Source organism: Jaculus jaculus, chromosome 16 (genome assembly GCF_020740685.1).
Source record: "Jaculus jaculus isolate mJacJac1 chromosome 16, mJacJac1.mat.Y.cur, whole genome shotgun sequence".
NCBI lineage: Eukaryota > Metazoa > Chordata > Mammalia > Rodentia > Dipodidae > Jaculus > Jaculus jaculus.
The window spans coordinates 16,546,196-17,462,514 of NC_059117.1; the positions used below are offsets into that span (position 1 = coordinate 16,546,196).

Here is a 916,319-nt window from a genome sequence, read left to right on the forward strand (position 1 = left end):
TTGGGTTTTCATGCTTGTGTGGCAAGCCACTTTAACCACGAAACCATCTCCTAACCCTTTGATCATTTTTTTTTTTAATCTTACTCATTATGAAGGTCAACCAAAAGATTTTAAATCACTACCCTTTTTTTAAATGCACATCTACTTGTATCCAAAATTGTACATTTTTCATATAGTTCTGCCATTTCCTTTTCTTTCTCCTCTTCTTCCTTTCTGCCTCTGGTGTGGGTTGTTTGAGACAGGCTAAACTAAACTTCACAGCTGTCTTGTCTTGTGCCTCAGCATCTAGTCGTTTTAGGATTCTAAAGTAATAGAATTCTTTCTCAAGCTAAATGTTATGTGGAAGTCCAATTAAAATAACTAAGTTGAAGCCGGGCATGGTGGTGCATGCCTTTAATCCCAGCACTCAGGAGGCAGAGGTAGGAGGATCACCATGAGTTCAAAGCCACCCTGAGACTATGTAGCGAATCCCAGGTCGTCCTGGACTAGAGTGAAACCTTACCTCAAGAAAACCCAAGAAACTACGGTTTGTCATTATTGCCTAACACCAACCTAAAATGGCAATCAAGGGAGACGTTCTGTACTGCTATGGCAAAAAGTACAGTAAAGACAATCACAAACTGAGTTTAACAGGTTCAAAAAATCCCTGAAAATATTTAGTTGTATATATGCTCATTTCCTAGACATCTGTTTTTGAAAAATGTACTAATAAAGTATCTACCTTTAAAAAAAAAACTGTGTTGAGTATTCTACCCAGTTGTTTAAGACTCACCATTTGTAAAAGCACACTCTTGATGTTTTAACTCTTGTAATTTTTTCTTTGAGGCAAGGTCTCACTCTATTCCAGGCTGGCTTCAAAGTCATTGAGGTCTTTCTACCTCAGCTTCCTGCATGCTAGGATTAAAGATGCATACCTAGTTAAATCTGTGTCTTAATCTAGTCTCGAGGTTCTCTAATTTGTGAGAACCCTTATTGTGTTCACAATGTAATTTTTTAGCAGAATGAAAAGAACTTTATGCGGATGGGATAATGAAAATGCTCCTGCCCTGCTGCCACGAGGCTTATGCTTGTCATTGCTTTCCAGCAGTGGGGTTGGGTTTGTAAGAGTCTATCTCCAACCTCTTCTATTGGCCACGTTTTTTTTAAAAAAAGTTATATTTATTTTTATTCACAAAACAAATTAACAAAAACCCATATAATCTCATGTGTGGCTATATAGTGTCCATTAATTAGGCTTCCTCTCTTTAATTTACAATCCAAAGTAACAAAGTGAGAGACACACACATCATAGATACAAAAAACAAAAAAAAAACAAAACAACAAACTCACCCTCCTCAACAGAAATTGACATATTTTATAAATTCATGGAAGTTAATAAAAAAATATTTTGAAAAGAAAAAAAAGATATTTTTGTACTATTTTTGCTATTATTTTATTTTATTATTATTATTTTGGGGGGTTCTAGGTAGGGTCTCATTCTAGTACAGGCTCACCTGAAATTCACTAGGTAGTCGCAGGGTGGCCTCGAACTCATGGCGATCCTCCTACCTCTGCCTCCCAAGTGCTGGGATTAAAGGTGTGCGTCACCACGCCCAGCTTTTGCTACTATTCTTTTTTTTTTTTAATTTTTATTTATTTATTTATTTGAGAGCGACAGACACAGAGAGAAAGACAGATAGAGGGAGAGAGAGAGAATGGGCGCGCCAGGGCTTCCAGCCTCTGCAAACGAACTCCAGACGCGTGCGCCCCCTTGTGCATCTGGCTAACGTGGGACCTGGGGAACCGAGCCTCGAACCGGGGTCCTTAGGCTTCACAGGCAAGCGCTTAACCGCTAAGCCATCTCTCCAGCCCTTGCTACTATTCTTAGTAAAGATGTATCGGTCACATTTTTGTGCCCAACACGATAGTCCATGACCTCTAGCTATTTGGTCAGGAACACAGGTCCTTTGACATCACACCTGCACGTTCCGGGGCAGAGGACTTGCCTTGCTGTGCTTTCATCACTCTGTTGAAGTTTGTTCTGCTCAACTATGCTGCCACCTTTGGACTCCAATAGACTCAAAACCTGTTTGTCCAGTTTATTGCATGTTTGATTTTTTTCCTTCTCCCATGACTTACGTTAATCTAAGCTGACAAATATTTGGAATTACATAGATGTTGTAGGGAAGGGCATTCAAGGCAGGGTATCATGTATGCTAAGCTGGCCTGAAACTGTATGTGGTCAAGGATGATTTTGAATTTCTGATCCTCCATCCTCTGCTGCAATATAGGCATGCACACCCACCTGGCTTGGGACTATCTATACTTTTAAAATGTTATAAAAACTAGAACCATAGAATACTTGCAGTGTCAATGGACTCAGCATTAAGGTTTTAATATTTGTGTTATTTATCAGGTGGCTCATTTAAAAAAGTTATGTATTTGAGAAAGGGGGGGCGGAGAGAAAGAGGCAGAGAGAGAGAACAGGTGTGTCAAGGTGCAAGTGGACTCCAGGAGCATGTGCCACCTGTGCCTCTGGCTTACGTGGGTCCTGGCTAGTTCAACCTGAGTCCTTTGGGTTTGCGTGCGAATGCCTTAACCACTAAGGCATCTCTCCGGCCCAGATGGCTCCAGTTTTCTTCAAGATCAAGTAGTCAGTTTAATGACTCATAAATTATAGTTCTGGAACTTGCTTTTTTCTTTTCTAGAAAGGATCTTGCTCTAGCCCAGGATGACCAGGAACTCACTTTGTAGTCTCAAGCTGGCCTTGAATTCACAAGAATCCTACCTCTCTATCCTAGAGTGTTGAGATTAAAGGCATGTGCCATCATGCCTAGGCATCCCTACCCCCATCTGGGGTGTGGGCCACCTCTTTTCTTTGTTCTATACTTCTCTTTTTGGTGGTGGTTGTTGTTTGTTTGTTTGATTTTTGGCTTTTTTTTTTTTTTGAGGCAGGTCTCTCTCATCCAGTGTGATCTGAAACTCACTCTGTAGCCCAGGCTGGCCTTGATTTATGACTATCCTCCTACCCCCGAATTCTGGGATTGAAAGTGTATACCACAAGACCCAGCCTTTTCTACCAATTTCAAAAGGGCATGTAGGTGATGTATATAGCAAACATGCACTTGTCATTAGTGACCCATTCTTTTAGCAAGTGTTTATTAAGCACCTACTGGGTAATTGTTTTGTTTGTTTTGTTTTTTGGTTTTTCAAGGTTGAGTCTCACTCTAGCCCATGTTGATCTGGAATTCACTCCGTAGTCTCACAGTGGCCTCAAACTCAACTTTGATACTCCTACCTCTGCCTCCTGAGTGCCAGGATTAAAGGCGTGTGTCACCACACCCGGCTTTTTGTGTACTGGTTTTGATGCTAAACTTTTAAGCATACAGTAGTGAGTGAACATGATCTCAGTTGGCCTTATGAGGTAGAATTACTGCCGCAGAATATATTTGTGTGTGGGCATGCACGTACATGTGCATGTGTATAAACGCATTTGTTTCAAAGGAAATAAACAGTATTCTATAGTGGGAACAGTGGGAATTGAGCCTCGAACCAGGATCCTTGTGCTTCACAGGCAAGCGCTTAACCACCGAGTGCTCGTCTTAAAGGCATGTACCACCACGCTCGGCTTGACTTTACAATCTTAACACAAAAGACACAACCCATGAAAGAATGAGGTAGACGTCATTAAAACTGAAACTTTCTGCTCTGCCTAAGGACCTGTTAAGAGAAACAAAAAGAGGGCTTGAGAGATTGCTCAGTACAGTCTAAGGACCCAGGTTCATTTGCAGTGGCTAAAAGGCCCTGGTGCACCTATTCTCCACCCCCATCTCTCTAATAAATAAATAAAATAAAATGTTTAAAATAAAGAAATATTACTGTTGCCAGGTGTGGTGGCACACACCTTTAATCCCAACACTCAGGAGCCAGAGGTAGGAGAATCACTGTGAGTTTGAGGCCACCCTGAGACAACATAGTGAATTCCAGGTCAGCCTGAGCTTGAAAAAAATCTAAGAAAGAAAGAAAGAAAGAAAGAAGGAAGGAAGGAAGGAAGGAAGGAAGGAAGGAAGGAAGGAAGGAAGGAAGGGAGGGAAAGAAAGAGTGTGGGAAAGAAAGAAAGAAAGAAAGAAAAGAAAAACAAGAAGAGAAGACCGAGACAAGAAGAAAATGTTTGCAAAATACGTACCTAGGTGCAGTGGCATCCACTGTAACTTCAGCATGCAGCAAGCTGAGGCAGGAGGGTCAGAAAGAGCTTCAATTCCAGGCCAGTCTGGGCTACAAAGGCTCTGTCTCAAGAAAAGAAAGAAAAGAAAGGAAGGGAGGGAAGTAGAAAAGATTTACCTGACGAGGCACCTATAATTCAGAATCAATAAGGAACTCTTTTTTTTTTTTAATTTTTTGTTTATTTGTTTATTTGAGAGCGACAGACACAGAGAGAAAGACAGATAGAGGGAAAGAGAGAGAATGGGCGCACCAGGGCTTCCAGCCACTGCAAACGAACTCCAGATGCATGCGCCCCCTTGTGCATCTGGCTAACGTGGGACCTGGGGAACCGAGCCTCGAACCGGGGTCCTTAGGCTTCACAGGCAAGCGCTTAACCGTTACACCATCTCTCCAGCCCAAGGAACTCTTAAGGTTCAGCAATATGAGGACGGGGGAAGAAAGGCACTTGAGACAAAGTCTGCAAGGCCAACTTTAACTCCCCAGTACTCACTTAAAGCCAGATGATCAAAGTGGCACGTGTCTGGAGTTTGTTAGCATTGACAAGGAGCCCTGGCATGTCCATACTCTCTCTCTCTCAATAAATAAACAAAATATTTTAGGGCTTAAGAGATTGCTTAGTTGTTAAGGTGCTTGCCTGCAAAGCCTAACAACAGGGGTTCAATTCTTTTAGTACCCACATAAAATCAGATACAGCAGTGCATGCATCTGGAATTTGTTTGCAACAGCTGGAGACCCTAACGCATCCATTCTGTCTCTCTCTCTCCATCTCTTCTCTCTTGGCTTGCAAATAAATAAATAAAATATTTTTTTCATTAATTTATGAGAGAGAGAGAGACAGAGAGACAGAATTGGCATGCCAGGGCCTTAGCCTCTGCAAACAAACCCTAGACGCATGTGTCACTTTGTGCATCTGGGTTACGTGGTGTGTTGGTTTGATTCAGGTGTCCACCATGAATTTAGGTGTACTGAATGCTAGATTCCCAGCTGATGGAGATTTAGGAATCAATGCTTCCTGGAGAGAGTGTGTTGTTGGGGGTGGGCTTACGGGTGTTATAGCCAGTTTCCCCTTGTCAGTGTTTGGCACACTCTCCTGTTCCTGTTGTCCACCTTATGTGGGCCAAGAGGTGATGTCCACCCTCTGCTCATGCCATCGTTTTCTCCTGCCATCATGGAGCTTCCCCTTGAGTCTGTAAGCCAAAATAAACCTCTTTTTCCCACAAACTGCTCTACCAGCAATGTGAATCTTAATCTCAGGATTTGGGAGGCGGAGGTAAGAGGATTGCCTGCCATGAGTTCAAGGCAACCCTGAGACTACATAGTACATTCCTGGTCAGCCTGGGCTAGAGTGAGACCTTACCTCAAAAAAACCAAAAACCATACTGGAGAGATGGCTTAGCAGGTTTCTTGTTTGTTTGTTTTGTTTTGTTTTGAATGTAAAAGAGCAAGAGTGAGAGACAGAAATAGACAAAGACAGAGGGAGCGAATTGGCGCACCAGGGCCTCTAGCCACTATAATTGAACTTGATGCCTGTGCCGCCTTGGGCACTTGCATCATCTTGTGCATCTGCTTTACATGGGACCTTCAGAGTCGAATACAGGTCCTTAGGCTTTACAGGCAAGTCCCTATCTCTCTATTTGGGATTAAAGGTGTGCACCACCATACCTGGCCCTTTTTTTTTTTTTGTTTTATACTGAGCTAGAGAGATGGCTTAGCAGTTAAGGCCTGCAAAGCCTAAGGACTTAGGCTGAACGAATGTGAGGTCGGATGTGGAGCAGCGGTGCTCTCACTCACGGCTGGCAGGAGGGCAGAAGGTTAGGGCCACTTGGGAGGACGACAGACTGTTCGCTACAAAACTCAACATACTCCCACCACACGATCCAGCAATTGTGCTCCTTAGCATTTACCCAAAGGAGCTGAAAATACAGGTTTATACTGAATCCCACACAAGGATGTTTATAGCAGCTTTATTCATAATTGCCAAACTTGGAGCAAACCAAGAAGTCCTTATATAAATAAACAGTGATGCATCCAGACAATGGAATATTCTTCAGTGCTAAAGAGAAATGAGCTAACAAGCCAAGCAAATCCATGGACTCTTTTTTTTTTTTTTTTTTTTTTTCTTGAAGGATTCTGTTTGGTTTTTCAAGATAGGGTCTCACTCCCTAGCCCAGGTTGGCCTGCAATTCACTCTGTAGTCTCAGGGTGGCTTTGAACCTACAGCGATCCTCCTACCTCTGCCTCCTGAATGCTAGGATTAAAGGCGTGTGTCACCACACCAAGCTCATGAAGGATTCTTTTTTATTTTATTTTATTTTATTTTTTCTCAATTTTTTAAAACGTTTTCCATGATTATAAAAAATATCCCATGGTAATACCCTCCCTACCCCCTTTTCCCCTTTGAAATTCCATTCTCCATCATATCCCCTCCCCATCTCAATAAGTCTCTCTTTTATTTTGATTTTATTTTGACCAAAAATAATATTGTCTAAAGCTGGGAACCTAAGGTTTGTTTTGAACATTCACTACTGCATAGATTTTTCAGTGGATGGGGTTATATTACTTTACATGAGGGTCTGTTTTCTTTTGTTTTTCGAGATAGAGTCTCACTCTAGTCCAGGTCAGCCTGGACTTCACTATGGAGTCTCAGGGTGGCCTCGAACTCACAGTGATCCTCCTACCTCTGCTTCCTGAGTGCTGGGATTAAAGGAGTGTACCGCCACACCCAGCTTGTTTTATTTTTTTTTAATTATTAAATTATTATATATATTTAGGGAAGTACAAAACCAAGGGAAAGAAATTGATACACCCACATGGTCAGAGAGCCATTGTGTTGGGCCTGAAAAAAACATGAACAAGAGACTTAGAGAAAAAGAAAACAGCTCCTGCTGTGTGGAGGACAGAAGGGATAAAGAGGGGTCAAGCCCGGCATGTCTGAGACGAGGGGAGACTTGATAGAACTTGGAGGTTCAGGAGATGAACAGGCGGCTGGCCTCCCTGCTCACACCTGTTTATAAGCTTACTGTGGTCAAGTTCACCTCCAGGCTCAGGTGAGCCGGAATGAGGGCTGACTGGTCTCGGCTAGGGGCTGCCTCAGAAGAGGCCAGCTACAGTGTCAAGTTCTGGGGGCTGAACTTGACCAACCACAATGTCAAGATTAGATTTAGATTCTAGGGTTAGGTGGGGCTCAGGTTGTTGTGGAAAATTAGATCTAGAGACTCCTTTAGGCAAGATCAGCTTCTCTGATCTGTAACAAAGTGGAGCCTGCAAGGGCAGACATTCGTGCATTTATTTTTGGGTCCAACTCACCCTAAATTACCTAGCAAAGCTACCTGACTCCCTCTCATTCCCTCTCTTCAGAAGACACTGTAACTGCTACTAGAGAAAAGAGGATAATGACCGGTCAGTATTTAACTACTGCCAGCTGAATGGGGTTGTAATTTGTAATTAGTGTCTCTCCCAGAGGGGGGAACTATCTAAGGGACCCCAAAAATGTACTGATGCAGTGCAGGAAGACAATCCTGGAAGAAAATGTTGGGAAGAAATAATAAAAGCAAGGAGTGAAGGGGAGGTGGGCACACAGCAAATTGGAAGCCTTTTGGGGTTCCATTCGTGTGGACTTCTGGGTCTTGGAGAGCTGAGGGAGCCCGGGGGAATACAGTTGATTATCTCAGGAGCACGTGAGCCTGAGCCGCCCGAGCTCTTCCCCAGAACTGGTCACCACTGGCACAGCGCCGTGTGACATGGTCTGATCTGCTCCCGTATGGCTTGTAAAGCAGGTGGGACTCAGCACTTATCAGGCATATTTACACACACTTAACCTTGACAATGGCATATATGTATATGCCACCCTGGGCTGTTGTAAGGATGTCTAAAGCCATGTGAATTTGTATGATAGCCATCCTCATCATTTTACACTCATATTTAGAAGGGAGATTTTCTCAGCTGTGTCATTTAAAATCTTTTGAGTATCTCTGTCATAGGACATCTTTTAAGCCAAAGAATGGAGTAAAAACAGACTAAATGATCATATCATTGGAAAACATTCTTAATTTATTGGTGCTTAAAAACCAGTATAGGAAGGGAGGAGGGGGCCGGGTGTGGTGGCGCACGCCTTTAATCCCAGCACTCGGGAGGCAGAGGTAGGAGGATTGCCGTGAGTTCAAGGCCACCCTGAGACTACAGAGTTAATTCCAGGTCAGCCTGGACCAGAGTGAAACCCTACCTTGAAAAACCAAAAAAAAAAAAAAAAAAAAGAAGGGAGGAGGGTACTGAATAGGTTGATATTATATATATGTAAGTACAATGATTAAGATGGGGAGGTAATATGATGGAGAATGGAATTTCAAAGGGGAAAGTGTGGGGGGGAGGGAGGGAATTACCATGGAATATTTTTTATAATCATGGAAAATGCTAATAAAAATTAAAAATAAAAAAACCAATATAGGCTGGGTGTGGTGGTGCACATATTTAATCCTAGCATTCAGGAGGCAGAGGTAGGAGGATCTCTGAGTTCAAGGCCACCCTGAGACAACGTAGTTAATTCCAAGTCAGCCTGGACCAGAGACCCGACCTTGAAAAACAAAAACAAACAAACAAAAAAAATAAACCAGTATAGGTTTGGAGAGACAGCTTAGTGGTTAAGGACCTTGCCTGCAAAGCCAAAGGACCTCAGTTTGATTCCCCAGTACCCATGTAAGCCAGATACACAGGGTGGCGCATGTGTCTAGAGTTTGTTTTCCATGGCTGAAAGCCCTGGCGTGCCTGTTTTCTCTCTCTCTCTCTGCCTCTTCCCCTCTCTCAAATAAATAAATAAAATTAAATAATAAAAAAACAGCATAATATCTGGGTAATCTAAGGTTTTTACATGTTGCCCTTGTGTAGTACATAGCCTCGGGTCACTGAAATGAACTTCCAGGCCAGGCACAGTTATGGAGGAAGGGATAAAATTTAAAATCTTAAATCTTGCTGGGTGTGGTGGTGCACGCCTTTAATCCTAGCACTTGGGAAGCAGAGTAGGAGGATAACCATGAGTTCAAGGCCACCCTGAGACTACCAAGTGAATTCCTCCAGGTCAGCCTGTGCTAGAGTGAGACTGTACCTTGAAAAACCAAAAACCAAACCAAAACAAAACAACAATAACAACTTAATTCTCAGTCCAGTATCTTTAGCCAAACACATCAGTCCATTTCAAATTTAACCTTGATTGAAGTCTCTGGGCCTGGGCAACAGAACACAGCCAGCCCTTATGCCAGCAGCCCAGTTCCAACAAAGTGCTTTGCAGTCTTTCCTTCCCCTTAGAAAGCTCTTAAGCCAAGCTTCCAATTTCATAAGCCGATCTTCCAAATACAATTCTCGCTGCATGTAGCATTCTCAAACTCTCATCAGGGTAGTCCATAAGACTTGGCTTACCGTCCAGAAGGCATCTTCAGTTGGAAGTACTAAGTCCATGTATATTTAGCCTGTGCCTCCAAGACAAAAAGTTCCAAAAGACCAAAATCCACATGGTCAGATTCATCTCACCCCACTGCTGGTACCAATTTATGTAGTAGACAGCCTCTGGTAGCTGAGATGAACTTCCAGACCAGGTACAGTTATGGAGGAAGGGATATTTATTGAAGCCTACAGATCCAGGGGAAGTTCCATAATGGCAGGAGAAATTGGTCTTCTCTTAAAGGACCAGGCAGAGAGAAAAAGCCAAGAGCAAAACCACACAGCACACTTCAGGAACTCCAGGAGGAATCAGGCACTTTGCATATCTTTAGATCAGAATGTCAAATCCACCACCACACCTGAGGGCTGGACCACCCAGTGATACCTCCTCCAGCCAGTGGCTGGAAATCCAAGTTTTAATAAACTCCTGAAACTATTGTGGTGAGGGGGGGGGCATTTATTCAAACTACCACACTTTTTATATTCAAGGAAATCCAAGAGGACAGTTTGTTAATCCATCCTGGGGATAGGCAGGGCCAGAAGTTGGTACCATAGAGCCCTTGGGTGCCATTAGGGGCTGCCCAGCATACTTCTGACCTTAGGTCTCATCCAGTAGCAAACCATTCTGATGGTTGAAATATAATGATGTTTTGGCAGAAGTTAGAAGGGATTCACCATTGTTTCTAGTATAAGGAACCCTTTTGACTGAAGTGACCCTTGGTCAGAGTCATCAATAAGTAGATGATAGACTTGAAAATAGCCATCCTTATACCTACGGTTGTTCTTCCTTACTGCAGAACTTGAACTAGCAGAGAGGAGGTCAACATACCTTAAGGCCTTGTCTGTTTCCCTTTTGGAAAGCTTTTGTTCTGTTGTTCTCCAGTAGACTTGATAGGCCATCCATATAATATTTGAGGCATCCTTTATTTTTGATTATACATTTCTGAGTGTTTAAGACCAAGTAGCTAGCCAAGATTTATCACATATGAGCTTTTGGAGGTCACTACTGGTTTGCCAAAGGAAGCTCAAGGCACCTGGGAGGAATGCCTAGGGCTTCTCCAACTGGTGTTATGTGTTAGGATGAGTCAGGGTCCTGCTGACCAAGTAAGTGGCTTTTCTTCCTCTGGGAAGCCTGGAGGAATTATTTCTCCTCAGCTGTGCTGTTTTATTTTTATATTGCCTAGTTATCAGAACCATTTCTTTTACTGAGCAAAGAGATGTCAGCTGGGCGTGGTGGCGCACGCCTTTAATCCCAGCACTTGGGAGGCAGAGGTAGGAGGATCGCTGTGAGTTTGAGGCCAGCCTGAGACTCCATAGTGAATTCCAGGTCAGCCTCGGCTAGAGTGAGACCCTACCTTGAAGAAGAAGAAAAAAAAAAAATTAAAAGATGTCTCTCATCTCTTCATTCCCATCCATTGTAGTTTATAAAAGTTCAAGCAAATAATCCCTTCTGTTGGACTTTGAAGATATGATTTAATTTACGATGACTTCACGGGCAATTTTTACCCTTTTAGCTTATTGCAAAAGAAAATGAGTGGTGGCCAGAGCTAAATTCATTAGATGCAGTAGACATGGTGTCCTGTGTGAAGGCAAGTTTTGTCTTAAGATTTGCCAGTTCTTGCTGCATGTTTGATGATGCTGCCAGCCCGTGTCAGTACAACTGTCCCAATAATATTCCCAGTTCTTAAAGGAATCCCAGCCTCTCCGTGGGCAGGTTCTGCTGGCACGATAGCATACACGATAATTAAAATCCAGGTCATTGCCCTATTTGTGCCCCTTCTCTGCATTTCAAGAGCATGTGCAGAAATGGCAGGACCGTGTCCAGGTCCTGTTCTGGAGTCCTGTGACACCCGTCCACTTAGTACAACCTCATTCTTCACTTCCACAACTTACTTCAGGTTCTACTTGGCCACTCTCCTCAGATTCTGTATTGTATTGTCCCCTGCCTTCCAGACTGACCTGGAATTCACTATGTAGTCTCAGGGTGGCCTTGAACTCACAGCGATCCTTCTACCTGTGCCTCCGCTAGTGTTGGGATTAAAGGTGTGCACCACCACGCCTGGCCCTCTGCCCTGATTTTGATTCACATTTGTTTAATGCAATCCAACTGAAGCATTTTTTTCTTAAATTGCAAAATTATTTCTATTTGATTGAGTACAAAAGTGAATACAATTGTTTCAATGAAACCATATGCAGGATTTAACTGTACTAGTGCCTCCCTTCCTTCCCCTTTCTTCTTTCTTTCCTTTCTTTTCTCCCTTCCTTCCCTCCTTCTCTCCCTTCCTTCGTTCCCTTCCCTTCCTTTCTTTTTTCTTTTTATTTATTTGAAAGTGACAAGAGAGAAAGACAGAGAAAGAGAATGGGCGCACCAGGGCCTCCAGCCACTGAAAATGAACTCCAGACGCGTGTGCCCCCTTGTGCATGTGGCTAACGTGGGTCCTGGGGAATCGGGCCTTGAACCAGGGTCCTTAGGCTTCATAGGCAAGCACTTAACCGCTAATCCACCTCTCTAGCCCTTCCTTTCTTTTTTCCAAGGTAAGGTCTTGCTATAGTTCAGGCTGACCTGGAAAAATTCACTATGTATTTTCAGGGTGGCCTTGAACTCACACCAATCCTCCTACTTCTGCCGCCTGGGATTTAAAGGGGTGTGCCATTACACCCAGCTACCATACTAGTTTCTTAAGTGCTTGTTAGCTTAAGATTGTCAGCCTTTAGTCTGCATTTTCCATCGCTACATTTTGTTGGGCCTTTTCCTCCTTAATCCCATCATTTAACTTTCTGTTTAACCTAGACCTCAGGCTTGGAACCATTTCTTCACATAGTTAATCATCATTATGTCTGAACTGCTTGTATTTGACTGTACATGCCCAGTTCTTTTAATAGCTTCTTACAGCTCTAATTTCACAAGCCTTTAATCAGTTGCTATTCTCCTCTGAACATGCTCCAAGTCATGTAAATTGAAATATAGTTTGTTCCAACTGAAGCCTGTCCAATGCCAAATACAGCAAAAATAATCGTTTCCCTCCTTTTTCACACATATGCCTTAATACAACCCTCCAGAGCATTGTCTCTTATTTCAACATAGAGACTCATCCAAGTTAGCAGCAAGCCTAATTGTTGGCTCTCTCTTGCTTTGTCTCCTCAATGGCTCTTAGCTGGTATTTCCACATGCGTGTTCAAACAGTTCAGTAGCTTGTTATATACTAGATGCTAAGTTCATAAAGGATTTCACTGCATATTTTTTGTTTAACATTTTTATTAATTTATTTGCAAGCAGAGAGAGGTCGGGGGAGAGAAGGCAAGAGCATGTCAGGGCCTTCTTGCCATTGCAAACAAACTTCAGATACATGTGCCACTTTGTGCATTTAGCTTTATGTGGGTACTGGGGAATCAAACTCAGGATGGAAAGCTTTGCAAGCAAGTGCCTTTAACAGCTGAGCCAGTTCCCCCAGTCCCATACTTTTTTCACAGTAGGGTCTCACTCAGCCCAGGCTGACCTGGAATTCACTATGTAATCTCAGGGTGGCCTTGAACTCACAATGATCCTCCTGTCTCTGCCTCCCAAGTGCTGGGATTAAAGGTATGTGCTACCATGCCCGGGCATACTTTTCCTTGAATAATTTGCCCCATGATGGGGCTGAGATGACTCAGTAGATAAATGCACTTGCTTGCAAAGCCTGCCAGCCTGGATTCAATTCCCAAGCCACTCATGTAGACAGATGCAAAAAGTGGTGCAAGCATCTGGTTTTCATTTGCAGCAGCAAGAGGTCCTGACACACCCACACATGCATACATGTGTATGTGTATGTGCAAATAAATAAACAAAAAGTTAAAAGCATATTGCCTCATAAGAAGTTGAAGTTTGCCGGGCGTGGTGGCGCACGCCTTTAATCCCAGCACTCGGGAGGCAGAGGTAGGAGGATCGCCATGAGTTCAAGGCCACCCTGAGACTGCAGAGTTAATTCCAGGTCAGCCTGGACCAGAGTGAGACCCTACCTCAAAAAAAAACCAAAAAAAAAAAAAAAAAAAAAAAAAGAAGTTGAAGTTGCCGGGCATGATGGTGCACTTAATCCCAGCACTGAGGAGGCAGAGGTAGGAGGATCACCGTGAGTTCAAGGCCACCCTGAGACTACATAGTGAATTCCAGGTTAGCCTGGGCTAGAGAGAGACCCTACCTTGAAAAACAAAAAAACAAAAACAAAAACAAAAAAATTTGAAGTCACGATATTAATTGTGAGTCCAACGGGTCTTGAGATGAAGGCTTGACTGGTTCTCAGGACTTTCATGGTGGAAATTGGAAAAAGGGATTCAGATAGAAAGAAGACTGCTGAAGGCTAAAGTGATACCAGGCTGCCTTTTGTATTCTTCTGTCAGGGTTTTGCTTCTAAGTAATAGAACCTAATTTTGGCTAACCTAAGCAATGGAGAATCTGTTGGAAAAATATCAGGGGATTTTCAGTTGGCCAGAAAATCATGCTTAGAAACCGACAAACCCTAAGAACATTCCAGTGATGCATATTATCATTTACTCATTCATGTCAGTCTTTGGTTCTTCAGCAGGCAGAGTTCGAAATCTTGGACACTGGATCTGCGGTGCTGTGCAGGAGTCTGCAGAGTGGTCGGCTATACCAGTGCCCTGCAGAACACTAGAACCTAGAAAGCAAAGAGACACAGTCAGTGAAATATTATAAGGCAAAATGTGATAAAAGCCAAGTTCTCAGTTGCTTTCAGAGAAAGCTCACCGCCCCCTCCCCCCACTTCTGTCACTCTTGCAAGAACCATGGTGGCTGAAAAGCACAGACTTAGTTACTTTTCTTGCTGCTGTGAAAAAGCACCTGACAAAGCAACTTAAGGAAGAATTTATTTTGCACATAGTTTGTATCCTCAAATGAGTTTGGGGTTGGGGAGATGGCTCAGCAGTTAAGACACTTTCTTCATAAGCCTGCCAGCCCAGGTTCACTCTGTAGTACCCGTGCAAAACTTGTGCGCAGTTATGGCCCGGGGAGCCAGACAAAGGGAGACCCAGCACCCAGAGATTGTCCTCTGACCTCCACGTATTCTTTTTATTTATTTATTTATTTATGGTTTTTCTAGATAGGATCTCACTCTGGCCGAGACTGACTTGGAATTCACTATGTAGTCTCAGGGTGGCCTAAAACTTATGGCTATCCTCCTACCTCTGCCTCCCAAGTGCTGGGATTAAAGGCATGAGCTACCATGCCTGGCTCATTATTTATTTATTTATTTATTTATTTATTTATTAGAGAGAGAGAGGGAGAGAGAGAGAGAGAGAGACAGAGACAGAGACAGAGAGAGAGAGAGAGAATGGGCACGCTAGGGCCTGCAGCCACTGCAAACAAACTCCAGATGCATGCACCCCTCTGTGCATCTGGCTTATGTGGGTCCTGGAGAGTCAAAGCAGGATCCTTTGACTTTGCAGGCAAACGCCTTAACTGCTAAGCCATCTCTCCAGCCCTATTCTTGTATTCTTTTTTTTTTTTTTTTTTTTTTTTTTTGGTTTTTCGAGGTAGGGTCTCACTCTGGTCCAGGCTATTCTTGTATTCTTAATATGACTAAATGAATATTTAGTACAATATAGGTAAATTAAAACATTACAAAAATAAAGTGTTTGGGGATTCCCCCTCCTGTTCTCTCTTTCTGTGGTACTGAGGATCGAACTTAAGAGCCTCACACCTGCTAGGCGATTGTCCAACCATTAAGCTAGACCCTCTCCCTTCTCTTTTGTTTTGTCTTACCTCTTGTTTATGTGACACAGACTCTCACTATGTAGCCCAAGCTGCCCTCAAACTTGGATGCCCTCCTGCATTAGCTTCCCAAGCACTGGGATTATAGACAAGCACGACTTCTGGTTACCCCCACTCCAAAACTGCGCACATCTTCATCTTCAGATGTACGTCACACAGGTAACCATCACAAATCCCTTGTGATACTTAGAAGAAAGAATAAGAAAGCAGCTCCTTGGGGCGGGGGAGACGGTCCGACAGTTAAAGGTGCTTGCTTGCAAAGTCTGCCAGCCCAGGTTCAATTTCCCAGCCACACAAGTAAAGCCAGATAGGCATTCATTAGCAGCAGCAAGAGACCCTGGTGTGCCTATTTGTATACACACATGCATGTGTGCATGTGCATACACACAAATAAAAAGAAAGCACTTTAAGTAGGATAAAAATCTCAGACTAGAGCTGGGCGTGGTGGCACACGCCTTTAATCCCAGCACTCGGGAGGCAGAGGTAGGAGGATCGCCGAGAGTTCAAGGCTACCCTGAGACTCCATAGTGAATTCCAGGTCAGCCTGGGCTAGAGACTCTACCTTGAAAAACCAAAACAAACAAACAAACAAAATCTCAGTCTATTCACAGGTCTTGATGTTATCTTAAACTAAATGAATGAGCTTTACCTCTGAAAAGCTTTTCAATTTCTCATACGAATGTAGCAGCATCATGTGGACTGGCCCCAGGTGAGCTCCAGGTGAATCTGTCTGCCACTGAACACGGAACAAGCTTGTGCCACAGGGTAGGAGGGCCACACTACCCAACTTTACACGTGTAAGCGGTTTCTGGTATCTTGCAGGCAGGTCTCATCACTGTGTCCATTATGAGGGTCATACTGTAGCTCAGGCAGACGCGCCCCCTTTAAGGGTTCTCCTCCTGTTCTGCTACATTATGCCATGCCATTCATGAAGACTTCCCCGAGACCTTCTCCAGTTGTATGCAACAGAAACTCAGCTCACAATTAAAGACTAAAACACTGGCTAAGGACCAAAACCCAACGGTATTAGCATTTAACATGTTCACCACTTGGTCTGCCACCCCTTATGTTCTTCTCACAGCTAATTTTCTTGACTTCTCTCCAAAAGTTAATATACAAAAGTGCTAACTGAGCTCACTTCCTGGTTTGAAATGGAAACAAATATGAAAATACCTATTTACTAAGAGCCCCTAGTCACATTCTCATCACCAGAATTCTTTTTTTTAATTTTTTAAATTTTTTTGAAATTATTTATTTATTTATTTGAGAGCGACAGACACAGAGAGAAAGACAGATAGAGGGAGAGAGAGAGAATGGGCGCGCCAGGGCTTCCAGCCTCTGCAAACGAACTCCAGACGTGTGCGCCCCCTTGTGCATCTGGCTAACGTGGGACCTGGGGAACCGAGCCTCGAACCGGGGTCCTTGGGCTTCACAGGCAAGCACTTAACTGCTAAGCCATCTCTCTAGCCCTTCATTACCAGAATTCTTAAGAGCTTCAGAACATAATAGAAGGAACCTACGGGATTTAAATTTCTGGCACATACATGTAATCCTAGCATTTGGGAAGTGGGATGATAAGAGGATCAGAGGTTCAAAGCCAGCCTTAGCCCAAGTTCAAGGCCATTCTGGACTCCATGAGACACTGTCTCCAACAGTTCCAGGAAGAGTGCTGACAGTAATCCCCCTGAAGCGCTCATTATAGCCCCTTCACCTTTTTTTTTTTTTTTTGGCTTTTTGAGGTAGGGTCCCACTCTAGCCCAGGCTGACCTAGATAGAATTCACTATAGAGTCTCAGGGTGGCCTTGAACTCATGGCGATCCTCCTACCTCTGCCTCCCGAGTGCAGGGATTAAAGGCATGCGCCACCACGCCCAGCCCCTTCACCTTTCTTTCTCACCTTTCTGCATTAAGAGTCCTGGGGATCATTGCTCTCACACATTCCTGAGCACTGCATCGCCCTGCTTCCCTGTGTCCTTTTTGTTTTCTTCTCTAACCCATGATCCAGGCTACACTGTGCCCTCCTCCACTCAAATGTTGAAATCCTAACGTGCATTATCTCAGTACGTAACTGCACTTCGTCAGCTCACGTTACAGTAATATAATGAACACAATCCATTTATCTGAGAGGGGTGAGAAGTGAAGCTATAGTCACCCCTATCTGATTTTGTGCTTGCTTCCAGGAATGGTGGCACAAACCTGTAAATGACAGCGCTCGGAGTCTGAAATAGAGGACTGTGAGTTTAAAGCCAGCCCTGACTACATAATGAGACCCAGTTTCAAACAAGTAAGCAAGCAAACCAACCAACCGAAAACCAGTTACTGCTGAAAGGACTACTGAACTGCTGGTTTTACATTAGGGATGGGTTAACGCTCTTCCAGACCCAGGAGCTCCTTATAGTTCCAGGAAACAAGCAGACACAGTTCTAACTTTTGGAACTCAGGGTTGAGAATGCTAGGCAGACACTCTACCACTGAGCTACATCTGCAGGCCCCATTTCTTACTATTTACCTTTGATTTATTTTGGAAATTCCTTGGCTCGTATATACAGTCTTTTGACATTTTCATTGCTCACTAGCAACTCAATGCTAGCAGGTTATGTAGGTCATGTGATACACATATGAACAGTGGAAAAGTGAGAGTTAATAGGGAAAAGAATTTTGAAAACAATCCCCAACAAAAATCAAAATTTTAAGAAAAGCATGAATTTGCATTACACATTTACGTACTTGTAACATTTTTTGCTCTCCGTTATAATTGTTTGTTGTATACTGCTACATAAACTTAAAACTAAGTGGCTTCAAAACATTATACTTAAGATTCATTTACGTTTTAAAAAAAAACAACCACTATGCTTTCTCAGCTAAGCATGGTGGCACACACCTTAATTCCAGCATTGGGAGGCTGAGATAGGAGGATCACCATTAATTTGAGGTCAGCCTGGGGCTACACAGTAGTTACAGGCCATCCCGGCCTGGATTGAGATCCTGCATTGAAAGACAAAACAAGGGCTGGAGAGATGGCTTAGTGGTTAAGGCACTTGCCTGCAACATCTAATGACTCTGGTTTGATTCCCCAGGACCCACATAAAGCCAGATGTACAAGGTGGCGCATGTGTTTGGGGTTTGTTTGCAGCAGTTAGAGGCTCTGGTGTGCCCATTCTCTCTCTCAGTCGGTCTCTTCTTTTCTCCCTGCTTGCAAATAAATAACAAGAAAAAAAACATTAACAACAACAAAACCCCACTGCTTTTTCAGTTGTGCAGCTCTGCAGGGCTCAGGTGAACGGGCGTCTCACACCACTGAAGAAATGCCCCCCCCCCATCAACCATTACCTGCCAATAGTTCTTGGGGAAGGGAGGGCTGGGGTCTCCTGAACCTCTCCCCTTAGCAACCCTTCAAAGCTATGGTGCTTTTGCTTTCATAGTTTTTCTTTTTTTGGTTTTCCGAGGTAGGGTCTCACTCTAGCCCAGGCTGACTTGGGATTCACTATGTAGTCTCAGGGTGGCCTCACTCAACTCTCGGCGATCCTCCTACCTCTGCCTCCTGAGTGCTGGGATCAGAGGTGTGCGTCATCACGCCTGGCTTATTTTCATATTTTTTCAAGATAGGGTCTCACTCTAGTCTAGGTTGACCTGGAACACACTCTTGAGTCCCAGGCTGGCCTTGAACTCTCAGCAATCCTCCTCTCCTGAATGTACCCTGTCTGGCTTGCAAGCTATATTTTATTTTAAATATCTTATTTTTATTTATTTGAGACAGAGAAGCAGATAGAGAGAGAATGGGCATGCCAAGGCCTCCAGCCACTGCAAACAAACTCCAGATGCATGTGCCACCTTGTACATGTGGCTTATGTGGGCCCTGGGGACTCGAACCTGGGTCCTTTGGCTTTACAGGCAAATGCCTTAACTGCTAAGCTATCTCTCCAGCCTGCAAGCTATATTTTAAAGTTGAGTGACAAGTAACTTAAATTGCTAGCCCCATTTCTAGTTTGTTAGCCAACACCAGCGTTTTACTTCCTGGCATCTCTGGAATCTACAGGCAGAGAGTAGGTTTATCAGTTACTTTCTTGTTGCTGGGACAAAATTCCTGACAGAAATCAGTTGAAAGGAGGGTTTAATTTCAGGTTACCATCAATGGGGGCAGGGACAGCATGGTGGCAGACGCTGGTCACAGTCAGTCCATAGTGAGGAAGAGCAGGGCAGCTCTCTCCCTACCGTCCAGGATCCCACCCACCACAGTGACGGTGGGTCTTCCCGCCTCAATTCACCTAACCACAGGCATGCTCAGAGGCTAGCCCCCATCTTGATGATCGCCCTCTGGTGATTCTAGGTTTGGTCAAGTCGACAATCAATATAAACTGTTACCACACGGTTGGCAGTTTAAGGGTGTGGATTTCAGAATGGAAGGTAGACTTGGAGCTTTACCCCCTCCTGCGTTCTCACGGGCAGTAGCTGTTCATACTGTCTCTCTTCTTCAGTCTCTCTAAACTTAAAAAAAAAAGTCTAGGGCTGGGGAATGGCTCAGTGGTTAAGGCATTTGCCTGCAAAGTCTAAGGACCCTGGTTCAATTCTCCAGGACCCACATAAGCCAAGTACACAAGGGGGCTTATGCTTCTGGAGTTCGTTGGCAGTGGCTGGAGGCCCTGGTGTGCATATTCTCTCTGCTTCTTCCTCTCTCTCAAGTAAATAAATAAAAAAGAATAGGAGGAAGATTTAAATGACAGCTTTGTAACTTTGCATGACTCATCCATGAAATAGGGTTATCTTCCTCACAAAACTTTTGTGAGGATTGGATAAAGTGTGAAGTGAGATTAGCAGCCTAGGAAACACTGAACACTAATCATTTCATTCCTCCAGGCAGACCTGCATCTGCATGAAGGTGTACTGGTGCTTTCCATGGTCTCAAGGTCTTCATAAACATTCCCAAACAGTGAACTACCCAAAAAAGCCTTAAGGTAGCTTTCTGGATTTTGAGGGATAAGCTTACTCTTGGTATGTTTTGCTGCCCCCATCTGGTAAAATGAGGAACTACCTACGATGTTCACGTCTGACTCAAATGGCTAAGGAGCTATCAATTGTTTGAAATCTTTACTCGAGGAATCCAATTCTCACAACTCTTCAGGCTAAAGTTCAAGCGAATGTGAATGAAAATGAAGCCGATTGTAAAACCGTCTATGAACTTCAATTTAAATCATTTTTGTAGATAGAATAATTTATGTTAAAATAACTCATTGCAGTTTGAAAGATATGAATCTATGTGGTCAATCTGAACGGCAGCAGAAAATTCCCTGCAAATGCAATTTCATTTTCCTAATGCAATGAAATGTATAAACAGAATCTTTCCCCCCGCCTAAATTGTCTGAGCTAATCTCCGTTCCTTTCTTTTAATATTTTTATTTATTTGCAGAGAGAGAAAAGAGAGACAAAGTGAATGGGCATGCCAGGGACTCCAGGCACTGTAAACAAACTCCAGATGTATGTGCCACTTTGTGCATCTGCCTTTATGTGGGTACTGGGGAATTGAACCCAGGTGTTAGACTTTACAGGCAAACACCTTAGCTGCTGAGCCATCTCTCCAAGCATTCCTCCCACCCACACCCTCCCCCAGGTAGGGTCCTGCTCTAGCCCAGGCTGACCTGGAATTCACTATATTGTCTCAGGTTGGCCTCCAACTCACAGCAATCCTACTACCTCTTCTGGGATTGAAGGCATGCACCACCACACCTGGCCCTCCATTTCTTTCACATTAAAGGAATTGTGGTGTATCTCCAGGTTGGTATTTAAAACTATGCAAAATGTTATGTATTCTTATTTCTACTACAAGACAAGCCAAATATAGATATTATTAGTATAGTCGACCACTTAGCATTTTTCACATTCTTATTTTAGAGGACATTGGAAACACTGCTAAAATTCAGAAGACATTAAGACTTTCACATATCACCGAAGTAGAGCTAATCTATATGTTTGTTCATTTAATACACTGTTAATCCTACTGTTGAACTTTTCACCCAGAAGCACACTTGTTTTGTCCTGATAGTAGATAATCCTTTTAACAATTTATTGACTACTGGTCTGGTTGTCTTATGTTGGCTCTTTAGGTGTAAACCTGCAGTAGATGAAGGAAGATACGAGCTCTAAAGCCCCATGTGTTATTCCATTAAGTCATGGACATACGCCATGCTACTGTGAAAATTAATAGTAAGATGACTGGAATCTTTGGAATTCCCTTCCCCAACTCATTCAACAAAGCCCAGATTTGTTGTAGTTAGAACACAGAGATCCACCAAGCCCAGCTTCTTTCCACTGGCCACTTGTAGTCTCAACATTGGTCATTTACATGTTTAACCAAGTATATGCACCTTGAAGACAAACCGGAATAGATTTAAAAATATATATATTTTATTTTTATTTATTTGGCAGAGAGAAAGAGGGAGAGAGAGACAGACAGAGAAAGAGAGAGGGAGGGAGAGGGAGAGAATAGGTGTGCTAGGGCCTCTAGCCGCTGCAGACAGACTCCACCTGCATGCGTCACCTTGTGCATCTGACTTACATGGGTCCTGCGGAATCGAACCTAGGTCCTTTGGCTTTACAGGCAAGTGCCTTAACCATTAAGGCATCCCTCCAACCCCAGAATCTTTTTTTTTTTTTTAACTTAAAAAATATTTTATTTGTTTATTTCAGAGAGAGAGAGAAGGGGGTTAGGGAAAGAGAGAGGCACACCACTGCAAATGAACTCCAGATGCAGGCACCACCTTGTGCATCTGGCTTATGTGGGTTCTGGGGAACTGGACCTGGGTCCTTAGTAGGCAATTGCCTTAACTGCTAAGCCATCTCTCCAGCCCAAGATTATAACTAATCTGTTAAGAAGACATAGTTTGTTCAAATATATGTCTACAGTGAACATGTAGCAAAAACACAAGGGTTGCTTACTGAGTTCATTGATGACAACATCTGTGAAAAAGCATCCACATGGTTCTATCTGAAAGTCTGAAAGCACAAGCAATCTAATAGAGATCTGAAATTGGAGAATAAAGTATTAAAAACTGAAATTAAATCACATCTCAGTTCAAAAGCTCTGGACAGATTCTGATTTTTTAAGTTATCTAGAAGTAAATTTTTATTGTTGCATAAGGATTAAATTTTTTTCTGAGACATGCTTAACAGACTGGCACTTTTTAAAAATATTTATTTATTTGAGAGACAGAAAGAGGGAGAGAGAGAATGGGCACGCCAGGGCCTGCAGCCACTGCAAATGAACTCCAGATGCATGCACCCCCTTGTGCAACTGGGTTACATGGGTCCTGGAGAATCAAACCAGGATCCTATGGCTTTGCAGGCAAATGCCTTAACCACGAAACCATCTCTCCAGCCCCAGACTGGCATTTTATGAGAGAGAGAGAGAGAGAGAGAGAGAGGAGAATTGGTGTTATCAGGCCTCCAGCCACTGTAATTAAACTCCAGACATCTTCACAGGCAAGCACCTAAAACAACTAAACCATTTCTCCAAGCTCAAGGATTTATTTTCCCAAGGACTTTTTAATTTTTTTTTTTTTTTTTTTTTTTTTTTTTTTTAGGTAGGGTTTCACTCTAGCCCAGGCTGATCTGAAATTCACTATGTGGTCTCAGTGTGGCCTCGAACTCATGGCGATCCTCCTACCTCTGCCTCCCGAGTGCTGGGATAAAAGGCGTGGGCCATGTATTTATCTGTTTGGTTTTTTGAGATAGGGTCTCTGAGATCCTCCTACCTCTGCCTCTGCTGGAATTAAAGGCATGTGCCACCACACTTTTTTTTTAAATGTTTTTGTTTATTTTTATTTATTTATTTGAGAGCAACAGAGAGAGAAAGAAAGAGAATGTGCATGCTAGGGCCTTCAGCCACTGCAAACAAACTCTAGATGCATGTGCCACCATGTGCATCTGGTTTATTTGTGTACTGGGAATCGAGCCTCAAACTGGGGTCCTTAGGCTCCAAAGGCAAGTGCTTACCTGCTAAGCTATCTCTCTAGCCTGTTTTTATTTGTTGTTGTTGTTTTGAGGTAAGAGTCTCACTCTAGCCCAGGCTGACCTGGAACTCACTTTGTATTTCCAGGCTGGCCTTGAACTCGTAGCGATCCTCCTACCGGTGCTTCTGCTTCTGAGTGCTGGAATTAAAGGCACATGCCACCACGACTGGCAGCATGAGGAAGATTTTGTTTTGTTTTGTTTTTGTTTTTTTGAGGTGGGGTCTCACTCTAGCCAAGGCTGACCTGGAATTCACTATGTAGTCTCAGGGTGGCCTTGAACTCACTGCGATCCTCCCACCTCTGCCTCCCAAGTGCTTGGATTAAAGGCGTGCGCCACCACGCCTGACTCCAGCCTGTTTTTTGAGGTAGGGTCTTGCTCTAGCCCAGCCTGACCTGGAATTCACTATATAGTCTCAGGGTGGCCTCAAAACAACAATCCTCCTACTTCTGCTTTCTGAGTGCTGGGATTAAAGGCATGCACCACCATGCCCAGCTCCTTTTTATTTTTTAAATATACTGTATTAGACAGAGAGAGAAAGGGAATTATAATAGGTGTGCTAGGGTCTTTAGCTACTGCAAATAAACCCCAGGCACACGCACCATCCTATGTTTCTGGCTGATGTGGCTCCTGGGGAATGAAAATTGGGTCCTTTGGCTTCGCAGGCTGAGCCATCTCTCCAGCCCAATCAGTTTTATCTGGTACTAATGCCCAGCCTAGGTTGAGGTGGAAGGATCTACTCTGTCATGTAAGGACTAACATCTGTCCTTAAAGAACAGTGTCTATAAACTAGTATCTAGTCTGGACATTTTTAAGCCAGCAAATCTTTTATTTCTACCTTCTGACTGCGAGTCAGTTTTTTGAATGCCTAAAGAATGTTACCTAAAAAAGAAGAAATTTGGTACTCCTATCTATGGTAAATTGAACTTCCAAATATGAAAGGAGAAACTGACAAAACAGTAAACTTCTCATATACAAAAATTTAACATCCAGTTTCAGTTACTTTACGTAACCCCGAGGTAGAATATACATTTAAGAGGCTATTCCTTTTAGATGTAAATCACTTAGCTAGTGACTGAACCTACCTTAATACTAACAGTTTTATCACTACATTACAAAAATGGTCAGGAAGTAAAAAATATGACCTATATAAGCATCCCAAAGAAAGCTAGGCCATACTGTTTACTATGAAAAAGGAGAAATTTAAATGTCTTGGTAGCTTTAGATACAAAGAGGCTTTGGAAGCCAGGCATAGTGGCGCATGCCTTTAATCCCAGCACTCGGGAGGCAGAGGTAGGAGGATTGCCATGAGTTCGAGGCCACCCTGAGACTCCATAGTGAATTCCAAGTCAGCCTGGGCTAGAATGAGACCCCACCCCAAAAAACCAAAACCAAAAAAAAAAAAAACCCCCCCAAAACAACAAGGTTTTGGAAAACGGCAGGTTTGGAAAGTGGCATGAGCTCATCATATTCTTTTTTTGAAGCACTATATGTTTTTATTATGCTTTATCCATAAACAAATTTTTATATTATTTTATTTATTTATTTGACAGAGAGAAAGAGAGAGGGATAGAATGGGCTCACCAGGGCCTCCAGCCACTGCAAACAAACTCCAGATGCATGCGCCCCCTTGTGCATCTGGCTTACGTGGGTCCTGGGGAATCAAACCGGATTCCTTTGGCTTTGCAGGAAAACCCCTTAACTGCTGAGCCATCTCTCTAGCCCCATAAACAAAGTCCTTTAAAACAAATTTTATTTATTTGCACGTGTATGTGTATAGCACACCAGGTCTCTGGCCTAGTACATCCAGCTTTACCTGGGTGCTGGGGAAATTGCACCTTGGTCTGGTCAGCAGGCTTTGCAAGTGCTTTTAACCACTAAGCCATCTATCTCCTCAGGCCCAAAAGTAATTTTTATCAATGGTTTGAGGCAGTATAAAAGGACTGATCAGGGAGCTGGAGAGATGGCTTAGCTGTTAAGCGCTTGCCTGTGAAGCCTAAGGACCCCGGATCGAGGCTCTCCCCAGGACCCACATATGACAGATGCACAAGGTGGCGCATGCATCTGGAGTTCGTTGGCAGGGGCTGGAGGTCTGGCGCACCCATTCTCTATCTATCTGCTTCTTTCTGTCTGTCGCTCACTCTCAAATAAATAAATAAAAATTAAAAAAAAAAAAAAAAGCCGGGTGTGGTGGTGCACACCTTTAATCCCAGCACTCTGGAGGCAGTGGTACGAGTTCAAGGCCACCCTGAAACTACATAGTGACTTCCAGGCCAGCCTGAGCTACAGTGAGACCCTACTTCAGAAAGCAAACAACAAAAAATAATTAAAAAAAAAAAGATTGATCGGGGGACGGACCACGGTAGCTCATGCCCACTGGACCTAGAACTCAAGAGGCCTGAGGCCAGCCTTTTCCTGGGGAGATGTGAACAACGTCTTTGCCTCAGATAAGGTGCTGCCCAGGTGTCGCGGGGCAATAACTGGAGGTACTTACAGGGGTGTCAATGACTCAATGGCAGCTGCGTCACGCGCGAGCCCACTCCGGTGGTGACGACTCCCAAGCTGCATTCCTGAAGCTCGGCTGAGTCTCCTTCCCCGGCCATCATTATGGCTTAAGGTACAGCCATTCTCCTTTCAGCTTCTTGTCTCCCCACCATGGAGGAGGAAGTGCTTCTCATGGAAGGCTGAACGAATGCAGACTCCCTCCCATGGAAACACGATGCGCAAGGATTCAAAAGTGAAAAGCTGGGATCTCTCACTGGAGGATGCGAAGGTGGTGGCGACAGCACTGGACTCTTTCCGAGGCTGCTTTCAAGGGCTCCGGCTCTGAGCCCCCAGCAGGCCTCGGGATCCCAGCCAGAGATAGTCAGTGGCAGCCAGGTCGGCTGGGAGACCCAGGTCCGGTCAGAGCAGGAGCCGGAGGCTGCAGGAGCAGGGGTCCCATCGCAATGGGAGCTGGGAGCTGGTCCCGCTGCAGCAGAAGCTGGAGGCTGCACATCTCCCGGGCAGGGAAGGCTTGCAGGCGGAAACGGGTCCCGTACAAGCAGCTCTGAGGACCATATGCAAATGCAGTGTCTGACAAGCACGAGATGCAGATGTATCCTGGACAGCCTTTCCGCCTGGGAAGGGAAAGCATGGGCCCACCAAAAAGTTCTCCACCAGGCAGCTCCACATCCCATTGCCATGGTAACAACAGGAAAGATGCACTTAGCAGCAGGCATTCCAAAGGGTGTGGCGTGAGTTTGTGTCAGGGAGCTTGAGCCCCATTCCACCTGCAGCTCCAGTGACCACTGGGCCCTCTTGCTCCTTGGCTGTCCTAAGGGTGCTGCTAGGGTTCACGAGTAACCAACAGGACCCTACTGGGGCCTCCTCCTTCCCCTCTTAGACAATGCTGGGGAGGACCCTTGTGAATCAGTTTCAGGAGTTTACTGAGACTTATTCTGCTTACTTCTGGAACTTTATAAATTTCATTTACTTCCTAATTCTTCACATCTTACCTCCAGGCCTAGGTACTAGTTGCAGTAAGACTGGGGGATGGTGAGATCTAGCTGAGAGAACAGCTCAACGAGAGTGCTAGCCTGGCATGTGTGTGGCCTTGGGCTCAATCTCCACAGCTGAATAGTGAGCTCGTCTCAAAAACAAAAGAACAAAATGACCCCTTCCCAAGGAAATGCACACTCACACACAAAACCAAACTAAACCAAACCAAGAGACCTGGGCTGGAGAGATGGCTCAGCAGTTAATGCACTTGCTGGCAAAGCCTAAGATTAAGAACCCGGATTTGGTTCTGCAGTACCCACGTGCTTGTGGAGTTCGTTAGCGGTGGTCAGAGGCCCTGGTGTGCCCATTCTCTCTATCTGCCTCTTTCTCAAATAAATAAGTGAAAATGTATTTTTAAAAACCTAGAAAAGAGACTCCCCTACCCAGCTGTAACCCACTTACATGATAACCCCATCAAGCTATTTGGTAAATGCGCTGATTTATGACTTTTGTTCTGTGACTGAGAGTTCAGGTTACCATTTTCAGTGGAACGTTTCTTTCAAGGTGACTTCAACTGTGTTCTCAGGCCATGGTCAATCATACTGGGCTCAGAATAAACTACCTCTGTCCTTTAGAGCAAGAGTTGTTTTTTGTTTTTGTATATATGTATTTTTTGCATTGGCATAGGCTCTTTTTAAATTTTTAGCTTGTTTGGCAGCGCTGTAGATGCAGCCTAGGGGCTTCTGTACACCGAAATGCTGTAAGCAATAGCCCCAAGCAGGAAAAGGCAAGCTTTTGTGAACTCGGGAAAAAAAAGTGGTGCAAAATAGCATTATTAACCTCCCTCCCCACCAATGCTTGGGAAGGAGTTGGCGCCTAACTCATGCTAGTCCAAATGACCACATGACCAGCCCTCAGCAATGGTACAAAGCAAAAAGCCAAGCTGAACGTGATGACGCACACCTTTAATCCCAGCACTCCGGGAGGCTCAGGTAGGAGGATGGCTGTGGCTTCGAGGCCACCTTGAGACTACATAGTAAATCCCAGGTCAGCCTGGGCCAGAGTAAGACTCTACCTCAAAGCAAAACAAAACAAACAAACAAACAAAAACAAAAAAATAAAAAGGAAAGAAAAGCAAAAGGCCATGACAAAACTGAGTGCAAAGGGCTAGTGGGGTTTAGGGTTCAATCTTGAGCTCCAAAGGAAAAAAAAAAAAGGCAGTGCAAGAAGGCAAAGCTGGAAAAATACTGGAAATACCATCATGAGGACAAATAACAGGACAGAAAAGGTTTTTCAGCAACCCGACCGTGTGGGCTTTATTCCTGTTTTGTTTTGTATTGGCAGGGCTGGGGATTGACTCCAGGCCCTCGTACCTGGCTGGTACTTCATATCCATTAAAATGGCTTTTTGTGGCCAACTCAAGTGTTAGCAAAGATTTATAAAGGAACACATTTGTAGGGCTGGGGAGATGGTTGAAGGCTTTTACTTGCAAAGCTAGTGAATCAGGGTTAAATTTCCTAGCGCCAACATAGAGCCCAGTGCAAAGTGGCTCACACATCTGTGACCCTAAGGTGCCTAAGCAAGGGGAGGTGGAGCAGAGGCTTGGCAGCTTGCAGGCCAACTACATTGATGTTTCTCTGTAACGTGTCAGTTTGTTTATAGTAGCAAGAGACCCTGCCTCAAAGACCGAACAGACATCTTGACCTGTCCTCTGATCCCCTCACATATGGTTATGCGTGAGTACACACGCACACTTACTCTGTAGGCTAAGCTGGCCTTGATCTCAAGGCCATATTCCTAACTCAGCTTCCTCTTTTTTATGGGGGGGGGGGGGTGATTAGACAACACTATATTGTCCAGGCTAATCTCAAACTTGTGTGTTTGAGTGATCAAATGACTCTCCCGCCTGTCTTCCAAGTACCTGTGTTTACAGAGACACACAGCATTATTTCTATCTTCTCACTCACATTCATGACTTAAAAGGTAAGACAGAGCCAGCAATAATAAGTCTAGTTAATAAAAACAAGGCAAAGTGTAGGCACTGTAAAACTGTTTTGTTCTGTTCTTTAATGGCAGGTCAAATGTCCTGAAACATATATATGTTCGTTCTGATAGTCTTCTAATCCTGGTTGAGTTCAAATATTAAAGGAACACACACGAGCTAAGAGAATTCAATATTGTTCCAAGGCACTTACTGAATCTCCATGACTAGGTGAAAACAAGAACCATTAGGATGAACAATTAGACAGTATATAATATAAAAATAACTTTTTTGCTTACAATTTACAAAATGTATTATTATTACAATCTTTGATCTCTGACAACCTGTGATGCTGGCTGCATGAATCCAGCAATTTTAAAATTCAGAAACTATTTTCTAAAACTTCAGGGCAAATATATTTACAAACAAGGTACACAAAGATTTAGAACATGCAGAAATTTCTTACATCTTCTGTTAATAATATTTTATGACTGTGACTTTATCAAATTATATACCGACTTGCCCTGTACATATACAAAATAATGCATACATGATAAAACAGCGGAAAAGTAGTCCTTAAACTCAATTTGTCATAAAAGTATTACTATATTAACAGGTCTACAAGCAGCGTGTAACAGGGTTAAGAGACATTAAGGCAATAATACTTGAAGTTACAAAATAAACCATGTGTAATACTTTTTCCTAAGTATAGTAGAAGGCAGGTAGATGGCCCCACCAAAAAACATCAAGGTAACAATCTACACTGCTGTGAGCTCCACATTTTGAAGATGGAATACTATAAATCTGGTTTTCGGTGGCACTTGATTTTTCCAGTATAATTTAAAGTGTCTGTCAACCCCGAGTCACGTCCATTCTGAAGGTGGGTCTCTTGGTCCTTTGGGTTTTCCACAGCGATTACCGAAGCCTATAGCCAAAGTGGCACAACAACCAGTTAATGTTCGGAAATACTTTTCAACAATCAAGAAGACATTCACATTCTCATATTCTGGAACAAATACAATTATAGAAGGAATTTTAAGACAAAATTGATAGGACAATTATATTTCATGTGGATATCTGAAAAATAAAACAATTCTTGACGAACTATTGAAAATGACTGGGCTTGATGGCGTACATGCCTGCCGCTACGAAGAAACGAAGAACAAGGAATGAGGACCCCGTGAGGCAGGGACCAAGGGCAGCCTTGCCCACGCTCCAAAAGTCCATCTCATAGTAAAAGAAAACCAAAGCAACAAAAGTAGCAGCTGAAACCAATTCTATCACAAAGGAAGAGTCAAAACAAGTAAGACAAATTAGTGTTCCTAACACAAAACCTTTGCTCAAGCATTTAAAGACAGAGTCTTGCGTAGTCCAGACTGGTCTCAGACACACCATGTAGCTGAAAATAATCTTGTACTTTTTGGTCCTACTTTCTGAGCCACTGGACTAGAGGCAGCACCACAACCCCCAGGTCTTGAAGTCCCGGGGAGCGAACCCAGGGTTTGTGCATCCAGGAAAGCACTCCACTGACTGAGCTACATCCCCAGACTCCATAATGCAATTATTCTTCTGGTTTTTTTTTTTTTTTTTTTTTTGTCATTGTTGTTTGTTTTTTAGGTAGGGTTTCTCACTCTAGCCTAGGCTGACCTAGAATTCACTATGTAGCCTCTGGGTGGCTTCAAACTCACAGTGATCCACCTACTTCTGCTTCCCAAGTGCTGGGATTAAAGGTGTACGCCACCACGCCCCACTATAATACAATTCTTTTAAAACACTTTCTTTGTTTTGTTTTTTGAGGTAGGGTTTTGCTCTAGCCCAGGCTGACCTGGAATTCAGGGTGGCCTCCAACTCATGGCAATCCTTCTACCTCTGCCTCCCAAGTGCTGGGATTAAAGACATGTGCCACTATACCTGGCAATATTTTGGCTTTTAATCCCAGTCTGTAGAAAGCAAATTAATCATTTACTTCATGAATAATTTTAAGGAACTTGGTATCATTTTAGTATTTGAATAAATATACTATAGTTTGATAAAATTGCTTAAAGAAAATCCTGGAATAATAGCAAATTATCTTTTCTCACTTTTGTCAATAGTGATTTAAAAATTGTAATTATTTATGAAATTACCAATCTCCGTGGCCTCTGTCAGACCTTCTGTTACTTGATCTTTCTTGTCAATGACAGCAGATGGACATTCTGTCCAAGTTTCAGTGTGAATACTTCCTTCCAGACGACCTAAAACACAAAGCAGAGTCCTCATTACTCCTCAAGCGTGCGGCGTCACGCAGAGCACTGTGCTATACTTTGGTAAAAAATCGCAGAGCCAGTTGCGCTTCATGACCACCGTCTTTTCATCTTTTTAGTGGCCCAGGTAATAAGCGGAAGGGGAGTGGGCACAGGTATCACATTAGGTGTTTGTTTTTTGAAGACAGGGCCTTAGTGCACAGCCCAGGAGGGCCTTAAAACTTATAATGCCCCAGCCTAGCTTTGCAATTCCAAGAATTTATAGGAATTTACTACCATGCCCAGCTCCATGTTAGGTGTTCGTGAGACTATCTGTGAACAGCTCCAGAGTGTAAAGATTCTTATTAAGCAGTTAATTTTATTTCATAAATCCAGATCTTGGCATATTAAATTTCCTTAAAGTAGTTACACTATGTGTTTAGATTCGAAGGCAATAACTGCAACTAAAATACGTCTCTATGGAAATGGCAATTCTGGGGTTATAGACATTTATTATCATGTCCCACTTAGTTTTCTTTTCAAGCTTTTTTTAAGATAAACAGATTGATGGATAAAAAGAAAGACACAAGACCATCATAAGAGGAAAAGATCATGACATCAAAATAAAAGAGACTGAATGAGATGGGGAGGGGATATAATGGAGAATGGAAGTTCAAAGGGGAAAGTGGAGGGGGGGTAAGGAGGGTATTACCATGGGATATCATTTATAATCATGGAAGATGTTAATAAAAATTGAGAAAAAAGAGATAGAGAGAACTGGCATGCCAGGGCCTCAGCCACTGCTATCAAACTCCAGACGCTTGTGCCACCTAGTGGGCATATGAGACCTTGCCTCACCTTTGTGCGTCTGGCTTATGTGGGATCTGGAGAATCGAACATGGGTCCTTAGGCTTCACAGGCAACTGCTGTAACTCTAGCCTTAAACAATTTTTAAAAACTGTAAAAACCTTTTGGCTCTGTCCAGTGTTACTATATAAAATAACAAAGCCAGGGCAGGATTAGGCCTGTGGACTGCCAAGTCCTGGCCTACAGAGAGAGATACAGTATCTTAGTAATGTGATAAATTTTAGGTGCAGTGGAGAGAGATGTATAAGTGAAATGAGTGGCGGGTGATAAGGTATTCAAGACCATCTTCTAAGAAAAGATGATGATGTGTTAAGACCTCATTTTCCTCATTCCAGTAAAGGTCATATATGTAGCAGTAGCTATGGCTGATAATTTTAGAAGTGAAGTGAAGGTTTGGAAAACTCGGGAAATGGAAAAGATAAGCACTGAAGCAGAAAAAAGCAGGTAAAAATACCAAGAGTACAATGTAGATGATCCAAAACGGAACTGAAAGACTTTAGGGAAATGAAAGACTCAGGGTTCTAGTAGTGACAAAATAATATCAACATTCCCATCTGAGGGCCTTCCATGTGCCACAAATAATGTTTGAAACTATGATGCTTAATTACATTGTCAACACGAGCTTCTAAGACAGCTGTGACTCTCCACAAGAAAGACAACCTAAGCTTGGAAACCCGTAACTTGCCTAAAGCCACATAACAAGTAAGATGGCAAAAAGAGAGATTACCATCTATGTCAGCTTGGCACAAAAGCTTCTGCTCTTTCATTACTACAGAGTAAGAGAGTTTATGATTTGGAAGGTCCAGGGTATAATCATGAAAGAGAAATGATGAAAAACACGGGAGAACAGGACAGAAATGGCAAGTGAACTGAAGGAACTATACAGGTTATGAAGTCAGAGATGACACAAGGTCACTGGCATAGAAAACTTAATTACAACTACCTATTGTACAATGGCAGAAACTTTTTTTTTTTTAAATTTTATTTATTTATTTGAGAGCAACAGAGAGAGAAAGAGGCAGAGGGACAGAGAGAGAATGGGCACGCCAGGGCCTCCAGCCACTGCAAACGAACTCCAGACGTGTGCATCTGGCTACCATGGGTCCTGGGGAATTGAGCCTAGAACCGGGGTCCCTAGGCTTCATAGGCAAGTGCTTAACCACTAAGCCATCTCTCTAGCCCAGAAATATTTCTCACTTGGCATTATAACTACTGGTTTGAACTACATAAAATGGTCAGCTTTTATAGGTACTTTTGTATCATGAAGATAGATAGTATATTTCTTCAAATCAGGAGTTAATGCCTGTAGTTTTTGCTGTTGGTTTTGGTACAGAGATTGAGCCCAGGACCTTACATATGCTAAGTGTGTGCTGTACCAACGAGTCATACTCCCTGCTCATTTTTATACACACACTAAACAATGTCCCCAGCCCCCAAAGTAACTTCTTTGTTTGTTTGTTTCTAAATATTTATTTGACAGAAAGAAAGAGGGAGGAGAGAGAGAGAGAATGGTTGTGTCTGGGCTTCTACACTGCAAACAAACTCCAGGTACATGTGCCACCACGTGCACCCGGCTTACATGGGACCCAGAGAATCAAGCTTGGGTTCTTAAGCTTCGCAGGCAAGCACCTTAACTGCTAACTCATCTTTCCAGCCCCAAAGTAACTTCTTTCTTTCTTTCTTTTTCTTTTTCTTTTTTTTGTTTTCAAGGTAGTGTTTCACTCTAGCTCAGGCTGACCTGGAATTTACTATGTAGTCTCAGGGTGGCCTTGAACTCACAGCGATCCTCCTACCTCTGCCTCCTGAGTGCTAAGGTTAAAGGTGTGCGCCACCACGGCCGGCTCCAGAAGTAACTTATTTCTTATAAACCTGTAAGTACTACTAAAAAATATTCCCTTTTCCAAATCAAATCAACAATATCATCTATGGGTGAAATTTAGAAAAACTGTATTACATAAATCTTGACAATTATCTTAGATATCTTCATATATAGAAATAAACAAATAAAATATTACAACTTATAACAGGTACCAAGCCAGTCTATAAAGTCTACAGCAAATAAAAAAAAAAATCTAGTCACTTACCACATTTTCCATTTTCAGCGGTTATCAAACCCTATAAGGAAGATATTTAATAGCAATTAATACACAGTTTAATATGAGCTTAATATCCCAGGAAATTCAAGTATATCAGAATTTTTCTATTTTTTCCCCCCTTTTAGCTGGTTTTTATGGCACTGGGAATAAAACCCAGGATGTGCTGGGCATCATGGCCCACAACTTTAATCCCAGCACTTGGGAGGCAGAGGTAGGAGGATTGCTGTGAGTTTGAGGCCACCCTGAGACTACATAGTTAATTCCAGATCAGCCTGGACCAGAGTGAGACCCTAGCTTGAACCCCCCTCCAAAAAAAACAACCCCCCCATGATGTTGTTTATGCTAGGCAAGTACTTTCACGCTGAACTATATCCCCCTTCTCCCCCTATTAAATGAGTGTATGAGCACATTAGGGTCTCTTATTGCTGCAAACGAATGCAGATACATACTACTTGTGTCTGGATTTGGGTAACCAATCCCGGACCAGCAGACTTTGCAAGCAAATGCCTTTAACCACGGAGCCATTTCTCCAGATCCCCACTTACAACAAAAAAGTCTCACAGAGCCCCGGCTGACCTCAAACTCACTATGTAGTGACTTTCAATCATGCTTAAAAGTTAAAACGTTATACTGTGCGTATATGTGTCTGAGGGCAGGCATGCAAGGACACATGTGGCAGTCAGAGGACAACCTTGGGCCTCACCACAGAAAGAAGCAGAGAGAAAGAGACACAGAGGCAGATACAGAGAGAATGGGCACACCAGGACCTCCAGCCACTGCAAACACATGTGCCACATTGTGCATCTGGCTTATGTGGCTCCTAGGGAATTGAACCTAGGTCCTTTTGGCTTTGAAAGCAAGTGCCTTAACCACTAAGCCATTTCTCCAGCCCTACCTTTTATTTTTTTTGAGGCTGGTTGTTATTTATATGAGGCTAGGAGGCCCATGAGTTTCCAGGGATTCTCCCATCTTGTTATGGAGCTGCTGCAATAACAGACTCATGCTACCATGCCTGCGTTCTGGATATCCAAAGTCACGTCACCACACTTGTGTTGCATGTGCTTTCTCCGCTGTACCATCCCCCTAAAACCTTTTCTGAATATGAAAGAATCAAGGCAACCAGCAATGTGATGACAGGTACCTAAGTCCTATTCACTTCTCTGATATAATTTGAAACATGACATAATTACAACTTTTAAAAAGCTTCTTAACCAATTAGATAGCCTAATGAAGGTCAGGTTGTTCTTTTTGTTTGTTTGTTTTTTTAAGGTTGTGGTAGGGTCTTGCTCTAGCCCAGGCTGACCTGGAGTTCACTATATAGTCTTAGGATGGCCTCAAACTCAGTGATACCTCTACCTCTGCCTCCCGAGTGCTGGTATTAAAGGTGTGTGCCACCATGCCCAACTCAAAATAAGTAACTTTTTTCTTTTAGTTTTTAAGAAATTTTACATCTCACATTTTATATAAATTTTTTCCTCAGAAATTGTGGCATAATAGCTAGGTGTGGTGTTGCACACCTATTAATTTCAGCATTGGGGAGGTAAACACAGGAGAATCAGTATTGAGGCCAGACTGGGCTAGATGAGGCCATGTCAAAAGAAAAAAAGGGAGGGAGATACAGAGGGAATAAATCTTAGCATAAGTAGTGCTGATTAAAAATTACCAACTAAACATGGCGTGGTGGTGCACTCCCTTAATCCCAGCACTCGGGAGGCAGAGGTAGGAGAATTGCTATGAGTTTTAGGCCACCTTGAAACTACACAGTGAATTCCAGGCCAGTCTGTGTCAGAGTGAGACCATACTTTGAAACACCAAAAAGATTTAAAAAATTGTAACATTTGTTAATAGTATTATGACAGTTACTTATAATAAGCTATAAATACTGAAAACATTAAATAAAAATTTAAGGCTAGAAAGATGGTCTAGTGGTTAAGGCACTTACTTACTTACGAAGCTTAAGTACCCATGTTCAACTCCCCAGATCCCACATAAGCCAGATGCATAAGATGATGCATGCACACAGTCACGCACGCACACACAAGGGTGGTGCATACATCTGGAGTTTGATTGCTGGAGACCTTGGCATGCCAATTCTTTATCTCATACAAGCCATAGCTATTCCAATCCCAAAATGACTCACTTCAGACTCTCTTTGCTCAGACCATTCCTGATTTTGAAATTCACTCCATTCAGATCTTGTAGGTATAGCTGAGAAAAACAAAATCTTAATATTAAAATTGTCTTTAGTCCTTGAATTTTTTTTGCATCAAAGTATAAACAAAACATATTCTATACAGATTTGTAGAAACTACTGTTTTCATACTAAGTTTATAGCTTCTACTAATTCAAGAAAAATCCTAGCCGGGCGTGGTGGCGCACGCCTTTAATCCCAGCACTCAGGAGGCAGAGGTAGGAGGATTGCCATGAGTTCGAGGCCACCCTGAGACTCCATAGTGAATTCCAGGTCAGCCTGGGCTACAGTGAGACCCTACCTCGAAAAACCAAAAAAAAAAATCCTAAGTTTCCTTTCTTAAATCAAGGACCAATAGTTATCCACACCCAGTGGATATGTTAACTAACCTACACTAAAAAGTGAAGCAATAAATGTTCTTTTAAGTGTTATTTTAACAAATGAAAAGACACCCATTGCAAATACATTTATAATTGCATTTAGTTAAAATTCTAATATGTGACTAGTACAAATGCTATCGTTTTAAGCAATCTTAGGAAGAAAAAAAGAGAAATTTTCAAATAAGTAAAAAAAGTATGTCAGCATCAATTCAAACCTGCTTTTAGGTTAAAACCAGCCTTGGGTTCAGAACTTATTATTAGTGTCATTGGTTTATTGTTGGAGCACAAAGGAGGGGCAGAAGCAGAAGGGACACTCACCATGTTCACTTGCTAATACGAAAGATTCAGGAGTTCGCTCAGGAAGGGGAGGAGGTGAATCTTCATTAACATCAACATCTAGATTTAATACATAAAATTCAGACAAATATTAAAGATCAGCAAAATCATTTAAGCTTAATGAGAATATTCTTTTTCTATTTTTTTTGTTGTTTATTTATTTTAGAACAAGACAGACAGAGAAAGAGGCAAATAGAGAATGGGTGTGCCAGGGCCTCCAGCCACTGCCAACGAACTCCAGACGTGTGCGCCCCCTTGTGCATCTGGCTAATGTGGGTCCTGGGGAATTGAGCCTCAAACTGGGGTCCTTAGGCTTCATAGGCAAGCTCTTAACTGCTAAACCATCTCTCCAACCCTAGAATCTTCTTGATAATAGTTTAAAAAAAAAAAACCTGTCCTGGGCTGGGGAGATGGCTTAGGTGAAAAGCATCGCTTGCAAACCTAATGGTCCGGGCTTAATGACCCTGGTAACCATGTGAAAGTACACAAAAAAGTAATGGTGCTTGTGTCTGGAGTTCATCTGTGGTGGCAAAAGGTCTTGGAAAGCGCACACACTCAATAAATAAATAATCTAAAAAAATCTATGCCCCAAGTATCTAACAATCAGTTTTTAAAAATCTTTATTTTAGCATTAGTTGGGCGTGGTGGTGCACACCTTTAATCTCAGCAATCAGGAGGCTAGGACAGCTCTCAGTTTGAGGCCAGCCTGAAACTACAGAGTTCCAGATCAGCCTAGGCTAGAGTGAGACCCCACCTCAAAAAAAAAAAAAAAAAAAAAAAAAAAAAAGTTATGATGTTTACTGAGCAAATGAACCCTATTACTTCACAAAGAAAATGACTCTCCTTTGACTTTGTGGTCAATAAAGTCTAAGGAGGAAAGCTGCAGTCATTTAATTTCCCAAACTTGATTCAATTGCTGAAACCTTCAGTGGTTACCCCCCCCCTCCCCCCGAGGTATGGTCTTGCTCTAGCCCAGACTGACCTGGAATTCACTATGTAGTTTCAGAGTGGCCTGGAACTCACAGCCATCCTCCTACCTCTGCCTTTCGAGTGCTGGGATTAAAGGAGTGTGCTGCCACACCCAACCAAATGGTAATTTTTTTAAAAAAATTAATATTTATTTTTAATCAGAGAGAGGAAGAATATGGGCACACCAGGGCCTCTAGCCACTGCAAAGAAACTCCAGCCACATGTGCCACCTGTGTGTCTGGCTTATGTGGGTTCTGGGGAGTTGAACCTGGTTCCTTAAGCTTTGCAGGCAAGTGCCTCAATAGCTATGCCATCTCTCCAGCCCTAGATTTTTATTATACTATGATATACCATTTGTCCTATTAACTTATTAATCCTCATTCATATTATGTACTTGGAGCCGGGCTTGGTGGTGCACACCTTTAATCCCAGCACTCAGCACTCGGGAGGCAGAGGTAGGAGGATTGCTGAGAGTTCGAGGCCACCCTGAGAATACATAGTGAATTCCAGGTCAGCCTGAGCTAGAGTGAGACCCTACCTTAGGAAAAAAAAAAAAGATTATGTGCTTGGAATGTTCAAGCAGCAATAATCAAAATAGTATTGTGAAAAGTGGTATTTAAGTCTACTTTGAGAACACAGACTGAAGTCAACAGAATTGTTTTCGTGTGGGTGATGGATGCACCTTTGTGTGAGTGCATGCAGAGACCAGAAGGGAATGGTGATGCCTTCCTCTTATCTCTCACGGGCATGTTTCCTTCAGACCGGTCTTTCCCTCCGTCTGGAACTGGAGTTACGGATGTGTGTGGTAACGGGAGTCAAACGTGTGCTCTCCTGTTTGAAAGGCCCTCACATTTAAGCAGCAAGCGTTCCTATCTGCTCAGTCATCATCTCCCCAGCTTTTTGTTTTCTTAAAACCAGTAAGAACAAAATTAACACCTAGAAATATAATGCACTAAACCTCATAAGTGACATAACTACCTAGAGATCTAGAATTCTATTCCTTTTTTAAATGAATATTTATTTATGTGAGACACACACACACAGAGAATGGACATGCCAGGGCCTCCAGCCACTGCAAACGAACTCCAGATGTATGTCCCACCTTGTGCATCTGGGTTACGTGGGTCCTGGGGAGTCAAGCCTGGGTCCTCTGGCTTTGCAGGCAAGTGCCTTAACTGCTAAGCCATCCCTCCAGCCCTAGAACTCTCTTCTTTAAGAAAAATATTTTTACTACTTTGAGAGAGAGAAAGAATGAATAATATGAACAGGTATGCCAGGGCCTCTTGCCACTGCAAACAAACTCCAGACATGCGCCGTGCATGTAAGTAAGTGTCTTTAACCACTGAGCCATCTCTCCAGCCCCAGAAGTCTCTTCTTGCCACCAAAGAACTACTAAGCTTATTCACCATTGACAGTGGGAATACAAAGAGCCACGAGTTTACTTCTCCTTTCTCCTCTTATTACTAACAACTCACAGTGAAGAGCAGGTTATTTCAGGAACTGGACACAATGCTGGCATTAAGTGAAGAAAAAAGGAAGGACAGTTCTGCACATTTCTAAATATTTTCCATGTACCTTAGACATTCTGTACCTTTTATTCAAGAATTCCATTTTGTTTATTTTAAAACTCCAGACGCATGCACCACTTTGTGTATTAGGCCTTATGTGAGAACCAGGGAACCTGGACCTGGCAGGCTTTGCAAGCAAGCACCTTTATGGGGCTGAGCCACCTCCCCAGGCCAAGAGTTCTACTTTCTAATTATGACGTTGCTTTGCAACTGTACATTTCTTCCTGGATCTCTAAATGGCCTGGGATACAGTTTAGCCCTAGCTGAACTTCAACTCACAGCAATCTGCCTGCCTCAGCCTCTTGCTGAGGATTACTGGCATGCAACACTTTGGTAGCAGTATTTGTTACCTCAAAGAAACTCTAAATTGCCACAAACCTAGTCACATGGCAATAACTGTGTGTGTTAGGTAGGTGTATCTCTTGTAGCTAGCTGCCAACTTCTGAAGATTCTCGTCTCAGCCTCTTAAGCTGCCACAGGCACACCTATTGGATCAGAGACCTGCACATCATCTGATTTAAATTTTTTTTTAATTTTTATTTATTTGACAGCCATAGAGAGAAAGAGGGAGGGAGGGAGAGAATGGGTATGCCAGGGCCTCCAACCACTGCAAACTCCATCTGGCTAATGTGGGTCCTGGGGAAATTAAGCCTTGAACTGGGGTCCTTAGGTTTCACAGGCAAGCTCTTACCGCTAAGCCATCTCTCCAGGCTGATATCTGATTTTTTAAAATATGGGTTCTGAAAACCTAAATTCATGCTATCCTTAAATCATCTTCCTAGCTGGTGGCTGTAACTTTTTCTTTTATTTTTTGTTTGTTTTTATTTATTTGAGAGCAACAGACCAAAAAAAAAAAAAAAAAAAAGGGCAGAGAGAGAGAAATGGAGAGAGAATAGGCATACTAGGGCTTCCACCCACTGCAAACGAACTCCAGATGCATGTGCCACCTTGTGCATCTGGTTTACGTGGGTCCTGGGGAATTGAACCAAAGTCCTTTACTTTTGCAGGCAAGTGCCTTAATTGCTATGCCATCTCTCTAGGCCCTCTTTTTCTTTTCTTTTCTTTTGTGAGGTAGTGTCTCATTTTAGCCCAGGCTAGCCTCAAACTCAGTGATCCTTTCACCTTAGCCTACTGGGATTAAAGGTGTGAGCCACCATACCCAGCTTTGTGGCAGTAACTTTTATTAAGCACACACACGCCTAAATAAAATTTAGAAAAAGCACAGGAACCTAAAATAAAACCAAAATTAAATAATCACAGCAGAATCAAGAAAAAAAAAGAGTTCTACTAACTTAAAAACTTGCATAGGCCGTGCGTGGTGGTGCATGCCTTTAGCCCCAGCACTCAGGGAGGCAGAGGTAGGAGGATCACCATGAATTCGAGGCACCCCTGAGACTACATAGTGAATTCCAGGTCAGCCTGAGCTACAGTGACACCCTACCTTGAAAAACAAAAACAAACAAAAGACCCCAAAACAACTCACATAGATTTTCATCAACTCTAGCCAATCACATTCTAAAAACAAAAAAACACAGCATGGAAAAAAAAAAAGGGCACACAGCCTGTAGGAATAGGGAAAAACCAAAGTACCACAGGGCTAGGAAGAAAAAGTTGTTTTTCAAGTTCACAGCACTAACATTGCTGAAGAGCCTCTGGTGATTACTTAAGGCAGCCTGACGAGGCACAGCAGACGCAGGGGAGTGTCAGGAATCAATGCAAGGCATGGTAGTGCACACCTGTAACCCCACTGTTAGGGAGGCTGAGGCAGGACGGTCCTGAGTTACTACTGGTCAGCCAGAGCTACATATAGGGAGACCTGGTCTCCAAAAAATACAGTAAGATAATACCTTATCTTGGGAACTAAGTACAGGCATTACTTAGAAATATTAAGATTGGGATGGAGAGATGGCTTAGTGGTTAAGGCGCTTGCCTGCAAAGCCTAAGGATCCAGGTTTGGTCACTAATGAATGGATTAAACTGCCCTATTCTGTAGTTTTTGTCACTGTTAACTTACATTATCTTCCTTAAACTATTTAATAATCCAGTCAGATAAATCTTTTGTTTTGTTTTGTTTTTGTTTTTGGAGGTAGGGTTTCCCCCTAGCTCAGGCTGACCTGGACTTCACTATGTAGTCTCAGGGTGGCCTTGAACTCAAGGTGATCCTCCTACCTTTGCCATTCAAGTGCTGGGACTAAAGGCGTGCACCACCACACCTGGCTCCAGTCAGGTAAGTCTTTAACATACATAAAAACATTAAGGGCTGTAATACAGAACAAAAAGGAAAGAACTTTCTAGTCACAACAATGGCAATATTTTGGAAAAACAAAATTCACTAAATATAATGATCAAATGAAGGTGACACAAATAAAAGTTCATTTAAAAAATTATATACAAACACTAAATTTTGTTTTATGTTCTAGAATGCGCTATGGAATACAGCATGAAATAACAGCTAAACTCTTTAGAACAGTCACTGCCCACATGGTAAGGATATTTAAATGTTAAACACTGCATTACCTTTTTCAGCACCTGAATATATTGTTCCTGCCAAACCATGCCTAGCAATGGACATTGGTACTACTTTCCTAGCAGAAATGCTTTCAGTACTCGTGGCAGCAGAAACGGTGGCACTTGCTGTTGAAATGCTAGTTTCGTTCTTGGTCACAGCACCATCGGAGGTCCTTTCATCGGAGTCCGAGTCATCGGAGTGGAGAGGGTTGGTAAAGCTGAGAGGCTCTCTCGTGAACAACGGGGGACTGTTACAACAAGCCCCTGCATCACGGGTCGCAACTTCTGTTGTAGGGTTTGGTGTTAAACTCCCAGGTTTTGTAGCTGGCGAATGGTTATCTGGGGATCTGCCTTCAGAGGAATCAGATATGGACGTGGGGTTTTCAGGTCCACGAAATGACCATGTTACCTGTCCTTTCTGATCGAGAGGCAAGCGGTCTGGCCGTGGGGGTGTGTCTGGATTCCGCAGGGGTTCTTCTGGGGAACTAACAGGAGCTGTGGGGGACTGTGCGGCGCCACAGTCCACGCAGGAGTTCTGAGGAGCTTCCTCGGGGTTCGCGTCACCTGAACTCGGTTCCTGCGGCTTAGAGATTTTATCAGTTATGCAAGATGAAGTCGACTTAATTTTAATTGCGTGTCCCCTATTCAAGAGCGTGTTCCCATCAAAACTTTTTGGACCCTCTTGTAGAGGGACTTTTTTAATCTCAAAACTTAGATTTCGCTCCAACTTTTTATCTATCTGTTCAACAGGTGATTCGTTTTTCCCTGTAAGTTCTGCGGACTTATTATAGTTTCTGTTGAGGTCGGCTGGATGCTGTTCTGATGAAACCATGTGCAACACTGGCTTTGGGTGATATCTGTCATTATCCTGCCACACGGTAGTGACCGTTGGCAAGGCTGAAGGGGGAGAAGGTGTCAAGATGGGCGGCACTGGGTGAGGTTCTGGTGGCTGCAGTATTTCTTCCTCAGCGTCCCCTTCTACAAGACAACTGAAAAGCAACAGATGGGATTTTAAGAATGTCTGTTGTTAAAAACGTTGATAGTTATGTAACAAAGACTATTAAATTAAAAAATACATTAGGACATAGTTATGAACAAAAATTATAATTTGTTAGACTGAACAATACTGATAAGGTAATATATGGGCTTTAGAAAGTCCTACTATAACAAGACTCTTAATGGACAAATGGTCTCCCCGCTGGCTTCTAGTAGACGCATCCACTGTAAAATCATTTCACAGCTACTTCTAAGATTCACTCTCAATTATTTCAAAACAGTCACACTATTATCAATTGGTCTGTTTTACACATTGTATACTGAGTTTCTACTATAGAACTATTCCTATTCCACCTTTCCAATCTTTTTTTTTTTTGGTTTTTCGAGGTAGGGTCTCACTCTGGCCCAGGCTGACCTGGAATTCACTATGGAGTCTCAGGGTGGCCTCAAACTCATGGTGATCCTCCTACCTCTGCCTCCCGAGTGTTGGGATTAAAGGCGTGTGCCACCATGTCCGGTTCCAATATTTTTAATATCAGAATACTATTTCTTTTTAAAATTTTTATTTGAGAAAGAAAGAGGCAGGTAGAGTGAGAAAAGAGAGTGGGCACGCCAGGACCTTCAGCTGCTGCAAATGAACTCCAAACACATGTGCCACTTTGTGCAGCTGGCTTACATGGGTCCTGGGTAATCAAACCTGGGTTCTTTGGCTTTGCAGGCAATTGCCTGAACTGCTAAGCCATCTCTCCAGCCCAGAATACAATTTCTTTATTGTTCTTTTTTCCCTCCCTCCCTTCTTTCTTTCTTTTTGTATTTTGAGGTAGGGTTTCACTCTAGCTCAGGCTGACCTGGAATTCACTATGTAGTCTCAGGGTGGCCTCAAACCCATGGTAATCCTCCTACCTCTGCCTTTCGAGTGCTGGGATTAAAGGCGTGTGCCACTACACCCAGTTTAAGAATACTAGTTCTTTTTAAAAAAATTGTTTATTTGCAAGTAGAGAGAGAAGAATTAATGACAATGAATGGGTGCACCAGGGCCTCCTGCCACTACATACTACCTCCAGATGCATGTACACTCTGTGCATCTGACTTCACATGGGGAGTGGGGAACCAAACTTGGGCTTTCGGGCTTTACACACAAGCACCTTTTACCACTGAAGCTGTCTCTCCAGTCCTAGAATACATTTTGTTTTGTTTTTGTTCCTTGAGTTAGCATTCGAAGCTGGGCATGGTGGTGCACACCTTTAATCCCAGCAGTGAGGAGGCAGAGGTAAAAGGATTGCCATAAAATACTATGTTTTAAAGAAATCGTGTTTTACCTCAATACAGTAAGAATTTTCAGAGGAAAAGCTTTAACAAGTTTATTCAATTGGTAATTCCAAAATGTCTCTAATATACATTCCTCTTTCCATATTTAGGAGATTCCCTCAGAGGCAACCAAAAACTTATGTGGTCAAAATATAAAAGGATCCAACTTTAAAGGAAGGTAATCAGTTTGGTACAGTGATTCTAAGAAAAGACACTATACGATATTATAGTATTTCCGTTTTTCTCTCTCCACCCCGCTCCAGCACTGCGGATTATATCAGGGCCTTAGGCAGCTCTACAAGTGCTCTACTTACTACCTAGCTTTCTTTCCTTGGTCCTTTCTTTTGAGATAGGGTCCCAATAGAATGCCCAGGCTGGCTTCGAGCCTGGAATCTCCCTACCTCGGGTCTCCCAAGGAGCTGAAATTACAGGTCTGGACTACCAGGCCCAGTTTTGTTACTTCTTTTATTTTAAATTAATTAATTAATTGAGAGAGTGGAGGAGAGAGAGAGAGAGAACGAGCGCATGCAAGCCAGGGCCTCCAGCCACTGCAAAGGAACTCCAGACACATGCGCCACCTTGTACATCTGGCTTATGTGGGTCCTGGGGAATTGAACCTGGGTCCTTTGACTTTGTAGGCAAGTATCTTAACCACTAAGCTATCCCTCCAGCCCTGGTTTTGCAACTTCTATTTAACTCTTAGGATAATATATAAACAATAAAACAATAATTTAAAACAAATAATTCTAAGGAATAGGAAAATGGTTCATAAATCAGGAGTGGTGGTGCACACTTTTAATCCCAGCACTTGGAAGGCAGAGGTAGGAGGATTGCTGTGCCACCCTGAGACTAGGCTACAGTGAGACCCTACCCTGAAACACCAAAAAAAAAAAAAAAAAAAAAAAAGGGTTCACAATTCCACAGCTAAATGAATTGAAACTATATACTCTGACTATATTCCTTTAATACAATCCTAGCAGTCACACTGAGAAAGGGACCAGGTGTGTTGGCACACACCTATAACCCCAGCACCAAAGAGGCAGAAGCAAGAGAATCACTACAATTCAAGCCTCTCTAAAGTAACGTAAACACTGGAGAAATGCCCACCTTTCCTAGCAATGCTTCCAGAGGTCTTCATGCAGCTTCTTCAATATGTATACAATTTTTGGAAAACATATTACTGATTCGGCCAGTATAAGAAAAACCGGTATTTCAGAAGAGCTACATTTTTTTTGTTGCTTTCAAAGTAGGGTCTTGCTCTAGTCCAGACTGGCCTGGGAACCCACTCTATACTCCCAGGCTGGCCTCAATCTCACAGTGACCCTCTTATCTCTGCCCTGAGTGCTGGAATTAAAGGTGTTCACCACCATGTCCTGCTAAAACTTATCTCCAAGATGTTCTAAACATGAGCTAGTCAATTAATGGCTGTGTCACTATATTCTGATAGTGGTACTAATAACATTTTATTAAAAACGGACAAAAATTTTAGGTTGGGCCTGGTGGCGCACGCCTTTAATCCCAGCACTCGGGAGGCAGAGGTAGGAGGATCGCTGTGAGTTCAAGGCCACCCTGACACTACACAGTGAATTCCGGGTCAGCATGGGCTAGAGTGAGACTCTACCTTGGAAAAAAAAAAAAAAAGGACAAAAATTTAACATGCTACTGACTTCTATGCATGTTATATCCTAACAAAATTATAAAGTAGCTTCAAGGGGGCTGGGTGAGACGGCTCAGTGGGTAAAGTATCTGCCCTGCAACTCAGTACCTGAGGTGTGGTCCCTGTACCCCACAGACAAGCTGGGCAGGCTTCTGTAATCCCAGTGCAAGAAGGGCAGTGCAGACCCAAGAATTTCCTCAAAGCTTACAAATGCAACAGACCCCTGAACAATGAGGAAGCCTGCATCAAAATGTGGTGGAAGGCTAGGATGGACCTGAAGCTGTCCTCTGACCCCACATACTCACGTGCACATGTGTGCCATGGTACTAAAACAGAAACAGAAAACTAATGATACAGAAATGTCTGAATCTAGTGTTTCAAGTCAGTAGAGTAAGATAATCCTTTAAAAGAAAAGGTTCTGGGACACACGTTACCTGCGAGTTCTCGGAGGCTTGGGAGGAGGAGAATCTTGTTTTTCACTATCTGTTGAGCTGATCATATTTTCAGTAGTAATTTCATTCTGCCAAAGAGGAGAAGGTGCTTCATTAATATGAGGAGAAAATAATTTTCCTCCCCTATTTATCAACTGAATTGTCTCAAGCATTTGACTTTAAAGATACGAATTTTGCCGGGTGTGGTGGCGCACGCCTTTAATCTCAGCACTCAGGAGGATCACCATAAGTTCGAGGCCATCTTGAGACTACATAGTGAATTCCAGGTCAGCCTGAGCTACAGTGAGACCCTACCGCAAAAAACCAAAAAGATGCCAATTTGGCCAACTAACACTTTCTTAAGTTCTGGTCATGCATTATAGCCCGAAAGACCAAACAAGAGGGACTTAAAATGGCCCATATCAATACTGTATATTCTAGCATATCATCACTTATCAAATGCTACTGCAAAACAAAAAAGCTCCAAAAACATTTCCCAAGAAAAGAAAATACTATCAAGTAAGACAGTTCCTTCTCTGTACCCCAACACTACTTACTACTACAGACTTTATATGTGTAGAGAGGAAAAAGCCAACAAAATAAAGCTTATTAAACCCTTCACTTTTGGGTAATGTTTTTGGACACTATTACAAGTCCCTGTTATTTACAGCAAACTTTGACAGATCCTAGAATCCATTCTCCCACTGCGACCATGTGGAGTGCTACTTCACTAGGGAACACAGTGACTAAGGACACCGAAGGATAGGGAGAGCCCAGCTAGGGTAGTCACAGTTCTTGTGAATCACAAGGATCAGCACTGCATTAACATGCTAATACTACAAACAATACAAATGTAAGAATAGTAAGAGATTTTGGATTGTGAATAGAGGAGTTATGGATGATTTATATGAAATACTGCCCAGAACCAGTTTCATTTCCAGGAATTATTAATATTTATATAAGCAAGGCTTACATGCATCCTGGGGAATCAAACCTGGGCCCTCTGGCTTCGTAGGCAAGCACCTTAAACACTAGGCCATCTCTCCAGCCCACGAATGGTCTTTAACTTGGCTACATCTCAGATACCTGCATATGCTACCAGTTAAGGAATTCTACACTGAAGCTGTTCTGTTTTCACCGTGTGTGCGTGCATGGAAGCCACAGGTTAATGTGAGATGTCTTCTCTTACTCTGCATCTCACTGACTGATGATTATCAGGTCACTTGCTAAGCCTATGGCTTCCTCAATCAGTTAGATAATCCAGCCAGAAGCCATAGAGAGCTACTTGACTCCACCTCTACAGTGTTGGGCAGTACACCACCATGCCAAGCATTTAAGTAGGTGCTGGGGATCCAAACTTGGTTCTTCATGCTTGTATAGCAAGCACTTTACTCACTGAACCCTTTTGTGGTCTTTTGAGACAGGGTCTTATATCATCTATTAGTATTCCAAACTAAAATTTCTGCAAATATAATTTTTATTTCTGCAGCACAGAACATTTAAAAAAAAAACCTTTGAATTAAGTTGTTGGGAGAAATAAGCAAGTTTCTTTTTCCAAAGCATAGCTTCAGATCACTTTATTCAACCATGTCTTTATTTATTTATGTATTTTTAAATTTTCTAGACCAGCCTGACCTGGAATTCACTATGCAGTCTCAGGGTGGCCTCAAATTCAAGGCAATCCTGTTACCTCTGGCTCCCAGTACTGGAATTAAAGATGTGTGCCACCATGCCTGGCAACCACATCATTTTGTTTTTATATATTTTATTTATTTACTTGAGAGACAGACAGACAGACAGAGGGGAAGAGAAAAAAACAAAACAAAACAAAACAAAGAATGGGTACACCAGGGCCTCTAGTCACTGCAAATGAACTCCAGACACCTGTCACCTTGTGCATCTAGCTTTATGTGGGTACTGGGTAATATAACTTGGTTCCTTTGATTTTGCAGGCAAATGCCTTAACTACTAAGCCATCTTTCCAGCCCTTGTTTGTTTTTTGAGGTAGGGTCTCGCTCTACCCTAAACTAACCTGGAATTCACTATGTAGTCTCAGGGTGGCATGCACCACCACATCTGGCAAATAAAATAATTTTTAAAAAATGATGTGGTTGCTGGACATGGTGCATGCCTTTAATCCCAGCACTCAGGAGGCAGAGGTAGGAGGATCGCTGAGAGTTCGAGGCCACCCTGAGACTACATAGTGAATTCCAGGTCAGCCTGAGCTAGAGTGAGACACTACCTCGAACAAACAAACAAACAAACAAACAAACAAACAAACATTATTTATGTCAGAGAGAGAGAGAGAGAGAGAGAGAGAGAGGGAGAGGGAGAAAGAGGGAGAGAGAGAGGGAGAGAGAGAGAGGGAGAGAGAGAGGGAGCGCGCGCGCGCGCGCAAGCGAGCACCAGGGCCTCTAGCCACTGCAAATGAACTCCAAACGCATGGGTGACCTTATACATCAGGCTTTACGTGAGTAATGGGAAATAAAACCTGGGTCTTTTGGCTTTGCCAGCAAATACTTTAACTGCTAAGCCATCTCTCCAGCCTTAATTTGTATAAATACATCTATGATGTTCATACAACTATCTAATGATACTCTGGCAGAACATGCACCCATTATTAAGTGATAATACATCATTTGTATGTATCAACAAATTAGTGTGCATCTATTACCAGGCAAAGATAAAGAAAACGGAGTTTTAAATAACCACTTATTTAACCAGGCGTGGTGGTGCACGCCTTTAATCTCAGCACTCAGGAGGCAGAGGTAGGAGGATTGTCATGAGTTCAAGGGCAACCTGAGACTACAGAGAATTCCAGGTCAGACTGAGCCAGAGTGAGACCCTATCTCAAAAAACCAAACAACAAACCACTTATTTGCCATAGGGTACTAACCCATGTCATCTCATTCAATGTATGTCTCTGTCCTTATGTTCAGGTCCTCAGTCATTTGAAATCTCTGACAATAACCATATATGACAAAACTAGACTTAGTGTAGAATTCAGTAAAATAAACTGACTTACAGAATAAAACCCAATCAAGATCAGGTCATAGAAAAATGGCAATGAGAGAGCAATTTTGAAATTAAATGATACAAAAACAGCTATAAATGTTGCATCTCATTTCCTCAAACTTAATACCTCATCACTTATTTCAATGATAAGGATGTAAAGAAATCCTGTCCCTCCAAGAGCTCAGAATATTTAGGGACATGCCAATTATATGCAGAAAAGAAACAGAAGTATAAAACTTAGGGTGTATGTAGAAATGTGAGTGATAAAAGTACAGAATCTTTGTTAGGTAGAAGCTGGATAGCTAATAAGATCTTTTAAGGCTAAAATGACAAAGAATTACAGTGTGTCCAAAAGGGACTTACTGGTAGTAATATAATTCTGCTTAAATTAGTTCTGGTAAAAAGCATGTAGTAGGGCTGCAGAGATGGCTTAGTGGTTAAGAAACTTGCCTATAAAGCCTAAGGACCCAGGTTTGATTCCACAGTACCCACGTAAACCAGATGCACAAGGTGGTACGTAACGTCTGGAGTTTGCAGTGGCTAGAGGCCCTTGGCACACCTAGTCTCTAAAATAAGTTAAACATATATAATTTTGGTTTTTCGAGGTATGGTCTCTAGCTCAGGCTGACCTGGAATTCACTATGTAATCTCAGGGTGGCCTTGAACTCATGACGATTCTCCTATCTCAGTCTCCTGAGAGCTGGGATTATAGGCGTGTACCACCACACCCGGCAATAAATTTTTTCTTATTTATTTATTTATTTATTTATTTATTTATTTGAGAGCGACAGACACAGAGAGAAAGACAGGTAGAGGGAGAGAGAGAATGGGCGCGCCAGGGCTTCCAGCCTCTGCAAACGAACTCCAGACACGTGTGCCCCCTTGTGCATCTGGCTAACGTGGGATCTGGGGAACTGAGCCTCGAACCGGAGTCCTTAGGCTTCACAGGCAAGCGCTTAACCGCTAAGCCATCTCTCCAGCCCAATTTTTTCTTTTTTAAAGCATGAAGTGTGGAATGGTGATGCATGCCTGTAATTCCCTGCACTCAGGAAGCTGATGCAGGAGGGTCTCAAATTTGAGGTTTGCCTATGCTGCATAGCAAGACTTTATCTCATAAAACAAAAGAGGGGCTTAGGAAGATGGCTCAGCAGTTAAAGGCACTTGTTTGCAAAGCTTGACGGCCTGGATTCAAGTCCCCAGGAACCCAAGTAAAGCCACATACATATCGCAGCACACGCGTCTGGAGTTCATTTGCATCAGCAAGAAGCCCTGGTGCCCCCATACTCAACCTCTCCCCTTGCAAATAAAATAAAAAAATACATTAAAAAAACACAGTATAGTGTATATTATACACAAATAACTACAAAATGTATTATTATGCTAAGAACCAAATAAACAAAATCAACTAACAATTACTTTTGGGGTGGAAGAGAAGGACAGAACAGTGAAGTCTTTAAAATGTAGTCTGCAGCCTGAGCTAGAGTGAGACCCTACCTCTAACAACCAAATAAAATAAAATAAAATGTAGTCTGTTCCTAAACAATGATCAATTATGTTTTGTGACAAATCATCCCTCTCTACATGTTACTGAGATTACTTGTTTTTTGTGAGGCAGGGTTCTCACTCTAGTCCAGGCTGACCTGGAATTCACCATGGAGTCTCAGGGTGGCCTCAAACTAATGGTGACCCTCCTACCTCTGCCTTCCAAGTGCTATGATTAAAGGCATGCCCCATCATGCCCGACTTAGATTACGTAATTTATTTGGAGTCATTAAATATCCATTTTGGGCTGAAGAGATGGCTTAGTGGTTAAGGCACTCACCGTGAAGCCTAAGGGCCCAGGTCTGATTCCCAGTTCCCACGTAAGCCATTTATTTGCGCAAGGTGGTACATGTATCGTTTACAGTGGCTAGAGGCCCTTGCACATCTATTCTCTCTCTCTCAGAAGAAGAAATACAAATATAAATATCCATCTTAACAGGAGGAGTTAAGTGAGAAAATGATTTTATAAAATTAAGTCAAATAAAAACAATACATGTCATGGATATTCTTGTTAGATACAACACAAGATAAACAGAAAATAGTATGTTATTACAAACTTACTTTTTACTAAGTTTGCTAAAATCAACAGGCAAAGACCACTTACTCCATCAGCAACATCCTGGCTTCCATGAATTTCATACAGTTGTAGCTGTTTTTCAAAAAGCTGGGCAATGGCTCTGTGAACAAGCTCATACTGCTCCTATTAGATAAATGAAAAATAGGAAACGGTACTAAGAAATCACAGGAAAGCTTTTATAAAATGTATTTTATGAATTCAAACAAACAACTATACCTTTGTTTGTACTGCAGAATGCCTTTGTGTTCTCATTTCTTGTATTAAATTAAACACATTAAATTCCTCTGGTATTTTCTAGAACAAAGAATTTAACATATAAAGTGTGGGCAACTTCAGAAAACAGTCAAATCCTCCTCTGCTTTTTCTGGAGACCTTAGGTACATGCTGAGCACTGCCTATTGGATACCGTGCAGGGCTCTGCGGACGGGTCCTCGGTAGTCAAGCTGCAGAGCAGAGGGGCCAAAGCATGATCTTGGTGTAATGGAAACAGACAAACTGATAGCTGAAGTGGCAATTAAGTTGGATCTTAAAAGGTTAATATAGGGCTGGAGAGATGGCTTAGTGATTAAGGCGCTTGGCAGCAAAGCCAAAGGACCCAGGTTTGATTCCCTAGTACCCATGTAAAGCCTGATGCACAAGGTGGCAAATGTGTCTGTAGTTCATCTGCAGTCGCTGGAGGCTCTGGTGCACCCATTCCTCTCGCTCTCTCAAATAAATAAATAAAACATTTTTTTAAAAAAGAAAAGGCTAATCTATAAAAAGTGAAGGAAACTTACACAGCCATGTAGGTTGAGTATATTTTTTCGAGGTAGGGTCTCTCTCTAGCCCAGGCTGACCTGGAACTCACTATGTAGTTTAAGGGTGCCCTAAAACTCACAATAATTCTCCTACCTCTGCCTCCCGAGTGCTGGGATTAAAGGCATGCACCACCACACTGGGCCCTTGAGTATACAATTTAATTTGGAGAACTAAGAAGTGTGATGTGATTAAAGCCTAAGACTGACAAAAGGAGAGAAGATTCTCAAAGAAGGAAAGAAGATCAGCTACCTGATATCAAGAGTGGTAAGTATTTCAACTTATGTCTCTTTGGACTGGCTACCCCACCTCGAAGAAAGAATTCCTTGTGCATCTGGCCTTGAGACGAATGCCACAGACAATCCCAGCACAAGCAGAACTGATACTTGAATATCAGAGAAAATGACAGTCTAAACTTAGGGAGAAACTAGTGGAGGTTTACTGAGGCACAACTATTAGATCTTCATATTCAATACGAACATGTAGAGCCAGGTGTGGTGATATATGTTTTTAATCCCAGCACTCAGGAGGCAGAGGTAGGAGAACTGCTGTGAGTCTGAGGCCAGCCTGGGCTAGAGTGAGACCCTACCTTGAAAAACCAAAACCAAAACCAAAAAAAAAAAAAAAAAAAAAAAAAAAAAGCCAAAAAAAACCAAACAAACAAACAAGGGAGGAAGGGAACATTTAGGAGCAATAAGGAAGACATGTGTGTTGAAAATGATCCCAAGGTCCACAGCTTGTGGCATCAAAAGATTTTTATAGTAAGTCCCATAACAGGCCTAAAATCACATTTTTTAAAAGTTTTCTTATTTTTATTTATTTGCAAGGGGAGATAGAGAGAATGGGCACACCAGGGCCTCTTGCTGCAAACAAACACCAGATACTTGTACCACTTTGTGTACCTGACTTTACATGGGTACAGGGGGAATTGAACCCAGGCCATCAAGCTTTCTAAGCAAGTGCCTTAACCCCGAGCCATTTCTCTAGCTCTAAGATTATATTTATATCAAGTCAAATTCAATAAAATGGAACCTATGATCAAAATATACAACTTTTCCAATGTTTCAGACTCTTAAACTCTAGGGGGAAAAAGCTTCAAATTTCATTGGCTGGAATTCATTTAAATTCTTCTTCAGATTCCAGTTTTAAACTTTGACTTTTATATTAAAACAGAATCTTAGCAATTTGTTTCATTTCAAAATTTCATATATAAATAAATGATTTGTGAAAAACAGAAGTTAACCTGAGAAAATTCTCAAGAAATTATTTAAAGCTTTATTCTGTAGCAAAAATAAAAAATGGAAAGATGGGGCTGGAGAGATGGCTTAGTGGTTAAGGCGTTTGCCTGCAAAGCCAAAGGATCCCAGTTCGACTCTCCAGGACCCACGTAAGCCAGATGCACACACAAGGGGCACATGCATCTGGAGTTCATTTGCAGTTAACTGGAGGCCCTGATGCGCCCATTCTCTCACTCTCTCCGTGACTCTTCCTCTCTCTCAAATAAATAAATAAAATATATATATATATTTAAAATGGAGACGTGGCTGGAGGAAAAAAAAAAACTAAGCATTGTACCGACCCTATGTGTTACAGAAGACACAGGTTGACCAGTCACAGAAATTATAAAGGAATGAAGGCTTAAAAGCTTAAGTGCACAGCAAACGAATGCAGTATGGAGCTAGCAAAAGAGTAGTATGGACACACAAAGAAACCATGTTTTAGTTATCTCCGGAGCATCAGATACTATTTTGGCGGGGGACTAATAGTAGTACCCACAAGTCAGTAATAAAAACAAACAATGAACTTCAATCCCACAGCTAATGAATGACAGGCAGAATTCTAACCTGAGCAGTTCGGCTCCTCAGCCAGCATTCCTAACCACAACAGGTAAACATATTTACTGAGCAGAATATACTATATTGGGAATAAAAGGCAAGGGGCATTCTCCAACTAGGTAAGTCCGTTATACCCCTAGGCAGATACTCACTCAGCTTACTGAGCCATGCTTACTCCGCTGTCTAGCATATCATCTCAAGGCAGTATGTAGAACATTCTAGCTTTTCACTACACTATATTTCTTATGTGGTAAACTAACTCTGAAAAAGTAGTATGCTTAACAAAATGTGCGCTATAATTTACTATACTAAGAAACCTGAAAATAATAAACTCGAGGTAGTGCTGCACAGAATGATTCTTACCCCGGCTTTGAGTAGGTTCCACGTGTAGTCTATCGCACAAATGGCACCTGTTCTTCCGCAGCCTGCACTAAGGACACAACATTGGGAAGAGACAATCTGAATTTTGTGATAAAAGGTAATTAACAGGCTGAATCAAAAAAAGTCACCTAAGAAATTTGACAAAATACTACTTGCTTAGTAAAGAAAATACAGTTTAAAGTGTGTGGGAATCCTTGTTAATATTTGTACCTTCAGTTTAATTCAAGAATTTCTGAAAGTGACTTACAAAAGCCTTTACTTTAGAAGTCAACAATATTCTGCAGAGCTAAAATTACTGTACGCTTAAGATAGCACCTGAGTTTTTAAACAGAGGGAAACGATAAATCATTTCAATCTGCAGCAGGTACAGAAAATCAAAGCTGCAAACTCCAGAAGTGTCTTGAGATACAGCTGTCACTTCACTAACACAAATTACAAAACCAAATAACAAAAGACAATTGAAGCATCATCTTCTCCCGAAGACCTAACCAGAGCTAGAGAAGATAATGTTAAAGGTTATATTAAATAGGGATTGGAGAGATGGCTCAGCAGTTAAGGTGATTGCCTGCAAAGCCTTAACCACCTGGGTTGGACTCCCCAGGGCCCACGGAAAGCCAGATGCACAAGGTGGTGCAGGCATCTGGAGTTTGTGTGCAGTGCCTGGAGGCTCTGAGACACACGTTTTCTCTCTCTTCTCCCTCTCTGCTTGCAAATAAATAAAAATATTTTAAAGCTATTAAATAGGAGACATTATTGTAAAAAGCACTGTGCAGCTGGGTGTGCAATACACACCTATATTCTCAACACTCAGGAGGCCAAGGCAGAGTCCCCAGCCACTGCGGACTACACACTGAGGCTGTATCTCAAACTAAGCAACAAACAGTGATACACACATGCACACAGAAAGGACACAAAGTGTCTTTCAATAATGGTGAACAATACTGCAAGTAGAGAAAGGAAAAGCCCATTTCTTTCCTTTTGTGGATATATTTTCTAAGTCACTACAATTACCACACTGTTTTGATTACTTAACAATATTAAATAGGAGTTGGGCAACAGCTCAGTGGAGAAGGGTAAGCCCCGAGGGTCTGAAAAGGCCCCAGATAGTCTGAGTTCGATTTCCCAAAACCCAGAGTAAAGAGCTAGGCATAGCTGTGCACATGTGTAAACCAGTTCTGTGGGGACAGAGACTGGAGAATTGCTGGGGCTTGCTGATGGGAATAAAAAAAAAAAAAAAAAAAAAGACAGCTTTGGGTTGAATAAGAAAACAGGAGCAAAAAGAAGACCCCTGATATATTCCTCTGGTCTCCACACATGTGAGCATCTGCATACACATGTATACACTACACATACATGACACACTACAAATACTCAGCATGCACATGTGCACACAGAGACACAAATAATAAACAATCTCATGTCTACTGCCACAAAAGTTACACACAGGGTTTACATGATTTCTTATAGAATAAAATGACAAATTTTGCAAAGAGTAATTGAATTGCATATAATGTATGTATGAGAGAGAAAGAGGCAGAGAGAGATAATGGGTACGCCAGGGACTCTAGCCTCTGCAAAAACTCCAGATACATGTGCCACTTTATGTATCTGGCTTTATGTGGGTACTGGGGAATCGAACCTGGGTTAGGCTCCGCAGGCAAGCACCTTAATCACTAAGCCAACTTTCCAGCCTGAACTTCATGTTATCTGAAAAATGCAAAGATTTCTGTATTTAAGTTTAAGATTGCTTGAACAAAGAGGCCAGTCATTACTTACTTCTAGGAATGCTACACAAAATAATATAATAAAGTTATTTAGTAAATGTATACTGAGTTTATTTACCATACCATAAGAACTCTAGCCAGGTGTGGTGGCATACAATCCCAGCATCCAGGAGGCTGAGGACAGGTGGATGACCATGAGTTTGTGGCCAGTCTGGGGATACTAGGTTAGCCTGGACTACAGTGAGAGCCTGCTACGAGATGAAAGAACACTAGGCCAGAAGTCAGGGTGCGTGCTGAGTTTACAGCCAGCTGCGGCAGCCTGAGCTACTTGAGACCATGTCTCAAACGACGATCTCTATCCCTCCAAGAGCCCTGGAGCCGGGCATGTTTATAAAGTCGGAGATGTCAGCTATCTCAGGATCTTTAAAGTGAGGGGTGGGGGTGGGGAGACTAGCTTTCTGCTGTGTTGAGGGTTTCGGTAACTACAAACTGAATGACGACGGATAGTGGTGCAAACACGGAAATGTGTCCCACAGGAGCAGAAATAACACTGAGCTTGCTATCAATTCTGCAGCATACCTGTCAGTTTACACAACTTCTTACAGATTACTTTCCTGTGTAATTAGCAGTGAATTCTCGTTTTTTAATTTATATAAAATGATTCCTTCCTGCCTGCCAGGAGGATCTCCAGTTCAAGCACTTCCTTGAAATGGGGTAGCCCTGGCAGGCCTTAAACCCAAGACTGATCCTTTTGCCTCAAGGCCTTTCCAGTGCTAGAACTGCAAACGTGGACAACCACATCCAGCATTTATCTTGAATTCAATGGTGTCCAGACCACTAAGAAAGTCCCTATTTATGCTTACCTATATACATTAAAAAAAAATTTCAGGTCAATTATTATTAGAAAAATTGCCTATTAGATCAGAGAAAGTAATTTGAAAAATTTATTATTTGTTTGTATTCTCTGCTGCAAGCTTTAATCCTAAAAAAAAGAATACTTAATGAATGCTACTTCCACTGCTAGGACCTCTACTGATGGAAGATACTAAGGAAACTCAAAATTCATCAAATCAGAAAAGAGGCTGCAGAGAGCAACACACTTTTAACATGCCCTTCAAAGCTCAGGGAAGCTTGGTGACTTAGTGTTCAGCCCTGAAAAATCTCTATCACACCTTCAAAGGCTCCAAGTCCACTGTGGAAGAGGAGGTGGAAAGAAAGTAAAAGCCAAAGGAAGGGTACGACTGCTTCCAATGCAATCGTTCAGAAACAAATTGGCCTCAATATCCATGACCTCTCAGTGCCTGGTGCTACCTACACAGGACCATCATAATATGAGAAAAGATGATGACATCAAAGTGAGAGAGACTAGTTGAGAGAGAGGGTACACGATGGAGAGTGCATCTATGAAGGGGAAAGGAGGGGAGGAGAGGAATTATCATGGTTTCTTGTCTTAAATTATGGAAGCTGTCAATACAAAAAGTTTTAAAAGAAAGCTCAGGAAACCTTGTGAAAAAGGGAGGAGAGAATAGAACTACAGGGTGTGAAGGCAGATAGTGAGGTATTGTTCTGATATTCACAACCCCACATGATGAGTGATACCCCACAGGAGGCCCTCAGTGGACCGGGGTAGGGAGGACAAGGAGGAGGACCTGAAGGGAATATAACCAATCTGCAGCATGCTTATAAATTACAGCTCCAATAAAAATTCTTAGTATTGTTTTTCAAGGTAGGGTCTTACTCTGGCCCAGGCTGATCTGGAATTCACTATGTAGTCTCAGGGTAGCCTCAAATTTATGGCAATCCTCCTACCTCTGCCTCCCGAGTGCTGGGATTAAAGGCATGTGTATCACTACATCCGGCTTTAAAATTTTTTTATTTTTTATTTTTATTTATTTATTTATTTTTTTAGAGGTAGGGTCTCACTCTAGCCCCACTCAGAAAAAGAACACTTCATAGCTTTCTACCATGTGAAGAGCATTTTCAAACAGCTGATTCTACAGGCTTTTGCTGCTTGTTTCTTATTTTTGAGGCAGGAACTTGCCCTAGCCCACACTAAACTGGAACTCACTCTGTACCCTCAGGTGGGCCTCAAACTCATGGCAACCATCACACCTCAGCCTCCCAAGTGCTGGGATTAAAGGTGTGCATCACCACATCTAGTGTGATCCTATGGTTTCATGTAACATTTAAATAGTCTATTAACCAGATTAGATTACCATAATAAGGTCTTGGTTATAAATACTATATAATAGGCTAGAAAAGGTCCAGGATTATCACCCTATTAATGCAAAAATAAAAATTTAACTTCAAACTTAGAATAGCTCTGTATGTACACATTTGAAATTTCTTTTGTACCTGCAATGAATACATATAGGCACATCTTCATGTTCTTGGTATTTCCTCATTAAGCTTATCATGTCCAGAATAGAATCAAATGATGAAGGAACATCATGGTCTGGCCAGTTCACATAATGAAACTGATAGAGTCTACGAGATTCCTTCATGAAAAACAGAAATTCAGTAATTATGAAATATATTTAAGCTGTGTATCTCATTTAACTATCATTTCTAAGATATTTGTGAGGTATCTAAGATTACCTTCAAAAAATAAATCAGACAATGGACAGCATTTTTGTGATTGTTTACTACCTGCTCAGTGCTGACAGTAATGGCTTCATATGAAACAATTTATGTAATCTCCATGAGGAAAATGGCATTTATACTGTGTTCATTTTATAGGTTAAAGAAAATGAAACAGAAAGATTTATTTGCTTAGTATTTTATGTATGACCAGAAAAGTCAGGGAGAATACATGAGTTACATCTCTTGAGAGGAATGATGTATTCTATAACCAAACTTAAGTATTTATAATAGTTTAATAAAAAGAGATAAGAAAGATGACAGGTATTTTCTCCAATACCCATCAGATTTTTAAAAAATCCTTCCTAAAAACATTATTTTGTTTGGCTCTAAAGCACTTAAGTCCCTAGGGCTGGAGAGATGGCTTAGAGGTAAAGGCGCTTGCCTGCAAAGCAAAAGGACCCAGGATCAATAATTTCCAGTACATACATAAAACCAGATCCACAAGGTGGCACATGTGCCTAGAGTTTGTTTGCAGTGGCTAGATGCCCTGGCATGCTCATTCTCTATCTGCTTCTCCCTCTCTCTCAAGTAAATAAACAAATATATCTGGGGGGGGGGGGGAGAGAACCACTTAAGCCTGTATCTTGAATTTTAAAAGTGTATATAAAAGAAAGTTTACTTTTTTATTTCTCGTAGTGTTAAATATTGAATCCCAGGCCTGGACTGAGGAGATGGCTCAGTAGTTGAAGGCACTTGCTTGAACAGCAGGACTTGTGCAGGCTAGACTAACTGCCCACCACTGAGCTACACCCCAGCCCTCAATGAAGATTTAATTTTCAAGTCATGATTCATCTCCTTTTAAAAAACTGTGAACTGCAATAAATAATAAATATGTAAATCATGCTGTACTTCAACAGAAGCAAACTATCTGGAACAAAAGCAGCATAGTTACCTCGCACACAAAATATCTGATTTACAGAAAGTTGCTTTAAGTAAATAATTACATAAAATCTTATGTAAAAAGTAAAACTTTGATTTAACTATGAAAATAGTGTAGTATATATGTTATCTTCTCTTTATAAACCATGAGGCAAAGTGACCTTTAATCCTAGCACTTGCAGGAGGTGGAGGGAGGGGAAGAGAGATGAACTCTTTTGTCTCTAATGGACATTACTTACATTTTGAAATTCAAGTAAGAGAGTCCTAATAAAGTAGTCTGTTCTTGCTTGCTCATCTTCCTAAAGACAGAGAAATATTTGTAAATCAGAAAAAATTTAAAAATACACATCAAGACAAGCAAAATACTTAAAGAACACAATTTACTCAATTCCCAGCCTCCTAATGTTCATCTAAGTTTTATTTATATAACCAATTACTTAATAAGGGCTTATCATCTAGTAAAATACTAGCAAAACAGCAATCACTTCTAGAACTGTGCAACGTAAGCCAAACAAAATGCCACTCCTTTGTGCCTATCACCATAGTCTACCTTCAACCCTTTTATCTTATTCATAAAACTCTAGTTTCCCCATCTAAAACCCAAATCTCAATTTAAATGAGTGGCAACTGGGGAAAAACGTGGGAAGTCCAGCTACTTTTGATACCGTAAGCACTTTGAAAGTGTGTAACTTAGCCCATCAGTTTGTCATTAATGAAGTTTTTCTTCTTGCCCTGCAGTTATATGACCACAGATGGTTTGCATCAGTGACGGGCAGTAACAGAGTATGCTACCTTATTAATAAAGTGTATGTTCACTATTATTCTAGCACTGTTTTAAACATTGGCATTTACTTTGTATTTTTCAGATATTAAGATAAAGCAAAGCTTCACTTTTATCAAAAAATGAATACAGAAGCCAGGCATGATAGCACACATCTATCACCTCAGCACTCAGGAGGCTGAGTCAGAAGGATTACCATGAGTTCAGGGCAGCCTTGGCTACACAGATAGATCATTAAGTAGTAAACTATGCACTTTGGGTTTCTATTTTTCTTTTCATCTCTTTTGAGACAGGATCTTCCATGTAGCCTCTAGCTGGTTTGGAACTTGGTATGTAGACCAGGTTGGCCTTGAACTTGTAGTGCTCCTCTGCTTCCTGAGTGCTGGGAATACAGGAAATGCATGCAGCAACAGTAGGTTCATTGTTTAGGTTTGATGTCAAATTACCTGCTATAAGGCTTAGTTTTGGCTTCTAGGATGGCAATTCTCAGGTTTTTTTTGGGTGTGGGGGGGGGGTTGGAGATAGGGTATAGCCCAGGAAGACCTGGAATTCACTATGGAGTCTCAGGGTGGCCCCGAACTCACAGCAATACTCCTACCGCTGCCTCCCGAGTGCTGGGATTAAAGGCATGTGCCACCATGCTTGGCTTGTAATGCTAATTCTTATCTTTATAGATAATTATAAAATTGTGGGTGAGGTCTGGACAGACAGCTCAGTGGTTCAAGGTGCTTGCTTGCAAAGCCTCCTGGTCTGGATTCAATTTCCCAGTACTGATTAAAGCCAGAGCATGAAGTGGAACACTCACCTAGTTTACCGTTCACCTAGTTTACCGTAACAAGAGGCCCTAGTGTGCCCATACACTCACAAACACAAAACACACTCTCCTTCTTCCTCTCTTCCTCTACCTCAAGTTAATAAATAAAAGTATTTCTTAAATGTGGGTGAGGATAACATAGATAAAGGTTACCATGAAACAGTCATCAAGGTTTTTCCTTTATTTGAGATTGAGTACTTTATACCAACTTCCAAATAGATCATTTAAATAACACAGTTACAGAAATACTTATCATCAAAAATATTCAAAGGGGCTGGAGGGATGGCTTAGCAGTTAAGGCATTTGCCTGCAAAGCCAAAGGACCCATGTTAGCCAGATGCACAAGGGGGTGCATGCATCTGGAGTTCGTCTGCAGTGTCTGGAGGCCCTGGCACATCTCCCCCACTCTGTCAAATAAATAAATTAGTAATAATAAAAAATATATTCAAAGGCTAAATCAACACAAACTATAAAAAGTACTTTTATTATAAGAGTCATTCTCAAAGCTTCTACATTTAGCAGAAATATAAAGGCAAACATCATCACTATTTGTTTATTATGAGCATGCAAGAGTTTACATATAATTAAGTACTTGTCTTTTATTAGCTGGGGATCATATATGATAATTATTCCCTTGTCTAGCACACCAATTTTCTGATTAAATAATGTATACTTAAAAAGGTACTTACACAAGAAATTTTAAATGGTGCAAATGTTATAGGGTCTTCTCCATTCAAAGGCCAATAACGCTCACACTTTTTCTGTAGTGAAAAAAAAAAAAAAAGAATTAAGTACCAAGAAGATAACTATTCTTAAACTTCTAAAATATTGTATCTTAACAAGTTAGTCTGGCTGGGCATGGTGGCACATGCTTTTAATCCCAGTACTCAGGAGACAGAGGTAGGAGGATTGCCATGAGTTTGAGGTCATCCTAAGACTATGTAGTAAATTCCAGATCAGCCTGAGCTAGAGTGAAACCCTACCTGGGGGGCGGGTGGCAGGTGGGTGTCAGCCTGATACTTTTCCAAAACAGAAAAACCAACATGACCAGGACAGTTGCTGGGAGTGCTCAGATTTACTGCAATTTTCATTACAAATATAATCATGTAGCTGGGCATGCTGGTGCATGCCTTTAATCCCAGCACTCAGTAGGCAGAAGTAGGATTGCCGTGAGTTTGAGGCTACCCTGAGACTATGAATTTCAGGTCCACCTGAGCTAGAATGAGACCCTACCTCAAAAAACAAAACAAACAAAAACTATAGACATATATATGATCATGTGTGATCTCCACCTTATTAATACTATAACTATAATACACAAACTCAGCCAAGCATTTGGGAGGATGAGGAAGGAAGATCTCTGTGAGTTCTAAGCCAGCCTGGAGCTACAGAGTAAGTTCCATGTCGGCCTGGGGCTAGAGTAAGACCTAATATGAAGCCCATTTCTTTTTAATTCATTTATTTACTTATGAGAAAGGGAGAATATGGCTATACCACAGCCTCTTGCCACTGCAAGTGAAATGTGCTACATTTGTGTGTACATTTGGCTCCACATAGGTACTAAGGAATCACACCCATAACAGCAGGATTTGGAAGCAACCACTAAGCCACCTCTCTCGTCCCAAGCCCTATCATTTTAAGGCAAGTAAATGAGCCTAATTTTAAAGAAGCAAGGAATGACTCAATTCCTATCAGAACAAAATAAAACCATAGCTTACAATTGCTACCTAGCTTAAAAGAAAAGTTTTGACAGCAGGAAATGCATGTAAGTGAAATCTCTTTCTTAAGATCATTTTAAACCAACACATAAAAATAAAAATTGTATAGTGGGGTAAAATAATGCTTCAATACATGAATTCATTGTACAAAATTTAAATTAGATTAGACTTTCTCATTAGACATTTATTATTTTTTTTAATTTTTGGTTTTTCGAGGTAGGGTCTCACTCTGGTCCAGGCTAACCTGGAATTAACTCTGTAGTCTCAGGGTGGCCTTGAAATCTCAGCGATCCCCCTACCTCTGCCTCCCGAGTGCTGGGATTAAAGGCATGAGCCATCATGCCCGGCTTATTATTTCTTTATAGCAATAACTTTTTTGGGTTTTTTTTTTTTTGAGGGAGTAAGGGAGAAAACAGGTGCACCAGGGTCTCTAGCCAATGGAAATGAACTCAGCAGTTAAGGCATTTGCTGGTAAAGCCTAATGTCCTGGGGTTCAATTCCCCAGTACCCACGTAAAGCCAGATGCATAAAGTGGTATGTGTATCTGGAGGTCATTTGCAATGGCTAGAGGCACTGGTGTGCCCCTTCATATTCATTCTCATTGTCTCTTAAAAAGAAAAAGAAAAAAGAAACATCTGGTGTTTCAGCGTATGCAAGAGCAAATACTAATATTTTGGAGATGTTAAGACCACAGGTAACATACAAGCCTTATTACCTATAAGTTTATGGAAAACAAAGCACTCAATTATTTAGAGGGTTGATTTTGGATAGTTTGGTTCACTACTGGAATTTTAGTGTTTTAAAACAAATATAAAGGTTATAGAAGATTAACTTAGGTAAGAATTGAAAGATGTGGGAATAAAATTTTTAATTTTTTTTTTTCAGGAACTCCAGCTAGGCAAGCTTGGCATATCTTTATTGAAATCTCAAACCCACCACCACACCTTAGGGCTGTTAGTGACACCTCCTCCAGCCAAGTGGCTGCATATCAAAACTACAAGCTAATAAAACACTGAATATATTGGGGCTGAATATATATATTCAAACTACCACAAGTATGTATTTATTCTTGCCATTCTTCTTGTTTTATAGTGCTTCCTTTTTTCCCTTTACTCTCTGTCTCTCTTTTCTGTTTTTATTTTTTAATTTTTATTAGCATTTTCCATGATTATAAAATAATCCCATGATAATTCCCTCCCTCCCACAAATTTTTAATTTTTTAAAAAAATATTTTATTTATTTGAGAGAGAGAGGCGGGGGAAGGCAAATAGAAAAAAAGAATGGGCATGCCAGGGCTTCTAGCCACTGCAAATGAACTCCAGATTCATGCAACCCCTTGTGCATCTGGCTTATGTGGGCCATGGGGAATTCCAACCAGGGTCCTAAGGCTTCAAAGGCAAATGCCTTGACTACTAAGCCATTCCCCCAGCCCATAAAATGTCTTTAATTGAGGGGCTGGAGAGATAGTTTAGTGATTAAAAGTACTTGCCATCAAAGCCTAAGAACTCAGGTTCTATTCTCCAGTACCCATGTAAGCCAGATGTAGCACATGCATTTGGAGTTCATTTGCATTGGCTAGAGGTCCTGGCATGCCCATCTCTCTGTGTGTGTACTGCCCCTCTCAAATAAATAAAAAATATCCTAGCCAGGCATGGTGCCGCACGCCTTTAATCCCAGCACTCGGGAGGCAGAGGTAGGAGGATTACCGTGAGCAAAAAACCATCCTGAGACTGTGAATTCCAGGTCAGCCTGAGCTAGTGAGACCTTACTTCAAAAAAACAAACAAACAAAAAACCCCCAAAAAGCCCTTAACTGGCATAAGCAGTAACTAAATAATTTGCAGTGTTCTTACTGCCTTTGCAATTATCGGTGTGTCACCACCACATTCAGCTTAAACTGTTGATAATTAATCAGAATTATTTCAACATTTTCATTTGTTTAACTTTACTGTTATTTTAAGGTGTCTCTCTAGATAATAAATTTCAACCTCCAATACCATTAAATATTTGAAGACTACTAAATAACCATACACAATCAAGAATTTTAATTATATAATAAAATGTACTTATAAAGTTTATGTGCTTTAGAGGCAATTTTGTTCCTTCAAGTGTATAAAAGTGATAGCAGAACCTGGGTTCACACTATATAAAGTAATAGAAATCCAGAAACTTCTATCCCTAGAAATACAAAATATCAAGGTATACATACCCTTCCCATCTCAAACTCCCGACAGGCCATTACAATTATCTGTAAAAGGAGTGGGAGATAAATAATAAATGAGTAAACAGTTTTATTTCTTAAATAAAATATGAATTTGAAGAATTATCTTTAACTCTGAGAAAAAGTATACTTGGCTTGCCTGAAAAAGTACTTAAAATTTTGGGGGCTAGAGAAATGGCTCAGTGGTTAAAGGCACTTGCTTACAAAGTCTGCTAGCCCAGAGTTAAAAAAATTTTTTTTTGTTCATTTTTATTTATTTAGTTGAGAATGACAGCGAGAGAGAGAAAGAGAATGGGCACGCCAGGACCTCCAGGCACTGCAAACGAACTCCAGATGGGTGCGTCCCCTTGTGCATCTGGCTAACTGGGGTCCTGGGGAATTGGGCCTTGAACCGGGGTCCTTAGGCTTCACAGGTAAGCGCTTAACCACTAAGCCATCTCTCCAGTCCCAGCCCAGAGTTTAATTATCCAGTACTACTTAAAGCCAGATGTACAAAATGGCACATGTGTCTGGAGTTCATTTGCAGTGGCAAGAGAGGCCCTAGCACACTCACATTATCTGTCTGCCTTTCTCTGTCTCTCAAATAAATCAATCACTTAAAAATACTTTTAATTTTAAAGTGTAAAGGGCTAGTGAAAGGGCTTTGGCTGAGGGCTTGCTGTGGGGGGGCCCTGGATGACAGAAAATACAGCAGTTCCGGTTTCAGTGAGACTGTCCTAAAAAGCCGTGTGGGGCTGGAGAGATGGCTTAGCAATTAAGCACTTGCCTGTGAAGCCTAAGGATCCTGGTTCGAGGCTCGATTCCCCAGGACCCACGTAAGCCAGATGCACATGGAGGTGTATGCATCTGGAGTTCCTTTGCAGGGGCTGGAGTCCCTGATGCACCCATTCTCTCTCTCTCTGCCTCTTTCTCTGTCTGTCACTCTCAAATAAATAATTAATTAAAGTTAAAAATTAAAAAAAAAAAAAAAGCCAGTGTGGATGAGCTATAAAGGAGGGTACTCAACATGCTCCTCTGGCCTATACATGTGTGCACACGAAGCATGTGCATTTACAAACACATGCCCACATACTGGACATACACATACAACATGCCACATACATATATATGTGTGAGTGTGTGTGTATGTATGCACGTATGAAGGGGGGTAATAAACAGTTAAAATCACATCTACCAAATAAAAGCTAATTATACAATAATCCAACTGACTTTCAAGTAATGACTTATTTAGTTGGAATCAAATTATATTAATTTTATAGATTTCTGACTTTGTAAATTATACTAAAAGACCATATTTATGTAATTAAATGTACTTTTACTAAAATATTACTTAAAATACATTAAGAAAACTGTTAAAAGATTGACCGCATTACAGTTAACCCTATTTTATGGATATAAAATTTACTGTATCTGGTTGTGCAATACTTTATAATGTAAACTTTACAAACAAAGAAAAGGTGACAGAAATTTATGTTAGACACTGAGCAGCCACAATCATCAAGCTATTATTATAATTTGTTTCATTAGAGTTAAACCTCTATAAATCTGTATTTTTATTTATTTATTTTTTTTTTGAGGTCGGGTTTCATTCTAGGCCAGGCCAACCTGGAACTCACTCTGTAGGCCCAGGCTGGCATCAAAGTCATAGCCATCCTCCTACCTCTGCCTCCATGGTGCTGGGATTAAAGGTGTGCACCAACCACACTGGGCTTTATTTTATATTTAATTTTTAAAAATTTATTTATTTGCAAGCAGAGAAAGATAAAGGGGCACTCCAGGGCCTCTTGCCACTACAAATGAACTCCAGATATATGTGCCATTTCATGTATCTGGCTTTGCGTGGGTACTGGGGAATAAAACCCAGGCCATCAGACTTTGCAAGTAAGCACCTTTAAGCCATCTCTTCAGATACCTTAACATGAGTACTAGGGAACTGAACCTGGGCTAGTAAGCAAGTGCTTATCAGCCTTTATTTTTTTATTTTCATTTTTTTGCTTTTCGAGATAGAGTCTCATTCTAGCCCCGGCTGACCTGGAATTCACTATGTAGTCTCAGGGTGGCCTTGAACTCAGTGATCCTCCTACCTCTGCCTCCTGAGTGCTGGAATTAAAAGTATGCACCACCACGCCTGGCTTTAGCCTTTATTTTTAAATATATTTCACATAAATTACATACATTAGTATTTTGCCCTAAGTACGTCAGCACACATTGTTACTCAGAACTCAGTAAAAAAGGGGGCTCTTTGTAGTATCATACAACCCACCTATTTCCCTACTCTCAAACCTAAGGACATTCTATTTCTCTTCAGTCAAAAGAACAAAAAGGGCTGGAGAAATGGCTTAGTGCTTACGCGCTTGCCTGTGAAGCCTAAAGATTCTGGTTCTAGGCTCGATTCCCCAGGTCCCACGTTAGCCAGACGCACAAGGGGGCGCACGCATCTGGAGTTCGTTTGCAGTGGCTGGAGGCCCTGGTGCGCCCATTCTCTCTCTATCTATTTGCCTCTTTCTCTCTCTGTTGCTCTCAAATAAATAAAAATAATCTAAAAAAATTTTTTTTTAAAAGAACAAAAAGTTTCATATACTTCCAATTGAATGAACTGCAGAAAGTTGGGGTAGGACAGGTCCTGCAAATCCTTATACCTTACATAATAACTTACAGTTAATATGTTCACATATATTTTCCTGGGAAGAGGAAATCAAAAGGTCCTACTGCTAGAAAAAGGTTTAAGCACATGAATGTAGATCAAGCATTTAATTGGTTTAGAAAGCATTAATCATTTTTTGTCATTTTAAACTTATTCGGTGGCAGTTTATTAATTAGTGACTTGGGATAGAACTTAAATTATTATTCTCAAATCTTTCTTAAAGTATTTAAAGTTTTATTTTTCATAAACATTATGCTTAAATTCACAACCCCAAGAAGAATACCAGCAATCCCACTGAGGAGGGCCCCCAGTGGAATGGGGGCAGGGAGGAAGAGAATGATGGTACCATGATGTGCCCGTACAAAGTCCCTACTTCATGAGAAAAAAATTTTTTTTGTTTTTATTTTCCATATAAATATATTTTAATCAACCCCAACACTGTTCAGGGTCGCCTCTGAGACTCAAGATAGTCTTTAAAATTAAAATGAGTTAAAATACACATAATGGCACAGCACATTCACAGTGCCAAAGGGGGCCCGGGCTTAGCAAGGGAAGACTGAACCAAAGCAAGATCTGCAACAAGCACAGCAACTATCAAGTCCTGCAGTTATATGTTCAGTAACAAAGTCTGCGGGTGTCCAGTTCCACCCCTCCAGCGGAGCTGCCCACAGCCTGGGGAAAACTCCAACCTGAGGCAGCATCTCTTCTTGACAGTCACCCCACAGTCTTGGCATCTCCAAAATCATAAGGTCTGTAATACAACCCACACTTCATCCTCATGGCTCCATCAGGTCTTAAAAAACATTTATTTTTAATCCCAGCACTTGGGAGGCAGAGGTGGGAGGATCACCATAAGTTTGAGACCACCCTGAGACTACATAGTGAATTCTAGGTCAGCATGGGCCAAGGGAGACCCCCTACCTTGAAAAACTGAAGAAAAAAAGAAGATAATAAAAATAAATTGTGAGATATTGATTGCCAAAAAAAAGGACTAATAAAATAAAATGCGAATGAAAAAAAAATACCATGATGGCTAAAGTGCTAATCCTTACTCAATGCAATGTCCTTTTATTTTTAATTTCTTTAATCATACTTTGTCTGGTTACATTATGTGTTGGTACCATCTTTTCCCTCATCCCTGCCCCCATTTAGCAGGGGACCCTCCTTAGTATGTTATTACATATTCTACATATTCCAAATAAATATATGATGGAAAGCAAATTACTTACTACAACGTTGTACTCCCATATCATCCTCCAAAAATCAATTACTGTATTTGCTAATGGTCCTTGGGTTGCCACATATGCTTTTGGCCCATAGACACCCTAAAATATTCAAAGTAAGTTTCATATTTACTATGATTATCCGAAGTATTTCAAAACCAAAATGTTAAGATTTCAAACGTTTTTCTAAATAGCTTTCCTCCCATAATACTTAAAAACATGGCAAAAAAATACTCAATTCACTTGAGCTTTGGGCAAACTACTACTTTTGTGTTTATTGGACACAGTGTACCCAAATGATAATTAAGAACCACTTTATAGAGGCTGGAGAGATGGCTTAGTGGTTAAAGCGTTTGCCTGCAAAGCCAAAGGATCCCAGTTTGATTCTCCAGGACCCACGTAAGCCAGATGCACAAGGCGGTGCATGCACCTGGAGTTCCTTTGCAGTGGCTGAAGGCCCTGGTGCACCCATTCTCTCTCTATAAGAAGTATATTTAAAAGACAATGGGGTGCTTCCTAAAAAATAAAAAAAGAAGCATTTTATATCTTAACAATTAAAATTACCTAGAAACAAAAGAGTTTAAGAATTAAAAAACAAAACCTTTAAGGCCCACTTAAACAAACAAACCAACAAACTAGTATTAGGAGAGATAAATGCAATTTAGTTTGACTTGAGAAGCAGCTGAATTCCTTCTTAGCCAGCTTCGTCCATGGCCACTTCGATGATCTCAAAATTTTACTGAGAACTACCATGGAGTTCTGAAGAAACAAACGCAGGGTATCTAACTAAAAGTAATGAAACTGCATTCACTAAATCAGTAAGTGTCTCTAAGTACAATTGAAAACTAGACCTTGTGGGCTGGAGGGATGGCTCAGTGGTTTAAGGCACTTGTCTGCAAAGCCCAAAGACCCGTGTTTGATTCCCCATTACCCACATAACCCAGATGCACAAGGTGGCACATCTGTCTGGAGTTCATCTGCAGTGGCTAGAGGCCCTGGCATGCCCATTTTCTCTCTCAAATAAGTAAATAACTTAAAAAAAAAAAGCTTTTAACACACATTTGATTCTGAACACTGACTTTTTTTGCGGGGAGGGGTAGGTGCTACTAGAGATTGAATCTAGGGTATACAAATCACCTATTCATTTGTTGTTCCAGCTATAAATATTGGATTTTGTTGCAATTATAACTAATTTTACTTTAAGCTTTATTATTTGAAAGTATGTATTTAATGCTAACATAAACATGATTTATTCACAATATAGTCTTACTATTTAACAATTTTTAAAGTATTTTATTTATTTGACGGGGGAAGGGAGGGAGTGAATGAGAATGAGCACACCAGGGCCTCTGGCATCTGCAAAAAGAACTCTAGGCGTATGCACTACTTGTGCATCTAGCTTTACATAGGTACTGGGGAATCAAACCCGGGTCCTTGGACTTTGCAGGCAAGCACCTTAACTGCTAAGCTTTCTCTCCAGCCCCCTATTTAACATTTTTAATCAACAAAATGCCTTATTAAAATATGTATGGCTGCCAACCAATAACTGATAATTATACTAGTTGTGAAACTAGAAAGATTCAAATACACAGAATTACCTATAGAACCAAGTAGTTTACATCTCTCTCTCTACTGATAACTATTGAAAAACTTGGCTACTAGGCCAGGCATAGAGAAGCAAACTTGCCATTTCACCATTAGAAAGGTTGAGACAGGAGGATTTCAAGTTCTAGGCCAACCTAGGATATACAGCAATTTCCAAGATGCAGGCTACATAAAGAAATCCTGTTTCAAAGAAAAAAAAAACCCTCGAAATTATTTGTCTAATTCTAATGTATTGTTTTTTATTTTTTACTTTATTTTTACTTATTTATTTGAGAGAGAGAGAGAGAGAGAGAGACAGAGACAGAGAAAGGGAGAGAATGGGTGTGCCAGGGCCTCCAGCCACTGCAAACGAACTCCAGACACATGCACCCCCCTTGTGCATTTGGCTTACACGGGTCCTGGGGAATCAAACCAAGGTCCTTTGGCTTTGCAGGCAAATGCCTTAATGCTCCAGCTCTTTTTTTTTTTTCCCCGAGGTAGGGTCTCACTCTAGCTCAGGCTCACCTGGAATTCACTATGTAGTCTCAGGGTGGCCTTGAACTCATGGTGATCCTCCTACCTCTGCTTCCCAAGTGCTGGGATTAAAGGCATGCACCACGACGCCTGGCCATTTGAGTACTTTTGATCAAAGTGTAACCAATGTTACCTGAAAAGATGATTGACAGGATGTGGTAACCTACAACAATAATCCTAGCACCCAGGAGGTTGATGTAGGAGGATTGCTGAAAATCTGAAGCTACCCTGGCATATATACTGAATTTTAAGTGAGCCTAAGCTGTAGTGTGAGATCCTGTCTCAAAATATAATGAGACAATCATCACTTTATTTTTAATCCTCCTGCCTCAGCCTCTGGAGTGTTGGGATTCTAAGTGTGAGCTACAACACCCAGCTCTGTATAGTCACTTTAAACAGTAACAATTACCAAAGGCTTTAAATTAAATTATAACCCATATATCAGTATTACCTAGTAACTGCAGCATCCTGAGTTTATCCTAAGAACGTATTTCAAAGACTAAAGGTGATCACTGTGATTTTATTACCAAGAAAGATTGGAAATAATCCATAGAGCTCAATAAGAAGGAATGGTTACATACAATGCATGCACAAATTCAAAGGATAATGTAGAGAATGATTTAATAACAGGTAGTCTTTTTAAGCCTTAAATGTAAAAGTAGCCAAAAACCCAAAATGAAAACAAGCACTGTTTATCATATGGATGAAGAGACTAAAGGAAACCCAGAAGAATGTGCCAGGGCAGTGATTTTGTTTTGTTTTGTTTTGTTATTGGTCCCTTAAAAAAGCTTTAATAAGGATTAATATCTAGGCTATACAGAGAACGTAGCCATCCTGAGACTCCAGAGTGAATTCCAGGACAGCCTCAGCTAGATACAGTGAGACCCTGCCTCGGAAGACAAAAAGCAAACAAATTGGGATGTAGAAGACATTGAATGTGGCAAAGACCCTTAAACATGAATACGTACCTTAATAAAGTTTGCATTGATGTAGTCTGAATCTTGAGAAGGAGTCTTCAAAGTCAACGTAACTCTGCTGTGGTCAACTACAAGAAAAAGACAACTGCATCAATTATTGTCTAGTTGGCACTCAGGTATTTTCCCTTCTTCTAGGTTTTGTTTTTTTTTAATAGTTTTAATTTTTTTATTTTATTTCCAAGCAGAGAGAGGCGGGAGGGAGAGAGCACAAACCAGGGCCTCTAGCCACTTTTCTAGACTTTTGAGACAGGATCTCTCTCAAGGTTGTCTTAAAGGAATCTCCTGCCTCGTCCTCCCAAGTACGGGTATTACAGGCATGCTCATTTACTTAAAAAAAAAAAAAAAAAAAAAAAGGCAGCTAATGAAAATGAAGACTAGGTATCAGGAGAACATTTAAAAAAATATTTTATTTATTTGAGAGGAAGAAAGGGAGATCTAAATGCTAGAGGGCCTCTAGCCGCTACAAATGAACTTGCTGCACGTACCATATTTTGCATTTGGCTTATGTGGGACCTGGAGAATTGAATCTGGGTCCTTTAGCTTTGCAAGCAAGTGCCTTAACCACTGAGCCATCTCTCCAGCCCTATAACATTATTTTAATAAAATACATCTTAAGGAAAAACAATAGCAAGCACACAGGGTGTAAACATGTGCACACATACTTGCATATACTGCACTGAAGAAAAAAAAATTCTTGGGTGATGTCTCAAACTTACTACAGTACAGTCTAGGGTTTATGCCTAAACGATTGTTAACTAACATACCCAGGTGACTGAAGGACAACTAATCACAGGACACAAGAGCTCAACTGCCAAAGTTCTCATTAGGAAATCTAGCTTTCATATTAAACAAGAAATTATGAAAATTAAGTAAATAAGGTATATGAAATATACTCAACAATGTTGAATAATATTTGCATTTCTTGAGTTAAAATTTTCAAAATATAATTGAGAAAGAGAGAGAAAACGACATGGATAATGAATGAATGAAATGAATGAGACTATAGGAACATCAGGACCTATTGTTGCTGCAAATTCCAGATGCATGCCGGGCGTGGTGGCACACACCTTTAATCCCAGCACTCAAGAGGCAGAGAGAGGAGGACCACTGTGAGTTCAAGGCCACCCTATGACTACATAGTGAATTCCAGGTTAGTGTGAGCTACTGAGACCCTACCTCAGAAAAAAATCATTCCAGATGCACGGACTACTTTGTGCATCTGGACTTATGTTGCAAACCAAATCTGGGCCAATGGGCTTTGCAACCAAGTGCCTTTAACCACTGACTCATCTCCCTAAACAAACAAACAAAATTTAACCAATTAAAAAAAACTAGATTATTTTTATTTATTTGAGAGAGATAGATATAGAAATATGCAGGTAGAGAGAGAATACATGAGTGTGTCAGAGCCTCCAGCCACTGCAGATGAACTCCATATGCATGCACCCCTTGTGCATCTGGCTTATGTGGGTCCTGGGAAGTCGAACCTGGGTCCTTTGGCTTTGCAGGCAAGTGCCTTAACTGCTAAGCCATCTCTCCAGCACATGCCTAAACAAAATTTAAAAAATATTTTTATTTATGACAGTGTGGTGGTTTAATTCAGGTGTCCCCCACAAACTTAGGTGTTCTCAATGCTAGTCTCCCCAGCTGATGGCAATTGGAAATTAAAGCCTCCTGGAGGCAGTGTATTGTTGGGGCAGACTTATGGGTATTATAGCCAGTGTCCCCTTGCCAGTTTTTGGCAGGCTTTCCTGCTGTTATTGTCCACCTGATGTTGGCTAGAAGGTGATGTTCACGCTCTCATCATGCCATCATTTCCCCTGCCATCACGGAGCTTCCCCTACAGTCTGTAAGTCAAATAAACCTTTTTTTTTTCCCCTCCCACAAGCTGCTCTTGGTCGGTTGATTTCTCCCAGCAACACAAACCTGACTTCAACAGACAGCGAGGGAATGAAAACGATTATGAGAATACGGGCACACCAGGGCCTCTTGCCACTGCGAACAAACTTCAGACGCATGCGCCATGTTGTACATCTGGCTTTACATGGGTATTGAGGAATTGAACCTAGGCCAGCAGGCTTTGCAAGAAAGCGCTTTTAACTGTGGTGCAATCTCCCTAGCTCCTAACTAACAAAAAAAAAAAAAATTATGTTTTTGTGTATGCGCGTGCCAGGGTGTCTTGCTACTGCAAATGAATGCCTGTCTACCTTTACATGAGTGACTAGGGAATTGAACCCCAGGTCAGAAGGCTTTGCAAACAAGTGTCTTTAAGTGTTGAGCCATTTCCTAAAAATTTAATTACTCAAATTTTTAAGTAAGAAACTTACACATATTCTTCCAGTGGCCATCTTCCTGCCTCTGCCTCCAAAGTACTAGGGTTTCATGTATGTGCCACAATGCCTGGCTATCACGTATATTTCAGTATTTTTCATTGGCAACTTATTTTATTAAATATAAAAATGAACAGAAAGAACCCAAGTATAAAAACAAAAACTATTTTGTTTTTTCAAAGTAGGGTCTTGCTCTAGCCCAGACTGACCTGGAATTCATTATGTACTGTTAGGGTGGCCTCGAACTCACGATGATCCTACTTCTGCCTCCTGAGTGCTGGGATTAAAGGCATGTGCCACCACACCCGACTAAAACCAATTATTTCTTTGCATGGTTTTGTTGCCTCTATAATTTCTCAAGCCTGGCTCCAAACACACTTAATAAAGAGACTATAATGAGGCCCCAACCCCCAGCAAACATTAACAACCTATGGCGCCAAAAAGAAAAATATATAAAATCTGTCACCTCGAAGGAAACACTAACTAAATTATAATTATATATAATTATATATATATAATAATTATAATATTAATATTAACTAAGTCCTGGTTCTGAGAAATTACACCACTTCCATAATTTAGATTAGAATAGACAGCTGAACAGATGACTGGGCTTCTGCGTGAGAATGAAAATACTTAGTAGCAGAGGCCAGTAAGTTAAAAAGGAGACATAAAGGGAAGAGAAAGGAAGGGAGGAGGGTATTTAATAGGCTGATATCGTATATATGTAAGTACAATGATTGTGATGGAGAGGTAATATGACGGAGAATGGAATTTCAAAGGGGAAAGTGGGGGGGGAGGGAATTAACATGGGATTTTTTTATAATCATGGAAAATGCTAATAAAAATGTGAAAAAAAAAATAGACAGCTGAATACCCCTAAACACACCATTTCTAATGGCTATCTCAGTTTTAGCCCTTTCAACCAACAGAAACATTATAAAGAATGAACACTGGCCGGACGTGGTGGCGCACGCCTTTAATCCCAGCACTCAGGAGGCAGAGGTAGGAGGATCACCATGAGTTCAAGGCCACCCTGAGACTACAGGGTTAATTCCAGGTCAGCCTGGACCAGAGTGAGACCCTACCTTGAAAAACCAAAAAAAAAAAAAAAGAACACTGACTCCATTACCACACACATGTACCTAAGGGATGTGATTTGTGAATTAATTTGGACACAACAGATCACATGTTTCATTGCATTTTATGTTAAGTTTCAAGAAAAGTATAATCGAGAACAGAAAACACAGGTGCAATTATCTGGGAGTGGAAAAGAGAGCTCTTTTGGAAGTAATGAAATTCCTTAAAACTGGACTGTGTGGATTATTGCATGACTTATAAATTTACCCTGAAAAATTGTAAGAAGTTGTTCACGGTGTGTAAGTTATATCTCAAAGCTATTTAAGTTTGTTTCTGGGGCTGAGGAGATGACTCAGCGGTTAGAGGGACTTGCTGCTCACTTGGAAAAACCACATGTGACAACCACTCTGCAGGTACTGCTCAGTGTCCTTCAGCGCCAGAGTCAATCTGACAATCAAGTCTGTGGATACGCACTACGTTCCCCCTCAACTACCACCTCTGGGAAAAGCCACCTAGCCTCCGCTTCGAACCCGCGGAATAGCACGCTGGCACCCGCTTCAACGTTCCGCTGTGGATGTGGCCAAAGAAGTCCGTACCATGGAAATCAACCACGACTGTAACTTAGGGCTAATCACTACCTTCTCCCAGTCACCAGGACTTTCGTGAAGCTTCCCCATCCGCTCCTCACCCCTTCTGCAGGACCCTCTTCGCAACCTAACAAATCTTGTATGTGAAGTTGTATTCACTGTCTACTATCATCTTGCCTAGAATATCAACTGAAGGGAGATTTTTTTGGTGAGTTTATTCTTTACTGTATCTCCAAAATATAGTAATAGGCCCAAACTTTTTTGTACAATGAATTAATGCAGGAAAATATGAAAACAGGGCTAGAGAGATGGCTTAGTGGTTAAGGTGCTAATCTACAAAGCCTAAGGACCTAGGTTCAACTCCCCAGGACTCATGCAAACCAGATGCACAAGGTGGCGCATATATTTGGAGTTTGTAGTGGCTGGAGACCTTGGCGTGCCATTCTCTCTCTGTAAGTATGTAAAAATTAAAATTTTCTTTTAAATATGAAAACAGAAACCTAAAGCTATTTAAGATTTATTTCTCAGTGAGAAAAATAAGTAGTGAAAAGACAATCTGAGCATGGCATTAATTCCAGAGCACTGTAAGATTATGTAAAGATTGTCATTGTTTTTTAAACTTTATTTATTTGAGAGAGAAGAAAGAGAAGGAGGTAGGCAAAGAGAGAGAATGGGCACACCGGGGCCTTCAGCTGCTGCAAACAAACTCCAAACACATGTGCCACCTTAGGCATCTGGCTAACATGGGTCCTGGGGACTTGAACCTGGGTCCTTTGGCTTTGCAGGCAAGTGCATAAACCACTAAGCCAACTCTCCAGCCCAAGATTGTCATGTTTAATAAAGTGTTCAGGGGTTTCTGATTAAAATGGCAGAATAGGGGCTGGAGGAATGGCTTAGTGGTTAAGGGGTTTGGAAGGATCCCGGTTGATTCTCCAGGGCCCATGTAAGCCAGATGCACAAGGAGGTGCATGCATCTGGAGTTGGTTTGCAGTGGCTAGAGGCCCTGGTGTGCCCATTCTCTCTCTCTCTCACTTGCTCTCTTTTTCTGCTTCTTTCTCCCTCTCTCAAATAAATAAATAAAATATATTTAAAATGGCAGAAAAGGAGCCATGCCCAAAACGGGGGAACATCGAGACATAAATTCATACAATAAACTCTTATCCCAAACCATGAAGATGGCAAAGAAAAGTCAGGAGACTCAAGATCTATCGATAGGACAAAAGAGAGCCACCTCTAATACATCAACAGGGGCCCATGAGAAGGCGCAGAGCAAGCAGCACTGCTTCCACTGCGGGCCTGACAACCAGCACCAGAGGACAACAGCAGGCACTGCGGCCAATCAAAACACACAGAATCAGCTGGGCATGGTGGTGCACACCTTTAATATTCCAGCACTCGGGAGGCAGAGGTAGGAGGATTGCTGTGAGTTCAAGGGCACCCTGAGACTACATAGTGAGTCTTCTAGGTCAGCTGGGGTTAAAGCAAGACCCTTCCTTGAAAAACAAAGCAAACAAACAAAAATCCCCACATAGAGCTGGGTGTGGTGGGTGAGTTTGAGGCCACCCTGAGACTACACGGTTAATTCCAGGTCAGCCTGAGCTACAGTGAGACCCTACATAGCTCAAGAGAGCTTGTTTGCCACTTGTTCCATGTGAGGCAGTGAGAAAGTAGCAGCTATGAACCGTAGAGTAAGCTTTCATTAGATACCAAAACTTCTGGTGCCCTAACCTTAGACTTTTAAGCCTCTGAAACTGAAAGACGTTATCTTCTATTTGGTAGTTTTGTTGTACCGGCCTGAAGAGACTACAACAACTGGTGAGGAGAGGTGACTACACTTTGCAAAAGCTTTATGAATGGCTACAACCCTACGACAATGCTTGACCTATCATAACACTCAAAACAATCTAGGAAGCATCACTAATATCTCCATTACAAAGGTGAGACAAGCCAAGCACAGAGAAGACAAGTGGGTCTTACAGGTACAGCTGATGAAGTCCAGATCTGAACTCTTCACTATTATCCTGCTGCTATGTGCTAATTACACTAACACTTGCCACCCACACCTCCCAGGCCACAAATAATGTATAAGAGAAAGATAAGGATTACATTTAGGCAAGGAAATCAGTGAGAAACAGGGTAGATGGAGAGACAGGAAGGAAATGCTCTAAAAGAGTTATCACGGGAAAAAGAAAATTTCAGATGCAGGAACTGGTCAATAGCATCAAAGCTACAGGAAAGAGTCAACACTGCATCTGACAGGTCACGGACAACATTATCAAGAACAAAGACAAGGTTTAAGAATGAGTGAGAATGGTGTGGAATGTTAGCTATTTTACCTTAGAGAAGGCTGAGAGAGACTAGGGAAGCTCTCTAAGAGACAGAAGACAGCAGGTCTGAGGACAAGGTTTTACTGTGTAACCCAAGAGCTCCTTTAAGTATGTTTTCAGAGTTAACTACTTGCCATAAAACTATACTTAATTATATCATTAGAATATAATGCTATCACTCTACCCCATTTGCTTTAGATAGACAGGCTACTGAGACTAGCAGACACACAGGTGTTTGAGAATATTTTTTAAAGTGAAACCAAAAATTCCTATCCAAAGGCAAGGCAGAAAGCATAGCAACATATTATTTTGTAGTATATCTTAAAAAGATTAATTATTACCTCCTTCACAAACAAATGTAGAAAAAATAAACTAGTTAGGTTACAAAGAGCTTATTAGCATTTCTATTTGTTCTATCAAGGGAATTGCAAACTTACATGGCAGTATGTCCTTATATCTGTTCTTTTTAACATTTTCTTCTTTTTCTCCAGTGGCTGTAGGATAAATCTTTTCTGTTCTGTATTTGGTAGACAATCTTCTTAATCGCTTAAAATACAAGAAAATAAAATTCAAGTTTAGAGAAACAGATATTTTCAAAATGTTAATGATTTACAAAGAGTTCTTCATTGAAATCGGCTGACCCAATTCCTCACAACTAATCCTGTTTCTGTAAGCTGTTAATTTCTCTACCCCTTAATAATTAACCCTAAGGATAATTTCCTTTTAGCATAAGCGCAGGCATTTAGAATAAAGTTTATTCCAAATAAGCAGGAAAGGGAACTAAATTTTATTTAAGAGCACCATTTATAAACTGTGAATTTCTGTTTAAGACCCCCCCCAAATCTTTAATTTTAAAATCACGACTAAGAATTATGTACAAATTTCTTGATTCTCCTCCTCTATAAGCCACGTGCACCCATGATGTGCCAGGCTCTCTCCAAGGCATAAGCTAGTAACTACTTATAAATAAAACACTGCACAGTTCTTTCATATGGGATTGGAAATGCCCAACAAAGACTAATTCTGCTTATTCACTGCATTACAGAAGTGGTTTGTGGGTTAGTGACAAATTCTTACCACATATGGCAGTGGGGATGTTCTTTGAGCTGGAATATTTCTGCATGTCAGTAATACACTTCCTGCTTTCAGAAGAACTGAAAGTCAGCATTGTGAATTGTTTAAATTCTACTCAAGTACACTGCTAAAAATTAATTTCAAAGGGCGCTACTTTTTCTCAGTTAAAGTCATATTGAAAGCATTTTGGTTTTACTACTTAAGTTATTAAATACAAATGAAATGAAATGGGTCTGGTAACCATTTTTTTCATCAGTTTATTTTTGCTACTTTGATGCTTATACTCCAGCAACTAAGTATTTCAAGTATGTATTTTTAAAAATCACAGATTTTCAATATAAGATTCTCAGTTTATTCTTGTTAAGATATTACTTTCAATAAGTTTGAAAGTAGACTAAAGTGACTTTACAGATCCTATATACAATTCTAAATCTTTTTTCTTATTTTGAAAAACTACTAAATTTTATCATAGTAATATTAGAGACCTAACAGGAACATACTTTTTTTTTTCTTTAAGGTAAAACAGACTTATTATACTTATGTCGTATACTGTCACAATGCCAAAGTAAAGCTTCCCATTATTTATGGTGACTTTTCGTATGGTAACAAAATTATTGATATAAAGATGTTAGAAAAAACTACTCAAAAATAAACCTGGCTGAGCACAGGGACACACATGCCTAGAGAACCAACACTCAAGAGACTGAGGCAAGAAGACTGAGTTCAAGGCCAATCTGAGCTACCTACATATTAAGACCTTATCTGAGGAAAGAAAGTTGTTGATAATGGAGTGGGATAATTAGAGCAGAAATTATGTATCTGTATACATCTGTCCTCCATATAAAACTAGCACCCATGTGAAATAACATGTGGACAAAGTTACTTATCACAGTAATATTTACAATAGCAAGTCTACAAACACACAGTTGATTTAATAGAGGACTGGTTAAAGCTTGGGGTGGGGGGGGGACGGGACAAGATAAATATAGCAATAGGGCAAAATCTCAAACACATTAAATGTAAAGCACAGGGAACACAACAGTGTATGTAACACACTACCATTAATTAGTGTTAAAGAAGTTAAACTCTGCTTATGCCTTTAGCACACTACAATGCTTGATCCAAGTTCAAAATAATGTTCTTAGAAAATAGAAGTTAAATATATAAATAAAGCCTATCTACATTTTATATTTAGTCCTGATCTGGCAGATACATGTTTTATATAGTTAGTTAATATGTCTATATATGTGTATGTATGTATACACACACACACACGAGAAATGTTACACTGTACCAGATATGTATGTAAAATTACTATGGGTGAGTTAACAGTAATATAAAAAGCCACGTGTGGTGACACATGCCTTTAATCCCAGTACTCAGGAGGCAGAGGTAGGAGGATTACTGTGAGTGTGAGGCCACCCTGAGACTACACAGTGAATTCCAGATCAGCCTGGACCAGAGTGAGACCCTACCTCAAAAACCCAAATTCAAACTAATTAAAAAAGTTACATATAGTAGCATACTTAGACTTCTATTCTCAGACCCATCATAGACATAGAATATTAAATAATACTTTTTTGTACTGTTTAAAAAAGTCAACATCAAGAAAATTCTACCAAGCTATATTAAAGATATGAGCTTTACAGAATTAAAATTCTGCTGCTGTTAACTTTCTAGTTGTCTGATGAACATATATAACCCATGGCACAACCCTGATAAAATGAAAGAAATACCTCCACACTCAGCAAAGAACCTGGTACATAAAATGGCCCATTTATATATATATATATATATATATGTGTATATATATATATATATATACACATATATATATATACATATTCTAAATCTTTTATATATATATTCTAAATCTTTTATATATATATATATATATATATATAATTTATATATTATATATATAATTTTTCTAGGTAGGGTCTCACTCTAGCTCAGGCTGACCTGGAATTCACTATGTTGTCTCAGGGTGGCCTAGAACTTTTGGCGATCATTCTACCCTTGCCTCCCAAGGGCTAGGATTAAAGGCATGCACCACCATGCCCGGCACCAATTAAGTATTTATTATTATTAGCCAATGACTAAATCTAAGTTTCCAAATGCTGTTGTTACCTGTATGAAGTAGGCTTTTCAACAAGTATTAGGTCTCTAGGCTCTAAAGTACTGATTGATTAGTGTGGTGGCATAAAGGTTGTTTTTCAACAATTATTAAGTTCCTCTATATTTAATGAATAGGCTGGCAACATCATATAATTTTAAGAAAATTGCTCAGTGATTTTTTTCATAGGAAATTCTGGAACAATTAGGGATTAAAAAGAAAAAAAGTAGTTATGAAAGACAAAAGTTGAGGAAGGAAAGAACATAGCTGAGTAACATGTGAAAACAAAGGAATAGGCTGTACAAAACAGGTGTAAACAGGAGGAAAATCCAATGTGTGAAAAAGCATAGTTAACACTGTAGGTTGTGACCCACAGAAGGTCAAGCAACTGAGTGTGGTGGTTGTAAAAGGTTTCTGAATGCATTAGTGATGAAAACTCATTCAAAATCAAATGTGTAACTAACATGAGGTGTTTCTCTTAGGGCTCACTGGTGTTGCATCATTACGCTTTGAGTTTTGAACACACAAGTACGCTTTATACTGTGTACGCCTTAACACCACACCACCAGGAAACGCAAGGTTTGCAAGCAAGTATCTTTAACCACTGAATAATCTGTCCAGCTCCAGTCATGTTTTGGTTTTTCGAGGTAGATTCTTACTGTAGCTCCTGCTGACCTGGAATTCACTATGTAGTCTCAGGATGGCCTCAAACTCAGCAATCCTCCTATTCTGCCTCCCAAGTGCTTTGGGATTAAAGACATGCACTACCACGCCCAGCCAAAGTAATTTTTTTAATCAAACATCCAAAGATAAACTAATTTGATAGAAGCTGTGCAGTGACTGTTGGAAAGTATTGTGTTTTTTTCATAATAAAACCATGTTACCATAAAAGCATATAACTTAGCATGTTTAGTGGGAAGGATTACACGTTATAGCATGTAATAATCTTGAATCCAAGAGTGTTTTAGGCAGTGTTTCCTGGTGGTGTGGCATGAGTTCAAGGCCACCCTGAGACTACACAGTGAATTCCTGGTCAGCCTGGCTAAAGTGAGGCCTACCTTGAAAAACCAAAATATGATATAGTTGATATATTTATTTACTTTTTTGAGATAGAGGGAGAGATGAGGGAGACAGTAAGAGAGAGAATGGGCAAGCTCCTTTAACAGCCTAAGAAAATTTATTTATTTATTTTGGTTTTGTGAGGTAGGATCTCACTCTAACCCAGTGTGATGGTTTGATTCAGGTGTCCCCCATAAACAGGTGTTCTGAATGCTACATTCCCAGCTGATGGAGATTTGGGAATTAACACCTCCTGGAGGGAGTGTATTGTTGGGGCGGCCTTATGGGTGTTATAGCCAGTTTCCCCATGCCAGTGTTTGGCACACTCTCCTGTTATGGGGCTTATGTGGGCCAGAGGGTGATGTCCTCTCTCTGCTCATGCCATCATGGAGCTTCCCCTCGAGCCTGTTGGCCAAAATAAACCTCTTTTCCCAGAAGCTGCTCTTGGTTGGGTGATGTCTACCATCAATGCGAACCGGACTGCAACAGGAAAGTGGTACCGAGGAGTGGGATTGCTGCTAGACACCTGACTGTGTGGCTTTGCCTTTTGGAGCTGATTTTCAAGAGGAATGTGGAAGGATTTGAAAACTTGGCCTAAGAGACACCTTGCAGTGCTGTAAGTACAGCTTGACAGACTATTCTAGTCAGAGTTGAAAGACCTGAATACAGTAAGAACTATGGACTGTGAGGTTTGGCTTATCAGGGTGAGAGAGAGCTTTGCTTGGACTAGGCTAGCAGTTTGTGTAAGAAGCTTGCTGTTTGTTATACCTGGGTCCTGAGAAGTTGTGCAGGGTTGCTTTGTGTAGAAACAGACTGATGTGAGCAGAGGGTTATGGCACAGAAAGAAATGTTTAGGCTGAAACTGCTGCCTGTTCAGCTGCAATTGAGAGATTACACCATTTGAGATTAGGCCAGCTGACCTGTACTGGGACACCAGGAAGAATGCAGACTCTTTTGAAGGGGTCTGAGTGCTCAAGAAGTGCCCTGTTGTTCAAAGTCTGCTTTATTCACCAGAGGATTAACAAATTGGCACCCTACCTAGTATTATAGAATATAAGAAATTCAGGAAAGAGAGGGTCATTGAGTTTGCAACACTGTTTTGTGTTTTGGAGATGGCCATGGGCAGTGTGAAGCAGGTTTGCTGGATGCCTGCATGGAAACCTCATGGGACCATGAGGATGAACCATGGATTGCAGTGGAGACCCAGGGGAGATGCAGGGACCGTGAAATGGTTGCTTAGGAAAGCTGTCAACCCCAATGAAGTTTTCTAGGACTGTGAGTAGTCCAGCTGAGGGGTGAAATTGGAATGCCAGAGATTCATTGCTGGTTAGAATTATCGGACTTGGAGATTTGTCACTGTCTAGAGTAGTTGGACTTGGAGCTACAGAGTTTGGTGTTTGCCCTGTTTAAATCATGTATTGCTTGAGTATTTCTTTACTATGCCCAATGATATCTTTTGCAGTGTGAATGTTTATTCTGTGCCATTATGTTTTTTTTGAGGTTATTTTTTTGGTATTATGGCTCAGTTAAAAGATCTTGGGACTATGGGGATGTATGAATATCATTGGAATTGATAAAAACTATGGGGACTTTTAAACTTATTTATCTATTTGACAGAGAAAGAGGGAGAGAGAGAATGGGCGCACCAGGCCCTCTAGCCACTGTAAACGAATTCCAGACGCGTGCACCCCCTTGTACATCTGGCTAACGTAGGTCCTGGGGATTCGAACCTAGATCCTTTGGCTTTGCAGGCAAACACCTTAACCACTAAGTCATCACTCCAGCCCAATTATGGGAACTTTTAAAGTTGAGGAATGCATTGCATTTTTCATGATGTATGATTATCAGTTTATGGGGCCAGGGGTGGAATGTGGTGGTTTGATTCACATGTCCCCCATAAACTTAGGTGTTCTGGATGCTAGGTTCCCAGCTGATGGAGATTTGGGAATTAATGCCTCCTCGAGGCAGTGTATTGTTGGGGGCAGGCTTATGGGCATTATAGCTAGTTTCCCCATGCCAGTGTTTGGCACACTCTCCTGTTGCTATTGTCCACCTTATGTTGGCCAGGGGGTGATGTCCAACCCTCTGCTCATGCCATCGTTTCCCCCCCCCCCCACAAGCTGCTCTTGGTTGGGTGATTTCAACCAGCAATGTGAACCTGACTGCAACACCCAGGCTGACCTGGAATTCACTATGTAGTCTCAGGATGGCCTCGGACTCACGGTGATCCTACCTCTGCCTCCCAAGCGCTGGGGATTAAAGGCGTGTGCCACCATGCCCAGTCTCAAGAAAAAAATTTAAATTTAATTTTATGTGTCTGTGTGGGAGCACATGTGTGCAAGTAAGTATACAATTAGTCTTTCTCGGTCACTTCTGCCTTATTTTTTGAGACATGGTTTCTCACAAATCTGGCTAGGCTAGCTAGTCAGAAAGCTTCAGAGATCTTGTCTCTGCTGCACCTGCACTGTGATCACAGGTATGTGCCGCAGTGTCCAACTTTTATTTTTTATTTTTATTTTTCAAACTTATTTAAGAGTGACAGATAGAGAGAGAATTGGTGCATCAGGGCCTCCAGCCACTGCAATCGAACTCCAGACACATGCACCCCCTCGTGCATCTGGCTTACGTGAGTACTGGGGAAACGAGCCTCTAACCAGTATCCTCAGGCTTCACAGACAAGCACTTCACCGCGGAGCCATCCCTCCAGCCCCTATTTTTCCAATTTTTATTTTCACAGAGAGTGGGGATCTAGACTCCGGTTCTCATGCTTGTACCACAAGCACGTTACTGGCTGACCCGTCTACTCAGTCCCAATTAAATCTATCCCTAAATATCTGGTAAAGTCACATGATATATTTTGAAAAGTCCATTCCATTGTCTATTATCTACAACATGAACTACCATTCTTTAATTCAATAAAAAAGTTATTTTGAATGCTGTTTTAATTTCCTAGTTTTTTGTTGTTGTTGTCTTTCAAGGTAAGGTTTCACTCTAACTCAGGCTGACCTGGAATTCTCAGGCTGGCCTTGAACTCATGGTGATCCTCCTACCTCTGCCTCTGGAGTGCTGGGATTAAAGACATGCACTGCCACACCCGGCTTTCCTAGCCTCTTTTTTTAAATAGCATTTTCACTAGAATGGGATGCTTCAGCCACAGATCACTATCACAATCAGATGAAGTCCTCTATCCCTTAATATTATGATTTCACAATCTGCCCTGTTTGTAAGTTAGTAAGACTTAGTGCTAGTCTGTACTGTTCTTTCCTTTGTGAAGCTTTTCTTGAACCTTTCCTACTTAAAAACTATTCAAGCCTCCTTCAGTAATCCACAATACACCACTCTCATCACCTAGGAAATATTTGCCAGTTTCCTCATTAGGCTATAAACTAAGGCATTGAGTGGACTGTTTTACTCGACTTCATAGACTGATATCTAATGCAAAGATAATTACATTAGAATTAAATGAGCTCAAGGATTGTTTATTGTGTTTTAGAGTACATTAGGTGTGTGTAACTTTTTTTTCCTTTGGTGGGCCAAATTTATGGTGTTATGCATGCTATTTAAGTGTTCTAACTCTGAGTTACTTCCCCAGTCCTTACATTAATCCCCCATCCCCTAAGATAAGGTCTCTCTCAGTCCAGGTTACCTTCAAACTTGTTTCTCCTGACTCAGCCTCCCAAAGCATGTGCTTTCACATCCAGGCGCACATTAGAATTTTTGATGCAAACAAAATGAGTTTTACTACAACGTAAAGTTCCAAAACTATTTGCTTTTCTCTCTCTCTCCCTCTCCCTCCCCCTCTCTTTTTAAAACAAAGCGGGGCTTGTTTGCAAAGCCTGTAGGTGTAGGTTCAATTCCCAAGCCACACGTATGAGCCAAACACAAGTGACTCAAGCATCTGTCTGCCATTCACTTGCAGTACAAAAAGGACCTAGTGCATGCACACATATACAAAGAAATAAAACAACAATTTAAAAGTAAAAAGTAAAACACGGAAGCAGTAAACTGACTCAGAGGCCTCCAAAATTAGCATGCATTGTAACTATCCTCCTTTAACTTTTTACGAGGGTAGAACTGCTTCACTGTTTATGTAAGAGAAAGTACTGTACGAGGTTTGTTGCATCTTTCTTGTCACAAGCTAGTTTGTCCACTTGGGTTATAGCTCCACCATCCTTTAGCCAACACCCTAGGAATCATCCCTGATTCCTTTCTCTCTCTCTCTCTCAACATTTTTTCATTAATTTGACAGATGAAGAGAGAGAAAAAAAGAGAGTGAATGGACGTGCTAGGGCCTCCAGGTACTGCAAACAAACTCTAGACACTTGCACCTTGTGTACCTGGCTTATGTGGGTCCTGGGGTGGCACCTTAACTACTAAGCCATCCCTCCAGACCTCTCTCTCTTCTTTTAAAGTATCCTTTATTTATTTGTAAGGGAGGGAGGGAAAATATGGGTGCTCCAGGGTATCCAGTACTTGCAAAAAAACTCCTGATGCATGTGCCACCTTGCACATCTGGCTTTATGTGGGTACTGGGGAACGGCACCTGGCCTGTTAGGCCTTGCAAACAAGTGCTTCAAGCTGAGCCATCTCCCCAGCCTTACTCCTTTCTTTTATACCATCTTCCTCACCGTATGAACTATCAGTAAAAAGCCTACATCTCCAATATCTATCTAATTCTATTCAATTCTAAACAGACTTTTACCTGAGATTACATTTAGACAGACAATAGTTTCTTGGCAAGATTGTAACTGGGACAATAAAAATGAAAATAAAATATAACTAAAGTAGTAGTATATTCAGTGTATAATTCCTGCTCAAAATATAGCATTGTATCTCTAACTGGCAATTTTTAAATTTTTATAAATACATTCAAATATATGCACTACTCATAGTAATAGTAGTGACTGTAACAAGTCTGGCTGAAACAACCAAAGGATCAATTATACAATTACAAAGTATACTTTCAGTTGCAAAATATGCAACCGTGCTGTGCCTTGCAGAATTAACCTCCTATCTTCACTCACTCCTATATCACTGCTGGACAACTGACTGAACTGTCTACCATTCTGTTTTCAGAAACACATGGTTATGTTTTTCATTTGAAACCTCAAGTCAGGACTGCACAAAGATATAACTGAAGTAGGGCTGCAGAAATGGCTTAGTGGTTAAGCGCTTGCCTGTGAAGCCTAAGGACCCCAGTTCAAGGCTCAAGTCTCCAGGACCCACGTTAGCCAGATGCACAAGGGGGTGCACATGTCTGGAGTTCGTTTGCAGTGGCTGGAGGCCCTGGTGCATCAATTCTCTCTCTCTCTCAAATCAATAAATAAAAATAAAAAAAATTTAAAAAAATAACTGAAGTAAATATGGGCCACCCTGGGGTTTAATCCTACCATCGGTACAGAGATCATCTTGAAACATCTCCTGAGACTGCATACTCCAACATCCACTTCCTCTTCTCAGCCCTTTATATACATCTGTAATACAGGACATCTCAATATCCAAATCATGATCTTACCATACTGAAAGAAGAGGAATGCTCTAACAACACAGACCGTATCATTTTATGTCTCTAACTTTTAACTGTGGGCATAACATGCATAGGCCACCACACATAGCTAGGAATACAAGCCTTTAATGTAAGTTAACCCTCTCCCTACCCTGAAGGTGCTTTATGAAAATAAAAGTAGAATACCTTTTGCATTACCAAGTTCGTTAAATATTGTGTACATTAACTTTATTAAAAAGAAATTATCATAGTAAATGAAACAGAAATGTGTGTTGCCCCTTTTAAAAGCTGTTCCCCTTCCTTTTCAGCAGTCACTTCATTTCCCTTTATTCTTCTTTCCATTTAACTTACGCAGCCACACATCCCCATTCACGTGGTTTCCAAGTTAATCCAACTCCGAAAACCTTCTGCCACTGACTATAGTATATAGTAAATTTCTCACAAATTCCAAACTCCAGGCAATAAAACTACAGTTCCTAAACCAGATGTGGTGACAAAGATGTAATCCCAGAACCTGGGTGAGGCAGGAGGACCAGGGGTTCAAAGACAGCCTTGGCTACATAGTGAATTGGAGGCCAGCCCAGACAACATGACACCTTGTTTCAAACAACAACAACAAAAAAACCCTATGACTCCTAATAATGTCTTCCTTCACCTGGTTACATGCCTTATTTCTGACTAAAGGAAAAAAGCCCCCATTCCCATTTAGCCTCTATAAGGGACCAAAGCAACTTGCCATTAATCTTATCTCAAAATGTCCAATATTAATGCATTATATATGCATGTAAAATTGCTAAATAAAAACATTTTTAAAAATCTTCAGTGAAATTAGGAACAGCGTTGGGCTGGAGAGATGGCCTAGTGGCTTAGGCACTTGCTTGCAAAGCCGAAGGACCCAGGTTCGATTCCCCAGGACCCATGTAAGACAGATACTCGAGGTGACACATGCACCTGGAGTTCATTTGCAGTGGCTAGAGGCCCTGGTGCACCCATTCTCTATCTGCCTCTTTCTATCTCTCAAATAAATAGCTAAAAAACTTTTTTATAAAAACATCAAAGTCTAGTGCTAACACATTAAATGACAATATCACTCTTTTTTACTTCCAACTAAAAATTAAACACCCAAGTTAATAACACAGATGCAGATGCTATAGTTATCTTTGCCAAAGCAAATATAGCAACAAAAAGCTTTACTTTTGCCATTTAAGAGAGCTCAAATCATGTAGGGAGCCAATGCAGACGCCATTCTCGCCAGTCTTGAGGTAAATACTTCCTCAGTTAGGCAGCAACCTCCCTTGAGGTTGCGCATGCGCTTGATGCACCTTGTCCTGAGCCTATCCCGTGGCTCCTGTGGGTGGGTGAGCCTATGGCAGCCAATCAGCAGGCGTCCCATAGTATTCTGCCGTATAAAAGCAGCTACACTCCTGGGCCCCTCGCCCCTCGCCATCAACTTTTCTGTTAACCAAGAGGCTCTCCAATAAAGTGTGATCGAGAAGGATCCTTGTTTGCTGGTCGTGCTTTTCCTGTGGGACAGGGGCTCGCCGCAAAATCATATTTAGCATTATATGGAAAAACACATATATTTCTATATTTTGCAAGGCCAGACTGTCACAATCAGCAAGTCAAAGGTTCTGAAGACTGGAAAGATGGCTTAGTAGTCAAGGCATTTGCCTGCAAAGCCAAAGGACTATGGTTCAATTCTCCAAGACCCACGGAAAACCAAGTACATCTGGAGTTTGTTTGCAGTGGCTAGAGGCTTTGGTGTGCCCTTTCTTTCTCTCCCTCTTTCAAATAAATAAATAAAGATAAAATAAAGTTTTGAAGAAAAAACTGTTATTTTCTGCCAAATCTATAGTCCTCTGAAAAATTTTTTTTCTTTTACCCCTGTACTAAATTTACTTTTATGAAGTCACTAATAATCAAGAGGTAATCAAAGGCTCAATACTGAACACTGATTATAATGAAAATAAAATGTTAAATTCAGATCCTCTCACAAGCATCATGATGACTGGCTTACCATCTTCGCCTCCTAACCTTATCCTGTGGGGTACTGTTTTAGGACTTCCAGACAAATGATGAATGGGACAAACTCCCTGTTCTAAAGCAACACACACCTAGAAACACGTCCTAGCCACAGTATTTGCCACACCTGCCTTAATCCCATCACTACTACAGCAATGACTGACAGGTGCAGCCTCTCGCAGCTTTCTGCTCTCCACAGGTGCACCATCTACATACACAGTGAATGCGGCACAGCGCGCCTTTCACACATAATGGACCCTGATCATCATCACACATTCCGAATATCAGTCAACAGCTATCATGTTTATAATATACTCAGCTCAATACGTTGAGAATGGTTTGTGTACCTGGGAAGCATAAAATGCTACTTTTGAAATTTTATCTTTGTGGCTGGCTTAACATAATACTGATTTAAAAATGGTCAGAACAGGAAATGCAACTGAATATAAAGATATTACCTCATCCTAAATAACATGCTGGAAAGACTTATTATTATTTTATTTTATTTTTTTGCTTTTCAAGGTAGGGTCTCAATCTACTCCAGGCTGACCTGGAATTTACTATGAAGTCTCAGGCTGGCCTCAAACTCACAGAAATTCTCCTACATCTGCCTCTCAAGTGCTGGTATTAAGGCACACACCACCATGCCCAACAACTATTTTTAGTATTTAAAAATATTTATTTACTTATTTAACAGAGAAAGGGAGAAAGTGTGAGAGAATGGGCACACCAGGGTCTCCAGCCACTGCAAACTAACTCCAGATGCTTGCACCCCCTTGTGCATCTGGCTTTCGTGGGTCCTGGGGAATTGAACCTGGATCTTTTGGCTTTGCAGGCAACTTCCTTAACCACTAAGCATCTCTCCAGCCCCCTTCTAAGTATTTTTTATTTTTATTTTTTATTTTATTTATTTATTTATTTTTTGGTTTTTCGAGGTAGGGTCTCACTCTAGCCCAGGCTGACCTGGAATTCACTATGGAGTCTCAGGGTGGCCTCGAACTCACAGCGATCCTCCTACCTCTGCCTCCCAAGTGCTGGGATTAAAGGCGTGCGCCACCACGCCTGGCTCTAAGTATTTTTTAAAGAAATATTTTATTTATGTGACAGAGAAAGGGCACACCAGGGCTTCTAGCCATTGCAAATAAATTCCAGACACATGCACCACCTTGTATCTGGCTTTACACATAGGTACTTGGGAATTGAACCTGGGTCCTTTGGCTTTGCAGGCAAGTGCCTTAATCACTAGGCCATTTCTCAAGGCCAAGACTTAAGTTTTTAAACTTGCTTTCTTACTGCCTATAATGTCACTAGGTCAAGCTTTCAGATTTTTTAACCACCAGAGTATATACAAAATAAAGAGGTCATATTAAAGACTCACCAAATTATCCACAGTACCCCAACATATAATCATACTCAGAGCCACATGGTATTACTGCTCAAAGACATAAGGCAGCAAAGGGAGAGGTGGGAAGCCAAGCTCAGAAGAAACCAAGCAGGATTTTTAAGAGTTCTCTCTCTCCTGATGGAGTCATCAGGACTCATTACTTCCTGCAGCCATTAGTTGTGACAACTTGTGTAAAGTGTCCTCTACCAAGGAAACACTTAGCAACCTAGTACCCAAGGTTTTTACCAGAGAACAGTCATATAGCCATTCTATGCCTAGCATATACCAAACTCTCAAACTCCCAAGCAGGCGTTCAACATAAACCACATTGTTTAAACAAGGTAAAACGAACCCTCTTATCAGGGGAACCCTTCCAAAAATCCAAGTTCCCAGACACCAGTCAAGGACCAATGTTGTAAGCAGGTCTAAGAATAGCTATCTCAGGCTTGTTTTGTTAACTCTTTTCTCCACACATAAAAAAGCATAATTTCCCTCTCAACTCCAAGTCTTTCTCCTTTTAGGTAGACCATCATTTTATTACCTTACAAATAGGTATTTAAGCTTTTTTTTTTTTCTCACAAAACTGTTGCTGCTTAATCTTTAATTTTTTTAATGTATTTTACTTATTTGAGAGAGAAAGAGAATATGAGTGTGCCAGGGTCTTCAGTCTCTGCAAATGAACTCCAGACGCACACACCACCATCTGGCTTCTGTGAGTCCTGGGGAAATCGAACCTGGATCCTTAGGCTTTGCAAGCATTAGCCTTAACTGCTAAGTCATCTGTCCTGCCTACAACTAAATCTTGAACATACTTTCGAGGTAGGGTCTCACTATAGCTTAGGCTGACCTGGAATTTACTCAGTAGTCTCAGGGTGGCCTTGAACTCACGGTGATCCTCCTACCTCTGCCTTCGGAGTGCTGGGATTAAAGGCGTGCGCCACCAAGCCTGGCTTTGAACATACTATTTTATATACACATGCAAATATTAGGGAAAATTCCTAGAAACTGGTATTGTATCAAAGAGCATCTACATTATCAAATCTATTAGAAGTGGCCAAGCTGTTTTCCAAAATGTGTTTATTTACCCTCTTAAAACATCAAGAAACACCATTTCTTCTTTTTTTTTTGGCCCATAATTGCTATTGTTTCTTAATTTTGTCAGTTATCAATTGTTGAATTTTGCCAAATCAGGTAGCTGGGTACTGCAAAAAAAGCTAATGAGGTAGCACAAGCCTTTAGTCCCAGCACTCAGGAGGCTGAGTTAGAAGGATCACACGGGATTATGTAGTGAATTCCTAGTCAGCTTGACCTAGACTAAGACCCTGCCTCAAAAAAACAAAAAAGAAAAACAACTGAAAAAGGTAATGATGATTAATTTGCATTTTTCTGATTATTAGAGGTTTGTAGTCCCCCTGCCCTCACCAATCAGTAATTATCTGCATTCTTGTTAATTATCATGCCATATGTTCATGACTCTACCAGAGCATTCTTTTTGATATGCACAAGCTACCCATGCACTTTTTGCATAATAATCCACCATCTGTTAAGTATGTTGAAAATATTTTATTCTATTGCTTATCTTTACATATCCTTTTGTATTACAGATGTACTCAGTGTGTATGAAGTCTGCTCTTGATTTTTACACTAGCACTCCCTCCTCCCCCCCAGGCAGGGTCTCACTCTAGCCCAGGCTGACCTGTAATTTACTATGTAGTCTCAGGGTGGCTTTGAACTCACAGCAATCTTACAAGGTTTGCGCCACCACGAACGGCTTTACATTAGTTCTTTAAGTATAAATTAGGACAGTGGTCTAAATCAGATTGGCTTTACCCTAAGTAATGATTTGCCAGTGTCTTTTACACCAGAATGCTGCCTCCTTCTATTCAAGCATTTACTGCCTAAGAAAAACTTACAGACATTTGTCATGGATTTAATGTCTCCCTTCCAAAATTTAGGTGTCGCCACATGATAGTTCTAAGATATGGGACCTTGGAGAGTGGATGAGGCTGAGGACTGCTCCCTCCTTAGCGTAAGGATTAAGGTCCCCAGACAAGAGGTTTCATCCAGCGTTCAGCCACTTGTCCTCATTTATCCTTCCACCCTCTGTCATGCCAGGACTCAGCAAGAAAGCCCTCACCAGACCAAATGCCACTGCTCTGATTTATCCTCAACCATCAGAAGTAAACCTCTGTTCTCTAAAATGAAAAGCAAAGAAAAACTACAGAAATAAAAAGCAGAGAAAAACTAGAGTGTGTGTGTGTTTGGGGGTGGTGGTGGTAACAGAACTCCAAAACAGAATACCCAAGAACCATGGAACTAAAAAGGTCTAACAGAGTCATGATGATGACCGGGCTGGAGAGATGGCTCAGTGGTAAGGTGCTTGCCTGGCAAAGCCTAAGGACGTGAGTTCAATTCCCCAGTACCCACATGAGGCCAGATGCACCAGGTAGCGCAAGTGTCTGGAGTTAGTCTGTAGTGGCTAGAGGCCCTAGTGCACCCACTCATATGTTCTTTCTCTGTCTCTCTCAAACAAATGAATAAAATATTACTTTTAAAAAACCCACAATAACTGAGAATCCACTCAAACACCAGAAACTAGGCCACAGGCTCAAGAAGCTCAGAGAACACCAAGCAGAATAATGAATGTTCAAGAAAGCTAAGCTCATCATTTCAAACCACGAAAAGGATATAAGGGCTGGAGAGATGGCTTAGCACTTAAGGCACTTGCCTGTGAAGCCTAAGGACATAGGTTTCATTCTCCAGATGCACATGGTGGCACATACGTTTGGAATTTGTTTTCAGTGGCTAGTGCCTTGGTATGCCCGTTCTCTCCCCTCCTCCAGTCTCTAATAAATGTTTTTAAAAAGGATATGAGGGGAGGGGGAGCCCTGTGGAAGAGGAGGCACCATGTCTCTATAATTCCAGTACTGGGAAGTGGAGACAAGAAGATCTCTAGGACTTGCTAACTAGCTAGCCCAGCTGAATTGGGGAGCTCTAGATGCAGAGACCCTGTCTTAAGAAAAAAGGTGATGCTGGGCATGATAGTGCACATCTTTAATCTCAGCACTAGGGAGGCAGAGTAGGACTGCTGTGAGTTCAAGGCCAGGTTGGAACAACAGAGTGAGCTCCAGGTCAGCTTGGGTTAGAATGAGACCCTACCTCAAACCCTTCTGCAAAATAAGGTAAAGAACAATAAAGACACTTGCCATTGACCTCCGCCTTCCACAGACACATGCACACACGAGCATTTATACATGGATAAGCAAACACACACACACACATGTTCTCCCCCAACCTGGGGAGGGAAGAAAAAAATGCAGCCCAAACCTACAAAGAGTGGAAGCAAAATACAAAGCGGGGCAGCAGACAAAAGTAAAGAAATGTGAATTCAGCAGTATCAGTAATTGCTTGGAACATCAATAGTCTATAAATGCTCTTGGTAGAAGACAAACAGTCAAAGTAGAGTTTTTAAAAAAAGGATAAAATCCACTTAAAATAGGAATGCACATGTAGATTAAAAGCAAAAACATGGGCTGGAGAGATGGCTCAGTGGTTAAGCGCTTGCCTGTGAAGCTTAAGGACCCTGGTTCAAGGCTCGATTCCCCAGGACCCACATTAGCCAGATGCGGGGGGGGGGGGGGGGGGGGCGCACGAGTCTGGAGTTCATTTGCAGTGGCTGGAGGCCCTGGTGTGCCCATTCTCTCTCTCAATCTCTGCCTTTCTCTCTGTGTCTGTTGCTGTCAAATAGATAAATAAAAAATGAACAAAAAAAAATTTAAAGCAAAAAGATGTTCTGAAGAGTAGATTGAGTTTGAGGCTAGCACGGGCCACACAGAGAAATCTTGTCTCAATAAATAAAGAAGCCAGGAAGCAAATAGACACAGAAAGACCTATCATGTTAACATGAGTCAAGAAAGGAGTCATGGAACTGGGGAGATGGTTTCCTGGTTAAATGTGCTTGCTTGCAAAGCCTGGTGGCCCAGGTTTATTTTCCCAGTACCCACATAAAGCCAAATGCACCAAGTGTCATATGCAGCTGGTGTTCATTTGCAATGGCAAGGGACCCTGGCCCACCCACTCATTCTTTCTCTTTTTCTCTCCTTGCAAATATTTTTTTTTTTAAAGGGCTGGCTGTGGTGGTACCCACCTTTAATTCCAGCACTTAGGAGGCAGAGGTAGGAGTATCGCCATGAGTTTGATGCCAACCTGAGACCACAAAGTAAATTCCAGGTCAGCCTGAGCCTAAGTGAGACCCTACCTTGAAAAAGCCAAAAAAGAAAAGAAAGGAGAAGAACGTCATCCAAGCGTTGTGGTGAATGCCTTTAGAGGTAGAAGGATTGCCATGAGTTTGAGGACACCCTGAGAGTGAATTCCAGGTCAGCCTGGGCTACAAGACCTGATTTGAAAAACCAAAGTTATGTTGGCATAAATCAAACTCCACAGCATGTAAAATGATAAAGGGGTAACAAAATTAACAAAGGGAACAATTCACTAAGATGTAGTATCTTTAATATGTATGTGCCTAACACAATTCATCAAGACATACAAAGACAAACTAACAGAAATGGAAGGAAAATATACTAGAGTTCAATATTACAGGTCATCAGAAATAGGCAGCAAGCTGCAGAAAATCAGTAAGTACACAGTTCAGCTCACCACCACCAACAATCCACTGGGTAGAATGGGCATCTACAGATTATTTCATCAACAACCACAGAATACATACTCCTCTCAAACTCCCATCGCCAGTACAGACCACTAACAGGCCATAAATCACAAGTGACAAATTTAAAAGAATGGTGCTTTCCAACATCTGTTTAGATCACAATGGAATTAAACTACAAACCAATCACTGAAAGATAGAAAAATCTCAAAATAACAACAGACTTCTAAATATATGGGAAGGAGAGTGGACGTGTGGCTCAGTGGTACTACTCAGTACCAGCTCTTAGCATCCATAAGGCTCTGGGCACACTCTAGCACTACACTAAATAAATAGCAACACACAAGGCAAATAAGAAATCTCAAGAGAAATTTAAGTTTAAATTGGTAACCATGGTAGCCTATGTCTAATTCTAGCACTGGGAGGCTGAGGCAGGAGGTGACTTGCATAGAAAGACCTTGTCTCAAAACAAACAAACACCTAAATAGGACTGGAGAGATGGCTTACCTGTGAAGCCTAAGGACCCATGTTCAACTCCCCAGATCCCACATAGGTCAGACACACAGGGTGACACATGTGCAAGGTTGTGCATGCACGCGTTTGGAGTTTGACTGCAGTGGCTAGAGGCCCTGGCATGCCAATTCTCTCTTAAAAAAACAACAACACTTGCTAGGCATGGCATGGTGGTGCACGCCTTTAATCCCAGCATTTGGGAGGCAAAGGTAGGAGGATCGCCATGAGTTTGAGGCCAGACTGAGACTACAGAGTGAATTCCAGGTCAGCCTGGACTACAGTGAAACCCTACCTCAAAAAATCAAAAACAAAAACACTTTAACTGGATGAAAATAAAACACAACTTCATCAAAATTTGTGGGATTCAATGAAAGTACTTACAGATAAATTTATAATACATTCATTCCCAACTCATTCCAACTACATGAGAATGGAGGTAACCATTTAATATGTTTTTGTAATTTTAGTAAGCTAAAAGCAGACTACTTTATATTTACATTAATTATAATTATAGACTTCAAAAACATAGGAGTGTGTCACATTATTTAGCAACACACACAGGAAGTAGTACAGTAGCAAAGGCACATGAACAGAAAGGATCTGATTGGTGCCTGCAGTGCAGCCATCCTCTTTTGATTAAAAATGGTCATGTTAGCCACATCCCAGCCCTCAGGAGGCTAAGCTAGAAGGATCACTGTGGGCTCTAAGCCAGCCTGGGCTACAGAGTGAGCTCTGGGTCAGTTTGTCCTTAAACAAACAAACAAACAAACAAACAAACAAATAAATACATAAATAAATAAATGTTCAAGTGCTGAAAACTGAAAAAAATAACAGATCAGGGGCACTAACAGGTTTCACTCATATACATATTTAAGTACCTTTAAGTATGATTCTGACAGCTGACAGCCAACAGAAATGTTAACAAAATCTATGTGTATCCTAAAGTTAAATAACTGCTTGTCAGCCTCTCTTGATCGTAAATGTATGCTCACAACTATGCTTAAAAACATATTCAAATAAATAAAATTTTAAAAAATATTTTAAAAATATTCAAGCTGGGCATAGTGGTGCATGCATGCCTTTAATTCTAGCACTCGGGAGGCAGAGGTAGGAGGACTGCCGTGAGTTTGAGGGCACCCTGAGACTCCATAGTTAATTCCAGGTCAGCCTGAGTTAATTCCAGGGCCACAGTGAGACCCTACCTCAAAAAATCCAAGCCAGGTGTGGGGGCACAGGCCTTTAATCCCACACCCAGGAGGCAGAGGTAGGAGGTTCACAGTGAGCTCGAGGCCACCCTGGGACTACAGAGTGAATGTAAATTCCAGGTAAGCCTGAGCTAGATAGAGTGAGACCATACCTTGAAACACCGCCCCCCCCCCCCGCAAATATAATATATATTCAATTCAAGCTGGGTATGGTGGCACACACCTTTAATCCCAGCACCCAGTAGGAGAATTGCTGTTAAATTCGAGGCCACCCTGAGACTACATAGTTAATTCCAGGACAGCCTGAGCTACGGTGAGATGACATTCCACTAACTTCCTGCCTCCAGCTCCAAAGTGCTGGAATTACAGAATGTGCCACCAGGCCAGACTTATAACTGGAATAGTTATGCCAGTGACATTCTGCTCTCTTCTTAGTCTCAGTATGCATTTTTTGTTGTTAACTTTCTGCTGAAAACCTCCATACATATATACAATCCTCTCTCCATCAAACATCTTTCTCTCCGTCTAGTCCCTGTTCTATTCGGATGCCATTGCCCCATCTCGCAGGCCTCGTGTAGACAGTGACAACGAGCGTATGGTTATGAATGCAAAGGCCAAAGCACACCTCCCCTTCCACTGGTCTGCATATTCTTTTTTTTAAGGGTAGGGTCTCACTCTAGTTCAGGCTGACCTGGAACTCATTATGTATTCTCTGGGTGGCCTGGAAATCAGAGCGATCCTCCTACCTCTGCTTCCCAAGTGCTGGGATTAAAGGTACGTGCCACCAGCCCAGCTCAATGCTCTGCATAGTCTTTCTGACACCTCTTCCCGCCAGGGTCCCTGGGCCTTGGGGGATGTGATAGGATACCTCACTTAGTGCTGGACACAACACTGTAACTTCTCAGCATTTTGATCAGTTTTGTGTTTCCCCAGTAGTATCTCAGAAATCTCATTTTCCATCACCCCTATGATCACAAATATTGGGTCTACAGGGTCAACCTTGACACCCAGATGAATGAGATAAAATTTATTACTTGCCCCTGAGAGTATCCCCTTCAACTATCTTCTAGATAGCACAACATAAAAAACCTTTAAAATTATTTGATTTCTCAAACCGTTATTTCCTTTAGTATTCCCTATCTCAGTAACATGTTTATAAATGTTTTTATTTTAAAAAAAGTTTTAGAGAGAGAGAGAAAATGTGTGTGTGTGTGTGTTGCACAAGCCAGGGCATCTTGTCAGATGTATGCACTATTTTGTGCATCTGGCTTTACGTGGGTAAATGGGAATTGAACCTGGGCTGGAAGACTTTGCAAACAAGCACCTTTACCCGCTGAGCCAGGCCCCCTCAGTCCCTAACATTTTATATGGTCCAGGCTGGCCTTTAATTTGCAATTCTCCTGCCTCAGTGTTTCAACTGCTGGGATTCTCTAACATTTCAGTGTCCAGACTGACTAAAGTAAGTTTGTTCTTACCCTCCATTATTATCAAGTCTTGGTAACAGTACCTGTGAACTACCTCCCAAATTCCTCCACACCCACTGCTTGTGTCATCTGGCTCTCTGCTTAAGCTACTGAAATGGTTTCCCAATTAGTCTCTGCTTCTGTCCAAACCTCTCTGTAGTCTACTCTTCACTGAACATCCAGAATGATCCCAGTTTTAAAAAGCCAGTAAGAGGGCTGGAGAGATAGCTTAGTGGTTAAGGCATCTCCCTGCAAACCCAAAGAACCCAGGTTCACTTCCCCAGAACCCACGTAAGCCAGATGCACAGGTGTCACGTGTCTGGAGTTTGTTTGCAGTATCTGGAGGTCCTGGCAAGCCCATTCTCTCTCTCAAATAAATAAATAAATAATTTTAAGTCGGAAAGATAATGTAACGCGGAACAACACTCAAAGGGTTCTTGCCTCACAGTACAACCCAAGTCCTTATACAATAACCTAGCCAGTCAAGCACAGCTCTCAAGCCCGTTGCTCCCCATTGCTCTTTTCCCTACATTCTGTTCTGCTTAAGCACACTGGCTTCTTGGGAATTCTTTCAGCATCTTTATGTTGAAGGACTCTTATTTCTCTCTCCCAACTACTTCCAATCTTCTTAAGTGTTTGTATTTTCCTACCCCTTTAAATTATTGTAACTTATACTGACCAACAGAATGCAACGGAAGTGACAGTGTCCCAGTCTTTAAGTGTAGACAGTTCTTACGTGGACCTTTCCCCTTGCTTTTCCACAACTTGTGCCTGGACTAGCCTGCCAGAGAATAACGAATGTGGAGAACATTCAAGCAGCCCCAGTCATCCCAGCCATACAGGCTGTCCAGCCGCCTTCCCAAACATGGCTATCAAGCCACATGTGACACACTGAACATACATTTACTTGATTAGGTTACTGTGAACTGTCAATAGACTGTAAACACCATGAGGGCCTAGGATAATTTTATAAATAATGAGTGAATGAAATGATTTTAACCAGGCATGGTGGCCAGCACTCAGGAGGCAGAGGTAGGAGGATCGCCATGAGTTCGAGGCCACCAGAGACTACACAGTGAATTCCAGGTCAGCCTGGGCTACAGTGAGACCCTATCTGGAAAAACCAAAAAAATTTTTAAAGAGATTGAGTAAACAAATAATAAATAAAAAACAGGGAACTACTGCCGAGGCAGAAGAATCCCAAGTTCAATCTAAGTATACACTTTGGGAAGGGGCAGGGAGCCAGTTGTTCTCAGAAACATCTTTGAGAAAGTTGTAAAAGTTACCAATTTTCTTGACCCAGGGGCTTATAGCTTTTAAATAGTATTTCTAACAAAAAGGGAAATATATACAAAACCCTTCTGCTTTATAACAAAGACAGTAGTTTTGTCTCTAGGAGGAAAAGGTTCTTGTGCAACAATTTACTTGCAAACACAACTTGGTATTGACAGACATTCTCTTTTCCTCCTCCTCCTCCTTTTTTTGTTTTGTTTTGTTTCTCAAGGTAGGGTCTCACTGTAGCTCAGGCTGACCTGGAATTCACTATGTAGTCTCAGGGTGGCCTTGAACTCAGTGATCCTCCTACCTCTGCCTCCCAGGTGCTGGGATTAAAGATGTGCGCCACCACGCCCAGCTCTCTTTTCCTTCTTCTGTAGCCTCATGCCTATTTAAACTATTGCTTTACCACAGTTAACCCTCTGCCCTATTTTGTGGAAAATCAAAAGTAATAAGCTAATCACTTCAAGTGAAATAAATGACATTACTAGAGTTGCCAATGAAAAAAACAAAAATGTTAAGGAAAAAAAAAACAACCTGAATTCATCACAACAAGCTTAACAGCTTGCCAATATGCAATTACTTTCCAAGGAGACAGGTAATACTATTAGTATACAGGATTATTTGGCATTATAAATAAAATGTGCAACATCTGGAAGTCTACAGTGACCTCACTGAACCAGATGTTCCCAGTAACAGCTACGTAATATTCAAAAATTATGTACAGATGAAAGAAAATCCATTCAAAATAAAGACCAGTATGTTTAAAGAATAGTAAGTCCCTCCTTTCCCAATTTAGTGTCTGATTGAAGCCAGATCAGATCAAGCAGTAAAAAGACAGAGCAACATACTGAATCAACAGGTAAGAACCCAGTCACCTTCTATGAGGGCAAATACTAAAGAGTTTTTTTAAAGTGTCAGTCTTTACATTCAATATTTTAGAAAAGCTATCTCTTATAAAACATTATTAGAACCGGGCGTGGTGACTCACGCCTTTAATCCCAGCACTCGGGGAGGCAGAGGTAGGAGGATCACCATGAGTTCGAGGCCACCCTGAGACTACATAGGGAATTCCAGGTCAGCCTGGGCCGGAGTGTGATCCTACCTCGAAAAACAAAACAAAACAAATATAGATAGATAGATAGATAGATATAGATATATGAGCTAGAGAGATTGCTCGGTGGTTAAGGCGCTTGCCTACAATGCCTAATGACCAGAGTTCAATTCCCCAGTATATAAAGTCAGATGCAGAAAGTGGTACATTCACCTGGAGTTCGTTTGCAGTGGCTAGAGGCCCCCTTGTGCACATGTGTGACACTGCACGCTCGTGTCATGGTGCATGTGGCTTACAAGGGAGCTGGAGATGAACATGAGTTCTTAGGCTTTGCAGGTAAGCACCTTAACTACTAAGCCACCTCTTCAGCCCCTCCCCCCTTAGACCCATTCTATGTAACTCAAATGCAACCACTACAACACTGAACTACTGGGAAATGTACAGATTTTTAGAAGAAGGGGTCTAGTAAGAGGTCACTGAGTTATCTGGGGAGAATCCTCAACTGGAATCATGGGATTGACCTCCCTCTCTTTTTGTCTTAGCCATTAAATACAACTACTTTTTGCCAGGCCTAATGGCATAGGCTGTAATTCTAGCTACTTGGGAGCAGAGGCAGGGAGATCCAAGTTCAAGACCCTGTACCAAAAACAAAAAGTAAAAAAGGGCTGGGTAAAGGAAGGGAGGACTGTTCACAATGCTGCCTTCCAGACACAAATACTCATGACCTCCACAGTGGCTGACACTACTACCTACACAAGACCTGCCTGGTAAGGGGGACATAGTATAACATCAAAATAGGAGAGAAGGGACTCAGTGGATCAGGGATTTGGGAGGAGGTGGAGTATGATCATGGTATATTGTCTATATGTATGGAAACTGTCAATAAAGTTTTTTTTAAAAAGAGCTGGGAATAGCTCATTGCTACAGCACTTAACCAGCATACACAAGGACCTAGGTAGGGTCAAATCTCAATGCCACAAAACCAAATCAAAACTCCAAAATACAACTTTTCTCTTTAGAAGGTGACTATCAAGTATGAGTTCCAGCAAAAGAAAGCTGATCATCACAGGGGTGAAACCTTAAAATACGCTAGTCCAGTCTAGTTCCGCCCTACACTCCATGGGGCAAGGAGTCCTTAGCCAAGGATACTGATACCTCCCTTTCTCTAAGCAAAGATCCTTCTGTCCACGTACTGTGAGTAAGCTCTCACCTTAGCCAACCCCACGCCCTTCACTACAGAACTCCACACATTCGTAGACTACCTACCTCTCTGGCAAGTTGATTCTGAGAAACAGGACAGTGAGACATAACAATGCTCGTCATTCGGAGCTCTTCCTTTATAGTCAGCAAAGGTAAACAAGACAGGTTAGACTACTCTAAAGGATGTTTGTGTTCAGCGCTTGCAGTCAAAATAGTAGAAGTCAAACTGAAGAAATGAGGAAAGCCAAGGAGTAGAGAAAAGGAAAGACAAGCAGCTCAACAGCCTCTACACAAAGAAATGGAGAAACATAGAAGGACAGCAATGCGCAAAGGCTGGGGAACGAGTCACCGAGGTAATGGATTGTTCTCATATTTTTTTAAACTACCTAGTTTATAAGCAGACTGTACCCAACCAGAAAGCTGTTTTGAAAATTTCAAGATATTTGCTCCACTTTTTTGGCTTTATTAATATTTCCTTCAGAAAGCACAGGTTAGCCTGAGCAGCATGGTGTCCATCTACTCTCCTTCATGACTTAGGTCAAATCCAGCTCTAATACCTTTTAAGATCTGAAACAAGCTCAGTTTTTACAGTTTCAGTATTCTAACATTAGAGTGTGTGATTCCTGAAGAAAAACCATCATCCACAGAGATAAAGGAGAGAAGATCTGGAGAAGACATCGTCCATGTTTCTGATATGTACAATGTAGATCTTTCCCTCCTCACTTGAGTTCTCAACACAAATGCAATCTTAAAACTTCTTCAAGCCGGGAGTGGTGGCGCACGCCTTTAATCCCAGCACTCGGGAGGCACAGGTAGGAGGACTGCTGAGAGTTCAAGGCCACCCTGAGACTACATAGTGAATTCCAGGTCAGCCTAGGCTAGAGTGAAACCCTACCTCGAAAAACCAAAATACTTCTTCAAGGGCTAGAGATGGCTTAGCAGTTAAGGCATTTATAAAAGCCCAACAAACTGAGTTCAATTCCCTGGTACCCATGTAAAGTCTCATGCACAAAGCAACTAATACATCTGGCATTCCTTTGCAGTGGCTGGAGGCCCTGATGCGCCCGTGCTCACTCGCTCGCGTGCTCTCTCTCTCTGTGTACTTGCAAATAACTAAATTAAAACAAAAACCAAAAAACTTCTTCAGAGTCCTGCAATGAAAAACTCAAATTCCTGCAGGATCAAAGCTAAGCAAGAGACTTACCGTTATAAATATGCTGCCTAGGCCCTAAAGACTATTTAAATGTAATTTTTAAAAATTATTTATTTATTTATTTGAGAGCGACAGACATAGAGAGAAAGACAGATAGAGGGAGAGAGAGAGAATGGGCGCGCCAGGGCTTCCAGCCTCTGCAAACGAACTCCAGACGTGTGCGCCCCCTTGTGCATCTGGCTAACATGGGATCTGGGGAACCAAGCCTCGAACCGGGGTCCTTAGGCTTCACAGGCAAGCACTTAACCGCTAAGCCATCTCTCCAGCCCAAATGTAATTTATTTTATTTACTTATTTGTCACCAGAAAGAGAGCAAGTGTGTGTGTATGAAGGGGTGGCTGGGGGGAGAAGAGTGCACCAGGGCCTCCTGCCACTGCAAACACACTCCACATGCATGCGCCACTTTGTGCATCTGGCTTTCTGTTGGCTACTGTGAATTCAAACCTGGGCCACCAGGCTTTGCAAGAGCCTTCAACTGTCGAGCCAATTCTCCAGCCCCAAATGTATTTAATGGGGCAAATATCGGACAGAAGGCGTTAAGAAGCACTGAGCTAGTGGCTCCAAGGTACAGCTCCAGGGGTGGATCAGTTTATCACTCAAGAAGCTCTGAGCAGAACCCCCAGCGCTCAAAACTAAAAGGAAAATGAAACTTTTCCTCTATCTTAGTGCTGGAGGAGGATCCAACCCCAGTCACTCTCCCACTGAGCTAAGTTCCTGTCCTACAAATCAAAAAACATTGATCTTGCTGTCTAAAAACCTTGTAAACAAAGAAAATACTACTTCATGTATCCAAGATAATGTAAAATCACCAGACTTAAGACCAATGATAAAACTGGGTATAATGGTGCATGTCTATAATCCAGCACTCAGGAGGCAAAGGTAAGAGGATGCAGTGAGTTCAAGGTTACCCTGAGACTTAAAGTTAATTCAAGGTCAGCCTGGGCCAGAGTGAGGTCTTATCTTGAAAAGCCAAAAAAAAAAAAGGCTAGAGAGATGGTTTGGCAGTTAAGATGCTTGCCTGCGAAGCCTAAGAACCCATGTTCAACTCTCCAGATCCCATGTAAGCCAGACACAAATGTGAGGCAAGCACCACAAGGTTGCACATGCCCGCTAGGTGACACAACATCTGGAGTTTGATCTCAGTGGCCGAGGCCCTGGCACACCAATTCTCTCTCTAAAAATAAAAATTAAAAGGTCCCATTGTAAAATTAAACTATGTCACAATGATAGGACATCAAAACATTACTGGCCCAAAGTCAATTTCATTCAACTCAAAGAGCATTTAAAGTTGGCCTTCCTTTAAGAACTATTATTTGGATATTTATCTTATAGTTATCCTGTTCCTTTCATCTAAAACCTCCAGTCCTTAGAAAGTCTCAAAGTGCTGCTTCTTGTCTGCATCTTCCATGTCTTTTAAACACCTAGTTCATCTGACATACTCCTTCAACAATCAGCTTAAATATAGTCTCTTTGCTGAAATTCCTTGATTTAGAAAGATTTACTATTTCCCTATTCCCTCATTTAAAATGTATTTTTCTTTATTTATTTGCAAGCACACAGAGAGAGAATGGGTGCGCTAGGACCTCATACCACCCACTTCAAAAGAACTCCAGGCACAAGTGCCACTTTGTGCATCTGGCTTTACATGTGGGTAGTGGGGAGCTGAACTCCAGCCTTTAGTCTTAGTAAGCAAGTGCCTTTAACCACTAAGATATCTCTCCAGCCCCCCCTTACTCCTTCATTTAAATCTTGAACACATTCTCATTGGAATAATACAAAATCTTCAATTATCCCTGACAACATTCTAAGTGATAATACATGGACACTTTATATACATATCTTGGTCTTCCAGGTGGGTACTACATCCTTAATCTCCCTAGAGAACCTATTTACAATCATAGACTAGATAAGAAACCAATGCTTGTATAACTCCAAAGCTTATTATTTTTCTAGCAATCTACATGCTCTAGTATTATGGGGACCTAAGCCCTTGGGAATCTAAGCTACAAACCTTTACAGATCTCCCTGAAGACCATAACCTAACCCCAGGAAAACACTCCTGTTTCTGACAAATCTGTTAAGTATTTTCAAAAGCCAACAAGTGTCTACAACATGGTGGGCCTTATAAATCTCAATAGATACCTGGGCTGGAGTCAGGGTATAGAAGTCAAAGTTCATAGTGGGCAACAAGTGCTTTAAAATAAGCTAGATTAAAATACTTATCAAAGAAAGTAAGAATGAAGTGCACTTTTGGTTCTATACTTCAAGTTAACAGGACAGTCACATTCTTGGGGGGGGGGATGTCATATAAGGGCTCTGGATCACCTTGAGGCCTGTGCTCTACCCTGTTTTTGCTAATTCATTTCTCTTTCTATCTCTGTCACCCCCTCCCTTAGGGTCCTACAGAGCCCAGGCTAGCCTCGGCTCACTATGTAGCCGAGGATACCTTGGAAGTCCTTATCACCATGCCTCCACCTCCCGAGGGCTGCGATTAGACTTGCACCTGCACACCTACTCTCTGTGGTGCTAGTGATCAAACCCAGGGCTCTGTGCATGCTTGACAGGCACTCTACCAAAGGAGCTACATTCTCCAGTTTCAGGGTCATGTTCTTTTATTTTTTGTTTTGTTTTGTTTTAACATTTTCTAGGTGTGAAGGTGCAGACCTATAATCCCAGCACTTGGGAATCTGAGGCAGGAAGATTGTGAGATCCTGTCTCAGAAAGAAAGAGAAGAAGGAAGGATGGAGGAGAGAGAGAGGGAGGGAGGGAGGGAGGTTAAAGAAAAGAGGAACCATTGAATACAACTGGAGCATACCTTTAATTCGATTACTGAGGAGGCCGAAGTAAGAGGATTGCTTTGAGTTCAAGGCCGCCCTGAGACTACTGAGTGACTTCCAGGTCAGCCTGGGCTAGAGTGAGACCCTACCTCAGAAAAACAAAACAAAAAACCCCACCTATATAAATTTTATTTTTCTGACCTTTAAAGTCCTAATCTATAAATAAAGGCTAGTTCTAAGACAAAAATTACATTCAATAAATAAACAAGACTGCATTCATTTAGTAGTACACTCAAGGACAAGAAGCCGCTTACTTCAGAGTACAGGACTTTGACACTGGAAGGGTAATGTGACACTGAAGGCACTTCATCCCATACGAAAAGGAGCAGAGGGGGGCTGGGGCATCTGGTTATAAAGCTGGAGGGACCTGAAGCTGCTTGTGGAAGCTTGCAGGCCCAGCACTTAGGAGGCAAAGGCAAGTCAGAGGACAACCAGGACAAGGAGGCAAGAACCTGTCTCAAAGAGCCAGAAACAAACAAACAAAGCTGGGGGAGGGGACAATGGAAATTAAGGAGTCAAAATTGGGAAGAAAATAGATATGCAAATAGTTTACAAGAATAATGGAACTTGGATTCAAAACTTTGAGTAGGCTTAGTCTTTTTGTTTTGTTTTTGTTTTTATGAGGAGGGGTCTCATTCTAGCCCAGGCTGACCTGGAACTCACTGTGTAGTCTCAGGGTGGCCTCAAACTCATGGTCATCCTCCTACCTCCACCTCCCGAGTGTTGGGATTAAAGGAGTGCACCACCACACCTGGCTCTGGCTTAGTCTTTAAATAAAAAATTCACTATGTAGTCTCAGGCTGGCCAGAAACTTACAGCAGTCCTCCTACCTCTGCCTCCTGCGTGCTGGGGTTAAAGGTGTGCACTATCATTCCACTTATGTTTTTTTTTTTTTTTGGTAATGAAGATAAAGTCATGTTTCCAACATGCTTTTATGTATGTGTATGAAAAAAAAATCATACAACTAAGAAGTAATAAAGAGATTAAACTCATGTCTCCTGATTTTACTAGCATGGTTATACCAATATTTCAAAGTAATATTTTAGGAGAGTATGATATGTGGAATGGACTGGATGAGACAAGAAAATGGAGGCAAGGAGAAAGCATCTATTGCTTAAAATCATTCCACAAACACAAAATTCTCTGGGAGAGTGTTCTAAGTGGGCTATGTCCCACCCAGTATATATATAGGTTCACTTACAGTGATTCCTGAATGCACACCAAGCAGTGTCCAGAGAAACATGATTCAAATTTATGTAGAAGAAGCTACAACCAATAAAAGCATACTCATTTGGGATGAAGAGATAGCTTAGCAGTTAAGGCCCTAAGAATGCATGTTTGGTTTTTCTTTTCTTTTTTTTCTTTTTCAAGGTAGAGATTCACTCTAGTCCAGGCTGACCTGGAATTCACTGTACAGTCTCAGGGTGGCCTTGAACTCATGGCGATCCTTCCACCTCTGCCTCCAGAGTGCTGGGATTAAAGGCATGGGCCTCCATGCCAGGCTAGAATGCATGTTTGAATTGCCAGGTCCCACATAGCCAGATGCATAGTGACACAAGTGTGCAATATGATACATACACACAAGAGGGCACACACATCTGGAGTTCATTCACAGTGGCTAAAAGTCCCTGACACACCCACTCCCCCCCCCCCCCCCCCCCCCGCAAAATAAAATAATAAAAGCCGGGCATGGTGGCGCACACCTTTAATCCCAATACTTGGGAGGCAGAGGTAGGAAGATCACGGTGAGTTCGAGCCAGCCTGAGATTACACAATGAAATCATAGGTCAGCCTGGGCTAGAGTAAGATCCTACCTCGAAAACCCAAAATAAATAAATAAATAAAAATTTATAAAAAAATCACACTCATTTACAACATCTAAAGTCAAGCTAGTTCCATTTCAGTGGATACTACAGTTAAACACACCTATGTGTAGGAGAGGGGAGAAACAGTTCTCTTGCTAGTCTAAGGAACAAGCCCTAGGACCACGTAAGAATTCACCTGATGAGGGCTGGAGAGATGGCTTAGTGGTTAAGCACTTGCCTGTGAAGCCTAAGGACCCCGGTTCGAGGCTCGGTTCTCCAGGTCCCACGTTAGCCAGATGCACAAGGGGGCGCACGCGTCTGGAGTTCGTTTGCAGTGGCTGGAGGCCCTGGCGCGCCCATTCTCTATCTATCTCTATCGGCCTCGTTCTCTCTGTCAGTCTGTCACTCTCAAATAAATAAATAAAGAATACAAAGACAGAAAACAAACAAGTACTGATAAAGAGGTAGAGACACTGGAACCCACTTGTACTCCTGGTGGGGATGCTGCAGTGTACAGCAGTTCTGAATGAAAGCCTGGCAGTTCTTCACCAGGCTAAGCAGGTATCTACCACTCTGAAATTCCACTCCTAGAGAACCAAAAACATACCCCCATAAAAATTCATACAAAATGTTCACAACAGTCTTACTCCTAGTTGCTAAAAAGTAGAATTAACTCAAATACCCATCAACAGGTAAATGAATAAATAGAATATAAAATGAACTCAGATTAAGTCATGAAAAGGAATTATGCTTAACAGACATACACTGCAACATGTTTGAGTCGAGAACATGCTCACACAGTGGGATAGCGCTCCCCTGCAATCCCAGCCCTGGGGAAGTCGCAGGAGGATTGCCACAAGCTCTGGGCCAGCCAGGGCTACATAACAAGACCAAAAAGGGGCTGCGCTGTCTCGGTGGGCCAAGTGATTGATGCACAGCACGAGGACCTGAGCTGAGAGCCCAGCACTCCTAACCGCTATGGAGACGGGAGAACGCCTGCCGCTGGCTGGCCACGCTGTCTAGCTGAACTGGTGAGCTCTAGGTTCAATGAGAGACTGTCTCCACAAAATAAGCTGGAGAGTGTCGCAGGAAGACATCTGATGTGCACCTCCGCTGCAGTTACCTTCTCACTGCTGGGACAAACACCCAGCCAAGAAGCAGCTTATGGGAGGAAGGGGTTTGTTTCAGGCTTACTTCATCACTCAGCCACAGCTGCAGCAGGAGCTGACTCTGAACAGACAGCTCAAGAGCCACCCCACCTCCTCCTGCAGGGAACTGCCTGCTGAAGACTTAAGCAAGGAAGCACAATGGTTTTTTGTTTTTTTTTTTGGAAGCATAATCTTAATCAAAGATTCCTGAGGTTATGGGAGACATTTACAATCAAACCACCAGTACGTCTAATCTGAAAACATGTGCCTACATATATGAACACACATACACGTACGCACACCATACACATATGCAAAAAATGAAAAAATAAAAACAAAAAATCCTATTATGTTAAGTGGCATCACTCACAAAACACCAAATATTAATGATGTTTCTGTTTATATAAAATTTCCAAATTAGGCCTGGGGTCACTTTGTGTGCAAGGTCATGAGTTCAGTTCCCATCACAGCAGATGAGACAAAGCCATTGGGCCGAGATGGATTAATGGTCTTCTGTGACTGGAGTGAGGGGCAGGACCACTGACTGCGAAGGGTTCCTTCTGGGGTGACGAAGCTGTTCTACAATCGTGGGCTTCCACAGCCCTATGGCGACACTAAAAACAAGTCACCTGTATGCTCCGAATGAACTTAATGACAGGCAATTGTATCTCAGTAAAGTTATTAATAACCTTAAAGACCCTGTAAGCCACAATACTGAATAAACATTAAAAATTTGATACTTACCTCTGTAGACAAAAATCTTTCTAGGCTTCAGTCCTCTCTACCTTTTTGTTTCTAACATTTCAAATCCAAATGCAGCACTGAAGATTACAGTGCTTTACTCAAAAAAACAAGGTCCAGGGCTGCAGAGATGGCTCAGCAGTTAAGGTGCTTGCCTTGAAAACCTAACAACTTGGGTTCAATTCCCCAGTACCCACATAAAGCCAGCTGCACAAAGTGGCACATGCATTTGGAATTTGTTTGCAGCAACTAGCGGCCCTGGCATGCCCATTCTCCCCCCGCCCCACACACACACTTGCAAAAAAAATAAAAAATAAAAAAAGACTAGGCCCCCTGGCTAGGCATGGTGGCACACACCTATAATCCCACATTCAGGAAGCAGAGGTAGGAGGATCCCTGGGAAATTTGAGGCCAGCCTGGACTAAAGTGATATCCTAACTCAGGAGGAAAAAAGGTCCTTTAAAAAAATTTTTTTTTTTTTTTTGGTTTTTTGAGGTAGGGTCTCACTCTAGCTCAGGCTGACCCGGAATAGTCTCAGGGTGGCCTCAAACTCACAACGATCCTCCTACCTCCACCTCCCAAGTGCTAGGGATTTAAGGTATACGCCTTCACGCCTGGCTTTCAATTTGCATCTAAATAATCTTACAAAAGAAAATAATATGTAAATAGTGTAAAATATATTATTTCTCATTTTTCTTAGAAGACAAAGGAGAAAGAACTCTCTGGTAACCTGGCTTTCTTCCAGTTTCTAAATGTTAAACTAATGGAAAGAAGCTATACTACAATCTGTATTTCACCTATTTCCTCTGGAAACCACTATGCTCTGGCTCCTTCCATATTCTAATCCTAAACTGCTTTTGCTAGTTGCCAAAGCACTTCTACTTGTCAAATGGATTTTCTCAACTTCACCTTTCCTCCCAGCATTACTTGACTCCAGTAACAATTTTCTTGAATGTCTCCCAGACTCCTCTGACATCTCTGGTTTCTGTCCCTCCACTAACCACACCTTCCTAGGAATAATCACTAATACTTCCTCCTCCTCGGCTGCCCTTTAACTACTGATGCTACCCAGCCTAAAACTGGTCACTATATGCTTGTGTGAATCAGCTCACCAGCCCTCCTACAACTCATGACACCTCCCTACTTTAGGAACCCCACCCTGTCAGCAACCTTGAGCTCCACATTCCCACTGGACACCTCATGGACAAACACACACACACACACACACACACACACACACACACACACACACACGTGTGTAGAGAGGGAGGGAGGGACAGACAGAAAGAATGGGCATGATGGGGCCCCAGCCACTGAAAATGAACCCCGCACACTTGCGCCACCCTGTGCATCTGGCTTATGCGGGTCCTGGGGAATCAAACCGAGGTTCTTTGGCTTTGCAGGCAAGTGCCTTAAGTGCTAAGCCAGTTCTCCAGCCCAACTCAATATTTTTAAAATATTTTTATTTATTTGCAAAGCAGAGAGCAATGAAAGAAGCAAGACCTAGAGAATGAGTTCACCAGGGTCTCAGGGTGCTGCAAACAAACTCCAGATGCATGTGCCACTTTGTGCATCTGGCTTTAAATGAGCACTGGGGAATCAAACCCAGGTCATTAGGCTTCTGCAGGCAAACGCCTAACCACTAGGCCATCTCTTTAGCCCCCAACTCAACTTTTAACATGTCCCAAACTAAATTTCTCCTCTTTTCCCTTAAAACTACCCCCACTCTTATTTCCTCACCTCTATTTGTTTCTCTTACTCCTTATTCTATACTAAAGGGTACCTACTAACTTAAGTGATAGTGTACTATCTAGAAGCCATAGCCACAGGACTATACTCAGTAGTGAATCACTAAGACACCTTTTTTAATTAGTTTAGTTACATAAACAGTTCCAGGCTGGTCTCAAATTCATAATCCTCCTGCCTCAGCTTTCTAAATGCTGAGATTACATGTGTGCATCACCACACAGGGCCTGAGACTTCTTACTCCTCATGAAATGTTAGGTGCCCTCCATTCTCCCTAGTTTAGTTCAAGGCAAGCCCTTTCTGCCAATACATTTCTATATATATGTAATTTTTTTAGTTTCTGAGAGAGAGAGAGATAGACAGACAGAAAGAGAATGGGTGCACCAGGGCCTCCAGTCACTACAAACGAAATCCACCATGTGCATCTGGCTTATGTGGGTACTGGGGAATTAAACATGAGTCCTTAAGCTTCACAGGCATGCGCTTTAACCACTAAGCCATCTCTCCAGCCCCCATCTCTATTTTTTTTTTTTTTTAATATTTTAGGGTTGGAGAGATGGCTTAGTGGTTAAGGCGTGTACCTGTAAAGCTAAAGCCAGGTCAAGGTGGCACCTGCATCTAGAGTTTGTAAACATGCATAGATGTTTATATTTTTTTAATACTTCCACTACTGTAAAGGTGTGTTAAGCAATTAAAAACTGTAAAGGTTTTATGCACAAACGCCAATCACAGTATGTAACAGAAAATAGAATGGACTTAAAACATTCAAGCACAAGCCAACTGTTAAGCAATTAAACAGTCACTTAGTGACATGGGCCCCTTGAATTATTTCTAGAAAGCAGCTGTAATAAAGGAAAAGCATTTATCAAAATCTAAGAAAACAAAACACAGCAGCTTCAGAATATAAACTGGGTATGGGTAGCTCACACCTGTAATCCCACCATTTGGTAGGCTGAGCAGAAGGGCAGTCATCAAGTTTAAGACCAGACTAGGCTACTGAGTTGAGACCTTGTCATAGAGAAAAGGGGATGGGGTGGGGAGGGGAAATTAGTTCTGTGCTTGGAATCAGACCAGAGTTCAAATGCTCAATCCGCTTTTTCACAGGTAAAACATTATCATTTCTGATTGTTATTAATAATGACTACCCTGTAGTTTCTAAATTTGAAATAGTATGATTTTAGAATTGAAGAAACAGGGTGGTAATAGTGAGAAATGTTAAGGTTTTGAAAGGCATTTTTGATCCACATCACAATTTAAGAATAAATTTATCAGATGGTCTTCACTTCTGTTTCCATGAGAGAGGACAGTTCCTTTCTAGCCTTCGGACTCAAAGGAAAAAGCAGCACCAACTGCCAGCAGTCTTAATTATAGCTACTGCTTATCAAGTCAGGAAATAAAAGGAGGCACTGTAAAAGAATAGCTTTAGTCATCACGTCTCTAATGTACAATCACCTAGCTATAGGAAAACCGATTTGGTCCTTGCGAAATGAAATCTCCAATAGGAATCCCTGACTCATTCCCAAAGCATGAACCCTCAGGCTCCTTCCCCTGTATAGGAGTTCAGGGGCTGGGCACTAGTCCTGATGGCCTGCACTACCAAACCATGTTCTTTGACAGAATATGCCCAGGGATAACAAGAGGACATGCAATCAAACAAGAAACAGCGGAGGATCACACTATCTCTGCTTTCACAACTGAAGAAGGACTGAAACCGTTTGTTTTGAACATCTATCTAAACAACCATCGGTCTTCTTGTGCTGCGCAGTAGTAGAAAGAGGACTCTATGCAATTACTGTAAATGACACCATTCAAAAGATAATACAATCAAAATTCTCAAAGGCAGGAAGGGCAAATGATCTATCCGCCTTTTCAGATCAAAAAGTGTTTTTTTTTTCCAAAATATGTAGTCTAATTATCAACAGGAAGTGTTTAAGGGATAGCTGAATTACAGATCTGGGAGGGTGGAATCACAAGAGCTCAACATTACTACTATAATGTGAAAAGCCAAAGGTCTCCTTTTCAAGTCATTACCAATTCCAACGCTAAAGCTTTACCAGACAGAAATCTCTTTAAAATACGAAAAGTATTTCACTATACCAAGTCATTTCACCTGCAGCTTGAAAAACCACCACACTGTAAAACAAACACTAGCTAATGTTTGGTGTCCATTCATCTTCGCAGGCATGAACTGCCTATCCTTCTCATAATCGGGATTCGAGTCAAGTGGTAATTCTTTAGAGATGTCCCTTGTCCGGGAACAAAATTTCTCCCAAGCCCTGACTCCTCGGATAAGGAGCAATCACTTCCTAAAGTCCCACTTCCTTTTCCATTCCCCAGACCTCCAGGGTTTCCAACGCCCCAGTCTTGCGCAACATCCGTAGGAGCAGCAGCCGCAACCACCGCCTCCGAAGCCGGGAAACAACCCTAGAGGGAACATTGTCCAGCAGAAAAATAAAAGGGGCGGAGAGGGGGGGTAATGTAGGAAGTCGGCTTCTGGTCCCACGCCTTCGGATCTGACCCTCTCATAGTGATGCATGTACAGCAATGCCACGAACTAGACTTTTTAACCCTTACCTTCACTCTCCAGTCTGCCTACCCGAGCAGAGGGCGGAAAGGGGGGGGCGGCGGCGAGGAGGTTATCTCCCAGTTCAGGGCTTTCGGCCCATATGGACGCCTCCGCCCCACCAGGACTATTGTTCCCAAGTTCCCCACCCCCACCCCGGATAGGAAGTGATAGTCACATCCCCTACGCCTTCGGCAATATCCCCTAAGGAGTTCCAAGTACGCTTCCTATAGGACGGCCCCCACCTCTCCACCTAAAGTCCTATTGACCTCACGACCACCCCAGACTTAAATGTCTTCTAAGTAGAATCCAGACCCGGTCAATGAAGCTCGGGTCAATGACCAGGAAGATCCCTTAATTTAAGGGCAATCCTTCGGCAAAAGCATGGGCGACACGTAACTGTGAACCCAAAAGCCTAAGCGTTTTAAAGTCCCTACCTCGATCCACTTTGGAGGCCGGCTTCGGCTCAGGGACCCCCCCAAAAAAAAAAAAATAAACAACAACCCAAACCACGAGTTCTCGCTAACCTCAACAGCCCTGCACGTCCGTCGGTCCGTCGCCACACGCTCTCCCGCCGGACGCGAGGGGCAAGGCCGGGCGGACCCGGCGGGTGTCAAGGCGAAGCAGCCCCCCGGCGCGCCTCGCCCGCGCCCCATCCGCCTCCGCCTCCCGGCTCGAGAAACAATAGGTGGTCGCGGGCGGCGATGCCGGGTGCAGGCTCGGCCGGGCGTCCCTATCCCCGAAAGCGCCGCGGGCGGGCGGGCGGGCGGACGGACAGACAGACGGACGGTCGCAGAAGGGGGCCCGCGGAGCCCCGGGGAAAGAGGAAGAAGAAAGGCGGCTGCTCCGCAGACCACCGGGCCCTCGGGGTCGGAGCGCGCGCGCCCTCCGCCCGGTGCTCACCGCCGCGCACACAAAGCGCTCGGCAGCCCCGGGGACCGAGGGGGAGAGAGGGAGAAGGGGACAGCCCGGCAGGCGCGGCGACCGCGAGGGCGGACACTCACCATGAAGTCCCGGGCGAAGTTGTCCTCCCCATTGTGATCCGGACTCTTCATGGCCTGGACCCTCTGGATGAATTTCCTCAGGATCTCCACTTGCTCCATCCTCCCGCGTCGCCCGGGCTGCGGTCGCCGGCCCGCCCGCAGAGCGCGCTCCGTCTTCCCCAGCTCGCTCGGCCGCCTCGGTCCCTCCCTCCCGACCCCCTCGCTCCTCCCCACCGCGCTAGGCGGCGGCACCGGCCTGGCTCCAGACACCACAACTTCCAGGAGCAAGCGAGCCGCGGTGGCTAGCGCCAACCCCAACCCCCAGCTTGCTCCATCCTCCTTCCCCGCCCTCCTCCCCCCCCCCCCCGACCGTCCGTCCGTCCGTCCGACCGTCCGTGCGTCCGACAAGCCGCCGCCGCCACCGCTGGAACACCGCTCTCCGCTCGCCCTGCCTCCCTCCCTGCCCCCCACACCACCACCACCACCTCTTCCCGGTTCTTCCTCCCCCCCACCCCCCACGAGCAGCCGCCGCCGCCGCCGCCGCCTCTCCCCACGGGCGCGTCCCCGCCGACACCCAGACGCGCGAGCACGCGCGGCCCCGCCCCGAGCGCAACGACGCCGCGCCGGCCGCCCCCGCTCGCCGGGAGCCACGCCCCCTCCGCCACGGCCACGCCCACACGCGTAGGCCACGCCCCTCCACTCTGCGCTGAGTGGCTGGAGGGCGCTGCGGCTCGTCTGCGGCTCCACTTCCGGGGCGTGTCCCGCCTGCGCCGCGGGTTGGCTCGCTGGGGTGAGGATGGGCTGTGGAGAGCGAGCTGAGAGTAGACTTCAGTCGGACTCGCGGCCCTCGCCACCGACTGGAGACGGGGAAGAGCTTGTTCCCACAAGGCCTCGGCGCCACCGGCAGTCGTGGGCTGGGACTACAAGCCCCGGCCTGCGTGGAGGGGAACCGAGGTTTGCTGGGAATTGTAGTAGTGTCACCTCCAGCGTTCCCAGCGGGTTGGGTTCTCCTCTTTCTTGGAAGTGGGCTGCATTTACGCTTTGACACTTAGGGGATTGCTGCGAACTGTTTCTTGAGTGAAAAGACCTGGGTCTTTGCAAGTCCATTTCAGCCTTGTGCAGTGTGTATGTATGTGTGTGTGTGTATGTGTGTGAGTGTGTAAGACGCAGAGTGCGTCCTTCACATGCCACGCACATGGTAGGGGCACAGGCTTGCTGAATCAAAGAAAATATATCTTAGCGCCTATTTAGGTTCGCACTGCATCAGAATCGAATGGGAGACCTTCTCTTGTACAATGGATTTTAAATTTTTGTTTATTTTTATTTATTTATTTGAGAGCGACAGACGGACAGAGAAAGGCAGAGAGAGAGAATGGGCGCGCCAGGGCTTCCAGCCACTGCAAACGAACTCCAGATGCATGCGCCCCCTTGTGCATCTGGCTAACGTGGGTCCTGGAGAATGGAGCCTCGAACCCGGGTTTTCTTAGGCTTCACAGGCAAGCGCTTAACCGCTAAGCCATCTCTCCAGCCTGTAGAATGGATTTTATAAGTCTTGGACCAGAGAGCATTCTGATATGACTGACCTTTTTATAAAGTGATTCACTGATCAAGGTGCCCCAGCAAAAGAATGTAATTTTGCTTTCACAACAGAACATTGCCTCTCACTAAGGGACAAGAACTTGCAGTACCGACTTAAGTGAAGGATTTGATCTATGGACTAACTGTTCTGTTAGAGCCACAAACATGTCTTTGCACAGTAGGTTGTCAGGGAATTTGGTTAAGAAATGAAAAATCAGCCGGGCGTGGTGGCGCACTCGGGGGGCAAGGGTAGGAGGATTGCTGTGAGTTTGAAGCCAGCCTGAGATTACGTAATGAATTCCAGGTCAGCCTGGGCTAGAGTGAGACCCTACCTCGAAAAGAAAAAAGAAAAATCGGGGGCTGGAGAGATGGCTTAGCGGTTAAGGGGCTTGCTTGTGAAGCCTAAGGACCCAGGTTTGGTTTCCGAGTACCCACAGAAAGCCAGATGCACAAGGAGGCTCATGCATCTGAAGTTTGTAGTGGCTGAGGCACCCATTCTCTCTTTCTCAATATTCCTCTTACTCTCTCTCTCAAATAAATAAATATTTTTTTAAAGAAATTAAATATCAATAATGGGATAATCCCCTGGCTGAAGTTTAATGTATTATGAAATTTAATGAAAAAAATGGATGAAATAGGTGTGAGTAGCAACATGCCATTTATATTTTTAAAAATATTTAGTTGGGAATAGCACATGGAGAGTCAGTATGAATACAGCCAGGGCCTCTTGCTGTTGTAAAGGAACTCCAGACACATGTGACCCGTTGCGTATCTGCCTTTACGTGGGCATTGAAAATCAAATCCAAGCTGTCAGGCTTTGCAAGCAAGCATGTTTAACCACTAAGACACCTTCCCAGCCCTCATTTATTGAAAATAATAAATCAGCTTACTGTCAAAAATAGGTGCCTGAGGGCCGGAGAGATGGCTTAGCACTTAAGGCACTTGCCTAAAAGCCTAAGGACCCAGATTCAATTCCCCAGTACCCATGTAAAGCCAGATACACAAGGTGGCGTATGTGTTTGGAATTCATTTGCAGTGGCTAGAGGTCCTCACACCTATTCCCGCCCCCCCCCCCGCACCCCCGGTCTTTTAAATAATGAACATTTAAAAAAAATAGGTGCTTGTAGATGAATTCTTTCAAATCTTTTGTTTATTTTTGTTTTTTTGAGATAGGGTCTTGCTCTAGCCCAGGCTTACTTGGAATTCACTATGTAGTCTCAGGTTGGCCTTAAATTCACAGCAATCCTTCTATCTCTATCTCTGGAGTACTGGTATTAAAGGCATGTGCCATCATGCCTGGCCCAACTACTTTATATACATATGTACCTGAAAAGAGATAACAGTGGCTTGGTTTGAGTTTTTTTTTTTTCTAAATATCTTTATATCTGATAGAGAGTTTAGGCATAACAGGGCATCTTGTGACCATAGATGAACTCCAAACACACATATGATTTTATGCAACCGGCTTAACATGGGTAATGAGAAATCAAAACCATGCCAACATTTATCTATTATTTATTATTTGAGAGAGAGAGAGAGGAAGAGTATATGGGTACCCCAGGGCCTCGTGTTGCTGCAGACTAACTCCAGATACAGTGCACCACTTCGTGCATCTAGCTTTATGTGGGTACTGAGGAATCAAACCTGGGATGGCAGGCTTTGTAAGCAAGCACTTTTAACCTGTGAACCATCTACCCAGCCTCTGGTTTGAGATTTTTTTAGTCAGTTTCTCCCTACATAGTCCAGGCTGGCCTGGAATTAGAGATGCCTCCTCCCATGTGCTGGAATTGCAGGCAGTCCATACAGTGCCTGTCAAGTTATACAGTTTTGTTCAGCGTTTTAAAAAAATGCAGGGGCTAGGGCTGGAGAGATGGCTTGATGGTTAAGGTGCTTGCCTGCAAAGCCAAAGGACCCAGGTTCGATTCCCCAGGACCCACGTAAAGCCAGATGCACAAAGTGGCACATGCATCTGGAGTTCATTTGCAGTGGCTGGAGGTGCTGGTGTGCCATTCTCTATCTGCCCCCCCTCCAGTAAATAAGTAAGTAAAATATTTAAAATATATACTTTTAAAAAATGTAGGGACTGGGGAGATGGTTTAGTTGGCAAATTGCTTTCCAGTGACCTAAGTTTGAAACTCTAGCACCCACATAAATGCCAGGCCAGTGTGGCAGCCCATCTGAAATCTTAGTGCTGGGGAAGCAGAGACAGGGAATCCCCTAAGCAGATTGGCAGGACTAGCCAAGTCAGTGAGCCCTAGGTTGCAATATGACACAGACCCTGCCTCAGTGCATAAAGTGGATAACAAAGTAATGGAGGATTTCACCCAACATCAACCTCTGATCTCCAAAACACACGCACCCACACACATGAATACGCATACACATGCACACTCACTACATACACACATACCAAATAATAATAATTCAGGAGCCAGGCGTGGTGAGGCAGGCCCGTAATACCAGCATTTAGGAGCATGAGGTAGGAGGAAGTTTGAGGCCTATATTACGAGACCAGTTTTCAAGAAAAGGAAATCACTTAAAGGAATAGTTTTATTTTTAAAACTTATTCAGAGTAGGGTCTGTGGTAAATCTTAGCTACTGAAATTTCACTGGATGTGAGAAAAAGTCAGATTCTAGGCATGTAGAGAATGAAAGAAGTGGTCAGGAGTGCCTCTACTTTTTAGGTGTTTTGTTTGTTTCTGAGAAAGGGTCATACTCTGTAGCTCAGGCTGTCCATGAACTCATGGCAATCCTCCTGCCTCAATCTCCTCAATGCTGGGATTAAGGGCATGTGCCACCACACCTGGTTTATGAAAATTCTTAAGTTGATGAATGCCTGATGAGTGATGCAAACGTGTGGTTTAACAATTGTGAGAAGAGAAGAGGATTTTTTAGACCAAGCTGCCTGAGAATACGGTGGTCACAGAAGCAAATCTTGAAGGATAAGTGAGTCGCAGAGGAAAGAAAATTCCCTGGACGAGATACGTGGTGAACCAAAAGTTTCAAGGCAGAAGGAAGTGTAGAGCAGAACTTGTGTGTCTGTGTGAAGGCTGCCAAGGAGACTGACCGCTAGAAAGTGCTGAATGCCCAGCTAAGGATTTGAACTTGAACCTAATACTGTAGACAGTGGGAGCCACCAGAGGTTCCCTCTCTCCCTTCGTTCCTTCCTTTCTTTTGATGTGTGTGTTTGTGTGTGTATGTATGTGTGAATGATGTGTATGTGTTCATGCGTGTGAGTGCAAGTGTGCCTATGTGGAGGTCAAGGACAACTGCTGATGTCAGTCCTCACCTTTGACCTGATTTTGAGGTATTCCCCCATTCTCATGGTTGTTCCTCACTCTGTTCACCAGTCTACCTTTGAGCTTGGGGAAATTCTGTCTCCCTTTCCCTCTAGTCCTGAGCATGCTGGGATTACAGAAGCCCATTGAGACTTTGGCTTTCCCATGGGGTCCTGGGATCTCAGTTCAATTACTCAAGTTTGCATAGCAAGCACATTCTCCACCGAGCCATCTTTCCAGCCCCTACCAAAGGTTCTGAAGCTAAAAATAATGAAAGTGAGAAAATATGAATCTGGTGCTTTTGTCCAAATTGAAAATTAATATGGGGGAGAGAATGGGATGAGAGATACCGAGAGGATTTTTCTTAAGAATATTTTAAGAACTATTAGGTGTAGTTGCCTCGAGACTCATCAGTAGAAGGGAAATGATTTCTAGTGTGTATAACCTTTTGTAATTTTTTTATTTTTGTTTTTAAATATTCTATTTATTTGAGAGAGAAAGACAGAGAGAGAGAGAAAGGCACATAGAGAATGGGCACACCAGGGCCTCCAGCCATCACAAGTGAACTCTAGATGCATGTGCTACCTTGTGCATCTGGCTTTATGTGGGTACTAGGAAATCGAACCTGGGTCCTTTGGCTTTGCTTGCAAGTACCTTAACCATTAAGCCATCTCTCAAGCCCAAATTTATTTTATTTATTTATTTATTTATTTATTTTTATTTATTTGGGAGACAGAGATATTTGAGAGACAGAGAGAATATGAGGCAAAAATTGGTTGCAGCAGGGCCTCTAGTCACTGCAAACTTCAGATGCATGTCCCACCTTGTGCATCTGGCTTTATGTGGGTCCTAGGGAATCGAACCTAGGTCCTTTTGCTTTGAAGACAAGCGCCTTAACCGCTAAGCCATCTCTCCAGTCACCAGGTTTTTTTTTTATTTTTGAGACAAAGTTTCACTACTTAGCCAAAGCTGGCCTTGAATGCTTCAATTTTCTCTGTAGCCCAGATTGGCTGCAAATTTACAATCCTTCTATCTCAGCCTCCCAAGTGCTAGGATTATAGATGTGTGCCACCTTTTATATTCTGAATATTTTACTATATGAATGCCTTGCTTTTCCAACAAAATTAAATCTATTTTATTAAAAATGTTAAATTTAGCCAGATGTGGTGGCGCATGTCTTAATCCCAGTACTCTGGAGGCAGTGGTAGGAGGATCACCATGAGTTCTAAGCTACCCTGAGACTACATAGTGCATTCCAGGTCAGCCTGGGTTAGAATGAGACCCTACTTTGAAAAAAAGAAAATTAAGTTTGGGCTGGAGAGATGGCTTAGCAGTTAAGGCACTTGACTGTAAAGCCTAAGGACCCCTATTCGACTTTACGGATCCCACGTAAGCCAGATGCACAAGGTGGCACATGCATCTGGAGTTTGGTTGCAGTGGCTGGAGGCCCTGGCATGCCAATTCTTTCTCTCTGTCTTGCTCACTTGCCCTCATTAAAAAAAAAAAATACAAAATTTTAAAATTTATTCCAGGTGATGGCAGGAATGGCAACATTGTTTGTGGAAACACAGAGGATGAAGGTGGCAGATCTTTGGGAAGGTTCTGTGTGTGCATGTGAATGGCAGACATGCATGCATGAGCCACAAGACAAGCTTGTATGTGTATTCCTTGGGCATTGTCCACCTTTTTTTAAAACCAGGATCTCTCATTGGCCCAGAGCTTGCCAAGTAGGATAGACTGGCTGGCCAGTCAGCCCCGGGGATCCTCCTGTCTCCACATCCCAAGCTCTGGGATTACAAGCATGTGCCACCATGCTCCATGCCCAGCATTTTTTTTACACATGTTCTGGGAATCAGACTCAGGTCCTCATGTTTGCACAGCAAGCACTTTACCGACGGAGCGTCTAAGTGCTTGACTTCTATTATCAATTCATACAGACCAGCCTGGTACAGGTAGGTGATCTGAGTTTCCAAGTTCAGTTCTTACAGGAATCTGAACTTGGAAACCTACACAGGATAAATCATTGAAGCAGAGCAGAAGTGGACTGTATGCTATGAGGCAGGATTAGGTCTTGGCAAGCTGGAGCCTTGTGAGAGAACAGAAAATATAAAGAACCTGATTAGTAAAGAAAAGAACATTGAGCAGGCACCCAGCAGTATGTCAAGATATTATGATGCAACTCATGTGGCCATCTAGATGATTCCTTGGAGCAGTAACTTTCCAGCACATTTTACTTTACCTGACTTTTGACAAATTCTGCTTTTCTTCTTCTCCTTCCTTCCTTTCTTTTCTTTTCTTTCCTTTTTTTTTTTTTTACATTTTTGAGGTAGGGTCTCACTCTATCCCAGGCTACCTGGAATTCACTCTGTAGTCTCAGGGTGGCCTTAAACTCACGGTGATCCTCCTACCTCTGCCTCCCGAGTGCTGGGATTAACGGCGTGTACCACCACGCCTGGCTTTTATTTTATTTCATTTTATTTTATTTTATTTATTTTTTGAGGTAGGGTCTTGTGCTAGCCCAGGCTGACATGGAATTCACTCTGTAGTTCCAGGCTGGCCTCGAACTCATAACAATGCCTATTTCTTCCGCCTCCCGGAGAGCTGGGATTAAAGGTGTGTGTACCACCATGCCTGGCTAAAAATTCTGCTTTTCTTGAAACACTAGGAGATGAAAGCATGGCTCTCAGGTCAGAGAGATGAATGCTCAAAAATGTTCTCCATTTATTATTCAGGGCAAGTCCGTTAACTTGTCACCTCCATCTTTTCTTCTAGGAAAGCCACCTGGTATGTTAGTAACATGTGTTTAACCATTGGTACACTACACATTAGGCTTGCTCATAGAAAACAAAACAAAGCAAAAAGTTAAGTCCTTTTTAGAAGTTTTACTTTGTTACCTTCTGTCTCCTTTCCTTCAGCTCCTTTCTATACTAACCACCGTCATTTTAGGGAAATGCATAAGGAGATAGAGGAACACTAAATAGCATTTAAAATCTTAGTTTTTTGGTGAAAGTTTGAGTGAGAATGAGGAGTTTACAAACATTGGAAAGAGGCTTCAGGATTATATGTTGATGGTCACAGTATCCCTTTCATCTTCAGCTCAAATAACAATAATATTTTCTATCTGTAAAAGTTTTAACTTTTGGACTGTTTCTACTTCTTTTCTCAAAAAAAAAAAAAGCTATGGTTGTTAAAGCTTTCATAGCATTTATAAGCTCTTGGTGAGTTGAACATCCTTTTCTTCCTTTAATTTGGTATCCCTAGCCTCATTAATAGATGAAAAGCCAAATGAAACCCAGGGAGTGAACATGATTTACTTGCTTGTAGAAAATAAACATCAGACACATGAGCAGAGCTCACAGTTCCCGAGTTTCCAGCTTGTTGCATAAACCACTGAGTCACACACTTCTACACCTGGTATAATTGATGTGAAACTACAGGGGTGGATTCAAACCAGTCTTGGGATTCTACTGTTAACTTGCTATTTCATTCTGTGGGAAGAAAATTCTTCTCTAGTTTATTCCTGGTGTCTTCCTTTACTCCCTCATTCTTAACCCTAGTTTCAGAAAGAAAGAAAGAAGGAAGGAAGGAAGGAAAGAAAGAAAGAAAGAAAGAAAGAAAGAAAGAAAGAAAGAAAGAAAGAAAAAAAAGTTGTTGACCATTTTCCTCATTTGTGAACTCTTTGTTGGTTTTTCGAGTTAGTCTCACTCTAGCCCACACACTGACCTGGAATGCACTATATAGTCTTAGGGTGACATTGAACTCACAGCAATTTTCCTACCTCTGCCTTCTGAGTTCTGGGATTAAAGGTGTGAGCATCTGTGAACTTTTTGCTGAAATATATAATCTAATAAAAAGGAAAAGGGTCAAAATGGGTCTGGAGTTGATGAGTACAGATTAAATTTGCAAGATGAAGAAGGTCTCGAGATCTGGTTCACAGCAGAATAAAAATAATGCTCTTGAATTCTGCATTTAAAAATGGTTAAACTGAGCTGGGCGTGGTGGCGCACGCCTTTAATCCCAGCACTCGGGAGGCAGAGGTAGGAGGATCGCTGTGAGTTCGAGGCCACCCTGAGAATGCAGAGTGAATTCCAGGTCAGCCTGAGCTAGAGTGAGACCCTACTTCAAAAACAAAAACAAACAAACAAACAAAAAAAAAAATGGTTAAACTGGGTGTGATGGCACACACTTTTAATCCCAGCACTTGGGAGGCAGAGGTAGGAGGATTGCAGAGTTTGAGGAGGACACCCTGACATTTCAGAGTGAATTCTAGGACAGTCTGGGACAGAGTGAGGCCTTACCTTGAAAAACAAAACAAAACAGCAACATAAAAGGTTAAGGCTAGCCAGGCATGGTGGTGCACCCCTTAAATCCCAGCACCTGGGAGGCAGAGGTAGGAGGATCACTGAGTTCAAGGCCAGCTACATAGTGAATTCCAGGTCAGCCTAGGCTAGAGAGTGAAACCCTACCTCGAAAAACCAAAATAAATAAATAAATAAAATAACAATAAAAAAAGGCACACTCCTTTAATCTCAACACTCAGGAGGCAGAGGTAGGAGGATTGCCATGAGTTCAAGGCCATCCTGAGACTAGAGTAAATTCCAGATCAGCCTGAGCTAGACTGACACCCTACCTCGAAAAACAAAACAAACAAATAAATAAAATAAGGATGGTTAGAATATATTAAATATATTTCACCACAACAAAAATTAATATATTTAAGCCTTCAATGTGCTTTTATATTTTTACCACATCCATTATTTTGTGAAAATGATTTTTTCAAAGATTTTTAAAAAAATTTCATTTAGGACGGGGCATGGTGGCGCACGCCTTTAATCCCAGCAGTGGTAGGAGGATCACCATGAATTCAAGGCTACCCTGAGACTACAAAGTTAATTCCAGGTCAGCTTGGGCCAGAGTGAGACCCTACCTTGAAACAACAACAACAACAAAAAAACACATTTATTTATACAAGGGAGGGAGAGAGATTGTGAGAGAGAGGCAGAGGAATATAAAGAGGATGGACACACAGCCAAGGCAAGCAAACTCCAGACACATGTGCTACCTTGTGCATCTAGCTGGCTTACGTGGGTCCTGGGGAATCAAACCAAGGTCCTTTGGCTTTGCAGGCAAACACCTTAACCACTAAACCATCTTTCCAGCACCTGAAAAATGGTAACTATATAGCTGAGATTTTACTTATCTTTTCAGTTAATTAGTCTGTGGTTAAACATAAATAATTGGTGGTGTTAATGAGTTGCACGAATCTAAAAAAAAAGAATCTAATAAAGGAAACTTCCAAGATTTACCAAAATATTACACAAAGATATTCTTTTTTTTTTTTTTTTTTTTTTTTGAGGTAGGTTCTCACTCTAGCCCAGGCTGACCTGGAATTCACTATGGAGTCTCAGGGTGGCCTCGAACTCATGGTGCTCCTCCTACCTCTGCCTGCCGAGTACTGGGATTAAAGGCATGCACCACCCCGCCCAGCTAAATCTCTTAATACCTGTAGAATTCTGCAAGCCATTTTATGCCCATATTGTATTTCACTAGTGAAATCATTACATGAATGATTCACCTTGTCATTGTGCATCATATTTCAGGATGCCCAGTTTATAGACATTCAGTACTTGACAATCTGTTAGACATTACTGTTAGTACCTTGTTTCAACTAAAGAACATTTATGATCTTATAATTATTTTAAGAATATTTACTTATTTGAGAGATTGAGAGAGAGAGACAGAGAGGCAAACAGAGAGAGAATGGGCCTCTAGCCACTGCAAATGAATTCCAGATGCATGCGCCTTCTTGTGCATCTGGCTTACGTGGGTGGGTACTGGGGAATCAAATCTGGATCCTTTGGCTTTGTTGGCAAGTGCTCAACCACTAAACCATCTCTCCAGCCCCTTAAAATTATTTTTAACAATTTTTATTTATTTGAGAGAGAGAGAGAAGGGGGGGCAGACAGATAGAATGGGCGTGCCAGGACCCTCAGCCACTGCAAGCAAACTCCAGAGGTATGTGACACCTTGTGCTTCTTGGGTCCTGGGGAATCGAACCTAAGGCAAGTGCCTTACCTGCTAAACCATTTCCCAGCCCCTTAAAATTATTATTATTTTAAAAAAATTTTGTTTATTAATTTGAGAGCGACAGAGAGAGAAAGAGGCAGATAGAGAGAGAGAATGGACGCGCCAGGGCCTCCAACCTCTGCAAACGAACTCCAGACGTGTGCATCTGGCTAACGTGGGTCCTGGGGAATCAAGCCTCAAACCAAGGTCCTTAGGCTTCACAGGCAAGCGCTTAACTGCTAAGCCATCTCTCTAGCCCCCTTGAAGTTATTTTTAAAGGCTGGTGATGTAGGTCAGTTAGTAGAATGATTGCCTAGCATGCACAAAGCCCAGTATTTGATCCCTGGCACCACATAAACTGGACACGGTGCCACACACCTGTAATCCAAGTACTCAGGAAATGGAGGCAGGAGGATCAGGTGAGTCATGTCATCCTCAGGAGAGTTTTTGACCAGCCTGAGATCTGAACTCGTTCTCTCTCTCTCTTTTTCTCCCCCCGTCTCTTTTTCCTTTTTTTTTTTCCCATGGGTCACTGAGGCTTTTATTTTGTGCATAAAACCACCGGGGGGTCTTGCCTGTGGCCACCCTGGAGATTACACTGGAGGCATGAGGGCTCCAGACAGTGGGTGGGAAGAGAGGTGACAATGTCTTGGACCAATCACATGATTACAGAGCCGGGGTATCTGACAGGGCTCCCGTGTGGTCAGGGGCAGCTTCGGCGCTCTAAGGAAGCGGTGGCAGGAGCTAACTACAGAAGCCCAGCACAACAAGAACGGGCCTGGAGGCGGGTTGCTGACATCAAGGGCAGGGTCTAAGCAGCTGGTGTTGACTGAGGGCTCCAGGGCTCGTCTGTCCTCCGCTTACTTGGCCAGGGGGTTTCTGAAGGCCCTGCCGGCAAACTTAGCTTTGCTGCCCAGTTCCTCCTCAATCCTGAGCAGCTGGTTGTACTTGGCCAGGCGCTCAGATCGACAAGGTGCACCAGTCTTGATCTGCCCAGTGCAGAGGCCCACAACCAGGTCAGCAATGAAGGTATCCTCAGTTTCCCCAGAGCGGTGGGACACCATGACACCCCAACCATTGGACTGTGCCAGCTTGCACACCTGCAGAGACTCTGTCACAGAGCCAATCTGGTTCACTTTGAGCAGGAGGCAGTTGCAGGACTTCTCACCGACAGCCTTAGCAATCCGTTTTGGGTTGGTCACCGTGAGATCATCCCCCACTACCTGGATACCCGCACTCGCTGTAAACTTCTGCCAAGCTTCCCAGTCATCCTGGTCAAAGGGGTCTTCAATGGACACCACTGGGTAGTCTTTGATGAAGGACTTGTACAGGTCAGCCAGTTGGTCAGGCGTGATGTACCTGCTGGCATCGTCAGGAGACTTGAAGTCCAGGTCATACTTGCCGGACCTGAAGAACTCAGAGGCAGCCACGTCCATGCCAATGACCACTTTGTCAGTGTAGCCAGCCTTCCCAATTGCGTTCTTCAGCAGTTCCAGGGCTCCTTCATTCTCCGGGAGGTCAGGTGCAAACCCTCCTTCGTCACCCACATTGGTGGCGTCTTTCCCATATTTGTCCTTGATGACGTTCTTCAGGTTGTGGTAAACCTCTGCTCCAATGCGCATGGCCTCCTGGAAGCTGGATGCACCCACGGGGAGGATCATGAACTCCTGCATGGCCAGCTTGTTCCTGGCATGAGAACCCCCATTGATCACATTGAAAGCCGGCACTGGCAGGATGACGTCAGGGTTGCCAGCCAAGTCAGCAATGTGGCGGTACAGGGGGACCCCCTTCTCCACAGCGCCAGCTTTGCACACAGCAAGGGACACACCCAGGATGGCATTCGCACCAAACTTGGATTTATTTTCAGTGCCATCCATCTCGATCATCAACTTGTCAATCTTCTCCTGTTCCACAACACCCAGTTTCTTGCTAATCAGGGCAGGTGCAATAGTTTTATTGATGTGCTCAACAGCCTTTGAGACACCCTTCCCCATGTAGCGCGTCTTGTCGTTGTCTCGGAGCTCCAGGGCCTCATAGATACCAGTTGAGGCACCGCTGAGCACAGCAGCTCGGAAGAGACCTTTTGAGGTGTAGAGGTCAACCTCAACCGTGGGATTTCCACGAGAGTCAAAGATCTCTCTGGCATGGATCTTGAGAATAGACATGATGAATTTCGCTCAGGAGGATCACAAGATGCTGCACACACGGAGGAGAGCGCTAAGTGAAGAGCCTTTTTTTTTTTTTTTTTTTTTTTTTTTGAGGCAGAGTTTGAGGAAGCTAATGGTGAACTCACTATGTAGACCAGGCTGGCCTTGAACACGTGGCAATCCACTTGCCTCTGCTTCCCAAGTGCTGATATTACAGGCTGGAGCCCCTGTGGCTCTTTTAGTACGCACTACTAGCTTCAAATAGTTTATCTTAAATTTGGAGGTATGTTTACTTTTTCAAATAAATTAATTTATCCAGGCAGCTAGCTGCCTTCTCATTATCAATTCTTACATAGTTCCAGAATTTCAAATCTGATGAAATATGTGCTTCTATCTTTAATAAATATGCTCTAGAGTTGTTGTTTTTTTAACTCAGGAACTCTTGTGCTAAGTAAACTTTCTCTGACTCATCACACCTTCATTTCCTTTTCCTTTTTCCTTCTTTCTTTTTTTTTGGTTTTTCGAGGTAGGGCCTTGCTCTAGCCCAGGCTGACCTGGAATTCATTATGGAGTCTCAGGGTGGCCTTGAACTCACAGCAGTACTCCTACCTCTGCCTCCCAAGTGCTGGGATTAAAGGCGTGTGCCACCACGTTTGGCCCTCATTTCCTTTCTCTTTGCATCATTTAATGTTCTTTCAGCGGATTCTAATTTCTACTCTGTCTCTGGCTTTTCCTGATGAAACTTTCTGTTGCATGTTACATAAAGAATTTTAAATATTAAGCATTTTCACAGTATGCTCTAAATCTGGGATCATTTGTCAGATGAGACTAGACAGTGGTTTAATTTTTAATGAACAATTTGTGGGACAGTATAAACTATGTTACAATTTTTTTATGTGTGTGTATACGTGTATGTGTATATGCATGTTCGTGTGTACGTATGTGTAGAGGCTGAGCATAACCTAGGATGTCATAGGACTGAATCCACCATTTTTTTTGAGTTGGGTCTGTCACTGCCTTAGAGCTCACCAGTTAATGCAGTTATCCAGCAAGCCGCAGGGACTTGAGTGGAGTCTTGTTGTTGGCTCACTGCGATGCTGATGCTCGATCTGGGGTAAACAGACTTTTCTTTACATTATCGCATGAAAGTCACACCAAAAGTTTCTTCTTGAAATTGTCCCTCCCTGAGATTTTTTTTTGTTTTAATGCAAGAGAGAAAGGGAGAGAGAACTGGTGCACCAGGGCCTCCAGCCATTGCACTCAAACCCCTGGCTTCTGTGGGACCTGGAGAGCCAAACACGAGTCTTTAGGCTTTGCAGGCAAGCACCTTAACCACTAAGCCATCTCTCCAGCCTCTCCCTAAGATGTTTTAAAATTTTATTTTATTTATTTATTTGAGAGAGAGAGAGAGAATGGGCACTCCAGGCCAGGGTCTCTAGCCACTACAAACAAACTCCAATTCTTGCGCACCTTGTGCATCTGGCTTACTTGGGTCCTGGAGAGCCATACTTCCTTTCAATTTTTTAAAAAATCTTAGGGAGGGCTGGAGAGATGTCTTAGTGGTTAAGGCGTTTGCCAGCAAAGCCAAAGGACCCTGGTTCAATTCCTCAGGACCCAGGTTAGCCAGATGCACAAGGGGGCACACCCATCGGGAGTTCCTTTGCAGTGGCTCGAGGCCCTGGCCTGGAGTGCCTATTCTCTCTCTTTCTCTGTCAAATAAAATAAAAATAAAATTGAAATGAGGGCTGGAGAGATGGCTCAGTGATTAAGGTACTTGTCTGAAAAACCTAACAACCCAGGTTTGATTCCCCAGTACCTAGAGACACAAAATGGCCCATGTGTTTGGAATTCCTTTGCAGTAGCTGGAAGCACTGGTGTGTCCATTCTGTCTGTCTGTCTTTGTCTGTGGTGGTGCATGTTTTTAATCCCAGCACTTGGGAGGCAGAGATAGGAGGATTGCCAAGGGTCTGAAACTACCCTGAGACTACATAGTAAATTCCAGGTCAGCCTGGGCTAGAGCGAGACCCTACCTAGAAAAAAAAAATTGAATGAAATTGACATGTAATTAAACATTTTAAAGTGAACAATTCAGTAGTTTTCAGTACATTTCACCCTATTGTGTAACTATCAATTTTGTCTAGTTCTAAAACATTTTCATGACCCTACACAGAAACTATAATTCCTATTGAAGCACTTGTTCCCTGCTTCTTCGTTGACCAAACCCTGACAAGTACCAATCTCCTCTCTGTCCCCATGGATTCCCTAGTTCCAGAAAGAAGGAGAGAGAGAGGGCGAGGGCAAGGGCGAGCGAGCGTATGGCTACACCAGGGCCTCTTGCCTCTACAAATTAGCTCCAGATATGTGTGCCGCTCTATGCATCTGGTTTTATGTGGGTGTTGGGGACTTAAGCACAGGCCGTCAGGCTTTGGAAACAAGCACACTTTTAATAGATGAGCCATCTCTAGATTTATTATTATATTATATTATATATTATATTATTATATAGCCCTAGGATTATTATTATTATTTGGGGTTTTTTTTTTGAGTTTTTAATCTATGGTCACACTCTAGCCCCGGCTGACCTGGAATTCACTATGTAGTCTCTGGGTGGCCTTGAACTCACACCACTCCTCCTGCCTCTGCCTCTTGACTGCTGAGATTAAAGGTGTGTGCCACCACACCCGCCTGGGTGTTGCTTTGAAAAATATAAAAACTGTGGTAAAAGTGCATGCTTAGAATCCAAACACTCAGGAAGCTAAGGCAGTAGGATTGTCAAGAGTTCAAGATCAGCCTGGGTTACATAGCAAGACTCTGCCTCAAAAACTCTGGTAAAAAGCATAATATTTACCATCTTGACTTTTTTTTTTGGTTTTTCAAGGTAGGGTCTCCCTCTAGCCCAGGCTGACCTGAAATTCACTATGGAGTCTCAGGGTGGCCTCGAACTCACAGTGATCCTTCTACCTCTGCCTCCTGAATGATGGGATTAAAGGTATGTGCCACCATGCCGGGCTTTCTCGACCATTTTTAAGTGTATGGTAGTGTTAAATATATTCACATTATCCTTTTTCCATCTTGCACAACTGAAGTCTTGTGCCCATTAAGCCTATCAGCCTCATAGACCATATTACCTAGGGTCATAATTTCAGAATAGTAAAAGAAGAATACAAAATTTTTGTTACAGAAAGGGGATATTGGGGCTGAAGGGATGGCTCAGTGGTTCAAGGCACTTGTTTGCAAAGCCTGATGGCCTAGGTTCGATTCCCCGGTACCCATGCACAAAATGGCACATGATCCTTTGCAGTGGCAGGAAGTCCTGGCATACTTATACACACATATACTTTCTCTCTTAAATAAATAAATAAAAAATATTAAAAGCGGGACATTGGCTAAGACCATACCACCCAGAATGTGCCCCATTTCTGATCTCAGAAGCTAAGCAGGATTGGGCCCGGTTAGCACTTGGATGGGAAAGGAGACGTTGTGCCTGGCAAGACTAGAGAAATGCTGCCCTACATATTCTGTCTGACCCAGCTTCTTCCCTCCCCTAGGTTACTGTTTGGATTGAATCCAATTGATTACTTCTTTAATTACCCTTCTCTTCTGTGCTCACTTGCTCTGGCTGCACTGGCCACTGGCTCCCCTGCTGTTCTACGAATGTTCCAGCATGTCCCACCTCTGACCTCTATCTGCATTTGCTATTTGTTCTCTCTGCCAGAGTGTTCCTCAACCAGATAGCCACACGGCTCATTCCCTGAATGAATGCCTTTAAAATTCCGTGTGTGCGTGCATGTGTGTGTGTGCGTGTGTGTGTGTGTGTGCGTGTGTGTAAGTCTAATTCTTATTTATATTACCACGGATTTCTAGAGAATGATACAAGGTATATTGCTTGGAGAAGTGCCATTCTTCATGCAATAAAAATTGGTTGACTCATAATTGGTTCTTTAAAGGTTCTTTTGTATTCCTTTCCTCATTAAGAGGATTGACAGCTATAACCTAGTGTTATTTATAAGCCATACCCATAAGGCATGCTGATGTGTGTCCTACTTCTGGTATAATTAGCCAGGCCATAAATTACTTATCAATCATTTGCCCCTAGGTGTTCGAGGTAATAGACGTGTCATTTCTAAGAATAAATATAGGGAGACTGTGCTAATACAAATAGACTTCATTGATTTGAGCCCCTGCTATTTTAGAAATTGATTTAATTTACTTGAATTGAGCTAAAATGTTTACTCTTGCATACTCCCTGAATAAAGCAAATCAGTGGTAGAAATGGAATTACAGGAAGATGTTTAACCTATTTAAGAAAATAACCTAGTTGCAAGTCATCATTTAAAGTAATCCTTTATTCATCCAGCCACTACTTATTAAGCAGCTGTGTGTACCATGCATGGGTCTGAAAATATGAGGATAAGCAATGTGTAACTCTCACCTTGTGAAAAATTTATAATCTGATAGAGACACACAGCATTTAACACAACAGTCTTACAGGAGACTGGAGTGGACAGAGAAATTGAGGACGAGGCAGAAAAGACTTTAAAAGGTAACACTTGGGATGAATCTCTGAAGTTAAGAATGTGGGGCCTGGAGAGATGGCTGAGCAGTTAAGCGCTTGCCTGTGAAGCCTAAGGACCCCGGTTCAAGGCTCGGTTCCCCAGGTCCCACGTTAGCCAGATGCACAAGGGGGCGCACGCGTCTGGAGTTCGTTTACAGAGGCTGGAAGCCCTGGCGCTCCCATTCTCTCTCTCTCCCTCTATCTGTCTTTCTCTCTGTCTGTCACTCTCAAATAAATAAATAAATAAAAAATTAAAAAAAAAAAGAATGTGGTTGGGTGGACTGGGGGAGATGAGGCATAGAGGCATGATGCACATGTTTAAATAATCTACCTGGTTAATGGAACTGTTTGGTGGGTTAGAGCCTATGTAGTGAGAGTGATAAGGCTGTAATAGTGGGCAGGGGTCCGGGCATGGATAGCCTGGTATCACATACTAAGGACTCTTGGAGTTCATCCTAAGGGAACTACGGCCAGTGAAAGCCACTAGGCATCAGGTCACTTTACTGGGGTGTTAGTGATGGCTTAGAAAAGTGGAGCTGGCCCACTATACCGTAATTCTCATTGGCAAGAGCTGAGACTCTGAACTAAGAATGTAGAAATCAGCTAGGTGCTATGGCTCATGTTTAATGATCCCAGCATTTAGGCTGAGGTAGGAGGATTGCTGGGAGTTCGAGGCCACCTGGATTCCATAGTTCTACGTCAGCCTGGGCAGGAGTGAGACTCTGCCTCAACAACAATGAGCGTAGCAATTAAGATGAAGAGGAGGAAGATAGATTTGAGAAATGCCAAGGTCTGTGGCACATGGGGATCACTCGTCTGTGGAAGTATGGGGAAAGAAAGGCAGTAGTACAGCAGTCACATTCTCAGATGCCTTCAAGAGCCAAGAAAGCCACAGAAATGAATGAAAGGTGCCTCAGTAGCCCTTGCAGTCACTACAGGAACTACACAGGTAGAGCACTCATTGAGTCTAAATGGGACATTTGTGACTTATCATTAGTCAGTTCTTTCTTTCTTTCTTTTTGGTTTTTCAAAGTAGGGTCTCACAATAGCCCAGGCTGACCTGGAATTCACTATGGAGTCTCAGGGTGGGCTCAAACTCATGCGATCCTCCTACCTCTGCCTCCCAGGTGGTGGGATTAAAGGCGTGTGCCACCACGCCTGGCTATTAGTTATTTCATGTGGTGAGACCTTGTATTACCTCACCTTCTGATTTTTTTTTTTTTTAGTCAAACCCAACAGACTGGCCTTTCTTTTATGCGGGGAAAAGGACAGAACTGGTGCACCAGGGCCTAAAGCCACTGCAATCGAACTCCAGACGCCTGCGCCACCTATGTGATGTGTGCCCTGGCACGCTTGCATCACATTGTGCATCTGGCTTAAGTGGAATCTGGAAGTCAAACATGGGTTCTTAGGTTTCGCAGGTCCCCTTTTAAAGAAAAGTCTAAATCTGTATCTTCATGTCGAATCTCCCAAATCTTAAATTTGGCCCACAGACTTTAAAGTATTCTCTACAAGAAATAAAGACAACTTCAGGGACTAGAAAGATGGCTCAGTGGTTATAGGCTCTTGTTTGCAATTATTGCTGAGCTGAGTTCAATTCCCTAGCACCCATTTAAAGCGGGTTTGTAGTGGCCAGAGACTCTGTCTCAGAGAAAGTGGGGTACAGGTACCTCGCTGTTTTCTTCTTAACTTCACACACATGAACACACACACACAAACATGGTAGCTTTTCTTTTAAAAAGCAATTTCAGGGCTGGAGAAATGGCTTAGTGGTTAAGGCTCATACCTGCAAAGCCAAGGACCCATGTTTAACTCTCCAGATCCCATGTAAGCCTGATGCACATATCTGTAATTTCAGCTACTTGGGAGGACTACAAGCTGAAGGGCAGCCTGGATACAGGGTGAGTTCAAAGACTGCCTGGACAACTTGGTGAGACTCCATCTCATGATCAAAAGTAAAAAGGGGTCTGGGAATGTAGCTCAACAACAAAGTGCTTGCCTAGCATGTGTAAGACCCTAGATGCAGTCTTCAGTAATACAAAATGAAAATGAAAAAAAAAAAATAGGGGCTGGAGAGATGGCTTAGCAGTTAACCACTTGCCTATGAAGCCTAAGGACCCCAGTTTGAGGTTCAATTCCCTAGGACCCATGTTAGCCAGATGCACAAGGTGGTGCACGCATCTGGAGTTCGTTTGCAGTGGCTGGTGGCCCTGGAGGGCCCATTCTCTCTATCTGCCTCTTTCTCTCTGTGTCTGTCTGTCACTCTTAAATAAATAAAAATAAACAAAAAATTTTTAAATAAAATGAAAGAAATAAACCAACCAAACAAGCCACAAGAACGATGACTAAGCCTTCCTTCCTCTTCCAGATATGCTAGGTTCTGTTTTTTTGTTTGTTTTTTTTTTTTTTGTTTTTCCATGGTAAGATTTCTCTAGCCCAGGGTGACCTGAAACTCACTCTGTAGTTCTCGGCTGGCCTTAAACTCACCGCAATCCTCCTACCTCTTCCTCCCAAACTCTGGGATTAAAGGTATGCACCACCATGCCCAGCCCTATATTCTGGTGACTTTAATTAAAAAAAAATTATTTATTTGCAAGCAGAGAGAGAGAGAGAGAGAGAGAAAATGGGCATACCAGATCCTCTAGCCACTGCAAACGAACTCCAGAGGCATGCACTACTTTGTGCATGTGGCTTTACGTGGGTACCACAGTCGAACCCCAGGCTGTCAGGCTTTGGAAACAAGTGCCTTTAACCTCTGGGCCATACTGGTATCTTACACATTGCCAAATTATCATATAGTGCATCTTGATTTTCTAGTCAGGCAGCAAACTTCCCACCCTTGCTGCTGTCACGTGGGCTAGCCAGCTTCCTAGACAGTCCCCAGAGATCCTCACCACCTGGTGGTCATGTCACGTGTATGCTTCTCCTGTCTCAAGCTAAAGTTGGGCTTTGTGACAAACCGAATTCATGACAAGGGACGGTGTTACTTCTAAGGTTAGATCCAAAAAGACATTGTCACTTATACCTTGTACTCTTGGATACTGAATTTAGTAAACCAATGCAAGAAATACCTGTGGAGCGGTCTACAAGGCAAGGAGGTGAGAGGTTTTAACAGTCAGAACCAGCTTGCCAGTCATGGGAGTGTGCCACTGAGAAGCTGAAGCCAAGCCTACCACCTAGGGCTGATTTTTTATTTAATTATTTTTTTACTACAACCTTAGGAAAGACCCAGAGCCATCCTGATTCTATGTGATAACAAATGTTGTTTTAATGCACTACAATTTGAATGGTTAAAAAAACAGAAGTGTGGGGCTGGGGAAATGGCTTAGCAGTTAAGGCATTTGCCTGCAAAACCTAAGGACCTGGGTTCAATTCTTCAGGACCCACGTAAGCCAGGTGCACAAGGGGGGATATGTGTCTGGAAGTTGTTTGCAGTGGCTAGAGGCCCTGGCATGCCCATTCTCTCTTCCTCTCAACCTTTTTCTTTCTCTTTCTCTCTCTCTCAAATAAATAAATAAAATATTAACAAACAGAAATATGTAACTAATGCTGAAGATTGTAGCTCAGTAGAGTGTTTTGCCCAGGATGCAAGAGGCCATTGGTTCAATCTCCAACATCATAGAAGTAAGTACAGTGGCTCACACATATGACCCCAGCATAGGCTACATGAGACCTTGGCTTCTTTAGGTGTTTTGTTTGTAGTTACATGACATTTCAGTAGATGAGGCATTTGTAGCATGGAGATTGTTGCAGGGTTGCCTATGGCTCTGTTTATCCAATCAACCACTTACTCTTTAAAAATATTTTTTTGTTTATTTATAATTATTTATATTTTATTATTTTCTCTGTCTCAAATAAATAAAAAACTTATTTTTTTAAAGTTACTTTTGTGGACTGGAGAAATGGCTCAGTGGTTAACACACTTTGCCTGGGAAGCATAAGGACCCAGGTTCCATTCCTCAGTATGCACGTAAAACCAGTTGCACAAAGTAGAGCATTCATTTGGAGTTTGTTTGCAATGGCTAGAGGTCCTGGTTGGAGCCTTGGAGGATGTGATAGAGATGCCTCACATTCTTTTTTAAAATTTAACTTTAAAATATTTTTATTTATTTATGTGATAGAGAGAGAGAAAAGAGAAAGAGAGAAAGAGGCAGATAGAGGGAGAGAATGGGCACACCAGGGCCTCCAGCCATTGCAAATGAACTCCAGATGCAGGTGCCACCTTTTGCATCTGGCTAACGTGGGTCCTGGGGAATCGAGCCTCGAACCAGGTTCCTTAGGCTTCATAGGCAAGCAGTTAACTGCTAAGCCATCTCTCCAGCCCACTACTGTCTTTGTAGAGTTTCACCTTCCTCTTTTTTCTGCTCCAGAAATAAGGCCTGAGTTTCCTCTTTTCCTGGAACCACAGACCTATAGAAACTTCTCCTTTGTTGCTGGCCTGGGGTATTTAATTTCTGTCTTGAGGCAAACCTTCTTCTTCTTTTTTTTTTTTTTTAATTTATTTATTTGAGAGCGACAGACACAGAGAGAAAGACAGATAGAGGGAGAGAGAGAGAGAATGGGCACGCCAGGGCTTCCAGCCTCTGCAAACGAACTCCAGACATGTGCGCCCCCTTGTGCATCTGTCTAAAGTGGGACCTGGGGAACCGAGCCTCGAACTGGGGTCCTTAGGCTTCACAGGCAAGCACTTAACTGCTAAGCCATCTTTCCAGCCCGAGGAAAACCTTCTTATGTTCTGCGGACTGAGCTAGCTCGGCTGTTGAGGAAACCCTTCTCCATGTTTATAGTCACAGCGCTTTGTATTTCAATCTTCTCCCTAGGACTTTTTAAAATAAATGACCATCAGAGAATTTGCTAGCTTTTATTGGCTGGCTGTCTTGTTATAATCACTCCTCTAAGATGGCAGCCACATGGCTCGCTCCTTCAATTTGTGCAGATGTAGAAGGAAAGTGGTAAATGAAGAGAGGACAAATAAAGCCACCCTGTTAGAATTATCAGTGTGTGTTGAGTACTTACTATAGTCACTGGATATAAAAGTTACCTTTGTCGGAGCTGGAGAGATGGCTTAGTGGTTAAGGCGCTTGCCTGCAAAGCCAAAGGACCCAGGTTTGATTCCCCAGGACCCACATAAGCCAGATATACAAAGGGGGTGTATGCATCTGGAGTTCGTTTATAGAGGCTGGAGGCCCTAGCATGCCTATTCTCTCTCTCTCTCTCTCTCTCTCTGCCTTTACATGCTTATTTCTATATCTCTCTGTCTCAAATAAATAAATAAATAAAATTAATTTTAAGTTACTTTTGTGGGCTGGAGAAATGGCTCAGTGGTTAAAGCACTTTGCCTATGAAGCATAAGGACCCAGGTTCCATTCCTCAGTATGCACGTAAAGCCAGATGCACAAAGTAGAGCATTCATTTGGAGTTCTTTTGCAATGGCTAGAGGTCCTGGTTGGAGCCTTGGAGGATATGATAGAGATGCCTCACATTCTTTTTTAAATTTTAATTTTAAAATATTTTTATTTATTTATTTGATAGAGAGAGAGAAAAGAGAAAGACACACACACACACATACACACACAGAATGGGTGCACCAGGGCCTCCAGCCACTACAAATGAACTTCAGACACATGTGCCACATTGTACATCTGGCTTACATGGGTACTGGGGAATTAAACCTGGGTTTTTAGGTTTTGCAGATAAGTGCATTAACTGTTAAGCCGTCTCTCCAGCCCTGATTTTATTTTTATTAAGAACTTTTGTATGAACATAATGCATATGCATCATATTACCATCAGGTTATATTCTTCTACCCACCCCCCCAACCTCCAGTCCACTAAGGGGCCTCCTCACTGGAGTTAGTGATACTGTGTGTGGGGGTGAGACACTCCGTCCCACTCTGTGGCTCTTATACTCTTTCCAACCCCTCTTTCTCAATGGTCCCTGTGGCTCTTACTTTCTTTATCTTTTTTTTTTTTTAAATATTTTCTTTTTATTTTATTTATTTGACAGATAGAAAGAGGGAGAGAGAGAGAGAGAGAGAGAGAGAGAGAGAGAGAGAGAGAGAGAGAGAGAGAGAGAGAGGGAGAGAATGGGAGCTCCAGGGCCTCCAGCCACTGCAAACGAGCTCCAGATGTGTGTGCCCCCTTGTGCATCTGGCTAACGTGGGTCCTAGGGAATCAAACCTGGGTCCTTTGGCTTTGCAGGCAAATGCCTTAACTGCTAAGCCATCCCTCCAGCCCCGGCTCTTACTTTCTTTAGACCACCTCTTGTGCAATGTTCTCCGTGCCTTGGAGGGTGTGACAGAGGTGTTTCATTTAATGCTGAGCATTTGACTGTGCCTCCTTCTGAGCACTTTGTTGAGTTTTGAGTCTTCCCAGGAGTCACTGCCATCCTAGAAAAGAAGCTTCTTTGAATAAAAATGAGAAGTGGTGGCACACACCTCTAATCCCAGCACTGGGGAGGCAGAGGCAGGAGGATCGCCATGAGTTCAAGGCCAGCCTGAGACTACAGAATGAATTCCAAATCAGCCTGGGCTAGAGTGAGACCCTGCCTTGCAAAAACAAAAACCAAACAATAGCACCACTACTGTGCATAAGCATAAGTATTTAGAGGGCGATTTGATGGGCACCACATATTTATTTACTTAAATAACAGTAGTAGTTTCTTCTTAGTGCCTATAACTTTGCAAGCCATGGACTTGAATTCCTTCCTGTAGAGTGTACCTCAAATCCAATCAGAGAGCATTTGATTACCCCACGATTGCACTGAAAGGCTCATCTTGCCTGGCGGTCCAGTTGTATAGTTGGCAGGCTAAGACTGTCGAGGACTTTTCTTCTCCAGCAGTCTGTATAGAACTTTCCAGTACTCTGGCATCCTAGCTAGCAGGGAGTTAGCTACCAGCTCAGTACCTGCGTGATTTCTCAGTGTTCTGCAACCCATATATGGGGTGTCATCAGCAGTAGGTCTTATATTCTACTTGTGGCTGGGAACCAAGAGCATTGGCAATAGCCTACACTGTCTTAGAGGCCTTGTGGGCCACCCTGACTGACAGCTGACTGGGAGATTTCTCACCCCTGGCACTTGGATTTTCCTGTAATAACCTATGGCTTAAATTATATATATTTTAAATTATCTAACAGAGAGGTAGGATTTCATATGGCTTATTCAAGTCATTAACATATAAAGTAAATATTTTCCCTAATAATGTTATTTGAACCAATTCTGCTAAAATAACTAAAAATTCTGGAAAACCTATGAAATCATTCTTTGAAAACATTGTAGAGAAAGGAAAATTGGAACCCAGAGAAGTTAATACAGAAGGCTTTTGCTAAAGGCTTGTGCTAATCTCTAGAAAATTTAAACTTTTCATTTTGTTTTTTTCAAGCAGGGCTTCATTCTTGCCCAGGCTGATCTGGAACTCACTCTGTAACCCATGCTAACTTTGAACTCAAGATGATCCTCTTACCTGAGTCTCCAGAGTGCTGGGATTCAAAGTGTGCACCACCACATCAAACTCAACTTTAATTAATTAATTAAAACTAATTGATAATAAGTTAAAATTAGTTATTGTTAAATGCTAATAATAAATTAAAATTAAATAATTAATTTGCAAGCAAAGAGAGAAAGACAAGATAGATAGATAGATAGATAGATAGATAGAGAAAATGTGGGCATGCCAGGGCCTCTAGCTGCTATAAATGAACTTCAAATGCATGTACCACTTTGTGCATCTGGCTGTACATGGGTACAGGAGAATCGAACCTGGGTCTTTAGGCTTTGCAGGCAAGTGCCTTAACCACAGAGTCACCACTCCAGTCCAACTTTAAGTTTTCTTTCTTTCTTTCTTTTTTTTTTTCCCGAGGTAGGGTCTCACTCTAGCTCAGGCTGACCTGGAATTCACTCTGTAGTCTCAGGGCGGCCTCGAACTCACGGTGATCCTTCTATCTCTGCTTCCCGAGTGCTGGGATTAAGGGCATGTGCCACCATGCCTGGCTTCAACTTTAATTTTTTAAAAATATTTTTATTTTTTTATTTGCAAACTGAAATGTGAGAGAGAGAGAGAAGAAAGAGGGAGGGAGAGAGGGAATGAATGAGCATGTCAGGGCCTTTAGCCACTGCAAACTAACTCCAGATGCATGTACCACTTCGGCCCTGACTTTATGTGAATATTGGGATATGGAACCCAGGCCGTTAGGCTTTCCAGCATATGCCTTTAAACACTGAGCATCTCTTCAGCCCTCAACTTTAATTTTTTTCATTATTTTAGCCCAGGCTGGCCTCAAACTCCTGATCCTCTTGCCCCTGCCTCTTCAGAAATATCCTACTGGCATGTGCCACCATAACTGGCCTTCAACTTTAATTCTGATCATCATTAAAATGCTTGTGGGACCAAAGTCACAGAAATCAAAGTGTCTGGCCAACAAAGCAGGGAGTCCGATTGGCAATTTATACTCATGTAGTGGGTAGAGACTCTAAAGGAATTTAACTTTGGGACAAGGGTAAAGCAGAGATAAACACACCGCTCAGTTGCACCAGCTTGAGTTTGCATGAATTAGATGTCTTCAGATAACCTCAGGACTTTACTTAGATTAAGGTGGCCTCCAGATGGTGACACCCACAGGTCATAGCAGGAAGAAAAAAAAAAAAAAGGGAAATCCTTTCTGGAGGAAACTAGTTTTGTCTTTGGCCTCACCTTATTACTTTCAGTAATTTACAAGCTGTTCGCTGAGACAACATGAACCTTGTTCAAACAGAAGTGATCAAACATCTCCCTATTCTGCCCGATATGGTTTAATACCAATGACAGCTTAAGCTACGCTCCACCTCAGGATAATATTTTCAGCTACCCAATCATAGAATGGCTCTTGCTTCCTAATCCAGAGTAAAGCCCAACTTCTTCCAACCATCTTTAAAACACCTAACAGGTAAATGCTATGGCAAATCCTTTCTAATACCCTCTTTTTAATATTATATTTATTTATTTGAGAGAGAGACAGAAAGAGGTGGGGGAGAGGGGGAGAATGGGCATGTCAGGGCATCCAGCCCCTGCAAACGAACTCTAGATGCATGTGCCATCTTGTGCATCTGGCTTTCACGGATCTTGGGGAATTGAACCTAGGTCATCTGGCTTTGCAGGCAAGTACCTTAACCGTGAAGCCACCTCTCCAGCCCTCTAACACTCTCTTTACATGGGTCCTGGGGAATTGAACCCTGGGCTTTGCAAGCAAGTGTCTTTAACCACTGAGCCATTTCCTCAGCCTCAACTCCCTTCATTTTCATTGAGGAAAGCATAACACACATTCTCACAGTCCCTAATCTCTCACCCCATAGTAAGCAACTAAATAGATAAACGTAGAGATAGTCATATTCCCTGACTTACAAATAAACTTAAAGATAGCCACATTCACAAGCTGGTGGAATTTATGTCTTTCAAATCATCTGGGCTTTTACCCCTCCTGCCTTCCTCTGGGCAGGAGCTCTTCATATTCTCTCCTCTTTCCTTCTTTTAATCTAATAGAGACTCTTTAAGCTTCAAGAAAAATAAAGCCTCGGCTTAAACATAAGGTATATTGTAACTGCTGACATTTCCCTGGCCAAGGCGTGACATATAGCCATACCTGACATTAGTGGATGGACAGATAGTCCTCTTTCAGGAACCCTGTATGTGGGAACACTCAGTGCATCTTTCCACACAAGGTAACTGTATTTTTAATGTTGTGGGTGTACAGAGGTGTAAAAAAGAAGTAGCCGCAATTGAGATCTTACTCTTCTGACAGGCTAGGCCAATTGCTTACAGATAATTAGATAAATGCGCGGAATGGAGTCGTTTTGTGTAAGAAAAGAACTGGATTACAGTGCAGTACATCTGCAATCAAATTGCATGCTGGGGTGCTAATGGGCACAGGGCTTCTTTTTGGGGGTGATAGAAATGTTCTAAAATTAAATTGTGGTGATTGCAGCACAGCTCTGGAAGTACTAAAACCATGAGTAAGTAAAAAGGGTACATTTTCATAGTTCATGGATGACATTTTAGTAAAATTTTAAAAAACAATTGCATGCTGGGATTACAAGCTAGTGCCTTCTATAATTTTAGAAGCTCCTCATATTTTCTCAAATAATGATAAAAATATATTCAAAGAAGTAATAGGTGATATTCTTAGTACCCAGTTCTAAGTAAATACAATAGATCTTAAGTAAATGTAACAGCACCTGTGATGTTTTTCAGTTTATTATAGAAGATTTCAAGTATACAAATGGAATAGCAAAATAAAACTCATGTACCTATCTCTGAGCTTCAAAGATTATCAACCAATATTGTTTCCTTTATAACTAGATTATGTAGATTCCTGAGTATCATATTTTAACTGTAAATATTTGATACTTGTATCTAAAAGTTAAGGACTTCACCATTAAAACGTAATCACAATATCATTACTGTAGATCGAAAACAACAGTAACTTTTTAGCATCAAATACCTAGTCAATATTCTTACTTTCCTGACTGCTATGGAAATAGTGTTTTGTGAAGTCCTTTTTATAACTTGAGAGACAATCTAGTACTATGCATTGTTATAAGTGTTGGAATATTCCCAACAAAAAAGTAGCATTCTTGTTATCCCAGCTACTTGGGAGGCAGAGGAAGGAACCCTGTAAATTTGAGGCCTGCCTAGGCAACTCAGGGACACGTCCTCAAAGAAGGAAAGGAAGCCAGGGGATGGAGAGGACATTCTTAAGAAAACATGCAGTTGAAAGGGACTTTTTTTCTCTGCTCATGACTGTGCGGTACGTATGTGTGTTCATACTTGTGTGACTTACCTATGTGTCGGGGTACACGTGCACAAGTATGCCCACGCATGTGGAGGCCAGAGTTGACATCAGGTTACTTCCTCAGTTGCTTTCTATCTTTTTTTTTTTTTTTGAGGTAGGGTTTCACTATAGTCCAGGCTGACCTGGAATTCACTCTGTATTCACAGGGTGGCCTCAAACTCAAGGCGCTCCTCCTACCTCTGCCTCCCGAGTGCTGGGATTAAAGGCGTGTACCACCATGCCCAGCAACATTGATTTTTTATGCCAGTGCTGCACATCCAAATTCACTTTCTCGTGCAAGCACTTTACCCATGGAGCAATCTGCCCAGCTGGAAGGGGGGCGCTTTTTGACATTGCAACCTTTTCTCTCCTTCCTTCCCTCCCTTCCTCCATCTTTCTCTCTCCCTTCCTTCTGTTTTTCATTATTTTATTTATTTGATGGGGAAAGAGGCAGGGGAAGAGAGAGAGAGAGAATGGGCACTCCAGGGCATCCAGCTAGTGCAAACTCCAGACACATGTGCCACCTTGTGTATCTGGCTTATGTGGGTCCTGGGGAATTGAACCTGTGTCCTTTGGCTTTGCCGGCCAGTGCCTTAACTGCTAAGCCATCTCTCCAGCCCTCCCTTCTCTTTTTATTTTTGAGACAGGTCTCATGTAGTCCAGGCTAGCTTTGAACTCAACCCAAACTGCTCTCGAGCTCCTGATCCTGCTACTTCCACCTCTCACCTGCTTGGATTATAGGTACGAACCACCTCACCTGCTTTCAATTATTCAATGCTGCCTGAAATTTTTTGAGATTAAAAAATTTTTTTAAATTATTTTTTATTATCAACTTCCATGATTGTAAACAACAACCCATGGTAATGCCCTCCCTTCCCCTATTTGCCCCTTTGAAACTCCATTCTCCATCATATCCCCTCCCCCTCTCAATCAGTCTCTCTTTTATTTTGATGTCATGATGTTTTCCTCCTGTTATGATGGCCTTGTATAGGTAATGTCAGGCACTGTGAGGTCATGGATATCCAGGCCATTTTGTGTCTGGAGAAGCACGTTGTAAGGAGTCCTACCCTTCCTTTGGCTCTTACATTCTTTCTGCCGTGTCTTCCACAATGAACCCTGAGCCTTGGAAGGTGTGATAGAGATATTGCAGTGCTGAGCACTCCTGTCATTTCTTCCCAGCACCATGATGCCTTCTGAGTCATCCCAAGGTCACTTCCCTCTGCAAAGAGAAGGTTCTCTAACCAAAAGTGAGAGTAGCATTAATATATGGGTATGAACATTAAGAGAAGTGCTTACTGGGCAGTTTGGTGAGCATAGTATATACATTTAGCCAATGCTGCCTAAATTTTAAAAATAATCCCATGAGTCAGATTAATTATTTCTGTGAGCTAAGAAACTCAAGTTTGTGAGTGGTTATTTAGAGGAATATTTTGATTTCATAGCCTTCACATACATGCAACAAACATGTTTCTCTCAGTGAAAATACTTATTTTTAGTATCTTCTGAGTTGGGGGTATGATTGACTTCCCCTTGTAAGAATAGAATTATTTAAGTCACACGAGGTTCTATAAAGAAAGCCCAGAGAGGGCTGGAGAGATGGCACAGTGGTTAAGGTGTTTGCCTGCGAAGCCTGAGGACTCATGTTCAACTTTCCAGGTCCCACGTAAGCCAGATGCAGGGTGACGCAAGCGCGCAAGGTTGCGCATATGCACAGGGGGTGCACATGTCTGGAGTTCCATTGCAGTGGCTGGAGGCCCTGGGGCACCAACCAGTTCTCCTTCTCCCAGTCTCACTCTCACTCTCTTGCATAAAAAAAGGGCCTCAAAAGAAAAAAAAAAAAAAAAAAAAAAAAAAAAAGCTAAAAGAGATGATAGTTTAATCATTTTTTTCTCAGTTCTCATTCTTTACTCAATTTGTTTGTTTGTTTGTTTTTCTGAGGTAGGGTCTCACACCAGTCCAGGCTGACCTGGAATTCACTATGTAGTCACAGGGTGGCCTCGAACTCACGGCGATCCTCCTGCCTCTCCCTCCCAAGTGCTGATATTAAAGGCGTGTGCTACCATGCCTGGCTCTCTTTTCTCAATTTTTATGAAATGATCAAATGATCAGCACACTATTGAGTTGTTTTCCCCCACAGTACATTTGCAACTGACCCAGAAGAGACTTCGCAAATTTTAAAGAGGCCCAAAGTGACCTGGTGGCAGCCCTTAGGGACGCTTCTCGTTCTTGTTCTTACAGTTACACTTTGCACCAGAGAACAGTGCCTGATATTCTGTCACTTCTAAGCTGCCAATTCACAGCTTATAGGTGGCGGTGCCTATAAGAGGATCCCGTAAGATCCTGACTATTAGAATCAAAGAGAACCACTGAAGTGTCTAAATACTGATGCATGGGAGCCCCAGTTCCCAAGGGTGGCTTCCAAAGCTGACACACACGTATCACTGACAGTTGAGGACAGTGCTTTTTATTAGGGTTTTCTCAAGGACAAAAAACGTATTTGTACAGAGCTACTAGACTGACAATGATCATATTTCAAGATGACTTCAAATATCAAGTTAATCATTAACCTCACAGACCACAGCCACATAAAAATATCAGAGGCCACCGCCAAAATATGTCAGGCTTGGGCCGTAAATCTAGGAAACAACTTAAAATTTTAGGCACAAACTCCGATGATTTATAGTATTAGTTAAAATAATTTTCTGGAGTGTTTGGAGTATATGGCATTATATTAAGAATGTACATATTTCTACTTGGAACTTTTTGATGGATGTGAAGGGAGAAACCATAGGCGCTGCCACTGTGGTATAGGAGATTACGTCCAAATAAATCAATATCTCTCATTTATCTCTTATGTTAGGGTATTGATTATTCAATGATTTTAAAATATTTTACTTTTATTTATTCATGTGAGAGAGGGGGAAAGAGGCAGGGAGAGAGAGAGAGAGAGGGAGAGAGAGAGAGAATGGGCATGCCAGGGCCTCCAGATACTGCAAACAAACTCCAGACACGTGCACCACCTTGTGCATCTGGCTTATGTGGGTCTTTGGCAATCGAACCTGGTCTTTGTCTTTCCAGGCAAGAACCTTAATCTCTAAGCCTTCTCTCCAGCCCTCAAATGATTTAAGACACTGTTTATTTATTTACGTATTTATTTGGTAGAGAGAAAGAGGCAGACAGAAAGAGAATAAGTGTGGGCATAACAGGGACCCTGCCACTGCAAGTGAATGTCAGACACATGTGCCACCTTGTGCATCTGGCTTTACACAGGTGATGGGGAATCAAATCAGGCTTCATAAGCAAATGCTTTTAACCACTGAGCTATCGCTCCACCCCCAAATGTTTTTTTTTTTTAAATGTGTTTATTGATTTATTTGCAAGGAGCGAGAGAGAATGAGAGTGGATGCACCAGGGCCTCCAGCCACTGTAAACACACTCCAGGTGCATGCACCACTTTGTGCATCTGGCTTTACATGGGTACTGGTGAATTGAACTCAGGTTGTTTGCTTCACAGGCAAGTGCCTTCACCCCTAAGCCGTCTCTCTAGCACCTCAGTATTTTATTCTAATTTAAAGTTTAATGTTATGAACTCAGACATATTAGCTTGAATTACAATGAGGCTAATTAAGTAAAAGAACCATATTGTTTGATAATGTGTAATTATTTACCTTTAGTCTTTCCAAAAAAAATTGAAGTAGTTTATAATAAAGCATAAGATTATGTTTTTTTTTAATAATTTATTTATTTGAGAGAGGGGGTAAGCAAACAGAGATAATGGGTGTGCCAGGACCTCTAGCCATTGCAAACAAATTCCAGATGCATGTGCCACCTTGTGTATCTGGCTTATGTGGGTACTGGGGAGTTGAACCTGGCTCTTTAGGCTTCACAGGCCAGGGTCTTAACAGCTAAGCCATCTCTCCAGCAAAGGTTACTTAAAAAATATTTTTAATTTAATTTAACTTATTAATTTGAGAGAGAGAGAGAGAGAAAGGAAGAGGCTGATAGAGAATAGGCAAATGGGCACACCAGGGCCTCCAGCCACTACAGGCTCCAGGCTCCAGACTCATGTGCCACCTTGTGCATCTGGCTCATGTGAATATTGGGGAATTGAACCTGGGTCCTTAGGCTTCACAGGCAAGCACCTTAACCATTAAGCCACCTCTCCAGCCCTACTTTTTTTTTGTAATTTTTTTTATGTGAGAGAGTAAGAGTGAGAGTGAGAAAGAATTGGCGTTCCAGGGCCCCCAGCTACTGCAATTGAACTCCAGAAGTGTATGCCACCTTGTACGCATGTGTGATCTTGTGCATTTGCATCACCTTGTGCATCTGGCTTATGCGGGACCTAAAGAGTCAAACATGGGTCTTCAGCCTTCACAGGCAAGCTCCTTAACCACTAAGACATCCCTCCAGTCCCAGACCTATGTTTTTTATTTTATTTTATTTTTTTAAGAAACAGGAAAAACAAATCAATTTATGACTAGAATGGTGAGAGCTGAAGGTATAGGGGCTATGAATAGTTAGCCTGGAAACAAACATGATTAGATGTTAAAATTAAGTAGAAAATACAGCTCTGAAGCTGGATGTGGTGGTGCATGCCTTTAATCCCAGCACTTAGGAGGCAGAGGTAGGAGGATCACCATGAATTCAAGGATACCCTGAGATCCCCACAGTGAATTCCAAATAAGCCTGTGCTAGAGTGAGACCCTACCTTGAAAAGCCAAAATAAATAAATAAATAAAAATAATAAAATATAGCTCTAGGATTATTGCTAAGTACAAATTGCACAATTCTTATTAACTATTAGAATGAGATATACTAGTTGAATAAATAAATTGTTTTGTCTTGGGCTCTAACAAAACAATGTACTATACAGTTCTTGTTGTGAAATATGTGAAAAAGTATAATAGATTCATAAAAGATGTCAAAATATTTCTCACATGGTCATTTCAACATTTGCTTTAGCAGAATACCAAGAAAGTATTGTTTAATAGAGTTCTAGGAAAGATGAAGAAATGCAGAATGTTCCACTCTTGAGATGGTGGTGGTATGAACACGGGCTCAGTAATCACCATCACTCAAGAGTGTTTTGCTTAGAAAATTGAACAACATGGACAAAACACATTTTGAGACTCACAGGCCTGATATCTCATCTTCTTTATTTTTATTTTTTTTGTTCATTTTTATTTATTTATTTGAGATCGACAGACAGACACAGAGAGAAAGAGGCAGATAGATTGAGAGAGAGAGAGAGAATGGGTGCGCCAGGGCCTCCAGCCACTGCAAACGAACTCCAGACACATGTGCCCCCTTGTGCATCTGGCTAACGTAGGTCCTGGGGAATGGAGCCTCGAACCAGGGTCCTTAGGCTTCACAGGCAAGTGCTTAACCACTAAGCCATCTCTCCAGCCCTCATCTTCTTTCTTTCAGCTGGTATTTACGTATATGATGACATAAATGCCATTTTTTTTTTCGAGGTAGGGTTTCACTCTGGCCCAGGCTAACCTGGAATTCACTATGTAGTCTCAGTGTGGCCTCGAACTCATGGAAATCCTCCTACCTCTGCCTCTGGAGTGCTGGGATTAAAGGTGTGTGCCACCACACCCAATAAATGCTGTTTTATATGTGCTGCAGAAATTTGGTGAATATTTCATCTCTGGATAGTTTTTTTTGTTTTGTTTTGTTTTCTTTTTCGAGGTAGGGTCTCACTCTAGCCCAGGCTGACCTGGAGAATTCACTTATGTAGTCTCAGGGTGGCCTCAAACTCATGGAGATCCTGCCACCTCTGTCCCCTGAGTGCTGGGATTAAAGACATCATGCTCAGCTAGTTTTTAATAATTTGTCGTGTTCATATATACTTGGCCTAAGAAAGAGTTATAGTTAATATTGATTTATTCGCTAAACTTTATACATACTGAATTCTGCATTCAATTATTTTCAAGAGATGGATAGGTAATTGTCACCTAGACTAAGATACAAATGTGTAGTTGAAAAGACAGGGCTAGAGAAGTGGACCAGTGGTTAAAGGTACTTGCTTGCAAATCCTTACATCCAGATTCAATTCCCCAATACCCACATAAAGCCAAATGCAGAGTGGCATATGTGTGTGGAGTTCATTTGCAGTGGCAGGAGGTCCTGGCATGCCCATTCTACAGAGAATAAATCAATATTTATTATAAATAAGTAAATTTATTTATCACATTTGTTATAAATAAGTATTCTGTTAAATACATTTTTTTTTCAAGGTAGGGTCTCCCTCTAGCCCAGGCCAACCTGGAATTCATGATGTAGTCTCAGGGTGGCTTCGAACTCTCAGTGATCCTCCTACCTCTGCCTCCTGAGTGCTGGGATTAAAGGCGTGCGCCACCACACCCGGTTTAAATACATTTTTTTTTTAAAGAAAGATGAAAAACATCAAGAAACATTTTACATTGTTAATGCAAAGAATTGAAATAATAATGGGGGCTGGAGAGATGGCTTAATGGTTGAGGCGCTTTCCTGTGAAGCCTAGGGACCCTGGTTAGGCTCCCCAGATTGCATGTAAGCCAGGTGCACAAGGAGACCCATGAGCATAAGTTAGCGCATGCTCACAAGACGGCGCACACATCGGGAGTTTGATTGCAGTGCTTAGAGGTCATGTTGTGTCAATTCTTTTTTTTTAATATTTTATTTTAATTTTTTTTATTTGAGAGAGGGAAAGAGGCAGAGAGAGAGAGAGAGAGAATGGGCATGCCAGAGCTTCCAGCCATTGCAAATGAACTCCAGATGTATGTGCCACCTTGTGCATCTGGCTTACATGGGTCCTGGAGAATCCAGCTGAAGTCCTTTGCCTTCACAGGCAAGCGCCTAAACTGCTAAGCCATCTCTCCAGCCCACGGTGTGCCAATTCTCTCTCTCTTTCTTACTCTCACTCTCTTGCATAAATAAAATAAAAAAAATCTTTTTTAAGTGGGTAAGTTATTAAAATACTCCCTCCAAAAGTTCCAGACACACATAAACTTTCCTCCATTTGATGTAGCTACTTGTATTTCTGGCATAAGCAGATGTTTATCATCAAGTTTCTACGTGTTTGTTTTGACCCTTGGCTTTGGGAACCCAGCCAGATAGCATACATGCCATATAGTTTTGATCATAATGGGCTTGTTAAATGATGAAAAGTAAAATATTACAATGTAATACCTACATAAAATTATAAAGCATAAACCTAATTTTCTTTACAGTGATTGGTGAAATCCTGGAATTCACTATAGGAGTCTCAGGGTGGCCTCAATCTCACCGTGATCCACCTACCTCTGCCTCCCGAGTGTTGGGCTTAAAGGCGTGTGTCTCCTCGCTGACTGTTTTCTGCTTTTGTCCATCCATTTTCTATCTTATTACAAGTTTTAATTTTAATGAATTTTTACTAGGTTATATAACCCACCCAGTTTGGAATCACTTTTCATTACAGTCATTCAAGTATTAATGGAAGTGCTGGCTGGCACGGGGTTCAGAACTGATCCTTTAGGACTGTCCTCAATGCAATCAGCAATAATATGAGGGAAAGGAAAGAGTGGCTCAGGGGCTAAGAGAACTTCCTGTGCAAGTTTGAGGGCTTTAGGAGGCCTGAACCCAGACCTGGGCATACCGCAGGGTGTGGTCAATGCAGGCCTGTAACCCCTGTCCTGCAACGGGAGGCAGAGACCAGGGAATCGCTTAGGATTGGGAGAAGCATCAAACCCAAATATCAGTTCTCAAACAAGAATGCACGGGACAAGCTGGGCGTGGTGTTGCACACCTTTAATCCCAGCACGTGGGAGGCAGAGGTAGGAGGATCGCCGTGAGTTCGAGGCCACCCTGAGACTACACAGTGAATTCCAGGTCAGCCTGGGCTAGAATGAGACCCTACCTCAAAAAGACCAAAAAAAAAAAAAATCTGTTCCTATGTGCTAGTCAGATCCATAAGTGCAATTAATTCTTATAAAATTCATTTTTGAAACGGGGACTTATTATGTAGGCCAAGTTGGCACAGAACTCCCGGTGAGGACCAGGCTGGCTTAGAGTTTGTCATCCTCCTACCTCTGCCTCCCAAATTCTGGGATTATAGACATGTGTCACCATGCCTGGCTAAAGGGATGTCTTTTGTTATTTTTTTTTTTTTTTTTATTTGAGAGGGACAGACACAGAGAGAAAGACAGATATAGAGAGAGAATGGGCGTGCCAGGGCTTCCAGCCTCTGCAAACGAACTCCAGACGCGTGCGCCCCCTTGTGCATCTGGCTAACGTGGGACCTGGGGAACCGAGCCTCGAACCGGGGTCCTTAGCCTTCACAGGCAAGCGCTTAACCGCTAAACCATCTCTCCAGCCCTCTTTTGTTATTTTTTTAACCCTCCTATCTAGTCAAGTGTTGGGACTAAAGGCATGCACCACCACTCTTGCCTGACCAGAAATTTTATTTTATTTATTTATTATTATTATTATTATTATTTTGGTTTTTCAAGGTAGGGTCTCACTGTAGCTCAGGCTGACCTGGAATTCACTATGTAGCCCCAGGGTGGTCTCAAACTCGTGGTGGTCCTCCTGCAATCTGCCTCCCAAGTGCTGGGATTAATATATTAAGGCAAGCAGGAGTTTGAGATGCAGATGAATTTGGGTCTACTGATGACCTATAAAACACCAAGAGAATTACTCAGTTCTTTTTGTCTTAGTTTCCTTTTGTGTAAAGTGAAGCTAAAATTCTTTCAGGCCTGTAAAATTTTTAGAAATAATTATGCAAAATGTGCTGCAGGTAGTACGAATAAAAATAAATCAAGATCATGTTGTCTCATTAGTCATGATATAATAAGTAATGTTTCTTACTTGGACCTTTGGCATATTGTTTAACAGCAGGGACTGCATATTTCCTTATTTCATATGCTGTGTATCTTGTTATTAAATAGGAAAATTTAATATTCAGATCACAACCAACAAAAATCACATTCAAATTTTTATCAAATTAGTTCTTTTTTTTTTTTTTTGCCACCAGTTATTTATCTTGTTTTACTAAGGGACATCAGTGATCAAACTGACATCACTAATGAGAGGCTCTCAGCATGTCCCCTGACATGCTGCACCAAGGACACATCATCACTTATTAACTATTCTTGCCAAAAATACATAGTTTGATCTAATAATGAGAAAAACCCAAAGAAATCCAAACTGGGGGACAGACAGCGTATAAAAACAAATGGACTCTATTCTTTTCTTTTATTTTATTTTATTTTTATTTATTTACTTGAGAGAGTCAGAGGGAGAGAGAGAGAAAGAGTGGGCATACTAGGCTATCCAGCCACTGCAAACGAACTCCAGATGCATGTGCCACCTTCTGCATCTGGCTCATGTGGGTCCTGGGGAATCGAACCAAGGTCCTTTGGCTTTGCTGGCAAGTGCCTTAACTAAGTCATTTTTCTAGCCCAGGACTCTATTCTTTTTTTTTTTTTTTTTTTTGTTTTTTTTGAGGTAGGTTCTCACTCTAGGCTAGGCTGCCCTGGAATTCACTATGGAGTCTCAGGGTGGCCTTGAACTCACAGCGATCCTCCTACCTCTGCCTCCCAAGTGCTGGGATTAAAGGCGTGAGCCACCATGCCTGGCTCCCAGGACTCTATTCTTAAAATTAATGTTATGCCAGGTGTGGTGGCTCACCCCTTTAATCCCAGCACTTAGGAGGCAGAGGTAGTAGGGTTGCCATGAGTTTGAGGCCACCCTGATATGGTACAGTGAATTCTAGGTCAGCCTGGGATAGAGTGAGACCCTACCTCAAAAAAATTAATAATAATAATAATGATGATGATGATGTTAATGTTGAGAAAGTCTGAGAAACTTTGCAAATTTAAGTACATTAACAGATATGATATCTACATGCAGTGAGAGGTCCTGGTTTTTTGTTTGTCTGTTGGTTTAAGAGAGTCTGCTGTAGCCTAAGCTAGCCTAGATTCACTACGCGGCTAAGGATGACCTTAAACCGCTGACACTACTATGTCCACCTCCCAAGTGTCGAGTTTACAGGTGTGCAACATCATGTCCCACTCAGCGAGTGATTCTGGGCTGAATCTCAGGGCAGGGATAAATTTGCCATAAATAACATTGTTGGAAAATTGTTGGTTTAAATATGAGTGGAATATTAATAGTATAAATATTATATTAATGTTAGGTTTTCCAAATATGAAAGAGGATGCTTCTGTATATAAATACATATACACACACAAACATACCAATAGAAATTATATGATAGATAGATGAGAGATACTGTAGATAGTAACAGTAGAGACAGATGGACAAAAGCAAATTGCCAAATTGCTACATAGTGGTGAATCTGGGGGAATGAATGAGTACCTAGTCATTCTTTGTCTTACTCTCTCTGTCTCTCTCTCTTTTTTTTTTTTTTTTTTTTTTTTGAGGCAGGGTCTCACTCTAGCCCAGGCTGACCTGGAATTCACTATGTATTCTCAGGGTGGCCTCGAACTCATGGCGATCCTCCTACCTCTGCCTCCCGAGTGCTGGGATTAAAGGCGTGCGCCACCATGCCCGGCTTGTCTTACTCTTAAAGTCTTTTGTAAGTTTGGAATTATTAAGAAGTAAAAAGTTATTTTTTCTTTAATACTTTTGTGAAGCTGGGCATGGTGGTGTGTGTACCTGAAATCTCAGCACCCAGGAGGCTGGGGCAGGTGGACTGATATGAGTTCGAGGCCAGCCTTGGCTATATAGTGAGTTTGAGGCCAGCCTAGGTTATAGAGTGAGACCCTGTCTCAAAATTCAAAACCACACATAATCTTGGTTTGCAGAAAGAAATTAATTTCTTGATGGCAACTAGGTGGTTTTGAAAGTAGGATTTACTTAGAAATGGCTAATAAGTCCAAATCGGGCACAGGTCTGTCCTTGATGGTCTATTAAGATTAATTTATTATAATTGATGCCTATTCTCATGTACATCCTCGAAAGAAGTAATGAGGGTAATGAATTTTCTCTCGCCCTTTAATGGATGGCTCCTCTAGGCAAGCACAAGGTCCTAGATGAGTCTGCCTCCAAAGTTTGCATTATTAATATGGACTGAATTCATGATTAACTACACAGTACTAGTGACATTGAATGGCTTTGAAACTTCCATATGCAAAAGTTGTATGCAGCCAATAAAAACAAAGCTTCCTTTAAAAAAAAATCTTAATTTGGTTGGCACATTGGTCTTCAGAGCAAAATATTAATATATACTGAAAATTTGTTTAAAATAGTTTTTAAATGTCCAAGAAAGCATCACTCAAAGCACTGGAATCTAGAAACAAGAGTAAATATTACTTGCTGGTACATGATGTTTCAAAACTGAAAGGGGGCTGGAGAGATGGCTCAGTTAAAGGCACGTGCTTACAAAGCCTAATGGCTGAGGTTCAATTCCCCAGTACCCACATTAAGCCAGGTGCACAAGGTGGCACATGCATTTGGAGTTATTTGTAGTGGCAGAAGGCCCTGGTGCATCCATGCTCACATACTCTTGCTGTCTGTCTCTTTATCTCTGTCTGGCTGCATGGTAGTTTGGATGGATGTTCCCCTAGATACGGAAGTTTTATTAAGGCTTCTTGGATTTCCAGCTACCTGGCTGCAGTATGTGTCACTAGGGGAGGATCTGAATTGCAGTCTAAGATACGCAAAGAGCCCGAGTTCTGCCTGGGTTCCCTGCCGTTTGGCTGCTGGGTGTTTTGCTCTTGCTTTTGGTGGTGGGTGTTTCTCTCTTGGCAGGGACCTGCGAAAGGGGGCCAGCTCCTTCTGTTACTACGGAGCTTCACCTCCATCTGTAAGCCTCAATAAATTCCTTCTTCATCCTATAAACTGTATCTGGTTTGGAGGGTCATCCCAGCAGTGTGAGAATGTGAGGCTGACTGCCACGGCCTGTCTCCCTTAAATAAATAAGTAGATTTTAAAGGGCGTTTTGAAGATTTTACTGTTCTGCCCTTTATTAGCAATGTGAAATTCCTCATATGTAGCGATCAAAATATACTGTAGGGCTGGAGAGATGGCTTAGCAGTTAAGGTGTTTGCCTACAGAGCCTAAGGAGCCAGGTTCAGGTCTCCAGGTCCCATGTAAGCCAGATGCACATGGTGGCGCATGTGTCTGGAGTTTGTTTGAGGTAGCTAGAGGCCCTGGTGTGCCCATTCTTTCTTTCTCTCTCTCTGTCTCTAATAAATAAATAAAAATAAAATTAAAAAACTTGAAATGTATATGTATATATACACACACACAGAGTAATCTTCTTTCTCTCCTGCCATTCTCTTTATTTTCCAAACATACTAAATGTCATAGGTATAGTATAGCATAAAAACATGGGTGTTAAATAAGAACTAACCTTGAATTTCAAATGAAAGTTCACCATTTACTGATTTACATCCTTCTCTAATCACTAATGCATTTCAGATGTCTTTTGCATTATTAGGAAAGGCTCAGTTTGCATTGTTTAGTTTTTAAAGCATTATTTTACTTTTAATTGATATAACCATATATATTTATACAGCATGGTTTCAACTCATATACACATTGCATAATGATCAAATCTGAGTCATAAGCATTTCCTCTACCTTAGGTATCTATCATTTCTTTGTGGTGAGCACATGCAAACTCCTGTCTTCCAGCTTTTTTGAAACAAGCACAACATTGTTAGTTAGGGTCATTGTACTGTGAAATGGAATGACAGAATTTATCCTCCTTACCTAACTGTGACTGTGTACCTGTTGAGCAACGTCCTACCATCCGGTCCATTCCTCTGATAACCACTATTCTATTTTCAAACTTCTGTGAGAGTAACTTTTTGAGATTCTGTGTCTTTCTATGTCTGCCTTGTTTTGCGCAACACAGCGTCCTCCGGGTTCATCCACGTAGCTGCAAATGACAAAATTTCATTTTCCCTGTTTTAAATGGCTGGTTAGTATTCCACGTATATAGTCATGTCCTCTATCCACTCATCAGTTGATGGGCACTTAACTTGATTCCCTTCTGTTGCACTTTGTGGATACTGCTATCATAGACTCGAGAGTGGGGTGTCTCTTCAGCACACTGGATATATACCTCATGGAGGAACTGCTGTTCTAATTTGCACTTTTATGTAGTGTATAACTATTCCCCTTTATTCATAATCCTCACCAAAATTTGTTGTTATGTTTTTCTTTTTAAAAAAAAATCTTTTGGTGCCCTGGGACCCCTTTCTGAATTCCCCATGGTGGTTGAAGACAACCAGCCCTGGGGGCCTTGGGCTGGAGAGATGATGACCCAGGGGAGACAGGCACTTGCTTGCAAAGACTTCTGATCTGGGTTCGATTCCCCAGTGCCCGTGTGAAAAGGCAGATGCACACAGTGGTGCATGCATCTTGGAGGTCATTGGCAGTGGCAGGAGGCCTTGGGCATCATTCAGACACACACACTCTCTCTCCATCTCTCCCTCTCTCCTTGCAAATAAATTAAAAAATAATTTCGGGGGGCTGGAGAGATGGCTTAGCAGTTAAGGAACTTGCCTATGAAGCCCATTCTGCAGAACTCACGTAAGCCAGATAGAGGCCCAAAGGGGCGCATGCGTATGAAGTTCCTTTTCAGATGCTGGAGACCCGGCAGCCCGTGCTCTCTCTGTATATCTATCTGTCTTTCTCTCTCTCTCAAATAAATAAAATATTTAAAAATATTTTTAAAACATTTACTTAGTTACTTAGAGAGAGTAAGAGAAAGAGGAAGAGGCAGAGAGAAAGAGAATGGGCACGGCCTCCAGCCACTGTAAAAGAGCTCCACACGCATGCACCCTATTGTGCATCTGGCTTACGTGGTTCCAGGGAATCAAACAAAACAAAACAAAACAAACAAAACAAAACAGAAAATCTATATACAGGGCTGGGAAACCGGCTTGCCTGCAAAACCTGGAGACCCAGGCTTGATTCCCACATAGGCCAGATGCAAGGGATGATGTATGTGTCTGGAGTTCGTCTGCAGTAGCTGGAGGCCTTGGCATATCCATTCTCTCTCACTCTATCTCTACCTCTTTTTCTTTCTGTCTCTCAAATAAATAAAAAAAATTTTTTAATCCATATACGGTCCACTGTCATGAAGTAGTTCTGTTTTCATCTAGCAATGTAATGTTTTGGATTTTAGTTTTTAGACTTTAGTATATTTTAAGTTGCTTTTCACATATAAGGAGAAATAACGAATCTGAGTTCATTCTGTCACATGTGGACACCCTGTTTTCCCAAACCATTTACACGAAGATTGTTCTTTCCTGAGTACAGGTGCTTAGTAGCTTTGGCGAAATCAACCTGTAGATTTATGTTTTGGTTCTGTATTCTGTTACTGTGGCTTTTGTCTGTCCATGTCAATATCATGTTATTTCCTTTACTACATATGTCTTCAAGTCAGGTGGGTAACATTTCCAGATTTGGTTCATTTACTTAAGATGTTTTGGCTTTTGGAGGTCTTTTGTAGTTCCATACATATTTTAAGATTGTTTTTTTTTTTTCTGTTCTGTGAAGATACTCTTGACATTTTGATAGGTAATGCATTAGTTCTGTAGACTACTTTGGATGTTTCAGACATTTTTTATTACAATATTGATTCTCACAGTCCATAGATGTTGAATATCTTTCCATTAATTTATATTCTTAATTTTCTCTTATCAATGTTTTATAGTTTACTTAATTACTTAATTAATTTTTTATTAACAACTTCCATGTTTGTAGACAATATCTCATGGTAATGCCCTCACTCCCCCCACTTTCCCCTTTGAAACTCCATTCTCTATTATTGTTTTATAGCTTTTATTGTAGAGAATTTTCTCTGCCTTGGTTGATTTTATTCTAAGGAATCAACTTACTGTTTATTTATTTTGCTCTTTAAAAATGTTTATTTAGTGGACTGGAGAGACGGCTTAGTGTTTAAGATCTTTTCCTGAAAGCCAAAGGACCTTGGTTTGATTCCCTAGGACCCACATAAGCCAGATGCACAAGGGGCATATGTTTCTGGAGTTCGATTGCAGTGGCTAGAGGCCCTGGTGCGCCCATTCTCTCTCTGTCTCTTTCTCTTTCTCAAATAAATAAATAAAAAATAAAGTTAAAAAATGTTTTATTTGGGCTGGAGAGATGGCTTAGCGGTTAAACGCTTGCCTGTGAAGCCAAAGGACACCGGTTCGAGGCTCGGTTCCCCAGGTCCCACGTTAGCCAGATGCACAAGGGGGCGCATGCGTCTGGAGTTCGTTTGCAGAGGCTGGAAGCCCTGGCACGCCCATTCTCTCTCTCTCCCTCTATCTATCTTTCTCTCTGTGTCTGTTGCTCTCAAATAAAAAAAAATGTTTTATTTATTTACTTGAGAGAGAGAGAGACAGAATGGGCATGCCAGGACCTCTAGTCACTGTAAATGAACTACAGACATACGCGCCACCATGTGCATCTGGCTTTAAGTGGATACTGGGGCATCAAACCTGGGTCTTTTGGCTTTGCAGGCAAGTGCCTTACATTAAGCCATCTCTCTAGTTCCTATTTATTTATTTTTGTGGTAAATGAGATTGCAGCATTGGTTCCATTTTTAGATATTTGTTATTAGGATATAGGAATGGTTAATTAAAAAAATCTTTTTTCTCATATTTATCTTAAATATTAAAATATTATATATATTGTACATTGAGCATATCTCCCCAGATACTCTATACTCTCCCTTTGCTCTAGCTTCCCCATCTCTTTAGTCTTCCCTTTGCTCCAAATTGCACTTCTGCTTTCACGTCAGCTATATATAAATGATTTTGTATATCCATTATAAAAATCTAGCAGCCACATATGGAAAGAACATGTGATATTTGTCTTTCTGAGACTGGATTAGTTCACTTAATGTGATTCTCTCCAGTTGCATCCATTTTCATGCAAACAACATAACTTTATTCTTCTTTATGGATGAAAGCTTGTTCTCTGTTTGTATCCCATGTTTTCTGTATCCATTGCTGTCTTGTTGGACACGTAGGCTGGTTCCATAGCTTAGCTGTTGTTAGTGCCGCAGCAAACACTGATGTGTGAGTATCTCTGTGATAGTGTTGGTTTTGTGTTCTTGAGATAGCTGGGTCATATGGCAGATCTATTTTTAGTGTTTATTTTATTTATTATTATATTTATATTTATTTATTTATTTGACAGAGAAAGAAGGAGACAGAGAGAGAGAGAGAGGGAGAAAGAGAGAGGGAGAATGGATGTGCCAGGGCCTCCAGACACTGCAAATGAACTCCAGGCGCATGTGCCCCCTTGTGCATCTGGCTAGAGTGGGTCCTGGGGAATCAAACCTGGGTCCTTTGGCTTTGCAGGCAAATGCCTTAACCGCTAAGCCATCCCTCCAGCCCTTATTATTTATTATTATTAACAACATGATTTTTATGGCTGCATCATGTGTTGGTACCCTCTTTTCCCTCAACCCTGCCCACATTCTGCTGAGGTCCCTCCTGAGTGGGGTTGCAGGTATTCCTCATGGGATTGTGGGCTATATGTTATGAAAGCAGAAGTCAGTTTTTTCGGGGGGTTTGGGGAGTATTCACCCCTGGTTTTTGTATCCTGATCCTTTTATCCTGAAACTTTACTGAATTTATTAGCTCTAAAAGTTTTTTGGTTGAAGTCTAGGATTTTTTAAATTTATGGTCATATAATCTCCAAATAAAGAAATTTGACTTCCACTTTAGAGGTTCTTTATTAAAATATTTTAAGTCATAAATTAATTTCAGAGAGAAGAGAAGGGAGGAACCGGCATACAAAACCTCTTGCTACTGTAAACAAAATCCAGATACAAAGCCGGGTTTGGTGGCACACGTCTTTAATCCCAGCACTCTGGAGGCAGAGGTAGGAGGATCACTGTGAGTTTGAGGCCACTCTGAGAATACATAGTGAATTCCAGGTCAGCCTGGGCCAGAGGGAGACCCTACCTCGAAAAACAAACAAAACAAACAAACAAACAAATCCAGATACACATGCCACTTTGTGTCTCTGGTTTTATGTGGGTTCTAATTGAACCTGGGCTGGCAGGCTTTGGAGGCAAGTGCCTTTAATCTCTGAGCCATTTCCCCAGCCTCTCAAAATATATATTTTTTGGGGCTGGAGAGATGGCTTAGCGGTTAAGCGCTTGCCTGTGAAGCCTAAGGACCCCGGTTCAAGGCTCGGTTCCCCAGGTCCCACGTTAGCCAGATGCACAAGGGGGTGCACGGGTCTGGAGTTTGTTTGCAGAGGCTGGAAGCCCTGGCGCGCCCATTCTCTCTCTCCCTCTATCTGTCTTTCTCTCTGTGTCTGTCGCTCTCAAATAAATAAATTAAAAATTAAAAAAAGATATATATATATTTTGTTTGTTTGTTTTCAAGGGAGGGCCTCACTGTAGTCCAGGATGAACTGGAACTCATTCTGCAGTCCCAAGCTGGCCTCGAACTCACAGTGATCCTTCTACATTGCCTTGCAAATGCTGAAATTAAAGGCATACAGCACCACACCTGGTTAAAATATATTTCAAAGTACAAACAGAACAGATGTTTATATTTGGATCATTTCTATGTCTCCAATTTTGTATATATGAATTTATTTTTAAGATGTAATTGTGGATTCTGATTTTTTAAAAATAATAACTTCACTTTATAAATTACTCTAAAGAAGTGCTAATTTATTTTCTATGTTTTCTAATTGAGAAATGTCCACAGGACCCAAAATCCTGTGTCATGAGGCAAGAGGAAATGGTTCTAGTAATGTGGAAGCTGAAATATTTTTGTAAGTCCTTGGGTGGTCTGGCTGGATTTCCGAGTTGCTCTAAGAATCTTTTCTGTCATGGGATGCCTTGCCCAGGTTGTGCAATGTGACTACTAAAGCCAAACAAACCTGCTCCTCAACTACTTCAGTCCTGTTTCCTCTTTATCCAAACCAGGTTATTTCCATACAAACACGGTTTAATAGAATTTTTATTTCCTGATGAGAAGGCTTGTAAAAATTTCTGTGGATTTGCTGATTAAAAAGAAAAGAAAAATCCTTTGAAAATTTGCTACTAGGGCTGGAGAGATGGCTTAGCGGTTAAGCGCTTGCCTGTGAAGCCTAAGGACCCCGGTTCGAGGCTCGGTTCCCCAGGTCCCACGTTAGCCAGATGCACAAGGGGGCGCACGCGTCTGGAGTTCGTTTGCAGAGGCTGGAAGCCCTGGCGCGCCCATTCTCTCTCTCTCCCTCTATCTGTCTTTCTCTCTGTGTCTGTCGCTCTCAAATAAAAAAAAAATGCTACTAGACATCTGGAGCTCAGAAATCTTTACTGTTTTGATAAAATTCAGATTCAGCCAGCAGCTGGTGACATCAGGTGCAATTGTCCTTTGCAGATGACTCTGCCTTTCTCCTTTCCACCCACTGCAAATCCCTTATAGATGGCGGGCGTGGCACAGGCCACTGGCACACTGCTGGTGAAGATGCTCTGGCTTCCCACCAAGTCAAGAGCCTGGTTGGTCATTGGAGTAGGAGCCAGTAGTAGTTTTTCTTTTTTCTTTTTTTTTTTGTTCTGGGGCAGAAGGTGGGAGAGAAAGTGGAGCCTATGAGCCTATGAATCATCCTGACCAGAGACCATATAAAGTCCTAGTTTCAACTGTTCCAAACTTCTGTAGCTTTATACACAATGACCTTGACAGACGTCATCACATTCCTTTGAAGCAGGTGATTCTTTTGATGCTTTGTATTCTGCCTTCCAAATTTATTTTGAGAAGACTGTGAATCAGCTACGTTGAAATTCAATGTCAATTTATACTTAATTCATCAATTCTTCAAGAATTAACCCCTCAAAGCTGGGCGCACACCTTTTGTGCCAGCACTTGGGAGGCTGAGGTAGGAGGATCTCTGTGAGTTGAGTCCAGGTTGGGGCAATAGAGTGAGTTCCAAGACAATATGGTCTACAGACCTTGCCTCAAACAAACAAACAAACAATCAAACAAACAAACAAACAAACAAAACCCTCCCACAAACAAGAATTCATCCCTCAAAGAAAAATCATACAATTATGCTCACCTCACAAGTGGAATTGAAGGGCTAGAGAGATGGCTTAGCAGTTAAAGGCTCTTACTTACATGCCAAGCCCGATGGCCCTAGTTAAACTCCCTACTCAAAGCCAGATGCACAAAGTGGTGCATGTGCCTAGAATGTGTTTATAGTGGCAAAAAGCCCTGGTGTGCCCACTTTATTTCTCTGCTTGCAAATAAATACTAAATTAAAAACATTAAAGTGCATATATATTGAAAAATTGTAATTGAAAAATCCTTTTTCGTCAAGAGAGGGACAGAAGGTACCAGCATTTCTTTGGGCAGTTTTATGCCTTAAGTTTCCCCTGCCAAGATCTGAAACGTCCAGGGATTCTGCTGCACAAACTGCATGATGGTGAGGTTTCCCTCTCTCCTTCTTCTTTTCCCATTCTTCCTTCTTCTCCTCCTCCTTTATTTTTATTTTTTTGAGGTAGGGTCTCACTTTGGCCCAGGCTGACCTGGAATTCACTATCCTCCCACTTCTGCCTCCCAAGTGCTGGGCTTAAAGGCGTGCACCACCATGTTTGGCTGGGATCTTCTTCTTTGCTTACTCCATATTGTTTAAGGCCCACACCCAAAACTACTTTGCTATATAGTGGGGACATTTTAAGGTCCCAAACATGTGAAGAGATATAGTTTATTGTTCCTGTCTATGTAATAAACAGGTGACTTCTTTTTATTTGAAAGAAGGGGGGGAGAGATAGAGAGATGACAGAGCGAGAGCGAGAGCAAGAGAGAGAGAGAGAGAGAATGGGCATGCTAGGGATTCTAGCCACTGAGAATGAACTCCAGATGAACGGGCACCTTGTGCATCTGATTTAAATGGGTACTGGGGAATTGAACCTGGGACCTTAGGCTTCACAGGCAAGCGCCTTAACTACTAAGTCATCTTTCCAGCTCCTATTTATTTATTTAAGAGAGAGAGAGAGTAGTTCTTTTTTTTTTTTAAGGTGGCATCATATTCCCTCTTTTTATTTTCATTTATTTGCACATGTGTGTGCATGTGTGTCTGTATGAGCTCACCAGGGCCTCTTTTATGGCTACAAAAGAACAGCAGAGGCTTGCATCACTTTTTGAGTCCAGCTTTATATGAGTGGTTTGGCAATTGGCCTTGGGCAGCATGCTTTGCAAACAAGCATCTTTAACCATTGAGCCATCTTCCCAGCTTCCATATTCCTCCTTATATGTATCAAACATACCATACAATGAGCCCTGTGTTGCAGAAGAGGGTTTACTTATGTACCTGCCTGGTATCTTTGTCCACAAGTTAAGCAAAATCACATGAGTATTAAACATGTGATTTAAAAAATATTTTTATTTATTTATTTGTGAGAGGAGACAGAGAAAGGGAAAATGAATAGTCACACCAGGGCCTCCTGCTGCTACAAAGAAACTCCAAATGCATGTGCCACTCTGTGCATCTGGCTTTACATCAGTACTGGGGAATCAAACTCGGGCCGTTAGGCTTTGTAGGCAAGTGCCTTAACTTCTGAGCCACCTCTTCCACCCACACACGTGCTTTCTGAGGGCCTTTTCTATGAAATTCACTGTCCTAGTGCCAAAGATACAAAAATAAAGCTGCTCATGTAACTGTGAAAGTATATATATATATATACACACACACACACACACACACACACACACACACAAACATGCACATTAATACTATAAAACAGTCACACAGACATTGAAAGAGACACCTACACAGTCCAATGGGGACTGGCACAGTGGAGGGAGCCGGAGTTGAAGAACGTGGTATCGCTTGATCAAGGTCTTAAAGGATGACTGGAATCATCCTCAGCTGGCCCACCCAGTGGGAGGAGGCATTCTGATCACAGCGAACGAGCATAGTTTACAAAAGCATGGAGGCCCAAAATCAAGATAAACCCCTAAAGTGGCAGGAATCACTGGAATGTATGGTACAAAGATCAAACAGAGCTTCTGTTCTGCAGTTGGCTGGCTTTCTTAGCTGCTTCTCACGTTGTCCTTAATTCCATTCCTGTTTCAGCTGCCAGGCCACAGCACTCTCTCTTTCATTAGCATCTCTGGACACTGAGTAGGTAATTACTGAACTGCTTTATGGGCATCAGACTCTTCATGAAAGGAGCATTGGTGCCTTTGTGAATCTATTACCCCTAACAAACATGCGCTCGTCAGCCTGACTACCTCCCCTGTAGCTGGACGTTTATTCACAAAGCTGTCAGGGCCATTTTCACATCCAGTGTCCTGGAAGAGGGAGGTTTGGCTGTGATTTGGCATGCTTAACTTATATGGCAAGTCCTGAAAGTAATTCTGAGATACAACTTTTCTTCAATTTCAATTATACATAATTGAACATATAAGTTTCTATAAACTTATTTGGCATAGATTTCCTATTTATCCTTTAATAAATTTTGCATTTTGCATTGGAATGAATTCTGAGAATTCATTTTAATTGCTGAGAATTATTTTGAGAAAGGTAATGTCACTGAGTGCTTATGATGATTAATTGAAGGGGATTCTTTGAATATGCATAGTTAACATTTTATTTATTTATTTGAGAGAGAGAGAAAAACAGGCAGATACAGAGAGAGACAGAAAAAGAAAGAATGTGCACACCAGGGCCTCGAACCCTTGCAAACAAACTCTAGAGGCATGAATCACCTTGTGCATCTGCCTTATGTGGCTACTGGGGAATCAAACCTGGGTCCTTAAACTTCACAGGCAAGTGCCTTAACCACTGAGAAATCTCTCTAGTCCCTGAATGTGCATATTTAAAATAAACCAGGTGCAGGGATGGAGAGATGGCTTAGTGGTTAAGGAATTTGCCTGAGAAGCCAAAGGACCCAGGTTTGATTCCCCAGGACCCACATAAGCCAGATGCACAAGGTGGTACATGTGTCTGGAGTTTGTTTACAGTGGCTGAAGGCCCTGGTGTGCCCATTCTCTCTCTCTCTCTGTCTCTTTCTATCTTTCTCCCAAATAAATAAAACAAAAATGAAAACTAAAACAAACAAACAAACAAAAAATGAGGTGCAATGACACATGCCTATGGTACCAGCTATGTGGGAGGCTGAGGCAAGAAGAGCCCTTGAGCCCTTGAGTTCTGGATTGTGCTTTACTATGCCCACTGAGAATAAGTTAGTAGGATCATGCCTGTGAAATGATATGAGCTTTGTTTTAAAATAAACTACTGAGAAGAGGAGAAAGCAGTATGGGAAATATAGATGAAGCAATATTGGTCATATGTTGGAAGACATATGGGATTCATTGTACCATGCTATTTTTTGCATATGTTTAAAACTTTCAACAGAAGCAAAAAATAAATTTACATTATAGCTACACTTCATCTTGTACTTGTGCATGCAAGAGGAATAATTGTTTCACACATATAAAGATAGACACTTTAACATCATCAGTTCACCTTACTCGTCCATAGGCTGGGCCAGTCTAAGTTCAATACTGTTCCTAACAACTCCCATGATTGTAAACAATATCCCATGGCAATGCCCTCCCTCCCTCCACTTCCCCCTTTGAAACTCCATTCTCCATCATATCCCCTCCACCTCTCAATCAGTCTCTCTTTTATTTTGATGTTATGATCTTTTCCTCTTATTGTGATGGTCTTTCTACAAGGAATTTTGATACATATTCCTACATAGACAAATAATATTTAGTAACTTTTTTGTTTTTCGAGGTAGAGTCTTGCTCTAGCGGAGGCTGACCTGGAATTCACTATGCAGTCTCAGGGTGGCCTTGAATTCACAGTGATCCTCCTACCTCTGCCTCCTGAGTGCTGGGATTAAAGGTGTTCATCACCATGCCCTGCAATATTTAGTAATTTAAAGGTAACTAAGTAGGCAACTACATTTACTGCAAATCTAATAGGTTAATATATACTAAAAATTCTTTTACCCCAAAGAGTATATCACTTGTTATTTCAACTTCATCCTGAATTTTACAGCATAACTGCCTTTATTTATTTATTTATTTTTGGTTTTTCAAGTTAGGGTCTTGCCCTAGCTCTGGCTGACCTGGAATTCACTATGTAGTCTCAGCATAGCCTCCAATTCACACATCTGCCTCCCAAGTGGTGGGACAAAAAGTGAGAACCACCATGCCTGGCTATTTCTTTATTATTATTATTAATTGTGAACTTTACAGTATGAACATATTGCATATTGATCATAATCCCCTCTGGTTATACTTTTTAAAATTTACTTATTAGAGACAGAGAGAGGGAGAGAGAATGGGTGCCTCCAGCCACTGTAAATGAACTCCAGATGCATGAGCCACCATGTGCATCTGTCTTATGCAGAACCTGGAGAATTGAACCTGAGTCCTTAGGCTTTGCAGGCAAGTGTGTTAAGGGATAAGCCATCTCTCCAGCCCTCTGGTTATACTTTTACGTTCCCTCTCCCCCAAGCCTATTCTCCTGAGGGCCTGCCTTTGTATTCACTGTGGGGTCATGAATGCACCAGTCACTATGGGGTGCGGTGGGGAGAGAATGCCTCAGCATACTTCTTCCCATCCTGTAGCCCTTACACTCTTTCTGCCCCCTCTTCCACGAAGTTCCCTAGCCTTGGTCAGCTTGTTATAAGTCTCCTTTAGTGTTGAGCTCTTTGCAGCCTCTGATTTTCTGCTTTGATGAGTTTTGAGTCTCTTCTGTGTTTACCACCATCTTCCTTGAAGAGGTTCTCAGGCTACCAGCGAGAACTGCACTCATATTTAATTCACCACGTCCTCTGTCTCCTGGGACCTGGCAGATATAATGGAGATGACTCGTCTTGTGCTAGGCAGTCGGCTTTCTTTTCTTCTCATACTGATAGATCTTGGTCTCCCCCCTATTCACTGCCTTTTGGAAAAAGCAGATTCTCTAACCAAGAGCAAGAGCAGCATGGATCGAAGGGGTAAGTGAATACACTTAAAAGGCATTTTGATGTGCATAGTCTCTCATTTTAGGTAAAGAACAATGGATGCTTCTCTCTAGGGTCTGTGACCTTTTGAGCCATAGGCTTCTGGCTTGGTTGTCAGGGCCAGGTATGAGTTCCCTCCCACTGAGTAGGCCTCATATCAGATCAGAGCAGTACATTACCCTCATAGCCTGTGTGGTTGATTTCGTGACCTGCAGAGTCCCTTGCTTGTTTATGCTGTCGATGATGACCATTATTGCCCAGCAGCTGGCACAGACCTTTCTAGCAGTTTAAGGGCTAGCCAGCAGAAAGCTGACTTCCATCTCAGTTCCAATATGATCTCTTTTTAAAAATATTTTATTTATTTATAAGAAAGAAAGAGACAGGTGTAGTGGCACATGCTTTTAATCCCAGCACTAAGGAGGCAGAGTTAGGAGGCTCACCATGAGTTTGAGGCCACCCTGAGACTACATAGTGAATTCCAGGCCAGCCTGAGCTACAGTGAGACCCTACCTCAAAAAAAAAAAAAAAAAAAAGGCAGAATATATTTGGGTACATCAGGGCCTCTATTCATTGTAAATGAACTTTAGGCTCATGTGCCACCTTTTGCATCTGGCTTTATATGGGTACTGGGGAATCAAACCTGGGTCCCTGGCTTTGCAAGCAAGAGCCCTAACTGCTAAGCCATCTCTCCAGCCCCAGGGTGGTCTCTTGATGTTCTGCTACCACAACCTGTGGTGTCTTCACCAGTAGTGTCTTACCACTTAGGTCTGGTGGGTAACCAAGTGCTTTGGCAATGGACTGCATTGTTTTGGGGGACTCATGGGCTTCCCCAATCAACAGCTCACTATAGGGGGTGACCCAATCCTGACCCTGGGATTTATCAGCAAGAGCACCTGATTTTACAGTTAAGCTTTCTTCACCCCCTACAGGGTACTTTTGCTGACTATTCCCTCTTCTCTCTCTCTCTCTCTCTCTTTTTTTTTTTTTTGGTTTTTCAAGATAGGGTCTTTCTCTAGCACAGGCTGACTTGGAATTCACTATGTAGTCTTAGGTTGTCCTTGAACTCACAGTGATACTCCTACCTCTGCCTCCTGAGTGTTGGGATTAAAGGCGTGTGCCACCACATCTGCTTTGTTCTCTCTCTTTCTCTCTCTTTTTTGGTGTTTCGAGGTAGGGTCTCATTCTAGCCCAGGCTGACCTGGAATTCACTATGGAGTCTCAGAGTGGCCTTGAACTCATGGTGATCCTCCTACCTCTGCCTTCCAAGTGTTGGGATTAAAGGCGTGCGCCACCACGCCTGGCTTCTCTCTCTTTTTTAAAACAAAAAATATCTTGTTTATTTATTTGCAAGGAGAGAGAGAGTGAGCACAAACAAGTGCACCAGGGCCTCTAGCCACTGCAAATGCACCTTAGGTACATGCACTACTTTGTGCATATGGGTTTATGTGGGTATTAGGGAATCACACCTGGGCTGTTAGGCTTTGCAGGCAAATGCCTTACCGCCAAGCTATCTCTCCAACTCTACCCTCTCCTATTAAGAGTTATATCTTTTGGGGGGGCTGGTGAAATGGCTTAATGCGAAGCTTAAGGACCCTGGTATGATTCCTCAGGACCCACATAAGCCAGGTGTACAAGGTGGGGGGGGGGGCTCATGCATCTGGAGTTCATTTGCAGTGGCTGGAGGCCCTGGTGTGCCCATTCTCTCTCTCTGCATCTTCCTCTCTCTCAGATAAGTAAATAAAAATATACTTAAAAAAGAGTTATATCTTAAAAGTTTTAAAATTTACCTTATATTTATTTATTTATTGAGAGAGAGAGAGAGAATGAATGGGCATGCCAGGGCCTCCAGCCACTGCAAACAAACTCCAGATGCATGCCTCACAATGTACATCTGGCTTACGGGGGTCCTGGGGAATCAAACCCCCTGGGTCCTTTGGCTTTGCAGGCAAACACCTTAACTGCTAAGTCCTCTCTCCAGCCCTACACCTGGTTTATTATTAAATATGCACATACAGGGGCTGGAGAAATGGCTTATGTGGGTACTGAGGACTCAAACCCAGGTCTTAAAGCTTCACAGGCAAATGCCTTAACCTCAAAGCCATCTCTCCAGCCCAAGAATTATAGTTTTTGATTAGCTATCCAGGTAGAAGTTTCTGTGGTATGGATACATGCAATCATTAGTTTGATGTATTTACCCCCTCCCATTCTTACCTCAGTCCCCTCTAAGACCTTCCACCCCTGTATATAATTTGATGTTTTTGAGGCAGGATCTCAATCTAGCCTAGACTGGCCTGGAACTCACTCTGTAGTTCCAGGCTGGTCTTGAACCTATAGAGACCCTCCTATCTAAGCTTCGTAAGGGCTGGTACTAATGGTGTGCATCACCATGCACAACTAATTTTTTACCAAACCAAATGCCCATCTAGCTTATTATAGAATATTTCCATTTAATAACTACTTACCAAAATGTATGGTAAACTCATGTTGTTTTTACCATTACCATGCTAATAATAATTAAATGATAACTAAGTCAAACTGATTTTTAGACATAGCTTCATAGTCAGAGGACATAAACATTATATAATTTCAACATATGTGCTTTTGTTGTGCTAAATTGACATAAAGACTTTCAGAACCAAACTGGGTGTGGTGGTGCACACCTTTAATTCCAGCACTCGGGAGGCAGAGGTATGAGGATTGCCGTGAGTTTGAGGCCACCCTGAGAGTGAATTCTAGGTCAGCCCGGGCTAGAGTGAGACCCTGCCTCAAAAAACCAAAAAAAAAAAAAAAAAAAAAAACCTTTCAGGAGTGAAAATATTTTATAATAGAATAAAATTCTTTGATGGAAACAACAGAACAGAAATATGAGTTCAAGAAGAGAAAGGAAAGATAAAAATTTTCTGATAATTAAAGAACAGCTTGTTCATGCATTAAAAATAGATGGTGTGATATTTAGACTTCATTAGATATATTTTTAAAGTGCTATAATATTTTTATTTTAAAATGACAATATTTAGAATACATTGGAAGTTTCATCCTTTGTGACTATTTTAACTTAGAATGAAAAATTTTAAATGTCAGCTTAGTAATGTGCAAGAGGATACAAAGCTTTACAAAATTCTTTTGGAAGTGTTTACACTGTTTTTGGAAACCCAGTCCAGCGATCAGTGTGTAGAACGGATTAAAATAGGGAAGAAGTGGGAGAAACTGGGCAAGACACCAGTTAGAAGTCAATTGATATTTTCCAGACCTAAGGTTTTTGAACCACATTAAATTTAACTTCACAGGCAAGAAAATGAAGAGAAACAGAATGAGCCCCAAAGCTACCAGGAAGCAAGAATTATTAGCGCTTTTTCCTGTTTGCCTTTAGCTTCGTTTTTAAATACCATGAGAACTCACTTCCTAATGTTTTCCACCTATAGACGCTGCCCTGACCTGGTCCTGAACTTCCTCCTTCCTTTCCCGGTCCCTTTGACGCTCTGCTGAGCGCTGGGCTGTATGGAGCAGTCAGTACCTGCTTTGGGAGAGCTCTACTTTAGCAGGAGCCTTACAGTTGACTAGCTCCTTTGCCCTTTCCAGCAGGCTACCAGACACGTGGCTTCTGCCTCCCAGTCTTCTGAACAGTTTCTGCAAACACACATGTGAATGTGACATCTGAACAACACAAGTGAGACAGCACACTTCTATTTCTTCTGCCAGTAAGCAAGCACACGGACGGGCTGATAGGCAACAAAGCAGAGGCGCTGGGGTCTTTGGCCTACTTCTGTGGTTTCCAGGGACATCCATTTGGCTGGCATGGATCTGGGCTGAGGTGGCATTTGGGGCGATCCTTTCCTTAGTCGCCAGCTTTCCTATTGCTCTGTTTCCTGTCTGTAGGCATGGGCAACTGCTAATTTGGTAGGCAGTTTGGGCAATCATTCCTGGACATTTGGAGCTTGTTTCTCTAGCCTTTCCAACAATTTTGCAAGCATCTAATTAATTGTACAAATGTTCGACTTATCACGGGGTTCTATCCCAACAAACTAATCAGAGTTTGAAAAAACATCATGAAGTCAAAAATACAGTGAATACACCTAACCTACCAAATGTCACACAGCCTAGTACCACGGTAGCTCTAAGTACGTACATGTTGTTTACCTTTGGGTCATGAGATTGGCTGGGAATTGCAGTTCATTGTCCACTGTCTAGTAGGAGGGAGCATCATGTCACACCACATATTACTAGCCCTGGAGAGAAAGTGAACTGTCCAAAACCATGGGCTAGAGAAATGGCTCAGCAATTGAAGGGGCTTTCTTGCAAGAGCTGAAGGCTGTGGTTTGATTCCCCAGTAAACACATAAGCCCGATGCACAAAGTGCTGCATGCATGCAGAATTCGTTTGCAGTGTCAGGAGGCCCTGGTGCCCCCAACCTCACTCTCTCTCTATCCTTCTATCTCTCAAACAAATAAATATTTGAAATTCCAAAACCAAAGTATTGACAATTGTAGCTTTCATCTCATCATAAATTTAAAAAACTTCTACTATAGATAAAAATCTACTGTAAGGGCTGGAGAGATGGCTTAGCAGTTAAGGTACTTGCCTGTCAAGCCTAAGGACCTAGGTTCAACTACCCAGTACCCTTGTAAGCCAGATGCACATGGTGGTGCATGCATCTGGAGTGCGTTTGCACTGGCTGGAGGCCCTGATGTGCCCATTCTCTTCCCCTTCCCTCTCCCTCTAATAAATAAATAAAATATTTAAATATTTTTATTTATTTGTTTGACAGAGAAAGGGGAGGGAGGGAGAGAGAGAGAAAGAGAGAGAGAGAGAGAGAGAGGGATAATGGGCGCACCAGGGCCTCCAGACACTGCACACAAACTCCAGACACATGCACCCCCTTGTGCATCTGGCTAATGTGGGTCCTGGGGAATCAAACCTGGGTTCTTTGGCTTTGCAGGCAAACGCCTTAACCGCTAAGCCATCCCTCCAGCCCTAAATAAAATATTTTAAAAAAATCTACTGTGAAAGAAATCTACATAAGTTGAGACATTGCTAGGTCAAGGATTAAGAATGATCATATTTGTGTGTGTGCTATGGTGTGCGTGGTGGGGTGTGGCACCCCATATACTCAGCACTGATGGAGGAGGGCACTCACCTAGGGTGGCCAGAGCTGAATGTGGGGGCTTCCGCTCTATTGATCTTCTGACTGGTCTTTGTTTTGAGCAGGACAGACTCTACTGAATTTTGGAGCTTGAGAAGCTCTCATGATTCTTTGGGTCTCTGCTCTCCTGTGGGACTGGTGTTACAGGCATACATGGCCACCATGCCCAGCTGTTTCTGTGGGATCTGGAGATTGAAACCCTGGCTGTCTTAGACCCCCATGCTCCATAGAAAGGTTTCACTGAGCCATCTCTCCAGCCCTGTAATGGCTAATACTGATTGTCCATTTGACAGGATCTAGAATTACCTAGGAGATAACTATCTGGACATATTTCTAGATTGGGTTAATTGCAGTGAGAACACCCCACTTTAACTGTGGTTAGCTCCCTTCATTGGCTCGGGTCCCTGAATGAAGGAAAATGAGAAATGAGGCTGAGCGCCACCATTTACCTCTGCTTCTTGACTGTAGACTCAATGTGACCAGCTACCTCCTCTCCTGCTACCATGCCTTCTCCACCAAGGTGAATTATAGCCTTGAACTATGAGCCAAAAGAAATCTTTCGTCCCTTGTTTCTGTCATCAAAGCAGTGAGTAGAGTAACTAATGTAGGAACTCTATACAAAAGCCCACTGAGCTTCAAGTAGCTAGCATGGTTGCTTTTGCCAGCAAGCTAATCCTGGCTGGGATGAATGAAGTCCCGAATCACTTATCTGAGCTTTTCACCAGCTTCCCGCACTGTTCTCTAAGCGTTTTATGATCTGAACACATTGACATCCAACCAGCCAGTGATAACTCTGGAAGGCCACACTGTGACTTGAGTTGGCACTATCCTTCCCCTGCCCCCAAACTTTTTCTGGTCAGTCCTCCTTTTGGGAAAATAGTCCCTCCGGATTTATCCTGGTAAAACCTAATCAAGAATGGATCAAAAAAAAAATGGGGGCTTCAGAATATACCAAGATGTACCTCTTTGTGGGCTGGAGGAAAGGGGAAAAAGGGTTTTGGGAAATGGAAGGTGAATTCTAAGGCAAAGAGAACTGAGCCTCCAGCATCTGTTAAGCAACTTTGAGTGCTAATTTTCCCATCGTGGAACTTCTTACTTTTCCTCTTAGCTAACCCAGGACGAAATACAAAGTGCACTTATCACTTTACTCGGTGTCATGGTGGAAACGACACTAGTGGATTTATTTCATCTTCAAGACAACCATAGTTGAACCACATCAAGAAATAAGGTAGCCGCAGCAGAGACTCTCTGAAGTCTTGGCAGAGATTTCATCCCACTAATCAGCCCCCAGACCTGACTCATCAAGTGCATTTTACTAGCTGCCAACATACCGTCTTCACTCAGATGTCAAACCCAGCAGGTCTCAAACAGAGCTCATCATCTTCCTCCACAAACTGGTTTTCCTGGTGTGAACCAGGGCTGTAGTCACCATCTCAGTCATCCGCGCTTACAACCTACAGGTTAGCTCCAACCCCTCTCTCTTTCCCATCCCCTTGGCACAGGGAAGAGGGCAGGAGCTGGGATCTCCTCTCCACGCTACCCACTGACGCGTGTTCGGCACTGACGTCAGAGTTATCAAGGTTAGTCCAAGCAAGGGTCTTGTGAGTCAGAATAACCTGTGGCGCTTATTAAAAATACAGGCTTCCAGGGCTGGAGAGATGGCTTAGCAGTAAGGCGCTTGCCTGCGAAGCCTAAGGACCCAGGTTCAGCTCCTCGGATCCCACATAAGCCAGAGGCAAAGGGTGACATGAGCTTCAGGGTGCGCATGCGCACAAGATGGTGCGCGCATCTGGAATTCCACAGCAGTGGCTAGAGGCCCTGGCGCACCGATTCTCTCTCTTTCTCTCATACATTAAAAAAAATATATATGCAGATTTCCAGCCAAGCTTCAGTCCTACTGAATCAATGTTTGGTTAAAATTATAACCCCAGAGGATTTTTTAAAAATATCTAAAAATAGCAACTGGGAAGATGGCACAGTGACTAAGGGCGCTTGCTTGGAAAGACTGCCTGCCCAGGTGCCATCCTCCCCAGAGCCCACGTAAAGCGCACAGGCCAGGCTTGTTTGCAGCAGCCAGAGACCCTGTCTTATAGGAAGTGGAACACTGACATCTCCAGTTTGTGCTCTGATCTCCAAGTGTGCTATAGCACACACACAAAATAAAAAATCTAAAACCGGGCTGGAGAGATGGCTCAGCACTTAAGGCTCTTTCCTGCAGAGCCTAATGACCTGAGTTTGATTCCCCAGTGCCCAGTAAAGCCAGATGTACAAAGGGGCGGATGCATCTGGAGTTCGTTTGCCGCGGCAAGAGGCCCTGATGTGCCCCTTCTCTCTGTTTGTCTCTCTTCTATCTCTCCTTGCTTGCAAATAAATAAATAATATTAAAAAATGAAAGCTACTTAAAAGTGATCAGTTCTCTAAAGGAAATGGTTCAATTGCAGACACAGTATGTAAGAGGAGAAAGTGAATAAGGCACCTTGTCCAAAGCTGAGATTCTAGAAGAAGCCGTGGTGCCACATGCAGGTTGAACATGGAGGCCCAAAATATTCTTTATAAGGCAATAATCTTTCTATTGAGGCTTAAAAGGTGAATGCACACACACGCACATACAACAACCTCCCCCCCACCACGTGAATACAGCTGGATGTGGTGGTGCATGCCTTGAATTTCAGCACTTAGTCGGCAGAGGTAGGAGGATGGTCATGAGTTCGAGGCCACCCTGAGACTATATAGTGAATTTCAGGTCAGCCTGGGCTAGAGTGAAGAAACCCTATGTTGAAAAACAAACAAACAATAGTGTATACAAACAGAGAAAGGTAAAATAAAAGTACAGAAGTCTGGGCAGACAGGCAGGAAGATATCCTCCAAACTGGGAGAAGCACAGTGTGGGCAAGGAACTAAGCCAGCATGGCTTTTGTCGAACAGCATGAAGAATTCCACAGGGAGGCTCAGGCTGCCAGCAGACAGGCATTTCCTCAAGAAACAGACAGGGTGCCATAAGGAAAGCCGCGAAGAAAGCCTTCAAATTCCTAACAGAAAGCGAAGAGGCTGGAAAAGTTGGGGACGTAGATGTGCCACGTAGGTATGTGGCCCGTGACCTGCAAGGCAAGTTGAGGATTTGGACTTGGACGTAGATCCATAGGCAAGGGTGATCCACAGCGGCTGGGGAGCTCAGCCATGGCTTTTCAGCCTTGTCAGGAGGTGATAGCAAGGGCAGGCTGGCTAGGGGGGTGCTGGTGAGGCCACAAAACCCAGAGGACAGCAAGCACTTAGAGGGGAGAGACAAATGTCAGTTTCTTGGGGTGGGGCTGGGAAACCTCAGCTAATACTTTTACACCGTCTTGATACCTTTGTGGGATGTGTTTGTTTACCATTTTTTTAAGGTAGGGTCTCATTCTAGCTCAGATTGGCCTCCAACTCACAGCAATCCTCCCACCTCTGCCTCCGGAGTGCTGGGATTAAAAGCATGCACAACCATGCCCAGCTTGGGTATTATGTGAAAGACAATGGAAAACCATTGCAGAAGCTTATATTTGTTTATATATTTCTTTCTTTCTTTTTTTTCTTACAAATTGAAGGACCCTGCTTTTTAAAATTTATTTATTTATTTGAGAGAGAGAGAGAGAGAGAGAGAGAGAGAGAGAGAGAGAGAGAGAGAATGGGCACACCAGGGCTTCCAGCCACTGCAAACAAACTCCAGATGCATGCACCCCCTTGTGCATCTGGCTAACATGGGTCCTGGGGAATCGAACCTACATCCTTTGGCTTTGCAGACAAATGCATTAACCATTAAGCCATCTCTCCAGCCCTATTTATTTCTTTTTCATTGATGGATTTTTATTTATTGATTATTTATTTATTCATTTTGGTTTTTTGAGGAAGGGTCTCACTCTAGCCCAGGCTGACATGGAAGTCACTATGTAGTCTCAGGGTGGCCTTGAACTCACACGATCCTCTTACCTCTGCCTCTGGAGTGCTGGGATTAAACGCGTGCACCACCACATCTGGCTCTCAGATTTTTAATTAGAAACCTGACTTCTTGATATCCTTCTAGTTGGGTATGAATGATTGTGTGTGTGTGTGTGTGTGTGTGTGTGTGTGTGTGTGTGTGTGTATGCTCACAGTGTGGCACACATGTGGAGGTCAGAGGTATTGTTCCTCACCCTCCACGTTGAGCCAGGGTCTTTTATTGCTTCCCTTTGTCCTGGCCAGGCAATTTGGCCCACGAGCTTCCATGGTATTCTTTCTCGGCCTCCTTCTAACCTTAGGTGCTCTGGATAACAGATGCTCACACCACAGCATCCAGGTGTATGCTAGTTCTGGGAACTGGGACTCAAGTGCTCATACTTGCCAAGTACTTTATCCCCTGAACCATCTCCTCAGCTCAGGCGCATTGTTTGAAAGGGACGAGACTTGTCTAGAGAGCACTCTTCAAAATCTAGTGCAGGGCTGGAGAGATGGCTTGGCAGGTAAGGCGCTTGCCTGCAAAGCCGAAAGACCCGTGTAAGCCAGATGCACAAGGTGGCCCTGCATCTGGAGTTCATTTGCAGTGGCTGGATGCCCAGGGGTAACTATTTTCTCTCTCTCTCTTTCCCTCTCTCTGCCTTCCTCTCTCTCTCTCAAATAAATAGAGAAAAATAAAACACTTTTAAAAAGCTAGTGCAACATGTGAGGCATAGTAGTAGAAGATTTGAAGGCGGAGGCAGGAGAATTGTCAGTTTTAGGCCAGCCTGGGCTCTCAAAGAAATGAATGAATGAATGGAAGAAAGAAAGAAGCAATAGTGACATAGTTGTGGCAGTCTATATAAAGATGGTACCGTGGAGATGAGTGCAAATGGACAGTTTATGGGCATCTTAGTTGGCATGGGCTACCATCACAAACTACCATAGTGGCCTCAACAGCAGCAATTTAGGTTCTCACCGTCCTGGAGTCTGGAAGTCTATATCAAGATCAGTCTCTGTTCTTGGCTTTCAGACAGCCAGCCACTTCTTGAGGAGAGAGAGAGACAGAGCTAAAGAGAAAGACAGATAAGAGAAAGAGAGAGACAATGAATGTTCATGTTCTCATAAAGCTACAATTCTGTGGGATTAGGGCCCCATCATTATGATCTCATTTAGCCATTTAACATTTCCTCCTGAAGATACCAGCCACAGTCAGAGGACTAGGGCTTCAGCTCATGAATTTTGGTGGGGAACACAATTTGGTCCATAATTGTATCTTTTAAAAATATTTAATTAAATTAATTTATTTATTTGACAGGGAAAGGGGAGACACAGAGAGAGAGAGATTGGTTGTGGCAGGGCCTCTAGCCACTGCAAACAAACTCCAGATGTGTGCGCCCCTTTGTTCATCTGGCTAACTTGGGTCCTGGGGATTCGAACCTGGGTCCTTTGACTTTGCAGGCAAATGCCTTAACTGCCAAGCCATCCCTCCAGTCCCCATGACTGTACCTTTATAAAATAGCACATGATTGGCAACGTAGACAAGCTGGCAGAGATTACACCTGGATTTCCCACTTGAGCAGAAATAATAGTGGTTAATATTGATTGTCAAGTTGACAAGATCTAGAGTCTCTGGGGAGACGCAGTGCTGGGCACATCTGTGAGGGAGTTTCTAGACTGGGTTAAATCGGGTTTGGAAAAACCCATCCTCCACGTGAGTGCGCCATTCCATGGGCGGGGGTCCTGGACAGAATAAATGGAAGAAGCAAGTTGAATGCAGATATTCATTTCCCTGCTTCCTGCCTTTCATGATAGACGTGTTTGGGATATAATGTGGATGTAATGCGGCCACATGTCTCGTGTTCCTGCTGCCTTCCTCACCCTTAAACTATGTGCCAAAGTAAACCCCTCCTTCCTTTACTGTTGTAGTCAGCTTCATGTTGCTGGCAGAAAATACACAACCAAGAGCATCTTATGGGAGGAAAGGTGGTGTTTTTGTTTTTTTTTTGTTTTTTCTTATTGACTCTAGGGGAAATCTCCATGATGGTAGGGAAAAACAATGTCATGAGCAGAGGGTGGACATCACCTCCTGGCCAACGTTAGATGGACAACAGCAACAATGAAGTGTGCCAAACACTGGCAAGGGGGAGCTGGCTATAACATTGATAAATCTGCCCCTAACAATACACCACCTCCAGGAGGACTGAATTCCCAAGTTGCCACCAGCTGGGGACCTAGCATTCCAAATATGGAACTTTATGGGGGACACCTAAATCGAACCACCACATTTGGCCCCTGGCCCCCATAATCTGATAATCATACATAATGTAAAATGCAATGCTTTCAGTTCAACTTTAAAAGTCCCCATAGTTTTTGTCAGTCCTAATGATGCTCAAACCTCCCCAGAGTCTAAGGTCTTTTAACTGAGACATAATATTTTGTAAACTATTTTGTCACATCAACAAGGAAATAACTGCTAAGGCACCATTTGTGGGTCTGGGATCATTGGAGATAAAGAAATTTTTTTAAGGGAAATAGCTGAATTTAATATTAAACATGCTTATTCTAATAGGTGTATAAAACATCAAACAGAAATACTGAGTGAGGGCTGGAGAGATTGCTTAGTGGTTAAGGCACTTACCTGCAAAGCCAAAGAACCCAGGTTCGATTTCCCAGGACCCACATAAGCCAGATGAACAAGTTGGCACATGCGTCTGGAATTCGTTTGCTGCTGCTGAAGGCCCTGGCACACGCATTCTCTCTCTGTCTCTCTCTCTCAAATTAAAAATAAAGAAGGAAATGCTAAGTGAGTAATTATATGGACTTGGAATTGCAAAAATTCGTCTGGGTTACATCTATCTGTCTAAAGGTGTGCATTAATCCACTCAGGATAGTATATCAGAATAACATAGTATTCTTGGCTTATAATTGGTGGGAATCTATTTCCTACAGTTCTGAAGATTGGATGTCCAAGATGAAGGCATAGACAGATTTAGGGTTTGATGAGGGCCCCATTTCTGCTTAATAAATGGACTTTCTCACCATAGTCTCTCAGGCAAGAGAAGACAAGGGAGTCCACTGGACGCCTTCAGAAAGGCTTAGCAGCATGAGTGCTCCTCTTTCACGACGCAGCCACCTGCCAGAGGTGCCCTGCCCCTGCGGTTCCACTGTCCTAGGAAGTTCGTTTCAACATATGAACCTGAGGACAAGAAACAGCCTAGAGCTGGTGATTATTGGGCCACAGCAATGAACTGGAAATCTCTGGAGAAGTGGTTCTCAAACTGAAATGTGCAGCAGAATAACTTGGATGGTTCATTAAAATGAACTGTCCCCCCTCTCAGAACTTCTGACCATGACACTTTCAAAGGCAGTATGAACATTTTAAGACTTTCGCCATATGCTGGTAAATTACTTTCTAGAGCGCGCATAGGCATTTACATTTTTACTAAGTGATTGTGAAAGGCCATTTCATTGTACCCTTTTCTATATCAAAAATTATAATTTTAAAAGCATTAGGAGCAGAAAGTTATCCTATTGCAATTGCATGTTCTACAACTTTAGTTATCTGTGACGGTGAACTTTTTCCTCCCATTATAAAATACTGGCTGCAAATACTTTGGTTTTTGGTTTAAAAAAAAACTTTTTTTTTTTTTTTGTTTGTTTCTTGAGGTAGGGTCTCACTATAGACCAGGCTAGCCAAAACCTTTTAATTTTTATATGCTTGTATTTAACATGTTTATTCTCAGGGCTCTTGAATATACCATTGCCTTTCATGATAGACGTGTTTGGGATATAATTCATGCAGATGTAATGTACCTTCATGCGTGTGACTCTTCACAATCAGACAAGCCTTTAATATTTACTTTTGCAACTGATGATAGCACTCTGCAGTTGACATTATTCCAAGCCGAGTAATATAAAATGCTGCTAGAGGCACTTTGCATCTATACAGAGAGGAAGTGAAGAAGACATTGTCGTTCTACTTGACCCTAAGCTGTCCTCTGGCCTTTAAAAGGGGCAGGGGCCCAGAAATTCTTCCTCTAAATGTAGAACATACTTGACTGGCTCTGGCAAGCTGGACATGACCTAATGTTCCAGCAAACCTGTTCTTATTGCCAGCTCCAATGCTGAGCCAGACAGCAGCGCAGCTACTGATGACAAAACCAGATCCTGCTGGGAGCTCAGCTGTCTTGTCTTTGGCTCCTTCAGCCAAAAGTCAGTTACTGGGCTGGAGAGATGGCTTAGCGGTTAGGGCACTTGCCTATAAAGCCAATGGACTCAGGTTCGATTCCCCAGGACTCATGTAAACCAGGTGTACAAGGGGGCGCACACATCTGTAGTTCATTGGCAGCAGCCAGAGGCCCTGGAACGCCCATTTGCTCTCTCTCTCTCAAATAAATAAATATAAACAAATTATTTTATTTTTAAAAGTCTGAAAGTGGGGCATGGTGGTGCATGTCTTTAATCTCAGCTCTTGGGAGGCAGAGGTAGGAGGATTGTTGTGAGTTCGAGGCCACCCTGAGACTACATAGTGAATTCCAAGTCAGCCTGGACCAGAGTGAGACCCTACCTTGAAAAAGAAAAAACAAAAAACAAAACAAAACAAAAAAGCCGGTCTTGTGCTGACTGTCTCTCTGAGTCAGAGACATTCAAAGACTTGAAATTCTACCTCAACATATGCTTGAAACACACTGGCCCTTTCTTAGCCTGTGGCTTCCCTTGTTAACTTGTCCCCTCTTCCTTGGCGCTCCGTCTCACTCCCTTTGGCAACTAGCAATTTCAATGAAAAGTTAGGATCAGGTCTGGTTTGATGACTGTGAAGCAAATGTTTACTGCTTACCATAAAATCACATTTCTTAAACATTTGCTCTCAACTTAATTCCTCATTGCCAGAGATATTTTTTGGAGTTTTGAAGCAAAGGATAGCCAGCACATTTTGCAGATGGAATTAATAGAGCCATAATATGTCATCATAGGAAGGTCAAGTCTTTCCATATTGGAAGGACATTGATTTTTTTTTTTTTTTTTTGAGGTAGGGTCTCACTCTAGCCCAGGCTGACCTGGAATTCACTATGGAGTCTCAGGGTGGCCTCGAACTCACAGTGATCCTCCTACGTCTGCCTCCCTAGTGCTGGGATTAAAGGCGTGTGCCACCACGCCTGGCTAGATTTTTTTTTTTCTTTTTTGAGGTAAGTTTTCACTGTAGCCCAGGCTGACCTGGAATTCACTGTTGTCTCAGGATGGCCTCGAACTCATGGCAATCCTCCTTCCTCTGCCTCCCAAGTTCTGGGATTAAAGGCGTGTGCCACCATGCCCAGCTATTTTCACTCCAAATATAAATTTCAGGGTCCTCTAGTTTCTTTGGTTGGGGAAAGAGCAGAACATGCATAATGGCCTTGAACTTGAGTTTAGATAGACCACAATGTCTCACCTCATGACATGAAACCACTTTCTTTATGTCTCAGGATTGCTTCTTTCAGTTGTAAGGTGGGGTGGTGTTTGTGTTCTTGTGAGAATGAGGAAACATGTTAGAGATAGGACAGATGCTCAAATGTCAGTTCCCTTCCCTTACTGACCAGCAGTAACCCCTGCTTTATGAAAGGGGTGTTTTAGTACATGACCATGCTCAGGAGGTAAGTTCTTCCTTAAAGAATAGCTAAATTCTGAGGTACAACGGCTCTACCACAAGAGCTTTAGCAATTGTTTTCTGGCTTGGAACTTTCCATGGTGTGGGTTCCACCAATCCTGTAGAAAAATGGAAACCCTAAAACAGACAAGTTATATATAAACTGTTGTAAGAACCCTTAAGGCAAATTTGTAAAAAGGAATTTAGTGCTGGGCATGGTGGCACACGCCTTTAATCCCAGCACTTGGGAGGCAGAGGTAGGAGGATCGCCGTGAGTTTGAGGCCATCCTGAGACTACATAGTGAATTCCAGGTCAGTCAGAGCTAGAGTGAGACCCCACCTTGAAAAACAAATAAACAAAAAAAACCCAAACAACTGGGCTTCTGCATGAGAATGAAAATACTTAGTAGCAGAGGCCAGTAAGTTAAAAAGGAGACATAAAGGGTAGAGAAAGGAAGAGGGGAGGATACTTAATAGGTTGATATTGTATATATGTAATTACAATGATTGTAATGGGGAGGTAATATGATGGAGAATGGAATTTCAAATGGGAAAGTGTGGGGGTGGGGAGGGAGGGAATTACCATGGGATATATTTTATAATCATGGAAAATGTTAATAAAAATTAAAAAAAAAAGAAAAAAAAATTCTAAGTAAAGTTTTAAAAAAATGAAAAAAAAACCCAAACAAATAAAAAAAGGAATTTAGTGTTCAAGAAGGAGTAACTATTTGAATATTATATGTGAAGACCAAGAGTTCTGATAAATCCAAGGTATTTGAATGTCATATTCTTGGTGTGGTGGTCTCCTCATGTCTTCCTGTTCTCTGTGGTGAAAGGCCAGGCTAAAAAATGGGGGATCTTCCTGTTGGAAAGCCACTGGTATTTTTCTGCCAGGCCTCTACTTCTCTTCGCTGAAGATTTTTCATAATTACTGCAACAGCATACTTAAAACATCCAGAGGCCATGAGCCAGAGCCAGGTGGGGCTTTAGATTCCATTGACAGAGGTTAAGCTAAAAGAACTCAGCTCAGACATCCCGTCACTCACCAACAGCGTCCAGTGGCTAAAATAAAATCCCCAAGGCCTTTCTTTGAGTGTGGCAGGTCAGTTTAATCTCCCTGTTATTTACTCCAAAGGGGAAAAATATTCTAAATTATTTTCAATTTCATGCCTTTGATCAGTTCAGACTACATCTCCCCTTAAGTTCCAAATCTTTTTCAAGTTCAAATTTGACAGTCTGTTGAATAGAACTCTGATTATCAGGACTAACAAAATATGTAATACCTTAAAGGCTGGTTAGTTTTATGAAAAAGATTTTTTTTCTCTAGTAAAACTTCTCTGATTCAATTAAGCTCATGATAAGGTCATGGAAGACCTAGTTAGAGAGCTTGAGAAGAGCTCAGGCCTAGATTCCTAGCCTGTTACTGACTAGTTTTGTCATACTGGTTATATCAGGTCCTCTGGTCTTTGGTTCCTTAATATTAGGAAGTTGAGCAAAATAATCTCTTGTAAATTAAAGTTATAGGAACTCATCTTTTATATAAACCAAGGCATGAATTCCTGTCTTAGTGATTCAGAATCTCTTGTGGAATTGTTTGTGGAATTAGGAATCTCCCCAGACATATTTTCCTTCATTTCTTCCTTCTACTATTAAGTAGCACTGGTAGTCAGTTTCTAAATGTTTCATTATGGAAGGAGCAATTTAACATTGAATTCAAAGGCATATAGTGTAAAAGAAAAGTTCAAATTAAAAACATTTCTAATATATCTCATATGATAATTGATTCAATAAGCTTAAGTCTTGAATTTTTTACTATTATGCTTTGTAACATATTTCTATAGCCAATTAAGCAATGTTTTCCCCATTTGATTCAAGTGGACATTAGTGAACACACTTCAGTTCACTCACTATCTTAGTAAATAACATGAGTCCTAAACTTAAAGTCATATTGCATTGCAATTCCCTTGCTCCTTCTGATACATTTAAGAAGGCTGATATCATTCAACTACCTTTTTGGACATTTCACATAACTCTTACTACTTAAGAGTTAAGGAGCTGAAGAGATGGCTTAGAGGTTAAGGCACTTGCCTGCAAAGCCTAAAGACCCAGGTTCAATTTTCCAGTGCCCACGTCACCATGGTGGCACGTGGACCTGGAATTTGTTTGCAGTGGCTGGAGGCCCTGGCGCACTCATTCTCTCTCTCTTTCTCTCTCAAATAAATAAATAAACAAAACATATTTTAAAAACCTCTGAGAATAGAAACATTGTAAGAATTGACTATAAAAATGAGACTCAATTTGGTGGTGAGCTTATTGTTTTAAACTAGGTTTTGAGTGGAAAATTGAGAAAGCAAAAGGCTATATTAATAATGGCAGGAGGTGGCCGTTTGAGTAGGTGCAGTAGATTGTGGTGGCAGATATGTGAAATTGCTGTCGTTGTAAAGAACCACATCCCTGTTTTTTTTGTCACCTTCTCAGCAAATGGCGGTTTCATGATTTGGAAAACGATGCGAATGTTGAGATCATCAGAATGGCTTTCACTCAAGAGGGTGGAAAGATTTCAACTTACGATTTTCATGCACAAACATAAGAATGATTCTTGTTTTAATTTGCGTCCATACCAGTGAAAGAGACTAAACACTACAAACTTTTATAAGGACTATGACCAGAAAAAAACCCCTCATTCTTCGCAGGCAGGAAGTGAGAAGGTGCAATTGCTTCTCTGCACTAACCGTTTTCAGCTGTAACCTCTTTTCTATAGTTTCTCTGTCACCACCTAGGCATGTGTCATTATCACTTTGTCCCTGGATGCCTGCACCGGCTTCCTGACTGGCCTTTGTCTTTCCAACATTGATTCTCTATTCTGCCCACAAAGCGGCCACCTAAGGCACAAATCTGATCATGGCTCTGTGCTGCCAAGATGTCGCCCATCAACTCCCATGGCCTTCAGAATAAAATGTAAGCCTGTAGCATAACACAAAGCTTCTTCAAATTTTTTTTGTTCATTTTTATTTATTTGAGAGTGACAGAGAGAAAGAGAGAGTGAAAGAGATTGGGAATGGGTGCACCAGGGCCTCCAGCCACTGCAAAGGAACTCCAGACGCGTGCGCCCCCTTGTGCATCTGGCTAATGTGGGTCCTGGGGAATGGAGCCTCGAACCAGGGTCCTTAGGCTTCACAGGCAAGTGCTTAACTGCTAAGCTGTTTCTCCAGCTCACACAAAGCTTCTTCTTTTTTGGGGGAGGCAGTTTCGAGGTAGGGTCTCACTCTAGCCCAGGCTGACCTGGAATTCACTATGGAGTCTCAGGGTGACCTCGAACTCACGGCGATCCTCCTACCTCTGCCTCCCAAGTGCTGGGATTAAAGGTGTGCGCCACCACGCCCGGCAAAGCTTCTTTAGCATATGGCATTTGTAGATTCTTGTTCATGCTGACTTAATTTTATTTCCCTAAACTCACCTTGCCCTCTCTTCCAGCAGTCTGAACATCCTGCTTGGAATGACTCATCACTTCTTCATGTGGGAAACTCTGACTGGTTCTTTAAGCCACCATGTCCTTTCATTTGTCTTTGCGCCTCCAGTTTGGTGGTGCTCTGGCATTCTGTCGATATTCTGATGAACACCCCATCGCACACTTCCTTTTCCTCTGAGACACTTAACCCTTGCCCTATAGTGCCATTGTCTTTCAGTAGCGTGTATGTCCTTCGGGGACCATGTCCTCTTCATCCTTTTCCCTTAGTACTTAGCATAACATCTGGTACGTGGCAGGCATTCTGTAAATGCACATTAAAATAATCAATGCACAAAGTGCCCAAGGAAGGAATGTTTAACCTGGAGTAACTTTCTTTCTTTCTTTTTAAAAAATATTTTATTTTTATTTATTTGACAGAGAAAGAGGAGGGAGAGAGAGAGAGAGAATGGGTGCACCAGGGCTTCCAGCCACTGCAAACGAACTCCAGATGTGTGCGCCCCCTTGTGCATCTGGCTAACATGGGTCCTGGGGAGTTGAACCTGGGTCCTTTGGCTTTGCAGGCAAATGCCTAAACTGCTAAGCCATCCCTCTAGCCTGTTAAAAATATTTTATTAATTTGAGAGAGAAAGAGACAGAGAGAGGGAGAGGGAGAGAGAGACAGAGAGAGAGAGAGAGAGAGAGAGAGGGAGAGAATGGGCACACCAGGGCCTTTAGCCACTGGAAACAAACTCCAGATTCATGCACCACCTTGTGCATCTGGCTTATGTGGGTACTGGGGTCGTCTGACACAGCAGTGAACAAGAAAGTCCATCTCAAACAGGGGAAGGACTGACACCTCTAAGCTGTCCTCCTACCTCCACAAATGGTTACATGTATACACACATATATGCATGCACTTCCCCCAAAAAGTCACAGTGACATTATTTTCAAGGTTACCACAAAGAGCCACATTAAAACAATAACCACTTTTCCTGACATATTTCAATTTTATTTGGACATAAAGGAAGATTTTATTTATTTATTATTATTATTTTTTTTTATTTGAGAGAGAGAGAGAGAGAGAGAGAGGGAATTGGAATGCCAGGGCTTCAGCCACTGCAGTTGAACTCAAGATGCTTCCACCACCTAGTGAGCATGTGTGACCTTGTGCTTGCCTCACCTTTGTGTGTATGGATTATGTGGGATCTGGAGAGTTGAACATGGGTCCTTAGGCTTCGCAGGCAAGTGCCTTGACAGCTAAGTCACTTCTCTAGCCTGGAAGATTAGTTTTTAAAATTATAATCTTCTCCCTTTGGCTACAGTTATCATTGATATAAAATCACAGAAACTCTATCAATCACATTTACAATGAAGAGCTTACTGTTTATATCTCCTCAAAAATGTATGTAAACTTTTTTTTTTTTTTTTAGTTTTTCGAGGTAGGGTCTTGCTCTAGCCCAGGCTGACCTGGAATTCACTATGTATTCTCAGGGTGGCCTTGAACTCACGGTGATCCTTCTACCTCTGCCTCTCAAGTGCTGGAATTAAAAGCATGTGGCCACCATGCCCGGCTAAATTTTTAAAAATTGCTATTATTTTCACAATGCACTTCTAGGAAAAATGCAAGTCCTAGTGATCTGGTTTTCATAGGGAAAAGCAGCTAGCAAACCAAGGTACACACAGATAAGCCTATAATTCTACGAGCTTAAGTTTTACAGATGAACCACTGGTAAGGCTAAAATGAGAGATGATGGAAACTTCATTTGGGTCAACTTATGGCTCTTTGCCTGCCTACCTCGTAGTGGAGGAGGGTTACTGCACTGTGTTCCCATCATCACCCTAGATTACTTCTAGCTTTCAGTGGTAGAACAGGGATGTGGACAGGAAGCTCAGGATGTAAAGCAGTTCCCAGAGGCTAGCAGGGAGGTGGCTGGCAGGGCCAGAGAGTTCCTAAGGCTTGGTCAGCTGATAATAAGTTCCTTGAAGTCTAGGAGTGTAAAGGTCTCTGTATCCTGGTGGCTTGGTACAGATGTGGATTTAGAAATGCCCAGGCAACGTTTGTGGGATGACTACAATGCAGTCCCAAGGGGTGACTTAGGCGGAGAGGCTGGACTTTAAGTACTCCTCATTCCTCCTTTCCCATTCTGCACATCCATGGATAGCTGCTGCTCTTCCCTTCTCTTGCTCTCCTCCACTGCAGGCTTTGAGGAATATTTCTCACCCTAGGGATCAAGGGTCAGACTGGGTTTTCACCCTATAACCTTAAAAGAAAACTTGCATTTCTCTCTGTCTCTGACTTTCATACAGAGTAATGCAAAAGGAAATGCTGGTTAGTTTAAATCGCTTGGGGGTACACCGAAATTTCTAAGGGGCATGAGAGCCAAAAAAGAGATTTACTGAAATCAGCTTCTGTAGCCCGAACTTCCACATTTTCCTTGAAATCTCCTTGACCTTTATTGGCCATGTGGGGTCTGCTTTCTCCTTCCTCACCTTTCTTTCATGATTTCCTTCCCTCCGCCACCCACACTAGGAAACACAACACATTCTGCACTTAGGAAATTCAATGCATTCAGTAGTACATTACCCTGAGGTGGAAGACGCTTGAGTTAAACAGACACTTAAGACGATCACTGGGCCTGAGCCGGTGGGTCACTGTAATGCCCGAGGAAACAGACCCTTCTGTGACTCAGGAGGTTTCAAGTCTTCCAAGAAAATTAAAGGAAGAACTTTGAGTGGTCAGTGGGTGACTCATTAAAAAATATATATTTTTTCAAGGTAGGGTCTTGCTCTAGCTCAGGCTGACCTGGAATTCAGTATGTAATCTAAGGGTGGCCTCGAACTCACGGTGATCCTCCTACCTCTGCCTCCTAAATGCTGGGATTAAAGGCTTGCGCCACCACACCCGGCTTTAAAATATAATTTTTAATGATACATTACTATGTGATTTCAGACCTACTACTTGGAATGTGTTCAAATAATCACCAACCATTGTGGTAACAAAACTTCCAGTTCTATTGACTCAATTACATGAATAAATTTGTTCAGAACTTATATTTAAAAGAGACTAAAATAGATGTCTGATTGTAACAATAATTAATAATAATATAGATTAATTGAAATAACAAAATTCAGTATCTCATTATAGGATGCATTTTATAATATGACACAATATTTGATTTATCTAAAGGTACCATTGATTATTATTTATTAACATTTATTTAAATGGGCTATTTGTGTTGGTTAACCAATTTTGTCTAAATAATAACTAATACTAACTACACACAGGGCTTGGAGAGATGGCTCAGTGATTGAGAGCACTTCTTTTTTTTAATGTTTTTTTTGTTTGTTTATTTTTATTTATTTATGTGAGAGTGACAGACAGGGAGAGAAAGAGGGAGGGAGAGAAAGAGGGAGAGAACGGGCGCATGAGGGCCTCCAGCCACTACAAACGAACTCCAGATGCATGCACCACCTTGTGCATCTGGCTTACATGGGTTCTGGGGAATCGAGCCTCAAACCAAGGTCCTTAGGCTTTGCAGGCAAGCATTTAGCCACTAAGCCATCTCTCCAGCCCGAGAGCACTTAAAAAAAATTTTTTTGTTGTTTATTTTATTTATTTGAGAGAGGCAGATAGAGATAGAGAGAGAATGGGCATGCCAGGGCCTCCAGCCACTGCAAACGAACTCCAGACGCGTGTGCCCCCTTGTGCATCTGGCTAATGTGGGTCCTGGGGAATCGAGCCTTGAACTGGGGTCCTTAGGCTTCACAGCCAAGCGTTTAACTGCTAAGCCATCTCTCCAGCCCCCAGAGCACTTTTTATGCAAGCATGAGGGTCAGAAGAGGCCAGAGAGACCACTCCAAGTTTGATCCCCAGGACTCTTACTAGTGAAGACACACATTTGTAACCCCCAGTCCCATAGGGGAGCAGAGACCTGAGAACCTTTGGAGCTCAAGGAGAAAAAAAAAAAAATCCCAGCAGGTTCCAGCTTTCCATGAGAGACTCAGGCTCAAGTAAGAACAGGCAGAGGAGTGATGGTGCAAGATGCCAGTGCACCCACCACAGATGAGTACATGGGGCACCATGTGGGCAAATATACATGCATACGTGGACACATATACCACACACACACACACACATACACACACGGACGCACACACACGCGTCACACACATACACACACACATTGCAGACACACATACATGCAACAAAAAAGTAATTGAACACAAAATACAGCAGAATGTGGTGCATACAAATTGAAATATTCTGTGGTTCTATATTGCTGTCTCTTTCATCTTTCACCTTTTTTTTTTTTTTTTGGTTTTTCGAGGTAGGGTCTCACTCTGGCTCAGGCTGACCTGGAATTCACTGTGTAGTCTCAGGGTGGCCTCCAACTCACAGTGATCCTCCTACCTCTGCCTCCCGAGTGCTGGGATTAAAGGTGTGCGCCACCACGCCTGGTCACCTTTTTACCTTTTTAAAAATCTAAGTGTTATAACAGGTTATAGTCTTTTATCCTCTTGCCCCTACTCCCATTATCCTAGGGGCCCTCTTCAGGGGATTATGGTATTCACTGTGGGATCACGAAGGCCTCAGTCAGTCCCTGTGGGGTAGTGTGGGGGGGCATGCCTCAGATACTCTTACATACTCTGCGACTCTGACAGTCGTTCCAACCCCTCTTCCACAATATTCCCTGAGCCATGGCAGACCTGCTGGTAGTTTGATTTAGTGCTGAGTTCTCTATAGCCTCTGGATTTCCGCTTTGATGGGTTTTGCTTGATCGCCATGTCTGTCACTATCACGTAGTAACTGGATGTTAGGCTAGCAGTAAGGGCAATTTTCATGTCACCACTTCCTCTGCAATTTCTCCTGGGCCCTGGCAGATGTGGGAGAAGTGGCATGTCCCATGGTGGGCAGTCGGCTATTTTCTTGTCTTGCCAGTGGATCTTGGTGCTCCTTCATTTTCTCTGCTATCTGTCAAATAAAAGAGATTCTGCTGCCAAGAGTGGGAGCAGCTTGGGTTAAAGAGGGCTTTTGATGGGCTGGAGAGATGGCTTAGTGGTTAAGCGCTTGCCTGTGAAGCCTAAGGACCCCAGTTCGAGGCTCGGTTCCCCAGGACCCACGTTAGCCAGATGCACAAGGGGCACATGTGTCTGGAGTTCGTTTGCAGTGGCTGGAAGCCCTGGTGTGCCCATTCTCTCTGTCTGTCTGTCTGTCACTCTCAAATAAATAAATAAAAATAAAAAAATTTAAAAAAAGAGGGCTCTTGAGTGAATTTGGGTGGGCAAGCCCACTCTTCTTCTCCAGAGAGCAGTGGGGGTTCTCTCTGAAGTCTATGAGTTTCCTGACCGTGGGATTCTGACTTGGTTTCCACTACCAGATATGAGCGTTCTTCCACAGGGCAGGACTCATGTCTTATCGGAGAACAGTTGGTTAACCACAGAGGCCACTATTGCTCAAGTGTGTACTTCTTTCTGGCTGGTTGACTTTGTGGCCTGCAGGGTCCCCTGCTTATTCTTGCTATGGGTGACCGTTGTCCTCCAGTGGCTCCCGGCATATAGTGCTGGTCTTTCTTTTTTCTTTTAATGTAAAGAATGGGATAGAGGGCTGGAGAGATGGCTTAGCAGTTAAGGTGCTTGCCTGTGAAGCCTAAGGACCCATGTTTATTCTCCAGGTCCCAAGTAAGCCAGATGCAACTGCGTCTGGAGTTGGTTTGCAGTGGCTAGAGGCCCTGGGTGCACCCATTTTCTCTCTCTCTCTCTCTCTGTCTCAAATAAAAATAAAAATAAATTTAAAAATTATTTATTTGAGAGTGACAGACAGAGAATGAGGCAGAGAGAGAGATAGAGAGAGGGAGGGAGAGAATGGGTGCATCAGGGCCTCCAGCCACTGCAAACGAACTCCAGACACATGCGCCACCTTGCGCATCTGGCTTACGTGGGTAGTGGGGAATCGAGCCTCAAACCGGGATCCTTAGGCTTCACAGGCAAGTGTTTAACCACTAAGCCATCCCTCCAGCCCTAAAAATAAAATTAAAAAAATAAAAAAGAATGTGATAGAATGATCATTAATATATTTTTAAGGTCTGAGGAGATGGCTCAGCCATTAAAGGCACTTGTTTGCAAAGCTTGCTGGCCCTGGTTTGATTCCCCAGTACCCATAAAAAGTCAGAGACAAAAAGGGGTGCATCTGTCTGGCATTCAACTACAGCATCTAGGAGCCCTGGCACAACTCCACACACAAATAAATAAAAAAATAGTTTAAGAAATACATGTCTTCAAGCATTTTAGGGCATAATTTTTTGGAGAAATTAGAATACAAATATTAGTTTAAGGACAAAAGGAAATGATATGAAACTTATGACAATAAAGAGTTTGTGTATTTTAAAAGAATATTTATTTTATTTTTATTTATTAATTAGAGGGAGAGTTAGAACGGGGACAACAGGGCCTCCAACCACTGCAAACAAACCCCACACGCATGTGCTGCATGTACATCTGTCTTACATGGGATCTGGGGAATTGAACATGGGTCCTTAGGCTTCACAGGTAAGTGCCTTAATCACTAAAGCATCTCTCCAGCCTGAGTTTGCATATTTTAAAGACTATATGGTGTCAGACCTCTGTGGTATCTGCATTTTCTTGCTTATGTTTATGAGCAATCTAGTAGTTTAACGTTCAACATGCCAATAGGTATCAGACACCACCAATCATATCCTTTGCCACTAGTTAAGTCTGTGATGAAAAAGTTTAGATGCAAATTTAAAAATGCAACAGGGACTCTAACGGTTTCTAAACTTTATTTTAGGGACTATGCAAGCAAATTCTGAAAACATCTGGCTTAGCAGCCAGGCCTCAGATCTTAGGACCAAACGAAATCTTGTTTACATTTTTGGTTGGTAAGATAGCCTCAATCTTTCGACTTGCCCTAATCTGTTTTATCTTTTTCTCCTTCACTGAGCAGACACTAAAGAATGTTACAGGAGAATCTCAGCACTACTATTCAGTAATCAAGGGGGAACAAAAATCTAAAATATTTAGCTTTAAATAACTCCTAGAAGCAGATGATTCATAAATTGAGAATTTTTAGCCCAGACCTCTTCTCTGAGCGCTGGATTTAGATTTCCAATTACAGTGACAGACCCACCTGGACGGGGGTGGGGGGTGCCTCAGATTATCTCCCAGATCAGGTCCATTATTCATATCCCAATACCGTGATTAACCATCCATAACCCCCAGCTGGGTTCCCTTCGCGGCTCTCTCTTCCCCCTCAGAGCGTTAGGCCCCTGGCATTCATGCTCTGCTCCAGTGTAGTCTGGCCAATGGCTACTCTTGGGTTGCTCAGGCAAGGAGCAGAAGACAAAAGAAAAGAAAAAGGAAAACATGGTTTCTGCTGTCTGCTTCAAACATTACGGAGCTCCTTCCCCATGAACTGTTGAAACACACGATTTTACATGAAGCTCTCTTGATCCCCGCTCTGTTCCTGCTTCAGGTTTCAGGTGGCCTTGAGCCCAGGCTGGCAGCAGTGAAGGAACAAGAAAATGGGAAACTCCCTACTTAACTCTGCTCTTTTTTCTTAGTGTGCTTGCTGCCCGCCATTTCATTTGTATTTTAGTTTTAAAAATATGATGATTATAAATTTGATTCTAGGGACGGATTTTTAAAAAAATAACTTTCTTACCGACAACTTCCATAATTATAAACAATATACCATGATCATAATCTCCCCTGGACACCCTCCTTTTATTCCCTCCCAAATATCTCCTTCACTGAATCTCTTCTTTCCAACTAATCTCTTTTATTTTGATGTCATCATTGTTTTCTTTCTTTCTTTTTATTTAATTTAATTTATTATTTTTTAGAGAGAGAGAGGCAAAGAGGAGAGAGAGAGAGAGAGAGAGAGAGAGAGAGAGAAAGAGAGAACCCGTGTGCCAGGGCCTCAGCCACTTAAATCGAACTCCAGACACTTGCACCACCTAGTGGGTTTATGAGACCTTATGCTTGCCTCACCTTTGTGTGTCTGGCTAACGTGGGATCTGGAGAGTAGAACATGGGTCCTTAGGCTTCATGGGCATGTGACTTAATTGCTAACCCTTCTCTCCAGTGCCGTTTTTTCTTTCTGTTATGCAGGTTTTGGGTAGGTAGCATCAGCCACCGTGAGGTCCTGAATATCATGGTCACTTTGTGTCTGGAAAACAATATTGCAAAGCACTTCTCCCCTTTCTTTGGCTCTTATATTCTTTCTGCCATCTCTTCTGCAATGGTCCCTGAGCCTTGGAGGGTGTGATACTAGGGACTGATTTTTGTTATTGTTGTTGATGTTGAGGAATGAATGAGTTTCATTCTGAGAGGGCTCCAACAGCCGGTACATGCAGCCTGTCTAGCACGTAGAAAAGACAGAGCAGAGTCTGCTTATCAGACCTGGGAGCTCGATAGTCTATCTTTTAACTGCTTTTAGTAGGATGAGCATTTTCCACTTAATTAAATAGTAATGGCTGTACGGTTCTTCCTGCCTCTTTATCATCTTAACTTTTTTTTTGTTTGTTTTGTTTTTTCGAGGTAGGGTCCCACTCTAGCTCAGGCTGACCTGGAATTCACTATGTAGCCTCAGGGTGGCCTCGAATTTATGGTGATCCTCCTACCTCTGCCTCCTGAGTGCTGGGATTAAAGGCGTGCGCCACCATGCCCGGCTCATCTTAACTTTTTATTTTCAATTTTTATTTTTACAGGGTAGGGTCTCACTCTAGCCCAGGCTGACCTGGAACTCACACTGATCCTCCTACCTTTACCTTCCAAGTGCTGTGATTAAAGAAGGGGTGAGCCACCGCCACCATGGCTGGCCTTTAAAAAAAAATCTTAACTATTTTGAAGTGCTCAGCACAGGCAAGTGCTAACTATTTGCACCTTGTTATGAAACTGCTCTCCAGAATTTTTTATCTTGCAAAAGTGAATTACGCATAAACAACTTCCCTTTCTCCCTTCCTCAAACCCCAACAATCAACTGTACCACAGTCTTGACTGATAGTAGATTCTTGTCAGTTTCTCCCCAGCATAACTTTTGAGTATAATTTCTTTTTTTAATTTTATTTTATTTCTGAGAGAGATACAGAGAGAGAGAAAGAGAGAGAATGGGCATTTCAGGGCCTTTTAGTTGCTGTGAATGAACTCCAGCTGCCTGCAACCCCTGTGCGCATGTGAGACATTGCACGTTTGTGTCACTTTTGCGTCTGGGCTATATGTGGGACCTGGAGATTCGAACAAGCATTCTTAGGCTTTGTAAGCAAGCACCTTAACCACTAAACCATCGCTCCAGCCCAAGTATAACTTCTGTTTAATGGCACTTAGGCATATCTAAGCAAATCCCAGTTATGAAACTCTCTCTCTCTCTCTTGCTCTCAGACTTTCCCTTGATGTTGATGAAACCAGTGGGCTTCAAGTTCTAAGCGAGATCCAATATCTCTGCCACAGTACAGTAGTTTGAATCCGGGGATAAAGGCCCTAGCCAGCCTGTTGGGTCATGACTGGCTCAGGACGATGCAATTTGAAGGTGCATGGCTGGCCAGCGTTAAGACGTACAGCTGCTTGTGGACAGGCCTGTGACCGTCTGAGCTCGCTGATTCTCTCCTGCACATTTTTTGCCGGCTGCATGCTACTGAAGGCATCGTCTTCTTCTCCTGTATGTATGAGGCAGATATTGAAAGATCTAGCACAGGTGTCCAGATGCTTCTAATTTTCGCCACCATCAGCATATTCCTGCATTTCTCTTAGAATAGTGTTGGACCCCTTATTTCCTACAGGGGTAGGAGCTATCCTCATCTTTCAGCCTACTGAGTCTACAGAGGGTAGCAGTGGCATTGAATTTTGTTTTGTTGTATCAAGTTTGCATTCTCTGTGTAAGGATCCACTTGATTGGGGAAAAATAAACAGAATAATTCAGTTTGAGTTATTAAGAAATGACTCTGATTTTCTTGTCAGGATTAGTCTCTGTCTCTGTCACTGTCTGTATTCCCCTCCCTCAGTCAGGGTCTTATTATGTAGCCCAGGCTAACCTCAAATGTGCAACAATCCTCTTAGTTCAGCCTTCCGAGGGTTGGGATTATAGACATATACCACCATGCACAGTTAATCTCTCTATAGGGTTAGATATCTCTCCAGAAAGATGGTACAAATTTATATTTCCAAAACATGAAATACCTGTGTTATGACACCCTTATTAATCACTCTCATTTAAAAATATTTTATTTATTTATTTGAGAGAGAGAGAAAGAATGGGCATGCCAGGGCCTTTAGCCATTGCAAATGAACTCCAGACACATGTGCCACCTTGTGCATCTGGCTTATGTGGGTACTGGGGAATTGAACTTGAGTCTTTAGGCTTCTCAGGCAAGCACCTTAACCTCTTTTTAAAAATATATTTTATTTATTTATTTATTTATTTATTTATTTATTTATTTATTTAAGAAAGAGAGAGAGAAAGAGGTGGGGAGGGGGAGAGAGAAAGAGAATGGGCATGTCAGGTCCTCCAGCCACTGCAAACAAACTCCAGATACATGTGCCTCCTTATGTATCTGGCTTACATGGATCCTGGGGAATCAAACCAGGGTCCTTTGGCTTTGTAGGCAAACACTTTAACCACTATGTCATCTCTCCAGCCCTCATTCTCATTTCTAACATTCATTCATTTGATAAAAATGAATATGATAGAAAATGATAGCTCTTTCTTGTTTAAAACATCGATTTCTTTAGTTGTTAGTAGAATGGAACACTTTTTCCTGCTTCCTTTTAGCTCAGTTTCCTTTTTTTGTGAATTGTCTGCTCTTGTTCATTTTCCCACATGTCTTTATGTGTTCCGTTTTTAAAGATTTAACATTTTGTATCAGGTTGGAAAATCAGTCAGGAAATTAATAGAAGCATAAAAAAGTCTGTTTTCCAGTCCCGAGACCGTTTCATTGCACTATTTATTCTAGACTTACCTAGGAGATGGCAGCAAAAGTCCTGTTGCTAACTATAATGTAGAAGGACTCCAAAGCCTAAATTAAGACAACAGCCCATGTTTTCTTCCAACTATTAATCAAACCATTCACCAATGCTCTTCTTCCTGCCCTGCCTGCCCTCTGGTGGAGGTGTCTAAAGAGGCCGGCAGATCAAGTCAGCTGTAAAAGCAAATCTCCCTCTCTTCCTCTTTCCTTCTCTCCTTCCCTCCCTCTCTCCAGTGTTCATGCTCCAAACTCTCTTTCTCAAACACACACACACACCCCAGAGTGGAAGTGGGACCAGTTGAGAAGCAGAAGGGGTTTAGTGGTAGGAGAGAGGGACAAAAGACTGTAACAGGGAGGTAAATATATTTGAAATACATTATATAATGTATAATCATTGTCAGTACATACATCTCCCTTTTTAAAGGAAAAGCATTTTGCCCTTGGAAGTGGGGAGGGGGCTCTGCCTCCAGCTCAGACACTGGCGAGTAATCTTCCTAGCACCCCCCATGCCCTCCAGGGCTTCTTCCTCTGTAAATGAGGATCTGAATGGCTCCATTGTGAAGCTGATGAGATCAAGGTAGTAAAGTGCTTTGTAAACTGTCAAGGGAGTATTGACAATGCTGCTCTGAATCAACATTTCACTTGTTGTCTGGGTGTTTTCAAACAAAAGACACTCATTTATACTTGTAATCTTCAGCAAATAAAGGGAGCCCTTAGTCTCCGATCCATAAGATAAGCAAACGATATGTCCTGATGTGACTGGGTACACGCCAGATTCACTTTCATTTTTGTTTTAATTATAGCACCGAGTGCGAGGTTTAAAATTACACCTTTCGGAACTAGTCATTATTTAGTGACTCCACATTTCAAATATGTTGCTCAAGTCTTTAAAATAAATTATCAGGTTCTGCTATTATTGCCTTGGCCTAAATATAAGTATATCAGCATAGTGGTGAGAATTCCCTTTTGGTGTTTTTCTAGACGGTTTCGTGAACCTGTAATAATTTAGAAGGTACAAATATACGATGTTTAAATCGCTCATACTTTTCATCCGTTGTGGCTAAAGATACGTGAAAATCCACACAACACTCAGAGCCCATCTCACAGTAAGTTCTAAGTAAATGCAATTAAATGAATGAATGAAACAAAGATAAGTCATGGTTTTATTTGATTTACAACATTATATGAATGCCAAAATTTTCTTCAATGCTTACCAAAAAAAGCCATAAAACTGTTGATATTTTCTGATGATGAGAATTATTACTCTAACATCCAAGGAATTTCTGTCTTCTTTTATTTTTCTCCTCCCAAAATGTTTTAGCTACCTATCTTCCGACATCTCTTTTTCTCTTAATTCCAAATTCTAGGCATTACCAAGGGGCCTTGCTCGGATTTCCTGTTTAATTTGCATGCCCCCCCCCCCAAAACCACACCATTAGTCACGTCATCCACTTTTATGGCTTCTGTTAATTCTTTTCCTTAGACTTCTCTCGTAAGCCCAGTCTTGAGACTTGCTATCGATTTTAGTTATCTATTCCCTTGGTTGAGCCCTCATTTAAGCTCTCAAACCTCATCTATCTGGCTCCTGTTGCAGTAATTCATTTTAAGTTCTGAAACACTGCCAAAGCTTCGAATCGAGAAATATTATGAGTTTCTTCACATTGTAAAGCCTACTGCTTATGCTTACAGAATATCTCCTTATGCTTCTTTACTCTTTTTGGGGTTGCGGTGGAGCCTGAGACTCTGCATTTCTTACACACTCGTGAGTCATCTGATGCCTTTGAGCCACTGGCCACGCTTTGAGTAGCCCGGGCCTGCTCTATGGTAATCTTAGTCCTGTCTTCCACTTCCTGTGTTATGGTAGCTAAGAAAGACTAAATTTTATTTTTAAAAAATAGAGATTTAATATTGTCCACTCTTACTTTGAAAAAGAATTTTGTTCTCTTTTCCCTGCATCACAGAAAGTTGAACCCATTACAGACAAGTTAAAAAATATCAAATCGTTGGCATAGTGGCTCACAATCTCATATGATCTCAGCATTCAGGAAGCTGAGGTAGGAGGATTGGTTGATATGAGTTCAAGGTCAGCCTAGACTGCAGAGTGGCTTCCAAGTCAGCCTGGGCTAGCGTGAGACCCTGATTCAAAGAAAAAAAAATTAAACATACAGTCAATTCAAACTTAGTCATTAACATTTTGATGTATGTTCTTTTAGTTTTTTTTTTTAAGTTTTTTTTTTGTCTGAATGTAAGTGTATATTCAGGTTATATGTATATTTTTAAAAACCATTAAAGAATCATTTGTATCTTTTTTTTGTTGTTAATGTATACATTTGCTCCCGAAGTTTGTTGGACTGCCTCATTTTTTTCTCTATTTAATAAAAGTGCCTGATGCTTTGTTTTTCTTCTCCACCTGACAGCCGGGAACTAGAGGCTGAGTGTAGCTAGCAGATGTGTCCTCTCTGGACTTTGATTCACGAGCTGTTGACTCAAAGCAGCAAGGATGACGCAGAGTCCACTGTGGCCGGGGCACAGCCACCTTGCCTAGCAGCTGCATCCGGTTTCCAGTGGCAGGAGAGACAGCTGTTCTGGGGCAGCATGCAATGTCCTGCAGCCAAGGACTTGGCAGTGTGAGCCATGGGGTCAGTGCTCGGCAGCTGGGCAGGAGACTTGGTGGCAGCAGCCCTGCGGAATGCTCTGGGTGTGGCTCTTGCCGGGGTGATTCTCCGTCCCACCTTGGCTTTTTAAATTCGCTTGGAAGTTGACTTAATTTATTGGCAACAAATACTGAACCTGTGAACAATAGCCAGCACTTCGGCAATGCTTTTTCTTGCTGGATTTCTTGTTCGAGTTTTACAACCACCCTATGAGGTGGGGACGGGTGTCATTCCCATTTTACACATAATGAAGCTGACCTATGGGAAGGCTGGGTTGTGTGACACCGTGGTAAATGGTGACTCTGAAACTCAGACCTAGGCAGCCTGGCCTCGTTCTTAAGAACCCTGGTTGATTCACATACTGTTTTACAACCTAGGTTTTTCATGCAGTGAAATTTCACAAGCATTGCCCTGCTCTTAAATATTCACTGGCTTGTGTGGTGTTTAATTATAAGGATGACTCAAGATTTATTTAACCAGCTCCTTATTGTTGAACATTAAGGATAACTTAATGGTTAGCTTCTTTCAATTAATTTTTAGGGTAACATAATGAGTGGTTTCATCCTGTTATATATGGTGTGTGTGTGTGGATTTATACTTTGTTCTCTTTTAAACTTTTTGTTAATATCCATGACTATTTCTTTGCAATAAATTCCTAGAAGTGGAGTGCTTGGCCAAAGGGGAACTTCAATTTCCTTCTAGAAGGATGATTCTGATCTATATACACAGCATTGTATGGGAGCATCCTGTTTCCATGAATTTTTTTGTTTTTGTTTTTGTTTTTTGAGGTAGGGTCTCACTCTAGCCCCGGCTGACCTGGAATCCACTATGGAGTCTCAGGGTGGCCTCAGACTCACAGTGATCCTCCTACCTCTGCCTCCCAAGTCCTGGGGTTAAAGGCGTGTGCTACCACGCCTGGCTTCCATGAATTCTTATTAACATTGAATATTGTCATTAAATGTTGTTCTTTGTGACACTGAAAATTATAGACCTTTTACTCTTTTCCCCCCTTAGGTAGTTTTCTTTCCTTCTTTCTTTCTTTCTTTCTTTCTTTCTTTCTTTCTTTCTTTCTTTCTTTCTTTCTTTTTTTTTTTTTAAGGTAGAGTCTTATTCTTGCTTCTAGCTCAGGCTGATCTAGAATTCACTATGTAGTCTCAGGGTGGCCTCACAGCGATCCTCCTACCTGGGATTAAGACCATTCCCAGCTGAGACCTTTTACTCTTAAACTTGAAATCCTTTAAACATTTTAAAATGCAGTCTTTGGTTATTTGTCCAAAGTTATTTATATTTTCTGTCACCTATAGGATAAGGCTGAAACTCCTTTAAGACTTTGATCCAAGCTCCATTTCTCACTACTTCTGTAAGCGCTAAACAGTCACCTCAACCAGCCTTGGGGGGGGGGGGGGAAGACTCTGTTGCATGAGACTGAACCATTGAACATGCTAACCTTGTTGGCCAGCAAGTAGTGGGTCTTGACAACTTCATGTGGTGAAGCCTTGCAAACCTCCCAAACCTTCTGCACAGCCCTGTGGTACTGTTCAAGTATCCTTGCCCCTCTATGTTTGAAACAGAGTTGACCTGTTATGTCCTGGATCCGTATTTCCCTTCACCCTCTCCCCAGGCTGGGTTTCCTCTTACCCTACCATGCTATTTCTGCTCTTGGGCTTCCCAGCAATATCCTTAGAATGAGCTGAAGCCACTGTGACTGGACCATGCATTTGCATTTGCCTGGCAAAGGGCTGTTCGCTAGTAGAGACTCTTATGTGTGTTGTCTGTAGGAAGTAGCAGGGTTTCCACAAGAAATATCTGTTGAGAAACCCATGACTTTATGGCACAGGAAATGTCTTATCAGCCAAATCATACCTGTTTTTCCTTCCACGTCAAACAAGGAAGAGCGTGCCATGCTCTAATACCTTCTAGTTTTGTTGATATTTGGTTTGGAATTGGTCCTCCTTAAACTCACTCCTTTATGTGTCTATTTAATATTTCTCTGTTCTTTCAGATGTTGCAATTCAACAAGATTATTTTATTCCATTAGAAAAAGGCAGAGAGAGAGAGAGAGAGAGAGAGAGAGAGAGAGAGAGAGAGAGAGAGAATAGGTGCATCAGGGCCTCTAGCCACATGTGCCACCTAGTGCATCTGGCTTATATGGGTCCTCGGGAATTGAACCTAGGTCCTTTGGCTTTGCAGGTAAGTGCCTTAACCACTAAGCCATCTCTCCATCTCTCTATTATACCATTTGTAGGAATGCAATAGCACAATTCTCTAATTAGCTCAATGAGGAATCTATACTTTCCCAGGAATAAATTCCATTCCTCCCCCTTTTAACCAAATTCATCTTTTTTCTTAGGATGACTTTAGGGAACTTTTACTGACTTCTAGAAAACAAATGCTACAGAAACTGTTGCTATATTACAACAAAATTCAGGAAACAAAGTAAAAATTTTTTTTTGAAAATAAAAATATGTAAACTAGAGGCTGGGCAGATAACTCAATAGTGTACTTCCTGCATAAGCATGGGGGACTAAGGGGGCTTGAACCCACCTCAGTTTGATTCCCTAGCTCCCATGTAAACAGCTGGGCACGGTCACACATGTCTGTAAATCCCAGCCCTGTGGGGAGCAGAGATGGCAGTTTCTGTGGGGCTTGTGAAAAATATCAAGTTTTAAAAAAATTATTATTTTCTTTTTTTTCCTTTTAAAAATAATTTTATTTTTATTTATTTTTTATGAGAGAGACAAAGATGTAAAGAGAGAGAGAGAGGGAAAGAGAGAGCATGCAGGGCCTCTAGCCACTGCAAATGAACTCCATATGTATGTGCCACTTTGTGCATCTGGCTTTACGTGGGTTCTGGGAAATTGAATCTCAGTCCTTAAGCTTCACAGGCAAGCGCCTTAACCGCTAAATCATCTCTCCAGCCGCCAAAATTTTATTTACTTCTTTAAGAGAGCGAGAAAGAAGGAGGGGGGAGAGAGAGAGAGAGAGAGAGAGAGAGAGAGAGAGAGGGAGAGAGGGAGAGAGGGAGAGAGGGAGAGAGGGAGAGAGGGAGAGAGGGAGAGAGAGAGAGAGAGAGAGAGAGAGGGAGAGAGGGAGAGAGGGAGAGAGGGAGAGAGAGAGAGAGGGAGAGAGAGAGAGAGAGAGAGAGAGAGAGAGAGAGAGAGAGGGAGGGAGAGAGGGAGAGACAGAGAGAGAGAGAGAGAGAGAGAGGGAGAGAGAGAGAGAGAGAGAGAATGGCACACCAGGGCCTTCAGCTGCTGCAAATGAACTCCAGATGTGTGTGCCACCTTGTGCATCTGGGTCCTTTGGCTTTGCAGGCAAGCACCTTAACCTCCAAGCCATCTTGCCAGCCCACAAGTTTTGAAATCATTAGGAGACTCCATCTCAAGGAAAAGCAAGCAGATGAGCCATGGTTGGGGGGGGTCGCTGGCATTCTCTGCAGGTGCACTCACCAGGGGCTGGAACAGCACCTACGCATGTATGCCCCCTCCCCACACACATCACACATCTTAGCGCGCGCACACACACACACACACACACACACACACACACACACACACGACAAGTAATACCAATGTTGGTGAGAATGTAGAACAAGTGAAACCCTCATATCCTGCTCATAGGAATGGAAAATCATAACACTGCTTTAGAAAATAGTCTGCCATTTCTTCCAACATTTGAATAGTTATAATACATTCCAGCAACAAGATTAGATATACTCATCAGAAATGAAAACATAACGTCTATGTAAGTGTTTGTGTGGGGCTGGAGAGATGGCTTAGCGGTAAGGCACTTGCATGCAAAACCAAAAGACCTAGGTTCAATCCCCCAGGACCCACGTAAGCCAGATGCACAAGGTGGCACATGCGTCTGGAGTTCATTTGCAGCTGCTAGATGTCCTGGTGCTCCCATTCTCTCTCTCTTTCTCTCTCCCTCTCTTTGCCTCTTTCTCTCTCATAAATAAATAAATAACAAAAAAAAAAAAAGAGTTTGTGTACAATATCCACAGCAGCACTATCCAAAAAAGAAACAACCTAAACTTCCACCAGCTGATGGAAGGATAAATAGAATGTGGCATATCCATAGCATAGAATGTTACTCAGCAATTGAACAGAAAGCAGAGGGCTGGAGAGATGGCTTAGCGGTTCAGGCGCTTGCCAGTGAAGCCTAAGGACCCATGTTGAATCCTCCAGATCACACATAAAAGCCAGAAGCTCAAAGGTGAGGCAAGTTCAAGGTCACACATGCTCACTAGGTGGCGCAAGTGTATGGAGTTCAATTGCAGAGGCTGAGGCCCTGGAGTGCCAGTTCTCTCTATAAAATAAGTAAAAAATATATTTAAGAAAAGCAGTGTTCTGATTCATGGTGCAATATAGATGAACCTTGAACACATGGTAAGGGAAAGAAAACTTCACAAAGGATCACGTTTTGTGTGATTCTATTTACGTGAAATGCGCATATACGTCTCCACACACACAAAATGGATGAATGGAGGCTGGGTGTGGTGGTCCATGCCTTTAATCTCGGCTTTGGGAACAGAGGTAGGAGGATCACTGTTCTAGGCCAGCCTGAGACAATACAGTGAATTCCAGGTCGGCCTGGGCTATGGTGTGGCCCTACCTTGAAAACAAAACAAAACCAAACAAAAACAGATTAATGGTTGTTTACATGGAGAGAGAAGTTTCTTTGGGGGGTAATGAAAATATTCTAAAGTTCATTGTGGTAATGGATATGTATACAGTCTGTGAATAAACTGAAAAGTCATTGCTTTAAATAGGTGAAATGTATGTGAATTATTATGAATATGTGTATGTTTTACATTTAATTTTGTCTTCTGGTAAGTTTTTGGCTAGTTGGACATTCCCATGCACAGGTCTGCTCATAGCTCAGCCAGTAATGTAGCTGGGTGGAAATTTAACACACTACAACTTAGGCATGAAGAGAAAACCCAAATTATTTAGTCTATAAACAGTCTGGATTTCGAAGCCTCTACTGATGGAAAATGGGAAAATGAAAGGCATATTTAGTCCCCAGTACCTGTGAATGACGCGGTGGTGGAAGGGATGGTTGGGCCTGATTTACCTGCAGCAAACACACAACACTCCTGTTGCAAGTCTGTTGCTCCTGACTGATGACAGGAAGTTGTTTCAGCTCTGCGTCCTGAGTTTTGCTTCTGCCTCTGTTATGCATGTGATCTAAGACCGGCTTCGAGCATCTGCCTGTGTGCTCCGTGACTCACAAAGGCTCTCTTGGCTCCTGACTGTCTCTTCTGGCTTGAGCGCTGGCTCCCAGGCGAGGTCAGTCTCTGGGTTTGCCGCACTCCTAGAGCTCTCTGATCACAAAGGTTCATTGTTGGGTTCTCTGTCAAGGTTCATTCTGTTTCTATGATCAATAATCGGTTAACGTGCTATAAAGATCGTTTTGTGGTTTCCTGAAGCACTAGAGCTCCAGGATATGTATCTATAGAGATTATCTATGTCTATATTATTTGTCTGTCTGACTGTCTGTCTGTCTGTCTATCTATCTACCTACCTACCTATATTGGTTTTTCAAGGTCGGGTCTCACTCTAGCCCAGGCTGACTTGGAATTCACTATGTAGTCTCAGGGTGGCCTCAGACTCTCAGCAGTCCTCATACCTCTGCCTCCAGAGTTCTGGGATCAAAGGCATGCGCCACCACACCCATCTTTATATCATCTATATTTATATCTATGTGCATATCCATATATCCATCTTCTGAAAGTACAGTGATGTTTCCCTAAAATGTTTTGAATGAAAATTTCCCTGTTCCCAGCACCATGTAAATTTTGTGTTGATAATAATACAATGGCTTACTTTACTTTTAAAACTGTATTTGTCTGTTGTTTGTCAAGAGAACCGCCTGGGCTGTGTTGGGATTAGGAGGTTGGCACAAGATCATCTTATGTTAATTAGGCTGGGAGAAGATAAGTTGTGATTCACATTTGCTTTCTGAACTATTTTATCCTGGGATGCAGGCAATACTCTAGTTACTGCGCAGGAGCCCTTGTAATGCTCAATAAATGTTTCTTCCTCGAAAGAATATTGTTTTATCTTGGTCAAAACAAATTAATGATATGATAGTCCAGAAAGGAACTCAGAGCACTTACTGGTCACGACGAGTAATTTCTACTCCACAGGATTGTGACTTTCATCATTGGTATTCATTCTGAGCTGAACCTTAGAATTGACAATGATTGACACAGTGTCCTGCATGTGTGCCTGGAGTTCATTTGCAGTGGCCAGAGGCCCTACTGCGTCCATTCTCTCTCTCCCCTGCCCTCTCTGCCAGGCCTGTATGCCCAGCACTTGGGAGGCAGAGGTAAGTGGATTGCTGTGAGTTGGAGGCCAGCCTGAGACTATGTAGTGAATGAATTCCAGATCAACTTGGGCTAGAGTGAGACCCTTCCCTAAACAAACAAACAAAAAGGAATACTATATGCAAACGACACCCCATGTCCTTCGAACCATCTCTAGAGTACTTACCCTATACAATACAACGTAGATGTGTGCACGTGGTTGGTACGTGATACTATATAGGGAATGATGACCAAAAAAAACACAAAAAACAAATCAAAGTCGGTACATGCTCAGAACACGTGCAATTTTTGCCTGTAATATTTCAGATCTGAGGTTAACCACAGATATAGGACCCTCAGATCAGAACGTGCAGGTCAGAAGGGCTCCGCGTGTGTTGCTCACCTTCTCTGGGAGCTGCGCCCACGATGAGGTGCAAACAGACCCGGAGCAGTGGTTATCACCCAGTGCCTACGGGAGATGAGCTGAGTAAGAGGCAGTGCCATGCTTCCTCTGCCCCCCTGGGAGGTGGAGTTTGAGCCTCGGTCAGCCGGGTCCTCAAAGGAAGCCCCACTGGCAGCGCTCGTGGTGAGCGTCACAGCGCCTTCCCTGGTCTGCGTCATTCTGGTCCATCTCACCTGCACGGAAAGTGCCTATGAGATTCACACCGACTTTCTGGAAAGTCCTCCACGGTAAGGGGCCTGGTTCTTCTGTAAGTCGTACATCTTGATGGCCTGTGCAATAACTGTCCAGTTGCTGGACATGCCCAAATGGCCAGACTTTCTTTTGCTAGTGGCAGAGCTGCTTCTGTGTCCTTCATAGAGGTCACATTGGCTGGGATAAACAGGCGGTCCTCCTCTAACTTCTTGGCCTGGCCTCAACACCTGCGTAAAAGACAGTGACCACACCAGTTGGTCTCCCACCACCAAGCCAAGGCCTAAGGCTCCTCTGGTAATGACGGACTTCCACGCTCTGATACTGTTCAGCCAGCCATCCTCTCTCTCTAACCCTCCATGAGGTTAATTCTTTCTTTCTTCTTCCCCTTTCCCTTTCCCTTTCCCTTTCCCTTTCCCTTTCCCTTTCCCTTTCCCTTTCCCTTTCCCTTTCCCTTCCCCTTCCTCTTCTCTTTCTTTCTTCCTTCCTTCCTTCCTTCCTTCCTTCCTTCCTTCCTTCCTTCCTTCCTTCCTCCTTCCCTCCCTCCCTCCTCCCTCCCTCTTTCTTTCTTTCTTTCTTTCTTTCTTTCTTTCTTTCTTTCTTTCTTTCTTTCTTTCTTTCTTCTTTCCTTACCCCTTCTTTCCTTTCTTCCTTCATTCCTCCTTCTCCTCTTTCTTTCTCTCTCTTTTTCTTCTTTCTTTTTTTGAGCCAGCCCAAAAGACTATCCTTTTTTTGGGGGGGGGGAGAGGGAAGGAATTGGTGCACCAGGGCTCCAGAGGTGTGTGCCCCCTTGTATGCATGTGCAACATTGCGTGCTTGCGTCACTGTGTGTCTGGATTATGTGGGACTTGGAGAGTTGAACATGAGTCCTTAGGCCTCGTAGGCATGCACTTTAACCACTAAGCCATCTCTACAGTCTGAGGTTAATTCTTATTAATTCTTTTCAAAATATTTTATGTATTTATTTGCAAGGAAAGAGCGAGAGAGAGGGAGAAAGAGAGAGAGAATGGGTGGGCCAGGACCTCTTGCCACTGCAAATGAGCTTCATATGCATGTGCTATTTTGTGCATATGGCTTGATGTGGATACTGGGAAATCAAACTCAGGCCATCAAACTTAGCAAAGCAAATGCCTTTAACCACTAAGCCATTTCTCCAGCACCCTTTAAAAAACTATTTTTATTTATTTATTTGTAAGGAGGGAGGGAGGGAGAAAGACAGAGAAAGAGAGAGAGAGAGAGAGAGAGAGAGAGAGAGAGAGAGAAAGAGAGAGAGAGATTGGGAATGCCAAGGCCTCTTGCCAGTGTAAACGAACTCTAGATGAATGTGTCACTTTGTGCATATGATTTTACATGGGCACTGGGGAATTAAACATGGTCCATCAGGCTTTGCAAGCAAGTGCCTTTAACCACTGAGCCATCTCTGTAGCCCATTTATTAATTTCTCAGATAACATTTCTTCCTCTGAAGAGCCTATTGTCATTTTAGGATTCTCTCTGAACTTTTCCCTTCATATCAATCATCGCAAACTTTAGTCATGTGTTAATTTGTTACTTATTGCTCATATATTATAAGCCCTAAAATCCCAGAGATTACATCCATTTTGCTTGCAGCCTGCATATTGTGCTTGAAATTGTGCATGACACATAGTAGGTGTAAACAATTGTTTGGTAATTGGATTGCCAAATATCACAAAGACAGTATGGGTTTAAACAAATGACATGTGTATATTATATGTATGTATAAATACATGTAATATAAATATAAATTAAATATCCTATACTTTAAACATTATGGAATATTAAATTTGATATTTGTAAGTGGGTTGTATTCCAGAATTTACAAACTGCTTTTTAAAAAAAAACTATCAGCATATATTGCTGTGTAGACAAACTATCAGTGCTGGTCCAGGCCTGCATATGCAGAAATTAACAGTCCCAGATCTTGTGCATATTAACCTCCATCTAACTAATGATGTCATTCAACTATTAGGCCTGTTTCCAAATCAAGATTGCTGCTTTTCGGCTTCTAAAACACTTCTTCATTGGGTACATGTATTTAATGGAGTGTTTTTGTTTGTTTTTTGAGGTAGAGTTTCACTATGGTCCAGGCTGACCTGGAATTCACTATGTGTCTCAGGGTGGCCTCAAACTCATGGAGATCCTCCTACCTCTGCCTCCTGAGGACTGGGATTAAAGGTGTGTGCCACCATGCCCAGCATAATGGAGTTTTTATTCAACTGTTAATAAAAATGAATAATGAAAATTTCAGGAAAGTAGATGGACGTTACACTAAGTGAAGTAATCCAAGCTCAGAAAGAGAAATGCTGCATGCTCTAGTTCATATGAAGATCTTAACTTCAAATTTCTAGATTTGTATGCAAGTTGTAAAGTTGAGATCAAAATAATGCATTGAGATGATTTTTTGGTCTCTTAGATGTCTTTCATCATTGGAATTTTTATGTTATTTAAATTTAATTCTTTTGATTGTCTATTTTTATTTCCTTTTTTTTGACAATTTAATACATGTCTATAATGCATTTTCACCATAGCGACCTGTACTGTCCTCTCTTGTCCTTCTACTTCTTTAAACTTTTTCCCAACTAGTCTCTTCTTACTTTTATGTGTTTTGTTGTTTGTTTTTGGTGATCCACTGAGTGTAACTGCAGTAGCCTGCATGAAAGGCGCATGGGTGAGTTATTGACTGCAGCATGGGCAATTTACTGGTCACTAAACCACTGAAAAACGTGACTCCCCTGTCCCCAGCACATGGTCTGAATTCTCACATGAGGACAAACATCTCTAGAAAGTTGTGCTCAGCCTGAGGGATGGCCTTATCTATGAGGGAAAGAAGGGTAAACTTTTGATGGCTTCCACACGACTGAGTTGGATTTCAACCCAAGGCCGAGTAGAAATGCACCCAGTAAGTGCACCCAGGCGGGGTGGGTGGGGAGGCGTGACCCTGGAATTTTCCCACGTCGCAGTGCAGCTGCTCAGCTCTGACCACGGTTGGAATGCTGGCCCTCCACGACCCATCCCAGGGACTGGAGTGGCCACCCACTAGGGCAGACATGGCTCTTAAAGAGCCCGCTGTTAGCTGGGCATCCCGAGGCCGGTTACTCCCTGCAGAACTCTTTCCTTGAGGTCAATCCAAGTCAAACTCAATTCTGCTTTCAAGTGGCTCCCAGACGCTGAGAAGGTCATTAAACTTGGAAAGGCCTAAAGTAGCTTCCAGAAGAGGAATTTCCTTTTTAGCCCTGACAGGTGCTTCTCCAGCCTTTGTTTCCTAACCCCTAGGCAGCCCACTTCATTTCTGAAAAGGTCTTCTTGGTACCCAGGTCACTTCCTTACACTGCAGGGAAACTATTCTGCTTTCCCAGGCTGGACAGGATGTGTCTAGCCTTTTTCACAACAGATCTTCAGGTACTTGAAGACAGCTGACACATCCTTTTCCTGAAGTTTTCTCTTTTTCATCGGAAATAGCCTCTGACTTTTCTATTGTACCTTTTTTTGTAAATAGTGTATTCGGGTAGAAGACCTGTGAGCTCAGCTAATTTGTTTCTTCGTTTTGTATTTATTCCAACTTTCAGCGATCACAGTGAAGGCAAATGTTCCAAAGCAGAGGCATGTGGTTCACCAATGCAAGTGAAGGCTGCCTTAGGAGGGCAAAGTGAACTGAGGGTGGAAAACAGAAGTTGCCACAAGACCAAGAGGGAGGGAATGTGTTCTGGAAAGAAAGAGCAAAATATACCCACCATGGCTGGAGGGCCATGCGAAGGCGATAGCACCTATCCTCTTGGATCTTTAATCTTCTCACATGCAAAGGATTATACTTTCCCTCTGATTTAAAGGATTGAGAACCAGAAGGGGGATAGAAGTGTGATATCCATATAAGAATACACCCATCAGCCCAGCCAGACTGCTCCCTTACACACTAGTTACTTTTGTAGCATGTGACCACAGTGCCCGACAAAAACAGCATCAGGGGCTGGAGAGATGGCTTAGTGGTTAAGCGCTTGCCTGTGAAGCCTAAGGACCCCAGTTCGAGGCTCGGTTCCCCAGGTCCCACATTAGCCAGATGCACAAGGGGGCGCACGCGTCTGGAGTTCGTTTGCATTGGCTGGAGGCCTTGGTGTGCCCATTCTCTTTCTCTCTCTCTCTCTCTCTGCTTCTTTCTCTCTCTCTCTGTCACTCTCAAATAAATCAAAATGAACAACAACAACAACAACAACAACAAAAAACAGTGTCAGGAAGGGAAGATGCATTTCATTCATGTTTTCAGTGGGGAGGGCGGACGGGGGAGCGGGGAGCAGCTCAGTTCACAGTGGAGGGTGTTCACTAGAAGTGGTCAGGATGATAGAACCCCCAGAATCCTTCTCCACTGGCCGGCTTTCTTCAGCCAGGCACCCTTCTCCCAAGGTCACCAAAACCTTCCAAAATAGCAATACCAGTTGGGGACCAAACATTCAAAACGTGAGCCTGTGGGTGACAATGGAAACCGAAACACCCTCCTCTCATCTTCTTTGCTTCTGCACCCCCTTTCCTAGAAAGGCATCTTCTTTTCTTCACTTTTTCCAAACATGACGACCTGTACCGCCCATCGTCAATGCTACTTCCTGTGCGAAGTGGCCCTGATGTCAGGCTCACACTGGGTGCCCAGCGTGAGGGTTCAACACAGGCCGCGGAGTCCCAGGCACAGCTCTGGTTCTGCTGCTTGACCTGGAGGCTTTAGCCAAATTACTTAATTTTCCTGATACTCACTTTCCCTGTGTGTTCAAAACGTGTATTATCAGACTGGAGAGATGGCTTAGCTGTTAAGGAGCTTGCTTGTAAACTCTAAAGACCCAGGTTCGATTCCTTAGTACCTATGTAAGCCAGATGCACAAGGTGACACATGTGTCTAGAGTTTATTTGCAGTGGTTAAAGGCCCTGGTGCACCATTCCTTCTTTCTCTCTCTCTCTCTCTCTCTCTCTCTCTCTCTCTTTTTTTAATAAGAGGAAGGTTGTTAACATATTTTTTAAAATTTATTTATTTGAGAGCGACAGACACAGAGAGAAAGACAGTTAGAGGGAGAGAGAGAGAATGGGCGCGCCAGGGCTTCCAGCCTCTGCAAACGAACTGCGCCCCCTTGTGCATCTGGCTAACGTGGGTCCTGGGGAACTGAGCCTCGAACCGGGGTCCTTAGGCTTCACAGGCAAGCGCTTAACCGCTAAGCCATCTCTCCAGCCCTCTCTCTCTCTTTCTTAAATAAAAATATAAAATATTTTTTAAAGTGTCTTAGTGTTTCATAAGGTAGTCATGAGAACTAAGTGAGTTGAATATATCAAAATGAAACAAAGACATAGAGATGAATCTCAAATAAAGGAAGTTGTATTTAGGAATAAATAACAACGAATGGAATTACAATTCTATAAACACATGTGCAGGTCGGAGTAGCCTCTGATATGTCCAAGACACAAATGAAAGGGTAGGGTTTTATGGGTGTGTGACTTTCCCTTAGGGGATGGGGACAAATGTCTCTTCAGCCTACATAGGGAACTGATACAACAGACCAAAGATTGCACCCAACTCTGGCTTAGTGACCCAGTGAGTTCATCAGGGCACCATAGGAATGTGGGTGACATTTCTTACAGGAGCATCGCTGCTGAAAAGCCCATCCCAGCATGGGTCGCGACCCACGAGATCCTCATCCATGGAGCTCCTTGCGAGACTGACAGCTGCTCAGCTAGGGGCGAGGCCTCCCCAGCCCAGGAACACTTAGTGCTTATATGACATTGGGAAGGGGTGTGTCAATCTTAGAGGCTTCTGAGCTTCCTAAGGCTTGCGATTTTGTTTACTTCTTGAGCTCTGTCAGTTTCGTTTACTTTTTAAGTCTTAAGGAGCCTCTCTCTTCAATCAAGGACTGTTTCAATTGTGAGAAAACAGTTGCACAACTGGAGAAAGATAAGTTGCATAAAGCATTTTAAAAGAAAGCTTAGTAGTACTTGGGCTGTTACTCAGAGCTGGACCACTCTCTCTGAGCGTGGCCACAGTTGCTAGCCAAACTAACTAAAGTCTCAGCTAGCAGGTCTGTGCACAGTTACCAAGTGAGTTAGTCTTAGAGTTTTCTCATGCTGCCTTTGGAGATCCTTAGAACATAGGCTCCTGACATAAGTATTTTTCTCTATGCTCTTTCTATTCCATTTTAGTGGGGTGTAAGTAACAGGAATGACTCTATTGTGTGTAATATTTTCCACAAAAAATATATATACATATATATATAAAACAAGTGTATGTAAATAAAACATGTAACATACATTACACATATACACATATGTAAGCACATATATGTAAATTAAACAAAGCTTTCTGAGTGATTTTTTAAAATTTAATTTTTATTAACATTTCCCATGATTATAAAAAAAAATCCCATGGTAATACCCTCCCTCCCCTCCCCCCACACTTTCCCCTTTGACATTCCATTCTCCATCATATCCCTTCCCCATCTGAGTGATTTTTTATTTCAGTCCGTGTTCCTGCATCCCGCCTCCTGCTTCCGTCTGGGGCCTCAGTCTTCTACCCTCTTTCCGTGCCCATCTCCCCTTAAAGCATCATTTGCTCTATAGTTTTAACTGCAGACTTAATAAGCGAAGCTAGACTAACACCATTAGTAAAAGAAAGAGAAAATATTTCATTTTGCATTTGGCAAAAGATTTATGTGATCCAAAGAGAAATTAAAATTCATTCTCAGGCTGGAAAGGTGGCTTAGTGGTTAAGGTGCTTGCCTGAGAAGCCTAAGTACCCAGGTTCAATTCTCCAGTACCCATACGATGCCAGATACACAAGGTGGCACATGCGTCTGGAGTTCGTTTGCAGTGGCCAGAGGCCTCTGTTCTCTCTTTCTCTTTCTCTCTCAAATAAATAAATAATAAAATATTTATTAAAACAATTCATTCTCCTTTTGGAAATAGCCTCTCTTTTCCAACCACTCTTTCTGAAATCAAGTGGCTCAGTAATTCTTTCCAACGCAAACTTTCAAGGCGAAAGATTTATACACTCTCCAATGAAAACTTTAAGAAAAATTTTTAAAATTGATTTTAGCCAGGTGTGGGGGCACACTCCTTTAATCCCAGCACTCGGGAGGCAGAGGTAGGAGGATTGCCATTAGTTCGAGGCCACCCTGAGACTCCATAGTGAATTCCAGGTCAGCCTGAGCTAGGGTGAGATCCTACCTTGAAACCCCCCCCCCCCAGATTGATTTTGATCAGCATACAAAATGATAAGTTTCATATATATGCATTGTACTCATACCTACCCCAATATACCCACCTGTGTCTCCTTCCCTCAGTCTCCCTTCTAGTTTTGTATCACATTCTGCATTTGAGACAGCACGTCAGTATAAACTCCTTGGAGAAGTAAGTTGGAAGGCAGACGTTCTTCTCCAGATATCTGAAGGCTCACTTGCTTAGATTTCTGTGGCCCCCTTCCAGCGAAGCCCTCATGAGCATGCAGACAGGCTGCCTGCACCACCAGCTTGTCGGTCCAGTCACCCTTCCAGCTCCCCAAATTGGCTACCACTGGGATCAGCCTAGAAGGGCAAAGTGTATTCATGCATGCTTTGGGTGGCATGTGAAATCACTTTTCAGAACGCCATGTCCAAGGTTTTTATAGATTAAAGGTTATTTTGCAGAATCTTGCTGGACAAAAGTGTCTTGAAAGTTTTATTTTGTTTGTTTTTTGTTTTTTCGAGGTAGGGTCTTACTCTAGCTCAGGCTAACCTGGAATTCACTATGTCGTCTCAGGGTGGCCTTGAACTCACGGTGATTCTCCTACCTCTGCCTCCTGAGTGCTGGGATTAAATGCGTGCGCCACCATGCCTGGCTCTTGAAAGTTTTTAGTAACATGAGAAAATATTAGTTCAACAACAAAGCCTTTAAAAGATCCAATTGGGGGGAAGCAGGTGGACATCTAGCAGTGCCTTTTTAAAATTTTTTATTTATTTGAGAGAGAGAAGGAGGCAGATATGTTGGGCATGCAAGGGCCTCTAGCCACTGCAAATGAACTCCAGATGTGTGGGCCATCTTGTGCATCTGCCTTATGAGGGTACTGGGGAATGGAACCTGGGTCCTTTGGCTTTGCAGGCAGGGACCTTAACCGCTAAGCCATCTCTCCAACCCTAGCAGCATCTTTTGAAAGAATGCAGCTGCAACTGTCTAGACTATGCATGGTCAAGGTTGTCAGAACGCAGTCAAGGTTGTAGTTCCCAGATCTTGAATGTCCATCTCAAAACAGGAAATGGAAATGTACTGGATTGATTAAGTCCATCGATTTCAGATTCTTTACGATAACAGACTACAGATGACTTCGCAGGATCTGGGAACAAGAGCCTAAAGCAATCCTGTGCTTGGGCTTCAGAACAGCCCTCACCAGCACCGCGCTGTGCGCAGCTCACGCTTCTCATGCTGTGTGAGGTCAGGGACCGAAAAGGACATTAATGCTTGTCTGGTGCTGTAATCAATAAAGCTAATTTAAGTCATTCTTTAACAGGTGAGGTATAAGATCAGTATTTAGGTCTGGGATTACCTAGTGAAAATAGGTCATTCTATGATAGCTTCAAGGACATTGCACAGTTCAGGATTTAAGGCTCGGAGAAAATATATTTTGAGAAACGTTGGATATATTTTATTATGAATAGGTGTGCACCCCACCAATGATCGTGTCTTTTTATTTTTGAGGCAAGCCTAACAGACTGGCTGTTTTTTCTTTTATGAGAGAGGGTGAGAGTGAGAGGGAGAGAGACTGAGAGAAAGAATTGGCACACTAGAACCTCTAGACTCTATAATCCAACTCCAGATGTGTGCCACCTTGTATGTGTGTGCGACCTTGAGCATGCATCACCTTGTGTGTCTGGCTTGTGTGGGATCTGGGAAGTCAAACATGGGTCCTTAGGCTTCGCAGACAAGAGCCTTAACAGCTAAGCTATCTCTCCAGCCCCAATGATTGTGCCCTTATTCTTGGTCCCTGGAGCCTCTGCTCTCGAGTCCTTACTGACCTCCATGCTAGCAATTAATATATTTTTTCTGCCTCTTTCCTTTTGGTTTTAAAATTTGGCCTCAGTCACATTTACCTTGCTTATTGTTTTTTTCTATACTTTTAATTAGCATATGTTTAATTAGCATATATACATAATAATAGGCTTCATTTTGACATTTTGTACATGCATATATTTTTTATCATTTTCAGCCTCATTTCCTTCTCTTGTTCCCTTCCCACTCCCACTGCTATCCTTTTCTTCTCAATTATTCTCTTTTCTACTCTACTGTCATTTTAATAAATGAATTGTTTTTTCTTTTTTTTAAATATTTTATATAATTTAATACAAAATATTTATTTAAATATTAAAAAATTATTTATTTATCAAAGAAAAGGAGAGAGATAGGGAGAGAAAGCATTCACCAAGGCCTCCAGCCACTGTAAAGGAACTTCGGATGCACGCACCACCTCGTACATCTGGCTTACGTGGGTCCTGGGGAATTGGACCTGGGTCATTAAGCTTTGCAGGCAAGTGCCTTAACCACTAGGCCATCCCTCCAGTGCTCTTTTTTTTTTTTTTTTTTTTGGTTTTTCAAGGTAGGGTCTCACTCTAGCTCAGGCTGACCTGGAATTCACTATGTAGTCTCAGGGTGGCCTTGAACTCACAGCGAACCTCCTACCTCTGCCTCCCGAGCTGGGATTAAAGGCGTGCGCCACCATGCCTGGATTTTTTTTTTTTTTTTTTTGGTAACCCAAATGAATTTCAGTAGTGTTGCTTGTAGCATCCTGGGTGAGCAATTATTTACAGTAGCGGAGCTCCTTACCTGTGGCTACACTGTCTAAGCAAATATCTCTCTGTCTCCCAGCAACTATGAACTGCTTACAGGTCCTTACAGAGCAGTGGGGTCTCATGGGCCCATCCCCCGTGACAGGGTGTTGATAGGCTGAATTTTTGTGCCAAATCTTGTGCTGGTAATTGTAACTTCTGTGATATTAAGAAAGCAACAGTGGGGGCTAGAGAGATGGCTTAGTGGTTAAAGCACTTGCCTGAGAAGCCTAAGGACCCAGGTTCGATTCCCTGGTACCCATGTAAGCCAGATGCACAGGGTGGCACATGTGTCTGTATGTCTGGAGTTTGTAGTGGCCAGAGGACCTGGTGCACCCATCCTCTCTCTCTCAAATAAATAAATAAAAAGTTCAATGGTGATGTCATGCTCCAAAACAGCTTTTCATCTTGCCCCCACTCCTTCCTCTGGCTCTTACTTTTGCAGTGTTGCCTAGGTCTTGGGGGAGGTGATAACAGCTGTCCTGTTTCTGGCTGAGCACTTAACACTTCTTCGCAGCCTCCAACCAGCCATGAATCTCTACAGTTACTACTGTCCTTTGTACATAGGAGCTGTTCTGACCAAAGCTGATGGCGCCACTAATCCATGGGTTTAAGTATAATTACTTAGAAGGCAATTTGATGGCTACATCATGTCTATTTAGCAAAACCGCCTCAGTAGCTTCCCCACTCAGGCCTATGGCATCTTCAGCCATAGGCCTTGAACAACGTTTACAGTAGCAGCAGGCCTCAATGACAATCAAAAGGCAGTTGGTTAGACTTGTCATGTCTGCGCCACCAGGGTCCTCTTGTCTGGCCAGTTCATGGTGTGGCATGCAGGAGACATAGCTGAGTAAGATGTTTTATGACCATTCTCCAGCAGGGAGGAAGGAGGCTTCCATCCCAGTTCCAGCTTGATTTTGGTATCCTGTGACCAAAGCCCGTGGTGTCTTCTTGATTACTGTTTTGACAGATTCTAAAACCAAGACCAATGTGTCTGTCTGTATGCTGCAATCGTGCTGATTAGAAGTATTCACACAGTACATAACATTTCACTGATGTACTCAGTTGGGAATTCGAAAATGTATAAAAGCACCACTACTGTGAATTCAAGAAGTCTGAAATTGGTCATTTTACTTCATTATGAAATTAGTCACAGAGAAAATGTGCATTTTGTTCTATTCATTCCTTTCTCTGTTCTCTTTAATTTAGTGTGATTCATTTTGTTCCTTTTTAGTTTTCTCCTCCTCTAAATTCATGTTCTTTTGACAAAATCTCCTAAATGATGGATACCATGTCTACATTTTTAATACTTTTGGTTAAATTTAGTATCTTTCATAAGAAGCCAGGAACACCTGAGGAAGCCAGGACCATACTATCATAATAAATGGTAGCTAATCTAGGGTTTTTTTTTGTAAATTATTTTTTCTCCTGTTGTTCTCACATTAAAAAATATTTATCTGGGGCTGGAGAGATGGCTTAGAGGTTAAAGCACTTACCTGAGAAACCTAAAAGGACCCAGGTTTGATTCCCCAGTTCCCACATAAGCCAGATGTGCAAGGTGGCACATGCCTCTGGAGTTTATTTGCAGTGGCTGGAGGTCTAGCCTGGTGTGCCCATCCTCTCTGTCTCTATCAGTCTCTTTCTCTCTCTCAAATAAATATTAAAAGATATTTATTTGTATGTGTGTGTGTGTGTAAAATGCCACTCCAGAGTCTTTTGCCACTGCAAACGAAGCCCACCCAGCTTTTTATGTGGGTGCCCTGGGAATGGAACTGGGGTCAGAACTGGACATAGGCCAGCAGACTTTCTAAGCAAGTGCTTTTAACTATTGACCCAGCACCCTCACAATTTTGGGGTACCAGGCCTCTTCTTCAACGTTCTTTTTTTTTTTTTCCTTCAGAAGGGTTTCCCTGATTATTGTTTTGCCACTGGGTGGGCCAGTCTAGCTAGACTCTCCTGGTTCCAGCTCCCGTTGCCGTGGGGTAGGTTGCAGTGCACACGTGTGGGCCACTTTGCGTGGGTGCATCGCTTTGCGTTCTAGGAAATCCAACTCTGAACAGGCTCGTGCTGCAAATCACTGAGCCATTTCCCCAGCCCCTTCCTCACATTTAGTTTTTTTAATTTTAAATTTAATTAATTTTTTTGGTTTTTCAAGGTAGGGTCTTGCTCTAGCCCAGGCTGACCTGGAATTCACTATGGAGTCTCAGGGTGGCCTCGAACTCACGGTGATCCTCCTACCTCTGCCTCCCGAGTGCTGGGATTAAAGGTGTGCGCCACCACGCCCGGCACATTTAGTTTTATTAATTATTATTATCTACTTTAAAATAATTAAGTCTTCCTCTTGCCATATTAGTTGAATTGGTTGTATTGAGGGCACCCTCAAACTTGGGATCCTCCTGTATCAGTCTCCTGAGTCCTAGGAATATAGGCATGTGCCACCATGTCTGGCTTTGAATATATTTCTAAATTAATACATAAATCCATGACATTCTAATGCTGTAATAGTATGTAATATTAAAATTATAGTATTGTAATACTATGTAATATTTTGGTACATGTTTAGTTTATGTAAAGTTTAAATCAGGTTAAACATACATAGTTCCTCAAACATTTATCATTTATTTATGGTGGAAGCTTTGAGAATCCTTTCATCTCTTCTCCCCTCCCCTCCCCTCCCCTCCCCTCCCCTCCCCTCCCCTCCCCTCTCCTTTCCTGTGATAGGAGGATCAAATCCAAGGCCTTGCATCTGCTAGGCAAGAACAATACCATTAAGCTATACCTCAATTCCTTGCTTTTGAAGTTTATTTTTTTATTATCTCCTGATCAAATATCACAGAAACAAATACAACTGAACAAGTTTCATTGCCCTTTCATTATTCAATAGTATAGTTTGATAAATTCCAAGCATATTGGAAGATTGGAATAATCGTACAGTGAACAGTCATATATCAACTCACACATTTTATAACAAAAACCTTGCCATATTTTATTATCCAGAGATTCATTTATCTAGACATCCATCCATCTACCCATCCATCTCATTGTTTTTTAAAATATTTTATTTATTTATTTATTTATGAGAAGGAGAGAAAGGCAGATAGAGAGAAAGAGAATGGGCACAACAGAGCCTCTTGCCACTGCAAATAAACTCCAGACACATGTGCCCCCCTGGTGCATCTGGCTTACATGGGTCCTGGGGAATTGAACTGGAGTCCTTGGGCTTCACAGGCAAATACTTTAACCACTAAGCCATTTTCCCAGCCTCTTTTTATGGTTTTTTGAGATAGGGTTTTGCTGTGGCCCAGGCTGACCTGGAATATACTATGTAGTCTCAGGGTGGCTTCAAATTGACTGCAGCCCTAGTACCTCTGTCTCCCAAGTGCTAGGGTTAAAGGCGTGTGCCACCATGCCCAGCTCATCTCAAAATTTTGAAACTAATTAATTTATTTATTAGAGAGAGGGAGAGGAAAAGAGAATGGGCATGCCAGAGCCCCTAGTTACTGAAAATGAACTCTAGACACATGTGCCACCATGTGCATCTGGCTTTGAGGGTTCTGGGGAATCGAACCTGGGTCCTTAGACTTCACAGTCCTTAATGGCTAAGCTATTGCTCCAGCTCCCATCTCAAGTTTTTTTTTTTTTTTTTTTTTTTCGAGGTAGGGTCTCACTCTAGCCCAGGCTGACCTGGAATTCACTATGGAGTCTCAGGGTGGCCTCGAACTCATGGCAATCCTCCTACCTCTGCCTCCCGAATGCTGGGATTAAAGGCGTGTGCCACCATGCCCGGCTAATCTCAAGTTTTTGATGCAATAGGTTGCAGACATTAGGATGTGTCATCAGTGAAGGCTGGGCATGTGTAACCCTAACTACATTAAAAAATTTGATTTACAGTGTTTTTTCCCCCTTGAGTAACATGTACGTACAGTGATTGGTATTAGTACCACTCACTGAGTTTTGACAAATGCATATACACGTCACCCAAACTCTTCTCAAGATCATTGTCACCCCAGAAAGTTTCCTGGGGTTTTCTCCAATTCCCCCCATCTCTCTCAGACAAACCAGTGTTCTTTTTTTTCTATTATAGATTGCCTGTTCTAAAAGTTCAAAGTATGTTTTTTTTTTTTGTTTTTTTTTTTTGAGGTAGGGTCTCACTCTAGTCCAGGCTGACCTGGAATTCACTATGGAGTCTCAGGGTGGCCTTGAACTCACAGTGATCCTCCTACCTCTGCCTCCCAAGTGCTGAGATTAAAGGCATGCGCCACCACGCCTGGCAAGTATGTGCGGTTTTGAGTAAGACTTCTGTCATTTAGCACGGTGTTTTTTTAGATGAATCTGTGTTATTGGAACAGTTGTTTGTATTGTGGAATAGCACATACGACCCACCACACTCTCCATTTTCCTGTTGAGTAACTGAGTGCTGTCCACTCTGTGGCTTCGATGAATACAGCTTCTGGGGACATTTTAGTGCAAGTGTTTTCATGGACATACGAATAAAGAATACTCAAAGTGGAATTTCTGGGTCATGGGTTCTATGTATGTCTACTATTATAAGACACCATGAGGCCTATTTTCCAAAGGGATCATACTGTTTCCTCCCATGACCAGCGGCGTGAGAGGGACGTGGCTGCTCCGGTCCTGTCGGCCACGGCGCTGCCGGGCTTCCGAGTCTGCCGTGTCTGGGCGGTTGCCCGATGCTTCCCATTGTGGATTTGTGGGCATGTCCTGATGGCTCCTGATAGCCATTGTTTCCTCTAATGCTTGCTAGCCAGCAGCTGTCCTTCTCTCTGAAATGTCTGTAAAAATGTTGCTGGCTTCTTTTTGTTTTGTTTTTTTTTGATGTAGGGTCTCACTCTAGCCCAGGCTGACTTGGAATCCACTATGTGGTCTCAGGGTGGCCTTGAACTCATGGTGATCCTCCTACTTCTGCCTCCCGAGTAGGCGATTAAAGGTGTGTGCCACCACGCCCAGAGTTGTTGGCTTCTTATTGGGTGGTATGATTTTGGTTGATTTGTGGGAGTTCTTTTTTTGTGTGTTTGTTTGTTTTTCAAGGTAGAATCTTGCTGTAGTCCAGGCTGACCTGGAATTCACTCTGTAGTCTCCAGGTGACCTTGAACTCATGGCGATCCTCCTGCCTCTGCCTCCCAAGTGGTGGGATTAAATAAGTGTGTCGCCATGCCCAGCTTTTGGGAGTTCTTTTTTTTTTTTTTAATATTTATCTGAGAGAGAGAGAGATAGAGAGAGAGAGAGAGAGGGAGAGAGAGAGAGAAAATGGGTGTAATGGTTGCACCAGGGCCTCCAGCCACTGCAAATGACTCCAGACACATGCGCCACCTTGTGCATCTGGCTTACATGGGTCCTGGGGAATCAAACCTAGGTCCTTTGGCTTTGCAGGCAAGTGCCTTAACTGCTAAGCCATCTCTCCAGCCCTTGTGGGAGTTCTTTATGTGACCAAGACACCAGTCTCTACTGGGGTGTATGTTTGTGCACCCATTTCTTTGACTTCATCCATCTTGCACCTCATTGTGTAGCAGATGTGAATCTTTGGATGAGCTATGTCCACCATGTTTGCTAAAGATCCTTAGAGGTTTCGGAAATCAGTTCCATCAGGTGCTACCTTTCTTTGACGTCATAGCAAGGCTTTAGTGGTAAGCCAAGGTCCTGCGTTGTGTTGTTTTCCATTTTTCTTTTTCAGTTGTCATTTTCAGCATGGAAAGTAGTGCAAACTTTCCTAGTTAGCTGTGAAACAGTAATTCTTATCTAAGAGGGTTTTGGCTTGTAAAGCAGTATCAAGATGAAAGAGCCGGGCGTGGAGGTACACGCCTTTAATCCCAGCACACTGGAGGCAGTGGTGGGAGGATCACTGTGAGTTCGAGGCCACCCTGAGACTACCTAGTGAATTTCAGGTCAGCCTGGGTCAGAGTGAGACCCTACCTTGAAAAACAAAAACATATTTAAAAGAAATTGTAAAGAAGAAAAAAAAAAAACCAAAACATTTTAGCTTTACTTTATATGTAATTATCCAGGGAAAATGAAATTAGTGCTATTTGTGATGGTGGCAATAATGAGTTGATGATAATATATATTTGCAGAGCCATTTTTTTTCCCCAATGCATTTTCACATTAAAAATTTTTATAACTGGAAATAAAGTTTAGAATTGCTTTCATCTTTAAGAGCGAACTCATACCACAGCTAATGTTAACTCTTGAGGCACGTAATACTTGGGGTTGAGATTTTCACAGCCAGATGGAAAATCTGGAAGGGTTAAAGTAACTCTGTCATTTGTCAGGACATTGTAATTCAGCAGGTTGCGGCACCCCACGCGTCCACTATGGGAGCGAATTCAAGCGCTCTGCTCGCCACACTCACCCTTCTTGGACTGTCCCTACCAAATATATCTAACATGTCATTTTGTTTTACATTTTCCTTCATGACTTTTTTTGGGGGAGAGGGTTCGAGGTAGGGTCTCACTTTAGCTCAGGCTGACCTGGAGTTCTCTATGTACTCTCAGGGTGGCCTTGAACTCACGGCGATCCTCCTACCTCTGCCTCCTGAGTGCCAGGATTAAAGGCGTGTGCCCCCCACCCCAGCTTTTCCTTCATGACTTTTTAACTCTAGGCTTTTTACAAATGGAAAGAACTTTGGGGTCAATATGTCTCCCTCTCCTTATTTCACAGAGAAGATACAGATTAAATAAAATGCCTCAAGTAACAGAACTCGGGATTTGGGGAGTTAGGATTAGACACTAATTGGACTGAAGAAATGTCTAGTTCATTTTTTTTCTTTTACCTCTGTGGTCACCATTGTGAATTTGTGCTGTACGATGAACTTGCATTTATGGCTTCCTTTCTACTGAGCTTGTCTATATAGCCTCTAATTATATCAAAACTGGAGTACCACAACATCCTCTTAGCTAGTCAGCCAACCTAATCTTTTCACTCAGGCCCATCCTGACTTCTTGGTTTCACTAATAATTTTGCCCTTATAGGCCTTCAATCAGGCATCCTTTAATGCCCAAACTCAAGTGGTTTCATGGAGTCAGTCTTAAATTCTCAAAGGTCTCTGGCTTCTGACACACCCTGTCTGCTAACCCTCACTCTCTGTCTCTCCACTCAAGCAGGTCCGGGTTCTGCCTATGAATTCCTCTTGTGGTCCTGTGTGGGCCTTCTGGTGTAGCCCTCATCTGCCCTCCATTCAGCGCTAACAGCCCATGTTCAAAATCCAGCTTCAGTTCCTCCTTCTCCAAGAAACGTTTTTTAACTGTTTTTAAGTGATATGATTCTCACTTTTTTGTTTTGCTTTTGTTTTTCGACATAGGTCTCCCTCTAGCCCAGGCTGACCTGAAATTCACTCTGTAGTCTCAGGGTGGCCTCGAACTCATGGCGATCCTCCTACCTCAGCCTCCCGAGTGCTGGGATTAAAGGCGTGCACCACCACGCCCGGCTGATTCTCACTTTTGCGAGGTCGGTACCTTGCTAGCCCTCCTGAGCTAGAAACCCAAATCTCAGGGCTTGCCACATAGAAGTCGCTTTCGTGTAGTGTGGTGAAGGAAGCTGTGCTTTGGCAGCAATGGAGGGACCCCGATGAGGGAGGAGGCTCGGGCACCTTCAGGTTCCTCAAGTTCCCTGGGGCTTTGGCACTTGGCCACAAGTGCGAGAGAGAGTGGAAAAGTCACATTTGTTCCTTGGTCCAGCAGTGACGTGTCATACTCTGGTTGGTGAGAAGGCGCAGGGCTCCACCTTGTGCTGGAAAACGCAGCCCTGGTTGAGCATCTGCGAACCCCTCTATGCAAGAGCGCCCCCCTCAACCCCCACAGGAAGCGCAGTAGGCTACCTTTGTGGAGGTGTTTCCTGCACAGACGTCCAGCTGCTGCTTAGGAGGGCCTTGCTGGTTTCTCCATCTGCCTTTACACACTGTTGCTAAAATAAGAAACAAAATGACATATCTCTAGGGTTTTCTTTCTTTCTGTCTTGTTTTTGGTTTGATTTTGAATACATTGTCTCGCTATGTAGCCCAGGGTGGCCTCAGACTAGGACTTGCCATCCTCCTGCTTCAGACTCCCAAATACTGGGAATTCCAGACACTTGCCACCACATGAGGTTGTGCTTTGTCTCTTTGTAGAACACTTTGCAATCTATTCTTCACATAGAAAATGCATAAATAATGTTTTCTATTCTAAAAACTTTTCTGGCCTTTAATGTTTAATATTATTACTACATTTTTGTATATATAGAGAAAAAGACCGAGAGAAAGGGCCTCAGCCACTGAAATTGAACTCCAGACGCTTGCGCCACCTAGTGGCCATGTGAGACCTTGCTCTTGCCTCACCTTTGTGTGTCTGGCTTGCATGGGAGCTGGAGAGTCAAACATGGGTCCCTAGGCTTCACAGGCAAGCTCCTTAACCATGAAGCCATCTCTCCAGCCCTTTAGCATTTTTCTTTTTTTTTCTTTTTGGTTTTTCGAGGTAGGGTCTCACTCTAGCCCAGGCTGACCTGGAATACACTATGGAGTCTCAGGATGGCCTTGAACTCATGGCAATCTTCCTACCTCTGCCTCCCAAGTGCTGGCATTAAAGGTGTGCGCCACCCTTTAACATTATTTTTAATCAATACATAATCATTGTATATATTTATGCCAAACAATGTGATATTTCAAGTTTTTTACTGGGGCCCAAGGAGATGGCTCGGTGAATAAAAGTTCTTGCTATGCAAGCATGAGGACTTGAGTTCGATTCCCAGTACCTGTTAAACATCCGGGTGTGGCTGTGCACATCTATGACTCCAATCCTGGGGGGGTGGGGGGGGGAGAAACAGGCAGATCTCTGGAGTTCTCTGGTCAGCTCATCTAACTGCAAAACAGTGAACTCCAGGTTCAGTGACAGACTTGTCTCAAGGAAATAAGACGCAAGAGTGACAGAGGAGGAGAACTGACATCCTCCTCTGGTCTCCACACAAGTGCACACGTGTGTGTACGCCACACACGTACACACAGGCCTGTATGAACACACCCACTCACACACCCAAACAAACAGTGTTTATTAGGGCTGGGGATGTAACTTACTGGAGTACACAGACCCTAAGTTCAATCCCTGGCACCATCTTTTAAATGATCTTTTCTTTTCATTTTCTTTTTATTTATTTATTTGAAAGAGAGAGAGGAAGAGTGAGTGAGGGAGGGAGGGAGAAGGGGAGGGAGAGAATGAGCATGCCAGGGCCTCCAGCTGCTGCAAACAAACTCTAGATGCATGTACCTTGTGCATCTGGCTTATGTGGGTCCTATTTTATTTTTTTATCCTTTTCTTTTTTTAATTTGACTTCCTAGATCCTCTGCTGCAGATGTGGGGAGGATGGGACCCTATATGAGTGAGACATGGAGGAGGATAATGGGGAGAACAGGGATACATCACTACAACAAGAAGGAAGAGCTGCCTGTTTACTGGAAGATAGGTCATCTCCACCTTACCTGCTCAGACCCACAGGTCATTACAGAGGATGCAGCGACACCAATACTGCTCTCATGGCTAGCCTGAAAGCCAGTTCCAGGGAAATGGTGACAGATGCTGTGGTCACTCAAACCTCATCAAAATAGCAATCTGGAGTCTACAAAGAAAACAACACTAACTCAGATTTCTATCTTGCCCACCAAGGCTCAGGCAGTATTGCAGAAGAGGGGGTGGAATGATTGTAACAGCCTCAGGCTGGGTGGGAATATCCTGAGACACCGTGTTTCCCCCATCCTTGCAGAGACTGGCTGAGGTCTCTTGGACCCCACAATGAGCACCAGTAACTGCACCAGAGCCTCAGCAGAATCGGGGAAAGGGAAAGGGGTCTATATGTGCAACCTTTAGATTAAAAAAAAAAATCAATCAATAAAAACCATTTTTATTTATTTATTTGCAAGGAGAGACGGGGGAGAATGGGGCTGTCAGGGCCTCTTGCCACTGCCAACAAACTCCAGAGGGAGAGGATTTTTTTTAAAATTATTATTTATTTATTTTTATGTGCATCTGGCTTTATTTGGGAACTGGGGAATCAAACCCTGGCTGCCAAGCTTCTTAGGCTTTAACCTCTGAGCCATCCCTCCAGCCCAGGTCGTATCTTTTAAATATGTATATTTTTAAATTAAAGTTCTTCTGATCCTTCCCTTTTTTCTCTTTGGAATTCACCTGTGGAGAAAACCAGAACTTTGAATATCAGTCTTATGCCGGTTCTAGTTTTCACTTGGCTGATGCCATCCTCAGGGTCTGTGGAGTAATCTCATGTCCTTCTGCCTCCAGAACTTCCCGCACACTACAGGGAGGTGGAGACTCTTGATCAGACTCAGGTTCTGGTTTTCATTGAAGGCGGAGCTGTGCACCTCTGTGGGAAGGCATATCATGTCTAGTTTTCTTTCGCTTTCAAGGCTTTTATTTTATTTATTTATTTATTTATTTATTTATTTATTTATTTATTTATTTATTTGAGAGTGACAGACACAGAGAGAAAGACAGATAGAGGGAGAGAGAGAGAATGGGCGCGCCAGGGCTTCCAGCCTCTGCAAACGAACTCCAGACACGTGCGCCCCCTTGTGCACCTGGCTAACGTGGGACCTGGGGAACTGAGCCTCGAACCGGGGTCCTTAGGCTTCACAGGCAAGTGCTTAACCGCTAAGCCATCTCTCCAGCCCAGTTTTGAAGTATTTTATTATTTCTTTACATCACATATTGAATGTACTAAAACCATTGAGCTTTATCCCAAATCATAATGATGGTAATGCTTTCCTACTTGGAGTTTAGGATTTAATTTTTTATGCACATGTGTGTGGGGGGGCATGTGAGGTGGAGGGCAGGTGCATGTGGATGCTAGAGGACAACTTCAGGTTTCATCCTCAGGAATGCCACCCATTGCCTTTAAGAGAGGCTCTCTCAGGCTGGAGAGTTTGCTTAGCGGTTAAGGCATTTGCCTGCAAAGCCAGAGGATCCGGGTTCGACTCTCCAGGACCTACGTTAGCCAGATGCACAAGAGGGCGCACATGTCTGGAGTTCGTTTGCAGTGGCTGGGGGCCCTGGTGCACCCATTCTCTCTCTCTCTCTCTCTCTCTGCCTCTTTCTGTTAAATAAATAAATAAAATATATTTAAAAAAAAAGATAGGTTCCCTCATTGGCCTGGAGTTCACCAAGTTGTCTAGACTGACTGGCCAGTGAGCTCCAGCCATCTCCTTGCCTCCACCTGCCCAGCGCTGGGATTACCAGTACATGCCAACATGCTCGGTATCTTTACATCACCATGGGGGTTGAACTAGGTCCTCCTTTGGCAAGGCAAGCACTTTACCAACTGAGCTATCTCTCCAGCCTGTTTGACACTTTACATAGCAATTTGAAAGATAATGCTATTTCACAAATGTTATCTGATCCTCACAAGACACCCTAGAGATAAACTAGCTCTGTGACCTTGGACAAAGCTCCTTATCTTACAAATGAGGAAAATCACAGGAACCACTTTTGCTGTTGCTAAAAAAGTTAAATGTGAAAACTATATAGAAAGGTGCACGCGCCGGGCGTGGTGGCGCACGTCTTTAATCCCAGCACTCGGGAGGCAGAGGTAGGAGGATCACCATGAGTTCGAGGCCACCCTGAGACTACATAGTTAATTCCAGGTCAGCCTGGACCAGGGTGAGACCCTACCTCGAAAAACCAAAAAAAAAAAAAAAAAAAAAAGAAAGGTGCACGCCATATGATGGCAAGAGTGAAGTGAGAATTAACTAAAACTTTTATTATTTGCTAGGTTGCTGTCATCAAAGGTTCTTTTAGTTTTTAAAAATAATATATTTTTATTTATTTATTTGCAAGCAGAGAGAGATAGAGAAGAAAGACAGACATAGAGAGAACAGGAACACCAGGGCCTGTAGCCACTGCAAACGAACTCCAGATGCATGTGCCCCATATGCATCTGGCTGACATGGGCCCTGGGGAATCGAACCTAGGTCCTTTGGCCTCGCAGGCAAATGTCTTAACTGCTAAGCCATCTCTCCAGCGCTCAAGTGTTCTTTTAGTTTTAATGTACTATTGTCATAGTTTTATTTCAACTATTTGACTTTTTCTAGTGTTTATGGAGATTAACAGGAAACTTTTAATTTCTAAATTTAGACATAATTCCATATTCTCTGACCCCTAGTGAGAATCTACCTTGCATGTGATATGATTTTACTTTTTCAAGGTAGGGTTTCACCCTGGTCCAGGCTGACCTGGAATTCACTATGTAGTCTCAGAGTGGCCTTGAACTCACAGCGATCTTCCTACCTCTGCCTCCAAGTGCTGGGATTAAAGACGTGCATCACCATGCCTGGCTTGCATGTGATACGAATTTAAGTTTTACTGACACATTGCTGAATTATAAATATGTAATATAAATATTATATAATATAATGAATAATATGATATAAACATTTCTTACAAAAACAAACAAAAGAAGACATTTAGCTTACATCATTTAAGCTATCTACACTACGTTATGAACAAGAAACCAATGGATTTTATGTGATGCGCTTTTACAGTGCTCTGTAGTAACCTTTAGTGGAATGATGGAGTACTGGAGTTTACAGGGTCCTGGAGAGCCTTTCACTCTCAGGAAGAAGAGGACTAGCGAGGTGGATGACTTGTCCAGTGTCAGCCAATGGCAGAGGCGGGACCAGTGACAGAGCTCAAATCAAAACTGGTCTGGTCCCCAACCATTTTCCACATACTGCCTAATGCCAAACTGTCTTAAATGTTCCTGTGCTGCTTCTCATCCTGATACACTTTGCATCACATGTGCCAGTCAAAGTGGCACACTAGCTTCCAGATTCTTCCGGCTCTGCCTCCCATTGCCATAAGCCCATTGGCATCACAGATTCGTGTGCCACTTTGCATCTGGCTTTAGCTGGGTTCTGGGGAGTTGAACTCTTGTCAGGTAGGTTTACAGCAAGTGCCTTTAACCACTGAGCTACCTCCCTAGCTTCATAAGACCTCTCTTCTTACAATTTATTTGTTGAGGAAAACCTTTTGAACAGTAGCTTTCCCCTAGATTAGGCTGCTGCTTATATATTACCCACAGTAGTCATAAACAGAGCTTTAAACACCGAGGAAAACGTTCATGTATATTATTATCATGCTACCTGGTTCTGTGAGCCCTGTTAGGATGCTCCCGTGAGCTGGATCTCAGGGAGAGCAGCACTTCAAGACTCGAGGAGGTCTTAGCATATGGTGACTGTGGGAGCCGCCTTGTCCATCTGGCTAGGCTGAGGGAGTTTTCAGTGCCTCAGTTCTCCCCTGCTCTGGAACAGAAATGGGACACACAGAACATTCCCTGATTCTTCTTCACATGTTGTTACAATGTGACATCATGCTGGACCTAGACATTTTAGAGTCAGAAAGGTCAGGAGGATATACATTTAACATTTATTTATTTATTTGAGAGAGAGGGAAAGCAAGAGAAAGGCAGTTAGAAAGAGCGTGCCAGGGCCTCCAGCCACTGCAAACGGACTCCAAATGCATGCGCCACCATGGGCATGTTTCTTAAGTGGGTACTGAGGACTTGAACCTGGGTCCTTGGGCTTCACAAGCACCTTGATCACAAAGCTATCTCTCTGGCCCAAGTTTAACTTTAAAAAATAATTATTTATTTGAGAAAGAGAGAGAGGAAGAGGGAGAGAGAAAATGGGCATGCCAGGGCCTTCAGCTGCAAACGAACTTTAGATGCATGAGCCACTTTTGCATATGGCTTACATAAGTTTTGGGGACTTGAACCTGGGTCATTTGGCTTTGCAGGCACTTGCAAAGTGCCTTAACCACTAAACCATCTCTCCAGCCCCTAATTTCAACTTTTTTGTATAACAAGCCTTGGGTTCTAGATGGGAATAGGAAAACAGAAATTTGACAAATTGTGATAATCACTTCCAGATGGGAACTTTTCCTCGTATGATTAAACATCAAACCAAAGGCAATTTTTCCTTCCCTTTCTTTTCTCCTTGGGGAAAACTATGCTGCTGAGGCCGTGTATAAACACATGGCCAGTACTCAGAAGGAAGAAGTCCAGAGGATTTCTCTGGAGGTAACAGAGGGGGTAGTAGGCTGTAGATGTTAGAACATGTTGGAAAGAAGCCCTGGTACCCTGGTCACTACTGGACCAAAATTAAGATGGGTATTTATTTTTATTTTTTTATATTTATTTATTTATTTATTTATTTATTTATTTATTTATTTATTTATTTATTTGAGAGCGACAGACATAGAGAGAAAGACAGATAGAGGAAGAGAGAGAGAATGGGCGCGCCAGGGCTTCCAGCCTCTGCAAACGAACTCCAGACGCGTGCGCCCCCTTGTGCATCTGGCTAACGTGGGACCTGGGGAACCGAGCCTCGAACCGGGGTCCTTAGGCTTCATGGGCAAGCACTTAACCGCTAAGCCATCTCTCCAGCCCAAGATAGGTATTTTTAAAAGTTAATTTAGTTAAATTTTATGATTATACTTTACTGATTAAGATAGGGTCTCACTCTGAAACCCAGGCTGATCAGGAATTCACTATGGAGTTCAGATTGGCACCTTCCTCGTGCGGAGACTGTAGGCACAAGCCTTCGTCTCCTGCTGGGAAACAATTTTAGTACACAGAATCATGGAGCAGCATGTTGGGTTTGGAATAAATGCAGTCAATAGAACACCCAAGAAGGACTGAGACTAGTCTGGCATATTCTGAGACGAGCTGGGGGGAAACTGCTAAGAGATTTCGAGCCTCTGAGGCATTTGAGGGCAGTGGTGAGATGTCACAATGCCCATGGAACCAAGAGAAACTGCGAGGCTGGAAGCAATGAAGGGATCGTGGATACCACTCATGGACGTCAAAGACCCTTGTAAAACCCTCCCCTCAGCTATTGCATGAATGTGGTTTGCTGGGGACCATGGGGACAGCTACCTAATATGTTTCTTTGTCCCGTGTTGCTGGAGGACAGCTAAGGCCTCTTGGGGAAATTGGGTCATTGTCATGAAAAAGGGGTACAAGAGAAGGGTGCCAAGAGCTTTGAATGTGAATGAATATTATCAAAGGTAAACTGAAGGACCAGGTTATCTTCAACTAGCAAGACTGAGCTCTCCTTCCTTCAGCAGAGAGGAGACTCAAGAATTCAGGTTGGGTTGGAAAGTCGGCTTAGTGGTTAAGGCATTTGTCTGCGAAGCCTAAGGACCCAGGTTTGGTTCCCCAGGATCCACATCAGCCAGATGCACCAGGTGGCGCATGCGCCTGGAGTTTGTTTGCAGTGGCTAGAGACCCTAGCATGCCCATTCTCTCTCTCTCTCAAGTAAATGAATTTAAAAAAAAAAGTTGATTTTCATCAGAAAGGATAAAGGGATATTTCAGTACATCTGAGGTTATGGTTATATATTTTAAATGCATGACAACACTCACAGTTATGAGTTTATATTATTTTAAGAATTTTATGTATTTATTTCATCCCCCCGCCCCTACCCCCCCCCCCATACCGAGAGGAGGGGATGGGTGCATCAGGGCTATTACATACGAAATTCAGACACAGATATCACTTTGGGTGTCTGGCTTTTCTGTGGATACTGAAGAATCGAACCTGGCTTTGCAAGCAAGCACTTTTAACCAGTAAGCAATCTCGCCAATCTATGTGCTTGTTTTAAATGAGTTCTTTCCTAACTTATAAGCTTCATGAAGACCATCCCTTTTTTCTTCAGTAGTCTTAGGCCCTAGATTAGAACTCTTTGTAACAATATCAGATCCACGCATCACGGTATAGAACAAGGGTATAATATGTAATACTTTCTTTTTTCCCTCTAGGAATGTATCTTATTTGCACACATTGCTGTAGAAAGGCTTTATTTAAAGCGTTATCATGTAGCTCTGTAGCCCAGAGTAGCCTTGAACTCATGAACCTGCTACCCTAGCCTCCATTGTGCTGGGATCCTGAGCCACCAGGCTCACCTTGGCTTTGCTTGTTTCTGTGGGAGGAACTTAGGAAATTGAAGACACGGGTTCACCTTCTCCTGCTGTGGGATCTTTGGGGAGGTTAGGAAAGTTCTTGAACTTCATGCCCTGAGTTCATTTTTGTATAAACCAAAGAATTGGGCAAACCAAACTGCGAAGACTAATTATTAAGTAATATATATATATATATATATTTTTTTTTGTTTTTCTTTTTTTTTCTTTTTTTTAATTTTTAAATTTTTATTAACATTTTCCATGATTATAAAAAAAATCCCATGGTAATTCCCTCCCTCCCCACCCCCACACTTTCCCCTTTGAAATTCCATTCTCTATCATATTACCTTCCCATTATAATCATTGTACTTACATATATACAATAACAACCTATTAAGTATCCTCCTCCCTTCCTTTCTCTTCCCTTTATGTCTCCTTTTTAACTTACTGGCCTCTGCTACCAAGTATTTTTATATTTTGGTTTTTCGAGGTAGGGTCTCACTGTAGCCCAGGATGACCTGGAATTCACTATGGAGTCTCAGGGTGGCCTCGAACTCACAATCCTCCCACCTCTGCCTCCCGAGTGCTGGGATTAAAGGCGTGTGCCACCACGCCTGGCAAGTATTATATTTTTTAGGGAAGTACAAAACCAAGGGAAGGAAAAGTGATACACACACGTGATCTGAGGGCCCATGTAATGGGCCCAGAAGAAACGTGAAAAGACATTTAGAGAGAAAAGGAAAGAAAGTACAGACAGCTCCTGCCATGTGGAGGGCAGAAGGGGGTCGAGAGGAGTCAGGGGATTTCTGGACTTACTAGAACCTGGAGGTTCAGGAGCGATGGTCAGGTAGCCAGAAGAGAGGTCTGCCCCCTGGCACGCATCTATTTATAACCTCACTGTGGTGGGCTTTACCTTCTGGCTCAGGTGAACCAGAGAGACAGCTGATTGGTCTGGGCTAGGTAGGGGCTGGCTCAGGAAGAGGTCAGCCATGACACCAAGCTCTGGGGGCTGAACTTGACCAACCACAATGTTGGGATTAGAGTGTATATTCTAGGAGAGGGGACCATCCCTTCCAGGAGGGGCTCAGATTGTTCATGGAAAAGCAGATCTAGGGAACTCCTTCAGGCAAGAGATAAGGTGAAGCCAGCTTCTCTGATCTTTGGCAAAGTGGACACTGCAAGGGCAGACATTCCTGTCCTTACTTTTGGGGCCCAGTTACCCTAAACTGCCTAACACAGCTACCTGACTGTTTATATAGGATGAACTTAAGAAACTGAAGACATGGGTTTGTCTTCTCTGACATTACTTCTTGTCCAAAGGGTATGTTGGACAATATCTATGATCACAGCTACAAATTCTTTTTTTTTTTAAATTATTTATTTTTTATTTGAGAGAGAGAGAGAGAGAGAGAGAGAGAGAGAGAGAGAGAGAGAGAGAGAGAGAGAGAGAAGTGGCAAGGCAGGGCCTCAGCCACTGTAATCAAACTCCAGATGCATGCACCACTTAGTGGGCATGTGCAACCTTGAGCTTGCCTCATCTTTGTGCATCTGGCTAAAGTGGGATCTGGAGAGTAGAACATGGGTCCTCAGGCTTCGCAGGCAAGAGCCTTAACTTCTAAGCCATCTCTCCAGCCCAACTTTTTAGAAAAATTAATTTATTTATTTTCAATCAGAGAGGGGGAGCAAGAGAGACAATGAGCATGCCAGGGTCTCCTGACCCTGCAAACAAACTCCAGACCCATGTGTCACTTTGAGTATCTGGTTTTACATAGTGTTGCAGTCAGGTTCACATTGCTGGTAGAAATCACCCAACAAAGAGCAGCTTGTGGGAAAAAAAGAGGTTTATTTTGGCTTATAGGCTTGAGAGGGAAGCTCCATGATGGCAGGGAAAACGATGGCATGAGCAGAGGGTGGACATCACCCCTGGCCAACGTGAGGTAGACCATAGCAACAGAAGAGTGTGCCAAACAATGGCATGGGAAAACTGGCTAGATAGCCATAAGCCCGCCCCTAACAATACACTGCCTCCAGCAGTTGTTAATTCCCGAATCTCCATCAGCTGGAACCTAGCATTCAGATCACCTACATTTATGGCGGACACCTGAATCAAACCACCACATTCCGCCCCTGGCCCCCATAAAATGATAACTATACATGATGTAAAATGCAATGTATTCATCCTATTTTAAAAGACCCCCATATTTTTAAATCAATCCTAATGATGTTCAAACATCCCCATACTCCAAGGTGTTTTAACTGAGCCAAATACCAAGAAGTCCCCCCCCAAACCCATAATGGCACAGAATAAACATGCACACTGCAAAAGATGGCATTGGGCATAGCAAAGAAATATTCTGCCAATACAAGATTTAAAACAACCAGGGAAAACCTCAAACTCTGTAGCTTCAAGTCCAATAACTCTAGCCAGTAAGAACTCTCCAAGTGTGACAATTCTAACCAGTAACAAGTCTCTAGAGTTCCAATTCTGCCCCTCCAGCTAGGCTACTCACAGTCCTGGAAAACTTCATCTGAGGCCAGCAGTTCTCCTTGGCAGCTGTTTCATGGTCCTGTAATCTCCACTGGGTCTCCACTGCAATCTACAGTTCATCCTCATGGCCCCATGGGGTCTCCATGCAGGCAACCAGCAAACCTGCTTTACACTGCCTATGGCCATTTCCAAAACACAAGACCGTGTTGCAAACTCAATGACCTTATTTTTCCTGTGTTTCTTATACTCCACAATACCAGGTAGGGTGCCAACTTGTTAATCCAGGAGGGAATAAAGCATACTTTGAAGAACAGGACACCACTTGAGCACTTAGGCCCCTTAAAAGTCTACATTCTTCTTGTTGCCCCAGTGCAGGTCAGCTGGCCCAATCTCAAAGGTTGTAATCTCTCAGTTGCATCTGAACTGGCAGCAGTTCACCCAGAGATTTTTCTTTCTGTGCCATATCCATCTCTGCTCACACCAGTTCATTTCTATGCAAAGCAACCCTGCACAACTTCTCAGGACACAGACATAACAGCAAGCTTTTCATACAACATGCCTCTAGCCCAGTCCAAGCAAAGCTCTTTCTCACCCTCCTAAGCCAAACCTCACAGTCCATAGTTATTACTGCATTCAGGTCTTTCAACTCTGACTAGAATAGTTCATCAAGCTGTACTTAACAGCACTGCAAGGCATTTCTTAGGACGTTTCAAATCCTTCCACATTCCTCCTGAAAAATCAGCTCCAAAAGGCCAAAGCCACACAGTCGGGTGTCTAGCAGCAACCCCACTCTTGGTACCACTTTACTGTTGCAGTCAGGTTTGCATTGCTGGTAGACATTACCCAACCAAGAGCAGCTTGTGGGAAAAGTGGTTTACTTTGGCTTATAGGTTCAAGGGGGAAGCTCCATGATGGCAGGGGAAAATGATTGCATGAGCAAAGGGTGGACATCACCCCCTGGCCAACATAAGGTGGACAATAGCAACAGAAGAGTGTGCCAAACACTGGCATGGGGAAACTGGCTATAACACCCATAAGCCTGCCCCCAACAATACAGCACCTCCATGAGGTGCTAATTCCCAAATCTCCATCAGGTGGGAACCCAGCTTCAGAACGCCTAAGTTTATGGGGAACACCTGAATCAAAGCACTGTTCATAGGTACTAGGGAATCAAACTCAGGCTGTCAGGCTTTGAGAGCCTTTAACTATGACGTCATCTCCCCAGCCCAGCAGCTGCAGCTCCTGCGGTCAGATACTGAGTGGAAGATGTCGGAACCCAGTGGAAACTGTCCCACCACAATTGCAGACCTGGGTCCTTAGACTTTGCAGGCAAGTGCCTTAACTCCTAAGCAATCTTTCCAACCCCCATGGGAGAAAGAGAGAGAGAGAGAGAGAGCACACGAAATTGGGTACACCAGGGCCTCCAGCCATTGCAAATGGACTCCAGATGCATGTTCCATCTTGTGCATCCATCTGGCTTATGTGGGTACTGGGGAATCGAGCCTCGAACCAGGGTCCTTAGGCTTCACAGGCAAATGCTTAACCGCTAAGCCATCTCTCCAGCCTGAGGACCTAGTTTTTATTTATTTATTTATTTATTTAATTTATTTATTTGAGAGCGACAGACACAGAGAGAAAGACAGACAGAGGGAGAGAGAGAGAATGGGCGCGCCAGGGCTTCCAGCCTCTGCAAACGAACTCCAGACGCGTGCGCCCCCTTGTGCATCTGGCTAACGTGGGACCTGGGGAACCGAGCCTCGAACCGGGGTCCTTAGGCTTCACAGGCAAGCGCTTAACCGCTAAGCCATCTCTCCAGCCCAGGACCTAGTTTTTGATGAATGAATTTCTTCTTTATAAGACTGAGCACAGTAGTGAGGCGGGTTTGCAGTGCGGGTCTTTGGGCTGCAGGCACTGTTCTCTCCCCGCGGTTTGAGGCTGTGCTTCCAGCTATCTGGCTTCTGGCCAGAAACAGCATCTTTTCTAGGCTCATTGCACTGAGAACTATTGTCATTCAGAAAAATCTCAGGGTGCTTAGTCTTCCCCAAATGCTGAGTCTGTTAGCAATCTGCCTCCATGCCATCGTGTCTGTTAGTTTAGAATTCCCCATTTGTTGCCTGCTTTCACATTAAATGGTTCGGTGCTGGCTGATCCGAGACCGATGGAATTCAGCTTTTGAAGGGCCTTGATCATATTATCCAGAAAAATTGAATTTGGTCTCCATACATTGGCTCTGTTCCCACCCATGTTTCCCAGTCTCATCATCTCCTTGATGCAGATGTCCCCTCAGAGTTTTGAATGAAAAAAAAAAAAAAAACAAAACAAAACAAAAAACAAAAAACCTAAAGAATGAAGAAACCTTGAGAGACACCCATCACATGGGTTTTGATGAATCAAAGGAAATCTCCCAGAGGGAAGAGGAGGTTTGATTTTACTGGAAATTTGTGCCTTTGCTTGACTTCCTGTTTACTTCAGATCGGTTCCTTTGTGTCTGCTTGGCCATGTGTGAAGAGGAGGTAATTACACCAGAACCATTTACCTCAGAGGGATGTCACAGAAATACATTTCAAGAGCCCATCTATCCCTTGGAGCATGGAGAAGTATAATTACAAGAAAGTGCTTCACAGTTGGAGTAACCGTGCAAATCCTGACTAATTCCGTCCATATATTGATGAATCTGCATTATTATATTTAGTTTCATTAAACAGATGCATGCTCTGTGGCTTGTTCCATAGTTGTATGTCTTAAAGGAAAGAACTTGAGGGATAATCAGCTACAAACGTAGTTTTTTATTTTTTTTGAGATAAGGTCATAGTCTAGCCCAGACTGACCTGGAACTCACTCTATAGTTCCAGGCTAGCCTTGAATTCATGGCAATCCTCCTTCTTCAGCTTGCTGAGTGCTTGGGACTAAAGGTATGTGCCTCCATGCCCAGCTCTATGTAGTTTTAAACAATCCATCTCCTTTTAACTCATTTGTGCTGGTGTTTCAAGCAAAAAGAGCCGAGCTGAACAGGGAATTAAGTAGTAGCAGACATCCTCACCCCCACCGATGAGATAATTTTTTCTGGCTCATGGTCAAAAATGACCACTTAAGGGCTGCAGAGATGGCTTAGCAGTTAAGCACTTGCCTATGAAGCCTAAGGACCCTGGTTCGAGGCTCGATTTCCCCAGACCCACGTTAGCCAGATGCACAAGGGGGCGCACGCATCTGGAGTTCGTTTGCAGTGGCTGGAGGCCCTGGTGCATCCATTCTCTCTCTCTCTCTCTCTCTCTTTCTCTCTCTGTCACTCTCAATAATAAAAAAAAGTGATCACTTAAGTCTGGAAAACTTTTCTTTGGGTCAGAAACGATTGTTTCAGCTAAACAAGTTTCTGTATAAATCTTGGCAAATTCCTTGGACCCTTATAGCTAGTAAGTTTACCTAAATATTTGGAAGCAAATGAAATCATAATCCTTACCATGTCAGTTGTCCATTCTATCAGAGGCAAGGCTGCCACGGGCATGTGGGATCTACCAGTGTCTTTCAAAATATCATTTTAGCTGTTCTTCGGTTTTCATTGTCTTGCCAAGAGGAAAGCGACAGCTGTTTCCTGAATATCGCTAAAATAGCATCAGCAGTGTGGGCAAACAGTGAGGAAAAGTACAGTCGATATATAAACTCGGAAATCCAGAGCGAAGGGATTCCGGTTTCCTGCTGCTCCAGCGCGCTCATTCCAGACCTCACATCACGAAAACGCGCTGCAGAAGCTGCAAAATACCCGTCCTGCGCTCCACAGCGCTTCTTGGAACAAGGCGCCCCACACCGACCACGTGAGCACCCTGTAAGAACTTAGTAGAGATGCTAATCAGAAGCTCTGGGGCTGTAGCCAGGGTCCTGTGTTTTGTTTTGTTTTTTTTTTAATTTATTTTTGGTTAGTTTTATTTATTTATTTGAGAGTGATAAAGAAAGAGAGAGAGAGAGAGAGAGAGAGAGAGAGAGAGAGAGAGAGAGAGAATGGGCACACCAGGGCTTCCAGCCACTGCAAACGAACTCCAGACGCATGCGCCCCCTTGTGCATCTGGCTAACGTGGGTCCTGGGGAATCGAACCTCGAACCAGGGTCCTTAGGCTTCACAGGCAAGCGCTTAACCGCAAAGCCATCTCTCCAGCCCGGTCCTGTGTTTTAACAAGCTCTCTGAGCCTACCAAAGGGGCTTCTTGGAACTAAGAGAAGGTTAGGACTGGTCTGGATATCCTACAGGTCCCAGCGATAGCGGCTGAGCACACGCTTTATCCCCCGGACTCATTTGAGGGTGCCCCTGTTTCTGGCGCAGCATGGGACTTGTGTCAGTGGATCGGGAACGACTCTGCCCTCCGATTCACATGTCATTTGAGATCAAATGGGAGGCATTCCAACGTGTGTGTGCCATGAAAACAAAACTTCTAACACCCAGAGACAGAGTTGGGAAGGGGGGACCAAGTCAGAGAGAAGCGACAGGAGGGCCTGGAAGATTTGATTCCGTCCATCAACATCCCTCTTCTCTCCTGTGTCTCTTACTACCGTCTCCCCTTTCCACCTGATGTCCCCAGCAGGTAAACACTGGGAGAGGCGAGCAGCGCAGATAGATAACGCACTACAGCTAATGCCAAAGAGAGGGGCCAGTCCCCCACCCCACCTCACTGACTAGCCATGGTGACTCGGATTCCAAGGGGGTTGCACCTTAGCTACGCATGGCCAGCTGCCTTACACTCCCGGTTCCCTACTCCTTAGACCAACCAATCAACCAACCAACCAACCAACCAACCAACCAACCAACCAACCAACCAACCAACCAACCAACCAACCAACCCATCCCCTGGAATCATTGTCTTGCACTTAACCAGGACGCGACTGTGATGTGTGGATGCTCCACTTCCAGCCGTCCATGACCCGATTCCCCATCGGAACCTCCATCTCTCCAGTCCTTGGTGGGAATGCCTGACAGTGCAGTCCTGTGACTCGTAGATCTTGTCAGGCTACCTCACAGGAGGCTTAGCAGTGAGATTTGGGGACTAATCCTACGTAGAAACTGAGCCAGATGCGCATAGGAGAGGCAAATGCACGAGGTCGCACATGCCCACTAGGTGGCGCAAGTGTCTGGAGTGCAATTGCAATGGGTGAGGCCTTGGTGTACCAATTCTCTCTCTCTCTCCAAAATAAAAATAAACAATAAAAAAAAGAAACACTATTTCCCACAAGCAACCTTCCCTTAGGAAGCTTTATAGCACCCTTTGCAGCATCAAAGGGAATGAGAGAAAAAACAAGCTTTAATTTTGTCTGCCTTCAACTGACTATGTAAGTTCATGAAGGGGAAACAAGAAGTGGAGTGGACTCAGCCACTTGGGATGTCTGGTCTCTAATGTTAGCTTGCTTGTGAGTGTCTATTTGGCTGAAGACATGAACGAGCCTTGTGAATGAAGGAGGGCAGCAGGCATGATTTGCCTGGGTTGCAGAGAGTCAGTAGGCAAGGATCAGGGCTGACTTGGAATTAGTCTCTTGGCTGGCCTTGAACTCAAAGTGATCCTCCTACCTTTGCCTCCCGAGGGCTGGGATTAAAGGAGGGCACCACCATGCCCTGCTTAGGAGCATTTTTGAAAATTAGCCCTAATATGCCTTAAGGCTCAGTTTTACTTTTGTTTTAATTGTGGAATTTGTTCCATTGTGCTACTGAGAGGATCTTTCACTGCTACCATTTCAGTGTCTCCTTGGATACTAGAGTCACTGTTTTCTGTTTACCTTCTCTCCACATAGTAAGACAACAACAACAACAACAACAAAAACTTGGTGACAAGATTGGAATTGTTTTTTTCTTTTCTTCCTTTTGTTTGGTATCATCTTATTGTTACTAGAACTAAGTCACAGAACTGTTTATAAGTAAAAGGGACTTTGGGGATCATAGCCCAGTCTCTTTTTAAAAAATATTTTATTTATTTATTTATTTAAGAAACAGGCAGATAGGGAGAGAGGGGGGGGAGAGGGAGGGAGAGGGAGAGAGAATGGGCACATGAGGCCCTGTAGCCATTGCAAATGAACTCCAGAAGCATGTGCCACCTTGTTCAACTGGCTTATGTGGGTACCAGGGAATTGAACCTGAGTCCTCTGACTGTGCTGACAAGTGCCTTAACTGCTATGCCATCTCTCCAGCCCCCAACTTCTTTTACTTTGACATTTATTTGTTTATTTATTTATGACAGGGTCTATATAGGCCAGGCTGACCTCAGACTTCCTATGTAGCCAAGGCTGGCCCTGGACTCTTGCTTCTTCTGCCTCTACCTCCGCCTCTTACTTCATAAAGGAGGAGACCAGATACAGACAGGTTAGGCGCCTTGGTGAGGACACAGGACCGGCTCTGGACAGCCACGGGATCTCAGGCCTCCCTCCTATGTCACGTGTGGAGTACAAAACTCTGCGGCTCCCCACCCCACACATGCCCACTTTCAATACCCAACAGTCTTTATCCTCCTGGGATTCAGATAAGCATCTGGCCAGCTTGGTGTCACTCTCAGGCCTTTTCTTCCTTGACATGGTTTTGATACTATCAGAGAACCATCTGGCCAGGAAGCTGTTCTAGCACTCCCAGGGGTGGACAGAGATTAGACGGACATTTGGAAAGGCAGAGGCCCTGAAGGGAAAGGTGACACATTACAGGCTTTCAGGTTGCCATGAATCCCGAGTGTGCTGATGGCACTCGGATGCCACGCTCGACGGCGCCGGCCGTCTCTTCGCCAGGGTGCTATCTGCTCAGTCTCTTCTGCAGACCAACTTCTGTGGCAGGAGGTAGGCTCAAAGCTCAGGATGGTGTAAGCTTTTGAGAACGAAGAGGCTTTAACCATATGACTAAAATAAATATAAAAGGAAACATCAATGGGACTGTAATAAAAACTTTAAAGATTACCTGAAAATCTCAGTATTTTTACAAATTAAATTATTTTGAAAAAATAATGAGGGTTTAGGAGAACTAACAGGGGATGTTTGGGTGACTAACTGGTTGGTTGGATCCTTTATTTTTATTTATTTGAGAGAGAGAGAGATAGAAATAGGTAGGGAGAGAGAGAGAGAGAGAGAGAGAGAGAGACAGAGGGAGAGAGAGACAGAGGGAGAGAGAGAGAGAATGGGCATGCCAGGGCTTGCAGCCACTGCAAACAAACTCCAGATGTATACACCCTCTTGTGCATCTGGCTTATGTGGGTCCTGGGGAATCAAACTTGGGTCCTTTGACCTTGCAGACAAGCACCTTAACTGCTAAGCCATTTCTCCAGTCCCTCCTTTCCCCAGAGGTAGGGTCTCATTCTAGTCTAGGCTGATCTGGAAGTCACTATGTAGTCATGAACTCACTGTGATCCTCCTACCTTTGCCTCCCGAGTGCTGGGATTAGAGTGAGCCACCATGCCAGGTTTGGATCCTCTTTTGAAGAAGCTGGTTTCTCTTTCTGTAACGTTGTCTGTATTATTAAGATACTCCTACAGAAGGGTCCAAAGAGTCACTTTTTTATTTTTATTTTTTGGCATGGCAAAATCTTCAAAAGAATTTCCTATGATAAAGTTAGTTATTTTTTTTAATACTTCAGGCCAAATCATGCTCTCTTTGTCCATAATTATAAATAGAAGATAAACCATGGCGGAAATTGAAAAAGAAGCTGCTTAAGGAAGTTGGATCTTTAAGAAGCTGATGATCAGTGTGGAGTCATAGTGCTTTGATCAGTGTTTGCAGGGACCATTCTGTGCTGAGAACAAAGACCCCAAAGAGATAGGCACTGGGAGGGGCTTAGAGGAGCCCTGGAATCAGGAAACTGTTCCCAACCCTAATTAGCAAAGCCAGGTGGAGGGATACACAGCCAATAAAATTGAAGGCCGCCAGCAGGAGAAAAACACAGAGAACCAGCGTTAATGCTGTGTGCAAGATGACACATCTTTTGCACAAGATTGCCCACCATATATTGATTCGCTGGAAAAAATCTTTTTTAAAGAAAAGAGGTTCTTGTGTTTTAGCTGTTCAAGGGAGGGCAGCCAGTCAATTTCTTTCCTCCTTCCCGCAACTGACACTTGGCTCTGTGGACACCAGGACCCCCCAATCCCACCACCCCTAGTTAGTGCATCATATATTACAGCATATTTCAGTTCAATCAAATTTATTTTCCTAGGGGCATTCAAAAGAGCACACGATCTCCCCCTCCCGCCCCTCCCCCCCTTAGAGACTGGAATTTTATTTTCTTAGTTTTTATTTATTCCAGATCCTCAGTGGCTAACTGCACAAATTGCCCCTGCAGAGAGAGAGACAGCCACAATAGATCCTCTGTGGAATTCTGCTGGGAGAGTTCAGATTCAGTAAAGGCAGCTTTGAGGGAAGCAGGAGCTGGGCCCCTGGCTGCCAAGATTGGAATGAATTGCTTCAGACATTCTCTTGGGTGTTTAGAAATTTGAAAAAAAAAAAAATTTAATCTATGTACAAGAACACATGGCGTTTGGACATTAAAAATCTGCCACACTCACAAACACACATTTCTTTTTAAATGGGTATTATTTATGGAACTAAGGATTTTCTGAAAACAGTGTGTACTTTCTTTATTTTTGTTTTTTTCAAGGTAGGGTCTCACTCTAGCCCAGGCTGACCTGGAATTCACTATGTAGTCTCAGGGTAACCTTGAACTCACAGCGATCCTCCAACCTCTGCCTCCCAAGTGCTGGGATTAAAGGTGAGTACCACCACTCCCAGCTAATGTGTACTTTATTTGTGAAACTCTTTATGTAATTGATCCATGTCATCAATTTCCCTAGGAAATAAAAATCATATGATTGTTCTGGAAAAAAAAGTTTAGTTTTAGTTATTTTTCCCTTGAGGCCAGTTAATGGAAGTTTCCTATTAAGGAGAAGAGACAGAGGTAAAAATTTCCATCATGCTTCACTGTTCTTCGATTATAGCATATTTTCAGCTGGTTTTGGAGAATAAATGTCATTCAGTGTAAGGTTAATAAGCTCAGAAACTTCCTTGATGGGTTTGTTGTAGGGAAATGTAATCTACTTTCAAACTCTTGCATCTACTAATAACTCAGTGTTTTAAGTTAAACCATTCATGTTGCTATCTAGAATCTGCAAGAGAAAACAATGCAAGTGAAGATAATGGGAAAAAAGTTTTTATGAAGCTTCTGAAACACCAAGTATTCTGATATTTATGGCTTAACATATTTTCATTTTGAATTAATCACAAAGGGACAGAAATGCTGGGAGCTTTCATTCTGAACTATTTGAGAGTCGTGGCTGATACATTAGTATATATTTTCTAACAAACACGAACATTCTCCCAGGTAGGAACAGTATTAAAATCAAAATTACTAAATGAACTTTGATACATCCATGTAGTCTGATCCTCAGACCAAATTATCCAGTGGGGCTGATAATCGATTTTGCAGGAAAAGGACCCAGATAAGTGCTATACGGAAGCAGCATTTACTGTCCTGTCCCTTTAATTTAGTCCTCCGGTCTACCCCTGACTTCACACCAGAGATCACAATGCAAATATATTGTAGATGGGTCTGTGTGATGTTTCCTCATGGTTAGATGAAGGTTGTCTATGACTGGAAGTGACTGTTTCCTATAATTTCCATTCCTCTCATCACCACCACTGTGAACGTACTTGATGAAGGTGGAGAATTTCAGGCTTGACGATGATCGTGGGGCAGCACTTGCAAACTGTGTATTTTTTCTCATCCAACTAAAAAAAATTTTATTTATTTATTTATTACATAGACACACACAAAAGGGGGGTGGGGAGAATGAGAATATGGGTGTGCCAGGGCCTCTAGTCACCACAAACAAACTCCAGATGCATGTGCCACCTTGTGCATCTGGCATACGTGCGTCCTGGTGAATCAAACCTGGGTCCTTAGGCTTTGCAGGCAAGTGCCTTAACTGCTAAGCCATCTCTCTAATCCCTCATACAACTTTAAATATTTTTTTTTGTTTTTTTTTTGTTTTTTTTGTGGCAGGGTTTCACTGTATCCCAGGCTGACCTGGAATTCACTATGTAGTCTCAGGGTGGCCTTGAACTCACAGCAATTCTCCTACCTCTGCCTCCTGAGTGCTGGGATTAAAGGCGAGCGCCACCACTCCCGACATAAATTATTTTTTTTTAATTTTAGAGCGCATGTGCCGCACAGAGAGAACTGGCCCAGGACCTCAACCACTGCAATCAAACTCCAGATGTTTGTGCCATCTAGTGGGCATGTGTGACCTTGCGCTTGCCTCACCTTTGTGCGTCTGGCTTACTGAGATCTGGAGAGTCAAACATGGGTCCTTAGGCTTCGCAGGCAAGCGCTTTAACCACTAAGCCATCTCTCCAGCCCTCACCCAACTTTTAACTCATCTATTTTGAGTATCTGTATCTCTGCAGAGTATTGGTTTCCTGTGTTATTGGTTATTACTACTGTTTAGTTTGGTGCTCAGATTGTCTCAGATCTGGCAAGTTGGGGGGCCCCTTCACAACGGTCCCTGAGACCTTCTGATGTGCTCTCATCAGTTTTTGAGTAAGAGTTTTGCTTTATGGCATTATAGGATATTCTAGGCTTATCTGGCTCTTGTGCTGGGTATGTTGTCTGACAGGAGGATTGCTGTTCTTTGGTTTTCAGTGGACAGAACTAGGGGATGTATGTAAGTATGTACATGGATATATGTATACACAAACTGTTGCATTACATCTACGTTTCTGTCATGACCTACATAGCATTTTCCCATTTAAAAATTATAGGTTTATACCAGCACCTTCAATTCTACTCTGATTGTACAGGGTTTATTTTCTCCTCTATTTCTTTTCTTTTTCTGTTTTTTTTTTTTTTCCCCTACAAGAGCCCACCTTCCTCTTGCCATGGTTAGAGCAGATGGTTCCTACGTCTGTTCTTCTTTTTCTTCTTTTTTTTTAATTTTAGAGAAAGTGAGGGCAAGACAGAGAGAGAGAGAGAGAGAGAGAGAGAGAGAGAGAGAGAGAGAGAGAGAGAGGGAGAGAGAATTGGTGTGCCAGGACCTCAGCCATTGCAATCAAGTGCCAGATGTTTGCACCATCTAGCGGGCATGTGTGACTTTGCATGTGCTCCACCTTTGCGTATCTGGAGAGTCAAACATGGGTCCTTAGGCTTTGCCGGCAAGTGCCTTAACCACTAAGCCATCTCTCCAGCCCTCTCCTCATATTTCATGGCTAACTTGCCTGCTAGTAAGAAACATAGCTTCCATTATTCTTGATCTATGTACATAACGACTGATTCCCATGTGAGTGGCCAATCCCACAGTTTAGCGCCACCCCATCCCTGTGCAGATGCTCTTCCAAGCCGTTTGGCACCTGACCCACCCCATGCACCCCTCACCTTCTTGGGTCTTTGACATGATTCCTTGCCTGATGAACCATACCTCCCCAAGACTCCTTTACCTGTGTGAACTCTGGCATCCAAAGTTTGGCCAGCAGTTGCTCTCAACTTCATCTTTCTTTGACCTGGAAGTTTCAGGATGGAATTGTTGAGAAAGAGAAGAGGAAGGGAATGAAGGGTTATAAAGAAAGGACTAATAGTAAAAGAGGAATGACATTTATGTGTAACTCACAAGTGAGCAGATATGTTTCTGTTGGACAGTGATACATTAAAAAATTATAGCTAGGTGTGGTGGCTCATGCCTTTAATCCCAGTACTTGGGAGGCAGAGGTAGGAGGATTGCTTTAAGTTCAAGGCCATCCTGAGACTACATAGTGAATTCCAGGTCAGCCTTGGCTAGAGTGAGACCCTACCTTGGAAAACCAAATATATATACGTGTGTGTGTGTGTGTGTGTGTGTGTGTGTGTGTGTGTGTGTATACATATATATGTAGGCTGGAGCTATGGCTTAGCAGTTAAGGTGTTTGTCTGTGAAGTCTAAGGACCCAGTTTTGATTCCCCAGGACCCATGTAAGTCAGATGCACATGGTGGCACATGCATCTGGAGTTCTTTTGCAGTGGCTGGAGTCCCCTGGTGTGTCCATTCTCTATCTGCGTCTCTTTCTCTCAAGTAAATAAAATATTAAAAATTATTATTTGGGCTGGAGAGATGGTTTAGCAGTTAAGGCTTTTTCCTGCAAAGCCAAAGGACCTGGGTTTGATTCCCCAGGACCCATGTAAACCAGATGTACAAGATGGCACATGCATCTGGAATTCATTTTCACTGGCTGGAGGCCCTGGCATGCCCATTCTCTGTCTCTTTCTCTGTCTGCTTCTTTCTCAATTAAATAAAACAAAACATTTTAAAATAGAAAAATATAAAAAGAAATGTGCAGCACTCGGGAGGCAGAGGTAGGAGAATCGCCGTGAGTTTGAGGCCACCCTGAGACTACATAGTGAGTTCCAGGTCAGCCTGGACTAGAGTGAGACCCTACCTCGAAACCGCCCTCCCCAAATTTTTTTCAAATATATTTAAAAATTATTTAATGAGGGCTGGAGAGATGGGTTAGCAGTTAAGCGCTTGCCTGTGAAGCCAGGACCCCGGTTCAAGGCTCGATTTTCCAGGACCCACGTTAGCCAGTTGCATAAGGGGGCACACACGTCTGGAGTTCATTTGCAGTGGTTGGAAGCCCTGGTGTGCCCGTTCTCTCTCTCTCTCTCTCTTTCCCTCCCTCTTTCCCTCTTTCTCTGTCTGTCACTCTCAAATAAATAAATAAACAAAAAATAAAAAAAATATCAGTTATGTGTGTTTGTATGGGTGTGGGTGCCAACATGCGTGTGGAGGTCACTTGGAGGTGTCTGCGCTCCACCTTCTTGAAACAGGGTCTCTTGCTCTTCAAAAGAACAAGATCAGCCATCCTGCCTACCCAGCTTCAGATTCTCCTCCCTCTGCCTCCCTCTGCTGCGCTTGTGTTGGGGTCACAGATGCATGCGCTGCTTTGAGTCCAGTTTTATGTGGGTGCTGGAGGACTGAACTTGGGCTGGAGGGCTTTTGAAAGCGAGGGCCTTTAACTGCTGAGCTATCTCTCTAGTCCCCCCACCCCAAATGACACATTTTTAACAAGAATCACATAAGTCACTTAGAAGGGAATGTTTTATAGACTCTCATAGAATAAAAATCCTTTTTTCTTAATCATTGCAAAGAATACGAAGATCCAAGTCCTCATTTATCTTATGAAATGAATTGTCATAGATGACAACATGGCTTTCATGGAACAACGTATTTCTGAGATGATCCCTTCATATTTCTTTCTATTTGAGATGGAGCAATTTCACATTTAACAATATTTACTCAGCTAAATTGGGAAATGACTTTGATGAAAGACTCTTGCCATGACTAATTCTTGGAACCTCTTCTGACTGTTTTCACTTCATTTCCTCACTATATCCTCAATTACACACCTACAGTTCCTTTAGAATATCCAAACAGTTGTCTCACCTATTGATTAAATTGTAACTTTATCTCCTTCCAAATTAGTGGACTATTATTTTTTATGACCCTTTGTTAAAATCCATGTCGGTCTTCTTTTTCCATCAAATGACAGTGTTTCATCCCAACACCACATATAATAAGCAGATTTAAGTAACTGTTCTATCAGTCATTTCTAAGCTCAGTGTCAGCTTTCTAAGAAAACATGAAACAATATCTGATGTCCCTTTTTTTTTATGTCAGCCATTTCTGCAAATATACAGAACAAAACAGCATAGGTTATCAGGATAATAGCTCATTTTAAAATAATCTTTGGGCTGGAGAGACGGCTTAGCGGTTAAGCGCTTTCCTGTGAAGCCTAAGGACCCCGGTTCGAGGCTCGGTTCCCCAGGTCCCACGTTAGCCAGATGCACAAGGGGGCGCACGCGTCTGGAGTTCGTTCGCAGATGCTGGAAGCCCTGGCGCGCCCATTCTCTCTCTCTCCCTCTATCTGTCTTTCTCTCTCTGTCTGTCGCTTTCAAATAAATAAACTAAAAATTAAAAAAAATATTTTAAAATAATCTTTGGTTTTTACACTTTTTAATTGACAACTTCCATAACTATAAACAATATATCATAATCCCCTCCCACAACCTCTTTCTCTTTTTCCCCTTCCCTAAGTGGCCTATGCATCTGGAGCTCGTTTGCAGCGTCAGGAAGCCCTAGCGTGCCCAGTCTCATTCTCTCTGTTTGCTTCTCTCTCTTCCTCCCTCTCTCTCTTTGTGATGAATAATGAATAAAATACAAAAAATATATTTTAAAAAGGAGGTTCCCCTAAACTCAGGTACTTGCATGCTGAGTGAGTAGGCCTGAGCTCCTGGTCCCCCACCTCCGGTTCCCGGTCCTGGTTCCTCTGCTGCTGGTGTGTGGTAGCTGAGACCCTCTGCGGGTAGGAGGGGGGGCTCTGGATTCCCGCTCCTTGTTCCTGGCCCTCAGTTCGCGGCGCGCCTGCAGCGTGACGGGCCTGGGCTCCTGATTGTTCTCCTGCGTTGGCGGGTGCTCACTTACAGCACGTGCAGGACTGGACTCCGGGCCCTTGAGCTTCTGCGCCCCTGACTCCTGTTTCCTCCTTGCTGGTGTGGGGTGGCTGGGACCCCACACGCCTGTGCAGTGAGAGTGGCCCTGGCTTCCTATTTCCAGGTGGGGCAGGTAGGGAATCACCAGCTCCCCACATGAGTTGTTGATGCAGGTTTTGGGGGCTTAGGCAAAGTCCCCCAGGATTTTATGAACCCCAAGTTTTGAGTTCTGCTGTACTTTTTTTTTTAACTTATTGGTTTGTTTGTTTTTAAAGGTTTTTATTGACAACTTTCATAATTACAATAAACCATAATAATTCCCTCCCATCCTCATTTGCTTCTCCTAAATCCACCCTCCATTGGATCTCTTCTTCTTTCCAATTATTCTCTCTTCTTTTTTAAAAAACGTTTTTAAATTGATAACTTCCATAATTGTAAACAATATCCCATGGTAATTTCCTCCCTCCCCGACTTTCTCCTTTGAAACTCCACTCTCCATCATGTCCCCTCCCCCTCTCCATCAGTCCTCTCATCATTGTGTTCTTCCCATGAAGGTCTTGTGAATCCTATATGCTCTACCTTTAATAGAGAATAAATGGAGGGAGAAAACCTGCTTGTTGGATCAGGTAGTGCCAGGGAAGAGCTCACTAGGGGCAGATAGACACAGGTGAACCCTTGTCAGGCCTAGGCCACTTCCTCTGATTGGTGCCAAGCCATGCCTCTGGCCACCTCCACATTCCCACATTCCTGCCCAGCCACCCACCAATAGACTGATTCACCCAACTGGCCACTTCTACAGACCCTTGGTCAGGTCTTTAGCTCCAGACAGGAATGCCTTTGGCAAGCGCAGGGGAAATCCCTGCACATCTGCAGCCTGCTCAGCTGGGGTAAAGAGGGGGACCAGGGGAAGGGGCTGCTGTTCCTGAGCCCCACAGGCAAGGCACGGCTGTGACCCGGGGCAGAAGAGACTCTGGACTTCCAAACCAGCTCTTTACCAGTCACCAGCCCAGAACTGCTGCTGCGCTTTCAACCCCCCCAGCCTGGTATCTGTGGTTATAATCCCATCCCACTTCAATCTTGTTCAAACATAAAACAGAACACTCACTGAAGACCCTACAAGGACAAATACTTGCTTCCTCCTTATTAAAATAAGACTTTTACCACTAGATAGGTTGACCCTAATGCAAAAAAAAAAAAAAAAAAAAAAGTCAACAAACTGAGAGCTCTCCATTGAGGATACCAAGTCCCACAATGGAAGTATCCAATGAAAACATAGAGGAAACACCCGAAATGGAATCCCCAAATGAAAGCAAGATAAACTATGTGACCCTGAACAAATGAATTGCTGAACTGGACGCAAATCATCATCATCAAAAACAAAACAAAACAAAAAACACCCAACAATTGCATAAATGAAATGCACACAGCCTTTGGCATTAGGCTTAACTTAATTGAGGAAAACCAGAGAGATCTCAAAAGATATAAACAAACTGAAGAAATAATTAAGATTAGAGCAGAAAATTAATTAGTAACTAAGAAAACAAGAAAATTGACAAAATACAGAGCTGGTTCTTTGAAAAAATAAACAAGATTGATAAACCCCTGGCCAACTTGATGAAGCAAAGAAAAAATGTCTCAAATAAACAAAATTATAAATGAAAAGGGAGAGGTCACAACAGACATCAATGAAATTGGAGGAATCATGAGGACATATTTCCAAAACCTGAACTCCACAAAATTGGATAACCTGTAGGAAATGGACCAATACTTAGATGCATACCACTTTCCAAAACTAAGTCCAGAGCAGATAAACCACTTAAACAATTCAATTACATCCATTGAGATTAAAACTGTAGTAAAAAAAATCTTTCCCAAAAGGAAAAGTTCAGGACCTGCTGGGTTCTTAGCTGAATTCTACTAAACCTTTATTGAAGAACTGAAACCACTTAAAAAATATTTAATTTAATTTATTTATTTGAGAGAGAGAGAGAGAGAGAGACAGTGAGAGAGCGATAGTGAGAGGGAAAGTGTGTGTGTGTGTGTGTGTGTGTGTGTGTGTGAGAGAGAGAGAGAGAGAGAGAGAGAGAGACAGAGAGAGACAGAGAGAGAAAGATTGAGAGAGAAGCAGATACATAGAAAGAATGGGCATACCATGGCCTCCAGCCACTGCAAACAAACTCCAGATGCATGTGTCACCTTGTACATCAGCTTAGGTGGCTCCTGGGGAATCAAACCTGGGTCCTTTGGCTTTGCAAGCAAGTGACTTAACCACTAAGCCATCTCTCCAGCCCCAAAACCACTTTTCCTTAAGCTATTTCACACAATCTGAGAACAGGGAATCTTTCCCACCTCCTTCTATGAAGCTAGCATTACCCTAATACCAAAACCAGACAAAGATACAACAAGAAAATAAAACTATAGACTTCTATCCCTGATGAACTTGGTGGAACAAAGATGAGTTAATAGGAAGAGAACATGGTCAAATTACAGTATGTTTATGTATTAAAATTCTCAATAAAAATTTTTAAAAATCTGAAGTAATTTGAACAAGAAAAAGTAAGAAGTATTGGATTACAAGTCAAACCATCAATGACTACATAGCAATATAAATGTATGACTAATCATGGCTGTTGGGGTTTGAATGTGAAATGTCCTCATGGGCCCATGTGTTTGAACATTTAAGTCTGCAGTTGTTTGGGAGGATTGTGGAGCCATTAGGAGGAGGACCCTTGCTGAAGGAAGTGGGGGGCTTCTCTGGGGGGGTGGGTCTTCAGGTTTTACAGCCTGGCCCCATTTCCTGTTAACCCTCTGCTTCCTGACTATGAAGGCAATGTAATCGGCTGACCTCCTGCTCCTGATACCATTCCTTCCAACCCATCATGAAATGTACACCATGGAAATGTAAGTTGAAATTCACTTTTTTCCTTAAATACAAACTTTACATACTTGCAATCCCTAGAGGTAACTATTGTTAACAGTTGGGACAGGTTTTAGAATTCCATTTGTAACTTATAAGGAAGAGAATAGTTTTTAAAAAAATTTTGTTATTTATTTATTTTTGTTAGATACAGAGGGGGAGAGAGGGTGTGTGTGTGTGCCATGGCCTCTAGCCACTGCAAATGAACTCCAAATGCATGCACCACAATGTGCATCTGGCTAACGTGCGACCTGGTGAATCGAACCTAGGTCCTTAGGGTTCACAGGCAAGTGCCTTACCTGCTAAGCCATCTCTCCCACCTGAGAACAGTTTTAAAATTAAAACATATCTAAATGAGACTGTTGGATGAAGAAGATACAGGGTGTTAATGTGCATCATCTTCATTTTTAGGACAGAATCAGAAACTATTGTGAAATGGCTGCAAATACATTTACCATAGCAGAGTTTTCAATTGTCTATCTGCCTTGAACATCTTGTGTGTTTAGAAAAATTCTCTAGAAAGGCCACATCTTTTTTTAAAGTTCTGTCTCTTACTGTATAGATTTCTGATACTATTCCTTGGATCATACTGAGTAAAGCCCTAAAGAGTCTGAACATAGGCAAAGAAAATGACCTGAATGTAGGATGTGTATTTATTTTATTTCACCACTGTGTTATGTTTTGTATAGCATAGGTATGTACTGGAAGAGCCACTCCTCTGTGCCTGGGCCTCCTGCATCTTGAGATGAGATCCTTGCAGAGATTTGAAACTTGGCAGTTCAGTCATCGAGAAAGAACCAGACAGCTAGACTAGTGTTCTCAAACGTTACGTTCGCACAAGTCTTCCTGGGAGCTTAAAGATCTGGAGTTCCCATGCAGCCTTTTCTTGCCTTATGCTTGCATCTCTGCCGTGTACCAGCACCTTATTTATTTATTTATTTTTACCTAGGCTCTGCTTTTTAGAAATAAGGACATAGAGCTCTTTCTTTTCCTTTACTGATTGTCTGCCATATCGTATTAGACCTTATGGGTCATGGCCTGGTTCATGCTTTTGAAATCAGTCCTCAGCCCTATTTTATTTATTTTTTGTATTTTTTATTTAGAGAGAGAGAGAGAGAGAGGGAGGGAGAGAATAGGTGCATCAGGGGTTCCTACCACTGCAAATGACTTCCAAATGCATTGCCACTTTGCGCTTCTGGCTTTATGTGGTGTTCCTGTCAGGTTCACATTGCTGCTATAAATCACCCAACCAAGAACAGTTTGTGGGAAAAAAAAAGGGTTTACTTTGGTTTACAGGCTCAAGGGAGAAGCTCCACAGTGGCAGGGAAAACGATGCCATGAGCAGAGGGTGGACATCACCCCCTGGGCAACATACAGTGGACCATAGCAACAGGAGAGCGTGCCAAACACTGGCAAGGGGAAAAACTGGCTCTAACACCCATAAACCTGCCTTCAACAATACACTGCCTCCAGGAGGCGTTAATTCCCAAATCTCCACCAGCTGGGAACCTAGCGTTCAGAACACCCAAGTTTATGGGGGACACCTGAATCAAACCACCACATGTGTGTAGTGGGAAATTGAACCCAGGTCATCAAGTTTTGCAAGCCAGCACCTTTAATTGCTGAGCCCGCTCCCCTGTTTTAGACTTCTCTCTGCACTTAGACCTTTAGCGTTGGGCATCTCGGAAGCTCATCCATGCCCCTCCCTGCTGGGCCTTCTCGGTGGTGGAGAGTAAGGCCGCAAGACAGTGGTGGACAGAACAACAGGGCCTGCCACTGAGTAGTAGAGCCCTAGTTGTCCAGTGTCACTGGTGGGCCAGCAACATCAGCACCAGCTGGAGCTTGTTAACGTGCAGCTTCCTCAGGGCTACCCAGGTTGTAGCACCAGGTCTGCACTTCAACAGGATCCTCAGTGATGGGATTGCTCATGAAAGCTGTATAGCCCCAAGTTGGGTGATTTTGAGACCAGTAACAGGAAACCCAACTCAAGCAGGATTATATGATAAGGAAAGTTATTGACTCATCGAACTGAAAAGTCGCCTGAGGGAATAAGTTTCAGGTGTGAGCTGATGTAGCCTATCTTTAGTTACCAGGGCTCTGGGACTGTTTAATCTTATCCCATCACATTTTAATTATGCTAATAAAATCAATATAAAAATATGGAACAATTGGTTTTCATTAGTGTTCAAGCAAAAACGTTGCTTGCAGTGGGCTTTGGTCTATAATTGCAATCTTTTCATGTTCTTTTAAGACAGGGTATTGCCGCAGTAGCCATGGTTAATCTCAAAATGTTTATGTAAACCCCAAATCATGGGTCTTCCTTCATCAGCCTCCTAAGGGCTGGGATTCTAGGTATGTGCCACCACCAGAAAATTATGTCTGACAGTTTGGAATGATCACATTGGAAATTGAGATTCTTAGTTGCTGGTAAAATAAAAATATGCTTCATGTTGTTTAAACAATAGGAAATTTATCTCTATAATCCGAAAGGTCAGCACTCAGGGCTGGGGAGGGAGATGGTTCAGTAGATAAAGCTTTTGCCCTGCAAGCGACAGTGTGAGGACTGACGATTGACACCTGAAGTTGTCCTCTGACCTCCAAACGTTCTCCATGATGCGCACATGCATGCACACACACAGATAGCTATGGAGTGGTTGAAAGTGCTTTCCTGTAAAGTCTAAGGACCTGGGTTTGATTCCCCAGTACCCTTCATTAGTATTTCTATTAAAAGTAAACTGCAAGGGGAAGAAGCATTCTCTATATCCACTACATAGGAAGCCACTTTATTCTAAGGACCGCTACATCTTTGTTACAAACTTTCACATGATTATTTCTTTAATAATACAGATGAATTTTATTTTGTACCATTTAGAGTCTAATGAGTTCATTATACCTTCTACTCATTTCAAGAAAAGCTTTCTCCTTTCAAATGCATGGTCCCCCAAATACAGAGTTTATTTAGTAGATTTAATTTTATTTAACTTCAACACACATGTGCTTTATTTATAAATGATCTTTTACTTTTTTTAAGCAGAGAGAGGGAGAGAGAGAAAGGCACAGCCAGGCTTTTTGCCACTGCAAGTGAACTCCAGATGCATGTGCCACTTAGTGTGTCTGGCTTTACATGGATAATGGGGAATCGAACTCAGGTTGTTAGGTCTTGTAAGCAAGCGCCTTTAACCTCTGAACCATCTCTCCGGCCTTACTGAATAGTCTTTTAAAGCCAGGCAAGGTTCTGCATACCTGAAATCCCAGCATTTGGGAGGTGGAGGCAGAAGGAAGAGTTCCGGGATAATCTGGGCTCTATGAGACACTGGCTCACCAAAGTTCTTTTAGACATTCATTGTTTAACTGCATGCAAGTCTCAAGTTTAAGATCCTCAGCCTTTTCTTTAGACACTTTGCAGTTTGACTTTTGGATTAAATTTTGTTAAACAGACCATTCTGTAGCACTGTCAGAATCAAAGTCCATATAGTCTTTTTTCCAGAAAATGTCTTGGCCAGGAGAGCAGAGTAGAATTTTTAATCTTAATATCTCATTAAGTGAGCTATCTCCCATGTGCAATTTGCTCAATACACATTTTCGGTTCTGTTTCCTGCAGCTCTAAAATTCGGGTTGTATGAGAGCCTGGGTTCAATGCTCTCATCTCTCTTCCCCCCCAAAAAAGTAAATCTAAAACTGAAGAACTTACAAAGTCCCCAAACTATTTTGAGAAAACCATAAGATCCCTACTATGTGGTCCTAGAATTATAATCCAGTCAGCAAAGGATTTTACAAATCCTCTGATCTCTCTGGGCCTAGTCAACAGCTGAAGGCTGGTTTTTAACTAGCCACCATCGAGACTGGTCCGCCTTTAGAGCAGGGCATAGATTATAAATCATTGTGTTTACTTCAATGTTACACTCTGCTTTAATGCACTCGTGGTTTATTCTTAAGCTACCTGAGAACAGCCAGGCATAGGGGACTGCGCTTGTAATACCGGCATGTGGGTGGCAAATGCGACATACTGAGTTTGAATACAGCCTGGGCTACATAGTGAGACCCTGTCTGAAAAACAAACAAGGGTTGAAGATGTCGTTCAGTGGTAGAGAGCTTGCTTGACATGTTCAATGCTCTGTGTTAAACTTCTAGCAATGCAACACACAGACGTCCCAAGGAATGGAAATGTTTCTGCCACATCCAGTGTCTCATGACTCTACAAGGCAGCTTTTTAAACTGAAATGACCCTCTCCAGTGCTGTGTCCACTAGACTTGAAGCATTCCCCATCAGCATAGTTCTGTGAACTCTGCCAGTCTGTTTGCTGCTTTCCAAAGTTCATTCACTCACCTAGCAGCTTTGAGACTTTGGCTATGTCTTTCTTCTATGTTGTTTATTATTTGTTACCCTCTTTTTTTTTTTTTAAGCAAATTTATTTTGATGGCAGTTTTTATATCCACATGGCTTGACTATAAAATCAGTTTTCACAAAAATAGAATTGTAAAAAGACAATGGAAGCCAACTTTTCATGTTTGATATAAAATATCAATTATGGTAGCTCCTCATGTCTCCAGTAGCTTCCCCTTTCTTCTTAGCTAATGTTAGTATTAGATTTCTTTTCTTTCTTTCTTCATTTTATTTTATTTTATTTTTTGGCTTTTTGACTCAGGGTCTCACTCTAGCTCAGGCTGACCTGGAATTCACTATGTATACTCAGGGTGGCCTCAAACTCACTGCGATCCTCCTACCTCTGCCTCCCGAGTGCTGAGATTAAAGGCGTGCGCCACCACGCCTGGCTAGCATTAGTTTTCTTTAAATCTTTGTGCAAATTACAGTGGGAGGCTTTTCCCATGTCTGTAGTCGTGAGTGGAGCTCTACCTGAAACCATCTGTTACCTCCCTCGGAGAAACAAGTCTCTAGAGGAAAATGAGAACTTTATCTTTATTGAGAGTACTTTTCAACCGCAGTATGAGACTCAAAATACTCAAGGCTCTGCTGAGGCATTTCTGTGCCTTGCCCAGTTCTAAAATGACAAGAGAAGAGCCTGCACTATAAGAAAGCAATACCTCACATACAGGGATGTTGAGACCCCAACTCTGGACTTGAGTGACAGCCACTCTAACATACAGAGCACCTTCCCCTTCTCTTCTCCTCTCTTTCCTTTCCTCTCTCTTTTCTTTCTTTCTTTTTTTTTTAATTTTTATTTATTTATTTGAGAGCGACAGACACAGAGAGAAAGACAGATAGAGGGAGAGAGAGAGAATGGGCGCGCCAGGGCTTCCAGCCTCTGCAAACGAACTGCGCCCCCTTGTGCATCTGGCTAACGTGGGACCTGGGGAACCGAGCCTCGAACCGGGGTCCTTAGGCTTCACAGGCAAGCGCTTAACCGCTAAGCCATCTCTCCAGCCCTCTCTTTTCTTTTTGAGATAGTGTCTCACTCTCTGGCTCAGGCTGGCCACAAAGTTGCAGCGATCTTCCTACCTCAGCCTCCTGAGCACTGGGGTTACAGGTGTGGACCACAGCACTTAGGACGGGTGCTAATTTGGCTTGAATGTTCTAGATGGACCGCCTCTGACAGGCCAGGTTTACCGACGGTGCATTCCTTGAACAGGGAGCCCTAGTGTGGTACTTAGGAGAACACTGGACTTTTTTGTAGGGGGTTGAAAAAGAGCATCCCGGGTAGAAGGAGAGTTTACAGACAAATCTCAGAGGGGACGCTTAGAGACAACCCAGCTTCCTCCAGGCAAGGGAAGGGTTAACAGTCAAAGAGAACCCTATTTATGGTAAGCAAACCTTTCCTAGGGTGTCTCTCAAAATAGGTGCACGTACTTTATGCGCTGCCAGCTGCTGCTTATTACCTATAGACTCTACTGATAAAACCCCATTGCAGCCTGGCCTGGTGGTGCGCGCCTTTCATCCCAGTGTGCCAGGGGGCAGGGGCAGGAGAATCAATGTGAGTTTGAGGCCAGCCTGAGACTGCAGAGTGATCAGCCTGGGCGAGAGTGAGACCCTACCACGACAAGACAAGAATAAGACAAAACCCATCACATCCTGGCTCAACTGAAAAGGCCCGAGACCCTGACCGCCTTTGCTGACCATGAGTCTTAGGTGACTCAGGTCTTCAGCTGTGTGAGAGAGTGGGGAAGAGGGGGAGAGAATGGGCGCTCCAGAGCCTCCAGCCACTGCAAACGAACTCCAGACGCATGTGCCACCCTGTGCAGCTGGTTTACGTGGGTACTGGAGGGTCGAACCTGCGTCCTTACGCTTTGCAGGCAGGCAAGCGCCTTAACCGCTGAGCCGTGCCTCCAGTTCAGCCTTACGGTTTCTCAACCTCGAGGCACAGTGCAATGAGCCCGGGCTAGGGAGCAGAAAAGCCAGGCCTCCGCGCCGACGTGCGGCAGAGGTTTGGAAGGCACGGGATCGGCCACCCCGCGGCGCCGCGCCCCCGAGGGTGCCCGGGGGAGGGGGTAGGAGGCGGCGCCCGGGGCCGCTCGGAACCGAAAGCGGAGGCGGGGTGCGGAGGCGGCGAGCCGGGGATGCCCGCGGCGAGGGGCCCAGAGCCGCCCGGGGCTGGGCGGCGGGCGGCGGGCGGGCCATGGCTCTGGGCGCGCGCACCGACTTCGACCCCGGGCAGGACGTGCTCCCGTGGCTGCGGGCGGCCGGCGGCGCAGGTGCCGGGCGGGGGGACGCTGCTCCGCGGGGCTCCGGGCCGCGCTGCCCCGGCGGCGTCTCTGCGGGCGGGCGGGCGAGGGGCGGCTGCGGGGACCCCGGGCGCCTCCAGTCTGCATTTAGAGCAGAGCAGTAGATGGAAAACTGGACCTACGTAACTAACAGTTACAGGGCCTTCACCCACTGGGGTGTTTGAGCGCTTCCAGCTCGAAACCGGGAATTATAAAAAAAAAAACCAAAAAAAACTAAACCGGGTGTGGCGACACACGCCTTTAATCCCAGCACTCGGGAGGCAGAGGTAGGAGGATCGCCCAGAGTTCGAGGTCACCATGAGACTCCATCGTGAATTCCAGGTCAGCCTGAGCTAGAGTGAGACCCTACCTTAAAAAAAAAAAATTAAAAATTTTATTTGAGAAAGGAAGAGAGAATAGGTGTGCCAAGGTCTTTAGCGACTGTAAACAAATTCCAGACGCTGTGCATCTGGCTTTCATAGGTCCTGAGGAATCGAACCTGTATCCTTTGGCTTCGCAGACAAACGCCTTAACCGCTAAGCCATCTCCCCAGCCCTTATTTTTAATTCATTTACTATAGGGGGAGGGAGAGAGAATGGGCAGCAGGGCCTCTAGCTATTGTCAAAGAACTCCAGACGCATGCACCACTTTGTGTATCTGGCTTACGAGGGTTCTGGGGAATCGAACCTGGGTCCTTCTGCTTTGCAGGCAAGCGCCTTAATTGCTAAGCCGTCTCCAGCCCGAAACTGGGAATTTTAAAAGTAGAACTTTGGTCTGTGTGTGTGTCGGGGGGGAGGGGCACTTCAGTGTCTGGGTGAACAGGGCTTTCACGCTGCACACAGTGAACGGAGGGCTTGCAAGCTCCGTGAGCCACCAAGCACACGTCACCTGGCAGCCCCCTAGCTCGCAGGGAGGCAGTGATGCTGGGCTTCCTGGCCAGCGTTCTCGGGTGAGTTGGAGTACATTCATTCATTCCCAGCAGCGAGGCTCTGAGTTCTCACCTGCCTCAAAAATGTTTTGATTCTGGTAAGGGATTCTTTTCTTTTCTTTCTCAGCATTGATTTGCTTATACAGGAGATATCCTTGACTTTCCAGTTTTTTCTTTCCCCTTCTCCCATTGCCCCCTTTCCCCTTCTTTCTTATTCTTCTCCCCCCCCCCCCCTTATTCAAGGTAGGGTCTTGCTGTAGCCCAGGCTGACCTGGAATTCAGTTTCGGGCTGGCCTCGACTTCACAGGGTTCCTCCTACCTCAGCCTCCGAGTGCTGGGATTAAAAGTGTGTGGCACCACTCCTGGCTGAACAATTAGACATTTCTTTCTTTTTTTAAACAAAATTTATTATTTGAGAGCGAGCGAGAGAGAGAGAGAGAGAGAGAGAGAGAATGAAAATGAATGAATGAATGAATGTGGGCAAGCCGGGGCCTCCAGCTACTGCAATGGAACTCCAAACGAACTCCAGACGCACGTGCCACCTTGTGCGTCTGGCTTACATGGGTCCTAGGAAATTGAACCGGGATCCTTTGGCTTTGCAAGCAAGTGCCTTAACCACTAGGTCATCTCTCCAGCCTAAATTTTTTTTTAAAGAATACTTAGAAAAAGAAAGAATGGGCACACCAGGGCTTCTAGCCACTGCAAACAAACTCCAGAGGCATGTACCACCTTGTGCAGCTGGCTTATGTGGGAACTGGGGAATCAAACCTGGGTCCTTTGTCTTCGCAGGCAAGCACCTTAACCGCTATGTTATTTCTCCAGCCCATAGGTATTTTCCTATGAATAATGGAGCATCTTTTTTGTTTTTCATAATTGGTAGTATTCATACTTGAATAAAGTCTGATTTAATCATAGTCCCTCCCAATACCTTCTTTTGGTTTGTCCCCCTTCCAGTGAGCTGACAGTGGAGCTCTCTAGGTCTTCACAATAAGCCTAATGGTGGGCTGGAGAGATGGCTTAGTGGTTAAGCGCTTGCCTGTGAAGCCTAAGGACCCCGGTTCGCGGCTCGGTTCCCCAGGTCCCACATTAGCCACCCCCGTCTGGAGTTCGTTTGCAGGGGCTGGTAGCCCTGGCGTGCCCATTCTCTCTTTCTCCCTCTGTCTTTCTCTCTGTGTCTGTCGCTCTCAAATAAATAAATAAAATTAAAAAATAAGCCTAATGGTGGCTCTGGTTCTCACCTTCTGCATAGGAAGTGTCAACGCTAGTGCTTTTGCCTCTCAGGATTTCATGAGGCATTGTATACTGCCAATACCGTTGGGCGGGGCATCCAATAACCCTTATCTTTAACTTCCTTCTCCTAATGCTGGTGGAAGCTTCCCATTGCCTCCTCACATCTTTCCACTGTTCCTGTGTTTAGCATAGGATAGATGATCTTGTCTTTGTATGTTGACTGTTGGTTCACAATAAATAGCATTGTAACTTTATAAAAGTTTCTGTAGCTTTAGATCCAATTTTATGATAGGTTTTCTTTCTGTTTTTTTTTTAAATTTTTTTTTTTTTTGAGGTAAGCCCAATGCCCAATAGATTGGCCTTTATTTTAAAAAAAATTCTTTTTTAAAAAAACTATTCCTGAGAGTGAGAGAAATAGGTGCACAGGGCCTTCAGCCACTGTAAATGAACTCCAGACACATGAGTCACTTACTGCATCTGGCTTACATGGGTCCTTGGGCTTGGCAGGCAGATGCCTTATCTGCTAAGCCATCTCTCTAGCCCCCCCGCCCCATTTTTAAAAAGATATTTATTTGTGAGAGAAAGGGTGGGGAGAGAATGGGCACACCAGGGCCTCTAGCCACTGCAAATGAACTCTAGATGCATGTGCCACCTTGTGCATCTGGTTTATGTGGGTCCTGTAGAGTCAAACTGGGATCCTTTGCCTTTGCAGGCAAATGCCTTAATCACTAAGCTATCTCTCCAGCATCCGCTTTTTAAAAAATATATTTATTTATGAGAGAAAGGGGGGGGGAGAGAATGGGTATGCCAGGGCCTCTAGCCACTGCAAACGAACTCCAGATGCATGTGCCACCTTGTACATCTGGCTTATGTGGGTCCTGGAGAGTCGAACTGGGATCCTTTGCCTTTGCAGGCAAACACCTTAACTGCTAAGCACCCCTCTTTTTTTTAATGAGAGAGAGAGTGAGGGAACGAAGTGGTGCACCAGAGCCCCTAGCCACTGTAATGGAACTTCAGATGTGTGTGCCACCTGGTGCACATGTGCAACCTTGTGCGCATGCATCACCTTGTGCATCTGCCTTCTGTGGGATCTGAGGAGTTGAACATGGGTCTTTAGGCTTTGCAGGTGAGTGCCTTAACCACTAAGCCATCTCTTCAGCCATTTATTGTAGTTTTTATTTTCGAGAGAGAGACTGCGCTCACGACACAGCACCCGTGTGGAGGTCAGAGGACAGCCTCAACGTGTCGTACCACCTTAGAGATAGGGTCTCTTGCCTTTGCACAGGAATGCCAGTGCAGCAGGCACATGTGATGTTTGGATTCTCCTGGCTCGGTCTCCCATTGTCATAAGTATGATGGGATTGCAGATGGGTGTGCCATTTTGCTTTCATCTTTTCATGTGGGGCTGGGACGTACCTTTAACCATCTCCCCAGCTCCCTTCCTTATCAGGTTGTGAAGGTTTAGCTTTTTGAAATATGATAGGCAGCTCCAAGTCTGTTTCCACCACTAAATAGTCCTTTCTCTGAATACTCTGAGCTTATTTTTCCTAAATGTCAAGTGTCTGCAAATGAGAAGTTTTCAATGAAGTGTAAAATACCACAGCCATGTTTCAGTAGTGAGTGGTGATTGAAAAGATGCGTGTGACCCAGTTGCATTTTGGTTTCCTCATGTCTTTCACTGGTGAAGAATTGTAAATGTTATCTGTTGACATTTCTCTAGAAAGGGATAGTTCTGCGTTCTCAAAAGGTAAACTTCATAGAAATACCACTTTTTCTAATCCTGGTAGTATTTTTTTCACTTTATTTTAATTTTCTTTTTTTTGGGGGGGGTGGGAGAGAATTGGCATGCCAGGATCTCAGCCAGTGAAATCAAACTCCAGACGTTTGTGCCACCTAGTGGGCATGTGTGATATTGTGCTTGCCTCACATTTGTGTGTCTGGCTATTGTGGGATCTGGAGAGTTGAACATGGGTCCTTAGGCTTCTCATGCAAGCAACTTAACCTCTGAGCCATCTCTCCAGTCCCTGGTAGTAATTTTTTTTTTTTTTTTTTTGTTTCTCAGAGCCTCATGGTAAGATATTAGCCCTATTATAGTATTATTACTTCCACTAATCACCAATGTGTGGCAGCTTAAACAAAACCACAAGCCTATTCCTTTTCTATTTCTTCTGCTGTAATTTACTGCACTGCCAGGAAAATCTGGTACTCTATTGTTCATAGCTCAGGTACTGCTAAAATACCCATGTACAAGCTTCCAAAAATAATTCTAAATATACTGACAGCTATGTCCCTTCTCTGTTATATTGCTTTCTAAATTTGAAGGCTTAATATTTTCAAATCAAGAAATTGAAGATTCCTTAGTGACTCTAAGTAATTCTCTAAGATGTCATATTTCTGACAAAATAGCCAGAAGCTTGGCTAAGTTGGGCATACTATATATTATTAATTTTAATACTATAATACCAATCACAACTTGTTTCCGTGTCATTCACTGAAGAATCATTCCTGTTCTCATGATGCCAGTTTGTGCCACATCATATTCCTCTGTGTGGAGAAGTATTTTCTGCATTCATTTTGTTCCATTGTCTCAGCCTGAGATGAGTTCTTAGCAGTGTGTGGTAAAGCAGGGCCCCTCACCTCAGTATCCCCTTTGATTTTCTGTATTTATTGCTCTTTTATGATTATTTTGGAATCCATTTGTCAGATTTCACCAAAAAGTCTATTGAAGTGTTTTTTTTTTTTTTTTTGAGATAGGGTCACCTGTAGCCCAGGCTGTCCTCAAACTTGCTAGGTAGCCAAAGATGACCTTGGTCTCCTGATCTTTCTGTCTCTATCTCCCAAGTGTTATTAGCTTCCTAAGTGTTGTTAGGTGTGTACCACCATGCCCAGCATCTATTGGAATTTTGATTCAAGTTATGTTGACTCTGTACAGTTTTAAATCTTAAACATTGAATCTTCCTGATTGTGGACCAAATATATTTTGCTGTTTAGTTGCATCCTTTGTGTGTGTGGTGTGAATACATAATTGTGTGTGTGTGTGTGTGTGTGTGTGTGTGTGTGTGTTGTGTATGCCAGAGGTCAACATTGAATGTTTTCTTCAATTGTTCTCTACCTTATTTTTGAGACAGGGCCCATTACTGAGCCCAGAGATCACTGATTTGGCTAGACTGGCTAGCTTGTAAGCTTGAGGGATTCTCCTCAGCTCTGGGGTTATGGGTGCAGACCTTGGTGCCTGGCTTTTATGTGAGTGTTGGGGATCCAGCCTCTGCTCCATGTGCTTAAAGAGCATACTTCGCCCACTGAGCCATCTCCCTGGTTCCTATGTTTAAATTCCTTTTCTTAAAAAAATAATTTATTTATTTAGTTGAGAGTGACAGACAGAGAAAGAGGCACAGAGAAAGGGAAAATGGGCACGTCAGGGCCTCCAGCCACTGCAAACGAACTCCAGATGCGTGCACCCCCTTGTGCATCTGGCTAAAGTGGGTCTGGGGAATCGAGCCTTGAAATTAGGCTTCACAGGCAAGCACTTAGCCACTAAGCCATCTCTCCAGCCCAAATTCTTTAATGTCTTTTAATAAGTCTGAGAATTTCCCCAATTTCTGCCCACTTTTTGCTAGATTTACTCCAAAACTATTAGATGTTTATCATATGTAGCACATTAAAAACAGTGCTGCTATACAGCCATATTTATACATTAATTTTTTAAAACAATATTTATTTCAGTGAAAGAGAAAGAGAGAGAGAGAGGGAGAGAAGCAGGGGTAGGGGCTGTGAATATGGACACACCAGGGCCTCCAGCCACTGCAAACGAACTCCAAATGCAAGTGCCACCTTGTGCATCTTGCTTACATAGGTCCTGGGAATAGAACCTGGGTCTTTTGCCTTTATAGGCGAGCACCTTAACCACTAAACCATTTCTCCAGCCCTACATGTTAGTTTGTGTATGTAGTGCTTGGTAATTTGCTGGGATGGATCACATTTATGGTCTGTGGTATGTAAATTTTCCAAGGTTTAAATGTCACGTATATAAGTGCCTTTTTGTTTTGTTTTTTCAAGGTAGGGTCTCACTCTAGCCCAAGCTGACCTGGAATTCATTGAAGTCCCAGGCTGGCCTTGAGCTCACAATGATCCTCCTACCCTTGCCCCCTGAGTGCTGGGGGATTAAAGATGTGTGCCACCAAGCCCAGCTTCAGATGTTGCTTGAGTGTTGTGATGGAGTTATGGGTTAGTTGGGACTTACTCCCATCATTTCACCTGCCTGACCTACGTACCATTATAGCTTAGCAACGCAGTGTGAGCATGAGCCGTTGACCTCTGCTCTGCACCCCTGGCTGGGAGCTAGGGCGGGCTGCCACTGCAGAGCATCACCAGAGTGCATCCCATGTGGCTCAGGAAGAGATCAAAATTCAAAGTGTGGTTTCTTCTGTATTGGTATTGCTTTGACAATATTAAATAAAGTTTAAAAAAAATCCAAGTTGAAACATTGCATACCAGGAACCAATTATATATAATTCTAGAAAGAACATTGTTTTTTTTTTTTTTTTTTCCTGTCTTTTTGCCTAGTCTCAATAGCTTTGGATTTATGACACACAAGTTTGATTTAGTTTTCAAGTCTTAAGAACTTTTCAGGAGAAGTGATATATTTTGGAGGCAACTGATTTGAGTTTTTTTTTTGTTTTTTTTTTTTTTTTTTGCCTCTGATATACCATCAGGTTGGAGGCCACAGGGCTGCCTCAGGCACGCTTGTCTGTTTCCCCATTCCCTCGCTGCTGTCTTTCCTGTTTACGTATCCTTCCCCTCCACCTCTTAATCTCATTTTCTAATTCTCAGTTTTCTTTTTTATTCTTAAATAATGAACCCGTGCTTCCTTTTTCTAATTTTATTCAGAATATAAAATATAAATTGCATCATAATAGTTGCTTCACAGTTTTAGGGGTTGTACTATCTGGCCATTTTTTTAAATTTTTATTTATTTATTTGAGAGCGACAGACACAGAGAGAAAGACAGATAGAGGGAGAGAGAGAGAATGGGCGCGCCAGGGCTTCCAGCCTCTGCAAACGAACTCCAGACGCGTGCGCCCCCTTGTGCATCTGGCTAACGTGGGACCTGGGGAACCGAGCCTCGAACCGGGGTCCTTAGGCTTCACAGGCAAGCGCTTAACCGCTAAGCCATCTCTCCAGCCCCATTTTTTTTTTTTGAGCCTGAGAACTTAATGTGAATTATGTGTAGAATGGGTATAACCTATATTTTATCATATCTTGATTTGTGTTTTGATAACTGATTCAAATTACTGTGTAAGACTGTACGACACCCTCTCCTATGCCAATTGTCATTAAAAAGGCAAAAATGATGTTTTTGTCTCAACTTGGACTAAAATTTATACACTTGGCAAATGCTTTCCTGTAAATCATTCTTGTTTGGTGAAGAATAGATTGAAATGGACAAGACTACCTAAAAAACCATATTCTGCTTTATGTGGGCTAAGACATCCCAATACTTTGTATATCTCAGTCTTTCAACTTTTTAAAAAAATTGAGAGAGGGGGAGGGAGAGGGGGAGGGGGAGGGAGGGAGAGAAAGAGAAAGAAAGTGAATGGGCACACTAGGGTCTTCAGCCACTGCAAACGAACTCTAGACGCATGTACTAACTTGTGCACCTGGCTTAGATGGGTCCTGGGGAATTGAACCTGGATCCTTCGGCTTTGCCAGCAAGCACTTTAATGGCTAAGCCATCTTTTCAGCCTCCTACCCCTTTTAAAATATTTTTATTTGAGAGATAGAGGGAGAGAGAGGCAGTCTACCTTTTTAATATGTTTACTTATGCAAATACTTATCAAAATGCTACCTTTTTTTCTTTGTGATCACAGTGCAGTGAACTGTAAAGTTAAACCACGTTTCCTCATTTGAAATTGCTAAGCTTCCTCCTCTGGACTTCCCAGAGAGAAGAGTCAGAATGAATAAGCAAAGCAGTTACTGAATACTTCTTTGAAAAGGATGTTTGAAAAGTATGAGCAAGCAACCCAGAGAGGAAGGGCAAGTGGGTTAAGGATGTGTGATGAGACATTGGTTTCTGAATTTCCAATATTGCACAATTCACCCATTTGAAAGGCCCTTGAAATGTTAGCCATGGAGGTTTAGCACTACATAATGTATCCATGAAGGCATTGTTTCTATTCTTTAACGCTGTCTGCCGTGCTTATGTTACTCGCTGGTCCTGGTTATAATGAATTGTCTGGGGACCTTAATACATACAGGAGAGTGGACACCACCCTAGCCCTTTAAATTGGAATATCTTGGTTTTACTTTGAGGCATTAGTTTTTCTTTTCTTTTCTTTTTTTCTTTTTTTTTTTTTTTTTTTAGGGGTGGGGGTTCAAGGTAGGGTCTTATTCTAGTTCAGGCTGACCTGGATTTCACTGTGTAGTCTCAGGGTGGCCTCAAGTTCACAACCATCGTCCTACCTCTGCCTCCCAAGTGCTGGTATTAAAGACTTGCGCCATGCGCCACCATGCCCTACTAGTATTATTATTTTATTATTATTTTAGAGAGACAGACAAATATAGAGAGAATTAGCATGCCAGGGCCTCAGCCACTGCAATTGAACTCCAGATGCTTGCACCACCTAGTGAGCAGGTGCAACCTTGAGCTTGCCTCACCTCTGTGCATCTGGCTCATGTGGGAACCCACAGAATTGAACATGGGTTCTTATGCTTCGCAGGTAAGCACCTGAACTCCTAAGCCATCTCTCCAGCCCCAGTATTCTTTAGAAGACTGCCCTGACTTTTCTACCAGAGCCCATGATTTACTGGGAGAAATACATATCATTTATTATAATCTGTAATTGATGGAGAACTTTTAGTGATTTGAAAATAGACATTTTTGCAAAGAATTTGGGCAGAAGTTCTTGTGAAGGGGTTTCTTAGCTGAAATTTTTTTAAAAATACTTTTGTGAAGGTCTTTCCCAGCATCATTATAATCTTGAAAGAAAAAAATAACCCTCAAAATGTTGACACATGGCATTCCAGAAGTTAATGTCATGTGCAGGATGAAAAGGAATTCAGTGAAGTTCTCTTTAGATGTTTACCAAAGCCCCTTAAAAGGACTTTTGAGTAATTATCTGTTTTTCTGTTGCAAGCCTGGTGTAGGGCACTTAGCTCATTGGTCTCTCTGCCTTTAGGTGTGAGAGGAATCTGCCACACTTTATCACTGTGATACTGACCAAGGCTCTTCACCTTGCTGAACTCAATTGTCTTAGTGGTACAATGGGCCTGTAACACCTTACACATGATGCGGATGTGATCAAAGGAGAACTTTGCAATTGCCAAGTGATATTTAGCAGTCACCTAATTGCTTGGCTCTTGTTCTGGTGTGAGAGCAAAATGATCAGCCATATATTTTAAAATCAATGTGAAGTGTGTCTGACAGCTCATTATGTATTGTTGGAAATACGCACCTAACTGTACAAACCACTTCCCCTTCACCCAGGACATTCCCACAGCTGCTGCTTGTAAGGGCCAGGGGAGGAGGGATCTCAGGACAATGCCTATGTTCTCTGTGAAACCCATACTTCCTCTAAAGGTTTCCCACTCCCAGCTCTAGTTCCTGTGTCTACTTCACTAGTTATCTTTATTTTTATCTTGCTTTTTTTTTTTTTTTTTGAGATAGTTTCATTCTAGCCTAGGCTCACCCAGAACTCACAGTGCAGTCCCAGGCTGGCCCCGAACTCAGATCCTCCTACCACCCAAGTGTTGGGATTAAAGGTGTGCACTACCACACCAGGCCTTTATCCATTTTTGAAGTTCAAAAACTGAGTTTACTGAGTTAGTGTGCATTTTGCATGCTTGGTCTGAATATTTGAAATTCCCACAATCAATTTAAAACTGATTTAATATTTTTGGGTGAGATATAATTATTATTATTTTTAATGAGACAGTGTCTAGCTGAACTTGGAGCTTGCCTTTTGTTTTTTTTTTCTTCCACAGACTGATTCATTAGTGAGCCCCAGGAATCCTATCTCCAGCCTGCTCAGCAGTGAGGTTACAGTATTGTGTGGTCATGCCTGGCTCTTTACATGGTGTGGGAGATGGACCTTGGACCCTCACGATTGTGTAGTGAGGGCTCTCGTGCCTGAGTAATCTCCCTAGCCCCACCTACTTGTAAACGCTATAAACAGAACCATTAGCATGTATTCTTAGAACAACTTTTTTTTTTAAGATTTTTATTTTTTATTATTTGTTTGAGGACGACAAAGAGGCAGAGAGAGAGAGAGAGAGAGAGAGAGAGAGAATGGGCACGCCAGAGCCTCCAGCCACTGCAAATGAACTCCAGACATGTGTGCCCCCTTGTGCATCTGGCTAGTGTGGGTCCTGGGGAATCGAGCCTTGAACCAGGATCCTTAGGCTTCACAGGCAAGCTCTTAACCACTAAGCCATCTCTCTAGCCCTCTTAGAACAACTTTCACAAATACTATATTCACTAGATAGGTTTCAAAACATTTTCTGAATATTAACTTGATATTATCTTATTTCAGGCATTTTAGAAGCAAATTATGAGAGCTTGCATGTACTAAATGTTGAAAGAAATGGAAACATTATTTATACCTATAAGGTAGGTCTATAATATCTTATTGTAGTAAAATGCATACAGTATGAAAATTATTATTATAAACATTTATATTTTTAGGGTTAAATACTATATTTGATTGAAGGCAATAATTAAGACTTGCTTGTACTTAGTCTTTAACACATGACTTTGGTTTTATGTATGTGATATTGAATAGTGATTAAAATTCCATCATATGAAATATTTTCTTTTTAGAAACAGATAAAACACACACACACGCACACACACACACTCTCTCTCTCTATGTGTGTGTGTGTGTGTATATATACATATATATATGTGTATATATGTATATATAACATACTATATTTAAATTTTTTTATTCATTTACATGTGTGTGTGTAGACATGGGCAGTGTGTTCTTGCCACTACAAATGGATGCCTGTGTGGCTCTATTGAGTAGCTGGCCCTCCCTAGCTCCACATTAAAAAAAAATTCTTAGGAATTTTATTTTCTAGAGGAAAACACCAAATATTTAAATATAGAAGGCTAAATTTTTGTTCTTTGAAATGTTAAAAGATGATTATTCTATATATTCAGAATTAATATTTCTTTAGAAATTTTGCGGAATTATTTAGTGGTGTAATTTCAAATACTGGGGATTTTAAGGGCAATTTGACTTTCCTGACAACTTCATTGGAGTAGTTCCGGTAGTTTGTTTTTACACTTGTGTCAGTGTACTTGTTTCCCTTTGGCTACAAAAAAAGTTCTTAAGTGGTCTCTAAGAAGGCTGAGTCAAAAAGCTGTATGACTCAAAGGTTCTCAGTAAGGATGTCATGGTCTCACTCTAGCAATACCATTTCCACCATACCAAGCCTCTTAAAGATGCAGCAAGCCTGGCTCCATGGTGCTCAGTCTCCTAGCCAGTGTCCCAAACGCACTGAGCTCCGGTGTGGTCCATTTCCATCCCTAGCACCAAGGCGTCCTAGCTGAGTCTGGCCCGTCCGCAGCACCCCCACAGCAGGCCTTCATTAGCGCTCATTGCTCACACCACTACCCTCATTGCCCGTTTGGTTCAACACCAGTGAAACAATGAAACACTGAAACAATGATATTTAATAGACATCTGGTTATTTATTTATTTTTTTTTAGGATGCTAAGGGAAATGCCATCTTTGGATTATATGACTGCCAAACCAGACAAAATCAGGTAAAAGTCACCATAAGTCATGGCTTACTTTTGTTGACTGCTGCTAGGATTTTCTTCTTTTTGCCTCTTGTGTTTTCTGGTTATAAATTCACATTTCACCGTCTAAAAATTTGTGCCACTTTGCCTTCCTTCTTTTCTCCCATTTCTTTGTAATTTCTTGGCCCCGTTATCTTGAATAATAATTTTTTAAAAAGTATAAGAACTCCTAAACCAAAAGACCAGCTGTGGTCTTAGTCCTTTGAGATTTACTCAAACTAATTGCCAATATTCTGGGGGAAAGTAAAGGGTAGGAAGGCCAATGCCTTCGCTGGTCATTTTCACAGTGGCCTCTGGTTTTGAGTTCAGATGCTGCTTAGCTTTTGTTTGTCTTTATTCTCATTCCTTTCCCACAACAATCTAGGCATGGGACCCTGCCCTCGTCTTTTATTATCTTCCATTTGGACCCCAGCAGGCCCTGGTTGATGTGGATCAGCTTTGTTTGATTGGGGCCAAGGTGGGGGGCCGCGCTCTGTGCTTGTGTGGAAACGCTTGAGAACTCACTCAGTCATTCTTCACTTTAGGTGTCCTTTGTCAGCTCCACATTTCTCACCTTTCCCTCTTGGTTTCCAGGAGGCTGCTTGGCTAATTCTTCCTCCCCCACTTCCCCTTCCTCTTCCTCATAGCCAGCCCTTCATTCACTCATTCACTTGCCCATTCACAGGTTCAACCAATACGCATTTAGTATTTCCCCTTTGAGAAGTCAGAGTGGTGGCCAGGTCAAAGCATGGCAGAATGCACAGCCTTGGGAAAGAGGCAGACCCAATTTCAAGTATTGGTACATTCATTAACTTGATTTCTTCTTCTAATATTTTTATTTTTCTTTATGAGACAGAGAGTGAAAGGAGAGAGAGCGAGAGAATGAATGAATGAATATGAATGAATATGAGAATGGGCACTCCAGGGCCTCCAGCCTCTGCATACCAACTGCAGACACAGGTGCCACCTTGTGTATCTGGCTTATGTGGGTCCTGGGGAATTGAACCTGGGTACTTTGGCTTTGCAAGCAAGCACCTAAACCACGAATCCATCTCTCCAGCCCCATTAACTTGATTTCTAGCTAGGATGAGTTCTAAGATGATGGGTTAAGAGGAGGCATCATATGAAATGTCAATGTAGTCACGGTGGGATCACCCTTTTGTGGCTGTATTCATCTCTTCGGAGACTAAGTGCCTGAGAGCAAGAAGGATTTCACATCCTAGCTGTCCTCTCCTCTTAGAGGCCAGGAGGCCCACATCTGGTGGGAAGGGTTGTGTTCTTCCTGAGTCATACAATGGCACAGGGTAGAAGGGGGAGAGAGGAGAGCAGGAAGGACTTGAACTTGCTTTTATAATAAGCCCACTCTCTCCCAGTAGTTGACCTTCTCTGATGGCAGTAGTAATCCGACCTAGTCATTTCTCTACATTTTTTCTAGACTCTTCTAGATTCCCACTCCTGACCCTGCATGTCCAGATCACAGCAGTTGCTAACTAAACCCTCCATCTCTTCCAGAAGATCTTACTACCCACACTGTTGTGTTTCTGTTTTTGTTTTTGAGATAGGTGCTACTCTAGCCCAGGATGACCTGGAATTCACTATGGAATCTCGGGGTGGCCTCGAACTCATGGTGATCCTCCTACCTCTACCTCCCCAGTGCTGGGATTAAAGGCGCCACCACGCCTGACAGTTTTTTTTTTTTTAATTGACATTTTGGTTTTATTGAAAGGATGAATTTGTATGCCAAGTAAAATTTCTTTGAAGTACTGTATTTTTGCCTTGGAAAGCTGCCACCAAGAGAAGGATGGTGTTTCCTCCTGGTGGCAGAGCTGCAGGATGGAGCAGTGCTGTGTGAACCCTAATACTTCTGTGCTCTTCTGAAATGTGCAAAGCTAGGAGAGCAAAATGCATGTATACTTCACCCAGTGTTTCCCAGTTGTTAACTCCTGGGTGACTACAACATGGCCGTGGCCTGGAAGTTGACAGCAGCATGTGGGTGTGTAGTTCTGTGTCGTCACATCCCGTGTGTGGGCTTCTGCATTTGTCACTGAGGTCGTCATGTAGAGCTGCACCCTTGTCCCAGAGATCTGATGACATCGTATCAGTTCCAGCGAGATGGCGAGCCCTTGTTTTCTGATAACTCCACTTACTTTCTCTTACTTACAGTTGTCTTCAACATTTTCTCTCTCTTTTTAAAAGATTTATTTATTAGAGAGAGAGAGAGAGAGAGAAAAGAGAGAAGGAAAGAAAATGGGCATGCCAGGGCCTCTAGCCACTGCAAATGAACTCCAGACACATGTATCACCATGTGCATCTGGCTTACGTGGGATCTGGGGAATTGAACCTGAGTCCTTAGTTTTTGCAGGCAAGCACCTTAACTGCAAAGCCATTGCTCCAGCCCTCTCTCTCTCTCTTTTTGAAAAGACTTTATTTACATTTTTCTTTTATTTTATATTGTGGACCTCAGGATTGAACCTATGGCCTGTTGTAAGCTAGATAAATGCTGCCCTACTGAGCTATTTACTTAATTTTTTTTTTTTTTTTTTTCCTGAGGTAGGGTCTCACTCTGGCCCAGGCTGACCTGGAATTCACTATGTGGTCTCAGAGTGACCTCAAACTCATGGCGATCCTCCTACCTTTGCCTCCCGAGTGCTGGGATTAAAGGCATGCGCCACCACACCGGCTTTTACTTCATATCTTTTAAGGTCCACTTTTGATGACATACATTTTTCTTTATTATCAAACAGTTTTGACAACATAAAAAGATCAGGAAGGTGTGCTATGTCTAACCCATATTTCCCCGTTTCCATTGTTCCCACTTCCTCCTGGCTATTCTCATTCCTGTTTTATCATTTCCTTCGTCCTTTGAAAATTTGTTTAAGCCATTAATTTAGTATAGATGTGCAGATGACACATTCTGTTTTCCTTAATCTGAGAATTATTTTATTCATTTTGGAAAGGTAATTGTGCCAAATATAGAATTCAGGTAAACAGTTCTATTCTTTGAGCTCTTAAGAAATGTGTATGCTTTTTAAACTCCCTGGTGTCTTATGAGGAATCGGCTGTCTTTTGAATTGTTTTTTTTCTAGACTTAAGGGGTCTTTTTTCCTGTTTGAAAAATATTTTCTTTGTTCTTTATTTTCTGAAAATTAATTTAGGCATGTCTCTGTGGGCTTGTTTGGATTTTTCCTGTTTGGGTTTGTAGTCAGTATCTTGAATCTGTCATCGTTTGCCAACTTAGGATATTTTCACTCATCAACCACTATTTATTTCATCAAATACTTTTTAAAGTGCTACCCGTTTCTCTTGTTTTCTGTACTGATTGCATGAATGTCAGATCATTTGTTATAGACCTCTGAGGTTCTGTTTCTTCCCCCCCAAGTTTATTTTCTTTTGGTTTAAATTATGCAATTTATATGTTTTCCTCCAAACTTTGATTCTTGTCTTCTCTGCTATGTTGTTACATCTACTAAATTAAACAAATTAAAATTGGCTATATTCATTTTTAAATTTCTTTTTTGATTTTATTATTTATTTGTTAGAGAGAAAGAAAGAAAATGAGAGAGAGAGGTGTGGGGGGGAGACAGAGACAGAGGTCGGGGGGGGAGAGGGAGAGAGACAGAGGTCGGGGGGGGGGAGAGGGAGAGAGACAGAGGTGGGGGGAGGGAGAGGGAGAGCGAGAGACAGAGGTGGGGGGGGAGAGAGAGAGAAAGAGAGAGAGAGACAGAGGCCAGGGGGAGGGGGAGAGAGAATGAGCATGCCAGTGCCTTCAGCCACTGCAAACAAACTTCAGATGCATGTGCCACCATGTGCATCTGGCTTATATAGCTCCTGGGTAATTGAAGCTGGGTCCTTTGACTTTGCAGGCAAGCGCCTTGACCCCCGAACCATCTCTCCAGCCCATCTCTGCAGTTTTGATCAAACAATCTCTCTTGGCAGTGGCTAAATAAGCAGCAGCATGTTACTGATGCAGACATAGGCCAGTTCCTAAACTTTCTGTCCCCCTTCCCTCTTCCCTCTCTCCTCAATGCCCACAGGAGTGAATGTAAGCGGCTGAATACCAGTGCAGATGGACTTTGCTAGGAATCTGTGACATGTACTTCCTTTTTCCGCTGGGCTTGGGGATTGATAATGTAATGTGGGATCTGCTGTGTCTTTGAGTATTAGAACTTGGAGCTTCATTGTGTGGAAGTTAAAAAAAATGTTTTGAACTCAGAAAATGAAAAGAATGGGTGTGTCTAGCTCTGTATTAAGCCATTGCTGAAGCCCAATACCTAGTCTACATGATTTAATTCCCTGAGTCACTGTGTAATTGCTTGTTTGCAAAAGCTAGTTTAAGGAAGATTTTCTTTCTTTTTCAGATCCATACTACTGAAGAATCCAGTTCTTGTATCCCTTTTGACTTAGAAATTCTGCCTTGAGGCTTACACCGCTGCCTGTGAGGGCTGGGGATGTAGTGTAGCGAGAGAGCAATTTCCCAGCACGCATAAGGCCCTGGGTTTGCTACCCAGCACTGGAAAAAGATGTATACAAATGCCAATTCAGGGTTGAGAAGATGGCTTAGCAACTGAGTGTGCTGCTTAGGTTCAAAGGCTGGGAAAGGCCAGAGACCGCTGGCTCTCAGTTCCTCCAGAACCCACGTAAAGCTGGATTGCCGGGTTTGCTGATTGGAACTAGCAACTCACTGAAGGTTGAAGGAGAGACTCGATCTCACAGAAACACACGGTTGAGTGACGGAGAAGGGCACCCGAAGCACTCTGGCTGCCACGTGCAGGTGGCGAGTGTGAATACCCCCGCACATGTGTGCACACACCACATCTAGCACACACCATACCATACGTACTGCACACACTGGAAAAATAAAAAAAAAAAGTTCATTGGATCATTTTAATATCTAAAAGTAAGAGCTAAATTAAATTGCCCTTCAGTAAGTTCTTAGGAATCAGTACTGAAGGACTGAGAAGTCTGAATGGCACCAAGGCTTCCCAAAAACACCTTGTTATGGGAGAATAGAGGTTGATAGCATAGTATATTTATTGATTTTGCAGTACTAGGCATTGAATGTAGGGCCTCACGCCTACTGGAAAGCATTTTATGTTTTTAAAGAAAGTTTACAAGAAAATTAGGAAATTAGGGGCATGGAGGAACTCTAGAAGACCCAGAAGGCTATAGGTCAAATTGTGAGCATACGTCCTCTCAGAAGAGAGTGAGACTGCCTGAAATTTGGAACTTTTTGAATTTTTATTTCCTATGTGAGATTTGGTGGAAACCTTTTACTTAGGCTGGGTGTGGTGGTGCACACATGTAGTTCCAGCCCCGTGGGAGGCAGAGGTAGGAGGATCACTGTGAGTTCAAGGCCAACTTGGAGCTATAGAATTCCAAGTCAGCTTGAGCTAGAGTGAGACGCTACCTTGAAAAACAAACAAGCAAATAAACAATGACAAAGAAAACAAACAAAAAACACAAAAACAAACCTTTTACTCACCTCATAACAAACCCACGAGAGATTTGTCCCCAACTTTTGGTCACACTGCTCTAGTGCATTCTTGGCTTGCGTCATACCCTGACATAGACATGATATTGCTGTGTAACTTATGAGGGGAAGAGAAGGTGAATAACTTGTCCAAAGTCACACAGCTGACCAGTGGCAGGGCCGGGATTTGAACATGGATCTAGCTTAGCTATAAAGTCTGGTTCTTAACCACTGTCTTTAACTCTCTCATGGCTAAGTTTTAGTGTCAAATGTGGCATAAAAGAACAAACTTTTTTTTATTGAAAAATAATCCAGGATGTCTTAGCACACACAAACTCATTGGGGGTTCTTTGATACATAGCTCTATGGGAATTTATATTGCAATAATTGTTATTTGATGTAAAATGAATACATTTTGTTTTCATAGCATTTATATACTTTTGAGAAAGACTTAGAAGTTATCAGTTGCTCTGTCAACAGCGAGAAAACCTTGCTTGGTAAGTTGAATTTATTGTTGCATGTGAATCAAGAATTATATTTTTTGTAAGTTTCAGGGTCTTGTGTTTTGTAATAATTTTATAAAAGTGGTTTTCTGGAACATACCTGTTTGTATTAAGCTAGGTTGAAATTGAGTCTGCCAAGCATACTTCAATGTTATTAAAATTCTTGGTTATTTGCATGTGTATGTATGGGTATGGACATGCCAGGGCCTCTTGGCACTGCAAATGAACACTGCATGCTTTTGCCACGTTTTGCATCTGGCTCATGTGACTTAGTACTTGAACCTAAACTGGGATGATTTGCGAGCAAGTACCTTTAACTGCTGAGCCATCTTCTCAGCCCCCCAGATCCACTTTTATTGATAACTTTTATATATGTGCCATGTATCTGACCAAACTCCCTTCCCAGCATTCCACTCTCCCCTTTCACCCATATTCCTTCCATGGAGGCCCTTTCTCCCTCTAACCAGGCCCTTTCTATTTTTTTATATTATTTTTGATAGAGAATGGGCACACCAGGGCCTTTCAGCCATTGTGAATGAACTCCAGATGCGTGTGCCCCCTTGTGCACATGTGCGACATTGCACACTTGTATCTGGCTACGTGGGACTTGGCAATTCGAACGTGCATTCTTAGCTTTCACGTGCAAGTGCCTTAATCATTAAGCCATCTCCCTAGCCCTTGTTTTCCATTTTGATATTTTTAAACCTTCCTTCATCATTTAGTATGACATGTTGATAGGCCCAATATTATGCCGGCAACAACAGGTACCGTGAGATCGTGGATGCATCACTACCTTGTGTCCACAGTACAGCATACCTCCCATCCTCTGGTCCTTGCGTTCTTTCCACCAAAGTTCCCTGAGCCTTTTCAGGTGTGGGGGGCATCTCATTTAATTCTGAGTATTTAACTGGCACCTCTCAGCACTTTGACTTTTTATTCATTTATTTGAGAGAAGTGGGCGGGGGGAAGAGGCAGAGAGAAAGAGAATGGGGATGCCAGGGCCTTCAGCCACCGCAAACAAACTCCAGATGCATGTGCCACCTTATACACCTGGCTTATGTGGGTCCTGGGCAGTCAAACCTAGGTCCTTTGGCTTTGCAGGCAAGTGCCTTAACTGCTAAGCCATCTCTCCAGCCCCACTTTGACTTTTGAGTCTTCCCAGTAGTCACCATCCTCTGCAAAAAGAAGCTTCTCTGATTGAAAGTAAGATTATCACTACTCTGTGAGCATAAACATAAGTATTTAGAAGGCAATTTGGGACCAAATTCAGCTAAACAGTAGTAGCACCCCCACTGGGGCCTATGACCTTTCAAGCCATAAGATTTTGACTAGATTTTTAGTACTGATCATGAATTAACTCCTGTGGGGTGAGCCTCCAATCCATTCAGAAAGCAACTGGTTACCCCCACAACAGTCAGCCACTATTGCATCAGTGGGTTCATCTTGCCTGACTGGCTGGTTGTAGAATTCATGGGGTCCATTGCTGGTTAAGATTCTTGATGACGTCTCTCCTCCAGCAATCTGCACAGCACTTTGCAGCACTATGGCAGCTCCCCAGCAGAGAGACATTTCCAGTTCAACTCCAGGTTGATTGCTCAGTTTCTAGCAGCAGATGTATGTAGTATCTTCAACAATAGGATCTTGTATTGTGTGAACCTTTATACATTTAAACATGAGAGTATGTTCTCTCTCTGCTTCTGTCTGTCTCTCTCTCTCTCAAATAAAATATTTAATAAGAGGCTGGAGAGATGGATTAGCAGTTAAGGTGCTTGCCTGCAAAGCCAAATGACCCAGGTTCAGTTCCCCAGTACCCATGTAAAGCCAGATGAACATGATGGTGCATGTGTCTGGAGTTTGTTTGCAGTGGCTAGTGGCCTTGGCATGCCTCTCTCTCTCTCTCTCTCTCTCTCTCGCTCTCTCTCTCTCTCTGTTTGCCCCTTCAAATAAATAGTGGTTTTTTCTTTCTTTCTTTCTTTCTTTTTTTTTTTTTTTTTTTTGAGGTAGGGTCTCACTCTGGCCCAGGCTGACCTGGAATTAACTATGAGGTCTCAGGGTGGCCTCGAACTTATGGTGATCCTCCTACCTATAAGATGATATAAAATGGTGAATAAGTCATTGTGTGATTCAATTGCTAATTGATTTTCTTTTTTCTATTAGCTGCAAGCTTGGCTCAGTATACTCAAGGAGGAACAAGGAATGAGCTTCAGCCAGGTAATGAAATTAGCTTGTCTTTTGTATCTTGGTAGTGAAGTATGCCCAGGTATGCATGCACAATACTCACATGTGTGGGAGTCTGAAGAGAACACCGGGTGTCCTCCCTGCCGTTCATCTGAGATTCCTTGAGATGGAGTCTCTCACTGAACACGGAGCTGCTGTTCCCAGTCATTCTGGCTGACTAGCAAGCGCCAGCAATCCTCTGGTCAATGTTCCCCACAGAGCTGGGCTTCATAGGTATATGTAACCACACCACTTTTTTTTTTTTTTTTTAATGTGCATTGTAGGGAATCAAACTCAAGGTAAATGAGGCCCTTAGAGGCTCTTGTGCTTGTGTGACAAGTTCTCTTACCCATGGAGCCATCTCTCTGGCCCCTCAAGGATTTTTTTTTTTTAAGTGCCCCAGCAATGATACTCTCTTGCCGGGTGGAGCTTGCGGTTTTCAACCTCTGGTCTGGAGGATCGATCAATCCCTTACTGTTCTGATCCAGGTGGTTTCCATCTGGCCTGTATATTCAGCACTACAATTCCTCCTTTTGTTAGCATTGTTCCTACTCTGATATATTCTGTGGTTGTATGTGATGGAAAAACCCTTGGTGTATACTTTCCACACCAGGCCTATGAGGCTGTCCTGGCCTTGTCAGGACACACATTTTCCCACAGAGCCAGCCTAGGGAGGTTGGGGAATTACAGTGGAGGGTGCATGTGCCCTTCTCTCTCACATGTTGGTGGGTGAAGATTTTCCTTGAAATCCCGTTGTTTGTATTAGTCGCTCTTACCTTCCTCCATTCGTGTTACACCTTCCCCTCTTCCACATGGTCCTCCTCCTCCTAATGCCCTCAGTACTTTCTTCTTCTCTTAGAACTTGTGCAATGGCTGGGTGTGGTGGTGCATCCTTTGAATCCCAGCATTTGGGAGGCAGAGGTAGGAGGTTCGCCATGAGTTCGAGGCCACCCTGAGACTACATAGTGAGTTCTAGGTCAGCTTGAGCTAGAGCGAGACACTACCTCGAAAAAACAAACAAACAAAACAACAAAAGAATTTGGTGCAATGCTCATGTTCACTTCAGAGGACATGGAAATGGACTCATGTCAGCAAGCATTGCTATCTGACCCCAAAAACAAAGGCATGGACAAAACCAGGATATAGCCTGATCTGGGCTAGGGAATCCCTTTGTCCAATAAAATAAAAGAAGTGTAGTTTGGGTCAAGGTGTTAACACTGTTGCTTACTTATTGTTTTCTGATATTGGAGGTTGTACCTGTACTCAATCCTCTGACACAAGTGCAGCACCCCTCCTGCACCCCTGTGTCGGGTTAGCACCGAGATAGTTTTCCATTGCAATAGAGACCAAGGGTAGCATCATTGTTCAATGTACGTGCTGTGCACGGCAGTTTCTATCTCCTTGGTCGTGGTCCTACCAGTGAAGGTTCTGTTTTGAGAATGCTTTCTGTGGGAAGCCAGGCCAGGCTCTGCATCCCACCTTTGGAATTGCACGTGCCTCAAGTTATAGTATATTTCCCTGGGCAGCAGTTAGGGTGACTGCATGTGTGGGGGACCCACTGCTGCTGAGACTCCCATGATCCCCCACACCAGGTGACAGGGGCAGGTGAGTAAATGCTCCATGTGCTCTGTGGAGCTGACATTTGGTTCAAGAGCTCCCTGAGACCCAGGCCTTACTGGACTCCAACCCTGTGACCATCTCATGAGATGTACCTTCGCCTGTCTAACTAGGTTCTCATGTCCACTCTCCACCCACCCGTGCCATGCCCATCCCTGAACTTTAACCTCGGCCTGGCAATCCATACATATCCTGCCCGGACCTGTCTTTTCTTCACTGCTGCCCCTCCCAGGCTCCTCTTGACTTTTTACATCCTCAATACAAGGTTTGCACCTCATGGCATTATGATTGTGTGGCTGAATTAGGATTGTAAGAAAAAAAATCTGTTTCTGTAATCTTTTTTTTTTTAATTGACAAAATAATTGTATATATTTAGCATGAACAACATTTTATATACATATGTTTTTTTGTTTTTGTTGGTTTTCAAGGTAGGGTTTCAGTCTAGCCCAAGCTTGCCTGGAATTCACTATGTAGTTTCAGGGTGGCCTTGATCCTCCTACTTCAGCCTTCCAAGTGCTGGAATTAAAGGCATGTACCACCACACCTGGCTACATACATACACACATATCTTATGAATTATGAAGCTATTTAATTATTAGCATATATTTTTGTGGTAAGGCCATTTAAAATATATTCTATTTTTAAAAAATTTTTTATTAGCATTTTCCATGATTATAAAAATATATCCCATGGTAATTCCCTCCCTCCCCTCCACACACTTTCCCCTTTGAAATTCCATTCTCCATCATATTACCTCCCCATCTCAATCATTGTACTTACATATATACAATATCAACCTATTAAGTACCCTCCTCCCTTCCTTTCTCTTCCCTTTATGTCTCCTTTTTACCTTACTGGCCTCTGCTACCAAGTATTTTCCTTCTCAGGCAGAAGCCCAGTCATCTGTAGCTAGGATCCACATATGAGGGAGAACATGTGGCGCTTGGCTTTCTGGGTCTGGGTTACCTCACTTAGTATAATCCTTTCCAGGTCCATCCATTTTTCTGCAAATTTCATAGCTTCATTTTGTAATCTTATTACTATTAAAAATATTTTATTTATTAGAGAAGAGAGAGAGGAAGAAGCAGATAAAGAGAAAATAAAATGGGTGTGTCAGGGCCTCTAGCCACTGCAAATGAACTGTAGACTTATGCACCCCCTCACTGTGCATCTGGCTTATGTGGGTCCTGGGGAATTGAACTAGGGTCCTTAGGCATTCACAGGCAAATGCCTTAACCGCTAAGCCATTTTGTCAGCCAAGTAATCTTATTATTTTTAAAATAATGAGGCCTAGAAGCCCAGGAAAGCTCAATGATTTACTGAGAAAACACGTGGACCACGAAAATTGCACAGTGGATAAAACACACACCACACAAGCTGGCATAGCCAAGTCGACCCCTGACCCCACATAAAATGCTACAAGTTGAGGTTGGCTTCTGTAACCCGGCATGCTAATGCTGGGATCGGAGGCAGAGATGAGACTTTCCCACATGTGGCAAGTGAACCAAACAACAACGGCATGGGTGAGATTCGAGAGAGAAAGAAACTCTGCCTAAAACCAGGATGGAAAGGCAAAGGCTAACTCGAAAGTTGTCCTCTGACCTGGGCACGCGTGCTGTGACAGGTGCATGCCTGCACTCACACATGCATGGACAGGCGTACACACGTGAAGAATGTTACATTGTGGCTTAGATAAGACCACAATGGATGTCTCTAGAATACAAATCCAGAATGCTGCATGGATTGCTGTGAAGCGAAACGGCATGCTGATGGGAGAAATGTCTGTTGGCAAAGGTTGGCCTGTTACCCATTATGCTAAGTACCCTAGAGCATTGCCAGGGCCGTGCAAGGGGAAGAGTGGAGGAAGGTGATTCCCGCTGTTGAGAGTAGGAGAATTTGGCTGACAGCTTCGGGTTGTATTTGAGTATAAATTTATCCTAGGAAGACCATAAGACGATTCTTTATTTTTCCAGGGAGAATTTTCCCATTTCCACCCCCTCAAGTTAAGGTTTTTTTTTTTTTTTTTTTGCCAGTTGGAATGTGTGAACTCTTATGGTAGTGGATAATTGAGTGTCAGCTTACACTATTTAACTTGCTAATTTAGCGGTACCTGTTTAAAACGGTGTGTCGGCGGGGAAACTTGCTTTTGCCTCTCACAACCATTTCTATTCTGTTTCCCTTCAATGTGTTTTGGACCAGTGCCCCCTCTTATTCCTCAACCCTCTCCTTTTTCTGGTTGTTTTCAATGTAGGGTCTCACTCCAGCCCAGGCTGACCTGGAATTCACTATGTAGTCTTAGGGTGGCCTCGAACTCATGGCAATCCTCCTACTTCTGCCTCCCAACTGGGATTAAAGGCATGCACCACCATGCCTGGTCCTCAAGCTCTCCCCCTTTTTATTATTATTATTTTTATTAATTAGTTTTGTATTAAGCAAATATGATCAGTTTGGTACCGTTATTAGGCTCATCCGTGATCTACCCCTCCCCATTGCCCCCTCCTTGTTGAGGTATATGGGTCGTGCATTGTGGAGTTAGCCCACAGTTATTGGTACGATAAATGTCTCTGATATCATGACCCAACATGTGGCTCTGATATTCTTTCTGCCCCCCTTCCACAAAATTTCCTTGAGCCATGTTGGGTTCATTTTTGGTCTGCTTCAGTGATGAGGTGTTGGGGGCCTCTGGGTCTCTGGCTCTCTCATTTGGTAGGAGTTGATTTTTCTCTGTGTTGGTCTCCTTCCCCCTTGTGCTGGTATCTGGTTCATCAGGAAAACAGCACCCTTGCTTGTTTCACCAATTTTTCTTAGTTTCAGCCGGGGCCCTTCTGAGGTATGATGGGGTGGCTCTCTCCTTACGACCTGCATCAATCTGAAAAAGAGAAGCAGATTCTCCAATGGAGAGTAAGTTAGCTCCAGGACAAATGAGATAACCCTTAGTTTTTTAATAGAGAATTGAATAGGTGTAGGCCCTCTTGTAGCCCACGATTGATGGTAGCTTGATATTGGAGAGTGGGCTAATGTTTGGATATGGTTCTGACTTGTTTCCCACCTCCAGCTATGGGTCCTGTACCTCTGAGGGGATAAGTTAGCCGAACCAAGAGCAGTTGGTTCCCCGCCATGGATGTGTGCCACTTTTGCACTTGTGCCCCACCCCCCTTTTAAAGAAATCTATTTATTTATTTGAGAGAGAAAAAGGCAGATAGAAGGAGTGAATGGACATGCCAGGGCCTCTAGCCAGTGCAAATGAACTTGATGCATATGCCACCTCATGTATCTGGCTTATGTGGATACTGGGGAATCAAACGTGGGTCCTTAGGCTTTGCTGGCAAGTGCCTTGATTGATAAGCCTTCTATCCAGCCCTCTCAATGCTCTCTCTCTCTCATTAAAAAAAATAAAAGACATATTTATAGAAATACTCAGGACTCATAATTGTTAGGCCATGTCCCACATAATTGCTTTAAATTCTACAGCTTTTTTTTGTGTTTACTTATTTGAAGGAAAGAGGCAGAGAGAGAGAGAGAGAGAGAGAGAGAGAGAGAGAGAGAGAGAGAGAGAGAGAGAGAGAGAGAGAGAGAGAAAGAGAGTGAGAGAGAGAGAGAGAGAGAGAGAGAGCGCATTGGGGTGGAGGGGAAGAATGGGCATGCCAGGTCCTCTAGCAAATGAACTGCAGGCACGAGTGCCACTTCATAAACCTGGCTTATACTTAGGCACTGGGGAATCAGACCTGGGTCCTTAGCTTAGCAGTTAAGACGCTTGCCTGGGAAGCCTATCTCTCTAGTCCCTCTATAGCTTTTTTAACATAAAACCAATGCTTTCAGGTTACTTTCTTCAGTATTGAAAACTGGAATTGATTCCGGGTTGCTGTGCCTTCCCCAAATCGTACATTATTATTCTAAACACAGTAGTTGAGAAAGAACCTAATTATGAGTCTTGAGGACTCAGATTTGTGGTAACCACTTCTTTTCTTGGCTTCACGCTTAAGAAAGAGGAACCTTTGACTCGAATGTGGCACTCTCTGGTGAACCTCTTCTAGCCTCTGCCCATGGGCTTCTTCCACTGTGAACCTGTTGGATGACGTTTTTTGAGAGGTGATACTAAGGGTTAAGTGGGTGGTTCTCGGTGGGGCTGTGCCACTGCTCCTGAGGGGCACCCACCCCCTGACTGACTGATGGGCGTTGTCACTAACCATATGCCTGTGCATTAGAAGTTGTTTATGTCTTCATACTCAAACAGTACTTGTCACTGTGTCGCAGAGTTGGGGTGACAGCTGAATAGCGGATGTTTGAGACGGAGACATTGGTAGCACCTGGGAAGCTATGCTAACAGTGGCTGGGGATGGGCAGGAACCTGTTCAGTTTAGACACTCTGACCTCTGCCTTGTGAGGCTTTCTCATTTTAATTTTTAAAAAGTTTTTATTTATTTGTTAGAGATGGAGGGAGAGAGGAAGGGGAGAGAGAGAAGATGGGTACATTGGGCCTCTAGCCACTGCAAATGAACTACAGATGCGTGTGCTATCTCCATTATTTATTTATTTATTTATTTATTTATTTATTTATTTATTTATTTATTGTTTTTTTGGGGTGGGGTCTCACTCTAGCCCAGGCTGACCTGGAATTCACTCTGTAGTCTCAGGGTGGCCTTGAACTCACAGTGATCCTCCTACCTCTGCCTCCCGAGTGCTGGGATTAAAGGCGTGTGCCACCGTGCCTGGCCCATTTTCTGTGTCTTTTGAGGGTAGACGACCGCTCAGCTTTCCTTAGAATATTTTCTTGCTCGCCACCTGCTCTGCGACGAGCTTCTGTACTTCTCTCCAGCGTCTTCATCCCATTCGCTTTAGGAGGTTCTTTTGCTTTCAAGATTTGGAGGCGTTGCCAAAGATTGCCACAAGAAAGGCCGATCTGGAAGTGGCTTTCTGATTAGTTTGTTAAAGGGCAAGAGTAAAGATATGGTTATCACCTCAGCAAAAACCCACTTCCTCACCCCAACAGAAAGCTACATGGCCATAATAATGATCTAGTTGGGTTTATTTTTAATTTTTTTTTTTTTTTTTTTTTGAGGTCAGGACTCACTGTAGCCCTGGCTGACCTGGAATTCCCTATGTAGTCTCAGGCTGGCCTCTAATTTGCAGTGATCCTTCTATCCCGGCCTCCTGAGTGCTGGGATTAAAGGCGTGCATCACCATGCTCAGCTACTTTTTAATTTAAGTTTCAGTTTTTGTCATGTAAGGCTAATGCTTTGTTTTGGAGCTTTTTACATATTTTTGTTATACATTGTTATTTTGCAACCTCTCCTCCAAAGAGAATAGAATGGGTTTTCTTTTCTTTTTTTTAATTTTTAAATATTTATTAACATTTTCCATGATTATAAAAAAAATCCCATGGTAATTCTCTCCCTCCCCACCCCCATACTTTCTTTCCCCTTTGAAATTCCATAGAATGGGTTTTCTTGAAGTAAACTTGATTTCTTAACTCTGTGATTCATTCATATATATATATATGTCATCTCATTACATATTGCCCATTCAGAAACTTTGTACAAATGAGCACCTTTTTATTTTCACATTATTAGTAGTTTTATGGTCCCATTTTAGGTCTGCTAACCTGATAGAAATTATTTACAGTTTTCCTTCAGATAATTTTAAGTGTGACATGGGAATTTCTAAAGCAGGTTAAAAAAGTTTTAGAAGAGTATATCAAATGAATTCAGATTTACTTCAATGCTAAAGAGTACATTTAGATAGGAAAAAGGAAACTTAATTTTGATCTTAGGTAGAAAATAGATTACTTTTTATGTAGTGTTAGACATTTAAAAAGACAATTTATTGTTACTAACTTTTTTTGGAAATTCTGCCTTTGGTTTAATTATCTGTGATTATTACACTGTCATCCTCTTTGCCTTGTGCATTGAACTATGTCCAGAATTGGGTTTATGTAGATCCTGAATAGTGTTATCAAAGTTGAGTTGGTATTTATCACCTTTATTTAAAAACTAGCATCTGTACACATCAGAGTTATCAAAGTAGATTGCTGTGACTAATAACGACTGCTTGATTCTCATAATTAAATTTTGCAATCTTTCAACTAGGAAAAATATAAATTAAGTATATCATATTTATATACCAGGAAAAAAATATATAGTATGGGCTAGAGAGATGGCTTAGTGGTTAAAACATATGCCCGTGAAGCCCAAGGACCCAGGTTCGATTCTCCAGGTCCCACGTAAGCCAGATGCACATGGTGGTACATGCATCTGGAGTTCGTTTGCAGTGGCTAGCATGCCCATTCTCATTCTCTCTCTCCCCCTCTGCCTGCCTTTAATAAATAAATTAAAAATGTTATATATATTATACCAGGAATTATTCTTCCTTTGTTTTAGAAAATATAATGCACAATACTCCAGTCTTCATTATTAAAAGCCACCTTTTCTCTTAGGGTCAAACTGTTTAACTTTGCTGGCGGAGATACATCCCGTTAACAATGTGAAGGTTCTAAAAGCAGTGGACAGCTGTATTTGGGTACAGGTAAGTAAGCTTGTCATCTGTCTCTCATCTCATTATCAGAAGGTGTGAAATCGGCTGGAGAGATGGCTGAATGGTTAAGGCACTTGCCTGGGAAGCCTAATGACCAGTGTTCGACTCTCTAGGTCTCACATAAGCCAGACACACAGTGACGTAAGTGCACAAGGTGGCATATTCATCTGGCTTTTGATTGCACTCGCTGGCGACCCTGGTGTGCCAACTCACTCTTAGCCCCCCCATAAAAATTATTAAAAAGGCGTGAAACCTACGGGGAAAGGTATTTGTTTATAAAACGCTTTCACACACGTTGGATTTAATCTTCAAGGCAACCTGCAAATGTGAAAGTTAAGATCTCAGAGCTATCTGTTCTGATGCTGCTGCACCTAGGTATCAGGTATTCAAACACATTTGCAGGGCTGGAGAGATGGCTGAGCAGTTCAGGTGCTTGCCTACAATGCCAAAGGACCCAGGTTCAATTTCCCCAGGACCTATGTAAGCCAGATGCACAAGGGGGCACATGCATTTGGAGTTCATTTGCAGTGGCTGGATGCCTTGGTGTGCCCATTCTCCCCCGCCCCCTACCACCTCTTTCTCTCTCAAATAAAAAAATAAGCCAGGCGTGGTGGTGCCCACCTTCAATCCCAGCACTCGGGAGGCAGAGGTAGGCAGATCACAGTGAGTTTGAGGCCACCCTGAGACTACATAGTGAATTCCATGTCAGCCTGAATTAGAATGAGACCCTACCTCAAAAAAAAAAAACCCAAAAAACAAAAAACAAACAAACAAAAAAAAAACCCACACTGTGAATCCACTGCTCAATAAATCCCTGAATTTACCAACATTGGGTCAATGTAGTAGCAACTTTGTGTACCTGAAGGTGGCCTGGCGACCCATGCTTGTGAATTCTCACACTGAAACTTGCTTGTAACACAGAATGAATTCCCGCGGCCCTCTGACAGGCATCTGCAGACATGGGTGGAAGGTGAGAACACCTGAGTCACCTGGCTTACACGTTCCCTTCCGCAGTTGAACATGGCATTGCTGTGCCTTGTTCCAGCTCTCATACTAGAGGCAGGCAGCGCTGTCACCGTCCAGTATCAGGGTCCTGGCGTCTTTTTGTGATTTTACTGTTAAAATGGCTTCCTAGCATCACTATTGTCTGGTGCTCCTAAGAGTAAAAGGCCATGATGTTACTTAGGAAGCTTCCTTTCATTCAGGCCTGAGTTAAAGAGCTGTGGGCTGTAGGCTCAATGTCAACAGATCAACAGAATACATGACAGCAGGTGAATTTAAACAGAAACATGCATGAGATAAGGTTATGGGGAGATGCTTCAGCTGGTAAGAGAATTTACTATGCAAGCATGAGCACCTGAGTTTTTTATGAGAGAGAGAGAGAGAAAGGGGGGTGGGGAGCGAGCGAGAGAGAGACAGTTGGCATGCCAGGGTCTCTAGTTGCTGTAATCGGACTCCAGACATATGTGTCCCCTTGTGCAGCTGGCTTATGTGGGTTCTGGTGAGTCAAACCTGGGTCCTTAGGCTTTGCAGGCACGTGCCTTAACCACTAGGCAATCTCTCCTGCCCGAGAGCCTGAGTTTCATCTCTAGAACCCTTACTTGGCTGTGCATGCCTGTAAGCCCAGTGTTGAGGTGGAGACGGGAAGATTGCTGGGCTCTGTCTGGTCAACCAGTTTAACTGAAAAAATTGCAGCTCCAGCTCAGTGGAAAACTATTCAAAGGAAAGGTGGAGGAGCAGCAGAAGAGAACGCCTGAGGTTGTCCTGTGGCCTCTGCCCATGTTCGCGTGTGAACCCCAGGCTTGTGGGAACATAGCCTGTGTATGCCCAGGGAGCAAGTTCAGTGCTTTGTATGCAGGGTGTCTGGTGGCTTCCAGAACATAGCTACCACAGCTAATGAGGACCAACAGTTCCTGACCATCCTGCGTCCTGCATCATCATTTCCCTGTACCTGATTTTACATTCTGCTACATTTTGGTCAACCTGAGGTCAACTGGTCTACCCTGAGGACACGCCCGGCCCTAGCCTGCTGCCAACAGGGCTGCCTTTGCCCTGGGTTAGGAGAGGGCTTGACTGTCCTCTGCCCTGGGCACCCCGTCAGCCCGTCCTCCCAGCTGTGGAATTTCCTTATAGTGACAGGTGCTTCCAGTCAAGGCCTGGCTTGGAGCTGGTGACGGTGTTTCTTTCTTTCCCCTAGGATTCCACTTTGTTATATATACCAATGTTATATGCAGGGGTGACTGGAAAACGGAGCACACGTCCCTTTTTCTGGCTTGGTTTTGGACTTCCTCAACATCCCCACCCCAGGCAAATCATGGGGACAGTATTAAAGGATTTGGGCAACCGAAGAGAAGCAGAGCCTAAGGAAGGGGAGAAGGGCGACAAACACACGCCACTTCAGCATTGCAGCTAGATGACAAGCTACTTGAAGTTGTGTAATTTCAACTCGTTAAAATGCTGAAATCTATGCTATTTGAATAAGCTAACAGTGTGTAACACTTGGCAGCGTCAAGTTGCCAAATGAAACAAAACCTGTGCCCATTCCGTGGGCACATCTAAGCTCCTTATCCCACTCCTCTTGCCCAAGCCTCCATCCCATGACACATCTCTGCCTTCTCCCTCTCCCTGGCACACAGAAGGGCCATCCCATGGCCCGCTGAGGCTGGTCTTGCACTGGGCATGTGCTTGCGCTCTCCTTTTCACCCCAGACACCCCTGGTGCCCTCCAGTGGCATTCCCCTGCTTGCACGGGCCGTCTTGGTCACTGACAGAAAGGAATTTCAGCAGGATGGTGTTGGGGTGGTGCTTGGATTCCCACGTGGTGCCCTGTGAGGATTCCTGCTGTCTGAGTGCTTTTTCCAGATACAGATATGCACCCTCTATGCAGTGACGTCACCCGTTCCCGGTGACAGCCATCCTCATGATCTAACTTCATTTTTGTGAAGATAGGTGTTTCTCTAAATACACACAACATCTGTGCAGATTCCTATTTAGAATGGACGAGAATGCAAAAGAACCACCCTGAATGCTTTCAGAGAGTTGTATTTGAAGTTTATTTATGTTTTATCACTCAGGCATTACTCTAGGACCACCTCCTAACACAAACACAATTACTACCTATGTGGCTCTTGTTATTTCTTTTCTTCTTTTTGGGGTGGGGGGGCGGAGAGGGCAGTGTTTCACACTCACCAAAGTTATCTTTGAACTCATGGCAATCCTCAGTATGCTGAGTTCTGGGATTAAAGGCACATGACATCATGCCTGGCTAACATGGGCCTTTTAAGATCAAATTCTCACTGGTTGCCATGTAAAGACTAGGCCAAGGCTAAGAGGTTGGCAGTCTTACCCATGCCCTGGCCCCCTCTGACGGCTCAGGAGGCTATCCTGTCTTCTGAACGAACAGCTCTTTATTTTGAACCACTGAACACTTGCCCTATCATAATTTATGTGGTGCTTCTCTGTTCTACTTTTCCTCACCAGGGTTTCCTGTCTGTGTATATTTTTACAAATCAGGAACAATGAACTCTGGATTATTTTGTAGTCAGATTCTATATTTCTAAGGTTATAGCTGAGGAAAATGTTACATAGCTAATGGCTTGCTTTTCAGTTCTGAAAGGTAAATTCAACTGCAGTTATGTTGAAGAAATTGATCTATTTTTTATTTTTTAAAAATTAAATATTTATTTGAAAGAGAAAGAGGCAGAGAATAAGCATGCCAGGGTCTCTAGCCACTGTAAACAAACTCCAGACACATGAGTCACCTTGTACATCTGGCTTTATTTGGGTACTAGGGAATCAAACCTGGGTTCTTAGGTTTTGCAGGCAAGTGCCTTAACCACTGAGACATCTCTCCAGTCCCAATCTCTTGTATTTTTATTTATTTATTTTTGTTTTTCGAGGTATCACTCTAGCCCAGACTGACCTGGAATTCACTATGTGTTCTCAGGGTGGCCTCGAACTTATGGCGATCCTCCTACCTCTGCCTCCTGAGTGCTGGGATTAAAGGCATGTGCCACCACGCCTGGCCCAATCTATTTTATTTTTATTATGAGTAGTAATGACCCTAAGTAATTTTTATTTTCAAAAAAAAATTCTAGGTTTTAGTGAGGCCAATAACTATAAAACTGAGCCTTAAATGCTTATGCATTTTTGTAATGTTTTAAAAGTATTTTCACCATTTTGATGATGGAAAGACTAAGTCATTGGCATTATGTGATGACATTTTTCCTTCATTATCACGGCTACTGGCTGAGGCTTTGCAGCACGGCCTGCCTGCTTTGTGCTGTGGGCAGATGCACAGTGGAGCTTATATGGGAGGTGTGTGAATCTTCCTCCACAAGCCACACCATGATTCCTTGTCCTTTCTTGGAAAGTCCCTGGTCACGCTGCGCTGTGTCTTTTGGATGTGGGACTTTGGAAGTTGGACCAGGGAGTATGTTGACTTGATTCTCCAATTATCTACTAGGGTTAGCTGCCCAACAAAGTATATTAACCACTTTTTTTTTTTTTGTAATGTATGCATGTTGCTTGCATTGCTTCTGACTGGGCTCGGGAGCAAGTCTCAGCAGGTAGTGCTATCCTTAGAGATGGTCTTACTGTTTCAATGAATGGTGATGTTGTACCTAAGACTGACCTCTCTTGAGAAAATGGAAGTCCAAAAGCGTTCCTCCTCCCTGTGTGTGTGTGTGGGGGGGAGTGTGCTGTGTGTGCACATGTGTGTTTCCCTTAAAGTACTCTCTGGTTCCTGGTCCCTTGTGTGGCATGGAACAGTACAGTGGCCAAACACAACTTTTTTTTTAAAAAAATTTTTATTTATTTATTTGAGAGCGACAGACACAGAGAGAAAGACAGATAGAGGGAGAGAGAGAGAATGGGCGCGCCAGGGCTTCCAGCCTCTGCAAACGAACTCCAGACGCGTGCGCCCCCTTGTGCATCTGGCTAACGTGGGACCTGGGAACCGAGCCTCGAACCGGGGTCCTTAGGCTTCACAGGCAAGCGCTTAACCGCTACGCCATCTCTCCAGCCCCCGAAACACAACTTTTGAAGTGCCTGTGAAACAAGGTTGCTGCTTAATGTTGTTTTAACTTCCTTTCTCCAGTTTCTCTACCCACATGTTGAAAGTCGCCCTCTTTCGCAGAACCACCTGTTACTGATCTCAGAAGAGAAATGTAAGTGTACTTTTTGGTGGTAAATAGGGGTGTGTGACTATTGCATAGTCCTCTAAGGTACGTGCGCCATAACTGACTATTTTAGCTATCTTTGCCATTGCCAAGGGTCTACTCACAATTTGAGACCTAGAATTCCTGTGGAAGAGCTCCCCCCGCCCCCCCCATCACCCTTATCCCCAACAATTCTAATTCCTATGGAAGAGCTTTTCCTTTGCCCCTCACCATCGCCATCACCCTCAGAAACTCTTATTCCCTCAGGCTCTGTGCAGCTTCCTTATGTTGGGAATAGTGGGTTTTTGTGTACGTGGCTTCCAATTTTGTCGCCTGGTGGAATGTTTGTAGAACAGTCGCGCAGGCTGTTTTTGCCTTCAGGATGTCGGTCAGACTCTAGATAACCGTGGTACAAGGAGAGTGACTTGGTGGAAAGAAGGGGAGGCTTTGGCAGCTAGAAGAATTCTGGGGCAGGTCTGAGGATACATAACAGGGCCAAGTTCAAGTAGAAGCAAATAAGATTGTGATATAGGAGGTCATGTCCTTCTGTGATGTTTTTAAATTTGGGATGGAATAAGGCCAAAAGTCACTGGAATTTTATAGCAAGTTGTCTTCCATGTTATAAGGCAAAACTGAAGCTTTATTTATGGCTGTAAGGGCATGCTTAAAGGGTTAGACTTGTGTTTAATCCTTATGCTCATAACTTAATTTCTGTCTTACCATTTGCTGGTTCTACCTACCCAAACTGTAAGAGACTAAATCTAAATTGTTACTAATAAGGGACATCCTACAAATTAAAGTGTTCAGGATTGTGTTTATGTGATGCCAACTCCTGTGACAATGCCTCTCCCAGGGATGGAGAGATGGCTTAGTGATTAAGGCACTTGCTTGCAAGGCTGAAGGACCCAGGTTCGAATTCCTCAGGACCCATGTAAGCCAGGTGTACAAGGGAGCACATGCCTCTGGAGTTCATTTGCAGTGACTGAAAGCCCTGGCATGCACTATCTGTCTCTTTCTCTCAAATAAAAATTAAAAATGCCTCTCCCAGTCACTTTATATAATGATCTGTATTCATGCAAATATGAATTTGGTCTTTGGAAATTGAGGATAAACTGTGCTAAATGAGCCCTAGTTAGCTCTGTATAAAACTGATGGTATAGGAGAGGCAAATACGTTTTTTTTTTTTTTTTTTTTTTTTCCCAAGAAGAAAGGGGTCAGGGCTGGAGAGATAGCTTAGCGGTTAAGGCGCTTGCCAGCAAAGCCAAAGGACCCAGGTTCGATTCCCCAGGTCCCACGTTAGCCAGATGCACAAGGGGGCACACACATCTGAAGTTTATTTGTAGTGGCTAGAGGCCCTACACGCCCATTCTCTCTCTCTCTCACCTTTCTCTGTCAAATAATAAATAAAAAAGAAGAGAGGGATTAGAAGAGCTAACTGCTTCACGTATTATCAGTATTAAAGAGAAAAGTCAATGCGGGCTTTGGAACAAACTGTTGAGAGGGAGCCGTGGGTTTTACTGTGTGTCTAGAGTAAGATTATGACATATGGCAATACTGTTCTGCAGCCAGGTGTTTAATCCGTGTTACTATTGTAAACACGTGTTCACAGCTATTAGTAAGAGCACTGATGCTTTTCCTAAAGGTTAAATTGTATTTCTTTGTCTTTTTTTAATTTAAAACAGATATTGAGCAATTTCATATCCGAGTCACCCAAGAAGATGGAAACAGAGTGGTAAAGTTTGAAATTCTTTTGGCTTCAAAGTTTTTTTTTTTTTAAAATAAGGAATTATGTTTCTAGACTTAAAGATAGATTAATTGTATTGATACAAAACATTTTCTTTATTTAATGCCTTTGGAATAATAGTCTTCCTATATGTATGTGAAACAAAACAAAGACATATGGAGGAGTGTATTGTCTCCTGCCCTTTTGCCTTAGTCCCCAGTCTCTGTCTCCTGAGGTTACAATGGCAATTGTAGGAATCACTCCACTGATTCTCTTCTTGCTCATGAAGACCTGTATATGGCTCAAGGTCCATGCATGAGGAACCAATTGTTTTCACCAAAACAGAATTGTTACCTGCTGCTTTTGCATTTACTTGTTTACTTACTACATCCAGAGCAGATAGATTAGTTGGCAGAAAAGTACCTTTCTTTTTTTAAAAAATAATTTTATGGGCTAGAGAGATGGCTTAGCAGTTAAGGTGCTTGCTCGCAAAGTCAAAGGTTCCAGGTTCAGTTCCCCAGGACCCATGTGAAGCCAGATGCACAAGGTGGCACATACATCTGGAGTTTGATTGCAGTAGCTAGAGGCCCTGGCATGTTCATTTCTTTCTTTCTTTCTCTCTCTCAAATAAATCAAATATGAAATAATATTTTTTGTTTACTTGTAAGGAGAAAGAGAATGGATCAATGAATGATAAAAGAGAATGAGAGAGCAGGAATGGGCGTGCCAGAACCTCTTGTCACTGCAAACTCCAGATGCATGTGTCCCTTTGTGCCTCTGGTTTATGTGGGCATGGGGGAATTGAACCCAATCCTGAGGCTTTGCTAGCTACCACTGAACCATCTTTCCAGCCCCTATGTTTCTAATTTTTATTCATATACACATATAACAAATGAAATCATGGCATTTAAACTGGGATTACCTTTTTCCATTTCTGTCTTCCACCTCTCCTGTGAAATGGAGCCTTTCAGCTCCATTTTTTTTTTTCTCTCAGCAAGTGTTTGCCTCCCAGTTCATTAGTTTTACATGGTGTTAATGGCTCGTTTATCTTATATCCTTTTAGTTTTTTCACATTTATATAATTTTCTACCCCCACCTCTTGGTTTGTTACTAAGTTCTTTGTGGAATTCCCACAAGTCAAGTAGAATGGTTTCAGTTCCTCCTCTTTGGAAGTCCGTAATAGTTTCCAGCATGGATGTCCATGATTTTTCAGCCATTCTACCACGGATGATGGAAATTCACTTTATATGAGAGGGTTTTTATTTGTTTGTACATTACAAGTCATTTCCAACATTTCTTGTCTATACCATTATGCATTGCTACATTTCTTTGAGCTAAATCCTCTAGGTAGGATTATTGGATTTATGAATACATGCATTTAATAAATCTCATGCTAGCTTACTTTCCAGACACCTAGTTTTACATGCAAAATATGAAAGTATCAGCAATAGGTGAATTTCTCTCTTAAGTTCCCCCCATTTTTGGATATACTTTGATATCTTACTATTCTTAGTCTGTATTTCTTTAATGTTAGTGAGTTTGGGCATCTTGTCTGCTTACTGACTAAATTTTCTATTCTGAAAATTGGTTATATCCCTACCTATTTTTATTGGGTTATTCTTATCATGACAATTTTTATAAGATTCTGATATTAAAATTTTATTCAGTGCTTTCTGGGTGTGGTGGCGCACACCTTTAATCCCAGCACTTGGGAGGCAGAGGTAGGAGGATTGCCGAGAGTTCGAGGCCACCCTGAGACTACATAGTGAATTCCAGGTCAGCCTGAGACAGAGTGAAACCCTACCTCAAAAAAACAAACAAAAAATAATAAAACAAAAATAAAAATAAATAAAAATTGTTCAGTATTTAGTCTGTATCTTGAAATAATCTTTCTGACAAATTTGTCCCTTCTGTCAAATTAGCTAATATATCAAAAATGTTTTATCAGAATGGCAGATATCCTAATTCTAAGTTTTCTAGCTGGGCAACCTACTGTAACCTCTTGGAATGTTGGTTTTCCCACTTGTAAAATAGAAGGGTTAAATTGCATGGTCTCTGGAATCCTTTGCTTTCTAATTTTGTTCTCTGATTTTGTTCATTAGTAAGTAGATATTTTACACTCATGTATACTTAGCTCTTTATCTTCATTTCAAGATTTTTGTTTGCTTTTGTTTTGTTTTGTTTTGTTTTTAGAGGTAGGGACTTGCTCTTGCTTAGGCTGACATGTAATTCACTATAGTAGTCTCAGGGTGGCCTCGAACTCATGGCGATCCTACCTCTGCCTCCCGAGTGCTGGGATTAAAGGCCTGGCTCAGGAAGCATTTCTTGTGCACTCTTACATGCTAGAAACAATCAAGACATGGAAACGGAGAGGTCCTGTGGATGAATACATGCTCATGGGCAGGGTGTGTGGATTAGCTAAGATGTAACTGTACAGAGCATGTCAAAGCACCGCAGGCATACAGAGGTGAGGAGGCTTGCCTTCATCTAGGGGAGCTGGAATGAGCTTTCAATTTCGTTCAGGAGGTAAGGCCTGAGTCAGAAACAACACTTGAACTTGCCCAAAAGGCCGAGAGGCAATAAGGCCTCAGTCTAACTTTGAATGAGGAGAGGTAGCATTGCTGATCACTGGGCAATGGCTCCATACACTGGAAAACATGAAGGTAAAAATAATGACCAGAGCCACAAGTTGGCTTATGGCTCACCTGGGCCATTGCAGTGTCCCCCACCTCCGGCCTGAGGGTTGCCCTAGTCTTGGGTGAAGGCTTTGTCTGCAGAGGTAGACTGAGGAGAGGAGCTCCCTTCCACAGTAGGGAGCCATGGAGCATCTACTGAGGTAGTTGTTGATTTGGGGTAGGTGTGTTCTTGCCTTTGGTGGACCCAGGACGTCTGTTCAGTTAGGAAGAATAAAATAGCATAGACCACTTGGGAATAAGACATAAGACATGTCCTAAAATGTTTTTGGAAAGTCTGTTTATTTTGAGTGTGGGAGAAGGGCTAATAACAAAAACATTTACACGTGTCTCAGAGATACAATACATGAAATCAAGATTTCAGATGCTCTTGACAAATAGTTGCTTACAAAATCTTTTTTTTTTTTTTTTTGCCTCTAGGTAATCACAAATTCTGGTCATCTCCCAAGAGACAGAATAGCTGAGGATTTTGTTTGGGCTCAGTGGGATATGTCAGAGCAGAGGCTGTACTACATTGTCGTGAAGGTAAAACTAGTCCCTGGGGGGGAGGGGGAACCTCATTTTTATAGAAACACTTTGCTTTTGACATTATGGTCACTGGATTGTATAAATCCCTCCATGTTCATTGGTGGAAACAGTCAATGAACGTTTATCAAGAATCATGAAGAGGTTTTAATGATGACTCCTCAACGGCTTTTCTTTTGGAAATAATGTGCCACGTTTTCTCTTCTAGAAATCAAAGAGTATCTTGAAATGCATCCAGTTTTGTGCTGATGAGAGCTTCAAATTAATGGTAAGCCCAGAGGATGACCTCTAGGAAATGTTACCGGAGCTGCCGTCAGCAGCAGCAGCGTTCTTGTGTGGGTTCTAACCCTTTGTGTGGCCAAGTGACTAGTCCGTCTGTCTCCGGGTTTCCTCTCCACAGCAAGCGCACACTTCCTAGAGGTGTTGGGAGGACCACACCCGGCATCCACTCGTCTAGTTTTGAAAGCATATGTCATTTATGATTATTTGTAGGGATTTATTCTTGATCTTTTCAGAAAAATTAATAAATTTTAACTTGTAAAGTAGGGCGTATACAGGAGAATGTCTTATATTAGAGCATGTTGGGGCTTACAAAAAGGTAAAAAAAATTATTCTAAAATATTTTATTTTTATTGTGTGTGCGTGTGTGTGTGTGTATATATATATATATCACATATATATGTGTATATATATGCATACATACATATATATGTATATACATATATATATACATATATATATATAGAGAGAGAAAGAATATATATATATATATATATATATATATATATAGAGAGAGAGAGAGAGAGAGAGAGAGAGAGAGAGGGGGGGGGTACACATATATGTGTGTATATATGGGGGGCAGGAGAGAGGGAGGGGGAGAGAATGGGCACACCGGGGCCTTCAGCCACTGTAAACCAACTCCAGATGCATGTGCCACCTTGTATACCTGGCTTATGTGGGTCCTGGGGGAATTGAACCTGGGTCCTTTGGCTTTGCCAACAAGTGCCTTAACCACTAAGCCATCTCTCCAGCCCCCCCAAAAGATTAAGTTGTTAGGTTCAAAAGGACTTGTGACTATAGTGGGGTTGATGATAATGAAAAAAGCCAATAAGAATATACACTTAATTAAAAAGAATCTAACAGAATTCCTGGAAAAGCTGTTGGGATTGTTATTCTAAGACATTGCTAATGCCTTTATCTGTGACGGACGGAGCTTCCCCCTCTTCCTCCTTGACTAGGCTAATATTGGTATGTGTAGCACATGCTGGTTTCACCCTATTACAAGAACTTTGTTGGCCCCTCCTGCCCTATTTTTGGCTCCCTCCCTCCCAGAGACATATCAAACTTCCTTCCTTATGTGACCATCTGTGTCTTGTAAAAGGCTGTAGCTTTCAGTTGTCCTGTGATAAAACCTACTTATTCATATTCGAGGCAAACTTTGACAAGTATTAGCATCTCATGGCAGCAGCAAGCACTGACCCTGGGATCTTAAGCAAGTATGAATCTCCTGTGCTGAGGAGTTTGGGTCCAGCCTGTGAAGAGAGTGGTTGTGAGATGGGCTCTTTATCACCAGGCTGCCCAACACTGGCAGGCGACTGTGGTTCCGAGCTGTCATCATGTCATGTTGGTTGGTTGTGAGTTCATTTCCTTCTGATTATTTTATTTTTTTGACAGTTTGAAGCACCCTTGGACATACCACTAAGTGACTCAGGATTTAAGTAAGTTATTTATGGATGGCTAATTTTTAGACATTTGTAGAGAGTGAAATGATTACACGTATTTCTTATTCCTAATGCATGGCGTGATGATAGGGCAGTTTGGTGGGTTTTTTTTTTTTTTTTTTTTTTTTTTTTTTCGAGGTAGGGTCTCACTCTAGCCCAGGCTGACCTGGAGTTCACTATGGAGTCCCAGGTCTCAGGGTGGCCTTGAACTCATGGTGATCCTCCTACCTCTGCCTCCCTAGTGCTGGGATTAAAGGCATGCACCACCATGTCTGGCCTATGTACTTTTTTTATATTCCTGTTCTTCACAGGGGATGTAAACAAAATTATCAAGCATGCACACAAGATTTCATGTGTGAAGTCAATTGTGTTGCCTTAGCTGTTTCTTTCCAGAGGGCACCTGCATTTATTTTGATCTATGGAAGTACTCTTCTCCCTGTGATTAAAGAAAAAGATTCTGTGAGTCAGACTGAGCTGCATTTAGAATCAAACATCAAACCCTTTTCTTGTTGCCAAAAAGAGGACGTGATGGGTCAACCCCCTTATATTTCAGCTGAGTCTAATGCCTTATTTCTTCTGTTTTCCTCTTTACAAAAAGGAAAATTTTTGTTCTGTTTTCCAAACTACTTTATGTGTAGTAAAAACAGACATTTCTGAAAGAAAAACAAACAAGGGGCCTTCAAAGAACAGAAGAAAAAGTTTTCCTAAATCAGAGTAATTAGCTTTATCTCATTGTATTTGGATATTTAGTCGTTGTTTTGGAGAAAACTATATACTTCAGAGAAGTTACTATAAATCATAAAAATTATTTAAACAGTGTGTTGTGCCAGGCGTGGTGGCACACGCCTTTAATCTTAGCACTAGGGAGGCAGAGGTAGGAGGATCGCTGTGAGTTCGAGGCCACCCTGAGGCTCCATTGTGAGTTCCAGGTCAGCTTGGGCTAGAGTGAGACAGTACCTCGAAAAACCAAAACAAACAAACAAACAACCCCCCCCCCACAAAACCCCAAAAGTAAGTTGTAATGTATTTTTTCTCTATTGCCAGCCCACAGCTTTTATAAACTACACATATATTTTTAATTACTGTATTTAATCTTTTATATTTAACAGGTAGTATCTGTAATAATAAATTTATTAGGAACGTGGCTATTTTTGTATGTTACAGTGTTTACATCATATACAAGGGAATATATATTTTAAATAATACAATAATTATTTTCCTTTACGGCCTTAGACTTGTTAACTTTGGATGTGATCATCATCGAGACCAGGAGAAGTTATGCAAACACCTGTCTCTGTGTGTTTTCACCAACCATACAGGTATATCCAGGGTTGTACTTGTCAGTTTTTATCAACTCATCTGTATGTGAGTTCTATTCAAAATGTAGTTATTGTTCAGCATATGATCTTGCAAATGAAATACAAGCATTGCCTTATCACACAGGTTGTCATGTGTAGGTACATAAATATGCCAAATTATCTTCACTATAATTCTTTGTTTTATGGCCCTGGGGACAACACCTAAAGCCTTGTATATGCTAAGCATATTCTACCACTGAATGATACCCCTCCCCTTCCACTACAATTATATATATATATTTCTGTCTGTATAAAAGAAGCCAGTACCAACACGGGTATAGTTCTAATAGGTATGACTTGTCTTGTTGTAATGGTCTGGGTGGACTTGTATTTAGTCAGTCTGTATTTTCTCGCCATCTCCATCTTCTACCAATTGTACAGGAATGGAAAAGGATTCTGCCTCAACCCCAGTGACGTGTTTCGGTTCTAAACCAGTGCACTTGGCTTTAAATGAGAATGGGTTGGAAATGGCAAGAGAAAAAGTGGGAGGTCAACAGTTAGGATGAGGTCATAGTGGCATGTTTGAGGGAATGGAGGCTTGAACTATGATGGGCACAAGAGGAGAAAGAGCTAGATGGGCATAAGGTGCATTTTCTAGATGATATGGAGAAGCCTCGCTATAATTAGCTAGAGAGAAAAGGTTCTCAGTTTTCTGCCATCAGCAAGTGGGTAAATAGTGGTACCACTTACTGAGGAAAAAGGGTCTTTGTTGTCTCATAAATGTAGATCATGAGCTTTGTTTTTGGACATGTTAACTAAGACCTTAGAAGGGTCCAGACTGGTGATGAGCAAACATGATGCTTCTCCGAACGTAGCTGGCATTTGAAACCGTAAGAGGAACGTAGGATCAGAAGATCAGATGTTTAGTGATCAGGTGTGGGAGCCCAAGTCTGTAAAGGTTAGGATCATACCAACTCAATTTATTTCTAACCCTTTCCATTAATAGTGGTGATATGATGGTATTTGACATCCATTTGCCACACTTTGGTCATTGCAAGCTAGTTTGTCTTTTTGGCATTCCTTTTCACATTCTTTGTGCACGCATGTGTGTAGGGCATTTGTATGTTTGCCATCCCAGGTATGCGTGTCTCACCAGGGAGGCTCGCCAGTGAACTAACTCCATGGATCCTCTTGTCTCTGTGTGCCCAGTGATTGCATGGGTATTGGGGCTCCAACTGAAGACCTCAGGCTTGCAAGGCAAGCATTTTACTAACAATGTCCCCCGCCCAGTTGATTTTTAAAAATTTATTATTTAAAATTTTTTTTGTTTGTTTATTTTTATTTGAGAGCAACAGAGAGAGAGACTGGCAGAGAGCAAGAGAGAATGGGCGCGCCAGGGCTTCCAGCCACTGAAATGAACTCCAGATGCGTGCGCCCCCTTGTACATCTGGCTAACGTGGGTCCTGGGGAATCGAGCCTCAAACTGGGGTCCTTAGGCTTCAGAGGCAAGCGCTTAACTGCTAAGCCATCTCTCCAGCCCTAAAATTTATTTTTGTTTTCATACAAGTATAAATTGATGTTGAGCGTATTCCCTCCATACCCCCTTACCCTCTTTTTATTCCTGTTAATCCTCTTTGTTTCCTTAGACAATTAGACTTCTATTTTTATCTCCTACATATAATAAGTACGGGATTTTATGTATCTATACAAAAGTTATACGCCACAAATGGAAGAAAACATTGTTTTTCTGAGGCTGACTTCACTTAATATGATTATGTCAAATTCTGCCCATTTTCCTACAAATGACTTAATTCTTCTTTATAGTGGAAAAGGTTCCATTGTGCATGTGTTTCTGTGTGAGTCAGATTTTCCTTGTCCAGTCCTCTTGTTGACACCCACTTATTATGAACAATGCTACAATGAACATTGATCCATGTCTGTGATAGGTTGACTTGGCGTCCTTTAGTTATATACATACTTGCTTTTTCACCCCAAATAGTAGCAAACACTGAGAGTGATATATCTAGGTCATATGAGAGATATTTATTTTATTTTATTATTTTTTTAATTAATTATTTATTTATTTGAGAGCGACAGACACAGAGAGAAAGACAGATAGAGGGAGAGAGAGAGAATGGGTGCACCAGGGCTTCCAGCCTCTGCAAACGAACTCCAGACGCGTGCGCCCCCTTGTGCATCTGGCAAACGTGGGACCTGGGGAACCGAGCCTCGAACCGGGGTCCTTAGGCTTCATAGGCAAGCGCTTAACCGCTAAGCCATCTCTCCAGCCCATGAAAGATATTTTTAAGTTGTTTTTTGAGAACTCTATATGCTGAATTCCATGGAGGCTAGGCGAGTTTACATTCCCACCAGCAGTGGATAAGAGCTCTCTTCTGACCACATATTCGCCACCATGTTTTTTTTTGTTGTTGTTGTTTTTAAATAACTGCCATTCTAACTGGGGTGAGATGAAATAAAATCTCAGTGCTTTTTTTATTTGTATTTCTCTGATGGCTGATGAAGCTGAACTTTTTTCCATGGTTATTGGCCATTTGTGTTTTCAGAACTGTCCATTTCATTAGCCCCTTTATTGATTGGATTGTTTGATTTATGGTTGTCTTGTTTTATTTTTGTGTTCTTTGCATATTTCAGATGCTAATCGTTTGTTAGGTGTATAGCTGGCCAAGATTTCTCTCCTGTTTTGTATGCTGTCTTTCCATCTCACCCTTTTCTCTGCTGGACAGAAGCTTCTTGATTTCATGAGGGCCCATTAAATGTTGGGATTATTTCCTGAGTGACTAGAGCCCTATTCAGAAAGTCCTTGCCTATGTCTGAAGCTTGAAATGTTTCTCCTGTTTTCCAGTCTTGAAAGCACCTTTGTCTTGAATTTCCCTGCCCTAAGAAATACAATTAGAGACCTTCCAAGGAATGAGAGGTTAAAATCGGGGTGAGGGTTGTGCTCATGGGAATCGGTGGGGGGGGGGGGGGCGGACAAAAGCATTGCTGCCAGTGTTAGGACACTTTGAATCAAGAGTATGAGTTCATATAGACCGTGCCAACACATCTCAGAGTAGGAAGGCAAATAAATGAAAGTCGCTATTCTTTCCCTGTCTGATGGTCAGCTCTGGAACTGTGGTGAGGCTGTGGTTAGCCTCCTCTTGGATGACCTAGGTCAGTTGATTACCACCTTCTGAGAGGTCGAAGTGGGGCAGGAATCACTCCTCGGCAGTTTCCAGAAATAGGCCAGTGTCTGAGCATTTTATGGGGGTCTTTAATAATTGTTCCAACGAGATAATTTCTCTTGAGTCATTGTATCGTAGTTTTCAGTGTCTTAAGTGGTTTCCTAAGGCTAGCCAGTAAGGAGATGGGCTCCTCATCCTTCATGAATATTTATTATAAGTGTCTGGATATGACATTAACAGCATACTGTGCTTTTTTCAAGCAGCAACTTCCTCCAGCTTATAAATAGCAGCAACATTATTTTGGAATAATGATAGCAGCTAACCTTTACAACCAGATAAAACTATTTTGCCAGAGGTTTATAGATATGTATTAGTGTGAGGAACAGAACCAACAGAATGAATTGTATTAAAAAGGGAGTTTAGCTGGGCATGGTGGCACGTGCCCTTAATCCCAGCACTTGGGAGGCAGAGGTAGGAGGATCACCATGAATTCGAGGCCACCCTGAGACTACTGAGTGAATTCCAGGTCAGCTTGGGCTAGAGCGAGACCCTACCTTGAAAAACCAAAAGATAAAACACGCGGGCATTGATTGGATTAGTTTACAGCAGTCCACCAATAGTGGTCTGCAGGCTTGAGAGTCAGGTAACCCAGTAGCTGCTCAGTCCACGTGGCCGGATGCTTCAGCAGTCCTAATCCAGCCCTGAAGACCTGGAGGCTTTGTGATGATCTTGAGCCCACACTGGAAGGCTGAGGGAGCTTGCTTCCAGTGCTGACAAAGGCTAGCTGAACAGGGTCGATGCATGTACGCGTGAAGACATCACCAGCAAGTAACATGCAGCCTGGCAGGTAGAAGGGCCTCTCTTCTCCCAGAGCCCACCTCTGGGAGGGCCGCTTACTCTGGGGAAGAACTTCCTCTTTCAGTCAAGCCTTCGTGGAACCTCAGAGACCCACCCAAGAGGAATGCCTCTAGACAACAGAACTGAACCATCACAATACATTACTTGATTTTCACATAAGAACCTTAAGCTTTCTACATTTTTTTTTTTTTTTTGAGAGAGAGAATTGGCATGCAAGGGCTTCTAGCCACGGCAATTGAACTCCAGCTGCATGTGCCACCTTGCACGCATGTGTGATCTTCTGTGCATGCGTCACCTGTGTGTCTGGCTTACGTGGGTTCTGGGGAGTTGAACCTGGGTCCTTAGGCTTTGCAGGCAAGCGCCTTAACTGCTGAGCCATCTCTCCAGCCCATGATTCCTACATTTTTATTATGTCCAGTTGAAACTCAGGCTGAAAGTTAACTTGCCAAAAGCAATCTACTGAGTAAGCCAAGAGCCAAGATCTGTTGATTTTTAGGAAGTGGTTCTTTTTTTTAAATTTTTTTTTTTGGTTTTATTTATTTATTTATTTGAGAACAACAGAGAAAGAGGCAGAGAGAGAGAGAGAATAGATGCGCCAGGGCTTCCAGCCACTGCAGACGAATTCCAGATCCATGCACTCCCTTGTGCATCTGGCTAACGTGGGACCTGGGGAACCGAGCCTCGAACCGGGGTCCTTAGGCTTCACAGGCAAGCGCTTAACCGCTAAGCCATCTCTCCAGCCCAGGAAGTGATTCTTAACCTTGGTCAGACCACTAGAATCAGGAACTACTGATGTCTAGGCCTGGCCTGAGAGGTCTTGATTTTATTTAATCAGAGATGGAGCTTCCATATTTATTTTCTCAAACAATTTTAGTGCACAGTCAGGGTTAAAAGCCAGTGCTCTCCAGCCATGTTGTCCATGTGCCACCATGAGCATCTGGCTTACGTGGAACTTGGAGAATTGAACCTGGGTCCTTTGGCTTCACAGGCAAGTGCCTTAACTGATAAGCCATCTTTTCAGCCCCACATTTCTGTTACATTTTTATGTATACTAGAATTTTTTCTTACCATTTAACATAAAATGAAATGATTTTTTTTCTGATGATGTTTGCTCTATGAAAGTAGTCAAGAGGAGACTTGGAAATCCTATGATTATTATTTTTACTTATGTTTTAGACTTATGTTTGGACCATAGTCCAAGTAAGTTTTCTATAATTTTAAAGAAATTGTATACTCAGAGCCATAATTTGAACCAAATTGCCATAGTTTTTGTCTGGTACAGGTATTCCTCATTTTTTTTTTTGTTGTTGTTCCAAGATACTCTAACAAAATATGCTTATAGTAAAAATAGTTACAAGTGATAAATATTGTGACAGATGCTTATAGTTGTTACTAAATAACCTTCCTGTGGAAAATAAGGTGCTTTCTTTTCTGCCAAGATTCTGTAATAAAGGCACTAGGGGAGTGTAGTAGAGGAAGCTCTGGAATTCTAATTGAATGCACACAGCTAGTTAGTTCTAGCTCTGTGCCCAGAACCCAGCTTTCCTTATTTCTTGTCAAGTTCCATTCTGTTTAGCAACCTCCTGTTTCAGTTAATCACATAAATATTTCATTGGGGTAAAATTACAAGTTGATAGTATCCTTAATCTTAAAAACAGCAACAACAATAACAACAAAAACCCCCAAATGCTTCAAAATCCAAACCCTTTTTGAGAACTGATTTTGAAACATCTTGGGTTTTGGGTCTTTGGATTAGAGATGCTCAACCAGGAAAGTTTTATTTTAGAATCCCGGAGAATCCAAAATGTGAAATGGGCTGGAGAGGTGGCTCAGTGGTTCACCAGTACCGATGTAAAGCTATATACACCAAGTGGCACGTGTATCTGGAGCTTGTTTGCAGTGACAAGTGTTCCTGGTGTGTCCCTTCTTCCTCTCTCTCTCTCTCTCTCTCTCATGCATACATGCATATTATGTGAAACCCTCCTGTCCTCAAGTCTTTTTTGACAAGGGAAACTCAACTGGAATCAGCTTAAGCAAAAGCCCATGTGTGTGGACATTAAACTATCCACTTAGGAACAGCTGTCTCAGACAATGTACTTTCACATGCAGAGATGTGGGGGGAGGTGGGTGCTCCAAGGGATGGGGTTGGTGAAGGTGCTCAGGGCTCACAGGGAAAGGCCACACTAGGAGCTCATCTTTGGTGTGGCCTGAGCACTCTCAGTGATCTAGCATGGAGTACAGGCTCATACAACATACTTACTACTTAGGAAAGATCCAAGTTTGCCTTTCAATCTAGATTTAAACAAAAATTGAGCACTTTCTTTAATGAGAAACTGTTCTACACTCCCCTGGCTTCCTAAAGAAGAGTATGTTTGGTTTTCCACCCTTCAGTAGCCTGCTTACATCTATTGATGCTAAATGCTGGCTTGAAATTTCTTAGTAACTGAGGTGACTTCTTGAATTTGTAAATAATCTGTGGAGTAGGATGTGGCAGGGTATCTAAGGGAATAGGAATAAGGTCACATGGATTAAGAGATTTATGACAGGGATAACTTAAACCCTATTGAATATCTTCTAGGAAGTTTGTGTGTATGTTACAGCCCGAAGTTTGACTCATGGGAACAAATCACATATTCAGTGTTTTATCTTCATAAAGGTAATTTTCATGCATTCTTTTTCACTTTTACATATTTATTTTTTCCTTTCTTTTGCAAATAGTAGCAAATAGGAAAATTGTAAACATTGCATTACCTGACAGTTTTTATGAGCATATTCTATAACTATACAAAATCAATTAATGGTAAATATTAAGTAACTTATGTACTATATGCTATTGTTTTCAATCATAGCCCATATATATATATATATATATATGTATTAGATTTGTGGACCAACCCTACTGGATATGTTTGCTCAGAGTATGTTGCCTTGCCATTTAGTCATTACTGTGAAAGTCACCTAGCTTCAACACATTTCCATAGGGTTTCAATGAAATGCTTTTACGATCTCAGATGTGAACAGGCTTTAGACTTGAGATGTTTGTTCCATTTCATATGTCTGTGGCCCTAAACATGATGACAGGCTAGGGGTAGGAATAAAAGCTCAGTCTTTGCCTAGTTCTAGAGACAGTCAGTCTGAACCATAGTATGTAGTCATTCTGTTTATTCAGTTTTTCAAAATTCATATTTGTATAGGACATATGGTGAGTACAATTAAACTTTCTTTTTATTTATTTATTTATTTATTTGAGAGCCACAGGCAGAGAAAGAGGCAGAGAGAGAGAGAGAGAGAGAGAGAATGGGCACGCCAGGGCTTCCAGCCACTGCAAATGAACTCCAGACGCGTGCGCCCCCTTGTGCATCTGGCTAACATGGGTCCTGGGGGATCGAGCCTGGAACCGGGGTCCTTAGGCTTCACAGGCAAGCGCTTAACCGCTAAGCCATCTCTCCAGCCCCAATTAAACTTTCTTAAAGATGGTATTTCTGTGCCAGCATTAAAAAAAAAAATGTTATGCCAAACCACCTCAAAATGTGTAATTCTGCGAGTGCCCAGTGTTACCTAGGTGATAGAGATCAAGGCAGACAAGTCTGAGAATTTAACAGAACAAGGAAAACGGCAAAACGGCATACACAAATATGTATTTGGAGTAAGTTAGTATTTTGCAGAACATCTTCCACACATTTCTTATGATGCAAACCAGACCTAAACCTTTTCTGGAGGCGAGTGTCAGCCCATACCAAGTTATGTAGACATTGTAGTCTCCTTTCTATCTCCAAACGGGGCTGTAAACTGGAGGAAACTCAGAAGGCTGTAATGACAGCAAGCATGAGACAATGGGCCTGCGACTTCCTCATGTCTTAGAGCACTGAGGACCCCCTCGGCCCCTTCCCTCCCAACACCATCCGCCCCTGTGGTCTAAGACTCTGCATGCGCTGAGGCCAGCTCTTGGATGCTAAACCATCAGCGACGTTTGGAGAGCAAAGTACCATGAAATCTAGAAGCCAGAAGACGCTGCTAAACTGAGACGGTTACATAGTCACTGCCATGAGTCCAATTCCAGCCTCATTTTTTTAAACTTCCTTCCTCTGGGTTTCTGTTCCCCTCTGCAGGGTATAGCAAGACCTTCACCATTCCTCTGGGGAGTTCTGCCTCACACCTGACAGAGGGCATTACTTTCCTCAACCTTGGTGAGTGATAAAGATTCGTATGGATCTTTTTTTTTTTTTTTTTTTTTACCATAGCTGTTCTCCCAGTAGATGCTATGTTTGAGTCCATGTCTTAGGCCTCTGAGATGTGGCTTGTGATGACCGTCACCGACCTTTCCAAGGTTGATGGGGGAAGGTTTTCTGACACATCCCTTCCACTCCACGCCATTAGCTACTGGGGTGGAAGTGTGTCTTCCCATTTTGGAGAAACCAGGCTTTGAGTTTTTCTTTTTTCTTTTTCTTCTTGACAGCAGTCCTTAAAAAGCCATTTATTAGTACCCAAATGATGACTATGGATAGATACTCCCTACAGCATTTGAGGAACAATACGTCATGTTGACCTTGATTTCTGGAGCGAGAAAGGCCTTGGGCAGTTGTCCATTGTGCCTCGCTGGTGGTGAAAAGCTGACACGTCCCATTAATGATTTATGTGCTTGCCGGAGTGAGTTGCTTGCTCTAAGGAAATATGGCGAGGGGAACTTGAGTAAAAGGGAGTTTGTATTGAAAGGGAAAGAGAGTTTACTGTATGTCCCTACTTGAAAGCAGTTTTTCCAGGCCAATTAAGATGTGGAGCATAAAGTCTTTGGCCTCAGAGCGAGGTGATGACAGAACTCATACTTGCCTGCACACGAGACAGTATTCAAAGAAAGCGAGCAGAGCTCAAGATTCTCCAATTTGGTTTCACATCCCTTTCCTCAGTCCCTTCATTGTTACGACTCGGATTTAGGAAAGTAGAACGTGAGGAAACTGGGAGAAAGTATAACCCAGAATACACTCATATGAAGATTTTTATTTTGAATTACACTATGCAAAGGTTAAAGCCTTCTGCTCAGTGGGCCAGCATGGGCACATTTTGACATGACCTGTGGGAAGTGACCTTGGAGATCACGGCCCCACTGCTTCCTGTGATAAAGGAGAGAAATTAAGATTTCCTGGGTCTGGAGAATGAGTCTAATCGCAGTGCTATATCTGCATCCCGTCTCAACAGTGATGTGGGAAACTTTCGCCTAAAAATGCTGAGCATTTTACGAGGGCAAAGGTATCTTCCTTTTCTCCCCCTGGGAGTGTCTTGCAAAGAGCAGTTGTGATTTAATCTGTGGTCTTCAGCATGTGGACAGGGCCAAAATATTAGAACTCATAAAAACAGGCTTTCGTACATAGCTGTCTTTCCTTCTTAGGCATGATTTATTCAGAGGCACAGAATTGTACCCAAGATTCAATGTATTCTAGAGGGAATTTTTATAACAGTATTACTTTTTGAGCAATTTGCTTTGCTGTTCTCTGCTTATGATTTCTTTTTGTTGTCCTGTTTAAAATAACTGATATAAGATGTAGAGTTCAAATATTTTTCATGAACCCCATACACATCTGTTACGTTACTTTCCCTGAGGAGACACGCAGAAATGATTAAACATCTCTAGAGTCCATTTAACAAATCCTAGTTGAAATCTTACCCCAATACTTTCACATCCCAGAATACTCTCCTGTCTTTCCAAATAACCTGTTGCCAGGGACACAGTGCCACCATAATTCATAGGTTAAGTAGTAGAACCGAGTTAAAACCCAAGTTATTTGGTACCCAAATCCATTCCTGTATGTCCCTCTATGCCATTACTTGAATTTTCAAATCTTTTACTGTATTTATTTGAAAGAGAGAGAGAGTGTGTGTGCAAGTGCACGCGCATGAGTGTGCCAGGGCCTCCAGCCACTGTGAATGAACTTCAGATGTGTACGCTCCCTTCTGCATCTGGCTTACATGGGTCCTGGGGAATCGAACCTGGGTCCTTTGGCTTTGCAGGAAAGCACCTTAACTGCTAAACCATCTCTCCAGCCCCAGTGCTTGTATTTTCTATGGAAGCTTTGTCACAGTAATAGGATTATCGCAATTATATGCATTATGCACTCTAACATCAAGCAATCCCTGTCTTCTGCAAGGACCCTTGATCTAGACTTGTGCATCCTCTTTTCTCTGCAGAAGGCCTTCTATGCCAGTGACTAGGATGTGCTTCTAGACTCTCTTAAAATTGAAATCTAGTGAATTTCAGGTCTGCCTGGGAGAGCAAGACCCTACCTCAGAAACAAAAACAAAAATAACCCATACTTGAAATATTTCTTCTATTTGAGATTTACTACAATCATATGAATTTCTGTGCTTTTCTAACATCCTAGAAAAATTGTTTTCTAGGGCTACTTCCACCTTCCTATTTTCCAGAAATCTTTTTTTTTTTTTTTTTTTTTTTGGTTTTTCGGGGTAGGGTCTCACTCTGGCTCAGGCTGACCTGGAATTCACTATGTAGTCTCAGGGTGGCCTTGAACTCACGGCGATCCTCCTACCTCTGCCTCTCGAGTGCTGGGATTAAAGGCGTGCGCCACCATGCCCGGCTCTTTTTTTTTTTTAATACTGTGTCTCAACCTGGATGCAGATGTTCTAGCGTCACAAATATCTAGTGAAGGGACCAAGAGAGTATAAATTCTAGGCAATTTAGTTATGCAAGGAAATAATAATTCCAGTTGATATCAAGATACACATAGAAATGGTCTTGATGAGTGTCACTTTACATGATAACAAAGGAGGAGGTCAGTATGGAAAACTAAATGTTGAAGCTTCTCCAAACTCAAACAATGAAGGAAATTCCTACTATGAGATATTCTCAGCCTCTCAGATCAAGAAATGATTGCTGTTGCTTGATACTATTATTCTGATTTCCTCTCCGATTATTTAGAACCACATAAAGCTATAATTGGCTTAGCAACAAAACAACAGGTATGAACTGTGATAACCATGGCTAGAAGTATGAAGAAAACTAGTCACAGGTAGAAACAAATGAGATCTGGCTGGCAAGGCGAAATGGGCTAGAATCAGACCACTTGTTACTTGTGTTTAAAAAAAAAAAATTTAAGGCTGAAGAGACGGCTTAGCGGTTAAGTGCCTGCCTGTGCCTAAGGACCCTGGTTCGAGGCTCAATTCCCCAGGACCCACGTTAGCCAGATGCACAAGAGGGCGCACACTTCTGGAGTTTGTTTGCAGTGGCTGGAGACCCTGGCACACCCATTCTTTCTCTCTCTTCCTCTTTCTCTGTCTGTTGCTCTTAAATAAAAAAAAAATAAACAACAAAAATATTTTTAAAAATATATTTTTGGTCATTTATTTGCAAGCAGAGAAAGAGACAGGGAGGGAGGGAGGGAGGGAAGAGGGGAGGGAAAAAGGGAGAGAGAATATGAATGGGCATGCCAGGGCCTCTAGCTGCTGCAAACTAGCTCCAGATGCATGTGCCACTTGGTGCATCTGGCTTTAAGTGGGTACTGGGGAATCAAACCTGGTTCATCAGGCCTTTCAGGTAAGCACCTTAACTACGCTGCCAATTCTCCAGCCCAAGAAAGGCTATTTAAATAAGCTAAAAAATTCCACTAAAGTAAAAAAGGAGGGGGGGATCATGTATAGCTCTGGTGTTTATCTGAACTGCATAACTTTTACCAGGTGAGGATGACTTTAATATTCCTCTTTTACAGGATATTATGTTGCTGTTTACTTACCTGGTTATTTCTTTCATTTACTTAATATTCAACATCCAGACTTGATCTGCCACAGTCTATTTCTGACAGGTATGACTTAAATTTTTCTCTCATGGATATGCCCCTAAGGTTCATTTTGATTTTAATAACTACATTTTGGTGAGAAGAATTTTTTTTTTTTTAATTGCTGATCTACTTTATTTTGTCAGGAAACAACAAAATGACCAATCAGCTACCTCATAGTCCTTTACAGTCGCTGTCAAGATCCCTAGTTCTGGACAGCTGTTCTGGAAAGCTCTACCGAGTGTCCCTTGACCAGTCTTGTTTACTGCGGTTCCTCTGGAGCACCTGCGTAGACTGGGAGAAGATGGCTGCCTTGCACTGTGTTCTGTCATGTGGTCGAGGCCCGTGTTTCCCAGAAGGCCAGGTGAGAACTCAGCTCATGTGCAAACGCTGATTGAAAGTGATCAGAAGTTAGTTTCCCTTGGTAAGAGCTAAATGAGGGTAATGGTCTCTCTCTTGACTTGGACATATTCTTCTTTGGTGTTTCTTTTCTGTGGCTGTCTACAGACATCAGACTATGCAAGTATGTCTGTCTTTGGAATCTAATAGTCCCTCTGTCCATGCTTTTCCTTCCAGTGACTTCAGTTAACCTACATCAACTCCGGCCCCCCAAAAAACATTAAATGGAAAATTCCAGAAATAAACACTGGATATGTTTTAAATGATACATTGTTCCAGGAGGTCTGATAAAATCTTATGTTGTCCAGCTCCATCGGGCCTGGGTTTCTGATTCGTCACTTTGTCCTGCCTCCGTGCGCCCTCCCACTTGGCATTTAGCAGTTGTCTGGGTTACCGGCTTGTCATAATTTCACAATACGTGTGTTCAGGTACTCCCGCTTATCTCAACAGTGGACATCAACTGTAAGAGTAGTGATCCTGACGTGTTGGATACACCGGAGAGTAGCCCTAATGCATTTCTTTTAAGTGAAAAGGCGAACGTTCTTGACTAATAAGAAATAAGAAAAAAATGCGTGTTGCTAATGCTTGGTACTACCTGTACCTTTTGGTACCTTAGTACCTTTTAGGCATCCACTGAGTGGCTTAGAATGCATAGCTTGAAGATAAGGGGCAGCTCAAACTCGCAGCAATTCCTCTCAGTTTCGGGGATTGTACTGTCTTTTTACTACTGTGAATAAACGAGTAGCTATGTTAGTTATAGTCCAAGGCAATGCTCAGTAGATAAGGACTTACCCAAGTATCTACTTTTTCTCCTGGTGTGTATTTTTTTTCATTGAAACATACAGATGTGCATTTATGTGCTCCCCCTTTGATGTGGAATAGAGCCCTTTCTAGTGAATCAGCTAATTAGAGTTCAAAGTTCTTGCATAAAACCACTAGCAATGTATTCTCTCTGACTTCCTGTTCCTTGAATTTTTTTTTTTTTATTTCTAAGGAAGTCAATAATTTAATGACCTTTTCAAAATAATCTATACTTTGGGCATTTTAAAAGCCCAATCCTCTTTTTAAAAAAATATTTTATTTTTATTTATTTATTTGACAGAGAGAGAGAGAGAGAGAGAGAGAGAGAGAGAGAGACGGGGGGGGGGGGAATATGGGCATGCCAGGGCCTGCAGATGCATGTGCCCCCTTGTGCATCTGGCTAACATGGGTCCTGGGGAATCGAACCTGGGTCTTTTGGCTTTGCAGGCAAGTGCCTTAACCATTAAGCCCCCAGTCCTTTTTTCTCCCCCTCTAAAATATTTATTTTTAACACTTGTACATGTTTATCAAGACAGAATGATGCCTTAGCACAGGTATGCAGCCTGTGCCCATTGTAGCAGAGCATTTCTTTTCATTCTTTTCCTCAAAATTCTCGATACTCATACATGTATATAATGTGTTTTATGTTCTCTTCCCATCACCTTCTCCTGCCTTCCCTCTGTTCTTCCCACTGAGCCCCTTCTTCCGGGCTAGGCCCTCTTCCACTTTGATGTCTTTCCACCCCCTCTGTACCACCCACGATGGGCCCAATATCGTGTAGCTCTTGAATCACCCAATCTTCTATAATTGTTTCATCTACACCTAATTTTTCGATGTTTTAGAACATGTTTTTAAGCATCCAGCGTGTATTATCCCAGAGGTACTTTTTGCACGTGCATTTCATGTGTGTAACTAATTACCTAAGTGAGAGTGGAATTACCTATGTGAAAATAAGTGAAAGCAAAAATAAGCACAGCTGGCCTAAGTACATTTAGAATAAAGCATCTCTTTCTGAGAGTGCCTGCTGGCTAGTCCGGCCTTAGCCGTCCTCAGGTCCCAGCTAGGACACAGGCACGGTTTTCCTCCAGCAGGATAGAGATTGAGAGTTGCTGACAACAGGGGGTGGCCCTCCTTTGAGAGGAATGTACAGTGATACTCGCTGTTCACACTGATGACTGAGCTGGAATTTTAACCCAGGTTTTTGCCTCTAAGCTGACATTTTTGTGTTAGATTGCTGCAGCGTCCATGGGTGCTTTACATAACATGCTCCACTCTTTAACATATTTTATTTATTTGCATGAAGAGAGAAACGGGAGGTGGAGATGGTAAGAGAGAGAAGGAAAGAAAGGAAGGGCACACCGGGCCCTCTAGCCACTGCAGATGAACTCCAGATGCATGTGCCACCTTGTGCATCTGGCTTTACCTGGGTATTGGGGAATCAAATTCAGGATGTTAAGCTTTTCAGGCAAGCACCTTAACCACTGATCCATCTCTATAGCCCAACACATTCTTGCAAAAGCAGACATATGTTGGGCTGAAAATTTATTTGCACTCTCGTCAAGGGCATTTGTTTAAAAGATGTGCAAAAGGGGGCTGGAGAGATGGCTTAGCCTGCAAAGCCAAAGGAGCCAGGTCAAATGCCCAGGACCCACATAAGCCAGATGCATAAAGTGGTGCATGCATCTGGAGTTCATTTGCAGTGGCCTACCCATTCTCTCTTTTCCCCTCTCAAGTTTAAAGAAAAAAAAAAGATGTGCAGAAGGGCCTTATTTATATTATTGCTTTACCCTGCCAGCATTATATTGTTTCATGAACATAGCACAGGAGTAAATGTATTCTTAGGTCACCCCAAAATAGTTAGAAGCATTCATTTATGTATGTATGTTTTTATATTATTATGTTTAGGTAGACTATATGTAAATTTGTACTTTGGGGATGTAGAGTACAGGCTTAAATATCAGCAGAATTCTGTGTCTTCCTTTTCCAAGATTATCCAGTGGGTTTTGGAGGCTGTCTCTGCGTGCCATTCATTTGACCTCATTCAGGAATTTCTAATTGGTAAGTGCTGCTGATGTTGCACTTTAAACTGAATGTTTGACTCTTGCTTGAGGGAAATCGGTAAGTTGGTAATGAATGCCTCTGTCAAAATGCTGCTTAGCAGTACTTTTCTTAAAAAACAAACCAAAATAACCTCTATTGCAGTCAGCAGCTAATTAAATTTCATTCTCTTGTGGTTTTTATGAGAAGCCCTGGCTTTCAGAGACTGATAAAATGTAAGATAAGATTTGGGCTCTGTATCCTTATTAGTGATTTTTTTTTTTTCCAGTAAAATGCTTTCATTAGCCAAGTTCTATGTTGACTGTCTCTGTATAAAGTGGTACGATGTCACTTGGGTAGAAGTGCCAAATGAATCTTTTGGAAATTTTTCATTGTGTGTTTAAAACAAAAAAACACCTGGGGGCTGGAGGGATGGCTTAGTGGTTAAGGCACTTGCCTGCAAAGCCAAAGGACCCAGGTTCAATACCCCAGGACCCACGTTAGCCAGATGCACAAGGGGGCGCATGTGTCAGGAGTCCTAGCGTGCGCTCTCTGCCTCTCTGCCCCCCTCTGCCCCCCGTCTCTCTGCCTCTCCCTGTCTGACTCTAATAATAAATAAATAAACAAAAATCTTTAAAAACCCTTAACATTTTATAGTCAATAGATAAAATCAGAATGGCTAACCACCCGAGGTTTGGAGGAGGCAGTGGTTTGGCTAAACGAGTGTCATCTTCTCGACTCTTATTAAATCATGTCCCCTTTTCTTTTCCCGCTTTTGAAACCCGACTCAGCTTCTTCGTACTGGAGTGTATATCCAGAATCGAGTAACCTCGATGCTCTTCTGCCGTACTCCTCAGTGCTCACTTGGAACACAGTAAGTTCACACTTCGTGTCCTGCATGCAGTTAAACCGTGTTCACAGTGTGGATCAGCGGCAGGACATTCCTGTTAAACGTTCACTAAAGCTATAATTTCATTTTTATTTTTACTGTATCCATGCAGCAACACAGCTCTCACCTCAAAGGGAATCAGAGATAGTTTATTTTAGAGCTAAGTGTGAGTGATCATGGCCCAGGAACACAGAAGTGGGTTAACCTAAATTCCATGTTCCAATGTAGTAACAATGTCATGAAGTTTTTGTAGTATCAGAACAAAGAAAATAAAAAAATCAAGACATTTTTGACTGCCTTGGAAACATCAAGTCCGCTGTTAAGGAAGACCTGAGTTTCCCTCTTCTCTAGGTGGTCACATCTTTCTTTTTTAATACTTAAAAATTTTTTTTGGTTTATTTTTATTTATTTGAGAGAGACAGACAGAAAGAGGCAGAGAGAGCGAATGAGAATGGGCACACCAGGGCCTCCAGCCACTGCAGATGAAATCCAGATGCATGTGCCCTCTTGTGCATCTTGGGTCCTTGCACCTCGAACTGGGGTCCTTAAGCTTCACAGGCAAGTGCTTAACCGCTAAGCCATCTCTCCAGCCCGGTCGCATTTTTCTTTAAGAACACTTGTTGAATATGCAAGTCGACTCTGTGGCTATGCGGCAGGAAGTCTACAGATGACGCCATGTTGGGGTCAGGAAATGCTCATCTTGGCTTCCCCTGCTTGTCACCCACGGCTCTTTTGTCCTGTGTTCAAAGTGTCCAGGAAGCAGAGCTGGGACCAGCGATGCCAGGGCCTGGTTGAAAGCCGGAGCACTTGGTGGTTGGGTACTGTAGAAGGCTGGCATTCTGATGGGCAGTGAGTGATTCATTTGGGCTTTTCCTAAGGCTCTGGGACTCAGGAGCTTCGGTGAACATGGGTGACAGCAGGGTACCCCATAAGAACAAGGTAGAGACCCGCAGTTATACCCTCCATGTCATAGGCTCATTTGGGGGTTTACCATGTCGCTTTACAACTTCTTGGGGTTGGAGTCACTTGACCGTAAAGACCTTTTTTAATCCTGAAGGTCTGGGAGTTTATACTTACCTTTAACAATGACGTAAGTCACGTGCTGTTCACTTCTCTAATTTACCGCTGTTTCTCATGCTACAACCTGAATAAAACCTGCCACACTAGGAAACATTAATTTCTCACTTGTGTATGAGAACAGTGGACACAGAGTTTAAAAAAAAAAAACCATAAACACTTGCTATGAGACAAGGAACGAGGTACCCCAGGCTGGCCTCATGAGCCTGCTACTGGGATTATAGGTGCATGCTGCTACACCTGCCAGTAATTGGATTTTTTTTTCAAGATACTAGAAATTAGGGTGCTTTTATATACATAAATAACCCTGAATGGTGCTTTGCAGTTATATCTATTTTAAAGATATTGCTATACCTATCTTAAAACACTGTTCAAAACCTAGCACTGTAGTTACATTGTAATGTTGTGTTGAGGCACTCTCTTTCTGAGCGGTGGAGGCAAGTGTACAGTAAATTCACACCCCAGCATTCTGGTGCCCTATGGAGAACACAGTTGCCTGATTGCTTTAAGAATTTATTTCTCCATCAAACTTTTTTTCTATTTTTGTTACTTGTAAATGTATGTACGTGCCATGATGTACACGTGCAGGTTAGAGGACAGCCTTGGGTTATTTCTCTTCTCTTCCTACCTTATTTTTTCTGAGAGAGGGGGTGGGGGAGAGGGGGAGTGGGGAAGGGAGGGAGGAAGAGAATTGGCGCACCAGGGCCTCAGCCACTGAAAACTCCAGATGCTTGCGCCACCTAGTGGGCAGGTGTGACCTTGTTCTTGCCTCACCTTTGTGCATCTGGGTTACGTGGGATCTGGAGAGTCAAACATGAGTCCTTAGGCTTTGCAGGCCAGAGCCTTAACTGCTAAGCCATCTCTCCAGCCCTCTACCTTCTTTTGCCCTGGGCCATGTCACTTTGAGTCTGGCTTTACGGGGGCACTGAGGACAACAGAGTTGGGGCCAGTAGGCTTGCCTGCAGTCACACACGTTCAACCACTGAATGATCTCCCGAACCCCACAGATACTTCCTGCCGTAGGAATATTATCCACATCAGTAAAACCCAGGTCATTTAAGCTTGAAACAAACACCAATTTCTATTTTTACACGGTGCTGACTGAATTGTCTTCTTATTGACAAGGTGACAGACTAAGTACATGGTCAACACAGAGATATGCTTCACAGTAACAGTGACTGGAGGGCAACTTCAGAAGTTTATTTTTTTTTATTTTAATTTTTATTTTTTGGTTTTTCGAGGTAGGGTCTCACTCTAGCCCAGGCTGACCTGGAATTCACTATGTAGTCTCAGGGTGGCCTCGAAGTCACAGCGATCCTCCTAACCTCTGCCTCCCAAGTGCTGGGATTAAAGGCATGTGCCACCACGCCCGGCTTCTTCAGAAGTTTATCGATGTGTGTTCATGTTCACTAGTTACTAGAATGTTGTCACTTGGGTTTACTGGTATGCATTGTTCCCTTCTCTGCCTGGCTGTGGCTAAGAGCTGCGGGAACTCTCTGAGGAGCTCTTGTTCCTGACATCATGGTGGACAGTGAGGCACAGAAAAAAAAAAGATGGGCATTCAAGTATATGAGAATCTCATTGATTGATTTTTTGCTTCTTCTTTTTCTCCTTTTTTTTTTTCTTTTGAGGTAGGGTCTCTCTCTAGCCCTGGTTAACCTGGAATTCACTATGTAGTCTCAGGGTGGCCTTGAACTCACGGCGATCCTCCTGCCTCTGCCTCCTCAGTGCTGGGATTAAAGGCATGCGCCACCACTCCCAGCTTGAGATTTTTGGTTCTTTGTGCAGAGGCAGGGGCCAGCTCTAATTCATGTAAGTGAAAGGAACGAAGGGGGAGGAGAAAGGGAGCACAAAGAATGGAGCAGCTCCTTTTTATTTCTGCATTTGGTGGCTCAAGTATCATCTGCTTCACTTGCTCATACATAGAAATGTGTGTAAAAGGCCCAATTTGCTCTGCACTTTCTCGTGATAATCTTTCTGTTCCTTTAGAGAACCTGTCATTTATTAGTTAAAGAATATTTCCTTTTTCAAGGCAAGAGATATACTATGTGCACTGTTATTTATACATCGCAGGGTTTATTTAAAGTAAAGATTAGCACACTAGAAGCTGTCCTTGGCCGCTGTCTATGCAGGAAATACTTCCTGGAGGCTTGAGCTGTGATGGATGATACGCTGAACAGTTGTGTATATTCCCCCCACCCCCTATAGGACATTCCTGGAATAACCCTTGAGACAGAAGAGATCACGTTGCCTCTTCTGAAGGTAAGTCACTTTCCATGAGAGGGAAGTCCAGCTTACGTGTAAGAAGACCTCTGCTGCCCCCAATGTCATGGTCCTCCCAGAGGGTCTGCAGGCTGGTGGAGGGGGATGGGGGCTAGGGTCAAAAGTGGGCTTTCTGTGGAACCCTTCCACCGTGGCTGAGAAGTCATTGAGTAAGGTATGACAGCAACTCGTAGCACTGCCCTTTGCAGACAGATGTTTCTGGAAGATAGAATTATAGGGCTCAACTCAAGCCACACTTCAACCAGTCCTCAAACCAGTTCTCACTAGGGAGTTCCTGTAAATTATCTTTACAGAGCCTGGACGTTTTTATTTCATTGCCAGTCACTCCCTCAAAACACACATACACGCGTGTGCGTGCACACACACGAGTTCCCAGTCCTAAAACCGTGAGGTAACCTAGGCTAGGATTATCTAATTTGCTCACTACTTCTTGGGGGATCTCCCTTGGCACACTGCGTGGCCTGGCACTCTTTGTAGACCTCTTTTCTGTGTGCAGAGCTGAGGCTCTTAGTGCCTGCCTACAGTCTGCTGGCTTCAGAGTTTAATAGGAAGCAGGGGGTGGGATCAGTAGAAAAGAATATGCATGCAGTTAAAAAATTTGGGGGGTCTTGAGCACATTTCTTTGAAGCTCCTCTGTTGTTTTTGCAGGGCCTTCTAGTAGTTACTGCTTGTGTAGACTGAGAAATCTGTCTCTGTCTCTGGCAGTAGCAACTCAGTGGGCCATGGCGGCCTCTTATTTACGTTTGATTCTTTTGAATCCACGGGGTGCAGGCAGGGTCTGGGCAGCTGAGGAAGCCTGGGGTGTTGGAAGTCACAGTGATGTACTGCGGGCAAGAGAAGAAAGATGGAGACTGACTTAGGGATTCTAGCTTTTGGTTTGGGAAGAGTCCCTTAAGCTGTCTCTAGGAGCAAGGGCCACTGTGACCCCCTGCTAATGTAGGAAGATGAAGGGAAAAGACTGGTTTTATTAACAGCTTAAAAGGTGTGGTGTTCTCCACTGTTTCCTTCCATGGTCCATGTCTTAATGAGTACTACCAAGCCCATGTGTTTAATAGGCAGCCGGTGAAGATATCTTCTCTCCATCCCTCTCCCTGCCTATCTCTCTCCCTCTGCCCTTTCTCTGTTTTGGTACTGGAGATTGAACCCAAAGCCTGGAACATGCTAGATACGTGTCCTGCATTGTGCTAGACCCTCAGCTGCCCAGCTGGCTGGGATTCCATGTATGTGTTGCCAGGCTTAGCCAGGAGAGAATTTTTAGGAGAAAGTTAAGTATCCCTCACATTTCTATAGTTCATATCACCTGTATGTTTCCCCTCATTTCCTCATGATCTTTTTGAATCGTTATGCATATTTTGCTTAGTAGAAATGGTGACCTAGAGACATATTGATAATACTATAAATTCATAAACACTTTTCATGTTGCTACATAAACTAACGGTGTCTACTGATTCCACTATATGGTTATGTCTAAATTTTTGAAAAGTATATTTATTTGCAAGGGGAGAGGGAGAGGGAATGAATGAATGAGAGAATGGGCACACCAGAGACTAGTGTTTCTGTGAATAAACAGACATGTGCACCACTTTATGCATCTGGCTTTATGTGGGTACTGGAGAATTGAACCTAGGCTGTCAGGTTTTGCAAGCAAGTGCCTTTAATTGCTGAACCATCTCTCCAGCCTCACTATGTCTAAATTTATTAAATATTCTGTTTTGGACATTTAACTACCTGTACACATCATGTAAGCATTTTCTGGGAATGCAGCTCAGTGGTAGAGTGCTTGCCTGGCATGTGTAAGTTCAGTTTGAGCCACAGCAAAACACAAAGTTTTACCCCTACTAAAGTTGAAAGTTGGGAATATCTTTGGATCACAGACTATGACAATTTTTTTTTTTAATTTTTAAAAGTATTTTACTTTTATTAGAGCATGCGCATGTGACAGACAGGCAGATAGAGACTGGGCACACCAGGGACTCCAGCCACTGCAGACAAAGCTCCAGAAGCATGCGCCACCTTGTGCATCTGGCTTACATGGGTTCTGAGGAATTGAACCTGGGTCCATAGGCTTTGCAGTCAAGCGCCTTAACCACTAAGCCATCTCTCCAACCTGACTATGACAGTTTTTGTAGCTTTTGATTCTTCTTACCAGACTAATATTTAACAGAAATTGTGATAATTTATGCCACTCAGAAGGATTTATGAATCTGCTAGTTTTACCATAGCCTTATCTAGTGTGTATGTTTTCATTTAAGCAGTCAGTAGATTGCAGCGATGGGAAGGTACTGTATGTAAAATGATGTATTTTGTGTCCTTTATGTTTTTTTCCCCCCTGCTTGACATTTCCATTTCTCCTTTTTGTCTTCTTCTGTCCCTTCATTTTTTTTTTTAACCTGGCTCCGGCGGTGGTAGTCCCCCATCATTGGCACAGGTGCTTGGGAAGTCTGGTGGCGCTGCATGTCCTTTATGTGGTACTTGCCTAGGACAAGTCTTGAGCCCTGTGGATCTCTTCGAGATCCCCTCCACACAGACACGATCTGGCCGGAGGCAGGAGGTAGCCTGCAGGGCCCAGCTTGCGGCTCAGAGGCAGTGCTGGCCCAGATGTGAGCAGCTCCTTCCATGCCCACTCCAGTGGCTCAGTAGGAGACTTTGGGTCAGTCCACTGTGGTTCTCGGGACCCCTGGCCTCTAAGGTGCCATCTGCCTCTCTATCTCTTCTTGCCTCAGTATAGGCTGCTGCCTTTGCCTTTGCCTCTCCTCCTTGTATCCCAAGTTCCAGTTTAGTTTTACTGTGATGCTATTCCTGTCCCGTGCTTGAGGAGGCGCTTCCCACTTCTGCCCTGCCTTCGTCCCCCACTTATGTGACTGTTTTTCACCAGGTCTGAGAGTGCATGGCCCAAACCCCCAAACAACAGTCAGAATGGTGCTGCTGAACTGAGGCCCCAGGGACCTCTGTTTGCATGGACAACCCTCACTTCCTCTCTCCTGGTGGAGTTAAGGGGCGGGGGGCAATGTGAAATGAGAGATGCGTTTTCCTCCTGCTCTGTCTGCGGATGGTTCAGGACGAGGAGGCGGAGCACTTTACACACGCTTAATGCAGCAACTTTCATCGCAAGTTAGCGGTGGCACTTTAGTGAGAAGAGAAACCATTAGAACTATTCAACCACCGGGAGCCAGCGTGCACGGACGAAAGAAAAGAAAGCAAGATCTTACTCAAGCGTAAGGGTGAAACAGTCAGCCTGTGATCGGGGAGGAGTTGGATGAATTTTGACCAAAGTACTTTGAGAATCAGGCAGTCGCTTTTGCTTTTCTCCTTTGTTTCTTTCTTCTTGCCGTCTTTCTTGTGTGCTCCCCACCCCATCTTGCGATGTAACCCAGGATTGCCGTGAACTGGTAATACTTCCGTCTCAGGCTTGTCTGAGAGCTGGGATTACCAGTGTGCAAGACTGAGCCTGGATCAAAATTGGACATTTTTAGTGTATTTATTTTTTTAGTTTTATTTTTTGATTTTTCGAGGTAGGGATTTTTTAGTGTATTAAATAATGTGTGTAGATTGATGGCTAACTACCTGACCCAGAGATGGGGAAGGCAGAAAGATTGAAAAATTCCTTGTTACAGCCTCTGAGGTGGAATACTGTAAGTGTCTGTCAGGGTATGTCACCTCTGAGATGGAAAACTATAAGTGTCTGTCAGGGTATATCACCTCTGAGGTGGAATACTGTAAATGTCTGTCAGGGTATGTCACCTCTGAGGTGGGATACTTTAAGTGTCTGTCAGGGTGTGCCGCCTCTGAGATGGAATACTGTGTCAGGGTATGCAGCCTCTGAGCATTAGGCAAAAGCATGGTGTCTACCTGGGTTCTTTCCTTCCAGATACTTAGTGTGGTGGTTTGAATGCATATCCCCATAGCCTGAGGTATTTTTAAATATTTATTTATTTATTTGAGAGAGAGACAAAGAGAGGCAGATAGAGCATGAATGGATTTACCAGAGCCTCTAGCCACGACGAAGGAACTCCAGACGCACACACCACCTTGTGCATCTAGCCGCAAGGCATTTTTGATAAAGTTTACAACTTAAGTCTCCAGTGGCACGCTGGCAGAGGTGGCATTTGCAGGGGGGGGGGGCGGATCTTATACTGTCGCCTCAAGGTGTGTTCAGAGCAGTTTGGTGGCGTCCCTCTGCCATGAATCTGTGGAAGTGAGCCAGCTTCTTTGGCCACTGATAGAGCTTCCCCTGGATTCCGTGACCTTGAAATAAATTCTTTCCTCCCCAGAGTTGCTTCTGGTCAGATGTTGGTTCAGCAATGGGCAGGTAACTGCAGCATTTAACTAACTGCTTCTTCACATGGAAGGCATTTAAAAATGGCCTTAGCAGGGCACAGCACAAGGGTAATTCATTGTTTTATGAAGCACAAAGGACACTCCTGTTTTTCTTGGACACCCCCCTCCATGCAGGTAGACCCCCATCACTTAAGTTAAGGATTTGTTAGAAACTTAAAATCACAGTGGGTAATAGCTCACGCTTTAAAAGAGTCTTGAGAAGTGTTGCTTGGACAAAGATGTAGCTTCGTTGCGAGTGGCAGCTGTCTACGTGGGAAGCCATGGTTTTCCAAGGTTCAGCTTGCACCTGTTTTCTGGGAGAGTGCATGCCAGGGGGTTCAGTTAATACTCAAAACAAGTTTATGATCTTACAAAGCAATGCTATTATATATACCCAAGGCCTCGCCTGGTGAACTCCTCCTTGTCATTTTTGCACAGACAGTTCATCAATCTTTTTCCTAGCTATAAGCTTGAGGATGAGACCAGGGATCAAGCTTTCATTCCTATGTTTTTTTAGGCTGAGCTGCTGTTATATTTTCTTTGGTTACAGCTACAATGTTCAATTTTTAAGACTGAAAGGAGGGAACTGTCTTAGCATTATCTTTTGTTGGGGAGGGGGACATATGCTTTGAGAAAATCAAGTGTGAGACAGAATATAGGTATATTTAATGGTTCCGTTAAAAAAAAAAAATCGAGGAGGCTGGAGAGTTGGCTTAGCAGTTAAGGTGCTTGCCTACAACGCCAAAGGACCCAGGTTGGATTCCTCAGGACCCATGTAAGCCTGATGTACAAGGTGGCACATGCGTCTGGAGTTCGTTTGCAGAGGCTGGTGTGCCCATTCTCTCTTTTTCTTTCAAATAAATAAAAATTAAAAAAAAATTAAAAATCCAGGGCTAGAAAGATGGATTAGCTGTTAAGGTGCTTACCTGTGAAGGCCAAGAACCCAGGTTTGATTTTTTTTTTTTTTTCTTTTTCTTTCTAGTACCCACCTGAGCCAGGTGCACAAGGTGGCACACACATCTGGAGTTCATTTGCAGTGGCTGGCATGCCCTTTCTCTCATATGCCTTCCTTTCTCTTCCTGTCTCTCTTTCAAATAAATAAGTTTTAAAAATTGAAAAAAATCCAGCCCATTAAAAAAAAAAAAAGGCTGATAAAGTTACCCATCTGCTCAGCAAGGAAGTGGATTTTTTTTTTTTTTTTTCTAGATACTGGGGAAGGAGGAAGTCTATTTATATTCTGAAGACCTTGAACTTGTACGTATAGTTTTCTTGGTGGGCAGTCTCGGGAATTCTAGTCATTTCTCTTGTGTTTGATTGCTGCTACACAAGATCTTAATTTAGCATGGCTCCCTGTCAGCTTATATCCACACAGACATGGTCTATCCTGCCGGTGCTAGAGTGTGGGTTGCTGGGTTTCTTGGACTTGTATTGAGCGGGGGATCCCCTGAAGAGCCGAAATGCTCCTCCGCTTTAGCTCTGCTGGGTGTGTCCTGGCACAGAGTAAAGAGTTCTTTGTGAGTTGTCTTCCAACCCTAAGATGATATTTATTTTTATTTGAGAGAGAGGCGGGGGGAGAGTGGGAGGGAGGAAGACAGACAGACAGACACAGAGACATAGAGCGAGAATTAGGGCAACAGGGCCTCAGCCACAGCCACTGCAATTGAACTCCAGATGCTTGCGCCACCTAGTGGGAATGTGCAACCTTGCACTTGCCTCACCTTCATGTATCTGGCTTATGTGGGATCTGAAGAGTCCAACATGGGTCCTCGGGCTTCACAGGCAAATGCCTTAACCACTAAGCCATCTCTCCAGCCCCCTAAGAAGGTGTTTAATCAGCACAAGAAGGACTAAAGTCAGAGAGCCTTTGAGCAATGGAAGGCAGATGTTTATTCCTGGAAGGCATGCAGATGAACAGTGCCACAGGGTATATTTTTTTTTGTTGTTCTGGTTTTGGATCAACTGGCCATCAAAACTGTCCCTCAGTGTCTCTCAGTGTAACTTATTGGTCCTTTAGTTCAATCAATGGTTGTGAATAAGTGCATGTGCCCATTGTTTCCTGGTACCCTAAGAGACAAAAATGAGATTATTTTTGAAAGAGAAACTAGCAATAATTTTATTACTTCCAAAGTGAAAACTTAAAAACTCCCTTAGGTGTGCAGGAAAATGGTCTTGAAGCATGCTTTGAAAATCTGATTGCTTTTGATTCCAGACTCTTCCCAGGTTTTGTAGCTGAAGTCACTATCATTTGAAGTGTCATGAAGATAGTATCATTTGTAGTTTCTATTTTTATTTGTAAACAGAGACAGTGGGGGGAATGGGCAAGCCAGGGCTCTAGCTGCTGCAAACAAACTCCAGTTGCATGTGCCACCTTGTGCATGTGGCTTACATGGGTCTTAGGGAATCAACCTGGGTTCTCTGACTTGGCAGGCAAGTGCCTTAACCACTGAGCAATCTCTCCAGCTTCTCTTTGTAGTTTTTAAGTATTGTGAGTTCTTTTCTGGTGATGTGGGCCTTCAAACTTGTGGCTTTGATTCTGTTGTCACTTAAGAAAAATATTTGAGAAAGGGAAAAAGGAGAAACAGGGACAGAATGAAAATAGGCACACCAGGACCTCCTGATACTTGCACACTAATTCCAGATAGCATGTGCCACTTTGTGTATCTGGCTTTGTGTGGATACTGGGGAATTAAACCTAGGACATCAGGCTTTGCAAACAAGGGCTTTTAACCACTGAACCATCTGTCCAGCCCTGTTGTCACTCTTGATGGGTACAGTATCTGTGACCCCCTTATTAGTGAAGCACATGCTGACTGAGAGGGTATCTTTGTGTATCCCAAGGCCATCCTTAAGCACAGGGTGAGGTGCTGGGCTGGTGTGTGTGTGGGGGGGTGGGTGGGGGGTTGTGTAGATTCTGCTCTCTTCATCCACATTTTATGTCAGAGATTTTTATTATCTGAGCTAATGAGCATACTGGGGTTAACTTGATCCTTTGGGATCTCTCAAATACAGGACCTAACTTCCTCTTTCACCTTCGCCTTTGCCAGCCCTCAGATAGGCGTGTATGGGGTTGAGTGCATTGTTAGCGAGCGGGAGGGTGATGGGTGTGTTCAACCATGTGTTCAGCCCTGAGACCATGGGGATCATATGAGGAACTTGAGAAACTAATGAAGCTCAGGCCACATCCCGAACCGATACAATCTCTGGCAGAGTGTTCCAGGTGGCTCCAAGGGGGCAGCTGAGGCTGGAAACCACCTGGCAGAGGCTGTACTCCACCAGAGAATGATCCTTTGCTCTGCTTCCCAATGCTTTTCCTTGCATCTAAACCCACAGCCCACATTCTGGTCTCTAAGCCTTTGCTCAGGCTCCACAAAACGCATGGGACATCCTCGCTTTACCCTTCCTTTACTCAAATCCGTTCCCACCTCCTGGGCTATATCTCTTCCCAATCTTCCAGACAGGCTTGTTAACTTATAGTGATCTCTGAATTTCAGTAGCTTAAAGATTTTCTAAGTATATTTTATTTACTTATTTGGGAGAGAGAGAATATGAATGAATGAATATGGGCACGCCAGGGCATCCAGTCACTGCAAACAAGCTCCAGATGCATCTTCCACCTTGTGCATCTGGCTTACATGAGTCCTGGAGAATTGAACCGGAATCCTTTGGTTTTGCAGGCAAACGGCATAACCGCTAAGCCATCTCTCCAGCCATTATTATTATTATTATTATTATTATTATTATTTATTATTATTATTTTTTTTACCAGTACTGTCTTCCAGAAACAAAGCATCTGTGGCATTCATGACCCCGCAGTGGCTGACATTACCTACACGAGACCTGCAGACTAAGAGGGGAATGTGTTGCCATCAAAAGAGAAGAGAGTAGTTGGAAAGGAAGATTCTGTGGAGGCAGAGTGGAGGAGGGAGCAAAGAGAGAGGACAGTGTGTGTGTGTGTGTGTGTGTGTGTGTGGCTATGATCATGGTCTATTGTCTGTAGGGTGTCAATAATAAGTTAAAAAAATTCTATCACTGATTTGATCGAGACCAAATCATGACATACACCCTAACTAATTTTCTCTGTGTACTCTCACATCAGTAAGAGAACACACAGGTTATAACAGGTCCGCAGCCTTCCCAAAGGACTTGTAAGTTCATATGAGAATAATTTTGGGACCTTCAGGCTAATAGCAGTTTTTTCTTCAATGTAAGCTTTATAACGTTTTGTTTCAAATTCAGATTTTAATTTCTCTTCTATTGTGTCACGTTTCCTAGGAGAACATGAACAAATGGCTGTTTACTCAGGTTTAGCTTGGCAAGTCAGTGGGTTTATTGAGGGTGCTCAAGGATGGGTGATACCTGGGCAGCTGTGCCACTCTAAAGCCCCCCTCAGCCTGGGTGCTGGCTCCTGAAGGCCACTTTCTGCACACCTTGCAGGTGGCTTCTCGTCTTCCCCAGCACTTGTTTACTGCTTATAGAATGTCAGGAAGGGACCTCATGAGTCTTAGGCGTTTTATTAGCTTCACAAGCTTATCAGCCCCTTCCTCCCTTCCGGAAGGAATGTTTCAGCTGGGAGGAAACAGCTATACACATTCTTACCCGGAGTTCTGAACTATATTGGGCCATGATCACATTTCAGAATCTGGTACTGGGCTGGAGAGATGGCTTAGCAGTTAAGGCACTTGTCTGCAAAGGCACAGGACCCAGGTTTGATTCCCCAGGGCCCACGTAAGCCAGATGCACAAGGTGGCACATGCATCTAGAGTTCGTGTGCAGTGGCTGGAAGCCCTGGTGTGCCTATTCTCTCTGCCTCTTTCTCAAAATAAATAAATAAATATTTTAAAAATCTGGTGCAAGGTATAAATGTGTCCCCAGAAGAGTACTCATATGAAGCATTGCCAATGGTTGCTCCAGTGCCTTTGAAGCCTGTCCATGGGCCTACCAGGAGTTCTGTTTCATCTGTTACTCTTCACTGACACAAAGTTATGAGGAAAGGGATTGTTTTTTTTTTTTGAGGTAGGGTCTCACTCTAGCTCAGGCTGACCTGGAATTCACTATGTAGTCTCAGGGTGGCCTGGAACTCACGGCGATCCTCCTACCTCTGCCTCCCGAGTGCTGGGATTAAAGGTGTGGGATTTTTATTTTTAATGGAATGAGAAGGTAGGTAATTTGGAAGGGATTCTTTTTTTTTTTAATTTTTTTTTAATTTATTCATTTGAGAGCAACAGACACAGAGAGAAAGACAGATAGAGGGAGAGAGAGAGAGAATGGGCGCGCCAGGGCTTCCAGCCTCTGCAAACGAACTCCAGACGCGTGCGCCCCCTTGTGCATCTGGCTAACGTGGGACCTGGGGAACCGAGCCTCGAACTGGGGTCCTTAGGCTTCACAGGCAAGCACTTAACTGCTAAGCCATCTCTCCAGCCCTTCTTTTTTTTTAATTCTTTTTTTTTTCTGTTTTTTTATTTTCACAATTTTTATTAACGTTTTCCATAATTATAAAAAATATCCCATGGTAATACCTCCCCCCTCTGCACTTTCCCCTTGGAAGGGATTCTTAAAACATACATTTGTAAGGAGGGGGGGGATGGGCATGCCAGCACTGCAAGCAAACTCCAGGTGCATGTGCCACTTTGTGCATCTGGCTTTACATAGGTACTGGGGAATCGAACCTGGGTCATTAAGCTTAGCACAGACAAGTAAGTGCCTTAGCTGCTGAGCCATCTCTCCAGCCCTGGAAAGGTTCTCTTTTAAGAAGCCCCAGTGTGAGTGAAGTCTTCTAATTACAGGACAGCATTTGGCCGCAGGGAACCAGGCCTTAGGAAAATCCAAGTTCTCTGATACTATACTGGGAAAAAACAGATGGGTCTACAACCTAAGTGACCACTAGATGTCACCACAATACCACCTGGTTTTCTGGCTTTGACACCAGTATTTTGAGGCCAGATGTAGGACACCAAGAAAGCTCTACTGACCTCTAGGCAGGAACTTTGTCCTGACACAAGCCTGCAGTAATGGTCCAAAGAAGCTCTTGAATACAAAGAAGGAACAAAAATACAGTATAAATTTATAGACTCAGTATAAATACAGAGAAGATGAATCACCTGGTAGTCCTTGCCTAAAGAGAAAATAAATCAGAGCTGACTTTAGTGTTTTCATTTCCCATGAAACAGTATTTCACCTAGCTTCCAAAGTTTTTTTTTTTTTTTAAATTTTTATTCTGTTTATTTATTTTTGGTCTTTGGGAGAAGGAATGTGGCTGGATGAACATTTCATGCTTCTGAAACAAAATTTAAAATATGTAGCATCCAATTTTGTGCTTTCAATGATAACATGTTACCCAAATTTTTATTTAACATAGTGTTTTTCTTTCTTTCTTTCTTTCTTTCTTTTTTTTTTTTTTGAGGTAAAGTCTCACTCTAGTCCAGGCTGACCTGGAAGTCACTATGTAGTCTCAGGGTGGCCTCGAACTCACAGCAGTCCTCCTACCACTGCCTCTCAAGTGCTGGGATTAAAGGCATGTGCCACCATGCCTGGTCTGTAGTATCTTTCTTGATTGAAGTGTATTTTACTTAAATTCTCTGATTTTTGTGAGTTCAACCAAGAATGTAGCAAAAGCTCACTTTGCTTAAGGTCGTACAAGGCTTGTCTGGCCCCAGACAAATCCATTATACATGTATATATTTTGGCAAAAAAGTATTATAAATATATGCACTTGGATTTTATGTCAGTATAGTCTTTGGCATTAAACATCTATTGGCATTGCGTTGGATTATTAAAAAGTAAATAAAGGGCTGGAGAGATTGCTTAGTGGTTAGGGCACTTGCCTGTGAAGCCTAAGGACCCATGTTCAACTCTCCAGATCAAATGTAAGCTAGCACAAAGGTGAGGCAAGTGCAAGGTCGCACGTGCCCAGTAGGTGGCGCAAGCATCTGAAGTTCAATTGCAGTGGCTGGGGCCCTGGCAGGCCAATTCTTTCTCTTCCTCCCTTTCTCGTGCTCTCTGAAATAAAAACAGAAGTAAATATAATGGATCTATGGTCATTCCAAGGTAGTATTATAACTGCTAATTCAAAGACCAAGAAGGCTAGCTAGTTCTTAGGAGTTGACTATTGTGAAATTAGTTTATTTTGTCCTTCTCAGTCTTGGGTTTGGGAAAATACCCTTGGCCGTAAGTTGGCTGAGTAAGATAGCCTAGTTGAGTTGCTCCAAATTGTAAGCACATTCTCTGGCCCAACATGCTGTTGTGACACCACTTCATCCAAGAGAACGGCTCTCTAGGGAGGAAATGACTTGATGTGTGCAGCACAGGCTCACTGCTGAGCTCAACCCCAACGGGAAAGTCCTGCTGGTTTGGGAAGTGAGCGGGAGTTCTCGTGGTCTTCAGGGGAGGGAAGTGAAGCAGGAAGGTTAGGTGTGTTTGAACTCTTACGGGACCTGGCTGCTGCTGCTGCTGTGTGGAAGCGGTCACCCAGGAGCGCTGTCCCCCGGGAGCTGGAGTTGTGAGGCTTGCATGGCTCTGCTCGGGTCACTTCTCAAGCTCTTGATGGTTTTGTCTCCCACAGGTGCACAGCTTGAAGGGCTACTGGGCAAAGCTCAGCTCCAACTTTGAGTATGCTAAGTACACCAATCCCCACTTACACTATCACAACAGCGTGGTCAGGAGAGAGTGGCACAACCTGATCTCCGAAGAGGTACGAGCCAGTCAGAGGCATAGCTGGGCCAGGCACCAGGCTGGCTCACATGGACCACCTGCCTCCCGCCCACCCCCGCCATTGCCACCGTTGCCAGGCACAGTTGCACCATCTCGCTGATTTCCAAAAGGGCACACAGGGCTGCTTCTGTCATTTCTGTTCTGGGGAGGAAGTTGGAAAGCAGAGAGGTGAAGGCACGCATGGAACATTCTAGTAGAAGTATGATTAATATCCATGCCGGATTACTTGTATTAGTTACTTTTCTTGTTCCTGTGACAAAAAATGCCTGACAAAAGAAACTTAAGGATTTCTTCTGGGTCACAGGCATGGGGCAGGGACACGAGTCAGCTGGTGACCTCATCAAGAAGCAGAGAGGGTTTGAATGTCACCACTCAGCTTCCTTTCTCCTTCATACCCACTGTCATACAAACTCTTGGATCCGGGCACATGCAGCAGTGCTGCCCATGGTTGGAGTATGTTTTCCCATTTCCATTAACCTAACCTAGAAACTCCTTCATGGACACATCTAGAGATTTGTCTCCTAGGTTATTCTAGAACCCACCAAATTGACAATACTAAACCACCCTTGCATAGCTAGCAGTTGGTTTGGAAAAATCTAGGTTGTTCCCCAGTTAGTGGTTGCTATGGGATCGTGGTAAAAGCGTCACTGAGAATGACTATAAGGAGACATCACAAGGGAAAAGGAGTGGCTTTGGGAAGATGAAATAATTCTGTGTCTTCATCGTGGGGGAACGTGAATCCACACATAGGATAAAATGGCATAGATCTATGTACACATACACTTGACCGATGTTGATGTCCCAATTTCGATACTGCAGCGTACTTATGCAAGACATGAACATCGAGGGAGAGGAGATGAAGGGAACATGTGTCCTGTTGTGCAAGGTCCAGTGTGGTATATAGTTAACTTGAGACTTCCTGTAATTCTGCTGCATCATAATCAAATGTTTATTTTTTTAAAGCAATATAGGGGTTCTGTTTACCTGAAGGTATTTTATTATTTCTGAAGCTCTTAAATATATTGGCTTCTATATAGCTGATGTACAAAAACCCATCACAGAATCTTCACCCTTAATTCCTGACATGTTATCACCCTTAGAAAACAGGGAAAAGAAGGTCCACGGCATATGTGAGGAACATTCTGGATAATGCAATAAAGTAAGTACAAGTAAAGGTCCTGTGTCTGTCAGCTGGTTCCCTTTTGCCACCTTTCAGGGAAGTAGCCTGCCTTTGTTGACTAATGCTCTCAGCTCCTTGAATACTCCTAGGTTTTGGAGTTGCTAGTGGGAAAAGGTTAAAGGTTAAGTCTTACAGATTTAAGCCCTAGAATGGAAGATTCATAACGGATGAAGCTCTTGTCAGTGAGTACATTTGAGGACAAAGTAGAGAAGAGGTTGATTGGGGCGGGGTGGGGGGGGAACCAAACAAGCAGCTGTTGGTGAGCTGGGTGCTTGCTCTTATTTTGAAAGCATGTTTTCTGGAGAGATGAGTCATCTCAGAGTACTAAAATTATGGGCCCCATTCCAACTGCTGTTCTATTTTCTGTCTCCATTATTTCCAATAACTGAGAGCTGCAATTGTTCTAAATAATTGCTGTTGTTGGCACTAAAGTGTTTTAGATTTGTAATTGCTTAATGTGCTTTTTGGTACATTGATTAAAGTTTTTTTGAGGCTTCCGGAAGCCTGAGAATAGTTTCTACAGTGGTTTTATGGGATTTTAAAGGAGGATGTCTTTATATGGTATTGTGGCTTAAAATTTTTTTTAAATGATGTTTCCTGTGTGACTAACATGGCCAATTCCTTTGTAGGGTGATTTCTAACATGGAAGCAAAGAATTCTGGTAAGACACATCTGTATGGTCCTTGCTTGTGCCTGCTTTGAGAGTCTCAAGTTTTGTTTACAATACTCTCCTTGATACCAGCAGGTTGACTGGAAAACCACTTCTGGTTCTGTCATGAAGGCAGAAGCTCTTGCTGCCACCTTGTTCGAATGTCCCCAGAGCCATCTCCCTGCTTGGGTTGTCATTGGGGCCTTCAGGGACTGTTTCTGAATGTGTTCTAGCTGGAGGGCTCCTAGCAGTGTGCCCTCTGGTTTTCATCATTTCTTCTTTCATAGCTGATCTAATTAGCATGCCTTCTGGCTGTACCCACAGGAGGCAATTTGGCAGTGTGTGTGTTTTTATAATTTATTTATTTTTTTATTTGCTTGGGCTGCTCTCTCTCCAGCTGTGTGATCATACAGGGTCATTGATTCAATTTGTGTGTACATTTAATTTCATTCCAAACCAGGGTGCATTCTGGGCTCCTCCTCAGGGGATCAAAAACAAGCCTCTAGGTCCGTAGCGTGGCTCCGTGGGATGGACATGGACTTTAATCCCAGAACCATGTGCTCCTGTGCACTGCTGTTCTTGGGGCTCCTGTGAAGGGAGCGTGAGAGCAGATGGGCTCACGTAGAGAACACCCACTTAGTGCTCAGTGCCTGTGGGGTGCTCTGCAGAGGTGGCTGCTTTATCGTATGTATGAAGAAGAAATGCTAAAGCATCATTTCTTTTTTTGTATTTTTTTTTTTATGAGAGAGAGAGAGAATTGGTGTGTGCCAGGGTCTCCGGCCGCTGCACTTGAGCTCCAGACTCATGTGCCTCGTGCGACCTTGTGGCTTGCATCACCTTGTGTGCTTGTGTGTCTGGCTTACGTGGGACCTGGAGAGTTGGACATGGTTCCTTGGGCTTCCTGCCTTCTCTCCAGCCCCTAATACATCATTTCTAAACCAGATGTTATGTAACTCCTGGGTGCAGGGTTGGGGCTGGGGTGGGCAGGAGGGGAGGTGGATGGGGAGAGAGGGAAGCTTCCAGCAGTGATAGCTGACCTAGGTCTTGCCAGTGGTAACTGAGCAGGGGAATGCTGAGTAGATCCAGGCCCAAGTTTCTTTCTTTCTTTCTTTTTTGGTATGTGGTTGTTGCCACAGCAACCCCTTCCTACCTCATGAAGGACAACTTTCATTAAAGAAGCTGCTGTTTTTAGATCCAGTCCTGCTTTATGGGCTTCGATGTTGTAGGTATATGCCAGGGGGACTCTAATGGAAATGGGGCCAGTGTGTTGTAACTACACACCCGGCAGCTGTGCACCCAGTCCAGTGACCTATGCCAGTCAACTTTGCCCCGGGGCGGTGAGCGTGCTTGAAGCCAGGGGCTTTGCCCGGCCAGACAAGGAGGGAAAATGGGAGGCCCAGGCTGACTTCGCTTGCACCAATGAGGGGTTTGCAACGTGGCAACTGCTGTCGCTGGTCTGGAGGAGGTGTTTTTTTTTTTATTTTATGTCCATGCCTTCTGTCCTCCTTGAAGAGCTCTTCCTGACTCAGCACTCCAGGCCTGATGACACCCTGTCAGCTCTTTGGGTTCAGTGCAGGAAACCCCCCTCCTCTCACGTGCTTTGCTTGCACCGGTTTTTCCTGAAGAATGTTGTCTGTGCCCGAAGTACAACTGAGGGCTGGAGGGGCATTCCGAATAGTGTCCTCCTAACTGGGAAGACTGTGTAGGATGGAGGTAGAATTTCTCCTGAGGGTTCATGCAGTACCTTTATGCTTCCAGAAGGAGGTGTCAATCTGTGGGTGCTGCTGTCTTGCCTGGCTCTGAGCATCAGGCATTCAGAGATAAGAAACTAGTAGAAGGAATGTTGGCTAAAACTTAGGGCAGATTGTCCAGACAGCCTCCCTGTGTGCCCCGCCTGTCTTGGTAGTGCAGGGCCAGTCAGAAAGTGCTGTTTGCAGGCTGGAGAGATGGCTTTGCAGTTAAGGAGCTTGCCTGCAAAGCCTAAGGACCCATGTTCAATCTCTTTCCAGATCCCTCATAAGCCAGATGCACAGTGGTGAGGCAGGCGCAAGGTCGCACATGCCCACTAGGTGGCACAAGCATCTGGAGTCCAATTTCAGTGCTTGAGGTCCTAGCGAGCCAATTCTCTCTTTCTCCCTCTTTGCCTGTCTCTCAAATAAAAAAAAAGTATTATTTGACTTAACCTTCGTATCACCATTCCATGTTGACTCAGCCACCTTCTCAGTCTGTCCCTTGCCCCCATCAGCACTTGCCAGTCACTGGCGACTCCCTCAGCGCAGTCAATCCCAAGGTCACTGAACTGGTGTCAGGAAGACCTATGGTGTCAATAAATAGAAAGGAAGCACGCAGTCCTTTCACCAAACACGGTCCCCTGAGGGTTAAGCGAGACCCAAGCCCCAGTCTCCAGTGGATGAAGCGAGTCCTGGTGCTGAAAAGCCTGGGGAGTTGAAAGTGTTCCTGGTTGGCGTTCTTTCTCAGACTGTGCCAATCTGCTTCATGGAGCTCATTTCCTGAGGGGAGTTCAGTAAGGTCACCCTTAACCATAAGAAATGTTCACACTGTCACGGGAATGTTTTCTAGGAGGAGACATACTTGGGCTGATGTCTTTTTAATTTTTTTTTTTGGTTTTATTCTTCTGTAACATTTTTAGAGAGAGCATGTGCCAGAGAGAGAATGGGCGTACCAGGGCCTCAGCCATAGCAATTGAACTCTAGACACTTGCGCCACCTACTGGGCATGTGTGACCTTGCGCTTGCCTCACCACTGTGCATCTGGCTTATGTGGGATCTGGAGAGTAGAGCATGGGTCCTTAGGCTTCACAGGCAAGCACCTTAACTGCCAAGCCATCTCTTGAGCCCTGATTCATTTTTTTTGTTTTGCTTTTTTTTTTGTTTTTCAAGGTAGGGCCTCACTCTAGCCCAGGCTGACCTGGAATTCACTATGTAGTCTCAGGGTGGCCTCAAACTCACGGTAATCCTTCTACCTCTGCCTCCCAAGTGCTGGGCTTAAAGGTGTGTGCCACCACGCCCAGCTCCTGATTCTTGTTTTTAACCACTTCTTGAAAACTACCCTCCTGACTCCTTCTCTGTTCAATTTCAGAGCCAAGGTTAATACCCCTCCTGCAGGAGGAAGATCACCACCAGCGGCTACTTGTGGGCTTGGTAAGTGGTCTATGGGCTTCTTAGGTACGAGGAAGGAATGGGAAGGACAGGCTGGGCTGATCATTCCTACTGTTCTTTCAATGAATGGTTGTTGCCCACTCTCCCTCAGGCCCCCTGTAGTAAGCAGGACTACTATGATTTCTGCCCTCTTGAAATATGTAGTCTAGTGGAAGAGACGAATTAGTCACACCAACAAATATGTAATTGTAAGCCATGATAAGGAATTAATGCTACCAAGAGTGTTTCAAATAGGAAGAATAACATTTTGCATTTAGGGTTTAAAGTACATTTGCATATTCTTCTTGGAAATCCTAGTGTTAAATGACCAAACAAATAGAAATCAAAGCAAATCAGAAGAACTGTTAAAGAAATATAAAACCTTTTCAAAGCAATTAAAGAAAGATCTAGACAGTCTAGTAAGATATCCAGATCAGCCGTGGTGGTACATGCCTTTAATCCCAACATTCAGGAGGCAGAGTTATAGGTGGATTACTGTGAGTTCAAGGCCACCATGAGAGACTACACAGTGAATTCCAGGTCAGCCTTGGCTAGAGTAAAACCCTACCTACCTCGAGAAACAAAAAACAACAACAAAAAAGAAAGCCTAATAAGATTTTCAATAATGTCCAGACTTAAGAATGGAACTGAATTTTTACCTTAGATATGACAAGTTTTAAAATATGAAATAGATATTTTTATACCCTTAATAATTTTATTTTGACAAAGGGTTTTCTAGGTAAATACAAAACCTGATCCAAGCAGAAACAGAAAGCACATTATCCATGAAATAATTTGAAAAATATGTCAAAGGTTAATTCCCAGGAAAACCCCAAGTTCTTTCGAACTTCCAAGGAATCTAACAGTGGCCATATTTATTCATGAATATAGATGTCACATGTGCAATTAAAATGCATCAATAACATTCCTACTATAAGGAAAACAATATTAGAAATACATTAGTGAAATTTATAGTACACAGTCAAAGATGAAATTATCTCTAAGTGCAGAAAGAGGGTCAAAATCAACTTCTACTCCTGAGATATGCTTACTAAGTGAGATAGTTTAATTATCATAGTATTTTTTTCTTAGGGAGTTATGGAGGTATCCTCTTAAAATCACAAAGAAGTTAATCTGTATTTTCATTATAATTTCACATTGTTCTAAATGTGCAAATATTGCCACTGTAATAAAAAGATGTTCTGATTGCCTAATGCTCCATTTAATCATCTGGGAAAATGGAAAATCAGCTAGTGATCCCATATATCTTTTCCTTAGGATTAAACACTTGCAAATTTTTTTTTAAACAATATTCTACTTTAAATCCTCAGTGTCCAGGTTTAAAAAACTACAGCCACAAAACTAATAAACTTTCTTTGACAATTAACTCGGCCATGCTCTTGGCAAAGAGATGTAGGACTGGTATTACCAGATAAAATGTGTTGTTAGCTTACAATAATAGAAACTAATGGTGCGCATGCGTGTGTGTGTGTGTGTGTGTGTGTGTGTGTGTGTGTATGCACTTAATAGGCATGAGTTTAAATCAAAACCTTTAGTGTATAATTAGAGAAATTTTAAATCAATGTAGAAAGAATTTTTGATAAATCAATTGGTTAACAGTTAAGTATTTGGAAAAGAAATTAAAGTTTATTACTATTCCAAGCGTACTACTATTTTCTACTATTAACAAACAGATATATGCCAGATGAATTGAAAAGTTTATTACAAAAAGTTAAATTGTGTAAAAAAATTGAGGGCTTGAGAGATGGCTTGGAGGTTAAGGTGCTTGCCTTCGAAGCCTAAGGACCCATGTTTGACTTTCCAGGTCCCATGTAAGCCAGACACACAAAGTAACAAAAGCAATCAAGGTTGCACATGTACACAAGGTGGTGCACACATCTGGAGTTTGACTCCAGTGGCTGGAGGCCCTGGCATGCTAATTCTCTCTCTCTCTCTGTCTCATAAAAGGCAAGTCTACTGGACTTGCCTCAAAAAAAAAAAAATTAAGTGAATTGTACTAGAAAGAGTCTTTAAAAGATATTGAACAGACTGGAGACAAAGCTCAGTGGTTAAGGTGCTTGCCTGCAAAGCCTAACAATCTGGGTTCAATTCACCAGTACCCATGTACAGCCAGATGCATAAAGTGGCACATGCATCTGGAATTCATTTGCAGTGATTGGAAGCCCTGGCATGCCTATTTTCTTTTTCTCTCTCCACTCTGTCTCTTTGTGTGCAAATAAATGAGGTATTCAATTTTTTTTTTTTTTTTTTTTTTTTTTTTTTTTGGTTTTGCGAGGTAGGGTCTCACTCTAGCCCAGGCTGACCTGGAATTCACTATGGAGTCTCAAGGTGGCCTCGAATTCATGGCAATCCTCCCATCTCTGCCTCCCCCGAGAGCTGGGATTAAAGGCGTGAGCCACCATGTCCGGATCAAAATTTTTTTTTTAAATGTTTAAAAGAGGGCTGGAGAGATGGCTTAGCAGTTAAGGTACATTCCTGAAAAGCTTAAGGACCCAGGTTTGATTGTTTAGGTCCCACGTAAGCCAGCTGCACAAGGTGGCACATGCATCTGGAGTTCATTTGCAGTAGCTAGAGGCCCTGGCATGCCCATTCTCTCTCTCCGTCTCTCCCTCTCTGTCTGTGATAAATCAAAATGAAATATTTTTAAAAAATGCTTAAAAGATATTGAACTTAGACAGGAAAAGACAGATCAGACTGAATGAAGAATTTAAAAGAAGCAGTAAAACAACAGGCAACTAATAAATTAGAAAACTGTTCAACAAATTTGACTAATGATTGGCATGTGGCATATAAAGTTTATAAATCAATAAGAAGGCAATGCATTAAAATGAAAACAGGGAAAGATATTTTCAAAAGTAAGCGGGTGAAATGACAGGAGCAGGAGAAGACAAAGGAGTGTCCAGCAGCAGTGCAGTCAAGTGACAAATGGCGCAAGTGTTTTTGTTTTGTTTGTTTCTCGACTATCTGACCATATTGGCCAAGTTCAGGGTACAGGGAATTGAATATCCTTATGCCACACACTGGAAAGAACATACAGTGGAAGGCATTTTGGTGATATCTTACCAACATTAAGTACAGGCCCAACAAATACTATTTCTAGGGGTTGAATCTGACAAAATAACTGGTGATGCTGCAAAAAGCTTTGTGTGCATGTGTGTCCCTTTACAATAATCTCCTGAGGGACTTGACACCATCTCTTTGGCTTAATCTCATGCAAATGTCTTTTTTTTTTTTTAATGCTGTGGTGGTATGATGAGTAGTTATAGAGGGCTGGAGAGATGGCTTTGTGGTTAAGGAATTTGCCAGTGAAGCCTAACGACCCAGGTTAGATTCCCCAGGACCCACGTTAGCCAGATGCACAAGGTAGCACATGCGTCTGGAGTTCGTTTGCAGTGGCTGGAGGCCCTGGCATACCCATTCCCTCTTTGTGTGCCTCCTCTCTCTCTCCCTCTCCTCACTTCTCAAATAAATCAATAAATAAAATATGTTTTAAAAAGAATACTAATAGAATAGAAAGCAGAAAAACTTAACTTTTGGGCTGGAAAGACGCTCAGTAGTTAAGGTGCTTGCCTGTAATGCCTAACGACCCAGCCTCACTGCCCTAGTACCCACGTAAAGCCAGATGCACAAAGTAGTGCATGTATCTGGAGTTCATCTGCAGTGCCTAGAAGCCTTTGTGCACCCATTCTGTCTCTCTTCTTGAAAATTAATAAATAAACCTGGGTCCTTTGGCATTGCAGGCAAGCACCTTAACTGCTAAGCAATCTCTCCAGCCCTACAAATATTCTTTTAATTTTTAAAAATATTTTATTTATCTATTTGACAGAGAAAGAGGGAGGGAGAGAATGGGTATGCCAGGGCCTCCAGCCACTGCAAACAAACTCCGGACGCACGTGCCCCCTTGTGCATTTGGCTAACGTGGGGCCTGGGGAATAGAGCAGGGGTACTTAGGCTTTGCAGGCAAACACCTTAACTGCTATGCCATCCCTCCAGCCCTACAATATATTTTTTTAAAGTAAACTTTTAATATTATTTAAAATTTTTATTATTATTTATTTGAGAGCGACAGAGAGAGGAAGAGGCAGATAGAGAGAATGGGCGCGCCAGGGCTTCCAGCCTCTGCAAATGAACTCCAGACGCGTGCACCCGCCCCCTTGTGCATCTGGCTAACATGGGTCCTGGGGAAATGAGCCTCGAACCGGGGTCCTTAGGTTTCACAGGCAAGCGCTTAACCACTAAGCCATCTCTCCAGCCCTAAAAAAGTAAACTTTTAAAACGCCAAATTGAGTAGCACACAGAGGAGGCTGAACTGATATGAGCTGCTTGTGTCTGGCCCCGAGCGCATGGAGGAGCTGTGGAAGTGGAAGAGGTGAGCACGGACCAGGTCACGGGCACAGTAGAATAACGGCTCTAATCAAAATGAGTTGGGAGTGTGTGAATAAGGAGGTTGCAACTCTTCTAATACATGTCCCATTTTCAGATGGTGTCAGAGCTAAAAGATCATCTTTTGAGACATTTACAGGGTGTGGAAAAGAAGAAAATTGAACAGATGGTCCTGGATTACGTTTCAAGACTGGTTGGTTTTAGTTTTTTTTGTTTTAGTTTTTTTCCTCTCTTCTAACGCCACCCCCTAGATCAGCTGTGTTTTCACGTTAAGTTTTTGGAGGTGATATGTTTGGTGCTGTAGCTTGTGAGAAGGGAAATCAAAACAATGAACGGGAGTTTGGTTTGAAAGTACTTTTCTGCTTTCCTTTCTTTCATGGAAGCATATGACAGCGAGCTTAGGATGGTTGGCAGTGATAGTCACATCTTATCTTGGCAAATTCAAGCTCTTTCTTACAGTTCAGTAATGCTTTCTGCATGGAGGTTTTAGATAGGCATGAAAGAACTTTAATCCTTTTTTTATGAGAGAGTAAGGGTGGGGCACAGAGAGAGAATTGGCATGTCAGGGCCTCAGCCACTGCACCCCAACTCCAGATGCGTGTGCCACCTTATGCATATGTATGACCTTGCATGCTTATGTGAGACCTAGAGCGTTAATAGGGGTCCTTAAGCTTTGTAGGCAAGCACCTTAACCACTAAGCAATCTCTCCAGCCTGAATTTTAAACCTTAATTAGCTTCAGCAGACGAATAAGACCAGATCCTAGCTCTGTTTGATATCTACCAGCAAGTTGGAGTCTGCTGAAAAGATAGTCCATTGGCTATGTATGAAAACTGTAGTGTGGGGCTGGAGAGGTAACTTAGCTCTTAAAGCACTTTTGTGCAAACCTAAGGATCCAGGTTCAATTCTCCAGTACCCACATAAGCCAGATGTACCCAGTGGAATTTATTTGCAGTGGCTAGAGGCCCTGACATGCCCATTTTTTCTCTATCTGCCTCATTCTCTCTCTTTTTCACTCAAACAATTTAGTTGTTTTCAAAAAAACTTATAGTGTGCAAATTAATGATACCAGTGCATATATAAATAGAAGTGATATGATATGGAGTCTGAAAACTGTCTTTGGTCTTTCAAAAAGCATATAAAGCAACATTCTGATTTTTAGAATCTAGACATAATGTACTTGACAAATTAAAGCATCTATATGGACAGAGAAAGAATGTCCCCTTATTTCTTCAAGTTTGGGAGAGCAGACCAGTATGCAAATGAGTCAGTTTGTGAATATATACTTTTGTAGTAACTTCTGGAAGATTTGTTAATTATTATCTAAGACTGATTTAGTCTTTTCACGTTTAATTTTAAAGTTTTCTGCCTTTATTGCAATCATTAGTCTGTGTTTTTGAAATATTTGAAGTTCTGTTTAAAGGCTTATTTCATAATTTTGAACATAATAGGAGAGGTTGAGTTTTCTCATATATACGCATGTATACATATACAAATACATATCCATCCAAGGCATTTTCTCTTCCGAAAGTATTTCTCCTTCTCAGTAGAATGGTAGAGAGTAGTTCAGTTTATGAGTGTGTAATTGATCTTCCATGTTGAGAGTTGATATTTACTTGCACTTTTAGGGCTAAAAAAGGTGCAAGTCCCTTACCTTTCTTTTCTATTAACTTCATTTAAAAATACATATATTTTATTTACTTATTTGAGAAAGAGGCAGAGAGAGAATGAGAATGGGCACGCCAGGGCCTCCAGCTGCTGCAAACAAACTCCAGGTGCATGTGCCCCCTTGTGCATCTGGCTTACGTGGGTCCTGGAGAATCGAACCTGGGATCCTTTGGCTTTGTAGGCAAAGGCTTTAACCACTAAACCATCTCTCCAGCCCCTGACTTCATTTTTTAACTGAGCTATTTTTCCTCTTCTTATATTTCTTGTTCCAAAAAAAAAAAAGGTTTTTATCTCCTGCTTTTATCTCAAAAATATGCTTAACAGATACTTTTAAGTAACAAAATAATTATTTCTTGGATAAATCTTAGCTTAACATTAAAAAAATGAAAATTTGAGTTCCTATAGGCTTTCATCTTTGGTGGCATCTTTGAACTTTTTCATGGCACTCAAGTAAGGCTGTTTGTGACTTGAGATACCCTGCCTTCCAGTTGGGCATAACTGCATTGGTATTTTCAAGAAAATAAAAAGACAAGTTCTGACAGTAGCCTTAGAAGGACCCTTTGCTTTAGAGAGCAGGACTATGCTATTAGATCCATGAGATTTCGGAAAAATACTTTTTGCATCATGTTTGCAAATGCCACCCCCATGATCATGTAAATTGCACTTGTGAAATAACATGACATTTGTAAATTAATATTACCCAATAAAAACACATTTTCAAATCTTGAATTAAAATCTGAAAAATCAAAATAGTAAAGAGAATGCATTGGCAAGCACTTCATTTGTAAACCCTTAAAAAATGTCAGCCTACTCCTGTTTCTTTTTGAGATTTTGAGTGGTCAGAAAATGTGGAACAAATTAGAAGACATAATTTGAAAGAAGATCAAGAATAATCTAAAAATTTATAACTTTCTTTTTAAAAAATATTTTACTGGGCTGGAGAGATAGCTTAGCAGTTAAGGCATTTGCCTGCAAAGCCAAAGGACCTCAGTTTGATTCCCCAGGACCCACGTAAGCCAGATGCACAAGGTGGCGCATGCATCTTGTGTGATGGGATTAAAGGTGTGCGTCATGACGCCCAGCAGTACATTTTATTATGTTGATGCAAATCACCATCCTTATAGAACAACTGCACAGGATAGAACGCATTGACAGTCATTACTCCCTGACTATGTATTCTAAGTTCTGAAGCTTGAAATCTCATGATGGCTTCTTTCTGCCCAAATAAACAGAACTGGGCTATCTGAAAAGGTTTCTTTTGATGATTTCAGCTTGTGTAAGGCTGGTTCGGTAATTTGCAAAAAAAAAAAAACCACCACAGTAATGGATTTACTGTCTTCACTAACTGTCAGGAGATACTTGTATGAAGTGGCTTTTATCTCAGAATGTGTTAGACCTTTTGGAAACATAAGCCCACTGGGTTAAAGGTCCTTTCATATTGAAGTGGCTTTCTCACAGCCATCCACAAGGAAGCAAAGTTTAGCAACCATCCTCTTTCATGCCTTCTTTTGTTCTCTTCCTGTTTGAATAACTTACTTTTTTAATTTTAGAGTTGGGGCAGGGGGTGGGGAGAATTGGCATGCCAGGGCCTCAGCCACTGCAGTTGAACTCCAGGTGCTTGCACAACCTAGTGAGCATATGTGACCTTGTGCTTGCCTCACCTTATGTGCTTGGTTTACGTGGGATCTGGAGAGTCAAACATGGGTCTTTAGACTTTGTAGGCAAGCACCTTAACTGCTAAGTTGCCTCCCCAGCCCTTGTATAACTTTTAATGCTTCTGTTTCTCTTTGAGCATGACCTCTGGGCAGAGGGACCTCCCTTTGTCCCATCTCTTTATTTTTGCTTAGTTATGTTAGAAGTACTTTTGCCCTTGGCTGTCCTCTGTCCAGCAGAGAGGCAGGTGCAGTGGCATTTTTTCCACCGTTTGGTGTTTTTCCTGTTAATGCATCTTCATAGTCTTTTCCATTTGTAGTTGTTTCTTAGCATGGAACTACTCATGGTAAAGTTTGGTTTGCAATTTTCTTTTTCCTTTTTTTTTTTTTTTTTGCCACCTTTGAGCCTTTCCACTTCTTTTCTCATAGTAATCCAAATGATAACCATGCCCTTCATGGTACAACTCAATATATTTATGTGGTGGCTTGATGACAGCCGTAGCACCTCCAAGCACAGCCTTTGGAATGTGAAAAAACTGTCGACATTTGGGGCTCCGGGACCTCCGTACCACTGAACGTGGCCTCTTTGTTTACTTTTGCACATTGTCCATGCAAGCATCCACTTTTCCACCATCCCAAGTTTGGACAGTATTTTGTGTTAACCCTTAGAGACAGTAGAACTGATGCATGTATAGATTCAGAAAACTCAGTGCCTCTGACTTTCTGATTCAATGATGGCAAGTCTCCTCGCTCTTGACCAGGAGCAACCAGCTATGTCTTTTATGCCCCTCTAAGGAAGGGTCTTGGCAGCCTGTCTAAAAATATCCAAGAAGCCTGCCTGAATTGAATTATTTTGTTTTTATATTGTAGTTTATTATTTTTATTTATTTGACAGAGGGAAAGGTGGGGGGAGAGAATGGGTGTGCCAGGGCTTCTAGCCATTGCAAACAAACTCCAGATGCATGCGCCACCTTGCACATTTGGCTTACGTGCGTAGTGGGGAATTGAACCAAGGTCCTTTGGCTTTGCGAACAAGTGCCTTAACTGCTAAGCCATCTCTCCAGCCCAGAATTATTTTGTTTCATGCTTGCTTAATTGCTTGATTTCAGCTGGAGGAACTGAGAGCCTGTATAGTGTTTGTCTGTGCCTTGCCCTCTGGTCTTACCATGCTGTGTACCCGATCCATGGTCGGGAAGCTCTGTGGAGACTGCCCTGCTGCTGCTGAGCTTGGAAGATGAGAATGGCTTTTCCAGACAAAGCCCTAGGGCCAAGAAGCTAACTAATTCTTACAAGAGCCCTGTTAATTACTTCTCCTTATGTCACTAATGAGGGACACGGAGGTTTGGGGAGGCTAGGTAATTGACCTAGGTCTTGAATGACTGCGTACTTTCCTGGTCAGCTCCTTTAGGTCTTCTAGAATGACAGGCTGCAAGCTAACCTAAAGGCACTTTGACCTTCACTAATGCACAAGGGTCTGTCAGTGAGAATGATGGGCCCAGCTAGCTGGGCTGGGGAAAGCTCAGCCTAGACAGAGGGTGCTCTGTTAGGCTGTGGGGGCACCCTTCCAATCTTTCCACTTTGGATTCCAGTGTCTCAGACTTGATCTCAGAAAGGCTGGCTGTGGGGGGGGGGGTGTGCCTGGGAGCAAGCCTGAATGCCCGCTGTCCTGGAGATACTGTCACAGCTGTGAAGGGACAGCTGTAGGGGGCTTGAAGGGTAAGGATGGGGGCAGCTGTTCATGGACCCTCTTTCTCTCTAGCTGGATCTCATGTGCTGCATGCTGGAAACCAGTTGGAAGAAACACAACCTGCATTCCAGGGTTCTCCATCTGTACGCAAGTACTTTTCTCTCCCCCTTCTCGTGGCATCTGATGGCTGCCTGCTGTTGGGTGTGTGTGTGGGTGGGGAGAAGTACTTCTCACTAATCCCAGCATCATCTACCCTTATTCTTCCACTATCATCTACTCCTGGCATGTGATTGATGAGTGAGTAGTAAGGCCCCTTATTTCCAAGAGAGGAAATTTCAGTTAATACAATTTATATTTTATGATCCTGCCATATGGTCAGTGTCTCAGCCTTAGGCTGAGGGTCACCATCTCCCTTGTGAAGCTTTTCACAGGGCGCAGCATTCTATATGAGTCCCTGGACTAGAGCCACTGTTTGGGACAGATGGCGTCCTTGGCTGACATGCTACTTTGTCATTTTCTTACCCAGCAATAGGCCAGGCAGTGCTGCAGAGTTTGAAGTCTTTCACCTCATGACCAGGATCTTGGAAGCTACTACCAGCTTGTGTTTACCTCTGCCTCCTGGTAAGTCCGGGCTCTTTGGCCCTTTCTTCTTCACATGGTGCCAGACATTGGCTCACACTGAAGTTCACGCTGAGACCATGCACTAGCAGCAGCGGGTCTGGTATCACTATGAGAGACAGGCCTTGACGCTGATCTCTGCTGGCTAGGCCTTCCTTGAGTGCCAAACCACACTGTAGCTTGTCAATGCCTTTAAGGATCCTTACTGGTTCCAATGCAGTTTTGTAGGGTGATATGAACCATCGTTGCTGATCTAGAGAGCGCCCTGTGATGGCTTCAGGCCCAGTTTATTGTATGGAGATGCAGAAGAACAACAGAAAGGAGGGAGTCAGCCATGGTGCTTGAAAGCGAAAGAATTCCCTTAGCCAGGCGTGGTGGCACATGCCTTTAATCCCAGCACTCGGGAGGCAGAAGTAGGAGTGCTGTGAGTTTGAGGCTACACTGAGACTATAGTGAATTCCAGGTCAGCCTGGGCTAGAGTGAGACCCTTCCTCAAAAAAAAAATTCCTTTAGGTCCTTAGGATTTTCAGACCTGACCTAATCAGACCTCAACGCCCACCCCCCCTTCAGGTATACATATGCAGTTGTTCATTTAACTGGACATTTGTTCAGTCCACAAACCTTTAGAGTAATTACTTCATGAGTGGTCATGTGCTAGAAATTAGTTATTACACACATTAGTAAGAATTTAGTAGGGTGACATGTGTGTTATACGCTGATGGTTTCCATCTCATTTATGAAGCTTTTCACAGGGCACAGCATTTTATACGAATCCCTGGGTGAGGTTGGCTGGGATTGATGCCTCATTCCATCCTGTTTGCTCTGCTCTGAGCTGACATACAGAGAGGAGGCCCAGAACGGGTCCCTGAACTTGAAACTGGCCATAGATAACGGCCATGTACGCACACTCGTCTTAGAGTTTGCATCTAGGAAATGAGTGGAATCAGTGATCAAATAAATGCGCTTTCCCCCATAAATTCCAGGATAACTCTATTCACCTGGAAAAGAATTTCCAAATCCTTGTGAAACCTCTTACGTTGTCGAGCATCAGGCGGTGGCACAATTTGTTTTGATTCGGGGATGCTGGTGGCCTCATCACATCTTTAGCCCATGCCCTTCATCTGACCCTCGGCGTTGCCAGGGCTAAGGACTGTTCCCCAGCTCATGGGCTCATGCTCAGAGAGAAAATTCCATGATTTTTCTCAACCCAACCCCTTGTCACTGAGCATCATTCTGCTGCCCCCCCCCCCAAGCAGGCCATGGCTCCCCCTTCCTGTCTCCAGGCAGTTGCCAAGCCTGTAGGGTCATCATGTGTGTCTCCCTCAGTACTGTGGGGATATTAATATTACAAAAGTAAAATCCAGATCCTCTTTCTATTGAACACCTCCCCAAAGCTTCCTAAATTAGCAAGTTCCTTCTTAGAATTAATTCAGCATTGAGTCCCATTTGTCTCACTCCAGATACCAAATCAGCCAGATCATTGCATGGTTTCTGAATATACCTCGTGCTTTCTCACCCTTAGTCTGTTGTTTCGTTTACACAGGTACTTGTCACTAGTCACTAAGGCTGAATAATGGGTGTGGTTTTAAAAAAAGTCTATAATCACACAGTCTGTATTCAGGCTATTTTATTTATTTTTATTTGAGAGTAGCAGAGAGAGAGAGAATGGGTGCGCCAGGGCTTCCAGCCACTGCAGACGAACTCCAGATGCGTGTGCCCCCTTGTGCATATGGCTAACATGGGTCCTGGGGAATCGAGCTTCGAACCGGGGTCCTTAGGTTTCACAGGCAAGCGCTTAACCGCTAAGCCATCTCTCCAGCCCTATTTTAAGTTTTTGCTTACTATTTGTAGTATTACTGGGAAAATTTATTAGTTCCCATGACATCAGTTTTCCCCTGTCTGTGAAGTAGGAATGTCGTGGTTGTACCCAGTCGCGCTGGAGGAGGATCAGGTGAGCCAGTTGCTCACAGATTGAAGGCCTTGGTACATGCTCAGTGCTAGCCACGCTCATCATAGGCCCTGCGGGAAAGGTAGTGTTGGGTTCATTGCAGGGATGTAGAAATGGAACCTCACAAAGAATAGTTACTTCCAGATGATTCCATAACATCATTTGTCCTAGGCTTCCACACTCTGCATCTGATTCTCGGGGTGCACTGTCTCCCAACGCACAACCTGCTGCATTTCATTGACAGTGGAGTACTGCTTCTCACGGAAGCAGCCGGCACAAGGATCATGAAAGGTAAGCAGCTCTGCGTTTGTGAGAGTGTGAGTTTCAGCCTGGCCACCCCAGGGCTGGCTTCCTGGGAGTGGGGGGGGGGGGGGAGACACGTAGGGTCCCATGCTTGGCTTTCTGCTGTACAAGCAAGGGAAATTCTCTATTTGGCCGTGTCATACCTCATTTTTAATTTTTCACTGGACCCTGCAAATTATCAACTGTTCTGCTAAATACAGTCCATTTCCTGGGCCCATCCTCTGGGCCAACTGTAAGTGCCTTAGCCATACAAGAAACCCCACAGGTACTTCTGAATCCACACACTAGTAAGATTCCTTTTTTTCTAGCAACAAGGGAACTAGGAGCTTTTTCTCAAAGTATAATGAATAGCTTACTTTCACCTGATTAATCTGTCATCTCAAAGGTCTGCAGGGGTGGGGAGATAGCTCAGTTGGTAAAGTGCTTGCTTTGCATGTATGAAGACTTCAGTTCAATTCCTGGCACCCATATAAACACGCACAGTGCTTATGATCCCAGACCTGGAGACTTGAGGATGCTCTGGGGAGAGCTAGTCTAGCCTAGTTTGAGTTGCAAGTCAGTGAAAGACGCTGTTTCAAAATCAAAAAGGTAGACGTTATTTCTGACAAATGACACCAGAGCTTGTCCTATGGCCTCCTGTGCACGCACATACGTGCACAAACACACATGTACTCACATAGTTCCATGCGTAAACCTACACAAGCAAGGTAAGCACTACCGTGTGCTAACCATCACCTAAGTCGCTTGTGGTATTTTAAAAATGTGTGGGGGCAGATAGTTAAGCCTCACCTTCTGTGCGATAATCGCTTGCCACTGCAAATGAACCCGGATTCCTCTCTCATTGTCGTCAGCACATTGGGATCACAGATGCATGTGCCACTTTGCCTCTGGCTTTAGGTGGGGGCTGGAGAATTGAATGTGGACCATAGGGCTTTGTAAGCAAGCAACCAATTGTGGTATTTTGGTGCATGGCTTTTGCTAATGTATATCAAAGCAAAGAACCTTATTTTAAGTTAGTTTGATAAAATTCCTTTTATTTAGAATGCCAACTAACAAGTGCAGAACAGATTAGCCTGAGAATACAAGGCTGAATTTATCAGGCTCAGACACTCAAGTATTACACTTGCTGATGTATTAAAATAGATATATATTTCTTGGGGTGGGTCTGGAGGGAATACTTAGCCGTTAAGCTGTTTGCCTGCAAAGCCAAAGGATCCCGGTTCGACTCTCCTAAGCTCAATGCACAGTGGGTGCATGTGTCTGGAGTTCATTTGCAGTGGCTGGAGGCCCTGGGATACCCATTCTTCCCCTATATCCCCCAAATAAATGAATAAAATATTTAAAAAATATATATTTCTTTAAAAATATTTTGAGAGAGACAAAGAGGCAGAGGAGAGAGAGAATGGGAATGCCAGAGCCTCCAGACATGTGCTATCTTGTGCATCTGGTTTTATATGGGTAATGGGAAATGGAACCAGGGTCCTTAGCTTTGCAGGCAAGAGCATTAACCACTGAGGGATCTCTCCAGCCTACCCCCCCACCCCCGCCAGTATATATTTCTGTCTTATTTACTAATCTCTAACTTTCTTGTAGATCTGGACAATACAGAGAAAAATGAAAAACTAAAATTCGGCATCATTGAGCGGCTCCCTCCGGTAACCTTCCATACGCCTTTGAACCACCTTCCCCCAATTTTTCTTACCAAAAGAGCCTTTACTGGCTTTTGGCTTAAGTCTATTCAGTTTTTAGCCTTTTCCAAGATATCTCATCCATCCCTACCCCAGCTGCTCCTACAAATGGTGTGCGCTGATGGCTTGGCACCGCGCACGGAGAGCACTTACCCATGTTCTCCTCTTAGGAAACCTCACTAATATTTACATCTGAGTCCAAGCGGGAGGCAGAGGGGAAACACGTGCCTTCCACATTAAAACTGATAAGAAATTTCAATACAGGTGAGGTCAGGAGGTTGTAGAACTGCATTTCCTGCTCACAGGAAAAACACTCCTGGGTCAAAGGAAGAATGAAATGCATGAGAGAAAAGGTTATGAAGGCACTCCTTACTCTTTTTTTTTTTTTAAATATGTGTGTATGTGTGGGAGATATTAGTTTTCTGAGTCAGAAATACTATGAAAATATGGACTCTCATAGCAAGATCTTTTGAACTTCTGCCTTGGCACACTTCCCAAACCAAAGAGCCTGCCAGCCCAGCCTGCTGTTTACATAGCTTGGGCACTTGTCCTCTGGCTTTCTGGGTCAGGACTCTTGCCTTGTGACAATCCCTCCTCTTCACAGGCTCACTGAGGCAAAGGCAAGAGTTAAAGAACAAAGCATATTTTGCAGGACTCAGTCCCTCTGGGGAGTACTGCTGAACATTTCGCGTGGTCTTCACATTTGACTTTGTGCCCCAGATACTTAGGAAATTAAAAATTCCTAGGAAATACGACTACAGAGAAATTAATAAGACACATACCCACAACTTTTAGATTCCTGCCAAATTATTAGGGTTGGCATGTACACCTGTGGTTTTGAAAAATAGTTAGACTCCTCAAGGCAAAAGTTATCTCATGGAACATGGCCTTCCTTCAATGACCATGAATCATAAAGAGTCTACCTTTTATTTATATTTATTTATTATTAGAGAGAGAATGGGCACACCAGGGCCTCTAGCCACTGCGAATGAACTCCAGACACGTGTGCCCCCTTGTACATCTGGCTAACATGGGTCCTTTGGCTTTGCATGCAAATGCCTTAACCACTAAGCCATCCTTCCAGCCCCAGGTTTACCTTTTGGAACAACTAGTTATTTTGGCATAACTGCTTTTTGAAATTATGCGTCGATATGACATACATTTAATGTGCTACAAGGTATTTGCTCTGTGTTTTTCAATTGTTCTGTTAGCTCATTGGTCAGAAGATCTGTCGACTTTGGGATCATCCTGTGAGTTCCAACATCCTTTCACAGAACCATGTGACGCGACTGCTTCAGAATTATAAGAAAGAGGTGCGTATGTGTGAAAGCCCAGTTGCTAAATGATGTTTGCGTCCCATCTGCCCACTTTAGCAGAACTCAATAGACAGCAGTTCTAGTTCTGACCACTTCATTTAAAGCTGGGGTTGTCTTGGAGAATGTAATAATACCAGTTGTTTCGCTTCTAGCCTCGGAATTCTATGGTCAACAGGTCATCAGTCCATGTGGAATTTCTGCCTCTGAACTACTTCATTGAAATCCTGAAGGATCTAGAGTCTTCTAGTCAAGGTAATTCACTCATCTGCTCACAGGGGTCTTCCTTGACACGTCAGCCAGTGCCCGTTCACATGTGAGTACTGCTTTCTTCTCCAAATATGCCTTACTCACAAGTCAGTCCCTGCTACAGTTGATTTTCATTAGCAAGGACACTTAAAATTTAACTACTTAAAGTTTAAAAAGGACTCATGGAGTTGAAAGCTAGTTTGGTTAAAACCAGCCCACAGCATTCCTCTCAAAGTCTGATGACATTTAACATGTTCTCAGAATAATCTTTCACTAACTGTAAAATGATGAACATCCTTTCTAGCGCCATGCTAATACACACTTCCTTCCTCCCTCTTTCACCCCCAGCTCTGAATGATTTTGATGGAGACGACAATGTGGATGCAGCATTTATAGAAGCCACAGCTCTCAAGCAAACCACTATGCTTTTAGGTTTATAAAAGCAGAAATGAAGTCCCATCTGCATCTAGTATTTTAATTTTCACTAATTTCACTTCATTGATAATTCGTTAGCAGTATTGAAAATCTGTATGTACCATGCGAGAGTATTGAGTTTCAGTGTGGTCCTTGTCCGAATAAGCTGCCACTACTTCACTTAGATTGAGTCACATGTAGAGAAATGACAAAGGGTCCAAGAAGATGCAAAATGCTAGTTTATGTTGTACTACAAAATATTAAAAAAATTAGAAACAGTGCTTAGAATAGCAAAAACTAGATAAACCACTGACATTGTAATTAGCAGAAAAATTAAATGCTGCCAAGAGGATTAAGTAGAACTTGAATTTGAACTATCTCCAATGTAGAACAATTTATAACAAATAGCAATTTGTACATATGTACGGTAGGGTTTTGTCTTCATGATGGTTGAGATGAAACTATATTTAATATTTTTGTATTTGTAAAAGTTTGATTTATAATTTTGTTATTACTCAGCACTTTTCCTGACTTTCTTTTTGAGTATAGTTTTTCTTAGAAAAACTTTTTTTTCCCAGTGACTTTCACCTGCTCCGTAAGTGCAGTTACTTTCTGGGCTTAGCTTATAACCTACCATTTTTCCCTTGGTGCATGCGTGAAATTTTAATGATTCTAAATATTATTAATTGGTATGCTAATTTAACTTCTGAAATCATTGTTGTCCGCTAAGAACTGTTCTGTCCTTTAGAAATTTCCTTTATGTTCAAATACATTATGGTTACCAGGCTGAGCATCTTGTAGCCGGATCAGCAGTGCGACAATAGTGTATGTAAAAATTACTATCTGTTACAAGTTAGTCCAATTCAGTTTTTTAAAAATCCTCTTTGCGGGCTGGAGAGATGGCTTAGTGGTTAAGGCGTTTGCCTGCAAAGCTGATGCACATGTCTGGAGGCCCTGGTGTGCCCATTCTCTTCAATAAATAATAAAAAAAAATTTTTTTTAAATCCTCTCTGCAAGCCAAGTTCTTATGTGACATTTTTCTTCTCATTATATGTTATTTGCAATGGTGCACCTTTATTTTTCTTGTTCCAAGCACTATTCCATAATTGGATTGTTCCTGTGACTTCCTAAAGTCAAATTTATTGGGCACATTAAAGTTTGACCCTTGTCACTGTGCTTATATTCAATAACTTGCTATTTGTTAAAAGGATAAGCATGTGAACACATTAAGGCAGTCACTGGGCCTTGAATACAAGTTTTGCCTTCTTATTTCTTAGGCCTGATCAGGTCATTTTCCCCACCTGGAATCCCTCCTCCAGTTCATGGTTTTTAGGTCCAGGTTAAAAAAAAAAATCCATTTGACTGTGATCTGAGACATTTCAGTACATGGTGGCAGCTTCCTTGGTGAAAGTTAAGACTCTATCCCTTCTTTTCCATGTTTATGCTCACGTATATAGTATTTATTAACTGCATAGTTTGTGCACTGTTACTTATCAAAGGCATTTACAGGTAAGAGCTTTCGGATAACTTAAATTCTCTTCCACATTGGCAGGATACTCAATTTAGTCAAATTAATTAGTGGTACTTCTTACTCCCAGAGTTGTGAAATACATTTAATAACTGTCACCCGTGTAAATAATTTAGCCAATGTAAAAACATAAGTTTTAGCTGCACTTGTGAATCCTCATGATAAAATGTATCAGAATCAGGAAAATACACCTGGAGAAAATGCAAAATAATTAGCATACAGAAGTAGAACTAGTCTGTCTAGTTTTCACTTCTTTCTTCTCATACACGAAATTACAGAATTGTGAAAAAAATCTAGTATCAGAGCTTAAAATGATCATTTTTCACATTACCTGAAAAGCAAGAGCTCATGAACTTAGGACCAATTAAAGCTCAAGTACTTTTTCAGCAAAAGAATCACAACATTACCTCAGATTCACTGCTGCTTTTTAAAGACTTTAAGTGCCACTCTGGCCAAGTGGACTGTCTGTGTTATGTGGGCCATGTCCCTTCCCTGCTAGTCATTCTTTTTAAAATTATTTTTATTTGAGAGCAACAGATAGAGATTGGGCGTGCCAGGGCCTCCAGCCTCTGCAAACGAACTCCAGATGCGTGCGCCCCCTTGTGCATCTGGCTAACGTGGGACCTGGGGAACCGAGCCTCGAACTGGGGTCCTTAGGCTTCACAGGCAAGCGCTTAACCACTAAGCCATCTCTCCATCTCTAGTCATTCTTTTTAAAGTACATTATGTAAGAGTATTTGTGGGTTTTTTTTTTTCTTTACCAAAGACCACTCTTAATTTCTGTACTTCATTGTAAGGTTTATTTTGCACTTTCTAGAGAGTGAAGAGTAAATATATAAGCGATTAGAATGCATCCATTGAAATAATTGCTGAACACTGATATGTCTCACTGAACATGTCTGTACAATGCACTTACTGAGTGTAGAAGGAAACCACACTGTGCTGTGACCGCACAGACCTGGCTGGTCTGTGGTCTTACCACTGTCAGGCTCACGTCCTTTGGCTGGATTGGTTCATATTCAGATTTCAATTGGCTTGATCACAGGTTTCCTTATGTGTCTCCTACTGGATCCAGGTTCTGTGGGCTTAAAAGGAGCCAAGGCGCCGTACGGTTTGGGCAGAGGCAGAGCGGTGTCTGCTTCGGGGATGTAGGCGTTTGGACGCTGCTCTGCAGTCGTGTAAACGCCATTGGGCAGCTGGCGATATTCTGCTTCTGCATCTTCCTGCAGAGGAAGAGGTTTTCCTTTCAGTATTTGAAAGCTGGAACTTACATCACCCTTGGGTCCCAACAGCCGTGGCTGAGTCTCCATGGGGTGTGTGGAGCTCTTCCGCCCATGCTGTCCGTCAGTGGAATGGACAACACTGCACCTCAATATCTGTCATGAAGCTCTAATTATTCCTATGTTTTTATTTTGGAGAGAGAATTGGTCTGCTAGGGCCTCAGCCACTGAAACTGACCTCCAGATGATTGCGCCACCTAGTGGTCATGTGCAACTTGATGCTTACCTCCCCTTTGTGTGGCTGGCTTAGGTGGGTTCTGGAGAGTTGAACCTGGGTCCTTAGGCTTCAAAGGCAAGTGCCTTAACTACTAAGCCATCTCTCCAGCCCTAGGCCCATGTTTTTAACAGAGGCAGGGTAATACTTTCCTTTGTCATTGATGAGCCAATGTTATAACAGAAGTACAGCTAGAGGAGAAAACTAACGGGAGCTGGGTTGGGACCTCAAGGTCTTTGGCCTGTGCTTTTGGAAACACTATTGGCACTGGAGTGAAGCCCATGGGGTAGAGCCACCCAGGTAACTTCTGCATGCTGTCATGAAGACAGGCTCGGGTGCAGCTGGAGTGTAGTGTACCTTCTTCCTGCGTGAGAGAATCCATAGCGATCCTTTCCAGGATGCTTGGCAAACAGCGATTTATGTCCTCTGGATGTCCAGTTCCAGTCTCAAACTATTAAAAGGTCACAGGTAGGCAGAAAAACTAGGCATTCAGTGTGCCAGTGGGCTGGGTAAAAGACCCAGACCTTGGTCACTGGTGGGAGGAGGGGAGGACATGGAGGTCCATGATGCACACCAGGTGCAGGGCTTGTAAAAGGCTGTGGTAACCATAGTCAGGTCTGAGGACTGAGCCGATGGACATGTGTGCTGTGAGAGACTCTATGGAGAAAGGCAGTGCTTTCTCACAGCCATGGTATTTAGTCATGTCAGCCCAGGATCGAAGATTTGAGGCCTTGTCAAGGGCTCTTCATGGAGTATGATGGCATTTTGTAGTATTCTATTTCATGTAACACACTTCTTTCTAATGGTTATTGAGACTCTGTGGAGCAGAGTGAAAAAATTTTTTTTTATTTGGAGGAGGGGAGAGAATGGGCATGCCAGGACCACCAGCCACATGCACCACCTTGTGAATCTGGTCTACCTGGGTCCTTGGCTTTTTAGGCAAGCACCTTAACTACTAAGCCATTTCTCTAGCCTGATACTAAAAATGTTTTAAGGTGTTTGCCTGCGAAGCCAAAGGACCCAGGTTCGATTCCCCAGGACCCAGGTAAGCCAGATGCATAAGGGCCACATGCATCTGGAGTTTGTTTGCAGTGGCTAGAGAGCCTGGCATGCCCATTCTCTCTCTCCTTACAAATAAATAAAATTTAAAAATAATTTGGGCTGGAGAGATGGCTTAGCGGTTAAGCACCTGCCTGTGAAGCCTAAGGACCCCGGTTCGAGGCTCGATTCTCCAGGACCCACGTTAGCCAGATGCACCAGGGGGCGCATGCGTCTGGAGTTCGTTTGCAGTGGCTGGAAGCCCTGGCGCGCCCATTCTCTCTCTGTCTGTCTCTCTCTCCCTCTCTCTCTGTCACTCTCAAATAAGTAAATAAAAATGAACAAAAAATATAAAAAAAAAATTTTAAAAATAATTTAAGGGCCAGGCAAGGTGGTGCACTCCTTTAACCCCAGTACTTTGGAGGCAGAGGTAGAAGGATCACTGTGAGTTTGAGGCCAGCCTGAGACTACATAGTGAATTCCAGGTCAGCCTGGGCTAGAGGGAGGCTCTTCCTCAAAAAAAAAAAAAAAAAAATTCTTTAAAAAAAAACATTTTTGAATATCTATGTGACATCACATGTAGGAAATTCCACACCTGAGTGTATGTTACAGGCACACTAAAATATTATCTTCAGCCTCTAGAAGGTATAAATGAAACAAATGAATTCTGTATTTATACCTGGTGTGGATCCCCACAAAAGCTCTATGTATATGCAACATAGTCTGAAGTCAGAATTGAAACATTCCTAGTCTCAAGAATTTCAGATAAGGGACAGTCAATCTGTATGATGAGAGGCTTGACTCTGAAAATGGCCCTTCACTCCATGAGGGCCATAATGGGGGCGAAAGCTTACCTGTGACCTCTCAACAGCAGCAAAGGCGTGCATTTCTTCATCTCGAAGTACCTTCAGCCAGTCTTTCTCAATCTCTCTATTGAGTGGTAGACCTTTTTCTATCCTGGAACTGCAAGAGAAGATGAATTCTTCTTTTTCCCTGACTTCCTTTTGGAGTTCAATGGTCAAGGCTTGCTTCATGGACAACTCTGCCACAAGAGCCATCATCTTTTCGGTAGCATCTTTGATCCTTTTCTGGTAGCCGTTCATCTGGAATGAAAGGGTTCAATATAGGCATTTCATTAAGAAAATCCTGGCTGTTTGTAGTGCTGGGACATTGTTGCTTGTAGAAATAGGGTTAAAATGCGAGTTCATAGAAAAGTCCCTGAGGGAGCCATTGGGAACTGAACCCAATGCCTTGGCTATAAACAAGAGGAGGAATGAAACAAGTTTATCTCGTTGGAGTGCATCATGGCTTTTTTGAACCTCTGAGATACTGAGGAAGCTAAGAGCAATGAACTATTGCTGTCCTCTGGAGCTCACATATGGGGACCTATGGCCATAGATTACTTGCCATTTTCTGTTTCACCCCACTTGGTAGCATGAGCTTCATATGAGATTGATAGCATGTCCTTTCCTCATGGTGAGCATGACTGTACAAAGCAAGTGTACAGTAACTTCTGAGATTCCTGAGCTTCAAGGGACCACAGAAGCCATGGGTGTGGACCATCCCCTTGTTGTGCATGGCCTGATCTTATCCCCTCAGAGTCTGGCAGCATAGGAGTCTGCAGCCCCAATGCTATTAGCTTAGAGACCAGGAAGTGGCAGTGGCTCCACCCCATGGTGCCCCCAGGCTGGGAGTTGTGTGATGGCTGTTGTCCTTGGTCCCTTTACAGCTATGGGGTCTGGCTGAGTTTGTATGGGAGTGGCTCCTATTCAGACCCCTGCATGAGGGAGACTTTCTGTTTAAGAGGAACTAGTTTACTCTTCATATTTCATGTACAAACAACAGTTGTCATAGTTGGGTCAGTGCCCTGCTAAATGAAGTGTACAGAGCATCACTGAGTTGCTTAGGTGTTCAGGGAATGAGACTGAGGCCAGCTTTGGGCCATTCTCCGAGAACCAGATTTACATGTTCAGGGTCTTAGTCAGGAAGCACCATCGCGCCAGGGCTTCCCTCTGTAAGTCAAGCAGTCTGAAACCGAAAGGTGACCGAGAGGAGGTGGGGCTCAGGCAGACCTTCTTGGCTAAGAGCAGGGTGTCCTTCTTGCAGGCCTGCGTTTTGCCTTTGAGCTTGTTGGTGAGCTGGGACACCTGTTCAAAGATGAAGTCCTTCTCCAGTAACTTCTCCTCCTTCTTTGCCAGCTCAAACTCTAGCTGTAGATGAGAATTTCAACAAGGGAAAAGTTATGTTAGATGAAATATTTCCACATTAGAGCCCTACCTGGCCCCAACTCCCATTGGGGAAACATTGTGTTCTTAGCTGCTGAAATACGTCTAGAAAGTATTTGGAGCTGGGCTGTGTCAGCATCCCCCTCCCCAAACCTTTCTAGAGAGCTCTGAGTTCTTCCCCCATGGTGGACTAGGGTTCCTCAGCTATCTGGTGTCCACCGTGCATTCTTCTGATGTGTTCCCATCAGTAACACAAATTAATGTACCCATTCAAGAAACTAAAACAGTTTCTTGGTCTGCAAAACAGGACATCTTTAAATCTGGAAAACCACTGGATTGTGCCTTCTTTTAGCAAGTGTCTGAGTCAGAATTTGGGATTAGATTGCAACAACAGGATGGCATTCGTGACTAGAGTAGTGAAGGACAGGTCTGTCAGCGTACCAGGAGATAGGTCTCTGAAACTGGGGCACATAGGTGCAACTTTTAAGCATGAGTGTTTACCATATCTAATTTCTTGATTATTTCTTCTTCAGTGAGATCCTTCCCCGGAATGAGGCGGATTCTGTTCTTACTCTCAGGATTGATAAAATGTTTCTCCAGTTCCTTTATTTTGTCTGTGCACTGGGAAAACTGTTGAACAAGAAAAACATGAGCCTTAAATCTAACTCTCTAGCTCAGTAAATCTATAAGTCGTAACACTGACGTGCTATGAACTACACTAGAGGCGCCTCACTAAATCTAAAAATGGTGTAGACAGGGCAGAAGGAGCTGGAACTTAAAGCAAGCAGTGTTCCACTTCACTTATGGGACTGGAAGGGTGTGTAGATTGGCCTTGCAAGGAAGGCAGTAGCAGTCTCTTGTCAGAGAGCTGAATTCCCAGCAGCTTCCCCACTGCATGGGATGCTGTGTGGTTACAGGGTTCGAATCAGCCTTTGTTCCTTCAGGGACCACGAGAGCACCCGTACTACAAGCTGGACTCCTTGGCTGACCTGCCAAAGAAGGAAGTTCCTTACTGGGCCAACTCAGCCTTTGTATTTTTGTTGTTGTTAAAGTGCCTTTTGAACCAACTATAGTTGTTGAATGAGACTTAGAGATAGATAAAGAAATATGGTTACTGCAAAAAAGATTAAAAATCAATAACTTTTAAAGGGCTAGAGAGATGGCTTAGTGGTTAAGGAGTGTGCCTGCAAAGCCAAAGGACCCAGGTTCAATTCCCAAGACCCACATAAGCCAAATGCCTAAGGTGGCACATGTGTCTGGTGTTTGAAGTCCCTGGTGTGCCCATTATAATAAATATAATAAAATAAAATTAATTTAAAATTTTAAAGAAATATGGTTACTACAAAATAGGAAGCCATCCACACTTAGTTTTATAAGAAGAGGTGAAGAACAAGGTGATACCAGTGTTACTTTTAGCTTCCCTACCACATACTCATGTCACTAGGCAATCATTTGTTTTCTAAATCTTATAGTCTCCTCAAGTTCAAGTGGCAAGATGTGGCTAAGTCTCAAAACAGAAGGAGGACTACTTGGAAAAGGGATGGGGCTCAGTGAAATAGAAATGGTGGGGGAACAAAAGAGCAATAGGAAGAAAATACAATTCTAATAGCTTCATGTGTTCAAATCCTCATGCCTTACTGTAAGTTATGTGACTTGAAAACCTTGGAATCTGCGATCCCCTTTTATCTATCTATAAAATGGAGATAACGTGCAAAGGAATTTATATCTACACATTTTCTATAGGATAGACTCTTATCAAATTGATCCATAGACAGAAGTTTAATTGATGAATTTTTAGTTTGTTTTTGTTTTATGAGGTAGGGTCTCACTCCAGCCCAGGCTGACCTGGAATTTACTATGTAGTCTGAGGGTAGCCTCAAATTCTTGATGATCCTACTTCTGCCCCCCAAGTGCTGGGATTAAAGGCGTGCACCACCACACGCCCGGTTTAGGTGTAACGGTTTATATTGACAGCTTGATAAGAGCTAGAATCACTTATGAGGGATTACATTGACAGGTTAGTTGATGTGGGAAGACCTGCCTTTACTGTGGCTTGCACTATTCTATGGGTTGAGGCCCTGGGCTCATGTATCAAAAGGAGGAAGTTGGGTAAACTTGTTCTCACTGTGGACTGAGAGTGGTGGTTTCAAATTCGCCTTCCCTGCCATGATGGGCTGTAACCTATAACTTTAAGTGGAAATAAACCTTTTTGCCTTAAACTGATTTCTGTCAGGTATTTTGTCTCAACAAGAAGTGTTTCAATGTATCTTCAAACAAGATATGATCTATAGATTTTCCAAATACTAGTTTTATGGCTTGGTTGTATGCAGATTCCAAATAATCTATCATAAAGGGTCCTACAGACATGAACTGACTGATGCATTGGTGATCTCACAAGAGAGGTCATTAACCCTATAATACTGAACACATCAAAACAGAAGGAGGACTACTTGGAAAAGGGATGGGGTTCAGTGAAATAGAAATGGTGGGGGAACAAAAGAACAATAGGAAGAAAATACAATTCTAATAGGTTCATGTGTTCAAATCCTCAATTAAAAAAAATGAGCTAAAATTTGTTTGCCGGAACAGTGTTAGAGCCAACAATGGCTTAGCATCCAGGTGTCATGCTAAAGTTCTCAATGTAATGCTATTCTCCACTAAGCTGGCTGAAGCGCTTTGGTTTCCCTGGGCATAAAGAAAGCTTCTGCTCTGGAGAAGTCATAGTAAAGGGGGAAAAGAGACGCAAACGGCCCACGAGGGTCGCATGACCCCTCACCCACCTGAATCTGGAGCACAGCCAGGTCAGCGTCCAGGGCCCTCTTGACTGGCACTAAATTCCGTGTGACGCAGATCTGTCTCTGCTTCTCGGCAATCTTCAGCTTCAGGAACCGTATCTTTTCTTCCAGGACATGTATTTCAATTTCCCCATTTAGTTTCATCTTCTCTTGGATGTTTATTTTTTCATAAAAAATGCACACTTCTTCCTCCCGCTTGATCAGCTGAACGCCACTGTGGTCATATTCAGAAGAGGTTAAGTTGAGGCCATTGGTTTATTTAGTTACTGTGGTTCCCTCTGGCTTTGGGCCCCAAATACACATCAGCACAGTATAATTCCAGGACACAAGATATTTGCCGATGACTCTGGATTTTTTGGAGGGGGTTGGGGGTTAAGAACTTAGCATCTCAACTCTGAGGCCAACCATGAGGCAGGCTGGCCCCAGTGGCTTGGTAGGTCCCAATTCCCAATACATGAATAAAATGAGTCTGAAAGTCTGATTTTCTACAGACCCTTTCTTGTGCCCTACTTGCCTACAAAGGTCTGAGCAGAGGCACCCTGGCCGGGGCCAGGGAAGGTGCTGCTGGAGTGAGTGTGCTCTATCTAAGTTGTCAGTCCCATTAGTTTCTTAGAAGGTTATCTTGGATGTTAGTTTCCCCATAAGCAGGCAAAAATCTACCCTTTGTAATCATGCTAACCAGTGGGTATCATTGAAAAGAAACTTTTTAGGCTGGAGAGATGGCTTAATGGTTAAGATGCTTGCCTGCAAAGCTTAAGGACCCAGGTTTGATTACTCAGTACCCACGTAGGCAAGATGCAAGTATCTGGAGTTCATTTGTAGTGGCTAGAGGTCCTGGCACGCCCATTCTATTTCTCTCAAATAAATAAATTAAAAAAAAATTTCTAACTCCAAAGGCTTTGGTCTGACCAGGGCTGGAACATACTATTTGCCCCAAAGTTTTGACTTGTGCTAGCCAAATAGGATGCTTTGAAAAATACCTGTCAGCCCTTTGAAAAAGTGCTGCTCTTCTAACGCTGCCTGCCCTGAAGGTCTACCTTTAATTGTTTGTCTCTTCCCCCTAATAATGCAGGTAGTTGTATCTAGTTAACCTTGCTCTTTTGCCTTCGTTCTTTTCTGAGTGGTCTTACTATGAGCTCATGATGACAAAACTGGGAGCAATGGGTTGTCATCGTTCTGTGCCCTCATAGCCCAGCGTGTCAGTGCCTTACATGGAATAGCACACATATTTTGTTAAAAAAACCCAAAAAACCCAAATAGCAGATGCCATTGCTACAGGGCTCTCCAGTCCCACATTCCAACTTCTCAGAGCACGATCAACTAGGTGACTGGCTAAGACAGTAAATGATAGATGACATATTTGCAACCTGGAAGAAATAAGGGCTAGTCCTAAAGGTCTCACTCATGGAGAAAATAAGCTACAGCAATGGGCTGATTAAATATAAGACCAAACTTGCCACCAAAGTGGACATAAGTTCTGGAGACTTACGTCAGCCACCCAGAAAAATAATTGAACTTATAGGGGTGTCTCGAATGGGAGTCTGAAAAAGTACTTTGATCTTCAAACGTCCCTACCCTTCTTTTCCTTCCACAGACAGAAATGCTTAGGTAATGTACACAGCTCCTTTCCAATGTTAAGGAAGCCTGAATGTCACACGTTGCTCACTACCCACAGTCAAGTCTGGGCAGAAAACAGGGGTGACGTATGTCAGTCAGAGCCCTTGGCACTCTGACCTCACCCAGGCCTTGGTCTTTACCTCTCGTTTCGCCGCTGGATGGCTCTCTCATACTTTTTGCGAAGCTGCACCATCTCCTCCTCTATGGAGGTGATCGTGCTGGCCAGTCTGTCCATGCTGGTCAACTGGGCTTCCTTCTTGTCCTTCATTTCTTGAAGTTTCGCCGTGATTTTACACACATCGTTTTGCAAGCTTTCTCGGATGGTCACGTTGTTGGCATGCTTCAGCATGGTATTTTGGAGCTTCCTTTCAAGGACAGTGAACAAGATCATGATTTTCTTTTTAAAAAGACAAACAAGGAAGAAGTCTGAAACACTATGGGTCTTGCTTTTGTGCCCCCTGAAGTAACAGTGGTGCAGCGATGGGCCTCGCTCTGCACTGCTCCTCAGGACTCACACAGTCAGATTGTTCCTCCAATCAGCTCAGAACCCTGCCACTGTGCTTGCCCCCCGGCCACCCCCTTGTCAACACAGGAGACTGTCACCTCCCAAGGGCCGGGGAGCTTCTGCCTGTAAGATCCGTTGGACCTGAGGCAATGTCTGACAGAACGGGGGACATCGTTCAGGCTGGAGCAATGCAGCCCATCAGTGGCCTTTTACTTTCCTACTGAATGAGAATCTGATCAGAGAAGTGCAGTTTTCTTTTCAGTCATACTTTCTGAATGAGATTGCTTGGTAGTATCTTTATTAACGTCAACTGTGCAATAATGGCCACAGAAAAATCCAGGTTGGGTAGTCTCAGATCAGGACTAACATAGGTGAAGGGGTCCAGCAGACCTTAGCACATGGTAAACATACAACCACCATCTTCTGGATGCCCTCTGAGTGTTAATACATAGATCAACTCAATACTAACGCCCTAGAGGAGGAGGACAGTGAGCCCAGCCTGGGATGTGAGCTTGCTCCAGGCCCCACAGCCAGGAAGGATTGTGAGTTGAGCCTAGAAAGCCACTGGTCTTAACCATCGGCTGCACACTGCTTGCTTTAAATCTACGACTGGGGGATGCTGCCCGACTGACAATTTGTTTTATAACTCCAAATAACTGATCAGGGTTGTGCTTTTCCTCCTAGTTGAGCAAATGAAAATCAGCAAGCCATGGTAGGAAATGGTTTTATAGTACAGTTTTCATTCACTTAAAGATTCAAATTTTTTAAAGAGGTGGCTTCTAAACAGAAACATCAGAAAGCATGATGTCATGCCTTTGAATTACCTGTGACAAGGGCCTTTCAAGCTTTCTAGAAGACCATGAGTCCCGTTCAATAGAGCATATCTACAGAGACGGTGAGTCAGAAGTCAGGCTTTGAAAGGACGACGGTGACATAGTTCTTACCTTTCCTGAGTAACTGCACTGCTTCTTAAAATTTCCAATTCATTTAACGACATCTTATACCTTTCTCTTATTTCATTCACTTTCTGGTGAGATTTATGAAGTAGGTTAATAAGCTTGTTTCTTTCATTTCGAATTGTGTCGTACAATTTAGCAAACTCTCTGAGTCTGTGGAAATGCAAAGTGGTCTTTGAAATGCTAAAAATGGAAAAAACCAACTTTCCCCCACTTAAACAGAAATCATCATAGCATGCATGTACCTCCGATGAATTTCACGTTTTCTCTTCTTACATATTCTAATTTCAAGATCCTTTGTTCTGATTTCCTTAGTAATATTGGAATATTTTTGCTGAAATGTAAAAAACAATTATGTGAAATGCACAATGTGAGCATGGTAGCTTACACCTATAATCCTAGCACTTAGGGAGCTGAGGCGGGAAGATCAGCACAAGTTCAAGATCAACCTGGGCTACGAAGAGAAGTTCTACCTTAAAAATCCTAAACTAGGGCTGGGGCAATGGCTCAGTTGGGCAGGTTCTTGCTGGGCAAGCCTGAGGACCTGACTTTGGATTCTCCAAACCCATATAAAAGCCAGGCACAGTGGCATGCTCCCCAGCACTAGGGAGTCAGAAGAGGGTTCCTTGGACTTGCTGACTAGCTAGTAGGTAAGCTTAAGGGTCAGAGTCCATATGTATATATAAAATGGAGGGCAACGGGGGAAGACTCATGGCCCTGAGCTCTGGCCTCCATGTGCGTATGAACACACACGAACACGCACTTGCACACACGCTTGCTCCTATGTGTCTACGAGCATACACACACATACACACAGGCATGCATTTTCTTTTTTTCAAAAACAAACTCCCAGACAAGAATTCTCTCAGTGACATCCCAAACCTTTCCCATTTGTTAATCCTCCTTAACCTGCTGGGCTACACAGACTGGGTAAGAGGAATGGGAAACCAGTTGAGAACTGCAACCAGCTGAAGCGTTTCACACTGGCTAGGACAAAGGGGTACTCAGGGAAGAGGAACTAGGAAAGAGAAAAACAACCTACACAGGATGGGAAAATTGGGGGAATTATCAAAAGAAGAGTGAATGAAGCCTGGCGTGGTGGCGCACGCCTTTAATCCCAGCACTTGGGAGGCAGAGGTAGGAGGATCGCCGTGAGTTGGAGGTCACTCTGAGACTACATAGTGAGTTCCAGGTCAGCCTGGGCTAGAGTAGACCGTACCTTGAAAAAAACAAAAGAGTGAATGATAGCCTGTATGGTTCAGCTGGGTGAACATGGGGTTTATTTAAGATAGATACAGGAAGCAGGTTTATAGGGAGTTTTGATAAATGTGACCTTGAACCCTTTGCAGCATTTTTAAAGTGACTGAGTAATGGCTTTAAAGTACTTTACTGTTATTTTTTTTTTTTAACATAATGGCACAACATGATGCAACCAGCTCTAAGGCTATACAAGAATATTTTAAAAAGAAAGCAGGGACTGGAGAGATGGCCTAGCAGTTAAGGTGCTTGTCTGTGAAGCCTAAGGACTCAGGTTCAATTCCCCAGGACCCACGTAAGCCAGATGCACAAAGTGGCACATGCATCTGGAGTTCCTTTGCAGTGGCTAGAGGCCCTGGTGTGCCCATTCTCTCCCTCTCTCTGCTTGCAAATAAATAATTAGAAAAAAAAATAAAAAGAAAGCATTTAAACCTCCAAAATCCCAAGAAAGATACTAAGTGCTAAACTCATCAAAAGTAGTCTTTAAAGTGAAAAATCATAGGGCCCTTTATGATAAGGAACACATTTAAAGACTGAGTCTGTTACTATGTAGATAGGTGGGTCCTAGGGTGAACGGTTTCGGTGACCCTTCTCTCAAGGAGAGTGAAAGCAAAATTCATTTGGCATGCACACAAGCCAGGGATGAAGCAGACAGTGAGACTGGATGCCTTCTTATGGTGACTACAGCTACCCACAACTAACGTCCAACAGAGGATTTCCAGAGCTAGGAATACTCAAGGAACCAACAATATTTTTCCTGTCCAGATGCCCATACCTCAAAATGTAGAACTGTTCTATGCTTTACTATGAATTTATTTAGCAATGGAATTTAGCTTATATAGATTAGTCACACAGAGATAACATGTACATGTTTTGGATATTAATTGGAATTTGTCTAATTTGTAAAATAGACCAGCTTTTTTTTTTTTTTAAAAAATTTGGTAGTAAGGTATACCTCTAATGTTTCTAAAGGGAAAAGGAAGTCTTCTAACACATGAGTTGGACACAGCTTTCCAGATGACAAACAGCCAATGGTTTGGAAAACATTCTAGACCAGTCCCATCCTGGACACTGACCTTGATGAAGATGACCTTCTCTCATCCCTGCTCCTCCTCCCCTCCTCTACCCCCTTTGCTTCGGCTGCTTTCTGTATTTCCTTTTGTCCCCCCACTCCGGTAACCCAATCCCAAGGGCTCCATTGGGCTTTCACAGTGGAATTCCAGCTATTTAACGTGGGCTGAGTGACTCTCACTCTGGCCTCTCCTGTTCTCTGCTTCTCCATTTGACATCCCTTCTCTTCTCCCTGTGCTGAGCATGGGAAACAATGTCTAGTTGCTTAGATGTTAAGGTGAGCTGCTAAACAGGCATTTGGGGCTGGAGAGATGGCTTAGTGGTTAAGGCATTTGCTTTCAAAGCTGAAGGACCCAGGGTCAGTTCCCAGAACCCCACATAAGACAGATGCAGAAGGTGGCTCATGTGGTCCCAGAGTTGGTTTGCAGTGGCTGGAGGCCCTGGTGTACCCATGTTCTCTCTCTGTGCCTCTTTTAAATAAATGAATAAAAATAAACAGGCATCTGAAGAGTCTGCTTTTTGCTGTGGTTGTTAGAGCTTTCTCCTACAGTATTCCCTTCAAAATCTGTTTGAACTCAGTGCTTACCAGCGCACCTCCATGTGAACACCTAGAGCGAGAGTCAAGGTTACACTTAGACACAGCCATGTCTGCATCATATGATAAATTTAAGAATTCTGTTTTAGTAATGGGTTTTGTTTATTTTTTGAGACAGGAACTTACTATACAGCTCTGGCTGGCTTTGAGCTTGCAGTCTCCCTCTGTCTACCTCTTGAATGCTGGGACACACACACATATATACATACATGTTTTTTATGTATAATATCCATCTTTATACACATATTCATGCACATATGAATATATGTAAATATTCACACATGCATACTTTTGTCTGTTTGGCAAGGGATCAAACCCAGGGATTTGCATGCTGGGCAACACTAGTACTGAGAATAATCTTTTTAAAAAATATTTTATTATTTTTACTTATTTATTTTAGAAAAATAGGCAGATAGAATGGGCACACCAGGGTTTCCAGCCACTGCAAATGAACTCCAGACGCATGCACCAACTTGTGCATCTGGCTTACGTGGTCCTGGGGAAATGAATCTCGAACCAGGGTCCTTAGGCTTTGCAGACAAGCACGTAACTGCTAAGCCATCTCTCCAGTTCACTGAACATAATCTTGATACAATCGTTTTTGTGGAATAACAAATACTAATATTAAAATTTTAGCTACTATTGTAAGAGGAGTTTTAGTTTATGATGTTGCAGGCAGCACTTTGTAGGAGCCTGAGGCAGCAGCTTAGGGTCCCTGTGTGGCTTTGAAAGATGCTCACTTGAGGAACTTACTGAATGCTTCTGTTTTCAGTCATTACAAGGCAAATCTGACCTGTGAATCACGATTCCATCTGTGGCCCTGAGCACTAGGGATGCCTGTGTAATTCTACTGGAGCCATCGGTCCAAATCCTCTGCTCATCACGACTGACATTTCATTTTTACATTTAGACTGTGGACCACTGTAACTTAAATCCTGGGATTTTTTTTATTCAATGTATTTTTTTTTTTTGAGGTAAGACTGATGTGGAATTCACAATGTAGTCTGTGAGTCTTCAACTCACAGTGATCCTCCTCCACTTATCTCACATCCTTAGTGATGGGATTAAAGATGTATGCCACCATGCCTGGTTTATGATCGAGTTTTGTTCAGGGAAAATTTACAGTCACTGCTTTCTACTTAACGTTCATTAAAATAAGGGTCCCCTGAACTCTGACAGTCATTTAGTGAGTGGTTATAAAGATGTACTTATGGGACTGGAGGGATGCCTTAGCAGTTAAGGTGCTGGCCTATGAAGCCTAAGGACCTGGGTTCAATTCCCTAGTACCCATATAAACCAGATGCACAAGTTGGTGCATGTGTCTGGAGTTCATTTGCAGTGGCTGGAGCCCTTGGCATGCCCATTTTCTCTTTCTTATCTACCTACCTGTCTGCCTTCTTTCTCTCTCATAAATAAATAAATATTTTTGAAAAGGAGGATTTTAAGATTCTACCATATATATATATATTTAATGTAGTTACCTGGGCTTTCAGCAAATCCTTGGACTTCTGTTCTCTTTCCTCAATTTTGAGTTGAGTCATACGGACAAGGTTGAAGACCAGGCCTCGCATACTTTCTTGTTCCTTTATAAGTCTGTTTTCTTCTGCAAGTTGCTGTTCTAGCAACTTTGACTCAGTTTCTGAAAAAATTTTCTTAAAAAATATACCACAATTAACTCCATTTCCCCCATTATTTTACAAAAGATGCAAACTATTGGGTTGATGTAATGGAAATGATTCTTGGTATATTTTCAAGTGACAACAAGAAGAGCTATAAAAGTATATTTAAAAATACTTTGATAGTAGCTTTACTAAATAAAAGTTTGAAATTGGAAAGTGGACATTGACAAATAAAAGTATTGTTGAATTTAAATGTAATTGATAACCATTTTTTATTTGTATTTTTAAAAGTTTTTATTTTATTTGAGAGAGAGAGAGATATGGAGGGAGAAAATGAGTACACCAGAGCCTTCAGCCACTGTAAATCAACTCCAGACACATGTGCCACCTTGTGCATCTGGTTTATGTGGGTCCTGGGAAATTGAGCCTTGGTCCTTTGACTTTGTGCAGGCAAATGCCTTAATCGCTAAGCCATCTCTCCAGTCCTGATGACCACTTTTAAATCTTATTAGTCTGTATAACTTTTGTTATTTCTAACTCCTTTTTGTTGTCTTCAAAAAAATGGATTTAGGGCTGGAGAGGTGGCTTAGCGGTTAAGCGCTTGCCTGTGAAGCCTAAGGACCCCGGTTTGAGGCTCGGTTCCCCAGGTCCCACGTTAGCCAGATGCACAAGGGGGCGCACGCGTCTGGAGTTCGTTTGCAGAGGCTGGAAGCCCTGGTGCGCCCATTCTCTCTCTCTCTCTCCCCCTCCATCTGTCTTTCTCTCTGTGTCTGTCGCTCTCAAATAAAAAAAAAAAATGGATTGAGCTTTAGGATGGAAATGCATCTTAGTGGAGAACACTTGTGAGCATGCTTGAGGCAGCAGTATGGAGTCCTTCACAACACATACACACACACAAACAGGTTCACATTAAGCAGGGCAATCTCTCATTAATGACACTGGTTTTACTTTTAAAAAGTAATGCAGGGCTGGAGAGATGGCTTAGCAGTTAAGGCACTTGCCTGCAAAGCCAAAGGACCCAGGTTTGATTCCCCAGGACCCATGTAAGCCAGATGTACCAGGTGGTGCATGTGTCTGGAGTTTGCAGTGGCTGGAAACATGCCTGTTCACTCTCTCTCTCTCAAATAAATAAATTTTTTAAAGTTATGTGTATTAATGTTTTATATATATGGATGGGTTTCACTGTGACATTTCCACACATACCTATATTGTAGCGTCACAGTATCTACCTTACCAGCTACTCTCCACTATCATTTCCTAGAAGGATGGCTCCCTTACTGGTGATGTCCTGGGAAGTATGTTAGAACCTCAACAATTTTCACCATCTTGAGAGAGAAGCTTAAATGAGAGTTGATTAACCTGTTGGGCCAAATTTCTCTTAGATATTTCAACTTCCTTTTGCAGCTCTTTCCTTCTCTCCATTAGTGCAATGTCATCTTCAGGGATAGCTTCCATCTAGAAATCAAAATTTAAAACAGGTGCTTAGGTAATGAGGCAATGTCCAATGTCATGTAGTGAGTCCCATCACAAACTTTTCAAACATAGTAAGCAAACCGTGATTCTCAAAATCTTACAGGAACTTCCTATCATGTGATTCTTCTTTATAAAATCACGGCAAACTAAAATGTCATGCTTTCTGCCAAAAGTACAGTTTGTTACTATGAATATTTTATCATTTAGAAACAAATCTTAGTAGCTAGCATTCTTTTTAAAACATCTTTTATTATTTATTATTAACAACATATTTCGTCTGGATGTATCATGGGTTGGTTCCCTCTTATCTCTTGTCCCTGCCTCCATTCCATTGCGGACCCTCCTTGGTAGGGTTGCAGGTGTTCCCTATGGAGTCGTTAGCATTGCTTGTGCATTGACTTGAGTGTGCGGCAAGGTGCAAGAGTGATCTTACTTTTTCCTCACCTATGCCGCAAGGTAACACTGTTATGTCCAGTTGTTCAGATGAGGAGACTGAGACATTTCAATGAATCTCAGAGCCCTTGATCTTATCACATCATACTGCCTCTTTAATTCACGAGTGAGAACCTTGGGATCCTGCATATGCTACGACTATGCAAGTGATAGTTATTTTATTAGAAGATCTCAGCTCACTTAGGAATTATGAAAAATAGACTCCATTTAGTAGTTATTAGTGGGAATAGTTGGTTACGTGTGGTACTTTGATGAGGAGTTGGGTATTTCTTACTCAAAAGAAAGCCTGTTACCTATTGTGTTGATACCTACCTTGTCACTGTTATATTTCTGTCGTACTGGCCACTTTTGTCCTGTGTTAAAGAGAGGTTGAGAGGGAGAGAGAGAGGGAAAGAATAGGTATGCCAGGGCCTCCAGCCACTGCAGATGAACTCCAGACGCATATGCCAGCTTGTGCATCTGGCTTATGTGGGTCCTGGGGAGTCAACTGAGGTCCTTTGGCTTTGCAGGCAAAGCCATTATTTATCCGTTAAGCCATTTCTCCAGCCCCCATGTCTGTCTATTTTTTAACATGTATGTGTGGAGGCTATAGTTTGATGTTATGTTATGGTGGTTTGAATAAAATTCCCCCCTAATAGGCTTATGTATTTGAATACATAAACCCAGCTGATGCTGCTGTTCTAGAAGGCTGTGGAACTTTTGAGAGGTGCAGCCTTGCTGGAGGAAATGTGTCACTGGGGAGTGGACCTTGAGGTGTTCTCGTCTGCTCATATCCTGGGCTCTTTCTGTCTATCTACCAGTCTCATGGTGTCGTTGGCTTCCTGCTCAGGCATGCCATGCCTTCTCCAGCACGGTGAATTTGATGCTCTGGAACCCTAAGCCAAATTAAACCCTTTTCCTTCCATAAGTGACCTCTGGTTTGCTATCTTGTTCCAGCAAGGACAAAGTAATGATAAGGTGCCTTCCTCCGTTCTTCTTTATTTGACCCAAGCAGGGCCTCTCGGTCCTAGAGAGCTCATTCATTTAGCTAATCTAGTTAGGCAGCCTCCCAGGGAATTTCTGGGGACTCCTGCCTCTGCCTTTTGTGGGGAGAGGGGTGCTGGAGTTATAGCCTGGCTGCTATTCCCACCCATCATCTACATGAGTGCTGACGGTCTGACGTCTGGACACCGTGTTTAATCAGCACTTTATCCATTAATAAAGCCCTGTCTGACCTTTTTATTATATGAATAAGACATTCTTCTGTTTAGTAAAGCTACAGTCATTTTCTGACACTTGTCAAAGCCAAATCACAAACCTAACTGATGTATCTTTTGAAAAGAATTCTTCCTAAAGCAATCTGGAAAACAGGTTGACTGATACAGCAGAAAAACAGTCAAGTATCAAAGCTCTAATGATGTGACTGAAGGTGGCCTGAGATATTTGTGACCGATTTTGAGCTCCAGATTATATGTGTTGGCAGGTTTGGAAGGATTATGCATTTTAGTTCTAGATTTGGTGTTGATAGCACAGCATTTTGTGCTTTAAAATGTATTTATGCCAGGCGTGGTGGTGCATGCCCTTAATCCCAGCACTTGGGAGGCAGAGATAGGAGGATCGCCATGAGTTCGAGGCCACCCTGAGACTACATAGTAAATTCTAGGTCAGCCTGAGCTAGCGTGAGACCCTACCTTGAAAAACCAAAAAAAAAAAAAAAAAAAAAAAGTATTTATTACAAGCAAACAATAGAAATGTGTAAACAAGTCATCATTCCCTTCTCCATCAGTTGTCACTGCTACACCCCAGGAGTTTCTGCTAATGGATTTTGTAGCTGGTCTTCCAAACATTTTTCAGTACATAAAAAAAAATCACCCATAACTTTCATAAAAGTTAAAAAAAATTGACATTATTCTTTTACTATAAATATCTTAGTTGATATCAGCCAACCTCAGTGTCAAGGGTAATTAACTCTGATATTTTTCTAGACTCTTCCAAACATCTCCGTTTTGGGTGGGTCTCTCCACACAGTCAAATGCCAAAAGACAATCAACAAACTGTCTCCGGGGAAAATAAGTTTTAAGGACTAGCCAGAGCCTGCGTGCTCACCTTTCCTCTCTCTTCCTTCTGGACTGCACGCAAGTATGAGATGTCCTGTGGGAGTGAGTGGCCTGACCATCCCTATTTTCAAGTCTTGCCAGCTGTGAGCGGTGGCCAGGGTAGTAACTCGTAAGGTCAAAGAGAAATAGTGGGGCACCAACATAGATTTTTTTTTTTCTTGGAACAATGAAGGAAGAGATTTTGGTGCATTTATAGCCTTTTATTTCTATATACTATGGGAACTATTTTGCGACCTTAGTAGCCAGTACTGTCATCATATAAATAACTAATATGTAAAATTTGAACAACTTGAACATCCAGTGTAGACTCCTTTTAGTCGAGGCCACTCCTTGCATATTTTGGCTCTAGTGACAAGCCTCGCCACTGCTCCCAGTTAGCTTGGTAGTGCCCCATGCTGGGATAGAAGCTGAGAGCCAAGATTGTATATTAGAGGCAGTTTTCTAATGAAAATAAGACAAACACAAACAGCAAACCCAGGAAAAAGTCATTTGAAGGGAGTAAAGCTTACTCAGGAAGAAGAAACTGTCACTGCTATCTTTGGTGACGTAAGAGCAGAGAGAAAATGAAAACGATAAGACTGCTAAGAAAGAGCCAGAGCCCGGATTGGTGGCTCGGGCCTGAAACCCAAGCACTTGGGAGGTTGAGACTGGAAGATCCCTATTGGAGACCAGGCTAGGATTCATTGTGAGTGAATTCAATGCCAGCTTAGACTTACTAGTGAAACTCCATCTCAACATACTACTGTAAAAACGGAAACTGAGGGCTGGAGAGATGGCTTAGCAGTTAAGGGGAAACCTAAGGACCCATGTTGGATGCTCCAGGTCCCACATCAGGCAGATGCACAGTGACCCAAACACAATGTAGCACTTGTGCCACAAGGGGGCGCACGCGTCTGGAGTTCGTTGGCGGTGGCTGAGAGCCCTGGCGCGCCCATTCTCTCTCTCAATAAATAAAAGAAAGAAAACTGAGCTTAGCAGTAGAGTGTTTGCCTAGCATGTGAGAGGCCCTTGCCTGGAATAACAGGGCGTGGGGGTGGCGAAGAGATTGGTTCTGAGAACCAAAAAGTCCCAGAAATACTAATGACAACACGAGATAAAAGAACAAAAGAGTCTGCGGTGGTTTGAATTAGATGTCCCCTGAATACTTGGTTCCCAGCTGGCGGCAGTTTGGGAGGTGGAGCCTTGCTGGAGGAGGTGTATTATCGACAGCCAGGTTAGGGGTGTTATGACCAGCTCTCCTTTGCTGGAGTTTGGCTCCTTCTCGTGCTGCTGTTGTAGGCCTGATGTAGCAGAGGGGATCCCCAGCCTCTGCACATGCCGCCCTTTCCCCTGCCATCGTGGAGCTTCCCTTCCAGACTGTAAGCCAAAAATGAATCACTTCCAGCAATGAGAAGGAAACTTTGCCAGAGTTGGAAAGAAAAACTGAATTGAAGCAATCTCCCTTGTAGCAAGTCAAAAAGACAAAAACAAAGAAAAATGGAAAGAGGGGGAGAAAAATATGTACAAGGGAATTAGAAGACACTTTTGAAAACTCCACCAACTGCATGAAAGGACTCTAAGAATTAGAGAACAGAAAATAGAGTAGACAAAAATCAAAGAAAACGAGTTCAATATAAAGTCTCAGAACGGAATGACATGTTCTATATAAAGAACCTACTGAGTGCCCAGCATCATGAGTAACAATAGAGGAGTCACTGTGAGACATCACTGTGAAAATTTAAAATTCTGGAGGCAGAGAAAAGATCCTACCAGCTTCCAGCATGGAAAAGAAAACATTTTATTTATTAGTTTATTTTTTCAGACAGGGTTTCACATAGTCCAGGTAAACCTTAAACTCATTATGTAGCTGAGGCTGGCCTTGAACTCTTGATCCTCCTGTCTGCACTTCCCAAGTACTGTGATTACAAACTGAACTAACACACCTGGTCAAGGAAAAGTTTTAAATAAATGATCAAGAATTCAAATAATTTTCTTTTTTTTTATTTTTCATTTTATTTTATTTATTTATTTATTTCTTTATTTGAGAGTGACAGACACAGAGAGAAAGACAGATAGAAGAAGTGAGAGAGAATGGGCGTGCCAGGGCTTCCAGCCTCTGCAAACGAACTCCAGACGCGTGCGCCCCCTTGTGCATCTGGCTAACGTGGGACCTGGGGAACCGAGCCTCAAACCGGGGTCCTTAGGCTTCACAGGCAAGCGCTTAACCGCTAAGCCATCTCTCCAGCCCTCAAATAATTTTCTTAATAGTGACTCTAGAAGCTACACAACAATTTACCAATGCCTTTAGTCAGCAGGAATTATTTCTGAGCTAAAATTTAAGATCCAGTTAAATATTAGTCATCTATGCTGTTAGTATGAGGGAAGAATATTTTCTATATGCATGTTCTGACACACATGTCTAAAAAGTTATTTTCCATTTGCATTTTCTCAGGAAGTTACCAAGGGGCATGCTTTCTCCAGTAAATGGGAGAGGACCAAGAGAAAAAAAGAAGCAATGCGTGGGACAAGGAATCCAACCAAGAAGAGAGGTGAAGCATGTGGAGAAAGGAGACTGGTTCTGACGGGCCAGAAACTGAGAAACACAACCTCTGTATCTTGAGTTGGCCTGGCACTCACAGATAGACTTTGGGGTTCTGCTCAACATAAGCAACTTCACATAACATCAACTTCAAACAAAGCCATTCAGTGATAATCATGGAGCAAGACTGCCTCATAACTGTGTTTGAGTACAGACAGAAGCATGAATATTGCCACAACCACAAAATGCCCTACATTCCCCACTTATGGCCTTTACCAATCACAGCTTTCCTCCATCTCATCTGTTCTCTTTCTAAGATTTATTAACGTCCTCATCAGAATTACTCTAATTTCCTGACAGCATTAAAATGCATAACAAAGTCTCATTTCCTTAAACCATCTTTGGCTACAGGTCACTGACTATGCTCAAAAAACATTTCCTTAATAACATTAAATAAATAGATCATCAAGTGTGTTATAGTACATTAAGGAAATTTATGCAGTTAGGGAAGAGTCTAGGGTTGGACTAATAAGTACTCAGAAAAATATGCCAATGAAAAATCAGGATATTTATAAATATCTAGGAATGTAAAATTCTGTAAGAAATTATAAAAGTCTGGTGTGTCTAAACACAACATGTTCATAACAGTGTAAGCACCAAGCAAAATTACATGAGAATACTTAGTGCATGGAGGGACAAGAAATATGGAGCTGGAGAGATGGCTTAGCACTTAAGGAGCTTGCCTGTGAAGCCTAAGGACCCACGTTCAACTCTCCAGATCTCACATAAGCCAGATGCACAAAGGTGAGGCAAGCACAAGGTTGCACATGCCCACTAGGTGGCGCAAGCATCTGGCAGTCATTTGCAGTGGCTGAGGCCCTGGCCTGCCAATTCTCTGTCTCTAAGAAAAGGAGTATGTGTGATGAACAGAGAGCAACGTCTTCATCTTTTATAAAGCTGAATGAATGATTCAAAGTGATGGTCACCACATAGTCAACTGAGGCCCATCTTACACTGCTGATGCCTAGACCTGCCAAATGGACCTGAGGGGGAAAAGGCCACCTGTCTATGCTCACAAGGAAGTGACTTTACCTGAATGGCATTTGCTTCCCAAAACTTTCATTGGTTTTTAAAGATAAAGATATGGATTTAATTTAATTTTGTTACTTTCCTGGTTGTTATGGCTGAAGCTGTGGTCCATCACATTTATTATTTAAACTACCAGCAGGACAAGCAGAATTGCTCTATATTACATGTCTCTTCTGTGATAATTAAGCCATCAGAAGCATACTTAAGTCTGTTTAGTGAGAGCATCTTTAAGAACCAATATATAATCATGTTTTTCAATATTTTTGTTTATTTGCAATAAAGAGAGCAAGAGACAACAGCGCCTCTACAGAGAAAGCAAGTGCACACCAGGGCCTCTAGATGCTGCGATCCAACTCCAGACACATGCGCCACTTTGTGCATCTGGCTTTACATGGGTACTGGGGAATTGAACCTGGGTCATTAGGCTTTACAGGCAAGTGCCTTAACTGGTGAGCCATCTCTCCAGTCCCTAATCATGTTTGAGATCACATAGGAGTACTACCTTAGGCAGAAAATTAATAGACTGCCTCTATTTAGGATATCTCCCTTTACCCTTTTATTATTACCATTATTATTATTGTGTGTGTGTGTATGTGTGTGTGTGTGTGTGTGTGTGTGTGTATGGTGTAAAAACATATGTGCATGTCCTTGTGGCCGGAGTGAACTGTCAAGTATACCACTAAGGCTCTTCCATCTAGTCTAGTTTTCTTTTTCTTTTTAAAAATCTTAAGTCAGAGTGTGTCTGTCTCTATGTCACTCTCTCCCTCTGTTTATGGTTTGTGGAATTTGGAGGGCATCCTTATAGAATGCAGTTACAGAGAGTGTGGCCATGCCCAGCTGTTTTACATGGGACCTGGAGATTTGAACTCAGGCAGTCTCAGGGCCTCATGCTTGTGCAGGAAGAACACCTGATCCCTGAACCCTCTCTCTCTGCTTCCCACTCTTCACTTTTAAGAATGCTTCAGTGACTCACCATTAGAAACATTAACAGCCTTACTTTGCTATTAAAACTCACCAAAATTTGCAAGGTAGTAGAGGCAAAGATTTTTGTTGTTAAAAATATCTTACAGAGTAGCTTTTATACGGCGGGGGTGGGGTGAGATGGTTTCAATAGACAGGGATTGTTTTTTTTTAAATTATTTATTTATTTATTTGAGAGTGACAGACACAGAGAGAAAGACAGATAGAGGGAGAGAGAGAGAGAGAATGGGCGCGCCAGGGCTTCCAGCCTCTGCAAACGAACTCCAGACGCGTGCACCCCCTTGTGCATCTGGCTAACGTGGGACCTGGGGAACCGAGCCTCGAACCGGGGTCCTTAGGCTTCACAGGCAAGCGCTTAACCGCTAAGCCATCTCTCCAGCCCCAGACAGGGATTTTTTATCACAAGCTATACTTAATGGATTTAAGAGGATCCTGTTCATCACATTTAAGATTCCAACACTAGTTCCAATATTTATCTGCTATTTACTATAAATCTCACTGTCACCGAGTGGGGTTGACATATATGACGAGTTTGTATCCAAAGTTCCAACTTCATTCCTGACATGCTAGGCTTGGGCTAAGGATTAGCTTATGATAAACTGGTCTTTCAGTAAAAAAGTACATTTGTTGGAGTTAGAGTCCCAGTCTTGAGAGGTCTAAGCACTGGCTGGAAAGTAGTAAAAGTGAATTCACACTGACTCAAGGACTATCCTGCTCTGCATGGGAGCCACTCAATGAATGGAAAGAGCGCCAGCCTAACAGTACAGACCTAAAACGGGGATGCCAGAGCAAGGCGAAGCTAATCTAAGAGAAGGATAAGGAGAGAAGATAAAACACAAACACTTGGGGCAAAGTCAAAGGGATAGTTCTATTGTAAGTGTAAATGCAAGTATATCCACTATTGCATCCATGTTAATATCTATATTAAATACAAGAAGGAAAAGCTACACATCAGATTTTGAAAAGTACGTGCTATGTATGCGACACTTAACTAAGGACACAGAAAGGGTAAATAGATGAGGAAGGCCATGCTATTCAAAATTTCACAACAAAAAACCTAGTGTGGCCGGTATTACTGTAAACATATCAAACTTTTAAGGCAAAAGGTTTAACAGAATTAGAGATTACAGGGATTTGAAAAAAGATCAACTGATAAGGTGCTTGCCTGAAAATCCTAACGACCCAGGTTCGATCTCAGTACCCATGTAAAGTCAGATACAGAAAGTATTGCATGCATCTGGAATTTGCTTGCAGTGGCTAGAGGCCCTGGCACACCCATTTTTCTCTTCCTGTCTCTGCTTGCAAATAAACCAATAAAAATATTTTTAAGTCAACTGATCTTTTTTTAAATTGTTTTTATTTGAGAGCGACAGACACAGAGAGAAAGAGACAGATAGAGAATGGGCACACCAGGGCCTCTAGCCACTGCAAAGGAACTCCAGATGTGTGCGCCCCTTGTGCATCTGGCTAACGTGGGTCCTGGGGAATCGAGCCTCGAACTGGGGTCCTTAGGCTTGACAGGCAAGTGCTTAACCGCTAAGCCATCTCTCCAGCCCTGGAGAGTATATAATAAACATAAATAGCTAGTTTTTTATTTTGCAAAAACAAAATGGTATTTTTGTCTCCTTGAGAGAGGGGTTAAAATGATTATGAGTACTACCTGACTGAAAGACCAAGTCCTAGCTCTTTAAAACACACATTCTTGGCTGGAGAGGTAGCTTAGCAGTTAAGGCACTTGCCAGCAAAGCCAAAGGACCTAAGTTCGATTCCCCAGTACCCATGTAAAGCTAGATGCACAGAGTGGCATATGCATCTGGAGTTCATTTGCAGAGCCTAGAGGCTCTGGGGTGCCCAATTCTTTCTGCCTCTCTTTTTATCTCTCAGAAATAAATATTTTAAAGGTCTTAACAGTGACCAATTTTTTTAAACTTTACATAAGGTTGGTCTTTCACTCAGAGCAGGCTAAGTTACACTGCAAAAATCAATACCTCCTTCCAAAATCATGGGTTTAAATATCAAAAGCTGTTTCTTCCAATGCTTGTGGTTGGTTAAGGTGACTCTTCAAGATGCTATAGGTTCAGTATTCCTGGATTTTCCTATCGTATAGAAACTCCATTTTATCACCTCCTTCCATAATCACCACAGGAAAGTGGCAGCGGGGGAGGGGAGAGGTAGAAGGTGTCACCAGTAAGATGGCCCATGCTAAAAGTGAAGTGTTACTTCTGTCCACAAGTCACTGGCCTGAACTAATGGCCCTGCTCAACTGCAAAGGGTACAAGGAAACACAAATGTTCCAGAAGGCGTGGAGAACCGGGCATAGGTGAGGACTGGGTCTGACTACCAGAGTTGGAAAACTGCAGAATCCCATTTAAATTTCTGAGATCGCGGGCCACCACAAGGCCCTGGAAAGTAATAATCCTGAAGCGAATGGGTGAGGGTCTATGGATTCATCTCAGAGATCTGATCCCATTGTCACTGAAGAACGTATAATGCAAGCTCCAGGATAAGGGGAAGCCTACTCAAGGGGCCTCTGTCCTTTGGAAGCACTGGGGCTGCTGGCCAAGACAGAGGTGAATCAAAGGCAGTGGGACCAAACCTGTGGCCATGGGAACAAGAGGTAGTAAGAAGAGAACCTGTTGTCATGAGCATCCTCTGAGTGGAATTCACCTCTGACACCGTACAGAATCATCTAGGTGGCCCAATGTTGGTTCTGATTGTTCTTGGCTAGGTGGAGTGGCTGACCAGCTGACCACAGATATTTATACAATTGGATCTGCTCCTCAGTTGTGAGGGATCTGACTCTTAACCAGCAAAGACAGAGATGCCCTCAGCTCTACTGTATGGTGAATGCTCTAGCTCTTCCAGAACTGGATGACTCAATTGCTTTCCTGGCCAGGCTGATGTCTGATGGAAACAAGAAATCTGGCTAGCCTTGGGCTAGAAAAAAGAGATTGAAAAATATCATAGGACTATCAATAGTCTAATAAGCTTCATGAGTTAGAACTTACCATTTCAAAGTAGGTTTAGTGGTTAAGGCACTTGCCTACAAAACCAAAGGACCCAGGTTTGATTCCCCAGGACCCATGTAAGCCAGATGCACAAGGTGGCACATGCATCTGGAGTTTGTTTACAGCGGCTGGAGGCCCTGGCATGCCCAATCTCTTTCTCTCCCTCTTTCTCTCAAATAAATAAATAAGGTTAAAAAATATATTTTTTTTAAATCTTGCCATTTCATTGTCACTCTTTCCCTCTATTGATAGTAAAAACACAAATTATTTTTACTTCAAAAGAGAGCGGTGAACTGGGTGTGGCGGCATACACCTTTCATCCCAGCACTCGGGAGGCAGAGGTAGGAGGATCATTGAGTTCCAGGCCAGCCAGAGACTACCTAGTGAGTTCCAGGGCAGCCTGGGCTAGAGAGAGATCCTACCTCGAACAACAACAAACAGGATTGTGGTAAGTTTCAAAGTGAGATGGTGTATTCTGCACCCACCTCTAGTATGAGCCTCTGATGCATGGCTTGAGTCTGAGTGAGTGTATCCAAGGATACTTTCAAGAGGAGCTCCATCTTCTTTAAATTGCGAATATCTCGTTCCTTCTCCCTCTGCTTGCGGGAAAGTTCATCATGGTAGTTCTGCTTGTCAATGAGACAGTTTCGTAAATTGAGATCCAACATTCCTCTGCCCAAGTAAACGGAGAAAATGAAGATGAACTTGAGGTAACAGAGATGGCTCAGTGAATAAAAAGTTTGTTTGTTACCCAAGTGTGAGGAGCCGAGGTCAGCACCCACAAGAGTTCTGGATGGGTGTGGTGGCTACAGGGAATTCCAGTGCTCGGAGTTAGGTAGAGATGGTTTGTAGAGACATGAGGAGGTGGACATGGGGCATTGCCAAGGCAAGCTGGCCTGCTAGACTAGCTTTATCAGCGAGCTCTGGGCTCAAGTGAGGGAGCCTGCCCTGGTGAATAGAGTGGAGTGTGACAGAAGACATCAGGCTTCAAACCAGCTGCGTAACACACGTGTACCCTCACCCACGTATGCATATGAATGTGCAGACACACATGCACTCAAGCCATACAATAAAAAGAAATGATTTGTGGGCTGTAGAGATTGCTTAGTGGTTAAGGTGCTTTCTAGCAAAGCCAAAGGACTCAGGTTTGATTCCCCAGTGCCCACATAAGGGCGGATGCACAAGGTGGCGCATGCATCGGGAGTTCATTTGCAGTGGCTAAAGACCCTGGTGTGCCCATTCTCTCTCAAATAAATAAAATATTATAAAAAGAAAATGAGGGCTGGAGAGATGGCTTAGCAGTTAAAGCATTTGCCTGCAAAGCCAAAGGATCCCGGTTCAACTCTCCAGGACCCATGTAAGCCAGATGCACAAGAGGGCGCATGTATCTGGAGTTCATTTGCAGTGGCTGGAAGCCCTGGCATGCCCAATCTCTCTCTGTATCTCAAATAAATAATAATAATAATAATGATAATGATAATAATATATTTTTTTTAAAAAAGAAAATGATGCATCATCAGCTGTCTTGTAAGTTTTTCAAAACTTAACAAAGACAGCATAACCTGCTCAGTATATTCTTGAGCTATCCTTACATTAAGTTGTAAATTATAAATAATGCCAAAAGTTATGGGTTTTGTGCTTTTGTATTTAGAATGGCAGCCTTACAACCCTCCCCTCCACAAATGTAATGACAGATTGGTGGAGATACAAATTCCCAGTTTTTTAAATAATTTTACTTAAAAGTAGAAAAGTAGTTGTAGCTCACTGGTACAGCACTTGCCTAGTGTGGGTGCAGCTTTGTGTTCAAACTCCAGTTTTTTCTGTTTTTTAAAGCAAGAAGTAAAATGCTTCCAGCAGAGAAGCAATCACACCATGAAACCTTTCTCATCAGGAAAAAGTTGAGATTATGTTAGAAACACCATTCGTTTGTTCGCAAGTCTGAATATAGCACGCTCCTAGTGATATCATTTTCTAGGAAGTAGAGCATACAGTGTATTTTTGTCCTTAAACTTGGAACCAGAAAACTGAGTAAGATTATCAGCAAAGAACAGAACAAGTATTTCAAAATGTTTTGATCCTATGTTTTTCATTAATGCTAAAGTGATTTAAAAATTTTATTAAATATAGCATGTTATGGTTTGAATCAACATAAGATCAATGATGTGTTTGAAACCTTAAAAATATACTGAAGGTTTTAGATGACAGGACGCAGTCGAAGGTGGCTAACCTTTCAGTCAGTGAAGATGCTTCAGTCTCTCTGGTTAGCTCTAATAACTTAATCAGCTGGTTATACTCTCGTTCTTTGACTTCCAGCAAGGCTCGCTTGCTTTCAACGTCCTTTATGACTTCCTCCTTTTCTTCCATGAGAGCATTACCTTTGGTTTCCACTTTCTTTAGAGACTCATTTAGCAGTCTAACTTCACCCTCCAAAGCAATATTTTTCTTCTCCATTTCTCTGTAGGGGACACACACACACTTTCAGTTTGTGCTCTCTGCTGTTAACAGGCAGAACATGATCTTAGAACGTGAAGGCCACAGGGCAGGAATTTGCCCAGCCTTCCTCCCAGATCTTCGCCGCCACCATCGGTTGTATTATTCTTTGTACTTATTAGCTTCCTGGATTGACCTGAATTTCTCAACTTTGGCCCTGGGGAGCTTGGCTTTTAAAATCATCACTTTGTTTTCTCTCTTTATGATCAGTCCTTAGAATTGTCCTTTCATTTCTGCCGAATGTCTGTATACTCATATTTTTTGAGATAGGGTCTCACTTTACCCCAGGCTGACCTAGAATTCACTATATAGTCTCAGGCTGGCCTTGAACTCACAGCAGTTCTCCTATGTTGAGCTCCCAAGTGCTAGCATTAAAGGCATGCACCACTACACCTGGCAGAGCGAGGGAAAGAATGGGTGAGCCAGAGCCTCTAGCCACTGCCAGTGAACTCCAAATGCATGCACCACTTTGCACATCTGGCTTTTATGCCAGTACTGGGGAATCAAACTCAGGCCATTAGGCTTTGTAGGCAAGCATCTTAAGCCACTGCTGACGAACTCCAGATACATGCATCACTTTGTGCATCTGGCTTTTCTGTGGATACTAGGGAATCAAACTCGGGTCATTAGGCTTTGCAGGCAAGCACCTTTACTGCTGAGCCATCTCTCCAGCCCTGATTTTTTTTCTTTTAAATCTTGAATCCCTGAGAATTTCTTTAATGATCTCCATATTCACACTTACTTTGAATGTCTTGGGGTGAATAGGTGGTAAGTCAAAGACATACTATTTGGCTAGCTTAGTATACTTCTGAAATTCGAAGTTAAAATAGTTCATACATAGGTCTGTTAAAATCAATTTGAGCTTTCTATAAAAATAGGAGTTATAAGTTGGAAGCAGAATCTTGTTCCACAATTAATGACAATAATCCACTGTGCTTCCTTTTAAATAACGTGACAAATATGACCTAGACCAATATGACCAAGAACAGATATTTCTAAAATATCTAATCTAATCTAATCTAAAATATCTAAAATATTTCTAAAATTATAATTTCTAAAACTTACAATGTGTGCACACATTACTTGGGGGCTGGTGGGCTAGGGGAAATTGAAAAATGAAATGATTAAAGCATACACTTTTTTGCGTGTCATTTTTTCTATTTCCTTTCCAATTTGTACAGGAATAGCCTGATGGTGGACCACTTCATCCTAGCAAAGAAAGAAAATCCTGTTAAATTATGGAGTCAGTTAAGAGAAACAACGAGATTAAATTTAAAAAAAATTAAAAATAAATAAATAAATTTTAAAAAGAAAGAAAATAAATAAATAAACAAATTAAAAATTAAAAAAGAAAGAAAATAAATAAATAAATTAAAAAAATTATAAAAGAAAATAAATAAATTAAAAAAAGAAAATAAATAAATAAAAATTTAAAAAAATAAAAATAAAAATAAATAAATAGATAAAAAATTTAAGAGAAACAACGAGAGAGAGAAAGACAACAGGTAGAATTCTATCTGCCCCGTGTACTTCATCCCACACAGTACTCACGCTGACCTTAGAAGGCCGTCATAGCTGTTACTATGTTAAAGAGCAGGTAATAGCGTAATGACTACTGTTGGTGCCCGGCTCAGACCCTCTTTTCAGAGATATGTGCCTCCCACCTATGCTTAAGGGACTGACTGCTCACAGCTGATACCCGCTGTCTTCTGCTTGGATGGCCACTGGCTGAGCAGAGCGAGGGGCCAGGGAACAGGATGGCAAGGTGGAAGGAAAATAGGGAGCAGATGGTGACCAGTGGCTGGCTGATGTAATGCGATACAGTAGCCTATCCCATGCTCCTGGACTCTGTGGAACAACCCTATGGTGCAAAATTCAAGATCTGGAACTTTCCTTGGAAGCAGGAAGAGACTAGAATTCTGCTACAGTACACTGTATTTTTTTAAATATTGATTTTTTTTTTTTTTAAAGAGGCAGAGAGAGAGAGAATGGGCATGCCAGGGCCTCTGGCCACTGCAAACAAACTCCAGACTCATGTGCTACCTTGTGCATCTGGCTTACGTGGGTCCTGGGGAAGCGAATCTGGGTCCTTAAGCTTCCCAGGCAAGAGCCTTAACCACTGAGCCATCTCTCCGGCCCTACACTGCATTCACTGCATTTTTGCCCAGCTTCTTCCCTAGCTCTATTCTGACTTTCTCAGTTTCCTGATTCTTCTGAGAATTCTTCCTTTATTAAATGCCCTGAGGGATGGGAAGATAGCTCAACTGGTGAAGTGCTTGCTTGAAAGCATGAGGTCTTGAGTCAATCCCCAGAAGCTATGTAAAAATGCATGCTTATAACCTCAGTACTTGGGAGGTGGTGACAGAAGATCCCAGGGCCTTGCGGGCTGGCCAGTGTAGACTGATTGTTGAATTACAGGCCTATCTTAAAAAGTGGATGGTCCCTGAGGAGTGACTGACACCTTTGGCCTCCACATGCACACATATGTGCACATGTGTGTACGTGCTCTCTTGTGCTTTAGATGCTGTATCTAGGGAACCCTGCCTAAGACTCATACCAGTAGGTTTTAAATCATGTTCCCCATAGTATTGCTCAATCCTGAAAGAGATACAAGGTTTATATGGCTGAATCTTATACAGTTTGGGTGTTCCGCTTTATGTTAAAATTTACAAACACTAGGGCTGGAGAAATGGCTTAGTGATTAAGGTGCTTGCCTGAAAAGCCAACGGACTCAGGTTTGATTCCATAGGACCTGTGTAAGCCAATTGCACAAGGTAACACTGGAGTTCAGTGGCTAGGGTGCCCTTGTTCTCTGTCTGTCTGTCTGCCTCATTCTCAATAAATAAATAAATAAAGTTACATTAAATTGGGGATAGGTCCTTGGAAAGGGCTCAGGAAAGTGAGGGTCCTGGAGTCCAAGCTTCACTGAATCCCCCATAAATCCATCTCTTGCTAGTTCCTTTATTCCAGGTAGCAGCCAGGCCCATGTTGGCCAATTCCTCTAAGACTCTAAAGGAAATAGGAGTCAGAGTCAATCACAAGTATTCTCTAAGTCAATGAGTCTCAGGTGTTGTTCCTTAAATAACTCTAGGTTTAATTGTTTTGAGAGTTATTATATATTTTTCAAAACAAAATGAATTTTTCTTCTTTAAAAAAATTTTTTTTAATATTTTTTGTTCATATTTTATTTATTTATTTGAGAGCGACAGACACAGGGAGAAAGACAGATAGAGGGAGAGAGAGAGAATGGGCACGCCAGGGCTTCCAGCCACTGCAAACGAACTCCAGATGCGTGCGCCCCCTTGTGCATCTGGCTAACGTGGGACCTGGAGAACCGAGCCTCGAACCGGAGTCCTTAGGCTTCACAGGCAAGTGCTTAACCGCTAAGACATCTTTCCAGCCCTTCTTTTTAAAATTTTTATTTATATTTATTTGAGGGGGGGGGTAATGGTCTTGTCAGGACCTTCAGCCACTGCAAATGAACTCTGGATGTTTGAGCTACCTTGTGCATCTGGCTTACATGGGTACTGGGGAATTGAACCTGGGTCCTTTGGCTTTGCAGGCCAGCACCTTAGCTGCTAAGCCACCTGGCCCCCCGCCCTGGCCCCAAAATGAATTTTAATTCATTGTTTCCTAAAACATGAATACAGGCCCCTTGTCACTTTGATGGGAACAGGAAATAAAGTAGAACCAAACAGACAAAGATAAGGTAATGTAGACAGACAGGAAGAGGTTAGGATGTTTGGTGGCTGTCAAGGAAGGTGTTTCCCGTCTCACCCCCTCCCCCCACACTCAGGTAGGGTCTCACTCTAGCCCAGGCTGACCTGGAATTCACTCTGTAGTCTCAGGATGGCCTTGAACTCACAGGGATCCTCCTACCTCCGCCTCTTGAGTGCTGGGATTAAAGGTGTGTGCTACCACGCCCGGTTAAGTTGCTGTATTTCGATATTTACCTGCAAGTCTGGAGGTCCCTGTTCCCCCAGGGTTAGAGCTCCAAGTAGAACGATGCCATCAAACACCAATGCTTCACAAGGCATGTTTCAGTCCGTGTGACAATATTTCTCTTTGTCAAACATACGTGACTGTAATTGCCACATAGTTACACATCCATGCAGATAAGTGTTCGTGAAGTATTGGTAGCTTACCTTTAGGACCACCTGATATTCCATCAACTTTTCTAGCTCCTTCTGCTCCTTCAGTAATTGCTTTTGCTTAGATGCCAGATCCTCCCGTAAATTCTTAATCTCCAATTTCTTTTGCATTGTCTCCTTACGCAGCTCTTCCGTGTTTTCCTTCAAGGCTCTCATCTTCTTCTCCAGTTCCTTCAAGACATAAAAGTGAGCAGTTAGAGAGCTGGGGTGCTTATTGTCCTAGAAACTGGGCTGAACATCACCTCACTCGAGATCTTGATTATTAGATATTTGAGACTCATCAGTTACGTCTCACAGAGTTAAAACCAACTTGTATCTTCTGACATCTTCAATAAAGGCATGGAAATTACGCTGCATTAGCAAGCATCTCACATTCAAGTCATTTTAAAACCAGTGCTTTGTTTCTAATGTTTCTGAGTTGAATTTATTAATAGAATTTATTTATTTATTATTTATGAGAGAGAAAGAGGCAAATAGAGAGGATGGGCGTGCCAGGGCCTCGAGGCACTGCTAATGAACTCCAGATGTGTGTGCCACCTTTACATCTGGCTTACGTGAGTAACTAGGGAATCGAACCTGCGTACTTAGGCTTTGCAGGCAAGCGCCTTAGCCTTTAAGCCATCCCTCCTGCCTGTGAGTTGATTTTTATTACATATCAAAAGTTACTAATGAAAATGTCTATTCTCTTTTCTTATAGCTTTGTGATTTCACAAAATTAGATGCAAATAATCTTTGACTACTGGTAAAGATGAATCCCATCTAGGAGCTCATGATACAGGGGTTCATATTTCTAGACTATAGCCCCCATTTATTCTTATGTAGCCTTGGCACACTTTCTCAAATGCCCTCTGCCTCAGACTCACAGGTCATGATCTGCAGGCCTTACTCGAGAGAGGGTTTCACTTACAGGAGAAAAGCCTGCCTTAAGAATGACTACCCATTACTAGTGATTAAGTGATGACTGGATCTAGCCGGTTTCTAGTTTTCTATGATGCCTTCTTCTGCTTCCAGTAGAGAGCAAAGCCAGGCGTGGCACACACGCCTTTAATCCCAGCACTCGGGCGGCAGAGGGAGGAGGATCGCATTGAGTTCGAGGCCACCCTGAGACTACAGAGTGAATTTCAGGTCAGCCTGAGCTAGACTGAGACCCTACCTTGAAAACCAAAACCAAAAAAACAAACAGAAGAGAGTAAAATTAGTGACTTACAATCCGCAACAAAAAACTTCAAGACGTTTTTGCCCTGTAAAAATCTGTATTGCAAAGATGCACTTAACAGAATAAACAGTATTTAACTAAATGCTAAATGGGCTCTTGTGAGTTGGCCGGGAAATGAGACACCCAGCAAAAAAATTTTTTTAAATATTTTTTTTATTTTTTATTTATTTATTTGAGAGCGACAGACACAGAGAGAAAGACAGATAGAGGGAGAGAGAGAGAATGGGCGCGCCAGGGCTTCCAGCCTCTGCAAACGAACTCCAGACGCGTGCGCCCCCTTGTGCATCTGGCTAACGTGGGACCTGGGGAACCGAGCCTTGAACCGGGGTCCTTAGGCTTCACAGGCAAGCGCTTAACCGCTAAGCCATCTCTCCAGCCCCCAGGAAAAATTTTTTAAGTAGCACCATTCAGAAAATGGAGGCAAAGCAAAATACGGCAATCTTTTCTGTTTACTTTCTATGGTAGGTCACAAAAAAATGGCCATAAACCCCTCCTGTTCCTCAGGACATACGTGCCCCTCTGTAACGTGTCTATCCTCCACGCTTCGTGGGAGGACCTTTCTTCTCTAGATTTGGCCATGTGAACTTGAACTAATGGGATATTACAAATGATTTAAAACGAGGCTCAAAAACACATTTCTGTAGGTTAGGATTTGTCTTGAGGCTGGAAACCCTTCCACTATCATGTGTTCAACTAGTTACAAGGGGGCTTGAGGACCTGAAATTAAAGTTATCCTAAACCACCCAGCCCACTGAGCCAGTACCCAGACCAAAAATAATTCAAAAGGATAAAAGAAACAATTGTTTTAAGCCACCAAGTTTTGGGGTGTCTTGTTAGGTGATACAACTTCCTTATAAAATCCATGGTGGCATACACCTTTAATCCCAGCACCTGGGAGGCAGAGGTAGGGGGATCACTGTGAGTATGAGGCCAGCCTGAGACTGCACAGTGAATTCCAGGTCAGCCTGGGCTACAGTGAGACCCTACCTTCAAAAAGCAAATAAATAAATAAAATTAATTAAAATAAAATAACCTGAGATGTTAAAAAAAAAAGCTATGTGGGTAGCAGTTAAGGAGGAGATAGTGTTTTAAATTACCAACCATAGAAACTTAATTTTCTTCTGGAATCAAAGCAGATGTTGTCTAACTAAACCCAGTGTGATATAGACACCATTCAGGTACCACTCAGATTTCTCCAGAAGTGCGTAGAGACGCTTTTACAGCATCAGCTATAGTTAGGGATATTTGGTCTCTTACATGTTTCAGGGCACACTTGTAATGATAAAGATACTTTAAGAAGCAGTGCTCAAACCTACCTGCACCTAATAAACTCTACGTAATCTAATACTTACCCCCGGCTTAGGTATCTTGTCAAATTCCTTTAATAAGAGGCTCTTTTCTTCAGTTAAACTGCCAAAAAAAGAAAGGAAAGAAAAAAGAAAAGTCAGGTTTGAAAAGCACAGAAGAGTACGCCTGTTCTCTGTACTGATGACTTCCTCTGCCGTGTGTGCCTTCCCCTGGCTAGTCTGTAGGCATCCCTAGGGCCCCTGTGGTAACCCTTCCTCTGGGCACCATGCGCACACGGTCAGCTTAGCGGTGCCCTCAGCATGTTACAAGGGCCCCCAGGCACCGGCCTCCCTCTGCACCGTGGCTCCTTCCAGACAGGCTCTGGACCTTGGCTTCTGTTTTTGAGGCACGCCCAATAGATTGGCCTTTTCTTTAATGTGAGGAAGAGAAATGTGGTGTGCCAGGGCCTCCAGCCAGTGCACTCAATGACCCTTGCTGCACATGTGTGACCTTGCCTGTTGGCATCACTGTGTGTCTGGCATACATGGGACCTGGAGAGCTGAGCTGAGTCCTTTGGCATCACAGGCAAGTGCCTGACCCGCTAAGCCATCTCTCCAATCCGGTCTTGGCTTTTTTTTTTTTTTTTTTTTAAACATGTTGCTTGCCTGTACCCTTGCTCATGAATAGTCTTCAAGAAGCATCGTAGTGATTTTCAGCAACATAAACACAAGGTCCTCTCGCTTTCTGACTCAATATTTCATCAACCTGGACCAAAACTTAAACTCTGCATCATCTTGCTGGCTCACCATTCCTGGCTACGGCCACCGTGGTCTGCTCACACTTACCCCAACTCCAGGGCCATTGTGTGGTCACTGCCTCCAGCTGGCTGGCTCTTCCGCAGCCCTTTGCATGGCTCATGGAAAGAATATCCTATCAGCCTAAGGTAACCGTTCCTCACCACCACTTCCTGGCCCTGCTTTCTTTTTCTACGTAATGTTTGTGATGCTGACATTGTGCTGTGAACTCACTCATTTCCGTGCCAGAAATCCTAGCTCCGTGAGGGCAGGGACTTCGTTCCATTGACACTGTATCACCATTGCTCACACACAGTTGGCTACCCAATATTTATAAGAACACATAGGATGACTGAAGTTGGTTTTGTTCCTATTTTCATCATCGGAAACATAATTTAAGTGCTACACATATAAAACATATCTATCTTCAGAATAAACCCATTGCTGCACCCTCTCCCTGTCCAGATTGGTAAAATGACTTCGTGGAAATCATGGCAGGGAAGACTCCACAGTTGTTGGACAGTGTGAGAAGGGTTGCTTCAGGAGCACCCTTTGAGTTTTCTGTGGCATTTGCACTCCTGATAGGTGACAGTAATAAAGAGAACGGGAAGATTCCTAGAATGTTGGAGCCACAAGAAACTTAAGAGACCACTGGAACATGCATGCTTAAAGGTTAAATAAGTGTCCCAGGTAAAAGACTGTTAAGCAAACATTGCATGTGAGTCCTTGAGAGAAATTCTTGTATATATATATATATATATATATATATATATATATATATTTTATCACAAACATACTTAGTATGGATACATCATGTGTTGGTACCATCTGTCCCTCGTCCCTGTCACCACTCCACTGGGGCTTCTCCTCAGTGGAGTTGCTGGTGCTCCCCATGGAGTTCTGGGGTGTGCATTGTGGGAGCAGCAGTCAGTTAATCCGGGGGAGGCAGTGCCTCTGGGCACGATGCCCAATCTGTGACGCTTACAATCTGTCTGTCCCCTTCTCTGAAAAATTCCCTGAGCCATGGTGGCCGTGTTTTAAGTCTATTTCAGCCAACTCCAGCTGAAACGAGAGGAGAATGGGGAGAAGAGCAAGAATGCAGCTTCCATGGTGAGCCTGATGATCGGTGCCAGGGTGAAGGAGACAGACCCTGAGGACACTCAAAGGCCACCACAGCAGAGTTCCAGAGGCCCCTAAGAGCTCATCATTGAGAGGAATTCTTTTTAATTTTGTTTCCCTTCCAACTATTACAGAATCTAAGAGCTCATAGGAAGACCAGTGGGCATTCCTTGTCCATACCCCTGTCTCACGTTCATTTGGCCAAGTTCAGAAAACTGTCTTTTGTGTCTGTGACAAACGTACCTTTTCCCCTTCATGGATACACAGCGAGATTGCATTCAACAGCTTTCCTGGCATCTGGATTGGTCCGCAGGGTGAATTCTCGCCAATGGGAGGTGAATGGGGAGTAAGTGTCACTTGTCTTCCCAGCTACGGTGACGGCGGAAGGCGCATGAGCCAGATGGCAAAGACACAGGATGGAGGCCACGTGACCTCCCCCGAGCCAGGAGCACGATTTTATTATGTTATTCTGCTGACATGGTAAGATTGATTTATTATTGCTGCACAGTCTGGCCCAAACCTGACTTCTTTTCTATTCTGTTCTCACATTTCCAATGACAAGTGATTTCCAAATCAGTGTCTCTGGCTCAGAATTTCCTTGGAGTTCTATTATTACATTTTTTTTTTGATTCTTTGCTCTACAGCTCCAGGCCTCTTAAATTAAATTCCACGTCTTCCCTTCTTCAACTATTTACCTTTTCTCAGTCAAGGCCACTTCAGTTTTCTTTTCTCAAATTTATAAGTTTGAAAGTCATTCTTCTTTTTAAAAATATTTTATTTAGTTATTTGAGATAGAGAAGGAGAGAGAGAGGAAGAGGGAAAGGCAGATAGAGGGAATGGGTGCGCCAAGGCCTCTAGCAACTGCAGATGAACTCCAGATGCATGCACCATCTTGTGTATCTGGCTTATGCAGGTCCTGGAAATTGAACCTGGGTCCTTGGGTTTTGCAGGCAAATACCTTAACTGCTAAGCCATCGCTGCAGCCCAAAAGTTGCTCTTAAAGCTTCTTCATACCTGACTTTTCCCTCAAGTTTTCGTATTTATCAGTTGTAAGTTTTAGTATGACATATCTGGAATGTGTTTCTCCAGGTTTACTGTTTGAGATTCAATGCCTGTAATCTTTCACCAAACCAGAGAAGCTTTCAGACATTGCTTCAAACATTTTCATCACCACATGATGTTTTCTCTCTGCAACTCTGGAAACATGCTAGAGTTTTTGCTATTGTCCATGGGTTCCCAAGGTTCAGTTTATTTTTATTTTTTCTATTGTTCTGATGGAATTTCTATTTTTATTTTCACTGACTTACTTTCAAATCTTCTAACTATCAAAAATTTTACTTTATCTTCAATTCTAAAATTTCCATGGGTGTGTTATGTTGTTTTTTTCTGAGACGTTCTAAGTTTCCATTTGTTTCAAAGGTATTTAAAATTATTTTTTCTTTTCTTCTCAAGATAGGATCTTGCTCTAGCCCAGGCTGACCTGAAATTCATCTTCCTGAGTGCTGGGATTAAAGGCATGTGCCACCAAGACTGGCAAAATTTTCTTATTCTTAGTTGTTCTAAATCATAAAAGTTTGTTCAAAGGTATAATAGCAGCAATACATTCAGTTATGTTTGCTTATAAATACAAACATGCATATGCTCATGTGTGCGAGATGACGAATCATACACAGGAAGAGATAGCGGATAGTCGTCGTTATAAGCTTTGTGAAGCATGTGCCAAAGTGGTCTTGGATTAGCTGCAGATGTGTACCCCAAACTCTAGGGAAACCACTGAAGTGAAAAAGTAGTTCAGCTGACATGCTAAGCAAGGGGGGAAAAAATGGGATTGTGTGAAATGCTCAGTTAAACCACGGACAGCAGAAAGAGTGTGGCCAGGAACAAAGAATGAGGGAAATGAATCGAATACAGTGGCAAATATATACAGTAAGTGATGTGCCCAAATACCGTACAGAAAGAAACTTAGAGGAGGAAGGATTTATTTCAGCTTACAGTTTGAGGGGACTCATGCATCATGGGCAAGGAAAGATGGCAGTGGTAGCATGAGGTGGCTGGTCACATGGTGCCCACAGTCAGGAAGCAGAGACAGATGACCACTGCTGCTCAGCTGGCTTCCTCCTTATTCCTTGTCTTCAGTCTGAGACATACGTCCATGGGTTGGTGCCATTCACATGAAAGGTGTGTCTTCGCTCCCAAGTTAAATCTCTCTGTAAACACCCTGGACAAACCTAGAAGTGTCTGTGTATCCTAGGAAATTCTCAATCTAGTCAAACTGACAATAAAGATTAACCATTACAAATGTTCATCCAACTGTGTCACTTAAAAGGCAGATTGTCAGAGTAGATCAAAAACCAAGACTGATGGCTGGGCGTGGTGGTGCACACTTTTAATCCTAGCACTCGAGAGGCAGAGGTAGGATTGCTGTGAGTTTGAGGCCACCCTGACACTACAGAGTGAATTCTAGGTCAGCCTGAGCTAAAAAACGAACAAACAAACAACAACAAAAACTAAAACTGAGAGGCTTAGTGAGTGCTCAAAGTCACTTATTTGCAAAGCCTGATGCCCTGGTCTGATTCCCCAGCACCTGCATGAAGCCAGATGCACACAGTGGCCCATGTGTCTGGAATTCATTTGCAGCGGCAGGAAGCCCTGGATTGGATTGGCCATACTTCACCGCCCCCCCCCCCCCGCCCTTACACACACGCTTCTGATCCTAAGCATTTAGGGTTATAATACTCACCTACATTTCAGAGCAAGAAAGCAAAAAAACCCAAATAGACATATATTCAAGGAGAAAGATGAACTCTCATTTATACTTAGAAATTCAACATTCCTGTGTCAGAAATGGAGAGGTGCAGAAAGTACAAAACTAGCGAGATTTAGTTGAATTTCACACTAGCAACCAAGGCATAACTGACATCTGTGGAGAAAAAGCCAATCATCAGTGCAAGAGGAAAGCACTGGGAGACCCATCACAGATGTCCACCACCGCGGTTCCAGGCTGACGCAGGGGCTGGCTAGACTGGGAACTCCTGCGTGCGGCTGCTCGAGACAGGACATCTAAGTGGCCCCTCCGAGGCCTGGGGAACCTTGTGGAAGAGGGTTGGGAGGAATGTAACAGCGGGAGGACGGGGAGGAGGGCTCCAAACGCCGTCATCTGGGCAGGACTTGGGCATCACACTCGTGAACAGCTGTGGTCTCCTGCACAAGACTGAGTCTGTCAATATGTCACCACTGATGGCGAAGGACACATGAGACCCTGCACCTCCCAGAGTCGCTAATGGCAGCCAATGGGTTGCTGGGAAAGGGATGGGGTAGTCACTGGTAAAGTGCCCGTCCACAGCAAATAGGCTTCCACTCACGGCTGTCAAAGCAACTCTAATGGAATTCAGGGGGTATAGAGTAGCATGAAAGTAAGATAGGCATTAATGAGTTGAAGGGCATAAATAGGAAGGGATAAGAGGACAAATGGGTGGAATAAGATCAAAATACATTATACACATGTATGGAAATAAGCAAACATGGAAAATATGACACGGGAATAAAAATTTCAGAAAGTATACATAGTGAGTAGGAATTTAGGTTGTTTTTACTTGATGAAAACATGACAGCGTTCATTTGAACTGTTGGGATGAGGGTGGCAAGGTGCTAGTATGAGATTTTTGGAAATGGCTTGAAACAGGATGTGCCAGAATGTTCTAAATAAAATAACAATGGGCTATTTATACTCAATTACTTTCTTCTTCCACCAATATATTTTGAACTATATGTCCACTAGACTTTCTGAAGATATTTAAGAGAAGTGTTTTTCTTGTTTCTTGCTATTCTGCATTTAATTGCTACCAAGTACAAAAAAAAAAAGTCCTAAGAGTTTTCAAATTTGCTCAATAAAAATTTCAAAATAGAAGACTCAACTATATAGTAAGGCTTGGGGAGGTGTGGGCTATTATGTCCACAGGCTATGCTGTCTCGAGCAGATCTCTCTAGTCAGTAGATCTGAGGACAGGAGCTGAAGGTATGTGTGCCCCAGATTTTACTTCTATGAAAATTTTACTTGCAATAATGTCTATATTATTATTATGGATAATGTAATGGTGTGTGGTACACTGAACATGATGTAGACTAGTTGCTCAGAGCACAAAGACAAGCTGAATTCTTTCATCTTAAATATTTATGTCTTTGCTTTTGTAATTTGGAAAATTGGTGATTTTCTCCCCCCCACCCAATGTTCATCCTATACTTTGGGCATGTTACCACCAGGGGGCGGTAGTGTGCTGCCTGAGATTCAAAATGGTGACATGAAGCTATTCCATAAAGTATGACTTACAGTGTTTTCTTTAAATAAATGTAAAATAGTATTTTTATTTAAACAAACAAAATGGTTACTTCTCTAGGATATTAAAAACTAATTATATTTGTCATAGAATTTCATTAAGAAACACTGACTGTTATTTCCTTTAAGAGATGTATATGTTTCTATTTTGAAGGATCATGGGCTGGAGAGATGGCTTCGTGGTTAAGGTGCTTGCCTGCAAAGCCTAAGGACCTACGTTCTACTCTCCAGATCCCATGTAAGCCAGAGGCACAAGGTGACACAAGCTCACAAGGACACACATGCACACAAGGTGGCACATGTGTCTGGAGTTTTATTGCAGTGGTTGGAGGTCCTGTGCCAACTCTTTGTCACCTTCTTTCTCTCTTATTAAAAAAAGATCACGGGCTGGAGAGATGGCTTAGCGGTTAAGCGCTTGCCTGTGAAGCCTAAGGACCCTGGTTCGAGGCTCGGTTCCCCAGGTCCCACGTTAGCCAGATGCACAAGGGGGCGCACGCGTCTGGAGTTCGTTTGCAGAGGCTGGAAGCCCTGGCGCGCCCATTCTCTCTCTCTCCCTCTATCTGTCTTTCTCTCTGTCTGTCACTCTCAAATAAATAAATAAATAAATAAATAAATAAATAAATAAATAAAAAAGATCACAATCCTACCCTCTTATATCATGGCTGACATTCTCAACCTTTTCTGTATCTTTAGTAAGATTATATCAAATTGTATGCATGTTTCAGTTTTTCTTTACCTAACAGTTAATATTTTTTCCTATAAGTTAAACATATTTTATAATCAGTAACTTTATATGTTTTCAGGTTTTCCTTTTTAAAATTTATTTATTTGGAAGAGAGAGAGAGAGAGAGAATATGGGCATGCCAGGGTCTTTTGCCCCTGCAAAAGAATTCTAGATACATGCACCAATTTGTGCATCTGGTTTTACATGGGTGCTGGGGACTCAACCTCCGACCTGCAGGCTTTGCAAGCAAGCACCTTTAACAACTGAGCCATCTCTCTAGCCCTGTTTTCAGGATGCCCAATGGGCCATGTATGCTATAATACAATCATGCTAAATATTATTCATTATATATTGATCCTACTACATCTGGGACATCTTTGCATACATTTATGAACTACATAATATTGCTGAGAAGGTGTAATCTTCATTGTGCAGATGAAGAAATGGAGTTAAGCACTTTCCCAAAGTCATACAGTCTGAGATATGCACATGGACTCCAGAGTTTTGCAGTATCAGGTTGCCTCTGTATTGCATCTTACTGGATGATTCCATCAGTTTTCAAAACTCAGATTACTTTCAACTTTTCACTTTAAAAAACTTAATTTACTTATTAGAAACAGAGAGAATGGGTGCATCAGGGCCTGTAGCCTCTAAAACTCCAGGTGCATGTGCCACCATGTGCATCTGGCTTACATGGGACCTGGAGAATCAAATCTGGGTCCTTAGGCTTCGCAGGCAAGCGCCTTAATTGGTAAGCCATCTCTCCAGCCCAACCTTTCACTTTTGTAAACAATGTAGTGTTGAAAAAAAAAAATTCCTCATCTGACACACTTTTAGTTCCAGCACTGCAGGGCACTTCAACATCAAAACTTGAGGTTTGTTTGCTTTCTGGAGTGAAGTTGAATTAGCGCCTCAGCAACTTCTTTCTTGTGCTTGAGGATTCAAGTCTGGGCAACCCTTCTTAACCTCGCTCTACTGAGACACTGGTGGCCACACGGAGAACAAGATCAGAAGATAATTTTTAAAAATATTTTATTTTTATTTATTTGACACATACACACAGAGAGAGACAGAGACAGAGAAAGAGACAGAGAAAGAGAGAGAAAATATGAATGGGCATGCCAGGTCCTCCAGTAACTGCAAACAAACTCCAGATGCATGTGCTACCTTGTGCATCTGGCCAGTGTGGGTCCTGGGGATCAAACCTGGGTCCTTTGGCTTTGTAGGCAAGTGCCTCAACTGTTAAGCCATTTCTCCAGCCCATGGAAGATAATTTTTAAAAAACATTTATTTATTTGTTTAAGAGCAACAGACAAAGAGAAAGAAGGAGGAGGGAGGGAAGGAGGGAGGGAGGGAGGGAGGGAGGGAGGGAGGGAGAGAGAGAACAGGTGGGAAGAATGAGAATGGGCGCATCAGGGGTCTCCATCCACTGCAAACGAACTCCAGAGGCGTGCACCACCTTGTGCATCTGGCTTACGTGGGTACAGGGGAATGGAGCCTTGAACTGGAATCCATAGGCTTCACAGGCAAGTGCTTAGCTGCTAAGCCATCTCTCCAGCCCCAAGAAGATAACTTGAGCAGTAAGGTTTCTTTCTGACTGAAGACGTACCTGTATGCTCCCTGGCATAGTCTCACATTCTGGGTTCTAGAAGAATTGGTAAGAAACGTGGCAGAGGCACACTCAAAGACAAAGTAGAATGACACATATATACGGAAATGCCACATTGGAACATATTACTTTGTATGGTAATCTAAACTATTTTATTTAGAGAGAGGGAGGGAGTGAGAATGGGCATGCCAGGGCCTTCAGCTGCTGCAAATGAACTCCAGATGCGTGCGCCCCCTTGTGGCATATGTGCGACATTGTGTGCTTGCGTCACTGTGTGGCTACATGGACCTAGGCTTGGCAGGCAAATACCTTAACCACTAAGCTATCTCTCCAGCCCTCTAAACTTTTTTTTCCTGTTTGTTTGAGGTAGGGTCTTGCTCTAGCCCGGGGTTAACCTGGAATTCACTCTGTAGTCTCAGGATAGCTTCAAACTCACAGTGATCCTCCTACCTCTGCCTCCCGAGTGCTGGGATTAAAAGCGTGCACCACCACGCCTGGCTTCTTCTAAACTTTTAAAGAAAGCCTTTCTCATCAGATAGGTTTGTTTCTTGGTTCCTACTTTACTGTCTTTCTCAGATCAAGAATGGAAAGTAACTAATGAACCCCGTGTGAGCAACACAGGGATTGCAAGAATCAACCCAAGGAAAGAACACAGACCCAAAAGTAGGGTTCTAGGACAGCCTTGGCAGCCCCATTCTCCATGTCCACATCGTGACAGATAGCACTGACCATAGCCTTGTCTCCCCAGGTGACCAGGGCTGCTCAGAAGTCAGATTTAGCTTGAGAGACATAATGCACTATAACAGGCAAGGAAAATAGTTGAAAAGATTGAAAAAAAAAAAGTTTCAGAGAAAGATTTTACAATTATTTCTACTGTTTCAAAGGCTAGTTCTCAAGAGCATTTATTTAACTACTTCATGATTTACACACTTATTTAGCTTATTTAAATGTTATTTATGTATTTATCTATTGGTTTTTTGAGGTTGGTCTCATTCTAGCCCAGCTGACCTGGAATTCACTAAGTAGTCTCAGGGTGGCCTCGAACTCATGACGATCCTCCTACCTGGGCTTTCTGAGTGCTGGGACTAAATGTGTGCCACTACACCCAGCCTAAGTTACTTTTTTTTTTTTATTTTCTGGGAAGTGCATATTTATTAAGAGATCATCAATGAATAACCTCCAAACAAAAATTATATAATAAAGGTTTAATTATGAAGCAATTCCATAATTTTTTCTCATTAGCATTTATTAAAGAGTTGATCTTATATGAAAATACAGGAAAAATTAGCCAATTATAGAGTCAACTCCTTATTCTAGAACATTATGCTATTGTTGCCAATTGCCAATGGTTCAGAAGTCCTGAAGCTGCTGGGTGGAGAAGCGCTAGCTAATTGCTCCTCGATTATTTAGACACTGGATAAAGTGAGAGTTTACTGTGTTGGCCTAACAAATATCATCTGTATGTTTAGATGAATAGGTTTTTTTTTTCCCTCCCACTGGCTTCATTTCTTTATTTTTACCCACAGATGGAAATATCTCCATTTTTTCCTGGGGGTGTTGAGTGAATTTATTTCCATGTCACATAATACTGAGCATGTTAAGCCAATGAAATACATAGCCTGATATTCTTTTCTGGTATTTCCTTTGGTATCACCATTTTTTTTTTTTTTTAATGGAAAAGAACTTGTTAGATCTTGAGCTGCTGATATATGAGAACAAAGGGGAGTCTACTTGGCCTAGTAGGAAACACAGCATGTTGGGCTGGAGAAACAGCTTAGTGGTTAAGGAACTTGCCTACAAAGCCAAAGGACCTAGGTTCAATTCCCCAGGACCCACATAAGCCAGATGCACATGGTGGCACGTGCATCTAAAGTTTTGTTTGCAGTGGTTGAAGGTCCTGGCATACCCATTCTCTTTCTCTCTCTCAAATAAAATAAATTAAAAAAAAAAGAAAACTCAGCAAATATATTCAGTCAACTTGTGTAAATGTGCATTGAACGTGCTCACTGCAGGCCACCATGCACTTTCCCTTCCCTATTTTAGGTAGTTCAGTAAACAATTTGACTGTCAATACCTAAAAGGCTAAAGTTCCTTTCTTTCTGTTTTCTTGGCAGGAATACTTGGAAATTTTAAACAATTTAAACATCAACTGACTTATGTTCCTCTTACCCTTTTACAAAATGTCAAGCATTCCCATTTTCCATGCTAACGCACAACCACCAATTGTTTTAATTTCATTATTTTCTCAGTTGAAAGAGCACTTACAGAGGACAGAAATAGCTAAGCTTTCTTTTTATAGGACTTGCTGGTGAGTCTGTGACAAGTTTAGATTGAAAGACGAGGGGAAAAACCCCTGATTCCCCCCCCCCACCCCCATAGAATTCTCTTGCTTAAACTGCCTTCTTTATCTACCCTTCACTTGGGAAATTAAAAAAAAAAAAAAATCTAGGCTTCCAAAAGAGATTTCAAGACCCAGAGCTTGCAAGGTTTTTAGGAGTCCACTCAAGTCTTCACTGTCAGAAATCTACCCATTGTTAAAAATAGCCAGACGGATCTCTGTCACCTTAAATGGTAACGAATTCTAGGAGGGTAGGTTTGACTTTCCCTCTGACACCAGGCATAGCGGTAGCCTGTAGCCTCAGCACACCACAGCTCAAAGCCCCAATTGCAATTCCTCTGAAATTCAGTCGGAAGTAGTGTGACTTGCTAAGTGACCCTTTCATGGGCTCCATGGGAGAGACTTTTGCCCAGCCCATCACCTTTCTTCCCACTATGGTTCAGCGGATGACATGTAGATTTGCATCAATAAACCTTGTCTTCCAAAAGGGTATCGCTTTCTTCCCCGGTCCCAAGGGATAAGAGGAGACAAAGATTGAATACGTGGACCTTGCGTGAACCAGATGTGACCTCAGCTGGCAGAGGCTCCTGGGTGAGAGAGAGCATCAGGGGTTGCGGAGCGACTGCTCAGTCCTTGGTGTGTGGCAGTGCACTTTTTTTTTTTTTTTTAATGGCTACGGATGCTGAAGCTTAGGGATTTCTTGATCCACGGGAAACACAGCAAGAATCTCCAGTCACCTTTCTAGACCTTCCCTGACTCTTGTGAGCAGGGATCAAGGGAGGAACTGAGCCTTGTAATCATAACCACCAATGCATGCTAGCTCTTACTGCTTGCACTTAAGATGAGGTCCTCATTGGATGTTTTGTGCTTTGGTGAGAACACCTTTCCTGCGGGGCAGGGGAGGCACTTACCTGTTCAACCTGTACGCGTTGTGCGACTCCCTCTCCTGCAGGGCCCTGTACTCGTTCTGATACTTGAGCAGCTGCTCCCGCATCTTGGTCACGTTGGTGGCGAAGGCGGTGGGGAAGTCCTCGGCACGCTGCATATGCACCTGCTGCTGCTCGATCTGCTCCGCGAAGATCTTGGCGTCCTGCAGCAGCTGCAGCTCCGACGTCTGCGTGCTGGGCCACAGGGAGACATGGGCAGAGCGGGAAGGGGCGCAGCCCTCGGCCCCTCGCCCTGCCCCACCCAGGCTCAGGGCACTCCAGGCACTTGGGGTGGGGGAGAGGGGAGTTAAGTACTGATCTGATGCTGAAGGGCAGGGCATGGGGGTCAGTCCTGGGCCGGGGCTTGGGTAGCTGCCAAGGCCCACTGACAGCTACCACTATGGGTGTGGAGTAAGAGGGGAAAAGAGAGGGGAAAAGAGAGGAAAAAAAAAAAAAAAGAATATCCCTTTTGGCTTTCAAGAATAGGCAGAACTCTGCCAGGCATGGTGGTGCACGCCTTTAATCCCATCACTAGGGTGGCAGAGGTAGGAGGATCACAGTGAGTTTGAGGCCAGCCTGAGACTATAGAGCAAATTCCAGGTCAGCCTGAGCTAGAGTGAGACCCAAAGAAAACAAACAAAAAAAGAATAGACAGATTGCCGAAGGTTTGAGGCAATCCTGAGACTACATGGTGAATTCCAGGACAGCTTGAGCTAGAGTGAAACCTCCCCTCCTCCCCCCCAAAAAAGAAAAGGATAGGCAGAACTTCCCAGGAAGGGGGAAGTGAGGGGAAAACATGGGTCCCTCTACTGCCCCAGCAATCCTGGTTGATGGCTTGAAGTCTCCACACATGACTGTAGGGACATCTTTACCCCTACTGAACTAAGGAAACAAAGTCTTCTACTGACACTTCACTGGGAAACTAAAAAGAAAAATCTCTTATGAAATCTCAAACAATAACTCATTTATAAGTTTTCTCCCACCCTTGATGCCTGGCTAGAACTGGACGCGTACATCATAGGAGACGGGATTCCTATAATCCCAGTTCTATCTTGTGGACTTGCTCCTTTTTTGGGACAGGGGCTAAATATCTGGTAGAGGCATATCTGCAGAGACATTGTAAGTTGTCTATCCCCCAGAATCTTCTAGAATTCCCTTATGCTGCAAGCTAGCTCTAGCTCCAGCCTCCTTATGAGAAGCCCTCACCTATCCCTTCCTATCCAGAGGCAAAGCCGTGCCATTTCCTGTTTTAAAGCCAGTTCTCTTTTGTTGTGTGTACCCTATTAAGTTTCCTCACCAAGAGAACTGTCTGGTTTCAGTTCACTTGCAGAGAGGCATCATAACTTGATCAAACCTGCCTCATCTGAACCCACCAGCTCCACCCATTTCCCCAGGCTTTCACATCATGTGCTCCTTAGCAAAATATTTACTGGTACTTAATATGTTCCAGGAACTATGTTAGCTATGTAGTCTTTATGGAGACCTCAACTAGTATTCGTTCATATTTACAGCCTGTTCTCTGTCAGAAGCTCCAAAACAAGAGTGAAGGGTCCATGTGTGCTCCAAGCAAATGGGTGTGAGAGCCACGGCTGTTTATAATGACTACAGAGGAACCAAGGGGTCAAGAGGAGGTGTGATGTGGATAGCACAAGGGAACTATCTTGCAACACAACGTGCAAATAGGAAGAATTCACAGCATGGTCTGGATCTTGCAATGGATACTTGTCAATGGATAGATGTGAGCTATGCAGGTGCTGGGGCAAGCTATTGGCTTATTCTGAGGTGGTGTAGTCTCCTGACCTATTGCTGGCTTGTACTTGACTAAGGTGAGTAGTCTGAGGTAGGAGAAAAGGTAAGAAGTAAAGACAGAAGTCTTGGAGATGTAGCTCGGGATTGTCATAACATCTATCCTTCTGGGTGGTGATGTCAGGTGAGGAGAGGTCCTGCAGGCGGGTCTTGCAGCATATGTCACCTGTGTCCCACAGCTTCCCTCCCCCACTTCCATAGTAGCTTTAGTAGAACTGCACCGTGTCCCTCTGGTCACGAGTTGTGCTGGCCGTAAAAGAATGCTTGTTTTCTCAAAGAGCACGCTAGATATGCCAGGAGCCAATTTCTCCAGGCTCAATCCTTAATGAAGGGTGGAAACAAATAGACAAATACCCCAATTTTAGTACTTCTCACTGGCAGAGTTCAAACAGGAACCCTGGTTGAAGGCTTAAAGTCTCTAGACATGACTATAGGGACATCTTTACCCTGACTAAGTTAAGGAAAGAAAGCTTTCTAATGACACTTTACTGGGAAACTAGAAAAATTCTTTTATAAAATCACCGGCATTAACTCACTTATAAGTTTTATCCCAGCCTTGATGCCTGGCTAGAACTGGACACGTACATCATGGAAGAGGGGATTTGTCTAACACCAGCTCTGAGACTGTCCTGTATCGTCACCCAAGAAAGTCCTCAGTGAGACCTTTTGGCAATGTGAACCACAGATGAACCCACAACAACTGGACTCCTCATCCCTAGTCTCATGTCCCACTCTCTCACAATGCCTTTTCCAATAGTTTCTCAAACCACTTAGACCCAAAACCTTGCCTCGGAGTCCTCTTTGAGGGAAAGCTCACATGAAGACAGTTCATGTTACAAGAAAGAAATATAGACATGATTTTTTGGGGGGGTGGGTAGGGCTTCACTTTAGCCCAGGCTGACCTGGAATTCAATATGTAGTCTCAGTGTGGCCTCGAACTCACGGTGATCCTCCTACCTCTACCTCCCGAGTGCTGGGATTAAAGGCGTGCGCAACCATTCTCAGCTAGATGTGATTTAAAAAAAAAGTCTTGGAGCTGGGGAGATAGCTCGGTGGGTAAGAGCACTTACCACATAAACATGAAGCCTGATGGGGCCTGAGACCACCTGAGCTGGATTCCTCAGCACCCAGGGAAAACAGCTGGGTGTGGCCACACATGCCTGTAACCCCAGAACTGTGGGGGGCAGAGATGCACAATTGCTGGGGCTTGTAAAAAAATGGCAAACTCCAGAATCAATGAGAGACTCCATCTCAAGGAAACTCATGGAGGAGCAATGGAGGGAGACACATGATGCTGTCCCTCTGGCCACCACATTCACATGTGGTGCATGCCTCGGCACACACATGTGCACACAGCACACAGCACAACCGACACACACTGCAGACACATACAAACATCTCCACGTTGGTATATAGCATACCTCACCACTGTGTCATGCAACAAGGCGTACTTGGCTTTTAGCTCTGCCATTCTGGTTCCAGGAATTTTCCCCTTAGCATATAACTAGCAAAGAGAGCATAAGATCACTGTTAGCCAGAACCTCTCCTCATGCTTGATCAGGACATAATGTGCACATTTGTGTATCCTATAAAAGCATTCAGCTAAGCATTAGGAAGTTAACTATGAGGAATGTAGCTCTTTGGGAAGGTGATGGGCATTCTATTCTACTTCCTAAGCTCTTCCCTCCTGGACAAGTCTTTTAGCTTCTGTAGAACTGTGATTTCTGAAAGAATGAGTTTGGTTCTTTTTAATTCAAGAACATATTTCCAGGTTTAGCAATCAATCTGACCAGTAGATGTTTACCAGATGGCTATCTGTAAGTTAAGAGATGTAATTACTGAGCATCTTCTTATGAGCAAGAGTCATCAGCCACCTCATTGTCAAAAATGCTCTGGGGATGGAGAGATGGCTCAGTGGTTAAGGTGCTTGCATACGAAACTTAAGGACCCATGTTCAACTCTCCAGGACGCACGTCAGCCAGACATACAAGGTGACAAGTGTGCAAAGTTGCACATGCACACAAGGGGGCATACATATCTTGAGTTTGATTGCAATGGCTGGAGGCCCTGGTGCACCAATTCTCCCCCCCCCCCCACATACACATATAAAAAGTTACAAAAAAAAAAAAATGTTCTGGGAAACAGGGACCATTTTTTTCCATTTGAAACTAAAGCTTAAATGAGTAATTTGCCCAAAGTTATAATGGAAACTCTAGTCAAAACACCCAGGATTTCGCTGGGCATGGTGGCACACGTCTTTAATCCCAGCACTCGGGAGGCAGAGGTAGGATCGTTGTGAGTTCAAGGCCACCCTGAGACTACATAGTCAATTCCAGGTCAGCCTGAGCTAGAATTAAACCCTCCCTCGAAAAAAACAAAAACAAACAAACAAACAAACACCCAGAATTTTAAAGTTAGGTAGTTCAGTTTCTTAAACTCAAGACCACAACCTTGCCTAGATGCCTCTGCAGGAAAATTTACCTTAGATATAACAAGATGTTAACTGTTTTTAATTTCTGCTAAAATGTGTTTTTTACTGTCTGAATAGTGCAAAAATTAGTTAATAAGCATCATACTATAATATAAAACACTGAAGTTTTACCTTGTTAAAGCTATAATGCAAAGAAAATTTTGAATTAGGGTAGATTTAAAACTGCTGGTATTGGGCTAGAGAGGTAACTTAGTGGTTAAGTGCCTGACTGTGAAGCCTAAGGACCCTGGTTTGAGGCTCTATTCCCCAGTACCCCTGTTAGCCAGATGCACAAGGGGCGCATGCATCTGGAGTTTGTTTGCAGTGGCTGGTGGCTCCAGTGTGCCCATTCTCTCTCTTTCTCTGCCTCTTTCTCTCTGTCACCCTCAAATGAATAAATAAATAAACTGTTGGTGCTATAGTTTCAAAACTAAACATGTTTTCAATGCCCTGTTATTCTCAGCTCCAAAATATTTCCTGTGTCCACTCACTTTACTTACTCTGTTAACCCAAATTACATCATCTTTCACTTGGACAATTAAAAAGCCTTCTTTCTGCACCCCTCCCCCCTCGCCCACCTTCTCTGAGCTAAACTCAGGGACCCCACCCATCTACTTTCCAATAGGGACCTTTAAAAAAAAAATCAACATCACCATTATTCTGGGTGCTTAAAATCTTCAAGTGGAATAAAATTCAGGACCTATGAGATTCAAGACTATGGTGGTTTGAATCAGATGTCCCCCCTAAACTCATTTGTCCTGAATGCTTGGCTCCCAGCTGATGGCAATTTGGTAAGTGGAGCCTTGCTGGAGGAGGTGTGTGTTCCTGGGGGCAGACTTGGAGGGTCATAGCCTTTTCCACCTTGCTAGAGGTCAGCTCGCTCTCTTGCTGTGGTTTTTACCCGCTGTGGCAGAGGTGATGGCCAGCCTCTGCTCATGCCATGCTTCCCTGCCATCATGAAGCTTCTTCTCGAGCCCATAAACCAAAATAAAAACCTTTCCTCCCATCAGCTGCTTTGGGCCTGGTGCTTTGTACCAGCACCAGAAGGTGAAAACAAAGACAATAAGGGCCCTAACCAACCCCGCCTCCCTCCCGAAGTCCTCTCGCTCCCAGTCTTCTGCCTTTAGTGCCGTAGCTGGATGGATTTCTTTCTTTCTCCAGTATTTCTACCAACACTATCCCCTCCAAACTTCCTCCCAGTTCTTTCTCATGCCTTGGCCTAACTGCCATTTTATGAGAAGGCTTATTCTGTCTTCCCAATCCGCCTGTCCCTAGAACTCTATACTTAATAAACTAGAACACATTACAACCTATAATAATAAACTTATGTGGGTAAAACTTTAAATACACAGTTAATAGTGGGGTCAGGGAAGGAGGATGGAAGAAATGGGGACAGGAGGATTAATCAAAACTGGAGGCTATGAATAACCTATGTGGAAACCTACTTCTTCATTAGTTAATTAAAAAAAATATATGTCAAGCTGGGAATGATGAAACATGCCTTTAATCCCAGCACATGGGAGGCAGAGGTAGGAGGATCACCATGAGTTCGATGCCACCCTGAGATTACATAGCTGAGATTACATAGTGAATTCCAGGACAGCCTGAGCTATAGTGAAACCCTACCTCGAAAAACCTATATACGCGCCCGTGTGTGTGTGTCTGTGTGTGTGTGTGTGTGTGTGTGTGTGTGTGTGTGAGAGAGAGAGAGAGAGAGAAGAAAAGAAGGTTGGCAGTAGTATCCTGTGGGGGAGTAGATGCTGTGCCCAAAAGCCATAGATTATTATAGAAAAACTTCAGTGCCAGGGTTGGTATACCTGCCAGTGAGATGCTGGCCAGGGAGGCTCCTGAGGTCCTCAAACAATACAGGCTATTGCCAGGCTCTTAGTTGCCCACCAGAACTGGATGGTAAGAGCCTATTGCTTAGAGACATGCTTCAGCTGCAGGGCACTGAGAAATGGAGCTACGACCAGCCCCGAAGCCTCCCCCTGCTGCCTGGCCCTCGTACTGCTAGAAAGTGCCCCGCAGCCTGCTGCGGGGAGAGAAGCCGTCAACATTCTCAACCAGCAGTGAACTCTGCAAGCTACACAACTGGCCAGCCCGGCAAGATGAGCCAGCCCACTAGGCAACAGTGGCATGTTTCCTATGGAGATAGCTGACTGCTTTCCGATGGATTTGAGGCCTGCTCCGTGGGAGGAAATTCATTCCCGATACTAAGACATAGTCAAAAGCCTTGGCTGGGAAGGTCCCAAGGCCTAGGGGGAAGTTATTGTAGTTTGGCTACATGGATATATTTTACCCCCTAAATTGCCCTTTGAATATCGGTACCTATCTACTAGTGCTGATTCTACTTCAGAGAAGTTTCTCTTTTCAGATGGCAGTGACTACTGGGGAGAATAAAAACCAATTGAAGGTCAGACACCAGCGTTGATGTATTAGCTAATATGCTCAATTTTCAAAAAAGACTTGAACTGAAAAAAGTATGATTCCCCCCGACATACATGCACACAGAGAAAAAAAAATCTAGAACAAATAGATACACAGAAAATCCTCTGCAGAAGGTCCAGTCTTTAACAAAAACTTCAAAGGAGATATTATAACAATATTTGAAGAATGAAAGGAAATTGTGTTTAAGGACTTGAAGGAGAGGGTTGGGAGGTGGCTTAGTCAGTAAAGCGCTTGCCTTGCAAACATGAGGACCTGAGTTTGATTCCTAGAACCCATCCCAAATTCCAGGCATGGTGTTCTGTGCCTGTGACCCTAGCACTCAGGAGGCAGAGATAGGAGGATCACGGGGACTCACTGGCCAGCTAGTTTAACCTGATTGGCGAGCTTCTAAGATGGACTCCATTCTTGAGAATACTGGAGATCGTCTCCTGGCCTCCACATCCATGTGCACACAGGTGCATGGGTGCATGTGTGCCCACGTACATATGAACATGTACACATTTACACCAAAAATACATGCAAAAAAGAAAAAGGATTATATGATAACTTTTTTTTTTGTTTTTGTTTTTTTGAGGTAGGGTTTCACTCTAGCTCAGGCTGACCTAGAATTCACTATGGAGTCTCAGCAATCCTCCTACCTCTGCCTCCTGAGTGCTGGGATTAAAGGTGTGTACCACCACACCCAGCTTTTTCAGACAGAGGATATCATAAGGAGAACTCTTTACAGTGTCAAGTTGAAATTCCTAATTAGAATGTTACAATAACTATAAGCTTCATTGAAGGGGTTCAATAGTAAATTTGAATAGGCATGGAGAAGCATGAGCGAACTTTAAAATAAATCAGTAGAGAATATGTAATTTTAAGGACACAGAGAAAAAAGCATGAAGACTCTTGCATAGATCCTTCCAGAAATGAGGGATGCCACATCATCTACCAATTTGTGTGTAATGAGATTGGAGAAAGGGAACAAAGAACATACTTGCAGAAATACTGGCTGGAAATGTTCCCAAATTCATGAAAAACATTAATGTTCACATATGAGAACTCAATGAATTTCAGGTAGGATAAATAAAAAGATATTCATACCAAAACAGTAAAGCTGCTGAAAGTCTAAGATAAAAATCCTCAAAGTGGGCTGGAGAGATGGATAAGCAGTTAAGGCACTTGTCTGTGAAGCCTAACGACCCAGGTTTGATTCCCCAGTACCCACATAAGCCAGATGCATAAGGTAGCACATGCATCTGGAGCTCATTAGCAGTGGCTGGAGGCCCTGGCATGTCTATTCTCTCTCTTTCTACCTGCCTCCTCTTCTCTCTCCCACCCCCTCTCTCAAATAAATAAATAATTTTTAAAATCCTAAAGGCAACAAGTAAGCAAAATATAAAAGCATTCATCTCTCTCTCTCTTTCTCTGTCAAATAAAAATAAAATATTAAAAAAAAAACAAAAAGGGGGCTGGAGGGATGGTTTAATGGTTAAGGTGTTTGCATGTAAAGCCAAAGGACCCTGGTTTGATTCCCCAGGACCCACATTAACCATTTTAGCACACTGGGGCACACGAGTCTGGCATTTGTTTGCAGTGGCTGGAGATCCTGGTGCGCCCATTCTCTCTCTCTGTGTCCCTCTTTGTCAAACAAACAAATAAATAAAATATTAAAAAAAGAATGCATTCATTATATAAAGGGAATCAATAAGAGCAACAAATAACTTCTCACATAAAACAATGGAGGGCAGAGAGCAATCATGTGGCATATGCACAATGAAAGAAAAAAGAAGAATGTTATCAACCAAGAATCTTGACACCAAAAGTATCTTTTGAAAGTGAAAAGAAAATAAAGACATTCCAAGACAAGCTGACACAGAGACAATCATTGCAGCAAATCTGCTTATGAGAAATACTGAAGCAAGTTTATCAGGTTGAAAGGATGTGACGTTAGAAATAAGTCAAATACACGTGAAAAATAAAAATATATCCAAGCAAACTGAAAACACAGGTTTACATAAAAACTTTAATAATATTTTAAAAAGAAAACTCAGTAGCAGAGGCCAGTAACCTAGAAAGGAGATGTAAAGGGAATATGAAGGGAGGGAGGGGGCCTTAATAGGATGGCATTGTATATATGTAAGTAGAAGAACAGATTAATGGGGGTGGAAAAGGCCTAAGTGAGGTCAAGGGAAGAGAATGAGTAAGGAAAGGTGGAGGGAGGGCTAATCAAAATCTAAGAGGATATAAATAAATCATACGGAAAACTACTTTTTTGGACAATGGAACACTCAGGAGGCATAGATTGTTACTAGAAAATTTTTAGTGCCAGAAATGGTATACCTTCCAGTGAGTTGTTGGTCAGGGAGGTCCCTGATGCCCAAACATTACAGGCTATTGGCGAGGCCCTTGGTTTCCCACCATGAACAGATGATAAGACCCTATTGCTGAAGACTCCACATACTTGGGCTACAAGGCCACTGAGAAATCCTGCTGGAGCTGAGCTGAAAACCTCCTCCATATAGACTAGCCAACAGAAAGCTGGAAAAAGCCACTCTGCATGCAGTTCAATGAGAGAGAGAGAAATCACCAGTGAAGATACTCAACAGTGGACACTGCAAGCCTTGTATCCTTTCAGCCAGGCCAAATGAGCCAACAGGTGCAATAGTGGCACATCTGTTATGAGGGAAACAAACTGCCCTCTAATTTGACTGGAGGCTGGCTCCATGAGAGGGAATACATCCTTGATACTGAAAACCTGCAAGGGAAGTCATGAGCCTTAGGGGTGTAATGTCTGCTGCTGTCTGGCTAAATGTATATACTATGCTCACCAAACTGCCCAGTATTTCTCTTAATGTTCATACCCATATATTAATGCTACTCTGACTTTTGGTTAGAGAACCTTCTCTTTTCAGATGGCAGTGAGCTTGGAATGACTCAGAAGGCACCATAGAGCTGAGAAGAAGTAACAGAGGAGTGTTCATCACTGAAATATCTCTATCACACCCCTCCAAGCCTCAGAGTCCATTGCAGAAGAGGTGGAAGAAAGAATGTAAGAGCCAAAGAAAGGGTATGACTCCTTACAACATGCTCCTCCAGACACAGAATGGCCTGGATATCCATGACCTCACAGTGCCTGACACTACCTACACAAGACCAACATAAGAGGAAGAAAAGAGCATGACATCAAAGTAAAATAGATTGATTGAGAGAGGGGAGAGGATATGATGGAGAGTGGAATTTCAAAGGGGAAAGAAGGGGGAGGGAGGGAATTATTATGGGATATTATTTACAATTATGGAAGTTGCCAATAAAAAAAGAAAAATAAATAAATAAAAAGAAGCCAGGCATGGTGACACACACCTTTAATCCTAGCACTCGGGAGGCAGAAGTTGGAGGATTGCTGTGAGTTGGAGGTCAGCCTGGGCTAGAGTGAGACCCTACCTTGAAACTCCCCCATCAAAAAAGAAACAATTGACATGTCCAACAACTGATGAATGAAGACTCTTCATCCATACCTTGTGGTATTTTTTCCATAATAAAGAAATGGGTTTTGAAACCTGTTATGATAAGGGTGAACCTTCACATCAATGAAACCAATAAAAAGATCCAATTTAAAGGCCCACATATGGTGGTGTTCCATAGTTAAGAAATAACTATCTTGCACAGGCAAGCCTAAGTCTATAGAGACAGATTTAGTGGCTGCCTGTAGATACAGCAGCCAGGGATATCCCATTATTAATGGACTCAAAGTTTATTTTTTGAGTAATGGAAATATTATAAAAATTAGAATATGGTGATTATACAAGTCAGTATATATGCTGGAGGTTATTGAAGAGTTCATTTTATGCTATGCACATTATAACTTTAAACAAAAACAAATCAAATGATATAAAAATTAATATTTTCACTATAAAAGTTATATAGCTGAGGGCTGAAGAGATGGCTTAGCAGTTAAGGCGCTTGCCTGCAAAGCCTAAGGACTCATGTTCAACTCTTCAGGTCCCACGTAGGCCAGATGCAGTGATGCAAGTGCATAATGTCACACATGTGCACAAGGGGACACACAGTCTGGAGTTTGATTGCAATGGCCCTGGCGTGCCAATTCTTCTTCCCTCCCTCACTCTCTCACATAAAAAAAAAAAAAAAAAAAAGGCCTGTCTGTTGGGCTTGCCTCAAAAAATATATATTTATAGCTTAAAATCAAATTAGCAAAATTGAATTGTGACTCAAGTGTGGATTCATTACTCTAAAACATCCTAGCTTTGTCCATTGAAGCAGTCCATACACAATGCCTCATCAACAACAATGAGAACCATCAAACACCCACAGTATGGTCTTTAATGTCATTTCCTACTAAAAGAAACCAGTAATTATCAGAGAAGTGGCCAATTTCAGGCCTGGTATAGGGTAGCTGGGTTAGGCACAAAGGAAGCTGAACAATCTTGTGCCAGAAAACAAGCTCCAATTGTAGAATATGATCTCAATTTACACACGAGTGTGGGAAAATGTAGAGATCCGGAAGGAGAAGAACCGAGGTGTTGAAATGATGTTCTCCAGGCTGTAAGAATGCACTGCTTTTCTACTTCCATTTTTATTCGCTTGTACTCTCTATTTTTATGAAATGCACAGATACTTTTTATAATAATTAAATATGCTAGAAAAGGATTACTATAAACCACAAGGAGCCAGAGTCAAATTTGGAGCTGGAGCACGATGCAGTTGGATTCAAGAGGCAGATACAACCAGATGAAGCGCTGACACACGGAGTGTTTAGCTGGAGTTTACTTCTCTGCCTGGAGTCCCGTCCTTAACGGCGAGATGTTGAAGTCTAATGACAGGTGGGCCAGAGATGGATGCTACTTGGTTTTGTGGTCACAGAGCAAGAAAGCTGGAAAACTTTCTTCATCTGTTTGCTCTCCTCATCACCCCAGTGGCCTCTGGTGTCTTACGAACCTATGAAGGAGGCTCAGTGGACAAAACACTTGACATTTGTCTTTGCGCTTTTGATGTAAGTCAAGGAAGGTTAAGTCAGAGATGTTTAGAAAGAAGACTGATAAACTTGGGGGGGTCTCCCCTTACTAAAAGCAAATCATCTTTAGAAAGAAAAAGACCAAAATGTGAATAGATTGAATTGAAAATAAAATCATAATCTGAATGCTAATATTCATGAAAAAGTGACTCTTCCATGAAGTTACAAGCTCTAGACTCAGGTGTGGTAGATGAAACTCATTGATACACACGACACGGCATTAGACGTGGGAAAAAATGGTTGTGTTTTCACACTGCGTGACACGAGAGAGTACAAAAACCAAGTGCTTCATGTCTTAAAAATGCAGAACCAAAGAACTACAGCAAGGAGGCCAATCTGAAATTGTCAGCGTATACACATGAAAGGTTAGATATAATGTCAAAAGTTCACAAATATGATTTCACAATAGATACTTTTGTTACTGGGTTGCCTTGTTGGTCATTGTGACTTGAAGGAAACATTTACTCTAGAGTTAAAAGTTTAACAAGAGTTCATGACTCATGGATGGCATATAATAATATGGAAAAAATGTCAAAAATTGAAGTTCTAGGACTTAGCAAGGGAAAGAAAGAGCTCAGTAAGTGCTTTTTACCAACTGAGCTTATCTGGTGGTGGGAGGTGGTCAGCATGGGCCACAATGGGGTGTTAGTGTGGGTGTGTGCAGGGAGCTGAGGTGTGTCCCAGGTGGCCACGTTATTAGCCTCCCCTGTTCTGGCCTCGCTGATGGTACTGCTCCTGGAAATGCCTGGCATGCTTCTGGACAGAGAATGAACTTAAATGCATACATCATTTCCACCCGTTTCCTCTTACTCCGCTCCTCTCCCTTCTACTGCTGGAAATAAGCAGCACAGAAATCTGATGACTTCCAAATGCAATCAAGCTGTCAAGTAAACTCTTTGCTTAGTATTTCCAAATGGGCATTACGTCCGCCTTGAGCTTCCTCACCCAAAGTAACTCATTTCCCAGAAAACAATGAGCCCACCTGAACTCATCTGCCATGCCAACAGACCCACTTACCAGCTCCAAGCTCGCATTAACTTCTGTCCCCAACAGTCAAGAATCAAGTATCCCAGGCTGGAGAGATGGCTTAGCAATTAAGGCCTTGCCTGTGAAGTCTAAGGACCCCCGTTGAGGCTTGATTCCCCAGGACCCATGTTAGCCAGATGCACAAGGGGGCTCACATGTCTGGAGTTTGTTTGCAATGGCTGGAGGTCCTGGCATGCCCAATCTCTCTCTGTTACTTTCAAATAAATAAAAATAAACAACAAAAAAATTAAGTATCCCTTTCTTCTTGGTCAAGGTCAACCCATTCTCAAATACATCCTCTCCCACCTTTTCCTAGACATGAAGTCATCGGTTAGAGAATCTCTTCTTTCTAATCTTTGCTTCTCTCTCCTCATTGGCTCAGCCTTGTGTAGTAGACAAGGATGCAGTGGGAGTGTCTTGGTTTGTACGGTGTGTGCAGGAGAGTGTGGAAGCCAGAGGTCTGCGTTGGATGTCATCTATTGCTCTATATTTTGGTTTGCTCAGGAAGGGTCTCACTCTAGCCCAGGCTGACCTGGAATTCAGTATGTAGTCTCAGGGTGGCCTTGAACTCATGGTGATCCTCCTACCTCTGGCTCCTGAGTGCTGGGATTAAAGGTGTGCACCTCCACACCCGGCCTCTCTCCACTTTGTTCTTAAGACAGGGTCTCTCACTGAGCTCAGAGCTCACATATTTGGCTATGCAAGCTAGTCAGTAGACCCAGGGATTCTCCTGTGTGCCTTCCCAGTGCTGGGATTGTCGGTGTGTGATGCCACACCCAGTTTTGTACATGGGTCCTGGGAGGCTGCACTGGGGTCCGCTTGCTTTCACAGTGAGTATGGTATCTATAAGCCATTTCCCCAGCATTTCCTCGGTCTTCTCTCTATTGTTTGATTTTTCTCATGATAGGTCATCTTTTCCTGCCTTTTTACACATGTATCAATTTTTTTCTTTCTCCCCGCCCCCCCAAGTAGGGTTTCACTCTAGCCCAGGCTGACCTGGAATTCACTATGAAGCCTCAGGGTGGCCTAGAACTCGCGGAGATCCTCCTTCCTCTGCCTCCCCAGTACTGGGATTAAAGGCGTGCACCACCACAACCCGCTACTACCTTTAGCAATTTTGACTGAGGTGGGAGTTGAGGATTTTATAGACAGGAGATGAATATTTTGTGGTGTTCCTTTAAATATACTTGGGATTTAGCAACATACAGCTATGTTACTTGGTAACAGTTTTATTTCTTCAGGGTTTGCTTACCTTTAACTTTTACATGCGAGATCCAGAATAATCCCTTAGCTGGAAATACTGTGGTCCTACTTCTGAACCAAGACCCTTTTCTTCAATGCCCCATAGGCAGGAGGTCTTCCTTTTCTGGGGGGGGGGGGGGCGGCAGGAGCTGTTCCTGGCCCAGTGTGAGCCCCAGGCATTATGAATTCTCAGTGGGAGTCCTGCCCCAGCAATGTCCCCTCATGCTCACAGCGATCCCTGCTCTCTTCAGGCCTCTGTGTGAAACTTTCTTCTCTCCTTTTTATGTGAGAGAATAAGAGCAAGTGACAGAGAGAGAGAGAGAATGAAATGGTGTGCCAGGGCCTTCAGCCACTGCAATTGGAATCCAGATGTGTGCGCCCCTTGTGCACATGTGTGACCCTGCACTTGTATCACCTTATGTGTTTGGCTTTCGTGGGACCTGGAGAGTTGAACATGGGTCCTAAGGCTTCACAGGCAAGTGCCTTAACCTCTAAGCCATCTCTCCAGCCCCTTCCTTCCAAGTTTTTAAAAAAATTATTTATTCATTTATTTGAAAGTGACAGAGAGATAAACAGGCAGATAGAGACAGAGAGAGAATGGGCGCACCAGGGCCTCCAGCCACTGCAAACGAACTCCAGACGTGTGCGCCCCCTTGTGCATCTGGCTAACGTGGGTCCTGGGGAATTGAGCCTCAAACCGGGGTCCCTAGGCTTCACAGGCAAGTGTTTAACTGCTAAGCCATCTCTCCAGCCCTTTTTTTTTTTTTTACTTGGCCTCCACAAATTCCCAACTGTCTTCTCAAGGCCTCAGCAAGCTTACCTGTCTCTGCTTTGGTTTCCTTTCTATGCTACAACTGGGAAATTCTCCCTCACAGTAAGATGAGGCAATCACAGGTCTCCTCTTATTTCCTCCTCCCAGGGATTGTCTGTTATCCAAGGTCTGAAATCCAATGTCCCATACATTGCCTCAGTTGTCAGTAGTTTAAGGGAGGAGGGAGACCTGATTCCAATTGCTTTGTCTTGGTTGGAGGTGGAGGCCCAGCAAGCTTCAACCCACAGTCTCTGGCTTTCCACAAAGAGGAAGGTTACTAGAGTTCTCTCAGAGTCTCCATTAAAGAATGTAGCCCTGGCAATGTCTCCATTTAGCCAGCTGTGTCCTAAGTTGGACTTCTGACCTACAGAGCTACAACATGGTAAAATGGTGTTCAAGCTACTACATTTGTGGTAATTTTTACAGTACCATAGAAAACGAGCACAGCGCCCCCCAGCGGTATCACATCTTGCCTGTTCTAGCCCGCATCTGTTACGAGTTCTTTCTTCTATACTTGTAACAAGTTCTTCCTTCAAATTATCTCAGTGGTCAAGCTACGCATCTGCCGGTAATCCTAGCACATGAAAGGTAGACACCAGAGGATCAGGAGTTCAAGGTTATCCCCGGATACATGTAGAGTTCAAGGCCAGCCTGGACTATATGAGACCCTACCCTCAAAAAAAAAAAAATCAACTAATTGATCTCAGTGGTCACCACCTGTGGCTTCTTCAAGTGACATCTCCAGGCAACATTACTTCTCTACTGTGTTTCTATCTTTTTATATTTTATTGTACACATTGGCCACTGTAAGCAGCATATTTTTTTTATTATTTTTTTTATTTGAGAGCGACAGACACAGAGAGAAAGACAGATAGAGGGAGAGAGAGAGAGTGGGCGCGCCAGGGCTTCCAGCCTCTGCAAACGAACTCCAGACGCGTGCGCCCCCTTGTGCATCTGGCTAACGTGGGACCTGGGGAACCGAGCCTCGAACCGGGGTCCTTAGGCTTCACAGGCAAGCGCTTAACCGCTAAGCCATCTCTCCAGCCCTAAGCAGCATATTTTAAAACATGTCTCAGGCTGTACCATCATTGCTGTACTTGCCCTTCAGCTCTCATTTATTTTCACTGCATTCTTGTCGATCTAAGATTATCTCAAAAACCAAAGACGTACTTGGTAAATTTTACATTCATTCCCCCACTTTCGTTCCAACTTAGCTGTCACAGAAGGCAAATGTAAAAGGAGCAAAGTAGAACAAGGAAGATGTGCTGGATGAAACTGGCCGGCTTGCCCACAGCTTCTGTCTGTGTGGTTGGCAAGGCTCACAGGATGCTCAGAGATCTGGGACTGTATTCTCACAGCTGCCTCGTTCCTCCCTTTGGTGGCCCACCACAGGAATGCAAGGGAGGGGGAGCAGAAGAGCCAAACAGGACCTCCCAAGCATTAAGATATCAAAATGCAGTGGACGTTGAGTATTGCAGGTGCCTAGCTGTATGTATGGCTTCCAGATTAAACAACAATTTTAAGATAAATGCATAGCCAAATAAATTAAAAGCACACCTGAGCACATGCTTATCAGTGAGCATCATTCTTTTTACAACACATTTGTCCCACGTAAAAGTGTAATCGTTTGGGATCCTAACAATCATTTGTTCCTTGTTCAATAGCTCCACACCTCCCAAGATCCAAGGGAGGGACAGTAGCAGGATCAGTGTCCATGAGCCCAAGAGGCAGGAAATAAGGCAGACTAAAACCCAGGTGCTTCTTAGAGAATTTCACAGCATGGGTAAGAGGAAAGAACGCAACAAGACTTGCATCAGGAAGGACAGTCCTGTGAGGGTCAGAAGATATTAACAGTTAGCAAATATAGTCAGGTTGAAATGAGTGGGATGACCAACGTCACCACACAGGTTCAAAAGAGCTAGACGGACCCAAGGGGGTGGCCAATTAACCTTTAGTCCTCCACACAGGCTTTCAGAAACTTGAAAGGGAACCAGGGCTCTTAGAGACCTACTGACTCATGTTATGGCCACAAATGTATGAAGATCTATTCACTTCACTTTGACCCTATCCCAAGTGACTGTCCCCGGGAACACAGATGAGCCAAAAGAACAGCAGGTTGGGCCTCTGGGTGCAGCTGGTTTTAGCTGCTTCTTGTGCCGCATGGTGGCCTGGATGCCCAGATTCAGAATCCCTGTTGCATGGGAGAACACCTCCCATCTCAGCCATTTGTTACCAGAGTACCTCAGCCCGAGGCTGTGAGGTGGGGGTGGGGTGCTCCTTACAACAGAGAGCATGGTGTTTCTGCTGCCTGCCATCGTGGTTTGAAGTTGCTCTGCCCACAGTGGTGGCCCCAGAGAGCAGCAGCAGCAGGGTATGGAGTGTGGAGGCAGCTTGGAGTACCCTCCGTTCCCCTCCCTACAAGCGGGTCCTGATGGACAATGAAGCCTTTCACTGCTGATCACAGAAGTGCTCTTTAAAAAGAACAAAACCCCGAAGTCACAACTTTAACTTCTGCAGTGATCTTATAAAGTGGAACTTGAAAGCGGAATGTGTGGATGTTCCCTTTTGCCTAATTCATTGGCAAGAGGGCTTTAAATCCTGGCATTCAAACAGACTATTTTTTTAATTAAATGTATTCTTTGGTCTTCTATTCTTTATAAATCTATTATTAGTGAAGTTTTCTTCTCAATTTCACTTTTTGGAAAATTCATTGCTAGCGTATAGGAGTAGCTCAATTCTGCTCACTAAAACCATTGCTTGCCACATAAGTAGGGCCAAAACTCAGAACCCCGGTTGAAGCCTTTTCATGGGTTCTGCAAATGTTGGAGGCAAAATACCTCTGGCTCTTTTGTTTACTTGATTATACCCCGAGTTTTGAGATTAATGCCTGGCAACTAGGTACTAAAAGTATTTCATACATGACTCATAATTTTTAAATCCCGTTTATGCTCACACGTCTGCCCACCACAAGAGAAGCTCTGTAAAGGCGATCATTCTGGTGCCCCAAGAACCTTGCACAGCACAAGGAACAAACATGCTCAGCACCTGTCTGAATCCACAGGGGTTGTGGCATGAAGGGTGGAGCATGTCCCTGAGGGAAATCCCAGTGCATGGCTTTCTCTGTACAAACACACACACACACACACACACACACACACACACACACACGTGAAGTGGGCCCATCTGATCATTTCTGGCAGTGACTCACAGAAGCAACATTAGCGGCCTGACAAACGTGCCTGTGTGCACATTCATAGGTATGTATAAAGGGAAAGGATATCAACTTGATAATAATAGAGTTGTGAATGAGTTAATTTTATGTGAGATATATATTGCCTATACAGTTTAGAATCAAGGAGCCTTTGAATAAAAACTTACCAACTGTTTTCTCCTGATAGCTTGCTATCCAGGGAGAAGTCTCAAGTCACAAGGATATATAACTAAGGCCAGCATTACTCAATCTCAAGAACTTCATAAACCGGTGGGCAAATGTAAGTATCAAAGAGATTAAAATTCCTGAGTAAAAGCATCAAATGCAATAGCTAAATGTTTGAATGTTAACAGAGGGCAAAAGAATGCTTAGTGGGTATTATAAAGTGTTACCTTTAAGGTTAAAAACTCAGGCTCTTGGGCTGGAGAGATGGCTTAGAGGTTAAGCACTTGCCTGTGAAGCCTAAGGACTCCAGTTCGAGGCTCGATTCCCCAGGACCCACGTTAGCCAGATGCATAAGGGGGCACATGCATCTGGAGTTCTGGAGTTCATTTGCAGTGGCTGGAGGCCCTGGCATGCCCATTCTCATTCTCTCTCTGTGTCCCTCTCAAATAAATAAAAATGAACAAAAACAAAATTAAAAACTCAGACTCTTAGTTTATATACTAATATGAGCCAGTTAGCTGCCTTATAAATTTCTTTAAACACTTTAATTAGCTTGTAACTGAAAACAGCTATTACCCATGACAATTACACTAAGAATTACCCTGGAATTTCCTCAGAAAAGGGTGGATGTTTGGAAAGTATCACAGTTTACCAGGAAATTTGCCTTTTATGGTATTTAGAGACATAGTTTTTTGGCTTGTCTTTTTTTTTCGAAAAAGAGAAAACCATATCACAAGGATTATTTTTTTTTACTTAAAACCAATTTTGATAGGCAAAGTAATAGCAATGAATGGAAAACATTTAATAAATTCTAACAAACAGTTGTCCAAACACAGCTGTTTCTAGTTCAGTAAGTGGAGTGTTACAAAATATTTTAATGTGCTTTCCGGCAAAGATAAATAGCCTCCCTTCTGCATTTACAGTTATTACAGATTGGTTGTAACAGTTTAAGGATATTCCCATTTCTGTATGAGAAAAGGGAAGGAAGGTAGCATTTAAATCTTTTAAAATCCACAAGGTAGACCTAATCCTGGTCACAGTGGTATGCTCTGTGCCAGAGGTTACATGCCAACAGCATAAATAATCTACAAGTGGTTTTAGTGTACATGGTATTTTTCAAAAAATTAGAAAATTCATTGGTAACACTTAAAAATTAATAATATTCCAGGAAGACCTAAGCTTTCAGCTTTAATTGGAAAAAATATTGTATCTGTTGGCACTAGGGTTACTTTCCAATGCTGTCACCATCAGTTGGTGTTCATGAGAGACTGACTTTCACAGGTGCTGAGAGGCCGCCCTAGTAGCAGGAGTTAAAATCTGCTCTCTTCACTCAATCCATGGGCTGCGTGCTAAAACCCAGGCTGTCTAGGCTGTTTCGGTCATTTGTGTTATTTTGTTCTGTGTTTCTTTTTTTTTTTTTAATAATTTTATTTATTTATTTATTTGAGAGTGACAGACACAGAGAGAAAGACAGATAGAGGGAGAGAGAGAGAATGGGCGCGCCAGGGCTTCCAGCCTCTGCAAACGAACTCCAGACGCGTGCGCCCCCTTGTGCATCTGGCTAACGTAGGACCTGGGGAACCGAGCCTCGAACCGGGGTCCTTAGGCTTCACAGGCAAGCGCTTAACCACTAAGCCATCTCTCAAGCCCATCTTCTGTGTTTCTTTTGCTGGTGTGTGTATAGTATTTGTGGTGTATACAGATGTGCACACCTGTGTGTTTGTGTGCACACGAAGGCAAGAAGGGCATGTCAAGTGTCCTCCATCGCTCCTCTGAGTGTTTCCTCCACACAGATGCCCCAGCAGTTCCCCGATCTCTGCTCCCCATAGGCCTGGGGTTACAGGTGCCCATGGCCACGCTCACCTGTTTGCTTGGGTGTTGGGGAATGAACTTGGGCAGATCGGGTTTTCTCAGGCCCTCATGCTTGTGTAGCAAGCACTCTTACTCATCAAGCCAGCTCCACAGCCTAATTTATGTTATTTTTATAAACCTTGGAGCCATTTCAGACTAGCATCTTGCCATCTATTCACCCATCTACTTACCTTTGAAATACCACTCAACTGGTTAAAAGAATGACAACTCCATTTCTAAAACATGTGTGTAAGCTTTCTGGAAGGAATATTCCTCAGGGTTGAGTCTGTCTCACTTGCTTATATTTGTCCCTAACTGAGGATCAGAATGTCTAACTGTATTACCTGGGGATTAAGATTTGATGCCTTAGATTTTTAGATACTTTCTTTCTCTCTGTATATTTTATATTTTATTTATGTATTTTGGAGAGAGAGAATGGATGTTCCAGGGCCTTCAGCTACTGCAAATAAACTCCAGATGCATGTACCACCTTGTACGTCTGGCCTTCATGTGTCCTTGGGAATTGAACCTGGGTCCTTGGGCTTCTCAGGCAAGCACCTTAACCACTAAGAAATCTCTCCAGCCCTCTTTTTCTAAAACTTTATGGAAAGATGGCATAGAAATATCACATAAATATGCCTGGTGCTTTGTTAATTGAAATATTAAAAAAATTACATTTAATTATTTTACTACTTGGCTGTTGATGTACATTTTCAACAGAATAAAACATACATCATGGAATGACAAAGAAAAACTAAGCATGTCTATAAAGCCTGTGAGCAGACGTGTCAATCAGCTAAATTCTGTTGAGGATGAAAAACAGGAAACATCAAATTGACAAAGAAACTTTCCCAGTCTACAAATGTTGTTCTTGCAGTTCATGGTGTCTTTGGCACTGTACTGTCTCCACTTTGAAAGAAAAACAAATTGTCATGTGTAAGGGAAGAATGGATGAATGATGAAGAACTTACTCTAGCAGTTACCGTTTTAGCTGAAGTTTGAGCCAAATAGGAAGTGAGCATCTAGTCATGTAGTCAAATGAGAAAGTTCTTTCCAGGCATGCTGAACAACAGCAAACTAGGGATTCCAGGAGTGGGATTATCAGGGCAAAAAGAACTTATTCAGAAAAAGTTTCATCATTTCTGACTTCTGGTAAGATGGGACATTGGAAAGTAAGTAGGGACCATCTAGTCACCGCTGTATTTCCAAGGTCCAGCCCACATGGATCTCAAGTACTTGTTGACTAAAGAAATATTTACAAGTCAATGAGCGCACAGAAGTTAATATTCATTCAAGAAACAGTTATTAAATGGATGGATAATTCACAAAATAGATAAAAAATATTTACCAAACAAATAAACTGCCTGCATCTAAGTTAATAATCCATCTCTTAAAGCTTGTTTATGGTGAGAGATTGCTATGTGCCACATTGTTATGTTAGGTGCTATAAATAGATCATTTCATTTAATCTTCTCAAAACACCATAAAACTGACATATGATCCAAAATTTATAGGCAGGAAAGGAAACGAAACTCAAGAAGGCAGAGATACTTGAGCAAAGTCACAAAGCTGGACAGAGACTTCACAGGGATTTGACCACAATCCTACTTTGATTCATTTTTAAGTGACTCAGAGCAACTTGGCAACCTGACTGATGAAATAGCACAAAACCCAGGTAAAGCACTTTAGAGAATCCAGTTTGGCAGGTATAAAGATCACCTGGGTGTGCACAACAGCCACAGAAAGACATTCCATCCCATGGATGCTGGAATAAAGGGAGGGTAGAAGAAAATGCATGCGGTAATTTCATTTACAGTATGAAACCAACAGATAACAGTCAAAATTAATTATACAAATTCGAAGACACGGGGCTAGAGAGCTGGCTTAGTGGTTAAGGTACTTGCCTGTAAAGCCTAAGGACCTGGCTTTGATTCCCCAGTGCCCACATCAGCCAGATGCACAAGGTGGTGCATGCATCTGGAGTTTGGTTGCAGTTGCTGGAGGACCTGGTGCACCCTCTCTCTATCTTCCCCTTCCTCTCTCTCTCTCTTTCTCATAAGTAATATGGAGAGATAGCCAAGTCAGTAAAGTGCTTGCCTTGCAAGTGTGATGAGCTGAATTCCATCTCTAGAGACCATGTAGAAGAAACTGATCATGGTGGGCTGTGCTATAACCCTATTTCTGGGGAACATAGAGACAAGTGGATCCATGGGGATCACTGACCGGCCAGTTTAGCTTATGCAGAGAGCTCCAGGCCAGAGAGAGAGACCCTACCTTACAAGAAAATAAAGGTGGATATTGTGTGAGGAATAAAACTTAAGGTTGTCCTCTGGCCTTCATGCATGCACACGCACCTGTGCATGCACACATATCTTTAAAAATTAGAAGATGAGGGCAGTACATGATAGAATGAATATAAAACTAACCATTATTTTTAAAAGTACAAATATATCTAAATTGCACAAACTATAATACAAATAAAGAAAGACATTTACAAATGTAAAGGAAAGAAAAGTCTCAGAAGAGAGTTACGATAGGAGAGAGAAGATATGGGGGAAGGGTGACATTCAGAAGGTGAAATTTTGGAATAGTATTTTGCATATATAATACTACTTTAATTATAAAATTTCAAAGTAATTGCTAAAATTAAAAAAGATGAGACGGGTGTGGTGTCACATACCTTTAATCCCAGCACTCAGGACTCAAAGTAGGAGGATCTGCATGAGTTCAAAGTTACCCTGAGACTATTTAATTTCCAGGTCAGCCTGGGCTAAAGCAGAACCCTATCTCAAAAAACAACAACAACAACAACAAAAAACCCAACAACAACAAATGAACATAACACTCTTTTCAAGTTGGTGTACATAGAGACCATTTGTATTTTACTACAAATCAAAATTAGGTCATATACTAAAGAAAAAGACCTGAATCTACTTTCTATAATCACACTGCTGGTAGGAGAATTATTCTGAAACAGTTTTGTCCTACTGTGGGATGGTGAATGAATAATTGTAACAGTATATTTGTAATCTAGGGTTTTTAAAGTGTGTGTGTGTAGGTAAATGTATGGGGGTGAACTTGTGTGAGGGTGTGTGTGTATGTATGTGTGCGCATGTATAGAGGCCAGAGGACAAGAGCCAATAGCAATCTCAGGCACACAGTCCACCTTTTTTGAGGCAGGTTCTCATGGCTGGGAGCTCACCAGTTAGGCTAGACTGACTAGCCAGTTCTATCTCTTCTTCCCAAACTCTGGGATTGCAGGTACATGCCACCACACCCGGCATTTTTACAGGTGTTCTGGGGATTGAACTCAGGTCCTCATGCTTGTGAGGTAAGCACTTGACCAGCTCAGTTATCTCCCAAACCCTAGACCAGGATTTAAAAAAAATATTTTTATTTTATTTATTTATTTTGAGGCAGAGTCTCACTCTAGCCTAGGCTGACCTGGAGTTCACTATGTAATCTCAGGCTGGCCTTGAACTCACGGTGATCCTCCTACTTCTGCCTCCTGAGTGCTGGGATTAAAAGCATGATCCAGGGCTGGAGGGATGGTTTAGCGGTTAAGGTGTTTGCCTACAAACCCAAAGGACCCAGGTTCAATTCCCCAGGACCCACATTAGCCAGATATACAAGGGGGCACATGCATCCGGAGTTTGTTTGCAGTGGCTGGAGGCCCTGGCATACCCATTCTCTCTTTCTCTCTCTCCCTCTTTCTCTGTCAAATAAATAAATATGAAAGCGTGAGCCACCACACCCAGCTATTTTTCATTTTAGAGAGAGAGAGAGAGAGAGAGAGAGAGAGAATGAGAAAGAAAATGGGCACATCAAGGCCCCTAGCTACTGCAAACAAACTCCAGATGCATGTGCCACCATGTGCATCTGGCTTATATGAGCTTTGGGAAATCAAGCCTAGGTATGCAGGTTTCATGGGCAAGTACCTCAACTGCGAAACCATCTCTCCAGCACTAAGCCAGGGTTTTAATGTGTAAAAAATGACCACTGTAAGACAGGTGGCTAAGTAAATTTGCTATTACTGACTGAATTGGCACTTCATGATGTATTTTATCTTGAAAACAAGTATGTATATTCCCCAGCTTTGTCCACTGAGTGTCTCCAGTCTCCAGCGTCCTGTCTACTAAAAGCATTTTCCACTGAAAGAAACAGGGTCACTTTGGAGAAGTGACTGACTTTCAGGTCTGGAACATGGAAAGAAACGTCACAGCAGAAAGCAAAAGTTACCAAAAGGGACTTAGTTATGTCAAAAGTCTCCCACTGGCCACGCTGGACCAGGTTGGCTGTCAATAAAGACAATGGCCTCAAAGAAATGGGATAAGTATGTTTAGATGAGTTCAAAATAAGGCTTAAAGACAAAGCAATACTTCTCACCTTTACGGGATAGCATGGAACAGACTGAGCATTTTGAAAACTGGATAAATCAAAGAAATGAATGAAATATTTATCATGCCTTTCCTGAAAGAACTGTGTCTTCAGATAAGCAAACAGTTGAAAACTTCCGTTTTGAAGAATTCCAGTTAGTACACAAAGAAGAAATGACGGTGCTACGCTGGCATTTGCAGCTCCTAATGATTAGCAAAGCCAGACAAGGATCTCAACCAATGGCTTCTAAGAAACCACCAAAGAAGACCAGTGTTAAGTACCTTGGGCGAAAGATCACAGTGGCAATTAAAATGCACTCTTGCCTAGAAAAGAGAAAGGACTTTACGTGTGATCCAGATCAAACCTCCACAAGCTAAGCCTTGATTAATGTAAAGGAAATATATGATCAAAATCCCAACTCTGAGAAACTTGGTGGGGCAAATGACCCAACTTCTTAAGCAGCAAACTTCATCTTTAAGTCTACCTCCTGTCACGTAGGCTAGAATCAAATAGCAACCTGTGGTGGCTTACCTGTTAGCCACTGAAAACCTATTATCTTTTAAATGCCAACTTCAAACACACAGCCAGCACCATGCTTAATTATGGTGGCTGAATGCATAAAAATGAAAACAGGAGTAGATATAAAATACAACATCTAAGGATGCCCACATCAGTACTGAAATTAGAAATCAAAAGGGGACTGGAGAGATGACTCAGTGGTTAAAAGGCACTTGCTTGCAAAGCCTGATGGCCCAGGTCCAAGTCCCCAGCACCCATATAAGGATACACCCACAAAGTGGTGCGTGTATCTGGAGATCATTTGCAGTGGCAGGAGGCTCTGGCATGCCCTGCACTGTCTCTCTCTCTCTCTTTCCGCCTCTTTCTCTCTCAAATAATTTCTTTTTTTAAAAATAAACCAAAAGACATATTAGAAAAAATTCAAACACTGGAAATACAAAGGGTTAATACATAACTCATACTTGAAAAAGAAATGCAATGGTTGGAAATATAAAAGGTTAATACATGTATTTAAACAGGTTTGTTTATTTTTGCATGTGTATGTGTGATGTACATGTGTACATGCCTGTTCATATGTGTGTAGGTGCTTGTGTGGGGGGCCAGAGTTTGAGGTCAAGTCTTCCTCAATTAGTCTACCTGGTTTTTGTTGTTGTTGTTGTTGGTTATTTTTTGAGGCAGGGTCTCTTGTTGAACATAGAGCTAACCAATTTGGTTAGGCAAGATGGTCAGCAAGCCCTAGGGTGCCTTCTAGCTCTGCCTCCCCAGGGTGGGGATTGCAGGCATACACCACCAGACCCAGATTTTTTCTTTTGATGAGAGAGAGAGAGAGAGAGAGAGAGAGAGAGAGAGAGAGAGAGAGAGAGAGAGAATTGGCGCACCAGGGCCCCCAGCCACTGTAATTGAACTCCAGCGATGTGCGCCATCTTGTGTGCATGTGCAACCTTGTGAGCTTGCCTCACCATGTGCATCTGGCAAAGGTGGGCTCTGGAGAGTCAACCACGGGCCCTGGGCTCCCCAGGCAGGCACCTTAACCACGGAGCCGTCTCCCAAGCCTCAGACCCAGACTTTTTCCATGAGTGCTGAGGCTTCATGTGCAGGTACTCATGCTTGTTCACAAGCACTTTACCTACTGCGCCATCTTCCCAGCTCCATAAATGCTGTTGTATCTCTAAAAGAGGGCAGGAGAGATGACTCAGCACTTAAGGCACTTGCCTGCAAAGCCAAAGGACCCAGGTTCAATTCCCAGGACCCACATAAGCCAGAGGTACAAGGTGGCACATGTGTCTGGAGTTCATTTACAGCAGCTGACCGCTCCGGCACGCCCATTCCACTCCCCCATCTATCTGCCTTTGTCTCTCTCTTAAATAAATAAATGAAATGCTAAGAGAAAGCACAATAGAAGAGATCTCACAAAAATTCACAAACCAGGTGTGGTGGCACATACCTTTAATCCTCAGCATTCAGCAGGCAGAGGTAGGAGGATCACCATGAGTTCGAGACCACCCTGGGACTACTTAGTGAATTTCAAGTCAGCCTGAGATAGGACTAGACCCTACCTCAAAACAAACAAACAAACAAAAACAACAACAAAAAACATAAGTCGCTGAAAATACAAATTTCTAGTAATTTATGAAAAAATTACCTAGCCTCATTAATAATCCAGAAAATTAAAATTAAATAAATCAGTTATTTTGGGCATAAAATATTGAATTTGATAACAATGGTAATAGTTAGACTTTTTTCAGTGTTGGGAATTAAATAAAAAACAGGTAAAATATTTTAGGGCTGGAGAGATTGCTTAGCAATCAAGGTGCTTGCCTGCAAAGCCAAAGGACCCAGGTTCAGTTCCCCAGGTCCTGCATAAACCAGATGCACAAGGTGGCACTTGTGTCTGGAGTTAGTTTGCAGTGGCTGGAGGCCCTGGTGTGCCTTTTCTCTTTCTATCTTCCCCTTTCTTTCTCCCTCCCCCACTCTCAAGTAAATTAAAAAAAAATGTGAGAAAAATATTTTAAATAAAATATTTTAGATACAGATTGGTCTATACTGTTGAAACTGAATCATGTCCACATATGAGGCATTTGAAAAGCACACTTGGAGACTCTCAATGCTTCTGTAAGACCCAAAGAAATGCTATTACATTCTAAAATCCCAGGAGCACTGTACTAGGTAATTTAAATATGGACAAGCCTCATTTTTTTTTTTTTTGTAGCACTATTTTCTAGCACTAAAGACATAGTCTTAGCATCAAAATTAGGACATGTGTGCAGCTTCCGCCAGGCCTGTGTGTGCTCAGGCGGCTTTGCTCATCTATGAAACGTAGGCTGATGTGGATAAGATCTAGCAGGACTTCCTGAGGTTTTATGGTGCTGTGAAAAGTAAGCTTGAATTTGCTGCGTAAATATTAAATTGCTAAATAAACTCTAAAAGCAATTTATTCTATTTCATGCTAATTCAATTGCTACCTGAAAAGATTATCTTATAATTGCTCTAGTAACAGTGTTTTAAAAAACATGAAAAAACTTGAGCTAGTCAAGTGAATTGCTATGATAGCCCACAATTTCACAGCAGATTCCTTTCAACATTTGGAAACTGCATATGTTGGCTCAAACTTCACAGTGGTATTTATTGAACTACTTGAAACTCAGATGGTCTGAAAGTTTATTTAGCTTTATCAATGAACATGATTTTATAAACAAAAGCAATTATTGACAAGACTGCCCCTGTCAGAAGGTAGAAGATGTTTATCTTTATGCCCTAGGGCTCTGATTGCAGACATGTCCCCAGCTTTGAGCTCCATATCTGTCATGAAAACATTTTTGCTTTACCTAGGGACCTAATATCTCCATTAAACAAAGGACCGTGATAAATTTTTCCTCCCTCCTTTCTCTCATTCTTTCTCCCGTGCTTCTTGATTCTCTTTTTGCCATCCTCATCTCGTGTTCATCTCGGTGGGCTCTGCTTCCCTCCACTGCGCTGTACTGTTGTGTTCAGTGTCTGGGTGTGAGGAGGAGGGAAACAGAAGACTGGCCTCATAATAAGCATCAGATGGTAGCTATTTGTGGATCTGGGGGCAACAGCAGCTTCAATCACCTGATAGGCTAGACCGGAGGAGGAAAAACAATCTCCAGTCCATGTGCTGTCTAAAAAGCAACAATCTCTAATCTTTAACCCTAATGCAGAGGAAAACATATTCAAGGGAGGAAATAAAAGGCAGAGCAGCAAATGTAGGAAGAAAAAAAAAAAAACACCCTAAAGTCTCAAATATACTGATTTCGTGTTTTTATATGTTTTCTGTGTCCAGCCAAGTGTAACAATACTCATAAAGCCACATCTTAATTTTGTGCCTCTGTCAGGATCTTTAGCAACTTAAGCCCAGGTTTGTTAAATTTAGTTCTATGGGATATAGGTCTAAACTTGCTGTTTGCATTAACAAATTTCCTTTTTAAAATCCCCCCCACACATTTTTTTCCCTAAACACTGCTTTTCCCACTCTCCATTGGATTTTGACTGGAGGGGTGGTGGTTCAGGGTGTGTAGCAGACAGCTCCACAATGCTGGATGTCTGTCCAAACCAGACACAATTTATGAGAGGAACAGAATGCATTTCAGACTTACAGATCCAGGGGAAGTTCTATCTATGGGGGTAGAAGCTGGCCCCCTTTCACAGATCCAAGCAGAGAAAACCCACCAGCAGCCAGCAAATGCCAAAAAGCAGCAAGTATGACCCCAGAGCTCAGACTGCTCTCCATCCCTGTGGGCTGGAACTCAGATCCACCCCCCGCCCCTGGGGCAACCCCTTGTAGCAGAAGTCTGCCTGCTAGGGGCTGAAGTTGCAAACTCAATTTTTAAAAATATATTATTTTAGAGAAAGAGATGAAGCAGATAGAAAGGATGGGCACAGCAGGGCCTCCAGCCCCTGCAAACAAACTCCAGATGCCTCCTTGTGCATCTGGCTTACGTGGGTCCTGGGGAATTGAACCAGGGTCTTTTGACTTTGCAGGCAAGCGCCTTAACTGCTAAGCCATCTCTCCAGCCCTGCAAACTCAGTTTTTTTTCTTTCAAACTCAATTTTAATAAAGCACCTGAGTCTGTGAGGCCACACATTCAAACTATGACAGGGTATTTAAGAGAGCTAATCCTAACAAGGAAGAAGAGGAAGTCCTTCAGCTCAGACATCATCCTGCAGAGTGGTAGCTATGTGCAGGCTTGGTGCCAACTTTGTCGCCTAACTTGGAGAAAGTGACTGTAAAAGTAGCCATTCCAGGGGTAGCAGTAGGAGAACCAGTGCCCTGGCAGAGTGGGCGGGGACTGAAGTGTTCTGGAAAGGTGAACCCATGCAAAGGCCAAATAGTTTCTTGGTAAGAGCTGGCTCTCTGCAACCTCAAGACCCATGAAGCCAGGAGTGTGTCTGGCTTGCATCCTGGTTATCCCCAGGGTTAGCACAGAGCCTGGTCCAATAAATGCATAGAAATTTCTGGGTGGATGGCTAGCTGAAAAGAAGTATGCCTTCATAATTTTCTGCTGAAGTTGATGAGCCTGTTCACATTTAGAATTGTGAAATGCTGTATCTGCAGGGGATTTTAGAGGTCTAATCTAACCTTTTGTTCAATATTACAGGTGGCAAAACCAAGGACTAGTGTCCCCAAGGCCTTGTTAAGGGGTAAGAGTTAGCAGGAGGGTCTCCATTACAGAATCAACGGTTGTAACTCTAAACCTCTTTCAAAAAATACACCTATTTGTAAATAGAGAAAGGAGGAGGAAGAAGAAGACAATGGGCATGCTAGGGCCTCCAGCCCCTGCAAACAAACTCCAGATGCATGCGCCACTTGGTGCATCTGGCTTTACATGGATGCTGGGGAATCAAACCTTTAACTGCTAAGCCATCTCTCCAGCCCCATATTTTGGCATTTTTGAGATAGTCACAGTCATGTTTAAGTTCCTAGGTGAACTGGAAAGATGGCTTAGCAGTCAAAGTGCTTGCCTGTGAAACCTAAGGACACATGCTTGACTCTCCAGGACCCATGTAAGCCAGACACACAATGTGACGTAAGCATATGATGCTGCACATGTGCACAAGGGGGCATATGTGTCTGGAGTTTGATTGCAGGGGCTGAGGCCCTAGCCTACCAATTTTGCCCCTCCCTCCCTCCCTCCCTCCTTCCCTCTTTCCCTCATATAAAATAAAAGACCAGTCTGTTGGGCTTGCCTCAAAAAATATTACATATGACTAGTGTAGCTTTTGTTTCTACTTTGACATCCGTATGCATAGAAATGGTTGCAGGTGGATTTTTATCAACTATCAAAGCTCATGGCTTATTACTCATACATGTTAACATTATCTGAACAATTCTGAGTCAATGCAGGTGAAGCTGCAATATGGAATGGCATCCAGGTTAAGAGAAAGGAAGGGCCAAGTAGTTGTACAGCTCCTGACAATAAACATTAGTGGTTTCTCCTACTCTGGAGTTTGCACTGCAAGCAACAGGAAATGACTCAAATCATAGGTAACCTGAAAGGAGAAGCAGCAGAAATAAGAAGGCTGAGCCTCTGAATGTTAGGCTCTTTCAATCACATTAAAAATGATTTCTTATGAGTAACTTGGGTAAGGAACTATCAGTGTTTCAACAATGACCATTAAAACTGTAATATTTGGGCTGGAGAGATGGATTAGCGGTTAAGTGCTTGCCTGTGAAGCCTAAGGACCCCAGTTCAAGGCTTGATTCCCCAGGACCCACGTTAGCCAGATGCACAAGGGGGTGCACGCGTCTGGTGTTCATTTGCAGTGGCTGGAGGCCCTGGCGCACCCATTCTATCTGCCTTCTTTTTTTCCCTCTCTCTCACTCTCAAATAACAAAGGTAAACAACCCCCCACCAAAAAACAAAACAAAACAAAACAAATTAATGTGTGCCATTATTCCCAGCATTCAGGAGGCAGAGGTAGAAGGATCGCCATGAGTTCAAGGCCACCCTGAGACTACAGAGTGAATTCCAGGTCAGCCTGGGCTAGAGTGAGACCCTACCTCAAAACAAACAAAAAATTATAATATTTGGGGCTGGAGAGTTGGCTTAGCAGTTATGGTGCTTGCCTGCTCTATAGTCTGCTGTGTATTTCAGTTGATTCAGAAGCCTGAAGGAGTTGTACTATGTTTTTTTAAATTTTTATTTATGTTTTGAGAGTGACAGAGAAAGAGGCAAAGAGAAAGAAAGGGAGAAAATGGGCATGCCAGCGCCTCCAGCCACTACAAACAAACTCCAGATGCATGTGCCAACTTGTGCATCTGGCTTACGTGGGTCCTGGAGAATTGAGCCTCGAACCAGGGTCCTTAGGCTTCACAGGCAAGCACTTAGCCACTAAGCCATCTCTCTAGCCTGCACTGTAGTTTCTTCATGGTAGGTGCAGACTGGAGAAATTTCTAGCCTGAATCTCATTTATGACAGATTAAGAGGCTTGTAAGACATATCAAAGAGCTGAACTGTTATTCTAGCCTTCCAAAACAAAACAATTCTTGGTCTCTCTATGGGATCCCCAAATCAGGATTCGTTTGCATGTTTTTTGTAGTGCTAGGGATTGAACCCAGAGCCTTGTGCGTGTAAAGTGGGCGTTCTACCTAACAGCTACCACCCCAGGCTGCTAGGATTTTGCTTAAAGGTATTTGTTTTGTTCATTTGAGAGCAGGGTCTTGCTCTGTAGTCCTGGCTAGCCTAAAACTCATGGTAATCCTCCTGTTTCAGTCCCCTGAGTATCAAGATTACAGATGTGAGTCATGACATCTAACATGTTTAGAGTTCTTTTCCTGAAATTTATATTGAATATGATCTCTTATAGATATTAAAATGTTTATTGTTGATATTTTTAATTTAAAAGCTTAAAAAGTAATTGTTTGATTTTTTTTTGTCCGAAAAGGTCAAAGGTTCCTGCGTTTATGAAGTCAGAAACAACAACCATGTTAATAATGTCATTCCTCAATAAAAGGATCTCAAAGCCAACAGTTTTTATAAAGTTTACTTACTTCCTTTGCTATAAATAGAAACAAGGCATTTCCTTTATACAAACAATATTTAGGGAATGAAAATTTAAGATTCTGATCCAGGTATACAAATTACAGTTCTAATTTGTTTTTAGAAAAGTCTGAATATGTTGTGGAGACAGCTGATAGAATCCCGTCTTGCTCCTTGAATAGCTCACTGAGTATTGCTGTTAATAATTTGTCTCAGTGTGAAAAGTCCATCTGCGCCCGAGCGTAGGGCATAGTGCTGGCCAAGGGCAGACCTGGGTGGACGGGAAGATGCTGATGTGCCCGTGAGCTGGCCATGGAAGCAGGGTGGCCTGGCCAACGCAATTCAGAAAGGCTTTCCAGTAAGAGGAAGGAGGTGGAGGGTCAAGAGGGCAGGAATTCCATAGAAGCTGAGGACAAGGAAGTCAGCTCTTTGGACTTTCCTTTGACGTGACTTGTCCTCCCAGAAACCCTTTCTCCTGGCCTTCGTGACGCTGCACTCTCTGGGCTCTCATTTATTTTTTTTGTTCATCCCAAAAGGTCCCTTCAGTTTCCAATTGACAGTCCCACCTATTCTGTACTGATTTTCATGGCTGGATATCCAGGTGCTCGTTAGGGACTTCTGAAACCGATTCTACTCACAAGTCAATGTCTGGGGGACCGACGCACTCCAGTGACTGCTCCCCAACCTGTGCCGCACCCCATTGTCACTGACATAATGTTGCTTAGACGCAATCGGTGCCCCACGGCCAGGTTCTCCTGAACGCTCTTCCACCATTTCTCCTCACTTACCAGCTCCTCGGGCGTCCATCACTCCTTGGCAATAATGCCTACCCTGCTTCTCCTCTCCCCTGCCCTCCTGCCACCCAGCAGTCCTGTCCTAACACCTCTCTCCCAGAACACCATTCTCCACAGCTTTCTAGCAGAAGATTCCTTCTGAAAACTGGTCCAGCGGGGAGAAACATTTTCTTGCTCAAAAACTCTGAGGTTTCTAATTGATTTAAGCATCAGACAGTCCTGAGTAAGGTTCTAGGATGTTTACCCAGTGTTATCTTGTCCTGTGTGTGGCACAGGAGACAAGACGTGAACTTTGGAATCAGGCGCTGTTCAAATTCCAGTTCTGACTCTTTAGAACTATAAAGCCATAGGTACGTCGCTTACTGCTCAAGACCTCCTTTTGCTCAACCTCAAGTGCAGGTAGTGACCGCAAAGATTGGAGGGTGCGGGAAGCAGTGCCTGTGAAAGTATTTGGAATAGGTGTGGCACAACACTCTGACCAGTGGGCAACTCCAGAGGTAGGTGGAATCTCATGTGGTAGCCACTTCATATCTATCTTGTTTTTGTTTTTTTGAGACAGAATTTTGCTACTTAGCCCGGGCTGGCCTTGAACTCATGATCCTCTTGCCTTAGTTTCTTTGAATGCTGGAATAAACTTGAATGCCACCATGCCCCCCCCTTTTTTTTAAAAGATGGTAATCTTGACAATCATGCATCAGTATCAATAAAATTGATAACTCAAGCAGTTTTCTACTTTTATTTGGTGAATTTTCAGTAGACTCTGAAGGGACGGGAGCCAGTTCCCAAAGGGCATTCAAGCTTTATTCATTTATTTACTTGTTTGTGTAGTTGAGTGGCACATGTGCATGCACGTGTACATATGCTCACCCCATGTACACGCTGCAGAGGCCAGGGGAAAATGTTTGCTGTCTTTGTCTATCTCTCTTTTTTTGAGGGGGTGGGGGAGGTTTCAAGGTAGGGTCTCACTCTAGCTCAGGCTGATGGAATTCACTATGTAGTCTCAGGCTGGCCTCAAACTCATGGCGATCCTCCTACCTCTGCCTTCCAAGTGCTGGGATTAAAGGCGTGCGCCACCATGCCTGGTTTTCTGTCTTATTTTCTGAGATAGTCTCACTGAACCTGGAGCTCCCAGGTTTTTGGTTAGGGCGATTGGCCAGGGATTCCCAGGGATCCCCGTGTCTGCCCTCCTGAACGCTGGGGGTGCAGGTATGCCCAGCCAGGCTTTTTACAGGGGCACTGAAGATTGAACTCTTGCTTACACACAACCATTCCTACACACTGAACCATCACCCTCGACCCAGCGGGATGGGCAGGGCTCCAGGACCAGCAGCAGGGCTTACAGGGCAAGTCCTCGGCTCGAACCAATGAGCCAAGAGCCCGTTTCAAGAGTTAGAAAGCTGTACTTTCGTCAGACTTAGAAACTTTTAAAAATGTTTCAGATTTCATTTGAGAGTCTAACATGAACAGATCTTGAGATCTTTAATGCTTTTAAGAAAAGGAACTTTTGTCTGATTTTATTAGTGTAGCCCTAGCTACCAGGGACTGCAATTAGAATAGGATGTAACTGAAAGAATGAATGAATGAGATGTTGGTGTGCAGCCGAGCTATGCTCTAGCCCAGTGTTGACTGCCCAGAAAATCCTACATAAATTCTTGACTGACAAATGCCTGGATTTACACCCTAACTTGTCAAGGGTATTTAATAATATACTACGTTCTAATTCCGTGTATTTCTACTTTTTACATACTTTTTCATTTATTTGCAAAGAGAAAGAGAAGGAGGGAAAGAGAAAGGGAAAGAGAGAAAGAGAGGGAGGAAGAGAACAGGCATCTCAGGGCTTCTAGCCATTGCACATGAACTCCAGGTGCATGTGCCACTTTGTGTATCCGGCTTTACCTGGATACTGGGAACTCGAACTGTGGTTGTCAGGCTTTGCAGGCAAGCACCTTAACCACTGAGCTATTTCTCCAGCTCCATATATTTATACTTTATAAAATTTATTTAATCAGTGCTATCATCACCCTTTGAAAAAATTACTCACATATTTCTCCCTGTGCAACAAGGAGCATCACAACTTGAAAATGGGTGAGGAGACTGAAATGAAATGAGGAAGTTTTCAGCAGAGTTAAATTTTTTATCTAAATTGGTTGGAATGCATTGAAGGGGATGAAGAAAGTAAATTTTACAAGTCTAGAATCAGGTGGAGGACAGTGAAGCATAAGGTGTGTAGAACATGTTTGGGGAATTTGTTCATGCCCTGAATTTCTCCCTCAATTATTCAAAGTTTGTGCAGTGCTTATTCCTGTAGAAGGGAAGATTACCCAAGTTCCTCCTGTGTAGTAACAGAAGCAAAGGATCAGTAAAGTTAACAATCTTTGTACCCAGTTGGATACAGATCAGGGTAGGCATCACAGGCTCCTGAGTATTCAGGAGTAAATACAGTTCTGGAAGGAGAAAGAGTCCACCACGTTTTGAGAACATGAACTGAGTAGTTTGGGCTAGAATGAAGAGATTGTAGAGGTAGGGTCTCATTAGCCCAGGCTGACCTGGAATTCACTCGAGTCTTAGCATGGTCTAAAGCTCACAACAATCCGCCTACCTCTGCCTTCTGAGTGCTTGGATTAAATGTGTATGCCACCATGCCCAGCTTGAGAAAAGTTACTTTTAAGAAAGGTTAAAGAAATAAATATGGGGCTGGAGAGATGGCTTAGCAGTTAAGCGCTTGCCTGTGAAGCCTAAGGACTCTGATTTGAGGCTCGATTCCCCAGGACCCACGTTAGCCAGATGCAAAAGGGGATGCACATGTCTGGAGTTTGTTTGCAGTGGCTGGAGGCTCTGGTGCGCCCATTCTCTATCTGCCCTCTTTCTCTGACTGTTGCTCTCAGATAAGTAAAAAAATAAACAAAAATTTAAAACAAACAAAAAAACATATGAAAGCCAGGCACAGTGGCTTACACCTGCAATCACCCTTGGAAGGCAGGCTACGGAGTTCAAAGTTATCCTGGGCCTCATAGGGCATTCAAGGCCACTCTAGGTGACATGAGACTGCCATAAAATAATTAAAATAAAAATGATCAAAGTAAAATGGTAAGTTACAGAGTACCTTAACTAATCCAATCAACAATTTGGATGTTTGTCTAAGTCATGTTGAAATAATTTAACCAGTGAAATTCTTTGTGTGTATGTGACTATGTACATGTGGTCGCACATGTATGAGCACGTGTGTGCGGGTATGTGTCCATGTATGTGGAGGGCAAAGGCTGAAGTCAGAGGTCTTCCTCGACTGTGCTCTGCTTTATTTACTGAGACAAGGTCTCTCATTGCACCCAGAGTTTGCCAGTTCAGCTCGTCTAGTCTTGGACAGCTTGCCCAGGGATGCCAGTCTTCTCCTCCCAGCATTACAGAAGGGCAGGCTCACCTGCAGTTAGTCAAGCGGCTTTAACCCGAGTCATCTCCCCACTCCCAGACATCCTGCACTGTGAAGGGAGCGCTCTTAGGCAGTGCAAAACAAAGGAGGCGGTTTCCCATCCTGAAGCTCTCCCTGTCCTGGACCCGGTGACAAGTGACCTAGGGAGGGGGACCCTGGAAGCCGAGGCCTGACCGCTGCTCTGCGCATCAGAGTGAAAACCCCAAGGGAAGGGCTTGAGGAGTCACCCTAGGGCTGCTGCGGAAGGTGACAGTGTCGTTAAGCGAGGGCACAGGGCAAAGGGGCTGCCACTGGTTTTGAGGGAAGAGCGATGCACGGTGGTGCATGTTAAGCACTCTCCGTTATTCTTACTGTGCATCAGAGGAGAAAGCAGCGCGGTTGTCCTCTGTCGGTTTTCTTCCCTGTTTCAAACAGGTGACGAGCAATCCCATTTCAAGAGCTTTCCTTTGTTCTGGTTAGAAACATTTAAAAGTGCTTAAGATGTTACTTCAAAGTCCAGCCTTGCAGCCAATAGGAGGCCCTCAACGCCCCCAATTCTAGCAAGGCAATGAAGCCATTTCTATTCTTCGATTGGACAACGACCCTACAGACCTTTCTCTTCAGAGGTACTCGTTTTCCCAGTGGAGTTAAGTGCAATTAAATGGTTTATTCCCAGCGTTAGTGTAACAAATTATTATTTGCAGGGTTGAGGGCTGAACACAGGGCCTCGCACGTGCCACCCCTGAGCTGCGTCCCCTGTCAACGTTATTTTCAAAGCTAAAGACCTGTGCTTAATTTAAAAAGAAAATTAAAAAAAGCATCTGGCTGGCTGCAATCACTCTAATAGAGATGGGAGGGCGGGAGCGTGTCTGAGGACCAATGGCAGCAGTCGGCCAGCTGCACTAGGTGAGGACCAAGGCTCCGGAGCGGTTCTGAAACTTGTGATGCAAACGCTGCTCCCGCCCTTTTCTGGGAAGCGGCGAGTCTGAGTCAGGCGCTGCTGTAAAGCTGAGCTGCGGGCGGGCTGCGGGCACAGCTCGGAGCACGGCGGGGAGCACAGCATGGGGAGGACGCCGCTTCCCCGCTGGGGCCGCCTGAGCTCCGCGCTCCTCGCCGCCGCCTGCGGACTCCTGATCGCGGCTCGCGGCCACACGGAGGAACCCGAGGATCGGAGGGGCCAGGCCGGCTGCCCGGTGAGACTGGAAAGCCGAGGGAGGTGCGCCGAGGGGGGCGACTGTCCCGTCCAGCTGCGCCTGCCCCCGCTGACCATGGAGCTCCCGCAAGAGCTGGGCAGGATCCAGGAGGTCCTCAAAGAGGTGCAGACCCTCAAGGACATCGTCAGCAGCCTGAGCAAGTCTTGCCAAGACTGCAGGCTGCAGGCTGACGACAACCGAGACCCCGAGGGGCACGGAGCCCCGGGGCAGGCAGGCGAGGACCGGGGCGACGATGCCAGGGTCCAGGAGCTGGAGAGCCAGGTGCACCAGCTGTCCTCGGAGCTGCGGGGCGCCAAGGACGAGATCCACGAGCTGCACGGCCGCCTGGAGCAGCTCAGCCTCGTCAACATGAACAACGTGGAAAACTACGTCGACAGCAAAATGGCCAATCTAACGTTTGTGGTCAACAGCTTGGACGGCAAGTGTCCGTCCAAGTGTCCCAGCCAGGAAGAGATCCAGTCACCGCCGGGCGGCATGGGTAAGAGTGTATTCTTATCATTTGCGCATAGATAGTTATATAGCCAGATAGTAGCTGTAAACATTAATAGGTGATGTGTTAAGCCCGCAAGCTTCTTGTTTGTTAAGGTACTCCGGGGAAAGCAATTACTTTTCTCAAATGGGATCACAGACACACATGATCGATTATACTTTCAATTTCAAGACCTTAACAGGGAGTGTCAGACTGACGCACAGGATAGAGCAGAAAGTTTCTTTCTGGGTTGGTGCTATCTAGTTTTCTCCCACGATGCAAGTGTTTGTAACCTTGCTTTGCTGTTTGCTGTTTGGAAATCCGTTGCTTCTTTCTTTCTCTCTCCCGACTGCCACTTCTCACATAGCAGCAAGTGGTGTCTGGCAAACAATGTGCTCAAAGCAATTCTCAGCTCTGGTGAAAACCAGGGAGGGTTTTTTGGGTGCAATAAAACCAGCTACACGTGTGCAAAACGTTTTGCTTTAAGACCTGGTGGCACAAAAGTGTTTTGAGGGTATTCTTGCATAAGGGAAGGCATTCATTCATGTTTATCTTTGACCTTAAGTTTGTTCTCACCATCCAATTATTTCACTTTAAGAAGTACACTTTAAAGACCACAGACTGAACTCCCCACTCTGCCCCTGAACTATCTGATATTCCCATAAAGCCCCATATTCCTGGAGCCATTGCAGCTGATGGTCTTGGTACACATGCTGGAGAGCCATCTCTGCTTACGATTGTGAGTTGGTGAGACATGGCAGAGATTTTGGATTCTGCATTTGGATCAAGTACTCCATCACAGGAATCTCTTGAGATGGTAGGTTATGGTTTCAAGGACCACTGTTATTTTTAAAAATATTTTATTAATTTATGAGAGAATGGGTGCATCAGGGCCTCTATCCACTGTAAATAAGATCCAGATGCATGTGCCATCTTGTGCATCTAGCTTACGTGGGCACTAGATCAAACCTGGGCCCTTAGGCTTTGCAGGCACCTTAACTGCTAAACCATCTCTCCAGCCCAAGGACCACTGTTACTAATGCCCCTTGTAGCCTGGATCTGCATAAACCCTATGCATTGCAAGGCAGGGGATCATGTTTTAGGTGATATCAGAGGGTGCACATTAGATATGGCACATTATGACAATTTGTAATGATACAAAAATATTCTATTATCTTTTTTTCTTCTAAAATTTAAGAAATGAATACTGAGTTCTGAATACACATGAATAGATTTTTTTCCACCTCACAGTAGCTTATATTTAAACAAACCTTACCCAATACAAATTCCTATAAAAATATATGGAACTAAACTGTTGTCTTTGAAGTCTACAAAACCCCATTATTAAACTTATCCTGAACATAATCACCACTTGTTTCCTTCTAGAAGGTGAGCATGAAATGTTGGCTAAATATAACTCCTGAATAAAAATTCAGAATGATATTGGCATATTTTGGGAGAAGACTTAACTTGAGCTTGTTTATTTTTAAAAAAAAATTTTTTTTATATATATTTATTTGAGAGCGACAGACACAGAGAGAAAGACAGATAGAGGGAGAGAGAGAGAATGGGCACGCCAGGACTTCCAGCCTCTGCAAACGAACTCCAGACGCGTGCGCCCCCTTGTGCATCTGGCTAACATGGGACCTGGGGAACCGAGCCTCGAACTGGGGTCCTTAGGCTTCACAGGCAAGCGCTTAACCGCTAAGCCATCTCTCCAGCCCAGCTTGTTTATATAGTTATCCAGTAACAGCTATGAATTGATGAGCACCTCTGTACATTGGCATGTCAATGCCTCATTTGGAACATACCTTATACAACTGGCTGGCAGTGCCCGGAATATAGTCCCAGCAGACTTGGGATTATCTGAATGTTAGGAGGGAGGAATGCAATGGTTATGAGAATAATGTTGGCTGCCAGGCGCATCTGAGTTTGTGCCCTAGCTCAGTCACTTGATACTTGTGTGAACATGAGCAAATCACAGATCCTCTGTAGGCCTAAATATCCTTATACCAGCAAGCTGGCCATGATAGTACATCACTCACTCAGTGCGCAGAGCCCAGGGAAAATGCTACCAGGTGCTTGGTGGAGTGTCTGGAAGCGGTCCTCATCAAAATGCTCTTATTTATCTTTCTGTTGTTCACTGTTGGTGTCATCACTATTACTGCCAACCAAGAGAGTTTTATCTGCTTCTAACACCAGGTTGTTGTTCTGAGTCCTTAATGAGCATTTGCTAACCAGGTTCAGGAAAGTGTTAGTGGTGCAAATATGTAGTATTACCATTAATGAAATTATCAAACTACTTTTGTGTGTATAAAGAATTTTTCAGATGCATAATGTTGTTAACAAAACCCAATGCCTTTCTTTTCTTTCCCTATCAGTTCAACATCTGATATATAAAGATTGCTCTGACTACTATGTAATAGGCAGAAGGAGCAGTGAGACCTACAGAGTCACACCGGACCCCAGAAACAGCAGCTTCGAGGTGTATTGTGACATGGAGACCATGGGAGGAGGCTGGACGGTGCTCCAGGCTCGCCTCGATGGAAGCACCAACTTTACCAGGACATGGCAAGACTACAAAACAGGCTTTGGAAACCTCAGGCGAGAATTTTGGCTGGGCAATGATAAAATTCATCTTTTGACCAAGAGTAAGGAAATGATTCTGAGAATAGATCTTGAAGACTTTAATGGTGTCAAATTATACGCCTTATACGATCAGTTTTACGTAGCTAATGAATTTCTCAAATACCGCTTACACATTGGCAGTTATAATGGCACTGCTGGCAATGCTTTACACTTCAGTAAACATTACAATCACAACCTGAAGTTCTTCACCACCCCAGACAGAGACAATGACCGATACCCCTCTGGGAACTGTGGGCTCTACTACAGCTCGGGCTGGTGGTTTGATGCATGTCTTTCCGCAAACTTAAATGGCAAATATTATCACCAAAAATACAAAGGTGTCCGTAATGGGATTTTCTGGGGCACTTGGCCTGGTATGAATCAGTCACAGCCTGGTGGTTACAAGTCCTCCTTCAAACAGGCCAAAATGATGATCAGGCCCAAGCACTTTAAGCCAAAACTTGGCAGTGCTCATCTTTCCAGGTATTCCCTAGGAGAGCCATGAATTCTGTCAGCACTTTGCCATATGCCCGATTTCATATACCTTTCCTATGGTTCAAAAGTTATCTTTGAGTTACCTTTGAGAGTTGGTGCTTATGCTATACAGCTTCTGATAGCTGAAAAATATGCATTTTAAAATAAAGACTCCTTTCTTGTTCTTGTATGCTTGAAAACATTGCAGATACTTACAATTGTATATTACATTTGTAAGCCTTTTAAATTTCTATGAATTGGAAAATTCTCTATTATCTGTTTTCTCAAACACATTTGTTTGACAAACTAGATTCTCCCCAGTCACATTTGAAAACTCCTTTCAGGTTACAGGTGTCTGGATATCTGTCTCTAAGAAGTGTTGCATTTACTTTGGGACAAAAACAACTTACAGAATTTTAGGTCTCAAGCAAGAGGAAATAATATGTGTAACCACATTTATTCATATAATAAAAATGAAATGTAAAATATGCCATTAAAATATTGTAAAACATATAGTGCTATCCCTCCCCCAAAATATTGAAAAATAGTGCAACTTTTAAGACCTTGGTTTTAAGAAAATTCATTCACAACTAATCTATTTTCTTCCTGTATTCTCTATGCATAATAGTTATAAATGTAAGATTGCTCACACTGTGCTAGACTACTGGTAGGCTTTCTTTTGGGGGAGAAGTGGTAGGGAAAGAAGTATTTATTTATACTTTGAAAGGAAATCTTATATACAAAGCAATAATATCACTGTATAACCTATTTCATAGTAAGCTAGGTTTTCTAGAATTTATTTATTAAAAACATTAAATTTAGCTGGGTGTGTTGGTACACATTTTTAATTCCATGCAATGTCCCAATGCAATATCTTAGCAATAAATTTGATCTTCAATTTCTAGGGTTAATATACTAATAATCCTTTCAAAATGCATTCAAAAGGTTCATCTTTAACCATCCTTTGAAAATTATTAAGGATAACAGTTGTTTCCAATAATAATTTAAGTTTTCAAATATGAATTCATTATAGAAAATCTTTTTAAAGTAGAAAAATACTATTTTGAAAATATTTAACATTATCTTCACATGATGGCTCATGCCTTTAATCCCAGCACTTGGGAGGCAGAGGTAGGAGGATCACTGTGAGTTTGAGGCCACCTGAGACTACATAGTAAATTCCAGGTCAGCCTGGACTAGAGTGAGACCCTACCTTGAAAAACCAAGGGGGGGAAAAATACAAAAAAATTTAACATGAATTTTTCAAGTAAACATGATGAAAATTAAGCTATTGTGCATACTATTGAAATGTCAGAAAGAAATTCATGCAGAAGTAAATAATCAAAATATAAAATGTGGTAGATTTCACAGGCTGTCTACATAGTTGGTGGGACACTAAATGCAGATAGTATAATTGGCTTATTTCCCTTTGTTTTTAAAATGACTCAGAAGATTTTGATATTATATCATGTATGTGTTTTGTATACTATTTTCTTTAACCATCAATATATGTATAAGCTCACAAAATATGATTCTAAAGAGAAACATATGCTCATATAAAGTACCCATTGATTTTAATGGATAGTAGAAATACAAATTTGATAATTAATCCATGTGAATATCATTGTACATTATCTTGTTTTTTATTATACTTTTGACATTTTATAATGAATTCTTTGACACAGAAATTTATTTTTTAAACATTTATGTCTCTCACAACATATATTGTAGACTTTGATAATCTTTAACATGTTTAAGAAATAGCTTATGTTTGACAGAGTCCTTTGGCTTAATATAACTATCCACTGATATATGCTAATGGTCATAAAACTACACTATTTATGAATATATGAGTCTGGGTTTTATTTTGAAAACTAATATTGACTTTAATTATGACTTTATTTTTAATATGTTCATCTTTTTAAAATGTTGCCTGAAACTAGGTCCTGAGAAATTTTGAGTAGAATTAACTCACCTATCATAAAACATCATTTTACTGATTAGTAATGCTCCAAATATATTAATGATTTAATCCAATGATTAAAGAGTTTAAGTGTATAAGCATAAAAAGCACATAAATGACAAATTTTGCTGGCCCTTGTTTATCAGAAGCTATCCAAGGAAAGTTTTGAGAGGTAAACAGGATAGAAATATTAATACAACATGCTATTGTTTAAAATTATCTTATGAATAATTATGTTTCATGTCTTTTTAAAGCTTTGGAGAATAAAAGATTTAATCTCATCTATTCTTCAATGTGAAATACCTTACAATTTTTTTTTTATAACTGGGGACTGGGGAGATGGTTAAGTGGTTAAGATTACTGCATTCAGCCAGGCGTGGTGGTGCACGCCTTTAATCCTAGCACTTGGGAGTCAGAGGTAGGAGGATCGCCATGAGTTCGAGACCACCCTGAGAATACATAGTGCATTCCATGTCAGCCTGGGCTAGAGGAAAACCCTTACCTCAAAAAAAAAAAAAAAAAAAAAAAAAAAAAAAAAAAAAAAAAAGACTGCTTTTATAGCCCACTGGCCTGGGGCTTGATTCCACAATATCCCTGCAAAGTTAAACAAAGTGGTACATGCATCTTGGGGTTCATTTGCAGTGGCAGAAGCCCTGGTGTGCCCATTTTCTTTCTGCCCCCCTTTCTCTATCTCTTTCTCTCTTATGAATAACTTTTAAAAGAGTTAAAAAGTATATTGACTCATCAGAAAAGTGGAATACCTAATTCAGACACAATCATTGACCTTTTGAAAACATTATTTAGTTGGAAGAAGGGTAAATAGCGGAACTATTACGTGATTTCCTTCTAGAACACTTAGTGCATTAACACAAAATTTTCAGTTTCTTTTTGTGGCATTCAACTCCAGCTTCTTTTTCCTATTGTTAAAGTTGCTGAGCAGTTTTGGCACTAATCTTCTCCTTAGGATACTGGAAACACCTTTAAGAGTAACCGGATTCTTTGGTTTCAACCCATTCTACTTCATCTTCCCTATCACTGCCAGGGGTGTGTTTAGTTCTGGTATTTTACTGCACTTCTTAGAACTTTCAACATTTTCTCAATTCTTGTAAAATAGAATTCCCTTCTTAAATTGATCTCTGCACTTTCAGCACCATTAGATGCCTCCGTGTGTGTGTGTGTGTGTGTGTGTGTGTGCATAGGGACACAAGGGTATGCATGTGTGCAGAGAACAGGGCTTGACATTGGTGTCTGCCTACTTTGTGCTCCTTATTTACCAAGGCAAGCTCTCTCCCCAGACCCAACTCGGCTAGTCTAGCCAGCCAGCTTGCCCAGGGATCCCGTCTCTGCCTCCCAAGGCCGTTTGCCTGGCATTTGCATGTATACTAGGAATCTGATCTCTGACCTCCCACTTGCCTGGCAAGTATTGTATCCAGTGACCCATCCCATAGGCTTCCATCAGCCCACTGTTTTTCCTTCCTCACTATGTTATACTGTCTTGCGTGCTCCAACAAGTCATGTTATCTGATGTTGCTGTTATTTCATACTTCTCTCTTGGTCCAGGCAGAGTACCATCCTGGACCCCTGCTGGGTTTTGTCTCACTGCCCATGATGAAGAGCAAAAACTCAGGAACGAGTCTGCTTAGGCTTGATTATGGGCAAACAGTTTCATGCCCTTTCGTTCTTTTTTCTTTTTTTTTTGGTGGTGGGGTGTGGGGAGAAGGCAGAGGGAATTGGCACGCCAGGGCCTCAGCCACTGAAATCTCACTCCAGATGCTTGTGCCACCTAGTGGGCATGTGTGACCTTGTGCTTGCCTCACCTTTGTGCATCTGGCTAACATGGGATCTGGTGAGTTAAACATAGGTCCTTAGGTTTTGCAGGCAAGTGCCTTAACAGCTAAGCCATCTCTCCAGCCCTCATTTGATTCTTTTAATTAACAAAGAGGCACAACAGAATGTGCCTGAAAGATTTATTGGGAAGATTAATGTAGAGCACCCTGAAAATACATGTTTTTATCATCATCATCACCATCCTGAATAGTTCTTTCTTCTGAGCAGCCTCACTAGAACATTCAGTGGGGCTTATGCATTTCCTTGTTGATCCTACATAGCATCGTATGTCTTCCTTATGACACATTATTCAATAGTTGTCTCTTGTCTGCCGTGAAGTAAATGTGCTTTGAATAGCAATAAAGGAGACTTGGGACATGAATGCTGTTTCTCAAAGTGCTGAACAATATGTAGCCATTGAGGAAAACTGCCAGAAGCTATAGTCATCACTGGGAAAGGAGTGGGAACTGTTTGAGGATGTGAGTGAGTGGACACGGGCAGGAGCCACTGAGGCCAGGGGAAGTCTGGCAGGACAGGGGTATATGACTGGGTACACAACAGTGACAGACCATTAGTGTCGTAGGGATGTGCTGCGGGTACATGGTACTGGGCTGCACCGCGATTGTTCCATTTGACTGAGTTCCTAAAAACCCATACTTCTTATGCTATAATTTTAAAATGAAATTTAGTCATATAAAGATGTACAGAGTTTTCAAAAATATTGTTTAGACTAAAGAGCCCTTGGCAAATCATCTTCAATTCCAACCCCCTTGCTCTCCTCAAAGGTTACAACCCAGGTGGCTGAATGCAGCTCTGCTTTCATTCTGGGCATTGCCAAGTTGTAACACTTAACTAATGACTCAGAGCCTTACCAGGCCTTCTGTCAATTAACTGCAAAGATCCAGAAATGAGGGGAAAATGGGTGTGCTTGGAGAAGCCAAAGTACTTGATGCCCTGAACATGACTGAGTCTCATACTGCTTGAAGGGGTCCCTCCCTTGATGTCTGATGAGTCTTGCTAGAAGACCCTATTGTTTTCTTTCCTGAGGGACTGATCTTAATTCTCCTGTAAGCCCTTCAACTCACTCATCAGAACCTCCAGACCTGTAAGGAGGACATGCCCTGATACCAAATAGAACATCACACCGAAGGGGAAGATTTTGTCTGGCCTTGCTAAAAGTTTTATTAGCAAGATGCTAAGGAAGACATGTGTACACAGACTTTGAGGTTACTTGACAAAGAAGAAGAAACAGAATTTAGAACTCACTGAGTTTCTGGACATTGCTATGTTTACAAAGAATCGTCAATTCAACAGGTGAGCCTACTGAGATATGTTCGATTCTAATAGCTTGCCTGCTTAGTGACCACAAACCTAGATTCAGCAATAGCTCATGTTAATACAGTTGAAAAACCAGAAACATTTTAAAACTTAAGACTTATGGAGATACAAAGTCTTGTGTAGAGTTAGCCTAGATTCTTCAACAAATCCTCATTGAATATGTATCATGGGCCAGAAAGTCTTCCTAGAGGCTAGAGATGGATCAAAGGCCAACACAGACAAAACCTTATACTCACAGTTTACAACAGTGTCATAGAAGATATGTGAGTCTTAGAGGAAGAGGTTCTAGGTAGTATAGGGCAGTCAGGGGAGACCTCTGGGTGAAACAGAGACCTAAAGAAAGGAACAAGGAAGGCAAGCCAAAGGAGTAAGAAGCACAAATGGCTGGAGTCTGGAGAGCCATTGGCATGGTTGAAAGTAAGCAAAAGACTCATATTTTTTTTAAAAAAAAAAAAAAGGAGAGGGTCTAAACTGGTAGGGTTTAGGAGCTAAGGTTAGAGAGAGCATGGGGGCTTACAAGTGAGGAGATAGTGGAGGTGGGTATACTACATCATCTAGTCTCCGTAAGCTGTTTTGGCTTTTCTTTTGAAAAGCTAGGAGATCAGACAGTTTGAACAGAACCAGGGCAGGATTTCACCTGGTTTGAAAGGGATCACTCTTGCTGCTGAGTGGGGGCAGGGAATGGAGCCAGGACCTCAGTTTTTTCAGTGCTTACAGTGGTTCCCTGAGAGGTGGAGAATGCACATCACGTCGCAGCGACACACATCTGTTTCAAAGGAAGAGATGCCAAAATTTGCTGATCAAAGGTCAGTGGTAGATCTTATAAAAACTTAGAGGTGTTGAGCTGGAGGGATGGCTTAGCGGTTAATGCATTTGCCTGCAAACCAAAGGACCCAGGTTTGATTCCCCAGGACCCATGTTAGCCAGATGCACAAGGGGGTGCACGTTTCTGGAATTCATTTGCAATGGCTGGAGGCCCTGGCGCACCCATTCATTCTCTCACTCTTTCTCTGTCAAATAAATAAATATATTTTTAAAAATACTTAGAGGTATCACAGAATACTCCAAGATTTGAGACTGAGAAATATGAAAAATGGAGCTGCCATTAGCAGAAAGGAGGAAGCAGTCTGCAGGGAGAGCTTGTGCAGAAAGTGTGCAAGAAGTGGGGTGGAATCAGAAGTTCGTAATATACCAACTTCAACTTTCTGTAAGACATACGCATGACACGGGAGCTTGGCTATTAGTTTGACGTCCAGGGAGGACATTTAAGGAGGGCTCACAAACACACGAGAGTTGCTTGATTAAAGATGCTAGTTAATTCATGGAACTAGATGAGATAACCTAGTAAATCAGTGGGCATGGAGCAAAGAGTTTTCCAGAAATGTCCCTGGGACAGATGACTTTGCAAAGGTCAGAGATGAGGAGGAACTAGCATCCCACCTACCCTGTAATTGCACCCACTGAGAGGTCTCAGGGACATGACTCTGTGGAAAGGGAAGAGACTTATCATTAGAATACATTACTTAGTTTTTGACTTGCTTTTCAGTTACTTGTACCAGCAACATTATTTGCTTGAGTCCCTGGATGTCTTAGATACTATGATGGTATTGGCAAAAATTGAGTTACTTGGTGTCTTTAAAAAAATATTTTGGAAGCCAGGCATGGTGGTGCATGCCTTTAATCCCAGCACTGGGAAGGAAGAGGTAGGAGGATCGCCATGAGTTCGAGGCCATCCTGAGACTACATAGTGACTTCCAGGTAAGCCTGAACTAGCATGAGACCTTACCCTGGGGGGGGGGGGGTGATTGGAGCTAGAGAGATGGCTCAGCAGTTCAGGCACTTGCCTGTAAAGTCTAAGGACCGAGTTTCGATTCCCCAGTACCCATGTAAAGCCAGATGCATGTAGTGGCAGCGCGTGCTTCTAGAGTTCGTTTACAGTGGCTGGATTCCCTGGGGCGCCCATTCTCTTCACCCTCTACCTCTGAAAATAGATAAATAAAATAAGAACTTAAATATATTGTGACATTTCACAATAATAGTCCACAAAACCCTAATTTTGACTTAGAAAGCAATGCCACTGTGGGAGAAGAAAGCAATGGCCTGTCGCTCCTGCAGCCTCAGAATCTACCTCTTCTGGGAGGCCGCCTTATGGTGCTGGTGTGTTGCTGTGCTGGGTAGAGCGTGTACATGGTCATGCTTCGTAACGTAAATATAAACTGGACCCCAGAGCAGAAGATTTCATTTGTTAAGAACATACTACCTAGTTTAGGAATCACTTAGGGCCATTTATCATCAGTCCTACTTTTTATCATTAGAGTTAAGCAGAGATTCTCTATTTTAGAGATGTGGGTGATCTTCAACTGTTTCAGAGGTATTTTCTAAAAGTCACTCACACTAGAGTTAACTTAAATCTCGAATTTCCAATCTGTTTCACAGTGTTGACACGGGGATGGCCACAAAAGAGTTTGGTCGTTTTCACCAGCCCTGCAGCGGATACACTCCTAGGGGCATTTCCGGTGTGAACTGCGCACTGTGATTTATGCTGCATGAAGTGGGGGTGCTTGCCATTACCCACAGTCTTCCCTGGGACAGGGGCCAAGCCTCAGTTATCTATAAACTGTTAATCATTTGCGGATCATTATCCATTTATTGCTTTCCTAACATGCTTGGGTACTCATAAAATGGGCTAATTTTTCAATAACACAATAAACCTTAGTATCATTCCTTCCCTAGCTTCCTGAATATGTCTGGAAAGTGAAAAATAACTCCAAATTTTATTCTAGTAAGGTGATACTGTTTGTATCTTATCAACACAATTATGTAATTTTTTGACTGGAGATATTTTAAAATTAATATATTTTCAAGGGCAGTAACATTCCTATTTAACCTACTGATTTAAAATTATCTTCCTGTGGCTAAACCAAAAGTTTTATTAACTGACAGAAAAAGCAAACAATTTTTTTTGCTATTCAAACTCTGCTTTACTCCATGGTTACGTGGCAGAATCCACTGATGAGAGCGCTATGTTCAAGTACAAAGCACTTTGTAAGTTTTCTGGAAGCTAAAAGACTTCATGTGAATGCCAAGGTCTTTCTTTTCATTTGTTAGAGAAAAATAATTCTTATAAAATGTGTCATATGAAAGTGAATGGTGTGGGTGATGATTACTTTTAAAATTTCTATTCTATATAGAGCAAATTTTAAAATGTGCTTAAGTCAACTGTTATATATTATACAACACAAACATATTACACCTTCTAGTGGGGTCTAAATATCTTGGGAGAATTATGAATTGTGGAAGTCAGACAGGAGAGACAGATACTGTCACAGTGAATACAGGGCTGGTGTTTAACATGCTGAACTCAAAGGTAGAGGTCTTCAAACTGTGTATCCTGTGGCCCTGTGTTTCTAAGCGTATCTCAGGTCTGCCAAATAAAGCAGGGATGGGGAAGATGTTAAGAGACCATAGCATGCAACAGTGTCCCAATTGGAATAGTTCTGCGTTTCTAGTTCTTGGGGTTCTGTCTTTAATTCTACTTTTTAATAAAGGACCTTCCCCCCCCCCAAAATATTCAATAATCGTTCCTTTCCTATCACATATTCCTTTGGGAGCTCAGTTGAGAAAATGAAATGGACCAGTTACAGGATGATTCTAATTGAAAACATTTAATTTACTGAGAACTTTGGTTGACTTGGTGTGGAAAATGTATTTGGAAACTCAGAAGAAATCTCTCCCTTGTAAGTCTGCAGTCAAAGCGGTGGCTGCGCAGGGGATTTCGGTGGAGCTGGTTCCTCCTTACTGTGCGTAGTCACACTTAAAAATCTTGCTTGGCCCAGCCATGCACTAGACAGCAAGGAACAAAAGTTTGTACGGAACATTAGAGTCTCACTGAGGAACAACTGAAGGGCAAAATGACACAAGGAACATAAATACAGAAGGAGGAAGAATTAGGGGAGAAGAGGGGAAGTGGAGACAAGAATCCATACAAGCATATTTGAAAAGCCCAGAATTAATGATACCGCAATCTCTGTACGTCAACTTTAAAAAAATCCTGCCAAAATAATAAAAAAGTTCCTGAAGCCACTTTTCTGATTAAGAACAGGAAAGAAAAGGAGGGACAGACAGAAGGCAAGTAAAGCACAGCTGGCCCGAGTTTCCTGAACCAGACTCAATCGCATTCTGGGAGGAACTGAGAAGCTTTAAGAAAAAGACAGGACCCCAGCTGGTCTTGAAAGGTGGGTAGGATTCTGAAGGCAGGGTACTTCCTTCCTGGGCACCAGATGAGCAAAAGTGCCAACAGGGTAGGGCAACCAGGAGCTTATAGGAGAATGACTGGTGATTTGGGCTGAAATTTGTGGCAGGGATGGTGAAGGGCAAGGGGCCCCAGGAATGCTACATCAGACTGCAGAGGGATTTGACGGAGGCAGGGGAAACTTCAAATCAAGGAACCCGGAGCCACCCCTTGCTGCCTGTTGATGGCTCACTTCTGGCCTGGGCCTCTGCGAGGATCTGGGATGCTGGGTGGGAAGGAAAACTGGAAGGATCTCGGAACACTGCTTCACAAAATAATGAACTGGCCAAAAATATCAAGGAGAAAGTGGGTGGAGATACAAAGAGAGGCCAGCGTGAGGGTGGGAGAGCAAGCTTCTTGGGGACTATTTAAAGGAAAGGGAGCTAGGGGCCTGTGGAGCACCATCCACGGTAATGACAAATTTCACGAAGTTTTACACTGGGTGTGTTGTGCAGTTCATGACTCCATTTCCTGAGGGACACCTTACCAGCTCCTCAAGGCTTTCTGAAGGCAGATTTGTGCTTCTGTCAGACTTTATCAAGGTGAGTCTCAAGGCGTGAGCGAAAAGGCTCAGGTTTTTTTTTGTTGTTGTTGTTTTTATTTGTTGTTGTTTTTTTTAAGTGTAGCCAATATGGAAATCAGTATGTGGTGGTATTTCAGAAAGCAAAGAACAGAACCATCATATACTTCTAAACATCTCCTGGGTATATGCCTCATGGCCTCTACACTTTACTGTAGAGATATTTGCTTCTGTTTTGGTTGCTGTTCTAGTCAACATAGGGTCATTCCATTGTCTGGCTAAGTGATGAATGGACAGTGAAGATGTGGCACACACGCTGGAGGAAACTGACCTGGAATTCACTATGTACTCTCAGGCTGGCCTCAAACTTACTAGAGCCTCTTACCTCTGCCTTTCAAGTACTGGGACTAAAGGTGTGAGTTACCACACCCAGCCCAGAATGGAGTTCCACCCAATAGTAAAGAGAAATGAAGTTAGCAGGAAAATAGGTGAAACTGGAAACGACCACAGTGAGTTAGGTAACCCATGCTTAGAAATACAGATGCTGGGCTGGAGAGCTGGCTTAGCGGTTAAGGCACTAGCCTTCAAAGCCTAAGTACCTAGGTTCAAATCCTCAGGACCCATGTAAAGCTAGATGCACAAGGTGGTGCATGCATCTGGAATTCCTTTGAAGAGGCTGAAGGCCCTGTCATGCCATTCTCTCTGTGTATCTCTGTCTCTAATAAATAAATAAAAATAATTAAAAAAAGAGATACAGATACTGCCTGTTCTTCCTCTCTGAAGGCGGAGCCTTGCTTTCCATTTCTAGATTAGTGTGTACAAGTCCAAATGAGTAACTGTGGAGACCAGGAAGCTGGAAGGGGCCTTGGCAGGGTGAGTTTTTGAGGAGGCAATTGTAGATAAACATGAAAGCAGAGAGGGGGTGATAGTGGGAGGGAAAGATTTAAGCAGAGATAAGGGTAGGGTAGGGAGTGCCATGAATGTTATGGGAGTAACCAACTGCTTTCTAATTAGAGTTGAGGTTCACTCCACCGGAAGGAATTCATGCCTGGTACTGTAAACCTGGCCCCGAGACTGTGGCTAGGGACATAGGCCTTATGGGGGTGGGGAAAGCCTATTACTGTGGCTATGCTCAATGGACAGCATGTTAAACTGCCTTCCATATATCTGGTTGTTCCTATAAGTTAGTGCTGCTCTCAACCTCATTCATAGAAATTTCTTTTGGTAATAATCAGGTTAATGCAGAGATGCATAGATGGCAATATCTCCAAGAATAAGTGACTACTGTGGGTTGGGCCCTGAACAGGGAATCTAAATGCCTCCTCCAAAGCTCAGGGACCCTCACAGGAGGCAGAAAGAATGTAAGAGCAGGAAGAGGGAGAGTTAGGCTGCAGAATGCCATCTTCTGGGTATGATGTGGCCATTATACTCTTGGTCTCATAGCAGTTGCGCTTTCCCGAACAGGACTGAGCCTGTCAAGGGCTGGAGAGATGGTTTAGTGGTTAAGGAATTTGCCTGTGAAGCCTAAGGACCTAAGGTTCGATCCCCCAGTACCCATGTAAGCTAGATGCACAAGGTGGCACATACATTTAGAGTTCATTTGCATTAGCTAGAGGCCTTGGTGTGTCCATTCTCTCTAATTGCCTCTTTCTCTCCTTCTCTCTCTCAAATAAATGAATAAATAAATAAAATTTAAGACTGAGCCTGTTAACATTCATGATGGTTAGGGAAAGGTTTCATAAGACTCCCATACTTCCTAGTATAGCTAATAGAAGACAATAGTGGCTGAGAAAGTAGAAGTCATTTTCATCAGAGGAATTCAAGTTGTCACTGGAATTTTGTCCAGTAAACAGCCTCCCATTCACTGTTACTCACAGTTACCCATGATCAAACTAATAACTCAATGGGAAAAGAAAAGGGGGGGAAAAGAAAAAGACATGAAAATAGGATGATTGGGATTAAATGGGAAGAAGTGTTTGAGGGAAAGGGATAAAGAGATTAATTGGGGAAAGACAATATTAAAATGTATCATATCTACATGTGTCAAAATAATTTTTTAAAGGCTTAGTTTCATTCAATTCACAAATATGTGCCTGGAGTAAGGGTCAGGGGCTGGTATTTAAGTGGCCATTGGTGACATATTTAGTCCTTCTATGTAAGATATGCAACAGAAAAAAAAAAGCTGGTCTAGCAAGGATACAAGAGCAGTACTGTAAGCAAGGGGTCCCTGGGAAGAAGGCCCCCTAAGCTACATGTGCACTGCTAGTGTAAAGCAAGGTTCAGGGGCCCTAAGGCCCGTGGAGGGTTGCATAGTTAGTGCACACAGCTCGAACCAAGAACCAGTTTTTGCTGAATCACTCCCTTACCTCCCACTGATGTCAATCAAAAGAAATAAGATTTAAACCAGGTATAGTGGCGCACACCTTTAATCCCAGCACCTGGGAAGCAGAGATAGGAGGATCACTGTGAATTCACGGCCACCCTGAGACTACATAGTGAATTCCAGGTCAGCCTGGACAAGAGTGAGACCCTACCTTGAAAAAAAAAAAACACTAAGATTTAAGATATCCTGAAACTTTCCATGCTTAGTTATATCCTCTCAGACAGAAAAATTCCCTTTTTAAAGTTTTTTATTATTACTTTAGAGAGAACAAGAAAGAGAGGGAGAGAGAGAATTGCTGTGCCAGGGCCTCAGCCACTGCAATTGAACTTCAGACGCTTGCATCACCTAGACGGACATGTGTGAGCTTGCGCTTGCCTCACCTTTGTGCATCTGGCTTACATGGGATCTGGAGAGTCAAACATGAGTCCTTAGGTTTCACAGGCAAGTGCCTTAGCCACTAAGCCATCTCGCCAGCCCAAAATTCCTTTCTTTGTAATTAGAAGCTCAACGTCAGATAATTCTTATGACCCTTGTTTCACTTCAGCTGCCACCACAGCTTTCCTATTTGGCTTCCTTCACCTGGTATAGATGGGCTGAGAATATGCAAAAGGATTTTGCCTCAGAAAACCATGGACTTCTACTGGATTCTTAGCTTATTGTTCCTATCTCTTTTCCACTTCTCACACTAACATCTGTACCAGATGGAGCAAAGGCTGAATTATGACTCAAGCCATCAAGGTACACCAGAAAAATTTATAGACACAGTAACAAAGGTCTTCCAAAGTAGAACAAAATCCTGGAGCTACAAAGAAATGAACAATGAACTGTAACACATTGAAAAACAAACTTCTGGGAAGGAAAGATGGCTTAGCAGTTAAGGTGCTTGCCTGTGAATTCTAAGGACCCAGGGCTAATTCCCCAGTACCCATGTAAGCCAGATATACAAAGTGGCACATGTGCCTGGAGTTGGTCTATAGTGGCTAGAGGCTCTGGTGTGCCCATTCTCTCTATCTGCCCCTCCCAAATAAATATTTTAAAAAATGTAGGGCTAGAGAGATGGCTTAGCGGTTAAGCGCTTGCCTGTGAAGCCTAAGGACCCCGGTTCGAGGCTCAGTTCCCCAGGTCCCACGTTAGCCAGATGCACAAGGGGGCGCATGCGTCTGGAGTTCGTTTGCAGAGGCTGGAAGCCCTGGCGTGCCCATTCTCTCTCTCCCTCTATCTGTCTTTCTCTCTGTGTCTGTCGCTCTCAAATAAATAAATAATTTAAAAAAATGTAAAGTTCTGCCTAGTTAAAAAAAAACAAAACAGTATAAACAAATTCAAAATTTACTCAATCAACCTAAAACCTCGTGTTACACACAAAGACCCACTTTTTTGGAACTATAAGAAAAAGCTTAAAACACCCAGTAAGTTAAAAAAAAAGGGGGGGGGATTAGAATTTGAAGAAAATTTGTTTAGAAGGAAGCATAGATGGGTCTTTATATTAACTACATCCCTAGCTTCTGCAAAGTCAAGGCCATAAAGTCTACCCTACATGCATCTACCAGCCATGCCTTGTTCTGAACAGCCTGATAACATGATGTGCCTGAGTCACCTTGCCTTCAGCTCCCTGCCTCCCTCACCTCATCCTCCCTTTAGCCCCCAATTCTCCTGATCACACTTTTCAGATGCCCACTAAGCCACAGTGTACGTTCCCACCCAGTGAAGCTCCTCAGTGCCAGGCACCTCACAGCAGGGACACGCACCAGACCCCATGGCACTTAGTCAAACTGTCCACTGATGCAAAGACTGCCAACCCTGCCTTATCTGTTCATTAGTGCAGAAACCAGAATAAAGGCACTTTGCCAGTCCCTTCTTGCCTTTTGCCTCCTCATCCACCCAGTACTTCACTCCTAACCCCATCCTTCCCCATGGCATGGTTTTCTTGGGAACTATGAATAATAAGGCATTATTTCTATGGTAATCATCTCCTAATTTTGTTGGCTTAATTATACCTCAAAATTTCTACTAATATGTCTGCCAGCTTATTTATTTATTTATGTATTTATTTATTTATTTAATGACAGGTATAGCACAAGCTGGCCTCAAACTCTGTGTAGCTGAAGATGACATTGAACTCCTGAACTTCTTGCTTCTCTGTCCAAAGTGCTGGGATTATAAGCATGTGCCACCATGCATTGAGTGTGGAATGCTGGGGATAAGAATTAGGACCTCATACATGCTACACAAGCACTTTTCAACTATGACACATTCCCCCAGCCCATTATGCTCAAAAAAAGTCAAATGTAAAAAGGAGCCCCATCTACTGATTTTAAGATAAATATAAAGGCTATGATAAAATGACAATTTTCTCCTGAGTGACAAAGATCATAATGTTACAGGGCACACAGTGCTGATATGAATAAAGGGGCACCATTTGTGGTGAGAATGTAAATCGTTATAAGCCATAGGGAAAGCACCCTGGCAATAAAGACCAATTCATGGTGAGGGCTAATCAAAATATAAGAGGGTATGAATAAGTCATATAAATATCTACTCTTTTGGACAATGGAACACCCAGAAGCCATAGATTGTTACTCGAAAATTTTCAGTGCCAGGGATGGAATACCTTCCAGTGAGTTGTTGGCTGGGGAGGTCCCTGATGCCCCCAAAACATAACAGACCATTGCCGAGGCTCTTGGTTTCCCACCATGCATAGATGGTAAGATCTTATTGCTGAAGACTCCACATGCTTGGACTGAAAAGCCACTGAGAAATCTTGCTGGACCTGAGCTGAAAACCTCGTCCATGTACACCAGCTGATAGAAAGCTGGAAAAAGTTAGCTGCATGCAGTTCACTGGGAGAGAGAGAGACCAGTAGATACTCAACAGTGGACACAGTAAGCCTTAAAAATGGCCAGCCAGGCCAAAAGAGCCAATGGGTACAATAGTGGCACATCTGTTATGTAGGAAACAAACCACTCTTTAATTGGAATGGAGGACTACTCCATACTTGCCTGATACTGGAAACCTACAACAGGGGTAGTCATGAGCCCAAGCGATGTAATGTCTGCTGATGTCTGGCTAAATGTATATAGTGTGCTCACCAAACTGCCTGGTAAGCACTTCTCTTAATGTTCATACCCATGTGTTAATGCTATTCTCACTTTTGGTTAGAGAAACTTCTCTTTTCAGATGGTGGTGGCCTTGGAATGACTCAGAAGGCACCATAGTGCTGAGAAATGACAGAGGAGTGCTCATCACTGAAAATCTTTTTTTTAATTTTATTTATTTGAGAGTGACAGACACAGAGAGAAAGACAGATAGAGGGAGAGAGAGAGAGAATGGGCGCGCCAGGGCTTCCAGCCTCTGCAAACGAACTCCAGACGCGTGCGCCCCCTTGTGCATCTGGCTAACGTGGGACCTGGGGAACTGAGCCTCGAACCGGGGTCCTTAGGCTTCACAGGCAAGCGCTTAACCGCTAAGCCATTTCTCCAGCCCTCACTGAAAATCTTCATCACACCTTCTAAGGTTCAGGGTCCATTGCAGAAGAGGTGGCAGAAAGAATGTAAGAGCCAAAGGAAGGGTAGGACTCCTTACAACATGCTCTTCCAGACACAAAATGGCCTGGATATCCATGACCTCACAGTGACTGACACTACCTACACAAGACCATCAGAATAGGAAGAAAAGAGGATTACATCAAAATAAAAGAGATTGATTGAGAGGAGGAAAGGGTATGATGGAAAATAGAGTTACAACTGGGAACAGGTGGGAGGGAGGGAATTATGGTGAGTTACTGTCTATAGTTTTGGAAGTTGTCAATAAAAAATTAAAAAAAGAAAAGCCAGATGCATAAAGTTGCACATGCATCTGGAGTGCCTTTGCAGGGACTAGAGGCTCTGACAAACCCACACACTCTCTGCATGCATATAAGTACCTTTTAAAAATTAAAAAAAAAAATTCTAAGCAGGGAGTGGTGGCGCATATCTTTAATCCCAGCACTTGCCTAGTAGGAGGATCACTATGAGTTCGAGGCCATCCTGAGACTACATAGTGAATTCCAGGTCAGCCTGAGCTAGAGTGAGACCCTACCTGGAAAAATGCAATAAACAATACAATTCTAAATAAACAGCCCACGATCCAGCAAATCTACTTCTGGATTTGTATCCAAAATAATGAAAACAGGATCTTGAAGAGACATTTATATATCGTGATCGCAGCCAAGAAGTGAAGGCAGCTAAAGTGTTCGTCAACAGGTAAGTGGATAAATGCAGAATGAACGGTTAGTCTTAGAATCGAATTCTGACACATACTGCGACATGCGTGAGCCCTGACCACACTCTGCTAAGCAAAATAAGCTAGTTATAAAAGCAGACATGCTACTGGGCGTCACTTACAGGAGAAGTCCGTGGCATTCACGTGCGGAGTCAAAGCAGAACGGTGGTTGCCAAGGTCTCCAGGAAGGGCAGTGGGAAGTTATTTAATGAATATAAGGTTTCGATTTTGCTCCTGGAAAGGTTCTGGAGAATGGGTTGTGTAACAGTGTGAATATGTTTAGCAGAACTAAATTATGCACTTCAAATTGTTGAGTAGAGTTTTTACTACTTATGATATATTTAGTATATTTTATCACAAAAAATTCATACAAATAAACTCATGGACCCACCATTTAATATGATTACTCCCGTGTGAAATGATGCATATAATGATAATCTATTATTGCTTGTAATAGCAGAAGATTAAAAATGAGCTAAGGGCTGGAGAGATGGCTTGCCTGCTAACTCTAAGGACCCAAGTCTAATTCCCCAGGTGAAGAGATATCTTAGTGGTGAAGGAGCTTGCCTGTGAAGCCAAAGGACCCAGGTTTGATTCACCAGGACCCATGGAAGCACAAGGTGACACATGCAGCTGGAATTTGTTTACAGTGGCTAGAAACCCTGGCATACCCATTCTCTCTGCCTCCTCCCCCCCAAAAAAAATATTAAAAATATTTTTAAAGAGACAAAGTCTTAAGGCAGAGAACTGCTTAAAATGTGCTATATTTTAAAAATAAAATACTATGCAAACCATGAAAATATAAAAATTGAGTATGTCTGTCTGTGTGTAAAGCAAGTGAACATACTGTATTCCACCTCCTCGTTTGGACATTGGCTTTCTATGAAATAAAACCATCGTTCATAATGGTTGCTTTGCCATGTGTACTGCAGTCCATGGAGCGGGGTAGGAGGCTGACTTCTTTTTGGTGTGGGTGTGTATGATGTGGGTCACGTGTGTGCACATGCGTGCATGGGGCACATGCATGCAGAGGCCAGAGGAGGACACTGCGTGCTGTTCTCTATTGCTCTTCTGCTTACTTCCTTGAGAAAAGGTCTCTCACTTAATCTGGAGCTCCCCGTCTTTCCTTAGAGAGCACCAATGATCACCTATGTCCGCCCCCCTCAGCGCTGGGGTACAGGCATGCGTTGCCATGTCCAGCCTTTCACGTGGGTGCTGGGGACTGGACTCAGGTGATCTTCCCTGCTGAGCCATCTCACTGGCCCCTCACATACTGTTCCTTTCATATGGCTCTAAGCCTTTTGAATTTTATGTTGTGCATTACATTTTGCAATAGGCATAGCTTTAACTAATATTTAACCCCAGGGCTAAAAAAAAAAAATTATCAGGAATCTCTTTGCTCCTCTGTTCTTTCAATTCTTCATTAGGTGCACCTCACTGCTTAGCCACAGAGAACACGATCTTGCCATTGAGTAACACTTGGATGACTGACAACTTTGTCATCACTTGCTCATCTGGTACTGACTCACTTAACTGGGGTCACCTGTAAATTCGGGTACCAGATGTGTGATTCCCAGTCCTACCTTCTTCCGTTTATCACACAAAGAATCTACCCAACTGACAGCAGTGGCCTCTCATCTACCTCTACACATATTTTAATGGAAAACGGTATTCTAGTTAAAATTATTCATTTATTGGGCTGGAGAGATGGCTAAGCGGTTAAGCGCTTGCCTGTGAAGCCTAAGGACCCTGGTTTGAGGCTCGTTTCTTCAGGACCCACATTAGCCAGATGGACAAGGGGGCACATGCATCTGGAGTTCATATGTAGTGGCTGGAGGTCCTGGCATGCCCATTCTCTCTTTATCTGCCTCTTTCTGTCTGTCACTCTCAAATAAATAAAAATAAACCAAAAAAATTTTTTTAAAGCTATTCATTTATTTACATATATTTTTATCCTTGTGTGTGTTCAAGTGTGAGTGCAGGCGCGGAGGTCCGAGGACAGCTTCTACCTCCCTGAGGCAGGGACTCTGTTGTTGGCAACTGCGTAGGCCTGAGAGCTTCTGGGGACTCTCCTGCCTCTGCCTCCCATCGTGATGGAGGCTTGCTGAGATCACAGATGCTTGTGCTGCGGTTTCCAGCTTTACACGGGTCCTGGGCATTAGAACTTAGCTTGTTCAACTTGGACAGCAAGCGCTTTATCCACTGGACTACCTCCCTTGCCCCTGAAAAGGCTATTGACGATTTTAATCCATAAACTTCTGTCTTCAGTTCCTAATCTAGTCTAGCCTTTGTAAGGCACACATTCTCTGAGAGCCACAGATTTCAAAAGTCAATTTATTTTCTCCTTTAAGATTTTTCTTTTTTTCCTAAAGAGAAAATAATACCATTAACTAATTCTATTTTTTATTTTTTTTTGTTTATTTATTTATTTATTTGAGAGTGACAGAAAGAGGCAGATAGAGAGAATGGGTGCGCCAGGGCTTCCAGCCACTGCAAAGGAACTCCAGACACGTGCGCCCCCTTGTGCATCTAGCTAAGGAGGGTCCTGGAGAATCAAGCCTCGAACCGGGGTCATTAGGCTGAATTCACAGGCAAGCTCATCTTTCCAGCCCTAATTCTATTTTTTGTTTTATGAATCAGCATCTGTTCACAATAAGTGTGTTAGAACAACAGTATCCAAGTTTCGAGTCCTCTTCCCATCCCATCAAGAGGGCCTTTGCCACTTCCTAAGGATTGAACCCAGGGCTTCACACATTCTCAGCAGGTAGTCCCCCTATTGAGCTACACGTGCAGCCTTTTTCTTTTTGACAGCTTAATTATGTTTTATTACTAAATAGTTTACTAGTTATCTTCGTCTTTTATAAGAATGTAGGGATAGGTTGCTTGTAAAGCCTGCGGAGCTCAGGTTCAATTCCTTCCACAATAAGTGATACAAGCGTGTGGTGTTTGTTTCACCATCAGGAGGCCCTGGCACTCTCCCTCCTCCCCCACAAATAAAAAGTGGTCCGTGTCTGGAGTTCCTGTGCAGAGGCACTAGGCCGTAGGGCACCCATTCTCATTCTGTTTGCATGTCAATAAAAGTAAGTGGTAGTGGTAGGAAGATTGCTGTGAGCCAGCCAATGACTAAAAAGCAAGTTCCAGGTCAGCCTGGGCTACAGTGAGACCCTACCTCTGGAAAAAACAAAACAAAACAGAAAAGTTAAGGATAACCAGGCTTAGTGGCTCATGCAAATAATGCCAGGAGGCTGAGACAGGATGGTCACACTGTTAGAAACAAGTCTGACTTAAAAAGTGAGACTATTAACCCAGCATGCCAAAATGTAAAGATATAAGGTGCTCAGCCTCAAACAGTCACTAATGATCTGTTCAACTCAAGGCCAGAGTCTCGTTTTTTTAAAAATTTATTTGGAAAAAGAGAGAGAATGAACAGGCACACCAGGGCCTTCAACTGTTGCTTGTGAACTCCAGATGCACGTGACCCATTGTGCACATTGTGACATTGCTCCTTTGTGTCACTGGGCCTTTTTTTTTTTTTTTAAAAAATTTTTATTTATTTATTTCAGAGCGATAGACACAGAGAGAAAGACAGATAGAGGGAGAGAGAGAGAGAATGGGCGCGCCAGGGCTTCCAGCCTCTGCAAACGAACTCCAGACGCGTGCGCCCCCTTGTGCATCTGGCTAACGTGGGACCTGGGGAACCGAGCCTCGAACCGGGGTCCTTAGGCTTCACAGGCAAGCGCTTAACCGCTAAGCCATCTCTCCAGCCCATCACCATGCCTTCTTTTTCTTTTGAGACAGTCTCCATAAATTGGCCTGGGTGGCCTTCAACTTAATCACTTTGTCTCTGCCTCCCTAACAGATTATAGTCTTGTACCATCACACTCAGCTATTTTTTTTTACTGTTTAATCAAGTTGCAGTAATGGATAAAACAATCAATGAAAATAGAAATAAAAACTAAAACTTTGAGAGTTGTAATTAAAAATGAACACATATACATGCACATGCACACAAGAGGCCCCCATTTCCTCAATAAAGGATGAAACGAGATGGACAACAGGGAAAAGAGGAAAAACATGCAGATAAATGAGGACAGCATTTTCCTCTTTCCCAGCTCTGGGCCTGGTGTGCTATAGATGTTCAGGAAAGAGTTTCCGAATGAGTAATGGAAGATAATTCCTAGGTTAGGAAGGAGGGGAATTGTCACTTCTTCCCTGTCCTCAATTTTCAGTGCTCTTTCACCCCCTGCTTCTCCTAATCAGTTTGTTCAGATGGCTTTTCTGACAGCATGGCAGTTACTGAGCCAAACCAGAGTTCATGGTCATCTAGAAGGGGCCAAGGGTCCTGAGCTGCGCTGCAGGCTCAGTTTTATAGATTGGATTTAAGGGGGCTAACCTGTTTTGCAGAGAGGAACTCAGCCTGCATTTTTGTAGTTCTAATGTATACAATCTTTGGAAATGGATATGCGCCAAGAGGATACCTAAATATTTAAATAGATTCCTGATCCACTCCAAGATCTCCCATGATGGAAATCATTTAAAATTTCCCATCCACTGTCAGAGCAAAAGCAATAGCAACAAAACAAAATGTGCCCGTGCGAATATTCTGAGACATGTCTGTATTGTTTGATAATCTGTCAGTCTCTTTGAAGTGTAACAGCCAAATAAAATCCTACATTAGCCTTGTAAGGCTGCGTGGATGTCTGATGAAAATGTAAAAACATGCCACCAATATTACGACTGACAGAAAGATTTAAAAAAGAACTTTAGTAGATTAAAAAAAAAAAAACATACCCTCTGAGCACAGCTATTAATGAGGTGTGAAAAGAAAAATGAATGAAAAAATGCATAACAGAACCTTGCATCTTTATATTTTCACTTTATAGTGTTTAGTTTAAGATTCAATGTGTAAAATCCTAAAATAGTAGTGTTTAAATGTGTGAATGTCACGTGAACAATGTCAAGCGCAAAGTGTGCCAAGTTAAGAGCTGGAAGATGAAGGCTCCTTCTGGCTCTGCCCAGTTTGTAACCCAGGGCAAGCTGCAGTCTCTCAGAAGCAGGAGGATGCAAATAATGATACCTTCACTTTCCTGTTCCTTATAGAATCACTATGATAATTAAATTACATATTCAAAGTACTTTGACTATAAGCTCCTTATGGATAAGAGTATTTTCCTGTTTATAATCAGTTGACTAGTTTAAGTAGAAAACAAATATAAAGAGTTGTAATCCCTTCAGAAATATTTTCAATTTCATTAGGGATCATATTAAACTCCTCAGTAAACTTATAGCAGGGAAACCAGAAAATAAATGAAGCATTATCAGTAACAGAAAAGCATCAACATTTTCAAAAATCAATTTTTAATTTTTTTCAAGCCAAACGGTATCCAGCTTTACTAAAGACACTTTTCATAAACAATCATGGTACTTCAGGCAGGGCATGGCAGACACTCCGCAACAGTATACAAGGACTTTCAAACTCCCTTCTTGTAGAGACTAGCAAAATCAGAAAGCCACTATAACATCCAGTCCAGTCTTCATGCGATGCTCAAAACAGGGAAGTTTAGAGTGAGGTTGACATCTCATACTGAGCATGCTGTTTCATAACTTTTCACAAGCCAACCCTGACTTTCAGGAAATGAAGTGAAATGGAAGAATTGTTAATCTGAAAAAATCCACAATCTTTTAGGAAGGAAACCGCAGCTCTTGCCAGGAAAGCCATCTTCTCAATGATGTCACTGTAAGGTCCCGATCATCTGACGCCTGGGCAGAACCAGCGTGAAGGGGTCAGCTCCCAACAGGCCTCTGGTTTTAAGGGAGTTGAGTCTATGCTGAAGGTGGAGCGGAGCACATAAACATGGACTTGGGGTTTCCTCATGCCACAGGGCATTTGTGCCAAGGTTGGCTACTGTGTCAACACCAGGGATTCCCTCCTCCTAGGAGCCAAGGGGAATCTTTCCAAACTAGCAGGGAAAGGGGTTTTCCCATCCCTCCAGCTTGGGAGACCGTCTTTTAGTGACGCTTGTTCTCACCCCACCCAAAACAATGAAGTGTTCTGTGTGCTAACAACATAGCTTAAAACAAATCTGCATTTTTATAAAACTTGATAAAAATAGTATTTCAAACTGTATAGGCACCAGACCTAAACAGTTATAAAAAATGCACACACTGCCCTTGGCATCTCCAGCACCTCCCGCTTTCTGTGCCTGGTCTGATTTGGCATCTCCATTTTCTCAGGGTTATTCCCCTCCTTGCCAGCATCCACTTTTCCCTTTTTCCCTTCGGGTACCTTCTCTCCCTTCTTTGCCGGGGTCTTTCTAGGCTTGGGCTCTGGCTTTGGAGGAGGATTAGCAGACAACTTTGCAGATGGTCCTTCACCTTGGCTTGATCTCCTGTAACGCCCCTTCAGCCTTTCTTTTTTTTTGGGGGGGGGTGGATGTAGGTACTGAATGTGGGAACGCGGTGGCGTGTGGTTTGGATCAGTCATGGGGTCGTCCTTGCTGCTCTCTCTTATTTTCCCCCACTCTAGTCCAGGCTGACCTGGAATTCATTCTGTAGTCTCAGGGTGGCCTTGAACTCATGGTGATCCTCCTACCTGTGCCTTCCCAGTGCTGAGATTAAAGGCATATGCCACCATGCCCAGCTTCTTCTCAATTTTTAAAAGCCAAAAATTAACTAGAGCTAATATTAAGAGAACCAAATTATAAAAACTATCTTGAATGTGTAAATATTTTATGTATGTGGTATGTGTGCACATGCATGTGTGGAGGCCATGGGTCTATGTTGACTGTCTTCCCTTTTTAAAAAATTTTATTTTGGGCTGGAGAGATGGCTTAGCGGTTAAGCGCTCGCCTGTGAAGCCTAAGGATCCCGGTTCGAGGCTCGCTTCCCCAGGTCCCACGTTAGCCAGATGCACAAGGGGGCGCATGCGTCTGGAGTTCGTTTGCAGAGGCTGGAAGCCCTGGCATGCCTATTCTCTCTCTCTTCCTCTATCTGTCTGTCTCTCTGTGTCTGTCGCTCTCAAATAAATAAATAAAAAAAATTAAAAAAATATTTAAAAAAATTTATTTTTATTTGAGAGAGGAAGAGGTGGAGAGAGAGAAAGAGAGGGAGGGAGGAAGAGAATTGGCATGCTAGGGCTTCTAGCCACTGTAAATGAACTCCAGACACATGTGCCACCTTGTGCATCTGGCTTACGTGGGTACTAGAGAAACAAACCTGGGTCCTTTGGCTTGGCAGGCAAGTGCCCTAACTGCTAACCCATCTCTCTAGCCCAAGTGTCTTTCTTTATAACTCTCCACCTTATTTTTTTTTTTTTAATGTGTTTGAGAGAGAAAGAGGCAGACCCCGAGAGAGAATGAGTAGGAGCATGCCAGGGCCTCCTGCCACTGCAAAGGAACTCAGACCCATGTACCACTTTATGAATCTGTCATTACATGGGTACTGCGAAACGAAACCCTGGGCCATCAGGCTTTGCAAGTAAGCATCTTTAACTGCCGACCCATCCCTCCAGCCCTGCCTTGTTTATTGAGACATGGTTTCTTGCTGAACGAGAGCTCACCAGTTTAGCTAATCTAACTGAGCAGCTTGCCCAAAGGATCTGCCTGTCTCTGCCTCCCAAATGCTGGGATTACATGCACATGGTGCCATGCCTGGCATTTATGTGGGTTTTGTGGATCTAAACCCAGGTCTCACACTTGTATAGCAAGTGCTTTTCTGACTAAGCCATCTCCCCAGCCCCTTAAAGGAATAATTTTTAAAGAACAGGACTAGATAATAAACAGCAATATCTTTTTATACATGCATAGCAGAAGCTTATGCTGTTAGAGACATAAAAGTTGGGCTGGAAAGATGGCTTAGTGGTTAAGGTACTTGCCTGTGAAGCCTAAGAACTCCTGTTCAAACCTCCAGATCCCACGTAAGCCAGATGCAGTGACACAGGTGTGCAATGTTGCACATGTGCACAAGGGGGCGCACACATCTGGAGTTTGTTTGCAGTGGCTGATGCCCCTGGGGCATCCATTCTCTCTCTCAAAAAAAATAAATAGGTTGATATTGTATATATGTAAGTACAATGATTGTAATGGGGAGGTAATATGATGGAGAATGGAATTTCAAATGGGAAAGTGTGGGGGTGGGGAGGGAGGGAATTACCATGGGATATATTTTATAATCATGGAAAATGTTAATAAAAATTTTTAAAAAAGCCATATGTACACAGTAGTACAGGCATCTGGAGTCCATTTGTGGCTGCTAGAGGCCCTGGCAGGCCCATTCTCCCTATCTGTCTTTCTTCTATCTCTGACTACTTTGAAAATAAATGAAAAATTTTTTTTAAAAATTAATAAATAAATAAAAATAAAAAACACAAAAGTAGCAAATCACATTCCTTTCAAAAGGCAGCCTGAAAACTATCAAGACCCAACTATGTCTAAACCTCTAGCCAGGGACTTCTTTTGCAAATTCAAGTCCCCACACAAGGGCTGGAGAGATGGTTTAGCAGTTAAGGCGCTTCCTGCAAAGCCAAAGGACCCAGGTTCAATTCCCCAGGACCCATGTAAGCCAGATGCACAAGGTGGCGCTTGTGTCTGGAGTTTGTTTGCAATGGCTAGAGGCCCTGGCATGCCCATTCTCTTTCTCTCTAATAAACAAACAAACAAACAAAGTCCCTACAGTAGATGGTTGTCTTAGATAAGTAGTTTCTTCTGAATTTTGTCACTTCTGGTACCATAATTTAGGTAATTTCCTAATTCAGAATTCCAAACATTAGTTAGATCCATTCCTTATCCACTCAGACACTAGGTCCAGAATTTTATGCTTTTTAATCATCTCTGCTAAATATACTCATTCCTTTTTCCATTGCTTTGTTCAGTTTCTTCCTATCTTATCTCATGGGCTGGGCAGGAATGGAGAGAGCCAAAGTCTGGGGATATTTACAAGAGAGAGAGAGCGCGCCAACTACCAAAATACAAGAGAGTCATATTTGGGAGGATCTTGAAGGTAGTTCTGAGAATGTTTACTTGATGTACCTCGGAGTCAAGATTGTGCCCAGTATGTGCATGAGCAGGTGTAGATTATTAGGTCAGGACAAAACAGAGTTACAGCAGAAGGGTGAAGTGAATCATCCACATTCCTCAGGAAATCATCCAGCCATTTTCCCCTCCCTGGCCTAACAAGGCTTCAGTTCTAGATTTACTGCCCCCTATCTCTCACTGGGTCACTTCTGCTCTTACCCTATGGCTAATGTAAAGAACAGAAATTACTGCCCCAACAAAGAAATTCCCTCCCTTCCTCACCTTCTCCAACTGAAGAGCCAATAAAGCCCACTGTCTGTAACCCCAAGCTGACAGCTCTGCTCTTGAGAGTCAGTCCTGGCAGCTCATGTTTTCCCTGAATAAAAACTTCCATCTTGTCCCAGAGTGGTCTCCGTGGTCCTTGGTCACTCCTGAACCTCACATAGATGGAGTTCAAGGATTGAGCAAATCGTGGCTACCGAGATTTCTGTTCCTGTTTGAATGCCTTTTGAAACCATCTCTTATCACTGTCACTGATCCTTCCTTTCAAATCTAATAAAACTTCCTCGGTCTGTAGTCATGCATAGGCTTTTGTTGACAAGGAAAACCTCTAAAGAATAAGAACATTTCCTATGTTTTATATCTATGAGTCTCTATGGTATTTAGCACAACCCAGCACACAAGGTGTGATCTGAATCAAGAGTCAGAGGGAGATACTAGATTTAAGCAGCCCTAACAATAATAAATATTGCTGAGCATAGTCCTGGCATAAAACGAGTGTTAAATAAATATCTATGAAGTAGGTTAAGATTTAATGTTCACTGACATTCCAAATAAGCTTCTGAAATCTCAATTCTTATCAAATGTGGCGTGCAACCAAAACTTAATTATAAATACCATGTCTGTTAAACATTTTTGTAATAAGTACAAGCCAGAGCTTCAGGTATAAGCTGGTTTAGTGAGGGTCATCTTAACCCAACTAATTATCCTCATCTATCTCCTCACCCAGATTCCATCACTTCAGAACTTTCCATTTTGTCCGCATGCTTACATGTACTTCCTGGTAACTTGGCTGCAATGTTTTCATTCCTCTCATGCCTTCCAAATGCTCCTTTTCTCTAGCCCTTGGCTAAGCATGAGCAAGACTTAACCATTGTCTTAAGACTTATTCACAGGAAAGAAAAGAAGGGAGAATCTGACTGGCGCTTGGACAAAGAGCCGAGAATGAAAAAGCTAGGCAAAATAATAGAATGTTTTGAGTTTCGCCTCATTCATTAAGACAAAACGATTTCATGGCCTCTATATCTTGGCAAAGTTCAACGTCTGACATACTGACGTGACAACAGAGGTGACCCTTTCAAGTCAGTGCCTCCTCATCCAGCCTCATGCAGAGTGAGGTATGAATTCTAACCACAAAGGCTGTCGCCAATACTAACCCTGATCATGTTTCAACATCTCACAGGATGTCCACCAGAGTGCAAATTGCTTATAACTTCTTTGGAAAACCATCTGAGGGCTTTGCAAAGGCTGAACATGAACCTCTATTGTCAAACAGTCACCTCACTGTCACATGCACGCCCAAGGTAATGAAGTCATAAGTACAAATGTATACAGGTAGTAAGGCGCCATGCAGCAGCGGTGAGAAACCAGTACCTGCCACACACAGAGCTACGGATGAAAGTCAGACACGAGCATGAGCCAAGAAGCTGCGTGACTCCCCAGAGACACTGCACAAGACAAGGGAAGTCGAGGCAGCTGTGAGCCAGAGCAGTGGTTCCCTTTGGTGGCTTTAATGACAGAAGGGTCCCATCCGAGGTCTGTGGGTCGCTAGACCTGTATCTTGATCTGACTGAGTACACAGTGGGAGAAATGATAATTTAAGAATTAAATACCTCTTGAGTTTAACAACAATACAAGAGGAGAATTAGAATTCAGAGAATGACGTATTCAGTTCTCAAAGTGCTGATTGTGAGCATACTTAATTTTTCTGAGCGTTACTTATGCTATACTTAACAAAAACATTTAAAAATAGGGAATGAAGTATGGTTAAACTTTCAGTAGGATAAGAAAAGTCTGGAGTACTGGGCTGAGTTAGGCAGTGACTGCTAGAGCACATGGATGAGCAGGTGTCCAGCATTAACTCACAGCCCAGCAACAGCAGTCACGTGGCTTACGTGCAAGCATCCTTTTGTATACTCATCCCAATCAGCAAAGAGAGTTCCAGCTCTCGTGATCTTACTGCTTAATGCCATCAAAAGTCAGTAAAGGACTCTAACTTTTCTATGTAACATCTTATGGCAGATAGCATTTAATTATTGGCCAATATGTATTGACTAAGTGATGTGGACATTTATGAATGCCACGGGAGTTGGAAGACTGGAGAAATACCTGTGAGCTAGGTGCTTAGACTGTTAGAAGAATTGAGCAAGAATCTAAAAGGTGGGCTGGAGAGATGGCTTAGTGGCTAAGGCGTTTGCCTGTAAAGCCAAAGGATCCCAGTTCAATTCTCCCTGACATACATAAACCAGATGCACAAGGGTTCCCATGCATCTGGGGTTCGTTTGCAGTGGCTGGAGGCCCTGGCGTGCCCATTCTCTCCCTCTCCCTCCCTCTCTCTCTCTCTGCCTCTCAGATAAACTAATAGATGAATAAAATATATTTTTAAAAAAGAATCTAAAAGATTAGGAATAGGTGCAAGGGTTTCACAACGTTGTCTATGCAAGAATTTCACTTTTTTGAAGTTTGAATCACACAGTCTTAAGAGGTGAGACAACTAGATATATTAGTGGGGATCCCCACTCTTTTAACATATTTTTAATACATGCCAGTTTTCTTAGGCACCTGAATTTATTACCACTAAATTCAGGAAAGCCCCCAGACCAGATGGGGGAGCAACATGAAGACTGTAAGGGTCTACAGAAATGATTCCAGGGGCCGTGAATGTCACACTGAGGGCGTTCTTTAGGCAACATCTGGCAACAGCACTGTTCCCACGCTTTGCAACTCAGTAGTACAGGCCAGCTGTGCAGCTGGCATTAATGGCATGCACACTGCCAGTGGTGTGGTTTTATTAATGTGATGCCAAACATCGGGGCTTTGGAAGCGGATTCCTGATACCTTTCTTTTCAGTTGTCATCTGAACTCTGCTGTTTTTCAGATATTGTCCTCTTTTTAGACAACTGAAAGAGGACAACCTTAGATAAAGGAAAACAAAAGCTTTAAGATCTTTAGAGAAATGATTAAAAATAGAAAAAAATACGGATGATAATTTTGGGAAAAAAATTATATATATATATATATTTGTGGTACAGGGGAAAGAATCCAGGGTCTCAAACATGCAAATCAAGTGCTTACCATTGCACCCCACCCCACCCTTTAGTGGTATTTATTATATGAAGTTATCAATCATTTGTTCTGTAAGAATTTAATAGATTAAAGGTTAATTCTTAGATAGTAAGATTTCTAATGCTAACAATGCAACAAAAGTAAGAAGATTCTTTGCCACTGTTGTTGAAATCTCTTGCATATCCACTTCATCAGAGACTTGACAATCATGAGGAGTGACTATAAGTATATAGATTGTTGCACAAATTAAACTGTTAGGTTGAAGATAAATATGTAAGATTTGTCCTAAAATCCCCTTTGATTTTGCAAAACAAGGCTTTTGTGATTCATTTTTGGCTTTAAAAACACTCGAGTACAAATTTTTACTACTAGCATAATTTTGCCAGAAATAAGGAAACTTAATTGTTACGGGTTTTCTTGATATGGATAGATCTAACCTCAGGCAAAGCGGGGTCGGGCTGTGATTAGAGATGAAACCAAAACATATGAAGCAGAAGAAATGCATTACTTACATACCCAGAGAGTCAGAAGTGTCCATGGAGGGCGCCCAAGAAGTCAGGACGTGAGCCAGGAGTTCGCCCAACATGTAGGATCAAGAATGAGAACTTGTCTGTGCTTTTATTAAGATCCAATTATACAGTTCCTTGGGCTTCTAGGGGTGTGGATTGGTTAACTTAAAGAGAACGTGAGAAGTAGAGCTCTTCTTTATAAGATTCTGGTTTGAACATTGGTTTGATCATGGTTAGCAGCTGTGGGCTATGGTGGAGTTGGGGTTAGTGGGATTTGGAACAGGTGGGCTATGTCTCAAATAATCACATGAGGAAGGGAAAGTTTAACAAGGCCAAAAGTGGCTGGGTTATAAACAACTTATGATAGAACTAAAAATATGAGTTTATGTTAATAAAACTTTGGCAGCAACCATATTAAATTTATGACACAAGAATTGCTTTAGTTTTTATTTCATTGAGACATTAAGAGTAGAGTCCTATTGCAAAGTTGCATATATGACACTTTAACAGAAATAGAGAACAGTGATCAGGTGTGAACTCATAATTTTAAATACACTGAGATATATATAGGAATAGATATAAATTTGTAAAGATACAAATATTTATGTATCTACTTTTAACTCCTGAAAGGGCCTCGCGATAATGACATACTAGTAGCAAAGACCAAATTCAGCATTAAAATCTTAATTTCTAAATATCATTCTTCACTCAAAGAAATGAAGAGTACTCCAAGAAAGGGCTGGTTGCAGGCCAGGAAGAGAAGCAAAATGAGCCTGGAACACATTTTTGTAAGTGAAGAAGTATAAAAAAATATCGTGGAGATGGACCCAAAGGGGAAATGAATGTACTTAAAGTACGAACAGTGACCAAATCTGGGATAGTTGAAAAACTGAAATGAATAGTGATAATAATTGATTATAAACCACAAGCCCCCTCAAATCCACACCGGTAAACACAAATAAGTAAAACAGAAAGAGGAGAATGTTCTTTAGTAGACCAAAATCTACTTAATGTAACCACAGAAGGAACTGGGCATGTTGGCAAGAGGAACTTAAATCCAGAGATCCAAGAGCAGCCTTGGCAACACAGTGAGACCCTATCTCAAATAGCAACAAGAACAAAATGTGCTTGTGCTGAGGACTTGATAGAGCACTTGACTACCATGCAAAAGGTCCTCGGTTTGATCCACAGTACTAAAATTCCAAAAAACAAAACAAAACATTGTTGAAGGAATTATGGAATTAGAATACCACTATTGGAGGCAGGTGTGGTAGCTCACATCTATAATCCCAGCACGTGGAAGTCTGAGTAGAAAGATCACCATGAGTTTGAAGCCCACCTGGGATACAGGCTCTTACCAGGTCATCTTGTACTAGAGCAAGACCCTGCCTAAATAAATGAAAAAATAGAAAAGAGAAAACTACAATTGTTAAACTAATCATAAGAATAATTGATTTGGGCAAGACTCATCAATAGATGCCAAACAGGTGAAAAGTTTAAGAGGAATAAGACATGCTCATAGCCTTAGGTACCTCCCAGTTAGTTTTAAACAGAAAAATGATGATAATAAACAGAACAGAAACCTAGATGTCACCACCTTGATCAAGTGCTTAAGGTTAGGGACACTAGTAAAGGGATAAGTCACATCACGAGCCTCTGATAGGAGGGAGTGGAGGGTAACAGGCAATTCCTTCTGACATTCCTGCTGAAATGTATAGCTTGAATCTAATAATGAGGAAATCAGGTGATACAAACCAAGAGAGATTCTACAAAATAACTGGTCTCTATTCAACAATGTCAATGTTATGAAAATTAAGAAAATCATAGGAGCTTTTCTAGATTGAAAGAGATGACTCCGGAGTGTAATGTATAACGTGGGTGTTCATTTTACTGTGAAAAACATTGAAACCGTTGGCAAGATCAGAATAAGGTCTGTAGGTTGCAATATTGTAGCAATGTTCATTTCCTGTTCCAATTTCGCTATGATTATGTGAAAGAATGAAGTTAGTTTGGGGAAGGAGACATTTAGTTATAAATGAGCATTGTGTTGTAGAGGAAGTCTAAGGAAGCAGGATGACAGAGCAAAAAGCGAAACACAAACGTGGCCACATGCTAACATCCGGGGAACTTGCATGGAGGACATGGGCAAGTTTTTCCTTTTTTGTACAATTCCTAAAACTTTCCTGCATGTCTAAAAATATGCAAGCTGGCGACCTAATCTCTCTTTCTCTGTCAAATACATAAATAAAAATAAAATATTTTTAAAGTCAAAAGCTATAGAAAAAAGTCAGCGTTTTAGTCACTGAGAGTCTACACACACATACACTATCATTTATGTGCTTACGTGTGTGTATACCCATTATATATGTGTGTTCACATAGATGTGGTTATGCGTGTGTGTGTGTGTGTGTGTGTGTGTGTGTGAGCCAGAGGTTGACCCTGCATGTCTTCTTGATCACTGCCCACCTTATTAATTGGGACAGGGCCTCTCCTGAATCCAGCACTTGCTGACTTGGCTAGTCATGCTAACCAGCTTGTCTTTGCCTCCGAGTTCTTGGATGTTGGTGGACCAACATGCCCACCCAGCATGCCCATAGGTGCTATGGAACTGAAATCAAGACCTCATGCTTGCACAGCAAGTGCCTTAACCACCTAAGCTCTTTCCCCAGCTCCCGTGCTCTTTTTTATCATTGTTGGGGTGCATGTGTGCAAAGGCGCGTGGAAGGCTTTGGGTGTCCCACTCCTCTGCTCTTCCACCGGGTTTCCTGAGACAGTCTTCCACTGAGCCTGAAGCTTGCTGTGCTCTTATGTATACTGGCTGTCCAGTGAGTGCAAGCCATCCCCGCCCCCCGCCCCGCCGTCTCCATTCCCCTCAGCGCGGGGGTTATGGGCTGCAAAGTCATGTCTAGCTTTTTACATGAGTGCTTGGGATTTGAACTCCGGTACTCATGCAGCAAGCAATCTCACCTGCTGAGCCATCTGCTTTGCCTCATTATCATCTTTTCAAAAATATTTTATTTTATTTTTTATTCATGAGAAAGAGAGAGAGAGAATAAAAGAGAATGGGCCTCTGCAAATGAACACCAGACACAGGTGTCATCACGTGCATCTGACTTACATGGGTTCTGGGGAATCAAACCTTGGGCCTTAGGCTTTGCAGACAAGCTCCTTAACGCAAAGCCATCTCTCCAGCCCTCATTATCATTTTTTTAAATGATACACTTTCTTCTTTTTTTTGTTTATTTTTATTTATTTATTTGAGAGAAACAGATAGAGAAAGAGGCAGATAGAAAGAGAGAGAATGGGCGTGCCAGGGCCTCCAGCCTCTGCAAATGAACTCCAGATGCATGTGCCCCCTTGTGCATCTGGCTAATGTGGGTCCTGGGAAATCGAGCCTCGAACCGGGGTCCTTAGGCTTCATAGGCAAGCGCTTAACCACTAAGCCATCTCTCCAGCCCCTCATTATCATTTTTAAAATTACTATTTTTGGCATTAGTTCTGCTTCCTGGTTTTGAATAAACATCGTTGCTTTAACAATCTTTAAGCTTATTTTTATTGAGACTATTTAATTTTTTGAATGTTTTACCCAGTTATATGTATGCATGCATGTATGTATGTATGTATGTGTGTGTGTATATATATATATATATATATATATATATATATATTTAGATAGTCTGGAATCCAAAATCCTCTAAATCCACTGTTTCTAAAGTATAGGTCTCAAGCATGAAAAATTAATAGTTGCAAATATGGTTAGATGCTATTTTTCTATAATCCCAACTCCTTACATATGGCATTTCATTTTGTTTTAAAGAATCAAAAAAGTGGGAATAAATAAATTATATTTTCTTCCTTTTTTATTTTTTGTGGACAGGATTTCTGTATTTCAGTGTACTAACCAAATGTAATTAGGGGAATGCATATTATTTCTATCACTCTATGACAAAATCTTTAATCTTGGACTGGAGAGATGGTTTAGTGGTTAAGGTGCTTGCCTGTAAAGCCTAATTAATAACCTGGGTTTGATTCCCCAGTACCCACTTAAGCCAGATACACAAGGTGGTGTATACATCTGGAATTTCTTTACAGTGGCTAGAGGCCCTGGCAAATCTACACCATCTCTCTCTCTGCATGTGTGTATCTGTGTGTGTGTATTCTTTTGCTTGCAAATAAGTAAATAAAATATTTTAAAATCTTTTATCTTCATTTGATGAGAGAAAACATATATACAATAATTAAAGAATTTTTAAAATGTTCATATAGGGGCTGGAGAGATAGCTCAGCAGTTAAGGCCCTTGCCTGCAAAGCCTAACAAACAGTTCAGTTCCCCAGTACCCACATAAAGTCAGGTGCACAAAGTGGCACATGTATCTGAAGTTTGTTTGCATTAGCTAAAAGCCATGGTGCTCACTCACTCTCTCTCTGGAAATAAAAAGATAAAATTATAAAATTTCATGTAGTACCCTATAAAATGTACTAAATAGACAGTACTTATACAAATACTTTTTATGCTTCAAAGGCATTAGAAGCACACTACTGTATAAGTTCAGAAACATGCAGTATGTTATTTGAAGGAAAACAGGTCCATATCATCAAATTATCCTTATTACCTACAGGATATATATATATATTAGAATTTTAGTCATATCCTTGGCTTATTGAGATTTTGAATAGATGGTGCTTCAGGCCTCACAGTAGTGATATATAAGGAGAGACTTACCTCATTTAGACAAATGAAAGCTGGTGTTTCAGATAAAACAACAAACCTCTCATCTTGGATGTGAATTGTGGGCATGGTAGCAGGAGGGATGTCTGTTTTCTCCTCATCTTCCTCTTCTTTTTCTGTGTCCGTGTTACTGTCTTCCATTTTTACACAGTTCTAAAATAAGATCATTCCACATTCAGCTATTTAGGGGTACATCACTTCCTTATAAGGAAAACTCAACTGGGATAAGTTATTTGTCAATAGAGCTGTGACTCGAGAAAGTCAGCTGTGATCTTAGTATACAAGGCTGCTGTACTGTAAAAATATTCCCTCTGTCTCTATCTCTTGGTACTGGGGATAGAACCCAGGGCCTTCAGCATGTTGGTCAAGTGTTGTGCCACTGATCTGTTTCTCCAGCCCAGATGACCTCTATTGCTACATTCAAATCCATAATTCTATTTTTTTGTTAGGTTTTCAAGGTAGGGTCTCACTCGAGCTCAGGCTGACCTGGAATTCACTATGTAGTCTCAGGGTGGCCTTGAACTCACAGCAATCCTCCTATCTCTGCTTCCTGAGTGCTGGGATTAAAGGCATGTGCCACCATGCCTGGCTTCATAATTCTATTTTTTTTTCATTTATCTTTTATTTGTTTGAGAGTTACAGAGAGAGAAAGAGGCAGATAGCTAGAGAATGGGCATTCTGGGACCTCTAGCAACTGCAAACGAACTCCAGATGTATGTGCCACCTTGTGCATCTGGCTTACGTGGGTCCTGGGGAATCAAGCCTCAAACCAGGGTCCTTAGGTTTCACAGGCAAGTGCTTAATTGCTAAGCCATCTCTCCAGCCCCATAATTCTAATTTTTAAAAGTAGGCTATTGATACCTTAAATTAAAAAAAAATAAAATATATGACTGTAATATAAGCTCCAAGAGGATAGAAACTTAATTTCTGGGTATAGCAGGCACCAAATTATCATTTATTCAATGAATAATAAATATATGAACCCCTAAAATCTAACACAAAATAGATTCCAATGACTTTGGAAATGAATGGCCAGGCTGATATTTGGGCATGAGGGGTGTGAGGCTGGACAGGCCCCCAGAAGAGCAGAGGAGAGAACCAGGCAGCATCCCTGGACACCGATGGCAGGGTCGAGGTGCGGCATCTGGTCTCAGGAAACACGCTCTGCTTTCCATTTCCTGCAAGGAACCCAATGCTGCAATAGGAGCGGAGTCCATGTCAGACTACACATCTATGAAACAAGCGGGCAGGACCCTGCCAGCTCTCTCATTTAGTTGATCACACTTGCCTCTGTGGCATGTGGTTTGTCCACATTTAAAACTGTACCTTAGTTGACTGTTTTCCATATTATTTCCCTCGCTAGCCCCCTTACAACAGAAACTGTATGCATCTTCAACACCTAGCAAATAACACACATAACAGAATGCGTGTGAAAGATATTTGCCAATGAAACAACTTCTGTTACTCCAACAAGTAATATTACAATTGCAAGTCACTTGTTGGATTTTTCAGAAGAGAAATGCTAATGCTAAACCAGTGAAATTATAATTTATTTAGCTTATTAGAAAGTCAGTTTGTCTGAAACAAAAGCCTCAGCGAAGCAAAGCTGGAGCTCTTCTGGGATTGCTGCGACCAGTCGCTATCCCTGCTGGGAAGAGCTTGCTTCTCCAAATCATACTGGTGCAAAACAGAATGTGAGTGTTTTCTTAATTAAAAAGTAACAGCAATTTTGCTATGAAAAGCTACCAAAACATGGCTACAGAGATGGCTCAGTGGTTGTGGTGTTTGATTCAGGTGTCCCCTATAAACTTATGTGTTCTGAATGCTAGGTCCACAGCTGATGGCAGTTTGGGAATTGGAGCCTCCTGGAGATGAGTATTGTTGGGTGCGGGCTTGTGGGTGTCACAGCCAGTTTCCACCTCAGTGTTTGCCACACTCTCCTGCTGCTGTTGTCTACCTGATGTTGGCCAGTAGGTGATGTCCACCCTCCACTCATGCCATCGTTTCCCCCTGCCATCATGGAGCTTCCCCTGGAGTCTTTAAGCTAAAATAAGCACGTTCCTCCCAAATTGCTGTTGGTTGAGTGTTTTCTGCCAGCAATGTGACGCTAACTTCAATAGTTGTTAAAGGCACCTGCAAGTAAAATATGACTGCTCTGGTTCACTTCCCAAGTACCCATGTAAAGCCAGATGCACAAAGCAACACTTGCATTTGAAGTTCATTTGCAGGGGCAAGAGGCCCTGTTATTGTCTCTCTTTCTCGTTCTCTCTCACTCCTCACATGGCAAATAAATAAAATTAAATGTATATATATATAACTACTGAAATATAAAATGTTCCCTTTAAAATGACCTTATTTTTTGGCTGGAGGGATGGCTTAGTGGTTAAGGCACTTTCCTGGACAGCCAAAGTACCCAGGTTCAATTCCCCAGATGCACAAGATGGTGCAAGCATCTGGAGTTCGTTTGCAGTGGCTGGAGTCCCTGGCATACCCAATCTTTCTCTCTCTCTCTCTCTCTTTCTCTTTCTCTGCATGTGTGTGTGTCTGTTTCTGTCTGTCTACCTCTCTATTAAATAAATAAAAATAAAAATTGTCTTCATTACTTATGAAGCATAATAAAGGTAATAGTAACACAGAAGAACAAAATAGCCATAAACAACATAAACAAATTGCAAGAAAGTGTTTGATGTCATGATTTTATCGAATGTCATCCTAATGGGGTATTTTGACAGATCATTGGCAGGACACAGATGTGGTGACTTTAAGAGACCAGATGCTTTCAAGCTGGAAAGCAAGACCAGCCTGTCATCTTGTGCCTCCATGACTCCCTCCACCCGTCCAGTGCCCCCTTAGCTCCTGGCACATGGGCTGGGTGACAGGGTGTGGGACTTTCCCTCCCCATGAAAACATACAACAGGAACACCTCATTTTGTTCTGTGGAACTAACACCTGTCTCCCTGTGTGTCTTTGGGACACCATTGTAAGGCACTGCCTATCTGGCTGTGGTGCTGTGGCTCCTTACCCCTGTAGCTTGATCACTCCACTGATGAATTTTTTGAAGATAGAAAGTCAATTCATCTGGGGCCCCTCTCAGAGCAGCTTGCTCTCACTCTGTAAAATCTGTCAATCCTAAGATTTTTCTGACCTATTTTTTTCCTATGAATTCATTTATTAGGTCATCATAAATTACAATTTTTGCAACTTCACTTTTAATTGACAGTGAGTCAGTGCTCTTGGGAAATACAAAACCACAAAAATATATTTAATTTTGGGAAGACTCTTCCTACAGAAGCATCTATTTTTTTAAACTTAAGAGTATTTACAGGCCACTGATAACATTTAAATACATTTTTTAGAAATCATTTCAAAATGTAACATCTATTCCAGCTCAGACTGGGCCAGAGTGAGACCCTACCTCAGAAAACCAAAAAGAAAAGTAACATCTACAGCTGATGAGCTTCCTCGCACAATCTTTCTAAAGAGATTTAACTCTACACAACTCAATTTTGTGTATGAGTTTTTGTACAAATTTAATTTAATGTTTCTTATGACATTGTTGTGCCATGTGGAGGTTTTTTGCCACAAATCTAAAAATGGCTTGATGGTTAATATCTATACCAAAACACTGCTTATGCAACCAATCTGAAGTTCAATTACAAATCATAAGAAAAGTTTTAAAATGTGCTTCCTTGTTAGTTCTTGGCTTAGTAAACACCTCAAATGAAAAAATACTCTGTTCCATCAAATGCAATGATCTTTAAACTTAATTTCTACTCATAAGCCCATAGAGATTTCATTTGCAATGTTGTAGTAGTTTGCAAAACTGGAGATGGAAACATGAAGAATTCTAATAACTCCAATATGCTTTATTATACTCTCCATGGGTTTGCTATCATTTTGTAATAACTTGCTAAAATGTTTTCAAACTTAAAAAAAAAATGGGACTGGACGGATGGCTTCATGGTTAACGCACTTACCTGCAAAGCCAAAGGACCCAGATTCAATTCCCCAGGACCCACGTTAGCCATATGCACAAGGGGGCGCATGTGTCTGGAGTTTGTTTGCAGTGGCTGGAGGCCCTGGTGTGCCCATTCTCTCTGTCTCTCTCTCTCTCTCTCTGCCTCTTTCTCTCTCTGTCTGTCACTTTCAAATAAATAAATAAAAATAATTTTTTTTAAGTTTAAAAAAATAGAACAGTCTTGGCTGTAGAGATGGTTTAGCACTTGAGACGCTTGCCTGTGAAACCTAAGGACTCATGTTTGACTCTCCAGATCCCATGTAAGCCAGACACACAGGTGATGGAAGGGCACACATGTGCACAAGATGGAGCACACGTCTGGAGTTTGATTACAGTGGCTGAAGGCCCTGGAGTGCCAATTCTCTCTTCCCCTCCTCTCATAAAAAATTATATATACTGCAGTCCTCTTACACTATTGCCTGAGAATATTACTGCAATTGGCATCTGTGGGGCACTTCCAGGCACCGGCTGGAGCCTTCAGGAGAGGGGCCTGAGCTTGCAGGCACGGCTGAGGACGCGGGCTACAGGAGGTCACTCCCTCTCCAAGCCCAGCACACCTGAACTTAGGCTTCGCCCATAGCCCTGTGACCTTGGGCCAGTTGCCTGTGAAACTCCTTATCAGCCAGCACCTTCACACAGCCCATCCCCCTGAGACCCTAGGTCACCTGACCCCCCCTGCATTGCCTACTGTTGGAATGAATGTCTACGTATGCTAATTAGCATCAGAAATGAACCTGGTAAGTCCAATTCCCTTAGGGCTCTTCCCCCTGCCCTCAGATGATTATAAACCCATTTCCCTGACAATAAACCGAGAGAGAGAGCTGTTCACACCGAAACTCCTCCCAAAAGTCTTTTACTTTCGTGCGCTCACCCTCCCTTTGGGGGGGGGACTGCAGCTGGCCCCTGGAGCAAGAACCCACAGTCATCACTTAAAGTTCTGGTCTTCTGTGTGATTGTGTTCGCCTATGTCTATCTTGCTGGACGTGTTCCTTGAAGAGATGGTACCTCATTCTTTCATGTGGAATTCCCTCTCCACACCGTGGAAGCAGAAGACTTGGTAGGTTCTGGTACTGCAATTACTGTTCATGTGGTCACAGACCACCCTTACGCACTGAATTTTTCCCTCTGTCAAATGAGAATATTGGTAACTAAAAGCCCCGTTTCAGAAAGTTCAGGTTAATGTGATAATGTATGTGGACTGGTAGCTTTCAGCCTGCTCTCGGTAACTTTCCGCGCAGCCTCACATCATGCGTACTTTCACTGTCTTCCTGTTGTTACCAGGCATTATCCTTACTAGTGTTTTTATCGGGAGGCAGATAATCTGCCATGGGATGTTAGTGGCCAATGCTATCATTTGGACACCCCTCTTTCAGCACATGTTTATTTATTTTTTTGTTTTAGTGCCATGAAACAGTTTATATAAGGAGCTTATTATTATTAATACATCACACCACAGCACTTTACATGTGGTAAGGAATCACGGTTCCTTGCTTAATTCTTTAGGCAGCTCTTTACAAATTTATTTTGCTAAAAACAGAAACTATATGTGTTCACTATCTTCCACCCTTCCTTCTCATCTCTCCTATCCAAATTATTCTCAACTGAAACCTAGCAATCTAGACTTAAATTCATCCTGAAGAATTCCATAGCAATATGCAACAACAGGCTCCATTGCTTCTCATGCTCGCATGGCACTCTTGTGTGCAGATGCCTCAGAGGGTATTCAGACAGTTCTGAGATGGCTCAGCAGTTAAGGCGCTTGTCTCCAAAGTCAAAGGTCCCAGGTTCAATTCCCCAGGACCCACTTAAAGCCAGATGCACAAGGTGGCCCATGCTTCTGTAGTTTGTTTACAGTGGCTGAAGGCCCTGGTTGCACCCATTCTCTCTCTCTCTCTCAAATAAATAAATAAAATATTAAAATCACATGGAAACACCCCAGATTTTTACTATACAAAAGTATTATGAAGTACATTTATCTATTTTTCAAAGCTCCTGAAATCTTTATGATTAAGGTGCATTAACTTGGAAGACTGGTTGAGGCAACCTACTCAAAGCACTCAATCTCTGATAAGGTACCTTTTTTTAGCCGAGCATCAAATGGAGGGTGCTGGAATGGAGAGATGGCTTAGAGGTCAAGGCACTTGCCTGAAGAGCCTAAGGACCCAGGTTCCCTTCCCTAGGACCCGCATAAAGCCAGATGCACAAGGTGGTGCATGCATCTGGAGTTTGTTTTCAGTGGCTGGAGGCCCTGGTATACCAATTCTCTCTCTCTCTCCCTCTCCATCTTTCTCTCAAATAAATAAGATTTTTAAAAAAGATGGGTGCTATTTTAAATTTGGACAAATTTCTCCTTATGCTTTAGTTTTTAAATCTCTATTTCCTTGAAACATTCTAAATATTTTAAAGCAGATAAAGCATTTCACATAATATAGCAACCAAGAGACACTATAACAATGTTCTGGGAGACACTATCAGATGAATTTCGACCCTTAGAATAAACTAGCTGTAAAACAAACCAAAGACATGACAAATCTGTACACTGAAAACCATAAAACAGTGATGGAATAAAGAGAATTACATCTCACATTCACGGATTGGAAGGAGTAGTGTTAAAATATCCAAGCAGGGTTTAGGGGTTATATGGATCCCGAAAAGCCAAAGTTGATCTTGAGCAAGAACAAAGCTGAAAGCATCACACTTCCTGGTTTAAAATAATGCTGCAAAATTACAGTCTCCAAAACAGAATGGTACCAGTTTTTTGCTTTTGGTTTTTCAAGGTAGAATCTCACTGAAGCCCAGGCTGACCTGGAATTCACTGTGTAATCTCAGGCTGGCCTTGAACTCATAGTGATCCTCCTACCTCTGCCCACTGAGTGCTGAGATTAAAAGCGTGTGCCACCACACCTAGCATAGTACCAGTTTATTTTTTTAAGCCCAGTGAAATAGAATAGAAAACACAGTAATAAACCCATGCAAATATACAGTTAACCAGCTTCCAGCAATGGCACCATGAACTTATATGAAAAATGTTCTGGGTAAACTGGATAAACACATGTCAAGGGTAGAGCTGCAATCCTCTTCTGCCAGTCATCAAAGAAACTCAAAACGAATTAAGGCTGTAAAGAAAACTGGAGGATGGGCTGGAGAGATGGCTTAGCAGTTAAGCGCTTGCCTGTGAAGCCTAAGGACCCCGGTTCGAGGCTCGGTTCCCCAGGTCCCACGTTAGCCAGATGCACAAGGGGGTGCACGTGTCTGGAGTTCGTTTGCAGAGGCTGGAAGCCCTGGCGCGCCCATTATCTCTCTCTCCCTCTATCTGTCTTTCTCTCTGTGTCTGTCACTCTCAAATAAATAAATTAAAAAAAAAAAGAAAAGAAAACTGGAGGATAAATAGCAACAAAATGATTAAAAGTGTGAAATGTAAGACTTGAAACTACAAAACTAGAAGAGCGTAAAGGGGAAAGAGCTTGGTGTTGGTCTGACAATGAGCTTTTGGATAGGCGCCCCCGGGGTAAGCAACCGAGGACACCATCAATGGCGGGATTGCATTACACTCAGAAGCTGCTTCACAGCAAAGGAAGGAGCAAAGAAAATGGAAAGGCAGTGTACAAACTGACAGAAAATACTGGTAAACCATAGAGCTATGAGGAGCTACTATCCAAAATACACAAGGAAGTAACAGAACTGAACACACACACACCACACCTTAACTGAGATTTGCGCAAAGGACTTGAACAGACATTTTTCAAATCTTCTGAAGACATACAAATGGCCCCATAGGCACATGAAAAGATCTCCAACCTCTCTAATCATTAAGGAAAAAAAATCACAACCACACAGAGACATCACCCCATCCCTGTTAGAATGCCTATTTGAAAACCAGAAGCAAATTCAAAAGATAACAAGGGTTGAAGGGGACCTGAGGGGAAGGAGATCCTTGGACACTGTTGGTGGCCATATAAACCAGTCAACTCATAACGGAAAATAGTATGTAGTGTTCTCAATAAATTAAACAGACAAGTGTTTTGGCATCCAACAACACTTCCTGGGCAAAAGAAATAAAATCACATCTTGAAGATTTATCAGTACTTCATGTTCATGCACAGAATAGGCAACTTTGGAATCAACCCAGTATCATAGTAGATGAATGGTAAAGAAAATATGGTGTGTTAAATCATGGAATGCCATTCAGCCTTAACAAATAACAGGGAATGTTGCTTTTTATGACATGGATATGCTCAGAGGGCATTATGCTATGAAATAAGCCAGACAGATAAAAACAAATACTATATCATTTTATAAATATGGAATCTAACATCCTCATACTCAGAAACAGAGTAGGACGGTGGTTGCAAGGGACTCTGGGGAGGCTAATTGAGAGTGATAGTTAAAGGAGAAAAGTTGCAATTATGCCAGGTAAGTAAGTTCTGGAAATCTATAGTGCCTATAACTATCAGCACTCTAGTGTATACTGAAACCTAAACAGAGAAATCTTATATTAAATAGTCTTGGGCTGGAGAGATGGCTTAGTGGTTAAGCGCTTGCCTGTGAAGCCTAAGGACCCTGGTTCGAGGCTTGATTCCCCAGGACCCACGTTAGCCAGATGCACAAGGGGGCGCACGCGTCTGGAGTTCGTTTGCAGAGGCTGGAGGCCCTGGCGTGCCCATTCTCTCTCTCTCTCCCTCTATCTGTCTTTCTCTCTGTGTCTGTCACTCTCAAATAAATAAATAAAAAATAAATTTAAAAAAATTAAATAGTCTTGCAATACAACATCAATAATGAATGGTAGTAACTGTGCTGGGGGGGGGGGGAGGGGCTGTGCTTTTGATACAAAGAGAAGCAAAAGGCCAGTGAAGAAGAAATGCTGCAAAGTAAAAAAGCTCAGTCCAACCTCAGAAGAGCAACTTGAGAATGCCTCTGGTGTTTGCACTTCATCTGGGGGACTAAGATAAAAAAGCCCAAACAGGAAGCTTCACAAAGAAAACTTAAGCAATGAACTTTGCAGGGTATGCCTCATTTTGCAAGACTTACCACAACTTCCTCTTCTTCTTTTTTTCTCTTTTGTGTATGTGTGTGTAGATGATGTGTCTGTGTTTTTGTATGTATGTGGACATACACAAACCATAGCACACATGTGGAGGTTATGTGGACAGCCTCCTTCCTTGTTTGGAGCAGGGTCTCATTTTCACTGCTCTGTTCACTAGGCTAGCTGGCCCATGAGCTTCTTGAAGAGCCTTCCGTCTCCACCTCCTTGTCACTATAGGCATACTGGGATCACTGATGCTCATGCCACAGGGTCTAGTTTTATGAGGGTTCTGGGGACTTGAACTCAGGTCCTTGGGCTTGAGTAGCAAGCACTTTATCTACTGACCCATCTTCTCAGTCCCCACTTCTCTTCTTAAAACCCAAGTAGCTGGGCGTGGTGGCACACACCTTTAATCCCAGTACTCAGGAGGCAGAGGTAGGAGGATTACTGTGAGTTCAAGGCCACCCTGAGACTACAGAGTGAATTCCAGGTCAGCCTGAGCTAGAGTGAGACCCTACCTCGAAAAACCAAACACACACACACACACACACACACACACACAAATAAATAAATAAATAAAGGGCTGGAGAGATAGCTTACAGTTAAGGCACTTGCCTGCAAAGCCTAAGAACCCTGGTTGGATTCTCCAGATCCCATGTTAGCCAGATGCACATGGTGGTGCATGTGTCTGGAGTTTGCAGTGGGTGGAGGCCCTGGCGTGTCCATTCTCACTCTCTCTGTCTCTAATAAGTAAGTAAATACAAATTTAAAAAAACAAAATAAAGTTTTTATTTTTTTTTGATTTTGCATTCCCAGGAAAAAAATTTTGACAGTGTTAAGAAGCATGTGTTAAAATAAATGACATGCTCCAGAGACAGGGCAGGACCCACAAACAACGCGACTTTCGGATGGAAAGATGCCAGTGCTCCGGGACAGAGACTGTAAGGAACCATACTGTTGTTCTTCAATATTATCTGGCACTGGTCACACACAAACTTTTACTCATTCTTGTGGCAGGCTGTTGCATAAAATATCAACATGCTATACTTTCTTCCTGGTCCCTCATACAACCTGATCATTGTTTTTGTAACTGAGCTCTCCTGATGGCCACCTTCCCCAGCAGCCCGTTGCTGTAGGGTAGCCTTTCTTGTGACTATTTGTACGGTATAACTTGGAGCCAAACTTCTTGGGGAAAGGGAGAACTTTGGGGCACTTCCATTTAGTTATTTCTGTTTCTGTTTCCTGATATATTTTCTAAAGAACAGACGTGCCAAGACAGGGTTACAAAAAATTATGGTATCAAGTTGGATAACAAGTCCTGGCAGTATGTCTCTGTGGCCTTACATGTATAATTTTGAGGATAACATTAAAATTCTCCACTGAAGGCCCATGCTAAGAGGACTCTGGTCCACAAGATGACCAGCTCAGAATACTGGGCAGCCAGATCCAGCTGAGGCTCACTCAGGTCTATTTAGTGGACAATAGTAATATTACCAGTTTGACATTTATAAATGCAACAGATAGGAGTATTGATTTTTCATGCACAGATCTTTTATTCTGTGTACAACTGAACAGTACTCATTTTTACTATGCAAGATGAAATTAAACTTGAAGCTTTTTGTTGTTGTTGTTGGTTTTTTGAGGTAGGGTTTCACTCTAGCTCAGACTGACCTGGAATTTACTATGTAATCTCAGGGTGGTCTCGAACTCATGGTGATCCTCCTACCTCTGCCTCCCAAGTTCTAGGATTAAAGGCATGAGCCACCATGCCTGGTGATCCTTTTTTTTTAAGATATAGGAAAATGTTTCTAAGAAGATGAGGTAAAATAGCTTTGTCATTCAAAGACCAAAGCAGCCAAACCACAACTTCTTTTTGCTCCTAAACAAAACAAACAACGAAATAACTAAAATGCTCTCTCAAAAAATAATTGTCGGGGGTTGTGGATGTAGCTAGTCACAATGCTTGCATAAAGCCCTGGGCTTGATCCCCAACATCACGTAACTGGACATGGTGGTGCATGCCTGTAATCCAGCATTTAGGAAATGAAGTAAGGAGGATCAGAAATTCAAGATCATCCTAAATTATACAGAGAACTTAAGGTCAGCCAGGGATAAATGAGACCCTGTCTCAAAAAAAAAAAAAAAAAAAAGAATTGTGCAGAAAAAAAAAAACCCACAAAACAATTCTCATACACACAAAGGAAACTTCTGTACAAAGTGTGTACAGATAAAATTTGCTCATCGTGAAAGTGTTAAAGGAATTATGCAGTTTGCACTACCATTAATTAAACAAGGCCTCGGAGAACACTCCAAGTGCGTATGTAGCTAAGTACATGCTCGTGCATATGAGACAGTTAAATACTAAGTGATGCACGTGTGCAGCCAATGGAGAATCTGTCACTTGCCCATGCGCATGGTGAGTCCAGGCTCTGTCGTACAGTAAGCCCTGATCTCTGGGATGGGAGGGTGCTGAGAGCGTTAGGTTTTCCTCCTCCTTAAACTTTCCTCTTGCATCCCTCTGCCTTCCCCACCGTGTCCCAAGTGCAGATCCAAAGAGAACTCTTGTATTGTGCACAGAGGTTCTTGTGCGTGCTCCTCTTTCTCCTCAGAGCTCCAGATAAGGAAAAATTAGCTTTTTTTTTTTTTTTTTTTTTTTTGGCACAGGCATAACATACAATATTCACGATAAGGAAGTACCACACATGGGGCAGCGCTGTCATCGCACATAGATGATTTTTGTCTCCAATATACGATCCTGGCCATCCTTTGCGGCATGAAAGCACTCCTGCGCAGTGGCTGCTTACTGTGCCCCTATAACATCAGCATTTAAGAGCCCTTTGTAATTTAGATAAAGCGTTCCCTCACATTATTTCAGTTAATCTTATAACACCATATATAACTAATTATTTCTAGCTGGGCATGGTGGCGCATGCCTTTAATCCCAGCACTCAGGAGGCAGAGGTAGGAGGATCGCCGTGAGTTCAAGGCCACCCCGAGACTACATAGTGAATTTCAGGTCAGCCTGGGCTAGAGTGAGACCCTACCTCGAAAAACAAAAACAAAACAACAACAACAAAAATTATTTCTATTTCATAGAGGAGAAAATTGAACCTCGGCAATGGTAGAGGATGTATCGAAGATGACGCAGCAATGAATGGCAGGATTTAATCCAGCCAACCCCTGACTCAAGGTCCTTATGCTTTTCCTGTATATCACATTTAAGACTTTCTCCATGATCTTAGCAGAGCTCTTTCCTCTTGGCCTCTGGTTTTATATCCACAAAACACTGGTTTTATATCCATAACAGTCTGCAGTCATTCTATAAGCCCTGTCATGGTTTTGAAATTCCTAGGGCCTAAAAGATCCTATCAAAGAAGTGACTGGAGTGCTCAGCACTGCAATATCTCTATCACACCTTCCAAGGCTCAGGGTCTATTGTGGAAGAGGTGGAGGAAAGAATGTAAGAGCCAAAGGAAGGATAGGACTCCTTACAACGTTCTCCTCCAGACACAAAATGGCCTGGATACCCATGACCTCACAGTGCCTGACACTACCTACACAAGACCATCATAATAGGAGGAAAAGATCATGACATCAAAATAAAAGAGAGACTGATTGAGAGGGGAGGGGATATGACAGAGAATGGAGTTTCAAAGGGGAAAGCCGGGTGGGGGATGGGGAGGGTATTACCATGGGATAGTGTTTATAATCATGGAAGTTGTTAATAAACAAAAATTGGGGGGAAAAAAAGATCCTAGTTTCCAAAAAGTTTCTAGTTTCCAACTTGTTTAGTAGTGATCAGAGACTGAGTTCCAAATTCTGAAGGAGGGTTGGAATGCTCTATCTGGCAGTATTCCAGAAGGTCTATGAAGAAGATTCTCCTCATTCGCAAGTGATTAAGAACCCTACAAACAAGCCATGATGCAGGTTTGCCACAAAAATGCGTTTTTAAAGTCTTAATTGCCTTTCTGCTTGAGGTTTTAAACACAAAAACCAGAAAACACTTAGAATGTCACAATAACGGTCTACATATCTAATTTAGAAATCGCTTTAGCTGGCTGCCGTGGTGCGTGGGTGTGATCACTGCATGTGAGGATCGTAGCAGGGGCTCTTTGAGTTCAGGGCTAGCCTGGGATACAATAGACCTTATCTCACGCTGCTACGAACAACAACCAAAGAAGCTGCCTTGGAAACTCACTCTTTCTGTTGTCCCTTTTCTCTTCACCCTTCCTGGCTGGCAGGAACTGTGCATCTCTGCCAAGCCCTTCCCAAAATCTGGGCTATTCCTGCTTCCCACCGTTAGCAACAGCCAGGGTCATCCCTCCGCAACTGCCTCCTCAAGTTTCACCTGAGGCTGGGATCTGTGGATTTCACTTAGTCCTCAAGGGTGATAGCATTATGGAATGCAAACGACTGTTCATCAACCTCATTTCTTCCCTTCCTGTGTGACCTGGGGCAAAATAGTCAACCTCTAGCTGTCTGTTTCCTAAATTGCAAGATGATCTAAGACTAAAGAGGACCATGGGCATGAAGTCCCAGCCCAGCCCAGAGCCCAGAATATAGTTCTCAGTACATGCTGGCTCCCTCCTGCCACTGCCTCGGTCTTTGTGCTTTCACATGTAATGTGTCCTAAGTTTTCTTTCCTTTTTGTTTTGAAAGGGAACAAATAGAGGTCAGCATGAGAAGACCAAATATTTCAGTAAACATAAGCTGGATGGTCTGGTCTTCTCCAGGATGAATTGGACCCAGAGCTCAGGCCACAGTTAGTGTGAGAGCAAAGCAAACATTCCACACTAAGATCTTACATACAGGATGAGAAAGATAATGTGGGATATTGCATTTTGGAGGAGAAAGGGAAAAAATACATTTTTAACATGTCCTTCGTTTTTATTCAATCTGAAAAACAAACAAAACACCAGGTACAAATTTCTATTTAAGATGTATTACAAATAGAATAGCTAAAGTGATGTTTCATAAGTTTTTGTTTATAAGTATATTGCTTTTATGTGACTACTCACTATCATTTAAAATGTCTATCCATGTGTGCATATGTATTCATAGATGTTAAGTATTAAATATAACTTGCACATATTAAGAATAATATGGGGCTGGAGAGATGGCTTAGCGGTTAAGTGCTTGCCTGTGAAGCCTAAGGACACTGGTTCGAGGCTCGGTTCCCCAGGTCCCGTGTTAGCCAGATGCACAAGGGGGCGCATGTGTCTGGAGTTCGTTTGCAGAGGCTGGAAGCCCTGGCGCGCCCATTCTCTCTCTCTCCCTCTATCTGTCTTTCTCTCTGTGTCTGTCACTCTCAAATAAATAAATAAATAAAAAGAATAATATGTATGGATCCCCCCGTCCCCAATAAAAGAATACATGTCAACTCCGAGTCCTGGGAAGGCCACGTTAGACAGTAAGTGAAGCAGGTCAAATTTGCTCCAGCTTGTTGTCTACCTGCAGCCTCGTCTTTTAGTTGCATAAAGCTCCCGTGGGCCCTGGGTGGAGCTCCACCTCTGTCGTCTTCTCCTTGCATCACTCCTTCCACTTCTTCCCTTCTTCTAAAGAGAAAGGCTTATTAACAGCAAGATTAGAATAATATTTACCAGGCCAAGTGTCCTACTTTTATTGTGTAAGAGGAAGTTAAAAATTAAAATAAACAAATTCTCGGAGTTGGCCCCAAACTGAGGCCTCATGCCCAGAAAATCAGGAACTAAATTTCATAAAGGATCAGCTTTGGGGCTGGGGAGATGGCTCTGCAGTGAAAAGTGCTTGTTTTCATAGCCTGAAGGTCCGGGTTCAATTCCCAAGTGGCTGATGCACAAAGTGGCAATTCCTGCTTTCCTTCTTTTTTTTTTTTAGTGTTACCATAGAATAGCTTTCTCCATTTATTTTAAATTTAGATAGGTCTTTAAAATGAGTGTCCAGTAGACAATCTATAGTTGGTTCTTGTTTTAGTTTTCCACTCATTCTAACAAATATTTTTAATTGATGCATTCAAACTACTTTTCTTTAAAAATTAGTGATATAATTTAGTCAATGTCCACCACATTTGTTATCTTCTATTGGTTGCTCCTGGTTTTTGGTCTTATGTTTGGCTTCTCATTTTTGGCATTTTGTAGTTTTATCTGAGCATTTATTTATATATATGTCCATTTGCCTCCTTTCTTGGCATATTAGCTATATTTGGCATATTAGTTATATTTCCTATGCCTGCGTGTGTATGCTTGGGTGCATATGTGTGCAGGAGCGCATGCCATGTGTGTGTGTGTGTGGAGGCTAGAGGGAAAGCTTGGAAGCCATTCCTCAATGTACCTTTTGAAAAAAATTATTTTATTTTTAAAGATTTTTTTTTGGTCCATTTTTTATTTATTTATTATTTGAGAGCGACAGACACAGAGAGAAAGACAGATAGAGGGAGAGAGAGAGAATGGGCGCGCCAGGGCTTCCAGCCTCTGCAAACGAACTCCAGACGCGTGCGCCCCCTTGTGCATCTGGCTAACGTGGGACCTGGGGAACCGAGCCTCGAACCAGGGTCCTTAGGCTTCACAGGCAAGCGCTTAACCGCTAAGCCATCTCTCCAGCCCTATTTTATTTTTATTTGAGAGAGAATGGGCACGTTAGGGCCTCAAGCCACTGCAAACAAACTCCAGACACACGTACCACTTTGTACAGCTGGCTTATGTGGGTCCTGGGGAATCAAACCTGGGTCCTTTGGCTTTGCAGGCAAACGCCTTAACTGCTAAGCCATCTCTCCAGCCCAGGAACACCTTTTTAAGATAGCATCTTTGATTAGTCTGATGCACAGCCATTAGGCCACATTGGCTGATAAGTGAGCCCCAGGGCACCTCCTGTGTCTGCCTCACCAGCACTGGGATCAAAAGCATGCACCACCATGCCGGCAGTTCTCCCTGAGTAGTTTTCATGTTTGAGAGGCAAGCATTTATCAGCAAAGCCACCCTCCTAACCTCCATCTGTGCTTTTTTAAACATTATTTATTTATTTATTTAGAGAGAGAGAGAATGAATGGGTGTGTCAGAGCCTCCAGCCACTGCAAAGGAACTCCAGACACATGTACCACCTTGTGCATTTGGCTTACATGTGTCCTGGGGAATTGAACCAAGATCCTTTGGCTTTGCAGGAAAATGCCTTAACTGCTAAGCCAGCTCTCCAGCCTCCAGATATGCTGTTTTAACCTTCATTTCAGTTATGCCTTAGATTTCAAAATCTCTATTTCCAACTGTGTCAGCTACCTTCTCACTGCTGGGACAAAAACACCCTACCAGATGCAGCTTATAGGAGGAAAGGGCTTCTTCATATTATAGCTTCAAGTGGAAGTTGCACTGTGGTGGGAAAAGCATGGTACAGGCAGGAAGACGGCTCATCGTCACATGTCAGTAGCAGGAGTAGTCAGAATGAGCTGAACTAGTGAACACCCAGTAGGACTGTACTAATAAACCCCAAGGTCTACCCACAAGTGGCACACCCCTCCAGCAAGGCTCCAGCTCCCAAAGATTCCACCAGCTGGGAATTGAATATGAGGCTCGAGGGGACCTTTCATATTCAAACCATCACATCACCCAATCCGTATTCCCATATTCTCTTTCAAATAACACTGTACTGCTTCACTGTATGGCATGAAAGCAAAATAAACATAAGTCATCTTTCCCATTCACTGTATCATTGCTGTCCTCTGTTCCATGTATATAAGTGCACGCGCGCACGCGCACACACACACACACACACACACACACACACACACACACGTTTTATACATATTTAAGCATATAGGATGTTGAGTTTTCAATCTGTTCCATTGTTAGGATGGGATGGCAACTTCGTTTGTTTTTACCCATAGAACCTGAAATCAGAAGTCCTTTTGCATGCTTTTTTTATGGCCTAATTTCGTTATGGAGGACCTATAGCATGAGGCTGAATAAACCTGGTGAGAGACAGTTGTCACAGATCTCAGTGGGGGAAGCTTTCATTCTTTCATAATTACATATGCCATCAAGTACAGAATTTAATCGAAGCGTGCATGAAGTGGAAGAGTCTCTTCTTTTCCAAGTTTGTGGCAAGTTGTGATCAAGAATATGGATTTGGCCAGGCGTGGTGGCACACGCCTTTAATCCCAGCACTCGGGAGGCAGAGGTAGGAGGATCAGGTGAGTTTGAGGCCACCATGAGACTACATAGTGAATTCAAGGGTCACCTTGGACCAGAGTGAAACCCTACCTCAAAAAACTAAAATCCAAGTGACCATGGTTTGAAACTTTTAAAACCATGAAGCAAAACAAATCTTTCATTCTCTGAGCAGTTTATCAGGTATTGTCACAGAAATGGAAAATCCGAATAATGAAGTAATTTTAAACCATGGTAACAAATCTTACTTGGCCATGAAGTGCTATCCTTCTCATATATTGCCGACTTGGGTTTGTATGTGTATTGTTAAGGGTTTTCCCTGTATGTTCACGAGGAATATTATTTGATAGTTTCTTTTACTGGCAATTTCTTTTCTAAAGAAGTTTTAAAAATATATTTATGAGGGGGGAGAGAATAGGTATGTCAAGGCCTCCAGCCACTGCAAATGAACTCCAGATGCATGCACCACCATGTGCATCTGGCTTCTGTGGGTTCTGGGGAAATGAACCTGGGTCCTTATACTTCACAGGCAGGTGCTTCAACCACTAAGCCATCTCTCCAGCCCTTCTGGCAATATCTTTGACTTTGTTATCAAGATAATGCTAGCCTTATAAAATAAAATTGCAGGCATTCTCTTGTAATTTTTGGAATAATTAATGTAGAATTGGTATTATTTTCTTTTCTTAAGATGTTTGGCAGCATTCTCCTGTCAAAGCCATCTGCTTCCCAGATGGAACTTTCCTTCCATGGATGATATTTAAAATTACATAGTGTAAAAAAAAATCACTTTCTGTTTATAGTTCTACACAGTCTATCAAATGCCACACTCAGAAAGGAGGACATCACAGTTCTTTGCTATCCTAAAAGATACAAATTCTCTTGTGTGATGATCCCTGCACTACCACCACAAATACCCCTGTAAAAACAATCTGGTCTCCATCCCTTTCACTTTCCCTTTCCTAGAATTTCATATAACTGGAATCACATAGTACATAATTATTTGAATATGGATTTTTTTTTCATTTAATAAAAATGTCAGCCAGATGCCCACAGGTGAGACAAGCGCATAGTCAAACATGCCCACTAGGTGGTGCAAGTGTCTGGAGCTTGATTACAGTGTCTGAGGCCCTGGCATGCCAATTCTCTCTGCCGCTCTAAATTTTTTTTTTTTGAATTATTTTGAGATTTAGCCTTTGTTGTGCATACCAATTATAGTTCTTTTCATGTGGATCTAAAGCAGTTGTTTTTCATTTGCATTTGAGGGGCATTTAAGTTGTCTCAAGGGTATTAACTACTGTATACAAAGTTTCATAATTCAAATCTGACATCTGTTGATTGTTCCCCTCTCCCTGGAGAATTGGTCAGATTTTCCAGTTTCTGACATGTTGAAATTTTGGATTGTATGCTAGACACTTCAAATGTTGTGCTGTGAAGCTCTAGGTTGTCTTGAAATCTTCTAACGTATTAAGTTCTAGCTGTTCATGGGCAGCCAGGCCAGTCGGTTTCAGAATGCAGGTTCTGTCCTGCCTTTGGTGGGTCAAGCTTCCAATGCTGACTTTCCAAGCCTTTGTTGTGCTGTTTGGGTTTGTACGATGTGTGAAAAAGTCAAGAGGTTTTCTGTGAGTATGAGGGTGTTTTATTGTAATTTGTCAAAGTCTACTGTGTTCTTTGAGTATATTCTATATCCAGGTGGAAATGGAGCTTGTCTTGTTATTTATATAGTTTGAAACACAGGATCAAGAATGACCTTCTTATATTCTCGCCCATGTGGGGTTTCCCTGTACTTTATACTTTCATGGGCTCCCCTTATCATGGCTTGAAAGATAGGGTTGTCTTAGATCCTCTTGACTTGTGCTACCATTCAGCTGCATTTAGTTGGGGTTACTGATGAGGCAAAGTAACAAGAAATAAAGAGAAGAGCATGAGAATCCTCCCCCTTCACAATTCCCATGTTTAGAGAGTCAATGTTTTCTTCTTCTTGGGCATCTTCATGGCATGGTAGGGACAAGGCAAATCTGTTTGGAGCTGGCCTTCAGGCAGGGTCAAAAGCAAAAGGCAAACAGTGATTTCCCTACAGTCTCTATATTGGAGAAGCCCTTTGTCTTCAATACAGCTCTCTCTTTAGCTTGCTTTAAATTCCAGAAGATAAATGGAAAAAAAAAAAAGTGAATGAAAACTCATTAGAAGCACTGAATTCTTAAGTTAGATGTTTGACAAAGGGTGTTCATTTTAATTTCTTTTTGTTTGTTTGTGTTTTGGTTTTTAGAGGTAGGGTCTCACTATAGCCCACGCTGACCTGGAATTTACTATATAGTCTCAGGGGAGCATCAAGTTCATGGGCAATCCTCCTACCTCTGCCTCCTGAGTGCTGAGATTAAAGGAGTAGGCCACCATGCCTGGCTCATTTTACTATTCTTTACAGCTTATTCATAAAAACTCACTTGCTTTTATGAATGAACTTTTTCATACACAAAGATATGATGCGAAGACAAAATAAATACAGGTGGAATCTGGCTTATGAGCTTAACGTTGAAAAGGCTCTGAATGAAGCTAACACGACATCTTCCTTGTGGGGCATTATAGTCTAGAATTTAAAGGATTTACAGAAAAGATTCCCATTGAAGTTAGGCTGTGAGTAAAAACTTACAGGTCATAACAGAGAGTAAAGCATCATGAGAGGGAGACCATAAAAAAGAAATAACATCCCCAACAGAACATAGCAGAATAATTTTAAATAAGTAAATTAAAAAGCTAAAGAGGAAAAACACAACAAACAGGACAATTTTTTTTAAGTAGAGGAAGAATATCTATAAGAGAACTAAATAGTGTTTTATAATAAAAACACAGTCACTGGTATGGAACAATGGAGTTATTAAACACTGGGACTGGGAAAGAGGCGGTGGACTAGGGCATGGATTTGAGCACAACAATCAATATGAAATACAGAGGATGAAGTCCAGATCATTCAAGCACAGGTAAGGCACATAAATGCTAGGGTGGGAAATTCTAATATATGTCCAAATAAATGCTACAAAAGGATAGAACAAATGGGGAAAGACTAATGATCCCAACTTGAAGGCTTTACTCAAAGCACACTTAGTTCTCAACAGGATAGATAAAACTAAACCATCACACCCATTCCCTAGGAGGAACACTTGCTCCCCAATTTTACCCTGACACTAAGCCCAGAAAAAAAAGGCATCAAAGATAATCCCAGACCAATACCTCTCATGAACACAAAATACAAAAGTTCTCTCAGGATATCAGTTGAATCTAACAATTTAGAGGACAACATAAAATTATTATTGGTCCAGCCATTGTGGAAATCAGTGTGGAGGTTCCTAAAACAGCTAGAGATTGATCTACCATATGACCCAGCTATAGCACTCCTAGGCATATATCCTAAGGACTCATCTCATTGCCTTAGAAGTAAGTGCTCAACCATGTTTATTGCTGCTCAATTTATAATAGCTGGGAAATAGAACCAGCCTAGATCTCCCTCAACTGATGAGTGGATAATGAAGATGTGGCACATTTATACAATGGAGTTCTACTCAGCTGTAAAGAAAAATGAAGTTATGAAATAAAATTATTGAATGAAGTTTAGCCAGGAAATGAAAGTGATTTGAAGACTCAATTATTATAATACATCCTAGCAAAAAATAGAAAGTAAAACTACAAGATCAACTTAAGTGATATAGAAAAAGCGCTAATTCAATATTCAGACAAAAGCCTAGGTAAATTTGGAATTAACCTTCTTTTATTTGAGAGAGGACATCTCAAAAACTTGCAGCAAATTACATAGAGGAGCTGACAGAATACCAAATGTTTTCTCCTACTGCAAATATGACAATGATTTCTAATTTTGGCATTCCGTTTCAATATTATAGTGTAGTTTTCTAGTGTGGTAGCACAAGAAAAGAAATATAAGCCATTCAGATTATAATATTATAGGTACTACTTACATATTCATTACATATTTCTCAGTGTTGTTAATTATTACTTTAGTTTTTGGAGTTTATTAGTATTTCATATATAACCAAGATCATGGTGTATTTCTTTTAAAGTAGTTTATAATCCATAAAGTGAACGAATTCCACTGGCTTCCTTCCTTTTAACTGAATTACTTAATCCTTTGCTGTGATTTTATTTTCTTCTGGTAACTCTCATGCCCTCTGCTGCCCATTTATTGCACATACAGCATTCCATAAGCTACTCAGACATTTACATTAGCTACCAGTCTACACTACCATTTTTTCCAATATTTTTTATTTTTATTTGTTTATTTCACAGAGAGAAAGGGAGGAGGGAGAGAGACACAGAATGGGCGTTCCAGGGTCTCCAGCCACTGCAAACGGACTCCAGATGCCCTTGTATATCTGGCTAATGTGGGTCCTGGGGAATTGAACCTGGGTCCTTTCTTTGGCTTTGCAGGTAAATGTCTTAACTGCTAAAGCCATCTGTCCAGCCCTATGCTACCATTTTTTTAAAAAAATATTTTATTTATTTATTTGAAAGAGAAGACAGACTGACAGAGAGAAAGAGGCAGAAGGCTCCTGCTACTGCAGACAAACCCCAGATGCGTGTGCCACTTTGTACATCTGCCTTTATGTGGGTTCTGGGGAACCCTACTCGGGTTGTTAGGCTTTGCAGGTAAGTGCCTTAACTGCTGAACCACCTCTAACTTTGTGATGGTAAAAAAAATCTTTGTATATTTATATCAGCCTTAGGGGTCAATTTATGGCAAAAAAACATTTTTTTTAATTAAAAATGTAAAACATGCTTGTTATTAATAACACAAAAGTGTGATCAACCATAATCTCATTGCTTAAAGATAACCACCATTATCAAATAGTAGATATCCTTCTGGAATTATCTCTATGCAATATAATTTTATGTTAAAATTATTATTATTATGTCACTATACACAAGTTTGGTATTGACACTTTACCCATTATTATATTATAGATTCTTTTCCATACCACTGATGTCTTCAAAATATAATTTCTGAATATTCCGAGTACCAATGTATTACTCTCTTAGCCAGAGACATTCAAACTGATGTGGCTTTTTCCTAGTAAAGCAAAAGTCCTTGAACGTTTGTAATTTACATCCCAAGGAGCACATTTTCTGGGTTAGAGATAAGAATATTGTTAAGGCTGCTCATGTTTACTGGCTACTTTAATTCTGAAACATTTATACGAACATACACTTCTACAAGAATCATGTGTTGATTGCCAAAAAAGTAGCTTTTTAATTTTTTTTTTTTAAAGAAAAAGAGAATTGGTGTGCCAGGGCCTCAGCCTCTGAAATTAAACTCCAGACGCTTGCGCCACCTAGTGGGCATGTGCGTCCTTGCGCTTGCCTCACCTGGTTAACATGGATCTGCAGAGTCCAACACCTTACATCCTTAGGCTTTGCAGGCAAACACCTTAACTGCTAAGCCATCTCTGCAGCCCCAAAGTGCCTTAAAAAAAATCTGAAGCAGTAAAAATATTTTACAAATAAAACTATGAATAGGAGAAGCTATATCTGGTTGTCTGAGATAGATTTTTTTTTTCTACAAAGGTGTCAGAGAATTAGAAGGACTTTTTTTTAAATTTTTTTTTTTGGTTCATTTTTTATTTATTTATTTGAGAGCGACAGACATAGAGAGAAAGACAGATAGAGGGAAAGGGAGAGAATGGGCACTCCAGGGCTTCCAGCCTCTGCAAACGAACTCCAGACGCGTGCGCCCCCTTGTACATCTGGCTAACGTGGGAGCTGGGGAACTGAGCCTTGAACCGGGGTCCTTAGGCTTCACAGGCAAGCGCTTAACCGCTCAGCCATCTCTCCAGCCCTAGAAGGACTTTTTAGAAGAGTGGTAAGACCTACTACGTGCTTCGTCTTGTGCTCCCGACTGTTTCTTCATCCACGATGCAGGAATAACCCCTGACCTTCTGAACAGTGTTTTGTAAGAACACAATGAGACGATGCACATGAACATGTTTGAAAGCTATAATATACACGGAAAGTGTAACTTTTTGAGTTGTCACACACACGAAGACAGATTTGATTCCCACCAGATTGTTTTCATGTGTCAATAATTCCTTAGCACGTCAATCTTAATGTCAATCACATACTCAATTTTAAATAATTTTTTTCTTTATTTTTATTTATTTATTTGAGAGTGACAGACAGAGATAGAAAGAGAGAGAGAGGGAAAGAGAGAAAATGGGCACACCAGGGCCTCCAGCCACTGCAGACGAACTCCAGATGCATGTTCCACCTTGTGCATCTGGCTTACATGGGTTCTGGGGAATCCAGCCTCCAATTGGGGTCCTTAGGCTTCACAGGCAAGCGCTTAACTGCTAAGCCATCTCTCCAGCCCCCACATACTCAATTTACAACCCCATATCATAAAAGAAAAGTAATTTTCAGTCAATTTTTACATACATTGGTTTATTTTAAAGTTGTAAGATAATGATTGTACCACATAGACAGTTATGGTCCAGCTGCCAATTCCATTAATGGGATTTCTCTTAGAAAAGGAACCATCGCCCCAGAAAATAATAACTTATTAAACATTCTTAGTTTAAAAAATATCTAGCACTTTTACAGTAAATCTGAGTGTATTCTCAACTTGCTTAAAGTGGTGTCTTTATCAAAGTTATTTGCATGTGGATTTTAATTAAAAAGATAGCTTGAAGATTAATCTGAATAATTATAAGCACACCAAACACAAAACCAGCAACACTTTCCATTTGATGGACTCTTGCTGACCATAAAAGCTAGCAAATTAGTGAGGTAGGAATATAAAGACAGGGAAAATTATAAGGATGTGCGAAGGGAAAGGAGTCCCTTACTCCAGAGTCTGGTTGAAGCTGTGAAGGTTGCTGACAAAAACAGCATTCCTTTTACATAGAGATATTTTCAAATAGGAATGCTGAGACAGCAACAACACATATGTAGTCTTTCTCTTTTCTCAGTCCTTTTCTTTCTTTTAATTCTTTTATTTTATTTATTTATTTGAGAGTGACAAAGAGAGAAAGAGGCAGAGAGAGAGAGAGAAAGAATGGGAGTGCCAGGGCTTCCAGCCACTGCAAACGAACTCCAGATGCGTGCGCTCCCTTGTTCATCTGGCTAATGTGGGTCCTGGGGAATCGAGCATCGAACCAGGGTTCTTAGGCTCCACAGACAAGCACTTAACAACTAAGCCATCTCTCCAGCCCTCTCAGTCCCTTTCTAAGACATGTTCTTAGCTCCCAAATGGTCTGTTATTTTATCCTACCACAATGTAATCCCATCTAGGGCACCTCTGGAGCCACCCTAAAATCTCATATAAAGCCCTCATGAGCACCCTTCTTCCCACTCTTTTAGTATAGAGGCATGGCAGCCACACAGATAATTAATGTGGGGGGGGTTAGCAACCTTTGAGAGGTAACTTTACAACCACCAAAATAGATTATGTGACTACTGCTACAAGACACTTTAAACGTGACTCTCCCTTGAGAAGCTGTAGGGGGTGTCTTTAATCTTTCTCTGAGCACCTACTAAACTCCATGCCATTAAAATTCTCCCTTGGTCATCTCCAGCTCTGCTTCATGCTGGCTCTTCCTGAAATTCTTTTCTCTGGTGAAGTCAAGATCTGGCTTCACCTGGGTGGTGGTCCCTGAGGGATAAGGAACTCTGCTGGCGGTTGGCTCAGTTCTGGGCTACGTGGTTACCATGCCTCTATGCTAAAGGAGTGTGAAGAAGGGTGTTGATGAGGACGTTAGTCCATTCTACCTGCCTATTACCACAGGTCTCCGCCCACTTCACAGTTGGTTGAGGGCTTCAGTCTTTGAACTCCACTCCCCTTCTCTCAGATTCTTGGTATACAGCTTAAGCTAGCCTCAAATTCAGAATCCTCCTGCCTCAGCCTCCTGCATGTTGGAATTACACACAAGTGCCCCATGCCTGACTTAGCATTTGTATTTATTCAATGTTACTGTTTTTAGATACCTACTTATAACTAAAGGATTTAGGGAATGATGTGTAGGAAAATACAGGGGCAGAGAAAAAGAAGAGAGATCTGGCAATTACGTAAGGTGGAAATAAATCATCCCTCTTCCTCTTTCTCTTTTCATTATTTCTACTGCCCATGGAATAATAAAATATAAAAGGACAAAGAGACCTCATAGAGTTACTTAGCACAGTCTATCTTAAAACTGAAGAAACTGGTCCTTCCAACATAGATAAACTAATGACTGAGCCAGGAAAAAAAAAACAAAAAAACTTGGCACCACCCTAAAGTCTTATGATCTCTCTACCACACCAAATTAGCTTTAAAAAGTTATTTTAGAGCTGTAGAGATGGCTTAGTGGTTCAGGTGCTTACCTGCAAAGCCAAAGGACCCAGGTTCAATTCCCCAGGACCCACGTTAGCCAGATGCTCAAGGGGGCACATGCATCTGGAGTTCGTGTGCAGTGGCTGGAGGTCTTGGCACGCCTTCTCTCTCCCTCTCTCGTTCTCCCTATTTCTCTCTCTCAAGTAAATAAAAATAAAATATTTTCTTTTAAGCATCATTTAAGCTTTAAACCCTAGAATCATTTGCAACAGAAGAGGTCAGTGCTGGTCTCAAAAGCAAGTTCTAATGGCTCAAATTTTCTTGGTAACTTAGAAACGTTGCCTCTAAATTTAAAAAAGGAAAGTATGCAGAGCGTGATGGCGCACACCTTTAATCCCAGAACTTGGGAGGCAGAGGTAGGAGGATCGCCATGAGTTTGAGGCCACCCTGAGACTACATAGTGAGTTCCAGGTCAGCCTGGGCTAGAGTGAAACCCTACCTCGAAAAGCCAAAAAGAAAAAAAAAGTAGTACTTTACAACGCAGTTTTGTAGACTGTGTACCACTTTTTACCATCCATTATCTCATTTGATCCTCATAAAAACCCTTTCAGACAAAGCAAGGGAGACATTATTGTCCTATATTTTACAAGCAGTCAGTAAAACCCAAAGCCATCCAATGACTGACGTAAGGCCATTGGAGACAGGAAGAAGCCAGGACTCTAAAGCTTTTCCTACACACTGTTGATTCCCTCACAAAACACCAAATGGCTGTATTCTCTAGCTAAAGGATGCTCCCTTCCCAGAAGACCCCGCATCACTTTAGAAAAGCCTGGGTCAAACAAAAACTACAGAGGGTATTCCTACTTTGCACCTAGCTCCCATCTTTATGCAAACCTTTTCTTACCCCTTCTCTTCGTCCTGATCCTTATTTAGCCTCTTTTTTTTTTTCTAGGTGTTGAAAAGCCTCTTGAATGTCACTCCAAAGCTCCACCCTCTCCATACAAGAAGTCGCGTCCTTGGTATCCAAGGAAACCACGCAGAAGAGTACATTTTGCTCCTTCCGGTCCAGTCTTCTCATTGGCCAGTTGGGTTTCCAATGGCCAATGGACTTGCAGCAGAGGGAACGTGCCTTTCCCATCGGAGTCTACCACGGGCTCTTGGCACTCGCAGCGAGCAGCGCAACGCCTCCTGGGAAATGTAGTTTCAGAGCTGCTCCAGATCTTCGATGCCTGGCTTCCGTAGAACTACATTTCCCGTCGGCCTTCGCGAAAGGGCGGGACTAGGCCAAAAAAAAAAAAAAAGAAAGAAAAAGAAAGGCCAGGTTGGGGTTTCCACTTGGAGCTCTGAATTTCGTGTTTGTTCCCAGTTTTGTCTTGCAGGTGATAGTCAAGATGCAAAAATAATAACTAATAATATCAAAAGTGCACGGGCTGGATCTTTTGCCAACTTTCGCAGAGGTCACCTTTTTGACTGAGCCGGGGCGGCCAAGGGTGACTCCGGGTGGCTGGCGCTGTGCCGAGGGCGGCCGAGGGCGGGTGTCATGCTCGGGCCCTGCTCGGCCCGGGGGCTCGGCTGCTTCAGGTCCGCCCGGCTCGGGGCTGGCCGGCTCAGGCGGTACGGCTCCGGTGATGCCCAGGCGCCCGGGGCTCTGCAGGGGTGGACGCTGCGGGTGAGCCCGTTCGGGCGGCTGCGGGCGCGGCTCCCGTGCCACCTGGCCGTCGGGCCCCTGGACCCCGTCTCCCACCCGGACGGTGACCGAGTGCTGGTGGCGGTGCGCAGCCCGGAGGGAGGCGCGCGGGGCCCCGAAGGCCTGCGGGTGAAGTACGACGAGGCTCTGCAGGAGGTGACCGTCCTGTCCCACGGGGTGGACCCCCGGGCATCGGTGGAGGTGAATGCACCTCTGAAATTTGGCAAGTGAAGTTCAAACGGCTTTGGGTCCCCAGGGCACGCAACCGAGACCTTCCGTGAGGTCCAGCCAGGCCCACGTGCATAAGTGGGGTCCCATTTGACCTGATGGTTCAACCTAATTTGGCACCTTTGGAAGCCGCCTTCAGTCCTAATTTTCAGTTCCTGAGTGGAACAAGTACGTTCCCAATTAAGAACGGAAAAAAATAATAGAATGGAACCATGATTTGAAGTAATGCAAGTCAAATATCATTTAAGGTGCTCCTTTTGTTATCGCATTGCCATTAGCAGACGGGTTACATTTTGCAGGTTTTGATTTCTTCATAATCCATTCCGTGGTTATGTTGGTCCCCCTTGATCACATCTGCTGGGCGGTCCTCAGTCGGCTCGGTGTACGGGATTTTTATATCTAAGTATTTGGTTTCAGATATGCACCCAACTTACCCAAACACCAAAGTGCATTCTCCGGGAGTAGCCAGCTTTGAGGAAACACACACAGAATATCCAGGAAATGGGTAATACCTACAAGATGTGTCCTAGTTTTAAGTTACTTTCCGGTTTCAAGCCACTGTGTACACATAGTCTTCCAACCCCGCCCCCCGCAATAGGGGGCCACAGGATCTCAGGTGTCATTCCTTAGGCTGTGTCCACCATTTTTGAGATAGGTTCCCTCATTAGAACGCACCAAGTAGGTTAGAACGGCTGGCCAGATTGCCTCAGGGACCTTCTAGGATCTTCCACTGGATACAAGAGTACCTGTAAGAATTGCTGTCTTTTTCTTACCTCTTTTACTTAGCCTCTGTGAAACTTCCTCTTTTTACATAATACAGGCCAATGGAAATCATCATTGCTAAAACCTGATGGACAGGCATTGCTTTTGATCCTGTTGCCTTGGAGATTTCTTACTTTCAGTGAGAGACCAAGCTGCTCTCTTCTAGGACTTAATAATAAAAAGGACAGAAAACTGGTGGTCTAGGTTTCTAGTATTAAGATGCTTTGCAGCTCATTAGTACTGACTTTTTTTCCCCCTTTTCTTGTTTTTGCTTCTAGATTTGAATATCAAGTCATCAGGGTCTGGCTGTGTGAAAGTTCACAATCTTGAATGTGATAATTGCAAAATTGAAACTGAGCAGGGAACTAGCATTATACAGTCTGTTAAGGTAAACCCCCCCTGTTAGGATACTGCTCACTCTGCCCCTCCACTTCTCCATCCTTTCCCCTGACCCCACTTAGACCTGCCACCTCCCCTATTCTGTCCCTTTACTTACATGTTTCCTGTCCCCTTCCCTGTCCTCTCCCCGCTCCTCTAGCTTCCTGACCTCTACTACTGACTTTTACTCCATCTTAGACAGATCTAAGAATTCAAAACTAGGATCTGCACAGGAGAGAGAATATGCCACATTTGTATTTCTGAGCCCAAGTTACCTCACTTCTTTTCCAGATCCATCCATTTCCTGTGAATTTAGTAAGTTCATTTTTCTTTACAACTGAATAAAATTCCACCGTGAGTGTGTGCGCGTGCGCCACATCTTCATTATCGATTTGGTTGATGGACATCTAGGCCAATTTCATTTCCTAGCCTCAGTGGCAGTTCCACTCTGTATTCTGTTTTTACTTCATTCTTTTAGCCATCTCTTTTATTGGCATCCTGATTTCAACAGAGCTGGCTTCAAGTTCCCTGATACAGCTCTTCTATCCCGAGTCTTTGCTTTTATTCCTCTGTAGAATGAGAAATACATAATCCCCATCTCTCTTGCTTTGTGAGGATTAAAGAATACCGATCATGTAAAGTAGGTGATATTGTCTTTGGTGCTGAGAAACTGTCCAAGAAATGGTAACTACTGTTATCAGTGGCCAGTATTAATAGTGATCAGTAGTAATGGCGAGTGCTGTCACCCCCAGTATCACTGGTGTTTAGTTGGTCTTCAGTGATCTTTGTCTCCTGAGCCTTTCCTCTGGAAGCTGTAGTCCAGTACCTCCTGCTTTTTTCCATTAAGTGCAGGTGGTTTGTTTGATCCCTGTAACAACAGTTGACAGTTCTTTCCAGTGGATGTTTTTATTCTAAACATTGGGTTTCTGTTTTACTCCTGATTCATTTCTTGCTTTATTGGTATTAGGAAAGGAATATTGAAAATGGGAGCTGGGGAGATGGCTTAGCAGTTAAAGGTGCTTGCATGAGTGTTTTATTAGTGAAAACTTACTCTTTCTTTTCTATGTTTTTGTGTTTATTTTTTCAGAGTCAAAAATTACATGTTCAAACAAAAGGAGGCAAAGTGATCTGTCTGGGAACAGTACATGGAAATATAGATATTCATGCATCAGATAAAAGTGTAAGACTAAATTTTTTTTTTTTTTTTTTAGTAATTTCAGGTTTTTTTTTATTTGAGAGCGACAGACACAGAGAGAAAGACAGGTAGAGGGAGAGAGAGAGAACGGGTGCGCCAGGGCTTCCAGCCTCTGCAAACGAACTCCAGACGCGTGCGCCCCCTTGTGCATCTGGCTAACGTGGGACCTGGGGAACCGAGCCTCGAACCGGGGTCCTTAGGCTTCACAGGCAAGCGCTTAACCGCTAAGCCATCTCTCCAGCCCTAGTAATTTCAGTTTTATTTCCACTTGGCCCACAAAGTAGCATCTGTAAAATTTGTGCTGTAACATTACATTTATTAAAACTTTCTGATTATTTATGATGATGATTTATTTTGATTATTTGAGAAAGAGAGAGAGAGAATGGGCACATCAGGGTCCAGTGTCACTGCAAACAAGCTCCAGACACATGCGCCACTTCATGTAGCTGGCTTTATGTGGGTACTGGGGAATTGAACCCAGGTTATCAGGCTTGCCAAGCAAGTGTCTTTAACCACTGAGCCTTCTGTCCATGTCATAATATTTGCTTTTTAACAGATTTGGGGATTAAGGTGATTAAATACTTGAACTTAAATTTTACTATGTGACTTAATACTTTTGAAAGATACTTAGTTCCTTATTTAGAATCAGTAAAAAATTTTAATTCTTCTGAAAAGGTTTTTATTTTGATAATCGTGAATTAAAATATCTCATTAAGGGAACTGGGGAGATGGCTCATTTATGAAAGAGACTTGCTGGAAAGCTTCTTGGCCTGGGGTTCAATTCCCCAGCACCTATGTAAGCTGGATGCAGAAAGTGTGGCAGAAACATCTGGCATTTGTTTCCTGCAGCAGGAAGCCCTGATGTGTCTATAAATGCACCCATGAAGATCAATGAGAATTTTAAAAAATCTCATTAAGTAATAGCAACAATATATGGGCTAAGTTTTTCTTTGGTGCTTGGTTTACATTATATTAATACTGCGTTTTCCCAGACCTGTTTACTTTGCCAAATTGAAGGGTAAATTTTGAAAATTAACTTTCTTCGTTGTTTTCCACAAGGTGGCACCATTAGATCTTATCAGATAACTTTACCGCTCACCAAAACTTTCTTTTTTTTTCTTTTCTGTAGTAGCCACAGGGATTTTCATTTAAAAAAAAATTTTTTTTGTTTATTTATTTGACAGCAACAGACATAGAGAGGAAGAGGCAGATAGAGACAGAGAGAGAATGGGCACGCCAGGGCCGCCAGCCACTGCAAACAAACTCCAGACACATGTGCCCCCTTGTGCATCTGGCTAACGTGGGTCCTGGGGAATCGCGCCTCAAACCGGGGTCCTTAGGCTTCACAGGCAAGCGCTTAACCGCTAAGCCATCTCTCCAGCCCGGGATTTTCATTTTTATAGGAAGAAAGTTTGTACTTTTAATGTACTTTTAATTTCCTGTAACATACCATATTGTTAATAATAAAGTTATAATTTCGGAAGTATTAATTTTCAGCTTTCTAATGTGCAGTCGTGTTTTAAATCTAAATCTTCTAGTAAGAGGCTGTGAGCATATCTTGTGAAGTATGGCTGGCATGATTAAGTAGATTACAATCCTGCTTGTTTCCACTGTTGTCACTTAATTTCCCATCACCTGTTTTTTAGAGAGGCCATTTAATCATCTAAATGTAATATATCTCCAAAATCAACTAGGAAAGTAGGGCTGCGGAGATGGATTAGTGATTAAAGACACTTGCTTACAAAGCCTGATGGCCTAGGTTGGAGTCCCCAGGGCCTAGGTAAAGTGAGATGCACATAGTGGTGCAGGCATCTGGAGTGCATCTGTAGCTGCAGGAGGCTCTGGCATGCCCATGCCCATTCTCTTTCTCTGTCTCTCTCCCTGTCTCTCTCTCTCTCTTTCAAATAAATAAAAGTGCATTTAAACCAGGACAGTATTGCACTTTTTTTTTTTAATTTTTATTTATTTATTTGGAGAGTGACAGACACAGAGAGAAGGACAGATAGAGGGAGAGAGAGAGAATGGGTGCGCCAGGGCTTCCAGCCTCTGCAAACGAACTCCAGACGCGTGCGCCCCCTTGTGCATCTGGCTAACGTGGGACCTGGGGAACCGAGCCTCAAACCGGGGTCCTTAGGCTTCACAGGCAAGCATTTAACCGCTAAGCCATCTCTCCAGCCCCAGTATTGCACTTTTGAGGAGCATTTAGTTTGGGTAATCAGATTGTGGTGGTCTTAGAGGGATGACAGGCAGATGGACAACTTGACAGTCCTTTAAGCTCAGTCCTTTCATTGATGACTGATCTCTAAGTTACTGTTATATTGCATTTTTCCAGTCAGCTATGGGTATCAGAAGTTTAAAATCATATCTTATTTGCTATTTTTAGTAATGTGACCAAGTAGCTATTACTTTTGTGTGGTTAGAGTCTAGTTGGAAATGCTCCTTAGTCACTTCAGTTTCAAGTCTTCTTTCAAGTGTTTATCTTCTGGAGTTTCCTAAAATTGTCCCATTATCTATAAAAAGCCAGAGTGGCTGGAGAGATGGCTTAGTGGTTAAGCGCTTGCCTGTGAAGCCTAAGGACCCCGGTTTGAGGTTCGATTCCCCAGGACCCACGCTAGCCAGATGCACAAGGGGGCACACGCGTCTGGAGTTCGTTCGTAAGGGCTGGAGGCCCTGGCACGCCCATTCTCTCCCTCTTTCTCTATTTGCCTCTTTCTCTCTCTCTGACGCTCTCAAATAACTAAATAAAAATAAACAAAAAATTAAAAAACAAAATAGAAAAAGCCAGAGTATTCCTACTTAGCCGCCTACTTTATGGACATATAGGACAGGTATTTTTTTTTTCCAGGAATGTTATACTGTTACCTTAAAGCTGAGAAAGACAAAATATTTATAAATTTTATTATATTTGATTATATATAAAATATTTTTCTTTGGCTGATTTTTAGAAAGTAGGTGTATAGTAAAAGTTCCTATCATATCATAATTAGCTGAAAAGACACTAGCTTGAAAGTGTGTATAGTATACCATTATTAATACAGATAAATTAGGAATTTGTGTACACTAAATCCAATAAGAAAAGTAATTCTAATTACTTATTTCTATAAGACCCTCTGAGTACTTTCTTTCCCCTTTATACTGCTAACTTCTAATATTTCAGTATTCTTGAAGCTCAGTTCTTGTTTCCTAACATTTTTAACCTCAATCATTTTTGAAGGACTTCTGAAGAAGGATGACACTGATGTTAATGTGTTAAGACATGTTTTTATTTCCTCAGAAACTCCAGTGTACTATTTGAACTTGTTCCTGGGAAAAAGTGGCAAGCTTTCCTGGTGACTCAGTTTATGATATCAGCAATTTCATTTTAATACTTGCACTATTATTTGTTTACCATGCCATAGACAACGTAGAATTCTTAAGTGTATTCAATTTTCCTTGTGGGTAGCATTTGAAGCATTAATACATATTGAATTTTGTTAGGGTAACTTAAGGACAAATAATAAAATCCCTCTCATTCTGTTTATTGGAAAGTTACTGCATTATTAAATGTGAGACAGTAAAGTCCTAGAAATTATAGTATACTTAACTGCTTTAACATGCAGATAGTAATGATGATATCTCAGTAGAATCAAAGTGTGTGAAAATTGACAGTTCATTCATGAATTTGTATTGCAATAATGGTAAACTTGAAATTGGAGACACCCTTCTTAATCTGATAAGGAGGGTCTGAGAGAACTAGAACACACCCCACGGTAGGCTGTGGCACGCTTTCCTGCTGAGGACGAGAGTGAGGTTGAGGTGGGCTGCTGTTCACTGTGGCACTGGAGAGCAGAACCAGATGCAAAATAAGCAAAAATGAACCATCACAGGGGATGCAGTAATAAAAAGATTGGAAGGGAGGAAATGAAATGGTAAGTTGTAAATAAGATAATTATGCATATGAATTTTTCTTAACAGATAAATGATCAGGACTGATGATTTTCTTATGCTTGCTTGATATAGTCTAAATATTAAAGTTAAGATAAATTGAAATTTTTAAAGCTATGTGGTATGAAAGCACTTTAAAATATCTAGTAGAAATAACTCTTAATGAATTCTGCATAGAAAATATAAAGCATTATTAAGAGGAACTAAAAAGGTCTTAGGTAAATGTAGGAGTGATGTTGGATCTAGTATACATCCTAGAGAGATTGTGTGCACAATCTTTGGAGTTAGAGCTAGGGAACTAGAATCAACAAAATGATTGTGTACTAGGTAGTAACTTCTAGATTTGTTCCCTAATTTGAGATGTGCCAGCTAGACTTTTACACTCTGTTTTATGATGAACTGACTAGAGTCTTTCTCTTATTAGACTGTGACTGTAGAGAAACTTCAGGGAAGTTCTGTTAATATATCTACTGAAGATGGGCTGCTGAAAGCCAAGTATCTTTACACAGAGTCTTCGTTTCTGTCTTCTGCTGCTGGGAATATCACACTGGGAAGTGTTCATGGTAAGCTGACAACGACCCCACAACGCCTCAGACTTTCCACATAGCATAACTTGTAAGAGTCGACTGTATAGGTGAAGAAGGATCAAGAAATTGGCCTTCTAGATAATTAATTGGAGAGATGGCTTAAAGCACTTGCCTGCAAAGCCAAAGGACCCAGTTTCAATTCCTCACAAGTCACGTAAGCCAGATGTACAAGGCGGCATATGTGTCTGGAGTTCGTTTGCAATGGCTAGAGGCCCTGGTGTGCTTATTCTTTCTATCTGCCTCTCTCTTTTTCTCTCTAATTAATTAATTAAATATTTTCATAAAATATGCAGACTAGACATCTTTTAAAAAAACATGAACGTAGAGTGACTCATAAGCTAATTTAATGTATTTTGACAAGAAACAGAAGATTATGGAGTTACATGGGAAGCTAATAGTGGTCCTTATTTTGAGTGCACGTTGTACAAGAAACAAGTAACAAGGAATATATGTGGGATATGACAAAGCATATATTCATGTAAGAGGATGTGTTTTGAGTGGTTACTTTCATGCTGTGATAAGAAAGCTAACAGTTAAATTAGTGGAACACTTGAGTGGCTGAAATTACAGGAATGGCATGTTACTAATTTTGGTTAAAATGCTTTCTGTGATTTGTACTGCACCCTGACATTTCCAGTTGTCTTCAAGTACACCCTTATGATTTCCAAAACATGCCTCCACAGACAGCAGTATTACTTAATGTAGGAAATATTACTAAATATAAGAAATATTACTGGAAAGAAGAGGAGAGAGCATACTGGTGAGGTAATATGGCACAAGGCATGCTGGCCGGGGTTCAGCGTCACTCGGCTTGCTTTGTAAATTTCCACAGAGCAGATTCGAATCCAGGTGTGTTTTATGAAGTGTTTAGGCATAGAATTAAGAATCACTTATCCCAGGAAGGGCTGAAGAGATGGCTCGGTGGTTAAGGCACTTGCTGCAAAGCCTAACAACCCAGGTTTGATTCCCAGTACCCATGTCAAGCCAGATACACAAAGTGGCACATGTAGCTGGAGTTTGCACCAGCCTGAGGCCCTGGTGTACCCATTCATATCTCTCTCTCTCTCTCTGCCTTTCCCTCCCTCCTTACTTGAAAAAAAATTTTTTTTAAAGAATCACTTATTCTAAGAAGAAGTGCAATCTCTGCACATCGGCTCAATGCCTGCAGCTGTATTACAGAAACTGTGGGCTGGAACTTTATCTACGTATGGTCCACTCATTTCACTTCCACATGCTGAACATCGATTATCTGTACATTGTGGCACAACATCCAGGTTTGCTTTTTTAATTAATTATTTATTTATTTGTGAGAGAGCCAGAGAGAATGGATATGCCAGGGCCTCCAGCCACTGCAAAAGAACTCCAGATGCATGCACCACCTTGTGCATTTAGCTTATGTGGGTCCTGGGGACTCTCGAACCTGGGTCCTTTGGCTTTGCAGGCAAGTACCTTAACCTCTAAGCCATCCCTCCAGCCCAGAACACCCAGGTTTTAATAGTGAACACAAATTATCAGGTAGTATTAGAGAATATGGCTAGTGTCAGTGTTAGTGACGGTTGTAGCAACTTGGCAAATTGTCTAGTTAAAAAAAAATACTCGGGCTGGAGAGATGGCTTAGCGGTTAAATGCTTGCCTGTGAAGCCTAAGGACCCTGGTTCAAGGCTCGATTCCCCAGGACCCATGTTAGCCAGATGCACGTGTCTGGAGTTTGTTTGCATTGGCTGGAGGCCCTGGCACACCCATTCTCTCTCTCTCTATCTTCCTCTTTCTCTCTCTGTGTCACTCTCAGATAAATAAATAAAAATGAACAAAAAAATACACAATTGGGAAAAATTCCTGAGTCTCAATGATTATGCCACAAGAATTCCTACAAATTTTAGAAATTATTTGAGCCTCAGACATCTTGAGTACAACTGGAGCTACATGACATAAAGCTAATGGGTTTGTTACTTGTTTATTTTTATACACTAAGTAGAAGTAATTTGTAACTTCGTATTTCTAAAGGACATTTAGTATTACATTTCTATGTCAGTCATAATTGAGGTAATATTCCTAATATGTTTAGTAGATGTTAGTAAAAAACAACTGTTTTTAGGCAAGTCCAACAGACTAGCCTTTTTTTTTTTTTTTAATGCGAGACAGAAAGAATTGCCAAGGCCTCCAGCCCCGGTAATCAAACTCCTGATGTGTGTGCTGCCTTGTGCGCATGTGTGACATTGTGTGCTTATGTCACCTTGTGTAACTGTCTTACATGAGACATGAAAAGTTGAACATGGGTCCTTAGGCTTTGCAGGCAAGCGCCTTAACCGCTAAGCCATCTCTCCAGCTCAAAAAACAATTCTTTATCAAGTCATATGTTAACAATTACTGGAAAAGTAGCTCTGTTCTCTGCACTGCTTTGTACCATGTTTATACTCTGTGTGGTAATTTCTTTGCTTTCTTTTAAGATAGAAATTGAATTGAGACAAAATATCACTAATCAAGTCCATATAGTGGAATGGGTATCCTTTAAAAAATTTTTTAATTGAGAAGTTTATTTTATGAACCTATTACTCTCCTGTTCCCTGTTCTCCACCCCATTCCACTGAGGGTCCTCCTCAATGGGTTTATCGGTATTTACTATGGGTTGTAAATGTACCAGTCAGTCTCTCTGAGTAGGGAGGCACAATGCCACTTTCTTGAGGCAATCCTCAGTGTATTCTAGATCTGCTGATTAAAGTAGCAAGGGTGCATTTCTTTGGTAAAGCCTTTTCATATTTACTGCCCTTTAACAGGAAGTCAAGTACTTTTCCTTACATGGTCTAACCTAGGTTCTCGTTTTAAATTATTTTGTATATCTATTTATTTGAGAGAGAGAGAGGTACAGAAATAGGTAGGTAGGTAGAGAGAGAGAGAATGGGCATGCCAGGGCCTCCAGCCACTGCAAACCAACTCCAGATGCGGGAGTGTGCCCCCTTGTGCATCTGGCTTATGTAGGTCCTGGGGAGTCGAACCTGGGTCTTTTGGCTTTGCAGGCAAGCGCTTTAGCCATGAAGCCATCTCTCCAGCTCCCTCGGTTCTCTTTTGCACTGTCTTTTTCTGTTGGGTTTCTTTTCCCTGAAGGCAGAAGACTCCGAGGTGGGAGTCAAATGCAGCAGATTTACCAGGGAGCCTTCTTGTGACCCAGCCCATGTGGGAGAAGCAGAGGCTCTGAACCTGGCATGGGAGCTGTCTCAAGTTGGAGCGAGGATAGCTAGAGTTTCATACCCCCAATTAGCAACTGCCTCAGGAAGGAGGATACATTTGGGCCAAAATGGCTGTCCTCTGTTAAACAGTGCCCAAAGGGCTGACAGTAGGGGGCTGTGGGCAGCAGGGCACTGCGCAGCTAAGGTCCGAGGTCGGCTCTGGCTGAAGAGCTGTAGCCCGTGCTGCCGTCACATTCACTCATTCAGCATACGTGCTGGCTGGCTGGATACCCTGTGCCAGGCTTCTGGACACCAGGGGTACAAAGCTGGAGACGAGACGATGCCAGGTCTGACTTACTTAAGACATTATGAGATGCTTTCTTTTCAACTCGATTACATGGTTCTCAGGCTTGGATTTTGTAGCTGACAACAATGGTGTGATGTAATGTCAAAGGGCTGGACATGCTTGGTCACTGGCGGTCACACCAGTGGAGGGGCCGAAGGCCTTTTTGGTATTGATCAGCCATTCCCATCCCCACCTCACTGCCAGTTGCTGTCCCTTGTCACCCCGGCTCAATGCAGCATGCACTTGTAACTGTTTCCCATTACCAGGGAACGGGGTTGGGGATTAGATCCGTTTGCTTCCATGTTGTTCAGCTAGCTTTCCCCTCATCTTTAGTCCTTCCTCTGCTTCGGGTTTTCAGTATGCTCAGGGATTCCTTACTTGACTAGTTTTTTTTAAAAAAAAAATTTTTTTTGATTCATTTTTTATTTATTTATTTGAGAACGACAGACACAGAGAGAAGGGCAGATAGAGAGAATGAGCACGCCAGGGCCTCCAGCCACTGCAAACGAACTCCAGACGCGTGCGCCCCCTTGTGCATCTGGCTAACGTGGGACCTGGGGAAGCGAGCCTCGAACCGGGGTCCTTAGGCTTCACAGGCAAGCGCTTAACCGCTAAGCCATCTCTCCAGCCCTTGACTAGTTTTTCAATCACCCTTCAGATAGTTTTCTGTTTCTTGCTCCCTTCCCCTGTCACCTCTGGTTCCACCCTAGGCACATGCCACTGAAGTGTGAACTTGGCATTAGGGTAGAGGTAGAAAAGCAGGCAGGGTTTGAGTTCCCTGTCCTGGAAGGGCCTGAACATATTTCAGTGGCTTCTTTGTTGTAACCATCAGTGGGCGGCTCTATAACACAAATTGGGTATATATTTTGGCTATACTTGAGAAAGCTGGCTGGCTTGGGGCCCTAAAACTTGGCTTTATGGGAAAATGTGGTGCTATTTCTAAATGTCTGACTTACAGAGAATAAACTTTGAGAATATATGCATTCTAAGATCTGCCTGTTTGAGATTTATTTAGTTTGGTTTTTTTTTTTTTTAACAAGACTTAAACTGATATTTTTTTCAGCCAGGTAAAGCTGAAAAAAATCCAACATATAGATGTTATGAAAAGCCTTCTATACACACAGACAGTGAGCAATAACTGTATTTTTGGTAGGTTTAAGTAGGTGAGTTTGGAGCCCTTGTTCCAGTGGTGGGGGGAGGGGTTGAAAGCAGACATGTAACTGGGTGCCCAAACTAGCCAGCCCCGTTGGCTTCTGAAACGTCATGTGCAGGACTGAAGCTGACTTGGACTTTACCGTGCACCCTCTAAATTCGAGGCACTAATAGTCTGGATGGTGGTTTGCCATCACTGTGTCCCCCCCGCTCAGCTCTTTCTGTGACACATTGCCTGCGTCCATTTGTGGCTTCCAAGGCTGTCATGAAAGGTCATGCAAGAAGCTTCAGGAAACAGCCCAGGGACTCGCACGACTTCTTTCCATAGGTCTGGAGCTAGAGTGTTTGCAGAGGGCATCGGCTAACTACAGAGGCTAGCAACATCTGGAATATTCTGAAGGCGAGAAGCACGCAGACATGGGGCACAATTGCGCATTCACGCATGTCTGCGAGGCCCTTTCTTTCTCTTTGATGCCAATGTTCTCTAGGATGGCGTCTGTGCCCATTTGCTCTTTACGTGCTTTTCTTGAGTGTGCTGTACACTTGGATTTTAGTTTATATCTTGATGATTCAGTCCTGTCTTCCAACTTATATCTATACATCTACATCTACTCTGCCTGCTTTGTAGCTCTAAGAATCATTATTGTGACACTGCTTCACTAATGACTAGCCTTTTTGAGAAAGTTCTTATCCTTTAAGAAAAAAAAAATTGCTGCCGTACATGAACACCAGTGTAAGAAAATAAAGCTCCATTTCCTTGTGAATGGCTGACTGGATTCACTAGCTAAATCACTGTTGCAGTCAGGTTCGCATTGCTGGCAGAAATCACCCAACCAAGGGGATCTTGTGGGAAAAAGTGATTTACTTTGGCTTACAGGCTCGAGGGGCAGCTCCACGATGTCAGGGGGAAATGATGGCATAAGCAGAGGGTGGTCATCACCCTCCGGCCAACATAAGGTGGACAATAGCAACAGGAGAATGTGCCAAACACTGGCGTGGGGAAACTGGCTATAACACCTATAAGCCCGCCCCCAACAATACACTGCCTCCAGGAAGTGTTAATTCCCAAATCTCTATCAGCTGGAAAGCTAGCATTCAGAACACCTAAGTTTACGGGGGACACCTGAATCAAACCACCACATTCTGCCCCTGGCCCCCATAAACTAATAACCATACATGATGTAAAATGCAATGCATTCTTCTAACTTTAAAAGTACCCATAGTTTTTATCAATTCCAATGATGTTCATACATCCCATCGTCCAAGATCTTTTAACTGAGCCATAATACCAAAACATTCCCCCCAAAACCCATAATGGCACAGAATAAACATTCCCACTGCAAAAGATGGCATTGGGCATAACAAAGGAATATTCAACCAATACAAAATTTAAAACCAGGGCAAATATCAAACTCTGTAGCTTCAAGTCTAATAACTCTAGCCAGTGACAAATCTCCAAGTCCAATAATTCTAACCAGCAACAAGTCTCTGGAATTCCAATTCTGCTCCTCCAGCTAGGCTAGTCACAGTCCTGGAAAACTACATCGGCTGGCAGCTCTCCTTAGCAGCCATCTCGTGGTCCTGGCATCTCCACTGGGTCTCCACTGCAAGCCATGGTTCATCCTCATGGCCCCATGGGGTCTCCATGCAGGCATCCAGAAAACCTGCTTCACACTGCTCATGGCCATTTCCAAAACATAAGACCATGTTGCAAACTCAATGACCCCTTTTCCAGCATTTCTTATACTCCACAATACCAGGTAGGGTGCCAATTTGTTAATCCAGTGAGGGGTAAAGCAGACTTTGAAGAACAAGACACTCCTTGAGCACTCAGGCCCCTTCAAAAGAGTCTGCATTCCTCCTGTTGCCCCACTGTAGGTCAGCTGGCCAAATCTCAAAGGTTGTCATCTCTCAAACAACTTGCAGGTGAATGGGCAGCAGTTTAGGCCCAAAGATTTCATTTTTTTCTGTGCCATATTCCTTTATTCACAGCAGTTCATTTCTACACAAAGCAACCCTGCACAACTTCTCAGGGCCCAGGCTTAACAGCAAGCTTCCCACACAAACTGCTAGCCCAGCCCAGGCAAAGCTCTCTCTCACCCTCATAAGCCAAACCTCACAGTCTATAGTTCTTATTGCATTCAGGTCTTGCAACTCTGACCGGAATAGTCCATCAAACTGTACTTACAGCACTGCAAGGCTTCTCTTAGGCCAAGGTTTCAAATCCTTCCACATTCCTCTTGAAAATCAGCTCCACAAGGCCAAAGCCACACAGTCAGGTGTCTAGCAGCAATCCCACTCCTCGGTACCACTTTACTGTTGCAGTCCGGTTAGCATTGCTTGTAGAAATCACCTGTCCAAGAGCAGCTTATGGGAAAAAGAGGTTTATTTTGGCTTACAGGCTCGAGGGGAAGCTCCACGATGTCAGAGGAAAACAATGACATGAGCAGAGGGTGGACGTCACCCCCTGGCCAACATAAGGTGGACAATAGCAACAGGAGAGTGTGCCAAACACTGGCATGGGGAAACTGACTATAACACCCATAAGCCCGCCCCCAACAATACACTACCTCTAGGAGGCTTTAATTCCCAAATCTCCATCATCTGTGAACTGAGCATTCAGAACACCTAAGTTTATGGGAGACACCTGAGTCAAACCACCATAGTCACCATAAAACAATATATTAGCTCTTCATTAGTAGTTAAAGTTAAATATCAAGGACCTGTTCTTTGTTTAGGAGTTGGAATGATAAAAATAAATAAAGGGAAATGAGCATATGAAGCGTCCACTCTCTCCAACATGGTTAATCCTCATACTGGTTTCTTGTATTGCTCTCCACCTAGGATTTCTGCATCTATACCTTTAGTGTAGCACAGTCAATAGACCCGTGCTCTCTGGTTTTACCAGTTTTCTCTACCCACATTCCCAAACTTTTCATCCACTCCAAGTCATGGTAATTGTGTTTCTAGCCATTAAACGATGCCATTTATCTTAGGTGTGTAGAGGTGGTGGGTAGCTAACTTGTCTCTTTGCCTCACCAGTGGAAAGGCTCACAGGACTGCTCTTTTAGTATACTTAAGGGGTTACACTGAGGAGCCTCGTCTCCCCTGGAACCTGACTTTTGAGAAGGGGATTCCGGAATCTGAGCTGGCACCCAGCAAGGACCTTAGGAAGGGGGGCGTGTGTTGTACGTGGAGGAGGGCCGCCATGGTTTCGATATGGCTTTTCTTCTAACGAGCCGTCGTGTTTAGGAAGCCCAGTCCCCGCTGAGGCAGTGCTGGACTAGCAGAACCTTTAAGAGGTGGGGCCTTGTGCCAGGCAGGTCAGAGGGGCCCCCCTCGTGAGTGGGGTGACGCTGCTCTTGTAGGACAGTGGCTCTTACAGGAGTCAATCAGTTTTTGAGAAAAGATGTACTTATAATCAGACCACTGGACAAACATCTATACATAGCTATTTCCCTCCTTTTCTACTTCTGCATGTGGTGACCTAGTTAGGGCAGACTCACCAGAACACTAGTACCATGCTCTTTAGACTTTCCACCCATCAAGCAAAACAAATCTTTTTAAGTATAAAAGGCCCGGACTCAGGTATTTTGTTGTAACAACACAAAACATTTAAAGATATTTAAATATTTTAAAAATATTTTATTTTTAAATATTTTTTATTTATTGTTATTTATTTATTTGAGAGCGACAGACAAAAAGGCAGATAGAGAGAAATAGAGTGAATGGGTGTGCTGGGGCCTCCAGCCACTGCAACCGAACTCCAGACACATGTGTCCCCTTGTGCATCTGGCTAACGTGGGTCCTGGGTAATTGAGCCTTGAACCAGGGTCTTTAGGCTTCACAGCCAAGCACTTAACCACTAAACCATCTCTCCAGCCCTAAATATTTTATTTTATTTATTTATTTGAAAGAGAGAGAAAGAGAAGAGGCAGAGAGAGAATGGTTGCTCCAGGACCTCCAGCTGCTGCAAACAAACTCCAGGCACATGTGCCACTTGTACCTCTGGCTTGATGTGGGACCTAGGGAATTAAACCTGATTCCTTTTGTTTTACAGGCAAGCACCTTAACCACTCAGCCATCTCTCCAGCATCCAAACAGACTAATTAAAAATGGGATATGGCTCATTAGTGAACCAGAGGACTGACCAACCATTTGAAACCTTACAGGGTATTTGTGCAGATGTACATCTAAGGAGTTAAAAGTTTGCACATCTTAAGGAAACCTCTTAAGTGAACAGCATGAATCAGGTGCCACTGCCCTTCCTACAGAGGAAAAAGCTCAAAGTCACCCAGCATGGATAGGGATAGTTGTTGAACAGAAAGTGTCCCCTGGGGCTGGAGAGATGGCTCAGCGGTTAAGGCACTTGCCTGCGAAGCCTAAGGACCCATGTTCAACTTTCTAGATTCCACATAAGCCAGATGCACAAAGTGAGGTGGGCGCAAGGTCATACATGCCCACTAGGTGGTGCAAATATCTGGCGTTTGATTGCAGTGGCTGAAGCCCTGGTGCACCAATTCTCCCTCTCTCCCTCTATTCTCTCTTTCTCTGACTCTCTCTCTAAAATAAAAAATACAAAAAGAAAGTATCACCTGGAGTTTGAGTTTGAAACATGGTAAGATCTGAATATTGAGAGGGAATGGTTTTCTGGGAAGAAAAATCACATGAGCAATGGTAAAAAAGGCAGAACTATGTGTTTAAATCATGCAGCTATAGTTTAGAGCACATAGGCAAGCCTATGGCAAGAATCATTCCCTCTTTGTTTCATAGCTTCAAAACATATGCTTCTGCCAGGTGTGGTGGCACACGCTTTTAATCCCAGCCCTTGGGAGGCAGAGGTAGGAGGCTCACCGTGAGTTCGAAGCCACCCTGAGACTACATAGTGGGTTCCAGATCAGCCCTACCTCAAAAAACCAAAATAAATAAGTGAATAATAAAGTGTGAGTTTCTGCAGAGACACAGCCAGTATTAACAAGTTTTCCAGAGGATCTATTTGACTGACTCTGTGAAGCCCGTTCTTAAATCTTTAAAAGGTTTAAAAGACTCTTTTATTTAAATGATTGGTACTATGAGATAACACCATTGAGCTCTCTGAGGTCTTAACAAAATATTCCTCAGCCACCCTCAGCTTCATTTTTAGGCCATATTCTAGCAATGCCCTAAATTCAACTTTTTTCTGGAATCCATTCTTTGTGTTTTTTGGGGGGAGGGGCTTGTATGCAGGTTCATATGCATGTGAGTGCATTTGTTTGTGGGTGCATGTGTGTGAGGAGGCCAGCAGCCAATGCGTCCTCAGTTGCTGTCCACCTTAAGTCAGGGTTTTGCACTGAATTTATCCAGCTAGACAATCTTGCCAGTGAGCCTTAGGAATCCTGAGAGTACTGGGATCACATGCTTCGCCGGGCCTGACATTTCGGTGGCTGCTAAGGATCTGATTTCAGGTCCTCATGTTTGCATAGCAAGCACTAAACCATCTCCCCAGCTCCTGGAATCCATTCTTTTATTATTATTATTATTATTTTATTTTAAATTTTGAATGGGTATGCCAGGGCCTGCAGCTGCTGCAAATGAACTCCAGACACATGTCCCACCTTATGCATCTGGCTTATGTGGGTCCTGGGGAATCAAACTGGGGTCCTTTGGCTTTGCAGGTAAGTGCCATAGATGCTAAGCCATCCCTCTAGCCCAGAATCCATTCTTAAGTTATCTCGGAGACTAACTGGTTTTGAAGTGCAGGTCTTTTCTGGTTTAGCAGTCTTTCTTTTAGTTTTTGTTTATTTCTCTGTCTTCTTGTAGTTTATTGAATGCCACAAAGAAAAATGAAAGTAGCCAGGACCTATGCCTTAATATTTCTTGGAAATATTCTTAGCCATCTAATTTAGTGTGCTGGGCACATTCCCTATTTTCCATTTTACTGATGGGGATAGTGTTGCTGTTTTTGCTACTGCTTCCTTCCTTCAAGTTATTTTTCCTTTGTGTTGTTTTGAGACAACATCTAATGAAGCCCAGGCTGGTCTCTAATTCACTACATAGCTGAGACTGATCATTCTATGGCCATTTCCGCCAATGCTGGGATTACAGGCATGCACCACATGCCAACCTTCCTTCAGTGTTAAAAACATTTCCCTCCCAGGGCATGGTGGCACACATCTTTAGTCCCAGCACTCGGGAGGCAGAGGTAGGAGGATTTTGCCATGAGTTCATGGCCACCCTGAGACTCCATAGTGAATTCCAGATCAGCCTGGGCCAGAGCGAGACCCTATCTAGAAAAACAAAAAACAAAACAAAAAATTCCCTCACTTCTTCCTCCTTAACCCTCAAGTGAAGTACGCTCAATTGCTCAATGTCTGGATTTCTGCTGAATCGATTTGAGCATTTTAGGCTTTCTCTAGCATCATCTCCAGTATCCCTCCAACCACTCACTGCCCGCCACCAAGCTCCAAAACTGATCCCACAGTTGTCGGCACTTGCTGTGAAGCAGAACATTTCATCAGTCAACATTCATAGTTATCCTTCTGGAAAAAAAGCAGCAGTTAGCGAGGACAAACGTACTGTGCTGTCTGGTGGGTCAAGAACCTGGATGTGGCCTAGCCGCGTCCTCTGACTCAAGTCTTTCTGCAGAACTGCCACTGAGGTTCAGCCAGGGCTGTGAGCTCGTTCGGGTGTTCTCCCAGGGGGCACTGTGCCTCTGTGCCCACTCATGGGTTTGCTGGCAGGATTCAATGTAGATCGTGTTAACCAGAGGCCTCCCTCCTCTTCAAGTGGACCTGTTTCACGGGGCAGTTGATGGCACATAATCTGCCTTCCATGAGAACAAGAGAGGACTAGAAAGAATCAGTATCTTTTTGTAACAGCCTTGGCAGTACCAGCCCATCACTGTTCTCTTGTTTGTTAACAGCAAGTCACTAAGGTCTTAAAGTGGCTGGGATGTAACAAAGGTAAAAAGATTCAAAATTTCCCTCAAAAGTAATGCATTTTCTAGGACAAATATAGGATATTAGAGCCATTCTTCCTCCCAAAACAGTAGGTTTTCTGCACATGTGTGTTTGTAGGTGTGGGTTCTCCTAGGGGTCCACAAGAAGGGATATGAATCACAAGATATGAATCCATGGAGGTAAGAATCAGTGGGGGTCATTTGAGAAACCGTTGGTCACTGTTTGCATGTAATGGAATCTGTATTTACTGGGTTTGAAAGGTGGACGAGAAGTTGCAGAGCACACCAGTGAAACTGTGCTTACCTAACACATGTAAGAGGACCTTCAAAGCCTTGAAACTGACTGGGACTACAAAATATTTTTATGGGTTTCTACGTAAGAACCATGTTGTTATTTCTACACAAATGTATATATGTATGTATATATTCAAATGTTCATAGATGCACATGTATGAAGGAGAGCTAGTCCTTTAGAAAGATATGAGAAATCAGGCATATCTGACTACAAGGCAAATTAATCAAGTGCCCTTTGTGGTTTTTTTTCCCCCAGATATTGACACCATCAGTATTTACAGTATGTATGAAATAAAATTACTCTAAGACCAAATTATTCTAAGACCAAAATTATACCTTTATTTTTCCATGTAGTTTTATTGGAAGTGATGCTAATATATACATTTTTGGTAAAGTAACAATGAGTATCTTGTCCCTAAGAGAACTCACATCTACAAACACACATGTGCAGGAAATCTACTGTTTTGGGAGGAAGAATGGTTCTAATATCCTATACTTGTCCTAAAATATGCATTACTTTTGAGGGAAATTTTGAATCTTTTTACCTTTGTTGTATTCCAACCACTTTAAGTGTTGGCTCAGAACCTACTTTAATATAATAAACAGACATGGCAACTAGCATTTCCACACAGTACTTTACAGTACTTGGTTCAAAAATTGGCCTTGTATGGTCTTCCTAGCGTCATGGTGTTCCGGTTGAAAGTGTGGAGTACATTTGAGTGATTGGTTTTCTCTGTGGGCTTTCAGAGGGTCGCTGTTTCCCATCATTTGTGCAGGAAGTATGCAGCTTTGTTTTGTCGCTGTGCTATAAATGCTTAAGGTCCAGGAAGGGCTGAGGGGGAGGGGCGGGTTTGCATAGTTGTCGAAAGTTCCTCTTTTCAGAACTGCAACTAGATCTCTGACTGCATTTGTCATATTGTCAAAAATTACCCACAGCAGTAAATGTGTTACTAGATAATGTCGCAGATATCCAAATATTCTTTTTTTAAATTTTGTTTTTATTTATTTATTAGAGAGAAGAAGATAGAGAGAGAATGGGCACACCAGGGCCTCCAGCCACTGCAAATGAATTCTAGACACATGTACCACCTTGTGCATCTGGCTTACATGGGTCCTGGGGAATCGAACCTGCATCCGTAGGCTTCACAGGAGAGCACCTCAACTGCTAAGCCATCTCTCCAGCCCCAGATATCCAGTTATTCTTTAGGATTCTGTGTAACATAGTTCATTTCTAAAATATCCTTAGTAATTAGAAATTATCTTTTGTTCTTCTCTCTTTTGCAGGTAATATTATGTTACAAAGCAAGATGGGCAATATCACAGTAGGTATGTGTTAAGATGCTAGTTGATAAAATAGCCTAAATGGGTACATTTGTGATCCCTTATTATAAAGTCTGGTAAGCCTGACCTGATATGCAGAGCAAACAGGTGAACCCAAAGTATGAATATGTCTACTGAAAGAAAATGATCTAGACCAAGTATTAAGAAAAATTCTCAATAAATTCCTTGAGGGCTAGGAAGAAGGCCCAGTGTATCATATACTTGATGGGCAAGTGTGAGTACTGAGTTCTGATCCCCAGATCAGAAGGGAGGCATAGATGGGAGACTCACCCAGTAGCTCACAGGCTATCTAACCTGGTAAATGCGGTGGGGTGAACAAAGAGATCCTACCTCCAACAAGGTGGAAGGTGAGACTCGGTATCCAAAATTGACCTCTGAATGTGTGTACATTCACACTTATCAACATGCACACATACATACCACACACATAAGAAAAATTCATGAGTTCTTCAAATAGCTACATTAAATCTTTGAAAGAGGGCTGGAGAGATGGCTTAGCAGTTAGGGTGTTTGCTCACGAAGCCTAAGAACTCATGTTTGAATCTCCAGGTCCTACATAGCCAGACACAGTGACTCAAAGCGCATGATGCCGTGCACGTGCCACAAGTGGGTGCAGACTTCTGCAGTTCATTGGCAGCGGCTGAAGGCCCTGGCAGGCCAACTAACTCACCCTCTCTCTCTCTCTGTCTCTCTCTGTTTATCTGCCTCTTTCTCTCTCAAAAATAGATAATAAAAAAAACTTTGAAAGCTGTCAATTATTTCTCAATTTATTGATACCAAAATTGTGCTAATATTGAACATCAATGCTGACTATCACCAGTAATTTTTATCTTGTAAAAAGCAAATGTCTGGGGCTTTTGTTTGTTTTATTTTGTTTATACTACATATTTCTAAATAAGTCTATCTTCTCAAACTTTTATGGACTTATATAAAATTTTGGCTTTGTTCTTACAATTTGTATAGCTATGGAAGTATATGAAGCAGGTTACAGAAATCAAGAAATATCTTTTTTGTTATTCCTTTATTTCTTGAAACTTGAGGTAAAACATAAAGACGACCTTGCTTTGAATACGCCTGATGAGTTTGGAGAATGTTCTCCATTTAGAATCTTTTTTTTTTTTTTTTGGTAAATTTTATTTATTTATTTATTTGAGAGTGACAGACAGAGAAAGAGGGAGAGAGAGAGAAAGAGAGAGAGAGGATGCGCACGCCAGGGCCTCCAGCCACTGCAAACAAAGTCCAGACATGTGTGCCCCCTTGTGCATCTGGCTAACGTGGGTCCTGGGGAATCGAGCCTTGAACCGGGGTCCTTAGGCTTCACAGGCAAGCACTTAACTGCTAAACCATCTCTCCAGCCCCCCATTTAGAATCTTTAAGCATGTTTTTCCTCTGCCAACAAAGTATATGTTATAAATGTCTGTTTTGTTATTTGGGGATAGCATTAAGCTAGAGGTTGATGTCAGTATTCTCCTTTTGCCTGTGTAATTTTCTATGAAAAGTCAGTGGTTTCTGTCAGACCAACGAGATCTCTGTCCAGAATTATGTTAGATAATTCTACATAGAGTCTCCTTATTCATACCAGTGTCTGCTCTAACAATTTCTATTCACTTTCATACTCCCCTTAGGATTTCTCTAAGATCTACAGAATTTTATTCAACCTGACATAATAATATTTGTACACGTTATGTGGCCCACATGTATGTTGCTTGGCTGCTGCCATAATATATTTTTATGTGGTTTCCTTTAGCGTCTAGAAGGGATTTTAATAGAAGCTTCTTTTGCTTCCTACCTAAGCAATGAAACAGTTGTTTTCTCTGGCTATTTCATATGATTTACTTAGTATACGTTTTTTCATATCATTTTTACAACAAATGTGCTTTAAAAACATTTTTTTTTTTTTTTTTTTTTTTTTACTTTGGGGCTGGAGAGATGGCTCCATGGTTAAGGCACTTGCCTCAATGCCTAACAACCCAGGCTTGATTCCCCAGTACCCATGTAAAGCCAGATGCACAAGGCGGTGCATGCATCTGGGGTTCACTTGCAGTGGCTAAAGGCCCTGCTGTATCCATATTCTCTCCCTCCCCCTTCTTTCTCCTTGCAAATAAATAAATAAATAAAATATTTAAAAATTTTTATTTGTTTGCAAGGGGATCGAGAAGAAAAAGAAAGTTTGGGCACACCAGAGCCTCCTGCCCCTGCAAACAAGCTACAGAGCTATGCACTGCTTTTTGCATCTAGCTTTATGTGGGTACTGGGGAATAGAACTCAGACCATCAGGCTTTGCAAGCAAGCACTTTAACCATGGAACCATCTCTCCAGCCCCACATTATGTTTTTTTTTTTAAATTTTTTAAATTTATTTATTCACAAGCAGAGAAAGACAGAGAGAATGGGCATGCCAGGGTTTCTAGCCACTGCAGACAAACTCCAGATGTATATGCCACTTTGTGCATCTGGCTCTATGTGGGTACTGGGAAAACAGACTTGGGTTGTTAGGCCTTGCACGCAAATGCCTTAAAGGTTGAGCCATCTCTCCAAGCCCCCACATCATGTTTGTTTGTTTTTTTTTAATTTTTATTTATTTATTTATTTATTTGAGAGAGAGAGAGACAGATAGAGGGAGAGAGAGAGAATGGGCGCGCCAGGGCTTCTAGCCTCTGCACACGAACTCCAGACGCATGCGCCCCCATCTGGCTAACGTGGGACCTGGGGAACTGAGCCTCGAACCGGGGTCCTTAGGCTTCACAGGCAAGCGCTTAACTGCTAAGCCATCTCTCCAGCCCATCATGTTTTTTTTTCAAGAGGCTTTTCTGAAGACTCTGATCTGGCCCTCTCAGGACAGTCAGATAGAATATCACACGAGAATTTCAGTAGCCGAAGGAGAAGGTGGAGATCTTTAGCACTGAGTCTTCATGTCATTCTCTTCCTCCTCTCTGATTCTCAGTTCCCCCTTGAACGTAAAGTGTTGGCTGATGGAAAACTGAAGTCATTAGCAGCATAGGGCATTTGAGTGTCAAATAAAGATTACCTTAATGCTCTGGCATGAAGATGTCTGTTCAAATACAGAAACTTGGAATGAAATGGATAAAAAAAAAAAGCTTCACTCTTCCATCAATCCCTCCCCATACCTCTTTCTGTCCCCTTAAGACATGCAATAAAACCATATGTGAATCATCTGTTACTATTAGGAGCATATTTTGTATTAGTATTGCTGAAAGGAGAAAATGTGTGATTTTTGCCAACTTTGTGCCTGCATATGACTTCACATGAAGTATATTTCTTTGGTAAGTTCTGGAAGCTTACTAAACTTATCAGCATGACAGTAAATGAAAAGCAGTGGTCTTGGCTGCCAAAGATCCATTACTTACATATTGTCCTCCTATAGGCAGGTTTTGCAAGGTGGATTATTTAGGCTACTACAGACTTTTTTTTTTGTTTTGTTTTGTTTGTTTTGTTTTGTTTTTGTTTTTAGTTGTCTGAGTATAAGAGTCTAGATGTCTGAAATGAAAATGTTTACATTTTTAAAAATTGTTTTATTTTTATTTATTTAAGAGCAACAGACAGAGAAAGAGAGAGTGAGAATGGGCACACCAGGGCCTCTAGTCACTGCAAACAAATTCCAGATGCGTGTTCCACCTTGTGCATCTGGCTAACGTGGGTCCTGGGGAATCGAGCCTTGAACCGGGGTCCTTAGGCTTCACAGGCAAGAACTTAACTGCTAAGCCATCTGTCCAGCCCAATGTTTACATTTTGATGAAATGATGGCCTTGTTATGGGGAAAATATAAAACCTTACAAGGTCCCTAGCTACTACAGCCAATGCCAAAGCACAGTGGTGCATTTCAAGGAAATAATTCCGTTTACTCACACAAAACAGTTTCAGCTATGGTTTTCCTCTCTTCCCAGACTCGTCCTCTGGATGTCTAAAGGCCTCCAGTCATCAAGGTGCCATCGATGTTTATGTCAGCCAACTAGGGGAGGTGGAGTTGAAATCACATGAAGGTGAGAGCCAGCTGGAATACTTCACAGCGTGACACGTCAGGGAAGTTTGATGTAACACTTGGAAGCTATACTGACGGTGATTTCCAGAAATTTTCTACTGATACAATGCTGATTCAAAGGCTGGCCATGTAGCTCTCTAGACCAGTCAACAGTCTTTACAGCTTTGGAACACGTGCGCATAAAGGCAGTCTTTACCTCTGTGGTACAAGCAAAAATGCTGTAACATTTTGACTGTCTGTTACAATAGAATTTTTAATGTTATTGTGCTGGTCTTTCAGTTTAGTCATACATGAAATAGAGTATTCTTTGTAAGGAAAATCTTTTAAGCTGTGGCTCTCCTAGTAGCTTACGAGGACCTCCTTTGGCAGTGGTTTTCAAAATATGACAGTGAAGTCAAGGTGTCACCACAAAGGTCCCTAAGGAGGTTGTTGACTTACTCTCCGGCAATACCAAGACTATGATGTAGTCCTCTATATAATTCAATCTCTCATATAAGTAATTCGTTTTAAGAGCCCACATATTTATTTTAAAATGGTGTACTTTGTATTCATCTGAAAACTGAGTGTCTGCGCCTGGCCCCCGTGCCGTGTGCATGGTGACAAGAGGCTCAGAGGAGCAGCTTGGCCACATGGGCAGACGTGGCTGGGCAGGGGTGTGTGCAGAAGGAGGAACTGTACCTCTGTATAAAGTTTACAAAAACCAATTGTAGGGCTGGGGAGATGGCTCAGTGGGGAAAGTGCTTGCTGTACCAGCATGAGGACCTGAGTTCAAAGCCCGTGTGAGAGCTGAGCACAGTGGCTTGTATCTGCAAGCTAGAGGCAGAGGCAGGGGGTTTCTGGAGCAGGCTGGTCAGCTGCTCTAGCCAAATCAGCGAGCTACAGGTTCAGTGAAAGAGACCGACTGGGGAAGACTGAGGAAGCTTCTAGCTCCCCCCCCCACACACGCATACATGCACCCACAAATCTGTGAACATGCATACTTGCCCACACACATTCACATGCAGAATAAAACCCTACAGGCTTTTAGAAAGGGATCATCTGTGCTCTTCCTGATTTCTTCTTGGGTAGTAGTCTTTCATCCAACCAGGCTGCCTTGTCAGAGTTACACAATAAAACTACCAAGCACAAAGGGCCGAAGCTGGGCTCACTGCCGACACACAGGTGTGACATCTCGTGATCACAGTTGTTTCCTTAAAACAGGGTATCATCTGGTCTTTATTAATTACTAAGGGCATCAATATATAACTGTAAGGGAACATTGTAAATACTATGAAAGTCATGTAAGATCCAAGGAGGAAATTCATAATATTATGTTATTAATAACAGAATAAAAAACAAACTTATGAGTAAACAGCTCTTATTTCTTCTATTTGGGACAGGTATAAAAGTGAAACAAATCAAGATGTGTTCTGCACAATTTTTGCTCTTAATCCAATTAAAATGTTTTTCTGCTTGTAAATGTGTTCATGCATGTTTGCATGCATGTGAGCACACAAGCGTGTGTGCACACACATGTGTGCATGCATATGGAGCCCAGAGGTCAATGTCAGGTGTCCACGTCACTCACTCTGTCCTCATATTTGAGACAGTGTCTCTCTGAACCTGGATTTGGCTACACTCCAGAAACCCCATGTGCCTGCCTCTCCAGAGCCAGGTTATAGGTGTGTGCCTCCATGCCCAGCATTTTACACAGGTATTGGGCATCCAAACTCAGGGACTCCTGCTTGCATGGCAGGTACTTTACCCATGGACCCATCTCCCCAACCCCACTAGAAAGGGTTTTTTTTTTTTTTTTTTTTTTAATTTGTTAGTTTTTCAAGATAGGGACTTGCTCTAGACCAGGCTGACCTGGAATTGACTACATAATCTCAGGCTGGCCTCAAACTCATGGCAGTCCTCCTACCTCTGCCTCCCAAGTGCTGGGATCAGTGCGTGTAGCCATGCCCTGTTAACTTTTTTGTTTGTTTGTTTTTTGTTTTTTTGGTTTTTTTTTTTAAAGACCATCTAGAAATTAGGATGGCCAGCTTTTTTTATTATTATTATTTATTTATTTATTTGAGAGCAACAGACACAGAGAGAAAGACAGATAGAGGGAGAGAGAGAGAATGGGCGCGCCAGGGCTCCCAGCCTCTGCAAACGAACTCTAGATGCGTGCGCCCCCTTGTGCATCTGGCTAACGTGGGACCTGGGGAACCGAGCCTCGAACCATGGTCCTTAGGCTTCACAGGCAAGCGCTTAACCACTAAGCCATCTCTCCAGCCCTGTTTGTTTTGAGGTAGGGTCTCACTCTAGCCCAGGCTGACCTGGAATTCACAATGGAGTCTCAGGGTGGCCTTGAACTCATGGCGGTCCTCCCACCTCTGCCTCTCAAGTGCTGGGATTAAAGGCGTGCGCCACCACGCCCAGCTAATTTTTTTTTTAATAGTGTTCTTTCATCAGTCTATTGAAATAGCATATGGTGATGCAAAATTTGATTAGGATAATAATTTTGTGGGTTTTCTTTTTTCCTTTTGGAACCATGTTACTGGCAGAAACTTAAAGCAACTACAAATAAATATTTCTATCTTTGGATCTCTTAAATCTCACCACAGTCAAGAATGGTAAGGTTTTAGATTAATGAGAAATTATTTGTGACTCTGTAGGTGAATGGTTACTTAGGACATCTGGAATCCATTCTAGCATTGCTGTGTCTTGTTTGAGGGGAAGAACCAGTCTGAGTCTCTTAGGTCACCAATTTTCCATGAGCGTTAGAAATGTTAGGATACTTGTTTCTCTCCGTCTCTCTTTCTCTCTCTTTTGTGATAGCGGATTTGATGATCATTCATTCATTCAAGCTATTTGGGCTTGGGAACCTAGCTTGTCATCTGAGTGCTGACTTTTCCACTAAGCCTATCCTTGAGAAAATGGGTAGCTTTCACATGGTATACCTTCAGTAAGTGGCACTATCAGTATTAATTTACTTTTTAATTTTCAAGTAATCGTTTTGACATCAGTAACCATGCACAAGCTGACAGCATAAAATGAGTTCTCCTTTCTGAAAAAAAAAAAAAAGCATAATTAAGAGTGACTACTAGGAATGTTGTCAAGGTTAAGGTGTGAGAGGTCCTCATTCACAGAGGCAGATTTTGTATGGTGGCATTTGTTTTTCTTTGAGGCAGAGTCTCATTCTACTCACTGTAGCCCAAACTGACCTGGAACTAATTCTGTAGCTCAGGCTAGCCTCGAACTTAGTGATCTTCCCACCTTAGCCTCCCAGGTACTGGGATTATAGAAATGAGCTACAACACCCAGCAACATAGGGGGATGATGTTCATATGTGTATGTGTTATGTACATGTGGGCACATGTGTGGATATTTGTGCATGTGTGTGGAAGCAAGAGGTCAACATTAAGTGACTTCTTCAGTCATCTCCATCTTTTCTCTTTTTGATTTTTTTGGTTTTTCAAGGCAGGGTCTTGCTTTAGCCCAAGCTGATCTGGAATTCACTGTGTAGTTTCAGGGCTGGCCTTGAACTCTCAGATCCTCCTGCCTCCTGAGTGCCAGGATTAAAGGCATGTGCCACCACATCTGGCTCTCCACCTTCTTTCTTTCTTTTTCTTTTTTTTGAGGTAGGGTTTCATCTAGTCCAGGCTGACCTGGAATTCACTATGTAGTCTCAGGATGGCCTTGAACTCATGGTGATTCTCGTACCTCTGTCTCCCAAGTGCTGGGATTAAAGGTGTACGCCACCATGCCCAGCTTTTCCTTTTTTTTTAAACCTTATTTTTATTTACTTGAGAGATAGAAAGAGGCAGAGAAGGACAGAATGGGCATGCCAGGGCCTCCATCCACTGCAAACTAACTCCAGATGCATGTGCCCCCTTGTGCGTCTGGCTTACATGGGTTCTGGGGAATCAAACTGAGGTCCTTTGGCTTTGCAGATAAACGCCTTAACTGCTCAGACATCTCTCTAGCCCCATCCATCTAATTTCTTAAGACAGGGTCTCTCACTGAATCTGGAACTCAGTGATTCAGCTAGACTAGTGAGCCAGTGATCCCTGGGCAGCCTCTTGTCTCTGCCTCCCAAACACTAGGATTACAGATGGGTGCCACTACACCAGGCACTTTATGTGGGTGTTGGGGATCAAACTCAAGTTCTCATGCTTGCATAGCAAGCACTTTGTCCCCAACTCCCTTTTTTGTAAAGATACGGATGGATATGGGGAGAGAACTATTTGCATTGCTTCACACTTTTAAAGATCTCATAGGCTTAAGGTCATGTTACTCATAATAAGAATAGAAAAGTGGTTCATGAAATTATCACCGTTGATACATGTAGAGATACAAAGTCCTAGAAAGATATTTTACATCTATGATTTCCTACTCGTGTTTTCTAAGAAAGCATGTATCTTGTTTTCATCTTGAAGTTTTCCAGGGTTGTTTTGTTTTTTGTTTTGTTTTCCCCTAAAGCCTTCATAGCTGTTGTTATGGAAAAAGCCTGTCAGCATTTACGTTTGAATCTTGGAAAGCAATTTATTTTATAATAAACCAGATATAGTGATGTGTTTTAGTCCCCCCTCTTTTTTTTTCCTTTTTGAGGAGTAAATACAGGAATCCATCAGTCTTGACCCGTTGCAGTTAGGAAGACTGAGAAGCTGTAAAGTTACTGAAGTCAACACGAGCTGGCATTAAGCAGATGAGGACTGTGATGTGCAAATCAGTCCTCCTGAAAGGAGTCTTCTCAGCACTCACGATGGAGGTCAACCCTGCCCATAGGAATAGGGTCTAATGCTGCATGGCAGAGGACTTTCAGCCACTTTATTTGTTGAGAAACAGAAAGAAACTTGTGAAATAGGGGTGTGTTGGTGAACTCACCCTGTGATCTACACAATTATCTTGACAAACGATTCTGCAGCTAATGTACTTTTTCTGATTTATTCCTTTGGAAGCTTCAATTACCGGCAGACTGTACTGAAAACACAGTTGAGTGTTTTGCCCTAGGCACTTAAAATTTTATAATCCATTCCAAACAAACAGTAGTGAGTTAGAATTCCAGTAATCCCTTTTTCAGGAGAATTCTTTCCTCACACAGTAGGTACAACGGGTTGTGCAAGAGCTCATGGCTCTGGTTGAGTCTCGCTACCAGGGAGGTCACTAGTCTGCTCGTGCAGCAAAGGAGCAGCGTGAGAGGCGCTGGCACGCTTAAAAGCACGGGCCTTGCAGTCATTGCGCTGGGCCTTATTCCCCCTCTGTGAGAACTGGAGCAAATCCTCATCTGCGAGATGGGGGTGATAACAGTGCCTCAAGGATGATATGGATTAATGAAGTGGCTGGCTTCTAGTATATACCCAATATATCCTTTCTGTATGCATCATGAGTAGTAAAGTACTCCCTTTTCTTGTATGGATGAGCTAGGTTGGGCTACAAACAAAAGTTCTACTCATTCCTAATGTCCAAATGCACAATATGCTTCTCAGAAGTCACTGTGAGCGCCTGGAGAGTAAGGACTCTGACTATGTGAGAGAAAGAGAAGCCATTGCCATTTAAAGAAATGTGCAGGGCTGGAGAGATGGCTTAGCAATTAAGTGCTTGCCTGTGAAGCCTAAGGACCCCGGTTCAAGGCTCGATTCCCCAGGACCCACATTAGCCAGATGCACAAGGGGGTGCATGCGTCTGGAGTTTGTTTGCAGTGGCTGGAAGCCCTGGTGCGCCCATTCTGTTTCTCTCTCTCTCTCTGCCTCTCTCTTTCTGTCTGTTGCTCGCAAATAAACAAAAAAATTAAAAAAAAAAAAAAAAGATAGAAAGAAAAAGAAATGTGCAGAGGAGCATGACAGTCCACCAGGGGCATCACAGCCCTTCTCAGTCATAGTCGCAAGATACTGGGGCACTGGGATTTGTTTTGGCATTAATAAGTTCTCTAAATTTATCACAGGCTCTGTTATTGTGAAGGTGCCATCTTCTCTACAAGCTTATTTAAAGTTGTCAGGAAAAGAAGTTGTCATGAGCCCAGAAGTCCCTGTTCAGGAAATGACTGAGGAGCATAAGGATGACGGAGTGACCGTTACTGGTAAGAAGGCTGCCTGTCGCTGTGGGGTGAATCACCACTGTCCACACATGAGTAGAGATGTGGCAGTTAATTTCAGTTTTATGGTTTTTTTGTTTGTTTGTTTTCCTTTTCCACTTTCTAATGTTCGACAGTGTTTTCTCCAAATACTTGTCAGTAACAATGCAGTCATTCTGTTTGAAAAGACCTCAGGTGATTAAGGAACATCATTCAGAGCATTCATTCATTCTGACTTTGGTAACATGAACTTTATTTTTTTCCAAGACAGCTGCTTTTTAATTCTTGAATGTAAAAATCAACATCTATTATTATGAAAGCCTTAAAGCTAACTTTGCATGATTGAATGGGAATGTGGTTTGGAGTGCACATATTTCTAGCATGGGAAATTCTCACTTCCACAAAGTGAATTGTTTCTATATATTTTCACTACATCCAGCTGCACTGATGGCTGATACTACCTTTTAAGCATTTCCTGTTTTAATAATATTGCATATAGTTGTATTTAAAGTCCATGCTGGTGGAATTTTCCTTTCCATTCCATCGCAATGGCGTCAAGAAGTACACTGAAATTACGCTGTATACTTGGACATGGGCTGTGCTGCAGTCAGGTTTGCATGGCTGGCAGAAATCACCTGACCAAGAGCAGCTTTGGGGGGAAGGGGGCTTATTTTGGCTTACAGACTCGAGGGGGAGCTCCCTGATGGCAGGGAATAATGATGACATGAGCAGAGGGTGGACCACATGCCCTGGCCAACATCAGGTGGACAATAACAGCAGGAGAGTGTGCCAAACACTGTCAAGGAGACACTGGCTATAACACCCATCAGCCTGCCCCCAACAATACACCACTTCCAGGAGGCGTTAGTTTCCAGATGCCATCAGCTGGGGAACCTAGCTTTCAGAATACCTCAGTTTATGGGGGACACCTGAATCAAACCTCCACAGGCTATAAGCTCACCCATGAGATGGTGACTAGAGAAAGGAAGTGTGTGGTGGGAAGGGCTCTTCATAAGACCGTTTCAGCTTTTAAAAATATTTTCCTTATTTATTTGAGAGGGAGCCCGAAAGAAAGAGGCAGACAGAGTGAGTATGGATGAGGCGGGGCCTCTTGCAACTACATACGACCTCCAGATGCATGCATCACTTTGTGCATCTGGCTTTACATGGGTACTAGAGAATTGAGCCCAGCCACCAAGCTTTGCAAGCAAGTGCCTTAAATGTTGAGTCATCTCTCCAGCCCCCATGTCAGTTTTAAATGTTCATTAAGAATGCAGTCTGTTAAAAATCATAGAATCTTGACAAAAACATAATGGGGATTAAAAAAAAGTAGTATCTGAGGGTTGGGAAGATGGCTCACTGGTTAAAGGCTCTTGCTTGCAAAGCCTTATGGCCCGGGTTTAATTCCCAAGCCACATGTACGCTGGCTGGAAAGAGCAGCACAAGTGTCTGGGATTGGTTTGCAGCAGAAAGAGGTCCTAGCACAACCGTACACACACAGACACACGCACACACGCGCACATGCACACACGCAAATAAGTCATTTTGAAATAAATACAATATCTGTACACTCCTAGATCTGACTCAGTACCTAGTGGACAGGCTATTACAAGATAAAAATCTGATAAAAGTCTGAGTATAACAAATGTGGTAAGAATCAACTTACTGTGGTTTTGTTGTTGCTTGATTGATTTTAAGCAAGGTCTCACTATGTAGCCCAGGCTAGCCTAGAATTTATGATCCACCTGGCTCAGCCTCATAACTGCTGGGTTTATAGGCACGTGCCACAACACCTGGCCTAATATTCTATCTAATAATAGGGCAAGAGTTATCTGTCTTTAGTCCCAGTGATCTAAATCAATACAGGTATAACAGTGTTCTGAGCCATAGCAAAATCTAATTACTTACATGTGTGAGCATGTTTGAATTATAAATCAAAGCTACTTTGTCATATTTCTGCTATTCTTGGAATCTTTAAACCCACTTCTCTGAACTGCACCATTACTTCTATGCAGAGGACTTAGAAATCATTATCTGTCCTATTATTCTTGCCCATGTCCATCCCAATAAGCAACACCTCACACTTAATTCATGTATTTGAAAACACGTTCTCTTTTGCTAACCTCACTGTTCCTCCATCTTTCCATATTTCTCCTTATTCGGCCAGCCACTCAGTAAACATTTCTGGAGCCTGGCACTGTTGAAGCAGTTTAGAGAACAGAGGGGAAAGTGGCATAAAAGTGGGTGGAAGAAGTTAGCAGAATTGGATCTTATGTTGAGAGCATTGCAAAGCCATTAAAAGAGGTTTTAACCTGGGGTCTGCATAAGCAGATTTGTGATTAAAATATGACTCAGAATCTTGAGTGGAGAGAGATTATAAAGAACCATGATGGGTGAAATCAAAGCTAATTGGAAGTTACAATGGTTGGGAAAACAGTAGAGGGCCTGGACTCTCCAGTGAGCTACCTCGACCTCAGCACACCTAAGTAGGCCTTCACAAATGTTGCTGACAAAGAGGTGTGTGAACCTTATGAGGAAGATGCACACGGGTTGCTGTCAAGGTCTGTTTAGGTCTTTTTCATCTGTTACTCATTAGTTCTTACACTGCTTTAGATCCTCAGTCTGAAAGAGACAGATTGCGAAAGAAAGACCCTTTCCTGCTCACCACTGGAATGGAGGGTCCAGCAAGCAGTGTCCTTCCGTGTAGTAGGGGGTGTCCCCTGAGCTGGGTGTTGTCTCGGACAGGTCCATCACAGTGATGGTGCAGAGTGGCGCACATGAAGCAGCCAGCCTCTCATGGAGACATCTGTGTGAATAGGTGACTGGGTTTAAGAAAAACTCATATTATGCTTTGATTCTTAGACCAGTAAGTTCCCAAAGAAGCAGGAGCCTTATTTGTCAAGTGCATGAAACAATTTAAAAGACTTACAAATCAGGGCAGATTGTTCTTTTCTGCGGCAACCTAATTTTGGAAATAATAAGCGGCCTTATATGTGGGTGGTTATCATAAGCAGCAGAGTTCAGCTCCTCTGGGCCATCCTCATAATCTATGAGGCAAAGAAACAAATACTGCTCTCATTGTAGGTTTTTATCTATATTCTGGATTTTATCTGTTAGCATGACTTATGGATAGTTTCTGCAGGGAGTCAGGCCAGTAAAGTTTGGTCCCTTGAGCTCAAGCGTTGCACGGGGTCTTCCTGTGACACCCTATAATTTTATTTGATTTCTCATTTGTGGTTTCCCTTGCTCTTGCTGTCACTGATGGATCACACCCAGTTGTATAATTCATAACAGTGAGTTACAAGCGTAAGGTGCTGTTCTGAGGTTGAAAGCAAGCTCAGGACTTCTCAGGCAGAAATCGTTACCTACTAGAGAGCCCTGCGCGGTGTGTATTCTTTGGGAGTGCGATCTCTAAACTTTAGGAATCTTGATTGATTCTCAGTTTCGCACTCTGTCCATATATGACAAACTCAAGTAGCTATGGATGGCTTAGGTACCACTTTTAATAAGTTGACTTCTATATTGGCTTTTAGAACATAGGGTTCATTGACGTAGATACAAGTCGAAGTCACACTGTGGTGCATCAGGCCTCCAAACGCAGAAATACATGCTGTACAAAGTCCTTTTGTCATCTCGAAGCTTCGCAAGTTAGATGCTTAGAGAGTCACAGAGGCAAAGTGTGTTGCCAGTTACAGGACTGAAGTTTGTCCTGGCTGTGTAGTGAGGAAGTTAGGGCTGTTGTTCATGTTAGCCAAACTGCAGAATAAAACATACATTATTTGGGAATCAAAATAAATCTATCAAATAGAATGAAAAATTAGTCCATTGGTTGGGAAAAAAAAGTTGAAATGGTACTTAGATCTCCACAAGATGCTACTTTTAAATCTAGAGAGTGTTTTCTTTCCAAGTGGGAAAAAATGCAGTCTTTTGATAATAACTTTTAGAAATAATTTCTTGTCCTTGCACACTGAAGTCATTTGTCAGTGACATAGATATGTTTAAAGCCACACAGAAAAAAAATTAGCAGCTGAACAATGAATGTTATAAGGTTTGTGTATACCATTTGTCCTCCTACAGTGCTTTTGTTTCCCTATCTTTCTGCTAATGTATAAAATATTGTATCTTGGGCAGTGGGACATAACTTTGTTAATATCAATGAAAAATTAGAGTTTTGCTTTTGTACATCTGAGAGCACCAGAGAGCATTTGTATAATATTCTTGGAGAGAGAAAGCTGAAGGGTTCCCCTTCCACTCAAATGATGACAGAGGAATTGGAAAAATACATTTTTAAACAGTTTTCAAGCCCCTAGGCTTGGGGTAATTAAGGATAGTCGTCACTGAGATGTGCTGCTCAGCACTTCAGTGGAGGTGCCAGTGACAGCGCAGGAGCCGGAGCCACGACAGAGCCTGGCAGACTCCCTGAGTCGAGGAGAATGACGCAAGAGCCCACAGAGACCCCGACAGCTGACGTTTGTAGTTCAGAGCACCCAAGGGAATGGAGCCTGGTGCTCAAACAGGCCTCGAAATGATGTTTATTTTCCCCACCAGACTGCAATCAAAAGTTGTGACAGGGCTGGAGAGATGGCTTAGCAGTTAAGCGCTTGCCTGTGAAGCCTAAGGACCCCATTTCGAGGCTTGATTCCCCAGGACCCACGTTAGCCAGAAGCACAAGGTGGCGCAGGCGTCTGGAGTTCGTTTGCAGTGGCTGGAGGCCCTGATGCGCCCATTCTCTCTCCCCCTCTTTCTTTCTCTATCTGTCACTCTCAAATAAATAAATAAAAATCAAAAACAAAAATAAAGTTGTGACAAACATCATGAGAATTTAGTGGGCAGCAAATAGTCCCATACTGAACCACTATCCCAGAACTCCCTAACAAGTCAAAAGCTAGAAAGGCTTAAACTGTTTCCAAGTAACTTAACCACACCTTGGTACAAAACGCAAGGTTTTATAGATATACAAAAGCATTTAGCAGGCTGGGGATATATAGCTCGGTTGGTACAGCAGTTGCTTTGCATGCGTGAAGCCTCGCATTCAGTCTGCCTGAAACTGGGCATGGTGGTGCACACCTGTAGCCCCAGCCCTTGGGAAGAGAAGGAGGCTGGAAGGTCAAGATGTTCAAGGTCATCCTTGGTTATATAGGGAGCATGAGGCCAACCTAGGCTCCAAGTGAGTTATAGGCCAGCCTGGACTACATATTAGGAGCCTTATCAAAAAAAGAGTGGGAGGAGGAGAGAGTTTAAAAAACATGATGGGGAAAAAAAAAAACCCATGACCCATAATGAAGAGAATCTCCACCGAAAACAACCCAGACCTGACACAGACCCCGGGATCATAAGAGAGAAGGAAAATGAAATGATTATCACAACTATATTCCTCTTGTTCAGAATGCTAAGACATGGAAAGTATTTTTTTTAAATTCCAGGTTGTTGTTGTTGTTTTGAGGTGAAAAGTGCAATTGATAAAATTGAACAGAAGAGGACAGACTTGAGGAAGTCTCTGCATGTTGTTGTATCATATGGTTTACTTACTAGCCAGCTGGCAAGTTTTGTGTGGGAATTGATTTGTCTGTACGTATCTATTGAACGACCCAGAATACTTAGTATGGTGCTTCGGACAGTTTGGGACCAGTGGCATTTCTAACCCGGTCCTGATGCATTGTTTAGGCTACTGTGAAGAGAGGGCAGCAGCCGGGTCTTTATGAACCAGATGTGAACAAAGGGCCCGTACCAGGCTAGGCAAGGAAACAGGGAGGGAGGCAGGAAGAAATTCACTGTTCCAAGAAATGATCTAATCCTGTTTTTAAACAAGGAAATTAGCATGTGTAAATTACTAGCCAGTGTCTGGTGTAGTCCTTAGTCTGGCTAGAGCTGATTGAATCAGGTGTGTTTGGCTTTAGCTGGAAAGCACCTGCAGACTTGCACATTCAGGCGGGTCTGGGTGAGGGGTCTAGAGAGCAAATGGCAGAGTTAAACACAGCATAAGAAGTCGTTCCTGCCACTTCACACAAGGCACACTGCTTAGGGAGACCATGCTCCTTTCCCCACTTTTGGCCAAAGGAAAATGGTCTCAGTCCCCCCCCCTCTCTCTCTCTCTCTCTCTCTCTCTCTCTCTCTCTGTCTCTCTCTGTCTCTAGACAAGGAGACATAAATAAGAAACAAGGTTTTGGAAGCCCGAATTCTAGTACATGAGGCAAGTAGTGAAGCAAAACTGTGGGGTGACAACCTCACTATCCCCTTCAAGAGCACAACCCCGTGACCAAAAGAGCTCCTTAGAGTTTTCTCTACCGCCCATCATGGAAGAGGGCGGTGAAGCCTTTAACTCCTAGGCTGTGGGCAGGGGTACAACTGAGATATTACGTAGGGGTGCAGGGGTCCTCGGAAGTGATGAACATCCCATTCACTCTCTTGACTGAGGAGATGGTTTCCCACACTTCTACTCATGCCCAGATTTACTGTTTCCCAGACTCCCAATACAAGCAGGGTGGGGTTTTTTTTGTTAATTGTGCACCTGTAATGTAGTTTTCTCTTCTTGCCTAACCTACATTAAAGAGCAGTGCAAACACAGAGTAGCTTCTTCTCAAAGTTGCTCTAAGAAAATGAAAGAAAAGAACAAACTCACCTAATAACCTCTTTGTCACTTTTCCTCACTTCAAATTCTTTCCTCAGCTTCCTGGCATTCTGAGGTACTTCTGGGTTACTGAGATGTGCTATAAGATCTGTGTAGTTAAATACTGTGCTTGTCCAGTGAGGCTGTAACCATGTGCAATTCTGTATTTCAGGACTCATGAACCAGGCGAGCGCACAAGGAAGGTGGATACATGCTGCCGCTCCTAAGGGCACTGTGCGCCTTAGGCATCAGAGCTGGTTTCAGTCCCTAAAACTGCAGGAGTAAGGCTGGCGTCGGTGCGCTGCGATTGTTAACAATGACCTGCAGGTGTGTGCATGCAAAAACCAAGTACAGCTGCCACCGTTCACAGAAGCTGCAAACAGCAGCAGTGGGAAGGAACCGTGTGAATTGCTTTAAGGGCACTTTTTTTTCTTTTACTTAGCTGTATCACATTCATTTTCTACTTTTTTTTTTTAATTATTTATTTATTTATTTGAGAGCGACAGACACAGAGAGAAAGACAGATAGAGGGAGAGAGAGAGAATGGGCGCGCCAGGGCTTCCAGCCTCTGCAAACGAACTCCAGATGCGTGCGTCCCCTTGTGCATCTGGCTAACGTGGGACCTGGGGAACTGAGCCTCGAACCGGGGTCCTTAGGCTTCACAGGCAAGCGCTTAACCGCTAAGCCATCTCTCCAGCCCATCACATTCATTTTCCATTGCTCTGTAACAAATGGCAAAAGCACGCCCCAACCCCCCTTTTCTCAGAAGATAAGTTCAAGACCTCCAGTGGGTACCTGGAACCACAGAAAGTGCCAAGCCCTGTGTACACCATGCTTTTCCACATAAACACACAAATTTAACTAAGTGCTTGTGCACTGCGGCTATAACTTTTAGTTTGAGTAGCGACAGACCCAACTGGGGTTTCTTTTTCACAGGTAAAATACTCACTTTGACTGTAGATCTTAGCATCCCAAACATGTTTGTTTGTTTTTTCCCTTACAACATTGAGAACTGTCACATGTCCACTTAAAGACTTCCCTTCGGCATACTCCAATTGCCTGTGCCACCAGGTTTGTGCTCTGGGGTGACTACTGAGATCACACCTACGTGAACACAAGCACTGTGACATTACTATGCCGGTCAGATAACTAGGAAAGCTACCGTGGTCATGCATACAGCATGGACGCACTGGACAAAGGGACATCCTGAGTGGGACAGTGCAAGCTATGACCCTGCTACCCAGTGATACAGACGCCAAACAGGAAGTGGTTATTCCCCAATGTACCAAGTGCAGGAAACCGAAGCCGTGCAAAGCAAAACCTCAGATAAATGATGACAAGTGTACCCCAAACTTAGCACTTTCACCCCACTGCCAGCTCACAGCGAGGCAGGCTGGCTTTTCTGCTCAGTGTTATCAAACACCTGGAATAAAGGTGTTGACCAGGCTAAGTTCTTAACAAGGGTCTCAGGGGAGAAATGTTCCAAGCTATTCACATTATAGGAAAAATTGAATTCCACGTGACTGAGAGATCCATTTTCTTATTGGCTATCAGCTAAAAGTCACTCTTATCTAAGGACTACCCACATACCCACACCCCTTCTCACCGTGGCCCCTCTGTCTTCACAGCCAGCAGTGATACAATGATTCTTTCTAATGCTTTGACAACTTGACTTCTTTGTGGAGAAATCTGTGCTTTGAAAGGATTTGCTTGGTTAGGTCAGGTCCACCCATGATAAGCTGTGTTTGTTTGCAACTGAGGAAGATGGGAAGGAAATCTACTCACAGTCACAGATCCCTCTTAAGGAAAAACCATACAATAGCAGCGTTCAGGTTTTCTACTTAGTCTCTCTTAGGGCAATTCAAGTTCTAAGTATACTTACCATAAATGGGAAGTTCTTCCTAGTAGCTTTTGTATAATTTAAAATGTATTTCATTAGGGGAAAGAAACATTGTTATTTTATTGCCTGATATATAAATATAGAGTTTTACTTTTATAATGTGCTATATTAATTTATGAGTTCCATCTCTTAAAAACATTGTCTAGTCTTGGCACTTAAATGATGTAGTTCTAAACAGATCTGTTTATTGGATTATGTATTTTATGATTAGGATAAGTCAATTAGTAAACACTGATTTTTTTAAAATAAAACTTTCCAAATAATGTGACTTATCATAGTCTTTTTGTTAATATTTCATTGCTGCACAGTTCTGACTTCTTATTCATGAAATAAAGTCAGCTTTGTGGGATACCTAATGTCTTATAATTCACTCTTCATGAAATCAGAACTTGCACAAGACTGAAAGAGTCTCACATGCTGAGATTATTTGATGTGGTTGTGGTGAACTGTGTTAAACTGTTAATTAGAGGAAACTGTGAGGCACGAGGCAATTTTCATAATCTCTTTTCACTCTCATGCAATTATAAAAATCATTTCATGTCTAAAATTAAAGTTAATGAAACTAGCCAACAGCCAGAAAAGTCACAAGTATAGCTTAGCTAATAATATTTAAATTTTTTAAATTTTTTTTTTTTTTGAGAGAGTGATAGAGGCAGGAGGAGGAAAAGAGGGAGAGAATGGGAGCGCCAGGGCCTTCAGCTCCTGCAAACAAACTCCAGTCACATACGCCACTTTGGACATCTGACTTACATGGGTACTGGGGAATTAAACCTGGGTCCTTTGACTTTGAAGACTGACATCCCAACCACTAAGCCATCTCTCAGGTCCCCAATATTTAAATTTTTAATGAAATTGTTTATGTGGCCCCTTGTATAGCTCACTTTTCCAAATTCCTATTCCTTTTCTTCCATTTCTGCACCTCTAGCGTTGTCTCCTCAGAATGAATGAGCAGCAAGCCTCCCATCCTTGTTTGTAAAGATATTGCTCTGCTCAGAGAGCTTTTCACAATGCAAAGCAGCCTGCTGGGCTTCTAGACAGTCTAACGGCACGTTTCCCCTTTGCCTGCTCGTCCCCCGTGCAGCTGTTATTCCTGTAGAAGCCAGCTGCCCCTCTTATGTTTCTCTAGCTGTGTGTATAAAATACTCAGGGTCAGACTTCTGAAGTCAACTTTCATGCAGCTGCTAGAAATCACCAAATTTAGTTAAAATCCTCACTCTTAACATCGTCATCTTGAGTTTTTGGCTAGGATCTTAAAACCTCCTACTCAAATGATTTCTTTGCTGCCCACTCCTAGGAACCTTTCCACCACTGATTTCAAAACTTTCAAAATGAGGCAAGGGACTTATTAAGAAAGCATTTAGCTGGGCCAGGAAGATAGCTCGGTGGTTAAGAGTACGCGCCGCATAAGCATGAGGGCCTCCTGGGTCAGAGACCACCAAGTTGCACTCCCCAGAACCCACATCAAAAGCTTCGTTGGCCACACAAGAATATAACCCCAGTTGGGGTGGGGGCAGAGACACTGGGGCTAGCTGATGGACAGCAATACACATCTGCACACACACATGCATACATCACAAACCATACCACACACATACTCTTCATACATGCAAAAATGTACTTAGCTGGGCTGGAGAGATGGGTTAGCAGTTAAGCACTTGCCTGTGAAGCCTAAGGACCCCGGTTCGAGGCTCGGTTCCCCAGGTCCCACGTTAGCCAGATGCACAAGGGGGCGCACACGTCTGGAGTTCATTTGCAGAGGCTGGAAGCCCTGGCACGCCCATTCTCTCTTTATCTGTCTTTCTATCTGTGTCTGTCGCTCTCAAATAAATAAATAAATAAAAATTAAAAAATATGTACTTAGCTAATACTGAATGCACTATAATAATACTTTGTAAAGATCTATATGTTCATATCCTTCAAGTTTTTTAAAATCTTTGTTTCAAGCTTATACACACACACAAAGCAGAGATTGACACCATTTAATAGCTAAGTACTTGAGCAAATAGAAAAGTTAAACCACCAGTCTGCTGTCCCTGTCACAGCTTGTGCATAGCAGTCAGAATAGAACTTTGAGTTGTACAGAGCACTGTAAACAGGTGAGTCCTATTAGCAGATATGCTTAAATATCTATGGATGAAAATATTAAAAGTTACTGCACACATATGCAATTAGTGCAATTTCTAGCAAAATTGAGTGTCCTTTTTTCAGCCTAACTTGGTTTAAAACTTGCTTTATATTGGGCTGGAGAGATGGTTTAGTGGTTAAGGTGCTTGCCTACGAAGCCTAAGAATGCTTGTTCTAAGTCTCCAGATCCCACAGGTGTAAAATTGACACAAGCGTGCAATGTTGCACATGCACACAAGGGGGCACATGCATGTGGAGTTCATCCACAGCAGCTGAAAGGCCCTGGAGTGCCCATTCTCTCTCTCTGTCCTTCTTTCTCCCTCTCTCTATCTCTTTCTCTCTCAAAAATTTAACAATTCCTTTGTAATATAAACTTGATGTGTGACATTCCAAGAACACCTTTCTGTTCATAGACAGTTCTTGTTTCTCTTTAATTTGTTGAAGCTTGGATTGACATTGTCTTTCTTTTGTTGTCAAATGTCTGGAAATCCCAAGGAACCATTTTGTTCCCTTGAAAACACATCTCTCACTCATGTTGTGGATGATAACGCTTTACAGATCCTTACAGTTACCCATCACCTTGGCTTAAGCTTTGACTGTAAGTCAGGACCATTGCTGCCTCCTTTTCCTGCCTGGAGACTGCATAGTGAAGTCTAAGTCAGCCTGGATTACAGCAAGACCCTACCTTGAAAAATAAAAAATGAATTTAAAAAATTCTCTCTCTCAGTGGTGCTTTCCTTTAACTACAACCTTAGAAATCTGATAATCTCATCAAAACTATTGGTATGGATCATGAATAGGCAAAAGAACTAATGATACATTTAGAGACATCAGAAGATTGGCTGTTTGTTTACATTGTTATTGAGATCCAGCAAGGGAAAACGTTTGCATCCGATGAAGAGACACTGCTAAGCTCTAGACTTGTTGTTTTTCCTGCTTGAGGTTGGGGGCCTTATTGTTCTCATCATTGACGTTTGACTCTCTGCTTGTCGACTTGGAGGCGTTCACTTGCATTTCAGACTCATCCTCTAGAAGAGGATTGCCATCACTGTCATAGCCAAACCACGGTGGAGGGTCATCAGAGCTGTATTCCTGCTGCTCAACGAGGGATGACATTCTGTGAGCCGCTACCCTGCAGTGACAATGGTCAGCATTAGCTGGTCTCATAAGTAATCCCTGCCTCACAGTTTTTAAACTAGACCAAATTTGGACTTGAAAACTCTGTGTTGAGAGTTGAATTCAGTTCAGAGCTCTGTTGTTTTGCTGAGCAGAGTGTGGGGGTCTGTGCTAGTAAGTACAGCCCCTCCCCGCCATGGGGCTTAAGTATCTCCGGTTCAGCCAGTTCAGGGATTAGTAGACATGATGAGTATGTTTGGTTCCCATTTTAGCATAGCTACTGCCGAAGTGAGTGCCAGCAAGGATATACAGAAACCGCGTGGCCATAGGGCAGGAACATGGGTCACCGTTTACAGTGTTCCTGAGTAACACCTCACTCCGCTTGCTCTCCAGTTTCTCTGATGAAGGATTGCCTGACAGGCCAGCCTGTGAAGGATGACCATGCACCATGGAGGATCTCTTAGCCCACAGTCCACAGATCCTTGCTGTTTCCCAGATGGACTTCTGTGAAGTCCATGAACTTTCTGAAAATCCATGTACTTTTGTCTCCAGTGTACATATTTTCTGAGAAGACTGCTGTGACTCAGGGAAGTCCACAACCAAATGGTTAAAAATACTATTGCAGTCCTAGGAGGGAACGTGACAGGAAGAAAAGATCTATCCTTCCTGAATGAACAGATTCAAAAACTCGAAGTAAGGATTGACAAGTCAAATTTAGCAATGCATTAAAAATATCATGCACCATGACCAAGTTGGTTTCATTCCAAGGATGCAAAAGTGGTTCAACATATGCAAATCAATAAATGGAATGAATATAGGACATAAATCATACGATCATTTCAGTCATGCAGAAGAGGCCTTTGACCAAGTTAAATATCTCTGTATGATGAAAAAAAAAAACAAACTAAAGAAACTAGGGATACAGGAACTTACCTCAGTATAATAAAGACACTATGTGACAAACCTACGATGAACGTTACACTAAATGAGGAAAAACAAATCATCTCCTCTAAGCTCAGCAATGACACAGAATGTTCACACTCCACTCTGATTCAACATGGTGTTTGAATTCTTTCTCTCTGTGTCTAATGTGTTGTGTGCATAATTATTTTGTGAGCACAGGTACAGCACACACCTTTGATCCCAGCATTAGGGAGGCAGAGGTAGGAGGATTGCCAAGAGTTCAAGGCCATCCTGAGATTACATAGTAAATTCCAGGTCAGGCTGGGCTACAGCAAGACCCTACCTTCAAAAACAAAATCAAAAACAAACAAACAAACAAAACATTCATCCATAAAAATTGTTAGATCTGATAAAGACTTTCAGCAAAGTAGTAGAATACAAAAATCAATATACAAAATTAGTGACTTTTTAATTTGCCATTAATATGCTAAGAAAGGTGAATAATCCCATTCATAATAGCTATAAAACAAATAAGCAAGACAAATATAAGAATACACATAGCCAAAGAGATGAAAGACATTTACAATGAAAACTTTAAACTAATGAAGGAATTGAAGAAGATACTAAAAGATAGAAAGACAACCCCCCATGCTCATGGATTGGCAGAATAGATATTGTGAAAATATATTACTGAAAGCAAATTGCAGATCCAATACAATCTTAATCAAACCTCTAAGATTCTTCACAGAAATAGAATAAATTTGAAATGTTACAAGGAATCACAAAAGACCTTGAGCAGAAAGATCAGTATTACAACACTGGGTTTTAAATTATACCATCCTTATAGTAAGACTAACAACAACAAAACAAACAAACAAATAAAAAACCCAACACGGCATGGGCATAAATACAGAAAAAATAGACCAGTGTAATAGAATCAATAAACCCATGCAATTGTAGGTATGTGATTTTCAACAAGTGGCAAAAGCATACAGGGAAACTAAATATCCATGTATAGGAGACCGAAACTAGATCCCTATGTCTCACCGTACAAAACTCAGCACCAAATGGAGCGCAGACCTTAATAAAAAGCCTGAACCTTTGCAACTGCTAGAAGAAAACAGAAAGATCGCTTCAAGATATAGGTATAGGCAAGAATCTTCTGTAGACTCCAACAGCCAGGACGTAATGGCAAAAGTATTGGAAATTGGGGTTACATAAAATTTAAAAGTTTCTGCATAGTAAAGGAAATAAGGGACTAATAATCAAAATCATAAAGAACTCAAAATACTAAAATACCTAAGGAACAAATGGTTCAATCAAGTAAATGAGCAAATGAATAGGCAGTTCTCAAAGGAAGTACAAATAGCCAATAAATACAAAACAGATTCAAAATCTGGGTTGGAGCCGGGCGTGGTGGCGCACGCCTTTAATCCCAGCACTTGGGAGGCAGAGGTAGGCTGATCGCTGTGTGTTCGAGGCCATCCCGAGACTACATAGTGAATTCCAGGTCAGCCTGAGCCAGAGTGAGACCCTACCTCGAAAAACCAAAAAAAAAAAAAAAAAAATCTGGGTTGGAGAGGTGGTTTATCAGCTAAGGCCCTTGCCTACAGAACCAAAGGATCCAGGTTTGATTCCCCAGGACCCATACAAGCCAGGTGCACAAGGGAGTACATGCATCTGGAATTTGTTTGCAGCGGCTAGAGGCCCCAATGTGCTCATTTGTCTCTCTGATTCTCTCTCTCAAATAAATAAAAATAAAAAATATTTGAAAATATTCAAAATCTTGTTTTTTCAATGTTTTTTAAAGTGCTGTTCTATGTTTTAAGACCTCTTTGTATGTCCTCCAGGTAAAACATTATATAAAATAAATAGGCTTATGTTTTTTGCTTTCTCCATATTCTGCTGCTGGTATTTTTTTCTTTTTCAGTTATGTGGAGTTTAGATTATCCTATCTTTTAAGGTGTTTCCTGCAAGATTTTCCTCCAAAGACTTGCCAAAGGGTAATAACAAATGTTTGGATCTGAGGTATAAAGCACTGGCCTCAATTGGTGAGAAACTAACCTAAATCTTGGAGCCCCGCTGTTACTACGCCTCTTCTCTATCTGGAGAAACTTTATCCAGCCTTTATAAAAACAGGCTCATTACGTAACTGAATACATATCACAGAATACATATCTTCACCATGCATGGCCTCATGACATTAACTGTTTACAATTTTAAACTTTGTAATTTTACTTTGGTTTACTGATCTTTTTAAAAAATATTTTTTTAGCTGGGCGTGGTGGGGCACGCCTTTAATCCCAGCACTCGGGAGGCAGAGGTAGGAGGATTGCCATGAGTTCAAGGCCACCCTGAGACTACAAAGTTAATTCCAGGTCAGCCTGGACCAGAGTAAGACCCTACCTTGAAAAACCAAAAAAAAAAAAAAAAAAAAAATTATTTACTTGCAAACAGAGAGAGAGAGGGAGGGAGGACAGACAGAGAGAATGGGCATGCCAGGGCCTCCTGTCATTGTGAACAAATTCCAGATGCATGTGCTACATTGCAATGTAGCATGTACATGCAATGTGCATCCGGCTTCATGTGGAGTACTGGGGGATGGAACTGGGTTTGATATGGTAAGGCAAGTGCCTTAACTGCTGAGCCATCTCTCCAACCTGGTTTACTGGCTTTTATCATGACGTCCTGGGTAGTTCTTTTTGTCCATAAGCTCTTAGAAAAGCAACAAGAAACTGAAAATAGAGAGGCTTAATTCTCTTACCAGAGATATCCCATTCCTTCCATCGTTTCCCACACCAGCTTGAATCAGGAGCCATTTTCTTCCTCATGTCTCTAGTGACCAGAGCTGTGGTTCGGCTCACGCTATGCCTACTTAAGAAAGTTCCTCTGCAACCTACATGTGTCGGTCATGTGGTCTACCTTATACTTTGCTAATGTCAATTCTTACTATTAAGTTTACAGCCCAAAGGCCCTGGCCTTTGGGGACTAGCCAAGGATTCTCATTTTGAACAGTTCACAGGTTACTTCCATCAGGTCAGTTAAAATACGGGCACATTCTGTCCTCCGCCAATAAAGGGGGAAACTCAGCTAGCTGTGAGCTGGTATGATCAGATGATGTTCTTTAACTCCTTAGAGAGATGAACTGAATGTGTTTTAAGAGAGGAGTAAGGAAGAACGGAGCTAAGCCACTAGTGACCTGCTTGGGAAAAAGCAGAAAGAAAAGTGCTTAAATTAAATGTAACAGCTACTGGGAAAGGAATAGGAAACAAAGATGATGTTAGAAAACAGAATACCTTTTAACCCTAAAAGCTACTGTATATTACCAATTGCATAGCCACACATGATGCTTTCTGAGAAGGCAATTCTCAAAGCCTTTCACAATCAGCTGCCTACTTACGCGGAGATGCCCCTGCAGTATTGCATCTTAAGGATCCGGAGTTGTTTGCAGCCCATTTCCAGATCCTGAAGCATTTGGTCAGTGAGCAGGATACAACCAGAGATATCCAAAATGTGCAGGTAATGGCATTTGGCCGATAGGATCTCCATCCCTGCGTCAGTAATCTGAACACACAGGCAAAGTCAGTGCTAGTTACTCAGACAACCTTGTTTCACAGAACAGCGTCTTAGCTTGAGCTGCTAAAATACAGTATGAGAGACTGGTTGGCCTAAGCATCAAACACCCCTTCCCCACAGTTGTTAAGCCTGTGAAATCCATACTCAAGATCAAGGTGGCTACACATCTGTCGTGGTGAGACACCTCCTCCTTGTCCATAGATATCTGCCTCGTGCCATGCGCTCAAGTGGCAGAGAGAGCTCCAGTTCCTTCCTCTCATAAGAATGCAGTTCCATGAGGAGAGTCAGCCTCCCCTGGCCTCTTTTAAACCTGCTCATCTGCCCAAAGGGCCCTCTCCATGGTACTGTCATATGGACAATTAAACATGTGAACTTGAAGAGGATTCCGTTCATTAAAAATAATCAGCCGGGCATGGTGGCGCACGCCTTTAATCCCAACACTCAGGAGGATCGCTGTGAGTTCGAGGCTGCCCTGAGAATGCAGAATGAATTCCAGGTCAGCCTGAGCTAGAGTGAGACCCTACCTCAAAAAAAAAAAAAAAAAAATCAAAAGCCTGGCAGATTGTCTTGCATCCACTTATCATACAGCGGCCCTAGTTAGTAGTTTACCTCCAATTAAGATCAGAATAGTAAAACACTGACACTGAAAGAACTTGTGACTTCCCCCCCCCCCCCGTTATCCCCTCCTCTGATTTAGGTGAGATACTTCACAAGAATTTCCTTCATCACATCATCACGAGCAACTTTGGAAATGCTATAGAGATAGAACTGGTTGAAGTTTGCAATCACCCTAAAGCCTTGCCAGTTTGGAAACGTATGCTTTATAGCATTATCTGCTATAAACTATGAAATACATATTCCCCCTAGTTAATCTGCAAACGAGATCAGATTACTGTGAGAAGGCTTGAACCACTCTTGTGGACTGAACATAAGGAAGGTGGGATTAGCCTGGTTTGGGGAAGGCAGACGTAGGTGAGACAGTGGTTTGAAGGCAGGGGAGAGAGAAGAACAGTAACCCCAGAGATCGTTCAGATCCCACTCTGAGAAATTCCGGCCCACGTTCCAACACCTTGCAAGTGTGTCCAGATGTCCTGCAGAGGCAATTCAACTTTGTCTCTTAGTTTATTTTACTTAGTTGGGGTCTAGCTTTTAAATTTATAGCTGAGCTGAGACCTGCTGCAGAATAAGCCAGATTACTCTACTCAAAGGTAGTTTTTTCCAACTGCATTTTCTTTCTTTCTTTATATTTGAACATTCTAAAAAACATGCCATGAGTATTGGATCAGTGGTTTTTAACATAAAGTTAAAAGACTTAAACAGAAAAAACCCTTTGGTTTGAAATGCGCATCCTTTTTTTTAAGTTTAGAAAAATACATGCTGTCATTGTCTAAGTATTTGCTGTTTCCAGAACATGCTTGGAACTGAGGTTCAATGTTGCAACTGATTCTCACAAAAATGCCCCAGAAACTTCTCTATGCTCTGTGGGTCTCAGAGAATCGCGTCACTGAAAATAAAATCCCTCAGCAGTGGGGAGGAAGGAAGCCAATGACAGGATGGAGCACGCGGGGCGAGCGGAGCTTGAAATGGCTGGGTTTGCATGATACAGGGGAGCTGAAAGGAAGCCTCATCTCCTCACACTGGAGGCTTTGTGTGTTCAGTAAGAGGGGCTGTCTGGTGGATTTACGACTGACGGATGGGAACTGGGAATGGAGAGGACTTGGATACATGCCCATCACTCAGATGCAAGGTCCCAGCCTCCTGGGTGGAGATTATTATTCCCAAAACAACTCCTTTTGATCCCCCGGACAAATGTTTTGGTTTATTTTTAAATGAAATTATTTAATATTTTATAAAATGAAATATAAGCACATTATTTAAAAATTAACAAAATAAAACAATTACAAATTCATCATTTTGACAATCATGTTCATTATCATACGGGTTTTTTAAATTAAGTTCTGGGGTGGGCTGGAGAGATGGCTTTAGTGGATAAGGCACATGCTTGCGAAGCCTAAAGGCTCAGGTTTGATTCTCCAGCTCCCACATAAGCCAGATGCACATGGTAGCACATGCGTCTAGAGTTCATTTGCGGTGGCTAGAGGCCCTGGTGTGCCCATTCTTCCTCTCCCTCTCTCCCCTGCCTCCTCTCTCTGTCTCTAATAAGTAAAAAGAAATCTTTTTAAAAAAATAAGTTATGGAGGATTTTTCAAGATACTCAACATGCTATAAAGAACACAACCATCATCTTCACCACCACCCTGAGCCCTCCCTTCCTTGGAATGTGTTGCTGGCCTAGAACCACTACAGGGGGCCTGTGGGAGAAGGAAGCCAGCTCCAGCAAGAAGGCACTTTCCCAACTGAGCCCTGCTACAATGTTCCTCTCTGAGCGGAGCCAACAGGACACCCTTCACATCCACTAGAAGGAGAATCATCCAATTGATACCAGCCCAACTGCTGACCATGGGACTGTGTGCAAATAAAATGGGAAGTGTCTCCAGCCACTGACTTTGGGGGCACTCACTGGCTGTACAGCAGTAGAGGAGTGATACGTTAGTCAATACCATGTGCCAGGATGGTCACCCTTTCTGATATATGGCAAAATGCCATCCGTCGGTCATTTATTTATAGCCAATTATTAACCACATAATTGGTGTTCCTTATGGCCATGTGGAAGAATTTCTAGACATGTTGACAGCTGCACTGAGAAGATTATGACTCAGGGCCGTAGAGAGCTTCTTTTTAAATTTTTTAAAAATTTATTTGCAAGCAGAGAGAAAGAAGAGAGACAGAGAGGGAATGGACACGCCACGGAATATAGCCACTGCAAACAAACTCCAGACACATGTGCCCCCTGTGCATCTGGCTTACGTGGGTCCTGGGGAGTTGAACCTGGGTCCTTTGGCTTCACAGGCAAACACCTTTACTGCTAATCCATCCCTCCAGCCCAAGGATAATTCATATTTAAAGTGCTTGCTGTGCAAACATCCCCTGAACCCACATACAAAATCCCAGGCATGGTGGCATACTTTGTGACCCCAGCACTCAGGAGGTAGACAGGCTGACTCCTGGGGCTCGGTGGCCGGTTAGACCAGCCTACTTGGTGAGCTCCAGGCTAGTGAGAGGCCTCTCCATGCGCACATGCATGCAGTGCACCCTCACACATGCAAGCACGCACATGTGCACACACATGTACATGCGAAGTCCCAGATAAGTAAATACTTCACTCCTTTCCCTCAGGTCACTTCAGCGAGCACTGAGTCATGTACCCTATTCCTATCACAGCCTATTCCTTTATGCCCCTAACTTCTCCATCTGTAAAATGAGAGTGACTAAAAGCAGGCAGCAGAAAGGGTGGATAACTCACCTTCCAGTGCTATCTAAGCCCTGGAGACGTTTCTGACAATCAGCACTTATTATGAGCATGAGAGAAGCCCAGAGCCTGCTCTGTCTCATAGCTTTCGCTGAGTACGGGCCTTAAGGGAGATCAGAGGGCCGTGTCGGTTTCTCTGAGCTGGCTGGTCACCTCAGATCTAATTCATATGCTGCACAAGCCCTCCAGACACCTCGGATTCGCCCAGTTCTCCTCATTTTCTTGCTAATTAGCTCTTCAGAATGAAAACTTCTGGGAGTGTAGCACCCTGAGTTTGGAGCGGGGCTTGGCTCTGCTCCAGTCCCTCTGGAAACAAGATGTTCTGCACTGATTTTTCGCCCAGTGTGCCACTTTGCCCCTGGATCTAAACCCTGGGTGGGGGTGGGGTGCAGCTTTTTGGAGCCTCTCAATACAGCAAATGCGGACGCGGCCGGGAGACTTTGTGCACCACGGCAGCTTTCCCGGGCCTGGTGAGTCCCAGCTCTGCTGTCCTTTGCTTCCAGTCTGCAAATCATCACTGCTTCACGTCACTCGGGATGGCTATGTCCTGACTCGCCACAGACAAGATGGTGACCAGCATCCAGTCACCTGTTTCCATCAGCCACACTTCAGAGACAAGTGCAGTTCAAAGGCCCTGGCTTTTTTTGTGTGTGTGTGCCTCTTTTCCTCTCTAGGGTAAACCGCATAAATATTTTGCTATTGTTCAGAAATTCACTTTAATTGCTTCCTTTTCCTAACCCCTTTTTCTTTCTTCCTAGTCGTTAACTCCTCCCTCAAATCAGTCTCATGAAGGGCAGGGACACAGTAGTGTCATACTCACCACATAGACCAAACAGCACAAAAGTCGAGATTGTGGTCTAACAAGAAAGCAGGCAGCTTCAGTATTGGGGTGATGCCATGTAATTAAAACCCATCAGTGTACACACAACAGAAGAGAATGAGGTTGTTGATAGCGTGTAATTCCTGACAGTTTAAAAAAAAAATGCTTTAGGGCTGGAGAGATGGCTTCATGGTTAAGGTTCTTGCCTGCGAAGCCTAAGGACCCAGGTTCATTTCCCCAGGACCCATGTAAGCCAGATGCATAAGGTGGTGCATGTATCTGGAATTTGTTTGCAGTGCCCATTCTCTCTGTGTCTGACACCCCCCCAAATAAATAAAAATTTAGAAAATTTTTAGATGATTTAAATTTTCTTTATGTATTTGTCAACTTCAGGTTTTTCCTGTTAATTTGTTTGGGTCTTGGTCTTTACGCTTAGAGACTTTCCTCTTGATCGGGCAGTGCTTGAGGAGCTGCTTGTGGTTCGCAGGGTGTGTGTTGGGGTGGGAGAGTGGAAGCTGAGTGCAGGGCTGGTGCTGTTGCGATGCGCCCAACCAGAAGCAGCTGATCAGAGGAAAGTTGGTTTACAGTCTGGAGGGAAAGTTCCATGACAGCAGGAGAAAGATGGTAGAGCAGAGGCTGGGCATCATCACCTCCCTGCCAACATCAGGTGGATCACAGCAGCAGCAGAGTGAGCTGAGCTCTGGCAAGAGGGAGCTGGCTAAAGCACCCAAAAGCCCACCCCCAACAACACACCTCCTCTAGCAAGGCTCCACTTCCCAAGCTAGCATCAGCTGGGGATCAAGCATTTAGAACAAGTTTATGGGGAACACCTCATCCAACCCACCACAGTGCTCCCCTACAGCAATAACACACTCAGTGGTCGTATTTTGTTGGTAACACACTCAGTGGTAGTATTCTTAGGTTTTGTTGTTGTTGTTTTGTTTTGTTTTTGAGGTAGGGTTTCACTCTAGTCCAGACTGACCTAGAATTCACTCTGTAGTCTCAGGGTGGACTCAAACACATGGTAATCCTCCTACCTCTGCCTCCTGAGTGCAGGGATTAAAGATGCACACCGCCATGCCTGGCTCAATGGTAGTATTTTTAAATCTTTCATCTTGGGCTGACCAGGATTTCTAAGAGAGAGCACTCAGCATTCAGTCACTCCATTCCCCTCTGTCACTTCCATGCTGACACTCAAACCCAGGATCTCCCAGCTTAACCCTCTGTTTTAAGATCTGTAGACAATGCGTTGCTAGCAGGAGCAGGGGTTGGAGACATTTTTCGTTGTGAAGACTGGGTGTGTAGGAGGTCAGGTGATAACGACCCAGTGTGTAGAGGGCAGGCATGACATTGAACATCCTGTGGCATGCACTACAACCCCCACCTCTCCTCACTGCAAAGAACTGTCCTGTTTGAAGCTGGAAGCTGGGTGGAGGAAAAAAATGTCCAATCTTTAGTTTGGGATGGGGAGGAACAGCTGCCAAGAGGACATTCAGGAGACTATCTACTTTTCCACAGTCCTTAACTCAGTCTTCCTCATTTCAGACTCCTTCTAACCCCAGCCCAGAAGTCCAAGGTGGTGCCAAGTTTAAAGATCTTATATAAATCAAATGTTTCTTTTCAGCTTTTCAACTGCTGGCTTAAAACGCAAAGCTGTCTCTGGTCTGCTAACTGCATCTACCTACTTTCAAGCTTGTTTCCACCCCTCTTTTGCTTATTCCTCACTCTTCTTCTGTAGTTCTGATAAAATTTCACGATAAATCATAGGTATATATTTATTCTGCCATATTAATACAGGATTCAAGATTTTTATTTTTGTGTATATGTTGTTGTGAGTACTGACACATGCATGCCACACACGTGTGGAGGTCACAGGACAGCCTTAGGTGTTGGTTCTTGCCTTCCACCTTGTTTGAGTCAGGGTCTCTTTGTTGTTGGCCACTGTGTGAGGCTGGGATTCTCCTGTCTCTACCTCTCATCTCAACACCAGAGTGCTGGGATTCCAAACTTGAGCTACTGTGTCCAGTTTTAAGTGGATCCTGGGGATCCAAGCTCAGGTTTTGCACCAACTGACCCATCTCCCCATGCCCAAAACTTTGATTTCTTGTTTATAGTGAGAGGGAGTCAAGTAGCTCTTTTAGGCAGTTAATGTGACTAGGCCCTTGAAAATAAGAAACAGGAATGTCTTTGGGCCCGAATTCTTATGTCTTGCCTAAAGGAGATCTGTTTTTTCACAAACAACTTGGGCCCCTCCTGGGAGGGAGGTCTTTCCTAGGATTTAAATCTAATCCTAACATTATGGTTGGTGAAGCTTAGAATCCAGAACTTGGTGTCATGGCCAGCCTCTTCCTGAGAAAGTCCCTACCTAGCCCAAATCAATTAGTTGTCCCTCAGCTCCCCTGAGCTGAAAGGTAGGCCCACCATCATAAGGTTGTAAATGTGTTTGTGAGGGGAAGGCATGCTCTCTGAGCTGTCTGATCACTTAGGAACATCTAGCTGCTGGTGAGTCTCCCCTCGGCTGAGCCCAGGCCCAGGCTGCCAGAACCAAGGGGACAGCCCCCTAGCCCTTACTTTCTACATGACTCTTTCTCCACATGCAGGAGCCCTTTGAACTCTCCTTTCTGTCCTTTCCATGTTTTTCTAGGCCCACCGTATGAGCTCTCAAGCCATGTGGATGGCTTTCCTTGCTTCTGTACTTTCCTAAATAAATATAATAATTTAATAATTATCCTTCTCATACTTATTCACTTGTTTGTTTAAAATTAGACATGAATCTAGGGTCTGGGGTTCAATGACTTTCTTGAACCCCTAGCACCCCATTACTATGTATATTAAGAGAAAAATAGGCTTACATTGTAGTTTGGAAAGTATGAGTCTATCCTTTCAAAAGGCAAAACACAAGCCCTATGTAACTGTTTATAATCTTTTGTATATATAAGAAATCTGGGGCTGGAGAGATGGCTTAGCAGTTAAGGTGCTTGCCTGCAAAGCCAAAGGACCCAGATTTGATTCCCCAGGATCCACATAAGCCATCTAGATGTACAAGGTGGCACATGCATCTGCAGCTCATTTGCAGTGACTAGAGGCCCTGGTACACCCATTCTCTCTCTATCCACCTCTCTCTGTCTGCCCCCCCCTCGTCTCAAATATAAAAATAAAATACAAAAACATTAAAAAAAAAAAGAAATCTGGAAGAACAAGTATAAGCTGTCAACAATAGTTATGTTTGTTTGATGGTATGACAGCAGATTTTTTACTTTTCCTTATAAGCTTTTATATATAGTCATAATTTTATAATAGGCATTGTTTATTTTAAATATAACTATAAAAAGGAAAATACCAGACACTCAAAAGTATGACCAGGATGGAGAGATGGCCTAGCAGTTAAGGCTGTTGCCTTCGAAGCCCAACAACCAGAGTTTGATTTCCTGGTACTCATGTAAACTAGATGTACAAAGTGGCACATGTGTCTGGAGTTTGTTTGCAGTGGTGGCTGGAGGCCCTAGCTCTCTCTCTCTCTCTCTCTCTCTCTCTCTACATATATATATGTGTGTGTGTGTGTGTGTGTGTGTGTGTGTGTGTGTGTGTGTATACACACACACATATATATACATATACATATATATGTATATGTATGTATATACATACATACACATACACATATATATAATTTTAAGTTATTATATATATAATTATATATACATATATATATATATAAAATTTTAAAATAGTAGACCACAGATTATTATATGAATAATGGAACATTGTTTATCTGACTCCCTTGAGGAAACATATAGAGTGCTATGCTTTTGTTTCACATACTACTTATATACTAATATTAATATAATAATGAAATATTATACTACTTATTACTAAGGTCCATTATCAGAGAAGTTACACATTAACACTTCAATGTTTTTTTAGGAGATATGCTAAATAGTTTTGTCTAGCAGAAACTATAACCCAAGGTTAAGGTTATATTGCCTTGTAGGATATTAGCCAATTTTAAATATAACCTGAGAATCATGATCCATCATTCTTTCTTCAGTTCTTATAAACACAAAGATTTTTTTTTCTAATGCTGTGTGTACTGGCTTTATTATTTGGTTGGTTCTCTCATTAATTATTTAAATAAATTTTTGACATAATATTTGCATGAGAATGATATTTTTATCTTTTTGAAATTCTACTTTGACACAAGTGAAATGTTCAAGTTATTTCCAATTTAAGATTAGGAAAAAAAAATCTAATGCTCACCTCAGACAAGTCTGAAACAGACAAAACAAAACCCAGGTTGTATGTCAAGTAGACCCCCAGCTGCCCTTCCTGGGTTCTTTGGTGGTTCTTCCCTTTAACAGGTCTGAGCTCTGACTGCCGCACATACCTTTGGACATCCTGCAATGCTGAGCGATGTGACGTGGGTGCAGTAAATGGCCACTACTTTCAAAATCTCATCTGTCAACTGGGGACAATAAGAGACATCCAAGTGTTCTAAGAACAGCGAGGCTTTGCAGAATGCCTGCAAGAAATTCCAAGGTCACAGGTCTTTTTGTTGATTTTTCCTTAGTTGAATTCAAATGCCATATACATCTAAACCCTTCCTACCCACAGTAGTTTACTTATGCTATAGTGCAGGTCCTGAAATGGAGATGTTTCCACAAATAAAACGCAGGACAACAAAACACTGTGTCCAAAATCTCTTTGTAGCAAAAGACATACACATCAGGTTAACAGCTTAGTGATATTCAATTCCCTGCCAACACAATTTTTTTTTTTCTGAAATCATCTCTAATGAAAATTGACTCACATGTTAGTAATTATTAGGTTCTTAGTCAGCTAAATGAGTAGAGAAACAGAAATGTGAATGTAAGATTAGACAAACACTGGGGGACCAAAGTAGAAAGTAATATAAGGAATTAGTTTTAACTGCACTTGAGTTTTAGCTTTATTTCCACAGGTATTACGTCTGAAGACTTAGCAAGTCACTTTACCTTTCTGAGACTCACTTTCCTTTTCTAACTAAGGAAAGCAATACTGGCTCAATAGCACTGTTTTGAAATGTCATAATGTCCATCCGAGATTTCTAGGTCTAGAAAAAGCCCAGAAGTCATTATGCATTTTTCCTCTCATCTCAATATTCATAAATGTTCAATCTTACTTTTCAGTGGAAAAAAAAAGAAATGGCTGAAATATAGCTTATTAGTAGAGCACTTGTCTTAACATGTGTGAGGCCCTAGGTTCAGTTCTTAGCACTGCAAAAACAAACACACAAAAACATGTGAAAAAATAACAGCTTACAACTCAACAGTTATAGAAGAACAGAATGACCTGTAAACGTTAACCTAAATCTGTAATTGTGAAAATAATGAACCAAGATGAATAGAACCTAGAAACCATGAGCACTTCAAGGTAACACTTAAGGAAAAGTCCCTCCCCAACCCAGTATCAATTATAACCTTACATGTTCAGTCTCCCCAGAGGTTTTGTCTTGCTCAGAAGCAGCTCGATTCTGAGAACACTGAATTAGAGACCTCAGTACATGACAGTTTGCACTAATGATAGTCACAAGTCCCAGAGTTTTGAACTCTAGTGGGGTCCTATTAGGGTATCCTTTATTTCCGTGTAAGCATACATGTCCTTTGGACTACACGTCATTTTGCTCTCAGGACAAGAAGGCCTGGGTGTCAGATGAGTTCATGGTCACCAGGCTGACTCAGTGGGCCTCTCTCCTACTGCTTATGTCATTTCGTCTCAGTTGGGTCAGGGTAAGATGGGGAGGAAGTAGTGTGCAAGTTCCTGGAAGACGGGGCGATCCTAGGAGTGGCCGATCAGCGCTGCTGGCAGGACCCAAACTATAGCGTCACCCAGAGGGACCAAAATCCTGCTGTGTGCGCTACTGTCTCTTTAAGCCAATTCTCACCGGAGGAAGTTGTAATAGCGCCATATCAAATAATATATAATAACAACACAATTATTCCATGACACAAAATAAGCCCTTCATAAACTTTCAGTAGTACAAACTTTAGCAATCCATGTACTAAAACTGGAATCATACAGCTAAGATTAGCTTGGTGTATGGAAAAGGGTGACATGCGGCCATGGTCCAGGAAGGAGGAAAAAGGTCAGGAAGTTATACAACATGGGTACTAGAGTTAATAACAGCATGACACATGCTTGAACACTGCTAAGTACATGTTTTAAAGTTTCAGTGCAAAAATAAAAGCTTATGAGATGGTGGGTATGTTAATTAGTGTTATATAGCCACTCTACAGGGTTCACATATATTGATTAATCATGTTGCACTTCATAAACACACAATTTTTGTCAACTGAAGCTCTTAAAGCATTAAAAAAATAAAAATATTAACTATTATGGAAATCTATGTATGGCATCAGTAATAATGAATGCACACACAAAAAAACCAAATGATGTGATTATTCAACATTAAATCATCTTTTTTTGACCACAACAACCAACAGTGATCACTCCTTCCTCTGACCTCATGCAAAACTCATGTTTTCCAACTGATTTCTCACTTAGCATATTTGACTCATCCCTGTATGGTAACTAGCTTTGCACAGAAATCTGTCTTGTCTAGCAACTATGCAGTGTCCAAAACCTTCCATTCTCCACCACTCAGGAGATAGAAAGGTCCCTGTCACTGGAGACAAGCAAGCATGAAGCCTACCCAGGGTGGTACAGAAGAGACTCCACCTTTGAATGACTAGAATCATTGGCCATAAGTCTCAGCTCAATTTTAAATAATAATAATACAGCAAGTCTCTTGTGATACTGTCTGGAACTCTGCCAGCTTTAATACCAGTTCACAAGCATCATATTTAGAACAGGGGAACAATAAACATAGGTGGTTGGCTGGTACTTCATAGGTACCTTCCAGAAAACTAAGTCTGTCTTAATAATACCAGATTTCTTATGTTGCAATGAGTGCAATGAATGTTTTCTGCTTACAGAATGGGTAGAGTTTGTGGAACCAAAAAAATTTATAGCAAGAAAGAATTAACTAAAGAGTGATTTACTGAAGGGGAAATTCAAGACTCTTAAGAGTATGAACCCCCCTCCCTTCTAGTAGCTTATGCAATGCCTTTGAACTACTTGAATCAGCTCCACGTTATGTCTTGTTAAAAATCTCTAATATTATTTGAAGCTGAATTTCTCAGAGGCTTAAAATTACATGACTTTAAAAGTGATCTTAGGGCTGGAGAGATGGCTTAGTGGCTAAGGTGTTTGCCTGCAAAGTCTAAGGACTCATGTTCGACTCCTCAGATCCCATGTAAGCCAGATACACAAGGTGACACAAACACGCAAGGCCGCACATTAGCACAAATGGCACACACATCTAGAGTTTGATTACAGGCGCTGGAAGCCCTGGCACACCCATTCTCTCTCTCTCATAAAAAAAAAAATACAAAATATGATCTCAGAGTTTCTGATATAGTCACAGTAGCATTATCATCCATGGAAAGATCTGAGGCTCAAAGACTGGTACAAGATGTATGCTGCATCAGCTGCAAACCTGAGAATTAAGGTCAGAACTGTTATCTTAGAATTCATATTTCCCTTTAGAGACATGTAAGTCATACTAAGTATTTAGGTCCGTAGACATATTTCAACATAATCTCTTACGGAATCCTGTTTGCCTTACAGATAAAATGATAATGCGCACTTCTGGTCGGCAGAACTGCTCACATATCAATGTGGCTGATTTTCTTTTCTTGGAAAATGCAATGCCAACCTTCTTTTTAAGTAAGTCTTTTACAGTGAAGATGAAGAGAAAATGAAAACACGGTCAAGTTTGGCTCCCCTCCAGTTTAATTGTCATGTTTTCCTATGGATTGGCAATTGTAAAGAAAATTTCCAAATCATTGAATCTAATCACTTTTCCATGTCTTCTGAGCTGAGTAACAGTTATGAGTTTAATGACTACATTCTTAAATTGGGTATGTATAGGAAACCAAGTTCCACTCATGTCATAACTTGCCCTAAAAAAAAAACCAAAAACCACTCACCAGGCATGGTGTGTGGTGGCCCAGGCTCAGGAGGCAGAAGTAGGAGGATCACCATGAGTTTGAGGCCATCCTGAGACTATGTAGTGAATTCCATTCTGGCTTGAGCTAAAGCATGGTCTATACTCATAACACTCTCTCTTGATTATTTGTCTTGTTAGGTCCCTGTTAGTTCTACTACAAGGCTCCCCTACCCCTTTGTTAATAATTCTGGGAAAAAAATGTGTTAAAAAGAACCAATTTGTTTAATGAAGACTATTTTGGGCTGCCTCAAAGGCTAAAAACACAAGTTCCACAATATTAAGTATATAATTAGGTGCAAAACCCCAGTTTTGGGGGCCTCATAAGTCTATGTCATCCATGTGAGGTACATTTCACCAAAGATGGCCTCTTTCCTGGGAAGCATCGGCAGAGGTGGGAGGGGCCCCCACCTGGGCCAGGCAGACTGCGCAATCTGAGGCCTGCCATGTGTGAGCGCACCTTTGCTCCCACTCCCCCTGCTGGGAAGCCAGGCCAAGCCAGATGTAGTTCACTAAGGCTCAGCCTCAGAGGGGCATCCTACTTTTCAGTATGAAAAGGACAGGGAAGGAAGAGGGGGGTAAAGCCAAAACCCAAAGCAAGCATTACCAAAGATACTTGCACAAAGAAAGGTGTTGCAAAATTATATGGGAGAGAAGTTTTGTGATCAGTAATTCCTCCATTTGCAGAAATGATTCCTCCAAATTCTTATTATTGTTTCTTTCTTGTTGTCTACTTGTATGATAGCTACTTATGTAATCGTCTTTTGTGTTGACCATAGATTTTGGAGGGCAGAGTTCATGTTCAGTGTATCCTGTGGCCCCAACACCTGGTGTTCAGATGAGTTCAAACAGGAAGTGCCCACGGGGGTAGAGAATGCTTCTTTGCACAAGGGAAGAGAATGAGCTCCCCGTAGATGCTGAGAGCCCTGGAGAGCGCATTAAAGTCCTATCCTTCCTCTGTTCTGTCCAGGGTCTGGGGACTTGCTGACTTGGGTTCAGATCTTGCTACTAGAAGTTCTGTATCTCTGGATAAATTATCCAGTCTTTCAAGGTCCTAACACTCGCCTTTCCACTGTGGGAATGAGCACAATGGTACCTTTAGAAGGCACCTTCTTCGTGAGCTATTGAGAAGATTGAGTTCATATGAGCAGAGCAATTCAAAAGTTCTTGGCATAAAATAAGCAGTAAGTAAGTGCATTTAATAGTTTATCAGATTCTCTGTGGCTGTGATTGCCAAAGTTTTAAAATCACAAACACCATAGTTGAAATATTTTGAGCATATGCTCTCAATAAATGTATATTATGTACTGTGTAAGTCATGGAGGTATTCAACTGATTATATGTCATATATTATAAACATATATAAGCAAATAGGATATTCAACTAATAATATGTCCTATATTATAAACATATGTAAGCAAGTAAAATATGAGATAAAAGTAAATCTAAATAAAACTCTTAGAAATAATAGTATTTCTGAAGCACTGTCCCTCTCCTCCACAAAGACTGATTGATACACTCATGGCTCCACAGTGAATACCAATAATCCCACTGAGGAGGGCCCTCAGTGGAATGGGGGAGGCAGAGGGGAGATATAAGAGTCTAACCTGATGGGGGCTGGAGAGATGGCATAGCGATTAAGGAGCTTGTCTGCAAGGCCAAAGAACCCAGGTTTGAATCCCTAGAACCTAAGCAAGCCAGATGTGCAAGGAGGTCCATACGTCTGGAGTTTGTCTGCAGTGGCTGGATGCTCTGGTGTGCCCATTTTCTCTCTCTCTCTCTCCTTCCTCTTCCTCCTTCTCCTCCTCCTCCTCTCTGCCTCTTTCTTTCTTTCACTCAAATAAATAAATAAAAATAGAATATTTTAAAAAGGGTATAACCTGATGGGAATATGACCTACATATGATATGTTCATATAGTAAAGTGCATAATTAATAAAATAATGAAATCCTGGTATTTCATTATAACCCCAAGATACTGTCTTTCTTATTTGCTAGATAAATGCTTTCTCTAGAGGCACTTGCTGAACAATAGTACATGTTTGGTTGTCACTAAAGCTTGATGGTTTACTGACTTCACAGATTTAGGGAATTTGGTAAAAATCAAGGGAATTGTTTTTTAAATATAAAATGTGACAGGTACAGGGAAAGAAAGCAAGCGGTGAGGGGGAGGTGAGGGACAGAAAAGATAAGCAGTGAGAGGACATACATTGCAAAAACTTAGAGAAGAATAAGAAAGACCAAGACAAAATATCTTTGAATTATATTTGGTAAGTTAAAATTTGTTGAAAATTTTCAGAAACGTTTCTGGCTTTAGATTGTTGTCTACAAGATAAAAATGAGGCAGGGTTGAAACAAATGTTAATCAAATGTTTTCCTTGTGGTCAGTGGAATAATCCCACTTTTCCATTCTTCATGATAAGTGGTGCAATTACCTACATCCTCCCCTGAGCCCTGCTTGGAGAAGAAGGGTGGAAAAATTACATAAGCTATAGTGATTAGCTACATAGGGTTCATAGATTTATGCAGACACATTTGCTACCACTGAACTATACCCCTGTGTGGGTTGATAGGTTTCTATTTGCACATCCTCCTGTCCTTTTTAAAAAATATATCATCTACATCTATATTTGTATATCTATCTGTATATATATTTTTTCTCAAGAAAATGCCAACTCAGAACACTTACTCTTGGCATGACCTCTTGCATTTAAGAATCTTTAAGAAAGAGTGACTTCATGAACTATTAGCACTGCCTTTACTCTTTTAGGATAGAATAAAAGATGACCTAGTCAGTGGAGGCCACCAGACTGGTAGAAAAACAGAGAGCTTGAAATCTAAGAAAGTTGTGTCTATGTGATGTTGAACACATTTTTTAAAATTTTGTTATTTATTTATTTGCAAGCAAAGTGAGACAAAGAGGGAGAGAGGGAAGGGGAAAGAGAGAGAGAGGGAGAATGGTCATGCCAGGGCCTCCAGCCACTGCAAAGGAACTCCAGATACATACTCCATTTTGTGCATCTGGCTTTACATGGAAACTGGGAAATCAAACTTGAGTCCTTAGGCTTTGCAGGTAAATGCCCTAATCACTGAGAAATCTCTCCAGCCTCATGAGCACATTTTTTTAATTTATCTTATTTTTTATTAGCTTTATTTTTTTTATTAGTTTTCTATTCAGCAAACACAGGCAGTTTGGTACCATTATTAGGCTCATCCGTGACCTACCCATGAGCACATTTTTTTAACCTCAACTTTCTCATCTGTAAGAAGAGAATAAAAACAACTTGAGCCAGGCATGGTGGTGCACGCCTTTAATCCCAGCACTTATGAGGCAGTGGTAGGAGGATCACTGCAAATTCCAGGCTATCCTGAGACTATATAGTGAATTCCAGGTCAGCCTGGCCTAGAGCGAGACCCTACCTCAAAACACAAACAAACAAACAAACAAAAATAACAATAACTTGAACTATCTCATAGGCTTACTAGGAGATGGAAAGAACATGTGGTCTCCAGACATGCTTGTCAGAAATTAGATCCATCACACAAGCTGACTGTTATCAGTCAATGGTGGACCCAGAACGATCGTGACAATGATGTGTGTCACTTTAAAGTCTGGGAACATCACCTTTAAATTGACGAAGGCTTGGCAAAGAAATATGGTGAGCAAAGTCTAACTGCAAATGACAGACAGAGCAGGTGATTAGAAACCAGAATCTCGGAGCTGCAGCCTCTATACCCTGCACAAGTGCTGACTCACACTAGGCAAGGCACGGTGGGAAAATCCCAGGAGCGTCACCATAAGAGGGATCAAAAACAGATTGGCCACTTAGGTTTAAGAAGTAAAATAAGCATAAACTCATACTGTGGTAGGAAAGAGGAATCCTCATGTTTATTTTCCCTTTCTTTTTGTTTTGGTCTACAGACAGTCTGACAACCTTTGTTTAACTCTGGGAAGTTTCATCTTACACAGGATAAACTAATATCCCTGGGGTTGCTCACAGGGCAGGAAAGTTCTCCTGAGGATGATCTTGTTTTTAACACATTCCCATATAGGTCTTCTCTGTGGACACTCAGTGTGAAAATAACAGATGTTCAGTTCATTTAGCAAATTCAGCAGAACTTCAGTTGTCCAAAGTAATTCTCCTCAGTGGGAATGAGCAAAATGCCAAGCCTGATATAAGGCATTCTCAGCTTCAGCTGTTTCTTAGCCAAGAAAACATGGTGCCCATGACTCTGAGATCCCCTGGAACCTTACAGGCTGTGGGAATCTGACATAATGTCAAATCCCACATCCTTTGAAGTCTGGCAAGTTTCAAATTCTATTGAGCTGCCTTTACAATTGGAACCATATTAGTGTCAAGAGCAACACCAGAATGCTGAGTTTATTGCCTTTTCTCATGGCCTTTGAAGAAAGGCTAATGCCCCGGTGTCTTGTCAAGAGTTGGTCTGGTATTCCCAGTTGATTCCAGGTGCCTTGAGTCTCTGGGGATTGGCTATTTTATGACAAAGTTCAGCGTGGATAGTCAATGGACAAGGATTTCTGAATTCAGCTCTTAATTGTTTCTGGTTTAATGGATGTTGCTTTTACAGCAAAGTGTCAGATGGCTACCTCTTTAATTCTACCAGAGAAATTATTTAGCTTCTTCCCCTAAAACACTTCAAAACAATTTGATGTCCACGACCCACTTGGATCTTCATCATAGAACTTTCTCCCAGTCACATTTCCCAATGCTAACCAGGAGTACAGGATGGCAGTAAACTTCCCTGAACAGTGGAGCCAAATGTCTGCATGATCCACCTCTCTGTACAGGACAGCTCAGAGCTCTGCTGCGGTGGCAAAGGCTGATCAATAAGATCATTTGGACAGGAATCCTGCTTGTGGCTTCTCTTGCAAACCATGAAGAGAACTTCATCCCCGGAGAAGAGGTGGAGTTAGAGAAAGTCTCATACTTTGATGATTCTTGAAGGATTTAATCTTGGAAACTAAAGAGAAACTGATGTTGATCTTTGAATTGTTGCTAGGAAAGACAGCTCATTTAACCCATCTTTGGCATTGTGAGTCAGTATGTGTCAAAGGCTATTGAAATCAATTTTGGGTGAACACTGGAGGGTGGAGATATCAACAAATAAAAATGATAGAATCTTGCAGAAACATTTTGTAACTAGTTAAAAAGCATAGTGGATCAAAGCAAGTATTTAAGATCAGAATAATGCAGCTTTGCTGTTAGCGTCCGTGAATTCCACCTTTCTTAACCTCTGGAGCAGGCTGGACAGGTAGAGGCCTTTCTGGGGAAGAAGATTGTTGTTGAATGAGGTGAGTACGTCAGACCTCACGGATATGAGGACCACAGATGCCTCACAAGTTCTCAGGCTTTCACTTCTCAGGCACAGGCAGTCTAAGGCAAGCCCAGATCCTCCTCAGACTCCACTAAGAGGAGAGCCACCCCTACAAACCCACCTAAATCCCTCAACACTCCTGGGTCCTGTGCCAGCTGCAAGCCAGACACACAGCAGTGGGTCCTGCTCTGCTGTCCCCCCAGCGATGAGGCAGGGCCTGGCTTGTCCTGCAGAGCTGCCCTTCCCTTTTCTCCTTCCGTATCTCCTTGTCTACCTCCTTTCTATTTGAAAAGAAAATCTGTTACTAAAAGTCAATTAAAAATAAGTTCATGATGCAAGAGAATGGATAAGGAGGACAGCAGAACACGTTGAAGAGTAAAGAAGAGAACATATTATATCAAGCATTCAAGCAGCTAGTGCAAAACTGAGGGTCTCAGAAGAGAGGCGCCCCAAGAAGACAATGAGCAGAAGGTAGAGCTGGCAGTTGTCTGTGGTCATCAGATACTACATCTTTAAATTCACCACTGAAACCACCTTCCAGGTACCAGTCAGCCAACTTGTGACGACTACAAAGCCCAAGGCAGGCGCAAACGACGGGGCAGCAGGAGAACCTGAGCCACCCACATGCCTTCCATCTCTGCACTGTATTCTGGGTTGGGGGCTTTAAAATGCAAACATTCATCTCTGACAGTGATATCCTCTTTATACTTAATACTCTTTTCTGGGGAGACACCTGCACTAGCTCTCTATAATCAGGGCACCCCTGACAGACCAAAGACCAATTACACCAGAGTTCTCCTTGGAGAACCCCAATGAGTTTATTGGTCTTTCTTACGGAAGGAACATGGGTGAGGGGTTACTTACGGAAGGAACATGGGTGAGGGGTTACTTACAGGTGCTTGGAGACCCAAAACAGGCACAGCATTGAAAAGTGTCATCCCAGCATTGTTTAGACAGAGCTTCTAATGCTGTGATGGCCCACCCTGTATACACTCATCTCCCCTGAGACCTCATGCAGCAGTGCAGACTGCTGGCACAGGGGTGCCTAAGACCTCAGGTGAGATCCCACATTCCTTCTGAAGTGGGGAGGGTCAACAGGCCTCATTTCAAAAGTCTCTGTGTGTGGTCACATCTGTATCTGGTCAAGATGTCAATAGTTATTTTTCTCAAAGGACTCCTTTACACAACCGGGGGCTGATATCTGGGTTTGATGAACAATCTAAGTCTTGAATCTTCTCTTCCTAGTTAACAATTAGAGGTTATTGCAGGATTTAGTATGGGAATACAACAGGAATCTTCCTTCTGATCCTTTTTGCCTACTGGTTTCTCTTCCGCCAAGATTCATTCAGTCTTACCCACATGTGAATGGAAGGTGAAGGGCATGAAGCCGCTGTGTGTGTGTGTGTGTGTGTGTGTGTGTGTGTGTGTCATTGAGTTTGTGATAGAAGTGTATAAGGATTTAGACTAAACAAAGGTGAAAATAGTTTCTTTCTGGAGCTTTGGACCATATATATAATTTAGCCTTAGCACTGTTAAGTAAGTGCCGGAATGGGTATGCTTGCATGCTAGATAGTCTACTCATATTAATGGCAATTTGGAAAATGTTCAATTTTACAATTTCAATGAACTAATGACCCATTTTCTAATTCTCATCCTTTTTTTCTGAAATAGCAATGAACATGTGGTATTACACCATTTTTTAGTCAGATATATAGTTGTCTCTAGAAAAGACATTATGTCATTCAAAAGACTGAAAGTGAGTAAACTATTTCTTCATAGAACATATTCTATACTATCCTCTTGATCATGAGGAATAATTTGGCTCTCAAGATTACCTATGCTTAAATATGCACAAATAAATTATTAAACTATTATACTAATAATATTTAACTTACTAGTAAATGTTGTTTTCTTGGATAAATAAATAAATAATAGTAATTATTGATAACAGTATTTGCACATTTACTCCACTATCACAAACCATGCTGAGCACTACTTAGATGTTTTATACAGTTTAGTACTCAGATTGGCCTCAAAATCATGATGCTTCATCTGCTCTAGAATGCTGAATTACATGCACTACCATGGCCAATCTAGTTGTCATATTTTAAGTGATTTTTTTTAAAAATCAAAAGAATAATATCCTATGGCACACAAATTATATAAAATTCAAACTTCAGTGTCCATATGTAAAGTTTTATTAATTCAGCCCTCTCATTTGTTTATATAGTGTCTATGGATAATTCCATGGTATCATGACAAATTTGAGTAACTGACAAAGACCATATGGCCTGGCAAAACCTATGTGAGCTAACCCTTTACAGAAAGATTTACAGGAAGCTTACCAAAAAAGCTGGGTCCTATTCTAGATTGCTTCTTGCTGTCTGCTTCACAAATGCATTCACTATAGCAGCAAAGGATTGTTGCGAAGCTAAATGAATTATTTAACATCTTGTCCAGGTAAGAAGCAAAAAGGATGTAAAATTAGGTCTTGATGACCAGGCACACATCCTTACATGTTATCATTATGTTTGTTGTGAGAGAACTAGTCTGTATACTTTCATAGGGAAAAGAACCTTGTTGTTTATATGGATAACTAATTTTTAAAATTAAAATATAACTTATTCACAAACTAATTTTTATCATTTCCTTTGAATATTGGACATGATTTATTGTGTTAGTTTAGAAGCATATGCATATGTATATATGATAATATCATAGCATCTCCATGTACAATTTGGGTATAAAAATATGTACTTTGACATATATTCAGTGCATTCTGTCATCTAATAGTATATACTGAAGTGTATGTACATATATATGCATACATATATGCATATCCTTCAGTGCATACATATGCATCAGTTTTTGTGGTAATAATGAATAATAAAGAAACCTGAATTTCTCCTAATGCTCTTGCTTTTTTTAAATTAAGTATATACTTTGTATGGACACACCATGTGTTGATACCATCACTTCCCTCCTCCCTGTCCCCATTCCACTGAGGGATGGCATTCCCCATGGGGATGTGGATTATGAACTCTGAGAGCAGCTAATGCCTTTTCTTAATCAGTAACTTCAACCTACCAACAGCAGAGTAATCAAAGTGTTGTCCAGTTCAAGGTTTTCACTCACAGGTAATTTTCATAAAGAAAAATGTACATATTCATATGTATGCATGTTACATGAGTGTATGTATAGCATACATCATTTTCATAAAGGAGTATAAAAAAGTAAATAAATACCTGGATTTATTCCATTGCTTCTATCAAGACAGTTTATGATAGAACTTCCAACTTATTGGTATTATAACATCCCCATGTAAACCAATTCCTCTGCTAAACTTGCCATTTTGTTATTTAACTAAAGTCATAAAATACTCAAGGAAAATGTTTCTTAAGAAATGCTTAACTGGGGCTGGAGAGATGGCTTAGCGGTTAAGCACTTGCCTGTGAAGCCTAAGGACCCCGGTTCGAGGCTCGGTTCCCCAGGTCCCATGTTAGCCAGATGCACAAGGGGGTGCACGCGTCTGGAGTTCGTTTGCAGAGGCTGGAAGCCCTGGCGCGCCAATTCTCTCTTTCTCTCTATCTGTCTTTCTCTCTGCCTGTCCCTCTCAAATAAATAAATAAAAAATTTAAAAAAAAAAGAAATGCTTAACTGTGCTATAACAAACATCTCTTCCAAAAGGACTTTCCAAAGTACCAAATAATTTTACTTTAGCATAATCATTGAACATCTAATATTCTCAGAAAAGAAAGAAAGCTGGGGAAATAATGAAAGCCAGATCCTGAAGGCCAATTCATCTGAGGCTCCTGACACATAATCCACAGTGCTGTGGCTCCAGTCAAATGCTACATGAGGTCATGTTTCATTCTTATTATGTTTATGACTCTTGCAAAACCTATCCAGGGCACAAACCTCTTCATTTTCTCATTAGTTATATTAAATACATGAAAAATATCAGTGCCTTATGCTGTAAGGAGACCATCTCTTATAGCTATCTTTCATAAGTAATAAGAGGGAATTCTTAGAAAATTGTGGACAATCTAAGCATTTCAACTTAAACAACGTCAACTCTTCCCCCCTCATGTAAATCCAGATAAGGAATTGTGAAATTGGTTCTTGGGTCACTTTCTCCTCCCCACTCTTCTTCTATTTCCTTTTGAGACTTTGGGCTTGGAGGAGCCAAGGAAGAAAAAAAATTGCCACATACCTGGGAGTGTGAGTTCTGTAAGAGATAAAACTAGTCAAAAGCTAACACACACACACACACACACACACACACACACACACACACTTACACAAACACATACACCAAAAGCAGTGAGGGGGGAAATAGTTAGGAGGGATAATGAGATATAAAAATTTCCTGTCCACAAATGGGAATAGAACATCTTATCTTGTACAAGTAATAATTAAATAATTCTGTGTTCCTATGTATCTGAATCCCTTATTTCTTTTTTAAAATATCTTTTAGATCATTGAAAATATATAAAGAGTACTTTTTAAAAGATTAATCCTGAAAAGAATATGTACTAAAATTCAGCTGTATGATCATGTAGTTAGCATATGAGTGAATATTTTCACCTAAAATACCTACCACCTAAAAATAGTACAGTTTTTAGGCACCAGGGGGATTGGCAGTGGGGAGGGGACTGCCTGGAGTCTACAGACTTAAAAACAAATAGCAGAAAATTTTAGTTTTCTGATGTCTAGTTTCACAGAACATTTAAAAAAAAATGGATATTAAGAGTCTATTGTCAGGACCATGGCATGGCTTCTAGTTATTGATCAAATATAATTGGTCATGCTAAGAAATATAATCTGACATTACAAATGCTACTATTTTAACTGTTTATTTGGGGCTACAATTCCCTCAATTTAAACATTTATTAAACATCCACAATTACCCACAACTCAAAGCTGAAGAGATGGCTTAGCAGTTAAGGCACTTGCCTGTGAAGCCTAAGAATGCATGTTTGAATCTCCAGGTCCCACATAGCCAGACGCACAGTGACACAAGCACACAGTGTCACACATGTGTCTGGAGTTCATTCACAATGATTGAAAGGCCCTGGCATGCCCATTTTCTCTCTCTCTCTCCCTCTCTCTCTCTGTCTCTCACTCAAAATTAAAAAAAAAATAAATAAATAAACACAACTAACCACTAGAGCTACTAACTCAAATAGGGGATGGTCTTTTCTCTCAGGGGACCTAGAATCACACCATAGAGCTTAGTGTCCCAGCTTCAGTACTACTGACATTTAAGTGGAATCATTCTTTGTTGTGTATTGTAATATCACCCCTAGCCCATAGATCTATGGCTAAGTCAGTGAGTGGACTGATGGATGCTTGCATGCATGAATAGACGGTTGGTGGATGGGTACACATTGTAAATATATATGTATTAACTATTATATTATACCTCATAAATAAATATGTACAACTATAAAGAAAGAAGGCAAGAAATCTCCCTAAAATAATCTGAGAGGAAAACAAACTCAGAATAGGGTATTTAGCCCCAAAGACCCCCAGAGCCTGGCTTTCTGCTTTGTACAAGGCCCAGTTTCCTGGAGGAGTATTGACTTATTTGGAACCAAGAATCACCAGGAAGAAAGCTGAGCATTTTTAATGGTAAAGCACCACGTTAACATTGAGTCTCAGTGATAAACTCATTCATGATGGTGCTTAATTGTTGTTTGTTTAAGGGTCTCACATATTATAGGCTGGCTTTGAACTCACTATACAGCAAAGGATGCTTTTGACCTTGAACTTCTGATCTTCCGGCCTCCACCTCCCAAATTGTGAGGGATTATAGATGTGTTCCATCATGCCTAGCTGTTGATCAATCCCAGAGCTATATGTATGCTAAGAAAGCACTCTACCAACTCTACCAACTCTATCCCAGCTCCTGTTCTGTTTTAATCACCTTGGGTCTGGGCTAAGGTAGTGGCTCAGTGGGTGAAGTAAAATATGAGGAATGGAATTCAGATCCCCATCACCACATAAAACCCAGGTGTGGTTGGGCATGGTGGCACACTCCTTTAATCCCAGCACTCATGAGGCTGAGGTAGGCGGATCACTGTAATTTTGAGACCAGCCTGAGACTCCATAGTGAATACCAGGTCAGCCTGGGCTACAGCAAGACCCTACCTCAAAAAAACGAAAAAAATTAAAATAAAATAGGGCCAGGTGTGGCTACTACACATTGTAATTTCAGGTCTGGGAAGGCAAAGAAGGGAGAATCCTGAGGGCTTGCTAGTCTAGTTGAACACATAAACTCTGGGTTCAATTCAAGACCCTGTTTCAAACTAAGGAGGAAAGCAACTGAGAAAGACATTTGACACTTACTTCAGACTTCCACACACACATACACAAATATTCACACATACACATGTGTGGAAACATGTATACAATACACATACTATATAAACACACATAAAAACCCTTTGGTCTAGCATCTTATCAAATATGTTTTTAAATCCTGACCCTATTACATGAATGGATAAGGTTTTGTATAAATGTACAAAGTTACACAAATTAACTATAGTTCAGCAGAAGACTTTAATAGTCTTACCCGAATTCCATTGTCAGTGATTCTAGAACACTCAGATAGAGAAAGTTCCCTCAGTTTTCTATGTCTGGCAAGTACTGTCAAGCCCTAAAAATAGAAATATCATTTAAAATTATAACTTAATATGGGAGCTATATTTCCAAGAATCATTTCTACAAACTAACAACATAGAAATAAGAAACATTTACACAAGCTAAATAAAAATAACTTGCCTTATACTTCTTTATACTTAATAAAGCATGAAGTCCATTGGACAGAAAATATTAAATAAAAATGTCAGGTTGACACTAATATTTTGTAAAAGGGCTATAGATTCCTGAACACCTTAAAAAGAAACAGAAAACACCTTAAGAAGTTACTGTGTTTCCAATACTGTTATTGGGATTAGTATAAACAACTCTAACTTCCTTGAAGACACTTTATGCAGCAAATGAATTTGTTAATAAATTCTGATTATTTTATTCTCTTTGTCACAAGTTATTACCATTACTAACATAGAAACCTCAAGATAAGCCAAGTGTGGTGGCGCAGGCTTTTAATCCCTGCACTCGGGAGGCAGAGGTAGGAGGATTGCCATGAGTTGGAGGCCACTCTGAGACTCCATAGTGAATTCCAGGTCAGCCTGGGCTAGAGTGAGACCCTACCTCAAAAAACCAAAAGAAAAAAGAAAGAAAAACCTCAAGATGGGGCTGGAGACTTGGCTTAGTGGTAAGTGCTTGCCTGTGAAGCCTAAGGACCCCAGTTCAAGGCTTGATTCCCCAGGACCCATGTAAGCCAGATGCAGTGGCTGGAGGCCCTGGTGCACCCATTCTCTGTCTCTCCCTCTGCCTCTTTCTCTCTCTATCTGTTGCTCTCAAATAAATAAATAAAAATAAACAAAAACAAAAAAGAAAATTATTTTTAAAAAAACCGTCAAGATCTTTAGTTCATTTTGTAAGTCTTAGTCCCTTGAAGAGAAAGAGAATACATTTTTTACAAAAGACTTAGAGACATAATTAGTCACTAACAGTTGGTTGGACTGGCTTGCTCCCTGGTATTTTTCCCCTAGACTGACAGGTGCAATCCTCGGATGAGGAACTGATGAATGGGGATTCTAGATGCTAGCTTACTAAGTGTTTGTTTTGTTTGGTTGGTTGTTTTGTGGTATTGAGGGTGAAGCCAGGGCTTTAGGCATGCTAGACAAGTACAAGAGTACTGGAGCTATAGCCTCAGCACTATTGCTCCAATTTGTATTCAAGATTGTGTTATAATTCGAGGCTGATGAGATGGCTCAGTGGTTAAAGGTGCTTGCTTGCAAAGCCTACTGGCCTGGGTTCAGTTCTTTCTAGTAGCCATTTAAAAAGCCAGATACACAAAGCCAGGCATGGTGGCACACACCTTTAATCCTAGCACTTGGGAGGCAGAGGTAGGAAGATCGCCATGAGTTCGAGGCCACCCTGAGACTACATAGTGAATTCCAGGTCAGCCTGGACCAGAGTGAGACTCTACCTCGAGAAACACAAAAAACAAACAAACAAAAAAAGCCAGATACACAAAATGGAACATGTGTCTGGAGTTCATTTGTAGTGGCAAGAGACCCTGGCTCTCTGTCATTCACCACTATCTATCTATCTATTTGTCTATCTATCTATCTATCTATCTATCTATCTATCTATCCATCCATCCATCCATCCATCCATCTATCTATCTATCTATCTATCTGTCTGTCTGTCTGTCTAGTATATATATATATATATATATATATATATATATATATATATATATATATATATATATATATATATGCTTGCAGATAAATAAATCTCCTACAAATGAAAAACATTTTTAAAAAAAATCTTCCTAAAACACATCCACTAAAACTAGGTTTATTCCCCCCTATTCTATCATTTCAGAGCTTACTACCAGGGAAAATGCCTGAGATTCTAGAGATTTATCCTTTTTATATTTTATTTGCAGCACTGGTTCATATATACATATATATTACCTTAAGTGCAATGTTTGAGCCAGAATTGAAAGTGTCTTGTGCAAGTATAAGGTCTTATTTTTTTCCTTTCATACCCCTTCATTAAAGAAAATATTTTTTAAGGTCCAGATCAACTAAAAAAAAAAATGTTTGGCTGTGATTTTGTTTGTTTAGTGATTCTGTACATCACCTCAAATCACTCTGTAGATTCTTTAAATTGATTGTGACCTTGTATTCTTTTGCTAGAAACACATTATGTTTTCTCCCTTTCCTCTTTCAAAGCAAAGACTGATCAAGCCCTGTGGAGACATCGCATATGGTCCACATTCCAGATGTGGATGCTCTGCTCTAGAAGGGGTAGAAGAGTTTCAACATTCCTCCATAGGAAACAAGCTGTTTGATCAAAAAATCCAATAATAGATGCAAAGTTCATCTCTCTGTTTATCCTTGATTATAGAAAGTATGTTTTATTATCTTATAGAACTTTTTTCTGTGAAATTATTGCTGTAGTATTTAAATTTAGATTTTACTGTTATATAAAGCTGTTAGACATTATTAAAGATTAGCTGTAAATGAAGTGGCTTTCTAAATATGACATTGGTAGCCTAAGTTCTCTTTACCACTTGACTCAAAAGTATTTAAAAATCAAAATATGAAAATAAAATGTCATATTTAATCAATATAATTGTACGTTAAAACATATGGGCTGAGGATTGGAGGGATGACTCAGTGGTTAAGGTGCTTGCCTAATAACCCAGGTTCAATTCCCCAGTACCCAGATGCACAAAGTGGTGCATGCATCTGGAATTTGTTTGCAGTGACTAGAGGCCCTGCTGTGTGCGCTCTCTCTCTCTGTGTCTTTCATCTCTCTTTCCTTGCAAATAAATAAGGACTGGAGAAGATTGCTTAGTGGTTAAGGCGCTCACCTGCAAAGCCAAAGGACCAGGGTTCAATTCCCCAGAACACACATAAGCCAGATGCACAAGGGGGTGCATGCATCCGGAGTTCATTTGCAGTGGCTGGAGGCCCTGGCACACCCATTCTCTCTTACTCTCTACTTCTTTCTCTCTCTTTCAAATAAATAAATAGATTTTAAAAAACAATAGAGAGCTTTAAAAATAAATAAATAAATAATCTTTAAAATAAACATGTGGCGTGAAAAGCAAAATGATCAACATCATTGGCTATTGCATGAGCTCACAACTCATCTATACAAGGAAGACTGTAATTAAGAAGAGAGAGAATATGCCGGGCGTGGTGGCGCACGCCTTTAATCCCAGCACTCGGGAGGCAGAGGTAGGAGGATCGCCGAGAGTTCGAGGCCACCCTGAGACTACACAGTGAATTCCAGGTCAGCCTGAGCCAGAGTGAGACCCTACCTCGGAAAAAAAAAAAAAAAAAAAAGAAGAGAGAGAATAAAACATGGTGGACAAATTGGCACCCTCATGCTGTGCTGGCACCAATGAAAAATGAACCAGTCACTCTGAAAGACAGTCTGACAATTCCTCAAAAAGTAAACAGAGTTACCATATGACCCAGCAATTCTATTCTTAGGCTTATACTCAAGACAAATGAAAACATATATCCACATGAAAATTTGTACATGAATGTTCATAGCAAAATTATTCATAATATTGAAATGGAAACAATCCAAATATCTATTGACCAATGAAAAAGTAAACAAAGTATATTATATTCCTGCAATAGTTGGTATATGGAAGACTCGGGACTCAGGAAAGCACTGAGAATAAGCGACTGTTGAGTGCTAAGCACTACATAAGACATCTCTGTCATGTCGTCCAAGGCCCAGAGAACATTGCGGAAGAGGAGAAAGAAAGAATCTAAGAGACAGAAGATGGGGAAGGATGCTTTGGAATGCTGCCTCTGGACACGAAGTGGCCATTACATATATGACTTCATTATGACTGTCATTACCTGCACAGGGCCTATATAATATTGACCATCAACATTCCCTCATAGATGATGGAGTTGTGGGGGACAGACATCAAAATAGAGGACAGACTGGTTGGAAAGTAGAAGGGATTCAGTGGAAGAGGTTAGCAAAAGAAGGGAATATAAGGGATTATGATCATAATGCATTACATACATGGGTGAGAATTATCAGTAAAAAAAAAAAAAAAGGTTAAAAAATAAACAGCAGTTTTGTAGTATAAAGAAATGGGCTGGGCATGGTGGCACATGCTTTTAATCCGAGCACTTGGGAGGCAGAGTTATGAGGATTGGCATGAGTTCAAGACCACCCTGAGACTACATAGTGAATTCCAGGTCAGCCTGGGCTAGAAGAGACCTGTCCTGCACTACCAGGCACAGGCTGGAGCCTTCAGGAGATGGTCCATAGCCCACAGAATTGAGGAACCTGCATCCAAGGGGCCCAGGAATTCCTAGTGGAATATTGGGATATATTGTAGCTACTGCATCAGGTTCATTGAGGACATAAGGTCCTAAAGAAAGCAGACATCAAGTCACAAGAGCTTTATACATAAGCCTAAGAAATCTGGACTTCACTTTATGCAAAAGAGGTAAGAGGAACCATTCTCTTTAGCAAATCTCAGTTGTGTATAGTGACCAAAATGCAAGATGAATGGGTTCTGTTTCAAGAGAAGTAAAGAGACCACTCAGTAGGGCATGATTGTTTCCAATTGGAAGGTAAGATGGTAGCCTAGAATAAACTTTCAAAAAGGAAGAAAAATTTCCATTAAACCTTAAAGATTATAGACTTTGACAAGCCATGGACTGGGATCTACATTTCAGGCTGAGGATGGAGTGAGCAGAGACTGATTGGGAAAGTGTGAATTGTTTGGGAATAATTCAGACTGGGGTCATGGCTTCATGGGAAGGAAGATAGAATACAGCCAGAAACAGATCCATAAACATAAGATATTTGGGAGATAAAAAATTCTTAAACATTTCCCCCACAATTTTACATCTGGAATTGTTTAGCTAATGTAGCTAGACCTCAACAATGAACTGGTTACAAGATGTTGGAACGGGGCACGTGTGTGTGTGTGTGTGTGTGTGTGTGTGTGTGTGTGTGTGTGCCAGGGGTACACATGTGTCATGGGTGGCTGGGTAGACATACTACGGCTGAGCCACACTGCCCTCGGCTTGGAATATCACCAAGGTAAATGTAAGACACCCTCTTCCTAACTCTTTGAAAACATTCAAATTTACAGAAATGGTTAAAGAATGCTACAAGGAATAACTACATATTCTTTATCCACTATAAGCATTTTGTCATATTTGCTTAATTACTGTGTATGTTATTATCATGCTTAAGGAAAATAGTAACAATACCATAACAGATAATATGATAAATCTGATTATATCTTGGACATATTATTAAAAGGTAAAGCATCAGACTATCTAAAAACCTTTTAATACTGTATGCATCTGCTTAGGAATTAGGGGCTTCCTACGTTGCTGCATAGTTTTATTTACATACAGTATGAACATGTCCAGTAATACCACACTTAAGGAAAATAATAACACTATAACAGATAATAGGAAGATAACTTTCTTCCTGTAACAAAGATCCAATCAGATAATTTTTAGCATTCTTTCTTTAAACTTTGCTTTCCAAACACTACCTTGAAGAGCCTAAGGCAGTTACTATGTAGAATGTCTCATATTCTATATTTTTCTGATAGTTCTTTATGATAGATTCAGGCTATACTTGTTTTTTTCCAAAAAATATCACCTGAGTGTGGCTGTCTCTCCCCACCCCACCAGCCAGGAGGCACACAGTCATGCCATCCCACTATTGATCATTTCCCGAGTCCCTTGGTTCAGAGCGACGACTGCTTTCATTAGAAAAAAATTTTCCTTTGTATTTAATAAATAATCTGTGAGATGATTTTTTGAGGATGTAAGAATACTGTTTTACAACAATCTTTTTCTCAATGACTTCACTATTCATTATGATCCCTGCCTAAATCAGTTATTACATTGAGCTACAAGATACTTACCTTTAAATTCTACCCTCCATTTTACATTTGTTAGCTAGCATTCAAAAACCTCTTGTTTCTTTGTAAACCTTTCCCTTAATTCTGGTTAATAACTTGAGAGATGCTTTGTAAGATACTATTGGAATAGAAAATGTCCCAATTCATTTGTATGTGTGTGTGTGTTATCTACTAAATCTTTGCTTTCATACTGGGAGTGAGCACAAGGTCTCACTTCTTCTAAGCACATACATTCACTCACTCCCACCGAGTTACACTCCAGGCATTTTGTTAACTTTTTTTGTTAAGTGCTGTAACTTTTTTGTAAACTGTTAATTTTCCCAAATTCCAGTTGTGAGAATTTACAAAATGGATTATCTTTATGCCACTTCTTGGTAAAACACAACATACTCAGGAAAACAAAAAAACACCAGTACCTTGCTGTATCATAAGACTGAACATTTGATCACAAGTGTTCAAACAAACCATGTTTTATATATGAGGATGGAGTGGATGAAACCACCTTGGTAAGCAGAGCTTAACATTATGAAAGAAAAATTTCTACAACTTGCATACAGCTTTTCTTCTGAGATTTTAAAAATTATTTTTAGAAAACTTCTGGGAAAATGAAAAAAGCTTTGTGGAATTCGAAATTATAATGTAATTTATCTGGCAGCCACATTTGTATAATTTATCTTTGTTAATAGTTTGTTTTAGCTTAGAAACATACATTTTAATTTCCAAATTTTGCTAATTTTTCATATTTGTTTACTTATTTGAGACAGGGTATCACTATGGACCCTCAAACTCCTCCTCTTCCTGCCTCAGCCTCCAGAATGCTGGCATTACAGGTATGTGGCACCATGCCTGGCTAGCAACACACTTTCATACGGGGCCACGCTAGACAAGTAAATGTGTACAAATTAACATAATCTGTCCTGCGCATGATTAAAGTATTGCTGTTTTTAAAAATTATGTGATTACATAACGTTTCATAGTTTGTCAAGTTGTTAATTCAATTTTCATTTTTTTCAACAGTCTTTATGAGGAGTAGCCTGTGGACTTTAAACCAAACATGCTAAAACAAAGCTCTCCTCCATAGTTGTAAAGCAAGAGAACACTGGGCTGGGGACTTCATAAGGTAAAAGGTGGCTGGATGGTTCAAAAAACACGGTGGAGATCCCTTTGGTGGAGTCCCAGCAAGCAGAGAGGGAACTAACTGCATGCAGAAGAGGCCAGGGCCTAGGGAGACCTTGGGGCTGCCTTCCTTTGCTGATGAGGGTGGAGCCAAACTGCTTCCTTCTCATGAAGTCCCACCTTTTGAAGGTTCCATCACTCTACACTACCACCCCACAGCCCACCTTTCCAGAATGTGCTCTTTGGAGGGACAAACAACAGCAAACTCACTGGAAAAGAGCAACTGGCTCAAACAAGAATAATGTCCTGTTCAACCAAAGGGGACAAATGAGGAGGAAAAATTCTTAGAACTTTAGGGAATGCCTAGAATCTTATTCCTATTTTTACACTCAAGCCCAGATGACTGCCTTAAGTATAACAGGAACAAGAAAGGGCTGGAGAGATGGCTTAGTGCTTAAGGCACTAAGGACCCTAAGTCCCAAGCAAAGGGTAAGGACCCAGGTTCCATTCCCCAGCACCCATGTAAGCCAGATGCACAAGGTGGCCTATGCATGTGGAGTTCATTTGCAGTGGCTGGAGGTCCCGGCACTGCCCTCCAATAAACAAATTAATTAAAATTAAATTAAAAAGAAGGAGCTGGTGAGACGGCATTAGTTAAGAGCACTTAGTGCTGCAGCATGAGAGCCTCTCTGGCCAGAGCCACCCAAGTTTGACTTCCCAGAATCCACACAAAAAGCTGCGCCCATGGGCTGGAGAGGTGGCTTAGCGGTTGCGCGCTTGCCTGTGAAGCCTAAGGACCCCAGTTCGTGGCTCGATTCCCCAGGACCCACGTTAGCCAGATGCACAAGGGGGCACACGTGTCTGGAGTTCATTTGCAGTGGCTGGAAGCCCTGGCGCACCCATTCTTTCTCTCTCTCTCTCCCTCTCTCTCTCTCTCTCTCTCTCTCTCTCTCTCTCTGCCTTTTTGTCTCTCTGTCACTTTCAAATAAATGAAAATAAACAAAAAAAAATTAAAAAAAAAAAAAAGCTGAGCCCAACCAGGCACATCTGGAACCCTAGTCTGCTATAGGGAGAAACTAGACTTGCTGGGGCTCACTGATGGACAGTAGCTCCAGGTTGAGGGAGAAATTCCATCTCAAAGAAATACACAGATGAGCAACAAGAGGACATAGGATGGATGTTCTCCTCTGGCCTCCACTCACAAGCAGACAGGAAGTGCTTCTTCACACACATGCATTTACCACACATGACATACATCACCCACAAGATACCACTCACATAGTCTACACACACATGTATGTGTGCAAAAAAGAGGAGTAAGAAAACAATGAGTTAATGAGTAAATTTCTCAAGAATGGAAAATTTTAGGTAATGCAAGAGTGGAATATTCTGGAAACATAAAAATGATGGTTATAAGTAATATGCAGCAACATGTTTGGGTTTAAAAAGCAAATACAAAATTGCACCAGTGAATATGTGCATATATAATGTGTACATTACAAATAAAATAAACACACTCAGAAATATGAAAGTAAATTAGTTTTGGTAACCGACATTTCTCTCAGTGTTATAGAAATGTCTATGAAAGATTATTTAAAACAATATGGTAGAAAATCCAACATGTAAATTGTTATTAAAACTTTTAGTAAATTGGGCTGGAGAGATTGCTTAAGTGATTAAGGCATTTCCCTGTAAAGTCAAAGGACACAGGTTTGATTCCCCAGGACCCCTGTAAGCAGATGCACAAGGGACACATGCATCTGGAGTCTGTTTGCAGTGGCTACGGGATCTGGCATGCCCATTCTCTCTATCTGTCTCTCTTCTCTCTTCTCTCTGTTCTCTCTCTCTCTGCTTGCAAATAAATAAATAATTTTAAAAACTTTTTGTAAATTAACAAAGAGTTATGTAAAATATTAACTCTAAGCTTTATTTCTTTGCAGAGCCATGATTTTGGCTAACTTATCTTCTGTTCTAAACAAGCTATATTAATACAAATGTACCAATATTCAAGCAAAGTAGTAAGGTATGAATGGCAACGTGCAAGTATTCTATGCATATGATTTTTCAAAAACCAGTTTCTTTTTATAAAAGTGAATGGGTGGTCCTCTAACTTTATGAAATGTAACCCTGCTAACCAGCTCTTGCTTTTTGAAAAACCACACTCCTTAGACCTCGTGACACCTCTCTGTTCTCTTTCTCTATCTACCTCCAACAACACACTGCCTCCTGGAGGTGTTAATTCCCAAATCTCCATCAGCTGGGAACCTAGCATTCAGAACACCAAAGTTTATGGGGAACACCTGAATCAAACCACCACATTCCATCCCCAGGCTCCCACAAACTGATAACCATACATGACATAAAATGCAATGCATTCATGCAACTTTAAAAATCCCCATATTTTTTTATCAATCCTAATGATGTTCAAACATCCCCATAATCCAAGGTCTTTTAAATGAGTCATAATGAACCCCCCCAAAAAAAAACCATAATGACACAGAATAAACACACTACAAAAGATGGCATTGGGCATAGCAAAGAAATAGTCAACCAATACAAGCTTTAAAACAGCCAGGGCAAATCCCAGCCCTCGGGAGGCAGAGGTAGGAGGATCGCCATGAGTTCTAGGCCACCCTGAGACACCATAGTGAATTCCAGGTCAGCCTGGGCTAGAGTGAGACCCTACCTCAAAAATCCAAAATATAAAATAAAATAAAATAAAATAAAATAAAATAAAATAAAATAAAATAAAATAAAAAACAGCCAGGGCAAACATCAAACTGTAGCTCCAAGTCCAACAACAGTGACAAATTTCCAAGTTCAATAATCATAATTAGCAACAAGTCTCTGGAATTTTAATTCTGCCCCTCCAGCTAGGCTACTCATCATCCTGGAAAACTTTATCTAGGACTGGCAGCTTTCCTTAGCAGCCATCTTGTGGTCCTGACATCTCCACTGGGTCTCCACTGCAACCCATGGTCCATCCTCATGGCTTCATCGGTCTCCATGCAAGCATTCAGCAAACCTGCTTCATACTGCCCATGGCCTTTTCCAAAACAGAAGACCACATTGCAAATTCAATGATCCTCTCTTTCCTGCATTTCTTATACTCCAAAATACCAGTTAGGATGCCAATTTGTTAGTCCAGGAGGGATAGAGCAGACTTTGAAGAACAGGGCACCTCTTCAGCATTCAGGGCCCTTCAAAAGTCTGCATTCTTTTTGTTGTCCCAATGCAGGTCAGCTGGCCTAATCTCAATGGTTGTAATCATTCAATTGCAGCTGAACAGGCATCAGTTTTGGCCTAGATTTGGCACAGATTTCTTTCTGTGCCATTACTCTCTGCTCACACCAGTCCATTTTTACACAATGTAACCCTGCACAAATTCTCAAGACACGGGCCTAACAGCAAGCCTCTCACAAAAACTGTTTCTAGCCCAGTCCAGAGAAGCTCTTTCTCACTCTCACAAGCCAAACCTCACAGTCCATAGTTCTTACTGCATTCAGGTCTTGCAACTCTGACCAGAATAGTCCATCAAGCTGTACTTACAGCACGGCAGGGCGCCTCTTAGGCCAAGGTTTCAAATCCTTCCACATTCTTCTTGAAAATCAGCTCCAAAAGGCCACAGCCACACAGTCAGGTGTCTAGCAGTATTTCTCTGATACCAACATTACTGTTGCAGCCAGGTTCACATTGCTGCCGTAAAACACTTGACCAAGAATAACTTGTGGGGGGGAAAGGGTTTATTTTGTCTTACAGACTTAAGGGGAAGCTCCACAATGGCAGGGAAAGCTACGACATGAGCAGAGGGTAGACAACATCCCTGAACCACATAAGGTAGACAACAGGAACAGGAGAATATGCCAAACACTGGCATGGGGGAGCTGGCTATAATACCCATAAGCCTGCCCCTAACAATATACTTCCTCAAGGTGGCTTTGATTCCCAAGTCTTTATCAGCTGTGAATCTAGCATTCAGAATACCTAAGCTTATGGGGGACACTTGAATCAAACCACCACACAAAGGAAATACAGGATAAAATAAAATGGAATGGGGAACCCAGGAGTCTAGAATGACTGGGAATGACTCATAACTATGGGGGGAATAGAACATGGAAACCTAAAAAAAAAAAACCCCAACAGTCAGAAAATACATGAAGCATCCTTGACTATTGATTCACTTATTTGTTTTGTAGATAAGATGGGATGTACGTTGTAATAGAAAGCATAAAAGTAGGGTACAGAGATTAGTGAAAATACTTGTGTAATCTTTGTTTACTTCAGTAACTCTTACATTGAAATACACACAATTCCCACAACTTCAGACAACCTAAAGGAAACAGAGCAAAACAAAACAAAGCCCTGATGAAGATCCCCAGTCTCAGGCTGGAGCTTGTCTTCCTGTGTCACCAGAACCATGGTGCTAGTGTTAAGCATGTCTACGAATTCAGATTGTGTCTCCATGTCCTAATGCTTCTCCTAGATCCTCTCCTGATTAATGACCTACTGCATCCACACATGGACAAAAGCTTGGACACTGCCTGTGGCAGCTGTCATCCCAATTCCCACTTCTTTCCCCAAACCCAGCCATTCATCAAGCTCTGTCAATCATTATCTAACCCTCTTCATTGGGACTGGGAAGATAGCATCATGGGTAAGAGTGTATGCTGCACAAACAAGAGGATCCAAAGTCTACCACCACTTGTGCAAAAGACAGGTGATGCCACATACACCTGCAATCCCAGCTGTGAGAGGCGTGGAGGAGACAGGAGGATTGCTAGGGGTCCCTGGTCATTCAGTCTATACAAAAACAGCAAGTTCCAAGTTCAAGGAGAGGGCCTGTCTTAAGAAAGAAGTGGACAGATGGGCTGTGGGTGTAAGGATAAAGTCACTAGGACACTTTGTGAATAAATACTTGCTGGTTGCATGAATAGTCATGGAGATTATCTGTTATTTAGGAGCTCAGTTTTCTCTTATCTTGCTGGAATATTCTAAGAATTCTTGGCTAGAATGTATTCCCCCTTTGGAATTGTTTGAATCTGTGCTGACAGTCCATATGTTTCTTTTTGAAAATTTTGATCTGCTTGTTGTGTGAGGAATAAAGAAGTCTTGTTCTTGGAAATCTGTAGTTTCAGTGGGAACAGCCTCTTTCTAAAATCTATCCTGCACAAAACTACTGACCATTTATCTTATGCTCCAAACTACCTTCGCTTTTATATGCTAATTAGCAAAGATAATTTCATAAAGACAATTGCCCTTGTCTTCTCAGCTATTTTTGTTCATTTATATTTACCTTTCAGCATGAATCCAGCAGTCACACTCTTTGAGACAGGGTCTCACATTGCAGCTCAGGCTGTATTGGAACTTGCAATGAAGCACAGGCTAGTCTTGAACTTGTAGTGATACCTCCTGACTCAGCCTCTTGAATGTTAGGATCACAGGCATTCCCAGCTCTGTAATCGCATTTTTTAAAGTACCAACCTGTGTGACCTAACTTACTGACTTACAAGTCTGAAGAAAAGCAGGCTGTGCTGAACACACAGAAATACACACTCTATACACGATGTCAGTGGAGGGACAGACAGACACCTCTGCTACCTGGGACTAGGGAAGCTTGTCAAGAGACTGGTGTCCCCTACAGGATGGGCTCAGGGAGAGGGTTAGGCTGCTAGAACTTCTCTTTGAGGGAAGTGACAGGCTCACACTGCTTGATGTGCACCGTTTGCAATAGGTACTTAGCTGGAAACAAGAGATAAGGCCCTGCACCTCTGTGAGGAGAAACCACTGTCACTAGAGTGGGGTAAGGACACGCACATTGAGACCACTGACTGGAGAGGATGAAGGAGAGGCCCAGATCCAGAGGGATCACCACAGCTGGCTTCAAGGTGCTGTGCTGTTTGAAAATTCAAAGCAAGCTCACTTGTCTCTGAGCCACCCTGCCTCCTTGTATCTCTCATTCTTCCCATTTCTTGAATCCCAAGTGGTTTCTTGGATTTCCTGCTTTGGAGGTTTTGCTTCCCTGGGCCTCAGGCTTCATTTGTGTGTGCTCCATGCAGATGGGTGGCCTCTTGCAGGCGTACGGTGAGATGAAGGCATGCAGCTGTAAGCACTCCCTCTCAAGCTCAGAATGTAGCTGAGGAAGTGTGGAATTTGAAAAAAAGCAAAACATAAAAAACCTTGAAGGTTTGGTTGAAAAGAAGGAAAAGGCACCAGAGCCAGCTATTCACCGGCTCACTCACCTATCAGACGTTCTGCATGCCAAGTGGCCTAACGGTAAGATGGCCCACTTCTGCCTCCGGGAGCTTACAGTACTAGGGGGCGGAACGGGGGCAGAATAAATATTAAACATAGTGACTGATCGTTTCGGTAGAAATGAATACAGAACGTGCAGTAGACACATGGAGAAGATCCTAAGCTTGTTCAGAAATTCCAGAACTCAAAGGAGGCTATGGGGCTGGAGAGACAGAAATGAGCCAAGCAGGGGCCCAAGACGGTGCCAGTCATGGAAGGTTCTTCACGTTCTGCTCTTTTCCTGGTTACATTCTCCGTTTTATAGACACAGTTGGTTATCTCCACTCCATTCTCCTCCACCTTTGACTATACTCTCTAAGTAGACAACTTTTGATCTTCTTTCTTTAGTCCCCTTCGGTGGATTCATTTTCTTCCTACCCTGTAACCTTGACACTCTTTCATCTCCTCTGGGTGTATGCTTCTCCCCCCAGGGAGACCCAGCCCCAGCCCGTGCCCATGACTGCCCTCCTACAGCCTTCCAGTATCTCTCTCAAGCCTTCCACCTGAATAGCTCACAAACTCTAGACTCCAATCTTTCCTTAAAATTCACATTATCTAAATTTTAAAACATTTTTTAAATTTATTTAACAGAGAGAGAGAGAGAGAGAGAGAGAGAGAATGGGCTTGATAGAGCCTCTAGTCACTGCAAATGAACTCCAGGCACATGCACCAATCATGTGTGTCTGGCTTAAGTGGGTCCTGGGGAATTGAACCTGGGTCCTTAGGTTTCTCAGGCACCTTAACTGCAAAGCCATCTCTCTGCACCCCCCAATTTGTTTTTTGAAATAGGACTTCCAGCCACTCAAAACCAAATTTTTTAAATCATTCTTACTTACTCATTCCACCCTCAGATTTCATTTTCTACAACTAATCAATTGCTGACTTTCTTCAGTTTTACCTGCTAAATGTTCTGAACTAAGTCCTTTCCACATTGGTTCTAGCCTCTGACCTCGTTCAAGAACTCTTCATCTCCTTTAACTCCTAAAACACCTCCTCCTGGCCCCTCTCTCTCTTTGGTCTTTCTCCCCTCTGGCCGATTCCCCAGACACCCCAACAGCCCAACGTGGGAGACCGACTGTAACTCTCCTAGGTGCTATTTCTTCCCCTTCATCAAGGTCAAGTTCCCAGGCATGGCTCTCTCTAAGACAGCTCAGCTGTGTGGAGATCCTCCAAGGAGCATGTGTGGAGTGCTGGGCAGGCTGAGTAAAGGGGCACTACGCCCCACCACCCATGCCTTCCTTTCCAATCGCGCTGCCCCTTGCAAGTCCTGCTGCATCAGACAGACCCACGTCTCGCTCCTCAAGGATCTCGTGGTTGAGGGAGGCCACTGCCTACGTTACAGGGAGTCACAATCTAGGCCTCATCCTGAAAGGTTTTGAAGTTTGAGCAAATGAGAGGGTCTTCATAAACCACTGTCTGAGCGTTTTGTCTGGAACACTGCTCTGACTCACTTTTCCTCCAAACTACAAGTATGGCCGTGACTCAGGCAACTTAACGACAGATTGAAGCACCCTAATTGTGGATCCTGTGGTCTCCAGTAAGTCACAATTCTCTTAACCGGTAGGAAACATTTTCCATATACATGAAGATCTAACAGCATGCTCAGATAATACTTGGGGGAAAATGAACATAATCACATTTAATTAGACATTTTAAAAAGCCATGGAAGATTAAAGATTTATAAAGACACACACACACACACACACACACACACACACACACACACACACATACACCCCTCGGCTCCCTGCCCAGTAGTACAGCAAGCCAACCCCAAATGTGTAAGTGTCTCAATGCCATCACACTTCTAACCCTCCACAGCTTGAGCAGGCTGTTCCTTTGGAGCTCCATATGGCCTTGGTCCATCTCTTCCAGAATAAGGTTTCCATCAACCTTCTGAGCCAAGTAAGGCTTCTCTTTCCTTGTTGTTTCCCACATCCATTACCATTTACAAACCAACCCCCCCCCCACCCTGCCCTCCTGCCAGCCAGAAATGTGTCTGTTTTACTCATCCTGGTGTCCCTGGTACAAGAGTCAGGATAAATGATTGATTGCTAACTGACTGAGCAGTGTGGTTCTAGCGGAAAACTCACTGAGAAGAACTGAGAACAGACATAATTATTAGGAAACACAAGACAAAATTTTCCCCAAAAGGCCCAACTGGTCACATTGGATCTCTGGTAAATATCTGCCACGTTCCAGAATTTAAATTCTGGATGTTAAGTGTGCCGTCAGATTTGCACTTCATCAGACCTGCATTCCAGGCTGGGGTTCAGCTGCCCAGGCAACATCTCAGCTGACTCGCTTTAGGTTGAGGGGTTGAGGTTAGCGCCCACAGCTGGTGAACCACTGTTACTGTCAATCATATCCTCTTAGGTTATAGTACAAATGACCCGGAGGAAGGGAATAACAACCTTAAAAGGATTACTGATTAACTATTTAGCCAAAAATAATTAGCATTATTTTTAGTTGTTGCCATGGGTATCTACTTACAGCTCTCTCAAATCATGTACAGTCTTTACAGGAAAATAAAAACAGAATGGAACTTAAGGGTATAACCTTACATTTTTAACTTGCTCTCCGTAGGTAACATTTTAATACAAGGCCCTTGGATATGAAAACTGGGTTTTCCAAATGCCAGAAACTCGAAGACATAGCATTTTGCCTTCACACCGTTACTCAGTAGATATTCACCAGCACTTCAGGCCATGTAAATGCTGTGGTGCAACTAATTGTTGATGCTTCATTAAGTGTCCTGACTCACTTTGTTCTTGTTACCCTGTCACCCTTCAGACAACAGCCGGGCACTATACTCACATGTGTCAAGAAAAGAATTCTTACCGAAGCATACAGGAGGAAAAGTTCCTAGGCCCTTAAGCTTTAAGAGCCAACAGTCCTGAAAGACGTGGAGCACAACACTTCTGAAAACCACAGGATCTTTTATTTTCACCTCTAGATTTAAGCAAGATTTCATGCCACCCCACATGCACCCAAAAGGAGAGGAGCTAGGATGGGAAGAAGGGAGGAAGAAAGGGAGAAAGGAAAGGAAAAGTAGAAAGGAGAGAAGCATGAGGAAAGGAAGGGGAGGAGGCAAGAGCCAGAGGGAAGCTAACACTCCTATGCTGGGGGAGTCCTCACACAGGGTCTGCCCAGACCTCTTCCGTCTGTTTGGCTGGAGAGAAACCAGATCCTCTGGGTCTAAGAACAAACCCTGTCATTCCCCATTGCCATGGTTGGGCTGAAATCAGCAACAGACATCAGAGTTTGTTTGCTATTTTTATCCATTAAGATCCAATGAAGAAAACAGAATTTTTTTTTTTTTTTTTTTTTTGAGGTAGGGTCTCACTGTAGCCCAGGTTGACCTGCAACTCACTCTCATTCCAGGCTGGCCTCAAACTCACAGCGAGCGATCCTCCTACCTCTGCTTCCCGAATGCTGGGATTAAGGGCGTGTACCGCAGAAACAACTTTTAAGTGTTCAAAACTAAGGGAATTTAATTTTAAATTACCATACAGGTGGTAGAGAAAGTAACAAGTTAGAATGGCCCAATTTAAACATTAACAGCAGTAGCACTGTTTCTATGCTTAGGGGAAAACAGGAAAGATGATGTTATTGGGCCCAGAGGCCAAGGTGACCCAAGGGAGCTGAAACCACAGCAGAGCTGTTCAGAGGGAGGAGACCATAGAAGTACAGATAATGATGACAATGCAAAGAAAGGGAGAGGAAGGCCCTAGCCTCCCCCTTCTAGAGACCCCCTGGCCACTCACAGATGCCTTACCAGGACCAAGCTCAATTTGGACTTGAGCTTACAATGGGTCAACCACTCTGCAGCGAGCAAGGGGAGGCTGAAATATGGGTCTGTGGACAAACACATGCATGCCAGGGGGCAGAAGACCCACAGGGTTACCTGGGACAGTGGGCCTAAGAACCTAACAGGGTTCTACACTCCAGCACCCTGAAAAGGGGCCTTGAAGCTGGAATGGTGAAGATATATTATTCTAAAAACCAGATGGGCTGTCAGACCTCTCAGTGACTTCCGGCTTGGACAGAAGACAACATTGGGGCTGGACAGATGGCTCAGCAAGTTGAGGCGCTTGCCTGCAAAGACTAACGACCAGGGTTCAATTCTCAAGTACCCACGTAAAGCCAGAAGCACAAAGTGGTACATGCATCTGGAGTTAATTTGCAGCAGCGAGAGGCCCTGGCATGCCCATTCTCTCTTTTCTCTCTATCTTACTCTACTTGCAAATAAATCAATATACTTTTTAAAGTGTTTTCAAAACAGAAGTCAACATTGAGAAGACCAAACACTGACCCCAGGAAGGGCAGACGAGACCATCCAGCCTCTGCGTTCTTGGAGGGTGAGTCCGAGTGCACTCACAGGTTAAAAAGACGGAGAGAAGAAACCAGATCAATGAATGGACACATCCTTCCTCTAAAAGCCCCACTGAATGTTGGGGAAGGATGGACACTTAACACAGATGTCTGTGTTGCAGGCAAGAAACAGACACAGATCCTGGTAAAGGATGCCTTGTGGGTAGACATGCACAGAGAAGGGCTCCAATGCTTGCTTTCCAGGCAGGACTTCTCAAAGAAGGCTTCACGGACACGTGGCATTTGGTTTTGGCCTTCACAGGGTCTTAGATCTCAGGGCACTTAGGTAATTCATGAAATATGTAATTCACAGGAGATGTATGCTTCAGCCATCTAAAATAGGTCTTCTTGATATTGACCAAACTTCCATTATAAAACCAAGTTCACATGTGCATGCATTGCTTTGATCTGTAAAGCCTTTCTTTAAAATACTGAAGTTTGGCATTTTCTAACAAAGAAGTGTGTGACAATTTATAAATAATACCATCTAACACAATGCTAGGAACAATACTCCTAAATTTTCCATTTATAATCTAATAATTTAACAAATGATTATTGTTTTCTCCATTATTTACAAACTAAAAACATGATATTATATTTTTTAAAATCATTGAACTATTTAAAACATTTTTTTTTACCTCATTAGTGATTACTGTTCCTGAGAGATCTACTGATATCAATGAAAGGATGTTTGCAATATATTCAAATCCTAGGTCAGTCAAATGTTCACAGTTTCGTAAACTCAAGTAGTGCAAATTAGGGCAGCTGAAAGAAAGTAGTATGAAGAATTAATTTTAGCTCACGGTCACACATCAGTGTCAATTTCTTCATGTAAACACTATCTGAGGAAACAAATGGTATTGAAGAAAGGATTTTCCTTTCCTCAACCTAAATGGCAACCTAGAATCAGAAAACAATTTGGCGGTTTTGTGTTTTGCTTGCTGAGGCAGGGTCTCACTGTATATCCTAGAATAGCCTGGAACTCACAGTGGCACCTAGGCTGGCCTCAAACTCATGGCAATCGTCCTGCTTCCAACCTCCCAAGTACTGGAGCAACAGCTGTGAGCCACCACATCTGGCTCACAAGTTCCCATTTAGTTGGATGAAAAGAATGTACTTTGATTTGGCATCATATTGCAATTTCTAAAAAAAGGCCAACGTCATGATAAATAACCACTAAAAGTGCAAGGCCATGTTCTGCACTTATCTTTACATACTTTGCTGCAGCATAGGCGGGGAAGATGGATCAGTAGTTAAAGGTGCTTGCTTACAAATTTGCTGCAGCAACTAGGTTCAACCCTTACTGAACACAAGGCCTCTGACAAGCAAGGAATGTCAAGAACAAAACAATCAGCGAGAATCATGCTAAGGAATCATGCTAAGTGAGGGTTCACATTTGAGACAGTTAGCGTCTTTGAGAAGCACAGAAGTCATGACTCCATTTCAAACTTTCCCTTAGTTGACAATAATAATAAGCATTTCGGGTGTGAGAAAGACATTTAATTCAGGGGCTGGAGAAATGGCTTAATGGGTAAGGCACTTGCCTGCCAAGCCAAAGGACCCAGGTTTGATTCCCCAGGACCCATATAATCCAGATGCACAAGGTGGTTCATATGTCTACAATTTGTTTGCAGTGGCTGGAGGCCCTGGCGTGCACATTTTTTTTATCTCTCTCTCCTTTGCTCTCTGTCTCTCTCAAGTAAATAAGTAGAAATAATTTTTAAAAAATTTTAAAAAGAGGGCTGGAGGGATGGCTTAGCTATCCAGGCGTTTGCCTGCAAAGCCAAAGGACCCAGGTTAGATTCCCCAGGGGGCGCACGTGTCTGGAGTTGGTTAGCAGTGGCTGGAAGCCCTGACAAGCCCATTCTTTCTCTCTCTCCCCCTCTCTCTCTGTCAAATAAATAAATAAATAAAAATAAAATATTTTTTAAAAAATTTAAAAAGAGATTAGTTTAATCTGTGACTTCAATGTCATTCATTTGGTTCCACTGAGCGTTGAACCAGCTTGCAGACATCCCCAATGTACTCCTAAGTCCTTGGAATTGTGGCTTTTAAGTCTATCTCCAATTTCCTATCAGCAAAAATACAAATACAATAAAATGCTCTCATGTAGAGTATTGTTTCATCATACCGCTCAGACATTTTTATAATGGAGGTGTCGCCCAGCAGCACACAGTTACTCAGGTTGAGCTCTCTTATCTTGATGCTCACAGGTCCATCAAGAAACTGCTTTAGTCCACTATCCCCAATCCTGTAGGAAAGAATGAAAAAGTGTCACATGTGATATGATATAGAAACTTCTAGAATGGAAGTTACATAATGGTTTTTATGCCCAATAGATTTCCAAAGTACATATCTCTTAATGTAATAAAACTACAAATGATAGCAATGAGAGTGGTATTAATAAAAAATGTTATTTTTACTCATTTGTGTATTTAATTAGATAGTACAATCAATAATGATACTGGTGTTCTCTTTCTCCCTGGTTAAAAGTTATTCAGGTTAAGTAATCCCTAATATGATCCACAAAAGACAGATGCCAATATTTGGGAGAGGGAGAACCATAGCTTACACACTGCTGAAGGGTTTTGGGTGGATTTCCACTCAATACAAGGTCAGCTCACCTGGACTGGAAATCCAGTAGTCATGTATGGAACCTCTCCTTCTACACTAGAGAACCCCTGGACTTGGAAGAAGACCTCAACTTCAGCCACCCCACACTTTCCCAATAAAAAAATATCAGAATGTCAGCGTCATCTACCACATGGCTCCTGATGCACTGATGACTGGAAGTTGGTTTGGCCCATCATGTCCTCATTTTCCAATGGGACTTTCATTTTATTTCATTTTTATTTTTTTATTTTAGAAAGAGTGAGCCAGAGAGAAAAGGGGACAGGGACAGACAGAGGGTGGATGGCACGCCAGGGCCTCATCCACCACAATCGAACTCCAAACACTTGTGCTACCTAGTGGGCACGTGTGACCTTGTGCTTGCCTCACCTTTATGCATGTGGCTTAAGTGGGATCTGGAGAGTCAAACATGGGTCCTTAGGCTTTGCAGGCAAGCACCTTAACCACTAAGCCATCTCTCCAGCCCTAGGGTTTTTAGTTTTAACTCCATTTGGAGACTACCAATTCCTCTAGAAATGGTATTTCAGCAAGTAAAGCAAGCCAGAGAAGAATTTGTGCACACAAGTATGTGGGTAGTATGCATCCAAGAAGAGCACTGAGGGCAGTCTGGGTTGATTGATTGTACCTTTTCTGTCCTCTGTTTGGTTAGCTTTGCAAACAAGAAGAGCAATAGAGGCAAAAGGTTGTAGCTAAGTAGATTGGATTAGTCATGGTAAGGTTCAATTCTCCAATACCCATGTAAAACCAGATGCACAAAGTGGTGTATGCACCTGGAGGTTGTTAGCAGTGGCTGGAGGCCCTAGACTTTCAGGTTGGGGAGATGGCTTAGCAGTTAAGGTACTTGACAGGGAAGACTAAGGACCTAGGTGAGACTCCCCACTACCCACATAAGCCAGATGTACATGGTGACAGATGTGTCTGGAGTTTGTAGTGGCTAGAGACCCTGGTGTGCCCATTTGTTCTCTCTAATAAATAAATGAAAATAAAATAAAATTTTAAAAATAATTCAAAAAAAAAAACCACCAGATTCTCACCAGGCGTGTTATACACCTTTAATCCTAGCACTTGGGAGGCCAAGGTAGGTGAGTTCAAGGCCAGCCTAAGACTACATAGTGAATTCCAGGTCAGTGTGGGCTAGAGCAAGACCTAACCTGGGGGAAAAAAAAAAAGATTCTCAAACTGCTGATTTTTTTTTTTGCATGTTTGTGTGTAGTATGTATATACATGTCCACATGTCTAGGTGCACATGGGGAGTACAGACATGTATCTGAAGTGCAGAGGGTCTTCCTCAATCACTTTCCAACTTATTTACTCATGAAGTCAGCTGGTCAAGCTATCCAGCTTGCTTTTGGGATCCCCTGCCTCTGTTCCTGAGCCCTAGGATTCTAGGCACGCTGCCACATCCACCTGGCATCTTATGTGGGTGATGGCGATCCGAACTCCAGTCCTTACATTCGTGAGGTGCAAGTGTCCTGCCCACAGAGCCATCTCCCTAACCCTCAAAGCAATTTAACAAAATCCAAACTATACTCTGTATGAAACATATTCAAAACAAAATAAGAACAAAAAGTGAAACTATAAGGCCTACCATCAGACTAGTTCCCCAGAAGCATATGAAACATATCAGAAAACCCATGCGGGTCGTGAACCTGTTCATTGAACTAGCTATGAAAACAACTATGAAAGGTAACCAATAAGTTTATTTACCAGAGCACGTGTTTCCTCTTCTTATCATGCGCTTTCTCCACACCCCACATGCCCAGTTTAGGTTGGGTGGCCATCTTTCATGTTACCACAGAACACTGCACTTATTTTCACAGCAGCACCCGGACCCCTGACCTTCATGTTTAACACATTAACCTTAACAAGAGGGCTTGTCACATGCTAGGTAATTAGTCTTTCTTGAACACTGAGTTGACATACAGAATAACTTCTTACCTTACACAGTTTGCCAAATTCAATACAGTTAGTTGTTTCAAAGGTGAAAGTGACTTGAGGCTACCGTCTGTTAATGTCTTACAGTCTGCCATATAAATGTGGTTGATATTTGGATAATTCTTGTCGATACATTTGAAGCATGCATCAGTAATTCTTTTATTTCCTGTTAAAGGAAAAAATAAGCATTGCATTTAAATGCCAGAAGAGTGAAAATTTTTAAAAAAAAGTAAGACTGAATCACATTGTGAGTATCACAGACCTTCAAATCGGATCTTTCTGAGGTTACAAGTAGAAAGAGCTTTGAAAGTACAATCAGAGATATGTGGTGAGCCAATGAAGACCACTGATGTAATACGTGGGCACTTCTCAACCAAAACCTTTAGAAAAAAAAAAGGTAATTAACTAGAGACAGAACAAATAGCAAAGAAATGATGTAATTTTTCCCTCAATATAGTCATGCTAACTATAAATTTTTCTAATTTTGAAGAAAATGGGATTTTTTTCAATATATTTTCATATGCTCACATTTGAATAATGCTGAGGAATGAGAATTAAATCATGTAACAAGAATATTGGAAAACATGAGAAATTGGAATGCTGAAAAAAAAAATCACTTGGCAGCTTGACATGGTGAATTAAATTTCAGCCCAGCAGAGTCAGGCCTGCAGTAGTCAAGGGGTAAATTAGTTTTACAATTTATTTTTGTATTTTATTTATTTTTGTTTATTTATGAGAGAGAGAGAATGAGCATGCCAGGGCCTCTGGCCACTGCAAACAAACTGCAGACACATGCACCTCCATGGCCATCTGGCTTACGTGGGATCTGGAGAATCAAACATAGATTGTTAAGCTTTGCAGGGAAGTGCTTTAACTGCTAAGCCATCTCTCTACCTCACCCCCTTTTTATGATTTCCAAATTCATTTTAACATTTGTACTTTAGCTATCATATCACTGAAACAAAAAATCCTATGAAAACAAAGTCTCATAGGATATTTAACTATTGAAGTGTGTTTAAAAAGTGCACATGTAGCTGCACGTGGTGGCGCACACCTTTAATCCCAGCACTCGGGAGGCAGAGGTAGGAGGATCACCGAGGGTTCGAAGCCACCCTGAGGTTGCATAGTGAATTCCAGGTCAGCCTGAACCAAAGTGAGACCCTACCTCAAAAAAACAAAAACAAAACAAGTGCACACGTGTATGTATGTATAACTTTTTCTTTTAAGCTATTAGTTATTTATGTGTTGGTATACATGTGTACATTCATGTGTGGGGTGCATAAGCATGTGTGGGGGTGCGTACACGTGACCATGTGGACGTGGAGGCCATATATAGATGTTGAATATCTTTCCTTCTTGTTCCCACCTTAATGCTTAATGCCATGTGTTTGTCACTGCAATGAAAGGTATATTAGTAATCAGAATTTCTAGTCTAGTTGGAGTTCTTCCATTTGAAAAATGTGGCATTTTCATGGAACTGTTTGACTTTTATTTGTGAGCAGAGAGAGAGGGCAGTTGAGAAAGAGATCAGGCACACTATAACCTCTAGCCATTATTAATGAACTCCAAGTACATGTGCCATTTTGTGTATCTGGCATTATGTGGGTACTAGACAATTGAACCCAGGACAATAAATGCTTTTAACCATTGAGTCATCTCCCCAGCCCTTGTTGGACTGTTATTTTCTAGCTCCCCACTATCACCACCATAGATTGAGGACAGATTTTCTCTGTCTTCAGATTTTTTTATTTTATTTATAAATTTTTGTTTAGGTAGAGTCTTACTCTAGCTCAGGTTGACCTGGAATTCATTATGTAGTCTCAGGATGGCCCCAAACTCACAGAGGCCCTCCTACCTCTTCCTCCCCAGTGCTGATTTTCAAGGCATGTGCCACCATGCCTGGCAGAATTTTCCCTTTTCATAAAGGCATAAAAAATGATGAGCTAAGCAGGGTGTGGTGGTGCATGCCTTTAATCCCAGCACTCGGGAGACAGAGGTAGGAGGATCACTGAGAGTTTGAGGCCAGCCTGAGACTACATAGTGAATTCCAGGTCAGCCTGGGCCAGAACAAGACTCTACCTCAAAAAAAAAAAAAAAAAAAAGATTATGTTATTTGCAAATTAATGTTTAGTAACTAAAGATTCACTTGAAAAGATAGGATACATTATCAGCCCAATCCTAGGTAGTCTTCTGGAAAATTTAATTGTTTTTATATTTATTATTATTATTATTAACAAGATGTTTTATATGTATACTTCACGTGTTGGTTCCCTCTTTTCCCCTGCCCCAGCCCCCATTCCACTGGGGATGCTCCTCAGTGGGGTTGCAGGTATTTCCCATGGGGTTGTAGTTTATGCCTTATGGGAGCAGCAGTCAGTTATTTGGGGGGGGGGGAGAGAGCGAATGCCACTGGGCATGATGTCTCAACCTGTGGTTCTTACAATCTTTCTGCCCCCACTTCTGCAAAATTCCCTGGGCCATGGTGGGTGAGTTTTAAGTCTACTTCAGTGATGAGCTCTTAGGAGCCTTTGGGTCTCTGCTTCGGTGGGTGTTGAGTATCTTTAGGGTCTCTTAATTATTTTTTGAACCTGTATTCACACTGTTTTTCAAGATAGCTGAAGTTAGTGTCTGCTTCCTCTTTTGTTTTTCAGAGATGCTTCTCATTTGGGGGTTACTTCTATCCTAACAGAACTGGGCGGGGGAGCCCTTATGCACTACCTACTTTCATACAGCGGTCCGTCAGAGTAGGCATGTCGTTGATGGTCAGGTGCATAATTCCAGTGCAGCTGTTTGCAATGTTCTTGAAGCCCTGGACAGAGATCTGTTGGCACCGGGGATGAAAAACAGAGCTGGTTAGCACAGCCTCTCACAAAAGCCCAAAGGCAGTAACGACCAAAGTTGTGGGTTTTTTTCTTAATGGCTTTTCAAGGTAGGGTCTCACTCTAGCCCAGGCTGACCTGGAATTCACTATGTAGTCTCAGGGTATCCTTGAACTCACAGCGATCCTCCTATCTCTGCCTCCCCAGTGCTGGGATTAAAGGCATGCACTACCACGCCTGGCTTTCTGTTGCTATGTTTTAAAACTAAAACCATAAAACGGTGCTGACATCAAATGAGAAGAATCCAATCTTGGACTTTCTTCACTTTTTTAGGGTTTAAAGAAACTCACATAATATAAATGTTAACTACCTGAACAACCCATAGAGCCATTCATGATATCATAGAACCACTGCCTTTATCTAGTACCAAAACATTTTCATTGATGACCTATCAGACAATTGTTTATCATACTCCTTCTCTTGCAAACTCCTGGCATCACCAATCTCTTTCCTGCCACTGTGGATGCAACCTATGCTGAATAATCACATAAATGGAATTGTATGAAATGTGACCTTTTTTAACCTGGTTTTTTCCCCTTAACACAGTGTTTATCCACGCTGTAGCATGTATCAGTGTTCCATCACCTTTCATGGTTTTATTTCTTCCTATAACATCACCTGGAAATACTACATTTTGTGTATCCATTTGTCTGTTGACTGATTGTTTCCATCTTTCTCACAGTTTGCATAGTGTTGCTGTGAACATGCATGCAAGCCTGTTTGACTGAATATCAGCTTTCAAGTTGAGGGTATATACAGGAGAGTGGAACTGCTGCTGGCATATGCTAATGGTAAGTTCAACTTTTAAAAGAAACCATTTTTTTGCCGGGCGTGGTGGCGCACGCCTTTAATCCCAGCACTCGGGAGGCAGAGGTAGGAGGATTGCCGTGAGTTCGAGGCCACCCTGAATTCACCATAGTGAATTCCAGGTCAGCCTGGGCTGGTAAGACCCTACCTGGGAAAACAAAAACAAAAACAAAAATCCTTTTTTTTTTCTTACAGTAGCACACCATTTTATATTCTCACCACCAATCTAATTTCTATAATTCTGGTTGGAAAGTTCTAGTTTCTCCACATCTTTGCAAACATTTATTTTCCACTTTTTCAAAAATTTCCTACTAAGTCTGAAGTGACACACCACAGTGCTTTGACCGCATGTCCTCAATGACTAATAATATTGAGCATCCATCCCTTCCTGTTCTAGCTAACCTCATGTATGGCCTAATTTTAAATTGGGCTATCTTTTTTGTTGTTCAATTGCACACATTTTCCTATATTCTGGATATGAGACCCCCCATTATTAAATGATTTGGTATTATTGTCACCATTCTCTAGGTTGTCTTCTCAGTTTAAAAATAACATCCTGGGCTGTAAAGATGGCTCAGTAGTGTTAGGTGCAAGCCTGATGGTCTGGGTTTGATTCCCTAGTACCTAAGTAAAGCCAGGTGCACAAAGTGGTGCACACATCTGGAGCTCATTTGCAGTGGCCAGAGACCTGCACACCCATACTGTGTGTTTCCCTCTCTCTGTCAAATAAATATTAATATTTTAAAAAATCATGTTCTTTTGTGCACAAAAGCTTTTTTTATTTTGGTGAAGGTCAATTTATCCCTTTTTCTTTTATTGGTCATGCTTTTGTCGTTATATCTAAGAATCCATTATTAAATCCAAGATCAAGATCTGCTCCCCATTTTTTTTCTGAGAGATTTGTATTTCTAAAAAGGGGGTAGTCTTTGTTTTTCAGGCACTCTACCATGACCACCTATAACCAAAGAGAGAGAGAGAGAGAGAGAGAGAAGAGCATGGAAAAGGAAGATAAAGAAGTCCTTGGGAAGTTTCTGAGTCATTGGGAGAGTAAATGGCCTGTAAGTCTTTGACTATTTTGGTCTGTGACACTCATAACCCATGCATATCTTATTTCCTCCCAGAGAAGCTCATGTACTCTTTTTTTTTTTTCTTTGAGAGAGAGAGAGACAGAGAAAAGGAGAAAGAGGCAGAGAGTGCCAGGACCTATCAGCCACTGTGAACAAACTCCAGGCACATGCGCCACCTTGTGGCCACATGCAACATTTCATGCCTGTGTCACTTTTGTGTCTGGCTACATAGGACCTGGAGATTGGAACAAGCGTTCTTAGGCTTTGCAGGCAAGCGCCTTAACTGTTAAGCCATCTCTCCAGCCCTCTTTTTAAATGTCCCTATTGTGTTGGCAGATATGATGGACTGAATGAATTAAGTTTAGGAGTAAGGTTTGGACAAGAGAATACATTTGACTATCGCCAAGACCAAGGGGGATTCTGAGTGGAAGGCAGGACAGTCTACTTGCTGCTGTAGAGCTCTGGTTTCTTTGTTTTCTATGAGGACAAAGCAGTAGAAGTGCTGCCCGTGGTTCCAGGGGCAAGATCACCCTCACATGAATAACTGGAGTAGACAAGGAGGGGAACGATTGCCTTAAAGCAAGAGTGAGACATTTTACATTGTACCGCCAGAGATTCTTAATGGAATCTTCTGTGAGTATTCCCAGAGAAAAGTCCAGGGGAGGAAAAGGAAAAGGGAGACATGTGGAGAACAGAGTAGAAAATTATTTTGGTTTGGAGTTAGCAAGCTGGGCTTGACTGTGGCTGGGGAGTTCAGCTCCTCTGATTCTTAATTTCTCCATTGGTAAAATGGACATAATATGCATCTTTGAAGATTCTTGAGGAAACAAAATGAAGCCGTGTGTGTGTGTGTGTGTGTGTGTGTGTGTGTGTGTGTTAGTGCAATGTCTGGCTATTAGTGTTCTCCCACAGAAGAGCAAAGAAGTAGAGGGAGAGAGAGCCTTAAGAACGCAGCACAGGCCATTCTTCCCATTGCAGAAACATAGACCCGGTACGCAGATTTGAGAGCAGATCACTTATCTACTCCCCGTGACGTGTCTCAGAGTGTGAGCACATAGCAGCTGAATGAAGCAAAAGCGTGTGGTTCACAATGTCAGGCCCTGGGCTCGAAGCCACCTCTTCCTACTACGACACCCATCTCCACAGATGCAGAGAACTGTTGTTTGTGCCAGTGCTTCTGAGGACACCTCTTTATTGCAGACCGGAGTCCATACCCGTCACATGATTGCGTCTAATAATGCCTTCCACAGTGCAAATAAACAACTTTTTCTTCCGTGTTGGTTTGCAAACACATGTATGACAAGATTTCCTAAAAGGGGGGTGGGGAGCAATAGCCACAAGCAGCCCAGTTGGGTGGCTCCTTGCAATTCAGCCAAAAAGCTTGGCACTATCAACCACACACATTAGTCTCTGGAGAAGGGGGTGGGAGGGAGCCTCTGAGAAGAAACTTTTCGCTCTGTCCTGGCATGAAGTGCTTAGTTCCTCACAGTGTTTATATTATAATATCCAAAAAGATGTTTGGTGAGTATTTTATGATTCAAAGATTCCTGCCAGAATGCTTTAGGCCAATATTAGTTGTCCTTTCTATTCACTGAAGTAATGGGGGGTAGAAATGTGAAATTAGTATTTTCTCTTGGAAAAAAAAAAAGCAAGATATTTTACCATGATAAAATTCAAAGCTTTGGACTGGAGAAGTGGCTTAGTGGTTAAGGTACTGGCCTGCAAAGCCAAAGGACCCAGGCTCGATTCCCCAGGACCCACATAAGTCAGATATACAAGGTGGCACATGCATCTAGAGTTGGTCTGCAGTGGCTAGAAGCCCTGGCACACCCATTCTCTCTCTCCCTCCACCCTTTCCTCTCTCTCCCTTAAATAAATAAATAAAGTTTTTAAAAATGGCAGGACTCTTTCTTGTAATGCTTGGGATCTGGTCCCTCTGTTAAGTTGTGAAGTGGTGTTGGTTTCCCTTTGACACCATCTGGAGCCAGGCCACAGTGCTGGGTAGGAAGTTGAGGAAAATTGGCCTCTTTGGTGTGCTCCAACCTCAAGTCTAGCAGATAGCTACTGCTACTGATGGAGACAAAGGAGCTTTGGTAATGCAGGGAAAGTCCTCTTGCTGTCTCTAGAGAAAACCATCTGCATAAGACAGAGCTATCTGTGAAGAAAATGCCAAGTCCCAGGAACCAGCTCAGATGCCTCTCTGTCACTCCAAGAAGGCACAGTGGGGGGAAGAGCGACCACATCAGTGGTGACCTCTTCATCAAGCTTCCATGTTCCACTCCTTCTCTACAACCATGTCTCGGCGTCAGACAGCTCAGCAATGCAGGAAAGATCAGTGTGCAGGGCCAGGCTCTCTGTGGTGGTTTGAAATATTCCTCTCCCACAGACATGGCCCAAGATGTGTCTCTGTATCTCCAGCTGTTTCTCTCGTTCTAACAGCATTGCCTGCGATGACTAATGGGTCATGTGATAACTTTAGTCAGATCCATATATCCTTCATGAGCTCCGAGTGATCTCAGAGGAGCCTGGCCTAGTGAGAGGAAGGAATTGTGCAGGAGGAAAGTGAAGCTTCCCCAGCCCCCACCCGGACATCATGGAGCACTCCATCCACTTCACTGCACACTGTGCCGCGAGGATCTGCCGTCCTAGTGCTGCCTGGAATCTGGGCTAATAGGGTGTGATGGGTTCTCAGATTAACAAGAGACCTGATGGTGGTCATTCGCTTGAGACCCTGCCAACCTCTTTCTTTGGATGATCCTATAGTTTCCAAGTCTACATATTCCTTCTGGTCACTTCTAGTCTAAAATCGTATCTGTTTACAAGTACCCTTCTAGACTTAGCTCTCTGTCTCTCCACATTTCATATACAGACATTCTTTCCCTTACATATCAAAGTTCTCAAGCCCACAGCCTTCATTCTGCATTTCTGGGCCCTCTACATCTTGGATATAATATCCCTGCTAAGAAGGGACCTTAGCCATCCTGATGCAGAGTATAGCAGTATAGCATAACAACAGTTTTTGTTTTGTTTTGTTTTGTTTGTTTTTTGAGGTAGGGTCTCCCTCTAGCGCGGGCTGACCTGGAATTCACTGTGTAGTCTCAGGGTGGCCTTGAACTCATGGTGATCCTCCTACCTCTGCCTCCTGAGTGCTAGGATTAAAGGTGTGCGCCACCACCTTAACAACAGCTTTTTTAATAGGATGAATAGCTATTGAATGGATTGTCTGTAGAGTAAATTAGAATTACAGTATAGCTGACAATATGGCCAATTGTTAAAGATTGTCATGTTTATCTAGAAACAATGGACAACCAAACTGGAAGAAAAAATAAAAACAGAGCTTCACTTTCCGGTGTGAGTTAAGAACTAGAAGAGCGACCGGCAGATGCCAGGAAGGCAGGAGGCTTGCCAGCTCCGCATTCACTATCCAGGGACTCCAGGTTGCAATCGGCCAGAAGCAGGCTGGCCCATCCTGAACTTTTGTTACTGTTGTCTAGCACATAATATCTTGTTCTTTCCCTCAAGCACTGGCCATTCCCTGGATGATAGGAGCTTCCTTCCGAAACTTAGGAAAGCGCAGCCATCGCGTCTCCTTGCAGCACAGTGGTGTCCTGAGCTGCTCCTTGCTTTCCCAGGCTAGCAACTTCCCGCCTACCGCTAACACCAAGCACAAACCCAAGGCACAAAACCAAAAGAGAGTTTCTGTAAGCAGTTCACGAAATTATGAGTATAAATCACTTCTAAGGTATGGAGTAGAGGAGAAACATAAGCAAGTGTACTTTTCAGAAAGCATAAGAATTTTTTCCAAACTTCTTTTTTTTTTTTTCAGGAGTGGGAAACATGATCTTAGTCCCCTGAAACTCATCATTTTGCAATCTGATTCTTCAAGATCTAAAAATTATTGCCAGATGTTTCCTTTTCACTACCTAATATAATAAAAATCCCTATACATTTGGCCTACAAAGAGGTTATATAAAGCACTGGATGTTAAAAGTGTTTTTTTTTTTCTTTTCAATATAGCCAGAGTATAGCCATATTTAAGTTAATATATAGATAATATTTAACTTTATACACATCCTGTTTATAAGAAAGGTAAAAGATTTTCATAATCCTATAGTTTTTTTTCAATACAATTGAAGTGTGATGCAGAAAGGAGTATGCTGAAACATTTCTTCAACAGGGAAATACAGATGCAAGAACTAAGTCACAACAGAAGAAATAGCACTGTGAATTTTCTGACCTGTGACTATGTTTTCACTAGGACTCCTGTTAAATGACATATGACATTTTTTCCAAATACAAAATGCAACCGTTTTTTTTCACTATTCACAAATGAGTTAAATTGCCTGCTAAATATTGATATTTATACCCATGGACTAGTAGTGATCTCAGCCCTGGTCAGAGAACCTTCTTTTTGCAGCTAGGTGACAGTTAATGCAGAGGCCTTTGACTGGTGAATGTGCTGAATTTAAGTGATTACAGAGTGCCTAGCCCTAAACAAAACATCAAGATGGCCACCTCTGTGGCCCAAGGAAAATTATGGAAGAAGGGAATGGAGAGATTGCTAGAGCCAGAAGATGGGGAAGAGTGCTCTGAAATGCCGTGTTGTGGATACGACATGGCTGTCGTAAGTCTTGAACACACGGCAGCCGCGGCTTCTGCCACAAGCCCTGCACCCACATAACAATGAAAAGGTGTGAAAGTAGAACGGGGACTAATCGGGAAGGAGAAAGGGGCCAGCAAGGCTAAGTGGGAGATAACGGTGATGGGAGGGGTGGAACATGTTCACAGTACACGGTGTGTATGTATGAACTTGTCAAAACATGCTCTAACACAGCGGTGATGGCTTCACAGTCTGAGTATACCATACCCAGGACCACTGGTTGTGTAAATGAGCAAACTGAGTGCTGTGAATTCCTTATAAATGGAGATTTTATTTTAAAACACAGATTGCTGGGGCTTGGGAGATAGGTTGGTAAAGTACTTTCTGTACAAGCATGAGCAACTAAGTTCAAATCCCAGTCCCCATGTAAGAAGCTGGACTAGTGAGGCAGAGACAGAAGGTTGCAGCCCACAGGCCTTGCCTAGTCTATGAGATCAAGCCAGTGAGAGACCCTGTCTCAAAAAATAAGGTGGAGAGCAGTTGAAGAAGACACCCAATATAAACCCTGGCCTACACACACACACACACACACACACACACACACACACACACACACATGCACATAGACCTGCACAAACATATAAACACATAAAAATGTACACACACATATACCGCATATGAAAGATTGTTAAAACTTAATATTTTTAGTAATCCTACAAGTTGGCTATTAACCACAGGCAAATTACATCAGCTGGGCGTGGTGGCACACGCCTTTAATCCCAGCACTCGGGAGGCAGAGGTAGGAGGATCACTGTGAGTTGGAGGCCACCTGAGATTATGTAGTAAATTCCAGGTCAGCCTGGGCTAGATTGAGACCCTACCACAAAAAAACAATGACAACAATTACATCAGGGACACAAACAGTGGCAAAAAAAAAAAAAAAGAAGGAGACTCAGTCTCAAGCCAAAATGGGAAGAGAGGAAAACCCCCTGAGGTTGTCCTCAGAACTCCACACACACACTGAGGCATGCACATGGCCTGTCATACACATCCACACACACATGTACACACACATGTACACACATGATACAGAAAGAAAAAGTTAAGCTGGCGTGGTGGTGCACACCTTTAATCCCAGCACTTGGGAGGCAGAGGGAGAAGGATTGCCATGAGTTCGAGGCCAGCCTGAGACTACACAGTAAATTCCAGGTCACCTGGACTAGATCAAGACTCTACCTCAAAAAAAAAAAATTAAATCATATAAACTTAAAGCATAGCAAGATCAGAGATATACTTAAACCTACCATTTCTTAAAATTTTTCCACATGTTACCATTACCTGTTTGTGAGGTTGCTTGTGTCTATTGTGCTCCACGTGGACAATATCACGTAACTGGGGGCAGGGGACTTTTGTTCCTCTCTTTCCACCTCCCTGTCCACTGCCCTTGCCTTGGGAACTTGAACTAGGCCATGGTGAGGGTACTTAGACTATCATATGCAGCAAACACAAACAAGTCTGGTATTTCCCAACCTTTGCTATTCCCTAGAATATAGGAAAGTGGAACCAACAAAATATCATTGCATTTGACTCTGAATTTAACTCTTACTGGTCATTCTGACATAAAAATCTGCAGACTCTTCATGGATCTAATTAGCCTTTATTGCTAGACACAGATTTATACCTAAGCTCTCTGTTCTAAAATGAGACTTCCTCTTTCAAGTAATTCTTGTCATTTACACCTGAATATAACCTCAATTTTAAGAACCTCGAAGTCATCCTTTCTAAAATAAAATCCATTATATTCCCTCAGTCTTGCTCTTTCTTTGTCTATTTTGGTTACTCACTATATTTAGAAGCATAAAATTCAAAAGTCAAAAAAGACCTTAAAGAAGATCTCGTCCTCGGACTGGAGAGGTGGCTTGGGGGTTAAGGATTACTTAGCCCAGCCTAACTATACCAAGGATGAGGGAACTGAGCCAGAAAGAAAAAGCAAAATAACTGACCATGGTCACCCAAAGGGTTGTGGCAGTAAAGATAGCTAGATTTCCAGGTCTCGAGTCTCCAGCCTGAATGCCTTTCACCATCCCTTTGCCTTCTGATGCACAGAAAGGGAAGGAAGAAGGAAGAGAGAGAGAGAGAAGGAGAGTGAAAGGGAGAAAGAGGAAAGGAGGGAGGCAGGGAGGGAGGGAGAGATAAGGTTATAAGAATAGAATTAAAGGGAAATTCCTTCTTGCTTTTCTCATGCAATACCCATTCAACTTGGCTAAGTGAATCCATGCCTGAACGTGGCTTTGTAGCTCTCTGTCACCTCCACCACAAGTTCCAGGGCTGAGTGAATAAGACCTTCCATGACTTGGGCCTCTCTAACAGAGGAATCTGGGATTATCGTAGCCCAGAGAACTGAAGCGACCTTGGAATCTCCCAGTTTGCAATGTGCGTAACCTTCCTTTAAGTTTCAGGGGCCCCAGAGAGGTTTACCAGCATAAAAACTGTTCACAAACTATTACTATAGCTTTGAGTGTTACACTTGATTGAACACTGCTGGGACACTGTCTCATTTCATTTTGGTTGATTTGTGTGATACAACTGGGGAAAATACTTTCATTTTAGCATTTCATATTTTCCTGACTCGTTTCCTGCTGCAAATTGCAGACACATCAGAATCAGCTTATCGAGCCTTGCATCAGCGAGCCGCGAATGCCTGGCTCGTTCCCAGACCTCCCGAGCTCCCACCGGAAGTGCCGACCAGCCACGGCCTGAAATTGACCGCAGTTTCACTCACCGACTAATTTGTCAAATACCGATCAAAATGTTACTTGTGTCATGAGTTTTATGATGTGCTAAGAATACAGATATGCAGATTAACAAGATGAAAACCCTGTCATCTGTGTATTCACGATAGAGAATGGAGCCGAAGAGAAAGCAAGCCTGAATGAACACAGAACTCATTGGGCTATTGAACATATAGACAATCCTTAGTGAAAGTTACAAAACAAGCCTGCCCGGGAGAAGTCGTAACCCAGGGCAGGGTGACACAAGGAAGAGTCATCAAGAGCTTCCTAGAGAAGGTTCTCACTGGGCAGAACCTTGAAGGCCAAATGCTAGCTCATCAGGAGAATGAACACAGGATTAGTATATGGTGTCTAGTCAAAGAGCAAAAGGTGAGGCTAACTCAACAACTAAGGCTGAAAATTAAAAAGAGGGGTGTGTGTGAAGGACAGGGGTACATATCCCATGTCAAGCTCACCTTCGTCCATTTACTATTGTAAATCTACGCCTGGAAACCGCAGTCTTGGTCTGAACTCCCCATTCCTTCTCTGGCCCCTTCTCCACTGTAGGTTCTAAGTGGTGGTTTCCCAGAAGTTGGGATTCAGCTAGAGACTGGCTGGGTCCTAGCCTTCCTTCCAGCGTGTCTGCACTTGTTCCCTGTCTGGTGTCCAGCAAGATGCCAGAACCCTGTTATGCACAGCTGTACAGCAAGTGTCCCCTCCAGAGACACCACCAGAAAAGTCCCCAGAGTTACACTCTGTGGATGAAAGGGAAAGGGAAAGAAAGGAAATCCAGAAACCGCTGTCCTCCCCACAGGCACGTCTTCAGGCACAAGTAGAATAGCTTTGTCCTCTCCATGAAAACTCTTTAAAAAAAAAAAAGATTAAGGGCTGGAGAGATGGCTTAGTGGTTAAGCGCTTGCCTGTGAAGCCTAAGGACCCCGGTTCGAGGCTCGGTTCCCCAGGTCCCACGTTAGCCAGATGCACAAGGGGGCACATGCGTCTGGAGTTCGTTTGCAGAGGCTGAAAGCCCTGGCGCGCCCATTCTCTCTCTCTCCCTCTATCTGTCTTTAGCTCTGTGTCTGTCGCTCTCAAATAAATAAATAAATAAATAAAAAGAAAAATATTTTTAAAAAAAGATTAAAAAAAAGATTTATTTTTATTTATTAGAGACAGAGAAAGGGAAAGAGACAGAGAGAATGGGCATGCCATTGCAAACAAACTCCAGACGCATGTGTCACCATGGGCATCTGGCTTATGTGGAACCTGGAGAATTGACCCTGGGTCCTTAGGCTTTGCAGGCACATACCTTAACTGCTAAGCCAACTCCCCAGCCCTCTTTATTTTTTTTTTTTTAATTTTTTTGGAAAACTCAATCTAGCCATCTTTTCCATGCTGATATTTTGACAGAATGTATCTGAGTGAGTTCTGAAATGAAGAGGGAGGAAGATTTATTTTTTCTGGAGCATTTGGCTGATGTCTTGTTATCCATCTATTCAGTCATTCATGGGGATATTTGAGGAAAGACATAAAGTTAAGCACAGAGATATCTGTGGAAAGAGCGTTCCAGGCAGGGAAATCAGCCAGTGAAAAACCCTAGGGTAGGAGCTCTTTTTATATATTAAAAAGAAAACCCAGCAAGGCAGCCAGTGTGGTTAGAGCCGAACTGGCAAGCGGGAGAGTCAGAGGAATGATGTCACAGAGGCAACTGGAGGACAGAGCAGCGCGCAGGCCACCCGGGGCTTTCCAAGGCTGCTTTCTTTTATTGAGTCAATAGGAAGCCTTGCCAGGAAGTGGAGTGGAGGGAGGACATTTGTTCGGTTGTTAAAAGGTGACTCTAAACACCGTGGATGGCAGACGTGTAGGAGGAAGGGTGAAAGTGGAGACTAGCAATCACGCTGACCAGGGAAGAGATGGGACAACTTGGAGTGGGCTGGTGGCTCCAGAGATGGTGAAGAGCAGGAAGAGTCAGCTGGACTTTCTGACAGAGCTGATGAGGGAAGAAAGGAAAAAGCAAGGGAGGAAGGGAAGGAGAGGAGGACCAAGGGGAGTCAAGCATGACATTGTGGTTTGAGAGGTCTGCCCTAACAAACCAAGTGACAACAATTTATCCTCTCACAGTTCTAGAAGCTGAGGTGGGAGAAGAAAGTGTGAAAAACAGCTCCAGTCCAGCCCTTTCTCCCTGGCTTACTTGTGACTATCTTCATGATCACACCGTACTATCCCTGCCTATAAATATGTGCCAATATTTTCATTCTCTATAAGGATACTAGTCATATTGGATTAGAGCTTACACTTAATGACTTCATCTTAGCTAATTATAACCGCAGTGACCCTATTTCCAACTTAGGTCATGTTCTGAGGTAGTGGTGGGTCAACATGTGAATGCAAGGGACACACAATTTTGTAATATTACATTACATTGTAATTTACTAAAAACTTTGGCCTTAAGTAACCATATAGAGCTGCCATTAACTGTGATTGGGAAGGCTGTGGTGGAATAAGTAATTATATTTTTACAGCAGAATTATTTTCTTGAGCTGTTGGAGTCCAAGCTAAGTATGGTGGCTCACGCTTGTAATCTCAGCACTTGGACATTTGGGGCAGGAGGAGCGCCATGAGTTCAAGGCTAGTTTGGCCTACAGAGTGAACCCCTGTCCCCCCCCAAAAAAAATCCACAAAATAAAAAGATATGAGGGCTGGAGAGATGGCTTCATAGTTAAGGCGCTTGCCTGCAAAGCCAAAGGACCTTGGTTCAATTCCTCAGGACCCATGTAAGCCAGATGCACAAGGTGGCACATGTGTCTGGAGTTTGTTTGCAGTGGCTCTACAAAGGTCCTGTTGCATCCATTCTCCCCCCCACACCTTCTCTCTTTCTCTCAAATAACTTAAATAAATAACCAAGATATGAGCCCAAATATTGAAAGCAAAATCTGACTTGGGGATGTATTTTATATATAAGATAAACATATTGTTTCATAAATATAAAACATATATTTACATATACTATAGATATCTGTAGAGTAGCTATATGTATAAATGTGTGCTTATAATTATATACATACATATATAATACATGCATGGTCACTACTGTCATGATATAACATCATGTGGCAAGATCACCTAGCCTAGACTCAAGACTAAACCTTGGGTCCCTCAATGACTATGGTGTCAGAAGAGTAATCGAGGCCCTTCTCATCTACAACTGCTAGAAGTAAGGGCTAAAGCACAGTAGCATTTAGGAGTATTGAAACGCATGATAGAACCACAAAATAAGAACCTAAGAACGCAGGCAGATTGAAGAAACCAAATAAAATTGAAAACTTTCTTGGGGGAGGGTGGGGTTGAGAAATGTGGGTAAAGGAAGTAAGTCAACAAGACACGGGCCATCAATAGACAGATGAAGAAAGTTGCCAGGAACTGAGATAGATGACGAAATCTGCGCTTGGTACCTGAGTTCCAAAATGAACAAAATAAAGCAAAACAAACAGAAAATGAAATAAAAGTAGATATTCTGCTGTGCATGGTGGCTCACGCCTTTAATCCCAGCACTTGGTAGGCAGAGGTAGGAGGATCACCATGAGTTCGAGGCCACCCTGAGACTGCAGAGTGAATTCCAGGTCAGCCTTGGCCAGAGTGTGACCCTACCTGGAAAAAAAGGTTCTGTTTCTTCCCTTGAGTACTTTTTCTCCACTATGCAAAGCTACATGTTAAACCTCCCTTCTTAATTTTTCTTATGGAGACTAGTCATGAGCAAGAAGCTTTCTATTGGTTCTGAAAGCTTGATGAATGTTTGAAAAGACAGGACTTCAGTGAAACCTATTTACTGTGGAAGAGAATATCAGATGACCAGGATATTTATTGCCGGTTTCTGAAAAGGAAAGAACGCTTAGCAAAGAAACCCACTCTACGTCTGAACGTTGTCCTTCCTGCTCTCCTCAGAAGACAGCAGCACTGTGTGAGAGCTACTTGCTTACATTTCAGCAGAACAGGAAAAAAAAAAAAAAAAAGACAGAATATGAGGAAGGCTGGGCTGTGAATCTCAAGGCCGCCTCCAAAAAATCTTTTTCCTCCAGTTAACCTCTATCTCCCAAAGGTTCCACAATCTCTCCCAAATAGCACCCACTAGCCAGGTACCAAGTGTTCAAACACATGAGCCAGTGAGGAACATTTTAAGTTTTGTTTTTTGTTGTTGTTGTTTTTTTTTTTTTTTTTTTTTTTTTTAGAGAGAGAGAGAGAGAATTGGCACGCCAGTCCTCAGACACTGAAATGGAACCCCAGACACTTGCACCATCTAGTGGTCATGTGTGACCTTGCACTTGCCTCACCTTTGTGCTTCTGGCTTACGTGGGATCTGGAGAGTTGAACAGATGTCCTTAGGCTTTGCAGTCAAGTGCCTTAACCACCAAGCCATCTCTCCAGCCCGAGGAACATTTTATATTCAAACCATAACAGTCATAGATACATTCAAAGCAATATTTAGGTAGATGGTAGAATATCAGTGCATGAAGAACCATGGAGAACTTTCACAGTGTTCTCTCCTGCGCCTTAGTTTTATTCTTGAGGATGGTTCTTCTCAAAGCCCAACAAGAAATATTCCTTTTAAGTACAACTGAAAGATGCATAGGAACCACAGCCTCACCTGAGATGTAGCAGTGTCTTTCAGTTGCACTGATGGAGACCCAACATAAGCTATTTGCTATAGAATTAGGGAAATCCTGGAGTGTCCAGCAGAAAAGAGGATTAAACAATCCATTATCTCACTCTCTCAAAGACTGGCTTCTTTGTGATGTTTTCATTCCCTCCTACCTGCAAATTTCTCCCTTGCTTTGGGGGATGAGAACTATGGAGTAGTCTGGATATACATTCTTCAGACCCTGCAATCTCAGGGAACACAGAATTTATTCTTCCCAATGCTAGTTATCATTAGAGGACTCTGAATGGTTCTGCTAGGGTGACATGCCCTCCCTGGGATGTCCTGAGTTACTCAGGACAGAATTTATGATCCGCTAGGACTGGATCAGATGACCAATAACTATGGGAAAATGCTAACGTCAGTAGTCTGGCAATAGTAGTAAGGGTGATACGACATTTGATCTTGATTGTCAACTTGTTCGGATCAACCGACACCTAGGAATTTAGTGGAACACACCTTTGGCTATATCTGAAGGCCTCTCCAGAAACTATTAGATCCTGATTTTATGAACATATTAATCCCTTGATGGATTCATAATAACACAGCATTATTGGGAAGTGGTGAATGGTAGGAAGTCTGGTTTAGGAAGTAGATCTCTTAGGGCTACATTTTGCCCTGGAGTCATGCTATGTACCCCTGTTCGCTCCTTTCTGACTTCCATGGTTTATTTCAACTGCTCTACTATGTCACACCCTCCCCACCATGATGTGCTGATGCCTCTAAAACTGTGAACCAAAAAGTTCTTTCCTTAAGTTTTTTTGTTATTATTATTAATAATAGTTACAACTATTTACAGACTAATGAGGAGTGGTTAAATAGATAATGATATTTTGATAGAATATAATACTAGATAGTTACTAAAGTTATAGAAAACATTTAATAAAATATAAAGGTATGCACTTCATAGAATATTAAATGAAAGACTATGTTGTGTATAATCCATTTTAATTTAAATAATAGACATATGCAGAAAGAAGATCAAAAATCTATGTCATGAGATGTTAACTGTGTTTATAATTTGAGTGGTGAAATTTCATGTAATTTAAAAACATTTCTTTTTTCCTTTATTTTCAAAGTTTTGTACGTTTAACATCTAATAAGAAAAAAGTCAGTTCATTTAGCAAAGCAGTGATAATTCAAATGACATATATGAAGCTAGAGATTTGCTGTGGGTAATGAAAGGTCTCCAGAGAGGCCTCATCCTGATTTGGGGATGAGTATAAGGGGAGGCTTGTTGGACGAGAAGCTAAGTGAAGATGTCATCCCTACCACAGCAAAGAGGATGGCACACATGCGCATGAATAAATTCTGGCATTTATTAAGATATCAGACACATTACTTAATGTACCTAGAATGCTGATCCAATGTTCAAAGAATGAAGAACATTGCTAAAACATGGAATTAATTTCCCCTCTTCACAGTTCTCAATTGTAGATTTATTTTTTTCTAATGATGGTTAAAATTCTTTCACAATATTAGATATAATTTGATTTTGGGGCAGTAGAGGCTGCACTTAAGTATCATTCTAGGCATATTTTGTTGATGTTAATTGAGAACTTCTGAGAGAAAAGATGCTGTTTCCTCCTTCACCATGCCTGCCATGTAGCAGGCAATCAACAAACGCCAGTGACAAGCATTTGCATGTAAGCGCCTATTCACAAGCTTATTGTCTTATAGGGACCTTTACTCTTGGAATATATTAACATATCACTTCCTAGTATAAAATTCCAATTCAGAAAATGATTAATGTGTCCAAGATAGGCCCCCTTTCTTACAGGGGAAAACACTGAAACGCTATGAATCACCACATTCCTCCTTTGCAACTAGAGCTGAGGAGGCTAACATGCAGAGCCTCCCAGAGGATTTAAGTCAAGAGCTGTAACATGCTGGATTCCTGGGCTCTGGGAGCTACAAAAGCACCCCGACTTCATCTGTGTTCCATAATTGGCCCGTTTCTTCCTCCTGTTTAGTCTAACGGGCTCCAGTTTAAATAGCTTGATTCCCAGGGCCTGAAGCAGTATGTTGACCCCTATAGTTAAATATCTATTGAATTATTAAACCAATGGAAAAGGAGGAATTGATGATTAAAAGAAACTATTATTGTTGTGGCTTAACATTGACAAATTCAAGAAGAATTAGGGAGTTTCATTCTTTATACATTCAGTCCAAAGTAAAATGCTGACTAAGGCCAGTCTGGCAATGAATTAGTGGTAACTGCTCATAAACACACATACATGCACATGTCTGAGCAGAGGCAACATTGCAAACTGAGTGACAGCATGTTCCCCTCAAGGGGATGAGGCTGACTCAACTACAACCTACTGTCGTCGTAACTGGGGTGCAGGCCCAGTTCTGCTAGTTGTTTCCTTTTTTTCCAAAAAAAAAAAAAAAGGTTTTGGTATGTACATAAGTGCTAAAAAAATTTAAATATTGGCTCAAATTTTAAAGACAGACTATGTGTGTTTTTCATGCACATTTAGGCAGTAGAACATAATGCAAAACTTTAGAATTAGCCTGTACTGTGTCTGAAAATATTTATCCCTGGGACATGTATGCATGCATATGTGTGTGGGTGTGTACGTGTGTATGTGTGTGTGGAATTGTGTTACTGCTACATTGAATATCTCATGGAAACTGAGAAGAACAGGGAGGCCAAGTCACCCTGTGGGAGGGCTTTTAAGACCTGCAGTGAACAAGTAGAGAAGATTTCTTGTTGGAGGAGGCTGGCCAATGGAATTTATTGATGTTGAAATACTTGTTTCTGTGATAAGCCCATCTGTGTTTCTTAATTGGTGTTCATCAAAGTCAGGGTCCTATCCTCTCACAAAAATGGGGATAATGGCACTATCTTCTTTGATGATTATTATCAAAGGGATGGCTCCCAGATCCTGGAGGAAGACATCCCTGAACCATAAAATCTAGCTAAAAGTTTGTTTAAGAAAATTTTTTTCCCCCATCTCAAAGAAGGTAGAGAAAGAATGTTCATTTCAAGCTCTCGAAAGTTAGTGCTCCCAGAAAAGGGAAGTTGGGAAGACATCTGAAGCTTAGGCCTGCTGAGGAAGACTTCAAGGCTGTCTGCATCTTAAGGCATGGTAGATGTTGGTACTGAGCATGCTACATGTCAGGAGGCCACTTTTAAAGAGAGGTTAGTTCTTGGGTCTGGACTGATTGCTCAGCAGTTAAAGGCATTTGCTCTGCAAGCCTGCTGATAGGAATTCAGATTCTATCAGTCACATAAAGCCAGAAGCAAAAGTGACACATGGTGTATGTAATACCAGTAGCAAGAGAGAGAGGAAGAAAGGGAGAGAAAAATACAGAGAGAGAGAGAGAAGGAAACTGTCTCAAAACAGGGTGGGAGACCAACACCCCAATGTTATCCTCTGACCTCCACACACACACTGACACACTCACATATACATATACAATTTTTCAAAAAAGAAAAGAAATGTAAGTTCTAGACATTTCCAATCACAGAAGAGTCCTTTTTCCTTCCCTCTATACCTAGAGCACCAAGAAACAGTGTTCAGGCAGTAGTAATGGCTAGGTGAGAATTCTATCCATTTGTCAGGTGTCTTAGTGCTGGAAGGTGCCATGTGAGCTGCTAGGGAAAAAGTCATCTACAACCCAAACAAGCAGTGGATCCTGCAAGCTACAAAACTAACCAGCCAGGCAAGATGTACCCATGGGTACAATGGTGGCACACAAGGATAATCAACTGCTTTCTGATAGGATAAGAGGCCCAGCTCAGTGGGAGCAAATTCATGCCTGGTACTTAGAACTGAGTCAAAAACTTACGGCTTGGAAAGTCATAGACCCCAGAGGGAAGCTTCAACTGTTTTTTTGTTTTGTTTTGTTTTTTTGTTTTTTTTTAGCTAAACAGGGATGTTATGCCCATCAAAAAGCTTTCTAAGTGTGTATGTCTAAGTCATTTTAAAATATTTATTTATTTATTTGCAAGCACATAGAAATAGAGAGAAGAGAGAGAGTGAGACAGAATGGGCACTTCAGGGCCTCTAGCTGCTGCAAATGAACTCCAGATACATACAACCACTTTGTGCATGTGGGTTCTGGGCAGTTGAACCTGAGTCCCTTGGCTTTTCCAGCAAACCACTAAACCATCTCTCCAGCCCCTAAGTCTCTTTTTAAATATTTTATTTTTATTTACTTATTTATTTGAGAAAAAGAGATACAGAAATAAGCAGGGAGAGAGAGAAAATGGACACAACCAGGGCCTCCAGTCACTGCAAACAAATTCTAAATACATGCACTCCTTGTGCATCTGGCTTACATGGGTCCTGGAGAGTCAAACCTGGGTCCTTTGGCTTTGTTGGTAAGTGCCTTAACCACTAAGCCATCTCTTCAGCCCCCCCCCCCCTCGCCACAAGTCTTTTAATTAATGTTGATCTCACTTTGGGCTAGAAAACCTTCTTTCTACAGATGGTGGCAAATACTGGGGAGACTCGAGTCTCATCAAAATGACAAGAAAATGCCCAGGGCTTAGCACTGGATGAGACATCTCTATCACACCTGCCAGGGCTCAAGGGACATTTTTGCAGAGGTGTTCTCAGGATGAGAGCTGCTCTCACCGTCAGCCGGAGAACTGTCTCTATGGAGAGGGTGGTAGACAGCGAGAAGACTCAAAACTCATCAAAGCAGAAAAGAAAAGGTTGTTAAGAGCCCAACATTAAAGGCGAGTTCTACCATACCTTCCAAGGCTCTAGGAAGACTCAGCAGGAGGGGGCAGAAAGGTTGTAGGAGCTACAGGGTGCACAGGCATACTTTGAGGCACTGTGCCCCCAACAGGAACCAGCAGATGCTTCCATGACCCCTCAGTGGTCACAGTGCCCCCTCTCAAGACCAGCATGGTGCTGAGCCCATCGACGTTCTTGCATAGAGGACAAAAAGAACGAGACCACAAAACACAGGGAGGACTACCTTGAGAGAGGATTGTTCTCAGTGGATGGGAAAACAGTGGAGAGGGAACAAAAGAGGATAAAGGGATAGAAACATAATCAAACTACTGCATGTTCATATATTAAAGCTCTCAATTTTAAAAGATGAACTCTATCCATTTGAGAACATACAGGAGAGAATCCATGTTACCTGTGCTCTTCACACCCCGGGGGAGTATCTGTTCGCTTGGTGTTCACAACAGGTGCTTGTGATTGGACCAGTGTCCTGGGTTTCCAGCAGCTGTGCAACCCTGGACAATTTATTGGACCACCCTGTGCCTTTGTCTCTTCCTGAGTGGGCGCAGTACACACGCTACCTCCGCTGTAAGAGGCTGCATCTGGCCTGCCACACGGAAGGCATTCAAGCAAAGGCAACTGGTTCTCAGCTAGTTTTCACCTATGCAGTTACGTAATTATAGAATAAGAAACAGACTATGGCATCAATATGTATAAAATCCACAGTGAAGTGGAAGAAAATTAGTCAAAACAAATGATAGCTTAAAGATATTTAAACCAGAGCAGAAAGAACTACCCACGTCTGAAGCCGCATGCCTGATCCACAGCTTTACCTGACCTTGTACCCAGTTTTCCCAATCCTGTTCCCACAAACTTACAGTGTTCTCCCTCGTGCATTTCACATCTTCCTGCTGTTTATTTTAGCGCCTGAGTTTAATACAGTTCTAAAAAGTACAATTCTTCTTGGATGAGTTTACCTTCTCACATTCATTACTTGCAGTATTTTGCCTCCCACCCCCCACCCAGAAATCCCACGAGAGAGGTGACTTTTCAGGAATCCTACACAAACCTCCCGCTTTCCCATAAAGATTTTCCTTTGTTTGTATCTTAGCAGCTCTAGAGTTTTCGAGATTTGGACTCTGCCCTTAGGACTGCGCTCAGTCTCCGCACAGAAGAGCTCTGTTTCATCATCCAATGAGCTCTGCCTGTTTGTCAATGTGACACGCCTGTGGAAGGCAGCCAGGCGCCTATAGTAGCAATCCTGGGGAAAAAATTTAAGCAGCTGTGGCCATGTAATTTAAAACCTCCGAAGCAGAGTGTGCTGCTCTGCGCGCAGCATTAGGGCAACACGAGCGCTGGTTGCAGCTGGCTCTCCGGAGGACGCCCGCTGCAGGACAGGGAACATTCAGAGGCCAACCTGGGTGCAGCCGGAGAGGTCCAGATAGATGAGCTTGTGGCATCCTTTCCCCAAGTTCAGGTACTGTAAACCTTTGTCGGTGAACCTGCGGCAGTAAGCCAAACTGAGATTCTGCAAGTTATGGAAGCACCTGAAAAGACAGGGTGGGAGGAAAGAGCAAGAAAAGCATTGTTCTCACAGCTTTCCTGAGAGCTAAGGCAAAGAGAACTAAAACTTGCACGTTAGTCCTGACGCCTTGCAGATCAGATGCTCAACAGTTTAACTTGGTTAATTCTCTTCCGGTTAATTAAAGGATATTCCAATAATACACCAGATGTTGCATGCTTAGATTTCAAATGAGAAGAAATAAAGAGTCTCTGTCTAGAGTTTTTAAGAAAGTTGACTGAAGTAAACCTTTTTTTTTTTTTTTTTTGGAAGTGGGGGGTTGTATATGTATTGTTTGAAAATTAGTTTGTTTCTGCAACCAAAGTCAAGAATTTATTATTTTTAGGATTTTATCTTTGGACCGCCAAACTAAAATGCAAAATTCTAAGAAAGATAAACCTTTTTTAAATTGTCTCATGATTGTGAGGATTTGGGATAAAAAGGAAGGCAAAATTAAGCATGGCAGGCGCTTAAAATGGATCTGATAAACACATGGCTTGAAAAATGAAGATTTAGATTTGCACGACTTGGTTAAGTAATGGTTTCCTCGTGGCAGTTACAAATGAAAAGATGAACAGAGGCTAAGCATGGGTTAATACTGAGCGGGCAAGCCGTGAGAATCAAAGCTACGTAGAGGCTATCGATCTCACTAAAGAAGAAATATGCAATTATTGCAATGACCAAAACGAGAGCTTTCAGAGAGGGGAAGGAGGGTAACTAGGATAAGCCTATGCTACTGGCATTCCGAGAACAGTGGAGAACTCCTGGAGAAGTTTGCAAACTCCTAAGTGTGGTTCATTTAAGAAGTGCAGGGACCCCCACTATTGCCTGGTCTCTGCATGGAATTAACAACAGGCTCTGGGTTTGTGATCTACAAATGAGCAAATGAGAAAGCACAAAGAATGAGAAGTGGTGAGGGGGAAAAAAATAGCCTGCCTGCCTCTCAGATAATAAATGATCATAAATGGGAAATAAGGTATACAAGCCTTGCCTATGAATTAGATTTAGTCCTAAAACTTGCAAATTATGTCTATATGATTTAACGATCCTATTCCACAGTGAATTTCTAATTCAGAACACACATACCCTCTGGGAATGGCTGTACATGAGATTTCACAGAAGACCGAGGGAAGCCTTTGGACCACAGTGGTAGTGGGCGGGGCTTGGAAGAAGCGCGAGATTGCGCACTAACCTCCCAAGACACGGCCCTCTCCAGGCCCCACAGTGGACTAAGAATGGAGCCAAAGCTCTGGAAATGCTCTCTCTTCCTCTCCTTTGGGGATGTCCTGTGATTCAGTGATTTTCTGTGCATAATTTGGAGAAAGGAATAGGGAGCTAGGCAGCACAACAGTTTGGAATCTGGCCAAATTGGATTTGAACCCTATCCTTGACACATTGCAAATTCCCTAAAGTCTTACAAATTGTTTTCCCATCTGCAAAGTGAATAGAATAATACATCTCTTTTTATGAACTCTGACCAACTATAGGCCTTGTAGCTGACTCTGGGTTTTCTTATCGGTCATGTGATGTGATTCCATATGCATTTTCTCACCAAGAACCCAGATGTAAGACTATTTTTGTAATAGTGCTTTCTTTTTACCATTAACATGAGCAGGGACATCGTTGAAGCTTTAAGGATGTATGCATTATTACAACCGCCACTACTGCTCCCAAATAGTAACAACATGGCGATTGGTTTTGTGGAGTTTGTACTGTCATCTTCCAGTTAATGGAGTGGACACTCATTTGATAAAAGTGGTGCATATCAATAATTCCAAGAGCACAAAGAACATCAGACAAGGCCTCCAACCCTGTCCATGCCTACCACTCCACATCTTTCAATGCGGAACTTTGAATTTCCTTTATATCATGGACACTTTGGATTATTGTGAAGTCTACATATCCTTTCTTAGCATAATGCTTTTAAATGCGTAAAATAAAGATAGAATAAGATGACGAAGGCAACCAAGAAGATTTAAATATACACTTATCAAAATATTTTTAAAATACCAAATGGGTAAAATAGTAATATATGTGCTTCTTTATTAACAATATGTCATAATAAGATCTACTGGCAGTTCTAATAAGTACTGTGATTGTGAAGCAATAATGAGCACCAATGATATTTTGAAATATATATAGAGAAATATATAGACTACATATAGAGAGATATAGAAATATAGAGAAAGAAAAATGAATAGAAATATACACATATATGTATAGAAATATATAGAGAAGTATTATGTAGAAATATATATATAACAACTATAATATTAATATATAACATAAAAAAAGATATAACATGGTTGTGATTTATATAGGTGAAAAGTTGCCAAGAGCTACTATTCTGATTTTTCCTTGTATTTCAGTAGAGTTTTGTGAAAATGGAGAGAACTTTTGCTCCATCAAAACTCATGGACCCTGAATTCCATCCTGGTCCCCTTGGAAGGTTCCAGCAGCCCCAAGTTAGGAACCTCTGTTCTGACAAAAAGGTTGTTTGTGTGATGAAATGGCTTCTGGGATCAAAGGTTCTGGGCAGCTCCCTCCAATGTGGATCCTCATGGGAACCACCAGGAGTTCGAAAGCAGAGCTTGGTGATCTTGGTGGTCTTGTGGCTTGTCTAGGGATTTGCAGGGCTGCAGGTTTAAAACTGCTGCTGTCAGGCAAGTACTAGTTAACAGTGAAATCACACTTGGCAATCTTTTTGCAATGCTGTTACTTCTTATTAAAAAAATTTTTTTTTACAACAAAATGTGTTGCCTGTATGAGTGAGCTCTGATTCACCCTTTGCCTACCACAGAGATCACTTGACAATTCTAATTCTGCTTTGTACCAAAGTGTCTGCAGTCTTTTTATCTTTTCCTAATTGTTGATAACTGTTGCTTATTGGGTATAAGGATATTCTGTGATTTGTTAACTTTTATGTTACTACTATAGTCTTTAAGACATTATAATCTATTTTTGTTTATTCATATTTTAGTTTTCTAGGACAAAGTTTTATATATCCCAGGCTGGCCTCAAACTCATTTTGTAGCTGAAGATAAACTTGATCTCCTACCTCTACCTCCAAGTGCTGGAATTACAGGCATACATTATCACATTCGATTTTATGACATACTGGTGACTGAACCCATGATTTCATACATGCTAGCTGTCCAATCAGCATAGCAGCTTGCCTTTTCTGACCCTTTTTGATGGTCATTGGTAAGAGTATATAACAAGATAATCCTAGTAAATCAGAAATGCCCAAGCTAATTAAAGGATCAGTTCATCTATATGAAAACAACGAATGTTGGGCATGGTACCTTTAATACCTTTAATCCTAGTACTTAGGAGGCAAAGGTAGGAGGACTGCTGTGTGTTCAGGGTCAGCCTGTGACAACAGAGTGAGTTCCAGGACAGCCTGGGCTAGAGCAAGAAACTACATCAAAAAAGCTCATGGTGATGATTATGATCATGATGATCGTGATGATTAAAAAAAATACCAAATCACTATAGCATATAAGGGATCTATTAAGAAACAAAGATTAAGTTTGGATACAATGGTGTACACCTGTAGTCCCAGTTATTTGGGGCTGAAGCAGGAGGATCTCTTGAGTCTAGGAGTTTAAGATCAGCCTAGACCATCATAACAAGTCCTTATATAAAACTAACATAAAAACATATTAGTGTTATTCCTGACTATATGTCCAGAATGTTTTGCCCATTGCAGTTGATTAGAACATGGTAAATAAGGCTGCAGAGATTGCTTAGTGGTTAAGGCACTCACCTGTGAAGCCTAAGAAGTCATGTTCAAATCTCTAGGTCCCACATAAGCTAGATGCACAGCAACGCAAGCATGCAGTGTTGCGCATGCACACAAGGGGACACAGGCACACATATCTGGAGTTCAATGGCAATCCCATTCTCTCTCTCTCTCTCTCTCTCTCAAATAAAGAAAAAAAAATTGGGGGCTGGAGAGATGGCTTAGCAGTTAAGCGCTTGCCTATGAAGCCTAAGGACCCCAGTTCAAGGCACAATTCCCCAGGACCCACGTTAGCCAGATGCACAAGGGGGTGCACGCATCTGGAGTTCGTTTGCAGTTGCTGGAAGCCCTGGCGCGCCCATTCTCTCTCTCTCCCTCTGCCTCTTTCTCTCTCTGTCTGTCACTCTCAAATAAATAAAGAAAAAGAATTAAAAAGAAAAAAATTGGGGCTGGAGAAATGGCTTAGTGGTTAGTTCATATGTGCAAAGCCAAAGAACCACAGTTCAATTCTTCAGGACCCATGTAAGCCAGATGCATAGGGTGACACAAGCATCTGGAGTTTGTTTGCAGCCACTGGAGGCCCTGGTGTGCCCATTCTCTCTCTTTCTTCCTCTCACTCTCTCTCTCTCTCTCTCATCTAAATAAATAAAAATAAAATGTTTTAAAATTTTTAAAACATGGTAAATAATTGAATGTGTACTGGTATTATAATGCAGAGAAAGGAGAAATCACTGGACTTCTGGCAAGTGGCATGACTTAAAGGAGTAAAAGGCTGAGAAATTTTTAAAAAGTGAAGAGGGGAGCGGAGAAGGCCTTCCAGACACAGTGAAGGGAAGCATGAAGCAGTCAGATGCCTAGAGGGAAGGGCTTCTCTTGGGCAACCTGGACAGGTGAGATTGGTTGGGTAATGTTAGGGACCAAAAGGGAAGAGTCTAGACATCATAAGAAGATTGTTCCAGGATGATTCTTCCTATGTGGCATGAAATAAAGCAGGTTGAAGGGAAGATGCTATGATGCTAAGCAAATAAGGATCTGAGAGTGTCATCAAGGTGGAGGTAAGCAGAAATAACTGTAAAAGGTAAAAAGTCAGGAAATACTAAGCAAAAAGTTCCTGGAATGGGCATAAGCTACAGACAGCCTGCATTTTCATCTTCAGAAAGCTGACCAAGTCCCCAAGGAAGTGAAGAAAAAGATTTTTTTTTAAAAATCTGGCAAATTAATGTTGCCAAAAAGGGCAAACACATTAGAACTTTTTCTGGCAATGGGTTTATTTGGAAAGCAGTACTAAAGGCAATAAGGAGAAATGACAGCAGCAATGACCAACATCTCTGGTTATTTTTACTTCGGAGGATAGTTGTGCACACCCAAGCATACTGGAAACAATGGAAACACAGCACAAAATAAGAATTCATTATGAAATTTGTTTTTAATCATAAAGAAGTCAGTGTACATTTTATATGACAAAAATAATTAGTGTCAAGTAGTATTGATTCTGAATGTTCACTCAGTGGCAAGAACGAAAAGTTAAGAACAAAACAAAATTCCTTTTTGGAATCATCCTTTTCTATCTCTGCCACTAAAAGTATAACTTAATTTGTAAAATAAATGTTCCTGGGCTGGAGAGATGGCTTAGCGGTTAAGCACTTGCCTGTAAAGCCTAAGGACCCGGGTTCAAGGCTCGATTCCCCAGGACCCATGTTAGCCAGGTGCACAAGGGGGCGCACGCGTCTGGAGTTCGTTTGCAGTGGCTGGAGGCCCTGGCGCACCCATCCTCTATGTATCTCTGTCTGCCTCTCCCTCTCTCTCACTCTCAAATAAATAAACAATTTAAAAAAAATTTTTAAAAAATGTTCCTAACAAATCGTTCATAATTACACTAATAAGTTTAATATGATAAGATAAAAAGGCTGTTTCAAAGTATGATTTGCAATAATAGTTGGTAGCTTAAAAAAGAAAAGCTAAACATGGTTGGCTCACACTGTAATCCCAGCACTTGCAAGGCTGAGGCGGCAAGACTGCACATGCTTAAGGCCACCGTGGGCTACACAGTGAGTTTCAGGTCACCTGGGCTACAGAGAGCATATCTCAACAAAATAAAGTTCAGCCAGACAAAAAACAATTTCATAATGTGATACAAACTACTATCAAATCATCTACTTTGTAAATTCATATTTTCACATATGAACTATATATTTTTAATATTCTCTTTCTATGTTTATATTTGCTATTATATATGAAATATATTTTATGCTATTACATGTAACTATTATTATTAAAATACTCCAAGATATCTTAATAAATTCTAAAAGGTGGAAATAATTAATATAGAGTTATTTACATATGTACACATATGCACAATTAAACTTGTATCTTAGTATAGAATGTCTAAGCAAAGTCCTAAATGAGATTTTTGTTTTGTTTTTTTTGAGATAGGGTCTCACTCTAGCCCAGGCTGACCTGGAATTCACTATGGAGACTCAGGGTAGCCTCAAACTCATGGTGATTCTCCTACCTCTGCCATCTGAGTGCTGGGACTAAAGGCGTGTACTACCACGCCTGGCTGCTAAATGAGATTTTTTAAAAACATATTCACTTATTTATTTGAGAGAGAGACAGAAGGGGCATGCCAGGGCTTCTAAGAACTGCAAACAAACTCCAGATGCATGTGCTACCTTCTGCATCTGGCTTATGTAGTTACTGGGGAATTGAACCTAGGTCCTTAGGCTTTGCAGGCAAGCATCATAACCACTAAGCCATCTCTCCAGCCCCTAAATGAGATTTTATATCATAGAACTAGAAAACCTTAGTAAACTCCTGCAAAGGTCTTGGCCCCTCACAGGTCTCCCACAGTGGTATAAACCAACCCATGAGCCCAATATTTGGCATCTTGTCCCAAGTCCACATTAATCAAGTGACCATCATATTGACTGATTAAAATTGGTCATAGTGGGATTATTTGTTCCACAGAAATCAGGAAATCTTACAAATCATAGCTTCTCCCTACCCAGCCACATGGTAAACATTTCCTGGAATGCTATTATGTTTGGAACATACTTTAAGAATTAGTGATATGGAGAAAGTGACCTGTACTAGTTAAAATGTATCTATAGGAAAATGGTGAGAGAAAAGATAGCAGCTTTGAAGAACACGGATAAATAAACAAACAGAGATAAAATAAAATGGGATTTTTTTCCAGGCAAATCCTGAACAAGCCTTCCATAGCTGGGAAAAAGGGCCAGGCTTTAATGTTTATAAGGTTTACTCTGTACCAGGAAAAATTAATTGAAAGAATTGAAACACCATTAAGCTTGGAAAATGTCTTCAATTTCTCTGAGAAGAGGAAAAATTTGTAAACATCTTGGCAGGAAAAAAAGAAGGTCAATAATAAAGGGGAAAAAAACATCCTGAACCTGGAGCCACATGGGTAGAATTTTAAAGATAAAGCAAAAATAATAAATAAATAAGTAAGGCAAAGGGACTGGGCGTGTTGCTCAGTAGCAGAGTGCTTAAGTAACCACACGAAGCCCAAGGTTCCATCCTCAGTAACACATAAACCAAGTATGATGGCACCTGGCTGTAATCCCAGCACTTAGGAGGTGGAGCAGGTCCAAGGTCATCCTCAGTTAGCAAGTTTGAAGACAGCCTTGGCTACATGAGATCCTGTCTCAAAAGAAAAAAACAAAAACGATATAACAAGATATTAAAAGAAAACTTGGAGAACTATACATCAGGATTAGTGTTCGAACTCTAAACTAGCAGTCATTTGTAGAAATCAGTGCCTGAAAATCTAACATTCATGAATTTTTCCTAAAAAAAGAAGGTTTTCTTTGTTTTGTTTTGTTTTTGTTTTTGGGGTTTTTCTAGGTAGGGTTTCACTCTAGCTCAGGCTGACCTGGAATTCACTATGTAGTCTCAGGGTGGCCTCGAACTCACAGCGATCCACCACCTCTGCCTCCCTAGTGCTGGGCTTAAAGACAAAGAGGTTTTAAGATTATCTCTCTAGACATCATAGGATGGCTTAAGAATTAAAGAAATCATGGGAGGACAGGTGTTGCAATTAGCTTCTCGTTGCTGGCACGAAGAACCCGACCAAAGGCAGCGGATGGGAGGAAAGGACTTATTTTGACTTGCACACTAAGGAAGCTCCATGAGGGCAGGGGAAATAGGGCATGAGCAGAGGCTGGACATCACCTTCTGGCCAACATCAGCAACAGCATCAGAAGAGTGTGCCACACACTGTGGCAAGGGGAAGCTGGCTAAAACAGCCATAAGCCTTCCCCCCAACAACACATCACCCCGGGAGGCTGTAATTCCCAAATTGCCACCAGCTGGGGCCCTGGAATGCTATTATGTTTGGAACATACTTTAAGAATTAGTGATATGGAGAAAGTGACCTGTACTAGTTAAAATGTATCTATAGGAAAATGGTGAACACAGAACACAAAAGTTTTTGGAGGACATCTAGTTCAAACCACCACTAGAGATGGTGGTGCATTCCTGCAGTCCAGCAAGTTGCACTAACTAGAACAGGCAACAAAATGTTATAAAAGTAAACAATGCAATTCCTATAGCAAAAGGCAGAAACACTGAGTGTAGTGTACTAATATAGAAGCCAGAACATAGAACAAGATGATACAAGACCCTATCATCATTTCTAAAAGAAATGAACAGAAAGACAGAAGGACCAAGAGTTCATGGCCAACCTCAATTATACAACAAGTTTTGAGGTCAGCCTGGGCTACATGAGACTCTGTCTCAACCCCCCTCTCCAGACCCAGACAGGGCATGATGGCTCACGCCCTTAATCTCAGCACTTAGGAGGCTGAGGTAGGAGGATTGCTGCGAGTTCAAGGCCAGCCTAGGCTAGAGTCAGTTCCAGATCAGCCTGGGCTAGAGTAAGACCTCAGAAAGGAAGGAAAGAAGAGAGGGAGGAAGGAAGGAATATTTGCCTTATAAATTTGCCTCTTCAATAGACAAAGAAAATAAGCCATTTTACAGAAGCAAGCTGCCGACATATAACATAAAAGGCAAAACTAAAAACACAAAGGTTTCCTACACAGGGATATAGAGTTATTCCACAAAGAGCACAGGCAGAAGAAAGCAAATGTGAGCTTATTAATAGCAGATTCTTAAAAATTCAAGCTGAGTGTGGTAGTTCATGTGTGTAATCTTGGCACTCAGAAGGCTGAGGTAGGAGGATCACGAGTTCAAGAGCAACATATGCTAAATACTGAGACCCTATTTCAAGACAACACCAGCAACCAAAAAGAAAAAAAAATATAACAAGGTCACATCAACCAGGAAAAAGAATATAATAAATGTTACACTTACTAATCATCTTGTATAAAGTATCAAAATAAATAAATTAGAAATGTGATTATAATTGATGACTAATAGATCACTGTTATGACATTTCAAGAAATTATATGCATAAATATACACATGCATGCAGAATTTTTTCACTAAAACAAACTCTCTTTGTTTTTAAACATCCATGCATGATATGCTGAAATTAATTACAAACTAGTTCACTAAGAAACTTTAATAAATTCCAAAAAGCAGAAATAATTCAGTCCACATTTTTTGACTACAGTGCAAAATTAAAAACAGAAGTTTAATCAAAGAAACGTCAACCACTTGAGACAAAAACTTCTCTTCTAAATAACTTTTGAGTCAAAAAGAGCAGCATATACTGACTAGGATATTTTTAGAAAATGGAAATAATATTTCACAAGTACTTTGCTTTGATTCTTATTTAGAAATAACTTCATAGCCCTAATTATTTTGAAAAGGAAATATAGTGAGTAATTCAAATGAAAGTTTAAAGACATATTTACACCTCATATTAAAGTCCAAATATTACCATTTAGAAAATAAAATCAGCTACTAGAGAGACTGCACAGTGGTTAAGGCATTTTCATATAGCCTAACAACTCAGGTTCGATTCCCCACTACCCACATAAAGCCAGATGCACAAAGTGGCACGTGCTTCTGGAGTTTATTTGCAGTGGCTAGAGGTCCTGTTGCACCTGTTCTCTCCCTCCTTCTCTTTCTCTCACTTTGCTAATAACTGAAAATAAAATACTACCAGCAAATGTAATCAGAAAAGCTTCCATTCATAGTATCAATTAAAAAATATTAGGGCCAGGCATGGTGGCACATGCCTCTAATCTCAGCACACAGGAGGCAGAGATAGGAGAGGATTGCCATGAGTTCAAGGCCAGTCTTAGACTACAATAGTGAATTCCAGGTCAGCCTGGGCTAGAGCCAGACCCTACCTCAAAAAAAAAAAAAAAAAAAAGAAATAACTTATACAAAAGTTATCTATATTAATGAAAAATGATATATTTAAGAACTTTTAAAATGTAAGAAATATACTATGCTCCTGATAGATTAAGTATCATAAAAACATGAGTCAGTTTACTTTAATTATTGGTATAATGATAAATCTCTGTCTATTTCTCCAGAAAGGCACATAGATATGTAAATTTACTATAGTTCTTTTTTGTTGTTGTTTGTTTGTTTGTTTTTCGAGGTAGGGTCTCATTCTAGCCCAGGCTGACCTGGAATTCACTATGGAGTCTCAGGGTGGCCTTGAACTCACGGCGATCCTCCTACCTCTGCCTCCCAAGTGCTGGGATTAAAGGCGTGCGCCACCACGCCTGGCAACTATAGATTTGATATCCTAACTATCTTACAAACACAAATGTTATGTTACATAACTTTGCAAATAGTAAGAACCACACAGTATTCTATATTTCCACTCCAGATTCTCATACAACACTGACACTGACTTTGGCCGAACTCTTCTGAAAGCAGCCAGCCAGCTAACATTTACAACTGAGGTGTGAGCCTACTCCCATGAGCTGCATTTTGACACCCAGGTACTCCTACATCTGCTTACACTGAAGACTTAGATGGACTGTATATGCCCAGGCCTCACTCACCCTCCAACGACATGAACACCTTTGCTGAATCAGACCATTTGAAAAGAATTGAGAAAGTATCTTTGTTTCTTTCATTTTACAACATGGTAGCTATAGACATGACATTTTCAAATTTAATCTGCTTCACTCATCATCTTTTTACATCATTTGAGTGTAAATAATCATAAAATAGCACATCAAAGGGCTGGAGTGATGGCTTAGCAGTTAAGGCACTTGCCTGCAAAGCCAAAAGACCCAGGTTCAGTTCCTCAGGGCCCATGTAGAGCCAGATGTACAAGATGGCGCATGCATCTGGAGGTCATTTGCAGTAGCTGGAGGCCCTGGCACACCTATTCTTTCCCTATATTTCTGTTTGCCTCTCTCTCTCTAATAAATAAAATAAAAACTTGAAAAAGAAAAACAGTACATCAAGTCCTGACTAGTCGTGTTTGCCATGTCCGTGGTGTGGGATACTCCCCAGTGGCCCATCTTAAGGTACCAAGGACAGGGGGTGAAGCAGGAGCTGGGCAGGACTAAGCATCAGCACCCCACTTAGAAACATTGTCACCAGAGAGATACCATCACCACAGAAACCTCAAGAGCATGATTAAGTTACATGCAGAGAAATATTAGGAAATAATGTGTTTGGAGTACTTACTGTCTAAGAATTTCAGAATAAAGAATCACCCTGCCAAGCATGCTAGTGCTTGCCTTTAATCCCAGTACTCGGGAGGCTGAGGTAGGAGGATTGCTGTGAGTTTGAGGCCATCCTGAGATGACACAGTGAATTCTGGAATCACGTAGCACTTAGTTGTTTCGTCGGCGAGTCAGTTGGATGACTGATTAACTCCTTAACAAGTGAGAGCAGGAAACTTCCTTGGCTGAGGGACCACACAAACACTGGCCTGCCACGTGTGGCACAGTTGACTGACTTCTAGTTTGAATCATGGCTTCATTCAGCACTAAAGTAAACTCCAAATTGATTAAAAAGTATATAACTGTTAAATAAATGCAGGCAAGGGAGAGACTCTCTATATCTAAAGGTATCCAAAGAAATTTCAAAGGTCAAGTTTTGTAGACTTGACTGGATGAGGTATGATAATCAATAGAATAAGTAGGAAATGGAGTGACACTTTTTTGAGGCGTCCTCATTTGTGGAAAATGGTTAGAGTCAGACATAAAGAAAACTGCCACCCAGAATTTTCTCTGCTTAAGCTTTTCCAAACATCTCACTGTTACTTTTCAAAGGATCTCAAAAAGTTATATTCTCAAAATTAGTTCAGTCTTTCACAATAGTTTGAAAAATATTTTCCCAAAGTCAAATTTGAATGTCTCCCAGTATGATCAGATACTCTTCCTGATCAGTCTTTCCAGAATGAAAACAAAGAAAACTTGAAAAAGAGGCATTTTAATTTAGTTGAATATCCTGCTAGTTCTGCTCTTCCATCCCTTCTTCTCCATGGAAGTGCTGACTAAGGAGAAGCAGGCCCCGCATGAAAGTCCTCAGAAAGTGAAAACCCTCCAGTGTCGGAGGCCCTACGGCCAGTGTCCCCTCAACAGGCAGCCAGGTCACGCCACTAGGAACCTGGGCAGCAACGCCCACAGTCTGAGGAAGCAGGAGGCAGGATTTCTGTTCAATAAAGGTTCCAGACACCAGATGAAAGTTAGGGGCCAGACTCAAATGCCCAGGGAGGGGAAGAGGGCAGAAAGAGAAGATAAGGTTCGATTCAAGCTTCTTGGTGCATTGCTGCAAGCCTGATAAAACTGTAGCCAAAGTAACCCAGTGACCAGCTGCTCCGGTCAAGTAGGGAGCGTGGAGGCATCAGCTTGGGGACTTGACAGAGGCAGTCCCCTCGCACTGCTGCCATGGCGGGGTGCTGGTGAAGGGATGACCTTCAGGGAATGCTAGAACTGCCAGGGCATGGGAGGGACAGTGATTTTCACTGTAAAAGACAGAAGAGCAAGCACTGGAGAGGAGGAGGCAGAGGCTTACAAGTTCAGGGCGCGCATGGGGTACATAAAAACAAAGAAACGTGAATATTCACAGCATTACCTGGGCAGGAGTCGCATTGTCCTGTTGGTGATGGTTGTGTTGGACAGATTGAGATACAAGATCCCGGGGCAGCCCTCAGAAATGAGTCTCATTGATTCGTCCTGCACAAAGAAACAGAAGTACCTTATCAAACCCCAACAGGCTTCTCCATTCTCTCCCTTCTTGCCCGGAACACGTGGTCTCTTCATACTCTTTGATACTAGTTAAATAAAAAACAGGGGCCTGGAGAGATGGCTTAGCAGTTCAGCCACTTACCTACAAAGCGTAAGGACCCAAGCTCAATTCTCCAGTACCCACATGAAGCCAGTACAAGATGGCACATGCATCTGGAGTTCTTTTACGGTGGCTGGAGGCCCTGGAGTGCCAATTCTCCCTATCTCTCTCTTTCTCTCTCCTCTCTTTCTCTGAAGTAAGTAAATAAATAAATAAAAATTTTAAAGTTTAAAAAAGATGTTTCACTTCTTTAAAAAGAAATGAAGCTTAGGAGGGATAGCTTAGGAGTTAAGGCGCTTGCCTGTGAAGCCTAAGGACCCAGATTTGATTCCCCAGGACCCATGTAAGCCAGATGCACCAGGTGGTGCATGCATCTGGGGTTAGTTTGCAGTGGCTGGAGACTTTGGCACACTGATTCTCTCTATATATCTGCCTTTCTCCCTCCACTAAATAAATAAATAAATAAAATATTTTTTAAAAACCAGAAGCTAGGGGTTTTGTTTGAAACCTCATTGTTCCCTTCTTTTCTCTTTCTTTGTAAATAAAATCCTACTACATCACAATGATATTTCATTCAAAGATGAGCCCTTGGGCTGGAGAGCTGACTGAGCAGTTAAGACGCTTGCCTGCAAAGCCTAATGACCCAGGTTCATTTCCCCAGTACCCATATAAAGCCAGATGTACAAAGTAGCTCATGCATCTGGAGCTCGTTTACAGAAGCTCTGTCTCTCTCCTATCTCTCTCTGTTTGTAAATAAACAATTTTTTTTTTTAAAAAAGGATGAACTCTTACAAGTTTCAGTCTGTGACAGGAAATCTGAGTGAGAATGTCACAGTGTGAAGCACTCTTGATGCTGTAGATACAGGAAGGAGGTTACAAACTGAGCTATTTTAAGACATATGAAAAGTATTCTGAGAGCCGGGCGTGATGGCTCATGCACTCAGGAGGCAGAGGTAGGAGGATCACTGTGAGTTTGAGGCCATCCTGAGACTACATAGTGAATTCCAGGCCAGCCTAGTGTTCTGAAAGGTGGGAAAGTGAACATTCTCAACAAACAGACTTACTGAAAATGAATCCATGTCTACATTCATATATTTATACCCAGGTATCTCTGTGTGTGGCTAAACTTCAGTGGTTCTGATAATGAATATATTAAAACAGCTGAATAGGGCTGGAGAGATGGCTTAGCGGTTAAGCGCTTGCCTGTGAAGCCTAAGGACCCCGGTTCGAGGCTCGGTTCCCCAGGTCCCACGTTAGCCAGATGCACAAGGGGGCACACGCGTCTGGAGTTCGTTTGCAGAGGCTGGAAGCCCTGGCGCGCCCATTCTCTCTCTCTCCTTCTATCTGTCTTTCTCTCTGTGTCTGTCGCTCTCAAATAAATAAATAAATAAATAAATAAATAAATAAATAAAAAACAATTTAAAACAGCTGAATAAATGTTTGACAGTTATGCTAAGTTTGAGATAGTCTGAAGTAAACATACAAGGAGTATATAACATGGGCATGAATCCAATAATGGGGCTAGGGTTAGGAAAAATAAGAATTCCAAGAGACCTTCCCCAGAAGGTTGAAGCTGAGATAAACAAATTATATGACAACCACATGAGAGAGACAGGGAAACAGAGATTTCAAGCTCTGGACATAAATGTAAATTGATAAAGACCACATGAGCTTCAAACTTTGATTGCAATGAGCTACTGCTCATACAAGTAACTACAGACAATACCTGCCAGGCATAGAGGTACATGACTATAATCCCAGCATTCTGGAGATGGAGTTAGGAGGATCACCTCTAACTCAAGAGCAACTTAGGCTATGCAATGAATTCTAGGCCAGCCTGAGCTATACAATGAGCCTCTGCAGAAAGAAAAAGAAAAGGAGAGAAAGGGAGAAAGAAAAAAAGAGGGAAGAGAGAGGGAGAAAGGGAGGGAAGGAAGGAAGAAGAGAGGTGAGGAGGGGAGAGGAAGGTAGAGGAGGGTGGAGGATGGGAGGGGGAAGGGAGAATTATAGGAGCAATGGGTTTTTATTTATTTAATGGTGGTTGATAAATCTCCCCAGAACACCCATAAGGCAGCCAGTTTTAAGTGTTTGCAGTGAATGCAATGTTTTCCCACGCATCTGTACTCAAAAGATACCACTATAGGTAACTGACTGGAAGAGGTACGTCCTCACGAGGCTAGGAGATGTGATTTGGAGAACTCCGCATGCTCAGAACACCAGTAACACACTTGACATGGTAAGTTTGTTTTCATCAAAATCAGGATCAGTTTAACATTCCATTCCTCCATTTCCTCCATTACTTCCAAGACTCTTGGATATTTAAAGTAACAAAACCCTGAGGGTCAGTGTGCATTTTGCTTTCTGGTAGGAACTGACTTATCTTCAAGACAGCAGGAAGCCATGCTGTAAACCAGTCAAGTTTCTATGTTAAGCTGTATCTCTAGCCCCGATGCAAGGTAGGTTCTGGTGTGTCAGGACTATGTGAGTTTGAGTGAATCCTTTGAGAATCCCTGCCCTCTTAACACTGAAGTCAAGCTGTTACAATTTTTCTAGATATTCCATCACAAAGTAGATGATTTGGATATATGCAGACAGATAAAACAAATATAGTACAATTTTCCTGAAAAGAATGCAGAGAATTAGGGCTGGAGAGATGGCTCAGTGGTTAAAAATGCAGAGAACAAGCACCATATGTGATGCCACACTTTACCAAGTGCAACATATGTCTTTTAAAAATGCTGATAGTAGGGGCTGGAGAGATGGCTTAGCAGTTAAGCGCTTGCCTGTGAAGCCTAAGGACCCAGGTTCGAGGCTCGGTTCCCCAGGTCCCACATTAGCCAGATGCACAAAGGGGCGCACGCGTCTGGAGTTCGTTTGCAGAGGCTGGAAGCCCTGGCATGCCCATTCTCTCTCTCCCTCTATCTATCTTTCTCTCTGTGTCTGTTGCTCTCAAATAAATAAATAAAAAATTTAAAAAATAAAATAAAACAAAAATGCTGATAATAGGGCTGGAGAGATGGCTTAGCAGTTAAGCACTTGCCTGTGAAGCCTAAGGACCCCGGTTCGAGGCTCGGGTCCCCAGGTCCCACGTTAGCCAGATGCACAAGGGGCGCACGCATCTGGAGTTCGTTTGCAGAGGCAGGAAGCCCTGGCACGCCCATTCTCTCTCTCTTCCTCTATTTGTCTTTCTCTCTGTGTCTGTCGCTCTCAAATAAATAAATAAATAAATTTTTTAAAAAATGCTGATAATAGCTGGGTATGGTGGCACATGCCTTTAATCCCAGCACTCAGGAGGCTGAGGTAGGAGGATCACTGTAAATTCGAGGCCAGCCTGAGACCACAAAGTGAATTTCAGGACAGCTTGGGCTAGAGCGAAACCCTAGCTTAAAAACAAAAACAAAACAAAACAAAAAGTTGATAATAGCCAGGTGTGGCACATGCATTTAATCCCAGCACTCGGGAGGCAGAGGTAGGAGTTCAAGGCCACCCTGAGACTAGACAGTGAATTCCAGGTCAGTCTGGGCCAGAGTGAGACCCTGACTCGAAAAACGAACAAAAAATGCTGATAATGACAGTTACAGTGATTGAATACTTGTGAAAAGGCCTGGAGAGAATGCAAGAGAGGCGGAGCAAAGAGGTGTGAGAACGCTGGCTTACCCTAGAGAGGCAACAGAGAAGCTGGAGTCAGACAGAGGATGCTGTATGCTCTGTGTACTAGGGAGGAATCTGGTTTTGCTTTGAGCTAAGGGGAAAATCCAGCCTCTGCTTTTTCCTATCTGGAGGAGCTTGGACATCCAAACAAGTTCAGACCATTCCTATTCTCAGTATTTAAGAGAGCTCAGGATTGAATCTTCAAATGTCTGAACACAGAAATGCAAGAACAGTTTGGGATTGAATGGCCTATGAATTTGTCTAACATATAGTATTCAAATTCTTCTAAATATAGAATGTTCCATAAAACAAGCTCAGACACATCAAAGCCCTTTGAACGAATGTTACTCAAGTTCTTAAATATAAGCCTGTCTCCCAGCCTGGGTCTTAAAGAGGAAAACAATAGTAAAATGGAGCTGGATAAAATTACTAGCCCTTTATAGATTCCAAACTTGGATCAGACTTTCATGTTCACAAATACAATGCAGATGGTTTCATGTTGACTTTCTCACTAGAAATTAAATTCAAAGACTGAAAGACTTAATTCATATACAAAACCAAAGCTGCATGAAGGCAAGAACTGAAAATTGGTTTGTATTAAAATTATCCCAAATGGGTGGGAGAAATGGCTTAGTGGTTAAGGCGCTTGCCTGCAAAGCTTAAGAACCCAGGTTTGATTCCCCACTACCCACGTAAGCCAGATGCACAAGGTGGCACAAGTGTCTGGAGTTCACTTGCAGTGGCTGGAGGCCCTGGTGTGCCCATGCTCTATCCGCCTCTTCCTCTCTCTCTCTCTCTCAAATAAATAAATAAAATATTTTTTTAAATTACCTGTAATATTTAACAGGATATCTTTAACATAATAGGTACTTTAAAAAAATCCATGGTGTGGTGGGGGGGCATGAATCTATAGCATATAAAATTCCCAGGAAGACAGCTGAAGACTATGGCAGCAAAGATGTAAGTCTGACCTAATGAAGGAGCCCATGCTCACTTCGCTGGGGGAACAGAGCTGAGCGTTTCTTCCGGGATCTGCTCTTTCACATGTCTGTCTGCCCTCCCTTTCCTGGGCACACTGTTGAACATGAAGCAGCAGCTCATTCGTGTTGAGGTGTAAGCCACTGGCAAGACGCTTGGCTGGCCTAGTCTAGGGCAGTGCTCTATGGCTGCTGAGGGAAAACCAGAAAACTACTGGAAATGCTTCATTTATGTATTGGGGTCAAGAGCTAAGCCGGGCATGGTGGTGCATGCCTTTAATCCCAGCACTCGGGAGGCAGAGGTAGGAGGATCGCCTTGAGTTTGAGGCCACCGTGAGACTACATAGTGAATTCCAGGTCAGCCTGAGCTACATGAGACCCTACCTTGAAAAGCCAAAAAACAAAAAAGAGCTGAAGAGCCCTGAGGCCTGTAGATATATCTATATCATCTATATCTATCTATAGATATATCTACTATATCTATATCTATCTATAGGTACATCTATATATAATATATAGGTGTACATGATATAGATATATGCATCTGAAGTTCGTTTGCAGTGGCTGGAGGCCCTGGCATACCCATTCTCTCTCCCTATCTGCCTCTTTCTCTCTCTGTCTCTCTCAAATAAATAAATAAATAATTTAATTAATTAAAAGCAAATGGAATTGCAGGGGGCTAGAAAACTGGAAGAATGCGGGAAATAGTTTAATGGATGTGGGTTCCTTAAGAGTGAGGAAAATTTCTCAAATTGATTGTGGCCATGGGTACATAATTTTATGGATATGCCAAATTATTAAACTATATGCTTTTGGTATGATTTAATGTCAATATTAACATGAATTTATTTATGTCTCTACAATGCTAATTTCAGAACATAATATTTAAAAGAACATTTTTTTTTTTTTGAGGCAATTCCAAAAGACTGGCCTTGTTGTTTTGTTTTGTTTTTTGTTTTTGTGAGGTAGGGTCTCAGTCTGGCCCGGGCTGACCTGGAATTAACTATGTAGTCTCAGGGTGGTCTTGAATTCACAGCCATCCTCCTACCTCTGCCTCCTGAGTGCTGGGATTAAAGGTGTGCGCCACCGCGCCTGGAGACTGGCCTTGTTTCTATGAGAGCAGGAGTGAGAGAGAGAGAGGGAATATGGTGCACCAGGGCCTCCAGCCACCGTAATCACCTTATGTGCATGTGTAACCTTACGCACTGTGTCACCTTGTGTTTCTGGCCTGCGTGGGGTCTGGAGAGTCAAACCTGGGTCCTTAGGCTTCCCAAGAAAACATTTGAACAGCTAAACCATCTCTCTAGCCCAGAAGATAAAATTTTAAAAAGTGAATGGAGCTGGGCATGGTGGCACATGCCTTTAATCCCAGCACTCGGGAGGCAGAGGTAAGAGAATGGCCATGAGCTCGAGGCTACCCGGAGACTACATAGTGAATTCCAGGTCAGCCTGAGCTAGAGAGCAAGACCTAACCTTGAAAAACAAAACAAAACAAAAAAAGTGAATGGAAAAGACCCAATTGAGTTGAAAAGTGTTTCAAAAACTGATCAAGTGTTAGCCAGCCTGGCACAGCCACTGGGGAGGTGAGGGGCATCATTTAGGCAGAGAGAAAAATGGGCTCAAAGACACAAGGAAAGAACGTGACGTCCACTGGAACTTCAAGTGATTCATCAAGAAAATAAATATGAGGTATGAGGATCTATAAAGAAGATGCTGGGAATTTAGTCAATTGAAAATGTCTTTTCAACTGGGCCTTGACTTTCATCATGGAGTTAGTTAGTGTATAATAAGGGGCATTCCACAATCAGGCCTTCGATTTTCCTCCATCTCTTCAGAGACTTGCTCCATTCATGGCTTTGACTGAGTCTCCACAGCTTCTGTAAACCCATTTGCTGTGTGTGTGTGTGTGTGTGTGTGTGTGTGTGTGTGTGTGTGTGTGTTTCATGTATTTACACATGTTCATATGTGTGTACGCACATGTGACCAGTAAGCTCCAGGGACCCTCCCATCTCTGTCTCCCCAACACTGGGGTTATAGATGCACGTCACTATGCCCAACACTGATGTGGATTCTGGGGATCAAACTCAGGTTTTCATGCCTGTGTGGCAAGCTCTTTACTAACTGAGCTATCTCCCTAGCCCCTATGTTTGCATCTCTCCCTCTTCTATTCCCGTCCCATTAGTCATTTTTCTGAAAAGATCAGTTTATAAATAAGACCTAACTATCCTTCATCTTGCCCACTTCCCAACTTACTATGATTGTATTTCTGCTCCAATACCCACCAAAATAAAAATAATCCCTCATCTACCTCTTAATCCCCGAATGTGAGGCTCAGTCCGGGCCTACCCACTCGCTGTGGCCACTTCTCCGTGCAAGCCTTTGCTGCCTCGGGTTTGCATTCTCCACCGGCACCCACTTCTTTTCCTGCCAGTTCTTCATATCTCCTGCCTACCCCTCAAAGTCAGGATCCCCAAGGTGCACCCCTGAGTCATCCTCTTATGTTGTGCCTAGCTTGTCTTTTTTACTATCATAGTGTAAATTGTGGTTTATATCTGCATTTCAACAAAAGATGGAATTAGGTTCAGCCCTATACTGCCCACTGCCTACATGGCACCTCCATGCAGTGGCATGACATGCATTCGGCCTTAGCAGATACTTTCGCGCATATGTGTTTGGTACTAGGCTCAAACGCAGGGCTTCTCTGCCTCTATGCTGCAGCCTTCCCTAGCCCTTCTTGTTTCCTTTTTATTTTAAAACAGAATCACATTAAGTTACTCAGGCCAGCCTTAAATTCACTCAGTTTCTAAGGTAGACCTTGAACTTGCCATCTTCCTACCTGCCTTGACCTTCTGAGTAGCTGGAATTACAGGACAGTACCACATTGCCCAGTGAGCATTTATTACACATCGACGTCTATACCGTGTGCTATGACTATCACAAAGAATAAGACACATCCCCCACCCTTTGGGTCTCTTAGGCTAGTACAGGAGGCAGAAACACCATACTTGGGGTTAACATATAAGAACCGGGAGGGGCAGGAGTAAACCCAAGCCTGGGAGCCAGGAATGTCATGGCTGAGAAGATGAAGAGTACGAGAACCTCAGAGAAAGCAGGGTCCTTGAGAACAGGGGGAAAGGGCTTTCAAGCAAACAACACAGCATGAGCAACAACAAGTCTCCAAAGAGAGCTTGGTATATGGTCACTGAAACTTCAGCTGTCCGCAGGATTGGAACAAGATGAGGGTAAGAGTGGCGGAAGCAAGACCACAGAGAGTTCCCAGGGGGCAGTAATGTTAAGGTGCTTTGCCTTTGCCTAGTAGTGTATGGGTGATGGAGAATGAGGGTGAATGTGTCAGATCTGCCTTTTAGAGAGGGATTATGTGCTCAAAGAATGGAAGACAGATTGGGGACAGAGGGAAAGACAGGGACCAAGGGCCAGAAAGGAGGCATCTGGGGACACATGTTCATTTCCATCTTCTTTGGTATGGTTGGTAATAGTCATGAAAACTACTAAAATGAGTCTACCATCCCTGCCGGGGCTCAGTTTAGTTTGCCTCAGGCACATATGCATGAAACATAAACACAGTCCATTTCTGCATAATTGTTAGAGCTTTCATTGCCAGCAGCTCGAGTATTGGGCAGATAGCTACAAGATTAATAATAACATTGTACAGATGGAGTAAAAGTTCTTGCCAATATTTAATACAATCTGTTTTTTTTTTTTCTTCATTCAACCCCGAATACACACAAAAGTGTGGACTCTGCACACCGGCTCTCCAGTGTAAGGAGTCTGGGTATATATAAACAACAGCAGAATGAGCTATGTATACTCACTGTGAGTGATGTGCAGTCGGAGACATTCAACTCCTGCAGGTTTTTACAGTGGCCTAAATCAAACAAACCAAACATCACTAAACAACACATGGCAAGCATCTAAAATTTTCCATCCTACATGTAATGCAATATATTCATTAGAAAGTTCTTGGCAAGTAGCATGTTCTAAGTGCATGAGTTTTTCTATCCAAGCAAATGACGAATTTTGGCTTAAAAAGTAAAATATATACACATACTTGTTATTACTTGAGGATTTCAGGAAGAAGGGGGAAAGGGAAAGTACTATTTTGGTAAAAATACTACACACCTAGAGCTTTTAGCTCAAAAGAACTTGAAGAAAACAAATCTCTTTGATGCATGACTTTTTAATTCATTTTTGTTACCTATTAAAATTTTATTATGAAAATTTGCAAATATGCAATACAAAATTGAAAGAACTATACTATGGGCACCTATGTCTCTAGTATGTAGGTTATGGTTTATATTTATTGTATTAGCTTTGTCACATGGACACTCATCCATTCATCTCTTAATGTGCCCTTCATTCTTACTTAAAGAAATATATACATAGTATGTGTGTGTGTATATGTATGTGTTAGGCTCATATAGGTATGTATGTATACATATACAGATTTTTTTTTTCAAGGTAGGGTCTCACTCTGACCCAGGCTGACCTGGACCAGACCTGGACCGGCTTAAAAAATATATTTTAAAGCTGGGTGTGGTGGCACACACCTTCAATCCCAGTACTCGGGAGGCAGAGGTAAGAGGATCACCGTGAATTCATGGCCACCCTGAGACTACATAATGAATTCTAGGTCAGCCTGGGCCAGAGTGAGACCCTGCTGAAAAAACAAAACAAAACAAAACAAACAAACAAATATATACATATATATATATATATGTATATATATATATATAATTTACTTATTTGAGAGAAATATATATATGAAAAATTCTTTAAAATATGCAATTTCTTAGTGGATAAGAGCACTTGCCATGCAAGCATTAAGGCCCAAGAAGGCCTGATTCAGCCTGAGTTTAATTCCCTAGCACCCATGTAAATAGCTGGACATGACCACACATGACTGGAACCCCAGTCCTGTTGGCAGTGGAAACTAGAGAATTGCTGGCATTCTTGAAACTGGCAGTTCTGGATTCAATGAGAGATTCTGTCTCAAAGAAGTATATGGATGAGCAATACAAGAAGGTACCCGACATTTGCCAACATTCTCCTTTGCCTTCCACACATGTGTGCCCAGGAACATGGGCATCTGCTCATGTATATGCACACACCACACATACTGCACCAATCATGCTATGCACATACATGCAAAACAACATGCAGATCTTAGAAGTAATCACTAGTACTTAAAAAAATCAATTCTCAAATTTTAGTTTGTGAGATAACTGCTCTCTAGAACAGAATATTTACATGACAATAATTTTTACATTCAAACCATATTTCTCAAGGTACTACAGTAAGGATCAAAACAAACAAAACATCTTGCCTTTGGGGTGGGGAGTATTTCTAGGTAAGGGACTGACAGTAAGCCAGGCTACTGCTGGGATGCTGATAAGGAGATAAATAAAACAAGAAAGGCAAGTTGGGAGGGCCTGGCAAGGGGACAGAGGCTTCACTGACAAGGTGACCCTTAAGCCAGGTCTGCGGGAAGTGACTAGAAAGGAGAAGGTCATTCACTGGGCACTTATAGATCCCAAACTCAACATGGGTGATTTGGAGACCAAAAAAAAAAAAAAAAAGAAAAGCTCAGGATGGCCAAATCCGACTCTTGGCTAGCAGTCCAGGGCTGTCACAATTAGTTTTCTTAAATGCCACGCAGTGAGGTGCACTACACTTTTCTTTTCTTTTCTTTTTTTTTTTACGTTTCCACTTTTATTATTATTATTAATTAGCTTTGTACTCAGCGAATACAGTCAATTTGGTACCATTGTTAGGCTCATCCACGTCCTACCCCTCCCCTTTGTCCCTCCTTGTTGAGGTACATGGGTCATGCATTCTGGGGTTAGCCCACAGTTATGGGTAGGATAAATGTCTCTGCATATCATGACCCAACATGTGTCCAGTTTTCATTATGCTGTTAACTAATGTTTGTGGAGAATGTCCCCGGGCGGGGCTCTGGGAAGCAGTCTACCTGCCTGAGGCCTTTTTGTACAAGGAGACATCCTCGATGTCACCTTCAGATGCTGAACACGGGGTTAGATACCATCAAGCAGGCAAGAGAACCTTGGTTCAACCTCGGGGCCCAAACATCTGCACACCGAAGCAGGCAAGTACGACGGTGAGGCATCTTCGCCACTTTTCCACCAGCGCCGGTTTAAACTGGAAGGTTCTTGTTTCTATTTATTTATTTATTTATTCATTCATTCATTCATTCATTCATTTTTCTATTCCACTTAGGGACTCCTCCTCGTACCCCAGCTGGGTCTACTGGTTCCCGAACCGCATTAGTTAAGAGCACCCAGACTTAGATTGCAAAGGAATATTGTCTTTGTCCCATCTGTCCCGCCGAGGAGCTGGGGCCAGCCGGACGCCGGGATGCGCGCGGTGGCCATCGCGATCCTGCTCTGCCTGTGCAGCGCCGCCGAGCCGCGCAGGGCGAGCCCGGGCCCGGGCGCCGCGAGAAGCCGGGCGCACCCGGGCAGAGGCCGGGCCGGCGCGGGCCGCGCGGGCTCCAGGCCGGTCAAGCGCTATGCGCCTGGGCTCCCCTGCGACGTGTACACCTATCTGCACGAGAAGTACCTGGACTGCCAAGAAAGGAAGCTAGTTTACGTGTTACCTGACTGGCCTCAGGACCTGCTGCACATGCTGCTGGCGAGAAACAAGATCCGTGTGTTAAAGAGCAACATGTTTGCCAAGTTCAGAAGGCTGAAAAGCCTGGACCTGCAGCAGAATGAGATCGCCAAGGTGGAGAGCGGGGCGTTCTTCGGTTTGGACAAGCTCACCACCCTTCTGCTCCAGCACAACCAGATCAAGGTGCTGACGGAGGAGGTGTTCATCTACACGCCGCTTCTGAGCTACCTGCGGCTCTACGACAACCCCTGGCACTGCACCTGCCAGCTGGAAACGCTCGTGGCCATGCTGCAGATCCCGAGGAACCGAAATTTGGGGAACTATGCCAAGTGCGAAAGCCCGCGAGGTCTAAGAAACAAAAAACTGCTGGAGCTAAAATCCGAAGAGCTATGTGATGACGAAGAGAAGGATCGGCTGGACCCCAGACCGCAGGTGTCAGGGAGACCCCCGCTCATCAGGCCCGAGGCCGACTCCACCCTGTGCCACAACTACGTGTTTCCCATACAAACGCTGGACTGCAAGAGGAAAGGTGTGTGCTTTTTCCTTCATTTCCGTGCACGGTTGGGAAAGCGCTTAGAGTCGCATGCTTGCCTCATGATTGCTGTCACTTCCCCAGAAACCTTTCTCCCATGACAGTGGAATCCATTCCAAACTTTTCTGGAGTCCAGTCCAAGGTGTCTGGTGGCTAGGAAACAGGAGGAGCGGACACGGGTAGCTCAGCTGTGGAGTCCCTGCCTAGCGTGCTCCAAGCTCTGGGTTCTCTCCCAACACTGCATAAGCTGGGTGGGTGCGATTTTAGCATTCAGGAGGTGGAGGCAGTGGATCAGAAGTTCAAGGTCATCCGTGGCTACTTGGTGAGTTCAAGGCTAGCCTGGGTTGCATGAGACTTCGTCTAAAGGGGGAAAAGGAAAACAAAAGGAGACAAGAAGTGAAGTGGCCTCTGCAGAGGAGGCTGTGGTGGCGGCTCTGCTGGGGTATTACTATTTGTCTAGGGCAAGCTATGGGTATAAGGAATTCCTTTAATCTTAAATCCAGTTTAACTTCTGAATGTAGATTGGTGAGTGTGCAAACAAGTACAAATGCCCCTTTACACAGCCCCACTTAGATCAGTGAAAGGTGAAACAAGGCCTACATCTGTGGGAAAACAACTTCAAGAGCAAAACACACACGGCAGAGCACTCTGAGATGGAGGCCAACTGGTATAGTAATGGGCCTGCTACATTTTGTATCATTTCATCCCAAGGTTTTTACAAACATTCAATAGTGCCCTACATCTTAGTTATTCCCATTTACCCAGAATAAGAAAAAAAAGTAGAACAAGATTTATAGTATCTAATCCAAGAAATGCGAGACTAGGGAAATCTTTCTAGAATTATGCCAACTTTCTGCAAATCATTGTTGGGTTTTACAACCTACACGATTCTGTGTTCATGCTGTGCATGGTTGCCACATACAGATAAAGACATGAACTAAGAAAACAGATGGGAGATTTTAGTAGTGCTTATAACATGTTAGCAGAGATGTAAGATGTCAAAGTATTGTCCAAAAACTAAGCTACTTTATGATAACATGCCACGTGACAGCGTCTATGTGTGTCATTCTAGCATGCTTTAGTAACTTATTTATAATGGTAAAGCCAGGTGTCATTGGATTAAAGTCATAAAGCATATGATTTTATTCACTCATTTTGGAATTTTTTATTTGCTTTGTTCTGGCTTTAAGGACAAAAGATAAGGAAGACTAAAAGGTTCTTAGCAGATCCTCTCAAGAGAGCTGAAGACAGGAATTTGTTAATGTTGAACAGGCAGGAAGCTGGAGCCAGGAGTAAATTAGTTCATTTCAGCAAAGTTTTAGTCAAGACTTGCCATTCCCCTTGACTTCAGTGAAGGTGTCACCTGGTCAGATCACACCAGGGCCAGGTAACGTATAGAGGTTACCTTGCCAAGATGCCCTGTAATTCCACACTATAGTGGAGTAGTTTTAGCTTCAAAACCTGGGACTTGCTGTGCTGGGGTCCTCTGAATTAAAAAGAAAGTGCTTAATAATCGAAAGCCTAGCCCTCTACCCCACATGCTCTGCCAACCTTCAGGCATCAGGGAAGTCTGTCATGGCCAGGGTCTCACAGGTAATCAACAAATCAAAGAGGTAAACCTTGGTCTACCCAAGCCAGCTCTCACTGTCTTCCAGAATTAATCTGAGCATGTGCAAACAAGCTGCTGCCTCAGCAAGGAAGCACTAGAGGATTCCAGAAGAATTGGTAGGTGTAGTAATTTTCCTGTAGCAAGTTTGGGTGGGATTTGCTTGATATTATTGTAAAGAGTATGTTTTACTAAGCTTCCCTATGTGATTTAAAAAAAAAAAAGAAAAGGTGAAGTGAGGGCCAGGTGTGGTGGTGCTCGCCTTTAATCCCAGCACTCAGGTGGCAGAGGTAGGAGGATTGCTGTGACTACATAGTGAATTCCAGGTCAGCCTGGGCTAGAGTGAGACTCCACCTCAACCCCCCCCCCCAAAAAAGGTAAAGTGACTAGACTAAACCTGGGCTAGATTATTTGTTATTGCTGAAGTTCTGTCCTCAAATTTAGGTGAATTTTCACTTGCTACATTGGGTCTCAAAGAGAAAATGAATTAGAATTAAGTTCACTAGCTATCTGAGAAAAATATCATCAAACCAAAATTCAAAACGTCTTCAGTGAAACTATACTGTACTCTGGGAAGAGATAGCATTAAGGTTATCTTTTCTTTTTACTGTTGGGCTACTAGTGTCCCTCTACCAATGAACCTATTTCTAATTTTTTTTTTCTTTTGCCCCATTGTTATTAGTTCTTCTTGACAAACACCAGCAATAAAACATATTTTATTGTTTTCTTTCCTCAGATTACCATTATCTAAAGCAATCTTCCAGAAATAGGCCACAGAGGACCCAAGTTTGATTCCCCAGTACCTGTGTAAGCCAGATGTACAAGGTGGTACATGTATCAGTTTCTTTTCAAAGGCTGGAGACCCTAGCATGCCCATTCTCTATCTGCCCCTCTGTAATAAACAAAAATTGTTATAAAAAGAAAAACAAAGTATCCTAAGGAAGGAAAGATTTTATTTCAGCTCACAGTTTCAAAGGGTTTCCTCACAGCAGGCAAAGCCTGGCAGGAGCAGGAGACCGAGTCACATTGTCACACCAGCAGAGAAGAAGTAGACAGAGGAAAACGAAGCAGCACTAGACTATGAACCTTCAAGGCCACCCCCAGTGACACACTTCTTCCAGCAAGGCTCCACCAAAGGCTCCACCACCTTCCTGAACAGCACCACTAACATGGGTCTGTGGGGGGCACATAACCAAACCACCTCAGCTGATCCAAGAGTGCCACACACATGATCACATATAGACCTGCAATACAGATTCTTCCAACATGTAGTTCAGCCTTTCCCAGATGACTTGCAGTGACCCAGATGGCATGCATAGAGTGTGCCAATTCAACCACATAGACCTCAAAGATCACTTTTTTTTTTTTGCCTTAAATATCTGACAGCAAGAAAAAAAAATAATGGGTTTATTCACTGACACACAGGGACTTTGCCAATAAAACTTAGCCTTTCAAAGAAAATAAATGTGGGATTAGTTAAAAGGCACATTTATGTCATATTGAGGTGAATGGACTTGCCAAGAACACATGAAAGTAAGTTTTAAACTGCCTTTAGCTTTCTATTTGCCATAAAAATTTACCATTCTTACTTTTAAGGTCAGGCTAGGAAGAATTATAAAGGTAAATTACCCGCAGCTGCTTCTGAAGTTAGGGGTACTATATTGCCTTTGGTTTGAACAGTTAAGTATTCTTTCACTCGAAAAAAAGGGGGGCACATTTATGTCTCTTTGATTACTACCAAACCTTCAATTTAGGTCAGAGGTTTCTGACAACCAAGATAGCCTGCTAAATGGAGAAAACCATGTGTAGAAAATTTCCCAATTTCCTCCTCAAAGTCAGCAGGGTTTGGTTGGAGGAGGGGTAAGGCTTCTAAGGGATGACAGTTAAGCAAATACAGTACATGTCAAGGCATTTACCGAGAGTTTTGAGAGGAGTGTACTGACACATGCCTGTAATCCCAAGCAGAAGGATTAGGAGGACTCCAAGGTCAATTTTAGCATAGCAAATTGGAGGCCAGGATGGGCTACATGAAACCCTGTCTAAAAAAAGAAAAGAAAAATATTTTTGATTAGCAGTAAATATGAAATATGGATACCATATGGTGCCTGTTCTAGAAATGGGGACACTGATGAAATTTGACTTTTGAACTGAGGAAATATGTATTTATATATTGCCTTTCAAAGACAAGCACATTTTGCACCTATATTTGCAATTTTCATTCAAGGTCTGAAAAAAAGAGAACCATTTTTACTCCTTACTACAAGTAAGATTTTTCCATTTTTCTAGGCCATGGTAGGAAAAGCTGTGGTTTGCATTTCCCGCTGCTACTTGTGGGTGCTATTTTTTATGGGTGCTATTTTTATTTAGGGCTGACAACCCCAAAGTTAATTCTACAATTCATACTCTTTTTCAAACATCCAGAGGTCCTTCCAACACCCACAACCCACTGCTTTAACTTGATTTCTTATAAACATTTTTTCTACCCGTTGATTTGTGGTTAGCCCACTTTAACTTGTCTTACAGTGGTTCCTCTACTATCCACCCTCACGTTCTGCCCAGAAGATACAGGTTCAGCAAATTCTGGTAAACAGGCTTTCTATAACCTAGGAGGTACTCTGGTAATTTAAAAAAAAAAAAAAAAAAAAAAGCCCTACAGTTCTTCAAGGCATCAGAGATGACCTTGGCTTTTGTTCACAGTGAGATGCAAAGCCACAGCAGGATTCTCCCATCTGGAAAAGCAGCTTGGGTTGGCTTGTGTCTTTACAGGATCACATAGGCTTAGCACACCACTGCCGTAACTCAGACAAGAAGTGACGGTGGCTTGGTGCAACGTGGTAACAGTGGAGGAAGGGTGAAGATGTGGAATGATGGACGTCTTGGAATAAACCTCTCATCTTTCTTTTCAAGCCTTCTGCAAGGAGATACCACTGCCATTGTCAACAATCCCAAATGCTGAATGTCAGGAAACTACTGCTTCTATGCGTCCTCAGACTTCATTGTCCATGGTTTTCAAATACTGCTAAAATCTCCAAGTCCGTGTTTACAAGTAGTGCCTAAGACAACATAGCTCTTTAGGCAGGGTCTTGCTACCCTAAAGAGAGGATTGCCTCTTTGGTGACCATTACCACTTCAAGTCTTATGAATAGTCTTACAGTTTCTAGTAAGAAGACAAATAATTTCACCCAGGTCATTGTAATTATAAATCATACCACAGTCATATATGTATTTTACAGTCCTGGTTTGAAGAATTTCTATTTCCTTAGAAAGCCCTCAATTCATGCTATTTCTCAGATGTCAATCAGGATAATTCATAAGGTTAAAATGATTGATTGGAGCACACTTATATTTGCTCCATTTTACTTTCCAGTGTTGTTCATCTCTCACTGGGCATGCTTTACAAAGTAAATTTTACCCTTAGCATGGATGTATAGGGCTTGGAACTACATGTGGTTTCAGGCATGCACTGGGGGTCTTGGGGTGTTGTTTCTCCTGAGGATAAGGTGTTGTTACTGCACAGGGTGACATCATGAAGGTCAATAGGTTTTTTTTTTTTTTTTTTTACTTGCATAGAGAGACCTAAGCTCAATTGTTGTCAAAGAGCCTAAAAAATGAGAATGCAATAAAGCAGTAATATGATCATGAAAACCACTCAGGAGTAGGAAGATAATGAGAAGGTACACACAGCAGTTTGATCTATGAGGGTGTTTTGTTTGGTTGGTTTTGTTTTGGTTTTGGTTTCTGACACAAGGTCTCACTATATAGACAGGCTGGCCTCAAACTTGTGACAATCTCCTGTCTCAACCTCCCAAGTGCTGGGATTACAGGTATTTGCCACCACGCCTGAAGATTTTTCTTTTTTAAATATTATTTATTTATTTAAGGGAGAGAGAGAGATGGGGGAGGAGAGAGCGAGAGGGAGAGAAGCAGGGTGCTATAGGGCCAGACACATATGCCTCTTTGTGCATCTGGCTTTAAATGAATGGCTACTATGGAAGCAAACCCAGGCTGGCAGGCTTTGCAAACAAGTGCCTTTAACCACTGAGCAATCTCCTCACCCACATGCTTGCACTGTCAAAAGGTTCCTGGTGAGTCCGTTGGGTCACCCACATGCTTACACTGTCAAAAGGTTCCTGGTGAGTCCCTTGGGTCACCCACATGCTTACACTGTCAAAAGGTTCCTGGTGAGTCCCTTGGGTCACCCACATGCTTACACTGTCAAAAGGTTCCCTGGTGAGTCCGTTGGGTCACCCACATGCTTGCACTGTCAAAAGGTTCCTGGTGAGTCCGTTGGGTCACCCGGATGGAGTCCTGTGGCTTCCCAGATGATTAAGTCTCCTTAGCTGCACTACCTGCAGTGCTTCCTCCTGAGTTCCTGCCTTTACAGCTAGGAGCTTCTCTGACTAGCTCAGCAGAGAGCGACACCCCTTCCTCTAGGAGTGGCGCATTTGACTTGCTGGGCTCTGGCAGAGCTCAGCACGTGCTGGGGCTCATCTACGTCAGGCTTGTGTGGCTTCAGATATCCCTTCCCTTGTTGAGAGCTGCTGTGACAGCAACAAGAAGTCAAGAGCCAGGAGAGTATAACTGAAACAATTCATTTTCCCAGAGTTGAAGAAAGTTCCAAACAACATCCCTCCGGACATTGTTAAGCTGGACTTGTCACACAACAAAATCAGCCAACTTCGACCCAAGGAATTTGAAGATGTTCATGAACTAAAGAAATTAAACCTCAGCAGCAATGGTATTGAATTCATAGATCCTGGTAAGTTCTACTGAATAGTCTTTTAAGTGGTTGATAGGCACTCTGTGATTTTTTTTTTTTTTTTGCTATGGCAATATTTATAGTAAACATCATTTTTGTATTAAAAAAAAACTAAGGGGCTGGGGAGATGGCTTAGCGGTTAAGGCACTTGCCTGCAAAGCCTAAGGACCCATGTTCAACTCTCCAGATCCCACATAAGCCAGATGCACAAAGGTGAGTCAAGCACAAGGTCACACATGCCCCCTGGGTGGCACAAGCATCTGAGTTCAATTGTAGTGGCTAAGGACCTTGCATGACAATTCTCTCTCTCTCTCTCTCTTTCTCTCCCTCTTTCTCTGTCAAATAAATAAATAAATAGCAATAAAATATTTTTTAAAATAATTTATTTATTTGGAGCTGGGAGTGGTGGTGCATGCCTTTAATCCCAGCATTCAGGAGGCAGAGATAGGAAGATTGCCACCCTGAGCCTCCACAGTGAATTCCAGGTCAGCCTGGGCTAGAGTGAGACACTACCTCAAAAAACCAATAATAATAATAGTAGTAATAATAATTTATTTATTTGAGAAAAAGGTAGATAGAGAAAGAGAAAGAGAATGGGACACCAGGGCCTTCAATCACTGCAAATGAACTCCAGACACATGCACCACCTTGTGCATCTGGCTTACATGGATACTGGGGAATCGAACCTGGGTTCTTTGGCTTCGTAGACAAGTGCCCCAGCCATAAACCATCTCTCCAGCCCTAAAATATTTTTTTAACAAAAAGAAAACACAATGTGAGGTGCCAGACTCATTAACAACAACCTGATAAGACGCCGGCTTCATCACAGTAAAGGGAAAGAAACCACCCTACTAGTTTTACCTCCTTCAAGTAATAGCTTTCCCAAGGGCTTAAGGGGTTAAGTACATGTGGTTTAAGTAACGACTATGGCACTTTAGAAAGAAAAACCTAGGAATGTTTACACATGCTTTCAATCTGAAAAACTGACTTGTTTTAAGAAAAGTATAGTTGTGACAGCAGTGAGTCACAAAATTTCAGTAAATGGAAAGGAAAAAAGCTGCATTGTCTCCAGAACTATCATCACAATAGCTGACCTTCTGTCTCCTAGTCCAGCCCTCGCCCCTCCTACCAAAACTTTAGGGGTTTTGTCCAAGAATAGATGATATGAAAATAGTTTATGGTACTGGCATGACAGCATATTTTCCACATTCAAAATAAGAATATGATGTTCTTACAAGGGTATTTTGAAACAAGAATGAGAAAATGTTAGAAACTAAACATTTGTTTATTTATTTATTTGCAAGCAGAGAGATAAAGAAGAGAGACAGGCAGACAGAATGGGCGAACCAGGGCCTTAGCCACTGCAAACAAACTCCAGATACATGTGTCACTTTGTGGATCTGGTTTTATGTGGGTAGTGGAGAATCGAACCTGGGCCGTTTAGGCTTTACAGGCAAATGCCTTAACTGCTAAGCCATTTCTCCAGCCTGAAACAAACTATTTGAAATCAGTGTTGGCCAGTAAATTCTGTTTTATCTGGTCAATCCACATCAACTGAAATAGGAACAATCCATGACAGATTTCTTTGTTCTTCGAGATGGGGGACTTTTTGTTATTTTATTTTGTTATGTGTTTGAAAATTGTTCTAATATTCAGCCTCCAGCAAAATCCAGTGCATATGGGAATCAAAGCTGATAGCTACCACAGCTTACCAAACACAATCAGATGTTTTAAAAATGTTGGTAGAAATTGTTTGGATTGGGATTCTATAGGAATAGAATCCTCTACCCCCAACACCACCAAACTTGGAAAGGTCATTTTCTGGGCATTTTTAGAATTCACTGATAACCCAAGAAGCATCATCACCAGACACACTTTGGATGTTTTTCTCCAAGTCTCACATTGATTTATTTTCTTCATTCATGCCTCTCTCTTGCAGTTTTTCTCGAGTACAAAAAATATGCATCAGAAAAGGGCATTTTTAAAAGCTGATTTTTAAATAAAATTTTGCATGCTATCCTATCTAAAAGAGAAAGGCTTTGTTTGACTAAAAATATGTTTCAGAGACTTTGCATTTAGACACATACCCAGTGGGAAGATATAATTGAAAACAAAACCTCCAGCCAAGAAATCCTCTCCACAGAGGTAGCAGGGAAAAAAAAATCTTACTATAAACATTACACCAAAATGTGATGAACATCACAGGCAATGACTACCAGAATGCAAAGACAGAAGGAGTCTCACCCCTGACAGAGCCCCTCAGATACTATCCATTCCACACACATTTGCAGAACAAACAACTAGTTCTCAAGGGAAATGACTTCATGATGCATTTTGATCACACACAGCTCATCCTAAATTTACCTGATTAATCGAGCATCTGGTTTAGTTCATTGACTCTATACAGAGAACACCATACTTCTTTATAATGGGAAGAGAGACCTAGTTTTGCAACTAGATCAACCAAGTTAGGCCCTGCCTTTACACAGAACCTGGGAGACAGAGGTGCTATCTCCCATGATATAGCCTGCCTAGTCTTCAAAACGATTTAAAGGTATTTCAGAAAGAGAAGAAAGTATATACAATTATGTGTTTTCTAAATTCAATGCTCTGAGAAAAAGGAGAGGAAGGAAATCTCTTCATTTTTAACAAGGAGAATTAAGGCTCTTATTGTTCATTTGCATATAGCTGCATAATTCAATTACTCACTAGTTAATAAATACTTTCTGTTTCTAGCTGCCTTTTTAGGACTCACCCATCTCGAAGAGCTAGATTTATCAAATAACAATCTTCAAAACTTTGATTATGGAGTATTGGAAGACCTGTATTTTCTGAAACTTCTGTGGCTCAGAGATAACCCTTGGCGATGCGACTACAGCATCCACTACCTCTATTACTGGCTAAAGCACCACTACAATGCCCACTATAATGGCCTGGAATGCAAAATGCCTGAAGAGTACAAAGGGTGGTCTGTGGGGAAATATGTGAGAAGTTACTATGAAGAATGCCCTAAAGACAAGTTACCTGAATCCCCCGAAACATTTGACCAGGACGCAGAAGATGACGAGTGGGAAAAAATTCACAGGGATCACACACCAAAGAAGCAGCGTGTAAGAGTCACCATTGTGGGATAGCTTAGGAACTGGTCCTGTTGTAACTAGTTTGTGTATTTTCTATACTGGTCTCAGAAAGTCATGTTTACATTTTTTGATAAATTGCATTGCTTATTTATACAGGGTCATCTAGCTACCAGAATCTTTAATAATTTTGTAAAGATTATTATTTTGTGACAATTTTGGTAATAAAGAGAATTCTCTTTCCTGCTTGCCTACAATCCCTCTGTGGACAGCCTCTGACGATCCGCAACTCCACAGTGGGCTAGGCATGATGGTGCATGCCTGTAATCACAGCACTTCGGAGGGTGATGCAAGAAGGTCATGAGTTCCAGGTGAGCCTGGAAGACACTGCTCAAAATACGCAAAACCAAGCTGTCCCACACTGATATTCTGCAGGGGCTGGATCCTAATCATGGCTTTAGAGTTTTGTAGTGTCCTGTGTATATTTTCACTGCTTTTTTTTTAAAAATAAAATAAAAATTTGGTATGTTTTTATATGCCTTAAAGCATGTATTTCTTTGTACATACTGAAAGATGATGAACATGCAATGACACAAATGCTTAGCCAAAATCAAACATCCTGCCTCCCCTACTTTTATTCAGTAAGTCAACTTACATATTAAATAAATCTGCACTTGGATGCCTGTACATTCCAAAATGAGGTACTGCTAAACTCACATTTTCACTGCTCTGCTCTTGCACATAAATTGTAAAGCCAGACCTGAAGGACAATTGTCACAATAAGCAAGTAAAGAATATGAGGATTACATTACTGGAAGCAGATCAGAAGAAGACCACTGAGAAGCAGGTATTGGATGGTATGAATCAAGAGCCTGAAAAGAAATAACCACTAGAGAATGTGGAAACAGAATTGTAAGCTCATTGGCTTTTATCCATGTTCACAAAGCCACCCATCACAGGTGAAGGGCCCGAGGACTTATAGCTAAGCTAATAAGACAAGGACCATAAAGCAAAGTATGAAATTAAAATTTGGGATTAAAACATGGTATGAAGAAAACTACAATAAAAAGTACCATGTCAGAAGCAACTGAAGGAAAGGATGATACCTAAAATAAGACCTGTGACTAATGTTTTAAAGTTAAAATGAGATCATCTTGAAAGATGAGAAAAAGAGGTAATGCATAGAGACTATAAATGTGATCCACCAGCTTGCATTGACATTGTGGGTTATACTCTACATAGAGGGAAAATAACAAGAAGGAATGCATACACATCCTCAGTGAGACACTACTTTTCCTGTATATGCAGGTTTCCCTTCTACACAGTTAGAATATCATCCATTTCTTGTTTCATGGGGTTTGGTTCAAAGTTGAGCAGCTGGTCTTAATACTCACACAAACTGCCAAAGCATAGAAAATGGCACATGATAAACAGTACTAAGCAGTTATAACTACTTAGCAGATACTGAACACTGGGCCAAAAAGTTTCATACATTATTCTGGCGATTCCCACAAGGTCCCTCTAAGGAAGGGAATGCTAGCTGCCTTTTGTAGATGAATAAATAAAGGCTTAGCGTTTCCTTAACTTGGACAAAGCCACACAGCTGGCAGGGAGCAGAGGCAGGATTCAAATCCATACAAGCCTTTCCTATTGATAAAGGCAATATGGCCCTGTGTTGACAGTCTGACATCAGGACTTCTAGAACCATACCGCAAAAGAGGAACAGTAAGGGACATAAATAAAAGTATTAGGAGGACTTCCGGTTAAGATGGCAGAATAGGAACCATGCCAAAGCAGCCTAGGGAGAAAAAAAACAAAAAAGAGAAAGAAAAATCCAAGCAAAATACACTCTTCTACTAAAATGTGAAGGTATATAAGAAATTATCAACCACAGCAGAGAAGTAGGAGAGATCCAGAGGTCTAAAGACCACAGAAACAGGCAGAAATGGCTCCAGCAGCAGCAGTGGCAGCAACAGGTCCCTGTGGCCATGGTTGCCAGGCTCAGCTTGAGCCACAGAAAAAGATAGGTGAGGGGATTTTCCATTCACACCAGCATCCTCGCAAACTCAAGAAACCTGAAAGGGAGAATAGCAGGGACCAGTGAAGCAGCTAGTGAGCAAGAGGGTCCAGCAGTATAACTGCAGCCAACATCCACAGTCTGCCCTCCCCACCACAAGCCCAAACACCAGAGACCTGGGAAAGGGAGCTCACCTACACAGCTCATAGCACCAGGGATCAGAGCAGCAACTGACCCACCCAACCAGCCTACCTGAGGCTATAGCACAGCAAAGACGGACCAAAGCAGGTGCACAGCATAGCTGAGACCAAAGCCATCCCAAAAGGTAACTGGGCTTAAACCAGGTCAGTACCCACCAAAAAAGACCGATAGGCTTTCATCAGCAGGGTTAATTGCACCTTCCATGTCAGGGTAAACTATGTATTAAATCTGACAGATGGTTGGATGTGCCATTCTTAAATAAGCTATATTTTGGGGCTGTCATTTGTTGCTCCTGATTTATAGTGCCTTTGTCTCCTGTTCCATCATTCATTGGGGCAGGGTCTCCCTCAATCACAAGCTGATCCTGGAACCCTCTACAGAACAGAAATCTCAGCCTCCCAGTTGGCAGGGTTAAGGGTGTGGGCCACACACATCCTTAGAGACTGTGACTTTGTCAGAGGATCTATTTGTTTTAATACCTTCTCTTGCATAAATACTCTGTGCTGTTTTTCATTGAATATGTATAGTGTTCAGTTAAATTTTAGAATTTGCCTATATTTTGTTCCACCCATCCTACTAGAATACTCACAAATCAGTCAAACCCAACACCTAGGGTTACTTTTGTGGTTACTTTGAGAGTCTTCTAAGAGCCACATCTAGCACCTTAAGCTCCTACCCTGAAGATATATAACATCAGATTGATAGATACATCTAAGAATACTGCAGATAATTAGAAAATCCAAGCATAAAATTAACCCAAGATACAAAAATCTCGACATTATAAGAAATACAAAAAAAATAAAGACAATATAATTCCACCAAAAATTACAATTCCATCAGAAATTACCTCCAGTGAGACTGATTTAGAGGAAATGCCTGAGAAATATTTCAAAAGAATGATTATAACTATGCTCAAGGAAATCAAAGGAATTAAAGAAGACACAGGAAACCAATTTAATGAAATAAGGAGGTCAATGTAATACATGAATAAGGAAATAAAAATAATAAAGAAAAATCAGTCAGAAATCCTAGCAATGAAAAACACAGTAAGTCAAATAAAAAACTCTGTAGAAAGTCTCGCCAGTAGAATGGATGAAGGAGAGAACAGAATATATAAACTAGAAGACCAGGTGGCAGATCTAATACAGTCCAACAAAGAGAAAGACAAGCTAATAGGAAGGCATGAAGGGGAATTTCATGATATCCAGGACTCTATGAAAAGATCAAACATAAGAATTCAGGTAATAGTAGAAGGAGAAGAATCTCATTCCAAAGGCATAGTAGGTGTTTTAAACAAAATCATAGAAGAAAATTTCCCCAAAAATGGGAAAGAGACACCAATACAGATACAGACAGCCTTTAGAACACCAAACAGACAAAACATGGAAAGAACCTCTCCTCGCCATATTATAATTAAACTACCAAACACACAAACTGAAGAAAATATATTGAAAGCCATTAGAGAGCAAGTCACTTATAAAGGCAAGCCCATCAGGATAACATCAGGTTACTCAACACAAACTTCAAAAGACAGAAGGGCTTGGAATGACGTAAGTTCTGAAAGACAACAACTATCAACCAAGATTACTTTATCCATCAAAGCTACGCATCCAAATTGATGGAGAAATAAGGATATTCCACAACAAAAACAGGCTAAAGGAATAAATGACAATTAAGTCGGCTCTACAGAAAATGCCTTAGAGGGATCTTCCACACTGGAAAGAAAGGAAAGCACACATACGAGGAAGCAGGGAAAAATAAATCATACCAGAAAAACACTTAATACAAAAGGGTGAATGGAAAAAGGAAGCACTATGAAAACACATGCCTTTCAATTATAACTCTTAATGTCAGTGGCCTCAATGCCCTAATCAAAAGACACAGGCTTGAAGATTGGATTAAAAGGCAGAATCTTTCTGTTTGTTGCTTCCAAGAAACTCATCTCTCCATAAAAGACAGATACTATCTTAGGGTGAATGGATGCAAGCAAATAGATCTAGGAAACAAGCAAGTGCTGCCATCCTAATATTTGACAAGATAGACTTCAAACCAACATTAGTGAGGAAAGATAAAGGTTACTTTATATTGATTAAATGGAAAATTCAACAGGAAAACATTACAATTCTAAACATCTATGCACCTAACATGGCTGCTCCCAATTCCATCAAACAAACATTAATAGACCGTAAGTCACAGATAACATCTCTTAATGTTTATATTCATATATTAATGCTACTCTCACTTTTGGCTAGAGAAGCTTCTCTTTTCAGATGGTGGTGACCACTGGAATGACCCAAAAGGCAACATAGTGCTAAGAAGAAGTGATGGAGGAGTGTCCAGCACTGAAACATCTCTATCACACCCTCCAGGGCTCAGGGGTCCATTGTGAAAGAGGTGATGGGAAGAATGTAAGAGCCAAAGGGTATGACTCCTTACAATACAACTGTCTAAACAGAAATTGGCCTTGGTATCCACAACCTTACAGTGCCCAGCAATACCTTCATAAGACCCTCATAGTAGGAGGAAAAGATGATGACATCAAAATTAAAGAAAGACTAATGGAGAGAGGAAGGAGATGTGATGAAGAGTGGAGTTGTGAAGGGGAAAGTGGGGGAGGGGAGGGAAATATCATGTCTTATTGTCTGTAAGTATAGCATTTGTCAATAAAAAAAATACATTTTTTTAAAGTATTTGGGTCTGGTGTGGTGGTGCACATCTTTAATCACAGCACTCAAGAGGCAGAGTGTGGTGGTTTGAATAGAATAGGTGGCCCCCAATATATTCAGTTCTTTATTGTTTGTAGTTTGTATCTGCTGGCTACCTGGCTGGAGGCAGTATCACTGGGTGGATCTTAAGGTGTGCTGGTGGGTTTCCGATTTCAATCTAAAGTTATGCAAAGTGTGCCTAGCTGGAGTTCCTGAAGTGTGCTGTGGCTTTTGACCTTTAGGCTTGTGCTTCTCTCTCTCTCTGCTTGGTCCTATGAAGGCAGGCCAGCTTCTTCTTCCATTTATGGAACTTCCCCTGGATTTGTAAGCTTCAATAAATCCCTTCCTCCATAACTGTACCTGGTCTGGAAGTTCTTCTCAGTGAACCTGAAGCTGTCTGCTTCACAGAGGTAGGAGGAGCGCCATGAATTCAAGGCCACCCTGAGAATACAGAGTGAATTCCAGGTCAGCCTGGGCTAGAGTGAGACCCTACCTTGAAAAACCAAAAAATTAAAAGGTATTTGGAACATACATTAAGCCTTTGACTCCAAGAACACCCATGAAAGCAGTTGGCAGGAGAGTTTTTGGTCTAAGGCATTTAAAGCTATATGCATATGTGTAAGAAACCAAGATGACACAGGAAGCTGGAGGAGCTCAGAATGCTGCTGGTTCCAGGACTGAGTCTGGGTTGTGACAGGTGATGACCCTGCTCATCTTACCAGTGTTTGGATCGCTGATGGAAACTTGTTCTCACCGAATATCCCACGTTACTCACTATAAGTCATTAAAGACAGCTGTTAACAGTAAAGTGTTACCAGAAAAATACAACAAATCCATTTACTACTGTCCATCTTCCTAAGAATGATTAACAGCATGAGGCCTGAAACAGCTAAGAGTTGGTGTTGGAGAAATCTAGGTGTTGCTTTGAAAGGTGACAGAGGATCATCGCAGGTATAAAGGTCTCTAGAATGAAGGGACATTTAATCTGATTCAGAGAAAAGGTCTAAATTTTTCTCTGGTTTAATTTTTAGGGGTTAGTCAGGGACTTTATTGGTTAATTTTGGGATTTACTAGCACCTCCTAGGATCTATTTAGAAATAAAACTCTGGGCTGGAGAGATGGCTTAGCAGTTAAGGTGCTTGCCTACAAAGCCAAAGGACTCAGGTTCGATTCACCAGGACCCACGTAAGGTGGCACATGCATGTGGAGTTCAGTTGCAGCTACTAGATGCCCTGGTGTGTCCATTCTTTCTCTCTTTCTCTTCTTCTTCTCCTTCTTCTTCTTCTTCTTCTTCTTCTTCTTCTTCTTCTTCTTCTTCTTCTTCTTCTTCTTCTTCTTCTTCTTCTTCTTCTTCTTCTTCTTCTTCTTCTTCTTCTTCTTCCTCTTCTTCTTCTTCTTCTTCTTCTTCTTCTTCTTCTTCTTCTTCTTCTTCTTCTTCTTCTTCTTCTTCTTCTCTCTCTCTCTCTCTCTCTCTTTCTCTCTCTCTCTCTGTCTGTCTGTCTGTCTGTCTGTCTGTCTGTCTCTCTCCCCCTTCCTCCTCTTTCTCTCTGTCAAATGAATAAGATTTTTCAAAAAGAAATAAAACACTGGATCACATTGAAATAATTAATTCAGACCATCCAAAAGGTAAGTCAGCTGGAATTGCTAATATCTCTGTGTCTACATTGAAGCACTATTTTGAAAGCTTATGACTGACCCTTCTCTGTATCAGAGATTTTTCTTTGCAGGGAAGTGGAGTAGATCCATGATGAAACGAGGAATTAAAGGCCTCTACCAATTTCTCACTGTCCATGATCTTGAGATTGTTGTGACCCCTCTTGTTATAGTCTGGCCTCCTCTTCTTCCACTCTCCTCTTCCTTTGCTTTTTAATTTATTTGCAAGGAGATAGAAAGAAAGAGAGAGAGAGAATGGGTACACTAGAGCCTCGAGCCACTTTGTGCATCTGAATTTACATGGGTACTGGAGAATGGAACCCAGAGAGTTAGGTTTTGCAGGCAAGCACCTTAACTGCTGAACCATCTCTCCAGCCCTCTTTGTTGCTTTAAATATTTTATTTATTTGCAAGCAGAACGATAGTGTGGGGGTGGAAAATAGTAGGGCCTACAGAAAATGAACTCCAGATGCATGTGCCACTTTGTGCAGCTGGCTTATATGGGTACTGGGGAATCAAACCCAGGTCCCTAGGCTCTGCAGGTAAATGCCTTAACCACTGAGAAATCTCTTCAGCCCGTTTCTTTTCTTTTTTTTTTTTTTCAGCCCCACTTTCTTATACTTGACACTCAGAAACCTGACTTTGGACTTGCCTTTATGTTCAGTAGATGACAAAATTCAGATTAAAAAGTATGTCTGCTCCATGGTAGTCAAGAACCTAATAATCCTGAAGTATAAACATTTAAACAAATAAATATATTTATCACTTGAGAATTAAGATAAAAGAAGTTTTTAAAAATGATACTTGCTACACATAGGGGTCTCTGAGTTTTCTAAAATAAACAAAATTTACTCAAAGCTGAGACCACCTTAGTGCTAGGTTACGTGGGAAAGCTATTTAACTTTATGTTATTTCTTTATTTAATTTATGAACAGCTCACTCCTCTGAAGCCTACACCCTCTATGAATTCATGTCTTGTTTCCAAAAAGTCTGAACTAGCCTCCTTCTCTGGAAATAGAAGTGATTCAATAATGACAATCTATTTGCCTGAAGCTTATAAGCCTGTACCAGCATCTCCCTTTTAAACATTTTAAGACCCCATTTTAAGGTTAATTTTTTTTCTAAAGCTTTTATTAACATGAGGATTATGACTGGTGTGTCTGGTCAGCCAAACAGCCCAGAAATTCAGCCAATATTTATCTTGAATTTAAAATTCAGAAAACCAAACTTCTTACCAGAAATATGTGTAATTCTAGAAACACCAATAGATGACCTGGGGAACAAGGGATGAAAAAGTTACAAGATCTTTGGGAATGGCTTTTACCTTTAGCTCCTCAAAGTTGCAAAATTAAAACTGGGGCTGGAGAGATGGCTCAGCGTTTAAAGGTGTTTATTTTGCCTGATGACCTGGGTTTGATTCCCCAGTACCCATATAAAGCCAGATGCACAAAGTGGTGCATGTGTCTGGAATTTGTTTGCAGTGGCAAAATGCACTGGTGGACCCATACTCCATCTCTCTATTCTCTCTCTCTCTGTCTCTCTCTCTCTCTCTCATTCAAATAAATAATTTTTAAACTAGTTTTATTAAATGATACATGGCCAATTAAAAGGATCCCTTAAAAACTCAAGGTCTACTCAGGCTTGCATACTTCATTGTTGATAAAATGATAAAAACATTTAAACCAAGAATTATACTTCTAGGTGAATACTAAATAAAATGCTTTTAAAGTAGCCAGCAAAATAACAATTAAAGCAAGAAAATATATTTGAGATATCACGAACTCAGTTACAGGTATAAACTGTTACCTAGAGTAAAGTCGTACTATAATATATATCATTTTTGAATATAATGCATGCATGTTCAATAATTGCACAATAGAAAATTTGACCCATGCATTCTCATTATTTGACCCTCTCTGAACTCTGCAAAAGTTACGACAGAGTGGTCCATTTCTTCTTCCCACCAAACTTCCCAGTGGGCTTGGGTCTTTATGTGAAAGCTAGTGAAATATCAAGTGAAGATTACAGCTGTAAATCTTCATCGTTAAAAAGAAGACATATCAAGAGGATGAAAAGACAAGCTACAGTTTGGGAAGATGTATTTGCACTGCATGCCTGACAAAAGACCATCACCTGAAACATACAAAGGGCTCTTAAAACTCAACAGGAGACAGCCTGAATTTAAAATGGGTCCAAAACCTTTGCAGACACCTCACCAGAAAGATTTAAGCATATGAAAAGATGCCCTGCATCATGTGTCATCAGGGAAATGTGAAAACAGCAGTGAAATACGACCACCTGTCTATTAGAATGGCTGAAATTGAGAACGCCGATAGCACTGAAGGCTGGAGAGGATGTCAAGCAACGATAACTCTGATCGAATGCTGACAGTGACACACAGGGCGCTGCCACTCTGGAAGAAAAGTCTGGTGTTCCCTCGAAGGGGCTGTCAGAGCCCCAGCCCCTTCTCTTTCTTGGCTTCCAGCTCATCATAAAGAAAGAGCTTTCTTCGCTGCCTGCTTCTTCCAGGATGCGCTGCCTCATCACAGGTTCAAAAGCAATGGGCCTAAAACTATGGACTAAAGCCTCTGAAACCATAAGTGAAAATAAACATTTCCTGTCACCTAACACATGTCTACAACTAAACACTCGCATGGACATATATAGCAGCTTCAACGTGTGACACCTAAAGACATGGTGAATGAGTCACAGAAAGATAACTGTTCTATGATTCCACCTATATGAAGTACCCAGAGGCATCAAATTCATAGAGACAGGAAGTAGAATGGTGGTTTCCAGGAGCCAAGGAAAGGAGGAGTTACTGCTTATTAGGTAGAAATCCAGCTTTTCTATGATGGAACAGTTAAGGAGGTAGGTGGTAATGGTTTCACAACAATGTGAATATACTTAATTCCACAGAACTACATGAATACAGGGGGCAGCATGATACTTTTATGTTATGTATGTTTTACCCCAATATAAAAAGAACCAACAGTTTGGCTGGTTGAAATAATTAAAATTAATAATACTTAAGCTAGCTTGACCAATAAAAAAGAAGAAACTACTATTACTAAAATCAGCCATGACAATTGATTTCATTGGTACCAACTTTACAGAAATAAAAAAGGATTATAAAAGAATATTATGGTGTTAGAGGGATGGCTTAATGGTTAAGGTACTTGCCTGTGAAACCTAAGGACCCACGTTCAATTCTCCAGGTCCCACATAAGCCAGATGCACAAGGGGGGTACATGCATCTGGAGTTCGTTTGCATTGGCTAGAGGCCCTGGTGTGCACATTCTTCCCCCCCCCTCTGTCTTTCCCTCTGTCTCAAATAAAAATTAAAATGAATTTTTTTAAAGTTGTCTTTAAAAAAGAATATTATGAAGTTATATCACAATTGCATGAAATTGACAAATATCTAGAGACACTAAAACTATCAAAACTATCTCACAAGCTGGGCACGGTGGCGCACGCCTTTAATCCCAGCACTCAGGAGGCAGAGGTAGGAGGACTGCTGTGAATTCGAGGCCACCCTGAGACTACAGAGTGAATTTCAGGTCAGCCTGAGCTAGAGTGAGACCCTACGTTGAAAAACAAAAAACAAACAAACAAAAGAAAACTATCTCACAAAAGAAAATCTAAATATGTCTACATAAGTACAAGATGTTAAATAAATGAAGAAGCACCTCCAACAAACAAGTCTAGGACCAGATGGCTTCGCTGAAAAACCCGACCAAACATTTAAAGACTAATTAACATCAAACCTTCTAAACTTTTCAAGAACAAAATAATAAGAGAAAATGTTTCCCAAGCTCCCTGTACAAAGCCAACATTAACCCAATAAGGAAGTCAGGCAGACATCACAAGAACAGAAAATTTTAGACAAATGCTTCGTTTTAATATAGATGCAAAAAACCTTAAGAAAACATTAGCAAATAACACACAACAGCATATTGAAATGATAATATACAAAATGGACAAGATGGATCCCAAAAATGCAACAATGGTTCAACATACAAAAATCAATCAATGTAGCCGGGCGTGGTGGCACACACCTTTAATCCCAGCACTCAGGAGGCAAAGGTAAGAAGATCACTGTAAGTCTGAGGCCACTCTGAGACTACATAGTGAATTCCAGGTCAGCCTGGGCTAGAGTGAGACCTTACCTCAAAAAACCAAAAACAAACAAACAAACAAAAGATCAATGTAAACATATAACACATTAATAGAATGAAGAAAACAAAACCCATGTGATGAAGATAAGGCACTGGATGAAACCCAACACACTTCTATGAGAAAAAAGAATCCTCAATGGTGGACTATAAATGAATTTCCTCAATACAATGAATAGCTAATATCTTCTTTTAAATATTTTATTTTTATTTTAATTATTTTACAGAGAAAGAGGGAGGGAGGGAGAGAGAATGGGCATGCCAGGGCCTCCAGCCACTGCAAATGAACTCCAGACACATGTGTCCTCTTGTGCATCTGGCTAACGTGGGTCCCGGGGAATCAGAACTGGGTCCTTTGCTTTGCAGGCAAATGCCTTAACCACTAAGCCATCCCTCCAGCCTGACAGCTAATATCTTCATGTAAAATTTTGAAAACATCTTTCCTGAAACCAGGAACAAGACAAAGATGTCTATTTTCACTACTTATGATCAACAATGAAGTTGTGGTCTGAGCAATTAGGTAAGTAAAAGAAATAAAAGGGAGCCCAGTGTGGTGGTGTATACCTTTAATCCCAGCACTTGGGAGGCTGAAGGAGGAAGATCACTACGAGTTTGAGGCCAGCCTGAAACTAATTCCAGGTCAGCCTGGGCTAGAGCAAGACCCTACTTCAAAAAAACGAAAAAGGAAGCCAGGCGTGGTGGCACACGCCTTTAATCCCAGCACTTGGGAGGCAGAGGTCGGAGGATCACTGTGAGTTCACGGCCACCAGGTCAGCCTGGGCTAGAGGGAGATCATATCTCAAAAAAACCAAAAAAAAGAAAAAAAAAAAAAAAACCTTACAAAGAAAGAAAGAAAGGAGGGAAGGAAGGAAAGAAAGAAATGCAAAACAGAATGGGTGTGGGGTTCCCTTCAGGCTGATGAAAATGTGCTAGATAAGAGTGGTAGGTGTGCAAGATTGTGAATGCACTAAAATCTACCATATTATACTTAATAGTCAAGTGAGTAAGTTTTATACTATGTGAATCTTATCTCAATTAATAAATTACATAAAAACTTCTAGAGACAAAGAAATATTCTACTGCCCACTATTGCTGCCATGAAAATCTTAAGTCAAGCAGGGCGTGATGGTGCATGCCTTTAATCCCAGCACTTGGCAGGCGGAGGTAGGTGGATTGCCGTGAGTTCAAGGCCACCCTGAGAGCACATAGTGAATACCAGGTCATCCTTGGCTAGAGTGAGAACCTACATCAAAAAAAAAAAAAATCCTTAGGTCAACTAGAGTGACTCAAAATGCACCACGGTGCTGAGCAGTAACAGTGGTGTAGTCGGCACTAAGTAGGACATGGCTATCACGGGTCAGGGCCACTGCAGAAGAGGTGGTGAAAGAGTGTAAGACTTTCTTACAAGGGAAGGGTAGAACTGTTTACAATGCTGTCATCCAGACACAATGTGGCCTTGATATTCATGACCTAACAGTGCCTGATACTATCTACAGAAGACCTTCATAACAGGAGGAAAAAATGATGACATCAACTTAGCAGAGAGACTAATCAGAAAGAAGAAGGGATTCAATGAAGGGTGGATTTGGAAGGGGAAGAGTTGGGGAGGTGGGAGGGAATTATCATGGTTTATTGTCTATTCTTATGGAAGTTGTCAATAAAAAAGGTTTGTAAGAATCTTAGGTTAAGCTGAAACCTTGCAGGTCACATCTTGAATCCATTTTATTTAAGAATTTTAAATTTAGTGAATAGTAACTTTTTCCATGTATATTTTACATATGTGCATATAAAGTGTGTGTGTGTAGGGACAGAAGGAGATAGAAGCAGAGACAGCGTTTGAGTGTCTACTACATTAAAGCTTATAATTACTTTATTAACCTTTTAAGACTACCAAAATAATTGGTCCACAATGTCACAATAAATGGATTTCAGTTTCCCTTTCCATCTTAAAGTCCAAAACCATTTTTTTTTTTTTTGAAAAATCAGTCTCATGCTTGGAAGACAAAGCAGGAATGGTAATGGTGGATCAGAAATCAATAGTTACTGAAAACCCAAAGGCAGGTGTGACTACACTGAATGAGGAATAAGCTTCTGGAAGTGAGAACAGCATTCTAATGCCCCATGGAGTGTGTCCCAGAAGTAAAGAGATGTGATCATAGATGTTTTTAGAAATATATCATTTCTTATAGGAAAATATATGTTAAGTAAAAATTACATGTCAAAAAGCAAACAGGTTAAAGACAAGTACAAGCACAATGTAGCTTAGAGAAATGGAAATTATTCTCACTAAAAGTACAAGAAGGGGGCTAAAGAGATGGCTTAGTGGTTAAGGCACTTGCATGCAAAGCCAAAGAACCTTGGTTCGATTCCCCAGGACCCATGTAAGCCAGATACACAAGAGGTACATGCATCTGAGGTTCATTTGCAGTGGCCAGAGGCCCTGACATGCCCATTTTCTCACTCTCTCTCTTTCTATCTGCCTCTTCCTCTCTTTCTCTCTCTCAATCTTTCAAATAAATAAATAATTTTTTAAAAAATACAAGAAGGCCAGGCATGGTGGCACACATCTTTAATCCCAGGACTCTGGAGACAAAAGTAGGAGGATCGCAGTGAACTCAAGGCCATCCAGAGACTACATAGTGAATTCCAGGTCAGTCTGGGCTAGAGTGAGACCCTGCCTGGAAAAAAAAAAGTACAATAAGGAGCCAAGAACAAGACTAGATAGCTGTTTATTCTTGCTCCTTTTCAACACTATAATGAAGGTCCTAAGCAACATAATAAAAATAGGTGGGAAAGGATAGTGATGAATGGAAATTAAACTATTAAGAATAGAAGATAGGGGCTGGAGAGATGGCTTAGCGGTTAAGCGCTTGCCTGTGAAGCCTAAGGACCCCGGTTCGAGGCTCGGTTCCCCAGGTCCCACGTTAGCCAGATGCACAAGGGGGCGCACGCGTCTGGAGTTCGTTTGCAGAGGCTGGAAGCCCTGGCGCGCCCATTCTCTCCTCTCCCTCTATCTGTCTTTCTCTCTGTGTCTGTCGCTCTCAAAGACAGAAAGAAAGAAAGAAAGAAAGAAAGAAAGAGAGAGAGAGAGAGAGAGAGAGAGAGAGAGAGAGAAAGAAAGAAAGAAAGAAAGAAAGAAAGAAAGAAAGAAAGAAAGAAAGAAGATAGGACTGTCTATCTAGAAAACTCAGGAGAATCAACTGAAAAATTATTAAAGCCAGTAAGAGAGTTTACTATGTGGTCCAATATAATCAATCATATGTAAAAATCAAGTGCCCAGTGCAAATTATGACATTGCACACAGTTTATATTTTGAATTAAAAATGTACAGATATAGTTGAAGTTCCTTATGTACTTCTTCCTCATTTCACTCAACTATCTCCACCCCCTTCTATAGGCACTGTCATGCATCCAGAGTTTTATTTCTAGGTATGCCTTTTAAGTATTACCACATATGTGTATGTCCTTTAATAGATATGCATATAACTATTCCTAAATAAAAATAAGATATATATACATAATTTGCACATTGAAAGTTTCATATATAGATTATATAGGATGTAAATACATGTATATCACTCTGTAACTTGAATTTATACATTACTGTGTTAAGACTTGTCCAAAGATAAGATATTTGTACATGTATATGGTGTTCTTTCTCATTATTTGGAAGCAGTGTAGCTAAATAGCTTTTTAAATTATTTTTTTATTATTGACAACTTCCATAACTACAGACGATAAACCATGACAATTCCCTCCCCTTTTACTTTCCCCTTCACAACTCCACTCTCCATCATATTCCCTCCCCCTTTAAATCAGTCTCTCTTTTATTCTGAAGTGATCATCTTTTCCTCCTATTATACTGGCCTTGTGTAGGTATTGCCAGGCATTGTGAGGTCATGGATATCCAGGTCATCTTGTGTCTGAAAGAGTGCAGACCCTACCCTTCTTTTGGCTCTTACGATCTTCCTGCCACCTCTTCTACAATGGACCCTGAGCCTTAGAAGGTATGATGGAGATATTTCAGTGCTGAGCACTCCTCTGTCACTTCTTAGGACTATAGTGCCTTTTGAGCCATCCCAGAGGTCACTGCCATCTGAAAAGAGAAGTGTCTCTAACCGAAAGTAAGAGTAGCATAATATATGGGTATGAGCATTAAGAGAAGGGCTTACTGAACAGTTTGGTGAGCATAATATATGAGTTTAGCCAGACACCACAGACATAACACCCCTAGGGCTCATGAGTTCTCCCTTCACAGGCTTTCAGTATCAGGCATGTATTCCCTCCCATGGAGCAGACCTCCAGTCCCATTAGAGAGCTATTAGTTCCCCTCATAACAGACATGCCAATATTGCACCTGTTGACTCATTTGGTCTGGCAGGCCCGACTTAAGGCTTGCAGTATCCCTGTTGTTTATCTTCACTGATGACTTCTCTCTCTCCCATGGAGCTGCATACAGCATAGCTTTTCCAGCATTCTGTCAGCTGGTCTCCACAGAGGAGGTTTCAGCTCAGCTCCAGCGAGAGTTCTCAGTGACCTTGCAACCCAAGCATGTGGAATCTTCAGCAATAGGGTCTCACCATCTATTTCTAATGGGAAACCAAGAGCTTCAGCAATGACCTGATATTTTGGGGGCATCAGGGACCTCCATGTCCAACAACTCACTGGAAAGTATCCATCCCTGGCACTGAAAAGTTTCTAGTAACAATCTATGGCTTCTGGATGCGCCATTGTCCAAAAAAAGTAGGTTTCCATATGACTTATTCATACCTCTTAATTAACCCTCCCTCCCTCCACCCTTCTTCTAATCAATCTAAAGAACTTTTTTGAAAAATATCATTTCTTCTAGGAATATATATGTTAAGTAAAAACTATATTTCAAGGAGCATACAGGTTAAAGACAAGCATCACAGTATTAGCACAGTACAGCTTGGAAATAAGTTCAGTGGCCATGAGAAGAAAAGAAATTAAGGAAATTATGGCACAGCTATAATACAAAGATGATTTTACATTACTTAGAATTTAGCAAATCTATGTGCAATGATATAGAAAGATTTCCAAGACAAACTAAAATGCAAACAGTATCACCCTGTAAATGTTAACAGTTGAAACTATGTATTAGAAACCACACAGGTTTAACAATGAAGAACAAAATGAGAACAAGAAGAGCATAATCTATTCATTTTGAAGTCACATATGTTAGTAAATGCTTTTTAGAAAAAGTGTTAACATTGGGCACCTTTCAGTAAGTGCATGAATGGTTTGGGGGAGGTAACAGCGACTGTTTTTACTACCTTTGTTAGATTTTTATGACTGAGGTCTTTGAGTTATGTATTTGTAGATAAACTGATGATGCATGAATAAATACAGGACAGAGAAGAAAAAGTGATCAAGAAGGATAGACAAGGCCAGTTCCCAGGCCATGCAACCCAGTGTCACTGAATTTTACATTTTATTTATGCTTTGCTCTTTTTTTTATGAGAGACAGAGACAGAATTGATACACCAGGGCCTCCAGCCACTGCAATCAAACTCAAGATGTATGCACCACCTTGTGTGCATGTGCGACCTTCTGCTTTTGCATCACCTTCTGTGTCTGGCTTATGTGGGATCTGGAGAGTCAAACATGGGTCCTTAGGCTTCGCAGGCAAGCACCTTAACCATTAAGCCATTTCTCCAGGCCCCCCTTTTTAAAATAATATTTCACTTAGTTATTTGCAGAGAGAGCTAGAGAGAAGAGAGACAGGAAAATGTGTGCTCCAGGGCCTCCAGCTGCTGCAAGATGCATGTGCCACTCTGTGCAACTGGCTTTATGTGGGTACTGGGGAATCGCACTGAAGTTGTTAGACTTTGCAGGCAAGTGCCTTAACCTCTGAGCCACCTCTCCATCCAATTTATGCTTTTCTTTTTTATTTATTTGAGAGAGAGAGAGAATGGACATGCCAGGGCCCTCAGCCACTGCAAACAAACTCCAGATACATGCACGCCTTTTGTGCCCATGTGCAACATTGCGCGCTTGCGTCACTGTGCGTCTGACTCAAGTGGGACCTAGAGATTCGAACGTGAGTTCTTAGGCTTTGCAGGCAAGCCCCTTAACTGCTAAGCTATCTCTCCAGCCCTGCTTTTCTTAATATTTGTTGTATTTGAGTACAGGAAAATAAGACAAGCTGTTGTAACAAACTTACCGACAGCTTTTAGTGTTTTGGGACGGAAAACACAACCACGGAAATTCAGTCGCAGCACATTTAGACGCCACTTCTGCAAGGTTGACACCACACATTTATCTGAAACATTCTTCACGGTGGAAAAATCAATCTACAAAGGATACGTACGGGTCAATAAAAATGAGAGCTTTTTTTTCATGTAAAAACTTAAATATTTTAAAGCATAAATACTAAAACCTTTTTATCATATCACTTTCAAGCAGAGAAAAAGAGACTAAACTATTATAGGTATTGTATTTAATATGCAAATTTCATAAAATAAAGGACATACAAACATACTTCCAAAAATTATCTGAGTTGGAGTACAAGGCTGGAGAGATGGCTTAGCGGTTAAGGCGCTTGCCTGTGAAGCCTAAGGACTCCTGTTCAGCTCTCCAGGTCCCATGTAAGCCAGAGGCACAGTGACATACGCATGCGAAGTCACATATGCACACAAGGAGGTGCACAAATTTGGGATTTGACTGCAGTGGCTGGAGGCTCTGGCATGCCAATTCTTTCTCTCTCGCTTGCGCACTCTCTCACATAAAAAAATGCCAGTCTGGGGCAGCTTGCAGCAGAGGATTGAGACTGGGCATGGGTCCTCGCGGGGCGTTTGTGGGCGGGGCCGGGCAGGGGCGGCAGGTCCCCGCATCTGGGGCTGCGCTCCCTGGTGGGGAGCCATGCATCAGAAGCTGCTCAAAAGCGCACACTACATCGAGCTGGGCAGCTACCAGTACTGGCCGGTCCTGGTGCCCCGCGGCATCTGCCTGTACACCTGCGAGCAGATCCCCACGTCCCTCAAAGACAACCCGAACATCACGGACGGCTACCGGGCCTACCTGCCTTCCAAGCTGTGCATCAAAAACTTGTTTATTTTATCTAATGAGACAGTAAACATCGGGAGTCACTTGCTGGGTTTCTTCCTCGTCTTCACCCTGGGAATCTATGACATGACCTCTGTGTTACCCTCAGCAAGCGCATCCGGAGAAGAGTTTGTATTTGTTCTCTTTGTCTTTTCTGCTTCCAGGTCTGCATGCTCTGTTCAGTGGGCTCTCCCCGTCCACCCCCCGTCACCCCCCCCCCATCGGCCAGAAAATATAAAGTGTCAAAGATGGATGGCATTAGATTATGCAGGAATTTCTATTGGAATTTTGGGCCGCTATGTCTCAGGAGTATTTTATGCATTTCATTGTAATAATTACTGCGCCCGGTGTACTTGATCGCGGTGCTGGCTGTGATCCTGGCGGTGTTCTTTGCGCAGATCCATGTGTTACCTCACACAGCGGTGGCGGAGGCTCCGTTCAGTCATCTGTTCTGTTTCAGGATATGGCCTCATCCCTACTCTACACAGCGTCTGGCTCAATGGAGGAATCAGTGTTCCTATTGTACAGGATTTTGCACCACGTGCAGTTGTGATGTATGTGATTGCTCTTCTTGCTTTCCTGTTCTACGTTTCCAAAGTTCCAGAACGGTACTTCTCAGGACAGCTAAACTACCTCGGATCAAGCCACCAGAGGTGGCACCTCCTTGCAGTGGTGATGTTCTATTGGTGGTATCAGTCAACTGTGTACATCATGCAGTGCAGGACAGTAAGCCTTGTCCTGACTATGTTTCACATTTGTGAGTTCAGGTATGGCCACCTGGTGAAGTCAGTGGTTAAGCAATATACAGCGGGGAATTGTAGACCCACTATTTTCAAGGTTCCATTATTTTCTCCTTTTTCCTCTTGTTTAATGTATCATAATGCTTTATAAGAGTGGGAAAATTTACTTGGGGATCTGCAGTCGTAACTGCTGTACAACCCTTAAAACTATGAGCTGCCTGTACAGAGCCGAAATCAGACAGTGGTCATAAAAGCATGTAGACAGCAACAATGACTGTGGCCAGTGTGGAAGAAAGATTCACTTTACTTAACGCCAGTTTAATTTTCCTAGGAAGAGCTCATCTCTGGAGTCATCCTGTATGATTACTTCAATAGAAGATATTTTCATTCAGTTATAAATTTAAGTGCCTAATAAAGGCATGGGTTGTTACAGAGCCTGTTTATTACAAGATAATGAGAAACTGGCACTTGAATTATTTCCTTTAGCTACATTTTTTTTTTCCTTAGCAACATTGCATTTTTTTCTTTGCCAGGGAAAAACTTAAGTCTTTTAAGAGTATTGAGAAGAGGAAAGAAACATACATTGATTTTTTTATAATAGATAGTTGAGCAAGAAACTAAGGATGTGACTAAGCAACAAATTCTGTGCTCTAATAACCAAGCACCAGCCACCTAATCCTTTGAATTCCAGATATTTAATTCCATATTACAACTGAATTCTTGAGACTGAATTTTGATCCCAAAAATTCCAGAATTACTTTCATGTCTAAATTTGTAGTCCTACGTTTCTTGATGATGGGGTCCCAACTGTGTGGGTGATGCTCTCAAGGCCACAGGGTCAGATGGCCCTGTCTTGAACCGGAACTGAACCTTACAGACCCATCATGCATTATCCTACTGATGGTGATATGATTCACCTGTGCTCCAGTCCTGTTTACACATGTATTTCCATACGTATAGTACATATCAACACTATAAAATTCAGATCTGAAACATTAAACTTGTGTTTATGGTAATGGATCTCACTGTCCTATCACACTGTAACTTTCATCTTTGGTCTCTCCATGTGCATAAATTAAACCCTTTACATCGTTCATAAAAACTTACATTGAGCAAGACCATCAAATTTCAGAATGAATTAACTACATGTTTTAAATATTCATATGTTCTCAGAAAAGTGGATTGAACTGTATACTGTTTTTTTAAGACATTGAAGCTTATTCCAAAAATGCCTTTTATACATCCAGTGTTAAGAAAGTTAATGTGCCTTGGTTATGCATCTGGAAAGATTTTACTTCTTTTTAGGGTAGTATTTTTGAAACACAAATTCTCTAGGCTAGTGTCTGGCAAGGAGCACGTCCTCCTGGTCACCTCTGGCAGGGCCTGCACACTGTGCCCAGGGCAGATGGAATGCCACGGTGAGAATGGCTGTCACACTTCAGTGTCACCACACGTTCAGTTCATATGCTGAGTGTTGTAAGATGGACTTGGAGGGGTGACATGGGGTATTTCTCCCAAAGCATCCTTTATTGACTTACACGATGCCACTCCTAAATACACATTTTGGGCAAAAGAGGTATCTAGTTAAGTTTAAAATGAGGGGAGGGCTGGAGGGGTGGCTTAGCAGTTAAATCATTTGTCTGCAAAGCCAAAGGACCCAGGTTCAATTCCCCAGGACCCACGTTAGCCAGATGTACAAGGTAACACACGCATCTGGAGATTGTTTGCAGGGCCTGGAGGCCCTGGAGCGTCCATTCTCTCTCTCTTTGTCTGTCTTTCTTCCTCTTTCTCTCTGTCAAATAAATAAATAAATAAATATTTTTAAAACTGGGGGGAATGTCAAGTCATTTTAGGTTTGGAGCCAGTTTTATTATAAATTGTACTCAAAATGTATGGAATTCTGCATACAATATAAAAAAGAGTATACTTGGATTTTAAATTACTATTTCTTCTGACTATGGGGAAATGTAAGCATTTCAGCATTCTCTGAAAACATTAACTATCATGAAAAAATGATCATCTCATTTTTATCTTTACTACGATGCATTTGTTATAAAAGAATGACTATGTATTGCTGTCAACTGTAATAACGTCTGTGTCAGTATTTGTTGACCACCTATTGTGTGTATAGCACTACTGATAAATTTTAAAACATTAACATTAAAGAACATTTAAGTTACCTACAAAAAAAATGACAGTCTGTTGGGCTTGCTTCAATTTAAAAAAAAAAAAGTATAGTACATTAAGATAAAAAAAGAAACATTAAAGGCTTTCAAAAAATCCGTGGATCAAACCCCTATGCATGCAAGATAAACACTCTCTCACAGATTCCACTGAGACTTGGTGTATGAGCTAACATCATTCTGTCTGTGAAACCATATGTAAAACAGTATGATGATATCAGGGCTGGAGAGATTTCTTAGCTGTTAAGGCACTTGCTTGTGAAGCCTAAGGACCCAGGTTTGATTTCCCAGGCCCCACGTATGCCAACCGCACAAGGTGGTGCTTGCATCTGGACTTCGTTTGCAATAGCTAAAGGCTCTGGTGTGCCCATTCTCTCTGTCTTTCTCTCTCTCTCAAACAAATAAAATATGTTTAATTCTTTAAAAAAAATACAGTATGATGAGATGAATAAACAGAAAGCTAAGAAAATCTGGAACAAAAAGTATTCTATAATGCCATATAATTTTGTGACTATAAACCATTTACCTTTCTCCTATTTGCCTGTAGGCACTAACAATCATACATGTATATAGATGAATGAGGTCCAAGATGTTCACTGAATAATTTGACTAACAAGAAGAGGAAATAACCAAAATGTCATCCAAAATGGCTGATTTAGTCTTGATGGACTTCATAATAATACAACCTGGGCAGAAACTAAATTTAGTCAAGAAAAACCAACTTAGATAAAAACGAAACCTAAACCAACAGAGCCCAACTATTACTGTCTAACTAAATCCAGAGACAAAATTCCCCAAATCTAGAGAATTAAACAACCCTTTGTGAATATTACTTCTTTTTAAAAAAAAAAAAAATTTATTTATTTGAGAGCGACAGACACAGAGAGAAAGACAGATAGAGGGAGAGAGAGAATGGGCACGCCAGGGCTTCCAGCCTCTGCAAAAGAACTCCAGACGCATGTGCCCCCTTGTGCATCTGGGTAACGTGGGACCTGGGGAACTGAGCCTCGAACCGGGGTCCTTAGGCTTCACAGGCAAGCGCTCAACCGCTAAGCCATCTCTCCAGCCCTGAATATTACTTCTTGATGCCAGTCTTTTTGGTGAGAGTTGCTTCCTAGGACTCAGAATTTTATTATTAAAAAGAAGCAGAAATCCTGTGCTGCCATTTAGGGAAAAAGCAAACAGCAGATCTGACATTTCCTTATAAATATTTAGTAATTAAGAGCACATATACTCAGACAGTTAAAGTTTGAATTCTAACCCAACCATTTAATAATGAGGGCCATTATTTAACTAAGCTTTTTTTTTTTTCCATCTCTAGGAGAAAACTAACCATGTCTAGCTTGGATAGTAATGGATAAGTTGAGGAAATATAAGTAAAGAAAAATGTTAAACTTGGTATTCCTAGGACAAAAATGCACAATGCACAATCAAAGCCTGTTAGAAACTCAGCACACCTCTATGCATGCAAGCCACATACACTCTGGTATTTTCTAATATGAACTTCTGGGCTTTTACTTTGCTATTCTTTTCCTGGAACTATTTTTATAACCTCCAATATGCCTATGCTTCTCATTCCAAAGAGACACTGGGAAGAGAATTTAGTCAACAATAAAAGCATGCAGGGCTGGAGGGATGGCTTAGCAGTGAAGGTGTTTGCCTGCAAAGCCAAAGGACCCAGGTTCAATTCCCCAGAACCCACGTTAGCTAGATGCACAAAGGGACACACACATCTGCAGTGGCTAGAGGCTCTGGTGTGTCAATTCTCTCTTTCTCTCTTCCCTCTCTCTCTCTCTCTCTCCCTCTCTCTCTCTCTCTCTCCCTCCCTCCCTTCCTTCCTCTCTCTTTCTCTGTCAAATAAATAAATAAATTTTTTTTAAAAAAAGCATGCATTGGGCTGGAGAGATAACGGTTAAGCGCTTGCCTGTGAAGCCTAAGGACCCCGGTTCAAGGCTCAATTCCCCAGGACCCACGTTAGCCAGATGCACAAGGGGGTGCACGTGTCTGGCGTTCGTTTGCAGAGGCTGGAAGCCCTGGCCTGCCCATTTTCTCTCCCTCTCTCTCTCTCTCTCTCTCTCTCTCTCTCTCTCTCTCTCCATCCTTCTCTCTCTCTCAAATAAATAAATAAAAATAAACAAAAAAAATTTTAAAGCATGCATTGTCCCCCAAGAATTGACTTGTTTCTTGCGTGAGACTATGACCTCTAACAACTGTAAATGTTTATGCCACCAGTGTTCAGTGGTTGTCATTTTCCCTGTTATCTAAAGCTCAGTCACTATCCAATTTCATCATCCCACTTTATTGATCATGATTTGAAAAGTAATGACATCCTTTGCTAAGATTGGTTTGTGCATGGGTGGCCTGGCACCATTTATACAATCTCTAAAACTTTCGCCTAGAAACAAAGGAGAGGAGGCTGAGAAGGGGCTGTGGATCCATAAGTCAACTCAGCATCTCACCAGAGTACCATCCAGTCCTTGACTACTGTTCTGTTCTTGCTCTGTGTAACACTGGGCAAGAAGAGAATTGATTTCCACCCTAAGTAAATTAGATATGTATGTCTTTCATTTTTAGTTTAAGGAAGTTACTGTCAACTTGTGCCTGTAATAGACTGTCTGGGTGGGATTTAAAAACAGATTACTGCTTACTACTCCCTGAGTATCTGACTCAGCAAGCCAGGGGTGGAGCCTGAACATGTGTATTGCCAACAAGTTCCTTGAGTGTTGCTGATGCTACTGGTCCCAGGACCACACTCAGAGAGCCACTGGTTTCAAGTACTAAATCGCTTACTTATGTGACAGATGTTTGGCGTTGTTGTTCTCCTCCCCTTTGGAAAACCCGTATAGGAGAGAAAATGAACACAAATGCTATGAAGGAGAAGTAATGTTGCAATATTAAGACTAGGGCAGACCATGCAGGATCCTGACAAGAAGTAGAAAAGGCAGAACTTGTGCCCAGAGATGTTGCTGGAAAAACGAGGGAGAGAATATAAGCACATGGCAGTGAAGAACAAAGCCAGAGCAGGACATTCCTCTGCCTCTGTGAATTTCCCATGCCATCGCTGTACGTGGCCTTCATCTCTCTGCCTTTGGGAGCCTTCAAATGCAGCCCAATGATAAGAAGCATTTCAGCACAAATAATTGCTTTGTGCCAGATGTAATGCCACACATCTTTAATCCCGGCACTCTGGAGGCTGACGTAGGAGAATCACTGTGAGTTCAAGGCCACCCTGAGATTGCATAGTGAATTCCAGGTCAGTCTGAGCTAGAGAGATATCCTACCCCCCCCCAAAAAAAAAAAAACAGAAAGCATGGAGAAATTTAAATGAAATGAGTGCATGGATGTTCAAAACTTGGCTAAGGGCTGGAGAGATGGCTTAGCAGTTAAGGTGCTTGCCTGTGAAGCCTAAGGACCTAGGTTTTCTTTCCCAGTACCCACATATGCCAGATGCACAAATTCACGTCTATGGAATTCATTTGCAGTGGCTGGAGGCCCTGGCACACCTATTCTCTCTTTCTCTTTCTCTCTTAAATAAATAAGTAATAAATAAATAAAATATTTAAATAAAAATTGGTTAAGACTAAAATCTTAAGAGCTTAAACTTTTGACTAAATATATTATCACCATTGTGATATCAATGTTATAGTCTATCACTTAGCCTTGCACACTCAGAGTTCATATAAACTCCAGGCTTCATCCAGCTTACATACCATCAGCCAAGTAAACTTGGGTAATTCTTTCTCATTTTAGAACCAACTCTTATAAATTATGATATATGAAAAGGGCTGGGGAAATGGCTTAGTGGTTAAGGTGTTTGTCTGCAAAGCCTAAGGACCATGGTTTGATTTCCCAGGACCCACATAAGCCAGATGCACAAGGGGCACATGTGTCTGGAGTTCATTTGCAGTGGCTGGAAGCCCTGGCGTGCCCATTCTCTCTCATTGCCTCTTCTTCTCTCTCTCTTTCTTTCAAATAACTAAATAAATAAAATAAAGGCATGAGCCACCATTCCTGCCTTAAAAAAAAAAAGAAAAATTTTAAAAAAGGTCATTTCAGACTACACATTCCAAACTTTTTCTTTCTCATAGTCAAGGATTCAACATTCAGTCTGTGCTCAGGAAAAGGTACACAGTAATGATGAAACCAGCATGAGATATAAACTATTCAATAAAATGAGGTTTTATTTCAATCCAAAAATAACACTCAGTTTATATCTTACCATCTAGACTTTGAAATATTAATGTATACCTTAAAATAATATATTACCTTTATTTCTTCCCATAGGCTTATGCCTACATACACACAGAAAGCAGTACTTACTACTGGCAGCCACAGAAGGAAGAGGAAAGGAGCAAGGAGCAGGGAAGGAGGCAGTCCATTCACCACTAAGAACCACATAAAGTGTCACATATTCATTCCGTGTGTAACAACTTACAGAATTCCACAGGGAGCCTCTCTGTATCATCGACATCCAGGAGCGGTTAACCTGACCACATGTTACTGTATCTCTTAAACTCAGGTACAAGAAAATCTAAATGCAAAAAAGAAAACATAATTTTTAATAATACATGCATTTTGATGAAGCTTTTCCACTAACCTTTAAGGTGTGTTAATGGCAACATAATCCATATATTATGAAATTACAAGTTTAATGCTCCAATTTTATCTAAAGGTAGGAATTTCATCTGAAGTACAGGAATTTATATGTAGATGCCTTCTTTCACATTATATAATGATCCTTTAAAAAAAAAAAAGAATTGTGCACTTTTCTTACAGTGAGCTAAACCCTTTGCTGAATCAAAGAGCTCTGTAATGCAGTTTATTTCATGGTTCTCTATAGTCATTTCCTACCATACCACTTAAAGGATGATTATAAGTTTAAGAAAATATCTTGTACATGTTAATCTGAGAATGTTTCTTAAAAGTTACATGTAAACTGTGCTTTGACCATGATCTGAATACAGTACCAAACTATAAACTCTATAATACAATCTCTTTTTGTAGTTCTCTACAACCTTTGTTTAGTACTGAGTTTCAGAACATCTGGGAACATGATCAGGTGGTCCTTTTATTGAACAGTTGAAAGTTGGTGAGGAAATAAGAATGTTTATTTTATGTATGAAGGAGGAACTCTGTAGAAAACTAGTGATTTCTTTAAATAGTAGCTGACATGCAAAAATTCATAATTGTCCAACTGAAATAAGAAAGACAGGGAGGGAGGGGGGACTTAATAGGATGGTATTGTATATGTGTGAGTAGAAGAACACATTAACAGGGGTGAAAAAGCCTAAGTGAGGTCAGGGGAAGAGATTGTGTAAAGAAAGGTGGAGGGAGAGCTAACCAAAATCTAACAGGATATAAATAAGTCATGTGGAAATCTATTTTTTTGGACAATGGAACACTCAGAAGCCATAGATTGTTACTAGACTATTTTCAGTGTCAGGGATGGGATACCTTCCAGTGAGTTATTAGCCAGGGAGGTTCCTGATGCCCCTAAAACATTACAGGCCATTGCCAAGGCCCTTGGTTTCTACCAGGAATAGATGGTAAGACCCTTCTGCTGAAGAATCTACATGCTTGGGCTACAAGGTCACTGAGAAATCCTGCTGGAGCTTAGCTGAAAACTTCTTTCATGTAGACCAGCTAACAGAAAGCTGGAAGCCATTCTGCATGTAGCTCAATGGGAGAGAGAGGAAACCAGTGAAGATACTCAACAGTGGACACTACAAGACTTAAATTTGGACAGCTAGGCCAAATGAGCCAATGGGTATAACAGTGGCATGTCTGTTATGTGGGAAACCAACAGCTCTCTAATTGGACTGGAGGCCTGCTCCATGGGAGGGAATATATACCTGATACTGAAAACCTATGGTGGTGGAAGTCATGAGCCCTAATATATATATATATATATATATATTGTGCTCACTAAACTTCCCAGTAAGTACTTTTCTTATATATTAATGGTACTCTCACTTTTGGTTAGAGAAGCTTCTATTTTCAGATGGTGGTGACCTTGGGATGACTCAGAAGTCACCATAGTGCTGAGAAGAAGTGACAGAGGAGTCCTCAGTACTGAAACATCTCTATCATACCTTCCAAGGCTCAGCGTCCATTGTGGAAGAGTAAAGAATAAGAGCCAAAGGAAGGGTAGGACTCCTTACAATGTGCTTTTCCAGACACAAAATGGCCTGGATATCCATGACCTCACAGTGCCTGATACTATCTACACAGGACCCTCATAGTAGGAGGAAAAGATGATGACATCAAAATAAAAGAGACTCACTGGGCGTGGTGGTGTACGCCTTTAATCCCAGCACTCGGGAGGCAGAGATAGGAGGATTTCCATGAGTTCAAGGCCACCCTGAAACTCCATAGTGAATTCCAGGTCAGCGTGGGCTAGCTCCATAGTGAATTCCAGGTCGCCTGGGCTAGAATGAGACCCTACCTTGAAAAACCAAAATAAATAAATGAGACTGATGGGGGGGGGGGCGGGTATGGAAAATGGAGTTGTAAAGGGGGAAGAGAGAGGGGAGGGAATTACCATGGTTTAATGTCTATAGTTATGGAAGATGTCAATAAAAAAAAAAAAAGAAGAAGAATGGAGGACAAGCTACATCCAAGAAAGCTGACCACAAAGGGTTAGTACCCACAATGTAGAAGAACTTCATGAAAATGAACTCTGTTCTGGCCAAGCCAGCACTCTGGACTTATTTGTTAGGTTAGCTGGATAATAATGCATTTCATATGGAAATTCTTGCTTATAAACCCAATGAAAAACAAACAGAAATAAGACCAGACACAACTGGCCTTGTGGAGGGAATCAAGTCACAGTATAAACACCTAAAATTAGACAAGAGTCATGTATCACATAAAAATGTGATTGTGGGCACCAACAAATACCAATTGCACTTCCTCCTTAGCAATTGCCTAGCATTAAGTACACCAATGTGTGCTCATCAAGTTATCCTGCAAGGACTAAGCTCTAAAGCAAACATCAAACTGAAGAATGAGTTCCCTTCAGCTCAAGATACTGACAGTTCTTGAGGATTGTAGAATAAGGAAAAGAGGGAACGAGAAAGGCATTCCTGTGAAAAGCTGATTTTCTTTCCATTAAATCAACAACTTTGTTCTGGTATCTCTGTCTATCCAGTGACTGAGTGGGGACCCATTAGTGAGTTCTGCAACCAGGAGAGCATTCTCAAAGTGGGAGAATGGGAAAGGGTTCCTTGGCTTGGTGTAATATAAAATGCAATAAGACATTAAAAGGCTACTTTGGGCCCATTGCACATTAGGTGCCTATGTCACAATGGTCAGAGGCTTGAGCCTCTGACAGGAATGACAGGGGGAGGATCTGGGTCCCTTCCCCTTCTTAGAGGTATCAGAGCTGAACAAAGAAGGCACCTGTCACAGGTGTAGGTAACGAACCAAGGAGGGTGTCAGGGCCCAAGCAAAGTGAAGAGACTGTCCCTTAGGGGACTGCACAGTACAAATGTCCAAGTGGAAATGGAAGGAGGCAAGTCCGCCCAAGGTATTGGGCATGGCAAAGAATATGGGAGCGAAACTTCATGCAGACCAGCATAGGGGTAAAAGCTTATGTAAACAGAAAAGTGATGTAAACAAAGAAAGGGGACCCAGAACACCCAGAAAGATGACTAAGCAGGGTGCCATACTGGGGTTAGCTTAGATGGGTGAGGAGTGAATTTTCTTAGATGCTGAGAGGCCAGCCTCTGTTGTATGTGAGAAAGAGAGAGTAGTAAAAGTGATTGTCATAGGAAATATATCCAGGCCATAAAGATCAAATAAATAAAAATATTAGAAAATTGAAAGAATAGGAAATTAGGAGCAGGATACTTATATAAGTATGAAGAAATGGACTTTGAAAAGGACTGGAATTGGGTATTGGTATGAAGTTGTGACTTTTAACATACACAGAATTGCTTCTGATCAAGGAATTCACTTCATAGCAAAGAAATGTATCAATGGCCACAGGTTCAGAAAATTCTCTGGTCTATGTTCTCTACCACCCTGAAGCAGCTAGTTTTATAGAACAGTAGAATGAGATTATGAAGCCCCAGTTCTAGTGTCAACATAGGTGATAATACCTTATAGGGCTGGCACAGTGTTCTCCAAAAGACTGTATGTGCTCTGGGCCAGCATCTCATGCTGAAGTTGAATGTGTTTCCCCCATAGTCAGGATCCACTGGTCGAGAAATCAGGAAGCTGTAAACCACTAGCAAAAATTTTGCTTCCTATTCCTCTAACCTTATTCAGTTGGCTCATTATATAAGGAATACTCCTATAAATATTGTCTACAGGTCTTCACTCCAAAATAAGAGTTAGTTCACCAGGATGTAAAATGATGATTTACTGAATTTGATAACTTATTACCACCTTTCCACTCTAAGCCTCAGAATCAATGGGCAAAGAAGGGAGTTACAGTGCTGCATTAACTGGTCATGTCTGTCACTCTCAAATAAAATAAATAAATAAGAAGAAAGTGGACTATCCTTCAATGATAAAGGTAGGGAAAAGTATACCTGGAACACGGGAGATGCACTGGGACATCTCCAGTGTTACCATGTTGTGCAATGCTAATATAAAGGAAAGCTACAACAACCCAATGTAAGTACAACTCCAAATGGCCCAGACCCTTCAGGAGTTATTAAGGTTTGGATCACTGTACTGGGTTAGGAACCAGGACCACCTGTGGTGCTTAATGAAGACAGTGGGATTGCAAAATAGGTCATAGATGAATGTTGTTGAAAATACCACTGCAGCTGCATGATCAGTGACTCCTAACTTTGTGTGTTAGATTTTTCATCACTGTGACAAATGCACAAGGAAAACAACTTAAGGCGGAAGATTTAGCATGGCTCACAGTTTCAGAGGCCTCAGTCCATCCATTGCTGGTGGCCTGTGGCGAGGCAGAACATATGATGAAGCAAAGGTTCTTACCTTATGGTGACTGGAAAGCAGAGAGAGACAAAGAGGGACAAAGAGGCCCAGGACAAGGTGTAGCACTGTCCCCATGTCTGAAAGTTTCAACTGCTGGTGGACTAGATCAGCTTTTAATATGTGAGTCTTTTGAGGGGAGCTTCATGTCTAACTACAATGCTATTTTATGAACATACATGAAATTGTCCACAGCAGTACCCTTCCTTTCCTCCTCCTGTTTCTTCATATTGTGTAACATAAGATAAACTGACTTTATGCCATTAATTCCATATAATAGTATTAAGGATAAAAGTAAACATATTCAAGTATTTTCTCTACTATTCTGGAAAGAAGTTGCTACATTTCTAGTTATACATAGGACAGTCATATCATTTTAGCCAGAATTATGACTTTGTTGTCTTTAGAGATTAAGTATGGTTTAAGAAGAGGTTTATGGGTGCCAAGCTGTCTAAGTGAACACGTATAACTGTTAATCTATGTGCTGCAAATGAGTGGGTCATGAGGCCTGCATATTCACTTATACATTAATGCTGAGTATGCCTGTGCGAGATTACTATTTGAATCAGTAAATTGGGTAAACAAGATTTCCCTTCAGAATGTGTATGGATCTCATCCAACCCACTGTTAGACTAAAGAAAAAAGACTGAATTAAGAAAGAATTGCTGGGCTGGAGAGATGACTCAGCAGTTAAGATACTTGCTTGCAAAGCCTAATGGCCCAGGTTCAATTCCCCATGTAAAGGCAGATACATAAGTAACATGTGCATGTGGAGTTAGTTTGCAGTGGTGAAAGGCCCTAGTGTGCTCACTCACTCTCTCCTTGCAAATAAATAAAAAATATTAGAAAGGGAAAAGAAAGAATCAGAATTGCTTTCTCTCTCTGTCTTTGACTTAAAGTTGGGACATAAGTCTTCTGCCTTTGGACTTGTATTTGAGGTAGAATTTATACCAAAGGCTTTGTTCTCTTGGTTCTAGGGCCTGTTGACTCTACTGGGTCTCCAGTACCATAACTGAAAGATCTTGTGTTTCTTAGCCTCATAAATCAGGAGTCAGTTTCTTAGAGTATATGCACATGTACACACCATTGGTTTTGTAGGTTAGCTTTCTTATCATTTTGACAAAATACCTGAGGACTTAGGAGAGATTTGCCTCAGCTCATTGTCAATTTGTGGTCACTTGGTTCTGTTGTCTCTTAGCTTTTGCTGATGCAGGACACCATGGAAGGGTGTTTTAGAGAAAGCTTCTCACCTCACAAATGGCCAGAGAGGAGAGGGAGGAGGGGAACAGGGACAATAAAATGTACCCTTGAAAGGCATGCCCCTAACAACCTACTTCCACCAAGTACGTTGCAACTCTGTATAAGTGCCGCACGCTAACCGACTGCGCCTCTGGAGCTCCTAGGCTGCAACTCTGAATAGTCCATTAAGATCCATCGATGACGTCAGAGCCCTCAGGATCTAATCACCTTTCAAGGCTTCATTCTAAAGACTGTATACTGGGGACCATGTCTCCAATAAACACATTTTTGAAAGATATCTCATTCGCAAAATACAAATACATATGCAAATTCTGTCTCTCTGAAGAACCCAAGCGGACACAATATACAGCATAGATAACCAGGAATGGGGAATCAGGAAGACCCAGGGTGAGTAATGTGACTCATTATAGTTAGGAGAATAATTTTTTTTTGGGGGGGGGGATCCCAGGATACACAGTTAATGTCTTTCTGAAGATTAAAGGAAATCTTAAAGAAAAAATTCTTGAAATAGGTGATATTTATTAAGTATGATTAATGTGTACATATGCTATTAATTTGGCATTTTCTACATACTTCAGAATAAACTTTTATTGTGTTTTGGCAAGAATTTCCTAAACTTACTTGGCCATGTTATATTATTTCTTACTAGAAATTTTTTTAAAATATTTCTAGGGCTGGAGAGATGGCTTAGCAGTTAAGCGCTTGCCTGTGAAGCCTAAGGACTCTGGTTCGAGGCTCGGTTCCCCAGGTCCCACGTTAGCCAGATGCACAAGGGGGTGCACGCGTCTGGAGTTTGTTTGCAGTGGCTGAAGGCCCTGGCATGCCCATTTTCTCTCTCTCTCTGCCTCTTTCTCTCTCTGTCTGTTGCTCTCAAATAAATAAAAATTAAAAAAAAATAAATAAATAAAAAATAAATAAATAAAATATTTCTGGAGTTATTGGTCTCTAGAATCCAGTGTTTGAATGTTGAGTTATGCTCACTATGAGTCAAACCTCTATGGAATGTATACTCAAAGCAATGCTTTTTATTTCAGGTGCGTGTATGTATGTGCACATGTGTATGCATGAGTGGAGACCAAAGGGCAACCCTGTATGTCATCTTCAGGAATGCCGTTCACCTCCGTTGAGACAGGGTCTGTCGCTGGCCTGGAGTTCTTCAATGAGGCTAGACTAGCTGGTCCATAAGCCCCAAGGAGCCTCTTTCTCCACTTCCCCAGTGCTGGGATTACACACATGGGCCACCAGCCTGGCATCTTCACATGGGTACTAGGAATCAAACTCAAGTCCTCCTGCATGCAAAGTACATCTGGGCTATCTCCCCAGCACCTCAAAGGAATATTTTGATGTTTGATGGCACTTGGGAGACAACATTGCTATAGATGGGATGTTTTTATTCCCCAGAAATATAGATGTTGATATCCATGTGATGAATTCAGAGGTGATACCTTTGGCAGACAATTATGTCATGAAATCAGAGCTCTCGATGATGGGATTAGTGTTTTTATAAGTAAGGACTCCAGTGTTCTTCCTTACCACTTCTGTGATGTGTGCATACATAGGGATGTGGTTGAGTGAGGACAAGGAAGCAGCCTCACTAACACTGGACCCACTAATACCTTGATCTTGGATTTCTGAACCTCCAGAATAGTGAGAAATAAGTTCTATTGTCTCTAAGCCACTCAGTCTATGATATTCTGCTATAGTAGGCCAAATGGACTAAGATGATGGAATGTTTTTAAGATATAGACAAAACATGTCTTTGAGATAAGCCTAATTGGGAGAAAAAAAACCAGATAAATGTAGAGTGGTGACTCAGGCATTGCTAATTAATTACATTTCTCCTTGCTGTGACAAAACATCTGGAAAAAAGCAACTTGGGCTGGAGAGATGGCTTGCCTGTGAAGCCTAAAGACCCTGGTTCGAGGCTTGATTCCCCAGGACCCACATTAGCCATATGCACAAGGGGGTGCATACATCTGGGAGTTTGTTTGCAGTGGCTGGAGGCCCTGGAGAGCCCATTCTCTCTCTCTATCTGCCTCTTTCTCTCTCTGTCTGTCACTCTCAAATAAATAAATAAATAAATAAAAATAAACAAACATTTAAGAGAAAAGCAACTTACGAAGGAAGGACTTGTTTCAGCATCACACAGTGGTGAGGAAAGCTTAGCAGTAGAGCATGAAGCAGCCCAGGAAGCTGAGAGAGATGAGTACTGGGGCTCCGCTGTCTTCCTCCTCTAGGCAGTCCAGGACCAAAGCCTATGAAGTCATGCTTCCTACATGTCCAGTGGGTTTACCACCTTAATTAACCCTCATAGGCATGCCCAGATATTTGCTTTCATGGTGATTCTAAATCCTGTCAGGTTGGCAACCGGGACTAACCCTCACAGGAACTAACTCTTAGTTTTTCCTCTTAAGGTCATATACCTGAGGAGATGCTCACATTAGTCAAAATATTGGAATACCATTTATGCTTCAGCAATATGGCATTAAAAAAATAACTTTTAGCCAGGCATAGTGGCACATGCCTTTGATCCCAGCACTTGGGAGGCAGAGGTAGGAGGATCGCCATGAGTTCGAGGCCACCCTGAGACTCCATAGTGAATTCCAGATCAGCTTGAGCTAGAGTGAGACCCTACCTCAAAAAAGAAAAGAATAACCTTTACAGAATGCCCTAGCTTAAGTGAACAAAACAAAACTATTGCTAAGAATAGTCTAGGTGTCATGTCAATTTTTAAATCTTTAAAAGATTAACCTCAAAAAGAATGCCCATCTGGAGCTGGAGAGATGGCTTAGTGGTTAAGATGTTTGCCTGCAAAGCCAAAGAGTCCTAGTTGATTCTCCAGGACCCATGTTAGCCAGATGCACAAGGAAGCACATGCATGTGGAGTTCATTTGCAGTGATTGGAGACCCGCCCATTCTCTCCCTCTCTCTCCCCCTCTTTCTCTCTCTCAAATAAATAAAATATATTTTTTAAAAAGAATGCCCATTTAATTATAGGGCAGATTGTTTAATTATTAAGTGCTTTATTCTTAGAAGTTTTATTTCTAATGAGATGTTAAATTTCCCTCTGTTTGGGAGTCAAAGTGTTGTTATATTTTTTGACATCAAATGTTGTGTAAAAAGGAATGGTTAGTTTAAACATGAAACAGGAAACTTTTGACCGCATAGTTGTCAAGGTTCCATTTTAATTTTGAGTGAAAATAATGACCTCATTAAACTGAAGTTTACTTTTGAACAAAATTTTGCCTTCAAATAAATGAATTTTTGTAAAATTTCAACACAAATATATCCTAGGAAAATTTGTCATGAAAGGTGATGAAATCATTATGTACTGTCAAATAGGTTATGATGGAAAAGATCCAATCCAATCATTATGACATTAGAAAACATCTGGGACAGCAGTTTTACAGTAAGGATTAATTTCATGCTTAGAGCTATGTTATAAACTATTAGACATATTCTTTACTGGGCAAGATTACCATGCACCATTCTAGAACACAGTACTGTATCTCTGAGGACTGTGTAGGGAAATAAATTCTAAGAGCACAAAATGAGAGGGGCTGGAGAAATGGGTCAGCAGTCAAAGGCACTTGCTTGCAAATCCTGCTGGTCTGGGTTTGATTCTCCAATATCCACGTAAAGCTGAGCACACAAAGCGATGCACATATTTGGAGTTTTCCTGCAGTGGCCAGAGACCCCAGCGTTCCCATACTCTCTTCTCTTCCCCTTCTCTTCCTCTCCCCTCAGCTCCCCTCTTTTCTCTCTCTCTCTCTCTCCCTCTTTCTCTAAATATGTAATAAGAGTACAAAACTAGAAGTATGAAGTGTATTTCTATTTAACTGTGGAATCTAGACTGAATTGTGCCATTTCTCCCCAAAACATAATCTCCAATTGCTATTAATATTGGCAGGTGGGACTTTTGGAGGTAACTAGGTTTAGATGAGGCCTTGAGGGTTGAGATCCAATCATGGTATTGGTGTCTGTGAGAGCAGGAAGAGTCTCCAGAGCTTCCTTTAGTAAAAAGGAAAGGAAGCCATCAACGAGCCAGGAAAGCAGGAGCTGAGAACACAACCTGTGGACACCAGCTCCAGGGCTCTGTGGAACAAATGTTTGCTGTTCAAGCCTCCCAGTTGAGGGTGCTTGGTGTGTTTGCCTGAGATAACTAGGACACTATAATCCCTAATATGTAACCTCATCTCTCTAATCTCCAGTTTTCTGAATTCATAATGTGGGTAAGGCTGATGTGAATGATAATGTTTGTAAGCCTACAAATACAGACATGACGGAAGCAATACTGAATACCAGTAGTTTTACAGTCAGTGGTGGAATGGATGCACAGATTTGCTGTGGTAGTTAAAAATATATCCAACATGCCTGACAGGGACCTGAGTTACAATAGCATGTTTAAATATCCTGGACAGAACTCTTTTTAATCATTGGAAATTATGAAAATTGGCCCTTTTGAGATGGATGCAGTGTCACAAAAAAAAATCTATTTGTTCTGATGATACAGGTGGTCTTGTGGATATGGATGTCAAGAAGGGAACAGGGCTCTGTGTTTGCCTTGTTTGGAGGGATCTTACAGATGCCATAGCATAGAAAGTTAGGGGCTGGAGAGATGGCTTAGCGGTTAAGCACTTGCCCATGAAGCCTAAGGACCCCGGTTCGAGGCTCGATTCCCCAGGACCCACGTTAGCCAGATGCACAAGGGGGCGCATGCATCTGGAGTTCATTCGCAGTGGCTGGAGGCCCTGGCGCGCCCATTCTCTCTCTCTCTCTTTCTCTGTCGCTCTCAAATAAATAAATAAAAATAAACAAAAAAAATTAAAAATGAAAGAAAGTCAGGTTCCAGAAGAGTCTTAGCCTGTGCTCTCACCATGGGGCTGCTGGGAGTTGGCAAACTATAGCCTATGAGACAAATCTGATCACTACCCCTCCAGCTATTTTTGTATGGACCTTAAAATGAGAATGGTTTACATTTTTTTCTATACTTTTTTCTTGGCTTTTCAAGGTAGAGTTTCACTGAAGCCCAGGCTGGCCTGGAATTCACTCTGCAATCTTAGACTGGCCTCGAACTCACGGTGATCCTCCTACATCAACTGCCTGAGTGCTGGGATTAAAGCCTTTTGAAGCAGGGTTTCATGTAGCCTACTAGCTGCCCATTTTAAGAAAAAGTTTATTAACCCTGGACAAGTGTCACTAATCTAGAAATACTATAGATATTCAAGATTCAGGAAACCACAAGGCTGGAGAAAACATGGCATCAACTGAGAACCAGCAAGAGCTCTATTCTGGAGCTAGGGGCATTCTTAGGTCTGTACTTTGGAACCTATTTGGTATTGATGTGGAAAGCTGTTGGCTACTTTACAGTTAGCAGCCTTTCCACTCTTCCTTGCTAACTGAACATTGGTTTGATTCAGACACCTACTTTGCATGAGCTTTAGTGACGTTTTCTCCATTCTGCACTTCCATTTGCTAGCTGCATGTGGAAGACCCAGTGCCCCAACTCTAATCTAATACCACACGGCTCATGCTGGTGTCCTTTCTGTACTTGTAGTTAATTTCTAGAGTAAGAAGCACAACTCTCAGTTTCCTAATGTTTCACTTATTTGATTTACCCCCTGCCCCCATAAGTATCAACTTTCCATTGTCTGGTTACCTTCTCTTTCTGCAAATGATCCTTTAGTTCTTTCTTTCTGACACACCACCTAGATCAGTCCACATCCCACATGTAAATTCACACCTCACCTCACAAGCTCTACCATTATCCCTCATTTGACTACCTGACTTATCCCCTTTCTAGAGTTGTCACTCTTGGATTACACCATATTTACATTCCAGGCCAGCTTTCTCAGGCCGTTTGGCTGCCACATTCCATATCATGTGCCCACCATCTTAGGTGGACCTACAACCTCTTATGGAGACAGTCTCTTTACTTTGTTTGGGCCTTGACACCCTCTGGTTCATTACCCACATCTGTGGTAGGTACCTCCTGTGTTCAGCTCTGTCTACACGCTCTAAGATGGGGCAGGGACCCAGGTCCTTGCACTGTCATTCTTTTGTTCCTGGAGAGACTACCAGGCCTACCTGAAGACTGTGATGTAGGCACCAAATTGAATAAAGAGAACAAACTGACCTTTTAATGTTTTATTACATTTTCTATTCCATCAAGAACTTTAAGAAATGGTCTCCTGGTTAATGATTCACTAGTGGGCCCACCACTTTTCAGTCACTGGATAAGGGGTACCAGAGGGAAATTGTTGATTTAGCTAGAAGAAAATCATCCTGTCATAAGAATGCTTTTGTCATTTCCTCCTTCTCTTATTCGACAGGCCTTAAGAAATCTAGACATCGTGAATTGGTAGGTGGCCTTTCTTTAGTTCGGCTGAGTGACAGTGCTCAGTCCTGGTAGAATGACCTGGTAGAATGGACAGCGGACATAAAAAAGCTTCTGTGACTGCATGCCATGAAGTCACTAGGGAGCCACTGCCACTGTGGCTTGCTGGTGCCCACATCACCTAATTCTTATAGTACTGTGATGCATAAGTTGTGTCTAATTTAGGGAAAGTATGCTATATCCAAACTCTTTAAGGATTCTGGGATACCCCTAACAGATTTACCTCTCAGAAATAGTGAAAGATATGTCTTCTGAATGTTCCCTGTAGAGAGAACCAGTGTAAATGAGCAATCTAACACTCTGTGGTGGTTTGAAACAAATGTCCCCCATAAACTCATGTGTTTTGACTGCTTGGTTCCCAGCTGATGACAAGATCATTGTATATTGACAGCTCCCATACCACACTGCTGTGGGTTATGCTCCTTCTGGATTTCTACAAAGCAAGAAACTCCCCCATTCTGGCTAAAATCTCACATGCCAACCCCTGAGCTACAGTCAGATTTGCTATGCAGGCTACACCTAGCTGGGTCACAGCATTCCCGGTACTCTACCCAGAATCTGCCCCACTCTGGTGGTCCAGCTCCCGACTGGGTATTCCACCAGCATACAAACTATCCCCCCATTACCCACAAACAAAATCTTATGTGAAGGTTGAAAATATAGACAGATAAGTAACAAAAACAGAAAACCCAGGGAGGGATTTCATAGCTCAGGGGCAGACACCCCTTCATGGGGGGAGTAGATAGGATATCATCAACATTTTCAATGTGGATGAGTATAGAAGTATCATGGTCTTCAGATAATTGGATTATGCAATGCTAGAAAACATGCCTAACTCACTGAATATTGGAGTCAGAACCAAAATAAGCAATTTGAAATTGAACTGAAATTGTTGTGGTTAGGTTAAGAATAGTAATGGCCCACAGCAAAATTGCTGGCCATCAGTTTATATCAAAATTTTGGCAGTTTGGTTCATCATTGGCAACATCATATACCTAAAGGAGAGACAAGATTAGATTTAAACAAACCCCACAGCAAATACAGATCTCATCAGTAAACTACAATGAATCAAGCCTCTTCCTCCTTAGCATGACATGGTTCCAATACCAAACACACCGAAGCATGAGAGGGTAACACATGCTGAACCTGCCTAAACGATGCCTAGAACATGGGAGGTGTTCAGCACAATAGTTCCACAGCCCATCTCCTAGCATCTGGCATAATACCCACCACCAATATGATTACTAGGAAAGATAACAGCATTTGACAATGGTGGGCAAGGTACTGAAATGTTAAGTTTTGTTTGGTTGTGGTTGTCATACAATGCCAGGAAAAGAGAGAATGCATTAAGGTGTGTACTAATACCGGAGACCCTTAATGGTATTTACATGCATGATAAGTGCAGATGTTGCCGACGCCCTTAAAAGCCAAAGCAGATCCACAAAAATACCTGGCTTTGTGAGAGAAGAATGGGATCAGTCGGTTCAGACTTGAGTGGCTTTCTGAGATACAGGGAAAGAATGAAGACTGCAGCAGACACCTGTGCTATGCTCCCGCGCAGTCCTAAAAGGTCACAGGATCTCTAATGGGTGCTGTCAGGAAGCAACAGCAACTGACCACAGAGAGGTCCACTGTGAGGAGGCTGGAGTCAGAAACTGGCTAGAGCTACGTAGATTTGAAAGCTATAAGTAAACAACAGCATGTATTAAAACCACCCAGGGACTGAGGATGGAGTGAGAAGAATGGAGAAGCACCAATGGAGCCACACAGACACAATCACGGGTCAGTGAGGATACATCATTGCTGAAGGAATCTTAAGAGAAATGGTCTGACGTCTTTGGACACTCAAAGGAGGTGTCGTCACTGAGGCTGTATTTCAAAAAAGATTTTATGTTGAAGGTGTCGTCATGTCAGATCACAGAAAGATCATGGATCACAAAGTGCTCACTAGGTCAACAGTGAGCCTGGCCACAAGCTTAAGGGCGGGGGAGGGGTGGTAAAGGAGAACTGTGTGAATGTCTGCTCTCAAAGAAATGCACAGGACACGGCATGAATCACATCACACTTGGAACATTTTTCTACTTCTAGGCAATATGGAGTATGAAGTTTGGATTGAAGGAGGAGAACTTTGGCTAGGAGAAACACACCAGCAACCGCATTAGTAATAGAAATAGAAGACAAGTTAGAAAATACTAGAAAAGCGAAGCAGGTCAGCCACATTGTGAGAAGAGAGGAAAAAAAAAGAGGGACAGGAAATTCTTTTAGCCACAATGGCAAAGGATCCCATTTTGCAAATGTCATTATGGGGAAATCCTTCAGCAATGAACAAACCATTACAGGTGCTAGGACTTAAGTGACCTGGGTATCACCGCCTGGGACAGCATTTTCCATACAAAAGCATTAACTTGAATCTGAGTAACCAAGAGACAGCCTGGGGGGCTGCTTCTCTCACTGATCCCACTGACTCTGTCTCTGTTAAATGACTAGTCATGAGATTACAGATTTCCATTGTCTTTATGTAGTTTTCTCTTACATTACTACCTGAAAAGAAACTTCAAGACCAGGACAGGAGTAAGGGAGCTCAGATTAAGACCAAAAAGTGATCCAAGCAAGCTATGTCCTAGAGATCTCCCTTGCCCTTCAGAGGGCTTGGCCCATCCAAAATGCACAGAAAAACATGGTACAGTTCACTTTTAGGAGGCTAGAAGTAGGTAATTCTTAGAAGAGTCCCAGGGTTGGAAACAGAAAGTTGAGACTAGAAACTATCACAGAATAACTAAGTAAACTGGGAATGCTAACCAGAAGAAAACAGAAAATAGCGTAATAACTGTGCTTAAATAATTGACAACTTTGGTTTTATTCCCTATGAACATAGCAAAAGCAACTAAGAAAAAATATAGTGAGAAGATATTTCATTTGCTTTAATATAAGAAACAATTTTCTAATTAGCTAATCCTTCCCAAAATGAAACAACATATCTCAAAGTGGACTGACTCTCCAGCCCAGAAAACAATGCATCAGACACTGGGTAAACATTACTTTTAATGGAAATGCTTCATTCTATTGGCCTCATATCCTTATCTGGAAACAATTCAGTTAACCCTCTGGGATTCTCTCTTACCCTTTATTCCTTACTAAAGGCCTGGGAAGTTTGGGAGGAAGGACCAGATCTCCACCTCAGTTCCTGCTCCTTCCTGCCCTAATCTGAATGTAAGATGAATGCATTCTGACCTGTTCTCCATAGCACAGGGGAGATCTGCATGTGTTCTGCTGTGCAGTGACTAAGAGGTGAATCTATCTGACTTAAGAACAAAAGAATGAAGCACTCATCTTGATCACTAATGCTAAGGCATCATCTCCTATCAACTCTACCTGATACTTTGGTCTCTGGCTGGCTGCTACTCAGTTGGTTCCAAACCAGATGAGGAAGAGGATACTATATTGCTCTCTGAAACTTTGAGAGTGTCTATGAAGAATACTGTCCTGGAAAAGAGTTGGGACATATAACTCTAAAGTTGTGCTATATGGGGAATTCTGTGACTTTTTGACCTTTCAGCTGCTTTTAAGAGTAACTTAATTTCTCATTGGTATTTCAAATTCAGTATTTCTAAAATTAAACTATTCCCCCACCCAAAAAAACTTGTTTTTTGTTTGTTTTTTTTTTTTTGGTTTTTCGAGGTAGGGTCTCACTCTAGCCCAGGCTGACCTGGAATTCACTATGGAGTCTCAGGGTGGCCTTGAACTCACAGCGATCCTCCTACCTCTGCCTCCCAAGTGCTGGGATTAAAGGCGTGCGCCACCATGCCTGGCAAAACTTGTTTTCTAAATGGTGTTGTACCTCAGAATTATCTCAAGCCTCATATTAATGGAGATTTAAATGATTAAAGTTTGTAAATGATGAAGAAGCTAGAAATTTCCCTAGTCATTGTTCAAAATCAATACCAACATCATAACATGTTAGTTGAAAGCCTCACTGTACCTACCATGAACTAGTGAAATTATAGAAAAAAAAGACAGGTCCAAGGTCAACATCTGGAGGCTCAGTTATAAAGCTGAGAAACACATCATTCAACATAGGTGAGACAGAAAGTCACCCCAAAAGATTGCTGTGGGCTGGGAAGATGGTTCCTCAATTAAAGATGCTTGCTTTAAAAACCTGACAACCTGGGTTGAATACCCATGTAAAGTCAGATGCACTAACTGGCACATCTGTCTGGAATTCATTTGCAATGGCAAGAAGCCCTGGCATGCCCATTCTCTATCTGCCTCTATCTCCCTCTCAAATAAATGTTTTTTAAAGATGTCTAAGACCACAGGGGTGACTCAAATTCATTAGAGTGCTGAAAAATGACAACAGAGTGTTCAGCACCAAATGAGACATCTCTATGACACCCTTCAAAGCTCAAGGACCATTGTGGAAGAGGTGGCAGAAAGAATGTAAGAGCCAAAGGAAAGGGAGGAGGGGACTGGAGAGATGGTTTAGCAGTTAAGGCACTTGCCTGGCAAAGTTCAAGGATCTAGGTTCAACTCTCCAGCACATGTATCTGGAGCTTGTTTGCAGTGGCTGGAAGCCCTGGTGTACCCATTCTCTTTCTCTCTCTCTCTTCTCTCTCTCTCTCTCTCTCTCTCTCTCTCTCATAAATAAATAAAATAAAATAAAATAAAATAAAATAAAATAAAATAAAATAAAATAAAAATATCCTTTAAAGGGCAAGGAGGAATGCATACAATGCTGTCTTCCACACACATAGTAGCCCTGATATTCATGACTTCATAGTGGCTAAAATTACCTACACAAGACCTGCCTAATAGGATGAAAATAAATGATGGCATCAAAATAGAAAAGAGACTAGTTGGAAAGAAGAGGAGATTCAGTGGAGTAGGGATTTGGGAGAAGGGAGAAGAAAGGGTTGTTGGAGGAGATTATGATCATGTTATATTGCTTATATTTATGGAAATTGTCAATTTAAAAGCTTTTTAAAATAGAAGCATGTCATAAGGATAGAAAATAATTTCCAAAGAAAAGAAGTAGAAAATGTCATATTTTTTTAAAGGTTTTTTTAAAGAGTATCTCAAGAAAAAGAAAAAAAAAAACAGAATCAAGGGGGATGAAAAGCATAAGCCACAAGCACTTAGAGGCTATGAATTCAAGGTAGACAAGAGTCAGCCTCAAAGCACAGACAGTCCAAGAAAATAAAACAGAAAATAGATGATCGTAACAGATACTAAGAAATGCCTGTGGGGCTCTGGGAGTACACAGGAAAGGATACTAACTTACCAAGACTGAGGGGGAGAAGAAGATCAAAGATAGCTCTTCTGGAAAAATTGGCATCTCCTCTGGGTCTGAGCAGGAAAGCCCAAGGAAACAGGAAAGGGCCTTACACAGAGAAGGCAGAGTAGGAGAAGTAACATGGCCAGCGACCAGGTTTTGTACTTGGGTAACATGGTAGTTTGAATTAAAATGCACCCCAACAGCAGATGTGTCTAAATACTTGATGCCCAGCTGGCAGAGCTATTCAGGACAATGGTGGATGCTGCAGGACATGGAACTTTGCTGGAGGAAGTGTGTCACAGCCAAGGTGGACCTTGATGTGTTACAGCCCAGCTTCTTATGCTGTCCCTTTTTTCCTGTGTTCCACCATGACATCAGCTTCCTGCTCTGACCTGCCATGCCTTCCCCACCATGAAGAAACAGCCTTGAAATGGGAAACTAGATTAAACCCACAGATTGCATCTGCCCAGGTGTTGCTGACAGCAGTGGCAAAGGAGACAATCGTAGAGTATCTCCGCAAGTCTAGAGGCAAGGGCTGCCACAGGAAGCACGAGACTGAAGCTCAGCGGCGGTGCAGGGCGACAAACCTGAGAAGACCCTGTAGCCCGGGAAAGCCAGTGCGGAGCCCAGGAGAGCTTCTTTATTTTTAACCAGAGAAGTGACAAGGACACATGTCACTGAAGAACATCTCTGGAATACAAAAAGTAAGATGAGAAAGGTCCAAGGTAAGGGCAGATATTGAAAGACCAATTAAGGACTTTCAACAATATCTATGGTAATAAGTTAAGAGAGAGAATGGAGAAGAGGGGAGATTATCAGCTGAAAAGAAAAGAAATTGCAAAGGGGAGTGTGGTGTTTTGACTCAGGCGTCCCCCACAAACTCAGGTGTTCTCAATGCTAGAACCCCAGCTGATGGAGATTTGGGAATTAACGCCTCCTGGAGAAAGTGTATTGTTGGGGGCAGGCTTATGGATATTATAGCCAGTTTCCCCATGCCAGTGTTTGGCACACTCTCCTATTCCTGTTGTCCACCTTATGTGGACCAGGGGGTGATGCCTACCCTTTACTCATGCCATCGTTTTCCCCTGCCATCATGGAGCTTCCCCTTGAGCCTGCAAGTCAAAATAAACCTCTTTTTCCCACAAGCTGCTCTTGGTTGGGTGACTTCTACCAGCAATGCGAACCTGACTGCAACAGGGAGTAAGAGAACAGCCAAAAACAATTTCCTAATTCTGGCTGAATCAGCTGAGTCCATGATGGTAGCATTCATTTAGAAGCAGGATATATAAGAACCAGAGGGTTGGACAGGATACAGGAAAAAGAAAATGATGGAGGAAGGAAGTGATGGGTTCTGTTTTAGAAAGGATGAGCTGGTTTGTACCATTGGAACACCCAGGTAGAGACTTTCAAAGCTGTTTTTGAGTGACTCAGTGGGCAGGTGGGAAGGTGGTGTCAAGAAATCTGACAATACATGTCAGACTGAGAAATTTCTTTTTTAGGAAATTAGTCAGTTGAACACATTCATAGACATAAAGAAATAAACTAATAGAAAGAAAGAAACTGACAATGATAGGAGGTGTGCTGACACTTCTCTCCTAGTCAGTGTTTATTTGCAGTGAAATAACAGGAGGATTATATTCTGAACCTAAGATACAGACTTGGGAGTTACTTGATAAATTTCTTCAGTGGGATCATGGGGCACCTGAAACAGATGGTAAACTGCTGAAATGAATTAGACTCCTTCATCCATTTAAATGAACCATTGTATGGTATGGAAAGAAAATCATTTGGCCAGACAGGAAGTATGAGTCAGAACAGTGGGGAGGAGTGTGAGTCATGCATGCAAGATCAATAATAAGCTGGCTGTACTCCTGGTGCCATTCCTCCTTGGCCTGTCACCCCTCCAGTTGCTTTCTCAATACCATCCTGTCAAAGCCCTGACAGCTTCACTCTCCCTTTCACTGCACATGCCAGCCTTGGGTGCTCTTGATGCTTTCCTTCCCACACAAGTCCTTTCTCTTTCAATCCCACTGATGCTGCCTTATTTCTCATTCTCATAGGAAACTTCCACTTCCAGGCCTCACCCTCACTATCCCGTAACTTATCTATGTCAGTGGAAGGGAAAAAGGAAAACCAGGAATGGGGAAAAGAAGCTTTTAAAGTCTGTCTCATGTTCCTGATGATGGCTCCTCACTACCAGCTGGCTGGTTAGAACCTCATTGCCAACATATCTTTCCAAATTTATGTGCTGTTACTTCCAATATAAATTCTCCATGCCAGCCAAACTCAACAACCCCTAAAATGTTTATCTCATTTCCCTGGCTTTAATTGTCTCAATTCTTTCAGCAAATATCCCTGACAAAGAGGCCTTTCCCTGACAGCACTGTCTATGGTAGCATGCCCTAGTGGGTTTTCACTCTTTATCCACATTTCTCCTCTCATTTAATTCTCTATACAGGCTTTCACATGTTTGTTGACTTGCTTGTTGTTTGATTCGTTACCATAAGATATAACTGTATGAGCTACTATTTATCTAATCCACTACTATTTCTTAGCACCTAAAATAGAACCTTATATATTGTATATTTCAGGCATGTGTACATTGGTACTAGTTAAATGAACAACTCTTGATCAAGTACTACTTGTAACAGTTTCTTGGGTGCTGAGGTAAAGGAGTAATAAAAACAAAGATTTGACACCTGAATCCAAAGTTAAATATAGTGAGAGAAACAGATAAGAAATAAGAATATTTTAGAGAATTGGGAACTACTGAAAATGGAAAGAGGTTCTATGAAGCAGAGGATGGGGGGGGGGGAATCAAGATTGAACAACATATATATAGGGACCTGAAGAGAGCCAAACTAATGGTGGGGGGGGGGGCTTTGGGCAGGAATGAGCACACACATGAAATCCCCTCTAGATTTTTCTGAATTTGCTCCAAACATTTTCCTCTGCTGTGATACTCAGTTCCACCTCAGACCCATAGATATATAGAGCTAGAAATGATACTGGACATATTTAGCCCATCTTCATTTTGTAGGAGAAAATATAAGCACATGCTCTTTGCGATTTTCAGCCTTGAGACTGAGGTTAAGAGTAATTGACTTCCTCGTGGGAGGTTAAATGCTGTTGAACCAGCAGAGTTTAGAATCTAGTCCTTCTGACATCCTTCTAGAAGCTTCCTCACCATTCAATCTCCTTAGTTCAAATGTTAATAACAGTAACTTCTACTGGGAAATGACTGCATGCTGGGCATTGTTCTAAGTGCTTCCTGAGTTAACTACTCACAAGAGCAAATGCAGATGATAGTGTCATCATTATCATCACCACCGCCCTCTTCATTTCCATCTTCCTTTTACCACCAAGACAACCTACAGATCAAAGGGCCAAGCAACACACTTATGGGTCACATAGCCAATAACACAATCAGCCACTCGGACTCCAGAACACATCCTCTTTACTTTACTTGGCTGCTTTTTGTTTGTTTGTTTGTTTGTTTGTTGAGGTAGAGTCTCACTCTAGCCCAGGCTGACCTAGAATTCACTATGTAGTCTCAGAGTGGCCTCGAACTCATAGTGATCCTCCTACCTCTGCCTCCTGAGTGCTGGGATTAAAGGTGTGCGCCACCATACCCAGCTAGCCTCTCAGTTTTGCAAGCATGGTTCCTGATGAAATTAGCAGAGATATAAGAGTCATGGGAATTTTAGATTAAGATCACTAATTTTATAGCATTACCAATTAAGGCAGGAGTGATGAAAGCGAAGTTTGCAATAAAACAATGTCTGTCAGAAATAAACTGTTCTGAAGCTGTTTGGAAATGTTTTGTTTTGACTGCTCTTTCATCCACAGCACAAATCAGGCCAACATATACATAGTTCCTTGGTAGGGCAATGTGGTTTTAGAACCTTCCCTTATCTGCAGTACGTAGCTAAAAAAAAAAAACAAAAAAAAACCTGGAATCACTCTCTCTGCTTTGGTGAGTTAAGGACAGACTGACTCACAGGGTTATCAAAACATGGATTTAGGAAGTCATTGAATGTATACTCTTTGGATTTACAATTCCAAGTAATCTAATCAAACAAGCTAGGGCCATCTGGTTCTTTACAGCATGCTAATAGTTTTAATAGCTTTCTAGGTTTTGTTTGTCCCACGTGAGAGGATTTGTCAACAGCACTGTAAAGTCTGAAGGTGATTTTATAACTGCTTTTGCAAGTCCCTGTACTTTATATCTTTACAAACAAATCAAGCCTCATAGCTGTTTACAATGAAAGACAACCCTAGAGCTGCACTTAAATCATCAAATTAAACAACTACATTGCATAACTACACTCTTTAGACTTCCCAGATTCATCAACATAAGGCTTTTCTCCATGTGTGACAAACTACATAGAAGGGGGAAAAGAAACTTGCATTTTCACAGAAAATAGTTTTTGCCAACTCACCCGCTGGCGGTGAATTTGACCAGCAGTTTGACTGAGGGTGCATGAGCCCACCATCTGCTCTCTAAGCAGCAGCCCCTCCCAGATGAACGGTGCTGCGAAAATGATGCAAAACAGAACCTGACTTGTTTTCCATGAGCTGATATAACTGGACCTAAGAAGCTTATATGTGTTTTCCAAGTAAGTTCAAACTGTATTTCCAAATAACCATTCTCAATTATTCCTTCAAAACATTAGGCAAGGCTAGGGAGGTGGTTCGAATGTTAAAGATGCCTGTTTGCTCATAAGCTTGCCTATCCAAGTTTGCTCCTTCCCAGCACTCACATAAAGCCAGATGCAAAGTGGGAAAGTAGCCCATGTGACTGTGATCCCAATGCACCTGTCCGAGGCAGAGCCAGGAGAATCCAGAAGCTCGTGGGTCCATCCGCCTTTCAACACACTGCTGCAAAACAGCAAGGGAAGGCCTGTCTCAAAGAAGGTGGAAGATGCCCTGACCTCCATACACATGCTGTGGCATGTGCATGTCCATATGTTTATCTTCTCTTCTCATTCTCTCTCCCTCTCTCTCTCTCTCTCTCTCTCTCTCTCTCTCTCTCTCTCTCTCTCTCTCTCTCTCTCTCTCTGGTGGTTTGATTCAGGTGTCCCCCATAAACTTAGGTGGTGTGAATGCTAGGTTCCCAGATGATGGATATTTGGGAATTAATGCCTCCTGGAGGGAGTGTATTGTTGGGGGCAGGCTTATGAGCTTTATAGCCAGTTTCCCCTTGCCAGTGTTTGGCACACCCTCCTGTTGCTATTATCCATCTTATGTTGGCCAGGGGGTGATGTCCACCTTCTGCTCATGCCATCGTTTTTCCCTGCTATCGTGGAGCTTCCCCTCGAGCCTGTAAGCCAAAATAAATCTCTTTTTCCCAGAAGCTGCTCTTGGTTGGGTGATTTCTACCAGCAATGCAAACCTGACTGCAACACTCTGTCTTTCTCCCTCTCTCATACAAATAAATAAATTTGGGTAGGCTACATGGTTAAATCTGAATTTGTTTTAAAACTAGCACTTTCAAAAGAATCATAAAGTTAGGACTAACTCAAATTATATTTTTATGGCTTCTATATCTTTTATCTCAAGTTCCTGAGAATTAGCTAGCCAGAGAAGTCACAAAATCAAATGTTCACCAGGAGTGGTGGCATATACCTTTAATCCCAGCACTTGGAGGCAGAGAGAAGTAGGAGGATTGTCATGAGTTCAAGGCTATCCTGAGACTTCCTAGTGTATTCCAGGTCAGCTTGAGGTAGAGTGAGACCCTACATTGAAAAAGCAAAAAAATAAATAAATAAATAAATAAATAAAAATAACCTTTCTTTCTTTCTTTTTTTTTTATTTGTGATATATGATTTTAAAAAGTAACTTTACAGGGGGCTGGAGAGATGGCTTAGTGACTAAGGCAATTGCCTGCAAAACCTAACAACCCAAGTTTGATTTTCCAGTACCCATGAGAAACCAGATGCATTTGGAGTTCATTTACAGCAGCTAGAGGCTCTGGTGTACCCATCCTCCCTCTCTCTCTCTCTCTCTCTCATGCATGCACACTTGCTCATTTCTTTTTGTTTTTGGTTGGTTGTTTATTTTTTTTTTTATTTATTTCAGAGCAACAGACAGAGAGGAAAAGAGGTAGAGAGAGAGAGAATGGGTACACCAGGGCCTCTAGCTACTGCAAATGAACTCCAGATACATGCACCACCGTGTGCATCTGGCCTACGTGGGTCCTGGGGCATCAAGCCTAGAGGTCCTTAGGCTTCACTGGCAAGTGCTTAAATGCTAATCCATCTCTCCAGCCATTGTTCACTCATTTCTATCTCTCTCTCCCTCCTTGCAAATATGTAAAAATCTTTTTTTAAAAATAACTTTAGCTGAGAATGGTGTGCATACCTTTAATCCCAGCACTTGGGAGGCAGACATAGGAGGATCATTGTGAGTTTGAGACCACCCTGAGACTAACAGGTGACTTCCAGGTCAGTCCAGGGTAGAGCAAGAACCTACCGCGAAACAAACAAACAAACAAAAATTAACTTTAAAGCCTGGGGAGATAGTTTAACAGTTAAGGCACTTGTCTGCAAAGCCAAAAGATCCAAGTTTGATTCCCTAGGACCCATGTTAGCCAGATGTACAAGGTGACACATGCGTCCGGAGTTCATTTGCAATGTCTTGAGGCCCTGGTGTGTCATTCATTCTCTCTCTCTCTCTCTCTCTCTCTCTCTCTCTCTGTCTCTCTCTCTCTGTATGTATATATGTATATATATATATATATATATACATATATATATACATATATATATGTATATATATATATATATATATATATATATATATATATATATATATATCCTCTTTCTCTCCCTCAAATAACTAAATAGAAAAAAATTCCAAAAGTAACTTTATAACTCCATTATATAAATAAGCTTAATAGACCCAATTGTTCAAATTAGTGTCAGAAAAATTCAGTTGTGATTTTGCACTATCATATAAAGCCATATTACTGTGCATTTTAATGGATCCAAGTAAGGAAAAGAAAGGCAAAGCAAGAAAGTATGTTTTATCGTGGGATAAGGGAGCTTAAAGCAAGTGGAGGACATCTGCCCAAGCCGAATCCCAAACCAGGAAGAGGATGCAAAGAGAACACAGGAGAGTCACGTCGGTGTACTCTGTAACACCAATCTACTCAGGAGCAAACAAGATGAGCCCATATTAAGAGATAGTCTATAATAAAACTTGCATAATTTTATGTCAATATCACAAAAATGAAAGACTGAAGAACTGTTCCAGGCTGAAGAAGCTCAAGGAGACATGACAGTCAGCACGTCTACAGCGTGTTATCTGAACTAGATCTTCTAGCTAAACTGTAACTGCAACAAACTTGAATTGATTCTGAGAACCATGATTATTGACTAGAAGAGAATTCCTTTACAGGAATAAAAAAATTTATTTCTCAGATGTGAGAAGGCATCCTTTCAGCAGTTTATTGCCAAATTGTTTAGAAAAATAATCTTTGTACTATGTCCATAACTTTTCTGTAAGACTGAGATTATTATAAATAAAAATGTACTGGTCTCAGTTTTAAATTCCAGTCCTCAAAAGACTCCAGAAGCATAGTGAGAACTTTAAGTATGGGAGAAAAAGAGTTCAAATATATTTTGCACAAAGAGCTAGTATCACCATAATATATAAAGAGCTATTGCCAGTCACTATGAAGGTGGTTATAGGAAATATAATAGGAACAGGACAAGAGCAGATAAATCTGTAAAGGAGGAAATAATGAGCAAAAACAAACTTATCCTAACTCCAAGCTTCATATAAATAGCAAGACATATATGGTAGTGAATGAATTATTATATATAGTATTAAATAAATTCATACATACCTGTACTATTGCTCGTTCAGGTAACTCTGAAATGTCAAATTCAATAGGCACTTCTTCAATAGTTATGTCAGACGAACTTTTCTCAGGAGTAATTGTTTCTTCTGTTGTCTTGACTTTTAACTTGACTTTCCATTTTTTTAACTGAAGCTCATGTTTTGACATCTGCAGTGAAAATAATTTACAAAGTCAATTCAATTGCCCTTAGGATAGCATGCAATGACCAATGTAAGCCACATGATGTAGTGACAGTACCAGTCAAACACTGTTTATCAGCATCATCATTATTACGTGGATTTTCCATATGCATGCATATCATTCTGGGGACCATAGCTTTACATATCATTTCCATTATATGTCATGCAACATTGACACAGCCACTACATTAAAGATCTGGTCCAGTCTTCTCCTGTATAAATGAGGAAACTGAGGTCCACAAAAGAAAGGTCTGGTAATGATAGAACTGGTGTTATGGCATGGAAGGAAGGTGGTTAGCATGGTGATTTTAAAAAAGGAGGAGAAGAACTAGTAGAAAGAAGGAGAAGAAGAAAAAGAAGAGGAGTCAAAAGGAAAATTATTTTTTGGAAACTTATCTGACTTATCATAACATGAAGTCCATTTTAACTTTAGACAGAAGGTCTATGGGTAAATGAATATTTTACTCCCACACTCCCAAGCCCACCTATGGACAATTTCAGTGTGAGATATGTTCATATTAGGGTCTGAGGAAGAGTACATGGCAGAGAACCAGCATGCACAGGTGTCCCTTGCCTTTGTTCCCAGCACACACCCGCCATCCTCAATCTTCCTGAGTGAGTTAAGAATGACCTTTGGGGGCTGGAGAGATGGCTTAGCGGTTAAGCGCTTGCCTGTGAAGCCTAAGGACCGCAGTTCGAGGCTCGGTTCCCCAGGTCCCACGTTAGCCAGATGCACAAGGGGGCGCACGCGTCTGGAGTTCATTTTCAGTGGCTGGAGGTTCTGGCGCGCCCATTCTCTCTCTCTCCCTCTATCTGTCTTTCTCCCTGTGTCTGTCGCTCTCAAATAAATTAATAAAAAAAAAAAAAATGAATGACCTTTGGCCAAGAAAGTATATGACTGGAAGGAAAAAATTTCTTTAAACACCCAACTAACTATTCTATACATTAAGGATATGATACTGCTGTGCTTGTAATATACACATTACATCACCTAGAGCATGCAAAACATAATGCTTAGTGTATAGGGAAGCCTCGCAGAACACTTACCCAACACTCAGCACCAAAAAGTACAAAGGGGACAGATGTTAGACAATCAGTGGTGAGGCAAAGGACAGCAAGCCAAACACCAGCTTAGTACAGCAAGTAGTGGCAAGCAATGCGTGCGCAGACATGCACACTGGTACCCAAAGCAGAAGTAGTCAACTGACAATGTTGAAATGGCTGTCACTAGAAGGGAAAGACCAGAGGATAGACTACAAGGAAGCCAACTTAATGAGAACCCTCCACAGACTCTAGTACTTTCCAAGCACAATGTGAGGAGTAAACCTCATAGTCTCTTCCTGGATGCTGGGATTGCTTTCTCCTTGTTCATATTTGAGTGAAGCAATAGAAATTCTTAGAGGACACTTGGAGTAACTAATGTGAAATTTAAGCCACAAGGTTATTTTTTGTATGCGCATGCATATAGTATGTGTGGTGTGTAGATTGTGTGGTATATGTACAAGTGTGTGCAAATGCACATGCCCCATGTATGTGCAGAAGCCAGAGAACATTGGCATTTGCCTTCCAGCAATCTGCATGTCTCCTTGAACAAAATCTCTCACTAAGTCCAGATTGCAGAACTACCTTTTTTTTTTCAAGGCCCAGTAATTCTCTAGTCTCTGCTCCCTACATGACTGGGTAACAGATGTATATGGCCACTCCCAGATGTTTATATGGCCACTAGCAAACCAAACTCATGTGGTCTCAGAACCCCTTAGGCCCTCATGTTTGCAAAGGAAGAACTCGTACCCATGGATCCATCTCTCCAGCCCCAACTATGAAGTTATTAAAGAACAAGGCTTCCACCAAATGCACACAATATTCAGGATTTTCATGGCTATAACATGATTACAAATGAAACAGATTCTTTAAGAAATAGTGTAATATACCATACCAAATCATCTTCTCTTGTTTTACCCCTATGCTTTGCTATATCCCTCCATTTTGCCAGGATAATTTTTTGCCTGTGGACACAGAACATCTTTTGTATCCGAAATAGTGTAACTGAAAAAAATGTATTAGGACATTATATGTGGTTAAAGATGTTTCCAAATTAACACAAATGGTTTAGTATTCTATCCTACATATATTATGAGCTGATGTTGGATCTAATAGTTTTTGCTTGGTTTTAATCATACCCCAAATTAATTACCTTTGACAGCATTTGATAGTACTCTCAAGAATTTATTAATCTCAAGAGTTTGGTGCCTTTAAAAAATATGTATAACAGAAACGTCAAGGTATATGACATTTTAATGTAAATCTATTCTCTATAAAACCAGTACTTCTCAACTTTTCAAAAGAAATACAATACAATTATGAGATAATTTCAGATCCAATGCCTTTGAATTATATCCCCTGAGATTAAATATATTGCCTTGTAAATGTTAACCAGGGGTCCAAAGCTTAAATACAAGGCCAAGAGGAACACAGGCTGCGGGAGAGGGCTGGCTCCATCTTTCAGAAGTACAGGTCCTATGTTTTCTCTTTATCTTTCATTTATTTTTTTAATGTGGAGTTTTGTGTTGTTTTTATGTTCAACTAAAGTGAGGTATCTGGATTTTCTGTGACTACACTACTGACATTAAACTTTGGCAACAATCTAAATAAAGTTGTGGAATCTTGTACAAACAGCAAAACATGTCAGCTTTCAGTTTTCAATACCACGGTTGGAACTGAAACCTTTGTCTTCCCTTGGATCTGTCTATGTGGGCTCTATGCAGCCTCAGTGACCTTCCACTTAGAGGGCACCTAGAACTCAACTAGCTTAGCTAATTCATAGTTCCCAAATGGAGCCATTGTTAAGTAAGTGAGAAATGAATAAGCATTGGCCGTTCTCTTAGCTTGTACAACTCATCTGACAGCTCTTGTTTCTTCTTGTGCTGATGTGATTTGGGCTCAGTCAGAAGAGCTGAATGATTACAGTTTTAAGATCAACTCCCAAGCAGAGGGACAATCAAAAGTAGTCCTGACAAGTCACTTCAGTGATCTTTGTAAGGACAATTATCTTACAAAGTCAGTACTTTTGAACTGACACTCAAATGTTGGCTCAAAAATTAATGCTTTCTATAAAATAGTAAGTTTTTCTAATTATTTTCAGTGGAATGCCTTTGGCTTGAATTGCTTTCCATGACATAGCTTTCCATACCTGTAAATGTTTGAGTGAACTTTGACTTTTATCCTTTGAGGTACATCAAGTATGAAGTAAAAACATTCTGGGGAGAATTAGTATACTGACATCTGAAACTCATATTTGCATATCACTTAATATACTACATTATATAACTCCTAAGAAAAACAAGCTCATAATAATATTTCTTAGAAATTTAAAACTAGGGCTGGAGAGATGGCTTAGCAGTTAAGCGCTTGCCTATGAAGCCTAAGGACCCCGGTTCGAGGCTCGGTTCCCCAGGTCCCACGTTAGCCAGATACACAAGGGGACGCACGCGTCTGCAGTTCGTTTGCAGAGGCTGGAAGCCCTGGCGCGCCCATTCTCCCTCTCTCCCTCTATCTGTCTTTCTCTCTGTGTCTGTCGCTCTCAAATAAATAAATAAAAAATTTTAAAAAAAAAGAAATTTAAAACTAGTAATTCTCTAGTCTCTGCTCCCTACACGCCTGGGGTAACAGATGTATATGGCCACTCCCAGATGTTTATATGGCCACTAGCAAACCAAACTCATGTGGTCTCAGAACTCCTCATGGTCTCATACAAATACATAATATTGAAATACTGGTTATGAAGCTCGGCGTGGTGGCGCACACCTTTAATCCCAGCACTTAGGAGGCAGAGGCACGAGGATCGCCATGAGTTCAAGGCCACCCTGAGACTACATAGTGAATTCCAGGTCAGCCTGAGCTAGAGTGAGACCCTACCTCAAAAAAAAAAAAAAAAAAAAAAGAAGAAGAAGAAGAAGAAAGAAAGGAATATTGGTTATGTTTTCTGGTTTTTACTCATTGTAATGGTACCACTGAGAATCATAGATTGTCTCCCAAACCAAAAAGAGACCACAAAAAAATAAAACAAGAAAAAAGAAAGAAGGGCTATTTTTCGGATTTATGCCAGCCATAAATGAGTCCATATCCAGAGAGCTGCAACAAACCTAAGCAAAAGAGCAGAGTTCCGTGTTCCCAGTCCCAGGGTCATACATTGTGTGCTGGGCACTCAGCACGAGCACTAAGACCCTAAGAGAAACCAGCTTTTCTGAAGCTTTCTCAGCTACATGCCAAAAGAAATATTTGTAAGGAACACAGAGCTCCTTGCAGTCACTTTTGGTGCCTACCCATAATGTACTAGCTCTTTGTTACATATAAAGCTAGCATAGTCAGGCCAGGTGATGCAGTCCTGTAATTTCAGTTACCTGGGAGCCTAAGGTTAGGAAGATCACCAGTTCAAGGCCTACCTGGGCAACTTAGCAAGAGCCTGCAAAAATAAAAATAATAGGTAGTATATAAAAGAAAACTTCACTTTTGGCTAGTCCTGGCCAAAATAAAAAGGAAAAAAGACTATAAATATAGTTCAGCAATAGAGTGCTTGCTCAGTATGTTTAAGGTCTTTGGTTCAATCTCAAGTATTACAAAAAAAAAAACCAGATCCTTATTTATAGTTATGCATATGTATATGCAAATAACAAATACATGAAGGATTTGATTTCAAATATGCTTATTTTCTCTTACTATAATTTTTTAAAATAAATCCTAAGGTTTTTTTTTTTTTTTCTTTTTCTGTGACAGGGTCTCACTCTATAGCCTAGTCTGACCTGATACTCACCATGGAGCTCAGGATGGCCTCGAACTCACTGCAAACATCTTGCCTCAGCCTCCCAAGTGCCATTCCAGGAAGGTACTACCATGCTTGGCTTTTAGTTAAGTTTTTTTTTTAATTTTTAAATTTTATTTTTGTTTATCAATTTATTAGAGAGAGGGAGAGAATGGGCACATCAGGACCTCTAGCTACTACAAACTCCAGATACATGTGCCACCCTGTGCATCTGGCTTACATGGGTACTGGGGAACTGAATTAGGGTCCTTAGGCTCTGCAGGCAAGTGCCTTAACCACTAAACCATCTCTCCAGCCTGAGTATTTTAAGTTAGTGGTTCTGCCTTTATTTCATGGCAGGTCTCTAAACATAAATATTGTAAGTTCTCTAAATTTATGCTTAATTGTTAGTTTGTTGGTTCTTTGAATAAATGAATAAATACAAAACTAATTGCTACTGTGTAAACACTTACATTTGAGCCGTTGTTTGTTTTGTTGCACATAGTTGTGCCAGAGAAGAAGATAAAATCTTTTACATCGAAACTTGTCATGTGTTACTGCTTTTTCCAGTTTTTCAGCCTTGACAGCCTCTTCATTTGCACGAGGCATGGTTAGTTCTTTCCAAGAGCTACAGGCAAAAGATAAAAGAAAGGATTTTGAAGTTAGTGTAATAGGAGTTTATAAGTAAGTTAAGAGGAATAAGAAATTGTGTTTCTGCCAGGTGTGGTGGCACACACCTTTAATCCCAGCACTTGGAAGGCAGAGGTAGGAAGATCACTATGAGTTCAAGGCCACCCTGAGACTACACAGAGAATTCCAGGTCAGCCTAAGCTAAAGTGAGACCCTACCTCAAAAAAAAAAAAAAAAAAGAAAGAAAGAAAGAAAGAAAGAAACTGTATTTCTTTTTCCCCTCAAAATTATAGCATGAAAAGAAAGGCCAAGCGTAGTGATACATGCCTTTAATCCCAACACTCGGGAGGCAGAGGTAGGAGGATCACTGTAAGTTGAGGCCACCCTGAGACACACACACAGTGACTTCCATGTTGGCCTTAAAAAATAAAAAAAGAAACAGTTAAAATTGGGCATATCCTGAAGATTCCTGATAGTTATAGTGAAAAATGAATATTATATGATGGCCATATTTCTTTTTAGATAAAAATAAAGACCTCATGTCATAACTTTAGTTTACCAAAACAATTGTCCTAATAATGACTTTAAAATAATAAAAAGGAACTAAAATTTCAAAACACATCTGGTCCCAAAGATTTTAAACATATTGTATCTTGAAGAAGTAAAGGTAATATTTTAATTAAATATAAGTTGACTAAATATAAAAAGAATAAGAAACAACACACAAAAAATAATACACAATGTTGAGAACATACTTAAGTAAGTAGCATATCAGGCCAAAAGTAAAGTTTCCTTTGTATATAGTATATCGGAAATTTAAAAAAAAAAAAAGAAAGAATAGTATATAAAAACCACATTCTTACTAAAAATGGTTCTTCACTAAATTTCCTGTGTAAAAGGTACATGCTTTTACCATCAGTTCTGGAGTCACCTAAAATAAGCAATTGAAGCAAGCATTAGGTATCAGTGGAATATACAGGTTACCTATGTAAAATGCACAAGGAAATGAGAACAATGGCTGCCTCTAGGGAGAGGAAGAAAGCAGTTTGGACGCAAGAACAGATAGAATTATAGGAATTACATTTATGTATGCTTTTTTTTTTTTTTCCTTTTCTGGCTTTTCAAGGTAGGTTCTCACTCTAGCCCAGGCTGACCTGGAATTCACACTGTAGTCTCAGGGTGGCCTTGAACTCACAGTGAACCTTCTACCTCTGCCTCCCAGGTGCTCAGATTAGAGGCGTGTGCTACCATGCCCGGCTCCAGCTTTGCTTTTTAAATCAGAATCATCTTTAAAAACATCTCATTACATCCAAACTTATTTTAAGCTAAATATTATGGCAGTGCTATCAGCAATATTTAGAAGTGTATACAATTTCAGGACTGGAGGCGCCATTCAGTTGATAGGATGCTTGACCAGTATGCAAGGGGCCCCGGGTGTGACCCCCAGAGCTGCATAGACTGAGCACAGTGGCGCATGCCTGTGTTTCCAGCACTCAGAAGGTGAAGGCAGGAAGATTATAAGTTCATTGTCATTCTCGGCTGTTAGAGTTTAAGGTCAGCCTCAGACATGAGACCCTGTCTCAAAAGAGAAGTGGACAGGGCTGGAGAGATGGCTTAGCAGTTAAAATGCTTGCCTGCAAAGCCTAAGGATCCTGTTTAACTCTCCAGATCCCACGTAACCCAGACACACAAAGGTGAGGCAAGTGCAAGGCACACATGCCCACTAGATGGCGCAAGCATCTGGAGTTCAATTTCAATGGCTGAGGCCCTGGTATGCCAATTATCTCTTTCTCTAAAATATATTTTTTTTATTTTTTATTTTTATTTATTTATTTGACAGAGAAAAGGGGGAGAGAGAGAGAGAGTGAGAGAATATGCACACCAGGGCCTCCAGCCAGTGCAAACAAACTCCAGACACTTGAGCCCCCTTGTGTGTCTGGATAACATGGGTCCTGGGGAATCGAACCTGGGTCCTTTGACTTTACAGGCAAATACCTTAACCACTAAGCTATCCCTCAAGCCCTGAAAAAAAAATTTTACAGAAAAAAATGCCAGCTTTCCTCCTTTTCTTTCTTTCTACCCAATAAAACTTGGCCACACACACACACACACACAAAAGTGAGTCTGCTGGTTACTTATAAGACTGATTTGCTTTTCTTATCAAGGCTGTAAAATGAGATTCCAGGAATAATAAAACCACACACACACACACAAAAAAAAAAAAAACCCACACAAATTATACATCTAAACTGTGGGATTTGTTTAAAGAGATGCAAATTTATTATGTGCAACCACTCATAATAAATGTGGGAACAGCTGAGGGCTGTTCAAGCCTGTACCTTCCTTATGCTCTTTAATGAGTAAAGAGATTATATTAGCATTATCTTATACACATGATACTACTGAGGATACTTTAACCTTTTATTGTTACCAAGTTTTCCATAAATATATACAAACACACGGTCAAATCTATTTGGTGGAGTAAAAAGGTGATTCAAATCTGCATGAGTTGCCAGAAATTCTAAATACTACTATTTCTGGGCATAAATATTTTTCTCCTTTGCACATTGCTGTAAGTGCTCTGTAGAAATTAGAAAAGTGTGCGCATGTCAATCATGCATTTATTCTCAGTATATTGGCAGTTACCTTCTCATTGCTGAAACAAAACACCCAACCAAAAGCAGCTGATGGGAGAAAAGTAGTTATCTTGACTTACAGTTTCAGGGGGAAGCTTCACGATGACATGAGCAGAAGCTGGACATTACCCCTGCCACAGCAGGTGGAAAACAGCAGCAGAAGAGTGAGCCAAGTTCTGACAAGATGTATCTGGCTATAACACCCCTCAGCCCACCTCATCAACACACTTCTTCCAGCAAGGCACCACCTCTCAAATTGCCATCAGCTGGGGAACAAGTATCCAGAGCACCTGAGTTTACAGGAGACCTCTGATTCAAACTGCCACAGCATATAAGAAAGGCCCAAGTGGACACTGCAAGCCTTATAATTGGCCAGCCAGCCCAACAAGCCAACGGGTGCAATAGTGGCACATCTGTCATGGTGGAAACCAACTGCCCTCCAATTGGACTGGAGGCCCGCTCCATGGGAGAAAACACATCCCTGATATTGAAAACTTAAAACAGGGTAATCATGAGTACTAGGGGTGTAACATCTGCTGATGTCTGTAAAAATGTATATAGTATGCTTATCAAACTGCCCTGTAAGCACTTCTCTTAATATTTATACCCTTATATTATCACTACTCTCACTTTGGATAGAGAGTATTCTCTTTTCAGATGGCAATGACTTTGGGATGACTCAGAAGGTATCATAGTGCTGGAAAGAAGTGACTGGAGTACTGAGTAACATCTAGATCACACCTTCCAAGGCTCAGGGTCTAATGTGGAAGAGGTGGTGAAAAGAATGTAAGACCCAAAAGAAGGGTAGGACTCCTTACAACATGCTCCCTCCAGACACAAAATGGCCTGGATATCCATGACCTCATAATGCCTAATACTACCTACACAAGACTATCATAAGAGGAGGGAAAGATCATGACATCAAAATAAAAGAGAGACTGATTGAGATGGGGAGGGGATATGATGGAGAATGGAATTTCAAAGGGGAAAGTGGGGGGGAGGGAAGAGGGTATTACCATGAGATACTTTTTATAATCATGGAGAATGTTAATAAAAATTGAGAAAAAAAAAAAAAGAAAGAAAGAAAGGCCCATAGCCACCCTGATATTCTACTTCATATTCAATGACTATTGGAAATCCTAAATTTTTAGGGTTAGGCATTTAGATCAGTGGTAAAGCACTCACCCAGCATGTCCTAGATGCTTGGTACCTGGCACCAAAAGAAAAACAAAATTTGGGGCTGGAGAGATGGCTTAGTGGTTAAGGCATTGGCCTACAAAACCAAAGGATCCTGGTTTGATTCTCCAGGACCCACATAAGCCAGATGCACAAGGAGGTGCACACATCTGGAGTTTGCAGTGGCTAGAGGCCCTGGTGTGCCCATTCTTTCCCTCTCTCTTTCTCTTTCTCTCTCTGCCTCTTTCTCTCTATCAAATAAATAAATAAATAAAACATATTTAAAAAACAAAATTCAATTTTAATAAAGATTAAATACAAATACTTATGTGCTTATAGCGAGAAAAGCACAGAAGTGTGAGGTTTTTGAAGTTGTTCACTAGGCTCAGACTTAGATGGGAAAAAGAGAAGTCTTCAGGATATCAGAGCAGGCAGGGAACCAGAAATGGAATGAGATGGCAGTCATTAACTACAATTATTTTTAGCTCTACTGCAGGTCCCTAAATTCCCTAAGCTACACTCTCTTTAGAAGATATCATCTCCACAGTGCTACATAAATGTCTGCAATAAATTGTTTTGCATAGAGCATATTACATGATCAAATGAATATAGTTCAAAACATAGTAACAATGACTTTGAGAAGAAAAAAATATATAATTTATCAAGTAACACTTGGACTGAAATTTTTTCCAAGTTTTTCTAATCAATTCTTTAAAACATCATAAAAGTAGAATTGCTAATCTAATACGAAAGAAGTTGGTGCAATCCCCATTAATTCATTGATTATGGCATACCATAAGAGTTTCTGTCATTTCAGCACAGGACACCAAGAGACCACGTGGGAACTCAGAGGAAAGCCAGTCCTCTCCTGATAAGCCCTCATAGTTCTGGAAAGTGCTAGGGGAGCTACTATGTGACAGTGGTCACCAGCAGCAAGAATAAGCAGAAGACTGTGAAAAACTATGCGTTTCATCAGACAGACAAGAAACACACACTTGTGCAACAGTGGCACATAGCCCATGTGGGTAACCAACTGCCCTCACTTACTGGGTGAGTTCTCTGACGCTGGGAATCAAGCCAGTGCCACATAGGCAGGAAACTCACAAGCCCCAGGGAAAAACCCCCATTGTTATCTGGACAAGTGGAGTGAGTACCCTTGTCAAACTGTCTCAAAATTACAAGCAGACCCTTCTCAGTCAAAGCTGCTCTAACCCTTGGTTGGAAAACCTGATTTTACAGATGGCAGAGAATACTGAGGAAACCAAAGAGCCACCAAATTCAATGAGAAAAGACAGTCAACTGCTCACCAAGATACATGCCACCTCTACCACATTGACTGCAGACCAGGAGAAACCACAGGGAAAACAGGTACAGGAATACTGACTGCTCCTGATGCTGGCCTGACAACCACCTCCAGGGAAACAGCAACAAACATGGAGAGGAACAGAAACAGAAATACAGAGGCTACAGAGAAATCAACACTAAAAACAATCTGCTAACACACCCAAGGCTCAGGGATTGTTGCAAGAGGGGAAGATTGTAAGAGCCACAGGGTGGGTACAAAGACCCTGAGGAACAGAGCCTCCAGAGACTAACAGAGGCCTACCTCACAATGAACACCAAGGACCCTACTGAGGAGGACCTTCAGGATAATGGAGACTGGGGATGAGAGAATACAAGACTATAAACTATATAAATAAAAATCTATATTTACTTGGTAGGCCAAGGTAGGATGATTGCTGTGAGTCTGAGGCCAGCCTGAGATTACACAGTAAATTCCAGGTCAGCCTGAGCTACAGCAAGAAACTACCTCAAAAAAAAAATAATTATTATTATATTTACAAATTTAAAAAAATTGTCATTCTAATATTCTTTTCTGAGTTTCTTACCCTAATGTCACATGTAATATTCTCACATTTTAAGAAAACCTAATAGTTAAAAATCACATTTCTTTTCTTTTGAGACATCTCACTCTGCAGCCCAGGCACTCTAATATTTCTTTTTTAAGAATTTTTGGGGCTGGAGAGATGGCTTAGTGGTTAAGGCACTTGCCTGCAAAGCCTAAGGACCCAGGTTCAATTCCCCAGTACCTACATAAGCCAGAGACACAAGGTGGTGCATGCATCTGGGGTTCATTAGCAGTGGCCCAAAGCCTTAGCATACCCATTTTCTCTCTATATAGCTGCCTCTTCATCTCTCTCCCTCCCTCTTTTCCTCTAAATAAATAAATAAAATATTTATTTAAAAAGAAGTTCTGGTTGAGTGTGGTGGTGTACACCTTTAATCCCAGCACTAGGGAGTTCTAACAATATAGTTCTGCAAACTAGAACTTTTTTTAAAGAGTGGAAGAGAGATCAAAAGTGAAATCTAGGGCTAGGAGATGGCTTAGTGGCTAAGGCGTTTGCCTGCAAAGCCAAAGTTTATGGCGAACGCCTGAATCAAACCACCACAATCTCGAACTCAAGACCCTCCTGGCTAAGCCCCAGAGTGCTGATAAGGACATTCTCTAGAGCATCTCGTAAACAGTAGACCATATATACAAGTGCCATATCGCCAGCTTTCCTACTGTTGCGTTTATTGTGTGTTTGTGTGCGTTATGAGTGGTGAGTGTGTACATGTGTCTGCAGATATGTGTGCCTCTTGTGCATGCAGGGGCTAGAGGAAGATGCTCAGTGTCTTCTCTATCATTCTTCGACTTCGTCTCCCTGAACTTGGAGCTTGCCTTTTTTTTTTTTTTTTTTTTTTTTTTTTTTTTTTTTTTTTGGTTAGTCTGGCTGACCAAGGAGCCCCAGTGACCCTTGCCATCTCTGTCCCTCTCACTTCGGGGTTAGGCATGCACAGTCATGCCCAGTTTCTTACATGGGTTCTGGGGACTGAACTCAGGTCCTCATGCTTGTATAGCTAGTGCCCTTACCCAAGGAGCCAGCTTCCCAGCCCTGAGTTACATTTAAACTTCTTTAAAAGTAAGCAGCATAAGATGGGCCTGGTGGCGCATGCCTTTAGTCCTAGTACTTGGGAGGCAGATGTAGGAGGATCGCCATTCGTTCGAGGTCACCCTTAAACTACATAGTGAATTCCAGGACAGCCTGAACTAGAGTGAGATCCTACCTTGAAACACCAAAAAAAAAAAAAAAATTAAGCAACATAAATCTAACTCATATCCTTATTCCTGCACCGCATTACAAATAATAGTAGTGCTTAATTTTGATGCCTTCGCAGGAAATAATAATTAGCCAGTCTCAAAAGGAAAGAAATAACATGGCAAATAGCAAGATTCAGGATGTGGCTACCTACCAACCTGTCTTGGCCATAAGTCCTGTTTGCCTGTCCCAGAGAACTAATGCCCAAGGCCCTAGGGTCTTGTTTCCTTGGGGTTGGAGAGATGGCTTAGTGGTTAAGGTGTTTGCCTGCAAATCCCAGTTTGATTCTCCAGGACCCACATAAGCCAGATGTACAAAGTGGTGCATGCATCTGAAGTTTGTTTGCAATGGCTGGAGGCCCTGGCACACCCATTCTCTCTCTCTCTGTTCCTCCCTTCTTTCCTCCCTCCCTCCCTCCCTCCCTCCCTCTTTCTCTCAAATAAATAAAATATATATTTTTAAAGTTAATTTTCTTTGTCATAATCTTTATATACATCTTTAAGACCATTTAAGAACATTTCCCCTGTAGATTTTTTATAGTTTTGTCACATAGTAATCCCCATGACATCATTTTTAAAACCTATAGATGGGAGGGATCTTCAGGACATACTGAGTGAGAAAAGATATGGAAAATTGTATATAATCTCCAATTTATTTATAAGAACTCACAGAGGAGAGGAATGTGGCATAATGGCTCATAGATTCCAAGTAGAAATGATGGAAAAATAGGCAAAAAGCTACTGAAAATGATGACCTGAAGGGAGGGATAGGACAGATGATCAAAGAGGCAGGAATGGAAGAAATGTTTCTGTCAGTGCTCATTCTGTTGATGTGATGTTGCACATAACTGGAAGCATAATTATCTCAAAAATGAAAACACATAACATCAACACTGAATAATCATCATCTTAGGTGATGAAAATTTTTACTTTCACTGAAAATATATGGTAGGTTACATGCATCTTAGATGCAAAAAGAATTGTGTAATTTCCTTAAGCTTTGCTCAGTATTTTTTTTTTTTGCATGTGTATGTGATGGGCATGCATGTGCATAGTCAGCATTTTTAAAATATTTTATTTATTTATTTGAGAGAGAGAGAGAGACATACAGAAGTTGGCAGGTAGACAGACAGAATGGGCACACCAGAGCTTCCAGCCACTGCAAACGAACTCCAGATGCGTGTGCCTCCTTGTGCATCTGGCTAATGTAGGTCCTGGGGAATCGAGCCTCGAACCAGGGTCCTTAGGCTTCTCAGGCAAGCGCTTAACTGCTAAACCATCTCTCCAGCCCACATAGTCAGTATTTTTAATGTTAGTGGTTCTATAGTATTGTTTCTCTGAAATCATTATGCACATTGTAGGGTGAAAAATAATAAATAATTATGATAATGTATTTGGATATTTAATAACTCAAGTCACTATCATAAGTAATAACTATGATCATTGGTCACTGTTTTGGCCAAGAAAATGAAGTATAATAGCTATACTTACGGTTTCAAATGAGTGAGTTTATAAAAGATAGAGCAAGCACAAGAAGAAATGGGAGAAATGACTGGAAAAGCCTCCTAACACACAGATCAAGGGTCCTAGGCAGAGGTCTTTTCCTCCAGTGAGGCTTCGGGTCAGCAGTTCCCACCACAGGTGCTTTTATATGATGGGATAAGTAATAGTGAGCTCTGCTCAGGTCTTAGGATTGGGGGTGGGGAATGATCCCTGACTCTTTGGGAAAGGGTTTACTGTTCTCACTGCTGCAGTGTTTTCCATCCTTAGGCTCTAAACAAGCTTGGGTCAACAAGACGGGAGGAGGGGGATTGACCCCAGTCCCAGAATCAGCTCCCAACAAGCTGTGACACCACATAACAATTTACTAATACAACTTATATTACAGTGATTAATTGAACTTTTACGTTGATGTCTATAGAACTTTTAATGATTTAAGATGAGCTGAAGGTCAGTCAATAGGACTACACTGGATTCCTCATGCGATGCTCAACACTGCTGTGGAGTGTTCTTGCGACCCAAAGACAAAAGGCGGGAAAAGCACGTCAGTGAGGTTACCCTTCTACATGCTACTGCTGCCAGCTTCTCAGGAAACACAAGAAACCTGCTGAGGGAAACAACAGCAGAGGAAAGAACGGGAATGTGGAGCAGTTTACAAGACACATTATGTTTCCTCTAATAAGTAGCTGGCTTGGGAAAAATAAGAAGAAAGGAGAACTGTTGTCAATTACAAGAAAGTCAGATACATAACAACCAAGGGCAACATGTGGACTATGCATGGATTCTGACTTGAACAGAGCCATAAGTAAAAAAGACATTGTTCAGACAATTTGGGAAACTCAAATAAAAATGGAACAATCATATCTGCATATAATCAGCACCAGAGGATATTCAAAAGCTACTGCTATTTATAATGTAAAACAAAGGTATTGTTTATGTCTTGTTTTTCCTTCTTTTAAATTATTTTAATAGACACATAAAAACAAAAATTACAGCCAGACATGGTAGCACACCTTTAATCCCAGTACTTGGGAGGCAGAGGTAGGAGGATCACCATGAGTTCAATGCTACCCTGAGACTACACAGTGAATTTTAGGTCAGCCTGGGTCACAGCGAGACCTTACCTTAAAAAACAAAGACAAAAAATTACTCATATTATTAGGTACTATGTAATGTTTTGTTTCATGTATACGGTGGGTAATGTTAAACTTACATAAAATTAAACTTCCATCCTATTTTGGGGGAGGGGGTTGTTTTGTTTTGTTTTTAAGGTAGGGTCTCACTCTAGTCCAGGCTGACCTGCAATTAACTATGTATTCTCAGGGTGGCCTGGAACTCACAGCAATCCTACCTCTGCCTCCCAAGTGCTGGGATTAAAGGTGTGTGCCACCATGCCCGGCTCATCCTATTCTTAACTTTTATGAGGTCAACTCTTTGGTTTTAATTCCACAAATGAGATTATGAAATAATCCCTCCATGTTTCTGATAATGACAGGACTTCATTCCTTTCATGGATGAATAGCATTCCTGTGTGTGTGTGTGTGTGTGTGTGTGTGTTCTTTATTCATCCATCAGTTGATAAATAGGTATGTTGCCATTGCTTGGCTATTGTGAATAGTACTACAGTGAACCTGATACTACTAAAGTTTTTGTTTTAAAATAAAGTTTTAGATGTAGCCCAGGGCAACTTCAAATATGCTGGGATTATAGAGGGGTTCTTTGTTTTTTTCTTTGTTTTGCTTTTTCAAGGTAGATTCTCGCTCTAGCCCAGGCTGGCCTGGAATTCACTGTGTAGTCTCAGGGTGGCATTGAACTCACAGTGATCCTCCTACCTCTGCCTCCAGAGTGCTGGGCTTAAAGGTATGTGCCACCACAGCTGGCTGATTATAGGTTCATGCCATCATGGCCACCTCTCCAGATGTCTCTGACATACAGTTTTCATGTCCTTTGAGTATGAACCCAGCAGTAGCAGTGATGGATGATAGATGGCTCTTTTCTTTTTTCTTTTATTTTCTTTCTTCTTTCTTTTTCTGTTTTTGAGGAACCTCCATACTGTTTTCCTTAGTGGCTACAACAGTGTGCAGGTTTCCTTCTCTTCACATCCTTCCCAAAACTTATTTTTATGTTTTATGATAATAGCCATTCTCACTGAAGTGTGGTGTTATCTCATTGTGGTTCTTATTTGCATTTCCATAATCTGTGATATTGAATATTTTTCATGTATATGTTGGCCATTTGTATGTCTTCCTTTGAGAAATGTCTTTTTAGATATATTGCCCATTTTTAAATTAGATTATTTGGGTTTGGGGCTAGTAAATTTTGTTTTGTGGGGGGTGGCATATACATATGTAAGTGCTCATGTGGTACCCCAGGCACTCGCCTGTGGTGTCTGGAGCAGAACACTGAGTGACCCACTCCATTGCTCTTCCGCCTGCCCTTATTTGAGCCAGTCTCTTACTGATCCTGGAGCTCACCATTTTTCCATGAGGTCCAGCACTTCTCAGGTCTCTGATCCTCTAAGGGACCGGGCTTACAGGTGTGCACTGCATTGCTGGCTATTCACATGGGTCCTGGAAACTGAAGTCAAATCATTCTCTCAGGCCCTCATGCTTGCACAGGAAGCACTCTTAACTGCAAAGCTGTCTCTCCATGGGCTAGTAAATTTTCACAGTTCTTGTGTATTTTGGATATCAATGTCTAAGCAGATACATAGTTTTCAAATATCTTCTCCCATTCTATAGGTTATCCTTCCACTGTGGTGCTTGTTTCCTCTCCAAAACAAAACTTTTCAGTTTGATATAGTCCAGTTGGTTTATTTTTGCTTTGGTTTCCTTTACTTTTTTAAAATTTTATCATTTATTTATTTGAGAGAGAGGGAGAGGCAGATGAGCCTCTGCAAATGAACTCTAGATACATGTTCCACCTTGTACATCTGGCTTACATGGATCCTGGGGACTTAAACCTGGGTCCTTTGGCTTTTCAGGCAAGTACCCTAACCACTAAGCCAGCTTTCCTGCCCTGTTTCCTTTGCTTTTGAGGTCAACACGAAAAAGAAAGAAAGAGAGAGAGAGAGAGAAAAGGAAAGAAAGAGGAGGAGAAAAAGAAAGGAAGGAAGGAAAGAAAGAAAAAAAGAGATAAAGAAAATTCTTGTCCACTCCAGTATTGAAGCATTTGCCCTATGGTTTCTGGTAGTTTCAGGCTGAGTTAATTTTATTTATTTACTTATTCATTCATTCATTCATTTATGAAAGAGAGAGAAAGAAAAAGAATGGGCATGCCACAGCTTCCAGCCACTGAAAATGAACTCCATACACATGCACCACCTTGTGTATCTGGTTTATGTGGATCCTGGAGAATTGAACCTGGGTCCGTTGGATTTGCAGGCAAGAGCCTTAACTGCCAAACCATCTCTCCAGCCCTGGGTTAATTTTTAATTCATGGTGGAAGGGGTACAGTTTTGTTCTGCAGGTGAAATTCTAAGGAACACTTTTTGAAAAGAATTGCTCATTCTCTAGGACAGGTTCTTAGCACCTTTGTTATACATATGTGGGTTTTTCTAGACCCTTTTCCGTTCCATTGATGTGTGTGTCTATTTTCATGTTAATACCATGCTGTTTTGTTTGCTACACGTTCACAGTGTTGTATACTATGTGGTGTGTGTATTGTGTAAACACGTGTGTGTGCAGAAGTGTGCACCCCATGTGTAAGCACATGGAGGCCAAAGGAAGATGGCAGTGTCATCCTCTATCACTTTTCCACCTTGTTTGCCCAAGCCCTAGTCTCTCACTGAACCTAAAGCTGCAGGGGTTTGTTTTGTTTTTGTTTTTTCCTCAGTCATACTGGATGACCAGGGAGCCCCATCCACCCTCCTGTCTCCACCCCTGCCAGTGCTGTGGCTACAGCCGTGTACCACCATGTCCAGCTTGTCATGTAGGTGCTGGGACTCAGACTCAGGGCCTCCTGCGTACACTACAAGCACTTGCTTGCTGAGCCATCTCCCAGCCCTTCTGGTATGATTTGAAATCAAGAAGTGTCCTGCCTCCTGCTTTTTTATTTTTCTTTCTGCCCAAATTGGCTTTGGCTACTCAGGACTTTTTGTGATTTCATATACATCTGAGAATTGTCTTCTCTGAGCTGGAGAGTTGGCTTAATGGTTAAGGCACTCACCTGCAAAACCAAAGGACCCAGGTTCAATTTCCCAGTACCCACATAAAGCCAGATGCACAAAGTGATGCATGCATTTGGAGTTTGTTTGCAGTGGTTGGAAGCCCTGTTTGCCCATTCTCTACATATCTGCCTCTTTCTATCCACTCACTGTCTTTCAAATAAATGAATAAAATAAAACATTTTTTAAGAAAAGAATTGCTTCCTCTAGTTCTGAGGGAAATACCGCTGGTATCTTCATCAGTATTGCATTGAATCTTTAGACTACTTTGGACAATGTGGTGATCAATCTCTGGTTGTCAACTTGACAGGATTTAGAATCACCATGGAAACAAATCTTTGGGAATGCCTGTGAGGAAGTTGCTAGATACAAGTTAATTGCAGCAGGAGGGCCCATCCTAACTGCATGGAGTACTATTCCATGAGCTGGGGTGCCAGACTGAATAAAAAGGAAAACTGAGCTAAGGAGCAGCATTCATCACTCTGCTTCCTCACTGTGGACTGAATGGGGGCAGCTGACTTAAGCTCCCGCTGCCAGGCCTTCCCTGCCCTGATGGACTGTGACCTTGGCCTGTAAGCCAAAATGAACAAATGAGCCCCTCCTTTTTTATTTTTATTTTATTTTATTTTTGGTCTTTTGAGGTAGAGCCTCACTCTAACTCAGACTGACCTGAAATTCACTATGTAGTCTCAGGGTGGCCTTGAACTCATGGCAATCCCCCTGCCTATCTCTGCCTCCCAAGTGCTGGGATTAAAGGTGTGTACCACCACGCCTGGCTGAACCCATCTTTAAATTGCTTCTGGTCAGGTACTTTGTACCAATAAGAAGAAAGAACCAATATAAGTTGTATGCACATTTGAACACTACTAACTTAAAAGTCTGGGTATTTTGTTAATTGCTTCTATCAACTTAAGTTTTGAGGTTTTGTTTGTTTTTTGAGGTAGAATCTTATTCTAGCCCAGGCTGATCTGGAATTCCCTCTGTAGTCTCGGGCTGGCCTCAAACTCACAGCCATCCTCCTACCTCAGCCTCCCAAGTACTGGAATTAAAGGCATGTGTCACCATGCCCGGCTCTTTAAGTTTTTTACAGCATTGAAACATTTTCTCTGTTCTCAAGTACATTGAGTTTTCTTCAAATAACTGCTTTTAAGTCTCTGAGAGTTCTCCCATACTGATTCCCATCTGGTCAGTTTCTGTCTCATTGTTTAGATGAGGCCGTAGTTTCCTAAAATCTCTTGGTACTTATGGGTGGGAGACATTATTTGGGCATTGAAGAGTTGAGCATGTCTAGAACACACCATCTAAAATGCGGTGTTGGCATGTTGTTTCAGAGAAGCCAGGAGCATACCTAGAGAGGGCAGGCAATCCTCGCTCATAAGCCCATCCCTAGGGTGAGGCAGCCCAGATCCTTATCCCCTGTTAGCAGCCAGGACTCTGCTTAGCTCTGGGCAGAGACACTGTGGAGAGAGCAATCTCAGACCTCAATGTCACACTTGTGGCCACCCATGGCAATGAGCTATCCCAGCCTGAACCCATGGCCTGTCAAGACTAGCCCAACACTGGAGTAAGCCTAATGTCCACACTGCTATGGACTGTCTATGGCTGAGGTGATTCCTGGTCTAAGACCACGGCCACTGTGGCCAGCCACATGATGCTAGCTGAGTAGAGGTCTGACATCCTGAGGCAGCTTATTCTTCCCTGATGTACAAGGTCCATTCACAGGCAGAGCCAGGAAGAGAGGCCATTAGGTTTTGCCCAGTGTTAGGGTTCACCAGCCTGGAACTAACTCAGCTCCAGGGACAAGTATTGTTTACCACCCTGTCCAACTGCGGTGACTGGGGGGGTCTCGTGTCATGCTATGATGATGCCCAAGCTTTGGGTAGTGCTGGTGAGGCAGTTCCTTATCACCCTACCTGATACTAAGCTGGGTCACACCTGAGTCTCACAGCCACAAGGAGCTGGCTCAGTCTCAGAGATGCACTAAGGCCCACAATGTACATATTGGTGATGCAAGCCAAAAGAATAGAGGGAAACAATGGGATGCAGGACCACACCTGCCACCCAGAAAGTTCCAGACCCTGAGTTACAAGCATTGTTTGACAATGGTCATGCTGCCTGAAACCGAGAGATGGGTGGTGGAAACAGTCCTGTCTGGTCTCACAGCTACAGGGATCTGTTCAGTATCTGAAGGACGGTAGTAATGTCCCAGGCCAATCCTGGGTTGGAAATGGTGCAGGCTAATATGGGAGTCAGTTCCACTGATACACAGGTCTCCATCAGATGCCAGGGCAGTCAGGAGGTTCAATCTATGAGGCCTGGCATGTGTAGGGAGCCCTCAGCTTCTGTGGGGTGCAAGGTCTCGCTGTGGTAGGCCTGGCACTTAGCTCGAAGACAAGGTGCTAGCTTTTGTGTCCTCTTCCCTGGGCGGCCGCCCAAGGCTGGGGAGGTGGTTATAGTCAAACCCTGGCCTGTCTGAGGTACTGGCCTGGAAGTAGAGATCATGAAACTGCCCAGCATTAACCTTCACTGAGGCAAGACTTAGAACTAAGTTTCAAATCTAAAGGCTTAAACCTTATTCTCTGTCTCTCACCAATAACACAGGCCTCTCTCTCTCTCCCTACCTCCTCCCACCCACCCTCTCTCTCTCTCTCCTGGGCTGCTTGTGTTCAGGAGGTGAGTAATATAGGCAACCATGTCTTTCCTGCCTTCAGTTCCTCTTCTCATTTCATTATACCGAAGGCAGCACTGAGGACTCTCACCTGGCTTCCCCAGCCTGGAGTGTGAACAAGGGCTCAACTTGATATGCCTGTGGGGCTCTTACTCAGCCATCTTGTTCCACCCTTGGCACTTTTCTATTCTCTAAAAACAACATTTCCTGTCAAAGATTCATACCAATAGGCTCATAGAGAACCTCCACTGTTCTTTAATTAAGAAGAGTGAATAGCCAGGCATGGTGGTGTATGCCTTTAATCCCAGCATTCAGTAGGGAGGCAGAGGTAGGAGGATCTCCATGAGTTGAAGGCCAGCCTGAGACTATATAGTGAATTCTGGGTCAGGCTGGGCTAGAGCGAGACCCTACCTCTAAAAACCAAATAAATAAATAAGTGGATATACACATCAATAAATCTTTTTAATAACCAGATTTATCCCCTTTAATTCAAATTGTTCTCACTTTTGGTTGGAGAATCTATCTTACAGATGGAGGAGAATTGGGGGGACAGCAATACATCAAGAAGAGAGAGTAAATTTTTCACTATGAGATGTATCACCTCCACCTCATCTGCCCAGGCCCAGAAGTCATTACAAAGTGTGAATACTGCTCTCACCTGAAAACCACTTACTGGGAAATGACACAGACACTGGTACTCAAACCTCATCAAAACGGAGATCTATAGGCTACAGAGAAAACAACACTAAATCAGACCTCTATTTTGCCCCACAAGGACAAGGCTCAGGGAGTATGGTAGTTTGAAAAATGGCCCCCATTATATTCAGTGTTTTATTAGTTTGTATTTTTCATCTGCAGCCACCTGGCTGGAGGCAGTGTCATTGAGTGGATCTTAAGGTATGGTGGTGGGTTTGAGATTCCAATTTAAAGATATGCAAAGTGTGCCTCGCTTGAGATCCTGAAAGTGTGCTGTGCTGTGGGACTTTTTGGCTTTGGGACTTGGAGCTTCTCTCTCTCTTGCCTGGTCCTCTGAGAGCAGGCCAGCATCTTCTGCCATTATGGAACTTGCACTGGATCTGTAAGCTTCAATAAATCCCAACTTCCATAACTGTGCCTGGTCTGAAGTTCATCTCAAGGAACCTGAAGCTGTCTGCTACAGGGAGTATTGCACCACATCTCCTCCCTCCCGCCCTGGGCTTCCCCACACCCGCAGACACTGACTGAGTACTCTTGGTCCCCACAATGACCACCAATAACCCCACCAAAGAAGAACCTCAGCAGAACTGGGATAGAGGAAAAGGGATCTAAGAGTACAACTTTTTATAAAAATAAATAAATTTTTAAAATAACAAACACAAACTTATAAAGCCAAATTTAAAACATTTTAAGCCAGGCATGGTGGCACACACTTTTAATTCCAGCATTTGGGAGGCAGAGGTAGGAGGATCACCATGAGACTACATAGTGAATTCCAGGTCAGCCTGGGCTAGAGTGAGACCCTACCTCAAAAAAAATTTTTTTAATGATTTTTCTAAACCCCTGTGATCTTTATGATTTTATTTGAGAAATGGTTTAGCAGTTAAGGTGTTTGCCTGCAAAGCCAAAGGACCCAGGTTCGATTCCCCAGGACCCACATAAGCCAAATGCACAAGGTGGCACATGTGTCTGGACTTCATTTTCAGTGGCTGGAGGCCCTGTCAGGCCCATTCTCTCTTCTCTCTCTCTCTCTCTTTTTAATTAAAAACTTTTATTTACTTATTTGAGAGCAACAGACAGAGAAACAGGCAGATAGACAGAGGCACTAGGGCCTCCAACCACTGCAAACGAACTCCAGACACGTATGCCTCCTTGTGCATCTGGCTAACATGGGTTCTGGGGAACTGAGTCTTGAACCAGGGTCCTTAGGCATAAAAAGTATTTTTTAACTCATTTTCAGAACAAAAAAAAATGTTTGCTAGTAAAATAGCTTCTGGGATCTGCCTTTTAATACTCCAGCAAAAGGGTAGAAGGGGGAAAACTTAACAAGACTAGCAAAATGTCAGTTATTGTTCAAGCTAGATAATGGCTGATAATTATAATATTCTCTCTTGCTTTTGTCCTGTGCTTCAACTTTTTCTTCATGAGGACATCTTTAAAATATGTCTTCTCCTGTCATGAGTAGGTTCATCTGGAGGTTATATTTCTTATATGAGAATCCAGTGTGTAAAGTTACTTTACAACCGTTGATTCTTTCCTCTTGGATCACGCAGTTAATCTGTCTTTCTGTAGATGGTTATGAAAGCAACTCTTACTTGAAAACAAATGCATTTAGCTTGTTTAGTTTTCTATATCCACTCTTCTAAGTAATAAGACATATTTACTTTATAAATAGCCACACATAGGTGGCCCTGTTGTGCCGGACTGTATACGAGACTATAATCTACAAAAAGTGATCTTAATGTGAGCAATTATAACTATGACATTTAACTTTTTTTGAAGCAAGGTGATACTCTAACCTAGGCTGAACTAGAACTCACTTTGAAGGCCAGGCTGGCCTCGAATTCATGGCTATTCTCCTACTCCAGCTTTCAAGTGCTGGGATTAAAGGTATGAGCCACTAGCCAATTTTTTTTCTTTAAACACTAAATACTCTTTTACTGTCAATTTTAATCATACAGGAAACTACTAGAGTGGAATTTTAAAAATAAAGATACTGTCAGTATGCTTATTTAAATTTAAAATGTCTAACACACCAAGGATTAATTAGACAACTGTCTTCCTTTATCCGAACTAACAAAAGCAAAACTGGCCTGCATTTTCCTCAGAGACTATTGAAGAAGCCCTATAATGAAGCAGTCCAGAGCCCCTGAAGGTTCACTTTTTCCATCCCAGCTGACCTGGAATTCACTATGTAGTCTCAGGGTGGCCTCGAACTCATGGTGATCCTCCTATCTCTGCCTCCCGAGTACTGTGGGATTAAAGGCGTGCGCTACTATGCCTGGCTAGGTTCACATTTTCATATCTAACCTCAAGAACTATTTTCCTCATTGATGCTGCAAAGTCAAGTTTTAGTTCTGTTTTTTTCAGCCTATGGAGTGAGCATATTTTCCATACCTTGGTAAACTGTCACATTCCTTCCAAAGCTTCAATTAGCTTCCATCATTTTATCTTTTGTCCTTCAACATCATAGACAGGATTTCTTTTCCAATAAGGTTTTAGGTTTGAAGTTGTGATGGTGTCTCTTGGAATTCTATGCAGTGGGTTAACAATTCCCCAGGAGCTTCTACAAACATTGGATGAAACCTGACTTGATATTTTCTAAGAGCTCTGTCAATATATTGACCATAAATTCTACCCCCTGTAAATCTGTGGTTTTTAAACAATTTTAGCATCTTTCCATAATGGCTTTAAAGTTTTTTTTTTTCCAAACAAAATTACATTAAAAGCAAAACCATTCCTGAAAGAAGAAATAGGAAAGGAGGGCCTGAATCCTATCCCCTGGACCTCTCCTTTATTTCCCGGTCTTGCCCTAGACCTCTCCAAGAATGCTATGAGCAGATAACTGCACTCTAGTTGATCAACGCTCTGTGGTTGGTAAAATGTTGGCATTAATCTACACACCATGTTGCAACTTTGATGAGACCTGTGGGTTCGTGTGGCAAATCGATGACTCCAGGTCATCCCAGGCTTGGCCAAATCATCCCAACCCTTGATTTCTGTTTCTCTCTTGCAGAGCACAGATTAGATTTCAGTGTTAACTCTTCATTCATCCTTGTAAGTGAATACCTCAAAGTGTTCCCAGCTCTTGGCACCTACTTTGAACATGATTCTGATTCCAATTTTCAACACTAAACACCAACTCCAAAGCCCTGGCTGGGCTCACGCATATGCATCCCTGGGATCACCAGGTATCCACAGACATCGCATTGTGTTTGTATTTCTCCCATGTGCTTTTGTTGTTGTTGTTATTGCTATTTTAGCTCCTCGTGGTCACAAATTTTGTTCTAAGAAACTACATCTCCTTAATTTCTTCTTTGAGCCTGTTACAGGATCAAAACCAGTTGTTGGGGCTGGAGAGATGGCTTAGTGGTCAAAGTGCTTCCCTATGAAGCCTAAGGACCCAGGTTTGATTCCTCAGTACCCATGTAAGCCAGATGCACAAGGTGGTTGTACATCTGGAGTTCATATGCAGTGGCTGGAGGCCCTGACATGCCCCTTTCTTCTCCTTCTCTCCCTCCTTCCTGCTCTCTCTCTCTCTCTCTCTCTCTCTCTCTCTCTCTTTTTCTCTCTCTCTCTCTCTCCGTGTGTGTGTGTGTGTGTGTGTGTGTGTGTGTGTGTGTGTGTGTGTCAGGAGCAATAGTTAGAAATAAGAATGGGAACTGATAGAAGCAGAAATGGAGCATTCACTCAGCAGGGACAAGATCACCATGGCAATCAGGGGCCAAGACCAGAGACCCTCTGCCAGGGGTGAATGAGCTGCCCCTAATGTTAGCCAGTATGACTGAGCAAAAAACGGGTATAAGAACCCCAGAAAAAGCTCAGGAAATTGTCACTCAACTCAGAGAAGCCGACTCCACGCCTCTCTGTGCCGAACCCAGTGCGAGGAGAAGCAGCAGCCTGCGGGACCCCTGGGCAGCCGGGCACTCAGAGGAGCAAGGCCCTGTCTGGGCGCATGAGTGCCCCAGGGGGTTGGGGCCAGGAGGCTAGCGATTTGAGAAGGTGAGGAAAAAGGGAACTGGCTTAATTAACATGTGTGAAGAGTGAATACAGAGTGTGTAAACTGAATCAACATAATCCGCCTCCTGACTAATGAGTTCAGCGCTCTGCCCTTGCCTCCCCACTTTCCCAAACAAACAAATACATAAATAAAACCAGCTGTTGGAGCAGGTGCTTCCTTTCAAGAGCAGTCAGGTTTTCAAATTCAAGCTCATTAATGTTTTGTCCACATCCTTCTGAGCATGAGTCCCTTTATCCTCACAGAGAAGGGACAGTGAAACACAGAAGGAAAGAAAATACTTGCCTTAAAAGAGTTCTGTGATGGCACTTGATTGATATTTGAGAGGATCTTGCTATGTAGACCAGGTTAGCCTCAAATTTTCGATCCCTCTACCTCAGCCTCCTAACTACCGTTATTGTAGCTTTTGTAATGCTATTTCTATGCAGGAGAGGAAGAGGAGAAAGGCAGAAACAGAAACAAATACCAGTGTGCTTTATGGAAAGCCCAGGGTTTACTATGAACTTGACTGTGTGTGTTATAACTTCATTTTTCTCCTATACACTTCCTATAAAATCTAAAGCCTACTTGGGAATTGCCAGCAGACCTCTGAATTTGAGAGAGGTGGGGGAATGGGAGTAGAGGGAAGGAATTAACATGGTTTTATTGTCTGTATTTATGGAAACTGTCAATAAAAAGGTTTTCAAAAAAAAGAACTTGAGGGCTGGAGAGATGGCTTAGCGGTTAAGCGCTTGCCTGTGAAGCCTAAGGACCCCGGTTCAAGGCTCGGTTCCCCAGGTCCCACGTTAGCCAGATGCACAAGGGGGTGCACGCATCTGGAGTTCGTTTGCAGAGGCTGGAAGCCCTGGCGCGCCCATTCTCTCTCTCTCCCTCTATCTGTCTTTCTCTCTGTGTCTGTCGCTCTCAAATAAATAAATAAATAAATAATTTAAAAACAAAAAAAAAAAAAAGAACTTGAGATGGAGAGATGGCTTAGCAGTGAAGGCTCTTGCCTGCAAAGCCAAGGACCTTGGTTCAACTCCCCGGGACCCACATAAACCAGATGCACACGGTAGTATATGCATCTGGTGTTTGTTTGGAGTGGCTGCAGGCTCTGGCGTACCCATTCTATCTGCCCTCCCTACCCCCGCGCTCGCGAGCGTTCTCTCTCTCTCTCTCTCTCTCTCTCATAAATAAGTAAAAAGAAAAGAAAAAGAACTTAATATCTCTATCTTATAGCACTTGGTCAATAATAATTACCAACTGATCATCCAGCCCAAAAAGTTGCTCCAAGTAAGTTTCAGACAATCGTCGAATTTTTGGCTTCATTGATGGATGAACACACATATCCCTTGAATAAAGATTTACGCAAAAGTCAAAATTAATATAATTTCTTAGTAATTCCCTAACTGAGTTAGTGATTCTGGATGGGTGGAGAGAGGGGAGGGGAAGTACAGTTACTTTCTCTGGGAAGACAGCAGAATTGCTGGAAAGGATTTTTTACGCCACCTCCCTAAAGCATTGCTGAGACCTTGGGGAGGGTTTCTCTCCCCTTTTCTATGCTCAATTTAAAATAATCTGCCCTATGATTCCATGTTACTGAAGGGGATACCATATGTTTCTTAAGTTGAAAACCTATGCGTACATGATTCAGATTTCAGTCTTCAAGACTTGACAATGGAGGGAGGACTCATTACTACGCTTGAGACTTCTGGAAATACTTATGGGCCAGGTCTGATTCTGACACTATACAATGAGCATTTTACCTTCAAAGTATTTCCCTTTTGTAAACACAAACAGCACTTACCAAATAAGTCTTTCAAGACCATGCTCCATAATCATCATGATCATTGCCTCTAAATATTTCAGCGGGTCCTCCGGAAATGTAACAAGTAAACCGCATAACAGTGCCTGGAAAAAAAATTAAGTAAAAGAAATAGAATTAGTGTTTCTGAATTCATTTGTTCTTTGAGCACATGGACTTTTCCCCATACAACCAAAAGTCCAGTAATGAGTAGCAGGGATTGCCCAGTGGTTAAGGCTTTGCACTTGAAAGAGTCCAACCATGTGAGAGGTCGTAAGTAAACATGCTTTTCATGTACCGCTCTGCATTTATTCAGTGTCAACATTTTGCTGCAATCAAATCAAAATGTAAAATTCCACCCTAAATGACACGGCAGACATCACTCTACAGTATTTTGCATTATGTGAAAAGTTCTCTGCATAAATCTGAAGCCAGATGCCACACTTAGGTCAATGGTTTCTGCAGTTTTTTTAAGTTAACATTGTCCTTAGACCCAAAAAAGTGACTGATAAAATCTGCAGTAATTAGCAAGGCGTCACCACGCACACCTTTAATCCCACCATTCAGGAAGCAGAAGTAGGAGGATCACCATGCATTCAAGGCCACCCTGAGACTACATAATGAATTCCAGGTCAGCCTGGGCTAGAGTGAGACCCTACCTGGAGGGGAGGGGGGGATCTGTAGCAGAGCATTTGGCTAGCACAGGTAAGGCCCTGGGTTCAATTTCTCAAAACTAAAAGGATGGAAATCATAGCTCAGTACATGTAGGTGGGAAACAAATGGCTTACTGGATCGAAGGTACTATTTACAGCACATGTGTGGAATTCTGAAAGCTGTTGCTGTGTCATTTTCCTCTCTCAGGTCTACATTAGAAGGACTTCCCATTTACAAGTATTGCTGAAGCATATACATTTCCTCATGGAAGGCAAGAGAAAGGGGCTTATAGCACACAACTCCAGAAACAGCCAGAAAATCTCCATAGGCATTGATCTTTTCCTTTCTGGCTCCCATCTACTTGGGGGTCTACTCTGTATATGTGTCCAGGTAGAAAAGGCCTTTAAAAAAGTTGTATTTATTTGAAAGAGAGAGGTGGGGAAACGTATGGGTACATCAGGACCTCTTGCTGCTGCAAATGGACTCAAGGCGCGAACACCACTTTGTGCATCTGGCTTCACATAGGTACTGGAGAATTGAACCTGGCCATCAGCTTTGCAAGCATCTTTAACTGCTGAGCCATCCATCTCCACTCCCCCCACCTTTTTTTCTTTTTTCACACCTAGAAGTCTCTCATTGTGGTTTTCTCCTGACTCCTCCATTTCTGAAATAATATTCCTACCCCTTAGAGCTGCACAGAACAGTTCTGCCCACCACCATGAGCAAGCGCCAGCAGACCTAGGCCTAGGGGCCTAGCAGTTCTCATAGTGTCCCTCCAAAGAGAAAACAGCGGAAAAAAGAAACAAGAAAGTTTGTCCGAGTTGGATCTTCATAGTACAATTTATTCATTTTTTATTTCTTTTTCTTCCTTCCTTTCTTTTTTTCTTCCTTCCTTCCTTCTTTCCTTCCTTCCTTCCTTCCTTCCTTCCTTCCTTCCTTCCTTCCTTCCTTTCTTTCTTCCTTTGTTTTTGAGGTAGGGTTTCTCTTATTCCAGGCTGACCTGGAACTCACTCTGTAGCTCCAAACTGGCCTTGAATCCCTGGTGATCCTCCTACCTCAGCTTCCCACATTCTAGGATTAAAGGCATGCACCACCACACCTGACCTAATTTCTCTATCTGTATAACTGTCATCCCTCTATTAGTATGTAGCCTGCTGGCTAGAAACCCACCCCTTAGGACCATGGCAAATGTCTCCGATCTACAGACACTAGATCCTTCTCCCTGTCCCACTCTGCTTCCTGACCCAGCTCTATCCCAGCCTCTCGGGACATAGCCATCTGCCAACTGGTTTCCTTCTCCCCTCAACAAAAAGAATGAGATTGCATAAGAGATCAGTAGTTCCCATTCCAGCTGCAAGCTGGAGTTGAAAAGTTGTCTGCTACCAAAAGGACCTAATAGAAAAGCTAAACTCTTCTACTTTGTAAGCCACCTAAATAGCTAAGATGAAAAACGCATATGCTCTTGGGCCCTTGAATGTCTAGGTCTTCAAAGTACTGAGTGTGTGTGTGTGTACATATATATGCCTATATATAATATATATATTATATATACTATATATATTTTATATATATATAATTTTTTGAGGTAGGGTCTCACCCAGGCTGACCTGGAATTCACTATGTAGTCTCAGTGTGGACTCGAACTCATGGCGATCCTCCTACCTCGGCCTCCTGAGTGCTGGGATTAAAGGTGTGTGCCACCATGCCCGGCTCATTATATATATTTTATTTTAGAGAGAGAAAGAGAATTAGCACACCAGGGCCTCAGCCACCAGAATTGAACATCAGAAGCTTGTGCCACCTAGTGGGCATGTACAACTTTGTGCTTGCCTCACCTTTGTGCGTCTGGTTTACTGGGACCTGGAGAGTCAAAAATAGGTCCTTGCCGGGTGTGGTGGTACACGCCTATAATCCCAGCACTCCAGAGCCAGAGATAGGAGGATCACTGTGAGTTCAGTGCTACCGAATAGGTCCTTAGGCTTTGCAGGCAAGCACCTTAACCACTAAGTCATCTCTCCAGCCCAAGTTTCTTTCTTTTTTTTTTAATCTTTTTTTTTTGGGGGGGGGTTCGAGATAGGGTCTCAGTCTAGTCCAGGCTGACCTGGAATTCACTATGGAGTCTCAGGGTGGCCTCGAACTCACAGCAATCCTCCTACCTCTGCCTCCCAAGTGCTGGGATTAAAGGCGTGTGCCACCACGCCCGGCTTCTTTCTTTTTTTAACATCTTTATTTATCTGAGTGTGAGAGAGGCAGTGACAGAAAGAGGCAGATAGAGAGAGACAGAGAACGGACACACCAGGGCTTCATGTTGCTGCAAACAAACTCCAGTTGCAAGCACCACTGCATCTAGCTTTACATGGGCACTGGCAAATTGAACCCCTGCCTTTAGGCTTTGCAAGCATGCACCTTTAACTGTTGATACATCTCTCCAGCCTATAGGAAATTTCTACACTCCCCATTCTGCATCCCCTCCTCCACCTTATTGTGGTGTCCTGAGGACATTTACATCAGAAGAAATCCACTAGGAAGAAAACTATCTCTGAGAATGGGGTGGATGGGGCTTAGGAATCTGGATTTTAATAATATGCTATCTGGGGAATTCCTATGCACATAGAAGTCTGAGAACTAGAGCTGGAGAGATGGCACTTAAGTTAAGGCACTTGCCTACAAAGCTAAAGGACCCAGGTTTGATTCCCCAGGACCCATATAAGCCAAGTACAAAATATGGCACATATGTCTGGAGATCATTAAATTAAAAAAAATAGTCTGAGGATTAGAGCCTTAATTAAGTTTAGTTTTATGGAAATTTTAAGAAAGTTGGAGGTCTTAGCATACCAGAAATTGCATGATGTTTTATATTCTCAAGCTCCACAAATCAGAAAACAGCTTCCCAAAAACTTACCCTGCAGAAGTCAAGTCAAATGGAGAGGACAATTCTTCGAAAGAATAAGAAACCAGCAGAGTTGAGATGCCTTTCTGCTAAGAAATGTCACTGCTTAGCCTTTTCCACCAGATAAAATAACAAGCATGCAGTTCTACACATCAGTAAGTCAAAAGTACACAGAAATACTCTTGATAAGACAGCACAGTTGGTGAATACATTGCTACTTTTGCTCAATGAAAATAAAATTACAAAACCACTAACTTAGTCCACATTATAAACAAAAGCTAAATATGCAAACATTCCCACAACATCAATATTTGACTCTCAAAACTGTACATCAAAACTTTATTGCTAGACTTCTTAGTATAAACTTAAACAATCAAAGACCAAGAAAAAACAAACAAAAAAAAAATGGCAGGGCGCCTTTAATCCCAGAACTAGGGAGACAGAAGTGGGAGGATCGCTGTGAGTTCAAGGCCACCCTAAGACTAGTGAATTCCAGGTCAGCCTGGGCTAGAGTGAGACCCTACCTTTAAAAAACAAAACAACAGGGCTGGAGATGGCTTAGTGGTTTAAAGCATATGCCTGTGATGCCTAAGGACCCAGATTCAATTTCCCAGGACCCAAGTTAGCCAGATGCACAGGGGGCACATGCATCTGGAGTCCATTTGCAGTGGCTGGAGGTCCTGGCGCACCCATTCTCTCTCTCTCTCTTTCTCTGTCAAAAATAAATAAATAAATAAATAAAATATTTTTTAAAAAATATGGGTGTGGTGGCCTTTAATCCCAGCACTTGGGAGGCAGAGGTAGGAAGATTGCCATGAGTTCAAGGCCACCCTGAGACTACATAGTGCATTCCAGGTCAGCCTGGGCTAGAGAAAAACCCTACCTCAAAAAAAAAAAAAAAAATGAAAAGTTATCCCAACTGGCTTTCTCAAGTTTACAGATCCACATAACAATTATGTAATCCTCTTTCCTCTGAATGTGCTTCCCTTATCTCAGTCCCCCCAAATTCTCAAAATTCCGGATGACATTCTGGGTACTGAGGACATACAAGGGTTTACCCTGGACATTTGTTTATACTTTCCACTACAAGCTGCCTTTAAGGAGCAAGACAGTGCAATATGTGGAGTTGTGCAGTCCATTACATTTAAGTCCTAGATCTATAGTCTTCTAGTGTGTAACCCCTAAGGATGGATAGGTTACCTTGTTCCTCTGTTTCCTTAACTAAAATTTAATAAGGAAAATACATAGGTCATATATGTAAACTGCTTGGAACAGTGTCTAGAGCAAAACATACTCAGTAGATAATGACAGCAAGCCATCAGTGTTTAACCATTCCACTGATGATTCCAACCTCCACTAGAGGAAAAAAGAAAAGAAAAGAAAGAAGGAAATTCAGAATGTTTCCTTATGCCCTTGTTATATACTTACAGAGAGAGACAAAGAGAGATGGAGAAAGATAAAAAGGAAGAGAGAGAAACTGAGTAATTTTATACTGAAATAAATGAAAGAGGTTGGGGAAAAACACATTTAGAAGAAAAAACATGTCTAGGAGTGATAACTTGCTGGAACAATAACTCAAATATAAACAAGTAGAGAATTACTGTCTAGTATAACTCTGAGTAAGCACATTCATACAGTTGTAAGACCCATACCAGAGGAAATTTTGTTAATCTTTTAGATACTCAGATATACACAGTGAGATATGTTAATGGCCCTCAATAGCAAAATGAAAATAATTGTTCTAGGGGCTGGAGAGGTGGCTTAGCTGTTAAAGTGCTTGCCTGCAAAGCCTAAGGACCCAGGTTTGATTCCCTACTATCCACATAAATCTGATACACATGGTGGCACATGCACCTGGAGTTCATTTGCAGTGGCTAGAGGCCCTGGCGAGCCCATTCTTTCTCTCTCTTCCCCTCTTTACCTCTCTCAAATAAATAAATTAATTAAAATAAGAATAATAATTGCTCTAAGAGTACAGATACAAAAGTGATTATCTAATGCTTGTGTGGTCCTCAGCAGTTGGAGAAACTTCCATGTGGCAAAGAGAGAGCTTACAGATGGAGAAGTATGAAAACCAGGATGAGGGCTGGAGAGATGGCTTAGTGGTTAAGCCACTTGCCTGAGAAGCCTAAGGACCCATGTTTGACCCTCCAGGGTCCCACGTAAACCAGACACACAAGATAACGCAAGCATATGAGGTGCACAAGGTGGCGCATGCACTTGGAGTCCAATTGCAGCAGTTGGAAGTCCTGGCACACCAATTCTCACTCGCATGCACTCTCCATCACTTGCTTTAAAAAAAAAACAGGATGAAAGGCATGGGCCAGTTCAGTTAGAGCCAATAATGGCGGTAAGAGGGCAGCAGATGGGGCCACTTTGTGAGAATTCTGGAATCCTGCTCCAGGATCTGGGACTGCGCCCCCTCCAGACACAGCAGGCTATTGTCTTTGTTCATTCTCTGCTGCAACAACAGAACATGACAGACTGGTTATTTACAAGGTTTATTACCGCTCACAGTTCTTGAGGCTGGGAGGTCCAAGAGCATGCTAGCAGCTACTCAGCTTCTGTGGGAGCCTTGCTGCTTCACAACATGGCAAAAGCAAGAGAGAACTGAGGAAGCTGGACCTGCCTCATAACAACTTGTCCTGTGAGAACTCACTCCAGTGAGGTTAACATCAATCCACTCCAGAGGCTGACACCCCATGACCCCATCAACACCTCTCCATATAGGCTGTGGCGCTGGAAACTGACATCCCAACACATGAGCTTGAGGGGGGAGGGGGGGGGCTGGACACCAACAAAGCACAGCAAACCCTTGCCCTTGTCCTCCTTGTCCTTTTTTTTTTTTTTTTTTGGTTTTGCAAGGTAGGGTTTCCGCTCTAGCCCAGACTGACCTGGAATTCACTATGTAGTTTCAGGGTGGCCTCCAACTCACGGCGATCCTCCTACCTCTGCTGGGTAGTGCTGGGTTTAAAGGTGCGCGCCACCATGCCCAGCAGCTCTCCTTGTCCATTACTGCGCAACACGCACACACACACACTCCAGACGGCTTTTTTCAAATGCAATGTCAGAATTACCCAGTTCCAGAAACCACTTTACTTTAGAATACTGTTCTGAGTCTCTTCGACCGTACTCCCAACCCCCTGAAACAAGGCAAAACAAAAGTCTTCCAAATAGTTGCCATCCCCATCTGGGGTGGAGATGGAGTCAGCATATTGCTGATTTAAGGGATGTCTTATTTTATACTCATGATAATAGAAGTGTGCAAGTAAATAGGCTGCTATGTCTTCAACATTTAAACATATGATGACTTCCTGTTTGTTTTTTACTTTAGGAAATTTTATACATGAAAGTATCCTTGCTAAAGGAGACATAAAGGGAAGAGAAAGGAAGGGAGGAGGGTACTTAATAGGTTGATATTGTATATATGTAAGTACAATGATTGTGATGGGGAGGTAATATGATGGAGAATGGAATTTCAAAGGGGAAAGTGTGGGGGGTGGAGGGAAGGAATTACCATGGGATTTTTTTATAATCATGGAAAATGCTAATAAAAATTTTTTAAAAAATGGAAAAAAAAATAAAAAGAAAGAAAGTATCCTTGAGATTGCTGAAATTCCCTACAGAAGGAACCTCAGGCAGTAGAAAACACCCCTTGGGAACACAGTGGAGGGTTCTATTTTAAGCTAGAGTTGTGCTGTGTTGTGCGTGCTGGTCACCTGTAGGATTGTTATCCTCCTGGCTCAGCCTCCCAAGTACGTGGGACCAGAGGAGTGCCACCATGTTTACCTCAGGCGGGATAATTCTAAGGCAGACTAGAAGGGAGAGGAGCAGCAGCCTGTGAGGCGGAAGTTAGGTGACAATGTGGACACTTGCCAACTGTGCCACCCAGTGGGGAAGTACCCCTAGACAAGGCAGTCGTGGAGAAATAATGGATCCTGCTCTTTTTATTTGATGTTTTGTTCTGTTGTCTTGATTTTATTTATTTATTTTTGAGGTAGGGTCAGCTCTAGCCCTAGAATTCACTGTGTAGTCTCAGGGTGACCTCAAACTCACAGCGATCCTACCTCTGCCTCCTAAGTGCTGGAACTAAAGGTGTGCGCCACCATGCCTGGCTTTCTTTTTGTTTGTTTAGTGACCTGTGGACACTCCCAGGAGCTACATCTGCAAACTGACTAACTGGGCCAAGGAACTCATCAAAAATAATCATCCCTGTCCTCACAAGGTCCAGTAAAATGAGTTAGTGTAATTAATTCCTCTTCTCCAGAATCAGCCAGGTAGTCAGTCCCTTGCCACATAGTAATTCCTGTTTCTTGCAACTATGGAAAAAAATGTACTTTGTTCTTTTATTTTTCTGAGAAAGGGTTTTGTTATGTTGCTGAGGCTGGCCTCATGTGCACAAGGAATCCTCCTGCCTCAGCCTCCTAAGTAGCTTGGAGTAGAGCTATATATCCTTGTGCCTGCCTTTTATATCTCTGAAAAGCATTTGTAACTACTCCCTAAAACAAAGAAATGATAATTATGAGCCTATTTGAGTTAGAAATAAAAGCACTATTTTTCAAATAAAGCTAAGTGTGTTGGCTCACATCTATAATCCCAGCACTCAGACTAAGGAAGGCAGGTCACCACGAGTCCAAGGCTACCCTGGTCTACATAGTAAGTCCAGGACAGCCTAAGCTACAGACTGACACCTTCCATCTGAAAAAAAATACAGATTAACAACTAAATCTAGAAAGAAACATAAATCATAAAAACTTCATAAAATGAGGAACTTTAGAAGTGCCTTTAAAATTATGATTTGTAATTTAAGCTCGCCCTCTGCTGGGAAAATCTAGTTTTGCAAACTCCTTTCATCTGAGCTCCCAATCTGAAGCGTACTTACTCTGACACAATTACTATTTGCTTGATAATTTTTTTATTTTCTAAATGTCCTTTTAATTGGATTTTTCCAATTAAAAATGAAGTTTCACTTTACATCTATAATTAGAAACAACACTTACAATGGGACTGTACAAGCTTAGTTCAAAATAAAAATATATGTATTTTGTGGCTTCATAAAACATCAATTACTGAATCTTTATAGAAAGCAGAAGTAACAGCAACCTATGTAAAAGTAATGACTTAATGACTATAAGCAAAACAAAGCAATAGAATTGTGTTTTGGGGATTTTGGGTTTTTTTTTTTTTGTTTTTGTTTTTTTTGAGATAGGGTCTCACTCTGGCCCAGGTTGACCTGGAATTAACTATGTAGTCTCAGGGTGGCCTTGAACTCATGGCGATCCTCCTACCTCTGCCTCCCAAGTGCTGGGATTAAAGGTGTGTTCCACCACACCTGGAAAGAATTGTGCTTTTTTGCATTCTGCATGTAGTTCAATAGGAGAGAGAGAGAAGTCACCAGTGAAGATGCTCAACAGTGAACACTGCAAGCCTTATATTTGGCCAGCCAGACCAAATGAGCCAATGGGTGCAATAGTGGCACATCTGTCATGGTGGAAACCAACCACCCTCTAATTGGACTGGAGGCCTGCTCCATGGGAGGAAATACATCCCTGATACTGAAAACCTAAAACAGGGGTAGCCATGAGTCCTAGGGGTGTAACGTCTGCTGGTGTCTGGCTAAATGTATATACTATGCTCATCAAACTGTCCAGTAAGCACTTCTCTTAATGTTCATACCCTTATATTAATGCTACTCTCACTTTTAGTAGAGAAGCTTCTCTTTTCAGATGGCAGTGACCTTGGGATGACTCAGAAGGCATCATGGTGCTGGAAAGAAGTGACAGATGAATGCTCAGCACTGCAATATCTCTATCACACTTTCCAAGGCTCAGGGTCTATTGCAGAAGAGATGGCGGAAAGAATGTAAGAGCCAAAGGAAGAGGAGGACTCCTTACAATATGCTCCTCCAGACACAAAATGGCATGGATATCCATGACCTCAAAGTGCCTGACACTACCTACACAAGACCATCATCATAGGAGGAAAAGATCATGACATCAAAGCAAGAAAGACTGATTGAAATGGGGAGGAGATATGATGGAGAATGGAGTTTCAAAGGGGAAAGTGGGGGGAGGGAGGGCATTACCATGGGATATTGTTTACAATCATGGAAGTTATTTATAAATAATAATAATAATAAATTGTGCTTTTTTGCAGACTGGGACAGTGAAATGTTTACCTACATTTTCCCAAACAAACATGAAACAATATTCACTTAGAATAAACATCCTCACAATAACTGATAGGGGATGAACACATACTAAGTTCAACCACAGCAAAACAAACTGAAAATTGACCGAGTTGTTCATATTTTAAATTCAACATGTTTGGCCTATTTAAAAATACCTGTAGAAACTCCTAATAAACTGCTTCTACTTCCAGACATTACAGAGAAGGCATATTCTGTTAACTGTTAAAGCAACTCCTAAATTTAAAATTACTATTACACCACATACTAAAATAACTAGATAACTTCTTCCAGCAGTTAGCTGGTTTGTTTAAAATTTTATTTTAGAATTCCAGTGATAAATATATATTAAGCACCATTAGTTCCATCATAGCCATGGAAAATTAAGATGATATTTCCATTTACTTTGGTTAAATTTTTCTTTACTTAACATTAAAAGTAAACATATGCTATCAGAGAAAAGTCAGAACTATGGTGATCTGTCAATTGCTTCCAAATGGAAAAGAATTTGAAATTAGTTATCCACACTAAAAAGAGATTCTATGTTGGTAAGTACAGTTCAACAGAGAGTATCATATGGTTATCTATAAAGGATGAACCAGTTGGGAGAATTTTTTTTTCCCCAAGGTAGTCTCACTCTAACTCAGGCTGACCTGGGATTCACTATGTAATCTCAGGGTGGCCTCGAACTCATGGCGATCCTCCTACTTCTGCCTCCCAAGTGCTGGGATTAAAGGCTTGTGCCACCATGCCCGGCCCAGTTGGGAGAATTTTAACAATGGTTTCTGAATGCATGAAACACAATAGTTTTATAGTATGTATAAATATATCATACAATACTGTTTCCTGTTATGTCATATACCAATATGAAATTGTATAACAAGCCTAATGACACCTGATTCTTACAGAAGTGAACCGTTTAAACAGGCCAATAAACGGTAGTACCCGCTTTTAGGCATACAGATTGTAAAACTGGTTTACTTTCCTTTGATCGGTTTTGTGTAGCAACAGAGAAGTGAAAATCAAAAAATAAAGTAAAAGGGATAAATATGCAAGAAATGGTTACTCACAGTGACATGGCTATATAGAATGCATTATTCTATGCTTATTCTCTCCATTAGTTGAATTTCAGATAAACAGCACTTGTTTCCTACAGGTTCACAAAACAGCATGACAAGAACCACCAAGGAGAAGATTGTGATGTGGGGCCAGTTGAGAGTAACAAACTATGGCCCAGTGCCTCTACCTGCTGCAGAGTATTTCCAAATCCAAACAATGGTTACAGAAAGCATTTGACATCTTTCCTGACACAGAAAAAACTCTTGCCTGCCTCTCAGAATCCAATTCTTTATAGAAAGAATAGTTCTGTTTGTTCAATTAACATCCATATGACTATCACATTTATTCCATCTTAATAGCCAAATTTAATGTCACTACAAAAGAAATCAAATTGGACGACAGTCTATAAAGCTGTAATGGGTGGAGATCTCTAAATCAGGGGTTTAAAACTGTTTCCTTCAACGGTCTCAGGAATCAGCCAAATGAAGTTGCTGATGACTTTCAAGGTATACTGGCAAAGGAAGACTGGTGGTTACCACCGCCGGGATGTTGCTGGTTCCATTCATAGTACTGGAACTGTGAGGAAACCCGGATGAGGAGACTGCACTGGAGTACTGGGACTCGGCAAACAAGAAGAGGTGGAGGGGAGACCACCCACTGAGCTGTTGGCCTTGTCACTCCCACAGTCACTTTCCAGTTCTCCAGCATTTGTTAGTCCATCTCTCTGGTGACTGATCTTCATTCTTTTACATGTAGGCCGAACTCTGTATCTCAAAGGAAGTGGACCATTCCTTCTCCAAGTGCAAATGCAGGTAATGTCCCTTAGTGTGTCATAATCCTTCAAGGGCTCCTCTTCATACGTGGCATCAGTCTGGAAGGTGATAGGTACATCCATCTTACTTCTGGGAAACTTTCTTACGTGCGTCACAGTCAGTGCTGCTCAGCATCAGGTATCTTATCATTCACCTCCTCCTTAGATTTGTCTTTGTTTACCTTGCCAACCTGTTCTGGTCAAAGAATTCAGTTGATGCTAGAGGAAAAAAGTAGGGGAAACCCTTCAACATATTGGTCTTGGCAAAGACTTTCTGAATACAACCCCAATTGCTCAGGCAATAAAATCACAGATTAATCACTGGGACCTCATGAAATTACAAAGATTTTGCACTGCAAAGGACACAGTGAAAAAAACAAAGAGGCAACCTACAGAATGGGAAAAAATCTTCGCCAGCTATATATCTGATAAAGGATTAATATCTAGGATATACAAAGAACTCAAAAAGTTAAATAATAAGGAATCAAATAAGCCAATCAAAAAATGGGCTATGGAGCTAAATAGAGCATTCTCAAAGGAAGAAATACGAATGACATATAAGCATCTAAAAAAATGTTCTACATCACTAGTCATCAGAGAAATGCAGATTAAAACGACATTGAGATTCCATCTCACTCCTGTCAAATTGGCTACCATCATGAAAACAAATGATCATAAATGTTGGCGGGGATGTGGAAAAAGAGGAACCCTTCTACACTGTTGGTGGGAATGCAATCTGGTCCAGCCATTGTGGAAATCAGTGTGGAGGTTCCTAAAACAGCTAAAAATTGATCTACCATATGACCCAGCTATAGCACTCCTAGGCATATATCCTAAGGACTCATCTCATTGCCTTAGAAGTACGTGCTCAACCATGTTTATTGCTGCTCAATTTATAATAGCTGGGAAATGGAACCAGCCTAGATGTCCCTCAACTGATGAGTGGATAATAAAGATGTGGCACATTTATACAATGGAGTTCTACTCAGTGGTAAAGAAAAATGAAGTTATGAAATTTACAGAAAAATGGATGGATCTGGAAAGGATTATACTAAGTGAAGTAACCCAGGCCCAGAAATCCAAGCGCCACATGTTCTCCCTCGTATGTGGATCCTAGCTACAGATGATTGGGCTTCTGCGTGAGAATGAAAATACTTAGTAGCAGTGGCCAATAAGTTAAAAAGGAGATAAGGGAAGAGAAAGGGAGGAGGGTACTTAATAGGTTGTTATTGTATATATGTAAGTACAATGATTGAGATGGGGAGGTAATATGATGGAGAATGGAATTTCAAAGGGGAAAGTGCAGGGGGGAGGGTATTATAATGGGATATTTTTTATAATCATGGAAAATGTTAATAAAAATTGTGAAAAGGAAAAAAAATAGGTAAATAAAATAATTCAGTTATCAGCTTATTACCTCATCATCAGTTATAATCCTCTTATCTTCATCTGCAACTTCTCCTGTCTTCATGAGAGCCATTGGTGGCATCAGTTGAAGGATGAGATGCACAAAAGCCCTTTCTTCTCTTCATTTCATTTTTGAAAAGTCCTGGGACTCATTGGTATATAATATCTTGAAAAGTTTTGTCTGACCTTGTATCAATAGTGGTCTGGTTTTGTGGACTTGGACATCACAGATAGGACGCTACTTGCTGGTCTCCAGGTAGCACACAATATGTGTTTTACAAAAGGAATATAAACATTCTATTATAGTGGTACCCTCCACAAAGCAACACATGAGGAGGGGATTTAACTCAGTGATCTTCATTCTAGTTGTTCGATGCATGCAAGAGGTGATCGAAGCAGGCAGTAAAGACAATGAAAGTTAAAAATCATTCAGCAGAAAATGAACATGAGCCAAGTGGCCTTCTTGAAGTGAGCTGCAGACGCCGCTGTCAATGGGCACCGAACGCCGCCCTGAGCAGCCGTGGCCACCGGCCTGGCTCATGCCACCTCCCGGGCCGGCCTCCTCTCCTTGATAATTTTTACAAGAATTTTTAAAATTTATTTTATTTGAGAGAGAGAACTCCAGACACGTTAGTCGTGGTGTGTGCATGCACAACCATGTGCGCATGTGTCACCTCGTGCATCTGGTTTACGCCGGGTCTGGGAAGTCAAGCCTGGGCCTTCAGGCTTCACAGGCAAGCATGTTAACCACAAGCAATCTCTCCAGCCCTTGCTTGATAATTTTATAGACACTATATCCATCATATATAACTCCTCTGTGGTCTCTCTGGGACAGCTTTATATATATATAAAATATCTCCTTTTCTAAAAATATCATATATATGTGTACACACACACACATATATATATATATATATATATAATATGATGACTTCTGTTTAGTATAAAATTGAAGAGACATACAGATTTCGAATTTGTTTTCTTAATTGACATGCCAAAATCCTACTAACAGGTGCTGGGAAAATGACTCAGTTGGTAAAAGCTTGTCTCGCAAGCATGAAGAGCTCAGTTCAATCCCTAGTAGCCACATAAAAATACCAGGCATAGCCTGAGCTAGAGTGAGACCCTAGCTTTAAAAAACAACAAAAAGAAAGAAAGAAACAAACAAAATACCAGGCATGGTAGCACACACCAGTCATCCCAGTGCTATGGAGCAGAAAAAAGGATCCTCTGGCCAATCAAGCCTAACTGGTGAGCTCTAAGCCAATAAAAGACACTGTCTCAAAAATGATGATGGTGCTGGGTATGGGGTGTGGTGGCACACGCCTTTAATCCCAGCACTCGGGAGGCAGAGGTAGGAGGATTACTGAGAGTTCGAGGCCACCCTGAGACTACATAGTTAATTCCAGGTCAGCCTAGATCAGAGTAAGACCCTACCTCGAAAAACCAAAAAAAGAAAAGAAAAGAAAAAGTTGATGTTGTTTCTAAGGATGAACTGGTGAGCTCCAGAACACTGACAAAGAACCTGTCTGTCTGTCTGTCAGTTGGTCTGTCTCTCTCTCGCTCTATCTATCTATCTATCTATCTATCTATCTATCTATCTATCTATCTATCTATCTGGCTAGTATTCCTGAGGATGGCACCAAGATTATTCTGTGGCCTGCATACACACGCACATGCACACACATATATCCACTTCTCAACACTGTTGCACTGGGGATTACATTTCCTACACATGATGAACCAAGTGTAAGGTGTTACATTAAGAAAGAGAGATAAAGACATGGAATATGTGATAATGCAGAAAGGATTAAATGGATGAACTGGCAGTGCCAATCAGGGTGAGGAAGTGACAGGCTAGATGTTCTGGAGTGAGTGAGCTAGGATGTTACAAGGGTAATGAGACAGAGAAATGGAGACTTCAGAGATGGCACAGCAACTGAGATAAAATGGGCAAGAGTATGCCCCCAGGCTGAGGAACAGTGAAGGCAAAGATAGCTGAAAGAATGGTCAAGGATGCTAAGTGGAACTCCCCTGTGAAGAAAAAAGTAGAGACAGAAAGGAAAGTGGTGGGTGAGCCAGGTACTGAAGTCATCAATGAATCATGAGGAGTAGCCAAAAACCTGGTATATGACAAACAGTGAGTGTTCAGACTGATGTTATGAACTTGTAAAAAGCTGGGGTTTTAGAAAAGGAGAGAAGATGCATAGTTTGCAAGTGGCAATGAAAGAAGAGGCCAAGGAGGACATCGACCTGAATCGAGATCTTGATCTGAGTGAAACAGTCTTCACAGCATGTCACTTCTGAGAAGGAGATCAAAAATCAGTTTAGTCCACTGATCCTGCTGCAACTTAAAAAAAAAAAAAAAGCACCTAGGTGTTATTTTTAAAATCACATTTTAAAATTTTTATTTATTTGAGAGAGAAAGAGGGGGAGACAGGGAGAGAGAGAATGGGCATGCCAGGGCCTCCAGCCTCTGCAAATGAACTCCAGATGCATGTGCCATACTGTGCATCTGGCTTATGTGGGTCCTGGGGAATAGAACCTGGGTCCTTTGGCTTAGCAGGTAAGCACCTTAACTACAAAGCCATCACTCCAAAATCACATTTAATAAAGACACTGGAGCCAGGCATGGTGGCACACGCCTTTAATCCCAGAACTCGGAAGGCAGAGGTAGGAGGATTGCTATGAGTTCAAGGCTGCCCTGAGACTACAAAGTGAACTTCAGGTCAGCCTCAGCTAGAGTGAGACCCTACCTCAGAAAAAAAGAAATTAAAAAAAGACATTGGAGAGTTACAAAGTTCCAGAGGAAGGATCTTCTGCAGAAAACTGACAAAGCTCAGCTCTCTTTCCCAGCTCTGGGCTCAGATTAAGAGAAGTCAGTTGGCTTTGGGTAGCAGCCTGGGGCTGGCTTGACATTTTAGAAGATGAGGTGCCCCCATATGTTTATTTCTCCCATAAGACATGAGCTGGGCACTGGGATCGCTCACTCAGGAAGCTGGAGAGCTAGCACAGCCACTCCTGAGAGGCATGTGTCTTTCACAGGGAAGAATCCTGTAAACCAGTCTCAACCCAGCTTCATCTGGCTTGTATTGAGGTCACCAACAATTCACTAAAGAAAGGAAAGGGAGAACACTTTGGTGAAAGAGCATACCATGTGGAGTGTCTGTTGATCCAATAAAATCATTCAATATGGACAAAGACAGGAAATATTATCAATACAGAAAGCAATAAAAGCAAACCCATTCATGAATCCAGACAAAAGTATCGATGCTTATTTCTTTTCTTTCTTGGTTTTAAAAAATATTTATTTATTTATTATTATATTATTATTATTGAGAAAAGGGGATAGAGAGAAAAAGAGATGGGCACACCAGTGTGTCTAGACACTGAAAATGAACTCCAGATGCATGCATCACCTTGTGCATCTGGTTTTACATGGGTATTAGGGAATCGAACCTGGGTTCTTTGGCTTTGCCAGCAAGTGCCTTAGCCACTAAGCCATCTCTCCAGCTCGCTCTTTTCTTTTCTTTTTTTGTTTTGTTTGTTTTGATTTTCAAGGCAGGGTCTTACTCTAGCTCAGGCTGACGTGGAATTCACTATGTAGTCTCAGGGTGGCCTCAAACTCACAGCAATCCTCTTACCTCCACCTCCCGAGTGCTATGATTAAAGGCGTGTGCCACCATGATTAGCTATTTTCTTTCGTTTTTTTTTTAAGTCACACTTTCACTAAATTACCTAGGCTGGCCTCCTGCCTCAGTCTCCTTGAGCCCTGGGATTACAGACATGCACCACCACACCAACTTTACACACAATGACTTTAAAATAACAAACATTAACATGCTAAAGAAAACAGGAAAAGAAAGCAAAATGGATGAAAATATACATAATTTTAGTAAATGGAGCACATTAAAAGAATGAATGGACACTCTAGGGCTGAAAAGCATATTGTCCAAAATTAAATTATAGTTTCATTTGATATATTTGATGAATGAGATGTAGCATAAAACAGAATTAATATCATTGAAGAGAACCCCAGTTAAGCCCAGGGGTTGGGAAAGAAATAGTAACAGAGCAAAAGACTAAGTTTAAAATTCACACTATTTATGATTGGATTCCTAAAACAGAGAATTGGATAGAAGCACTATTTTGAAGTGGCCAGTTCTAAAACTGGAAAAAAAATAAGTATCAATCAGCAGATTCAGATTCAGTGAGACTGGTGAACAGTGAAAGGTTTTTATTTTTAGTGGGTCTCACTGTTTCCCAGGCTGGCCTCTAATTTCTAGGCTTTAAGCAATCCTCCACCTCAGGGTCCCTTGCAAGTGAGACTACAGGTTCTTGCACAAGGGGCAAGGCTAGGCCTTTTCTTGTCAGAATGTCCTCAGTTAATAGGGAAATAATAATTTTAAGTGAACAATGAGGTATTTCTTAGACACACAGGAGACATTCAGAAGAGGTTAAATATTCACGGAAATCTGTGATGAAAGGATATTTGTATTTTTACATATATCTGCAGAAGATAGCTTTTAGAAGAGGGAAAGGCCAGGAAAACTGAATCTGATAAATAGATGAACAGTGATACCAGGAAGAATATAATTCACTTTAATAGTCAATTAGGAGAGGGGGGGCTGATGAAATTGAGGTGCATGCATGGGGCCCAGGGCTTCTCTTGACCTTGCTGGTAATGTGGGAGGGAGGTGAGTGAAGAACTCCACAGGATAAAACAAGTTAGACAATGTATTGAACATTTTAATGTCTACAAATTGCCATCTAAGAAGGTGGCATGGGTGGGCAAGATGACCCAGTGGTTAAGGCGCTTGCCTACAAAGCCTAGCAACCAGGGGGTTGATTCCCCAGTACCCAAACAAAGCCAAATGCACAAACTGGCCCATGCATCTGGAGTTCTTTTGCAGAGGCTGGTGGCTCTGTCACGCCCATTCTCTCATCTGTCTCTCTTCTCTCTCTCTGCTTGCAAATAAGTGGAGATTAAAAAAATTAAAATGGAGGCCAGTGGCAAACTGCCTTCGTATTTGCATGGGGGAATTTACGGCTCCTAACCAAATTCTCTTCCTTCCTTCTCTAAGATCTCCTCCTCTCCTCTCCTTTTTCTTGCCTTAGATCTCTTCTGTCCTTTTACTTAGTATTTACCCACAAACTGTCCTTCCCTCCTGTTAAAATGGGGGTGAGCAGGATGGTTGTGAGGGTCCTCCAGAGAAGCCCTGCAGGCCCTTACGCGGGTCACTGCTCACTCCCTAATACCACACTCTCCTTCTCCATCTCTGTTACTTCTTTCTCTTCTTGCTCCCAGGCTTTCCTGGTGCAAATCTTCAAAGTCAGCGTAGGGAGTTTCCGACCCGACCCTACGCTCGTCCTCCTGAGGGACGTCACCTACTCCTGAGGCCGCTTCAGCCGCCCAGTTCCCGCCTCCCAGGCGCCTCCTCCTCGGGCCCTGGGACTCTCCCGGGACTCCGCCCCCTTCGACATGACGGCTTCCGGTGTGTCCGCGCCACGCCCCGAGGCTTCAGTACCTCGCAGACCTGGGGAATGTAGTTGTCCTTGAAGTAGTTCTTCAGCTTCGGGAGCGCGTCGCGTAGGGAAGCCATGCTCAGACATAGGACAGAGGAAGTGGGCTAAGCCCGCAGCACTGCGCCCGGGCTGGGAAGGGCCGCGGGGCGTTGCCTGGCAACCAGGGGGCAAGACACAGAGCTTAGTGACGTCAGAAGAGGCGAGGGGCGGGGCAGGTAGGGGGCGGGGCACAGCGGAGAGAGGCGGGGCTGGAGGTGGGTGAGACGGGACATAGAGGGGCGGGGCAGAGCATGGCGAGCAGAGGGGAGGGGCGGGGCTGGAGGCCAGGGGGCGGGGCAGAACATGGAGAGCAGAGGGGAGGGGCGGGGCTGGAGGCCAGGGGGCGGGGCAGAGCATGGCGAGCGGGGGGGCGGGGCTTGAGGCCAGGGGGCGGGGCAGAGCATGGCGAGCAGAGGGGAGGGGCGGGGCTGGAGGCCAGGGGGCGGGGCAGAGCATGGCGAGCGGGGGGAGGGCGGGGCTTGAGGTTAGGGGGCGGGGCAGAACATGGCGAGCAGAGGGGAGGGGAGGGGAGGGGCTGGAGGCCAGGGGGCGGGGCAGAACATGGCGGGCAGATAGGGCGTGGCTGGAGGAGGGGGCGGGGCCGGGGCGGGCCTCGTGTCCCGCTGTGTCGGCTGGCGGAGGCCGGACCCCTGCCGGCGTCACCGTCTACGTAGCCGCTCGCGAGTCGAGCTTCCAGCCTGCCCGGTGGAAGCCGCGGGCAGTGGGCGGGTTTAGGACTGGTAGCCAGCAGGGCGGTTTCCGGGAGGCGGAGCTCAGAGCCCATTTCCTTTCTCCGGGCGGCATGGGGGGCGCGCGGGACGTGGGCTGGGTGGCGGCGGGCCTGGTGCTGGGCGCCGGCGCCTGCTACTGCATCTACCGGCTGACGCGCGACCGGCGGCGAGGCTGCCGTGGGCGGCGGCTGCGCCCCTCGCGCTCCGCAGGTGAGGAGGTGGGCTGGCCCGGCAGGTGCCCGCGGGCGCGCGCGGCTCCCGGTCCTTGCTGCAAAACGGGGGGGGGGGGGTGCCGAGCGGAGGAGGGAGGAGGGGCTCAGATGATGGGAGAGGTCGGATCGCCCCTTGGATTAAGCTGTGTGGCTGTGGGGTCCTGAGCTGCCGCTCAGGGTGTCCCACTTCTTTGTTAAGATGTCGCCCAAATGTTCCTGACGTGCACGTAGCGAGCGTCACCGCGGAGGCTGCGCTTCCTCAAAAGGCCTGTTCACTGCTTCTCACGTTAAAGCTCGCTCGGGGCCATTGTGTTACCAAAGGGATACCTTTGATTGTGGGAGGCATTCTGCACGTAGTCGGAGTCCTGCTGCCGGCATTTGGCCGGACCTCGGGTGGGGAGGTTCCCGACCTTCCCCGTAGCATCTCGACTTGAGTGTGTGCCCGAAATTGAAAACGCTAGCCTGCCAGAGACACGCCCTCCCGGTGGACCTTAGGTCCAGCTGTAGATTTTGTCCCAAGTGTTGATTGGCACATCCAGAATTCTAACGGCTGAACATTCTGAAAGGAGATTTCAGATCATAGGATTTGTTAGGAAAGTAATTAAAAATAAATACTGCCTTTCACAGAGGTAAACTAAGTAACTTTATTATTAAGTATGCATTAAACTATTTTGACTACGACATCAGGGGCATTATGCTAATGGCACTACAAAAACTACAAAGATACAGTTCAAGACAGAGACTTGCTACATATAATTCGTCCCACATTCACTGGAAATCGAGCAGTTGTGTTAGCTAATTGCCTTTATCCAAAGGAAAATAAAGGAAAATCTTTTAAATGGGACTAGGAACCTTTTACGACAGAACCTAGACTGACCCAGTGATGTTTCAAAGAGGGTTCCCGAGCCCTGAAGGAAACATTTTCCGTTTATAAAACTGGCTCTTACACTTAGCAAACGAGCAGACAGTGGATTTGTAATTTCAAGTTTGCTGGAGGAAATGCTCCAAAAAAAGGGAGGCGTACAACCTCTTTCCCTTTCGTAACAAGGAAACGGCTTTTAAAGGTATTTGCCCTTACTTACAAAGCCTAATTTGTTGCCTTTCTCTGTGTCAGATGTTTCTGTGTAATTAATTGGGAAGGACCTGGACACAAATATTTTCTCATGTAACCTCCATTTGATGAAAGTTTACAGTCTGAACTTTGTTTTACTGTTTCTTTGTTTTGTTTCTTGACGGCAGGTCTCTCATAGCACTGGCCCAGAACTCACTATGTAGCTGCAGGTGACCTTGAACTGATCCTCTTGCCTCCACCTTCCCTATACTGGGATTACAGGCGTGTACCACCATGCCTGATTTTATGTAGTGCTGGAGATCAAACCCAGGGCTTCTTTTGTTCCAGACAAGCACTCTACCAACTGAGCTACATCTCCAAACCCCGGAGAGAGAGAGAGACAGACATACACACACATATATGTATGTATATAGGATCTCCCTATATAGCCCAAACTGACCTGGAATGGACTCTCCTGCCTCTGCTTCCTGAGTGCTGGGATTAGACGTGTACCAGCATACCTGGCCTGACAGTCTAACTTTGAAACTACCAGTTCCCACAGTTATCATTAACTTACATCAGACAGTGTTAAAAATAAGTTACTGGGGCTGGAGAGATGGCTCAATGGTTAAAGGTGCTGGCCTGAGTTCTGCTCCCTGGCACTCATGAAGCCAGGTGCAAAGTGACCCATGTATCTGTATTCCCACCACACCTATGGCAATGGGGAGAAGGGGCTGACCCATGTGCAGAGACAAAACAAGACAGGGCTGGGTAGATGGCTCAGTGGATAACTCACTTGCTGCATAAGCATGGGGACAGGAACTCAGATCCCCACACCATGTAAAATGTCAGGTGGGCCAGGCATGGTGCACGCCTTTAATCCCAGCACTTGGGAGGCAGAGGTAGGAGGATCACCGTGAGTTAGAGGCCACCCTGAGATCCAGGTCAGCCTGAACTACAGCGAAACTCTACCTCAAAAAACCAAAAAAAAAAAAAAAAAAGTCAGGTGGGTCCAGTAATCCCAGCTCTGAGGAGACAGACTGGATTCCCAGAGCAAGCTGGCTAGCTGGACTAACCAAGTTAGCAAATGGCAAACTGGATTCAAGTGGGAGATCCTATCTAAGTAAAGAGTGAGAGCCAGGTGTGACCATTGCCTAATACTTTGATGTCTGTGAGCCTCTTTCCCATGTATAAAATGTGAATAATAATATCTTTCCTACAGATGCTTAAAGACTAAATGAGATTAGAAACATGTAAATGGCCTAAAAATGTGCCAGGAATCAAAAATTGTTTTCAAAAACTAAGAAAATCCACTCATTGATACTGATTATAGTTGAACACAAAATGACTTTCTTTTTATTCAGAAGATCTAACTGATGGTTCACATGATGAGGTCCTAAATGCAGAACAACTGGAGAAACTTCTCTACCTGCTTGAGTCAACTGAGGACCCTGTCATTATTGAAAAAGCCTTGGTCACTCTGGGTAACAATGCAGCCTTTTCAGCTAACCAAGTGAGTCCTCATTCAACAAACCACCTCCTAGTCTTTGACCTTGGATACATGACTTAACCTCTCAGAGCCTGTATGTATGTTCCTCATGTATGGATGCCTACAATACAGTGTTATAGTAAAGCACAGCCACATAGCACTGAGATTATAAATATGTTCCTACTCTCTGAAGCTGGTCATGGGCATCACATTCAGAAATGTGTCTATGCAACAATAGGCTTTTTATATAAAGACAAACAGTGCTTCAATAAAATAGTAAAACAGTAACAATGAAAATTAAATGAATAACCTCTTCCCCCCCCCAAAAAAAAGCATCTAACATTTAAGTATACAATTTATGTCAAATCTTCATTGATCTTGCAAGTGTGGTCCTGATGCAAGTGGTTCCTGGGCCACACCCTGATAGCCACCAAATCATTGTAAGTGGTTCCTGCAAGTGGAAACTTAACACTAAGACTAAAGGTCTTAATTTAGATGTTCCCTTCTCTCCCCTTCTAACCCCTTACACATGGAGAACAAATGAAGACCTTTTTTTTGTAATTTTTTCAGCCATGGCCTTTGTTAAGTTGCCATTAATGCAAATTTATTTTGAGCATAAAAATACTTTATCTCATACTAGTGGCCAAAGTATGCTGTAATGCTTTAAAGATTTTTTTTAGGGAGATGTTCAGAATGCTTGTGCATTTTTCTAAGAATCCAACTTTATTTTAAGCCAAAGAGAAAAATATTGAGATCAGCTAACTTGAATATCTAAGAATAGCATGGATTTCAAGCATAGCTGAATCCAGTTCAAGGTTGCAGAGTTATCCAAGCTTTCTTTTTCTCCTTCTCCTTCTCCCTCCCCGCATCTTTTGACTGTGCTTGTGCCTGCTTCTTAGGGACCAGTCTTTGGCCACAAAGAAGTGTACTTTAAAAGATACAAAGGAAAAAAAAAAAAAAGTACTGTGTCCAAAAGGAGTGCATTCCAGGATCAAATACCAAGCCCGGTGGGTCAATCTCAGCAAGCGATCATGGCCCTGGCTCACACACATTCTGCATCCACAGAACAGGAGTAGATGTAAACAGTGTTGGCCAGCTGTCCTAGTAGGGAGTACATTTGTTTGGGGGAGGATTTAGACTCAGCAGTAGAAAGTGCTGGGTTCCATCCCAAGTAAAAATAATAAAATAATAAAATAATAAAAAACAAGAACATCTCTGTCACACCCTCTAAGACTCAGAGTTCATTGCAGAAAAGGTGGTGGAAAGAACATAAAAGAGCGGAAGGAAAGGTAGGATTCCTTTACATGCTATTTTGCAGACACAAAATGGCTTCACAGTGCCTGACACTACCTTCGGGAGACCTTCATAATGGAGGTGGGGGTGTGACATCAAGATAGAAGAGAGACCAATTGGAAAGAAGGGATTCAATGGAGGGTGGGTTGGGGAGGAGGAAATGGGGATGGTGGGAGGGAGTTATCATGGTTTATTGTCTATACTTATGGAAGTTGTCAAGAAAAAAGTTAAAAAAACAGGGAAACCAGGAACTATGTGGAACACACCAGACGCCAGATCTGCCCATAGTGGAGCATATTTTGATGCCCTAGTTTTCTTTTTGATTTTTCAAGGTAGAGTCTCACTCTAGTCCAGGCTGACCTGAAATTCACTCTGTATTCTCAGTGTGGCCTTGAACTCACAGTGATCTTCCTATCTCTGCCTCCCGAGTGCTGTGGTTAAAGGCGGGCACCAACATGCCCGGCTGATGCCCTAGTTTTCTGTTGCTCTGGAAAAGTCCAATGGGTCAGTGGCCCCTGGTGAACACATGCTTCCTTGAACAGTGAGGATCAGTGCATCCAATATCAGTTACAGTGCCTCAGTCTGCATCTGCCAACATGCTGCATAGATCATGGCCATCCCCTAAGTTTACATTGCTTAATGCATGCCTGGTTTTAGAAAGTAGAAGATGGCAGCCATTTTCTGTGACATTATTGGCCATTCTGTAAATGCAGAAAATTTTCAACTTATTTTTCTTATAAGAATTAAGACAACAGCTACTTCTTTTCATGTTGAAATAAAAAATGCATGGTAACATCGTGTTGCAATTGTGTGAATTCTCAGATTATTTTTTCCTTGAAAATTTGGGCACTACTTTTGAAACTATGGACCTCTAATTAATTAATTAATTAATTACTTTTGAAACTATGGGCCTCTAATTAATTAATTAATTAACTAATTAATTAATTAATTAATTAATTCTGTAAGATGATAATGAGTTCTCTTCATTCCCACTACTGAAGAAAGGATTTTTTTTGTGTATAGTTGACAAATACTGTAGTCAGTTGTCTTTCTGGAGAATACCAATGCGTATGAGCATATTAGTGCTTTACAATAAGGAAACATGTCTACTCTTCTTAGAACCCAAAGTTTCCCAAACTTATCTGACAGTGGGACTCCTTCCCCCTTTTTGAATTGGACACCTAATAATATCTTGAGGTTTTAGTGTTCCAATGACACTATTTTAGTACTGTATTCCAAGTCTATTTGTCTGTAGTAAAGAAGTCATACAACACATTTCATAGGAAAATGATTTTTAAATTGCTTTATAGTATATATGCAAATTTTTTATATAACTTTGAATAATGATATTTTCAATTGATTTCCTTTATATGCTGAATTGTAGATAGTAAGATCACTAAAAGTAACAATTGTGTACTATACATATATTCCAAAAAACTAGAAGAATTTGAAATGTTTTTGCCATGAAATAGGAAAAATGTTTGCATAGATACATATGAAATGATTACATAACATAACATTTCTATCAAAACATTACAAAGTTCTCCATTAATGTATACAAATTTTATATTTTATATATCAGCTTAAAAATAGATTCATTTTAAAAATTATATTGATTTTTAATAGGAAAATTTGTATGTGAGAAGAATATTGTGTGTGTGTGTGTAAAGAGTATTTCTTAAAAGTGATGAACTTGTAGTTGTGTTTCTAGATGGGCAGGATTCAGTAAAGGACATGCATGTTGAAGTTACAGTCCTTTTCTCTACCTTCCCCCATCCACAGGCCATTATTCGTGAATTGGGAGGTATTCCCATTGTCGGAAACAAAATCAACAGTCCAAATGACAGTATTAAAGAGAAAGCTTTAAATGCACTCAATAACCTTAGTGTGAATGTTGAAAACCAAATCAAGATAAAGGTAAGTTGTCTGCAATTAAAAATGTATAAGGTTTTCTGTATACAAAACAGTAATCATAAGGTAAGCAATGAAACTAATAAATTATACTTTATAACTTAATAGTCAAGAATTACCTTTAAAAGAGTGAAGACTGGGCTGGAGGGATGGCTTAGCGGTTAAGGTTGTCTGCCTGCAAAGCCAAAGGACCCAGGTTCTATTCCCCAGGACCCATGTTAGCCAGATGCACAAGGGGGCGCACGCGTCTGGAGTTTGTTTGCAGTGGCTGGAGGCCCTGGTGTACCCATTCTCTCTCTCTCTCTCTCTTTCTGTTAAATAAATAAATAAAAAATAAAATATTTAAAAAAAAAAAAAAAGAGTGAAGACTGCTGGGCATGGTGATGCATGCTTTCCATCCAGCACATGGGAGGCAGAGGTAGTAAATTCCAGGACAGCCTGGGCTAGAGCGAGAGCCTACCTCTGGGGGAAAAAAGAAATAAAAGAAAACTGGAGACAAATGTAGAGGAGGAAGAGACCTGGGCTAGACCTGGTGCAATGGACTTTTGTAGTTGGAGTTCACTTCAGTTAAAAGCAGTGCTAAAAGAACCAAACCCGAATCAAAGAGCACCAGCAGGAAGCCTCGATAAAGTAAGAGATTAAACGAATCCCGTTCAGCATTGACAAGCTCTTGACTGGGGGGTAGAGTACAGATGTGAGCAGGCTGCTGTAAGCAAGGTAAGGAAGGCTAGGGCGAGGCAAGGTGGAACCTTGATGCGGGGCTTTAAGAAAAGAGGTAAAACGAGCCGGGGGTGGTGGCGCACGCCTTTAATCCCAGCACTCGGGAGGCAGAGGTAGGAGGATTGCCATGAGTTTGAGGCCACCCTGAGATGATAGAGTTAATTCCAGGTCAGCCTGGACCAGAGTGAGACCTTACCTCGAAAAAACAAAAAAAAAGAAAAGAAAAGAAAAGAAAAGAGGTAAAACGTTGTTGAATACGCCTATCCAGAAGTTCCTGTAACTAGCAGAATCTGACCTGCTTCTTCAGAAAATGTCTAAGGTTTCTACCAGCAGAGTTGACAAAGGAGACAATTTCAAGACAATGGAAGAAGGTGAGGTGGGGTCAGCTGCAGGAGGAAGGAAGCTGGCCCAGTTAAAACGTTGTTAGAACTGAAACTGAAAAGATTCAGCTATAATAAGGGTATAAATGGTCAACACAAGTTGATAAATGCTTTAAATGACATTTTACAAAAAATATATGACTTATAAAGAGACAGAGAATGGGCACGCCAGGGCCTTCTGTCACTGCAAACGAACTCTAGACACATGTTCCACCTTGTGCATCTGGCTTACATGAGTCCTGGGGAATCGAACCTGGGTCCTTAGGCTTCACAGGCAAGCACCTTAACTGCTAAGCCATCTACTTAGTCCATCTGCTTGCATTTGATAGAATTAATGCCAAAGAGAAATTCCATTTCATCTTGCCCTCCCATTCTTCTAACAGTATACTGTTCTCTAGACCACACTGCTAACCTGCCATAAGACACAGCGGCCTCACACATCTTCCCTGATCCCAGTGTACCCAGGCCTATGAGAGAGGAGCCATGGTAGTGAGAACTTGATCTCTCCACTTGGGCGTTGCTCCCCAACCTCCTGGTTGAAGACTTTCAAGTTGAGGGCTATGAGATGGCCATCATACTTCTAACCTCATAGAGTTATCTCAAGAGGATTAAGTGATTTAATTTAACATTCTCAGCATTATGCCAGGCATTAAACAAAGGAAGTGTTTTTATTTTTTTTACTTATTTTATTTTATTTTGGTTTTTTGAGGTAGGGTTTCCCTTTAGCCCAGGCTGACCTGGAATTCACTCTGTAGTCTCAGGGTGGACTTGAACTCATGGCGATCCTCCTACCTCTGCCTCCCGGGTGCTGGGATTAAACACGTGCGCCACCATGCCCGGCAAAGGAAGTGTTTTTAGTCACCATGGGCTGGAGAGATGACTTAGCAATTAAGGGTGCTTGCTTAAAAATCCTGCTGATGTGACTTAGATCCACTGTGGTCCTCCTCACCACCCACATAAAGCCAGATGCAAAGTGGCACATGCATCTGGGATCCCAGCATGCCTACAGCAGTGGGGGCCAGGGCCAGAAGAATCTGGATCTCAAAGGCCCATTAGACTGGTTGTTTGCAGTGGCAAGAGACACTGTGCCAAAGGCACAAGAAGAGCACAGGTACCTTGAGGTCATCCTTGGACCTCCACATGTGTACGCCCATGTATACAGACCTACAGGCTTACATACACACACATACACTTTTTTTTTTGAGTTGCCAGTTTGAGTACCAAACAGTAATAACATCTTCCTGAGGTCAGTTCCATCCTGAGCAGTCACCGTACTCCATTATGCAGAAAAGTGGCTATGAAAACGAAGTTTCTGGAAATCCAAGATGCTCACCTTTTCCCTGGCTGATTTCAGATATACGTTAATCAAGTCTGTGAGGACGTCATCTCTGATACCCCGAACTCGGCTGTGCAGCTGGCTGGACTGAGGCTGTTGACAAACATGACTGTTACCAATGACCACCAGCACATGCTGAGCAACTACATTACAGACCTGTTCCACCTGCTACTTAGTGGAAATGGAAGCACCAAGGTACTCAGTGACAGAGTTTGTGTGTGTGTTCAGTGTGTGTTATGTACAGGCGTGTGCAAGCCACAGTGCATGTATGGAGGTCAGAGGATGTTGCAGTTACCTTCTCATTGTTGGAACAAAACACTGGACCAAAAACAGCTGATGGGAGGAAAAGGTTTATTTCAGCTCACGGCTTTGAGGGGATGCAGCACCATGACGGGAAAGGCCTAGCAAGAAGGCAGCAGGGCATCGCCTCCTGTCACCGCTCTGGGTGGAAGCAGTCTGTGCTGGGCTTGCAGTGGGGCTAATCAATGTCAGGGTCTTGCCCCCAGCACCCCTCCTCCAAGCAAGGTTCCACCCGCTGGGGATGGAGTATGAGGCTTAATCACAAGTATGTGAGATTCAGACTACTAGAGGCCAGCCTCTGGGTGTCCTTTCACCTTGTTTGAGACAGGGCCTTCCTAGGTTTCTTTTGTTTTTGTTTTTCGAGGTAGGGTCTGCACTCTAGCTTAGGCTGACTTGGAATCCACTATGTAGTCTCAGGGTGGCCTCGAACTCACGACAATCCTCCTACCTCTGCCTCCCGAGTGCTGGGATTAAAGTCATGCGCCACCATGCCCAGCTTGGGTCTTTCTAGTTTTTGCTGCTACAAACACCAGGCTAGCTGGCCCACAAGCTTCAGGATCCTCCTGACTCCACCCCCCATTGCCATAGGCACATTACAGATTACATAGGCATGTGCCACCTGCATCCATCTTCATGTGGAGTCTGGGTATCCAAACTCAGATTATCAACTTGCATAGCAAGCAATTTTAACTACTGAGCCATCTCCCCAGCCCTGGAACAGTTACTGAAGGTTGAAGAGCTATCACATCAAACTTGTTAAGACTGAAGTTAAACTTCCAGGTCGCCTACAGTTCAGATTTATAATAGTGGTGGTTGTTTTTTTTCCTGTTTTTTTTTTTTTTTTTTTAATTTCACATATATGCGTTTGTGTGTGTTTGTGCAAGCATGGTGTTTGTGCAGAGGTCAGATAGGTCCTTGCCCTCCACCTGCACTGAGGCTGGGTGTCATTATTCACCATTCTATTACATTCATGAAGTTCTGAAAAAGCCCTCTTGTCTTCGCCTCCTTTCCTGCTGTGGGCACCCTGAGCTGACAGAAGCCCATCATAGTTGCACAGCAAGCACTTTATCCACCAAGCCATCTCCCCATCCCTGGTTGCATTTTTTTTTTTTTTCATTTACTAATTAATTTGTATGTGTGTGCACACACGCACATACAACAGGGTCTCACACTGCTACAAACACACACCAGGATGCTTGTGCCACGCTTGGCATCTGGCTTTACATGGGTGCTGGAGAACTGAAACCCAGTCCAGCAGGTTTTCCAAGCAAATGCCTTTAACAGCTGGCCATCACCCCAGCTCCCCTAGCTGAAGTTTTTGCTGACTTCAGATTTTCCAAAAAAAAATTTTTTGTTTATGTGTGTATGTGATATAATGTGTGTGGGGGGGGTGAGCATGGGTATGTGCCCTTGCAGTACCCCACTTGCCTAAGGCAGAGGCCCCTCAGTTCGGTGGTGGGAGCAGAACGTTGGGTGCCTCGCTCCATTATTTTCCCACCATTCTTACTTGAGCCCAGGGTCTCTTCCAGAGCTTAACTCTTTTTCACAAGCTCAAGCTGTTCTTAGATCCCTAGTCCCCCACTGAACTGGGGTTAAAGACATGAAGCTATCCCCAGCTATTTATGTGGGTCCTGAGGATCAAACTCGAGGGGTCTCTCCAGCCTTCTCAGGTTCTCATGTTTGCACAAGAAGAACTGCTGAGCCATCTCTCCCACCCACAAAAAAATGTTTTTTAAAACCATTTTTAAGTAGCATACAAAATGATGGGTCTTATGATCACGCATTCTTCTTCCCCTTCTCCTCTTGCATGGAATCCAGCCCCTGCTTATACCCTTTGCCCAGATTCCCCTTTTCACTTTTATGTCGCATATATTATTAACCTTTTAACAAACTATAGTTTTGAGTCAGCCATTATTTGTTAGAAACCTTCTAAGACCACATCTGTGTAGAAGTGAAGGGGATGAGATAAGGCATCATTTTGTCTTAATTATACAGTTGTAGGAGGCACCAAATATGGAGCTGAATTCAACAAGGTGCCAGGGGACACTTTCTGAACGTTTTTTGACTAAATAACACCCCCCTTATCAGTGTATATGATTGCCTTTTTTTTTCAAGCCATAAAGAACACAAATTAGAATGTATACTCATTCACTGTGATAAATTGGGTTTATTAATACTCAGGGTTTTACCATATTTAGCTGTGTTTTCTGGGACAGTTGAAAGAAAACTACATGGGAGGCTGGAGAACTGGCTCAGCGGTTAAAAGCGCTTGCTCGCTAGCGGCGGTGCGCTGGAGCGATTTGCAGACGCATCACTGCTTCACAGCGCCCAGTGGAAAGCACTAACAAGCAAACCACTCGCTGCGTCTGCAGTAACAGAGCCAACAGCTTAAGATCAGTGTCCTGGAGTCACCACCAGATGGCACGTGGAACAAGAAAGGGAAAAACAGGACTCAGGGTTTCAAACCAAACTACAGCCCGTATTTTGTTTAATCCTTATCTGTCCTCTAACCTTATATTTTTTCCTGCATACTTAACTCCCTTCGTCAGAGCACAGAAACCTTGCATCTTAGTTCCAGACAATAACTAGCTGTTGTTTTTCCTGCCCCTTGGTTGTACACACTCCCTTGTGCAGTATTAGGTGTGTACACAAGGACCAGGAAGACACATGAACACTTTGCAGTGCTCACTCAGTCTGCCAGGGAAGTACGCGTGAATGTCCTTTTCCTGTATTTAAAGCTGTTCCAGGGCTGGAGGTGTGCTCGGTTCGGTAGAGTGCTAACCGACCCCATATGGCCCTGGCTTTGATCCCAGCACTACAGAAGCGGGGGTGGGGGGAAGGATTCTAAAGTTGCTATCCATTGCTTTTATAGTATTTAAAAAAAAAACAAAAAAACTTTTATAAGACAGGCATGGTGGTGCACACCTTTAATCCCAGCACTTGGGAAACGGAGGTAGGAGGATCACAGAGTTTGAGGCCACCCTGAGACTACATAGTGAATTCCAGGTCAGCCTGGGCTAGAGCAAGACCCTACCTTGAAAAACCAAAATAAAACAAAACAACAACAAAAAAAAGTCCTATAAAATATTCATATCTGAGTATGTAAGTTCCTTCCTAGGTCTAATGAAAAGAACTGGATTGGCTCTTTTTCTTGTACCCCTGTGCCTTATTGACATGTTTGCAAAACACAAAAGGGAGAGCTTCAGCCAGGCATGGTGGAGCCCGCCTTTAATCGCAGCAGAGGGAGGCAGATCGCCAAGAGCTCTGCAAGGCCACTCTGAGACTACATAGTGAACTACAGGTCAGCCTGGCCTAGAGGGAGATCCTACCTCGAAAAACCAATTTTAAAAAAAGGAGAGATAACCTCCAAGATTCATATTAAAAGGACCCTATTATTTATTTAGCCTTGTGAACCAAACCTTTTCAAACTTTTCACTTTCATCAAACATGAACTAAGCTTTGGGAGATTTTCATTTTTTATTTGAAGAGCAGTTTCCACTTAGTCTCTGACCTGTGGAAACTGCTGCTGCAATGGTGTGGGGTATCAGACGCATTAGCGTGTGGGATGGGGCTTCATGGAGTAGAGAAAATGGGAGCTGAGCCTTGAAGCTCAGGCAGGACTTTGCAGGGAGACATTGTGGAAGGCCAGCACGCTAGGGATAGAAGTCTTGTTTGCTGGTCTGAAATAAACCAATATTCTTTTCAGGTTCAAGTGTTGAAGCTGCTATTGAATTTGTCTGAAAATCCAGCCATGACAGAAGGACTACTCAATGCCCAAGTAAATAGATTATGTATTTGTTTTATAAATGTAGACAGATCTTTAAAGACCTATCCCAAAATGTTCACAGGAATTATCTCTGAATAATAACATTCAGGTTATTAAGGTGTTATCTCATTAATCTTTGCATATATGAATTTAAGTTTCCTGTAACAAGCCCATTTTCATTTTAAACATCTCTGAAGCATTTCCTGTGTCTGCCCAGTCGGGGTACACTTATGTCACCATGTCTTTTCGACTTGGCTTGTTTTTGTATCCAGGGCAACAGCAGGACTGAGTCCCCAGTGTGTGCTCCATGCTGGGCTGAGTGCCCAGACCAGTGAGTACATGGTGATTTTTGTCCTGGAACTTGTGTTCTAGAGAGAAACAAAAAGATCACGTAACAAAGGACCGAGGTAATTAAAATCTGTTGTGAATGTGCTGAAGGAAGTGTAAGTAGAAAGGAAGGTCTGCAGTGAAATGGAGCTCACCTGAGAGGAAGGGCCACCTGCCCATCCCTCCCCCAGCCCTGGGCCCTGCACTGGAGAGCAGTGCTGTCTGCTGAAGGACCGGGTTAAAAACCGTGGAATGGAGCCTCAGGAGGTGGATGGTTTTCCAAACGAGTATACTCTGGGATTCCAAGGAAATCTTACTTCTTAGCTAGAACAGAAAACCTTATTTCCATTAGTGTATAACAGAGGACGGATAAAATTTTATACCTTTAAGTTACGTAAGTTAAGGGTACATTTATGTGACTGAATTTGAAAAATAGAAACTAGTTAATGCAGTTTTAAAATAAGAAAATGACACACTGTTTTCTCTTTCAGGTGGATCCATCATTCCTGTCCCTTTATGATGGCCAAATGGCTAAGGAGATTCTTCTTCGAGTACTTACTCTCTTTCAGAATATAAAGAACTGCCTCCAAATGGAAGGTCATGGAGCTAACCAGCCTTCTTTTGCTAAAGGGTCATTATTTTTCCTGTTATATGGAGAAGAATGTGCCCAGAAAATGAGAGCTTTGGTCTACCATCACGATGAGGATGTGAAAGAAAAAGTGGTAACAATAATACCAAAATTCTGATTTGTTGATCCTATTTTTCCAGAGAGTAATGCAGCCTATTAGTTATCACACAGTTATTTTTCATCTTCTTTTAAAAGGATTGTTTTAGCCACTGAATTTGAACAATAACTACCGTATTTCATCTTTAACACAGTTCAGGTTAGGCATTCCTGATCCAACATGATGGTCAGTGTTTGGGATTTTAGAGCATTTCAGATTCGGGGTTTTGGGACTAGGTGTGTGTATGCTAAGCCAGTAAAGTCTGTGAAGATACTCCGTTCTGAAAAGCGCACGAGATCTTATACTCGTCATACTCTCCAGGCTAGTTTTGGACCGTCTTGTTGGTACCAGATGAATATGATTGTACTAAACTATTATGTCACGGTTTATGAACTGCCGTAGTGATTTCCTCCACAAGAGACGGTGTGGCATGCATATGTAATAATCACCCTTCTGACTCCTGGAAGGGATGTACAGTTACTCTTGGGAGACCGCTGGGGACCTGGTGGATTGGATGCCAGGAACCACCTGTTCTTTAGGGCACTGATCTCTGTCAGGCCACCTGCCAGCCACCCATACTGCCTTCAAGTCTGTTTCGATCATCAAAAACTCTTCTGTCATTTCTAATCAGTTTTTTTAAAAAGTAAGCTTTTCAGGAAGAATGTTCTTCGAACTCACTTCTATAAGTGTGTCATTGTGTAAAGATGTGACATATAGAATACTGGGAATCAACCAAAATGGCCATCCATAGAGATCTAGTTACAATTATGTAACCACTCTTTGAAAAGACTGAAGTGAATCTGACTGTACTGATGTAGAAATATACCCATGAAATGGTGGTTTTTAAAAACACATTCTAATAGTATGTGGTATAATCCCATGTCTTTTGTGAGCACTATTTACATTTCTATCTAGACGGAACACTTCTAGAAAGACGTTCATGCTCCTGGGTGTGGGGCTGGGCTGTGGGATATGGCTTTTCTGTGTATGTCCATTTCTATTGTTTGAATTTTTTTACTATGACCATAAATTGAATAATTTTTTTTTAATAAAAAGAAAAACTTTAAAGGTTGTATTTTCTCCCCCTTGTTGACAGGACTTTTTCATTCACATTTTACTTAACTAAAATTATATAAAAATTTTTTAGTCATTGCCTTTTTTAAGTAATTTTTTTTATCCTGTAAGATATAATAGTTGGTGTATTTGAATTCGGCCATGTTCTACATTATTCAAGTTCTCACCCACCATCATGTTTAGCATTAAGGAAATCAATGTGCAAACAAGCTTTAGTGTTTATGTATTTAGACAAAGCTTTAAGAGTCCTTGAAAAGTCACTTGTAAATACATGGTTTCAAGACTGTTTGCATAGAAGTCACAAATCCTCAAATTGAAAAATGTGTGTTCTTGGGGTGAGCCTTGTGTAGAAAACAACTCTGAAGAGCAGTTTCACAGTAGAGAAAAGGTGAGCAGTGGAAATCCCCAGTGGGTTGGACTAGTACTATAGTATTATGGCAACGAATAATTTTTATGTTAGCAACCAAAATTCACAGCATTTCCCCAAAGGCACATTTTGGCGGGGGGGGGGCACTTTTTTTATAACAACTTTTTAAAACCTGCCTCCCGGCTTCTTGAAAGGAAGTACCCACTACCTGCAGGCATTAAAAACCAGGCCTTGAAGGTGGGGCGTGCTGGCACACGCCTTTAATCCCAGCACTCAGGAGGCAGAGGTAGGAGGATCACAGTGAGTTCAAGGCCAACAGGCTTGAGTGAGACCCTACCTTGAAAACCAAACCAAACAACAAAAACAGGTCTTCAGTGTGGTCTGTCAGCACTAGAACTCACTGTGATCCCTTAGGTAGGTCATGACACACGGTCACTTTTAGTAGGTATTCTCTCTCCTGCTTGACAAGCCCACCTTCACCGACAGCAGCGTCCCTTGGCAAAGAGGCTCAGTGGTCAAAGAGGAAAGTGGAATTGACCCGAAAGGTTGATTAGACCGTATTACATTGTGTATATTTGACTGAACTGAGGGAGAGAGGAGATTTTAAAAAAAAACAAAAACCTAACGCTACACAAACACCCTTCAAAACAGATCAGTACTCATTAAGAGTGGATAGGGAGTGTGTACTTTGCTGTACTTCCTAATGAATGGAGCATCAACGTAGAAGAGTGTGAGGAAACCTGGGGAAACAAGGCAGGCTCAGTTAGACGGGGCTAGACCATTGTTTGGGTACCCTCAGGTAAGTAGTGCATGTGGAGACAGGAACAATAAGGCCAGTCTTGAGGAGAGACCCTCAGTACCCACTGGCTTCCTTCATGGAGGTAACATGGAATTCAGTCTGATGGGCAGCAGCGACAAGAAAGAGCTGCAGGAGTGCCAGCCAGCATGAGAGCAGGTGAGTGCAGGCTAGCCCCCCGCGATCCTCACTGCTTGCAGTGGAAGGTTAGGCTTGTTTGGGTTCGGTTTTTTTTTTCCCCCCAAAGCTTATTTTACAGGGTATTTCTTTTGTGCTTTAGTACCTCCAAATCACATGCATTACACATTTAGTATAATAATGCACATTTCCCTTTGACTTGTTTGAATGTTTACATAAGAAAGTTAAATGTCATGATCGCTTACTGGCTTTTATTCTCTAAATTCACAAAATAAGTGGGGTAAAGTGGTTTGCCTCCAGTATTTAGTGCTAATGTATACAATTAAACCTGCAACATTAGCAAATGCATTAGCCTATTTTCAGCTTTCTAATGGACTTACCTATATTAGGTATTAATGCTTAAATCACCCCCCCCCTTATATTTCTAAGCTGCTTTAAAAAAAAAGTATTATTTTTACACCTTTGGGAGGTAGGTCACAGTTATCCTCTTGTATAAGAGGAAACAGACACTGTGAACATAGGTGACTTGTTTCATATTAAACAGAAAATTCATGATCAAGTACTAAAATTCAGAATTACTGGTTAGCATGGCATGAATACACATGTGCAGACAGGTTGCTGGGTACTACCTGGGTAGCATTTGGTATAGAAAACCTATTTTGATGGTTCTGTATGAATAAAGTGTAGTCGCTGAGTCTGTAGCTCAGGGACATGGACCATGGAGTCTACATACAGTACCTGTCAGCCCAACTCAGGTCCCTGGAGAAGGTTCAGAGCCTGTTTGTAAGAGTGCAGAGCCCTGCTGAGACAGGAGCTCAGGTCAGCACACACCAGATTTTTCCTTAAAATTACTAGTATTCCACAATGAATAAAAGGTACAATTGTGCTTAGAGGTCATTTAATGTAAAAAATATGTAACACATCCAAATCATGTAAAATAAAATATAAACCTTGTTATGTTTAGGGTTGAAGCTGAAAGATCAGGGAAAAAATGAGTGCATATAGAGAAAATAGAAATGAACACAAAATTTATTTCCACATTCTGTATTTAAGATCTACACTTCTTTAAAATATTTCATTGTAGCTCTATTTGTGCTTAGCAGGTCTACTTTCAGAATAAAAATAGGATATTCCCTAAGTCATGGTTTTCATAACCACATTATTCCTATCTTTGCTCATCAGTTTTTATATTTTTATTTATTTATTTTGAGAGAGAGAAAGACAGGGAGAGAGAGAAATTGGTACATCAGGGCCTCCAGCCACTGCAGATTCCAGATGTGTGCATCTTGTGTATCTGGCTTACATGAATCCTGGTGAATTGAACCTAGGTCTTTGGCTTTGCAGGCCCATGCCTTAACCACTAAGCCATCCTTCCAGCCTTCCCTGCTCATCAGTTTTTGACCATTGTATATGCACAATCGAGTATACTGTTCTACTCTTAGATAGCTAATTGGATAGTGGGTGTAACTGAACAAGAATGTGAACATATTAGATGCCACAGAGTTGTATACTTTTTTAAATGTCTTAAATAATTTTATGCAATGCTATTTTACCACTATAAAAATATCTTTAAAAATGTAACTTAGCTCCAACTCCTCACTTTATGCTTAACAAAATAATCACTTTAACATCTGGCATATATACTATATTTTTTTTCTTTTGGGGCAAGGTCTCACTTGTAGCTCTGACCTTAAACTACTGATCCTCCACCTCAGCCTTCAGAGTGCTGGAATTACAGGCATACACCACCACTCTGCTAAGTAATCTTGATAAAGTAAGAAATGCCATGGTTTTTTGTTTGTTTGTTTTGTGAGGTAGGGTTTCACTCTAGCTCAAGCTGACCTGGAATTCACTATGTAGCCTCAGGGTGGCCTCAAACTCACGGGATCCTATCTTTGCCTTCCCAGTGCTGGGATTAAAGGAATGCACCACCACACACCAGCTAGAACTGCTATGTTTGATCAACATAGTGGGGACTATTCTATCATTAACTATAATATGAATATAAGAAAGGGTTGTGGTGTATTGTGTGTATAGGTAAGTGGGTAGTTAACCTTGGTTCTCCTTGTAGAGACCCCTGCAGAAAACAAACCAGTCATTTTTTATTGTTTGGGGGGGGTGAGTCAAGGTCTCATTCTAGCCTAGGTTGACCTGGAGCTCACTCTGTAGGCCAGGCTAGCCTCTCAAACTCATGACAATCCTACTATCTCAGCCTCTCAAGTACTGGTATTAAAGGTGTAAGCCACCACACCCAACTACAAATGAGTCTTTAATATCAGTTTATCATAACCTCAGAAAATTTACCACCACTAAAGGATAATGCTTTAGTAAAAATATCGTGTTACAATATTGACATCATTGTTATAGGTTTTAAATCTACATTGGCCAATTTGGTAAGTGACCATCCCTGAACTCTTTCATAGTTTATATACATTGCTCATCATATTAGTAAGCAAGGTATTACACAAATCAAAAAACACCTTAAAAAACACACACACAGCCGCACTTGCAGAAGTTATTTCCAAATGTAAAAAATCATAATTTGCATGAAGTTCTTAGTCTTTTCATTTGTTTTCTGATTTATATCAAATGATGCCTTTTTATTAAAAGCTCCTATGTTCATATTTATTCAAAGCTTTATCATCAGTATTTAAGTATCTTGATTCTCCATGCTTCAGGACAAAAAAATCTTCAGTCCGAAGTCCATATCTTTCTAGAGCTTCACGCAGTTTCACTGGAGGCTCCAAGTAATGCTGGCAAATGGCAGAAGGAAGAAAAGTGAAACATCATCAGTACACGTATTTGGGGAATAGTTCAAATAATCATTCAGCCTAAAATAATCAACAGATGCCTACATCAAACAAGGCCTTTTAGATGAACCATGAACAATTTAGTCAATGTTTTCTAATGAGTCAAAAATTGTGAGGCTGGAGTGATGGCTTAGCAGTTGAGTTGAGGCACTGGCCTGCCAAAGCCAAAGGATCCTCGCTCGACTCTCCAGGACCCACGTAAGCCAGATGCACAAGGGGCGCATGCACCTGAAGTTCGTTTGCAGTGGCTAGAGGCCCTGGCGCACCCATTCTCTCCCTCTTTCTCTCTCTCTCAAGTAAATAAATAAAATATTTTAAAAATTGTGAAGTCTATCACTAGGTAGAAATCAATCTATCCAAACATCTGTATGTCAGCTGTAATGCCATCCTAGATAAAAAATTTCAATGTAAATACAATCAATACCGAAAATGGTATTAAAGAACTGAATATTAACAATGTTTGGGAAACATAAAAATCTGAAGGGGAGAGAGAGAGAAAACAAATGCTACAGCAAATATTTCTAGCTAAAGAAGAAAACCTTAGAATTAGATATGAAAAGCCAGGCGTAGTGGCACACACCTTTAATCCTAGCACTCTGGAGGCAGAGGTAAGAGGATCTCTGAGTTCGAGGCCACCCTGAGACTACATAATGAATTCCAGGTCAGTCTGGGCTAGAGTGAAATCCTACCTTGAATAAAAAACAAAAACAAAAATTTGAATTTTTAAAGAAGTTGGTAGGAAAGATGAAAGACTTATGGTGACCTATGTATATATCTCATGATCCATGTACTATATAACACACAAAGGTAAAAAGTGCACCACAGCCTTGAAATCACCGACTGCTTAAAAGGAAGACAGTACAGCAGAGGTCAGGAAGTGTACCTGTGGGAGAGCAGACGAGTACCCAGCACTTTGTCAAATGCAAAGCCACCAGCCCTGGACAGCTCCTAAATGCCTGAGGGGTCACTGGTATTTTTTTGTTTGTTTGGTTGGTTGTTTTGTTATTTCAATATTTTTGTTATTTTTATTTATTTGACAGTGACAGAGAGAGAATGGGCACATCAGGGCCTCCAGCCACTGCAAATGAACTCCAGATACATGCGCCCCTTGTGGGCCCTGGGGAATCAAGCCTTGAACCGGTGTCCTTAGGCTTCACAGGCAAGTGCTTAACCACTAAGCCATCTCTCCAGCCTAGTTGTTTTGTTTTTAATTTGAGAGACAAAATGGACATACCAGGGCCCTCAGCCACTGCAAATGAACTCCAGATGCATCTACCACCTTCTGCATCTGGCTTATGTGGGAACTGGGGAATTGAACCTGGGTCCTTTGGCTTTGCTGGTGAGTGCCTTAACCACTAAGCCATCTCTCCTGCTCAGAATGCCTGTTTATATGATCAACTTACAACAGGACCTCTTCAAGCTAAAACCTACATCAGTTAAAAGATTAATCTATGTATTATATAATACTTTAAAACTGTTTGCATCAAAACTAGTGGGTTTTTTTTAACAACATGAATAAATCATCTAGGAATGCATTCATCATTCCTTAGAAAAGCAGATGTTGCTATATCTGTAAGATTTTACTGTGTAGCCACATTAGGGACAGCCTTATTCTGCTTATAGAACAGTGAGCAGCTATTATAGCTGCTTTTATGCAAATAGTGGTTTATTTATGTGGAGGGAGAGTGCACCAGGGTCAAGTGCAAGAGAGCCAGTACAAGAGAGCGCCAGATGCTTGTGTCACTTTTTGTCTGACTTTACATAGGTGCTGGGGAAATGAATTCAGGCCAGCATGCATTGCAAGTAAATGCCTTTAACCATTAAACAATCTCCCCAGTCCCACAAATAGTTTTAAAGTATTTAGGCATCATCAGATAAACCTTTCTGAAGAGCCCATCAATTTTACAATGTAACAAACTCATAGTGATTCACAGTTTTATGTTTAGTTAAATACATTGGCAACTCCCAAATGGTGAAAAAACATAAATCTTTATTTAGTTGGTTGGTTTTGAGGTAGGGTCACGCTTTAGCCCAGGCTAACCTGGAATTCACTGTGTAGTCTCAGGGTGGTCTTGAACTCATGGCGATCCTTCTACCTCTGCCTCCTGAGTGCTGGGATTAAAGGCGTGCATGCACCACTACACCAAGCTTTATTTAAAGTCTTAATAAGAAGTAAAGATGGAGGTTTAACATGCTTTTTCCATCTTGCTGATGGCCTCCTGAATGCAGGTAGGCCTAGCTGTCAATATGAGTAATGTGTGCATGGGTGTGAAAGCCAGAGGACAATCTCCGGTAGCATCCTTACTTTGAGACAGGGTCTCTCACTGTTCTGGAGCCTCACAAGTGGGCTAAACTGGAGGACCAGTGAGCCGCAGAGATCCAGCTGTCTCTGTTTCTCCAGTGTACACCACCATACCAGGCTTTTTAAATTTGATTTTCAGGGATCAAACTCATGTCCTAATGTTTGAAAGACAAACAAATTACCAACTGAATCATCTCCCCATCACAGAAATAATTCTTGAAGGCTGAATAAGAAATAATTCTTTAGGGGCTGCAGAAATGGTTTAGCAGTTAAGGCTCTTGCCTGCAAAGCATAAGAACCCATGTTCTACTCTCCAGATCCCACATAAGCCAGATGCACAAAGGTGAGGCAAGCGCAAGATCGCACATGCCCACTAGGTGGCACAAGCATCTGGAGTTCAATGGCAGTGGCTAAGGCCCTGGTATGCCAATTCTCTCTTTCCTCTCTCTTAAAAAGAAAAGAATTCTTGTGCTGGAGAGATTGCCTACTGGTTAAGGCACTTGCCTGTAGAAGCCTAAGGACCCAGGTTAATTCCTGAGAACCTCCATAAGCCAGATGCACATGGTGGCACGTGTGTAGAGTTCATTTGCAGTGGCTAGAGGCCCTAGCATACCCATATTCTTCCTTCCTCTCCCTCTCCTCCCTCTCTCTCTCTCTCAAATAAAAATAAAATACTAACAGAAGAAATAACCGTTGGTGACAGAGGTTTGGATCCTCTTCGTCTTCCCATCTCAACTGTCTACCTTACCACTCAAAATAAAAACCTTCAATCTTTTGTTTGCATGGGTTTGATAAAGTACTGGTATTTCATCTAAGTCACTGGCAAGTAATATACATGGAACATCTACTTCTATACAGAATAGGATATTGCCATCAAATATAGCAGTATGCAAAAGCAGCAGTTTGCCTCCCAAATACACACACACATACTGACGCTTTCATGCATTCTCCCTACCCTCTGTAGTTAGTATGTGTTCATTCCATTCCATGCCACGACAGCCTCCCTGAAGAGTTGCAGCATCATGACTCAGGGCTGAGCCAGGCGCACACCTTTATTGTGACACAGGGTGACCATTTTGAACAGGGGACGGAAAAATTAGCAGGAGTGTATTAGCTGCAACTTAGGAACTGAGACCAGGCCAGAAATGACACAGACAGAGAGAGCTAAAAACAGCAAGAAATCATGAGGTTTCTACAGAGCAGCCCTTGGTCATGAGGGCACTACAGAGTGAAGCAGGAGAAGCCAGCTTTCAACTGCCTCTTTCTAAATTTTGCTTAGGGAAGGGTTTGGATCCAGGAAAGAAGAGAACGTTTTACTCCACTGCCCCTGATCCCAGATTCTGGGTTCAGCTCCCCTAAGCTACATCAGCTCTTCTGTTCTAGTGCATGAGAAACACTCAATCCAGGGTGTCAGATGACTAACGTGTCCAGAGCGCCACACGCCCTAGCCCTTTCTCCACTGGCCTCCGTGCCATCCACGCTCCTGCCCAACAAACCCCTCACCCACCTCCCGGGCTTGCCACCTCCCAGCCTGTGCTCTGCCCTTCTCGCCTGTGGAAATGCTTGCTGACAGCCAAGCTCAAAGGTCATTCCTCCATGAAGCTTTCCTGATTCCTTCCTTCCACAACGGTCCCTGACTTTGCGGCCCACCATTCTGCCCCACATTATAGCACTGCCTCCCTCTATTATAGGAGGCATGTGCACGTCTTCTAGCCTCCACTAGATAAAATAACAGCCACCTGGAGGAGGGAACACACTGCGGTTTACTTTTCTTTGCCCAATACCACACACAAACAGATTTCAGACATATAAACATGTAATTCATTAACATTAGAAATGTCCTTGAGGGCTGGAGAGATGGCTTAGCACTTAAGGCCTTTGCCTGCAAGGCCAAAAGACCCAGGTTCGATTCCCCAGAACCCAGATAGCCAGATGCACAAGGGGGTGCACGCATCTGAAGTTCATCTGCAGTGGCTGGTGCCCATTCTCTCCCCGCTCCTTTCTGTCAAATAAATAGATAACTTTTTAAAAATTTTAAAAAAAAAGAAATGTCCATGAGAAATGGCATACAATGTGGGTATTCTCCCCATTTGGTTCAAGTATTATTATAATGGTAAAAATGCTTTACGCTCACGTGGTCAGGACAAGTACACACAGGGTCTGATTCCAGAGGACAGTCTCTGAATACACTGCTAGGGAATGGCGATGCCCAACTCTTACCATGAGTCAAACACATAAAGGGTTTTTTGTTTGTTGGTTGGTTGGTTGGTTTTTCAGGGTAGGGTCTCACTGTAGTCCAGGCTGACCTGGAATTTACTATGGAGTCTCAGAGTGGCCTGAATTCATGTGATCCTCCTACCTCTGCCTCCCGAGTGCTGGGATAAAAGGCGTGCGCCACCACGCCTGGCTCAAAGCCCTTTGTTAAAATTAAAGTCAAACTCACCTCATTTGCTAGAGCAAAAGTGCCCCAGTGAATTGCCACAGACTTCTTTGTCTGAACATCGATATGAATCCTTACAGCATCTTCTGGGTCAACATGCTGGTATTTCATAAACCACCTGGCAGAACACAGTAATGTATTCATTCACCCTTGGAATATATTCTAACTATTGCATCATCTAAGTCAATCTTTAAGGTTCCTCACAGGACTGTGGGTGTCTGAGAAATAAAAAGCACCACATAATGGTAAGTTTTTATTTATTCCCCTTTCCTATCTCTTCATATGACTTTTAAAATCCTATGTATAGCATCAGTACACCTGAAAATTGTGCTGGCTTGCCAAGAGAAACAGCAACTTGCAATAGTGTCATTTTCAACCACTGGATTCACACTAGACTCATTTAGAGAATTATTATTATTATTATTTTATTTATTTATTTTGGTTTTCCAAAATAGGGTCTCACTCTAGCTCAGGCTGACCTGGAATTCACCATGTAATCTCAGGGTGGCCTCGAACTCACGGCGATCCTCCTACCTCTGCCTCCCGAGTGCTGGGATTAAAGGTGTGCACCACCACGCCTGGCTAGAGAACTTTTAATAAAGTGATTCTATTATTCTGGGTTGGGACAGAGGTGTGGAAACTGTGTAACCAGATTCTATCCCAATTCCCACGGTAGAACAAGCACAAGCCATACAAAGAATGAGCCCCACAGCAAGTCTGGGGCAAGGTCAAGACCAAACTGCAGACAAAATAAACAGAAAGGGGCTGGAGGGATGGCTTAGCGGTTAAGGCATTTGCCTGCAAAGCCAAAGGATCCCAGTTCGATTCTCCAGGACCCATGTAGCTAGATGTACAAGGGGGCGCATGCATCTGGAGTTCGTTTCCAGTGGCTAGAAGCCCTGGCATGCCCATTTTCTCTCTCTCCCCCTCCTTCTCTCTCAAATAAATAAATAAAATATATTTTTAAAAAATAAAACAGCCAGGAGTGATGGCACACACATTTAATCCCAGCACTCGGGAGGCAGAGGTAGGAGGATCGCCGTGAGTTCGAGGCCACCCTGAGACTACATAGTGAATTCCAGGTCAGCCTGAGCTAGAATGAGACCCTACCTCGAAAAACCAAAAATAAAAAAACTAATTAAAAAAAAAAAACCAGAAAGATTCTCAAAAGGAAATAAAACCAGAGCTATTCGGCAACTTTGATACAACTTTGATAAAAATATCTCCATTGAGTTCATTTTTTTCTGGGGAGGCAAAAACTGTGTGTGTGCAAATAGCTAAACAAGTCAGTCTTGAGCAACACTCCTCTCTCAATAAAATACTGTTTGCTTCCCATATATTTTGATTTTTACTAATGTTATAGTCTAAAGAAATGGCTTACTACTTTAAAAAGCAAGTACTTAGAAATTCTAGGTATGAATCAAAGAAACTGAATAATGGGTTAAAAAAAAAAAAACCTGTAAGCTCAAATTCCACTTACAAAAGAATCTGAATATCCCACAGAAACAAACTGTTTTATGCTTGGTAAGATAGGCAAACAAAAATTAGGCTGTAAATCCTAGCATGTTATCAAGACTTTCTCAAAACAAACATGCATAAGCTTTAAAGACTGGAGGTGAAAAGTGCCACTGCTATTCAAGGCATTTTAATGAAACATCATAAAAGCAAAGAGTAAGGTGTTTGGGGTTTTGCAAAAGAAGGACTAATGGGTGAGTGACTAAAGACAGGACACAGGGAAAGGCTGCCTCCTGACTTCCTTCAAAGACAAGGTTCGGCTGACACACAGAGCTTCCTGTAAGTCCTAGCTCTCAGTCACAGGTATACCTTCGGAAAGGCCTTTCAAGTTCTCTGAGCTTGTATTTCCATGACTGTGAAGAATAAATTCAAACCCACCCTGTGCGAGTGCTGTGAAGATTAAATAAGACTTGGTTTATGAAAGGATAAAATACAATAGCTATTTCATAGAATTCTCCCAGAAAATAATCAAGGATTGACAAAAACCACTTTCACGGGCTGGAGAGGGGCCTTAATGGTTAAGGAGTGCTTGCTGGCAAAGCCGACGGACCCAAGTTCTATTCCCCAATACCCATGTACATAAAGCCATATGCACAAGGTGGTGCATAACCAGAGGTCCTAGCATGCCCATTCTCTCTCTCCCCCTGTCTCTAGCTGCCTCTTTCTCTCTCCCTCAAATAAATAAAATATTTTTTCAAAATCATTTTCATAAAAACAGGAATTACTGCTGACACAAAGAAAATACTGTAACTAGTGAGACCCTACCTCCAAAACAAAAAAAAAAAAAAAAGAAAAGAAAAGAAAATAGTGTAACTATGTTCAAGCTCATATTTTGCTTTCAAACCATCAGTTTCATTAAGGAAAAAACATCTTCATGTTATTTACATTCTAGTCTGCCACCGCCAGCTAATGCCTCAGAGACTGATGGGTACAGATTCCACACAGGTGCTGCTGCCTTTAACAGAACACATCAGGAGAAGTTGATCCATCTGTGACAGCCAGAGGCCCTTATTTACTGGGAGCCCAAAAACAAAGCCACTGTCCCCAACAGCTTGCAGAATCTCTGTTCTGCCATATGTCCAGACACTCCGGATTCATGGCAAAATGTAAACAGTTCTTGGAGTTTCTACTAATTTTCTTTTTTGAAAAATCTTATTGCAAATTCTACTTCCTTACTATTCTCACAGTAACAGTTAATTTCTCATTCTCACAATTAAAATTAAAATGTTAGCACTAGGCATGCAGGTCAGTGGTAAAGCAATTGTCCTAGAAGATGCAAGGTCTGAATTTGGTTACCAGCTCTGCAAGAACAAAAAAGTAAAATATTAAACCCTAACTGACTTAGCTATAATGCCTGGTGGCATGAGACCCAAAAGTAGGCAAGAAATATTCCAAGCACATTACTAAAAGCCATGTCATCAGCTTACATGTGCAAGGTATTCCCAAGTTGTGTTGAATAGGCATTTTATTTCTACAGTTCTTAGTCCTGATCAAAGCGATGATTACAAAGTACAAGCTAGCTACTTTACTGAATTTAACTCTCTTCAAACAAATGTCCACCCCGTTCTCACATCTTTCAGACAAGATGGCAGTACAGCAAGCCAAAAGGGGAGGTAGGTAAGCAAATGTGTCTGGTTTATCACCACAAAAACATACCTCAAGGGCTAGAGAGATGGCTTAGGGATTAAGGTGCTTGCCTGCAAAGTCTAAGGACCCATGTTTCACTCTCCAGGTCCCAGTAAGCCAGATGCACAGACAGGAGCACGCAGGGGTGCACATGCCCACTAGGTGGCGCATGCATCTGGAGTTCTGCAGTGGCTGGAGGCCCTGGCACACCAACTGTCTCTCCCTCTTTCGCATAAAAACAGTACATCAAGTTCATGTAAAGCTCAGTTACTTATCATGTAGCAGGAAGGCTTTCTTCACATGTATACCAACCTGGGCTCATAAGCTCCGATGGGAATAGCTGCAAGATCGAAAGGACCGAATCTTTTCCCTATCTCTTCAAAAGCAGGGCAATAGCCGGTATCCCCTGCAAAGAAGAATCGATTCCAAGGCCCCAACACGGACCAGCTGCCCCACAGAACCTTGTTGTCATCCATCAGGGTCCTTTTGCACCAGTGCTGGGAAGGCGTGAAGACAAAGGTGACCTTATCGTGGCCAGGGACACAATTCTCTTCCCACCAGTCCAGCTCAATCACGTTCTCGCAGCCGCACTTCTGCATCCAGTCGAGAAGGCCCAGAGGCACAAACCATCTCAACTCGCTGCCGAATCGGTCGTTCAGGGCGAGGACGGAGCTGTAGTCCAGGTGGTCGTAGTGGTTGTGGCTAATAAGGACCGCATGGATTGGGGGCAGCTCGCTTATGGTACAGGGGGGACGGCGGAAGCGCTTGGGACCCATGTACTGCGAGGGAGAAGCCCGCGAGCTGAAGATGGGATCTGTGAGCATGATGAGCTCATCCATCTCCACCAGCAGGGTCGCGTGTCCCAGCCACGTGACCCTCAGGCCGTCCTCCCTCACTCCAGCTTCTGCTGGGTCACTGACAAAATAGGGTTTAAGCACTGGCAGTTCTTTGTCGAGTTCCTATGCATATAAAGAGAGAGGGAGAGAGAGAGAGAGAGAGCAGCGGTTAGGGGGAACGGTGTTCCATCACCACAGACTGTGCACTGACCTAAATCGCAGTGAAAATGCTATTTTTGGCTAGCTTTTCTCAAGGACATACACACTTAGTCTCTAGATCTTATGTAATGCCAACAGTTTAGAAATCTTCTTAATCCCAGGTACAATAGGTAATGGGGAAATTAAATTTAAAACTTTGAATGCAGCTGTTTTTTGTGTTTTTTTTTTTTTTTAAGATCTCTTCTGAAATGCCAGAAGTAGGCTGGCCTACAGGCGGTCATCCTGCCATGGTCACTTCACTCGGCTGATGCACTTGCTGTCTAAAATGGCCTCAGAAGCAGGTCAGTCCCACAAATAGGAAAGAAAGCTGATGACAGTTTGATTTTTAGCTCTTGGACCTCAACTATGAATCTGACTTTTTGAGGACATACAGTTCAAGTGGAGCACAGTGATGACCCCTGGGAAAACCCCATTTGTGAGTGGCGCTTCCCATTCCTCAGCCCTGAGGGGTGGACTAACTCCCAAGAGGAGTCAAATGGCAGAGACGCTACTGAAGGGAAACTAAGAGCCCCCTGGGGCAGTCTCAATGGGGAGAAGGCCTGGCCAGGGAAGAGAAGGACAGGATGAGAAGTGATTTCTCTTAGCCACTCCAAGCCTGTCTCCCACATGGAAGACGCATATAACAACTGCACTGACCCTTCACTGCTGTGGGGGAGAACTGAATGAGGAACGGCAGGCGCAGCAGGGACATCCTTCAAGGACTCCACAAGAAGATTGCAAGCTCCAACCAGAGCCCAGTCGTGAGCCTGGGCACAGCCACTAACCCACTTCCGACTGCAGGGAGCGTCCAGACGCTTCTAAGCTCCGCCTGACTGCTCAGCTGTGCGCATGTCTGCTCAGCCCCCACCCAGGACTCAGACCAGTCACCTACGATCCCAGCACCTGGGAGTCTGGCACAGGAAAATCTCAAGTTCAAACACACTGTACTTATACCTTAAGGCATAGGCTCCACTGCTTGACAAAACCCATCTCACCCTGTGGGCCCAACGGTGAGTGTACGTGAGCTGCCCTTCCTCCTCTCCATCCGGGTTTTAGTCTGCGTGGATACATACATGTGCTGTCTGTGTCTCACACACATGGCACTCCTTCCCACTCTTGGACTGAGTTTCATCACCCTGTGTGATATTACGCCCATTGCTCGGACTGTCTTCCCCTCTTGGTCCTGTGAGACTGGGATCAAACCGTACATCATTCAGGTACCATCCCTGAGTCACCACTCCACCCCAGACCTGGGCTTCCATACTTCTCTGGCCACGTGTATCCTCTACACATTCTAGTTGCATTCACGTAAGACTTATCCCTTCTTATGCAACCTGAAGTCACTCACAGTTCCTGGCTCGAAGACTATCACACAGCACTTGCTCAAGACAATGTGCTGAGCGAATGAATAAACAAATGCTAGCTTGGTAGTAAGGGTTAAAGAACAAATGTCCAACAATGCCACTTATCAAAAATCAGCTGAGGGGCTGAAGAAATGGCTTAGTGGTTAAATGCTTGCCTGTGAAGCCTAAGGACCCTGGTTCAAGGCTCGATTCCCCAGAACCCACGTAACTCTAGGTCAGTCTGAGCTAGAATAAGACCCTACCTCAAAAATACAAACTAACCCCCTGAAATTAGGAAGGAATAAACATAAATTCAGTATCTATTATGTGCGAGGCAAAATACTAGTCACACAGTAATGAGGGGGAGGACGTAGCCAGCACATCAAGTACTTTATTATAACAACAAAATGATATTATCTATGGCTACCTTTATTGAACTTTTACTATGTTTAGACACCACTGTAATTCATAAAAGCTTTTATGTTTAATACTGACCAAAAACACTAGAGGTGAATACTATTTACTCTATTAACTACCTCATCTTACAGATAAGAAAACAAAGAACTACAACTCACACAAGATCACCCAACTAGTCTCTATGTTCACTGCCTCATCACCAAACTGATTCTCAAATATTAACTTTTTGTGTGTGGTGCTGGGGACTGAATCTAGGCCTCAGGCATGCGGAGCCACACACCCCCAGTCCATACTTAACAGACTTTTAAAATACATATATGTATATCTTTTTATTTTGAGAGAGAAAAAGGACAGGTGTGGCTTTGCAGGCAAGTACCTTAACCACTAAGACATCTCTCCAGCCCACCACCTCATTCTGGGGGTGGGGCAAGGTCTCTCACTGAACTTACCAGATGGACAAGGCCTCCTTTTGGTTTTCTACCTTTCCGGAATGTCCAGGTCCCTGCTCTGGTCAGCCGCGGTCACCCTGGCTCTGCTGGGCTGAGATGGGAGGCCCTGCTTCCATGTGGGCTCTCTGACCCTTCCTGCCCACCACGTGGAGGAGCTCTCTATACCGTTTTCCCTTTTTCTTCTCTCTCTCTCTTTTTGCTTTTTTTTTTTTTGTTTTTCTCGGTAGGGTCTCACTCTAGCTCAGGCTGACCTGGAATTCACTATGGAGTCTCAGGGTGGCCTCGAACTCATGTGATCTGCCTCCCGAGGGCTGGGATTAAAGGCGTGTGCCACCACTCCCGGCTTCTTTTCTTCTCTTAATCTGATAAAGTCTCTTGATGCCTTACCCTCTGGTCTATAGATTTCTCCAAACTGATAAGACAAGAATTACTGCTTTGTTGGCATTAGCAAGGAGCCCCAAAACTCCTATAACAACGCATTGCTGTGAAATTTCAAAACACTAGGAACAAAAAGATGGCCCTGAACATTTCTAGAGAAAGAATAAGTCATGTATGAAGAATTAAGAGTGAGACTGAACATCCTCAAAGAAATATCAAAGAAAAAGTCATATATATATATATGCTTTCAAATGCTAAGAACAAACTAAACTTTATGCCAACCAATCAATTAAGAGCAAGAATAAAGATATTCACACAACGGCTGGGTGTGGTGGCACACACCTTTAATCCCAGCACTCGACAGGCAGAGGTAGGAGGATCGCCGTGAGTTCAAGGCCACCCTGAGACTACCTAGTGAATTCCAGGTTAGCCTGGGCTAGAGTGAGACCCTACCTCAAAAAACCAAAAAAAAAAAAAAAAAAAAAAGATATTCAGACAAAAAAAGGTCTCAAAAACACTTTCCAGGCTGGAAAGATGGCTCAGCAGTCATGCGCACAGCCTCACAAGCCAAGTTCAAGTCCTCAGCACCTACATAAAGCCAGATGCACAAAGTGGTGCATGCTTCTGGAGTTTGTTCGCAGCAGCTAGAGGCCCTACTGGGTCCATTCTCTCTTTCTCTGCTGGACATGGTGATGTATGCCTTTAATCCCAGTACTTGGAAGGCTAAGGTAGGAGAATCACTTTGAATTTGAGGATGGCCTGAGACTACATAATAAATTTCAGGTCAACCTGGACTAGACAGAGAAAAACCCTACCTGAAAAAACTAAAAATAGGGCTGGAGAGATGGCTTAGCAGTTAGGGTGCTTGCTGCAAAGCCAAAGGACCCAGATTCAATTCCCCAAGACCCATATGAGCCAGATGCACAAGGTGGTACATGTGTCTGGAGTTTGCAGTGACTGGAGGCCATGGAGTACCCATTCTTTCTCTCTCTCTCAAGCTCTATTTGTCTCTCTCAAGTAATAAATGATTAAAATTTTTTTTTATTTATTTATTTGAGAGCAACAGACACAGAGAGAAAGACAGATAGAGGGAGAGAGAGAGAATGGGCGCGCCGGGGCTTCCAGCCTCTGCAAACGAACTCCAGATGCGTGCGCCCCCTTGTGCATCTGGCTAACGTGGGACCTGGGGAACCGAGCCTCGAACCGGGGTCCTTAGGCTTCACAGGCAAACGCTTAACCGCTAAGCCATCTCTCCAGCCCTTAAAATATTTTTTAAAAAAATACTAGAAAGAGAGAGCTGGGCATGGTGGTGCACACCTTTAACCCAGCACTTGGGAGGCAGAGGTAGGAGGATTGCTGTGAGTTTGAGGCCACCGTGAGACAACAGTGAATTCCAGGTCAGCCTAGGCTAAAGTGAAACCCTACCTCAAAAAAAAAAAAAAAAAAAAAAACAGCCAGGCGTGGTGGCACACGCCTTTAATCCCAGCACTCAGGAGGCAGAGGTAGGAGGATTGCTGTGAGTTCGAGGCCACCCTAAGACTACATAGTTAATTGCAGGTCAGCCTGAGCCAGAGTGAGACCCTACCTTGAAAAAATAAATAAATAAAAATAAAAATAAACTAAGAGGAGAGGCTTGGCCCGAGCCACAGAAGAGCCAGGTAAGGGGATTCCCCACTCACACCAGAGCTCCACCCAAACTCAAGAAACATGATGGAGGACAGCAGGAACCAAAGGAGGAGCAGCTCATGAGGAAGAGGATCATGAGGACCAGAGGGAGAACTTCAGCCACCATCCACAGTCTCCCCTCCCCCACTGCCAGTGCAAGTGCCAGCAAGCACCACAGACCTGGGGAAGGGAGCTCACCTACACAGCACTGGGCACAGGCAATCAGAGCAGTGATCTAGCAATCCAGCCAGCATACCTGGGCCCACAGCGCAACAAAGAGGGGCCCAAGCAGGAGCGCAGCATAACTGAGACCAAAACCAAATAAGCCTGGCATATAGGCTTGAATCGGAAGTGCTGATTGCACCTTCCATGTCAGGATAAATTACATGTTAAATCTGATGGATGGTCGGATCTGCCATTCTCAAATCAGCTATATTTTCGGCTTGCCATTTGTTGCTTCCTGATTTACAGTGCCTTTGTTTCCTCTTCTGTCCTTCGTTAGGGAACGGTCTCACTTGGTCACAAGCTGACTTGGAACCCTCAACAGACCAGAAATCTTAGCCTCCCAGTTGACAGGATTAAGGGTGTGGGGCAACACACATCCTTAGGAACTGTGACTTTGTTAGGGGATCTGGTTGTCATAACACCTACTCTGTGCTGTTTCTCATTGAATGTATGCTCTGTTCAGTTAAATTTTAGAATCTGGCTATATTTTGTTCTACTCAGCCTACTTGAATACTCTCATAGCAGGCAAACCCAAAACCTAGGGTCACTTTTGTAGTTACTCTGAGACTCTTAAAAACCACACCTAGCATCTTAAGATCCTACCCTGAAGACAGATAACATCAGATTGATTGACATATATAATAACACTGCAGATAATTAGAAAATCCAAGCATTAAATTAATCCAAGTTGCAAAATATGTACATTGTAACACAAGAAACACAAAAAGTCAAGACAATATAATTCCACCAAAAAGTATTAATGCATCAGAAATGACATCCAGTAAGAATGATTTAGAGGAAACGCCTGAGAAAGACTTCAAAAGAATGATTATAAATGTGTTCAAAGAGGAATGAAAGAGGAAATTAAAGGAATCAAAGAAGACACAGGAAACCAATTTAATGAAATAAGGAGGTCAATACAAGACATAAATAAGGAAATAGAAATAATAAAGAAAAATCAGTCACAATTACTAGCAATGAAGAACACAGTCAATGAAACAAAAAACTGTAGAGAATCTCACCAGTAGGAGAGGACAGAATATTTAAACTAGAAGACCAGGTGGCAGATCTAATACAGTCCAACAAAGAGAAAGAGAAACTAATAGGAAAGTATGAACAGGAATTTTAAGATATTCAGGACCCTATGAAAAGATCAAACATAAGAATTCTGGGTATAGTAGGAGGAGAATAATTTCACTCCAAAGGCATAGTAGGCATTTTCAACAAAAATCATAGAAGAAAACTTCCCCCAAACTGGGGAAGAGATGCCATGAAGATACAGGAAGTCTCTAGAACACCAGACAACCTGGAAAGAACCTCTCCTCACCATATCATAACTAAACTACCAAACATACAAACCAAAGAAAATATATTGAAAGCAGTTAGACAGAAAAATCAAGTCACATACAAAGGCAAGTCCATCAGGATCACAGCAGATTACTCAACACAAACTTTAAAAGGCAGAAGGAGCCAGGCGTGGTGGCGCACTCCTTTAATCCCAGCACTCAGGAGGCAGAGGTAAGAGGATCATTGCGAGTGTGAGGCCACCGTGAGACTACATAGTGAATTCCAGGTCAGTCTGGGCTAGAGTGAGACCCTACCTCAAAAAAAAAAAAAAAAAGGGCTGGAGAGATGGCTTAGCGGTTAAGCGCTTGCCTGTGAAGCCTAAGGACCCTGGTTCGAGGCTCGGTTCCCCAGGTCCCACGTTAGCCAGATGCACAAGGGGGCGCACGCGTCTGGAGTTCGTTTGCAGAGGCTGGAAGCCCTGGCGCGCCCATTCTCTCTCCCTCCCTCCCTCTGTCTTTCTCTCTGTGTCTGTCGCTCTCAAATAAATAAATAAATAAAAATAAAAATAAAAATAAAAAAATAAATAAGTAACTCTCAAAAAAAAAAAAGCCAGAAGGGTTTGGAGTGATGTATTCCAAGTTCTGAAAGATAACAAAGTGTCAACCAAGGTTACTTTATCCTGCAAAAAATTATCCATTCAAATAGAGAAATAAGGACATTCCACAACAAAAGCAGGCTAAAGGAATATTTGAAGACAAAACTAGCTCTACAGAAAATACCTGAAAGGATCCTCCATGCTGAAGAGAAAGAAAAGCATACATATAAGGAACCTGGAAAAAACAAACCATACTCAAATACTAGTTAATACAAGAGAGCAAATTTACCATGATTACAAAAAAAAAAAAAAAGAGAGAGAGAGAGAGCAAATTTAAAACTGGAAGAACTACAAAACAAACAAAAACAATGGCAAAAATAAATACACACCTTTCAATAATAATTCTTTTTTTTTTAATTTTTTTTTTAATTTGAGAGCGACAGACACAGAGAGAAAGACAGATAGAGGGAGAGAGAGAGAATGGGCACGCCAGGGCTTCCAGCCTCTGCAAACGAACTCCAGACGTGTGCGCCCCCTTGTGCATCTGGCTAACGTGGGACCTGGGGAACCGAGCCTCGAACCGGGGTCCTTAGGCTTCACAGGCAAGTGCTTAACTGCTAAGCCATCTCTCCAGCCCTCAATAATAATTCTTAATGTCAACAACAGCCTCAATGCCCCAACCAAAAGGTTTGCAGACTGGGTTAAACAGCACAATCCTTCAGTTTGCTGCCTCCAAGAAACTCACCTTTCTACAAAGAATGGACACAATCTTAGGGTGAAAGGTTAGAAAATGGTGTTTCAAGTAAATGGGCCTAGAAAACAAGCAAGAGTCACTATCCTAATATCTAACAAGGTAGACTTCAGACCAACATTAGTTAGGAAAGATAAGGAAGGTCACTTTATGTTATTAAAGGCACACTCCAAAAGGAGGACGTTACAATCTTAAACATATGTGCACCTCACATGGGGGCTCCCAACTTCATCAAACAAATGCTATTAGAACTAAGGTCAAGGTCACAGATAACACCAGATACAGTTGTAGTGGGTGACTTCAACACCCCACTCTCATCAATTGACAGGTCATCCCGGCAAAAAATAAACAGAGATGCATCTGGATAAATGAAGTTATAGAACAAATGGACCTAACAGATATATACAGGATAATTCATCCACATGCTGCAAAATATACATTCTTTTCAGCAGCACATGGAACATTCTCTAAAATACACCATATACTAAGATACAAAGTAAATCTTAACAAATACAGGAAACCCGAAATAATTCCTTACACTCTATCTGATCACAATGGAATCAAACTACAAATCAATAGCAAGAAAAGCTATAGAGCATACACAAACTCAAGGAAACTAAACAATACACTACTAAAAAACTAAAAAGAAAAACCTCTCCTTTCCATGCATGTATCCTTCCTTGGGAATCTTATTAAGAAGGTGTTCTGGAAGCCAGGCGTGGTGGTGCACACCTTTAATCCCAGCACTTGGGAGGCAGAGGTAGGAGGATCACCATGAGTTTGAGGCCACCCTGAGACTACATAGTGACTTCTGCACTAGGGTGAGACAGTACCTTGGATTAAAAAACAAAGGTGCTCTAGGGACAGAGATGGCTTAGCAGTTAAGGCACTTGCCTGCAAAGCCAAAGGACCCAAGTTTAATTCCCCAAGACCCGTGTAAGCCAGATGCATAAGGTGGCACATGTATCTGGAGTTCATTGGCAGTGACTGAAGGTCCTGGTGTGCCCATTCTCTCTCTCTCTCTCTCTCTATTTGCCCCCCCCAATAAATCAATAAAAATAAATATTTTTTTTAAAAAAAGAAGGTGTTCTGCCAAAATAAGAAAATGTTCAAGAAAGTGGAACAAGTGGGATATAGAATTCCCAGGCCAACAGAGAGCAGAAAAAGAAGCCCAGGATGGGGCTGGAGAGATGGCTTAGCAGTTAAGTGCTGGCCTGTGAAGCCTAAGGATCCTATCTCAAAAGACCAAAAAAAAAAAAAAAAAAAAAAAAAAAATACTGATATGGGGCTGGAGGGATGGCTTAGAGATTAAGGGGCTAGCCTGCAAAGCTAATGGACCTAGGTTGGATTCCATCGTAAGCCAGATGCACAAGGTGGCACCTGCTTCTGGAGTTCATATGCAGCATCTGAAAGCCGTGGCAGACCCATTCTTTCTCCATCTATCTGCCTCTTTCTCTCTCAAATATAAATAAAAACAGTAAACTCTACTACAATGATGGTAATTACAACATTGGATTGTGCAATTCAAAACAGCTCGTAGAAATGAATATTCTTATCACAAAAAAATGGATAAATGTTTGAGAAATGGAAAAAAAATTGAGAGATGGGAAAAATCTAAATATTTTGAGTTGCTATTGATCATGTGTATGTTATCAAATATTACACTGTGCCCCAAAAGATGTAGAAATAACTAAAAAAATAAAATTAAAATTAAAGAACCAAGCATATGGTCCAGATTCTTGGGTAGCAGAGGCAAGGGAATGACTTCAACTTAGGAGACGAAGGCAGCCTAAGAACCACAGCTAGATCCTACTTCCTTAAGAAGAAAATTCACGCTGTCTCTACCGTAGCAGAGCAGAGAAAGATCAAGGAGAAGCACAAGGGTTAAGCTGAGTTAAATCTGATAAACCAGAAATGAGAGGGAAATGCCAGAGGACAGCACATGTCCCTTGGCCTCAGAAGCAGGAAGCTGACCTGCACAGGAAGTACTAACTGCTTACTCCACCAAGGGGACTGGGCGGCCAGGGACAGAAGACTAACATGCTCCTGGTTGTCCTTCCAGTACTGTCTGTTTAGAAATTACCTACATGTGGGGTTGGAGAAATGGCTTAGCGGTTAAGGCCTTTGTCTGCAAAGACAAAGGACCTTGGTTCAATTCCCCAGGACCCATGTTACCCAGATGCACAAGGGGGTGCACGTGTCTGGAGTTCCTTTGCAGTGGCTGGAGGCCCTGGTGTGCCCACTCTCTCTCTCTTTCTCTCTCAACTCTGTCTCTGCTTATGAATATGAAAAAGAAAAAAGTAAGTTGGATGTGACAGTCCAGACCTGTAATCCAAGAATTTAAGAAGTGAAGAAAGGTCGGAGAGTTTGAGGCCAGCATGGACTACACAGTGAAACTTTGTCTCAAAACAACAAACACAAGCCGGGCGTGGTGGTGCACGCCTTTAATCCCAGCTCTCGGGAGGCAGAGGTAGGAGGACTGCCATGAGTTCTAGGCCACCCTGAGACTATATACTGAATTCCAGGTCTGCCTGAGCTAGAGAGACCCTACCTTGAAAAGACAAAAACAAAAACTTAAAAGACAACCAGGCAGGGTATGGTGGTGCCCACCTTTAATCCCAGCATTTGGGAGGCAGATGGAGGACGATCACTGTTTGAGGCCAGCCTGGGACTACTGAATGAGTGCCAGGTAAGCCTGGACCAGAGGGAGCCCTTACCTCAAAAAACTAAACCCCAAAAGCAAACACCCAAGTTTATGGGGACATACTTTCCCACTCAAACCACCACAGAGGCCATCACAGAAATAAGGCCACACGCTCAGCGAAAAGCGTAACCCCACGCCTGGCTCCAAACTCCTGGTGCCTCACTTCTTCATGCCACACTGGGGGAGCCCATTCGGCCCGTTCTACGTGTCCCTCACATGGCCACGCTGTGGCAGCCTGTTCTGTACGCTCCTCACTCTCCAATGTGACTGCCCTAAATATGCTTTTGTTTTGTTTTGTTTTGTTTTCTCAAGGTAGGGTCTCGCTCTACCCAGGCTGACCTGGAATTCACTATGCAGTCCCAGGGTGGCTTTGAACTCATGGCCATCCTCCTACCTCTGCCTCCCAAGTGCTGGGATTAAAGGCATGCGCCACCACGCCCGGCTAAATATGCTTTCATAGTGGTCACCTAACCAGTGAAACTCAGAGGTACCTGCCGCCCTCCCTCCTTGACATTCTGCCAACCGTTTCTTTTCCCTATTAGAGACTGTGAGTCACAGTAATGACCAGACAAGGTCACGATGCCAAAAGCACAAAGTAATGATTGATAGCCGTGAGCTGGTACCTGCACTAATGACCCAGAAGGGACAAATATTAGCAATGGCACAAGGAAAGAAACACTTTTTTCTCACCAGGCAACTGAACTGTGTAGCCTGCTTGTGACCCATTTCATTTAGACCCGTCAATGAATGTATACTTTAATTATATGATTCTTCTAAAATGCCTTCACATTTATGTAGCTAAATAACACTATAAAATGAGGTAACCAGCATAATATATAATTATTCTATATAACATTTTCTTTCCAAAATAATGATTTAAAGTTGTGAGCAGTTTATTAGTGCTAGCTTCCCAATATCTAACAAAACAACCTCCGAAAGCCCTAGATTAGATCCCCAGGACTTTAAGTGTGGGCATGTGTGTGTACGTGTGCCTATGTATGTCATTCATACTACATTAATCAATTCTGATAATTGAAATTAATACTATGACCATTCCTAGCACCAAAATGGCATCAGTTTAAAGAAAAGCAAGCATATTTAGCAGTTACATCTAAGAACAACGCCCGCCCTTCCCCTGCCTCTGGCCACTGTAGACCAAAGTCAGATTCCCTACTCCACAACTTCCCCAAATCCTAGCAGGATAGGGGCAAGAGGCCAAGGAGGACTGGGGGAGAAACTAAGAAAAAGGAAGTAAAATAAAGCGTCGCCGCAGTGGGAACCATCCACCCATGCGATAGTGTATCTCATTCATCTAATAATCTCTATGGCAAATGTTAGCCAATTTCACCCTTAGTTATGCTACTGCATTCAATGGGCAATTGTCCTATATTCAATCTTTAAAGCTCCTGAAAGGTCATCAAAATATTTCTTTTCTTTTTTTTCAAGGTAAGGTCTCACTCTAATCCAGGCTGACCTGGAATTCACTATGTAGTCTCAGCAGGGTCTTGAACTCAAGGCAATTCCCATACCTCTGCCTCCCAAGTGCTGGAATTAAAGGCCTGGCTAAAAGATTTCTTTTATAGCTTAGGTGGCCACGCCTTACTTCTCACAATCCACATTCCAAACTCCTACCAGGTACCCACTTTCTGGAACATGACATGCGTTTTCTCACCTTCAGGACCTTGTTCATGCCACCACCTTGAAAAGTTACTGCAAAAGTACTGCCTGACTCTCTAGGCCCGGCACAAATATCACCTCTGCCTGGAGCCACCTCCGAGCCACGCATTCAGAATGGATCCCTTCCTTCCCTGGGCCACTGAATCACTTGGTTCCTAGTTCTAGTAACACAAATCAGCACGGATTATTTACACACTTTCTTTGCTGCTGACCTAGAAACCTAAGGGCACGGGCTATAGAATACACTCTGTCACTGTCCCCTCGTCATACAAAAAGGCTCGGCTGGCTAAGTGGAGTGTCTTAACTCAGAGAAAAACCAAGTAATGCGTGCATCAAAGAGAATTTACAGAGCACTCAAACAAGCCAAGGACTACCTCTTTGGAACCTGGAACACCGCTGTGATCTTTCTCCATTATTAGCCATCTAAGAAAATTTGGAATAGAGATATTTTTCCACGTTGGCCACGGGTTAACAAATCTTCCGTCTTTTCCCTTCTTGGATTTAGTTACATCTTCCTCCAGTCTGTAGTCCAACTTGAAGCTTTTCCTGGAAAGCCTACAAGAATCACTTCCTCCCGAGTTCCGCACGGTGTTCTGGCGTTTTCTTACTGCCTCTTTGGGGTACTGGTTGCTTGTCACTGGAGGCTGGCTGTTTTCATTTTCATCCATGTCCTTTGGTGAAATACTTGGAAAAAAAAAAAAAAAAGAGGGAGAAAGGGAGGAGATTACTGAGTTTAACATAAAGGCAGTAAAACATTTTACACAGTATTGTTTCTCAGCCGATACTATTTCCCCAAATATTATGTGTCTATGAACTCAAACTTTCTTCCTGCAAAATAAAATTTTAGGATCCAGTGTTACTGCATTCTACAAAGAAAACTGTTTGCCTTACTATTAGCATTCCAGTCTCAAAACTCTCTTCACTGCTATAATCTAAAATAACATATTTCAGGAGGGTGAAATGGCTTAGCAGTTAAGGTGCTTGTCTGCAAAGCCTAAGGACCCAGGTTCGATTCCCCAGGACCCATGTGAGCCAGATTCACAAGGGGGAGGGGCACACGCGTCTGGAGTTTGTTTGAAGTGGCCAAAGGCCCTGGAGCACCCATTCTCTCTTTCTATCTGCCGATCTCTCTCACACAAATAAATAAATAAATACAAAGCAACACATTTTGAGCTGGGCTTGGTGATGCATGCCTTTAATCCTAGCACTCAGGAGGCAGAGGTAGGAGGATTGCCATGAGTTTGAGGCTACCATGAAACTCCATTGTGAATTCCAGGTCAGCCTAGAGCAAGACCCTAACTCAAAAAAAAAAAAAAAAAAAAAGTAAAATAACACATTTCCCTAAACAGCTCTCAAATGTAGGAATTTTCAGTTTCAGTGACTGTCTAGAGTGAACTGAAGCACTGTTGTGGTTTGGATGTGACGGTCACGCGTAGAAGGCTTGGTTCTGTGGGAAGCAGCGTACAGAGGAGGACCTTCTGAGTCAAGAGACGGATCACGAGGGCTCCTTCGTCAATGAGCAGACTACTGGGAGGCGATCTAATTATCAAAGGTGGGGCCTGGGAGGAGAAGGTGAGTACCAGGCATGTGCTCTGACAAGAGAACCTTGTTCAAGACCTCTTCCTGCCGCCAAGGGGTGGAAGCTCTGCTCCTTCGGCTCCAGTGTCCCACAGACCAGAAACCTGGAGCCAGCCGGCCATGGGCTGAAACCTCTGAACCTGTGAGCCACCAAACACCTTTCCCGTTTGCCGCTGTTCCTCTCAGGCACTGATCACAGCCAGACAAATGCACCTATAATATTTCCACACATGCATTCTAAAATGTCTTAGCAACACACAGTAAGAGTTTGTGTTGGCTTGATTCAGGCGTCCCCCATAACTAGGTGTTCTGAATGCTAGGTTCCCAGCTGATGGAGATTTGGGAATTAACACGTCCTGGAGGGAGCATATTGTTAGAGGTGAGCATATGTGTATTATAGCCAGTTTCCCCATGCCAGTGTTTGACACACTCCTGTTGCTGTTGTCCACCTTATGTTAGCCAGGGGGTGATGTCCACCCTCCGCTCATGCCATTGTTTCCCCTGCCATGATGGAGCTTCTGTAAACCAAAATCAACCCTTTTCCCACAAGCTGCTCTTGGTTGGGTGATTTCTACCAGCAATGCGAACCTCACTGCATGAGTAAAGTGGTACCGAGGAGTGGGATTGCTGCTAGACACCTGGCTGCGTGGCTTTGGCCTTTTGGAGCTGATTTTCAAGAGGTGTGTGGAAGAATTTGAAACCTTGGCCTAAGAGATGCCTTGCAGTGCTGTACAGCTTAACAGACTATTCTGGTTAGAGTTGAAAGACCTGAATGTAGTAAGAACTATGGACTGCTAGGTTTGGCTTGTGAGAGTGAGAAAGAGCTTTGTCTGGACTGGGTTAGAAGCAGTTTGTGTGAGAGGCTTGCTGTTATGCCCATGTCCTGAGAATTTGTGGGTTGCATTACATAGAAATGGACTGGTGTGAACAGAGATATATGGCACAGAAGAAAATGAAATCTTTGGGGCTAGAGAGATGGCTTAGTGGTTAAGACACATGCCTACGAAGCTTTAAGGAACCAGGTATGATTTTCCATGTTCCACTTAAGCCAGATGCACATGGCAGTGACTAGAGGCCCTAGTGTGCCCATTCTCACTCTCTCTTCCTCTTTCTCTCTCTCTCTCTCTCTCTCTCTCTCTCTCTGTGTGTCTAATAAATAAATAAAAATAAATCTAAAAAATTTGAGAAAAAAAAAAGAAGCCTTTTGGCTGAAACTTCTGCCCATTCAGCTGCAATTGTATGAGAGATAGTAACCATTGAGATTAGAGTATCCTGTAGTCATGAGCCCTAGGGGTGTAATGTCTGCTGCTGTCTGTCTAAAGGTATATCTATGCTCACCAAACAGCTCAGTAAGCACTTCTCTTAATGTTCATACCCATATACTTAAGCTCTTCACACTTTTGGTTAGAGAAGCTTCTCTTTTCAGATGGCGGTGATCTTGGGATAACTCAGAAGGCACCATGGTGCTGAGAAGAAGTGACAGAGGAGTGTTCAACACTGAAATATCTCTATCACACCTTCCAAGGCTCAGGGTCTACTGAGAAGAGATGGCGGAAAGAATGTAAGAGCCAAAGAAAGGGTAGGACTCCTTACAATGTGCTCCTCCAGACACAAAATGGCTTGGATATGCATGACCTCACAGTGCCTGACACTACCTACATAAGACCATGATAACAGGAGGAAAAGATTATGACATCAAAGTAAAAGAGAGAATGATTGAGAGGAGAGGAAGGGATATGATAGAGAGTGGAGTTTCAAAGAGGAAATTGGAGGTGGGGGGAAATTACCATGGGATATTGTTTACAATTATGGAAGTTGTCAATAAAAAAAATAAAAATTATTTTAAGCCAGTCTAAACTCCTTGGTGAGCTCCAGGCCAATCAGAGACCCCCATCTCACAAAGGTGATGGCTCCTGAATAACAACAGCCAAGACTGCCCTCTAGCTTCCACATGCACATGCATACACTTGCACCCACATACATACATATACATATACTTGCACACACGTGAACACATGCCCGAATGAAAAGGTAAAAGCCTTACCTGTGTCTAAGGTTACTGAGAGGGCTGAAACATCTAAGGGAGTGGGAGCCCTTGAAACCTGCTAAAACCAATCCCACCAGCCAAACCAGCCTTGGCTGCTGCCAAGGACTTTGTTAGGGCACCTACCAGCACCCACGCTGTCTAACTCGAGGCACAGAAATCCTGGGCTGTGAACTATACAAGACTACTGATGCATAAGAGTGGCAAATAGGAGCTGGAAAGATGGCTCTGCAGTTAAAAGCGCTTGCTTGCAAAGCCTGATGGCCTGAGTTCAATTCCCCAGTACCCAGATAAAGCCAGATGCACAAAGCGTTGCAAGATCTGGAGTTTTTGTTTGCAGTGGCAGGAGGCCCTGGTGTGCCCATATTCACTACCTCTGTCTGCCTCTTTCTGTCTCTCTTGCAAATTAATAAATAAATAAAAATATTTTCAAGTGGGGAATAATGCATTCATAGTATGAATTTATCTGCCATAAACTTCAGTTTCTTTCCTACTGTTTAAGCAAATGTTTTCTTTCTAATTGGTTTAAAATATAACGCATACCCTTAACATACCTTATTATCTCAAAAAAAAAAAGCAAAAATATCATCTTCATGGCGACAAGGGAAAGAACACAAACCCACACAGACAGCAAACTTCTGTCCCGAATGTTAGAGTAAATAGTCCAGATTCTGGAAAATAATCTCTATGATGAAGAGGAACCACGGCTTACACAAGCTAACATCCTGCAGCAGTGCTTAGCGGGGCAGAGTGAAGGCAACAGGCTTCCTGTCCTAAGCAAATAACCCTTCTCACCTAGAAAAGAGCTGCCTACCTGTGGAGGCTCAGAGGATCACGTGACAATGTACATGAAGTATCAGACACACATAAATGCTAACTCCTTTTTCTCTAACCCAATAACCTGGCCAAATACCCAAATTCTTTAAGTTTTTGCTACAGCCTACATTCTGGGTGAAGTGCCTCAGCTGTTAGAATTATAGGATATAATTTAAGCATAGGCTAAAACCTTCACAAAGGCAAATGCAATGAATATCCACTTAACAGATGAAAACACACAAGTTAGACAGTTTAAATTACTTTCCAGCAAGATGATAAGCCTAACAGGCAGAGCTGGCCTTATGCTATCCACTGTGATAATAAATAGCTTATAAAATATGTGCACTTGTTATATGCATATGCATGTGTATACATTTACACATATATTCAAACACATATGTGATAATTATATCAAATATATGAAAATTCTAGCTCATGGTTTTGTGGCAGTCAGCTTCAAAACCAGGCATGGTTTATAGGAAGGATAGAATTTATTTGAAGCTTACAGGTGCAGGGGAAGTTCTATAATGGCAGAAGAAGCTGGCGCTCCCTTTCACAGGTACACACACACACACACACAGAGAGAGAGAGAGAGAGAGAGAGAGAGGGAGGGAGAGAGAGAGAGGGAGGGAGAGAGAGAGAGGGAGGGAGAGAGAGGGGGAGAGAGAGAGAGAGAGACAGAGAGAGAAGAGCAACCACCAGCAGCCCAAGCAAAGCCACTCCAGAACCCCAGGCAGAACGTGAGCACTTTGCATCCCTTCAGACTGGAATTCAGGTCTGCCCCCACACCTTAGGGTTGGACCCTAGGATTCATAAGCAGTGATACGAAGTTACAAGCTTGAATAAAACTCCTGAATCTGCTGGGGGAAATCCATTCTAACTACCACATGGTTCTAAACAACAGAGTAAGGGAGAAAAGAAAATGAGTGTTTTGCTTTAAAGAGAAAACAAAATAACATCGACGTAAGTAGTGCTGGTATATTTGCTAGTCTCACGTAGCTAGAACACCAGAAGCAAGAAAGGCATGCGAAGCCAGGCATGGTAGTGCATGCCTTTAATCCCAGCACTCGGGAGGCAGAGGGAGGTAGGAGGAGCGCTGCAAGTTTGAAACCACCCTGAGACTACACAGTGAATTCCAGGTCAGCCTGGACTAGTGAGACTCTACCTCAAAACACCAAAAAAGGAAAGAAAGGAAGGAAGGGAGAGAGAAGGGGAGGAAGGGAGGAAGGGAGGGAAAGGAAGGCAGGCAGGTAGGTGGGTATGCGCTGCCGTATTAGGGAGGGGGGTCCACACAGTGGGCCATGGGGGAACACTGAAGGTGCTTACACAGGGGTTCTTTAGGAGCAACAACTCTGGTAGGAGGATGAAACTATAAAGGATGGGCTAAAAACCAGGAAACAGGAGACGCTTTAGAACACCCAATAATAGCAAGGTGCCAGGCTATATAATTTCATCTAAATTAATCTCTTTAGCAAGTCCTCAAGGTTAATATTATAATCCCAATTTTTAATTGAAGCACCAAGCAGATAGCATCCCAGTCAAGAGAAGATGAGGAAGTGTAAGAAAAGATAAATAATGCATCCAAGAATCAAGTTAAAAAAAAAAAAGCTAGATCAGGCCTGGAGAGAAGGCTCAGCAGTTAAAGGCACTTGCTTGCAAAGCCTAATGGCCTGGATTCGACTCCCTGGTACCCACATAAAGCCAGGTGCATAACATAGCCCATGTGCCTGGCGTTCGTTTGCAGCAGCACTAGGCTATGGCCCAGCAGTTCATATTCTCTGTGTGTCTTCTCTCTCTCTCTCTCTCTCTCTCTCTCTCTCTCTCTCTCTCTCTTTCTCCCTGCTTGAAAAAAAAAAAAAGTTAATTTTTTTTTAAAGTTGAATCAGTAATATTTGAAAAGTATCTGGATGGCTGCAAATTCTGGATCCTGGGGGGGGGGAGGGTACTAAAGTGGAAAAACTCAGTATTGGCAGCACCCTAATCAATGTCAACATCTTAACCAACAAATCTGAAGCAGGATCTGAGGTCATGAAGAAGCAAGACTCCAAGAGACACCCCATGAGAATGAATGAGCCTGGGTTCCAAACTGCTTCCGAGGTAGTCAAGAACAAAAGGAGAGAGGTGCCTGGAGAGAAAAATGAGAATAGGAAACAATGGATGGAATGATTTCTTTTCTCCCTAATCAGGTTTCTCAAAAAATGTCCCAGGGACTAGTTGAAAAGAAGGGACTCACAGTAAGCACCTCTCTTAATGTCCATACCCTTATATTAATGCTACTCTCACTATTGGTAGAGAATCTTCTCTTTTCAGGTGGCAGTGACCTTGGGATGACTCAGAAGGCATCATGGTGCTGGAAAGAAGTGACAGGAGTGCTCAGTACTGCAATATCTCTATCACACCTTCCAAGGCTCATAGTCTAATGCAGAAGAGATGGCGGAAAGAATGTAAGAGCCAAAGGAAGGGTAGGACTCCTTAAAACGTGCTCCCCCCGACACAAACTGGCCTGGATATCCATGACCTCACAGTGCCTGACACTACCTACACAAGACCATCATAAGAGGAGGAAAAGAACATGACATCAAAATAAAAGAGAGACTGATTGAGAGAAGGAGGGGATATGATGGAGAATGGAGTTTCAAAGGGGAAAGTGGGGGAAGGGAGGGTATTACCATGGGATTTTTTTATAATCATGGAATTTGTTAATAAAAATTTGAAAAAAGAAAAAAGAAAACAAGGGATGCAGTGGGAAGGGCACAAAGGAGGGTGGAGGGAGAGGATTATGATCATGGTATATTATGTATTTTTTTTATTTACTTATTTGCGAGACACAGAGAAAGAGGCAGAAAGAAAGTAAGTGTGGGCATGCCAGAGTCTCCTGTCACTGTAAATAAACTCTAAACATATGTGCTATGATGTAAATCTCCTTTACTTAGGTATTGGGGAATTGAACCCATGGTGGTAAGCTTGCAAGCAAGAGCCTTTAACCACTGAGCTATCTCCAGCCCTATAATGAAAGTTACTTAAAAAGAAGGCACAAAAGAAGGAAATGTGTCTATTGAACTATGTACCTCCCATCCACTCCAGCTTTCACCCCAATCGGTGAAAATGGATCAGCATACCTATTAACCATCCCCTTTACACCTTCCTGTGGTCCCAACACAAGGACACACCCAAAATCTAGTGGGGAGGGCAGGGAAATTATCTTTTTAAAGACAGATCTAACACAAACAGAACCAAACAAAAGGGAGAGACCTCCAAAGGGTTTCTTCTGCCTTAAGGGCAAGAGTCTTAAGGTGGTTCCAAAGGGAATGGGATTCCGGCCCTACCCACATTCTCCTCTCCTCCAAACACTGGTCCTTAACCTACTTTCTCAGATGCATTGGCTCAAATGCAATGCCTGCACAGGCCTTTGCAAATGGTTTTCGAAATATCTGTGGAACAGCACAAGGGGTGTGTGGAAATCAAGTGGCACAGGAATATGGATTTTCATGAAAGATGTCAAGCCAACACAAGATGATGATGCAATGATGCAGCAGTCACAGTTCCCAGCAACTCGAACTATGGGAGGAGGAACCACATTAAAAACTGAACCCCGGGCTGAGAGATGGCTTAGCAGTTAAGGCATTTGCCTGCAAAGCCAAAGGACCAAGGTTCGATCCCCCAGGACCCACGTTAGCCCGATGGACAAGGTGGCGCATGCGTCTGGAGTTCATTTGCAGCGGCTGGAGGCCCTGGCATTCTCATTCTTTCTCCTCCTCTCCCGCTTTCTCTCTCACTCATCAAATAAATAAATAAAAATAAAACATTAGGAAAACTGAACCCCGACAATCTCGAGGAGACACTCACTCAGTCAACGTGCAGAATGATATGTTCTGCCACCAGGTGTGCCAGTGACAGCCTGAGCCTCAAGACATGGAGACAGATGGGACATTCCTGAGAACCAGGTCGTCCAAGAGAGCTCTTCGTCACTGTCAGTCTTCTAGTCACTGGTGGGAGCTACAGCAACGATCACCTAAGGAGTGCCATTAAATACCACATAAAATGACATCAAAAACTAGCCAGGCATAGTGACGCACACCTTTAATCCCTGCACTTGGGAGGCAGAGGTAGGAAGATCGCATTGAGTTCAAGGCCACCCTGAGACTACACAATGAATTCCAGGTCAGCCTGGGCTAGAACCTACTCAAAACACCACTAACAAAAAAAAAAAAAAAAAAAAAAAAAAGAATTATGTGTATGGTCTTGTTTTGAACTAACTACCCTTAAGCTTTTCGGACCCAATTTGTCACTAAAATGATGACATTAATCCACCATCTAGTAATTACCAAGTGCATTCTCTACATTTCTTCAAACATTAATTGCCTAATTAATAGCAGGATGGCTTAGGTCACAGGTCTCTAAGTACAGGGAGGTCGTAGCCATGACATTTAGTGACGACGAGTCAGCCAAGTACAAATATTTTACTTCAATAACTGCACACATGGGTAAAATGCCTTCCAAAAACAGGAAGTCTGTATTCCAAAGGCAAATGCTCCATACGTTCCTTCTTTGACATTTAAGATGTGCCAACTCCCTAGAATTGTACTGATTTATAATTTCAAAAGTTTAAGAAAAAAATCACAATAGTACAATATATGTTTGCTATTTCAACTCATACTCATAAATTATGAAGTAGCAGATTAGCATTCCTACAGTAGACACTTAATAAATGAGCAATTAACATAACAATAAAGATGCTGACAACAAACTTAGAAAACATTCAGAACTATATTTTCAAATATTTCTGAGTGAATAACATCATATTTGCAATTGCATATTTGTTCTTTATTTAAAGAGAAGGATCATTTTGCTACAACAGTAGATAAAGTAGCTAAGAAAACCATCTCAATTCACTGAAATGTCTACAAAGGACTTCAGGAGAGTAAAATTAAACTGTTCTCATTTTGCGTACTCATTAAGCCTCCAGGAGAGACCCTCGCAGACAGTGAGGAGGCTGGCAGGAGGGTAGCTATGCCCACACATGGGAACAATGCTGGAAGATGAAAGGGACAGTGTTCTGTGGGAAGTACAGACACAACATGCATTGCCCAAGAAAGTGCTGCATTGTTTGCCACTGAATTTCATTTGTAACTTACTTTATTTTGCTAGGAAGCAAAAGGGGAAAAGGCAAATAGAAATGTTATACTAGGACCACACGAGACAGAAGTCATAACAACTTTTAAAAAGTAACCAAGGACTGGAGAGATGGCTTAACGGATACGGCACTTAACCTGCTAAGGCAAAGGACCCACATGAGCTAGATGCACAAGGTGGCACGTGCATCTGGAGTGTGTTTGAGTGGCTGGAGACCCTGACATATCTATTCTCCCTCCCTCCCTCCCTCTCCCTCCCTCCCTCTCTCTCTCTCTCTCTCTCTCTCTCTCTCTCTGCCCTTCTCTCTATTAAATAAATAGACTATTTTTAAAAGTAATCAAGGGGGGCTGGAGAGATGGCTTAGCTGTTAAGGCACTTGCCTGCAAAGCCAAAGAACCTAGGTTCAAGTCCCCAGGATGTACGTAAGCCAGATGCACAAGGTGGTACATGCATCTGGAGTTTGTTTGCAGCAGCAGGAAGCCCTGGTATACCTTTTTTTTTTCTCTCTCCCTCCCTCCCTCTCTCTTTCTCTCCCAAGTAAATAAATTAAAGAAAAAAAATTTTTTAAGTAATCAAGGGTTTGGGGACATGACTCGGTGGGTAAAGCATTTGTTATGCAAACGTGAGGACCTGAGTTCAGATCCCCAGCACCCACATAAAATGCCAGTCATGATGGCACATGCCTATAATCCCAGAGCTGGGGAGTCAGAGATAAGCAGATCTCTGAGTTTCTGGCTAGCTTGCCTAGCTAAATCAGTGAGTGCCAGGTCCGGTGAGAGACCCTTCCTCAAAGAATAAGGTGGAAAGCAGCTGAGGCCAACACCCAATGCTGACCACTGGCCTCCATACAACATGAGCACACATGAATGTGCACTGCATACACATGCAGTAAAATACATATATAGATATAGATATATGGATGCGTGTGTGTGTGTGTGTGTGTGTGTGTATTTGGTTTTTGGAAGTGGGGTCTCACTCTAGCTCTGATCAACCTGGAATTCACTATGTCGACTCAGCGTGGCCTCGAACTCATGGCGATCCTCCTACCTCTGCCTCCCAAGTGCTGGGATTAAAGGCGCATGCCATCATGCCCAGCTGTAAAATACATTTTTTAAAAAGTAAAAAAGTCAAAACTATATTAGGCTGAAAACTTCCCCTGTGCAGACCAGCTGAGAGAAAGCTAGAAAAAGCTACGTTACATGCAGTTCCATGGGAAAGAGAGAGAAGGCTTCAGTGGAGATACTCAACAATGGACACCGCAAGCCTTAAGTTTGGCTAGTCTGGCCAAATGAGCCAACGGGTACAATAGTGGCCTGTCTATTATGGGGGAAACCAATAGTTCTCTACTTGGACTGGAGCACCACTTCACTATGTAGTCTCAGGCTGGCCTCAAACTCATGGCAATCCTCCTACCTCTGCCTCCCAAGTGCTGGCATTAAATCATGTGCTCCCATGGCCAACATTAAAAATATTTAAAAAATAAATATTTCCCAGATTTATTCCTTTCTTTCTAAGCTTCAATGTTATGGTTCTTAGCTCAATATCTGGCTCATTTCTTAGCTCAGTAAGCCTTCAATAAACCCTAAACCGCTGTTCTGTAACATTCTAACCACTTTGATAAAGGTTAGCAGGAAATACCACTTTTAAGTTTTCAGACTGATATGTGTGAGCTAAGGACAATGGTATGAATGAAGTGAAGTGGAATCAACTCTGGCAAGTGCTTTTGTTTTTATATTTGAATAAGAGAAGGTCTGGTGTTCCTGAAATTCACAAATTCTAAATAGAAAGGGACAACTCTCTCCAAGATTCTTGCCCAACCCCATGACTCCTTGTGGCCTCTCTAACCCTTCTATATTCTGCAGGAGGTGCTCATTAAACTCAAGAGTCTCCTGGTTTTGGAAATAATGATCCTGTCCACTCCACTCCATCCTTTCATCTCTTTCATTGGCCAGGAAATGAAAACTAAACTCTCAATACTAATGTTGGCCACAAATACACAGTACTTCCCCCCAGGCTTAAAGCCCCACCTAAGGAGACTCTTTTGCTCAAAAATTTCTACCACAAGGACAGGCAAAAAAATCAAGCAAAGCAGGGCATGGTGGTACACACCTTTAATCCCATCACTCAGGAGGAAGAGATAGGAGGATCACCAAGAGTTCAAGGCCACCTTGAGATTATATAGTGAATTCCAGGTCAGCCTGAACTATAGTGAGACCCTAAGAGGAATGAAGGAAGGAGTGGAGGGAAGAGGGGGAGGGAGAGATGAAGAGGGAGGGGGCTATAAGGAGAAAGGGAGAGGGGGAAGGGAGGGTTGGGCGTGGTGGCGCACACCTTTAATCCTAGCACTCTGGGAGGCAGAGGTAGGAGGATCACCATGGATTTCGAGGCCACCCTGAGACTACAAAGTGAATTCCAGGTCAACCTGAGCTAGAGCGAGACCCTACCTTGAAAAACCAAAAAGAAAAAGGAAGAAAGGGAGGGAGGGAGGGAGGGAGGGAGGGAGGGAGGGAGGGAGGGAGGGAGGGAGGGAGGGAGGGAGGGAGGTTGGTCGGTCAAGCAAGGCCAACTACAGAGGAATCATGAGTAACTAAGTATAAGTAACTAAGTTTGCCTCTAGAGAATGTCAGTATCAGGATGGAGAGATAGCTTAGGGGTTAAGGCACTTGTCTGCAAAGCCAAAGGACCCCGGTTTGATTCCCCAGGACCCACTTAAGCCAGATGCACAAGGTGGCACATGTGTCTGGAGTTCCTTTATAGTAGCTGGAGGCCCTGGTGTTCCCATTATGTCTCTCTCAAATAAAAACAAAAATAAAGTATTTTTTTAAGAAAAGAATGTCAGTGCCTTGCCTCTTGTACTGCTTATCTCAGTACCTAGGTCTTCCTCTCTGTGGTCACAATGGTTGTCAAGAAAGGATCTGAGGGCTGGAGAGATGGTTTAGTGGTTAAGCACTTGCCTGTGAAGCCCAAGGACCTCAGTTGGAGGCTCGACTCCCCAGGACCCATGTTAGGCAAATCACACAAGGGGGCACATGCATCTGGAGTTCATTTGCAGTGGCTGGAGGCCCTGGCATGCCCATTCACTCTCTATCTGCCTCTTTCTCTCTCTGTCTGTCTCAAGTAAATAAATACAATAAACAGAAAAATTTTTTAAAAGAAAAGAAAGGATCTGAGGGATACAGACTTGGCTTAGCAGTTAAGGCATTTGCCTGTGAAGCCTAAGGACCCAGTTCGATTCCCCAGGACCTATATAAGCCAGATGGACAAGGTGGCACATGTGTATGGAATTCGTCTGCAGTGGCTAGAGGCCCTGGCATGCCCATTCTCTCTTTCTATCTGCCTCTTCCTCTCTTTTTTTTTATTTTTTTATTTTTATTTATTTGAAAGTGACAAACAGAGAGAAAGAAAGAGAGAGGCAGATAGAGACAGACAGAATGGGAACACCAGGGCCTCTGGCCACTGCAAAGGAACTCCAGACGCGTGTGCCCCCTTGTGCATCTGGCTAAAGTGGGTCCTGGAGAATCAAGCCTCGAACTGGGGTCCCTGGGCTTCACAGGCAAGCGCTTAACCACTAAGCATCTCTCCAGCCCTTCCTCTCTCTCTTAAATAAATAAATATACAAGGATCTGATCTCCAGCATGATAATCCTTCCTACAGTGTTTCTAAATCTAAAGGGTACAAAGTTAACCTTTTTGATTCTCCATGGAGACCCACATCAGAAGTACCTGTGGAGCTCTGTAAACTATGCCTGAGATTGCTGAATGAAAATGGGGCCCCTGCAGGCAGCTTGTAAAAGCTCCATGGTGATTCTGATGGACAAGGCAAGGATGAGAACCATGACTGTGCTTTAAGTCATTAGTCACTGGCATGAAGGGGGCTCAGGCATTTACGAAAGTCTAAAAGGTTTTTCTGGGGGCTGTAGAGATGGCTTAGCAGCTAAGGTACTTGCCTGCAAAGCCTAAGGATCTAGGTTCAGTTTCCCAGTACCCATGTAAGCCACATGCATAAGGAGGTGAATGCAATAGCTGGAGGCCCTGGCATGCCCATTCTCATTCTCTCATTCATTCATTCATTCTCTCTCTGTCTGCCTCTTTCTCTCTCAAATAAATAAATATTTTAAATAAATAATTTAAAACAAAATGTCTCTCTGGTACCACAGCATTTATGCTGACCTGGCAGATGCCCACGACGAAGCTTCTCGTGTACAGAAGTGGCATAATCCTGAGACGGCTACACAGCGCTCCAGTGGAATGAGTACCTTCCTTGCCCAGTGTAAAATCTAACAAGTCACAGGTTTATACTCAATCCAAATGAGTCCCAGGCGGAACTCTGTGCTCTCAGGAAGCCACCGCAAGGCAGAAAAAAATAGTAATAAAGGAAACACAATCCAAATACAAACAGTAATAGTCATATTTTCTATACCACCACCTAGTGGCCAGTACACAAGTATCCAGCAAATATTTATGGAATGAACAAATGAAGAACAGAGTTTAACCTCCTAATTGCTCTTCATGAGAATAGTTCTTTTTTTTTTTTTTTTTTTTTTTTGGTTTTTCGAGGTAGGGTCTCACTCTAACCCAGGCTGACCTGGAATTCAGTATGGAGTCTCAGGGTGGCCTCGAACTCATGGCAATCCTCCTACCTCTGCCTCCCAAGTGCTGGGATTAAAGGAGTGCACCACCACGCCCGGCTTAGAGCTCTTTTTATTAAAAAAAAAAAAAAAATCACCTGTTGGAAATCAAACAATATGAGAAACTAAAGTAGACAGAAAATGTCAACAAAAGGCACCCCAACTAATTACAGAATATAAAAATTGAGAAGTCATGGAGAACATGCCTATACAGCGGTAAAGACTAAAAGAAGTCCCCATAACATCTCATCTCCTCCGTTCTGCTTAGGGTATAGAGACCAAGTAACCACTGCTTCCCCAGCCGTCCAGCGAGGGATAGCTATGTTGGTGAGACTCTGACTGACTGATATAAGCATGAGTCATACTCGGGCTTAACACTTCCAGGAATCTCCCCAAGGGAAAGGAAGGCACTTTCCACACGATGCCTGCATCCTCCCTCCTTCCTGAACCATCTGCAGCAGCATCCTGGCTGTGATGGCGTAGAGAGCTATGCGGACTTCAAGGCCAACCCACTAAGCCAAAACAGTCCACCTCTGCACTCTTCCACCTGTAGGAGAAACGTATTTGCACAATCTCCCAAAGGGACCCAAAGGACTCCTACCTGATCCAACTGTCATAATTGAGAAGTTTAAGGGAGCTTTAAAAAAAAAAAAAAACAAAGGTAGGGCTTGGGAGTGTAGCCCAGTGGTAGAGTGCTTACCTAGCATGTGAAATACCTGAGAGCGATCGTCAACATAGCAAAGATAGAGACCGTATCTATGCCAGAAACTGCCTCTGAGGGGGCTGGAGAGATGGCTTAGCAGTTATGTGCTTGCCTGTGAAGCCTAAGGATCCAGGTTCGAGGCTCATATTCCCCAGGAGCCACATAAACCAGACGCACAAGGTAGCACAAGGTAGCACATGCATCTGGAGTTCCTTTGCAATGGCTGGAGGCCCTGGCACACACCCATTCTCTCTCTCCCTCTTCCTCTTTCTCTCCCTATCTGTCGCTCTCAAATAAATAAATAAAAATAAACAAAATTGGGCTGGAGAGACGGCTTAGCGGTTAAGCGCTTGCCTGTGAAGCCTAGGGACCCCGGTTCGAGGCTCGGTTCCCCAGGTCCCACGTTAGCCAGATGCACAAGGGGGCGCACGCGTCTGGAGTTCGTTTGCAGAGGCTGGAGCCCTGGCGCGCCCATTCTCTCTCTCTCCCTCTATCTGTCTTTCTCTCTGTGTCTGTCGCTCTCAAATAAATAAATTTAAAAAAATAAATAAATAAACAAAATTGCCTCTGAGGATATCTGAACACATAATCTGTCACGAAAGTCATATTGATGATATAAATACACAATAAATGGTTACTAAACTCCAAAGACAAGTCAAGCAAAGCACTACAAGTCAGAGACTAAGTAGAATTCTTCAGGATGGCAAGAGTTAGAATGAAATATTATTTGAACCCCATGCTAGAAGTCACAATAGTTTTGGTTTTTGGTTTTTTGAGGTAGGGTCTCACTCTAGACCAGGTGGACCTGGAACTCACTATGCAGTCTCAGGGTGGCCTGGAGAACTCATGGCGATCCTCCTAACCCTGCCTCCCGAGGGCTCGGATTGAAGGCATGCGCCACCACGCCTGGCTGGTAGTTGTTTTTTTAATGCCAGTTTTATGCATGCCTTCACAGATTTTTCTGGATGAAGGTGTTCTTTAGCAACTAACTATGTGCACAATTCATTTACCTAATAATATTTCAACTGGAACAAGTTTTGCTTCTATGCGTTCAATCTAAAAATCCCCAGATTCCACATAGGCATATTGTTCAGAGTAGAAAGCAATGGAAAAACCCTCTCTCTCCACAGCTATGCATAACTACAAAGAAAAAGCAAAATGAAACAACAAAATTAAGGGAAACTTTACTTCTCCAAATACAAACTAAATGTTCATAAAAATCTCCTTAGTTTTCTAAATTCACAGATAGATTGCTATTGTACCAAGGGATAACAAAAACTTTATCAAATAAAGTATAACCAAAAACCCTAGGATGGAATGCTTATGTCAAAATGTCTTTATAGTCACAAATAGACCAGTTTAAAAACTCAATTTGGGGGGGCTGGAGAGATGGCTTAGTGGTTAAGACATTTGCCTACAAAGCCAAAGGACCCAGTTTGATTCCCCAGGACCCACATACGACAGATGCACAAGGGGCACATGCGTCTGGAGCTCGTTTGCAGTGGCTGGAGGCCCTGGCGCGCCCATTCTCTGTCTGTCGCTCTTCTCCCTATCTTTCTCTCTTTCTCAGCTTGCAAATAAACAAATAATTTTTAATTCAATTTTGAAAGGTATGATCTGTCCAAACTAATTTGAATTGTGTGTGGAAATAATGGCATGAAAAATATACTGAGGATTTTTGTCTCTAAGACACTTAACTATAATTCTTACAGCTGGAAAAGTAAACAAAATCATTTTCAGTTAAGTTAAGCCCTCAATTTATCTTAAATTCTGATTTTAAATAAATACACCTACCTTAAATTTCTCTAACAGATCCACTATTTCTTGCAACAAAATTTGATTATTGGGGTATACAGATAATCATTTTTTTAAGATTACATAACTTCTCTTTAAATGTCTTTACTAACCCCATAGCCTGTGTGACAAAATAGAAATGGTTATTACATGCCCATTTGTTAACAAAGATAAAAATTATCTCTTAATTTGCAGAGACCTGTCTCTCAAGAGTGACTTTCTGAATGAATTAACTAGACTTATTAAATACCAAACACATCATGCTGAGTCAAAACTACCCAAGGAAGTCATGGTATAATATACATAAAGCAACCTACAGTGAAGACAAAGGCAAGAACTCAATGACTTTTGAAGACTGTTGGTCGGTATTTCTCATCCCCTTCCTATTTTGCAGGTTCGACTGAGGTATAATCCATATGCATCAGCTCCTGGAGCCCGTGGAAGAATATTCCCAACTCTCAGAACCATACAGAGCTCCATGGGGAAGCAGGAAGGGGGAAGGGGGAAGGAGTTCTACCTGAATTCTTGTTCTAAAGAGCATTTACTAATAATTTAAGAAGCAACCCGAGAACAGAGAACTCACAGCCCTGCTCTCACCACCTCCTTCCCCACTCCGGTTTTTGCTCCTCTTTTCCACTCTACGGTTAAATAAGTACACGGTATTTCAAGATAAGAAGGGAGGAAACCTTTGGGAATGGATTTTCAGAAGGTAAATACTAGATGAAGCCTAAATAAGTTGTTCTGAGTTAAGTGGTGGACACACTCGTATAAAACCAAAAGAAGATAACACCCACTTGTATTCCGATCGGTGAGGATGCAACCCGGTAATGTGCAGGAAAGACGGGATCTTAAAGCCAGCCCCAAAGCAGCTACACTCCCCGCAAGGGGGTTCACCCGGGGCGGCTTCGGAGATGCAGGCTCCGCGAGCCGCGGGGTGCGCAAATTCCAAGGCAGCCTGCCGCTCACAAGGGCAGCATCTCCGGGAGGAGGCAAGGGCTTGGGGACCGAGACACCCACTCGCAAGCCGCGGTACTTCGCACGGAAGCGCAAACAGCCCCGGGCAGGGACGTGCGGACTGCTCCACACAGGCCCTGGAGGAAGGGGCAAGGCCGCCCGACACAACCGCAGCGGGGACGCGAACCGCCTTCCGCGAGGTCCCGGACCAACGCGGGACTGCGGGGCGCTGGGGTTCCCCGGGCGCGCGGCGCAGGGGGCGGGGCCAGGGGCGGGGGCGGGGCCAGGCGCAGGGGGCGTAGCCAATCGCAGGGGCGCACGGCGCGGGGGTGGAGCCTGTCGTGGGCGCGGGGGCGGGGCCTGGCGCTGGCTCACCTCGCTCGGGATCCAGCCAGGCGCGCGGGCCGACGCTGCTGCCCAGCTGCCTCCGGGCACGTCCTGGCCCCAGCGCACAGGGAGCGGCCGCCTGGCCCCACGCCGCCCGCGTCCGTCTGCCCGTGGCCCCGCCGTGCCGCCTCCGCCGAGGGCGCCAACAACTGCAGGCAGCGTCTCAGCGCTCGCCGCCTCGCCATGCCGTCGGCCTCGGCCGCTCGCGTTCCCCGGGCTGCGGCTGAATTCTCTCCCCCACCCTTGTCCGGTCACTCATGGGTGATGACCTTCGAGTCTGGCATCCCGGACAGGGGTTGTTCCCTCGCACGCCGCTGCCGGGCCTGTACCAAGATGGCTGGCCCCGCAGGCCGAGGCGCCCGAGCCATCTTGGTGAGGTAGGCCCCCGGGGGGAATTGCCAGCCAGCTCCCAGGATGCCCCGCGGCTCACTCCCCAGGGACCCTTCCAGCTGTGGCCTTCATGGCTCCCTGTCCCCAGCCTGAGCTAAGTTGCAGATCCCGCGAACACTTTCTTAGATATGGCCTGCCCAGCATAGAAAAGTAATGACGTACAGACTTGAGCTCCAAGCATTTGGTTGCAAAGAGCTAATTCATATGTCGCTTTCAGTAGGTGTGGAATGTTAGTGTCACAGTGTAATAGGGGCTGGAGAGATGGCTTAGCGCTTAAGTGCTTGCCTGTGAAGCCTAAGGACCCAGGTTCGAGGCTTGATGCCCCAGGACCCACATAGGCCAGATGCACAAGGTGGTGCATGCATCTGGAGTTCATTTGCAGTGGCTGCAGCCCCTGGCGTGCCCATTCTCTATCTGCCTCTTTCTCTGTCTCTCGCTCTCAAATAAATAAAAAACAAATAAACAAATAAAGTGATATCAGCCTCCTGGTCCAATGAGATTCTCTTCGAAATCAGCGTCTATAATAGCTGGATAGGGCCAAAACAAAATTGTGATTCTGAGTCTCTTACTAGATTTGCTTTAAAAAAAAAAACCTGTAGGTTGAGGGCTGGAGGGGTGGCTTAGTGGTTAAGGTGTTTGCCTCCAAAGCCAAAATCTCAAGTTTGATTCCCCAGTACCCACGTTAGCCAGATGCACAAGGGGGCGCACGCGTTTGGAGTTCTGCAGTGGTTGGAGGCCCTGGCGCGCCCATTTTCTCTCTCCCTCTTTCTCTGTCAAGTAAATTTTTTTAAAAATGTAGGTTGAAGTGAGCTATTTCAAATAGTAACTTAATGAGGTATAGAAATGGTTCGGTGGCTAAATGCTCTTGCCTGCAAAGCCTGTCATCTGGAGTTCAATTCCCAGTACACATGGAAACAGATGCACAAAGTGGCACATGCCTCTGGAGTCATTTGCAGTGGCAACAGGCATGCCCTTACTCTCCCTGTCCCTCTCCTTACAAATAAATAAAAATACTTGAGTAACTTGCAAGGGCAGATAGTATTCAATGATGGAGCTGGGTCTGGTGGCGAACTCCTTTAATCCCAGCACTGGCCAGGGGGAGGGAGGGATGTAGGAAGACCACCATGAGTTTAAGGCCACCCTGAGACTACATAGTGAATTCCAGGTCAGCCTGGGCTAGGGTGAGATCCTGCCTCAGGAAGAAAAAAAAAAAAAATTCAATGAGGGATGTGTGTAGACCAAGAAGAACTAGCCTCCTGCGGTTATCATGGCAAAAATAATAATAAATAAATAAATACAAACAGAAAAGCCAGGAGCTAATGTAAATATGCTAAAAAGGCAAACCAGACTCCCCTGCCCTGCCTTTTGAAAGTGAATGTGCTTATGTAAGACTGCAGAATTTTGTGTGCCTGCATACTTTTCATGGCAGTCTAATTTCCAGTTGCTGAATTCTTTTGACTTTAGTGTGATTAAAAGGCGCTGCTTTAAAAAAAAAAAAAAAAAAAAGCCTGCTGCCTCCAGGCGTGGTAGTGCATACCTTTAATCCCAGCACTTGGGAGGCAGAGGTACAAGGATCGCCATGAGTTTGAGGCTACCCTGAGACTACACAGTAAATTCCAGGTCAGCCTGGGCTACAGTGAGACCCTACCTTGAAAAAAACTAAAAACCAAAACAAAAGCCCCTGCTACCTGAGTGAGGTTGAGCCTGCACAAGCTGAATAATATGTGGCATGCATTAGCAAAATTTCAAATAAAGATCAGAAAAGTAACAGCACTACAAACCCAAATGGAAGATTAAAGACACTGTTACTGCCCAGAAGTTCTTCATAGCACTCTTTGCTAAAGAACTTTTTTTTTTATTTTGTTCATTTTTATTTATTTATTTGAGAGTGACAGACAGAGAGAGAAAGGCAGATAGAGAGAGAGAGAGAGAATAGGCACACCAGGGCCTCCAGCCACTGCAAACGAACTCCAGATGCATGTGCCCCCTTGTGCATCTGGCTAACATGGGTCCTGGGGAATCGAGCCTTGAACCGGGGTCCTTAGGCTTCATAGGCAAGCGCTTAACCACTAAGCCATCTCTCCAGCCCTCGCTAAGGAACTTTTAAAGAAGCCATTCTTCCCCAATTCCTACCTGTCATTATGAAGAGGTTTCAAATATATACTGGTTTTTTTTAATGGCATTTGAATAAGTCACAGAGGCCGGGTGTGGTGGCACATACCTTTAATCCCAGCACTCGGGAGGCAGAGGTAGGAGGATCACCAAGAGTTCCAGGCCACCCTGAGACTACATAGTGAATTCCAGGTCAGCCTGGGCCAGAGTGAGACCCTACCTCGAAAAAAATTAAATAAAATAAGTTACAGGCACCAGAATACTTACCTCTTAAATAGTTTGGCTGCCTCTCCTAACTAAGAATAAGGATACTAGATTCATAACCACAGCATCATTCTCACACCTACAAAAACGATGATTCCCTCATGTCACTTAATATTCATACCATACTCAAGTTTCCATGATTGGACCACAGTGTCTCAGAACTGTTTTGGGTTTTTTTGTTGTTTGTTGGTTTTCTGAGCTAGGATCCAAGTTTTCTTATTTAAATAAGGACTAGGTAGAGTGTTCACTTGGTATTTTCTGCATGCATTGCTAACCAAAGAAGGTCAGATGAGCTGTTAAGTGAAAAACACATTTATTTTGGATCTTAGAATTGCAGTTCAAACCAGGTGTGGTGGTGCACACCTTTAATCCCAGCAGAGGTAGGAGGATCCAGGATCCAGTGAGTTCCAGGGCAGCCTGGGCTATAGTGAAACCCTACCTCGAAAAACCAAAAAAAAAAGAATGATTAGCTCCTGGCTTGGAGAAACAATTTACTTCTATGGCTCATTAGTCCAGCACTAACCAGCTTCTAGAAAAAGTCTGACCTTTCCTTTGACATGTCAGCAAGCTCATAATATGTAGTGTGTGGGGTCAGCAGATGGAGTCAACTTTCTTTCACGATATCATATGGCTATCATAATAAAATAAAAGACCCTCTCTGGAGGATGTTTTTTCATGAGAACTGGTGCTGTAAATAAGCACATCTTTATCTTTATTCACGCATGCCAGGAGAGCCTAAGAGGAGTGAATAATCTAACACAACACTGTCACTGTGATGAAAACTATGGCAAGTAATCTATGTTTTCTTAAGTCATGAGATACTATGTAAGTTTTAGAACTGTGTAAGAATCAGTTGACTGTGTTTTTCTGGACAATGAAAAGAAGCTGTTCAGTCTAACAATTTATACCGTGCAGGCAAACCCTGTCTAGCTCACCCTGCTTCACAATGCAGAACAAAATGAACATTGCACTCTAAGCATTTTACTCTGGGTTTAATTTTAGATTCTGACCTGCCGAACTGGGCTTTATTTCTCTTTCTTGTTTGTGCCTGGGAAGTCAGGCATGGAATACAACGCTGTCATCTAAGTAATATAACGCTGTCATCTAAGTTGCTACTTACTTTTATTTATTTATTTATTTATTTATTTATTTATTTATTTATTTATTTGAGAGCGACAGACACAGAGAGAAAGACAGATAGAGGGAGAGAGAGAGAATGGGCGCGCCAGGGCCTCCAGCCACTGCAAACGAACTCCAGATGCGTGTGCCCCCTTGTGCATCTGGCTAATGTGGGACCTGGGGAACCGAGCCTCGAACCGGGGTCCTTAGGCTTCACAGGCAAGCGCTTAACCGCTAAGCCATCTCTCCAGCCCGCTACTTACTTTTTAATACTAATGACACAAACAGGGCAAATTTACAAAATTCCCTGAAAGTGGTTAAGACTAGTGCAACCTTTTTTCTGGCGGAGTAGTGTAAGTGTGAACAAAATATACTATATACATGTATCAAATTGTCAAAAATAATTTTTACTTTATTTATATATTTGAGAGAGAGAGCACCAGGACCTCCAGCCACTAAAAATGCACTCCAAATGCATGGGCCACCTTGTGTATCTGGCTTATGTGGGTCCTGGGGAATTAAACCTGGGGCCTTTGGCTTTGCAGGAGAGTGCCTTAACCACTAAGCCATCTCTCCTGCCCTCAAAACTAAAATTCTTAGCCGGGCATGGTGGCACATGCCTTTAATCCCAGCACTCGGGAGGCAGAGGTAGGAGGATCGCCATGAGTTCGAGGCCACCCTGAGACAACGTAGTGAATTCCAGGTCAGCCTGGGCTAGAGCAAGACCCTACCTTGAAAAAACAACAACAACAAAAAAATCTCTCCATCAGTTTCAGCATACTGAGATTATAGAAACCTGCCACAGCCTCCAGCTTTTTACATGGAGTCTGGGGGTCAAACTCAGATACTCCACCCTCAGCAGCAAGCTTTTTATCCACTCAACCGTCTCTCCAGCTCTCAAGCATCTTTTTTAAAATACAGAGTTTTGACATTCATTATAGCAATGCTTCAATGCGAAAAAGAAAAAAGATGGCATAATGGTTAAGGCACTTACCTGTGAAGCCAAAGGGCCCAGGTTCGATTCTCCAGGACCCACATGAGCCAGGTGCACAAGGGGGCGCACGCATCTGGAGTTCGTGTGCAGTGCTGGAGGTCCTGGCGCGTCCATTCTCCCTCGCTTTCTGTTTCCTCTCTCTCTCTCTCTCTCTCTCTCTCTCCCTCTCTCTCTCTCTCTCTCTCTGCTTGCAAATAAAAAAATAAATTATTTGGGAAAAAAAGAAAAGTAAAAAAGAGCTGGGCGTAGTGACACACGCCTTTAAAGCAAGCACTCAGGAGGCAAAGGTAGGAGAACTGCTGTGAGTTCGAGACCACCCTAAGACTACAGAGTGAATACCAGGTCAGCCTGGGTTAGATTGAGACCCTATTCAGAAAACCAAAAGAAAAAAAGATACAAACACTCAACATTGTAACCCACCCTAACCATCTTATACATACAATAGTCACACTGCTGTAAAACAAATGTGCAGTCTGTTTTCATCTTGAAAATCTGAAGTTCTGTATCCATTAGATTCCCCTTTTCCGAAGAAGGCAGGCATAGTACACACGCCTCTAATCCCAGCACTCTGGAGGCAGAGGTAGGAGGATTGCTGTGAGTTCGAGGCCACCCTGAGACTATATAGTGAATTCCAGGTAAGTCTGGACTAGAGTGAGACTGTACTGAAAAAAAAAGAAAGAAAGAAAAAGAAATAAAGAACATAAATAGAAAGAAAGAAAAAGAGTAGTCTACTGTATGTATCTACGACGTTTACTTATTCATGGGAAACGCTTTTCCTGGGGTGCGCAAACACAGCTATTCTCACCCACATAGGGAACAGGCAAAAGATCAAAGGACAGTTACACCAAAACCAGTTTTGGTGAGCCAGTGACTTTATTGGAGTTACTTACGGGAGCGTGGGTGACTCGAGGGCAGCTGCATCATCACAAAGTCCCACTCCATCCTGGACGGTGACCCCATCGACGCTGCATCGTGGAGTCCCACCTTTGATGTCGTCTGGCTTCGCCCAAGATCACTTGCAGCTGCAGGGAGAGCAGCTGGGCACAAGTGCAGGAACTTTAGGTGAGGCTCTGGTGACCCACCCTTCATCTATTAGGGACTTGTCAATAGTGCCATTGCTATTACTACAGGCATTGTATCACAGTGTTGCTCCGCTCCAAAGTTGCTATGGTTACCCAGCCAAAGCATACTTTACCTCAAGATGGCTTCATGTGCCCACAGTAAAAACACCATACAACACGTGGACCTTTGTCCAAATCACTCATTGTTTTCATAGATTTTGTTTGTTTGTTTGTTTTTCAAGGCATGGTCTCACTCTGGTCCAGGCTGACCTGGAATTCACTCTGTAGTCTCAGGGTGGCCTCGAACTCACAGTGATCCTCCTACCTCTGCCTCCCGAGTGCTGGGATTAAAGGTGCATGCCACCACGCCCAGCCATTAATTTTTCTTTATTTAGTGTCGCAGTCAGCTTCAACTCACTGGGATGGACCTTCAAACCAGACACAATTAATGGCAGGAACTGGATTTATTGAAGCTCACAGATCCAGGGGAAGTTCCATAGTGGCAGAAGAAGCTGGTCCCCTTCCACTGTGCACACAGAGAAAAACACCAGCAACACCACAAAGTAAGCTCCCTCCAGGAGCTCCAGGCACAACTCAAGCATTCTGCATACCTTTAGCTTGGAATCCAGATCCACCCCCAAAACATTAGGACTGGACCCCAGGATCTGCCCACAGTGACACCTCCTCCAGCCAGGTGGCTAGAGTTCTAAAGTACAAGTTTTAATAAACTAAATTTATTAGGGAACATCCGTTCAAACCATGACATTCAGGGTTTTTTATTTGTTAGATTGGTAGGTTTTTCCAGGTAGGGTCTCACTTTAGCCCTGGCTAACCTGGAATTCACTGTGTTGCCTCAGGATAGCCTAGAATCCACAGTGACCCTTCTACCTCTGCCTCCCAAGTGGCTTTACTTTGAATTTTATGTTCACATTTTCTTAATATTAGTCTCTCTCCAGCCTCCCTATCCATCATGTTAATGACACAAACATCTGAGTTTATGCACATGTCACTTCTCTTTTACTTTATTTTTGGTGAGCCAATTCTCACCAAAGAGAGAAAGACAGATAGATTGGGCACATTAGGGCCTCCAGCTGCTGCAATTGACCTCCAGATACATGTGCCACCTTGTGCACCTACCTGGCTTATGTGGTTCTTGGGGAATGGAACCTGGGTCCTTTGGCTTTGCAGGCAAGTGCCTTAACCACTTTTTTCAGCCCACATGTCACTTCTGTGTGAAATTTTCTTCCTAGGCTTTACCCTGTCAACATTCAAATCAAGAATTGTTGCCATAGCTGGGCGTGGTGGTGCACGCCTTTAATTCCAGCTCTTGGGAGGCAGAGGTAGGAGGATTGCCATGAGTTCGAGGCCACCCAGAAACTACATGGTGAATTCCAGGTCAGCCTGAGCTACAGTGAGACCCTACCTCGAAAAAACAATATATATATAGTTGCCAGGCTGAGCAGTTAAGGCACTTGCCTGCAAAGCCAACGGACCCAGATTCAATTCCCTAGTGCCCACATAAGCCAGATGCACAAGGTGATGCATGCTTCTAGAGTTTGTATGTAGAGGCTGAAGGCCCTGGAATACCCATATTCATTCATTCATTCTCTCTCTCCCTCTCTCTCTGCCTCACTTTCAAATAAATAAATAAATAATATTAAAAAAGAATTGTTGGGCAGGAAAGATGGCTTAGCGGTGAAGCCTAAGGACCCAGGTTCAATTCCCCAGTACCAACTTAAAGCCAGATGCACAAGGTAGCATATGTGTCTGGAGTCTCTCTCTCAAATATAAATAAATAAAATATGAAAGAATATTTTTTTTAAAAAATTTTGACTTTAAGAGACTTTCCCATGTCCCCAAAATGCTACTGTCATTTCTGCCTTGGCCTAGTCACACATCTTTTTTTTTTTTTTTTTTTAGGTTTTATGAGGTAGAGTTTCGCTCTAGTCCAGGCTGACCTGGAAATCACTATGTAGTCTCAGGGTGGCCTCGAACTCATGGTGATTCTCCTACCTCAGCCTCCCGAGTGCTGGGATTAAAGGAGTGTGCCACCACGCCCGGCTTAGTCACACATCTTTTAAAGCAGTAATTAAGTTATACTGTGGCTATTTTTTCATTTCTGTTTCTCAGACCAAAATGTGGGCTACTTGTATGCTAATGTTCTGATCCATATTTATACCTCTGCACCTACTTCCATGGTTAGCACAGACACTCACGTCTGGAGATGGAATAACTAGATGAGTGGTTATCCCCTGAATTCTGCAGAGCTTAGTTAGGGTGGGAAGGGTGAAAAGCAGGAAGAGATCAGGGTGAAGGCCAAGGATTCATAGACGAAGCTGATTTGTGTGCTGATTTAGTTCCCTACTTTCCTCAGACCCTCATTGTACATGTGATTTAGTATCTCTCCCGACCTTGCCTCAAAGTCGGCATCTGAGTGGAGTTAGCACCATGAGCTACCTCGCTGAGCAATGTGCTGATGAGAAGCTCTTAACTGGGTAGATGGCAGGCAGCCACACAGGATTTGTCAGCTCTAGGCAGAGGCTGACAACTTAAGAATTTTATAGCAGCTAGTTAACAATTCTGTCCTTATAGATCTTCTGAGGAGCAACTCATAAAACTGTACATTCAGTTTTCCTTCTTGAGCATTAAGGAAAAAAAAAAAAAAAAAGATACTCTCCAAACCCTTGGAGAGATTCAGACAATCTTCCTTTTTCTTGAGGCAAAGTCAAAAAAAGAGAAACCTACTCTAAAAACCTCCTTCCAGCGGGGCTAAGTGCTTTACAATTCTCATTTAAGCCTCGACAACATTAGTTACTAAGCTTTACTGCACACTTTTCATAGAGGAGGAAGCTGAGATTTAGAGAGACATTAACTTTCCTGAGAGCAGCAGACTATAAAATACAGAGACAAAACTGATGCCTAACTTAGTTGTAGTGGTTCATATCTTTTTTAAGAGAGACAGAGGCAGAGAGAGATAGAGATAGAAACAGAGAGAGAGAGAGAGAGAGAGAGAGAATTGGTGCCCAGGGCCTCAGTCACTGCAATCAAACCCCAGATGCTTGTGCCACCTAGTTGGCATGTGCAACCTTGTCACACCTTTGTGTGTGTGGCTTATGTGGGGTCTGGAAAGTTGAACATGAGTCCCAGCACTCGGAAGGCAGAGGTAGGAGGATCACTGAGAGTTCAAGGCAAAGGCCACCCTGAGACTACATAGTGAATTCCAGGTCAGTCTGAGCTAGAGTAAGACTCTATCTCAGGAGAAAAGAAAAAGACAAAGCTAGAGCCAAGATAACAGCTCTGCCCCTGTGCATGTTGGATAGATGGTGCAGAGTACTAGAGAGAACCAGGATATGTCAATACATCAAGGACAGCCAACTGTCTCCCGAGCAATGGGTCACCTCCACCTCATCTGCCAGAGCCCAGAAGTCACTGTAGAGAAAGGGGTCACATGAACACTGCTTTCATGGCTAGCCTGAAAACCAGTTCCAAGGAGATGGCAACACTGTAATCACTTAAACCACAACAAAACAGACATACAGAGTGTACAAAGAAAGCAACACTAAATCAGATCCTTACCTTGCCAGGGCTCAGGTAACATTGGAGAAGATGGGGAAAAGATTGTAAAAGCCTTAGGGTGGGTGGAAATACCCCAAGGCATGGTATCTCCCTCTCCCACCCCAAATTGAGGCCTCTTGGTTCCCACAATGAATATCAATAACCCCACCAAAGACCTTCAGCAGAATTGGGACAGGGATAGGGGGATCTAAGAGTACAACCTTTTTATTTAAAAAATAAATAAATAAAAAATTTTGTAAAATGTTAGAGCCCTACAGGATCCCTATATGGATCTGAACCAAGAATAAAATGTGGTTTATAATATACATAAAAATGCACACTGAGGGCTGGAGTGATGGCTTAGAGGTTGTGGTAGTTTGAATGCATGGCCCCCAATATATTCAGGATTTTCTTAGAAGTTTGTAATTTAGATCTGCAGCCACCTGACTGGAAGAGATGTCACTGTAGGTGGATCCTAGGGTCCAGCCCCAAGGTGTGGAAGTGGATTTTGAGTTCCGGTCTACAGATATGCAAAGTGCCTGAGCTTTGCCTGGAGCTCCTAAAGTGTGTTTGCTTGCCTGTGTTGGTGATGGTTCGGGGCTTTTCCACGTCTTCTTAGGCCTGTGAAAGTAGGCCAGCTTTTGCCATTATGGAACTTGCCTTCTATCTTTAATACATCCCTTCCTCCAGAACTGTGCCTGGTTTGGAAATTCATCCCAGCAACTTGAAGCTCACTACTACAGTGGCTAAGGCACTTTCCTGTAAAGCCTAAGGACCCAGGACCCATTTCCCAGTACCAACGTAATCCACATGCACATGGTGGCACATGCCTTAAACCCAGCACTTGGGAGGCAGAGGTAGGAGGATTTGCCATGAGTTCAAGGCCACCCTGAGACTACATAGTGAATTTCAGGTCAGCCTGAGCTAGAGTGAGACCCTACCTCAAAAAACCACACACACACACACACACAAATAATAATAATAAAATATAAAAACTACACATTGAAGGGGAAATAACGAATTATAATGCTGTGTAAAAATTCAAATAGGGGGTGAATGGTTAATCCCAGCACTCAGGAGACTGCAGTAGGAGAAACACCATGAGTTCAAAGCCAACTTGTATTACAGAGTTATTTCCAGGTTAGCCTAGGATAAAGTGAGACCCTGACACAAGAAATAGGATGAAGATAGCCAGGCATGGTGGCACACACCTTTAATTCCAACACTCAGGAGGCAGAGGTAGGAGGGATTGCCATGATTTGGAGGCCACCCTGAGACTACATAGTGAATTCCACATCAGCCTGGGCTAGAGCAAGACCCTACCTCGAAAAACAAAAAAGAAAAAAACAGAAAAAGAAAAAGGAGGAAGAAGAGAAGGATAAGAATTCAGATTGGCCTACTGATGCAAGCTTTGGGGGTTCAAGAGGAGTCTCCAAAACTTGTGAACCCCAATTTTGGGTCCTTATCTTATTTTAACAAAAAATGATGAAATGGACTCAAAAAGGATAAATTTTGAATTAGTGAGTTTACTTAGGGAAAAATCGTCATTTGTGAGGTTTATTTAGGGGAAAAGGCTGAGACAGTTACACACACACACACACACACACACACACACAAAGATCCCTTCAAATAACAGACCAGAAAGGATTAAGAAGCAGTGAAGGACTCAGAGATCAAAGATAAATCTTACATATAATCAAAGTGAGAAGGTACCCCCAAAACACGACACAGATAGAATGCAAGAAGAAGCACACCCAAGTCAAATGAGTATTCGCCCCTTCCCAGGCAGGCTGGGTAGGAGGGACAGACTCAACATGTGTGCTCAGGCCAGGTCAGGGGACAAAAGAAAGAGGAGAGAGGAGCTGGGTTATGTGGATAACTTCCCCTGTACATGGTTCAGACATACAGTCAAGCTGAGCCTTTCTCATCAGGCTCAGGAGTGTAAGCAGAGACCTGGTTGGTTTGGACTCAAGGGGACGGGGCCAAGATCTGATTGCTTCATGGACTCGCTGACCCAGCGCGGCCAGGGCGAGGCAGCCGAGGGGCAAGCTCCTGCTGGGCCAGCCCCTGGCAGCCAGCTTGGGCAGACAGCATCAGACCCAAGTTTCAGTTTTGCCAGGAGGGACAGAATGGTATTTCCTTGTTCCCTCTTTGGACTTCTGTCCCTAATTCATTAACTGCCTGAAAGAAGCTAGCTTTCTCCCGTTTCTCCCCCCAGGAAGAACCCCAGGCGTGTTCTGTGCTATTGTTAATGGGGATGAAACTTTGTGGATTAGGTCCTCATCTGGTTTTACAAGAAGTGCATGGTGTCTTCGGCCTGAGTTTATTTTTTTTTTAATTTCTTCAAGGTAGGGTCTCACTCTAGCCCAGGTTGACCTGAAACTTACTTTGTAGTCCCAGGCTGCCCTCGAACTCACAGGAGTCCTCCTACCTGTGCCTCGGGAGTGCTGGGATGAAATGTGTGTTACCACGTCCAGCCCAGTCTGATGCGTGTGTGTGTGTGTGTGTGTGTGTGTGTGTGTGTGTGTGTGTTTATTTATTTATTTGCAAGTAGAGAAAGAGAATGGTCATCAGACGTTTGCGATACTTTGTGAATCCAGCTTTACGTGGATAGTGGGGAATCAAACCCAGGTCATTAGGCTTTGCAGGCAAGTGCCTTAACCACTGCGTTTAATTTCTTCAGTTCCCTCAGTCTGAGGTTTTGATGGGAAGGTGAGAGTTGGGAGAGATTTTCCAAGGCCACCATAATGAGTTCAGGCTTTATAGAATGTCTCAGATTTTTGAGTTGTGAGATTCACTTTTAAATTGTTTTGGGTTCCTTTAAGAGACTACTTAACTTCCCCCAAAAGGGAATAGTGGGTTTTTTTAGATGTCTGCAGATAAAGCCAGCTGCTTGCATAAAAACCACTAGCGAGGTTTTCAACAGCCAGACAGCTAAGCCTCACTTCGGAAGCCTCAGCAATAACAAAGGCATAACAACAGCAAATGCTTACAGAGTGTTCACTGTGGTCTAGCGCTGCTCCAGGTGGCTCACAGACATGCAATATCTGCTCAAAAATCCTGTGGGGTGAATATTCCCCTCATCATCATCTACCAAAGAGGAAGCTGGAACAGATACGGAACTTCCCCAAGGTCACAATGCCCGTCAAGGGCAGAGCTGGATTTGAACATAAGCTGCCTGGCTCCAGAGACTGCCTATTTAAAGCTCTCTGCTATGCTCCCTCTATCCTTATTGTAACAAGTTTTCTAGATCTTTCTCATGTGCAGTGAAGCTTAGAAACCTAACCACTCTCATCTGAAGTATGAATCTCCTTCTCTTACAATTCTTCCCTGGTGGATTGTTGGAAATTGGCCACCTCAGGACAATCCTTTTTAAAAAGAAGAAGAAGGGCTGGGGAGATGGCTTATTGGTTAAGCACTTGCCTGTGAAGCCTAAGGACCCCGGTTTGAGGCTCAATTCCCCAGGACCCACGTTAGCCAGATGCACAAGGGGGCGCATGCGTCTGGAGTTCGTGTGCAGTGGCTGGAGGCCCTGGTTCGCCTATTCTCTCTCTCTCTCTCTCTCTCTCTCTCTCTCTCTCTGTGTCTGTCATTCTCAAATAAACAAAAAAATTAAAAAGAAAGAAGGAAAAAGAAGAAGAAGAAACATGTCTCAAAGGCATTAACAAGTTGCATCTCTGGCCCATGGAGACCAAGTGTGATTCTGGGAAATAATACTTACGTTGAAAAGCTTGTGGACTTGAGAGTAAACGGTATGCTGGAGCAAGCTCACTCTGGGTAGGAAGAGCTGTTTGTGCGTCTTTTCCCAACCCTGTGTTTAAGGAACTCAAAATTGACCTTGAGACATATTTACACCACAAAAATTAGCAAAACAGTGCACACCAGAGCTTCCTTTACCCCAGATCGCCCAGTAGCCAAGCATGTACCAGTGTGCCATTGAATTTGTGGCAAAAATCCTCATTTCAGCCACCTGTGGGCTACTCTCCAAGCCTCCAATTTCCCACTTACAAAAATGGAAGAGCAACTGTAGAAATGGAGTTAGGTAAGAAGTGGGGAAACATCTGGCAGAGTGCAGATGAGCAGAGAGCCAGTATGCACAGGAGTCGTACAAGCTCTGGAATCAGTCAAAAGACTCTGGCTCCAAACAAGACCAGCAGGAATAACGATGGAGCAAGACACCCAATATTCCACTCCAGCCACCACTTCCCAATACCCTACCAACTTATGATCCCATTAATGGATTAACCCACTGATGACGTTAGCGTTCTCCTGATCCCATCACATCCCAAAGCCTCCCCTCTGAACATTGCTGCATTGGAGCCCAAGCCTTCAATACATTTCAGAGCTAAACTTTAATAGTGGGCAGGGTTTTTTTGTTTGTTTGTTTGTTTGTTTTTTAGTTAGGGTCTCACTCTAGCCCAGGCTGACCTGGAATTCACTATATACCCTCAGGGTGGCCTCAAACTCATGGTGATCCTCCTACCTCTGCCTCCTGAGTGCTGGGATTAAAGGGATATGCCACCATGCCCAGCAATAGTAGGCAGTTTTAGTTCAGTGCCTGGCACGTAGTAAGTGCTTAGCAAATGATTGTTTTATTTATTTATTTAGTTAGTTATTTTGGTTTTTCGAGGTAGGGTCTCACTGTAGCCCAGGCTGACCTGGAATTCACTATGGAGTCTCAGGGTGGCCTGGAACTCACAATCCTCCTACCTCTGCTTCCCGAGTGCTGGGATTAAAGGCGTGCGCCACCACGCCTGGCTTGTTTTATTTTTATTACTATCAGTTTTTAGCTGGTCTACAACTCCTTAATTCCTTTTCCTCCCACAAATCTGACGCTGCCACTCATTCATTCCTGCCCCTACCAGCCAGCTCAGCCTTGGGACAGTGTTTAAAGCCCAATCCTAACGGCTGGTTTTCCTGCATAGCTGCTGCTTTTTTTGGGAATTGAACCTCTACCCTCTTCCCATGGGCCTCAGTCTTGGTGTCCTGAACAGAATCAAATCTTTATTTTTGTGACCTTCTTGTCAATCCTCCCAACCTCCATAGTAAAGGATTAACAAGGAAGACAGGGGACAATGGACCAGTTCATGACATTTCCAAACAGTGCCTGCTCTGGTCTCCCAAGCCTTGTTCCTTACATTTGGAATATCCGCATGGCTCAGGTTAGAGGTTCCCTCACTGAGCTTGAGTAGAAGGCCCTGCTTCCCTGACCACACCTTTCTTCTGGTGTCTTTCCTCAGTATCTCTTAGTTCTAAATCCTGAATGCTCTTTCTTCTTTCTGTCTAGTGATCCTGGTGGAAGTATCAGGAGAGTAAGAGGGTCATATGAAAGCCTTTAACTGAGGGTCGCGTTAAGGTGCATAAACTTTGGTTAACCTTTGACCTATGGGTCTTGCAAACAGTAATAATGGCTGCAAGTGCAAATTGAAGCAGTCTGGGGTTGCAGACCAGTCACCGTGTCTGTGAAGCTTTAAATGAATCTGGACTGCTCACATATTAAGGCATTGGGCAGGTCAGCTGCTCCTTGCTTTAGACAGTTCACTGAAGGCGGAGTTTCAGTTCGGGTTGTGGGCTGAGTCAAGATATAGCCGAGGGCTGGAGAGATGGCTTAGCGGTTAAGTGCTTGCCTGTGAAGCCTAAGGACCCCGGTTCGAGGTTCAGTTCCCCAGGTCCCACGTTAGCCAGATGCACAAGGGGGCGCTCGCGTCTGGAGTTCGTTTGCAGAGGCTGGAAGCCCTGGCGCGCCCATTCTCTCTCTCTCCCTCTATCTGTCTTTCTCTCTGTGTCTGTCGCTCTCAAATAAATAAATAAATAATTAAAAAAAAAAAAAGATACAGCCGATTCTCAGGACACACAGCTGCCGGCTTGTTTCTAGTGATCTTTGTGAGCTAACGAGTAAGAAGCAGCCATAGCTGGTCCTGTTTTGTGACACTTTCCCAGAAGCAAACCCAACTGAGATCCGGCAAGTCATTGGACTCAGTCCCTCTGTTTCCCTGATGACATTATCTGGGAATCTTTCAAGTACCTTCTGGCTGTGGTTTGAATCTGAAATGTCATCGTGCTGAATGCTTGGTCCCTCGCTGGTTGGTGGCAGTGCTTTGGGAGACTGTGAACCTTTAAAAGATGGGGTTTAGTTGGAGGAAGGAAGACCCTGGGCATATAAGGGGGGAGCTGGATCCTGTCCAGCTTCTTCTGCTTCAGTGCTTCCTGGACACAGTGATGTGAGCTGGGCCACTCTGCCATACCTTCCCTTTTATGACAGACTGAAACCATGAGCTAAAATGGGTCATTCCTGACTTTAAGGGTATTCCCCTCACCAGGTATTCTGGTCATAATGATACAAATATAACTAGTATATGTGTATCTTTGTCTTAGTAGTTTTTGTATCTGGCTGGTGGCAATAACCTGAACAGAGAAGACAACTGAGTTATTTATTTATTTATTATTTATTGATTTGTAAGCAGAGAGAGAGACAGCAAGAAGAGAGACGGGGGAGAGAGAAAGAGAATGGGCATGCCAGGGCCTCTAGCTGCTGGCAACAAATTCCAGATGCACATACCACTTTGTGCATCTGGCTGTACATGGATACTGGGGGTACTGGGGAATCGAACCTGGGGCATTAGGCTGTGCCGGCAAACACCTTAACTGCTGAGCCATCTCTCTAGCCTGAGAAGACAATTGAAAAAGAATATTTTAAAACATTTATGTGTGCGTGCGTGTGTGTGTGTGTGTGTGTGTGTGTGTACGTGTGAGAGAGAGAGAGAGAGAGAGATTGGGAGGGAGGGAGGGAATGGACACGCCAGAGCCTCCAGCTGCTGCAAATGGACTCCAGATACATACCACTTTGGGTAATCTCTCCAGCCAAATAATATTTTATATAGTAAAATAGGGCAGGTTTACTCTAGAAACTTATAAAAATGCCTTGAAGGATGAAAAAGCAGATAAAATCACCATGTATCCCAGCATCTTCAGATAAGCAGTTCTAACATTTTTTTTAATTTTTAATTTTTCTTTTCAATTTTTTTATTAACAACTACCATGATTATAAAAAATATTCCATGGTAATACCCTTCCTCCCCCCACTTTCCCTTTGAAACTCCATTCTCCATCATATCCCTTCCCCCTCCCAATCAATTTCTCTTTTATTTTGATGTCATCAACTTTTCCTCCTCTTATGATGGTCTTGTGTAGGTAGTGTCAGGTACTGTGAGGTCATGGATATCCAGGCCATTTTGTGCCTGGGGGAGCACGTTGTAAGGAGTCCTACCCTTCCTTTGGCTCTTAGATTCTTTCTGCCACCTCTTCCGCAATAGACCTTGATCCTTGGAAGAAGTTCTAACATTTTTATGGTTATTATACTTGTAGTTAAAAAAAAATGTTGAAAACATACAAAAAAAGAAAAAAAAATGTTGAGCCGGGCGTGGTGGTGCACGCCTTTATTCCTAGCACTTGGGAGGCGGAGGTAGGAGGATCGCTGAGAGTTCGCGGCCACCCTGAGACTACATAGTGAATTCCAGGTGAGCCTGGGCTAGAGTGAGACCCTACCTTGAAAAACCAAAAGAAAAAAAAAATGTTAGGGCTGGAAAGATGGCTTAGTGGTTAAGGCACTTGCTGGCAAAGCTAAAGGACCCAGGTTAAATTCACCAGTACCCACATAGAGCCAGATGTACAAGGTGGGGCATGTATCTGGAGTTCATATGTAATGGTTAGAGGCCCAGCATGCCCATTTTTTCTCTCTCTCTCTCCAAAAAATTAAATATATTTTTAAATTTTTGTTTATTTTTTATTTATTTATTTGAGAGCAGCAGACAGAGAAAGAGGCAGATAGAGAGAGAAAGAGAGAGAGGTGGAGAGAGAGAGAGAGAGAGAGAGAGAGGGAGAATGGGTGCTCTAGGGCCTCCAGCCACTGCAAACAAACTCCAGACGCATGTGCCACCTTGTGCATCTGGCTAATGTGGGTCCTGGGGAAGCGAGTGTTGAACCGGAATCCTTAGGCTTCACAGACAAGTGCTTAACCACTAAGCCATCTCTCCAGCCCCAAAATAAAATATTTTTAAAAAGGCATTAAATAAGGTTCAGAATATAAGTCAATGGTAGAACATTTGCCCTACCTGTGCAAGGACTTGGGTTCAATACCTAGCACTGAAAAAAAATATATCATATACATTTATCAGAAAACAACATTTTGGAGCATGATAATAAAATAATGAGGGGTGGGGAGATAACTAAGTCAGTAAAGTGCTTACAATCCAAGCATGAGGATTTAAGTTTGATTTCTAGAACCCACTTAAAAAAAAAAAAAAAAGCCAGGCATGGTGGCTCACACTAGTAACCCAAACACCCGAGAGGCAGAGACAGATGGATCCTTGGGGCTCTGCGGCCAGCGACCTACTTAGTGAGCTCCAGATACTTGAGAGACTTGTTTCAAATAAGGTGGACAGTACCTACGGAACGACGCCCTAAGTTTCTGGCCTCCACACACCTCACCCCCACATGCACACACATAATGACCATGGTTGATTAGAACACATTCAAGCTCTGGACAAGACAAATCTGGTGATGAACCAATTCACCCTGTCATTGGAGAAGGCCTCCATATATGCTCACGTGCACTTGCTCCCACACACATGCGTGCACACATGTAATAACAAATAAATAAGTAATAGGAAGTTTTCTACTTTTTTAATTAATTAATTTATTTGAGAGAGGGAAAGAGGAAGAGAGAGAGAGAGAAAATGGGCACACCATGGCCTCTAGCCACTGCAGACAAACTCCAGATGCATGCGTCCCCTTGTGCATCTAGCTTATGTGGGCCCTGGATACTCAAACCGGGATCCTTTGGCTTTGCAGGCAAACACCTTAAACGCTAAGCCATCTCTCCAGCCCATTAGGAAGTTAAAAAAAAATTCTGTGAAATAATAGGCACTCAGCTGACTTTACTGTTCGATGGAGACCAGAAAGCTAGGCCAACACGGAGGTGCTCAACTCTGGGATGGAATCTCAGGGAAGGAAGGTGATACAGGGTTTGAAATTCAAATCTACAAATGGTCTATGGTCAAATAGGTTTCCTGACCTGATCCAGACATTATGTTGAATTACAGACTGCCAAAAGTGACCATTTTGCCATCTGCTGTTTTTTTTTAAAGTATTCTGAGAAAAATTATCCCTGTGCCTTCTCCTGTAGTCCTTACTGCTTACTGTCTTGAAATTTCTCTAACCCTCTAAAAGCTCAGAGTTTTGCACTCCAAGGATTCGCCCATAAAGACTATGCTTTCTTATTTTTACCGGTTTAGAACATTGGCTTAGAACATTGGTTTGCATGCATCTATCAAATAAAGCCAATAAACATTTCTTCAAAGGAGTCTCATGGGTATTATTAAGGTAATTCAATGAAGAAAGACAGTAAGTATATAGTATATGTCATAAAGACTGTGTAGATATTACTAATCAGCCTTTATAAAAAATCCCCAGATGTGCTCTCTTTTCTTCTTCCCCTTTTGGTAGGGTCTCACACTAGCCCAGGCTGACCTGGAATTCACTATGTAGTCTCAGGGTGGCCTCGAACTCACAGTGATCCTCCTACCTCGGGCTGCCAAGTGCTGGGATTAAAGGCATGCACCACCATGCCCACCTTACATATGCTCTCTTTTAAAGTCCTTAATTAGTTACCTACTACTAGTTATTACTTAATTAGTACACTACTTTTTTACCTATACCTTGGCAATAAACAAGATTTTATTCCTTAATAAAATATGAGCTCCCAGCTGGGCATACTGGTACACACCTTTAATCCCAGCACTCAGGAGGCAGAGGCAGAGGCAGATGGATCACTGTGAGTTCAAGGCCACCCTGAGACTACATAGTGAATTGCAGGTCAACCTGGGCTAGAGAGAGACCCTACCTTGACAAGCCAAAAAAAAAAAAAAAGCTCCCCCTTTACTTGTATATTTTTCTTTTCCTGATATTTATTTATTTATCAGAGAGAAAGAGAAAGTGTATATGAGAGAATGGGCATGCCAGGCCATTGCAAACAAACTCCAGACGCATGTGCCACCATGTGCATCTGGCTTATATGGGACCTGGAGAATTGAACCTGTGTCCTTAGGTTTCGCAGGCAAGTGCCTTAACCACTAAGCCATCTCTCCAGCCCTAGTTGTTTACTTTTCCAGTCAGAGTTTGCCCTGTGAAGTCACTCAGTTACAAACTGTTTGCCTAAGATACTTTTCTTGGGTCACTGTCCCACAAATCACTCTTAGTTCAATACCAGGAGTCACCCTCTTCTACAGTCAGGCCCCACTAAATTGTGCTCTGGTGACAAAAGTTTCACCCATATTGTCTATATTGACTCCCTTAGACCAGAAATGATATAGAAAATCTCTTTGAACAAGTTTTTCTTTATTATAGTAATTGAACTCAGGTCTTCAGTTATCATAAAATTGTTCATTTTTTTTTTTTTATTTACTTGAGAGTGACAGACACAGAGAGAAAGACAGATAGAGGGAGAGAGAGAGAATGGGCGCGCCAGGGCTTCCAGCCTCTGCAAACGAACTCCAGACACGTGCGCCCCTGTGCATCTGGCTAACGTGGGACCTGGGGAACCGAGCCTCGAACCGGGGTCCATAGGCTTCACAGGCGAGTGCTTAACCACTAAGCCATCTCTCCAGCCCCAGTTATCATAAAATTGAAGAACAAAATTATTCTGGAAAGTAGGCTGGAATGGTGGCTCATTGGTTACAGATGCTTGTTTGCAAAGCCTGACGGTCCAGGTTATATTTCCCAGTACCCATGTAAAGCCAGGTACACAAATTAATGCATGTGTCTAGAGTTGTTTGCAGTGTAAAGAGGCCCTGGTGGGGTCATTTTCACATACAAATAATAAAAATATTTATAAGATTATTCTGGAAGTGAAATTTCTTAAGCAGTCACCTTCTGAGAGGAAGTCTCAGTACAGCTGGTGGGGGGAGTCCACACAACCAAATTCTGCATTCTTTCCAATCAGCTCACCTTGACCTTGTATAAACTATGTAATCTTGGAAAGATTTAATTTCTTAGAGCCTACATTTTATCTTTTTTGTTTTGTTTTGTTTTGTGTTTTGTTTTTTGAGGCACCACCACGCCTAGCTCATTTTATCATTTGTAAGAAAGCAGGTATAGCTGGACATGGTGGTGCATGCCTTTAACCCCAGCACTCGGGAGGCAGAGGTAGGAGGATTGCCGTGAGTTCGAGGCCACCCTGAGACTCCATAGTGAGTTCCATGTCAGCCTGGGCTAGAGTGAGACCCTATCTTGAAAAACCAAACCCCCAAATCCAAAAACAAACAAACAAAAAAAGCAAGCAGTTTTAACACCAGGTGAATGTTCTTTACCCAGAATATTTGGGACTAGAAATCTATCAAATTTCAATTTTGTGGATTTTGGAATATTTGTATGTGTACAATGAGAAATTTTGGGAGGGGACCCAAGTCTAAACACGAAATTCATTTATGCTTTATATACACTTTATGCACATAGCCTGAAGGTAATTCTTGCAGTCACCTTCTTGTTGCTGGACAAACACCCAACCAGAAGCAGTGGCTAACAGACTCAAAGGGAAACTCCATGGTGGCAAGGGAAAATGTGGTACGGGCAGACGTTGGGTATCACGTCCTGGCCAACATCAAGTGGACAACAGCAGCAACAGAATGAGCCAAACTAACACTGACAAGGGGAAGCCTGCCCCCCAATAACACACCTCCTTCAGCAAGGCCCCAATTACCAAATTGCCATCAGCTGGAGACAGCTCAGAACCCATGTGTTTATGGGGTACACTTGACTCAAACCACCACAGTCGTCCAACTTTATTGCAACTATGACAGAATGCCTGACTTAAGCCGGGCGTGGTGGCACATGTCTTTAATTCCAGCACTTGGAAGGCAGAGGTCGGAGGATCGCAGTGAGTTCGAGGCCACCTTGAGACTATATAGTGAATTCCAGATCAGCCCGGGCTAGAGTGAGACCCTACCTGGAAAAACTAAAAAAAAAAAAAAAAAAGAATGCCTGACATAAATAATTTAAAGGAAGAATGATTTATTTTGACTCAGTTTCAGAGGTGTCAGTTTGTCACAGCAGAGAGGTCATGCTTGAGAAGAACTGGTCACGACGTCATGGCAGACAGGAGCAGAGAGAGGACAGGGAGAGGCTATAGCAAGAGATAACTTCAAGGACATGATTTCACTGAGCTGCTTCCTCCAAATAGCTCCTATATGCTTCTTTTTACCACCTCTTCATAGTACCAGAATATTATGAATCTGTCAAGGGATCAATCCATACCTTATTTCAGAGCCCTCAAGATCTGATGGGAGCATTTCAGATTTAGGATATTTGGATTAGTTATGATCAACTTTTATTAGTGTTATTGTTAGATTATATATAAGAATTGAGGGGTAGGGAGAGAATTATCATGGTTTATTGTCTATAATTATGGAAGTTGACAATAATAATTTTTTTTAAGGAATTGAGGGCTGAGCATGGTGGCGCATGCCTTTAATCCCAACACTTGGGAAGCAAAGATAGGAAGATCACCATGAGCTCAAGGCCACTCGGAAACTTATAGTAAATTCCAGGTCAGCCTGAGCTAGAGTGAGACTCTACCTCCAAACCCTCCTCCAAAATAAAAGAATTGAGGGAGAAAGGTTATATGTAAAAAAGTAAACTGCAATATAAATTGAGTAATTACTCCATTGCTTGAATGTTTGTGTACCCCTAAAATTCACATGTTGAAATCCTAATTCTCATTGTGATAGGATTTGGAGGTGCCATCTTTGGGAGGTGGTTAGGTTGAGATGAGGTCTTGAGGATATTAGCTAAAAGACCAAGAAACTGTGGGTGTGGTGGTGTCATCTCCATTAAAGAAAACACAAGAAAAAGTTGTTTCCTCTGTGCTCTTGGGTGGATACAAGAAAACAGCTGATTTCAGTCTAAAATATGGTCCCTCACCAGACACTGGATCTGCTAGCCCCTCGATCTTGGACTTCTCAGCCTCTAATCCTATAAGAAATAAATGTTTAATGTTTAAGCCACTAAGTTTATGGTGATTTTTACATAGTAGCCTATGGTAAGACAAACTATCAGTTGTATATGGAATAATAATAATATCAGTTTCATACCAATGCTTCTAAAGTGAAGCAGTTTTTTTTTTAAATCCACATACAAGATTCAATGTAAACACAAGTCAGTTGCCCAAGACAAATGATTATGTTATTAAATCTAATCCAACAGAAATACTGGTTATTTTGTTTGATTTTAAATTTTTGAGGCAAGGTCTTGCTATGTAGCCCTGGCTAGGCTGGAACTCACTATGTAAGACCAGGCTGGCATTGAACTTGGGCAGTCCTTTGGCCTCTGATTCCCAAGTGCTGGGATTACAGGTGCACACACCAGCATGAATATCAGTATTAAAAGGTGGATAGAGGTGCAGATGAGAAAGCATTTGCATGTTCTGTTAAAAATATATATGTACCAGGCTGCCAAGGCTCAGGGTCCATTGCAGAAGAAGTGGCAGGAAGAATGTAAGAGCCAAAGGAAGGGTAGGACTCCTTACAACGTGCTCCTCCAGACACAAAATGGCCTGGATATCCATGACCTCACAGTGCCTGACACTACCTACACAAGACCATCATAACAGGAGGAAAAGATCTTGACATCAAAATAAAAGAGAGACCGATTGAGAGGAGGAGGGGATATGATGGAGAATGGAGTTTCAAAGGGGAAAGTGGAGGGAGGGCATTGCCATAGGATATTTTTCATAATCATGGAAGTTGTTAATAAAAAATAATAATAATAAATAAACAATACACAGAAAAATAATGTATGTGTAGCTGGGTGTGGTGGCGCTCACTTTTAATCCCAGCACTCAGGAGGCAGAGATAGGAGGATTGCTGAGAGTTCAAGACCAACCTGAGACTACATAGTGAATTCCAGGTCAGCTTGGGCTCGAGTGAGATCCTACCTCAAAAACCAAAAAAAAAAAAAAAGTGTATATATGCATGTGTGCATACACATACAAAGCATATATTTTCCCAAAGGAAGTTTCATTTATGTGTTACAAGTAAATGAGTCATTTTGCTTCACATTTCCTTCATCCTTTCATTTTTAATGTGGAGAAAAGATTTCATGAACCATTTAAACTGTCTCTATGCCTGAGAAAGGTCTGCTTATCTTAAAAGCTGAATGATTTGAGACAAAATGACAGGTCCACTTTTAGTGCCTTCCAATATTGCTTGTAGCTGATGTCTAAAAGCAGAAACTGTGTAGCCCTTGCAGCCTGATCCTCCCTGAAGGAAAATCCTAATCACCAATTCCCAAAGCTCGAGTTTTGCTAATGAGCAACATTGCAGTCTGCAGCCATTATGTCTTACTTTAAACCAGATTTCCTTACAATCCAAAAGCACACACACACACACACACACACACACACACACACACACACACATCAATCTCAATGCCCTGAAGACTCTTTAGGCTATTGCTCAGTGATTAATCAGCGAGGAAAAAAAAGAAAAAAAAAACAACTCTATTTTCAACTTAATTGGTTGGAGGAGAACTTATAGTCATCAAAATGCAATTCATGGCCCACTAATGAACGGCTCTGCAAGAGAAGCACACATTGAAAACGCTGCTTATATACATTATAAGAATGCAGAAAGCAGAACACTGCCCAATTCACACAAAAATTGTCCCGTCTTGTTTGCCTTATCTTTTCAGTGATCTGCTGCTTCACCGAGAGAAAGACCCTCTAGGCAGAGCCATTGAAGCAGTCTTACGCCCTGTGCTGCATTTTTACTAAACATTCCAGGCCAAATCACAGATGCTGCTCCGGGCATGATAGAGACAGAACAAGGGTGGTTTCTAGGCCTTGTCGTCCCAGCCTTCACTGTTAGCATCGTAAGCTTTTGGGATCAGCTAGGGCTCGACTGCCTGCATAGCCGGCTTCTGCTTTGTTCCAAAATGCATTTACGGAGCTCTCTACCAAGACTTTAAAATGGTTTGGCACAGGCTACAGAGAACTCAGCACTCAAACAAACTGCTAACAAACCTGCCAACGCTCAAGGATTGTTGTGGAAGAGGGGGTGGGAAGATTGTTAAGAGCTACAAGGTAGGCTGAAATAGCCCAAGACACAAATCCCCGCCCACACACACCCTGAAGACTGGCAGAAGCCCTAATTACCCCACTGTGAACAGCAATAACCCTACTGAGGAGGGCCCTCAGAGGAATGGGGACCAGGGCTAAGGGGACATGTGTGTGTGTGTGTCTATGGTTTAGAAAGGATCTTCTATCAGTAAAGATGCTGCTAGAACATAAAATTTCCTGTTGTGAAGCTGGACTGTTGGGCCTGCAAGAAATCCAATTGTTTTATGCGAATTGACAACGTGCAAAGGATAATTTCTTTTTTCTTTTTCTTTTTTGGTTTTTCGAGGTAGGGTCTTATTCCAGCCCAGTCTGACCTGAAATTCACTATGTAGTCTCAGGGTGGCCTGGAACTCATGGTGATCTGCCTCCCGAGTGCTAGGATTAAAGGCGTGAGCCACCCTGCCTGGTAGGATAATTTCATAATAATGCCATTAATATTTTAAATTATTAAACATCTAGGATTTTATTGTTGTTGGTTTATTCATTTTGGCATTTTTCAGAGAGCATTTCACGAAGTATTTCATCACTGGGCAGGATAGTGTACCCCTGTAACCCCAGCAACTGAGAGGAAGAGGCAAAATCACAAATTCGAGGCCAGATTGGTCCACATAGGGAGTTCGAGGCCCTGCAGTGAGACCCCATCTCAAAAACAAAAACATTTCTGCCAGGCATGGTGGCACACAACTTTAATCCCAGCACTTGGGAGGCAGAGGTAGGAGGATCACCGTGAGTTTGAGGCCACCCTGAGACTACATAGTGAGTTCCAGGTCAGCCTGGGCTAGAGTGAGACCCTACCTCAAAAAACAAAACACAAAACAAAACAAAACAAAAAAGACAAAATGTGGGCTACAGTGGGACCCTACTACCTCAGAAAATCAAAACAAACAAGAAAAAAAAAAGATCAAAATAAATAAATAAATAAATAATTAGAAACACGATGCTCGCTGATTTCAGGGAGAGAATACCTGATTAACACAGCACTGCTCTCCTGAGCAGCACAGGGGACGACCATAGACTCTGCCTAACCCACATCTTCTGTTCCACCACCACTGACTGACGAAGTAACTGCTAAACAAGGGACCATCAGGCCCCAGAACAGACTTCCTTCCCATCACCCTGCTCTTCCTCCTCTGAAAGATGGAAGGCAGTGAAGGATGACAGAATTAAGAATTTGGACTTCAGTTTCTTGTCTTGACTTTCTCCTGTACCAATTATATGAACATGGGCAAGCACTTTGTCAGCCAGGGCCCCAATTTCCAGACTTCTATAAAGATGTTTTCCTGGGGCTGGAAAGATGGCTTAGTGGTTAAGGTGGTTGCCTGCAAAGCCCAAAGGACCTTAGTTCAATTCCCTAGGACCCACATAAGCCAGCTGTACAAGGTGGTGCATATGTCTGGAGTTCATTTACAGTGGCTGGAGGCCCTGGTGTGTCCATTCTCTCTTTCTTTTTCTCTCTCTTTCTCTCTCTCTTTCCCTCTTTTGCTCTCTCAAATAAATTAATTAATTTAATTAAAACACATTTTTTTAAAAGATGTGTTTCCATCTCACTAATATACAGATAAGTTGGAAGAAGAAATGAAGATGATATATATGAATCTGGTATAAGAACAATAATACACAAAATATATTGTTATCAAAAATATCCATGGGCTGGAGAGATGGCTTAGCGGTTAAGCGCTTGCCTGTGAACCCTAAGGACCCCGGTTCAAGGCTCGGTTCCCCAGGTCCCACGTTAGCCAGATGCACAAGGGGGCACATGCGTCTGGAGTTCGTTTGCAGAGGCTGGAAGCCCTGGCGCGCCCATTCTCTCTCTCTCTCCCTCTATCTGTCTTTCTCTCTGTGTCTGTTGCTCTCAAATAAATAAATAAAAATTAAAAAAAAATATATCCACAACGTGGGCTGGAGAGATGGCTTAGCCGTTCAGCGCTTGCCTGTGAAGCCTGAGGACCCCGGTTCGAGGCTCGATTCCCCAGGACCTATGTTAGCCAGATGCACTAGGGGGCACACGCGTTTGGAGTTCGTTTGCAGTGGCTGGAGGCCCTGGCACACCCATTCTCTCTCTCTGCCTCTTTCTCTCTGTTTGTCGCTCTCAAATAAATAAATAAAAGTAAACAAACAAACAAAAAAAAAGAAATATCCACAATGGGGCTGGGGAGATGGCTTAGTGGTTAAGCGCTTGCCTGTGAAGCCTAAGGACCCTGGTTCGAGGCTTGATTCCCCAGGACCCACGTTACCCTGATGCACAAGGGGGCACACGTGTCTGGAGTTTGTTTGCAGGGGCTAGAGGCCCTGGCGCGCCCATTCTCTCTCTCTCTCTATCTGCTTCTTTCTCTCTCTGTCTGTCGCTCTCAAATCAATAAATAAAAATAAACAAAAAATATTTTAAAAGATTTTTTTTTAAATATCCACAATGGCTGTCTCTCAGACACAAAATACTATCAAGCACATGAGTCCTAATTTATTAGGTAGTCTGTTATCAACCATAAAAAAAATTCAAAACCAAAATGAAACCAAAACATCTCTAATTACTCTCTTTTATTCATAGTGAGATCATTTAGCCTTTATTTAGCAAATGGTAAATGCTCAACAAAATATCAACTGACTAATGGTGGTTCCTAAGAGTAACAGAATTTTAAGGTTTATAACTACATATCACATTTATTCAAGCACTTAAGTTTATATATTAAAACTTCTACTTATGCACTGAGCACAAAACTAATTTAAAAAATCTACTTATGGGCAGGAGAGATGGTTTAGTGGTTAAGGCTCTTGCCTGCAAAGCCAAAGGACCCAGGTTAGATTCCCCAGGAACCACATAAGCCAGATGTACAAGGCAGGGCACGCATCTGTAATTCGTTTGCAGGGCTAGAGGCCCTGGTGTGCCCATTCTCTCTCTATCTGCTTTTTTTCTGTCTCTTTCTCTCTCAAAAAGATAAATAAAATAAAAATTCTGCCAGGCATGGTGGCGCACGCCTTCATGCCAGCACTCGGAGGCAAAAGTAGGAGGATTGCCGAGAGTTTGAGGCCACCCTGAGACTACATAGTGAATTCCAGGTGTGTCTGGACTGAAATGAAAACGAAATTCTACTTATAAATATTTCAGTAGAATATAATTAAATCAAGCTAGTACCATGAGGGAAAAAAAAAAAAAAACCCTAAAATATAATGGGAGAAAAGAAACATGTGTTCTAGAAGCAGAAAGTCCTCATTTTATTTTATGTCTTGAGCAAGGGCCTAACACATAATTTTCGCACCACTACGAGGCATGCCAATTCTCTCTCATTCTCTTTCTTTCTCTCCAATAAATAAACAAATATTTTTAAAAAGATTAATAGGGTTGCTGGGGGCTGGAAAGATGGCTTAGCGGTTAAGCGCTTGCCTGTGAAGACTAAGGACCCCGGTTCAAGGCTCGATTCCCCAGGACCCACGTTAGCCAGATGCACAAGGGGGCGCACGTGTCTGGAGTTCATTTGCAATGGCTGGAGACCCTGGTGCTCCCATTCTCTCTCTATATAAATATATCTATTGCCTCTTTCTCTGTCTGTTGCTCTCAAATAAATAAATAAAGTGAACAAAAAAAAATTTTAATTAGAGCTGGAGAGATGGCTTAGCGGTTAAGCGCTTGCCTGTGAACCCTAAGGACCCCGGTTCAAGGCTCGGTTCCCCAGGTCCCACGTTAGCCAGATGCACAAGGGGGCGCACGCGTCTGGAGTTCGTTTGCAGAGGCTGGAGGCCCTGGCGCGCCCGTTCTCAATGTCTCTCTCTCTCTCTCTGTCTCTTTCTCTCTCTCTTTCACTCTCAAATAAGTAAATAAAAAATGAACAAAAAAATTTTAAAAAAAGTATTAAAAAAATTTTTTTTAATTAATAGGGTTGCTGGAGAATGCTTCCACTCCTCGCCAGGCCCTGCCTGAGCCAGCGACAGCCCACAAAGCTACAGGGAGGGGCTCTCCCACTGGCACTGGCCTTGCAAAATAAAACATCCTAAAGGAAGACATGACAGGGACCAGCTAAGCAGTCCCAGAACAACTTCAGACAGCTTTCCACAACCTCCCCTTCCATACCCCAGCACCAGGAACACCACTGGCCATCTCAGAGCCCCAAGGGATCTGGACCACCCCCGCCCCCACCGCCCCCCAACACCATCCAGCAGAGCTACCGAACCGGATGAGCTGAGACCACAGCGCACCCGAGAGGAAACCAGCTTCACACTCAACACTAGACGGCGCTGGGGACTCAAAACTCATCCAAGTAGGCTGGTTTAGAGATGGCTTAGTGGTTAAGGTGTTTGCCTGCAAAGCTAAAGGATCCCGGTTCCACTCTCCGGGACCCATGTAAGCCAGATGCACAAAGGGGCGCATGTATCTGGGGTTCGTCTGCAGTGGCTGCAGGCTCTGTGCACCCATTCTCTTTCTGTCTCACTCTCTCTCTCTCTCTCTCTCTCTCTCTCTGTCTCTCTGCCTCTTTCTTTCTCTCAAATAAATAAAAAATATTAACACACACACACAAAACACGCATCCAAGTGTCCAACACTAAGTGATGCATCCTTATCACATCCTCCAAGGCTCCGGAAATTTTGCAGAAGAGGTGGAAGAAAGAATCTAAGAGCCAAAGGAGGGGGAGTGCTTTGCAACGCTGTTGCTACCTGCTACCTACACAAGACCTGCATAATAGGAGGAGAAAAAGATGATGACATCAAAATAGATTAGAGACGAGATAGAAAGAGAGTGATTTGGGGGAGGTAGAATGGAAAGGGGAAAAGGGGGTAGAAGGAGGGGGTTATGACCATGGTATATTATTTATATATATGGAGGGTGTCAATAAAAGTTACTTAAAAACAGCTGGGTATGGTGTTGCACACCTTTAATCCCAGCACTCGGGAGGCAGAGGTAGGAGGATTGCTGTGAGTATGAGGAAAGCCTGGAACTACTAGGTCAGCCTGGGCTAGAGTGAGACCTTACTTCAAAAAAAAAAAAATCAGCAACGGGCTGGAGAGATGGCTTAGCGGTTAAGCGCTTGCCTGTGAACCCTAAGGACCCCGGTTCGAGGCTCGGTTCCCCAGGTCCCACGTTAGCCAGATGCACAAGGGGGCGCACGAGTCTGGAGTTCGTTTGCAGGGGCTGGAAGCCCTGGAGCGCCCATTATCTCTCTCCCTCTATCTGTCTTTCTCTCTGTGTCTGTCGCTCTCAAATAAATAAATAAATAAATTTTTAAAAATCAGCAACAAAAAAGTTATTAAGAGGGCCTGGAGAGATGGCTTAGCAGTTAAGCGCTTGCCTGTGAAGCCTAAGAACCCTGTTTCACCCTAGTTCGAGGCTTGATTCCCCAGGACCCAAGTAAGCCAGATGTAGGCTCATGCATCTGGAGTTTGTTTGCAATGGCTGGAGGCCCTGGCGCATCCATTCTCTCTCTCTCTTTCTCTCACTCTCCATCTTTCTATCTCTGTCCATTGCCCTCAAATAAATAAATAAAAATAAACAAAAAAATTTGTAATTCTTTGTTATTGACAACTTCCATGATTGCAAACAATATCCCATGGTAATGCCTTCCTTTCCCCCACTTTCCCCTTTGAAACTCCATTCTCCATCATATCCCCCCTCCCCTCTCAATCAGTCTCTCTTTTATTTTGATGTCATCATCTTTTCCTCCTATTATGATGGTCTTGTGTAGGTAGTGTCAGGCACTGTGAGGTCATGGATATCCAGGCTATTTTGTGTCTGGAGGAGCACGTTGTAAGGAGTCCTACCCTTCCTTTGGCTCTTACATCTTTTTCTGCCACCTCTTCCGCAATGGACCCTGAGCCTTGGAAGGTGTGATAGAGATATTGAAAAACAAAAATAAAAAAGAAGATAGATAATAGAAGTTGCATGCTCTTTTATGTTTTGTGTAGGGCTTAAAAAATAACTTTACTATTATATTTATACATCAGGATTGGAGCTGCCAGCCCAAATTTGTTGAAATCAACCACAGATAAGAAAGGAAAGACACAGTCAGGTGGTAGTTCATGTCTTTCATCCCATTCCAGCCCTTGGGAAGCTGAGGCAGGAGGATTGAGACAGCCTAGACTATGTGACGAGGTTGAGGCCATTTCGGGCTATGGAATAAGAGTCTTGTCCAAAAGAAGAGAAGAAAGCACATTGGAGATCGAGGCTCACGAATGATTTGACCAGTGCTCCTTCCTGGTATTCAACTCTGACACAGTGCTGCAAGTTGGTTACTTGGAGCACGATCATTTCTGTAGTTGCTGTAATGTTTGTTCTTTTATGTCAACCATGATTTAAGTGAGTAGGACGTTAAAAACTGTTGGGCACTGTTGAGGGCCCCAGATCACAGCAGGCTGCAGCAGACCTAGACCCCAATAATCTTGCCTTGATACCAGCGGGAGTGAGGCCGCTCCCTCCCCCCACCTGGGGCAGGCTTCCCATGGCCATGTGACCCCCACCTTCACCCTAACCCTGTATGCTAATGAGGTATCAGCCAGCAGCCTTCATGCAGCCAATCCCCCTTTGACCCGTACACCTTACCTTTTCCCACCACACCACTACGTGAATGCTTATAAGCCCATTCCCCCAACAAATAAACGAGCTCTCCTCTGACACAGCCTCCTGGGTGTTTCTTCCCGTTGCACTCACAGCCGCTCAAGTCCCTGCTCTGCAGTTGCCTGGATGACTCTGGGAAACCAATGTGCAGTGGCCCCAGGGTGGTCAGTAACCACATAAAACAAGCTCAGTCTTGGACTGGAGAGGTGGCTTAGTGGTTAAGGCATTTGCCTGAAAAGCCAAAGGACCAAGGTTTGATTCCCCAGGACCCACATGAGCCAGCTGCACAAGGTGGTGCATGTGACTGGAATTTGTTTGCCTCTCTCTCTGTCTCTCTCTCTCAAATAAATAAATAAAAGTAAAATAGAATAAGTTCAATCTAGTTCTTTAGAAATATTTGTAAATTTATTATTTATTTGGATAGAGTCTTATGTATTCCAAGCTGACCTGGGACTCATTATGTAACTGAGGATGCCCTTGAATTTCTGATCCTCCTGCCTCCACCTCCTGAATCCTGAAAATGCATGCACCTGCCACCATGTACAGCGTGTGGAGTGCTGGGGCTCAAACCCAGGGCTTTGTGCAGGCTAGGCAAACATCCTGCCATATAAAGTCCATCTCCAGTCCCTTCTGCAAATTCTTTTAACTAAATCGTAGGAATAGCTTCTTAGCTCAAAAGTGATCTCAGGGCTGGAGAGATTGCTTAGTGGTTAAGGTGCTCACCTGTGAAGCCTAAGGACCCAGATTCAACTCTCCAGGTCCCACATAAGCCAGATGCACAAGGTGGCACATGTGTCTGAAGTCCGTTTGCAGTGGCTAGAGGCCCTGACGTGCCCATTCTCTGTCTTTCTCTCCCTCTCTCTGCTCTCTCTGTCTCTAATAAATAAGTTAAAAAATAGCCAGGCGTGGTGGCTCACGCCTTTAATCCCAGCACTCGGGAGGCAGAGGTAGGAGGATCGCATGAGTTCGAGGCCATCCTGAGACTACATAGTGAATTCCAGGTCAGCCTGATCTAGAGTGAGACTCTACCTCTGAAACCAAAAAAAAAAAAAAAAAAGCTGGGTGTGGTGGCACACACCTTTAATCCCAGCACTTGGGAGGCAGAGCTAGGAGGATCACCATGAGTTCGAGGCTACCCTGAGTCTACATAGTGAGTTCCAGTTCAGCCTGGGCTAGAGTAAGACCCTACCTTGAAAAACCAAAATAAATAAATAAAATAAATGATTTCAGCCATGGTGGCACTTGCTTGTAATCCCAGCACTAAGGAGGCAGAGGTAGGAGGATCACCATAAATCCAAGGCCAGCGTGGCACTACAGAGTGAGTTCCAGATCAGCCTGAGCTAGAGTGAGACCCTACTTCGAAAAAACACACAAAAAGATTTCATAATCTTTTTTAAATTAATTAATTTATTTGAGAGAGTAAGAGAGGGAAAGAGAGAGAGAGGAGAAAGAGAGAGAGAGAATGGGCACGCCAGGGCTTCCAGCCACTGCAAAGGAACTCCAGATGCATGCACCACCTTGTGCATCTGGTTTACAAGGGGCCTGGGGAACTGAGGTCCTTTGCTTTGCAGGCAAACACCCCCAATTTCATATTCTTGATAGTTTTATCCTATGCTATAGCAGCTATCTCATAGTAATTTAAAATGTAAACTGTCTCCATCTCTGTTACCCAAATTTACATCACTATAAAAAAAATCTCATGCAAAGCCAGATGTGGTGGCACATGCCTTTAATCCCAGCACTTGGGAGGCAGAGTTAGGAGGATTACCATGAGTTTGAGGCCAGCCTGAGACTACATATTTATTTTCAGGTCTCCAGGTCAGTCTGGGCCAGAGTGAGACCCTACCTCAAAAAAACAAAAATTTAAAAAAAAAAAGAAGAAGAAGCACTAAATGGGGGCTGGAGAAATGGCTTACTGGTTAAGGCGCTTGCCTGCAAAGCCAAAAGAGCTAAGTCAATTCTCCAGGACCCACATAAGCCAGATGCACAAGGTGGCGCAGGCATCTGGAGTTCCTTTGCAGTGGCTGGAGGCTCTGCTATGCCATTCTATCTGCTCCACCCCCGTCTCTCTCTGCCCCCGCAAGTGGGGAGTCGAACAAGGAAGCAAGGGGAAAATCAACCTGAATGAAAGAAGGCAAACAGACACAAGAAGGAGACCATGCTAGGTGTTTGTCACGGCCTCGAGAGTTTATTCTTACATGTAGGTTTATATCGGGTTGTAGGGGGAAGGGGACGTGGTCAGGGCAAGGAGTTGTAGGGGAAGGGGATGTGGCCAGGGCAAAGAGTTGTCAGGAAACCTAGAGGGGATGTAATTAGGCGTTCATCTAATAATCTTGCCTCACTGGCTTAACATCCTGACTGCACCGGGCTTCACATCCTGACCATAAACTGGCCTTTTGCAAAAGATAAGATTCTGTAAGCAGCCTGCTGACCGACGTTCCAGAAGTACCTAACAGAAAGCTGGATGGACCAGCTTTCTTAGTAATGAGTCAGCTTATGAGCAGGCCCAGGCAAAATGGAGAGGCTTTTGCTCTATGGCTCCTGACATCTCTGTAATGAGTATATATTTATATTTGTTTTTTCAAGGTAGGGTCTCACTCTAGTTCAGGCTGACCTGGAATTCACCATGTAGTCTCAGGGTGGTCTCAAATTCTCGGTGATCCTCCTACCTCTGCCACCCAAGTGCTGGGATTGAAGCATGCACCACCATGCCTGGCTTAAATAAAATATTTTTTTAAATTTTTAAATTTTTATTAAATAAAATATTTTTTAACAAAAGAAGCACTAATTGGGGCTGAAGAGATGCCTTAGTGGTTAAGGCATTTGCCTATGAAGCCTAAGGACTCATGTTGACTCTCCAGGTCCCACGTAAGCCAGACACACAATGATACAACTGTGCAAAGTTGCACATATGCACAAGAGGGCCCATGCGCCTGGGGTTCAATTGCTGTGGATAGAGGCCCTGACACGCCAATTCTCCCTCTCTTATTAAAAAAAAAAAAAGCCAGATATGGTGGTGCACACCTTTAGTTCCCACACTTGGGAAGCAGAGGTAGGAGGATCACTGTGTGTTTGAGGCCACCTTGAGACTACATAGTGAATTCCAGATCAGCCTAGGCTAGAGCGAGACTTTACTTGGAAAATCAGAAAGGAAAAAGAAGCAGCACTAAATGGACAACATAATGGATCCTTAAAATTTGGGTCATTTTGACCAGAAGGAAATGAAGATGATATCAAAAAGTTAGATTTGGCTGGGCATGGTGTCACACGCCTTTAATCCCAGCACTCAGGAGGCAGAGGAAGGAGGATCACCATGAGTTTGAGGCCACCTGAGAATACAGAATGAATTCCAGGTCAGCTTGGACTAGAGTGAAATCCTACTTTGAAAATCCCCCCCACCCCAAAAAGATTTTTCTAGCATCATGAATACTGGGCTTAGTTTTCTGTAGAAAGCATATGGTAGCTTATTTGCAATTTTTTTTTTATTGTACTTGATTAGAGTTGATTTCCAGGCAGTGGGTGACTGGATGATGCATGATGGACGATGTGAAGTTGTTTGCGTGAAGTGCTCCACATTTTTGTTTGCTCCGTCCTCAAGGACAAATCAGCTAAGCTATAAGCATACACACGCTGGGACATATGCACACATTTCCTCAAACTCAACCATTCAGAACTTGGACAATAGTCATATGAGGGCCTTGGGCCGCGTTCCCAGGGATTGCCTATAGCCTCAGTTCCCATGGTGATTATACATTTGGCTCAGGGCCTACTGTCTACTCAGTATGACCTCCATTAAGAGGCAAGAGACAAAAGAGAATCAAGCTGAAGTCCAGGCTGCACAAAGGCTGCCAGCCCCACAGCCAGATGCAGGGAGCTGCTGGAGCGGTCACATTCCGCGTCTCCTGTCTCCTAGTACACTAGTCGGTCCCTCATCACCAGGGGGCCACTGGAGATAAGGCTGCATGAAGAAGGCTTTAGGGAACATGCAAAGAGCTTTGTGCTTCAATTCATTTGCAGGTCCTTTTATTACCTTATTAGTTCTGGCCAGATGAACAATCCTGAAATTCTCCTCCTATTTCAATTTGTCTAAGAATCCCTGTGACCAGTGTGTGTATGTTTGAATACGTGACTGTAATACATAATGATCAACAGAAAGAAGGCATATTCTTTGCCCATTAGCTTTTTATTTTTATTTTTTAATATAACCTCATTTTCTCCTTTTATTTAAACGTTTCTATTTGGAGATAACTATAGGTTGACCTACAGTTGTAATACTAAGAAATCTTAGGCATTTTTTTTAAAGTCCAGGCTGCTCCAGTAGGAATAGCTTATATAACTATAACACAATATCAAACCAACAAATTGGAAACAATACAATCCATTCATTTTATCTATATCGCTCTGGTTTTCCATAGATTTATTTGCATATATTTTATGATAAGCAGTTTATCACACATATAGACCCATGCAACCAATACCTCAGTCAAAATAGAGAATAGGGGCTGGAGAGATGGCTTAGTGGTTAAGGCACTAGCCTGCAAAGCCGAAGGACCCCGGTTCAATTCCCCAGGACCTACATAAGCCAGATGTACAAGGTGGTGTATATATCTGGAGTTCATTTGCAGTGGCTAGAGGCCCTGGCACACCCATTCTTTCTTTCTGCCTCTTTCTCTCTCTTTTTCACCCTCTCTTTCTTAAATAACTAAATAAAAATAAAATATTTAAAAAAATAGGGCTGGAGTCACATGTACAAGGTGGCACATGTGTCTGGAGTTCATTTGCAGTGCCTGGAGGCCCTGGTATGCCCATTCTCTCTCCCTCTCTCTGTCCCTCTTTCTGTCTGTCAAGTGAATAAATAAAAAATAAAGTATTAAAAAAATAGAGAATAGTTTCACCGGGCGTGGTGGCGCACGCCTTTAATCCCAGTACTCAGGAGGTAGGAGGATTGCTGTGAGTTTGAGGCCACCCTGAGACTACAGAGTGAATTCCAGTTGAGCCTGGGCTAGAGTGAGACCCTACCTCGAAACTCAAAACAAAACAAAACAAAAATATAGAGAATTGGTCCTTTATGTCAAGGATCTCTCCAACAGTCCTTTTACAGGCATACCATCTTCCTCCCTCTTCCCTTCAAACACAGGAAAAGCACCAATCTATTCTCTATTTCTGTAATTTTGTTACTTCAAGAATGTTATATAAATAGAATCATAGTATATAGTATTTTGAGATTGGCATAATTCTCTTGGGTTCTATTCAAGGTGTCACATTTATCAAGTTTTTAAAAAATTTTTAGTGCTAAGTAATCATCTATGGCATGGATGAGACACGGGTTGTTTAACATTCACCTGTTGAAAAACATTTGGGTTGTTTCTGTTGGCCTATCATGAATCAAATTGCTATGAATATTCACACACATATATATACATATATATACACACACACATACATGTATGTACATATCCATATATATATTTGTTTTGTTTTGGTTTTTTGAGGTAGGGTTTCATTCTAGCCCAGGCTGACCTGGAATTCACTATGTAGTCTCAGGGTGGCCTCGAACTCACAGCAATCCTCCTACCTCTGCCTCCTGAGTGCTGGGATTAAAGGTGTGTGCCACCATGCCTGGCTCATGTAGTTATTTTTGTATGATCCCAGCTTTTCATCTCTTTGCAATAAATGCGTATGAATACAATTGCTGGGTTGTAGAGTAAGTGGCTGTTCTAGTCTGGAATTTTATATTCTTGCCAAGAGTATATGAGCCATCTTGTTTCTCTGCTTCCTTAACAGAATATGGCGTTGCTGTTGTTACATGGCCATTCTGCCATATACATCTCAATTTTCATTCCTTTAATGGCTAATTAAATTAGCTGGCTTTTATCACTGCTGTGACCAAATGCCACAGTTGTTTGGTCCGATGCACTTGGCAGAATCACACAGCAGTAGGAGCATGTGGCAGAAGAGTGTCTTCACCTTATGGTGGACAGGAAGGACATGGGGACAAATACTTCCATAGACCTCTCCCCACTGATCTACCTTCAATGAGGTCCCACCTCTACAGTTTCCACAGCATCCCAGATAGTACCATTGCCAGGGGACCAAGCCCCCAACACACAAATCTAGGTGGGGGGGGGGACACTGAATAGCCAAAACACAGAAATTGGGTATATTCTCTCCTTTTTTTTTTTTGTTTTGTTTTGTTTTGTTTTGTTTTGTTTTGTTTTATGAGGTAAAGTCTCACCCTAGCTCAGGCTAACTTGGAATTCACTATGGAGTCTCAGGGTTGCCTCAAACTCATGGCAATCCTCCTACCTCTGCCTCCCGAGTGCTGGGATTAAAGGCATGAGCCACCACACCTGGTAAAATTGGGTATATTCTTCATGTCCTTTTTGTCCTTTGTATCTCTTCTTTAATAAAATACCTAGTCTTTTGGCCATTTTCTCATTCGATTTTTTTTCTTTTTCTGTTAGAAAATTCTTTGAATATTCAGACAGCCTCTTTGTTGGATGGTTCACAAATATTTTTCCACAGCCAATAGAATCTTTCAAAAAGTGAAAGGTTTTTAATTCTGATGAGGTATCTATTGATTTTTCCTCTTGTGGATTATACTTTGGACATCATTTCTAAAGGTTCTTTGCCTATCTTGACAAATATAGTTTATCCTACATGTGTTTCTTATTTTTTAATTAATAATTTATTTGCAAGCAGAGAAAGAAGACAGACATACAGAGAGAATGGGTGCACCAGGGCCTCCAGACACTGCAAACACAGATACATGTGCCACTTTATGCATCTGGCTTTATGTGGGTGCTGTGGAATTGAACTTGGATTATTAGGTTTTGCAGGCAAGCACCTACATGTTTTTCTAAAAGTTCTATAGTTTACATTTCACATTTAAATTGATTCATTCTGCGTTGTTTTATAAAGTGTGATATTTAACTTTAGCCTCTTTTAGAAGGCTTAATTATGACTCTAATTGTTACAGCAGTTTGTTGAAAAGGCAACATTGAATTACATTTCATCCCTGTCAAAATTAGTTGTATATTTATGTTTCTCTATATAGCTCTATTTCCAACTTAATATAGTCTCAAAAATGTAGATGAACACGAGAAAGCTTTAAGAAGCTTGAGAGGGTACATTGTGGCTCATCAGTAGGTACTTGTATTATTCCCTGAAGGTTTTGGGTTTGGTCACCAGCACTGCAGATGCAATTGTAAAAGAACACTGCAGAGATGCGGGTAACAGAGGCCATAAAATAATTCAGCACCAGAGTAATGGTGATTTTGGAGGAAGAGAAGTCACTGAATGGAGTGGTAGGAGATGTGCATACTAGAATTTCTCTTAAATTAAGAAACAGATGTGGGTTGCAGAGATGGCTTAGCGGCTAAGGAGCTTGCTGGCAAAGCCAAATGACTCAGGTTCAATTTTCCAGTATCCATGTAAGTCACATGCACAAGGTGGTACAGCTATCTGGAGTTCACTTGCTGTGGCTAGAGACCCTGCTGTGTCCATTCTCTCCCTCTCTCAAATAAATAAAATATATATATTTTTAAAAAGTAGAGGCATGGCGATGCTTCCAGTACTCAGTATGCTGAGGTAGGAAGAGTGAAGAAGTGAGTGAGTTTGAGGCCAGCCTGGGGTTACAGAGTGAGTCCTAAGTCATTCTTGGCTAGAGTGAGACTCTACTTTGAAACAAAACAAAACAAAAAACAAATCTGCCAATTGAAAGGAAACTACTAGACTGGAGAAATGTCTCAGCTATTAAAGGTGCTTGCTTACAAAGCCCAACAGCCAGGTTTTGATTCCTCATTACCCATGCAAAAGGCTGGATGTGTATGGTTTTTTTTAAATTTATTTTTATTTATTTGGCAGAGAAAGAGGAGAGAGAGAGAGAGAGGGAGAAAATGGGCACGCCAGGGCCTCTAGCCACTGCAAATGAACTCCAGACGCGTGAGCTCCATGGAGTGCATCTCGCTAATGTGGGTCCTGGAGAATAGAACCTGGGTCCTTTGGTTTTGCAGGCAAGCACATTAACAGCTAAACCATCCCTCCAGCCCTGGACGTGTATGTTTGATTACAGGAGCAAGAGACCCTGAAGCACCCATGTGTGTGTACACACACACACACACACACACGCACACATAAATAAAAAATTTAAAAGAAACTATGTTTCTGAATTTTAATAAAAGTCATGACACTAAGAAATACCCTAGTTAGGTGACTGAACTTTAAAACAAGGTAATACAATAACTTCTCAGGCATTCAGACAAAGGAAGTCATTTCTGGGGCAAAATAGGGAAGTGTTGCCATTTTTACTTTCCTCGAGGGTTCTGTGGATAAAGAAGGACCCCAGCGAGAAAGCGAAGAAGGGAAGAACAGGCAGAGGGGAGATGTCACGAGAAGAGCCTTTCAGGTGCGCTACACTCATGACTGCAAGGTAAGGTCTGTAAAATGCTCATCTCTCAGGAGAGAGCTCAACAGGGCATCTCTATGGAAGGGAAGAGCCTCGTGGTAAACAGCAGAGGAGTGAATGGGATCAACACCCACACATCCCTTCCTCTCTTCTCCACACCGTTCTCCCACTTAGGAGCTTCTTTTCAAATAAATTTACTTGAGGGAGAGAGAAAGAAAAGGGGGAGGGAGAGAATGGGCACACCAGGGCCTCTGGCTGCTGCAAACGAACTCCAGATGCATGCACCACCTGGCTTATGTGAGTCCCGGGGAATCGAACTAAGATCCTTCGGCTTTGCAGGCTAGCCTTAACCGCTAAGCCATCTCTCCAGCCCTAGGGGCCTCTTTTAAGGGAAGTGAGTTTTGGAGTGCTATTGCACTTTCACCAATTAATTCTATCCTCCAAAGGGATGTTATGTTGCCACAGCATACTTTTTATATTTGTTTTTGTCGAAGGAAGGTCCCACTGTAACCCAGTTGGACCTGGACTCATCTATACTCCCCAGGCTGGCCTCGAACGCATGGCCATACTTCTATCTCAGCCTTCCCAGTACAGGGATCAAAAGGTATGCGCCACCACAGCCCACGTCACCAACTCGTCAGGGTACTTTTTTTTTTTAAGTGCTCATTTTTATTTATTTATTTGAGAGTGACAGAGAGAGAAAGAGGCAGATAGAGAGAGAGAAAGAATGGGCACGCCAGGGCTTCCAGCCAGTGCAAACGAACTCCAGATGCATGCACCCTCTTGTGCATCTGGCTAACGTGGGTCCTGGAGAATCGAGCCTCGAACCGGGGTCCTTTGGCTTCACAGGCAAGCGCTTAAATGCTAAGCCATCTCTCTAGCCCTTTTTCCACTTTTTAAAAGATTTTATTTTTATTTATTAGAGGTGAGAGTGAGAGAATGGGCCCACCAGGGCTTCCAGCCACTGCAAACGAACTCCTGATGCCTGCACCACCATGTGAAGCTGGCTTACATGGGACCTGGAGAATCAAACATGGGTTCTTAGGCATGTGCCTTAGCCGCTAAGCCATCTGTCCAGCCCATGTCAGGGTAATTTAACTTCGCCTCATCTATGCCTCCTTGCACGTTGTGGCCGACTGACGAAAGTATTACTGGAGAAGTTACGGACTGTCCAATTTAATATTTGGTGTATTCTCCCACGAGGGTGTGATGGCCAAGGGGCCAGAAATTCCTTTCCACTCCAGCTTTCAGGGAGCGCTAGCGTGTTATTCCCATCCCGACCACGGGGTGGCGCCCGCCGCCCGCTCCCCGCTCTGGCCCCCAAGTCACGACCCGGAAGTACATCTGCGCCTGGCCCAGCAAACATGGCGGCGGCGGCGGCTCGAGCGGCGTTGCGGCCCGCGGTCCGGCGGCGGCTGTGGGGGTTCCCGGGGAGGCTCGTGCTCCGAGGCGCCGCCGGGCAGGTGAGCGTCGCCAGGAAGCTCCGCGAGCCGAGCCCTGGTCGGGGATCGCCTGCAGGACCGAGCGTGGCCTGGGGCCCGCCGCCTCGCACGTGGGCTGCCGGGGGCGGTGGTCGGGGCCTGCCCCCTCCCACGTGACCCCGGCCGCCCGCCCGCCGGAGGAGTCATGAGAAAGTGACCCTTGACTAGTAAAAAAACCCTAGTGGCTGCAAACTTGAGAAACGAAGGGGAAATGATTACCTCTTTTTTTCTGTCTGATTGGCTTCCTCCGCAGTTGAACAGAACTTTTTATCATCGTTTGCTTTCTTTCTCTTGTGAAAGCTGTAAGCTTCCTCTAAAGGGATGTGGGATTTTTTTTTTTTTTTTTTGGTTTTTTCGAGGTAGGGTCTCACTCTAGCCCAGGCTGACCTGGAATTCACTATGGAGTCTCAGGGCGGCCTCGAACTCATGGCGATCCTCCTACCTCTGCCTCCCAAGTGCTGGGATTAAAGGCGTGCGCCACCACGCCCGGCGGGATGTGGGATTTTATGCATGTGTGTGCGTATATAGTCCTATGGAAAAGGGAAAGTGGCTGAAAGTCCGAAGTCAACAAAACCAGTCAGCCAAAGTCTATTTGGAGCCCCTGCTTGTCTTCCCGTCCTCTCGATTCTATGCTCTTCAAAACAGTTGCTTTTTTTTTTTTTAATATTTATTTATTTATTTGAGAGCGAGACACAGAGAGAAAGACAGATAGAGGGAAAGAGAGAGAATGGGCGCGCCAGGGCTTCCAGCCTCTGCAAACGAACTCCAGACGCGTGCGCCCCCTTGTGCATCTGGCTAACGTGGGACCTGGGGAACCGAGCCTCGAACCGGGGTCCTTAGGCTTCACAGGCAAGCGCTTAACCGCTAAGCCATCTCTCCAGCCCTTGTGGCCAGTTTTTAATGCGTTTCTCTTCGTTTCTTGTTCGCCCCCCCCCACACCCTTGTTTCCTCTGTAATGAATATGAAATATCTCTAAAAAAGATACTGTAATAAGTTAGTTTTTCTCTGGGTAATAGAAGTAGCCATGCTCCTTGAGGGAAAAGAGCAAGCTTATGATCATATTGTGTGCTTAAGAAAGTGGTTGGTTAAAGGGATGTTTTTCTTGGGTTAGGTACATGGGTAGATCCTTGTAGAACCAGAGTTGACAAAAAAGGCTTGTTTTTGTTTTTGTTTTTTGCATAGGCCAGGGGTGTTTGAGTTATCTCCCCCCTGCCCCTGTCAAGGAAAGTGCTTTATACAGTGTACTTGAGATAGATATGATTTCTACTTCACATTGAAGTAGAGATGGTAACTACGTGTGCTTTCTCTCTTCTTGCTCCTATCCCTGCCAGTCTTTCTGTTTTGGAGGGAACAGACTCAGGAGTACACAGGCTGCCACCCAAGTTGTTCTGAATGTTCCTGAAACACGAGTGACGTGCTTGGAAAATGGACTCAGAGTGGCCTCTGAAGACTCTGGGCTGTCAACGTGCACAGTGAGTGACTGAGGGAACCCGCAAACTCAGCCTTTAGCTCTGTAGGTGGCTGGTTGCTCATAGAGTGTCAGAGCCCTTTACCCATTCCCCTGTCCCTGCTCCCAGTCTTCAAAGGGCTCACTTCCCCCCTAGAAGGGCTCAGTGGGGGTCTAGCCAGCCTGGCTCCTTCCCTGATCATCAGCCCACACATATACAAGTCTTTCCCCTGCCCCCCCCCCCCCCCCCAATCTAGCATTTGTGAGAACTCACTGGCTCCTCTGGCTCCTATGACTCTGCTTCATCTAGGCTATGTGCCCTACCCCTCTGTGCCTCTTCCTCTCCTCTCTGAAGCACCCATTCTTTCTCTACCTCTCCCTTCTGTTTGTCTATCATCTGTTCTTTCCTCTCTCTCTTTCTCCACTGCTTCTAGGTTCAGATTTAGTCGGTTTTCCTCAGCACTCTTTCTGCCCACTAGCCATTCCACCCCAGGTTTTCTGAAGTTCTTGTACACCTGGCCAAGTGGATGCTGGGGCAGGACTCCAGGAACTGGGGCGTTCTTGGTCCCAAACCACCCCATCTGCCTTTTCTCCTTTTGCCCCATCTGGTGTTTTCCCTTCCCTCCTCCTGCGGCAGCACTTGTTTCTGAGCTTCTGTCCTCAACCTTTGGCCATTTCTTCCGGTCCTGGCCCTTCCCCTACTTAAGCCTCTCCTGCTGATTCCCCCACCCCAACTTTCTTTCCCTTTCTGGACTCTCCCGTCCATTCAAAATAAACTTATTAACCCAAGAAAACTGTGTCCCAGAACCTGTATTCTAATAAATCTAAGAGTTAAAAATGCTAGTGATTATTTTGCTTTAAGTTTCTATGAGTTTAAACCTTTCTTCCAGTTATGCTTTGAACCAGTTGCATGTGAATCCTCTATATCTCTTTACCTCGGTTCTTTGTAGACTGTAGTACTACTTATTGTTAGTAGTATTGATAATAATGAATGAAGAGGCCAGCCTGGGCTACAGAGTGCATTGCAGCTCAGCCCAAGCTAAAGTGAGAGCCTGCTTCAAAGCAACAGCAATAAAATAGTAATAACGAAAGAAATATGTTTGCTAGTGTCTTTCCATAGATCATGTTACTTGATTTTTACAATACTTCTTAGTAGTAGGCATCCTCTTACCTGCTTTATTATTGAGGAAGCAGGTTCAGAGGAGCTAAATGATTGTATTCAAGTTCATGAGTTACATATGTATTTGAACCTGAGTTTTCTGACAGTCCTGCTGTCTTTTAAACCACAGTTATGAACTGGATATAGTAGTTAATTAATTAGTAAATAATTAGGTCATTTTGTGAAGCTTATAGGTAGATACTTGTAACTCTTAGGAGTGGTCTGATGATAGAAAGTTTCAGTCTCAGTTCATAGGAATGGGCTGTCAATTTACTGTGGTCAAAGAAAACTTGAGAGAGAAAATTGGAAAGCATTGATCTAAAAAAGGAATGAGACTGTCCCCACCCCTTGGAGAAAATAAGAAAGTTATGTTACTTAGCATCTTGATTGCATTAAGGTTGGGCTGTGGATTGACGCTGGAAGTCGATATGAAAATGAGAAAAACAATGGAACAGCTCACTTCCTGGAACATATGGCTTTCAAGGCAAGTGGTGAGATTTATCTTATAAAAATACATTCTTCTGGAGACTGGGAAAATGGCTTAATGGTTATGGCATTTGCCTGTGAAGCCTAAGGGCCCAGGTTTGATTCCCTAGGGCCTATGTAAGCCAGATGCACAAAGGGCCACATGTGTCTGGAGTTCATTTGCAGTGGCTAGAGGCCCTGGTGTGCCCATTTTCTCTTTCTCTCTGATTAATAAATAAAATATTTTAAAAAATACATTCATTTTTAAAAGGCAGTAAATACAAAATTCTCATACCTTAATCTCATGGAAGAACTACTTCAATAATAAGGCATGTTTTATTCTTTTTTTTCCAGGACAGTATCTGAAGTAATTACTGGTAATTTATTTGTAACATTGAAACAAGGGCTCTGTCTTGGGATACAAAGGCCATCTTGAATGAATCTTATCTTTTGAAACCTAATGTACTTTACAAACTAAATTTGTCCTTGCATGACTGACATTGGCTTTTGTCCTTTATATTTATTATCTGATATGTTTAGAGTAGATGGAGGGTTAAGGAAGATGCCATAATTTTTCTTCTCTTTTATTTTAAGGGCACCAAAAAGAGATCCCAATTAGACCTGGAACTTGAGATTGAGAATATGGGTGCTCATCTTAATGCCTATACCTCCAGAGAACAGACTGTGTACTATGCCAAGGCATTCTCTAAGGACTTGCCACGAGGTATTGTTTATGCTACAGGTCATGGAATTTTCACAGGGGTTCAGAAATAATCTAATACTGCTTTTGTCTGTTGTAACACCTCTAGAAATGTAAAGAAATGAACCATCTCTGATTGAGGGGCAACTGTTTTTATTTTTTTCTCCAAGTAGGACAAATGATACCAAGTATTTATTGGGTTTAAGAATTATAAAAAGAGGAGTCTTACCTGTTAAGTAAAATATTTTTAATTACCTTTATTCTTTAATACAAAAAGTATTGGTCCTGAGCAAAACTGGCAAATGTTCACTTGTAAAATTCTTATTTTTACTTATTTATTTATTTACTTGAGAGAGAGAGACAGACAGAGAATGGGTGCACTAGGGCCTCCTATGGCTGCAAACGAACAACAGATGCATGTGCTACTTTGCGCAGCTGGCTTTACATGGGTACTGGGGAATCAAAACCTTTAGGTTTTGCAAGCAAGCACCTTTAACTTCTGAATCATCTCTTCAGCCCTATTTTTTAAATTAATTGTTTTTATTTATTTATTTTTTTCAAGGTAGGGTCTCGCTCTAGCCAGGCTGACATGGAATTCACTGTGTAGTCTCAGGGTGGCCTCAAACTCATGGCGATCCTCCTACCTCTGCCTCCCGAGTGCTATGATTAAAGGTATGTGCCACCACACTTGGCTGATTGTTTTTTTTTTTTTTTTTTAATTTTTTATTTATTTATTTATTTGAGAGCGACAGACACAGAGAGAAAGACAGATAGAGGGAGAGAGAAAGAATGGGCGCGCCAGGGCTTCCAGCCTCTGCAAACGAAATCCAGACGCGTGCGCCCCCTTGTGCATCTGGCTAACGTGGGACCTGGGGAACCGAGCCTCGAACCGGGGGTCCTTAGGCTTCACAGGCAAGCGCTTAACCGCTAAGCCATCTCTCCAGCCCTCGGCTGATTGTTTTTATATCAGTAAAATATATATTTTGCCAGGTGTGATGTCTCATGCCTTTAATCCTGGCACTTGGGAGGCAGAGGTAGGAGGAACACCGTGAGTTCGAGGCCACCCTGAGACTGCATAGTGAATTCCAGGTCAGCCTGGGCCAGAGTGAGACCCTACTTCGGAAAACCAAAAAATTAAAAAAAAAAAATATTTTTCTGGGTGTGTGATAATACATGGCTTTAGTCCCAGTGCTCAGGATGCAGAAGTAGGAGGATGGCCATGCATTTGAGGCCAGCCTGAGCCACGGAATGAGTTCCAGGAGGTTAGTCATGGTTAGAGTGAGTTCATCCTATGACAGGATAACATAGCAAGTTGTGTAAAGTGTTTTGTATCTTGCAAAGTCAGTTATACCAAACATTTTCCCAGTGGAAGAATTTAAACAAACCTTACCATACTTTTTTTTTTGTTAAACCATACTGTTGTTTTTACGTTATTGATATGTATCATATATAGTTGTCAGGTCATTATTTCCACTTTGCATTTTTGGGATATCAAGGCCCAGGCTCTTAAGTTGCCCAGTATTACTTTGTTTTGTCATAACATCAATATGTAACAGAACCCCCACCACATTAAAAAAAATCATTTATGTATTTTGAAAGAGAGAAGAGAGGGAGAAAATGGTCATGCCAGAGCCTTAGCCACTGTGAATGAACTCCAGATGTATGTGCCCCATTGGGTGCGTGTGTGACTTGCATACTTGCATCACTGTGTGTCAGGCTGTATGGGACCTGGAGATTCAAACATGAGTTCTTAGGCTTTGCAGGCAAGCGCCTTAACTGCTGAGTCATCTTTCCAACCCCCACTATTTTTAAGTAAGTGAAAACTTTAATATAATAGAGAAATGACAATAGAAATGGGGGAGGGGGTATTTGCAAAGTGCTTAATGATTTCTCACTGTAGCATTAATTAGGGATTAAGAACAAAAGGTTGGGGGCTGGACAGATGGCTTTGTGGTTAAGTTGCTTGCCTGTGAGGCCTAAGGACCCAGGTTCAATTCTCGAGGACCCATGTAAGCCAGATGTAGAAGGTGGCACATGTGTCTGGAGTTCGTTTGCAGGGGCTGGAGGCCCTGGAGTTCTCTGATTCCCTCTCTCAAATACATACAAACAAATATTTAAAATAATAATCATGGAAGATGCTAATAATTAAAAATAAAATAAAATAAAGAACAGAGATTTCTCTCTACAAAGAATAGAGGTCTTTAAAGAATTGTTCATTCAGATTTCTTCTCTTTAGTTTCACAGAGCTCAGCAGGGAAAGCAGCAGAAAGAAAAGGGGGAAGGTTAGCTCTTTTTCTTTCTTACTGCCTTAGAAGTGCCTCTGCTGTTGAGGGTAAAGAACAGAGAAGTGTGGGCATGTTCTCCAAAGCAGCTCCATCTCAGGAGAGTTGCTTGAGACTTTTCTCCTCAGCTGGATAGATGTGTTGTGGGACATAATTAGACACCTAAACTAGTGGCCAGATTATACAGCCTTACTGATAGAACGTTTATGTTAAACACATGTATTGTAGCTGGACGTGGTGGTGCTCACCATTAATCCCAACACTTGGGAGGCAGAGGTTGGTGAATCACTAAGAGTTTGAGGCCACCCTGAAACTACATAGTGCATTCCAGGCCAGCCTGGACTAGAGCGAGACCCTACCTTGAAAAACAAACAAAAAAGAGATTTAGATTAGAGCTAGTACTAGAAAGTAGGACCCCCGCTCCCACTTTGGGAACTAGTCTGGAATACTAGTCCCACATAAGGGAGGGTCTTCACAACAGAATCCCCCGTGTAATTGAGGTGCTTTTCCTCAACCACCCTTTTAGTCTGTGCTTTCTCATCTAGGTTTTATTGATAATTTTGAAAAGCGATGTGCTAGGGAGATGGCTCAGTGGCTGAAGGTGTTTGCTTGCAACACCTGGTGGCCTGTGTTCAGTTCACCACTCATGTAAGGCCCGATGCCCAAAGTGCACATGTATCTGGTGTTCATTTGCAGTGACAAGAAGCCCTGGCATGCCCGTATGTATATGCATGCACACACACCAGTGCACATGCTCGCAAATAAATAAGGCTAAAAAATGAAGTGTGTTATAATTTTCCCCCTTTGGTCATGATCTCAACCTCAGATTTCTCTTAATAATCTGTTTTGTCATGTTCTTGGTATTTGAAGATAATTGGCTCAGACAAGGCTCACAAGCTGAACATGAAACAATGAACAAAAGCTAATATAGTACAGCAAAACAACTTAAGATTTCAAGTTTACTTATATTTAATAAAATTTAGATTGTAATTACAATGAGTAAACTTGGTGTTTCTTTTTGGAGAAGTATGTGATTTTTCTCATAAAGGTCACCATTAGCTGAGCTTGAGTGCACACAATTCTGTTTCCTTGGGGTGTATTTTGGACTATAGTGGTTCTTTTTCTTTCTCATGTTGCAGCTTCATTGCTGTGGTAACATGGGTAGAAAACACCTAGGTGATACAAACCTGTGTACATACCTGTTTTCTAACATTTGATTTTTCTGCTTCATACTTTTCATGTAGAATAGTCTTTTTATAAAAAATTTCATTTTTATTTATTTAAAAAAATATTTTATTTATTTGAAAGAAGCAGACAGAGTGTGTGTGAGTATTGGTATTCCAAGGCCTCTTGCTACTGCAAATGAACTCCAGATACATATGCCACTTGTGCATCTGGCTTTATGTGGGTACTGGGGAATCAAACCGGGCCATCAGGCTTTGTAAACAAGTACCTTTAACTACCAATCCATCTCTCCAGCCAGAATAGTCTATCTTACTATGTAGGGTTTGTTTTCTATTCTTGTTTTCTGTTTCTTTTTTTGAGGTAGGGTCTTGCTTCAGCCCAGGGTGACCTTGAACTCCTGGCAGTCCTTCTACCTTTGCCTCCCAAATGCTGGGATTAAAGGCATGTGCCACCATACCTGGCTGGAATTTTTGAATTGAGTAATGTCAGTATAAAGTGATAGCAAATTTAGGTTTTTCCTCAAGCTGTTTTGTACTACAGGGGTTTCTAATTTATAAGCAAGCACCTTTAACCACTGGGCCATCTCTCCAGCCTTCTATTTAAATTATTGTTTGAGGCAAGGTCTCACTCTAGCTGGCCTCAAACTCCCAGTGATCCTTCTACCACAACCTCTTGAGTGCTGGGATTATAGACGTGAGCCACCACACCCTACTCCATTTTTAATTTTGTCTTTGTAGTTATATCAAATGTAAAGAACATTTTTTTTCTCTGTTTAATTACTTAGTTGATATTTAGTGGTGGTCATTGCTGTGTTTTGTGATACTGGGTTAAGAGATTTTAATGGCCGGGCATGGTGGCACACACCTTTAATCTCAGCATTTCAGAGACAAGAGGTAGGATCACCATGAGCTTAAGGTCACCTTGAGACTACGTAGTAAATTCCAGGTCTGCCTGGACTAGAGTAAAACTCTACCTCAAAAATAAATAAATAAATAAATAAAATTTAAAAAGATTTTAATAGTAACAGTTATAATACTTAATAGTGTTTCTCATATTTTAATTTCAATTAGCTGTGGAAATTCTTGCTGACATAATACAAAACAGCACATTGGGAGAAGCCGAGATTGAACGTGAGCGTGGAGTAATCCTTAGAGAGATGCAGGAAGTTGAAACCAATTTACAAGAAGTTGTTTTTGATTATCTTCATGCCACAGCTTATCAGAATACTGCACTTGGACGGACAATTTTGGGACCAACTGAAAATATCAAGTAGGTATATTTTTTACTTTTTAGAAAACTTTTGGACAAAATTTATATTTGTATACTTTTAAAAACTTTGTCAAGCTGGGCATGGTGACGCACTCCTTTAATCCCAGCACTCGGGAGGCAGCAGTAGGAGGGAGCACCATGAGTTCGAGGCCACCCTGAGAATGCAGAGTGAATTCCAGGTTAGCCTGAGCTAGAATGAGACCCTACGTTGAAAAACAAAAACAAAACAAAAACTTTGCCAAAAAGTCAGTTTGGCTGGTGTGGTGACTCATGGGAGGCTGAGGTAAGAGGATCACTGTGAGGCCTGCCTGGGCTACAAAGTTAGTCAGTGTGGGCTAGAGTGAGACCCTGCCTTAAAAAAGGAAATTAAAACAAAAAAAATCACTTTTTCGAGGGCTGGAGAGATGGCTTAGTGGTTAAGGCATGTGCCTGCAAAGCCTAATAACCTAGTAACCAGATAAAGTTAGATGCACAAAGAGGTGCATGTGTCTGGAGTTTGTTTGCAATGGCTGGAGGCACTGGCACACCCATTTTCTCTATCTCTGTGCTTGCAAATAAATAAAATATTTTGAAAAAGATCACTTTTTCCTTTTGATAATATAAATGAAATTGCATTAGGCTGTGCATTGACCTCACTTAATTCTCAGGTCTCTGGGGCTCCTAGCCATTTTTGGAATAAACGAGTAACGGTATCAATTATTATTTTTTTTCTTGCTATAAGAAGATTGTACTTTAAATACAATAATTTTATTTATTTATTTGAGACAGAGACAGAAAGAGGCAGAAATAGAGAGCACATCAGGGCCTCTTGTCGCTGTAAAAGAACTCCAGACACACACTCTACTTTGTGTATCTGGCTTTACATGGGTACTGGAAAATCAAACCCGGGTTGTCAGGCGTGGCAAACAAGTGCCTTTAATGGCTGAGCCATCCCTTCAGCCCTGAACTTCTTTGATAATTCTTGTGTGCATCCCAACTGCCTTTGGGTTTTAGGTCCTGTTTAGTCTTAATATATTATATTATAATCTGTTGTGTATTATAATATAATATATGTATACTATGAAGATTTCTTCTTATTTCCTTTTAAAGTTGCTTTATTGTAGAGTGTGGTGGCATATACATTACTTCTAACACTCAGGATTGCTGTGAGTTCAAGGCCAGTCTGGGTTACTTCATGAGTTCCAGGTCAGCCTGGGCTACAGAATGAGAGCCTGTTTTAAAAATAAACTGTTTTACTTATTTACAGATCTATAAATCGTAAGGATTTAGTGGATTATATAACCACTCATTATAAGGGACCAAGAATTGTGCTTGCTGCTGCTGGAGGTTAGTTAATATAAAGTCCTAGAAATGTTTTAAACATGTTGTTGGGGTGATGTGCTTATCAGCTTGATTCTGTTGTCCTGTTGGCAGGTCTGAGAGGTTTTTTTTTGTGTTTTTTTCCTTGAGGTAGGGTTTTACTCTAGCCCAGGCTGACCTGAAATTCACTCAGTAGTCCCAGGCCAGCCTTGAACTCACTGCTATCTACCTATCTCTGCTAAGATTAAAGGGGCCACCATACCTGGCCTGTGAGAGTTTTCATTTACAAAGTGAACTGTACACAATTATAATTGTGTTGTATTAATGTATTAATGGAATTTGCTTGAGTGAGCTGGTAGATGGTTAACAAACTCCATATGCATGCACCACCTTGTGCATCTGGCTTACATGAGCCCTGGGAATTGAACCTGGGTCCTTTGGCTTTGGAGGCAAGCTACTTAACTGCTAAGCCACCTCTCCAGCCCTAGAATTCTTTCTTGAGAAACAGCTTTATCCTTGCTGGGGGAATGGGCATGTTCATTGATGTGCTCATTCACTCAGTAGAGCAGCCAACTCATTGCCCAGGAGGGGAGCAGTTAGGGAGTCATGAGAGTATGTGTCCTATTCAGACATGCAGCTGACACTAGATTTCCTTGGGGACATGTGAAACCTATGAATGGAAGAAAATTCCCTTTAGATTCTGCCAAATTTCCTGGCTGCCTGAATTTAGAGACAGGTATGTTTTCATTGGTTTGAGTTTCCTTTTCTCTCTCTTTAAAAAAAATATAATAATTTTACTTGAGAGACAGAAAGAGACACACACACACATACACACACACACACACACACACACACACACACACACACAGAGAGAGAGAGAGAGAGAGAGAGAGAGAGAGAGAGAGAGAGAGAGAGAGAATGAGAATATGGGTGTGCCAGGGCCTCTAGCCACTCCAGACACATGTACATCTGGCTTACCTGGGTACTGGGGAATTGAACCTGGGTCCTTAGGCTTCGCAGGCAAGTACCTTAATTGCTAAGCAATCTCTCCAATTCTCCTTTTCTCTGGAGAGATGACTTATGATTTAGCAATTAAGGCACTTGCCTGTAAAGCCAAAGGAAATAGGTTCAATTCTCCCAGTACCCACATAAGCCAGATACACAAGGTGGTGCATGTGTCTGGAGTTCATTTGCAGTGGTTGGAGGCCTTGGCGTGCCCATTCTCTATCTGCCTCTTTTTCTCCCTCACTGAAAAAAAAAAACAAAAAAAAAACCCCACAAACAAAAAAAGAGCATAGTGAAGAGACAACACACATACATACATTTATAAATTTAAACTTTTATTAACAATTTTCACACACGTAATACATCTTGATCATAGTTATTCTAATTTTCTTTTGCCTCCTTCTGTCATCCTTTCATTGAACCCTCTTTCCAACTAGTCCCTCATTGATTTTTTCTTTTTGTTTTTTTGAGGTAGGGTCTCACTCTAGCCCAGGCTGACCTGGAATTCACTATGGAGTCTCAGGGTGGCCTCAAACTCACAGCAATCCTTCTGCCTCCCAAATGCTGGGATTAAAGGCATGCGCCACCATGCCCTGCCCTGTTTTTGTTTTTTGAGGCAGGGTCTCACTCTAGCCCAGGCTGACCTGGAATTCACTATGGAGTCTCAGAGTGGCCTCGAACTCATAGTGATCCTCTAACCTGTGCCTCCCGAGAGCTGGGATTAAGGTGTGTGACAATACACCCTGCTAAATTATGTTTTTATGTGGTGGGTAATTCTGAAATGTATGTGACATTTCTGAAGTGACTGATGCTGACTGTACCTAAACAGTGATAACTGCCGTGGTTAGGTGGTTTAAGCGATCCAGCTCTCAAGGACCTCGTTGCCACTATTAGCTGGTACTGACCTTATTTTTTCTGTGATTCACATGTTCATTTGGACATTACTGAGTTGGAATATTGTAGAGTTAATAGTGTATTATAGATTACATTTTATCTTACTGGTCTATAAATTTGTTAATGTGGGCTAGCCTTGAACCCAAGACAGTCCTCCTCTCCCAGCCTCTTCAGTGCTGGGCTTATAGGTTTGTGCCGCCATGCTTGGTGGTTTATAAATGTTGATGTGGCTTAGCTTACCTTATAATTGCTGGTGTTTGCAATTCAATGAAATAGGCTGGTTTCTTATCTCAGTGTCCATTGAGCTCTTTAATTTTCAAGATGTGTAACTTTAACTTAACTTTAAATTTTTGTATCTCAGCATCCTTTAAGAAAAGTGTGCCGGGCGTGGTGGCGCACGCTTTTAATCCCAGAAATCGGGAGGCAGAGGTAGGAGGATTGCCATGAGTTTGAGGCCACCCTGAGACTCCATAGTGAGTTCCAGGTCAGCCTGGGCTAGAGTGAGACCCTATCTCAAAAAACCAAAAAAAGAAAAAAGAAAAAAAAGAAGGAAAGAAAAGTGTTAGTTCCCGTCTTTTAGATTGGGGTATTAAAGCATGAGCTGCATATCTGGCCTGTTGAGCCAAGAGGGCTAGTCGTTCTGAAGGCAATAAAATGGTGGAAGAGACAGGTGCAAACATAGTGGGTCTTTTTTGAAGTATTTTTTTCCCATTTATTTACTTGAGAGACAGAGAGGCAGATAGAGAATGGGCACGCCAGGGCCTCCAGCCGCTGCAAAGGAACTACAGGCGCGTGAACCACCTTGTGCATCTGGCTTTTGTGGTCCTGGGGAATTGAACCTTGGTCCTTTGGCTTTGCAGACAAGCGCCTTTACCACTGAGGCATCTCTCCAGCCTCGTCGTGGCTTTTTATCTGTGCTCTTCAGTGTGTTGTCACCTCTGGAATGACATCCAAGCTGACTTTCTTCATGCTGACTCTCTAAACAATATACTGTCACGTGCTGTCTTAAAACCATAGATTTATTGGGAAAATATAGGTATAAAGTATAGCTTTATATTCTCATTGAATATTTCATTTAAAGTAATCTTAATGGTTTTTTTTTAGCACTTGGCATGAACTGGGTGCAATGGCACATGTCTGTGTTTCTAGCACTTGGGAATTTGAGGCAGGATTGGTGAAACTGAACTCAAAAACAAAAATTTAATAGGCATGGTGGTGCATGCCTTTAATCACAGCACTCAGGAGGTGGAGATAGGAGGATCTCTGTGAGTCTGAGGTCAGCCTCCTTGAAAAACCAAAAAACAAAAACTTATATATACCTAAATTTTATGTTTATATTTGTGTTTTAGGATCTTTCACTGAAGTTGTTTGGGTCTCATATTTGGATGATGGGTATAGAATCTAAGAACTCTGTCTAAGGTTTGGATGTCACATAGTGAGCACATGGAAAAGCAATGGGGGTATTGAGAAGTAGACTTCTGATGCAGGAAGTCAGAGTGTAGCGCATCTATATATACAGCTTTCTTTAAATGAGATGAAGCCCACATTTACTTTATGCCTTGTATCTTTCATATTTTATAAATAATATAGAGACTTTTGCTAGGTAGCATCCTAGAACATTTCATAACATGAATTAATATAAAGTGGGATTTTCATTAGCCGTGTTGGGAACACTGTCAGTTGCTCTAAGTTTTACAACCCCAACCTTTATTAGCATTAGGAAGCAGGTGTGCTAGAAATGGTTATGTAATGTAATCTTATTTTGCTATCTAGAATATACTGTAAAGCAAAGTATTGGCAGTCAGTTGTCTGACTTACGTTGTATGAAAATGTTTTCCTTCCATTTAGGTGTTTCCCATGATGAGCTGCTTGAGTTAGCCAAGTTTCATTTTGGAGACTCTTTGTGCACACAAAAAGGAGAAATACCAGCTCTGCCTCCTTGCAAATTCACAGGAAGTGAGGTAGGGTAAGCCTCCTAGCTAGAATTAGCCTTTTGGATGTCTTGTTACATTTACAAACAATGTATAAAATGTACATCTTTTTAGAAGGAATAAGCTGGAAAAGTCTACACTGAAACGCAGAAAAGTGAAGGCAGCCTTGAAGGCTCATTTGCTTCTATTCCTTACAATTGCATATTATTTAACTACTTGGTTTTCTTCCCTCATGAAGCAAGGTTTTAAGCATAATTTGCTCCTTTCATGCTTTCCTTTTGCACTATCCCTATTTTTATATATGATAGTGTATAAAAGTTGGTTTACTCTTGGCTTAAGTTCTGCCCTATAGTATATTTGTGGGGATTGTTATGAAAGCCATTGCTGGTTACCAGGTATAGCATGAACCCTCAAGGCTAGTTTGCCGTTAAGGATGGTGCTCATAGTAGTGTATGGAAAGAAGTCTGATGTTGGCAGCTACACAGAACTGTAACATTTGGCAGTACAAATTAACTTGTAGGGCTAGAGAGATTGCATAGTGGCTAAGGTACCTGCCTGCAAAGCCAAAGGACTCAGGTTCAACTCCCCAGGTCCCAAATAAGCCAAAGGTACAAGGTGACACATATATCTGGAGTTTGCATTTAGCAGCTGGAGGCCCTGGCATGCCCACACTCTTTCTCTCTCTGTTGCTTTTTCGCTCTCACTCAAATAAATAAATAAAAATATTAAAAATAGGGCTGGAGAGATGGTTTAGTAGCTTAGGCGTTTGCCTGCAAAGCTTAAGGACCCAGGTTGGATTCTCCAGGTCCCACATAAGCCAGATGCACATGGTGGTGCATACATCTGGAGTTCCTTTGCAGTGGCTAGAGGCCCTGGCGCATCCATTCTCACTCTCTCTCCCTTTCTCTGTCTTGTAATTTCAGTATATGTGCTGCTGAAGCGAGCACCCTCTCTCTGTCACTAATAAATAAATTTGAAATAAGTCAACCCTTTTTGAGCAGATAAAATGGTGACTGTAGTATTTGAGGGCTGGTTAAGTGGAAGATCTTTTTAAAAATATTATATTTTATATTTTGAGAAAGAGGGAGGGAGGGAGAGAATGGGTGTGCTAGGGCCTCCAGCCACTGCAAACGAACTCCAGGTGCATGTGCCCCCGTGTGCATGTCGCTTACATGGGTCCTGGAGAATTGAACCGGGATCTTTTGGCTTTGCAGGCAAATGCCTTAAGCTCTAAGCCATCTCCTCAGCCCCCAGTGGAAGATCTTTTGATAGGAATTATTCCTTAACTCATGAAATGCTTCTAAACCACAGTGTAATGATGCCTGATGGATAAAAAGCAGTCACATTGAGCATTTTAACTTGCAGGACTTGTGGAGTTTTCTTTCTTGCTAATAAGCATGTTATATAGTGCTAATCGCAAGTACAGGGTTTTTTTGTTGTTGTTATTTTTATTTATTTATTTGAGAGTGACAGAAAGAGAGAATGGGTATGCCAGGGCTTCCAGCCACTGCAATGAACTCCAGACGCATGCACCTCCTGTGCATCTGGCTAACATGGGTCCCGGGGAATCAAGCCTAGAACCGGGGTCCTTAGGCATCACAGGTGAGCACTTAACTGCTAAGCCATCTCTCCAGCCCACAAGTAGAGATTTTTAAAGTAATCTTTTCTAGATCCGTGTGAGGGATGACAAGATGCCCTTGGCACATCTTGCAATCGCTGTTGAAGCTGTTGGTTGGGCACACCCAGACACAATCTGCCTCATGGTTGCAAACACACTGATTGGCAACTGGGATCGCTCTTTTGGGGGAGGAATGGTAAGTGGTTTTAGAAGTAGCTTCACAGTAATGGAAGATTAACGTGTTTCTCTGAATATAAATTCTTTGTAAGAATCCCTTTTTTAAAATGGTAAAATAGAGCGCTTTGTACTGACTTGATTTTAAAATACAAACTGATCCTAGATTGCATCTGATCAAAAAGAATTGATTTGTCACAAAATTTATTAATGGGATAACTGACAAACTTAAGAATTAGCTGTTACTGTTTTGAGTAACACTAGTTATTAATAGTAACTGTACTAGTTACTAATATAGTAATTAATACTGTTAAAATTAAGGTATTAACATGTTACTGAAAATTCATTTCTCATTAAAAGTCCACTTAGTTCCAAATACAGAGTATAGATTTGTCTGAAAAAATTCTCCACAGGAAGTATCTCAGGCTTCATTCACATCTTTAAGCATATCTTGAAGCTTATGTAATCAAGAGCTCCAATAAATGGCTTAATAACAGCACTGTACTGTTTTATAAGTTACAAAAAGTCCTTGCATTTACATTATATATTATATATTGGGCCAGATAAACCAGAATTCTTTTTATTTAATCTTCAAATTATTGAGATGTTTCTGGATAAATCTGGGGAACTTAGCATGTTTGGGCATTCACAGTGGCCACCTAGCTCATTTTCGTATGGCAGTTTGGACAAGTGTGCCTACAATCCTCTTGGGTTCCTGTTTTCCTTCACAGAATCTATCCAGCAAGCTGGCGCAGCTCACATGTCATGGCAATCTCTGCCACAGTTTCCAGTCTTTCAACACGTCTTACACGGACACAGGATTATGGGGACTCTATATGGTTTGTGAACCAGCCACAGTTGCAGACATGCTATACGTTGCTCAGAAAGAATGGTGAGGAGAACAACTTTAATTAGTTGTTATCTTGCCTAGGTCCATTTTGTGATGATGGCAGCTTTAGGGTTGTTTTTTTTTTGTTTTTTTTTAATTTTTTGGTTTATTATTTGAAAGTGACAGAGAGAGAGAGAGAATGGGCGGGCCAGGGTCTCCAGCCACGGCAAACGAACTCCAGATGCATGCACCCCCTTGTGCATCTGGCTAACATGGGTCCTGGGGAATCGAGCTCGAACCGAGGTCCTTAGGCTTCACAGGCAAGCGCTTAACCACTAGGCCATCTCTCCAGCCCAGCTTTAGGTTTTAAAGCAGGAAACAGTCACCTTTTTAAAATCACAGCTGTTTCTAAGCCTCATGTGTCTTATATGTTTAGGTCTTTCAAAAATAGGCATTTCATGAAGATCTGAACATTTAAGTCAACTAGTTCAGAACATACCTGTAAAAGTTTTTGGTGGGGATGGGAATGTAGCTCAGTGGCATGTGCAGGGCTCCAGGTTGTCCTCTCCCTGGAAAGGAGGGACCATGAAAATAAATGTGAACTTGCCATTGCTAAAGACATCTAGTTTTGTTTGCATGCCTGTGGTATTGCATGGAGGCCAGTTTGATGTCAGGTGTCTCTCTCAATCACTTCTGCATCTTACTGAAAGTCTCTCTCAACTCCAGGGCTTGCTGCGTGTAGTTAATCAGCTTTCCTCAGAAATCCCTTGCCTCAGCCTTTCATGGATACTGGGGATTTGAACTGTGTTCCTTATAGTTGTGTGGTTACTGGTTTATTACCCAGCCCCAGAAAATGGTAGTGTTTTAAATGTGACTACTATGAGTCAGTCTGCTGAGCAAGAAAAACCCAGTGTCTTGGAACTTTTCAGCTGTTTCCTCTGTTAATTGGTTTACATTTCTAAATCTGATCATCTGGGATATATGTGATTATTAGTATGCTTAAATTAAACAAAGCTGAGTCTCTTGAGAAACCCAAGATGGTCCACTGACCTATCCCTCAGCATACCAGACTTAACAGATGGGGATTTGTAAAGTCTCAAGAACAGTATTTCTCAGGCTGGGCAGATTGCTCAGTGGTTAAGAGCTTTAAAAGCCTGCTGGCCCAGGGTTCAGTTTCCCAGTTCATACTTAAAGCCATGTGTGCAGAGTAAGGCAGGCATCTGGAGGCTCTGGTATGGCCGTGCTGTTTCACAGATAAAATATATGTATAGAAAAGAGCATTTCTCAAAGTGTGAACAGCTTATTTTTACATTGTTATGTTGAACCTTTGTCTGCTAATTAGCAATTAGAGTTATAGTTTCTGAGAAGTTAACAGTACCTGGGAAAATACTATTTTAGTTTTGGTATTAGTAAATTCAGCTGTTTACTGGATTTAAATTATAATCACTTGTATCTTGTGGCATACTATACAGAACATGTTCTCTCTCGGTAGGTCATTAACTTATACATTACCTAACATTTACAGTTGCTTTAGACCTGTTTCATAATGTATTGTAGGAAGCGACTCTGTACAAGTGTAACTGAGAGTGAGGTTGCCCGAGCGAAAAATCTGCTGAAAACCAACATGTTGCTGCAGCTTGATGGTAAGAATTGACTTAAGGTGCTTGCCTGGCATGTTCAAAACCTTGGTTGAGACCCCTAGTACCAGGAAGAAAAAAACCCAAAACACCCCTTCAAAAGGTTTAATACCCTCATATGGTTTATATTCTAATATTCACTCCTTCTTTCTAAACAGGTTCAACTCCAATTTGTGAAGACATTGGTAGGCAGATGCTATGCTACAATAGAAGAATTCCCATCCCTGAGCTTGAAGCAAGAATTGATGTAAGTAGTCCTCAGATACTTTGGTTCTTATACAAAGATTCTTGGATTCTTGTCATAAATCTTGCTTTAGTAAGTTTCATGTATAGAATTTTATCTTTAGTACAAAAAGCCCCAGATGAAAGTATCTTCCCTGTTTCAGGCTGTGAATGCTGAGATGGTTCGAGAAGTATGTACCAAGTATATTTATGATAAAAGTCCAGCTATTGCTGCTGTTGGTAAGCCTGGCTTCCTTTTTCCTACACAGAAACTTGGCCTCATACTTTAAATTCTGTTTTAACTATCTTCTTGTTCATCCATAGGTCCCATTGAGAGACTACCAGATTTTAACCAGATTTGTAATAATATGTGCTGGCTTCGTGACTGAAGTTCTTGTAATCAAATATTTTAAACATATATATTTATAAAACTAAGAGACCTGTGAATTTTTTTTGAAAAGCTATTAGGGGCTGCAGAGAGGGCTTAGCATGTAAGGCATTTGCCTACAAAGCCAAAGGACCCCGGTTCGGTTTCCCAGAACCCACGTAAGCCAAGCGCACACATCTGGAGTTCACTTGCAGTGGCTGGAGGCCCTGGCACGCCCATTCTCTCTTCGTCTCTCTCTCAAATAAATAAAAATAAAATTAAAAAAAAAAAAACAAACTATAAGTCCCCAAAGGGGGCGGCGGGGGGACAGAAAGGTGAATGTATTTGGAAATTAGTTGAATATTCTGTTACATGTACAAAACATAAAGGATGAGAGCCCTGGTGACTATTCTGTATAACGGTCCATCTTTGTGCTGGAAGCAGCACACTTTTAAATTAAATTTTAAATTATTGTAATGTAATTTTGAAAATGAAAATTGTAAAGCATTTTCAGTTTTATTATAAAAATGCACACACAACGAAGATTGTCACTTCTTGGCTCTACTTGCACTCAGCACTTGCTCTTGAGCAGCTTTCTTTGCTTTGACCATCTCAACGAGCTCCTGTGGGAAGAAAGGCATGGTTGAAATTATGAGTCTGTCACTCTGAAAATAGCTATGTCCAGTGTTGTGTATAAATACATAAGTAATTCAGATGGGAAGCTAGGTGATGTGGACTGAGCTACATGGCGAAACCCTGAACCCCAAACAAGATGACAGACAGTAGTATAGATGGTTTCATTAACTGCCAGAGATAAAGTCTGTTTTTGAGGTAGGGTTTCACTACAGTTCAGGCTGACCTGGAATTCACTATGTAGTCTCAGGGTGGCCTCGAACTCAACAGCAATCCTCCTACACCTCTGCTTCCCAAGTGCAGGGGATTAAAGGCGTGTGCCACCATGCCTGGCTAGGGATAAAGTTTTTAAGACTGATCATTTCTTTTTTTTTTTTTTTAATTTTTTTAATTATTTATTTGAGAGCAACAGACACAGAGAGAAAGACAGATAGAGGGAGAGAGAGAGAATGGGCGCGCCAGGGCTTCCAGCCTCTGCAAACGAACTCCAGACACGTGCACCCCCTTGTGCATCTGGCTAACGTGGGACCTGGGGAACCGAGCCTCGAACCGGGGTCCTTAGGCTTCACAGGCAAGCGCTTAACCGCTAAGCCATCTCTCCAGCCCAAGACTGATCATTTCTTTGTAATAATTCTTGGCTAATAAGCCAGGCATGATGACTCATTGCTTTAGTAAAAGCGGCAGGATGAAGCAAGTGGATCACTCATGTGCATGGATGTGTTTAGGTTAAAGGCTAGCCTGGGCTACACTGACATTCTGTTTCAAAACAACAACAAAAAGTTGGCTCTCTTGATGTGGTGGTATTAAAATAAACACTATTATTGCCCAAATAATAGACATAATCAGAATGCGAACTATTATCATATTCTATTGTAAAGATAGTGGAATCTAGAAACTCAAAGTGTACAACCTTGTATCGTTTCATGCAGTCCTTTTTTGTCCGGCCAGGAACTACTTCAGCTATTTTTTCCCACCGTTCAGGTGTATTTACTGGGTATGTTTTCAAAGCTTGTTCCAAAAGTTTCTGTTCTTCTGTTGTCCAAGGCGTGCAATCTGTGCATGGACCTGTTTAAGAAAAAAAATTTACTTGAAAAATTTTAGCCTAAATGGTCAAAATGATCTTGGAACATCTTCCAAAATGAGTCTTTGCTAAGTGCCCCTTCTGGTCAAGGATGAGTAATTTTGAAAAACTTCTAGATATAATACATTTATAAGTTAATGAGGGGGGAGGGGAGAGAGACAAAAGAGAGACTTTTTTTTTCTTTTGAGATAACAAAAGTGAGTGAGAGAGAGAGAGAGGGAATTGGCAAGCTAGGGCCTCAGCCACTGTAGTCGAACTCCAGACACTTGTGCCACTTAGTGCACATGTGCGAACTTGCATTTGCATCACCTGTGTGTGTCTGGTTTACATGGGATCTGGAGAGAGATTGAGCAGAGTCCCTAGGCTCCACAGGCAATTGCCTTGACCACCACTAAGCCATCTCTCCAGCCCAAGAGAGACTTTTTTTTTTTTTTTTTTTACATCCCAGTAGTTGAACCATAAACAGTATTGATAGAGAATGTTGGCCGGGTGTGGTGGTGCACACCTTTAATCCCAGCACTTGGGAGGCAGAGGTAGGAAGATCGCTGTGAGTTCAAGGCTAGGTCAGTCTGGGCTAGAGTAAGACCCTACCTTGAAAAACCAAAAAAGAAAATGTTGGCCTTATACTGTTGGTCTCTTACAACCCAGTAGTATACTTAGCAGATTTTTAAAAATCAGATGTGATTGTTTACTTCTAAATTGTTTCTAATGGGCTGGAGAGATGGCTCAGCAATTAAGGTGTTTGCCTGCAATACCTAACAACCAAGGCTTGATTCCCCAGTACCCACATAAAGCCAGATGTGCAAAGTGGTACATGCGTCTGGAGAATCCATTAGTGAAACTGCAGTGACTAGAGGCCCTGGCATACCCATTCATTCATTCTATCTTTCTCTCTAATAAATAAATAAAATATTCTAAAAAAAATAAAATAAAAATCAGATGTGAATTTATATTATAGTTAGGTTTTTGGACTCAAGGATTGGTGGTACATACTTACAGTCCCAGCTACTCAAGAGGCTTAGGTAGAATCACTTGAGCCCTAAGTTCCAAGACTAGTTTGGGTAGCAATGTCTAGTAGAGAAAAAGTCATGTAGGATTCCTGACTGTTCCTTACAGGTCAGGAAAAAGGGCTACCTCACAGGTACTAACTCTTGCTGAATAGGCCCATAGAAACACTCATTTTCAACTGGAAAGAATAGCATGTAAAAACCTAAGCTAACTACCCAAGGTCTCATTGATATTGGGACAAGTTCAATCACTGTTACAGTTTGCTAGTCTTACTGTGTCTGTTAAAATCTGTGAAGTCAATGCCAAGCACCTCTGGTAATAATGCAGTTTTTCATTGTTGTATACAAACCCTTTATAACCCAACATCTGATACCTGTCGGAAACAAATGTATTTCCTAAGGATGGTAAGTATTAGCACACTTCTGTAGGCTACATGAGAAATGGTGAAAAGCTGATTTGGTCAAGTAAGATTACACAAAGAAAATGGAGTAGCACTACCAATAATCTTTTTCTTTTCTTTTTTTCTTTCTTTTTTTTAATGAATAGGTTTGGTTGTTACCAGTTACTATTTTTTCTTAATTATGTGTGTGTGCATGGAGGTATGTGCCAAGGTTAGAGGACAATTTTTAGGTATCTATGCTGTAAATGAGCTGCCAGACTGCAAATGAATGTCAGATCAGCTAGCCTGTGAGTATCCAGCTTAACATGGGTGCTGGGGAATTGAACTCAGGCTGGCAGGCTTTGTGAGAAAGTGCCTTTAACTGCTACACAGTCTCCTCAGTTTCCAGTTACTAACTTAAAAAAAAAAAAAGGACTGGTGGTGCACACCTTTAATCCCAGCACTCGGGAGGCAGAGGTAGGAGGAGTGCCATGAGTTGGAGGCCACCCTGAGACTACATAGTAAATTCCAGATCAGCCTGGGCTAGAGTGAAACTCTACCTCAAAAAACCAAAAAAATATGTGTGTGTGTGTATGGGCGGGCCAGTGTTGCCACTGTAAATGAATGCCAAGTGTTTGTGCCACCTTTTACTGTTGTTTGCACTTAGCTGAAGTAAATCCATTTCTGGCTTAAAAACATTTGCTTCATACCTCCCAGTCGGATAAACTTAACATTTACCTTCAAATCGTTCTGAAGGTGTTGCATTGTCAGCTTGAGGTACTACTCCATGTTCTTTTTTAAATTTATCAAAGGCCTTTTTGTTAATGTCATCTTTTTGATGAGGGTCTAAGAAATGGGAAAAAAAATAATACATTAACAGATTAACTCAGTCATATGTATAAATTGCTTAAAAATATGGATCCAAAGTCAAACTGTTTCTGAAAATTAACTCACCAAGTTTTTGGAGACTCTTAGCTTTACCAATAACATCTTTGGCAGTTCTCTTGATGCCAGATGAAGAATGTATGTTCATGTAATTAGCAATAACTTCCCATCTAGAAACCAATGTAGGAACAAAAAAAATATAATTTTATTGCATAAAAGTTAGTTATAAGATCTACAGGAATGAGCTCTAAATCAGTCTAATTGTGCTGCTAGTCTACATTACTACTATCAGAACTGTTTACTTAAACATTAAGTCAACCATTATATATCTTGATGTTAAGTAAAAATCCAGACATAAATAAAACCACACATTGTTTCCTCTGCCAATTTAGCACTTCCTTGAAATGGAGAAATCACTGAAAACAGCCTTAGTTTGCTTATGTAGAGAAGAGGGTGGCTGAATCTCTTGAGTTTGAAACCTAACTTTTGAATTTATCTCTAGTTTGAAGGTGGGATGCAAGAAATAAATGAGATTGCAAGAGGGAAACTACCAGACACAAAACAAAGCTGGGCCCCTTCTTAACAAGCTGTGAGGCACTAAGCCAATTTAACTGTTAAGGCTTAGGTCTCATAATCTTCATTCCCTGAGAAGCTGATGGGGCATCTTGCTGTGTGCATGCATAGCAGGTGGCAGAATGGGTAGTCAAGCAAGTTCAGAATGTGCCTTGCTTCTCACGGTTTTGCTATGGCCGGGCCTCTCTACTGCAAGTTCTGTCACAACCATGGCCCTGTATTTTATGTCAAGCCCATGTTGAAAACTCATGAAAACCAGTACCTTGAGTTCGTTCCAGCAGGGAAGAGATTCACAGCTTTAATTAATAACTGCAGATCATCTTCTGACCAAGTTTTACTGCCACTCCCACTCCCACCAGTTGACTTCTCTGCATTCTTAGATGCTTGTCGCATTCGAGCCTCTGCTTCCTCTTCCTTCTCTTTCCTAATTTGCTCATTTATTTCTTCTATCTACACAAATAGAGGCAAGTCAGAATTACAGCATCCTGCTCCCTACACTCCCTTTCTGGCTGGGGCTTTGTGGTCTTCTCATCATCCTCACTCAGAACCCTATACTGTCCCAAAGATGAACCCGGTACCTGCCATCAGCTTTTCATCTGCCTTTCCTCACTCTGGCTTCCTGGCCGCCTAAGTCAGGAATCAGGAGCCACCCACAGCCTGACCTGCCCCTGGACACTAGCTGGAGAAATTCTCGGTAGTGCACACACAAAATGACTTCAAATCAATCTGTCTTTCAGAGAGAAAAGGAGGGAAAGAGGCAGATAGAGAATTGACATGTCAGGGACTCCAGCCACTGCAAACTAACTCCAGATGCATGTGCCACCTTGTGCATCTGGCTTATGTAAATACTGGGGAATTGAGCCTGGGTCCTTAGGCTTCACAGGCAAGCATCTTAACTGGCAAGCCATCTCTCCATTCCCTCAGAAATTCTACCCTTTACACGGTTCCTTCTCGTCTGCCTTCAAATACGCAAAGAAACCTCTAAGACTTGTTCCTCTTTAATCCCTTCAAGTTCTAGCTTCTTAGTCCAGATTCTTACAGTAAGATTAACTACTTTATATTTAGCTGAAGCGTCCTGACCACCATATAATCATGAATGTTCTAACCAAAAGATCTTCAGGTGAAGATCTCACCAGCCCCTAATTACCTTTTCTGTGAAGGGTCTCATTGGCCTGTAGCTCCCCAAGTAGACTAGTCTGCCTGGCTGGCCAGCAAACCCCAAGGATAAACACAATCTCGACCTCATCAGTGCCACGATTACACCATACCTGACTTATTTTATGTGAGAATTGGGGTCTGAACTCAGGTCCTAATGCTTACGTGGCAAGCACTTTACTAACAGGGCTGTCTATCTGCAGAGCCCTGATTTGGCTCTGTTCTTTGTAGCCAACTTAATTTCCCAATCCTCCTTTTTCTCTGTAACTTCCTACTCCTACTAGCTCAACCATTTCTAAACTTTCATTTCAATTTTATGCAAGAGTAAGAGAATTGGTGCACCAGGGCCTCTGGCCTCTACAACTAAACTCCAGATGCATGTGCCACCCAGTGCGCATGTGCGACCTTGTGTATTTGAGTCTCACTTATGTGGGAACTGGAGAGTCAAACCTGGGTCCTTGGGCTTCGCAGGAAATCGCCTTAATTGCTAAGCCATCTCTCCAGCCCTCAACTTTCATTTTAACGATGCCCTACCAAGACTAGTTCAGACCTTTTACTTAGCCTTCCTTGACTCCTCAGATGTTGATGTGGTCCTTCCTATCTAGCTGTATTTAGATGGGCCCTCCATCTTTTGGTCTTCCTTTTCTGCATAACTTCAATGAATTCCTTTGAGGCAACAATAGCATTAGGAAAATAGCATTAGGCATTTATCGAAAACACCTGGCAGGAAAACACCCTCACCCCCACCCACATAGGACTGTGTATGTACATACATACTATTAATATTTGTTTCTTGTTGACTTCAGTTTATGGGCCTACCTACTTCCTCATTTACAAAATAAAAGGTATAGAAAGAATAAATATACTTCTTTTGGTTACAAATGTTAGCCTATGAAAATAGCAAGTAATCAGAACATCTGCTTACTTACAATGATTAAAAAAACAAAAAAAAAACAAAAATAAAAATGGAGGGCTGGAGAAATGGCTTAGTGGTTAAGGTATTTGCCTGCAAAGCCACAGGACCCATGTAAGCTGGATGCACAAGGTGGTGCATGCGTCTGGAGTTTGTTTGCAGTGGCTGGAGGCCCTGGTGTGCTAATTTTCTCTCTCTCAAACAAATAAATAAGTAAATAAGATCAGAGGCTGGAGAGATGGCTTAGTGGTTAAGGTGCTTGCCTGCACCTGCAAAGCTTAAGGACCCAGGTTTGGTTCCTCAGTACCCACATAAGTAATCCAGATGCACAAGATGGTGCATGCATCTGAAGTTTGTCTGCAATGGCTAGAGGCCCTGGTGTGCCCATTTTCTCTGTCAAATATTTTTTTTAAATCATAACTAATGTGCTAGATACCAGAAAATCAAACACTATACATGGTTAAAAAACAGGTATTAGGGCTGGAGAGATGGCTTTGTGGGTAAGATGTTTGCTGGCAAAGCCAAAGGACCCAGGTTTGATTCCCCAGTACCCGTGTAAAGCCAGATATATAAGGTGGCACATGCGTCTTGAGCTTGCAGTGGCTGGGGCCCTGGCATGTTCATTCTCTCTGCCTTTTTCTCTCTCACATAAATACAGTATTAAAAATACATAATAAATTTAATATAAATAAAACATATTTGAGATACAGAAAAATCAGATCTTTTGTCTTTTATGACTATGTATAAGGCGAAGATATAGGGACTGGATGGCAAATAAAAGCAGGAGAATACTTTTCTAGTACCTGCTTTTCCAGAGCAGTCTTTCCTCCTTCTTTTGTAGATGACGTGAGCACTTCATTCAAGCTCTGTAAACTAAGGACAAGGGATGAGGACTGGGGACATAGCTCTATGGCATAGCTCTTGACAGCATTTACAAAGCCTTGGGCCCCACTGCTAAGCACCTCAAGGGCTTGGGGTGAGGGAAGCAAGAAACTTTACCAGACACCAAGGACGTCAGTAGCAGTTCCCAAGCATACCTTGTTAGATCAAGCCGATCACAAAGTTTTTCCACTTCTTCCATCATCTTAACTCGTTCTGCCTCAGTGTCTGAAAAGTGATTCCACATCTAGAAGAAACACAAGCACTTCCATCTTGTGTCTATCAACACTCAAAAACACATCCACATACTTTAAGACATCAACAAAGCATGAGCTTCCCCAGAGGCTTCAGATGTGAATGTCCACAATGTCCTCACTTTTTGCTCGCCTAACCCATGGGATATGGTTCCCTCTACAGTCTCAATGCTGCTTTTACTGCTGACACTCCCCAAAGCTTACAGAAGTACTAGTTTTCCTCCTCCTGTCACTTTGCAAGCTTCTCTCTTCTAACAGCCCCTTAAGTGCTGGTGTTTGCTAGGGCCCATCCTCTACCCACTCCATCTATACTTTCCCAGGGAAAGGCCATCTACTTCCATGATTTCTAGTGCCATCAAGATGTGCATGACAGCCTACAAATCCTGCTCTCAAACTCTACACTTACACAGCCAGAGGACACCTACAAGCTCATTCTGCCCTAACCCGGACCCATCACTTTCCCTCAGTCTCCTCTTCCTTCTTTTCTGTCTTCTCCTTCAGTAAGTCATTCATGCAGTAATCCATACAAGAAACCAAGGCATATGTAAACCTCACTTTTCCTCTATTACTTCCAACACAAGATCTGGACCAAGAGGTAGAGGCTCATTCTATTTCCTAAATATCTTCATTTCATCTATTATTTTCTATTCCCACCACCTCTGTCTTAGGATAACAATACTTCCTAATCTGGTTTGTGGCAAAGGACTCCTAATTGGTCTCATTCTGGTATTCTAAGTAACCAAAAACAACTGAGGATCATATGTCAACTTCTGGCACATTATAGGTAAGAAAAGTGAGGAGCCAGGGCTGGAGGGATGGCTTAGCAGTTAAGGCATTTGCCTGCAAAGCTGAAGGACCCCGGTTTGATTCCCCAGGACCCACGTTAGTCAGATATATAAGGGGGTGCACACCTCTGGAGCACGTTTGCAGTGGCTGGAGACTGGCACGCCCATTCTCTCCCTCGCCCTCTCTCTCCCCCTCTTTCTCTGTCAAATAAAAATAAAATAAAGCGAGGAACCAATGTTGTGCTTCCCTAATGGCCCACAGCTACGTGGCAAGTTCAAGGTCAGCTTAAGCTATGTTGAGACCCTGTCTTAAATCAAAAAGACCTAATATGGAGAAATAACTGAAGGCTTTGTATTTTTGTATTGACCTTATTTGGACCCTAATTTATTTAATTAAAAATGATACTTTTGAGATTTGAACATTGACTAGGCATCAGAATATTAAAACACTTTTTGGTTTGGTAATGGCATGAGAAAAAATACATGTTTATATATGTGTGTGTATACAATTTGAGACAGAGAAGAGAAAGAGGCAGCCAGAGAGCAAGAATAAGTTATAGGTGTGCCAGGACCTCCTGCCACTGCAAGCCAACTCCAGACACAGGTGCCACTTTGTGCACCTGGCTTTATGTGGGTACTGGGGAATTGAACCCAAGACATCAGACTTTGTAAGCAAGTGCCTTTAACTGCTAAGCCATCTCTCCAGCCTAAGACTACATATATATTTTTAAAGTTTTATTTACTTGTATGTGTATATGTGTGTGTGTGTGTGTGTGTGTGTGTGTACACACATGGATGCACCAAGGGTCTCTTGCCATTGCAAACAAATGCCCATCTGGCTTTACATGGATGGCTGGGGAATTGAGCCTCAGAGAGTAGGTTTTGCCAGGCAAGTGCCTTTAACTGCAAAACCATCTCTCCAGCTCCCTGGCATGGTTAAAACAAAACGAACAAAAAACTATCAGGGTTGGATACTGAAATTTACACACATGAAATTAAAAAAAAAATTAAAAACAAATTTATGACATGTATGATGCATATACTTATAACCTCAGCACTTGGGAGGTAGAGGCAAGAGGATCAGGAGTTCAAAGTCACCCTTAGAACACAGCATGCTCAAAGGGTAGGCTACATGAAACCCTGCCTTCCAAAAACCGAAACCAATACGACCAAATAAAAACCTCAAATTTACACTGGAAGATAAAATGTGTATGCTTATGACATGTGCATAATATAAGAGGACTTTTTATGCACGTATGTGTATAGTAGGTATGTGGATGTGTGCGGTGTATGCATGAGAGTATAGATGCGTTACCCCATATGTACATATGCAGGCCCGAGGATAGCCCCCTCCACTGCTCATCCACTCGTTTCCTTGGAATGGAGTCTCTTCACTAATTTTGGAGCTTGCCATTTTTGTGAGGTGCAGTGATTCTCTGATATCTTACAGATATGTGTGGCCCTGCCCGCCCGCCCGCCTGCCTATCTGTGTTCTGGGGGAACTGAAGCCAAGGGGTCTCAGGTCCCTTCAGGCCCTTACATTTGGGCAGGAAGTCCTCTTAAAGTTTACCTAGCCTAGTATTTTTGTGTGAATAGTATGACATACCTTGCATGCATTTCGAAGTTTTTGTCTTTCCTTCTTAATGGCTTTTTTCTGGATATCTTTTTCTTTCTTTGCCAATAATGCTTGCTGTCTAACTTCTTCTTCTTCTTTCTCTTTAGCCAACCGAGCAGCTTCTAATTCAGCTTGTCTTTGCTTCAAAAATCATGAGCAAAATCATCTTATTAATTACAACTTCTAAATGCTCTACAGTCATTAGAACTTCACTTTTAGTAGATTAACTCAGCCTCCCTAGTGCTGGGATTAAAGGCATGTGCCACCATGACTGGCTCCTAACTAATTTTAAAGATTCACACACCAGCTGGCTGTGAGGGCTCATGCCTATAATCTCAGCACTTGGAAGACCGAGGCAGGAAAACTGCTGTGTGTTTGAGGCCAGCCTGGGCAACAAAGTGAGATCTTATCTCAAAAAAAAAAAAAAAAATCAAAGTCATGCACAGCAGTGTCCAATTATCTCTATCTCCTTCCAGATTCTTCCTTTTTTTTGTTTTCAAGGTAGGGTCTCACTCTAGCCCAGGCTGACCTGGAATTCACTATGCAGTCTCAGAGTGGCCTCAAACTCTTGTGGATTCTACCTTTGCCCTTTGCCCCCTGAGTGCTGGGACTAAAGACATGTGCCACCACACCCACCTTCAGATTATTTTTAAAAGCAAACTAACAGGTGTAAAGATTACAGACCCTTGAAGTCATTAAGCCTATCTTACCTTTTCTTTAGCTTCCTGCTCCTTCCGTTTTGCTTCTGCTTTTGCTTTCTTTTCTGCTTCTTTCTTGGCTTTTTCTTCTTCCTTAAATTTTTTTATTCTTGGGTCACAGCTATAAGCATTGTCTACCAAAAAATAAGTTAATCTTTAAAATTCCTAACACTTATAGAACTTTTCTTTTTGTTGTTGCTTTGAGGTAACGTTTCACTCTAGCCCAGGCTGACCCAGGATTCACTATGTAGTCTCAGGCTGGCTTCGAACTCACAGCGATCCTACCTCAGCCTCCCAAGTGCTGGGATTAAAGGCGTGTACCACCACAACTGGCTAAAGAACTTTAAAAACAAACAAAAAATTATACTTACCAACTAATGTTCTTATTCTGTTCATTTCTTCTTTTTTTCTCTGTGCTCTTGTTGCTCTGTTCTGCTTTTCAATCCATCTCCTCTCATCACGGCTGTAAGGCACAGAATAAAATATTGGAATCAGACTGATGCTTACCACTGACTATGAGAAGACATTATTTTATAAATTCATATGAAAATATTTTAGAAGATTAAAATGCTATGTCACGTTATCATTAAAAAGTGATTTTAGGGCTCAAGGGGTGGTTAATGTGTTTGCCTGCAAAGCCAAAGGACCTCAGTTTGACTCCCCAGGACCCATGTTAGCCAGATGAACAAGGGGGCGCAAGCATCTGGAGTTTGTTTGCAGTGGTTGGAGGCCCTGGCATGCCCATTCATTCTCTATCTCTCTCTCAAATAAATAAATAATAAAAAAATTAAAAAGTTTTTTAAAAAAGTGGTTATAAGCCAGAAGTGGTGGCACATGCCTTTAATCCCAGCACTTGGGAGGCAGAAGTAGGAGGACTGCCCTGAGTTTGAGGCCACAATGAGACTACACAGTGAATTCCAGGTCAGCCTGGGCTACTGTGAGACCCTACCTCCAAAAACCATAATAACAATAACAATAACAATAATAATAATAATAATAATAATAATTCTAGGACTGGAGAGATGGCTCAGCAGTTAAAGGTACTTGCTTGCAAAGCCTGATGGTCTGGGTATGAGTCTCCAGTATTCACATACAGCTCGAGATAGAGTAGTGCATGCATCTGGAGTTTGTTTATAGCGGCAGGAGGCCCTGGTGTGCCCATTCTCTGTCTTTTTCTAAAGGTTGGTGTGTGGGGGGGGGAGGAGTGTCACAGTGACAGTATTTGCATAGCATGCATGAAGCCCTGGCTCAGTCTTAGCATCACACATAAAAAAGTTGGCATACACCGTGACCTATTCACCCTCCACTTCCCGTCTCAGAACCTAAATGTGGTCACCTTTGAGTAGAGAAGCAGCCCGCCCGCCAACCACGGGCAGCGCCACCCGCAGGTGACACATGCTCTTCACCACCCCTCCAAAACCACAATGAGAATTTGCAACAGGGGAGGAGAAAACCAAAACTTCCGAGGCCTTGCTTTTTTTCTTAAAAGTACTTTAAAGGGAAAATTTGTTTGTATTTTTTATTTACATTTTATATTTTTGTACATATTGTTAGGGGTCAGCCATTTTTAATGATAACGGATGACCAGACCAGCCTTCAGAGCATTCTCTGTCCTGCTTTTGACTTTACTTGTGGTGTGACCATGTTCACTATAATCTCAAAGGAGAAAAAACAAAAACAAAAACAAAAACAAAACAATCTTATTCCGAGCATTCCAGTAACTTTTTTTGTTATGTATCTAGCTGTACTATAAGTAGCTGGTTTGTATGAGATGGTTAAAAAGGCCAAAGATAAAAGGTTTCTTTTTTTCCTTTTTTGTCTATGAAGTTGCTGTTTACAATGTCCAACAATAAACTGGAATTTTATTTTGCTGAGTTGTTCTAACAAAAAAAGAAAATTGGCATATATTTTCATAACAAAAACATCAAAAAAACAATAAATATGTTCCTTTATTAATGATTTACATACATACCATTCTGCCTTTTCTTTTTCTTCTTCATCTAAATACGAAAATTCTCTCCAGGAATCAAAATTATACCTAATACAGATAGAAGTGAAATCAAGACACAATTGCAAACAAGAACCCTTTTATAGATAGTTACATTAAGTATATAAAATTGTTTTTTGTTTCTTTTTTTTTTAAGTAATGGCAAATAAAAGTTTGTTTCAATGCATCTCCCTCCCCTTTCTGGTACTAAACCAACACTATGCCGAAACTCCTGTTACGTGCTTTTTAAAAATGACACTGCATGGGGCTAGAGAGATGGCCTAGTGGTTAAGGTGTTTGCTTGTGAGGCCAAAGGACCCAGGTTTGATTCCCTAGGACCTACACAGGCCATATGCACAGAGTGGCACATGCGTGTAGAGTTCCTTTGCAGCAGCTGAAGGCCCTGGTGCACCCGTTTCCTCGCTCTCAAATAAACAAATAAAATGACACTGCCTTTGGTATGAATGAAAAATACTCTCATCACAACTATGTCATAGCTTCCAGACTGGGGAGACGGCTCAGCAGTTAAAGGCGTTTGCATGCAAATCCTGGCAGCCTGGGTTCAGTTCAACCAGTGCCCACTGTGGCAATCCTTCTGGAGTTCATTTGCAATAGTGGAGGCCCTCGTACACCCATCCCCTCTCCCCCTCTCATAAATAAATAAATAAAACTCACAGCTCCGAGCCAGGCATAATAGTGTACGTCTTTAATCCCAGCACTGGGGGAGGCAGAGGTAGGAGAATCGCTGTGAGTTCTAGGCCACTCTGAGACTACAGAGTGAATTCTAATTCAGCCCGGGCTAGAACAGAACCTACCTCATAAAACAAAAAACAAAAACAAACAAACAAACAAAAAATTCACAGCTCCTTGATACATCTCTTCTTTCTCAGGCTTCTGTCTGGCCAAGAATTTGTCGAAGTTTCCCTTGTCTTCACATTCACTATTAAGTCTTAAGACGACTTTAGTAATCATTTTATTTTTCATTTGTCCTCTGAATGTAAAAGCTATGCCAAGTACTAGAACTAAATCTTATCTCTTTTCTCCTGCAGTGATCTTCTGTATTTCACTTTTTATTTATTTGTTTTTCTTTTTTGGTTTTTCATGATAGGGTCTTTAGCTCAGGCTGACCTGGAATTCACAATGTAGTCTCAGGGTGGCCTCAAACTCATGGTGATCCTCCTACCTCTGCTTCCTGAGTGCTGGGATTAAAGGTGTGTGCCACCACACCCAGCTTATTTATTTTTATGATAGAACGAGAGAGAGCGGGAGAATATGAATCAGCACACCTGGGTTTCCATCCACTGAAACAGAACTCCAGACACGTGCGCCATGTTGTGCACATGTGTGACCTTGCACAATTTTGCCACCTTGTACGTCTGGCTTATGTGGGATCAGGAAGATTGAACACAGGTCCTTAGGCTATGCAAGCAAGTGCCTTAAGTGCTAAGCCACCTCTCCAGCCCTGCATTTGACTTTTAATGAAAAAAACATAGTACATATACACTGAGGTAACTATGTTTATTGACACTTAGTGCGTTAGAGAGAAAAAGTCCTGCTTCCTCAAGAACTCAGTTACTTTTAAGACAGCCTGATGAATATGTGTATTTTTCATTCAACCCTAATTTTCATATTTTAATGCTAGAGAGTACTTGATACCTAGAATCCATTAACAGAAAGCAAACTGAAAAAAAAAAAAAACACATAAAAGCCAAGTATCAGAAGATATATACATTATATTGGCCCTAGAAATGGGACAGCATCATGGTAGTGTATTCACTTACCAAAAAGAATAAAATGCATCTACATCTTCAAATGATGAATTCATATCACCAAGTTTAGGAACATTTTTTTTATTTGACCACCTGAAATATTAAAAGATAAATCTGACTCAAAAATTTTTACATACCATGAATGATAGCACACACCTGTAAGCTCCCCTTTCCCTTCTGGTATTAAACTAATAATAGGCGTAAGTCCTCAATACAACTACTTTAAAAAAAAATAACATTGACCTAGACTACACTTGTACAGTGGGGGGAGGGGGGTGGGAAAGGAAGACATCAAATTAGAAGAGAGACCGGTTGGAAAGAAGATGGGATACAGGGCCGGATGGATGGCTCAGTGGTTAAGGTATTTGCCTGCAAAGCCAAAGGACCCAGGTTCAGTTACCCAGGACCTACGTGAGCCAGATGCACAAGGGGGCGCATGCGTCTGGAGTTCGTTTGCAATGGCTAGAGGCCCTGGTGTGCCCATTCTCTCTCTGTCAAATATATTTAAAAAAATATTTTTTTAAAAAGTATTAGCAAAAGATGAAGGCCAAGGGCTGGAGAGATGGCTTAGCGGTTAAGTGCTTGCCTGTGAAGCCTAAGGACCCCGGTTCAAGGCTTGGTTCCCCAGATCCCACGTTTAGCCAGATGCACAAGGGGGCGCACGCATCTGGAGTTCGTTTGCAGGGGCTGGAAGCCCTGGCGCGCCCATTCTCTCCCTCTCCCTCTGTCTTTCTCTCTGTGTCTGTCCCTCTCAAATAAATAAATAAAAAATGAACAAAAAAAATATTAAAAAAAAAAGATGAAGGCCAGCTTGGGCTTCATTTTGAGACACTGTCTCATAAAAACCAAAACAGACAAAACTTTGCACAAGAGCTTACCCAACAACTTTATCCATTAGAAACAACAGCTTTTACTAATACATTCCACACCCTGCCCCACCTGTTAACCTCTACGACTAAAAGTTGGAGCCAGAAGTTCAGCAATGGTGTATGAAGGGCCGGCTAGCTGGGAGATGGCAAGAAACAATTTATCCACCCGGTCATCTCCAGTACTGTAAAATACAATGATGTAGCTAGCACTTGCCAGGCATGCTGCCAAGAAAAATGCCACTTAGCTTCTTTCCCCAAGATCACTTGTCCTGCTTCCTAGATTGGCAGCACATGAAGGTGAGGCCTATGCACTTCAATGTTAATATATGTACAGAGAAAACAAACTGTCACCCCCCCCTCAAAAAAAAAAAAAAACAACAAAACAGGCAGGCATGGTGATGCATGCCTTTAATCCTATCACTCAGGAGGCAACGTAGGAGGATCACCATGAGTTCAAGGCCACCCTGAGACTAGGGAATTTCAGGTCAGCCAGGGCTAGAGTGAGACCCTACCTTGAAAAACCAAACCAAATAATGGGTCTTGGGAATCAAACCTGGGTCCTTTGGTTTTGCTGGCAAGTGCCTTAACTACTAAGCCATCTCTTCAGCCCTTATTTTTGAGACAGGGTCTGGATATGTAGCCTAACTTGGCTTATAAACTGTAAAGGAATTTTGTTAGGGAAAGGCAACAATGAACAGAAACAGTTAAGTTCACCTGAAGAGCTAAATATTATAAAGAAGGAAAACCAGTAGAAATATTTCATAGAAAAAACTTAACAATGAAGACAGTAGAAGCCTGGAGGAACATAAAAGCCATTAGAGCATTCTCTCCCAAAGGAGAGCACTTTAGCCGGGCATGGTGGTGCACACCTTTAATCCCAGCGTTCTGGAGGCAAAGGTAGGAGGACTGCCATGAGTTCGAGGCCACCCTGAGACTACATAGTGAATTCCAGGTCAGCCTGAGCTAGAACGAGACCCTGCCTCGAAAAACAAAACCAAACCAAAAGACAGACAGAAAAAAACAAACCAAATAAATGAATTAAAAAAAAAAAAAAGAGGGTACTTTAACTCACCTGGAATTCCTCTCAAACACTGGTGAAAACACTTCAAAGAAGTTTTCCTTTGCTTCACTTTTAGAAGGAACGGAGTTATCGAAAGTAGGATCTACACTGTTAAATGCTCGTCTTTTCAATGGATCAGATAACATTTCATAGGCTGAGAAAAAATAATTTATTTATTTCTTTATGAATGTGGGGGAGAGACAGAGAGAAAGAAGCAAATAGAATGGGCTTTACTTGGGAAATCAAATTTGGGTCATAGGCTTTGCAAGCAAGTGCCTTTAACCACTGAGCCATCTCTCCAGCCTTTGATCAACTCTTTTCTATGAGAAAACGAATACTGACTGCAGTAGAGTACTTTGGGTTTGATCACTAACATCTCTCTCTCACACACGAAGAGAAATGAAACAAAAATATCTCCTAAAAGTTATTAATTTTCATAGTTAATACCTTTTGTGTGTTTTGGGGTGGGCAAGATTTAATTTAGGCCTCAACTAGTAAAATACAACTTGATATAGCTTTACTTAATTCTTAAGTACTTTGGGCACTTTTAAATGATGATTGCTCAGCTGGGTGTGGTGGCTTGTATCTGCAGTCCTAGCACATTAGAGGCTTAGCAGGAAGACTTACAGTTTAGGGCCAGCCTCCACCATACAGTACCACACCAGCTTGGGTGACAGAACAACAACCCTCCCCCCACCACCTCAAAAAGCATAAATACTGTTTCAAGAAAGCATGGCTGGAGGAAAAATAGCTAAAAAATTTTACATTTGGACCCAAGTTGTAAAAAGTGGAAGGCTCTTGGGCTTCTTGAGCACTGTGTAAGAGTGAGCCAAGGAGGCAATCTGAAGGGGCATCTATGTAATTATTCAGAAGTGCTTGGTGTGGTAAGGTGCTTGCTGTGCAAGCATGCGGGCATGAGTTAAGATTCCCCTGTGCACAGGTAAAACGCTGGTTGTGGTAGCACATGCATGTGATCCCAGGGCTGGGAGGCAGAGACAAGGAGCTTTTTAGGACTTGCTGGTTAGCCTGAGCTTTGGGTTCAGTGAGACACTCTGTCTAAAAACAGTAACATGGGGCCTGGAGAGACGGCTTAGTGGTTAAGGCATTTACCTGCAAAGCCAAAGGACCCAGGTATGATTCCCCAGGACCCATGTATCCCAGATGTACAAGGGGCACATGCATCTGGAGTTCATTTGCAGTGGCTAGAGGCCCTGGCATACCCATTCTCTCTTTGTCTCTCTTCTCTCTCTCTCTGCTTGCAAATAAATAAATAAAATAAAACCAAAATAAAATAGTAACATGGATGGTAATGCAGTAAGACACTCAACTTTGACCTTAGGACTTCACACACACACAAAAAAAAAACAAACAAACAAACATGAATACATACAATCAGGCACACCACACACATACACATTTACATTTAGAAGTAGTAGCTATCTAAATTAATTTGCTTAATGAGGGCATGGCTATGCAAGTAGCCATAAATAACTATGGAATCTACTATGATATAATCAGCTTTTAATTTTTTTTTTGCCAGGCATAATGTCACACTTAATTCCAGCACTCGGGAGGCAGAGGTAGGAGGATTGCCGTGAGTTTGAGGCTACCCTGAGACTACGTGGTAAATTCCAGGTTGGTCTAGGCTAGAGCAACCCCCCCAAAAAAAAACCCCAAAAAGAAAATAACAAAACTTTTTTGTTTTGCAGTACTAGGGATGGAACTCAAAACTTTTCACATGCTGGACAAGCGTTCTATTACTGAACTATACCTCCCTCCCGTTTCAATCAGTTTAAATTATTAAAACATCTGAGCAACAGTTCAGGTCCACAAAGAATCTGTAATGGCTTAGTGTTCTTATCAGTAACCATTTATTCCAGGCTTCAGAGTAGAGGCCTACAATCTGAGTAACTACAGAACCTAAGGAAGGAGAATATCAAGTTCAAGGCCTGCCTGGATCATACTGAATTCAAGGTTAGTATGGGCAACTTAGTGAGACCCTGTTTCAAAACAAAAGAGCACAGGCTGTAGCTCAGTAATAGGGCGCTTACCTGTGTAGGTCCCTAGGCTTGATTCTCCAGTACTACACACAAAAAAATGTATGTATATACATATTTTATTCTTTTTATTTGCGAGAGAGAAAGAGGTGGATAGAGAGAATGGATGCTCCAGGGACTCCAGCACTGCAAATGAACTCTAGAAGCATGTATCACCTTGTGCATCTGGCTTAGGTGGGTCCTGGGATAGGTCCTTTGGCTTTGCAGGCAAACACCTTAATTGCTAAGCCATCTCTCCAGCCCTATATGTACATATCTTGAAAAGCTGATCTGATCCAGCTGGGCATGGTGGCACATGCCTTTAATCCTAGCACTTAGGAGGCAGAGGTAGGATGACTGCTGTGAGTTCAAGGCCACCCTGAGACTACAGAGTGAATTCTAGGTTAGCCTGGAATAGAGCGAGACCCTACCTCAGGAAATAAGTAAATAAATAAATAAGCTTATCTGAGTTAACTACAGGAGAAGCATCTGATAGGAATTATTTGGGAGTTAGGCAGGAGGGTGAATGTCTGCAAGCCCAGCACCTGCAGGCTGAGGCTGGAGGACTGAGAGTTTAAGGCCAGGTTCAGCTATATACTGAGGCTGACACAAAACCAAACAGAACAGAACAAAAACAATCACCTGGGGAAACTGTGAAAATGCATCAGAAGGCCTAGGGCAGGGGCCTGCACTTTTGACACACTACCAGATATTGATGTGTTGGTTGGGGCAAACTCATATTGTGTAATGAGCTCTGAAGAAATTACTAGAAATAATGTAACTTAACTAAAATGTTTTGAAATGTCATGTCAGCTAGAGAGACAGCTTAGTGGTTATGGCACTTGTCTGCAAAACCAAAGGACCCAGGTTCAATTCCCCAGTACCCACTTAAGCCAGCGGCACACTGGAGTTCCTCTGCAGGGGTATGAGGCCCTGGTGCACCAATTCTCATTCTCTGTGTCTTTCTCCTCATGTAAATGAATAAAACATAAAATGTCACGTCACAGTTAAATGATCAGGAAGCCCAATCCTGGCAATTGAGAAACATCTCCCACCTTTAGTTATACAGGTGAAATAGTCATTATCTCCTTCTTTGATTGGCTCGCCAGCTGCTTTCCGCTTGTCTGGGTGATGCTTTAAAACCATTGCTTTGTCTACAAAACAAATCACATTTAGATCATCAGCTTAGGAAACACAAGGATGAGCTAAACACAGACCATCCCAAAAGTTCTTGTGTTACATCTACCCAAGAAGAAAATGCATGCCTTAAATGTGAAGTTACAGAGCCACTAGCCAAAGTGCTAGCATCCAAGGACATTTATTTAGTATGCTGGTGTATTTTTACATGGGCATTTTGTTCCCTTAAGTATCTGTTGGTGAAATAGCTTACTGCTCAAAGGCTCAATTCAGTCCCCAGCATAAGCAAAAACCAAAAGCAAGGGTAGTGGAGACAGTCTAGTGGTTATAGGACTTGCTTGCAAAACCAGACGCACAATGTGGCACATGCATTTGGAGTTCATTTGTAGTGGATAAGAGGCCTTGGCAGGCCCATTCTCTGTCTATCTCAAATAAATAAATACTAAAACAAAACAAAACAAAACCCACGGCCAAGCATGGTGGTGCATGCCTTTAATCCCAGCACTTGGGAGGCAGAGGTAGGAGGATTGCCAAGTGTTTGAGGACACCCTGAGACTACATAGTGAATTCCAGGTCAGCCTGAGCTAGAGTGACACCCTACCTCGAGGAAAAAGAAAAAAAAGTTGAGCCAGGCATGGTGGCACACGCCTTTAATCCCAGCAGGAGGCAGAGGTAGGAGGATCACTATGAGTTCGAGGTCACCCTGAGACTACATAGTGAATTCCAGGAAAGCCTGGACTACAGTGAGACCCTACCTCAAAAAAAAAAACAAAAGACAACAACAAAACTCCTCAAATCTTTTTACTGCCACTGCTTGCTGAATATAGTGTTCAGTAGATATATAACATCAAGTAGATTTACAATAATAATTATATCCAGTTTTTCATTATTATAAACAGTACTAATTTAAATTATTTTGAAAAGAAGCATTCTTTCATATTTAGAATTTTTTCTTGATAGGATAAATTCAAAGAAGTGAATACCTGTGGTAATTTGAATGTATGTCCCTCAATTAACTCAGGAGTTTTATTAAAGCTTGTAACTTGGATTTCCAGCTACCTGGCTGCACGAGGTGTCACTGGGACCAGATGCTGGGGTCCAGCCCCAAGGTGTGTTTGGGGTAGGTAGATCTATTTCCAGCCTAACGGTATGCAGAGTGCTTGAGCTCTGAAGGTTCCCTGCTGCTTGGCTGCCAGTTTTGCTTCTGCTTGTGGTGCTGGATGTGTGGTTGTCTCTCTGCTTGGATCTATGACAGGGGCCCAGCTTCTTCTGCCATCAATTCAACTTCCCCTGGATCTTTAAACTTCACATAAATCCCTTTCTTCACATAAGCTGTATCTGGTTTGGAATGAATCCACTAATAAAATTTTCCTTTTTATTTCTTTTTATTGAGGTAGGGTGTCACACTAGCACAGGCTGACTTGGAACTCTGTAGCTCCAAGCTGGCCTCAAACTCACAGCAATCGTCCTACTTCTGCCCCCCAAGTGCTGAAATTAAAGGTGTGCACCACCATGCCAGGACATCAATGCAATTTTTATTTCTTCCAAGGACCAAAAGATTTTTTTTTTTTTTTCAAGGTGGAGGGTCTCATTCTAGCCCAAGCTGACCTAAGAATTCACTATATAGATTCAGGGTGGCCTCAAACTCACAGCAATCCTCCTACGTTGGCCTCCTCAGTGCTGGGATAAAAGGTGTGTGCTACTACACCTGGCAAAAGAGTATATATATTTAAAATGCTTTTTGTTTTCTTTTTCTGAGGTAGGGTCTCTATTTAGCCCAGGCTGACCTGGAACTCACAGCAATCCTCCTAACTCTGCCTCCTGAGTGCTGGGATTAAAGGTGTGAGCCACCATGCCCAGAAGAGAGAGAGGCAATAAATATGCATGAATGGGAGTACCAGGGCCTCCAGCTGCTGCAAACCAACTCCATATGCATATGTCACCTTGTGCATCTGGGTTTATGTGAGTACTGGAATACTGAACTTGGGTTGTTAGGCTTTGCAGGCAAGTGCCTTAGCCAATGAGCCATTTCTCTAGGCCCTAACTTTTTAAAAATTGATTATTTATTTGCAAGGGGAGAGAAAATAAGAATGAGAATGAATGGGCATGCCAGGGCCTTCTGCCACTGAAAACAAACTCTAGACACATGCGCCATTTTTCTGGCTTTACATGGGTACTGGGGAATCAATCTCAGGCTGTCAGGTTTTGCAATCAGTGCCTTTAACTGCTGAGCCATCTCTCCAGCCCCCAAATATTGTATTTCATTTCCTAGCTGATGGTCTTTAGTTCATTCAATTGAGATAAATTTCCAGTAATACATTCTAAGCTTAAAACATTCAATTTTGTATTCAGTTCAATGTTTCCGTGTAACCACAGTAATGCCCCAAAGAAATACAGAACATTCACATTGCTCAGTCTTTCCATGGACCCTTTTCTAGCCAGCCTCTACCCTACTAACCAGCTTATGTCACCATAGGTTCTTTTGCTTGTTCTTGAACCTTAGGAAGAAAAACCCATAGTACATCTTTTTAAAAAAGTTTTTTTCTATTGACAACTTCCATAATTATAGACAATAAACCATGATAATTCCCCTCCCCCACATCCCCCTTTACAACTCCACTCTCCATCATATCCCTTTCCCCTCTCAATCAATCTGTCTTTTATTCTGATGTCATCATCTTTTCCTATTATGATGGTCTTGTGTAGATACTGCCAGGCACGGCGAGGTCATAGATATTCAGGCCATTCTGGCTTGGAATCTCACAAGAATCAAATGATACTAGGTGAATGAGTAGTAAGATGACTTGCCACTGTTGGACATAATTATGGGATCCCACATTGCAGACACTTTACAGGAACTCTGACCACCACTATGCAGCCAATGAAAGCTTCAGGCTTCCATTTGCAGTGCTTCTCAACCCTTGCCAGCAAAAGGATTCCGTTTAGCACAGCCATCTCCTAAGGTCCTTAGACAATGGAAGGAGAAACCAGGAGAAGCCAGAAGCACTCAAGCAGCAGTGGCAAGAGAGACTATAACAAGAAGGTAGAAGGAGACGAGAGGGCTGGAGAGATGGCTTAGCAGTTAAGCACTTGCCTGTGAAGCCTAAGGACCCCAGTTCGAGGCTTGATTCCCCAGGACCCACGTTAGCCAGATGCACAAGGGGGCACACGCATGTGGAGTTCAGTTGCAGTGACTGGAGGCCCTGGCGTGCCCGTTCTCTTTCTTTCTCTGCCTCTTTCTCTCTCTGTCACTCTCAAATAAATAAATAAAAATAAACAAAAAATAAAAATAAAAAAGGAGACGAGAAACACCTGAGGTGGTCCCCTGACCTCTGCATGTGTACCACTGTACATGCACACACACGTATGCAAATAAATAATCAAAGTAGACAAAAGTCAGACAGAAGGTTGAATGTTTGGCTTCCTTACTAGATTGTGCTATTTTTTCCCTACAATGATTTTTGTGTCTAATCATTTTTAGTTACATTTGTGTGTATTAGTGTCCTATTGTCCTATTTATACGCGCTCTCTGGGAGGACCTAAGACGTTATCCAATATAAAAAGAAGTAAAGAGGCCCAGTGCACTGTAAGTTTGAAGAAACAACAGTAAGTTGGGTACAGTCACTATGGTTATTGAACTGGAGGGCTGAGGAGATAGCTCAGCAGTTTAAGGTGCTTGCTTGCAAAGCCTGAGGGCCTGGGTTCAGTCCCCCAGAATCCATGTAAAGCCAGATGCACAGTGCACATGTATCTGTAAATGACAAGAAACTCTGGTGTGCCTCTCCCCAAACATAAATAACAATTTTAAATAATGATACGTTTACTGAAAGGTCGGATTTTTATTTCTTCCCCCATGGAAAGCAGTTTCTCAAGTGCTTTGAGGGTTCATTAGCAATGAGACTTTTATTATGCATTTACATTGATTGCTATTGCTACAAGAAGTCTTCCAAGCTTGGAGTGATGGCTACAAAGGTGACTGAGGCACTGAGGATTGAAAATTCAGTCAGCTTGGGCACTTTAGTGAGAAATTCTTAATCAAAAATGAAAAAATGCGGGGTGTGGTGGTACATACCTATAATCCCAGCACTGGGAAGGCCAAGGTAGGAGGATTGCTGGGAATATGAGGACAGCTTGAGACTGCACAGTGAATTCCAGGCCAGCCTGGGCTAGAGTGATCTTACCTCAACCCCCCAAAAAGATGTGGGAGTGTAGTTTACTGGCAGATAACATATTTAAAGTTTCAGTACCACGGACTACAAACACATGCATAAAACTTACAAATATAGTTCTTTCAAAAATTTAAGAAGTTTGGGCTGGAGAGATGGCTTAGCAGTTAAGGCGCTTGCCTGCAAAGCCAAAGGACCCACGTAAGCCAGATGCACAAGGAGGTACATGCATCTGGAGTTCGCTTGCAGTGGCTGGAGGACCTGGTGTGCCCATTCTCATTCTCATTCTCTCTCTCCCCTGCCTATTTTTGCATCTCTCTCTCTCTAAAATAGATAAATAAAAATATTTTTAAAAAATAGAAAAGTTTGATGTTTACAGTTTAAAATAACAGACATGGCTCAGCAGTTAAAGACACTTGCTTGTAAAGCCTGAGAGCCTGGATTTGATTCCCCAGTACCCATGTAAAGCCAGATGCACAAAGTGGCATATGTGTCTGAAGTTTGTTTGCAGTGGCTGAAGGTCTGGAGTGCCCATGCTCATTCTGTCTCTCTCTCTCTCAAATAAACAAACCACGAAATAGTAACAAACAAACAAAACCTCACAGAAGACTAACCCCTCCACCTTTATCATTAAACACCAGTAATCAGGTGGCTATTTTGTACAGAATGAGGACTGGGATCCCATCATTTTCCTCCACCATGTTTTAACTTTGTCAATGACAACAACAATGGAGCTTTAAATAAATAACTTTTAGGGGCAAAGAAAAGAGTGGCATTGGTGACCAAGGACCACAAACTAGTATCAAGAAATCAACGTAATAAAACAAGCCTTTCAATAAGAATAACTGCCCATACTTAAGATTTTATACATATGTATTTTATACATACGTATTTATTTAATATATTTATTTATTATTTGAAAGCAGAGACAGACAGAAAGAGGGAGAGGAGAAAGAGAATAGGCATGCCAGGGCCTCCGGCCACTGCAAACCAACTCCAGATACATGTACCACCTTGTCCATCTGGCTTACGTGGGTACTGGGGAATCAAATCCCAGTCATTAGGCTCTGCAGGCAGGCAAGTGCCTTAACTGCTGAGCAATCTCTCCAGCACCACCCCCCCCCTTATTTTGAGGTAGGTTCTCACTTGAGCCTAGGCTGGCCTCAAACTCACAAAAATCCTCCTATGTCTGCCTCCCAAGTACTGGGATTAAAGATGTGTGCCACCATGCTCAGATAAGAAGTAAAATATTTTTATTCTCACACATGCACACCCCCGATTTTTTTTATTAAATGAGAAAGTGTACACATGAAACACTTCTGAAAACAAAGGAGACCCCAGCTTTACATTGTTACAATATAAAACATGCTGAATGGAGAGTATAGATTATGAGCTTCAATACAATTAACATTTCTTCTAACAAATATTCGACTATTTCAAAATAACTAATTACTTACGAGCTGCTTTGATCTGCCTCTGTGTTGCTTTGTATCTTACATGGCCAAGTCCAAGAACTGCATAATGATCTTGGTTCTGATAAACACAAAAGCAGGTCATGTTTCAATTAGTGCAATACCGTCCATTCCTTATTTCTGAGTACTTCTGGGCTGGGGTTACAGCTAGGGGTAGAGTGCCTGCTCAGTATGCAGGAGGCTCAGAGTTCAACCCTAGCACAGCAAGCAAGCAAGCAAGCAAACAGAGTGAGAACTTCGGTAACAGGAGTCTGGAGAGAGGATGTATGTACAATGGGCTCAGTGCTCATGTCAGTTTGGGAAAGGTGCACGACTGTATAGCCTCCCTAATGTTTGTATGCACATAACTATGAAGACTGAGAATTCCTGTAGATAAACAAAAACAAGCACAGAAATCAGTAAAATCCAGCATTCACTAAACTTACTTGAATCAAGAACCTTTTCTCAACCTTTAATCCCAGTACTTGGGAGGCTAAATTAGGAGGATCACTGTCAGTTCAAGGACAGCCTGAAACTGCATAGTGAAATCTAGGTCAGCCTGGGCAAGACCCTACCTCCAACACACACACACACACTCATTTTTCCTCTTAAGACCTATTAATATTCTGGGCCTTTCAGTCTATGTCTAGAATATTCCAAGGACTGGGCCATGGGACAATGATAGCACAGAACCAGGAGCCATGTGGAATAGGCCGAGTGGAAATCTGGAGGTGTTGAATGACTCAGCAAGTACCTGCTTTGGATAACAGACTAACAAATTTACAATTAGCAACTGGGGTGAGGATTCAACTCAAACTGTGCATTTTGTCTTGGACAAGGAGGCCAGTAACCCATGAAGAGACGGTAAAGGCATACAGCCAGGGAGAAAATGTTCAAAAAAGGACTAGCTGGAATTTTTTAATTCAGCTCCTTTATCCTGCCTGGAATCAGCGGTCCAGTCAGTTCACTTGTCTACTCCCTGAGCAGATTCAACCTTTCTGCCCACTAGTCATTCCTGGCATCTCATATACCCAGCTCCACCCATCAGCTGACAGCCTCAGGCTTCACTATGCCTATCCCAAACTCATCAAAGCAGACACACCGAACACGGGTGGCATGTCAATCACACCTCAACAAAACTGCTGGAATGGTAAAATGATTCCAATGCACGAGTCGCATCATCCTACCAGTCTTTTTACACCTGTGTGGGTTCTCATCACCCCTTTGCAAATGAGAAAGCTTCTGCTACGGTGACACATTACTCCAGCTTTCTACTCTGCTAAAATCCATCCCAAGTCTCCTCAAAGATCAACACATCTTAGCCTGGGTGTGGTGGCACACTCTCTAGAGTGCTGAAGTCGAGGGAGGAGGATGGGGTTTGAGGGCGGCTTAGGCGTGGGCTATGTAGCAAGATCTTGTCTCAGAACAAACTGGGCTGGAGAGATGGCTTAGCGGTTAAGGTGTTTGTTTGCCTACAAAGCCAAAGGACCTTGGCTTGAGTCCCTAGGACCCATGTAAAACAGATGCACAAAGTGGCACATGAGTCTGGAGTTCGTTTTCACTGTCTGGAGGCCCTGGTATGCCCATGTCTATTCTCTCTCTCATTCTGGTTTTTTTTTTTTTTAGTTTTCCTACAGGTAGGGTTTCACTCTAGCCTAGGCTGACCTAGAATTCACTATGGAGTCTCAGGCTGGCCTGGCCTTGAACTCACAGATATTCTCCTGCCTCTGCCTCCCAAGTGTTGGGATTAAAGGCATGTGCCACCATGTCCAGCTCTCTCTCTCTCTTTCTTGCTCTCACTCTGTGTCTGCCTCTTTCTCTCTCATGCACCCTCAAATAAATAACTTTAAGAAAAAAACCTACATAGCTTAAAATTTTGCATCTTTAAGGGCTGGAGAGATGGCTCAGTGGTTAAGGCGCTTGTCTATAAAGCCTAAAAACCTGGGTTCAATTCCCCAATACCCACGTAAAGCCAGATGCACAAAAGTGGTGCATGAATCTGGAGTTCATCTGCAGTGGCTTGAGGCCCTGGCATGCCTATTCATATTCTCTCTCTCTCTCTACATGCAAATAAACAAAATATTTTAAAAATATTTCACATCTTTCAGTCTCTCCTAAATTTCAATTGGATAAAATGTGCCATCACTTTTAATCTTTTTATTTTTAGAGACAGAGAATATGAATAGGCACACCAGGACCTCTAGCCACTACAATGGAACTCCACATTTGCACTACCTAGTGGGCATGTGCAACCTTGCACTTTCCTCACCTTTGTGAGTCTGGCTTACTTGGGACCTGGAGAGACAAACATGGCTCCTTAGGCTTCACAGGTAAGCGCCTTAACTGCTAAGCCATCTCTCCAGGTCACCTCTCATCTTTGAAAACCTTCCCAAGACACAGGTACATAGCTGTCTACTGGTTTATGCTTCCTGAGAAAGCAAAGCATAACCACGTCATCTCATCTCATCTCTCCACCGTTTTCCAACCCGCCCACTACTGTCCACTTTGTCCACGCTCACTGCTGGTGCCCTGGGCCTATTTCCTCCACCGTCCATCTCCACCATCACCTCAGGTGGGCTTCCAGGAGCAGCAAAGATGATTCCCTCTTTGAACTGTCCTTGTACTGAAACACTTGTAATTCCATTGTCCCCTTCTCACAGTCACTTCTAGTCATTTTTACCAACTTCCTGATGATCACATGAAGCTCAGTCTTGGGGTTTCACTTATCTCATTCTACCATCTGATGCTCAGAGATCTTGTTTAAACAGGGCTAACAGAGAGCTCTCTGCACACACTGAGGCTGCCCAACTAACTACAGCAAACCTGCCCTCTGAATCCCAGAGGCACGTGCTACCTCCCTCGCTTTAACCTCCTGCCTTGCTGTTCCTCCCCAAAGGCATCACACTTTTCCCTACTTCAGGGCTTCACATGCTTTTCTCCCTGCCTGTCACCAGCCCCCTTCAGGTACCATCCACCTCAGCCTTCAGATCCTAACCTAAAGGTCATCACCTTGTAAATAAGTTGATGACACTTCTGCATCTTTGTTTCCAGTAGTTTTTTCCAAGTACTAAAAATGACCAGCACTGAAAGTCTCTAATGGCTACCTACTGACTACCTCGCCCTGACCTACTCTATTCCAGTCACTTGCCTTCTGTCTGTTTCTTTTGCATCTGCCTAGAAGGTTGACTGGGCTTTGTAGGCAAGTGCCTTGAACCACTAGGCCATCTCCTCGGCCCAACCTTGCTCTTTTCTATACCCAAGACTTTCTTTACTCTTCCTTCTCTTACAAATCTTTAAAACAAAAAAATCGATTTATTTGAGAGAGAATGAGGCAGATAAAGAGAAACGGGCACAACAGAGAGAGAGAATGGGTGCACCAGGGCCTCTAGCCACTGCAAATGAACTCCAAACACATGTGCCACCTTGTGCATATGGCTTATGTGGGTCCTGGGGAATCAAATCTTGGTCCGTAGGCTTTGCAGGCAAGTGCCTTAACTGCTAAGCCATCTCTCCAGCTCTCTTACAAATCTTAACATTCCTCAAGTCTACTTTCACCTCATGTTACTATCATCTATCATATTCTTTACAATCTGGCTGAGGAAGATTGCTTCATAAATAGGATTTTCCCACTTCACCACTTCCTAATTGACCTCAAATCACTGAGTCACTTATGTTCCAGGCCTCTGAGTGAAATAGCTACCGGCGAGGTCACCCAAGTCTCCTGTTTGACAAATCCCCAGGCTTTCCATCACTTTTCTGTGCTGTTCTGAAGAGTAGCAATGGCAACAGCTTCTTCCTACTTGAGGACCCTTCTCCCTTAGCTCTGGGAAGAGGGCAGTGCTTGATGTTTACATTGCACTTCTTTTCTTCTGAACTAGGCAGTTTCTGTTTATAGTTTTCTGTCTACATTTTATCCCTCTCTATTTTCTCATCCCCAAAGACAGGGTGTCATGTACCCCAGGCCAATCTGGAAATCACTATACAGCTTGGATTGCAGGTGTGTGCTGTCATTCCCAGTTTATGCTGAGCTGGGCATCAAACCCAGAGCCTCATGAATGCTAGAAAAGCACTGTACCAACTGAACTCCGACCCCAGCCCTTTAAAAACTTTCCTCTTACCACATGTGTGTAGTGGCATGTGTATGCCCATACACACACACACACACACACACACACACACACACACACACTTAAAAAAATAGGGCTGGAGAGATAGCTTAGCAGTTAAGGTGCTTGCCTGCAAAGCCTAAAGACCCAGGTTGGCTTCCCCAGAACCTATGTCAGCCAGATCCACAAGGTGGTACATGTGTTTGGGGATGCTTACAGTGGCTGGAGGCCCTGCAGTGCCCATTCTCTCTCAAACAAACAAATAAATAAAATATTTAAAAAATAAAATAAAAGACATGACCCAGTTTGGTCTAGATTCCATTTCAGACCCAATTCCTCATAACCATCTTTCATGGAGCCTACTCTGCTTAAATCTTCCCAGAAGTGGCAGATACTCTTGACTCATGTGTGTCTATGTCTGGTCCATCTGCCTAAACTCACTTTTCTTCCTTTTCAGCTTCACTAACTGCCACTTAGCTTTTGAAGATTAACTATTTTATTTTTATACTTATTTATTTTTGAGACAGAGCCTTATGTAGTCCAGACTGTCCTGGAAGTGATAAATAGTTGAGCACAACCTTGAAGTTCTGATCTTACAGCCTCCACACGTGTCGGTCACCACACCAGGCAGAAATACTATGTTGGCTGTGAAACCTTTCTCCAGCTGAGATAGTAAACTATGGCTAGTGTCCTCCAACTCTGGGCTCAACAGCAACAAGAACTCACTTATGCCTATCTTGCTGAAATGCTTTGAAATGCCGCTTACTAATGGGAAAACTTGTGGGAATATTGCTGTGTGAATGATTTAAGTAAGCAAAAGTTTTGGATATTACATACCTTCCAGTCTTTGGGGTCAAGTGTTTTCAGCATGGGGAACTCTTCTAACTGTAATTCTTCATCTTCTGACTCCTCTGATAACTCTTTCTTATCCTCCAGTTCCTGAAAAGAGGCAGAAGCATTTCTGTTTCTTCTCTTAACAAAAGCTTCAAACCATCTTCCCACAGGTTCAACTCGACAGAGTACAGAGGCTGTGATTGAAAACAGTAAGAGACTTCAACAGATTAGTCAGCACACATTTACTCCAAGGCAACAAGTTTCCATAGGAAGGGCAAAATAGTAACATCATTATAACTTAATTTTAAAATCGTCAATTACAAAAATAATTGTAGACATCCAATTCACATGCTTGGCAAGAAATGACCATTTCTAGTATTTACTAATGATTACATCAACCTATCCCAGTTAACTGACAAAATAAAACCATTAGAAATATCAACAATAAATCAATACTTTGTGAGAGAAAAGGGTAAGGAACACATGTTGCATACTTTATTTTAGACCAATAATAGTAGTAATAAAGCAATCAATGATTAAAGTGTCACTAAGAGCTAGTGTCAAAAAAAAAAAAAAAACCAGGTTGGAGAGATGGCTCAGCAGTTAAAGGCACTTGTTTGCAAAGCCTGAAGGCCTGTGCTTGATTCCCCAATACCTACATAAAGCCAAATGCACACAGTGGTGCAAGCATCTGGAGTTTGTTTGCAGTGGCAGCAGGCTTTGGCATGCTCATACTAACTCTCTCTCTCTCTGCCTGTCTCTCAAATAAATATAAAACAAAATGACTGACAATTTTAAGGCTCCACTCAGAACTCACTGTTCCAAAAGTCTCCCAAGCAACTAACGGGGCCTTACTGCTGCAACTGTGTCATGGTGGAATGAGATGTGGACAGAAGCCTACATGCTCTGGGTTTAGTCTAGGTCGACAGTGTGTCTAGAAATGAATCAGAGTCGTCTTAAAGTGTGATATGGAAACTATTTCAGTTCCTTCAAGACTATCTTAATACAAGCACTAAGGTACATTAAAGTACCTTGAATATTAAACTTGTGGGAAAAACAAAGAACTGTTTCTGGGACGTGGGGATAAGCCATTGCACATCTGTATATTAACAATTCAAAATTGAAAATCTGGGCAGGAAAGAACTAATTTTAATTTTATGTTCCCTAAGAAAGCAAACATTTTTTTGTGTAGGTGTGTGCAGTAAACAGTATCTCAGATGAAAGTTTTTCCTTGTATCTAATGGCTAGTTTTCTTAAACAACACTACCAAAAAAAAAAAAAAAAACAAAACCCTGACATAGTTGTTCTTGTTTTAATTGGTTGAGACATTACAGTTTCCTCCACCTGACACAGGAGAGGTTCAACACGGTGAGAAGGACCAGCTGTTTGGTGTGGGGGGGGGGGGACGGGGGCGTGACTTTTCTTTTTTCCTCTGGTTCTAAGACTGCAGAGAGACAGACACACCACTGGGATGGATTAAAACGACATTCAACAGGCGCCCACGTCAGCGGCTATGGGAAAATGATGCAAATCACGGAAACCGAACTCCACGCAGCCCGCACGTGCCAGGCTGCAAGCCTCCACGTTTAGAAACGTCTCCTTTCCAGAGGTCTGTCCAGGGCCGTCTGTGCAGTGGCCCGGGCAAGGGTCGTGCAGACGGGTCTCCGCCCTAGGCAAGGAGATGCTCTCGGATGTCTCAGCTGGGGTGCCGGGGGTGGGGGGAGGTGGTCCCGCATTCCTTCAGCTGACTCAGCCCCCCACCCTATCTAGGCTGGGGCGACTTTCCACCGGGGAGCAAAGGAGGGCCCGTCAGTTCTCCGCGCGCGGCGGAACCTGGCGCTCGGCTTGCAGGGTGGCGAGATAACCGGGGCTTCGACGGAGCCGGCTGCGACGGCGGCACGTACCGGAGGTCAGAGCGCGGCTGACGGCGGTGCCCTGGCCCTCCGCGGCGCTCGGCAGAAGCAGCATGGTGGCGCTAGGGCCAGTCCCGTGGACGGAGCGGCTCGCGGCCCGGGCACGGCGCCCTCGGTGTCTCTCCCAGCTCTACCGTCCAGGGTGCGCCTCACGCCGGGGGCTCTACGACGCCCAGGAACCGGCGCGTGGACGCGACCCGCAAGTACTTCCGGGATGGGTCTTCGCCGGAGCGGACGCCGGCCCCACCCCCGGCCTCCGCGCGCGAACGTGCGCTGCCGCGCGCTTCCTGCGCCGGCTCGGAACCGGCTGCAAAGCGAAAGAAGGGTTCCTACGCTCGTCAGTTCCCCGGGGGCAAAGGATTACTTTCCTCGTTTGACAGCAAATTCGTAGAGGATATAACTTAAAACAGTCCGCAAGCCTGAGGCCCTGGGTTTAATACCGAAAAAGAAAAAGAGGCAATCAGTTTTTGTTACTTTTATTTTCCTAGCACTTTGTATATTAATCTGATCTTAACCACTGCTTTCCCCCACACCCTATAGTAGCTCTACTTAATACATTTTTTTAAAAAGTCTTGTGTACTTTTGACATTTATAATGATGTTTGTATACCTATGGTGAATTGTGTTTCCATTAAAATGATAGTTAACATTTCTTGTTCTGTTTACCAACATATCATGTTTTATTTTTATTTATTCTTACTTTGCATTGCTAGAGATTGAACCTATGGTTTATATGTATGTATATGTATGTATCATGCAAGGCAACAGCTCTGTCATTGAACTATATCCTTAGCCCTTCCATCATCTGTTTTATCACTCATCCAGAGAAGAAAATACTATTTCAAGGCCAGCAATATTTTTTACTCTGCTCTATCTAAATGAAATTTTCTTTCAAGATATTTCCAATTACAGGATTCTAGAGTTTAATTGTTTAATATGTAATGAGATCTATTGTAGGTCCCCTGTTAAGATTCCTGCTAGACTGAAGTAAAAAATAAAAATAGCAAAAGAAAATTAATGTTAAATGCTTTCCTCCCAGTAGCAGTATCTAGAGCAGGCTGGAAAAAATGGACCTGATGTGTACTAGTTTAGCAAAAAGCATACAAGAAATGAACTTACACTTATAAATATGCCCCCAGGTACAAGCCCAACTTTGTTTTCTAAATATTAATTTTTCTCACACACCTCTCTCTCTCTCTCTCTCTCTCTCTCTATATATATATATATATATATATATATATATATGTATGTATATGTATGTATGTATTTGGTTTTTCGAGGTAGGGTCTCACCCTAGCCCAGACTAACCTGGAATTCACTATGTACTCTCAGGGTGGCCTTGAACTCATGGCGATCCTCCTACCTCTGCCTCCCAAGTGCTGGGATTAAAGGCATGCGCCACCACTCCCGGCTTTTTCCATATTTTTAAAGGTCACAAGGACTTTTAAAAAAGTTGAGGTAAAATACACATAATATGAAATTTGCCATCTTCATCATTAAGTGTACATTCAGTAGTGTTGACTAGTCACATCATTGTGCAACCAATCTACAGAGTTCTTACCTGTTTCTAAAACTCCATGAGCAGCAAGCCATTGCCCTCCTCAGAGCCACAGGCAGCCTCCCTTCTTGAATGCTTGAATGTGATTATTTCTGGGAACCTCATTTATTTTGCCTTAGTTCCATATTTTATTTTTGAAATAGGGCCTTGTTCAATTACCCTGGCGTGCCTAGGTCATGCAGCCAATGCTGCCCTACAAATCCAGGCAACCTTCCTGCTTCATTCGCCCAAGTACTAGGATTACAAACATGACCCACCGTGCCCTAGGTAGCTCATATAGGTAGCATCATTATATAATACTGCCCCTTTGCAACTGGTTAATTCACTAGAATATGCAGAATGGCCTCAGGTTCATCTACACTGTAGCATGTATCAGAATGTCTTTCTATTTTAAGGCTAAATAATTTTGTATGCATAAAGCACATCTTCATCTACTCACATGTAGATGGATATTTATAGTTCCACCTTTGGCCTCCTGCGAATAATGCAACTATGAGCGTGGGTATATAAGTATCTCTTTGAAATCCTTTTTTAAAATAATGTTTTATCTATTTATTTGAGGGAGAGAGAGAGAGAGAATTGGTGTGCCAGGGCCTCCAGCCACTGCAAATGAACTCCAGATGCATGTGTCACTTTGTGCATCTGGCTTACATGGGTCCTGGGGAATGAACCAGGGTCTTTTGGCTTTACAAGCAAATACCTTAACCGCTAAGCTGTCTTCTCCAGCCCTGAAAGCCTCTTTTCAACCATTTGGAGGTCATATCAAGAAATGGAATTGCAGATTCATATAGCAATTCTGTTTTAGTACTTTTGAAGATCTGCCAGCTTCCTACAGCCAGTGCATCATTTTGCCCTCTAATTGTGTACAGGTTCCATTCCTTCTACACTGCCCCCCAAATTATTTCTATCATTGTTTTAATGATGGCCATCCTAATGCATACGAGGTGCTTTTTGATTTGCTTTTCCCCAAGGTTGGACATCCTTCCATGTGCTGGTTGGCATTTGTGTATCTCCCCTGAAGAAATATCTCGTCCAAGCTACTTTTTTGTCTCTATCAATAAAAAAAAAAAAAAATTGTTTTCAGGCGTTACTGAGCCATCTCGCCAGCCCTCCTCCCCGCGATTGTTTTCTTGTCGTTGAGTTGTATTTTTTTGTTGTTGTTTTTGGTATATTCTGGATATACATTTCTTCAGGAATACATTACCTCCATTCTATTTGCAAATCTATCCACTACTTATTGTGATAAAATGCCAGGCATTTTATAAACACTTATTTAGTGTCTCTCCAATCTTGTGAGGCGAATGAGGAAATTAAGACTCAGAGGTTAAAGTTTTCCCCGGACTGCACAGTGACTAGATCAGGACTTAAAAAATATTTATTGGGCTGGAGAAATGGCTTAGCAGTTAAGTCGCTTGCCTGGAAAGCCAAAGAACCCAGGTTCAATTCCCCAAGGCCCGCATAAACCAGATGCCCAAGGTGGCTGCACGCGTCTGGAGTTGGTTTGCCGTGGTTGGAGGGCCCACTCTCTCTCTGCCTCTCTCTCTCCCAAATAAATACATAAAAGGCAGGTTTAAAAAAACATTATCAACTGCGGCAGGGTTGGTCTTCGAATTTAGTGCCCTGGTCTTAAAAAATAAAAAGACTAGCGCCAGAGAAGCATCCGAGGAGATCAAGGTTCCTCCCAACGCGGGACCCTTCCCACAGCCAGAAGAGAAACACGCGCTCCCCGCCAGCCGCCGGGCTTCTCAGGCGCAACTCCCACAGCGCTCCGGCCTACTTCCGGTGGGGGAAGAGAAAGGACAGGCACCACCGGAAGCGGGGAAGGTGCTGTGTAATCACCCGGGAGCTGAGGGTCTTGCATCTTCAAAAATGCCGGATTACCTCGGTGCGGATCAGCGGAAAACCAAAGAAGAAGAGAAGGACGACAAGCCCATCCGAGGTCAGTCGACCCAGTGGCGCTCCCAGCCCGGGTGGGACCGGCCCTGCCGCCGAGGAGCTGGATTCCCGTGGGCGCTCGGCGTTTTTTGCTCGACCCTAGTGATGACAGCCCCGGGCCTGCCTTCGTTTTCTTTCTCGCCCACTTCAGGCTCTATATTCATTTTCTGCTCATGGGAATTTGCTTTGTTTTGTTCCGAGGTAGGGTCTCCTTCTGACCTGGAATTCACTATGTAGTCGTAGGGTGGTCTCGAACTCACGGCGATACTCCTACCTCTGCCTCCCGAGTGCTGGGATGAAAGGCGTGCGCCACCACGCCCGGCTCTGATCGACTCTTTTATTCATTCTCAGGTTTCAGGTGGAGAAGTTCTGGCCCCTCCTGGGCCTCACCGGCCTTCAAAAAGTTCCCCTCCTTAGAGGACTTTAATTGCCTGACCTTCTTTTCCGCCCCCATCCCCTACTTTCCCCTCGGCTTTATTACCGTGTAGCGAGAATCTAGAAACAAACTTTAAGACAGCAGCAATTTCATTAGTACTTATTATCTAGGTAATACTTTCACAAGGTGAAAAACTCAAAGTTAGAAGATCTAGAATCTCCCATCCTTAGGCCCAGACCCCACCTAATGTAGGGTTTCATTTTTGTAGTCCCAGGCTGGCCTCGAACTCACTGCGACCCTCCTACTTCTGCCTCCCGGGTGCTGGAATTAAGGGCGTGGGCCACCATGCCCAGCCACAGTTGCAATTTTGACAGTGCAATGTTATTCTCCCTAGACAACTAGATCAGTTGAGATTTTCACTGAGCAGGCATGACCAGGCTCACTATTTTTGGACATTTTTTGCTCCCCAAATGACCACAAAACGCACATTCTACATATCTTTTTAACTTGCATGTTTCACTTAATAGTATTTCTTTTTTTAAATTTAAAAAAAAATATTTTTATTTATTTATGAGAGAGAGGAAGAAGCAGAGAGAACGAGAGAATAGGTGCTCCAGAGCCTCCAGCCACAGCAAACGAACTCCAGACACGTGTGCCCCTTGTGCCTCTGGCCAACGTGGGTCCTGGGGAATAGAGCAGGGGTACTTAGGCTTTGCAGGCAAATGCCTTAACTGCTAAGCCATTTCCCCAGCCCAATAATATTTCTTAAATAGCTTTGTATGGGCTGCAGGGATGGCTTAGAGGTTAAGGTGTTTGCCTGCAAAGCCTAAGGACCCTGGTTTGATCCCCCAGGACCCACGTTAGCCAAATGACAAGGGGGCGCACATGTCTGGAGTTCGTTTGCTGTGGCCGGGGGCCCTGGCACACCCAGTCTCTCTCTCTCTCTCCCCCAGCTCCTCCTTCTCTGTCAAGTAGATAAATATATGAAATTTTGTATAAGAACAGTTCTGTTATTTAGAGAAATATTTATTTATTTGCAAGGAGAGAAAGAATGAGTGAACCAGGACCTCTTGCCCCTGCAAACAAACACCAGATGCACACACCACTTTGTGCACCTGGCTTTACGTGGGTCCTGGGGACTTGAACCCAGGCAGACAGGATTTGCAAGCAAGTGGCTTTAATTGCTGAGCGTTTCCATCCAGCTCCTGTTATCTTTTTTTTTTTTTTTTTCGAGGTAGGGTCTCACTGTAGCCTAGACTGACCTGGAATTCATTATGGAGACTCAGGGTGGCCTTGAACTCACGACAATCTTCCTACCTCTACCTCCCGAGTGCTGGGATTAAAGGCATGCGCTCCCGCATCCGGCTTATCTTTTTTTTTTTTTTTTTTGAAGGTGCAGTTTCACTCTGGCTTCTCCTGACCTGGAATTCACTATGTAGTCTCAGGCTGGCCTTGAACTCATGGTGCTCCTCCTGAGTGCTGTGCACCACAATTTTTAATGGCGGCATTGCATTTCCTTGTATGCATATAACAATTAAAACAAGACCTTTTTATTATTAAGCATTTTAAATTAGTGTATGAAGATTAAGTTTCATTGTGGTGTTTTCAAACAATTTATCTTGATCCCCCTTCCTTTTTGTCCCCCATTCCCTGCCCCCTTCTTGTACTCTGTAACCAGTAGCCTCTTTTCTGCTTTCATATCACATGTGTTCTATTACCCTCTCCCATCCCTTCCTCGACATCTTTCCCCCCCTCACTTCATGTCTTAATCTAGTTTTATGACCTGTAATCACATTCACACCCACATATATATAAATATTAAAACCTACCATCTGCATATGAGTGAATGAATATGCAGTATTTGACTTTCTGAGGCTAGGTTACCTTACTTAGTGTAATAATTTCCAGACATATCTATTTTCCTTTAGGTTCATAGTGTCATTTTCAAGCTGGGTGTGGTGGCGCACACTTTTAATCCCAGCATTTAGGAGGCAGAGGTAGGAGGATCACCATGAGTTGAGGCCACCCTGAGACTACATAGTGAATTCCAGGTCAGCCTGAGCTAGAGTGAGACCCTACCTTGAAAAACAAAAACAAAAAATCCCACATTCATTATCTTTTCATCTTTTATTTATTTGACAGAGAAAGAGGGGGAGAGAGAGAATGAATATGGGCACACCAGGGCCTCCAGCCACTGCAAATGAACTCCAGATGGATGTGCCACCTTGTGCATCTGGCTTACGTGGGTCCTGGGGAATTGAACCTGGGTCCTTTGGCTTTGCAGGACCTTAAATGCCTTAACCACTAAGCCATCCCTCCAGCCCTGCAGTTCTTTTTTTAAAAAGTATTTTTATTTATTTGCAAGGAGAGAGAGAGAATGAATCAGAATGGCACACCAGGGTCCTTTGCCACTGCCTCCCGAGTGCTGGGATTCAAGGTCTGTGCCACCACGCCCAGCTCTCAACTTTTTAAACAAGTATTTTTATTTGCAAGAGAGAGAGAGAGCAAGCACACGATAGAGAGGTGTGTGTGTTTTGAGTGCACAGGGCCTCTTGCTGCTGCAAAACTGAAGATGCGCATGCTACTTTGTGCAGCTGGCTTTTTGTAGGTGCTAGGGAATTGAACCTAGGCCAGCAGGCTTTGCAAGCAAGCATCTTAAACTGCTGGGTCATCTTCCCAGCCCATTATTCAACTTTTGACACTCAATGAAAACCTTGTGAATTGAACAGAGATGTTGATAGATTCCGTTTCTTGTTGAATCTCACATACTGTTTCTCTTTTTAGCTCTGGATGAGGGGGATATTGCCTTGCTGAAAACTTATGTAAGTCCTTTGAATAGTATTATGTTAAAATAAAAGTTTTGATTTCATCCTTATAAACTAATTAGAACAGAATGTCTAATAGTTCATACTAATCAGGAAGTTACCAACTTAAAATTTCTGTCTGATGAGATCAGAGTATTTAGCATGCTTAAACTTGCACATTATATTTATACAATTTCTAATTAAAGAGTAATACTTTATTGAAAGACATGTGAAATATTTACACAGATCTTTACTGTATTTAAAGTGTATGGAACTGAATTAGATCTGAAATTGAAAGTGGTTTTTTTTTTTTTTTTTGAGGTAAGATCTCAATCTAACCTAGACTGACCTGGAATTCACTATGTAGTCGTAGGCTGGCCTTGAACTCACAGTGATTCTCCTACCTGTGCCCTCCCAAGTGCTGGGATTAACGGTGTGTGCCATCACACCTGACTGAAATACAAATTTTTTTTTTTAAAGTATTTATTTGTTTGCATGTGTGTGTATGCACACCAGGGTCTCCTGCCAAAACAAATGAATGCCCACCTGGCTTTACATGGATGGGTGGGGAATTGAAAACAAGTAGGCAGGCTTTGCAAGTGCCTTTAACCACTGGACCATCTCCCCAGCCCCTGAAATGGAAAGCTTCAATTCATGTAAATAGGGTTCTTTTCAGCCGTGCACGGTGGCTCACTTAAGAGGCTGCTCTTGGGAGGCTGAGGCAAAAGGATTGCGATGAGTTGGAGGCCAGCCTGGCAGAGTGAGAGCCCGTCTCAAACAACAGCAACGCAAGTTTCTTCTTTCATCTTGTGTGCTGGTAGATTGTTTGCTTGGGAGGTGGAATTGGTTTAGGAATACTTCTGAAAATAATGCACTTCTGCTCTGTTTTCATTTCCCAGTCTTTCAGACAGTAAGGCTGCTAAGATTTTAACTGCTAAAAAGCTTTACATGACTTTTGATAAATTGTTGATATTCTGAAGTTCTAACTAAACCAGTGTTTATCACCTAGGGTCAGAGTACTTACTCGAGGCAGATCAAGCAGGTTGAGGATGACATTCAGCAACTTCTCAAAAAGATTAATGAGCTCACTGGTATGTATTTTTGTAAATTCCCATTTTCTTTCTTTAAACAATGTGTTCTTTATATGGAGTATAAATATCTATTTTCCTCCATCATGAGTTATGCATTTTAAATTTTTATTCATTTATTGATTTGCAAGGAGAGACAGTAGGTAGAGAGAGGGAGGGAGGGAGGGAGGGAGGGAGAGAGCTAGAGAGAGAGTCGGTGCCCCAGGGCCTCCAGCCACTGCAAATGAACTCCAGACAGGTGTATACAGTCTGGCTTCATGTGGGTACTGGGGAATTGAACCCAGGCTATCAAGATTAGCTGGCCAGCTCCTTAACCTCTGAGCCATTTCTCCAACCCAAGTTATACATTTTTATGAAGCAGCCTTCCTAACTTGAGAAATTGGTTCTCATTTAATAGTCTTGCTCACTGCTTTCTCACAAACATATTTAATGCTTATGAACTCGGAAACAACATCACCCTTTAAGCAAGTGATGATTCTTTAGGTCAAAGCCTAGTGCCATATACTCTAATATGTTAAAATATTTTTTAAATTTTGTTTTATTTTTATTTATTTATTTGAGAACAACCGACAGAGAGAGAAAGAGGCAGATAGAGGAAGGGAGAAAGAGAGAGAAAATGGGCATGCCATGGCCTCCAGTCACTGCAAATGAACTCCAGATGCATGTACCCCTTTGTGCATCTGGCTAATGTGGATCCTGGGGAATCGAGCCTAGAACCGGGGTCCTTAGGCTTGACAGGCAAGCGCTTAACTGCTAAGCCATCTCTCCAGCCCATGTTAAAATATTTAATTTCAGTTTGATTCCACATAGTCTAGCTGACTGGACTGTTGCCTGGTGGTTAGAAACTTTCTTCTTGGGAACGTCAGTAGTGAAGCTTTACAGTATTTGACCTGAACAAAAAATGTTAAATATAGCATTAAATTTTTGGCTTGGTGGCTGCTTTAGGGCCATGGCTTTTAGCTGGGGTGATTTATTTCCTATAGGCATTTGGCAATGTCTGGAGGTTGATTCCTGTGACTTGAAAGAAGGTGGTACTAGTGACATCTAGTGGCCTGAGGCCTGGCATGCTGCTCCATGCTTCCTACAAATGAACAGTCCAAAATGTGGGTGCTGAGGTTGAGAAAGCTTGTTTTAGGATCGTGCACTTGTCGTCACTTGTCCTTTGTCATCTTTCCCTCCACAGGTATTAAGGAGTCTGACACTGGCCTGGCACCACCAGCCCTCTGGGATTTGGCAGCTGATAAACAAACTCTTCAGAGTGAACAGCCCTTACAGGTTGCGAGGTATGCACACGACTCTTTGGAACTTTATATTGATCTATATCTTAAAGTGCATTTTAGAGTTTCAGGGTAATGCAATAGTTTTAAAGTAATTTTCATTCCAAATTCCACATGAATTTTAAAAAACTTTTTTTTTTTGGTTTTTCGAGGTAGGGTCTCACTCTGGCTCAGGCTGACCTGGAATTCACTATGTAGTCTCAGGGTGGCCTCGAACTCTCGGAGATCCTCCTACCTCTGCCTCCCGAGTGCTGGGATTAAAGGCGTGTGCCACCACACCCGGCAAAAAAAAACTTTCTATTTTAATACCTGGGCTGGACTGGGCTGGAGAACTGGCTTAGTGGTTAAGGTTTTTGTCAGCAAAGCAAAAGGATCTAGGTTTAATTCCCCATGTTCCACATAAGCCAGATAGATGCACAAGGTGATGCATGCATCTGGAGTTTATTTGCTGTGGCTAGAGGTCCTAGTGTATCCATTCTCTCTGAAACAAATAAATAAATATAAAAAATACTTAATAAATAAATAAATATCTGGGGTTAAAATATCGTGCCTTGGCCAGGCGTGGTGGTGCACGCCTTTAATCCCAGCACTCGGGAGGCAGAGGTAGGAGGATTGCTGTGAGTTTGAGGCCACCCTGAGACTACAGAGTGAATTCCAGGTCAGCCTGGGATACAGTGAGACCCTACCCCAGAAAACCAAAAAAAAAAAAAAAAAAAATCATGCCTTAAGTAATTTCTGAAAATACATGAAGTTGCCAGGCATGGTAGCACACGTCTTTAATCTCAGAACTTGAGAAGCAGAGATAGGAGGTTCACTGTGAGTTCGAGGTCACCCTGAGACTATGAGACTACATAGTGAATTCCAGATCAGACTGGGCCAGAGTGAGACCCTACCTCGGAAAACCAAAAAAAATAAATAAATAAAAATACAATAAATAAATAAATAAATAAATAAATAAATAAATAAAAATTCAAATGATGAAGGTACACAGCAAATAGGAAAACGTTTCCTTTTCCTCTTCATTCTCCCTCTGCCCCTCTCAAACAAACACTGCTGACCATGGCGGGTCCTCATCCTCTTGTATTTGTATCTTCCTGTGTTTTATCTATGTGCAAAGGACCTACATAGTTTGGAAACATCTTATTGTCTTAAAGAAAGAGATAAGAGGAGAGACCCCTGTTCACCTTCTCTTGTGAGGTTTAGGGGAAAAGAGTTAGGGTGGGGGAAAAAAACCCACCATTTTCCCTTTCAGGCTCCAGGATGTTCCTTCTTCTATTTTTGGGCTTTGTCACCCCTAAACTACCTTAGTTTCTATTGACCACTATTTATGTGTGGGTTGGTAATTTCTGTTTGTTTTTATGTATCATAATTTGTTGTTGGGCTGGGCATGTGGCTCTTGGCAGACTGCTTGCCTAGCTAGCATGCACATGGATCTGGATTCAGTCCTCAGCCCTGGAAGAAAAAAGTCAAAGTTTTGTTGTTGGAACTAGACATCTGCTCTGGAAGTCAGAGTTTCCCTTTCCTGGGAGCTACTGTTGTTACTTTTCAAGGATTTTTCGTCTGGTCAGCCTCTTTGCTCAACTGATGTTTAACAGTTGTGGGTGCGTGTTTTGGATGAATTTCCTGCCGGTAGAGCTGCTCACAGCCAGGCTCTGAGAATGGTGCTTCTCAGCGCTGCCGGGCACCTCCAGCGCTTGGCGGTTGGCTGGGGCTGGACTTCTGGGGCCCGGGCCCGTTCTGTCCCTCTCGGAGCTGTGAAGCTCAGGCAGAGTGTTTCCTGGTAGTATGCTTGTGGAGCTGGCAGTTTTCAAATTTCCCACATAAAGGAAAAGGAAAGGAGGAAAAGATTGGAGTAAGTTAAAATGTAACAAAATTCTTTTGTTCTTACAGAGATTTAGCCTTTTTTTCTTTTTTCTTCTTTTTTTAAATTTTTTTTTTCTTTCAACAATTTTTATTAACATTGTCCTTGATTATAAAAAATATCCCATGGTAATACCCTCCTTCCCCCCCCCTCGACACTTTCCCCTTTGAAATTCCATTCTCCGTCATATTACCTCCCCATCTCAATCATTGTACTTACGTATATACAATATCAACCTATTAAGTACCTTCCTCCCTTCCTTTCTCTTTTCTTTATATCTCCCTTTTAACTTACTGTAGCCCTTTTTCTTGAACAAATATTCCTTAGATTGTTCATGTCCTTTAATGTCCAGGGTTCTGAAAATGTTTTGTCAGGCTCTTACTGCTCTTAAAGAGTAAGGTCTTTTATTCAGCCATTCTGGAAGTCGAAGTGTATGTCTGTGTGTGTTTTGAGACAAGGCCTCACTCTGTAGCCCAGGCAGGCCTCAAATTTGTGGTAGTCCTCCTGCCTCAGTCTCCCAAGGGTTGGGATTACAGGTGTGGGCCACCACATGTGGCCTACGTTTTAAACTGTGAATTAGCTAGACATGATACCTTATTCCTGTAATTTTAGCACTCAGGAGACTGAGGCAGGAGAATCACTACAAGTTCAAGGTTACCTTCATTGGCAAACGGTGAGACCCAATCTCAACAAAAAAATCCCAAACAACCCCCTGTGCATTAAAAGAATCTACTTCTCCCTTTGAAGACCCTGGCTGGGGACAGAGAGCAGCCCTGTCGCAGAGTTACACTATCAGGACAAGGCATTCCTGCTGCCTGCCCTCCATACACGCATTTCAGAAGCTTTGGCATTTCTCTTATGTGCTAGCTTCTCAATATAAGTTCTGTATTCTGAGTTATTTCCTTGGGTAGATACTATAATATACACTTCGTATTGTAAATTAACTTCACCAGGTCCCACAGAAAGGGAACACTTTCAAACTAAAAATGCTAAGGAATGGATTTCACGTGGAAACACATTTATTACTGAATTTTATGTATGACATATGGCTCTCTTCCAGGAAAAGAAAAGGAAAACAATGTAAAATATAATGTAATATCACTAATAATAAAGGAGTATAGCTAGGAAAATCATTCTTGAGAACTTCCTAATGCTGCATTATTTGGGTTTAATTTTCTGGGGAAATAATATCATTTGAGTTGAGTTGGCCCTTGCTATTGAGCATACAATAGACTTTTTAACACTTGTCTAGGTCTGGAGAAATGGTTCAATAGTTAAAGGCACTTGCTTGCAAAGTCTGCTGTCCTGGGTTTAATTCCCTCAGTATCCATGTAAAAGTTGATGCATGAAGTGGTGCATGCATCTGGAATTTGTGTGCAGCAGCAAGATGCTCTGGTATGCTCACTCTCTCTCTGCTCTCAAATAAGTAAATGCCCTACAGTGGTCTAATTTCTTCTACAGGCCTAGTTTACAATTGTTCAATGGTTTGGTGCATCCTGTGCAAAATGTTTAGTTATTTGAATTCACTATTGGGGGTTTAAGATTCTTTTTTTTTTTTTTTTTCTTTTTTTCAAGGTAGGGTTTCACTCTAGCCCAGGCTAACCTGGAACTCAGTATGTAGTCTCAGGAAGATTCTTTTTATTTTATTTTATTTATTTGCAAGCAGAGAGATAGAGAGAATGGGCACACCAGAGCCTGTAGCCATTGCAAATGAACTCTAGGCGCGTGTGGCCCTTGTGCATCTGGCTTATGTGGGTACTGGGGAATCAAACCTGGGTCCTTTGGCTTTGCAGGCAAAAGCCTTAACCGGTAAGCCCTCTCTCCATCCCACTCAGGAAGATTCTTTATTCTAATGAAGTCTTTTTTTGTGTGTTAGGTGTACAAAGATAATCAATGCTGATTCGGAGGACCCAAAGTACATTATCAATGTGAAGCAGTTTGCCAAGTTTGTGGTGGACCTCAGTGATCAGGTGGCACCTACTGACATTGAAGAAGGGATGAGAGTTGGGTAAGGTTTCTATTTATTTTATTTACTTTTCTTTAAGTAAAAACACCAGGTCATATTCACAGCTTGGCTTTGTTGTGAATGAATGAAGAGTGCCATGGAATACCAGGGGTCAATAGTGATTAGTACCACTGGTCATCCTGTCTTCTCCCCAAGCCCCTAACTTTGCACCAGCTTCCCCTTGCACCCCGCTCCCGTGTGCCGCCCGCGTGGCTTTAAGTGTCGCACTTACTCGAGTGCAGCCTGTACGGCTTAGTTTACTGGTCTGCATGCAGTGTGGCGAGGGGAAGAAGCAGCCTTGATGAGACGGTTCTTGAGGATTCAGTGAGTGACTGTCCATAGAGTGCACAGTGATTCTCTCAGTTCAGTTACAGGTTCCCCTTTCCCTGTGGGTGAAGGGTCCATTGCTGTTGTGAGTCATTCGCCACTTCAGACTGATGGTTTAGTGTCCTGAATATTTTTTTTTTTTTTTTTTTTTTTTGGTTTTTCGAGGTAGGGTCTCACTCTGGTCCAGGCTGACCTGGAATTAACTCTGTAGTCTCAGGGTGGCCTTGAACTCATGCGATCCTCCTACCTCTGCCGCCCGAGTGCTGGGATTAAAGGCGTGCACTACCACGCCTGGCTTTTTTTTTTTTTTTTTTTTTTTGGTTTTCCAAGGTAAGGTCTCATTCTAGCTCAGGCTGAATTCACTATGGAGTCTCAGGGTGGCCTTGAACTCATGGTGCTCCTCCTACCTCTGCCTCCTAAGTGCTGGGATTAATGGTGTACGCCACCACACCTGGCTAAGTGTCCTGAATTTTAATGCTTATTTCTCTGAATAACTTTGAGAACTCCATATATCTCTTACTTATTTTAAATATGGTTTTGGGGGCTGGGGAGATAGCTCAGCAGTTAAAGGTGCTTGCTTGCCAAGCTTGACGGCCTGGGTTGGATTCTCCAATACCTACGTAAAGCCAATGCCCCACGTGGCCTGTGTGTTTGGAGTTTGTTTACAATTGCAGGAGCCCCTGATGTGCTCATTCTCTCTTTTTCTTTTCTCTCTCTCTGTCTGCTTGCAAGTAAATAAATAAGTGTATTTCTTTTTAATCTTCTTAGTGTGGACAGAAACAAGTATCAAATTCACATTCCACTACCTCCTAAGATTGACCCAACAGTTACCATGATGCAGGTAAGAAAATATTGTGGGGCCGGGGGTGTTAAGAATCAGTATGACTTTTATTATAACTGCAGGCCAGTGAGTTAGCTCACAGTCGTGAGTCCAGCAATTGGGAGACTAAGGCAGGAGGATTGCTATTAGCTCAAGGCCAGCCTGGGCTACATAGTAAGTTTGAGGCCAGCTTGGACTATAGAGTGAGACCTGGTCTCATACAAACAAAACAAAAATAAATAATATAATCCAAAAGCAAACAAAAACCAATTGCATTCATCCCCAAAAAGTTTTAAAATTTTTATTTACTTGAGAGCGTGCAAGTGCTGGAATGGGCGTGCCAGGGCCTGTAGCACTGCAAAGGATCCCCAGATGCTTGTGCCACCTTGTGCATCTGCCTCACGCGGGCTCTTGTGGACCAAACCTGGGTCCTCAGACTTTGTAGACAACACCTTAATTGCTAAGCCATCTCTCTTGCCCAAGTTTGCAATTTTTTTTTTTTAATTTTTAAATTTTTTTTCGAGGTAAGGTCTCACTGTAGCTCAGGCTGACCTGGAATTCACTATGGAGTCTCAGGGTGACCTTGAACTCATGGTGCTCCTGCTTACCTCTGCCTCCCGAGTGCTCGGATTAAAGGCGTGCGCCACCACGCCCAGCCCAAGTTTGCAATTTTTAAGCTACTAATATATAGCTATATACCAAAGAGTTGCCAAAACTTAGAAACTATTCACATGAGAACATCTTCATGAGTTGTGGCTTGTTTCACTTATTGCTGTTACGACCTGTAGCAGGTGTCTCGCTCTGGGACACCAGTTAGTTGGTGTCGCAGGACGGAACTTGGCAAATAGTTTCTGTTTAAGTCATTCATATTCCTACTTGCTACAAACTGACTTTTATGGATTTCCTCCTGTAGAGGATTTGTACTGTATTTAAAAGCCTGTGGCTATGATGTAAAATTTTATCTCTCTCTCAGGTGGAAGAAAAGCCTGACGTCACATATAGTGATGTTGGTGGCTGCAAGGAGCAGATTGAGAAACTGCGAGAAGTCGTTGAAACCCCACTGCTTCATGTGAGTAACTGAGTGTTTCATTTAAATTTCTTTGTGTGAAGATGAGGTAGTCTTTTTTTTTTTTTATCGAG

The 916,319-nt window shown here is 42.4% G+C and overlaps 13 protein-coding genes, 1 non-coding gene and 2 pseudogenes across 18 annotated transcripts in view; 8 read left to right on the forward strand and 8 right to left on the reverse strand.

Moving 5' to 3' along the window:
- Positions 1-28,924: 28,924 nt before the first annotated feature.
- Ptpn12 (protein tyrosine phosphatase non-receptor type 12) lies at positions 28,925-116,354 on the reverse strand. Its single transcript, XM_004652893.2, has 18 exons — positions 116,189-116,354; positions 79,035-79,143; positions 72,265-72,341; positions 69,185-69,280; positions 65,300-65,338; positions 62,063-62,134; positions 60,018-60,077; positions 58,612-58,754; positions 54,515-54,581; positions 51,738-51,815; positions 51,549-51,644; positions 46,391-46,476; positions 42,005-42,984; positions 36,933-37,010; positions 36,184-36,251; positions 34,032-34,062; positions 30,985-31,092; positions 28,925-29,783 (listed from the first exon to the last, which is right to left on the reverse strand). Exons 1-18 carry the CDS (start codon positions 116,285-116,287, stop codon positions 29,722-29,724), a joined length of 2,349 nt encoding a protein of 782 aa, XP_004652950.2. The 5' UTR covers positions 116,288-116,354; the 3' UTR covers positions 28,925-29,721.
- Positions 116,355-127,614: 11,260 nt separating this feature from the next.
- Positions 127,615-129,313, reverse strand: LOC101600994 (alpha-enolase). The gene has a single exon (XM_004652688.3). The coding sequence runs from the start codon at positions 129,252-129,254 to the stop codon at positions 127,950-127,952; it is 1,305 nt and encodes a 434-aa protein (XP_004652745.2). The 5' UTR covers positions 129,255-129,313; the 3' UTR covers positions 127,615-127,949.
- Positions 129,314-164,786: 35,473 nt separating this feature from the next.
- Positions 164,787-164,907, reverse strand: LOC123455451. The gene has a single exon (XR_006633921.1). It is a non-coding gene; the product is annotated as a small nucleolar RNA SNORA40 (small nucleolar RNA).
- Positions 164,908-259,474: 94,567 nt separating this feature from the next.
- LOC101600703 (gamma-secretase activating protein) lies at positions 259,475-354,305 on the forward strand. Its single transcript, XM_045136165.1, has 31 exons — positions 259,475-259,550; positions 270,246-270,322; positions 271,430-271,486; positions 277,399-277,468; positions 279,632-279,685; positions 287,742-287,830; positions 292,937-293,006; positions 294,680-294,729; positions 297,834-297,938; positions 298,147-298,206; positions 299,613-299,656; positions 300,893-300,978; positions 307,576-307,653; positions 309,107-309,184; positions 312,713-312,805; positions 312,925-313,142; positions 315,967-316,036; positions 316,807-316,889; positions 320,190-320,243; positions 332,140-332,268; positions 333,389-333,447; positions 334,098-334,129; positions 337,217-337,278; positions 341,777-341,872; positions 346,758-346,828; positions 347,212-347,306; positions 349,423-349,542; positions 351,148-351,209; positions 352,454-352,555; positions 352,711-352,810; positions 353,153-354,305. The coding sequence occupies exons 1-31, from the start codon at positions 259,475-259,477 to the stop codon at positions 353,242-353,244; spliced, it is 2,532 nt and encodes an 843-aa protein (XP_044992100.1). The 3' UTR covers positions 353,245-354,305.
- Positions 354,306-355,735: 1,430 nt separating this feature from the next.
- Positions 355,736-504,098, reverse strand: Ccdc146 (coiled-coil domain containing 146). The gene is made up of 19 exons (XM_004652892.2): positions 504,008-504,098; positions 477,614-477,772; positions 405,751-405,833; positions 402,509-402,718; positions 390,746-390,803; positions 388,172-388,348; positions 385,162-385,235; positions 383,764-383,991; positions 382,022-382,208; positions 371,278-371,373; positions 369,781-369,951; positions 365,622-365,710; positions 365,365-365,529; positions 364,056-364,280; positions 362,284-362,512; positions 360,005-360,133; positions 359,351-359,488; positions 358,133-358,381; positions 355,736-355,969 (listed from the first exon to the last, which is right to left on the reverse strand). Exons 2-19 carry the CDS (start codon positions 477,758-477,760, stop codon positions 355,766-355,768), a joined length of 2,859 nt encoding a protein of 952 aa, XP_004652949.2. The 5' UTR covers positions 477,761-477,772; positions 504,008-504,098; the 3' UTR covers positions 355,736-355,765.
- Fgl2 (fibrinogen like 2) lies at positions 439,664-445,690 on the forward strand. The gene is made up of 2 exons (XM_045135704.1): positions 439,664-440,353; positions 442,726-445,690. Exons 1-2 carry the CDS (start codon positions 439,723-439,725, stop codon positions 443,475-443,477), a joined length of 1,383 nt encoding a protein of 460 aa, XP_044991639.1. The 5' UTR covers positions 439,664-439,722; the 3' UTR covers positions 443,478-445,690.
- Positions 504,099-504,643: 545 nt separating the features above from the next.
- Positions 504,644-542,245, forward strand: Fam185a (family with sequence similarity 185 member A). The gene is made up of 8 exons (XM_004652686.2): positions 504,644-505,013; positions 506,059-506,168; positions 507,246-507,338; positions 511,702-511,840; positions 525,042-525,083; positions 529,003-529,098; positions 535,009-535,143; positions 541,917-542,245. Exons 1-8 carry the CDS (start codon positions 504,644-504,646, stop codon positions 542,027-542,029), a joined length of 1,098 nt encoding a protein of 365 aa, XP_004652743.2. The 3' UTR covers positions 542,030-542,245.
- A 3,811-nt stretch (positions 542,246-546,056) lies between these two features.
- Fbxl13 (F-box and leucine rich repeat protein 13) lies at positions 546,057-751,599 on the reverse strand. 2 transcript variants are annotated; one of them, XM_012947562.2, is made up of 21 exons: positions 751,464-751,599; positions 732,931-733,034; positions 732,384-732,474; positions 712,010-712,077; positions 710,990-711,144; positions 707,655-707,764; positions 705,525-705,686; positions 680,227-680,322; positions 671,988-672,117; positions 642,265-642,317; positions 633,591-633,691; positions 620,723-620,852; positions 600,523-600,621; positions 598,063-598,180; positions 597,804-597,966; positions 595,366-595,485; positions 593,873-593,999; positions 575,511-575,594; positions 559,938-560,072; positions 551,188-551,351; positions 546,057-546,900 (listed from the first exon to the last, which is right to left on the reverse strand). In XM_012947562.2, the coding sequence occupies exons 1-21, from the start codon at positions 751,536-751,538 to the stop codon at positions 546,684-546,686; spliced, it is 2,502 nt and encodes an 833-aa protein (XP_012803016.1). In that variant the 5' UTR covers positions 751,539-751,599; the 3' UTR covers positions 546,057-546,683. The 2 variants fall into 2 exon arrangements, with proteins under 2 accessions (XP_012803016.1, XP_044991759.1); XM_045135824.1 differs by lacking the exon at positions 600,523-600,621.
- Lrrc17 (leucine rich repeat containing 17) lies at positions 620,617-655,598 on the forward strand. Its single transcript, XM_045135825.1, has 4 exons — positions 620,617-620,782; positions 644,687-645,608; positions 651,821-651,976; positions 654,713-655,598. Exons 2-4 carry the CDS (start codon positions 644,825-644,827, stop codon positions 655,108-655,110), a joined length of 1,338 nt encoding a protein of 445 aa, XP_044991760.1. The 5' UTR covers positions 620,617-620,782; positions 644,687-644,824; the 3' UTR covers positions 655,111-655,598.
- On the forward strand, positions 672,686-673,648 carry LOC101597371 (annotated as a pseudogene).
- Positions 743,418-751,419, reverse strand: LOC101599828 (annotated as a pseudogene).
- Positions 751,600-752,287: 688 nt separating the features above from the next.
- Positions 752,288-766,809, forward strand: Armc10 (armadillo repeat containing 10). Its single transcript, XM_004652891.2, has 6 exons — positions 752,288-752,441; positions 754,859-755,007; positions 758,059-758,193; positions 760,642-760,818; positions 764,630-764,701; positions 765,508-766,809. Exons 1-6 carry the CDS (start codon positions 752,303-752,305, stop codon positions 765,760-765,762), a joined length of 927 nt encoding a protein of 308 aa, XP_004652948.1. The 5' UTR covers positions 752,288-752,302; the 3' UTR covers positions 765,763-766,809.
- A 3,569-nt stretch (positions 766,810-770,378) lies between these two features.
- Napepld (N-acyl phosphatidylethanolamine phospholipase D) lies at positions 770,379-809,412 on the reverse strand. 3 transcript variants are annotated; one of them, XM_045136209.1, is made up of 5 exons: positions 809,359-809,412; positions 791,709-792,018; positions 779,122-779,768; positions 775,672-775,786; positions 770,379-770,869 (listed from the first exon to the last, which is right to left on the reverse strand). In XM_045136209.1, exons 2-5 carry the CDS (start codon positions 792,000-792,002, stop codon positions 770,720-770,722), a joined length of 1,206 nt encoding a protein of 401 aa, XP_044992144.1. In that variant the 5' UTR covers positions 792,003-792,018; positions 809,359-809,412; the 3' UTR covers positions 770,379-770,719. The 3 variants fall into 3 exon arrangements, with proteins under 3 accessions (XP_044992144.1, XP_044992145.1, XP_044992143.1); XM_045136210.1 differs by lacking the exon at positions 809,359-809,412 and adding an exon at positions 808,824-809,185; XM_045136208.1 differs by lacking the exon at positions 809,359-809,412 and adding an exon at positions 805,075-805,229.
- A 40,931-nt stretch (positions 809,413-850,343) lies between these two features.
- On the forward strand, positions 850,344-869,011 carry Pmpcb (peptidase, mitochondrial processing subunit beta). The gene is made up of 13 exons (XM_004652890.3): positions 850,344-850,442; positions 851,792-851,932; positions 853,464-853,550; positions 854,126-854,255; positions 858,769-858,967; positions 860,214-860,293; positions 864,014-864,126; positions 865,767-865,910; positions 866,620-866,780; positions 868,275-868,360; positions 868,513-868,601; positions 868,741-868,816; positions 868,901-869,011. The coding sequence occupies exons 1-13, from the start codon at positions 850,344-850,346 to the stop codon at positions 868,963-868,965; spliced, it is 1,470 nt and encodes a 489-aa protein (XP_004652947.2). The 3' UTR covers positions 868,966-869,011.
- Positions 869,012-869,440: 429 nt separating this feature from the next.
- Positions 869,441-901,343, reverse strand: Dnajc2 (DnaJ heat shock protein family (Hsp40) member C2). 2 transcript variants are annotated; one of them, XM_045135759.1, is made up of 17 exons: positions 901,121-901,343; positions 899,220-899,410; positions 894,283-894,358; positions 888,578-888,676; positions 885,499-885,640; positions 883,570-883,650; positions 881,774-881,839; positions 880,173-880,264; positions 879,814-879,935; positions 879,095-879,244; positions 876,608-876,696; positions 876,374-876,443; positions 873,765-873,952; positions 872,999-873,099; positions 872,783-872,890; positions 870,487-870,641; positions 869,441-869,566 (listed from the first exon to the last, which is right to left on the reverse strand). In XM_045135759.1, exons 1-17 carry the CDS (start codon positions 901,182-901,184, stop codon positions 869,492-869,494), a joined length of 1,869 nt encoding a protein of 622 aa, XP_044991694.1. In that variant the 5' UTR covers positions 901,185-901,343; the 3' UTR covers positions 869,441-869,491. The 2 variants fall into 2 exon arrangements, with proteins under 2 accessions (XP_044991694.1, XP_044991695.1); XM_045135760.1 differs by having other exon boundaries at positions 899,220-899,321; positions 901,121-901,341.
- Positions 901,344-904,477: 3,134 nt separating this feature from the next.
- The window catches only part of Psmc2 (proteasome 26S subunit, ATPase 2), an 18,678-nt gene continuing 6,836 nt past the window's right edge, over positions 904,478-916,319 (forward strand). The window contains exons 1-7 of the mRNA XM_045135786.1: positions 904,478-904,625; positions 907,782-907,819; positions 908,811-908,892; positions 910,073-910,172; positions 913,904-914,035; positions 915,128-915,200; positions 916,153-916,248. Of these exons, the coding sequence (XP_044991721.1) occupies positions 904,556-904,625; positions 907,782-907,819; positions 908,811-908,892; positions 910,073-910,172; positions 913,904-914,035; positions 915,128-915,200; positions 916,153-916,248 (591 nt within the window). The 5' untranslated portion in view covers positions 904,478-904,555. The remainder of the gene's footprint in view (positions 904,626-907,781; positions 907,820-908,810; positions 908,893-910,072; positions 910,173-913,903; positions 914,036-915,127; positions 915,201-916,152; positions 916,249-916,319) is intronic.

Coding starts and splice junctions, on each gene's coding strand:
- Ptpn12 (XM_004652893.2), bottom strand. CDS start 116,287: ATGGAGCAAGTGGAGATCCTGAGGAAATTCATCCAGAGGGTCCAGGCC. Junction 65,339..69,184: donor TATGGGAGTACAACGTTGTA/GTAAGTAATTTG, acceptor CTCCTTTTACAG/ATAATTGTAATGGCCTGTCG. Junction 58,755..60,017: donor TCTTACTTGAATTTCAAAAT/GTAAGTAATGTC, acceptor TTTTTCATGAAG/GAATCTCGTAGACTCTATCA.
- LOC101600994 (XM_004652688.3), bottom strand. CDS start 129,254: ATGTCTATTCTCAAGATCCATGCCAGAGAGATCTTTGACTCTCGTGGA.
- LOC101600703 (XM_045136165.1), top strand. CDS start 259,475: ATGGCTCTGGGCGCGCGCACCGACTTCGACCCCGGGCAGGACGTGCTC. Junction 287,831..292,936: donor ACAGCTGTATTTGGGTACAG/GTAAGTAAGCTT, acceptor TCCTTTCTCCAG/TTTCTCTACCCACATGTTGA. Junction 294,730..297,833: donor AAGAAGATGGAAACAGAGTG/GTAAAGTTTGAA, acceptor TTTTGCCTCTAG/GTAATCACAAATTCTGGTCA.
- Fgl2 (XM_045135704.1), top strand. CDS start 439,723: ATGGGGAGGACGCCGCTTCCCCGCTGGGGCCGCCTGAGCTCCGCGCTC. Junction 440,354..442,725: donor GTCACCGCCGGGCGGCATGG/GTAAGAGTGTAT, acceptor TTTCCCTATCAG/TTCAACATCTGATATATAAA.
- Ccdc146 (XM_004652892.2), bottom strand. CDS start 477,760: ATGGAAGACAGTAACACGGACACAGAAAAAGAAGAGGAAGATGAGGAG. Junction 390,804..402,508: donor AACGCGTACAGGTTGAACAG/GTAAGTGCCTCC, acceptor TTTTTTTGGCAG/TTTAACTGAAGAAAAGAGCC. Junction 355,970..358,132: donor CTGCTGTTGAGAGGTCACAG/GTAAGCTTTCGC, acceptor CTTCCTCTGCAG/GAAGATGCAGAAGCAGAATA.
- Fam185a (XM_004652686.2), top strand. CDS start 504,644: ATGCTCGGGCCCTGCTCGGCCCGGGGGCTCGGCTGCTTCAGGTCCGCC. Junction 506,169..507,245: donor GCATTATACAGTCTGTTAAG/GTAAACCCCCCC, acceptor TTATTTTTTCAG/AGTCAAAAATTACATGTTCA. Junction 507,339..511,701: donor TTCATGCATCAGATAAAAGT/GTAAGACTAAAT, acceptor TTCTCTTATTAG/ACTGTGACTGTAGAGAAACT.
- Lrrc17 (XM_045135825.1), top strand. CDS start 644,825: ATGCGCGCGGTGGCCATCGCGATCCTGCTCTGCCTGTGCAGCGCCGCC. Junction 645,609..651,820: donor GCTGGACTGCAAGAGGAAAG/GTGTGTGCTTTT, acceptor TCATTTTCCCAG/AGTTGAAGAAAGTTCCAAAC. Junction 651,977..654,712: donor TATTGAATTCATAGATCCTG/GTAAGTTCTACT, acceptor TTCTGTTTCTAG/CTGCCTTTTTAGGACTCACC.
- Fbxl13 (XM_012947562.2), bottom strand. CDS start 751,538: ATGGCTTCCCTACGCGACGCGCTCCCGAAGCTGAAGAACTACTTCAAG. Junction 712,078..732,383: donor TTGGGCTGGATGATCAGTTG/GTAATTATTATT, acceptor TGCTTATTTTAG/GTGACTCCAGAACTGATGGT. Junction 560,073..575,510: donor TCACTGACAATGGAATTCGG/GTAAGACTATTA, acceptor AATTTCTTGCAG/GCATTCTGCAAAGCCTCGCT.
- Armc10 (XM_004652891.2), top strand. CDS start 752,303: ATGGGGGGCGCGCGGGACGTGGGCTGGGTGGCGGCGGGCCTGGTGCTG. Junction 752,442..754,858: donor GCGCCCCTCGCGCTCCGCAG/GTGAGGAGGTGG, acceptor CTTTTTATTCAG/AAGATCTAACTGATGGTTCA. Junction 760,819..764,629: donor GTGGAAATGGAAGCACCAAG/GTACTCAGTGAC, acceptor TATTCTTTTCAG/GTTCAAGTGTTGAAGCTGCT.
- Napepld (XM_045136209.1), bottom strand. CDS start 792,002: ATGGATGAAAATGAAAACAGCCAGCCTCCAGTGACAAGCAACCAGTAC. Junction 779,769..791,708: donor GTGTTCCAGGTTCCAAAGAG/GTAGTCCTTGGC, acceptor TTATATGCATAG/GAACTCGACAAAGAACTGCC. Junction 770,870..775,671: donor CTTTTGCTCTAGCAAATGAG/GTGAGTTTGACT, acceptor GCCATTTGCCAG/CATTACTTGGAGCCTCCAGT.
- Pmpcb (XM_004652890.3), top strand. CDS start 850,344: ATGGCGGCGGCGGCGGCTCGAGCGGCGTTGCGGCCCGCGGTCCGGCGG. Junction 868,361..868,512: donor CATGTTGCTGCAGCTTGATG/GTAAGAATTGAC, acceptor CTTTCTAAACAG/GTTCAACTCCAATTTGTGAA. Junction 868,817..868,900: donor TCCAGCTATTGCTGCTGTTG/GTAAGCCTGGCT, acceptor GTTCATCCATAG/GTCCCATTGAGAGACTACCA.
- Dnajc2 (XM_045135759.1), bottom strand. CDS start 901,184: ATGCTGCTTCTGCCGAGCGCCGCGGAGGGCCAGGGCACCGCCGTCAGC. Junction 888,677..894,282: donor GAGGCAGATCAAAGCAGCTC/GTAAGTAATTAG, acceptor TTTGTTTTGTAG/ACAAAGCAATGGTTTTAAAG. Junction 876,444..876,607: donor GATCGGCTTGATCTAACAAG/GTATGCTTGGGA, acceptor CCTTGTCCTTAG/TTTACAGAGCTTGAATGAAG.